Source organism: Falco peregrinus, chromosome 2 (genome assembly GCF_023634155.1).
Source record: "Falco peregrinus isolate bFalPer1 chromosome 2, bFalPer1.pri, whole genome shotgun sequence".
Taxonomy (NCBI): Eukaryota; Metazoa; Chordata; class Aves; order Falconiformes; family Falconidae; genus Falco; species Falco peregrinus.
The window spans coordinates 49,710,115-50,722,861 of NC_073722.1; the positions used below are offsets into that span (position 1 = coordinate 49,710,115).

The 1,012,747-nt window shown below is 39.3% G+C and overlaps 5 protein-coding genes and 1 long non-coding RNA gene across 28 annotated transcripts; 2 read left to right on the forward strand and 4 right to left on the reverse strand.

Annotated features, from left to right (window-relative positions):
- Positions 1 to 5,217: 5,217 nt before the first annotated feature.
- Positions 5,218 to 32,455, reverse strand: HTRA3 (HtrA serine peptidase 3). The gene is made up of 9 exons (XM_027794816.2): positions 31,554 to 32,455; positions 22,196 to 22,295; positions 20,233 to 20,455; positions 19,353 to 19,547; positions 16,710 to 16,742; positions 15,939 to 16,053; positions 9,306 to 9,354; positions 7,432 to 7,527; positions 5,218 to 6,164 (listed from the first exon to the last, which is right to left on the reverse strand). The coding sequence occupies exons 1-9, from the start codon at positions 31,975 to 31,977 to the stop codon at positions 5,999 to 6,001; spliced, it is 1,401 nt and encodes a 466-aa protein (XP_027650617.2). The 5' UTR covers positions 31,978 to 32,455; the 3' UTR covers positions 5,218 to 5,998.
- Positions 32,456 to 35,449: 2,994 nt separating this feature from the next.
- On the reverse strand, positions 35,450 to 95,446 carry SH3TC1 (SH3 domain and tetratricopeptide repeats 1). Of its 7 annotated transcripts, XR_008745769.1 has the most exons (20): positions 95,327 to 95,445; positions 89,253 to 89,503; positions 87,867 to 87,941; positions 85,584 to 85,711; positions 82,949 to 83,054; positions 80,975 to 81,118; positions 80,198 to 80,375; positions 79,344 to 79,417; positions 78,422 to 78,617; positions 77,452 to 77,579; positions 75,231 to 75,272; positions 71,940 to 73,625; positions 71,075 to 71,255; positions 68,531 to 68,681; positions 66,260 to 66,382; positions 65,826 to 65,976; positions 64,745 to 64,941; positions 61,322 to 61,557; positions 36,956 to 37,915; positions 35,450 to 35,595 (listed from the first exon to the last, which is right to left on the reverse strand). XR_008745769.1 is itself a non-coding variant. In XM_027794754.2 (18 exons), exons 2-18 carry the CDS (start codon positions 89,458 to 89,460, stop codon positions 37,832 to 37,834), a joined length of 3,852 nt encoding a protein of 1,283 aa, XP_027650555.2. In that variant the 5' UTR covers positions 89,461 to 89,503; positions 95,327 to 95,446; the 3' UTR covers positions 35,450 to 37,831. The 7 variants fall into 7 exon arrangements, 4 of the variants coding, with proteins under 4 accessions (XP_027650555.2, XP_027650556.2, XP_005243126.2 ...); XR_003556919.2 differs by lacking the exon at positions 61,322 to 61,557 and having other exon boundaries at positions 95,327 to 95,446; XR_003556920.2 differs by lacking the exons at positions 35,450 to 35,595; positions 36,956 to 37,915 and adding an exon at positions 53,898 to 57,506.
- Positions 95,447 to 108,535: 13,089 nt separating this feature from the next.
- On the forward strand, positions 108,536 to 253,372 carry ABLIM2 (actin binding LIM protein family member 2). 9 transcript variants are annotated; one of them, XM_055796832.1, is made up of 21 exons: positions 108,536 to 108,698; positions 148,555 to 148,698; positions 164,674 to 164,857; positions 173,008 to 173,123; positions 177,973 to 178,099; positions 180,166 to 180,259; positions 195,588 to 195,675; positions 201,852 to 201,910; positions 205,171 to 205,248; positions 209,823 to 209,969; positions 214,541 to 214,661; positions 216,394 to 216,492; positions 222,036 to 222,137; positions 223,420 to 223,473; positions 228,445 to 228,497; positions 229,109 to 229,256; positions 235,169 to 235,227; positions 237,274 to 237,328; positions 238,692 to 238,756; positions 238,927 to 239,007; positions 251,617 to 253,372. In XM_055796832.1, exons 1-21 carry the CDS (start codon positions 108,683 to 108,685, stop codon positions 251,728 to 251,730), a joined length of 2,004 nt encoding a protein of 667 aa, XP_055652807.1. In that variant the 5' UTR covers positions 108,536 to 108,682; the 3' UTR covers positions 251,731 to 253,372. The 9 variants fall into 9 exon arrangements, with proteins under 9 accessions (XP_055652807.1, XP_055652798.1, XP_055652800.1 ...); XM_055796823.1 differs by lacking the exon at positions 216,394 to 216,492 and having other exon boundaries at positions 108,537 to 108,698; XM_055796824.1 differs by lacking the exons at positions 108,536 to 108,698; positions 216,394 to 216,492 and adding an exon at positions 140,108 to 140,261.
- Positions 175,430 to 179,826, reverse strand: LOC114013753 (uncharacterized). Its single transcript, XR_008745936.1, has 2 exons — positions 178,517 to 179,826; positions 175,430 to 176,059 (listed from the first exon to the last, which is right to left on the reverse strand). It is a non-coding gene; the product is annotated as an uncharacterized LOC114013753 (long non-coding RNA).
- Positions 253,373 to 264,607: 11,235 nt separating the features above from the next.
- Positions 264,608 to 386,094, forward strand: AFAP1 (actin filament associated protein 1). 6 transcript variants are annotated; one of them, XM_055796488.1, is made up of 18 exons: positions 264,608 to 264,743; positions 317,666 to 317,806; positions 323,006 to 323,103; positions 337,034 to 337,142; positions 342,618 to 342,829; positions 345,849 to 346,028; positions 355,772 to 355,864; positions 357,400 to 357,484; positions 360,875 to 361,024; positions 364,312 to 364,523; positions 365,977 to 366,122; positions 369,663 to 369,780; positions 371,258 to 371,512; positions 373,407 to 373,521; positions 375,049 to 375,213; positions 375,819 to 376,009; positions 377,533 to 377,694; positions 382,458 to 386,094. In XM_055796488.1, exons 2-18 carry the CDS (start codon positions 317,668 to 317,670, stop codon positions 382,482 to 382,484), a joined length of 2,457 nt encoding a protein of 818 aa, XP_055652463.1. In that variant the 5' UTR covers positions 264,608 to 264,743; positions 317,666 to 317,667; the 3' UTR covers positions 382,485 to 386,094. The 6 variants fall into 6 exon arrangements, with proteins under 6 accessions (XP_055652463.1, XP_055652461.1, XP_005243127.2 ...); XM_055796486.1 differs by lacking the exon at positions 264,608 to 264,743 and adding an exon at positions 310,127 to 310,235; XM_005243070.3 differs by lacking the exon at positions 264,608 to 264,743 and adding an exon at positions 310,129 to 310,235 and having other exon boundaries at positions 317,666 to 317,794.
- A 5,442-nt stretch (positions 386,095 to 391,536) lies between these two features.
- On the reverse strand, positions 391,537 to 970,840 carry SORCS2 (sortilin related VPS10 domain containing receptor 2). 4 transcript variants are annotated; one of them, XM_055796801.1, is made up of 28 exons: positions 970,487 to 970,840; positions 786,346 to 786,413; positions 653,015 to 653,114; positions 514,824 to 514,988; positions 510,008 to 510,081; positions 498,657 to 498,721; positions 496,385 to 496,503; positions 492,179 to 492,268; positions 479,449 to 479,628; positions 473,974 to 474,120; positions 472,497 to 472,599; positions 461,173 to 461,249; positions 453,770 to 453,861; positions 452,110 to 452,217; positions 438,840 to 438,960; positions 437,366 to 437,499; positions 436,606 to 436,734; positions 435,025 to 435,196; positions 431,238 to 431,424; positions 427,190 to 427,323; positions 425,751 to 425,874; positions 423,858 to 423,970; positions 422,125 to 422,250; positions 415,489 to 415,588; positions 413,908 to 414,010; positions 404,771 to 404,916; positions 402,527 to 402,606; positions 391,537 to 402,187 (listed from the first exon to the last, which is right to left on the reverse strand). In XM_055796801.1, the coding sequence occupies exons 1-28, from the start codon at positions 970,829 to 970,831 to the stop codon at positions 402,164 to 402,166; spliced, it is 3,426 nt and encodes a 1,141-aa protein (XP_055652776.1). In that variant the 5' UTR covers positions 970,832 to 970,840; the 3' UTR covers positions 391,537 to 402,163. The 4 variants fall into 4 exon arrangements, with proteins under 4 accessions (XP_055652776.1, XP_055652775.1, XP_055652779.1 ...); XM_055796800.1 differs by having other exon boundaries at positions 404,759 to 404,916; XM_055796804.1 differs by lacking the exon at positions 402,527 to 402,606.
- Positions 970,841 to 1,012,747: the final 41,907 nt, after the last annotated feature.

Sequence of the window (1,012,747 nt, forward strand, 5' to 3'; positions counted from 1 at the left end):
TTTCAAGCAGCAAACCATCATGCCTGGCTATTTATAGTTACGGAGGTAGATCATTTCATAGTGGGACACAACTTCAGATGAAGGCAGTCAAGAAGTCATTGAACTTAGCAGCTGTGCAGCTGCGTCACCAAACCCCTCATGCTGCCCAATTATTTTCCTTGGCGACCGCTTCCTCTAAGAACTTGTTTTTTCCTGACTATGCCTCAGTTGGCTATTTGCAAAGGCCTGGCCAGTGTTTGTTGAAGAAAAAACAGAGCAAGCAGTTGCTTCTGTTATTCTCCAGAGATCTTTAGAGGAAAAATGCTGTTTAATATTGACATATTCTCACAATCTCCGGGGGAGACTTTTGACAAGAAAGGGAGGGGAAAAGGAAGAGGGGGCCGGGGAGGAGAGACCTGCTCTCTCTGACCTTTCTCCCCAGAAGACAAAAATCAAAAGAGAAAAAATAAATACATTTTTCCTCTTTTTTTGTTTGTGACTGTTGCAGCCTGAAGCTCCACTCCTGTATCCATGCTCCCCATTGCTACTGAATATACTGGTTGCGCATTTTTCAGTAGAAAACTGCAATATAACATTGCCTGTCATGTTTGCCAGAAGACTGAGAACTGGACCAGCCAGCAAGGTCTAGATAACTTTGCCTTATCTGTTTGTGATTCTTCTTTCTGCCTCGGTTTACAGGCATCACCTGGAAAGCTCTTCTAGAGTACAGCCCCACCAAGCTGTGTCTGCTGACACAGGCACTGGGAAGACCTGGATAAAAGACAAAATCTACTATCTGCAGAACACCAAAGCTGCAAAAAGAATCTGCTACTGTGGGAAGAGGGATCAGAATAAACACAGATCTGGATGCTTTCCCCAGGCACATCCAGTTAAATGAAGATGTCAGAAACCCAAGTAAATAAAGGGAATAAAACAAAATAAACACGCTACACCCCCTCCCCCTTCCCTTTTTAAGCCTTCCTCCTACTTCAAAGCAAACCTCAGACTTCAGTTCTGTATGCGGGTACAGAAAGCAAACCCATACACACCCCCGCTGGGGTAAGCTCTCAACCTTGCATGTCTTTGAACATCGATTTCTGGGGCTGGTGGTGCCTAAAAAGAAGCAGCATCACCTTCTATATCCTGCAGTGGTCATGGTTAAATAAATTTTTAATCAACCCACTGCCCTCAAATTATGCTATGGACTTGAAATACTCAGAACAGCACTCCAGACTTCAGAGCTTGGGAAGAAAAAAGAAAATATTTCCTCTTTCTTCAGAATTTCTGCTAAACCAACAAAGCCTCAAGCAAAAAACAAGCAATTGAAACGAAATTAAAGGAGTGTGAGACTGCTATCTGGGATATATGGTGGTACGGAATAGCTCATGCAAAACAAGTGGAGAAAAGCAAACAGAGCAGCTGTTGCGGAGGGCAAAATGCAGAACTGCGAAACAGTCCCCGTGGAAGAAGCTGTGCAGAAGAGCTTTGCACAGGACTGCTGGTGCAGAGGCAGCCACAAGAGACGCACAGAAAGGAGGGACTGCTGCTTGGTACGTGGTTGTACAGAGTAGCTTGTGCAGAACATACAGAACAGCAAGCAAAGAACGGAGCTGCTGTCCACTGACTTTCTGCATGGCCACTGAAGCTCCTCAATAACTCAGATTTCTGCTGCCTTTTCAGATCTCCACGGGCCAAAATTCTGGAGCTGCACCTCCAGTACACGGTCCAGGTACAACTGCTGGACCATGACAGTGATCTGTGCAGCGTAGCAGCCACAGCCCACAAATCACTGACTTGGTTTGACACACAGGCAAGCCCCAAGACTCATGCACTTCTTGTGTCACATCCAGTTCCATGACGGACCTACAGGATCCCCTGTAAGGGAAGGAATTATCTTCATTTTTCCTTGCTTGCAAATAGAAAGTGCCTCTCTTTCCAGTGACATCATATTTTTTAATTGGTATCATAGGTACAAGTGTGATAGAGCACTTGGGGGTGGTGCAGACAGCCACAAATAATCAGCCATAGGAGCTGCTATGTGATGCTCAGGGAAGATGACAGGTGTGTGCCACACTGACTACAGTTTAAATGCTCTCTCCTTCCATTACTGGTTCCTCTTGGGGAGAGTCACTGATGTATTGGGATGATGTTACCCACCTCAAACTGCTCTGAAGGTACCGAGATGATATAAGATGCCATCTGTAGAAAGGGGTCTTCAAGTACCTGGCAGCTGTACAGCAGCCTTGCCCAGTGTTGTGACCATCTACTTATATAAAAAAACAGATGTACCTTTTCTTTTTAAAGAATATTTCCTAAGAATATAATTATTTTCTTGTTATTCTGTGCTGTTTCTCTTTCTTGTTTTCTTCTTCGCCCATACCTTGTCTTCCTAACAGCAATCATCTATGTTTATGAATTGTATTTTATTGCGTATGGTGTTATCTCATTCCTGTTTTCTACTGAACATTGAGCCTGAAAAGTTGTCTTCAAGTTGCTCAGCCCCACAGCAGGCACAGGTGAGCAGGACAGGCAAGAGTGAGCTGCCTTGCAGGCGTTAGCTTGCTGGCAGAGCTGCACAGCTCCCACTGTGGACTTCAATGGGCTGCAGCATAGAAGCACCCTGAAATGCTCATCTTTTGGATTGTCATGTGATGCCTCTTTCCTTATTTTGCTGATTAGGCCTTACAGAAATAATGAGATGGCTTTAGAAACCTTCATGGTAATAAGAGTGGTCAGAATAATGAGTATCAAAACCTTTCATCTTGTTGACCCAGCCTTGACTTGGAAAAAGCTGAAGCTGCCAGTCCAGTTTCTTTGAGAGATCAAGATCACACTCTTGCTCCTTCCCCCTGCTGCCCTGAGAGACACAGCCAGTAACGGCTTACAACAGGCTGCCTGAACATTTTGTTTTAAAGAGACACTGACTGCCCTTTCCCTTAACAAAGAAACAGATTGCAAGGTTGTGTTATTGACAACATTAACTGCTGGCATCAGTAGACGCTGACTCTATCTTAAGAAAGAGCAATTAAGCTTTGCAGCTCTGGCCAATGTCAGAGAGACGATTGGCAATTAATAAAGTCTACTCATATCTCAGCAGCTAAGGGTCACACCACAGCTGAACTGACACAGACGCTCCTGCAGCCAAAGGAGATGACAATGCTTTCTTCCTAGAAGAACCTCATCTGACCTTTATTCCCTCAGTGAAATCTGCTACTTCCAACCTGTTAGAAGTGCAAGCTCTAAAAGCTTTCAGAGAAAGCTTAGCAAAAAGCAACTGTTGGTAGAATGCAAGTTTTTGATGAGCAAGGAAACAGCCTTTCTCCCCTCCAGCATCATGATCAAAAGGCCAAGGCACTTGGCCAGTGCCAAAAGCAATGTATTGTTTCAGTTTTAATACTACTATGTCACTTCCAGGTTCTACTCAGAATTGTTGTAAGGAGACTTGTTATACAATTTATTTCAAAATCAGTACTGTGTTATCTGGAAGCCAAAAAGCTTCTCTTACAGTAAGAGAAGCTAGTCACTCTGTGGGTCTTCTTCCCAAACGATTTATTGGTCAAAAATCTGATAAATTAGCAATAAACTAATGGAAATAGTTTATCAATATTAATCAGTGGATGCAAACAAACTGATACCAGAGGAATTTTACCAATGTGCTTAACTGTAAATGTTGCAACTATGTATCCATGACATGGCTGAGCTGTACAATGCTGCATTACATAGCGTAGCTACTAGTATAACGCTGTACTGTATAGTTTAGCTACTAGGTAGATAAGAACTAGTCTGAAACCAAGACATGAGTCAAAAGTGTTGAAACAGGGCCGAAGGAAGAAAAAGTCATGAAAAGGATGAGAAGAAGAGGAATATGATGAAGAAGAGGATGAAGATGTCCCAAATGACCATCAGAGGACCCTCAGCCCATTAAGCCACATGTGTGTAGTAAGAATGTAGGTATGATTAGTAGTTCATGGAACTGTAATGAATATGCTAATAGTTTCTCAGAAATGTCATTAATATATATACACACTCACCTATATAAATTTTTATATCAGCCATATAAAGATAAATAGCAAACTAGTATGTACGATGGGTGGAAATTATCCCGTGGGTATCTGGTGTCGAGACTAATGTCTGCTTTCTAAAACTCCAAACAGAGTATTAGAGAGTTTTGACTCCAATTTTTTGGTATCAAAACATCCCTCGCAAACTGTAAAATGTTAGTCTCAATATGGCAGACATGTATGGATAGGCTTGACTTTAGCCGTGACAGTATCCTCCTGCACGCCACAGCTATCCTAACACCGACACTTTTTGAAAGACAACGCTAAGGTTGTATCCTAGTGGAAAGGAGTTGGAATATTTAACAGGTACAACTATCTTTTGTTGGAGGGGCAAAACCATCTGGGTTTTTTTAGTGACAGCATGGGTGTCAAGCCATTATTACAGGCATGGGTAATAACGTGATGAAATGAAACAGTATTAGTTTTTAAGAGGAATATACCCCATCCACCTTCCAGCTCTAATAGCTGCAGTCACAGCCAGCCAGCAAGTAATGAACAGATTGCTTTCTTCCATGTGTCTGGCATCACAGAAACCGAAAGATGCAAGGCTGGTCACAAACAAGTCAGCTGGAATAGCCAGAAAGTCTAGATGTGACGGCAGCCTACAAGGAAGGTCCCAAAGATACACTCTGATGCAAAAAGGAGTTAAACAAAGACACAAATAGCAAGTCTAGAAAGCACAGCTTGCTTTAGAAAGCGCTTGATAGAGATACTCTTCTGCCACTTCGGGAGCAGTAGCAACATTTGCCAAGAAAGAAGACAGTTGTGTGGTTTAGGGTACCGAAGAAATCTGGATTTAGCTCTTAGCAACTTCTGTCCTGGGTTTATTACATAAGCCTCACACACTCTAGCTGTAAACCAGGGTTAATAGTATTTCCTTTCTGCTTTTGTCATGCGCAGGCAGAATTGAAGACAACAGGATCCCAGCTAGATACTCTCTAAATGAAATCAAAGCACTATTCATAAATAAGAAAAAAACCCAGTATAAACAAACTACTTGTAGGCAAAGCAAGTCTAAACATAATCTAAATAAGGGCAGAATAATTACACCATAGGGCTGCAAAGGGTTTTCATAACATCAGGGCCCAATTTTCTGTAAGAAAACTTTCTCTTGGGAGAGTCTATTCCAGTCTGACAGAAGAGGGAGAGAAGACATACTTCTTTAAAAAGAGGTTTACACCAATAAATTATTTGTGTAAACTTTAATCTCCTTACAGTAGAAACATACACAGTACAAGCCAAAAGTAGTATAACAATTTTACAGCAAAGCTTACCAGTAAAATGCAAACCTGATTTGTATCAAATTCTTAAAAAACTGTGCACTTTCTCAAACGTAACTTTGTTCAGCACATCGTTTTGACATATATAATAAGGCATTAATTCTATAAGAATCATTTACTATATTCCAAAATCGCATGACCTAGGTGTAACACTCTAGAGCCTGATACCATTTTTGTTCCTTTTGACAATTACAGATTTAATCTACCTGCACTGACACGTAGCATAGAAGCACTAAGAACAAATACAAGCTTTCCCAATACTAGGTTCACATTGAAAAAGTTATACAAAAAAATCACTCAATTGTGCATTGCAATAGCTTGGTTCTGCTGCAGCCCTGACTGTAGTTTTAAGAATAATTTCCCCTTTCAACATGCTTCCTCACTTCCAGTAGTATTTTAGTCTTTTAAAATGCAGAACTGAATCTGCAGGAATTGGACCCCATTTCTACCAGCTACCCAAACCAGAACACAGCTCTTAAATTTCTTTCAAAGTTAAATCTTCTATAAATGGCATAGTTGAATTCATTCTAGCTACTATGTACAGAAATGGCTCAGGCAATTAAGTTAGTCCACCTTGTCATTAGTCAACAGGAAGTATAATTACTGTAGCTGTAAAGGAGGTATCTAGTGTTCCAGAATAAGTGAGTTTAATTATGGTGAGAGCTTCCTCAACTCTATTTACATTACAACTTCAGGCTCAATGTTAAATAGCAAGTCATCATTTCCTCTTCGAACTTCAAGTAGTAGAGGTGATTCATTCATCACAGCCTCTTGCAGGTCACTGGAAGTCATCAAAGGACGCCCATTGACTTTAACAATAATATCTCCATCTTGGATCCCTCCTCTGCAAAGACAAGAAGAAAAAGGCAGTAAGTATGCATTCTACATGCAGCGAAAGTACAAAGACTATTCACCACCTCTTTGGCTGATGTGGTAAATTTTAACTTGTTTTAATTTCCACTGAAGTGAAATTCCACCCTTCCTACTGAAAGAGAATAACTGGTTTAACTCGCTAAATGCAAAATCAGGCTCGCATCAACTGAGGATTTTCTTCTAAAACAGAAAAAACAAGTAGCCCCGCTTTCGCTTTGTCTTCCACAAAACTACAGCAAGGGAGAAACAGAAAAGCCTGTTAGCCACAAGTGACTCACTCCACTCCATCCATTTGCAAGAACACGCTTTTCTCTCTCCAGTATGCATTTCAAGCACTGGAAATTAAACCACTCTCAAAATTTCAAGACAAGCAATGCGTACCAACTGAACTACAGGTAAATTATTTCTTTCTTGATGTTCAGATGTAATCCAGGATAGCTGCTTTTATTGCCTTTGTATCTTAGTAATTCCTAAAAAACATTTTTAGAAATATTTATTTTCCAACCGTTCTGTAGTCTCTTCCTCTAAGATAAAGCACTGTCTCAGATAATAGCTCTGACAATTTCTTCTGTAAATGCTATCCTGTTTCCTGTTCAAATTTAATCCAAGTTTCTATTTATTAATATTCAACATACCTTTCAAAACCAAAATTTAATTAATTGTACTTGGGGTGTTCTTTATATTTGCACATTGTTAATGTTTCATAACATCATGAAAGGAGGTTATAGCAAGGTGGGTGTCAGTCTCTTCTCCCAAGTAACAAGCGATTGGACAACAGGAAACAGCCTCAAGTTATGCCAGGGGACATTTAGATCAGATATTAGGAAAATTTTCTTCACCTTAAGGGTTGTCAAGCACTGGAACAGGCTGCCCAGGGAGGTGGTGGAGTCACCATTCCTGGAGGTATTTAAAAGATGTGTAGATTGTAGATGTGGCACTTAGGGACATAGTTTAGTGGTGGCCTTATAAGATTTTTTCCAACCTAAATGATTCTATGATTTAAAATAGTCTGCTATTGAAATATTTAACTTCTTTAGACATGAGTAGATTCTTAGCACAAATATCTTGACTATTCTTTTTTTTTTTTTTTTTTTTTTTTTACACGTAAAGGTACAATTTTTGTTTAAATACAAATCAAGGTTGGTATGAGGAAGTACTTGAATATAAACAGAAATATTACCTACTAGTATCTATCTGAAGATTTATTTATGGTGAAGAAGATTACGTGCTCTACATACCTATGAGAAGGTGAGTTTGGAACAACTTCATGTACATAAATTCCACTTCTGACATCAGGAAAATCAGCATTATTGTGTTTCAGTTCTTCCACCAAGCTAAAAGAACAAAGTTATACAGCATTTTATTCCACTACAAAAGCAGAAGCATTCAAAAATTCTTATTTATTCTCACATTTTTTTGTGACCAAAAATGAATGACTTAACTGTTTGCTTCTTGTTCTTGTGATGAGAACACAGGGGATTTGAAATTGGATTAAAAGCAGTAATACAGATTTTTAAGAGTTAGAACTACTTAACTGTGCAAAGCATACTGTATTTAATGGTCTTGTACATCTCCTGCAAGAACCTGACTTTTGCTATTTATGGCAGTAGCACAGATGGCACTGTAGAAGAGCACAGAGACAGTAGCACACTCTGTCCTAGGTGCTGTACAGGGATAAAAAACATTCCTGCTCCAAAAAAAATAATGCTGGTGGTGGGGCAGAAGTTTGCTAACTATTTTGATACTTTTATTTTGCAAGACATTCTTAGTTTGTCTTTATCTAGAACAGTAAAGCCTTTGATAACTTCAGTCATCAGATAGATGAGAACCGTGAGAGTTTTCCAAGGAAACCAGCTTCCTCAAATTTTCTTGAGGATTGTTTGTGCATCCCTTTCTAAAGAAAGACGACAGGAATCATCTGCAAAATAGACTCTAAAAATATACCCTCGTTTCTGAGGGGATGACATCATTTCAGGTCTGTGTACAGTGTGGTTTAAAACCCATTTCTGGAAAGAAATGGTTTTAAACTAATGATGGATTACTCTGCTGTCTGCCACAAAAACTTGGGGTCCCTCAGATGGAAAGCAAGCCAAAATGGCTGCACATAGCCTCACTTCATTGATTTTGTAATGAGGAAGCTAACAATTAAATGACTAAAGCAAACACACTAGGGGAAGTAGTCCTTTCCTGGAAACGGGCCTGGAGACATCTTACACTGCTCCATTAGATGCCACAAAAGCAGTTAAATCTTAGCACGTTTACTTCACAATTATGCAGAGAAACATTCTGAGTTTCTCTCCATCAGTGGTGGCCCAGTGATGTTAATGCCATTACACCGATTCATTCCAGCTGAGGATCTGACCCTCTGGGGAGGACTGCAAGAGTGTAACTCAATAAATAAAAGATAGCTTTACTACAACCCCAGCTGGAAATTGTCTTGTTTAATTCTGTAGCCTACTGCCATGCTGGAAGTGCGCTTACTGCTGCACAAGAACCATAAGACTCCTCATTTGTTATCCCAGAATATATCCTCATAATGGGGAGACACAAAGCAACATGAGACAGAAAAGACAGTAAAGAACTGGAAGAGAGTGCCCATATTCTGGCTTTGTTAACATGGAGGCATTAAGCTTTACTTCTGCACTTTAGCAACTACTTTCTTCCCAGTTAATGGTTAGGCACTAAATCTCACATCATATGGCCTCCACTGGCACTGACAAAACTACCACCAAACCCTCAGGCAGCTAATCGGCCATTGGCACTCAGTCACCTGAAAAGAGCAGCTTGTTTAGATGTCACCTAAAACCCAGGTTAACTCCAGACATCCTCGTGAAGAACCAAAATCTCTGTTCAGGCTCTTTCTAATTTCCCTCAGCTATCAACAGAGCATCCACCGTTACCAGTATTTAGACAGTGACTGACAGTGATCTTCCAGGCCTCAGAACATGTATTTCACTAGCATCATTAAAATGTTCACAGATTTCATAGAAGCAAATGCACACTTCTGGATTTTCTGGAAATTTGTAATGAAAGCTGAATGATGAAGTTCTGAACCACTATTGATCACATGGTGTATGCACGATCATACAGACTACTTTTCTAAGATACTTACGCAGGTGTTATTGTCAGCATTCTGATGCCAATGAAACGCTTCTTCCCATCTGAAAGTAATACAAAGTATATTTAAGAAATTTTGGCAAACATCGACGAAGTAACTACTTTGAAACATCCCATTTTAATTGACATGTATTTTAAGTCATCAGCTTTCGATAAAACGAAGCAGAAGTCATACACATCTACACTGAGGTCATTTTTTATTTTGGTTAGCATTGGTGTACACAATGACAATCCCTCTCCCTGCAAATGAGAGTAAGAGAGAAGCTCATTTATACTCCACTAGTTTTCCTTCAGGAAATTCAGGAAGAATTCTGTGATCTACTAATCACATGACTTCAGTAAATGGAAAATTTCTTAACCAACTACCATTTCATCTGAAACTGGTCAAGACAATTCAATCATATGGTGTTCTCACCAAAATGTAGAAATGGGATTTAAAGAAATTAAAATTTCCACCTTTCAGGGAAAGGACAACCAAAAGACACACTGATTCTAAAGCAAATGGCTTGTTATTTCTACCCCAAAGAATTAAAAGTAAAAAAACCCCATACACCTTAGCCAAAGTGATCACAAAAATGATCATAGGGATGGAACACTTTTCCTATGAAGAAACACTGAGAGAGTTGTGGTTGTTCAGCTTGGAGAAGATAAGGCTCCATGGAGACTTTATTACAGCCTTTCAATACTTCGAGGGGGCTTATAAGAAAGATGGGAACAAACTTTTTAGCAAGCTCTGCTGCAATAGGACAAGGGGTAACTGTTTTAAACTCAAAGAAGGTAGATTTAGATGAGATATAAGGAAGAAAATTTTTATTATGAGGGTGATGAAACACTGGAACAGGTTGCCCAGAGAGGTCGGTGGTAGATGCCCCATTCCTGGAAATATTCAAGGTCAGACTGGACAGGGCTCTGACCAACCTGATCTAGCTGAAGATGTGCCTGCTCACTGCAGAGGGAGTTGGCCTAGATGACCTTAAACAGTCCCTTCCAATCCAAACTATTCTATGATTAGCCAAGACTGTAGAATTTTAAATGGTGAAAATTTACTCCTTTAGAAACAGCACCACACTTCTGCGGTTGGCTTTTAGTAATCATGATATTGCACAGCTGTCTTATGAAAAAAAAATGCAGTTTGATGACTTCCTGAAGTGACTGCTTCAGTAGTTAGTTATATCCGGTATGAAACAGCTTTTCCCCTTACTTGTGCCAGCATAACTACTTCACAATTTCTTTGAGCTTCTCCATGTTCTCATGTGAGGAAACAGTTTGAAAAGGAGATGCACACAGTCTTCTCTAACTCTTATTCTTTCCAAGAAAAATAGTCCCAAGTAAAGGAATTGGTCCTGAATCTTATACATGTCCAATATTCTCATTAGTGTCAGTGAAAATGTTGGCTACTAAACTACTAAACATTGGATTTGCTACACACTGAATCTTACAACTGTAACTGTCACCCCTGTTATTCCCTGAACTGTTCTGGCTCTCTTCTGCTTTAAAGTGAAACTAATGCGATCAAAGTCAGCTACAGTAAAAGTGTCTTGAAGAAGTCTAACTACTCAAAACCGAAGTCTCAAAAGCTTTGGGCATGGCCATGACCTAGTGCAATTCATAGTGCTTCTCTAGTCTACCTGGCATAAACATAGTTTTTCACTTTTTAAAAATATCCAAACATGATAATTCTCCACCTGAAAATAATCTCTCCATCCCTGTAAAGTGGACAGTTAAATGACCTAAGTTGTCTTCATGAAACACAGATGACAGACTCTCTGGTGACAGTTTACTGTTTGCATTAAACGGTTTGCTACTGGTCATCACCTGTGTGATGCAAAATATGCAGAAGCACAAAGCATATTCTGGGGCATGAGTTAGGAATGTTTCCATGAAAGAAAAATGAAAGAAGGGACAAGAGAAACCTATCTGGAAGAAATAAAGCAGCAAGGATGAGATTGGGCAAGAACAGAAAACCAAAGCAGAAATGCTGCTGATCAAAAAGGGCACTAATTCCCCAGTGGCTAATGATAAAATGAGGTTTGGGGGTGGGGGGTACAAATAAATCCGGTAACTACAGACTTTTTTAAAACTAGAAGTCTTATTCTACCATCATCTTTGGGCAGGTTGGGGTATCATTTCATTCATGTTCATGCATTAAAATTCAAAATGGCCTTCAGCCCTCTCTCCAAAATAAGTTTGCCACCCTGCAAACAGTGGTTCATACTGTAACAGTAGCAGGCTACTGTATAAAATAAAACTAATAGCTATGATCTAATCATTATTTTAGCAGCAGAGACTAGATTACCCCCCTTCCCATCCTCCAGCCATTTCTGATGTCAGAATACAGGTTAAAAATATACATATATAAAAAATATTTGTCTTGTTTTGCAGAAGTCCATTCCATTCAGTTTAACTTAAGTCAAATATCTTGCACAAGAACCAAAGCTTTCATCAACAATGATTAAAGGGAATATAATTGTGCAGTTTATTGGAAGTATCAGCAGACACTGGACAGGCACAGACAAGCTATTACACTGTTTTACCATCCCCAAAGGATAGGCATTTTGATGTGAAGGTTAAGTCACATTAGCAGAACTGTGTGTGGCACCTTGAACTAACACTGTCATATTACATCTGTTCTGTGAATGAAAGTCTCAAAACCTGTCATTCAGGCAATTTGTGCAACCATGAGGCAGAAGAAAAAATAATTAGGAGAACTGGAATAAAGTGAGGCTGTAAATCTGAGAAGCACGTCACCAGGGTGAAGTCCCAGCAGCAGTCAAAAGAAGGCCAATACATAGGAACAATCAGCTTGAACAAATGGGAAACCACTTAAAGCTGGAGCATAGCACAGCAGAGAGATATTCAAATCTCATTTCATTTTTGTAAACAGCAGGCCAGACTGAATACCGATTCCAGTGGTACAAAGTAAAGCAAACCAGCTTCAACTACTAGTTTAAACTTAAATCTGTTTTGCATTAATACAAAGTCACAAGCAGCTGACCCCAAGTATCTAGAAGCAGCTCACTATGGAGATTTCTGTTCCACAGTAAGGAAAGCATTTGCTTTAGTGTGAAACCTTTCTGGTTTTACCGATGCTTATAACAGTAGAGATACTAGGTAACTAGAGAGATAATCACAGGCTGAAGGTAGAAGTGTTTATGACTTATAAACTGTGGCAAAAAAACCCCTGATAAATCCAAATGAAGGGGTCAGGTACTCAGACTCTTACGGACATGAGTTAACTCTGGCACATGAGTATCCCCATTACAGTTGGTTTCAGTAGGGCCAGGATATTGCCAAGATTTCTGAGTGAAGAAACGAATCCTGCACTTTTTATTCAAGTGGCAGGCTAAATTCCTACTTCTCTGCTTGCTCCTTTTGCACTTAAGATGGTCTTGCAGATTGCATGAGCAGTCCTGAAAGTATTTAAGAAAATATTCCATTGCCAAACAGAAACCATGAAAACAGCTCAAATCTATAATGCCAAATAATGTGCATCATCACATATAAACGCATAGCTGAATTTAATCAGTATTCTGAATCTATACTTAGCAAGCCTCCTAAGCAGCCCTAATGTTTATTGGTAATAATTATCATTAATAATCATAAAAATACACAGGTAAGCATATAGTTTCAACACAACCAATTAAGTGTTCTGGGAACGTAAGAAGATTCATATAAATGAACTGGTGTGGCCAATGCAGAACTCCCCTATTTCTCCTTGCCCATCTGAAACAAGGTTTATTCACTTCTCTGCTAAAATAATATGAGAGCCCAGGCTGACCTCTTAGGCTGGATTTTCTCTTTAATATTTTGTCAAATTGCTAACTTACTGTCTTCCATTCTAGAGGATCCATGTTTGAACACTTTCTACTTTTACCATCCTTCTCAAGTGTAAACTAGAAATAGATGGCAGAGCCAAGACTGAAACCGAGAAATTCCTACAGGATACTAATAAAAGACACTGAAGTAAAAAGAAAAAACCAAAACCAAAACACCAAACAACAACAACAAAAAACAACCCAGTCAAAACAGTCAATGCTTAAATATATCTATGACTTCTGGAGGTAAAGACAGAACACACAGATGGTTAAAAACTGAGATTAGATGGAGACACTTAACTTCATGCACCAGTTTAGTAATTCCTAACTATAAAAGGAGGTTAACACTATTACTGATAAATCTGAAATCAGTAAAGACTTTCAGATGATTCAAAAGATAAATATCTCTATGCAGAATGTGGTAAATCGTTGGTCAAGAATTATCTATTAGCTATTATCATGTATTACCCATGCATTAGGTAATATAGAATGCTTCGATAATCATAATCATTGCAGTCACTGCATTCAGATACCGTCCTCTCCTTTTTCCTCCCCTTCTCCACTCCTGTACATCAGTAGATTATATATTTGCAGTTATATGCAATGGATGTGACTTCAAAAATATATGCCTTCTATATAAAACTGGTAGTTATCTGATCAACTCAGATTTAAAGACTAAGTTCAAGCTTACTCAAAATATTGTTTAATGTCTCTTACACGCCAGAGTAAATCTGCGAAAATCAGTTTCCTAAGGGAGTTTTATCATCTTCAGGAAATATGTTAGTTAAAGCAAAATGTTAATACCCTTAAACTTATTTCTATGATTTAACTGTACCATAAGGGTGGATTCCACTGAAACTTCTGAAACTTAATTGGAGCAAAAGAAAACATGATAAAAACAGCCCAAAAATTCTGCTTACATAAATTCCCTATATCAAGAAATAACGCCTATACAACAAACATGAAAATTCTATGTCTCAAATATGGTGAAAATATCTCCTAGAAATTCTCCTTCTCTATGCATCAAGGGCTCTAAATGACTGTGCTTCTGCCTGCAGCAAAAGTACAAAAGGTACTTCAGACAAGCAAAGAAAAAAAAATTAAAAAAATAAAAACTGCCTGTACCCAGGGTTATACCAAGCACTAATGGTCACACTAATGCTATGAGCGAGTGTGAATCCTTCTCCTTTGATTAGGGGATAATGCAAATGATAAAAAAAAAAAATCAGTATGTTCCAATCTCAAGATTAAATTTCACCATGTTTTCTCTTAGGGTTCCACAGGCAAAGTTATCTCTAGGCCCTCTATCTGGGCTCAGTGGATTCATCATTCTCTGGAGGCAAAGGTGCCTGAAGGAGCAAGGTGGCTGATTTCAGTGGCAACATCTCTAGCCTTCACTGACTTTCCAGCCCTAGTTTCCAGGAACTCACTGGCAGATGGTGGGCTTTCTGCACAAGCCTTGCATTCCTGCCCCTAGAGCCATGCCAGCAGAGCAAGCCATCGCTCCTCCCTGTTTTGAGATGAGCAGTTTGGTTCTGAAGGGGAACATCACTAATGATACAGACCTGCGTCTCTCAGAAGCCAACAAACAGTTAGTAACCTGGGTGAATAAATAGTTCTTTTGACTTGTTGGCTGAAACAAAACTATTTCAGCTAGTTTGAAATGTACTTTTCAGCACATAATTAACAACTTCCTTCACCGACTCCCCTCCCCCAAATCAACAAGTGAAAACAATCTGATTTGGGGAAGTCGGCAAAACACACAGATGAGGGGACCCATCAGAATTGCGATGGTCTCAAATACACAAGCAGATGCATAACTTTAAGACCTCTGACTAAGGGAAGTTTCTGAAATAACAGTATCTGAGAGAACACTGAGCACAACAGTGTAGAGGAATAACCCTGGCATCAGCAATTAGGATGAACTCAGGAGAAGACAAGATTAATATCAAGAAGATTCAAGAGAAGCAGCAGCCAACAGTCATGATAAAAGATGAGTAGGGTGTAGACAGATAAATTGGCAAGCAAAAGAGAAAGGAAGGTTTGGCTTGGATGAAACATTACTAGATCAGCTTTGGCTGTGCAGCATGTAGAATGACACCTAATACAGTGTGACATATATGAGGCAGGCACATCAAAAAAAGTCCAGAGTACTGCAACTGTCAGTTGCTGGTATATTCAGATTTATATGCTCTTTGGTGCAGAGGCTCTTCTTTTTTTCAGCCTCTCCCCCTGCTTGCCTTTGTATTTTTTCAGGAATTAGAACACAGCTCTATCTCCACGGGGGTCTGAGAATCTAGCACAATATCCAATTGTATAGCACTGACATAGATGACCATAGCAAAATAAAGATCATCCATTGATAGTGCACACACTATACTCCATCTATGGACAAGTGTTTTAAAAAGTTTTGACCTTATTCTCCACAATACATTTCAATCTCCTTTTTGTTTGGACAATATGTGAGGATAAGACTCCTTGACCAAGTCACCATTTGTTCTTAAGATCATTTGAGGCTGTGTCCTCACTGTTCTCAGAGGCTGTTTTCCCCAGATTTATACAGATACTGTCTACTCTTTGGGTGTTTGAGTAACACAATGTCTCTCCTGCTTCACTGAAGCTGTTTTCTATTTCCAAGTCTATAGTGTTTTATACTGTAAAAAAATGCTGCTCCTTTCAGTAACAGGTAGTGGAGTCACTACTACCACTACAGCCACAATTCACTGACCTGCAAAGACAACCCATGTCTTTTGGCACTTCAATGACAGATCAGGATAGTAACTCAAAGATGTCACTGTTTCTTGCAATCTTACCTTTACTTTGTTTGTCATGTGACTCTGTGAGAAACTGAGTGATACGGTCTGAAGGAATAGCAAAAGAAATTCCAGCTGTGACCTTCAAGGTGTTAATCCCAATAACTTCACCATCCTGTTGAGAGACAGCACCCAATTAATTTGCTCTTAAGTGCCAGGGTTCAGCTCATTGCTTAGCATTTCATGTTAAAAGCTGTTGTTTAGAGTGTTGTAATCACTCAAGAAATAAACATTACTTGTAAGGGAGGATCTGGGCTCTGATTCACAATCCTTTTTGCATTTAACTGTGATGGCCAGAGAGATTACAGTACAGTTTGTTCATCCAAGGTCCATCCCACCACTCGGAAAGAGATTCACTCTGCTGAGTGGGCAGTGGAGTCACTACTACCACTACGGCCACAATTCACCAACCTCCAAAATCACTGCTGGCTTTAAGCAATCTATTTTAAAATCAGTTGTGCGGATTAATCAGGTCTCATCTTTGCCGTGCATCCCAGGTTTCATAGCGTGAATGAGCCTAACTGCTCCTTCCAGATCCCATTTTCCTCACTGCTGTGTAAAATTTCCTCTGCTTTATAATAAAATGTTTTTCCATGGTGTATGAACTGAGACCTAATTTGCAGAGTTTGTGTTAGCTTCAGGGTATCTGCCTATCATTAGCTTGAATGACTGTAAGCTGGTATGACCTATGAATCATTCCAAAAAAATATTCTTCCACTAATTTCAAAATAGCTCTTGAAACAAAACAAAAGCCAGGTCACATGGACTTACCAGATTAACTAGAGGTCCTCCAGAGTTGCCGTACTGTAAAAATGACATAAGGGAACAATAAATTGGTGCTTCACGGTAGGAAATGCAATTTTCGTTTCAAACAGTATTTTGTTTGTAAGTAAATGAAAGAGAGCAGGTCATTTCTTAGGCAGCATTGAAAGACGCAATATTGATCACTGATTACAGGTAGGTCCTACCCTACTCGTTCACAGTTCTTGTGGTAAAGGTATTTTTTTTCCAGAAACAGGCCTTAAGTTAGGAGTGGCAATTTACCACTCCAAATAGTTAGATCCTAAGTTTAAGAAGAATAATTAAATAGTTAAAATTAGTATTTTTATTCTTCTAAAGATTTTCAGAACTAAGTTTTGAAATAATTAACTGCTATTTAAAGCTATATTTCAGTGAGGTGCACATACCGTTCTTTAGTAGTTTTATTCATCACTTTGGTTTGTACCACTGTCAATCTCTCTTTACCAGAGAACACAGTGCTTTACATATTTAATCACAGCATATTGCTGTGAGGTAGGTACTACATAAGGATTGATTTAGTAACCACAGACTGTCTGTAGAGAGGGCGTATATAAGCAGCTCTGAGAAGCCTGAAATTGCCTAATACCTAATGACCGTCAAAGGAAACATCCAACAGTACTACAGGAAATGAGAGCTGGAGAAGTCTGGTCCATCTTCATGTTGGCCCAACATGTTTGTTTCCGAGTGAGGCCAGAGTTTTCAAGTAGGTCTACCGCACAGCCAAGAGCAGCAACTTACTACTCAAAAGAAACAAAAGCTAAGTGATGCATGATAGCAACACGAGCCATATGAACTGTTTATACTTAGATAGCACTGGGAAAACTTTATACAGTCTCAGAAGAATAAAAGAGACTTTAAAGTTTTTAAAACAGCTTTGAAGTTTGTGTTTAAACAGAGATCAGTTTCTTACATCGTATCAGCAATCACAGGCTACACACTTGATTTTTATGTCTGACACAAAGGAACCAAGGTAATGATTTTTCAGGCTTCCTCAGCATATCATCTTTCATTCGCTTGTCTTCTGCTTGAAGAACACGATAATGAAAGAACTACAGCACATGTAGCATAGCTCCATTAAGGAACGTACGGCCTTGTTTTCTCCTGCCCCATGTTCCTGCTCTCCCAGCATTTCTCAGAAGGCAGCTGCATGCACATTCCTGCAGGAAAGTCTTGGCTGAGCCACAGGAATGCTCTGAACAGAGCAGCTCTCAAACTCCTCCCATTCTCAGGAGAAAACTAGTATATCAGCTAAGCACAAGGCATCCCTATGCCAGGGACTATCTTCATATTCTGTGGTCTCAGATGGCAAAGCATATAAATATATTGTCATTTTCCTTACCTCCTCTGCTATCACTATTCCATTTGGTCTAGCATTATCTGATACACTCTGCTATCCTTGTCTAAACTTGATCATTAGCTTCTGAGGACACTGAATGTCTAGTGTATACACAAGGAAGCAGTGTGATCTTGAGGAATGTGTATAGGCGTGAAGTCAAGAATCCCATGTTCTAATTCTGTCTCTGCCACCAATTCAGTGTGCACTCCCAAGTAACACATTTTGCATAAGTTCTCCTATTCTCCTTACACGACTGAGTAATTCCAATTAAATGTCTTAAGAGGTCCAGCTCCTGATTCATATAGAAGCTTTTTGAAAAAGCTCACTTCCATGTAATACCTAGCATGAAAAGTAATTACCCTCTTTCTTCCCATACAGTTTCTCTCAACAAGTCTGTGACGATAAACATTTCTGAAGCGCTTTGCCTGTGTAAAAAGCTAAGACTTATGACTTGTTATGTCAAATTTGACTTTGAGGTTCAGCAAATAAATCCTGAAAATATATCCCTTTCAATGTATAACAGATTTATGCCATAAAATTTCAGGACATTTTCTACCTCAGATATGCAAGCAACACTTGTTTTAGAATCTGCACAAGTTATATACGCACACAAGGACTTTATTTAAGCTCTTTGGATCCCTCCAAGCTGCTCTAAAGGGACATTATTTTCGTGTATTTCTATAGAACATGCAGTGCTGGGACACTTAACTCCAAACTATCTCAAATTTTAGATATTTTACGTCTAGATTTTTACTTGGAGTATGTGATACGCAAAGGGAAAACAAGAACAACAAAAAAACCGGCCCCCTCAAGTTCTTAGCTGGGTGTCCTGTCGTTAAATTTAAGCAGACACTATCAACTTGACTACTCCATCTGGTTCTAATGCATGGAGATGAATGAAACTTTGGCCCTATTCTACAGCTTGCTTGGCCAGGTCAGCTGAAAAAGCAGAAAGAGAAATGTGCAGATTTACTGCTGGTCTGTACAATCACGTGTTACTGCACAAACTACTGAATGAGAGGGTCTGTCATATGTAACACCTCCACAGACAACCTCAAGGAGGGTAGTTTTATTTATTATACCTTTCACAACACTAAAGCCTGAATACAACTTACAGACACTGTATAGCTTTTATAAGAGCAGACTATTCCTGATATTAAACAAAGCTTTTATTTTAGTGGATTCATCTTTACAAGCACACACTTCCCTGCTGAATAGGTGGGGATTTCAAGGTCCCAGGACTGCAAAACTCAGCTCCTCGCATACCTAGTACTTACATTGATAATAGCATCTGTCTGAACATAATCCATATCAGAGTCCCGCAGGCCAAGTTCTTTGCCATCTCGCTGAGCAGTGCTAACAATACCTGTTGTCACGGTGTTCTGTAAGGCAAATGGACTTCCAATTGCCACCACAAATTCTCCTGGCCTCAGATCAGCAGAGTGTCCCAGTAACAATACTGGTAGTTTTTTCTTAAATAAACACAGAAAGAAAGAGGCAAACATTAGATTATACCTGAAAATAACCTGACTGGAAAGATCAAAAACTAGCAAAAAGTTAGGAACACACACTTTCCACTACATTAATGAAAGAGCCACTCACTATCGTTTACCCAAAACTTACATCAGGTAAAATTAGTATACTGCAGCACATTACTGCTTTAAACTGTCCCCAGAAACAAAGTGTTAGTTTTTGTACCTTGCAGTTTCATCCAGAAAAAAAAAAAAAAAGCCAGCAAGATTCTGACACAGACTTCCCTGTTTTTCAGCAGATTGTTCCCTCCTCCTACAAACAGCACACAAACTAACTGTTCACCAGACTGCCATTCTCCCTACACTATGTACCACCTTGCCGTCCATGTACTGGAACGAAGCTAGCAGGATTAGCCAAAATAGCCAGGGTCTTCAGGTAAAGATAGCAGAATCTGGCCATACATTAACTGAGCTGCATTTTTTTTTGTTGTTGTTTTTTAGCAGTTCCTAGCACAGAAGATAATTTAATTCTAAGAGGAAAAATTTCCAGGCCAAAATTTCAGTACATTGCTTTCCCCCAAATATACGCCCAAGGAATCCCTAAACACATATTTCATCCAGTCACTCTAAATGAAACTGAAATAGGGTTCCCAAAGTAATTCACTCACCTGTTTATGCCACTCACCTTAGGGTGAATCTTTATTGTTGCAATGTCAGATTTCTTGTCAATGTCTTTGATGGTTGCTTCATAGGTGTCTCCATTCTGTAGCTGCACTTTCAATTGTTGTCTGCCTGATACAGCATTGGTGCTTGACACCACGTGGGCATTGGTCACGATTAAACCAGAATCAGACATAATAAACCCAGATCCACTGGAAAGCGGGACATTTCGACCAAAGAGAGGGTGCCTGTACAAAATGTAAGTAATTATAACTCAAAAGGGAAGCATAACCTAAGAGACAATTACATTAGGAATCATTTACCACCTTTCACCTTGAGAAACAACAAAGCATTTGATGACCAAAGTTACAACCCTTACAAAAATTAAATTTAAAATAATTGACAAAGAAAGGATCCTTTGCTGAAAATTATGATCTCTTTTAGTCATTCAGGGAGACAGGAACTGAGGTTTTCAGACAACCCGCAGGGCCCTTTTCCTTTGATTTCCAGTTCTATCTTTATAGGCTTCCTTGCAGGAGAGGCTAGGTGACAAAAAGGGAAGGAGGAGGAGCCCATCTGATCCCACCAGTTGCTACTTCCATACGGGAATAAAACAACAACAGGAAATAGTAGGGCAGACAAATGGACTGGTCCTCTAAAGAGAAAAAGGGAAGAAGGAGGAACATTTGCAGCTGGACAGAGGAACAATGGAAGAGGTGACACCTCAGGGAATCATGAAACCCAAGTGTAGACTGGCAGGAAAAATCATGTCTGGAAACTGAAAGGACTGAGAAAACGTGAAAGAAAAGAAATGAAAAACACTAGCAATGGGTAAAACTTGGAGGGAAACAAGATTTGCTGCAATATAGACAGTTAAAAGACTTTATAAACTGTTTAAAGTATTATGACTTGTCTCCATCAACAACTGCTGTAACAACCTTAGATTTGTTAGGGGAACAGAAAGTGCCTGGGCAGAAGATGAGAAAAGGTCCACAAATTCTTCTTTCTTCCAAGATGTGGTCCTTATTAGGAAATTGTTTGAAAGTTCTGGGCTATTCAGCAATAAAGAATTGGAGCCAATCCCAGGCAGAAGGCAGTATCACAATTAGTGCCCAGCAGGCTGCTGGAAAAACATTTACTTGCAGGGAAAGAAAAATCTTAACTATATATACGCAGATCTTAAACATCTTCAGCTGTAACACTCTCGAAAGACCAATCACCGTGTGCATAAAGCTATGTCTCAAAAATACTGATTATCTCAATTTTGGATATTAAAAAACCCTATAAAAATTCTCAAGTATATGCAAAAATAGAGCACGCCGAGCAGCAAGGTATTCAGTTAATAGAGTACCTATAATATTTGCAGTAATTTGTTCTGACAGCAGGCTGGTTTGAACACTTGATGTTAAACCTGTCTCTCAGGTTCTTTTGAGCACTCAGTGTTAAACTTGCCACCTTAGCTCCAGCTTCAGTACACTGAATAATGGTATGTTTTGGTCAGCAAATTTAGTATATTTTTTTCCTATCAGAAATAGTTTTTGTGTTTAGATAGGTTACATCTGGTCAACATGCTACCTCTTAATGTTCTCCCTACCAAAATAAAAATCACCTCTCGTTGAAAGTAGAATAAGCAACAAGGAGCAATGTTTTTCCAGCTTACCTTCTGGACTAGTTTTTTTTAAACTCAGATAATAAACGTAATCCAACAAGCAACTCATTTTAGTGAAGGCTGAAGAGATGTCCAAAGATGAGACATTTTATGGCAGACAATATATATTGTAAAGTACTGTAGACTGTAGCCAAATAAAATAAATCTACTAAACAGGAACAAAACACACAAATGGGTGGTTCTCTGGAACGAGTCTGCTGTAATGTTTCAGAGTATTCTGTGAACTTCAAGAACTCAAAATGAAGGTTACTACACTGGAAAACCTTTGTAGGCAGTTGTTAAATAATGCAATTAAAATACAAAGAATTCAAAGCGTTACCTGAGAAAAAGTTCTATGTGCACAACTGCAGGTGCAATCTTTTCCACCACATCTGCTATGAAGTTGAATTTGTATCTTGGGCTGCTGGACTGTAGGTGACCTATACTAGCAGAAAGAATTGGATATGTTAATAAGACAATACCCTTTTTTGCCAAGTAAGTGAGATAAAAATGCTTTGAATTGGTCTGTTTCTCCTACTGGGATAGTTTCCAAACAGGTATTGGAAAAGGAATCAAAATCACTAAGATGGTTCGAAACTTATCCAGCATTTTGGCAGATTCTGAGAAAATTAAATATCAGCATTACTTGGCTATAATTGGCTTTCTTGGAAGTCTACGAGGCTTGTCTGGAGTATTTTTCTCAGGACAGCTACTATTACCCAAAACACATAGGGCAGTAGGATGTCAGGCCAGAAAGGACTCAGGAGATCTCTAGTTCAACCTCCTGCTCAAAGCTGGGTCGGCTACAAAGGCATACCAGGTTGCTCAAAGGTTCTGTCCAGCTGGAACTTGCAAAACTCCAACGATGGAGACTCCAGAAACTCTCTGGACAGCTTGTCCCACTGCTTCACTGTCCTCCATGAGGTAAAAGTTTTTTTGTGTATCTAGTCTGGACCTCTCTTGTTGACATCCATTTCAAGTCATACCCGTTGTCTCTCATCCTCCTACTAAGCACCACTGTGAAAAGCCTGGCTCCATCTTCCTGGGAATTTCCTCATGAGCACAAGGCGGCTGCTGTTATGTCCTCCTGAAGCTTTCTGTTCCCCAGGCTGAACAAGCCCAGTTCCCTCAGCTTCTTCTCGCAGGAGATATGTCCAGCCCACACCCCACCCCAAACCCCATGATCTCCTGAACTCGCTCCAGTTTGTCAACACCATTCTCGTACTGAGGGGTCTAAAACCGGATGCAGCACTCTAGACGTGGTCTAACAAGTGCTAAGTAATATAGCCACAGCATTTGGGAACGGCATTTAGAACCCAAGTTAGGATTTTTCTGAAGTAGACACATTAGAAACCTGCTGTAAATGATAACCTTAGCACCTAAGAAGTTTTGCAAATTCACATTTTAGCTGTCACAAGCAGCTGGGCATAGCAACAGTTTACTAAATACTAAGTGTTCTGATAGAAGCCAGCATAGTACTACATTACACAGCACTATACACAGCATTTATGAATACTGAATATAATTCTGTGGAATTAAGATCTTGGAGAGGGAAAAAACCACAGCATCAGCATCTTGGTTTCTACTGTCACAACATCCTGGATTCTAACATCAAAACATCACAAAGTTGTAATATTGCTTGTGCTAGCATGTCATACTTTCTGCTGTCCCTAATACATGGGGACATATCAACACATATGTTAAACATATGCTAGGGGACATATCACCACACTCAAACAGCAATCTCTCGTGTACAGCCTGATGCTTCAAAATTAACTAGGGGATCTAGGGAAGGGACTAAACAAGTTGTAATCAGATACAGCAATAACATTTTTGGCTTTTTTCAAATCTGGTGCAACAGCACACTGTTTATCCCCAGAGATATAATTCTTTTTCTGCCATTTAGTCAGGAGGGAGAAGCTCTAATTTCTAAACAATATCAGCTCTTCAGAAAGTGATGCTTTGCACAATCATGATTTGCTCTGAGTTCAGCTCATGCTGAAGGATGAACTTTCTCCACAGTAGTTCCTGCATACCAAGACAACACCTGGGCTTAAGGGTTCTAGGTTTGCCTATTTATAGATCACATAACATAGCAATGAATTCAAATACAGAGCATGTCTTTTGAAAGCATATACTTTTTTTCCATCAGCTTCCCTTTAACCAAATCTTTAAAAGGAAAGGAGGTAGGAAGCATCACACAAAAAAGGAAAGAAACAGAAAAGAAAGAAGAGAGAAGTCCAAGAGAGTTCTCATGCATTTTGGTATCCTATGTAGTTCCTAGTTCAAAGATCATTTTCACCAATCCTTATCTACAGATGTTTTACTGACCATTAAACCTTGTAACTTGTAAATTACTTTACAAAGATTACAGCACAAAGGAGTCTAACCTATTTACAGAAAAGATGTCTCACTGATCTGTCCTATTCTTTGAATGAATTCATAAGATAGTGAGTGGGTGACAGCGAACTAGTTGCTATAGTTCCTATAGTCTCTCAGAAAGCTTTCACAATAAAGTGTTAGAGGACCTAAAAAGTCAGAAAGTGAGAGGCTTTAAATTACCACAGAATCCAAAAGACCTGAAGCAAAGACAGGAACTTACAGAATGGATACTGGTACCAAGGAAGAAAATACTGAAGAAAACAGATAAAGACAATTTAGGCATTTCTCCATAGAAATCAGTGAGTTCTTTTTCCTGTTACTGGACATGGGATTTGCTTCTGAGGAGAAAGAAACCATGCTTACATTTAGCAAGCTAAATTTATACAATATGTTATAAACAGAAGGAACAAATTGGCAGGACTAGACTTGATCTATTATTTTTATGCACATTCTCACACACTGAAAAATCCCTCTAACCAATTGAATACGCTTGTTTTAGTACTTAGTTTAAAAGAGACACTGCAAACAGGAATCAGAGAGGACAGTCATATGTAAGCACAATATAATACTATTATTTTGTTTACTGGGTCACTGAAGATATATCTTACCTTCAGTTCACAACCAGCTTGCCTGATTATGCAGTGTATCTTTTGAAGTCTACTAACATGACTTTGAATGCTTGCATACACAGCATCGTTCACTGACAGGATGTAACATTATCATCACGTTTATTTTAATAGAAATTACTATGCATCTATGACAGTCAGTTGGCCAGACCCTCAGCTGACAAGCTATCATAGAATTAGGGGGAAAAAAGTATGGTGAATGCAGGCTTTCAGTTGGTGTAAATCAGCATAGCTCTATGTGACTCAGGGCAACTAAATGCCTTTGCATCTGCTGAGTGCTGAACTGTTGTGCCCATGCCAAATAGTCGCAGCACTGCACACGGCCAAAAGCAGAGGCGGACACCTGTCAAAGAACTCAGTTTTGCACCACTCCTGACTAGCCACCAGGGAAACATCATGGGTAGCAGTGGCTTTTCTGGTAAGATTTAGGGTAGGCAGAGAGAAAAAGTCTGAAAGAGGCAGCTGATGAATGTAAACATGGAAATAGCTGAAGAAAATAAAATGCAGCATTACAGAGAGGAGACTATAAAACAGAAGCAAAACTTGTCTTCTTCCCATATCATAGGGAAAGCATTTCTCAGTCTGAGCAGAAGTTCAGAAACTCTCTGCTGGGGTCAGAAGACAAGAATACTCATACCTGAAGATGAATCCAAATCTGCACTGTACATTAAAGGGAAATCTGAAACAAAGGAGGATCAAGAATAACAGATGTGCAAACGTTGTAAGAAAGGTATAGTTGAAGATCTACTGGCCTGATTAGAGATGAGCTCTTCTTACTATTGTCTCATGGGGACTAAATGCTGGTGAAAATCGACTTACAAAGTTGAAATGCCTTCATAGAAACTGATCTCTCTTGAATCATCTTCTGCAAGATGGGAGTGATGAGAACCTTTAAACACATTGTATGACATGCCAGGAACTCAAACTGCAGACTTGGAAGATGTAACTGCAAACTAGCATTTACTCTCACACATACAGCCCTATTTAAGGGAACTGAAGTGTTACTTATTATCAATTAAATTTTATTGCATAAATATTACACTGCTGGTTTTCATCAGAAGTTCTCAATATACTTTAAAAGGGAGGAATTGCAGCCTGAGGAAAGGAAGAAGGAAGCAACAAAATTGTCTAAGGTCACCCCAAAGAAAAGTGTTTTAACTGTACTAGTAGAACCAGGGCTTTCTGTCAGACCTTCAATTTGCATTAGTTACTAGACACTAGCTGCTGCTACTGTTCTTACCGAAACATAAAAATTAAATGTCTTTCTCACACACCCCCACACACACACCCTGCACCTTGCTGTCTTGCAGTTCCACACCACTCTCAGACCTCTGCTGGACTGAATGTAAAAGCTCGAGTTTCCAGCAGCTTTGTGTATTTTGACCAACAGACCTACTAAGATTTGTCACATATTTCTCCAAAGGTCTCTCAATAACATGCATTATTTTCCATGTTATTACTACAAGCTCAAAATCATCTCAAACTAACCAAAGCTAATTTATCTTGGCAAAAAGCCATCATTTAACCCAGTATCTGTTGTATAACCAAAATATCAAAGGTACTGCAACCAGGTTGTACTTGCAAGTAAAAACACATTTATACTGTGTGAGTCTTTAGCTGTCTACATATTTCATAATCAAAAGAGCTAGATATTCCCAATCTGTTCCATAGCCACAAATCCACCGTATTCTCAGCAGATCTGAACTCCCATCCTATCATTTCAATTAAATAATTAGATCTTCAGAAGCTCTCTAGCTTCTCTCACAAAACACTCAAAATCCAGATTTGGATGTAAGTGTTTAACTGGAGTTAAAGATGTTCAGCGTATTTCCTAAGAGGTGATCTTATGTTTCCAGTTCGATGGGCTCCAGCTACATTGGATTTACATGGCTAAAGCTAACGCCTGTCAGGTGGGAGTATCCTTATTACCAGTTTAAAGCTTTTCCTGGATAGTAGCATTTTCTACAGGCTATAGGCACTTTTAATGGTGTTTTATTTACTTTCTTGCAGAGACAATAGACCCACTCCAATCTCTTTAACACTGAGGTAAATCAGGAACAACTCCAACAAATTTGTAGAGTTAACATAGTAGGAAGAGAACTGGAAAAAAACTTCAGCAGAAATAAATGGTCATAATCCCACTGAAAACAATAAAGCTAGACCAATTTACATTTGCAAAAGACTGAAAGTTTCTAAGTATCTGCCAACTTACTCCCTGTAGAATTAAATCAAATCACATTCAATGCTTTCTTAAAGACAATACATTGTATTAAAATCCACGATTTTATATTCATTAAGAATTTGTGAGCCTGGGAAACTCATTCTTTTAAGGCTGTTCCCCCATCCCCCTTTTAAAAACCAGCTTCAGAAAATATCTCTGTGTTCAGCAAAATTATTATGTCTAAGGGAGGACTGCAACCTGGTAGATCTGATCACCAGGGATAAACACTGTCCCAACTGTGCTTTCATGGAAAGAAATGAAAGACAAATAAAAGATTATAATGTCTCTGCTTAAAAAACAGAAACATCTGCTGGAAACATAGGTTCATGGGCAGCTTTTCTGATGAATTCAGCATTAAGATCAAGTTGCATAGCTGTGCACTGACCATAAAGCCTTGGTGAGTTTAATGCCACATTATGGTTCAGACTTGTTTATCCAATGGATTGTCTACCGTGCACAGATTAAAACAATTTGGTGAACCAACACCAAAGTGGCTTTCTTGTGCAGTGCTGCAATCACAACAGCCAGACGGAGACAAACTGGCACAAGCCTTCCAGCACAGACACCTCACTGAGTTCAGATGCTTGTTATTTCTCCTTCCCAAGTGGCTCTTATAAGGAGACATGACGAGAACATCTTTCCCGTTAGCTATCCTATACAAAGCAGTGACGTGCCATACTCTTTATTTACTATATACCAAACATTGCACAATATTAATCCTCACCTACAGGAAATCAAAACAAACTCAGACATAAAGAAAACAATCAATAAAGGAACATGACTAGAATTTACATTTTCAGCCAATACCTTGTAGTAAATTTCCCTAAATACAGCTGGAGGCAGCTGTAAAGCTTTGATGACAATAATACCTGTAGGAGACTTCAGTATCTCTTACTGGGCCAATTTCTCATAAGTGCAAGTAAGGATATGCTCAATTGTTCCTCTGTATCTTCAAGGTTTTATTTACAGGTACTCTCCAAACACCCCACGTAGAACTGTGTGCAATGACTCTGCTCATGTATTAACCATATTTCAAACATTTCTTTCAGGGAACTGAACTTTTAGGCTCATACCTTGCAAAGATTTGACTGACATGGGTGAGGCTTAACATCATGACCACTTTCTGAGAGTGACTTCAGTTAAACAATGCAGCAGACAGACATTCTTAGGAAGAACCCTGCAAAGGATCAGTGTCAAAGCCAACATACTTGTTTTCTGGAACTTCTTTCCTCAAAGGTTTTCTAACCAATCTTTTAGTTTTCCTTGTTGCACTGACAAAATAGCACCTTTACTTAAAAAAAAAATAAGTAACATTTTGCTTCCACGTCCTAGGTGAGAAAATACAAACCTTTCAACATCTGAACTGTCTTCACAGAAGCTGTTAGCAACATAACATTACAGGGAATTATTAACAGTAGTAAGAAAGCTGTGCTTGAAGATTATAAACAGCCCTTTGTGCAAGAAAGAGTCTGACATAAATTGGCCATGGATTGCAAATGACTCTGAATCCTTTGAGTGAGCAGTCTGACATTTTAATAGATTGATATGTGACATTGTTAAAACTTAAATTTGCTACAGTGAGAAACAGGACTCTGTAAGAACTGGTCTTTGATTACAGAAGTTGTCTTCCATAAACATTTATGCCATTATTTACACAATAGCTTGCAATAGCTTGTCTTTCTCACAGTAACAGAAGGCAGGAAAAATCTAGCTGTATCAGAAAATTCCCATATATTAAGGTATCTAGTGTTGAAGAGGGAAAAAAAAAAAGTATTTGTAGCATACAGTTTAAATTTGCCTAGTTGTTCTGCAGAGAAGTCCATGGGTCTGCTCAGATGCATAATGCTAACTGTATGAGTAATAGTTTTCAAGGCACAGGCATATTGAAGAGCATCAATGATAGAGTTCCTGTATGGAACTATGCAATACACACACCCTTTAGTACACTGTATCTAGAACTTGCAATTTGACATGGTGTTCTTCAAGCTAATCCAGGCCTTCAACAAGAAAAAAGTATTTTAAATTATGTCAATTTTGGAATTACCACTCAGTCAACCAGGGCATCTATTTCCTCTCTTCCTTCCTGCATCCTTTATGATCCTTTACTACTCCTTTTTCATGCATCCTTGTTCACCAGACTTCTGTCACTAGGAAACCACACCTAAGTTTTCTCAGCCTGTCTTGGCTTATCACTGCCAGAATCTAACTTAGCATCAACACGAACAACTGGAAATGGACAGAAGTTGACATTTCAAAAGCTGTTCCTCAGGGTCATTGCATGTTCTGAAAATGACCTAAGCCACACTACATAAGGCTTTACCTGAGATTGTTTTAATATATGTATGGTTAAGTAAAACTGGATTTACTTCATAACTAGCTTAGCCCTTCAAATTGAGTCATCTGAGGCCAGATTTCTTTCAAGAACAGGGAAAAAGAGAGAAACTCAACAATAATTTTAAACTGTCGACTTTCTTCTAAACCTCTCATTACATCCATTGCATGTTACTGTTTTAAAAAAAATACCATAATTGAGTTCTATTCCTGGCTCAACCGCCAACTCAGTCTGACCTTGGGCAAGACACTTGGTTTCTTTGAGCTTCAGTTTGTGCAGCTGTAGAATTGAATAAAACAAAAATAAAACTTAACAGAGAACCAGATGCTTCATCTAAGCCGAGGTTTTCTGGGACAAAAAATAAAGCCAAAATAAAGCAAACCCTTAAATAGTTGCTTGAAAAAAAAAAAAAAAAGTTACTTCTACTTCACAGCTCCAAATTCCTAAGCCTATTAACAGTAGAGTCAGGAGGATTCCTTAAAGAAAATGTCATATATACCAAACCCCATGCACTCAGTAAGCCCTTAGACACAGGCTAGCTCACTCATTTTGGATAAACATTCTGATTATTTCACATGGATCAGTTCCAGCCTAGTATTAGCAGTACTAAAGCTAACGGATGCTGATGTGAAAAGGAACAGGCAAAGGGCAATTTACAACTACAAAATACTGGAGAGACTGATCAGTGCAGCCCCAGGCTGGCACCTGGAGCAATTCTTGACTCTGACAAGACACACCTAAAGGAACTCCAGGAATAGCATTTGACCTCCTCCCTCTCTGAACCAGAGTTTACCTTCTCTCAAGAGCGGGATATTTGAAAGGTCCACTATTCACAGAAAGGCTACAACAGTAGCCCTTTTCCCTCTGACCCCTCCCAATAATTTTGGCAAGTCTGCTATCTGTGAATAAACAGGACGGTTAGTGGTTCACCCGACATAATGGAAACACTAATGCATGACTTAAAACTCCACTGTGCATATGACTTTTCTTTCCAGGAACACTGCGAGAAAGGTACCAGAAGCAAACACTTAAAATAACATAGCAGTATGTGGTAAAATACTAGGCAGCACTAACACTTCCATAAAAGTAACCCATTTTAGCGCTTAAAAAAAAAATAAATTACTACTAACATAAGTGATTACTAAACTTTCTGAAGTTAAACCATTGAGCCTGAAGTTGCCATAGCACATCACAATATCCGAGGCAATGGCCTTAGTATGTTACTGCAAACAGAAGACTATTTGGTATCCTGAGTGTCAATATTTTAAACTGTAAAATTCTGCAGGCTTTTTTCCCCCACTTTAGACTCTAGAAGTAGGCTACAAAACCTCTTGTGAAAAGCAAAAAAAAACCCCACAAAACACCACCAAAAACCAGGAAAAAAGACCATGGTTTAGGGTGGTTTTATATAATACTTGGTGCTTCTTCTGCCCTGCTTGGCTTTAAGAGGCATTATTCTTTCTACAGATGCCTGTAGGTGATGCCTCCAGGTGATGCCTCCTATACGACACCAGGGAAGCCCCCAAGGCCAAGCATTCCCAGCTCCTCGCTCTGCCTGTGCAGGCCATGGTGCAATGGATCTGCAGCGCAACCTGCATGGGCCACACCACTGAAACGCCTCAGCAGCAAGTGCCGACGACAGTAACGTGGCGCTGGCAGGACAACAGCGAGCGCACACCGCTGCCCTGCCCTGAGCAGGGGCAAAGGCTGAGGACGCCACGGCGGCCCTGCCCCACCAGCCCAACGCCCTCCATCCACCAAGCTGGTGGCCATGCCGCCCATCCTGCCCACCGGGGCACCGCAGCAGCCACCTGCACAGCACCCAGGTGCCCACGGCCGTGCTGCCGAGGGGAGATCTTCCCAAACCTCTGCCCACGGCCCCCAGCCTGCACCAAAGACTGAGGAAGAGGATTTTTGCCATTCAGAAAGGACCTGGACGCCCCCTCCCCACACCGCAGTGACTGCTGGCAGCCAGGCGACGTGCCTTGACCTTGTAGCCTCCTACAGTCCCTGGAGCCACCCAGTCTCCCCAGGTGACTGGAAATCATGGTTTTTTTCTTAGCCTGGAAGCTGGCACGCCCCTGCAGCGCCCACCCGCCGCCCTCTGCCCCACGGGCAGGCCCCACCATGCTCCTACCCGATTCACAGGCTCCCTTCTGGACCTGGGCGACGGCGGGCAGGCCGTGCTGCAGCGCCTTGCGGCTCACCGCCTTCAGCTGGCAGATGTTGTCGTAGGTCCGGCCGTCGCTGCCGCACACCTGGGCGCTGAGCTTGCACTGGCAGACCCCCTTGGCGAAGCGCTTGCCCATGGGGTAGCGGCAGTCGAGGCTGTCCCCGCAGGGCGGGTCCTCTTTGCGGCCGCAGGAGTCCCCCTCGCCCGCGGCGCAGATGAGGCAGCAGTTGCAGCGGTCGGGGACGTAGCCGCTGGGGCAGCTGGGGCTGGGGCACTTGGAGACATCGCAGCGGCTCGGGCACTTGGCTCGGGCAGCCGAGAGCTCCGCAGCGCCTGGGCTGCAGCTGAGCGACAGCAGGAGCAACGGGCTCAGCAGCGACACCCGCATCCTCGGCGGGCTGCTGGCGGGGAGAGCGGCGGAGAAGGGGTGCGAGCCCGCCCGGCCCGAGGGGAGGAGGCGGGGAAGGTGCAATCGCGGTGCAGCGAGGGAAGGGAAGGGAAGTCGGGCTTTATGCACACACGGACGGGAAAGTGTCTTCTGCCCCGAGCAGAGCTTCTGCAGGCGGGGCGGGAAAGAGCAGCAGATGGAAGGAAGGAGGCTGGAGTATAAAGCCGCGGCGTCAAGGCCCGTTTAGTCCGTCCGAGGCGCGGCAGCTCAGGGGCTCCGCGGGACTAGCTCGCAGGGCTGAGGCGCCGAGCCATGGCCAAGGTGCCGCGCAAGGTGAGCGCCGTCCCCAGGCGGCCGCGGGAAGCAGTGAGGCCGGCACCGAGCGCAGCGGCACGGTTATATGCGGGACGCGCCCGGGGCCGCCGCCGCCGCCTCTGGCAGCAGCCGCGGGAGCTCCGCAGCGACGGCCAGGCCCCACCCCGACCGGGGAGGGCGGGCTCCCCGCGGGCGGGCCGCCGGGCCGGGGAGGGCCTGGCTCAGGGGACGGGCTGGGCGGGCTCCCCGCAGCCCGGGCGCTGCGCGGGGGATGCCGCCCGTCTGCCGGTGGCTCACCGCCCCCAAGGCGGCAGGGCCCGGGCTGAGCCCGGCTGTGGCGAGCCACCCGACGCCAGCAGCAGTGGGTGCGCGACGTGGGCTAAAAAAATGCCGATATATGCATGTAAGAGAACATAGGTGAAGGGGGAGGTTGCGACCTCTGCGAGTGCGGGGGGCAGAAAGCCAGCAGCCGTTTTATCGCTATCATGCTTCTCTTGAATGCTGTCAGCGTTAGTAAGAGCTTCCGTCACCACTGCTACCAAAGGGTAATGAGCTTGGGCCCCTGCGGTGGTATGAAACACCATGGTGCTTGGTCATGGATCCCTTTTTGCAGGTGACGAAGCAGGGACACATGGAGCTGAATGTACCCCTCGGACGTGGCATTACAGCAAGTTGCACGAGACACTTTCCAAACAGCCAAAGGGGATCTGCTGGGCTTCCCACCATCGTGTACCTCAACAAAATATTTGGTAGCTTCTCTAGGATAGTAAAAATGTGTTGGCAAAGCCTTAATTCTTGAGGGATTGGGCTTTTTTAAATCTGTCATTCATCACAAAGTATTCAGTAGCAAGCTTGGGTGGAACACAGCATCTGTGGAACTCTGCTAACTAGTCACCCACACGGTCTTCACAGCATGAAGACTAAACCTTGCCCACGCATGCTGTCTTTATCAAAAAAAACCACTCAATTCGCTCCAAGGGAGCGACTAGTCATAACTTTCAATTTAATTAATCTAGGTATGGGTTGAGCTGGCTTCCAGAAAAGTTAAGCTGACTTCAGGAGAAAGACCTCTGACATAGCTCACGCAGAAACTAAACCAAACTTGGTAAATCTTGCTGTGTATGACACTTCCAACCTTGACTTCTGCCTGCAGTTCCCCCTTCCCTGTTTTTTGTGCAAGGGATAAAACTCATGCAATCCTGGAAGGTACTCCCTCAAGCTTTCTCCTGATGAGAAAGTGAGCCAGGTTTAAGTAGGCACAATTTACTGATCAGCTGCATCTGGCTATAGGTCATAAGAACAGAAAATTGATGATGCTGTCTTCTAATTAAGAACCTCTTGAATGCAGTAGGCAGCACCCAGAATCTCCTGCTACAGTTAGTGTTTTGTTGTTTCCTCTGCTACAGGGGCAGAGTTGGTCCAAGACTGGATTGTTCAAACAGCTGCAGTCTCATGGCAAAGGTATATGTGATAGCTAAAGACACTGCATGTCTTGTGAGGAGAAAACTGTAAAATTTTGCTGTAGAACACATCTTGCCACTTTTTGAAAAGGTAAGATTTCCTAAATTTTTATAGAGCGAGATCTAAAATACAAAAAATGGTGTGGTTTTGATATAAACTTGCCCTTTAAGGAAACAGGAGACTAATAAAAAGATCTGAAACATGAATCAGAAAGAAACAAGAGCTCCGTGTGTAGGTAAAATAATGTCATTCATTATTTATGATGACAGTTACAAGGAAGAGGCTAGGGGAAATGTTTCAAATTACAAATAACAGTCTGAGATACTCTTGTTAGACTATAGCATCTTTAATAGTTGTATTCCTGTTCCTATTAGTTATCTCTTTCTGTAGTCACGCTTGGAGACTTGAAACAGGATATAGGAAAACAGGGTGAATATGGACAGATAAATACAGCAACTAGAGAGTCTGCAATCTAGGATGAGTGTGAGGATGCAGAGAGTAAGGCTAGAAAAAAATGGAAGTCACACCAAGTACTGGGTAAGGTTTCATGGCTCAGTGCTACTTGTTGAACACCTTTCACTAGAATTTGAATTTATTCAAATTCCCACGAAAAGTTTTTTAAATGATAACACATTCAGTAATAGTTCTCCAGAACATGGAAAAATGACCGTTTCATGGATTCTGAATCACCTCCGTCTGTTGGAAATGATGCTTACTGCATAGCTGGAAGGGAGGTGCCTCAAGACAAATCCAAAGCAATGTAGAAAATGTTACTGGTGACTCAGTGGGTATCTGTCTTCTCTCTCGAGGGCCAAACTGTGATTTTATGCAAGTCCCAAAGGACACTGAAGCATGTAGTCACCATGACCTTAAGAGAATATCAGGAGTTAGCTCTAAAACTCACCTACTGCATTCTAAACACTCTTCTTTCCTTTCTCACAATAGGAAAAAAAAGTCCTTGTTGGCTTTTAGTGTAGTTGTCCAGTTTGCCTGCTTGTTTGCATCTCCTGGTGTACGTGCAGGGCACTTTTATGGTCCCCTGCTCTTCCTACTTCTGCCTGACTGCATATGTGTCATTGGAGCCATGGATGCTAATCTCTTCTGTGCTGTGTAGTCCACGTAGCCATGACAGAGAAGTAGGGTGGCACATGACACTACACAGGATTAATAGTGAAATGATGTCTTAGTGCTGCACTGGAGATCTATATGATGCTGGTAAAGGAAGTGCTGTTTGAATGATACGTAAATCTAAATTTATGACCCCATAACCATTAAAATACATACTTATTTGCTTGAGTATAAGACTATTTTCCACTCTGTCTTGTTCTAGTCCAAACTTGGTAATTACATATCAGCTGATTTAATTCTCTCTGTCTCTCAATTTAAATCACAAAGTATTCTAATTCACACACTGTCCTAAATCCTATTATTCTAATTCATGTCTGTGTATTCATAGGTCTTGTAAGTTTATTTGGCGTGAATTTATATGTAATTCAAATTTCTTGTTGTTGTTTCTTTAATACGGTTAAAATTCAGAAACATTCACTTCTGTTATAACCTCACTGTACAAATTGTGTAAGTTAAAGACCACTCTGCCCTCGCCATTGAGGTCTCTAAATTAGGACCACATGTTTAATATTCATCCTCAGTTCCTTGTAGGAGTATTTTGAAAAGAAATAGAAAGCACACTTTAAACTGGAGTAATAAACACTGTTTATTTATCAGATTGTCTGCATCTCATTTCCTGAACTAAACAGCTAAAGTCTGTTTGCACTCCTGACATTGCAAGTCTCACAAGCTGATCCAAGAGAACATCTGTCAGTTTGTTTTCAAGACTGGAAACTGCAGAAGAAAAGAAGAGGTGGGGGGAGAAATAAGACTTTCACAGACACATCAGATCAAACAAAGTGAAAACTTTCTTGGCTGCCTTCATTAGCCAGGCAAGCTATGCCTTAGCAATACACTTTTAAGACAATTTCTTTCTCTTTCTCCCATCCTCTAACAGTAGTCTGTAAGCAGGGGTCATTTTTCTTCTCTGTGTTCTGCTCAAACTGATGCCAATAAATAACTTTTGGAAGCATTAATGAGTCCAAAAATGTGTTCAAGATAAAATTCCAAAGTATACTGAAAACAAATCTAAAAATCAAGAACTTGTTCTCCTCTAAGATGACATACAGCTACTCTGAACTCCTTGCATTTGATGCAAGAGAGAAAAGGTAGGCTTTTTGGCACAGAGACAGGATGATTTGAAGGAAATGCCACAGCCTGCTCTGTTCTTCTCTGTTTCTAGCCAAAAGAACAGTTTGTGTTGGTATGTTTTAGGGGAGGAAATTCAGACCGTTAATAACAGAACTGGCCTAGAAAGCATATGCTTTAAATTCTGTCACAGTCTTAACAGGCATTTTTCTAGCTGTAGAAGGCGGAATTGTACCTCAAACTTTTTTGTTAAATATAAGGCCTGCAGTGAAAAGGCAAGTGTATATTTGAGCAGGTGTTTGGGAACAAAAAAAGCCCAAAACACCACATTTTTTTTATTAGAAAATACTGGTCATAAAAATGAAGGGAATCCATTGGAACAAAGCAAGACAACTTGAGTTTGGAAGTGCTGTTTTACGTGTGAGGATGTGTATAAGGAGACAAGGGCAGATCGGGTCAAAATGTGTGTTTGAAGAGGGAAGAATAGAAAATGAAAGAGGGAAAGTATAGACCCTTTTGTCCATTTGTTTTTCCCCTCCGCAAGATCCAAGAACCAAAATTTCAAGGTTTTTTTTTCTGAGCTGTAGAAGACGCAGATTCAATCTTCTGCTCTTTATGGTCAAGAGCAGGGACTTGGCTTTGATGTTTTGGTGTTGTTGCAGGTAAATACCCTATCTACTCTGGAAGATTCAGTTTTCTTACATAGAATTTTAGAAGCCTTAGTTTTATGCAGAAGCAAAAAGACAAAAAATATGAAACCCACTGTCATATGCAGATTTCCTGCTTTGCAGCCCACCTGTAGGGGCTCCCAGGCCATGCCATTAACAGGACACAAACATTGTGTGAAGGGCCATTTGGCAAGAGCTACCAGGTCTGAGGCTGCAACGTGCAAGCTCAGCTAGCTGGTGAGCGGTTAGGTGGACTAGGCAGACCTAAGGCCAAGTCAGTGCCCAGCAGGATACCCGAGTCTGTAGTTCTATAAAAATACTGCTGTACTGTTCCTTACCTCCTGTTAGCTCTCCAAAGAGATACAGTGACACCAGCTGCTGTCAGTTCAGTATGTGTGGGGCTATCTGAAAGAAAAGAGAAATTGCCTTCAATTCAAACCATGCTTTTGTGGGTTCTTCAGGCAAGACATGTTGCCAGACCCACACTGCATCTGCTTTAGCTGATAGATTTGTGTGTGATCCGAATTTGTGGAACCAACAGTCGCATGGAAATGATCATGAGTCATAGAGACTCCTTATTCTTGTAATAAATGGCTACAGTGAATCGAAGGAAAACATATAAGCATAAATGGGTTTTTGCTTCTCTCTGCTCCATACTCTGCTTTCCTGTTGAAAAGCTGCCTAGAATCTCAAATAACTTCATCCTAGCTGATGTGTCCCTGTGAATATATGTATCCAAGATCCTGCCACATGCAAAAAGGATACAGTGCGCTCAAGAAAGAGGAATGAATTTTAAAGGAATTCGTTAAAAGGAAAGAGGCATTTTTAGATGTATTCCACATGGCTTGCCCCAGTGTGTTTCACCTTAGGGTGCTCTTAATGAATTGTCAGAAGCAACCTAGAAGTGCAGTTCACAGTAGACTGAAAATAAAGTCACCTTATAAGCCTCCAGAAGATCATAAAGTAATAATTAAAAGAATTTATGATTAAGAATGTACCACATCTCACAAACCTAATTTCATCTATAACAGAATAATAGGGATTGAGACTCAGTAAAAGCTGTGGCTGTCATATAAATACATACTGACATTACTAATATTTTTTATACTGTCTTTGATAATACTTTTGTGAGCAAACAGTGAAATTAAAGTCTGGGTGAAACTTCATAATGTATAACTTCTTGGAATTCTGTTGTCCAAAAAGTCATCAGTCCTTCAAAGTCTTCCTGAAATTATGTTAGGCATTTCCACAGGAGCATATCTTGAGTCCAAAACTGTTCTTATTATAACTGCAGCTGACTGCAAGACAAAAGAATAAAAGAATTTAAAATTTAAAATTAAAAAAAAAAATCCTGTAAATAAGATGCAATTCAGTAAGGACAAGTGCAAAGTTCTGCGCTTTGGGACAAGTAATGAGCAATCCAGTAAAGAGGCAGGGACTGACTGGTTCAATACAATTCCATATACAAGTTTTCAAGCTTATAAGACCATCAGCCTGTACTTTGAGGGGGAAAAAACACACCAAAACCACCAAAGCCTCCTCCCCTTGTTGAAACACATAGAACGTTTGTGTATCTTAGCAAAAAACCCAAACAAATAAACAAAAAAAACCAACCTAAAACCCAACCAACTCTTCATGTTCCTCTTTCCTGACTGCTGGTAAGGTCTCTGTTGGAATTCTATGCCTAGATTTTTATGTTCTGCTTCAGAAAATACATTAATCGATTGGAAAGAATCCACAAGACTACAAAATCATTAGAGATTTAGCAATATGCTGTAAAGCTAAACTTGAAAGGTCTGAAATTGTTTAGTCTAAAACAAAGGAAGACAGAAAAGGGACAAGATAAGAGTATTCAGACATGTAAAGGTTTGCAGAAAGAAGAGGGTAACTTCTCTGTGTTCACTGGGGTAGCTCAAGAAGGAAAAGTCTCAACATGCTGCTGGGGAACTTTAGGACTGTTGCTACGAAGATCTTTTTAAATATAAAGGGAGTGATATTTTAAAATGTAAATATAGCAAAGCACTGGAATTGAGTTTTGTGGAGAAAATGTGGAATTTCTGTTTTTTAAGGCCTTCTTTCCAAGAAAGCTTACATAGTTATTGTTCAGAAATTACACTAGAAAGAACTGATCTGCCTCGGGCAGGTAGAATCTTGAACTCCCTTCCTACTTTTTTTTTTTTTTTTTATTTTGTGACCATAATGCAGACAATCTGCCTGATTAAAGAGTATATAATAAGATAGAAGAAGTCCTAAAATGAATTGAGGAAGCTTACTCAGAATTTCAAGAGAAAAGAAAGGAAGGGATTAGAATTAGAGATAAAGAAGGATTCAGTTAAGGCTGTTGCAGACTAGTAGTTTCAGTAGTGTGATAAAATCACAAGGCAAAACCCAAATAGAAATGGCTGTACAAAGTGAAAATGGTTGTACAGCTAGAGTTTGAGGTCTAGGGATGATCAGAGGATAAAGTGGTGAGGGTGAGGAGATCAAAGAGAAATATATAACAGATGGGAGGGCGGGGGGAAGAGAAAAAGTCCCTCCAGATGGCATGTGTTATCTCCTGGAAAGATTGGCAAGATTAGAGAATCTTGCCAAGAGGAGGATGTACTGTGAATAGAGGTATACTAAGTGTATTAAATTCCATTCAACAAGTAAGAAAAGACTTCTTGTGGATTAGTTACTTTTTTAAACACGCAAATTCCATGTTTGAATCCAGCTTGCTCCCTTTGTACTGTCATTATTGGTATCACCAGGTGTTCAATATATAACCATGGATATCTCTAAAACGTCACAAAATCCATCTCCTTCTGTTTTCCATCTCTTCCCCAATTTTTCTTGTTGATACTATCTCATTTTCTGTGACTGTTTTTTTCCTTGCTGGCAGAGTAACAAGGTTCAGGGGCCTGCAGATTTTATGAATCTTTTTATGGTGGCTTGGCGTTGTAGAAGGGTGGTGTGGATGTCGCTGGATATTAGCCAGTCTTTCTGTGAGAGGGTCTGCACAGTGGGTGCCAAGAGGGATGAGGATTGGATGGCTGAAGCAGAATTGTAGAATTAATTACAGAAACAAATATAGAATTAATTCTAGAAATCAGAGTAAAAAGTTTAAATTCATAAAGAAGACTTTTTTCTGCTTAATCCATTAAAGGACAAATTATTCATTTTCAGTTGGAAAAGGTTAGGGGATTTACCGTAAAAAATGGTGCCTGCCTAGGGTACACGGTGCTTTTCTCATCAAATATTTAAGCAATTAATCGAAAGGAAGACTGCTGAAGAAAGGTGGGTTTAGGAGTCTTGTCAGCCGCAAGTTTTCAAACTCATGAGCCTTTTCTTAGTTATTAATTTTAAAAATAATAATCTATATTTTGTTTCTTTTTATTGTCTTCTTTTTATAAGCCTGGGGGTTGTGGGTTTGAGCTTCCCTCCATGAAATGAGAGCTAGAAAATTATTTTACTACGGAATGGAGACTCAAATTACTGCAGTAGTTAATGTTTTAAGAAGAACAGCAAATTTTTAAGATTTTTCCATAAAATTTTAAGAGTTGGAAGCTTTCGTTTAAGTTAGAGGCCTAGAATTTGAAGGTAAGTAGAAGTACTTCTGAGGAATTAAAGAAAAAGACAACATAAGCACAATGAGGACAATTGTAACTGCCTGAATTTTCCCTGTGAAGGCTGAAGGGTGGCAGAAAACAGAAGGAGCTAGCAGAACTCAAAAGCCAGGGTAGGGAAGTTGATAGGATGAGTGAAACCATAAAGTGGCGAACAATGATCAAGTGTAGAGTCAGTAAGAACCTAATTATGTTCTGTCAGGGTCAGTCTGAAGGGCCTGTATCCTCTCATTTATGGTGGCTTAAAACAGGTCCTTGGAGGAGAATAGAGCAGGTTTCAACTGACACTTCTCATGCTAGATGGTGCTGCTGAATTTGGAAGCAGTGGTTTTCTCTCATCCTGCCATAATATTACATTTTAAACTGGAACTCTCTGCCATCTCTGTGACTCAGACTAACTTTGAGTGAAAGGGCTAGACTGTGAAGATGGTGGTTAGATCTTATCGTACAAGCTATGGGCATTTTTATCAGTTTAGCCCTGTGAAATAATTGGCCAAAGCAAGTCAAGAAGACAGGTGTTACAGTTAGACCAAGCTGTTTGCCATAGGGTTTTATTTGCTTACCCTGGCACATTTTATATGATGTCAGCACACAAGGAATGTTTCTGTAGATAAAGCAAACAGCAAATGATTTCATGAGCCTGTTTGTGACAGATGTGTGCAGTGTGAAGAAACATTGTAGCACAAACTACAGCACTCGTCAAGATCATGTTATTCCAGCTCATTAATCACATTTCTCTGGTTTGTCTCCACGGATGACTATCTGTGAAAACTCACCAGCAGTCATGACAAGTCTTTCTGCTTGCCACCCCCTCTACATAGATGCCTGTTGAAATTCTGTGTGTCATTATCGAAGCCACACTGAAAGACAGATGGGCGTTATGCCTCTTTCACGTCTGCTTCACACTCCTTTCCCATTCAGGGTCAAGAGCTGCCTTGTATATGAAATCTCCCACAGTATTTCATGATGAAAAAAATTGTTTTAATCCATATTCTCACCAAATTCTTTTTATCAATGCACTTTAACTAAACAGGTTAAAACTGTCATGGTTTTTTTTGTTGATGACTGGATAAAAGAAGAGCAAATAATAGGCGCTCTTAAATTAGAGGAATTTGCATAATGAAGTTACAGAATCATATTACTGCAGTGAAATCAGAGCATAAAATGTATTTAGAAACATGCAGACCTTAAGGGTAATTTTTTATGTGAGAGAGGAAAAAGAGGAGATGTTTGCCTTCTCTCAACTCCCAAGTACCCAAGGGAATGTATATTTACTGCTATCCCCAGGACTTCTGTGTGCTTCTGGCCCAGTCTTTGGAAAATTTTACTAGTCAAGGAGTCATGCATGCCTGTTTTCTCATCCTTTACTTGTCATGGAGCAGCTGCATTTCAAAGTTTTTACGCAAGAGCAGTGGCTACATACGGAGGAGAACAAGATGAATATATCAGTATTTGCAGTTGTGATCAAATCTGAAAAGAAACTTAGCGTGATGTTCATTGTTACAAGAGAAAACAAAGATTAGAAAATTCCATCAGTAGCAGTGCACAAACTCATGAAGCTTGTTGACAGACAAACCTTTTAATTTTGGACATTTTTGCAGGATGAGTTGGAAAGACAGATTCTTTTATGGATCTGCCAGTTTCTTGGTATTCAGGAATAACAGCAGTGAACCAGTCAGGTCCCCAATGCCATTCAGTCAGCTCAGAGTCTCAAAGCTTTATGTTCCAGCCCCTCTCTCCCCAGCCCTTCTTACTCTTCTTATAGAAGGAAGAAAGCACTGCACTAACCCACAAATCCTCTGCTAGTAGGATTAGTACGAGTTGAAGTTTTCAAAGGCAGTAGAGGAGCTGCTTGGCATTACACAGTGTGACAAAAACATGAGCAACTGAAGAGGAGATGGAAGTCCTCACAACCAGTAAGCTGGAAATTTTAGAAACAGGACAAGTGTGACATAGCTGGTTGGCACTCACTGCAGTGAAAAAAATTCAGGACTATAATTGCTTCTGCACTTAGGCATCTGGATGGCATCTTTGATTGCACATTTGCCTAATTCTTCTCTTCAGAAGATCCACTGAAGGAGAAGGTGGTTTGGTCATGTTTTATATAGCAATATACTGACTGTAGAACTCATCCTGGAAGCAAGAAACAGAATTCTGGACCATTCTTACCTGGAGGGAATTTCAGCCTGCATCTCCCCGATTATTTTTTTTTTTTCCCAACAAGCTATTGGCAATTGTCTTTGAGAGCTCCTGACATTTTCTCTGACCATAAAAATGCAGGGGTCCATCTAGTGTTTAGAATATGCAGCTCAGTGGGATAGGTCTAGTAAAGTCCTGTACATACTTACGCTTTTGCTGCTACACAATATTTGTGCTCAGCAGTCTAACAGGGCCAAACAACTTCAGAGACAGGATTGTTTTGAAAATGGGTAACTACCTACCAGCCCTTTCTGTGACATCCTATCTAGCAGATAAGTTCTAAAATCAACCTATACTATAAAATTCCACTATATTGGTAAATTTTTTTGTAAGAGGTAACAAGACAATGTTTTGCATTATGTATTTTTTCTGGTTTGGTTTTGTTTTGGTTTGTTTGTTTGTTTTTAATTGAAGAATTAGAATGCCATGATGCAAAATCATAACAAAAGGTTGAGTCCTCAGCACGATCAATGCTTGGGATTGATCTGTAGACCATGTATCACAGTAACATATAGCAATAATGGCTTAATTTCACTTACATGGAAAGGAATTGTTAAGGAGGAGATGATAGCTGTCATTTAGACTGTCTTCACATGGGATTACAGAGGTATTTGCTGCTGCCATTTTTGCAGTGTGTCTCCCTCATCTCCTTCCTCTGAATATTCCCAGGTAGGGCCACTGTTTGACTTTTCTCTACCACTGGCCCCTTGTTATACACTCATTCTCCTCACTTGACATTCAAACTTATCTTTCCCATCCCAGTCTCTGGAAATAATTGTTATTTCTTTTTACCTCATCCACACCAGCTCCTCTTGGCTTCTCATCTAATCTGTCAGTAGTGGCTTCCACCATTTTTGAGAGGCTGTCTCATCAGAACTACTTTGTTTAACCTCACCTTTGTCTTATGTGGCTTCTTAAAGAATCTCTCTCCTCCTCTCTCTCCATTCCCCCCCTGCCAACTTCTCACCCCCCTCCCCTTCCCCCACCCCACCCCCACCCCATTTCAAGAGGTGGCTCTTATCCCAGACATTTGACTTGAATGTGATGAACTTCACTCAAGTAAATTGTATGAGTTGTTGAAGTTAAGTGAGTCCTTTTTCAATCTATAGCTAACTTTCCCAAGGATTCTGTTTAAGGATCTCATTTTATAGTCTTTCATGTCAGGCTGAAAAGTTTTTTGAATGGCAAAATATTCCATGGAATAATGAAAAAACTATTCCTAAAGGTGTTTATCAGATAGCTTAGGGACAAGTTGTGCCTTTCAGTGCAAATTCACGCTAGTATTTCAGACACTTTTTGCAGTTATCCCAAAATTCTCATTTGCCAAACTAATCAGTCAAGCCTGTCTGTTGTATTGAGTCCCCAGAGTACAACCAACCCCTTGAATTGTGACAGTATTTGTCCCTACATATCATACTCAAGATATTTTCAAAATTTTTGTTTGTTCATATATAAAGCAACTTGTCCTCCCTTTTTCTCCCTCCTCTTAAGTGTTCTACATTTATCATGTTTAAATGTTTTTATCAACAAATGGCAACTCATCTGGTACCAATATTTAGTAAGCAAATATGATTTAGCAACACTAAATTTTTTCCCCCATTTTCATAATGCTCTTTTCTCAAAATGTGCTAAGTGCCAACAATCTGTTTTTCAATTGTAATTGATGCTTTCATATACAGGCTGTTTAATTGCAGTGCTCTAAAAACATCTGCATGTGGACAGAATCTCCTGGGATTTAGGTTGCTTTTTGATTTCCACTTCTGTCTTTGGAGTTCAAATAACTCCCACTCACCTGACAGCATCAAAAGCAGACCAGAAGAAAAAGCCCATCTGCTTCTGGTGAATTTCCCAATGTACAGCTGACAGCACATTTAGAAAGGAACTGTTTCTAGGGTCAAATCTGGTGCAGCTTTTAGTTGGTAGTACTCATTTGAATTCAGAGGGCAGCAGGAGAGATCCTGGCACCCAACTCAGAGTGAGGAATGCAAAACTAGAGCCAAAATGTTCTAGACTTGTTTTTACCAATATTGTATAATCTTGCCAGGACACTGAGGTTAATGTCTTTCTGCTTGTGAAACGTTCCGTGAGATCTTTAATTGACCACAAGTCACCAAGTCAGGTTTATCTTCCTCAGCAGCGCAGTGCCTCTTCGAAGCACATCGGAAACTGCTTTGGTGCTGACTTGGAGGGAAGGCTGCCATCTTTGGAACTGCTGCCATCAAAGTTTCACTGCAGCACTTGGCAGTTCTTCAAGATCACAGCTTCCACTCAGATTGTAGCCACTCTCAGCCTCCATTGCTTTACAAGATCTGGAGAGATCATAATGTAAGTTTGTACAGTGGCGGACTTCAAGAAAGTGCCTTACAATTTGAGAAACCTTTAATCAATAGCTGATAACTGGGTTCTTTATTATGCAGGCAGGCTAAAATTTCCAGAGTGCGTACAAGTTTCACAATACAAATACAGCTTTTCAAGACACAACTAGAAAGATCAAACCGAGTTAGCTAGTGAAAAGGCAAGATGCATAGGGAACTTAGATGTCTTACTAAGAAGTCTGTCTCTTCAGTCTGATAGCTCCCTCTTAGATATCTAAGTCTAGGGTTAAACTGAAACAGCTTTATTCAATTTGGGGGAAATACAGAAAATTATATGAGCTGGAGAGCCATAACAGTTCTCTGAGGATAGAAAATCCTTATGTATCAATCTGGAGACACTGGCAGAGAAACAAAAACTTCAACGCAGTGTCAGCGGCCAACCACAAAACAAAGACTTTAGCTATTTTTATTGTTACGGACTCTTGAGTTATAGAACAGCAGCATGTTTAGTTAATTTGATTAGTATCGTCAATGGAGTTTAAGGTGCAATTCATTTGGTAAAATGTGGGCATTTACTTTCAGATTAGACAAATAATTCTCTGTGTTTTACTGGTATATTAAATCTATTGATATTAAGATTAACCTGCACACCTGAGCTACATGTACACATGTACATTGCAACTGCTTAGGACTCAATTCAGTTGCCCACATATGAATCTACTGCCATTTGAGCTGCTCCAGGGTATTCCATCTGGTCTGCAAAAGGGCACTGACAGTCCAGAAGGGCATAGCTATCTCATGTGCCCTGTTGTTCCTGGCAGCCCTGTGTAGATGTCTTGAATCCATTAAGGTGTTAAAAATCACAGTCTATACTGATACAATTCAACTGACAGTTGAATTCAGTCCTTGAAGTTAGGTGAGAGAAATCATATGCATTGTGTCTTGTTTCATTTGAGAGCTTGAAAAAAGGTTTAGTTCATCTTTCTCAGAACACACCAGCAGTCTTTCCATGGGTTTTGATGGGATGAATCCCATCAAATGGGATGAATGAGATGAATCTCAGCTATTTGTAATAAAGGTAACAGCTTGGGAGACTGAATAGCTCTCCAAACTGACACTCTCTGGACTGCCTTATTTCCTTTTAAATAAAAGTGAAGCTAGTCAGAATCTAACCTTACTCTCATCTAATAACTGTTTGGTACCTCAGTCCTGTCAGTAGATATCTACATCCCCAATCAAACCAATTAAATTGATAGTAGATATTTATCCAAGACTCAGATTTTATAATACAATAAATTAAGTTTGATTCAACTTACTAGCTCCAAAGTTCTGTAGTGGGACACTACTTGGTAGTCCCAGTAGACCAAGGAAAGGCCAGACAGGCATGGCAATTACCCTAACAGCTGAGGGTCAAGGCATGGCAGTTACCCTAACAGTTACAGTTGAGGCATATTGTAAGGTGGGAAGATGTTGGAGTAATGAGTCCTGATGAACCTTTTCAGTAATTTCTGTCAGGGAATGACCATCCACACTGCTTTTCAAACACAGAGGAATTTGAGAGGGGCTACAGCATTTTTAAAACATACTGAACAATCCAACAAATCCATTCTCTCATTGACAGCGGTGGAGGCCTTCCCACTGGCTCCAGTGTGAACAGGAGTGGGACTCAAAAGCATACTTCTTCTGCCAGAACTCTCAGAGCACTTTACAACCAAAAAATTGCATTTATGAGTTGAAATGCAATACATGTCATCTTCCTGTTAAAATTTCCTTACGCATATAAAGTTGTGCTTCTTGGCACGCAAACAATTGTACTGTCCTTACCAAGCTGGATATCTAGCTGCCTGTTTCCTGATAAAGCCCCTTACAATTCACACTGTTGGTATCTTTACGGCAAATAGCTTTGATGAGTGTGTTTCACTAGGTGTGTTCATGTAGAAACTAAGAACAATGAACAGCAGGCACCATCACATTAATTCGTTAGTCCTAAATTCATGCAAAGACTCAAAAAGAATATACTTTTAAAAGGAGACCAATGTATTTTTTTGCTGTTGTAACTGTATTTCAAATTTGCCTTCTTTTTGACAGAAGAGAGTGTAGCAGAACATGTAAGGTTTATGAATTGTCCCTAGCAAACTTGTGTTTCAAATTTTAGCTACATTTTTACATTTGAAACTAACATCTGCTCCTTCCCTCTTACTCAGGAAGACTTTTTAGAAGAGATTAGATTCAACAATTTTCTAAAAGCCTAGTATAATGAAACAGCTGAAAGAGAAGCTTTAAAGAAGGCAACTGAAAAAGAAATGTATTCCCCACCATGACCATAACTCATAGCTTTATTTTGTGAGAACTTTAACAAGTTAATCCATCTGGTTTTGGTTTTCAGTCACAGATGAACTAATAGCCTCTTACTTAAGTTACTGCATGGAACCACTATGAGCTTAAAGAAGCATTCGTCATTTTATTTGCATTCAAAGGGTTGTGTTTTTTTAAATGTAAGGAGTATCTCTTCCCTTAAGAAAGGAACATAGCCTGCATAGCAAGGATTACCAGAGAGGCAGGAAAATCTGTGTTAGCTAGAAGATTGATTACATAGACTCATTTGGGTTGGGCAAGGATCCTCCTGTGTCATCAATTCCATTCCACTGCACCAGTACCAAACTGATGATACCAATTGCATTATGGGAGGAAGAAAGTATAATTTCAGAAAGAAAGAACCTAAAATTATTTCATTGTATGTGTATGAAATTAAGGACCTCAGACTGTTCTGATCTCTCTCCTGTAGAAAACACTAGCAAGATTTGCATTATTTTCACCAACTTTCTCCTCAATATCCTATTTGATATTCAAATGATACATTTTAATTCTAAATATTTATTTTCTCTCTTCTGTTTATTTCAAGAATATTACTAAAAGCCCTTCAGCAAGTAGTTATGAGTAGATTAATTGAGATGTAGCAACCATGCTTTTGCCAGAGAACAAAGAAGGTAATGTAGGACCTTTAGTTTGTCAGCCTCATGAAGGTCTGCCGCAATTAATGTACCTCGCTTATGAGAACAGTTTTAATTGTGGAAGTATGCATCCATTCAATGAAACCCGTTCCATAAGGAAGCAACTTTATTCACAACAGGCTTCCTCCTTCAAGGACTGTTTCAACTTTTACTCAAGGGTAATTGTTCTGTCCTAGTTTTTCCATTGCTTCCATTTGGCATTGGATCATGCCTCTTCACTGATGAGTTTGAAACCCTGATGAATAGGAGAATATTTATTCTGCGCAATAATAATTCCAAAAAATTACCATGTTACGGGGGAGCATAATGAAGAATTTTGCTGTAGTAGGAGTTCTGGTCTTTCATTTTGGTTTTGACCTAGAAATTATCTGACATGCTATAGACAGATAAATTGGTACCATTTTTTGATTGTATACGTAGTTTTAAACAAGCTCAAGCAGCTGTTTTTCAGTATGCTCTCTATTTTTTTCATATTAGGCACATTATCCTTTAGTCCAGTGCTATCATTAAGATTTCATAAAGCAGGGAAAATGTTAAAAAAAAAATAATTACACTATCCTAAACTTACCAACTATGTGTTCTCTATTTTAAAAAATGTTTTTTCTCTGAGGCTGATAAAGCAGCACTCAGCTAGGCTTGTGAGTGCATTACATTTTATTCAACACATATCCAAGTCAAAATGTATCTTGTTTTCTTGTAGGTAGAAAACCAGTCATATACCTATACCTGGCAATACATCCTTTTGTGTAATACATCCGTATGTGTCCCAGACTCTTACACCGTAAGACATTTAATTTCCCAAGAAACCATTGGAGGTAGCAGCTTTGTTCACAGTAAGCATTTTTATGATATCATTGTGTCTCAGGGAGAGAGACTGCGTGTGTCTGCCTTCTCAAAGAGCTCATGAAAAAGCTGCCTTATGCATAACTTATGTCAAAGATGTCCATACTGTTGAATGGAAGGACAGAATGAATCTGATTTTCTGTAGCCATAAAATTCTGAGGAACAGTGATTTCTCCAGCCCATGCTGATACTTATCATGGTCATTTGGGTTTTTTAAGGGCTTTTGTGGTTTGGGATTTTTGGTTTGTTTGGTTTTTTAATGGTACATTCCTTACTCATTCTGCTTTCACTGGTGGCTGTGTGACTTTTCTTAGAAGCTTCAGTACGGTGTGTCTTTTTCTGTGGCCCACATCTATCATTAGAATTGTTTCATATCATTATAATGTTTCTAATTCTTACTAGTTGTGTCACCTTTGCTGTTAGACTAGAACTATTTAGGGAGGGGGGTTACAGTCTTCATTCTACAGAGGTAATTTTGTGGGCATACCTGGGAGTACATAGACATGTGTGTCAAGGAATTTCTTTTCAGAGCTCCTAGGGGCGATTTTTGGTTTTCTTTGTAGGCTTCAAGGATCTCTGCTCCATGTACTGTCTGCTCTGTAACAGCCTAGGTAATACTGGTAAAGATCTCAGAAACTGTTTATACGAGAGGTTGGAAACTCATTTACATAAGCTGTTCTTCTCACAACCAGCTTCATAGTTTTCTCCTACAGAAAATGGGTTTGTTTTGCTTTCCTTTAGGCCTCATTATGTAGGTCAAGATTTTCCATGGATAAATACAATCAGCACTGGTATCATTTTGTAACTCAAAATGGCTCATAAGTCCACATAAATTTTCCATTGGAGAGAGATCAAATTGTCCTCAGAAATCTGTTTTTATGAAACCCACAGATAAAATATTCTTGAAGCCGTCTCCTTTTATATGCATGGTAACAGCCATTTTGCCTGAGGGTGCAGTTGGAATTGTTGGATTTTCAGGTTACAACTTAATAAAAAAGAGTTAATTTTCAGTGAAAATAGAAGGGGAAAGAAAGGAATTTATCTATATTCCTTCCTCAGTCCTCACTAAGTGACCAGTTCTATAGAACAGCAAAAAATTTTAAATTATACTAAATACTTTATTTTACTAATATTTTATACACTTAACTTTTTCACCAAAAGGAAAGTAATTTTTAATAAAATAATATTTTCAATCTTCTCGGATCAAACATACTGCTTACAGTAATAGACTGGATTTTCTTAAGAGCAGCACCAGAACCACATTCTCCTTTAGGCCACATAACAGCAAACATGATGGTTGCAAACCATAGCCTCAGTGTCGTCTTTTCAGTCCACTAGTCTCAGGCATAAATACACATATCCATTAAAACTAAAGGAGCTCAGTAAGAGTAATTAAAAGATAGTAGTTAGGATCAAAGGCATATTCTATAAATAACAGCAAGAGAAATGAAAATTGAATGCAGTAGTTAAAAAAAATCTATTGCTAATTTATGTCTAGCACCTGTGGGAGATAGCAGTCAGCCACCCAGCCTATAAACTTAATATTTTTTTGTTCACATAAGGAAGTCTCAGTTCTTGCAGACTTGCTTCTGAGCTTTGCCATTACCTCACTGAGGATTTGTGCTCACGGGTGTGTTTGTGTTTGTGTAGCAGTGGAAATTTTTTTTCAACAAGTATGAAAATAAAGCCTGCGTGGTTTTCAATTTTGAAAATATTTCCCTTGGCAATGAAGGTGATAAACTCAGTGGCTAAAAATGGTGTACTTTCTAGGGTATATTTCTTGGTTTATATCTGAAACAGGACACCAAATTCAATGACAACAAATCTCTCAGCTGGCAAAATTAGTATGGTAGCAAGTACTCTACCAATTAAACATAACAAAGCTCTCATTAGTTTAGATTTTTAGAGTTATGCAGTGATACAGATAATTTGTTGCACATATTATTGATTTGATATATGGAATGCTTGATTATATTTTTGTAAACTTCACAGTAATACTGTAGCCACTGAAAAGCAGTTGTCTTTTAGTCTTGAGGGTGTTCGCCAGAGTTTTCATCAACTTCAAACCACAGTGCCCACAGCTGAAAGGCCAATGTAGGACAATCAACAAAGCCTACTGGATGTGTAATGGAAGTTCACAACACTGGGATCATTGTGCTTTTCATACAGCTGAGACCCAGCAAAGGTAGGCATGTGGTAATTGCCCTGCTGTTTTACTGTGTGACTTCTGCTTCTGAAAGAAAACTTTTTTTTTTCCCAATAAGAACCTAGTTTTGGAACTGCAAAGCCCTCATATGATTACTTGGGACCTTAGGATAAGTACGAAGATATTCAGTAGTAGTGCCCATCAGTTTATGGTAAACCACAAAGCCAGAGAGACTCTGTATGATTTCACAGTCTTATTTGTCTGTTAGGAACATACTGATAGAACTTCCTCTATTTTCTGTTACCTCTTCCCCAAAATTAACTGTCCCTGATGGTTAGGGAAAGCAGCCTCTTTCAGTTAATTCTTTTTAAAAAACTGATTTATTAAGCAAGTTCAAAACTACTTTCTGGATTAAGGCATCAACCAAAATAAGCAAAGGAATGTCTTGTTAGCAGATCCTGATGGGACTTAGATATGAGGTTTGAGCCACTCGTGATGTGGGAACTATGGTTATACCACAGGAAAAGAATACAGTGGCCAAAATTGCAAGTGTCTATGGACTTCAGACTGCTTTAAGCAGCTGATAAGCATGAGTTTAGAGGAGTGGAGCTTTGGTGTCAAGCACCTAATATCTGACCGATTCATCCATCTGCCTAGCCTACACAGTAATACTTTGAAGTATTTCCATTGAGGATGATGGATGGAAAGGAGATGTAAGCCAGTAGAAACACATAACAAGAAAAAATGCTGGAAAAGTTTCTGTCATCCTTGACCCACTATTGAAACTGATTCTTCCTGACAAATGTTGTAAAATTTTGAAAGTAGCTGCATTTTTCAGTTAAAATTAGGGAGTCTTACATGCAGGTGAAATAAAGTTATGCATATAAACCCATTCTGCTTATAAAAAATGTTTTAGTAGTGGAAATGGGTTGCTGAACAGATCAGTAACATGCAATGGATGTTACATTTCTGTTCTGAATTAGGAGTTTCAAGTCCAAGATGTCAGCGACAGCTGTTCTTTAGCCTACACTCTTCTCTCATTTCCTAGTGTGCAGGCACTTGTATCAGAACCATCAGTCTTGGTAAGTAATTGTTTCTGCATCAGCCTGAAGACTAAAGTATCCTTCCATAAACTGAGAAAGCATTTGAGCATCAGCATTGCCACTGTATTTCATGCTGTGTCTGTGTAGATAAAGAAATTGTGTCTGTCTCTTTTGCTGTCATATCTGCTTCCATTCACAAGCACTAAGCTTGTCTGAGCACAAGAATAATACAATGAAAAAGCTAAATCTTCCAAAAAGTTTTTTTTTTATTGTTTAGCTTGGGTATACCAAAGCCCATTCAGTCACTGTAGGATATGGGATTCCTTACTAAGCATCTATCCAGTGTTTTGGTATAACCACCATTCAAAATCTGTTCTGAACAGATTCAGCCTGATTAAACCTCGTGTACGCTTACAGTTTTGGCACTGGTCACATACACATCAGCACTGACAGTGCCAAAGAAACTGTTATAACCTTACAAAATTGAAAGAAAACAGGTTTCCCCTATCTCTCACTCCAGTGATGTAAGCATGGTTTGTCCCTACAGAATGCAACCAAGTGAAGTAATGCCCTTTTAGTTAGAGGTCGGACAGCTAGACATGAAAGAATCTGAATCACCATCTCCTTTGGCTTATATTCACTAGGCTCTGGGACGTTTACAGATGGAGGTCTTTTGATCCCTCCATAGCTTAAGCTGTTCTATTTTGTCAAATGAAATCCTGAAAGCAAGCAAATGCAAGGAATCAGAAGGATCTCTAGGGATCCAGTGCACCCTTGGTGCCCTGAGGGACAGCAAATACAACTTAAAAATTTTTCTAACTTGTTTTTAAAAAGGAGACTCTCTTTATGTTACAGATCCTGGTACTTCATTACTCTACTGTTATGAAAATACACAATATAAATCTTATTTTCCTTTTCCCTGCAGATGAGAAGAGCTATCTTCTTCATAAAAGGCTTTTACAATGTGAAGACTATTATATCTGCCCTCAGTCTGTTCTAGACTAAACAAACATTGTTCCTTCAACCCTTCCTCAAAGTTCATATTTTCTAAACTTATAAGTCTCATTGTTCCTCTTTGTGCTCTAATTTGTCAACAGCTTTCTTGCGTTGCGCCTATAACTGGATACAGTTCTTCATCCAAGATCTCACTGGACAGAGAATAAATTTCTCTGTTGTCCATGACACCTCTACTAATTCGAAGCTTGCTGTTCCTGCACTACAGCCAAAATGTTTATTCTTGTCTGACTTGTCACCCATTACAATCCTTCATCCTCTTCTGTCACCCTGTCAGCTATTTCCCGTTCCACATTTATTCTCCATAACACAGGTCTTTAACACAAGTTTCCTTTCTCAAAGCGATTTGAATTCTGATCCTACACTCAGAAATGCATTTAGCCCTTTTCTGTTTGCCATCATTGGCAAATTACAGATATCCAGACTTCTTCAAAATATGTAAGCAGGCTCAAAATTATCTATTTGAAGGTTGCTGTTTGAAATCCTTTCTATTTTGGTAGTATGAAGTCCCAGGAACTTATTTTCAAATTTTCAGTAAATCACGTTTACTACGTTATGTTCTTGTACAAGACGATGTATGATAGGACAGTGTTTTACATAGCCTGGCATTTATTACTTCATCTTCATCCACTGTCCCATGAAAGTACTTATCCTGGCAAACTCTGACCTGTGAGCATTAAGACAGTTTAACATCATCTTGGTATTTCCTACTGTGTCTCTCACTAGTGGTGTGTATTATGTCTTTTATTAAATAAATCCCACTTCTGAGGGCCTTGAGGCTCCAGAAGAAAGGTGGCTACCTAAATTACCGCTACAGATTTCACCAAGTGTAAGAACAATGGTAATCTAGGAGTTGCAACGTTGTCAAATCCAAACCACAGAGACTTTGTGCTTTTCTAGTAGACTCTTTATAATAATAATAAAAAGTTCAGCCAAGAGTAGGCTCTTGGGACTGAACCAAATTTGTATGTTCTTTGGAAAAGGGTGTGTGAAATAAATTTGTAACGAGATCTTTTATTTTAAGAAGTTCAATTACAAGTACATAAACTATTTCTAAGGGAAGATTTAAGCCTCTATAATAATGAAACAGATTTATTTGAATGGTGAGTTCTTTCAGAGACTTTTATTAGTTTGCTTTTATTCATGAAAGATGGCATTAAAGAATGAACATGATTTTAATGTACAGTAGAGTGTGGACCAAATGAAAAGTAATACTTGACTGCACCCAGCAAAGAAGAGCCACCTCCCCTTAGTGGACTGAGCATTTGAAAGGAAAAAAAATAGCATCAGGTTATTTTCAGATCCTTTCTGCTTCCCACCATTTATTCAGAGGTATTGCTTCAGGATATGGATGATTTTAAACATTGACATTCCACCACACCCCATAATATGGGTTACAGCAACTAAACATGATAGTAAAAATTCAGACGCTGGCCAAGATTTATACTCAGCTGACTGAACCTGTAGGCCTGGGGAACTCAAGGGTTGTAACTTTGGTGCTTTATTCCATGAGGTGTAACAATTATCTTTGTTTTCACATATCTTCTATAGTGTTCCAATCCTCCTTCTACTGCATGAAAATAAGTTTTGCAATCACATGAAGCAAAATAAAAATAGGGCTAAAATCTTAACATGAATTGTACGTTTGCAAAAACACAAAGACAAAGGACTTCTGAGCTGGAATAAAAGATCTTGAACATAGACATATTATACCAAATCTTGGTCAGCAATCTTCCATATTTTTGTAATTTTTTGTACCCTTTCTTGCACATTTTGTACTTTTTTTTAATCTGTGAAACTTTTTCCAAGATCTTCATATAGAAATATAGCTAATGAATGCTTGAATCTTATTGGCACGCACATTCTTCAGTTACCCATTTGAGCCTCTTCACTTAAACTGTTACTGGTAATACTGGAGTGGGTTTAACAGCTTTGTTCTTTAGTCTCTATGGCATAACTAATCAAGCCCATGAGAAAAAATTATACTACTTCTGAAAATGCAATGAAGATTGCTTTCCTGTGCTTGTTCAATGCACAGGTTTAATTTTTTCTGGAGTAGAAATGAAGTTATTAAAAGCAGTGTAGTAACACTGTATTAGATAGACATGGAAAAACAAACAAACAAAAAAAAAGAGGATCTCCAAGTGTCATGAGACTGTTTTTGTTATGTTTGAATTCTCCAAACTACTTTGACCACAATTGGGAAAACACCGCTGAATATCCCACACATATTATTACTTTAATAAAACACCAAATGCATATTCTGTTAGATGGTCACAAGGCCATTTTAAACAGATAGACATTGATAATATATGTGCTTGCTTAATCTGAACCCTTATATTAAGCTGTTTTTCAGCTTTAAATTAAAATTTCTGAAATTACAAAAGAATGTGTGAAAATATGCCTTGATACTGCTTTTAAGAAATAAAAACCATTTACAAATTTCTTTATATTTTCCCTTAATTCAGGGGAACTGAAGGCTCAATTTCAAAATTTCCTGTCTTCCTAATGTTCAATATTAAATGCAGGATAAAATTATCCTCTCATTGATAACCCTTCATATAGCCTGATAGACTAACTGTGCAAAGTTTCTGCATAAGATAACAAAAGAATTAAGGAAGAATCCAAGCAAAAATTGTCAAAATCACACTCCAATAAAATCAGCCAAGTGATAGCCTCATGAAAATGCAAACAAAGCAGACTGTATCTTGGCTTATGAATTATGGAATAGGAGAGGACTCTAATTACAGAAATATGAATCAGACAAGGATTATAGATTTTTTTTCAGAAGACAAAAAGTTCCATAAGATCTTGAACTATAAGGAAAGTGAGAGACTTGTTTCAGAGCACACACTTGTGACCTTCTTCCAGAATCAGACCTCTCTAATGGGTCTTATAAACCAAATCCTGTAAAATGTGTCCTACTCTGCAGCCCTCTTTCCAGTAGAACCTCTAATATTTTGTAGAACAGTAAAGGGGAGAGGAAGGTCACTGAGAGGACAACCAAGAAAAAGGATGTGTAAGGAATATGCCAAAAAACTTCTACATCCTGCTGAGAAGTGCTCCTCATGGTTTAGTGCAAACACAATACTAAGGAACTCTCATCAGTTTGTCCATGCCCACATAACCTGCTCCTCCAGACTCTCACACGGGAAAACAGAGCCACACACCAGAGCTGCTCAGGAGTTATCATATGGGAGGGAGATTCAGTCAACTTGGGCCTTTATGCAGGACCTCAGCACTTTAGCTTTAATCTCCTGTGGCAAGGGAGTGTCATGTTAGATATAGAACTTTAGCCAAATCTCAAATTCTTAATTTCACCCAAATCTGGGGCTTTATTTTAATGGAGCTTAGCTGATCTATATAAACTGAGAATGTGGCTTATTGTTTAAATCAGATTTTCATGTCCAGCAACTGAGTAAAATAAAACCTGAACTTGTGAACATAGAGGTCCAAAGGCAGCAATCTAAATTTCTAAGTGCTCAACCTAAGTTTATATTAGATTTAACTTGTTATAAACCATATCCAGCGTATTTAATACAGGATTAGTTTATCAAATTAATTTAAAAATATAAGAGGGTTCAGAAGAGATCAACAAATACATTTGGGTAATCCAAGTATAGATTTTAAAGTAAAGTTCAGAAGCACTAAACAAGCAGCTTGCAAAATTGTAGATATTTGCACATTACAAAGACCAAAATCATAGAGAAACCTGGTCAGTGCACTGCTTTAAGTTCTGCCGCTTGCCAATTAAAAAACATGGTTTGGGCTGTTTAACAAAAAGCAGCAGAAAATTCTGAATCTTCTAATATGATTACTGTGCGTATGGGAGACTGGATGTGATGCAGCAGTATATTCAAAAGCAGCTCCCCTCCCATTTTTCCTTATTTTCAGCAAAGGATAAGCTTTGTTCATACTTCTCAAAGCTATTCTCTTATTTTCTGCTGGAAGTCTCATAGGTTCATTTGCTTGACCCTTGTAACAGCATGAAGCATACGGATTGCAGAGCCTGCTTACCCCTACAAGCTGCAAGTAGCTCAAGCTTGCTCATAGGCATAGAATTTTGGTAGCATGTGTCAAAACATCTTTCCTACACAAGTTGCAATTTTTTAAAAGCTTATGACAGGAATACTTTTTAATAGGAGAAAGTCCACACTTCGCTGGTAAATCAGCGAACGGGCAACCAGACTTAATTTTGTTTAAAATAAACATTGACCAATTAGTTCACTTTTCTCTAGACTCATTCTTAGAAATAGGATTGATTTTTTCCCAACATTAACTGGTATGTGGCAGACACCCAGGATCCAGCAAGGGTGATGAAAAGCCTGGCAGACCTAAACCCAAGTAAAAATGGTATCTAAAAAAGGAAAGCAATAGAGTGAATGTAATTGGCAAAAGGTACAGTAAGGATGACTTTTCTCTGATTTAATAAGGAAACGTTATCATCTGTTCAATGGCCCAGAAAATCACAGACATGCACAAAAAAAAAAAAAAAAAAAGAAATACAAAATCTAACAAAGTCATTCCACCCAAAAATTCCACTTATCTCTGAAAGGAGAAAAAATATGTGAGAAACAAACACGTCCATTAAACATTAAAACCTGTTAGTAAAGGACAGATTATTAGGCTAAGATACTTGCTGACACACACCTTGATTTTCTTGAAACTTCTTGTAGTTACAGGTTTTCAAGATTTTAAGAAACCTATATTTATCTAGAAGTAAAATAAAATGGGAAACTTTCAGAATGACTGCTATCTCAGAAAATAAAGGAAGAGTAATATTATAGTCCTATAATTATCATTACTTCATGGTGAACAACATATTTACTCAGCTGTAAGTTTGCATGTAAGATTATTGTTATCTCTGGTATGCAGGAAGAACAGAAAAGAACTTTTATACAGTGTATAATTGACAGACCTACAGCAGAGCATAAAAGAAAAACTTTTCAGATTACTTTGTAAGCAATTTACAAGTGTTTTCTCTTGAGTTCAATTCATTGGTACAAGATTGAATGAATTTTCACTAAGTCTTCTGAGCAATAAGAGACAAAGCTTCAAGATTTAAAGAAAATTGCAGTGCGTATCACTTAAATTACCAAAGAAATAAGTACAGAATTATGCCAAAAATGAAAATTTTAGAAATAATAGTGCCTAGGGAATAGTTTCATAGATAGAGTGGATGTATTTATTTTACTGTCCTGTTTCTGTATAATTTGGATGCTTTTGCATAGTTAGTATTAATGTCAACTTTGAAAACATGAGAAAAAACATCCTGACTACATTTTACAATCATGTTTAGTAATTCAATTCTGAATTGAGAATAAAATTGCTTCAGTAAACCATAGGTTGTTCAAGGCTGAAAATAACTCCTTAAAAGGAAAATAGACTAAAAGTAATTAATTTACATTCAAATTTCAAGCAAATATGTATACTTTGCTGCATTGGCACTGAACAGCAACAACGTAACTGTATTTAGAATTTTTTTACATTATTAAATGGATATGAATTGCTAAAGAGAAATAATGGGAAAATGCAGAAATTAACTTGGGGGTTCACTACATCACTAGACGTAAGCCCCCAATTCTCCTAACATCCCCACCCACATACACACAATTATTCGTGACCAAAGGCCAAAACGTACAAGAACTCCAGAAGAGACAGCAATATTTTGGTTCAAGGTCACTTTCAGTCATTTCTTCGGTTCTTGCTTGTATGTCCTAATACTCATATGCTGTTGCTTTCTGATACTGCAAAAAGTGCCCAGCTACACTGGTACTGTGCTAAATCTCCTTCTGAAGGGAGAGAAAGAAACGGGTGTGTGGCATCTCAGACACATGACTATGGCATATGTTAGTTAGAAAAGGCAGGCATCTAGAAATGTATCTGCACTTCAAGCAAATTATGAGCTGGTGAATAATGGTCCATAATTCTTGATAAAGTCTTTCCCCAGTTTGGGAATGGATTGGCTCCTGAGAAGTTTCTCTCTCCCCTAGTTTATAACTTGACTGACAGAGCACAAGTATCTTAACACCAGCCAGTGGTGTTAGATATACTTCAGGAAACATTTGGAAAGAACCTGTGTTATTTTTAGAAAAGCAAAAATGCTCCATTTATCATACCCATTCTAACTTCCAAAAATTTAAATATTTTCCGTGCAATGGTGAAATTCCCTTCTGTTGACAGAATTTCCCTTTCTGTTGGCAAAGAAAGGGTACTTTGAGCAGATTTTGTACATCTGCTACATCAGGAAAAACACCTGCTGAAAATTTTCAAGTTTCCCAGCAAAATTACTCTCTAAAGTAATTCAGCATCTAAATGGCATATAAGTTTTATGATACTGTACGTCAGAATAATCTTGTTTCGTTTGCCTTTTCATGGAAAGATACAATCCGTTTAGTATGTCAGTGCACTGTTATGGCAACTTAGCCTGCCACTCAGTGATTGAAGTGCCAGATAGAGATAAACATTTTGGGAAATTAAACATCTTCCCTTCATTATCTGAAATGGCAAAATGAAGGCAGAAAAGCATTAGAAGCAAAATATTTAGAGGAACATCTCCTTAACACTTCAGCAGGCAATAAAACCAGGCAGGCAATTTATATTAAGTGAGAAAACAGCTAGTAACTCTGCTAATCTCATTGGTATATTTTCAGAAAAAGCACTTTGTTCCGTAGTTTATTTTTAACATCACTGCATAGAATACTATAGCAGCAGGCTCATACAAAGGAATTCATATGGAATTTCTCTTGACAAAACAAGTAGCTGTCAAGAGTTGACCATTTTAAACTAGCACCAATATTTTTCAGCACATGCCTGCCTCTAACCTCGTTTACTACGTTTCTTCTCTGCCACAGTGTTCTGTATTTACACTCCACTTTTCTTGTTACCAAATAAAGCTGTGTACTACATCAAAGCAGTGAACTTTCTCTAGGTTGTCTGTGAACAGAACTTCAAGCATTTAAAATTAGCTTAGAATTATTATTTCAACTCTTCCTCCTACTCCCTGCAAGTGCTCCATTGCTTTCTTGGAGCAGATTTCCTTTGCAACAGAGCACACAGATGCTTGTCTCGGGAAGATCTGTCTTTTCACTTGTCCTGGAAAAGGGACTTGAAGACCTAGCTAGGCTTTAGGTCATCATTTTTGAAGGCATCAGTTTTAAGGGGGTTTTATGGGTGGGGTTTCAGGGTTCTTTTTTTTGGTTGGTTTGTTGGTTTTTAAAGAGATATTAGATTTTAGTTGGAAAGGAAGGGTGATGGAGGAACAACGTGTTACTTTCTCAGTTTTCTGAATCCCTTTCCGAACCTTCTGGACTGGAGGCCACTGATGTAAAGCTAGAGAGTGCCACCACGTGGCTAAAGGCTTTCTCGACTGGCAAACTCTATAGCTTGGCGATCCTGCAAAAAAATGAAGTGTTAAAACCGAATGGATTACACCCTGAAAAAACCCTGCATGAAGCAGGCTTAACTTCTCTGAGGAGGCCAAAGCTTCAAAAATGGGGACATGAGAAAGCAGTGGAGCTCTTACTCTAGCAAAAACCAAGACTAATGGATACCCAACGACCAGGAATCTTGTGTGCCAGTTTCCACTCCAAAGACAATTTTATGAAGAGATGCTTAATGCATGTCTTTCAGAGCATAGGTGATGAAGCTCAGCCTCCCTTTACTCTAAATTGAATGCCTTAACCACAAGAGGAAAGGGGTACACTCTCTTTTACAGACACCCAGAGAGTATGCAGTGTTGGGCATGTCTTTTTATCTGACCAGGAGAGACAGACAGGCCCCTAGCCTACTGAGTAGGTTATTCTGTATTTTCCTCTTCAGAAATGTGAGCTTCTACGGTTGGAGAAGAGCATGAGGGTTGAAGTCACTCAAGAAATTAAGTATTCCACACCATGATAGCATCACTACCATTCCCTTCTCTGTAATCCCATTTTAAAAATAAAGGAGTGTCACTTGGCAACGTATATCATTCCTGCATAAGAATACACCACAAATGTCTGGCACTGTATCTGACAAGGTTCTAGATATGTAGCTGTTTACAGGCACCAGTTCATACCTTCCTGGAAGTAGAACCTTGTTATTTCAAATCAAACAGAAATACCTACAGTGTTCGTGCCTGCAGAACTCTTAACAGCTCAGCAGGGCTTTTTTTTCTGGCTCATTAAGAGTATCAAACTTTTGCTACTGACTAGCTACACAACTAGTTCTAGGTAGAAGCTCTCTGAATCTACATATGCTTCCTATGTCTTTTTTATTTATCATTCAAACATCCCACACTCTGTCTTTTCTAACAAACAGACCCTGCAGATTTATGCTTTTTATACCCTATCTACAAGGCATCTAGACTCCATGCTGTTCTACCTTTTTGCTTCATTGAACTAGAAGAATGTTCTGCCAGTTATCTAGCCAAAATTTATTATTTACATAACAGCTATGTGAAAACAAGACATTTATATCTCAAATAAACAAGCTTCCATTTATAAAGACTTCAATCAGGAAGCACACAAGGTAAGATTCATGTCACCCACCTATAAAATTCTACATTGTAGAGAGTTGACCATTCTCCGATGTTAAAGAGAGTAGAGCCATCTAACAGGTGCTTGCTGGAGGGAAGATGAATCCTACCACTCCTGATCGAAGGGAACAGATCTTGACAGTAAATTCCTTTAGCTCATATTTAGTTCCTCCCAGAATGTGTAAATTCCAACTTTGCTGTTCAATTACAATTCTGTGATAAATTCAATGTAAAATGATGTTGTGCTTCCTGGAGAAAAATATATGTTTAAAAGTCTAACGGATTTTTTTAAACATGTTTTAAAAACCTAAAATGCCATTTATATATCCAATAGGAATACAGTTCTTTGAAATCCTATGCCTATGACTTGCACTAAGTAGGGAAACAATTCCTGTGCCATCAGAGCAAGGAGGGAAGTCAGGTACTGCTTTTTCAAAAGCTGGATACATTTTTGTATGCTGTTCAACTGGCTTGAAGGGAATGGCCAAGAAATTTAGTGTGTTATATGTTGTCCAAGCACAATTTAACATTAATGGATGAATTAATCATAAGGAACTGGATTGCTATGAAAGCAAAAATTATGTGGAATCAAGGCAACAAGATGAAGTAGCAATACAAGAAAAAAAGATAGGTCTTATCAGCAGAATTGAATTCCAGATTAGGAACTGCAGCTTCCCTTACCAGAGTACAAAGAGGCTGCCTGTGATTACAGCAATCAGAACCAGAGAGAGGTTATAAATTTATCTAGTCTGAAAGCCAAATGAGATGGAAAAATAGACTGCCAAGCACTGAAAAGCAAGTTAATGAACAGAGAGCAACATCTACAAATTTCCCAGCTCTGCAGAGATCGTGCAGGACTTATGTTGAGTTTTTTGATCAAAATAAGGAAGAGGATACGGAATTATTGATTTCCCATACTAGGGGGGGCAATACGACACCAATCTGAATCTGAGTCTTCAAAGTAGATTCCTAAGACACCTGAACAGTGAAACTTTCAACTTTAATGCTTAGTTACAGTCTGATTGTGAGTGTCCAAAACCAAACAAACACAACCCAAAATTGTCTGCGGAATTGCTTTGAGCAGTACACACATTTCTACAATCAAGGCATTAGAAGTCTGATTCACTAACCAACATAAAACTTCATTTTTTAAAAGCAAAGTGCCAAGATATATTTAATAATGCTGCATATTTACAAGCAAGGCACTATCATGTTCATTATTTTTACCTATGTAATCCTCAGCATGAAATTGAACACGCATAAGTTCTCTTTACACCATTAAGAGAAAACAAAAAAGCAAAGCTTACTGTGTAAGGAGCCTTCTAGAAATATAAAATAAGACTTGTTTAAGCTCGAAGGTATAGGGCTGAAGCCTCACTTCACTTTCTGGACCTTTGAGCCAAGTACAGGACTGTGAAGTTACCTTGTCTACCTAAAGTCAAATCTCTTCACGGTAATTGAGAGGTCACGATTATCATGATAGTGGCAACTATCTGTTATATAGACCAGTGCTTACAACACACAGAGGAAGATTTACTTCCCACCTCCCTGGAGAGCATCCTAAGTGTCAGTCTATCTTGATGATAGATAACTATCCTCTCTTCCTGTAGGGAAGGTAAAAAGCTAATGAAGAATTCACAAGGTCAAAAAGATGACAGATGTCAGATACCCGAGTATAAATATGGAAAGTGTTCAAAATGTGCTGTGAATGACAGATTTTAGAGGGGGGGGAAAAAAAAAAAAAAAGATTCTTAGACAAAGAACCAAAGCAATGAGATTACATATATACACAGACCAGAAAAAAGTTTGGTTTTTGCACCTTTCCCCAGGTTTGGCAGTTTAAGCAAATAAAATTAATATGTAGCAAACAGCTTCTAGCTGATTTCTGACACTGTGTGCGCATCTTCCAAAGACTCTTCCCTGTTTCCATTCTTTGTAATGTCTCTTAAAAAAAATAAGCAGTTTCTGCATGAAGTTCTTACAGAAAATGAAAAGGCATAATTTCAAAATGTATCTGATTATTTAATCACAATATTATCAGACTTTTTTACAGACATTGGCATTTCTTCTCAAAATATACAGCATGATCTAATATGTCATTTCCACCATAGCTTTAGTATGAAAGTGTTTAGAGGCACAAAGATTTAGAACTACCAAAATTAACAATTTAGAATTTTCGCAACTAAAGTAGTACATTTTTCTGAACATAATGTAGTTACATGCAAGACAGTAGGAAATGCTGTAAAATTATTGCAGAGAACTGACAGTTCTGAAAAGAGTCAGTTAAAAACAGATAATTTGTCTTTGGAAAGAGGGACTTCACATGACCACTGAAATGCACAAAGTTACAGCTTACATGTTACTAGAGACTTCAGTTTTGGAAACCAGTTAGTTATTACAACATGTACAGAAGTATTTTCAGGGATTAGAAGATAAATCTTTACTACTGGCTGTAAGTGCTGCAGTAGATTAATCTGATAGGAAGCTAGGGGTGATGTCTGGGGAACTGGATCAAACCAGTTCTTGAATACCCCACCTAATGTGCTTGTGCAAATGTATTTACTTGATGTCATGAACGTAGTAGGGCTAGGTTATACAAGAGCTAGTTCATGCAAAGAAAGCCACAATTCATATGGAATGTTATTTCCCCTAAAACACTTCATTAAATGTTTTTCATTGCATCTATGCATTGATGATTTTCCAGTATCCAGCTAGGCAGAAACAGATAGCAAAGAAAAAAATAGTTTAAATAAAGACTGTTGGGATTTGGGTTTAGTTCATAGGCTGATCAAGACTGTATATATTGGAGAAAATAAAATGTTTTTCATGGTCATACAAACCGGTAATTTAGTCTGGGATGCTGAGCTCTGGCTTACAGCACATGCATAAGGAGACATGAATGCATTCTGCATCCTCCTACAAAGCCAGTGCAGTATTTTCCTAGATACTTATATAATTGTTAGACTGCATTTGCCAAATATACTTATGGACTCTTATAACACTGATCAGGAGCTAGATTTATCCTCCTAATCTTCAGCTCTGTTGCAAAGGCTCTTGCCTTTTGATAGAAAAAGAGAGACATTTCCCGATCCACAAGGAAGTTATGGTAGATTATTGCAAGTCTTGTGTAAATCTTCAGTTGAGCTTTTTTATTGCCCAGGTCCATGGCAGCAGCAAGTGCCAAATGGTAATAGCCTGCTGCATCAAAGGGATCCTGAAATAAGAGACACAAAGATAGTATCCTCTGTAGTATAACTGGTGGAAAAGAACATGCAAGCTCAGTTTATTACGTATCAAATGAGAATATTGTAGATTCTGAACTTCCTACTTTATTATTTACGTTCTAAATGCGTAAACCCAAGATGTGGTAAAACCTGATGTTATGAAACATTACTCTGTGTAATTATTTTCTGCAGTCATTTTTAGTATTTCTTACCTTAAGGTCATAGAATATAATGTCTCCTAAGATCAAGTACACCTTGACGTAATACAGTGTTTCCTCCTCAAACTCCAGAGGAGAGGAACAAAGGGACAAGGCCTTTAAATAAAAGTGTTCAGCTAGTTCACAGTGACCCAAATGATGATGGATGGCAGCCAGCCGATGATAAGCTATTCGTTCATTTAGCTGATTTCCTAATGAGATAATATATGTCAGGATAAAACCAAAGAGACAAAATAGGCAAATTGTCTCAAATCAGAATACATCTATACTATTTTTTTGATTTTATTTTTCTATATGGTATTTGCTGAACTTTTGTTGAATATAACTAATTTTGCTAAAGAGATACATGGCCAAAACCTGCCCTTAAAGAAAAATCCCACAGAATTCCTGGATTTCCTGCCATAGGTTTTCAGGGTGTCTGGGATTTTCTTAAGAAATAACTACATTTGTCTCTCATATATAGATATATACCCTTCACTAGTTACAAAGACCATAAATTATTATGAAAGTAATGAAAAAAAGAAAGCTAATGGGATTAAAGACTCCCTTGCCAGTACATACTTTACATCAAAAGTTATGGCAAAAGATGATTTTCAGACTGATCAGTGACCTGTCTGTGGTTGTATGGAGGGGTGAGATGGTTCCCAATCAGCTGAACAGCTCCCAAACTCAAAGAATAGTAATTTTTTAAACCATCTCTCTCATTTTTGATTACTTCATCCTAGGTCTATTCACTAGCAAGGCTATGAGCAAATCTGAAAGTATGACACTCAAAAGCCTCTTGGGACAATAGTACTCATCAGTATTACATCTGAGTTATTAGAAGCACACTCAGTTTGGACTTGGAATTCCAAGTTTAATTCTGTGCTCTACCAAACGTTTTTCCATATGAACTTGGAGTTAGAAGAGGCAGTAATAAACTTGTTCATTCTTGAACAGAGGCAAAAATAGCAATGACAGTATTGCTATGAAACCCTGACAAGAAATCTGACTGAACTCAAAGGAAGACAACCTTTTAGACTTCTGCTGTATTTAAAAATCAGTCATATTCTACTTTAATTCAGGTTGGTCTTACCTAATTTTACACTGAGCATGAGAGATGCTTTTGCATATTCCAGGCTTTCCTCATAAATTTTCAGATTCACGAGCAGTTCCACCAGTTTATTGCATAATCTGAGTTCAGTGGTTTTGTTCCCAGTCTGAACGGCAAGTGGAAGAGCCCTGTCCTGAAATGCAAAACACCATCTTAGGCTGAACCCCAACATGCACATTGACAGGTTTCCATTCATGTCATGTCAAGCAATTTCAGGTTTCTTTTTGCACCTTGCTTATAACATATCTTACACACAATAGATACCGCCTGTTTCAACTCCTAACACCATGATAAAGTACTCAGCTCCAATAGGTTATAAACTGCTGAGAGGTTCACCTTTTGGTTCAGCATTTGTAGAATACCTGCTACAGTAAGAAGGTACATAACTATCAATGAAGTAGAAAAACTGCACAAACCCTGTAGAAAGTCACTGCTTTCTCCTTTTCCCAAGTACCATTGAAAAATATGTCTCCAGCAGCTTCAAACAATTCCATTCCTAACTTTGGATCTCCTGTGTAAAGAGCAGCATCCTGAGCAACCTGAAAAGAACAGAAGGAACGGGGAAAGAAAGAATATAAATCTTGGTTACTTCTTGGTAAAAAAAAAAAAAAAATCATAAGCATTAGCAATTGAAAAAAAAAATCTTATTAAGGCCTCTCTTATCATTATAAGATGGGAAAGGCTGTAGTTGATGGGCCCATGCTCTGTTTTTTGGTACCCTCTTTTCGAGCAAGCCAGTGGCAGCTACCAAAGAAGTAACAACCTGGGCACACATAGTATTACAGTTCTCCCTTTTTCTAGCAGTAATATCCTGCTACCTTTGTCAGTACATGGCACCCTAAAAACACAGCGTATTTGATACCTGCTATGTTAAATTTGAATTAGAGCAAACATCATAGAAATAAATTCCAATTGCAAGTTAGATATTACTAACAGTGCAGACTTAAAGCCTGTGAATTCTGTAAATAAATACAGCTCCGCTATCCTGTTCTTCTGAAAAAAAAAAAATACAGCCCATGTTAGAAAAAAGGATTTCATGAGAGGCAGCATGCATCCTCCCCAAAGCAAGAATACAGGATACTCAGTTATTGATAGGATAAGTAGTAATGAGAAAGGGGACTTTTTACATGAAGCAAGATCGAGAATCTTGCGTTGGCTTTATGATATTTAGTTTTCAAATTGCATTCAATTAATACAAGTCCATCTCTCGACTTAAGCACAAAAGCAGTGAACCTTTTCCACCTATTTTGGCTTCAGGCACCTAAGGACTCCATTGCATCATATTGTAGCAATGTTGTTTTACATGCAAGTTAAGATATGATGACTTCCACAAATTACTGGCACAGTGGTCAACCTTTTAGTGGGCAGATTCCTGCTTTGAGACTTTCCTCATGGACAGGCACTGACTCCCTGCTCTAAATACTAAGTTCTATAGATGCACAGTATAGAATACATATGCGTGTCCCTGGCCTATTCTTTGTTTTGGTGGAAATAAAGCAGAGAAAATCATCCCACTTGCTAATTTGGCTTTTGTACCACCAGGTGACTGACTTGGGGGTATCAGCTAAAATGATTTAGTAAAAGAAATAGAAATAACAGGCATATAGCACAGTCCCTTCTTGTAAACACATTTATTCCATTTTGCTGGTAAGTATTCAAAAATGTAATATAACTGAGAGAAAAATCAATCAAAGCAGCCCCATATATTGTGTGTCAGTACATTCTAAATATGAACTTGTTTCCTATGTTTTCCTGCTTTGTAGATTTTTTTTAAAATGTCTTAAAAACAGGTGTCTGATTATTTTATTTAGATGTTACATGTTGGTACCAGTCATATACCAGCCAAGACTCAGATCTTACTATATTAGGTTCTGCATATATCCTGCCCTTCAAGGCAGCACTCTCCCTTATAATGGTAAAGAAGTATTTTTAACTCCTTTACAAAACCAAGAAACAAATTTCCCAAATACTTCAGTGAATGCCTAGGAACCATATAGATGACAGTTATCTGGGCTGCAGTGCAGCTCTGAAAACACTCCAGATCATCCAGTTGCAGCAGCAGCAAGAGCTAGATCCCCACCACAGGTCATCTTTCAATCTGTGTTAGCACAGCAGTAGAAGCTGCAGCAGGTCCTAGCTAGTTGCAGGGGGTCTGAGGTGTGCAAGCCACATGCCTCTGGTGTCAGTGTTGCAAAGCCAGCAGCAGCTTGACCTGGCTCTGTGCCATGCTATCACAGGCACAGAAGGAAAGCTTTAGGTGCTTTGGAAATGCTTCCTGAAGAAGCTACGTTGTTTTCCTGGGGATGTGGCCCACAAGCCAGCATGCTAAGATTGTTATGTGTTATCCACCAGCGTATAGCATGCATATGTGGTTTGATTGCTGTGGTGCTGTAGAATTGGTAGACGATGATGAAGAAATACACAGAATAAAACAGAGCAGGCACTAAAAAAAGGTTGCTGCCCAAAATCTTTCCAGAGTCAAGCAACAGATGAAAATGGAGCACCAACGGAAAATGCTGAGACTTTTGACTGTTAAGCATTACATTAAGTGGTGTTACTGTATGTTCAGAACATCAGTTAGCAAAATCTCTGGGATTGTTCTATTGAATTACTTCTACTTACTCTCTTACCAAGCCACCTGCACCATGTTGACAACATGTGCGTGCCTGTAAGTGTTGACGACATACCTGAATATAAAGATCCACAAGCTCATTCTGCCTCAGAAAATAATATATCTTTCCTGCCCGTAGCCAAGCATATGCCTCTTTCTCTTTTTTCTGGAGATCTATAAATATTCCAAGGCTTCTTTTGGTATATTCCAGAGCTGACCTGTAAGCCCTGAAACAAGGAAAACTGCTAATCACAGAGTTTCTTCAGAATTACAAATTTTCTTCATAGTCAGAAAAGCTTTAATGTTAACGTAAAAAGACAATCTATTTCTCCTATTCAAAGCACAATTATAATTTCCACAGCTGTATTACACTAGTAGCTAGCAAAGTCAGCTGCCTTCTTCCTTTTTTTGTTCAATCTGAGTTTCCTGTTAGATTGTTATCACATTATATTATTTCAGGATAGTTAAGTTTAATGTGTCCTTCCCCTGCCTCAGGGTAGCAACAGGTGTAAAAACTCTTTCCTCATCTTTAGCTCTTCTATCATTTATGGCTTTTCCCTAGAAATCTCAGAAAGGAATAGCATCTGTAGGTATTTTTTTTTTCTAGGATCACCTAGGAATCTGAGAAATTAGAGCAGACTAATCAGCAGTTGTAGAAAAACTTGGGGTGGGGCAAGGGGAGGGGGGAAGAGAACAGGACACGACATAACTAGTTCTAGAAGCACCTAAATTATCATTGGGCAATCCAATCTACTTTAAGTGTAAGGGTACTGTGCTTTCAGAAGTGCAGTCATACTCTTCATTGGAAAGACCTGTCAGATTGATTGAGTTTATGCTGCATTATACCAGACACAGAAGCCCCAGACTTGGTTTGTCTTTCTCTGTCTTGTGTTAGACTCCCATTACTTTGACCTGATGCATTTTCCTCCAAGCAGAAGACACAAACGTTGATATGTCATATGAACTGCAGTTACGGTGAATCCTTACACTGCATTTTTAGAACACCCTGCTTAGACCTCCAAAGAGATCCAAAGCAAATGTAAAAGTAATGTGCTCCCACATATTTCACTCTATCAAGATTTCAGTTCTGTCTCAATAAAGTATCTCATCTGAGAGAAAAAGAAGTTTTTACCACTTTCTGATTCTTACAGAAATTGAAGAGACCTGTCCCTCCTTTTGTACTCATGAAAGGAAGTAAAGATCCACGGAATAAGCCTGACATTTCAGTCCTCTCTCTGCTAACAAGATGTTAACATGAGGAAAGGCAAGGTAGGCGAAATAGTTCAGCTCAGCCCAATTACTGAATGCTACTTCCATCCCTCCTACAGATTTTTTGCTTTTGCAGCAGGCAGAAGCATATAACAATTCATAACCCAGCACAGCAGCTGGAACAGGTCAGGCTGCATCTGCTGGCCTGGCCACAGTAATTTACAATGGAAGTGGTGCCACCAAGGACATCGCTGTTTTCATTACTTCATCATAGACACATATCATTACTCAGGGCTATTAACTCAAAGAACACTGTGATACTATGGTCTAATACCATATTGAGTATGTGCTATTAGCCAGTAGTCTGCTAAGGTTACACAGCCAACATCTGGGAGCCAGGCTCCTGGGACATGTAAATTCTGTGTACTACGTGCACACAGAGCCACAGCTTCTCCAACTAGTGAAATCCTTCTGCAAAATCCAAAAAGTTAAAAATATTACCTAACTCCTTTGTCTTCAGCCTCTCCAAAGGATGTTCATCAACTATGTCATTAAACAGCAGTGAACAAAGCAAAATAAATTAGGTGACATACTAGGAAGCTAGATGCTGGGACTTCAGCTCCTTAAAAGTTAAAATAAGCATCTACTCTCTTTCCACAATTGAGGATATTGTTTCCATCCTTACTGAAGGATGCTTGAAAATACCTGAATCTAAAGTGACTCCCAGAAGTGACATGCAGTAAGAAAATATTCAAAGCTGCCTTAAAAAGAACTTTTTAAGTTGTCTAGCGAAACCTGTAAGTTTCCCCAGCACCTGTTAGTTACTATAAATTGACTTGTGCAGTCTGTTTTTTCAATAAAGCAAAACAAAAAATTGATAGTCTGAAAATAAGAAATTGCTGGAAACTAACACTATGCAGTTTTACATAAGCACAAAGCCTATATGCAAATGTTGAAAAATGACATTTCCTCAAGGAGGGAAATTTACATAGAGACAATTTGATGTCTGATCTGTCATTTGGTTTCCAATAGAAAATTTTGTTTAAAAAAATATAAAATAATTGCAAACAAGTCACCTGCCAGCAATAATCCTAGAGCTATAGCAGTTGTCAAGACTTGCGTAACATATAATACTTCTTAAGACATATTTACATATATTTTAAAAAAATAATTTGGCTCTTGAAGTGGTGCTAATCGCTCCTGAACATCTTGTCTCCCTTGAAAGATGATTGCTGCTTGAAGACAAAAGTAGTCTCCATTAGCACAGGACCCTTCAATTCTGATGAAGCATGTTGGCAAAGCAGAGAGAAAACAGAATCAGTCATATTCTGCTGTTGCACAAACTGAGATCCTTTAGCATGGCAGGACAGTTACAATCAGAATAAAAGTGGAGTCATTCAGCGTGTCTTACCTTTCTGTTCCTAAAGACAAATACAGCTGACTAATGGTTTCCAAAATTTGTCCCTCCAGAACTTTGTTGGACATCTTTCTAGCTAAAGATAGTTGATATTCATTGTAGATGACACACTGAGCCTCATCAGGAACAACTGTACTGTAGAACTGACACAGCAGTTTGATTGCTTGTAGCTGACCTAGGATTTGAAATACTAACATGAATCTCTATTTTGAAATGAAAGTTAAGTTAGTTTTAAAATAATTCATTCTTACTGTTTCACAAATCACAGTACAGTCTATGAATAACAATATAAGTCATAACAAGGAGACTCCACGGCCAGTTTCTTTACAAGCAAAGTTAAAAAAGGCTACAGGTTACTTCAAACTTATCTCCTAAGTAAAATAATAAAACAGACACCTTACCTGTATGTATAAGCTGCTTTAATCATGGCAGAAAGAATAAATAAATAAAGCATGGGTCTTCTAAATACAACTGTTTTATGCAAAAGTAATCCAGATTGCTGATCTTTTTCATACCTTTAAATCTGAGTCTGGTGCTGTCTGTACTACCGATAATATCGTAACTACTGTAAATATTATTGAACATAGAAATCTCTGAACTTTTTACTAATTAAGTTATTTAGGGTTTTTTTTAACATTTCATTTTCTTTATTGTTTCTGACAAACCTAAGTAGCACCAGAAGAGCAAGCCAACATTTATTTGTTTCTCCACCATTATGGGACAGAGGAAAGCTTTCAATCACTTCAATAGCTGTCACATAACTGGACATAGAATGTTGTTTAAGGAACAACAATAATATACCTATAAAACAAACATTCCTAAAGGGTACATTTCCTAACTTTAAGAAAAAAATACTTACTTTCCAAATGACTTGTTTCCATTGCAACTAAAAAAGCCCATTCATAATAAAGCCTTCCTTTTTCTCTTTGAGTTCCACCAACATAGTAACATCCCAGCTGAAGGAGGACTTGGATAAAGTCTTGGCCACAATCCGTACTTGGAAGTTTTGAGAATAGCTTCACTGCCCTGATATAATAATGTTCTGCCAGCTTGCTGGCTGCTGCATGCAAGCAGAGTGCCCCAAAATTAGCCAGGGCTATAGCTTGGTTATGAGCTTTATCAGTCTCTTCGGAGAGACGCAGTGCTTTGTAGTAGCTTTCAGCAGCTTCTTTTGTATTGTTTGTTCTTTTCAAAGCAATAGCAAGCATATTATAAGCAACCCCTAGCTGTTGAGAATTGCTCCATGAAGACTCTACAACAGCATTTAAAACATCTAAAGCCACATCATATTGCCTATAAAGAATGTATAGCCAAGCAAGTGAGACCAAATAGTTAATAATTTCCTCTGGCTTAGCAGAAACAGAGTCCAGTGCTTTCATCATGTAAACAATGGCTTTTCCATACCGTTTGTGATGACTGTATAGTTTTGCTAAGCTAAGATAGATAGTGCTGCATAGTTCTTGCTGCTCATTAGTAAACACAGAGGAAAGTGCTTGTATGAGGTAAGGTGCAATTTGGGATGGGAGTATTTGTCTGAGTTTTCTCAGGCCACAGAGCTTGGGAGCATTTTTGATGACTAAATCAATCCTTTTCAAGGAATCCATTAAAGTATTGGAGCTCTGAGAAGAGGCAACCTTTATGCAACTTAATACAATGTGTGGCAAACACTTTTCATTGTAGGACTCTGCTAGTTTGAAGTAACAGTTGTTTGATAAGTTGTTTTGTAAACCCAAGTCATTAAGCAACAGTTGAAACCTTTCCAAGAATGGTAGTGCCTCTTCATGCTGTTTGTGCACATTGTAATGTTTTGCCAGCAGAAAGCACGCCCTTGCCTCTGCATGTTTGTTCTGGCTCAGAATTGTCCTTTTCAGAGCATATTTTAGAATATCTGACTCCAGGTCAGCACTGCAAATGTAGTTGGGAATTCCCATGAGAAGAGATGTAGCCTTGTCAAAAACATGAGCACATTTTTCTTTGTTCTTTTGTGTCAAGTAGATGACTGTTAGATTTGTATAAAGAGCAATTATAAAGTACAAATCACTAAATCCTCCAGCTACTGCTCTCAATGCTTCCTCAAAATACACCCGAGCTTGGGAAAATTTCAGCTTTTTGACACTGAGCCTGCCTAAGAGAAAGCATATCCTTGCCAGTGCCCAGGACATACCTGCCTTTTTTGCTGCTTCTCTTGCTAACCTGAAAAAACTAACCAGTTCTTCTTCTTCTGAAAACCCATAAAACATGCTATTGATAAATGGATAAGAGAAATCATACAGGCTTTTGAAGTTTTTCTCATACTCTTTCCTATTTAAGAAGAGTAACAATGACTCCAAGATGTCAGATGCTTGGACATCATCTTGACATATTTGGAAGCAAGGTCCTTCAGGTGGAGGAAAGAGTTCCTTATTTGGAGAGCCAGCAGAATCCTCTCCTTCAGTAGTTGCCTCTTCTGCTTCAGTGGCCTCCAAATTCTTGAAGTTCTTCAGGAATTCTTCTATCTTGCCATTCTTGCTAGTGGATCCTGTGTTAGAATTTGAATGTGGAATTTCTGAAATTCAAAAATAAATTACAGATCACAACTTCACTTGTGCATACACACAAAGATCTTTAATAGACTAACAAAAACATTTATCAGTAGAAGATGCTGTTAAAAAAACATGATATACATATACTGCACTTTCTTAGTATGTCTAGGAGACAAGCCAAAGGTGGAGAAAGAGGAAGATCAAGAAGGATCAGAGAGGAACAAGTGTGGGAAACTGGAGGAGTGGGGATAAACGGACCTTGCCACATGTAAGCAGGCTGCCAATCAGTACACCTGCTTAGCCAGGCTGTATGCCTAATCCATCGCTAATCCAAATGAAGTCCAATGTCAATTCAAATTGCTTTGTGTCTGAGTGTATACTCAAGAAGTATATTCTGAGTGTATATTCTCTATTCTCTCTGTGTATATATGACCAAAAGAAAACTGTCAATGAATTACAATTCAGACTAGCTGGAAAGCAGAAGACCAGGATCTGGAAGGACCCAAGGTCTGAACTGCAAGCTGGATAAAGAGCCCAAGGATGGGACATGGATATTGGATGGATTTAAGGTCTAAGGGAACTGTGAATTTGAGTAAGGGTATACCTATATCCTGATAGACAGCTAAGGCAGGTTGCTGGGGGATGGGAGGTGAGTAACTGAGTTAGAGGTGTTGAAGTCTTACATGGGTGCTGGGAGAGTGCCTGCAAAGATCATGTTCTCCTGTTCACATTACGTCTGTATGGCCAGCCATGCCTGTGTAATATGTCACAAGATTTCTTCTTTCAAATACCAACCCTTATTCTCTGCTAGCACAGACTAACATTCTCAAAATTATCAAGTTTTTCATGAATGATGTAGTCATTGATTTAAATTATCCTAGTACTGACAACATTGAATATCTTACCAGTATAAAAAAAGACAGACATGCCGTCATTTCTATAGTCTTCCCACTGATGTCCAGCCAATAAAATAGGGCAGGGACTAGGCATATATTTTGCCATCACAGTCAGTGTAAAGCTTACAGCTGCATATCAACAGGAACTTATTGAAGTTGCAGATTTAGAGCTCAGTTTTCTTAGAATCTCATTTCTGAAACTGTTCAGCAGAATCATAAATATAAAATCTGGTATTTAGAAAAATATAGTACAAGTAATGATAGTGACAGTTTAGCAAATAGATGTCAAAGGAAAATAATTCTGCATCCTCATCAAAATATCTCCTTTGGGAAATATATTTATGGGGCGAAGTTTTCTAGCAGATGGAAAATCTGCTGGAATTCAAAGTCAGCACTTGCCAGATGCCCCATAAACAGTATTTTGCTCTGTTAAGCAAGTAGGAGTGTTGAAGGGTGGTGGTGGGTGTGGGTGTGTCAGCAGTAGAAATAAGGCATACATTTTGCAATTGAATAGCAAGGTCCAAGAAAGAAATGTGATATCAGTGAAAACCCATAATGTCTTACAGCAAAATCTGGTGAGTAGGGGTTACAGCAAAACCTAGGAAAGCAAACAGTGAGAGAAGAAAGTTAGAATATGAAGACACATTAGAAGAAGAAAAGCTGGCAAAGATACCAAAAATATCAGAAGTCACATTAATTTTACGCAAAAATTGTATGCATATGAGGCGTTACCATATTCATGAGCTTTCTGAAATTCTGGTTCTTCTAATTGGTCTGTAAGAAAGAAAAAAAGTCACATTAGTTATGGTATCTTAGTTCTTTCCCAGTTTTAAATTCCCTAAAACAAGGCTATTTTTTAGTTCAGAGTTCTGTATGTCAGAAGAATTGGGTGTGTCTAGAAATTCAGAAGAGAAGCAATTTCTAAGTATGACCCAAAGCTAACAGATCCTAAGGACATAACCGCCTGCTGATACAATTCACTGCTTTCCACATGGCTATCATAATGCACCTACCACTGCACAGTAAGGTGGGGAGACATGTGCATAATGCAATTAGAATTAACGCCAAGCTGTTCTGCATGAGGGATGCATCACCACTGCATTAAAATATGTGGACAGTGTAGGTACAATCATTCCCCACAACCCGCCCCCAAAATGAGGTAACAAAAAGCCCTTAATATTAGTTAAATAAGTTTTAGCATCACTCACAGGGGGTGGGGGGAGGAGAGAATAATTATTTGGGTAGTTTTTATAGCCAAGTGTCAGACTTTTGTGGCCATTCCGATAGGACACAGATGAAAAATCCCTGTATCCATCTTTCCTCCTAAAAAAGCTATCTTTAAGTTCTGTAGACATGACTACTATAGAAATAACGCATCCATAGAACATTTAAGAATTACTATTTTGTGTAGAAGATATTTCTCAAAGTATTGCAGTTGTTATGGTGCATTTCAGGATTATATTCACTGTTTTTCATACACTAGGTACAATGTAAGTGGTACTGAGTGTATGAAGAATGTGTCTAAAAGGAGAGGTTCACAGAACTAGGTCTGTTTAAGCTGATGGAAAGACGTTTCACTAGCCTTTAAGAATGACTTCTCACTGACTGTTTACTAGTTTCTGAATCTCTTGTCTTCAAATGTTTTCCTGACTATGGTGGACAAATGCCATAGATGTTTACAAATGCTTTAAATATCTAGCTGGGGAAGTACTCATAAGTAAATACTTCTCATTAGATGTGGATGGAAGGAATCAAAAACCCATTTACTCAGATCACACATCAAGTGAATATTGAAAACACGTGCTCTGGGTAAGTCATGTTATATTGATCAATTGTTCACTTTAAGAGAAAAAAGTGGCAAAGATAGTACCATTAGCTGGGGAAGATGTGAAAAGAAGTTGGCACTTATAAAGTTTAAAGAGGAGAGGAGATGTGGTGAAAAATGTGCAACAGGCAAAAACAGCAGTATGTCCATTACGCCCATGACATTGTTTTAGCACCTAACAGCTGTCTGAGCTTTTTTTCCCAGGCTTTTCATTCAAGCAAGGAAGGTGAGACATGGAGTTGTTTTGCCCATTGACATATGTTGCATTTTCCAACTCAGGTCTGACATGCTTTAGTTATTGTTCATAAGCACTCCGATTTGCAGAACTAAACTCAACCCCACACATCACCTTCTTTCAAACCACAGCCTACAGGTCTGTCTCTTAGGATGGCACTAATGGAGATAAAACTTTGTTAGATATTTGGCAAGCATACACATCACCTCAGGACAGCCTGTGATGGGATAAAAAATAGCTGATCCAGTTCAGCAAGATAATTCTATTACACTACCTTACACTAAGCCTGTAAAGGTGAAACCCCAATTATCCCTATTAGCTTATGTAAAGCATGAACACTTAGAAATAACAGCTCTTTCAGAGACTGTATAGCTAAAAGTATATGTTTTCTTTATATGAATAGATTTTGCTATTTTTCTATACCTTTAGAAAGTTAAATTAAGCATGAAAAGGTGTATGTTTGCATTAGCTGCCAATAATTATTATGCCACCTTTCTTAAGGCTAGTGAAAAGCCAGCAGTATTTGGGTTAGCATACCACCTTTTATAATGTGGTGCTGACATTGAAAAGCTTGAAGGTATGTTCAGCTCAATAACAGAGTTTTTAAAACCCTGCTATTTAATTCACTCAAAAAAAGGACAAAAGAGGATTTGTAAATGCTCTGCTGGGAAAAGTCTTGCATCAACAGGGAAGCAGCAAAGATGATAGCAAGATTTTTACAGCCATATCTATGATCAAACTGAAAACCAAGATATTACAAGCTAGATGTAAAGGCTAGAATCAAACTGAAACAAAAAAAAAATATTTTTTTTAAAAAAAGAGGCAGTTATAACAAGGATCTAGGAACCGCACCTGTATCTTGTGCACTAAAAAGGAGTAAAATTCATACGTACCTATTCTGTACACAGAGCAAACATCTGTGATGGAAGTTTGTTTTAACAGATGTATCACTTCTTCTAAATTTTTTTCTTTTGAAAAAAAAGATAGCTCTTCTGCTTCAAGAAAACCCAGGTCTTGTGTTCTAACAAAGAAAGGAACAACTCTGAAGGTGTCTGAAAGCAAATTTGGCTTGAGCTCACGGCATCAGTCAAATTGAAGCCCGCTAGAGAAACTAATACAATCTTTACATTATGCTGATGCTAATTTTGAAGACAACAATCATTTATAAACATACATACAAATGGACAGTAGCTATGCTTGCAGCTAACAGTTTCTGCCATATGCAAGTAATTTGTATGTCTATGTCATGGTATAGCATTTTATGAGAGAACATATTAAAAGCAAAAATCTAAGGACATTATGGCACCAATTTTCTAATATATGCTTCAAGTTACACATCAAATGGACCGGTGGAGAACATTCTAAGAAATCCTTGTTTCAGCATGTGAACGGTCCAGACATGCTAGTAAGAGCAGCCTATTTACATGGTGCCAAAGCATGCTGAAATGCACACTTTTTACAGGTTTCTGTCTGCATTATGAGCAATTATTTGTAAAAGGAGCCCCATTTGAAGCAAGTTAAGGCCTGTAACTGAGGGTACTAGCAAAAACAGAACTTGGATGCTTCAATGTAGGTCTTGCGACCAGCAAAAATAGTCTTCTGTGATCCAAAGAAGAGAGGCTGAACCAGATATAACAGTAAGAAACTTTTCCCAATAAAACTCTGGTACACGTGGACATTTTCCAACATTTAATCAGACTTCATATTTCAATTTCTTTGCATTTCTTTTGACTGATAGACACTATGACAATTCTCATTAAAAAAAACCTAAAACCCCTCAAATCTGAGTTTAATATTCAGTATATTTTAAAGCTCAAGAGACTGAGTCACTTTTTGTGTATGAGTGAAATATATGTCACTTACTTATTTCTAGATAAATCCAGTTTAACGTGACTTGTCTTTACAAAACCTATTTGGCCAGTAAACACATGTCTTCCAAGAAACCATGCCATGCATTCAATGAAGTAGCCAACGATCTCAATTTTGTCCCCTTCCTGGAAACTCATCTCTTCCAACACAATACTTTCATAATTCATCACAGCCAGACAGGATCCCGTTACTGTGTAATAAGGAGATAAATAATATTTGCAGATAAAGTAATTTAACAATACAAATACACTTAATAGAACAGCAACTCAGCAGAGCAACATATCTAGCAAGAGACATTCCTTGAACTTGTGAGTTGCACATCTGATCTGTCAAGATTTAAATCATCCAAACCCAATTTATTTGGTTTGAGCAATTAGAATTGTATATAACAGCATAAAAATCCTCATTTCCAGCCATGAGAAAGCAGAGTTTAAAATGTTTTCAAAGTTCTAGCAAATTCCTTCATGATGCAACAACAACAAAAAAGTTTTAAGTCCTTACTTTCCCTCTTATAAAGGGCTCCGAACTTGGGCCAGAGTGACCTCTGTATAAGTTTAATTTCTGAGGCAGTATTAGATAAAACAATACATGTATGAAAGATCCACAGTAATTACATTGGTGCACTTTCTTATTTTAAATTTTTTCATCAAATCTAGAGGCATTCTCAACTTAATTACTCTTTACTACTTTGTGCATCTACTTAATACAGTATTTAGACAAAAATAGAAGAGATAAGCCTTTAGAGTTTAACTCAACTTAGGCAGAGATTTATGCTTTCGCTAATTTTATTGTAATGAAATTTTGAAATCTGTCTTCCCATCCTAATATAATGGGGAAAATAGGCTTTAGAGTGTCTTAAAAGCATAGAATAAATTTGGGGTTCTTTTAATGCTGATGTTTGAATGGAATTTCTTACCAACTTTCTTGATGGATTTAGCTTCCGTTTTGTATGTAAAATCAATAGGATTAGAATACCTTTTAAGAAACCATCTGAAAGAGAGCTACAAGTTAGCGTATAAAACACTTCAAAGTGTTGTGAAAATAACAGTAATATTTTTAAATCCATTTGAAAACAGATGGACCCTTCCCACAGTTCTTTCTATTTCAGCACTCTCCATACACTTCAGACACAGCTATGTTTTAGTAGTAAGGGAAGCATTACTTGAGTCAGACAAACCTGAGGAGGTCATGTTATTTCTCCCTGCCCAAGGTCAATAGAAAAAAACACCAGCTTTTTAATTACTAAGAACACCAAGAATAAATTATTTTCTGGTGATTCCTGAAGTGAGTCCATTGATGTAATTTTGGCTTTATAGCAATTATGAGCTTGGATATGAATTTGGAACAAACTGCATTAAAGGAGGTGAATGGCTCCTGTCAATAGTTTTGAGTAAAAACACTGCTAGCCTGTGATCATCCTTGTTTCCAAGCATCCCACCTGTTACTATCCATATTCCCAAGCATCCTGAAAAAAAGAAAATTTTCACTTTATGTTATTTTAGAAGTGTTCATGGATTTTATTTCAGACTCAGGGAAAAAAAGCAGAAATATTTAACTCAAAAGATAGTAAACCGTCTTTAAATGCTGCTCTGTAAGTATCTGGATTAATTTCAGTTGTGTAGTATGGAAGGAAATAGAGCATGCATTCTCAGTGTTAATGGAAGATGGATGTTCCATAACAAGCTACCATTTAGAGACACCTATGTCTAAGCACATGTGTACATACGAAACAGATGCATATGAAAGAGGTAGCTAGGGTCAGGTACCTACTGATGAAAAGGGATCAATGGCTCCAGAGAAGCATTACACAGCACGGTCATATCACCATCCACAGATCCATCTGTTACTTCTTCAGTAAAAGCCCCAGACTCACAATGAGTGTTTATTTCATTGTCTGGAGCAATTGCCTTTCTTATTAGATTGTCAGGACATAAAACAAAAAATGCCCCTAAAAAGAAAGCAGTGGAGCAGATGTCATTTTATGTAATGTTTTAGTGTCATACAAGCTTTAAAACTGGCTTCAAGAGCATTAGTAACATTCAATTAGAAAACAAAAATCTGAGATTTCATAGGAAATTTCTTTCTGATTGTCAGATATTCATACTTTGCTGTCTAGTTTCAGTTAAAAAAAAAAAAAGCAGAGCTGAGCTGTTCAATGAAGTGTAGAGCCTGCTGCTGCTGCAACACTCTGCATGTTCCTGTTGCAGTAATCAACAATCCATCTAGCCCCACTCTGTCTCTGACAGTGGCAGCAGGTGATGCTATAGGGGAAGCACATGAGCCTGGCAGCTATCTGCAGTCCCTCTCTCCTGTATGTCTCCAGGCTCTGCAATAATATTAAGCAAGGTGGAATGTGCATCCCTCCCTAATTTTTTTCATATCCATTTATGGACCGGTTGCACATGAATTTTTCTAATTTCCCTGTGATCCTACTGAACCCAATCTGTGTTTGTTCTCTTCTCTTCCTGGTGCATTAGTATTTGATTTGGGGATTTTAAAGAAAGGCGCTTCTCTAAATTTAGCCTTAGCATGTATAGTCTTCCTTACCTTCCTGTACTAGCAAGCTTCTGTACATCAACTCTAATGATTTTTCATTTATACAGACTTCAATGCCTGTTTCTTCTTCCTCTTGAGAATACAGCCAGAAAGATTGATCTAAGAATAAATTCTCCATGCAATGATTTATAAAACCTAGAAAAAAAAAAGAAAAGAGACCCAACAATTTGTTTCCTTTACAGTTTTACAGTGTAGAAGAAAACACCCTTTCAGAAAGTCAGAGACTGGGGTGGGCATTCAGATGATTCCTTTATTGCTTAACCCACAGTGTATAACTAATTTTACTATATAGTATTAGCAAAGTTACATCAAGTCACATGCATTACATCTATTTTTAATGCTTAGCTCTCACAGACTACACCTAAAAGGCACACAACATTTCTGTGCCTAATCCTGCTGAGGAAGCAGACCATGTCCTCCCTTAACAAGGGATCCCCATAGCTTAGCTCTATTTGAAAGGTTTGGAGTCTGAAAGAGGCAACGACTAGGAAGCTTTGAGCAACGGGTGCTTAGCACCACTGAACAGAAGACTGGAAATAATCTGAAAAAATAATCTCTGTATAAATTTCTGTTGCCCGATTCAGCTGTACTGATTTATGCAGATACTGTGCCTGGGCATCAGACTCCTGGAACATTGGGACAGAGATGCTGCTGCATACCAGTCACGTAAATCAGGTGATAGTGCTTGATCTTGGAAGCTGGGGCTCCTTACATTAGGAGTTCCAGAGAGATCTGGATTGCTGTATCATAATCAGCATGGTAGAGAACTGGGTGGCTGTATCAATCAGTATGGGATAGATAGCAGGGTATTAATTAAAGGGCCAACATTAATACATCAGCAAAACCTTTGTGCAAAAAGTGGTGATGAAGAGGAAAGGTGGGCAGATCAGTGATTAGGGTGCTACTCTGCTATTCAGAAGATGCTGAATCAATTCCCTATTAGCCACAGCCTTGCCTAAAAAGAAGCTTCATCATATTGTCTTTCCTCTGCAAAATTGGGTGAAACAGTATTTTTTCTAGTTATCTAAGGAACATTTAAAAATACAAAACGGCAAGTAAATAGCAAATGTGGAATTCAAAATAAAATTCATTATTTTAAATTAGTCTGACAGAAACAGGCAAATTCAATAATAATGCACACAAGCTCTCCATACACAGAAGAAAAAAAATAAAAATCAGATAAAATGGAGACAAAGACCCAATTCACATTATATTCTTCAAGAAAGACCTGGGAAGTTATAGCATATTAAAAATGTAACTCAAATCAATGGCATCATATTGTACACAAAAGGCAAGCTCAGATTTAGAAATAAAACTGAAGCATGCACCATATGAAGCAATTTTTGTTTTACTTGATATTTCCTCTGAAGCCTTACCAGCTCTGTCCAGTTTGCTCACTGCTATTTAGGAAAGTTGTGGAACAACCAGAAGAGTCCAGTGGGAAGCATGATAAGAGGTCTAGAAAATACACTCTGAAGAAGGCTTATAGGAATTAGGGTTGATTTTCCTAGTGAAAACAACACTGAGTGGAAGCATGGGTTAGAAGTCTCCAAATAGGTATTAGCATGATACAAAGAAAGAGGAGTGACTTCCACATGTCTACAGTGAGCAGAAAAATCTGTAAATGTATTTAAGTTGCAACACAGGTTAGACTTTAGGACAAAACCACCTGGATTGGAATAGATTGCTTAAAAAGAAGATATGGTCTGACTCTGGAGTGTCTAACTTTGACAGGAACAATAGCTGTTACCTGCTTTGGGAAAAAGGCAGGTTTCTCCTGGAGGTCAGAGGGTCTCTCCAACCCTATCACAAGTACCCAGTTCAGGAACATTACTTACAGCTAGTAGGAGTTAATACAAAAAAAATCTCAAAATCCTGTTCAACAAGTTCCCAGTCAATCAGAAGTTGTGTGCAGAGGAATTTAAAAAAAGCATGTTGAACTGTTGTATGGTGAAACAGCTTTACCCAGTGAGTGGTAGGTTAGAAACTTCCATATTTCTTCAAAAGTTTTAAATGTCACCACTATTAGGTCTTGATCACTATGAATAGACAGCAGTCTAGCAGAGAGCTCCTAAAAAAAAAAAAATAAATAAACCCCAGTATTTTAATTACCATTATACTAGACCTGAGCACACTTTCACACTAGGTAATGCTTATGCTAAAATGCTCTGTATTAAGAAGGGTTTTACCCACGTGAGATATCTTATTTAACACATACCTACAACATATAGTCTGCCAAGTTTTAATCTGACTTTTTCTTACCAATTGTACCAACTGTTCCAGTAAGGTTAATTTACAGAGGAATTAAGACCTCAGGACTGATCACTGGGAAAGACCACAGGCTCTCTGATTCATACACATCTATGTATAGCAGCCAGCATTCTCTATTTAGTGTGAAAGCCAGGCAAGCCTCTCGTGGTACTTTCCAAGAATACCCTCCCATCAGAGCTTTTTTAAAGTTTGAGAACTGTCTTTGCCAGACATGTTGGTATTGATATTAAATTGTGGAAAGGGTTTCTTTGTTTGTTACTTTGGATTTTTTTTGTCTTAAAATTTCTCTAGGTCACTTGAACCACTGTAAAATTTTAGGATCCACAACACCCTGCTGTAGGTTAGCCTCAGAACTCTGTACACACATGAAAATGCGTGTCCTTTGATGCAACTTTGAACCTGCTACATGGCAACTTCAGTCTTGTTCCAGAGGAGGCATTGGATAGTCATTCCCTAGTTCACTCTTTCCATAGTTAAGACAATTAAATATACTGGAGGGTTTGTTTGGGGTGTTTTTTGTTTTTGTTTTTTTTAAGATGCAGTAAAAGCCTTTCCTTCTCATTTGTACTGGTTTGTGTTGCTAGAATAGCGTTAAATGGCACTTAAAGATGAGCAATGATAGTTGTAAATGATATTGATGGATTTTATATGGAATTTCAGAAATGCTAAAAAGGGAGAACTACATAAACCTTCAAATAAGTCAAAGAAATATACATTTTAACAGATTCTAGCCAAAAAGTGGTAATATACTGTCTGATTGCACTTCAGTTAGTAGCTTAAATACAGGGTTCACCAATGACACTGGCTACTCTCTTTCAGGGAAATACAAAGAACTGTGGCAATTTGTGAGACAAATATCTGAACCAGCATCTCAGAGGATAAATCAGATGCAAAGCTAACAGGTATAATGCTACTGTATCATTTCCCAGTACTGCACCTTCTACTCCCATCACATCTAAATTGAAATGCATCTTAAACCAATGCAAAGACTGAACAATAAACTGATTCTAACTCTGTGTGTGTGTAATAAAACTCCCTCACACATTTTCTGTAATTGAGCAAAATGAAGCTGATCTACTGTTTTTATTACTATTATGTCATGATTTAAAAAGATCTCTGAATTAATTCTGTTTAACTTCCATTTTTTCAATTCACACAACATGAACAAATTAAAACAGTAATTCCTTTTTGAAAAAGAGATATCCAACTTAAGCCTCATCACTGCTTTGATCTTCTACATGCCCCTTTCTACACTAGATTAAATATTAACAAGAGCCTGAAATCTATTAATAAATTGCCAACACATGCTAAAATATCTCAGCCCCAAGGGCTTTATGCACTGCTGAATATCAAAACAACATTCTAAGGAAACTTATCATTATAAATCTTGCTTCCTTCAAAGTCCTTTTCCCAGTCTGTTTCTAATAAGGCCACAAATCTAGTCTATTTGTATGCTGTTTTCCTTCTCCTACTGATCCTTTCTCCATCTCCCCCTAAACAAAAGCCAGAGCAGAGCAGCAGGAGTACAGACTGTTTTCACAGCCACAAAATCAGCAGGCTGGTGATGGAGAGTTCACAACACATGAAAGGGAAAATGTGTAGGAACACATGCATCCAAGATAGTCAAAGCCATAACTAATTAAGATCTCTGTGTTTGGCTTGCTAGCAACGGAGACTGGAACTCATGGCTTAGTCAAAAAAGGGACACCAAAAGTCAAATGGTATCATCCTGCTTTTCTATCAAGAGGGAAGAGGTGACTTGAAATCATACGTGTAGCAAACCTCATTGGTTGTAGAGGGAAACTTTCCTACATATGAACAAATGAAAGACAGCAATAAAAACTGGTCAACCCTCTTATGTGCTGTTTATAGCTATGGCCATCTAGCCCTAGGACATCAAATATTTATGCTGTTCTCCTTCAGACTTCCTCTTTGACTTAGAAGTGGGCTTCCTGGGTAACTTGCATGCCAAATGACTCAAAGTGACTGGAAACTTAAGTGAAAAGTCAATACGAGGGCAAATGAAAATAAAATATCAGAAAAGCATGATTTCCTTTGACATAAATCGAAGCAGAACATTTTTAAAACAAACCCCTTCAATGTGTTATTTAGCCAGGTTTATTTACTATATATCAATTTGGTGTTCCAGTCTTTTTCAATGGTTCAGTATTTCTAATGTCTATAGATGTTTTGTGCCATGGGAAGCTCTGATCACTCATTCAAGCATACAGCTTGTAAATGGAAATAGGACCCAAGTAACTCAGACTATTTCAGTAGCACAGGGTGGATTCTCTGAATCAATAAAACTATTCCCAAGCAATTGACTTACATTGAAAACTGCCATCACCTCCCTGCTGTCATTTTCCAGAAGACGGAGCTGCCCTCTGAGCTGTCTTTGGAGTCTGGGATCAGGACATTGACTCTTTCGTCTTACCATCATTAACTTCAAGGAGATATCTGTAGAAGGATATCCATTTAGAATGAGCTTTGGAGAGCCAGAAAATCCCTCAAATTCATAGAATCCACATTAAGAAATATTTTTTTCAGCTTCAGAGACAGACACAGAAAACTGATGTACTGCATGTTTCTTTTTCATTTTTATTACCCAGTAGAGATAGTAGCCTAGCATGAAACACAAGATTTGTTTCACTTGCATAATAAAGGCTTCGACTATACAAAGGAGTGTGATGTGAAAGTCTGTAGAAATTCTGGGAGCCAACTGACACACTTGGGGATGGAGAAGAGAGAAGAGGAAAAAAGCAAGCAGATTGGTAATTTGTCAAATTAGACAGCTCTACGGACATTGAGAACATGCCCAGATTTCCAAATATCCCATGCATATTTTAAAAATCTAGGCAAACAGATACTGGAATCACAAAAATAACTCTCACCCCAAAACCAAACAAAGCCAAAACCAACACGTAGATTGTTTGGCATGTTACCGCAACTCTTTATGCTAATCTTAAATTCACAGTTATCAGATATGTCACCCCCACTATTTCAGAAGGCTTCTATAAATTGCATATTGAAAAAGCTGTTTCTCCACTAAGCTGGTTGAGCAGTACCAGCCAAGATAAATGGTCCTACTAAAAGCTCACTTATGACTTCCTCAGTTTCAGCTAGCTGCTGTCAGATAAAGATCTTCGATAAACCTGCTTTCATTCTGCATATCTGTTAATTTAACTCAAGAACTCTAAATCAGACCCATAAATTTTCAGATACACAGATGGGTACATATAAGGCGATAATACCCATCCAGGAAGAATTCCAGTTGCAAGTGTGTAAACAGGTCATGCTTCCAGCAATAAATGGGATTATTGACCATCCCAAAATACTCCATCTCCTCTGAATTTCACCTTTGAATCAGGAAAAATAGATATTTCTCACATTCTGGTCTAACATGCTGCATCTTAATCTGTTTTCATAGGGCTTCCTATGTATGTCTTCAGGAGTTCTACGATGACTTGCACCTAAATTACTCATTACATTAAGGTCAAGAAGGGTGGGTCAGAAATACAAAGCAGTGTTACTGAATTACAAGCCCTCTCTGTTTAAGCTGTGGTCATGTAGTCAATTGTTAGTACAAAGAACACAAACTAGAATCTTTGAATCTTACTTAGATCACTGTTAAGTAACTGTATTGACATCTTCATTTTACCTGAAGCCATCAGAGATACTGACACAAGAGAAGACTATTACATAAAAAATTTAAATTTGTTTTACATAATCAAATTGATTCCAAATTAAATATTTAATGGTAGAAACACAATTTAAGTCTTATATAAAGTTAATATTACTGAAATAATAATTGCATTGAATTTAAACTGAAATAAGCTGCTTCTGCCAAAATAATTATTAATAAAGCCTTATGGAATTGAAACGTGGTCCAAAACCATTGCACCTATAATAGTCTTCCTGTCTGCTTCTGTGAGCTCTGCTCCATACTCCCAGTTAAGAACTACCCAAGCTCTATACAGAGTGAGACAAACAGGTGTGTATATAAGCACACATAGTTTAACTAGAAATAACTATATGCCTGGGGGAGACCTTCTACCACTGATGTGATATGTCAGGTCAAGCCAGAAAGCAGACCACATCGAACTGTTGTTCTTTGATGGTTATTTCTCTTCCTCCACAAGCAAGAGAAGGGAAATGTGACTAGAACCTCAATTCACAGAGCAGGCCACAAGGACTCCAGAAGGGAATCCTGCTGCACCTACTTTACTGGAGAACTGCACTCAATTGCAACTTCATTGAAAATACAGCATTAAAAAAAAATAAAGACTTGGAAAGGCCACAAACTTAAAAAACAGGACATTTCAAGAATTTTACATGTGGGTTTCAATAAGCAGTGAACTTTATTTACCTTTTTTCTTAGCCACTACAATATAGTCCATACATTGTTTCTGGCTTTTATAGCAGTTCTCTCTTTTTATGAGAAATTCTTGACAAATCTTATGTAGAAGTTTGACATTTCACAGCCTCCATGAAGTATGTTATAAAGTTTACAGGAATTGCAACTGCAAATGTTGACGTAGTTGTCTCAAAAAAAAAAAGTAAGCAATGAGAAAAGCATTATATTTACAAGGCATGATGGAAGCAAATACCTTACCAGTTGGAAAATTCTCTGCATGTCTGGGAATGGTCCTGGAACTGACACTCATGCATTTTTCACTTTGAGAACACTCTGTTATGATAAATGAAAGGAATGGTTAAGAGCATTTTCTAAGTCCATATAAATCACACCAGAAAAACAAACAAACAAACCATCCCAGACTTTCAAAGCATTCGATGCATTGGATAATTACTAAAAGAAAATAACTATATTTTTTCCCCTTCCCAGTATATAATTTCCAAAACCCACAAAAATTATCTGCAGATCATTTCTCTCCTACTGGAGAGGAAGTTAAATATTTCATTATTTTGGTCTGAAGTTTCAAAATGATGGAGAATGGGTGGACACATAGCCTCTCAGGAAACTGAAGTCACATTTGGGAGAGAGCAAGAGTCAGACTTCATTTTCTCTTCCCTTGCACCTATACCAAAAAGTGGCCTCCACTGAAGCTGCAGTGGTATCAATTGGCAATGACACGAGTGCCCTGTACCAATTCAGACATGGAGAGAAGTAAACCTTCTCTTTATTTGTTACAAGCTTAATACTTGGGAGGGTGTAATGTAAAACCAAGAGATCTGAAGTTTTAGAAATAGAACACAAAATTACTATATTTTACATTAATAGTAATCTGTTTTTTTCTTTTTCAGCCCATATTTCTTGGGGTCTTTTTGGAAATTATACACTCTCATGCTGAAGAAGCACCCACTCCAAGTAATTCCAAGGTTCCCTTAGCAAAAATCATTGAAGACAAGGCTTGATATTTCCAAGTATAAAAATGGGAGAGATAGATCTTTAATTTTTCAAAGAAAACTCAGGCAATTTTCATGCATCCTAAGACATTCTCCTCTGCAGCTCTGCTTTTAAGAAAAATCTTGTAATATCATAGGACACGGTAATTTCCAAGTCTTCCGCATCTTCCCTTGAGTGCGCCTATTGATGTTGCATGAACAAAGTCACAAATACATAAGGATACATATACACAGTTTTCCTACATCAGAAAAGAAGCAGTAAGCAATAAAAACATCTTTAAGGACAATTATTAATGTATACTAGAAATAGAAATTGCAGTTCCCAAGCACTTCAGTTTGGTTGGGGGTTTGACAGGGGTGTTGCGGGTTTTTTTTTAATCTGGACTCGATATTTATTTTTAAATAGAGAATTGATAGTAAGCTCACTGCAGCGTAGGCTGGCTGTGTTTAAGGAACTTCATGAATTTAAATTCTCGACAGCTTCTGGGACCATACTTAGAGTTCTGCTTTTTCTTGGTTTAGTCAGAAGTACTGTCACAAGTCTGCTTGCACACAGGAAGCAATGTTTAAAGAACACTGATTTCAATACAAAGTCAAGAGCAGAGTGATGAGGATATATTGATCGAAGTCTTACCTGTTTGTTCTTGCAACGTGTCCATTCTGACTCCACCCCTCACAGTGCTAATGGCAGCATTGGCCTCTGCATGTTTCCAGTGAGACCTGCACCTCCTCTGCTCCATTTCTTTCCTCCCCAGGTTCCTCTCTTGCTTTCCCTCCAGACCAGGGACGATGGCATTAGTACTAAGCATGGATGTGCTGCCTGCTGCTGCCAAGCTCTCCATATTTGTGATTGCTCACAGTGCTACAATTAACGTTATCAACAATCTGAGGGAGAAAAAAATTAATTAATAATATATTTTTTAAAAAACCATCAAAATACATGCACGTATTCAAGAGCTGTCCCTTGCCTGCAGGAATTATTTTTAATTCTAATATAAATTTAAGTATTTGCTTTAGGCTCCTTTCAGAAGAATTGTTGTGTAACACCCAGATTCACACCAGAAAAAGCTCCTGTAATCAGGTGGCATCACTGCTTTAGCAACATAACAACAGATTTGACTAATAGCAACAATCCAAGGCCTGAAGTGAAATGTACTTATGCCCATTGCTGATTATTCATTCTTGGCCAGCTTTAAAGCAGAGCCTGCAAGGGATAGCATCATTCACATTAAGAGAGGCAATGCAGAGGAGAAACATCATTTTCTAAAGGTGACAAGAATGGAACAGGTACTGTATGCTTAATTCAAACAAGCAGAAAGTTTTTTTTAAATTCAGCTAAAGAATAAATCCTCTGCAGGAACCCACAATACAGGAAGACTGGCATGCAAGGATCGCAAGGTTTCTTTGCAGTAAAGCAGAAGGGTGATTTACTGAAGCTATAGGCCAAGCCTGGCAGCAAGACGTACTGGGAAGAACATCAGCGGAAAGGAATAGAAATGAAAGTAGAGCTCAAGTAGTTGCAAGCTTCACTGCTCCCTCTACAGTCACCGATGTGAGACACCCTGCAGTCCCAGTTCTTTAGGCACAAGCTACTTCAGCTTCAGAAAAGCGCTGCCAGACCATCAGCCAATGCATGTAGCCAGCACACGCCCCACTGATATTTAGAACCTTTTCTCAGTGGGCTCTCAATGCCTCTGATTTCATAAAGCCACAGGATAGATTTCTCATTAGTCCTGCCACTTGTACTTAATCCAGATTCCTCTGTATTTACTCCAGCCATACTCATCAACGAGCCACATTCATTATGAGTATACACACTTGTATTCTTTGTGAAATTTCCTCTCATTTGTTTTCCAGCAGAAATCGATTAAAATGGAGCTGTTGATGGAAGATTACTTTCACTGCCAAACCCTCAGACTAGTGGTGCATGGTCAGCTAGTATGCCCTTACAACTGGCCTTCAGACTGGTCAGAAAATTTCTCCCTTCCCCATTCACTATGCAATGGTGTATCCCAAAGCATGTTATTCTGGTTTGCTTCTTCACATAAATGCTTTCCAACACTTCTCAACCTCCAAGCTTCACATCACAGATCCTTAAACCTGAGCAAACTGAGCACCAATGTGAATGGTGCAACAGCTCCTAGATGTCTGCCATGGTAGGCAAGTAGATGGGATGAGGCAGTGCTCTGTCTGCCCAACTTTAATGCTTTTTTTTGCAGTGATTGAAACCTTTAGCCCATAGAGCAACTTGAATAAGCAGTAAACTATATACAGATAGAAGCATGTTATGCAATTATAAAAAGATTAATGAGGCATACTTACAGGTGGCGTGACCAACTCAGAGAATTAAACCATAGCCATATCTACCACAAGCACATAAGGTAATGAAGTATTAAGACATCTAGGATGGATGTTGTTTTAATGTTTCCATTGTCCCATTTTGCTATTTATTTGGAAGTGCTTATCAGAGTGGTGAGGCCAATTTTCAAACGGTGCTTTGTGGTGTAGCTTTGCAATTCTCCATATAAAGTTATGAGCATAAATTCATAAATACCTATGAAACACAGATAGTAACTCAAACAAGCAATTTTGATGCCTTTTCTCAGAAAAGGGTATTTCCACTAACATATTAGTTTACTGACTTCAGATCTGTTTCTCTTGTCAATTTCTCTGAAAAACTGCCTATTAGACTTGACGACTGACTCATACAAGATTAAAAATACAGGTCTGCCAGAGACCAAACTCACTTTGCTAGGAATATGCTTTTCCATTTATACAGTTGATCTTTTCCTTAAGGTAATGACAGTAGCTAACACCATTCTTTTCAGTACTATACCAGGATTATATGTAATGGATTGTAACCTTCACACTTAAGAATTAAACATTCTTTTGCATAGATTTTGTGAATACCGGTATCTCCTGTTGATGAAGATGTAAATATCGTGATATTAAGGATAATTTAATTCAAAAGATGGTTGTTTAAATTACATTGCTATGTGAATCCAAATCCAGTTATTATTTTTAGTTCAGGATTATCCTTGATCCCAGAAAGAAAATTCAGTGTTCAGAATATTAATTTTTCCATCAGCTCCTATCTTCAAACAGAAATGTCATCCTCAACAAAATTCAGGAAAACAAATATACTGTGACTTGAATTCTTAGAATTCAGACAAGTTGAAGAAGAGATATTGATTAACTTTTCATGTCTTCTGCATCAGTGCATGTTATTAAGGGTGACATACATACAGGCTTGTGAATGAATCTGTAAAGCTTGGTGCTGCAAGAGCAAGTAGGACATCTGAACAAATCAAAATTGATATGAACTGTTTAAGATTCAGTCATAGTATCCCAGACCTTAAGTCAAGGAGAAAAAGAATCAGAATGAGAGAAAGGAAAGCAAAAATGGTATGTTCTTATCAATGTTTTCTCTTGGCTTTTCCAAGAATCACAGAATAAAAATTCAGTCTCAAAAACATTTTTAACACTCATGCTGTCCTCTACAGATTCCTTTCCAGTCTTTAACATTTGCCCTAACTATCAAACGTCAATCCATGTGACTCTGTATAAGAACTGTGAACAACATAGTAAATAACTTCCCTGTAGCTAGGCATCTAGTCTACTTAGGCCCTTTTGAATGTTTATTTAGCATCTAAATGCATCCCAAGCAACAAAGATTTCATACGATGTTGCACTACATCGCTGTCCTTTTACTATTCACCTTTGACTATAAGTACCCCAAGGAGCAAAACCGTAACACACAAGCAATGCTATGGTATAATCACCATATTTATTATGCTCATGATTTCTCATCAATTATTAACCATTCCAATCAAATTAAAACAGATTCAGAGGCACCAACCAGAGAAAAAAAAAGCATTAATCCACAATGAAATAGATTTAGAGAATGTTAAAGTTCAGTGCTTGAGTCGCACTCATTAGAGATTTTTCCTTAACCTGTAATGCTAACTTACCATTACACTTATTAGCAATTAGCCATTTGTTGATAGCAACGAATATGAGATGAAGAAATGGATTAAAGATCTAACACTCACCTTGTAAAGTCTGTCTTCTATAACTAGTTCTTACAATTTACATTTATGTGCACTGACAAAGCATTTTATTTGTAACTTAGACAAAATTATTTTACCTCATGCTCTTTGAGGCTTGACCAAAAAAAATTCATATTTGGTGCAAGACATTGGCCATAAAATTTAATGATCTTCCCATTTTTCCAAGCCAGAAGCCAACCTCTATCCAAAAGCCATGCAGGCAAGAGATGGCACTCCCTGCTGTTCTGGGGGAGTCTCACTTTCTAAAGCAGAAACTCATGGTGGGGATGAGCAGTGAGAGAGGCAGGTACTGGTACTGGACAGCTCAACAATTCCTATAGGAGTGCTACTGGGTTCACTGGTATCATCCTTTTGCCTGGCCTGAGCTCACTGGACATGCCGCCCCATACAGAGCCATTGGTAGCACCTGCCCAGGCTTGTGAGGCTCAGAAGGTCACTCCACCTTTTCCTTGCTTTCCACAGCACACAGCAGGCTGGAAAGTTCTGTATTCAACAGCTGTTGAACATGAGATGGAAATAAGACACTTCTTTCCTATTGAAAGTTAAATAGAACAATTCCATTATCACACTTTCCCCTCTGTGGCTGCTCCCATTTCATTGAGAGCTTGTAACTCTGTTTTTGAAAACAGAGCTAGCTAACCAGAAGAAAAAACGTATAGCTTGACATTTTCCATTTCCCTAACTATGCAGGTTGAGGGTTACACACACACACCCTCACACCCCCAAGTTTTGTTGTTTTTTTAAGAGGAGTTGTAGATGACAGGAACACTTTCTCTCCCACCAATTCCTTCCTATTTAAAAGAGGGTTGAAGAAGATGACTAATAACATCCACTGTATAGGTTCCCTCTCTCTCTTTAAAGGTGTATTGCTAAGTAAGAGAATACGATCCAGTACGTAAGAATGGGTTATATTTGAACTGGTTGCCTAAAACCTGCATGCAATACAATATTTCTCTTTCATTCATCATCTTCTCTCTAGGAGGCTCAGGACAACTTACTAATTACTAGCTTGAAGTTACTATAATTGTTCAAGTCTTACAGAGATGGAAATCAAGACAAAGATTATTTGTGGTCATACAGGAGTGCTATAGAAGTGCTGGTAAAGTAGCCAGAGTCCAGAAGCAAGTGTAAAGTTGAATTAATTTAGATCAAGAGGATTATTCATACATATTAGAATTGTCCTGGAGGTACAAAGTTACTGCCGTTGTTGCTCTGAGCATCAGTTCTTATCCAAAGAAAATGAGCACCAGCTATTGCTCATCTCACCTGAGCTGCCAGTGGATCAGGGGCAACTCTTCTAAATTTAAAGTCTCCAGGCTCTTCCAACCACTGCTGCTGTACCTTGAGACAACAGAACTCTGGTAGCCTCAAAATGTTTACTCATCTCATGGGGCATGTCTTGTTCCAAGGCTCCAAACCAGGCCAGACAGCTAGTGAAGCCTGCATTACCTTAATTTATGGGACTTTTGACTGTGTGCACACACTTGATCTGCTTTCCATCTCCTGTACATCCCACAAGTCATGAAATACCTCAGTCTTGCAACTATACTGCTGTAAATTAATCTAGGTAATTTTCCCAAACTGATGCCAGAGTAGTTATTTTATGATTCCTTCTCCCCAGTTTCAACTCACATTTGTTTCACATCACCTGTATTAGGCTACAAGCATCTTACAGTCAAGATCATTAAAATCTTTCTCCTCAGAGAGAGTAAATCACAGCTTTGATCTCTATGATAAATTCAGTTAAAGGCATGAATTAAAAAACATCCATAATATGTACTGTATAGGCAACACAACAGTTTTTCCTCCAGTGCTGCTATGTATTACACAGAAAGGTAAAGCAAATCTGTAATCAGGGTAAACAGACTTGGGAATCTGAGTACTCTACAAAAAAGGAAGATTGACTTCTTTATCACTGGAGTAACTTTAGGTTAGTCAGCCATTCTTAGCAAACAATGTTGCAAGCAGTATCATTGTTCACAGTTGGTCTATAAATAAAGCCCTAAGAAGCTTCAAAGATGCAGTAGATTCCTTTAAAAATTTTAACCCTCTTACAATTAAGTTTCACCATACCTCAATAGCACTGAAATATACTTTCCACCCACATCAAGCCCTGAAAGCACCCTAAGTCTAAAATTTCCAAGTTTAGATACTGAAAATTGTAGGCTACAATCCACATTTTCATAGCTGATTAAAAATAAGCATAAATCCTAGGGGTATTTAAAAAAGTTCAGGTCACTGTTAGAAAACCATAAAAGGCATCTGTGAATCTTGATACCTCATTTTGAGTGCTAGATTTGACAGAGTTCAGCCTGTGCCAGCTAACGCAGAGGAATAAGTAGGAGGAATGCTTTTGTTACTGAATAGCAGCTCAGCTCACACACCACCACCTAGAAGAGGGAAAACGGAGCAGCACAGGAACTCCCAGCAGGTTCTCATAGTCAGGACAGATCACATTTATGTGTATTTTTCAATCATTTCATTATGGACACACCAAAGTATGAACACCACTGAAATTATCCTGGTTTAACTGGCTGCAATTCTAACGTGTTGACAATACAGTCAAATACCAGACCACAGGTACCTAAATTAGAGTAAGAGACAGACATGCAGATACAGAGCACAGGACTTCTCCTACCTTTTCCAAGCCTGATCCGCTATAACATGCTGGTAAAGAGCAGGCAGATCTGCGCCTTCCTCAGCTCTGCTCAAAACTCACTCCAGCACAGCTCTTCCTGTTTGACCTTCTTATCTTTCCTGTTGATTGCACAGCCTGGCTTGCATGTGGCAAGTACAAAAAGTTGTCCATTAACTATTACTGTTAATTCAAAAACTGTGGGGTTTTTTAACTTTTATTTTTTTTTTAAAGAAACATTCATGAGCACGGACTTGAGCTACTAAAGTTCATTATGCAAAGCAGAAATGTATCAAATGTGCTGGGAGGTTCATTCACACCCCCCTGCTTTTCAAAGCAATAATTTATGTTGGCATTTTGCATTAGTGGCTAAAAGGCTCCATGGGATACATCCAGACCATTGTGCTAAGTGAGCACTGCTCAGACAAATTAACAAATAGCCCTTTAGATGGAGTACCAGGCTTTGTTGCCACTTTGCTTTTGATCACAGAATTAGATTTCTTTCTACCATTCCAACCACAAAGTTTGATGAAGACTTTGACAGTGAATTTGCTCTTATATGCTTGCGTTGAAATTGCAGAAGTATATAGTTTTGCAGATTTATCACGCACTATGCAGCTATGCAGCATTAAATACCAATTTTGGGAGTTAAGCAAGTCTGTTGTGGAGTACATGCAGAGTATATCCTCTGTGTCACAAGATTTCATCACTGATCCAGATGCCATACCCTAAACGGTCCACAAAGGCAAGGATGAGAGAAACTGAAAATAATCTATTCTATTTCAAATCTGCTAGCTTTTTGCCCTCCACACCTTGAGATGGTTTATATTCTTTTCCTCCCTAACATACTGTGGATTTCACACACAGTTAGTCAGAGTTACGCTACTGTTACAGGTAAGCACGGAGTACCCCACATGCCATGGGTCTGGGCTGCACTGCAGTGGGTGCTACCTGAGAACAGAACAATCGGACAGTGTCCACCACAAAGACCATACACCTGTTATCTCAGACATCTCTAGTCAGTAACATCCCAGCATTTAAGATATCAGGCCATTGATCAGTTGCGGGTACGTGTTGGCAGAGGGGGTGCTGCCCTGAGGCACACCAAACAGTCAGACAGAGCCTGTGGGGCTGGGCAGCTCCTGAAGAACGTGGTTTGAGGTGATGGGTTGTGCTGCACAGCACTGCTGCCCTCCTACAGCTCTTGCCAGGGATAATAGAAAAAAAAATAACGACCCTTCAGATGCCTTAAAGATCTTAGTTACAACTCCTGCTAATCTGTCTCAACATAGAAGTGTCTCAAGCACTTAAAACTTGCTTTTAGACTTTATAAACTAAATATTAATTACAAATCATACTCTCACCTTACTTCATCCCATCACACCATGTTAACATGAATTATAAATGCTACCTCACACTGATCAGCCAATCTGTTCCTGCAGTACGCTTGAGAACTCTCCATCTCTCCAGAAATTATGAAATTGGAAGGTATTCAAGTAATTGTATAAATCACAACTAACCAATCATCCCACAGGGCTCTCCTCCCACTGGAATTAATTTCATATTGCACTATAATGCAGTACACAAAGCATGCCACTTCAGGATTAATTAATTTATGTAGTAGCTATGCCAACAGCATGAAATGCCACATTTCTGTCACCATTTTACTGACTAATTTTCAATGAGTTTCTTAAACATCTAAATCTCTTAATCGCATTTTTTTATTTGTATATTTAAGGATAATTTTTTGTTACATTTTATAACCTCAGTTCTTCACTAGTATTCCTATCACCTCTTCTTTTTTGTGTACTCAAGGTAGTTTTGAAAAAAACAATAATCATCTAACCCTGTAATTTTTCCAATGAATACAGGTCTTCCAGCCTCTATTTCTATGACCCAGTCACTGTAGAATCCACTACTGATGAGTGTATCCCTAAAATCTCAAATCCAACCAATTTTTATTTCAGAGAAGTAAAGTTAGGAGAGATGCAACTCACTTAACAAATCAAGTAACAGAATAGCAAACAACTGAACTCCAGGCTTTTTAACTTCCTTGTTAATAACTGCTTAGAATCATAGAACAGTTGGGGTTGGAAGGGACCTTTAAAGGTCGTGTAGTCCAACCGCCCCTGCAATGAGCGGGGACATCTTCAGCTTCCTCCATGATTTCACTCCAAAGCATGTTTCATCATGCCACACGCAGTACTTCAATTCTTGGGGGTGTATATTGACATGTAGTTTAAGTGGAAACAAGGTGGGGGAAAAGTTTTTGGCTTCAGGGTAATGACACCAGAAGTTGGCCCTGGACTTCCTGTTGTCTTATTAGAACAGCGCTGATGGGTATTACAGAACCACAAGTGAATAGCCTTACTGAAGGTGGGAATAGCTGCTCTCGTGAAGTAACTCCAGAGACCAACATACTGTAGCAAACAGGAAAGACAAAGGTAGTACGGAGCAGTACTGTATTAGTCATCACATACCTTACACTAGGTTTTAGTCACAGAAATCATGCTACCTGTTCAGGTTTCCTTACGTTATAAAAGTTTGAGAACACTTCTTTAACTATTAAAATTACATGATGTCTTGATGGCCCTGTTTATGTGGGGCTGTCCCTGATCTTTTCAGGCTTATTAAAAAAAGTTGCCAGGAGGCCGAGGAGGACATCGTGTGTTGAAACAAGACACTTCCTCTGATTGTCTCTCTCTGGCATTGCTTTCCATCATCCTGTTTGTCTGCCCTTCTGCAGCTGCACGTTTGTCTGACCGCTTTTCACTACAACAGCTTGTTTTAGGAAAAATAACACATTTTAATATTTAGGCCAAGTTATACCTTCCAGTATAACTATTATTCCATCACAGCTGGGGCCATACCTATGAAAGACTAGTCCGCTGCCAAAGGGACTAACTTTAACGTTGAAATGTAACTTGTTTGACTATTCACTGATAACTGATAGCAAATACCAGATTTAGGCAAGAAGGGATCTTCCCACCCGCTTTACTAAATTCCTGTCTGATCTCTTTCATCTCAAGTCCACTAAATGTTACAAAGCTTATTTCCCTTTGCTGAACCCTATCATTAAAAGACCGTCTTTGTTTCATGTTTTGCTGAAATTAGCATTCTTCACTACTTACAGCTGGCACGACAAATCTGAAATCACACAAGATACTGCTTTCTTGGCTAAATTAATCTCTATTGGTTTCTAATTCATCCAGTGATTGAGGTATACTCACTTAAAAGTAATGTAATGCAATACAATCTGTACTGCAAAGATCACAAAGAAATATCACTTGAACGCCTAGATGTGAAGTCTATCCAGCTTGAAGTGTAAATTCACAGTGGCAACCTTCTACTTGGCAAACTTACCCAAATAATTATATTAATTTTAGCAGGATTAGCAGCATGCATGGATATTAGTTATGTTCACACTATGGTTACACAAAATTTCCACAGAAATAGGTTTAGCCATATGTTTCCTTTTGATTAGCACGTTACCTCTTCTCAGTAACTGCATATAGAGTTAGCTAAAGAGTTAAAGTGTTTTCTAATGGAGTCCTGTCATCTTTTTTTTCCTGCTTGTTTAGAACCCAGATAGCTTTACTTCCCCCAGGTCTTGAAAAAACCACCACCCCAGCTCCATAGTCTGGTTCAGAAAGGAAAAACAGAAAACATGAAAAGAAAAATATACTGCCATCCATCTGTACGGAAATGCTGTCGCCTTGTAGTCTGCAGGAAAATGCTGAGTCAAAACATCCAGCTGTTACTCCACTTAAACAGTTCCTAAGCTATTTACCCAGTTGGCTAAATAACAGCTAAGTTTGCTTACAATTACCAAATGTTAATAATAGACATTACTGAGCTTGTTATGCCTCAGCAGAAGCAATAATAATGGTACACACCTGATAGAGCTTCCTCCTAAGTTTAGCAGCTCCCCAGAGCCACTGTTACTTGCTTGAGGACATTTTTGGCCATGGACCAGAAGGCCAAAATGCTCCTACCAAGGGAACAATTTGGGCTCATATCCAAATCCCAGCAGGCAAGAAGGTCATGATTGGACTCCCTATTCTGTGTCAGCCATGACATGGACCATAAGCCTCCATATATTATAGAAAGAGAAGCCTTCTGAAACAGTTTCATCAGCTCAGAATAATAAAAAAAAAGATAATTAGCACTTACCACTTAGATGATTAATAATTTCCTTCCCTTACTCTCTGGGTCAGCAGGATTTATTTTCTGCCCCCTAGGAATAACAACCTCCCCAAATGAGGCACAAACTGTTGAGTTACACATGGCACAGAAAACTTTTCCTTCTCAATGACCCCAAACCAAAAAGATTTGGAAAGTTTGTACTCACAAGCTTCAGTGTAGGGAAGAAGCTTTCTCTATTTTTGCTCCATTTGAAACTGAAATTAAATTCCCTATATCGTCTGTTACCTAGTGAAAGTAGCAGAAGTTAACAAAATACTTGGCAAATAAGGCTTCTAAAACACCCAACCAAGCCTTAAAAATGTGTGTAACACATGTTGATAGGGAAGCAATAATTCTCTTCTTCTCCATATCTCCAGCTACTAAAAGGCAGAAAAAAAGTGTTGACATACAATACAATTTATACTTAAACTCCCATAAAACACCTGTGGTTTTTTAATTATTTTTCCCCTTGACAGGTCTAACCCCCACCTTTTACAGCACTGCAGGTGATTTAAGGAAAATGGGTACTTCCTTTTATAATCAGGTGAATTGATTTTCTATTACAGGTTAGCTTTTCCTAGCTGCTTGAAATTTTCAGGTAGAAATAAGAATTTATTTTTAAGGAAAGATATATAACCTTCTTATAAATAGCTAGGAAATACTTAGATGGTGATATATTGAGTAGTGATTATTTATTGTGTTGTTCAAATGAATTTGGTGTCTCTTTTCTGTCAAAGAAATTTGAAATGTTGTGTTAGGTATTCAGAAAAGGGCACTTAGCAAGTTTTTTCCTCAAATGAGGTTTCTCACTGAGATTGTCACAGTTTTTCTGCTAGCTTTTATAACAGAGAAAACTATGTCAGTATATATGAAATTGTTTGTCAGGAGTGGAGTAGAAAACCACGGCTCCTTGATTTTAAAAAAGAAGGGGGAGGAGTAGCAGCAGTAGCAATGAATATTTGGCTCTGCTTCAATTCCTTATCTTTTCTAAGGATTTGCATAAATGTATACTATTTGAAATATATTTTTATATTTCTATATGCATATTCATGTGGGTTTTGGGGTTTTTTTTGGTGGTTTCTTTTTTTTACTAGGGTGCTAAAGCACTTCTGAGATGGATAAAAAGACTTTCAGCAGAAAAGCACTTACAGTCCTTAGCTGTACACTGAAACACTTAATTTGCAGTACTGAAATTATACCCATCTGCTTGGTGATTCTGCTTAGTGCTAGAAAATGCAGGGTGAGGGAGCTTTATTTATGGAAGCTTGAATATACATGGAATACAGATATCTCCTGAGCTAGTTTTTGTATTGAGGAAGTAGATTTTGACTTAGGCATCCTAAGTGAAGGGAAATATTTCAATATGGATTCAGTAGAAACAAAGGCTCATTTTTGCCTCTGCTGATGCTCTGTGGAAGAACATGCCTGAAGGAGTACCTAGAGGATCGAAAATTATAGATAGCCACCAGGCTAGAAATGATCATAGAATTGTGATTTATGATCCTATAATCTCTGTACCACTCACGAGGTGCAACACAGTTTGGTGTCGGTAACTTCTGTTTAAAATGGAATGAATGCTGCTGGTAGGCATGCAATGTGAGGTTTTTCCTTTTGATCAAGGTAGCTGAAAATATTACCTCCTTACATATCCAGCCACCAAAATGTCTAGAGTATAGGAAATCATATATTGATAATTTTGACTTTGAGAAATAACTGTAAAAGTCTGCATCTGTGTAAAACTAGCAAAGTGATTGGGATGTTTTTGAAATTACTGCTGCCCACTGGTCGAGGCCTGAAGAAGGGCTGATGTGCAAAATGGAGTCCACATTTTGCAGCTTTATCTGTAGATCCAAGTTACAACTTCTAGTAACATCTTTCTTCTTACATGTATCTTTTTAGACCACTTGGCCACAGACAACACAACTAAGTATATAAAAACATGGTAATAAACATAACAAGCACCCAATTCCTATTTCTTAAGTATCCAGCCTTGGCATGCTTGAGGAAGCATTCTTAGAAGAAGAGTAAAATCTTTAAAAGGTACAGTGCAATCAATAGTCTTGAGAAATGTGAGGATTTTCTAATAAAGAAGATTTGAGGCATGGTGGAGCTTATGTCAATATAGATCTGAAGATCATCAAAACTCTAGATGCTTCCAGCCTGAATTTTGGCCTTGGAGCCATCCTTACAATTCTATTAATGGAAAACAGGCTTTCACTTGCTATCACAGACAATAACGAGGTTAAGGTGTGAATGTGTGGGGGCATGCTCTAAGGTTCTTAGTACATTTGAGGGTATGCAGCTAAACCCAGAAATTATAATAAACATTAACACATTCTGGGCCCACTCCATTAAATGCATGTCATGTCTCATGTCCATTCATTATATTCAGTAATATTTTTTCCACTTTTTCCTATGTTTGGGAAAAAAAAAAAGATTATGTTTCTATTCCTTCTTATTTTCTAGTTGACATCTGTGCATATGTTATTCACAAACCTCCCCTAAACCTTTAAGTTATCTTTTAGGCAGGCTTGGCTCAGGCCATTACATGAAGACTGGGACCTTCACCTTGTATCATTAAGCCTGGAAAGCCGTAATGATAGTACCGGGCAGCTTTGATGCAGCTGAGGACATAGAAGTACTCGGTCACAGCTGCATTTTCCTAGGGACTGATGTCTGTAAACCCCAGGTATGTTCCCTGGTAGTGTGTGCCAAAAAGCTTCTGTAAACTGTCATGCATCTTACCAGGCAGACTCACTTGCAGATGGTGCTATGTGAGAATTTTATCACCCAGGAAGTCTAAATTCTGCTAGCATGATATTGGGTTTTTGTTTGGTTGTTGTTTGGTTTTTGTTGTTTTGTTTGTTTTTTTTTTTTACATAAGAACAGCATTTGAGATGCAATGTAGGGTAAGCATACACCAGCCTGTACTGCAAAACAGAGTTAAATTGAGTCAGAGCCAATGGACTGTGATATCAGCTACTTCAGGTGAAAAGCTGTAGCTTCACATGAAGAGTAGTTTTGCAATGTCACAGTTGCAAGAGGTCACAATTTGCTTAATAAGTGTTAACCTCTCCGCAACAGGCACAAGAGGGACAGTATTATACTCCTCACTTGTTTACTACAGAAAGCACAATGTTATTTACATGTTTACAGCCAGGAGTACTGATATTACTCGTTACACAGACTGTGTAATGTTGCACTGAAATCCTCACAAGCTTCATCTGTTCTCAAATTAAAATTAATTTTTTGCCAATATTTTTGCAAGCGTAGTGACTTTTATATTATTCATGCTTTGTCTTGGCTCTTCCTCTAAAACATCCTTTGCATTTGTATTTCTGCAACTCTCATTGCTGTAACCTGGGCAGTTGTCATTCTTGTGTATAAATTATATATTGATGCTAATCATTACCTGCTAGACTTCCTGTCATATGCAGCAGTCTGCGATACTAAAATTTATTTGTTCTGACCAACTTCCCAAAAGCCGACTGCTGACATGAGAGAACAGTCCTTGATTGTCTCACTGTAACAAAGATTTCTTTCATCCTCAGCCATTGTTCCCTTTGATGTTATTTCATTCTTTCTGTTTTCAAAGTTTGCCTGGGAGTTTTATTTGACCTGCTGATCATAATACATTTAGGTTTGTAATGGGTAATTGATGTCTATGTTATAACTGCTGAGACAATATTTATATTCTGCCCATGATGTGAGAGGAGCTTCGTATAAAAGTTGTTACAGACATCCTGATAGCGTGATGCAGGCATCTCAATATAGTGTATGTTATTATTTCATTACAGATGCTTCATGCTAATTGATTATTTAGAAACACGTGTACTACTGGCTCAGTGAATACTTGGCAATTTATTTCCATACCCAGAATCTCATTTTAAGATCTCAGCCTGTTATTCTTCTGAAACTTCAGACTAGACTTATGTTTTATTTACTACCAATGTCGTATCAATACAACAAACACAGTAAGGTGGTAAAGAGGTAACTGCTGTCACAGGCACTAACAGGTTACAAACACAAGTGTAGCTTATTTTGGCAATTGTCCCAGAACCAGTAATTCCCTGATTAGTAGCTTTAATGTCAAAAAGTCATAACTTAAATTTGGGATTAGACATAAAAGTAGACTAGTTCAGGTCTAGTTACAGGCCTGTAACCTAGGCGAAGTAGTCCAGCCCTGAATTCCTGAAAGACACGAATCAAAAAAACCCAACATTAGAAACATTTTTAACACGTGTTTAGGGAGGCTTCTTCACACAAAAGAGAATCAGTAAAAAGCAAATGAGGGGTCATGACAGCAAGTCATGCCGGGTTCTTAGTCTTCTGTGATATGAAAGAATTGGGTTTTTTTAAGTAATAGGAAAATGGCACATTTCTGGAAATTTATAGAACACATCTGAGGGATAATTTGTCATTTAAAAATTAAGCACTTCAAAATAAATTACTATAAATTATAAAGGTTCTTTTTTGTCTTCCAGAAGATATAATAGTTGTCAAAAGACAGCAGCTTGGAGTGAATATGAGCCTAATAATTCAATTTCAGGATAAAAAATATAGAAAACCCAAGGTTTCTTAGGAGCTTAAGCTCAGTTTTCAGGACAACCTAACAGAATTTAAAGGTATGAAATACAGAGATGCACAGTAGAATTTAAAAAGGGATATCTAATTTATGTGGGTTTATCCTTTTTTTTTTTTTTTTTCCTCCATGAAATATCTATTCAGGAAATTTTTAGGAGGATTTGAACAATTAACAGTATTACTGGCACAAACTAATTATTCTTTTAAGTTCCACTCCAAGTTGCTATTTGACATGAATATCTTGTGATACTACGTCAGCTTTGAACATGAAGCCAAGGGCCAGCTTCAACAGGTTAAGCAGCTACTTGAATTTGTGGTCTTCTGTATTCTGGATTAGCATGTAAATAACTTCTGGCAACTGGCTGGATGATGGTTTTTTCACATGTGTCTTTTTTGCTGAAGAGACAAAAGTTTTGCTTCACTCCCCATGCAGAAGTTCTAGTTCCTCTCCCTTTTGCTGGACTCTCCATCACTGAGATACTTCTAAAATATAAGCTCTTTCATACTCAATTGGCAATGACCTAAAAAGCTTTGCAGACAAATGATTAAATAAAAGTAGTAATTTTATTTTGCTGGAAGCCCATCGTTCCCCATTGTTGGAAAGTTCAGAAATATTAGAAAAATCCTTTTAGCTTGCTTCAGCTGGACTTTTTCAAGAAAAGCACTAAATAAAAATATTGTATGACAACTTTGCTGTGAAACTGAATTTTAAAATACTGGTATTATTAATTGAATATTACCCCGACTGGATTCCTGAATTTTGAAGGTAACAAAAGGGGGAAAAACATGAAGAAAGGGAAGTACTTTTTCATGTGATTAACTTTACTTGAATACACAGGGGAAAAACTCAAACACCTTCCTGGCTGCTTGAGCTATATCAGCTTCTGCAAAAATGCGTATTTTGTCAGTCCATAAATCTGCAGTATACTTAAAATATATAAGCACAGAGTCAAGTGTAGTGCTAATACCTATTAATGAATATACATTATATAGATTGTTCTGTTTTGGTTTACATTTAAAGTACTCGATCTTTTTTTCCTTTACATGAAGCTGCAATCCCTTACTTGTCAAGGGAAGATATGTGAAGATATATTCCCTTACTTGATGAGGATGCATTTCTGATAACTGGGACAGTTAGGGATTCAATAGGTAATGATTTTTTTTTTTCCCCAGTACAGCTAATGTAATAGGGGAATATGTGTGAATGTACTTAAGAAACACATACAGTTTAAATACACGGGGTCAGTAAAATGCAATATAAGTTCTTCCATAACGCTGCCCAAATAACAGTAATGGAAAAATATCTGAAAACATTTGTATACTAAAACGTAAACTTTTTAACCTTGCATAGATTTTTCTAATCTATTCCAAAAAAATAATGGTGCTCTTAAAAATTCAGGATCACATTGAGGATCTGGAGGAAGGAAAAAGATCATCAGGATTGCCAAATGCCAATTCAATTTCCAGTAATGAAAGACGTGGTTCAAAGTGCTGACTGTTTAGAGGATGACCTTTCAGCCTCCTTTGCAGTGGCTGGACAGGCTGATGGCTTTTAAAAATGAAAATCAAGAGATGACTGCCTACTAGCCTGGGCTTTGGATTGGTAATAAGACTGAGTCTTGCAGTGCCTTGATGACTGTACCTGCCCATTCTCAGGATGGATCATTGTCCTGAAAGATCTCAGCTGTTTCTTCTGTGAGACTGGATGCTTGGTTTACATTGTTTAGTGTAAACCTTCTTGTAACTCTTTCTGAATGGTTTCATTTTAACTGTGAAGCCAACAATTGCACCACAATTTTGCTATCAACCCTTTCACAGCCAGCTTCCTCAGCAAAAGAGACAATGTCTTTCTGGAGAGCAAGGATAACCCAAATCCAACAGAATTCAGAATAAACGCTGGGAACTATTTTTGCCATAGATCACTCAAACATTGAACTTTGACCTCTTTCCAAGTAATGCTAGTGTCATCTATGCCATCCATGATATTAAACTATTGCAAAAAGCCATTTAGGCAGGGGTTTTCCTTACCCGTTGTCTCCTGGATGAGCTTGGAGATCTGTTTTAGACAGTAGGCCTTGAAAATGCTTCTTAACTCCCCAGTTCATTGGTTGGAGTAATGGGATCTTACCAGTGGCAGAACATGACTTTGCCATTGAGTCATGGGGTCTCCTAATTAAGCTTGTGGCAGGTGACATTGACCTAAACAAGGAGAATTTTGATGACCATGACCTGTTCCTCACAGTGCTCCCCAAAGTTTGGCACCATGTAGGCACTTCAGGCATTTGTATAGAAACCTGGACCTTTCTATGACTGGTAAAGAGAACTTCCAAAACCCTCTTGTGGGTTCTCACAGCAATGAATAAGCAAAGACTTAAGCATGCAGTCTCCTTCCGCACTGCTGCCCAGAGAAGGCTCAAACTATCTTTCAGCAGCCTTAAAGCCCAAGGCAGTTTCCTCTTCCTTACATCCATTATGGATTGCACGCCCACCACCTTCAATACAACAAGTTATGTCTAATTTAGCTTTTAAAGCAACACTTCTGCATAGCCACAGGCTTACTAGCATCACAGAAAAATTGCCTTGAACTCATGGTGTTTACTATCTGCAAAGATAGTTCATGATCAAAACCACAAATCACAGTGATGCTGGAAGCCAGATCTCATTGGCATAAATGCAGAACAGACAAGATGGATGATGCTGCATAGCCACAACTGAGGTGCTCTACACATTTCTACTACTGTGATACGTAACATACATACATACATGGATATTCATGCATCACCTGCGTCTTAATGAACTTCTTCAAGGCCAACTGCAACTCAGCTAGCATGCTTCAGTGCAGCTAGCCAGCTTTCAATGGAAAATGGTTGGTAGAAGACCACAGGGTTGAAAAAAGGTAACAAAAGCGCTTAGCAAAACATGATGTTAAACAATCAACGATGCAACTCCAAAACAAATGACAGAAAGTGACAGACAGCAGCGTGGTACTGAAGTTACAAGTTGCCAGTTTTAAAGAATGACTGAGTAAAGTAGGAGTGAAGGATAGAATCTGATAGAGCAATATAAATTCGTGAATGACACAGAGAATGTGAATAGGGAATGATATGTTTGCCAACTCTTCTACTACAAGAACGAGCAGATATCAAATAGCAAGCTCAAACCTAAAGCAGACAGTTCTTCACACCTCACATAGTTCAGCTGTGAAATCCCTTGCCCAGGATGCTGTAGCTGCGTGAAGTGTGCATAGGTTCAAACAACAACTGGACAAAACAATGGAGGAAAATCCACGGAAGGTTCTTTTAATACAAAGAATACACATCTGGCTCGGGAGGTCCCCTCAGCAGGGACATCGGATTGGATTGTCAGATCCTGTGCAGCTGCTCTGAGCACAGGTCCACATCCCTCCCGATGGCAGCAATATCTCTGGGAGTTCTCAGTGCACATCAGGGGAACAACACGAGAGCCACACTGTACTGCTATACTGACACAGAGGGTTGCAATGCCCTGTCAAACCCTGGCTCTTAAGCACTGCTACAGAGCTCACCTGGCTGCATCGCTGGTGCAGGGTGGGAAAGTTCTGTCGGTTTTTATGGTTACAACAATTGGTTAAGTTTTAACTTTTAGATAACTGTCGGTGGAAAAGAGCACAATAAGCACTGATACAAATGCAAAGTAAGTCTTCACACCCCTATTTCCTCATGCTGTTTCTGTAACCCCCAAGCTGCCCTGAACCCCGCCTGAAGTCAACACCAGCAGAGCTGTGCAATGCAACACCCTTATGTAACTACGCCCGGCTCCTGCTGGGTTTGTTAAAACATATTTTGGTGTTGTTTTTTTTTTTTTTTTTTTTAAAAAAAAAACATTATTTCTTCCAGAACTTTAGTAGATTTTTCAGAATGTTGAAATAATAAGCTGCCTTGAATAAACCATTGCCTTCTGCTTTCAAATACGAAGGATGGGTGACAGCTCCCCTGCTCCAGAGAGCAGCACCTGCCCCGCCCGAACAGCCGGACCCGCTGCCGAGCACCTGCGCGGCGCAGCCCGGGGACAGCGCGAACACCCTCAGCGACACTCCCGGGCGTTTTGGGGACACGCGAAAGCACCCGTGCACCAATGTGCTTTGCTCGGGCATCGCACAAACCGAGCGCAAGTCGGGCAGGAAAATGCGGAGGAAGAGCTCGCCCGCAGAGCATGGGGGGGGCTGGATGCACAGCCGGCGGGGCCGGTGAGCGCAGGCTGCGGCCCTCGCCGCGGCAGCGGGGAACTTTCTGCGGGCGGCGGGGGTGCTGCAGCAGCTCTGCCCGCAGCAGCGGCGGGGCCGGAGCCTCCCCCCGGCCGCAGCAAGGCACGGAGGGGGTTGTAGTCCGCGGGGCGCGGAGCCGCCTACACTTCCCAAGGTGCCCGCCGCGCCGCGCCGGGGCTGTGGGTGCGCGGCACCTGCCGGCGGGGGCGGAGCGCGGCGGCGGCTGCCCCGCTGCGGGCTGCGCGGCGGCGGCGGGCGGGGATGGTGCCGCCCGCGGGGGCGCGGTGACGGGCGGCGGCGGCGGGAGCGGCGGGGAGCGGCGGCGGGCGCGGCCCCTTCTGCGCGCCATGAGCACCGGCACAGGTACGCGGGCGCAGCCGAGCCCCCCGGTATTCCGTTCAGGGGACGTTGCTGCTTCCCTGCCGGGGTCCGTCACGTTGCCGTGATGCTGCTTACCGGGGTGCGGGCAGGCGGAGCCGGCTGGAAATTGCTAACCTGAAAAAAAAGACCCCAAGCCACCCTATACAATATGCATATGTGGATGTGCGCGTATGTCGAGGGCAGCTGCCGCAGGCGCGGTCGGTCGGAGCTGCGGCGGTCGGGGCGGCGGGACCCTGCGCGGGGGCTCCGGCGGTGCCGCCCCGGGCGTCGCCCGCAGCCCCGGCGGGGAGCCCCGCGGGCCGGGCTGGGCCGCCTGCAGCGGGAGGCGCCCCCCCGTGCTGCCCCCGCCGCCGCCGGTACCCGCCGCACGGCTCGGGGGGCGCCTGGCCCAGGCCCCGCGGCTGGCATGTGGGTGAGGGGGCTGGCGGGCTGTTGCACCCCTCCGCGCCCGGCCTGCCGGGGGGTGCTCGGGCCAAAGGCTCTGCCTCTCCCGAGGTACCGTGGTGATAGAGGGGGGTGGCAGTCGCAGAGGTTCCATGGAGCCCTGGCTGGCATTGCCACCTGGAGGGATCCAGTTGCCCACGCCAATACAGAAGCAGTGTATCCTGCCATATGTGCAGTTTTGGAGAACTGACTTGGAATTGTGTTTTCCAGCGATTCGGCGTTTATCTGCATTGTGTGGCAGTGGGGGGTGGTTACTTCAGGGTGCAGTCGATTGCAACATATTACAGTCTTTAAGGCAAATACAGGGTTGGGCATTTGTAAATTTGTAAATTTCTCCCAGGGGAAAGGAGGAGGCTTCGGGAGTTGATTGTATATTTCATTTCTGAGGGTAACTAGCTGCTAAATATACCCTCTGCCACAACAACAGGGAGACGTGGAATAGCTACAATTACGTGGTGGCTCTGTATGTCAACATGCTTAATCATATCCCATCCTTGCAGCGAGCCGAGTGAGGGCAAACAAAGAGGGAGACCAGCTCCCCGTTAGAACAGTGCGAGACCTTGGGTCAAGGCACCTGCCGGAGGCTTGAACTAAAATCCTCCTTTAGCATTTCCTCATGTCTGTTGAAGGTGTGGGTATTTCCCCGTGTGCTGGTCATCTCCTCCTGGCATGCTGGTGCTCGCAGGGGAAGCGCCCTGGCCCAGGCGGGTGGCTGTGGTGCAGGTGAGAGCAGCGAGCACATGTTGCAGGGCAATCTTGAGTCGTGTGCTAGAAATCCCGAGTCTGTTCCCTGTCTTTAAAGGGAATTGAGGTGCTTGACACAGGTAGTGACACCTGCACTGGAGATGATTAAACTCCACCACAGTATCCTGTCCTTGGTTACCTGTCTGTGATTTAAAACTGAAGAATATGAAATACTGTGAAACATTTAAATTCTGTAGGGGTAGAACTGAATCTGGTAGAGGGAATATTAGAGTCCAAAGTTGTGTATCTACAATATTTAAAACACCAATTAAAAAGATTGTAAAGTTATAAACCCGGTAGAAAAGTTAATAGATAACAGCCTAGCGCAGAGGAGACTTGACACAATTCTATCTCAGTAATTGCACCAAACATGGTATAAATGAAATGGCAAAAATGAACAGTGCCAAGATAAAAATAACATCCTGGGGAAAAAAAAAGAGTGGAAAAAACCCCCTGAGAGTTCTTAGCTCTCATTTGAACGAACAACTGGCACTTTTAACAGTATTGGTTTAGCTTTGATGTTTGATTTTGCATGTCTATGTGGACTATGTAAACAACTACAATCAACTTTTGTGGTAAATTAAATGTGAGGAGCCCACATCTCTGAAAAATCAATGACAATTTTCCATTAACATCAATGGGGCAAGTATTGTACAGCAAATTTAATGCCACAATTTGACTAAAATCACTGTTTCCAAAAGATTGCCACTAAAATTACTACGGAAAGGCTGTAATTCAGAGCTTGGTGCTTACTGTAACAGAAAGATGGTTTTGGTTCTGCAAAGGAAACAAGGGTGCAACGTGGTATTAAAATCAGCCCCACGTAAGGTTCAGGGAATTGCTGCTGCACGGTTTGGTAATCGAGGAGAAGTTCCCGCTCTTCCTGTTACTCTTGAGATGAAGTAAACTGTTGCAGATCTGTGCTTGTTAGTCCAGAAACCTTCACGCAGTCTGGGTCCCCTCTTGTGCCAGTGCAACACGTCATTAGCTGCCTGTATCAAGAGGGTTTCAGTGTGTGATGCTGCCTTGCCATTTTAATCATAAGATTTGGTGTTAGATACAGAAATGCTTATATTTGGTAAACGTGATTTAGTTTGTAGTATATAGATGCAGTTAATATAACTTAAAGTGGCTCGGTAGTCCGTACTTTGAACCGTCATTCTGCAGACTTGTGCTATAATTTTAAATCTAGAAAGCATATGATTGTGGGACACAGTAAAACACAGCTCAAATACATTATTGTGTATGTTGTCATTAAATTTTTCCACATGTGATTTTCCTCAGCCACCTTCTATATATTTACTATTGATCATGGCTGAAACTTAGTTACAAGAGCAAGCCCATTCACTGCTTTTTATACCTATGAGATTTATATGGCATGGCTGTGACGTTAGGATTCTAAATGTACTTTTAAGAGTTTATGGTATGGTTATCAGTCCAGTTCTTTTCCATCTTGAAATCATAGCAAGAAGGACAGAGTAGGTTAAAAATTTGAGATTGAGAAAATGAGTTTCCCGTCAGTTCCCAGAAATAGGGTAACATGGTGTTTATTGTTTAAGTACAAAAAAAAGAAGGAATTGCAGAGCTAATTACATACTAGGTGAATTAGATTAGATTAAATTAAATGTCATGACACAAATTCACACAGCTATTTAGTCTTTAAACTATTATATTAGAGGGAAAATGTGATTGCGTGGATCAGAGAACAGCTAATGGAGTGTCACAGCCCAAATGGAGCAGGAACACAGTGATTCTGGTTACAATAGAGGTTATGCAGGTTGGTCATGCAGGGTCCTGCTCTGCCTGGGAGATGCGTAATTCCTTTTCAAAGTTCACGTGTAAATATGCTGGTAAGAATTGTCTCTGGAGACAGTAGTACAACTGTTTCACACTGTAGTATATTTTTTAGTTAGATAGAGTGTTTTACTTTCAGCCCTTCATTTTGAGCACTAGTAGAAGAGCACATTGAATTACTAGCTAGGAGCAGCGAGAGGCTGATTTGCTTTGGAGTTCTCCAGCTAATGAATGTGTGCAGATCATAACATGCAGTCCTCCAAGTTTTGTAATTAAACAGAAGTAGAACTATTTAATTCCATTGCCATTTTAACCATGTTTCCCTGAAAAAATAAGCAATCACATGTATTTCCTGATGGTATTTTCTTCCTGTGAAGCTGAATTTCATAGACTGTATATAATTTCTTAGACTGTAAAAAGGAGAAGGCCGTATCTTTAAGATTTTTGGTTGAAGATTCTTGTTTACTCTTTAGAAAAGCATTTCTAGCTCAACGGATGACATCTGTTAAATGGCATAATGCTCTTGGATTATAAGGACATATAGCACAGATATGAGAAGATGAAATAGGTCAGAAGAGATTAGCAGGTGATGGCACATCAGCTGGTAACTCCGGGCTGCCATGGGCCTTCGTGTGCTGCCTCAGCACTGTTGCAGATCTCTAGAAAGCTAGCTAGTTCTGCTTTTTCTGAGCGAGGTCTGTTTCTTGCCAACTTGCCTGTTTGCAGTGCAGCATCTGTACAGTAATGAGCGTCCTTCGTGGCTAGTATCTATACACATCTGACTGCCATTTCAGTATGATGTTAAAGTCAGTATACTTTCAGTTTTCCTTCTCAAGATATTTAATGGCTTATGTACTTAATGCCCAATAGGGCTAATAAATGTAAAGAAAATTTAAAAATTAACCAAAGCAGGGCTACTCAGGACACCTTTTCCCTCTCTTACCTTCTTCTACTCAGTGGGCATGCCAGCTTCAAGAAGTGAGGAAACCCTGGTTTTAGATTTGCTTCATTTGACAAATCATTCCCCCTCTACACAAATTCAGCCTTTTAGCAATGGAAACGCATCTCTCTGGACTGTTGTTACTTCAAGCTCACTGCTGCATTTTCCCATCGTGCTAGGGGATTGCTGGTGCCATTAGCTCACCTTTGGACTGTGGGTTCTCAAACCAAGCATCCAGCACTCATAGTAATGAATTAAACATATTTGTGTGGAAATGGGCTGTGCTGCCTGGGGCTTTTGGAAGCAGAGCTCTGGAAGTGCCAGGATGAGAGGGGGCACAGCCAGCAGAGCTGTGCCTCTGCACAAGCCCAGCGTCAGATGCTGGGCAGCAGATCAGCCTTTGAGATTATTGGACGTTTTGCTGGCTCGCTGTTTGCATCCTTAAACATAACCTTAAGGCAAATATTTCTGAATTTAGATTATTCCCTGTGTCAGGATCCATTAGCAGTGTGTCAGGGTCCTTAGCTGCTATCATCTGAAATGTTGGAATGTTTTTTTCAACAGCTTATTAGTTGATGTTCGTGCTCTGAAATCTAGATGGAATATTGTTTTGCAATAAGCACATTTATCTATTTTTCCATTTCAGAAAAGGAATGTGAGAGGAATATAAACTCCATTCAGTGAGTATTTCTGTCTGCTTTAGGAGCTGCTTTGTAAAAGCAAATAATTCTTCCACTGCCATTAGTCAGATTGATCAATAACTCTATTTTGGAGATACTGCTGATCCTATTGGACAAGTTGCTTGATCTGTAGTCAAAGGAAAACAAAGTTTAAATGCAGTTGGCCATGAAAAATAAACATTCCTGAATTGTAGGAGATCACTAGTGATATTTTAAAAATGTTGCTGTTCTTGTATTACAGCTTTTTTAAAAAATAAAAACTTTTTTTTTTTTTTTGCTATTTAGAAACTGTTATTTTTAGATTTAAGTAGCATTGTTATTGTGAAACAGTAACAGACTGCAGTTGCTCCTTATGATGGATCTGTGGAACAAGTGTGGTATCTCTGTTGTTACTGTGTAGTAGTAGCTGCTCACAAATAAAGCATTCAGTTCTTGGGAAGCTTTCAAGTACCTTTTCTATCATTTTATTCCTAGCATGATGTACTCTGATACTTCAGAAGAGGATGAAGTGTGATTGTCCAACGTTCTTCCTCTTTCTTCTTGCCAAGTTCGTTTAAGCTTCAAGGAGAAAAAAAAAAAATTCCTTACATTTACTGGTTTATGGAGTGAAATAACTGGATATGGTATAAATGTGGAGCGTACAGTACAGTACAGTAGTTATGTTCCTTCAAGTCTGTTTCAGAGGATGACAAAGTAAAATTGAATCTCTGTGCTATCGTTCCGATGGTGAAATCCTTGGTGAAGTAGGAGTTAAAGTTTGATGCATATCATATGAAGAAGCAGCCACAGAACCTGTTTTGCTCAGTGTGTCATGCAAGAGCTTTTGTCGCTTTAGAAAATAGGTCATATACCTTCTTCCCCTCACATATACGGGACTGGAGGTTTCATGGATAGCAGGGAATTTCAGAAGTAATACGTAAGGCAGTTTACTAGTTGATGTCTAAATACATGCTGGGAACTTTCCTGCTGGGCAACGCGAAGTGGGACTAAATGAATAGGCAGCCTTACATGCAGTGATTAATTTGGAGAGTTCTTATCACAGACCACTTGAGGTTTTTTTCTTGACTTATTTTTACCTCTGTCAAGAGAGTTTATTGAGGTATAGATCTGTAAGTCCCAGATTGCTCCAAATACTGCAGTTTAAAATGATGTGAATGCTCTAGAAGTCATGAAAAGTAATTTTACAGTTTCCTCTCTATTTTCATCTCAGTTACTTTCATTTACTTTGGTCTGTTTTCACATTTGTTACCTCTCTTCTCCTGCTGATCTAAGTATTCCTTAGCTGGGACCTGCAAATCAAAGGGGTATTTACCTTGTAACAGACTGCTAAGGATTTTTGATAAGAGTTCAGCTGACCAGTTTGGCTTTATGGAGTCTTGTAGGGTTTGCCTTGCTCCGGTGTTTCTTTTGGCTTTGCAGTACCAGTGGCATTAAAGCAATCACTCGGTTACAATTTGAGATGCAGTACAGGTACAGAGGATCTAACCTTGAAGGTTGCATATAGAATTGTGTTGAGCACAGAGACCAAAGGAAATGGTAGAAACGGGCTGTGTTGCCACTCTTCCCTTTGATGACAGGAAGATGGGAATAGAAAAGGGTTTGCAGCCAAATCCCTTAACCAGGATACAAGGCAATTGGGAACAGCTGGGGCTGCGTATGTCTGTACTGTGAGTTGTAGCAAGTGTCTGGCAGCGACTCCAGCACCTCACCCCTGTGACTTGCACATATGCTCTCCGTTCTGCTGCCTGTTAACCTGGCTATAAGTCAGGCTCAAAGAGTGCCAGTTGTAGGGTTTCTGCTTGTGGTCGGGGCCTCAGCGTACTCAGCGGCTTCTGTCCTGCTCAGACTAAATAAAACCCCTCGCTCTGCCGTTAGCCTTGGCACAGCGACAGAAGCGTGCCTGAGCGCACACAGTAGGTAGATACTGGTGATGAGAAGCAGCGCTGCTTTGCATGCCATCTCAAACCTCTCTGTGACTACTAGTGTATACTCAGGTGCAGTGTTTCCCCCTGCTTGGTCAACAAGAGTCCATCCCCAAATCCTACCGGGGTTTGTGCAGCAAGTGTCACAAGAGGCGCTTCAGTGTGCATCACTTGAGTGTGTGGTGTGGAAGGAGAAGTGAAGAGGTCTGCTTTTGTTCCACCTGGAGAGGAGAAGGCCAAGGGAAATTAACTTGTGGTCTTCATCCCGCTAATGGGTGGGTGGAGGAAAGGTGGAGCCAAGCTCCTCTCACAGATGCGTGGAAAAATGGCAAGAGACCAGAGTCAGGAGGTGTAGCAAGGGAAATGCCCACTGGTTGTAAGGAGAAGAAAAATTAACAGTGACAGTGCCTGAACCCTGGAGGAGGGTGCCCAGGCAGGCTGTGAAATCTCCAGCGTCAGAGATTTTGAAAATATGATTGGCAAATGCCTGAGCAACCTGACCTAACTTTGAAGATTTGCCCTGCTGTGAACTGGACCTCAGGGCATGTGATCCAGAATTTTCTGTGGGTATCTGAAGCCATCCATAACCGTGACTGCAGAGCTCCCATTGAGGTGCTACAGAGATCTACAGGCTGATTAATCTTGAATGTTTTGTGTGGCCATTTACCAACCAGTCTTCCTGGCCGTGTTTGGATGGTTCATTCCTGTCTCGGAAAATTGGAGAACAACTAGCGTCAGCTTCGTGTAGGAACACTTGTATGTTCTCCTGCACCAGGCCCTAGAGAGAAACAGGGTTTGTGTACCACTGTTGAACTATCTGTTGCCTAAAGATGCAACAGTTGCCTAAAGATGCAAATCTCTCCGGTACGTTATGTATGTGCAGCTCCAGAGCCCCTCCTGAACTGGGACAGAGAGTTTGGTGTGAACATCTGGCTTCTCCATCACTGCTGGCACTTCAAGAAGTGCTAAGCATCTACCACCTATGGGTGAAACCACTGTGAGCTGCAGTGTTTTGTCGCTCTGAACCCGGGGCATTTATTTATGTGCCTTAGTACAGAATTAGATGTGAACTTTATAACAGCTTTATTCTGATAGCCATGGCATGAAAATGGTACAAAACTAAGATAGCAAGCATCTTGGAGATTGTCTTAGCATGCTGTTGGCTGTGAGAACAACCAATGTTCTTTAGCATCTTGAAGGCTTCTTTTCCTTACAAACCGGAAGACCTTTAGTAATAAGCATTTGTGTTTCAGTTTGCTGTATGCCACATTTATCTTCATTATTTAAGATCCTAACGCTGTCTGTACCAGCTCAGATTAAATGTTTGTGTAGCCCAGTAGACTGTGTCCAGCTGCGTCCACTGTCCTGACTGGGGGACTAATGATAACGGTGGCTAATTTTGTCTACCTTGATCATGAATGTTTTTCAAGATGGTACTAAAGCGATGCATCACTTAGCACTGGATTTTAGCTCATTTTTTTGGTAGCGTGGCCTAAATTTTGTCTGCAGAAAGCCAGCCTAACAATAAACTTCTATTTATATCTTAGTAGAGCTTAATATTTTAACAGAGCTACCCAGTTACACTGCTGAAGATTTGATTGTGTCTGTATCATTAATTGGATTTGACTTAAGGCTCAAACATAGGTTGTGCTGAGGACCCTTAGCTCCTGTTATTTCTAAACTTTGGGGTTAAATAGTCTTTCTGGACTGAATTGATATGCTACATTTTCAGGAAAACTGCTGAAGCGATAGGCATTTGTTTCACATGTCTTTCCATAGATCTGTAATTTTAACTTGTGATATGCCTGACCTTTTTTCCAAGGTCGAGGCTGATATTCCATGAGAACAACGTGGTCTGCGTCCTGTGAAGGGTATGAGTCTGATGCTGCCAGCTCTGAAGAAATGCTCGGCTGGGTGTTCTGTTTTGTCTCTGAAGCACATAAGGTCTATATAGATCTAGAAATGTGCCATAGTCATGCCTACTTTAGAGAGCAGCAAACAGCACGAGCTGCAAATTCAAGTCGGCAGAAGCAGCCTGGCTGTTAAGTTGAAGCTGTCAGAAGCTGCCATAATGTTGGTTGGGTAATTGCTTGATTTACCTGTCTTGTCGTGAATTAGAAAAAGGCAGCTTCTCGGAGCCTTTCTAAATATTTCTAAATAAATTTTGGAAATACATAGGAATGCTATATATTGGAGGCAGTCCTAGCTGCAGTCCTGGTAATTTTGATCACATACATGTTTCCTAAGGTTAGTAATTATGTATTTAATAGGGCGATTAATGCTTTCAGTATAGCTGTTTGCACTGTGGACATCAAAAGCTCACCGCTTTCAGTTCTGAAATTCATAATCAGTTCTAGTTGTTTAAATTATTTTTATGACATTGTCTGTGTTATAGGTCAAATTCCGTTGATAAACCATTTAATCTTCTACTACTCTGCATACCTGGTGGTTTTCACTCACATATCCCGATACTGAGTTGTTTGCAAAAGCAGAACTGTCTTCAGACAATAAAAGATTATGAACCTATTGCTTTTCCATTTTTGTACTAATCACTCTGCTTGCTTAGAAAATGCTGTACTGGTTTATACATATATATATATATATATATAATAAGAAAAATATTCTGTTTTCTGTAGTTGAACCTGTTTTTCATGAGTGAACCTGTGCATGTATTTTAAGGAGCTGCGATTCCGGTGTTGTTTACAGAGACCTCAGCAGTGGGTAAATAGCAAGCCCTGATGTCTTAAAGCAAGCTTCGTAGTCTTAGCCCACCCTGTGGCTCCGTGCTCTGGGTCTGGGAGGCAGGTCATGACTATTGTGCTGGAAGGCAAGGGACCAAAGTTTATCAGGTAGCCCCTATGAATTTTCTAGGGAAACTATGGTGATTATGCTGTTGCAGAATCTATGCTATGGGAAGTATTTCCGTTGCATTGATATTATGGTACTATGAAGAACTAAGAGTTACCAAAGAACCTATATTGGTCACAAGCTATTTGGCATTTCAACTTGACAGCTATGTATAGCACTTGAGCAGTAGGGAGGAGGGGACTCTGGATGGACACTAAGAGCTACACATCCAGGAGAGCTGTTGTACTGACCCCTAAACAAGTTGCCCTACGTGTTTCATTCCTTTTTGTCTCTAGGCTGCAATCTCTTCTGCTGCTTCTGAGATGACCATTGCATCTTGCTGTCAGTGTTAAAAGTCTCTTTATCAATGAATGTAGGCTTTTTGTGGCATACTTCTGTATAAGCATCCTAAAATGCTATGCCTTAAAGAAATTATTAATGCAATGAAAGATTTGAACTCATTTAAGTACAAATAATGTAATTAATGGGGTAATTGCTGTTATATTAATATATTTCCTGTATTTCATCTGACTGCAGTTTATGTTGTTTGGAAGCTTTTGGGAAGAGATGCTGTCTCTGGCTGTGTGTACTATATAAACAGCCATACTATTTTTAGTTCCAAGCTGAAAGATAACATCATCTCTTTAGGAAGATTCGCCATATATTGCAGGAACTCCTTCCTTTTTTTTGGTAGGATGTGTCACTCTTTACATATATGTTCTATGATGTCAGGGTTTCTTTTTGGTAGAATTTCATTATGGTATTGTTGATGCTGCGTATTTTTTCAAATACATTAACTTTTTAACAATATTTTTGGTCAATTGACTGCAAAATGCTCACAAGAGAGGGGAGTTTGCTTGTACACACAGGAGAGCTGAGAAGAGATTTGTGACTTTTCTTTGGTAGGATTAGTTAAGAGGAGAAGAATCTGAAATACCGAAGTCTGAATTAAATCTTGCATCCCTTAGGCCACTCTGACTTCGCATGTATAAGGCTTAATACATTTGGGGTTATTGTTGTGATTGGCATGAGTGGCTGACATTTGTTTCCAGAAGTAAGAAAGGAAGCCGAAAACTTAATTTGATTGCCATCTTCTGCTAAGTTTTGAAAAATAATGTCCGGTCCTTAGCTTGTTCAGCAGCTCAAGGAGGGAAGGAGGGAAGGAAGAGTTAGGCTTGTAAAAACCAATTGCAACAAAGCTAGTTTCTTGCAGTTAACTCCATGCCCCAGGCAGCCTACATATTCCCCCCTTTGTTTTTTGTTTTTCTCTGGATCATGTCCATGAAGAGATTTCATTCAAAAAAAAAATAAAAAATCAGGATTGCAACTGATGTCACCCATCAGATAAGACTGCACGTATAAAATGAAAGTAAAAATTCCCACAAGACCCTAACCATGGAAAATGCTTTCTTTTTTTTTTTATTATTTATTTTTACATGGTAGGAAAAGGCTGCATGTATTGGCACCCGAGCTACCAGCATGCAGCCCCACCAAGGAATCTGTGCAGCCCACAGTGACGCCTGTCCCAGCAGACCCCTGCCAGCAGCTGCCACTGTCACTTGCCAGTTGTTCAAAGCTCTTTAAAGGTGCTGTAACATGGCAAAGAGATAACATACAGCTCTTTCCTCTAGAGGCAGGCTTAAGTTAAGATTCCCCTGAAGGCCAGTGCTATAGATATGTGCAGAAAAGTGGAAAAGCCTCTGCTTTTCTCTCTGCTTGCCTGTCTCCCTTTCCCAGCTGGTTAGGGAAGCTGGGGATGGAGGCAACTTTCCAATTTTTCAATTTCTGCCGCTTTCATCAGTCATGGTCACATGAATACAATAGATAATTTGGAAAATATTTGTGATCCGTTCCAGATCAGACTGATAATGCATGTCAGCTTTTGTATCCCCTGGTGACTGAAAGCTTAGTTGTTTTGGTGAAGATTATTTCAGTCCTGGGGGCTTGTACTGAGTCAAGTGTGTTTACTGGGTATATTTGTCCGGATAAAGTGGACCTACTCCAAGCCACTCGGCACTTCTGTTCAAAATACATTGAAACAACCAAGTTCATCTTAAGAAAAATCTGGTTGAAGTGCACTACACTGATTGTTCCATAATGCTCTCTGTATGCCAGCATCAAGTTCCTATATTCTTGTGTTTGTCGTCAGTTTTTGATCATGTCATCATTCCAAAAGAGTGTAACCACTGGTATAATTTAATGCTGGGGGAAAGAGCATCTGCATAACAAGAGCCATTCAGGCGAGCCAAGGAGCAGACAGGTCACACGGGGGGGTGTCCATGCGGGGCCAAAGGCAGCACCGGCACAAGGTGGTTATGAAGAACTGCGTTTCTGAACAAAGTCATTTGAGCTTTTTGTGTTGTTTGAAGCCTTTTCCCAATGTTTGGCCTTGGCTCCAGAGGTGTCTCACAGTGGGTTGTGCCTGCGCCTGCCGTGCAGGTGGGTGGTTGCAGTCTTGCTGGTGAGGAGCGGTGGTTTGATCGTTGTCAAGCTGAATGGACCTGCTGTAAAGAAAAATGCAGCCCGGTGTTTCTTTGCAGGAAATCCTTAATATTGTACAATAGCGGGCTTTAACGTTCAAACCATAGGAGCCTGTTTCAGAAGCTATATTTTGAAAAGCACACTCCAAAATTTGTTAAAATTAATAGTTTATTTTGAGAAATTCATGAGGCTTATTTTCAGAGCTATTGACACAAAGCCTCCAATGAAACAGAAGCCAGGCCTGAAGCCTAAGCCCCTGTAGGGAATGCCTGTTAAAATACGCCATGGCAGAGCATCAGGGTAAGGCGCTGGCAAGTTAAATTTGTCTTATGTGTGCCCAGAGAGTCTCAAGAAACCAGGACTGCTAATGCTAGGGATGCTGACTTATCGAAGGAGTGCAGCTACATGCAAGAGGATTAATTTTACTAATACATGCTTATAGTTTGTCTAGCTAATAAGGCTCTGCAACATCTGATGCAAATCCACAGAAGAGTTAAATTTAGTAGGCATTATGTTGCACCTTTAGTTTGAAATGGACATTTGTGTTTACAGCTTGGAATTCCTCATTTGTAGTGCTCATAATAATGTTTTAATAGCTATTCTGAAATTGATTCCTTGCATGTTTTTGAGGTGAATCATTTTCAAGTTTGAGAGTAGATACACTCTTTGTCATGTATAATCCCTTTGAAGCGTAAGGAACTACACACTCATAAGAAAACTTCATGCTGCAGTTATTAAAAGCTACCCCACAGCTTGAGCTGAAAATTTGAAGAATCTTTTGTTTTTAAAAAAAGTTTGATTCAAATAAGAATATTTTAGATTTCAGATATTTTTTATTGATAATATTACTCAGAGACCAATTCCAAATCTAGCTTTGGTCAGCTTTCTTGTACAGACGTAGATACTAAAATGTTATTCTGTAAAGTTCAACCCCCAGAGCCCCCTCATCTGTGAACTATTGTGCTGCAAATTATTGTCAGAATATGTTATCTGAAAGTTTGCATCTGTTTTATGTCACTTAATGCAAATTAATTGTAGATAAAATATGCTAGGACATTAGCTGTTTATTTGAGGTAATAGTTCTGTTTATTCAGCTTGAGGAAACTGAAGCTGAAGTTAAGAGCACACTTTAAAAAAGTAAGTAGGAAGCAAGAAAACAGGTTTTAATTATGATTTAAAATAAAATCAATAAGCAAATAGGGCTAGAATAGAATTAAAAAAGATTTCTGTAGGATGCTGTGGTGGTACATTAACATACTAAACTATGTGAAGTGTGACACATTTTCCATATTAGAATTAAACAAATAGCAGCTTAATGCGTTAAGTCATTTCGGTGACATCTGCTCCGTCAGTTGACTACGAGCTGGAGAATTAAGTATTATGGCAAAAGATGTGGATGGATCCAGCTGCTCAGGATTCACTCCAAGTGGTGGAGGACTGGGGCCCAGTTTTGAGTCCCTTTATACCAGTCTCGTTGGTGAGGTGCTTTTGGCCCCTGCCTTGGTTAGGCAGGAGTTGTTCAGCTGTGGGCATTGTCACCACCGTCCTGTTTCCCCTACTGCAGCAGTAAAATCAGTGAGTGGAATGAAAGGGGGCATTTCTGGTGCATCCCAGAAGAATATCACTTGCTGTAGGAGTATTTTTTCTCTTTTTTCATGTAATATTTTTCCCTTTCATTGGGGCTACACCAGTCAGTGAGCTGCCCGTCTTACTGCATCTGCTCTTTCCAACACGCTGAGAACGCATCTTCCCAATAAAACTTGTATGATTGGTGTTCTTGCTCTAAAGCAAGGTATTGTAGTGTATCTCTAGGACTTTAAATGATCTTATATTAATGTTTTGTGGTTGTTTTTTTTTAATACTTGTAGTATCGTTAGTTTAGCAGATAATATACAAGCAGAAGCAAAAATCTTGTATCTATTAATTAGGCCATGTGCACACATTTGAATGGTTAAGGGAGAAATCACAAGCAATAGGGTCTGTAAACCAGAATGTAAGTTGGAGCCTCTTTTTTTACCATTTGGATTTCATGTTTTTCGTACAGGACACAGATGAGGGGACTTTATAAAATGTTAAAAACCTTTAATCTTTTTTCTGCAACAAAGACAGCTAGAACTGAATTAAAATAATATAAAAATAAAGAACAGATTGCTGCATAATCAGTTATCTCCCAGTGATGGTACTTAATTTAAAATGTCAAGTATTTCAAGGCTGTGATAAAATTGTGAGACTTAACAATACTACTTATATTGCAGTCAAAATTCCCAGAGCTCCCGTGTCGAAGAGTGAGTCAAATTTCAAAATGCAGCCAGATTAGCAGTGTTAATCTCATTGCCTGTTCTTTAAATTGCGAAGAACCTGTGCAGAGTGTAGAGGCTGGAAACTGGATACCTGTGCAGTAACGCCTGTGACACATAGGCATGTGGTTAGGTGGCATTGGTATTTACTGTCACAACAAAATGCCTCCTTATTTCTAAGGCAAATTGCAATGTCAAATGGGTAACTTTGTAAACCAGGTTGGTTTCTTTGTATGTTTGATTTAGGCATAGATTTAAAAAGCTTGGCTTCTCTGTTTCACTGTGACTTTTTGATGGTGGGATTGCCAAGGTCATTGTGTGTCTAATGTTTGGTTTGTAGGGTTGTAATTAAATTCCTACTGAGTTCTCAGGGTTGGTCTTTGGGCCAGCCTGCTGCAAATCTGCATGTTCATAGTGATTGATAGCACTTTAGGAAAATAAATTTATTTTGAATTTGTCTAAAAAAAAAAAAAAAAAAAGTCATTCATTTAGCCATTTATACAGGAGTGTGCCTAAAATTAGCTTCTATTCTGTTAGAGTCCAATGATCTAAAGCTGCATGTTCAGATCGGAAATGTTGACCCACCCAGGACACTTGAAGTTCCTTATGGCAGATCCAGAGAGAAGAGTGTTGCTTTATTACTTACGGCATGTAGTATGATATGATGTAAGGTGGCCTTGAAAAAAAACACCTGGATGAGCAAAGATGGTGCAAGTTAAAGGTGTTCAATAGCACTGAACTCCAGGTGGCTTTTTGATAGATGCTAAATATGAGTTTGGAAGGCTAATTTTAATCATTCTGCTTTAAAGTGTGTGTCCTCACTCACTTGTGATGATGTTCATGTTAGAGAGGGATTTTAGACAAATCTGTTTTGCTGTCATGCCAGGGTCCTGCCACTGGGATGAAGTGGCAAAGGTCCATGAATGGGTTGCCTGGACCACCAGAGGCTGGGTGTACAAGAAGGGGCTGCAGGAGCCAGGCTCCTTCAGGAGGCTGAGGGAGAAGATCACAGTCTTCATGCTCCTCCTCAAGGGCTGTAGAGAAGATGGACCCAGACTCTTCTCAGAGGTGCATGGCAAAAGGCAAAACTCAACACCATGACAGCTTGCGACAAGGGAAGTTCTGATTAAAGGGGGAAAAAATTCCCAAGGAGGTGGTAAAGCACTGGAGCAGGTTGTCCAGGGAAGTGGTGGCCTTCCATCCTTGGAGATTTTCAGATCTGGATGGGATAAGGCCCCGAGCAACGTGATCTAGTGGGATCTGTGCTGAGCGGGAGGCTGGACTAGATGACCTCCAGAGGTGCCTTCCAACCTAAATTATTCTGTGGTTCTAAATATAGTGTGTAGGAGTGCTAAACTTGACTTTGCCGTGATTAAAATTACATTTAAAGCTACAGCAGGACAGCAAGGCAATGCTTCTGGGACTCTCAAGTAGCACTTCCAAAAAATACAGACATGTATATTTTCAGTGGAAACTCAATTATTCTGTAGCATAATGGCATACCAGCTGAGAGTTACATGACTTTTAAAACCATAGTTATGTTTTGGGGTGTGCGTGATGCTTTAATGTATTTTGTAAGGGGTCAGATTTAATTCTCCAGGTCATAAACTGAACAGCTGAATGGATTCAAGGTTTCTATTTCCCATTCTGTGACATAATTAAAAGATCTAATCTCTTGTGCAGCTGACCTGAGAATAAAGGCAATGCATTTCTAATATTCTGTAGATTTTCTGCATTGTAGAGTGTCCAGCTTCCAATTTTTAATTTAGTATGTCGTTACTACAACTAGGCCAATTTTAAGATAGTGTCTTGATTTAAAGTTGAATCTTGAGACCATTATTTTCTTGTGGACTGAATGTAAAATATGTAGGAAATTATAGGAGAGGTAGAATCTCATTAGTATAAAATTGTCTGTAAAATGATCGTAAAAGCTATTGCAGAAAAGATTTTTTTTTTAAAAGATAGAGCAATTTCTAGTTTAAAAAAGCAAATTTTATTTTATTCCGTTTTCTAATTATGTCCATACCTCATCAGACAACTAATAAATGGATTGATACATAGCAGAGTTTAGGATTAGCATATAAGCATTAAAGCCTTTGAGGTCTGACTGTGTTTGAAAGGTTTTGGATCAGTGCTTTAAGTAAAATAATTAAATCTTACTGTGTGAGTAGAAGAATACACTTTAAAGTGATTGTTATAATTGTGCCTTTGTACAAGTGTAATCTTACTGGTTGAAAAGGGAACATACAGAATAAATGTCTCAGTAGCTTTCAGACTGATTATGATGTTTATTTTCTGTCTTTTCCTAGTTTCTGATAATTATTAACAGACCAAATACGGAAGGGGGAAATCTGTCAGTCAGCTGGAGGTTCCTCGGGGACTGCTGTTACAGTGCTGTAGTGTCGGACACATAGCCTGCCTATCTGGAGGAGAAAGAAATAGTTTACAGCAGTTTTCCTGCTGTAAAGTGGAATTCACAACCAGAATTGGCCTAATCAATTTGTAAATAAGTGTTGATTACATCTTTATAGGTATAACCGTGCTAGCAGACTGTCAGTTGTTGGTCTGATGGTGTGAATTCAGTGATGGATTTGACCTGCAATTGGAAAGAAAGTTAAATGGAGGGTTAAAAGTAACAAATTGTAATGCATAGCAGAAAATGCTCTTGAACTAGAGGTGCAGGGGTTCTGCCGCTTTCTCAGGTACCGTACTGAATGGCACTGCATTAGTGCTGTACTTATGAATAAGTAATATTATTACTATGCATATAGAAAACCTCCATGACACCCTCTTAAACAAAGAATACTTTATCAAAAAATCTTAGATTTTTAGATAATAGACAGTAATCATAGAATGATACAGTATTGCTCCTTTTTTCAGAAATGGTTAGCTACTGTTTGGGGTGGTACTTATTATTTTGGTTAAAAGGAAAAATTGACAACAAATGCAGGTATGCTTTGCAAAATTACATTTTCTTAAGTAAAGAACATGAAGAAAAGCCATTTCTGTTGCAAATTAACAGGGCCAAAGAACAGGAGGCAACCTCCTGATTGAGAAACACCCCTTTCAGCTGTTTCTCAACTCCAGAGAACCTGTTGCTCTTCTCTTCCTCTTGGGTTTAGTAATTGGTGAGTTTCTGGCCCTTCTTCTCTGTCCTCAGGGCAGTACCTGTGTTTGCCAGTGGTTCCCAGGTGTTTATATGCAGAGGTTTTCTATTGTTTTACAAACCTTCATCTAATAGAGGCATCTTTCATTTTCTTTCTTTTTCACTTAATCTGTAAAGTTGTGGTATGAGTTACCATTAAAGACAACAGTTTGTACATGCATTTAATGTTTGGTTATAACCTGGACTTATGTAATCAGAATTGGGAAATAAGAGTTTGTCACACTGTGGGAATACTGATTCAGAAAGAGACTTCTTCCCTTGCCTAATTTTAAAGCTTAGAAATTAAAAATGTTTCATTTTTATTACACGTTGCCACATATTGTTAATTCTTGCCCAAAAGCAATGCTTATACCTTTATATAAAATATCTTTGATTTGAATACAATATGTTTGCCCAGTTTCATACACAGTGTTCTCGCTGAGTGATTTTGTTTGTGAATTACTAACTTCCTTCTGCTTAAACTTGCATTGGTATGGGCAGCAGCATTTCAGGAAACAAAAGCTGGCGTTGTATAGACATACAAAGTAATTATGATCCTTCCTCCGAAGATTCTATGTTATTACCTGCCAAACCCATCACGATAAATATCTATGGAGGTCTTTGAGTCTCTACATAGTATTTCAGTTGACCTCAATACAGCTGAAATGCTGCGCTAATATCTTTCATATTTTTTTAATGTTCGTACTAGTATACACTCTACCAGTATGAGCATCCAAAATGTGAACAATTGATAATGGATTCATGTCTACAGAGGAAAATCAAAGAAAGAGGCTAGAAAAAGACTAAATAGCCAATAAAATTGGAATAATTCACAATTACAAGTTCATAATTATGCAGAGGTACTTGGAGAATAGCACAAAAAGGTAGAAAATGGTACAGTGCATTGCTGGAGTAATGGATTGATACTTGGTACTGAAGTGTTGTTACTAGCATCCCCAAATTGTTTGAAAATCTAACTTCCAAAAAACATTAATTTTTGAGAATTGTGTATAATCATTAAAAAAATAATTTGGCGGGCTTAGGTTTAGAAAGTTGTATTTTTGTTTTCCTGATGAAGAATAAGCTTTTCATATGCTTACAGGGCTCCCTGTAATCACAAGAAGCATTGATGAGGAGGATCAGGAGAGGTGCCAGCTGAGTGACAGTGAGATCTAGGAGATTCGGACATAGGTTGCATAGGAAATAAACTCACAATCCCCAAAAGAATTTTAGACAAGCATAGAAAACAGTGAGCACTTATGCAGTCAGTTTTGGATTTATCTCATCTGACTAGAGATATCAGCGTTGGTTGTCTAGCCTGAGCTAGCCCAACACTGAGCGGAAAGAGGCACTTCCAGAGGATGTTCTGTGCCAGCCTGTGGTGGCAGTGGGAAACTTCATAGTGGGAAGTTTCTGTCTCTTTCATGATAGTGGGAACCTACTTTACCTACTTTCTGAGTTTCTGGATGCCTGAAGTTAGCTGAGATGACTCCCCCTAGCAAACAAGGGAAGTCTGAAGTTTTACTCGATTTGTATTTGTATAAAGCTCGTGTTTTCATAGAGTGAAGAACTGAAAACTTGTTCCTTTGACAGTTAGAATTGCCATTGGAAAAGATGCCGTGTTAGTCTTCCTCATGGTGCTTTGGAAATATAAAGCTGTCTAAAAACATTGTCGTGAAATCAGTGATACAATGCATGGTGTTAAAACCCATCTGCCTTGGGTTGTCAGTGTGGTGTCAGGTGATGAAACTGTAACATGACGGGGCTCATCAAGCTGTATGGCTTGAGGCATTAAGCATGTATTGTTCCCATCTTCCAAACTGAAATTCAGACCAGACTTTTCAACTCCTGTTTCAGCTCAGTGTTAGAACAGGGACTAAAATTGAGATAGTGCTGGAATTTCTAATGCTTAGTGATACAGGAAAGTATTACTAGTAGAGTAGCTTAAAGAGGTGGGACTGGTTTGTGATTGATAATATGAAAAATATGTTGTTAGAATGACTGAGCTTGCAAGCTAGGTCAAATTAGGTTTCTGCAAGTCACAGCGGCTAATTTAAAGATTCTTTTGGCAACTAACGTCTCACTGGCTTGTGCAACTAAGTTGGTTAATCAGCAGAGAGAAGCACATCCAGAAGATATCTTATTTTGCACAGCCCCAATAGCAGTTGTAGCTAAAATGATTACCGATGTAAGGATTGGACTGCATTAAGGAATTGCTCCTAGTTCTCTGCTTATTTAACGTGTTAGCCCTTACTGTGTCCTTGTTCTAGCTGTTATGCAAGAAACTATTGCTGAGATAATTCAATTGCATCCTATCATTTTTCATACCCTGAGGACCTCATCGGTCTTTTCATGGAGTTCCATATCATGCTTTGAATGTGAAATTGATACTTACTTCTTCCAGCTTGATCAGATTAACTTCATTTGACTATGTTTTTCTTAGGTAGCTCACTTAGTGCTACGTTCTCATCTTTGTTTTAAGAAAGTACCCAGAAAAGCAAAATAACTTTTGGAAATTCAGGCCTGTTCCTACAGAAACACTATTAAAACCAAAAGGTTTTGAAGTACAGATACTGATAGTGCTTAGCAGTGCAGAAAAATGAGTCATACTAGAGCAAATGTTGATTTCATTCATTACAAAGCAGAATTGTCCTTTTTTAATTCAGTGAGAGCAGGGCTGTCACTCTAAATGACAGAGAGAAATGGGATGCCATAGAAAGGGTATTTACTGTCCTAGTCGTCATTTACTTTATGAGTATTTGGACTGGGAGGTGAATTATCTTTGCTTGTATTCTGTTTTAGAAATAAATACTGGTAATGTGCTGCAGTAGCATGGATCACTTGTTCTTTCTGTGTGTGACATTAAAGTTGGGCTTCTCTCTCATTAAACCCAGTACTTTTCTGTGATACTTTGGGAGTAGAGCAGAGGCAGATTGTGTCCTGATGCTCCTTTGGTCTGCAGTGGGAAAGAGTAAAAAGAGCTCCCATGTTTCACAGCCCCGCAAAAACCAATAAGGGAGACTCGCCACCTCCGACGCCGTGGGGAGCCCCGGGGCTGGTGGAAGGACACCATGAAAGAACATGTGCGCCCAGGGGAAGAAACATGTCCAGGCAAAGGATCGAAGGTGGGGAAAGGAGGCATCAAGATGGGTCAGGGAGGAACATTTGTGGGAAAGTGAAGAGAAGTTAGGGATAAATGGGGCTGGTTACAAGCGTGTTGGCTGCTGATCAGTGTCCTTCTCTGGCTGAGCCCAGCACCTGATGGCCACAGCCTGTCCTGTAGTTGTCTTAAACTGTGTGTGGGTTTGGTTGTGTGTGGGCTTATTGGACACTGGCACCCACTGTCCTTGCTGTCTGCATGTGGGATGTATCCCCACATCCCATGGTCTCCCAGATTTGGCTATGCATAGTTTATACTGCTACATCATGCCAACTGGCCAAACAGGAGTCATCAATGCATAGCTCGTATAAGCGGTCATCCCTTGTGGGGAAGCGGAAGGGAGCTTGAAGTGGTTAAGGAGGAATGACTGTGAATACAAACAGCCTCAGAGCCATGCATGCAGCAAGAAGGGGATGTGGTAAAACATGTAGTGTCACGAGCTGAGTCCATGAACCAGGACAGTTGTGTCAATGATGGCCCAACAGACTGAGTTTCGTTTCAGCGGCATGTAGGTCAAGCAACAGCATCCTGCGTAATTGTCATCTTAGTAGTTTGTTATTAAATACTTGAATTGATAGGATTATTGGCAATTGGAGCAGCTTGCAGCCAGATGAAAAGTCCCTGTTTCCTTCCCGTTGCATGGAGGAGGAGTGACCTACATCTGCCCAGCGGGGCGTGCAGTGGGGCTGCCAGCCCCCACGTCACAGCAGCTTGGTAGGCTTTTCTGTGTTAGGGACAGACATAAAGGCTTCTCTTGAGGCAGAGGAAGATAAAGGTTTTCCTAACGCTTTTGCAAAGGTAGGTGGTGTTCACCAGGCCTTGGCTACAATTATAGATTAATTGTATATTTTGCATAGAATGTAAGGACTTAGAAGGTTCGGTCCCAGTGAAAATAAGAGCAAATTTAGATTAAGAAAGTAACTCAAGATGATGTCTTTTGCTTTCTCTCATTTTGACTTGAAAAGTATTCTTTGGTGTTTTCCTCCAGCCATATTTTACAGTTTCCCCCCTTGGTGAACAGAAAGGAATTTATGAACCGCCCTTTTTGTCATGCAGGGCTACACCTATTCACAGAATCATAGAACAACTCAGGTTGGAAAAGACCTCGAAAGGTCACCTGGTTCAACCTGTCACGGGAAAGGGAGCCTAGGTGAGATTATCTAGCACCCTCTCCAATTGCATATGGCAAACCTCCAATATTGGGATGCCACCACGTCCCTGAGGAAGTTGTTCCAGGGCATGGTTGTTCTCACTGTGAGAAATTTCTTTCTTGTGTCAAGATAAAACCTCTCCCGGTGCAGCTTGTACCTCTTGTCCCTTGTCTTCTCGGTGTGGCTCCTTGTGAAGGGAGAACCTCCATGCTTTTTGTCGCTGCTCTTCAAATACTGCAATAGTGTGACGAGGTCCCCCCCGAGCCCGCTGCTCTTCCTTCTTTTCCAGTGGGTTGGACTAAGTAAATACAGGCAATGTGAAGACTGGCAGCTCTTGTTTGTGCTTGCCACAGCCTCACCTTGACATAGCACTGGGACCAGAACTTGGCCACCAGTTTCTCTCACCTCCTAAACTATGGTCTCCATGCAAAAGCAGCCCGGGTACAGAGGTTGGATGGGAACTAGCGGGCTCCAGCATCTTCTGCCCCTTGCCCACACATATCCCACTATTGTTCCCTCAGCACAATGAACGTACTTTGTTTGTGTTTCTACCCTGTTGAAATCAGGAGAGTGAGGCTAACGTGGTATTTGGCATTGCATTTTCATCTGTACTTCACCGAATTGCATTACCTAGAAAAAATGGTGTGCAATATCTTTATTTTTTAAAAAGACACAATTTTATCAGATGATGTTGCTTCTTTCCCTTCTGTCTGCAAAAGGTGAATCTAAAGCTTCAGACCAAAATACTCAATTTCACGTAAAACTCATTTGCTGTCTGAATAAGGTGGCAGGTTGCAAATTAGGCAATCCAAAACTCAGTCAAAAGCCATGTAGTTTACATAGCTCAAAAATGTATCCGTGATAGTAGAAGTGTTAGTTGCAGAACTGTGCATGTCACAGCATGTCACATGGTGACAACTTCACCAAAGTTAACAAATTTGCACCTGTGTAAGGTCATGTGACTTTAGTACCAGCACTTCAATAATGTTAATACCTGTATATATTTGCAGTAACAGTCTGATTGGAATAAAACAGTAGCTAATCCCTTCTTAATGCCAAATTAAGCAGAGCAAATAAAACCAGGAGTTTAGTTTTGTATTTCAGAGTAATTATTTAAGACCTTTTTATATGCTGTAGAATACAACATAAAAAAGAACCTTTGAAAAGGTCCTTAAATTATTGTTTGTAATCCTTTTAGAAACACCATTTCATACAGCATTAGTGGAAAGTTAGTAAATTATGATTTAATTAATGATTGGGGTGATTCATTGTGGCTTGGCTAGCAAAAGTAATTTTCTACATTATTTTATCTTGCTTTTGCTTTTTGATGTTGCTACAACAAGCAGGCATTGTTATTATTCTGTTTGTACCAGGGAATGGAAAGAGAAATGAGCCATGGAAATTCCTTCTAAACTGTTTTTCCCCAGTTCCAAACATTTGCTCATTTCCGAGCCAGGGAATGTGCTTGCTCGCCTCCCCCATTTGATGACACAGATTGAGTAGATACCAGTGTGAGGTGTGATGCTCAGCAGGGATGCAGCCTGGATGGTGCTACAGACCTGGGGGATGGAAACAGCACCAAAATGGCAGTTTCTGACCAACGGTCCATGGCTCTCTAGCTTTATAGCCCTAAAGATGAGGGGACGGGCAGGAATATGGCTTGAGTGGAGGTGCTAGAAGTGATTATCAGACAGCCAGGGAGCTGCAGAGCAATAATAGCCATAAAGTGCAATGACTTTTTTTTTTTTTTTAATTGATTCTTAAAGTTTCAGAGCTACTTATGCTGGAACTGAGCAATAAGGAATATAAATTAATTTAGACACACTCCAAGAAAAAAACCCACCACCTACCTTTCTGCTTTGTTTCACTGTATTAATGTGAGCTCAGACACATAATTTCACTTCAGGTGTTACTGATGAGAAATTGTAACCTTAGGCAAAAAGGAGAAAGGCTGAACTTTCTGGAAGTGATGAATAAATTGCTAAAATCAAAACTCAGCTGAATTCAGATCAGAAATTAATGCTATTGAAAGTCTTCCACTCAGATCAATAACAGTTTTATTGGTGGGCTTCACTGGGAACAGGGGGAAGTCTGACAGCATCGCATTTCCAATGATAACTTATTTTGTATCTTTTTACTTTCAAAACAGCACTCCACTTTGCTGACAAATTCCTCAGTGATCATCAACAAAATGAGTGTATTTAAGTAGGCTTTGGACTTGACTGCTGCTTTGCAGCTATATCCCTTTATAGAGAATGGGATTTGGAAAGCAGGCAGAAAAATGTGTTCTGTCATGGTCACTGTGGGCTAAATGCAAGGATTAAAGCACTGGGAATCGGGTGCATGCACACGAGATGCAGAGAGCTGAAGATGAGGATGTGTCTGAAACGCCCTCTGCTCTCTGGGGCAGGTTTCTTGTCCAGGGCTTTACAGTTGGGATTCACAGTCTGCATCCTGAACCTGATTTCAGTGGTTCTCTCCTCAGCTTTGTAAACCTGAACAAAGTGGTCTGTGCAAAGGCTGGAGCTACTCACAGCTGCTCGAGCCCCTGAGCAAGTAGAATTTGCAGCTGTGGTTCCCCGTTGGATCCATTGGGGTTAACCCCCCTTGCCACTTTTTCAGATGTCCCTAATCTGGAGACTACAGCCTATTTTTTGCAAAGAGTGGTTTCTGCACTCTTGTGTATTTGGCCATGTATGCCTGTCCTGGTACTGCCATGCATCAGAGGTGGGCTGAGCTGCACTGTCTTGCAGCAAGGCAGCCTAGGCTCGGGGGAGAAGTGTCTCTTTGGGTTTCCTCCAGCAAGAGCCCCCATCATAAAAAGGACATGGACCTGTTGGAGGGAGTCCAGAGGAGGGACACCAAGGTGATCAGAGGGCTGGAGCACCTCTCCTATGAAGACAGGCTGAGAGAGTTGGGGCTGTTCAGCCTGGAGAAGGGAAGGCTCCAGGGGGACCTTACAGCAGCCTGCCAGTGCCTAAAGGGGACTTGTAGGAAAGGTGGGGACAGACTTTTTAGTAGGACCTGTAGCAATAGGACAAGGGATAATAGCTTTAAACTAAGAGAGGCCAGGTTTAGATTAGATATTAGGGAGAAATTCTTTACTGTGAGGGTGGCGAGACACTGGCACAGGTTGCCCGGAGCAGCTGTGGATGCCCCATCCCCGGAAGTGTTCAAGGCCAGGCTGGATGGGGCTTGGAGCAACCTGGTCTAGTGGGAGGTGTCCCTGCCCATGGCAGGGGGGTTGGAACTGGGTGATCTTGAAGGTCCCTTCCAACCCAAACCATTCTGATTCCGTGAAATGTGCCAAGGATCTGGAAAGGTCTCTATAGTCATGTTTTCTTGGAAAACAAAAGAAGTAACTCTTCAAATGGAAGATTCTCCTGTTTTCTGGGTGACACTGAGGAATGCATTCAGTACCATACGCTCACACAAAGGGTATGTATAAGCTACAAACTAGGATATATAGCCACTTTACTATCCACTACGTGTAGAAAGGACGGGGGAAGCCAAAGAGCCAAAGGCACATTCTTGCAGTCCTCCATGGACAGTTGGGATAGTGGGAAGTGGCAAATCAGTGTACTCTGCCTTTGGACAAGCTGAGGAGCAGACATGAGAAGGGGGTTTTCAGCCTTCCAGCTTTGGACTTGCACGTGTGGCATTTCAAACACGAGTCTTTCCTTAGACCTAGTCCCGGGCCTCTTTTAAAATCTTCAGGTTTTTTCCGGGGTTTTATATGCATTCATTGCTTTTTCTTTTTCTTTGTAAGACACCTCCAAAGTTAAATTTCTGAATTCTAATTAAAACACATGAGAGCTTGAATCTTTTTTCTAAATAGCACCAACCCACATTATCATTTGATAATTTTCTACAATGGGTATCTGGTGATTGCAGAATTATGGCAATGTCCATGTAACTTTTCAGGAGAGAGCAAAGCCATGAAGATCCTTTAAGACAATCTAATTACTTAGTTAATACTTCAGTTTATTCTCTGTTTAAGCACTTGAAATTTCCATTGATTAAAAATCCAGACAATTTAAATGGTAATTTTGTATGTAAAACAATGCTAAATTAACGTTAGGTGATCTCTTTCTCTCTTTGTGTGTGTGTAGCATCAGCCCACACAGAAAAATCCTTCATTAAAAACCTGCTCCATGCATTAATTTACTCCCAGAAGAAATACCCAAAAATGATCTTGGCGTCTTTGCAATGCCTGTCATCTTTCTTGCACGATTCACAATCCCTTAAATGTCAAATTCATATTGTAATTTAATTCCTCCTGTATTAAAGGATGTAAATGAGCTTTTCTAACTTTCATGCCTATTATGTGCAATTTTTGGCCACACTAGTTGACATTTATTGCCTCGTTCTGCTGCTTTGATTTCTGTCCCATAAACGACCGGGCTCAGATTCTAGTTTTTATCTCAGCGGTTCTTGTTACAGTCCTGTTCCTATTGCGGCCAGGATGCCTTCCCTTAATACAACACATCCCATTATCCTGTTCACTTTCCCAGCTTACTGCTAGGTATTCAGCAGACAGTTTAAGTTTCCTTCTTGCACTCTCAAGTCCTTTCTCCAATTAGTGCCTTGTAGTGCCTGACCTTTCAGAAACCAATACCTTTTGTTCATTGCTTGCCATATCCTTATTACATAAAGTTTTTCCGCAGTGAATGGTAGCCTATGACCTCTAGTTAAGCAGATCTTTTCTTATCTAACATCTACCCCATTTGTTACTGGCCATCCCTATCAGTTTCATGAGGTCAGCAGATTCCCTGTGCGGCAGGTTCATTTCTGAAGGCGTGTGACCTGTGGTATCACCGCTGTGGCTCTCGTTCTCCCTTCACTGCTAACCAGACCGTACCCCTTTACCCTCTGGCCTGTGTCACTTTGCAAACCACTTGCTCAGTGTGCCAGTACTCTGTCACCTCGTTATGAGACAGGTGTGGGGTTTTTTTTCAGTCCTCCAAGTTTTTTCTTGCACCCTATTTATGGGTTTGATGTACCACTTTTTCCCATTATAAAATCTTTGCTAAAGGCTTTGCGAGGCTCTGTGTTTGATTTCTGCTCGCTATTACATGTGTACGGTTTTCTGAAGAATATTAGATGGTGCATTTATTGCTTTTATTGTAGTTGGAGGTAGGAGTAAAAGGGAATAATGCACCTTTAGGTCTGGACCTAGATCTGCTGCAGAGAGGTCCCCGCTGGGAAGAAGGAGCTGGGAGTGGGAGAAGTTCTGGTTTCATTCACCCGACTTGCTGGCCAGCAGACAAGGGCTGTCATCACAAATTTCAGGGCCGAAGGAAGCTCTTTATTCACAAGAGATAGCAGGGAGCGGAGAAGGACTCATGACCCAGTTACCTCTGGAGCAAGCACAGCTGCCTGCTCTCTGTTATGCAGAGCTTGGAGTGGATTCTCAGCCTGATTTCATATTTTAAGTTTTCCTGCTTCATAAATCTCTGCAGCGTTGTCAGTGTCTTAGACTTCAGTGCCGTGCACCAAGAGCCCCCAGATCGTTATTTTCAGCTGACTTGCTTGCGTGTGTGTTTCCGTTAAAGATGACCATGTATGCAGCTCATTGCTGTGCAGGGGGTGAGGGATGTTTTGTCATGCATGGACTTGAGGATGGAGGTGTTAGAGCGAGAAGTTTAAACTCGGGCTGCTTCTGAGCAGGAAAAGTTTTGTAGGATGCGACTGGTCACCGAGGTGAAGGCATGGTTGGGTGACTGCAAGTTCATTCCCAGCAGGAATGGGATTGACACAAGAGAGGCTGGGCATAAAGTTGGAAGACATGAGTTTAGTTGTAGAGACACCCTTTATGCAACCCTTATCTTGTTAAACCTTTACCTTTTTACTGTTTATTTTCGCTTCTGCCATGGCTTTGTCCTCTTTGTTTAAATCATAGGTGCTTGAGGGCAAGGACCGTTCAGCTACAGTGCTGACTTTTAACACAACCACTAAGGAATACATCAGTTCAGCTAAAAAATGAAGATAGTTCAAAGGAAACATCTGCTTTGTAATTTTGTTTTTGTCATAGTGATAAGGCATTGCCAAAATCTGTATCATTACAGAGAAATACTTAATTGTACTGCATTTTTGTTTGTTTGTTTGGTATCATAAATAGAAAATACAAATAAATGCTAATCACTGTAAGGCAAAAAGAATGTGAAGCAGTACTGCAGTCAGTTTTTGCAACTTAGAAGGAAAGATACCTTGAAGCATACTGAGAAGAATCTGTGAAATGTGATGATTTCTTGTATTTTCCCACATTGTCAAAGTAAAATTAATTAATTCTAGACTTCTTAATGAAAATTAAATTTCATACCCTGTATTGAGACTGGACTTTGTAGTCTCCATTTGCTATTGAACAGTCATATGTGCTCATTCTAACATAAGTTAGAAACTTAGTGAGCAACTTGAAGTACAGGGACATAGATTCATAAAATTATAGAAGATCCTGAGTTGGAACGACCCATGGGGATCATCAGGTCCAATTCCTGCCTCCATACAGGGCAACCTGAAATTGAAACCACTATGCAAATCCCAAGCAGCCTAAGAATTGGTGTATGCAGGCAGGTACATACATGTAGTATATTACGAAGTCCCTGAATTTCAGTTGGTTTAGCTCTGATTTTTATTTTAAAAATCTTGATTTGAACGTACTTCATATTTTACAGTAAAGAAAAACATCTACATTCTTCCATATTTTTAAAAAAATGAATACTTGTTTCTAAATATTTTCAAAGACAGGCAGTGAATAAAGCTCAAAATGGGTCTAGTGAGGTGCTGTGAGCGTGCAAGAACAGGAACAGGCTTAGGCTTTATACTGTTACCCTCAGTTACTATTGATATTCATGTTAACTTTTACTGGGAAGAGGGAAGCGATTACAGAAAAAAAAAACATGAGTTAATTACGAATGGATCTGAAATCTTTTAAAAATGCCATTTACAACCAATGGTGCCATAGGCTATAAAGAGTTTGCAGCCACCTAATCCATTTCAGAGTGGCCTAAATTCGTTGCTAAGCTGTCTGGCTGCTGTTTGCAAAGACATCAGTGAAGGCATCGACCTCAGTAAAGTAACCTTGGTGAAAGGAAACTTGAAACAGAGGATGGGAAAGGGCATTGCTGTGGCTTCCAGAACTTCACTTGAAGTCGCAAGAGGAGCCAAATGCCTCATCCTTTTCCTATAGCAAGGGTAGTGTACTGTTATTACCTTTGGAACAGGGGCGTTCCAGGTGCTTGGCTTGTGTTGACTTGAGAAATAAGGTTAAAGCTATACTGCTTTCTGGATCATTTGCAGCAGGAGTGTCAGCAGGCAGTTGGTGTCTGAGCTGTCTCGCCTGTGCTGCTGTCACTGCGGTCTCTTGTCACGCTCCCTCAAGTCAGCCCATCACACTAATGAAGTGCAATGGGCTTGTGCTTTGTGCTCGTGAAGCCCATGAGTGGTGCTGGAATTTCACAGAAACGCCATCAAAAACCCTCTGAGCTCTTCCGAGTGTGATTTCTGCTTGCTGTAGCCAAGCAGGGAGGCCACAGGGGAGGCTCGAGGATTACACCTAGAATTGTAAATACAAATTAGTACACTATGTGACTGCATTATGGTCATATAATGTCAAAATGCAAGTTATATAGCATTTAGCCTTGAAAAAGACAAAGTCTGGTGAGCAGAGGAAAGGCTGTGTTGGAGTGAAAGCACTTTTACTTTTCCTGCCTATTAATTTATGTTCCTTCAGAGCGCTGCTATTTAGCAAAGTGCCTTCTGTGTTTCTGCCAAGCTGAAGTAGCCGCTGGGAAAAAAATAAGTAGGCCAAATCCTGCAAATATCTGGAGAGCTCAGACAGGGTGGCTGATGGTGATCCAAAGAGTGCAGGGACAGATTTGGCCTCAAACAGACAGCATAACAGTACTGAACAAAATAAAATACTGCCGTGAGGTTTTAATGCCAGAAGTCAGTTGCTGCAAGATAGCACGTATATAAGAATTTTTAAAAATGGAATAATTCATAGTTTTAATTCAATGTGTAGAACCTGGATCTTCAGTTCTGCTTTTTGGGTCTCTGGTCTTGCCAGGTGGGGGCTGTTTGAAGTCATGGACTATGTCTGGCATGGCCCAGGACAGTTCTGTACTCACTATATAGATTTCTGAAGTCAGAGCTCCTCAACTGTCCTTATAGCAGTGCTCGTTCTGTTCCCAGGAGTCAATATTGGACAAAAATTGTTTTGTTTCATATCCATTACAAAACGTAAAGACATTTTCTGTAAGTAATAAACCAAAGGGAAGGATTCTGAAACTCAGGGGATTTCTTGATTTCTGCTTTAGGTGATGGGCATTTCTGCAGGATCTACAAACTATCAGCTGTTTCTGGGTTCTCATTATGAAATACTTTCAAACTTGATCGTGTTTGCATATAGATGCTTTTGTGGCATTGATGCCTTTTCAAAAAAAAACCAGCTTCCACCCCCTTTGTGTAGTGTTTATAACAATTAATCTACAGTGAGTTGGTAAGAGGTTAAAAAAGTTCCTATGAGCTTCACTAATGCATAAAAATTGAAATTCATTTTGCACAAATGACACCCCCCCCCTTTTTTTTTTTTTTTCAAATGGTGAAAAAAAAGCAATATTTCAGGTTTTAAACAGTAGTTTGTTCTTTGATGGAAATTGGAACGTATTGAACTTTCTGTGAAATGATTGGGCATCGACTGTTGAGGTTGATGGAGACTCACCCTGCAACATACATGTAGATTGGATCAGTTCAACACATTTTAATGATTCAGTGCAAACTATTCTTCAACCTGCATAGCAGAGTGAACTTTCTGTGCTTTTTGTGCTACACAGGCTGTGTTGCTTCACAGCCTTCCCGCAGCAGCATCAGACACTGTGAAGACCTGTTTTCACATTTACACGCCTGCCTAGTTTTTGTTTGCTGAAGGAGAGAAAAAGCTGTTTTGTAATCAAGTAGGCAATGAGTGGGGTGAAGGATGGTGAGTGATGGAGGGGCGAGAGTGTTTTGGATTTTGTGAAGCCTGCAGGAAACAAAAAAGATCATTGTGAAAAAGAGAGGTGCAATCCTATTCCTATCCCATCCCTTTACTCCAGGTTTAGCCAGATTGTTCTCCAAGCCATCAGTCCCCTTTGCAGTGCACAAGCCACGTTATTACCTTCATACAAATTTAGTCCAAAGCAAGTAAGAACTACAGATTTTAATCCTTGTGGACTATTCACGTGATAATTGGGCAAGCAAGTATTGCTTTAAATAGCTCAAATCATTGCTGTTATTCTAGTGATACATAGTCCAACTCCATATAGTCAATCAGGGGAGAGATTTTTGTCTGCCAGGTGTCTCACTGACCACCTTCAGGAGAGAGATGAGCTTATGGCATCTCCTTCCGACATTGGTGCTGTGCCCCCCTGCACCAGGGGGAAGGGACCGCCTGGACTAGGGGGGAGGCTAGAAGGATTCCCCAGCTACCTCAGACTATATTCTTGATTTGTGGTTGGGCAGTTTGCAGGTTTTACTTTCTTTAAGCCTTTCCCCCCAGGTGCCCAGCACCACCCTGCAGTGGCTATGGAAGGTGGCATCACCTGATGCAAAGACAACCATCGCTGGCACGTCCTGCGTCCGGTCCCTCTGGGACCCTGCCAGCGGTGGCCTGCCCCGTGGACATGACAATATTTAGGCTTCTGCAGGACGCTATTTTTACACGGCAGCAAAGTGTTGGCTCGCCTCCCACTTGTGCGTGGGTGCTGCAGGAGTCATCTGACCCCTGGGCGCGTTGGTGCCGGAGCAGCGGCTGCTGTGTCGGCACGCGGCTGCAGCTCCCGCTCCGCTCCCCGGCTGCTCTGGCCGAGCTCCTTGCTGCAGGCTGGCCACCCAGCAGCGGTGCTTCTCCTGGCCCTTCCCCACTCGCAGGGTGTTAATGCAGGAATGCCGGAAGATACAGGTACAGTGCAATGATTCCCAAGTTTTGGAGAGCCTCGACCTGAAATGACTTGTTTTTCATCTGGAGCTGTGGTAGCTGAATCACTGATACTGTTACGAGAGTAATTATTCTGTGTTTACGTGGAAGCGCAGCAGAGTGGAGAAAGATGGTTAAACATTTATTTTAAATTATGCTTCATATTCTTTTGATTATGTGAATGATGATTTGGAATTTATAATCATACTGGCACTTAACTGACAGCTCAATTTGAAAACTGTCCTTATTTATTTAATTTAAATTGACTTTAGGCTTTATATTAGATTGTAATGAAAAAACCCCCAGTGATTGCTTTATGCAGATATATTGGAGCGCTGCTCCTATATCCTTTCTCACTGCAGTCATGCTAAACCCATACAAAAATAGCCTTTATGTTGCTGCAGTAATGGTTCTTAAAATTCAGCAGAGATTTTTCTAACTGCCTTTGGATTTGGTAAATATTTCATTATGATAATGGGGGCAGGAGGTTAGCTCATGCTGGGCTTGTTTATGTGATGTGAATATTGCACTGAGTAAACGGTAGGTTTTGGAGCTCCTGTGGGCTGAGTACTTGTGCTGTGTTGCGTCTCTTCGGTATGGTTGTATCCATATCCTGCTGGATAACACCTCTCCTTTGCCTCTGGTCCCATAAACTTTGTAATCAGCAGTAAAAGCAGAGGTTCCTTCAGTTGTGCTGTCTGCCTGCTGTCCTGCATCAGCTATAGGTCTCTGTTCTGATTATGATCCATAGGAAGTGCTGGAAAAGGTATGCAATCCTTTCCTTCGCGCCGATGGAAAAGCACTGTAAAAGCTGTTGTTTCTAAGTAGTAGAAGCAGATGAACATTTCAAAAAGGACCGTGATTCTTGAATTCTTGAACCATGTTATTTTGTGGTTTTAGGCTGTACAAATTAATTCAATTAAAGAGATTTATTGATGTAAGATTTATTGAATGTGCTGGATTGCCTGTCTGATTGTATAGGAGCTAAGGGGAGAAGCAGCCACAGTGCTTTGCTGGAGGAGCCACAGCAGAGGTATTAGGAAAGAGCAGCAAGCATTGCTGGGGGAGCGGCTGGAGCTGCTTGGTGCAGTAAAGCCCGCTGGGGAAGCTAATGAGCTCGCGTGTGCTGGCGTGGGGACAGGTGAGCCCTCTGTACAGCCAGCGGGAGGGCTTGAGAGACTATGTGATATGGACATTCAAGGCAAAACTTCTCTAACTTTCCCTTTATCCTAGTGATCTGCTTTTTTTTTGTGAGATGTATGCAAGAAAAGGAATTGTGTTATAATGAAAAGACATCGTAAGCATGCAAATACATTTGAAACAGCCTTTAACATGAGCTGCTAGTTGAGAAATAAGGTAAACCAGGTTACCACTAGTTACTGTTGCAGGACATCTAACATGTCTGCTCCTTGGGCAGGTTTGGTGCCCGTCCATTTGGGTACACTGTGCTCCTTCTTGCCCCGGTGCCTGGACCACCGGAGTGCACGGCTGGGCACGGCTGGGGCTGGGGAATTGCTCTTCCCTGCTCCCGAGCACAGCTGGAAGGATGGATGGGGAAAGCTTGTAGAGCTCCTATTTCAAAACCACTCTTTTTCTCATCCTTTTCTGTGGAATGGACCGTTGAGGTCTCAGGCCCCCCACAAGGCTTTATAATGAATCATCATCGGTTCTTGGAGAAAAAAACCCCACCAAAACAACCCCCTTATCTAAAGTAAATTTATAGCTCACACCGTGTAGTTCTCTGAACACTGCATGTGTTACTGTATTACTTATTCCTGTGTTATGTTGTTGTTACCCCATCGCCAGCGCTGGAAGAACTCCTAGTCACCCCATTTTACGCACGGATACAAGACAGGGAAGGAGCAGGGGCCAGCTTTAGGCACTTAAACCCATGAATAATGCTTCATGGGATATTTAGAGGCACTTAAAAGCTTGTTTCGTTTACTTTCATCTGGGTGTTTTTAAATCCAACCTTGAGTGTTTTGACTAAGGCCACGCAAGTAGGGTTTGGCAAAAAAACAACTTGAACTTCAATCTTTAATTCCAGCCGGGTGCTGCTGCACTCATCTGCTTCTCCTTTAATCCTGCTCACAGAGGACTGCAAATTTAATTCCCCTCTGGGCTGCTGTGAACAACACCCACCCCAAATCACTTGGCACAGCATTTCGGCAATCAGTACTTATGCCCTGTTTCTCAAATACTTAGTGAGTAAATGGCATTTGAGTCGCATATTCATTTATTTTGATTTTCAGTAACCACCTCTAGCTATAGAGATGAAAGGTTTCAGTGTCAAAACAGAGAATTTTCTGCTAATTTATGCAGAATAATACCAGTTGTCAGAGCTGTGCATTTTTGGTTCAGAGTTGGAATGTGGCCTTTGCCTTTGTTGAAAAAGCTGAACATTTTTTATGAACTAAACAGCTGATATAGATAATTTTAAGTATTAATGTCTTTCTGATATTTGTATTTTTCTCAAACAAATGTTTTCATCTCATGAAGTGAATGTAATGGGTTGTGAAGAAGGGACATTCCTGGTGAATTTATAGAGGAGCCAGTAATACAGATAGTTGCTAAAGAAAATTGAAGTAGCTTTTCTGCTTCTGGAAGGGTGCTGTTGAAGGCAAATGAGACTATATTTGTATGAGCCTGAAATGAAACACTTACACTTTTTTAACCCAAACCCCCAGAACAGGATGAAAAAAACCAAAACACAACGCACAAAATGAACAGGGGAGGTCACACAGGCACAGAGCCCAATTCTTTTCCTTTTACTGTGTCCTTTAGGCTCTGGTTCTCCCCTATCCACCGGGGAACCTTGGTGAGGAATTAACACTTTCCTTGCATCGAGTGGTAATTGTTTGGATTACAAAACCTTGTTCTTCAGAAACAAAATGTTTATTCACATATATGTTGTCTCTCCATTCAAATTACACCTTAGTTTAGTTCACAGTCCTCTTTAAAACGTCCATACTAAATATCAAAGACAGCCAGGCTGGATGGGGCTTTGAGCAGCCTGGTCTAGTGGAAGGTGTCCCTGCCCATGGCAGGGGGGTTGGAACTGGGTGATCTTGAAGGTCCCCTCCAACCCAAACCGTTCTAGGATTCTGTGATTCTATTATTAAATTGTCATTTGGCCCTTTGTCATTTCAGGCTTCTGTAATCACCAAGAAAAGTAAATCTAATAAATGTTTTTTAGAGCATGGTTAAGTAATGTGGAGTAAATGGGGTATGTGGCCTTATTTGTATCCATCTATTGAACAAAGCAGGTGAAAGTCTTCATTATTAAACTTTGTATTTGAGGTTTGATCCAAGATTGAATGCATGTCCTTAAGCATGGCACTTCCTGACTTTTCAGTACGTGCTTTCTAAGCTCCGTGATGGCTTCTATGGATTCTTACACTATGTTAAAATTAAATACGCTGATTTGGAAAAAGCATTAGGACTGTGTCAAATTCTGCAGTTTCTGGCCATATCAGGCTTGTAATCTGCCATGAAGATTTCTCTCATTTGGCTGTCAGCCTGATAGCAAAGGGGTTTGTCATCTTCCACGTGGACTGGTCCTAGATGGGATCTTTTACCAAGGATTTGATCTCTCTCATCAGTTTGCTCACAGCAGAATGAAGGTGATATTTTCCATGCCGGTCTCTGGAGTGGAGCGTGACCAGGGACTTGCAAACATTCTCCCATCTACCACTGCCATCAGCTTGTCTTGTGCTGCTTGCAAAACACTCCTGTCTCAGCCAAATCTCATCCTCATCGCTGGCACCTCATCCTGGTCCCCGCTGCTGTTAAATCCTACTTAGTCTAGCAATTCTGAAGGAGCTGTGCTTATTCAAAGGGAGTGTTTTTTTGACCACATATTGTGGATTTTCATGGATCAAATGTATCTGTCACAGCGCCCATCTCTGTCAGGCTTCAGCCTTTACTCCAAATATTTCCAAAACCAAGATGTTAATGCTTTGCTTTTAACATTGAAAAAAAAATACATTGTACCCTGTCCTTTTTTCTTACCTTTAGAAAAAGCTAAAACAGTTTGTCTGAAATTTTCCCTGAATAAATGAGCTCAAGAACACCAAATGTGAATAATGTATGTGTAAAGGTTTAAGTTTGGTGAAGTTACAAGCACACTGAAAACATCTTTGCTGTGAGTCTGGTGAGGCACTGGCACAGGTTGCCCAGAGCAGCTTTGGATGCCCCATCCCCGGCAATGTTCAAGGCCAGGCTGGATGGGGCTTGGAGCAACCTGGTCTAGTGGGAGGTGTCCCTGCCCATGGCAGGGGGGTTGGAACTGGGTGATCTTTAAGGTCCCTGCCAACCCAGATCATTCTATGAGTCTATGATCACTTTATAGTTGCCATAAATTGTGTAGTGCAGCTTTGATAACAAGTGATACCACACTGTCCCCTCTTCCCTGTGATACTTAACACAAGTGCATGTGTCTCAAGCAAGCAGTATAGAAGTAAATCTGAGGAATGCTTCTTGACAACTTTTTTTAACAAACCATTGCTAATTCAAGAAACCCTACTTGATCCAGAACTGCAGAATTACATACTGTGTAACCTGTTGGAGAGAGTCTGAGTCTTGACATCAGGAATATGTGAGCACTGAACATTACATTCAACAAGATTATTGGAAGTGATGTCCCCAGCAGACAGGTCTTGCACACCAAAGATGTGCTGTGGAAAGTGTTTGCTAGTTCGTTTCTTGCCATTTTTTGCCCTTGTCAAAAAGTAAGTGCAGTCAGATCTTTTTAAGGTTTAAGAATTGTGGAGATATCTCTGCTAGAGCAGAATGCAGTCTGGGAGAGAGGGAAATTTGGAGAATCAGGCATTCATTTGTATTTCTTTTAGGAAGAAGTAATTTAGAGTTAAAAAGGAAATTTCTGTTTTCATTAAATTCTGCAAATCGGGGTATAATGTAAGCATGTAAGTTTTAATGAGCTCTTTAGTTATGAGCTGATGAGTAGACTCAGGTCTTTACACTCCATCAGTAATTCAATGTTTCACTCATTAAATATGCTGATTGTACCTTCTGCTGCTTCAAAGACTGGTTCTGATACATAAAGGTGTAAAAGTAGAATGCTGAAAACTATCATGTAAACATGTTTCCTTAATATGATTTGAAATGTGAGTTAAAATGTGAAGTTCGCTAATACAGTTGATTTCTCAAAATTGTCAGCAGTTGCAATTTCAACAAAAAGCAGAATATGTTTTAAAATGTTGGAACTTCAGATATCATTAATCACATCATTTTGTTGTGCTAGATGAAGGAATAAGTATTTAAAACTGTCTTCAGAAGCACAGTTCTATAATGAGCCCAAAGGCACTGTATTCCCACTGGGGTTTTCTGTGAAATACTGAGTAGCTTAGTTCTGAACTGAGAGAAGAGCAAAACTTTTCATCTGACAACCACGCATATTTTTAAATATGATTTGTGTTTCTTCAAGATTAATGGAAGAATTCCAACAGAAATACTACATCTTTTCATTTTAAATTATTTTTTAGCTGAGTTGTTGGGGTTTTTTTTGAATTATAAACCTTGATCCAGAGACCTGAAGAGAAGGAAACATGTGATGTCATCCTGCCCTGTAGCTGTGAATGCTGAGACTTCATCCATTGTGAAAAGCAGAACTTTCTGTTTTCTGCCACTTTGCAGCAATTTTCAGTTAGCAACAATTTTCTGCAGCTTTGCAGTAAGTGCAGCATGGAACTCCCAGGTGCAAGAAAGCAAACAGAAAAATGAAATATTCTCTAGAAATTTGACAATATTTTCACTTTAGGACAATGAGATATGTTTGGTGTGGAGGGCTGCCCTTGGGGCTCTGCAGCAGTGCCCCTGGGTCCGTCCAGCACATGCTCTGGGCTGCAACTGGGACTCCTGGGCCAGGTTACTGCCCTGCCCGTGCAACACACCATGGCACGAGATGGTGGCCACCTGCATGCCTCTGCACTGGCCAGGAGCTGATGCTTCTGTTCAGAAAGCCTTGGACATGGGAAGAGTTGAGCATGAAAGAGAGTAAAACATTTAATCACTCAAATCAGAATTTTGTATTTCAAATGTAACTTTTTTTCTGGGTGTGGTCAGCTCTTTTTAAGTCAAGTCTTCCATGAATTAAGTGCTACAGATGGTGATGCATGTTAATAATTCTGGAGGGGGCAAACCTTCTTTATCCAGAGTTAAAAACTTTTAGCAGCTGCTCTACTAATTAACTCAGGAAAACAATCTGTTTCAGATTCTTACAGCATTGATTCTTTTTCAGGGTGGGTAGTTTGTTTTGGGAGGGTTACAGTAAAGAGAAATTCTCATGTCAAAAGTTAAGTATTGCAAAGTTCAGAGTTTCATCTGTTTCCTTTTGAGGAATAAGTCAGACCCTCATATTGGCTTGAACCATGTGTGCAACTTGCTCTGTGTCAATTTGGGCATCTGCCTTTCTATAAACTTCTAATGGCCTGTCATGCTGTGATGTTTTTATTGGAGATGTACTTAATTATAACCAGAGCCTCAGTAATAGCTCCAAAGTTCGCATTGCCTTGAGCAGGACTTTTTTGACAATCCCAGAATGTGTAATTTCAGCAGACAAGGCAGAATGCCTGTGGGCAGCTTTATCCCATGTAACTACTTGGGGAAAACGCCCACTTTACTTACAGGAGTAGGAAGTGCTGGTTTGGGCAAAACTTGCAGAAGCTCCCCTGGAAGTCTGGGTGCGAGGCTCTGTATCTCACTGAAATACTGACCCCTTAAAGTCAGTGGATGTGGAAAGGCCTTTTAGGCTATCACCACAGGGTGCCTGCGGTGGGGATGAGGTGAGAATAGAGGAGGAAGAGCAGCAGGATCAGTTATTGGAGAACAAGAGCTGGATGATGCTCAATTGCTGATTTTGGTATCCTCTGTTATCACATGTGTTCATAGTGACAGTACCATCACTGCCTCTCTATATCATCCCTACCTATGGTAAAAGTAACATTACTGTTGTTTTGTTGTTTTAATTAAAATCAATTTTGCGGGGTACCCCCTCCCCCTTTTTTTCTTTCAGAACCTTTTTTTCTGAAATAACAGCTCTGATACTGCAATAGGAATAGTAATGAAAGATTTTGGCCAGTCTGAGTTTAACCCTGACTGGCCAAAGTTACTTCCCAATTATATTTTTTTTTTAATGTGAATGAAAGAAAATGGTTACACAGCAGTGGCATTATCCCTTGACTAAACCCTAAAGGGAAACAATTCTGGTTCCCATTCATACTTAAAGTATTGGCCTGTGAGAGGTTGCTTCATCTTGACTGGTTGATTAATAAGTTTATTTTGAAGCTTTTTTTTTTTTTTTAAATCCATCACTTTGAAATAAGCAATCCAACCTTAGAGTAAGCATGCCACATCACAGAAGAATGTCGTTAAATGCTTAAAATGCTTGATAATTTTCCTGTTATTAGTCCTTTTTCACATAGCAAAAAGCCAAGTCTATTGAGTTATGGTACAGCTCCTTTATAATTAACTGCCTTGATGTTTGCTGTCTAGACTCCTAAGTACACTGCAATAAAAAAATGATGCAAGTACTGCAGCAGAATTGCAAGAACATCATATCTCACCTGTTACACATAACACATTGGCATGCCAATTTATATTGCCCAATAAATGCAATTTCTAATTTACATCACAAGATGGCAGCAAATTTTTAAATCACTTAATATTTCACTAACCCGGATAAACCTAATCTCTTGAAATCATGGTTTTCTAACAAAATGACAGCAACCTTTGTTTAATGATCAGATGTATGTGGTATTTACAGAGAAGTCAATGTTTCAGAAGTATGAACTCAAAACATCTACAGAAGTGTATTTCTATCTTAAAATCAGTTAAAAAGGTAATTGCTTTGAACTTTAAAGATCAGTAGCTCACAGCGTACTGGTTACTAAATCCCATAAAAGGTATTTTGGATGAAAACAATAGCTTTTATCTATAGTCTTTGACTTACTGAAGAGAAAATGCAACAAATCATTATTTGAAATTCTTGACTTGATCATGTGGATTCTTTCCTTTATAAGCAATTCTGATTTATGTTTGAAATCTGCAGGCATGAGCTTTTCAAGTTCTGAAATGAGAAGCTTGGCTCAGATAGTCCTTTAGCAGATCTTTTCTCCTGTGCTGGCCGATACCAGAAGTTAAAACCGTTTTATCTGTTTGAATTGTTTTGCCCAAGGTGTTAATTGTCATTATTTGTAGGTCTCGCAGAATATGCACATGATGGCCTTTAAAAGGTTCTACCTTTTGTTTTCCCTTGCAGTTTCACAACCACAGGCTGTACATAGCCAACTGGAGAAGCCATCAAGTACTGCAATTCTCTGCAATAACTGTGGAAACCCATGCAAAGGAGAAGTTTTGAGAGTTCAGAACAAATATTTCCATATTAAGTGCTTTGTTTGCAAAGGTAAGTGTTTGTGACAGCTGTTCCTGTGAGTAGAGTGGTTTATTAATCCTTGTAGCACAGCCTAGAAGCACGAGCGTGGCTGTGGTCCCAGCTGTGTTAATGTGACTATTTCCTCCAGTTTGGAGGAAACTATCAGAAAGAAAACTGTCATTTTCTGTCAGCTACACTGATATTTTTATAAATCCCATGGGATTAAGTATATATTATTCAATACCTGAGTCAGTCTTTAATGAGTTAGATAGACAGGATTCAATGTTCAGCTCAATAATTGTGTTCTTTGCAAAATAACACAGCAAGAAAAACAAGCATAGTGCACTATCCTAAATAGCAAATATTTCAGTCATCTATTCAGAAGCAGAATGGTATTTAAAGCAGAACACAGCCTGTACGTACATTTTTCAAACTCTTTTAAAACCATTTGGTTTTATGTTTTTATGGCAAATTTTATTATCAAATTAGTTTTTCAGACCTAACTTGGGAAGAGAGCAGCTAATTTTTTACTCAGCAGTCTTGTCTCCTGCATGAAGTCTCAGCAACATACCAGTATGCACTCCATATAATTATATTGATGAAATCCAAGCCACCTTTTATACAGATCAGCTATGAGAAAACACTGGCGAGTCCTACGGAATGACAAGACACAATTATACATCCATGTTGTCACTTCATAGGGCATCTCCTTTTAGAGGTTTTAAGGCCACCTGCAAATGCAGCAAGCGGATTCTGAAACTATTCACTGATCCCAAATTTAGGCAGCGCAGAGGCTTTTTTTTTCCCATGCCCATGCAGAAGAAGGTGATGAATATACTGTAGAAGCTGCATTGCCTCTACCTGTCTGTAAGAGATAAGGAGGAGTTTGTTTGCTTCAAGCAGATCTTGGATAAAATGAGGAAAAAACCCCACTGTTAACAAGGAAGAGCAGGGTAGCATCTGTCAGCTATGCATCAGACTCTCAGCTGGCACGGGAGATAGTGTCAGAGATGGGTGGTTAAACTGCTTCTCAGTGTCAGGGCTCTTGGAGTACTTCTTTCTTAGTAACGATTTTGCTAAGTGCTAATTTTGCATGCATGGTTGGGTTGTTCCCCCCCCCCCCCCCCTTTATTTAAATGCCATCATTTTTTCTATCACTTTTCAAGGGTTTCCATCAATTTGCTGGCATCCTTCTGGGATCTGGTTTGGTTTGGTTTTGTTTATGGGGTTTACTTGTTACTTAAGAACCGTAAGTTGCTTTGTCGCGTGGTTTTACCGTGTTGTTACATGAGAAGGATTTAGGAACAGAACAGAGCACTGAACATACATTTCACTAACTAAAATTAAAGGGGGGAAAGAAATCAGGATCAGGTTAGGCAAATGTGATTTGCATTTTTAACCGTGTGCTCAAATCAGTGGATTAAAAATACAGTTATTGTGTTAGCATTTAGTAAAAAAATGATACTGAGTTCTCCTGGTCAGTCGACCACTTACCTCCTTTCAGCCCTGGAGGAGAGTTTTGTGCCATGACCCCTGTTCTGAACCCCTTTTCTTGTCGTGCTGCTGGACTGTTGCGCATGGCCAGGGTGATGATCCTGGGAATATATTTACCATACAGTTGACTCCTCCCTGTGGTGCATTGATTTTGATGGTACTCAGCGGTGCAATTTGCCCCCTCTCACCTCATCTGCCAAAGATAGTGCCTTGAAAGATGCCGTGTGTCCAGTGTCTAGTGCAGCAAGACAGTCCAAGGACAGATAATCCTGTGTGTGGGCTGGCTGCATTGCCCTGCAAGGCTGCCTGCCTGCTTAGGTTGAATGCCTCTGCATGAATTCATCTCAAAGCCTTCATCAGAAAACCTTAAATATTTGTAAAAGTGCAGAAAATTATGTTCCTTCTCACAGTATTTACAGATGTATGATGATGGAGACCACAAACTGATAATGAGCCCATAAAGAATGTATAGAGGGTCTAGAGAGGGAGTCTAGAGGTATTTGAAGTCTGTTTGAATGACTTGAACAGTGACAGATGATAGTACAGTGGAGGAATTCACATTTTTTGAATACGTGTGCGATATGAAACCATTTCCTTGGTAGTGTTGGATAAATTATGAAGTTTCAGGGGGCAGAGACATTTCATGTTTTCTTTTTTCTTTTTTTTTTTTTTTTTAGGGTAGAAAGGTAGTTTTATATATTACCATACTGCTTTCTGATTATTCCTATGGGGACTGTGAGTTTCATAGTGGTAACAGCATATATGTAGGTGCCTTTTATATTTATATTAAATTATATAACCAGGGAAAGTTAGTATAAATCACTTATTCCTATCCAGTTCTTACATTCTCCAGGTAATGATTCTAAACAATTCTAAGAAAAGTTTTAAAAATAGAATTTTATTCAATTATTCAGAATTGAGACACACATCTAGATTAAAATTTTTAATAGCAATGCTGTGAACTTCTGCTAGTTTTGCTCAGTATCAGAGTTTAATAGGACTTACAGAGGTGTGTGGGAGTTATAAATAAGGTTTATACTCATATCTGTTTGTTTATATTATTTCCTGTTAAGGTGCTCATCTAATCTGCTAGTAAAAGGCTGTAGGGAACGTACCATCTAGCCTCACTTCAAATTTTTACTCAATCTTTACTTCAAAATATCTCCCATTTTAATCGGATTTAATAAAAATGCAGTTATAATAGAAATAGATGCCTTTGAAATAATATGGTAAAGATTTTATTCGTTAAAATTCAAGGTCTTCAGTTCCCATGTTTGCAAATTCTCTTACTATCTTTTACCGCTGTAATGGAAGCACCAAGGGAAATAACAAAAGGTGATAAAATATTGATGACTCACATGATCAAATTAACACAAACTGTGTTGTCTAGTTCCTTCTGAGGCTGTCTGTCAGGTCAGGACTGCTGCTCATACAGGGTATGGTGTTAGGCGAACACTCACTTGGAGCTTAATTACAACAGCGTAATTTAGTGAGCCAGCAGACAGACAGACTAATGCAGAATTGTAGATAGGAGAGATGTAGATGCTGTGTTTATGTTATCCTGGGTAGCCTCTTTGATCTTTCGTAAAGAGAGAAATTACCTTGTTTTAGGAGCGTTGGGCAGTATTTCTTTTTCTGTGATGTGATAGCATCCTGGCGTTTCCAAAGTAGCAGTAACCTATGTCAAATGCAGCATTTAGGAAATACTGGAAGTGTGCTTCAAAGCCCAATGTTTCTAGGTGCTGATATAAAATCAGAAAGTACTTTGCAGTGTTTTATGTAGTCACTGTAGCAGATCAAATAAGGGACAATCTATAGTGCATTTGCAAATTTGCAAATAGTGCGTGCAAAAGTCCTTCAGCCTCCACCCTACTTAATGGGGAAATCCATGCAAGCCTGCAAAAAGCTGTTCTTTGTGCAAGATTACTTATATGCGAGAAGAACTGTAACTCATATCTATGGCGTTTACTGGTTTGGTATTGATGAAATAAAGTAAGCTTGCAGTCGGAGCCACAGATTTAAAAACGAGACCACTGTGCTATATCAGCTTTGCTATGTATGTGTCTGTCTTGTTTTACCCCTAATCAAAATTCCCTGAATTGCTGTCTTGCTACGGATGCAGCACATGCAGTCTTCCATGCCAGCACGGCTAGCAGTTTCAAGTATATTCTTTTCCCTGTGATTTTTCACCTATTTGTTTAATTAACCTGTGAGAACATATCACATCTCCAGCTTAGAGCTGGGTATGTGGTTCTGTGGGTCAATGTTTCTGATTCCTGTGGGCCTGCAGGTTCCTGGGAATTGTGAAAAAGCCCTGGGATGGATATATCACTTCTATACCTTCTGTTTTTTTTCAGTAGAACATACAACACAACCCAGAGGTATATAATTTATTGTGAAGCCATATTAATGGGATGGGCGAAAACACAGTATTTGGTGAAAAGGTTAAAAACATCAAGTAACTTGGTAATAGGAGTGATTTGTTTGTTAGATCAAATGCATCTGCTAGGATATAAATATGTTAAAAGCTTCACTGAGTAATCTGAGGGACTCGCGTTTGAACATAGTTAAGAGGTTTCACATTTCAGAATGGGAGTCATTTACGGGAAGCTCACTAGTAAGGTTTCTGAGTCCCAGCTTTTGGCCAAGTAGTAGCAGTTGATGGCATGTGTGGTATCTTAGCCACTGGGGATGAACACAGGGGCTCTGGTTCAGCAGACGCTCACTCTCAGCAGCATGCCCATCACTTCTCCAGTCCTTCAGGAGGCAACAATCCCAGATCATGTTAACTCAGTATAGTAGGGAAAACTATGCTTCTGACGCAATGCTCACAGAGTCTAGCTTGGACACTATGGTAGGTTTGGGGCTGACTAACCAAAGTCATGGTAGCTTAATCATTTATTTTGCTGAAATAATGAGTTTGATGATAATAATCATAGTAATCGCTTTTGTCTGTGCAAAAGTAATTTAACAGTGGCTAATGGCTCTGTGTTGCAGTTTTAGTATTTTTGAACTTAAATTTTTAAAATAATTAATCACTAACTTTCTAAAAACAACTCAATAGTTAAAGCATGAAAAAAATTCTGGTCAGTTAGTGAACTACCGTAATCACAAAGTAATTGCTGATTTTTCTTTTGTTTTAATCACGTTCTTGTTTCAACCTTTTTTTGTATTCATAAAGCACATTCTGCAGCCCCTCATTGTCTTGGTCATATACCAGCCACATCAGAAAGCTTTATTTCATGGCATATATTTCATTCGGAGTCCAATGAATTATTTTTTTTAAGAGTATCTTTCATTAATTTACATAATATTAGTAAAGTGTTGTGGAAAGGACAGGGGAGAAATCACAGTTACAAGTACTGGTAAAGGGATATCTTCCTAATAATTCCCTTCAATGAAGGTTCACTAACTGTCCACCACAGGAAGCCAAGATTCTGTTAATTTTGTTTTCCAACTTGATTTATTTCATTTAAAGCACAAAGATTCTGGGGTTTAGGTTTTTAGGGTATAGTAAAGCTATACATGCTTACTGCTGTGTTTATACCAAAGATATTACATAATACTCTTGCTTTATTTTCTTACTAATTATATTTTTCTTTAGTCTTTTCATTGCCTTGGTTGTCTCCATATTTGCATCCCTCTAGTCCCAAGACTGAGAGGTTATACTAGAAAATGAAGTGCTCATTAAAAACCTGGAGAGGGTTTTCGATGAAGTAATTGCTGAAATTTGTGAGGAATGATCCAAACAGCAGATACGGCCGCGTGCAGAAGATGTTTGCATTGCAGGAGGGTGGTTCCTAGCTGGGAAGAGAGAGGTGCCTGGGCAAGGTGCTTAACCATGCTGGGAATGCTGAGGTAGATTTAGACAAAGACACCAAACAGCTGGAGAGTACTAAAGATCACAGTGGTTGAAAGCAAACTAGAACTGAGATAAAACCGAATGCATTTAAAAATTATGCCTGATGTTCATTAAGTAAAGTTTTGGATGGTAACGTAATCTTTGTAGGCAGTAAAGATATTGTTCATGTAAAGGTTTGAGAGTACATAATTTCAGCCCGCAGTAGAGGAAGTCATGCCCATGAAGAGCCTGTAATTCTTTTAGGGTAAAGCTTTTCCCCGCATGAAAAATACCAGTGCAAGGATGCCTTTATGCAGGGGGGCTCTCTGTCCATATTGTGGTCTTTCACACAGGGGCACAGGAGGGATACAGCCAGCCTGCTGGAGTAGTTACTGGGTGTTTCCGTGCACTAAGGTGGTGTGAAGCCTGCATGGAGACCCAGAAGGAGTTGTTGAATAAAATTCATCATTGCCCCAGTGGTGTTATTCCACCTCCTGCTTTCTGAGACTCATTAACATGACACCATCTGCCATATCTATGTGTAGTCAGAGCAAGCACGCTTAATTTGCAAACCTGTAACTGACACTCAAAGCACCATTATGAAAAATCAGAAAATATTTAATGTTGTTGCTTTACATGTTTAAAAAAAAAGGCAAAAAAGCGCAAACTTTTAATTAGTCTGGCAAATAAAATCTGTATTCTGTGTTAAACACTGAAGATGCTATTAGGTTGAAAATGGATTAAAGCACATTGCTCTGTTTCTTAAATCTTTTTAGCATGCTTGTAAATTTTAAATAACCAGATCTATTCCTTGAAATAATAAATCAATATAAAAGAGATGACTTTTCCAGTTTTTCTGAGGGTTGTTTCGGTAGCATGGAATAGGCACGTACATAGTGTTGTGAGGAATCTCTCTTATCCTTAATACTATAGGAGAGCTTTTATAGGGCAGTAACACTGTCTTTAACCTACTGGGAATTGCAGTTTTCCAGAAGAGAAATGGAAAATGGAATTGCACTTTCTGATGCAGAAATTACTAGATGTGTAGCTCTCATTACTTAGAGGAATCAAGTTACATAGTGCACAGTAAACTCCCCAAACTCTCCTTTATTTTAATTAGTATACCTGAGTTGTTGATGTTTTGTGAGTCTCATAAGAGCATTCTGAATCTCTTAAGGGTTTTCCTGCACTGAAGTCTGTACTCCACAGATTAATTTATGGGTATCATGGCCAGTCTAGCCTGAGAGTTTATTAGATGTGCTGTACCCTGTGTCCTTTACAGATTTATCAATGCTACACATGCATGGTCAAGTGTTGTACAATGTATATGATATATTCCCACGGTTCTCTGTGTCTATTCCGCTCTGGAAAGTTGCTGGTTTTCCTTTGGTTGACTTGTCTGCCTTCCTGCAGTTCCTGGTTGGGAGCTGGGGAAGGGGCCAGCAGGTCTGGCCCACACTTCTCTGGTACTGCATACTGCTTTTGTTTGCCCTGGACTGTAACATAAACGAGGTGAGATTCCAGTCCTTGAGGTTATAGCTGGTATTTCAGATATTATAGATAAAACACTGCTGGTGACTGATAGGCTTGAGTATTCTTGATTTCTCAGACATCTGCTTGGAAAGACTTAGATATGGTTGCTTCTGCCTAGGAAGAGTGATTGGATTATATGGATCATATATCATTGCTGTCTTGCTGCTGACTTACCTATAGACAGAAGCTTCAGGTGTGAATTGACTAAGAGGGCGAGTGAGATGATATTCCCATACAGACTTTGCATGGCCAGCAAACTTCCAGCTGGGGAAGACTTCCCCAAAATCATCATGAAAAGCTTGTCTGGACTCATCTGCACCAGACCATGCAACAGAAGGAGTATCACAGTCACAGCTGTCTTCTGGACATGGGCTTAGACTGCTTCAAATCAGTAGCAGTGGAAGTTTGCCAGATGGTTGCTATTGCTTCTCACAGCATAGGCATAGTGGCGAGGAGAAATGCTCCAGATATAGTCATAGGCTTTCAGAGAATGGGGTCCCAGGCTGCAGCAATGGCATATGGAGACACGCAATTTAGTTGCCAAAAGAGAATTGTGTCAGCAGCAGGCTATGTGTCATTCTTGGGATTTTAGTGACCACCAGCATTCATCTCAGGGATGGAGGAAAATACTAGAAATGAACATTAAGTCGCAGTGCTGAGGATGTAGCTCTAAGCAAGCAGCAATCTTTTTCTTGATTTCTCTGTAACAACATTATGAATGGATCTTTGTTCCTTCTTTTATATTCAGGGTCTCTGCCTCTCTCCTGTGTTGGATTTATGCCTGGTTGCTTGCATCAGGCAACAAATGGGAGAAAAAAAATAGACTTCATACATGCAATCACATGTAAGCAAACCACCTGATTGTCTGGCAGGCTGAAAGCAAAACAGCAGTGTTTGGATAACAAGAAGACCAGTGCATTTTACTGTTACAGCTTGCTGTAGTGTACAGCAGCACAGCAAACATAGCATCTCCTGGGCCTCTCAGGACACAGCTGATTTTCAGGTCTAGTATGCAGCCAAAAAATTAGTCTACTTCAGCAGGCTCATTTGTCAGCAAGAAAACCTGAGATGCATTTTATATTCATACAGTGCAGATGGAATACTGATGACATACAGTAGTGGGATAGCAACATGCTTAAAGTGCCTTGATTAATTGCTGTTGCTGCTGTTTATTTTCGTAGAATCATAGAATAGTTGGGGTTGGAAGGGATCTTTAAAGGTTGTCCAGTCCAAGCCCCCTGCAGTGAGCAGGCACATTTTCAGCTAGATCAGGTTGGTCAGAGCCCTGTCCAGCCTGACCTTCAGTGTTCCCAGGAATGGGGCATCTACCACCCACCTCTCTGGGCAACCTGTTCCAGTGTTTCACCACCCTCATCATAAAAATTTCCTTATATCTCATCTAAATCTACCCTCTTGTAGTTTAAAACAATTACCCCTAGTCCTGTTGCTGCAGCCCCTACTAAAAAGTTTGTCCCTATCTTTCCTATAAGCCCCCTTGAAGTACTGAAAAGCTGCAATAAGGTCTCCCTGGAGCCTTCGCTTCTCCAGGCTGAACAATCCCAACTCTCTCAGCCTTTGTTCATTGGAGAGGTGTTCCAACCCTCTGATCATCTTGGTGGCCCTCCTCTGGACTTGCTCCAACAGGTCCATGTCTTTCCTGTGCTGTGGGTTCCAGAGCTGGACGCAGCACGCCAGATGGGGTCTCATGACTGTGGAGTAGAAAGGCAGATTCACCTCCCTTGACCTGCTGGCCATGTTTCTTTTGGTGCAGCCTAGGATATGGCTGTCCTTCTGGGCTGTGAGTGTACATTGCCAGCTCATGTCCCACTTTTCATCCACCAGTACCCCCAAGTCCTTCTCTGCAGGGCTGCTCACAATTTCTTCATCCCTCAGCCTGTATTGATACTGGGAATTGCCCCAGTGCAGGTGCAGGACCTTGCACTTGGCCTTGTTGAACCTCATGAGGTTCACATGGGCCTACTTCTGGAGCTTGTGCAGGTCCTTCTGGATGGCATCCCTTCCCCTCCGGTGTGTTGGTCACACTACACAGCTTAATGTCATTGACACACCTGCTGAGGGTGCACTCAGGCCCACTGTCTATGGTATTGATGAACTGCTAAGCAGTACTGGTCCCAGTATGGACCCCTGCGGGACAGCACTTGTCACTGATCTCTGGACATTGAGCCATTGAACACTACCATCTGGATGTGACCACCCAATCAATTCCTCATCCACCAAACAGTCCACCCATCAAATCCATAGCTCTCCAATTTAGAGAGAAGGATGTTGTGGGGGACCATGTCAGAGGCCTTACAGAAGTCCAGATGGATGACATCTGTAGCTCTGCCCTTGTCGACTGATGTAGTCATTCCATCATAGAAGGCCACAAGCTGGTCAGGCAGGACGTGCCCTTAGTGAAGCCGTGCTGGCTGACTCAAATCACCTCCCTGTCCTCCGTGTGCCTTAGCATAGCTTCTAGGAGGATCTGTTCCATGATTTTCCCAGACACAGAAGTGAGACTGGCAGGGTGGTAGTTCCCAGGTTCCTCCTTTTTACCCTTTTAAAAATGGGTGAAGTGTTTCCCTTTTTCCAGCCACCAGGAACTTTACCCAACTGCTGTGACTTTTCAAGTATCATGGAGAGTGGTTTGGCAACTACATCAACCAGTTCCTTCGGGGCTCTGGGAAGCATCTTGTCAGGTCCTATAGACTTTACTTATATTCACGTTCATCAGGTGGTCACATTTTTATAGGCTGTAGGCACCAAAGAATTATGAAGTTAGACTGACTGTGAAATCACACAGTGTTCCAGGTGCTGTTACAGGCACAGGGATGGGGGAAAAAAGTAGCCTGTTTCTGAGCAAGCAGAGGTACTCCTAAGATTTATATGAATTAGTTTGGTGTCAGGCAAACCAGCTTTGAGTGGAATTGGTGAATTGTCAGAGAAGCCAGCCTGAGGTACACTCTCCTCAGAAAAGGTGTGGATAATCTTCCATCTCATGTCCCATAGTAAGTCCAGGTACTGGCTTGCTGTGAAATGGCATAAGAGAAGAAGAACACTTATTTGTTCATGCCTTAAAAATTACCTTTACAGCCTGTAACAGTTCAGGGTAGGGCATTGCCTTGGTATTCAGGGTAATACCAAGACAAGCAGCTGAGTTAGTGTTAGTCCCTTCGTTACCATAAGTGCTATGTTTGCAATGATTTTCTTGCTTCACTAAGGTGAACGTCAGTAATGGTTGGAAACTGTTTCTAGCTTTTAATAACCCTACCTTCAGATACTTGTTTTGGATGACAGGTGTTGAGTAGGAGTGGGTCTGTGACACAATGCTGATTTCCTTCCTGTCCTGGGAGAGTAAGATCTGGTAGTTGCTTTCAAACATGCTGCCTAGACTTTCTCCAGCTTTCGTTTCGCTGGTCACTTGTTTCTGCAGGTGTGCAGGATCATCCCAGCTGGGCAGTGTCTCTGTCCACGTGAGCAGCAGGCAAGGGGCACAGCATCTCACCGAGGGATGGCTAATGGGTCTGTTTTCAGAGCTACTCTTCTCAGCTTTAAGTTGGGACTGTTTTAATATCCAAGGTGGTATTTAACTGGAATCCCTCTGTTCTCCTCTGGTGAGCTGGATGTTGAGTTAAATCATATCAGATGGTTCAAAGAGTGCGGGAGCATGCGGGGGTTCATGACTCAGGTTGTGGATGGTGGAGCATAGCTGGTGGTGAAATGATGTGTGAAGAACAGAGGAGGAATATTTGGCTTGTGGAAAAGCCCCATTCTGCAGCGTCAGTGGTTAGGAAGGAGAGTATAACCATGAAGACTTCCTCCTGTGCTCCAGATTCACTTATGAGCTAGATTTTTCTCCATTCATGAATAAATATAAAGACTTTGCAGAGGGTGGCACCTCTGTGAACTGTCACGTACGTGGTCTCTGTCATGAGCATGTGCCAAAACAAGATGCAAAGAAAGGGCACAAAGCCTACCCTGCTCATTTTTCTGTGCCAAAAAATGCATTAATGGACTCTTTTTCTTAGGAGTTTTTCTTATTGCTGATCAGTTTGGAGGGAACTCTAGAAGAATTTATGACCGTTGACGAGAATTGAGATTAGGGGGCCAGATGTGGCATCAAGGTTTGATACAAATGATTTTTGAAACCTCTTGGAATGCTAAAACACTGAAAACCTTTGTCAAAATAGATACCACTGATCCAGGTAACAACTCGTGATGGCTATGCCTGTCTGAAATCTTTTCATTTTTCTCTGAAGAAATATTTTACAATGTAGCTAATGTTTTTGCATGAAAAGCCCGTTTTCATTTAAAAACTGTAATGGAAAAAATATTTTTCTTTAATATGGCACATGTAAAATTGCTTCAGCTAAAACCTTCACAAGTTATGTTTTTAGCAACATAGAAGGGGCTGGCTTTGTAAAAGAAATATTCAAGAAAACTAAAATCCTGTGCCATAAAAATATTTTTGCGCTAAACTGAATCAGTAGTCATACTGATGTGCATCAGGAGATGTAATAGCCTTGCTGAGTGGAAGAGGTTTTCAGATCTCTGAAGAAGCAGCACCATGGCAGCCACTAGTCTCATTCAATTTATTACAAATCTAACTGGTTCCAAATAAATGTATACTATGATCTATCTATATGTCAGTTTATTTCTACTCCTGTGTTACACAGAAAGTAGCATTAGCAGTGAAAAATAAGGAGCTTCTTTCCTTGTTTCCCCTGCATTTTGTGCTGTAACCAGAGAATTCAAGGACTTGAAATTCCGTGTGGTATCAGGGAATCGCTGAATAAAACTATTCAGGTATTTGTTATATTGTAATGATTGCTAAGCACTGATCTTGTGGAGGATGACAGATGCATCTGCTTAATTAATCAGAAGCATTAATCAGAAAAACTGTTTTTTTGAATGTTGATATTTATATTTTATGGATGGTATTTGATTTAAGGTACCCAAACCCTAAGAAATTTAAAAATGAATATATTTTTTTCTGAATTTCATCCAAAGTGGTCTCACATTTGATGCTTTTTATGGTTCTATGTTCTCTCTCTCATTAGCCTTTAAAAGAGAGTCTCTTTAGGTTAATATTTTAACCTCATCTCAATCCAGTTTTAATATTGCTCTGACTTCATTCCAAAGCTATAGAGATCTGAGGCCTTTATTCCATCTTTTTTCATTCTTGCTGAGATGCTGTTCCACAGCCTTTTTCTGTGATGGTTAGAAACACTTCTGTTAATTTGCAGCCTCCATTTATTTGTGGCCAGTTTCCTCACTTGTTCTTGTGACAGCATTCTCATTGCATTTGACGAATTCGTCATCTTTTCTTTAACTCTCTGTTTAAACCTCAGATGTATGTTTCAATATCTGTTGTTTCCTAAGGCGGGGTGGTTTGTGGGTTTTGTTTGGAGGTTTTTTTGTTTGTTTGTTTATTGTTAGGCTAGACAAGCCAAGTTCTGCTTGTGTCTTAAAGCAGGCTTTCTTTCTGTAGGTCATCCTGATAGCCCTGCTCTGCCGTGAATCAGTTTCTTGTGGAAGTAACTGTCAGGTTATACCCTGTGCACTAGAAGGGTGCTCACAAGGTTTACTGTCTTTAGTACTAGCTAGCTCTGTGGGACCTGCTTGGCCCAGTGCATCCTTTCTTATTACTTAAAAAGCATTAATGACTTGCAGTTGTTCTGTGATTGCTAATATTTGCAGGCCTGACTTTCCTTCTGCCACTCAGAAGGGAGTTTTTTTTTTGTTGCTCTTGTTTGAATGGAAGGCATTTCACCTTGTGCATTTAAAGGAAATCCCTTCTCTATGTCTCAAGGTATCCAGATGCCCCTCTGCACAGATAGTGCCTATGGGCCTTGGGTCATTGGCACACTTCATTGCCATGGGTCTACTCTGTTGTAGCAAGAACGTTATTCCTGTTGCTGTTTCCCTTAGTCATTAACCAACTGTACTAATATAATAGTCTTCCTTGGTGCTGTGCTTCCCCCTTCTTCACCTCCTTCTTGGTCAGTTGCCTAATTACAATCTCATCCTGTTAAATTTTTCAATCTTATCTATTGCTCTAAAGCTACAGGTAGGTGAGATTTACAGCACTGTTTATCTAGAAAGTAATGTATCTTGAAATAGCTCTTTGCAGGAATGAAGTAATTGAGTCTGTATTGTGGAGCAGGTACGCTGGTAAGTTGTTTTTCCTTCTCACAGCCCATTTCATTTCTTGTATGAATGCCACCGTAGTGTGGTGTGCAGAAAAAGTCACTACAAGAACCCATGACTTTGGCATGGAGTTCACTTGTGCTGGGCCTGTTATGACTGTCAGGCTGTTAATATTAATTGAAAAGTATAGTAGCAGGTATTAGAACAACTTAGGTAGAAAACAATTCTCAATCTTCGTTCTGCTGTTCAAATGAATGTGGAGCAATCTGTGTTCCTCCTTACGGAGTTCAGCCACTCTTCACGTACAGGGAGGCTGAAGTGATGGCAGTGCAGAAAGGGGCCTGGTTAGAGGATGCCAAGCTTAGCATTCATTTTGCAGTCCAGATATCTTGTATTTCTGTCTCTCTCTGGGTGATCAGTTTGACTGCAGGTTTTCCTGAGAAGCCAGGATTAAGTGCATTAGTGCAAACTGCTGTGGAGTGATGCACAACAAGCCATAGCAATTGTAACCTGGGTGACAGCAGAGAGAAAGGCAGATGCCTTCAAGGTGAGAAGGAGTGTCACCAAATGCCGGTGGCAGGGCTGTTGCCAAACCTCACATTTGAGGTCCTGTTAGCAGCAGTGAGACTGGGCCTGCCTGGCCTCCCGTAAGGACCCATGCCAGCGGTAGAAACGTACAGGTTTGCTTGTGTTTACCACTCATTTTAGCAGGTGAGTAGTGGCATGAGTGCGTGACAGCAGTGGCAGGTAATTTATGGGTACATTCTAAACTCCTTGTCTCACTCTTGTTAGGGAAGCCCAGCTCTGAGTCCCTCTGGGATGGCAGAGACCAAAATGCATAGGTTGGTGCCTGCCTTGTAGCTCATAGTGGTTCTTGGTGGCTTTGTTCAGCTGCACTGCAGTAAGATGCGCCACTTACTGGTATAAAGAAATATCCCATAGGGACATAACCCCTCCCTGCTCAAAAACCTAATTATGTCCTTTAACTTTTTTCTCTTACGATTCACTCTGCAAGTTAAACCACTGTATGATACAATTAAGTGCTCTAGTGCATCATTAGTATCAGCTCAGTATGCTGGTCAGCATCATCTTAAATCCATAGCTACTTTGTCCTTCTGTCACACCAGTACATGCCTACATGAAATACATAGACTGAAAGAAACTCATTCAGCAAGTCATGCTGGATTTTTTAAAAGTCTGTTCAAAAAACATGTCCTTGGCAGTAATTAGAGCAAGGGTGAGGAAGAAAAATGTTAAAGTGAAAGTGTTAAGCCTGTGAGATAAAGCACATGAATAATGTATTGCAAGGTAAGTCAACTAATCCATAGTTGTTGTCCATGACAAATGCAATATGATTGGAATTATTTTGACTTACAAGAAAGGTTAATTATCCCATGGTTCTTCAGTTCTTGGTCATACACTAATACAGTTTCAGCATGATTGCTGCTGGTTTTTGTCACTTAGTGTTTGGGGCCACCTCCAGGGAGAAAGATCAGGATTTAAATGTCCACTCAGGGTTTAAAGAGGACTTTGAGGCCAGGCCTCCCTCCTGTGCTGTGGTCTCCAGCTGGTGAGAAAGGTGATAAAAAAAGGATGGGTGATTGGATGTGTGTTTGAATGAATGCTTAGGATCCTGTGCTTGCCTGGGGTTTCTGTGCTGCGAGTATGTATTATTTTGTGCCTTGAGGATGCCTCCTGGAATCATTTCTCATAGTTTATAAGCTAGCTGACTGATTCTGGCATTGCAGACAGGCTTTGGTGTGAGTTGCGAGGCTTTATGTTCAAAACCCAAAGTGCCTGTGGACTCTCAGGTTCCTAAGCAAAAATCTCAGTGTTGAACTTTAAACACTTAGGTACCTCTGCTATTTTTAGACCAAGGCACTGTGGAGCTCTGCAGTGTTTTGTAAATACAACCCAAATTTGATAGCAAAATTCCCGCTCTTCTGTGTGCTGCATGCGAGTAGTGACACTGCCGCAGTCATCTGTTCGGTGTTGTTTGACTGGAAGCACCATTTGCTACTGGAAGTGCTTCCCTAGCTGCACAACCCCAGGAGCAGAAGTACATAATAACAAGTGTGGTGCTATGACTTAAAGTAGTAGTCAGCACAGCAGCAGAATCACCGTTTTGAATTCCAGTTCTTACAAATCAATTCAAGTCTGTTTTCAAAGATCCTGGTCAACATGGGTGAGGATCATCTTGTACGTCTCTGTCTACTCCTGTATGACTTCAGCCATACGTAGTGTTGTATCTCTCCTTTCCCATCTTATGTGTTCTCAAAATGCCAGCCTAGCTTTATCCCTGCTTCAGTGGAGAAAGCCCCTGAAAAATCTCACAAGCCTGTGGTTGATCAACTTTAACCCTTTCCTACAGATTTCACTTAACATATACAAATGACAGATAAGATTAAAAACTCTACTTTTGATAGGAGCAAGTGGTTCTGGAGATCCCTCCAGTTCATGCTTGGTGAGTGATGTTAATCAGGTCAGTGTAAGATCAGATTTAAAAATAGGATCTTGTAAACTTGTGGAAGTTTACAGCAGTTGCCATGCGCATCGGACCACACGTTTAGAGGGAGCAGTATTTTAACCACTTTTGTGTCCAGGAGAAGTATCAGACAATTGTAATCTGTCAGAGATGTTTCTTAGTAATGTTGGTGCTTTAGATTTTGAAGGTTTATACCCTTTATGCATTTCATTTAACTTAGTAAATATGATGGATGTTGTGTGTGATAGCCCTGAACTCAAGTCCTAAAGATGTATCTGTGCTAGCAGCCTCTGCACTGAGGTTAATCTTTTTACATGGAATAAATCCAAACTATTAGTGTATAAAATACATCACTAATGTAATTTACTATAAAAGTGTTTTTCAGAAGTGCTTAAATACTCCACTAGGAGCCATACTGGTCATAGGTTGAAAAATCAGCATTGTCTTAGAGAGTGAGCCTTGCTTTTCCAGCCTTCTGAATCTGCCTTTTCTCTTCCTGCAGCTTGTGGATGTGACCTGGCTCAAGGAGGATTTTTCGTGAGACAGGGAGACTACATCTGTACTTTGGACTACCAGAGACTCTATGGCACACGGTGCTTCAGTTGTGATGAATTCATTGAGGGAGAAGTGGTCTCAGCACTGGGCAAAACCTATCACCCAGACTGTTTTGTGTGTGCTGTCTGCAGGTATGTTTTCTACATGAAGCTGTGTTTCAATTAGACTCATAGCCTATAGATGGAAAAAAAAAAAAAAAAAAAAAAAGTAGTTCTGTCCTCTACTATCCACTCCTTAAAAAGTAGCAGAATTAAAAAAATAGAAAAAAAGACAAGCAAATTCTGAGTGAACGACTAAACTATTTATTAAGTATCTAACAATTCAGGTAAGCTGAATTGCAATACAGTGAAAATACTCACTAGAATATGCTACAAATGTAATGTGTACTGAAGACAAGCTAAAGCTTTTCAAAATTAAGTTCCTGATACAATAGTATTTCATATTAAAAAAAAAAAAAAAAAGAGACGGTCCCTAACCTTCTGTATAGCTAAATAGTTGGATTAAAAGCTATTTCACTGTTTCTAATTGCCATTATCTAAAACTTCAGTAGAGAGACCCTCATTTGCTTCTGTTACTTTCCTTAGAAGGACACACACAAATTCATGTTGTCTTCATCAGAGCCAACTAATGGCCTGCTGACTAGCAGGATTCAATTAGTGTCTCCCAGGGGGGTTGTAACACTGACTTGTAGTGCAGAACAACAGAAGAATCCTGTCATCTGTTTGTAGTGAAAACACTGGGGCAGGTCCTCAATGGCTTTAAATCAGCACTGCTTCAACTACCCCAGTTTTTGCAAGCCAGATATAATTTATGTTTTTTATGGGAAATTGTGTCCTATCTAAACATCATCAGCATTTATTTCCTGGAGTGATATCTTTAGTAAAAATAAGGTGGATTGACTATAAATAGATGTGGTTTAAGAAGAAAAAGAACTTGTTTATTTGCTTAAAAAAATAATATTATTAAAAGGCAAAAAAATATAGCAGTTTGGTTTCAGGTACAGGATTGTAAAGCCCTCTACCTTGGCATTTTCTTTGGTGGGAAGAGTCAGGAGTACCATTTCTGTCCTTATTTCTTACAGACGGACAGAAACCTTAAATAATTGGCCAAAGCACACAGTCCAAGGCAGTCGGCTGGTCATGCAAACTGCATTTGATACTGCCTTTTATAGCCAGATTTTAATCTGACTTCTAGAGCAGTGTGAACTTGAGAGGTGGTGACTGCCTGACAGTGGGGCTGATCCTGCTCCCATGGAAATCCAGCAAGGCTCTTACCAGCTTCAGCAGGCAATCACTGGCAGGCTTTGCACCCATGACACGGGTCTCCAGGATGCTGCAGGATCATCAGGTGCTTTAAGTAAGCACTTCTATAACCAGTATTTCTATGGCTGCTGAAGTAAGATTTTTAAACTGTTTGTACATTGAATGGTAAACCATTGACAGTAGCAACTCGTTTTTGTTCTTTCTTTGAGAGAAGACAAGATTTGAATAGAAGCTGGTGGGAAGTGTACATTGCTTCATATGGTAAAATCAGTGGAAAATCTAATGTGCATACAGCTAGCTGGAGCAGTGGGAAAATGCCAGTACTGCAAGCCCAGTCATTTTCTGGAGCTCCTGATACTGCTACTTTTGAATGCCATGTGGCCCAGTGTCACAGAAAAGAGCTGTATTCCCTGGTGCCCTCTGCACTGCATTGATAAACTGCTGCCCTCCTCTCTGAAAAAGCTTGTGTGTCAGAAATCCAGCTCATCCTTGGGCATCCCTTGGGACTCAGATGCTATTGTCCAGGGCTGCCACAGGTCAAAGTGCAAAAAAAAATGAATTAGTATTCAGAGAAAAACTATTAAAAGTACAGTATACTATATTGTCCTATGTGATTGTTTTGCTCTGTCTTTCATTGACCAGGTGGTTCTTAAACAAAATCAAGTTTTAATTGCATGTTTGCTCAGCTGGCATAAGGATTGAGGGCTTAGTCCCATCTTCCAGTGCTGTTCATAGTCCAGTGAAACTTGTTTTCTGCTGTTGGGTTTTGGGATGATAATGCCTAGAACTAGGAATGAGTAGAAGAACAACAAAATAGATTGAAAAATGGTGCAGATTAACTGCTTAGTCTGAATTCCCAGGAAGTAAATGAGCAATCTTATTCTTGCAGCTTCATTAATTGGAAGGGGCTGTGTCCTCCGGGGCGCTGCCAAAGGCATTTCCTCCAAAAGGTTCATGTGTTTGTATAAGTCAAATAGGGAGAGGGAGAAAATTAAGGCTACCTGTAGCAATAGAAGCTGAGTTTTATTAAAATTGTGCACATAGTTCTTGTGTGGGTGTTGGGGACAAGACTGTGTGCCTTTATGCAGGGTGGGCAAGGGCAGGAAACTGAGTCTTTCAGAAAGACATGGGTAATCATCATACCTGTGATAGTGTTAATAAGTTATATAAATGTATTAAGCATATATCAGGTGTATGCTCCACGTAATGTTCAACTGTACATAGACTCTGGGATTTCAATGTTACTGATGGGCTGTGTGTGCATAGGGTATCAAAAATCTGGGGTTTGGTTTTATGGGTTAATATAAAAATTGCTTAAGTATGTGGGGTTGTTTATTCACCGGGTTGGAGGAATGCTTATAATCGTTATCCCTTTAATTTCATTATTCTTTTAATTAAAAGTTGAAAAAATACAGCTTCTTGTGACACATACGTGATGAAGAGAGAACGGCAGTTTGACTCTTACCTGGGGGATAGATTCGCACATATGTTCTGAGTTAATAACTAAACAGGTTCATCTATGCATTACAGAATTTGGATATCTAAGTTCTATGTTTTGTCTGAACTTAGGAAATTGAAACAGTGTATTGACAGAACTTGAGTATGTGCCACATAGAAGTGGATAATGTAACTGCCTCTTGCCCCTGCACACATGTTCTTCAAGTGGTTTTGTGCCAAACCCAGATCTAAAACTTCTCTCAATCCACTTGTATTTCTCTTACCCTCAAGAAGGTAATTAACTGTGTCCAGGCAGTTTAATATAAAAATGCAGAAAACGGATTTTTTTTGTTTGTTTCAGCAAAGGACTTTATAGTTGTATGTGTAACACTGCTATTTCTAGAAAGAACCTGAGAGCTTTTGTTTATGTATGCCATGAGAAATTAAGATAATACTGGAAATTAGATGTTGAAATTCAGTTAACTCTGAAATGTAGCAATTGTGTCAGACTTTTCAAATATCCTAAACCTTTTAAATTGCTTTTTTTAGTGCTGCTGAATTTTGAAAGAATTTGGTTCCCACTTAGGCAGCACTGAGTACTTCTTGAAGCATCTCACGAAGCAGCCTTCATCTGGATGTTAAGGCCAAAGTTTTGAAATCAGAATGAAATGAGGTTTTCTTGGCATTTTGATTCTAAACTAAATATATTTATCAATATATGGTGCTCCCTGAACAAAGGAGCCTTGCTGTGATGCTCTTCAGGTTTACATACGGAGTATACCTATACCCTAGAGTCATGTAAGATGGAAGGGATCTGTGGGGTTCCTGTGGTCCAGCTCCTGGCTCAAAGCAATTCCAGTTTGAGCAGGCTGCTGACAGCATTAATTTAAAATATTTCCAAGGATGGAGATCCCACAGATTCTCTGGACAGCCTGTTCCAGCATTTGAGCACGCTCATGGTAATGTTTTTTTTCCTTGTATTCAGTTGACATTTCCCATGTTCCAGTTTATGTCTGCTGCCTCTTGTCCTTTCACTCTGTACCTTTGAAAAGTCCATGGCTCCAATTTCATATACATGTCATCGAGTAGTTTTAGATGTCAGTAAGATCTCCCCTGAGCATTTTGAGACTGAACAAGTCCATCTCTTTTGTACCCTGACTGTGCGTCCTGTGGTCTGTCCAGTTCTGGACCTAACAACCACCACTGGTCTCCCTCCAGTAAACCTTGTCCAGAGGAACCCAAAATAGTACACACTGCTCCAGATGTGGTCTCTCAAACAATGAACAGAGGGGAAGATCACACCCCTGGACCTGCTGTCTACACTAATGCAGCCCAGGATGCAGTTGGCTGCCTCTGTCGCAGGGACGCCGCTGACTCATGTTCAACATGGTGTCCACCAGGACCGCTACATCTTTTTATGCTTTCCAGCTGATTGACCTCCAAGGTGCACTGGTGCACGGGGTTATTCCTCCCTGGGTGCAGGACTTGGCATTTGTCCTTACTGAAATTCATGTAATCATTAGATAGCAAGTAATGTCTACTTTGTATTATCAGGTTTAACACCCTGGGTCAAATTTGTTCCTATGGAGCAACCTTGAGGGATGTGATTGTACGAGGTACAAGTTAGAGCAGAATTTGATCCTGTAGGTCCTTAGGTTGCAGTCTGATATTACAACTGACCCAGTGTAACTGCATTCTGCTACTGAAATGAATAGCTTTGCGCTCCCCACAACCCTGACCATATGCTTCTGTTAATTTTCTTGTATGAAATTTAGTTGACTGTTCAGCCACAGTCAGGTCAGCAACAGAAGGTGATCCATCTGCTCTGAAAAAAATGGAATATTTTCTTTTGGCCCAGAAAGCTTGAATGTCTTGCCCACAGCTGCACAGGTTGAGGCATGGTGCAGAGAGGGACAAGAACAGGACCAGACCTTTTAGTGTCAACACACAGTTCCCCTGGTTTAGGCTGATAATGGCTTGATGTTTTACAATATAATTTTGTTGGTGAGCTCCAGTCATTTCTGGGTTTACAAATATTCTAGGCAGTTGGATAAAACAAAATTCATTGGGAAATGAATCACAGAAGTATTAAAATCCTACAAGTCATTTCAGAGAGTTGCTTTAAAGATGCTCTTAATTCTCATTTTAAAAATAGATTATCCAACTGTGAAAATCACGCTGAATATTTTTAAAAGGATTAGCAGTTAATTAAAACCCATACCTAGCAATGTTCAGTGGGTGACTGGTGGTGAGATGTCATTGTATTCAAAGGCAGATATGCTGCTTTTAGCCTACAATGCTATATATAGTCCTGCTCACAAGTTAAAGATCTCAGAAACTGAAACCTTGTTAGCTGACTGTTACCACCTTCTGTTGTGCCTTCACTTGTACTGGCAGCGTTGAAATCCTTCAGCACGGCTGCTTGTGAAAAGGAGAGGTCAGATGTTACAGAAATACTGGCAAATGTGCTGTGTACAAATTCTGGATTCCCAGTGAATAAGATAGTGAAGCAAACTCCGAGACCTGATTGTCTCCAGCGAGGGAAGGAAATGTCTGCCTATGCCTTTGGGTGAACCGCTTCCAAGGAGGATTTCCCTGTTTTTTTAGAGCAAGGTATCTTGCGGATGTGGAAAACTTAACAGAGAATTGAACTTGTTGCCCTCTCCCCTCCAAATGGAAGGGCCTGAAATTAATTACTAAGCTCTTAACAAATAAACCAAGTAAGATATGTTTATGGGCTCATGTGGCCCTTCCCTCTGAGGCTCAATGGCATGGTGTGGTGCCTATGAGCTTTGGTATGTTTTGTGGCTGTCATCTACCCAGCTCTGTCTTTGTGCCATAGGAGATCAATTATCCTATTCTTCTCTTCGAGTATCAACTTATTTTCTTTCATATTGGCTAATTGCCTAGTGTAGATGAGCAAATTCAAAGTGATCAGTCCCTCCTTCTACTTCACTTGATGCTCCGTGCATCTGTTTGAGATGGGCTTCTGTATTCGGCTGGAAGTTCAGCTGGATTTTTGTTATTTTGCTATCAAGTCAAAAAAATACATTAACCATCCCTCTGGCTATTCCTGCTTATATACTAGATACAAGAATGTTCTGTAGTTGAGGTCATTCTTCAGAGCAGTGTATCTGTCATTCATGGCTTCTAGTACATCATCATCTCCAGGATTATGAACAGCTCAAAGACTGCCGTTTTACCGAGACACCTCATGAGAGTGCAGCTGGGTCGTTAGTCAAGTCCCAGTCTTGGTCTCAAGAAAGACTATGGCAAAACATCTCTGATGGTAATATCCTGCCAGGGCATGCAACCATGCTTAACAGCGAACGATGTCAGGGTATTGTATGGCTGTGTAGTTGTGTGGTTGTATCTGTGGAGCAGGTTACCATTTTTTGGGGGGGTTTAATTTGGAGCAGATTACCGGTGGTCATAATAAGTCTATCAGTGTAAATAAAGATGAGATGTCTTCTTAAAAACACATAGGAGATCAACTACAAGTTCTTATCTCAGTTCTGGAACAGGTGAAATTCCTTGGCTTGTACTGTTCCAGGTCAATCAATAGTGCTAAGTTCTAGACTTGATTTTGTAAGATTTTGTTAAAATGAAAACAGGATTAAATGGTTTCTTTCACATTGGCACTAGAAAACTAGGACAGTGTTTAAAGTATGTCACCCCATTTTTGAGACAGTTTTTGGTAATTAGCCATACATATTAATTATCTATATAGATGTGTATCACATCACATTTACTAAGTTGTATTCAAATGTACATTTGAATAAACTTCTGGGCTGGACAAGATGACCTCCAGAGGTCCTTTCCAACCTCACCTGTTCTGTGATGTTCATGAAACTCTTTATTCCATACATTAAAAGGCTTCATGACTTCGAGCAGTGTAAAAATCTGTTGTAAATAACAGTTACAACCTAAAAAGAACATTTTTGGGGTTTTTGATATGTAACACAGGAGATTGCTGCAAGATGGGACAGACCTGCCGCTCACTGGAGCGTGGCTCCATCATGTCCTCTCTGTTATACCAGACAGTGTTGTCGTCTTCTGATCAGTTTATTGAGTAAAACTCATGGTAGAAAATCCTGTTTGAACAGATGGAAATTTAGGACTCCTGGATCTGTACTAACATGGTGTTGGGCCTGTTCGTACCAGAATCACACATGGAGCATTTACTTGTGTCAAAGAGCAAGACAATTTTAAAGGCTATTTGCCTAAAATATTTTTCCTTATCTTAACTTTAGGTAAGTAAGAGGGTAGCCGGCAAGTATTTGGAGTATAAAGTCATTAGTGAAGGGAAAAAAGGAAAGGTGAAAAGCAGAATTCATTATTGGATATTCAAAGATCCTAAAATATTTGAAGTCTCTGTTGTCCTCATGATTTTTAAAGTATTGCCTATGATCCAAAATGGATTGAACACTTATAGCTGGTTTAAAATAGATTTTAGTAGCATTATTTAGAAACAAGGGACAGCATTGCTTTTGTTCTCATTTTAAGTAATTAAAGTTTTCTTTTAAATGCAACACCTGTAGACTAAGCCACTCGGGTGGCTTAGGGAAGAAAATAACGTTTGTGCTTAGCCAGAGGTATCTGTGCAGCTTTTGTAGTGAAGACAACCTCTAAACCTGGTATGAATCTGATAGTGTTTGTGGGGGCATGTCATGCAGAGTTTTGATGAAATGTTAATGAGATTATTTAATCACATGGAAATCACCACGAGGCAGAAGGCCTGTGTTACGTTTCTGCCCCACTTAGCCATATTTTGATAGCTTACTTGGGATTTAGGTGGACATGAGCTTTAGGTGGAGTGAAATGTGTTTCTACATCCTCATCATCCTTTGCTGAATTATGAAGTGATTTGCCCTTCTGCTCAGCCTAGAGAAAAAAACCAACATCAGCAGTTTCTGTGCCCAGACAAGAAAGTTCACTGCACAAAGTTTGTTGTTTTAAGGACATTGATAAAAAGGAAGGATTTAATTAAGTGTAAGGAGAGCTGTTGAGTAGAACAAACAAGTAATGTAGACGCTTTGAGTTTTATAACTGGGATAGATTTTCTCATATGAGACTTCACCAGCTCTTCCTTTCTGAGCATGTAAATTAAGAGGAGAACTTTGATACGATCAAAGTTGGGAGGACAAGTGCTGTTTTTTTAATGTGTAAAAGTCATCATACATGCAGCATTTTCAGAACATAAAAGCAGCTGCATTTGCCTGTAACTTATCCCTCTAATGTGACTTTTATTTTCATTCTGTAACTGATCCTGTTCGTGATCAACCCTTGCTAATACTACATTTCTTAAATACACAAGGATCTGGACTTGAGTGCTCAGTGTGGTTTTGTATCTTGAGATTATTTTTTTTTTCCTAAGTAGCTGTAACATCTGCTTTTGCAATTGTCTGTTTGATATGTCCCTTTGATACTTTAGCCTCCAAGTAGCTGAAAAATCATGAATGAGAAGTGGGCAAGCAAAGAAAAAGAAACCAGAGTAATGATCAGTTCCTTTATGGAAAGATACTCCATTTTGATAAAGGTGTGAGACTGTAACCTGTTCACTTTTATTTCCTCTGTTGTAGGCTGCCTTTCCCTGCAGGCGACCGGGTGACTTTCAATGGGAAGGAGTGCATCTGCCAGAAATGTTCCCTGCCCCCTTCCAGCAGCACCAGCTCTTTCCCTGTACAGAACCTGCGAAGTAAGTAGGGGTTTCTGCCCTTTGCTGTGGTACTTCTTAGTCTGTGCGAGTTTAAAGAGCAAAATTTTACAGCAGTACTTGTAACTGGTACTTCTACCACTATGCTGCATAGAAGGTGTTGAGAAATACAATCTAGTCATGTGAAAAAGTATGTGGTAGTTCTCTGAGAAAGTCTGATACTAAGAAACACAAATGGTGCCATTATCGGGTTAACAATACGAAGAAACTCTCAAAACATTTGACTAATACTGGAGTAAATTGAAATATTTGGAGAAAGGTGTGTTATAGATGTTAATATTTTTGAGGACATAGTCCAATTCCAGCTAAAATAAAATCCAACGTGAAATTTAATATTTTGTGAGTGTTCCAGTATTGCTTCAGAAAATATCAGTAACATGACTGTGTGGCGAAATACTACACAGGAAGGGTTAATGCATGCAATGTGACCAGGGGGTTATTTGCCTTGACCTCAGTACCATAGTGTACAAACATAGATACAAACACTGCAGAGAAGAAATGTGGTCTTTTCATACCGCCTTTTTTGTAGCGGGTCATAGAGTGGCATTGCGGCTCTGAATTCTGTTCCTCGGCTGGTTTGTTCCCAAGGAGCTGCCATGCTTTGAGAGTCAACCACTATCTTTATGTAATTACACAGCCACAGCAATTCAGTTAAACAGCAAAGACGGAAATACTTGTAGTGACTACCACACTGTCGCATTGCATCGGGCTGGATTCAGCATGGCTGAGGAAGGGCCCCATAGACTGCTTGTCTTTGTATATAAGGAATCCAGCCCACTTCAGGGAGAAATCTCTCCTTTTTTTGGTGTTTTCTCCCCCCAGCCCTCCCTCTAGAGAAGTTTTCACCATCTGCTTTCTCCAGTTTGTCAGCAAAAGCTGCTGTGGGAATGTAGTGAGAGAAGCTATGCTGGTTCCTCTCTTCCCAAAAGAGAATGGCATTGGGAAGGGGACGGCCCTTTCTCTTAGGTGCATCTTCTCATCATGAAGATGATCCATCTCTCCATTTCAGAGATGGATCATCTTCAGCCATCTTGGCTGGCTGCATTTGCAGATCCATATTTTAATGGCCTATCATCCTATCATCTCTTTGTCCCCTGTCATATGGGAAAAGTGCCTTTGCTTTTAATGGACATTATTTGCCTCATAGAGTACGGACAGAACTTCATTTGATTACCTGTGATTACATAATCCTTGTATGTATTTACATCCCCTTTCTCTGTACACACCAACCCACCATGGAGAGTTTTTCTTGTATTGCATTTCCCCAGAACTTTCAGGTCACTGTGCCAAGTCTCCGCAGTGCACAGGTACCTGCAAACCTCAGCAAACCACTTGTCTCAAAGGGAAACAGTACTGGAAGCATATCTTTGTGGCAAAACCTGAGCTTGGAAAACAGAAGTTTAGCTTTTCTCCGAAAAAAAGTCTCAAACGTATTTAAACCTCAAACACAGGTCTGCTTTAAATTGATGAAGTCTGTAGGTTTCAGTGGAATTGGTCACGAGTCTGGGTTCAAACGTGGGTGATATCTGCCACACTGTAGACTTCTAAAGGAATTTGATCTCACCTTCACCTGAGACTATAGCCAGCTCTGCTTTTCAAACTATGTCGTGATGGGGTTGAGCTGATAGACAAAATGGCTTCTCAAAGGGCAAACTCAAGTCCATACCTGGCCTGCAAGTAAATTGTGCCATGATGTTGCAAGGATCCCAGACAAACATACCTGTGTAGACTATAGTCTCTTACCTCTTCCTTACTCCATTTCCCCATGGCTTGCAGTCCAGCTGCAGGCCAGCATCTTCTGATTTCATAGTGATGTGCAGCACCCAGCTGGCCCAGAGCTGTGGAGGTCATGGAACTCAGGAAATTGGATAGCAATGGTATAATCCCTCCTTGGTGTGGGAAATAGAGCTTTGATGGGTCAACGGCAAGCGCTGCAGCCACAAATACGTGGAAGTGCGTGCATGTATACATAGTGGGATATGTAAGAGCCTGACCAATGCCAATTCAGAGAAAATTAATGAAATATCTAAAAAGGTAATAAAGAATTTGGGAAACATTCAGATTAATACGTACTTTGTGAAAGAGCAATGTGTAATTGCAGCTGCTTTCTAAGCATCTCATCCTCAGGCTAGAACCAGTGTTTCAGGAATGAACAAGCAGAGACATCTTGGTTGAACTGGAAAATTGAAAATCCAGGCTGGCTGGCTGTAGCTATGCTACATATTACACAAAGCAATACATGGAGTGTCTCCTTGTTTTAGCAACAGTCTTCTTAGAAAAGACCTTAATGTTTTAAACGAACAATTCTTTTTATTAGAGAACAGTAGTGCACAAAAATATGTGACTCCAAGTAAGCTGAGTCAAGGACCAAGTAATACATAATAATAACCTGCTGTTATGCTGGTTATGCTCCTGGCTCAGAACTGCCTGATACGTACTATGTGTGTTGTTTGTTGGCCCATTTATCTCTGACTTGAGCTCAAGAATGCTTTCAAGAGATCTCATGGGACTCACTGAGCTCCCAACACCGCTGTCCCCTCTGAGCCAGTTCTATTTTCATACTCCAGCTTCAGTTCTGATCTCCTTTATGTATTACATTTGGAAGAAAGGAAGAATGTCAAATATTTGCTCTTTGCCTGAGTCCTTGATTTTTTTATTATTATATAAATACCTCTACCTACTCGTTTTATTTCATTTATAAAATACTAGCTTTGAAAACCTCTTGTGGCAGTGTTGATGTGGAAAGAGAGCACTCAGGGAAGAATTTCAACATGTAGCAGCAAATTGATGGGTTCTGCAGAGTTATTGGTTGAAATCAGGTGAGTCACCAAAGGATGCTGCATCCAAGACAGGAAGACAAGGACGTCACATCAGTAGGCACTGTTGGCGTAGCAACCACAATGTTTGTTTTTAATTATCTGGAATTTAGCAGCGAAAACAGCAGTTGGGAACAGAAAAGTAGCTCGCCAAATGCTGCATTTCTGCCCACCCAAGCTTAAACCAGATGAAAGGTGAATGACATCTGAGCAGAAAGTGTTGTATTGAGTTTGCAAAAGAAACCCTCAACCAGTGAGATTAAATTAGATTACCAGATGAACCCCTGGTGCAGAGGAGATCACAAATTTCTGATTGCAGTTGAAGAATAGATACTGCAGAATACTGCAACATTTCTTCTCTTGTGGGACTAAATCCAGGCACACACACAAATGTTCTTTTTTGTTAGCAAAACTCAAATGTTCTGATCTGTGGTGCACGTGCTTTTGTGCTGGGCTTGTTTCCACATATTGGTGCTTTACTGGCGACATTAGAGAGACATATTATTACTCCCTTAATCCATTCCAAATCCACTAAAGGAAAATAAGAACTGTTCTTTATTGTTGTGTGCTCAGAAATGAGGCATTTAAAATTGCACTAACAGAGTGTCTCATTAGGGTCATGTAACCAACTAAATAGTCTTAAATCAGAGTTTTTAAGAGAACTGTTTAACTGTTTTAATGAGATCCTGTGTTTGGAGTTCTTAATAACTAGATGTATCTTTTTTATGGTTTTGTGTATCTTTCTCTTCCATGCAAGACATCAGTTTTTTTTTTCTCTTCTGACATCTTTAAATGACTCTTCAAGTGCCTTTCAGAGTTTGTCTTTTCCTAGCAGATTGTTGGTATACATGAAGAATTCCTAAAAAAAAATATATATGATTTCACGTAAGATGGAAGATCTAATGATATTAGATTAGAAGGGTTACTGGGAGATTGATACTAGAATCAGTTTATTACTGATACTTATACCTATTTTTCCACATATTCTGACTATTTTAACTTTTTGTAAGAAAATTATACATAGGCATGGATCTACAGTGAAGAATGAAAGAGAGCCGGACCTTGTAGGGTATGAGAGGATTCATTTAGGACACAGAGAGCCACATTCAAATCCCTTGTCTATGTAGCATCTCTAAACAAGGTACTTGCTGGTGGACTGTTGGTGTGGAAATGAGACTAGATCTGGCTTTTACTAGCATAGTCAAAAGCATCCGTGATTAAAAAAAAACATATAATCAAAAAGCAACCAAATCCCCTCAAAAGTCTTGTCCTTAATTATTTTTTCTGGGGAGTGTAGCTAGTTCACGTATAGCCTATTTAACCAACATAGCCTAGCCTATGTTACCTAGTTATGACATGTTTTGCGTTTAATTTTTGTTACCACTTTTTGGATCTTCATATATGTGAATTTCTATAAATAATAAATATGTAGCCTGAATTTCTATAAATAATAAATATGTAGCCAGCCATCACTTTCACATACTGCAGTGTCACTACTACTCAGGAATTAGTAATGCCTCTTAAGTAGCGGTGTATTTTTCCTGTTACAGAATTTCATGTCAAAATTAGAGCTTAGTTTTTTTCATAGTTGCAAAAAGAATTTTGGAATAATAAGGAAAGCTTTCAGACCCAGAAACAACATCTAATATGAAGAATCAGTTACTTGCTTTCATCTCATGACTTTTAGGACTTTTTAATCAGTTTTATTGGCCCAATTTGCAATTCTTGAGAGCTTAATCAGCAAAACTTTGTATCTTCTAACCAAAGTGTAAATTAATAAAGATAAAACCTAGAGGCACTAGGAGACCTAAGTTACTAGTTTTTTTCTTTGAATGATTCTTATCTTCCAGCAATGTTAGGGCAATATTAGGGCAGCACCACCTGTCATCCTGCAGTGAGCAGCCAGCAGTGAGCTGTTAGTAGGACACAGGTGAATCCTTGTACTGCAGTAACCAGTATTGTTGTGTGACCATCTAAAGCGTGTGATTCACTCGTATTGGATTTTTCTCTTGCAGATTGTGGGGGCTGTGGTTCAGAAATAAAAAATGGGCAGTCATTGGTTGCCTTGGACAAACACTGGCACTTGGGCTGTTTTAAGTGCGATACATGCGGCAAGCTACTGAATGCAGAGTACATCAGCAAGTAAGTTGAGGAGCATTTTCACTTGTTTTCAGCATTCTTTTAATACAAAGTAATTACTTTAGCATTGCATATCCATTAGCTTTTGTTTATGTATAGTTGGGGGATACATAAAAGATTAGAGATTATTATCTAAATTATCGCCTAAATTGTATTAAAAGATTTAAAGCAGAAAAAAATCAAATTAACAAAATTAGAAGCTGAATTTTTCCGTTTAGCTGGAGTGGGACTTGACAAATCAGCTATGCTATAGAAACGCAATGGTGGAATATGCTTCAAAGCCCCGTAGACACGCCCTGAGTTGTCTGTGTTTGATTTTTCTGTATGTGATGCTGTAATGTGAACAAGCAGATGTTATCCTTTCCATGTGCTTCACATAAGCAAAAATGTTCTGAAGAAGTTCATTAAGGGGGTACATACCATGCTTTTGCACTGATCCAGACCCTCATGCTCTCAGATTTGGACTGAATGTGATGACAGCAATAAGAGACAGCACAAAGCACACACACAGACCAAGTCCCATGTCAACACTCATATCAGTTGGGTGAGATACAGGGCTTTCACCAGCCAAGGCACCTGGGAGTAATTTCTGCTTCAGAGAAGTGTGTTGATATGATGAAATTTTCCTAAACAGCTAAGTAACTCAATCATCAGTGCCCAGAGATGATGGAGTTTCAGAGCTGGTGTCCCACTGACTTTCAGCAATTCTCTGAATTTAGATTAACACAAGTATAACATTTAATTTCACAGCTTGCACTGCAGAAACAATATTTAATAAAAGGGTGTTCTTAAGTAAGGTTTTGCATTATCTCAGATGTTGTGCTACTCTGCTACATGTTTGGTACAGTGCATTTTTTCCTTGTTATTTAATAATGAAATACCCATAAATTGTAAAGATATAGCTGTTGTGAAATCCTCTCTTTAAAAAAGCTAAATGCCAAACAAAATAACTCAAGAGAAGAAACATCCTGGCTTCAATTAATTAAATTAATTGTTGTGATAACTTACAGGTTCGTTTCTGAGCAATCCAACTTGTATGCTATAAAATTAATTTTTGTGTTTCTGCAGGGAAATGTCCAATAAAATCATGCCCCTGCTAATAAATCTGTCTGTTCATAGGCTGTTTTAGCATAGCACATTAAACATTTAACTGTGTTTAACTTGCACTTTGAAACAGAAGTAGTCTCTCCAGCTTCTTCTAGAGCAATTTATTTTTGTTCATTGGTTTAATGGTCTAAGTGTAAAACTCCATAAAATTGTGATCTGCATGTAAAACAAATAGGTTCATTTCAGAGCAATGGCCCAAGTGTACTGGTTGTGACCAGTAAAGCCGAGACTCCTGGTTTTATCCTTCATATTTTTAAATTGTACCTTATCTTAAATCACTTGTGGTGGTGAAATAACTGTTCACGTCATGCAGGAACATACTGCGAGATCTCTTTTGCTGCTGGGGCTGAGGTCTCACAGTCATTACTGACTTCTGTGGAGCAGGTTCCCAAGACTGTCTGTAAGCAAGTCCAGTCCACAATGTCAGTAGATTTAAATGTTAATCAAAACTTGGTTTACAGTCAAGATACTCATTTGAGAAATTACTCTGTGCAGTTTAAGCTAAAAGATCAGATTATATATATATATATATATATATATATTTGATTATACATACATTAGATTAATTAGATTATAAGTAAAGAGGAGGGAAAGAATAATATGTAGGAATAACTGTTTTTTTTTAAAAAGAGGGAAATGTGGAAGAAGTTAATGAGTAACACTGTCAAAACAAATGGTGTGTGTGAGTGTCTCAGAAACCAGGTGTTGCAACAAGGGGAGAGGCGATGGCTGAATTCGGCGACAAAGCAGGAAAGTGGGATTGTGGTAGACTCGGAAGGGCCAGAATAGTTCATTAACTATTCAGTTCTTTACAAAATTAATAAATACAGGTATTTGGGAGGTGGGAAAGCCTGTAAATGCTTTATGAAGTGTTGAAGCATTAAGAAATTCTAGCTGTATAATCTCCCATTAAACCTGTAAGCCTATGTAAAGTATCTGTATGGCCTGTTGTTTTTCCCTAGGGATGGCATTCCATACTGTGAAACAGACTATCATGCAAAGTTTGGTATCAGATGTGACAATTGTGAAAAGTATATCACAGGAAGAGTGCTAGAGGTAAGGAGAACTTGTCATTCAAACATCTCAAGGTATACAAAGAGACTTGCTCTTTTGGGTACAGTTGTATGCTCACAAATGAGTGTTAATGCAACAGTTTGATGTTACTTTTATGAAATACTAGGAACTTTATAATTCTTTTTTTTTTTTTTCTTCTGTTAATGACTTGATAATACACACACTCCCTAAAAAATTGTATTAATACTTAGCAAAATGTCTTTGTGATTTCTGCTTTTTGATTCTGTGTTATGTTCCCCAGAGTTAGGATGAAGCTGTTGAAAAAGTAAAGTGAATCATTTGAAATGTATTTTTGCACCCAGAAATGGGCTATGTTGCAGGGATATTTTTTTTTTTTAGTTTGTTCTAAAAAGCAAGGGGGTTGTTTAGTGTAGGTGCATGTTTATGCTTTATGAAAAAGAGTTTTCCACATAACTGAGCCAGGGTTGGAAATTAATATATTTCCTTTGATCTGAATGGAATTTATCCTTGGATCTATGTGTATTGTTACCTTATCGATGACATCTATTAGTCACTTTTTTCTTTCTGCCTTTTCCCTGTATTTTGTGAAGCCTTAGCAGTACTGCAGTTAGGAAGAGGTTCCCCAGGTTGCTCAGTTCACTTCTTTCTCTTCATCAGTTAAAAAAGCCAGGAGAAGTCCCAAAGGACTTCCACCAGACAAAGATCTGCTAGGGGTTGTACAAAGACTTACCTGTCCAAATGGTGGACAATTATAGCTAGGTAAGAACTGAGAAGCAAGCGGAAAGAAACTTGGGTCCATACTAGATGACATGATATGGTGTTAAGGTTAGGCATGGGATGCTTTTCTGTTATCAGATGTTTTTACAGACATCTCAGAAAACAGACTTCTAATGAGGGATTTGAAAGAGCATAAAGACAGCTTTCTCACTTCTATAGGCGGCTCTCAAGTGGGAGAGGCAAAACAGAAGAAAACATTAAAAACTTTTCAGAAATGTAGGAGGGACAAGTGGAAGCTGTTACATGTTTTCAGAGATGTCAGCCTTTGAGACTGAATGAAAGGTAGTAAGAGCATGTGGGCTTTGAAGGTGAAACTAACTTAGGTTTGATGTGATTAAGAAAGAGGTGAATGCAGAGAGGAGTGCCATGGTCAAAAATATAGCAAATTTTGGGTGCACTTACTCATAGCAGGTTACAGGGATTGATTGATACATGGGGGAAGAACAGCCTCCAGTTTCTGTACTGGCTGTTGGCTTCACAATATTGTGGTTTTCTGTTCTGGTTCTTGCCTTGAAATATCTGTACAAAAATACTCTTTTTATTTGGTAGTATTTTACTCACGGTATGGTTAAATGATAGCATGTGGTGTGATGTGATTAAGAACTGGGTCCTTAATATCTCTATGGATGATGAAAAGGAAAAAAAAATAGCATAGTAACAGTACTGAGTTGGATTTGTGGGACCTGAGGGCACGAAAGGCTGTATCTGTTTCTTCTAACTGCTTTAGTGAAAGCGTACTGAACTAAAAAAGGAGGAGAGTTCCTTGTTTTTATTATAGGTGGACCAATAGCAAACTTGAGAAAAGTTAATTCTTTAAAGCTGTTGTAGGAATTTTACGTACGTCGTTGTAGTTCTAGATGACATTTTTGGTTAGTGTATGTGTGCTACCCTCCTCTCCCCCAGTGTTGCTCTGCTGACAGTGCTGTAGCACTCATTTGTCTCTTAATTTGGTACTTATGCAGGCTGGGAGTGACTTTGATGTCTGTGGCATTTAACTGTGGAAAAAATACTGATGCAAGATTCTGAATCCTTTTAAAAAAAAAATGAGGAGAAAGGATTTTTTGCAATCTGTAAAAGTCCAGCAATTTCAGATAGTGTAAAACAGAAAAGATAGGACTAAGTTTGAAGCAGGCAATGAATTTGAACAGGTGCAATGGTATTTCATGTCTGGAAGCTTGTTACAACAACCTGGAAACTTACGATCTATAACCTTCTTTCCATAAGATTGTATAAAACAATTCTTTGTTTTGTGTGCAACAAAACTGATGAAGCTTGAATATGTGTGCATGTCCAGTGTCCTAGCATCCTGCTGCCATGCTAAGTCTTGTTCCTCATGAAGTCTCCCCAAACACCGGCTCCCATCCCCTCTGTTTAACCATTGAGTGTCTCAAAAGCTTTCTTTACATTTCCACTGCCTGTTTGCATGGTCAAGAGGTGACGCACAGCATGAGGCTCCTTCCATGGTTATCAGCCTGTGGTTTCCGTGAGCCTTTGGACCTCTGGAAGGGATCAGTTTAAATAGCTGTTGAGTTCCAGTGCTGACTGTGGAGAGCAGTCAGATGAGGAGGCAGCAGGCACACCTCGTTCCATTAGGAAGCTAGACTCAAAGTCATGACCTAAGCAGACAGATCTGAAAGAACGCAGAGACTGTATCTGTAGCTAACGTAGCTAAGTAATTTGTTGTTTGTCTGCAGCAAAAGGACTCGTTTGAAAGACTTGGAATTGGGGCTGATCTTTTCCATCTGTCTGGTATAGGACTTGGTGTGTGTTTGTCATGGGCCAGCTTGTTGATATGTTTGTATATCTCCTGACAAGTGCAACAGGTAAAAAAAAAAAAAAAAAAAAAAAAAAAAAAAAGGTTGGGTTTTGTTTTAGGATGTATTTTTTTTGTGCAATTGTCTAGAATCCTGAAACATTTTTCAAAACTTCTGTATTTCTTTTTACCATCTTGGATATAATCTAGAGATACACAGAAATGATAGGAAAAATTGCTGTTACAGTGGGGAAAGTCTTGACAGCAATACTTACTAGGCAGAGGAATAATCTCCCAAGGGAGCTGCTGGAAGCTATCACTTAGATAGTATTAAAACAAGATTGGACAAGGCACTGGAAAATCTACGTTAGGGAACAGGCCTGCAATGACAAAGGGAGGGACTATATGACCTAATAGGATTTTTTCCATCTCTGATTTCTGTGATAATGTCAGGAGGACAGCTGCTTCTACAATTACTCCCTGCCCAGATTTTATAATATTGTCTCCCTTTCCAACACTTGTTTGTTTAAAGTGTTTATTCAGCAGAGGAGGAAGGGAGAGTCAACTGGTGTGACTTACTGATAACTTACAAAAATATGGCTGTTTTTGTAAGTTGCCAGCCAAATACAATGATGATTTAGTTACTTAAATTCTTCCTTCAGCCCATTTTCTGAGGGCCAAATTCATTCCATGTAGTAAATGGGCTTAAACATAGGACAGCTCTGTTTATAATTCTTTTCTTGTTTCTTTTTCTCCAGTCCACCTTGGCTTGCCCCCAGTCTCCCAGGGAACTTGTACTGGAAAAGCTACAAAAGGGGCTGAGCAGCTAATTGGAGACCATGAACTCTTCTATTGCTTTTAAAGGCAACAATTTTGCTGTTCTCTGCAAAAAGCCTGCCCACCAGTGCTTTTGTGGGCAAGGTTTGCTTTGCTCATGAAGCATACAGAGGACTGTTTGTTGCAGTATCAGTCCTCTCCTAGAAATTGCTATGTTTTATTCCTGGCCATATATATTGATAATCCTACCATCCTCAATGGGGAGCATAAGGTGGCTGGAGTTTACTTTATAGTTTAACTTATAACGCAGTGCTATTAAAATCTTCTAGGGAGAAAAAGGGTTTATTTTAGTGGTTATGCTGTAGCTCTGTGGCCAATCCATCAATAGCTAAAATCTTGCAATAACACAGAGAATAAACACATTTTAAAATAACAAGCTGTTGATTTTTATAACCAGCCATCTCCCTTTTGTCATGTTGCAATCTATTTCTCTGCATTTGGCACTAAAAATATTTTTTCTCTCTTTTTCTATCACAAGCAGTTATTTATTAATTAAAACCTCAATTTGTGCTAATAAGGGTGTCATAAAAATAGAAAAAATAAGTGTAATTGCTTTTTTTCTAAAATATACTATATTTCACATCATAATTCAGAGCCTAATACAGACCCTTTCTATCAAGAAAACACTTTGCATTTGTTTTGTGATTTTTTCATCAGTTTTCTAGCTGTGTTTTGCTTGGAGGAGGCAGAGATGTGTTGTCTGCCTTCTGGTCCTTCCCTCATGAAAGGCCACACAGAGGCTTGGAAGGCTGTTGAGGTGCATGGAGGAGCTATGAGACAGCCAGTGATGACTCCTTGTCCCCTCCTGGATTTCCTTAAGATCTGATATTTAGAAACTTCATGTCAATTTCAGCACCTCTCTATTTTAAAGTGGTCTGTTTATAGTGACTAATTCTTTGAATACACATTGATTTTTAGCTTTTTTTTTAATATTCTCCCCTTTAATTAATGAACTCTAAGGAAAAATTATAGAGAACAGTCAGTTCCTCTCAACTTCTGTTTTGCAAAACTAAACAAACCAAATTCTTCTCTGCTTATAAAGTCAGCTGCAGGCTCTTCTGGTGATGCAGGTGGACCTTCTCACTGTCTATTCCCAGCTGGAGCCACCTTCTCTCAGCGTGGATGAGCATTGTACTCCAGATGATGCCCTACCACTAGCTTGTGCAGTGGTAGTAACCCCTTCCACTGTTTCCAAAGAGAGTATTTTCCCTGGGGTGGGTTTCTTCTTGCCTGCTGTTCCAGCTGATGATTTCCTATGTTGTTAAAGGGTGTCTTCATATTCAGAGATAACGTCCTGGGGGTGTTCTGAAGGCAAATGCAGTATAGGCTGTGAGGGTGTCAAGTGTAGTTGCTTGGATAGGCAACTGCAGCCCAGTGATGGCCAGGCTGAGCTGCATCATAGCAGGCTTCCACGACCAACCATACTGGTAGCTGATGAACAAGCTGGATCTCTGCCACTGCTAGCTGGTGTTTTGAATTTCATGTGAATAAAAGTTGTCAGTGTAGCACATTGGAAGTTATGCTTTTGGAAGAGTCTCTTGGGGCTTATTTACATGTAACCCAACAGCTTCTGGAAGCGCTGAGGGGTATTTTCAGCACCTGACGAAACTTCTGTCTGCAACTGTCCCATGATTTACAGCTATGTGGCTGTGGTGTAAATGGGTCATTCAGGTGCTGCTGAAAGCAGCTGTATCACTTACTGAACATAATGATGGGTCTGACTCCTGGATCTGACATCCTAACATGACAGCATAGCACTCACTGTATGTGGTGGAAGAAAGAGTTAACATTTTTGTGGTTTACATGTATGTGTGAATGTCTAGAAAATCATAATCAATATATTTTAAAAAAAATCTATTAGTTGAAACCACATGTTACGTTAAAATGAGGGAACAAATGCAGTAGGCAGTAGACAGGAATTAGACAAAAAATATCAATAATTTATATGTCAATTAACTACCACTTATACCTCAGTGACTTATTAATTAAAACATGAATCTTATTTTTCTTTTTTAGTTTGTTTTTTGCTTTGCCCTCGGGTTGAGCTGCTTTTGTTTGCAGCCACATCTACTTTGCAAATCTTGCCTTTCCCTTTGCAAAAGTCTCGGTATAGCAGAGACGAGACTAATTCTTTACAGCAGGGTGGACAGATTTCTGCCTGCAGTGTGGAAGAATGGTTCATTCTGAAATGTCTGTTACCCTGCTGTTTCACTAACAACAAAACCTAGTGATGTGTGAAAGGTACTTGAGCAGCTTATAATATAGGTATTAATGCTGAAACATGCAATGAAAGCGGCTCCGTCTATACGAACGAAGGGTTTCCTGTAGCACGGGCAGCCTTGCAAAGTCTGTCAGAGCAGCAAAAGGATCCAAGTGTCAGTACTAATCTTTGGTTAGAAACTGCTCTCTACGCCAGTTTTCTCCCATCACCAGAGAAGAAGGAAAACTGTTGGAAAAGATACATGTAATAAACCAGCGTTAGCTCTTGCAAAAGGAAACCATCTAAGGTAGGAAACATTAACTAGCACTTTCAATGCATAGTGTTTGCTGAGATGCAAGGTATTTTGCTGCTTGAGAGCAGTCTCTTGTTTTGGTGCTACCTGCAATTTGTCTGTGGCTGCTGGTTTCAAAATCAGGGTAATCATCAGTGCACAGCGTCTGAACTTGGCTGGGTAAGTCTTAATTGGCAGTTGACTTAGACTTTCTGCTTTTAAACAGGCATCATTAAAAATACTATTGACAAGCATATAAATAGCAATGCAAGTGTTTTTGAACTTAGCTTTTAGCCTTTTCTATAGCCCAGTTATATTGTTTTAGATGCATTCACCTTATCTTTCTCTCATCTTCATCCTTTCCTTTTTTCAACCACCTCTTCTCTCCAGCAAGATACAGAGAGCTACACCTATCCATATTTATTCTCTGAACTGTTAAAAACTCACAGTTGTTAGCATGTCAGGAAAAAACAGTACATATTAAAAGAAACTGTTTGCGTAGGTTTTACTCTGTAAATCAGTTTTTAGGTTTATTGAAGAAGAGCACTGAGTAGCATTTGGTGATAGCTTAAGCCTGTTACATATTTACCAAAGTAAGGGGTTCTGCAAACTATTTCTGAATAACACAAAAGTTTAGAATTTGGGGAAAACTGGGTTGAAACTGAGGAGAAAGAATGACTGTTGCAGGTTTGGGTATTTTTTTTTTTTCAGTTTTCAGTTGCTTGCTTGCTTGCTTTTCTGTTGAGGATTTCTCTTGTATATATGGGAGAAGTCCCCGGTAGTGCTGCTGTGCATTTGTGCCTGCGTGGGTTTCTACGTGTTAGTTTTAGTGCGTAGTTTGACTCCTGAGCCTGGCAAACAGGTGAATGGTGCCCACTGCCTTTTGCCATTATGCAAAAACGTAGTAGCAGTTAACTGTCTTAAACTGTCTTAATTAATTAAAGCATCAAAGCAGTGATTCCTATAGTCACCTTGATACCTTCTGAGCCTCAGACACAAACAGCGTACTGTATGCCAGCTGTGATGCCTCTCCAAACGATGTGTTGCTGTGGTGATGCGTTACTATCTGGTACTATTTACCAGCATTTGAATATTTTGATAATGTGACAACATTGCACTTTTCGGATGTCTTCAGTTCCTCATCCTTTTACTTTGTGTAATGTCTTTCATTTCTGATGGTCTTCTGACTCACCTGGGGCACACTGGGGTCGGCCAGACCGCTGCTTCGCAGTGCCCTGTACCTGCCCATGATCCAGCCAGCAGCACAAGCGCCTCCCTCCAGCTCTCTCCCGTAACCATGACAGTGGTGCTGCATGCAGTAAGTGCACTTAGTGACAATTGGCTTTGTTGATAAAGTGTCTCCAGGATGCTCTGGCCCATGTGACAACAGTTCAGTGTGTCCTGCTAATAGCAGGAAAGCAGCCTGTGTGACTCATTTCTTGTATCTTTTAAGATTTTTCATCCTGCCAGTCTTCAGCATTTTTTGTGCTGCTTCAGATTTCTTTTTTTCCCCCCAAAGAAAGAACTTCTGAGTGGTACCTTGAACTGGCAATGTGTGGATGAGTCTGAAAGTAGCCACATCCTACTTCCAGGAAGGACTGTTAATGTCAGTTCTGCGTATGACAGCAGCATTTTCAGTCCCAGCTAAATTTAGGGGATCTAAAATATCAGTCCTTATTCAGGCACAGAATGAGAGACTGCTTCTGTCCTCAGATGTTTGCAGCCTGTATCATGTGAGCAACATGAAAAGAGCTGTGCTGGCTTCATCCAATAAACCATGCTGCCTCTCCAGGGCTGTTCAGTGTTGGTTGCAGCTTCGTTCTTCTCATCTGAAAGGGGTGGGCTAAATGCACAGCTGCCAGGTCGAAAATGAAGGGGAGTAGGTCTGCAAGTCATCTCTCTCCTTCTTTGTTTCCTCTCCCCGATCAAGAGATGGTAGAAGTGAGAGCCAGCTGCAGCTTGTACTGGCCTGTGAGTGGGTTTTAGGGAGTGGGAGAGGAAAGTGGAAAAGAAATTAAGGAGATGGTTAAGCAAACGGAAAACAGAAGCCTCTTCCAGTCTCAGTGGGTGGCAAGAAAAATTTGCAGAGCTGAGCAGAAAAAGACAAAAGGCGCAGATCACTCGTTGCATAACAAAAGCAACTGAGTGCAAAATCAGTGGTTTTAGGCATGACAGACTATTTTGGTTTACAAGATCATGTACCAAATTCTGTAGAAAAAAAATGCCCTATTGACCTTTCCCAGCTTTTGCCTGACTGCGGCAGGGCTGAATTTACTCCTGAGTCAGAACTTGTTTGCAGATGTCACAGAATGAGATTACAGTCATAATAGTGCTGATTTTTCTTTCTATTCTTTCATTTCCTGAATTATTCCCTTTAGGGGGGGTTAATTATTTTTTTTTTCTCTCCTGCAAGCATTAGAAACTTCTCCTTCAGAGAGTCCAGTATATAGTAAGTTACTATCATCCTAAGATAAATGTCCCTGTTGGTACATTCAATCTCCACTTTATACCTGGAAGAATAAAAAGTGTGTGGGAGGCAGTAAAAATGACTCAGATGTGGGTGGGAAGTCTCAAGGCTCTGCAGAGTACAGCAGGATGAGCCAGAACCAAGACAATACGAAATAACCGTATATGTGAGACAGCTAAAGCTGTAAGCAATGCTGCAGGTGCATGTATTGAACATTTCACATGACTGTTTCTTGGCATCTAGTGGGATGATAAATTAATCCAGTAAGGAGAAGATGAGGAAAAGGATTAATTCAAAACATTACGCTACATTTATGCTGGTGTAAAGGTTTTACATCTTTGGTTGGAAATGGCTCATTTGCCCTGGCACACTGCTGCAGTGACTCAGTGGTGAGTCAGGTCCACTGTGACTAATAAAATTAGTAAGAGTTTTCCTCCACATAATTCTGTCTTTGTCTCCTGGCTCTCACACTTTTCTCTCCTCAGCACTGCTGTATAACATAAGCAATAGATATTTTGCCAAATCCTTCTGCCTTGATAATGTTGCCTGACCCTGTTGCATACTGTACATACATGTAGATGATGTGATAGCAGTTTACTGACTTAACCATTATTGTATACAACTGTTACTGAGTAATCCTTAAAGTTCTTCTGTAGCACATGCAAAACTCTGGCTTTGCTAGAAGTGTGAATGGGGATTTTATGTGGTTACACTTAAAGCTGGTAACTGAGCACAGTATTCTGCTCCAAGCAGCAAAGTTCATCTGATTTTCTGAATAGCATCACTCTGATGTGAAAATACGCTGTAGAATCCAGTTTATGGAGCCAGTACAGTCCACGTAATATGCAACTGTGGGGGTGCAATGGCAGAGTTAGGAGCGTGTGGCCATTAGACAACACTTGATGGTGCAGTGCTGTGCACCTCCTCCAGCAGGAACTAGCTCAGCCAAAGTCAGGGAACCACATTTGCTTACAGAGATGCTGAATTTGCCTCCATAAATCAATGCAGTGATTGGCTGGGACATCTAATGTCAAAGTGGTATATCTCATTCAAAAACTTTATTAGATTTCATAAAGATAAAAACTTGGAGTTCCTTTTTATAACTATATTTTGTTATCAGTTTCCTGTACATTTCTGGCACCGAAGAAGAAGAACAGTTCATTCACATAATAGTTTAATATCCCAGTTTGGTGGATGACCACCATGATAGTTGAGGGGCTGGAGGACATAGTCTGTGAGGAGATGCTCAGGAAGCTGGACTTGTTTAGACTGGGGAAGGGATGGCTTTAGGGGGACCTAATAGCAGTGTTCCCCTACCTATGAGGAGGCCCTCAAGGATGTGGAAGCAAACTCCTTACTGAGGTGCGAGGTAGGAAAGCAGGAGGCCAGTGTCATAAATTGAAAGAGGGGAAGCTCTGACTGGGTAAAAAGAGAAAAAATGTGCAGTGTTAATGAAACGTTCACTTGGAGTCATCTCCTCAGAGGTTGTGCACTCTCCATCCTTGGAGGTTTTCAATATCTGACTGGACAAATTCCTGAGCAGGCTGATCTGAGTTGAGCATCAACCATGCTTTGAGCAGGAGGTTGGATTAGATGGCCTCCTGGGGTCCTTTCCAACCTGAATTAGTCTGTCATTCTATGGTGCAGTTTCACACTTCCTGACTTTAAATTGAATTATATTTCTAGTGTTAGCTGTATTACAAAGCGCACTTGAATATATCTCGGTGCCCTTTAATGAATGAATGTAAATGTCTGTGTGAATGAAAATTATTTAGGAAATGGAGTTAGAGTATAGAAAGAATAATTTATTGTCTAATTGAAGTTTTAAACTTCAGCCAATTACTACAGTACCTTAGTCTTTTTCCTGTTCCAATCCCAAATAAATAGTAACTCAATTCCACTTAAACAGATAGCAGCAGTTGATTCATGTATGTTTTTTATAAGAGCTTTAATCATTTCAGGTTGAGAAGCTGTCTTGATGGAAAGGCTGATTGATTGTCGGCAGTTTTGTGCTTTATCTTTTTCCTTTTGCTTGAGCAGGTGGTTGGTCTGGTGATGACCCAACTCTCCAACAAATTTGTTCCATGTGAAAAGCTTTTAACTAAGAATGCTTTATACCAGTCTTCTGTGGGCTTTGTTTCTGGGTCATGCAACTGCACCATGCCTTGGCATACCAGCAGGCTCAGTGTTTTGTAGCCTGACTTCCACTATCTTTGTTCAGGATAGGATACAGTTAGGACTTCGTTTGGAGATTTTAGAGTATGAGGATGGCGGGATGTGGACCTACCTCAATAGATAGCACTCAGTGGTAATACTGCACTATTACAGCAACCTATTATTGTATAATTGTATTATACACTTAAAATGGAAAATATGCTTTGATATGATTGAATCATTGCAGCAGTATAAACTTTTCTCACTTCTGCAAACTCTCTACTCCCAGCAGTAAAAGGTGTGAGTTACCACTGTGCATTTTGGTAAGACAGATTTTTTTATTATTATTATTTTTTATTCTTACAGGAAAAAGTTTACTAAAAACTTCTTATTTTCAGGGAAGGAAACAAATAGTTATGAGTTTAACACATTAAATGATTTTGCTTTCTTTCTTCCCTTTACTAGCTACTTTACTGAGTAATGCATTGAGATGGTATGTAATTAGACTTCACTGGTGAGAGTCATCAGAAATCTGGAGTCTGCTTTCCAGGACTCAGCTCGTGCTTTGAGCTTTGGGCTGCTCTGATTCAATCCCTCATGTGTCAATCCACAAGCAGTTGTTGCTCCAACTGCAGTAAAAAAATTGTATCAGTCACACTCCTAGCAATGGCCTGAGAGGCCACAGGAGCAATGTGTGATAGAGTTACGGTTATTATACATATCATCTTTTATATATTCTACCATTTCATCAGTTATTGCAGCCATAGGCAGAGAATGAGCAGTGATTTTCGCTGAGCTGTCTGTGGTAATGTACTATCTTTTTCCAGAGCGATGACAGCTAATTTAAACCCCAGCCTTAACTAGATAAGGTTATTCCTTCCAGTATGAATTACTCTGGTTTTGCTAGCATTGCATGCTTCCCAGACCTGGTGTTCATATTGCTCTGCGGACTTTAGGGTACCACCCCTTACCATCTTCAAGTTGTGCTTTAATTGTGGTTCACATTTGTCGCATCAGGTTCATGCTTTTATCTGGTTCAGGCCCTGAAGTTATGAGAAATGAGAAAAGACGTCAGCATGTACTTCACTGCAGAGCTTTCTGTTCCTGTTTTAGGTGAAGCATAGGTTTACTTGGCGATGTGCTGTGGTACAGGTAGCAATGCTGCAGGGCTGCCCATACTTAGGGGCAGAGAGTGCGGGGAGGTCCTCGGCTCCACTGGGAGGACGTCCCTCACATGGACCCAGCCCAGAGGGCTCTGTCTTCTGTGCAGAGGAGATTTACCATTCAAAATGCTCCCTTGTATCCAAAGGGAATGAAGTAATTCGTAATACTTTGTCTCAGAGTGTTAAGGACTGTTTTGACTCCACCTTGAAATTACACACCAAGACTTTGACTCAGGGGTTGTAGAAAGCTGGTGCAGTCACTTGAGAAATTAAACTGTTGGTAGTGTACTGTGTTGCTCAGGACATGGTTTGCTTTTCAGGTTTGAGGAAATCTCAGTCGAGAATCTTTAAATTTATCTTCATGCTACTATCTTCACATCTGGATGCCTGGGCACAAAGACCTGGTGCAGTCTTGAAGCAAATGTAGGGTATTGGAAAGGTTTCTTACAGTCTGCTACTTGAACCATAAGAGAACTCTCAGAGATCAAAGTTGCTTCTTCTTGTGCTATGTGTGTGTTGATATTTTATGAAACACTGAGACAACAATCTGTCAAACTAAGCTTTCAAACTGTGCAAAGAAGTAGTAACCATATGGTTAGGAATTTGTTTGCTGTATTAAACTCCCTCACATCAATACAACCAAGAAAAGAAAAAATAATGAGGCCATCATCACATCTAAACTGAAAACATAAAACAGTTGCTGCTCTAAGCTTGTAAAATTTCTGGGTGTTTGTGGAACTGATTGTTCATCTGAGGCATCTGAAATGGTCTGGAGAGAGAGGAGGAAGGGGCACTGATAGAAGCCTCCTTGGCATGTACCTAAGTGAGATTATGATTCATGTTCAGACCCAACACTCCCAGATCCTAGGTTTGAATAAAATTTATGGTATCTCATCAGGCTAACTGTAGAAGCATATCAGGGAATATCGTTAGTTAATTCCTGCATCAAGTCCCTAGCCTCAGATTCAGCTGTCTCTTCTCATTTAGAAACATGGTGTGATCTGTTTTAAATGTAATGATGATTTGCCATGTCTTGTCTTCTGTGCTTTGGTTAGAAGAGGGACAAAATAAAAAATTTGAAAGAAAGGGGAACAAAACCCACTTTCAGCACTGACAGTTATATGAAAAGTTTGTGTATGTCCCGTTTTAATTCAGAAGTAATTATAGAAAATCCATTGGAGTTACACTGGTGTTGAGCATCAGCAAAAGGATCACTACACCTTTATCCCCTGATTTTTCTGTTATAATTGTATCTGAGTTAAAAAGAGGTCTCTCTGTCCAATTCTACAGCTAGTTGATATTACTTACTATAGAGAGTGAATTAAAATGATGTATTTGGTTTTACTGTTAAATTTGGGAAAATAGATTTTATTCTGTGATGTATCCAGGTTAACTGAGAATGTGTTCAGACAGTTTATTTTAGCAAAGAAATAATAATTGAATTTCCCTAGAGTGTGTTAGCCTGGGAATTGTATCAGCTGTACTAAATCAGTTGAATTATTGAGGCTATGGATTGCATTAGCAATGCTTGTGCAGTACAAATCTTCCAAGGGAAATTATATTTCTTTTCAGCTTGATATTCCAAACCTAAGCTTATCTGGTGATAGTTAAATATCCTTCTGTGTTTAAACACCTGCACTCAGGCAAGCAATTTTAAACATGAGGTTTAAAGCCCGGTACTGTTACTTCATGGTCTAATACTTTAAGGTGTTGACACAGTTAGCAGTGACCATCTTCCATGTGTAAAGTTGCAAAAATCACTCAGCTGTCTGCACAAATAACACCATAAGAAGAAGGATGAACTGGAACAAAGCTCTTTTCAAAATGGCAATTCTGATGTGATGCATTGCTCTTCCTTACTGCTGATTTAAAATGCAGCAACATTAAAGTGCAGCAAGGTTTTCAGGGGTGAATCAAGTTAACATTGATGAAGTAAAACCAGAGAGTCTTCAACCTAAATTTACCACACTCCCATGTTTGATATTGTGAACAGCAAAATAGTCCCCAGACACAGATTATGTTCTTCAGTATAAGTACATCTGAAAGCTTTGACATTTGGTCAATGAAAAAGAGGAAGATAAGTCATCCTTGTAGTAGTAGTGTTACATTTCTAGATTAATAGAAGGAGGATTTACAGTACAGTGCTGTGAGAGCATATTTACATGCTGAAGACAGTGTAGCGGTACTTGATAGTAATTTCTTAAAGGCACATACAATCCTAGTAGCACTTTAAACCTTTTTCAGATAAACAGGTTATGAGACATTCTACATATATCAAGATTTGCTTATCTTCAACTCCAGCAGAATTTCTGCTGAAATCAGAAGTTAAACTTACTTTAATTTAGCTCAAAGCTTTAGAATTACTTGGTCTCCTGGGTTTTGTTCATAATGGAAGTGGCATTGACCTTAAGCCACTTAAACCATGGGCTGTTCTGCCTAGCACAGAAGAGTGTGGGCTCAAAGAGGAGGAAGGACATGCCAAGATTTGGCTTTCAGTTCTGTAGGGGTTTTGAAGAGTGAGGAGTGCTGGGAGCATGTGCAGGAGCTGGCTTTGGGCTGTTGGACTCTGTGAGTCTCATCTGAAAGACGGGGTAGGTGTGCAGTTTGGGGGGCCTGGCCCACATCATTCGCTCAGAAGAGCATAACTGTCTGAGTGCTATTTTTGTCACTGGATCAATCCAATGCTCCCTTGTAGTGCTGCTGTCCTTGCCTGTGAGAATCAGAGCCAACAAGTTTGCCCACAGTCAGCCACAGAATTGAATTTTGGCCAAGCTACCAAAATTGAGTCCTGCATAAATCCATTTGCCCAAGCGTCTTGGCTTTTTTTTCTTATAGTCATTTGAGGTTAATTTCGCCCTTATCTCTGTTACACATTGATGTTCTTACATAGGCAAGCCCTTGTTTCTGTATAGCAGATAGATGTCTCCTCTTGAAAAACACACTGAGGTCAATGGTGAAAGAGTTCAAATGAATGGGATTATAAGGTAATTGAAAATTTAAATTTATGAAAACTGATGAGTTACTAAGTTGTTCTGAGCAAATTTAGGGCTCAGTCCTATTCTTATTGCAGTCAATCAAAATGATGGTATTACATTATGTGGATTAGTCTCAGAGCAATTGGCAAAGTTCCTGGCTTATCTGCGTGAGGGAGTTAGTGCACAGTACCCAAGTGTCAGCTCTGAACTTACAGTCCTGGGAACCCTTTAGTACCCATTACCTGCAAGGCACTTTCAATGCGGATACAAACATTCCTTGCATAAGATAGTTCTTGCTGTGCATTAAGATTTTATATTCAGTGGGATCATGATGAATGTACAGTTGAGTTGCAAATCCATGCTAAAGGTTATGACCTCCCAACTTCCTTGTGCAGGTAAATCCTAAGATATCTTGCATTTGGTGCACAATAGGTTGTTTAGAGGAAAAATGTGTTCACTATATAGAAATGTTTCCAGTCTGTAAATTCAGAAACTTAACTATTGAACATTAACTTTTTGTGTGTAGGCAAGACCGTAATTACATGTTAGATCATGAATTGTTTATAATCAGAAATTGGCCTTGTGGTTGTAGGAGATTGTTGAACTAATTTGCATTAACTAATTTACTCTAATTAGTCATATTTTAGGAGATGAAAGAAAAACTCCTCATAGCAAAGCAGCTAAATTGATCAGTATATTTAATCATCTGTACTTTTTTTTTTCCCAAACAGGCAGGAGAAAAACATTATCACCCAACCTGCGCACGATGTGTCAGGTGCAGTCAGATGTTTGCAGAAGGAGAAGAAATGTATCTTCAAGGTAAAAACAAACGAACAAAAAAAAAAGACAAAACATTGCACTTGGCAGCACTTGGCCACCTTGCCAATACCTGCTAGCATGGCTGAGCTGTTTTGCATGTATTCTGTTTTCATAACTACCAAAGAAAGTGAAGAGTGCAATGCGTAAGCTGAGGAAAAGCAAAAACCAAACTCTTGTTGCTTCTTGCTCATCTGTTACTTCTCTCTCAGTTCAAATTCAATAGCAGGTGTGAATCACAGAAAGGATGAGTGGCAGCAGTTATTTCCTGCAGATGGAAGTACTCGACAGTGAAGATTGTAAAATTTTCCATTTACTAAAAAAAATGTGATTTTTCTGTGGTGATGAATGGTCCAGATGAAAACTAATGTGCATGGGAGACAGCAGCTTCCCTAAAGCTGCTGTTGCAGTCCTAAGACGAGTTGTGTACCCATTGCCCATTTGGGTGCGAGGAGAAGATTTGAAGGTCCTTACCTGAATTCCCCTCAGTCAGACTTAAGTGCTCCTGGGGGGTGGAGAAGAGGATGCCGTGGAGCTGAAGCTCTTACCACACAATATATATATATACCTTACACATCCATAGGCTTGCACAGGAGAAATTCAATGTTTCTAGTCAGGGGATTTCAGTGGTAATAGGCAAGGACTTGCACAATAATATTTTCAATAGAAAAAAAAAAGCCAGATATGAGCTAAAATCTGTATTTCATATGTAGTAACTTTCAGCTGTACTAATCTGATCAAAGAAAATAATGTTTACATAGTTAAATACAGGGTCAGGTGCCAGAGAAAATGAAGGGGTTTGCCTATGTCTTTGTCTGGCAATATCTTTTCAAAGGAAAATGGAAAAGAGGAACTCAGTAGGGTGTGGGAACTGCAAGGCTGGTGTGTTATCCTAAAATCACATGCTTGCCCAGATCTGTATTACAACTTTACAATTGTCCACAGTTTTCTAGAAGCATACTTTGAAGTCATTCATCAAGCTGGAAAAGCTAGACTTTATTTAAAACACAACAGTGGTCTCAGTAAGATCTAATTATAATTTAGTATGTTATTTAAAATGACAATTTTATTGTCACTTTGGTTTGCAACAAGAACTAGCTCATTAAAGGACATAATGATCCTTGTCTACGCTCATGTATTCTCCCTGAGGAGCCAGAAAACGCTGTGGTTCTTTCAATTGCAAAGTAGCTTAGCAGTACTAAAATCCCCATGGAAATCAATGCTTTAAAAAGAGATACCAAACTACAAATTTGTTTCTGTATTTCAAACTCTCTGAAACTGGGTTGCAAGTGAATCTTCTTTTTAAGTTCAGTTATAAGGGTGGATATTTGTGCTGAATGTTAGTTCAAGTAATTGCAAAGTATCATAGATTCATAGAATGATTTGAGTTGGAAGGGACCTTCAAGATCACCCAGTTCCAACCCCCCTGCCACGGGCAGGGACACCTTCCACTAGACCCGGTTGCACCAAGCCCCATCCAGCCTGGCCTTGAACATTGGCAGGGAGGGGGCATCCACAGCTGCTCTGGGCAACCTGTGCCAATGTCTCGCCACCCTCACAGTAAGGAATTTCTCCCTAATATCTAATCTAAACCTGGCCTCTCTTAGTTTAAAGCTATTATCCCTTGTCCTATTGCTACAGGTCCTACTAAAAAGTCTGTCCCCACCTTTCCTATAAGCCCCCTTTAGGCACTGGCAGGCTGCTGTAAGGTCCCCCTGGAGCCTTCCCTTCTCCAGGCTGAACAGCCCCAACTCTCTCAGCCTGTCTTCATAGGAGAGGTGCTCCAGCCCTCTGATCACCTTGGTGTCCCTCCTCTGGACTCCCTCCAACAGGTCGATGACCTTCTTTTGTTGAGGGCCTCAGAGCTGAGTGCAGTACTCCAGGTGGGGTCTCACCAGAGCAGAGTGAAGGGGGAGAATCACCTCCCTGGACCTGCTGCCCACACTTCTTTTGATGCAGCCCAGGATCCTGTTGACTTTCTGGGCTGCAGGTGCACACTGCTGGGCCATGTTGAGCTTCTCATCCACCAACACTCCCAAGTTTTTCTCCTCTGGGCTGCCCTCAATCCATTCTCTGCCCAGGCTGTATTTGTGCTTGGGATTGCCCTGACCCACATGCAGAACCTTGCACTTGGCCTTGCTGAACTTCATGAAGTTCACATAGGCCCACCTCTCAAGCTTGTCTTGGTCCCTCTGGATGGCAGCCCTTCCCTCAGGAAGGCAACCCTTCCCTCCAGCGGGTCGACCGCACCACTTTGTCATTGGAAAACTTGCTGAGGGTGCACTCAATCCCACTATCTATGTCACTGACAAAGATGTTGAACAGTTGTGGTCCCAGTACTTTCCTCAGAGGACATCCATGTGTCACTGGTCTCGACTTGGATATCAAGTTGTTGACCACAACTCTTTGGTTGCAACCATCCAGCCAATTCCTTATCTACCGACTGGTCCATCTGTCAAATCCATGTCTCTCCAATTTAGAAACAAGAATATCATGTGGGACAGTGTCAGATGCTTTGCCCAAGTCCAGGTAGGTGACATCAGCTGCTCTTTCCTTATCCACCAGTGCTGTAACCCCGTCGCAGAAGGCCATCGTGTTTGTCAGGCACAATTTGCCCTTAGTGAAGCCATGCTGGGTGTCACCAAGCACCTCCTTATTTTCCATGTGCCTTAGCATAGTTTCCAGGAGGAAGTACAGTCTTGCTCCATGATCTTGGCAGGCACAGAAGTGAGACTGACGGGTCTGTAGTTCCCTGGGTCTTCCTTTTTTCCCTTTTTTAAAAATGAGGGTTATGTTTCCCCTTTTTCAGTCAGTGGGAATTTCACCAGACTCCCACAACTTCTCAAATATGATGGATGGTGGCTTAGCAACTTCACCTGGCAGTTCCCTCAGGACACACATGTGTATCTGAACAGGTTCCATGGACTTGTGCACCTTCAGGTTCCTTAGACATTCTCAAACCTGATCTCCTACAGTGGGCAGTTCTTCATTCTCCTAGTCCCTGCCTTTGCCTTTTGTGACTTGGATGGTGTGGCTGGAGCACTTGCTGGTGAAGAGTGAGGCAAAGAAGTTGTGGAGTATCTTACACTTCTCCATGTCCTGGATAACCAGGTCTCTCACTTCTTTCTGGAGAGGGCCCATATTTTTCCTAGTCTTCCTTTATCACTGACAAATGTATAGAAGCTTTTCTTGTTTTCCTTGATGTCCCTGGCCAGATGTAATTCTGCTGGGGCTTTAGCTTTCCTAATGTGATCCCTGGCTGCTGGGACAATTTCTCAATATTCCTCCCAGGCTGCCTGTCGTTGCTTCCACCCTGTGTAGGCTTCCTTTTTGTGTATGAGTTTGTCCAGGATCTCCTTGTTCATCCGTTAAGGCCTCCTGGTGTTTTTGCCTGCTGCTGCCTTTGTTGGGATTCATCATTCTTGAGCTTGGAGGAGGTATCCTTGAATATTAACCAGCTTTCTTAGGCCCCTCTTCCCTCCATCCTTCTGTCCCATGGTACTCTAGTAGACAGATCCCTGAAGAGGCCAAGGTCTACTCTCCTGAAGTCCAGGGTAGCAAGCTTGCTGTACAACCTCCTTGATGCCTAAGGGTCTTGAACTCCACCGTTTCATGGCCACTGCAGCCAAGGCTGCCCTTGAGCTTCACATTCCCCAGCAGCCCCTGCTTGTTGGTGAGAACAAGGTGCAGCACTGCACCTCTCTTTGTTGGCTCCTCTAGCACTTGGAGAAGGAAATTATCATCAGTGCATTCCAGGAACCTCCTGGATTGCTTATGCCCTGCTGTGTTGTTTCTCCAACAGATATCAGGGTGGTTGAAGTCCCCCATGAGGACCAGGGCTTGTGAATGTGAGGATGCTCCTGTCTGTCTATAGAGGGCCTCATCTGCTTGCTCTTCTTGGTCAGGTGGCCTATGGCAGACCCCCACTATAATGTCACCTGTCCCTGTCCTCCCTTTGATCCTGACCTATAAGCTCTTGGTTAGCTCCTGATCCACCCCAGGTGGAGCTGCACGCACTCCAGCTGGTCATTGACATAGGGGGTGACACTGCCTCCTTGTCTCCCATGCCTGTCCTTCCTAAAGAGCCTGTATCCTTCCACCCCAACACTCTGGTTATAGGAACAATCCCACCATGTCTCTGTGATACCAGTAAGATCACAGCCCTGCAGGCATGTGCACATCTCTAACTCCTGTTTTTTCCCCATGCTACATGCATTCACATAGAGACACCCAAGTATGCTCTGGTCCAGTTAACTGTACCCATCTTACTCACTTTATTGTCTGATGCATGAAATACTCATACCAGCTTGCTATCTTAAAATTTTTGTCTTCACATGAAGAGCAATTTCCATTAGAAACTGGAGTTAAGTTTGTGAAATATCTGTGGTTAGGTATTTGGACTGCCTGACCTGATGCGTTAGATAATAAAAAATGTCAGAGCCCAGGGTTTTATAACTTGTTCTTCATCCTCTTAATAAACTCTGTGAAGCTCCTTTAGGTGTTGCCTGTTCCTTAGTAGAAATCGCATCATCAGTGGTCACCCAGCAGATGACTTTGGGGTGAAAGGACTCTTTTGGGGTGAAAGGATTTTTTTTTTTCTTCTGTGTGAAAAAGTTTCCCAGCCACTTGTGTTTGACCACAGAATGGGAGTAATTTAAACAAAAAAAAAATATCTAAATACTTCTTAAAACCATTGAGAAGATTTACATCAACTTATGCAGCAGTTGGGACAAACACTTTCAGTGGGAAACCTCAGATCCACTCATAATTAGAAGATAAATTAGCATTGAATGTAAAGGTGCTATAAAGATGTTTCTTAGTAGTTCAGTCCCAAAAAACTGCAGTAACTTTGTAATCATAATTTATCCAGTCTGTACTTACAGGTAGTCTTTTGCTGTTTGAGTCTGGGTTCAGCTGGGTTATTTTTGTGAAATAAATTCTAATGATCTCAGTCTGTCTTCTGAGAACTAGACTTTCTGTTTCTATCTTGTTTCCAAAATCCACTGGTTAGAAAACTATCAAACTGCTGTGAAAACAAAGCATTTCCAATAACTCTTCTTGGTGCTCTCCACCCAGTATAAACATTAAATATTTGTAACACAAAAGTTCTCAACTTCCCATTTAGTTAGGCAGAAGTTGCAGTGCACTGACGTTGTTTAAGTGGGGGGGCTTTAGTTTCTGACTTGTCCAAGCTCAGATCGACATAAAAATAAAAGTTCCTTTTTACTATTAAAATTTACAAATAATTACTTTCTTTTATATAGATACACACATTCCACTTCCATTGAACACTGAGTATTGAATATTGTGTTCAACTTGTTAAAAGATTTTTTTTTTATCTGTTGCAACTAATGCAAAACTAAGAAACTAAGTTTCTTTCTCACACTTAATGTTTACTGATATCTCTGAAGTTCATGATTCTTTCTTTGTTACTTACATGCAGTAGAGAATTGGTTCATTATGTATTTCCTGCTTCCTCCAGGATGGATATTCCCCCAAATTTATGCAGTTCCTTGGTATTTCACTTGTGAGAGTCAAACTTATACGAAGTGCAAGATCAGTACAGTGATTAATTCAGAAAGAAAGACTGGATTATCGGCTAGTGTTAAATGCCACAATGCTATTCCATCCCATCACAGTGTGCTACTTAGTGTGACCTGGGCCAGACTATTGCAACAACATGTAGGAGAGTATAGGAAATTCTAACTGCATAGAAGGAAAAAAAAAATACCATGATGGTGGAAGAGGTTGCCCAGAGATGCTGTGGGATCTCCATCCTTGGAGATATGCAGAACGCAACTGGGCACAACCCTGAGCTGCCTGCTGTAATGGGACCTGCTGCGAGCAGGAGGTTGGGCTGGAGGGGCTGGGGGAGCTGCAGAGATCCCTTAGCACACTCCTTAGGACTCAGGTTTTGATATTGATCCAGCATATTGAAGTATGTGTAGTTTTGTGAAGTTCACCTACTCTTTAAAATGCATGTGATCAGGCTTAATGATAGTGAGAAGTTGTCAGTTTTAGCTTTGTCAGTATCCATGAAATGGTGGCTGCAGCGGCATCCGTCGGTATGCTGTGTCTTGTAAAACCTTATAGGAAGGTTTAATAAAGTTCTTACTTTAAAACTTTTAAGGTTCTTATTGGGTAACTGAATTAAGCAGAACTTTAAATTTACTTTCTAGGTACATCCATTTGGCATCCAGTTTGTAGACAGGCTGCAAAGGCTGAAGAAAAAAACAAGGTAAAACCCCTGTATATTTACCCAGTGTTATTCCATTGTTACATTATTCTCTATCCCTTTTTTTTTGCAGTGGGCACGGAGGGAAGGAGGTGGAATTTTTGCACTACTGTAATTTTAAATGACAGAAATCTAGTAGGTTTATGGACTGTAATAATGTAATATAAATATTCTGGTTTTACTTCGTGATTAAAGCTACAACTTTGGGAGAATGCTGGCCTAAGAGTTATATGTATAAGCTGAATAAGGAAAAATGTGAAAATATCAATAAGAAAAAAACCAGTTATTTTTTTAACTTCTGTCTGCTTATGATGTAATCAGTGCACGACCTCTTCTCTTTTTATGTGGCTCTGCGCTTAAAGGATCAGAGGACTTTCACTTTATTTGTTTTTACAATAAAAATCTCTCCTTGGAATTTCTTTTTTATTATTTGTTTGTAAAATGTCGGCAAGCCAGCCCCAATTTAATTTAATCTCTGGCTTTAAGTACCTCCTTAAATGGATGATTTGTGCATCTGCCTGTATGCAAGGGAAAGAAGGGGGGAGTTCTGGCAACTTTAATAATTACAAGGATAGCAGACGAATAAGCTGCACCTAGAAAATGAAGAATTAATCTGTAGCTGAGGAAATGACCTCTCTGAAGTGGTGAGGCTGAGGTACAATTATCTCATCTATTGTAGAGGCCAAGTATGTTTTTTTCAGTTCCAGTGTTCTCTGATGCTCAAAGTGGTACCCTTGGTATCCTTGTTTAAAAAAACCTCTGCTTTGATTCATTGAGGCTTGGATGGAAGGCACATGGGACAAGTCAGAACAGCAGGGAGTAGCTATAAAAAGAGTGTTTACAAAACTGGTGTGTTAGCCAGTGCAACTTTGACTAAATTGCAGTAAAAAAAAAAAAAAAAAAATGGTTTGTGCTTTACCCTGAAGGATCTTGGCTGTAATTTTTGTACCCATGTGTTTGGGAAGCAATTTTTCTGGTATTCTTCTTGGTGAGCTCTGAATATCAAATAAGTAGTGTTTCAGCATAAAAGGCGTTGTTTAATACAGGTAGATTTATAATTGTCAAAATACTTTAATAAGCACTGCTGATTCAGCTTAATACTATTAAGCAGTATTTCAGGCTTCCTAAGGATTTTATTCTGGCTGAGTAACTGAAATTGCAAGGCTAAAAACCCATGCAATTTATTGAAAAAGAGTAGAGTTTGGGTTTTTTTCTCTTCCTTCAAAGAAATCAGCGGATAAGGATTTACTGGGTTCCTACTTGGCTGCCTTTTCCCCACAAAGGCAGGTGTACTTGTAAGATATTGTGTGAAGTCTGACTCATTCACCTACCCCCTGAGTGCTGGGAGTTTGCCCCTTCCTCTGCGGAGATGAAAACACCTGCGTCTGAAAGTCAGTGGGAGCTTTGCCTGAGTAGGACAAGAAACCAGATCAGTGCTCAAAGATCCTAAGTCTAGTCATTTTTCCTCTTGTGTTTTTCCTCTTTTTTTGGTCTTTACCTTCATTATTGAGAAAACAAAGAGGAAAGGATGCCATTTCAAAGAGGCTAGTAATGGACTTTTCAACATAACTTGTAAAGTGGGGAATGGGATATACTGGTTGACTTTTCTGGTCAACCATTGTGGCTTGTTGTTCTAATTCAAAGGTTATCGCTCTATGTATTTATAGAGATATATGCACAGCATGTAGTGAAAGTAGGTGACAAAGACAGAAGTAACAAGTGGCAGCACACTCCGAAACTTTGGAGATGGAGTGGAAGGGAGGAAGAAGCTGTGAAAGAGAGTGACAGGAAAAAGAAAAATGGTGGGAGTGTGATACTGTAAGCAGAAGGGGTGAAGCTGGAAAAGACTGAAGAAATGAAAGTAGCAGGAGAAAGGATAAGGCTTATGAAAAGGCATAAAGAAAAAAGAGGTAGGTGGAGGAGGTATAGAAGTGCATTGGGCCTCCTGTAGAGACATCATGAAAGAGAAGTATGGTTTGCATATGGCATCATGTCCCATGCTTGTCCCCTTGAATCTTCTGAGTGTCTACGGAGCCTCAGTGTAAGACAACTGAATATGAGGGAGAAAATTCTAAAATCCCAGTCAGACATGCCAAAACAGTTAAATGGAATCTATTTTATATGGGTAACTATCTCCACATATTGTCTTAGAGAAGCCACAGGACTGTTTGGGCTAAAGAAGGTCAGTGGAAGGGTAGCTGTGATCATTCAGTTTGTTTGCTCTGCTAACACAGTATGGTACAGATATATTCACATACTGCTTCTAAAAGCTAGTAAATACTTCAAGACTGGAGTAATAGGGAGGATGCTGCCTTGACCTAACAGATAAAATCCTTTCAAGGGTTTGAATAGTTATAACCTCGAGCTAAGAAGTGTCAGCCTTCATGAGACAGTAGATGATGGTCATTCTAAGCACATGGAAAAATACGTACTTTTTGCAATCAGGGACCGTTTTTTTCCATAGGTGGGAAAGAATATTTACCCAGAATGAACATATCTGGGTAAAATGGGGTATAAATCCATTGACTTCATACTAATATTTGTTTAAACTTCAATTATGGATGTCAGGTCTGTTTACTCATGGTTAATATAATTGTGTCTCACAACTCTTTGTTATTTAAAAATAATTATATTTTTCATTATAAAGGAATCTACCAAAAATAAAGCGGTAAAAAGTCTGTCACTCTGAATGCCAGAATGATTGCAAACACAGCAAAAGCAGTTGAGTATTAAAATTAACCTGGTAGTTTTATGATCAGAGAGGGGGGTGATAATAGGCTATTATTGGATGTCTGATTCGGGATGCTCTGCCGGATGTCATGCTGGTTGCTCTGAGTGCATGGCACGGTAGTGTGACACGTTCCAGAAGCAATGGTAGACGGGTTTGGTGGTGTCACCTTAGAGTAAAAATGCTGCCACTGTATCATCTTGTTAATTTGACCTGTCCCTAATAGTGCCCAAAGGCTGTCCTGCCAGCCCAGAAGTGCCCCAGGCCATTCTGTTCTGAAGGGAGGGGAAAAGAAAGTCATATGTAAAATGACTTTTGCATTTTGAAAAAGGTTAATTTCATTGACTAAAAGTGGTCTTATATTTTTAACTCCTTGGTATGCCGGTATGTTTTGAACTCACTGTAATATGCCATTTTTGAGTGCTAAAGGTTAAATTAAATTAAATTAAATGTCTTGCACATTCTTTTTGAAGTAACAGTTACATTTTCTCTCCCTCTCCTCTGATTCTTATCCATTTCACTTCTCCTGCGGTAGGAAACAAGGACTTCCTCTGAGAGTATTATTTCTGTACCTGCTTCAAGTACGTCAGGTTCCCCAAGCCGTGTGATCTATGTGAGTATTTCACGGTGAAACTCGTTCTGTGAGATGGGGAAAACCCTGTGCTTCCTCCTGCAGTTTAGTGCATTGGCTGAAAAGTTATTGTCTTCAAAACCACTGCAGCTGGTGATTCCCCTAAAATGGATTTTTTTTTTTCTCATGTTTAAAATGTTTGAATACTGCATTTGCCATAACAGAATTCTAACAGTTTCCTTTTATATTTTTTGATGTATTTATAACACTTACAACTACAGCTTATACTGAAGCCTGCAAAATACCACTATGCTTTCTAAAAAGAAAAGTTTAAGTAAACAGTACAGTGAGCAGGTAGATTACAAGTTTAGATTTGAAAGCAGCTTGTCTAAATTGAGCTCTTGAGCCTGCATCTGATTGTTATGAAAACACTTGTGTGTGATTGCAGGACTTGTTTTACCTTGACAAAAGCATATCAAAGGACCTTTGACAATGTTTGACAAAGGACCTTCAAAGTGTTTATGGTTTAAGAAGTACTAGCTTTGGAAGGCTTATAGAGAGGATTTGAAATAACAAATATGATAAAATCTTATGCTGAGTATTTTTTCAATATGAGGTGTGCCTTGCTTGTCATAATTGCTGTAGCTAATGTTCATGGCCAAATTCTCAAGACTATCACCAATAGGCAAAAAATATCCACAGTGTGGGATGATCCATACAGACATCTCTCAGAGTGTTTCAGTATTCCTGGGGCTATTCTTTGTCCTGTCCAGGTATCCCTCAGGTAGACAAGTCATTCTCATCGGATAGGACTGTATGCAGAGGAAATTGACTGCTGGCAAAGTTGTTACAGAAAGATTAAGGGCTTTTATCTACTACACTGTGAAAAGCAAAAAGAGAGCGCCTTGGAGCGAAAATTGTCTTTTTTCTTCAAGTAAAAATTATGTTGAACACAATATACTCTTTATCTGAGTAAGACTGAACTAGAAGTGGAGGAACTGCCCCTTATCTAAATGCTCATTGGTGTTTCTGAGTTCTCCTTCCAGGAGAGCTCCATGCTGGTGGATACCAGTGGTATATTCCAAGTAAAAAAAAACGTTGTTGCCTTAGCTCCTGCAAAGACAATTCATTGTACTAGGAGCCTATTATCATGTAAGCACTTTGTTTGGCCAGATGGTCTCTATCTCTGCAGCCATGCACTACTTCATTGGTTTTATAAGCATGAGTGTTCTTCGAAGATACATGTTTTTAGTGACATTTATCTAACTGTTGGACGATACTGTTTTCTTGATGTTTGTGAGTACAGCTTTAAATGTGCTTCACAGGCTGTTAAAGTCAAGGTCAAACCTCTGTTCTCTTCTTCTGTTTCTTTCAAAGGATATTATTAAATCAGTGCACAGCTCTAATATTTGTTTCTGTAATACACTTTAGAGGCAGCTGGGACTGTGAAGAATAAAGTTGTCTAGCAAATATGAGTCGATTAGGAAAAAAGATTCCCCAGAGGCATGCAAGTTGTTGCTTTATCTGTCTCATCTCTGACTGCTTAATTTTCAAAGCTGTGAGATTGATTAAATCCTATTTTGGCTTTCACAAACAGGAAAGTAGAAAATTTAAAACATGTTACTGGACTTCTACATTATCAAAATGATTCTTTGGCTATCTTTTCCATCTGTTTTCTATTATGGGAGTGTTATGACAAACAGGCAGGGTCAAGATGTGTCTTGGGTGCTTTCATTGTCAGTTTTACCAAACCTAAATTCATGCTGCCACTGAAAGGAAGGTCCCACCCACGTGTAGCCCTGTCCCTCTCTGGCCATGTCTTCTCATCTTCGCTTTGGTGCTAGTACTGGTGGTTACGCAGAGGATATGATCAGTCAGTTTTGAGACCAGATTCAGCTACAAAATAACCTACAGAAAACCTCCAGCCAACCAAAGAGGCAAAAAAAGACCCAGAAATCTGCATGTGTTCTAATGCTAACGTAGAAGGCAGAGTAGAGTGGGAAGGCACGCACAGGACAGCTGCTTTCGGCAGTAGCGTGGATTCAGATCATTAAAACCAATAGTAAAACTGTACCTTAACAGCTGGTGAGCTCTGTGAAGTATAATTCTAAAAGAATTTAGAGAAAATGGTTAAAGCATAGCAACCGTGTATTTGTGGCACCCATACTTTCAAAGGAATAAAGTCAGAGCAATGCAGTCCTTCTGGGCAACGTGCCATCTCATGAGAGGCATGTTTCTGCGTCTTGGTCGAGTGGTCAGCTAGGGAAAGATGAGGAAAGCATGTTTTGACTAAACCTGAATGTGGTTTGTACAGTTGGTTTACCGAAGCCATCTGTTGATAACGGACTTTGGTGTCTTCTTGCACTGGGAGAGGGCACAGGCCAACAGCCTTTGAAGTTAATGGGCATCTTTTCATGATCTTTAGTGATGGCTTCATTATATCCAGACTGAAGTTTACCCTGGTGCTAATATGCCTTCACAGTCCCTAAATACCACTTAAAAATTAAGTTTATTTCTAAATTAAGCCATTAAATAAGGCTTAAATAAAACTCATCCTTTATACTCAGCTAAATTTTATGAAGAGAGAATTAGGTGCTCCATTCTAATACATCCAGCTGGAAGGTTTAGGTTAGGTTACATAGCTGTGTTGTATGTTCTCATACTAGGAATAGAAATCACGTTATATTTTTATGCAGATTGTATTTGCAATTATACAATTGTAAAATTATATATTCCAAGTGAAATAGATACTCTAAATTTAGAGCATGGTTTTAACAGAATCCAAAATGCCACATTATTGAAGCCTCTTGGCTGTAATATGAGCCTTCCCTGAATATCTGAATTCCACTTACGTATTTGAAAGTAGATGAAACAAATAGAAAACAATGTAGGCTGAATGTTTGTAGAATTGAGTGTTTAGGAAGCAATTGTATCTCTAAGGTGTCTTTTCATCCAAATTTGCCTACATTTTGATATTTAAACTGAAGTTAACTAGGTACGTTTTACTCCTGACAGTTCTGAAGTCTAGTGGGACAATCTCAAGTTGCAAATCTGTGTGAAAAGACAGAGGCTAAAACTACCATAATTCACATTTAAATATACCCAATGATGAATTTCTTTGGGTTGACTAGAATAATCTCCACAACCATGGATACCTTAAAAAAGAAATTGTCACAGCCTCTTTGGCCCTCCTTGTGGGCACGTACAATTCCTCCTTACCTTTGCTTGACATTCTCTGCATCAGAGCTTGCCACTGGCTTCTCAGTAGGGAGGGATCTATTTTCATTAAGGGGCAATTTCATTGCTATTTAGCTTCTTAAAGTATCTGTAAAGAAGGTGAGATCTGTAGATCACTGAAGAATGACATGTTTGATTAAAACACATTTTTTAATTAGTTTTGAGGATGAGAATACAGGATGACTGTGGCAGCTTTGTTCCACTTTCTTAGGGAAGAGGAATCTCTTTCTGTGGTGCTTGCTTTTGCACAGATTGATACATTGTTTTAGAAAAAGGAATAACTGAAAGTTGTCACATGAAATTTTTCCTGTATGATTAACCAAATAGAAAACTTCCCTGGAAAATCTATTGAAATTTTCTTAGCTCATACTAAGAAAAAATACAATCACTGCACACATGAATCCTGGATGCTTTCATATTTTTGCATGTGGAAGACATTAGTACAGTTTTATAGATGATCATACTGAGATTTGCGGAGAATAGCAAGATTCATTCCTCATTTTGTTGCCGGCAAAAAGCTTATCATTCTGCAGAGCCTGAACTGGGAGTGAGACAATTATGCTGCCCATTTCTCCACTCTCAGTGTGGCCAACTTGTCATCGTATGTACAAGACAGTACGTGCTGGATACAGTTTTGCTGTAAGGTACCATTATCCTAAGGATAATTTGTGCAACTGTGCCATTTTGATAATGATACTTTTGGAATAAGTGTAGTAAGAGGAGAATGGGGAGCAACACATCCCTTGCCATCCGTTGGCTGTGTGAGTCTTGTGAAAGGATTTGAACTTCCTTAAGTGGCATCTGTGATCTTCCAACTAATCCACCATGGTGCAAATCCATCATCTGCTGGTTTGTCACCCGTAATTAAGGGCTACTTAGACATAGTCAAGAAAGGAGGTGAAGCTGTGGGACACCACTAAATGGGAAAAATTAAAGACCTGACTGATTTTTTTCACCATCTGGAGAGTATATGTTGCAATATGTATTTGGTTGTTCACTACTGTTTATGGTAGGGGAACCCTTCACACCGAAACCACTTTAAAATGGAAGGGTGTTTTGCCTGAAAGAGACTACAGCATCTGTCTCCCATGTCTTTTTGTGCAGCTAGTGGTAAGTGGGAGGTAACCAGGGGAGCTGGACTTGATGCCGTGCTACTCCTAGTAGCCAAATGGGAGCACCAAAGTAGAAAGCCCCAGTATATAAAAAGGAAACAGCACTAATATGTAGCATTGTGTAATAAATAGATTTCAATGTGCAAAAACAGAGGAAGTGGTTTATTATGATGATGACTTTTCTACCTACATTCATCTGTCCTTTTCTGATTGCATCCTGATCGTAGTCTTTCTTATTCTCACTGCTTTCTTTCCTCCTTTTCTTAGGCAAAGCTTGGAGATGAGATTCTTGACTACAGGGATTTGGCTGCTCTTCCTAAAAATAAAGCCATCTATAACATTGACCGCCCAGATATGATCTCCTATTCTCCATATATCAGTTACTCTTCAGATGACAGGCATAGTTACGGGGAGGTACTGAAACATGGGTATTTTTCATACTAAGAATTTGAGATTTTATGTGTATCATTAAACATGTTGATGAACACTCTTAAACATGCATAATTAAAAAAAACCCAAACAACTAATTTTTATCGGTTCAGCTAATCGAGTCATGTAATCCATTCATTCACAAGGCCTTACAAAAAACAAGCGAGATGTTCATTTCACTTTTTAGTTTGTGGAAATTAAAGAATTGTTTTCTGTGATCATTTTTTAAACAGATGACATGTAATTAAAGTATGTTTTCCTGAGAGGAGTTCTGCATGCATGTGGTAGGAAACAGGAGCCATTGCTAATTATAATGCAAAAATCAGAAGCGAAGCCAAATGTCTTTCATGATTTTTTTAATTTTTTTTTTTAAGTGTACCATGTTATTCTGGTAACACAAAAATGGTATCACTTTCCTATGCACAAATTTCTTTCAACTATCCCTTACTAAAGTTCATGCTCATGTCATGCATGCATTTCAACCTATTCATATGCAGAGCTAATATTACACAGTTTGTGCTAATGAAATCTAATTTAACGTAATCTTAATACTTATTCTTTTTTTTGTGAAACGTATTTGTATATAACTCCTGTCATGCAAGTTAGCTTTTCTTCCCTAACCATATTAACCTTTCGTTTGCATTTCTAATTTCTTTTATAATTTTAGATATGTTTTTACAAATCAATCCTCTCAGGTATACTAGGTGTATTAGCCAGAAATATACAGTCTAGAATGGAAGTCTCTTTGTTCTCTGTAGGTGTAAATGAATGGGTAGAAATAAATGCTATAAATAATAGCCATACTCTTTATAATGGCCTTACTCCTGCTATCACACCTTTTACACTTCATCAGTCCCACTAAAATCTCTGCACTCCTCTGAGGTGAAGCACAGCACATATCTTAGGTTTTGCAGACTCTTTTCCAGACTTCTTTCTGTACAATGCTGAACCACAGCAGCTCCATTATAATGCTTTCTAGAAGATTTTAAGATTGTATCTGGTAAAGGGTTCAAGTGGTATTTAGCTTTCTGATTTCACAAAAGTGAAAGCAGTTGCCTAGCCCTGAACCTATGGAGTATAAACACTTCCCTTCTATGTCAAAATCCCTGGGTGCTGATAACGTTTGTGGTCCTCTTCAACTGCCCACTCACATCTAGGCTTGGCAGAGGTGCATAGATTAAATAACCTTCTGCCCAGCTCGGCTCCTGTGAGGACACGTGCATTGCATCCCTTCCGAGGTGATTCTGAGCTGTGCTTGCAATCCAACATGTGCATTGTCATGGTGCTGCAAATATTTATACCCTTGCTACTGCCGGGGGGAAAAAACCCAAATGCTGTCTTCCACATTTCAGCACCCAGGCTGCTACCTCCAGCTGCAATCATTTCAGTAGATCTGCTCAACTGAGCAGACAGAGCATTTAATTTTGAAAGGAAAATGAGTGAACAGGAAATTATCAGATTTCATTGTTTAATTAAAAATTAAATGGTACAGATACTTTGCCAGCCCTGAACAACAAAGTTCTACTCCAAATTTTGGAGGTGCTTCGATGCAGATTTAGCTAGGGCTTGAGTGTAGTTTCAAGCAGTTGCTTTACATGGGAGCTTCCCTACTAGCAGCACTTTCTGTGGCACTGGATTTACTCCAGGATTTTGTAGCACAGAAATCAACAAAAGCTTCATATGAATCTATTTATATCTTATTCCTTATTTACTTATTTAAAAACAAATAAAAAGAAAGATTGCCCTAACTTAATTGACAGGTGTTTTTCCTAACTGTATCATGTATTATACATGGATATTGATATTTTTAGAGTAGTTCTCACAAGTAACATCATGCATGAATTTGTATCACTAATTTGTTGTGTGTTGCTGTTTGCAGTCACCTCAGTTGCTCTCTCCAACACCTACTGAGGTAATCCCCAGTGCCTTTGTTCTCCTGTTCTGACCCATTTTGTGATGGTAAACCTGGTCATATTGATAACCAGCAGTGTCTGAAATATGGGGTTTGCCTCCTGCCTCTACAGTGCATGGGGTTTTATAATTCATGTTTTTCACAGTGTTACTTGTGTTGAATACGTGCTCTGCTTCTGGATTGTCATCTGTATGCATCTAGCTCCACTGTCATCCATGTTTATGCTTTCCAAAATAAAGGTTATACGATGGTCACTTCTTCAAGCTCTACTAAATAAATTATATTGGGAAATACAATTTATGTTTATATGTGAAGCTGCCAGCGTGAGTTGACTTGCATTAATTCTCGGCATAGTTTTCTCTTCTTTTTTTTCTGTTTATTTTTTTATTCCACAAATAGTTTAAATTCCTTACATTATTTGCACACACATAACTGTTAAATCATTTGCACATATCTGAACTTCTGGGTCTGTACGTTGATGTGTATTAATGATCAAAGCCAGTCATTGTTTGAAGACACATCACCTTGGAAGCAATGATAGCATTTCACACGGTTTCCCATACAGTAACTCAATTACATATTGCAGGCCTGCCTAATTTGTCCACTATCCAAATTTTGTGTATTGCAAAATTTTGGTAATAGTGGAGGATTTCAAATTTCCGTTAAGGACTGTAAATGACAAACTGTCACTATAAGTGCTGGTTAAACAGAGAAGTTAACCAATAGAGATGTAATTTAATAGGTAGTTTAAAAATAAAAACATGCTTTATTTAATATTGGATTTCATGAACTTGATTGACTGTTCCTTACAGAGATGCAAAGGTAAACAAAAGGTAAGGTCTGAAACAGTCAATATGAAATCTTGGTGTTTTGGAAGATTATAAGAATTTCCTTTAAAGTAGCTACCAGTTATCAAACTGTCAATACTGTTAAATACCAAAAGTGACACTGGTGTGGAGGTTGGTGCTGCCATGATTTGTGTTATGTGACTGCTCCCATGTTACCCAGCTTTGCCATGCTTGCAGTCTTTCTCTAAAGAGTCTGTGATCAGGTGCTCAGGCATGATCGTCTGCAAACTTGTCACCAGTTTTGTTGCCGGGATTTTTATTAGAGGAGAATCCCACTGTATCGTGCAATTGGACGCATCATAGACCATTAGCTAACACTCATATGATATTTAAGTATCGTCACAAGACTTTCTAGAGACATTGCTATACTGCTTGTAACTGTCTTCACTAGGCTTAGAGTAGATATTAAATAACGTAGCTACTTTGGGAGGGAAACATCTCAAGCTGGGCACAGAGGAGTTGGTGGCAGGCAGGAGGCCTGTGGAATGCTGCATGCTTGGGAAGGCATCAATTGTTCTCTGTTTTTTTGTATAATTTCTTCTGAAACTGATACTAAAGCAATAATGCTACTTACCACTATACAAAACTGGGTGGGTTTTTTTTCATTTTTGAAGGTGCAGTCAGTGAGTCTGGGGTGGGGTGGAAGGGACAGAGCACCCCTGAACCAGAGGAGAAAACTGATGATGCGAGGACGTTGTACTTCTCTATAGAGTCAAAGATAATCCCAGGGAAACCAAATTCATCTAAAGATGAATGGATGGATATGATTAAGTTGTCCTGACAGGGACCATGGAGAGAGGGATGGGGCGAAGCAGGATCTCCAGAGTGTTTAAATGATGTGTGGGAGTCACACAGATGCCTAAAGATGTCCCAGTATTCATGAGAAGTGACTGACACCTGCTATGGTATAGTATATCCTCACTCACTCCTACTGGAATAGGAGAGGGGAAACATTTTTTTCGAGTGTGACTTTCCATAAGGGAGCATCTGCAGGTTACATTGTTTTGTTCTAATTTGAAGTTAACTCAAGCTAATTCTTGCTTGTCTTAAAAGAAACAAGAAACTTGATTTTGCTAGTTTACAAAAAGTCAATTCCACGTCTAATTCACTCAGTAATGGTTTTACTGTTAAGAAGGCACTATATGCAAATGGAAATTGTAATTTTACTAGCTATAGGGTGAGGGCTTTGAAATGGGTGTACATGGTTTTAAGTGGTTGAAGCCAAGGATTTAGTGGGAAATGGGTTTTGCTTTGCACGATGCTGCAGTATTAATGCTAATGCTATACATGACTGTATCAGTTACTTAGTAATCACCATGTTGTATTATGGTGTGCTGGGCAATTTATACAGCAGACACAGTCATTTCTGTAATGCAGTGAAGCCAACAAATGCTGATTTTTGTGTTGCCTGTAACCATTATGCATCCATTCATATGGGTACAAAGTGATTATAGTGCTATCACGCTAACCTGACCTTGTCTTCCACCCACCCACATATGCCCAGGGATATATACTGTCCTGAGACAACACTTCTACAGTGTTATGTTCTTTTCAAATTATATTGTCATTTTAAATTCATGTATGTGCTACCTTTCCTGGGAACACGGCCGTTCTCTGATTCTTGGCAGAGCCGTTTCAGTCACCTGCAGCGGAGGTACTTACGGCTGAAAGCCACCTCATTTCATTGGGATTGCATGGAGTGTTACAACAGCATTGACTTCCATCTACACAGCACGGACACGTGCAAAATGGCATGTTCTTTCCCTGATAACATACATTTCCTCGCTTCCTCTCAGGGTGACCAAGATGACAGATCTTTCAAGCAGTACAGGACATCAAGTCCTAGCTCTGCTGGCTCGCTGGGCTATGGTCGCTACACTCCAACGTCACATTCTCCTCAGCATTACAGCAGACCAGGTAATTGAAAAGCAGCCTTTTTCATTCTCCAGATTTTTCTTCTACTTTGTTTTATGTCATAAGTAGGGTAGACTCTGGTAGACAGGGTTTTAAGGAGGAGTAGCTGTTCATTGCAGTGGTTTATTTACAGTGAAACAGCAAGTCCCATGGGAAGGAAGGAAACAAGTGTTTCAGGAATGAGTATCTAAGAAAATGAAAACAGGCATCTAGAAAGATTGATTTTATGCATCTGTAAATGGAAGATAAAACAGTTTAAAGGACTTAATCCTAGTCCCATCCTGCCTGAAGCTATGCATTCAATCCACACCTCTTTTCAAGGAATGGCATGGTAGCAGTGAATGCACACAATGCCCAGAGTGTGATCCAGTGACTTCATATCCCTTCTTGTACCGCAGGGTTATTGCCCGTGTCTCCTCTCCACAGTGTAAGAGTTGGAGGAGTGACTAGGGGTTCTAATGGCTGGATTTTGAAGGCCAAGTTGCTATAGCTGAGAAGCTTACAGCAATGTTTATTGCCACTTTGGGCTGTAGTAGCAGCTGTGTTGGTGCTCTTGTTGCACAGAGAGGAGGGATCCTCCTTTTGATCTTTACATGGGAGTCCCTTACAAAAGCCCGTTCGTATTTAGGCAATGTGCAGAGTTTTATCCTTGGAAATAATCAACTAAATTGCTCAAAAATAATTCTGATTTTTCTCCACTCCATTATTTGGGTGGAGAACGCAGAGCATTATTTCCTTGGTGTCTTTTAATTTCGTTGGGAGATACATTATAATTATAAAGTGGTTTGGAAAATTGAGAGTTCTTAATCGTTCCAGTGGAAATGAAAATTTTATGGGTAACAGAAACAGATTTTACAGGAATTGAATATTTGTGTTACATAGAGTCTTTGACAAAGTGGAAATGAGATTGAGTATTAAAGATCTATTTGAGAGAGGAAAGATTAGTCTCTGCCGAAGGTCTGCCAGCTGTGTCATGCTTAAGCTTAGCTGCACACTGTTAAAGCAAGGAGGAAAGATGAAAGAAATTCCAAATTAATTCTAACGTTTTACAGCTTCATTGAAAATTTATAAGATAGTCATCCTAACTGCCGCATTTAATAATTGCCATTAGTCCTCCAAAATATGTTATCAGGACGTAATTACAACAAAGCAGAGATTACTTTGAGACTGTTTTTCAAGGTACTTAATCACATGTCTAACTTTCGTAGCTCAAATAACTTCAGGACGTTTCTTCAAATGCTTAAATTAGCCATGCATCTGAGTGCCCTGGTGTGTTGTGAACTAAATCCTACCAGAGTGCACCAACGGCAGTGAGAACTGGACCCACTCGTAGCGCAGTTCTCTGCAGAGACAAGGCTCTCCCCATTTCATTTCATTAGATCCATTATGAGCATATATCATTCCCTCTTTCAGCTTTTGAATATGCAGATTTTTCCCTGAGTGCAGCTATGCTTTTTGTGGTGCCTTTTCTGGAATATTTTCTGATGCGTTACATTATAAGCATTTTATACGATGCTCTTTCTGTTGCGGAAAGCGTGTGTCCCTTGGTCGAGCACGTAGTATGGCCACTGTGATGTTTTTAGCACTAACCAGAGAAGGATGAAATCTGAAATATAAACTATATGTTTTCTAAGCATCAGGAGGAAAACGTTCCTGAAAAAAACGGCATTGTAATTTGTGGCTTTCAGTAAGTGAACTAAATAGTTTATTTTCACTTACTCTCTGTTGCCCCCAGCTGGTACTCAGAGTCTTGGTACCAGTAGCTGCATCTCCCTGCCCCAACACCCAAGCCCTACATCTACATTCAGACATCATTACATCCCTTTCTTCAAAGGTAAGGTCCAGGAATGCAAAACCGTGCTGTGATACTGTAGACTTACTCAGATGTGTTTCACTTTTATGTCTGTGCAAGCATGGCTTCCACTTGGATAAGATTTGTCTTAATTTTGTGCAAGTGCTTTCTTGATGTAACGTGTAAGTTTTAAGAACTGAGGGGGTATGGGTTGTTTTATTTTTGCTTTTTTTCAGTGAGTGTTAAGTGTCTTTCAGAAGGGTAGAGGGAAGGAATTAGCTTTTGTAAGTAAAATGAGGGACAGAGTAATTTGAAAGTCTTTTTGTTCTAAAATCCAGGTTTACCTTTACCCTGTTTGGGTGATGTTAAATAGCGTAACAAGCTTATACGTTGGATCCAACATTGGATGATCTGTTATCTAATGTTCTAACCTACATTTAGGTATTCTTCATATTATTTGTAGCATTACCAAAAATTATGCCAGATAAGGTGGTTAAATCAATATAACTGCACTGATTAGCAATAGTCTGTGCTGTGTATTATAAAACAGAGTAACAGAATCGATTCTCCTTGCCCTTAATTCTTTTTGCAGTGGATATTAACATTTAATGACCTCCATGTTGCGGATGTGAGACAATGCCAAGGAATATGAAGAACCTTTGAGGCAAAAGCTTATTTTTTCTAGCTGGTTAGTTAAATGTCAGAAAGAGAAGACATTCAGCTACCACATGTGTCTTCCCCGGAGTCTGTCCTCTCTCGTAACAATGTAAATGGGGAGGAGATACGAATGGCAAACATTTTCAATGCCTGTTCCTTGACTCTCACGTACTGTTTGATTTAATAAAGCAAAACTGTTCTTCCTGCTGTCATAACCATTACAGAAAAGGAAGTGACCCTCTGCAGGAACCAGACTTGCAAACTCAAGTGAATAGCAGGCACTCATTGAGTTTGGAAGAATAATTAATGCATCTTCACTGGGCTCTAATGCATCCAGAAACAGTTCTGCCCAAAGTCAGCGGAATTTCACTGGTATAAACAGGAACAGAATCAGACTTGAGTCTTCTAAATAACAATTCCCAAGAGAAAAATTTGGAGGGAAAAGCTGATGAGATGAAATTTTGCTGCCATTTTAAAGTCTACCTGCAAAACTCCTTCCCACAAGTAGTCACACCCCCACACACATATTTTTTGAAAGGCTGGCACACACTGGTATTCTCTGCAGTGCTGCTTGAACAGTTTTTTGATCTGTCCCCTAAATTTGGATGATATTATCCAACCTGATGTACTAAGAAAAACCTCTTTCATGTGCTGCAGTGCATGTATTCACTGTATGGAAAGCTCTTATTTGAAAGCCCGCTTGCAATTGCTTAGCAGCGCTCCCGTTACATTGAGTTTCTGTTCAGCGCTACCTGCTGTTGCCCAGAGCAGCAGCAATTACTTACTGCTGCTGTTTAGAGGAAGAAATCAAGTGGCAGCTCCTTGTGCCCGAACACTTATTAGTAAAGTGATGAAAAAATATAATATTTTGCAATTCTGCAGCACTTTTATCAAGGAGCCAAAATATTTTGCAAGCAGTAGTTCACAGTGCCTCACAGTGCTCCTGTGAGGCAGAAAAGCTTGTTTATAATTTCCCTGTACAGGCAGTTGTGAGCCCTGCAGCAGTTGTATAGATTCTCTGCTGGTTTACACCGAGTTAACATCTCAGTCCAAAAGGAGTCAGAGTATTTGCCCCCATCCTCTTTAAGGTCTCTGAATTATTTTCTCTGAGTTGCAGACTGTACTTTCACCTTATCTGGAGAAACCTTTTGAGGATGTGAATATGCTGGGTTTTTCTCTTCAAAGTGGTTACTCAGGGAAGATTATGATTGTACCAATAATTGCTTTTTATCCAGACCAAGGTTAATGTTAATACTTTGGTTTTAGAAAAGTGAAATCACGCTAATTTAATTTTTTTTTTATAAAATTGAAATATAAGACACCAATTAATAATAATAAAAGACATACTCTTTGTAAAGCCAGCACTCCACAATCATCATAAAAAATACTTCTCTAAGATTCTAGGAGACAGAAACATTATTACTGGCAGAATCTTCCTTATGACCTCACAGAGTCTGCATCATTTTTCTCCTAAGAATGACATGATTCATCATTCTTCCAGCAAAAAATACGGTTACTGAGTTTCTGCTCTTTCTTCGGTATACTGTAGTCTTGCTCTCATGAAGTGTAATAGGATGAGCTTTAGCGTACAGATGAATTATTTGATTGTGCTCTTTTAAGGATTTTTGTCTTCAGAATGTCTTCGAAATAAATCCTGTGACAGCCTCACATCCTCACATCAAGAAAACTTCACAGGTCATGCACCTGTGAATGACGGGGTGTGATATTCCAAGTACCTACACTTGGTGTGACTCTTCTTCTCGGGGTGATGGAGTCAGTGAGCGCACTGGCCATGCTGAGCCCTGCTGAATAAGTGCTTTCTTAAAACGTGGTAGAAAGTATCTTTCCTTTCTAGTACAGGAGCACAGCTTCCAAAGTCCATTTTATTCGGCATTGAAAGCTTGAAAAGCATTAGTCATCAAACCTGAAAAACAAAAACCTTTTTCTAGCTTAATGCAACATGTGCAGAGATATTAAAGCATCCAGTTTCATGAGTATAAGCTCTGACATCTCCCTCTTTAGGCCAGTTGTTTGTTGCTCAATCCCAAACTTAGACAGCTCTCACTGTAACTCATTATCGAATTTCCCATACTCTCAGATAAGATAAAAGCTGACTAGGAAGGAGCTGTAAACAATATACTTTTCATGACAATCCCTTGAAAAGGGGGCATGGTCTGAGCTGTGGTCAGTTGGCTCCACGGACACGAGGTTAAAAGAGCAGCCTACTCTATCAGCAGCCAAAAGACACAGGGAAGTTTTTGTGGTTGACACTCAAGTTCAAAGTAAACCTTTCCAGATTCTTTCCAAGTTAAATAAAATGCAGGGAACAGTTCACGATTCTGGTTTTTTTTTTTGCTCTGTGCTGACCAGTAGAGCAGATCACAGCCTGCAGCTGCTTGTGGCAGAAGACAAAACCAAAAGATTGGAAAATTGCTCCTCTGGTACTTGTGTTTTCTGAGACCTTATTTGAAGTTCTTCAGTGTATACCAGGCAAACCTTAAAAGAGACGAATTCTTGGCAAAGTCTCATTTTAAAGATTTTAATTACAGGCCAGATTAAATGACTGTCTGTAGTTCCTACACATAAGTTTTTTCTACATGGGTCTTGAGTTTGCTTTATTAAATACTTATTTTTGTATGCAAAATGAGAAATACAGCTACTCTTGTGTATTTGTCCCAATCAGTGGCAGAATTTAAATTTAAATGTGCATCAGCTTGTACAAGTGGGCTGCAAGAAGAACCTTTTCCCTCATTTAATCCTTAATTCTCCCCTTTTGATCAAGATAGAGGTGATGGCCTTGCAAACTGCTCCACAGAGATGGTCCTTACATCGAGCAGTTTGCAGATCTGCTGTCCCCTGGTACTTGTGCTTGCATCCTGTTTCCTTACAAGTTTATTCCTCTTAATCAATGCTTCCTCCTGATTCCTTGATGACACTTTACCTTATCCCTGAAGAATGACTCTCTGTGTGTGTATGATACCACCTCCTTGGGGTCACTGCTCAATGAGGTGATTATTCATGCAGTGCAGGTCATATATGAATAATATGGGTTTAATAATATGCTATTTTTTAAGTAATTGAGGAATTAATACTCTGTTAAAATCACTTGAAAATGTTCCTGTTCTTTTTAAATTAAAAAATTTCAGTAGTAACACCACATGTAAATGAATGGCATTACAAGATTTTTAAGGTTTTTGGAGTTATAAGAACCTTACTTAAATGAGTATCTACCACAGCTCTTTGCATTCAAACTGGGAGTGACATTGAGTTTCTTCCATTTAGTAGAGATGGCCAAGCATCTGGGCAGCAAGCAGCAAAGAAAGAGGGAATTAATAAATGTATGGTGAAGACCTGTCACCACCTCTTTCTTTCCAAAAGCAAAGTGGGAATCAAAAAACTGAATAACTATCCGGTTCCCTGTCCAAGGACATCTTGACTGCAAGCTGGTGGTGATGCACCAGATTTTTAGTAATTCCATAATTCTTCTCTTACTTTTTGGAAGGACCGTAATCTATCAGCATGTGCAGTTGCGATTTCAGTTTCTCAAATGCTCAGGTTACATTTTTTCCACTAGAAATCACAGTGACTGACTACACAGTGGTAAGAGCTGAATTGGTTTTAAGTTTTAATTTTTCACCAACTGTGAAAATAAGACATAAAATTCGGAACAGGTTAGTTAGTGCATTGTCATGAGATGCACAGCATGCTTTTCTGACCTTGTCTGGCCTGGTTTTGCTCCTGTGGAACTCAGTAGTGCCACCCAGTTGGCCTCAGTGGTTTGTGTCAAGGCTGGCTTTGGTGACAGACCCATGACCACACATCCACTTCTTGTCAGCAGAGGCCGAGACCACCTCCATGGGCATGGCCTAGGCAGTTACGGTAGCCCTATAGTTTTATGGCTATAAAACATCTCTCCCTGAAGGCAGAAGTAACTCAGTTACAAGTCTAGTGTCCTGAGCTACTGCACTTACTTTACCCCCCAAAAAACTTGCTATAATTTCATTGTTACTAGCCATTAAATTTGTGCTCCATCCACACTAAAACAATAACAGCGAATTAACAACCATTTAATGTTAGAATAAATGTCATGTTTGGCTTCCAGTTGCTTAACAGTGCTGTAAGTTAATAGGATTTTACAAGTCCCAAAAAAGTAGAGCTTTACTTTTTTGTTTGCCAAGCAGCACTATAATGCCATAGAGTGTGCTTCGGGGAAATAAGCTGAGAGGAAATGAATGGCACCTAATAAGCATTTGACAAAACAAATGAAAACATGAATACGGATCAATCCACTGTATATCTTGAAATTTGGTGAAGTGACTATGGCATTATAGATCCATGACTTGATAATCCAACCTTGTTTTTGCGTAAATAAAAAATGCTGTGGCATGTTACATGTGGGAAAAGTTTGCAATTAAGAAACAAATTGCAACATCTGGTTTTGTCATGGATATACACAGGAATATTTGACTTAACTGAAACATCTGTTTTTTGGTTTAGTCCTGCTTTGAGATAATTTAAACACTACTGAATGATTTCATTACTGGTTTCAGGGGCAGGCCATCAGCCATAGCATTAAACTTTTAAAAAACTTGATTGATAGATTGTTCAGTTAAGGCTGTTCAAAACACATTACAGGATTGTGGATGTTCTTATCCTTTTATTTTCTTCATTAAAGTGTTGTTAAAAAAGAAGCTTTAGTTTCAAAGTGGGGCAGTTTAATCTGGTATTATCTATCAGATACTTGTTATTGATGAGATGTTTGGAGACTGAGCCAATATGCTGTACTGAAAAATAATGGGTTTTAAAAAAACATAGATTTAAAACTGTTGGATTAACAAGTCATTCTGATCAAGCTTTTATGCTTGAAATACTCTACTTTGCTTTCCATTTTTTTCTTTTATCTGCTTTCTTTGCTCTTCCCCTTGGAGGCAGTGAAAGTGGTCGGAGCACTCCAAGCTTATCCATGTACTCCGACAGCAAATCTTCACCTTCTGTCTATCAGCAGGCTCCTAGGCATTTCCATATTCCAGGTAGGCATTCACTGCTTAGCTTTTGATCTTCAATTGCTGGCACCTGTTTATTCTCTTCTGAATGTTTGGTTGGTTTTGTTGGGTTTTTTTGCATTGATTTGTGAATTCTGAACTACAAGAGAAGAACATGTCTGATAAGTGCAAAACTTTTACCTGTTAAACTTCATCTTAGAAATAAAGGAGTTAGAGAGCTGTGTGCTTATGTGTGTGTATATATATATGTAAACATGTTAGAGGAAGGAGGCACACAGTGACAAATGTTATTAAGCCTACAGAGATAAAAATCTTTATAGTGCCATGGCTGCATAGGTCTGTTGAATTTGTGTGCAGGAGGGAATGCTGAAGGGGGTTTTGATTTTGGTTTTCTCCATATCCATCTACTTTCTGAATTAGAAAGTCATCTTAACATAGACTTTAAAAACAGCTGGAAGACTTTAGAACTCTAGGAAGCTCCCTGTGGCTGTGCCTTTGCATATGTGGTATACTGTTTTCAAGTTCCCATTCAGTCAACAGGCACATTAAATTTATGTCCACACTTGTTTAGCTTTTTGACTGCTAAGCACATCTACCTGCTCAGTAGAAGTTCTTTTATTCTAGTGTTTAGCTTCTGGGGTTAATGTTTCTGTAAACACACTGTGATTAGGAGTTGTGTCTGCTCGGGCCTGTAGTACTAAGTAAATCTGATGTCTGTACAACATGATATGGGAACCCTGGACTGTGGTTCTGGGGCCTTTCAGAAATTTCCTGGAAGGCCAAGTTATCTGTGTAATTCAAAATGTAGACAAACTATTGAATTTTCTATAAGAATATTGGACATTTCCAGTATAAACATCTATATCTGAACATGTACACTTTGTTCATCATTAACGGAAGAAGTCCCTTTTCAAGCATAACTATTATAGTAGTCTATTGTACCTGTGTATGAATTTTATTTTGAATAGTGACAAGTGCTCCCAGTTTGTTGCCTAAGTATACATAGGTAGTGCAGATGTAACCACCTACGTTTCAGCAAATGGGTGCCATTCAAAGTGCCTTAAAGCATTTTGAGGGACTTGAAGAGGGATTGTGGTGCATAGGTAGGTATAGCCAATATTTTAAATATATAAAGGTGATGAATAAAGCTTCATCCTCCTGTAATAACCAGTGAACGACAAACCACTGAATGAATGTGTAGTCTTTGCTGAAGTGTGTGCATTTTTGGTGTTGCGAGGAGACAAAAGCAGCATGGTCTGAACTGCGTGCTTACTCTTTTATTCTTTCCTTTCTCTTTCCTCTTTCTCAGACACTGGCGTAAAAGATAACATCTATAGGAAACCTCCTATCTACAAACAGCATGGTACAGTCTGCTTTTGTCAGTTGCAGTTTTATCTACGTGTCTTTGTAAAGAAATGCATGTTGACTTCCAAATTAGTCTGCTGTAGTCTTTGCAGGAAAAAAGTAACATGAAAATTAAATAGCATTTTGTATAACATGTTGTCCAAGGATTCAGTAAGTTCTCTGAAACTGAGGTAACGATATTTTGATTTGTCTTGGTAATTCAAAGCTGGCACTAACTTCAAAGCAGTTTTCTTATTTATATAATGATAGAAAACAGGTAAATGTTGAAGGTTGCTTTTCTGTTTCCAGACCATGCCTTGGGTTATCTGGCTTTTGTAAATAATTCTGACTGCTATGTTGCTGGGGAAAAAAATACTCATTGATAATGCTGTATCTGAAATCTACTTTTCATTGGCAAGTTCTTCAAGCTGTAAAATATCAAGAACAAATGTAGTCACACCATGGTAGTTAGGAACAAATTCCGTAGCTGATAACCTTGGCAAGATGTGATAGGAAAAGCTTTGGTAGACCCAGCTACAAGATTACTGAGTTTCTGAACAACAGTAAGAAATGTGATGTTTTATACCACAGAGATTCTGACTTAAGACCCTCATAAATATGAAAAATAGAAATACAAAGTCTGCATTCTTCTGTTACTACTTTCGCTGTACGTTTCACCAATTAACATTAGTGCAGTTTCCATGTTGTTGTCAGTGCCTGCTGTGTTCTCAGTGGTGTTGACAATGATCTTGGTTCATGATACAGGTTTAGTAATAGGGAATTAATTTTTCTAAACTGAATTCCACTATCAGTCTTTGGCAAAAATACGTGGGGATTCTGCTGCCAATAAGTGTGCCTGAAAAGTGCAGAAGTACATTTCTGATTTTTTAAGAGAGTCATGACTGGGGTACTCCGGTAGTCAGAAGCAGAGGTCAAAAATAAAAATAAAATACCTGATATAAATCAGTCTCACAGCAATAACTTTATTTTAATCATGATTGTATCCCTGCTTGGGAACGAATGAGAGAATAAAATAAACATGAGAGATGTTCATCACAACGTGAGCTAAGGCACTTTGGAGATGAAGGCAAGTATTTTCAGACATACAGGTGGGAGAATGAAGCTGCGCCACTCTTCATGGCAGGGGAAGGTCCAAGCTGTGCCTGTGAGCAGTGTTTCTGTTGGAGCAGCTCCTCCCATCCTCTCGCCTTCTGCTGCACTGTCTGCACAGAGGTGACTTCCCACGTTGTACGTAAGAGTGAGAAAGCTCCGTGTGTTTGCTCTCCCATACTTTGGCTTTAGCTGATTGCTGACAACTTTCCCTGAGTGAAAGGTTAGGGACTGCAGATACATCACTGCCTTCATGGTTAGAACAAGGAAAACACATTTTACCTATTTTTCTTTTGTGGTAACAGAGTGCTTTAACTGATGTTAAAATACCCAGTTAACAGTTTTTAAAATGACGGGTTATGTAGTTATCAATTTTGTACTGCCTTTCATGGAAAACTGCAGTTATTTCTTTTTTGGATTAAACTCTAGTTTGGATCTGGTACAGTAATAGGAGAAAGAAAATAGTCAACTGATGTCTCCCGAGTGAGTCAGCCTTGCACGTTCACTGTAACTGGCACTTCATGCTAAAGTAACTGCACATTCAGATATTTAGATAACCTCTGTGGTTTTTCTGGGTATGGTTTTGAGCAAAGTCAGACTTGCTGACATTTCAGCATACTTTAGGTGTTGGTCTTTGATAGACGTTTTCTGCTCACAGTATCCTAATCTTGGACAAACTAATATTACCTCTCAGGCAAAAAGATAGTATCTGTTTGGTTTAGTGCTTGCTTTAATGTAATCTGCCAACTTTATAATCTGCCCAAGCTCTCTAATTCCTTCTTGTCTTTAGATATACAAACTTTGAAGCAACTACTCAGGCTGTGCAAAAAAAGCTACTGACGAAGGAAGAAGTTGATTAGTGCGGTGGTGTTTGGAAGGATCATGAGCAAATGCAAAGTTACAGTAATCTGGTGTAAATGAGCATAGCTTTGTGGATTTACACAAGCTGAGGATATGGCTCCAATGTCCTGTCTGTGTCATTTAATTTTATAGATACTTTTGGTTGCAAAGAGGATTCTAAGCAGCAGCTCTTTTTCTTCCAGGCCAGGCATTTTTATATCAATTTTCCATCCATCAGATATGCAGTCGAAGTCTGGATTATGTCAGTTTTGCACTGCTGTATGGAGTTTTTCCTCATAATCACTGGAGTGAGTGGAGAATTAAATTAGTGAGTCAGATGTCTCTATAGGTTAACAAGGATATATGTTTTGAACTTTCTTTTATAGATTATAGATGTTCTGAAAGGTTGTGTTGAAAATACATGCTTGTTGTTTTTCTAACGTATGAAGAGCAAAACATAATTTACTCTTAACTCAGAAAGCCAAAAAAAAAAAAAATCAATGCACTTCCCTTCCAATAATTGTTTTTAAATAAAAAAAATAAATGAAATTTACCTTTTGTTCTGGAAGAACTCCTGACTAAACGCATGAGGAGTTGATGATCCAGCTCCTCAAGCTAACGGACAGTGAGCTAATACATGCTGAAAAGGAGCCAGAGAACATTCCTTCACTGAAGAGACCAAGTTTGAACAAACAAGCACAAAAATGTTCTTTAAAACAAGAAGTGCAAAAGCTCTTCCAAAACATTTGGCTTTAAAAAGGTTTCAGTTGCAGCAGTGCCCAACAGATTTGCTGTAGCTACAGCTTCTGTGTTTCTATTACGAACACCCAACTTCAGAATGAGGAAAAGGTGGTGATAGAATGGGACATATGAGAGATCAGGCTGGGAGCTGGGGACAGAAAGTGAGGAGTGCAGGAGCCTGCGTGGTCATTCTTTTGTGTGTGTGCTCATGTTTAAGAAATATTTTAACATCATTTAGAGTTTAAAAAGAAATTTAAGAGGTTTGCTTTTTGGCAATATTAGCACTGATCCATGTGCAACATGCAGTTCACATTGGGTTCACAGCAGAACCAAGTATCCCTTGTAGTGGTGAAGCTGATGCTCAGTACTGATGAAATTCTGGTTACTTGGATTTATCTGCCAAGGATTTGTTGTATGAAGCCCCCTCAGGAACTTGGGAGGCGCAGGCCTTCATGGCCCCCCTTGATTTTGATTGTACTCCTCTGCATGTCTTTGAAGTCAGATGCTCTCAAGATCCCGTGGAAAATTTGAAATCTCTGAATAACGCTTTGGATTGGTTTTTTTGCTTTGCAAACATCAATGGCTTGAAACAAAAACAATTTCCAAAAATGCAGCTGATTCCCTATATGGATTTCTGATTTAGTGAGAGCAAGATCCGTACATATAACATGGAACAACTTGTTTAATTGTCCTTCTTGCAATGTAGGGATTTTATTCTTCATCTGTCATATGTGGATATTTCTTTCTATTTATTTCTCAGAGAAGCAGCTTGCCATCTTGAGGAAATACCCTCATCAGGGTGCTATTAGCTAACTATGAAAACCTTGAGATTTTTCATGATACTGTTTTTACTTTATGACCTGGCTTTGTTCCATAACATTAAATTGAAAAAACACCAAAACCTCTACAGTTAAGTTTTTCACCTCTAACCCATAGATTTTTTTTTCTTGCTGCAATTTGTCATTTTTTAACCATGTCCTCAATAAAAATAGTTAAGGTCTGCCTGTGAGCTGTGTGATGGCAAATGAAACAGAATAGCACTGAAGTGCTAGTGGTAGTGCCTGTGTTCACATGCGGGGCAGATCCTCTGCAAACATGCTGGCTGGGGAAATGGAGAGGGCAGCGTTGTTCCCAGCTTTCTAGGGAGTGTTGCAGCACTTCTAATGGTGCAACTTAATCTCCTCCCCACCTCTGTCTCTGATAATCTAATCCGTGCGTTAACTTTTCTATCGCATACTATTTTTATTATTAATATATTTTCTGGGTACATTGTGTTGCATGGAGCTCTTGTGTTGCCCTTTTACTCAGGCATTGCAGGCAGTCCCCTTATGATAACTTCTCATGGGCTTAAAATGATGCTAGGTGCATTACATAATGTGGTATTCCAGTTTTGTACTGTATAAACTTTCCCCAAAACAACACAGACTGATACTAAGGCAAGTAGGACTCAAATTTTGGAATTTTACCTGCAATTATGTGAAATTTGGTGCAAAATCTTTCTGTAAGAATCTGAGGTGTAACTCAATGTCTGCAACAATACTCTGGGACATAAAAGACAAGGTAAAGCACACTTGATGGTTTGGAACTATCTAATGAGTAGGTTTTATGGTTTTGGTTTTCCATTTCTGGTTTTCTTCTCAGCAATTTGAGAAGTTACAAGACAGTAAACCAACAGTAAAATATCAGCAATATTTTTTTGTTGTTGTTGTTATTAAATAATTCTGTAAGAGCGATATAGTCAGAAAAGTGGTTGGTCGAGGAATTGTGAATTTCAGTCTGACCCAGCCTCTCTTGCTGATTTCATGAAGAGGTGATACCGCATTTGTTCCTATCTACTTTACTGGCATTGCTGAACCTTTTTGGGAATGTAGGAGGCCCAGGTGCGCAGGCCACAGAATACCTGTGCAACCGAATGTGTCTTCATGGTCATGGTAACACAGAATGGGGAAATGACCACACTGTGCACAGTGACCGTATAAATCTGTTCCTAAATTATGATATAGGTTTTTTTCCCACCAATCATTCCTTAAATGTAGTTTCTTCCTAAAAAGATGGGGTCACAATCCAGCAGGAATAGATTATCTAAATACACTGTATACCTGAAGGGTTAGTATTACTGTAAGAATTTCAGAATGATTTTGAATCATAGCTCTACACGTTGAATTTCCTACCCAACTCTGAGGGGGTTTTATTGGGTCCCCCCCACACATCAGCACCACTTAAAACATAACCACAGCCAAAACAGAAAACAAAAAAAGATGTAATTGCTCTAATTTTTAAAATTAAATTAATCTTACAGCAGCAAGAAGATCAGAAGGGGAGGATGGAAGCTTGGATCAGGACAGTAAGAAGGTAATGATCACAAAGAACAAAAGGGAGTATATTGATCTTTCTTGAAGCAACTGTTTTTCAAAACATGTTCATATGTAAAGGTATTATTTCATATAGCTGAAATAATCATTGCTATGTTTAGGTCTTTCCAAGAAGATATAGCAAATCTCTCACTCAGGTGGTTTAGAATCTACATTCTACAGTAAAGAAAGAAGTAGGCATATTGAAATTAAGAGCAGTAAGCACATGAATTTTCACTCAGTCTCAATATATACAAAGGTGGTCCAGCTAGGCCTCTGGACTTTTACTTAGGCTGCATATTAACATAAAAAAAATGTTAACGGTAGATTAATTAACAGCAAGAAAATGACACAGTGCATCTTCTAAAGTGGGGCACAGTAGGCAGCTTAATCAACAGAGAAACTATCCTCAGCCCAGCTGAAAGTTAAAAGTTTTTGGTACCTGTGATGTCTAAGTCATGATGTAGTCGCTTTTATAATTTGATAAAGAATGGTGGAAGTTGCAATGAGCATAAACATACAATCAGTTCACAAGGCTTCCTAGACAGATGAAGCAGAACTGTATTCAGATATTAAATACTGAATCTTGTAACAGGCTTTTACTCTCTCCAGCTGAAGACCAGTTGGCTCATTCTGAAAGGGGATATGGACACCAGAACTAATTCCCCGGATTCGGACACACGATCCCTGTCTCTTACTGCCGGAACTGACAGAGAAAACTTCCCAAGGGCGCAAGAGGGCATGACTGCTGGCTACTCCCGTGAGTACTGCATCCGCGGGCCTGCCGGAGCTGTTGAGTAGGAGTGTGGCAAAGGAAGGTGGCCCTGCTTCAGGCTTGTCCACATAGCTCTCTAGTTGGCTTTATGCTTTGTTTCTCTGTTGTAATTACACCTATTTGTCTGTTTTCCTATGGCTTGTAAGCATTCAATGCCTTGAGATTTGTCTTGTGAAACTACTTACAGTTTCACATTAGTAAAAGAAGAAGCATTGCTTGTATAAAGAAACGGTGTTGTCTCTTTGGAGAGTAGAAGTTCCTTACCACAAAAACGTGCCCCTCATTCATACATAAAACTGGCTATTAATTATATGCGGTGTGTTTTCAACAGACAGGATAGTAGTATCAGGGAGATTTTTGACTTGTGCCGATTACTCCTTGATACAAACCATGAGAGCCATTTCTTCTGTATCACAGTAAGCATAAAGAACACTTTGCTCCAAAAATTAAAAGTAGGCATTTTTTGCTGTTGTTCACAGTTATACCTGTAAGTTCACAGAAATCTTCCAGATGGAATAATGGGGTAATTTTGTTACTAAATACTGGTCTGAAGAGCATATGCCCGTGCTACCTTTCAGTACCAAAAGCACATTCTGCACATTTCTTCCTCCGCAGTTCAGCAAGTCCAGAGAGGAAGGAGATGGTCATCAGAATCAGGTCTGAATTTTACTTTTAGATTACATAGATGACAAAAAACACTTTAAATGAATTTTAACAGATAACTGGGACATTCCTCTCCCTGCCTTCTTCCCTTCATACCATACAGCAGTACCAGGTCATCTGGGGTAAACAAGTTGGGGAAGCAGTTTTCCAAAAGAATGAATCCAATGCGAGGCATGTCTGGAAGCAGGGCTAGGATGTCAGTCTTGTGGGCATTTTGGTAATGTGATAGCTGGCTCCATCAACGTATATTAAGGAAATTATGGCTTAGCTCTGCAAGGAAGAGGAAAAACAGATGCTACAAAGTCTGTCACAAGGCTGTAACAAGATAAAGAAGAAAAGTTATTTTGGGTCATCAGTCTCATGGGTCTGACTTGGAGGGATTTGATTCCTTAGTCCTCACCAGACATGACATACATGCACAAGGTGTATTGTAGGATTCCCTGTGCAGGGGAAACTGAGCCCGACCACCTCACACATCTAACATCTGTAAGCCATTGCCCAAAAATGAACACCTAAACCTTTCCTTGTAATGTGTCATTGGTTATGGTTGGAAGCTTTCTGGAGTTGATCTGATACTTTCTACATATGTATTGAGAGAATAGTCCCTGTGTGCAAATTTTAAGTACAAGGATGTAGCACACCAAGAACTGTGTTACACAGGAACAACATACGGTGTCAAGTTTTTTCATGAGAATATTGCTGGACTTGTCACTCTTCTATACCAGCATTTCTTTTATGTTTTTTTTATTATCTTGGGAACATGGAGCTATTAAAACTAGAAATTCAGAAGATGGTTCACACCTCTGTCAGAGGCAGTGTCCCCTCCACACCAATGCACTGCAGGTTGTGTAAGCAATTTCCCATGGGGTTTTGTTAGCTTTTCGCTGTCCCTTGTGAAAGTTAGCCCTGCTACACAATTATCAGCTACACAGAACTGATGCTCGGGCAAGTTTTCTTTCCCTGACATTTCCATTCTTCCCCCCCCCCCCCCCCACCCCCCACCCCTTTCTTTATGATTTTATTCAGCCACTAGAATGTTTTAGTACCCATGGACATACTAAAGTAATTCCTTCTGTAATCAGCGTTTCCCTATTTAGTTCTGAATATTTGTGGTCTGTCACATGCCCCGCTGGCCATGGAAGAGTAGCTTCTCTGCCTCTTGCACTTATGATTAAGAACTCTGACATTCAGCCCCGTGTCTGTGGCATAGTCAGTGAGTATCAGAGAAAATAAACTTTTCAGGTATAGGTTTGGTGCCAAGTTGTTATATACAAAGTGGAGAGGATTAGTAGACGTAAGACTGTGAATCTCTGGGGATGTGTCCAAACATACTGTGTAAACAGCCCTGCGTTCATCTGTCCAGCCTCTAGGCAAACCAGAGAAGGATTATTCTGCTCTAGACGATATTTAGCCACGTTGTGTTAGGTATACACCCAGAAGAATACGTCTAACAACGAAGCGCATCAGCGTGAAGCTTGTGTAATTTGGCATCTAGAGTGGACCTTGCATCTGCTTACATCCTGTGTAAATGTCTTTTTTCTGTATATGTAGATGTTTAGTAGTTAATAATTTACCATAATTCATGATTTTAAGTGTCACATACTTAGGAAAGCAGTCGTCAAAGTATGTAACCCTGGCTCTACATGTATTCCTGATGTGCTGAGAGGCAGCCTCAGAATGTCCAGGTTAGAGTGAATGTCATAGTGCAAAAAACAGGAGCTGTAGCCAGGCAGAAAGTAGCTGATGCTCAGATAGTGCCTAATTAGAGAGAGAGACTGCTTTGTCTTGGCCAGTTACTTCAGAAATCTTACTGTAACAGTACAGCTGCAGCTGGATACGACAATGAGCAGTACGTGGCTGTTGGCTTTTAGTGCTATATTTTTCCTTTATATTTAAAAAAACAAAAAGAAGCAAAACAAAACGTGTTTAACTGTGTAACTGAGTTCATGGGAAACAGAAGCTAAGTGAGATACCGTTCCCACTGGGCCTTGCTAACTGCTTTCGGGCCGTTTCGGCGTCATTCGGCTCTTGGGTTTTCCCAGCTGGCCACAGGGTGGCGCTGGTGCCCGCGGCCGCGTCTCGGTCCCGGCGGTCCCGGTCCTGCCTCGGACCCGGCTTGGTCCCAGCGGCCCCGGCCGCGGCTCGGTCCCGGCTGTCCCAGTCCCAGCTCGGTCCTGGTGCCTGCTCAGTCCCGGCTCGGTCCCGGCTGTCCCGGTCCCGGGTCAGTCTCGCCTCAGTCCCTGTCCCGGCTCGGTCCCGGTCCCGGCTCGGTCCCGGCTCGGTCCCGGTCCCGGCTCCGTCCCGGTGCCCGGGCGGCAGCTCCTCCGCCACTGCCAGCTGCGCGAACTGTGTCTGGTTTCAAACTGGTCCTTACCTTATTGCTTTTTTCCTTGGCGACTGGTGACAGAACAGTTATCTCACCCATCCTCTATGTAGCCAAGAGGCCAGGAAACTGAACTCTGCACTGATGTGCAGCACCAGCATCTTTTTCCAGGCAGGAGCAGGGGTGACAGTTGTGTGGCAGATAGATTCATCCTGTCTCACTGGTATGACACTCTTTGCCCTCTGGCGTCACTGCCGGTCAGGTCACAGGCAATGGTAAGTTTCTGGTTTCTAAACAGGAATAGCTGTGATCTAATTCAGTATTCGTCACTACATCCCTGTATCAGGCCTGGAAACCCCATGGGGCTGAACACGTAAGTTCTGCTCGTAGTTTATACCACTTCTCAGATGGTAATTGATTACGTTTCTGAAACAACTCTTGCTTTGATAGATCATCTTCATTTTACTAGCTTAAATAAGCAAAGTTTATCAAGCCTTCTCTCCTGTTATGAGCTTTCATTGCCCCAGTTATCCTGTAGACCATGGGTCTTCTGGGGTTAATTTAACCCATGCGAACAGGGATGAACAAGAGCAGCACAAAGGAATCCTCCAAGATCTCCTGTCACTGCTATTGTTTCCACATTTTATATGTATCAGGACATGCATATCTAGTTTCTGCCTTTTTTTATGCTTGTCCTAGCAACTCAAGGTTATTTGTGATTGAGCTGTATATCTAAGCTTCTCTCCTTCCCTATTATTTCCAAGTTATGAGCTCTCAGCTTGAATTATAGAAGTTTGGTGTATTTATTAGTCCCTAAGTGCATGGTTTTCCCATGAATTATTAAATTTTATGCCATTTCTATTATTCTAATGTTCAAGGTTATCCCCATTCTTTATGATATCCCAGTGCTCCTCTGTATCGGCAGTACTTTATTACTTTGTGTAGACAGCAAAGTTTGTTAGTCCATTACTATTTTTGGTGTCCAGATTATTAGTGAAAACTTGAGGCAATTTCAGCTCAACACCAGTCCATGCTGACACTTTTCTTTAGCAGCCTTGCTCCGTTCTCACTACCCATTTCTTACATTTTGTTATTTCCTTACAGACTTTATAATTCCTCTGATAAACTCCCATCTTTTCCAGATTTGCATTTAATTTCAAGTGTGGCCAAATACCAGTCACTGTAATAATATCACATTAGATGAGATCCAATAAAATTTGTCTTGTGCAGAAGTAATTTCTCTTAACAAAGAAAGCAAGCCTGGCACTGTGTCCTTAACTTATGTCAAACCAATTAAAATCTATGTGAATGTAATTGATTTTCTGTTTACATTGATGGTTTTGTTCAGTCTTTCCTTAAGTTTTCTGTTGGAAGCAAGCTGGTAGCTCCTGATTAGCTTTCCCCCCTCTTAAATATAAGAACTATAGTTGCTCTTCTCCAGTGGTAAGAGGTATTGGACTTGCAATTTGATGTGAGCTTATCGCTCCCTATTTAAGTACATTAAGTGCTTTTTCATTATGGCTGTGATTCATCAATGTTCCCTTATCCCGCTAGCTTTCATTCCTTACTCAGTGCTCTATCTTTTGTTCCTAAAAACAGCGATGAAATGCTGCTGTTGGAGCCCTGTCTAGGTTACCTTTCACCTCTGCTGTATACTGTCAGCGTAGCTCCCAGTGATCCCATTTCTTCGTTCCTTGTTCTCTTTTTATTTGGATAGCTGGGGAACCTTTCTCTATTTGTTTTAGTATCGTTTTTCAGCGTTTAACTCAGCTTGACTTCTGGCAGTTCTCACTTTATCTCGGCACATCACGAGCTCTTTGCTGATCCATCTTTTGTTTTTTCTTTCTGTATGCTTATTCCTAATCATCTCCTCAGGGTATTTATTAATCCAGTGAGGTCTGGATTCCCCCCTCCTGCATTCCCCTTTGGACACAGATTGCTAAGATTTTTGACAGAAAGAAGCATTGTATGTCCAGTTCTTTGAGCTAACTGACTTCTCTAACTCTTTGCAGTTATCAAAGTTTCCTGTACTGGAATCAAGAATGTTTATTACACACTTGTTTGTTCATCTTTTGTTTCTTTTAAACTGATTCAACTTGTTGCTGCTTATAATACAGCATTATCTTAATTAACCAAAAAATAATCTGAAACACTTTTTGTCCTTTCACTGACAAAAGGAACTTCCAAACTTTCTTATTAGATTCTCAGTATTAAAAGTAAGAGTTCTCAGTTGTTTCATAGTGGCTGCACACAGTTTCATCACCATATTACATACAGTTTGTTCATGGTAACACTGCTTTGCTGATTTTGTCTATTTTTTTAACTTTCTCATGAGTGTTTATACTCTCACTGATTTACTTTATCTATTGCCATATCTTCTTTTATGCTTTTTTCCACTTGAAACAGTAGAAGTTTTAAAGAAAGCAAAAACATTTTTGTGGGGTTTTTTTAAGTGGTAGGCTACAAATCCTTCCTTTTGAAGAGACAAAACCAAAACCACATACATCCTGATCAGAAGTGATGTAACTCTAAAATGATGGTACCTTTAATCCCATTTTCAAGTCATGGTTTACACAAAGTTGGAGGGCAGAGATTTCACGAGCTCTCAAATCTGCTTTGCATCACGTAGCTGCATAAGGCTTCCGTAACATGAGTCCCACAGCTCTGTTCATGTCATGCCCGGTAAGGTGAGTGCCTACTGGCATGCTGTTATTTATAGACATTGTTACACATGTTCATGTACATTAAATATGGAGAAGAGGTGAGCATTGCTCAGTTATATGTCATCCCATTAATAGAATGTACATATTGATCTTGTAATTTCTGTTTCTGGATGTTTTCTTGAATTCTGTGTTTCAGTAGTCTGTAAAGGGTTTACAAAACATACAGTTGTATGTTGTGTCTTTTACAGGATTTCCATATTCTAAATCTGCTTCTCTGCCTGGCTATGGAAAGAATGGCTTACATCAGGTAGGTATACATTTAAATGCATTCTCCAAGCAATAGTGTATCATAAACAGGCAGCTTAGTAAGTAGTTGAAAATCTACACAGTAGACACTTCAAAGGTGTTTTGGCTGCCAGCCTTGTCTGACAGATTCATACCCTATGTGGGTTACAGTTTGTCTGTCTGCAAGAGTAAGACAGACTGAGGCTTCTCCTTTTAATTGTGTACATCATGAGCATTAGAAATCTTGATTCTCCTCCCAAAACAAACGAAGGTCGAAAATGCACAGGCTATTAATCTATATTAATAGATCACAGTATAGCTTGAATTAATGATAGAGTGAGTTAGGCCTATAATTACGCAAGTAATGATCTTAGAGCAAAGGTGGAGCAGCCCACATCCACTCCATTTCTTGAACCATCTGTCTGGTTTTTTTCTAGTATGCATGTGTGTATATGTGTATGTATATACACGCACAGTCATCGTACTTTTAAGGCAGGGAGGGAGCAATATAGAGAGAATGGCAGACAGCAATCTAGAAGGCAAAATACGTAACAATTATGATCAGATCAGACTAGTTGTTCTTTTTCTAATCTTTTTTTATTATTTTTGTAAGTCTAGGGAAAAGGCATCTTTGACCCTATGGTCTCTCTTACTCTCTGGCATCTAGCATTACGGGTTCTCAGTTCATGGCTTACCATTTTTAGGTACAAATCCATTATGCTTAATAGCAATAAGCTGGCCATACATACATGCACACGTGCACTTAAATTTATAAGACTGATTTGTGTCTAAACTACATGGACAGGACCTCATTCAGATTCCCTCCTTTCTCCAAAGGAAGATGTGAAAGCTACAAAAGCACGAGTGGGATTTTACTTTACAGTGATACATGTCAAACTGCAGGTCATTGGGAGGACAACAAGAAAGCAACTGTCAAAAGAGTAGCTAAATTATTTTTTCAGTAGCTACTGAAATGTCCATCCCTTTGAGTTAATCTTGCAGGGCTAATTGTGCCTGCATTGCTTCAATACCTGACTGCCTGAATTCCTCTGTGAAGGAACCAGTGGCACTGCAACTTGATCAAATGTGACTTCGGAAACTAAAAGGGTCTGGAGAAACCTGTCCCCACCTGTGAGTCAACGGGGTCTTTTTCTGACTTTTCACAATAACTGTTACCAGTAACTTTGAAGCGAGGGACTGACTGGCGCCCAGCCACTGTACTGGTGAGGTACCAAAGCCATCGGGAGGCTTGACAGAGGCAGGCGGACACCAGCCGCATCAGCCGTGCGCTGGCCGCGCGCGCCGGCTGGAGCCGTGCAGTGCAGCGTGGAAGCGGCGGGTGGCAGCAGCTGTCCCACCTAAAGGCTCCAACCTTAGCTGAAAACGGTAGGGAGGTTGGAAAGGTTGCTTGCACGTGGTCAGATCCTTGAGGCCAAAATTCCTCTCGCAGTGGATGTCCTCTGTTTGGACCGCTGGTTCATACCAGCTTCTGCGGTTTGTTATTTTTAATCAGCCATCCCAGTGCTGCATAACAAAATAAACTGAAACCAAACGACAAGGAACCTTGCAGGTTATTGTGAGCATAGCTGTGCACACCGTTCGTACCTTAACAGGCAAAAATGAGACTCAGGGGAAAAAAACCCCATATAATAGTGCTTTTCTGTTCTCCTGTAATGTTTTTTCATCATACCATTTGCCGGCAAAGGAAGAATAACAACGAGTCAGACAAAGCTATGGCACACATGCACAGTTCTTCCTGGTCTTAATGGCATCAGCAGTGTGAAGCAGAAAGCAGAGTGAGAGATGTTTTAGTGCCGCATAAGTGATTTGTGACAGTGGCAGTAAGATGTCTGCTTGGCATGGAAAGGCATGTGACAATTTCAGTCCTACCTTGCTTACTTGAGCAATTAGGTTGAGTTCAAATGAAACTCTGTATTCTCATTCTGTCTTGCCAGGATCTGTGTTTTGATTGTCTGGTACCAACTGGTTTTCTTTTTTCTCTTGTCAACATGCAGAGTGGTTTAGTAGTGTATTTTGCTGCTACATTGCTTCTGTCTTTCTCTTTCAGCCTGAAAATATGGGCCAATATGAAATGGACCAGGAGGCAAGCTGGGGGATGAAAGGTACGTTGCAATTTCATTTTCACTTCACTTCATGTTTTCTTCCTTTGAGGATGCTCATTAATACATTGACCAGAAAGGTTTCTATTCTGAGATCTCCCCATAGTTCATGTAGTAATGACTAGACAGAGATCCACCTCAGTATCATGTTCATCACAGAGAATCTTCTTTTCATCTAACTGAACATAAAGCCTGACTGAAGTCCTGTATCATAAAGTTGTACAACTAGGCTGAGTCAATCCCAGTATCCTCAATGTGTGGCAACAGTCTCTGGGATGGTGGTCTTATATCAAAGGCAGGAAGAAATTTAAGATAATCACTGCTTCAAGGCATATCTCATTTTTTAAAAGATGTCCATTGTGCTTCTTGTTTGTGCTACAGTGTGGTTAAAATATACAGAATTCAAAAAGCAGAATTCATTTGCATTATTTGTTTTTGTTACAGTTTAAATGGACTGTGAACTTAATATGGAACTTGTGTTGAAATTTTCAAAAGAGCAGAGCAATTTAGGAATATGCATCTACTCATGGGGAAGAGTAGGATTTTGTTTCCAAGACGCTTGAGCTCATTTTGAAAATCTTACTCTGATGCTTCACTTCATGCTTCTGTATTGATGCAAACATTTTTCTCTATGTTTGAACAAAGTACAGATTTTGAAAAGTAGGCTTATCTCTGATTTCATTTCAGACCATAAAAAGGTCTATGAAAATGTATTGGCTCTCCTGATTGCATTTAATCATGGTTGTGGACAGGTGACATTGTGGTAGTCATAGCATATATAGTCATGTAGTGACCTAACTAGAATACTCCTGTGCTAGTTTAGATCCAGGAGTCATTGTCCCCACACCCCTAAATCATCTTCTCTTCACTGTTGTTATTCCTTCTGCGGTCAGCCCAAGTGCAGGATGTTGGCATCTTGAAATATTGTATTAACATAATGGTTTTCATGTATGTTCCCAAGCTGACTTGCCTGTAATAATCCATATATTTTAACTGTTTCCAGTAAAGAACAATAAGGGCAGGACTTTTGGATGACAGACTGACTTAACTCTGCACAAAAGCATCCTGTAAAGAGAAATTCCCAATTTTGCCAGAATACTCACTGTGTAACCCAATAGCATCAAGAGATGGACTTTCTGTAATAAGCGTTTAATTTCAAGGACTACTGCTTCAGTGATAGACAGCGTTATAGGCATTCAGAGCATGGGGGTCAAATGCATACTATACGTGCAGTTATCCAACAGCTATTGAGAAGACAGAAATGTAGTAGCGCAACAAATCGCTGACGTACCTAAATGTTCGTTGCAGTGTCTCCAAAAGAAGCCTATAAATTCTAAACTGTGAACCTGTTCTTATTCTCTTGCAGAATACAAGGTAAGAAGGGCTTTTCCAACACTGGAAGAACAATCAGATTCAGCACTTCCTAGCAAGGTTACATATGTTCCTTTTTTTTTTATTTTGTTAATTTTTGTCCCAGTGAAATATTTGTCAAATCAAGATGCAAGTATGTACCGTTTAAATTAGTAAGTTCTCCATACTGTCACATCCGCACATAAGAATCAGATTTGGCTGGAGTTCATATGCTCTTGTCTTTTTAACAGATTTATCCTTATGAAACACTTATTGTAACAAACCGAGTTCGTGTGAAACTGCCTAAGGATGTGGACAGGACCAGGCTGGAGGTAGGAATGATGTTTGCTTGATGGCTTTGCAAGTCTTTGTTCTGTTTGTTTACCATGGTAGGTATTCCTGTGACCAAGTAATAGCAATGAAAGAAGAGAGGAGAGAGGAATAACATTATATATTATGTTTTATTGCAAAACACTAGTACGTGGGCAATTTAACTAAAAAAGAGTAGCCAAAAACCTGGTAAATATCTGAGCAAATGGTGTTTTACAAAGATACCGATGAAACATGTTAGTTTTGGATGATGATACAGGATATTGAAAGCTGGAATGGAACAGGTGGAAGCTTGTGTTTTTAACTCCTGTAAAAAACATCCTCCTAGAATAACCTGAGTATTATAAAATACCTCCTTTTATCTTGCAAATATGTAGACCTATGTCTGGTCCATTGTCTTATTCAGCCTTGCCTTTGGCTCTGTGATCCATGGTCACTGTGCCACAGATTTGCTGTAGCATCCATCTCTCTCAAAAAGTAGCAGTGTATGCTGGAGAAATGCAGATATAATTTCTTGTAAAGGAAACCTTAGTTTCCAAAGGCCAAAGATAGCTCAGTAAAAAATATGTGATAACAATATTGCACTTTCGGGAAGATTTATATTTAAATAAATATATTGGTTTTTTATCTTGATAATGTGACAAGAAAAGAAGAAAAAACTTAAATCTTAAAGCAAAAAAAGAAGAAAAACTGTGAAGAGGCAGAAAGGTCTTCATTAAAGATCAATTAAAAAAATGTCATTTACCAAGTTTTTATATACATAGTATATTTTGGAAATGGTATTACATTCTTAAATAGTTCAATGTGCTTGTTGCTTGATTACCCAGCAAATGGTATTGATTTGATTGTAAGGAAAAAGCCTCAAACGTGCTGTTTTAAGCCTGGGGTATAGCAAGGCATGATAGCAATAATAAAAAGCATAATGAGTCCAGAAAAAGGAGCAGGGAGTTGGAGGGATACTCATCTGGACACATCCTATAAAGGATTCTTTTATATATACACATATATGTGTGTGTGTATATTAAAGAACAGAGTCTTTATTTAAATACATCCGACTGGTCTGAATAGCAAATGCAGCTCCACGTTACTTTTTTTAAGACAACACGTAGTTTGCTTCGGGTGGATCGTGCCTGTCCTGGCTGCCATTATCCGTAACTCATATACTGTCCTCGGCTGGGTTTGCTGTTTGTATAATGTTGGAGTTGCTCCGTCTGCCTCGTGCCAGGTGCAGCCCAGTGCATCATAGCTCAAGGAGCCTGACGACTTCAAACATCTCGCAGAGGTTTGCAGAAAGAACAGTCAATAAGATCTGCTTCAGACCTGCACCAGAGAAGCAATAAGGGGACCGGGCTGGTCCTGCTGATTGCTGCACTATGTTAAACACGTGTGTTGGCAGGAAGGACTCCTTTGGAAACCATCTTACGTTTATTAGGGATTGGTAGTTTTTTAAACAGTTAAATTAGCAGCATTTTAATAGGATTTTGACTACTGGAAGAACAGAGGCAGCAGCTCATCTACACATTCAAACCATATGCAGAGAGCTGAGTGACAGGCACAAGCTGTTGCCTTCCCTGCCAGCTGCTTTCCTTCCTCCCTGTCCCTTCTTTCTGCATTACGGAATTGCTGGAAATAAGTTTCTCTAAGCTTTATATAGAGAAGAAGTTTATCATTATTTCCTCTTGTGGCAGAAGAAGAAGATTGCAACTTAGTTGCTGGCTTGTGTATTCAGCAGCTTTCAGTCTTGAGCCAGACACAGGGCGAGGTGGGTGTACGGGTTTGCACAGGAACGGATCAGGATTAGGCACATACCCCCGCTGTCTGTTAGTAGGGGACCCACTTAGAGTATCTTGGTATCTTCACGCTGGAAGCAGGTGCCAAGGTTGGATTTCACCTTCACCTGAGCTCCATTTCACAATTCTGGAAGGTAAGATTCGATGCTCACAGATCTCTAGGAGGCAGGTGCTCACTCCAAGCAGAACTGGTTGCCAGTTGATCTGTTTTCATCCTGCATAGCCAGTGTCACTTGTGGAAGGGCTGGCTTGTGCCTACAGAACTGCTAAAGGTGATAGCACTGCTAAGCCCATCCAAACTGTAGTGTGATTTACCTAGGAAAATACTTAAATAAAACAAAAATCTTATAATATTAGAGTTTTATTCTGATCAGTTTTGTGAGCTGAAGCCTTGCATTGCTCTCGCTGCTGCAAATCAGAACAAGCTCCTGGGTGTGATGGCTGTGGACAGGGTACAGGTGGTGTCCGTGAGAGGAGACCTAGAACTGTTGTGTTTTGTATCAGCTGTCAAACCTGAAAGCGGTCTTACTGTGTCCAGTATGACTAGAACATCTCGTACATGATGTTTGATTTCCTTCTCTACTTAGGAGCAATAAGGTGACTAAATCTGCGTAAGCTAGATTTATTTAGCAGCATTCTCGCAAGCTGACTTGAAGCGGGCTCCTGTTTGTGAACTCTGAATGATCTGGCACAGAAGTCATGGAACAGGCACTGTTGTTTGTCTCTGATTCCCTCTTCCAAGGGGTGTCTCTGATACTGAGTGTTCCTGTCATGAAAAGTGAACTCAAGTAAAACAGTATTAGCTCCTTGGGTCAGATTAAGGGAGGCTGCAGTGAAGACCTCAGCTGATGGTCAAGGACCGCAGGAGGGTGGGGTTTTAATGGGTGGTAGTGTTTTCCTAGCTTTGCTCCCATTGTGAGTATTTTTTAGATTACACTGTTCTGTAAGAAATTTATTTTAAGGGTTCTAAAAAATATTTTCCTGTAGGAATGCATATTTTTCTAAGCCCAAGAGGTATCTAGAGATTAGGAAGGCTCAACTGGTAATAAACGCATTCAAATAATAGGAATTCTTTCTTTCAAAAGCATAGAAACACTCAGCATGTTTTTGTTTGCTTGTTCTAACTCAGCAGTGAGGCAGAAGCGCCCAATTCCTGGTGCTCCTCCAGGAGATACTTATGCCAACAGTGAACTAATACATAGAGCATTGAGAATTCGTTATAATAAATGGTCTGCTGATGTTTAAATACATTACTGGCACACAGGCTTTTGAATGGATAGCCTGGATCTTCATTTAGTATAAGCTGATTAGAAATGCAAGGAATTTACACTGAATAAGGATTTAACCCAGGATGGTTTTTTAGAAGTTTCTCTCTACCACAGTGCTCTTATCTAACATTAGATGAATGGAGCAGCATTCCCGTGAGCTATTCTAACAGGGAATGGTGAAGAACAAGTTAATGCAGATAATGTTGCAGGACAACAGAGCAGTAGCACAGGGTTGGATTACATGGTCTGGGTGAAGAGGAACTGCACCCTGGCTGCATCTGCAGATACACAGACTTGGGGAACAGCAGCTGATGCTCAGGTGGGCAGAGCCTCCAGTCAGAGGGACTGGGCCAGGCTACAGGAATGTGTCAACAGGGACTTCATGAAGTTCAGTGAAGGTAAATCCAGTTTCCTGCACCTGTGACAGAGTAACACCAGTCATCAGTGCAAGGAGGGGGGAACAGCTCTGCGGAAAAGTATCTGATGGTCCTGATGGAAAACAAGCTGAATGTGAGGCAGCAACTCACCTTTGCAGTAGAGAGGTTATGGAAGAAAATATACCCTTCTCAGAAGCAAACACTGGAAGGCCAAGAGGCAACAGTCACAAGTTGCAGGAAGGGAAATACAATTAGATACAAGGGAAAAATTCCTCCCTGGGAGAACAGTGCACTGGAACAGGCTGCCCAGGAGGCGATGGAGACTCCATCTCTGGATGGATGCAAAAAGCAGCTGAACAAGGCCTTGAGGAACATGGTCTAATTTTAAAGTTGGCCCTGTTTTGAAGACCTCTGTGAATCCCTAATTTGCTTAGGTTGGTATATTCTGTGAAGACAAAGCCTTAACATAATTACAAAATAGGCTTATTTGGTGCTCTTGCTGCAGTAGCCTTTGAAAAAATATGTATTTTAGTCTACTTTGGAACGTTTTATGAAAAGGATCATTTTATTGTTATGCAGAGGCTTAAATATAAGTGTCCTGGAACAAATTTCCCAAATTTGGACAACTTAAGTCCTGAGTTTCCAGGCACAAAGACATCACCTTTGGGTGGTACACATTAGGACATTACTCACCTGCTGGTTTCCCAATGATGTTCCACATGGCCTGTTGTGGGTTTTTTTCCAGAGGAAGCTGGGCTTATGAACACTTTTGAAATTCTTGATACCCCTTTTAAGTACTTGAATACCTTTTATGGTTTAGGCTTTTGTCTCCTAAAAGCACGCACTTGGTACTTTTAGCTTACATTGGGTATTGTTTGCCTTTTGTACAGTCACAGCAGTGTGGTTCAGTGCTTGCTCATCCAGATTGATGGTTCATGTGCAGCTGCATAGATTTACTGGGGTTTTTTTTCCTCTTGAAGTTGCTTTTGTCACAGAGTATAAGATTTCTTTTGTGGTCACAGGCTGGTAGCTTTGAAAGCCAACATAGTCAGAGTCTTCCATTTGGAAACCATCTTCTAGTGTTTTCATTTGATTTTTTTTTTATCTTAATGTATCTTAGTTTCTTTAGCCTTTTCTTTTGGATGTCAGAGAGTTAAAAGCGTTATTCATTTATGCCTATCAAATGCAGTAGAAGGGAAATTATACCACTTTTGTTCAAACAAAAAAAAAAGCCTGTTCATTCTTTGTTTAACAAGTATACGCTGAAACAACTGCTAAGGAAAAAAGTGTTCTGGAATGTCAAGTAGCAAACCTTCATCTGCCACCTTGTTCTCTTGTAAACAGAAATAAGAGATTTAATCATGGGTGCGGTCTTGTTTGAACAGAGTACTCACTTAATTCAAACATGCTTTTCCTCCTGAAACTGCTTGTCTGGACTCATTTTAGGGATGACGTTTTTTCCACTAGTTTTTATTCAACAGCCACCCTGGGTTCTAACCATTTGGGCTGCAACCATTTTGGGACTGGTTTCCAGTAACTGAGGCTGAATTTGTAACAGCCCCAGCTCCTCAGTGTCATTCATACAAGCAATGTTGTGTGTCCCACCTCCTCTGGAGCTCAGATGGAGAAAATCAGAGCAAAACTGGAATGCTGTGTGTTTTAACAACAGAGAAGTGCATTTTGTAGTTTGGGGCTGGATTTGAGGTTACGGGGTCACTTCACGATGAAGCTCATAACCTGGAGTGACAAAGTGCAGGTCACTGACTTCAGTGGAGCTTTGCAGTGTTTATCTTGAAAAACGTTTGTATGGTGTTTCTTATTTTAGGCATATGCTTGTGTTTTGATCAGTGCTGGATGTCTATGTTAAGTTTTCAAATCCATTACGAAAGGAGCTGTTGTAAAATGAAATATGCATTACAAATTATGTGATATGTATGAAGGCTAAATCCTATCTGAGTGGAAACACTGTGGGAGTGAACAGAGATTCAATGTGGAGCATTCATATTACAGGTGCACTAAAGCCCAAACTAAGGGAAACTGGAAAATCTGCTCTAAGAATAGTTTGTACCTAAATCGAATGCAATTTGTGAAACTCAAAATCTTCTATATATTTTCATATTCATTATGGATTTGTAGTTTTAGTTTTATTTATTAATTATTTTCTTAATTACATAGTGGTTTTTATCATCAGTCTGCTGAAGGCAAATACTTATGTCAATGTCAGTATGAAAAAGCTGATTTGTTTGGATGAGAGAAAGATGGCCCAGGTTATCCTCAGAGATGTTCCATGTGTACCACTGTGTAGGTATTATATTGCTATCCCTAAAAGAAATACTTTTATCTGTTTGGCTTCTTGCATATTTATGGATGACTCAGCTGGTAGAAAATTCAGAACGTACAGTGCTACTGCAGAATATTTTGTGTGCGCCTTGTGGTGTTCCACAAGAAGTGGGATTGCAGGTACCCCACAGTAGTAGTGCTGACCAGAATGCAGCTTCTCTGTGAAGTTTCACGGTACCCTGAAATACTAAATGAGGTATATCCACAGATCCAGCAGCCTTGTATAGACACTTGGGGTGACGCCAGCATGGGGAAGGGTTTCAGACTCCTTTCGTTGCTGCTTCTATTACACTACTTTTCCTGGGAGCGTTTTTGGGTCCCACATGGCTATGTGGAAGCAGCACACCTCCTGCCAAGGCTCGGTTGCACAAGTGCTTCAGCGGTTCCCTCTTCTAAGTGTTTTCATCTAGTGTCACTGCAATTGTAGTGCCTGCTGCCTCATCCCCTAATCAACTGAGCTGCTCTAGCTATCTTTTGAAGTTCATTAGGTGGCAACTCATGCTATTTCTTAACTTTCCCTCCCCTATCACATAATTACTAAATAATTTGAAATATTTATTGAGCATGAAGCTTAATTATTCCGTAGATGAGCGTAACATTCAATACTCCCTTGGGAATGTGGCACATGGCTAATTACAGCTTGGTAATGAGCCATGCAGTAGGCTTAGAAGAAACCTCTGAAATGCCTGCTGAGCCCCAGCAGTGCACCAGAAAGAAGGGTGAAGAGTGCAAACCTTGTGAAAGCAAAATGAGGATTTGAATTTCAATAGATAAAAGAGAAAATTTTCCAGAAAATTATGATTGGGCATCCAGAAGTAATATTTGGGCTAACTTTGGGAGGCACAGGAAAAGGGAATGGAGGGGGAGTGGAAAGAAATAAAACTGGGGGGGGAGGACGCTGTTACTGTTCCAAATGTTGAGGTAGGTTTAATATCCTAAGTCTTAATACAGGAAGAGACTGTGTCCCACCAGTAAAGCCTCTGTGCTACCCTAAAGATCTGAGATTCCATTATTTATATCAATGCTTGCCTACCTGTGAATAAACGCTTCCCAGTAAATCCCAGTTTACTTTGAATATTTTGCATTTTGAAGATTCTGGAAAAGATCCTATAGCTTTTACTTCTGGATTTTGTGGGTCAGACGTTGTAAGTGTTACAAGGACTCCGAACAAAAATGAATTTGAGTGGATGACTATTTGAAATGCACTCTAAAACAGAGTGCACAGTAGTGCTTCAGAGAAAGACTAGCTGAAGGATTCACTATGGATTCAAGCAAAGGTGATGTAATGCTCAGCCATCATTTCATATGAACATAATGTAACAAAAAGCAAAAGAGAATTAAACCTGAAGTTTTAAATGACCTCTAGGCATTAGGACTTCGATTTTTCTAGTCTTCAACTCATCACCTCCTGCCATCTACTGTGTTGCTTCATGGGTTCAATATCGACTCATGAAAAAGTATGGTGTCCTCTGAATTTCCTGCATCAGTGGGTTTTTATGTGAGGACTCCCATCCAATTACTGACACAGGGTAACCGTGCTTGTGCAGCATGACCTGGGCACAGCTTACTGTAGTACGGCTGTCGGTTAATTGCAATTTTCCCTTCCTGCGACTTATTCACACTAATGCCATGTTCCTAGGTATTAGTTTTGAACGTCTGAATTTCAGTAAAAGCACTATTATTCTCCAGGAAAAGAAATCTCATTGAATTAAATAAACATTGTAACTCTATTTCAAATGATTAGTGACTTTTTAGCAGGCCACAAAAAAAAAAAGAGACGAGCCTCATTAATTTACAGCAAAAAACATCACTTCTTTCTGAGATAACACTGTGGACCAAGTATCTGAATGTGCGATTAATTACTTTTGTTCTCAGAGACTCAAAAATGAGCATGTATCTGTACCGTGCATTTTAATGACGGTGTTTTGCAGAGCATGAGAATTTTCCATTATAGCGGTTGCATTGCAGTAGAGGGGTTTAGCTCAGCCCTTGCTTAGTTCTGTGTATCTTCATAAGAAACATTTGTGGTTTAATCCTTCGGTTGTGCATTTGCATGTTTTAGGAGAGCTAGCTACATAATGGCAGCAAGGTGTGGTACCCTTCTCGCACAGTGCTGTGCCCTATAGGTAACATGCGGGTGAGGAATTAGAGCAGCAGCATTCAGCTTCCAAGCTGCAGGCCACCTTCAGGCTTCCCAGAGTGTGATCCCAAGGTTGTGATCCTGTATCTCTAATCCAAAATGCTGTTAGTGCAGGTGAGAGATTGTGGTTCTGCAGACATGACTCTCCTCTTCATACAAATCCACTGCTGTGACTCGTGGATGCATCTGGTGGATCCTCAGCACTTTACTAAACTTGAGCCTCGCTTTCTTTTTCTAATTTCCCATGCAAGCTGACACAAAACGCTATTCAGAACAAAAGATTGAGCACTATTGACTTTACAAGCCTCAGATTAATACAATTTTATCAAAATAATACAATGTCCTTCCTAGCGTGGCAATTGCATACTTGAATATATCCAAAATGCTGATGTTCTGATGCTGCAAGCTCCAGTATGGCAGACTTTTTAAGAAGATTAAGAACCATCTAAACTCTTTACCTTATTTTTAGCAAGGTTTTCAGGTAGCATGATGTTGACATCACTATGTAGCTTCTGAACTGAGCTCACTTAAATGCAGTCAGTTCAGAGCGTGGGCAGAAGGGGACCTTAAGCTGGTCCTCTGCACTCAGCATCAGCAATGTGCCCAGCTTTGCAGTTGATGCAGAGCAGAGAAGCAGGTTGAATTAAGCTGCCTGAATATGACCAAATTGTCACAAAGGGAATTAAGAATTGGTTACTAGCACACTGTAAAACACCCAGACTTCCTATGTAAACAAGGCCAACACTAGTAAAAAAAAAAAAGGAATGAATATTACTTTTACTAATAACTCTGGCCATTCATTTAATGGCCCAATGATGCACTGTTAACATAGCTGGATGTTTTAAGTTGATCCAATCCTAAAAAAAAAAAAAAAAAAAAAAAAGTAACCACGTTCATGGCCTTGTAAGGCATAGCTTTACACACACATCTTCTCTCACACCTCAAGATGAATATCCTCTCTATTCCCTATGCATCATTTTCAATTTCCCTTCTTTTGTTTGATTAATGAGACAAAATAACGCTTCAGTTAAAACAAATTAATATTCCAATAGCTGAGAAGAAAGATAAATCAATCTAAGATTCTTGTGTGTTTTCTCTGCCTTTATTTGGGAAGAGCTCTAGGTCTTAAAGCTATAAGGTTTAGTGAAGTCCCAGCAATAGTGCGGGCAAAATTTAACAACACACATACAAAGAAAAGTATGAACATAAACTTCTCACACTGGCCTATTCCCATGGTGTTTAGACCCTTCAAATACTTGTAGACATTTACCATATTTTCCCTTAGTCATCATCTGGCTACGCTTGTACATACTTAGGCCTTTTAGTCTTTCCTCATAAATCAAACTCTGCAACCCCTGATTACTTTTGTTACTTTCATCTGAAGCCCTGCCGGTTTGATGACATCTTCCTGGGATCAAGGCTTATTCCAAAATCTGCAGACAGAACTGTAATAATTGCTGCTTCTAGGGTCAGTCCCGAAGCTAGAGCCCATGATGCTTAAGAAGGGGATAGTGAAAGCTTCTGTGGTGCAGGGAGAATGGTGGGAGTGACGCTACACTGGGCACAGGCTGGTGTCCTCAGAGAGGGTTCAGACCAGAGGGGAGGTGTTTCCTTCTACTAGAATTAATTTTGCATGTGGGTAATTCATTGAGGGAGTAAGAAACTTTGCTAATATTGTGGTATGGTTGTTAGTCCTTGAGATGACGGACAGTATGCGGAGGAAAATTAAAAGCAAAGAAACTGTCTAGTGGAATGGGAGGTGGAAATAAGTGAGCTGGTGCTTTCCCCATCTCAGTCTCTGCTACTGCATCCCTAGGCTGGAAATTCTCAACTGCTTTTGGACCAGGTGGCACCAACCGAGAGCTTCTGTGAGGAAAAAAAATAATAATTGTGCTTATGTAAACCAGAACTTAAGTATAATTAGAAAACAAGTGCATGCAAGGAATGAAGGTGATATCTGGATACTAGCAGAGGAGCAGGCTGCACATCTGATTCATACTGGCTTGGATAGATGCATGCAGACTGAAAGCTCACTAAGCCTTGAGGGCAAAGCAAAATGATAAATGACAATGTACGGCCTTGGCAAGGAAAGGGGGAATTGCAGAGCTTGTTGTCACAACGGAGGTTGGTGACAAGCTTCACTGTGGGGCAAAGGTGCAGCAAGTGTTGGCACCCCGGAGAAGAGGCCCGATGGATGATGTGGGGCTTCCTGACTCCCCCCCTGTTGATCTTCAGTATTGAAACAGATCTGATGAGACCACAACAGTTTCTAGGAAGACATGGGGTAATTTACCTCAAGGAAAAAAATAATGTGAAAACATTCCTTTTAAAGTTTCACATTTCCTGTGGCTTTGGGTGATTGGCAAAGTGGATTTACTTGCGGGCTATAGGCTTTCTGATTTTCTCTTTGAGTATGAACTACAGTTTGTCACTGCCTTCTCCTGAGCAAGGTGACATCTGAAGTCTTACCCACAGTCTAGAAAGTAAGATAAACCAAAATATGATACGCTTTGCTCATCCAGACTTCTTTTTTAATCCCACAGTTTACAGACATGTTCCTTGCTGTGAGAAATGACTGAAGTTAAGCTTGCTCACATTTATCCACTAGATTACCAGGAAAATATTTTTCAAAATCAATACAGAGAGAAGTTACTTTTTCTTTCCAAACCCAGAAGAATTAAATTCTGTCGGTGAGAGGTTGTTTCTAAAATACGTGGTCAGATGTTGCTCGTTCCCATGCAAAACAAGATCTCCTTTGCCAAATATGCATGGCGTGTTTGTTCCGTGCTATGCATAGTGCTTATGGTGGGTTGCTATCAGTGGTCAAATGAAAAATGAAGGCTCAGTTCCAAGCTCTTAGTCACTGTTGTTCTCAATATGTGGAATCTCAAGGGAAAAAACCTAAAGCTGTCTTTTTTTAAGAAACCACAAGGGCCCATGATGACCATTCAAGGTATTTAAATGTAGTGATTTCTTACAAACACTTTCATCAGTTTTCCTTGAGTAATTTACATTACAAAGATCAACTGATTGTTAATAAAGGGAAAGTAAACTTTTGCTTTCAAATTTGTCAAAAAAATAGCTTTGTAAGGTAGGGCCAATGGGGCTGTGTCTGTCCTGGTTGGGTAAACCGCTGTGGGATTACCAGGGCTGCTTAGCATGCTCCTGCCACGATTTTGGCTCCTAGTGGCAAGCTGTCATCCAGACAGTGCTGGAACCTGATTCAAATGCAAGACAGCCTTGGCCTATTTTAAATACTGGTAAAAGCATAGTCTAAAGGAGCCAGTGGCTCCCCTTCCCCTGGGGAGCACTATGTTTCCCCCTACCTTCAGCATCTTGCACTTGACATTTTCTGGTAGCATAATTCACATTTGTGAGGACTGTATCTCTTTTAAAATTACCTTCCTGTCTGGTTGCCGATGTGCATCTTTAGAGTGGGTAATGTGGACTAGATGGTGGGTTTGAGCCTTTTCCAAGTGATGAGGATGTTGAACCCAGGTTTCTTACCTCCTGGGAAATTCTGGCACCAGGAGGCAGTGAGATGAAAAGGGACAATATCCTTCCTTTGAAATTATGCACTTGTTTAATGTGTGATGAGCCTGATTCTGCTGTGTGAGGCATGTCCAAGTGTTTCTTGCACTCAGCAGCTTTGAGGGACCTAATTTTTGGATATAAGTGGTACTTAAGTAGGTGCCAAGGTACTCAGGCTGGGGCTGCCCAGCTGTGCCCAGAAGGACAGATGCATCTGGGGAGCTTCCAATCAAAAGCTTGGTTGGGGAGGAGAGGGTTAGATCGCAGGGCTGGTCCCAGGTTTCAAGGAAATCTTTGTGGAAGAGGAGAGTCCATGTTTAAAAATTGTAATTTATAATTCTCATTGAATCTATCCCCTTCAGAGAGTGTGTGCTTAACACATCAGAAACAGAACCATAACTGATACTACTGAAATGGTTGAGCAAGAGTTAGTCCACAGTTACTAGAATAATTTTATATGATACTCATTTCTAATTCACACATTTCTCTTTCCTGCCTTTTCTGTGTGTATACCAATAATTGTTAGGCAATTGTTATCTTACCTCCTTCCAGTTCTTTATGTTTTTATTCTTCCCTTTCTCTCTCTCTCCTTTTAAAAAAATACTGAATCATGAAAACATCAAACAGAAGCATAGTTCTTGGCATTTAAAAAAAAAAACAAAAAACAAAAAAACACTTTATCCAACTTGGACTTCTGATATGAGTCCAACCCTGTGGATAAGCACATTTTGGATTTAAGAATTTAGGTGTGCTCTCTCCTTTGTTACAAGGCTGGTGTTAGTGGACCAATGTGGTGTCCACCGCTCTCATTAAAGATCAAGGCAAAACAAATCCAATCTGAAATTACACCATCTGTTTAAAGTCCTGGAATAGCTTACATTTGTCTCAGTGTGCTCTGTCATCAAGTACTGTGTGTAAACACTCTTTTTCCCAAAGTCCATAGCTTCTGTGCAGTTAGAGCTATATTGAAAAGATTTTTTTTTCATTTCCCAACTAGTCTGAACTTACTTGGATTTGATGCAGGTTTTTTTCCAGAACTAATTTGGGAATTTAAATGGAAATTCTAATGCATTATTTTTGCAATGTGTTTTAAAACTTAGGAAGGGCAGAAATATTCCTGTGCACAGACGAGCTTAATGATACCTTTTGTGTTTTCATTTTCAAGAGGCATTTGTCCCCTGAAGAGTTCCAGGAAGTCTTCAAAATGAGCATTGAGGAATTTGATCGTCTGGCACTTTGGAAGCGGAATGACTTGAAGAAAAAGGCCCTGCTTTTCTAGCCCCTCCCGGATAAAATATGTGCTTAATCAAAACAAAAATAGTCTTGCCAGAACTATCACATGCACTTGCTGTTGAACCATTGTCCAGCTTCATTGTGTTAGTATGTGTCAGGGGAAACAGGACAGATTAGATGGCAATGCGTTGGAATACAGAGAATTTGCTAATCTTGCATGACCAGCTGGTTTTGTCAGTAACTCCTGGTCCTACCCAGTTTACAACGTGCAAAAAACCTAGCTTGAAAATTATTGTTGCTTGCAGTTATTGCTTGATGCAAATGGAAATTCTGAAAGGAAGAGAAAAAAGTGTAGCTGTGACAAAGGAAAGACATCCAACATTTTGTTCCATTAAGTTTTACAACACAATTTTTACAAAATCAAGTAAGTAATATAAAATTCTCCAACAGGGGATCACATGCTATTAAAAACATGGTAAAAGCCAAAGAAAAGCATGTCTGCAAGCAATTATTGCAATTGTTTATGTGTGGTACTTTTTAAGAATGAAAGCAAAAATATGGAAGCACCTTAATTCTACTTCTTATATTTAGACACAGCCTACTCTCTAAAAGGTCATATTTGTCTAGAAGGTAACTAGCTATCTTTAATTACAACACAAGAGTTTTTATTTTATTAAGTATATATTGTGACATAAAACAGTTATAATGACTAAAATGTATACAGAACTACTTAAGAATTTAGTCCCATTCATCAGGAAAACTGAAGCCTTATACAAAACTGGTTTAAGAGTGTATTGTGCCAGTTGACTATGTTTTCCTACTGGTTTGGGGTGTTTGGAAAACTTTTTTTTTTACATTTCGTGCTGATAAAAATACCATGTAATCTTAATTATATGTAGATAGATATATCTATCTATAAAATAATTATTTTCATTAATACATGTCCTAAGTAAAGACATTCTTACTTTCTCCACTTTCTGGCTTTACACAGTAAGCCATGACAACTGTGATGGCAATTGGTAGGTGTGGAAATGGAACAGTTCAGCATAAAATGTAACAAAAAAAGCTTGGTGTGCTCTATCAATAATACATCCAATTATAATCAAATATATAAAACCCTCATGCATTACTATTTGCATGTTTTCTGTACAAGTCAATTTAAAAAAACCAAACCTATGTGATACTGGTGCAGTACCTTGAAACTATCTTAAATAACAAGCAAAGCTAACAAAATCTGAGCATTTGATATGAGCGTTAGACCTTGATCTCTCTTCCAGCTGAAAGACTGTATTAAATTTAATAATTTCATATGGTCGAAAGTATGGTTGCTGACAAAGAATGTTTTAAAGTGAGTTGCTAGTTTTGTGTGATACTAAAAGAGCATTACAAAAAGTACATTTTTCAGCCATGTGTCAGTATTCTGCATTTTTACTGCCTTGAATGTTTGTTACTCACTTCCTACTTCACTATGTCTCTTTGCATTTCCTTAAAGTAACTGGTTAATATACGCACTACAACACACTATTTCAGCTGACCCAGCATTGGAAAAATCAGAGCATTGAACATGCCTTCTTCCAACTAACTTTCAAAGTCCATGCTGTTGGAAACAAGTATTTTCTCATGACCTTAATGTTTTGTCTGATGATACAAATGTTTAAAAAATTCATTAAAACAAAGACATAACCGAATGAGTTTTCTAATGTGTGTATAATTTTTAGATTGTAGTGCTGCTCCGGATAGGGTCTTCCCATGATATTACTGTAAATAAGATGTAACTTGCACTGGATTTGCTCGCTGAGGAGAGCATTAAGTGTACCTCAGAATGTCAAGTTACTGTGAAGTTGGTCATGATTTAAACAATCCATCAAGCAACTGTCACATCCGACCAAGCACAAGCTGCTTCACTGGTGATGTCCAGTGTACAGAACCATTAGCCAGTCTTAATTGAGAGCTCCTGACCACCTGAGACCTCATCTGTAATGCTCTTCAACCTCAGGATAATGTGTTACATTTTGCCTACATGTCAAAGCTGGCAGGCACTGAGATGGGCCAGTGCAGAACGTGATCAGCAAGGTCTGTTGGTGCTACGAAAATCTAAATCCAGGAGAACAACTGGCTGGAGGGTGCTGATGAGTAAATTTGATGTTGGTGAAGACCACTTTTCTCATCTACACCTTCCTGGGACATCAGGTTGATTACAGGCATTTTATCAGTGAGTAAAAAAATTGCATGTTGATCAAAGAAATCCCTATACTGGTGCAGATCAGGTTCAATATCAGTCTTCATATATAATTTGAAAATTGCTTAACCACAGCAGCTATTGTACCAGTTTAGAAACCAACCTATGCTGTAAGGAAAATGTGCCAATAAGCCATGACAACTGTGATGGCAATTGGCAGGTGTGGAAATGGAACAGTTCAGCATAAAATGTAACTAACAAAGCTTGGTGTGCTCTATCCATAATAAGTCAAATTATAATTAGATATATAAACCCCTCATGCATTACTATTTGCATGTTTCTATACAAGTCAATTTAAAAACCCCAAACCTATGTGATACTGGTGCTGTACCTTGAAACTATTAAGTAACAAGCAAAGCTAACAAAATAACAAAAGCTAAGAAGCTGAGCAACACCTGTGAACAACAGCTCCATGCTGCTGTGCTGTATTATGCAGATGTATGGCTGATGGCAAGCAAGGACAGTGAGAGCATTTGAGCTCTGTTTGACTCATTTACGTTGTTTTGAGCCAGTTAGTCTTATAATGTCAAAAGCCTTAAAAGTGTCTCCTGAAGGACCTTGTCCTACCTGATCTAAATCAGATACAACTTTTTTTACATACCCCCATGTAGACATTTTAGCTCGTGAGCATCAGTTCTTACCACAACTCACAACTGTACCTAGGAGTGGTACCCTATCATCTACTTATGTTGGCTTACAAGTCAGTTTGTCATTCTGTGCTCCCTTTTATGGTCAGTGAAGAGAGAAAAATCACTTCAGTTACATCCTAATGTTCAAATCTAGTTATATGAATTGCACCCATCATGTCCGTGGACTATAAAGAAAGCCAGCCCAACTGCAGAAGTATGCATTGCAAGCTACCTAATCTTAGATAAAATTAATTCTGTGCCTACAGTCTAGAAGTGAAAATAATAAGCCAGATTTTACCCAGTTGGTGGAATATCAGTCTTGCAACCATTGGTCGTTCCTAAGCCATGTTATCAAATCACTTTCAAACTATCGGGACGGTACTTTGAATTGCACAGGTCTCACAAAACCCCTTAACACAGTAATTCTTTGTGTTCATTATGCTATTCACCAAACAGACACGTATTTGGTGCCAAACACGCAAAAATGTTTTAGAAGACAGTCAGTTTATCAACTTAGGTTCCTACTACCAGCCAAAACCCAAAAGGAATTTGGCTTCCGTACACAAAACCTTTGCTGATGTTAGATGAACAAGTACTCTTGTGTGTCCTTCTAACTTCGTTTTCCTGAAAGTTTGAAAAGGTCTGTGGATGTCAGTTCTGTGCAAAGGTGGCATAACTCAATAAGCTGTTCTGTTTTTCAGACCATACATGTCGGTGTATCACTCTATATTTAAAGTATGGTGTGCTGACCTATTTAGTTATGCTTTATAGCCTAACTAAATTCTCATTTACAGTATGATATTGTATGCTGGATTTGGCACCAGCCAAATATACCAGTGTAAAAGGGCCATAAAGCGAGTAGTGTTGTAGTTCACTTCACTGCTAAGTTTTCTGTACATCACCTAAACTCTGTAAAGCAGAACATGGCATACCAGAGAATACATTTCTTTTTCCAAAAATTTATCACAGTTTCCCCGTTTGGAAACTGCAAATTTAAATTTTAGTCACGTAGTCTTCTTTCGGGAACTTAAAGTGTGTCTTATTAAACGTGAACAGACTAACATGCATAATCAATATTCTGGTTTATTTCTGGAGTTCCATATGTTAATCTTAAATACCATTATGAAAAGGAAAACACATTTCAGAGTAATGAGATAAATCTTTGCCAGAATATTCCATCTAATACTGTGGTTCAGCATTGGCAGTAACATACTCGGAGTCTCAACAGATCGTCGGCTGTTTATTAGATAATGCTCTTTATGGTTATTCAGATAGCATTCCATAGTCCTGTTTTCAAGGAAATGCTGTCTGTCAGCATTTTGGTAAGTATGGATATAGCTGTGCAGCTCAAGATCAGTATACCTCTTGAAGGAAACTATCTTGACATGTATACAAGAAGCAAGGGAATTCTGTCAGAGATTTCACTTTTGTACTTGGATCTGAGTTGTGTGTCTCAGCTGTTCATGACAACCCTGATGTATGACCTAATTCTCACCTTATGTGTTTTAAACAAGGTATGTCTCAAGCATAGCAATGAAAGAGCCAACTTATTTTATCATTATAGTCTTTGAGACAAAGGAACACTTGGATTTTTGTGGTTGCTGAAGAATAGCTGACCAACAATTCCAGATAGGAAACCAGGCATGCCAGGTTATCGTTACAGCTGTCTGAGAGGGCTGGACATTTTCGTCTGACCTTTTGCTATTTCTTTTCCTTGTGGTTCAGGGGAGAACTCTGAAAACTGAAATTGCAGAAACAAGAAAATACATGGTTCTGAGAAGCTACCTGGAATCTAATAACCCTCTGAGACAAGGCTAGTTTTACATGAACAAAAAAGACGCAGTTCAGAACAAGAGAGATGCCTTGTCTTACATTTGTCATTTTGATGTGGAACCAGCTAACGTTTCCCAAGCAGGACCAAGCCAGATCGTTAATTATATCAGCTGTTTCACAGATCTGCAGGAAGGTGCCATCCTGCTGTTTGCGGATGAACTGGGTGAGGTCCCTGGGGCCACTGTGTGTATGGTGCATGGGTGTCACAGCGTCCTCGTCTTCTCCTGCCCCTTTGACTTGTGTGTGAGGACAAGGGTCATGTTTTAAGCAACGTAAGATCCAGACTGTACTTTGACCAATCTGATTACTTGATAGGGCACTGGAGTAGCTACCTTTTTTCAGATATCTTGAGTATCTATAAAAAAAAAATAAATTAATATCACAATGACAGACGACAATTCTCTTGTGCATATAGAATTAAACCAGAGGCTTGCATTTCTTCTTGATATCCAGGCCACCTCTGAGCTGTGGCGAAATCCTGAGGCTCACGGGAGGTGCCTGCTCAGGCTGTTGGAGTCTTTGTATCCCTTCTTACTTCTGTTCTGTGAAAAGCCATGTTAGCAAAGGTGATAAAAATGCGTGCCTTTGAGACACTAGATCTCAACTGTTTACTTCTCTGGTAATGAAGCACACACAGCAAGCTGAAGTTTGTTGGGTTATTGCAGCTGGTTACTATTCCCTCCTCACAACCCCCGGCTCAGTGAGTAACAGCTAAGGGAGGTAAGTAGGTTTGTGTTTTACCAAGTGCTTTTACTTTCATGATTTAGCAGGTTTTCTGCCTACCACTCTGTGTTTGACGTGTTGACTACTGTGCACACAGGTATTTGTAAGTAGGTAGGTTCTAGGTTTTTTTTAAATGGTTGAACAAATCTGCGCAGCACTGGAGCAGTCTGGAGCAGCCATAGTTCTTCTGTGCCCCGTGCAGCAGCACCAGAGTCAACAGCAGGAAACCGAAAACGGACAAAAGCAACATGTCCCATGTAAATACATGTATAATATTTCAAGGCTTTAAGGAAGAAGTTTACTGTCTCAGCTATGATATATTTACTATTTGTTAGAAGCAGCCTGGATATCCTTGATTTCTGTTTCCAAATCTTGTTACATTTGTGTTCTGGATGATTTGGTGTTGACCCATTTTCTCCACTTCCTATGATGCACTGCTTTATTACATTGTCTAACTCATCTCTCCCCTAAAAACTGGAAATTTTATGGAGACTTTTTTGAGAAGTTTTCAGTTTCTTTTGTGATTAAAACCTTTCTTTGCCCTTGATAATTCTTCTGCAAGCTCCCATCAGCATGCTGTAACTTGTGCTCAGGAGGTGATCTGACAGAAGAAAGGCATTACAGGATTTGCTTTATATTTACTATGGACATTATAACATTTTTTTTTTTTTTCATGGGAAGAAGAAAGGTAAGAATCACTTTAACTTTTTACTACAAATGGACATTATTCTGGAGCCGTGCTTGAGGTAGTCTCACTATTGCAAGTTGATTTTTTTTCCCCCTGAGCAAACACGTTTCTGAACTCTGACATGAGTAATTTTCATTTTTTACGCTACTATCTATATTTTTTTTTCTATTGACTGATAATTAAATAAGTACCATGACTGACAGCAAATTAATACAATTGCCATTGTTAATGGTCTGTCAGAATTTCCTTGCAGTTCTCTGGCCTGGGATAATTCAGCTGGGGAACCAGGTTAATACTCTTCATGTCACTTGACAATTATGCTAGTCAGACTTGAAAACAAAATTCTCCCAAGTTAAGGATGTGAAGTATAGACACTTCGGGCTCCCCAGGTTTTGCCAATTTTATACTAGATATTTTTTGTTTCCCAGCTAATTTCTCATAGATGGAAGTGCCTGCAGGACTTTATGAGTCACTGTATAAGCATCAAATTGTTAAAATTGCATTTTTTTCCTTAATCCTTTTTTCACTGTAATAACTGGATATTCTTATAGTGCAATAAAAATAACATACTAATCAAAGGATATGGAAATCCTGTATTACATTTTAAATGGGACAGAAGAGAATACAAATATAGAATAGAAGCTGAAATGTATCTTCTATCTTCTTTCCTTTTTTTTTTTTTTTTTTTAAGTAGGGTCTAAAGTTAAAGGGCTGTACGGAAGAATGTTCTCCTGTTGTCATCAGTGGGAGGACTGCACTGCTCTAGGCCATTACGAGGTGCTGCATTTCAAGCCAGACAACTTTCTCCAGGGCCTATAAATGTTTTTGAAAATATTCCATAAAAATATAAATACCCGATTATGTGTTTTCACGTCTCCTTTATCTTTGTACCTCTGAAATAGTCCCACATATAAATCAGCATACTTTGGGCCTTCTATGCTCATGAAAGGACTAAAATCAGTATTTCTATACTAATATCAGTTTGGCAACACTGCTGTTACTCTGAAACTAGAAGTATTTATGAAAATTTTCTTGAACCCTATCTTGCTTACTGAAAACTGGTGAAATGTCTGCTGTAAAAAGTTTAGTAAGTAGAGGCCTAATACTTGCAAAACAAACCTTACAAAGATATTTACATTATCAGACCTTGATTTCAATATACTGTGCAGAAGGTAAGCATTAAAGTAGCAGTGCCCAACCATAAATTAGGTCTTTCTCTTTCAAAATCCTTCTAATTCATTGGCTTAAATGGAAAATTTGGAAAGAGTTTTTGGAGCAGAAGTATGTATTTATTATTTTTAAAGGTCTCATTAGAGGCAAACCTGGCCAAGCTTTCTGGAAGGAACAAGAAAATTACTCATGTAAAAGAAGAGATGTTGTATACCAGTGAGTCAACTCAACAGTAAATAAGGTGTAAATAAAGGGTAACTTCAATTAGCTTTTCTAGTGCTTACAAAAAAGTGTTCTTCTGTAGGAAAAATGTGCAAAGTAATCATATCGTGAAACAACACAGTGGGTTTATCTGAATAGTTGAGATTTTCAACAGAATTACACAGGCATTCTTTTGACAGGTGGCAAGTTTAAGAGCTGGCTCTTCCCTGATCTTGATGGTGAAGAAGAAGGAAGGTAGTGGGTTTCGTACCTTGTTGAACATTGAGGGGGAAAAGAGGCAGGGAAGGGCAGAGATTCCATTTTTAGCCCAATCTTGCTTGCATTCAAAGAAAGCAGGGACAAGGAGACAAGATTTACATGAAATCTCCCAATGTGTTCAACCTTGATATGAAAATATAAAATAACAAGACTAAGATTTTTAATTTTTTAAAAAAGGTTTGTACTACCCAAAGGTAAAGCTCCTTTTCAGTGATGCTGGGGATTTAATATGCAATTAATCAAAGGATGTTAGCCTAGCATTTTGAAAATGTCAGGTGCTAAATGCTAAGCCCACTGAAATCACTGGCAGTCTTAGCTACACAAGGCTGCAAAGGTCAGGTTATATAGAATTTCTTTTTAAGCTGAAATCAGAAGGAGGAATTGTTTGCTTATGTTTAGCTCCAGCAGAAGAATATGAATGGGAAGTAACCATTTTTAGCTGCACATTAAGATTCTATAAAGTATATATTATACCTTTGTATGTATTCCTGTCTTCACCCTGATTCAAAAATCAATTAGCAGTGGAATAAAGAACCTAATTTAAGATATTTTATTTCCCATTGAAGAGAAGATAGTTGCAAATAGTTTTGTTATGCAGGAGAAGACCTGTCTGTGTAGGGTAAGAAGAGGCCTGTGCATTATATAAAAGCTGCATAATCCCTCTTCTTGATGTTTCTGTGATGTACACTTTTTCAGATTTGCTTTCTGCAGAAAGGTGAATGGGATTTCTGTAAAAGTAAGTTTTACCTGTATAAGGAGTCCTTTTGGGACACAGATGTACCCAGCACTGTGAGACTCCTGAACTAAATTTTAAAAGTATATATAAAATATGATAGGTGGGGTTTTTTTCCCTGAGTAAACCTGGAAAGTATGTGGGACCCACAAAAAAAACAAAAACCAAAACAACTCGTTGAAGGGATGCTTCAAAAAGACACTTTTTAAAAAAAAAGTCAGAATGATGCTGAGTATTAGAGTTTTAGTAAGTCAATTCTGCCGTAATAGGATCACAGTATATAAGAAAGGGAAAAAAAACACCTTTATTGAGAGCTTTCTGCTGTGCATAAAAGGCATTTATTTCTACTTTGTAAATGCCTCAAGCATCTGAGACAGCTGTAGAAACACTGATGTTTTCCTTACAGAAAAATCACAAGGTAACAGAAGAAGATTTTTGTTCTAAAAAGCCATAACTTGCCTTCTGTTTTTGAAATCGTGCCATCATTATGTTTTACTGTGGCAATTACTGTAATGTCACTCCATCTCTTGACAGCCCAGATTGCACAATATTTTTGCTTGCTTTTCACTGTTGGGGACCATCCGTTCCCCTGTGCCAGCACAGTGCGAGGGCAGGAGGCAGCGGCAGCAAGGCTGGCTCCAGGCAGCCCTCATCTCCCCTGCCCGACACCAGCATCTTCTGCACGGGCCAGTGTCTGAGCTCTACGTGAAGTCAGTGTTTTGCCAATTGTATTTATTTTATGTCTGCTCAAACAACAAAAATCCCTCAACCACCCCCCAAAAAACCCCAACCAAACAAAAAAACCCCACCAAATCCCAAACAACGCAAAGAGGCAGAGTTTTTTGACAGCCTTTCCAGTACCAAAGGACAAGAACATACAGGCTCTTTCTTACCGCTATGATTTCACTTGAAGATCCTGAAAAAAACCCCCATATTCTTGTAGAGGCACCTTGAAAGGTTTTACTGAAAAGTATTGAGCAGGCTTTCAGGGGATACCAATCATCACTTACATCATCCAATAGCTTTGCTTATACTTGTTTTCTCTCCATGATGTTGCTGAGGTTTTGGGGCCTCTAACACTATTGAGTTGTCTGCTTATGGACTCAGTCCAAGGCAGATTTGAAGTGTAATTGAGTGTATCTTTTTTAAAAAACTGACCCATGCTTTTAAATGCTCAAAGTACTGTTTTTCTGCCTTTTTACATTATTTGAGTGAGCCAAATCCAAATTGCTTGGAGTCCCTTACAAGGCATTAAATCACAACAAATGGTTGGAGATTTTTTTTCTCATGCCTGTGTTTCTCAGATTTCATCCAATGTTGATTTTCCAAGGGAAAAAAATATCTTAAAACATGCATAATAACTGTTCTAAGCACATCCTAAAGGTAATAAACATGGCCAGTCATTGTCATGGCTTTTCTCCTTCAGCACACTAGGGATTATCTGATGGTTAAAGTCCCAGTCTTGTAAACAACTATATCGGGATACCTTACTGCTGGGACTGTTGGATTATTTTTCTTTTTTTTTGTGATAACCAGTGCTGAGAAGATTACAGGAAGATATGGGCATCCCTATGACTAAGCTTCATCAAGTCATGCCTAAAGCTTGTGAAGACTTTCTACATTAATGAATTTACCCTTGATAGAGCAGAAATGTATTGTGAACTATTGAGAACAAAGACAGTATTTGGAACGTGCATGAGTGTTTGGTCTTAAAGCTAGAAGGCACTTTTTCAAGCACGGAGGATGTGTGTTTCAAATACAGTGTTTTATACAAATTTGCCTTCTACTACTTTGTGTTAGAAGATCATTAGTTTAAGAAGTTTATTGGGTGCAAAGTATGACGTACAGTCACTGTGAACCACAGATTTCCTATAAATGACGTGACTTCAGTTTCCATGCAAGAAACTCCATAGTAATCAGTTGATTTATTTTGATGATACTGTGTTTGAGGTGAGTTACATGCTGTTCCTTTTAATTCTATAAAATAGAATTTGTATTTAAATATTGTCATTAAAGACTCACGAGAAAGAAATTCACTGAATCATAAGGTCTATTTTGCAGCTGAAGTAGATTATGGAATGCACATGGCTGCACTCAGAAGTGGGGGGACACACACAATTTTAAAATGCATCATTGTGGGAACTAAGAATTCAAATAAGAAAAAAGTTCTTTTGAGCCCTTCAGCTTTAGAGAGAATTTTTCTTCAAGAGGAACTGTTTGTGCTGCCTGATGTTTGCCTCTGTGGCAGATGGTCTGTTCTTTAGCCCCTATGGAGTTACCACTAGAAGACAAGATGTTCTTACCAATCAGCCTAAAGACAAACCACTTGTTATCTCACTTTCTCATCTGGCATAGGCCATAAAGTGCTTATTTTCTTGCCAGTGTTGTGATGACTTTTTCTCCTCATTGTGCCTTTGCTGACCAACTTCCTAACATCTTCAGGACATTTCTGTGAAAGAAACACTGCAGTGTTGCTAGAACCAGGCAACCTTCTTACAGACTGCAGAGGTGCTACACGATGTCTTGGGGAAGGCAGAGGCTATTACTTAATGTAAGGTGTGCATTAAAATTTATCAAACCACAGGCAGTAAAGTCACTGAATCCTGAAAGCATTCACTGCAAGCATACAAACCAGTGGTACTATGCACAGATTACACTGCATGCACCACAGCAGCCAAGGGCTGTGCTTTTACAAGCAAAGTTGTGGATTGTTCTCACTAGCAATCACGTTTTACAGGTCACAATACAAATCAAGTAGCTATAAGACAGCAATAGGTGAAAGCAATTGAACTGTGGAGAAGAGGAGCTACAGTTTAATTTTTCAAGGCCGACTAAGCCCTTTAATATTGCCAGAAAAATGACTACTTATAACTACTCCAAATCCCACTCCTGCCAGCTCCCAACAAGCAGAATGAAAAAAGGGCAGGTAGGAGCAGGCTGCTGCTCTCAGAAGAGCTCATGCAGTAGGCGAGTCCTTTCCTGCCCATACCCAAAGGCGTACAAGAGAGAGAACAGCTGAAAGTGAGAATTTAGGCTAGGTAATTTGTCCTGACAAGGTTGGATTGTGAATTCAGCACTCCTGGTTTAGGCTACAGAGATTTCATGTGTTTCCTAGATGGCCATGCAGTGTAAATGCTGAATAAACAGAATTTTCCCTGGTTGAACCTGTTACTTTGGGTATCACCTTGCCGGGATGACTGAGTATGATGAAACAGGGCAGAAGACCACATTAAACTTGTCCAGATCAAAGAATATTTTATTCACCAAAATTTAAGATGCTTAATGAGTTGTGTACTCTTAAGATGTGTGACAGCATAAGCTACAACCTTGTACAGAATGATGAACTTGCATGCAGAATGTTACACAAATGCTTCTTACAAGAAACCATTTGTGCATCCAACTGTTGCACTTGAAGAAGAGATGCTCTAGCACACAGCTGGACTAAAAATGAAGAAATATGTTGCCTTAACTAATGTTCTTGCTTTTGTAACATTCCTCTGTGACCTGAATTTTCCATTCTTTATGGACAGAGAAGAAAACCAAATATGTGAACTTGTCAAAGTCGGAACATGTTTACCCACTTTGTCCATATGTAAGTTTGCACTGGTCCAACGTGGATTTTTGTTAAAAACCTGAAGCCTGCTTTTAAGCTCTTGAAGGACACTTTTAGTCAATATAAACTTTAATCAACATCTGGCTTGTATCAAGCTAAACTGAGATGACAGAACTCATTTCTATACCCATGTTGGGTCTATGTGTGGTTTTACACCATCTTAAACTGTGACTTCAGATAAATGGCAACATGCTCAGTGGGCTCCTGTTCCACATTTGGGTTCTTGCCCCGCAGCCGAATTGCAGTAACAGCATCTCCTGGGCACGAATGGGACAGGGACGGGCTGCACTGAAGCTCCAGTTACGATACCGCAATATTCCAGCATTTTCTTCTTGGGAAAGCCTCCATCCTCCAAGGATGCTTCATCGGGGGCAGGAAACCCGTGTCTGCACTGCCAGCGCCAGCCTCGCAGGGAGCACTGGGGCTCACCTGACTCTGCCCGGGGAAGCTGCGCCCACCGGGACCCCCTGCCCGGGGGCTGCCGCACCCCCGGCCGCTGCCGCACCCCCGGCCCCTCCCGCCCTGAGCCCGGGGGCTGCCGCGCATCCCTCCTGCCCTGTACCCCCGGCCCCGAGTCTGGGGGCTGCCGCACATCCCTCCTGCCCTGTGCCCCCGACCCCTCCGGCCCCGTACCCGGGGACTGCCGCACCCCGCTCCCCACCCCCCGCCTTTGTTCCGCTCGCCCCGCCTCGCCCTGCCCCCTCCCCGCGGGGCGGGGGAGCCGCGGACCGGGCTGTAGGAGAGGGCGGGCCGCCCCCCCCGCGGCCCCGCCCCCACCCCGCCCCCGCGGCCCCGCCCCCGCCCCGCCCCTCCGCCCCCGGCGCGGCGCGGTGCTGGCTGCGCGGCGCGGCGCTGGGCTGCGCGGCCGGAGCTGCGGCCGGAGCTGCGCCCGCCCCCGCTGCTGCGCGGAGCCCGCTTTGTGCCGGCAGCCGCGGCAGGACGGCCGGAAAGGTAGGAGGGCTCCCGCCCGCTGCTCCCGGCAGCATCTCTCCCCCGAGCTCCGCGGGCGGGAAGGGAAAAGAGGAGGAAAAAGGAGGGAGGGGAAGGGCTGGATTCAGAAAAGGGCTTTTTCTGCCGAGGCTCCGCGGCTGCTCCAGGCAGCCCCGTGCTAGGACAGCCGGAGGCTCACTGGGGAAAAGCCTGAAAAAAACTCCCAACAAAATCTCGCTCGTTTTCTTGTCCGGGAGAAGCACATGGAGAACGCGGCGAGGGAGCCCGAGCATCAGGCTGCGGCAGCCCCGGCAGCCGCCGTCCCCCTGGGCTCCCCGCCGGGCCCCGGCACCGCTGCACCGTGCGGGCCGTGCCCGGGCTGGCACCCAGCAGGAATCCGGCTGGGAGCCTCGGCAACGAACCCGCTGTCTGCCATCCCGAAACTCGCATCCTTTCCCGGGGAAAGGCACCAGCCTGGCAACCCCGTTGCTGCTTTGTACAGCTGGGAGTTGCATTATTTTCCGCCTTTTAGGGTGGGAGGAGGTGGTCTCTCTTCCAGCCTTTGCCATTTGAACCCGTTTCATCATCGCCGAGAGATTGCATCATGTTACAGTCCTGGATTCAGTCAGGGCAAAGGCGAAGCGAACCATCCTTCCAGATCTATCCCATTGGCTTCCCCACCCGACTCCCTCCTTTTTATTTCCTGTTTAACAGAGGTTAAAACTAAAAAGCAGCCGGCGATTGGCAGGCGGCGGTTTGGTTCACAGCGACGTATTTTGATTTCTTCCACTGAGGGTTTTTTTGGAAACTCACTTGTAACGTTGTTGGTTCTGTGTGAGTTTATGTGCCTTGTGTGTGTCGGGGGGGATGGAGGAAACTTGCCAAAGTTTTAGCTGGTAGGAAAATAATAAGGCGGCAAAAAAGTCGGATAAACAGCCAGGAGCAGCCGTTGCTGTATAAGCTGCAAGCTCTGGAGTCACAGAAGGTGAATGGATCCAGGCAGGCATCACTCGGAAACAGACGTTCACCTGCCCAGAAGGGCCATGTAACGAATGCACACACTTAGGAAAGGCAAGACAAGACAGAAGTCAGGAGCAGAGACGTCTTTAGCAGATCTCCCCTCTGGATCCCATATGACCAGTTTGATGCAAACGCCTGGTGCGTCTGTGCCTGTTTTATTTATCGTACCTTTGCAATGACTGATCTTTTCAGCTCAGATCTGACTGTAAAATAAAAGCCAAAAAGATCTAATTAAATATTGTACTGCAGTCCGGGGCTTCCTAAGCCGACAGATTCTGCTCTCGTGCAGTTCTTTGTTTTGCTCCATAGGGAAAAAAATGTCACAGCATGGCTTGGTGCAGCTCTTGGAGGTATTTTCCGTAACTAGTATCTCGCCCTTGCAGGTGCTCTGCCACTGCTTGCTCCGAGTGTTACGGGACTGCTCTTTTCTTTCATGAAAATAGCAGTATTATGAAGTTCTTTTTCTCTGCTTCTCTGGGAAGGGTCCGTGCAGGGGCGCAAGGAAACAGCTTGGCAGCCAGATGGATCCATCCATCAGTGCTCTCCTATATGGGCATTTGATGCCCTTCAGTCATCCCTTATGCCTCCTGGTGGTTTCCATAGGAAAAGCTGCACATTTGCTTTCTTCTTTTGAACATTCCATTTTTCCTTTTGGAACTGGGGTGGAAGAGGAGCGAATCCTGCATTAGAGCCAGGGGCACAGCCATTCTGTCTTTCTGGGGCTATAGGACACCAGGTGGATTTAAGAAGAATTTGAAATAGGTTCTGAAAAGAAGCATCTACAGATTTCTTTGTTTGTCTGGGTACCCAGCGATTGTGGTGACAAGCCTGCGCACAGAACAATGAGCAGATACTCACTGCGTTTGGTGATATGTGGTGCTGTTTGGCGTTTCCTAGGAAATATGTCAGCAAATTTCAAAGTCTTGTGAGGTGTTCCTAGGTCTTAGGTAGAATTTTAGATGAAGGGATTTGGAAGGTCTGAGTTGTTGAAATTATGGTGTTTCTTGAAGCAGTGGCAACAAGGAGGGGTAAAATGCAAAGACACTTCAATAGGTCAGCCACTCACGCTATTTTAAAATCGTATAATTGTAGTGGAGAGGTTTTACATTTTCAGCTCCTGAGGCTCTCAGAATGGAAGGGATGCTGTCAGAAACATAAAAGAAAATAATACTGAGATCTCAATGGGGGCAGGCTGCATTTGGTATGCATATGTCTAATTGTGCTGCTTCTTTCAGTAGTGCAAAGAGAACCTGCTGTAAGGTCAGATCAGGAATTGTCTTGCCCCGCTGCTTGCCTGCAGACTTCCTTGAGACATTGCCCTAGGACAAAGAGCCAGAGGTTTGGGGCTGGTTTATGCAGTCTGGAGCCCACCGATTTAATTTCTGTCCATTTTCAGAAGTTTCGTATCTGGTATGTCAGTCAATGGGAGCATGGTATCCAGAAGCCCGCCTGGTTAACTGCATTGTTCAAGGCTGCGCTCTTTGTTTTGCGAGGAGGGGGCCAGGAGGGGAATGGATGTGCTTTATATTCATTTGCAAGAGGTCTCCTGCTGAAGTGGGAGGGTGGGATGCAAGGACCTACACTTCCAAGCTCCCATACAGATCAGTTGATTGTGTGCTGTTAGGGTTTTAGTCACAATTCAGCTTGTTTTAGATGTGAATGACACTTGGCTGCTGGTATGACCCTGAATTTCCTCTGATTCATCAGTTCATTAACAAATACAGTGTTTCATCTGGCACAGGAACTGTTTGTCTGGGCTGGGCAGGTGAGTGTGTTGCACACTCAGTAGACATTATTCCATGTTAATATACTCTAATATAAAATGTTCTTAGGCTTCCAGATGAACTCTGATAGTCAAACCCAACAAAAATAATAGAAAAATGGGAATTCAACCAAAGGGCTACAGTTACTGTGAACTCTGAAGCAGGACTGAAAAAGCTAAGCCTCAAATGTACTCCTATGTCTATTAATATTAAGGTTATCTATTGAAATTCAGGAGGAGTGAGCTTTCATACTATAAGCATCCTAAGCTGACTTTAGACCAAATTCAAGTTTTTAATATTACATCAGATACCTTTTTGGGGAGTGTCTGCATAGAGTAGTACTGAGAATAGTCTGTCAAAGCTATGAGCAGGTAGGAAAACATGTAGCTGCAATGGCACAGGGGTGACCCTGAGTGCAGTGTGCAGGGGTTACACCAGAGCAAGCGTTGCACTGCACCTACTCATCTGTGTATATGTGAAGGCTGTGTATTTGTATTGCATCTGCAACAGCACTGTAAAATACTGTATATTTTTTATCTAGTGTGTGTATATATATCTATGTATATATATATATATATATATACATATATACACACTATATAAATTGTTCTTACTCTCTAGAAGCTGCCTCGTGACTCTCCAGGTCATGAAACACGTGTTGATGCTAGTGAATATTATTGCAGAAACATAATTGGGGTGTGTGGAAAGAGGGATATCTCATAGCAGATAATAAATGAACTTTTCCAGACATAAGCCCTATTTTCCAAGGTTACAGTAAGAAAAGAAACACTGAATGTCATAAATAGAGTTGTCTGTTGTCCATTACCCTTCTGTCACCTTAACAGAAATTTGGTCATGACATACAGTGACTAGTAAGGTCTGACTACTCAAGGTGCTGAGCACCCTTAGCACACAACAATGTCCAAATAAGCGGATGGTGATCACCTTTCTTAGAGTAGCCATGGGAGAATACACTAGGCTGTGAAAAGGATGATTCAATATCTGCTGAATATTTTACCAGTGTCCATCAAGGAATCTAGAAAAGAAACTCCTAAGGGGGCTTGTAATAGGTTTGATTTTGTATAGATACTGCCTTTTGAATGTAGCAGTATCTTAAAAGATGGTGTACGTTTAGCAGTAAAATAAGCAAAACTGCATAGGATTGTCATCTTTAAATCTCTTTCCTAAACTGAAGAAGAAAAAAAATATTAAAAAAAAATCAGTGCGTTATTCCTTTCATGATGACATAGTAGTGTGAGTTTTTGGACTGACTGGGGGATTTCTGTTGCCAACCTATCTCTGCTATCGTGTATTTTTGAGCTGGGTGATAAAGGCTTTCTCTAGGACAGATGTTGGTAACGGCCTTATTGTGCCAAAACCTTCATGAGTACAAAATGCTGAATAAAAATATTTCCATCCATTAATAGTAAGTGTCAGAACGGAGTACACCAGTGGTTTCAAATTTAATCTGTAATGTAGCTGATGTCTCAAAGATAACAACATTTTACCCCCAAGAAATATAGCACTTTGTGTGAGGTAATTGCTATGTGAGTTGCACTAAATATATATTATTCATTAGGGGACTGTCATTATATCATGTTTGTGAATTCCCAAAAGTCTCTTAACACTGTCCTGATCACATCTAAACATTTATGGTGTCTAAAGATTTTGGTGTCCTACTTGACTGACTGGTGTTCTGCCTTGCTGAATTTATTCTGATAGCCACTTTTAATGAGCATGCTGGCTTCCTTCATTTAAAAGGAGTGGATTTTGGGTTGGGAAAGGAGCTTAATTCATCTATTTACGTTATAAGAGGTAGCAGTCCTTCACAGAGAGTATGTAGTGGTATGTTATCTCAGTTTTGCAGAGAAGCGAATAGTAAAAGCTCTTGAATATTCCTATGCTAAACTACCATGCGCTGTCTTCAAATGTATAAAGGCTCAATATCTGGCCAGTTGCTGTGGGTGGATTTCCCCTTCCTTGCCCCCCCCCCTCCTTGAAGTATGTTTAAGTATCTCTTTGAAACTTATCTGGTCTCTCATCAGTTACACATGCCTATGGTATTCCTGTTCAAAACTGGAAGAGGCGAGGAGACAAGGTAAGGAGGGAATTTCCCTGTTATTAGCAATTAGCAGATCCAGTTTTTATTTTGCTATACCATTTCTTACCAGGAGCAGCTGCAAAGAGAGAATTACAGTGTGACCTTCGCAGCATTTCCTAGTGCCGTCATCAATCAGATCTGGCAGGAGCTTTATCGTATCTATCAGAGTGGCTCATAAGCCACATGCTGTCTAGTCTGGGGGGGGGAAAACAAACAATGGGAGCTGCTGTAGGTTTTGTTTAAAATAAAACAACCAGGAGTGAGCTTTTCCCATATGTGCCAGCTTTGTAGACAGATTCCAATATTTACCGTGTACTGTTGGACTGATTAATAAAATATGATGTTTATAAAGCAGTGGAAGAGAATTCCACTACGTCTCAATGGCATTGGCAAGCCATTCACAAGCTGTTACAACTTCAGGCTTTCGCAGTCAATGCTCTCCAGTGTCATTCTAATCTTCAGCATTATTTTTACTGAGTTGATGCAGTTATATTAATTTTGGTGTTTTTTGCAAACATAAAAGTTAGGGAGTAAAGATGTGTTTTCAGACTTCTCTGATTCTTACATGAAATAATGTAGCTTTCTCAGATTAAGCTGTTTGCTGTTTTTTGTGGGAACATGCATGCCTTTGCAGCTTGTTCTAGGGCTCTTTTGGAGCCAAGGTTATAATGTGGTAGCCAAGGTCAGCTGATCGGCTACAACAACCCGCTTCTAAGCATGCAAAAGCTTATTAACACTTCGTCAGCGTTTTGTTTGTTTGTTTTCTATTTGCTTGGTTGGTTTTCCATTTCGGGTTCTTCAATTTTTCTCATTGTAACACCAGGTTCACTGCCATTTTCAGATTCCTTTGCTCACCTTTTCTTGCCAGCTGCAGTAAGTGCAACTTTCTTGCCTTCCTTTCCAAGGCTCAGTACAGTGACAGGTAGTCACTTCATGCCTGGCTTCCTTCCAGGCAAGGTCATGGAATCACAGAATTGTTAAGGTTGGAACAGATCTTTAAGATCATTGAGTCCAACCATTAACCAGCACTGCTAAGGCCACCACTAAACCATGTCCCTAAGTGCCACATCTACATGTCTTTTAAATATCTCTGGGGATGGTGACACCACCACCTCCCTGGGCAGCCTGTTCCAGTGCTTGACGACCGTTCTGGTGAAGGAAGTTTTTTCTACTATTCAGTCTAAACCTTCCCTGGTGCAGCTGGAGGCTGTTTCCTCTTGCCCTGTTTCCTGTTACCTGGGAGAAGAGATACTTCATACCTATTAAAAAAAGTCCTGGCTAACAGGTAGATGGAGGGGCAAGAAGCAATGGGAACAGGCAGAATTGCTAGTGTATAATTCTGACTTCATGGGCACATGTTTGCTTCTATATATGATATATACAGATATATATTTAGATGTATATAGATAGATATATAGAAAGTGTGTGTATATATAGGTGATATATGTTAGAGCTGCCTTTGCCACACCTGTGGCATATCACATCTGAGAAAAATGGCTAATTGCTAATAAATATATATATTTACTGTTACAATGTCAATTAAAAGGTTAAGGCCCTGATCTTCAGATTGGTAAGGTTGATGGCCAACAGCAGAGTATGATCTATAATTCTTGTGTTTTTTTAACTAGCCAATTCTTGGTAGAAACTACCTCTGTAGCAGAATTGGGCAAGGAAGCTTGAAATGCTGTAAGAAACGTGCAATAGCAGGTGCAAGGAAAATGCTCATAAAATGTGAAATACATTTAGCAAGATAGTTATCTGCTCTGTCAGGGAAAAAATCATGTGAATTGGCTAGCTGGCTATAGAATGAATGACTTCTGTGGTTTTCCCCTGTGTGTGCCATGTTAGTGGGACAGGTTTTATGGCCCCAGCTGCTGAACTGGCACTAGGCAGGGCAGCAGCTGCAGCTGCGTCCCCTGCCCCAGGGACCTGCACACCCAAGTGAAAAGGGGTCTGCTCAAAACAGTGCTGCACATCGTCCTTCTTCAAGGGCTGGGGCTGTCCCTGAGCATTTGGGCAGCTGAGGGGAAGGGTCTGATGGACAGACACCCTTGGGTGGCTTCAGATGGTACTGTCAGCCACCGCGTGCCGGTGGTGCCCATCCTCACGGCTGAGCTGGCATCAGCCCCTGGGTCCCAGCATCTCTGCCCAAGCAGGGGATGGGGCCAGGAGAGGCTGACACTCCGAGCTATGACCTCCAGCAGCCAGGCACCATGGCTGCACAACCACTTCCTAGAGGACTTTTAAGAGTCCAAAGCCATAAGCAGTCCCGTTCCAGCAGGAAGATGAAGAGAGGGGAAGCTGCCAGCAGGAATCAGCCTCAGGAGCTGAGTCCCATGTCATCGTTTGGGGGCTGCTGCTGCTCCATAAGCATGCAGCAGAGCAGCCGGCTGCCCGCTGTGGTGCAGACTGAACGAACAGACATTGTTTCAGCCCTGCAAGCAGGGTAGGCTGCAGTGAGGAAATGCTAAAATGGTAGGAGCTGAAAATAAGATAGATAATGTAAAAGGCAGTCATTAGATAAGAAGCAGCGCTGCTGAGTGTCACCAAGGCAGCGGTGGCCAGGAGCTGAGCTGCAGAGGGGCCACTCTTTGATGCTGTTCTGCCGCTGGGACTTAGAATAGATCAAACCAAAAGAAATTGCCCTTGTGGAGAGTGGGATTGATTGTTGTAATCAAGTCCACGCTAGGGAATAGAGTGAAATACTTAATGGATTATGTTGCTGGCTGTAAGAGATAGAGACAGAAGAAAATAAATACCTGAAAATGTTGGAAGCTACCTGATTTTCAACTCTGCTAACGCACAACATTATCAAAGAATACCCTTTGGAAAATGAAAAGATTGGCTTCTCAGGGCGGGGTGTGTGGGTTATTCAGGCTGAGGAGCTTCTGTGAATACACCAAGCTGTTCTCCTTGCCTGATTCCTCTGTCTGCACCATGTGTTTGCCATTAGGACTACGAAAAGCTGCGAGTCTCCTTGGACAGGGCATGATGGGTGCTTGGTGGGTCTTTCAGGAAGAACCAGGAGAGCTGAAAGGAGACAGAGGCTAGGTCAGGCCACAGCATTTTGTTTTGAGCTTAACAGGAATGAAATCCACCCTGAAGAGTCTTGGGGAAAATTCTGGATGAGGGCCAGTATGAATAATGCTGAGTGCAGATGGGTGGGACCCCACCTGGTTACAAAAACAATCCTATTTCCAAGGTTAGTTAATTCTGCTGAAAAAAGGGATATTTAACAATTAAGGTCTCATTTAAAAGGGAAAAAAAACCCCAACAGCTGGAGACCTTAACAAAATAAATAAATAAACCTAAAAGTCTCTCACTTCAGAAATTAATGAAAACAAGCCCCCAAACATGCAGACAGCTGAAAGCACACACCAAAAACCTCAGATTAAAAAAAAAACAAGTGTCCTCTGGGGAAAGGAAGAGCTGTTCCCTCTCTGGGAAAGTTTGTCTGTTCCTGTAGCTGTGAACTTTTGATCTTCTCTGGGACTTTCTGCTGTCCTTGGTTCACTCTGCAGCTTCTTGGTCTCTTGCACTTCTTTCCCCGGAGCTCAGAGAAGTGTTTATGCAAGCACTCGGCTTTAAATAAATGAATCATCTTATTTGATGTTGGTGAGATTAGTGCTTGGGGTTGCGTGTATGTTTACGCTGGTCTGCTGAGCAGGAGGTGCCGCGGCCGGCAGTCAGCAGGGGAGGTGTGTGAGTGTGCCCCCCAAGAAGGAGCCCTCCCACCTGCCCCCACTGCTGCGCCTCGGGGCCACCAAGGCACCGTCTCCTTTGTGACCACCACATCCGTAGCCTGATCTGGATCAAACTCTATCCAGCAAGCCAAAAAGATGCAACAGTTAATTTTAACCTGACGCAAGTCCCAATTAGTCTCTTGGTGACTGCTCTTCCCGTCTGTCTGTCTGCAATGACTGAGCCTCACAAGCCTCTCAGCACTGCAATTTCCTTCACATCCCTTTGGATCTTCTCTTTTATTGTTGTTTACAAAACGCTGAGTCTAGATTTTGCATATGTGGAAACTCTTGCTGAGAGCTGTCACCCCTTTGACCTCGAGGACCTTCTCCAGATCTCTCATTTTTGTGTCCTCTTGCTTGTAGTCCAACTGTGTAACCTCTGAAACTAATTTAAGTGTAAAATACAGGCTGTACTGGAAACTTCCCTGTAAACAGTAGCTCTCTCTGCAACTTAAGGGCAATTACAGGTGCACATAGAAGGCCCACATGACTGTCTTCCCCAAAGAAACAACTGAAATATCAATTAAATTACAGGGAAAGCAAAAGCTGTCTTGAAGAGGTATGATGTTTGGGGATTTTTAAACTTCTTCAACCCTTTTCAACTCCTTCAGCTTCTTTTTCCTACCACAGTAATATCTTTTTAAGCGTTAGGGGACTAGCCCTGCTGTGCTTGCACTTCAGGATTCCTTTCTGGTTTTTGGTCAGCACATCTACAGGCTCCAAGATCTAAGTGCAAACTGAGATTGCCCTGAAGTTTATTGTGCTTTATGAGAGCAAAGGGTGAAATCTGTCTTTGAGACTTGGGGTCGTTTGGGCTAGGTTTCCTGACGTACCAGGCCTTACAAAAAACCAGCTGTTCTGGGGTTGTCATTCTGCCAGCTTTAAGGAAAAACAACCAAATAAAGTAAAAATACACTGCCAAAGAGGGATCAAACCTTAGCTTGGTTTGAGTGTTCTTTAAGTAGTCTCAGTCTTTGCATTTACACCAGTTAAGTTCTTCTTTCCATTCAGGGAGGTGACTTGGAGGCAGTATTTATGTGAGAGTCCAGCCCTTTCCCTGTACATCTCTGTAGGGAAGGGCCGCTTCCTACTGACGTCTAAGTGCTTTACTCCATCAGTTAGGATCTGGGCAACCCAGAGCAAGATTTAAATGTAAATGGGTGAAAGTAAAGACACATGAAATGAACTTACGCAGCTTTCCTAGGTGTGGTTGCAGAGCTGTTGTTGGCCAGGAGGCATCACCTGGATGTTCCCGTCACCTGGCTGAGCCAGGAGCAAGGTTGCCCAGAGACAGCAGAGCAGGAATGCGCCCTTGTTCAAGCTATAGCTTGGGCTCTATATATAGCCAAAGAAGTCTGTGCCCTTCTAGTAAGTGACTTGCAGAGCACTTGGTGCCCTAGAGCAGCTCTTTACATGTTAATAACTCATAAAAAACCCTAATGACTTCATGAGATGGGATGGGGAGTAGGAACTGGAAATGGCAGATGCTCAGTGTGCAGAGCGAAAGAGAGAACTGACTTAGTCTGCCCAAATGCTTGAAAGAAATGCATAATAATATTGAAAGGATTTTGGTATACTAGTTGTCTTTCTTATCAGCCTGCTAGTGCCTCAGCGCTCCTGAAATTTCCATACAAGCCCGTAAACTTCACTTTAATTGATGCATAGGAGGGAGAGAAGCATGTAAGAATCCGGTAATATCTTTTCCCTTTTTTGCTGTAGTCACCTCTGGTTTATAAGCTTTCATCTTAACTCCTGCAACTCAAGTGAGTTTAGGAACACTCCTGAACTCTGGGATAAACAAATTTTTATCTACTTTACCTGGGAAACTACATTTTTGGAGCAATGCTGGTTGCTATATCTATAAGACTGTGTGTCACGCCACTTTTGAACTACAGTTTACAGGCGTTAGCTGACCTGCCCCTTCTGTCAAGCAGTCGATGGAGCAAACATCTCACTTGCCCTGTACTCCTTACGTGAGCAGTGGCATGTAATGCTGTACTATTTGCTATTAAAATTACAGACTGAGCTTTCCTCCCAGTGAGCCACTGGAGAAGAGCCGTGCAAGTTATCTCACTGATGTGCAACGTGCCGGGACTCGCCACACAGACGTGCCCTTTTCTTTGATTGCATTCGCTAGGGTCAGCTATAGGGGGTCATGACTATTCCAGATCAGTTCACTCCATTACAGTACTCTGACAAAATAATCCTTCCCCTATCCAGTTCAGCTGCACTCAGTGCAGTGAAGCAACTAAAAGTATGTGTATGATTCTAGAAAGCTCTTAGCACTTCTGGAAGGGGCAGAACGAAGCGTGGCTCTGTGTGTACCATAGCACTTCAGAGGGTGGCTTTGCTACGGGCAATAATAAAGAGCATTTTTACATAGCTCAGAAAGGCACAAAATAATATTGAGCAACTGTGCCCTGTGATAACAGAGTATCAGGGGATAACTACATGAAAGCAGACAAAGGGCATGACAAGAAGATTTTTCCTTGGGTTGGAGAATTCATTATTAGCGGCATTATTCTCGAAAATGGTAGGCATTGGACATTTTCTGAGGCAGGCCTGCCTAGGAAAATCTTACATTCCTTTTGTCATTGTTTCTTTATTGAAGTGAGAATTTCTTCCCAAATCGGATTTTTGTAAGGAGGAAACAGATACTTCACATTCACCAGTGGAAGTTGTCCAAAGCAGAAGGGGAAAATGCCATTTGAAACTGTTAAGAACAGAATGATAAAAGCCACCTGGAAAAATAAATGTTCAGTGGTTGCTGATTTCACATGTAAAGTGTGTTTTCCTATGGAATTATTATTTATAGTGTAGTAAACAGAATACAGATTTTAATAATTCTATATTTTTTTTTAATTTGGCATTATAATCAGTGATGCCTCTTTCTTCCTGTGCTTAAGAAGTAGCATCCATGCCTATAATGACTCTTCCTTTGCCTGTAGGCAAGTGAATTTTTGTCATTGGCTAATAAGAGAAGGATCAGGGGCTTGGGACCCTAATAACAGACTGCTGGGAAATCACTGAATGCCAGCAGAGAGCCCTTTGAGTGAGAATTTTCATTGCCTGTGCCCTTATCATGTTATACATTCAGCTTGTCTGCCAGCTTGTGACTAGTAGTGAAGATTATTAGAATCTGGGCTTTTGAGGATACCATTATTTTCCTTTCTTTATCTGATCACACCATGGAATTATGTCAGTGAATTAAAATTCTGATAATGGTAGACTCTGTGTCCTGGATGATTAAAACCTTTGTCAGCATAAAGTTGCATGTTCTTTAATTTAAGGATTAGAGGACTACCTCCCATTTTTTCCAAGTGTAAGGGTTAAGAAATGGCATTATTAAGCTAGCTAAACAACTGTAAAATGTATATTAGGACTAGCAAAGGCATTGATTTGGGTAGTTTGTATTGCCCTAGCTGCTTCATCTTCCCAGAGTTTCTTTCCTACCTTCTTCATATGTGCATCCACTTTCAGAGTCTTTAAAGGCAAGAGCTGTGTATTCTTTAAGATAAATAATGTGCCACCACTCTTTTGCTCTATTGTTACTGTAGGATTTGTACTAAGATACTTGTTAGGTCAGATTGCTGTCAGTTTCCAGATTAAAACTATCAGCTTCTGAAGGGAAAGTCTGAAGTGGTGTATTGATTGTGACTGAAAGCCGCTTTTCCAAACCGTCATCTATCTATCAGCATCTGCTCCCACAGGGCACTTCACTATGTAGGATGAACTAACTGCATTTTCCAAGTCAGTAGTATGTCTGCTGGACTTGGAAAATAAACTGGTTTGTCTCCATAGTGAAATCACTTCACTTAGAAGTATCCTACCCCAAAATAATCATACTAATTATTTATCTTTGTCCTTTCTCTTAAGCAAAAGCCTGCCCCATACTGGAGATTTTTTTGGCATACGTTCATGACTGAATGGTACCCTATCCTCTGTGTAATTGTCTGCCATCCTTCTTTTTTTTTGCCTTGCCTTACTCTGTATTTGGTTAAATACCTGCATCTGTTGTAAATTTTCATGTGAGAGGTGATTATGATCAGATTAGTATCCTGACAAACTGCTTTACAAGGTAAATGGTGAGAAAGACGCCCTGTGTAAGAGATGAGACTGAGGTGCTCCAGCATGGTGATTTTCAGTCCCACAATACACAGTCTTGCCAATGGGAATTTATCTGGGTCTGCTTTCTTATCGAAAGATAATGGGTAGAAGTTATGTAGGGGATTTAATTTCAGATATTTTCAGTCACTGTCCTTCAAGTACAGAATGCAACTTGACATGTGCAACCAAAGGCAAAATGAAGCAGAGGACAACCAACTTGGACATTGACTGAATAGGAGAACAATTTCAAATAGTAACAATATTTGTAAAATAAATGCATCAATGCTTACCTACATCAGGTGTAGAAGAGTAGTAACGGGATATAGGAGAGTAGTGGCAGGATATGTAACTGCATTATTCAGGGTGCTATGGGGGCTGGAGCTAAAGCGTCGTGGCTGGGCTGGTGTTGATAGATCAGGAAGAGCGAGGGAACCGAGTGTGGTGCAATCCCTTACCCTGCTTGTCCATGGGACTTGAGGGGATAGGTGTGCTGTCTGTTAAAATGATTTTTGTCATATTTGTGGTGGCTTGTCACACTGGCTGTTTTTGGTACACGAGTGGCAGCTATGACACAGAAGTGCTTTCTTTCCCTCCTCCCTCCTCTTGGGGCAGTGCAATGAAATCTTTCATCTGTGCCTCAAATCGGTTACATTTTTCACGCCAGAGTTTTGAGGTTGGGAGAAAAAGAGTTGTGATGAGGCTGTGACAGGAGGAAGCCAAAGTTAGAGTGAAATGAGAATGCATTTTTATGAAATAATGTTACATTCACTAGTCTTGAAGATTAACATTTGGGAGTGTGCTAACTGAGAATAAACTTTTTTAATCTATGCACTTTTAAATTAGGATTCAGCTATTGGTACTTGCAAGGCACTAAGAAAAGCACTCGCTGGGACCATCTGTATTCAAAAAATGGGAATAGGAAGTGGAGTGTCATCATATGTTCACGAGTCTTGCCAGTCCCTGGTCTTTGTAACAGAAGCTTCATGTGCATGCTGAGTGAGTCAGAAACCAAGGAGACTCCATGTGAGCTCCTGTGTGGCTCCCAGTGGTGCCAGTTAACGTGTAATTCAGAAAATGTAAGTCTAGATATTTCCCTTACTTCTGTTCTCGGTAAAACTGGTTAAGCACAGTTAAAATGTTACAGAAAACTGTAAGTAGTAACAGCACTATTTAATATGTCTGTGCATATAACACATGACTAAACAACTTTCTAACTATATTTAAATAGCTTTACTATAATTAGAAAGCTCTTTTTTTTCACTTTCATTGTGGTAAACATGGGATCAGATTTTCGAATTAAAGGGATGTGAAAGCTGATAGGCACTTAGAGCGGGATACATCCTGCCAGGCTTGAGACACACACGGGAGAGCAGGTCTGCAGCTGAGCTCATTCCCCGTAGTCTTTCTTTACAATCAGGGGATAGAAATCCGCTTCTCAAGGATGTAATTAATCTCATCTGTTCTAGATGTCTATTTTAGGAAGCGTACATTTCTCCATTGACTGTGCGTTGAGCCTAGGGCAACTAGCCAAGATACAGATGACTATGTTGTAAGCGTTGGCATTTAGTCAGAGGAATGTCACCTCTAAAGCTCAAATGGTTTGCCTCCCTACTTTCAACCCTATAAAATGAGTAATTCTTCTGAACTAAAATAATTTATTCAGGAGGCTTGAAACAAGATGATCATTCTTTGTATTTACATGTATAGGTGGGTTATTTTTGCTCTTAATTTGGGTTTACTCTGTACTTACAAAAAAGTTTGTTACGGCATCTTGGTGTGGCTACTTCAGTGCTTTGAAGGCTCATGGCACTCTATGAAAAGATCCTTGAAAAGAGACTGGAAATGTCAAAGTGATGACCGAGACAGATTCTTGGAAAATGAGTTTTGTGATATAACATTCTTGGTAATATATTTCTGGGCATTGCTGCATAATTTTAGTTCTCTGCTTTAGTAGTTTGCCATATTGATCTCATATAAGATCATTTGTATAGCAAACATTCCGTTCATTCAGCTGTGAGATTTTTATTTAGATTGCTGTGCTCAGTGCCTTACTAATTAAGATGTTTTGCATTTGGGTGACTTGAGTTTCTTAATCTTAAATAAACAACAAAAAAAAATCAGCTTTATTACCCCTGTTTAAAATAAAAAAAGAAAAAAATGTGCTGATCACAGAAAAATCACAGAAAAACATGTTGTGAAGACAGGAAAAGTGAAAGAGAAACTGATTGTCTGGTGGCTTGGGAGTCACCACATGGAAAACTATAGCTAGACTGGGAAAATTTTGTTGCTTGTGCCCTTGGAAGAGGTACACATTAGATGCCATCATTTCTGGGAACTGGAAGCATCCAGTTTTAACCAATAATTTACTAATCCATTTAAGCATGAATCCTACATCTGAGTAATGTCAGGGATTTGGGATTTTGAAAAGAAGTCCAGGGAGAACCAGTGGCTTGAATTAATTACCAAAATCTGTTTTTTTTCTAAGTATATTTCAGATTTGGAAATGAAGTATGAATATACATGACTGAGAAATATGGCTTTCTTTAGCAGAAATCCATATATAAAGTATTGTATTACAAGCTTATCTACTTAAAGGCAGTTTTTAAACCAAACTTTTATATGTTTTGGTTTTCATTATGTACTATTTTATATTGCATATTAAATATATTATATATTATATACACTTACCATTCTCAGGTAGTTTACTTGAGTAATAATTTTCACAGAATTAAGCGAGGAGATTTACATAGAGCTGGCTGGAAACAGTAAACATGCAACAGAACTCAAGTGACTCCAGTAGGAAATGAACGCCTATAAAAATAGGGTTTTATTCACAGTACCAAATCAGGCAAAGCTCTTTACTACATGTGTGCGTGTTTGCACTGAAGCCAATGGGAAAACTCAGACTTAAATATGTCTACTAACACACCAGAAGGTCAAATAAAACTGCAGGCCTAGAAGATGCAGAGCACCTTGTGAAGCTCCTTCATCCTGGGGTTAACTTCACCCCTAGGGCAGACAGTGCATGTAAACCATGTTCTGTATTTCTTTTCCTGTTGACATTTGTTTACTGGTATCAGCCTTTGTCTGACTTTTTGTTGCCATTTAAGTCTTAAAAATAGTTCAAAGACTTAGAAGTTTAAGCTATTTTTATAAAGAATGTAGGTTTTCCATCACTGCTTCAGGCTGAATAATTGCTATCTGGCTACGTCATGCTTATATTACCTGTTGTGGGTGACCTCCCAGAAAGATTAATTATTGTTTGAAACGTGGTGATTATTGCTGTATTATTTTACCTAAATTATTTTTATTGAAAGGAGGCGGTAAGTTAAGTATTATTAAGAGCTGGATAGGTAGAGCATTTATTAGAAAGTGCCATGCATAAACACATCACGTTAACTCAAGTGCAGACCACCACATGGTTGCTGTTTAGTCAAGCATGCATTTACATGTTCTTTACAAGAGTTTATGATATGCTGAGTAGCTGGAGTTTACGTTAACATTCTGTATTAACCAGAGGGGTGAGACAGAGCTAAATGAGGGCATAGAGCCTTTGTAGGTATTTCTGTGCTTTCCCCAAAACTGTATCCAGATCCCTAGAAAAACACCACAAGTTGCTACAGGCATTGATAGGAAAAGATCTGTTGAGGATATTCATACAACCCTCCTTACCTCACTATCCAGAAAACTGCTGCTATCTCTTACACATAAAGACCTTAGATGCATCAAATTTTAAAGAACTGGGCAGGGATTAAGAATTTAAGTTCAAGGAACAACCTTCTGAAGATGCCTCCCTTTCACTATTGACCGTGATTTGGAAGAAACTGGTTTGTACCTGCAACCATATAGTGCATAGGTGCTCAGACCACTTCATAAGGATATTAATAAATACTACTTTGGATAGGATTTCTTGACTTAAATCCAATTTGCAACTAGTCTTCTCCCGTGGGAAGTAATGAGGTCTGACTTGGTAACCTAGTAGAGTGTATTGCAAGTGTAGTTTTGAATAAAACCATATTCTGTTCAAAAAGCCCACATCAAGAGAACACAGGCTCTCAGTTTTAAAAGGGTGGAAACATCCATTTTTTTTTTCTTCAAGAAGCCTCATTTGCTGACTATTAGTATTATGGGGGAGAATTAGCCCCAGCTTCTTAATAGATGACTAACTGGTACCCATCACTCCTCCCCTTTCTGTTGCCATTCCACTACTAATGTCCTACAGAAAAAAATATTATATATATATAGGAAATATACATATTATGTAATATTATATATGTGTATATATGTATAAATACATAGATATTTTATACTTGTATAAAAATATGTATATATACTCCAGGTGCTCTTGGGTCAATGGAGGATGGCTGAGAGCAGCTGCGCTGTGAAATGACACTTAGATCTAGGTCTGCCCTTGCGCTTTCACTGCACTAGCTCATCCCTGGCACTGAGATTTCTGAGTAGCGGATACGCCCTGGGTCTTTGCAGTGGACCTGATTCTTTTCCTCTTAATTTAGGCAAGCTTGCCCACTTTTTATGAGTCCATCATGGGCCTGTGGGATTTTGCTGCAGAAACAGGAGTACTGAGTAAAGCTGGATAGTGCTTCCAGTTGGCGAACTGGTTTAGCTGTGGGATAAGATAGATACTTAAACTGTTACGAGCTGCTGGTCTTACATATGGATGCATGTGTGTGTAGTCACTTGCATTAAAACTTCTGCATACGTTTATACTGTGTAACAGACATCCATACGTAAGTAACTAGAAATACAATATACGTAACCCATTGCAGGGGAATTCTGAAAGCCTTCAGGAGAGATTTCTTCCTGTCATGACAGATACATTTCCATTTTCTCGTATACTAGAAGCACCAAAGCTTTTCACCTTTCCATATGCCATGGGTTGGTTTTTTATTTTTTCTTTTTTATTTTTATTTATTGCATGTGTTTGCCAAGTTGCTTGTAGATTCCAAAATCTTGCCAGGAGGTATTTTAAAAATTGCTGAATTCTCATGGTTGTTACATATCAGCCCAAATCAAAATACTTTCAAAATCAACTATTTTTCCAATAAATAGTTTTATTAAATTCGTCTTACAATGTAGGAATATGTATGCATTTTCTATTATTATTACTGCTTCTGTAAGGGTTGAATGATATGGCTGAACCATACTTCTAGGGAAAAGAGTGTAGAGGAAACTGTATTGTACTCAATTTCACCTGGAGAACAGTGTCCTGAGAGTTAAAATACATCAAAAAATTAAGTAAGTCCCCTTGAAACGTAAGATGTGAGTAACTGTATGCATTCCTCCATTATAACATTTGCTTAACCCAGTTTCAGTCTCCTGTTTTATTACCAGCTAGAAGCACAAAGTAAAAAGGATAAAAAGTAAAGAGTAGGTGTGGTAGCTCACTGGTTTATTATTTTTTTTGGGAAAAAAATAAAATCTCTACTGATGTATTTATTGACCTAAAGCCAAATTTCAGAAGGGAAAATAAACAATGTTGCCAAATTTCAGAAGGGAAAATAAACAATGTCCCTAGTGTAAAACATGAAATACCACTGGACTGTTTTTTAATTCTCACAGAAATATTCAGAATGAACTTTACTACTCTTTGCAGGATTGCTTTGTTGTGTTTAAAAAGCACAGAGCTGCATTGTTATCAGAGCAGCTAATGCTTTCCACAGATCGGCAGGAGAACACCCCTGGTAGGAATGCACTGCCCCAGGGAGGGGAAAGCTCAATGTGAGTCTACTTGCAGCTATTGCTTGCCTTTGAAAATAATTATAACATTTGGGTTGTTGGTGACATTGCCTCTGGTAATTTCAGCAGTTTAGAGTGTCTGAGTGTATTTCACATATAATACAGAGATCTATTTTGCATATGTGTTTAATAAATACCATTTTTTACCTTCGGGTGCTTTGTTACAATCTGGTCTATGTAGCCCAAACTGTCTATGTCCAAGTCATGCATGCTCCAAGAAGCTGAGTATACTGCATAATGAAAACATCCTTATTTTTGCTTCCGCATGGCTACTGAGTCGTAGAGATAAACAAACGAAACCCCACAGGAACAGGGACTCTTCTCTGAGGAGCTCGGGGTGAGCTGCAGCCTTCCTACCATACCCCGAGTGCCTGACCCAGGGGACAGAGATGTTTTCTCCCACCACTTGCCTCCCAACAGCTGTCATCCTTCCACCCACAGCAGCACGAGGGAAGTCACGTACGTACGTGTATATTTGTGTGTGCATGTATATATATACACATAGATATCTAAGCACATATATAGGAGTAGACCATGTGTGGAGGTTCCTTCTGACATTAACCACTGTGTGACATCTACACCAGACTGTTGGTTCACAGTAGCTTTGAATCTAAATGTAGGCTGCTGCCAAGAGAGGATCCAGCGCATCCTCCCTTCCGTGCTCCTGGCCTGGGCAGCAGCAGGAGCTCCTGGAGGCTCGCGGTGGGCTGGCTCTGTGCCCTCCTCGGGCTCACCCCGTGGCCCAGAAGTGTTCTCGTTGGCCCAAAGGCAGGTATGGGAATGAGGGACTAGAGACCAGATCAGGTGCTCTCAGCAGCAGCCCAGACACAGGTTAATTTAAAGTTTTTGTAAAAACACAGCTTGCAGGAAAGGCATGGAGGAAAAAAAGCAGAAGTAACTATCTAATTTGAAATACAAACATTTGCACGCTTGTACATGTACTTCTCTTGTACAGACTGCACTGAAAGTCATCTCAGTATCTCAGAAAGTGACTCTCCACTGACTTTTCTGAGAGCATAGGTAATTAACTCATTTTAAGGGGAACATCCAGCCTGGCCTAAGGATCACAGGTTCTTTAATTAGGAAATAGTTAAACTGAAAGCACTCGGTGAGCATCTTGGAAGGGAGGGGGGGAAGTGGAGAGAGCATCAACAGGAGTTTTTTATTTATGCTCAGTTGCACGTATCATCCTCTCACAGAGCATATTGTTTATCTGATGCCACTCTAAAGAGGAGTAGATTATACCTTTTGAATTTAAATCCTTAGCAATGTCAAAATTACCTTTTCCTGCCTTTTCTGGGTATATTATTTGGATGATATGTTACAGCTAATGTCTAAACAACTGTTACTCCTTGCCAGGCATCAGACAGATTCCTTAAGACCTTGACTTCTTTCCTACTTAAACAGGAATCAGCATGATTCGTTCTAAATCATTAATGAGAAACACTGTTTTCCTCCAAAAATCATGTCATGTGATAAATCGACAAGAAAGAAGAGAAGGGTCTTACGAAAAAAATCAGTTACTTGTAGCTCTGTGTAGGTTTCTTGACTAGTGTCTGTAAAACACTACTGGGTTAAGAGCTCTGGCATGCCCTTCATGGCCAACTGAAGTTAATGCTGCCCGTGCATGGCTGAACTACTTGTGATGCAGCTGCTGAACTGCTGTGGCATTTAAATACTGACCATAAACAGGGATCTTTTGCATTAATGTGACTCTTCCAGCCACAGTGGCTCATCAGCTGGAATAAAACAGGTACAGCTTCCATGTGTGGGGAAGAGGGAGAGGGATATCCTTGGCAGCTCAGGTACATCCAAACCTTTAGAGATCCACGTCATTCTTTTGAGATGAGCTGAATTTGAAGGGCCCTTATAGTGTCTCATCCTGTAAATATTCTGCCTCTTCTTCCTCCTGTCCAAACTTTTGTAACAATTCAGGACAGACAGAAAGCAGCCTATGAACTATTATCTCCACTCCGTAATTAGGCTTTGTCGTGTGTCCACTTTACAACCAACTAATTTGTATTAGGAAAGCAATGTTTTCTTGTCATAACCTTTTATTATCATGAAAGGATAAGGTCAGCTGGGTTTTATATATATTGTCACTGTTAATACCTCAGGCAGACACGGGCTGTTTCTCTGATTAAAATGATGAGCGGTAGTTTCAGGAGGTGATAGATTATGTCATGTTCTGTCCCCCAGTGCTGACACTGTTACTCAAACATCGCTTAAGCAGAAAAGTAGCAAGTCCAGGCTGAAGGCTGTTCCTGGACTCCTGAGCACCTCATTTGCACCATCCATTTGCAATCCTTCCTCTTTCCATCATTTTGCTTCTCATAAAACTGACTTTTATAATACGGAGGAGGAATTAGCAGGTCTTTTCCAAAATCTTGGCATGGGGGAAGGGGTCTCTCAACCTGGAGCAAAGCGATTTCCACAGCCAGCTGCATTTGCAGCCAGCTGGGACATTTGCAGATCTTTTGTCATCTTGTCTCATGCCCAGATGACAAAAAGATTTATTATTCTCAGCAATTAGGGTGGGTTTTCCCCACTTGTTTTTCATCTTTGGTATGACAAATTTAGTGATGAAACCCTGAAGACATTTTTTTTGTGTTGCTTATGCAGAGGCTGAAGGCCAGTATTGTTATAAAATACCAACCCTGCCCTTCCCCTCCCTGTGTTTCAGTAGTAGAAGTAATTTAAGGTAAAAATAAGTGGTATCTTTCATTTTGTTGTATTATGTATAGCAAGAATAAAACAGCTGTATGCACTTCAGGATGTGTAGATGTGACAGCCATGGCTTGGCCAATTCTGAAGGACTGATACCATGCCTTTGCCAGAAAAACAGGCAAACGTTTTACTGGGAGTGTTGTCTGAAAGAAATGTGAAATAGTCCCACGAGCCCAAATAACCTTGGGAAGGCCTCAGATGGAACAGCGTGTCATGTGGGCTGCTGTACGTCAGGGGGGATAGGGACCATTGAAGGGATTTCGGAAGAAAGCCACAGGAATAATCAGAAGGCTGGAAGATGCAACCTGTGAGAGACTGGTGATGGGGTTTCACTTGCTTGGCAGAAAGAAAACTGAGGAGAGGCATGATAACAGTCTTCAGACATGTTAAGGCTGCTGCAAAGATAAAGGGAGTATGTTCCCCATGTCTTCTGTGGACAGAACCAGAAAAAATGGGCTTAAAACTCCTCAAAGGAGATGGGTCGTGCATGTTAGAAACACTTTCTTATGTTCACAATGGTTGAAGGTTGGACTTGATTGCCAGCAGAGGTCAAAGGTTGGACTGACTTCTATGAGGAATGAGATAGGTATAGCTGATCTCACCTTGATGAGAACAGCATCACTTCCTTAATGGTTCTTTGAGCCGTATTCTTTGAATGAACAAGAGCTATTTATGTTGTGTGCATTCTTGTATTTTTGTAACCCTCTCCCACCCAAAAGGTTGACTTTTCCTCTCTCTTTCAGGAATGGCTTTCCTCAGGCTAATGCTTAATGATGTATTACGAAGTAAACTTAAACACAGTAAAGAACATTTTTCATGAGAATAGCTTGGATTTCCTGGCTGCTTTCTTCAGACAATGACCTGATAGCTTCTGTTTCTCCATCTTAAATAGAGTGTGATGATCATACAGTAACCAATACGAGATGGTTTTGGCATCTTGGAGGAAACTAGCTGCTGAATACCACTGCTTCACTTTCATATCCATTGCTTCACTTTCATATCCTTAGTTCTGTCTTTTCTGATCACAGTTTAATATTCACCCAAAGCTTTTCCATATATAACTTTGTATTTGGATTCACGCTGCCTTTTTTTCCCTTCCATTGTTGTGTTGAAAATGAATTCTGCAATTCTTAGCAAAACTGACATGGACTCTTCACCTTTGATAGCAACTGCAGGATTAGTTGCTTTGTCACCTCTTTGCAACAGCAATACCTTTCCTTTCTCTCCCTCCCTTTTGCCTCTGAAATGGGTAGAAAATGAAGAAAACTATCGGATGAAGCTGCTGTCATGATGGGACGAGCTTACTGTCGCCTTCTTTCGGTTTTTAGTGGCTGGCATTTGTCATTCCCAGATGAGCACATCATTACACTGAGTCAGCCCACCACTCATCCCTGCGAGTTGCAGCCTCTGACGGATATGACTTGCAAAAGGCAATCTACTCAAAGTAACGTAGAAGCCTGTGATTATTAAAGCCTAACCTTTTAGGATGAAAATATCCGCCTGAGCATTTAAAGGAATGAATGCTGGAGAGGCTCTGATGGAGCAGACATCTCATTCTGGTGTTACAGTTTGTCCTTTCCTCCCCCTGCTTCTTTTCCTCTGATTGCTGCTGCTCTAGAAGTGGCTTTGGTACAGAAAAGGTTTTCTTTGAAGTATTGTGGAAATACTATTTCTAAGAAAACACGACCAGCAAATGTCCAGCTTTCTTTTTTGAGCTGTCTTGTTAGAATACAGCACCGGTATCTGTGTTTCTTCCCCTCTGGTGTACCATGAAAACTTTCAGTGACTTTATGGTTCAGTTACTTTTGGCAGACTTTGGTTCTCCAGGTTAGACCCATGCCCTTGTATAAACATAACTGGCTTCAAGCTGTGTTAAATACAATCTTTTGGCTACAAAAACAAAAACCCAGAGATAATGATTAAGATTCCACTTTTTATAAACATTTGTGGGCTGAAAATAGTGATTCTGAGGGGCAATCACATCCTGCTTGGTAGTATTTTTCCCTATTTGGTTCTTCAGCTCTTAAATCTTTCCCTATTGTCATCCTCTTTGTCTTTGCTACAAGTGCATTTTTCATACTCTGAACCTCACAGAAATAGATTCTGCCTAAATTGTGTCTTAAAAAACACATGGAGACACGTCAACGGGAAATATAAAGCAAAAGCTGAAATATGACACTGGCACTCCTTAGGGAGAGGAATACTGAATATTAATCGGAATCCTGAAGTTCCTTGTGCTGCTGCCTAAAAACAGCTTGGTAGGAGTGGTAAGCATTAAAAAACAAAATATGTTTTGGAAGGGTCAAATTCAAGAAAATTCAAACAATACATTGGCTTTATGGAGGTGTTTGAGAGTACACATTTGTGCTACAGTACAGTGAAGTAAGAAAAAAAGAAACTAGAAAATAATTAAAAAAAAAAATCAGTATGCAGGCAAAAAGCCCCATAAGCAATGGGAGAGAAGACATTGCAGGTCTTATTTTTAAAGAGGATCTTGGGATGTTTGTTAAAAAACACTTCCTTTCCATACAGTCCTCCAAAGCAATGGATCAGTTTAGTCCTTGTTTGGAAGTTAAAAAAATCACCCACCCAAAAAAAAGCAACCCCACACATCAGCTTTTTTTGAAAACTGTCACTGAAAGCATGGAAATGTGTTCCCTTACAAATGAGGTCAGAACAGCCCCATGATGTTCATGTAATGTGCAATTGGTTTTTCTGAATTTCAGGAAGCAAGTTTTAGAGAATTCAGGTCTGGGCAGTACCAGGGGAGTGACGGGGCTGTTCTGACATATGTATATGTCAGAGCTGTAATAAGAATTTAACTTGCTTTATATCTGTGTTTGTAATTCCAGCCTTTAGTTTAGACAAAAAAACCCCAAACAAACAGTTGTGCCAAACAGTAATATTAATGAGCCTCGTGTTACCTCCCATTAAGCTGCAGCTCTGGGACTGCTCGGACTCCAAGAGGGACTGATGGACATGAGTTAGCTGCTGCTGCTTCTGCAGTCTAGTTCACTTCCCAAACATACTTTAAAATCTCTGAACAGAGCTTGGTGCTGCTTTCAGTGTAGACAAGCGGGCTGACACTGGCAGGTAAAGTAATAGTTGAGTGGGATGTTGATGTGGGCTGCTATTCTTGCAGCTTCCCAGCGAGGATGGAGCCAAGCTATAGATGAGTTGTTACTCTTGCTGTGCATTCCCAGAATTTCCTATATGTGCCTGAAAGTATAGGCCTCCCACACCTGAACTGGGTTAGTCAGTTGAGCAGTAAAGCAGATGTGCTTGTAGCAAAAGACATGTTTTAGCAGATATTTAAGTATGACTTTCATGATAATTGGGTGGTTGATTGTATTGAAGGTATTAGCTGCTGAACAGCCTCTAAAGATTTGTTTAAACTGCCAAACTCAGAGAGCTTCACTGAAACAATCTGAATAAGACTAAAAAAAATACTATTTGAGGATCCTTTCTAGCTGTTCATAAACCTCAGTATAAATTCAGTTGTAAGTTACGTTATTGTCATCTTAAAGGATAAAAATACTCCAATTCATAGTGATATAGCTGAATTTTTGAGGAGTCCAAGAGGTCATTTTCTCTGACCTTTTTTTGATGTTATTACATTCCCACAGTTTCCAGGGAGCAATATATACCTCCCTGACCCTTATATTAAACATAAACTCTTATCCTACACTGTCTCTCAGTTACTTCCTGAAAAACTAAGTAAAACATCAGATTTTTTTTTTTTTTGGTTTTGCTCTGTTGATGAAGAAGAAAGGTTGTGGTTAATATTACTAGAGAAAGTACACGCTTCTATTGATGGCACTGCTTTAGTTTACTTGGTTTTGGGAGACATGGATTTACTTAGGGAAAATCCAGATGCAGATGATTAGATGAAAGGGAAAACTACCAAAAACAATAGGATGACACTAAATCTATGGAGCCACCATAATATATCTGCGTATCTGGATTGCTATTTTCTTATAATGAGTAACAGGACCCGGAAACCCTTTAACATATGTTACATTCACAGTGAATCAACTCATGGTTTTACTCATATCCTTTTTATACTTTCATAAAACAAAATTTGGATCTGGTTCCAGCAACTTAGAAGCATTTATGGCAACTGAGTCAAAGAATTTGGCAGGTTTTGCAGTTTGGAAGGCCACTGGAATGTTTTGCAAAAGTCATGCTAATGTCTTAGTAATTATGAGGTAAGAGTAATAAATTTTTCTGTGTTGCAAAAAGTAGTATTCTTTCTAATTTTATTTTAATATTTAGAGGCTATTCACTCTCTAGGAGATTCCTGTAGTTTTTCCCTTTCAAATGATAGTTGCTCTGAAAGGGTAATGGTGGAGAAGTCCATGGGGAGTCTTCTTACTTTTTCTTATATTTACATGGAGATGGATGGTTTGATTTGATTTGGCAGAGATTGATTGCACTGGTTTTATAATATTGGTGTTTAGAAAAGGCTGCAAAAATGTGTGGTCTCTTCACTTATAAAATTAGAAAAAAAATAATGATGAGTATGTAATGATTTTCTGATCCCAAACCTAGTTTTTCAGGAAGTAACTGAGAGACAGCGTAGGATAAGAGTTTGTGTGTTTAATATAAAGGTCAGGAAGATACATAGTGCTCCCTGGAAACTGTGAGAGTGTAGTAACATCAAAAAAATGTCAGCACTCTTCCTTAAATATTTAAAAGCAATGTGAGCTACCACATCCAAATGTTTAATGTGGCCTACATGACTCTGGCATAAATAACACGATGTTTATTCTATTAAATTTGCTCCCTAGCTTTTTTTGGTATGTGTGTTTTTTGGCAGCGGGTATTAACGGTTCCCGACAAGCGGAATCTGTCACTGATGCTGCACTTCTCCAGCAGCGTCGAGATGAGGAATGAAGGGACACACAAATGCAAAGAACAAGGAACTGGCTTCTTGCTGCCACTGTAATGTGCTAAGGCTTTTAGGAATATAGCTGGATTTTCTCATAGATGGGAGTAAAGCAAGGAGTATGTGCATCAATGTTAACAATATGTTAATATGTGTTTAAAGGCAGTGTGTTAGGAGCGCTGGTTTATTTACTCTGTGGTATCAGCTGCTGTGGCACGAGGGCCTATTTGTACATGAGCTGTTGGATAATGTTGTATCTGCAGAAGTTGTATTATTAGTTGGTCGGCTCTGGTGGTGTTTCTGAGAAGCAGACTGTGTTACACAGAATGTTCGTTGTGATGGTTCAGAGGGCATGTCAGCTGTCTGACCACTTCTGCTGCTTGAATCAGAGGACTTCAGTGCATTGCAGTGTTTGTGAAAAAGTGGCAATGCCCTAATCTTTTGAGAAACCTTAAATAATGTCAACATAGGCTGTACTGGAAGACAGTGAAGAACCTGAGACTAAAATGTTACAATCTAAATTTCCAGCCTCCCCTATTAGATCATTGAAACCACTGGTTCCTGATTTACAGAGGAAGGAATCTTGAAAACCACTAGGAACGCAGCAGTGTTATTCCATCTTTAGATCAGCTTAAGTGGAGCTGGGGTTCCACTGAATTCTTGCCTTGTGCCCACTCTGAGAGGCACTCCTTACCAACCAGTAGAGAAATGATCCTTTACTGCCTCTCTCAGACCTTGACACTCAACAAAACCGTGATTTCCTTGTGGTCTGGTATCTCTCTGGTATGTATGCCACTGGGACACGTACAAGATGTCTCTAGGGGTTTAATATACCTTCCCATATACTGCTGTGATTAAAATACACTTGTGGCATTCTGCTGTGCATAGCAGGTGTCCCATCTGCCAGGGACAGCGAAGGCAGGCAACAGGGGCTTTGCTTCATCACCGACTGTGCACAAACACAGCTATGCAATGAGGAGGAGGTGTTTCTCCTTTGTGTTAGAATTGACAGAACGTTAGGGAAACCCAATGTTTGTTCAGCCTATTCATACTTCGTCATAAGCTGTTAACTCCTTTAGTCTGGTTATGGTGATAAATGATTAATTTATCACTTTTTTTGCACTCTTCTGTATCTTTGCAGTGTGTGTTTATTTGCAGGATGGGAAGCACATTCGTACCGGAGCATTAAGAAAGGAATAGGTCTGGTAATAGCAACAGACTTCCATACGTTTGAAACAAAGAAGCTAGGGAAAAGAGAAGAGCAAGCAGTCTTAGACTAACCCTTAGTGTTTAAAGAAAGCTGTATTTACTTCAAAACCTATCATTTAAAATATATAATAATAGATCTTCATCTCTTTGTTTTTGTAATGTTCTTAGTTTTGATTACTCTGGTTTTGGTGCCGTATAATCTGCAGTTATTTTAACTAGCACTCACATCACAAACAATCTCTACAGTCTCTAATTGTTGCAATTCATATCTACCAAATGCTGTTTTTTCTATTAAAGCAGTTTACACCTAAATTATTTACTTGTATCAAAACAGAATGTGAACTTGTGTACTTTTTCAGTAGATACTAAAGAACAAGAAAGGAAAGCTGGACCACACAGTCATCACTGTTATGATTATTATCCTCTATTACAACTTGCTTTTACTGAATATCTTTTTGATCGGCCACCAAGACTTTCCTGGACTTTTAAGGTTTGAAAATTGAGTCAGGCATGTCATTTGAAAGATGATAGTAGAAATTTGGAATAAGATTGCAATTTTATTTGTGTTTGAGTTCATGGCAATTCTAATATTTAAACCAGTAAATCTACTATGTAGTTTGGACAATTGCCAAATAAATGGTTTCTGCCAGCCTGGCTGTGATTTTTTTCCTTTTTTTCTCTCTGAATACAAACATGAGTATCCAGTTAGCGTCCATTTGAAGGGACTCAGTAACTGGATATGTAGGATCATTCATCTTTAGGTTATTAGTTGAAATGCAGCCAACCTCAAAGTCATTAATATGGCTGAGGCTCTTTCTAGCTAGTGTGAAATGAGCTGAAAGTCTCATCCAGTTGTTGATAGGCATCTGTAGTAAAAGGCTTTTGCTGCAGCTGGTGCAGAAAATTTATTTCTAGTGGGTGTAATTAAGTACGTAAATAACAAAATAATGCATCTTCCTAGGATGTGAATAGTTTGCTACCTAGACTATTTCTTCTCTGTACCATGTTTGAGGTCTGTTAGAGGAGCATCCTCTGGACTTTTCCGTTACGTTGTCATTCTATATCTGCTGGGCTTTTAGAAAGAGGATTTCTTTTTTGACAACTGAGGTGTATTTCAGATACAGTAGAACACTCGTCACTATAATTACAGTGTCTAAATGAAACCTTGAGATGAATGTAACCTTGATCCAGAATGGAAAGGATGTAAGAACTGACTCTGTTGTAACACTAAAATAAATACTAGGGGCAGATAAGATTATACGTGGAAAAACCAACCTGAGCATCCAGTCCTGCAAGTGGTGGTGCTATTTTCTTAGCTATAATAAAACCTCAGCTAATGTAACCCCATTTGCATTTTTTTGGGGTATGGGTGTAATGAATGTAATAAAAGTTTTGTCAATATGCTATAGCTGTCAGCAAATGTTACTGAGGCTTGCGGCTCTTCATCAGAAGGCTTGTTCTGAGGACTTGAGCCTTCTGCAGAAAGATCTCTGGTGTAATTCACAGCCTATCACTGGCATTTGGTTGCAAAAATGTAGAATTAAATGTCTTCTGAAGTTTAGACCAACTGACAGGATGAGATCTTTTACGACCATAGATGGTAGAGGCAAAATTGATTTAGAAATTGGATGTGTCTTTCATTCAACTTATAGAGAATTAGACCATACAGATAAGGTATAATAGCAGTGATGTAGAGTGCATTAAGCGGAGGACAGGCAGTGGCATGGGATGGGAAGAGTGAACCAAGTGAAGGAGTCTTGCAGCAGTTTTCCACCACAAAGACCAGAGACAGGGAAAACCTGTGGCATCAGGCACTGCCTCCTACCTTGACTGCGCAGGAGCAGTGCTGGGGCAGCAGAGAAAAGTTCCAGGTCCCCAGCTTCACCCTTTTCCTGGACTTTGAGTGAGAGGGAGTCCATGTAGCCCAGGTCAGTTTAGTCCTGGGATGGGGAGGGGAGGATGGGGAGTTTTGCCTGGCTCCAACTCTAGGCAACATCTGATGGCCTTAGACTCTCTGGGCCAGCACTTCCTACTCCCGGGGAGGGGGAGAAGTATAGATGTGATGGATTTGCTTAAGATGTGAGTACTGTGCTGATGTATTTGGTGCATTAGTGTCCTGAGGGGGAGCAGGGTGATAACAGGAAAGAATAGGAAGGAAGCTCTGTCGGTATGTGTCCTGCTGCACTTGGATGGAAGGATGCCTTGGATGGAAGGCCAGAAGAAGCATGTGCTGAAGCAAGTGATTAATCCCGTGAATTCAGACAATTATGCATGTAACTGGAATATTTTCCTTAGTACCTTGTAAGAGCAAACAGAGTAGAAGGCTCCCCAGCTGCCATCCACCCTCCAGCAGTTCTCCCCCAAAACATGTCAGGTTTTTGCTGTGTCTAATTTGAAACTGTTTTCCACTTATAGAAACCTTTTTTTTTTTCTTCTTCTTTGTTTCCTTCTTCCTTAACTACTTCAGCACTATGAAAAAAGCAAGCCCTGGCCCTGTGGTGGGAAGGGTGTTTTCAAGGTATGGCTTTGACATAGGTTTATGGACACACATGCAGCAAGTGCTCAGGGTCTGTAGGAGAGGGGCTCAGACCCTGGCAGGGTTGTTTTGTGCCTCAGGAGATGCAGCCTGTACCAGGATCAGGCCTGCAGTTTCCAAGAGACGGTGGCATAATATAAAACTGCCAGCAGGAAATATTTAGTAAAAAATTAGAAATCAGTTCCGTGAAGACACCTCCTAATTTTCTCTATCTCCGTGTTAGCAAAACATTCTCTCAAAGTAAGCGTGACCTGCTGAACTGCTGCTGGCACAGAATTTAACTGCCCTCTTCATTATCTAATGAAATTCAGGGCAGTACAACTGAACAAATATTGGAGGAATGCACTTTTTAACTCTAAGTGGGTTTTGTGATTAAACCCGACTGCCGAAAGATTGCATTCTCAATGTCAGAGTAAGATGTTAGCAAGCGAACAAAAAGCAGTTGGGAAATTGAGTAGCTGCAGAGTCATTGTAAAATTAAAGTCAGCAGCCCTGAAGGTTACAGCACCTGACTGGATTACTTTACCAGTGACTTGGTAGGATTTGTGATGGATGCACCAGATCTAACAGTTCTGCAGCTGTAGGGGGAGATGGCTCTTACTCAAGGGAAAGGAATCCTTCATTTTGCACTGAATTGAGGCACTCTGCAACTGCTCAGTGTAGTCCTTGATGCAGGGAAAAGCCAGAAACCCACAGCAAAAAAGTGGGGGGCAGAGGAGCTCCATCCGTTCCCAGCAGCCCACGGTCACACTGGAGCAGGAACAACAAGGAGTTGCATTTCTAGCTAGATGTGCCGCAGGAGGATGATTCAAGGTAACTTCTAGGTTTGCTATAGGTTCTGCAAGTCTTTCAGACATTTCCTACATGCCTGAAAGAGAAGGCTCTTTAGGGCTGCATCTTTTATTATAATTGTCTCTTTGATGTAGTGGGGATTTTTATTTTCATATTAAACCATATAGAAGTAGTGTAGTATGGTATTGGCACTCATACTATGTCCAAATTAATGTTTTTATTTTATTTAGAAAATGTTCCAAGCCAAAAGCCAAATGCCACAAATTAGCTTAAAAAAAGATACAACCCAAAGAAAAAAATTGTCCCCTGGATAAAGTCCAGCTCTGGGAACGGAGAGAATTAGATGATCACTCTAACTGGCACCAGCTCCTGCACAGCATTTGACAGATTACTTAGGTCAGACTTTAGCTGTAACATTTATGATTGAGTGGAGAGGCTCTGGTTTCCAAACAGGTTAAAGTATAATGATATTTTAACTGATATTAGGGGCCAGTTCTTAGAAGTGCTGAAAACTTTAAACTTTTGGGGAATTTAAAAATTAATCAGTGAGATTAGTTTTTAAAAAGACATATAAAATAATGATGTAAAGACACAAGCTTCAGTATCGTTCTAGTTACAAAATTACCTAAAAGTATTGTAATGCCAAAAATTAATAGGCATTCAAAAAGAATGATATGCATTGCTGTTAAAAAGGCACAAAACAGCCAAAACCAATACTAGAATGTTCATTTTTTACCCTCCAAAAATAAATAATTCCTGTTCATTATAAACACTACAATTAGGGAGTAACAATCTTTTATTTATTTTGTTTTGAAGTACAATTGAAATAAATTTCTGCTTCAGAACAAAAGTTTAGAGGAGGAAAAAAAGAGTTTCTTATGACAGATGATTTTAATTTACTTCTAATGAATCTGACTCGTAGCATACTCATTCTTCTGGGCTTTTATTGGAAACTGCCTGAGCAGAAAGTTCATTTTTCCTGAAAAGTCACACTTCCTTCTGGATGTGAGTAATAATGTGTAGATGTTTATTTAGTAAAAAAATATTTTCTTTTTTTTAAAAAAAACTAAATAAAAGACCTCTCCAAAGACACAGGGCTTCCAAGAAGTGGATATTTGCTGGTAACCTACATGGTAAGTTTCCAGAGCATCTATTTCTAACATTTAATACTGTATGATTCTGAGGTGAAATAAAATGTTCTTGTGCCTTGAAGGCATGAAGAAACGGCTCTGGAGCACTGGCTATAAATGAGGAAGCCTTCTGACTTTCTCAGTACCTCAGCTTGGTGGGGCCTTATATTTTGTCCCGATAAAAGAATTCTGAACAGGTCTTTGTTTCTCGGAGGGGGCCTCTTACCACCTGGCATGATCCTGCCTTTTATGCTGGGCATGCTGCAGATTGTTCCTCTTGGAGTGGCTGCTTCTCATACTCTTGAGGAGCAAAGAGGATGGTTGAGGAAGTGCAGATTACCTGCTTCTCATCACAGCATGAATTCCCACAGAGAAAATAGTCATGTAACCCTTCGTAGTCTTGTCCTTCTAGTGCACCAAGATGTACTTCCATCAGAGTGCGATGTGAGGTTGAGCTAAAGTGATTCTGAAGCTGCTAAAGATGCATTGGCAGTGATCTCATATGGGTGTGCTTATATACAACTGTCTTTCACTGTAGAGTCTCACAGCTGCTCAGTTAACAGGAAACTGGGAAACTGTTTCTGGGATGGGGTTCCTTTTCTTCAATCCCTGTTGCTGCCCTGGTGAAGCTGGTGGCTATCACACATGGTTCTGCATCTCTTCTTTGTGAAGAGCATAGCTGAACAGCTGCACTCCAACCAGGCCACTATGTAAATGTTTGTCAAATTACACTTTACCTGCTTTCATGTACCTAAATCCCACTATAGAGGAGACTTCTGTTTTCAGGAACACAGCATATTCTTTTACAATGCCAAAATAAATAGTGGGTGAGAGACAGGGATGAAACGGAGCTAACAAGGATTTTCTGCTGAGTGAATGTTTGGATTGTAAACTCTGCGGGGGTTTGGACTGTGTCCACACTTGTGTTCTGAGGAGGCTGATCTCACTACCAGTGTCCAACAATAAATAAGATTTTGCAAAGAGAATAAATAAAGTTTCACAAAGAGAGATAAGGCTGCAGTCTATCCCAAGCCAGAAGGCAGTGAAGAGGCTTGTTAAGAGGTGCAGAATCTACAAGAAAACACAAAGAGGCAATGCCTTTGGAAAACATCTACAAATCAGAAAATAATTTCATAGAATTAAGTGAAACACAAAATAATAAATGAGCTATGACCCAGGCTGTTCTTTGCAGTGAGCTTCCTCCTTGTGTTCTTTGCTGATTCACTGGTGCCAGGGCGTGCTCCAAGTGTAGGGGCAGCAATAGGGACAATTAGTGATGATGGAATCAAATATTGCTACAATGCTCCCAATGCAAACGCAACACTTTCCTCCTATCTGCCCTATCTGTTGCCAGGGATCCCCCTCATCTATCAAAAGCACAAAAAGAGGATGCCTCACCCCATCTGTTTGGTGATCTTGGCATAACTGGTCCTTCTGGGGAGTTTCTTCTTAACCCCTGAGAAACTGATAACCCTTTTTGGTCTTTGGCCTACCCGGTGATCCAGAGTTAGTAGCAAAAAAAAATATTCTTTGCATCCTTGCTGATATTTTATATTCATACTTTTCACATGACAATTTTGTATAATTTCCTTTTATCTGTTTGTTGTCTTTCAGTTTTGCCACTTTTTTGCTGTTTAAATATTGAAAGGAGTAATAGAATCCCAGTGTCCTCTTTTATATCATTATCTTTACACTTTTTTCCTTTCCTAAGACATAGATTATGTTTTTTCGTTTTCTCTGAAGCCAGTCTGCCTGATGTTTTAAGCATTTTAACCATCTATACATGGGTTCTGTGAGCAGCATGTAGCATTATAAGAATCAACGTTGTTTCTGTCCCACTGTTTATACATTCCCTGTTCTGTTGCTGGTCATGGTGTATGGAGAAGGTGTGTTTACTCAGTCTTCCTTTTTGTCACACAGGAAGGAGTGTGGAATCAAGATGGGAGGGACAGAAGGAGACTGGGGAGGTGCTATAGGGCACCACGGGAGTTGCTGGGTTGTCACTAAGAAGTGATATGGTTCTCTTTCCTCCAAGTGGGCCATGCTGGGGAAGAGCAGGAGGGAACAGCGGGGGAGCATGCAGCCCAGCAGAGCTGGTGGGAGTGGGCATTTCTTGGTTTCTGCGTCAGCTTGTCAGTGAATGATGGCAGTGGCCTTTCCCAGCAGCATCAGGCAAGCCCACAGTTAAGGCACCCTGTATGAAAATGTGGTGTAGAGAGTAGCTTTTCAGAGCTCCTTCCTAAAATCTTCTTCCCAATTTTCCCCTCCTCCGACTTAACGTTTTTCAGGTTTCTACCATCTGTATTGCCTCAATCTTTTCTTCGCTTTGTTTTTACTCTCCTTAAAGTTCTTATGTTACTTAGCTTCGTATTATTTACTTTTAAGTGGGAAAGGCTTGAAGAGCTATGTTTATTTGTTCATTTGGGAAAACTTCACCATTACTTTAGACCACCTAGAAGATTAAACCCTGCCAAGGTACCAATGACCCTTCCTGTGTCCTTTACTCAAAGGAATATACTGTAAATTAGGATAAATTGCAACTTCTTTTCTTCTACTGCAGCGAAAGTTAGAAACAACTGAACAAATAAGACTTGTTAGGTTGCTTGCTGGCAGACCTTTGGGATCATACTCTGGTTAGCTACTCTTGCAGCACTTTTTTTTTCTTGTCATACTTTCAGATTTGTATGGTTGCAAAACCATTAAACTGTTAGATGGCATATGCAAGAATTCTTGTGCTGCTTTCATACGTGTGTTTTAAAAAACATGATGTAGTGTTCTCTAACTCTAACACAGTGTCATTAGTGGATATCAAGGCTCAAAACAAAAGGGATTAGAATTATTACCTTTATCTCCAATGATGGGGAACCCGGAGGACAGAGAGGAGATCTCAGTTGCTTCAGTGCGTCTCACTGTCTATGAAGACCTAGAAGTAGGTCTACTGAGTCCTCTAGTATCTTCCTTTTAGGCTGCTACTTTTTGGGGAGCAAAGGTGTTGGGGCACAGCATATCCTTTGACTACTTCATAGGCTTTCCACGCTGACTTTGCAGCCAGGGTTGTTTCTTCTCCAAGTAGGTTTTTGAGGTGTTATTGAAACTTCTTGAAGCAAAACTGTTTGCCCCAGTATTTGACTGAAGGATGCGGATTCTCTAATTTACACTTAAATAGGCACCCTGCTCTAACTTATATTTTGGGAGGAGTTTGCTGTGGTTCTTCTCAGCTGCACATCAGTATATATGGGGCTTGCAAGACACTCCCTGATGAACTGTTACTTTCCAAACAAAGTATTTTCTGAAAAATACCATCTGACTGTGCCAATTGCCAAAGAGCAGTGTTTTTGAGGCGCTGTTGCTGAACCTAAAATTTATGTCAAAAGCTCAATGAACCCATTCCTTTTAGCTTTTAAGTCAAAGCTCTGCTGACAGCACTGCTCCATTGATCAGCTGCATGGATCATTGAACTGTGGCCTCACAGAGCAGGCTTCGGGAAACTGCTACCAGAGCTGGAAAGAGTGATATTATTAGCTCATGATTTGCTACACTTAAGTAGTGTTCCCAAAGGACCAGGATACTGGACTGAGTTTTCAGAGCTCAGAATTCATCTCTGGCTTTGCCATTTATTTTTGTCGTGGTCTTAGGCAATGACTTTTCTCCAGAGCCACTTAGTTGCTGCTCTTTTTACCTTAAAGAAAGTTAATTGGGAAAGGACTTGGTGAGGCTGTGGAGAAACTACAGTCCTCAAGTTCCGCATAGCTGTCTGAAGCTAGGCTTCTATGCCTTGTTTTTTCTTCCATAAAGGGAAGATATCAACACTCCAACCTGAAACCTCCTAAGCTGGGAGGCTTAATGAATATTCATGCAGTGCACTGAAGAATAAGTGCGTAAGAATTTTCCAAATAATAATCATACCTGCTGACTTTTATTCCAAGCCCCCTTCCACCCTTGCTCTTTCATTGTTTAAAAATATAGTCTCACTGTGCCACAGAACTGAGACCATCGCTTGGAATTTTATAATGAACATTTCAGAGTTGTGCATGTGGTTTGCTTGAATACGATGACAGTTTTCACCTCTCGTTTTACTTCTCCATGTTCTTCTTGTTTCAGACTTGTAGGCTAAGCTGATACAGTGGGATGCAGTTTCTCTTTAGCCTGTGAAATAATTTTTGTCGGTGTGATGGTGCCAGAGAACTGTGCTAGTGGCATATGGCCAGGCTGCGCCCTGGCACGTGCAGCCATCACTCGGTGGCACTGGTGGGAGAGATGTATTGGCATGTCTGAGCATTTTTATTCTGAAGCGTTTATTCTTTTGCAGTATGGGAGGGTAAAAAGTGAAATCTGAGTAGTTTTGATTAATCTGTGCTACAAATAATCTCTGCCTTGGCTAGAAATCCAATCCTCTTCCTCGCTACTCTTGGATTTAGGTAAGCCGTTTGCCTGAGGGCTAGTGCAAGCCAGGAATGTAGATCTGGGGGCCCATCCTGACCCGTGAGTGTCCTCCCAGGCCAGATTACTTGGGCTCGGTGTGAAGCATCTTATGCTGGACTCTGGTGTCCCTCTGAGCCCGCACCTCCCAGTTTGGCAGCGGCACAGCATCCTTCTGCTCCGTGTCGGGCTAATTAGGTGAGGGGCCCAGGGGCTGAGAGCCCTGCCAGGATGGCTGTCAGCCTCTGACTTCTTGCCAGCCATCTGAGGCGGTTTGGCATTCTAGATTGAGGAGAGGCTGGAAGCTCAAAAATCATGAATGCTTACATGGTTCTCCCATCATCATCTTTGTCACTATTATTTATTAGCATCTGCACATCTAGACTAGCTATGCTGCAGCATGGGCAGGGGCAGCTCCTGCCGGCGGGGTCTGCCCCCAGTCACAGGGCTGTGGCCCTGGGACAGCCCAGCAACAGCAGGGAAACCTGCAAAATGGTGTTGAAATTTATTCATAAAATTAAATACTATTGAAGTTTTTAATAGCTTAATAGTAAATTCTGTGTTCTTTGAAATATTTTTTTTCTGATTCTGCACTGCAAATATCTGATCATTTACCGTACTGGCATTTGGGCTTTTTTAAGGTTTAAGAAAAACTTGGCTCTTCTTCAGAAAGTCCTTAAGGACTTTCCACTGCATCCAGGTCACATGATTTAGATCTACATTTTAATTGCAAAAGCCAAAGACAAAAATAGACAACACTGTCAAAAAAGGCTAAAATTAGTCACATTATCTGGAGAGGGCCACAGCTTGATTTGGATTTGCAGATGTGCTAAGGGTTAGATTATCTCAGCAGCTGTTGACATTGGGAGAACTTTGCCATTAATGGGAATTGTTAGACAAATGCTATTTGGATCTGAGATTTTGCCTCAGCATTCAGTGTTACACATTCAACTTGGATATATTTGGGCTGCTTGGAGTTAGAGCACAGAAATGATGTTGACACCAAATTTGTGGATTTAGAGAACTGCAGAACACGCAATTTTCCCCATCTTTTGCTGGCCTTCCCAGGAGGGAAATACCAGGTATTCCTGCTTTAGAATGTGCACAGAACTGCTGCAGCTTGCAGTGTGGATGGGACACCAATCCTCAATGGATCCTTTCTGTGATTTGTCAGGAAATGGGACACAGAGGACAACCAGATACTTTCATACTGATGTCCCCTACTGTTGCCTGATCCTAGTATAGAAGGGATTTCTAAACAGCCTGAATTTGGGACGATAGATCTACGGTGGTGTTCCACCATAACGTTACTCTAGCATAACTAGGTATTGCACCTAAAAGCTGTATCTGTGCCCTGCTCTGGTCCATGCTGTGGCTGCACGTGCACTTGTGCCAGCCCAGCGAAGAGACAGAAAGTACAGCCTGGGTTCGGGAAGGGTACGTATGGCTGCTCCTTTTGGTGCCAACACTGAGTTATGCTCTGTGAAGGTCTTTGTGGTTCTAAGCCTGCCCCAGTTTCCCATCTATAAACCAGAGAGAGTGCTACTCTGTAATCCAAAAGGGTGGTAGGAAAATGAATAGTTAATGGGTCTACAGTGCCTTGAGAATTTAAATTACTTTCTAAAAGTTGCATGATGATACTTGCTGTCCTTCTTTTCTCACTTCAAAAATTACAAAGTTTTTTTTTAGAACCCCTGCCTTCATCATAATTAAGATCTTGATTTGGCTATTAGTAAATTTTCATAAGTTTGCCATCTGGAATGAAAAGAAAGCATAAGCTGATTTGCCGTTCTTTTTATGTCTCTTAAGAAAAAATGGGGGCAAAAAAGTTTCATCATGGAAAAACAGTTTAAAGCAGCGTAGAAGAGAAGAAATCTCTTTACAAGTGCATGTTTGCATCTTTCCTGTAAAGAAACTATTTAACTGAGATAAACCTTTTTATTTTTCTTCAAGGAATACTGTTAAGGTTCATGGACTTTGAATGACCCATCTCTCATTTTTTTTTCTCATGCTCCTTCCTATTCAGAGGACAGCCTGCCCTTTTTGAAGCACCTTTTTGCCATTCTCAAATGCTCCAAAGCAAAGACTTATTTAAATAGTTTCCATTTTTACACTGGCCATTTCTGCCTTTGCTGATTGTTGTCTTGCTGCTAGGAGAGGCAAAGGAGGCCATCTTGCATTATTTTATTGCTAATGTGTATATATGTGGTGAGCCTCTGGAAAGGCTCACTGGAAAGGACGAGGACATGATAGAGCAATTTGTCCTTTTTTATTTTTTTTTTTTTTTTTTAGTTTTCACAGCTCATTCACTTTAAATACGGTGCTCAAACTATAGTTTATGAAAAAAATGGTTGAAAACTTTCTTGTTAGAAGTTTCTTCACTGCATTATCAAACTGCTTTGAATAGGAGGGAAGGGTGTTTTTGAATATATAGATTTCTCTAGAATTCCCCTAAAAACTATCAAAGTGGATTTGACTGCTTGCTTTCGTTTTATAAATAACTTCTGACTCTAATGATGAAAAGTACATGTAGGGTAAAATCTTTTTTACTGGGAGGCTTTTAAAAATATTCAGTTTGATAATGTTCCTAGTAAGCAGTTTCCAGCATGTTTTACATGGGAAAGAAGAGAACAGATTTCTGTCTCAGAGGTTTTCCCCCGAAGCCTGTGAAATTAGTCCTTCTCTAAAACCAGTATGTTGCAATTTATATATAAGGAATACCTCTTTGAGACTTTGTCTGGATTAAAGGCCACAAAATTAAGGTTTGTATAGAGTATGCCAACCTCAAGGACTTAATGGGACTATATACTTGATTCTTCTCACGTTTCTGCTTTTCTTCATGCAGTGCAAATCAGATGCAAGTAGGAAACTGTTAGGAGTAAACGATCGAGATGATAAAATGCAATTTGTTCCCTTAATGTCCATAATTGGGAAAGAGACCCTAGAAATTGAGCTAGGAGATGTAATTTATTCAAGCAAGACAGGCCCTGAGTTTTCTGTACATTTGCTTGTGAAAGACCTTTTTATGTTCTTTGAAAAGGATTCACACTTTACTAATTTACTTTTTAGCTTTGATGAAAGTGTATGGGGGAAGAAAGAGGAGGGAGAGTGAGGGAGCACAGACTAGGAGGTGGAAGATGCAGTCCAATTTGTTTCAGGGTCTGCAATTGCAAATGAAGCATTTTGTTTGGTCTCTCTTGATCGAGGACAGATCCCGTCAGATTAGAGACCACTGTCACCCCATTTGAGTTGCCAAAAGGGTTGCATGCATAGTCTAATAATTATATGTAACGCTAAGGAAGACAGATGTAGCATTAGCTTCTGATTCAAGCAACCACCGTATTAATTTTCAAGTGAGCAGCAGCAGAAGCAGATGGTGAGATGAGGCAAGGATGCAAATGTTTGCCATCGATAGCTTTTACCTTTGTGTAATTGCTGTGGCTGATGTGGGGCCAAGCCGACGGGTCCCAGTGGCTGCCTGGTGGCACCAGCTGGTCCTTCCCCAGCCTGGCTGCCGAGGGATGCTGCGCAGGGCTCGCCTGGGCACGGCTACAGGCATGACACACGTTGTTTGTGCTATGATGCAATGGGATAACTTTCATATAGAGTCAGCACATTTTGGATAATAACTGAGACCAACAGATGCAGCAGTCTGTGGTTTCCTAGTTAGGTTATGAGTCTGTGTAAAAACAAAGCATATAAGACAAGGAAAACATGCAACCTTGCTATAAACTGAAATCCTTGCTGGTTTTTTTTTTTTTTTTATTTCTTGGGGGAGGGTGCTGGGTTCGCCTTAGAGATCTCAGTGGGAGGACATTTGGCAGTGCATCTTCTTTGTTACTCAGGAATAGAGGAAGAACTGGGAAGCGCCTATTGGCAAGTACTGTTAAACAAGCCATCCAGGACCTTATCCAGCGATATAAGACATGAGATCGATGGCACACCCAAACCTTGATGAAGCTCATTTTGATCAGGATATTTCTCTCAGCTGTGACAAAATCTGGTGAGGACAAATGGAGTCACAGTGATTTTCCTAGTCATGAAATGTGGCTTCCTTGCTCAAGCAATATTGCTGAAGTATGCTCAGAGATAGCTGCGTAACTGGAATAGAGGGTTTTGTTCTGTATCCCATGGTCCATTTTTATCTGTATAGTATCCATCAGTGACACGTGTGGGCAGTCATGGAAAGAATATGCTGAGGATACGTGTAAAGTGCATTTTTTTTCTCTCCCATAGCCAGATAGGAAGTTTTTAGATGCTGTAACAGTGAGAAGCTGGTGTTCCTTGTGCTGTTCAGTTCTGTGACAGCACATTTTACAAGCAGTGAATTAGCTCATTGACCTCAAAAAATGCACTTGGACTCAGGGTGAGTGAGAGCCTCTGGTAATAACATTTTGGACATACGTCCTCAGAGATTTAAAATATTCTTGTATGGATTTTTCTTTTCTTTTTTTTTTTTTTTTTAATACAACCTCCCTGTTGGAAAAGACCAGCTGTGATGGAGGCGGATGGAGCAGGCGCAGCCGAACGGGCAGTGCCCGTGCCAGTACCAGGGTATGTCCCAGCAGCTGCCCTGTTCTCCCATCTTCAGTGCTGCATCCTCCCATCACTGCTGCCAGGAGGAGCAGACATCCGACCGTTCGCCTACTTTGCTCCTGTTGCACAGGAATGAAATTACTGCCTTTTAGATGTTAATAACTAAAACACAGATATTTTTTTCTCTCTGAACTCATCCTGTTGTTGTGGTTAGTGAAACCGATCAGAAGGACTGGGACATTTCTTTTTTTTACCATGGGAAAATGTTTGCAAGGTCTGGCCTAAAGGTAGATAAAAAAACCAGCTGCATGACGAGACACGGTGCAACTGTTAGGCAAGGGGGAATGTGAGGATTATTGTTGAAGGGACTGCTGAAAGAAAGAGGGATTTCATGGGAGGGAGGGAGGTTGCTTGGCAGGGAGGAGGGAGGCTGTTCCAAACATATGGGGCAGTGTAACCAGATGTAGAAAAACTGGATAATGTGCAGAAAACAGAAAGCAGCCAAGAGGAGTGAAAACCGGGGAGCAGCCTGAGAGAAAGGTGTTGGCAGCAGTTTATTACTGTTTATTAAACATATGTTTTCTGGTTTCATGATATATTCAAAGCACCTCTATAATTAAAATGAAATCTCTGTAACATACAAGTATTAGCTGCATATCCTGGGTTACAATGAATTAGTTGAGCATGACTGAAACCATGAGAACTACACCAGATAAGGACCCAAAGGTTTTAATGTTTCTTTTCCTATTTTGTTGTGGGAGGAATTAGCTTATTTATTTATTTTATTCTGTATCCTTGGAATATAAATAGAGATTAATGTTAATTTTGTTTGATGAGGGAAGTTCAATTTTAAGTCCAAGTTTTGTATTCAGGCGGATCATACATACAGCCCACCCCACTCCCAAACATTAGTTAAATAAATTTGTCAGAATCTGCATTTTTTCAGGCAAAGGTTCCTGCTAGAACTTTGTACTCTAAAGAAACATCCCATCAAACAGAACTGAGACTGCTGTAGTCCACTTCGGTGTCCAGCCTTCTGCAGATCTAGCTCATCATAAGTCGTCAGGATAACTGTTGGTAGTACAAGAAAGATGGAGTTCTCTTTGAAAGCTTGTGCAGTATCCAGTGTTTAATGTTTTAGTGATCAGACTGTGCGTTTTGAAAGCTGCCATGAAGAAGTAACTTCAGTGATTTCAGCGGTTCTGTCCCTCTTGTGACACACTATACAGTCAGTAATTAAAATGATGTATCACTGAGTTTTGAAGGAGTTCATGGTTGGCATTCATGTCATGAAACGCTCAAGTCTTTTGACAGGTAATGGTCTGATGCCTTGGTTCCTGCCTGATCAGGGCTCGAAACAAAAGCCACCGCCTGTCAGTGTTCTGGTTATTGGAAATATTTGGCTTTAGAATTAGTGTCTTTCGTATGGTTCATTCAGTGGCTGTTGGTGACAACTTCTTACGTAAGACTGTGGAGTCGAAATCCTTTCATGAAAATTGTTCTGGTTTGTTTGGGATCATTCCTCTACAGCATGCTCAGTTTCAGGACTCATCACAGTGATACCACCCGTGTCTTGCCAGGGCAGTGGACCTGACATTCGAATTCCAGTATAGTCCTTAGCTCAGCTGGCACAATTTCTGTTGACTTATTGACCTAGCTTATTATTAGCGTATTCTTTAGGGCCTCTTGTTTTCTAGCAAATACATAAAAATACACTTTTTTGATTTCTTATTTCCCTATCTTAAGGAAATATAGTGTAGTTTCTGGGACCTGAATTTTCATAGATTTCTAAAAGGTAACTTGCTGACTTTATCTGCTTCTAGAAAGAAAGTGTAACCTTCACTTGTAAACACATTTACAGACAAAAAAGGGGCCTTGAAGGTTGCTCTGTGGAGCTCCATTAGCAAGTGTGAATTCCACTCTTGGCTGATCCCTGAGCTCTAGTCAGTGTGCTTGCTGTGGCCCTCCTTTGGACCAGCCTGTCCAAGGCCAGAGGCACCTGGACCAAATCCAGTCGAGACAGTAAGGTTACACAGAGACCCTTTGGTCAGTCTTGTTTTGCAGGCTGTAGAGGTGTGCTGAGTGAAGGAACTGAAAGGGATAATTTAACTCTGGATTGCTGAGATCCACACACACACACGCCCACCCACCTCCCTTTTTTTTTTTTTTTTTTTGTCAGAAACTATAAAATTAAGTTTACTTCATTTTCCTGTCCACGTACTAATCATGAAGGAGAACCAGAAAGAGAAGAAATCACAGAAACATTGATGTATTTTCAGGGAATTTACTTGAGGGCTACAAGAGGCGAAGGGGATTGAAATTCCCCATTTCAGAATTACAGCTTTCCTGCTTTATCACAGCTAGCTGCATCCACTGTTGAAATGCATATATTGCTGTTTTCAATAGAGAATTATTTCATGGTTATATTTATGGATCACGTATGTCAGAGTATGTGTGAGTGGCACAGCAAAGAAGCTCAGCAAAGTGTTGTAAGTTGTGTGTACGGATGCTGGAGAAAAAGCTTTGAAGGCATAGCTTAGGACGAGAGCTGTTCCACCTGCTGATGGATTTGGTTAGCAGATACAGAGGCTCTGCCACCAGCCCTACCTGTGTGTCACCAGTCAGTGCTTTCATTACCTGCCTGGTGCCTCAAACCCTGCCTTCTGTTTTTCACTGCGGACTGGTGTCAGATCTGGTACTAAAAAAAATCACCATTGGTACCACTCAGTTCCAGTGGAAGGGGCTACCTAACACATACAAGATAATGATGATAATAATGATGATGATGATGATGACAACGACATTATATGTGCTTCTTTGTGCACACTTCATTTACTGTTATCATCTTGACTGTGTATTGGTTTATCAGCTGGTTTCAACGTGTCGATTTTTAGTTCTCCATAAACCCATGAATGTCCTTGGGACAACTTGTCTAAGACATCATTCTTTTTTTAGCGTCAGACTGTAAAAAGCTGTTTCAGGTGGGTGATTGTGAGGGAGGGTCGGTGTTACGAAAAAAGATGCTTATTGCAGGATGTATTCCCTTAAGGTCCCATATATTTCCAGCTGCTTCTCCCTTTGGTCTTTAAAAGTCTGTGCTGGAGATGTAGCAAAGCTCACTTTCTAGCCTGAAAGGTATGTCTAAGGATAAAGACTAATTCACTGGGAGGTTTTATAGTGATATTTATCACAAGGGTGGGATTTTAGGAAATTTTGGGTGCGTTTATGTCCTTATGTAGAGCAGAGGCCTAGGAATAAATCAACATGCATAGACATGAATATATCCATGATATTTTCAGGGTTCAAGCATTACTATGGAGGACTTGTTGAAACGTTGTGGAGCATTCTCTATTTTTCTCTATTCTCTGTTTTTTTTAAATACTAAGATTTCCATTTTTGTGTTAATGGTTCTTCACCTATGGGGCTTGAGTTTCAAAGCTACCTTAAGCTCTAATGCTTTTTTTCCTGTTGACTGTGATCTACCTCTCACATAATGAAATCCTCCAGAATAAGAATAAGGGGTGACACTAAAGGACACAAGTTTCTTAGGGCACATGTGTAAGGTGGGAAATTATGTATTTTCCACATGAGAGATTTGAGCTCTTACAATTATACTTTATATCAGTGCAAAGTATGCTTCTTTGATCTTATTTTCTTAACAGAAATCTGTGTTAATGTGTACATCTATTTAAAGTAATTTTCAAAAACCTGACAGAAAAAGCAGAACATGCTTCTCTCCTTGGGAAAAGTGTCAGAAATGCAGCCGTACATGGTAGAAGTTACTCATTGCGGAATGGACCCAGCAGCGAGGTCTGTGGTATAAAAAGGTGCTGTGGGATGGAAAAAAAAAATATTATTTTTTTCCATCCTCACATACAAATGTGAGGACTTCTGGATCTGTTCTTATAAAATGCAGTATTATTTCTGGCTTGGAATTACCTGCAAACTGGAAGCCTAGAGCACCAGGTTCACAGAATGCAAACTATTCTTGGATTGTACTGCATGTATGGCTGACATGGTCAGTCTCATGGCTTCTTGAACAATTTTTAAGTGTGGTATTTGACATGTATAATGAAAATTGCTGAATACAAAAATACCAAATTATGTGCAGTTCCTACCATTGCCATATTTGTGTTTCTTTGTCATTGTTTTGCTATTCTGTTTCTCCATTCCATTAACTTCACTAATTGTCTCACATTTCTTCTGGATATGTAATTGTTCGTAACTTTGAAAGAAATCCTAACATCAAAAGGGATCTGTGTGCAGCTGAGGACCCGAATGAAGAACTCAAAAAGATGTGCTGCAGCATTTTGCTTCCTTTTGTGCTACCACAGGGTATCTGCTTCTGTGTGTCTCAACCTTAACTGAGCCCCATCTCCTCCTGGGACTTTGAGGCTGGGGCAGACATTCACCTCCTACCACAGAGGTTTTGTCTCCTTTTTACATCATGAGGGAAGTGCTTTTCTTTTGTAGAATTGGAGCCCATTTCTTAATTCTGTAGTGGCTGCTTATCTTTTGTGGTTTGGAGTAATGGAGGAGTTGAGCTAATGCAGGAGCCAGAGGCAAGACCTGGAATGTCTTGTCCTGATTAGATGATGCCAGCTGATACATTTGGAAATGGTTAAATGCAAGAAATTTCCATTTTCTGCCCTAGTAGGGTAATGGGAGTCTGAGAAGAAAACTCAACCTGAATGCCCACAGTGAGCACAGAGGCGGGAGGTGGGACTCTTGCCCAGCCTGCTGGGCGTGCAGTTGGAGTGAAACCCCGTTCATTTGCTTTACAAGGTATGTTACATTTATTTGGGGAACAAAAGAAACCTCATGTAGAAAATGCAATTCTAGAGAAAGCCTTCAGCAACTTGATAAAGACCACTGTAAGCTTCTGTAGTTAGTTATCAGCATGTTGGGGCTTTTTTGTATTTTTTTTGGGGGGCTAGCATATTATGAATTCAAGGTAGATAATTAGTGCTTAAATAAAAATAAATGCCTGTAATGTGATTACTTTCTATTTTCTTCTTTCTTTGTCATTTCTTCTTTTGTTTTGTCTCTTGCTTTTTTGTTGTTGTTTTTTCTTCTTTTTTCTTTTCTCTTCTTTTTTACTTTTCCCTTTTGTATTTTCTTCTGTGAGTTTAGAAGGAGGCATTCCTCTCCAGAGTCTGTGGCAGTGCTTAAACACTGGTCTGGACTTCAAAAAATAAACTCTTTATCCATCTACCTTATGTTAATGGATTACACTCCTGCATTGCTGTCACTCATTGCATGGCTGTAGCTTCTTGCCCAGACATTCCTTAATGCTTTCCCACCTCTTGTTTTATCACCCAAGTATTGCAACAGCAGCATTTGGAGCACTCATAGCATTTTGGGAAAACTGGTTTTCTAAATGCCTATTCCTTGAAAACTGAAGCAGATGGAAGAAAGAAAAAGTGGAATACATGTGGGTTATGGCTGAAATGATCCCTTGACACTCGTTGAGGTTGATCATAAATATGCATGAGACAGGAGGAGTTTTAGTAGCTGTGTTTTGCCTCTCTTGCCCCAAGCTGTCTGGAAAGAGAGTTTGTGACAGTCTGGGGAGCTCCAAATTTTAAACAAAAGATGTTTGTTAGGAGTTTTTAGAGAGCTTTAAATATAATTATTTTTGTGTTAAAATACTCTGATGATAATCCCTGTGCCTGTTTTACTTGCTCCGTGCTAATTCTTCGTCTTTTAGGCTCTATCTACTATTAAGGGTTCACCTCTCTCTCATACACTTTTACCATTCTTCCCTGTAATGCCATGTACCCCCAAGATGATCATCTCTACTTTCTGAAGCAGGTTTTTAACATGCTTAACAGTTAGAGTTTCTCACAACTTGTACACTATTATTATTAGGACAGTAAAGAAGGGCCAGTGCAACCAAGAGAAAATTCTTGAAACATCTTTTCACCCTGTGTTCTTCAAACAGCATGCCCTTTCATTTTTTTGTGGATAGGATTCTGATATAGTTTCCAAATATGTCATCTAGTTTCTGGTAGCATATTGGAAAAAACAAAACTTTTTCCTAGTGCTAAATATGCTATCACTGCCTGCTTAGGAATTTTGTGTATTTCTGAGTGAAATTCTTTTCCTGGATAATGATAATGTAGCCATGAAAGGAACTTTTTCCTCAGTTACTGGATTTTTGTAACTGCATTATAGGGTTGAGTGGAAGCGACTCAAAGTGATTTGGGGTTTTTCTTCGTAAAGATTTTTGTATCCTGTGGCTCTGTATTCTTCACAGTGTCTCTGATATTTATATCTTTATAAAATACAGACATGATTTCCCCAGCGGTATTCTGTTACGAGCTTTTTAATAAAATATTCAAATGACGACACCCAAATTTAAGGATGATAACACTATTTCAGTGACACGTTTCAATAGAAATGGGCATAAACATGCAGCTCACACTCTGGTTTTGATTCAAAACTAGACCATATGTCTGCTTTCTCCTCTGCTTGCTTGTGTACCCAAGTGCCAGTGAGGCTTTTTTGGCAGGGTGGGAGAGTCTCTGTGTTTCAAGGTTTTAATCATTGGATCTTAGTAGGCTTTAATCACGTTTTGAAACAGAGTAATTTTTAATCGTTCAGCCAACCAGCCATTGCCAAATTTAACTTTTCTTCTGAAGAAAGTCCTGAAGTATCATGCTGCTAACAGAATATGGAGGCTTAGATTTTTAAGAGGTGAAAACACAGAAGCATTGAAATTGGCCCATGTGGTATATGAGTTAGAGAACTTCTTTATGTAGTACAAAACTGCAGCGTGAACATTTTTCAGAGTCTAAATACTATTATGGGATCAGATATGCATTTCATTTAATATAGCCTTGCAATAAGTGATCATAAAGGCAAGGTTGAGGCTGAGACATCCACTTTGAAAACCTCTTAGTGGTAACTAAATACATTGCATGTGTGTGTGTGCTTGTATGGAGTTGTAGTTGGACTGAAGTGCACCTATTCTTGATAACCTGATTTTCATATGTAGCTTGAAGATTGGCATCAATATTATCCATAAATCCAATCAAATTTGTTTCAGTTAAATGGGATCCCCTCCCCCAAAGCGTAGGGTTCAAAATGCTGACATAGACTTTTGGGTTTTTTGGAAGGTGTCCTAAATACAAGTCTCTTCTCTATCAGAGGAGTAGCTAGGTGAAAGTCTCTGGCCTGTATTGTACAGAAAGTCGGATTAGGTGATCTCTAGTGGATCTCATTGAAATTGTCTGTTCTGGCCATTAACACATGTAAATGTCAAACTAGGCAGAAAGCTGAAGATTTAAGCCCAGAGAAATTTGACTCAGTAATGTGCAAGGAACTGATCAAGAGTATCTTCTAAAAGTCTGAAGCTAAATTTTAATTCATATTTCTATGATAGATGTGTATACTGACATATTTGTATGCACGCATTTATAATAGACACATGGGCATGGAAGTCCATTTACTTTGTGTAGGGTTTGTATTGTATGGACAAGGCAATATTTAATAAAAATACATGTCATCCTTCCTGGATTTGTATTTATTTTTCTTAAAAGTTCTTCAGCATATAATAGTCAACTGGGAAACAGTTCTAATAGTCAACTGGGAAACAGTTCTGGGTCATTTGTGGTATGGCAAGGTTAAGAGATACTCTTAAAGGCTGTGAGTGACAAAAACCAATCTGACTGTTCTTTTAATGAGCTCATCCTTGTCTTCTAGTTTAAGCAACTGTGAAATCATGTGTGTGATACAACACTGCTCCTATGATCTCTTTTTAATCAATTGGAAGTGAAAACTTTATATTCTATAAAAATGGTTATAGGCTAGTACCCATAAACGTAGATTTGGAATAATTTCATCATCATGGTCTTTCAGTCCCAGTTGGTTTTAGTCCTGGTTTGGAACAAAAACTACAGTGTGATGTAATTGCCTTCCTCTGATTATTTTTACCTTGGTGTATTCCGTTGCTGGCTTGTGTGTATAGTTTTTATGTGCTGTCATTTGAAAAAACTTTAAAACTCTTGAGAGCCAGTCTTGGAAACTCTTCTGGATGTATCATTGTTTTTTTTATTTGTGCATGGCAATTGCAGCAGCCCATTAGGGACCTATAATTCCTATTGAGCATAGAACGGACTTCTCATCATTTAATATGGAATGTGATTTTGCTCCTCATTTGAACTAAAATCTGCTTACTGTTGTGATTACCATCCCTGGGCTCCACCCTGCCTTTCACCACCTGCCACTTACAAGTAATTCCTTTGGCAATGAGAATACAGCCAAAACTGTCAAATAAATTGGTCCCTTTTTGAGTGCCTTCTGATTATTATTCTTATTTTGTGGTGATGTCAGATTTCCAAGGGTAATCTCTCACTGGAGGAGTATGTTTTTCTTTGGGACTTGCATCACCCTCTCATTTTTAGTCTCCATTTCAGAAGTAATGATTGCTTACTGAAAATATGCATTATGTGGATTTTCTATTATTCAGTTCCATTACTTTTTTGTGAGCACATCATTACGTTTCTAGGAAGGAGAAAAGAAGGTGTTTGGGGTTTTTTTAATCCAGAAAATAAACCAAGGATTGACAACAGGCAAACTTGTTTTTTCCCCAAGTATATACAGGTATATTTGTTGCTGTCTTAGAAAACAGTTTTCAGTTCCTTATTACTTTAAATGCATTCCATGGCAGTATTTCTGTTCTCTGCTTTAAGCAGCAAAACTATTAGAAAAGTGCACTTTTAAGATGGGTGGAAAGAGTGCTTTTTACTAGCTGGGAACAGTGTTTCCTTTCTTTTGTTTTGGAGTTTTGACACTATTGCATATATATAAAGTGAAAATTCAGAACTCACTTGCTTAACACTTCGATGTTTGTGATGCTGTTTAGTCCCACCGAAGAAAATACAACCCCAATGTAATCCTGGTAGGAAAACACGAGAAGTGATGTCTTAAGTGTTCATGCCTAGCATTTTACAACAGCTGCTAACAATTTTATTCTGCTGTCATCCTAAAATTTTAAACCAGCATTTACGATTGCTTTTTTTAAGTCAGTGTCATATACCTGTAGGCTTGCAAAGCCAGGGGGGAGGGGGGGGGGCGGCGGGAGCCATTCTTCTCAGGTGCTGTCCTCCTTTACAATGCACTGTTAAGAGATTTGACCCACAGTGCTGGACACCATGCCAAATGTAAACGCAGTTATGGTGAATGTGTTACTAGGGCACTTTGGGATTTTTAAAGTAGTGTCTCACTGGTATCAGCTTCATCTTGTCATCCTCTATCAGTCCCAGCCAAGGCTTTTTTTTAAAGCCTCTGCTGGGGGTGGTGAAACTGCTTCCAGTAACTTAGGTGGCTTGCTCACTGTAGGTCAGTGGATGGTGGTCACCAGTGACTGCCATGCATATTTCCTCCAAGGACACATTGGAAGGCCACATGTGCATGGGCTGAGGCCTCAGGAGAGCTTTGGGCTGATGCCAGCTCCCCGCAGCCTCTCCAGCAGTGGTTTCCTATCACCTCTTCTCTTGTTTCCCTGTCTCGTAACTCGCTCGTGCTCTGTTTTAATTTCTGATTTTACAATCCGTCTGTTCATGGTAGATTGTAAGCTCCTCAGTACAAGGTTCTTACAATTTTTAATAAGTGAAAACAGTTATGCACACTGTGCACACCAATGGTGTCTGTTGCTTTCCTCCTTTTTGGTCTTCCTTCCTGGAAGCAAAGGTTCTCAGCAAAGAAACGGGGTTGCGGTGGCACAGGGTGTGCACTGGTGAAGAGGGGAAAGGAGAGCTCCCTTCCAGCCTGTTTACAGCCCCTTGCCTTAAAGACTCCAGGAAACATGCCATTGCAAAGAAATTTTACTGCAGTAATATATGCGATTCCTGACAGTAATTTGTATGTGTGGAGCTACTTAAAAAAATATATATTCCTTGTACTGTATTAGTGATTAATTTCACAATGACTGCCTAGATTCTGTGTTAATGATAGCCTTTGAAATGCCTGTATTTATAATATAAGTAAATATTGAAAGATTCATTTATTCCGTAATTAAAATAGGGCTTGTAACAACAGTAGCAATACATCTTACATTCAAAGCATACTTAAAAGCAAGAGACCACTAGACCCTTAATGGAATATACATGTTATTTCTAAAGTGTATCATTTGAGAAAAAAACAAAACAAAGAACTGATTTTTGGGGTATTATTATTTGGTTTAGGTCATATGTCCTCTTTATTCCTCCTTGAGTCTTGTGATCAATTACTGCTTTGCAGATCTGAACCTATAACTTTTTGCTTCAAAGCTGTATGCTGTAAGTATATATGTTGTTGTTCCATAATGTGAATGACACTGGAAGTAATAGGGTTGTTGTGAAATACTTTGGATTTCTGACGGATTTCAAGACAGCTTAGACAGCTACAAGTGTGATGGCAAAAAAATGACCTGTAGCCATGGAATGTTTTTTGTGAGCTGCGTTGTGATATAGACAGTTCTGCTGTCACTTTGGGTACTCTCTTTCTGCCTATATATTGTAACATATATTGAAACATATTTCCTGAAAATGTGGATGGTTGATATAATGGCAGTGCTACTGCTCAGTTGAATAGAAGAATGTATTCACCAAGAAAAAAATTGGGCAGGATGGATGTGTATGTGCAAATTAATGGTGTTTTCCAGAAAATATTTGCCCAAGTGTACTTCTTCAGGGATTTCTTTGTTAAGACTTTATCGTGCCTTGGTACTGCAAACTGGCATGTCTTCTGTGCCTCCTAGGAGTATGTCCGGTTTGCTAGAACATCCTGATTGTACTTGCAGGTGCAATCTTCAAATAACTGGGAAATTCTGCATCCACTGGAGACAAGAGGGGGCCAACAGTCCCTCCCTCGTAGGGGTGTAACTGACATCTGCAGGTTTCCCCGCACACTCCTGTTTTCAAGTGTAGGATAAAACAAATGCATCTTGACCAAGGGTTGTTTAAACATCCAGACACCTTCTGAGAAATGGAAGAAAGGATTCCAGGTTCATCTGGGTAGACAACTGCAGCAGAAAAGGTTTTAGGAGTAGGGAAGAGGTGGTAAGGGAGTAGGCAGCAAATAATGTACTTTTTAGAGGTCTGAAGAGGCTTAGCAGTGGTTGCCTTCTTAAGCCTTGAAGTCTATAAAACCAAATGTGATTAAGTAGGGATGGGGATAGGACTGAGATTAATTGTAGGTGCAGCCCTGAAATGAAATGGAGGTTTATCCTCACCTTTCAATAAGCATAGTGTCATCAGATACAGAAAGTATGGGAATATGAACTGTTCTATCAAAGATGAAACCGAAACTAAAAAGAGAGTCCACTTAAGTGAAGGGACCAGAGAATCTCAGAATTATGACAGAATTGAAACATGAAAAGCAGGTTTAATACTATGGGCTTCTCATAAACCTGCTTACTAGATATCATATGATCAGGCTGTAACAACTGTGTTTATAGGTATGGTCTGAGCTACTGCAGTAATTAAGACAATGCAAGGCTTTAGAGGTAATTTGCAAGGAGAAAAATAGAAATGTGCTTATAAAGTTTGTTGATAAAAAATTTGAGAAGCATTGGGAATACAGAGAAGAAATGTAATTTTTTTCTAGAATGAATTGGAAAGCCTTCAAATCTGGGATATTAGAAATAGGATGAAATATGAAGTGCATCATCAAGAATCTGAGGAGTAGTAAGAGATTACGCCACGGGTTGGGAGCTTGTCTTTGGAAATGATAAGAAAGACAAATCACTGGAAGAAAGGAAAATCTGCTTTTTTTACCACAGCAAACAGAAGAAATAATATGAGGGAAAGAAACTTTCCCTAGAAAGATCTACGAAAACATCAATGTGTTTAGAGCTTTACCAAACTTTAAATTTGTTCTGCAGTTAGAAATTGTTTGGTAACGGGAGAGGATCCAGAGTGGCACTGTCAGAAAGGCAAATGGTCACCACTTCTGCACTTACTTTTGTCTAGTGCTGGCTTGATGATGTGATATGTGAAAAGAACTGGGTTTTTCTGCATCTATTTTGTGATAAGCACTACAGATGCCAGTAGTGCTCACTGATGGGCTGCTCTGTTGGTTTCACTAATAAATAGTCTGTTTCCAGCCAGGAGGACCATACATTTTTAAGAAATGCTAGAAAATAACTATATGAATAAATGAGAATTAACTCTGTCTTTTTTTTTAATGGGATGTTTTTAGAAGAAGTAATTTTCTTTTTTGTCTTTCAGCCATGGAAGAGTTAATAGTTGAGCTGCGCCTGTTTCTTGAACTTCTGGACCATGAATATCTAACTTCAACCGTCAGGGAGAAGAAGGCAGTAATAACTAACATTCTCCTGAGGATACAGTCATCAAAAGGTCAGTGTCAGGGTGAGTTTTATTGCTTGCAGAATGTAGAGAATATGTCTGTGCTCAGTGAAATAGTTTTAAGAGGTAAAGACAAGCCTTAAATTGAAGCAAGACAGAAAGACAGGGTGAAGCCAAAGTGTAACTTTCCTGAATGCTTTCCTTCATGTTCAGCAGTAAAATACAGCAAAAGGCATACTGGAAGTATCTTGGGTTCACATCAGTGAAACCAGCCACAAAATTACGTGCTAGATAGAATGTTTTCACTTCTGCTGATAGAGAGGCTATTTCATTTTATTTGTGGTATCAGTGCTATTTATGAGTTTTGATGGAAAAGTAATACTGCATCAGGGAGTGCTGGCCACCACATCATTTTGTGAATGCATGGGTGCTGCATGCTGCCTCACTGTCAAATGATCCAAATCTATCAAAAGCTTTGACATTGAGGTGGTTTCTTATGCGTGGCTGATACAGGAGTGCCAAGCCAAAGATATGAAATGGCTGTCAGCATGTTTGGTTTGCATTTTGCAATTAGAGTTATAGTCACTTTCCCCTTTTCTACTTATCTAAAACCATTTTGATTGCACAGTCTCTTTTGTCTCCATCAAGATTATGGAACTGAATGCAATATAAATGATTCACTGTGTACAGCAATCTTTCCACAGAGCTTATATGAAGAATATTCCTCACTGTTTTTTCTAACAGTACTCGTATTTCCTTACAACTTTTTCTGTATGCAGTGTGCTTCTTTCCTTTTCTGTATGAAGTGGGCTATAAGACCTCTGCCTGTCCTACATTTGACAGAAATACTGTCAAGTGTAAACCCACAGTGTTTAGATTTTTGAAAAATACCAGAGCTTGTTGAAGAAAAATGCCACATTGTGAGCAGCTGCATTTCTCATAATCTTTTTCATCTCCAGTGCTAAAAAAATACAGGCTTATTTGATGCAGGGTTTCCCCCCATCAGTAAAGAAATCGTTTTTGTCACAGGATTCAAGTCCAAGGAGAGCAGCTTGAAAATAATGATTTCCATTTTGACATGCTTGAAGACACATTGCTATTTTTACTTTGCTTCTGAGAGAAGGAAGCAGGTACCAAGTTCACATATTCTGGAAGGAGGCTTCATGCCCCAAAAGCCAATCAAAAGACACCAAACTCCCCCAAAACCAAAATCTGTAGGTGAGAACCTGCAATTTGGTGTGCTTAGAAACAGTAGTGTTTTACAAGAGTTCGGAATAACCTCAGCAAGCTGGTCTGACTCTCCATGTTCTTCTCGTAATCTTTTCAACTAGATTTAGTAAGATAAATATTTGACTTCTTCAAGAAGTCAGATGAAACACAGGGAAGGGTTATCATATCTGTTCCTTCAAGACTGTGGATGGTGTTTCAGGACACAAAAGCTACAGCTCTTCTAGTAAATTAAACAGTGCTGGGTATGTTTCTGGACCCTAGAACTCAATTACCTATGCTCCTGAATTATGGAATGATCCTTGGCATGGGTTTGGTCTGAGCTGACTCATCTCCTCCGTCAGTTCTAGGCATGATTTGGGAGTCAGCCCTGGCAAAGATCAGTTCCCAACAGTTCAAAAACATCACCCTCCACCTTGATTTTAAGGGGTGAGAGATTTTAACTGTATGGATATCAATTTCTCTAGCACCTTCCTAGGCATGTTGAATTTATGACTCTAGATGTGGCCAAAGATAAAAAGACCCAAGGACCATAGCTTTCTACCTTTAAGCACCTACCATTTAGGTTTTAAAACCTATTATGGGATCTATAACAAGATCCATTACATCCTATTACAGGATCCATCCATTAGCAAGATCCATATGAGATCCATATATTAAGTGGTAGAGCTTAGCTCAGTCCAGTTGTTAATGACAGTGTCTACATTCAAGGAGATAAAATGTAGACATTTCAAAGAAAATTCATGGAAGTGATTAAAAGATCCAGAAATATGCCTTCAAATTGTCTGAAATGAGGTATCATCATCTCAATGTAGAAAAGGAATGACTGAGAATGAGTTCTTAGATGTACACAACAGTAAGTGCCATGGCTGAATGTTTGTTTCAAAGTGCTAAAACACATGTTTTGAGCGTTGAAGCTGTGAACTAATGGAAGGACTTTGTAAAGTCTGCATGCCATTGCTGGCATTTTATTAAGATGGAATATTTGGGGAAAAGATATGCTCTAGTACAAACAAGAATTAATTCAAGGAAATCCCATAGATCAGTTAAGCAAGAGGTCATAGAACCATGCATATATGTCTATAAACTCTAGTTTATGGAACTGCAGTTTAGAGTTTCAGCCAGCATGACCTCTAAAAAAAGCATCCTGTTTTTCTCCCCAAGCTACTCATTCTTGCTCATCATGTATTGCATCTTCCTTTCTGCTAGCACAAGCATTATTTGCTTTTTTTTTTTTTTTTTGCTGTTTTACCGTATCACTTCCCTGCTCTGGTTCAACCCGAGGCCGCACACGTGCTTATGCTGGCACAGAGAAGAGGTTGGTGCAGGGAGAGGAATGAGGCAGGGAAGGGAGAGGAGCTGCCTCTTTGGGAGCTCTGCCATCCCCTGCTGGCTTCCGGTGTGTGTGAAACTACCCGGGGAGTCGTATACTTTACTGGAGCTGACCCTGCTGCTTTTTTTATCAGTTAAAACATCCACTACACCCATCCTTTTGAAACTATTCATCTCTTTATTAAAATTAAAAGCAATAAAAGATGCATAAACCCACAGTACTCTGTAACTAAGCTGAACTGTCATTCGGAGTCTTGTTTTTCAAAATGTTGTTTTACTCCACCCACATAACTCCACAAGAACTCTTGTGTTGCTGGCACAGTTTGAGAGGCCTGAGGACTATGCTGAGTGCAGACTCTTTATATGCATTTGCAAAAAACTGTGGGAATCCAACAGGATATTTCGATTGCTGGCACAAACCATTTAAGATCAATGGGGAATGGTAAATGAAGGATCTGGGCAACTGGAAACTGGCTGGGTTCTTCAACATCTGGAAATGGACAATTATGTTTTTCTTTGTAAAGGTGTGGAAATTATTATAATGGACGGGTTGGCTTTTAGTAAAACAATTTTAAAGTCATTAAGTTCTTACTTGGGGAATTCTTCAGAAATCTTTTGCCTTGTTTTGTTCCATCTCCAAAATGCACGCTGTTTTCTTCGTTTCATATCTGTGAAGCAGAGAGAACGGGGCTCGGCGGATGCTCTTCAGGTCATAGCTGCCTGGCCTCAACCTGTCCCACGCCCAAACCAGTGGTTACCCTGAATAGCTGGCAGAAATAGAAACTTTATTTTCCTTCCTGAACCTTGGCATGCCCAATGGATTGTAGGTCTGAAGAAAACACTTGGCATTTCCTTCTGGAACTCAGACTTTCTTCTAAAAAACAAAGACACAAACAGTTTATTTTGGAGTAAGAACTGTTGCTGGATTTAGGCATTTAATATGACTGTCAACATTGCCTGTTTTCCTTAAAGGGACCTGATGCTGTAAACCTATAGTGCTCACTGCTTGGCTGTGTAATTTGGTAGAAGAAAATAAATGTTAGAGCAGGTTCTTGCTTAAACATATAGTTTAAAACTGGGGGAAAACTAGTTTTACAGTGTCAATAGAATTAACTTGAAACACTTCCCCCCCCCCCCCCCCCCCCCCCCGCTCCTTAAAATGACCTTCATACTTGACTTCTGGTTGTTATGGATAGCATGGGAGACTTGGACATATATAGCACTCACAATATGGATTCAGCCTACACAAAGAGGAAAAAGTGAAAGTCATACTGAAAAAAAAAAAGAAAAAAAAAAGGAGTGCTTCCCAAGACTAATCCCCTTCTTGATTTGTAGGAAGAAAGAAGAATCTGTGGCCCTTTGAGCCAGTTTATTTTATCAGTGTTGTTTTTTAATCCATGACTTCACAGCCAGTGGGACTGGGGTATTATGACAAGAAATATTTTATCCTTGATTACATTTTTGGGAATTACATGATCTTAACCAAACGACATCCATTTGACTTCGTAAATATGTATTTTAAAAACTAAACTAAACACTAGGAGCTAAATTCAGTCTAGGGCTAAGCAGAGTACAATCCATTGACTGAATTTTTGCCAGAACATTGAGGAGATGCACCCTAATCTCCCTTTTGATATTGAGAAAAATAAACAATATCATGTTCCTATGCAGTGAGTTCAACTGTGATTAAAATTATTGTGCCAAAACCTCAGAATGAGTGTGTCACGTCTTTTCCCCTGGGAGGGAGATGCAATAGTGATACAAAGGACCCTCAAAGCAGCTTTTACGTTTGGCTCCTCCTCCCTTTTCAAATTCACCTGGAAAACTATGGGATTAATTTAAAAAAAAATGAGAGGAAGAAGGAAATGTTAGAGGGAAATGGTAGGAAAACATGGTCAGTGTGCAGTTCTGTTCATGGTGGGTTGGTTGGGGCAATGTCCACCCAGCAGCAGCATGCTCCGGGCTGGGGTATTGCAGCATCTCCCAGGCCTTGTGCAGACGTGCACCACGGGTCTGTGATCGGAGTTGGTGCTGCCAGCAGGGAGCCCATGGAACATGGGCACTGTGAGCTTGGGCAAATAGCTGTCACCATCGCTGCCAGGAAGAGAGGCAGGCCAGGTCTCTCTTTCTGCCCTCACTTTTGGCTTGATAGGTGGCTTTGGTTTCTGCGTGATGCCTTGGCCTGTCCAAAATGTGCCATGGGAACAATTGTTGTTTGTCTCCACGGGTAAGGGCAGCCAGTCACATACTGCCCTCAGGCTGACCTTGTTTCATGCACTGTATGGTGCCATTGGGACATTCACAAGTGTTGGTATCTTCCCCCCCATATATACTTTTATCTGTATAGTAGGCACCTGGCAACGGTGTTTGAACTTTAGCTGTTCAAGTCTTCCAGTTCCAGATGGATAGGCAGTTCAGAATGATTTCCTGTAATTTTTTTCTATGTCTGGTATTTGTTGATCCAGATAGTGTATATGTCATTATCATATAGAGTAAGTATGTGTTTATTCTGCTTGATTAAATTCCTGAATTCCCAGCATTCTTCCAGTCCTGCCTCAGTAACTGTGCTTGGGAAGTAGGCTGTGAGCAGCACTGTGTGCCAGATTTTGGTGTGTGTCAGTCAAGATGTGGTGTCCACATGTGGAAAAACTGTCCTATTTGCACTCACCAAGGTGTTAAATGACGTCTGTTCCTCTTCCACAGGTTTTGAAATAAAAGAACATGTACAGAAGCAAGAAGTCGCCAACAGTTTGCCGGCGCCTCCTCAAATGCCTCTGCCAGAAATACCTCAGCAGTGGCTGGTAAGTGTTAATTTAAACATGTAAATATATAAAAGAGAAAATACTTGTGATAAGCACTGACAGAAATGGTTACAAGGGGACCAGAGCCTACAGGTCCAGGGAAATTATAATTCCTCTCATCTCCACTCTGGTTGAGGGAATCGGGTTCAACTTTCAGAAGAGAAGGCAAAAAATTTGTTCTGGTGAAATAAGCCTGGGAAAAGGCCACTTGCAGAGGCTGTGGAATCAGACTCTCTGGCAGTTTTCACAACTGAAGTGGCAAAAGCTGAGCAACTTAAAATTAACTTCAAGGGTTGACTTGCCTTGTGTTGGAGGTTGCCCTGGCCAAGCCCACAGGTCCCAGTTTCTTACAGTTTTAATGATCCGCTTTTCCTGGAGCAAGCCTTATGAGAAGATGCCCTCTTGATAGCTGAGAAATGGCGGTGCAGAGTTTTAAAATGAAGGAAGAATACCTCCTTTTTTTAAACAAAGTTTTTAGTGCCCTTCCGTGCTTGGTCTCTGGGTAGGAAATTCCCTGCAGAACAAGTAGAAGTGCATGGTCTTGGAGGTGTTAATAGCAAAGATACTGATTGAGATCTGTAATTCAATTCCTCCAGTTGGGAGCAGCTGTCTTGATGCAGAATAAACTGTAAACATGTTTTAATGTTCCTCTGTTACTGACTTTACAGTAGATTTTAAGAAAACATTTCAACATTTTTTTAGAAAAGCGTCAACAGACCATGATATAGTGTGTTGAAAGGTAAACATGGTCTTAACCCTAATACTGATAAATTAACCATCTTTTTATTCATTTGTGGAAAATTTTGTGCATGGTGATAAGGGCAATCCGTGGAGCATTCATTGGCTGAAGCAGGAGGTACAGATGCAGTACAGGGGCAAAACAGCTGCATGGCTGATGTTCTGCTTAATTTTTGTGTTACTCCATATCGCATTTGTGCCCAATTCTAAGAGATATATAAGCCAGTAGTATCTTATGAACGTAAGAACTAATTTATCAGATCAAACTCTTGGCCAGTCTTTTGTAATAACCCATTATTTGATGGTGAATAACGCTGTGTGCTGCAGAACAAACTAAAACCACTCATCAAACATGTATTATGTAGAATACCTTAATCACAGTTTCTCCCTAAGCACTACCAGCTTTTGGTTTATGACCTGAAAAAGGGTTTTGAATTATTTTTTTATTCAATTTTAATTCTACCTAATGTAATGAGATATGCCAAAGTCATTATAGGAGGAGAATGTTTGTGCTAGAAACATTCATATCCAGAGTTGATATATATACTGTAGCAAAAGTCAACTAAAAGGGATGCTGTAAATTAATTATACATAGGTTGGGATGGATGCAAAAGTGGTCTTACTAATATGCAGTGAAACCTGGAGAATATGTTTCAGGGTTAACAGTGCCTGAAAATTATTATTTTTCTTTAATTCAAGATGCATATAGCATAAATTACAAGGGAAGGGGTTGATGAGAGGCAGGAAAATTATGCAAAATGCACATGCCTTTGAAATGTAGACTTCAGTTGCTAGCTTCATAAACTGAAACCAATTGAGATCCTCATTCTTTCATATTTATGCAGGTTCAGTTTAATAAATTGGCTTTGAAGATTCAAGCTGTTTTTCTAAAGAAAACTGACCTACTTTTCCTGTCTCATACACTAATGTGTAAATTCCCTTAAAGTTGGTACAGCTGCAGCAAGTGAAATAGTGTGAAGTATGAATTGGGTCCAGGAGGTCAGCACTGTTTTTTGCAGTAGTTCAGTTTGGATTTTTGAGTAACAAAAATATTTCTCTGAGATACAGTGGGAATTACCGTGGAAGTTGAAACAGTTAGAGCTGGCTGGTGTGGAGCGCGGTCATCCCATGTTGAGCCTGGCAAAGCGGAGCCATGGTCCTCCCCTCTGACCTGCCCGTAACACTGCAGACACTTTCATCTGGGTGAAGTCACCATGCTGAGCTGGTTTTTCCATAGTGGCGGAAGCTGATTTTTGCCAGTTTTTCTGGGGTTCTGTTGCTGCTGTCAGGCAGTGGTGGTTTTCACCTCTCTTTCTGGTTTCACTGCCACTTTGAGATCAGCCAGGAAATGTCCCAGGCCTCTCGTTGTCTTACATTATCCAAACACAGGTTATGTGGTGCTTTTTTAAGATGGTAGCACATCGTAATTTGTGAAAAAGATGACAGACTGCCGCTGTCCTGCAAAAGACCAGGTGCAGTCAAAAGGGAGGGACAAAACAATCAGCTGTTTGACCTTTGAACACTGGGGCAAGCTCAGACCCCAGTCTGACTGTTTAAAAATTTCTCCTGTAGTTGGACTAACGGAATTAATCATTAGCTGCTTTTTGGAAACCTTTCTCTATTAGGCATCTCTTTGTTAGCCCCTCATTATTACTACACGTGATCGGAGACTGTCATATAATCTTTCTTCTTACCTCAGGCTGGACATCAGTGACAGTGGCCAAGATCTAATTTTCCCTTCCAGTAGTGCTCCTACTGGAAATCATGGTGATTTTCAACCTACTCTGAATCAATAGACTCTTAAAAATTTGCAGCTGATTATGCCAATCTATGGAAACTGTACATAATTCCATTGCTCTGTGACACAAATACCAAGCTGCCTTTCCAAGCCACTTTTCATAGACCATCCTCTCGCAGTCGAGTGGAAAAAATCCCCTGGGCCCACCAGAGGGTAGGAAATTCTGCCCCAGGTTGCCCTTCTTCACATGGCACGTTGGAAGTCATGTTGTATGGCACCTCTTTCGTTCAGCCATTTAGGACAGAAACCTTTTTTCCACTTGCTGGATAACATCTAGTGGTGGTCTCAGCCTCCAGTGGAAACACAGCATGCTGCTGGAACATAGGAATTTACTGGAAGTGGGAATCAATAACTTTAAATAGACTATGCACTGTTTTAAAAATCGATGTTTTTAGCACATCAGTTATTGCACATGATGGAAATTAAAGTTTCATCTACACCACTGTTTCTTGTTACAGCACTCAAGGGATCCTGCATTCAAAAATGTTTAGTCTGAATTGATGTTTAAGCTTTTACTTATGTAAAGATGTGTGGGTGGGAAGGAATTCAGTACTCCTTAAAGTAGTGCCAGGAGCCAGAATTATGTGTGGGCAGGTGGTGTGCAAGGTTTCCTTTGTAAATCTGTAAATAGACCTGCATATTTGCTCAGGCCAAATCTTGTATCAGTTTTGTTATTCATCAGCCCATGAACAAAGCACATAAAATGCATTTTATTTAGAGACATGCTGTTAATAGTTTAAATTAAGTCTCCTGTTACTAAAACATTTTAAAGCCCAGAGAGTCTTCCTGGACTCAGTGGGCTTTGGACAAGGTCTTAAAACTGAGGGACAAAGTTGAACCTTGCATATATTTGAACAAAGCAAATCACTAAGCATGAACTCTCTTAGTACTTCTTCTGCATACGTTCCCTTGCCTACATCTGGTCTAGCAGATTTTGTGTCAGGCTTAGAAAGCACAAATCATCACTTACCTCAGCCTGTGCCTACAGCTCCTTCAGATGGCCAGCAAAGTAAAAGCTGCAGATAGAGGATGTGACTTAAGGGCAACTTGGAGTCCTGCTGCAGAACTGAAACACCACTTGCCTGGGTGTGTTAATATGTTAATATGCCAGCATGAATACAGTGCCAGCAGCAAGGGAAGCTTTGCCTGGGTCAGCAGCAGAGGAGGAGATCACTGCATTTGAAACAGTTTTGGTTCTCCCCTCTTGAAGCTGCTGACTGTGAAGGCTTGTGGCTTTTAGCCTGCCTTCTCCATCTCTACATCAGCAGCTACCTTTATAGTATTTCCCTGCTCTTGACAGGCAAGAAGCAGTGCTAGATGATGGGTATGGAAGAATAACAGAGCCAATGCTCTGTGCGTACCTCAAAGTGCCGATGGTGGTTTAACACCTGGGATCCCATCATTGCACTGTCACCAAGCTGCCTAGAAGTACCTTTTCCACCGAGGCAGTAAGATAAAATCCAATGTGTCCTGCTGCTCAGATGCGCCTGAGGATTACTGGCATAAATCATCCACAGCATGACAGTGACAGAATACTTCTAGCCTCCAAGCATTTGGTTGTCATATTACATCTGACAGTTACTGATTTCAGTGCACTGTGCAGTCCAACAAAATCAAATACAAACAGCACATAGCTATTCTGCGTGATTTTCACAGTAAAATTGAGTATATGTGCTGCTTTTCTTGGAATATTGTCAATTTAATAATTATTTAACCGCAACAAGTGTCCAGCAAGATGCCAGAACCCCTGTAGATATAAATCAAAAGGATAGGTCATCTTCCTCCAACCCTTTCCTGCAACGTACACAGTCACTCTGTAGGAGTGTTTCATATAAATGGGTTTCCTATTGTGGAGAAGTGATTTGACAGCCTCCCTTTATCTGGCTGCCTGTCAGGTATACTCTTAGATATTTATTAGAAAATGCTGAAAGGAGACAGTGTCCTTGGAGAAGAAAAAAAAAAACATCCTGAAATCAAAAGGATTTTTGAGGTGATATATCAGCAGTTACATTAATCATTCTTTGAACAACAACCAAAAAAGTGCAAATCTTAAAGCTTCTTCTAAAGTGTGCAGTGAGACTAGTGCTGTAACAAAAGCAAGGGTTCTTTTTTTCATATGCCAGGTGGGTTCTTATGAATCTTTATTTCATCTTGCTTTTTCTTCTAAAGCTGAAAAGAATGTGCTACTCTCTGTTCTACGTAAAAGATAATCTTGAGATAGTACTAGCCTTGGAGTTTTTCCCTTGCAGAAAATTTGTAAAAGCCACAAAAATAAATTCAACAAAAATGCAGTTGTTTCACTTAGAGCTGGCTAATAGCTTCAGTTTGAACAGATCTCAACAAGTTCTTCCATGATGAAGGAACAAATAAAGGGGCCTTTTTGATTATTAAGTGCAGTCGCTTTTACTGCAGGCAATTATAAAATATTAACCATTTCAGAAACATACCAAAATCTATTTACTAGCATTCAGGTTTCTTTAACCCACTATTTCAATTTGAAGGCTGTCTCACCATCCCAGTGTTCACTGCCAGCCTTTGTCCTTGTGTTTAAGTAGCTTTTTTTCCATCACTTTCATGCCTGTGCCACAGATATCCTTTGAAATTGCAATCATACACCTCTTGGGTTTCATTTCCCTCCATTGTGTATGAGAAAGGCTCTAACAGTTTCATTTTGAGCTATGGTTTGATTCTAGTGAACTGTATCAGTATTTTTGTGATGCACCTGCAGTAAGGCTTGTGTTCTAGTTTGATCGCGAGTGACCAGAACAGCAGAGTGTCCTGGACACAGAATCATTTAGGTTGGAAAAAGACCCTTAAAATAATCGGGTCCAACTGTTAAGCAGCACTGCCAACTCCACCACTAAACCATGTCCATAAGCACCACATCTACACGTCTTTTTAAATACCTCCAGGGATGGTGACTCTACCACTTCCCTGGGCAGCCTGTTCCAGTGCTTGATAACTCTTTTGGTGCAGAAGTATTTCTGAACACCCAATCTAAACCTCCCCTGGTACAACCCGAGGCTGTTTCCTCTTGTCTTGTCACTTGTTACTTGGGAGAAGAGACCGACCCCCACCTTGCCACAACCTGCTGTCAAGCAGCTGTAGGGAACAGTAAGGTCCCCCCCTGAGCCTCCGTTTCTCCAGGCTAAACACCCCCAGTTCCCTCAGCCACTCCGTGTAAGACTTGTGCTCCAGACCCTTCACCAGCTTCATTGCCTGTCTCTGGACACGCTCCAGCACCTCAATGTCCGACCCAGGATTCCAAGTGCAGCCTCACCAGTGCCGAGTGCACCGGGAGTTCCTGTGCTCATCCCTAATCCTGCTGGCTGCATTATTTTTGATACAAACCAGGATGCTATTGGCCTTCTTGGCCCCCTGAGCACACTGTGGTTGTGGAACACTTTCAGTCATCACATGTAATTGCATAAGGAATAAGGTTAAAGGAAAGTTTGCAGCCTCCTTTTTTGTGTTGGTCATGTCCTGCAGGACACTGTAGTTGCCATTCCCGTTTGTCCTGGGTTGGGTTGGTGCGTTATTGTTGGTGATTTATTTCACATTTGGAAATGGTATCACAGAAAAGCTTTAAAGTAATTTCCTTCTCAGTTCTTTTATAGTATACCTTTATAATGATGCACATCACCGTATTTCAAAGCTTTCTTCATGTCCAAGCTTCCAGAATGAGCTGTTCCTGACTGCCTTTAACTGGAATTTGCATTTAAACTGGATGAGCTCAGGTCAGGTTTCAAGTAGAATTGAACTGCTTTACCAGATTCTTTCTATGATCATAGTGAAGCTATATGCCCTCTTTTCTGTCTTTGCTTACTGATTCTCTTTGACCTTCATATAAGAAAGCTATTAAATTACTAATGCCACAGATTTGGTAGGATATTGTCCCACCATTTTTCATAACATGCTCACACTTTTGGCCTCAGGTGTTTCATGTCTTGTTTCTATGCTGTACACGTCCATAAAACACCCTCCCTGTGCTCATAGTTAGGGACCTGCCTATTTTCTTTCCTAACCCTGCTCATTAAAGTTCTGTGTGCAAACACATGGGAAAGGAATTAGGGCAGTAAGTACCAAGGCTCCTCTTGTTTTTTTTGTGTGGTGCTCAGGCCCTTAGAGACTGTTGTTCCAGTGAAAATGGTGTTGCGCACACTTTGTTCACTGTACTGCCTGGTCTTGTCCTTACTGTCACGTTGTGTACCTGGATGAGCCTGGAAGAGGAAGGTGATTTTGTCTTTGCTGGGGAACATAGGCACAGATTGAGCCCAGTTACAATAACCACCACCGACTGAGGACCCCATACTGCTTAAAACTCAGGTTCATCTTTCTCTTGTAATATGCATGAAAGTGTTGCCTAGCCTTTTTTTTATTATTATTTCTTGGTACACCCAGACCCTTTTCTTGATATGAGTCAACTCTATTGTTTTTTTCCAAGTGATGCTTCCAACTGGCTGTGTAATAATCTTTTATTATAAAATCTGAATGATGCAGAAATACCATGGTTTTGTTTCTGCCTTATTCTTTTTCACTTTTGACTTTTTTTTTTTTTCTCTTTTGTTACTTCCATGGGGTCTGGAATTTATTTGCACCCCTGTCTTCCACAGAGTTTGGGTGTAACTTCCTCCAGCTATCTGTCTTTTCAGTGGTGCATTCTGTGCTCCAGTCTTTTCAGTTTTATTTAATATCTCAGACATTAATTAAATACAATGGCAAGAACAGAGATTTGAGCTTGTGCCTGGGTTCTGCTGCAGGCTGACATTGCTGTAAAGGACATGCAAGAACTGCTGGGTGCTATACTCAGTCAGTATTCTGTGTTGGTTTCTTACTGTTTCCATTTGGTCCTCATCACTGCCATCTTTACCTTCCTGTTGCTTAGCTAAAGGGGTTATTGGGTTATCTAAGTAGAAGTCAGATGTGTTGCATTTTCTGGGATGGTAACCCAGTTCCTGGTGAGGTTTCTGTGTCAGTGCTCTGCAATCTTCAGATCAAACTGTGGAGCCATAGTATGCCCTGATTCATTCTTTAAATGCAAGCAAGTCTGTTCATATCCCTTTCCCATCATCAGGCTGTGCTTTCTGAGGCTGTGATCTTTTTGTAGTCACTATACTCTACATACTAAGCACTTTTCCAGCGATACCTTTAATTAGATACTCAACCCTGAGTCAGCAGGCACACTTTTAGGCTGTGTCAGCTGTATCTCCACTCCCTGGAGGACAGCATGCGAAGCGTGTACCTTGTTTTGTTCTTAGTGTTAGACCCGCTGGAGTCACTGTTCAGGATCACCCTAAGGAAGCACTTTGCTTATGCTTATCCTCATCCTCCACCTGATAATCACTTCCACTAGCGCTTCATGCTGGCCCCCCATCTGTTCGGCACTGCCATGGGAGCTGGTGGGTTACCAGTTCAGCTCTTTGTAGGATTGCCAGGGGTTGCTGGGCCTCCAGTCATGTCTGACTGGCTGTTGATTTCTTGGGCAATTCCTTTTGGTTTTTTTCCTGCTAACAGTGGTGACCCAGAGGCGTGTGCTGGAATTGCATGGGTGCACTCAGAGATGGTTGGGTGGGACTGTACCAACAGCCTGTCATGCAGCCGTTACCCACCTTGAGGTGGGACTGACAGGGTTATTCTTGTCCAAAAAGCTGAGTTTGATGGCTGGCTGGCTGGTATGCTGTCTTTTGTCAGAGGTGCTCAGAAGCTGAAAAGAGAAGTTGTTAGAGTTCTTTCACATTATTTGGCTCCTGGTTTTATAGGGTCCAGCTGACAAGCTGAGAAGTTAATAACCTTAAAGTACAGAGCTGAGGTCAAATGAAGAATTCTCCGTTTCTGCTTGTCTACACTCAGGCTAATATATCCCTCCTGTACAGCCCAGTATAGTCTTAACATCCCATATGGTCAGTGCTTTTGTCCTGAATAAATCTAAGGTCCATCTAGGTCCTCAACTGCTGGCAATAAATGGTGATTTCTCTTTAGTGCCTTACCGATTTGGAGTTTATCTACAGAGCTTCCATACCAAGTGCATGGCAAGTACTTGTCATGGTTTAACCTTAGCCAGTAACTAAGTACCATGCAGCTGCCTGCTCACTGTGCTGCCCCCCGCCCCAGGTAGGATGGGAAGGAGAACTGGGAAACAGTAAAACCCATGGGTTGAGATAAGAACAGTTCAATAACTGAAATAAAGTAAAATGTAATAATAATTATTATTACTATTAATAATATTAATGAAAAGGAAAAAGAGAGAGAGAGGAATAAAACCCAAGAGAAACAAGCGGTGCACAATGCAGTTGCTCACCACCTGCTGACCGATGCCCAGCCGGTCCCCGAGCAGTGATCGGTGGCTCTTGGCCACCTCCCCCCAGTTTCTACACTGAGCGTGGCGCTCTATGGTATGGAATATCCCTTTGGCCAGTTTGGGTCACCTGTCCTGGCTCTGACCCCTCCCGGCTTCTTGTGCGCCTGCTCACTGGCAGAGCACGGGGAACTGAATTCAAAGTCCTTCATTTAGAGTAAGCACTACATGGCAACAACTAAAACATCAGTGTGTTATCAACATAATTCTTATACTAAATCTGAAACACAGCACTGTACAAGCTATTAGGAATAAAATTAACTCTGTCCCAGCCTAAACCAGGACAGTACTAATGCCCAATTTCCAGCCTTTACAGTGGTACAGCGAAGCTTGGATGAAATGTGTGGTCAGTAATTTTGCCAATTGTATTGATACTCAGTTTGTTGATTCATCGTGCTTTCTGGGCATCCGTTTTTTACGTGTGGGGAAAAGGATCATAAACATGTAAGCACCCTTCACCCTTCAGGCTGAGGATGCACTGGGGTTGTACAGAGGTCATGGCTGAGCTTGCTGCGAAGCAAATGGCACGTGCATGTGTCAAGGTTTCTTCTTGACAGCCCACATTTGCCTGCTGGCTTCTGAATAGCTTCATTATGCAGTGTGTGACCACTTTTCCAGTCTCATGTTGCTGCTTTCAGTGTTGAGGGGTTACGTAGCAGCTGGCTCCACAGTCCGGCTGGATCCGAACTGGTGGTTGATCTAGTAACACACACGCGAGCATGGCCCTGGAATTGCTGGCAGCCTCTGCCTGCCGCACAGCCGTACTGACAGCCTCTGCTACAGCCACTGCTTGGCGCTGGAAATCTCCACATCCTAAATCATTGCATAAAGGGAGTTGTTTCTTTCTATTTCCTACAGAATGTAAGTCTTCCTTGGGGTGTAAAGTGATTTTATATCCTCAGGCCCCTAAACGATGACATTTATTTTCCTCTGTCTTTCATACTGCTTTCCACGCTATATAATTCCGTATCATCAGCAGGTATCAGCTAGTCAGTGTTACTGTCTACCTGCTCGGTACCCTCGCACAGAAGGGGGAGAAAAATTACTTTATCTGCTAGAATAACGAAAGAAAGAGGTTATTTGTGCTGTCTGGAACACAGAGAGGCAGGTGGAAGGGAAGACCTTAATATGCCATAAAATCAGTATTTCCACTAAGTTTGTTTCATAGTGTCCAGTAGAATAGTGAGTTTTACGATGTAGGTAAATATTGCTTGTTATTTGGAGACACTTGTTTCTTTCTCTCAGCAATCCATCTTGTAAACTCTGTAAGCTGGAGTTGGGCATCCCTTGCACAATCCAGTCTTCACTGTCTTCAGAGATCTCAGCTCTGTAGTGTAATTATCACCTTGTCCGCCTCTTGGTTCCAAATAAAGCATCTCTCATTTGGTCTCAGACCCAGCACCTGCCAAAGCCCTTCATCAGTATTACTGGTATTATTCTGGGCAACAATATCTCACTCATCTTTGTCTCTTTTTTTTTTTTTTTTTTTTTTTTTTTTGCTCTCTCTGATGAGATAAAAATAACGGTTGTGGGGCTTTTTCTGACTCAGTTCTTATTCCTGTAATTGAGCAAGGCCATTTGTCTGGAAAGACAGCATTCTCTAGTTTTCTTCCCTCTTGCCTGAAAGCAGAAATTTGTGCTAATGCCTTCTTTGCAGGTTGCCAGGTCTTTCCTCCTGCTACCCCTCAAACTACACATGGTCTAAGGTTTTTTGAGATTTAATCCTTTTATAGAATATGTGAATAGTTTTGCGGGTCTTACAGCCTTTTTATCTTTCATGTAAACTAATTAAAAGTTATTGAATCAAGAGTTATTTCAGTTAGTAATTTTTAACTTCATCAAAATTATTCCACTAAAAATTGCTAAGTTGAAAGAATCAAACAATACAACTAGCAATCATTAAAAAAAGTCTTGTAAATATTAGTAAGTAATACCAGAATACTCAGATGTACTTCTTACATTTCTTGATGCTCAAACTCTTACATATTCCATAGCTCCCAAAAGATGTAGATGTTTGTGGTACAGATTTGACTGAGATATTTTTATTTGTATTTAATCAGTTGAATTTTCTTTCACTATTAAAACATCCTTGCTTTAATCAGAAAGTATTTAATGTTGGATGTTCCTGTTTCTCCTAATTATTTTTTTTAAAAAAATCTTTTTTATAATTCTTTTCAACTTTGTGATGGCAAGCACTGCAAAACGCATTTCAGAGAGGAGGGCTGGGTTAATTCAGCAATGGATTCCATCTGTGTTGACGTTGGCTGCACAGACCAGCCCGCCCCAGCTGTATGAAGTAACTGGTGCTCCAGCAGGGTCAAATTCAGACAAGCACCATTTGTGTTTCATTTCCTTTTTTCTTTCTTTCTGAATAACATTTTGTCTAAAAACAAGGATTCCCCCCCCACCCCACCCCCCACTTCCCGATCTGTATTGGAACCTCTTATTTGTTTCTGGATAAAAGATAGCTTTGAAACCTTGGTGCTGTGTCAAGGCAAAATTGGAATGCCTCTTGGGACGGGTATTTCCTGGGTGAATTAGGTTTAATAATGACAGGAATTTCATATATTGTATATACACCTGACGGGAAAAATAGTTTAAGGCTAGACCAAGATATTAATGTATCTGTCTAATGAAAGGCATGGTATGAATCTGCACTGCCCCAGGAACAAACCTTGACCCCAACTCACTTGAGCAAGGCTCTACCCAGCTGCATGAAGGGAGAAAATACTAACTCTTTGAAGGCAGTTTCCTCTGTTGTATCTAGCATTTCATGCCACACGGAGCTGGTGTGTGCAGGTTTGTAGGGCAAAATTAATAATTTCTGTAATTTTTCCAATATTAACAAACAGGTAATATTTTTTTAATGTCCCTTTATGCCTGTTGCACAGCAGCAAACCTTGAAAGACTCATTTGTTTTGCTGTGATGTGCAGATTTGTAATTTGGGGTTTTTTTCAGCAGAATGACAGGGACACTACACTTGAAGTTGTATTTTTCCATTATTTTGCTTCTCGGTCTGATAATTTCTCTAGCAAAACTGGTCTGTGAGGAAAACTCATTTGGTTCACATTGTAGATAACAGTAATTGCCATCTCTTATCTGTAATTGAGTGTGACACATGAAATTGGCTGTATCATTTCATGTAGAAGTAGTATTAGTGTAAATCTCAATCTGACCAAGAACCTCTGTTCAGTCATGAATTGGTTCATTGTTTGTGAAGAAGTTTCTGATTTTAACTGGGTGAACGAGGGGAAGTCAGCGTGGGATGAGCTGAATTGCAGGTTTAGTCACAAGCTTCTTGCCTTCCTGCACATTGGGAATACACAAGCACTTTCTGCAAGGTGGAATAACCTACTCAATATGAATTTAGCTGCAGAGCACACCGAGGGTGGGACTTTTCTTGCTGATGTTGTTAAGAACAAGATGTCTGGAGTAGGTGTGTAATCGGTAATGAGATTTGGAGATGTCTAGTTTTGAAATACGCAAAGATGAATCCAGAAATATTCTGTGTGCCCACAGAAATAATTTCATTACAGCTAATGTCATGTGTTATTAAAGCTCAGGTTTCTCCCAAGTAACTTTAGCTCTATAGCAAAAGAGGACTATAGTCACTGTGGCTTCATCTGTGTTATGTGGAAGAAGGCTCTGTGCCCCTGCTAGACTGTTCAGCCCACCTGAGCTGCAGTCCAGAAATGTCTGTGTGTGACCATGACCAAAGCCCACCCTGACTAGTTTCTTACTTCATTATCTCTGTTCCCTGAGTTTAGACTTGATCAGTCTAATGCAGACAAACACTGTTACATCTCTTTCATTACATGAAAAAAGAGAAAGTTGTATTGAAAAAAATGTTACTGCAGAAATGAGACTCTGCTTACAAGTTACATTTTTGTAATAGTACAATTAGCCGCTGGTGTTGGAAAAAGACTTCAGTATTTTTTCTAATGCGAAAATACAGAACTAAAAGCCTGTGGCAAATATGAATGAGTTCTATAAAATACCGTTGTTTTGGTACTTGTTAAAGAAATAGATCAGTATAGTCATATGGAAGAAGTCACAGAGTACTAAATTTACTTTGTTACTATATCAACATACCAGCAGTCAGTCAGTTTAAAATTTAAAGCAGGTTTATATTTAGAAAAGAAGCATTTTAGAATTTGACCTGGTATTTGAAATATTTATTTTGTCAGATAATAGTTTCTTGCTGTTCCAAATGTTTCATTGGATGTAGCTCAGTTTTCACTATGTAGAAATAGCATTTTAAAAATTAATGTCTATATTAAGAATTGTTTTGCCATTGAAAAACAAAACACATTTTGAAAATATGGGCTAAATTATCTGTCCTTATCTCTGCCAGCCCAGGCTATTTAACTTTTCTAAAATGTGCAACCAAACTGTTGTGTGCTGCTGTAATACAAGTTATTTTAGGTGTAAAATACTAATAAATCAGCCTTAACACTATTAAGTGGTATATGCAAAGAAATCTCTTTCCTACATAGACCCTTCGGATTTCTAGTTCTTAAAAAGAGAGCTATATCTTTTCAACATTTTTACCGCTTAATGCTTGTAGAAAGAGCTTAGCTGTTTTCTTGATTTTGCCATCCTTAGCAGTGGCAAGTAGGATCCTACTGTGTTTGTATCCCCAAAGGACTCGGAGGACATGCAGGAAGGTTCTGCTTCATCATGAGTGGAGGTAAAGGTCATGAAGCATGATTAAGTCACTTTATTGCTTCAAATCTCAACCTCTACTTATTATTGTTTAATGATAACGACCTAAGAGGAACTTGAGGTTTAGATTTAGACCTGTTTCACTTCTAAAAGATGTTACCCAGCAGAACACGCCTTATTCAAAGGACAACATCCAATTCACCCTTCCAGAGTCTTGCCTTTAGAGATAGTTAACATAAGAAACAGTCACAAGAGCAGACATCGGGTCTATAAGGCTGGTGACATTAGCACTGATTGCGAGCACGTTCTAACCATGTTTAATTTAACACCTTGTTGGTCTGTAATATTTTTTTCTTTTTTTTTCTTCATTTAGCCACCAGACAATGGGCCTCCACCACTACCAACATCTTCCCTTCCTGAAGGCTATTACGAAGAGGCGGTGCCACTTAGTCCTGGGAAGGCTCCTGAGTATATCACTTCCAGTGAGTAATATATTTCCAGATCATTTTCTGAGCAATTGGTAATTCCAGTGTCCTTCAGCTTTTTTAGTATTTGACAGCTACATCTTTATTACTGCAGTGGTGATGGGTCATAAGCGTGGCTTAGACCATTTGGCACCAGTTTTGGTTATCCTCATCGGCCGTGCATTGGTTTGGTTTGCAGAACTGTTCTGTTGTGCACAAACCAGGCTCCTTTTGGAGGAAGCTAAACCTGGAGCTCATAATTAGGTGCACATAAATATGTTCCAGCTGTTATTGGAGATACAGGGTCCAAATCAGCCACTGCTTTTTTGCACAGCTTTCAACCACAAAGATGGTGGGGGCATTGGACCAGGAGTCCTGAGTTAAATGTTGTCCAGGCTAAACCCCTCTAAGCTCACAATACTGTGATTGTAGAGGTCTCAGAAAGCGGTGCTGATCTGCAGATCTACTGGTATCCCTGTATTGCACTGAATTACTTGCTAAAGTAGACAAATAAAAAGAAGGGAATCATTGGAAAGATGGGATTTGCAGCATTTCTGATGACCCATTGTGGAAAGGGATAAAGCAACCATGCTGGCTCCCACAAGCCATATTTGATGCACATGACATTATTTTTGTGGCTACTCATTTAGAGCAAAAAGCAGAGGGCTACCTCCTAACTGACCACCAGAAGGAGCGTCCTTCTTCACACACAAATGCTCTTTCTCATGTCCAGATACTTACCCAAAGACATGTGCACTTAAGAGGAGCTGTGCTGAGAGCACACTGCCGAAACACTGAAATGACTGCTTTGAGCATTTACACGGAGGCAGTGAACAGGACATTATGTACCAAAAAATCGCGAAGTTTTTCTTTTTTTCTGCTTTTTTGTTGGCTGGAGTAATTTATTACTTGTGTATGGCTGATATGTCACTCGTCATTATTTCTGTGGCCCAAAGATTAAAGGCATGTCTTCCCCATTTTATACCCATTTTTATTATTTGAACCAGAACAAATTAATATCTCTGTTCTTAAAACATACATAGGGCTCACCTTAGAACATTATTTGTTTGTATGTTGCACAAACTGAGGTTATCTGGCAGCTCAGAATTTACCTAAGAAATGAAAAGTAAGAAAGAATTTAATATACTTTAGAGCAAGTGAAGGAAAATACAGTCTTAGCAGAGCAGCAACATCACTCCTCTGTTCATCTCCTCCCTTGAAATGCTGCAGGGTGGTCCTGCTACACCCTGTAATCCAGTGAACTGCTGATTTGTGTTTTGTCATTAAACAGCAGCCATGGTTAGGCAGAAAAATATTAATAGTACAAATATTAATAGCACTACTAAAGGATCATCTAGGGAAAAAACCAGACAAAATATGAAACTGGTTTCTTACTGTACTTAGCCGTCCAAATCCATAAAAATATTTAGGATGTCAGCCTTAAAAGTTGATTAAATTCCGTAATTTAAGTACCGATATCCAGGCATTTAAAGCTCCATTAGTGTAACTTACCATCTCACTTGCTGTGATTTTGCTATATTTCCTTAGGTCCTGAACTCCTTATCATCCCTTTTAATTTGTGTTAAAAGTATTCCACTCTTCATTGGTAATTAAATTACTTTTAAATTCGCTGTGCCATTAGTAATATATTTCCACTCAAGCAAAACTTCCACTAAATCCAGTTGTGTGATAATTAAAACAAGCCACCGAAGCAGTGTATTAACCAAAGATGTAGCGTTAGCTGTTTTGCCTGTTTGAGATAGAGAAGACCTTAAGAAGCACTAAAAGAAGCAAGAATAAACTGCTAAACAACTGTTGGGCTATATGCCTATGGATATTTTTGTAATGTCAGTAGCAAGGAGGCTTACATACCAGAGAATGAAATATCCGTCACTTCCCCAGATCCCTGTAATCTGCAAACAAACACTTGCAGGTAGATGAAAACAAGGCTGTATATGCCTTGTCTGATAACTCTCACTTTATTAAAAGCTCCTGGTCGGCACAATGTGCCTAAATTATTACAGACTAATCTTTGGAATATGCTGTTACAAGTAATGTGATTTTCACCCCTTAACAGTGGAAAATTTTGGTGAAGGGTGAAAAGGCAGTGTCAAAAGAAGGTAGAGCAATCAGAAAATGCAGAAGATTAAAAAAAAAAAAAAAAAAAAAAAAAAAAGGAGATTAACAGCATTGGAGTGTTGTATCAGTGCATCCAGAGTCTCAGGCTTTAATAGGCTGAATAAAGCCACTTGGTTTTGGAAAGGCATTTTTCACTTTTTCTAAGCGTCCTGGTTTGTGTCTCAGAGCCCAAAAGCCTTGTTTTGGGTATGGTGCAGCAGTCTGGAGAAACAAAGAGTAGAGGTGGGTTGTGGCAAAGAGCCACAGAGTCTCAGCCAGGATGATAGGAGTGCTCCAAGGTGGTCATCCTTCCTGGTGTGAGTCACACAGCAAACTCTTCTTCTGGCCAAGAGTCCCACAAACCAGAAAGAGAAGAAACATGAGGAACAGTTAATGGGCAGGATATGGCAGCAGGTCCCCAGAGATCCCGTTAGAGGGTGGGAACCTCAGCAGCTCCTGTTGGCTTTCATCCTCCTATAAACAGATATTTGGATGAACCTGCAACTGCTGTGCCAGCCGAGTCCCCCTGCTGATCATACAATTGATGGCTAACACGAAATCTGCACTTGGACTGCACGTGAGCCACATAGGAAGTACCTGTAGGATATTTAATATACAGAATTTCAATCTCTACTTTGAAGTCTGAATCAGGACATCCTACAATTAATCTTTTTGAAACTGGTAAAACATGCTGTAAGAAAAAAAATTATTGTTGTGAGGAAAAAAGCAATGATCTAACCCATTAATTTTGCTGAAAAGAAGCCGAGATTATTCCATGGGGTTCATGGTAAGTAGCAAAACAACTTTTTGATATATGGCAAATAGATGACTGGTAAATTTATCCAAGGTGAAACCTTCTTTTCTGCAATATGAAAAGGCTAAACCATGTCCTAAAGAAGAAGGAAAACCAGCATGTTAAAACAGATTCAGTTTTTGCATCCTTTTGATTGATGCACTTAAAAATGCAGATGGGGAAGGCATATTTGATAGACCAACCTCCGATAGAAAAGTCTTTGACTCTGTCATGCAAACATCCCTTCTCCAGCGTTTACTCAGGGTGTAGAAAAATGATCCAGTGCCACTCTCTTGGGAAGGCTATACTGGGGAGTGTCCCTCCTGTACAGTCACATTTCCAGCTGATCTGATGAAAATTAGCCCCCAGACACTCCTGCAGTTTTGGACCAAATATCTTATTAGTAATTAAACAGAAAACAAACAAAAAAAATCAAACAGAGTAGTATTTCCATATCTCAAGATATGAGTAGTGACTTCTGCTTCTTACCTTAAAAAAAAAAAAAAAAAGTTTCAGAATACTATTATTGCCAAGACTAGAAGAAAATCACAAATGAGGTAAAATAGTCTCATAGAAAAGGAGCAAACGTCAAGGTGAACATTGCGACAGTGTGGCACAGCTGCAACAAGGATCAGTACTAAATTCAGGAAAGGGCTGAGGAGGTTATGGGCATCTAAATATTTCTCTTTGGAAAAGGAAAAGGAGGAGTTAAAAGATGAAGTTCTCGGAGAGACAGCAACTTTAGGTTATGGCAGCTTGTCCCTTAGCCTGTGTCTTTGGGAGAAGGCCTTCTTGAAGACACTAATTTAATGACTAGACCTTACATCTTCATGACACCACATGAATCATTGGCTTTGAACAGATTGGCATGCTGCTGTGTGCTTGAGACTGGTCCATGAGCTCTCAAGCATTTCCTGGTGTTTCTGTGTGAAGTTTGTGGATAGCCACTCCAAAAGGAGGTTGGGGGAGCGGGGAGAAGGTTTTGGTTTGGTTCTGGTTTTGACAGGCTTTTCTTCAGGACGTTTTCCTGCTTCATGGGGAGGAAGAAAGAAGAGATGAAGTGGCAAGTTCTACTAAATCATTCACATTCTTTTAAACAAATACGCAAAAATAAATACTCTGAAATTAATGTTTCCCAGTCTGTCAGCTTAAACATCTAACAAAATTTTCCATCTTTCTCTTGATTTTTATAATGCAAGTGAAAAAGTGTAGTGTTTTCCCATTGACAATCATCTGAGGCTTTTACCAGTTGCTCACGTGGAGCTGCCCTAAACCAAATGCGCCATGGAATTGACAGAAGATGGCAATTCAATTTAATTAAAAAAAAAAAAAAAGTTTCCAGACCTTCAAATTTTGTTTTCATTTCACTTTGCGATGAAGATACACTGTTTTGTACGCTTTTGTGAAACCACAAATTGGATTGGAATATCTAGTCTTGTTCGGGAGATGTGAGGTCTGGCTATATCCCATTCTGGCCATGCACGTAGGGAGGAGCTGACGTAGAATGAGCTTTCCAGCAATCCACTCTCTTGTCCTCTTCCCATTTGTCCCAGGTCTCCTTCCTACCTCCCAACAGTGTCCTAAATACCCAGCTAAAGCAAATGAGAGATTTTCTTCCAACTTCTGGCCTAAAAATATATCAAAGTCTACTTGAAATGTTTAGATGAAATTTCAGCTGTTAAAAATATTCCAAGCAATTTTCCTCCACGGGTGCATGTGCCAGTGGATAGCCGTCATGCCTTCAGGTGTTATTATCTGAAGGGCTTTCTATCTACATACCCACACAAAGAAATAAATTAGTATGGATGGTGGAAGAGAGGGTTCTGTGACAATGGCAAATTGGGTTTGTAGTTGAGGGAACTGCTGGAGCTGACTGCATCACTGAAAATGGAAAGCCTGAGCAAACTGTTTAATTAAAAAGGAATCATGCCATTCCATCACCAAACTGGGAGCAGGATTAAGGATTTTAGGCAAAGCACATAACAAACCTTATTTTGGCAGAAAGCCTTCGACTCCAGCAGAATCTAGAGTTCAAGGAACAGCATTGTCTATTCAGCGTTAATTGTATCAGTGCAGGTGCTGTATTTGAGAATTATATGAAGTGTTATGATAGGTAGATAATGCCCTGTGATGTACTTTTGTGACCTTCATCATATTCAGTGTTTGTTTCTTAACATGCTGTACTAATACTGACATTTCTGAGCCTACATTTTGTGTTATGTGATAGGGCAAGATGAAGATGTTTCCGTGTAAAAGAATTACAAAAGATGAAGGTATCTACCAAATAGTATTTCGAAGTTAATAAAACACTACCTAAAATTCTAGCTATGTATTGCCAGCTTATTCTTTCAATTAAAATCCCCATGGTGTCAGTATGGGTCTTCTATAAAGTTTCATAATGGAGCAGCATCTTATTCAATTAACTTAATGTATTGATACTTCTAAGCACTGAGACAGTAATTTGTTCGTGGCTGACTTTCAAAAGCCTTAACTTAAAATGTACCCTGTTGATATTTTCCATTATTTCAGTATGCTTCACGGCTATAATGTTTTAATTTGACACTTTCATGCTTTTCTTAAAGATTATGACTCAGATGCTATGAGCAGCTCTTACGAATCCTACGATGAAGAGGAGGAGGATGGAAAGGGGAAGAAAATGAGACATCAGTGGCCTTCTGAGGAGGCCTCTATGGATCTGGTGAAGGATGCCAAAATCTGTGCCTTCCTCCTTAGAAAGAAACGATTTGGGCAATGGACCAAACTACTGTGTGTTATCAAAGAAAACAAACTACTGGTAATTTTTATTTTTATCTAGCTATATTTTCTTTGTACCTTTTAGATGATGTACTTATTTTTTACAAGAATCTGGGTTTTGGAATATGTTCTGCAAACAGTGGCCTTACCAAAGAGTTTGGTCATGATTTACCCAAGAAGCAGAGAAGCACTGAAATTATAAGTGTATCCTTTAGCCACTTGGAACTTTGATTTTTATTGCACTTAAACTTAAACCCAGGCAGTTCCCTGACACTAGAAAGAAAGCCTGGCCTGTTATCTTCTGACATATTTAATTTGGAAAAAAAATTGCTGAAACTGTAAATCCAATCTTTCATTCCCTGCGGACAAAAAAACTCATAGGGAGCTTTGTATATGAACTGTTGGATCAGACCGCTGGAGAGAAAAGTTCCTTGTTAGGCTGAGAATTCACTTGGCAGCATATGCCGTGGTAATGTATACACTTTAAACTAAACCTTTGCCATCTGTTCTGCGGTAATTACAGATGCAGTATTCACATGATGCACAGCTGCATTATAGAAAGGAAAGAAACAAGTGGATGTATTTGTTCCTTAAGCAAATCTGTTATGTTTCTTTCTGATTGGAGGCACCAGAAAAAGATTGCGTAAGTTAGTAAATTATAATTATCTGGCGATTGATATATTTTTATTTTCTCAAAAGAGAGCCTAATAGAGGGGAACACTTATTTCTGTGTCATTATAAGTGAACTAATACTTACAGTACTAAATATGTTGGGGTCTTAAGCACTCCCTACCTTCCTGTCTGGTGCTTCCAACAGTTGTTACTAATCATGTAACTAATAATTACTGCAGTATCACAAATGTTAAAAGCTGATTAACAAGTGATAGAACATTTTCTGTAGAACCTCAGCATTCTACACTGGCACAATGTAGCTTAGGTGTGTTCACTTCCCAAGTATATTTTTGCTTATGGCAGTATAGAGAATAGCAGGGTATGAAGTAGAGGTTTCTGAAAATACAGCTTGAATGAATTTGCCAGTTTTCAGTGGTTACTGAGGATTTAATTTTTGTATTGTCCTCTGTTTAAATGTTGACTAGAATGTTAATCCTGATTCAGTTTTTATTATATATTTTGATATAATGCCATTATCCTTAGCCCACATTTTTAGCATCATATATCAGGATCATACCAAATTTCAGGACTGTCTGATAATAGCTTGAAGAAAAAGACAGAAAGAGGGAGTCAGATTTTTCTCTGAAGTCACACAATATTTCTTCTACAATTATGTTTGTTGTTTTGTGTAGAAATATGTTATTTTTTCTATTTTCATTTCCTTTAGCCACATGTGTGGTCTGAAAAGGTTTTAATTTCCTTATAGGGACTGTTTTTCAGTAATTCTGTAATGGGGATTAAAAAAATAAAAATCACAATAGGAGTCTAATACCAAGTTACACAAGATTGGTTTATTGTTTGAAGGAGGACTTAGACATTTAACTTATGAGATATGCAAGTAAAACAAATATATGTTCTTAGGGATTAGTAATGGCTTGTGTTATAAATGCAACTGTCATCATAAAACCAAAATATTTTAACTAGAATTAGACATTAGAAATCAGTTTTTGTAGGGAATTGTTTTTACTTAGTCTTTAATATATAGATACTTCAGTTTTAGTGATGTATATTTGTAATTAAAATATTTAAATGAATATAAAGGGAATTCTATGCTGCTTATTGCTGCTTCAAGTGACTAGTCTTGTATGTTTTCAAGATTTCATAGCTTGAAAACAATATTTTTTTAATGTTACAAACTTAAAATCTGTGACCAAGCTAGGGAAACTTTGAGTTAATGGACTTTGGAGAGGGAATGAAGATTATGAGTGATCTGCAGAGGCTGGTTTAGAGTAGCTGTATTTACTCAGCATAAATTACAGTGTTTATAACATACTTTTAACAGCTACTGTCTTCCTGACAGTTGCATCATGACATGAACACTGCTACAGACATGCAAAAGTTTGTGCTTTTTACTGTTCTCATTTATACTCTATGTATGCATATAATAATTAGTCTTCTTTATTATCAGATACATTCTTTATTATCAGATACCTCTTTATAATCAGATACCTTCTTAGCCTTCGTGCTTATTTGTAAGAGTGAAAGCCCAATTTACATAAATATATAAAATAACTGGATGTTCATATACACAGTTAAACGTTCTGTAGTCTGGCACTATGACAGCTTTAGGAACCTCAGCTCTCCTGATGTGTTGGAAGGTGGGTATAGGGTTAGGGTCTTATAGGACAAGTGATGCAACGTGGAACCCTTCACCTTTAGATCACCAATGCAAACTTAGAGCAGGTCACCAGTGATCCAGCATGAAATGGCTGTTAATTGACAGCATTTACTAATGAGAGAAAAAAACATCGTCATATACATATATGTAAGTCATATAGTTTTAGTCAGGAGCTTACAAAGTAAACTAACATGGAGATTTATGCAGCTTCGTGCAATGACTATTAAACTGTATTAGCTGAAAAAGTGGGGCTTTGCCCCCTTTCCACACTGTGGCAATATTGAAGAAAAAGAACAGCTGAGCGAGGCATGTGCCACTGCCCCTGCAGCTGCAGTGTGTAGGCACTGATGTAGATTTGCCTTGGTGTGCTGGGCTGTTGATGGAGGGCAGGGTAAACATCTGGGCTTTAAAGTCATTAACTGTACAAGTTTATTCTGTGAACAGATACCCTATATCTCCCTCTTCCTACCTGATCAAGGTCAAGGTTGAGTCATAAGGATAACATAGAGAAGCTTAATGCTCTCTATATCTTCTACCTGTCCTGCAATAGAAGAAGTCTGTCAATGTCAGTCTGGAAGTAATTCTGCTTTTACAGAGGGGATGAGAAGGAGAAATGCAAAGTTGGCATTGGCTGAACTCTGTGGTATGAGGTAAAGGGATGTGTGAAAAGCATTAAAATTAAAAAACAGCGTTTCCATATAATAACAGCTTTCCCCCAAGGTTCAGAAAAGTTATATCTAACTTTTGAACTTTCTTTGCATTTATTTAGTGTTACAAAAGTTCCAAGGACCAGCAGCCCCAGATGGAACTGCTCCTGAATGACTGCAGTATCACATACATTCCCAAAGACAGCAAAAAGAAGAAGCATGAGCTGAAAATCTCACACCAAGGAGCAGATGCCCTGGTTCTGGCAGTGCAGAGCAAAGAGCAGGCGGAACAGTGGCTAAAGGTAAGGGGGCATTTCTGACCGGGAGCTTTTCCACTCACAAAGCGCTTCCACTGCCTTCTCAGTTGCTGTTAAAAACTGAGATACAGACAGCAGTTTTCAGGCAAATTGAGCCCACTTCAATCCTATGTAATTTATGACTGCAGAAATACAGACTTAATGTTTAGGTCCCGGAGCAGCTCCTCAGGCAGACTGGCAGCTCAGTGTTAACGCAGGTGTTGCTGCTGCGTGTGGTTTTTGCTGCTAATTGCACAGTAATCTGGAATCGACAGAAGTGGCAAATTCCCTTCCAGCTTCATCTCCAGCTCGTGTTCCAGAAAGCTTTGGTGATTAGGACACACTGATAATGAGCTGGAGGTTCAAATTCCCTAAGGTGGAGGGGGCTGGCACCCAGGTTGCTTTTTGGAAGTGGTATAGATGCCTAGCTGCTGTAAGCTACCCTGCAAAAACTGGGATACCAGTGTCATAGTTACTTTTTCAAAAAGAAGGGTATCTGGGAAGATACCTGTTTGAATTGCTCTGCGTGCAGAAATAGCCTTCAGCTTCCTGAAGTCAATTCAAGTTTGCTAATCCTGGTTTAGCAGCGTTATCATCTGTTATGGTTTTTTCTGGAAGTACAGACTTCTGAGAAATGAGGTTTTATCATCTTGCACTCCTTTCTGTTTAGTGTCTGCAAATGTGGAAAATCCCAGCGTGAGGGCTGCAGTTTTAGATCCTAACCAGATTACTAGTATTTATGTTGGACTCTGCCAGTCTCAAACGTGGAGGTCAGTGAAGCAGTGTGGGAAACTATCACTGCTGTTTCAGTAGCTTGTTTCAAGACCTTGAGATCCAGCGTTTTAAATGCATGTAGAAATCTGAAAGCATAAGACTCATGAGGCATTCTCCATGCTGTGCTCTGATCTGACCTTATATGGTGCTTATTTTTCTAAGAATAAATTGTATTTTTCCAAATACAATCAAATTAAACACACAGGAATTTCCTGATGGCAGATTGTTTTTCTGCATAAGAGAGAGACATAAAATGCAGCTTAAGAGGTATGAGTTCTGCTGTGGGGTAATTTACTAAATGGAAAATTAATCTGTAATTTCCTGGTTTTCATTATTAGAATATACCTTTTGGGGGTTTGCGGTTTGTGTCTCTGTGTGTGTTTGGTTTTGACTGTGAGTTTGTATCTTAGGTTCAAAAAGGCACCCTCTGTTGTTTTTTTAATAGAAGCTAATCACAGCCATGTATTTGTTAGGCTTCTTCTAACATCCATATTTTGTTTTAAATTTTAAAATTTAGAACCATCCAAGTACCCCACTAGCTCACCTAGAGTTTCAAAAACACCGATTGGAATGAAAGAAGTTCATAGGTCATATTCTTTTTCCAAGGGAATTCTGCTGTAATTAGATTATAGTAACTGCACCGTGATTTCCTGTGTTGTTCTAAACATGGGTTTAGTAATGCTGAATTGATTGGCATTTAGCAGACTTTCATTAAAATAATTTTCTTTTTCTTTATTAAATTGTGCATAAAGCAGACAGGCAGGCAGGCAGACAGAGCAGTGCTAGATTTTTCCATATCCCAGATGCATTCCTTTATTATTCCTTCCATTTATTTATTATTTTAAATAAATAAATAAATAAATACATTGTACAGTTGCATGTTAACGAAGTTGTGTGTGCCAAGGGTGAATGGCCAGGCAATACGGTATCTGCAAAGCATTTGGAGACAGTCTGACAGCACTTTATTCAGTTCCTTCATGCTGCAAAACTCCCTATTAATAAAAAACCTCTTTCAGGTACATGGCAGTGCTGCTGTATGCTCAACTTCCAAGTGCTCAGCGCTGCCGCAGCTCTCTGTTCTGTGCAGTACAAACTGCTGATCCAACAGCTAGCCAAAAGTGGTCTGTGCAGCTCTTGCTACAGCTGCAGTGTTTTCAAGAAGTATAGCTTTTTGTGGAAAAACACATTGCTTTTTATGTTTTTTAAAATGTAGCAAAAATTGAGGCTTGTTTTTATTATTACGAAAATAATTATTTTTTGCTCATTCAAGCCGTAAAATGAGCTTCTGATAATCATATGTGGCTTTGTGTAGGAAGTTCCTATATGGAGACGGAGATCAAACTGTCTTGGGAGAAGTGGTTCTGTCACTCAGAGGGCCGGGGTCCTCCCCACCACTCTCTCAGCTGTGTGTGACTTCTGTAGTTAATAAAATAGGCAGATTCAGAGATGGACAGTAAGAAGGGTCACCACAACCACATTTGTAAATCATAAGGTGCCTTCTCTGTCAAAGATGCTGTACCAATACATGCCAGTGGAGCTAGGTTATCACTCAGGAGCAACCAGTTCTCATGAATTCATATATAAGTGTCAAATTAAAGCTTTACTCTTGAGCCTCTAGTTGGAGGCTAGATTTTCCCATGAAAGCTAAACCAGATTATTGTTTTTTTAATGTAATGTTACCGGTATAAAATAGATTTACTTAAGTAAATAATTTTAAAATGCCTGTTGGAAAGCAAGTGCAAAATAAATGGAGAATATTTTAGCCCTGTTTCATAAAGATGACACCAAAAAAGCCCAGCTGATAAACCTAGTGCAGATTAAAGTCTAGACTGGAAACCACAAAGGGAGTTTCAGCTTTACCAGCTAACAAATGCTTGATGAAAAGAAGATAGCTGATGTCCCCAAACAGCCTGTCGATTTCAGAGCAAGGAGCATAACTAGTACAAATTCAGGCTAGAGCTGAGATCATAGCAGTAATACGGTGGGCAACAGAAAGTGGTCAAATTTTCCATCCTTGAGTTTTAAAACATTCCCACAAAAATGTACATGAAAAAAGTGTGTGCAGTTACACACCCTGACCCAAAGATGAGCTTTTTTCCATGTGTGCTTGAGTGTATGTGCATCTGTGTGCACTTTTGTGCATTTGTCATCATGTAAGGTCTTAAATCTACTTGTTTGTCTCGGCACGTCCAGCAGACTGGTGAAGCTGTGCTTACTTGTCAGCATCCCTGAGAAATGCTATGGGAAAAATAGGACTACTAAGAACATGACATTGCAAGATGGTTGTTTAGTGACTTCATTCATACAGATGAATGCGTTCTGTGTGCAGGACCTTCAGGCCAGGCCACAGAAAACTGCTCTCAATATTAAAAATACATGGATGCCAAAGAAATTAAGTTCTGAAGTAGCCTTTTGTAGAAGACCAGTAGAAGAAGAAAATGGTGGTAGTGGCTGGTCCCAAGGCCACCTCTTCGTCTTACCATTGCCTCCAGCAAAAATGTATTTCTGTCGTATCACGCATGAGAGGTGATCTATCGTTTTGGAGTACTGGCCTTGATTTTCATTTTCCCTGACGTTAGGCACCCTTTGTTAACTTTTCTTCGTTTTACAGCGTGCAGCCATTTTGCAGCAGTCCCTTCAGCTGAGGGTCTGTGATTGAGCAGTGAATCTCTCAGGCATAAGTAGACATTTCTTCATCTGTCATTGTGACAATGTTCAGTCAGTTCTGAACTTGTGATAAGAAAGTTTTTTTGCCTTGAAGAGAGAAGAAAGTCAAGGTTGTGACTATATCCAGTCATCCAGAGACCCTGCAACACTCCTCCTAGAATTCTTAATCCAGTTGTCCTACTCAATTTCCATCTCTGATAACTTCATGTTGTCTCTCATAAAAGTCCTTGAAAACATTTTTTTTTTTTTTCACTGCCCTGGGCTTAGTGAGGGGAGTCAAGTAACTTCTGGGCTCCAGTCTTAATGTGGACTGAGTTTTAAAGAAGAATAAACTACTGACAGAGCTGCTCTTCTACCAGTTTAAATCTGCAAAAACCTGACCTTGTAGCTGTAAACACTGTGTGGCTGGTCTTACTTTCTGTGGGAGTTTCCAGCCAGAGATCTCAAAACACTTCAAATGTTACTTTCTTGGCTTAAGTAATGCTCCCCAAAGAGGTTATTATCTCCATTTTGTAGCTGAGTAGAGTCAGCTGCTGAATGACCATACCTTAAAGCTGAGTGGGGAAAGTGTGTTTGGGGATGTGTGCTCAGTACAAGTGATTTCCGTATAGCATTTGTTAGTTGGTAAGTAATGTCAGGAACATACTGGGTCCCAAGACAGTCAGGCTGTTCTTTTTCCACCTCATGTCATCACCAGCGGTGAAGGCTTTGCAAACTAAATTAAACCTCCCAGGACTTACACCCCTGTTGTCTCAAAGAGGTGGTGTTAGATACCTTGATTCAAATCACAGCGAGGTCAGTGCGTGTGTGTAAGGGCTGTTGAGGACTTAACCTGGAGATGGGATGAACTGAGCTGACATATGGGAGCCGTGCAGCCTTTGACAGAGCCAGAGGACCCCAGCTTGGCTGGGAACCGGGGGGTGGTGGTGGGTGACCGGCACCACAGTAAACGATGCATTACTTAAAAAAACAGATGCATGTGTAAATGAAAAAAAAAAAAAAAAGCCAATCAAAACCACACCAATTAATCCAGAACACAAACATCCTATTTGCTTGTTTTCTCAGCTGTAAGTTTTCTTTAGGTTTCTGGCTAAAATAAGGAATAGAAGCTGTAGCAGAACCAAGGAGGGCTGAGACTTGGTCCCCTGCTTTCACGACTAGATACTATTCCTCCTCTCTCCTACTCACAGCTTTGGATGGAAAATTATTTAAATCATACCTAGCTCAGATTTACAGTCTAAAGTGTGGTCTGCATCCCTGCACCACCTGGGCTGGGGATGTGTGTCCCCTTGTGCAGGGTACCTCTGCCCTTGTGGCAGCAGTGCCTCCAGGCTCCCTCCCCAGCCACCCAGAACCTCTGTCCCGGGGCTCTGCCCCATCCAATGGCCATATATAGCAGCAGATTTCATGGTTGTAACACAGGAGAAATGGTATAGGGGTTTCCTTGGATAAATAAGTCTGAAAAGTATTTTTAAGGGGATATACATGCGCTAAAGATAGGCTTGCTGGCTGCTAGTCTGCTAGGATCTCATCCCCACTTTGCTCAGACAAACAGCAATAAGGAAAAAAGATGAATCTTTTCAGCCTGAGGGATGCATGACAGTTATGTTTTCCACTACAGAATGTAAAGGGGGTTTCTTGTTGAAACTTAAAGCATAGGCTACGATGTCAGTAATTTCTGCTTTTCCTCTAATTTATCTAGGTAAATTCCTTGCGGTGTTTCTTGTCTGCAAAATGCTAAGAGAATTGCAGTGCTCTCTTAAGGAGGAGGAGATTGACACTAACCTATGTAGTGTGCAGGGGTTCAAAAGAGAAAGAAAGTAAGAGTTCGGTCATGCCAAAACGTTGAAGAGTCACAGAAAGTCAGTACTTCTCTAGCCCTGAAAAATGAGTGTTTCAGGAGTGAGCAATACTGAGTTGCATCTGAAGAAAAGCTGTTTTCGCTCTGCTGTGTTGTGCATAAGCAGATTTCAGCTTTACCATATTTCTGTCTTCAAAATTGAGCAGCAGAGACAGCGGATATAGTCCATCCCATTTCTAGTAATTCTTGTATCTGCAAAATGTGGGTAGATGGGAGTGATGGGGTGGGTGGGCTGGATGGATTTCTAGCCTGGTTATACGTGGAAGTGAAGCAAATGGGCAGTCAGGCCATCAGCTTTCTCCCTAATCGCTTTTGAAGTCAATCATACTGAAAGCGTTCTCTGTAAATTTCATGAGAACACGAGACAAGATGAGATGCTGTAATCCTGTGGTAAGCACAACCTGCAGCCTGAGCTTATCACATGGTATCCACCAGGAGAGAGGTCTGCAAGCTCCTCAGACACAGGACAGCTTTCAGTCTTATCTCTTATCAGGTCCCAAGGAGATCAACAAAGAACCATCTACAATTTTAGTACTTTTACTTAGAATTTGTAGGGTTTCTGTGTGTCAGGGTCTGGCTGGCCAGCAGCTAGCTTTCTGATGTTACTGCATAGCCTGTGCTTTGTATCTGAAGCTTCGATCTTTGAAGGTAGCTGGAAAAATCTGATTTGATTCTTCTGGCTTTGCATGAAAGAATAAATATAGGGCAAGTATTTTGCTTCCAGCCCTGGTGTCATTTAAAATAAGATAAAAGAATCATAGCAATCTGTAGGTGAGTGCAGGTATGAAAGTTTTATAGTAAATGTTAGTAAGGTATTTTTGAAGAGAGAAGTATTCCAGACACACCACGTGGCAGAAATTCTACTGACTTCACCTGTCATTGTCAATCACTCAGGGCAGGGAATCTTTCCAGCTTTCTACTTGCAAATTATTTCCTCTGCTTCTCGTGTCACTGAGCTCAATGTGATACACTGGTGTATATCCTGATCCAGCTGGGGATTTAGGACCTTTCTATAAAGGTCTAGAGAAAAAGTCTTACAAGGAGTGGCTGAGGGAACTGGGGGTGGGGGTGGGGGGGTAGCCTGGAGAAAAGGAGGCTCAAGGCAGGAATCTTATCGCTCCCTACAACTACGTGAAAAGACGTTGTGGTGAGGTGGGGTTCGGTCTCTTCCCCCAAGTAGCGAGCGACAGGACAAGAGGCAACGGCATCAAGTTGTGCCAGGGAAGGTTTAGATTGGGTGTTAGGAAACATTTTCTCACCAAAAGTGCTTTCAAGCATTGGAACAGGCTGCCCAGGGAAGTGGTGGAGTCACCATCCCTGGAGGTATTTAAAAGATGGGTAGATGTGGAATTTAGGGACATGGTTTAGTGGCGGCCTTGACAGTGCTGGGTTAACAGTTGGACTTGATGATCTTAAGGGTCTTTTCCAACCTAAATGAGTCTATGACTCTATAAATAAGGAATAATAATATAGTTCAGGCTGCACAACCTTTTTCCAGGTCTGCATTTGGAAGAGGCAGTTCTGAAGTCTGCTAATTGTAACATTGTATGTAATGGTAATTGTGGTATTTTAAATTCTCGTGATGGAATGATGGAAGATTATTTTAAATTTATTTAGATTTGAGGCTATCCAAAGACATGAAAGGTCTTCATATATTTAAAATATTTGAATAGTCTGTTTATGATCTCAGTGTGATTTTCCTGGCAGATAACCCTCCGTGTGTGTATGTAATGTCCAAAGGCATTTGTGGTGAGAAAAAGAATGATTTCCCTTTTTTAATGTGTGAGAAAACTGAAACTATTAATGGAGTTCGCGCCATTACAAAGTGTTCTCAGTACATCCTTCCAGATTATGCCAATTTTTTTAAAAATAACACATTTGTGGATTCCTTTTATTTGCTTTCTAGTTTTGGAGCCATTAAGATGCATTTATTCATATTTTCACATGTTTTATTGCAATGGATATAAGTTTGGTGGCCTCCTTTCCTCACTCTTACTCACAACTGTTTTTTAATGAAAATAGTGATCTTTTATTTTCGTATGACTCCAGGAGATGGAACATAGAAAAAATTCACAAGAACTCTGAGTCTTGTGATTGAAATTATGCAAGTTGGCAACACCGGTGGAATGTTTTATCCTTAAAATTTTGAGTTAAAGCTATAAGCATGTGAAAACCACATTTATAATGGCAGCTGTCTGCAAACATAATTATAGAGAGTGCATCCAGGCAACCATTATATATTAAAGGCATTTCGTCCTGGTGAGCCGTAGAAGTATGACTTTTATGCTGTGCATCATACACAATTATATGGCACACAGAAGGTGATGCACGAGTCTTTGCCAGTGAACCCCTTGAACTCAGATGAAGTGCTGGATCCTGGAATATGCATTCACCTCAGATCTTGCCATGAACTTCCATTTGATAGCGTGTCTTTTTTTAAATCTAGAATTAATTACAACCCAATTAAACACTTCAACTTCTCCTTAAATATGTGAGGTATGATAAGAACCGGATTTACTTGAGTGCATGACTTTGCACATACTATTCAGTTAGTGCTGCCAAATCATTTCCCTCTGTTCTGTCTGTAACTCCCATTACTATCTGCCTTTGCCAAAATTAACTAACTGTGTGGTGTGAGCAGATGCTGAAAACATGAGCCATTGAATCAGGGTCATGCAGGAGACAGAAATGAATGTTCCCAGAAACTGTACGGTCACATTTCTCTAAGAAGGAAACCAGCAGTGTATTGACACTGTACTGAGGACCAGCAAGTGAAAATAAAACAACACACATTAAAAAAAAAAAAATCTTAGGATTTTTGGGGAATTTAGGACTACGTTTAATGCTGAGGTGGAAATGCTCTATAGCAGATGTATGTAAATATTCTGTTACAAAGGACACTAAGTTCCATGAAATACCGTGCTTATGTTTCTGGGACAAGATACTGGGAAGTGTAGACAGTCAAGAAAGGATGCTGAAGTGTTTTAAGATACTAGTTCAGAAATAAAAGCATAGGTTCATTTCCCTGTTCTGCTTAGATTTTGTTAAGTGACATTGAATGCATGATTTAATCTATCTTTTTCCATCTGTAAAATGGGGCTGATGCTCTTTTTTTTTTTTTTGGCATATAATGCCTGTAATTTATGATGTGCTCATGAGTTGTAGCAATAGAGTCTTTGTAAGCCATAAATGTTTGATTTGTTTAGCTTTACTGTTAAAGGGAACTTCAATGCTGTGAAAGGACTGTTTGATGCCATCTTTAGCTCTTTAATAGCTTCCACATCAAAATTGCTCAGTTTGAAACTAATAAGACGTTGTTTATTGTTTTGCTTTTCCTCTCCTTGAAAGAACTCTGGATTTTGACTGTTAGCTGATGGCTGTTTTCCCTGGAACTAGGAGTTCTCAGGCCGGATCCTCCTCTCTGCCAGTTGGGCTTGCTGTAAACAGTGTAAAGGGAGGAGCTGGATATGTAAACACATATATGTACATGTAAAGGGGAAAGTTTCCATGTCTAGGGGTAATGCTTCCAGCAGAGCTGGGTGCCTGCCTTAGCTCGCTTGGCCGTGCCACCCTCGCATGGCTGCATGGCTGTAATCAGCAGCGTAGAGCTCAGCACCCCCTCGGTGCAAGTCTGAATGGAGAGTGGGGACCTGTTCTCATCAGCACAAGCAATTACAGACTGATAATGGGCTGGTGGTAACATCACAAGAGATAAAAAACTTAATTATATTCATGGGGATTTATCAAATGTCTTTACTCATCATCGTTTTTTACATTTATATAGTTTCAGGTTTTTAAGTTCTTCAAGTTCTATCAAAATCTCAGTGAATTCTAGGTTCTGGATTCTTCTGTAACTTTTTAAAAGCAGACAGTGCCATTCCCATTTCTTCGAAACATTTACAATTACTTTGACCTATTCCTTTATGTCAGTGTGCAAGCATAGTACAAAAATGCCACGAAATACCACTGTGCAGTATTAACTGTAAGTCGATCAGCACTTCATTAGTTCTCCAACAGCAAAAAAAGAGCAGCTGGGTAGTGTATTATGCAAAACTCTTGTCCTTTGACTTGTAGGACCTTGGATGTAATCCCACTTTTTTGTCATCATAATGAAATTAATTTGGTGCTGTCAACCGAGTTCATATTGCAAAAGTAGCACATGGAAATCAGCAGCACTGTTGGTTTCTTTACTCAGGAGAGACATGGAGCTTAGCTTGTCTAGAAACTGAAACCTTCCACCTCTAGACATTATGCTCCTCCAGGTCATATGTGAAATGAATTGGGGAGACAGTGTGGAGAAGTTGATGCAGTGGCAGCCTGCCTGACACCTGCCAGCCTAGTAAACCACACCCATGTGTTTCTCCTTCCCATGTCCCTTCTCATTCGTTTATAATTTCTCTGATTTTTATTTTATGAATAATTAATAAGTTTTGCCTTGTCTCCTAAGGTTATAAAAGATGTGTGCAACAACTGTACAGGAGCTGTAGACTCTGATGGACCGTTGTCGAGTTCTCCAGTACACAAGGTGGAGCTAGAAAAGGTGAAGTGATCAAAATGATGAATGCAAAATCCCTTATGATTATTTATTAAAGAGGCACTGCTAGACACTGGATGTAAAATACTTGCTGACTTGTACTGCTGTTTTAGACTATTGATCCCTGTGTTGTTTTTGTTTGTTTGGATACCTGCACACATCCTACAGAGGTAAGACTTCTGCCACGTGTATTCATTTGGTCACAAACGGCAGGCAGACTGGCTCGTGTCCATTAGCAGCTTCTCTTCAGCCATTGAGAAGGGCACAGGCTAAGCAGGTGTGATATGTGTGCTGTGCTGCAGTGGTACTCTGTCAAGTGCAAAGCACAGGCAGGGATGCCACTCTCAGGGAAGAATGGCCGAAGATTATACAAGGGTTTTAAGGGAAAGTTTTTTCTTTTGGGGAATTTAGTTCTTGAAGAGCTCCTGGGGCACGCTGAGGTCACTGTTTTGGCAGACCCTTTGAAATGTTTGTGCCTCAATCCAGAAACTTGGCTATTCCAGTGGTGGTCTCTGCTGCCTTGACTCAGCAGGATATGAAAGCAAGAATTAGGAGAGGGAGCTGCTCTTCAGGGAATTCTCAGCATATCACCAGCACCAATGTAAGCCCCTGTTCTGTTAAGGAGCCATGTGAGCAGATGCCTCTGCGGGCCCTGCTTAAAAGTCCCAGTGACAAAGGTTTTGTCACCAGGTTCCTGATGGCAAGTTCAACCCCTGTGGTGGAAGGACGCTGCTGTCAGTAGTGTTGTTTTGCACCTGGGAAGATAAGAGCAAGGCATGTTCCACAGCAGCTCAGGCCTTGTGATTTCACAAGGCAAAACCTGTTGTGTTTGCGTGCTACGGTATTAACAAAGTAACTGAAACTGCCGTGAAATTGTTGTTTTCTAAAATGCGTGCTGTAAAGAAGTGTAGCAAAACTTGTCATTCATTTCTTTTTGTGATAATTTGTACATCTTCATGGCTTCACCACTCATGAGTAATGTGGTTACCAAAACTATGCTGGCACAAGCTCTGTACTTCTTCATCCCATATCTTATACACAACCATCACAGAATAATCATGGCAAAGAATCTATTTCAAAAGCTTAATTTTTTGCACATATTTCAAGCACTGAAGCACCTTGTAGGAATGCATTATTTTCTATAAGTTGTAATTGTAAATGCATATATGAAGTATTATTTAAAGAAATAATTTAAAAATTGTTCTTCTCTGATCCATGGAATTGTTCATTGCTTAGCAGATTAACAAACAGCAACATTTAAAGTCTAGAAATTCATTAAAATATATTGTGTAATAATAAGTCTTGAATCATGATTATTTCACTCTTTGACTACAGTTTCAAATCTAGACCTGTTTTGTTATTCTGTGCTTTTCTAAAGCCTCTAGAACTGAAATTTTTGCTATATTCTATTTGTCTTCAGAGTGGATGAGAGCTTGAAATGTGTTTTACTTCATAGTAAACATACTTTTAAATTGACTCATGACACTTCATTTGGCAAAGGTGCCAACATTGTATGTCAACTAATCTCTTTGCCCCTGCAGAAACTGTCATTTGAGAGGCCAAGCTCAGATGGGGAGGGTGCTGTGGAAAATGGCATCACTACCGTGTGCAATGGGAAAGAGCAAGGTATGTCTCATATCCAGAGATATGTGATGTAAATAGTATGTGCATCTAGGGAGTAATAGGCAGTGAAATACCTGGCTTTTGTCTTTTAAAAACAAGCAGTAAAGTTTTTGAAAATTTTTATTAGGATTCAATTCGACTTAGAAAGTTGAATTATGTCAAGTGTGAGTCCTTAAAATTTTGCAGTAACAGAAGGCATTTGATGTTATTGGGCAGGTAAAATCAATATAATTAGTATAAGGAAACAGAATATAGAAATTTTGACTTGGCCTTTTGTGTGTTCAAAAATAGTCTTTCAGAGCTTGGGTGAGTACTGTAGGTAACTAACCATTGCTTTTAGTAACTCTGACTCTGTAGTGGCAACATAAATAGTGGGTGTATAGCTTCTAAGCAAAAAAGCTATCATTGAATACTAGAAGGCAAGAATTATGCATATTATATATATATATGTATGCATACATGTGTATGTATACACATATACACAGTTTATTGTGTATACACAGATACATATATATATATAAAAACTTTTGTGGATGATTACTTATATTAACATACTAAAATGTATATAATCCTGTAGTAACAGTGAGTTTGTGAGTATATATGCATAAAATTTTACATGTCCTACTTTGGAGCTGTGCAAGTTTTGTAGTCCTTATAATCTGACAAAAGTAAATCCCAGACTCAGAGGGAATTTTGTCTGAGTTGTGCTCTCTTCCCCATTTCATTCCCTCCTCCCCAAATCAGAAGAAATTCTGTGACTTTAACTTGCCGTATAACAATGGTACGTTTAGATAAGACATTTTTCTGCAGCTGTCAAGATGTAATGTGAGCTGCAGTGAGCACAATGTCGATACTGGCCTTGGTGCCAGCGCTGTCTCGCCTTTTGACTCATTTCCTTTATCTCCTCCCTGGATTGTTTTCCAACATTTCCTGACTATACAGATCTCTGACATACCCAACACTATGGAACAATGTCAGATTTCGTGGTTTCTACAAGTTGTGGTACATGGTTGGATTTCACCCTATAAAACCTTCTATTAAGCTTTCAAAAAGTGTGGTACCATTTCATTCTGTGAAACCTGCTGAGAAACATCTGTGACCCAAAAGCTGTGTTGTTCACGATGGCCAAAAGTGCCTAGTGGCTCAGGTGCCCCACGGGAGGCTTGTTGATGAAGCACACACTACTGGAAAGCCAGCCCAGCTTAGATATGCCAAGGAGGGTAATTAAAAATGCTAGTTGCTTTTGAAAATTATGGCCTTCAATATGTAGTAAATAAAAATAATTAGCATTACTGACTGCAAGGAGATTAAAATATCCCTGGCATCATTTTATGGGGTTCTGGATGAAGTTACGCTGGTTTTTTAAACAACGGATAGGAAACACTTAATGGAGTATGTGGGAAGGGAGACCCTGGCAACTGGTCACCTCCAGCTGTCACCCACCAGCCAGCCTCGGCTCTGCTCTTCACCAGCTGCTCATTTTGCTCTGGGGAAGGAAATGAAAAGAAAAGGCTTTTGTGAAAAAAATCACTAGCAGTAAGGCAATCAGTATATTCTTTAGATTTGAAAAGATTAAGTCATAGGCCTTATTTCTGCTGCCTCTCAGTTCTGCAGTGTGAATAAAAAGGTGTGAAAGGAAAATAGGACAGAAAACCAGAAAAAACCACTGAAATGGGCTTGTTCCACTGTTTGTTCATGCTCATAAGAATGATTCCTTTGGGCTTGTGTCTCAGAGATTAGTTATTCTGGGTCTCTGGTTGTTTTCAGTGCTTTTCATTTCCTCCCCCCTCAACAGCCACAGTTGGTCACTAGCTGGTGCTGCGAGGGATGGAGGCCTGTCTGCGGGCAGGCTCTGCCTTCCAGTCATCCCCTGGGCAGGGGGTGACATTGACAGATGGGTTGGGTAGCCTTCCTCCCTCGAACACGGGAGCTTCTTGCATGTGTAGAGAGCAGGATATAAGTTGTGAACACCGCTCCCTTAGGAAGAGAGAATTAGACCTTTGCTTGCACGTGCGCATTGCTGTGCTGGAGTTTGCTGGTGAACAGCTCTCCTTGCCTGAAAAGCTGCCTTTCCCCTTCGGCACCACATGCAGCAGGTGACAGATTTGTACAGTCTTGGCACAGATACAATTTCTAAATAATGTTCCGTGATTGCTAACAATTAAGCTAAATATGATAAGATACCCTATTGTGAGCCCCAACCTGTGTGTATATTTTCTGTGCATTCTTCTTCCCAGTTCATCAATTCATACAGTCATTTCTTATATGAATATTTTGTCCTTTTTTTCCTCAGTTTACACAAGTCCATAATGACTAAATGTCGCCTGTTGCAAAGGGCAACGAAGCGATAAATTTATAGCAGCTCAGTAACTATCCTAAATGTATTTCTCATCAAAATCATGTATCAGGGCAAGCTAATGGGTATTTTTGCTGCCCTGTCAGTTAGGAGAGAGACAGTTATTCTATTGATGGAATCCAGATTAGGCCACTGAATGCAATTTCTGAAAGTTTATTTCATTTGTTTTTTGGTTGTTTTTTTTTTGTAAATGAAAGGTCTGTCTTTCTGATGCTGTTTAATCTTAGAAACTTTTTTGTAAAAAAAAATTTTAAGATTATAGTCATGTAGGCACTTTTAGAAATGGTATTCATAGTCCTTGCCATGTTAAGTTCAGCAGCTCAGGATGCCTCAGTGCACAAAGCTGTAATACTACTAGTATCATATGAAGTTAATGAAAGCATAGACTGGATGTTAGCAAAATACCACTTTTCAGTAGAGCTTTTTCTTTCCAAGTCCTCAGGGTCACAGAAGGTGCCAAATTCTAACCATTGAATGCCTATAGTGATCCCACTAATTTAATTGTTAGTAGTTAATTTATAAGTCTTTTTCTAAAAGGTCCATTGTGATAACATACCTTAACCTAATTGTACATGGCAGGGGTATTTTCGCTAGGCAAGCATATTCTGTCTCTGTTGCGTACTTAATTGTTAAAGTATTTTGAGGTAAGTGTTTAGGAGCAACGAAGGATCATCTGGCTGGATTTTTATTCTTGTGTATATGAGCTAAATTTGTACGCAGGTACCTCAGTCATGCTAATAAATTGGATGATGACTGCTGTGGAAAGAGACTTGCAGCTTGATTGGATTTAATTAAATTAGAAGCTTGATTTTTGTTTTTTCTAATCCTTCTGAATGTCATGACTTTTGTAGCACAGAGGTTATTTGTAGGCATCTGCATTAGGGAGTGCATTTAATGTTTACCTCATTGCAGCCTGCAACTTTTGTACAAATGTCCACCTTGCACTAGTTTGGTTGAACTACTGTTTTTATTCAGGTTTTCTCTATTCATTGGTTAATTTAAACACACTAAAATACACACTTTTGCTTTCTTAACAGTGAAGAGGAAAAAAAGTTCAAAGTCAGAAGCCAAGGGCACTGTGACTAAAGTAACAGGGAAAAAAATAACGAAGATCATTGGTTTAGGAAAGAAAAAGCCATCAACGGATGAGCAGACCTCATCAGCTGAAGAAGATGTTCCAACATGTGGTAAGTGATTTTTCTCCTTCAGTCTTAAATGCACATTGTGACTAAAAGAAAACAAAATTCTAGCCTAGAAATTCTTCTAAAATTACTTGTACTGCTATAATTCTTCTTCCAACGTCAGAAGGATGCACTCAGACTTAAAGAGGAGTAATCACAGTCTTGTCATTTGAAAAGAGACTAAAAGAACTTGACATTTTAAATAAAATTGTAGCCCAGGCTCAGAAGGAATGTCATTGTGCTTTGCAAAGAGGAGGGGGAAGAGAAGTGTGGACAAAAATCTGAAAGGAACAATATTTGTTCTCAAACAAATAGATATAAAATGAATGTCGGCTGGACTATGAAATTAAATTTAGGCTAGGAATTAGAAGGATCTTGTGAAGGGATCAAGTCTTTTAGGATGGATCACACTGAAGTTTTATGGGATAGCAATCAAGACAGCAGCTGACTAGCCTCATCTAAAGTAATTTGAGTTAAAATGTGGGTTCCTAAAGTAAGCAAAATATTGGGCAAATCCTGAATGAAGTAACAAATTTCTAATAAGCTATTTTACCTTCTAATGTTGATCATTCCATATGACAGCTATAGTGCTTGGCAGCACCAAGGAAATATATAAAAAGGCATGCAGAAAATGCTTATGTTTTGTATCTTAGTTGTTAGTTTGCTTACAATTTAGGACTTCGTGCAATGCACTTAGCTGATGTCCTCACAGCTCTGGTATTTTCAAACAATGCCATGTATTTACATTCTCCTGTTTGCCTTTTGGTGCTCCAGTATTAGGTAACACTTCCATATGTGAATAAGGCTGAACACACGCTTCTCCCAATCCCTTCCAAAAAAAAACTTCCATAGAAAGAAAGCTGTGAAGCAGTTGCACCAGATTCTGAATTTGGATTTGCCTTTTCCCCTTCAATTGACTAGGAAAACTTTGGGAAACCCCAAAATACGTGATTAGGCAGCAGCTGGCAGAACTGCATGAAGTGTGATAGATGTTTGCCCAATGTGAAAGAAGCAGATCCATGGACCACCAGTGAGAACTTCATAGATCACAGGTGGCTCTCAAGTCACACTTTGGGAGTCATTCACATAAGCAATTTTTGATTAAATAAGTGTGTGTATATATGTCTATACATCAGCTAAGTACAGATGTGATTTATCAACCAAAAGAACAGCTGGGAAAAGCTGTGTCCAGCCAGATGCATTGTCTGAAGCATCTGGCTTCCATAAAAACTCAAACTTCCGGGCTCTCATACTCGGTTGATTATTCTGTATTATGTGAGATGTTAACCACAGCTGTACAATCTAATTCCTACTATTTCTATCAGTTTTTGAGGTATAGACATAAATATAGCCATTACTATTGCCTTCATTTGGCTCTACTCAACACTGCTTGCAGATTTTGCAGGAAGATACCTAAGCCTGTCTAGGCTTTGGTCATCGCAGGAAGTCTTTGCAGAAGGAGTTTCTCACCACCAGAAATTTGACTCAGTTCAATGCCCTCAGGGAGGCTGTTCCATAGGTGAAGGCTTTAATGCTTTAGGAGGCTCTGCCTCCCAATAACAAAGGGAGAAGCCCAGCGGAGCTGCAGGGGACACCCAGCTAGGGTGGAAACTAAACCCACCTGCACTCAGGGTCATGGCAGAGCTCCTGCTAGCAACGTGGCCGGTCTTTGCCTGGGTTAAGCTGAATTGCCAATGCTTGAGCTGGGAACACACTGAAGGCGTTTTGGTCATGTCAGCTGTTGAAGGTTTAAGTGGGGATAGGTGGGAGGAAAGGTGTAAAGCATGGGATCTTGCTTAGCTTGAAGCAGGAGGGTTTGGAAGAGCTTTTCTGAGAGGTGCGCTGGGAGAAGAGGGGAAAAACAAGTACTGTGAAAATAAAGGATTTTCACTCTAAAACAAGCCAGCTGGCTTGCATGTGAAGAGTTTTCCATTTCTAGGGATTAGTATAATGCACAGCTATACAGGGTTTTGTTACAGGGGGAGGGAGAAGAGCTGAAGAGTGTGATCGTCACAAGGAGCCAAAATCAGAGGATTGTGCACATCCTCCTTTTTTCATGGCACCTTCCAAGATGCGCACAATTCTGATCTGCTGTATCCTGTTGGATCAAGCTTTGACATTGGAACCATAATGTTGGAAGGGAAACCCAGAAAAATTAATGATAAGTCATAGTTTTAATGAAAACCAAAGAGATAGCTATCCAACAGGATTAAATGAAAATCAGACCTGAGACAGAAGACAATTTTTATACATAAATTCTGGCCTTTGCAAGATACCATTTGTTTTCCTCCTCATAGCCTGTTTGGAAGTGGCAGCATGATGAATTCATGTACTGTTTGTAATGTGGAAGTAAAAGTAAAAGAGTATTTTTATTTTTTTTTTCCATTCCCAAACTAAATAAGGCAAGGAAACTGGATATTGTCTTGATTTAAGGTTTGAGTCTGGAATGGTTGTTGCTATGGGACAGAGAAGGAAAAACACAAACCACTGCCTATTTAATGATATTATATGCCTGAACACTGTATCTGATATAAAGCATGATAAGAAAAGTGGGATTTTTTTCATGGCAATTTGTTCATGAAATTTTGATTTGTTGAAGGGTACTATATCGTCCCTAGGAAAATATAAAAATCTTTGTTTAAACTTTTGTCTTGAAGTTTAGCTAAATTTCACATACATTTGCTTCTTGAATTTTAAACCAATATGAATTTTATTTTTATTGGCATCAGTGGCAGTCTTTTAAATTCTGCTTTAAATGTGTTGCAAACCAAATTAGATTACACCATATAACATCAGTGCTTAGTAGGTCTTTAGAACACTGACTTTGGATGCTACAGAAGGTAGCTCATCACCTAATTACATCATATGAGCTGTGATTTTCCTGAGAAAATTTTGGTCAGTCACAGTTATCAAAGCCATTACACATGGCAAAGGTGGGTCTTCGGTGTGATCACATGGGCTATGTACATACCTTTTTATCACTGTCCCTCTCCCGTTCTTACTAAAGTCTTGGGGATCGGTGTGCTCCTGCTCATGCAGCTACTGCAGTGACTAACACAGAGCAGCCATTTGCACATGAGCAGGATCACATAATTTTATGCTTTCTTCCAGGTTATTGACACAGAAAAAGTTTTCAGGAAAAGAAGTGAGGCAGGGTCATTTACTTGTCTCCCTAAAATCCATCTGTTATAAGAGCAACAAGTTGTTAATTGTTTAAGTTGTTGGGTGGTTGTTTTTTTTTTTTCTTAAAAAAAAATCAGGAGTAAAATATCTCATGTTTCATTTTATTGCAGGATATCTTAACGTGCTCTCAAATAACCGTTGGCGTGAGCGCTGGTGCAGAGTGAAAGATAATAAACTCATTTTCCACAAGGACAGGACAGATCTGAAGACACATATTGTTTCTATCCCTCTCCGTGGCTGTGAAGTCATCCTGGGACTGGATTCGAAGCATCCCCTAACCTTCCGCCTGCTCCGGAACGGGCAGGAGGTCGCTGTGCTTGAGGTGCGGTGTTTGCTAATGACTATGGTTTGCGGGAACACCCACAAGCTAAATTAGGGAAGCAGTTTCATACACCCTGGCCATTCAAAAAGGCTTTGGAATAATATTACTGCAGAACTGGATAGTAAATACTGCAAGGACAAAAGAAATACTAAGAGTTGTAGGCAAAGAGAAAAGTGAGATTTAATGCCGTTCAGAAATCTTCTCAGTAAGATGCTTTTCTCTATACTGACCTTCCCTTGACCTGCTACTAAAATATCCCTGCTCATTCTCTAGGCACACTTTTACATCAGGGATGTAATTACTTGGGGTAAATAACTTATCAATAATTAAATACTGGACCACTGTTGATGGGAACTCTAGACCTCTTAACTCATTTGTCTGCTACTTATGTCAACTCCTTTTGCTCGCTCTGTATCCATATTAAGGCAATTCTGCAGTTAGAAAACAGCGTGCCAGCAACCTGGTGTGGCTCTTGCCAGAGTGCACGTGTACGCACTGGCACACTCCTCACATTACGAAGGGCATACTTTCAGCTGTTAGGTAGGTCAGGATGTTTTTGAGGGGCTGTTTTAATCATATTTTGAAATTAGAAGATACTTAAAGCCAAATGTAATGAAGATGTGGGAGGAGGCAACCTTTTGCTTTCAGTGGTATCGCAGATACTTTGACCACTTTGGGTTTCCAGCTGCAGGTTGCACTAGTCTCCTGCCCTTGCAGCCAGGCCTGTTACATGTGAGCAGTTCAGAGCGGCTGAAAAAATAGATAGCAGCTCAAGGAATTGTGAAAGGAAAGGAAATATTTAAAAAGATCAAGAAATTTAGAAACAGCACGGTTTTCTCTTCCCACTATTTTTCCATTATTTATTTTGCTACTTTTTAACTTTGCAATTTGTGACTTAAAGCCAAATGTGAAAAATTTAAAACTATTTTAATAGTATTCATGTTTTTACTTGTGCCGTTATGAAAATGAATGCCATCATCTAGACAAATTTAGCGGGATTAAAAAAAATCACAACATTAAAATCTCTTCTGCTATTCCATTCTCTCTTTTATTTCATTCTCATTTCTACTTGTGACTGACGGTTTTCTTCTCAGGAGTCATGCTAACTAAAATCCCCCAGCCTAGCACAGGAAAATAATTCTATTACAGCTTAAAATTTTCTGAAGCCTAAAATAAGCATGACTTGAATCTAAATCCACTAGCTTTAAACAATTTTTTTTTCCTTTTTTGGAGATTGCCCACTTTGTATTACATCATAGCTGATGAACGCATAGCTTATTTAAAGTACACTCCTAGCAAAGCAGATTTAACAAGAATCGCTGAGGTTTTTAGGAGTTCAGCAGAGAGAAACCAGAGCCTCTTGTCAGCCAAGAGGAATGTGCTGTTTTGCAGTAATGCTCAGCTCACTGGCAGAGCAAAGAACTGACATAACGTTCTTGCCCTCTGCTCACAGGCATCCTCCTCCGAAGACATGGGCAGATGGATAGGAATTTTGCTGGCGGAAACGGGATCTTCAACAGACCCTGGGGCTCTGCATTATGACTACATTGACGTGGAAATGACGGCAAGCGTCATCCAGGCTGCAAAACAGACCTTCTGGTGAGAGGCATTCAGCTACCCGGGTGTTTCCAGTGCTCTGAGAATTTGTATCTGTATTTTAACTCTAGTGCCAAGACAGCTTATCAAAATCCACCTCCCTCTTTGCCAAGATATTGAACTTCTGAAGTGCTGCAGCATGTCAGATTGTGTTTATGATTATCATGTTGGCATCCTGCTGAGTTCTGTAAAAGATGCAGACACTATGCAACTTTACTCAAATCTTTACTCATTTTTTTCAGTAAATCTTGTATCAAATGCTATATTTTAATCTTTTATTTTACCTGGTGACTTAGAACAAATATGCTGGGCTATACAGCTATGTAGTTCACATTTATCTATTGGCTGTATTTGCTGTACATGTAGCCAATATATACAGTATATATTGGCCAATACGTGCCGTACACTAAAAATGTATAGTGGATTTATCTTGGATAGTCACATTCTCAGTGTTTCCTTCTCAAGTTCTTTATGATTAATTAAAAATTCATCAAGCTCACACCAGTCCAATTAATTTCTGGGTTTTAATTTAGGAGGTGGAAACTGGGAAGTTGTCTATGGCCCAGCACAGAAATCAGCACAGTGAATTCCCCATTACTGTTCCTGTGCTAAGAAAAGTAATGCATGCTTAGCATATATACTGTTTGACGTATTCAAATCAGTTTAGGCATTAAAGCAGTCTTTGGTGGGGTAAGACTGTCATTTTTCCTTGGCTAGACAGGATGGTTTAGACACGGGAGTGATGGAACAGCTGGGACAGGCGGGATGCCCTGCTGCAGATGTTCCCATGGTTTCCCGTGGTCAGAAAGCGGGTGGCCTGAGAAGACAGCTGGCAAAGGCGTCATCCCTCATCTCACTGCAAAATGAGACTCCCCACACAAATTTGGAATTTGTGTGACTTAATACATTAAAGAATTAGACCCCATCCGCCCATTATAACTTAAAATAAACTGAAAATGAAAAAAAGAAAAAAAAAAAGGCAAAACCTTCAGAGTTTTCCAAAAGAAGAATCTCCTGCCATTAGCAAAGTATTAAGAGAGCTTTAATGAGGGAAATGATGCAGCTTCATTCAGGATCTGGTTTGAATGACTTCTGGTAGAAATCAAAGTGATTCAGTGTTACCACAAACCCAGCTTTGTGAAGACCAGATAATTTTGATAGAATCAAAATGCCCTTAGTTTACAGACTAATGTTAATATTTGTTTTGAAGTTAATAGGGCTCAAAAGGTTTATCCTGTGTTGATGGGTATTTTTGCTTCAGTCAGCATCGAACATCAACCACATTTAAGAAAGAAATAGAATAGAAACCTTGTCCCCCTGAATACTGTGTGGCTTTCCTTTTCTGAACAAATGTGATATTAATTGGAGCCAAGTGAAAAAAACATATGCAACTAGACCACATGTAAGAAAGGAATGTCAAACAAATTGCAAAATAGCAGAATTCCCCTATTAAGAATTAGTTAACATTCATTGGGTATCTTTAAAAAACTGTAAGAGCTTGTTGATAAGCAACTAGAGTAGGTGTCTGCTGATTTTTCAGCTGCTTCTAGAAAATGAAGAGAAATTACAGTGATACTTAAGTGTTAATAAAATACTATTGTTGCCCCTTATGGAATGAGTATCAGTATTCCAAATTAACTGCAATTATCATTAAAGCTTTGATTATCATGCAGTTACTTTGGATTATTGGTTAATCGTTTCCTGAGACTGATGCTTTGCATAACGATAGGCTCTTCATGAAGAGTTCCATCAATTTTCTTCATCTAAACCATTAGGCATCTAGGAAAGGCTGAATTAAAAGTGCTTCTAAGTAGGTTTTCTCTTATTTCCTTTCCCATTTAGCATTTTCAGAATACAGTTAACTTACATGGATGCATCTGTAAACAGGATTAATGAGGCTTAGTGAAATAATGCTTATGAAGTGTTTGCAGATGAATCTTGGCTTCCTTTGGTTGTGGAAATAGTTACTACAGGTGCATCAGATGTCATTATTGAGTACCCCAGTTTTCAGACATGGTTATTATACATCCCTTTCATTGAAACTACTTAAATAGAAAGATATACAGTAATGACTCCAAATGCAGACCTTCAGGCTAACCAGAAACACTTGACGAATGCTTTCCATTAAGGGGAGCAGTGAAAAACAGCAGCCCTTTAATAATGTCTAGTGAAGTGTGAGATATGATAAAATTTAAAACATTTTTTGTCATGGAATTGATCTTGGGCTTTTGGTTGTTTGCTTGTTTGAAGTAAGAAAAGTTATTCCACCCCTGCACTGCCCTGAAAGGTTCACATTGAACTGGGCACACTCGTCCCTCCTGTGAGCCCAGGTCTCCTGCAGCTCAGGTGAGCCACAGTTGGATGAGGTCTGTCTCCCTCTGAATAAGAAATTGAAGGGACTCCATGTTGTTCCAAAGCCAAAAGAAAGCAACTGTTGAAACCACAGCATTCTTGAGCTCCGGCCAGCACTACAGAAGACCCTCTCTGGTTTAGTAGGGCTTTATCATATTTTGTGAGTGTCAGCACAGAGTCTGAATAGTTCCATTGTTTGGGATGGAAAGCTTTGTTTTCCCAGGCATGTACACCTGAAGCTATAGGAATTATTTGGGATCTCGCCCTATACCTCATTCAGTTTCAGTGGTTGATACAAAGAAAAACTCTCCTTGGGGTTGTTACAGTTATTGGGCATGATTCTGCCATTTTCTGCACTGTTACATCTTTGCAAGCCCATTGTAGTCCATGGTATCTTGCACATGTTCTGCAGAATTCCAGTAGAACAAGCTATGAGGGTGATGGTCATGGTGGTGGTGGTGTAGGGGAGGATTTAAATTGAAAGAAAAAATCTACCCCTTTTGAAGTTTCCAAAGAACTCAGATCCACTGTCTGCAATAGAGCAAGAATGAGCGTACAGATTATTTGCGTGCACAATTACCCAGACAGAGTTGGGAAGCATAGTGTCATTGTGCATGCTCTACCCAGCCAAAGTTCTGATGCGGAAAAGAAAAAATTCCAGGTTTTGAGAAAGTAATTACTCAGCCAATTTTGATAAATATGTTAACTTAGATTTCATCAAGGTTCCACTCTCATTTTCCCCAAATTTTTGCTGAATTTGATTCTTGTTTCTCCCGATTCCTAAGTTTGCCTCCCCCCTCCCCCCCTGGCACGCACGCACCCAGAAACACCTGCTTCTCCCTGATGCAGACAACAAGGGAACTTTTATGGGACATGGGCAAGCTGGTTTATAACACAGATCAGCAGGTTCCCATGTAAACATGCCACTGAGCAGTTACAGCTGTTGCCCTCCTGGCTTTCACACATCCCCACTGTATCCCCACTGTAAGAACTGAGTGCAGGAACATATGTTGTAATATTGGCTGCTAGCAGCAACATATGAATAGCAAAAGAAGGAAAACTGTCCCATAGAAAGCGAGAAGATATGTGCTTCCAGGCTACATAACCAGATGCAGGGAACATACCACTGAATCGTCATTGAGACTTAGGTTCAAGCACTGTTTTTTATTATTTTTATTTTGCTTTATTCAGTTTCATGAACAGGCGAGTTATATCTACAAATCCGTATCGGGGAAGCACTGCCAATGGCTACGCCTGTCCGAGTGGAATGGCACTTCATTATGATGATGTTCCCTGCATAAATGGATCGGTAAGAATTGAATTTGCACAGAGCAAATGGTTTGCATGTGTTAAATGTGTGGACATCTGAAAATTGTATTATCTAAAAAGCCCCACTGGGCAGTTTCCAAATGAACTCCTTTTTTTTTTTTTGACTGGGGGCTGCAAACTTCTCTCACACCTACAGAGTACTAGGGGTGTGGGACATACTGTTTACATTAACCTGCATGTGAGCCAACGTGCATTTAGAAAGCAGTTGCCTGTTGATGATTTGTTGCCAAGTCCTTGAATATAATACTCACTTGAGAGGGTATTTTTTAGATCACATTGGACCTGGCAAAATTAAAGACTTGGTTACACCAGCACTTTTTGGTGTCCGTTGGAAAGTAAACAACACCCAAACACTTCTCAGTCCCTGGCGCTGCATTCCCCATGACAGAGGGTACTGCTTATCCCAAAGGAGAACCACAGTGGTTGCTTCCATCTTCATAAATTGCAGAGCTGATTGTAGGCAGATGTGTAATAGGGTTTAACAATTAGTGGCTGTTAACCCATAGTAATACATGATCCTCGGGAAGATTTACAGGGGAGCTGCAGCCTGTGTCAGCTTTTAAAGTGGGCTGCTTCATAAAGGCCCCCACTAAAGCTGAGCTCAAGAGAAATTCAGAGTTTTGAAGTGTGAAGTAGACTGCAAGTTCAGTCTTCCATCATGTCTTAGTAATGTCAGAAAGATAGTAGAAAGCCCCTCTTGGGAACAACAGGCGACCACATGTGTGGTAAGTAGTCTGTGTGTATAGTTCTTGGATGCACTTATGCCTTTGTATAAGCAGTGTACTGCCACAACCAGGATGGATTAAGGAAGGATATTTGGCAACCAGGTTGGTTTCTTTTAAGATTAATTGAATGAATCACTGGAGTATTGTTGTTGAGCTTTCCATTTTTCTGAAAAGAAAGAAAAAAAAAAAGGAATGGCCTGTAGCTATTTTAGCTAGTTAGCTCAGAATAATTCTCCAGCAAATAAAATGTAATGCTAGCATACCAACAGCTGGTATTCACTGGAAAGATATATAGCCTGGAGAAAGAAAGAAAATAAAACCTCTTGGCTTCTGCTAATTGTTAGGCCATATTACTTTTAACAACTCATGAACCAGATGTAATCCCACAGATTCATCTGTGTAGCCTGTGAGTATCCCCCGTTAACACAGTCTGCTTGTGCCCCCTTGGTGCTCAAGCTAACAACTGAAGCTGCAGGCTGTGGAACAACAAGGGCGGTGGGGTAGTACTGGTTTGCTCATGCTGCGGAAGATGCCCGGGACTGAGGCTATGAGCCATGTAGCGCAATGCTTTTCCACGCTGTGTCCTCCCCCACTTTCTAAATAGTTTGACTCAAGTGTAAGCAGCAAGCATGTGCTCTTGCTACGGTCAAAAGAAATACTAGTGTTTTAATTTCAGTTGGGAGGTTCTGCATGGTGTATCGTTTACTAACTGCCAAAGTGTATGTGTTGCAGTGGGAACCAGAAGATGGCTTTCCTTCTCGTAGCAGGAACATTGGAGAAGAAATGCTTTATGATAATGCAGGCCTGTACGATAACTTGCCGTCTCCAAAAATCTTTGCGCGCTATCCGCCAGCTGACAGAAAACCCAATAGGTTATCTACTGACAAACTCTCCTCTAACCATTACAAATACCCTGTCTCATCCAGTCTGTCTTCTGCTCAGTCTGTCACTAATACCTCTACGGTGGGGAGGGGATCTGGCTCGCAGGTACTGTACTGTTTAATACTTTACAAAGCTTTTTATTTTGTGGCTGTTCTGTTTATCTGATTATTATCCTAAGGGCCATGGCCTGTTCAGTCTCTTAGAGTTAGTACTGAAGTGCTTGGAGTTTAGTCAGGAGCCCCTGCAAATGCAACAGGTTTGCTAAGTTGTAAATCCTGATGTGGAAGTATTGATACCTGGGAAGGGCTTTCCCCACAAGTTCTTGATGATTTACAGATTGTGGATAATAACAAAAAAAATAGACCTTCCAAACTTAACCTGAATGTGTATCTAGCTGCCTTCTGTCTCCTTAGGCAGTGAGTTGTTTTAAAAACTTTAAAAAACCCAACAAAATACAACAAAGTGAAATATGACCTGGCTGTGACAGCAAATTTGCCTCTCTAGAAATTTACGAATCTGTATGTTGTGTATACTATGGTTATATATACCTTGTGACTATACAAATATATCATTATATATATATATATATATGTACACTAAAGGATATTCTATATTGTAGATAGTGTGTATACACCATATTTAAATTACTGCCTGGTGTTTGCTTACACTGAAAACCACCTAAGCCTATGTCTGTGCTGCTTTCTGAGAACGGCCTCGGGCTTTTGGACCTCAACTGAAATGGGAAGCAGACAAAATCCTGTGTGCTCAGCCTCAGCAGCGGGGTCAGACCCCAGCAGGGGGGCAGAGCAAGGTGGCTCACAGCCACACCAGGAGCCTTCTCCGAAGCCTGGAGCCAGTCTCTGAAAGCTGGTTATTGGCATAAGCCTGTGAATGTATCACAAAGATGAGTGGTTTTCAATCTGATCTGGAATGGAACAGTTAGGTGTTTCCCTCGTATATAAGGTATTATTTGTATATATGTATATATGTATGTAAATTTGTACATATTGCGTGTTAGCTCACATAACGCTTACAGAAACTTCCTATTGGAATATTGGCATTCAGTGAAGCTGCAGAATAGGAGGTGGACCTGAGCAATAAACTGCCCTGATGACTGCAGAAGCAGGCTTCTCGGTGTACTCCCAGTTCAGCCCTCAGAAGCGTTCGGAAGCAGCTGAGCAGAGCGTGGCACGTGTACGCCCCGTGCTCAGCTCAGGCACCCGCCATGGGCGCGCTGCGGCTGGGCAGGGCAGCGTTGCTCTTCCCAGGGTTCGGCTCGTTGCAGGGAGCCCCCTAAATGGAAACCCCTTGGACATGAAATGTGCTGTTTCTGGTAATCGTGTGAGCCTGTCTGGCCATTATGAGAGGGGTTTTTAAGTAAGAAAAGCTTTTAATTATTAGCTTCTTTTAAATTAATTATTAGAGATTGTATTTAGAGGAAATAATACGTTGAGTCCTAACATTTAAAAATATGTGATAATTATATTGTAAAAAAAAAATAAATCTAGGCAACACAAGAATTGCAAGGTCTTACAGTAAATAAGAAAGTGTTGAATTTTTGTGTGGCAGACCCTGTTGGTTTTTTCTTATGAAATTAACTCTGACAAACATGTGTTTCACGAATATTTACTGTATAAAATTACTCATAGGTGCAACTTTTCTGCCTCAAAATGGCTTGCTTAATGCAGTAAATGCCAGAGTTTTAAATAACCTGGAGACGGTGATGCCACCAGAGATGGTCCATACTCTAGGTATAGCATACATAACAAGGTTCATCCCCTTGTTACCCTGTGATTGCCAGCATGGCTGCTGCTGAGTAGGCAGCTCTCGGAGATGACATCCTTGGAGGCAGCACTGTCTCCAGCTCGGATCGATGCGCTATATAAAGGCTCTCCGAGCAGATGGCTTTTTGTCAGGCTTTGCCCTTGATGAAAGGGTGACTATAGTGCCAGTGGTGCAGGAATAGCTGAAGCCCATTTGCACTTTTGTTTTCAAACAGTTCAAAGGCAAGAAGCCTCCTGCGACTGCTAATGGCATCAGTGGAAAAGGGAGAACTTTAAATAGCCAGCCGAAGAAATCGGAATCGGTGTCATGTGTGAAGCGCACCACGTCCAGTAAGTATCTCTCCTTACTGCTGCCTCACTGTGAGTGGAGTCATGAGGATACCCAAAATAGCTGCTGTCATAGCAGACAAGGTGAAGAACCACTGTGGTTCTTCTGTGGCTGAGAGGCTGAGCAGGAGAGGCCCACCAAGGCTTTAAATAGGAGATGTGGTGTGCGCTGGTGACTCGGTACTCCAGCTGTGCCACAAGGTAAAAGGCTATCATATGGCGAACAATAAATGTGAAATGTGGACCCATGCCTGCAAAGTCACGAGGGCAGCAGGAAAAGAAAAGGGTAACAATTCTTCATTTGGGGCAGAGAGTAATTCTGTAGTCCTGTTAGAAGAGGAAGATGAGGAGCTGGGAAAGACAGGAGAGCATTATGTTACTCAAAAGTGGACTTACTCTTGTCACTAATGAAAAAGGCATGATAAAATAATGAAGACAACCACACAGCTCAAAAGCTTCCTCAGAGAGAGGAGATTTCAGCTGGTGAGTGGCACATTCAGAAAGAAGATCTTCTGTGCCGGTGGATTGCCTCTAGGAAATCCGGAGCAGGGATTACTTTGTGTAAAGAAGAACAGGCAAAAAATAGCTATAATTGTGGTTTTTAAATATGGAGTCAAAAGCACAGCTTCTTCTAGAGAAGGGAAGGAGCTAATGTGGGGTTTTTAACACCATGGTGAATTTTTAAGAAGTCATGGATTTAATGGCAACAAGAGAAATTTGGGTTAGACTTAGGAAAAAAGTATGTGTCTTTCTAACCCAGGTCAGTTAGTACTGGAATAGATAGTTGTGGGAGTAAGGGCATCTTGGTTACTAAAGGCTGAGTAAAACTGGTTTGTCAACTGTTTGTCAGGAATGATTCAGTATCCTTGAGTTTGCCTTCAGATTTGCAGACAAGACAAAGTGATCTGTTGGCGGAACTATTTTCTTTGAGTCTGCAACTGGAGCACAGGTATAGAGCGGGCTGTGATATAAATTAGACCACAGGTACATGTGAACCATGAAATTGAAGCATTTATATGGGAAATTATAAAAAGAAAAAGAAAGCTCTTGAGTATCAAAAAAACGCCAATCAACAACTTTGTATTCTCTTATGTCAGGTGAGAAAAGACATGTGCTTTAAGCACTTGAAGTAGGAATGGAAACCAGGCCAAAAGGCAAACTGGTATTTTTTCCTCTGACCCTTTCCAATTAAAAATCAAAGGTTCAGAGCTAAAGAGGAGCCTCATTTCCTTCCTCTGAACTATACTGAAAGGCAAGGCCATTTTTCAAAACCAATGTACTATAAGGTAACTGGTATTTCTCATTTTCCCCGTATGAATGTAGAGAACAAACTGCCTACCCCGTATAATTTCTGCAGCTGTGCTGCAGAACTCAGCAGGAATCATGGAGCTTGAGAAAAAGCCAGTGTGAAAGGGATTGCAAACGGATTTCTCAAACTGCGACATGCTTCGTGTGATGTTCAGTCTCAGGGAATAGTTTAGAGTTTTACTATTAATTTTAACACAAATAACTACAACCCAATACATACAGATGCGGAACAGTACAAATATGGCAAGAATCGTGTAGAGGCAGATGCAAAGAGATTACAGAGCAAAGAGGAAGAGCTGCTGAAGAGGAAGGAAGCACTCCGGAATAGGCTGGCCCAGCTTCGAAAAGAAAGAAAAGATCTGCGTGCTGCCATTGAAGTCAATGCTGGTATGAGGTGCTTTTTTGTGCTGGATTCTGCCCTGGGTAGGCTTAGTTATCCTGATAGCTTTGTAATCTGTGCTGAAGACATGCCACTACATGGGTTTTGGTTTTGATGTTAAACAGTACTCTGTAATGCCTGTATTTTCTTTCTGTATAGATATAAAATACAAATATATATTTATTTATATTTATATATATATGTAATAGATTTTATATATATGTGCGTGTGTATGTATACACACACCTTTGAAATGACACTGATGGGGACTTCAGACAAGCAGAATACGGGAATAATTTTGTTGTGACTGGTTTTCATGACATGGAAAAATAACAAAACAAGTACTGATATGAAACTAGACTAGAAACGTTGGGGAGGCACCTGAAAGAAAATATTTTATTTCTGTTGCTAAACTTTTTACATGAAAAAAGCTTTTTCCAAAGTACTTTTTTGTGATGTCACTGATTTTTGGAGACTTTTGGAGACTTTGGATCCTTACATTTTTAAGAGAAAATATTTTCTGTGTCAATTTAAACTTCTTATTGAAAGTTTAATTTTATTTTACTAATCTTATTATATTGTTTTTATTAATCCACATTGCTGTGGATGACAGGCAGGAAAACCCAAGTGATTCTTGAAGACAAGTTAAAGAAGTTGGAAGAGGAGTGTAAGCAGAAGGAGGCTGAGCGTGTAAACCTGGAGCTAGAACTGACCGAGGTGAAGGAGAGCCTTAAGAAAGCCTTGGCTGGTGGCATCACACTGGGCTTGGCTATTGAGCCGAAGTCGGGAACATCAAGCCCACAGGTAGGCAAATCCCAGCACTGTTGGCTGGGAGTGCTCTGTGTTCTCAGGGCCAGTAAAATGAGTGGGAACTGGGAGTTTTCAAAAGGTTTATTAAGCCCAGAAAATTAGAGCAGAACTAAATGCCTTTCTGTGTTAATTTTATTCTTCACCTGCATCTGGTGTACTTTCTGCAGTCACAGGGAGCAAGTAGATGTGGGAGTAAGACCTGGGCAGGCTGGAGAGCTGGGCAGAGAGGAACCTCATGGAGTTCAGCAAAGGCCAGTGTGGGGTCCTGCACCTGGGGAGGGACAACCCCGTGCACCAGCACAGGCTGGGGCTGACCTGCTGGAAGGCAGCTGAGGAGAAGGACCTGGGAGACCTGGTGGGCAGTGAGTTGCCCATGAGCCAACAGTGTGTCCTGGTGGCCAGGAAGGCCAGTGGCATCCTGGGGTGCATTAAGAGAAGCGTGGCCAGCAGGTCAAGGGAGCTGATCCTCCCCCTCTGCTCTGCCCTGGTGAGGCCACATCTGAAATGTTGTCTCCAGTTCTGGGCTCCCCAGTTCAAAAGAGACAGGGAGCTAATGGAGGAGAGGGTCCAGCAGAGGGCTGCAAAGATGGTGAGGGGACTGGAGTATCTCCTTGATGAGGAGAGGCTGAGGAGCTGGGGCTGTTTAGCCTGGAGGAGAGAAGACTGAGAGGGGATCTTATCAATGTCTACAAATGTCTTAAGGGCAAGTGTCAGGATAATGGGGCCAGGCTCTTTTCAATGGTGCCCAGCGACTGGACAGGGGGCAACGGGCACAAACTGCAGTGCAAGAAGTTCCGTCTGAATATGAGGAAGAACTTCTTTACTTTGGGGGTGACAGAGCACTGGAACAGGCTACCCAGAGAGGCTGTGGAGTCTCCTTCTCTGGAGACATTCAAAACCTGCCTGGATGCCATCCTGTGCAAGCTGCTGTAGGACAACCTGCTTTAGCAGGGGGTTGGACTAGATGATCTCCAGAGGTCCCTTCCAACCCTGACCATTCTGTGATCACAGGCAGTATGTGTTAGAATAATGTGCAAAAGCTGACACCTCATTGTCCCCAGTGGTTTTAGAAGTACATGAACTGAGACATTGCTCCATCCCGGGGAGGTTTAAATGCACCAAGTCATCACGTAGTGGTGGAGACCTGCTTGTGCTGGTCCCCCATCAGTCACTGTCACCCTTTGCAAGGGCTGCGTCTCACATATTCACGATGGAGCATGACAGTCCTGGCTTATGCTATAGCTCTGTGTCAGAAGCAGCCCTCAGAAGGATCAGAGAGGGATGTGTCAGTTCCTCCGGGTGACCCAATATTGTTTAATCACATCAAGTGAAGTCTAATTTTCATCACAGATGCATGTTATTTTGCTAACTTTTGTTCTAACCTTGTTTTCATTTATCCATCGTTATGGGTGTGATTTCTTTAAACAAAAAATCCTGCAGTTCTAAATCTAGATAGAACATATTGCCTGTGGGACTATTTGGAGGAAACTCAGTGTAGGCTTTTCACTCTTCATTAGTCTCCGATTTTCAAGCACCGAACTTTGGAAAACTCTCCAATCTCCAGTTGTGATACCAGTGATACAGAATGCTCAATACCTGTGAACAGTGCAGCAGCTCTGAAGCGACCTCCCTCCTCAAATAATTCTCCGTGTCGAGGCCATGTCCTTCGAAAAGCAAAGGTGAGTCTTATGTCTAGATTTTTTTTTCTGTCCTTTTTCTTACTTTCTTAAAAAAAATCTTACTTGCTCGTGGAGAGACAGAGACAGAAAAAGAGATCGAGAAGGATTGGTTCCTGCTGCTTCTGTGGGTGAAATTTAGTCTTAAGAAGAATATATCTAAATTATTTGTATTACTACATAAATACTGCTGATTTGGGGGAAGCTTTGGCAGAAGACTTGGTAAATAGTTTGGGAGACAGATTGGACTCTACTCACTCATTCTATGTTCTTCTCTGTTCCTTTATAGATTTAATTTGCTAGATAAGTGGTCTGTGGTGTAGACAGTCCATCTAAAATTCATAAAGTTACACTAATCTGTGTAGCAGAGAAGTGGTTAAAGGATCACTAGACTAAGTGTTCTGAAGCAACTTTGGGTCTGATCTTTGTCAGCTGGTGCAAAAACAGAATAGTTGTGCATTATAATAACTGACAATGCGTTGGGCAAATACCTACTCTCAATGCACAACTTGCTTCAAAAAAACTGAATTAATTTAATTTAGTCTCACAAGTACCAGGCTGAAGTTTGAGTCCTCTTCTATTGTTACAAGTTTCTCATTTTTGTGCTTTAGTTTAAATGGGATTTGCATTAACATTCCTCTGGGCTACATCTGCTACCAACGTAAGCATGTGTGGGCAGCGTGTATCCAAGGGTGATAGTAATATCTTTGGCCCAAGCTTTTGTTGATTTAGTAGTTCACTGCTAATGGTAATTATAGACAATAATAATCATAGACATTTGTCTTTCATGCATTCCATTCCTTTTTTCAAAACAATGAATTATAGAGATTTTTTTAAGTAACTTTGATTACATGTCTTCGTTGATCATATACATTTACAGTGGCTGAGTATGAGCCTGGCACCTAAATGTAGCAGACACTGAAAAATCATAATCTCAACAAATTATTTGCTTTTCTGTCACATCCTAATCTCTGTGTTTCCCCCCCTTTAACCTCTGCACATTACCCAGGCCATGAATTTCTTCTTCTGCTATACCTTATATAAGAGCTTTCTCACCCTTCTTCTACAACCATTTCCTCCAGCCTTTCCAACTGCTTTTGCCGCTAGTTACCCCGATCCATTTAAATTAAACTCAGTGTAATAGGTTTTGGTTCTATTTAAGTTTGAAGTTTGCTGCTTGTGTTTCAAACCTGACAAAGGACTTGTGCTCTAAAGCTTATCTGTGTATTCCAATTATACCTTTATTTGTCTCATAAAGATGCCATCTCCAATGATACACTTTGGTTTAGATTCACACGTTAGCACAGTGTTACTCATGGATTGTGGCCTAGCAGAGCACAGTCCTTACAGAAGGGAGTGTGGTTTTGTGCTGCATGCTGGACAGGCACAGCAAAGCCAGCCATTTAATCTTTACAGCTGGAGAAACCAGGGGACTATAAAAACCTAGACATTTTTGGTGTGAAGAGTACCTTCCAGCTGTAGTACGTTTTGTATGCTCGGCATGTACCACGCAGGACAAACCCTGCTGTGCCACTTGGTATCACTGTGCTTTGGATGGCACAATAGGTTAGTTAAGCTCTTCTGAAGAGGAATCTGGGCTATAAGATTAGCCTAATCAAAAAGGTTACAGAGCTACTAAGTGTATGAATTCCCATCCTGGGAAAAACAACTCAAAGTATCCAATTCAGCTTTAACAGCTTTTTCCTAAAACCTCATGCACTAAATATTAAGAGTGAAATTTTGCTGAATTAGATAGTGCAACCCAGGCTGTACTCAGCCCATTTGCAAGGAGCTGCAGCCAAAGGCTGCCATCAGGTATGCATCTGCAGCACACACCGCTTTCAGGGGGAGTTAACTGTGCATGTGTGAGGGTGGAATTTGGCTCTCCGCTCTTTTGGCCTTTTGCAGTCATGAGTGAGCCCAGGCCTTATAGATGTGGCTAAGGAAAGGGCGTCACACGTGAGTATCCCACAGCAGAACTTACTTGGCTCTCCCTGTGTGGATGTCAGTGCAATGTGTGGGAGTGAAACAGATTGCACGTCTGTTCTTGCACTTGCTTCTTTGGCAGCTGGCCAATCTCCCAATGTCATGAGGGAGTTGTATAAACATTCACAACGTCAGATTTTTTTTATTCCCCCAGTATGTATCTGAATGCACTGAATGCCTCCCTTCTTGCTCTTTCCTTGCACAAAGGATGCCGAGTATGTCACCAGGCGGCCCTGTGTTTGCAGCCACCCTGATGGCACTGTCGTGCTAATGGTCCCGCAGCAGTGTGTCGCTCCCCGCCAGGGCAGCAGCTGCGGTGCGATGGGTGCCCTGTGCAGCCGCGATGCCAGCACCCTGGGGCACCGGCAGGGCAGGCAGGGCACCCCAGACAGCAGGTTTAGAAGCTGCTCCACCAAAATCTCTCTCCTCTCTGATGCACTGATGTAAGACGGAACTAGAGAGAGAAGCGAGAGGTTTAGTGTTAAATCTAAGAACTAGCAGCAGTTTGAGGATTGACTGTTCAGAACATACACTATACATATACAGATACATGCATACATATATTTGGATTTTTTAACTTGTTGGTTTTTAACATGTGCTTTTAATTTTTTTAGAAAGTAATAACGCATATATTTTAAGAAGTCTGAAGACATTTTAATTGCAGTTTTGTTAATGTCTACTTGGCTGGAAATGGAGACTGTTAAAACGTGGAAAACAATATTCTGCATTAACGTTCCTAGAGAAGTAAAATGGCCCAAATATCCTTGGTGTACAAAACCCCCGATTATTTAAACATTTCACATTTCAAATTAATTTCTAAAACTAAATTTTTATGTGTAGCAAGGAAACTTCAGTGATTATTTCTGATTTGTTTTCAAAACTGGTGGACTGGTGAACGTCAGTAGCTTACATTTTGCTTATGTTCAGGAACTGGAGAAGAAAAGGAGCTCTCCCAGTTTCTCAGCTCCCAGTCAGGCTGTTAACTTAAACATTCTTTTATTAGTGTGAACCTGCTGGAGAAATGGAAGCAAAGAAGTTCCTGCTGCACCTGCAAAAGAAGCTACTTCTTTCAAGGCTTATTTTAACAGTTTAAAAAAATCTCCTTCCAGCTGCTTAGCCAAGGACTTCCTTTAAGAGCTTCGGTAGCATATACATAGGGAATATATATTTAATAGCCTTTATTAAGTAATCTAGTTTTTACCAATACTGTGTTTAGTTTAGATTTACCATAATTTCAAGTATAAAACTGAATATTTTAAAGATACTGTATTTTGATAAAAGCACCATTTAAATGAGGACCTACCCAAGATTAAAAAAAAAAAGTCTACCTTTTTAAAATATAAGATTTTTTTTTCTTATATTGCTAAAGCAGCCACCAATCGTGACCTTTACTGTTGCTCTCCAGTGGTTGAAGAGGTGTCGTGCTCATGCTGCATTAGCCAAACTAATGCTGTTACTGCTTTCAGCAGCAGAAACAGATATTAACATGCATAAGTAATAGTTTTCAATCATAGCTCTTAAATGTTGTGGAATGAGTGTTAAATTCAGGAATTCAGGTTGGGAGCCAAGTCAGCAGGCTGCCGGCAGAGTATCTCTGCAGAGTAGCTAGGTGGGAGAGGAATCCATTAGGCCCCCGGTGCCTGGCTGGGAACAGCTGGGTGGTTGCTCCATGGGGATTACTCAGCGAGAGGCCACCTCCTTCCTATCTTCATTAGTTCCCGATATCTGTAAGGCTGCGGGGTGGGGAGCAGGTACAGTGTGGGCATCCTAAACTGAGCCCATCTCTCTTCAGCTCTGTGGCTCCTGTGTACTGTTAGGAAGCACTGTAGGTATCGCCCAGTAGCCACAAGTTTGATTTAACTGGGTGTTCAGCTGTAGCAATCTCACGATTTTCACTTATGTGGCAGAAGACATGGCAAAACTTTGCTCTGAGACATATGGATGAAAGCATTATAGATTACGTGCTTTGCTGTGGACGGTAAGTGTCATTGCCCTCAGCTAACAGGTGAGGAAACCGAGGCACAGAAAGGCAAAGTGATTTCTTTAACTCGCCAATAGCTCACCTTGGGTTATGTATCCTGGAAACAAACGCAATGTAAACTAACTTTTTTTTACGTTGCCTGTAAGTCTGCCTCAGTAAGCTGCCCTTTGTAGCCACAGGAACGTGTCTGCTGTAAGTTTTATAATAAAAATAAATAATAGTAATTAATATACATAATATATTAGCTATATATAAAAATTTTAATAAGAATTAATAGGTCATTACTTATAAATAATAAATTTATTGTTTAGAGATAATAACTGATGAGTATGAATGAGAGATAAAAAATTAATATTGTAAGAATAAATAATAGTTAAGCAATCACACGTCGTCAGCTATGAGAGGCAGCGAGTGCTTCCTGCTGTCTCACCTGTGTGCTACATCAGCCGCTCCATCCTCCAGCTCCAGCTGAGTGCTTTGCACCAACTGTGGTGTGCAAATTTGCTCCATTAGTCCCCTTTGCAGAAAACAAACATGGCGCATTTGCACTGCACCAGAAAAAAAGTTGCCGTGTGTAGTTGTGGAGGGGTGGGGGCTGTGCACAGATGCTATCAGGGCATACTTGTCAGCTTCCCCTAACCGATCTGTGGGCAGGAGGCTGGATCCAGGGAAGTTAATGGAAAAATGTTACTGACCTCAGCTGGCTTTGGCTTAGCACATCTGATGACATTAGTGAAATACCCTGATTTCTCTTAACATTTTTCCGTATTACTTTTTTTTTTTTCCCCCTCCTTTCCAGGAATGGGAAATGAAGAATGGAACATAAATACAGCAAAACCACTCACTTTCCATAAAGGCCTTACCTATTATGGACCAAGACGCAGGCTGCAAAAGACTCATCTGAAAGGTCGTATCAAGCGATACAACATAAGAGGTTTTATAATTCTGTTAAGTTAATGATAGCTTGGCACTAATTTGCCTGTATTCCCTCTACTGTATTGCTGTGTAGCTATGTGTGCCCCTTTTTAGTAGCTGTAACTCTTAATTTCCAACATCACTGGTAAAGAACATGAAAACCAAAACCCCAAAATGAACCATAGTAAACAAAAAGGAGCATAAAGTCGCAGTTGAAAGTTTACTTCGCTGGAATGGTACAGACCAGCAACGTTAATTACATCGCATCAGATGGCCTGAACGCCACCGAAGACTGGTGTGAAATCGTGAAAAAACATGAAATACGTGAAGACCAGTGTGAAATCGTAACTCCTTCAGGTCAAAACTGACTTCCAAGGTCTGCCACAGAGGTGGCTGAGCAAAGCCTTGCTTGCTAGCCCTCGCTTTGCCGTTAGCTGTTATGTGGCAAAAGACAACTGCAGAGCTGTATTCACAGCAGCGAGGCAGCTTGCTTGGCCGGGGCAGCGGGAGCTCTCAGTGCCACTGCCCTGCAGGTTGGTGCAAGGCCCTGGGATGTAGCGACTCAGCTGTGAAGCATTTTTTTGGATACTTTTTAGACAGATGCTTTTGTCATTGGGAGGTAAAAAGCTGCCGTACTTTGAAAAAAATGTGTTTTAGTACATTCTCTGTGTTACTGTCCTGAAGCACCAGTCATTTTCAGAGGCCATCTTGTCGGACTATGACTTGTTCCTCGTTTTTCTAAAAGGCAAACAGGTATTTTTAGATACTGCTTCTTTTCTATACTTTTTGAAAAAGAAAGCATAAGTGAAATTCAGCTGTAACAGATGATGGCAACTCAGAGCAGCATATGCAGTCAGTCTTGTTTTGTTTTTTATATCTTATTGTTAAACTTGAGTTATAGAACACTGCTGTACTTAGTTTCCTTTGTCTTTTCAGACCTCAGCTTTTATTTTTGAGGAAGATGGACTGAAAAGATGATAATTTCAAGATTCTTTTATAAACAATTGTACAAAAATTGGGGATTTTCTCAGACAGGAGTCCATTCTGTTTTACTAGGAAACAGCGTCTTGCATTTTAGTCTGTAAAATTATAGAAATCTGTTGGTTTTTGTCTCCATCCATGTCACTCCTGAGAACCTACATGCAGTAAATTGCCAACTGGAGTCCTTCAAAATCTTAAGATTGGCTTTTAAAAATCAGGAGGAGGTGTGTGTGTGTGGGGAAACATTTAATGAGTTGGGTTCTTTCAGGTTTTCTCTCTATGTTTTTTTAAGCCTTTGGAGAGTCTTCAATCACATTCTCCGTATTTTTTTTTCCTTCTCGACTGTGAGGACTAGAAAATTACTTTAATTAAAAACATTAAACTACTATTCATATTTTGAGATAATCACAGATGTTAGGGCTGGAGTCTTGATAATTACTTAAGACATGCAATTAAACCCACAGGAGCTGGCAAGACATTAGTTATCAAGGATCACATCCCTTTATGGCCCAGCCTAGAGTTTGTCTCTTACCTTTAGGAATAGGTGCGTGTCGCTCCTGAAGGGTACGCTGGGATCCCCAGCTGAGCTGGATGCCAGAGGACTTCCCGCAGGAGCATGTGGGATTTGAAGGCACAGAGCTATCGGTCAGAAAGACTTGACAGCTGCTAGGACACAGGGCTGTGTCCTGTTCCCAAGGCAGTTAGTGCCAGGGATCCCATCAACCTTAGCAGAGTAGGAATGGGGCCCAACATGAGAAAAGGCTCTTTTCTTCTTGGGACTGGGCTTTGTACAAAGTGTCGCAGGAATGCAGATACAGTAGGGAAGCAAGCGTCAGTGTGCTTTTCACTGAAAACAGGATCTTTCTATATTATTTTTAGGTCATCTGCTTACTTACTAACTCTATAAGTGGAGGGCACGTTCTATGCTGTATGACTATGGACTAAACAGTATCAAGTTCCCATAAATATTAGCAGAAACAAATTTGAAGCAAAAGTAAGTTCATTTAGGCTTTTTATTTCAAATTAAGTTATTTATTTGTATATTTCAATGAATATTTAATTTATATCTGTACATATTTATGATGCAAATTAGGTTTCTAGTCAACGTTTGCAATGAAGTAACAGTTGCCATTAAGAAGTGGTCCCGCATCAAGTAATGCAGAGTAGTCAAAAGCCAAATCACTTGTCTTGTTTACCCAATATTGGCATTGTATCTTCCACCCTCTATATCCCATGGGGGAAGAAAAAAAAAAAATCCTTGGCAAAGACAGGTTTTAATCCATGCCTGAGATGGAAGTGTGCAAATTTCTGTCCAAGCAAACAGAAACCGCATGGTACTGGGGCTGTGCACACAACCCAAGCCCTAGTGCCGCAGCCTTCTGCTTTGCCAAAGATGCTGGTTGCCCTCGGCACCTATAGCATCTACTGCAGCAGGGGCTGCTGGCAAAACTAAGCATCTTTTGCCCTTTCTCCAGCAAAGCCTCCATAAAGCCACCCCCCCCCCCAACCCAGCTCGTACTGTAATTTTATGTCTGTAATGTGTAAGTGCATCGGTAACATCACAATTTGCATCAGTGACATGTCTATTCTATATAATCACCAAGGTTTTGAAAAGAGAAAAACAAAAAAGCCTTGGTAAATAACCTCTCTATAGACCACATTTGGTGCTGTGAAATGAACTCTGTTTTCTTGAATAGTACTATTGCTGCACAATTTTTATAAAAAGCAACAGAGCTTGTATTTTCACCATTTTTTAGGTTTCAGGATCACCAACCAAAGTCAGCAATAGAGCAGCATGACTTTTGATTTAAAGGAAAACTCTTGTATTTTAAACTATTTCTATGTCTTTTACGAAAACGTTACACTTGTGCTTCCTGAACAAATTCCTGTTACTGTACCAGGTGCTTTTTTTTGTAAAATTGTTTTTGTATGGGTGATGCTTTAAAAAAAAAAACCACATAACTTTTGGGGATCAAAGGTGTTTTTGTTTGTTGTTTTTTTATGAGATAATTGTGGCAATTTGATTTTTCAAATGTTGAATACTTAAATTAGTATAAATTTTTTTTGTTAAAGACACTTTCAACTTAATTGGCCCAGGCTATGTGTTGTAAGATAATGTTCTCATATTAAGAATGTAATTATTTCCTTATTGTATTTTTTAAAAAACAAAATCATATTTAAAAAAATCTCTGTGAAAAAAAGCATGAAAGAAACATGAAAAAAGTTTTTGTTTTATTTTTGTTATTGGATATGTTGGCAGTGCCCATTATAATTGACTGTAAATATAGTCTTTCTACTGTATTTCTCAATGTATTTAAGTTTTTTGACACACATTCATGGGAACTTCTGTTATAAACGACAACAAAAAAAGTCCAAAATAGACCCACCTTCAAATGTGTGTCTTAGTAGCTTCAACTAACTTTATGCCTTTCTAGTTTATTCTTCAGAAAGTCTTGCAGAGTGTGAAAAAAGACTGGCACCTAGCAGGTGCGACAAATCCAAGACCATTATTAATAAAGTTACCTGTCAAAAAAAAAAAAGAAATATTTGAGTTGTTGTTTCTTGGTATTTGTCAGTATAATAAGTAGGTGACACCTTAGCAATAGTCACCCTCAACCAAGTACCATTTTCCTCTGCCAGTCAGTTGAAAAATGCTTGAACAAGTTATAATATGCATTGGTTTGGTATCATTTCTGCCCCTGTTTAACTGAGCGATGACCTTCTGCAACTTGAATGCAGTTCATCCAAGGGCTTGCCTAGCAACGGAAAATAGGAATTTGATGTATTTAGAGCTCATAGCAGAAGTTACTGCTTATCTAGTGTTACTGTAACAGTTTGCTTAGATGTTGAACCTATTCATAAATAATGTAAAATGTAAAACATTAAAAATTACCCCTAAGAAATTAATGTGGCTCAAAATCAAACAGATAATTAGCAGGTTGCTTTATGATGAATATAGCAATTCCTTATAGATGACAGATGGGACTGAAAAGTGATAAACCATAATTACTCCTTGTTGCTTTACTTAGATTTAGCTCTTGCTCCCATTACACTAAAAATATTACCAAATATACCATGCTTAAGCAGAAAATACATTCTATTTTACCAAACTCAAGGAAGCAGTATTATAAAGTAGTCTAATTGGTTTCCTTTCTGTATTCACAGCCTCCTTGACCTCAGGAGAAAAAGGTGGTCAGCATTTGTAAAGTATGTGGTGTTAACTAATAAAAATTGTCTCTCAAGTAGACGCAGCTTTTTCAAATCTGAATCAAAGCTTATTGCCTTTTGTCAATTAAAAAAACACCTCACTGCCTTTTGTCAATTAAAAAGCCTTCAAAAGCAAAGGAAATTATTAGCATTTCTCTAGAGAAAGAAAGAATGTCTGTAGAAAAGATACATACATAGGATAAGTTGTATAAAAATATATGTATGTTATATATAAATATATATTTTTAAATAGTTGTAGTATGTAATATGTACTATTATTACAGCATAATAGTATAGATGCAAAAAAGAGAAAATTAATACCTTCAGTTACTCAGGCTCATGGCCTAAAAAAAGCCTTAAAAAGGATCTTAGTGTTTCTCTGTAAGCTGTATTTAATATTTGGTCAACCCCTTGCATGCCAAAGGCATTCGATATGAAAGGCCCCACCAACACCTAACTTACTCCATTGTGGTTTATTCCTGCAGGTGGGCACCCACATTGTAAGCATTGCAGTGGTTTAATGTTAAGTTATGTTTTTAACTTCCTTTTAAATTGGTGCATAATTTGAGCACCATCAGACCCCCTCATTACAGCATTTAAGCACACAGCTTTATAAAGAAGGGCTCCTGGCCAGAGACTGAACGATGGCAAATGTGACACCATTTTTTCAAAGGAAGATGGAAAAAAAAAGTCTGAAAATACAGAGATCTACAGCTGTTCTGGGCAGACTGACAGGTGGTATAATGATGGGAAGAGTCAGTGAACAGCCTGAGGAATCACTGTACTGGGGCAGAGTCAGCGCAGGTTTATACTGGGGTGTCATCGCACATGAAGTGCTGAGGGGTCTGCAAAGCTGTTGGTGAGCATCCAGGAAAAGAACATACTCTGCTTGGATTTCTTCAACACACTTTTTGACAAGGTCCATCACTAAAGAGGTTTAAGTAGCTACTGGAGAAAAGGAAAATACCCAATAGGACAAAGGACTGGTTGATAAACAAACAGAAAAATAGGGCATGAATTCTCTATTTCCAGTTGCCTTGGCAGTCAGCCTTGGGATCCCACAGGGCTGGGATCTGAGCCTTGAGCAGGTCAAAATATTCAGAAAGACTTGGGGGGGGGAGAGAATGACAAATTTAATTTTATATATATAAATTTATATATATTCAGGGTAGTAACACTAAAAGCCAGCTACAAGGATTTGCAGAAATACTTTTCACAACTTCACCAGTGATTAAAATGTCAAAAAAAAATCAGTGTACAGAAAGAGCTGCCTGTGGTAAAGAAAAGAAAAAAAAACACAACCCTCCCCCCCAGACCCCCAATCTAGACACTTCTGAGTGCTGAAACAGCACTACACTCAAGATGATCATGGAATTTTAATAGTTAGATGCATGTACTGCATAGTAATTAAGAAAAAAACCAAATCAAAAAACCAAAAACACAACAAAAAAAAAAACCCTTGGCAAATATCCTGTAGTCTAAAATGCAGCAAATGGCTCTAGACCATCTGACTTGCACAACTTGCACAAACAAGTGGTTTAAAATAAAGAAGACCACCACCCACCTAGCATCTCTGATATCACCATCATCTGTTTTAGGACCCATAGAACATTATCCAAAGTCTGGGCTCTGACTCATAAATAGATAAACTCATATGGATGATGGTACAAGGGCAAGAAAGCAATGCAAAAGCACGACAGCCTCTCCATAGAAGGAAAAAATATTATTGATAATACAATGAACTTCAAGGGGAAAACAAAAATAAGGTCTTTTCAGTGTGAAATAAAAATCTTGAGCAGGGAAGGGAATATGTAAAAAAGTTACAAAAATCAGCAGCAGAATGGTGAATGAAGTAGTCCCGGTCACTAACAGTACAGACGCTGAGGGCAGCAAAATTAATGGGGTAGAATTAATGCTCAAACCTACAACACAGGTACTTTCACTTACTGCCCAATTCAGCTAGAAAAACCTGTTGCCACAGAATTCTACAGACACCTAAAAGCTTATACCAGTCCATAATCAATAAACAACATTCATGGCAAAAAATTACTACTCAAGGCTACCAAACACACAGCTGTCAGCTCCGAAGCAGATGGGTCCAGGTCCAGGGTGGATGGAGGCAGGAAGCAACACTGCCTAAGTGTCCTTGTGTGCTTCCTCCTCTTCCCCGGCCATATTGCTATTGATAAATGAAGCAGGGCTCTTTCATAGAAGACTATTTATCTTTTCCCACCAGCAGTTACAGAAGCATTCCCTCCTATAAAACAATGTATCATCTTCTTTTCCATTTGATTTTCAAAGCAAGCGTATGCTATAAGATCAAGACAACGCAATATCATTCCCTCACAATATATATTAGATGACAGCTGAAACAATTAAATGACATCAAGGATATTCCTCTTCAGTTATCTCTCCTGATGACAAGGAAATAGTTTTCCTATTAGATTTTGTAGAATCCTAGCTCAGTAGAATTACAGCTACATGGTCCTGAGTTGAACTCAAGTGAGAAGCTTCACTCCTTGTTTCATTATAAATTGTTAAATAGACTGACAATTCCTTTCACCGAATTGTTCCTTGGAATTACTACTTTTGTAAACTGCTTTCTTAGCATGTGCTGCTGCTTCTGACTTCTTTTTTTTAAGGTCAGCATTTGGTGTGATTGCTGTAATGGTGAGAACGGATCCTTTTATCATGTTAAAAATACACTGAACAGCATTTATAGCATTTTGCTTCAGCTTTTGAAAACCATGCGGGTCAGAGTACAGTAACATTTTCATCACAGCAGCTGGATTCATATAAAAGCAAAACATCTTTCAAGGCATAAATCACAAAAAGAAAAAATGGAAATCAGTCTCTTAATGGAAAACAGGAAAAACATTGGCTGGTGTTTATGACTCAGAAGTTTTATTATAGAGACATAATTTATGATGATGTTGAAACCAGTTAGGCTTCAAAATAGCATAGCAATTAATACGGCTTTGATGAGGACAGCAAAGGAAACAGAAGTGAAGCAATTATCTTATTCTTTTTTCCATGGACATTGGTTTCTGAAGTAAAGTAGCCCTTCAGGTTAAGTATTAGCAAGTTTCATTTGGTGTCTTATTTATGGGAACGGCATGTCCATGTCTGCACTTACTCCTGCCCTTCCATTTCAGGCCCTTTGCTTGGAGATAACTATTGGAATATCATTAAAAATTAGAGACTTTAGTGGTTCTCTTCATTTTGCTTTTATTTATGTCAGAGCACTAAATTTGGAAAATGAAATGCAGTCACTTGAGATTCAACAGGCTGCTTTTTTAGTGATAAATTGCGATTTAAAGATTCAGCTAGCCACAATATAGGATGAGAGAACCTAAAATGACAACCACCAGAATGTCTTCTAGCTGACTTACACAAGCAGGGAAAGTCTCAATTTCACTTCTGAACCCAGCCTCACATTTAGCATGATATGCCACAGGGTATGTTCATACAGCCCATACCACGGGCTTCCTCTGGCTGCTGTCTTTCAGCAGGGACTATGAGAAAGCGCAGAACTAAGGCAGACTGAGAAAATTAAATTAAAACTTCTATTTTTGAGAATTTTCCTTATGATTGCCCATCTTCTCATCCTCAAAGTATACCCACTCCATGAATAAACAATCCATTCATTAGTCCATTACAATTTCACTGTAGTCTATAAAATATCTATGGATAAATAAAAAAATGGCAGATAATAGTTTATGTTGCTGCTTTTTCCCAGTGTGAGGTTTAGTAAGACTTCACATTGCACATCCATAACCACAGTGCTTAGCAACAAACATCTCTGCTCTCTCTGCTCTTACCTGTTGTGGGGGATAGGCAGTGAAAAGAGCCGTCCCAGTGTTGTTTTTCCAGTGTCAGGCTTTCCCTGGGAAGACCAAGCTGCTGTACCAGGCTGCACAGCAGCAACCACTTGTCAGCAAACCGTAAACTGTTTTCCAGCCCACGACCTGAATTAAGCCAGTAGCAGCTCACCACTCAGAATTCTGAAGCAGGGAAGAATGTCCAAATTGCAGGGATGCATGGCATGTTCTGACTTTAGCAATTCACTCACCTTTGCGTTTGGAGAGCTGGGGCCTGATCCTTGCATACCGCTAGCTTGAGGACAAGTCTTAATTTGCAGACCCATCAATTTTGCAAGGAGGATGCAGCTTCTACACAGCACAGGCAATGCTTCAGGAAAAGAGTGGGATGAAGGAAAAACAATGCAGTAAAAAAAAAAGGAAAGAATAAAGAAAAAAAGAAAAGAGAGCAAGTAGTGTGTGAAGGCAATGAAATGGGAGATTGGAATAAAGACATGGGAGGCGCAGAAGAACACACCTAGCTTTGTTCTGTTTATAGCTCTCTGTTCCCGGGAGATCAAGGTTGAAACCTACTGAATTCTGTGATTCTTCGGCTAGACAGAAAGATTCAGCCTTTGGTTCAGTGAAGTTCTGGAAGCTGCAGTTGCACGGCTTCGGTCTCACCACAGAGTGTCACCCTCCGCCAGTTAAACCGTGGCAGCGCTGCATGGAGCGGAGTTGGGCTGCGGCGAGGAGGACGAGTGGGGTGAGTAGCTAAAGGGGAGGAGGATGAAGCTTTGCTGCAGCCACTGAGGTCTGTGCTGCTGAAGCCGAGTAGTTTGCTGCTAACTACAGACAAATCAAACCACACACACACACACACACACACACACACAACCTCTGGGGACCAGTTAAACCACTTTCCGTCCACAAATCCCATGAAACATGCCACAAGAAAGACCAAGCAACCGATAGTTTAGAACCAAATTTTATTAAAGAAAAACCTGTAGTGCAGGTTCTCAGGACAAATGCATACCTTTGGATGCAGTGGAGTACACAGGTACGTATACAGTAGTTTGCCTGCTACATGTTTGGAAGCTGAAAGAGATTGTGATAATCTGTACTGCACAGTTCATCACCATCATTAAAAGTTGCCAAAAACTTGGTTGTGGATCACTAACAGATACTTGGTTATGTGTGTGCACTACATATTGCACAAGACTTTTGATTAAGCTATTAATTGTGCAATTGAATCACAGTTAAGTGTTACATTAAGCATATTCAAACATATATTTGTTTGGGGTTTTTTTTCCTCAAAACCAGCACGTCACTACAAAACTGCCATTAAATGTTACATATTTACAAAAATATACAAATAACATTTCTCCCCATGTACGACAATGCACCAGTCACAGATTAATTTCATTCTTCCCTTGAGCCCTGATACTGTATACAAAGAAACCTGCTCAAAGCCAAGGTCTCCTGAAAGAAAATTAGGAAAAGGCATGTACTGTTTTCACAAATACTAGAGTGTGCAAAGGCAGAAGGAGAGGACTGCGTAGTCATGTATGTTAAAGGTATGGACTATAGCATACCGATGACCGCTGAGAGCCTTTACATTGATTGGAAGGGCCCCTTTGTCAGAAATCCAGTTAGAGTCTCAGTGTTAAGCATTTGCTCGTTCTGGAAAAGCAGTTGCAAGTAGCCTAAAAACTAAGTTCTGCCTTGGCTGTAATTAGCTTACATCTGTCCGAAGTACTCTCCTGCTAACCATGGGAATAAGAACTACAGGTGAAAATCAGCTGGTCACCTGTGTGAGTACAGATGCAGCGAGATGACAACTGATTTTAGCCTGCAGCTGCATTTCAAATGCACTGTGGATGAGCACCTTTCTTCCGTAACACAGAGCTGAACTGACAAACTCCCTGGAACTGCATGGTCATAAATTAGGCTAGAATTCGTCCCTGTGATGCCAAATAAATAATGCTCCACATGAACAACAGGCTACTGAGAAATTCTTTGTGAATCTTCACAAGAAGTATGTTAAGTCTAGTTTTTATTTTATTGGCTTTCCTATCTTTACCAAGAGCTGTAGATCTAATTAGCCAAAAAATATGATTAGGGCTTGGTTTAATTACCAACGTTTTCTCCTTTTGTTCACATGGGTAATGCCAGCTAAATCAATATGATTTATCTGAGTCTGAAACGAGAGATTTTGGACCCACTTGTGCTGAAACAGCCACAGATACACTGTAAACATGCCAGTAGTCATCCTTTACTCTTAAAATGGAAAATTCTCCCATTCCAACTCACATTTTCTCTCCAAATCTTCCTCCAACACTTAATCCAGGGTGAACTGATATTCCTAATGCAGCTTCATAAATACAGAGCAATGATACTATGATAATTTCATTTAGGTGAGGAAGGGTGATAGCTGATGTCTCTAAAACCACATTTGCAATGCACTAGGGTGATAGTCTTTAGAACCACCTCCCCTTTTCCAAAGAAACATATCAATGGTTAGTAGAAAGATAAATCACAGTAGCTGTACATATTTGTAAAAATAAGTGGTAAGTAAAGCACAAAAGTGGATGCTTCTCAAAGCGCCCTGCCAGCTGATCAAGTTCTCCACCTCTTCCAATCTGCTATTCCTCTGCTAATTTTTTCTTGTTTTTTTCTCAGCCACACAAAAGAGGATAGAAATGAGTTAATCCCCTTTTAACATCAACCCATCTTCCTGACAGAACCACAATCAGAGAAAAGCAACTCAGAAGAGACTGGGATCAAGAAGGGAGAATTCAGGTATACTTCTCCATCTGATTATGTTTTCCCTCCAGAGCCTTCTGCATTGCAGCAAGCACAGCCCATGTCTTACACCCATGAGGAAATAAATCATAGCTTGTCAGTGACAAATAAAAAAAGGAGCTGTACTGAAACGCCTAGTGTGTACATGAAATGGAGGAACTCTCCATTTGGAAATTAAAATGTCTAGTCACATGTCCAGCAAGCTCCTGTGGCTGGTGTTTACCTGCAGGAATACTATGCCAACTCCATTCATCCTCTCTAAACACTGTAAAATTACTGCTCATAAAGGGATTCTAGCAAATTACATTTAAGCAGTATAAATCCAAATCACAGACCCTGTAAGACAATTCTTCTCCCTTGCCTCCCAGCTCAGTGCTGTGCTAACAAGGAACACCATTAGCAAATGCCCTACAATCATCTCGGAAGTAAACCTACACTGCAGCTACCTCTAGAGTGCGCATACATGTATCCTGGCTCCTGGGAAGCAACCTCTTTTCCATGCACCTCAAGTGGGATGTTGCTGTGAGTCAAATCCCTCTGAAATGACAGGTAGAAATGCTGATAATTTTGCATGTTCCTGGTGCTGCATGAATTTAGACTCATGGTTTAAAGTCTCTATGCAGCCAACAAAACTGAAAATGGTTGCCATTACAAATTTAAGTTCTAATGCTCAAGCAAAACAAGAATCAACAACTTGTGGCAAAATAATACACACTGGCAACACTGACTATCTCCCTGCTTTTCCTTGTCCTGTTCAGTCTTCTGCTCCCATCCCTCCTGCATCTCTCTCTCACACACTCCCTCTCTAACAGTCTCTACCTTTTAAAGGTAACACTGAGCTTTTCAATTATCTTATTCTCATCAAATTCTCCAAGCTCTGCCAACAAGAAGATTCTGCCAAACCTATCTGCTGACTTTGCTTAAACTTGTATTTTATGGAACTTGAAAGCAAGCTATTTGCCTCAGCCTCTAGAAAATGTTGCATACAGAGCTGTCCCACAAACCTGACAAGTCAAGTTACTCCCAGGAGGAATGATCCCTGCTCCTGCTTCTCTCTTAGCAATGGACCCTTCTTTACCTCGCCTATTCTTCAGCTTCAGGTGAAGACAATTTACCTAAAAGGCTGTGTACTAGCTTGGCCTCACTGTTTCCCATCTTGAAATACAAATGCAGCCCAATGGTCTGGCAAGCTGTTTTTGCCCATCCCTGCTGCAATTCTGTACCTGCTAGACAGATGGGCTGGCAAAGCAAGTCAGTCCTTGCTGTGCTCCAGGTAACTCATGCAAACATCATGTCTTATCCCTGTAACCCAAAATGAGGGAGGAGGAGGCATTTGGGAGATAATGGGTATAGCTGTCTGTCAATTAAATATACGTTTTCCACTACAGACCTGCAGTAAGGTCAATATAATCACGGATGAGAGAGGAAAATGCTAGTTATCCTTCCAGAGAGTACAACACTCATCCACATCTCAGACTAGAAGTATGTGCCTTATGGGACAAACAGCTGAGAGGAGTCCTGGAAAGGCAAAAAGAGAGTCCCAGAAAGATTTACAGAAAATGAGAGCCAAAATTCAAAGCGAAAGGATTAAAAGAACCAAAAATTGGAAACAGGAAGGATGGATTGCAGTGAGACAAAGCATAGGGGAACTACATCAGCCCAGAGAGTACAGCACAGCTCAGAGGAAAGGCAAGGGTGGGGAAGAGATCCTGATTCTTCTTATCACTCAGGACACAGTAGGGTGCATATCTAAACAAAAACATAGACAGAAACAGAACATAAAGCAAAACAAAAGGCAATGGAAGAAAAAAGCAGACTGTAGAGAGCTGTCATCAGGAGGAGGAGGCAGGCAAGGCAGAGCAACAAACAGCAGCAATAATGAAAAAGAATGAAATGACAAAAATGGAGAGAGAAAGGAACTAGAAGAAACAGAAGATAATGGAAATTCAGACATTTTTTTCTGTAAAGTGTCACCAATTACTTAGCAAAAAGTTGGAAAACTTAAATAATGCAGGTCACTTCTCTGAAGAGTTTAGCATCTCAAAAGATTAACACCCTAAAGAGAGGAGTGTATTTACAAGCAAATGGAGCCAGTGAATTGGGCATCTTCTATGTTTGTTATGATGTTCTGTAATCTTAACCACCTAAATGCCCTTCTGTGAATCTGGGACATACAAGTGGTCTATTAAAATATTCTCCTTTAAACTAGTTTAATCGTTTCCAGTCTGCCTACATGCATGTTACTTATGTTTGGGGTGTACACTTCTTCTACATAGTCCTGCCTATTCATGATCCATAACATGTCTCAAAACCCATGTAGATACAAGTCTGCTGTTTTCCTATATGAGCTGTTCTCATTAACATGCATCTCTTTTACCATTTTGAAAGATTTCCTTTTTAAGATGTTTTAATTAATAAGCAAACGGCGTGAATTAATTCTTTTTTTAAAAAAAGAGAACATGCCAATTCTTGCCCTTTGATCTGCAAGAACAGACACTGTCAGTAAGAACTAAATATAAGCATCAACAGCTGGCTAAAATTAGCAACAAATAACATAGAAATACAAGACATGCTAAGAAAGTTATTTGGAATGCCTGGCTTTCCTGGTGATTAATACACTCGTTCTACCATTAAAAGTATGTGCAACAAAGACATATTATTTAAGTAGCGCCATGTACTGCTGCATGTCATTATTGCTGCCCAACACAACGTCATGTCCGCTGTACTGCAACAATTCAGTGTTGCAGTACACATTCTACAGAAACTCAGAAATCAAGTCAGATCAATAAACCTCAAGTTTCTGTAATGCTTTCAAGTGTTGCAAGGAAATAATTTTAAACAGAATTACTTGTGTAAGGAAAAGAATACACTTTTTTCAGGGCTAGTAAATGTCACCGCTAAAAGAAAATCAATCTGGAAGAAGAGCAAGACAAAGACTATGCAATTTAAGAACATGTATTTTTAGGGACACTATTAAAATAAAGTATTTTAATACAAACCATATCAGCTCTTTGATAAGGATTTTGTTCACATAGCTGCCTTGTTGTACTTCAGAGTACGTATTTCTAAGCCTTCCACTATTTCTTGTCTTAGATATTGTCTTCCAGGAGATCATCTCAGCTACCAGCACATAAACTAGCTGACAATAGTAATTCTGACAAGCTTCATGTAAGGAATAAAAGGAAGAGACAAAAAGAATGAAAATCCTTCATTCAGTCATACATGGCTCCACAATTCATATTTTTAGTAATTTGCTACTCCATTTAACAGGAGGAAAAAGACCAGGACTGAAGACTTAAAAAAATGAGATCTCACATATTATAAATCATGAAACTAACCGGTTGTATGCATCAATTTTAAGGGGAGAAAGCCCAAATAGCAAAACTTTAAAAGGAATGCATTCTTAAGTCTTCACACCAACCTGAAGTACCATTCAGGTCCTTATTTCCCTCGTGGTATGTATAATCCTCTCTGCTCTATGCAACATACCTGAAAACAAAGGAAAAATAAAAACTTTGTCCATACACATTCCCATTCAGATTTGGGAAATGAGCTGTTCTAGTCCTTGTCGACAGTGAGAAACTGTTCTGCAATCCCTCCAGCTTGAGGTTACAATAAGAATTGGAGGAAAATCTGCCAAGGTGATCAATCGGGTAGAAGGTTTGACTTAGGAAAGAAGATTAAAAAATTAGAGTGCACAGCTTGGCATTTCCCAAAGACTGCAGGGTTAGGCTTTTAATTGCAAAAGCTAACTGGGGGTCTGAGTTATTTCTGAGTTCATCACTTTGACAATTATAGTCTGAAAATAAGTGAAAAACATTACATATATATCCATGACAGGAATAAACACACATTTAAATGGCACCGAGAGGGCTAATTCTGAAATACTGAAAGAAAATAAAGAACATGAAAATATAGACTCAACATTATGAAAATGGTCTGAGCAGATCCTGTAACAACTTCTAGGCAATTAAATGCTATTCTAATGTAATTTTTAGAAAGATTTTCTCAGACTAGTAGGATTAGGCTATGTCACTCTCTTAAAGTAAGTTGTAGAAGCAATGTGCAGTTGAGACTAGAACAGAGAAAATGAGCCAGAAAGCAGCAGTTTGGATGGACTTAGAAGAGACAACAAACTTTTGCACCTCAAAAATCAGTATTTATAAAGGTAAATGCTTATACAATTCTTCCTGGTGGAAAGCCAATACTTTGAGAGAAATGTGCACTTTTCTGCACATCTGAAATAAAAATGAAGCTGAAAACAATACAGCGGTATCAATCAATACACCATAACAACTCCAACTGTCAGGGATTGTGCAATGAAATAAAAATTTTAGTGTCTCTTTTCCCCCAAGGTCTCATTAATGAAAAATTTTAAAACATTGTTTTATAGAAAACAGAGGAAAAATCTACAACTGAAATTGTCTTCGATTCTATCAACTTAGCAACATTGTATTCGACCTGAAATAACACTAGAAATTCAAAGCTTATCAGAACCACTGGTTCATCATCAAAAAGATACTGTAAACACACACATGTATTTCATTTCTTAAAAATATTGAAACCCCCTCACATTTCTTTGAGCATGTATTTGTGTGAGGAGGATGGATACCACTGCGGTTCCATTCTATTGACCTCTTTTAAAGAGACAGCATACAGCAGTCGAGTATTCCCACCACAGGAATGTCTCATTGGTCCTAAAACAGCTAACCATCATAATCATGTCAGATGAAGTCTGCTTTGCACTAGGAACTACTAATGGCAAAGTGCTGATTTGTCTCTGTCTGTCCAGAGGAAAATAGTGTAACAAATCATCTACTTTATAGGAACAAACACTTTACTCTTCTTTACACTGGTCCTTGAAAGCAGAAAACTCATCAAGAAGGATATAATTCAATGAGAATATTCTAAAAGAGTTCAAAGAAATTGCATGTGAATTTGAGATAATAATAATGTCTTGCCTTGGGCTGGTACCTTCTATTTCCTCACAGCCATTTCCACCACCCTCTTCTACAGGGTATAAAAACATACAATGATTTATATTGCTTTTATTTTTGAGAAATTAATTGACACTGTGTGTGGATTTTCCCTGAATATCTGAGCATTTCTGAGCACTTTTAACGGATGGACTAATCCAGAGCCATATAAAACATTCAATATCAAAAGGGAAAGCAAAGATAACAGCTGTAAGTCTTGATGGCTCTGTTAGAATGCTTCAAATCAGTACTGCTTGGAGCACTCTGAAAAGTACAGGGTGTTTTTGAAATCGCAAATGCATCAGAGTTTAAGAAGGCCAAAAGATGTAAATGAGGGTAATGCACCACCAGTTTTGTGGGTTACAGTATAACTCAATATCAGTGTTGGTAAGTATCACTGTACCCATTATTATAAGGCTGCAGAAAAATAAGTTTAAGATACTAGTGTGTAACAGCAAAATCACAGGTAATGTTGCAATGCTACCATACAACAGTATGTTCAAAGAACATTTTTTAAATAAAATTACCTTTTCTTTTTTTTTTTTTTTAAACAGTGATGTGCCTTATTTTTTGGATTACGCATTTTTTACATTTATACACAATTGCAGCTGGTTTCAGCAGACTACCTTTAATAACAGCCATAATTACAAGTAAAAGAAAGGAAAACTATTAATAATTTATGCTCAAAAAATTATTTCATGCTGCTAATCCTGAACAAACAGTAATTAATTTAGCCTCACAATACTCCTGTGAGGTAATTATGATCAGCCCCATTTTACAGGTGGGGAAACTGAGGCACATAAAGGTTAAGTAACATGCCCAGAGTCTGGGTACAAAATCCAGGTACCTGACAGCCATCTTCTGTTTCTTAGCTATCAAATCACCCTTTCTCACTAACAAATTTAACTGGAATACATACAAATATTGCATGCATTTGTGCATGCATCTGTGGCTAGCTTTTGTGCATAGAAACAACTCCATGTTCCTGTATACACTTGTATCAGGATTAGATGCATATAAAGGATAAAATGTTAAGACTTCATGGACATAGTTCAAGAGATTTGAAACTTAGCACTAGTAAGACTTTCCATTTAAAGATAAACCAAGACACCATGAATGGAAAAATGGTAATGGTATTTTCTGAGTTTTAAAATAATTCATTTTAAAGTTCTTACCAGGGAATCAAAGGCTTCCTTTATTATCTGCTGGGTATTATTAATACAGTTACTGACATCTCTTTAGAAAACAGTGTTTTTAAGACATGACAAACCAACCTCACAGGAGTGCTGCATGAATCAAATTAATAAGCATTGAAAAACATTATTACAGGCACTATATTGTGCTAAGTATTCATTAAATATGCTACAGTGTTCCAAAAGACTCCCGTTATCAGACACAAATCACCCTGTATTAAATGTACAAAAGTAGCTGTTAAAGCATAAATTAGATGTGTGACCTAGTTCCAACAGTGTCCTTTGCCAGTCAGACAAACCATGGGAGAACAACCCCAGGCTAGAACTTCCATCTCATCCCTTGTCTGTGAGGCCACTCACCTGCCCTATACAAATAACCCACTTCAGATTTATTTCAAAGGAACAAGCAGGCTGTTTGCAATACTATTTTATTCTCTGCTCCAGCTTATTTCCACTAGAAAAAGCATAACGAGCTGGTGAGGAGGGAAAGCCTCTGGTGCAACAATCCCAAGAGTTTCCAATGCACAGCACATTTTGAACCTGCCCTTCTCTTCAAGAAACTCAGACTCAGGTATGGGTAACACCTTGGATTTCTACACAGTCTGGCATAAAACGGTCAGCTAGAGCATTGCTTCTCCATAAATCAGTTTGCATGGCACTCTACAACTAAATAGGCAGAAGTTTTAGAACAATTTTTGAAATTATTTTCCTGAGCAGTTTGCAAGCACTTTTCAGAATCTTCACTTCAACTTTTCCATCTAGTTCCTTACAGTAAGATTATAATCTAGATTTTCTTGTGCTTTACGCATACATCCTGTGGGGTTTGTGAGAGCCTACAGTACTACACTGAATTGTTACATCCCGGTCCTTTGCACTTGATGACAATATGCTCTAGGATATTCACAGCTACACAAAAATATGACTCCAATGCATATGATAACTTTAAGACAGTTCTTTTCTGGTTTACCAGCATTCATTTTTTTTTGTTTGTTTGTTTATTCAGAAAGATGTAGTTAGCTATCCATATCCTTCGTAAACAAGCTGGTGTGTGAGCTTGCTGCTAGCATCAGTATGACATTCAGTGAGTAAAGAGCTATTTATTCTCTATTGAAGGCAAAAGGTGAAGAGATTATATAGGGTTCCAAGAGAAGCATCCTAATCCCAGGCAGCTGTGACACATAGGGTGCCAGATGTTCAATCTCATCACCCCACAGTCCATTTCCTGCACGGCTCCATAAACCACAGGAAAAAGACCAGCGGGGTGTGGATTCACTGCACTGCCATTCCCAAGGGATGCAGAGGTCGGGATTAGGAAACTCTGACCTGTCTCACAAGCCTGGCAGCTCCTTCAGAAGCCCCACCACCCTCCCTGCAGAAATAGGGGCCACAGTGCTAGGGACTGAATGACACTCTGTGGTGATGGAAAGGAAATATGAACCCCTACATCACAGCCCAGCCTCCCCATGGACCTCTGAATTGTCAAACCAACTGGAGTGGAAAAGGTCAGGTCAGAGTTTGCCCACACCTGTCTGCAAGGGCAAACAGTCAGGGAAAACACCAAAGAAGGATGTAGATGGGAAGGGGATGGCGGTGCACTACCCATTCCTGCCCAGAGGAGAGCTCTGACCTACCTGGCACCTCTGCCCTAATAGTAAAATTTAATTTTTTTAAAAAATAATCTTACAAAGAAAGCAAATTAAAAGAGGTATTTACACTCTCTGGATATTTAAAAAGAGACAGGCCACCAGCATGGGGTTGTATGGGATAACTCATCCGGCAGCTGCCATCGTCCTAGAGGTGCTTGCTCAGGAGACAAGAAGAGAGCAACTAAAAATGACTGTCCACAAGTGAAGGCACCTGGTCTGGAAATAGCATCAGGCTGGTGTTTTTCTTTCACGTGGGGTGGGACTGGGGGAGATACTGGTGCTGATGGTTTGTCAGAACTTGATATACTTACAAGAGCATTATCCTATATTATGAGATATCTTAATTAAACATTTTACTTCCTTTAATCCGCAGAAGGTCCTAAGCCTAAATTCATTAGATTGTCTCACACATGTTTAAGTTAACAGCTTGTACCAACTAGGAGTGCATTTGTCTCCTCACTCAGTCTTCTCCCAGTACAGAAACACTTAGCCTCCTAAAAAAATGTCATCGTGATCAACCAACTGTTCTGGTCTAGTCACTTGTGTAAAAATCACCTTTTCAAGCTGAAGAGTCCCAGCCTTCCGATGAATACCTCAATTAAAAATATAATTAAAAAGTTACAGTCAATCCTTCTAAAAATAAACATAAAGAACTAGAGCATATACAGAAAAGAAATAAGGTGGCATTGAAGGTGCCTAGGGCTACAGATTTGCTATAGTTTGAGTTTCAATAGTAACGAGTTCCCAGGCCATAGAGTGAACACAAGACGTATTATCCTTCTCCCTCGATAACTGATGATGGACGTTTTTTTCCACAGGACTGATAAGCAACCTCCTCTTCACCAGCATTTACAGCCATATTTTCATTTTTGTGACATCACCAGGGAAAAATAAAATGATACAGAGAAGAGTCTTTCGGATTTTGTGTTCAGCTGTAAATATCAGCTAACCAGGTAACTGTGCATCTCTCTGGAGTTGATGCTCAAAACCACGCCTGAGTGATTGCCTACAAAAAAATAGAAACAAAAGGCCAGCATTAGTGTATTTCAGGAACTTCATAATAAATCCCCCTTTTATTGCAGGGACAAGTCAATCGCATAAAGAGAGTGGCTTTAGCAAACAACAGGTCAGGTGAAGTTTGGTGCAACAGCTCCATGTACCTACAGCATACTTTCACACAAAGCTTTTGCTCATGGTGGTGGATTTGTGGTGAATTCCTAGGGTTTCTATCCCAGTGACAGCATAAGTTGGTTCTCTTTGCGGCTTAAAAAGGTGTAGTTGTCTCGAGGGGTGCAGGTGAGGGAGGAGAATGGAACCTGAGGCGTCCATTCGACATGCCACTGACCTGGGACTGGACACTGACCGGCATCAGCAATAGGGGAACTCTGTAGCTGTTCAAGTTGCCACTTCTCCCAGAAGGAGTCACTGCAAGGTAATGGTGTTGAGGAGTCCCAAGGTGGGGGTTGCGATAAAGTAGGCAACATAAAATATATAGAAAACAAAAAAAGTGGATGGGTGAGTCTGGAAATACTGTACTGTGGAAATTCAAAAGTTATGAGAAGAGAGAGAACAAACAGAAACCCTGGCCCGTAACTCCCTGCTGTGCACGGAGCGGAGGCTGCTACTGACATCTCCCAACAGGGAGGGAGAAAGCTCACCACTAGAAGGGATGTCCATAGCATAGGAACCTTCTGCAAATAATGTTGTAAAACAGAATTTAATATAAAGCAGGGATTATAACATGTTTCATACCCTAGTCAGATAAAAGGGAGGACTACCATTAGCAGGAATGTTTTCTTGGCAGTACTGAGCAATACCGGAGCTACTGGAAAGTATTGCAAGTAACAAAACAGTACAGCAAGCAGAAGTATAGTTTTGTGTCTTAAAGTCCTGTGTCTAAAAGCTGTACAGTAGCTGACAAACATGAATGATTATGATCCACAGAAATGAACTCTTTACGCTCTGCTGGAAATGCTGCTGGTTTTGACAACCTAGCAGAAGCACAAATCACCTCGAGATCTGCATTTGCTAACTGTCTTTTTTAAGTTTCAGATCAAAGCATCATGGTCTTGCCCTTTTTGACCCTAATGCTCTGCCCAGATAGAAGAATTTTTATATTATTTCCTCCCCTCCCCTCCCCCCCCCCCCCCTCCCCGAGTAAGGAGTGCAGGGCAAGTGAGCATTATTTCTAACCACATTACAAATCAGGGTAGCATTTCTTTATTCCAGCATCCCAAGCTGCCTTATATAAATAGGCGATAAGGGATTTTCAACCATTAAAAGAAGTTATGCTTTTGTATATTACTAGAGGTGTTTGAATGCTCCACTTTAATAGGCATGTCTGCAAGGACTTTGCTAGCATTCAGCCTTCTCTTCTAAAGACCCTGGAGATGAGTTGATCAAACAATTTTAACATAGACTTTGTTTTTCCAGGGTTGTTTTTGGAAATAACTCCGGTAAAGTCAGGAGTGCAATCAAGGTCGTCTTGCAAAACCTGAATGAAAACACTCATACACAAAGATTGTCAAACAAAGGATAGAAATGCACAAAGCAAAGCAGGAGTCTGGATTCTTCCCTTGTGCTCAAAGCTAACACCTCCAAGAACCTAGAAGCAGCACACAGTTCAGCAAATGAAAATAAAGACATCGATAACAAACGATAAAGGTGAAACCCAAGATAAAGAAATCTCTCCTGCCAAAGTTTGTCTTTCCCCGGGCTACCACTGCTGCAACTAAAACACGTCGTCTTCCGTGGGTTCATGAAGACATTACAGTTGCCTTTTACACCATGAATCTACTGCTACAAGTCCCAAAGGCTTGGGTTATCTGATTTATTTTCAGAAAATATGTAGAAGTGGAACCAAGGAGCTTTTTCCATTGCCCTACACTTTTCAGACTGTGACCTGAAAGCAGTCTGAACACAATGGTAAATTTTACAGGAAATGAACTTTATAGATCAGCACTCCATGTTACATTAAAAATAACTACAGGGTGCCAGGATATACATTTCCACCTGACACTGAAATTATTTGCACTGAGAGATATTCGCAGAAAGTTTCCCTCATGGGTTCCTTATGACCACCCATGAAAACTAGAAAGTTATCAGTTAAATTAGGGCAGACTTATTTTATACAGGAATAAATTTAAATTTAATGTTTCTGATTGTGAAAACTTTAAATGCTAACAGAATATGGTGGCTGAAATCATGGAAACATTGACTCTACAAATCCTTCTGGCCTAAACTCCATTTTCCACAAATTCAGGGGATTATGGAGTTACTTCAACTATTACCTATTATATCCTGTTCTACTAAATAGAATTTCTCTCTAAAATTGTCCAGGTAAGTCTCCTGGCATTAAACTGTGCTATCTCTGTATTCGTGCTCCTTATAGCATGTCATCCGTATATTAGCCTGTACACAAGCAAGCCAAAAGAAGATAACTGAGATAATCCTGTTAGTGGTGTACTGTTTGCTTCTTCCCGAAGCTGAGCAGAAAATGAAAAAAAGCTAAAATTAAAATAACCATCAATTAAAAATTAATTACTTATGAAAAATTATAAACTGAAAATGAAGTTACCTCTTGCGTTACCTAGTGTTTGAGAGTCCAGATCATCATCAATAAACTCCTCACCCTGGATGATGTTCTGGGTGTCCTCACTGTGATTAACAGGGCTTGTCATTTCCTGCTCTTTTTCGTTGTGCATCTGGGCATAGACATTTCTGCCTGGCAGTTTCCTAAATCAGACAAGGAGAAAAAGTCTTGTGATGAAGTTTGTGTCACGCACATGCTGGCATCAGAGCAGAGCTCCAGCAGGGCAAGTTGTTCCAGAATCATTAACCAGCACCAATCCCACCTTTCCTTAATTTTGTGTTCACAACCTAAACTTATCAACTCCTTATACTCAGTCACAGTTTTATGTAACTGCCTTATCACGATGTTCATGCCAATGTAGTAATTAAGCATTAATTTCTGACTAAGATTGAGAGACAATGAACAATACTGAAAAAAACCCCAAACCATTACTAAAACACCAGAAAAACTATTTAAAGATCTCAAGCAATAAAAAGACCCAGTAGGCATTCATTTCTGGTTCCAGATATCTTCACAAACATGTAGCTGGCTCACAACCGTCATCACATCTCCCTGGTGAGGTGGGCTGACACTCAAATCAAATCAAATCAAATCAAATCACACTCTCATATCCATCAGGGTTGAGGAGAAAGAAGCTGGAGAAATCCAGGAGACAGGGAATGGTTAGGTAGCAGAGAATGAAGAAACAAGAGACCAGGACCAAGGGGTAAGAAGTAAGGAGGTAAACAGACATTAATAAGGGCAAATAAGGAGACAGGGGAGGCTGATGAAGTTAAGCAGGCAGCAGCGAAGGAGGCAGTGTAAAGCCTGACCCAGGACTACTGGGAACTGCTGAATTAGACAAAACTCTCTATAGCAGATTGCATTTAATTCATTCATTATGATTTGAATCTAGAAGAACAGAAAGCATGTTATTAAATGGCTCTATCAGCTCTAATGAACAATTAGCACTATTGCTGAGACCAGGAGGCTTAAGACTTAGGATTGATAAGGAGTTCTTAACTAGATTAACTCAAATTAGACTTTGTAAAATCAAAGGGAATAATCAGGGACTTCTAACTTTGTAACAGAATTTTTGGTTTAAACATTTCTTGAGAGCCTTTGCTGTAGCTGCGTTCACCTGCAGTCTGCCTGGGCGCATAAGAACATCCTTTCCTAGGCACCAAGCAGACGCTTCTGATTAGGGAGTTGCAGGTTGTGAGCTCTATTTCCTACACTGCAAGAAACAGCTTGACAGCTTGATCAGCGTGACAGCAGACCATGGCTGTCAAAGTCTGTGCTTAAACACAGATTATTGCAATCGGTAGACAACAAGAAGAGAAGAGAAAACAGGGTTGAACTGCTGAGGTTAAGCTGTGGTTTCTGCTGAGCTGCTTTAGGCAGTGAGAAAACAGAAAAAGTGACACTGATTTTTAGGCATCTCTCCAAAAGTGACCATCTTCTGCTCCGTGTTCTGGCAGCAGTTTGAAAGCTGGATAAATACACAGGTTGCTCTGTTTTCTCTAGGCTTTTGAAGATGACCTGTTTTTAGTGTCATTTCAGAAGAAAGGTTCTTTACCAGGTGTCACCATCTCAGTTTGAGATAAAAGTGGCTGCAGCACACTATTTTGAACAGCATCTTCCATTGCATCAAAGTAATTAGAATAAACAGAGAATGCTAAACAATGAGAGATGACTGAAGAGGATCTCCTCCCTCTAATTTGAACTACTCAAGAGATGAAATGCATCCTATACGCCTATATGTGTACATACACACACATCTGTATAGGTATATATACACACACACACACAAAATTATATACATATACAAAGAAATCAGGTATTTTATCCCGCTATTTATAAGCAGCACAAAGAAAGAAGTCTGATTTGGCTTGCTCTTTTCTGTATCTCAGTGAGCATGGAGTAAATTAAGCACAGGGCTAAGCAAATGCAAAGGATGACACCGTACTATTATGACCACTTCAACAGGTCCGAGGGCTCCTCCAACACAAACATACATATAAAGCCAAGCTATGCATCACTTTCCTCCCATTAACTGGATGAAAAAACACATGTTGAAAGGGGGAAGGACATTTCTCATTACCAAAACTACATTAGGTAACTAATTTTGATTTTCCTTATTGTGGAAAACAATATCCCTCTCAATCAGACCTGCATCAAACCTGTCAAATTGCTTACTTTCAGTCCACCGTCAAATGCCTAAGGGAAATAAAACCCAGAAGAATGTCTTTGCAACACATCTGCAGGATAAGCACATATGTTTCTGTAATAATTAGGGGACCTTCTCAAAACTGTATTTCTGACAGACTGCAGAAGCATCAATGGCAATATCAAAATATTTCTGACATAATAAAAATGTTATCCATCTCAAACCCATATGATGCATCAAACCTTTGCAGTTAAATTAAGTAAGCAGAGCTGCTAATCTAACTGCTGTCTGCCCAGGCTGAAGGACCTGGCTGAAAACAGGTCAACAAGGTATGTCCTTTGGTGTGAATCCTGAGGCTTCAACTCAGGACTTACTAGTTAGAGATCACCAATATCACAACACATTCTATTGAACATATTAAGGGGTTACTGAATGAAGAAACCTCACAAGTTCACAAATAACCATTAAATGTGTTGCTGTTAAGAGCACTTCTTTATGGGTTACACATAAAAAGAAACAAGGCGTAAGCTGTATTTCTCACTCACTTAAACCTCATGAGCCCAATCCTGCTAAGTACAGATCCCTTTTGTAAAGTAAAAAGTTGAGGTACTCAGCGACTCTTTCATACTTTCCTTTGCTCCTCACACTCATAGAGGAAAGCATCTTAGATTGTAACATGGAGTATGGATGGGAGGAAGGAGAATATTACAGATCTGGTGAAGGCATTTGACCTTTTATAGATTATAGAGATCTCTGTGCTTCATATTGGATCAGTTTTACAAGAGACTCAACTAGACAGAAGAAAATGATAGTCCAAGTCTTTTCAAGAGGCATTTTTAACACATGTGCCAGATGTTCTGTTTATAAGGGACAACCACACTGTGGGATGAAACAGGATGTGGATACTGAATCCTTGCTAAAGATGGGCCTGATTCTGGCAACTTTCCAGTCTCTGCTCAACTGCTCTCACATGCAGGAAGGAATCCGCTACCCTTAATTATACAGAGAAAAACTTTTGTGTACTATAATGTGCTTTGCTCTTCTTAAGGAAGCAATTTATGTTGATCCAATGTAACTGTTTGAAGTTGGCAGAGCTGAAATGCTTGGTTTTACATAAAAGACTACTGTGAAAACATGACAAGACATGAAATTTGACCCAGGAGATTTATATCAGCAATAGGAAAATTGAAAGCAAGTCTAAGAACAGAGAAAAATGTTATACAATAGCTTCTTTTGGGGGTTTACTCTTCAGCTGCAAAATGCATGTGCTTCACATCCATCACTGGAGACAATTACCTCTGCTGAGCAGCACTCCATGGTTTACATTTTTATTTCCTTTTGTTTTCTCTGTAGCATTTTATTTCAATCATGAAGAAGAAGAAATAGTCATGCCTGCTTTAAGGACCATAAAAGTATGAACTGGAGACTTAAGTCTGTACAAAACTACTAACAAACAACACAGGACATGGCTTTCACCAAGCTCTCCAGGTCCCACATCTTTGAGAAGATATTCTAGAAAGCATTTTTTTTCCTCCCTGTATTCACAAATTCTAATCAGTTCATACCCAAAACTGTTTGCACTTTAAAATGTTCAGCAGTAAGGAACAGCGGGAGGGGGATGAGATATTGATTCCCACTCATTTAAGTTTATTTGGCTTTCAGTTCTTTCCTTGTGGAGACAATATTCATTGGCCTTTATGCAACTTCATTCGTTTTCCAGAGGCTTGATTAAGATTCTGTTTAGTATAAAAAATAGGAACATATTCACATGGAAAAGGACACGGAATAATGTAGCATTCTCTTGGAACTTAAATAAAACTAACAACAATAATAATCCATTAAATAAAATAACTTTATTGTGGTGTTGGCTTTATTACATTTGGATTAATGTTCACATGACTGACTTCTTTGTGCTTTAAGGCATTCCTGATTTACTTGCCTCTTTCATTTCAGAAATCTTTCCTACATACTATTACTTTGATTTCTGAGGAAGTTTTTATGAAATATTATGGATCATTAAATTAGTGCCTGTTTTTTTATAACTAAATGGCATGGATTGGGACTATACTTGCTCTCATGGAGCATAAAAGTAGTATAAGCAAGGTGGGGAAAAAAGATAGCTTTTCTTCAGAGACTGAAAATGAGATAGTAAGTCAATGAGGCAGAAAGAAAACACAGTTCTGCTCCAGACTGTGGCAATGACCCAGGAGGGGGTTCATTTCAAGTGGCACTTGATATTAGTGGGCAAAAAAGGAATACACAAAATGATATAAATTTGGCTGAAGTAGATTAATGGCAATTTGTGAAAACAATATACGCAGCTCTAAGTGCACTCATAGTAGTTTGCATCTAAATTAAAAGATTAAGATTTTCATACTTTTAGATAATTGAGTTTGGTACTATTAACCAGGTAAAATACCAAAGCAGAAAAGCCAACTACTTGCTCTGGTTTGGCAGCTGTAATATCCTGTTCTTGTACAGAAGTAAAAAATAAGAGGATGATGTCAGATCTACTAGTAACATGACGATTACATGGCAGCTTTGATGTAGCTAAAATACAATTTTCCTTTCCTCCACTTTGCTTAGTGCAGACAGTGCTGTTTGCCTTCTCTACACTGTTGCCCAGGACCCCATACAATAGAAAGGATGAAGAAATCTTTTCTGGATGGCAACTTGAAACCCACAAAACTTGAAACCCACAAAAAAGACAAACATCATTTCAAAGGAAATGGAAGAAGTCTGTTTTTACTGAACAAAATTTAGTAAAGATGATATGTTATAGAAAAAATATACGCAGGTCCCATATCTGCATTAAAAAATAGACCTGATTTCTCAAAAATATTTTCCCACTGCTTTATATTGTGCTGGTCAAAAGAAGCAGCTGTAGTCCATTTTACCTGGATGCTTAAACAACTGAAGCATGCTAGTGAGTATTGCAACATGCTGTTTGCTTGAGGCATCAGATTGGTGATTTCCTTACCCAGAAAGTAAGAGCAAAGAAAAGGCAAATTATTCTCGGCTTGCCCACCATCCATGTTCATTGTCTGCATTGCCTCTTGTGCCACAGCCACAGTCAGATTTAACAGCTGGGGTATCATCTCTCTCTCCTTGCTGCCATGCTGAAAATTTCCCCCTCAAATGATCTAAACCAATCTTTGTTCGTTTGTGGATTACGACTAGAATTATTTTTTAAAACCATCAGCATTTATAATTTTAAATTTACTATTTTCTTTACTGGGTAAAAATAGACCTAATCTGAACTGCTTACCTACTCTGATCACAAAGTATCAAAACCCTGCTAGTCTCAAGACTTTTTTTTTTTTTTTTCCTAAAGCCACTAACCACTCCCAGGATTGCCAAGAGTGCTCCATGAGCTCCAGGGATTCCAGCATCAGCTTTTTTCCGTATATGTTCCTGGTGAGAAGTGGCTGGATGCACAAACAGGCCATTAGATAAGGTGGGGAGGTGGGGCAGGGGAACACAAAGTGAAAAATACTTGCAATTTTACTGCATATAAGAACAGAGGGCAGCAGTTTTCCTAGCCAGCGTTTAAATATTTGGGATTAGGGCATATCATAACTGATGTAACCTATAGTCACCTAACCATTAGCTAGCAGCCATGACAGCTCTGATTATCTAGCAGACCCTACAATTCTAGTTTTGATTAGCATAATGGGAAATTAAACAATTTTAATCTTTTCTTTTTAATGGGCATTCCTTCAGGAGTGATGAGACAGCACTGGTTTTTACTATGTGTATAACTAATCAGCCAAAATCCCACTACCTCTATATGAATCTGCCTCTGTTTTCCCCCTACCCCCCTGCTTAATTAGATAAAATACACTCTTGCTTTATGCATGAGGCATCTGACACAGAATCTTAGGAAGGATTGTTATTTTTAGATTACTGCTCTTCCCCAAACTCATTTTGTGAGATTTACTTCTTGCAAGGGACACCAATTTTTAGTGCTGGGTATTGCAGTTTTCAAAAAAAGAGAAATTAAACAGGAGCAGCAAGTTTCATCATAGCTGTCCTGATTGCCCTGAAAGACTCATAAAAAAGAGGTATTAGATTAGTCCCTGGTGTCTGGTCAACACCATCTTTCATCTCGCAATTCTGCCTGACAAAAATTAGTGTAAATTAAGGCCCAAGCTCTTACAATATGAACTTCAGAAATAATTCAGGCAGGGAGGGCAGGGACCATGCTTGGGGACAAGAGGCCTTGGTGCTCAGAACTTGGGCAGTTTGAGCAGGTTTCTCCATTTTCTATCAAAGCTGTACTATGGTCTACAGGGAAATCCACTATTTTCTCTATACTCTTCATCCTGGGTCCTGAATAGTGCCTTGGCTTGTTGCAAGTGGATGAAATGCTCTCACATATGAATCCTCCCTGCCAATCCAGTCACTGTGTTATCTGCAAGCTAGTTTTTCCATCTTGCATCTTACGAGGTAACAAACTTACCCTTAAGTAAAGAACTTTGGGCCAGCAAAAAGAGAGAGAGAGAGAATAGTCCAAGGCACGTTCATGCAATCTTTTGCATGGCAACCGCAAGTCACATAGACCCAATTAGTGTAGTGATAAAACTAAGATTAATAAACATTTCTCTGCCCTGGGGGAAAAAAGGAGTTTTAACCCTTTTCCAAAGGGAGTATCTGACTGTCAATTTACATAAATGAAAGGAAAGCACCATCAAATGTCTTCCACCTCCTCCTTAATTTTGTGAATCATACATAAAAATCATGGACAGTATTGACATTTCAACTCTTTATACATGTCTCTAATTTGTATGTGGAAATAATTTATATTTCCATGTGTTGTGTGAGTTACCGTAGGGTCCAGTAAGTGTTATTCTGCTGAAATTATAGCCTAAAAATGAACAATTTTTGTTGCCTACAGCATTCTTCCAGCAAATTAATTTTTAATATACAGGTATATAATGTTGACAAGCTGCCTTTGTTCATTACAACTTGCAACCTTTATATCTATAAAGGACACTCAGTTTCATAGCCTCAGTCCCTGTGGACCAGTTTGTAAACTTACATGCTCACTGTACTGACATTAAAGGGACTATACTTGCAAGTAAATACTCCATGGGGATCCAGCAATTCACCAGCTGTCTTTGAAAGACTTTTTTTAAGGTATTAAAGATTTGGGTGCGAGAGGAGTTCACAGGGAGCACATAGGGAAAAAGTGATTTTTCAAATGTAGTACCAATGAGTTGCTCAATATTCTTTGAAGACCAAACTGCAAATGAAGGACACAATGAAAAAAAAAATCATCTTGGAAAAGCTTAGCAGGAATATTTAAAAATAATTCTGTCAAGTATCTCAGAAACAGATAAGAAAGGTAATAAAATTGAACACTACTGCATGGTCATTCATCAATGCCAACAGCAGTTTTCAGGCTACAGAGAAACATTTGAATATATCTCACAATTCTCCTCAATCTCACCTAAATTAAACCCCCACAATATTTAAATGCAAATGGTTTTCACAAATTATATATGGAAGTGTAAGAGACATTAAAACTCGCAATTTGCAAATTGTACTATAGTTTCCTCCTTAATAAAAGCCCTATTTATAAAGCAATGGTTCAATGGGCATTTTAGAAAGAACTCAAGGAAAATAATTTTTTTATTCCTTTCTTGAATATTTTATACTTCTTTTGCCATGCGGTAATTGTGTCTGTTATTTAATTGCTCTCATTTAAGAGCTAATAAAAGATATAAATCATACAGCTTTGGAAAGATACCACAAGCAAGTTTTATGATCCCACACTACAAACAGCAAATCCTCCATGTATTGCTACTGAAATAATATAATTACAACACATCAACCATTTTTATGCTTTTCCTTGCTGCAGGCATCTAAAATAGCAAAATGGATTTTTATTCAGTTGTAGACAGGCTGATACAGAATTCTGTGCTTTGTCCTTTAGAGAAATCAGCCACTATGAGCTCTAAGAAACATACGTGCTGCATTGAGAAAATAAAGAGATTCTTGGAAAACGGGGGTTCTTAATTGATGTAAAAACACTTTATCTAAAAAACCTCTTACTTAAATTCTACCTACCCTTATTGCAATCAGACTCAGTGCCACACCCATTTCTATAAACAAGTTAATTTCAAATAAAAATCAGTCTTTAAAAAATGCAACAAATCAATAGGAATCCTCACTGAGCAAATATATCAGGATTTGATGATGATGAAGGCTTGTTTCCAGTGTGCTCAAATCAAATAGCTTCTAAATGCCCCAGAGAAACAAAAAACCAAGAGTATAGCCAATATTAACACAGACCTGTGAACAAGAACAAAATTCTTTATATTGCACAGCACCCTAGTAGCTCTGATTATAATCAATTGCAGACTAAAGATATATTGGACTGTCAAAGGCTGGCATATCATCCCTTGTCAATTTTGAGAATATGTCTCACATAAAGGCCACTTCCAGAATTAGTTCTTCCCTCAACACACTCTACTGTCAAATTAATGCTAATCTATTTCCGTCAGTCATTCTACATGGCAATGCCCCAGCAATTAAAACCTAATGTGTGCAAAGAGAAACTCCAGAGCACTACATGTTTTGATAAAACTATTTTTTTAAGCAAATCAGCATTGCAGATGCACTCCTTATCCCAATAGCTTTAGTTTATTCATAACTGCTAGGAGTAATGAGGTAGGAATTAATCAGGAATAATATTTTCGCTCAGCTCTGTTTCTTGATGATATTATTTAGACAAGCTGAACAAACTCTTCATAGTTCCCATATTGCTGCTATTTACCTTGGAACACAACGAGTGAAAGCAAACATCAGTGTAGTACCTTGATGTCTGAAAAGTTCAGAAAAAACCCACGATTTTCAAATGGTGGACTTTTTGCAATTCTTCAAGAAATCTCCTTTTCAAATAACAAACTCTGGTTTGTTTTTCTGATCTGGATAAATCTAATTCTTAAAATGTGCATGTTGTTGATTAAGGTTTACTTGCCTTTTGAACTTGTAGAGGATGAAAGCCCCAACCGCGACTAGAGAGATAACAAAGAGAAACACTATAGCCCAGTAGCCACTGCCTCCTCCAATCCTCTGAGAGTCTGAAATATGAAATAAAAGTACATCTTAGCATGTTCTCTTTCAGATCAGTCTATTCTTTTCTGTTTCTCAGGACAAAAACTTTTGTTGTTATTTGTGTAATCTTTTCACTCCATCTGTAGCCTCTTCAAAAACGCAACAACACAAAATTAATTGGTGACTTGTGACTGAAGGACAGAGGACCAATTAAAAAAAACCCAAACCCAAACCCCAAACCCCTGAATATTTAATTATTTGCATACTCAGTGGGGTTTTTTTGTGGGAATCTAAATTTATCACAGGAAATTATCACATACCCTAAGTACATGCATTGAAAACCAGATCTGTATTAATTTAACAGATGGAGAAACTGAGGCTGTGAACAATAAATGAATTCATCAAGATCGTACATTGGTAAAGGCTGAAATGAACATGGGCTTCTTTCAATCCCAGCTTTTTGTGCTTGCTAACCAATGCTAGCCCTTTAAAGCAGATGGGGTACCACAGTGAGACTGTAGCACAATTCTCTATTAGCAACTAGATAAAAGACCTTTGTCTTCAACAGAAGGCTGAGAGATATATCACAGCAGTATTTGCATAAATTGATTGTGGTCAGCTAAGCTGTTCTCCCACAACAGACTGAAATAAGAAACAAGGCTATATTATGGGAGATGATACACAAACAAAAATTATGGTACATTCTAATACAAGGTTCAAGTCAAAGTTGAACTTTCTGGTTCAAACTTCATTTTAATGTATCTCTGTTCAAAATACACACATGTATGCACACATGCTCTCTTCAGCCAGGTTCCAGCTACAGTGCATGCAGGAAATGCATGCAAAAAAAAAAAAAAAGGCGTTTCCATTTGTTTTAAACAAAGAAAAAACATAATTTATCTCAGGACAGGATTAGCAATATGGAGACCCTACAACAAGCTTCCCGATAGTTGATTTGAAGATCAGAGATACAAGATTATCGCCTAGACCCATGGAGTTATATCAGCAGAGTTAATGGCCGATATGATGGTAAGAAGCTCTGCTTTCTCAGCAGCTAGTGCAACCAAAGTGCCTTTAGTTCACCAGACATGTTTTTTTTTTGAGGCTTGGTTGGTTCTTCCTGCAAGGCACTATTTTGTACAATAGAGGTGTTTACTTAATGTCATGGTTACACAGGAAAACAAAAGAAGCTTGTGTTACAGAATATAAGGTGTGACAAAATGGAAATGCATAAGAAATAGTTATTTGGTGGTGAGTCTTAACAAGTACCAAATGAAAATATATACATGTCTACATGTGTGCGTGTATGTATATAGATATTTACATACTTGCATGTACATACACAATATGTTTATGGGTGTATATATATGTAACAAGTACCAAGTAAGTATATATGTATGTGTGTATATGAACACATATATACTGATACAAAATTTTTCTCCTTATCAGAACTCAAACAGGCACCCAAGGGGTGGTCTTTTGGGACCTTTGTTTATATATTTACCTGAATCGGAGTCAGCTAAAGTCACTAAGACCCAGTATCCTCCTCTCAGAAAGAAACTGATGTTGTGTGCATTCAAGGCCTGCTTTATAGCTGCTATTCTCTGAAAATACAACAGAGAGAATGTCAGGCGTCTCGCACTCTGTTCCACTTTGACAGACTCAGTGCTCTAAAAAGGAAAACCTCTGGTTCAGTAAATGGTGAGAAACTCAGAAAGCATTTCTCAATGATGAGCTGAAATCTTAAAGAAATTCCTTATTTAAAAATCGTGCAAAACTCTACAAGCCATAAAAGCTAAAAATGTCAAAACTTTATAGCCAAATCTTTCTTTTTGCTTACCAGGGCCTTTATGTTTACCCAGTTTGTGACAGACAGCATGTCATTTACACACACTGCTGGGTTTACCTGGGTCATAACTCACACAACGCATAATCCATATTAAAAACTCTACATTCTTCTAACCTATCAGAAGAAAACCTGCAATGTCACTTTAGATTTCTTGCTATGAAAAGTAACCGCTATTTGATAATGAACTGCATGTCATAATTTACCTTACCTCCTTACCTATTATGGGATGGATTCCATTTATACCTACTTTTTAACAATACTCTGTAGAAACATATACATCCATCCATGTGGAAAAAATCAGGATTCTTCCTATTTTTCTTCAGTGGATAGAGCATAGTAAAATATGGCCTCACATTTTTATGGAGCAGAACCATTAAATATACCATCATATCCTAACCCCAGATAACAAATTGTCTGAATTTTTGCCCTTCTACTTGCTTGTGTCTTCAATGTGGGTAATTTTCTGAAAGATCAAAGCTAGTTTTATACTCTGTGCCTTATGATTTAGGATACAACTTCCCACAGGATGCCAAATTAGAAATATGCTTTATACCCATGAAAACTTCACAACTCCTTTTATGATATTATTAATTACAAAGCTCATCTTTGACAAGCCTTTGCAGATTAATAAATAGAAATCCTTGTAGTCTGTGTCATGTTACGGACAGAGACAAAACAAAAGTTCAAATTCAAATATCCTCACTCACGTTGAGGAATATCTAACTTCTGTAGCTATTCCACTGACTCTATTACATTTTTTTGTGGGGGAATGACTCAACATAAGGGTGGTGTGAGCACAGTCTCAGTTATTTTACAACACAATTACTCCAGATAACTCCTAAGTATATATCTTCTTGCCCAAAATCTGAAAAGAGATTGGATATGACAACTGTATTGATTAGCAGCCTCTGAAATGATGCTGGCACCACTAAATACTTGTGTCAGACCAGGTTCATTCACATACTCATGGTATACAATGCAAAAGGGATCACTAATTTAGGCTAATCTGACTTTCAGCCAGTAAATGCAATTACTGAGCCCCATAACTTTGGATAGGTCATATTTTCCTGGCAGGAGTTTGAAGAACCCAACATTTGCTCTAGTTTTTGCTTAAGTGACTAACACTTGTTAGTTATTTATTTCCCCACCCTGGGTTCCCACCACAGCCTATATGAACTACACTTCATTTTTTAATCTAATGTGAATACAGCCAAAGGTTCTGTCTTATTTATTTCACTGTTAGACTGATGGCTGGTTTAGTACTCATGGGGGTTATTTTCTGCCTCAAGGTATTTATTGATCATAGTGAAGCCACCTCTCCAACTGTTTTAAAAGAAACTAATCCAGTGTTTGGATGTCCTCTATAGACTCTGTAAGTTAAGGTTCTTATACCAGTATTTGAATTTTCTGTCTCCTTTCTCTACGTCCTTTCCAATGATAATATTTGAACATGTGAACACAATGGCTCCTGCACTGTGGTATAAGAATATAAAAATAATGACACTATTCAAACTCTTACACACTTATTTATACATCCGGAGATCTGACTTGCCTGTTTTGCCAAAGCAATTCACTAGGAGTATTCATGTAGTAGTTTGTCTAGATAGAGTCCAATCTTCCTCAGAGCCACTACTTTCTGGGCTGTAGTTCAAATGCACTTTAATTGACTCTTTCAACTGAACCCATCCCACCTGACATAAAACATGTAATAGATGTGCATAAATTAAGCGACTGAGCTTTCCTCTAGAGACAATGATTAGAATTAAATACTTTTGAAATTGCTGTGTTCTTAAAAACAGGTTAAATCACAGTCAGGTTTTATTTCTACATGTATAAATTTCATAGATTCATAGAACGGTTTGGGTTGGAAGGGACATTAAAGATCACCTAGTTGCAAGCCCCTTGCCATGGGCAGGGACACCTTCCACTAGACCAGGTTTCTCCCAAGCCACATCCAGCCTGGCCTGGAACAGTTCCAGGGATGGGGCATCCACAGCTGCTCTGGGCAACCTGTGCCAGCGCCTCACCACCCTCACACTAAAGAATTTCTTCCTAATATCTAATATAATTCTATGCTCTTTCAGCTTAAAGCCATTACCCCTTGTCCTATCACTACATGCCCTTGCAAAAAGTCCCTCTCCAGCTTTCTTGTAGTCCCCCTTTAGGCACTGGAAGGCAGCTACAAAGTCTCCCCAGAGTCTTCTCTTCTCCAGACTGAACAACTCCAACTCTTTCAGCCTGTCTTCATAGGAGAGGTACTCCAGCTTTCTGATCATCTTTGTGGCCCTCCTCTGGACTCATTTCAACAGGTCCATGTCCATTTTATCCTAGGGGTCACAGAGCTGAATGTAGTACTCCTGGTGTGGTGTCACAAGAGCCAAGTAAAGGGGAATAATCACTTCCTTTGACCTGCTGGCCACACTTCTTTTAATGCAGCCCAGGATTCGGTTGGGCTACAAATGCACACCGTCAGACCATGTTGTGCTTTTCACCCACCAGCACTCCCAAGTCCTTCTCCTCAGGACTGCTCTCAATTCGTTCTCTGCCCAGGCTGTATTGATACTGGGGGTTGCCCTGACCCACATGCAGAACCTTCTACTTGGCCTTGTTGGACTTCATGAGGTTCACATAGGCCTGCCTCTCAAGCCTGTCAAGGTCCCTCTGGATGACATTCTTTCCGTCCAGTGTGTTGACCGCGCCACTCAGCTTGGTGTTGTTGGAAAACCTGTTGAGGGGACTCAATCCCATTGTCCACATCACTGACAAAGATGTTGAACAGCACTGGTGTGAGTATGGACCCCAGAGGAATCCCACTCATCACCTATCTCCACTTGTACATCAACCCATTGACCACAACTTTTTGAGTGCCGCTATCCAGCCAATTCCTTATCCATCAAATGATCCACTTGTCAAATCCATGTCTGTCCAGTTTAAAGACAAAGATGCTGTGTGGAACAGTGTCAAAAGCTTTGCACACGTCCAGGTAGATGACTTCAGTTGCTCTTCCCTTATCCATCAAAGCTGTAACCCCACCATAGAAGGCCACCAGATTTGTCAGGCACAATTTTCCCTTAGTGAAGCCATGTTGGCTGTTACCAGCTGGAGGATCTGCTCCACGATCTTGCCAGCACAGAGGTAAGACTGACTGGCCTACAATTTCCGAGGTCTTCCTTATTTCCTTTCTTAAAAATAGGGGTTATGTTTCCCCTTTTTCAGTCAGTGAGAACTTCACCAGACTGCCACAACTTCTCAAGTATGATGAATAGTGGCTTGGCTACTTCATCTGTCAGTTCCCTCAGGGCCTGTGGCTGCATCCCATCAGGTCCCATGGACTTGTGCACCTTCAGGTTCTTAGATGGTCTTGAACCTGATTTTCTCCTATAGTGAGCAATTCTTCATTCTCCCAGTCCCTGCCTTTGCCTTCTGCGACTTGGGCATTATGGCTGGAACATTTGTTGTTGAAGACTAAGGCAAAAAAGTCATTGAGTATCTCAGCCTTCTCCATGTCCCAGGTAACGAGGTCTCCCATTTCCTTTGGGAGAGGGCCCACATTTTCCCTAGTCTTCCTTTTATCACTGACATACATATAGAAGCTTTTATTGTGTCCTTGATGCCCCTGGCCAGATCTAATTCTATCAGGGCTTTGAAAAGAAAGGGGCTTTTGTCAGAATGGAATCAAATTTCAGAATTATCCAAAGGGCTCCTACCACTATGCTGCCAACTTACTTGCGATCTTTCTTATTGCTGGCTACTTTTTTCAGTAAGACTCCTATTCTAGATGACTAACTTAATAAATAGCATCACATCATAACACTCCATGTAAAATACCAACACAAACTCCATCAAGTAGGTGTTCTCTACCTGATCAAGAAATTATTGCCTTTAACAATCCTTCTGAAATCACATAATATCCCCAATGTAAAAGGTTTTCAGCCAAGGACAAATAGGTTCTCTTTAAGGGAAGATGTTTCATAGCTATGTTTGAATTAAGATTTCAGGGATATCTCTTGCAAACATGCAGGAAACATTCTGTATTTCTGAGTCCTCACAGTGGTGTCACAACACTGACTTTAAGAACTGGCACTAGCAGCATGACAAAGCACATTCTTCCAGTGAAAAATGATGGAGACCTTCAGGATTCTCATTTGGTAAAAGAAGATAAAATAATGAACCTTTAAACAAGTGATACTATGACTATTTTCCTATTGACTTAACTAACTACTGCTTCTAAGTTTATTTACATAGGGTATATTTTCAGAATATTTCTTGAGTCACATTGGATTCTGATACAACACGTATTTTATCAAAATTTGTGCCATTAAATTCTAAACCAACAAATTTATATGCACATGTCAATAGCTAAAGTAGTGTCCCTTAGCAATAATATAAAAATAGAAATTTAGGCAGCTGGCACTAGAAGACTGGCTCTACAGCACTGTAGTCTCGAAAACCATCAGTGTTGAAATGTGATACTAAAGAACCTGATTTTTTATCATTGAAGAGCATAGGCTGCTGTAATTGCTGCTGTCTCCCTTGTTCCCGCTCCAACCAAATGTAGGTTGTACCTTATTTGGTATTTCCATACATATAATCCCCAACCACAACTGGTCTTACCTGGTCTACCCTAATAATGTCAGAAACGTACATCTATTATCCAGATTATACAATTACTTTCACCTTTCAGTGCTCCTCCAGTTTCCAAAAACATTTGCAAGGTCTTACAGGAGGACTACTTGGCACAGAAACTGTGACCTTCTAAACTACTGTAATTTCCCCATAGCCTCACTGAACACGAGGTTTTCCAAATAATTTGCAACATATGATTATTCTTCTTTATGCGTTGGAGTAACTCACAGGATAGTTGTGATATTTCATACACAAACATGAAAAAATCCTTGAGACAGCATTGATTGTAATTGATGATATTCTTTAAGCTTCCTTGAAGCACAGTGCTAATGTAAGAGTTGAGACTTAAAGGGAACTAATATGCATAACACTTTGTACTGAAATAAAATGTTTGCACAAACTAAGAATCTATCACCATCAGTTCCCTTAAATTATTAAAGACATCCATGCCATATAGGCTTAGAATGAAGAATTTCCTTTAGAAGCTGCACCTTACTTCAAGAAGTGGAAAGATGTAAATAATTTTGAAGTGGTAATACTCACCTGACTGAAAGTTTTAGTTAATGAATGGCACTCTACTAAAGAAACAACCTGCTAAAATTAACCAAATTAACCATTTCCTGCAACATTACCAGCATTTCCGACTCCCATGAATTCCCACTGTGATTACAGAGGAAGAACAGTAATGGTTTGGCTTTACCATAAAGCAGAAAATTTTTGGCATTTACACGGTACTCTGTGCATTTTAAAGACACCTGTTCAAGTACTTGGACAACTTCAACATACCCCTTTGGATCTTCCAAAGTGTACCCCATCAAGTCCAATACAATCTACTGCTTTTGTGTTACTATGAAGAGTATCTTATTACACAATTGTCCAGCCCTTTGTATACCGTGACCTTGTCTCAAAAAGTTGTAAAATGCCCTTCAAAATTAATGATACCTTACATTGTGTTTCTTTGTGACTGGCAGGGCTTGAACCACAAGATACAGTCCCAGAGTTGGGATCTGTTCCTTCCCTATCACAGCAAAAGGACAAATATCGTAAATTGTAAGTGCAAAACTGTCTTCTGATTTTCAGCTGGCATAAGATCTTTTATTATGGAAGAAATATGGTTTGGAAGTAAGCAGGGAGAAACTAATGTCTGGTTTCTGTTCCTGTATAACTATATTTGTTTCTTGCCAATTGAAAAGGACATTTGCTCATAAAGTTAGAAACTACCTGCTTGATGCTCTTTACATTATAGGTCAGCTATGAAGGTTCTGTTTCTGTTTGACCTGAAATCTAATTTGCTTCTGAAGACAGTGCAAAGACAGTTTGTCCCTCTTTAGAAGTATCAATGTTCTAAAAAGACTCTTTGCTCTACTGGATCTTCACAGACTGATATGCCATCACTATTGTTCCTGTTTTAAAAGCAGATTGATAATAATTATTCTTGAGAAATACACTAACACCAGTAAGCACTAGATTATGCTGGTCTATACACTGTCAAACACAGCAGACGTAGCTGTTGTTAGTTTTTATGTGTATTTTGTCAGGTGGGAATAAGATCTTTACATAGGTAGGGAACACCTTGTAATTTCACACAAAGACAATGAGACTACAGCCACTGATTGGAAAACAGAATGAAGACTGTCCTAACCAGACATACATTGCTCTGGTTACCTTATCACTAGTTACACTTCGCTTCCTTTTTGGTTGGTTTGCTGGTAGTAGCACATGTAAGTCAGCTGTTGTGGGTAGACCAGGTTTCACAACTGTCATGAGTGTTTCTTTGGGTATATTGGTTTCCTGTGAAGACAAAGGCATGTGGCAAATTACAGAACAGCGTTCTTTATATTTTGTAGAAAATACTTCAGTAGCTCCATGTGTGTATTTTGGTCTTTGGTGTTAAGATCCTTAATCTTTAGAGGGGATTTCACCAGAAGCTAAACCATGGACAAAGCCAAACATAAATCAACTGAAATGTGAACTGCTCTTTGAAGACTGGAACAGCTAAGCATTATTAGCATATTAGAGTGATTTAGGGGCATCATGGAAAGAAGCAAAATGATGTGGGCATATAGTTTTAGTAAAGTTCTGCAATGGTTGTACATTTTTAGCATAACATTAAACAAATTCCTAAGGGATTTAGGATCCTTTGCAGGCCATGCAGACACTTAGTAGACTTAGAAGGGCATATTAATTTCAGTTAACTCTAACTTAGGGAGGCTACACTTCCATTAGTGTTTAATGGGCAGAGAGAATTCTTCCAGGGTGATACTAAGAGCACCTAGGTTCAGTTCCTGAAATTGTAATGAATACCTGCATCCCCCACTGAAAGATAAGTGCATCCCTTTTAAAAATAGTTTGTGCAAATTTTGGGTTTAGTCCCAAATTCCTCCATGTCTATTTTATGCAGCCACACAATTCTAATGACAACACCCTGGGCACTTCCCATAGGCTTTCTCAAACCGATTCTGGCATTCCATTAAATTGCTCATATTCTTTTGCAAATGATTCAGTAATTATTAAAATGCAAGAGCTGTTTTATAATGGAGGAAAATATTTGTTTGACTGACAGGTTATGGAATGGGTTTAAGTTGAGAAAAGTGGGAAATTACTTTAATTTGACATTTGATGTGAACCTTAAAAAGAAGGCAGGAAATGGTATAAAGTCAAAATTCCAGAACCTGATTTGCACTACTACAAATCCAGGAAAAGTCAATATATTAAAAAAATTATCAACCTGCATGTAAGTGCTACTGTCCTCACAAATGCTGGTGCGTGCACACCCAGTTGCTGGCATTGTGTGTACCTGAAGAGCACAGCTCTAGAGCTCACAGTTTTCATGGGGTTCTTTTTACTTATTTCACAGTCTTGCTGCATGGCTTTGTACTTGATTTAACTTGCAGGATTCAGCTGCTCCGAATCCACATTTATTTTGTGAACATGATCTAAAAAGCCAGCTGTATTAATGGTACCCCTATATATTATAAATAATTTTCAAAGTTACGTAACTGGCATGAATTCTTTCTTTCTGCTTTGTTTTTACACTATGTCTTTTACTTTGCACAGCATCTTTGCTTAACTTCTAAATATATCACATTTAAGCTACTCTTCCTGCTTTGGAGTCAGCACTATTTGCCAATATGTCTATATCCCTAATCCTAGAGAACAATATTTAGCATTAATTGCCAATTAGGCTGTGTTGGACCTAAACTGTCTATTCAACAATATCATCATCTGGAGTCTGTACATCAAAGCTACACTAGGCTCAAACTTGTTTGAAATGTGGCTCATGAGGCTCACTGTATTATTTTGCTCTGCCTACTTTTTTCTAAATGAGAAGGCATTAACTTAACCTTCAAGCTTTATGACTGGCCAGGGAACATTTTACGAGCAATCTGAAAGAGCACCTTTGCAAGAAGTCGTGTTACTACCCGCCCTATGTCTTCCCTCCACTCTGGTATGTCAGGGTTGTACATGTCCAGGTGCTTAGTAAACTTCAGAGGAAGAACATGAAAATGATCTAGAAAAAAAAAAAAAAAAAGAAAGAGAAAAAGAAAAAGAAACATTTTTGAACAAGTAACAAACCAGGCTGCAAAAACAGTTTTGTAAAAATGAAAGCTGAAAATATATGTTTTGCATTATTTGCTGTGCAGCGCTGCGGTATCTAGGGGCCCCACTGCTCTGTGTTTACTCTTGCATGGAACAATAGTACACTCCTGTCAGTCATTCAATTTCTTTCTGTATTATTGTCACCATCAAATCTGTGCCTAAAGGTAAAAAAGCAGGAAGAAAAAAAAATAAACAAAGCAGATTTACATCCATGCTCTGGAGTCATAACCTTCCCAATAATTTTTCCTTAGGACAATACACTACACAGACATGGTTGATTTCTTTGATTTGTAATGGGAATGCACCAATGGATTTTATTCTTACAGAATCATAAGCATATGGGGTTTGCTCATTACGTGTTCCTGTTTTTCATGTAATATGAATACATACTCCATAAACTAGCTGTGAAAATAAGAACAGAAATTATATGAAAAATGCTAAGTACTGCCCTCTTTGAAAAAATAAAAACAAGACACACCCACAACATTTCTCTGGATAATGTTGAAAATATCTGAAATACTAGAAATGGGCTGTTCCTCAGCAAACAGTCTCTAAAATCTTCCCATTCTGCATATAGTCTTCTTGGACAAACACCCAGAGAACTTAATGCAAAGCAAAGAGACCCTCTGGAATGCATGAGTCAAACCTGGCCTCCCCAACACTTCCAAGAGAATTGTATCTTAATGCATTTCTTTTCCAAAGGTTTCTTTATTTCCCTCATGGCCAGTAGTCTCTTGCTCATTGTATCAGGAGTGGTCAACATTAAGAGCAGAAGGAATTTTTGAAAGTCAAAGTCATTGATCCAGTCACACTAAGAGGGTTATACTTTTTCGATTTCTAAAAAAGTGGATGCACTCCTAAGTGGTAGCATAAACATTAAATCCATTTATCTTACGAAAGGAGAAGGTTCATAAAAGCTCAATTTAGCCTGAGTGTGGTTTTCACCATTATTTTAAATTAATAAGTATACTAAAAGCAAAAATAACAGAATCTTCTTCAGACAATAGAGATGTATCATGTTGTTTATTTCCCAATATCTCAAGGCTTTTAGCTCTGCATTTAAAAGAAGCTTTTTCACTTATCACAATTCCCACATGTGACAGCATAAATACAAATGTAAATAATTTGTCTGCACTACATTTTTCACAGTTTATTATGCCGTGTCACCACATTATAAAACACAATAAAACACACCAGGGCACAATGTGAGACAAGAGCTGAAGGGTTATTCAATAATTACAGTAGAGCTATACTTGATCCAAACTCTCAGATAAACATCAAAGGAACAGTGATATATTGTGATAAAAGGCAAATATTTCACATTGTTTTTAATGCTGGAGGCATACACATTTTATTTTTTTTTCCAGAAGTATTTACACTACTTAGAAATTTTAAGAAACTTTCTAGCCATAGGCCAAAATACTACTGAATCACTATTGCTACATACAGCATTCGGGAACCACCATAACATTTAAAATAAAGAAACAAAATGTTTCAGATGAAATCTTCCACCCAGTCACACTGTTCAACTTTATGGAATTACACAGTGACAGTACATCCCTCTAATTTTAAGAATTAAATGTGGCATTAAATATAATTTTACGGCAGGTTCAGTTGTGTCAGGGCTGGTTTAAGAGGTATAAGAAACAAGTACACATGAAACAAAAAAATTAACAAGAGTAACCTCTCACCAAAAACGTGGACAACTTTTGAGTCCTGAAGCATGGAGCTCCCACAGGAAGCTTGCACTGTAACTCTGATGTCACCTGTCTCAGCAAACTTCATCACCAGAAAACTCTCCAGTGTAAGGAGTGGCTTTAAAAACCAATGAAAAGGTGAAAATAGAATTTCAGCAAGATCCATGAGAAAACTGTCTGAAGAAACTGTCATTAAAAATAGTAGCAAAAAAGGTTTCACACATATTACTAAATTAATCAACATATTATCAACTTGTTATATTGCAATTTTCAGTATAGGATATTTCTTTCCATACATAGATCCTTTGTAATCAGAATAACTGCCAGATGGGGCATATATTTCTTGTAGAATAATCGTTAATTAAATTGCAATCAGATCGCACTGAAATAAATGGATTTTGAGGCAGCCTAAACAATCTCTACAAGATAGTATCAAGCAAGTCATTTCCCTCAAAAAATGTAGGGTATGCCAGGGTCAAAAGGATTCATTCTGACAATTTAAGGCATGACCCATGAGGGTGCACCAGTCCACCATAACCTCCAAAGTGGAGCTGAGATATTCTGTTCCCTGGCCACATCCGTATGAATTACAGCCCCCTTCACAAGACTACATTGATCTGCACTGCCTGCTCTAGCAATGGCAAAGTCAACAATGATGAACAGATACAGACTGGGATTACGGTACACAGCACATTTACAAGAACAAAGTTCATTGCACTTATCTGAAGCATTCCTGTCATACTTAGTCTTCCTCATATAGAAAATATTTTACTTATCTGTTATTGAAAGAACTACCTTAAAAGAAATTAACCCAGCTAGACAAGAAATATTTTAATAGAAATATTTGGATATTTATTGCTCTAGGATACATTTATCTAGACTTGCTGTCTCCAAATGAATATCACTACACTGTCTGAGTGCTCTCACTGTTTTCATATCCCAGGTATTTTTGATATGCCAGTTTACTTTAGACTCCCAGTAAGTATTTATCTATACAACAAATATATACTTTTGTACAGCACTTAAATCTACAGTACTCAAATTATCAACATGGAAGTGCATAAATCCAAGTTTCATCATTCGATCCCGAATGTATCCCCCTCCACAAGTTTTTTTTTTCCACACGTAATGAAATAGAATACATTTTTGTCATCCCCCCCCAAGAAAATAGTTTAGAAAATCAAACCAATTCTAGAAGGCAAATTTCCATTTCCACATAAGTAGCAATAAAGGGAAATCAATACCTTAAATGTACGTGATAAAACAGAGGAATTTAGATACTGTTTGCCACCAGACACAACTGGCTATTTGGAATGAAAAATCGTCTAAAAGAAGACATGCAACACAGTAGTATTTCTGTGAAAGTAAAAGGTGTCACCCAATCTTTACTGGAAAGAGATTGAAAATAATCTCAGTCAAAACCATTCATGTACCTGAAGATTGTTTCCTATCCACCAGTAGAAGACTGTCAAATTAGGATTCTTAGGCAGTATGATGGCTGTCAGGTTCACCTCCTGGTTTCTCCCAACGACTGGAACCACTTCTAAATTTAAAGCTTGCAGTGGAGCTGAAAAAAGTTCCCAAAATATCATTCAACAAGTATCTATCAATTTATTAATACCTCTTTCCCCCAAAGCCTCTCATTTGCACACCGTAAGGTCCTGAATTTATTTTTCCCTACACCTCTTGCTTTTACATCTGCGTTTAAAGTTACGTGCATAATTGGTAGGACTTAATTTCAACCAACCCCCCCATAACCCCCCCACCCCACCTCCCCTCAAATCCTAGAACAATGATACGATCACCAAAATGCACATCTCTGATCACTATGGGGTTTTTCTGGTGCATGTCAAATTGTAGAAAACATAAGTAAATATCCCAGTTACAAAGTGGAAAAGGCAATCTCAGCTGGTTTTTTTGTGTTTTTTTTTTTTTTTTTAAGTAATAAAAGATCAAATGAATAGAAATCTAGCAAATCTCAAATTGCTAAGGGAAAAGCAGAAACTGAGAAAGAATGTTGCTGACTACTAATTTTCATTATAAAATATCAGCTGTTAGGCTCACACCACACATAAACCCTCATTAATGCATGCTTTAAAATAGATGCATACATCAGGGGAGCATTTATTTGCAAATCAAAATAGATAACCTCTGCACTCTAAAAATGTGCCTTAGAGTAAGTTTATTCCTTTCTGAACTTTTGCCTACGAAGGCTGTAAACTTTATTATTGTATAAAAGAAATGCATCATTACAAGGATTTTATCTGTTTCTTAATGTTGTATTTTGCCTCATAGTAGAGTAACTTTATTGAAAGAAAATCTTTCCCTCAGAGGTTTCCAAGTATATCTTTTTCAGAATGTCTGAAGGTAAAAGCTTTATAATAGTATACTGTGATAACAGAATTTCTCAACTTCAGATGCACCATCTACCCAGGATACCACCTTATGGTCCCACATGCATTCGTTACAGAGAATGAATACTAACCCATCCAGTTTTGTTCCATTCTACAATATCTTTTACCTCATTCAAAGTTTTTGCATCTCAGTGCAGACTTAAAGGTAATTAACACTGGTCCTAAGACTTCCCCTTACTCTCTTTCATGAACCCAGTCATTGCCTGTTCACTTCCAATTCACTTTGACTAAACTGATTGAACTTCTTTGAGAGCAAGTTGTTTGAGCCGTGCACACCCTCCTTTTCCACCTTACTTCAATCGGGCTGTGTGCTACTTCACCCGAGTGCAAGGCTCTACTTTCATTCTGCGTTTTCTCCAATGACTCTTTAACCACCTATGTGAATTCAAGACATGTTGGGTGCTTAAAAAAATGGTTTCTTCAATACCTTCTTTACTGAAAAAGAGTTAAACTGGACCTCCTGTTGATAGTGTCTTGAGGAAAATGCAGAAGTTGTAGAAATTCCGTTAAATTTGTTCATCCTAGAAACAAATTTTCCTTCTGATGAGGCAAATTAAAGAGGTCTAGTGGGATCCGCATCACTCTTTTGATTTTACCATAAATTTACATTTTCCCAAGGAAACTAATAATTTTGAGATATGGTTTTACTCCTGAAACAAGTTACTTTCTTTTCCAAAATTTTTAGGGGGGAAGTTGATCGATACTTGAATGACGAGTTATGTCATGTTTGCCATACCTCTATATAGTAAAGAGCTAAAAATAATTATTGCGAGTTTTAATGCTTTTCTCAGTCACACAATTCCACAATGCATTTGAACAAGCTTCATAGCACCCTTAAGTGTGTACAATTAGGAATGAAATTGATTTACACAATTTCCATTTAACAAAGCTACAATTTCAGTACAGGTTTCAAAGCTCCCTGAATAAACACACACTATAGAGATAATGTTTTCATGAAAAAGAAAATGTATGACTAATTCTTCTTTTCTTTTTATTCTGGTTTACCTACTCACATTTAACTATTAGACTTGCTCTAATTTCTCTTACAGTTCATTAACAATTTGTAGATTGGGTGATCTGGATTAGAAGGCATAATCTGGATGACAGACCAAAATCCATATAATTGTTCTGCATTACAGGGCATTTCACAGTAACAGAACTTGGCAGGACTAAGATGTATTCCCTTTACCATTTGTCCCTGAAAAAACTCTCTGGGAATACATCAGCTGGAGATGGAGTGAAAGCAGGGCTCTACGGACATATCTGCTTTCATGGTATTTCACAGTGAAAAATGTCTCTGAACAGCTATTAGTGTTTCTCTAGAACGTAGAAATTGCAGTTTAATTAGTGTCAGCTAATTTCTTCCAAATCTTGTGATTTACCTAAAAAATTAATCACAGCAAATCACATAGAAAACATTTATTCAAGTGAGCTGGGTAACATGCTTCCGTGAGTCTTCTCGACCGTGTGCAGCAACCATGAACAAGCTCAGGAATGGATCATGTCTGCTTCAGTGCTCTGCTGCCTCTGCACTTCATTACCAAAGTTGTCTTAATGCACCAGGCATTTTACTTGTGAAAAATACCTCTGGTTTCTGCAGTTTGCAAATCCACTGCATAAACCACAATCTACATCTATCATTTTTAACGTTTATTCTGATGTAGGCCACACCAGAAGCACGTTTGGAGAGAGCAGTAGTTCCGCTCTTGATCAGGGCTTACTAGTGGTAGTCACTCTCTGAATGAGTTCTCCTTGGAGGAAAAGATGTTACACAGTATTTTGCTGTTCATTGCTTGTAGAGATCTACTCTTCCTGTGCTTTATCTATTTCTCAGCACCTAGAAACTCCTAAAAAGTAACAGTGAAGCCCTAAGTAATTTGTCTGGGCTACCTGGTGTTGTTAAATGATTTAAAAAACAAACACAACAAAGAAACAGATAATGAAACTGGGGTGGATTTGATTCTAATCCATTCCATTTGATTTTAGTGGGAGATTCGCCATTAGCATTAATGGATTGGGCTCCATCTGCTAAACAAAGCAGAACTAGAAACTCAGGTCTCAAGGACTCTGAATAGCAAAATACATAAATATCAGCAGTCACTAGGCAGGCTGACACAAAGCACACAGATCTTTGCACAGCCTTGTGCGCAGCTCCAATGATTTCTGTTGCTTTGGGATTAGGCTGGAAGACACACCACTCACAACTGAGAGAAACAGACACCTGAGGAATGCAAGATGAGTTTCCTTTCTTTTGATGTTACTTGTTTCTGATTTCTTGACACATCTGAAAACAGGCTGAAAACAGGCAGAGCAATAGCTGTCTTGAATCTCAAAGGAAGAGGCAAATTCAGTTCCAGTTATGAGTTTCCTTCTTCATTTCAATTATGAGATGACTGAGGTACATTAAGCTTGCAATAGTGCATGATATTCCCTGTGCTGTGCTATTCTTTTAGATCTATTTGATAGGGGGTTTTAGGTCTTAATTAAGGAGAGGGAAGAGGCCCAAGTCAAGTAATAGCGCCTACCAACATGAAGTTCTACCCAAGTACTACTTTAAAACTTTGTGAGAACTACCTACCTAAAATCTAAATCCTAGTACTTTAGTAAGTACCCTGACTTCCAGAAACGCTGAGCTTTTAATTCTTTTCTAAAATCATACAAAAGCTCACATATTTCTCAACATATCTGTTCACTTGCTTCTCACAGAACCTAGAAGCTCCTAAAAAGACATAGCTTGAATTTCTCAATTTTAGCTGCTAAGACTGCCAATGGGGTCTTGAGTCAAGAAGGTGGATCAGACCTAAGATTTCAACTGAGACATGCTTGCAGTTTAAAAGATTAATACACCATCCTTCTCACAAATCCAAACAAAAGTAACTCTGACCTGCTAACACATTAGGTTTACAAGCCTCTGCGTTGACAACATACAGCACGGCAAGACTGCGTGAGGTTACTGATAAAATATGCATTTTTCCTAAATGTGGCTAGTAATTTTCTTTACTACTTCATAGTTGTCATGAGATTTTTACACAGCAGTAAAAGTAAGAAAACTAAAAAGCTGATTTACAGTTGACTTGGACGAATACCACAGCCTCATCATGGCCAGCCACATTCTCAGCCTTCACCGAGACACGGTAAATCCCAGGATTCTCATAGTGGTGACGGATGGGTTCTCCAGTCATTGTAAGGTTCACATATATCGCCTTAAAGCCATCTCCAAGATCTACCTGGTATTTGGTATTCAATATATCACCCTAAAAGGAAAATATATAAAAAATATTTTCAATGGCCAGAACCAAAATAGACAGGACACACGATTATAACCATTTTCTGAATAACAACAGCATTTCCAGCCCATCCAGATTTTTTGACTCAATTGCAATAGTTGCAGTAAAACCACTACACCCATGGCAAAGATCAGGGGTCCTCAAACTACGGCCCCCCAGGGTCCTCAATCTGGCCCCTGGTATTTACAGACCCTCCTGCCCCCACCCCTGCCAGGGTGGGGGACAAACCAAGCAGCGGCAGATGACTGCATGCCACTTCATCTGCGCGCCGGCCCCCTGTTTAAAAAGTTCGAGGACCCCTGGCAAAGTCTGTAGTGCAAGAGATGTCATGTGCATTAATAGAGATAACTTCAAATTTCCACAGTAAGGTGCTACCTTAAAATAAGATACCCGAGACCACTAAAGAAGCTGTATGACACAGAAACCACCACCCTTGTCTTAATGCAGGTGGATGTTAACTAACATAACAGTGCAGGGCAGCCCCAAGTTCTGGAGTGATGCTCATATGATTGCAAACAACTGAATATTGTTATTTAGCAAATTACCATTCATCCAGTGAGCTTCTAGCCTATGCAATTATAAAGTAAAATTAGTTGGCTTAGATATTTTTGACAGCACCTTCTAACCACACCCTCTGACTGTCAACCATATGGCCTTCAGGATCCAAGCTGGGATCTTTGTAGAGTTCTACTTTATTTTACAGAGTTACCAGCACGTCTAGAACTAGCATACTCTACTGCAAGAGTAGATGGATGCTTAATGAAGGAGATTATCAAGCTGAGTTTGGGAAAGGGTTTAAAAGTCAAGGCAAATAAATCTGTCATGGTAAACATCTCAAAGAATTTATAATTCATTGCACTTCTGTTAAGTGCTCCTTTAAATGACAACGTCGTCCTAAACTCAGGCCTAAAATAGTGCACGACTGATACTACCATCAGATGACAAACATATGTCCATCACTCATGCTGTCACAGTGTAGCTGCTCAGGAGAGAAGTCAGGCCTGTGCTACGTGGACTGGTGATGTGGATGTAGTCAAAGGAAAATTAATTTTAGCTGTGAGCAGCAACACTTGTTCAATACTAATGGCAGCACTGCCCTTAGCAAGACCTGCTTCCTTGGTCTTCAGCAGTATGTTTCTGCTTGTTTGCCACAGTACGCAGCCATCAGTCATGCAATTAAAACAGGTTGCAGGGCCAGACTTGGTAGAAAAATCTCCATATTGTGAAATCATAGTGTTGGTTTAAAAATCTTCATTGATTCTAGGAAAGGAACACATACATCCATATGCTAGTCAGGTGACCTGAATGGCCATCAGAGCAGAGAAAGACTGAAACCCATCGAAGTATTCAAAAATCACTTTAACTTCCCCATAAACCACTCTCTGAAATAGGTTTGTATCAAAATATCATCCCAAAAGGCAGCACTAACGTAAATTCAAAGGAAGAAACTTATCCTAGAACTTACATACCCTGGCATTACAAAGGAAAGGAAAACATAATATTATTTCCTCCTTTTATGATTTTGCAGTTTGGTTGATTTTCTTCCATGTTTTATCAGATGAAAGAGCATTGCTTATAATGTAAAAGAATACCCTTAATAAGGAACCTGTAGGGTTATCAAGTGCCTAAACACCATATTTCAAGACACTTAAAGGACCTTGAAAGCTTCTTCACTGTGAGTATTTTTTTTCCAAATAACATCTTTCTTTTGACAGCAGATGGGTAGAATTTAGTAGAGGAGGTAATATGTTATTAAAGTTTAAAGCAAAAAAGATGTCTTCTTGCCAGCAATGTGCCAGTAAGTGGAATCTCTAGATGACATTAGTTTGCAAACAGTTCTTGTTTGCTCTTTCTTACGCTAACAAGAATACATGCATATTTTTTCCAGGTGAGACAGAAACCAGTGTTGAAAGGCAGTAGATGCCGGCTTCTCTTAATTTTTATACTAATAGCTTCCCTACTATAAATATGAGAGTGCTGTCTTCAAAACACCAAGGCATTTCTGTTTCCATGACTAGGAAAGACAGAGAGCAGTGGAGAGATAACAAGAGTCACAGAGGGAAGAGGCAGTTAAATTTAAAAGGAATTGAGGCTTCCAATTCCATGCAAAATAGATGAGTGTCACCAAATTATTACATTCAACCAACATATTTTGCTAAAAAAAATATTATAAATTATTATTATTTCTAATGTCACTTGCAAACTGTCCGAACATACTGGAAGCCTGCTTTCTATACTCCGTGACATCTGGCATTCCTGCACCTAGTGACATGCATTCACATAACCCGGTAACTTAATTTTGTTTGGCCACATAAGTCATATGTTTTGGTTTATACTAGTAGAGCTGTTTCTTAACCTCAGTAATCATTGCGAATTCTCATTAGACTTTGTTGTATAGATGTAATCCTAAAAAACGCTCGGGACATTTGAGTATAAATATTATTCATAGCCATAGGGGGCAGCAGACTGCTACATTTCTTCTAAATCTGCCTTCCACTTCGAGGTACTGAGCAAAGACTTCATCAGAAAACACTGCATGGGATTCCCTTCAAGATTCCTCACTTCTAAAGGAAGGTTTTTGAATAGTTTTGTATGTTTTATGTATTGCCACAGAGATTCATGAAAGCTTCAGTAGGAAAAATAGTCAAACTGCCAATCAAAACCATTAGAGTCCAAATTGCAACCAAATGCTCTATTCTTACAATAAACATTTCCAAACAAATTATAAAAAGAGAAGGCAGTATAACTTGCCATGCAAACTGTTAGGGCACTGCAAGCATTGGGACACAGAGTCTGTGAAGCATTAAGCAGCCCAGTGTTCCGCACGTAACCTCCTTGATACCAGTACAGAAATAAATCCCAAGTATCCGATTTATATTGCACGGGTTTGCCAAAATGTGTGAACTTTCTTCAAGTTCTTGCAAATCAGTGGGGTTAGCCAGGAAGTACATTACTCTAGTAACCTGAGCACAGCAGTTATAGCCTAATGCTAAAAAACAAGAATTAGAAAACATAACCATGGCAAACAATTAATCCAAAAGTTACTCAGTGCTGTTGATCAGGGCCTTAGAGTATTGCCTGTCTCAATAAACAGAAAAAACCCATACCTTTGGCAACACAACTGATATATAATAAATGCTTTTATGCTGAGTTATTTGCTGATTTCTATAAAGCTTCTCCTCATTCCTTTCTGAAAGGCAGATTTTCAAAAACACTTAACCCAGAATATTAACTGTTCTCTGCATTTCTGTTCTTCTCTGTCACAGCAGTTGAAATGTTCAGTCCAAAGAAACTGGTGATTTAGTTCCTTTGATTTTCCAAGAAGCCATTGCCTTTAAGGAATAGTGACTGACTACGCTGCTGAGGAGACAAATCCTGTTCTGTGGACGGAACTTGGTGGTTCACTGAGCTGACTGGAATTTACTTGGACACAGAATTTCAATATTTAGAGTCATTCATCTTAGTCTCAAACACAAATTAATCTCCATTCAGCAGCAAAGCGGGCAGGAGTGAAATGAACCCTAAAAATAAGGAGGAAACTTTCATAAAGCTAATTTTCATTACTACCTGCTCTTGTCTGACGATGAAAGTGATGTCTTCCCCAGGTCTAACAGCCAGGCTTTCTTCCCTGATGTTGATGTGAAGTCCCTTGGGAGCAATCAGTGGACACATACGCTGTGCTAAGTTCTGCTGCAGGTCTACACCACCTTCACACACATTAGAAACAACTTTTCTATACCTGCAAAACCAGTAAGAAGCGAGCACACTGAATCAGAGGTGAGCAGGAGAATGCTATTAGAGGTAGTGAATGCAAGTGTGATCATAGCTAATGAATATTCCTTGGGTTTACAAACAGACAAGATCGTAAGTGATCAAAATCAACTCATGATACAAATATTTTGATGAGGGACATTGCCTTTACAGAGTAAAAACTATTGAAGAAAGAGAGTGTGGAGTATGATAAGGATTTCACTTTTATGCATTGGAAGAGTCTGCCTTTCCAAATTTAGAAACATGCCTGAACAGCCCTCCAGGAGCTAGACAGTCTGCTGTCCTCTCTGCCATACCCTTTCCTAGTATTCAATCGTCTTCAGTGCTCTAGAGGTCTTAATTCAAACCCCAAAGATCAGGAAGAAGTTAGACCAAGCAGCTTCTGCATTAACCCAGAACAAATTGCTTAGCTGATGATCTGAAATCTATGCATTTCTCAAAACACTTAAAATATTTATTTAACATAATCATATAAAAGAGTGAAAAGCCTTTTAAAGAGCTAGTAAACAAATACTTGGATGTATACAGCAATTATTTATGGATCAGTTTCACTCAGGTATGTTATTTTTAAACATCCTTTAAAATTGGAGTCAGATTTCAACTCTTTTGAATTCTTATTCTGTATATCACAGCTGTCAGCCACAACCCAAAAGGCATCATTTACCTCAGTAAAGCAAATATACACAGAGACTGTAATTCTATTGCTGGATTAGACATTTCATCATTTGGTTCTCATCTCCACAACTGACAGAGATGATGTTATGATAAGCCAGAATAGATGCCAGCTGCAAGTTATTCTCAGCACGGTCGTCAGAATACGTTTTAGTGTATTCTGTGTGGTATTGTTTATGGTTACTAAAGCTTTCCTTTGATTCTGAGTGTTCCATATGGTCAGGAAAAGAATCTGTTCTCCACAGAACTCCTTACCCCTATGGAAGTGAGAGACTGGGAAGTTCCGTGAGATGTTACTGGCTACTCAGAGTAATTCATTGGATGCAAACTGAAAATTGGTCTGAACACAAGCAATGGGCTAAAATGTATCAGAAGTGTAACTATGGCTAGCAAATGTTACAAAAAAATAATAATTAAAAAAAAAAAACAAACTGAGAACAAGATAGCTCTCCCTCTTCTCAAATAGATTGGTTTTGAACTGCTGTGAACATGTAAAATAACATTTCTCTTTCATTAGTCTGTAGGAAGCCTCTGTACATGCTTTAGAGACAGAACTTTTACATTTCCCAGTTTTTACATTTTTACATTTCCTTTTTACATTACATTATTTACATTTCCTCCAAACCATTTTTGTGGCCTTTGGTCAGAATATTCTCCTCCTCTCTGGATGCCTCTGCAAGCCAGTAGAATGTAAAATCAGCTTACCCAGTGCTGCTGGTGTATGCTTGCCCCAGCATGCAGTCTTCAGGAGGTGCTTCTGGGTTAAACCAAAAGTCAGCAAAGCATTTGCTAGACTCCGACATCAGAAGTGCAGAGCGCTCAAAACCATAATCACTGAAAAACATCAAAACCAAGCATGTCACTATCCACTATCCCCACTTCATTCAGAAGTCTAACTTAGGGCAGATGAGACTACTTTTTTAACATTAAAAATGTTTTTTTAGTATTATTCTACCAGCTGGACATAGGAGTTGATGAAGCCAAGTCTAATTTCAATCAATGGGAGTTGTGCACACTTGGGGGAAAAACTGGTTGTAATGACTTTGTCAGTTCTGCAAAGTTAACTTTCATGTGGTGTCCTTTGCCACTCAGACCAACACATTTCTTCTGGTTGGTGGTTTTTTTTGTTTTGTTTTGTTGATTTGTTTTGTTTTGTTTTGTTTTTTTTTATTTATTCATTTGCAAATAGAAAGGGGTTGCTTGCCTTATACATGAATCCAATGGTAATTTTTCAAGTCTTGATCAATAGAGGAAAACATCAGGATTTGTTCAGTTAGGTGAAACAAATACTTAAAGCATGGCAATGTTTTTAAGCAAAGGCAAATGCAAAGGCAACCTGTTATTTGAAGAAATTTGTTTATACACAGCTATGTGGGGAGAGGGCAAAAGGAGGAAAATACACCCATTCCAAACTCAAAGTAAGTATTTACTAGCAATAAACCAAAAGGTCCACAGACAGACTCACCATAAGAAATCAGAGTTCACACATTCACACACTTTGGATGTGAGAGCTGATGTGAAACTTCTCCCTTTAATGCACCACGATGAAATCTTCCTCTTTCGAAAGCTCCTCTGCTGGCCCATGATGCAACGATCACCCTGAACAGCAAAGCACTGGACTTATTGCACACTGTAACCTACACAACACAGATGTGACCTTATGTTGTCCTGAGAAACTCTGGTCTTGATGCCAAGACTATAAACTTGTAACAACTCTCTCATATTCAAATGTATATAGGTATAGAAAGCCCTTATATCCACCGCTGTTCACTAACTGGCCATTACAGATTTGTAACACACGCTGTGTTTTAGGGAACTAACCCAAAGATATACATGAAAATTCAAATGCCATTTGACCCATGTTCCATGTGTGCACAATCTAGGCACAGGCCTACAACTGGCCGTTTAAAAGTTCAGTATGCACGCAGATGGCTGAAATTCCATCTAAATCACTGTATCTCCTGTTGGCAGGCAACATCGCGCACCGATTGGACACAGGCAGAATGAAGACTCGTCGCCCCCTACTGGTAATTGGGCAGCTGTAAGTACTCTGTCAAAGTGTTCTAGTAGTTTCTAATTTCTGAAAGACATTTCAATGTCAATATCCCAAGATACTGTTACTCTTTACGCTCAGATTTGCAAACGTTATTTGTAAATACACACCATTCCCAAACAAGAAGTGCAAAATGAAGCATTTAGAGAACTATCAAATGACAGCTGGAAAGCTGGAGTAACACAGACTAGCTTGCAAAAAACCTCCGACCCTGCAGAAAGTGAAAGAACAAATGTACTGGAAGAAGCAGAACATAATAATCAGAACGATTATGAATAAATATGACATATTCTATTTAATGTAAAAAAACCCCCAACACCTCACATTGGTCTCTTTAATCAATACATTGTCTAGAAACACAGCTTTGCAAAACTGGATTTGGCCAGAGCACCAGGATTAGCACAGCCTTAATACATTACTGCAGAAATGGTATTGCCCAAAACAACTGGACTGCATTACATGATTGGTCCACTGAGATCCTAAATTACTTCTGGAATGGGCTTTACTTGTGGCAATTTATATACGAGTACAGTATGTGGTCAGGAAGTTGGCAGAACACATGACTGCATGTTGAATTTGCTTCAATCAATATTACACATTTCAGTTTCTGGTATATGCTTCACAATCCAACAGGACCACCTATTATTATGGCAGACCACCAGATATACTTCCACCTTTTCCCAAGGCACAGATCACACAACCTACGGGAACACAAAATCCTCTCCCATTTTAAACAGTTGCAAAATCAGCATAAACCAACATAAGGAGATCAAAGCTGGGGATGTAACATCCGGATTCTGTTTGAAAACATTTTCCTAGCACACAGCTCTACATTGAACTGAAAGCTACGGAGAAGTTGTGACAGTTAACATAAGACTGTGAATACCTGTTGATTTGTGAGCTCCCAAGACTCATAGTCATCATCAGTGCACTCCCTGGGGAAAGATGGTCTGAAGTCCACTTTCACCAGTTCCCAGTCTGAACGGTAGCTAATATGTCCAAAGACTCTGAACAAAAAGATCAAAAGTAAAATCTTACTGCAAAGAAATACCAGACATTGCAGATTCAAATTTGCAGTTCAGTCTTTTCCTTTCCATGGTCATGGTTCTCTACTAAAAGGTCCCTGGTTAATTTTTCTTCCACTTTTACTCCTCTTCATATACAAGTTAGAGAACATATACAAGTTAGAGAACATTTAACATTTTAGTTATATCTTAAGTTAGAGAACATTTGCCAATTCTCTATGAAACTTTACAGTGCAAAAATGTAGCTTATAGCTTATAGATTTTTTCCCCTCAACAAACTATCTAGAACATTAATTGGAAATATACTACCTTTTCTAATTTGGAACCCAACATTTTTGTCTATTATCTTGCTATATGAAACATGCAGAGCTCTCAGATTTTGATAGGGAATTAAGGGAGCTGAACCCAGGATCACCAGATTCAATTTCCAGCTCTGTCACTCATCCGTTACGATTACAGAGCAACTTCTTCAGTTTTTTCTGATGTGTATTTTTTTTAACTGTTACAGATTTCAGATGGTAATTTGCTATTGTTTAAACTCACAGCAGTATCATTAAATTATATTAATTTCTAAGCAATACAATGTATCTACACATTGTGCTGAAGAACTCTTGAGTGTCCTCTTCATTTCAGATAGTCCACCGTATAATAAAACCCAGCCACAAACTAATTTGTTTTTTTTTTAAAAAAAAGGAAATCTTATTACTTTAAAAAACAAGCTGCACTTTCAAAGCAGCCAACATTTTCAATGTCAGCGTATTTATTTCAAAAATAAAATGGGTAAGTATGACATCCAAAAAAAAAATAAATTAGAAAGGATAAAGACTCTATTTGGGAAAAAGTCAAATGTATTTGCGGTTTGTATCAGGCTTATGTGACTTACTTGCCAAAGAATTTAAGGTTGATTCTGAAGCCAAGAATTTCTGTGCAGTTCATACTGCATAGAGTTCATATTCCAAGCTTTAGTAGCATTCTCCAAACTAATTCATTCCTTTTGTTTTGCCTTCAGTTTTGTCCAAATCCAGACACAGCAGGAATGGTACAGTTTTGGTAAAATCATTCTGCTGCACATAGTCATTTCTCTTGTCCTGAATACCAGGTTCAAAGTGGAACTAGGGTAGACCAGAAGTGAGGAAAGGGTGGATTCTCTGTAGCACAGGGAAACATCATCACACTAAGCATCTTCCCTGGTAGACAGATGCAGAGCCTTGAAGTCTACCAAAGAGGCTGAAAAATAGTTGGAGAGACTAAAGTAATACAGTGATTTCCCCCTTTCCTTTCTGGTGTCTCTGCTTCTCAGTCATTGTGCAGATATGTAGGTATCTATAGATTATTGCCCATACTGCTCACATTATAATAACTGAACAATCCAGGCTCACAGGAAACTTCGCCATCAGAAGTGCACTTAATTAAACAGGAACATGTGCATTTAGTTTGTATGTCTTGCTCTTTTTTCGTAAGGCTCTGAGATTAAAGGACTTGGATCATATACTCTCTTTCCTTCTAAATGTACCCATGGCTCAGAAGTAGAAACAATACATGAAAACTAAAAAAATGTGGCTTGGTCCACTGGCTGTATGTGTACATAGGTGTGTGGTCCCACATCTCTCACTGACACCTACAGGTTTGGTTCCTTTTTCTGGTTCAGCTGGATCCTGAGAGCTGCAGTCATCATATAATCTTATTCACTTGTAGTTACATACTCACTGAAGTGACAACTTAGGTGGTCTCATGCTTCTTCCACAATGTCTGCTTCAATATGACCAGCTTTGCTGACAAGCACAAAGTGTCTTTTGCATGCTAAGACCTGTACTTTTTTCTTTTTAAAAAATTTTTTTCTCCATAAAGTACAAACATAAGGCAGACTTCACCATGTGCTTATGTAGCTACCTACCTCAGCGAATGCTTCCTCAGACACCACAAAAATTTACAAATTGTTTACATATCTTTTATTTACTCATTTATCAGCAAGTATGTCCATGTGCAAGAAGCCAAGTCCTGTCAAACCTTCACTCCTGCCTCAAGAGAAGTATTTTCTAATATAACAAGTGAAAAGTTCTTCATTCATGTAAGCTATCTTGGACAGATTAGTCAGGAAAGGAAAATAGATGGTAGTTTGAGTTCAATGCAGAACAGAATAATGAAATTCTCCTGAAAGTATAAAAAAACCCCTCCGAACTATTAATAATCATCTTTGAGACCTCACAGAGGATTAGGGTGATTCCCGATGACTATGGAAAGGGAAACATTTTGCCTATATATATACACACATATGTGTGTATATATAACCATATATATAAACCAGCAAACAAGAGCCCAAGGAGTTACAGAATTAGTTTTGATATCCACAAAGATACCAAACAAATTATTAAGCTCTCCACTTGCAAGCACCTTGGAGATAATTAAAATGATAACAAACAGCCACCACAGATTTGTCAAAATCAAATCATGTCAAACTAATGTAATTTCCTTCTTTTATAGGGTAAGTGGATAAAGGAAAGGAGAAAATGTAGCATATTTGGCCTTTGCTACACAGTTCTAGCTGACATTGTCTCAATGTAAAAAAGAAAACAGTGCAGATAAAATCATTGTAAATGAGAAATGGAAGTACATATCCTATTAGAAGAAACCATTTTTTAAAAGTAGTTATTAAACAGGGAAATATTTTGAGATATGTATCACAAAGATATGATGGGTCTGCCATCAATACTTTCATAAAACCCGTGTGATCAAATAACAAACACACAAAATTTTGTGGATAAGACAAAAGGAGGGGAGCGGACACTGACTGATGAAAGTAATACTCAGAAATCAACATGATGAAATACTCCAAAACAAACTGCAAAAAGTACTCCTAGGGAAAAAAAGAAAACAACCACAAACCCACAAAACAAACAAACACCCCACCCCACCCCACCCCACCCCCCCCCAACAAAGTACAAAACCAAAATAGAGAATAACTTTCAAATATTGAGGAAAAGGCTTGGACAATTCTGGGGAACTAAACCAAGAATGCAATGGTGCTGCAAAAGAAAAAAGACTAACTCTAGGTTATATTCAGAACTGGAAAACAGAATACACTGATGTAATTCTTTTGATAAACCTGGCACTGGTGGAGCCTCTGGAAGAATATGGTGTCTAATTTTGGATGTTATACATATATTTACACACTCACTAAAAATGAATTTGAAGAGGGGCAAGGATGACTCATAAACTGCTTAGAAATTGTAACCAGTGAAGATAGACTGAAAGAATTGGGTTTTCCTCTGGAAAAGATAAAGCCAAGAAGCGTAACAAAATGTGTTCAGAGTTTTGTTACAGATGGAGTACTTGTCTTCAAAGAGACCCAGAGGAAAGGCAAAAACAGAGGAAGGACAAGTATCAATAAACTTAAAACACACAGCTGCACAATTCTCAAATTCCTTCTCCTCAGCACTGGTGAGGCCACACCTAGAGTACTGTGTCCAGTTCTAGGCTCAGTATGAGAGACATGAACAGACTGGAGGAGTCCAACAAAGGCCATGAAGGTGATGAAGGGATGGGAGCAGACCTCTTAAGAAGAAAGGCTAAGAGAGCTGGGGCTGTTCAGCCTGGAGAACAGAAGATTCAGAGGGATCTTATAAATGTATATAAATACCTTGAGGGAGGGTGCAAAAAAGATGGAGCTAGGCTGTTTTCAGTGGTGCTCAGTGACAGGACCAGAGGAAATGGGCACAAACCGAAACACAGGAGGTGCCCTCTGAACATCTGGAATTATTTTTTTACTGTGAGGGTGACTGAGCATTGTCACAGGTTGCCCAGAGAGGCTGTGGAGTCTCCATCCTTGGAGATAAGCAAAAGTCATCTGAAAATGGTCCTGGGTGACTGGCTTTTGGTGGCCCTGCTTGAGCAGGGAGGGTCAGACAAGATGACCTCCAGAAGTCCCTTCCAACCTCAACTATTTTGTGACTATGTGATTCTGTAATGGTAATGGTACAAGATATTGAGGTGGCTTATTCTCTCTCACTAGAGTGAGAAATTAGCAAAACATCAGGATTAGAGCTAAAGATTAGATAAAATATTCAGATATTGCCCAGTCTCACATCCTATAATGTTATAAAAATTATAGAAATTGCTCTAGCAATTATGCAAATTCTCCTAGAGTAATATGGAAACTACATGCAAACGATGCATGTATACAGCAAAGATACTGCTTCAATGGTGAAATAGAAGCCTCTCCTCTGTGGATTTTTAGCAAAAGACATAAATAACTTTTCTGCCTGTCCAGACTTTTTTTTAAAAAAATAAAATACTAATTTCCATTATGGTTGTTCTGATTCTGCAGACTGAAAACCATGTTCTGACAGAGCAGAGTAACTGTACCACTGATTCCACAATTCTCTGGCTTAAGTAAAATTCCTGAGATTCAAGGAAGTGTCCCAGCACAGCCACAAACCCCATGAAAAATACAGCCATACAGCTTTGTAATTCCTGGGGCAAATTTCCCAAGAAATCCAGCACCTTATACCCACTCAGCTTAAACTGTTTGAAGAAAACAAAGGCTTAATGATTATTAATGCTGTTGCTGCAGTAACACTTGTTGCTCCATTGAGAAGACCCATCCAAATGTATTGCCGAATATCACCAGAATAAAAAAAGGAGTACTCTTCCAAAGTAAGAAAGAAAGATGTATTTAGTAGGATTCAATGGATTATGCAAAAATTTGAGCTACAATAAAACAATACATAACAGCAATCACAATCTAATTGCTCAGGTGCAAAATATATATGCCCAATAAAATATCAATGGAAAAGACTGCAACAGTGCAGCAAGTGTAACTTATGATTAGAAGATAAATTTCAAGATGATAGTAATTCATAAGCTACTAAAACCTTCCTCTTGATTAATTATATTTCATTAGAAAGCCATCAAATCAATTCTGCTGGAACTATGAAAGATGATGCTGTGATAAATAATTTTTGAAAGAAATTCCAATTACCTTGGAAATTAATTTACTTTTATTTGCAAGAATTTAGGATCCATAATTTTTACTTCAGTGTTTCAGTTGCCATAACAACTTTGTACATTTGTTCCTAGTTCATTTATGATCACATTTTTTAATTTGATTGCATCATTTGATAGATAAGACAGTTTAATGCAGGTTTTAAGCTAACTAGTTTAAACTATTTGCTGGAGGATTGCTGGTTATTTCTGTTCCTGATAAAGCTCATAATCAGGGAGAGATAATTTAACAGAAATTATATGCGATGATAGTACTTTCCAGTAAATTCACGTTTCTATTCAATAGAAAAGAGCATCTATTCCAGATGTTCCTAGTTCAGATGAGCAGTAATAACTGTATCACCTGCTGTGTTACCTGCAAACCACCTGACTACGGTGGTGATGATGCTGATGCTGGAGACTCCCAAAGACTTATTAAATAAAAATTAAGCTTCCATGGCTTCATTCCAGAAAAATGAGCCTGATTTTGACAACACACTGCTCATCTCAGATGTCACAGACACAGCTTTTTATAACCACTACACTTGCCTTCCTCTTTAGCTTTTCTACTGTGTTCTTCAAGATTTTCTTCATGGGCCTTCGCAGCATCAAAACACTCTTTGCTAGAGCAGATGGATTTTAGCTACAGTATCCCATATCATGGATCTCATCCCACATACATTAAGACACACATTCAGCGACTTTTTGTAGTGTTACGGTGGTTTACCTTTGATCTGTTAGCCATATTGTATCCAGACAAAGCATACTGCAGCACAGCTGAAACTGCAACAGTATTGTTTTACTGCTGAGTATCTGAGATCACTCAAATACCTCAGTGGCAGGAGTGATCCTGCTGTACTACTCCACCAAGGTCACAAAGACAGCACATGTGGAATTTATTCAGATGTTTAATGTAGCAACTTAAATTGTCTAAGTCTTGCAGTCGTACTGAAGACTAGTGATGACAACTGTGTGATGCACTGCTACTTTTGTTTGAAATCACATGCCTCTCTCGTTCTAGACACACTGCTTTAATCTCCCAAGTGCTGTTTTGGCTTTTGCTCTCCTCTATATGACTTTGTCGTCAACTGTGATGTTTGAAACAGCATGCTGCCAAGGTAGCAGAATTTGTCTGTATAGTCCTGTATTGCCCAGTTGACACACTGCTAACCAGACATGCCAGTCGGGGGCAAAACAGAACCTCTGTTGTTTTGGCAGAGCCTTCAAATGTATAAAACTACTGACAATAAAACCTAGGGTTTGAATCAGGGTCAACTGGGGACCCCACATACAGGTGATAAAGGCAATCCCAATGGCTCTGTCTTTGATAACATGTCTAAATTCCTCCAGGCAGCATCTAAACAAAGATGTCCAAGCATGTGTAATTAAGGCAAGTACCTAAATTTTTTTTGGATCTAAACTTCAATATACAACAGTGAGTATGTGATCAATATGGGAAAGGAAGCCAGACTCTCAGAGATGCTAGTTAATTATTTTAATAACTCTCAGTCTGTCTCTTGTAAAGTATTCATCTAAATGGAAGCAGTCACAGAGCTATGCTAAAATGTGGTATTTAGATCTTGTTCCCCATGTAAGACTCCCTTTCCTATAGTAGATCATACTAGTAGGAAATACAACTGTCAGTGAACTTATTGTATAATTAAAATATTTTTTAACTGTCATGACTCCTTGATAATTGTTCTAACAATATTGCAATTTCAGATTGAATAGTGAATTCACCTTACAGTTCACTAAATATCAGAGGCCATTTACATTAAAAAAGCAGCAACTTTCTCAGTTGCTTTTTATATAAAAGGAGTAGTGTGTAACAACTTTCTTGTCAGTTTATGGTGAACTAAAGACCCAAGTCCTTTGCTTCACTTAGACCTTTACTACAACTGATGACAATGTAACTAAAAAAGCAAATAAATGTGACAGTCTTTTTGTTTTGCCTGTTGTAATTAATATTATTACAGTGCCTTTGAACATATAGCAAGACATATGACCTCTCCATGCCAAAATCTGTAAAGAAATCACCAACTGAGGGAGGCATGGAAGGATGCACTTTATCTGTAGTGTAATCACTACCAACAGTGTCCTCCTTAACTCACAGAAGCAGTAATATTATTAATGAAAGGCTTTCCAAGGGGATATGGGTTGGAAGAGTAGGTTAGCCATGACTATGTCCTACAGTGCTATTTGAAGCCTACAATTTTCAAAAAGAAAATGTCAGATGAATCTTTATACACATGCTTTCCTTCTAAAACTTGTCTTTGCTTCCTTTTCAACATTATAAAATCAACAAAAACTGAGTAAGTCAAAGGGTTCATACTAGTAAAATGGATGAAAGTAATGTATGATTCAAGCTGCAGTCTGTTATACATCAAGATTATAATTCAGCATATTTTTCTAATTCCCCAAAAGAACGTAACAGAGGTCACATTTTCAGTGGCCTTGCTAAATTTTAACTACAGAAATGATGAATGCTTCCATGTGCAAAAGTAGACACCTGCCTACATACAGCAACTGCACATAAAAAGTGCTTGTGTACAAAACAGATCACGTAGAAATACACTGAGGCACTTACGATTTAAGTGCCTTAAACTACAAACATATGCATATACTTAATGGACTAAAGAGAAGAATAGGGGGTTTGGGGGTTTTTGGGTTTGGGGTTTTTTTTGTTGTTTTGGTTTTGGTTTTTTGGTTTGGTTTGGAGGTTTTTTTTTTGGCTGCCAGAATGAAAAATTAGAGGAGGAAAAAAATTCAGTTCAAATTGAATGAAAAAATGTTTTTTAATTGTTTCCTGCCCCCCAAAAATAATAATTTCCATTCATTGTTTTATGACAAAACATCTTGGTTTCAGCTCTTTAGGGAAAAAAAAAGGATGGAAAGGAATACTTTGGCTCCGTGATACTTGCAAATTACCTCCAACATTTTTTTCCATCTATTTGGTAAATTCCTGTCCAAGAACAACCTTTTTACATGTAAACTGTTTGGAAATAATTGAAGATTTAATGGCTAGCCTGATGCCTTATGCAGAAATAATACAAGGTGGACAGTGAATCAAATGGATTAACTTAAAGAGAAACATACGACATTGTAGAGGATAGTTTGTATCATTCAGCTTTCTGCTGTCATCTTACTTAAAGATTAATTTGGGATACTTTAAAAAATATGTAATTAATTCTTTAGCTAATACTTTTTTTCCCTAGTTATATTTAAAAAACAAGTGTCTCTTGTCACAGATAGGAAATTATTCATTCACACTTCACCTGGCAGAGCCAGAGTAAATAGCCTACAGTCACCTAAATTGTGGCTTCTTCATTTAGAGAGCAAAATATAACAAAATGGAGTTCAAGACCTCACCCAAAAATAAGTAAAATATTTGAAAAACTTTATTGTTGTCCTAAGCCTCTAATGTCTACCTCATCATCACATTTATTAGAACTAGAAGCTAAAACGTAACTGTCTCCCTGAAAGCAAAGACAGAGCACCAGAGCTGCAGGCACTCAGTGACAGGGCCTCAAAATGACATAAAGCGTCCATCTGAATGAAAAAGTCATGTGCCACCCTTTTTCTGTCCTTCGCTCCTCCTTTACACAGGGACAAGGTGATAAAAGATTCTTATAGGACATGGATTCCTAACCTTTCAGCTTCTTTTATTCAAATATATTTTGAGGTCTGCTCTCAAAAGGTACTAAATAAGGGCTTACAAAGACACTGAAAGCATCGTGTTTCCATGTTTCTGAATACGTTATCAAAACTTTACGGAAAGAGAAGAAAAAAATCGTTTTACCCACTGGACTTCATTTGAGCTGAGAAAGAGACAAGAGCAGTCCCATGGTCTTGGCTCCAAGGCCACAGGCTGGCAGCAATACTACAACTTGCTCTGTTAACATCTGTGTCCACAGAGATGTCAGCAAAAGCACTAAAATTGCCAGTAAATAGGAACCTGTACACCTGGATTAACTGATATCTAGATCAGATTGAAATAATCAGTTTGCTTTTTCAATGCTTTTATCACCATTGTCTTCCTGTGTTTCTGTATGTTTCCTCCATCTATTGACAGACAAAATTGTTCCTCATTATGCAGAAAGGAAAATTACCACTTCATAACTAAGCAATGCTTCTCAAATAAGAGATCAACTAGCTGCAGATAAAACCTAGACATTGCCTTGGGATATCTGCTATTCTCTTACATAATGAGGCTTTATCTATCTTTTTTAAGGGTTGCAGTACAAGAAAGTTAGTAGTGAAGAATTCCTAAGAGAGAGATGTACCTCCACCTAGTAGGGCACTTAAAGACAACAGGGAAGGTAGTTTGCTGCCACGTGTCACACAAGAATAAGCTGCACAAACTACACAATGTTGACTAACTGATGTTAAAGTTGAGGCTGACACTCCTAGCAGAATTGACAGTTACAAAAATCCAGATGTTCTCCCTAATACCTAACATCTGTTAATATCATATCCACTTCGTTTTGAGGAAGTTTAAATGAGACTGTTTTCTTGTTTCCATTATCACCTAGGAACCCAACAGGAATGCAACAACAGACTTTCAAGACAGCAAAATTTGCATGCTGGGGTTCTGCATTTCAGAGATGTCATGAAGTTCCCAGCGGCATCATAAATTGTTACTCTAGGAGACCTTAGAAAAAAAATCCCTCTGCAAAAAACTGCAATTACCCATAGGGAACATTTTGATTCTACCTGACACAAAGAAAAACAGTCCTTTCATGTAACCTCTTACTGGCTTTTAAAAGGGGCCATGGTCTGCAGTACCATGGTTATCATACCTACTGTATTTATACTGCAATCTAAATAACCCATTTGGGAAACACTCCCAGAAGCTGAAATGTGATTTAGAAGTCATTTTTACAGTTTTGAAACTTTCATTATATGAACTACTTCCTCTGAAGAGGAACATCAATATTTCAGACGTAGAAAAATTCTTCCTTTTTCCACTGAGTTAGGCCATTACTCAATCCAGCGTCATTAAGTAATTTTCCCCAAATATAGCATATTGCTAAGTTAAACACTGCTTTGCAGTAACCTTCATTCTTAGAATTCTAAAGAATTTAGAACAAAATAAAGTGTATTAGACCATGCGCTGTTTTGATGAATATACATCAATTAGTCTAGAAAATTTCTTAGCAAACCTTACTTATTAATTTAGCAATAAATGGTGGATTTGAGCTATTCATTTAGAAATTAATTATTACACAGACTGAGTTTCCTAAACTTTATGAATACTTCATTGCTTAGTTTTCCTAAAACTCTTAACTAGGTCTATTTAGAAATTGATTTTTACACAGAATGAGTTTCCTACCGTTTTTGAATATTTTACCACCTAAAACTCCTAAAAATCTTAACTAGGTCTATTGCAGAGTACAATGGAATAAAGTATTTTTTCCTTGGCATTTGAGTGTACATATTTTGAATACTGCAGGGAATTTGGATGAATGATTTAAATTAATGTTGACTGGCAGATGACAACTCAGTTTTAAGAAAACTTTTGATAAGTAAACTTCCCCCCCGCCCCGTTTTGGAGAAAAAACAAAACTTTCTGAAATGAAGGCTTGAGGCAAACAGGTTCACATTCCTCCATTCCTTTAGTAAAGCCTACCAGGCCATTTCATTTTGGTTAAGTCAGGACAGAACAGGAATTCAAATGGAAGTCCTTTACAAGTCAAGTCAATATCCCAGTCACCATGCTGAGGACTGAGAAGCCTCTTTTACACAGTGTTATCAGGTTCATTAACATTTTCCCCAGATAATATGTCTGTAGATATTATTTTTTCAACACAAATTAAAAACATTGAAGGAAGCCCCTAAGCCGACTTCAGTGGAACCAGGGTTTTACCCTACAGTAACAGCCACTTTCCATACAAGTAAAGTATTCTTTGACTCTTTCGTGAGTTTATTCTAGGTTTAAATGAAATAGTGTCTGTTCCACAGTTTTGCTATACACTTTTACAGTTATTAACTTCCTACCTCAGAATTATACTCTCTTTCCTAATTTATGCATATTTTGACATTGGACTATTTATTCAAAGTTTCTATTCAAACAGATTCCCTACCAAAGGGAGAAAATTATATTCCTGTACAAGTAAAAAATGTCAGACTAAGTCCTTCATAATGGACTTGGGTATTCCTCACGGTGGAAGACACTACTAAATTATTTCCATTACCATACACAAGTTCACCTTACCATGTTCTACCCAGAAGAAAACACACTTTTATCTAATAAAATGGAAAAGATGGCATGGGGGGGGGTTGGTGATTTTTTTTTTTTTTCTTCCAGGGAGTGTGTATCAGTGCAGCAAATCACTGTAGATTAAGTCATGTGCAGCAACTCAGTACAAGTGTGAAGTTCTGATAAAAAATTACCTAAGACAGACAGAATGACAAAAGGTCTGACAAAGTCAGACAGCACCACTGGGCTGATAGTCACCCTGAAGGTAAAGCCCAACAAAAAGCCATAGGGTAGACAAGGAAGTTGATGCAATGTCAGCAAGGAAACACGTACTGCAGTTTATTCTTCTCATTATCTTCTGAGTGTGGTAGGAAGGCTGTAAGTCTTTTCAGGGCCAGTCTGTAACAATAAGTGCTTGATGTCCTCCATGTTCAGTAGAACTAGCTACAAAGTAAGAACCTACAAGCCTGGCACTGAGGTGCTGGAGTCACACTCTTGTTCTGCCCTTAGAAATCTACAAGTCACACAACGCTTTTTTGTCAATCTGAGCTCATGTACCAAATCTAACTAGTTTTATGTATTTCAGATGGACGGTTTCAGAAAGGCATTGTGCTTTAAAAGAGCTCTTTAGCCCATTCAGCCAGATATTTAAATAAATCTTCACAAAATCACTGCTTTTAATGATACTTAGTAATAAAAAATAACCCAGAGCATATAGTTATCACACATCATTTTATCTGCCATAAGTACAGTTTAGGATAAGCTTTTGATCCCTCTGCTGACACTGAAATCAATAGAAATCCTTCATTCAGAGGCATAAGTATCACCTTGTGGCATATATTATACCATCAAATGGAAAGGGAAGATGGTGGGGTAATACTGTTCTTCTCAGGTCATATACGTATAATGGAGGATAAATGGGACAGGGGAGAAAGAAATAACATACCAAATTCAGCTCTGCGTAGTACAGCATTATGAACTTGGCACACTATTTTTAAGTACATTGGGTAGGATTTCTGTTTTGCTGAGGATCCTTTTCACAATTCCATGCTGGGCTAAATATTTTTTTTTTTCCCCTGAGGAAAATGCTACTAGTACATGTCAAATGCGGTTCTATTTGTAACTTCTAGGAGGAAAAGCCTGTCATGCACACACTGAAGTCCAATAGTCCAATATAAAAGATTGCACAAGCTGTTCTGATAGGAGCACACGTAGCAGCCTGGATATCTGTGAGCACATTCCCCTTTCCTGCTGCAGTCAGCATGTGCCTTTTTTCCTAATTGGACAGGTGTTTTTTACTCTCAGGCACTTCTAAAATATTATCATTTATCCTAGGGCACAGAGCAGAACTTGCAGCTCAGATCCAGATGTCCTTGGCCCTTTGGAAAAAGACAGAAAAACAGGGGCCCGAGTTGCAGAATTTGGTTATTTTTAACTCTATTCACAGCATCTGCTTCAGTCACTGTAAGAATAAAAGTGTGTATGTGTTATCACAGTGTTTGGTTACAGAAAATACTCCAATGTTAGTTACTATACATATAGTAACAATATAGACAATAATATAGTTGCTTACACCATGAAAACAACAGCTATTTAAATTTTTTGAAGTCTGCCTAAGAATGGGTAGGAAACAGAAAATATACAGGAATTAGTAAATTTTTTACCTGTGTTTCTCAGATTTGTATTTTCAGTCCTATTATTTCACTCTCCCTTGTGGTAAGTTTGCAAAATTTCATATGAACACAACACTTCATTTTTACAATCTGAAATACTGCATGCAGGTAATTTGAAAGACAGGTTGCGTGCTAGGGAATTTGAACATCAGTGTAAGAGTCTGTGTGACTGCAAGAAGCAAAAGCCACTGACTCAAGCACTATCTCAAACATCGTTACAACTACGCTCAAGTATATAAGCAGAGAAAGCCCTGAAGATAGATGAAGCCAGTAACTCACGTCATGACCAATGTCTCATCTCCAGGTTCACTAAGTAATCCATCCACAAAGACTGAAGTGCTAGTAAAATTATGTGTACTCCAAGTCTGGCCTTCATCTACGCTGAACCTGTAAAAAAGCAGAAATGGTTTTCATTTACAACTCTAAATATACAAAATAGAATTAATTCATTAAAAAATAAATCCCCTCATTACAAGTCCAGGATTTATGATCACCAACATACAATGTGTCTAGACATATATCATATTAATGTGATCTTTTTCTCAGCAATGTATACAGGGGCTCACATCTTTATTAGAAGGAGTATAATAAATTTACCACAACAATGGAAATTCACATGGAGATAAAAACAAAAGTCTGTCAACAAACGATCTTGCTGCCTCGTAAGGCTCAAGAGCAAGGTAATTATACTTCATTCTTTCCAGTAGCCTCTGAGCTAGAGACCTGTTAACCAGAGGTCAGTGAATCATGTGAGACAAACCAGCCCAACTGCTAAAACCTGTGGGAGGTGTGGTAACTGTAGGCACCAAGATGATAGCCCTTCACAGCTGCTACCATCCACTTAAAAATTTGCAAAAGATGCTGATGAATCACAAAACATATTTCAAAAACTCTGTGTATCCAAAATTTATGAATCAAAGTCTCTTTTCTTCTGTATATTTCCTCCAGGTCTTTTGGATAGTAGGTTCGTGATGGTTTTCATTCTAGATAACCAAGTAGCCTAGTTACTATCAGTGTATACAGGATTGTGCAAAAATGAACCGAGTCACAAGTGATAAAGATCTCTTATGTTTTTTATGCCAACTATGGTAGTTTTGTATGCCATTACGTAAGGTTACTATATTTTGCTTCACTATCATGCAGTTTAAAACTTGATGTTTTATAACAAAATACTTTGCAGCAAACTATGGTAGTTTTGTATGCCATTACGTAAGGTTACTATATTTTGCTTCACTATCATGCAGTTTAAAACTTGATGTTTTATAACAAAATACTTTGCAGCAAACCTTTCCTGCCAAGCAAGCTGAGAAGGCCATTTGCTGCATTATCACTATATGACAGAATCTATGCATACTAAAATTAATTGGTGCATGAAGATCACACATGAACTAGGCTTCTTCCATACTGTGTTACACAGCACATAAGTGCTTTCCCATTGGCTCCCGAGGTCTACACTATATTGGCCTTGCCAGAGCAACCCAGGGCTATTCTTCAGTGCCTTTCATTCACTGTGGCCCTCGCAAGGGACTGAGCTTTACTGCAGCATGAATGATCTATCCTGACTGGATACCTAAGCCACATATGCATCATAGGTTAAGCATCATTGCCATACACTGGTGGCGCAAACCAGTAGCAGAAAACAATCATGCAGAACGTGGTTTATACCGCAGTGTTCCAGGATAGTCTTTTGAGCAAAAATACCTATGCTGATGCAAGGAAGTTTTATTACTATTAATGTATTATGCATGGTACCTTCAGCACCATGAGGTAATCTTTAAGAAAATATCCAACTGTATTTTATTGACCTAATGAATGTTAAATTAAGCTGACTCCACCTGCATTTCATACATGATCACACTGAAGTGCTCATCCTAAACTTTGAACTTTGCCTGAGGTCTTGAATACACAATATCTCTACTCTAATTGACTGTAGGTTTACTTGAGTATTTTCAGAGGGATAGAGGTGTCTTTGATGGCCACAATAACTCCACCATGGTCCAGGTATAAGATGTGGTGCTCTTCTTCAAAGACCTACAAGTCAGACAAAAAAAGGCTAGCTAAGCAAATGTACAAAACAGCAGAAATAAAATGTACAAACAAATCAGGATAAAGAGACTTCTATGTTTTATAATGTCTGCACTTCAAATTGAAAAGGACATAAAAGTCAGTTTAACTTTTATATTTCTCCCAGCTGTAAAAAGAAAAGCAAGTTAAGTGGTGAATCAGAAAATGTTCAGGTTCAAATCACAATCAGATTAAACTGTCTAAAGTGATTTTAGCCCAAGCTTATATTTCTCTACAGTATGCATTTTGCATTCCTTATTATTGTATATCACCAAGTGACCTATCACCTTACTTTGGTACTTGCCATATTCTGTGTATGTTGTAGAATAAAATGCTTTGTAGCCTAATTCTATGAAAAATAGGAAAAGTACTGCAGTCTGTGACTTTCTCACCTGTTCTCCAGCCTCTACAGAGCTTGAAATAATTAGTGCAGGCATGGTTTTTGCATTTCCAGTGTCAATGATTTATTTAAATTCAAACTTCATGTGATCTCACAAAGAGGCCACTCTGAGTTCGGAACCAAAATATATATATAACACTGATTTAATGGTATAAAGGGTTCAAACTTTCCTAAATAATTTTCATTTCTTTTCTAGAGGTCAACAACAATACTGAAATGAATTAACAGATAGATATCTTCCCTTTTTTACTTCTGAAATCTGTTTTAAGATAAGGTTTACTCATGTAATTAACCTGTGAAAGCTCATTTAACATAAGAACAGGTGATAAAGTTAGTTACTATACACACTTAGCAGTTAATAGATGAACATGCAGCCTCCTACATGCTTTGACAAATCAAAAGTGAAAAACATAAAGGTTAGCTTTACTTTGCCTTGTGAATGCAAAAAATACTGACAATAATAAATGCTTCTTTTTTTGGCAATACTAAATGTTCCATTTAGAGGATTTATCAGCAAGACTGAGCTGGATGGGGGAAAAAGTGTCTTAGAGCACATTCAAAATTACTTCAAAAAAAGTAAGCATTTAATTTGGGTTGAGAATTCAGTCTTCCTCTCATCTAGTAAGAGCATATTTTATGGGAATCCTAGGGCTTCAAGTGTCTGATCAGTTTTTCAATGTTGCCAATTTACAGGCAAAAACCTGATATGAGGCATTTACAGGCCTATCTACTTGTTCCACACAGCTGCATATTTTAGAAGAGCATTCAGTAAAGGACAGGCATTAATTTTAGATGCACTTCAGAAGAATGAGATCAGCTAGAGTCAGATAAGCAAGCAGAATTTTGATCCTTCTCTAAACTTTGTTTGAACTTTTGCTCAAATCAAAATGAAACAGTATAGGCTGGGACACAAAGTCTCCAAAATCTTCACGGTCATACTGAAGATAAAGGAAGCTGGTATCTGCATCACTTTATCCAAATCTGGTTTTCCCAGAAAAGCATTGTGGCACTTCCTTGTGCATCTTTTTCACACACTAGCTTTAGCACACTATAAAGCACAGTGGACACATTACAGGCATATTAATGCCACCTTTATATCATGCACTTCTTGTGAACATTTCAAATGTTTTATAACCAAAATGTATGTAATTCCTTATGAAAGCAACTCTTCATCTTCAGTGCATTGAAAGGAATTAACAATTTCAGGCCTGTGTAGTTCAGCACAAAAAGTAAATATCTCTACTTTCTGGAAACAAAATCAAGACAGTCTGCAAAGGATTTAGACACAGGTGGTCTCAGTGTCAGAGCTGAAGTTCAAACCCAGGAACACGAGATACGTGTGTTCACTGTCAGCCATAAATTCTGATACATGTCTCTTCCACTAACTAAAGCCAGGGAATAAACATATTATGATCCTTTCTAGTAGCCAGCCACTACAGAACACAATTTTCATAACCTATTTCTATGTTTTTTCCTTCCATAATTTTTTGAGCATGCTAAGTGCTTTATAATCATAATGTCATTTATTTATTATTATTTTTTCTACCTCTCCTCCCTCTGCTCTTAGTGTTTTTCCTGTGTCTGTCCTAACAATTTCAGCAGCTGTTTCAGGCCAGAATATTTGCTGGCAACAATTAGGAGGCATTCATGAAATCAATGAAAACATGTTTAAATGATCCTACAGAAATATATGCCACACAGTTTTACTCTAAGATACAGAAGTTTCAAAAGTAACTCAGAATGCCCAGAGTCACTTGCTTCTCTCACCAAAGTGACATTCATTTCTAAATTCAAATCTAGAAACAGAAAGAGCCAGCTGGACCTCCCCAGGGGTGAGAGGCTGGGATTGCAGCCTTTCCTGTTGTGCTTAAAGGTGTTACAATCCATATCTCTTAAGACATCTGCAGAAAAACAAGTGTTCTGCTTAAACAAAGGTTTTCCAAATTGCATTGACAAAAAATGATTTGACACAGAGAAATAGTATTCCAACAAAGCACTAGACTAAAGCTCCAGAGATCTAGGTTCAGTTTATAGACATACAACAGACTTTATGTGTAACCTTATTAGCTTAATCATTTTGTTACTACACTAGCTGCTTTCGTAGCAGAACAAATATGAAAGGGTTTTTGAGGCTGATTTTTTCCCTTTATTTAAGCCATTTATTTTGAAAGTCAGACCTTTCTCTTACTCTGCCTTATTTCAAGCACAGAGTTGTAACAGATGCTGTTGAAATAGCAATGGCAACATGATTGTGAAGAGAAATTTATTTTTTTTAACATAAATAAAACACTTACATGCATATACAAGGTCATTCTTGAAAGAGTCACAAGGTCATCATTTGAAAGAGTATCCTAATATTTTAAAAATCATGAATGAAAAAACAGGCCCCATAGGGCAAAAAAGTGTTTAAACCTTCATGGTCTGAAATTGTGTTCAAAGGTAGCCCATTTCTCCCAGGATGCAAGACTTATTTATCTGCCTGACTCAGTATCATGTTCATTAACACATTTTATGATATCGTTTTCCTGGTATAATAGGAAAATTTTCCAAATAGACATATCCATCCCACAAGTTCACTTAGGCTACATCTTTGTGGTTTACTTGGCAGGGCTGTGGACTCATTTGGACTCGATGATCTTAAAGACCTTTTCCAATTTTAATGATTCTATGATTCTAAGCCCACTTAGTTCATGATAATGTCAAGGTGAGATTCCCTTCTCCTACAGGCCAGATCACTGCTGCTGCATGGATGTCTAAGCTACTTGTCAGCCTGCTCCTAAACTATTGCTATTTACAGTGCTTGTACAGTAAAGTCACAAATTTCAGTTTTCCTTAAAATGATACACAGTTGAATGACAGTTTCAAGAGAGAGCAACAAGCAGCTCAGGCGTCATGCAACAGAAAGGTAGAACAACTGCAGTCAGCCCAGGTGGTATTGTGGCTACTTATAATCACAATCTTTGTTTTTACTTTTTGCATGAGCCGGCACAGACAAGACGCAGGAACAAGCACAAAACCACGGATGAAATGCGAGTAAATTTATTTTTGTTCCCTCACCAACCAGGGGATCCCTGAAGCAGCACTTGGGCAGAGGCACACAAGTGCAGACACAGGCACTGCAGAACTTGGTCCATGCTAGCGCATTCACTAAACCTGACGGTTTTCCCTGTATTTCTGGGGATCGTGCAGGCATAATTTACCGCTGTGCTTTGATCTTTCCCACAGCAGGGCAGGAATCTCAAGCATGTTCAATAGGGTACCTCTAAGTCTGTCACAGGCCCATGTTACCTAAACAGATGTTCTACCTGACCGATACACAAGGCCAAAGAACAACTAGTATGACATAGCTGTTTTTCGACACCCCCAGCTGCAAGTCACTTGAGCATGTTTACAATCCTCCTCAACAATCTTCCATTATTTTCCCACTCTTTTCCATTTATCACCAGTATTTACTTCATTTCACAAAACACTCTTTTGGGCATTTTTATTTCTACTGATAAACACTGACCGCGTATCCTACCATAGCAGAGTCTTCCTGAACTCTCATACAACCTTACCACATGCAAGCTATGGAAATAGGGTTCAATTGAAATCATTTAAGTGTATACAGCTGGTTAAGAAATTATGGAAGGAAAATGATTGGTAAATCATTTTTAAATTGAGAATGTATTGCAAATTCAGGAACTCAAGGAATGGTCCCAGTTATGAATCACAAACTCAATCTGAGTCAACAATGTGATGCTAGTGCAAAGGAGAAATTTTCTGAAATGAGATGCCAGTAATGCCAACATATCAAGGGCAACAATTTCATTCTGCTTAGTACTGATAGAATTTGTGACTTTGCATTCAGTCTTACCATGCTTCAGGAGAGGGATGTCTTAGATAGTCCAACCAATAAGCAACAAAACTGAAAAGCACTTTAGACATTTGATCCATTAGGAAAAGCAGTGGATTTGAGTTTGCTGGTTTCCAAGGGGAAAAAAACTATACTCTGGGTAGACATGATAACCACCTTTCAACAAGTGAAAAGCTATTCAAAGATGACAGAAAACCACTCCTCTCCAAAGACAAGAAGAAATCAGCTTATCTTGCAGAATTTGTGAAACTGCAAGTACAACAGCAAAAAGCACATTCAGCTTATGTTAAATATTCAGAAAAATCTATGAAGAATGGTGAAACACCCCACTGTCAGACTGCAGAATCTTCTACAGTGAAGGATTAACAAACAGGTCTGGCAAACCTCTGATAGAGATGTTCCTAGTATGTTTGATGTTGCCTCAGAGCACACAGTTAAGTTACTTGATCTTTGACATTCCTTCCAGTCCTATATTCTTATGAACTAATGCTACTATTATTTCCAGAAAGCTTTTAATTAATTCCTTGAACTCCCTTTTCTCCTAAGTCTTTTATATTTACTTTTCTTCGTTGCTCTGTCACTCTATGCAAGAACAGACTGCTCCTCATCTGTAGACAGCTCTGAAAAGTTATGTGTTTTATGGAAGAAAGGTGACAGGCACTCACTAATGACAACCACAAAGTTTCCATGTCAGTGACTTAAACTCACCCAAAAAGTTGTGCCAAAATGTGAGCTTTGCTCTGCTTTTGCCAACTCATGAGACCTGTAATTTACTGTCTAAATAATACCCATGTCATCGGACTGAAGCCTTGTCTTTTGTTGCATGAACTCCAACAGAGAAAGGAAATGTAGCACTGCCCTCCGAAAGAACTGTTTCAACAATGAGGCCATAAAATACATACAATAACATACACTTTTGTTCTGATCACAAATACTAAGATGGAGTAAGCTCTTTCAAATGCTTCATAGCAGTTTTAATTAAAATAAAGCTAGCAATGGTGATTTTCATTTTGACTGTCATAATGAGGGATCAGTTTGTGGGTGGTTTTACAGCATGAATAGTCATCTCAAGTTCAGGTTTCACATAATGTTTGCCTGAGTGTCTCACAAATAAAAAAGCAGCAAAGATATGAACCTGAGGCCCTTCACACTTTTCTTCTTATTTTTCACCCCAGAAAAATGATAGAATCTTGGCAAATGGTGACAATTAATTATTAGCATGAACTCTGTGAAGTATCAGACAACATAGTACCCACTGTAAATCCTGGAAGGCTTTTGCATTTAAACACCTATTTATCATATGGTAGATTTCAAGAATGTATTTGGTATAAAATTTTATCTTTTAAACCTCAAAGGATATTATCATGACAAAAATAATGTATTTATTTGAAAAAGTCCTTCTGTGGAGTATTAATGGCACCCTACAATAGCAATATAGGAAACACTCTGTATTTTTCTTTTTTAACTTAAAACTCCCCAAGCTCAGTAACACAAGTGAGAACATTTTCACAATTATTTGTCCTCAGAAATTAACACAACTTAATTTTATTTCAGCTGGACAATAAAACACTATTTTAACTGAAATTTAATGACTTTTTGACACACTTTGAGAATGTTTTTGCTTCTCCTGGGCAAACATTATAAGTAGATTCCATATTGTGTGTTGTTGCCATATAGACACAGAAAGAAAATATTCCCATGATTAAGCACTACTGAGTGTATTGGGTTTGCATGGCAATGTTTTGGTAGCGGGGGGCTACAGGGGTGGCTGCTGTGAGGAGCTGCCAGAAGCTCCCCCCATGCCCAATGGAGCCAACGCCAGCCGGCTCCAGGATGGACCCGCCACTGGGCAAGGCCGAGCCCATCAGCGACGGTGGTAGCAGCAGGGGGACCAAGTATTTCAGAAGGGGAAAAAGTTGCTGTGCAACAGCAATGTCAGCCAGAGAGAGGAGTGAGCAGGTGTGCGAGCAGCAGCCCCGCAGACACCCGGTGGGTGCAGGCAGGGCCAGAGGGGCTCCAGGCGCCGGAGCAGAGGTTCCCCCCCAGCCCACGGTGAAGGCCGCGGCGAGGCCGGCTGTGCCCTCAGCTCATGGAGGTGGTTAAAGATTTGGTTTTTTATTTTCTCATTATCCTACTCTGATTTTGATAGGTAATGAATTAAACTAATTTCCCCAGGTCGGGTCAGTTTTGCCCCTGTCGGTACTGGCTGAGTGACCCCCCTGCCCTTATCTCGACCCACGGGCCTTTCGTTACATTTCCTCCCCCCTGCCCAGCTGAGGAGGGCACTGACACAGCCGCTCTGGTGGGCACCCTGCGCCCAGCCACAGTCAACTCACCACACTGAGACAGAGCAATTTAGGAAAAAATACATAGGAAAAGTGCAATGCTTGAATTGACACCAGCATTAGAAGCAAAAGACATCCAGAACTCAAATGCAATTACAGCCACTGCATGATTGTTCTTTCTTTTTAATACTCTTTTATTTTTAGTCCCATAATTGATTAAATCATACTGAAAGACATTCTAAGGTTTATGGGATTTTTAAAAATCTCTTTTTCCTTCTTAAGTTTCAACGAAGAACAAAATTTAAGCTTAACTGCCAGTTTTCAGACTATGAAGCAGAAGAATTGCTGCTGTTCTACATTAACCACATCTTTTAGCTTGGAATATTTGTACTGCAAGATCCAGCCCAAGTCCACTTCATCATTGGCATAGGAAGATTACTTAAATTATTAAATTATTAAAAACCTCAATAGACTCTATGTTTTTTTACACAAGATACTTACAAGATCTTTAGAGAGACCAAAATATTTGAGTTTCAGCAGAACCTGACAGCCTGACCAATTTGAGTCTTTGCAAATCACCTTCTTAATCTTTCACAGTTTCCAAGTGAAATGGGGATAATAATAGCCATCTTCCTCAAAGGAATGGGTATATAAAGATCAGTAAAGCATTATAAAATTCATGACTTTTGGTACATTAAAATTATTTCCAGGTGTCTTTGCTGTTTCCTGTTTCCTACCTGACGCCATGTGTTCCCACAATCAGACGTTATGTACATCTCTTCTTTGTACTCGACCAGCTGGGACCCCAGGTTACCTGTCACAAAACACGAGGAAACAAAGGTTGCATCCACATGAGCCAGAGAGATTGGATCTAGTTCTGATGCCAGTCAGAGTGAGAAGTTTCCAGGTCAGAGCAAGAACTAAACACAGATGATTAGCAGGCTTACTTCATTTCTGGTAGCACCAGATAAATCCTTTTCAAAACATGTAAGTGCACATTTAACTTCTTCCTTTACATTGCTAGCTATCCATAGGTGGGAGCAATAAAGGCTTAAATCTAATATTGAAATGCAGAGGCCAAACCAACATTTTAGTTTTGTTGCTGCATGCTGAAATATTATTATAAAAGCACATATATTTAAGATACAAGTCTGAAACACTCATAAACTCAGAAGCCATACCTCAACCTTAATCACATTCTGTAAAATTATTCACCTTGAATTTTTAAAATCAGGAATCTTTGATCTTTAAGACTTTATGTAGTGGTAGCAAAATCTAGCATCTGGATAAATACATAACACCTAAAAGAGGGCCCGGGGGTTTGAAAAAGTGTGTAAATACAAAAGAATCTAAAGCAGAATCACTTGATTTACCTAAATATTGACCAGGAAAATACTGAATATTTTGACAAAAAGCGCTGAGGAGTAGCAGCTAGCATTCAGATTGCTGCAAAGCAAACAGAAGTGTTAAAACAAACTTGTGGAAGATGACCTTAGCAGATGCAATCCCAAATACTGAGATCTCCATCATTTAACATGCAGTATTTAAAATAGCAAACTATTAAATTATCAGGCAGTTTACAGCATTCTAGGGGAGAAGCAATCATAGCACAATATTCCTTCTAAATTATATCCTCTAGGGGATTTTGGCATAAATCTATGATTTGCATGTTTTTACAGTAGAAATGAGAGAAAAGTTATCAGATCCTCTTAAGTAGAAGAGATGAGGAAAGAATACACTTGAGATTAGGATAGCAGTATGAAATTTAATTTGTGTGTTATATAAATAGTTGTTTTTAACCACCAAAACAGATCTGTTTATGCAGAGCGTGCTCACTAGTGCTGAAAGGTTCCTGAGAGGAATGATAGTGTTTGCTGCCCAAAATACACACTTTATTTGGACCATCAAGATTGCATGTGCTCCACTGTTTAATGGTATAACTCTACATTATTTAACTCTAAGTGCAGCATAGACAGTATTAGGATATTTATGTTGACTTTATATATTATATATTTATTTATATCATATCATATATATATCATATATATAATATATATGATGGCATATATTTATATGATATATATTTATATAATATATATGATGATATTTATGGTGAATTTATAGGAGTCAGTGCCTGTCTTTCAACCGCATGTAACATTTCAGAAGATGCCACTGCCCCTTCTTTTCATCTTTTCATCTTTCCGACCCACATCATGCTTTCTCATTTACCAAACAATTCAGCACAGATCTATTTGGCCATGTCATTTTGAAAACAAGACCTTATTTCTGTAGGTAATGAGAAGATTTGATAAGGTCAGTACAGTATGGATGAAGGTGGTGTGGACTGAACACCAACTTAGGAACCGGCTTGTGTGGATGAAGCAGATGTGAGACCTGTAAGATTAACAACGTGCCAAAACCAGCTTAGACTCAAAGTGTAGGGATGACCCTCATGACTACTATTGGATATGACAGCATTTGTGCCAAGAAAGAAGGAAAGAGAAACAGATAACTGTGAACAGCTCCTATTATTTCCCTGCAAAAACCTTAATCTTCAAAAAACATCCTACCCTTAAGTCAGCACTGAGGTTGCAGGGTGCTTGCCTGCCAGACATGTGGTCTCACCTTCCCACCACTCTGCCTGCTGCCTTGGTCCATGTAGCCAGCATAGCAAAAGGGCTATCGTGGGGCTTCAGGAAAGGTTTATCATTCTTACATAAGGCTCTCTAGCTTTAAGAAACAAAGGGTCTAGTGATACCAGCAACCAAAATGAAATCTCCATGACAGAAAGTTACAACCACACCATCAGCATTAAGAACAAAGGACCATAGGCCTGATAAAAGGTTCAATTTTTTTAGAACAGATTCAAGTTTTGGTTTTATTGTGTCCCATAGTCCTTGGAAAATTACATCTTTTGGTTACAACCATGTTGCATTCATTTAGGCAGGTCTTCCAGTATAAAAGACAAAACTCCAACAATTAAACATGATAAAGTAGTGAATATTATCTAATGAGACAGTTCCATAATGAAAGCTTTACACCTTAAGTTGTGTGTACACATTTTTTGTACAACATTCAGTTGTATTTTCTCCCCAAACACAGGTTTGTTTATATCTAATTTGGTTCATGGCCATTTTGAACTTAATAACACTTTGAATCCTAAAAACCTATGTGATCAAAGATCAGGAAAAATAATCTTATTTTCCCATTTCTCACAGATCTCATCAGGAAATAGGACCACATCCCATCAGCTTTGTGTAGCAAAGATTAATCTGGTTACTAGAAGGAGATATGAACAAGAAATGAAGGGAAGGGAGATTTGATTTACGTTTTATACAAAAGAAATTCCTTTTGCTATTCTTACCTTCCTCTGTTTAGTTTTCACTGGTGTATGTCTCTGTGAATGGGTATATTCTTGTGCTTCTGCAATTTACTTACAGAACCTTTTCTTTGGAATAGCTGAGGATAGAAATATTTATTTGCTTGCTAGAATCTAAAGTATTGCTGTCAGTCTACACCCTTCTTTGCACAGACACCCTTAATGAATGCATTGTTAGTTTTGCTCCTGGAAAAATCCTGTTTATTCCACCTCTCTTCACCATTTACTGAAATCTACTTGCATAAGTAGGTCTTTATTTTGAGAATTACTATGGATCTGCACTTGAAAAAGTGTAGTGGTAAATTGCCTTAGCTAATGGAGAAGTAGCCTTTAAACTAAACAGCAACAACTTGTGCTTCATTAGAAACCCTTTTATATCCAGCTGATACAGTAATGACCGAAAGATATTAGCAGCAGCTCTATAATTGCAGTTCTGTAACAAGGCAGACATGACTTCTCCTATTTTTGGTTTTACCTTTATTGCTTTTTCTTGGTAAGTGAGCAAAAGGAATTGGTGGACTCAGTTATAATTACAGAGAAATGCCATTCTGTCAAAACCCACAACTGATGACAAACTTGGCATAGAGGCTGGTGTACTGCTTTGGGAAAAAGGACTTCATTGCTCTTTGAAATTTGAAAGTAATACACCCCCAAGTCAAGGGTGAAACCCCAGAATTGGCACATGCAGGAACTTCTGATTGCTGACATAATGTTCCGCCCATTTATGGAGGTTGTAATTTCCACTACCTCCAGATTTTTTTAGGAGATTAAATGATATTACATAATTTTTCAAACTTTATAAAGTCAAGTCTTCAAGCACATAAGAGAACCCTTTCTGTAAGGAAAGATAAAACTTCTCAATTTAGTTGCAGTTTCCTATGTAGGTACCGCAGACAACGTCTTGCTATAAAACAGTATCAGTGCATTCAGAAAGAAAAAGCAGGTGAGGCAACAAGCAGGAAACCTGCATCACCAACGGAGACAGGGAGGATCTGGCAAAGCACAGTGGGTTATTTGCAGTGGGAAGCAGCCACACAGCCAAATCTTGGAGGTGACAGGCAGAAGGAAATTTCCACAGGAACACATAGGGGTATTTAAAGAATTTGTTAAACCAAGGATATCTTTGAAAGCTGTTAGCCTGGAAAAGTAGGACCAGAATAAGTCTGTCAAGAATTTAGCAGACTCACCACAAATTTATTTGTAAACCTATCTGAGATGTGTCACATAAGAGTTATGGGGTTTGTCTATTTAAAGAGTTACATTGTTTTAACCTTTTTTTTGTGTGTGTGTGTGTTCTATGTTCTAGTAAGTAATAAATTCAAAGATTTGGGACAATCTGTCCTTTCTAAGATTTAAAATACAGTGCCTAATTTTAGGCTCTAGCTACCTTGCAGTGTGTCATGTGACTGAATTAAGCCAACTAACTAAACAAAGCACATGTAATAGTAGCTTGTAAACCCCTTTACAACAGACCCAATTCACATCAAATGAAATGCTAAAAATCCCGACATTAATAACATTATAAACAAACAACTGCAAAGTCAGAGGAGCACTCAGAGTAGAGCTGAGGCACCCTGAAAGTTTCCGTGCCATATCTGAAGAGAGTTATGAACCATATTTGTGGTGAGCATGGCAGCCAATAACACATGTGCACAACTAACAACACGATCAAGTGATACAGAAGGTGAGAAATGGCCAAATTATGCTGGAAGCCAACACTTTCAGCATGTGAATACCATTCCCACCACATCCTGAAGTGTTTGGGCTGTACTGCACACCCACAAACATCAGTGTGCTGTTAGCCTGGTGAATCACACCAAAATCTGCGCTCCTTATTACACCTGTAAATATCTGCAGGAACTCCTAATGCATGCCACTACAACATGGAACTTTTCCCATCATTTTAGTGGGTCTGTGTTACGTCTCAAAATCCACTTGTGGTAACAAGTAAAGGTAATTAATACACTGAAGGCAATTCAGTTCATACTGAAAAAGTTACTGCACCTGGAATGGGTAATCAACTGCAGGCTTGTGTTGTTTTTTTCTAGGGTAGAGCTAATTTTCTAATAATAGCTGGTACGGGTCTATGTTTTGGATTTGCACTGTAAACAGTGTTGGTAACACAGGGATGTTTTAGTTAACGCTAAGCAGTGCTCACACAGAGTCAGGGCCTTTTCTGCCTCACCCCACCTCACCAGCAAGTGGGCTGGGGGGCACAGGGGGGTGGGGGGTGGACACAGCTAGGACAGCTGGCCCCATCTGACACAAAGGATATCCCGTACCATGGTACATCATGCTCTGTAATAAAATGGGGGGGGGAGGAAGTTGTCAGGGGGCCACTTTGGGGGGACTGGCTGAGCATCAATCAGTTATCAGTGAGCAATTATTTTCATTTGCACTACTTGTCTTTCTTGTGTTTTATTTCTCTGTTATTTTCCTTTTAATTTTTAAAAAAAATATTTTCCCCAAGTATTAAGCTGTTCTTATCTCAACCCACAAGTTTTCCCACTTTTACCCTTCCAATTCTCTTCCCCAAATTTCTGCTGGGGGATAGAGGCAGGGGGTGAGGTGTGGTGGTGAGTGGCTGTGTGGTGCTTAGTTGATGGCTAGGGTTAAACCACAACAAGGCTATATTAGCCAGAGCTAATACATAGTATTGAAATGGTAGAATGGTAACAAGACTTTTTGATTTAAATGGCCTGAAAACTCCTCTGACACATGACACAGAATGTTTTGCCATCTAGTTTCAAGAAGTTTTGTCTGTAATACAGAAGCTTCTCAAGTTTGTCTTACATTATTCTATGTTCTTTTTGTAGCTAAATGACAGTAACAGGAAAGAAGACCCTTCAGTTACTGCGAGTGTTTGCTTTAGCTTTGCTTTCTACATTTGTCATCCAATTTTAAATATATTGTTGTTAAAGGCATTGTTAAAGGTTCATACCTTTAAAGGTTTGATCCTAATAACGGGATGGCATTATTGCAAATATAAACGCATACATGAAATGAGGGAAGGCCAGACACTGTCCTGCAGCCAAGGCCAGTTGGCATGATGCAGCCATGTTCACACCACAGAGTGCTCAGCACCAGCTCTCCCCAGGTAGTGCTGCCTTGGCCAGAAGATGTATTTTTGTAAGGTTCCTCCCACTCCCCAAATTACCTGAAGTAACATGAGGGTTACAGGTAATGAAAATGGTGGGTTTACATGATGAAACTCAGGATGTGTGTGGCATGCCTCACATCACGATGGATGTATATGAGGGTAGAAGGCCAAGGTACGATAGTTTTGTTGAGCTATGTAGGTTAGGAGAGGTAAACCTGGCGCTATCTTGACCATAGCACTTAACAGAAACAGTCTCATGTGTGTACCTTCTCCCAAAACATGGCCTGGGGGACCATATACACCTGAATTGTTCTTAAACACTTCCCCAAATGCTTTTGTCACCAGCAGAACCAGGATACCGCTCTAGATGGATTCTTGGCCTGAATAAGTATGACTCCACAGTTGTTACATGCTGACATTTTGTTTCTTCAATTTATGAAACAAAAGGAAACATTTTGGCCTATGTTTTGGTTCTTTTCATTAAGAACAGTAATTTTTCATTTCTGTTGCTTGCATTCTAATAAAATTTTCAAACTGTGCTTTTGGATACAGGAAATCCTCTTGCTTTTTTACTTATCCTGAGTAAAAGCTAATTTTAAAATAAGTGGGTAAAATCACACATTCCATCCATGCAGGGTTGGCAGTCCTAAAATCTAGATTAGAGGGGTACTAACTACTGTTCAACATAGCTCCCCAAGCTATTTGTAAATTTTCAAATTCCAGTTTAACAGTTGGTAGCACAAGGATGTGAAAGCACACAATGTATTTTAGTGATGACTGGTGGTCAGCCAAACTCTCTGAAAAGGTTGTATAGCTGTGAAAAACACATACTGATCTCAAGAGTAATTAGAAGTTTGTCTTTGCTCAGGCATTTTGCAGGTTCCTACTGGGTCATTCAAATATGGAAGATTACTTTCCTTTAAAATTTACTATTAACGTACATGTTTTAAGTGCTACTTATCACTGCATTTACCCATATTTTTATACGTGATTTTAGACTGCTTACTGCAAGAAGACATAATCCCCATATGCAACACTTTGATAATTCTCCTAATATGGAAAATCTTTTCCAGACACTTAAATTTAGCATACAGGCAGACACCTACTCCAACGAGAGATGTGCCTTGCCTAGATTACAGGTAATACAGTTGTAACATCCCTTCAGTCAATGCACAATAAGCTAAAATCTCATGGCTAGTAAACCTGTAGCCACAAACATTCAGCCAATTTGAGTTTAAATGTTCCAGATAAGACCTTTTTTGCCTGGCAAGCTAATGATGTCTTCGGCTGAGGGAGTGATTCACACCATCAGAATGGGGGAACATGCTGACATGAGAAAAATCCAAGTGAACTGCCCGATCACTCCAAAACGTACTGAATCATCTTCCCGTTCCCTCATGCTTCTTATAGTGGCATCCTGGTATGCTACTTTGGTGAAAAATGACAGAAAGTTATCACAATGTATTTCAGCCTGATATGACAAAAAGTAAACTGAAGTTTTCTAGCACTTCCTCAATTCAAATGAATGCGCAGAATTTACTGCTTGCTTGATTTGCCATCTGGATTGGAAACTAAGCAGACAATTACTGTAAACTAGCACCTGGAAAATCTATACTTCCCTAAACATTTTTCATGGAAAAGTCCTTTGCAAGTTTATAGTAAAAATTTACACATCAATTGACACACATTTCATAGCCGATGCTGAGAAACAGAAGCTGTTGCCAAGATTAAAATGCACGAAAATCAAATGTAAATGCAAAATCCTATTACATTTTTTAAAGGGAGCAAAGCAGTTATTTAAAAGAACACTTTAATATGCAGCTATAAAATTCAGTATTTTGTCTGTAAAATTTATATATATACATAAGCTAAAATATGTATTCCTCTGAACTATTTATGCAACTTTAATAAAGCAGAATTTTTATTTGTAAATATGAGTTTAAAAAGATGCAATTTCAACATCGTACTGAATTTTCCCCAAGTGCCCTAGACATTAATGCTGTTCACCATTCAATTATTTTTTAGATTAAAACAATATGCAGTGGTCTCTGTGGTCTGATTTTCAAGGATAGTTTTGATACTCTGCTTAAGTCACAGGTCAGGTTTATTTGGTTTGCTGGCAAGGTTTTGGTAGTGGGGGGCTACAGGGGTGGCTGCTGTGAGGAGCTGCCAGAAGCTCCCCCCATGCCCGATGGAGCCAACGCCAGCCGGCTCCAGGATGGACCCGCCGCTGGGCAAGGCCGAGCCCATCAGCGACGGTGGTAGCAGCAGAGGGACAAAGTATTTCAGAAGTGGGGAAGAACTCTACACAACAGCAACTGCAGCCAGAGAGAGGAGTGAGCAGGTGTACGAGCAGCAGCCCCGCAGATAGCTGGGTCAAATCACGGCGTGGCCGGCTGTGCCCTCAGCCCATGGAGCCCGCGGGGAGCAGGGACCCACCGGCCTCCCGGGCAGGGCCCCAGGCCGGGGCAGGGGGTGCCCAAGGAGGCTGCGCCCCCGGGGGCGCCCGGGCTGGGGCATGGGCAGCGTGTGGGGACCCTCCCCCTGGGGGGAAGGGGCAGCAGGGGCAGCTGTGAGGGGCTGGGGTCAGTCCTGTGCCGCTCAGGGGGAGCAGGGAGAGACATCGGGAGTGAGGCTGAGCCCGGGAACACGAGAAGGGTGGGGGAAGGTGGTTAAAGATTTGGGTTTTATTTTCTCATTATCCTACTCTGATTTTGATAGGTAATGAATTAAACTAATTTCCCCAAGTCGGGTCGGTTTTGTCCCTGTCGGTACTGGCTGAGTGACCCTCCTGCCCTTATCTCGACCCACGGGCCTTTCGTTACATTTCCTCCCCCCTGCCCAGCTGAGGAGGGCCCTGACACAGCCGCTCTGGTGGGCACCCTGCGCCCAGCCACAGTCAACCCACCACATTAGTTTTTCCATAACCACAAGTTTCTGTACTGTATAAGCTTCCTATAAAGTAGCCAAATTCCATGTCAAAGGGAATTTTGTTCTTTTTTTAAACTTTTTGATTGACAGTCTTATTGAGAGGATGAACTTCATGGCTGTTTTCTAATTTCAAGTTCCTATCCACTTGTTAACATCATTTGTTTCTAACCCCATGGTTACGCATTCAGGAAAAAAAAATCATGTTATTTATTGTCTTTTACTTTTCTCAGCTAATGAGCTTCCTTTTGTAAATATTCTCTACTTTCATCAACTTCCAAGTAGTCCTTCTTAGCATCTGCTCACTAGTCCTGAAAACTGATGAGCAGAACTTTACACATTTTTATTAATAAGGTTACTGTACAGTATTTTGCCAGAGTATTAGTATTTTCCTCTATCTGTTGGCAATTATTTACCTACTTCACCTTCAGAATACATTTCCCTATTTCACAGCACAAGGCATTGATAGTTCCCAGACACAGTGTGATCAACTGACATTCACAGATCTGTATCATCTTCAGTCATTTCCAGAACATATGCTCTCCCTAAATCTAACAGTAAAATCCTAATAGTGTGTGATATGGCCCACATAATCTGATTTCTGTATGTGCTAAGAACCTAGTACTTCTGTTGATTTGCATAAGATTATCCGTTTCAAGGATCAGGCTAGATCAAATTCAAGTTCATTGTATGTAAAGTATTTCTGATAAGAAATGTAAGTTTACAAGACTATCAGGTTCACCAGATAAGTAAGACTGTAACATGTGCACTGAATCCAGATGACCTGAACATCAAATAATATTAATGCAAGTCAAAAATCAAGTTGTTTTTTGGCAAGGTGATGCAGTTGCTCTTTAGGATTTTTAAGACTCCAAAATTAGTCCCTTGGCTCTGTTTGCAACTACATGACCTTCTACCAGAGAAAGGACATACTGCACTTACTCTTGGGCAAATTTTTCCCACTTCCATACCATCCCTCCCAGCTTTTTAGCCAGCTGCTATGAGCAAGGGTGCATTCCAACCATTCCCACTACAATGTAGGTTGCTCCCAATCAATGCAGATTCATACTAGTTCAGTTCTTAATGATATCTGGATGTCACTAAAAACACTCCTTTTTCACGTTGAGGAAAGCCATTGACATGTTTACCTACCTGCCATGGTAAGACAAGGTCACAGTGATAAAATCCCCCTGCATTCCAGGAAGGTATTAAGGGCAAAATACTCTTCTCTAACATGCCATTCCTAATATTGTCTCAGAACATTGCACTTAAACAACCTCCACAAAACCTAACCAAAAGAAAAGAACCCAATATCTCAACGGATATCGATTTACCACATCAGATTATAATGCAAGGACTAAGAAAAATTAAATAAAACTAATGGACTAATTGACTAAACCTCGGTGCTTAATTTGCTACTACAAGGCATTCAGGTACAATAGATTGAGGCTAAAAATAAGAACCTACATTAGAATAGCGGTACCTTTATGCAAAAAGAAGGTCCATGAGACAGAAGTTATTTTTTGACATATTGGAATTACTAACATGTGAATTAAATACCTATAAAGATGTATCTACAAGGGCACTGTACAAATTTTTAGTTTCATTTGTGTCAATAAAAACATAGCAGCAATTCACCACATAGATCTGCCTCCAGTAAAATACTTTAAACTGTTTACACTAGGGGGAATCTGCGGTTATATTGAAGTAATGGCAGCTATTATTCTCTTTAAACACCAAACATGTTCACCATATTATTCTCAGGAAATTTTCAATTTAGTAAGCTGTTTTTAAGAGGTTAGTGTAAACTAAGGCAGAAACTATTATTGATCGAAACCAGTCACACTTTTACAAAAAGAGAAGCAGTACAGGTGTGTTTTTCACCTAAACATATCCATAATATAAGAATAAACTAATTCCATTTAAAAAAGGTTTTAGAACAGTTATTAGAACAGCAATTTTTACACAAACCCCCCAAAAATTAAATAAAATGAATAGATGAATCACAAGGACACAAAATAAAACAGCCATGTGAATATGTTTCTTGATGAGTAGTCAACACTGCAATGGAATTGGTTTCATTAAATGCCACTTCATAATACCATGGCTCCATTTGTATGTTATAATGGAGAAGTCACATCCAGCATTGTTCCCAACACAGAGACAGATTTGCCTCTTTCACTTTATCTCTCTTTAGGAAGGAAGGAATTAATAAAAATTACAAGACAAATTATCTGTATCTAAGCTTAAAGAACAAAGGCTTGGCCACTGTTTACATCAGTTTATTGGATTTGCTGGGCTATTCATGATGGTGGAAGCCCTACGTCCCACTTCAAGAGAAAAAGAATGCGGGACAAGTCCTTCAGACACCATCACTCCTCCACACCACACCAACGGGTAAGGAGGTACTACACAGCACAGATAAGCATAGTGAATCCAGGTGACTGTTACAAATCGGTCATAGAAGACAGCTCTGGGACTTCAATTATTTTTTATTAAATTGTTGGATCAAGAGATCACATAAAGGATTATTCTGCAGGGAAAGTCTTATTTTGCCGATGATTGTAGTATGGTATTGTTATAAACCAGAAGACTAGATATACAAAGAAATGCTGTCACATTTCAGGTCTTAAAACATAATGTCATGCACTCACCTGCCCCCATTATGAGCCCTGGTGCAGTGTCCTTCGTGTGGACTGTTCCTGACACATAGGGATTATCTGCCCAGCGGAGATGAAGGTGAAGGTAGCAATCAGGCTTGTGAGGGAAGAAGACGACAACAGCAGGTTTATAAAGTAACTGGTAACAGTTATGCTCCTACAATAATGAAATCCCAGCCAAAGCAGCTTCAGCAATGCATGTCCTCATAGAGAAAAAGAATGGCTGTTGCCCATGGAGCCAAATTCCTGTCAGAAATATCAACCTTAGCTTTCAAGAACAATCCCTGGTCATATCTGTGTAGTGTGTCACTGTCTCAACAAAAAGATTTCTAAACTCAAAGAAGTCAGGATAAAATTATTGTATAAAACACCTTTCTGACATAATAATTGCTTAAAAATGCCAACAGCAACAGCAACAAGTAAGGCGTGTTTGTTCGTCCCAGGTAATTGGTAAAATGATGATTAGAAAAAACCTGTTTGTATTGAAATTCCTTTTTTAGAAAAAAGTGTTATGAAAAATAGGATAATGACTTTTGGACATCTCTCCTTGCTAAGCAACTTACTGCTTCTTGCTCTTTGTGCAGTGGCACTCAAAGGTCACATTGCTCACAGCAACCTGGCCAGGAGCTTTACCAGGAGCAGGCTGCCAGCACCACCTGGTTGCTGCTGCCACTGCAGTCTTTCCACTCATCTCAGAGAGCTCTGGATCAGGCCCTGCAGGCTTGAAACACATAGCACAGTCTTGAATTCTTCAAAAGGGAGTGAGCAGCTTCAGCCCTCCGCTTCTGTTACGTAGAGAGGGATCAAGGCTCTGGCAGTGGCAGGACTAAAAGTATTTATTTCACCCAACAACGCAGAGCATGGAGTCCCCAGGAGCAGAGTCAGTGAGAAAAAGACAAGATTTTTGGTATAGCCTCAAAAATAACACAATATTATGCATAGCTGGCACATCTAAACAAACCAAAATAACATTATCTTACAAAAAGAAAGGACTATTTCATGCAGTGTGGTGTTTATTTTCAAGCAACTGTCAATAGTTCCCTTTAACAGGGAACCAAGGCTCATCTTGATTTAAGATGAAACACAAATATGAAAGACAGAAACAGAAAAGGTATTGGTAAGCTCTATTTGACTGATGATGTGTCCCTTATATCCAGATACAAATGACTGTTGACGTGATTATTCTGAACTGCATTGTGTGGTTGATACACAAGAAAAAATGTCCTCTTTGTGTCAAAGTGATCTAAAATACAAAAGCGGTGCAACAGAGAGTCCTGACTACTCACTCTGCAAGATGACTGGACTAACAGCTTGTGAAACCACAGCTCATGCAGTGCAAGTAGATTTGCCTACTAATCTGGCTGGAAAACTCAGCACAAAGCTCTTGGGCTCTTGGAACTACTGCACATCCAACCATACAAATAAATCTTGTGTACTTCAGAGAAAAGACAGGCTAAAAACAGCCACTTACAGGTTTGCAGTTTGTCGGTTTACCATTCATATCAATGTCTGGAGGGTTTAGAAAATCCCAGTCACGGCCTTTGTTGTAGGTTATCAGAGTTGTAACTTTCCCATCAATTTTCTGGTTGGCCAAAAAGACTCCTTTTACACCTCTGACCTGAAGCATGCAGGAAAGAGGGTTAATGAAAAGCACATACACATTTTTTTCAACAAGGATTATCCCTGATTAGCTGCTCTTTTTTGGCTCTGAACTGTGTATCTCGGGTAGTTCTTCCACTAGGAAAGTGAATAATACACCTTAAAAAAAAAAAAAAAAAGGCAGAAGGATAAGAGTAAAGTGAGAAAGGGGAAAGGGGAGGACAATTACTAACTGATTTGTAATTCTAAGTGTATTTTAAAAGGATATCCAGTTCTGTCAATGTCAGAAGGCTAATCAAATTACATGTAGTTTATACAGCAAAATAAAAAAAATTACAGTGGCATAGCCTTAGTGTACACTACTATTAAAATTACAGCTCTTCATTTTTTTAAAAATATGGATGTCTTTAAAGTGTTATTCTGCAAATGATGTAATCAATTTGTGACAGCAACCTGACTTTTATACTGGTCATGTGACCCACATCATACAAATAGTACACAAATAATAACAAAATACAATATAATATCCTTTAAAATAACACTGATTTAGGGAGAACAATTGCCTTTTGTAGAAAATAAATGCAGATAGATAATTGGGGGAAGAAACAGTGAAGGCTGAATCAACCTATCAAGCCTCTGAAATGCTTCCATACTCAGTCTACCTCCACACAATTAGCCTCCCTTCACCTGTTTAACCTCTGGGGAAAAAGGAAAAAAAATTAAATTAGAGACTCTCTCTCCTCTTGGGCAACTTTAGTAATTTTATTTCAAAATAACCTGTGTTAGAGAATTATTACAACTCAGAGTGTCAACATTAACAAGGAAAACTTTTAGAAGCAATATGATTGCCATTGCACCTTATTATGTTTAGTTCTAGTCCTAACTTTCATGTTAGGTGTTATTATTCCACCCAATGGCATGAGATAAATCTGAAGGTCTCTTTAAGAGTGCTCCTGTTTCCCTTGCGATTATTTATGAGGCTTCTTGAATTTTTGAAAAAGTCTTGACAATGTATATCAACTCATATACCATTTCCAGCATAGTACAGCTCTCTAATCTGCTAATGTGCTGACATTTAACAAAACTGAAGCATTCATTACAACTAAATGCACAAGATAGCCAGCTCTTTGCATAATCAGGAATATTTGCCTCTTGCTGATATGAATAATTCCTGGACTTACTATTTATTTTGTATTTGAATTACTTACTGTTTCCTTCCCACCCCCCCCACCCCCCGCCAACTACCAGTTATCAACTCCCATTGACATTCGTTTAACAAAAATCTGCATTTAAGGTGAAGAGAAGGCACCCCTTCCAGCAGACTACAGATTTGATACCTATTGTTTATAAATATACGCCTTTTTTCTAAGGAATTCACCCAAATCTACAGAATAGGAATGTTCTGCTGGTTATGGTAAGAGCCTAGAACTTGAAAATATATTTGTTTAGATAACTGCATTCTGTATAGACATTTTAACACTCCACTATCTCATGAGCTTCTTCTTAAACCCCATATGTGTGGTTACTTACTTATCCAGGACGCTGGATGCCCAGATTCACCTCCAAGTCAAACATAATATAAAAAGTCAACTATTTTGCAATGCAGGTGAGAAAACGAAGGGCAGGGAAGAGATGAGGAACCTGCTTTCTTTACTTTCAAAGCACTTTCATCTTGCTGGGGCTTTGTTACATATTCTACCTCCTAGAGATGGCACAGGCATGAATATGACTGAAAAGCCTGCACGTTCAAAATTTACATGGGAAGGCAGACTTGAGGTTCAATTTCTGTGCCTGTCTTTCTTCCAGTGAACATATTATTAAATATTTAAACAACTATCATATCAGGGACTACAACTGAGCTTTCCCTCTTAATTTGTGGATGGCAAACAGTGCTGCTTCATGAATATTTTTGTTTCCTCTCTCTTTTTTCTCTCATTCTTGTTTAATTAATATTTAATCATTCAGCAGGAGTCAGGCTACAATTTTTATCCATTCCCAGTCCGAACTCTAACCTGACAAAATGCTAGAGTAACTTCTCCTTTCTAGAATATGGGGCATACATGTTTGAATCTATCAGACACAAAAAGGTTGTGATAAAAATTATTCCAGTGTGTCAGTTAACTTCTCTTACTGCTGCTCTAACAGATACAAGATGACCAGCACTCCAGCAGCTGTGTTTTGAATGAAAGGCATAAACCCTGCTTGAAATAAGTTTCAGGCATCTGTCTTCTGAACAAGTTCAGAAGTATGATGTTAGGAGTGGTGCATTACCCTAAAAAATAATAAGTAATATAAAATTATGGTGTGTAAAAAAATGACACCTTTAAATCCCCCCACCCCTTCTGTATAATTTTCTATTTTTTTTTTGTCCTGTGACCTATGTAAATATGCATCTGACTCTTTCTTTCTGTAAATTCTGTTAATCCTGTACGTCAAATCTACCTTCTGGATTTCAACTGTGATGCTGAGGCACCCAATTTCTTCTGAACTTTCTACTCCTTGACTCAGTTCCCTAATCTAATATTGGCAGATTAGTATCTTTCTACCAAGAAGGGAAGACTCATTTTAATAATAAGGTGCTATGGAAAAGAAGACATTTCAACATTGTGGAGTGTTCAGTTACTCTGATGAACAGTCCCAAGATAGACAAACACATGGAAAATCAGAAGTATCTTTCCTTTGATTTTCTTTGGATTTCTGGATTAGTTCTTAGAGCACCTATTTTCCAAAACAGTTCAGGGGTTAGTTGTTCCCCAGGACTCTTAGAAAAGCACATTGTAACTTATAAATCCATGTTCTAAACAGGTTTTCTCCTATGACTATGTATTCTGTGACACATTAATTTGCTGCATTGTTACATTCCCAATTTTAAGGCCAAACAATATGCTAAACTTATTGGTGGCAAGAAGTGCTCTTCACATGGCACCACAGTGTTTATTAGCAGCAGTTACTGATATACAAAAAATATTGTTATAGAATACAAGTTTGTGATTAAAATTTAAATATATATGATTTGTTGTTTGGGAAAAAAAGCATGAAGAATGTATAGTGCAACTTGTGTAGCTCTTATTTATAAGAGCAGCCACAACAAGATCCAATCTAGAAGTAGTACGTTAACACATCCATTTTGCAAATATGCCTATCTCATATTTGTGACTGGTTCACACTGGCAGCACTTGATACAATTTCAAGGACATGCTCCTTTTGGACAGTCAGTTCATAATTCACCTTTCTTTTTCTTTCCTTCTTTGAGCAATAATTTGGGAATTGCTCCCCTTTCACACACACAGCATGAAAAAAAAAACCACAGTGCAAATAAAGATAAAACATATAAAAGATAATGAATGCAGAAAGGTAGAAACTCATAAAAGATTTTATAGCAGATGTACAAGCAAAAGATGAAGTGAGGTCAAGCAGAAGATAACAAAGATGAAAAGTGCAAATTTTAAGGAGAACTATGCACTGGTGGAAAAAGAAATTGTCAAGCATTGAGGCTGCCTCTGTTGCACTGAGGATTTCTCTTCTCAGCATGGGATATTTGCATTAAAATGCCCAGAGACAAAAGCCAGACAAGACAAAAAAAATGTCCATCCTCAAGGACATGTTATATTTAATAGTTATTTTGTACTGTGTAAATAACCCATACATCGTTTGTACATATGAGTACTTGATCACATTCTAGTTAAGATGATGAACACTAATTATTTATCATACAAAGTATCTGGAAGCTGTAGCGTTTCTTATTGTAAGCAAGCAAGAGTGTTCTCCTATAACGCAACTCTATTCCAAAAAACAGCTCTAAAAAATTAAACTGTATGGCTCCATGTGTATTGCCTTTCAATTACTCTATCATATGCACATTTTATTTAAAATGCAACCCTACAAATTAATCCAGCACACACAATAATCTAGGATCTCTCTCTCTCTCTCTCACGCACATTATCAAATATGCCCTCAGTAACCTTGTGAAATTCTGAAATCATTACTGAAACTGAATTAACTAAATAACTTTTGTAGAGAAAAGGACAGCCAGGGGTGGAATTTCTGTACAACATGTCTGAAATTATGCACTACAGGTGACACAGGGAGTAGAGATTACACCTGACTCTCTTTTAGCTTTGCATCCTGCACAAGTGACCAGGAGCAAAGAGCTGCAAATTAATGCTCCCAATACATCACCCTGTGGGAATGTGGCTACACACAATGTATAGCTTCACTCATTAGGAAGCCCCGTTTCTACAAACATAGAGACTATAAAATAATAATTGGTAATGATAGACATTTTTGTTTTACTACAGCCATTTGGAAAGAAAAAGCTAAACAAAGATGGAGGATATAAGGGGGGAAAAACTGCTATCGTTTTCCCCCATTGAGAGTCTATTTATAGCCATTATAACAGCTCTGTAAATGTACAACTTGTATCCAGAATTACTACAAACCTTTTCCAAAGAAGTCTGGTGCACTCGACGATATTTTTTTTTATTATTATTTTTAAAAAAAAACTAACACCAGGCAGATTAGAGTGCAACAGTGGCCAAACAGGGTCAGACCAGAGGTCCCTTAGTTTAATATTCTGGTAATAGCCAGTCCTACGTGCTACAAGAAAGAACAGAACCAGAGCAAACAGACACCTTATTACATTTAAATGTCTTCATCAATGGGAACAGAATTGATAACAGTTTGTGCTACTCTTCCAAAAGACCATATTCTTGTATTTTATTTTGCCAAGTGCACTGGTGTTAAAATCCAAGATAAGATTTGTTTACAGGACAGTTTGTCTCTTAGAAAATAGTGTTGGCACAAAATACCTCCTGAAAGCAAGTGGATTTGCTGTCCAATATCTAATTTTGTTGGTTCCTTACTTGTCAGAGCTAACACAACCCAGGGCAAGGCTTGCAGGATTACTGTTTAAGACCCTACTGTCTAAAAGATGTCCTGCTCTAAGTCAGGAGGTGTATCACTGAGTCACCTAGAAGAAAAAAGCTGTATGTAGGCGGCTGCATAACTTCTTACTTCAATAATAAATTGTGCTGCCAACTTTGTTTTTCAATATCTTAAAAAAAACCCTCAGCCAGATTTGGTTTGCAGTTCCATGGAACACCATAACAAGAATCCAGTTCTTAGAGTGCACAGTACATTAGCAGGGCAAGAAGAAAACATGTAAGTAGTAATGGTGAACTATCAATAAGAACAAAACCCTCGTCTTTTTATGTTAAAGATAAATGTGAAAATATATTAATGTAAAATTAATTATGTTCATAATAATAATTAAAAAACCACAAACAACCAACCAAACAAAGAAACAACTCCACACAGACTACACACACTGGAAGAGATAAAGACCTACCTCCAGAATATCTATCAGGACGTTCTCTTCTGGCTGCTTCGTGCTCCGGACATTCTCCAGCAGGATAGAGTAGTAAACACCTTGTGGGTCAGACTGGTACAGGTTGTACGTGTCTGTCTGGTACCACTCCTGGACAGCTACAAACACCTGGTTTTCATCTGTACTGATTATCTGTAAATCCTGTAGAAAAACAAAATACAAAATTTTCCAATAATTTCTGTTTTACATTCAGTAAGTTAGCTAGGACAGTTTAATAGCTGGGAGGGGGGAATGCATCTGAAAGTTCATTAACAGCAATCTCTCAAAATAATACTAATCAACATGCTGTATCCCACTGCTCTAAGGGGGTGTTAGTGCCTTTTGGCTACAGATTATCAGACTGCAAACCAGTTTAGTGAAGACCAAAATCATGACTGTGCAAAAGCTGTGATCTGCCTTGACTTCTATGGGAAATGACTTTTTGAAAAGAAGGGGAAAATAAGTAAAAGACAAAAATAGGAAATGGTTTTCCAAGATCTGGATAAGATCAACGAAACACTGACAAAACTTAAGTAATGAAAAAACAAAGGTAATCTGAAAAATAATCCCCAGGTACCTAGGGAATTAAGAAATACTTTGTTCAGGTAACACAGCACAAAGAGTATTAGATATCATTGACAGCAGTTACACAAAGGACATAGTACACATCATGCACACAGCTCATATAAATTTTAGTACATAACGCTAATTTATCTATCTATGTAGGCATATACGCTTAAATATTCAACAGTAATAACATGGAAGTCCACATTCTGCATTCATTTGTCAAGAATTTCAGGCATGGATATTGCAACAGCTTGCTGTCAGTTTTCTCCACTTCTTCACTCCAGACTTTTCAGACAAAAAATGCACAGCTAGGGAAAACAATGTAATTGTAATATTAAACAGAAGAAACAAATCAGGAAGAGAAACAAATCAGGAAGTAGCAACACTGAACTAAGCTTAGAAAACAGAAAGAAAAAAAAAAAAAAAGAAGGACATGAGTTTGCAATAGGGCATCATAAAGGCAGATGTTGGGACAAGTTATGAAATGACATCTAGTCACGGAAACTGAAGACTTGTAAACTCTTTATGACCTTGGTACTTAACTGGGATAATGTATCCAGTTCTGGTCACCTTATTACTGGAAAAAAATATGGCAATGGAGTGAATATTAAATAAAGATACCTAAATGTCAAGATAATATGAATTTGGGGAAAATTGGCTTTAAAAAAAAATAACAAAATATCAAGAAAACAACTTCATAGAGCTCTAATAAAAAAATAAAATTCTGTAAAAATCCAGTTGAGACTGAAGAAAATGTGAGTAACAGAGAAACACTGAATGCTTGACAAAGTATGGCAGTCACACTTTAGGCAACATGCATTATGTGATTAAGGTATTTAGATTAAAAGAGACATGAATATAAATAAAATAATACAATTGAAAGATTTTGTTATATGAACAAAAGATGCTTTTTAAATAACTATTCATTTCATTAAATTTAAAGTATTTTTACATATGTGACACACCTCAACACAAAAGAACTTGTTTCCTATCAGTGATTCCTCAATGATATTTTCAAAGATGTTCATGTTGAACTATTTACTGAAGTAGATTTTTGTTTAGAATCCCATGAATAGTTCTCTTTCTTATTGTACTCAAAAATTACTCAGAAGCAGATTGTCTGGCACAAATGCCAGAAAAACACAGCAACTGATCCCAACAGCTTCTTTAAAGAGACTTTTAAATGTACACCATGCTTCACTTCCTGCCTTACACCAGGGCAATGTGAGGCAGGGTAGCCCACATTACAATTCCAATACTAAATTCACCTCTTCTCTTCTTTTGAAGTGTAAGAAAAGCTCCCTTGATTATCCAATAAGTAAGGATGGAAGTGAAGCAGAGAGTCAAAAGAAGGAATAAATAAATTATTCTTTTTCTCATGTGAAAATCTCAAGAAAATCCTTCCTCTCCTGTGATGCCAGGAGCTTTCAGCAAAGTTATAATCTATATTATTATAATAAAACATTTAAACAATGCCGCAAACAACTGCAAAATTCCAGTGAATATAGGCAAGGCAGTTTCCTTGCCCCAGGTGCTGGTGGAGTGGTAAAGGTTGCACAGGTGGCCTGTGGTGGCAGAGGTGAGAACTGGGAAGATGGGTACAGTTGTGGTTCTTGTATTTCAGGGTCAGGTAGGAGCTGCTGAGCCAGCAGAAGCAACACATAAAGAACCAAAACGTGGTGCAGGACAGGAGGATACATTTCAGGCAGACTGGAGGAATGAGGTGGAAGAAAGAGGGGTTGGACTGCAGAATTTTACTGCAACAAAAGAGAGTTTACTTTTGTCTTGGCAGTGATTGTTACCAAGAAAGAGGTTTGTACACTCAGACTGCTGGATGCCAAGGGTTTGTTTTTGGTTTTTTGGTTTTTTGGGGTTTTTTTTGAGTCAAGAACCTAACAGATCCTGGTTTTAGCAAGTGAAACTGCCCTTCTGCTGCCCTGAACTTTGTTCCTTTCACTCAGAATTTACACCTTCAGATTTCCAGTTTGGCTTTACCACTATTTTCCTTTCACAGTGATTTCTTTTCCCTCAGGAAACAAACCAGTCCTTCAGTTATACTACCTTGCAATAATCCTGCACAAGACTTTCTGCCCAGACAGTCATGATCTAATGGTCTGGGAAAATTAATAGGCAAAGTAAGGAAAACTGCAATTTCATGCCCAATTTTTAAATTTTTCTTTCAAAATCCTGGATGACCACAGACTGCTGAAAACCTAGCTAATTCTGGATGACCAGACTAGCTGAAACAAAGCTAAACTGTCATGTCACTTTTGTACTATTCCTATCCTGGAAAGGTGAAACTTTAAAGAGGAAGAAGAAATTGACTGACAAATACAGAGGCTGGGTCTTTACTGTGTAAATCCAGACCTTCAGCCCAGCTACGCACTGCTCAACAGATGACAAGCACGTGAAGATGCGATGTCAGCAAATATTGCTAGGCAGAATTTACTGTCACTAAAGAGTTAACTAGTAGGGACATCTGAGAAAGAATACATATCTTGATGGAGGTAATGCAAGTTTTTATTGCTTTGTCTAATTCATGGCCACAGATACTACCTTAGGCTGTATTCTCAGCAGATCCTATAAGGAAAGCATTTATTCTTTGATGATTTCATGCTTGGATTACTGCAATTGCCTTCTTGCTGGATCTCCTGCTTTCTCTCTCCACATTCTGCAGGCAACTCAAAGTCCCACTGTTCATCTAATTTTTTCTGTAATTATGCCATTCACACATGATTTATTCAAAATCATTTACAAAGATCTCTTTGCTGATACAAGAGATCTTCAGGCTTTGGAATATTCCTTACTGTCACTACTCAGATTTTTGTTTGTCTCCATGCTTTTTAATATACATTCAGTATTTGAGCTGTTGTGCTTTACTTTCATTTCCATGCCCAAATGAGAAGGTCCATGCACTTTCAGGTGTCCCAAGGCAGAATCTTTTTCCAGATTTGCTGTAGCAACCTTGTTGCTTCCTCTGTGGCATGCCCATTCCTCCATGGACATTCTTTCCCTCATCTCCGATACTTCACTTTTGCTCTGTCCAGTCCGCCATGTCTGCTCTGTCCCATGTCTTGCTGATACAAGCATACATGCTTTCACCATTTTTCTTTTTCCTTTGTTTTTCTAAAGCTTACCAAGGCAAATTGTATCAGCAACAGACTGTGGTTCCCCATCACCAGTATTCTGCATTTACTTTATCTCATCTTCTTAGGTTGTAAGCTTTTGTACAGTTCTGAGATGCTACTAGCTGTATTGTTCAAAATTCCTTATGTAACCTCTAAACCCCCATGAGATGTTGCTGCTCTGTTTCCTAAGGTGCTCCTTGTGCACTATATTCTGTGAATTCCTTTGTCACAACTTTCCCTTCATCCTCCTTTTTACTGGGTACTGTTACACCACACTAGGTACAGATGTCTGTATGTTCATCACTAAAAAATCTGTGAAAGTGCTCATAGATCCAAGACAGTGGACCAACTCAGGGTCAGGGATAGATCTACCTTATCGATGCAACCAAAGAAGCCTGCAAAGTGCTCTAAAATCTACTATGCAATCAAGTCCACAAAGTCATTTCCCTATGGGTGGATGAGAGCAGACAGAAAACAGCCTTCAAATAATGTAAACAGCCACCCAAGGAAAACAGAATAAAATGTCTTCTAAGTCTACTTGGAATTAAATACTGCGTATAAAATGCAGCTATGGAGATTTAGGATAGACATCAGATATCTTTCTATAGTAGTGCCTGTTTATACACACTGAGGATAAAATGCTTAGGGAGGGAAAGTAATCTTCATCCTTGGGAGTTGATAAGAGCAGTTAGACAAATATCTGTCAGGACTGGTTTAGGCAGATGACCATGCTTTGGAAAAGGACCTCCCAAGATCTTTTCCATGTTTGTTGTGTAGAATCCTGTGAAAATAGGCGAAAATAAAAACACACCTTATTGAGATTATTTGAAATGTTACACATACAAATAGAAATACCATTAAAGAGACAGGATTTTTTTTCTTTGGGGGAGGGGGGGTGGTTTTGGGTTGGGGTTGTTTTTTGGTGTGGTTTTTTTCTGAGGGGGGCAGGATTTATTTTGTTTTGTTTTTGTGGTTTTTTTTTTTTTAATTCAAGAGCTATACATTCTTAACTATGCTAAAGAAACCAAAAAAAACCTAGACAAATAAGTATTTTAACTTGATCATGACATTAGAATTAAAGGCAGCTCGAAATCTGTTGAATTGGAGTTACTTTTCTACAAAAATGCTAAATGAATCCTGAACGTGATCAAAGCCTGTGTATTAAAACCTGGTATGATTAAACAAGGCATCCAGTGACAGGTCATACCACTCCTGCTCTCTCAGGGACTTGTAAGCTGCTGTTTGTACCTTAGATCAGCAGCAGAGACCATAATTGTTCAAATAAACACAAAGAGGGTTTCAAAGTGATACTAGAAATAATTAGACATGTATAAAAGGCCAAATTGTGCCAAAAGATGAGCACCACTTCAGAGAAACTTCCTATCGCATGGACAGACATGGTCTGTTAAACAAAATAAATGAGTCTGAGGGTGTGCACGTGACACTGAAAGAACTGTGCCTGTTCAGCCATGACATGGAGAACAAGCACCCACGAACTCTTCCAGCAAGTACAGAGTAATGATCAAATGTTACTTCTTAAAAACATCGACACCACTTGAGAATTATTTCTTTACTTTTAACTTAGTTCACTAACACGATCAGTCAGATTTTCCCCAACTGATCTGCTTTTAATGCAGTTGCGTCTGTTTTCACAGAAGGCTGAACTAACACCAAATCAAAAATAAATCAGTCAAGAAGTCCAAAAGCATTATATTAGAAGAGTTGGGGTTTTGGGGAGCAGAGGATAGGAGTGTGGAAAGAAAGATTTTTAGAGGAGGAAGGGAAGAAAAATGCTTTGTTTTCATTGTATACAGTCCCATAGCATCTACATTTAGCAGCTCATCAGCCTATAAATCTGCTAATACTTTATAGAAATTTATATTCAAGAAATGCTCAGTATGGCTTACTATACTAACTGTGATAAGAAACCCTATGACACAAATAAACACAATTGCACCCTGAAGACAGAAGGACATAAAAGATGACAAGAATTGTACTGCAAGCCAGTGCTCCTTTGTGTAGTAAAATGTGCTGATGACATAGGAAATATCATTAAGTGAAAACACTGTAGGCAAGGTTCAGCATAACCAGCATAATAGTACACGGGCAGGGCTGTTGTGCTTTAGTCAGTAAGGCAAACAAAGTATAATATCAAGATTCTGGGTTTTGAAATCTTACAATTTTCAGTCTAATGTCAGAATTTTTCCCCTTTGCAATCTTTTAATGTTGTGGTTGGGCAATACATTAGCCTGAAGCAAGTGAAAAATTAAACAGAGAACGAGGAGAAGTAAATTATTAGAAACGCAACAGATGTAAACACTCAAGACTGCATAGCCTCAGCCTTGACCTCCAGATGCACCACATTTATACCCCTGTAATCTCTTAAGAACAATGAAGGTGACTGGATGGAACATATCCCAAAGATAATCTTCCTAATCTTCCTTGCCTGGCCGAGTAAAACAGTGCAAAGAGGGAAATCAATAACAAGTTACACTGTGAAGAAAAGAACAATTCCTTGTATCCACCTATCTGTATGATCAGGGAGCCAGACTGCTGCTACAGCTCAGGTCCACTGGCTATTGCCATGATACTGCCCAGGAAAAGAATACTTCTGCATCAAATGCCACTGCTACCTGTATTTCTGTTTTGCCCCCCTTTATTCTCTGTTCAACAGCCATTCCAACGGACTTTCAGAAGAATGGATAAGTAGTCCTGCTGCAGCTGAAAACTGCTCTTCTGCCTGGCACAGAGGAGCAACCACAGCCAAAGCCTCCCAGGGCGGCAGATGGCAGAGGTGGTGAAAGGGACTAGCCCAGTGAAGAAACAGTTCTTGGGAGACTAAGAGTCTTGGTAAATGAGCTCTTAGAGCCTCAATACTTCATAATTCAACCGTCATGCAGCCACAGCCTCAAGAGAATATTGCTGACAAAGGAGCTGCAGGAACCTTTCCTGCCATTTCTGTTGTTAATGATGGACCCATTTAAGGAATCCTTGAAAAAGTTGTGGTAAGAGGGAGCTTGGTAGAGAAGGGAATATATGCTTCAAAAGATTGATGGCTATTTAGGGAGAAAGAGTAAAACTGCCCCAAGTATTTTACTCCTCACAGTGTTATATCTATTGTTGAATGATACAGGGCTGTTTGAAAGAAAACTTGTGGTTAAAACAGTGATGCATATCTCAGAATGAGGCAAGGAAGAGGTGGGCCTGTTTCGAGACCCTCAGAAGGGCACTAGGTGATAATCAAATAAAAAGAATATATAGAGTTGATAAAAGGCGTGTATAGGAGAGTCATATTACCATGAATACATTAAAGGCTTATTTTTAAGGTAATGTGATATTTTTCTTCTTTTGTTTATTTTTTTCCCTGTACCCTTTTGTATCTTGGTTACCTGAAAATTTTTATGTTATTGCCTATTTCAAAGATTGAAAAGACATACAGAGATCAAAATAGATGAAACAAGCTTTTTCCACACCAGATCTTTTCAGAAATAAACTTTCTGAATTGCAGTAGCATATAACAGATAATAAAGATCTCACATTATTAAGATTTTGTATCGTTCATGAACAAATGTAGAATCAATGAATGTCTTGTATCAGTTCATAAAAGGAGATCGTTATCAATGCAGTTTGTTTACCAGAGGTGGAAAGGGGACTCAGAATAAATGAATGATTCCAAATTGCAACAGTAAAACTACTGTGATTTGTAGCAGACTTTTTGGTTTGGTCAGCAATTTTGCTAATTTTTTGCTTAAACTCTCATAATGAACTAGTTCCTTTATTTTAGTCACATTAGAGCATGACTCCAAATGCTGAATAAGGACCAGACCTCAACGTACTCCTCCTTCTCCACACCACACTTCTCTAGAAAAGGGCAAACAGAACTGCAAGAACTTTTGTGTAATACAAGTGTGATGATCCTTTGGATGGGGCTGCAGCCTGTGCCCCTGGGCAGACCTGCTCTCCCAACCCTGGCAGCTAAAACCCTGCTTGAGGCTGAAAACAGCCCAAGGGAGATTGCTGGATCTCCCTGGGTCTCCCTGGAACACTCCTGCATGCCTAACCAGCCAAGTCAACACCAACGCTGCTTCTCTTGGCATGATTTTGATATTCCCTTCCTACACGTTATTAACTTCTGATCTAGTTTTAGCAGCGGAGAACCAGCAACCTTGGAAAAATGGAATACAGTAAAAACCCCAATTTGTCTTAAAAACAGAAGCTCCAGATTTCCTCTTCTAATTTGGGGAGCATACAGCAGCCTTTAATATGGTCTCACCTACCTTTGGTACCACCCTGCCTAGCAGCAGCTGGCACTTGACTTCTGTCAAATGAAGGAGACAGCTGTGCGATTCAATGTAGTCAACGTCAAACATGCTACTGAAAAAAATGTAAATCTCTCAACAGCATGGAGAAAAAGCTAAAAAAAAATAATCTGAATTCTGTTCATTAGGTGGCCCCCAGCGGCTCTGCTCTCTGTACATAAACAGAGCTATGATGTGTTACAAAAAGGTGATCTAAGTGGCACTGCGGAGCTGGAGCCTAGAAACTCAGTGCATGTAAAGTTGGGCTGGAAGCTGCTTTTAGCAGCCTTTGATTTAGAAGTAAGGAGGCCTTGAGATATGTCCAAGGACATTTATCCTTTTCTACGTTTCTCTTTGAGGGTACATTTGGACAAATACAAACAAAATACAAATACAGACAATATAAAGCAATTGCCTTTTTTTTTTTGTTTTTTTTCAGATTTTCAGCCACTTCATATTGCAAGGAAAATAAGATATCAATAACATTTTCTAATTACTCATCTGAAAATGTTAATTCTATCTCCATATGTAAAATCACTGTGAAATGCATCTGTGCAGCAAAAGAATAATATCTGAAGATCCCAGCACTGTTCCCTCAGGCTAGAGCCAGTGTTCCAGCACAGCTCTCCTGATGTTGTTAGATACATCCTTGACCAGCCTGTAGTATCTTCTGACAGTTTTCCTTCCCTGTACACAATCACTGTGTACAGTACACTGCTCAAAAACTCTAGCCAGTAACATGTAACATTTTACAGAGACCACTTGGAAAGAGAGTTTTTGGAGCCTCATTCAGTTCTTTTGAGAAAAAATAAATATAGTCTATTTCAGACCAGCTTCATCTCCTGGTTGGGCAGAATCTAATACTTCAAACCTCCTAAACCTCAGTTCTTTGAAAAGCTATTGTTTTTAATCAATCTTAAAAAAAAATAATAAGGATTGCAAATTCTTTTGTTCTATTTATCTCTTACTGCCATAAAAGTAGCAACTCCACAGTCACATGTTCTAGATGTACTCTGAATTTGCCAGTGCCTTTGCTGATACACTGCTGCTTGCAAAAATTTCATCAGTGCTCTGCTCATATGAATCTTTTCCCCTCATTTAAATGGGATTGGAAGATACATTTCTACTGCACTTGGATGATTCTCAGTGAAAGATGGTGTGATGAAAAGTTTTAGAGCTGTGTTATTTACTTGAGTATCTAAAATTTATGCTGTCATGTATAGGTATCAAATCACATTAAAAAAAAAAAAAAAAAAAAGAAAGAAAAATGGTATCTTTTACAGCAAAGGTTAAAATCTCTCACATGCACCACTGTTCTAATGGATGTCTGGCTTCCAGGCCCTCTTAGTGATATTTTCAGCTCTGTGGTGTGCAGATACCAATGAAACTTCTCTTGGAAGTATCATCAAAATGCTAGAGATAGTTTATTTCATCCCACTCATTTGGTACTGCCTGGACTATAAAGGACATAAAAATATCCCTTTCCAAATGACACAGTCACTGTTCATAGCTAGCTATTGACTTTATCCAAAATGAAACCATTAACTTCTAATTTATTTATTCAGTCAAGCCTCAAGTTAATCTGCTTAGCAAGGGGGGGAGGGGGGGGGGGGAGACAAATAAAAAACCCCCATATTTTCCAAGACAAAGAATTCAGCATGCAGCCCTATTTCAAACAATCCAGACTACATATAACAGAAATACTAGGCTATTATGACTGACACTTTTTGAATATGTCAGAAATGCACTCAGTAAGGGCATGGGCCCAGTAAACTAAGCACCCTTTGCAGAATAATGCATTTTAAGGCTAAAAGAGGTGATTAGATCCTTTAGTTTGCTCTCTGCTCTTTCCAGCCCGAGAATTTCCAACAATTACTTCTGCATATTTTATACACTGCAGGAGAAAATAACTTCTATATGGTTAAAGCAAATGTCCTAGAAAGGTGCTTATGATTTGAGAACTTCAGAACCCAGAATACCTGTCACTTTCCCTGGCACTTTTAAAAATACATAATCACCAACACTATGAAGTTGAGCTCAGCTTCTAATTTGGATTCAGCTCCCACCTGTAGTGGGTCCTTCCCTACTGAAGTGCTTTTAAGACTCAGTATTTTCTCCCCCTTGTGAGGAGGCTTCTTCAGTCTTCTTCTACAAACAAGTTGCCTCCTGATCTGCATTTTTAAAAAACAAATTACACTTTTTTTCAGGGTTATTTTTCACAGAGATTGCTACACTGGTCGTGTTTATAGTGTGGTCCCACAAAACAACAGAGGTCATAGTAGGCTGCAGAAGAGTAGGAAAAATAAATGACTGAGGAGGACTTCTTAAACTGATTTTTCTGCTAAGGAAAGCTCCACAGGACAGAGATCTAGGTCACACACTGTGTGCTTTTGTCTCCAGCCCTCCCATAACATTTGCTACTCTTCTTGCAAGCTCACCTTTTACAAATGGAGATGCCTACAAGACAATAGTCTCATATAGTTCTTGAGTTCTGACAGCCTCCCCCCATTTTTTCAGATCTGTCAGATAGCTAGCTACATCTGAACCCAAATAGCATGTCCTTTATTAGTATAGTGTACTGCAATATGGATATTTAAATCAGAGTCATGTATCATTAAGGAGATACAGTACACATTGAACTTGTTAAAAAATAATCCACTTTCCTGAATGCTTGAAGTAAGTAACTATACACACATGAACTACCATCTACAATTGAAACACTGTACAACTATTAAAAAAATTGACTTATTGTGTCCATCTTCTATGTGATGACAGTATCAGGAAGGACAAAGTGCTGCCATGGCCAAATGCACCAGAGCACTGGGCATGACAAGGAAACTGCAATGGAAAGGTACAGATTCCTCCTGCACAGGCCATCCAGAAGCAGAAGGAAGAAATGCTCTGGTCTCTCTCACAAGATTTCTGCCCTTCTGTTTCCCAACAGACAACCTTTCCCCACACAAGTTAGCATAGTCAACATTTGCCCTAATGCTCTGGCACTTCAGGAAATTTGCCACAGGCAAAACATTCCCAACTTGGAGAATGTTACCTGATTTAATCTATTGCCAGGTAACACACACTTCAAATTACTGATTCAGGTACTGAGGAGGAAAAAACCAAAACAAACCACATTAACAAACACTTGGGGAAACATCCTTCCTCCCCCTTCTTTAGGCTCAGCTTAATCAAACACCTCTTCTCCCTCCTTCCTGCTCTCAACTCCCTTTTCACTTTGCATTAACTCAGTTCCTCCGAACTCCTTCAGTGAGGCAAAGGGCTGTGCAGGAGGTTGGGGTCATCTGCAGAAGGGTTTCTTTCAGCCAGTCCTTGCTTACTCTTTGCTTTCCTCCCTTGTCTTCTTCTATCCTGGTGTGGGTCATCCAAGGGCTGCAGTCCCCTGGGGTGTCCATATTTGGCATGTTTTAACATTTAAAACTGGATATTCTCCTGCTGTTTTCCTAATTACAAATTCCCCCAAGGAAGCATAAAGGTTACTATGAAGGCCTTAAAAACACTGAAATAATTATGTGGAAGGGCTGATATATTTAACTGTTCTTAGCTATAAACTCCTTGTCGAAATAGATAGATAGATAAATAAATATATAGCTATTTCTATAGTGCTACTAGGAGTATATCCAATTTTCAGAGTCTTGTTCAACTAATATCTGAGGGTTTGATTTGAGGATTTTGTTCATAAGTTCTACATTTAATACCAGAAGACTTCAGACCACCACTTAGACTACAATAGAAAAATAAAAATCAATGATGAAAAAAATGATATTAAACACATTCTTTGCTTTATAACAGTAACAAGAGAAGGAAATGCCTTGTATTCCCTGTCCTTCATCAGATGAGTGATGAATTAAACCTGTGCAATTCAAGACATGCAAAGATAACATGCCTTAGTTTTCTCCTAAGTAGGTGGCAATCACATGAAAAGGCAGAAACCTCTGGGGGTCTTCAGACCGACCTCATGCTCGGAGCGGGGTGAGCTGTCAGGACAGACCAAGTTACTGAGGGTTTTATCCAGATGGGTCTTTAAAACTTCCACGCCATTTTTCTTCAGGATTGCAGAAACCTTCTAACTATAAATAAAGTGTTTCCTAACTTTCTGTGCAGGAAAAAAATTCAATTGCATCAGTTAGCCCATATGTAAATACGTGTCGGTGTTTTATTGCTAATTTACTATGCAAATATAGAAACCCCGTCACTATAAAAATATGCCAGACTGAAGGAACATCTCAACAAACCTTGCAATGTTGTTAAGCAATTAAAGTCCATATTGGCATTCTTTACTGAAATACAGCTCCATCAACCAGTAAAATACTCTCATATTACTATTCATGCTTATACTAGAAAGCACCATGTGGAATTAAACTGCAATTGATTCTTGAAAGAACACTTGCTTGATATCATTACATTGCCATTGGGTGTGTAGCACTGCTTCATGGAAGCAAAGCTCAAAAACTGTTGTGGTAACTGATGACAAATAAACTATCGTATGCTGTTGCTCTCTGTGGTTTATGAGCTACTACATTGCAAGAATAAAAATAAAAACAGTAGGGTAAGAATATACCACAAATGGGATTCAGAAATCCTTACAGGGAGAAATTGTGATGTCAGAATAATGAGGTTTAAAAAAAGAGAAGAACACAACTAGTTTAGGTAGAAAGAGAAGAAGACAAACTTCTAAATAGAATGAAAAATATGTATACTTACTTTTGGTAATGCATATTTTGGCAACTTCATCTGTACAAAGCCATTTCGACGGTAAGACACGTAATACTTGGTCCGATTTGCTGATGTTGTCTATACAAAGTGAAAAGAGAATGCTGTGATAATTTATGTCAAATCTAAAGAGTCTGAGATGGAAGAAATATTTTTTTTCTTTTTAACCTGCCATGGAAATACATAGCTATTACTGGTTTTGCATGTGAACAATTTGCACAGTGTGCTCCTAAATAGAGTAATTCAAAAGTTGTGAAAAAATAGACTCCAGAGAGACTCAAATTCTTTTGTTCTCCTCCTCTATGGAAGAAAAAAGTGACTTACTTCCCTCTTTTATCATTTCAGCTGTCTGGGGTAACACCTGAGAGTCAGCATCTCACTGTCCCCAATCTTTACTGATACCTGTGTACTCACTGGCCTCCCACATCTTTGCCCTTTTGTATAAGTCCAGGCAGCAGCACCCTCCAGGTGTGAGGCAGAGAGGAGGTACACTGGTTATGAACACGAGGCACCTCAAGGGCAAGTGCTACTTCAACAGCACAATTCAAAGCAGAGCAAAAAATGTTGAATAAGTTCACGTTAATGTTATGTAAAGCATTCACTATATTTGACTAATATTTTCTGTACAAGAGAAAACATTTCCCAGTGCAAGATGCTGACATGCCACATGGAAGATAATGATGCAACGCTGAATCCATTGGTCAGTCAGTTCGAAAGTCAGTGCTATGTCCTAAAGACACGATTATATGCTTAAATAGAGAGGTAAAACACGTAATACAACTTCTTGCATGTGTGGAACTGAAGGCAGATTAGGTTTTATGTAAAATACTTGGGGACTTACAAAGATTGTCACTAAAGAAAGCCCACAGAAGCATGCATTGAAAGGAAGACTGCTGTATGACTATTATCCATTAGCTCTTTCTCCTCTTTCTAATAGCAGATACACTGACCATTTTTAGACTTTTACCTTATTCACCAAAAAACCTCAATGCAAATTTTCCAAAGTAACAAAAAGAAGACTCTAAATAAATAAATTGATGAAAATACTCAACTAAGAGGTTTCTTAGGTTTTTCTAGTCAGCAATGTAACGTCAAAATCTGTGCTGTTATATAAATTGGGAAATTTCCAACTAAGCCTCTTGTGCACCATCAGATGAGATTAGCAAAGGTTTTAGCCTTTGGTAAATAGTATTTCACATTCCCCGTGCGCCTCCCCTCACTCCCACCCCACACACACCCCCCCCCGGAGATCAGCTAAGCAATGACTATTCAGTCATTTCAGTCATTTTCACCAAGGTTATACAGGGTGGCTGCTTTGCAGGAATGGACTGGTCAAAAAAGAATGGAAGAAGTGAAACGAAATATCCAAAATTTTTCTTTGGTTGTCCGTAACAAATCAGGCTGCAGAACTGAAGCACAAACAGACCCATCTTCTTTCTTTAACTTAGGAAATCCATTTAAAATCCTACCCCAACTTCACCGCTTTTCTCCTCAACCTCTGTGTTTAAAAAGGGAATCTGATTTGGAAGACAGCCTATCCTGAAGCATGCAGACTTGACTTGCCTAGCTAAAAATAGAGTTGATGCATGACAGCAGGTCCACCTGCCTGAATATTTCAAAGATATCAAAGTATTTCAATTTTCTTTTTTCTCTCTCTCTCTTTTTTTTTTTTTTTTTGGTGGTAGAAAGAATGTGATGCCTTTTAGGAACGTGATTTGTTAAATGATGGATTAAACCCAAAACCTCAGTGTTTGATTAATTAGTATCAAATAGCAGTCTTATCTATCTTTTTGTTCACTACACATTTTTTTATGTCACTCATTTTAAATGTCTGAAGATGATGTAAAGGCAGTAGAGAATCGGCGTTGAAGCAGCTACTTGTGCCAAGCCTCACTGACATTAAAGCCTGGTCTATGCTTAAAAACAGTTATGAAACTTTAATCCTCCTACTAACATCACCGCTGAAACTTTCTGACTGTAAGTGCAAGCTGGAAAAGAAGCGAGTATTAGAAATTTCCTGATCTTCATGGGTATAGACATAGTGAAAATGGGGTCGAGATCTTCTAACACGGTAAAGTCTGAGATCTGGGCCAGGATTAGCAGTGCAGACCTTCAATGCTCTGATTCACAGCTGTACAGCTCAGGAGATGTGAGCTATGCCAGGGGCAACAGTTTCAAACTCTATTTTTGCACAGATTATTTTGTCCTGTCTTCTTTCTAAACAGATATTGATGTGATAGTAAGAAGAGTCCCTGGTCTGGTTCTAACTTATATAGCAATATTTTAGTCTAGTGCTGAAAGAATTTCCACATGATTTCAAAAGTATGCTGTTTCTCAAACGTGCAGCTGCTGTGTGGTTTCACTGGCACAGGTAAGTAGTGTCCTGCAGGGGTGGCTGCGCTTCAGATGTGACTACAGGATCCCAGAGTTATCTTCTATCTTCCAGCCATATAGATATGGCTAACTGTAAACCAATTTAACAATAAGAGAGATTTATATTCCATACTGTGATTTACTGCAGGTAAGTCTGAAAGGAAAAGACAAGAAATATTTCCCCTTTATGTGGAATATGTGCACGTATCATCTACTGGCATTGGCAAATTTCAAATCTACAGAGACTATGTTACCAATGGCATCATTTTGCTAGCAGCAACATTATTACGTTATGTGTACAGTGCCAGGTTGCACTTCCATTTCATGTCTGCCTGTGCCTGGCACGAGATAGAATAACAACTGCTCGAGATGCAATTATACAAGATGTCCGGCAAAACAAAATGCTTGAAAAGGAAGCAGCCACTGCATTGCTGAGCACAGCAGTCTGGAAGTTCACATGATGAGAAGCACTTCTCACCGGCTACACACCGTGAAATAGATTTTAGAGTGTGCCTGGGGGGAGCCACAGATAATAATACCTTTGAGCAAAACGAGTGCCATGAGTGTTAGACCTGAGGTGAAAAATGCCCACTTTATTTCAAAAAATCTTTCCCAAACCCATTTTGCTGTTTCTTTGCGGTGCTAAATGTTGCAAGCCATGTGGGCCGTTGAAACCACTGTGCCAAAGAAGAGGAGGACAGACTTTCTGTGTTTCTATTAGTTTACAGATCCTTTTGGAGGAAACAGCTACAAGGGGGGAAAGATGCAAAGAAGTCAATCTGATGTACACCTAGCCAGTGTTGGGAAGACCTATCCCTTGCCACATTGTTGCTTTCCTGCAAAAATCAATAAACAGAGAAGGCTTGCCACAAGGAAATCATATCAAAGTAAGGGGAAAATGATAGCCAACCACTGAGGAAAGTACAAGGAAATTTGCTAGTAAATTCTTAAGAAACAGGGAGGACATAACTGTTCTTTGAGAAGCTTGTAGCTCCGACAGATTCAAACCACAACCTGTTACAAGCACATAAAAAAAAAATTCAAATGTGTTTGAGCCATACAGGTGCCATAAGGTTGACAGAGTTCCAGTCCAGGTTTCTGCACGCAGGTCGTGTAGTTTGGGAATGAAATAACCCCAATGTAATTTGGACCATCACAAGTTGCGGACATGGTGTTTAGGGACATCATTTAGTAGTGTACTTGGCAGTGTTACTCTTATGGTTGGACTTGATCTTAAGGGTCTTTTCCAACCTAAATGATTCTGTGATTCTATTCTAAGTTGCTCAAAGCTCCCCAGCTATGGCCATTTCATTCTTTTGCTTCCTAAGCACAGCCATGTAAGTTCTTTCCTAGTAAAACCTCTTCAGAGGAGAATACATATGAAGAAGCTGAGACACTATTCTGTCAGTGGCTTTCCTTAGGTGCTCTTCTCAGGGAAGCTTTTTGTGATATGGAGGTAATGGAAAGGACCCAGAAGAGGTTGTAAGCATTAGAACAAAAGGGCTGCATTTTGCCTAACACACAAGAGTATTTTTTAAAAGTAACTTTGAACCACACAATCCACTTGAAAATTTTCATATACTTAAAGCTAGGTCAGCGATAAATTAAAATTGACTGTATAAATAGGCAACTGGTTGCACAAATTAAAGATGCTTTTTTTTTTTTTAAAAAAAAAAACAGATAAAGGAATGCTTTGTTCCATATAAAATTTCATAAATCATCATTAATACTCTGGAACAGGTTTCTGCATGCTTTTAAATAACAGTGTTTAAAATTTTATTTTGTAATTTGAAAATGGGCTGTCTCTCCAGAGAGTGGCAGTACCTGAAGAAATATGTAGTCATCCTGCACAGTCAGGGAATCCCGATCAGTGCCACCAGCAAACTGGACTGTCATTGTCTTATCAGAGCAATTTTGAATCTGGCAAGTGATGTAGCGATAACCTGAGGGAAGAGAAACAGAAACATATGACAGGACTATCAAGGGAAAAAGAAGCAAGCAGTATAAAATGTTATTCATGCAGGAAAAGCGCTGCCTTTGCCAGGTGAGTTAGTTGTAAAATTATTATATTAAACCTTCATACAAGAGTTTTTCAATCTCCAGTGTACTGAGAATATATTAACTGCTTACAGTTCAGATCATTCCCGGGAGGCAGCCTGTTATTATCCAAATTTTGCTGGTCCAGAAAGATTAGGGGTTAGATGAATGAGGCATTCATGGGTGGGGATAATAGAAGGAGCGTCTTTTCTCACTTAACCTATGCACTGAGCCAAATTATTCATTTGGAGAAATGGCAGCCTGACACAACATAAGTGAAATCAATAGATCAACCCCCGTATAAAATTGTGATGAGTGAGAGGAGAATCAGACTCCATTCAATAGACAGTATGCAGAATTTTAAAGGCTCTGTAGGTTAGTTAAAACACACTATTAACACACTATTGGAACTGCTCTGTTGGGGGAGGACTTCTATATTCAGAGTTAATACCTTGCTGAAAGAGCCTGGACTGATTTATATCAGTGGAAGCTATGGCCTCTCTCTTCCTCTCCAGTTAGCAAGGGGCAAGGAACATCCTCTCTGCCTGCGCTGTTAGAACAGCATCATTGCATCTTTGATGATATCTGATCTTATCAGAGAGCAGAGCCAATAATTATATCATACATAAGCTGTGGCCCAAAGACCTTCTCCTAGATTCAAGCCCTTGTACAGTTCACCCTTCATCACAAGCTTCTGAACACAAAGTACTTGATTGACTTTCTCAGATGCAGTGAGAAAAAATGTCATGTATACAACCCTGTGTCCAGATTACTAATTTTCCCCATACTTCAGATATAGCATAAAAGAGAAAATAATGCACTCTTATGTCTTTCCTTGCTTTTGCAGTATGATAGGAAATGCATTCCACACTTTATGTCTTTTAATTAGAAAAGGCCAAACCAGTGTACTAGATACAAATATTTGTTTTAAAATCTGCACCCGTTTAATAGGCAGCTAGACTCAATCCAGGTTCTCCTGTTTATGTCCAAATCATCACCACAAGGATATTTGGGCAAGTGCAGCAATGGGCCATCAAAATCTTGCAGCTATTTGTAATTCACCTGACAAGCATTATAGTCCTTCATCAGATAAGTAGTACAAAGATGCTGTTTCCAATAAGATCAATAGTGATGCTTGTACTGAACATAAGTGTACAGAGTTGGTTTGTTGAAAACCCAGTCAGGAGATATGTCATCAGAGTTTTTCTGCTGTTTCTGTTAAATAAAATAAAAATAATCTTTCCATCCAGCTCCTGAAGAATCTTCTTACATTATCTCTAAACAATGCAGCTCATGGGGCTTTGTAGGGGTCACCATGTCTCAGAAATCTCACTGCTAAAAGATTTAGAAACTTTGGCATCCAGATTTTAACATAGTAACTTTGATTTTTTTAATAGGGCTGAAATGAAGAAAGGCAACTGGACCAGGGAAAATCAAACTGTGCATTCCTAGCAACTCATTTTTAAGACTGCACAGGAACTTAGATGATCCGATCCAAGGAATTAAAATATTTTTCAAGAGTACAATTGGTAAAAAGAAACTAATACAAGCTTTTGGAATCATGGTGACTCCTTAGAACAGCAAATCCTGACTACTAATCTGCTTTTTCATTTATTTTCCTTTTGAAGTCTCAAAGTACACTGGATACTGTAACATGAGGAAATTCTGGGAGACGGTGGTTTGTGCAGCAGAACTGAGACATGCAACGATTCCCTTTAACAGACACTTATCCTGCCCTAACTCTGGATTGCTGGTTTTATTTGCAGATCAGGAAAAATGTTCAATGTTTAACTGCCAGAATAAATTGCACTATTAATGGATATTTTCAACAGAGCATAGCATATTGACGTCAATTCGTCTTAGAGCGGAAAACAAGTAAATTTTAAATTATACTATATTTTAATATAACAGGACAGCTTTGCTGACTACAGATAACCAAAGAATCTGATTTGCAGTTTCTCTTCTGGCCACTTTTAAAAACAACACAAAAAGTACTCTCTAAACAAAGAGAAATTACTATACACTAGGGTATCAATTGATAACATTTCCATTTTCATACCTCCACTGGGGTCCTGGATTTCCATATGAACTAAATCAGGGTCTCCATCAACTCCAGCAACAGCCCTGAGAACATAATATAATCACGTTATGCAGAGCCAGCTACAGAATAGCAATTATGTAGATGGAAGAAAAGAGAGGATTTCATACTAACCAGCTTTAACATTCTTTGCTGGGAAGTTAAAATAAACTCCATTTATAATGTTCTATTAATGTTTAGATGGAAACTATTTTTTCTGTACTTGACATTATGTTTGTTCTTAAATTTCATTAGAATCTCTTTTACTAAAATATGCATACAAATAGGATCAATTGGAGAAAAAACCAGAAATAGGTATAAAACTGGAAACAAAATTTCATAATCTATAATTGATACATATTTATACATATATAAACACTAATATGCACACACTCATATGTCCTAGCAAGTGCTAGAGCATCTTTTTACAATTACATTTGACATTCAAGACTAAAAGGCAGATTTAGTGCTAAAAAAGACTTGCATTCCATTCTTATTAGAAATATCTTAAACTTGACACACAACTTCCAAAACAAATTCATATATGTTTGGTTAGCATATTCAAGAGAAGAGTAGATTCCACTTTGACAACAGAAGAAAGTGAAGAATACTTTTGAGAAGAATATTCTGAGCAGGAAATTCAGTCAGAATTGATCAAGGTGAGTTTTAACTTTGAAAAGGTGTAATGGGAATAGAGGCTGATTTTCTCTTAATATCTCTCAAGTCAAACATGCTCAGCCAAAAGGTGAGTTTTCTGCCCTCAGGGCTTCCACCCCAACCTGGGAACAGCAGCCCTAGCTGCACTTTTTTTCTGGCCCTTCCGTTGTCATTAGTAAGGCAGATTCTGCAGAGAAAGTTCTGAGCTGATGTGCTGTCACTAAGCGAAGCAGAATCCAGCCCCGCTCCCCTAGCTATATTGTTCTTCACAAGGCTCTTCACTGGCATGATAAGAGTCCATTGAGTCAGCAGATGGGAGTTGAAGACACACAAAGGAGATACGTTGAGTGATGAAGTGCAGCTGGATGCAGATATTAAAAAAGCCCATTAAAATACTTAAGAGAAAATGATCATTTTCATACAATTATTAATAATAAAATGCAATAAAGCTATACTTTGGATTGAAATTACATCATTGTGTAATGATTTTAATAGCATTGATTTATGAGGAGCGGTTAAAACTCAGACTCAGTAATTGGTTGCTCCTTGGGAATGCAAGCCAGGGGGAAGAGACTGGATGATTTCCACTGCTGCATAACAACCAGAAATAATCACATATGCTGTTTTTCCCTAACAAGATAAATGATCAGCCCGAAGAAGTAAGGAGAGGGGGAGGGATGAGCCCCCACCAAGTCATAAGATGCAAAGGAAACTTCTAGTGGGATTTTTTTAGTAAACGCATGGAATAATCTTGTGTTTACTAAGAAACTGGTCTCTGAAACACAGATGATTCTAGCATTTTGGAGGCAAAACAGTAAGTCAGAGAAGACGTTATATTCACTGAGACCTGATTAAGAGTGTATATGAGCAGAGGGAAGGATCTGCGATCTTTTTTGGTGTGTGCACTCTTTTCCTAGATATTCACAACACCAAATCAAACCTGTTATCAACTCTGCATTCAGTGTTTTGAGGGAAGAAAATGATGTTTACTGAATATTTTATGTTTTGTGCTGTACCTCATACAGCTGATCTACAGACTAACAAAAACTTTAGGGCTGAAATTTTCTGAGATTCAGCCTGATATGCTGATCAGTATCAATAATGGAGAGACAGTTTTGGGGTACTTTCCAAACAACTTCTTGTATCTATAATTTAGCACACATTATTTCATAAGCACCGTTTGAGATATTTGTCAATATTCTACCTTCTCATATTTTCTTTCAACAGGTCAGAAGTGAAAATGATCTCACCTCTACCATGTTCCTCCTAATGGTGGCAGCTGGCACAAGTAGCGTCTAATCTTGTTTCCAGTGTAATCTTTTAGTGCAAGAGGTTGTAACTGATCTGTTTTAATGAACACTGCATGGACACAGAAAATGAAAGTTTCCAACCAAGACTACTTTTCTTCTTTAGACTTTTGAGTAGATGTGAATAAATTACAAGGAAGGTTTGGTGGTTTTTTTGGTTGGTTTTGGGTTTTTGTTTGTTTGTTTTTGTTTTAACCTAGCCAGGAAACAGTAGTACCTCTTTTCCCCAGTTCAGACATTTACCCTACCTCTCCTTTTAAAACTACCCTTTATTAACCAGGAGAACAGTCACTTCCAAAAGGTAAGTCTTCTGTTCCTAAACCAGCTGCATCAATTTCCATGGTATCCATTGAATATAAAGAAGGTTTAGGAGGACAGCTCCACGCTGCAGTTTGACCAGCAATTTTTCCTATTGCTCTACCAGATTAAGGCACCCCATTCCGTGTCCCCAGTCTTGCCTCTCCTTCACAGCCTCAGCTGTCCCAATGAAGTTGCCAGATCCCAGTCTTGGGAACTGTAATTTTCAAGGTGACCCTGCAAAGATGTGAGCCTTACGCTTTGGCTTACTCAAGGCTGCCAAAAGAAATGATCATTAAGCTATAACTGTAGATCTTTAACTTCATACAAGTCAGGTATAACAGGTGAGATGCATCCTTTAAGTGCAGAGTTTATGCATTCTGAAAGGCACAAATTAAGTAAGCAGAGTATTTAAAGAATGTTTTGTGTTTTCCATTACTCTAATTGTACCAATAAGCTATAACAGCATTACTCACTGAAGATGTTACGCCCTCAAAGTCTACTTTTGAATGTCTGCTATAGAGCAGTTTCCAAACTCTGAAGTCCCTTGATTCAGCTTTACGAGCACTTAGGGATAGTCCTTCTTTTATTGAAAAAAAGACCCCATCTATTATGGCTGCTAAGAAAATCTTCAGAACAGACTATAACTAATGCAGAGAACCTGAAGGTATATCCCAGGAGAATAAACTATTTACTCATTTTAGTGGACTCCTCTGCCAACAGTACTTTAAAGCGCAATACTGTTATTCCACTTGTGCTTTAATCATGAACCAAAGGAAAAGTGGTATGACACTATGCAGGCTAAACACAGTCTAGGTCCCTCTGCCCATGTGATATAACTTTCTTAACATGCTGGGCAAATAATGTACTTACAGGAACACATACAGTAAATGATCCACTTACAAGGAAGGCTCAGTTATGTTTTTTCATATTGAGGGAGAAATGTAAGACTTTTTTTTTTTTGCAATTTCATTTACAAACTTACAACTACCACAACATAAATGCATTGTACCAATGTGAGAATTGTGTCCACACATCCATTCACAAGCACAGTTTACTGTTCCTCAGTCGGCTTTAGCAGAGGACCTCTTCTGTCTTAGAAAGCACGGATGCAATGGACCCTGAAAATCCAACACCTTCTTCCTTTCAGTTGACGCTTCAGCATCATTTTTTTTCCCCTCCCAAACAGAACAAGCAGTTTCTCAGGTACTCTATTTTTCTCAATTTCAGCAGGGATTTTTTTGGTCGTTTGATTAGAATTTCTCGAATTTTCTTCTCACAGTAGTTTGCAATGAAAATGTCCATATTTCAGGAATCTGGGACCATTTCTTTGTTTATTTGCTTTACTTGGGTGAAGGAGGTATCACCACTGAATTTAGGGTTTTCTGGTTTGGGTTGTTTTATAATTTTACATTCAACCATTAAAATTTCCAGTGAAATTCAGACTAATTTTAGATCAGACAAATCTTCTTCTAGGAAAAGAAATCTCTTTTGACCAAGTGTACCACACTGGATAAAAGCAAGTGCAACATGCCAGCACTTCAGATAATGTAACAGAGTGGTTACAACACTTCAGAATTTAAATAGCCCAACTTGATTGTAGGGTGGTGTAAATATAAGTAGCCTCAATATGCTTCTTCCCTCTCCCGTGAACACAAGCTCCCATCATCTCCCTTGTGCTTGTCTGACTCCATGTTGAGCCTCTTGGGAGAACTGGTCCTGCAAACCATAATTTTAGAACTTTTTGGAGGAATTAGTTTTCTGTTTCATCAGCTCAAGCCAGCAGTTGAGCACCAGTCCTGTGGAAGAAAAGTGGCAAGATAGGCCCTTTTGATGGTGTAGAGGTGAAATTGCCTCAGCCTCGGTGCAGCCTTTGTGTATGTCTAACCTCATTTATATAGTAAAGCTGCATTTAATAAACACAATGAGAATCAGAGGGAAATCAAGGTACCTTAGTTCCATTCAGGCCTGAATCTGGTCTCCTGAGGGACACTAGAGCCCTTTCTTAAGCATATATTTTTTTAGACTTTAGGAAAGTACTCCTGAAAGATTAGCTGTTGTATGAGCTAATTCTTCATGTCTCTGCTTTAGTGCTCCACCAGGTAATTCTACTGACCTTGACAGCATTACATCAGCATGAAAACGGTGCTATGTAGGGGACTAACAAGCCCTCTGCATGTGCCTTGGTCTGTGTATGAATGTGTCCTTCATGATACTGCCATTAGGTATTTTATACTTTTCAATAACCATGTTGAAATTCTAAAAATTTAGAATTCCAATTATGAGACCTTTGGCATTATTTTAATAATATGTTCCCTGTTATTCAGCTAGCTATCTTCATAAACTGCCCCAGTATTTTCCTACTCTAATTGCATGAAGCATTAGAAAAACACCATTACTCACCTGAAATTTGATATTTATGTAATACACAGGAACAAAAATTACCACTGACATACAACACAACACATCTCACAATGTGAATCATAAGCTTAAGTCGCTTATATGATAATTATGGTTCATATTTTACTTCAAGCATGAAACACTTTTTTGCTTCCAGTAGTCCAGGCTCATTTTGTAGGGGAGCAGTTGTTTGCAGATGCTACTCAAGTAGAGTCTGCTATAGATATAGATATTCTCTACCTCCAATGGATCCCTTCATTGTTAAATATTTGATGAAGGTCATTTGGGTGCATATTAATTAAGAGACATCTTCAAACAGAACATCAGAAAACAAAACCAAATCAAAACAAACCTGCTCACCGATGTGCAGGAGCCTCCAATCACAGGTCATCTGAAACTTTATGAGTCTCCTCAATCTTCTTATCTCATAATCTCTGAATATGAAGTTTATCCAAAAGGGAACAACTTCCCCGTTTATACTGACTGATTTGGCAACTGGCTTAAGGGTGCTTCCTACCTCAGAAAGCAAGTCGAGTAGCCTAAAATGGTATTAATTCTTAGCAGCCTTGTTACTCAGAGAGACAAAACTATTATTTGATTCATACAAGCTAAAAGCATTTGATTATGACTGATTTGTATTTTAGGCCATGACACCTTCATATCTGTTTTGAAAGAGGCACCTTCAATGATTCAGTCAATGCCCTACGCAGCCAGTGTGTGCTGCTACTTATTTACTCCCTGTGCTTAAATGCTTTTTAACAAAAACATTTTTCCTTCCACATTTACCCAAACAGCAGAGCTGGAGTGGTTTGTCATTGCTGTGGGTTGACCTTGGCTGGCTATCAGGTGCCCAGCAAGCTGCTTTATCACCCCTCCTTCTTAACAGGACATGAGGAGAAAATAGATGAAAAGCTCGTGGGTCAAGATAAGGACAGGGACATTGCTCACCAATTACTGTCACAGGTGAAACAGACTTGAATTTGGGATTAGTTTAATTTATTGCCAAATAATAACAGAGCAGGATAGTGAGAAACAAACAAAACCCACAAAACCCCCACCCTTTTTCCCAGGCTTAGCTTCACTCCCAAATTCTCAACCTCCTCCACCATCAGCAGAGCAGGGGGACGAGAAGTAGGGGTTGTGGTCATCACTTCATCACACACTGTCTCTGCCACTCCTTCCTCCTAATGTTCTTTCCCTGCTCCACCATGGGACTCGCCCATCGGATACAGTTCTTCATGAACTCATCCAACATGCGTGCCTGCCCCGGCCTGGGGCCCTCCCCGGGCGGCCGGTGGGTCCCTGCTCCCCGCGGGCTCCATGGGCTGAGGGCACAGCCGGCCGCGCCGCGGCCTTCACCGCAGGCTGGGGGGGAACCTCTGCTCCGGCGCCTGGAGCCCCTCCGGCCCTGCCTGCACCCACCGGGTGTCTGCGGGGCTGCTGCTCGCACACCTGCTCACTCCTCTCCCTGGCTGACATTGCTGCTGCACAGCTTTTTTTTACCCTTAAATATTTTATCACAGAGGAGCCACCACTGTCACTCACGGGCTCAGCTTTGGCCAGTGGTGGGTGTGTCTTGGAGCCGGCTGGACCTGGCTCTGTCTGACAAAGGTGGCAGCTCCTGGGTTCTTCTCACAGAAGCCCTGAACACTCCTGCTACCAAACCTTGCCACATAAACCCAATACAGCCATATACGTCTGCACACAGATAGAAATAGAAACAAATACCACCCCAAGTGATTAATTCAAACATTGGAATGACTGCCCACACTGACTCATGGCTTCCCACACAAAAGCCTTTCACACAAAATTCAATGTTAAAGGCTCAATGAAATCCTCTTTGCATGTCTCTCTCCTTCAGGGCGTAATATCATTGAAATCCCCTTTCACCTGACACTTGAATAGCCAGGAACCTGCTACACTTGACATTAATGGGCATGGATGTGATTAATTACTCATATGGGATTTCATGACGAGTACAGGGCTCTGGTCCCCTGAGAACAACTGCTCTACCCAAATAAACTAATCTTTTTTTTTTCTTTTTTTTTTCTTTTTTTTTTTTTTCATTTTAACGTTCTCACCACTTATGAAAATGGAAGCCTATAGCTAAAAATAAGAGTAACAGATTCCCATAGCATAGGATCCACATATCCCAGCTCTAGACAGAGTCATAAATGAAAAGTACTGGGCCTAATTTTCTGATATTTACCAATTCATGTCTTATTGTCCTGGGGTATATTTGTGCTGGTTGTAGACAGCTGATTCACAATCTATTCTTTGCTTATGTATTACTAAACTCTATTTTGAGAAATCAAAAGCAACTTAGCTGGTGCATAAGCCTTGGGGACTAAGAAGAATAGCAGCAGAGCTAGAGGAATCCTAAACTGCACTGCCCTTCACTCTTCTCAAGGATTACAACATAATACACCATTCTGTTAAAATGAGCTTGATGTATAAAACTAGTTATTTACCATGTGATGTGTAGGTGCTTAATGTTTGGCCAGGATAGGTCATATCTTTTTGCATTCCCTCCCACAAATACACCAAGAACTGCAAAAAGTACTTGTAAAGTATGGGTGCTATAACTAACATCCCTTAAACAGAAATCATCACATTGGAACAATACCGCATGGCCTGTTGCAGTTTATATGCAGCAGTAAAACCGGTCACAGTGAACAAAGATTCTTAATTTTAAAGCACAAGAATTAGCTCAAAATTAGAACTTTTCACATTAAAAAAAAAGGGGGAGGAGTGGGCTGGGGTGTGATTTGAATCTTCCTAGGTAGAATTTATACATAAAGAAATGATTTATATTTTTAAATGTTGATAGAAAATAATATTTTTAAAAATTACTGTGACTTAGTATTTCATTGTTTAATCTCAAATCCACATTTCAAGATTCTGCATTAAAAAAAATAAAAAAGCTTTTCAATTAACAATTTCCGAGCATTTATATTCAGTCTTTCCATATTTTCTGAAGTTTTTTTCTATGTTTTGATTTTTTCAATTCAACCTGAATGAGAAAACAATAATAAATACATTTCTAGAATGTATCTGTTTTGCAACTGTCTTCACATCTACCTGCAGCCTTACAGCTCTTTTGTTTTTAGAACAGAATAGAATATTTTCAGTTGGAAGGAACCTACAATGATCATGTAGTCCAACTGCCTGACCACTCCAGGGCTGACCAAAAGTTAAAGTTTGTTGTTAATGGCATTGTCCAAATGCCTCTAACACTGACAGGCTTGGGGCATCGACTACCTCTCTAGGAAGCCAGTTTTACCTCCTAAGATGCTAAGAGAAGAGAAACTGATATGAAGGATTAGTAAACTTTCCTTTCCAAAGAAATAACTGAAACAAATTGGGAAAACGTCTGGGAGCAGGTAAGAAAATGACACACTGTGTCACACATGAGTAGAAAATATTCTGTGTTACCAAAATAGGGATGGCAGTATACACTTTCTACTGATATCAATATTCTTTCCATTAGTTCCACTATAATGAAAAAACAAATTCCATACATTAAATCTGCAATGACACTTAAGGGATGGTCCAGAACACTTGAAAAGCAAATAAAGCCTAGAAGAGATTTTAATATATTGCTTATAAACCTACAGTATAAGATCTGAAAATGAACAGTTTAAAATATTCAGTCCTTACTGACCTTCCCTTAATATAAATACGTAAGACATTCCATTAAATTAATCGCATTTGGATTTTCATTGACGAGAAAAAAATGCTTCTTCAGGAAATGCATGAAGATCTGGCTGCTGCTGGAGGCACAGAAAATAATATTTTTGCAAAGCACAGGAAAATATTATGACTGATAATATTGGTAGTTAACAGACTTAAATAAAAATCTTAGGCTATATTATCAGCTTCAGTGGCAAAGCTTGACTGAAATCAAAGAAGAAACATTTGCTAAAGATCTGCCCTTTGAAATGTTCTTGGCACAATCGGCCAGTATCAGCAAGATACATGCCCTCATTTATAGTGAGGTGTACAATTGGTTTGAATTCATTTCACCCATCTTTAACACATCAGATGTTATATATTGCCAAGAAAACAATACTGGACTTAGCATCCTAGCAGTCAAGGTAACAAACGCCATGTTCTTACATCTGTTGAAAACTACACAAACATATTTTTCTATCTAGTACTGTAGATAACTGGGGTGATGAAGGTCCTAAATTAGTGAAAAGTTTCATATAATGACAAACTCCCACTGGAAAGCCACCACGTCCAACCCTCTCCTCACTGCACGTTCTTCACATATTGCAATGTCCATATGATATTAGAAATAAAATACATTTATATATCTTTATTCCTATGTAAGTTTAAGAGAAGGATCATTTGGTACTGATGAGGCACTAAATGCCTGCTTCCAAATCCTTGCTGTTGCTAGCTGATACAGTTCTTGAGAGAAATCAGAATGATCTATATACAGAAAAGGGGAAAATAAAAACCTAGAAAATATTTCTAATGGTTATAAATGTACAGACTTAGAATTTATTATTCTTATCTGAGAGGAATGTGACATTCATGAACAATCTTGACTTTGAAGTATACATGGGGGTTATTCCTATTGGAGCTCCAGGACACTTCCCTGATTGTGTCTGAATGATATAATGAAACATAAGGATTCCGAAACACAGCAAAATACAGACTTAATATTAAACGTGCACTTGCTGGCTTTAATTCTTACATACAAAAAAACATTGACAAATTGAGTCAGAGCAAAACTGACACATATCTCAGTGGTATGTTACATTTTTCATAATCCGTGTGCTAAATATACCTAGACTCAGATAAGAAAAACACCATTAAACAAGTCTTCAAGTGAGAGCTTCCACTGTTCTTTCTTGCCTGTTAGTGATGTTGATGGTTTTCAGACCTAACACGTGTTAAAAAAATTTTTGATTAAAGACAGAGCATCACACGCACTCCTGATTTATGCCCTATATAATCTCACTAAGGAAAAATTGCTCATAAGGCAAACATGACATTTCTGACCCACTGCGTTGCTTCTAAAAGATTATACCCTTTCACATGGTAGTTAAGAGACCTGTAAAGTGTATTGCCTATGAAACTCCAGCTGCTGCATAGAAATAATTTCTCGAATAAGGCTATATTTTGCAGGAGCAAGTAAGCAGAAAATGTCAGGCTGCCTCAAGTATTTCAGCAGAAAATCTTGAGACAAACTGGAGTAACTCAGATGGGTGTTACCACAAACTTAACTACAAGCTGTTCTTTTAAAACTATGGACAGTAAGTAGGTTGCAGATTAAAAGAGGCACTTGAAAGTGTGAAAAAGCTCCCTTGATATGACCAGGGATAATTACAGGGATAAAACCAACAGGGCAGCAGGGCAGGTTACATCTTGTGCACCTGGCTCTTGCAAACAGGATTGAACCTAAGCATGTGTCCCTGCCCTGGGTCACAATCTTCCCCCTGCCCAACTTCAGCAGCAGCAGCAGCACACATGCCAGCACACCTTTGGACCTGCCAAGTTACATTTTGGGCACCTGGCCAATGTATCTGTAGGTACTATAAGAGCTCTGCATGCTTGTAACCTCTACACTAGCAGTTTAAGTAGGTCAGGGTTTTGTTTGTTTTGTTTTTCTCCATGTATGGCCAGGATGAGTACCTATTTCAAGAGAAAAGCAACTACTTGAAGAACTAGGAGGAGCACAGCATGAATACCAAACACATTGCAAATCTTGCAACCAAGATGAGGTATACCCATTTCAATACTGGCAACACCACTAGCAAACCACAAAATACTGCTGAAAGTCAGATATGGCTCCACAGACATATGGACAATTAAACTTTATGCAACTGACATGGATCAGAGTCCTTCTAAAATTAAAATTAAAAGTCATTTAGGGAACAGAAGTGTCCAGTATATTATGACTAATCCTGTAATAAAACATACCAATTTTTAATAATGAAACAGTTATGGGCAGTTACACACTGAAGCAGAACACAAAAGGGGGAATTCTCTGGCTTTTTCAATAGAAATCAGATAAATATTGAGTGTGAAAACTGACCATTTTTAAATAAAGAATTATTTAAAACACTACCAAAAGATCTATTTTAGTGTAAAAGAAGTTACACACTTTTCAAATCAATTTAATTAGTATAAAAATCAGGCAATGACTTATTTTTCAAACATTTTGTCAACCTGCTTAAATCACTTAAACATTTAGAGACAGAGCAAAATATTTGAGCTGAAAATGAAATCATTTGATATATGTGCACTTGATAAAACCATATTTTTCACCAGTTTCCTTAATAATGTAAGTTTATATATGACTCCATTTAATAGGTTTGATTCAACCTCTCTTAAAAAAATGTTATTGATTTTTCTCAGCAAAAAAACCTGCTCTCCTTTCTAAAGATCAATTTCACTAGTAAAACGAAGAGCAATTTCATTGGACATTACGACTCTCTCTAAATCTTGGGCTCCACAGATCCAGACCTATAACCCTTATATGTGCTGACACTTGGAATGATCACTGGCTTGAGTATGAATTTGTGATAGTGGACACAGCAATGCTGACATAATCTGCAGAAGACAACAAGGCTCATACTGAAAGAAACATCTTTCTTGATTAGAATGAAATACTTTTGCTGTTCATTTGTTACTGGGAAAAAATAACAGACTGCTTACCAAAATATATGATCTTTTGAAACTCGTTCCTGCAGAAGGATCCATTTTTTCCCCAAGTCCATGGATACATAAACCTAAAAAAAAAAAAAAATAAAATAGATGATAGGAAACTGTTAATGTTGTACATCTTCGAAGACAGGTCCTATGTCACTATTAAAATGACAGGTTGCATACAATTTATTATTTTTTTTTAAATTATTAACAGGAACTCTCTACAATGTTTTTCAGAATAATAACCATACATAAAGAAAACCTTTTTAAAATATAATCTATAATGAACAAAACTCAGTAACGATTACTTCTAGTTTACCACAAAAACAAATCACAGTTCATTTTGGGTCAGATTCTTTTTTATCTCAGTATGGTTACACAAGATGGTAAAAGGACCCTTTTCTTCTTCTTCTCATTCATTGATTGAACAAGCACAAATGTTCCCTCTATGCTTCAAGCCTTAATTCCATCAAAAATACTTAAATCAGAAAGTCAGAGTATTTAAGACTCTACTAGAATAGGACCAAAAGATACTAGAGAAATGCTTGAGAGATTTGATGAGGAGAGATGCACTGAGGCTCTTGCTTCATGGGTACCAGTTTGTGACCCATGAGAAACGGTCACTCAGCAGAGAGGCAGAAGATGCCTGGAGCAGGAAGACTCGAGCTCCACCTTCCCTCTGAACAGTAGACTCCTGGTGAAAAACCAAATGCTAATGATATGGATGGATATCAAGAGTGCAGATGAAAGCTGTTTTCCTCCAAAATAAAGTAGGATATAAAACAGCTATTCAAAAATCTCCCTCCTTCAGCATTTGCCTTCATCATGTGTTTCCTCCCATTAAAATAGGAAATATCTGAGAGTTCTAAACAGACAGATTTAAATCCCCTGCTGTTTGCAGGCATTTATTATTTGATCCAATTTACATATGATGGGTTTTCTCTTAATATCTCTAAGATGGAAAAAAAAAAGACAAGTAAAACTGTTCTCTGATGTGGGAATAAGTCACCATTTCAGTCACTGATTGTTCTGGGGGTAAATGTCTTATGAGGACTAGTAAGGAATGTTTTTGTTTTAAAATGACAGATTCACTGACAAATGAAAAAAACAAAAAACAAAAAACAAAACCCACCACCAAACCAAACAGAACAACCCCCCATGATTATATATTATGTTTTACTACAGAAAACCAGCAACATTAAGATGGAAAGATAAAAGCTGAGGTAACTTAGCACAACTCTATGGGTAAATTTACTAAAGTCTGAATTAAAGATAAACCAGTATTTCCCAGTTACTCTGCACTTCACAATGACTGGGCTTTGTTCCACTGCACACTCAGTTAAAGCAGGTAGACCACAACTCGGGTAAGAAACTACAGTAAGGACTCAGATTACTTACTTTATTATTCACTCAGTCAGTGCACAGATAAATGAGCAGGGATCCAAAAGTCTTCACCCTTAGAGCTAAATGTGTTAATGACAGGGCTGCAGAGCCAGGCTCCTGATTTGTCTGCTAACTTTCTGATCTCAGTTTTATTATGTGGGTTAGGGTTTGCTGAAACCAGTGTATTTTATAGCATATAGCTTAGAGCAGCCTCGTGGAGAGAGGAATGTGGCTTTGAGTGGGCTAGACTGTGATGGATGAAGAACCTAAGCTTCTTACTTGTTCAAACATCTGTCACCAAAGGCATTACAGAAGAGATAACCATTGGTTTGACCATCTTTTAAAAGGGTGGACCTACTCAGCTAGTTACCTGCCTCAGCAGACTGCTATAAATCTGGAAGACATGATCATTTAATGCGCTGCCCTAACTCTGTTGTCCAAGTTGCAAAGACAGACAAGGAATCAGAGGTTCCTGGCAGGAGGGGAAAAGAGCTATTTAGGATAAGGGACAACACTGGCACATGAACAAAGGGATGTAATTTTGTCATGGATGAATTTCAGAAGAAAATGAGAGAAGATTCCTGCCATTAAAAGAGTGAGGCCTGTGCAGTAGGGGCCAAAAAAGACCAACCCAAACCCAACACACATGCACACACTCCCCCCAAACCCAAACTACCTCCCGTCACACACATTTAAGAGTGAAGTCTGGAAGTTTATGAATAAAGAGTTTGGGTTAGTGTTGGGGGAAGCCCTGGCAACCTTACTGTAAGGGAGAACGAAGCAGGGCTAAGAAGGCATATTTAGACTGAGAGGAACTTTGAAATGATGCAGTATTTGAAATAATTAAAAAAGAATGTGTAACTAAGTTAAACAGACATTCAACTTCCTTCAATTAAAAAAATTACCCATAAGTTTATTTTTTTAACAGGTACATATGACAACACTATTAAACAAGATTAGATATGAGGTGAAAACAATTATATCAGTGGACAGCTAAAATCTTTGGCTTCAGCAAACACATCTAATAGATCTTTTAACTCTGTTTATTACCACACATGTAATAAACATAGGGAATTACTTTTTTAAAAAAAAAAATAATGCTTTTCTCAGTTTTTCCATTTTTTCATCCTTTCAGCTTCCAAACGAACAATTAAAATCTACTGCATCTCTGCCGACTTTTTAAAAAATCTGGAAGTATTTATATAGACTCAGTGAATAGCTGATTGTTATTCATTATAACTGAGGTAGCCAGAAAAAGAGAGTATAGATTTGAGTCAGCAAATGGATTAATCCAACCACATTGACTGGATTTGCATTCGTTTATAGTGTCAGCTAGAGGCTAGAGCTTTATTTAAACAGAATCTAATATTCTGAATGAAAGAACAACTCATTTTTTGCAATATAAAATAAGCCCTAAATCAAATCAGAAGTTGTGAGTAAGGCGGTGATGTTCCAGTAGACAGAGAAGCCTTGCTGATTGCTATTTATGAAGGACATGATCCTGTACTCCCTGTATTCTCAAAAATGCCTTTGTAAGAAATAATTGGAGTAAGAGGAGGTAACAGCTTCTCCTGAGTTTTAGATTGGATTACACCTTGATACTACTTTGTTCCAGTGAAGGTAAAGTTACTTAACTCAAAAATCTAGACTATACTGTTTCCGTAGGCCAAATTCAGAGCAAGACTGTCTCTCAAGGGCATTGATTTTAGTACGGTGACCTTTTAAGTCAAGTTGCAATTTTGATTTTCAGCTCCTCCTTTGCCAACATATCTCACCCTCCTCTTTCTTCTAGGCCAAATTTGTCACATTGTATACGAAATCGAAGCAGGTTACTGACCCAAAGGCACCCTTCATTCCTACACATTTCAGGTAAAGATGTTGGACTTGTCCAGTATGTCTTTAAGGTTGCCTCCTTCTAGTGTAATATTGAAATCCTGAGCAAAGTCCATCAGATTACCTAACCCCTTCTGCTACTACTGCAGGGCTGTTCTTTACTGAATATTTTGTCCAGTCACATTTTAAATGTGGCATACAATGGCATCACTCCTTTTGGAAGATTATCTAAGTATAAAATGCCTGAAAATCTCTCTAACATGCATATTTAATCAAAACACAAAGGAAATGCTTTACTTTGTGCTTCTGCCTTCTCCTTTCTCCTGGCAAATATTTGTACCCACTTGTGCTGGTCAACTTCTTCAATACACTTCTCTGCACTCTTACTAACCTAAAGATTCTGCAATTCTGTAACCATACAGAATTCAGGAATTATATCTAGCATCAGAAACAAAAGTAAAACTCAAAAAAAGAGGTTTTCATATTATAGGATTTTCATAATTTCAGGCTTTCCTGAACTATTTTGTTTATATAATTACAAATATGTTGAACATACATTATGTTAGGATTTCAAATTGAAGCTGCTAAATAAAATAATGCAGTCTGTGACTGAGTTTGTTTTTTTATGGGTTTTTTTTAGTTTAGTTTAGTTTAGTTCTATCCTTATTTGCAAATGCCTGTAAACATGAATTCTTTTGGGATCAGCTATTAACTTATATATCCCAGAAAATATCCCAAAAGATGACTTCATATATCACTGAAATCAGTGTAGTAATTGGCTTCAACATGAGCAACTCTCTCTGATTGATCTCACCATGTAAATATATACCTTCTGTGAAGCCTGACAAGGATTAAAATGGACCAGAGTTTGCTAACTTCAGTTTAAAACTGCAGTAATGATCAAGATGGGTCAAAACCACTACCAGGACCAGAATCACAGTGACTTTACAGCTGTGGTTTTGGTGCTGTGAAAGAAAGATGAACTACACACTCACAGACTGTGTGCACGTTCATCAATGCTTCGCCTAACCCACGCAGAAAAAAATATTTTTATAATTTTACCAGAAAAAATCTGAAAGATGGTCAAAATTTACAAATCTAATACAACTCCTGAATCAGAAAGTGGTATAAATACATAAGGCAGAGAAGAATTTTACCTTTCTACAGATTCACTGATTCCCCAAATCTGCTGCACAACTATGCAGTTTATTTTATATTACTTTATTTTACATCCCATGAACGGCCTTTGGAGGCACTATTTCAGCTTCATTAACTTTCTACTACACTATAAATTACAGAGCAATTGCTTATGGTCACTTTCTAGGGAGGAACACTTTTAAGAGGTACTATTTAACAATATTATGCAGAGGGATAAATATTACGAATATCTATATCAACTGAAAATGCCAGGATTGAAACTACTGAAAAAACAAAGTTGGACATAAAGACAATAAATATTTAAATAAACCTCAAAACCAGAACATGATTCCCTTTTGGGTAACTGATATTTCATAAAACCCAGCACTAATCAGCATATCAGAACCGTTTTATACCTTCTTAACAAAGTAATTTTTAAATTTTAAGCAAATGCAGTATTTTCAAGCTTTACCTTGCCTTCCTTGGTGTAAGCAAGTACTTTATCTTCTTCTTTTGGATGAAAAAGGAGAGTTTCCACAAAGAAAGTGATGGGTTGTTTCTGGAATGTTGCTCCTTCATCCGTGCTTATGAAAAGGCTTTGGTCACGGTCATTATGGGATGAGCTTACAAGAATTATCTAAAAAACAAAAATGAAAACATATCTTCAGAGAACTGTTTTCTCTGTAATAGACAACATAGCTCTATTTTTCTTGTGTAAATGTCAGATTTTGTACATACCTTACCTATCGCAATTCTTGGGCACAAACCTCAAAAGCATCTAAGAGAAAAGGACTTCAAGACCCTATTAATATTCCCTGACCAAATATGCGAATGTTAAATTCTATAACTTCTCTTGCAAATCACACCAATTTGATCATTCTCCTCATTACTACTCAAAATGACTGCCTTAGATTTTGGTCCTTGTGCAAGGCTCAGGAGGCCACACAAGAAAATCTCCAAGGCAACCAAAAAAGAATTAATACTAGTAATGACTCATGTTAACATGCCCATTTAAGTACATCACTTTACTTAGTGATGCTGTCTTTATAAATACTAAACATAAAAATAATCACTGCTAAAGTTATATCAGAAGAATGACACACGACAAATAATTAGTTTATAGCATCTCTCCATTGCTTCACCATTCTTCTGTTGACTTATTTTTGATAAAAAGGCAGTTCACTCTGATGCAGAAAAATATGCCAAAAATTTATCTGCATTTCCCTCTCAGGTCCAAATAATACCTTGACTCAAACACAGTAATGGCTTGAGCTGTCTCCTCATGTGAACTTCATGTCAGACTTTCAACAGCAAAGAAATTTTTCCCACATAATTTAATCAGAAATTCACTCTTTTCAACTTCTTCACCTTTTGCACTACTGGGGCAGCATGTTATAGCGTGGTTACAAAAATGCCAATGTAAGGATCCATTTTTATTGTCTTTCCAGATCAAACAGGCTCAGTTTGCATTCAAAAAGGTGCCTTCATCAACTGATAGCCTGTAAACAAAACATGGATTTTCAAAGCCCAGATGGGCTCTATTTGGCTCACACTTCAAAAACAATTAAAAAAAAACCCAACAACAACCTGAAATCAGAATGCATTTAGAATATTCAGCAAATGATGCAGAAGACAACACAGAATACTGATACAGTGACTGTAAATTGCTTACAGAGATAAATGTCAACAAGTTATGCAAACAGAATTACAAGAACGTGAATACAGAGAAGGAAATATATTAGCCAACACTGTATAATTTTTATGTAGTCCCTTTTCTTTAGAGTACAGCTGAAGTTAAAAATTTGACATTTCTAATGAATTACACAGATATGACAGCTGGACTGAGCTTTTACTGCAGTTGGGCTTTAGGGTAGAAACTATAAATACAACATTTGTAGATGCTCTAATTTGACAGGTTACTTAAGCATGTGCACTTGTAATTGAAGCACATACACAGTTGCACTAATTTCTGCATAGCTTTCATATACCTAAAAGGGGGCACATATTAAAGAACATTATTGAACAAGAGCAGGAATTTCATATAGAGTCCATAGTCTACCACTGAAACTCCACACTAAAGCATATATTATACCAAATCTATTTGTATTAGCTGTGTGTCAAGGTCACTAAGAGCAAGATACTAGCCAATAACCTTGCTACGATCTTGTATTTTTTGTAATGATATACTTTATCCAATAGTAGGAAACTGGTATTTTTATTGGAAAGCTTCCATAAGTGATCTCTTCACAAATGCCATCTTTTATTCCTACAATACCCAATGGCTTCCTGTCTCTTAGTAAACTCTTCAGACAGCATCTGTTTAATTTATTACTATATACACTCTAAGTATGCTGCTGGTGGCCTAGATATAGTATTCAAAGATTCTTGTAACACACTTACTTGGCATGTTTTCTGCAGAAGGCACGACACCAACCCAAAATTGAATGTGACCATCATGTGCTGCCCTGTCCTTTTGCTGGCATTGCAAAGTGGAGTGAAGAAGCGCTTATGCCCAGCACAGAGATTTGCACTTTCCTTGCCACACTACCATCTGCAACTCAGGCTCAAAATATGCAGGTTTTTCTTGGAAATGAATGAATCCAAACTACATGCATGCTGAGGGAGCAATGGAGTGCTTATTCCTGTTGGTTCCTGACCAGATCACAGAAAGAAGGACCCAGTCCTGTGCTAAACTTCACAAGCAAGGCTGCAATATGAGCTCCACAGTCCCTGTGGAAGCTTGTGCCTAGGAACATCCTTGCATTTTAATGCATGCACGAGGCTGGTCCTGAGACCCATGCTTAGATTGCAGCGTGTACAATTCCTTCCACACTGTATCACTAGAAGCAGTATGGTTGTAATTCCATACAAAAAGCTTATTATGTTCGCATACAGTCTTCTAGTTCAAATAACACTTTCCGTAAATATAATTAGCTTCATTCTCTCCTATTAATATTTTTTAAAATGTATACAAATAAGACAACAAATCAGTATGGCATATACTCCTGAAAAGGCATGAACCGTACTTGTACAGAACAGTAATCTCTGGACTAGAGTGCTATTGTCTTGCTTTCTTTTTCTGGCCCAATAAATCTTACACTTCCAAAAATATTGGCTTCAAATTAATAAAGGAAAAAGGTTTATAAATTTGGTAGTGTTTTTTCTCTGTTAATGAGCCTTGAGCATAGGCATGGCTAAGTTTCATAATGAGGACCCAAGAGCAGCTTACAGAGAACATAATTCTAGAAACTAAAGTAATAAGAAAAATGTTAGCTATAATGAAATGCAAACACACTGTGATATTTTCTAGTGCTGTCCCTCAAAAATATCATGTACTTTTTGAAGTTAAATTTATCAGAAAAAATATAGCCTAAAGATTGTAGACATCTAAGTATATATGGCAGAGTCCCTAACTATACTTTTATTCGCATACACATCATAAATCATTTAATGAAATATTTTTGAATTTCACTCAGTGTTCTGATTTCTATTTCAATAGTTTAAACTGATCATTATGTGCCAGGCATTCAGATTTGCCTCCCACAGCTAACACACTGGGTGATCAGACTTGCCTGCTGGCTAACAGTACTTATTGAGGAAAATATTCCAAAGCAAATATAGTATCCACATTAAATGCTTTCCACAACAAGTTTTATTTACTTTGTAAGTGGAACAAATAGGAAAACCTTCCTCCTAGCAACTGATGAAGGGATGCAACAGGGACATACTATCTGGAGAGCTGACTAACAGTGATTGCTGAGGGTTTTATCTCAAAATAAACAACTACTTGCTTGAATAATTATGTATCCAAAAACCAGAACAGATTTTAATCACAGCTAAATTTCACTTAAGCCTCTTTCAAACAACATTTTACAGAGTATTTCTCCCTCCTATGAGACTCTTCTAATATTTTTTTAGTAAATGGTAACTTTATATTATGCTGTTTATCCCTGACATCACTTCTTAATTTCCCATCAGCTAAATAAACAACAATAATACACACATAAACATTCAGATCAGATGTAAATCTACAACTTCCAATAGTTAAGCAGAGGTAAAAGATTATTTCAAGGAGATAAACTATCCCATGGATTGTAAAGAAAATGAGTAAAAATAAAAATATGTTATAGATCAACAGAGAGGAAAACCAAAGATATTTCTGATAAAAAAGAAAAATACTACACTATGCCAACATATGAATTAAAACATTCCAAAAATAAAGAAAAGCTATGCTTTTCCTCATTTCAGGAAAAGTTAGTGAGGCAAGAGGTAATATAAAAGCCAAACAAATCTGAAAATAACTTCATTAAATCCATTTATTTAATCTCTCTTTCAGGACTGATTGGCCAATGTGCATGTCTAACCATTGCCTCTGCTGGGTGGAATCCTAGTCTGAACTGCAAAGGACAAAGAGACTCTGACAGCTTAGGCTACAGTAGCTTGTACATCATACTTTCCCTTCCACTATTACCATGAAGATTTGGAATAATCACAGTGATTACTAGGGAGTTTTAACTGTAGATTTGGCAGCAATTCAAAGCTATGCTGTAATTTCAAGTGGCAATAAACACAGGATATTAGCATGCATCATTTGCAGTGTGTCTGAAATATACCCCTCCTCCCCTCAGTTTAGGTCCAATCAAAATGTAAACGCAAGATAAATTTGATCTTAATCAGCACTTTCTCTAAAACAAGGCAATCTTCTAACACATTACAATTGTGCCATCTCTTTCAACTTCAGCAACTGATCTTAATTTTAATTCCAGATTTTATTTTCCTTTCCATTTCTCTAGTATTCATAAAGGAAAAAAAAAAAGTCAAAACATCCATCTCAGTGTCTGACTTGCTACAGGAGATTTCTGCAGTAAGTGATGAGAGAGATAAGACACAATTTTTTAATTCTGTAATCCTGCATATGGTCAGAAATCAAGCCATCTCATATTCCTAAGCATTCTAAACTGACCTTGAAGGAAGAAACCTCTGGCTACATAACAAAGCAAAATACAGAACTCTTTATTTAAGCTCACAGCAGCCATGCACTGAGAGGCCAAGCGTGCCCGGGAAGAACCTACGCCTCTTCGGTCACCTTCAGTAAACTGAGCTCCCACTGGACACAGATGATTTGGCTATGGGGACCCAATCCTAAAGAGTGCTGGACTCACTCCAGCAAAAATTTTAACGGTGCAAGCTTACGAGCCATCCTCACTAAGGTCACACAACTTCCATTAAGAGCTTGTAATGTTAATGCCTAGATGAAGGTTCTTAACTAAACTGGAGACAAGGCTGCTGGTGACAGCTCCTAGTGATACCATCGCATAAATCTGCATGCCTACATGTGTTTTGAAGAGAAATATTATTTGTGGCAGTACTGTCAGTCTCAGGGCAGTATTCATAGAGCTTCACAGCATGGCAGTAACACCCTCAATGTTTTTCAGGTTAACTAACTCACCTTTTTTCTTATTTTTACAATTTGTGTTATTTATGCATTATTAGATATGCCTGGCTGACACAGAAATTACTCTGGCTCCTGGTCCCAGTTGTAAATGAGATGTTGCTTCTCAGATGGCGTTCATAAAACACACAAAGTGAATTTGCAAGGGTTATGATTTTTATCTTGGATGGTATGAAAGACCCGATAACTCAAAGAGTGGCAAAGCTGCAGAGTGAAAAATAGTCCCTTTACCCTCATAGTGTAAAAACAGTATCTAAGAATCAACCCAGGGTAATCCCAAGCAGAGAGTAAAATAAAATGCCTTCCAGATAACAGTTTAATCTTGCAGATTTTCCCTGGCATTTGCATCCAAAGTCCCTCTTCACACATTAGTTATTCATGAATTTAACCACTAATGAATCACTAAAATCTCTGTGCAACTGAATTGCATAAATGCACATTGATGGAATACATATATGCATGAATGAACATACATGTTGGACCATTATATTACTTTTAATGGCAAACATTCACAGCTTCCTCTAGAATTTGTATTTACTTTCCCTTGAAGAGCCCCTTTCAAGGTGACAGAGAGTGCATTTCAAAACTAGTCTTTATGAGAACCACTGTTAAGGGAAGGGAAGGTGGGAATGTTAAGGATGGCGCTTGAGAAATACCCACTATGCTGACCACATAATCTCATGACACAATCAAAGGCCATCTGAAGCAATCCTGATGGGACTAATGAAAAGCACGTATTACAGTTTCATGTCCCCTGTATTGTGGTCAGCTCATTAATCATTTGGAATATCACAAATGAAACAGTAATATTATTTATCTAGTACCATCAACACATTTGGCACGTTAGGATGTGGAGTGAATATTAAGAGTTTAGGATCTTAAAATAAAGTGGTTACCAACTGGAGCAGTTGGTAACAAGAGAAATGCTGAAGAGGGAATGAACATCAGCATCTTAACAGAAAAATGTGTTCAGAGCAACTGTATGGAGAACTGGCTCACACTGCAACTAGGCAAGCCTGAAATGAAATAATCTGATCATAAATAGTTTTCAAATAGTTGGCTTTTCTCTAGGCATTCACTATAGTGGAAGCAAGTTTAAGGGTGGTAACATATGATAATAATGAGTGCACACATAGAAACAGCTGCAAAAGTTCTGACTGAAGTTGATGAGCAGCCTGAAAATCCTGCCCTGTTGCACTGTATATACCTTAATCTGCCAGATCTCTATAACTGAACTCCTCAAAGATGCTGACTATGCCAAGTCTCTATATCAGGGGTCCTCAAACTACAGCCCACGGGCAGGATACGGCCCCCCAGGGTCCTCAATCCGACCCCCTGTATTTACAGACACACACACACACACACACACGCTGGGGGTTGAGGGGGGAACCAAGCAGCTGCAGATGACTGCCTGCCACTTCATCTGCACGCCGGCCCCCTGTTTAAAAAGATTGAGGACCCCTGCTCTAGAGCATACCAATTGCAGCTCAACTCTTCAGTCTTCTTATTTAGGGAAGTGTTGGGTAGGGTAAGCAAGCTGATCATTATCTCTTCCTCCACAGGAACAAATCTCGTCCATCCATAACCTGCTAGAACCAAAAACTTTTTGTCACTTGATGGCAAGCCAAATTTTCACAAGGAATGCTCTGTTCAAAAACATTTCAGAGCAGTAATTCACACCACCAGCCCAAGAATTCCGAAAAGCTTGCACATATGCAGCAAATTTGGTATTTCTGCAATATACTGAAAGGTGTGAATATGCCAAAGGTCACGGCAGAGGGAGAGGAGAAAAAATACTCAACATCTTCATAGACAGTCCTTTCTTTAATAGCTGATTTTTCTAGTGTTTTGTGTACTTCTGTTGCAGAGCTAAGATTATTTATCTTCTGAAAAATACATTGATACAAGCAAGTAGTTAATTAACAAGGAATATCTTTCAAATATCCAGTGGATCTCTTGGCACAGGCTGAACTTACACTGAGTGGAACAGAAGCTTTATTAGGTACATAAGGGTGACAAAAAGGAACCTAATACTATTTTTTACAGATACTATTTTTTTGTCTCTGTTTAAAGTGAAATCAGAAGAATCCTTTGCTCTTCTTGCATGGTACAAGGTCCAATATTAGCTTGGCTATTGCTAATTATTCAGCAAAAGGAATCATTTAATGAAACCTTTGTACAGCTCCTACATCTGAGCAAAACTTACTGTTGATATTTTTTGTGGGATGATCATCATATTGATATTTGTACATATTCAAATGGTTTCTTTTAAAACTATGCACGCCAGTATACCAAGAAGTAAATCAGACGGTCTTTCCCAGTATGCTCTAGATCAGCATTTTGAGTGGGGAGCAGCATTGATGGAGGCATAGTGCCAATTCTTGTCACAGCAGGGGAATGTTACCTAACTAGGTTTTATATTACCCATAAAATAAGGACGTTTTGTGTGTCTTGGAGAAAAAAAAAAAGGAAGTTGGATTGCACAGCAGAAATGGGCAAGTTTCACTCTTTCTCACCAACATCTCCACAAACAGTATTATTTCCCAGACAGAACAGGCACACACTGATCTTTTCAGCTTGGGCATTCACAGACTAATTCAAGAAGTTATTTTGCAGACCTCCAATAAACCTGCAAATATTTTCTGTCTGAAGACATCACAAAGCAAAAATATAAAACAATGCCTCCCAAACAGGGTAACGGATGCACAACAACTGACTGCATACATGTGTTGATCTAAGTTAATGAAGAAACAAGCCAAATAGTTCCTAGTTGCCAGCCATTCATTTGTCAGCAGCAAAACCTGCACTAAGTTCAAAGAGAAATTACATGGACGGTAATTAGTGGATGAGGAGAAAATACGAAGGAAAGAAAGGCAGCTGCGGTAGTTAAAAGTATCAGTCATATGGGATTGATTAAGACTTCATCATCTTGTGCAATAGGTAAACATTCGTCTGCCTTAAAAATATTACAAATGTGTCTTTTGTTATGAAGCTCATTTCTATTATAAAATTATATATATATATATTAACATTATCCAGGGAATCTCGTTTTGTACAAATTGTCTCCTCCAATCCCAAATACTCAACAGGTTCCTGGTGTTCTCATAACCAAAGGCCTTCCCATAATGTTCCCAAGATATCCCTAACGCCAGCTGCGGCATCAACTTCAAGCACCTCTGTTCCTCTCCCAAATCTATAGATCACTTCTTTTGGTGATCAACGTACTTAACGACTCTGCTAAAGATCATAAAAAATAAGTAGCATCTTCCAAACATGGAGGGTGGGTGTGTATACATACATATGTATGCAAATACATACAGGTTCATGCAACCAGGTGGGCCACATCCAAAGTTTCTGAAGCCACTGTCTGAAATCACTGAGAGCTTTGAAAGGCTCCAGTGACTGGGAGAGGTTCCTGGGAAAACAATAAACATCATGCCCATCTTAGCATCATCTACAAAGTCTCTCAGAAGTGTCTCTATTTTGAATTTGTTTGTTCCCATATTTAAAGGCGTAGCTGGTACTACGAAGTGAGCTGTTGAAGTCCTTACCCTCCAGGAAGCACCTGCTTCCTTTTGAGAACTGTAGGCGCTCTCCTTAATGGAGGTCTGAGCACAGCTAAAGATTGAACAGCTCTTCTCTCCTAGACCACAAGGGAAAATACAAACCTGGGGATAAGAGCTGTGTTGAGCAAGTCTTCCATATGTAAGGCACAACCGATTATGTGATTTTGAAGGGGAAAATGGAAGGGGGAGAAGACAGGGAGGCACAGCAGCAGAAGCAAGCACTGGAAAAACAGTAATTATTTTTCACTTGAATTTGGCCATATCTCCATTATGTAGGCTACAAAGCTTAATTATAAAAGCTCTTGCTATTGAAATATTTCCCCTTATCTTAGATATCCAGTCCAAATGGACTGGAAAAAAGCCCTTGAAAAGCAGAAAGAAAATGTCTTTTAAAATAATTTTTGATCCCATTAGGGTGAATCTCATTAATAGAAAAAGGACTTCACTGAAGAATAGAGCTTTTACATTCAGAAGCATAGAGTACTGCTGTGCCTGATTCTAGCAGCACTGTACACAATAAACCTTTGTCTGTCAGGGCTTAGATTTTTGCAGTTGTAAAGTACCCATTTTATATTGAGGTAGAGTTTTAGTAAATGCACATACCTAGCTCTCATTGCACTAGTTTTCTCCAGGTGTACTTGGGGACAGGTGTTGATTGGAGCTTTCAAAAGCTGACATACAAAACATTTTTTCTATTGCAAAGCATTGTTTTGCCATAACTAAAATATATAGCTGAAAACTTCTATCAGAAGATTTACCAGCGTAATTCCTAAGGCCCATGAGGGAATAAGGGGAGTGGGGTTGGTCCACCTCATGCACGTAGATAGAAAATATTTGTTGGGATAGGGGACACTGACTTTGTGAATTATTAAAGCCCTTTCATATGTCATTGCAGGAACAAGTCGTGGTATCTTCCCAGTTGAATGCTGTGATTACTAAAACTTAGACAATTCTGTACATATTCTCATACATATATATATATATATATGAGAGAAAAAACATTGCATGTCATCAAAACCAAAAAAGAACTAGAAACAATGTTCTTTTGCTCATTTGCTAGACTGGTAAAATTTAGGGGCAAGGGTGATCATTTATGTTTGTTCCCAAGCATGTTATTTCAGCTTTTTTAATTATATTTTTATGAAAAGTTGAAAAGTGAATAGAAGAGTAAATTAAATGAATGCAAAAATGAATCCCCTTTCTCTCACTTTTACTAACACTTAATCCTCACGAAAAGTTTGTAGTTAATCCAGGGGATTTTTATTTTATTTAAACATAATACTTTACTGAAAATGAGAAGTTGGAGAGCTTGGATCCTGGCAGTATGTTTACAGACAGAGTAAACAGCTAGGAAGATTTCAGCATCTTTCTCACTTGGCAAGAATATTACTAGAGATTCAGCTATGAATTATGGCTGATACTGAAAAAGAAAATCCAGGTGATATCATTATTTTTCCTTATAAGATAGACAGCTACACAGAGCTCTAAAAACATCAGGTGGAGGTTAATCTTGGGGTGCTGTTTCTGTTCTCAGTCAGCAGGAACCTTGCAAACTGACTGTTTTGCAGACCCTGGGAGTGACCCCATCTAAAGCAGATTCCAAACAAAACTGTTCTTACCACTACATTGGCACTTTACAAGATTTTGCAGTAATTCTTGAGATTGTAACATGAATGTCTTATGATACTTTACATATATCACAGTTTCTCTACATGTAACATCAATACCAAATCTGTTTTTACAGAATAAAAACATATATATGCTTACAGGTGGTGGTTAAAAGTGAAATGGAGAAACTACAAACCCAACGAAATTAAGGAATGGGAACAAAACATTGAAGATTGGCAGGAACAATAGCTTTTCAACAAAAAAGGAGGAAAAAACCATTCTGCTAGTCTCTTAAAAACACCATATAATTCATATTTTGTTTTATTAGCAGAACATACCAGATACCATACAAACCACTGGTTTGTCTCAAACATATTGGAACTAAATTAGAGGCTATCAGAAGCAATCCCATATTAATAAAATTAATTTTAAGAGTAAAAAAATAAGTAACAACTTCTTACACTCCACCCCACCTATAACGTCAATGAAATAAGTATTAACATGAAAAAATGTTCATATTAAAACCAGGAGTTGTTCTTATGAACCCACCCACCCACAACAAAAAGCCAAAAAAACCAGCACAACACCCTGCAAACAAACCAAAACACTTATTGTAATATAAATTCAAACTTTCAGTTTAAATTACCATCCACTCCCAATGACTGAATAATAAATATCATCCCTTTACCATATGTTAAGGCTATGCTACACAGATGCTTCCAGTGGTCTCAGTATCTCAGAATTAACTTTCATGAGGGAAGAATGTCTTACTGCTGCAGAGCCAATTTCTAATCTCAGCTGTGCAGATGAGTATGGTTTTGATTAAATCTACTGGTCAACTGGCATGCACGTACACAGCAAACAGAACACAGACATGTATGTCTTCAGATTTGAACAGGCAGTCTTAAATAATCTGAGTTACACAGAAAAGATAAAAACAATTCATGTCAGTTGGTAATTAGGTATCATTCTAGGAGACAGTTCCAGCGTTTGGTAGACCCAGATGGATACTGCCCAAGCATTGCATTAGAATATAGCTCTTTGACTCGGGATTTGCATGTTTTTGCAGTCTTTTCCTTTCTTTCTTTAAAATGAGTATGTTCTTATTCCTAGGTAAGAACTTCATCTGTCCTTGCTGTTTTTCCCCTTTCCTTTGCCTGTGCTCCTCAGACTGTCTGTTGTGCTAAGGGACAGGCTATGTAGCTACTGGGAGTTATTTGTCCAGTGTAACTTCTAGAATACTGAAGAGAAGGGAATAATACAAACATCTAGGTGGGAAGGGAGTTCCAGAGGTCATCTAATCCAACCTCATCCTCCAAGCAAGGCTAAATAGAGTACATAGTTCAAGACCATGTCCCCTCCAGTTCTGAAGTAATAGCCCAACTGAAGTGCATCGACACCAATGCACAAAGCATGGGCAACAAACAGGAGGAGCTGGAAAACAGAGCAGCAGGAAAACTATGACATCCTTGCCATTACAGAAACATGGTGGAAGACTTGCACTGGAGTGCTGCAACGGATGTCTATAAACTCTTCAGAAAGGATAGGCGAGGAAGGAGAGGCGGTAGGGTAGCCATGTATGTTAGGCAGTGTTATAATTTCCTAGATCTTAATGATGGTTATGATAGGGTTAAGTGTTATGGTTAAGAATGGAGGGAACACCAAAAAGTCTGATATCATGGGGGAAGTCTGTTAAAGATCACCCAACCGGTATGAAGAGAATGACAAAATATTCTATGAGCAGCTGGGAGAAGTCTAACAATCCCTAGCTCTTGTTCTCATGGGGTATTTCAATTTACCAGATGTCTGCTGGAAATACAACACAGAGGAGAGGAAACAGTCTAGAAGGCTCCTGCAGTGTGTGGAAGACAACTCCCTGACACAGCTGGTCAGGGAGCCAGCCGGGGGAAGTGCCCTGATGGACCTGCTCTTTGTGAGCGGAGAAGGACTGGTGGGTGATGTGGTGGTCAGAGGCGGTCTTGGGCATAGCAATTGCAGGAGGTTTTGATACTCGGAGAAGTAAAGAGAAGGGTCAGCAGAACCACTGCCTTGGAATTCCAGAGAACAGACTTTGGCCTGTTTAGGAGTCTGGCTGACAGAGTCCTTTAGGAGGCAGTCCTGAAGGGTAAAGGGGTCCAGAAGGCTGGACGTTCTTCAAGAAGAAAATCTGAAATGTGCAGGAGCAGGCCAAAAGACAAGCTGGTGGGGAGGAAAGCTGGCATGGCTGAACAGAAAGCTTTGGCTGGAACTCAGGAAAACTTTGGAAGAAGGGGAAGGCAAGTCAGGAGGACTATAGGGATGTCCTTAGGTTACACAAGAAGAAAACTAAAAAGACCAAAGCCCTAATAGAACTTAATCTGGCTACTTCCATTGAAGACACTAAAAAGCATTTATATAAATCAATCAGCAACAAAAAGAGGGCTAATGGGAATCTTCATCCTTTTTGGATGCAGGAGGAAAACATAATGACAAAAGATGAGGAAAAGGCTGACGTGCTTAATGCACTCTTTACCTCATACTAGCTGTATAGCGGAACCCAAAGGATGGTGGTGCATGGAGTTAAATCCAGTTGGCATCCCGTCACAGGTGGTGTTCCCCAGGGCTCAGTGCTGGGGCCTGTCCTGTTTAATATCTTTATCAATGATCTGGATGAGGGAATCAAGTGCACCCTCAGTCAGTTTGCAGACAACACCAGTTTTTGTTGGGGGGAAGTGTTGATCTGCTGGAGGGCAGGCAGGCTCTGCTGGGGGGTCTGGACAGGCTGGATTGATGGGTCAAGGCCAATTGAATGAGGCTCAAGAAGGCTCAGTGCTGGGTCCTGCCCTTCGGTCACACCAGCCCCACTCAGTGCTACAGGCTGGGGACAGAGTGGCTGGAAGGCTGCCCAGCAGAAAAGGACCTGGGGGTGGTGGTCAACAGCCAGCTGAACATGAACCAGCAGTGTGCCCTGGTGGCCAAGAAGGCCAAAAGCATCCTGGATTGAATCCAAAATAGCATGGCCAGCAGGACTAGGGAAGTGATCATCTCCCTGTACTCAGCTCTAGTGAGGCCGCACTTCAAATACTGTGTTCAGTTTTTGGCCCCTCACTACAAGGGGGACATTGAGGTGCTGGAGCATGGCCAGAGATGGGCAACCAAGTGGTGAAGGGTCTGGAGCCCCAGTCTGATGAGGAGCAGCTGAGGGAATAGGGGTTGTTTAGCCTGGAAAAAAGGAGGCTCAGAGGAGACTTTATCACTCTCTACATCAGAGGAGACTTTATCACTCTCTACAGCTGCCTGACAGGAGGTTGTAGCAAGGTGAGTGTCAGTCTCTTCTCCCAAGTAACAAGCAATAAGACAGGAGGAAACAGCCTCAGGTTGCACCAGGGTGTGTGTATGCCTTATGTTAGACTGAATATTAGGAAACATTTATTCACCAAAAGGGTGATCAAATATTGGAACAGGCTGCGGGGGGAGGTGGTATAGTCACCATCCCTGGCAGTATTAAAAAGTCCTGTAGATGCGGCAATTAGGGACATGGTTTAGTGGTAGACTTAGCAGTGCTGGGTTAATGGTTGGACTTGATGATCTTGAAGATCTTTTCCAACCTAAATGATACTATGATTCTATGAATATCTCTACAGATGGAGATCTGACAGATTAGATGGCCTGTTTCAGTGTTCAGTCACATTCACCATAAGTTTGTTTCTTCCCTGTAAGCCACTGAAGTTTCCCATGTTCCAGCTGGTGTCACTGGCTCTACCTCTAGTCCATACTGCTCAGAAGAGCCTGACTCCAGCTTCATGTCCAGCTAGTTTTAGACAGCAATACGATCTCTCCTAAGCCCTGTTAAGGCTGATAAAGTCCAGCTCCCTCAGCCTCATGTGTCTTGTGCCGCAGCTCTGGATTTAGCTGCCCCTCCACTGGGCTCCCTATAGTATGTCAATTCCATTCTTGTCTAGAGGAGCCCAAAACTGGAGCTCCTATTCCACATGCAGCCTCAAAATTCCTAAACAGAAGGGAAGGATCAGTTCCCTGGACCTGCTGGCTAAACTCTTCCCAGAGTACGTGGTTGGGTTTCTTTGCTGCAAAGGCACACTGCTCCACCCTTGGTAGTCCAATAAGGAACACCAGATCTTTCCTGCAAAGCTGCTTTCTAGCTAGTAAGCCTCTTTTGTCCCATTGCTGGAGTTATTCCATCCCAGATGGATGAATTTTTTTTTGAACTTCACACGTTTCCGAACACCTCATTTCTCCTGCCTGCACAGTGAACGTGTCACTGAATGTACCATCATGAGAAAAAACTGCATGTAGATGGAGGCACCTGACAGTTCCTGTTGTCTCAATGATGACCACCCCACAAATGCTGCTCCCTGTACAACCCATAGCTGAAGACAAGCACTGAAGCTGGGAAGACTAGACTGCCCTCTGGATTTTTCAGAGGTTTCTATCTATCTTATTGGAGAAAGCCAGATGCCTAGGAAGAGTGGGGCTGATTGTCCCAAGTAATCCAAGCCCCTATCATTTTGATGAGCCAGGATATCCGATTCCTAAATTAGAAGGATGAGATTCCATCCTTGATTAGTTTCTAGTATCAATTATAATTAGAAATGTTTAATTCCTCATCTGTATTCTAGCAAATGACCTTTTCTGGTCCTCAAATTTATTTCAAGATTTGCTTTTTGTTCTTCACCCCAAACCCCTCCCACCTTCTGTTACTAGTCCGTTACTGCAAACAACATAGTGTACTTTCTTATATTTACAAAACCCTTTCCAGTATAACTTTCCATGGAACCTTGTCCTTCACCTCTTATGTTCTAATCCATTGCATCCCTGGACAATAGCTAGCCACTGATAAAAAGCATAAGATTATTTATGGCCTTTTATATCAATTTTACTAAAAACTTGTGAGCACCATAAAATTTACCGTAATACAAAACAACTAACTGGGTGAAGGCAAAGTGGTGTGAGTTAGCCATAAAGGACGACAAAAAATAAATACTAGGAGATATGAAGAGCCTCTTTCACATAATTAAAAGTTAATTGAAAACACTCAGTATAATCTATACCCAGAAAAAATGGCCTTTTGTCATTTCTACAAGTGAGTTTCCTGAAAGAAGCATTCATCTGAGACTGCAGCCCATTCCAGAGAAGTAAATAGAAATCACACAATAATCAACAGCCAGTCCCAGGTGGCATACTAATTTACTAACAGTTCTTTATAATTTATTGCAAGGTAAACAGTTCATTGACAGGCAGGGGAAAAAAAGGAAAAGGGGGGGGGGGGAAGGGGGGCAGAGGAGAAGACGGTTATTTACTCCTTTGCCTGACAGTGTGTCTCAGTCAAATCTACCTCGCTTCATCAGCTTCATCCTAGGCATTTCTTTGAGAGAATTAATAAGCAGGCAAAAAAAAGTTTTTAGAATAGGCTGTAACTCGTTTACTGCTACTGAAAACAAAAGGTCCCATGAGATTTAAAAGACATCAAAGATCTACATTTTTTACAAAATCTACAAAAAAAAAAACCAACCACACACCAAAACCCAACAAAACAAAAAAACCCCACTACCAAAAAACCCACCCCAAAATCAAATACCAACAGAAAAAATAAGCCTCATTCAAGAAGAAAGCTTGCCCAGGTGGATGGCTAGTCTTCCCACATTGCCTCCAAACAGACCTCTGTGGTCTGTGAAATAATTTGTTTTCGATAACTAAACAATATTGTATGTTTATACAGAACCAAAGGATCCTAAATGAAAATGTTTCAAAAAGTAATAAACAAAATTTCTGTGAGTTTTAGCTGTGTAAATCAAGGTGGTGGCTGGGGATGCAGAAATAATACTGAAGTTAGGATTCATAAACAAAGCAGCAAGAGGATCCCATTATCTAAAACGTGGTCAGCATGCCTATAGTCCTAGCTAAGTTTTCAAGCAGCTTCAGCACAGCCATTTCTTTGTCAGACTGATTACAGACTGCTCAGGGCAAGCCTGTCTGTTTGGTTCACATCTGGACAGTGCCAAGCTCAATCATACCTTTGCCTGTAGGTGCATGTATGATAAAAAGTAAATAAATACAGCTGCAGAAACCACACTGGTCACACTGAGTGCTGTTGAGTGTTTTTTTGAATGCTATTCTATTTTTTTAACCCCTGAATGAGAATTTGGTGATTTTTAAGGAAACATCATATATTTATGGCAAATTAATTTAAATGAGCTAGACAGAGTACCCTCAATATCCATCGTATATGGAAATATGGAAAGCAGCTCGATTAATTCATTATACCACTGATGATACACTAGTGGTGTGATTTGCAAACTGCTCAGCACCAGAAATTCCCATTGTATCATCTTCTTTCATGCTTTCCACAATTTTCAGAGACTTTAAATCTATGCCTACAGTGAAGCCTGAGTCTGCTTAGCCTCCTATTCTGAACATCTTTTCCAACATTTATCACTAAGAAGAGTTTTCAGTATCCTGGAGCTATGAATGTGACTTTGCAAACAATCATGGCAGTGGGTATTAATGATAGGTTAGATGTGATTCAGGCTGTTATAATCACTTCAGCCAAAAAGGAAGAGAGTAAAAGAGCAACACAGGTTCATGCCCAACCAACCTGTTGTGGCACTGTGCTAACTGACAATAACCACCTGCAAGGCACTGAGAAGCTAAACTGTTCACCTGGTAAACAAGCTCTGAGTAAGAAATGTCAGATTGCCAACAGCTAGTTGAAACAGGATGAAACAAGAGTTGAAGCTATGTTTCTGGAGTGGCTCACATCATTTCTGGGGCATGGTAAATCCCTGCAAACTCTCAACAAAAACATACCCTTCTCCCTCTCTCTCATCGGGGAACTCTCAGGTCCCTCTGCTGAACAGAGCACAGGTCATCAGTACAAGGTTTTACAGAAATACAACAGGTAGGGCAGCTGCAGCACGATGCCAATATTTTTCTATTACAAAACAATTGTTTACGTCTTACCCACATTCAAATTTGCAGTTAGTATGTTTAGTCTTTGTTTTTTGAGAGAATTTGTGAATTCAGATTTAGGCCACAGTTTCTTATGGAGTATGGAACCTACATCCACTATAGAGAACACTTTTCAGTGAACCAGGGCCATATAGCTCAATATAGTGTAGATTTGCTTTCAAAAAAAACCAAACAAACAACCCAGTTCTACGATAAAACAATCCCCCTGAAAAAAAAAAAAAAAGGCTGCCTCATATTGAGACATTTCTCAGAAAGACATGAAACAGCTAAATTTTGCAGCCTATCCACATGTTCATGTCATAACCTATTAACCAGATGTTATCTGTTTTTCACCAGTAAAATGTGTATGGACAAAGATTTTACATGTCCGCAAGGCTTTGGAAATGTGCATTCATGGAATACAGATCATGCTACTATATGCATTTCCAGTCTGTATAGTCATTAGTGTCCAAGATTTACCATGCTCAAGCTGGGAAACTATGTACTTTGTTCCTCCAACCCACAGATACCTCTTTTGACTTTTCTCTATTATTCATGTCTAAGTGAAACTGCAAGCTGACAAACTAGCACTGAAGGAGGAGAATGAGCATAAGCAGTGTAGATTATAGACAATTTAAACATTCATATAAGCATCTCCAACAAAAGTTGCAGCTAAAGTGATTTCTGTGCTGCCCTGTAACTTTATAAGATCTGGGCCCCCCAGAAAAATGTTTGGCGATCTGTAGTTCCCATTATGTAGCACAACAGCAATGACTGATCCTGTGATACTCTAAATTCTCATATAATGAAAAATGGTTTGGTTTTATATCAGTATTCTGTCTACACTTGCCTTCAAAACTTAGGAATGCATTGTATTTTTTGTACCTATTCCCAAATCCAGCTGTTGTATTTTTAGGCAAAATAATCAGTCGTGACCTTTATTAACCCATACTCACATTGTTCAATATAAGAGAAAAAAAAAAAAAAACCAAAACCTTCAAAAGTTTAATTCACTGAAGAGTACTTTTTTGCAGTATAGTGATGGTAACAAAATAATTTGCTGTGAATGCTGTAACATAATGCAAGTTGACATGGTACAGTAACTGTTTTCCAAAGCACGCTGCACTCTAGAAACACAGATTATAGCTGCAAAAAACACGCAGCCTTTTCTCAATAGATTTGTAATAAAATTACATGCTCACAAAGCCTTCCCGCTCAACGCAAGATCCTAAAGATGTGGCGATTCTGCTGTATTTTGAGATGGGTCTCTGCAACCTCTCTGCTGAAGGTTACACTCTATAAAAGGAATGGCAACATGCCTGCTCTGGTCAGAAACCCATATATTATGACAAACCACCACACTGGTAGTTTAAACAAGGTCCACCAGAAGGATTCCAAGAAGGATGTGATTGTGATGGGCAGGCAGCAAAACCAGGCATTAGAGAGCCAGGGTCCCAAACTGTATTTGACATTTTCTCAGCCATTCCCTATAAGACTTGGGAGACTATTTACGTCACCTCTCTGTGCTTTATAATACCCACCAACATAGCGGAGAAACTACTTATGTGCATTGTAGGACAAAGATGACAGGATTAAAATATGACTCAATATTAAACTGTCCTCTGCTGTAAGTACTTCAGTATATCCCTACTTACACTTCTCAAAAAAACCACACTGGTTTCATCCTGTGTGGGTTTCTTCTCATTTTTCTATGCTGGCATTTTGACCATTTCATGTAAAACTGTTGTAATGGGCATAATGTAGATCAAAACAGTAGCCACTGAACAAGAAAACAAACAGTACAGTGAAGAGAAATAAACATATCTGTGCTGTCAAAAGGTCTTGAAAGCAGATATTCTGTAAAGTAAGTGTAACCTCCACCCATTAAACTTCATATTTCCCTCTAGAAATGATAAAGCCAAATATGAAAGACCACTAAGTCTGCTGAAGCTCAGTCTAACACAAATCTTTACCCTGAGAAATAAAATCCCTTGCTATAAAATCTGGCTCAATCACATTTGCCAGTGTAAAAATTGTGGCTAAAGCTCTGAAGTCCATTTTGACCTTTTAGTGAGTTGGAGGTAGGGGTTATACAGTCCTTCATATGAGGTGTTTTAGTGAAATAAGCAATCCTTTCCTACATAACAGGAGGCTGCAGAATCAGGTTTGCTGTAACCATCTGTTGCAGTAAAACAATTTGGGATGAGTGTCTTGGTTTTCAGAGGTGTAAGAATTCAGGCTTGGGAGCTGGTTTACCCTCTATAACACACCAGTATTCTGTGACTTGCATATTACCAAGAGGTACTCAATCCAGTGTGAAAAGTTATCACTTGTATTAGCACTCAACTTTTCCCCATTTCCGATCTGAAAGTTAGCTACTATATCTATTTTTAGATCTAGTAATTACCAGTCTCACCACTCTGAAGAAAAAGCAGAATCACAGCATTCACCATTATATTATAAAATCTGGATGGATTGTAGTTGAATTACTCACTAAAAAGGAATAAAACGTCACATTATGTCAAATCATGCTGACTACAGGACAGTATAAACCATTCTTTTGCCTCAGGAAAAAATGGTTATTCCATCAGTGTTGAGAGTTACTGGTGTTTCTGGATGCTGAGTTCTGTATTGGTTTATTTGAATTAATGGAATGATACAGTCTGATCACAGAGAGATCCTTAAAAATATTTTTCAAGGAGGCACTTGTGCAGTCTCAGTCCGAAGTTTTATTAAAATATACACGCCTCTGTACTCTCGAGAATACAAGATCAAGAGTGCCCCTTGCAAATGGAAGAGCAGACACAGAGGTTGCTGGCAGTTTTTAGTGTTCCCTCAGACCAAATCCCAAGAGAGCTCTGTCTTCTGCAAAGATAATCTTCCCCATTGGGCTAGGGAGTAATATGATAAAGCAGGACTTCAATACCCATGGAGCCCCATTGCAAATAAATAAGTACACAATTTGCAAATACTGCTAAATTATCAGAATATGTCTCCCTCACTCCCCAATATCTATCCTGAATTCAATCCTTTCAAATCTGAACAGCAATTAGGAAAGCATTAAGTGTGTACCATAATCTTCCACCATGAAATGGTCATCTTGTAAAAAGGCAAGTGGCAAAAATGAACGAGATTCAAGTATGATTCTTACTTTAAAGCAGTACTATTGTGTTCCAATGCAAGTGGGAATATTTACCAAGGCAGCAAAACATGGCAGAGGAATATAGCACTGCTAATCATTCTAACATTTAAGTTAATTTGGTTTTAGCTACATAGAAAATGCATTTACTACAGTAATTTTAAGTACTTTTGAAGAACAGTACTTGGCTGCCTGAGAAATGCTATATTCCAGAGCGTCTTTTGTAGAATTCATGTAGACAAACATCGCAGGAAAATTTACAAGTCCTGCTGCCTTCTGAGTAATCATGGGGGATATCATAATTGCTCACACCACATAGCCAGCCTCTCCCAAGTCATAAACAACTGTAATTAAGGAATTATTAGAGAATTTCAAAATCTATTTTCAGACTGGACTACCAAAATTATTTTCTTAATCTCTTCAAGAGAAGTATAAAAAAGAAAACATTGCCTCTAATAGAAAAGATTTTTCTGCACAATGTCTACTATATACATAAATAATTCCATTTTAACCAAACTAGATCTCTATTTTCCTTGTTTTCTGTAACAAACAGAGATACCAACTGAATGTCAGTCTTACCTGAGAACAGTACAGGTGTTTTTTTCCTCCATCATCTTTTTACTATCTGTCAGTCTTGTTTATTTAATTACATCCAGAAAAGAACTTGCTACATTTTACAGGGACAAACCTTTTTTATGTTTCAATAGTGGCTCTTAGTAGTTCAACCCAGCTCCGTGCTATTCATACACATGTATTTCCCTACTTTCATTACAATGCTGAATTAACACATGTTCCAACATTCAACAAGGAGTGGCACTGTAGATGACTTGGTTCAACATGGCTGAATTATTGACATGACAGTTGCTCCCTGAATCACTTGTCAAAAGCAGTCTCTAGCTGCTACAACTTTCTGCTCCTGCTCTTCCTTCCTTTCCCCGCTCTTGCGCCTTTCCTGGTTGCCCTTGGAGGGAAAGTCTTCCTTTTCCAACCCACCCCGGCTTGGCCCTTCCCCTGTTAGAAGCAAATCTAACAATCACGCTCCTCCTGACTTTGACTGGCACACAGACTCGTCATCTTCTCAAAAATCCCCAACAATTACAAGCAGTGTCATCCTGCCTCAGAAGGCTAAAATACAAGAGATGGATCTGAATATTTCTTTGACTCTGTACCAACCAGAAATCAGTATTTCTGATCATTAGATCAGAAACGTGAGCACAGAGAAGGAGAACAGATCCTGACCATCATTTGTAATGTAAAAAAAGAAAACAGACTGAAGTACAAGGGGAAAGTATTACCATCGCTCTCCATGTTGTGAATTGATGGAAACAAAGACCAGGTTTCAAAATCCCTTACCTTCTACTGAAACATGTAAACAAAGACCTGGTTTTCAAAAATACTGAGCATACAGTAACTCTCCTGTTGTGACCCCATGAGTACATTTTCCAATTGTGTCAGAAGTCAGTACTCTAAGCTCTTGAAAATCTGATCTTAATCATAGGCACTATACAATTTTGATCCTTTCTCTCCTCTCCCACCATCCCCCAAATCTGCTCCCAAAAGGATTCTGTAAACATGAAGTCTGTGGCAGAGCTGTATATTAATGCAGTGCATTTTCTGTTTCACTTAATAACTTAATACCACACATTTCCTAGTTTCATATATGTATATATTTATGGCAGTTAAATACCAGTTCTCAACACATGCCGTTAATGCCAAGCACCTGCATTCTGAAGACATCACTTCAGAACACTACAGTATTCTTATGAGTAACAACTTATCCTTCCCATCAGATGAAAGAGAAATAATAGTTTCTGATCTCAGATTACAGCTGTGATACTGTTGATGGAAGAATATTCTGTTTAATAGAATGACCTGTGTTACCTTTTGTTAGGGAAGTGTCAATTGTGAAAGGCTTCATTATAAAGAGAGAACAAATGAGCAAGACAGAAAAGCCCTGTAAGAAAGTTGGGCTGTCAGGTTTTCTCTGAGGGAAGTAACAGTTCTTTTCACACTGCTGTGTGAACTGAATTGTATTTGACATTTATTCCAACTCAAACCTACCTAAAAGTTACACAGTCAATCAACATTCATTAGAGTCAAGAGTTACGATTTATTAAAGTGTTGTTCTCTTCTGAATTTCACCCCCCTTTACAAATCCTCCATCAGTCACTTTCCAACTCAGCATCATACAAGACAGTCAAATTTTTCTTGAGCTCTGTACATGGAATATCCTTGTTTAGTATCTTTTACGAAGGTGGTATGTACCCGTGAAACTTCAGAGACAAGTGTAATTGAGAGGCAGGTAACACTGCCGATACACCGCTGACACAGATGTGCACCACTGCCCTTTAGTGGACCTGTTCAATCCTTTGCCATAGCCACCAACTGCTAACATCTACCTGCTGCAGGGGTTTTCAAGTGGGATAGCATTTGAGATTCCTATCCTGCCTCCCCAGTGTCTACCTCTTCATCAAGTTTTGATAAGCTATTACTTGTACAGCAGGTTGTGAATTTTCAGATTAGACAACAGAATCAACACAGCTGTTCTCAAATCGTGACAGTGTTGGTTTCAGTGCAATGAACTTGGATTGCAATATGCTAGCATTACAGTGACTCTCTTCAAACACAGGGCATGCTTGAGAAAGTCATATAACTGAAAAACCTGAAGGATAGAACCCTTTATCTCTCCTCCTGTGATTTAGAAAAAGACAATGAAGCTCTGTAAGAAAAATCCTAAAATGCTTTGCTGTGTGCCTTAGTATTAACCCTGAGCATCAGATAGTGCTTAAATATATCTATAATGGGGCTTCCATTTGTTGAAGGAATTGATCTAATAGGCAGACTGCAACCCATAAGCAAACATCTGAATCAGTTATGCATGAAATTATTGACACCAAACAATTTTTAAAAGTACTTATTTACCAGAAAAATACAGAAAAATTACTGTATTTTCCCTAACTATAAAAACCCTCACAGATTCATACCTTTTAAGGCTAGAAGAGGCCACTACAACTATCTCTTCTGAGTGGAGCACTGCTGAAACTGCATGTGATAGTACCGTAGATTTCTAGCATCACTTTTACACAGGCATAATTCTGCTGGCTTGCTCAATTTTCCCTGGATCTCTACGAATTATCTCCTTAATACTATGCTGCCTATATGTGTTACATAAAAACACTGTGATGTAGAGTAAAATGTAAAAATGATGCTACTTAATTTCCTAGATCAGCATCCATTGCATGTTTTCTGCTTTTGGTGTAAAGCACAGTTCATCAGAGGAGAGGAAACTGTCTAGAAGGCTCCTGCAGTGTGTGGAAGACAACTCCCTGACACAGCTGGTCAGGGAGCCAGCCGGGGGAGGTGCCCTGATGGACCTGCTCTTTGTGAGCGGAGAAGGACTGGTGGGTGATGTGGTGGTCAGAGGCGGTCTTGGGCATAGCAATCACAAAATGATAGACTCTGATACTAGAGGAAGTAAGGAGGGAGGTCAGCAAACCCGCTACCTTGGACATCCAGAGAGCAGATTTTGGACTGTTTAGGGGCCTGGCTGACAAAGACCCCTCTAAGGCAGTCCTGAAGGGTCCAAGAGGTCTAGGAAGGCTGGACATTCTTCAAGAATTAAATCTGAAATGCGCAGGAGCAGGCCATCCCCACATGCCAAAAGAGGAGCTGGCAGAGACGAGGACTGGTCTGAACAGAGAGCTTTGGTTGGAACTTGGGAAAAAAACAAAGAGAATTTTCTACCTCTGGAATAAGGAGCAGGAAACTCAGGAGGACTACAAGGATGTTGTCAGGTTATGCAGGGAGAAAATTAGAAAAGCAAAAGTCCAGGTAGAACTCAAGCTGGTCACTACAATAAAAGATAACAAAAAATGTTTTTACAAATACATTACAAATAAAAGGAGGGCCAAGGAGAATCTCCATCCTTTACTGGATCCAGGGGGGGACATTGCCACAAAGGATGCTGAGGAGGCTGAGGTTAAGGCCTTCTTTGCGTCAGTCTTTACTAGCAAGACTAGTCATCCTCAGGGTACTCAGCCCCCTGAGCTGGAAGACAGGGATGTGGAGAAAACGAAGTCCACACAGTCCAGGAGGGAACATTCAGTGACCTGCTGCTCCACTCAGACATGCCCAAGTCTATGTGGCCGGGTGGGATCCACCTGTGGGCACTGAGGGAGCTGGCAGAAGAGTTTGCTAAGCCACTCTCCATCATTTATCAACAGTCTTGGATAACTGGGGAGTTTCCAGCAGACTGGAGTTCAGCCACTGTTATGCCCATGTACAAGAAGGGAAGGAAGGAGGATCCTGGGGAACTACAGGCCTGTCAGCCTGACCTTGGTGCCGGGAAAGGTTATGGAGCAGATTGTCCTGAGTGCCATCGCATGGCATGTCCAAGGACAAGCAAGGGATCAGGCCCAGGCAGCATGAGTTGAAGAAAGGCAGGTCCTGCTTGACAAACTTGAACTCGTTCTACGACAGGATGACCCATCTAGTGGGTGAGGCAAAAGCTGCGGATCTTGTCTACCGGAACCTTCATAAAGCCTTTGACACTGTATCCCACAGCATTTTCTTGGAGAAACAGGCTGCTCATGTCTTCAATGTCTGTACTCTGTGCTGGGTTAAAAGCTGGCTGGTTGGCCAAGTTCAACAAGGCTCAGTGCCAGGGCCTGCACTTGGGTCACACCAACTCCACACAGCGCTACAGGCTGGGGACAGAGTGGCTGGAAGACTGCTCAGCAGAAAAGGACCTGGGGGTGGTGGTCAACAGCCAGCTGAACATGAACCAGCAGTGTGCCCTGGTGGCCAAGAAGGCCAAAAGCATCCTGGATTGAATCCAAAATAGCATGGCCAGCAGGACCAGGGCAGTGATCATTCCCAGCAGTCAGCACTGGTGAGGCCACACCTTGAATTCTGGGTTCAGTTTTTGGCCCCTCACTACAAGGGGGACATTGAGGTGCTGGAGCATGGCCAGAGAAGGGCAACCAAGTGGTGAAGGGTCTGGAGCCCCAGTCTGATGAGGAGCGGCTGAGGGAATAGGGGTTGTTTAGCCTGGAGAAAAGGAGGCTCAGGGGGACCTTATTGCTCTCTACTACTACCTGACGGGATGCTGTAGGCAAGTGGGAGTCAGTCTCTTCTCCCAGATAAAAAGTGACAGGACAAGGGGGAATTGCCTCAAGTTGTGCCAGGGGAGGTTAAGATTGGGTATGAGGAAAAAAAGTTCACTGAAAGGGTGTTGAAGTTGGAACAGGCTGCCCAGGGAGGTGGTGGAATCACCATCCCTGGAAGTGTTACAGAAACAGTTAATGTGCTTCTTGGAGGCATGCTTTAGTGGTGTACTTGGCAGTTGGTTGTCCAAGTACGGTTGGACTTGACAATCCTAAAAATCTTTTCCAGCTGAAATGATTCTATGATCTCGTGAAGCAGAACAACATAAAGTTCAAGAGGGGCTGGTGAGAGTCACGCTAACACCATCTCACTCAACATCATAGCAAATTAATCCCCTGTAGGGGATGTAGGAATAATTCAGCTCTTATCAGGAGATATTGGGACACCACTACTATCTAAGTAACCTCAACAGTAACTCTCTACAGTAACCACATCTCAACTGAGGAAATGTCTGCAGCTGTCAAGGAAGAGCATTACCCACATTAGGAACTGCAGAGGCAGACATGGCAAATAAATGCTGCTCTTGAAGTACGCTGTATTTTTTTCCTGAGGCCTATTTCAAATCAATTTTTCAGTGCCATTAATGAAATCAGCAAATTGAAATACTTTGGTCATACCAGACCTGAAATGCCCTCTCTTTCAACACACAAATATTCCACTTTACATACCTAGTTTCTTTAATTTGTATCTCTAATAATGACCTCTGCATAATCACCCCAAGAGATCCTTTCTGATTTCAGGAGAACAGCTGGGAAAAAAAAAGGTTTTATAGTAAGATGCCAGATACCTACGGCTGTCAGTTTGCCATCTGAACTGTTCACTTAACATCTCATCCTGGTTGAATTCCAAAGACTTTCCATTAATTTTAATGGAGTGACTTTGGAATGCAGCTAGCATGAGAGCACAATTCATCCCTTAATGACAGTTATTTGCAAAAGGGAAGCTGTTTTATGTAATCAATCTGAACACTTGCTTCTGTAATCGGCCTATGTAATCAGACAGATTACATGATTACTACCAAATATTGCGGAGATACGTTCTGAGAGAATAATTTGTTGCTATTTCACATTTTCAATCAAGGTGGCAGGAAAAACACCACTGAAGAAATAAAAATAAGATTCCATCTCAGCAGGTATTCATAAATGGAGTGTGAAAGAGAAGTGTAAATTTTGCCTGAAGTGTGTTTTTGGAATGGATTTAAAACCTTTAAACCTAATTAAAAAAAAAAAAAAAAACAGAGAAAAATTTGTCATTTGATACAGGGCCTGAAACCAAGCAGTGATCCACTAAGTACATCTTTAACACCATATTAGAATACCAAGGGAAAAAAATTGTCAATGGACAGGATGTCCCCTCAGACTCATAGGATATGAAGGATGTGCATGAATGATGAAAATTAAGACACCAAGCTCTTCCCAGTGAGCTCTGCTTCGAGAATCCATCACTGAATAGAAACACTTGCCAGAAAGCCTCATGAAAAGTATAACTTTGGCACACCTTCTCCCAAGTTACTGGGCATTGGTATAATTGTTGATTTTTTAAATTTCTAATTCTGTTGTAAAAACAGTTTACTGCAAAGACCTCGGTCATTAATATCTAGGTAAAATATCTGACATCAAACAAGTTGAGAAACAGCACCAATTCAACAACCTTGCAGATAGTGAACTTCACGTCAGATTTGCATAATAATTAGTTCAGAAGTAAGGAATTAAGAGTCTGTAACATGTAAAATGGTTCAGCATATTTATAAACAGACTGGAAAATTAATGAAGGAAAAATAAACCTGTAATCTATTATCCCAATACACAGCAGCAATACAGAGAATCAGCTAAGACGTCTGATTGTATGCAACTCAATTGCAATAGTGCTGTGTTGAGGTTTTATCCCAGTCAGCAACTAAGCCCCACGCAGCCATATGCTCACTCCTCCCCAAAGTGCGATGGGGGAGAGAATCGAAAGGGTAAAAGTGAGAAAAGGCATGGGTTGAGATAAAGACACTTTAACAGGTAAAGCAAAAGCCACGCATGTTTCACCTGACAGAAAACCAGATGCACAAACATCAAGCAGAAATACAGCTACAGTATATTTTCCTTAGTGTTTACAACAGAACCACTTGATTTCCTGTACCAAAAGCATTTCTAGGTTGATTGCTGGCCCATGCACTGTGGCATGATGAAACCACATGTCATGTCCTGCTGGAAAGGAACATGTCACGTGTCACCATTGTGTTAGGTTGACCGAGCACAATTATATTTGTTTGGTCAACCATGCGCATAACTGCTCAAATGGCTTGTGTATTGCTATATTTGCAGAGTGCTGAGTTATTAGCAGCAGAATATCTCTTTTTTTACCTTACCAAGAAATGTTAAATCTTGGTATGGTACTTCGGTACTTATCCCCTCCACAGTCTTACAAATTCCTGCTAGCTTTAACAGAACTTGGTAGAAGTCAAAAATAGAAAGAAATAATGAAGACCTCATTTTTATTTCTCACCAGATCTTCTGTCTGGTCTAGTGCTAGAGAACCACTTCTCTACATTTACACTTGCTCTATGAGCAGAACCAATGAATCCAGTATGGCTGCTTCTGAAGCTAGATATTAATGTACATGGTGATAAAAGTCATTGAAATTGGGCTCCAACGTGTTATTTGTTGACAATAATACTACATTTGTTTTCACTTATGCTTCATGGGAAAGACTAAAGAGTTAACATATCCGGCCACATAGTTGTCCTGTGTCACAAGGATAAATGTTACAGCAAGGGACATATTCTTCAGAAAACAGATTAAAATAACATCAGGGTCAAGTGTCCAATTTTGGCAGTGGGAGGAAGGAAGGGGAAGGAAAAAGACAACCAAATAATACTTCTATTGCCACATATGCACAGGAGGTCAAAGCACACACAGTACATGTGGAGAGATCCACTGGATTCATCACTGCTCTCTTTGGAAGGAACAGGGAATGTCTTTTATTTATCTCAGGCACAGCATTACACTTGAGCTGATAGAGGCTTCCAGCCAGGATTCGCTTGTTTGGTGAACAAAGCACAGAAATAATTGATTCACAGCAGAATTCACATGGGCCTGCACAGACAAATTTACTCAGCTCTTAATATTCCATCACTCCTGTCCCAGAGATGCACACCAGAAATACTGGAGCTCTAATTGTAAAAACTTACACTGATATTGCTTGTACAACCTTGGATCAGCTTCTTAGGTATGTATTACAAATGAGTCTTTAAGCATATGTTCCTTTCTTTCTTGAATATACTTCCACATACCTCCTTCATTCACTAGCATAAGATGTATACCTTACCTTCAAAGGCTATTTTCTACCTAGTCATAGAATCATGGAATCATAAAATAATTTAGGTTGGAAAGGACCTTTAAGATCAAGTCCAACTATTAACTAGGACTGCCAAGTCCATCACTAAACCATGTTGCTAAGCACCACCTCTACACATCTTTTAAATACCTCCAGGGATGGTGATTCCACCACCTCCCTGGGCAGCCTGTTCCAACTTCAACACCCTTTCAGTGAACTTTTTTTCCTCATACCCAATCTTAACCTCCCCTGGCACAACTTGAGGCAATTCCCCCTTGTCCTGTCACTTTTTATCTGGGAGAAGAGACTGACCCCCACTTGCCTACAGCATCCCGTCAGGTAGTAGTAGAGAGCAATAAGGTCCCCCTGAGCCTCCTTTTCTCCAGGCTAAACAACCCCTATTCCCTCAGCCGCTCCTCATCAGACTGGGGCTGCAGACCCTTCACCACTTGGTTGCCCATCTCTGGACATGCTCCAGCACCTCAATGTCCCCCTTGTAGTGAGGGGCCAAAAACTGAACACAGTATTTGAAGTGCGGCCTCACTAGAGCTGAGTACAGGGAGATGATCACTTCCCTAGTCCTGCTGGCCATGCTATTTTGGATTCAATCCAGGATGCTTTTGGCCTTCTTGGCCACCAGGGCACACTGCTGGTTCATGTTCAGCTGGCTGTTGACCACCACCCCCCGGTCCTTTTCTGCTGGGCAGCCTTCCAGCCACTCTGTCCCCAGCCTGTAGCACTGAGTGGGGCTGGTGTGACCGAAGGGCAGGACCCAGCACTGAGCCTTCTTGAGCCTCATTCAATTGGCCTTGACCCATCAATCCAGCCTGTCCAGACCCCCCAGCAGAGCCTGCCTGCCCTCCAGCAGATCAACACTTCCCCCCAACAAAAACTGGTGTTGTCTGCAAACTGGCTGAGGGTGCACTTGATTCCCTCATCCAGATCATTGATAAAGATATTAAACAGGACAGGCCCCAGCACTGAGCCCTGGGGAACACCACCTGTGACGGGATGCCAACTGGATTTAACTCCATGCACCATCACCCTTTGGGCTTGGCCAGCTAGTCAGCTTTTAACCCAGCACAGAGTACAGACATTGAAGACATGAGCAGCCAGTTTTTCTAGGAAAATGCTTTACATATGTCCTAGTAGACAACATCCACAGCCTTTCCCTCACCCACTAGATGGGTCATCCTGTCTTTGAAGGAGATCAAGTTTGTCTAGCAGGACCTGCCTTGCATCCACCCATGCTGGCTGGGCCTGATCCCTTGCTTGTCCTTGGATGTGCCATGTGATGGCACTCAGGACAATCTGCTCCATAACCCTCCCCGGCACCGAGGTCAGGCTGACAGGCCTGTAGTTCCCCAGGATCCTCCTTCCTTCCCTTCTTGTACATGGCCATCACATTGGTTAACCTCATGGCTAAAATAAAATAAAATGCTAGAACTTTCATAGTTAATTGAAACAATGATGTAACAGATACATAAACATAAAAAATTAGTCTAAATATTATTTAAGTAAAGCCAGGCAGTTATAAAGTCATGTATTGGGAAATACTAGGCAACCTTAGTAACAACCACAAATACTTGGATCATCCCTTTGACAACACAGACAGCATGATCCCATGATTTTGTTATCTATGCATTTTATTTGCTAATGCCCTTGGTACATGCTGGCAATAATGCATTGCATTGATGAGTTATGAAACATGTTTGGTATGATTTGCTTCAAACCCTTGCTGTCTGGTCTGCACCTGATATGAGCAGGAGTTTTGTTTGGCATGCAGGTGCTCCTCGTTTTATACACGAGCCAACTCTCATCTCCATCAGCTTGCAGGGAACCCAGGGAAAGAACGCTACACCAGCAAAATCCCTTACAAACTTATTCACTTCCACTTAAGGTAAAAGTAGATTTTTAGCTGCTCTCCTCAACTTTACAGTCTGCAACATATTTCTCCTTTCAGATCAACTGGCTTTATTTCAGCCTTACTATATGTCTTCCTTACTGGTCCTTTCACAAACATCATGATAGGAATCACTTTTTAACTATCAAGAACTTGAGTTTAATTCATTTCTGTCATGCTGTGAAACCCCTTTATCTACCTTAGCTATCAATATGATGCCATCTCCGCTTTTTGTTTGATTGCTGAACACATGATCTGGTGCATACTTTGTACATTGCAAGCTACTTTTGGTGAAGCTCAAGTCTGAGAGTACTCATGTCTTCTTTTGTTCCTCTTTGAGTCTCCCTGTCCTAGGGTATGTCCATAATGAGGAGGACGTTTCTGCCCTTTGGTTGTATTTTTTTCTTTATCATGCTCGTCTTGTGGAGCTGGAGGCTTAGACAGGGAACACCATGGATTTTTTGTGGGCATTTTTTATTTTAATAGATTTCAGCACTTCTGTTTTAAGTCACCAGAAGCCTTTTTGTTACAAGCCTCCGGTAATCCAGTTAAACATTGGGAAAGTGCTACATAAGCATTAAATGCAATTGTTAATACCTCCTGGGGGCTGCAAGCAGCTCACATCACTCTTAACTGGCCCCTCTGGCTGCCACACAGGGCTGCATTATTCATCTCTGGAGGGAGATGTTTCCAGCTGACTTTATCCATAGCCAAATATGTTTATTTATTACAGCACGTCAGTATGTTCTCTAAGCTCTTCTGTTCAATTCTCAGGCATTTCTGGTGTAAGAGGCAGGAATAAAAGAACACTTCTCAACATCTTTGGTTATCTTTAAATTTTTCTGCTAAGACATGCATGGAGACAGAAGCTACCCTGTGGCTCTTAGTAGCACAGATCATAAGTGATTCTCTTTGGCTGTAAAACATATCTTGCAGCTGTCCCTGATTTTTACCTCAGAAGTTTACCATCCTGCTTGATCTCAATTGTACTTTACTGAAAAAGTGAGGCAAAGAAATGTCAGGTCACAAAAACAGGGAACATCCTTTTGGCAAAAATTTTCTGTTTAGAAAACACTACAACAAAAATGAAGGACTTCATGGCTTAGTGCAGAGTTTAACAGCATCTCTGCTTCCAAGCAAAAGCATATTAAAATGTTATTTAAACAATGATTTTTTGTGATGCTACAGGCTCTTAAGGTAATCTCTACATTGAAGGAGCAGAAGGAGTAGGAAGCCAAGCACCTTTTAAAGGAACCCACTAGTAAGTGAAAATTAATGTGTCATTTTTTCCCTCTCCTAACGTGCCCATAAAAACTGCCCTACAACCTCAGAATACTGCTGACTGGTTTCACTATTCCAAACATGACATCACCATGTGGAAAACACAGCTTTCCTCTGATTAGTTTCCAAGTCCAGGCCTCTTGCACCTTCGCCATCCTCCCTTTCTGGCTTCCTCCCCCAAAGGAAATCCTTCAGATTCAAAGGTGGCATATTATGACTGGGAACTCCAATGCAATAATGCTGTCCTTATTTGACTTAAGGAATAAACTCTTTTACACGAGCTAACCTGAAAGTATCTCACTCTGTGATGTCACATTACTCTTACAGCTGGTCCCTGAACATGCTTGCAAATAATCAAATCATCTGCCTGTCTAGATTAGCTTAGGTAAAACAAAACCCACATGGTAGCACCACTAGTTAGCGTAGGTACAGATCACTAGCTCCAAAATGGAAGCATTCACCTTGTATCCCTAATATTTAGCATAATCCAACAATATCTTATCTATAAATTTGCTCAAAGATAGTAATTTTTTTTTTCCACAGAAAGAGTTGATTCTTATTAAAGAACAGTAAAATTATACTCATGGGCTACAAGGAGCATGAAATGATTGCCTCCTTGGAGGCTGCTGCTCATTAAATTGTTTGAAAGGCTTATTTCAAATAGGATAGATTTATTGGATAAGGAGGATTAAAGAGGCTATAGCTCCTCAATTATCACAAGACACAGCGGTATGTATATTCCTGAATCACATGACATAGTCATGGTTGTGTAGAGACTTTCACCCTCCCTTCTCTACACCTGGGATACAGCTGCTTCTAAATTCAACGTATACACTGGTATGAATTACGTTACATTTTCTATGTGCTGCACAAACATTAACTTCTTAACCTTCATAATAACCATAGGAGATTCACATGAAACCTATTCAAAACCCAGTGGAGAATATGGGAAGATTCAACTTCAAATCAGACTCTCATATAACAGATAGGTAAAGCAAAACATGAGATTATGTTTAACTTGAGACCATATAGCAACCTAAACTTCAGTCAAGGTCAATTCCATTCTCTCGATTATTTATGGATGTTCCAGCTCCTCTGGCTGTTTAAAACATTCCTGTTACTTCTGGTTCTGCTTACAACCGACACAAAGTGTTACAGCAAACCTCTGAGAGAGCAAAACATTCAAGGCTCCTTGTGTTTTATCAACCCATTTTTAATATTTTTAAAGTAATGCTTATGCTCTGAAAATGAAGATGTTATCAAAATCATTACTGAATGTATCAGTGTGCTTGATTTGATTGCATGTTTTGCCCTATGCATTTGTAAAGTTAATCATTATAACAGATTACAGTAAACACAGGATACAAGATTTTCAAAGTTATCTGGGCACACCATTTTCACTGCTACATATTCTTGTAAATTATTTAGTCACTTTAAAAAATACTCCTTATTATGGTTAATTATGATGAGCAATAGAAAAACTAAACAGGGTGACTCAGTGCTATATCTACTGTGATTACTTATTGAAGTTTTAAAAACTCAACATGAACCCAACATTTAAAGTAATTTGGTCCTAATACAATGGCCTTCACTCATTTTTTTACTTTGTTTTGTGTTTTTCAGGGTTTTTTTTCAACTGATGGTAGGAATCCTTAAACTAAAAAGCATGTCACTAAATTACAAACCCAGTTAAACAACCACAACCTCATCTTAAAAGGCACAAAGAGACATGTTGATTTTCCTTGGTAAGGCCTATCACTTTGTGCCAAACATAGCTAAAATCTTCAGGTTTAATATGAAAATTCAGCATTTATTTCTGAAATGACCAAACAGCTGCCATGAACTACAAAACTCATGTAATATACTAAGGAAACAAGCCCATCATGGCATGGGCCACTTTTCTTAAATGTTCCTTTAAATGTTCGTACATGGAAAAAGGAAAACTTCATTGATTGTGTATCATCACATGAGTACAATGTTACTCAGTTTATTTCCCCAATGCTTTGTTCGGAATTCACGAACTGAAACAATTGGACTGAAATAACCCGAACTCAGGTTCAAAATGAAAAAGTTCTCTTGAAAACTCATAAAGCCATCTGCTAGTTGAAAGGCTTTAAAATGTTCTAGCAGGACTTGCTATCAAAGAACAGATGCCTGCAGTACACATTAGACATGTCACCTAGTGTTTCCCTGCCAAAAAAAATCAATTATGTAAACCAAACTTTCAACTAGAGGCTAGATTTGAAAAGAAAACAAACATTTGGAGGAAAACAAAACACCTTTGCAAAAGAAAAAAAAAAGCAAAAAAAAAAGCTCATCTGCTTCTGCATGCTTTTTCCACTACTCTATTACTGCAACAATTTTTCATTCCCTTCTCTTTCAGTGATGATTATTTCAGGAAATTTCAAAATTTCTTCAGTAGACAGTTGTACAATAGATAAATGACTTAGGCAGGAAAACACAGATGTAAAAATCCTTCTGTTGGAAGATCTGTACTTCTGATTCATTGGGAAAGAATGTGCTTATTAGAACAAGAACACAGGGCTGAATATAAAGTATAATAGAAGACATTGAAAACATTCTATATGTCATCTGTAAGTTAAACACTGCATCACAAACATAGATAAAGGCAACTCCCAGCACTGAGCAACAGATAAAACCAAGTATGATCAGTACTTGAATAAATATACTGGTGCCCCCCTGCAGAACCTGGTTTAAGATTTTATTCTCACAAGCAGTCACAAAACAAATTATACATTAGAGCAGCAGAAATTTTGCAGATTGGATGACCTTGACCCACAGAGTGAGACGCTATCCTGGCACAAACCCATGGTCACTATTTTAGATAACTCTGTTTTGACCTCAGACTACAGAACTATGGAACCTCCTAGGGTTGGAGGTTCTACTTCATCTACTTATTTCCTCACTTGACTTTTCACACACATCCAAGCTTGTCAAGGACTGAACCAGTTGGATGCTGTACTATCTAACAACTACAGCTACATGATATATGGGGATTTGGAAAGAATTTCAGCTGAATAATGTTTTTGATGATAACATTTCACTATAAAAGTCCTTAGGACTGTTCATCCACAGGAATGCAAAACCATGCACAACTTTAGATTCCCCTTCAGTTTTTGTCTTTCAATATGGTACACACTTGAGAGGCTTATCTATTACAGAAAGGTATATCATGCAGCTTCAAGAAACTTGTTAATACTTATATGTCACGTCGGTCAGCCTATGATGAGATATAAATTTATCAAACATTAATAATACAGGATCTAAAAGTAACAGGCTAAATGGGAAGCATTTATGCTAAGCTACCGTTATAGATAATCCAGGTTTTCTTTGTAAGTAGCATAGTTGATACAAAATAAGATACTATACTAATGGCAAAACCATGGGATTTCCTAAAGAAAAAAATTTGAAAGTTTGCTAGTTTCTGACACTCTTTTTTATGATGCTTTCATCATGATGATTGAAAATGTAAAAAGATCCTTTGGGGTTTTTCATCTTTTTCTTAGCCTGGGCTTGGATTGTGCTTAGCCTACAAATAGAACATCAGTTCACGATTCTATTTTTGCTTTCAAGTTCAACGATGTGGTTTTTTTCCCTCATCTGGTTTTAGATGGAAATACAGAAACACAAAGAAACACAAATTACACCAGATGAGCCCAAGGCATGCTACATATGCTTCAAATTTCAAATGTTAAAGAACTTAGATAATGAAACTATTGAGGAAAGCCTTTTGTAAACTGGATAGGTGGGCTTAAGTGGACTTCAGTCTGAAAACAGACAAGACAGTAAATGAACATGAGCTACTAAGGCTACAGTTCTCAGAAGAGTGAAGAAGAGGGAATATTGCTACTTTCAGAGAGAATTTATTGCTTTAAATTAGTGAGACAATAAAAATTACTCATTTCTATTGCTGGGATGAGGTAAAACAAATTCATCAGAACAAACTTAGCAAAGATCTAAATAGGAGATCTGCAGACAGCAAAGGGAAATGAGTCCACTTTGTGACCATATATTGAGTAAAGGAATTTCATACTTTTGTAGTCCAAACTCCACAACTGTACATTCCCTAGTCACACTTGTTTTCATCTATCCTTCCATTACATTAACAGAAAAAACCACCAAGATGTGCCATACCCAAAAAGCAGAAGACAGGAAGAAACAAAACAAACATACATTTACTTTTCAACCCAACTTCTAGTGCCTGATTTCCATTAGTCGTCAGTTCTTTATTTCTTCACATCTCAGTGACAAAAATATTCATTGTAACACAACAGACGGAAGGCTAGTGTGAATTGGAAGGAATCTCCTCAAGCAGGACTTCAATGGAGTCAAAAAATACATGTTTGACATGCAACCAGATTTCTTACTCAAAAAGTGGATCTCACTACAACTGAAACAAAATCACTTCTGAAAAATCTAACTGGAAACTGGTCACCTACTGGGTGGATTCAAAGCAGGAAAACAGGACTAGCACAGTAAGGAATTGCAGCAATCTGATGGCTAGGCTTGACGCATACCGTACATAAAACACCGGAATAGGAAAGGGAAGTTGTCTTGCCACTTAAAATGGATGTTCTATTCACAGAAATTTAGCTCCAAAGAGATTGCATAGTCCCCTTAACTGGATAAGAATAAATAGAAAACTGCCTGAATATTTGTGCTTTCACTTCCCAGGCAAGGAAATACAACAGCTATATGCATCTTGCAATAAATACTGCCTCATTTCCTAACATAGCTGCCTCTGGCCACCTAGCAGTTCACATTAAATATTTTTTTACTTCTCCTCCAAGCAAGGTAGCATGGTTCAATAGTGACCACCTGCTCTACTTGGGACATTGTCACTAGTTGAGGCTGACTCTTTACCAGTGAATCATGGTGAAGAAGCCTCTTCACTTTCCTATCTGTTAGACTTTTCTGCAAAGATTATGATGATGATAATACCTTTCTCATCAGAAAAATGAAAGAATGACAAGGACTATTAATGATTTGTACAACATGGATAATGTGGAGCACCATTTAAGCATAAAGCGTATTTGAGTTCTGTCAGCTATGAAAAAGAGATCACAAAAGCATATTGGAGCACGGAGTAACATTTTATGCTAATTATTGGTGGAGAGAGAATGAACAAACTGGTCTTCCTATATCCAGCACTAATGAGACTCAATTTATGCCTGCTTTTACATAATCTACTTATGAAAGCAATGAAAATCCCCACCCTAACTGCTAGATGTATATTGAAATAAATCTCCCACAGAGATTTGCCTCAGTCATGGAAGCAATCAGAATGTTTAGACTTTGATGTGAAGATGGAGGCCGAAGAGGAAAATCACTCTGTAAATTAAAAAATGAGCCTTCTAAATTAACAGTTAGAAAAAACTTCATAATCAACATGGTATGAATGATCAGTAATCATGTCCCAGACCACAAGGTAGCCAACACTACTCGTGGGCAAAACTGCTTTGCTTTTGAAAGTACTTATATGCTCAGAATAAACTTCATTTGAAGTTAACGCACTACTTTTTCCTTGCCCCAATAATTACACATATAAGGTTATATGTTGACAGCTTTGGTTAACTGAATCACCCCTTCCTGGCATGTATTGGAAGAAATTTAAGACTGCACTGTAAAACATTGTCTTGCAGCATCAATACCCTTCCTAGTCAGATTTACTCAACCATTTTTTACAGAACCAAATTCTCTAATTCCATCAAACTCATAATCAAGCTGCTGCTCTTACCTGGTTGTTTAAAAGCATAAATCGCTTTTTAGCCTCAAAGCCAAAATACCACAATACAAAAATTCACAAAGTAGCTGCAAGGTAATGCTAAAACCCACTGGAAAAGCAAGCAGAGACAATATCCTATACACTTGCAAGATGTGTATTCAAAGAAAGACCAATAAATACTGGACAAGAGCTAGTCATAGCTACCAAAATATATCCAGCAAAGACAGATGATCACACATTTAAGCCATACAAATGATCACACATTTGATTTAGCCAAAGACAGACTTGATATAGTCTATTACAGACTTTCTTCAACCAGCAATCAAAATAAGTATACATAATAATAATAGCTAATACAAAACCCTTGTTTTTCACTGGCAGCATGCCACACATTAATCTTGTTGCCAAGGTATATTCCCTTCAGGTGCGTACCTAATAGTGGTGTTCTTTGAAGCGGGACTCAGAGTTGTCAGGGACCAAAGCAGCAGGATTTCTTTACCAAACATCTGATATCTCTCAGACATTAACAAATTTCTTCTCTTATATGGACCCAATATAATTTTGAGATTAATATGTATGTAAGTATATGTGGGTACATACGTATGCATATACATACACACACATAATATAGCAATAGTATTTACTGACATTTATGCTACCAACATCAGTGCCAGCTAGGCAACTTAATGAAAACAGCAGCATTGTAAGTTCATATCTGGTGCATAGAATTTGACTCATTACAAACATCTAGATGATTTAAAGGCAATTACTTGCATCTACTAACACCTCTGGCTACTACTACTTGCATCTATATCTACATGCATATCCTACTGATTTTAAAACATGTAAATGATTGTGTTAGTGTCTAACATGGTGACCAAATTGGATATAACAGTTACTTTATTTGTAAATACAATTTTTCTGTATTATTTTCAGCAAATCAAACAAACCAGAAACACATTATTTAATTATGCAAACACATTCTAAATTTCATATAGAAGATAATGTGTTACAAACATGCTAAGATGTAGAAAATCTTTGTTCTGGTTTACTTGAAACATTTATTTGGGTGCAAACGCAGGCAAAATGAACACTTTTGAGTTTTACTAAAAGGATCTATGAGTTGGGTTTTTTTCTACTGGAACATTAAGTGAGACTTGTTTATTGTTACGCTCCAGATAGGAAAAAAATCAGGAGGAAGTCTTTAAACAGATGTAAAAGAAATAATATCGCTGAGCTTTGCTCAGCTATAGTTGCTAAGCAATTGATATGTCATCTTATCTGTAAAGTGTTATCTCTCTATATACATCTTTTTTGCATGTCATACCTGAATGCCCTTGATTATCGTCCTGTAATCTGCTTTCACCAGTTCTGCACTTAGAAATCAAGAGGGTGAAAACTTACTGGCCAACATTTCCATGGTAAAGCAAAAAGACCAAGGTAATTTCTAGTTATTTTCTATTAAAGTTTTAGCTGATTAAGGTAAGTGATGACATGAATTGACCTCCAATTAAGAAATGTGAGCCAATGTTTCTTTGCAGACAAATTATCAATAACTTTTTAATTAAGGTTTGATTGAGCCAAAGCAATTATCACACAGCAGCAGGTAGTGAGCAACAAAGTGCTCAGGGTATCATTCTTTCCATGCAAGGCCTGGAGGAAAAGGGAGTAATTACTATTGACGAGGCTAATCTTCCAGTCTTGTGATGTCAGGCATGCTCAGACGACTCAAATCCCACTCAGCATTCCCTGTCTACAAATTGGTCATTTACATAAACACGTTTTCTCACCAACATACGCTATTGTAGTAGATTACTCAAAGATGGCAGCAGGCCAGACACTTGTTTAGAAGCCAATGCTCATGTCTTTTGCATAAACATATGTGCTTTTCTAGCCTTTACATACAAGTTTGGAGACTAAACCTTACTAATGGCAAGTGGAGTTTTGGGTCAAAACCTGTTGATGATGGTCCCTGCCTTTGAAGTCATTTCCTATCATCATAACAGCATACAGCTATAGTGATTTATTTTTTTTCTGCTGGACATATCCTGTCCCCCCAAGGAAACTTAGAAAGTGTTTGGAAATAAAATCACTGTTAGACAGACCATACACAAATTTTTTACATACTGGTTTAGCTGTCCAAAAGCATTACTTCAAAACTGCATCTACATTATCCACACAAAGCAGTAACCCATGGCGTGCCTTCCCCACATTGTTTCAATGCAGCTTTTACATTAGTTTTCCAGATACTAAACTAAAACTGGGGAACGGCACTCTTTCATTCACATTTTTTCCATGTGAGGATGCTCTATTTATTGCTATTCACCTCTTTATCCCTACAAAAACCAGACTGACTCTTCCCAAGGGATGAGAACACCCTGCCAGGATGGTTATCTGCAATGTGACTATTATACAATATTTCATTAACAATAATGTTAATAGCAACTACCTACCCAGATCCTGCATATTACAGTCCTCTACTTGGCTTACTCTGTTCTGTGCGAAGGGACAGGGCATTGTGAAAAATAAAATGAAAAAAAGAAAATAATAATAAAAAAGCCTGCATCTACCTCTTACTAATTGTTTGCCTTTTTTTTCCTTTTTTTTTTTCATTGAGACAAAACAAACTTCAATGCTACAGTATAAGCTAAGTGGCTACACAAAAATGCTGACAGAATATAGACAGATTTTTTAAAAAGTGACCTCCATGTTGTCCTTCAAACATCTTGCTAGCTATCTCTGCTGATGAGCAGCTATCACATCTCACAAGGCTTCAATCACAGTAGACACAGGATATCTAACTATTCTGCATCCATCACTGTAATGATCTAAGCTTGGACTAAGAAATAGGCAATGAAGCCATCACATTTCATAGTAGACATATTTAAAAGTCTGACCTCTATAAAAAAAAGATTTCCTTCTACAAAAAACAAAACAAAACAACAACAACAAAAAACCAAACCCAAACAACCTCGCGCAAAATGAAAATCAAACATTTCTGTGCATCTCATTTAAAGATTCTGCATTTTCTTGATTATTTCCACAAGGAAATTTGCAAATGCATTTGCAAATTGTGATTACAGTCTTCCAAAGCCTGAAATTCCAATCATCTTCTATGAGGTTTTTTTCTACTTTGCTGAGTAGATTTCTCTGACCAATTGTCCCTGACTTCTCACTGCTGGTCAGGTGAAATTTTGTTAGTATTTGTCACTCGTGCAGTGTCAGAAAGAAACAGTAGTGTACTTCCTATAGACAGATGCTATTCTGAAGGGCATAAAATCAAACTAGGTAAAGAAAGAAAAATAGAATGGATAAAAGCATGGCTAAGCTCAGTACACATTTTGTTGGCTTAACTATATGTGCTTTTGCTTCCACATCTGCACACATTTCTTCATAAATAAAGTCACAGCCTGATAAAAGGTAGGCAGCAATGTGTATGAACCCTGCTAATACACACCCCTCTCTGGCGTCATCCATGTTGGGACTAAACGGTAGAGCAGTATCCCATTTCCTCACCCAAATACATTCCCAGGCTGCCTATTGCGCACGCACGCGCACACCCACACACACCCCCCCACACACACCCACACCCACCCACCCCCCTACCTTGTTTTGTTCAAGCTACATTACTAAGGATATTACCTATACTTACACTGTGAAAGAAAAAACAAACAAACAAACAAAAACCACAAAACCAAAACCCCAAAACCAAACTCCAAACACAGAGTCAGTCTTTGCTTTCAAATGGGATTTGTAGAAATTCAATATGGTGACCAAAGTAACAAAGATATTACATGTCTTTGGATACAGGTAGTCCTGTGAGGAGCAGGGCATTGGACTTGATGGTCCTTATGGGTCCCTTTCAACTTGAGATATTCTCTGATATTCAACAAGTGACATGAGAAAAAGTAACTATCTGAAATACAAGATGTATTTATTAAACTTCACCTAATGATTCAATCCCTTTTGTACTTGAAAAGTTTAGTTACAGGTTAAAAATGACAGTTATACATTTCCCTTCACGGTGTTTTAGATATTTCTCTCAATATAGTCATCATGCATTGATACCTTTGTAGGGGTAATACAGAGATTACACCTTCTCATGTCTATTGTCAGACACCAATAAAATGGATTTTAGTAAGTCTGTAAAAATTTGGTCTGAGACTTCTCAGTTTGCATACCAGTTCCTTATAGACTCTTGGTGATGGGGTCAAACAAGGAGGAAGGGATAATATACTGGCTGCTCATAAACCTCTAGCTGATACGTCCTTGTTCATCTGTTTTCAAGAATAGTTATGAATTTTGACATTACATTTCTGCACTAATGAAACCATAGAAAACCTTCACAAAATGTCCAGTTAGATGTGCAAAACTTTGGCTACCAGGTTCCCAAGCTGTCCAAGGGAAATACCCTGTATAGTGCTTCAGAGGCACTGGCTGTCCCCAGCTCTGTGAGACCAGACATCAGTGGGGCAGCCTTGCCAACTGTGTCCTTTCCCCAAATCTGACCGCAATAACACTGATAAAATTTGTTGTGCCCTGATTCTTGCAAAAAGTGTTGCCTCATAGGCTGCAAATTTAAAAAAACGTTGGGAGTGATACACTCTCCTAAACCAAGCATTTTCTCAGTGGCAAGCACAGGTAGATGGAATTAGTCACCATGCAGCTCCTGGAGCTCTTCATTTACCAACATGACTGTAATTAACCTTTCAGCAAACACGTTACCGTTGCCATGGGAATCTACCCTGGACATAAAGACAGTTTCATTATGTACTGCATATGCTGAGGAAAAGTTACGCTTCTGACAAACGCGTCTTCACGAAAGGGTGTCAAAGCAGTTGCGAGCATCATCATTTTGGAGAGAGATGGGATGACAGCTCAATAGGAAAGTCATGACCAATCTAGAGAAATTAAGGCCACAAGAGGTGCCAGGGAACCCAAAATGCCATGTCACATCAGTTCAAATCACCTTTCCTTCCACTTGTCCAGAGTAAATAATCAGTGCAGAAAATAAAAATTCCAGAGCAGTGGAGTGCTCTTCTATATCTCCACAAATAAATGGAATCATATTAAACAATGCCATAAATAAATTAAAAAAAAAAAAAAGTGCTTTAACCTAATGTACAATAGGCATGGAAACTCTATAACACTTTATTTTCAAAATGAATGCACTAGGTTTATCTATCTGAGAACAGAAGAATCATATAATCTAAACAGAATAGCACCTTAGCAGCTAATATTTAGTTTGCACTCCACAATTTGCATTATAATCACCATCTACTTTCTTCTCAGAAAAGATTTCTAAAGACCAACATAATGAGATTTGCAATTCATGTGCATTACTGTAAGAATCCCAAGCTTTACTGAAATTTAAAAAATAATATTTATTAGTATTCTAGGAAGCCTTTAAGTCAATATTAATCTACACTCGTCAATAAAAACTAAAATACATTTTGAGTTGCATTAACTTTTCTTTCTGGAAAAAATGTATATTCACTAATTTGTAAAATTCAGTGTCTATTACATCTTTAGATCCTTCACTCCTATTGGATCCTAATACACTTTTAATTAAAAGGAAGGTAAAAAATAACCTCACCATCTGTAGATTTTAAAACTAATTTCTAACATAAACATTCTATAGCAATGTAAATGTAGTATTTATGTGTGCCTCAATGTTCCCCAAGACATACTTTATCTGTCCATATTTGGGAGGGCGGGGGGGGGAAAGTACTCAGGCATCTGAAATGTGTATCAGGCAAAATTTAGGCAGTCCAAACATGAGAGCTACATAATATTTTTTATTGTAACACCTTCCATATCTAATGGTCCCTGAAAAATTCTGTTTTCCCCAGAAAAATTACTGGGGTGCTTTGAGTTTGCTGATGTGTATTTGCTGTCTTTCCTCAGCTATGTACATAAGCACATGCCAGCTACAGCTCATACTCATACAACTGAGGCACCCATGGCTCTAAAATTTGTGTCCACTAATCTGGGTGATGTACTTAGCACATGCCCATGAGCATGGACTCCACCAAGCCCAAAACAGAGGAAAACAAAGAGTAGAAGACAGTAGTGGTGCTTACATTTTCCTAATAGTGTGTGGTGGCTGGGCTCCTGCCGGGAAATACAAGACCTGGCTCCTAGACCTTCACCTGAAAACTACTTACTCATTTTTCATTGAAGAGTAAAAATATAACATGCAGAAACCACAGTCAGACCAAAGCCCAGCTCTCGCACGCAGGCAGGGCTGCGCTGCTGAGACAGGGGATGCCACTTAACCTGGCTGCCTGCCCACAGGGAGGGTGCATGGTCGTGAGGCCATTGCACAGATGGCAGAATCCCCTTTCCTTCCGTCCCAGCAAATGATTAAAACAGCCATAAACATAATTACATTTCTGGAATTTGGAAGGACATATGCCTCCCCCAAAAACAACTCTAGTCAGGACACAGATGCATTTTTACACCCTGTCTTTGTTCATCTTTTCCTGTCAAATGACTCACAGGTTTCCAGTCTTCAATATTGTTAACACAATTACATTTTGCAGTGCCAGTCTAGCGGGCTAAGAACCACAGAAAGAGCAGAAGCAGTCATCAGCATTTCAAGGGCTAGAGGGACTGGTGGCGCTTATGTGGGAAACATAACAGCAGGATGCAGGAAGAGCACTGGGATCTGCCCAGTTTGGTGGAACTGGGTTTGAGGGACCAGGGATGACAGTTATTCAAGCTGCAGATGGGCACAGATCTCTTTGTTTCTTTTCCCCCAAACCATGCCCCTTCTGGGATCTCACACTTTCCCTCACTTCATAACACAGCTGGCAACCTGCTGTTGCTGCTGAGACATTTGCATCACCTCCTGCAGCCCCCAGCAACTGGCTACAGCTATGAGCCGCCTCAGACAGTCCTGCATAGTTCACATGCTCGGACACCTGGCAGTCTTCATGCACTTTACAAAGATCAGGTGGCAGAAGGTAGGTTTGTGGGCTTCATTCCTGGAGCTGGATATTCAAAACACAGCTGTGATGGTGTTCAGCAACTTTACAATTCCTGTCTCAGGTCATCTGCAGACCTGCTGGATGAAATTATATGCTTTGAGGGAATGAAGATGAGGATGCCTCGCTGTCCCTTTAGTGGATTCAAGACTTCAAGGCCCTTAATTCCAAACCTGTTTATGGAGACAAAAATTACTTTTCTGCTCTTTTTTGCTTTTCTTCTGCTAGGAACCTGCTCCTGTTCTCATGGAGTTGGTCCAAAATTCACAGAGGTCAATAGGAAGATGGCAACCACGATTTCTTTAAGCACGCTATTTGCTATTAGCCACAGCAGTGGTGGGATAAGGCCTTTCCCCCCACCTCACCATCATTTCTGTCCCTCCCAGTACAGTGAAAAAGCAGCCACAAAGAGTTAAAGTTGCTCTCTATGCCAAAATGAAACTGAAAGGAAATATATGTCATTACTTTCATTACTTCTCAAATACATAAAACACCCAAAACTATGGGATTACTCTAACATGTCAAAAGAGGAAACATGGTTCATTTGCATATTTGAATAATTTGCTGTCTGATAATCTGGATTATTGACTCATGAAAAGCAAATCAGAAACAATCAACCCCTCTTCTAGGCTTTTCAAAGTCCATTCTGCTCAATGGCTGCCTGGTTCAGACCAAAAGCTTCACGGAGAGTTTTTTGCATTGTCCAGCAGATACACTAGTCATGCTTAAGAACAGTTACTAAGGAGGAGGTATCAAAGCAGTCCTACCTCAATTACAAAAAGGTACCTTTTTCATTTAATTATTTTCATGCTTGCTTGAAGGCTTGAGTACGAAAGCAACCTGGCTATAATATTTGAATTTTTCATAGTTGAAGGAATCATTTACATATATTCACTGTGTTTATGTATTAAGGATAGTTACTGTACTCTACCATTAAATAACTTCTTCAGTTTAGGATCAAAACATGATAATAAATTTTTACTTTCTTCAAGGCACTGTTGCAACAATAATCCAAGAGGGGAGGCAGCATAAACGTACTTCACCTACCCTCCACTATGCTTGAAAGGCACTTAGCTACATCATACAATAGCTTTTAAATGCTTTGAGTATTGAGCAATCATTTTTTTGATTACCAGCAACATCCTCCTGAAATGGGTGTCAGAAAGCCACTGCATCTCTATCTAATATTAAAGCTTACCATTTGGCTAGCATAACTTTCCAAATTGCAGCAGTTGTTTTTGATAGGCTTTCTATATGTTGCTTCTGGTCCATTTTTAATGAGCCCATGCAATCAGGTACTCAAATCAGAGCATAAAAAGCCTAGGGAAAAGTAGGCACTGAACCATGAACTTTACTGGGTGACCTTAGACAACTTCCTTGTGATTCATCCAATATATCAGGGGTAGGGGCAGAGGAAGACCTGTGTAAAAAGATCTCAGGTCTTGCAGAAAATTGGAAGTGACATGTCAGATGTGCTTACCTTCCAACACCATCCTATTGTGGGGCCAGGATTTCAATTTTATAAATTATGTGTGCTGTAAACTGCAAGAAGATGTAAGTGTGATCCTGAGAAGTCTGCAGTGCCAGCTTGCTAAATCACTGTATCTCTTTAAGCTTACATCCTGAACGTAGAAAGCACTGTGAGAATTTCAATTAGTGCGAACTATGTTGTACTAAAAAGCTGAGTACAAGTAAACATCCTTCTAGTCTGCTGTTTTGATTTAACAAATTCATGAGCTTTCCAATGAAACACAATTCATGTTGTAGCAATGGATGTAGATGCTTGTCAAAAAGAAATATATTAAAGAATTTACTCTGTTAACACTACAGTGCTTTTTTTTTTTTTTTTTAAGCCATGTGTGCAATGTCTCTTTGAAAGGTGCAGCAAGGGTGTAGGACATCATAACATGACCCATTGTTTCCCATGCATGATTTGAAAAGATGTCCTATTTCTGGAAATACTTTTGCTGCTATTTCTTTCCCTGTGTGTCCCCACTTCATCACTTGGGTTTTAAAAATGTATTGCTTATCCTCTATTCCTCCAAATGCCATTTTCTATCACTCCCTGCTGTCCTCCTCTGCACTTGTCTGGAGCTCTGAGTTGAAACGGATTATCTGAACTCAGCACTATCTCCAGAAAAGTCACCATGATGACAAAATTCAAGGAAATAATCTTAGTCACTCATTGGCAGGAGAAAGGGGTCAGACAGGACAGGTGGGGAGGAAAGGGAGATGATTCTATGATTATTATAAACCTCCCAAGTAAGTAATGATAAATAAAACCTTGCCCCCAGCTGAGTACTAGGAATTTAGGATGACATGCTTTAGCTAACTGATTTACAGCACTGCCCGTATAAGTATTTCCCCTTGAAGCACAACAGAGTTGCAAAGGCACTATTTTTGAATTGTAGTTTAGAACACCTCACTGACAAGCACACAGCAATACACCTTCACAAATCATCTGTTTGCTTTAATTTACGAAGAAAAATCCACAGCATGAAGAAATTTTGGGTTCTACTGCTGTGTAAAAACGATGGAGCTCATTTTCAAAAACAACTGCAATTAGGTATCTACAGACTCCTCAGCCTTGTTGAAGATAACAGCAGTTGGAAAGAAACCTACAGATAGAATCACAGATTGCATCCCTCTGCTCTAAATGGGAGTTAATGCTGTGCTCTGCAAAGGGGGGCGGAGGGGTGGGGAAGAAAAAGCAATAAGTTGTCAGGGACTGAGAGGGAGCAGCACTAATTCAGTATGAATTTAAAAAGCAAATAAACAAAACACAAATGAAAATATCTTTTTACAGATAGATAGCTCAGTGCTGAATTTTGTCCCAGAATAGGCAATTTCCAGACGTGACAGCCTAGCAGTACAAGGAAATCACTTTTATGATAACTTTTTTGTTTGTTTATTGCTGATTTTTTTATATTGAAATTATTGATTAGTTACAAAAACCTCTATAATAAAATTATATTTAAATGTAAAACTAAAATATTTTAAAAGCTAAATAAATGCCTACAATGAGCAGAAAATATGTCCTACTGAAGAATAGCTATTATCATTCTTATTGTCTCATGCTATAGCAGACATTTTATAATCCTTATGTGTATTATCTAAAGTATTTCTGCACTTTAGGTATTATATGCCTCATAAACCAAAATATTTTAGTAATACTTTTATGACTAAATAATCTAATATTTTCACAATACTGAAGGCATCTTGAAAACCAACTGCTTTGCCTACAGACTCCAGACAAGCTCTTCAGCTTATCACACTGGTGGCATTCTGTGATCTGTATTACCCAAAAAATGTTCAATGGATTTTCAGGCCTAAGATTTATCAGTTTATGCATTTCCCTTAAAAAGCAGTACACCAGCAGCAGCAGTTACAGCTTACTCACAAACTGTTTCAGGTGTCATATTCTTCACTAACCATAACTCCCTCTACCTAAAAAAGGTCTGAATTTGACCTGGTAATTGACATATTTTAGTGTCAAAAGCTATCTTCCTCCAAAAAAGAAGAGATAGGTCTGACACATGTGACTAGTTTGTTTGTTTTTTTTTTAAATACACAGCATGAGAGAATCCTCCTCTCCTTCCCTTGATCTCTTTATTGAATGACCATCACTTCATTTCATTTCTTGGATAGCTTTTTCTGTTAAGACACAAACATCTTCTTAAGAAGTTTCCTCTACGTCCCTTATCTCCTGGGATACTCTGCTCTTACCATTCATATATTACCACTTTCCCTAACCTTTACAAATCAAAATATACTCCCAATGGTGTTAAAAACAGTAGATCGGGATGACAGGAAAGATTGGTGTTCAGGTGTTCCAGTACCATTCACAAATTAGCAGACAACTAATAAATCACATTATTCTGTTTAGGGTGATCAATACAAAGATACACTAATGAATGGCAGAAAGTGACCAGAACTTATATGGATTGATGGGACTATTCTAGCAGCTGCTACTCAAGCAACATTACCCCAGTAAAGCTGGTAATGTCTGCATGAATAAGGGGCTGGAGGGAAGTTAAACCCTGAGGAAGAGATCAGGTCCAACATCTAGCGATGAGAGCGACAGCCATGCTGTTATAGGATCAAGTCTTAGTATCATCGTTAGCTCAGGAAAAAATCAGAAGGACATAATTTCTAAAAGAGACAATGTGGACAAATCTGCAGCCACCCATTTAAGTCAGAGTTGGTCAAGTCTGAGAGAAAAAAAAAAAACAAAAAAAAAACCCCAACCAAAAAAAAGAGTAAGAGAGAGCTCACCATCAACTTAAAAAAATTAAAACTGCAAATAAAACAGGCGGTTCTGGACACAAAGTTTGGGGTACAGTCCCCTAACTGTGACACAGCCGGCTTCACTTACTGTAACAAAGACAATGTGCCAAGGGCTTATTCTGTATAGGCTTAGGAGTGCAGAACAAGCCAGAGGTAACTTCCAAGATCTCACAAAAGGTTTATGATTTTCAAGTCCCTTCTTTTTCCAAATGTACTGATGAAAGGTTTTCATTATGCAAATGAAGCTTAGCTTCATTTTTTGGTTTATACTTTGCTAATTCACTTTTATTAAGAATTTGAGAGCTCAACGTTATCTTAGTTTTGCTGGAACTTTTTTGTTACTTGGAAATCATTGATCACAGGTTTCTAAGGGAAGGGAGCATCAGAACTCCTAGCCTGAAATCAGTGCAGTAAAGACCGTCTAAACCAACTTACTATTCTCAAGTTCAACTAGTATATGCCTACAGTATATTACAGAATAAGCCACTAGTTTCAAGCCAGGAATCTCAAGAGGTGAAAGTCCCAACCCATTAAAATTTGCGTGCGGTATGGAGTTTAAATTGCCTGGCTTAGTGTTTCTTTAAATCTGTCTCCTATTACCATACTCATAAATCATATCATATCTTGGGGTATTTCTTTTGATAAACTAATGATATTGCACTACTGGAAAATTATTTAAATATAAATACATATACAATTCCCCAAAACACACAGCTTTCTTGTGGCAAAACAGTCACCTAATTTGTGACAATCTGGACTTTTTTATTATGCTACAAAATATTCCAGCTCTGCATGAACTCATGAGCTGCAAGGTGAACCACAGGTAACTGAAAACTGTCATCTAACTCCCAATCCATTGATTAGTACTGGAGGTTACTAGTGATTGTTACTCATTTGGGAGGATTACCTCTACAGTTCAAAAACATTTGCAGATATTCAATATAGGTGCCCCCCTTGTCTTACTTTCTGAGCCAAGTAAAATAAAGGTATGCAAATTGTTCCCTGATGCCAAACAAAAGAAGGAACTGTTTAGCTTTAGAGCAGGAGTAAATATCGGGATACTGCCTTTTATTTAATTGCTGGCATTAAATGCTGATATGGGTTTAGTACACTGGTGTTACTTAAAAGCCTGAGAAGCCATCACCAGGATGGATAACTGCAGCTGAGTGACTGTGAATGAGGGTGAACACAGAGATCCTGATAACAGTAGAGAAAATCCACTTGAAAAATACACTGCAAAGATTTATAGGTAATCTGCCAGGACTGAAGAAGTGCTGCACCCTCAGTTAGTGTTGAGCATTTGAAGCATATATGCGGTACATCTCCAGCACCTTTCTTCCTCTCCACAGCTCCTACAGCCTCAGAGCAACAGCAGTTACCTACCTGCTGCCCAGTTGCTTAATCTGTTCTTATTTATCTGACAAATGATTTGGTTATGCTCAGGTTTTGAATCTTACTGCAATTCCCATCTGCCTTCTCCCTTACCCATCTGTGATTGCCCCTTATTAAACACCCAACAGAAAATCCATCAACCACCAAGTGCAAAACTATAGCTCAAGCATAGTGATAATTTTTTCCATTCCTCTAATCCAGCTGTAAAGATGGTCAGTAGGATGTGCCTTGAACCCAGCTGAAGATCTAAGGGTTGATATCCTGCCATCGTGCACCCACATCCCAAAAAAAAAGATTACATAGCATCCAAATTCCAACAATATTTTTCAGATGTGATGTCATAATGATACAAGTATTATTCACTTTTTAAAATAGGAGAGGGGAGGGAAGTAAATATTTATAGTGAAATATAATAATTTGAAAAAACAGAGGATGTTAGTTAAATCCTTACAAACAGTTAACAGAACATGGCCTTGGGAGAAGGAATAGACACCATAAATATGTCAAGGTGGGACACAACAAGATAAACTCAAGGAGAACTAAATGGTTAATGAGACTAAGCAGAAAATTACTGGAATTATGTGTGAACTATCCTGAGTAGGATACCAAAAGATCCACCCTGGAGCAAAGAGAGCCACCTACTAACAAAGCCCCTTCCCTGCAGAACTTGTGGGAAAAAAAAAAAAAAAAAAAAAAAATCACTGTACCTTTAAATGGAGATGAGGCTGGCAAGAACCAAGGAGAATTAAGTGTGACTAAATGCAGTTGTAAACAATCGTTCAAAGTGTATAAAAAGTTTTACTATGTGTTAAGAGATGTGCTGGCTGAGTGGATTTACCTTCTAGCACCCATCTCTGTCCAGACATGCAGGAAACAAAGATCACTGCCTGTGGATCAGCTCTTGCACACAGGTGAAGAACCCAGATGTAGGATAAGAATACAAGCCATGATACTCTCATGCTCATAGGGAGTTGTAGTTCCTTTGACTTCTCTCCAACACTTTTAACTGAAGCCATACTTTAGGCCAGTAGCAAAGAGTTGTTAAGAGAGTAGAAGAAATAAAATACCTGCCAAAATGTCTGACAGAAGAAAACATTAAGATAAGCCATAAGCACAAGACTGCACTCTGGCATTATCAATATTTGTTTAGTATGTGCCACAAAAGGATCGTTTAACATATGCTGGTCTCAGAACACTGCCTTTTTTTTAAATTTTCTTACTCATTTTTTTAAAATGAACGACACACAGAAATCTCAGTAAAAAATTCTTCCAATTGAAAAGATTGTGCCCTCCCACCAGTAACATTGCTTGTGTAAGGCAAAGTCATGATACAGCATTAATCCGTTTTTATCCATTCTGCAGGAAAATTTTCTTAATGTCTTTACGAAGAATCTGACCAAGCTACATTTAGTTAATTTTTATGTTTGACTACCACATATCAAGTACTCAAAACTTAATTCTGCATCTTTATCAAAAAAGTATTAAACAAGAGAGGAAACGCTACATTAAGGATAACTTTATAAAATTCTCAAAAGACTATGCATACTTATTTCTCAGTGGTACTGCCAATTAAAAAGAAATTTTATTTCTTCTGTAGTAATGAGCCACCAAGCTCCTCTTTATCTACAATTTAATTTATACAACAAAACTTTCAGAAGTTCTATTATTTACCCTGTTAACACTAACAGCGAGAATGGACAGAGATGTCATATATCCTCTAAAATAAACACACATAAACACACACAAAGCCAGATAAGAGCACAGCACATACTTTTAGCAGAAATCTATCATATGTGTACAGAATGTAATGGGGACTCAAGCGTCAAATCTCACAATGGTGGACTTCAAAGAAAGAATTACAGCTTTGTGTCATCTTTGACTAGTAGAGCTGGATTTTCTTCAAAGCTTTCCATGAAATCCACTTCTAACAACCCCATAAGTCACTTTTAATCTTCAAAGTCAAAACCAAAAAAGGTGTTACAGATACAAGAGTGAATTCTTTACCAATTGACCATTTTTACTAGTACAGTTGAATTACAACACAACTTCCCCTAAACCTAAGCAATAATGAGATATAAGAATTCAAGCTTTCTCATTAAGAGGCGGATATCTCAAGACTTCACCTTGAAAACAACACACTGAATGAGATCTGCTACTGCAAGTGCATTTATTCTCCAGAAGAAAACACAATCTGATGTCACTGTAATGTGATTGATAATACCTTGTTACCACAGAAGAAAACCTGTGATAAGATAAAGGGATTTCCCTGTAGTGTAGGATAAATCTGTCTACACAAGGAAAGAACATTCCTTCCTATCTTGAACTACACATACTTAGGGAAATTCGAGTTAAAATACGACTGCAAAATTTCTTAACAGAAGACATTCTCTTTTGGAGATGTTCACAACTATTTACTGGTCCTCCACTCCAAACTCAATCTGGGATTTCAAAGTCAAGCTGAATTGCTCAGAATTTCATCATCAACAGAAATACATCTTCATGAAATAAATTATGATTGTATTTATTCAAACAGATAGTACTCAACCCTGACTTTACTAATATGTCAAACCAACATTTTTCAATGGATTTTTATAGGTAGAACTGCTTTCAGGACAGTAAATAATGACTGACATATAAACAGAAACATTAATGAGTTTTCATGAAGACAGTAAAATTTAGTATGATCATAGTGCAAGAGACATGTTATAAATGGGACTGTTTAGCCTGGAGAAGAGAAGGCTTGGGGGGAATCTTGTCAATGTGTATATATACACCTGAAGGGAGAGTGCAAAGAAGATGGAGCCAGGCCCATTTCAGTGGTCACCAGTGACCAGACCAGAAGCAGTGGAGACAAACTCAAACAAAGAATGTTTATTCTGAACATCAGGAAATTCATACTCTGAGGGTGACCAAATTACTGGCACACCCTGCCCAGAGAAGTTGTGGACTCTTCCTAATTAGAGATACCCAACAACTGTCTGGACAGTCCTGAACAAGAGGATTGGACCAGATGAGCTCCAGACATCCTCTTCAACCTCAACCGTTCTGTGATCAATACCATGAGTAGCTATAACCCTGAACTAGTGCTGGGCATGAATTCTTTCATTACACATCTGACTACCCAAAATTTTCCCAAAGTTAAAGCCTCATCAAGGCAGACCGCCCAATACACAGAGGTTAGGGCACTCATTTGCTGTATGGGAAGTAAACGTTCCTATCTCAGTTCTATGTGCAGAAAAAATTAATTAAATAAATCAAATCTCAGTCTCTCGGATTACAAACATTCCAACTTTATTCTCTTATCTGTGCTTAATCATAAGGGAGTTCTTAAATATATTTCTGTTATAAGCTATTACCATAGCATGGCCTGAATAACATAACTCCAGATTTCCTTATGCAGTGAACAGGAGCTCTGAATTCTGAGATCAAACATAATTTTGAATGATTAAAAATCCTATCTTTAAAAGCAAAGTTTAATCTGTAATTTAGAAACAATAAATGAGAGCTGCAGATGGTCACAAACTCCCAAATGAACAGTGTCAGCAAAGAATGGAAGTTTGTCATATATTCTGAAAAAAAAAAAAAAAAACCCAGAAAAAGCAAACCAAAAACCCGCAGGCCAACATCAGTGAAAGATCCAATGCTAATTACACAAAAAAATATTTCTCACCACTGCTTTCACTTCCCCTGAGCAAACAAATTTTGTATATGCCAAAAGACTTAAAATATTTATTCCAGACTAATTCCAGTACCTTGAAATGTCACCACTGGAAGACACTGCAGTAGAGGCTAAGCTACATGCTACAGATCACCTAAAAATCAGAAACTCAGTGAAGCAGCACCCATCCACCTCCTTCTTGCCTTTGAGTCACTTCTGAAGAGCCCAGGTTGTACTAGCAATTCTGTCATAGCTTAGGAAGCATAGAGCACTAGCTAAGCTAGTGACAAATTGAATTTTGAGGTAAGTAAGTATTTAGAAGATAAGAAATGTGAGAAATTCATTCTGGGTTTTAAAATTAAGTCTGTTTTGGATTAGAAGGAAAAAAAACTTATTTTGGATCTATACTATTTAAGCAGGCTAATAGCGAATATTCTGGCTAATACAGAAATTAGTGAGGTTTTCCTTTTGCAATGCTTTGGGTTTTATTCACTGCATTAAGCTGTTTTACAAATATGCTGAAATTACCATTTTGAATGGATTTAACAAGATAGCAGCTATCGATTTTTGCATCCAATTCCATGAGCTGATTAATGTCCTTTTTCTACTTAACAAGAAGAGAGATGACAGCCTTTCCATCTGTTGGGATTGAGAACCTTTGTGACTGAAAACCTGCTAGGTCTTTTTTTGTCCTGAGGGAGGAAAACAAGAAAAAATGGGCCATGTAGATGTTCTTTAATAGGCAGTGCTTAAATTGAGAGTCTGTAGCAACATGAACTGCTTTCTATAGCTGGTTTGTTTGTCTCTCAGGCAGGAGCCAAGGGAGATGGCCGGATTATTTGCAGGATGTTGCTGTTACTGCAAGATAAATACAGCATTCTCTTTTTTTATCTCTGAAGTGCCTTTCAGATAAACAGTCTGACCTGAAGTGAAGCCTTTTGCTGTTCAAAAGCAAAACCGGGAGAGATCTCCTTTCCCAACAAAAGCAGGGCAACAAAGAGCAGAGAAGTGGCTTTGGACCTGATGTTCAAGAACACCATTCGATACGATCCCAGCCAGGGTTACACAAGCAGGGGATGAGGGGGTGGGGGCAGAAGCAGCTCATGGCCCACTAAAGAAGTTATGAGACACAGAAACAAGACTGTAACAAGGCTGGAAGTCACAGGACCTTTGCTGTCAGGTTCTGCTAAATCAAAGTCAATAATAAGCACTGGCCGAGAAGCATTGGGCCCAGCGGTGCCATTAGGATGGGGTTAGGACAGAACTACAGCTCTCCAGTGGAAACATCGTGCTCTGAGCTGCTGAGCGCTGAACCAGCATTTTGGGAGAAAAAAAATCTGTAAAAGTAGTTCAAATTTGTTCTCTATTTCACCTTTGAAAGACTAACAGGTAGAAATGACTCACAGAAGAATGAGAGAGCACGGGAGTAAGTTATGGTGCTTTTCTAGGGTGCAACACATTTAACTGCATTATTTCCTAGTATTTTCACATATCTATGTCATACAACAAACATTTAATTATAAGTACATTGTTTCCAAGAATCCAACATAAAGCTAATAGATTACATTCGGTACATCAGATGCATACGCATGTATTACTGTATTCCCCCAGTACCACGTAGAGATAGATACTTGTTCTTGACACCTCAAGTAATGGAAACCTCACATTCTCTCCAGGCTACCTGTTTCAAAGGTTTACCATCCTTATTGTTAGAATTATTTTTTTTTTTCTGAATATAAAGATCTTCCTTGTTGCAGTTCAAGTCTGTTTCTCACTGATCTCCCTGTGAAAGACTGCAAATGTATTCTCTGAATCTTTGCAACAGCCTTTTATATATTTGAAAGCTCTTGTCATGACACCTCAGTCTTACCTTCTCTGTATTCAAAAAAAATCCAGCTCCTCTAACATCTTCTCATTAGTTTGGTGTTGGGTTTTTTTATTAAGTAGACTTCTAAGGGGTCTCATTATTTTTATCTGAACTCTTCTAAATTATTCCGTATCCTTTTTGACCTTAGGACGGTCAAAGCAGGCTAAAGAATTTCTTCTGTTGTTTAACACAATGTTCCTGTCACACACTCCAGATGGTGTTTGACATCATTGACAAGATGTTGTTTACCTAAGTTCAAGTTAAAATTGACTATTAACCCACATTTTTTCTGTTATTGCTGATGTCTACAGAGTCATTACCCATCCTGTGTTTGTACAGTTAATTATTCATATCTAAATATAGAAGTTTAAATCTGTCCTTTCTACATAGCAACCCAGCTAGGCTTATTTTATTTTTCCCATAGTGTTTCAGTTACAGAATGACTAGAACAATTCTACAACGATAGAATTCAGACCTTGCCTCCAAAACATCCTTGTGTGTTTTCTAAAATTGTTGTCACCTGGTAAGCAGTCTCTATCCTTTGGTCAAAGTAATGAAAATACAGAATAATAATCGAGCTGAAGCCAGGTTCCTGAAAAGTCCCATTTGAGGTAACTGTTCATTCTGACAGATTTTCTAATATATACATATACAGATGTCTACAGCTTCTCTTCTATATACCAGAACTGTTAAGCTGTCAGAAAAGAACTAAATTCCTATTACACATTTTTTCTTGATTAAACTTGATTTCTTGATTACAGCTATTACACATCTTTGCAAATCTTCTAGTTGCTTACAAAGAATTTATTTATTAGTTCCAATGTTTTATGTTTGTGCTTTCTACTCAGTTTTTGCTGAAAAAGTATCATGGCACTGAAAACCAGCCAGTTTCAAAAAAACTAGGTTATTTCTTGTCTATATGCCTCTGGAGCCTCAGTCTGGTAGGTGTTCTCAAAATACGAGCAACATCTGCAACCAGCATAAAAACCTGCACAAAATGCAGTTGTGACAGAGTAGAAGATTGAAGTCCAATGTCTTCCTCTACCTGAAAGGATTCAAATTCATGTCTCCAATCAAAGTGGCTGTAACTATGAGATTACCTCTGGGAAGGATGGAGCAGGGAGGAACAGGGATTATGAAGCCCTGCATCCCTGCTTACAAGACCACCTGTGTATTTTATAGTAAACAGTCTTTGCTTAATACAGAAGCTGAGTCATAAGGATTCATACCACTCCTGTGTTTTCTTTCTTCCTCATTTGCTTCTTGTGCCCTACGCTCTGTGCAAAAGGACAGTTTCAGCAGGAGCGGAGAGTCCCAGTACTAGTCATGCTGATGACAGCGCTGAACCCACCTTTCATTTCCTAAGCAAGTATTCTGCTAACATAAGACATGAGTATCTTTAGAACTAGATTCCTCCAAACTACAGTTAGATGACCACTCTCTGATTTAAGAATTATTTCCCTCAGTTTTCTCCTATTAGACTGTGCAAAGGAACTGACAAGTGAACGTGTACTTCACCAGCTCCTCCTGCCCAACAGGCTCAATATTTTCTTTGGGACATTTAGGTCTTTCTATTTCCTTTATCTGCCTGTGGTGCAGACAGCAGTACAGCTTCTACGCAGGAGACAAGGAGACTGAATGCTAGATGCTAGAGCTGAGCTGTCATCCTCAGCATTTCTGCACCTGGCCTCATGTCCACTGGGCAGGCTGCTGCAGCAACTAATGCAGTGTTATTTCAGGCCAGGCAAAAAATACAGGCACGTGGTTATTGTACTGGCCAAATGCAATGAGTGCAAATACTGCAATGTATGGTAGCCGGCTTCAGTACTTTCTTAGCAATCCTTGTATTGGCTCTTCGATCATGAGATCAGAGAGTTGGAGCACCTCTCCTATAAAGAGAGAGTTGGGGCTGTTCAGCCTGGAGAAAAGGCTACAGGGAGACCTTACAGCAGCCTTTCAGTACCTAAAGGGGGTCTACGAGAAAGCTGGAGAGGGACTGTTTACAAGGGCATGTAGTGATAGGAGAAGGAGTAGTGGCTTAAACTAAAGAGGCCAGATTTAGATTACATATTAGGAATAAATTCTTCAGTTTGAGGCTGGCGAGACACTGAACTAGGTTGCTCACAGAAGCTGTGGATGCCCTGTCTCTGGCAGCATTCAAGGCCAGGCTGGATGGAGCTTGGAGCAACCTGGTCTAGCAGAAGGTGCCCCTGCCCGTGGCAGGGGGGTTGGAACTAGGTGATCTTGAAGGTCCCTGCCAAACCAAACCAATCTATGATTCTATGATTCTTTCCATGGTCCATGACAGTTCCTTACTTCACAGTTACGGAGACCAAATTGTTAAAGGTCCTGAAAGTTGAAGAGTTCTTCCTATACTGTGGGTATCTAATAAATTTTCACTTTATGTGGTCTTTCTCAACTGTTTTAATTGACAATATTTGAAAATATGAATTATAACACATATATGCTCTTAATGTTAATATTTAGCAAATCTCTATAGAACAGTGTTTTCTATTTCACCCCAGTGTATTAGATTCATTTATGTCAGCAAAATTGAAATTACCTTGCTAGCAAAAAAACCCCAAGTGAGGCTATACACTTAAAAGTACTGATTTACTCTGTGTGTCTAAAACCATCACTGCAAGAATGCTTACTCGCTTCTTAGATAAACTGCAAGAACAAAGACCATATTAATTTACTAATACATAAAAATACATAGCTCAATGCACCCATACACAGAAAACAGTGATCATATTCAAAAAGCATAACCTGAGTAGTAGTTAAATGGCTAAAACCCACACAATTCCTACCCCTGACAAAAATACTTTCTAATGCGATCTGTCAATGGTACTTCTAACTTGCTTCATAAAAGTGACAACCCCCCCAGCATTTAACATAACACAGTAATTTTCTGAGCACCATAGTCATCCTCTATGCTGGACTGTTTTAAATCATTTTTTTAAAAACAAACAAACAAAACCAAGCAAAACCAGAAAACTGCACTTTTTTAATAGTATGTGGAAACTATTCTTGATTACTTACTTCAGGATGGACAGAACTAGTACAGGCAGAGCAAGGAAAGCAGGCAACATAAACATTGAAATGTACTGATACTAAGTTAGAAGTATCATAAATGGCTAATTAGAAGAATAAAAATGGCTATATTATAAGGCACAAAGCATCAATAATTGCTTAGAAAAGATGCTTGCAAAAGGCATGATTGTTATGGTCACAGAACCATATTACCTGGGAATGCCTGTGGGTGTTTCCCTTATATCTCTGTGATATAACAGCAATGAAAATGAATGCAAATAAAGCAATAGGAATTCTCTCCAGACTTTGGTTTAGCTCTGTGTGACCTCCTCTGTCATTCAACCTGATCAATTGGCTTTTAGTATTAATAAGAGGTTGTGTTGAATTGCATTTGCGTTTTGCAGGCTTATTCAAACTGTATCACAGTAGAAACTGTCAGCACCTTTGAAGTGAGAAGCTGACAATCTTTTTAGAATTAACCACAACATATATATAAAGCTACATAGTTCATAAATCCAGACAAATTATAAATTCTTCAGGCTGTTTTATCTATTCCTCTTGGAAGCATGTTCTAAAATCTTTTAGCTCCAATTTAACAAAAATAAAGTTTCCTCTGAAATTAATGGTTTGAACTGAGAACGTCTTCAACACACAACCAAAGTGAGAAGCAGCACGGAACACACATCTTGTCTTTCAATTCTACACACACTTGTAAGCACAGACAGAGGCCCAAACCTAAGCAAAACATTGTCTTCATAATGCAGTGGAAGAGGAAAGGGCCACGTCTGTTTTGCAGAAACAGAAATGCCTATACTGCAATATAAACATATTATTTTTTGTGCTTTGCTGCAGTTCCTTTAAAATGCTGAAGTTATGCCAGGTTCACCACCATTTCATTAATACACAGTTACACGGGGGTTGGTGGGAGGAAGACCTTGGGAGCAAGTAAAGTCAGTAAATCCCAGCTTATGTACAGCCTGATCCCATGTAGCACACTCAGTGCTCCAACTGGAGGGTTGGCACTAGCCCCATTTAACTCAAGGGAACTAGTAGCACAGTAGGAGTTGAGCTGATGACCAAGTGTTACACTAGAATCAAAACTGTCATTAAAATCAATTAGGTATAAGTAGAACCAAGGGTAACTCTTCCCTCAGGATAGATTCCAACCAAGCTGTTTTGAACCCACTTGCCTCCTTTCAGTCTATAACACAACAGAGTCTAAAATTCAAAGCAAATCTAAGCAAACACCAACATGGCTTGCATCAACTTTATATTGAAACAGAACTCCAGCTGCACAAACTGATCCAAGAGAAACCTTCCACTCAGGGACTGTATGTTCTTTGCTCACAAAAATAATGTCCATGAAACAACCGGCTAAGTGCAAGAGGTTGCAGAGCTACTCCAACTTACACTGAATGGGAAAAGTCACTGATTTCAGTTAAGTGCAGTAACCCACTGGAGGCCCACAAAAAGTCTCTGGTATAACTGTTGACTACCTGTGAGCAGATAAAACCCACTGTAAGATTTCCTAAATGTACACAAAGCAATTAGCATAGAAGTCCCTATCTTTCACAAAGATTGTTTACAATTCTAAAGTCTTGATTTCTTTCACCTTAGAGAGAATAGCTCAGCATTTACCACTTCATCCCACAAGTACCTAACTACCTTCTCCTGAAAGGTATAACTGATATCAACGTTAAACCTTGACAAACCATTCTCTCTGAAATTTGCTACTTCTGTTTTGAAAGCCAAAAAGCTTGCCCAGCGTTTCCCCAGCCCATGGTCAGCGCAACAAAATGTAACCCAGATACGCTGTTTTCACTGAGCAGCCACCCCTGCATGAGAGCTGGAACATACAGCTTTTTCATGGAGTTTGCATATAAATTCAGGGCATGTTTAACTTACCATTTGAAGAGTGACTGCTGACAGTATTAAATCAATCACCATTATAGCCACACTATCTCCTTTGTAAGTTTTGGACAGAACAGACAGAAGGCAGTGCCTGTATTTTACCAAGGCAGGTTTCCAAGTTCTATATATAATACCTGTCTCCATACTTGGACTATGTCAGTTCTGCAACTCAGATCTTTGAAACATCCATGTAAAACTACCACCGTAGCTCATCAACAAATTAAAGTATCAATCCATGCTTGAGTACAACACAAACATCCTGACAGGTAGATATTCAGGTAAAATTTACAATTTTGCTACTTTCTACCAGCAAATGAGAACACATGGTATAATTCAAGCTTCACCAAAGCTTAAGAGAATCAGCTTCTCTAGCAATACAGTTTTTACACTGTCTCATAAATCTATCAAAAGGGGGGGAAAAATCATCTACAGTCTTATTAACCAGATTTTTTCCTTTCTTCTTATTATTCATAATGTTGAAAATGCTACAATAAATTCAAATGCCAGGATCTATCAAAAACTCCTTGCTGGAAGAGGCTTGACTTTAAAGGGAGTAAAACTCCATAGAGATCTGACTTATTAATGGTTTATTAAAAATTAATTCATGCCAAAAGCACATTAAATGTTCATCTTATTAAAGAAAATATAATTATTTCAGTGAAAATACAACAGTCTTGCCAAGAAAAAGATGGCAAAACATATTAATGGAATCAATATTAAAAATTTATTGTCTAGAAACACAACAAAAAATGCTAATATGATAGCTGAATAGTAGTTTTATATTAATATATATATATCTTCTCCACAGTTATTTCGAAGTTAAACAAATTTTGAAAGCATTTATTTTGTTGCAGCTTGATCACTTAAGCCATTATTAATGTTAATTTTGATACAATGAAAAGAAACTGTTCAGCAATCATTTACTTAACCCCACAATGCTCCCATACTTAATGCAATTTCTTTAATGAGGTTAGCACAATGCTATTAAGGAGATTGGGATTTGAATTCCAGGCCTTCCATATTTCTTTTGTGAACATAAGTTAATAATTTTCTTCAAATAATAGTAGCTTTCTAAGAAATGGTTGAAGGATAGTCATTTACAAAGTGTAAGAGGCTCAGGTGTAATTAACATGCATATAGAGATACAAGTATAGACAGTATATTAAGGTGTATATGCAGATGTTAACATATTTTTATCAGCAGCATTACGGGGTATAAAAAGAAATCAAAAAAGTGGATAACATCATTTTAACAACGATATTCAAACAAGATGCTAAACTACTTTTATCAAGAATACTTGTTTTCTTTTACACAGACATGAAAATTGCTTTGTTAAAGAACTTCTATTCTGATATTTTCAAATGATCAAATATGTGGTATTTTTCCCATCTAAATGATAAAACATCAGTTAATACAAGAAAAAGCTTATGGCCAGGTAGAGCAGCAGATTTGTGATATAAAATAGTTTTGAAGTTTCATAGAAAAAGATTTCTGCTTTTCTAAAACAGATATGCCCTTTTTCATTTGCATGGACTCTTTCACCCAAATCATTAGACAGAAATATCACAGCCTAAGTGCTAAAATGGACACTGAAGATCAAATCTTTTTCAACTCTAATTGTGAAGAAAAATAGCAAATGCAATGACCTGACATGCTTTTGTTCAGCCACAATTTATTTTAAAATTTAGCAAAACTGAGGCATTCCTTACTGCAACATCATTACATTTTCCAAGTATCTCTCCCTGTGTAAACACATTATAACTTTTTTTTCATGATCTCCTGCTTCACTATTTTCCAAGTACTTACAGTACTTCTCAGGTTGGTGTCATCTACAGATTTAATAAACACAATCTTGACACATGCTTCTTTATGACAGTGAAATATTAATAACACTCCACATTATAGCTTTTTCAACAGTTTTCTATCCACCTACCACAATATTCTTCTGCTGAAGTCAAAATATATGACATCTACTGCCTGTCCTTTAACCACAAGACCTGTTATTCTACGAGAGATGAAAATCAAATTGGTTTGACACATTTTGTTCTGGGGAAATGTATGTTTCCTATACCTCACCTCTTCTGTTTTTCTAGGTGCTTACAGACATTTTTAGTAACTTCTTCCAATGTTTTTACAGGAGTTAAAATCAAGTATATAATAAATCTCACTGAATTGCTGAAGACCTATGTAGAATGGATATATCAGCTATTAATTTAAAAATTAAGAACGTTTAAAAATGCTTGAGTCAATCTTCATGCAATCTGAAATACCTAGGCTTCTTAATTCCAGATTATTTTCGTATAAATACAGTTGTGACAACTGAAGAGTTGGAGAAAATGACCTTATTCAAATATTTCACTTATTTAATCAAAATAAAAGCAACAAAAATCAAAAACTTACCCAACTTTCAGTGACACAGATTTCAGCATGCTGCTGCCAATGATCTGTTGAACTTTTTAACAGACTGCTTTTATTAGTTCTAAATTATTATGATTTTTAATAAACCCAAGACAGTACTAAAGACATGTGAGACATTATGCATAATTTCTGCCTTACAGCAGACCAAACAGCTGTTATCACACCATGGCTTTGAACAGAGGAGTAATTTGCACAAAAACTAGTTCAGGTGGTATGTTTTGTATCAGTTGTAACCCCTTACCTTTCGTGAGAGAGAGAATGCTCACCTTGATTTATTTAAAAGTTGTCTAAAATTTAAAAGTTCTGTAAAAGAGTTGTACCATGAAGATGTCAGCAGAATTGTGTTACTACAAAATATGACAAGGCAAATGATTTCTTCCCCATTATTGAAAAATAAAACACTAAAAAACCCCAAATACCCATTTCCTTAGAGGTTTAAGACACTAAACCAGGGACACACAAGTTCACAAGTAACATTTTTTAATTTCCTACCTTAGGACCTCCCTTCTCAGCAAGCCGCCTAATTACATGCTTAACAGAGAATGTTTTATGCTCTCTACTTCAATTTACAACAGGGCACTGCTTACTACATTGGCCAAAATGGCACTGTAACTTTTTCTGATATTATTATATCATCACTTCTCCACTGAAGACAAAAGAGTAATTCTAGAGATCCTGTACTATTAGATTGTTCACAAAACCAGCAAGTTCTGTCAATATTAAATGGCATAAGTATATGGACAATTGGCATTTCACTCACTCTTCAATGCCTACAGTGAGAGGAACAGAAAGGAACTCTGTTCACTTGAGTATTGTTTTCACATATGCAAAGATCTGGCTTATTTTCAGTTGATCATGACTTCTATATTGCATTGATATGTAACATGCTTAAGTCACACAGTTTACTACAGACTTACAACTCCAAATAAAAGCAGCTATGTGATTGTCTTCAGTGTAAAACTGGCGAAAGGAGATGATATTTCTAGCAGACAGATGTCACAATTCTGCTGACATCTTCATGGTACAACTCTTTTACAGAACTTTTAAATTTTAGACAACTTTTAAATAAATCAAGGTGAGCATTCTCTCCCTATTCACAACTAAATTGTGTCTTCCTGGTTAAGAGCTTTAAGAAGATGCACTGCCTTTTCACTGCACCAGGATCTGATGCTGAGGTGGGTGTATTAACACCAAGCTGCCAGAAGTAATTAGTAATCTCCTGTGGGTGCAATCAGCCCTGCTCCCCTTCACTTCACCCAGAACAGGAAGGAGTGAAAAGGAGGATTACCCCTTATACTGCGGAGCAGGAGAGAGAACAGTTTCAGCAGAGGAGCTGAAGACCTGAAGGGGTCTGGGATGTGTCAAAAACCTGCCTAGTCTAACTATGTCTGTAAATGTTGCTGTTCTGTGAATAAGCCAGTTCACAGCAAGAGACAGTAACATACACATGTTCTTGTTTTACTTTTAGCCAAGGACTCTGTATCCCTGTAAAAAAAAAAAAAAAAAAAAAAAAAAAAAAAAAAAGAAAGAAAATCACCAGCAGCAAAAGCTTCCAAAGAATGGCCTAGAAAGCACCAAAGTTAGCAAGGAGAAAGCTACAGCTAGAAAACAGTTGTCTCCAAATTCCTACCATGCTCTGAAGCAAAGGCACATGAGTAAGGGATTAGTGGCTCCCTCCACTTGAGATCCAGGTGCTGTACCTGCAGGTAGGACTTGTATCTATAAGCCATGTCCAACGGTGGGTGACAATCACTTACACAGTGCCCTGTCAGTTAGCATATATAACCAGGAATGGAAGAGGTGGGATCAGGATCTTCCCTTGGGTAGAAGAAACTCAAACCCACCTGTAATGCAACTCAGAGAGGCAAGTCTTCCTCCATTCTAGGTGCTTTCCTAAACTTGGAGAGAATTTTTGTGGACCTCTCCGGGTTGAGAGGGCATATATTGATAAGTGTGTACATCCCGTGCGCAATTTACCCGTAAATATGTTTGATGGAGAACTGCTGCTCTCTTTTCATTCATTATTGAGGTAAGATCTTGAACTCCTTTTAATATTTCAAGTAAGTGTCTAGAATTTGGTGGGAGGAATACAAGTCACAGTGCCTGTCTACCAGGCTACAGGATGGTCTGGTGAAGACGCGTTTCATGGCTGCACATCAGAGGGATGACGGTATTTGCAGGCAGAACGAGCTGTTTCTATGGCCTGGTACTCAAGGCACTCAGTGGGAAGCTGGAGAAACTAGGTTATACACCCTGCTTAGTTTATGTGTTGTACATTACACAGCTACCATATCAAACCCAGAAATGATCCCAGGAGCAGGGCTCAGAAGTCAGGTCTGAGTCCCCTGACATTTGACTATGGAGCAGCTTGCGAATGTGACATGAGTTGCACCACATTTCCATTATATATTTGTGACCGAGGTGCATGAAGCAGAACTGAGTGAAAGAATTACATTGCATCCCTCACCTTTTGTTAAAGGGAGGGGAAAAAATTATAAAATATCTGTTTCACACTTTTGTATTGCAGTTTGCAGTACATTTCATTTTTGGAATACCGTTTGTGCAAAGGAAAAACAGGAATCCATTAAATAAATGTACTCATTTCATGGCTGCAAATGCTAAATGCATACTTTTTCTGGGAATTGTCACACTAAGCACCACAGATCATCCTCATCTGTTTCCAGCTGTGGTCTAATGCTTTTAGAGGAATGCATAAAACCTCATGCACCTGGAGATTAGGAGATTTTTCTTACTCTAGTTGATCAGCTTGCAAACCCAAAGCTTGACAGTTTACATCATTTGTACTTCATATTAAGAGTACATGATGATTTCACATTCAGTAAACTTCACTGTACTAATTTTCACATTAAAAACAATTCTTCATGTTATTTTCAGATTACTAGTTAGAAATTATACCTTTCTATGGGGAGGAGAAGGTTAGAAAAATCTTGCAAAACAAGCCTGGTGTTGTTGCTGTCATGGGAGGGTTTCCCCCCCCTCCTTCTTGAGTCTATTTAATACGTTAAGTCTCCCTGCTGAGACTAGAGAGTATCGTAACATCATAATGATTTTTAAGAGAGTTCTGAAAGATTCAAATAGCTTGCAAATTAAAATAATTTAAAAAAAAAGTGGGAGAAGGAAATAAGAAAAAAGAGCTATTTTTATTGATGCACTCATACTTTATCCTCATTTTTAATGCACACCTGGTGAAATATTGCCTTACGGAAGTTGATGACAGAACTCCTTTGATGAGAAATAAAATAGTAAATGTATTTCGCTAAGCCTGGTGCCTGCTACTGGAATGTTCTGGTGGAATGAGGTTATGCAGAAATAAACTGGGATGTGTTAGAGTTAAACACAGTGCTCAGGAAACACAAAAGAAACTGGAATGTTAACGAACCAGAGAGCACACTTAGAATGCAGAATTAATTTGTAGTCAAGCGAAGCCTGAAATTTGCTATTGGATTCTCCTACTTCTTGACTGTGGTTTGTGTTAGGTTCAGAGGCTTGCTTGCTTGATTTTTTTTCATTACTATACCCAGATTTAGTGTTAAGGAATAAAGAAAACTTAAGTACATCAGTCACAGAAATGACCAAGCAGCAGGAGGCTATAAAATTGCTGTTTCTTAGCCAACTGACTTTGATTACACTCTCAATCCTTTGTTAATAAATAAACAGAAAGAGAAGACAGAAAGTTCTTTAAATTGAAAAATCACAGGGTAGACATGATCAACAACAAGAAGTTCCACGTAGTTCCCGGCACATCAAACACACTTCTATTTGTCTGCATTTCCTCACAAAACACTAATTCTTTTGTCACAGTTTTCAAGTTTAGCATAGGTAGCAATACCAGACATACCAGTGCATGTTATGCTTCTGCATATGACTTTACCTCCCCAACCAAGCAAGTTCAAAAGTAACAGATTTATTTCTCCAGTGGCACTATGGGACTACTTGCTTATGCTAATTTATTCACCCTGTCTTAGCCTTACCAGCATCTTATCTATTATCAGCACCAGTTCCCCATTTCACCACCCTGGGCTCCCTCATAGATGCTCATTCCACAAACAAAAGGTATTAGAGATTCAGAACTAAAAAATATACACCGGCTGCTGCAGAGCCTTGTGGCTTTTGGGAGCATCAACAAGTATTCTACACCCCTGCCTCTCTGTTCTGCAACTGTTGCAGCACAAACAAACTAGTAGGCTGCAACAAGGCTTTTACCCTGGTCAGATTCTACAATTCATGCTGTTCCTCCTTCCTCCAGAGGTCAGACCACACTACACCTCCTCACTCTGACCCCCTCTCCCACAATCCACAGGGCTATTTAACCACTTAGTGAGAAGGAGCTACAGCTGCACATCATCCATGTCAACCAACCCACTGTCTCTGATAACATGCAGCTGTGGCCTTGCCTCAATGCTAATTAACCCACTGCCTTCATTCCTCTACATGCAACTAGGTAGGTGTAGCACCCACCCTGCTCCAGCACCCTGAATGCACAGGGGTAGGTCCTCTCTTCACGGAATGAATTTCTAGTTCCTGAACATGACGATGTTTTGCCCTCAAGCCTTGTTATTGCACACATCCTGAAGGTTATTGTCTGCTCTCCATGGTGAGCTGCATGGCACATCTCTGCAGCTCCTTTACAGGACTGGCAGTTGATATCCATGCCTGAAAAGTCATTTCCAACCTCAACAATTCCATGATTCTATGACTTTATAAAATAAACACTGCTTTCTGCCTGGTGTTTAGCTGCTCCATGCTTTTGCTGCAGCCCTACACCCACTGCCAGGTTCTTCTAGGTATGCAGTTCTGTTTCTTTTATTTTGTGACTATGTCTCCAAGAAAAGAATCTTCATCTTGCCTTACCCATTGCTGGGCATGTTGTGATGTTCTTGCTGAACTAGCACAGTCAGACTGTCTGAAGTTTCATAATCTGTTAACCTTAGCTTTTCATCTGTTATCAATTAGTTCACAGTGTAAACGTTTGCTGTTAAATATGGTTCACATTTAAATTAATGGAATCCCCAAAAGAAAATATAGGTCTTAATTTTTATGGGTTGTTCACACTGAATGGTACTTGACAATATAACTCATTCCCACCACTTAGTCATAATGATTGGCAATGACAGGAAGCCAAATCAACTAAAAAATCTGGGAACTGACCTCAGTGTGGAGATCTGAGATGGAATTCTGAAGATGATCTGGCAATGAAAGAAACCCCTTCACAGATTGCTCAGGGCTACAGGTACTCTTGATTTCACTAATAGTTCCTGGTTTATTTTCTTAGCAGAGAACCAGATAACAATTACTAGGTGAAGAAGAGAAGCTAAGAATGGGAGCAGGATAATTTCAGATAAGTTTTCATAATGAGTTGTTCCATATTTCAATATATTTTCCCAAGAACAAATATATAAAAAATGTTGGCAACAACTTCTTTCAGCTAAATATTTTAAGTGATGCATATTGCTTTTGGAACAGGAAAGAAATAATGGGAAACTTAAGTTCTGTGCTGGGCCTCCTTTATCTTTAAACTTTTATTGAATTCCCATGTTTGCAAACAATAAATAATAATAATAAACCTGAGCATTTTTATAGCTGTTTTCATCCATAAACTCTGAGGTACTTTTTAGTACGCTTGTCTAACTATAGGCAATACTTTCCCCCTGTTGACTGGAGTGGAATGCTAAATGCAAGTGTAGTCCATTAAGAGGGAAATGGAGAGAAAGATTGTCTTGTGGTTAGTGCCTGTGACTGGGAGTAATAATTCTTCAGTTTTATTTCCAGCTCTGCTGTTGACTCACAGAGTGACCCTGGGCTAGTCACTAAGGCCAAGAGATGAAAACAGAACAGTTAAGTCTCTTCTCTCTTCAATTATCCATCAATAAAAAGTTTGATTTTCATAACTGCCATCTGGAAATTCTCTTTGTGGAAAAAATTGCCCTAATCTCTTGTTCCAGTAGCTGAGCCATCTGAAATTCAATCTTCATGAGAAATTGAACTGGTTTAACTTGAATCAATTTTAAATTGATCTTATTATTTTGTTATAAATCTCAACTGTATACATGCTAAAACCAACTAAACTCTTTCTAAAGTAACAGGCTTATTTGGTAAAATACATGTTTTATTAAACAAAACTCAACAAAGTTCAGCTATTTGAGAGCTTCTGGATTAGAAGATGGCCCTGTTTTATCCTGGTTCAGACCCAGCTTTCCACTAAGGCACCTTTTTATCATACATCTACATTTTGCAGGCACTATGTCAAATCTAAGATATTATTTTCCTTTCATATTTTTCAGTCTTGTTCAATATATTACATTGTTAGCCTATCACTGCAGATTCCTTTTTCCTGGCCTTTGCAAATGCAGTCATCTCCACTGATAACCATCTAAACAATTTTCTTATCCTTCTCCCCGCCCTGGCTCCTTTTTTCTTGTCCCTGTGAACTACAGCATGCCTGGCTTCACTTTCAAGACTTTGAACCACCTTTAGCTCAACTTTGATCATTCAACGGCTGCTCCCAGTTCCAACTAGCTGATCTTCCTTTGCAAATGTCTTTGGGGGGAAAAATAAAATAAAATAAAAAACTGTCACACCTAGAAAAGATTCTACCTGTGTAACACCTGTACGACAAGACTTTTGCTTAATTTATTGTCATTCAGAAGAACGGTGAGGATCTGTCAATAATTTATGGGTTTTCAATCAAAACATGAACTATTTATTTTCTCAACGAATGGAAAAACAAAGCAAAACCATGTACGAACATAAGCAACGTTGCTGCTTTTCTATTGATTACTAGTAAAAGCTGACAGAATATCAATGGTACCTTATTGAAATTATCTCTACCTGCTCTGAGATATAGTGCCTCATAAGTGTTTAACACATTTTAAAGGAAATTATCTTTAGTGAGTGCATACATTTTAGAATAAAATTATCTACAAATAGAACCGTCCTGGTTTTCATAGTTTAATCAAAATTAAGTCACATTTATTAACATTTCAAGACAGTGAAATATTGTCTGCAGATGAATGACTTCCTCTTTTCTTTCAATATACTGCAGCTGGAAGAAAAAATTCGTGCACTGAATACAGTGGGTATCACTACAGATCCTGATTTGAGAAAAAAAATACCAACCTGAATTTTTTTAGATGCCTTTCAGATCTCCTCACTGCCCTTAAATCATACTTATAACAAAGTAATTTGTTTGTTAATTGACATGGCGTTATCCCCAGTAAAATCGATAGTCTTTACTTCATTAATTCTGAGGTCAGCAGAGCCTTCCAAGACATTTAATTCCTTCATTGTGATTTTTTTAAAAGTCAATTTATCAAATTGCAGAACAGAAAATAAATATAGAAATGTATGAATCATTTACATTTTTGACTCTGATGGCAGTATTTCATGCTGAACATTTGTGCAAACAGGGTGAAGAAATATTGCTTAAAGCTACAGGTAGTAAATAAACACCAGTTCTAAAGACAGAATACAGGGCTAAGCGTCCAGCTACTCAGCAGACGGGTCAAGAGGGAATATCTGCCGATATGTTAAATGGAGAACAGGAATTTTGATTCTACCACCCTCCATTGTAGTGGGTGAAAATTTGCCATTTTTCTGTAAATTCACAGCTCCAAACAGAACATGAAAACTATGGATAGGCTGTGGAAGGTTAGGAGGTTTTTACAGGAATGGAAATTGTGTAGACAGGAAAGAGGATGAATAGCTGATGGTCAGAAAGGTATGGGTACCACACAAGAGAAGCAGCAATGGTAAGGACAGATGGGAGGAGAGGGGCTTGAGATAAAAGAAATGAAATACTGAACAGAATTCTGTTCCACACATGCAATAGCCTTCTTAAGCTTTAATCTGCTCATTGAGCAGTTTTACAATGGGATGCAAAGTAGCATATAAATTATTGAACACTTTTGTGAATACAAAGTTTGAAAATATACCCATCTGCTAGGCTTTTGACAGTATAAACATGCTTATAACAGTGCAGAAACATGTTGACATTAGAACTTCACCAGGAAGAAAAGCAATTTTTTATAATATTTAGCATTCATAAGATCATGTAGTAGTTCAGACTTTCCGATATACACACAGCAGTCCCAAAAATCATAACTACCAATATATTTTATATCAGTATCAAAAATGAGTAAACTTTTCACCAAATTTGAACCATCCCCATCATGATGGTTTAATCTTGAACATCACAGCACTTACTTGCTCTGTAAGAGAATGGAGGAAAGATGAAAGGAAATATCTCAAACACTAGGAAATAATAGAACAAAATTAAGTTCCTTGCTACTCTTCTAGCTAAGTTTAATAGCAAGACAAGAACAGAAGCTACAGGTGGTTGTTAAGGGTAAATAGATGAGAAGAGGGTATCTCGGGTTTGTATTACTATTACTAATATCACCACACTAAACCTCTGTTAAATATTTTTAATTTGCATTTTTTCAATATGTTACAGGTTCCTCAGGTAAGGACTGTGTCTTTTCCTGTGAATTATGTAGCATAAAGTTTAAAGACTATAAACGGTACCATAAGAATTTAAAACTAATACAAGTGAGCACGTGAAGAGAACTGAGTCTTGGCTCCTCCCTGGTTGCTCATTCTTTTCTGAGTATTTCCAGTGATCTACATGCAGCTATGGACTGTAAATGAGACTAATTAAAGAAAAAATATCCCCAAAAGTATAAATTTATTAGAGGTTTTAACTCCTGTAGTTAAATTTACGAAGATATTGAAAGCACTCAAGTACATCTATGTGCTTAAGAATGAGCTACAGCAGTGCCCACAGTAGTTTAGCTAAACTTAGGTTCTAATCACCAAACTGTTTAAGCATTTATGCAAATTCTGCAAGAAGACTGTCTGCTTCCTTTGGTCCTTTCATATCTTTGTAAGCCTTAACCAGATTCTATTAACCACTTAATTCTCTTAACCACTTCTATTCACATGGCCTTAAAGCTTTGTGAAATCCTAAGCAGACCAACATATCTCTGCAGAAGGGAGCCAGATCTAATTCCAGATTCTCTGTATACATTTGGTTCTCTACGTATGACATGATATAAAAAGAAAAGGAAAGAAAGGAAATGGCCAGTGGTTTGTCCTTACAACATTATCCCAAGTTTGTCCAAGACTGACAGGACGTCTTGTTATACAAAAGAGTGTGTGTACAAACTACATACAGACACAGAGATGACATTTATAAGCTTTGCATGAATTTTTCAGTAGAAAGCCCAAGGGACAAGCCCATGTTATTTGCTATGGTTTGGAACAAATTTAGTTCATTTTGAAGTACTGGGTCATGTTGCATGGTAGACTACCTTTTCCCTTCTAATCTAGGCATCATCTGGTTAATAAACAATTCAAATACACTGGGGATACGCTAAATCACTGAGAAAGAAGCATGGAGATAGGAATGCTCTAATTTCTTTAGAAGAAGTTCTATTAAGGTGAGAAACTTGTAATTACCCTTACAGCACAGAATCATCAGCATGTACGCTTGAGCAGCTGTAAAAACATCAGTCTGAAAAGTGGTTGGATTCAAACAGCCAAGACAGTACTTACTGCATGGTTCTTTGGGGTTCAGACCTAAGCGGGACAAGTGAAAGCAAACAAACATAAGAGTATAGTATTCCACTTATGACAGTATGCCTTATTAATTACTTCCAAACAGACTTTCCCCCTGTCCTTTCCCTACATAGCACTAATTCCAAAGCCAGGTTGATTTAGGAGATTCCCAGTATGCCACTAGACTTATACCTGCTATGAGATATACACTACCACTTCACACTACTTTTTTTTCCTTTCTTTTTTTTTATTTTTTTTAAAATAAGCTGCAATTTGATACTTAGATTGGAATTAATCTGATTTCACTTTAGCTACCTAAAAAGACAAACACCTAGCTTCTCCCTAACATCATGGCAAGAGAGGTAGGTACCTTGAAAGGGTGACTTCTGCTAGTCATCTTAGACATCTCTTATAGGACAAAACAAATCATCCTCCATAGATGACTGTCCATTAACTAAACAGAAGCACTAGAAAAATCAGTTCTAGCTAGATGCATAGCATTTATACTGCTAACACTATGTCAGATACATTCTAACCTTTAGCATTTGATGCTGAGATTTCTGATGTTTATGGACTATTAGTTCTAGGAACAGATGTTAAAGCCCTAATTGATATTAAACTCAAGCTTGCCCCCACTGCCGCCTTGTTGGGTTTTTTTGTTGTTTTTTGTTGTTGTTGTTGTTGTTTTAAAAAAAAAAACAACCTGAAGAGATAAAGCTCTTCCACCATTTTTGTAGATATCCAGATGGCTGGAAATATTCTCAAAGGCCACCCAATTAATTGTAGTATATGGTTCATAATGGACAGCAGATAGTCATTTTAAGTATATACGGCTAATTTTGAATGCCTTAAAACACCATCATATTTTCATTTATTGAACCTCTCCTAATGTTGCTAGTTTGTGGTGTCTCCCTTCGGGAAGCGATGAAAAAAGTTTCATCTCCCTTGCAGGCAAAGACAAAAGTGATAAAGGAAAGCTTTGGTCACCATTTCAAACACAATAGACAATAATTTTGAAGTTTTCATTAGTGCCACCATGAACATATCTATGAATCTATGACTATTTCTGTTGATTCTTAAGACTTAGCCATTAAAGAAAACAAATTTTTAATGACATTTCCATTACCAAGCCCAATCTTTTTTATTATTATTTTTAAAGGAAATTAATACAACTCTAGGGCTATAGTCAGTGGTATTCCATTGCTGATAGCAATGAAAGAAGAATAGATTTAATTTTATTTTAAACTCTAAACTAGACTTCCATTCAGTTTACATCATTGGAATGTACCAGGCACTAAGAAGACATAGTGACATTCTGCTTTCTCGTGAGATTTACATCAATATCATTTGCATTTTAAAATAGTATAAAAAAAAGAAAATTAAATCCAGCTATTTGGAAATCAACCTTAATTCTGTACCAGTCATCTGTTTTTATTGCTCCCACTTTCAGTCCTGAAGTCACACTGACATTTTTTCCTGTTTTTCTCCACATTGGCTGTGACCATTTTGTGTGCTCTGTAAACCAAACTAGAGTTGAACTGGCACCAAAAGAATACTTAAACACAATCATGAAGTAGGCATGTAGAAAGGATCAAAAAGCTCCAATATTAAGTGGTCCGAAAAACATCCTGAACAGCTCTATGCCAGAGTTCAATTCAACAGCAATTAGCAACAAGCATCATTTGAAAACGACAGATGCTTTGCTGGCTCAAGCTGCCAAGTAGACATGCTCTGTGGCCTGCAAGTCACTACGATACACAGAGGAGCACTAACAATTTAAGATAACCATGCTACTCATCATCTCCTAACACTTAACACTTGCCACAACACGCCTCTCTCACAGCCTCCCAGCGGCAAAGCACAGGTTATTACACAGGGTCGTTCTTTTATTTTGCTCTAGCCCTCTTTCTTGAAATGCAGGTGTCTTAAATCTTCATTCTGAAACATTTCTGCTACAGATGTACAGCTTTTATTTATGTATATATACACACACACTGCCCCCCAGTAATAGACAATCTCTGGTTGCCTGTTAGGCAGAATAGATTTACTGTGATTAAAACATGCCTATACTAAAGCATAAGCATGGAAAAGCGCAGCCCAGTATCCTCATCAGCTTCAATCTGGGTTTTGTGCAGTTATAAACCTGCAAACTCGCTGTTCCCCTGCTTCACCTAAACACACTTTCTTCTCAAAAATGGTAATACAAAGAGCTGCAATGAATCTCGCTATGTTCAGTGCTTGCAGAATTCAACCCAAGTTCAGTTTAAATATGCATCTGCTCTTCTTTCATTTGGCAGCTACCAAGTAAATACAATGTCTTAAATAGTGATTATATTTAAATGTCCATCACTTAGGACCTAAATGCAGAAATATTGACAATGTTTGCATTTTGTTTACTTACATTATTATCACTCTTCACTTAATAGTAACATAGATACAGTACTCAATAATGGAGCATAACAGAGAAAAGTAAATTAAATATATTTTGCTGTAAGAATGGAAGAGTTCAGAGGAATTTATTATTATTATTACTTCAGAAATTATGCATCTGGCAGCAAGAAGATTAAGAAACTTCAAGCAGAAGCTCCCACTAAGCCTAACACATTTGCATTAAGGCCTCGAAACAGAAGGACTAATTTTCATTGGAAATAACCAGCCTTACATCCCCTGAAACTCCTAAGAAACATAGTCTCTTCAGCACCCTTTGAAATCTGGGCCTTATTTTCCGTGCTCCGACCCCCCAAAAGGATTTAAGAGACTTTATGGAAGACCCCAAAACAGGTTTGTGATGCACAAAGATAAAGAGCTCTTCTGCTGGATCATTTTTCTCTGGCCAGTGTCATTATACCTGTATCAACAGTATGAAAACATAAAAGAAAGTAAAACAGCCAGAATGGCTGGAAAGACCCGATAAAGGCAGCTGGGAGGGGCTGTGAACAAGGAGGAAATGAGAATTGCTCAGCCAAAAAATTCTGTAATACTACAACTTTTGTTGTTCTTCTGTTTTAAATTTGAGATTAAGAGAGAATGCCAAGAAATACGTATGGGTTGTGGCCCACAGTGCTATGGGGAAAGGCACTAACTCTTGCCCAGCCACACAGAAATGTTGTTTGGGTTGGTTTAAGACAGCATAATTATATTACTTATGCCATTGCTACAATAAAAGAGAAATGCTAAAAAAAAAGTAACACACTTCATCAGTGAATATATGAGAGTTTGCAAGTTCCTTGTTTTAAATCTGTTTTATTATTAAAAAAAAAGTGATAGAAAGATCATCACTGAAACTGAGGGAAAAAAGAAAGAAAAAAATATTTCAGAAAAAGGTTCCTAAGAAATGTGGGGCACAGCGACTGATGTTATGTACATACAAAATCCAGCATAATCTTTACAGATGCTCTCCACTTTTTACTGCAAGACAGTGGGAAAAAAAAATAAACAAACCACCAAAACATCCTCTCAATGATATCCGTTTCCCCAGAGTTTAAACAAAATAGATCTAAAAGATGAATACTGCCTTCCTTTTTCAAACCAGTCTCAAAATTACAGGGATTCACCAGTACAGTACAGCAGTCTCTTTGGAAGCAACAGAAAGCAGCCATAAACCTAGTTTAATATCCTGACTGGATGATATTTTCATACCCTTCACATCTAAACCGAGCAGCTGGTATGCACTAATGAATACAGCCCATTGCTCCCAGTTTTCAACTCCTTCTCGCTCATTCCAAGTTACATTCTAACCCAATTTGACACAGCAGCAGCAGTTTCATAGAAATTTTCGGTTAGTAACAACATTAAGGGATGGACCACAGCAAACTACAGTGAGAAAGGGAAGAGAAGTGCACACAGCCAGAATATCATTCCAGGTTAGGAGGCAAAAAAACCCATGGTTTAGTTCCAAGCAGCTCCTTTTTGGTTGCTTCCCACCAGCTCCAATCAGTGTGCTCCTCAGATACTTGTCATATCCTTATGGAAATGGTATCCCCATACTTTTTGCACATGGACTGCAAAATGACTGCAGGAAGCTACTGTGTTGCCTTCTCATACCAATCTTGTACAGTCCAAATCCCATCCCAGCTTGAGGTGAGAATCAGGGAATTGCACAGCACGACACAATGCCACCAAGAGAAGGGGGCAATGAAACTAGAACAGAAAATCCTGATCTCCTTGGTCAAGAAAGGCATGGAAACACTTAAAAGAGGGTGAAGGGGCATCTTGATAGCAGGTCCTGGTTAAAACAATCTCTAGCCTTTCAGAAAACTTAGTTCTTAACTCAGAGAAACAGAACTTCATATAATCTTTGTGGAATAGACCAAAGCAGACATAGAAATGGACTGAATTACTACATTTGATCCCACAACCCGAGCAGTAAATGAGAGATCACGTTTTTGCTAGCTGCTTAAGTAAAAAAATAAAATAAAATTGATATTTCCAACAGATATTTAAAGACCTTCCAACAGAAGAAAATCTAAAACATTACATTGACCACTAAACACAAGATTGAAATGAATGAAATCAGTTTGATAAATCTAGACTTTAGGAAGAAAAAGTACATCTCCCTTTAATTTACTTCCTCTTCCTTCGGTTATTCACATAAAGAATAATGAATTCTCATTCTCTTCCTTAGAGGCTCTATCAATAACATTGCAGACAAACCCAATTAGCATTTAAAGGCTGCAACCTGCTTGAATTGCTTTGAGATTCCTTTGAGCTCATCTCCCAGCCAGACAATATACTGAAACTGATTTAGCCCACTCTTTTTGAAATATTGCTGCTATTTTGCCCTTAATATATCACAAGCAAAAATATGCCTTCATTCTGATAGAGGGCCAGAACAGATTTTGCATACAGTTGAATAAATGAGAGCAGATGATAACCAAGCAATATCCAATCTGATTGTTTCAAACAGTACATTTATTTTGCATAAACAAATTAACGATTGGGGAAAATTCTTCAAACCAATTTACTTTCTACTTGTGTCAGAAGTATTGAAATCTTAAATCATCCCAAAGACATGCTGTTCTAGGAGCATGGGAATTGCTTTGAAAACACTCAAAACTCCTTTTCTTGGTTTTGAGGGGGGATGTTGCATATTATCATTGCTGTAGATGTTTCACTTTTTCCCAGATACATTTTTTTTTTTCCCAGCCCCTTTTTCCAAGGCTGGTAAAACACCAGCTTCAATGCCATCTTAGGGAAATGACTGCCATCGGTTAATTACAGAATGTGTGAATAAAGTCTTCTCTTCCATCAGATTTACATTTCCCCCTTCCACTTTCAATTAGTGTTTCCTTGTTCTTCTACTCAAGCTTGAAAAATAAAATACTAATTCCCACCCTGCTTTTCTTTACTATAACTTTGGCTAGTTTTACTGTTTCCCTCTTATTCATCTCTCCTTAAATAGTCCAAGTCTTTTCAATCTCTTTTCATATGAGTGCATTTCCTCCACACAACTATCATTCTCATCTTCCCCCTCAACCACTCGATTTCTTCAGTGTGTCTTTCTGATGCTGCAATAGGAACTAAACACAATATCCCAGGTGAGGGCACAGGACTGACTTTTCTTCATTTTTAATGAAATCATAGCCATGCTTTTCTCTCTTCTATTATTTTAAATTTTGACTATTCACTTATTCTTTGGCAGCTGTTCCACTATACATACAAGACTGAACTCAGGTCTCTACACTGACACCAATGTCTATTTTTGACTGGGTACTGTCACACTAGAGCATAAAATTAATTTCTAAATTTAGACATTGACATAAATACCTAGACCTGAGTTAGTTACCCAAACTTCTCTAGGCAAAAAAAAAAAAAAAGAAAAAAGAAAAAGACACTTTTAAAGTACAAATTCAAACATCCATTATATGAATTGAACTGCATCCTAAAGTTACAGTTCCTTCCACCAATTATAATTAACTGAGATGTTGACATTTACACCTTAGGCCTGAGAAATCCTACCCAAGAAGTTAACCATCTTTAGTAAGACCTCCAAAACCTGAAATAACAAAAGAGCATGTGAAAGACACAAATCATAATAATAATTTTAGGAGACTTTTACTCTAGGCTTGAAGCCAGAGTTTTGTGAAGATGTCTTTACCAAACCAAAGAGAAAGAGGATTAACAGAATGAGTAAACAATGTTTATTTTGATGACAACATTTCAAAATCAATGTTGTTCCATTCACAAATTATCACAGCTTTGTTCCATTTTTCTGATGAATTCCTCAGGTTTTTTTCTTTCCTTACAAAAAAGCTTCCATTTTAGTATGATAATTTCCAGCTTGAATTACAGAGTTGAATTCTCTGCTACTTTGTTGAGCAGGTAACACTTTCTGAGCACAGGAAGGCACAGAGATGAGACACTGAAAGTGCAAACCAAACAGATGAAGAGTTTTTCTGAGATGATGTAATTTAAGAATATTTCTCCACTTCTTTGCTATTTGGTTGTCATTTATGCCATTGTTAAGAAATGGAGTAAGAAAAGAGGAAAGGGAGCAAGAGCATAAAGCTGAATAATAATTAAAAAAGGGGAGGGGGGGGGGGGCAGAGGGGAGGGAAGTAAAACCTTTCCAAGCTGAAGATACAGTTCTGATACAGTATATATAAGATTAAGTGATTTATATTGCACAGAAATAGTAGGCTATGCTTTCTGTAAAAAAAAACCAACACCAAAACCACCCAACCCCCCTCCCTCCAAACATTTAAAAAGGTCCTGAAAAAAATTCAAATCTAATGTAAAACTCCAACAGCATTGCTGCCCTTTTGTGCAAGTGCTGAAAGTTGAAGGAAGACTTCATTTCCCAACAGCAATGCAGGCAGCTGTGCTCAGGAGCTTTCATGGGTTTTCATTTTGCTTGTTTTTTTTCCGATAAAGTACTATTGATTCCCAGTCAGGTGGTACAAAAGGGCTGTATAAAATAGCCTCTGCAAAAATAACCACAATGTCTTTACTCACCTCCCACCCTCTCCTTGCACTTGACTTAAAGCAAACTTAATGATTCCTCTGCTTGATGCTTTGGAGAATTGGAAACTGCACTTCAAACAGCAGCTGCTGTTTGCTTAACAAAGTCTTTTATCCTAAATGCAGGCCCTTTAATAACATGTTGAGCTGATTTTAAAAACTACAGAAAAGTTTCAGAAGGTCTTTCTGTATAGTCAGACATCAAAGTTTGATATGGAATATGGTTTTGCAATAAAAATTTTGTCCTTTCTCATTTGTATTTCAAATAAACCATTAATATCTCACAAAAGCACTGAGAACCAAGATAAAACGTACTTTTCACTTTGATATGTCAGCTGTTGTTCACCCCTGTGGTTTCAATTTTTTTCTGCTACTAGAGTTACTACAAGTTCATGCTGCCTTTTTTTTTTTTTTTCCCCAAATTTAACCTTATGGCATCACCAATATCTGAAGCTGGAAAAGCTGCCCTGACATAGGTTTTTAAACACCACAAAAATCTATGACAGAGACAGATTATGGTTTCAAAAGCTTTCAAAATGGACATGCAGCTTATTTTTCTGTTTGTCCTCAAACTCCCTTCTAGCCCCCTTTTATGCAGGCAGGATCTGTTGCTCGATTCTGCACCCACATCCTGCTACAGCCTACTGTAATATGAAAACAAATTTAACAGAAAGATTAAAAAAATATGATCTCATAAATTACCTAAATTATTAGCCTGAGTTGTTTCAACCAATGTTACCAAGTCTGCTGCTTTATGTAACTTAGAAATGCCACTAGGAAGGAAGGGAAAGGTTGGGTCGTGCTGGTGGTGCTTGTTCCCACTGTCACCACATGGTGTATGAAAGCAAGCAAGTTTGTGTCAGCAAGGTCCCAAAGCAGCAACTGTAAGTTCACATCATTAACTTACACCTGATTATGCATACTGCATCAAGGAGGGGAGAGCAGGAAAGACAACACATAATGATCCAGAGAAGATAAGTTTCTTGCCTACTTGACTTGGTTTAAAAAAAGCAATTTTAGAGTATAAAGATTGTGATTATTCTGGAGATACTTTGCCTTTCATTCAGTGAAAGGTCATCTCTGTTTTGTGTGCAGCACAGATATAGTCTTGTGGGAGAGGTGCGCATCTTAGAAACACTAATAGAAAGATGCTTGCAATGCATTAGGAAAACAAACAAACAAATAAACAAAAAAGGACAAATACACTCACACTTCATCCATTTTTCCCAGGTGAATGACCTCTGCTCCGCCACTAAAAAAACACAACTTGACTCTCACCACTGCAAATACAGATCGTTACCATCACCAACACAACTTCTGCCAGCACATTTCTATCCAAAGCCTGTATTATCAGAAATGCATCAGCCATCACGAGGATGCGGACTGCGGAGAGCCTTGGCATGCCAAGCATTAGGTTAAAACAAGAAAAGCGAAAACCACCAGAGCTATTCACAGAGCATCATCTGGGGATGGATGTTAAAGGTCAAATTGAAATAGGGTTTTTCACTTTTAACTATATTTCTAATCATGTATACCTTCTGAAAAAGCATATGTCTGTGCCGATTGTACGCTCTACACTCTCATGGATGAGAAGTAATCCCTGCTCCAGAGAATAAGGGTGACGTGGAGTCTTAAACCCACAGGCAGTCCCCACTGAATTAAAAAAAAAGATTACTCGTGAAAAGCTACCATTTATATTAAAGGGAACATATTCAGACCTTAAAGGCTGACAAATAACCCAAACCACCCCCAAAAAAAGCCACTGGAGGAGCAGAGAATGGAGTAGGAAGGGGAAAATCAGAAAGAACTTCCTGTCCCTAAAGAAACCCCTAAGAACATGAGCCTGCACACTGTTCAGTTATTCTGTAGCATAATTAGCCACAAACCTTGATGTTAATAGACTGTTCACATGGATACAGTTTCCCAGCTGAGCTCAGGTATTCTCAGAAGAAAAAAAAAAAACAAACCAAAAAACACATGGCTGGGAAGTATGTTTTATTTAATATGAGTAAAAATGTTAATTGTAATTGAGCATTTTCATATCATTGGCATTGAACATCATCTAACTCCTGATGCTTGTATCTGTGGGAAAAGTGAATTGGAAATTATCCTTACATATACAAATAGTCTCACTTGAGACACACCTCATGAGTCATGTACAGGATTTGACCTTAGCATGTTGTGTTTGGAAACCACCTGTTTCTCTGCACTAGGAAGGTGTTATATCACTTTCTCACATGAAACTCCAGCAGGACAAAGATGCATTAAACTTCATCCCTCAGGATAAGGTTTTGGATTTCTGCACATCAAAAAAAAAATTAAAATATCACACCTTGTGCATAAATATTAAGCAAATTACTTTGAGATCACAAAGACCATCTTTGGATAAACATTACTCTTATATCAGTTATGCATGTTGGCTGAAAGGTTTGCATTTGCTTTTGAGAATAGCCTCTTTACCAACTCAAATACATACTATGTCTACGGAAAAACTCAGAGGGCCTCTCTGTCATCATATTTCCAGATGAAATATGATAATGTACCTGCTGTCCAGTTCCGATGTTTTGTATCTATGTGATGCTATTAAATCTCAATTCCTGATCATGAATTTCTAAATCAGAAAGAATTAGAAATTGCTATGAAAAAAAATGCTTCTAAGACACCCCATCTTTAATCCTAAATATTTAAAGTATAAAAGGGATTAATAACTGTGCATAATATAATCACCTACCTTAATGCATTTTTTCCCATTTTACATTAAAAATGAAATAAAATAAAATAACTGTGCCTCACAATATCATAACCATTTTTTAAACCACTTATACTATAATGATATTAATTCAACACAAATTTAAAAGTAGTTCTAATTAAGCAAAGTTCTGCATTTTTCACTGAATACAACTATTACAGGCAACACAATGCCTCCCAACTCTACTAAACAGTCACAAAAGACTGCAGAGGGGCTGACGTGATTTAAGCATTGTACAGGGAGACTGTTCGAACTATAGTTTCATCTGAACCTGAACAGAGGGTTTTAATAGCCAGTGCTGTCAACCTGAAGAGATGTTGCTAAATTCAAGTAAGGGAAAAACTGAAAATCAATATTTTTATAAATTATATGTTTTCTTGGAATTTGCAGTCATTGAAACACATTTATAGGGAGGCAGATATCCATTTGTTTATAGCGCAGGCCCTAGTGCAACAAGGGTGATACTAATAAAACACATACATGCGTCAATACTTGAATGAGTAGTTACTAAAAATGTTACAAGTGCAACAATTCTGATCCAATTATAAAAGAAAAAAAAATGTCCATAAGATCTATATCAAAAGCTGAGGTATTAGTCTAAAACTTCTTTTCATTCCACAGTGAGAGATTAATGTGAAGTCACCCTTAGCAGTATCTACTGAGTGATGCATTTTTTGCTATCATTTAATAGTCTAGTTATATAAAATCAATACTCCCACACATGCTGTCATTCTTCTCCTTCTGTCCCACTGAGGACTGGGGAAGCAAAGAATCCCCATATGTAATTATAAATCCATTTAAACAAAATATTGAACCGTATCTTCAAATCTTCTTCACACTGTATGGCATTTTCAACATAATAACTTCTAAAACTTCTACAGCTTAAGTTACTTTCTTTATGGAAAAGGCTTAGGAATACTTTAGAAATGCAGAAGAGGATGAAAACATGTTGAATTCCAGCATAGGTCCTTTGGTCATGACTCCAAGGGGAGTCAAGACACCTACTTGCCAAAGCAGAATTAATAACCCTGCTTTTTTAGAAGCATAAAAGCCTGTCTAATCAGGTGTTCTGACAGGTCTTCCTGAGCCAGCCCCGCAAGCAATAGCATGACGCAAAAACATTTAAGTTGATACTCTCACCTATCATGCAAACACAGACTTATTGATGGTAGGGGTAAAAAAGATAAATGTGTGTGTATTGTGTCTTGACATTTGGGTTTTCCTTGGTTCTGTGTTAATTTTTGATTTTTTAAATTAATTTTATTTCAAAAAAAAAACCCAAACCAAACAAAAACCCCACTGTTTATTCTGAATGTAGAGACCGAGGCATCCAGTGTGTAATTCAACTTCTGTTGGTACACTGAAAAGTGCAGAGGATCAAAAGTTCACCTAAAGTAAGTGAGATGAAATGATGAAAAATACCACCTGTTTGTACCGATTGTATGCCGAGCAAAAGCCTCCAGCTTGATACTGACAGAAGACTGGGATTATCAGCTTTCCCCTACATTAAATATTTCACTTTGTAGAGATGGAAGTGGCATATGCTTTTGTTTTTAAGTTGAAGGAAGGGCCATAAGAATTTATACTTACTATACTATATGGTAAGGTAGTCACAAGATTAAAAAGCATGCCACCGATCAGCTTTCAGCTAAAGTGGACAAGGACACATCTTAATGCTTGGCCACTGGATCAGCAAGAAGAAGAGATTTAGGGAGCCAAGAAGCAGGGAGCAGCAGGATCCTGTTTAGGTGCCCGTTTTGGGGAATCCCCTGGGAAGGCAAAATCCTGGATTTGCCCCTGGCTTTCAGAAGTACATTTTATAATCACTGATCACAGTATAAAATAGAAACTCTCCTAGCAAAACCGAAATTTAGGGAACACCTCTGAAAACTGCCAGCTCTGGCTTGGATTCCCTCTAGCTAAAGCGGTCCTAAGATCCTAGTTTTCCATTCCCTGGACAGGTGCTCTTATGACTAACCTGCAGGTATGACAGTATAACCACCGCTCATAGCAATTACGGTAGCCATAGCTTTGCAACAATTTCACTATAGGTTAGAGATGTGCTGAATATACCTCCTAGATTATTTGCTTGGGGGATTCAACAGCTATGGGTGCTGGCTGTACGAACCGTGCACTGCCTCAGACACCAGGCAAGCTCCAAGACATTCAGCTCAGCTGAAGCTGAAGCACCTCTGGGCTTGCACAGCAGTAAAAGCCTAGGCACTTTAATAACCCCAGCAGTGAGTAAAGCTGGACTTCCAGGGATTGTAACTCTCCCGGTGACATTCTTAGCATTATTCTCCTGCACTTTGATTCTATCCAAAATTGTATTTAGGTGCTAAATTTTGAGCTAGGCTTAAGAGAAAGATGATGAGCGCGCTATAAGAAGCAACAAAGAAATGAATAACCGTGGAGAGGTGCGTGTCATAGTCACATAGAAGACTGCATCCATATCTGTCTGCTGAAAGAAATGAGAAGACTGAGAAAGCAACGAGAAAGTTTATCACCCAAGATCACGTTCATCCATTGAATCCATCACTTAACAAAGACAACATATAGAAAATTTCACATGATAAAGCTATAAAGGAAATCCATACAGAATGTTGAGAAAGAGTATGTTGAATCATTTCTGGATTATTTAGGTGTATTCTGGTACGACTCCTGAACAGAACCATATACTGTGTGATCCATCTCTCATACAACTGGAACAGTTTTAAATTAAGTATTTTCAGTTATAGGAGAGTAAACACGCAGTAATAATTTATTCAGAAAACAACTATAATATTTAACTTAAAAAATATTGGGTGCATTTATTATATCAAAAGAAGAAAAAAAAAAAAAAAAAAGAAAAAATAGCCACAGGGAGCACTGGCCAGTGGAAGATGCAGATGTTACACAGGTGGTTTTGCAGCTTTATACTCTTCTAATATTCATAAAATTAGCCACAATGGTGCTGATAGAAGGTTCACATCAATATCTTTTCTCTAGAACTGGAGAGGAATAGATTTCTGAAAAAAAAACTACTATAGGAAAGTAAATCATTGCCCAACACTTTTTGCCATACAGTTTTACTACACTGCCGTCTTCCACCAACTCTTACTTCAGTAATTTCCAAGACAAGAGTGGCAGCTTTGTGTTTAACAGTCTAGATGTGCTTTTCTCCCATGAATTTCCTAACACCTTTTTAAACCACTGCAAATGTTTAGCGTACACATACTCCTGTGCCAATACTGAAAGACACAAAGCAGCTGTAGAAGGAGGAAAGCTGGACCATTAGAAAATCCAATTAGATTATCAAACCAAACTTTCGTGTTCAAATATTAGCTAATTCTGAAAAAAAACCCCACCAACCTTCTCACATTTTTGAGACACTCAGATTCATATAGAATCCCTTTGATATTGATTGTATTTATTATTTTTATTTTTTAGAAGTATTTCTAATGCATACTTATGGGTATTGGACTTACTGGGTAGTTCCACAGATCATACATTCTTCCTTCTCTTCCCTTTCCAATTCTGAGGTATATTTGACACCTTCTAGTCATCTGGTGGCACATCAGATTTCAACAACAGGTACAAGGCAGAGCTATTTCATCCCAAAGTTCCTTTCCTCTTCTCGGTGATTATCATCAACTCCTGCCAATTTATTTTAATATCTCCTCTACTGACACTTCAGTTTCATCCTCTCAGATGTCCCCCGTGAAAAAGGGTGATGGTGGGGAGGACCTTCTGACTGATTTCAGTCATTACAAGTGTTTTCCTTTGTCCTGATTATTTCAAAGTTGACATCTGACACAATAGACACAATCAAAGCAATTTATTATCTATGTCCATCTATGAAGTGGAGAACAACACAATGCTTACCTTCCCTTTGATGTTGTGACTTAAAATGAGAGTAATTGTTATTGTGTTCTCACTCTAAGATGCTATTTTACTGCTAAAAGAACAGTACATTGCAGCCAAAACCAAGTAATTATCCTGAACAGGAATTAAGTTCCTTCACAGGCTCAAGTTAACAAAAAAAACCAAACAAACAAAAAAACCCCCCAACGAAACCCACAAAAACAAAACAAAAAAATATCTATTTTGTCCACACTGCATTAAAAGTATTAAGGAAATCAATCCAAACTGAACAGTAAGGAAGAGATCAGTTTTCTTACTCTTTGTTAACAAGGAGTATGGGGGACATTACAATGTCCACAGAGGCATTGTAGCAGCTTTCTCTCTGGAACTACTACTTGCTCCATATGTTTCGATAAAGCACTTAAAACTAACTGTGCTCTCACTTTGGTTCCACATATTCAAAATGACCAAGGAAAGACATTAAACTCAGATGTGAAACTGCAGAGAGCACTGAACTGAGTAGCTTGGACACATCAGTAGTTTTGAGGGCTTAAATGCAGAGTTTTACATCAATGAAGGATATTATCAAAATAAAAAAAAAACTGGATTTGAACTTTGTAAAGGTATTTCTATAAAGAATCATATTTAGGCCAATATTTCATGTTTAATTTAGGGGAAGCATTTTGAAAAACCAGAAGGTGCTTTGGTTTTTTAACCACACAATTTAACCCTTCTTCTAGTGGAATATTTCTGGACTTCCAAGATTCTGAAACAGAAATCCAACAGCCTACAGAATCCTTTCATTTCTTCAGCAGATTTAGCTATATAAATTACTCTAACAATATTACTGCAAAGCCATGTTATTTTATGGAGGGGAGTTTGTTTGCTTTATGTTTTTGGAAAGCCAAACACTTTCCCTGACAAGACTGCAGCACCCCATATAAAATGTTTATTCCCTTTAAAAAACACTTTATCACATTAGTAAACTTAAATTGGAGCTGTCAGATTTCTTCAAAGCATCCTGAGGAATCTGTCAGCAGTGTGGCCAAGTGCATAAATTCTGACATTTCTTTTCACAGTAGATCAAAAACTAGATCGATGAATTATCTGAAACTGTTATATGTGTGCTGCTGTCTGAGAGAGTTGAGCTGTTTGGTTTAATGCCAGAGAAATGTTCCTCCCACTGCACTTATACGACATAATTGTAATGTACAGTAAATGGTCAGATTTATGGTCTGGTGATATAACACCTTTAGATAGGTGAAAGCACCAGGCAGCATGTTGCCCATTCAAGTTTCTAGTTCTAAAAGGCAGCTTTCCATCAAATACTTCTCACAACAGACACGTTCTTTTCGAACTCAAATGTCTGCATCAGCCAGCAGCAAAAAGATGGTTAGAAGACTTGGTTTGGACATTGAAAGGTTGATCCTGCCACTAGCTCTTGCTGATAAATGATGATTTCAGAGAACCATCCCTGCATTTGCTTCTAGAGTAGAACAAATCGCAAAACATGCTCAGAAAAATGCATTCAAATGCAACAGATAGCTACTGCACTCGTGAATACCTTGTTGACCAAGTTCAGCAGCAAGAGTGCCTTCAAGTGCATCAACTTGACCATCAGAACTGTATGGCAATACAATCAAAAATGGATTGCAAAAAGAATAGAAAGGGAAAAGGCAAGTTGCTAAATGTTATTAATAAGATTTAAGTAATTTGCTCTTCTTACAGACACTTTTGACAAAGAAATCATATAAACAGGAGATACAGGAGTAGAGTAACAAACAACAGCAACCTGTTGTGGGGTTAGCAAGCATTGCCCACTTCAAACCCTGGGTTTAGGCATTAGCTACTCAAATTGTACTAACTGTGATCTGGTCTCTCTTCATTTTGCTTCTGCTAAAAGAAACTTAGCGCGTTAAAATTGTCCAGCCATGGAGAAAAGTGCTTCAGGCTGAACTAATTGCTGTTGCCTTTCCTCTTTTGCTTTTTTAAAAAGTTCTCTATTTTCTCCCTGTATGAGAATTCAAAAAATTATTTCCAAAGTTTCAATTCTTATAGCTGCTGGATAACAGTGGAAAGTCTTAGAAAATAAGAAGCTGGTGTGTCTGTGGTGTGTGTGTGTGCATATAAAAAGAGAGAACAAATATAACTGATAATTACATTCTTAGATATCTTAACTATCATACTGAAGTCTATTAAATACGTTATATTTTGTTATGGAACAAAAACTATTCTAAAGTCTCCCACTACAAGGGTCACTTAATTTCTTGAGCATTTCCATACAACTTCAGTATCTTTTAAATCATTAACTGAGTAATTGGTAGAAGAACTGTTCAAAATCTCAGACCTATCATAGGAAACATTTGAAGCTGCAATGACTTCTCCAACACTGAAAGGGGATACTACCCATGAGAAGCTCTATTGTAATACTTGGAATCTTTATAGAAATCATTGCTCATATCTTTAGATATCAGAAATGGAAGAGTGATCCTTCAATTTAAATGGTAGCCAGATATTAGCTACTACATCATCGTAAATCCTGGGCTCAAAGACATGAACCAGAATTGGAAATAGACTGCCATGTTTTTTTCCTGAAATAAAGGACAGCTACATGATAACTACAGATTAATTTAACTGTACAATTGTGTATACTGAATAAAATAGGTGTTTCACCTACTATAATATCAATGAGCAGGGAAGTGCAAGATTTAGTAAAGAAACCTTTCTAAATTTAATGAGAGAATATACAAAACTGGCATTTATTCAGGCTTTACAAATAAAACGCAGGAAACCTGTTTTCCATTTTCCAATCTAAATTTGTGGTTTTATTTTCACTGACAGAAAGTTGTCTAGTTATGCTTCAAGATTATTTTCTTGCAGCAAGATAACAGTAACAAATATAAGCATGAAGAAAAATCTAGAAAAATGTATATTAAAAGTTGGATTATATTTATAGAACACAAGCTTGAACATGGTCTAATTTGCACCCATTTTCCCGATTATCCCTGACCTAATACAAAAATCAAGCAACTTCTACTGTTATTCTACAGTAGCAACAGCAATCCATTGTAGATTGTGATGGGAATTTAAAGACGCAGTAAAGATTAAGTCCTTCTTTGCTCTCTTTAATACTGTGCTGGGCTGACCGTGGCTGGGCGCCAGGTGCCCACCAGAGCGGCTGTGTCAGTGCCCTCCTCAGCTGGGCAGGGGGGAGGAAATGTAACGAAAGGCCCGTGGGTCGAGATAAGGGCAGGGGGGTCACTCAGCCAGTACCGACAGGGGCAAAACCGACCCGACCTGGGGAAATTAGTTTAATTCATTACCTATCAAAATCAGAGTAGGATAATGAGAAAATAAAAAAACAAATCTTAAACCACCTCCATGAGCTGAGGGCACAGCCGGCCTCGCCGCGGCCTTCACCGCGGGCTGGGGGGGAACCTCTGCTCCGGCGCCTGGAGCCCCTCCGGCCCTGCCTGCACCCACCGGGTGTCTGCGGGGCTGCTGCTCGCACACCTGCTCACTCCTCTCTCTGGCTGAAATTTATTGTGCAGGGGTTTACCCCCCCTGAAATATGCTGTTCCTAAGGTGCTACCACCATCGCTGATGGGCTCGGCCTTGCCCAGCGGCGGGTCCATCCTGGAGCCGGCTGGCGTTGGCTCCATCGGGCATGGGGGGAGCTTCTGGCAGCTCCTCACAGCAGCCACCCCTGTAGCCCCCCGCTACCAAAACATTGCCAGGCAAACTGAATACAACTATGTAAGGATTCCTCAAACCAAGTACGTGCAGTCCCTGCTGCACACAGCCATAGCCCGGCAGCACAGACACTAGGTACAAAAGATATTCCCCTTGTAGCATCTTCCAACTCCTTGACAAACAATAAAAAGCAGTATACAGGCAGATGGACCAACAGCTTTTGAGTTGCCCCTAGGCGGGTCATGATTTGCCTTTTTATGTCCTATTTTTTAATAACAGTTATCAGGTTTTGACTAAGACTTCATTACACAGAATTTGACAATCAGAAGCAATGTTTTAAATGAATGCTGATACATGGAAACAACTGCTTTATCAAACTTGCTTTTTCAATTGTTATATAAAATATGTTTCATCAAGCAGTCAGACAGCTCAGATCTATCTTCCAAATTGAAAGCCAAGAGATACACTGAGATGTATTTAAATCCAGTAATTCTCCAGGACGTAATAATTGTTCAGAATTCTGCAAAGACTCAGCAAGTTTATGTTTAATTTTATGCCCCATAATTAATTCCAATGACTTTATTTGTATTGTAAAACAAGTCATCTATCACTATGTAAGAAATATATTAAGCTGTAAAACCTAATTTAAATTGACTGTAATGCCTTGGTCCTTTCAGCATATCATTGTGACTGTGCAACAGCAAACTAAACAAATCTTGTCATTTGATGAACATCCTGACATGCATTCTAATGGTCTTGAATTCTCTTTCTCATTTGCAACAATAAATTGAGTGCCAGTGCTCAAGTAAAAAGAAACTTATCTAGAAGACCACCATTGGCATAAGACATTTCTAATGGTAATATTAAAGTTTTGAGATGTAAAAGAAGTTTGAGGTTTTTACAGAAGACCCACTTTTCTGTTCAAATTTCTGAGATGTATAACCTCATCCACCCTCAAGGTCACATAGCTCTCACTGCTCATTACATAGAACACTTGGGTTTAACTCCAGTGCTCCAATTCATACCTTACAGGTCCTCAATATACCAAAACAGTAGCCTAAGGCAAACATCACTAGGGGTGTTCATACCATCTCAGAGTATGTTGCAATCATTAGGCACCCTCAGTTTTAAAAAAAATTAAAGGTTTAGGTACAAAAAAAAAAGATGCCTAGACAACATGGATGAGGCTGACTTCACCAGTATTAAGAAAAAGATGAAGGCTGATCAAAAGGGATGTTATAATTGGAAGAAGCAACTGAGACAGCAAAAAGGAGTCCAAATGTTGTCCTTACTTACTTTCATAAATATGTAGGTTATCTTTGTTCCTGCAGTGACTGAGCTGCCTGGTTTATGCTTCCCTTCGTTATCATTTTCTAACCCACTGCTGAAGAACTGGGCAGTCCAGCATCCCCATTCAAAACCCCAAATACACAAACTGCATATTGTATAGGAAATATGTTGTTATTTCCCTATCCTCAAAAACATAACAAGACAGCTAGGGTTAGTATAAGAAAAATCTATCTTCAGTCTAAAGGTAACAGCATCAGGTCAATGAACCCATAGGGCATTACCTTCTGACTCCATCCTTTTGCACAATATTTTGCTATAATCTTAATATTTCATTTATCAAAGACTTTGTGTCTGGAACATACTTTCAAGATTACCCATATTTTAAGGAATTCTTTGTAAACAAAGCTTCTTCCTTTGAAGTAGGATTTTAAAACATTGATAGTGTTTATCCCAGAAGGGAAATAAACAAGAAGATGCATAATTAATATATCAAAAATAATGAGTTATATTGAGAGGGAGAATTAGTTCTCTGTCTCATGACAGAAGAGTAAGGGTCATTCAACAAAACTGACTTGTGGTATATTTAACAGAAAAAAGGAGGAAAAAAAATGAAAGGAAATATTAACTCTTTCCCCTTCACTCCTTGTTGTGAGATGCTGATATTTTCCCCAAACAAATTACTCTCAGAGACAGGATATTAAACCAGGCAGATCACATCTACCTACCTTAGACAACATTGTTAATATAATTCTTGGTTTCTTAGCACACAGATGCTCTAATAAATAAGTTCAATAACAATACTCTTCCTACATACCTTCAGACTGGGATTAGATTCCAAATCTAGTTATTATACTTGATTCAGCTAACAAATATCACCTGACCTATGGCAACCATCAGTGTGTGTAGTCTTAGACCATAAGAAATGGAAATTAATACACTACAACTTCATATGCAATGAGAGATTGTTAAAGATAACTTGCATGACTTTGTCAGAGGGAATTTGTTAGCACAGTAACTTTGATGGTGTGTTTGAGCTGTTAACATCAAATTCATCCCACCAAATTGTAGACAACCAAGGGGTTGTATATCTACATGTATGAAATAGCATGTGGTCTTTCTACAGTGAGCGAAAAGACCAAGCACAGGGCTATTCACATCCTAGATGGAAGGAAATGCACCCTCAAAATGCCAATCCTCTACAGCAGAAGACTAAGAAGGCAGGTTAGGAAGGTAAATCAAAGATAGGTACGCTGGTTTTTGAATGAATCTGGACCCCAATGTACAAATCTTACCCTCCCCAACATTTTTCTCAAAGATAAACCAAGAAAAACTGAAGGCTGGCATTTCCAGTGGCTACAAGTTTCTACAGGTTGAAAACTTTCCCCTGTGTAAGTTCTTTGGTAACTCTGGCTGATGACTGCCCCTTGTACTGGTGACTGAGGAGTTGATTGTATAAACATCCTTCTTCTTCAGCTCAGACTCAGATGGCTTGACTTGGATAACTAGTGAGACCTGATTAAACAAAGATAGTTGATTTTGCAAGAAAGCTGCTGAATGGTGCTTGAACGATTTGTTCTGCTACCTCAACTGTATTCCAGCCCAACCTCCGATGCAAAGATGAATAATTCAGGGATGATACCATCTCAGCCCTGAAACGGCTGTTTCTTGAAGGTCATCTGGCCCCAGCTGAAATCCCAATGATTTCACAGAACGAAATGATATTTCTTCAAGGAGGACAGGAACTGACTGGATTACAGGCACACTGAACTGGCAGCATCTCTGTTAAGAACTGTTAATAATTAATTATCACCATTTTATACCAGTTAGCCCCTGGAGAAAAACAAATTAAAAATGCTGCTTGAAATATCATCCTTATCAGCAATATTTGAAAAAAAAAAAAAAAAAATGCAACTCCTCTTTCTTACTCACTGCATGCAAACACACAAACAAAATGGCCTTCTTTAAAAGAAAACAGTTGCTGACATTTTACATTTCTGTTTTTACTTTATTTACAGAGGACTCTGTCTATTGGGAAATGACATTTTCCTTCAGCTAAGAAAATGAGAATATATAGAAATATGGCAGAGCTGGCATTCACAGGAAATACAGATAGAAAATTACAGGGGACAAATAACCCCCTTTTTTTTGTATAATTACACAGAAATATGAATTAGAATTCATATTATAGTGGTATATATATGACTCTATTTATGACCTCCAGAAATCAAGAATGGAATCCTTTTTGTAATCTACCTTTTCAGCATCAGTTAACACTGACCACACAAAGAACATTTCTTGAAATTACAGTCTTTGAGTGCAAGTATAAGTTTTTGCAATATGTTGACAAAAATATTATATTGCATAATGATGAATGCACATAAGTATAGATTTAATACTTGATCAAAATTACAAGTTGATTCTTGTCTCTCATCCAGGAATTACAACAGACTTTTATTGTAAGATAATGTCCTAAATGACCACATGAATTTATTTATAGCATTGAAAATCCAGAAAGAAAGATGAAATATTAAACTCAAAACAGAATTACTGAATCAAATCTATTAAATTCCACCCAGAAATAGGATATCATGCTACTAGCATACTGGGGTTAGACAGCACAATTTGACTAAAAATGCATATTTTTATTCATGACTTCTACAAACTGTCAGCAGCTGTAGGAACACAGACTTTATGTTGCCAATGATAGCTGACAGCAGAAGTGCAGCAACCAGCTTTCCCTTCTCTACGTGCTTGAAGAATTGTAGTATCATTTATCCACTGCAAAGGTTTACAAAGGCCTAGCAGAGTGAGATTAATATGCTTCTTTATGAAGCAAGCAGCAATGTTTACATCTTTCCTTCTCCCTGGGTAGTGTCTGACTGCAAACCCTTTGTATAAGCAGGCTTGATGGGTATTACTGGAAGCTCAAAGTAAAATAAATGAAAAAAAATCACACTTTAAAACAGGAGGGAGAATACTAATTCTTTCTGGAAGAACTACAGAATTAAAATAGGATCAGTTATGTTTCTGGCTTTCGATTTCCCTTACATTATTTGGCCAGCTTCTCTAGCAGAACAGCAGCAGAGCACTGCAGACATCCCCACGCATTTGCACTGCAAGACCAATGACACTCACCCTGAAAAGCTGAAAGACTGTGTTCTCAAGTCCCTCAACTCAAATACACGAGAAAAGCATTTCTGCATACTTGCCAGATAGACTCTGGAAATGTAAAGCAACTAACAGGTGACACACTCTGTCTCCTAGGAGGAAAAAGATTAGATGCCTTTTACCCACAGGAACTTGGTGACCCTATTGTCAAGTGACATTTTCATCAGTCTCCTACAGTGCTGCAGCCAGGGATGTGGCAAGGGGAGGATACACTACCGTAGGTTATATTCTACTCTCACATAAATAGACCATGAAGTCAGCACAGATCTGGTACATTTGGTGGAGCTGGTTGGGATAGAGTTTGGTCTAAGAGCTGAGCACAACATGGTCCCATGTTTATTGCTCTCCTTACAAAGCAGCACCTCAGATTCCTTCTGAAAATCCAGTTTTTTCTGCAGCTCTGCTGACAACTATTCACTTGCTTGTATCAAATTCTCACTACTTTATAAACTGTAACTGAAAGACTTTCAGTAACTTAGCTAACAATAGTCTTAAAGAAATGCAATACTTTGGGTATTACCTAACTTAAAAAAAAAAATGTAATAAGGATGCTGAAGAAGAGAGAAATCCAGATTCTTGAAAAAATGTTTTTCATGCATCCCAAGGAGGGCAAAAGTTGACAGTTTCTGTGTATACATCCAGATCACACAGACACATGCTTACATGCACATATCCTCTTTCCAAAGCAACCAACACTTATTTCTCAGGCCTGGAGGTCCAGAAATGACACTACAACTGTGTCATTGTTGAGGAACAAAAGAGCTCCTCCAACTTATTTTTAGGTTGAATAGGTTGAATTCCACACCCCACCCACCCCCAGTCATCTTCAGAGTCCTACAGAATCAAACTCCCAGTGGGTGGCTTAGCTTTAAAAAAGGAAACCAGAGAAAACCATTTGCTAGAGAATTATTTTTGGTTGTAATCGTAGGGTGAGATTTTCTAAAGCTCTCATTGGCTGCCTAACTTTGCTCTCTCTGGCTAGGAAGAGAAGCTTACTATGCTCTCTAGCAGGAGCAGAACTAGGCCAACAAGAAAGTCTTTGAAAAGCCAGCCTCACAGTAACAATTACATATTTTGTAAGGAACTCAAGACATAGTCAGCTGCCCAACTTGTAGCATATATATATATAGTAACGCAGCATTCAGGGTTCTTTATCTCCCAGTAACTAGACACCGTGACTGATCATATAGATGCTTTGATAGTACTGTTTGTAAGTGACAAAAAAACATTATAGAAAGTAGTGGGTAGGTGGGGCAGAGTATAGTTAGCTAATAAATTTGCTCAAATGTAATGTGTGATAATGCCACAGAACGGGGAGGCTGGGGGGAAGGAGTGCCACAGAAATGCTGAGGGCTGAAAAGTTGGCTTAACCATGTCAGCACTTACCATGAAAAGTCAGCATTTACCATATAGACAGGGAAGAGATGTGGTGAAAGATAAATGATCAGTTTCAGTGATGTATATATGTATGTATGTATGTTAGGAAATGATAGCTGAAAGCAGAAAGAAGAAATGATGTGACACTGAAAACAAAAATTGGTTTTTAAGTTCATGGTTTCGTCTCCTCCACGTTCACCTAAGATTTAGGACTGGGAAGAAAACTGACCCCAGCCCATGCTGACCAAGAACTATTCACCTCGGGTGTACAGTGCACATCTCAAGCAAGTAGCATCTTCTGCCACTTTTGAGGCTTCAGGCCCCAGCCACACCTAGGATTCCCCTGTTTGCTTGTAGCCTACAGTACTTCGGGGCAGAACTGGCTTGAGTAGATCCCTTGGGCTCAGTACAACACTACTCAACACAGTTTAATAGCTAGTCTGAACTTTGCATGATTTCATTCTCCCCTTTCTGGTCTCAGATGCTCTGAAAAAAGGGTGAGTCTATGGTCAATCCCCATGCAATATGCAGTCCTGTGCTTCCTGTGCCAATAGCATCAATGCTATGGTTCTTCTCCTTATGCAACTACCCTTGCTTTTTTCTACCTCCTTTCAATTGCAATTTTACTTATTTCTAAAATACAGAGATGAAAATTTGCCTAAGGCTTTCTGCCAAGGACTCTTTCATGTTCTTGAGGTCTGGCTTTATTAGCTTCATCTATCACTATGTCCAGAAGATGCTCTCACCAATGCACCTCTGACAGGCTGTTCCTAACATTTCCTAAAGTACCACCAGCAGTGAATTGCCATCCTTCTTACTTGGAGAGAATTTAAAGTTTCTCCTCTCTCCTTTAGCCTGTCAGCATGAAGTACTCCCTTCCTAGCATTACACATTCTGCTGATTGATCCAGTGCAATAAGAATTACAAATGTTCAGAAACTGAGTTAAAGTTCAGTAATTTTAGACTAGGAGAATTCACCTACAGTAATTCTTTAAAAATTTTTCTAAAGATGTTAATGTCATCTGCAGCCACTGCTTTTATGAAGATTTAATTAAAACATTTGTATTTTGACGTAGATTTGTAGAGAAGTGCAGATGCAATCAGGGTTCCCCTCTGCCAGGCATTCAGTCAAAATTTGACATTGGGGACACCCGAATCTAACAGTCATGCATTAAAGTGCAAAATCACTGCTTTCCAAGAGATTTGCCTTCCCAACTTGGGCTTATGAGGCTCTAAGAAGTATTTTCTGGAGGGTGATGCTGAGTTACTTATTTAAGAAGTGAGAGGTTCTGGCTACTTATGAGTGATCTAGGAAAGGGATTTAGTGGGTTACCTACTGCAGACCATGGATAGCAAGAGTGGTACACTGCCTGCTTTGCTGTGCCCCCATTTGCTCATTGTCTCAGTAGAAGAAAATTCTTTTAAACTTCTTTTTCATGTGAAAACTTCAGTAGGTTGGCTTGTAGTCTGCCTACAATTTTTAATCCAAGAAGAAATGCCCCCCCCCAATACCCTGCCATGTAAACTTCTCCATGCCTCCTGAAGTGACACAAGTCTTTTACTGAAATCTCCGACACCAATAAATCCTAGTGCTCTTATTTACAATAGGCTTTTTCCTTGCTTTCTAATTCTTCATTTCTGCACAATGGCTTTTATCTAACGTGACAAGAATTTCTATCTATTCAGATAAGACCTCACAATTCTCTTTAAGAGGTACTCTCCCCTCTACATTGGATATGACATTGTATAGCAGATGTGAGGTCGGTTCAATCCAGTGTTTTTATTTCCTTTATCAGATACCTGAATACATATGGAAAACCAATCTTGAGGTAAAGACATTAAAATAGTGGTATACACCTGTCTTCTCTTCCTATAAGATGACCTGGTATGCATCCATGCATACAGCAAAGATCCTGCCCTGGTGCCTCACTCTAGTTTTGTTCATCTTTAGATTTATAACCCTTGCAATTTCATTCATAACTACTCTACCAATTTTCGGTACCTGTCTTCTCCTGAAAGCCTTTACTCCTTCTCCGCTATAGGAGCTCAGGTGGCTCAGCACATACATCACAGGACAGACACATGGCAGATCCATGGGTGGCTGCTCCCACAGATCCAAGGAGGGCACTGGCAATGGGCTCGGCCACCTCATGGAAAACAGCACCAAAGGGATTAGCCTTTCAGGAAGAGTAACAGATCTGTGTTTTTGTTGTCAGCACTACCAGTAGTCAGGCTTTACCATGGAAACGGCTGATCCAATTACCAAAATGAATTAACTGAATCTCAGTCATATGCACATTTGTTGAAGAGAGAAGAATTAATGTCCTTCAAGCTACAAAGTTCATTCTTTCATACCACTGCTATGGTAGAAATTCATATCTTTGCCTGATTTATTACTGAGTAACCTCTTGAATGCCCAAGGATATCACTCATTCACCTTCCAGTCTAAGCTTTGAAGCCTTCTGAAATCCCTATTGATCCAGCGCTAACTCCCTTGAATTTGTAAGTCAACAGCAGCAGTGGAAACTACAGCTTTCAGGCCTTACTGCAGAAACCCATCTGTCAGAAGCCTGGTAGCACACACAACTATTTTCTCAAAGAATTGGTAATTTACCTCCCTGCCATCTGTAGCACTTCGAAGAGTCAGAAGCCAACACTGCTCATCTTAATACACAAATCTCTATGGCTGCTGCTCCTTACAAAGTTTCACTATGTAGATCTGCATACCCTATAGATCCAAATTTCCCTGGATAACATGTCTTTTGGTGTCACATTTTTATTAGCAATAATTTAACAGAGCAGTTCTGCCCAGCCCATAAGGTTTCAAAGTCATGTATAGTACCAATGAAAAGCTCCAGCTTCTGCAACAGAGTGACAGCTGACAGCTAAAGAACGTGCCCAACAATTACAGACTTCAGCAGATTACGTTAGTGACAAAAAAAAACCAACAAAAAAAACAAAAAAAAAAAAACCAACAAAAAAACCCCCTACACCTTTATCAAAAGAGCCATGGAATCTAAATATCCTTATCAAGAAGGTACCACTTTGATACTTCACCTTCAGTGGAAAATACCTATGTGTTAAATTGAATGACTGACAATTAACTTGCTTCAGAAAGGAGATGATAATCGCACCTGCTGCCAGATCTGACATGTACCACACTGAAGTAGTCTGCTGATTATCTATTTCAGAAAGCATGTATTGGTATGCAACTGAGGAAGATACTCAAGTTCTACAAATATATCACAGTAATTTTCAGTACATCTTCATTGTTTGTACTATTAACATATAACCTTTACAAAGCATCTCCTTTCTTCATTAATCACAATGAGACATTCATTAAAGGTTAATTCTAAAGGAATTTAATTACTTCAATCATACCTTACTGACCATAGTCTTTTGTCAGACCTACCACCTTTTTCAGGCAACGTACCGTTACACTTTATTAAAACAATGCCCACTGAAAATTCTTACCTAGCTCAAGATGCCTGGATCTACAAATAGAGTTACCTTTATCAGGAGACCACCTGCCTATTCATTTTTAACATCTCTATTTGATTAACATTAGACACAAAACTGTTTTGTCCCCTATTTGCCATGTCTGCAGGAAAACCTGCTTAATATTGGTTCCACCTTCCTCTTGAAAAAGAGACAGATTGTACTTCAATAGAGCCCCTCTAAAGGGAACATGCTACAAACACTTTTTTACCCTTGTAATCAATAGGAAATGGTCATGGACAACGAAGACTATTTAAAATGGTGTCACATCATCTAGCTGCATATTTTCTATTAAATTAAAAAAAAAAAAAAACCAAAACCAAACATCAAACAATCCAATTACTGTTAGGAGTGAAAAGTAACTTCAGTAGAGACAGAAGAAATCAAGTCTAATCTGCCGTATGTACACATAATTCTGATTTTTTTCAGGTAATTTCTTCCTGAAGGTTAACAGTGCACACACTATTGAGAAATAACACAGCTTTTCCAAAAGACTTGGATTGTAGGCAGATCAACTATTAACAAACTAAAAGTTAGAACAGATATTCCCACTTCACTTTGTTCATCTCCAGGCACGCTATGATCTTGCCAAATAAAGGGACCCTTCTACTTTTACTATTATTTTTTTTTACTGCCACACCCTGATTACACCAATTTGCAATCTGTTTCACAGTTCCCCAGGTTCTGAACTGATATTTTAGTGCTTTGGGAGGTGCTTAACATGCCTCTTAGTGCAAAGAGAAGTACCAACAGCAACAGACACCCAAACACCCACCTAACATATTCTTAAGACTAATGAAACAGCAATTTATACCAGAAGGCATGAATGACTGCACAAGCAATAGCATTGGTCTATTAGATCAAGCCAGTTTATGATGCACAGTAGAAATGCAGATGGAAATTAGGAATTGCTCATTAATAGTTTTAATTTGTCAGATATAGAATAAACTCTGCAAGCAAAATTCTCCTTTGGTAGTATTGATTTAGAAATGCAAACTTAACACAGGATTAGATGCTTAAGGTTTTAACAGCAAACACATACAAAGAAGTCAATAATGGCAATGAATCGCATTTTCTAAATCTTCTTCACTGGTTATTTCTAAAAACCTGCCTCAGTGAAAATCCCAGTCTCTAGACAAAGCTGGTCAGCTCTGTGCTTTCATAATCCATTGTATATTTCAACTATCTCTCACTCCAATTTATGACGTGTTATGTAGACATGCCACTGGTATTTCATTAATTTTGACAAGTAGAAATGTACTAACTCCAAACTCTTTGGATTGCTAAAGCTGAAGGAAGCAAGACCCTCCTCTCTCCTAGATTACTAGTAAATAATTAATATCACCATTCATTATTTCTGGAGCTGGCCTACTGTGTATAAGACTAAAAAACTACAGTGGCAATAATGTTATTTTTTTCCTTTTTACAAGTCATTGAATCAAAGAATTACAGGCAGGAAAATGCCTTTCTTTACAAAAAAATAAATTAAGAACTCATATACAGTTGAAGAATTTCTCCTTTTCCTTAGTGATCAGGAACTAGAGGCAGAGTTTAACAAGCAAATTTTCCTTTTTCTCCATTCATCTTTTCTTTGACATTTTTCAAGCTAATTCTCTGTCCAATACACTTGATCAGTCAGGACCACCAAGTCCTTGCAGTGATTACAAATAAAGGACAGAGAAGTATCAATAACTACGTTTAAAACCTGCAAAGTTAAATGAGCCATAAACACTGGACTGTTTTATACCAACCCTTGAGTTTAAGTTGAGGATAACACAGCATGCAGATTTTAATACAATAAATGGTCTAGCAGAAAACAAGATAAGCAACTATAAAACTAGAAAACAAGATGAGTGACTATAAAACCAGCCACAGTAGCAAGCTGGAAACACTGGAGACACACTGCTGGTGCAGACAGCACATCCTGATGGACAAGAAATGAAACCAGCACCAGGAGACCGAAGTTATAATTTCTTACTCCACAACCCAGCTCCCGTCTGACTTCAGGGAGATCACTTCAGTCTCAGCTTCAAAAATTAACACCATAACATTTAAAGAGGGGGGCAAAAAACATCTCTGAAATGGTTTGATTGCTGTTCAATAGAAAGGCTTGGGGTTTTGTCTTAAATGCAAAGATGGTTGAACTTGTGAGTCAATGTCTGAAGTCGGTGAGTGCGTGGGAGGGTGACAAATATGAACCAGTTTGAGTCGTGCTTGCCTTGCACTTAATGCAGTCAAGGTAAGAGCCACCAAGGTCAGCCGTGCTTCCCCTGATTGCCATGAAGGTGAAAGCTGTCAGATTTTCACTGGTTGTACATATGTATTTAAGTGACTTTACAGTGATAACAGCTGAAACATCAGTTCCTGTTCCTGCCCATTTAAGTAGCTGTTTGCTAACTGAAATCTTAGAAATCCAATGACCTTTTATAGTTGCAGCAACGGTTGTGTTATCCTGCCAATATCTACTCTCTTGTGAGCACCACGCTCATTAGTTGACATTAAGCATGATTGCCATAAAGGTGATGTAGCTGAGCTTTAAGTGGTACCTGCACTGTCCTATGGATACTTATTCCACAGCTACTCTAATTAAAGGCTTTATCAAGCCCTCTGAGAAAATCACTTGCAAACAGTTAAAGAAATGTGAGTTGTTCTAAATTACTGTATTTTTACCCAGCAATTCTGCAGACTGCCAGAAAACGCAGCCAAAAGTCTCTAACACTTTTTAGATCAGGAAATGAGATTAGTAACAATCACATCACACAACTACTATGTTATTTTCAGAGACCATTCAAGGCACTGACCTAAACATCAATTACCCTTCTGCCTCACATGCATACAAGGGTCTTGAATCCCACAATTTGGAAAACACAGCTTCAGATTCTGATGTTTGAACAATACATTATGTTCAAGAAAAATCCCCAGAATGTACTTCCTTGCAGCAAAAATGAATGAAAACTAGTCTCCACTCAACCAAAATGTTGCCATTCCAAAAGCTAAGAGACAGAACTAAGCTCAGTCAATAACTCTTTTTGATATGTTATCTGTGTCACAGTTAAGCCCGCTTCCTACCCTTTCATAGCTAAGTCTTGCTATTTTAAGTGTGGCTAAAATAATTCCACAGCAAATCAACCCAATATAAACATGACATCTCACATAGGGACAGATCACCTGAAGTCTAAAAAGCTCTTCTCTACAAATCAACTCATTCTCCCAGCCTGTGATTTTAAAAGTAGTGACAGACTGGTTAAATGTGAGTGCTGAAGGAGGCAGACACACAGCACATTGTGTCTCCTTTTAACCTTTCTTAAAGGTAGTCTTAGGAAGGGCACTAAAGTCAGTTATTTCAGTGAAGTATGCTGTACAGATTTAAAAGATTTATTTCTTTCTACATCTATAGACATTCATTTTTAGTGTAATTAAACTGCTCTCATGGATCAATGAGCACAGATAACAACTGAAAGTACAGCAAGATCATCCACGAGCGATCTTTTTCATTAAGTACATAACCAAATATTATTTTGTTAGGATGAAACACAAAATGCATCTAAAGGATCTCATTTTGTTTGAAACCTGAGGGACAGCAAGAACCATATGACCTTCAGAGAGATGAGGACACACAACTGAAGCATTCAGGAGCTAACAAGTAATTCGTTATTACTACTATGAGGTTTAAATCTAATTTATACTAGTGAGGATCCAATGGAAATACAAACCCAATAAAAATGGTAGCCATTTAGAATTAGGCCCTTAGCAATAATATAATCACAAAATAAAAGAAATCCAAAAATTTTTAAAAAATCTAAATATTCTGGATGTGTATAAGTAAATCCAATTTTCAAATTCTGTCAAGTGGATCATCATAAAATCAGGAAATTCAGTAGAAATTATCATTTAGGAAGCAGACAAGACAGATTACAGAGCAAGTAATGTTTGTTTTTTTTAATCCATCCCCTTGATATGCTATTTTTTTCTGTTGCTTAAAACATTATCACCACTTCTATACTAACAACAACAACAAAAAGCACCCAAACAACAACAAAAATATTACTCCCAAATGCCTAGGAAACATTTTTTTCTCAGGCAAACAAGGACGTCTCTAAGTTAGTTCACCTAGCAAATTTTTCAGTCTTTAGGGAATGTGATTTTGGACTTTGGCATTTTCTTCTGACTCTGCCCCAATTTTAAACCAATTATTGCACAGAACTATATTATAAAAGGTCTTATGTATTATTGTACTACACAGTACAGTGAGGCTCCTGCTTGAACAGCCTTTATACCTGGGATAGTGGCAGTGGAATTGGCAGAGAAAGCACAAAGCATCATAGCTACACAGTACATACACCAGTGAGTGATGATGTCCATTTAGTAAAGCTTGTGATTCCTCCATTTCTTCATAAAAACAAAAGCCATTTCAGTAAATTCTAGAACAGAAATATTTTAGTTTTCAGAGTATCCTGACCAAAAATAAACGTATTTTAAATCAACTTGCACATTTTTTACATTTGAGTACTAAGAGAACTTAAAAGCATTAACACTATCCGCATTAATAGACATGGCATGCTTAAATCCCACGAAGCGGGACTGTTTCCCTTCGCTTCCATTATTCAGCACTTTAACTGTTAAAAATGTCCCTGTTCCATTACTCCTACAAGAATAACTGTACTAGGCAAGAGACTATCTGAGTTTTAGAAATCTCAAAAAGAGGCATCCTATTTAGTTACATCATCTGAAGGCATTCACACTTTACCTATGAACGACACGGAGGCCAAGACAAGGTTAGGACAATGATCTACCATCGACTCATTAATAGCCTTGCGTCACATCTGCAAGCCTGCTCTCAACACACAGTGGCAGAAACAGTTATTCAATTTTTCAGGATGATCGAAAGCTTCATATTCCAGGTGTAAGAAGAGAGTCTCAGTCCCCAGTAAATCTTGCATTTCTAATTATCATAAAAATATTCTTCTGCTTTTCTGAAAAGGAAAACTATAGCTGACAGTGTAATCCCAATGAGCAATATAATTACTTGTGTTGGTCCTCTCTTCCTTAACGGTTGCTCATTAAGAGCCTTGATGCTAGTGAAAATTGTGTCAACATTTTCTATTAATACAAAGCAGTAGCTTCCCAGTTGCTGACTCTTTTGACATTTCTAGCTGAAAGAAAAAAACATTTCAAAGTCTGTATTGTCTGTAAAGGATACAGAGAGTGGACAATCTGTTTATTCTTGCGCATTTGCTTTCAAGGTTTAGCACTTGGTCCATGTACAAAGAGAGGAAATAAAGCAAAACATGCAAAGAAATCACAAACTGAATACAAGAGAGGTTTACATACACTGTGAGCAAACTGTGCAATTGGATCAAAGGGGGATACAGAGAATACGGGGCATTGACCCCCACCTTTCTCACATCCAAAGCAGGAGCCAGTCTGGACAGAATATTGCCACTCACTAGGTGGGCTGAAGATCTGGCTCTGCTCCCTTTGTATATCACAAATAGATTACAGACAGTATCTTCCCCAGCGTAACATGCATCTGCGGTCTCCACAACACCCCTGTGAAGGTAAATGGCAAAACACATTTTGTGACTCTACACTGATCAATCTTCTGCAATCAAAAGAATACACGCAGCCCAAAGGCAAAGCTGCTGTGGCTCCCACCGCAAGGCTGTCACACTGAGCTGCACAGGGGAAGACAGAAGAAAGCCTCCCACAGCCTGGGTTCTGCTTCTGCCTTGCATTCCTGGGCAGACTTAACATGAGTCTTTTAACCTGTCTGAGTGACAATTTCTCTATGTAATGCTTGAAAATTGTACTAAAATGCTAGGATGGGAAGTGCCACAGACAAGCTGATTGTGGCAGTCGGCAACAAGTACACCTGCATCAGGTTTCCTGCCACAGGACTTCACATGCCAGCTTACCTCTTAAATGTGGGGATTTTTGGAGAAGACAACAAAAGGCTATCCCAAGTTTGATTTCTTTGTACTATTATATTTTCATTTTTTACTATCCTTTTCAGCTTTTCTGTCTCCTACTCTTACCCTGACCTGTTCCTTTGTGCTGCCCTTGATGCTTTCACAGGCTTAGCCAAGGAAATATTGCTCAATATATAAAGCTCTTTTCTGCCACTATTACTAATACCAAACAATACCATATAACACATAATTCTTCCTCTATAGCTTTATTCAGTATGAACAAAGGAAATCAAATCCAATCCACAGAATTTATTAGAGTATTTTATTTCAAAATAGTTTTCGAGCTTATCTACACAATTTTATATAAGAAATAGAATTTATCTAATACAGTACAAGTACTCCGTAGAGAGACACCAAAGGGTAAGGAAAAGCAAGAAAGTAAACAAAATAACCCTGGTAGGGTATGCTTAGCTCTTACCTTGCAGTTCCTCCCACACATAAAAAACCCACATAGTCATATAATTTAATACATATTATACCGTATTTATTATCAGCTTATTGATACAAATATAAAAGAACTAATTTTATGAAAGCATATATCTGCAAATTTTGTTATATGACCAATTAACATCTAACTGAACTTAATTTTAATAGAAAAATCAATGATTTCTAGAGGGCTACAGTCTTGCAGTGACTGCTTTGTTTATTATTAAATATCCTATTCTTACTTTCCAAACCATGATGTCTTTCTCAGATTAGTCAGCGGTGGTAGTCAGCCACTCAACACCTCGTAGCCCACAGAAGTCTCAATAGGGCAGCTGACCACTTCAGAGAAAAAAATAGTCACCACAGCTCCACTGATTCCATCAACAGCCACCAAAAAGGAGTCTGGCTCCCCAGACACAGATCTATTTGACAGATAAACCTGCTACAACAATGGCCTTACTAAACTCTCCAGCATGCTTCCCCATCCTCACCAGCACCGCCTGCTCTTCTCAGATGCAGCTCTCATTGCCACCACTCTTCTTTTACCAAATTAGTCACCAAATTAGCTTCGAGACAGCCCTACTTTATTTTGCTGCACAGTAGCACAGACATAGGTGCTTTTTGTACATCATCTGCTAACAGCTCAATGGAGATGTACCACTCTCTTTCTAATTAACCTGGGCTAAACCACAGGCTACTTCTGGGAAAAAAAAAATCATTGTGAGACTGACTACCAATGTGTAACAAAGAACTGAATATCTGCACCCATATTCTTAAAATCAGTTTCTACTTGAAACACTAAGCATTCATTTTTAAAAAAGAAAAGAAGCAGCTCCAACTATGACAATGCAGCTATTGAATCTATTCACCAGTTAATGTGCTACAAAGACCTATACACAGATATTTTATCTACTTTAGCAAAACAGCTAGCTGCTCCACCTATTCATTCAATCTCCAGTTTAGCATCGTTGCCTAACATTTCTAGCCTCTAACCAGCCTCTTTAGTCCTCATAAATGCGTTAACAAAGCTTCCTATCAAAGCATCACCCCAAGTACTATTATTAGCTTAGCTTTAATATAACACAGAAATTAAGAATGGCTGCAGCTAGAAAAAGCCTATGTAGATGTTACTCATCTGACAGCTTCAGGCTTATTCTCAACATGTTAAATAACTCCAAAATGACTCAGCCAGCTATTCAATGACATCAACCCCTGCACAGCTGAGTAAGTAATGTCAAGGCCCTGTAAATGGAAGGAAATCCTATTATGAATGCCAGGCGGGGCATCAGTCTTTTCTTCCAAGCCACTGCTCCCTATGAATGACGGGAGCAGCACTAAGAACCAAACACAAAGCCTGATTTCCAGGACCCACAGTAGAGCCACACATTCTTCCAAGGTGGGGACACCCAGGGAAAACTCCAAAATACTCCGGAGCTGCTGACATACTAATGGTTTCAAAGGCCAATCTTAAACAACAAAATTTCTACAATAATAGAAACAGTACAGAGGCTATAGTAGATAAACAACACCAGGCAGTTCAAGCTTCTTGCAGTTTTTGGCTTTTTTAATTTGCATTTGCCATTTTGTTCCTTCAGGTCCTAAGAACCCTGAAGCCATCAGGCAGCCCACAGCCAGGCAGGCAGGGAGAAGCTGTGCTCTGCAGCCCTTGGTCTGCAGCTGAACCACCTGCACTGCAAGTTCTTTTTTATAATGAAAAGTAAATTTCATTTCTGGGATTTTTCCATCTACAACACCTTCTGCTCCTGGATAGAACACATCCAGAAACTCAGGAGATGTCTTGCATGTCTACAAAGAGACACAACAACAACCCCCCCCAAAAAAAAAAAAAAAAAAAAAAGGGGGAGGGGGGAGGTGGGGAAAGGGGGGGGGGGGGGGAAAGGGCTAAATGGATACACAAAGAGAAACTTTTAGTCACCACAAAATGTCCTGCCAGGGAATGCTTGGCAAATCAAGTTATTGAGGTGCACATAAGCGTAAGCAGATCCTTTCTGTCACTTCTCTCCCTCTGCTCAGTCACTGAAAAGGGCATGAAGGAGGTCTTACAGAAGGGAATATCCTTGCAGAAATGGCAGCTAGTCTGGGCTAACCAGAAAATGCTAGCTCAACCTCAAAACCAAAGTCTAACTCACCATTCAGAGCAAGGGAATCAAATTTCATTCTGTTTTTACTTTGGCACAGATGCCTTGGTTCAGCCTCTAAATTACACCAGTTTTTGTGATTAGGAGTCAGGGCCATTCTGTCCTTTAAAAAAAGAAGTACTGAGCTATGTCTAATGCATTAATACAAGTTGGGCAATGGGTAAGTTTTAACTCAGATATATTTATTGAAGAAAATTAAAGGAATGTAAAAAAAATCTGACAATACACAAATTAGTAAAACTAAATGTCTCACTTCTCACACTAATTGCTTTTAGGGTTAATGAAAGAGCTTTTTCTCCTCTCAACTGTCCCGAAAGGTTTGAATTTTCCTCCATTCTTTGAATCCCCCTAAGGTATTGCTATAATTAACATTTGTCCTGGAGAATGATGGGCAGATTCAGCATGTTTTTGCTACCATTTCCATGTGACAGCTACTAAATTTCATCAGGGGAGCTCACACGAGCACCACTGCAACACTTGCTAGACTGGACCACAGTTCAGCGATATATTACAAATGGGAACATTGCAGCTTACCCCCTCTGCAGCTTCTGCCATCTCAGGAGGGCAGCGATCACCCCTGTAACATAGCACCTACCTGTAGGCCACCAAACTGGCCTTCATATTATTTTCCTCATTAAGTGTAGAAAGAGAGTGCTGCCCGTATAGCCCAAGGAGAGCCAGATCTCTTTACAGAGATAAATAAGTATCTTCAGAGGACTGCATGTTTTATAATGACATCTATTTCTCTGTCACAAGCAGTCTGCCAGAGGCTTTTCCACTTTACAGAAGTTATAAAATTGACTGCATATTCCCTTAAAATAACTCTATGCTTGGCTCTCACTACAAGAATTTCATTCTTCCAGTGCTCACACACAGCTTGAGCTTTATTTGCACCAGTAAAAAAAAGAAGAGTATTTCATTTCAAGATCATCCGAATCATACTGAAAACAATTAATGTAACAAACTAAGTCACAGCCATGGTCTCAGTCATACTTCAAATGTTGGTATAACTTACATGAAGTAACATCAGAAGACATCTCCAACCAAGATACTCACTCAGATTACTCTCCATTTACCACTAGAGGCCAGCAGTTCACCTGCTGCTGCTACACTGAGGAGTACCTGGACACCTGAAAGTAATTCTGCTCCCTCTTCCACCTGCAAAACCATACCAAAATATGGTAGAAATACATATACTCCTATCTCACACATAAGGAATTGCTCTTCTTGTTCATAAGGATGCTATATATCGGGAGAGAGAAGTAACTTTGGAAAGCATAGATTTAAAGGAGGTACACACATGCACACAAAAAAAATCTTTAAAGGAAAATACAGAAGTATTGCAATGGGGGGAAAAGAAAATTCTTGGTGGTTCCTGCCCCCCCACTGAAAGCTGTCAGTCCAAGGAAGTGTACTAATTATTTTTTTATTTGTAATGCTGTCTCTGAAACCAGTATCTATGGCCTGAGATATGTCATTTAACATTTGCCTGCCCTTCCCTCCAGTTGTAACAGGCTGCCCGAGAAGCAAAGACAAAAATAGTTTTGATACCAAATTCCAGCATATCCCCTTGGAGACAATGCCTACTTTAGAAAACAGCAAGCAGTAATCATCTGAAAATACTTCTCTGTTTAGGCATCCAAAAAAGTAAAGATATTTGACATGCCTCTAGCATATGTTTATTTACCTTTATTTCCTTTGAAGACTTATTTCTACGTATAGGAGAAAGCAAGGACTACTAAAGAGCCCATACATCATAAAGCTATTACTCCATGGTGCCAAAATAACAAGGGAGAAACCTCAACTTATCACAGACGATGCACTATTGTAGACAGATACAGGAAAATGCAGCTTTGGACAAAAGCAGCTTAGCATTTTTGGGGTTTTTAGGTCCCTCTGGACTTAGGTATTGGCCATCTCCTAGGAATTTTATAATTTAAGAGCACTACAAGAGCACTACAAGAAAACTACTTAAAGAGATTAAGCTTTTCACTAAGAACTTTATCTGGCATTTAAAAACAGCCAACCAATCAATTTCTAAAGGAGATGACTCTGTCTAAAGAAGAAAGCTTTAGTTACAGTTTTCCCAAGAAGCAGGCAACCTGGAAAAGATGAGCCCACCAATTTCTTCCCTTATTTCCACCTACCTGCAAACCAGTGGCTAAGACCTCAATGCAGATACTGCTCACACATAAATATCTTCAACACATTACAATCCAGTTTCTCCTTAAAAATGGGACCTCCTTTTAAGCACTTTTACACTATGAAATGAAATACTGTATTATGTGTATTTATGCCTGCTTCAGGTTCCATATCTGTGACTGGCTGGTGCACTTCCAGCAGGCAAAGAGTTGACACACTGAGCTCTTCAAGAGATGGGAACTATTAGAGGCAGCATAAGGTCAAATTCATGAGACTCTTCAAAATCCAAGAGAGGAACCTCTAAGACCAGACCTCACTATTTAGCACCATCTCACAGCAAGCAAAACAGCACAGCACATGGGAACAGTATCAGTCACATGCTGCACATCAGCCTCAGAAAAACCCCAACCACCAGACCCTCAAGTTCATTTAATGAGCAGCACTCCCCTGAACACAATGTAATTTCAGCAATTTATACCAGCTGTGAATCCATAGTGCATGTTTTTTTCTAACTCTCTATTAACAGCTGGTATAATTCTGTTAGAACTGTATCTTAGCACAGTTCAGCTGCAGGTCAGTCTGTTTCAAAGAAAGCAGAGATGATAATTTTGGTGAAACGGTTGCCTGAAATGCAATGAAATACTCATTAGGAAACTCAGGCTGCTTCTACCCTTGAGAACATTTATTAACCTTGGATTAGGATCCTCAAAGCCTTTCTGTTTGCAGTGCAGAGCCAGCCCTGTTTCTTTGCTGCCTCCATTTTATATGGTCACAGGGCTTACAGATTACTTGTGTGCCTGAAGGTTCTCTTCACAGTTTTAGAAGTCACTAAGCAGGTTTCAGGACAGTGGAGAATCAAGCCCCAAGAGTATTAAAATTATTTCAAAAAAAAAAGACATAACCCCTAAGAGAAGGTAATTTCAGCCATTTAGCATCATTGAATCCTTCCCTTCTTTTTCCATGGACTTTCCAGGGTTATCAGGTTTGCACACCCAGCAAGAGGGATGGTCAAGCTATTACATTTATCAAAAAAAAATATGCAAGCTGACAGGAGTTTCTTGCAGCAGTAACAACCAAAGTGCAGAAGTGGGCATGACAAAGAGCTCAAAATAGAGTGTTGTTGTCAATGAAGCTTTGTCTGTTGATGTCGACTGAGAACCTGTGCTCCAGAAGAAAGGAAACAGAGAGGGAAAGGCTGGAATTCCCTAGCAGGCAGCTAAAGTAAAGTAAGACATACCTCTAACAGAGCTACTTAGGAAGTACTTCAGTAAGTACGCCTTAGTCCAGTAATTGCAGCAAGCATTCTGATAGCAGTAAATAGATTACTCAAAAGCAACAGCAATTCTTGGGGAAATGTGATTGCGAGAATGAAAGTTATCATCTAACTCTTTTGTGTTATTTAGCATGTATCTTCCAAGTTGTACATGACCTGCATTTTCAAAGAGGAGAATAACTACTTCACCAAACCCAGGGAGAAAAAAGCAGTTGGAGAGACTTGCCCATTAACATGTAGCATAGTGGTTTGCAGATATCCAGATAGGCTTGATTAAATGAATTAATTACCCTCAGCTCCAAGACTTTAACTATCAGGTTTTTTTGACTGGCATTTAGTTTGCACAGGAGGCCCAACACTTCCACTAAGCCTAGAGTTTTTATGTGTACTGGAGACTTAAGACTCCCAAAACTTAAGACTGATGTGTCTGCAAATATACAGAAAAAAACACAGGTATACAGTTGTAGAGGTAACAACACATAGTGCATCTCACAGTTCCTTGCATGTCTTGGAAACAGCAAAAATTATATTTGTTTTAGAAATAAAATTATAATCAGTGACAGTAGGTCAGTTGGACATAATTTAATAGCTTCATCTGATATTCTTCATTTCCAGGATTAGCATACTATATTGAGAAAGTCAATCTTTTTTTTAAAGTAGCACACTTGGCTGTCACAATCTACCCTTTTAAAACCTCAGAACATTTGTTCCACGTTAGCTACCACCCTAAAGACTGCAGTGACAGGCTCAGATCATAAAAACCATGTTTCTTCTTTTCTGCTGCAGAAAGTCCACCAGCTCACAACAGTGTGGGAGAAGAAAGAGATCTGAAGTTATCTGAATCCTGTCTTGTGACACATGCAAACTGACAGGTGTGGTTGGATATAGCTGCTAGAAAATATAGTACGTTGAGCAATTACAAACTCACTGTTTGTCTCAGGAAAAGAGAATTGTGTAATTAGTAAATCTAACTGAGTTTTACTGATTGAGCAACAATGTTGCCTCTTCAGAAAACTGATGAAAATGCCAACACAAAGTCCATAAATAGGTGCGCTACAGTTTACAGGCGTAGTTGAAAGGAGTCACCAAATGTGCTTACAGAACGTACTTTGTGTATAGGTACACTGCAGACTCTCACAGCTTGCCTATTTTAAAAAGATGTCAGAAAAAAAAGAGAAAAAAAAGTCTTATGCAAGTCTACCTTCAATACCCTGTGTGAACAGCCAAAGACCCAGTAGTTCATGCACTAACAGTGAGGATATATGCTTAAGAAAATAAAGGTTGAGAACATGGTCTATTGGCATGCAATCAGCGCTGTGCAAGCAATCCTTGATGCTGTCACACATGGGGTGTGACCCACCTTGATGGTCTATACTTTTCCCTGTCTCTTTTTCCATGAAAAAATGCATTCCAGCACCTCACACTCACATTTTGCCATGGGTTAGACAAATTTGTAGCATGCTTTGATGTCTTTGAAAGAACAACCTGAAGTGAAATGTATAAACCAGTTTATGCAGATAGACACATTTCCAACAAAATTAGATGGAAGAGGTGAAAAAATCCCTCAACAAACAGCAAAGAATGTAATGTATAGAAAAAGAAAAAAAACTATGTCGAAGAGGGGACTGCTCTGGAATGGGGTGAATACGCCATGTGCACACTATATCTTTCTCTTTTACCAATGAACTTTGTACAAAGGCGCTTGAAAACCTTTTGCTTAAAGGGAAACCGTAACTAATGGCATCTGCCACAGGAACTGATCAGCATTCACTGAATTGCACACCACAGCTTCAGACACCCTCAACTCCCACACAATAGATCACCAGTGCCTCTCGGGTTCAACTGGTCTCTAGTGTGCCACTAGACTTCAAAACAGGAAGGTTGTTAAGTGACAAGTAAGTCAATTGACAAAAGAACCAATCTCAATATACATAAAGCAACTAAACGAAGTGAACTTGGGTCATCTTGCTTACCACCACATGGCCTTCCATCCCTGGAGAATTTTTGATGCTCTCAGCTTAACAAGGCACTGATTCTTGTCTCACTCAGGCTCCAGGGGGCAGGACAGGAGCAATCTTTTGTGCCAACAGGGTAAGGGGAGGAAGGAAACACCACAATCTTGAAAAGTCTCATTCAGATACTTACAAAAGGGAAAAGACATAAAGGAAATGAGAAATAAATGTTTAAAACACGGTCTGTAGCCGACTGGAGGATTGAACCAACACAATTTTGTACAGTAAGCAGTGAGAAATTGGTGACTTCAAGACTCAGAGAATCTATTTCAAAGATTTATACAGCATGCTTCATAGCATTTTCCTTTCTCATGGTGTCTTTAACTCTACAAAATATAACCAGATAAATGGCCCAACTCGTACTGCTTGTCTTACCCAATACAGAGTCTTAAGCAGTTTTGAATTTAAGCTGAACAACTGGAGGTGTAAAATAAAAACACATTAGGTAAATCATAACCTCTGACTGGAAGAACCAAGAAATTGAATTCTGAATGTGTGTGTCACTCAGTAACCCCAGAAGCCCACCACACCTCGGGAGGTCTCCACTCCAGCCTTCTGCTCAAGCAGACCAGCCTGGGGGCTGACTGATGAGATTGACAGAACAGCTAACTTTTGTTGAAAGTATTTCTGAAAATTTTGGGGTAGAAGGGAGAAATAGGTTCCCAGATGCCCTGACACCCTGTGGGGAGGCCACAACTGGGGCTGACCCCCTTGACTGTGGCCACATCACCATGGATGTGCCTGGAAATCTCTGTCCCTGCCCCACCAGCTGCAGGATCCCCCTTGGCTCCCAGCTGCCCATCCCATGGGGTGCAGCCACCCCATGCAGTGCCCTGATATTGAGCACTGAAGCTAGGAAAATTTGCATAGACTTAGGCCAAGGCTTTCACTCTGTTATGCTGGAAATAAAAACTAAGTAGCACTCTGCAGAATTTAAGTATTAATAGAAGGGTTAAAAAGATGACAGTATAACTACAATAAGTAATCAAGTAGCTTCCCCAAAACTGGGTGCAAAGATTATAGCAAGGTCTATAGTTCAAGTTCTAAGAAAAGTTTCAAAGAGAAAGAATTGCTTTTAAAAATTAATTTTTAAAATACATTGTAAAATAAGTTTCTAGATCATAGAAGGTATTTTAAATAATGAAAAGAACTTAAAGCAACTTGAGTCTGGTTCATCAACGATTGACAATGCATGTTGTAGTGCAGAACAACATCTCTACTTACTGATTCACATTAGTAATTTACCCAAAGGTAATAAAACAAACCTTTATTTTGTAGGTTGGTTACATTATGAGACCAGTAAAAAGCAGGTAGATGTGTTCCAGGTTTTCTGGGGCAAGGTATCTAGTCTACTTATAAATGGCATTTATGAATTACATAAGCAAAAAAAGAAAATTGCCAGTATGTTTCTTTTTAAGAAATATTTCAATTATTGAACAAATATCACGTTCATAGAAAAACAGTTGCACTTCTATAACAGGCAACTTTAATGAGTCTATTTACATAAAAATGCTTGATTCTCAGCTTCAAACCACACCAGTGCCTTCTTTCAAGTCCCCTGTTGGGCATCCAATTAAAAGTAAGTATTATGAAAAATCCTCACTGTTTTATTCATTTGAGTCTTATTCTAGGACTATTCCCTGATAGTAGTCTTACCTGTTTCCCACTAAATACTCTAGGGCATCCATTGCTGATAAACAGATACATGCATCCCACCTCTGACCCTATTTCAAAGAGCGTAGATTGATTTATGGATTGCAAAATGGTCTAATATTGCTTACAAAATCTCCTACCTGCTATTGCAATGAAGATAAACCAAGAGTCTCCTCCACACAACAGAGGTTGTTTTTTGCCACTTACAAAAGAGATGAAGGTTTAATTTCTTTACTCTCTGACTTTAAATTTAGCCATTCACAGCTATGCAAAGCTAAATACATACCACCCTACCATCTCACCAAAAACTGCTGGGTCCCTATAGAGCCCCTACAGCATGAGCAGAGCAACCAGCGACATCCACACCATCCCAGGTGACAAGAACCACCACCTCTCTTGCAGGAAGGCTGCTGCATCAGGCTTTATTTCAAAGCCAAACAGAACAAATACCAGGACTCACCCCATTTAACATCCCTTGGGTCTGCAGCTTTGTCCTGTGGTCATTTAGGGGATATATCCTTCTCTTTGTAAGAAAAGTTCCTGCAATCCCAGCCTGCTGCTCTCTCTTTGTAGGGGCAAGACAGAGAGGAAAAATCCTTCTCTGAAGCTCTGTGCTAGCCTAAAACCATATTTAAACCATGGGAAACAAGGTCCTGGGACAGATCCCCAGCATATACGAGTCCCTTCCTGTGCAGCCATGGCACCCCTGCATGGTCCAAATGCAATCATCCTCCCTGTTTTGGTGGTGCTTCTCGTAAGAGCAGCTTGAAGCCAGCCCTTACTATTGGCAGCAGCGCAAACCCCTTCACATTAGATTTGCCTGAGTTTAAACAGCACTGAGCCATGCAGTGAAGACACAGCCCAAAATTCAAGTTCTTCCAGAAGAGCCAACCAGGAATGTAACATTATGATATTCCTTAAATTCCTCAAGAAAAACTAAGACAACACTTTTTTTCAATCATTACTATGGTTATTACCTATACTACTATATTTTAAGATTTAATATTGCCCCAATTCACAAGTAATGGAGGAGGGCCAGAAAAGCAAGAGCTCTGCCAGGTCTGCTCTGGTCTGGTTTGGGTTCTTTCCTGGAGTGTGCAATTGCTTTCAGAGAGATGAACTGCCCATCACTGCTGAAGACGTTGCTTCAGGAAAATCCACAGTGCTTTTAGTCCGTTTATCTCACAGAGGTCACCCTGAAAGCTGCACTCAAGAATCACAACAAAAGCACATCTGATGTAATAAGCTTGGCTACTGAGAAGGAAAACCCCACAAGCTTGAAACAAAACCTCCAGCAAAAGATTTTTGTGTGCCTTGTGGCACACGCAGCCATCAGCAATTTATGACTTCAAAAAAGAGCTAAGGGAAGGCTTCAGGTAACCTGCATTTTGCTATTAAACACTGACTTGATTTGCTTGGCAAAAAGCTACTCTTCTTATTTATAAATTAAGATATGGAAAGTTTACTGTCCTGCTCCTCTGGTAAAGCCTAATTTTTGTACATTCCATTTTATTCCCCAGTTCCCAAATGCAACTGTGCAAATGCTTAACCTGATGCACTGAGCTAAAGTCAATAGCATCATCCAAGCGCTTAATACCAAACATGATGGTTTAAATTTCTGCCAAAGCAGAACATAGAAACCAACCTGAAATTCAGGTCTCCATTCTTAAGTTTGGATGAAACTTCAACAGATCCTGGACACTGCAGGATGGAGGGACTATTAAGGAGACTGTCCTTAATACCCATCTTGGAGACACAAAACGACAAAGCAGTAGAACAGAGAAAGGAGCCCAGGATTTGTACTCCTCTCCATTTCAGACTGAGTCTTTAATTTCACAGACCTATATGTTAATGGAGTAGTTTGTTAATCTGTTTCAGTCCTGATCCAAATGTAAATGCATACCTTATTCCAGACCTTTGCTGAAGATGCTTGAATTAAGCTGGTGTAAAGCATCATGAGAAGCAGAGAGTAACAAAAATGTATCATGGGTTCCTTAAGCCAAACTCTTACTGATTGTACAAGACACTTGGAAAGCTGAAAACCTGATTAAAAAAAGATGCACAATGATGTCATATAAGCAGTATATCTGTATTAGCCCAATTTTACAATTTCAGTGTATGAAAATAGATACTGCAGTCTCTGTGTACATGCTGTGTAAAGCTATCTGACACATAAATACGACTTTCTGAGGTAATAAAAAGCAATCATTTCCAGAGGAGCTGATGTTGCCCAGCACCTGTGGGAGATGAGTTACATGATCCACAGGATCACCTCCCTGGAGCTCCAAGAGCCTCTCACCCCTTTTCCATGGCTTTCTAACTAAAGCCTAGAGTAAGATGTCTTTTCTAAATACCAAAGCCTGGTCTGAGAAGGAGATGGGTAAGGGGTGCTAAGCAGGACCTTTTTATTAGCAGTGGTTCTAAGACGGAACACTGTTACACACTGCAATGATGTACCACAGCAACAGTGTATGAGCAGGCTTGAAATATCCAAATGTAAAGCAAGTTTATGATCTTAATATTCCTAAGCAAGCAAAAATCTTGAAAAAGAAATTTATAGACATTTCAAAATATTGTTTTCCAATATGCAGGCCAAAACTTTCAACCTTACCACAAGCAAAAAATTACTGCATTTAGTAAAAATATTTGTTCATAACTTGCTGGTAACAAATACCAGCAGCTCTTCTCCTTTTCTTCTACCAAAATATCAATTGTTTACTAAGGGAAAACATGTGCAAGGAAAACATCTGAATCCCTATTAAGAAAAGTGCAGAGTATTTCACTTTCATAGAAAAATGTTGACAAATGAGCTGTTCCTTGAAAAGATTTATAAATCAGCTAGAGATTTTTGTCACACCAGGCCTAAAACAATGTTACCACGCTTTGAGCAGCTCAGGAATGCTTTTGTTTGAGCATAGAACTTTTCTAAACATACCGAAGCTCTGCTAACAGCCACCAGTCTTCAAGTAGAAGCCCTTGGAGAGGTATTACCCTGAAAGCCATTTATCTTTTACTTCAATTTGCAAGCAAACACCAACACAGAGAGCCATTAGAGAACAAGTGCTCTCTGGATGCTGAAAATCAATGGAGGAAAATTAAAAATCAACAAAGCTCTCACATATAGCCTTCTAAATGAAATGGCTTGTGATCCAGTCAATCCTTGTTAAGAGGAGAGTAAAATAAATTCTTAATCAAGGATGAGCTCTAGTGACGCTTCTTACCATATTTATATTGCATATCATACATCTCTAGCTGCATTCTGTGTCACAAGGATATAATCTGATAATAAAGACACTCATAGTGCATAGAACAATTGAAGTATTTTCAACACTCTCTTTCTAGTGGCAAACAAAAGGTTTAGCCTCCGAGAAAGGTAACAACGTGTGAATGAAGTGATACAAGTAAACATAGCAGAAGTTTAGTACAACATTTTGATAGGTACCCTTTGACTTACATCCCGAAGAGTAAAACCACCTAATTTACATTTATTTTATTTTATATTTTTTTTTATTTTTTTAAAGTATTCAGCTAGTTACCAGTTGCTTCAGGTCAGCTTTTAAAGCAGCACTGGGAGCAGCGCTTTGCCTGTGATGTCTTCCATGTTACTCACAGCCACGGAAAAGTAAAAAAAGTAAAAAATATTTTAAAGATTTGTCTATGCTGCCTTACCTACTAATCACTGTCACCCTCGACCAAGACAAACCACTGCTCCTGAGAATGTGACATTTCCAGGAGAGAAGCCCGCCTCAGGTGTGTGCAGGCTGATGGTCTGTTACCTCAGGTGGCCGCGTTGCAGGGAACAGCTAAAAGGCTGTGCAGTATTAGAGGGGTCAAGATGGAGATAGAGAGGTGGTTACAGACCCATGATCCTGTAGTGGGCACCACAGAGAATGAGGCACCTTGGACTCTAGTGACCCACAAAAAAGGACTCTGCTTCAGTCTCCATCCTCCAGCATCACAAACAGGAACAGATACGAAGCTTTAATGGCAATAGATTCCCACGAGCAAGGTCTGCATGGAGAAACAACACCAGCAGCATGCCATGGTCACCACAAAAAGCAATGCTGAGTGCTTCTGGTGGGTGACTCCCTGTTGAGGGGCCCTGAGGCACCACCTGCCTGCCGGCCTGGCAGGGAGTCACGAGAGGGACGCTGCCTGCCGGGAGCTACGGGCCCAGCTGCTGCTGAGATGGTGCCACAGCTTGCAAAGAGCACAGGCAGCAAGTAGCCCATGGGCCAGCAGTGTGCCCTGGTGGCCAGGAAGGCCAATGGCATTCTGGGGTGCATTAGGAGAAGCGTGGCCAGCCCATGGAGAGATGTGATCCTCCCCCTCTACTCTGCCCTGGTGAGGCAGCATCTGGAGTGCTGTGTCAAGTTCTGGGCTCCCCAGTTCAAGAGGGACAGGGAACTACTGGAGAGGGTCTAGCAGAGGTTACAAAGGTGATTAGGAGACTGAAGCATCTCCCTGATGAGGAAAGGCTGAGGGAGCTGGGGCTGTTTAGCCTGGAGAAGTCTGAGAAGACCAAGAGGGGATCTTATCAATGTCTACAAATACCTTAAGGGCGAGTGTCAGGAGGCTGGGGCCAGGCTCTTCTCAGTGGTGCCCAGGGACAGGACAAGGGGCAACAGGACAAACTGCAGCACAGGAAGTACCATCCAAGTATAAGGAAGAACTTCTTTACTTTGGGGGTGACAGAGCACTGGGACAGGCTGCCCAGAGAGGCTGTGGAGTCTCTTTCTCTAGAAACATTCAAAATCCATGCGGACACAATTCTTGCACAACCTGCTGTAGGAGAACCTGCTTTAGCAGGGCACTGGATTAGACGATCTCCAGAGGTGCCTTCCAACCCTGACCAATCTGTGATTCTGTGACCAAGTATTGATATAAATAAATCAACAGAACGCAATGTCACATGTATAAACCACTCCATTACATCAATAATTACAATAAACATGCTACAGTGTGAGATATGCTAGCAAAATAGGAGATCAGTCATCAAGACAATTATTAGCCATCCTAATGTAACAGTTTCTCCATGATGTAATAGGTGTGGCACAATTAAGTAGTGCTGTCCAACATGTATGGAAATAATCTGTACCGATTGAATTAATTTCCCATATTATTTCCGAATGAGGAAAAGGTCAGTGTTTCCACTTTTGGAGATAATTCTTCAGCATGGCAAGAAGACGTAAATTAAAGTTTTTCCCTAAATCTTTCTTATTTTCCATTATAAATATGACTTCTGAGGTGAAAAATCATCAGACATGAGGGGCCTCTTACCTAAGGCATCTCCTCCCATTTGCCTACACCCTGTTCAGCAACTAACACTGGTAACACTACATTAATGCAAAGGATAGGGTAGGAAACCAAGTGCAACAATTTCAACTGAGAGCAAGTAAAATGCTAACAGGACCAGCTCTCTAAGCTGTCTACCTTTTTACCTGTTGCTGCAATTGCTTCTAAGTGTCTGTGCAAGATTACTGCATGGCACAATGGCAAGAATTGATTGGTTCACAGTAGTACTAGGTGGACATGTTTAAGCAATGAAGCTGTTAATTACTTCAGAAGACCAGAACAGTCTGAACCTTTGATATCAACATGGTCATGGATTTCTCCATTAATTAATGCATCATAGTCCCAGCTGAGGCTCTTCCAGTGAATCATCCATAGTTACATGTTGTAAAACAAACCTCTCCTTCCAACCTCAGCCAGCCAAATCTGGGCAGAATATGTTTTCTCTTTCCCTGTGTTTCCAGAGAATAATCAGTACTTCAGGCTGTGTTCTTAAAATCCTTTTCCACACGTTTTACTCAGTATAATGGAATTACAGATCCAAACAAAGCACAGCACATAACCCACCCACAAACTTGACTGTTACCTTTTTTGATTGGGCTGTTTTCAGCAGCAGCAAATGAAGTCCCTCATCCTTGCCTACCACTGGTGAAGAAATTGCTTGACCTTCTAGAAACATACAGACTTTGAACACCATTTCACATACCTTTCGTCTTTATCTTTTGCAAGGATGGACTATATTCCACTATATGCAAGCTCCTGGGCATAAAAAGTCTCTAAGATTTACCATCTTTTCTTCTTTACTAGTGTGCATGTGCTAAGAATATGGGCATTACAGATATCTTCTGCCACAAAATACAAACTCTAAACTACACAAAGAGTTACATGTAATAGGTTTCTTATAACCATGAAGACAGATGGCATGGCATATCTGAACACAAACATGACAGATTTAGGACTATGTACATCTGTAGAATTGACTCTTCAGGATATTTTTTTGGCAGTCAAAGTGTTCTCCGAAATGCTAAAAGTAAAAACTGACAACTTATTTTTTCCAGAATAAAGACACGTTCCACAGGTCTCCCCTCTGGTGACTAACTCAATAAACCTTAGCTAACAAACTCAGTAATTTTTATTAGGTAAAAGTATAGAAGCTAAAATACAAACTGTATTGAAAGTTTTTGTTTTATTTTTATTTCTAAAGTTAAAAATTTCAACATGGTTGGTTGGGTGAAAAAGAGAGAATAGCTCAGGGCATTTTCTTTGTTGTAAAGCTCAAGAAAACTTATGAGAAATCACAGTAGATTTTCTCTTATAAAAACAGGCAAAGGTAAAATGGCAGTTGCCAAAATCTTGAATATGTTGCTCTCTCTTCCCTAGCAAGGCCCATTTGATTGCAACTTGACTCTTCAGATGTTGTTTTAACACCTCTTGAGATACACGAAGTTGATGTCTATGCTCCCCTGAAGACAGGAACATATTTTTCAAGACTCTAGGCTGGCAGCCACACTGCAGTGAAACATATGCTGTACTGTTACTTCAGATAACAAACGGCTTCTCTTTTGTTCAGCAATTCAGCCACACAAATAACTTATTTTGTCTCCTGAGACTTTTGAAATGAGTGAGTTCTCTTCAAATAGGCATCAATGGCGTTGTGTTTACTGGGTAATATACTTCTAATGCTGGGTTAGATTATTCCAACCAAGGTATGGTAACTGAGCTGACTTTTGTAAGTAGCAGCTGAGGCAAATCAGTTGTGACTTTGCTATTCCCAACAGTAATCCTTATGGAAAGACTATAAATATTGCATACCCACCATTACATGTGATGAACAAATATTGACAATATACTGTATTCTGAAATAGTCAGTAAGTAACCTCATTCACGTGAAAGAATCCCATTTACAGAGAGTTTTTTTAGATTGAGTAAACATACACAAGATTACAAAGACATCTGATGACACAGCTTTAAAAACCTGAACTACTGACACTGGTCACCAGCTCGAGCCCCTGAGACATCACTGATCCCCATAGTGCCATTCCTTTGGCATGGAGAGCATTTAGCCTGGATCATAGATTCTTCACATAGAACTAGACTCATATAAAGAGGATCATGAGAGGATTAGGAACACCACAGGAACCATCATCACAATTTTTGTCTGCGGTATTTGGAAGCCACCATCACCATGGTGCACTCAATTCCCTTATCCAGAATATTGAAATCTTTATCAATGATCTGGATGAGGGGATAGAGTGCACCCTCAGTAAATTGGTAAATGACACCAAGATGGGCAGAAGCATAGAACTGCTCAAGGGCAGGAGGCTCTGCAGAGGGATCTGGACAGGCTGGACCGATGGACTGAGGACAATTTTATGAGGTGCACAGAGGAGAGGTGATGGGTCACAAAAACCACACACAATGCTACGGGCTGGGGGCAGAGTGGCTGGAAAGCTGCCTGGGGGAAAAGGGCCCATGGGTGCTGGCTGACAGCTGGCTGAACATGAACCAGCAGTGTGCCCAGGTGGCCAAGAAGGCCAACAGCATCCTGGCTTGGATCAGAAACAGTGTAGCCAGCAGGACCAGGGCAGTGACCAACCCCCTGCACTCGGCACTGGTGAGGCCATCTCTCAAATCCTGGGTTCAGGTTTGGGCCGCTCACTGCCCCAGGGACATTGAGGGGCTGGAGCACGTCCAGAGATGGGCAACGGGGCTGTGAAGGGTCTGGAGCACAAGTCTGATGGGGAGACACTGAGGGAATGGACACTGTTTAGTCCAGAGAAGAGGAGGCTCAGGGGAGACCTTACGGCTCTCTACAGCACCCTGACAGGAGGCTGTAGCCAGGTTGGGGTCACTTTGTTCTCCCAAGTAACAAGTGATAGGACAAGATGAAATGGCCTCAGGTTGTACCAGGAGGGGTTTAGGTTGGATACTAGGAAAATTCCTTCACCAAAAGCACTGTCAAGCATTGCAACAGGCTGCCCAGGGAACTGGTTGAGTCACCATCCCTGGACGTATTTAAAAGCTGTGTAGATGTGGAGCTTAGGGCCATGGTTTAGTGGTGGAGTTCGCCATGCCTGGGTTAATGGTTGGACTTGATGATTTTAAACATCTTTTCCTACCTAAATGATTCTACAGTTCTATGGTACTACAATGTAAATAGAATTCACACCCTAGAGCTTTAGAAAGAGAATGTAAGTTTACATAGAGATTTGAGCAAGATAATGCCAACAAAGAACAATTTCTTTGTCCGAAGGAAAGGAACAATACATTATGAAAGCAGAGCACTATTTTGAAGTGATTCTTGACCAAAATTGCCTCTGATATGCAATTTTGCATCCACTGTGCAATTCCCTTAGCTTCCAATGCTACAGCCCCTAGTGGTGCCAGTGCAAGGCTGCCCAGCAATGCAGGCTGAGCTGAATGCTGCTGTTCCAGGCCTGAGGGTGCTGGGAAAAGCCCCCTCCAGGCTGATCTGCAACTGGAAGGGTAGGAGGAGAATAAGACAAGTGGAATGGAAATAAACTGGAAAGGAAAGCTGAAGGAAGAAGCAGTTAGATCAGGGAAACACTCTTTCAAGGCTTTCACAGAAGCAAAGTGGGGAGAGATATGCCATTTCCAGCAGCTCACTGCTCCCAGGAACTGTTTGGCCCTAAGTCATAATGAATAAAAGCAAAACAGGTCACGGTAATGCCAGACCTCTCCAGGTTATTATTGCAATTCTACCTATCTGGAAAATCTATACTCAAAACACATGAAAGGCCAGATTGCAGCCCTGTACACTGTTAAACAACAGCCCTAGATGAAAGAGCAAGCTGGAGTACTCATGATTACCATATAATATACTACAACAGAGCTGGGCAAGCCTAAATTGGATGTTTCCTCCTCATTTTCTGTTTCCTTAAGAAATCAAAATAAGCTGGAAACCCAAACACTTCAGGGAAAAAGCACAACATCTTACTGTGCAGCCATCAACATATATTTACTGGATTTAAAAGTGGAGCAAAAATTCATTGTACATTCTTATGTTATTTTTCACCTTTGATAGATCTACTAAAAATGGCTTAGACCTTTTTTTGAGATTTCTGGTAAAAGTCTGTAGCCCCTACCACAGAATATGTCGTTGCCAGTTTACAACTGCAGTGTTCTCTGGGGATAATTTTGTTAGCTGAAGCTTATAAACTGACCTGCAGAGAAGGCAGAAAGGGGATCTCTTGGGTTCTGCCACTGCATCACTTGGTGATTTTTAAATAGATTTATTTGCCAGCATGAACATTTAGAGATTTAGCCTTTTTTCTAGTTTTTGCCTGCTTGATATTTATCTTACATTTGTGAACATGGTTTAAATGCAGTGGCAGGTGACGCAGTAGTATTAAGGAACAGTGAAGTGTCCAACCTCAGCCACTGACAAGATGCAGTAGTTTTCCAGTTAAAGAGAGCAGCCAAGGGGGTAAAAAAAAAAAAAAAAAACCAACAAACAAACTCCAGTGTCCTATCAAAATGTCCAAAAAAGATAAATGACTGGCAATTAACTAAATCATGGACCACCGAATACAGGAAAAAGGAAAAACATAACACTGTCACCTGCAGACTATGAGCATCAGCCTAGTGAATTTGACTCTTAACATCTTAGATTAAAAAAAAAAAAAAAGCCGGGGAAGAGGATAATCCCCTTATTAACGAATCAAAGAATGTCATGATGAGAAAAATCTGTAAGCAAAGCAGAATACATTATAGCTTTGAGATAAACTCCAAATTATAAGTAAAAAATTTACTAGCTACCAGAGAAAAAAATTATAAGATTCTGGCACTTTACTAGCTATTAAAATGCCAGCATACTTTCAGAAAAAATAAATTTTGGTCAGAAAATGCTGAAGTGGCAAAAGCAATGTTTTCCAATACACATTTTAATTTTGACAAGTTTCCCAATTCAAATATTAATTTTACTTAGAAGTATTTATTATTTTTATAAGTAAACCCTGACATATTTTTAAAACACTACATTTAAGAGAGTTGGTCACATTTTAAACAACGTATTTCACTTAATCTCATCTGCTTTTCCTCATCTTGGTGCTATCAGCTCTTTTCCCTGTTTTTTATTTTCATCTGTAAGTCACGACATAAATATTTCAGTAATTTTCAGAGTAATGATAAACATTTCTGACCTTATCCTAACCCAACCATGATTAAATCTACTTAATTTTCCAAAATGATAACACAAAAATGTGTAAAAATCTACTTGGCTCTTGCTCAAAGCTAATTATGATCTTACCATTGAACATACTTCCCAAATTTCAGTCCGTCATTCCGGAAATACTAACTATTCTGATTTTTTTTCCCAAAATTAAGCTTTCATATATTTTCATACTTATAATATTTATGTCATTGCTAGACTTTCCACAAGCCCACACCCTCTCTTGAACTGGTAAAAATGTGTTTGATTTAATTAATCTATTATTTTTATGGAGAGGCAAAATGTTGGTTTTGTGCTTCAAGCTGAGAGGCTGGTTTAGATGTGTGGAATACTATTAAATTTATGTCATTCCTTTCCCAGACAAGTAATTTACATCTTTGTGTTTCCACATCTGTAAAAGGGAAACCTTATAACCTCTTCAGAATTCTCAATGTTATTAACAGGAGACACCAAATCATCTACGCACATATAAAATTTTGAGATCTTATGGCCGAGTACAACTCACAAGTGGTTTTAATATGGGCTTACAATATACCATGCAATATTAGAATGGAACGTTACTACCTGCTGAACAGCATTTTATTCCGGAAAGAACAGTTTTATAGACTTTGCTTAAGTCAAGTGAAAAGTTATGGCTGGACCTTGCAATAAGCATGGGAGGGTTCCAGAGGAGCCTTTGGGCTTTGCAATCCCAAAGCCCAGCAGAAAACCTGTATCCCTGAGCTCTACATAGCAAAGATGTAAAAAACGGAGGCCCAGATCTTCTGCTCCTCTGTGTTACGGCACCTTGCAGAAAAGCATTTCTCAAACCTTCAGCTGCAGCAAGTAAGAGAACTGTTGCCCTTGCTGGAGCCCACAGAACGAACAAAGTGTGAGACACTGTTATTCTCATGGACAGACTGGAACTTTTAGCCAAACCACCACTAATTTATGCCTGCCTGCATTGCATCACAAACTGTGAAAGCACTTAAACACAGAAAATCCTATAAAGTGATGCAATGTGTGAAAAAATTAGTTCACCGGTATGGCTGAATGAAATAAACGGGATACATATTAGCACTAAAAAAAGAATGAGTCCAGTGCATTCAATATCTTAAATTGACATGCAATGTTTGCTTATTCCCAGGGATCCCAGTCCGATTTCTGTAGTCATAGTTACCGTGAAAGCACAGCTCTTTATGCAACTAGCAGTCATCATTTCTGGCACCAAGCTTTCCAAGATAAACGCTCCACAGTCCCTCAGTGCTACCTGAGGTACCTCCCTCGCCAGCCCTTTCCACCGGATCTCCCTGCGTAAGACTTAGTGTCTTCTAGAAAACAACAAGAGCATTTTAAAGTCTAACCTGAAAGGCAATTCAATGTCCAGACTGATAATATTGTTTAGAGGATTGAGAACAAGTTTGTAAACATGTGAACTGTAGATGCAGCAATTGCAGCAGAAATTAATCCTGTTCCATTTGGGGCAAGTAGATAATTTCCTCATTTATGTGAGAATAGGAGTACTACCATCATATTAAAATTATTACCTGTCCTGAACCAGCCATGTCTGATAAATGCTAAACAATCTTAAAAAACATAGGAACAGGTTTATAAAAATTATTTTCAGCATGCTGCAAATCTTAAAATGCTGTGATGTGACACAAAAAGTACATTATAAATATGCATTCCTCTTGAAATGGGATGATAAAGATACATAGTGCTTATTTAGGGACCATAGGTGCTCTGCAGACTTCAGTATTATTGTCTTAAGTTTATAAATAAGAAAACTAAACCAGACTAATTCTGTACTTTTTGCAAAACCTTGTAATCTGTCCTCAGGGTAGATTGTCAAATCATGTAATGTCACAGTGTTTTTGCACAAGGCAAATTATATTACAAGGTGCAAGTCAATGGGAAGTCAGGCTTCAGGAAGGCTCAGAACTTGCTCAAGGTCATAGAAACTGAAGTCAGGTCTCCTGGCTAACAGCTCCCTGATTGAAGCATCCTAGTGCTGTGGTTGAAGAGATTCATTCTATGAATTATAGTTAGGGATGTGTCAGCAGATTTATTATTATCCCAAGAAAATTGTGATTTTTTAATAGAAACATAGACCATTGGTTACATTCTTCTAAATATTATTTTTGTTTAGTAATTGTAACTAAGAAAGAAAAATTCAGTCCAGAATGTCCTTGGCGAGATGTAGAAAGGAGTAATGCTCAGAAGTGGAAGAAAGAAAAGCAGGAAAACAAGAAAGCGTTGGAAAGAGCTTAAGAGACAGAACAGAAAGATATGATGAAAGGCTGCAAAAAATCATTGTGAATACAAGGGGGAGAGAGAAATACCAGTTAGACATAAAACAAAATAAGCTTGCAGAAGATGTCTCCTCAAGACTAAATCAGGAATTATGAAGAATCCACTATTCATTTGATAGCAATCTTCTGCTGTGAAGGGACAACAGCAACCTAGTGTGTTACTCTGACAGATGGAAAAAAAATCTATCTCTAGCACACCTGGAAGAGGTCACTGTCAAGAAGCCTTCAGAGGTGGCAGTTAAACATAAAAGATTTGGGTTTCAAGGAGTAAGAATCTTTCTCTACCTGAAAGAAACACATTGTGTGAAAATAAATATTAAAAAAAAAAAAAATTCTTGGTTTACATTGACATTAATTATTGATTACTATATTCAAATAAATGGGTACAGGCTGCATGAGTCAGATATGATCAAAACATATTTGTCACAGGAGTCCTGCCTTTTCAGAAGTTTGCTGCTTCAGGGTGCTGGGGCTACTGGGAGTCAGAGCTCATTTCAGAGTTAGAAATACCTAAACAAACAGTTACATTCATCCCTTGTAGTAAATGCCACAAAGACAGTGGAATAAACAAAATCACTGGATTGCTTAACTTTCACAGCATTTCAGGAGTCCTATACGAATTATGCCATGACAGCAGGATTGCAGCAGCAGTTTTACTCCTGGCAGTGTCAGGGGGCAGCAGCCACAGGGATTCTCAGTGGGGCAAACACACTGTCAGACCTGCAAAACGGACACAGAAGCAATTTAAACCCTGCTCATTTCCACTGTGCTTCCATGCCAGCCCTGGGGAGAAACTCCTGCTGCATCTCTACTCCTGAGAAAGCCAGAGGAGTTTCTCTGGTCAGCACAAGTAGAGGGAAGTTGAACAGCTGCAGTAAGGAGAAGCAGAATTTGACACATCAGTAGATTGGAAAATGCTAGCAGAGCATGAAGCGTGGAAGCTGGGACTTGTGCTCCATTCCATCATTGGGGAAATGAGGAGGAAAAGCACAGGTCTCCAGAAGATGCAGAAGATCCATCAGTAAACATGATGAATATGTTTCAAACACACTACACCATTATTTTCAGGCTATCTGGGAGAATATGCCTACTGGACATTGTTCTTGCAAACCTCTTGAACCATATTATTCGTCTTTCTTCAAAAACTCTTTATAAGTTTTCATATAACCACCACAACATTGTCCTATCATCTAGTTGTTGCTGTGGTTAGACTTAGTTAAGATGAAAGATTTCCCAATTTCCTCCCTTTTGTAACACAGGAACCTTGATACGTGCCTCTAGGCGGAATAATTAGATGGAAGTAATCTCAACACGCGGGATAACAGCAACAGATATAAATAATCTAAATTAATCACAGAAAAATCTCACCTGGTGTATTCCAGTTTAGCAGAAACCTGACTACAGACCTACCTGTACCCATTTCATCATAGCATACCAGGCAATCAAATAAATACTTACTAAGTACCATAAGGAGCTTGTTACTAATCCTTTACCATTTCCTCTTTACAATTAGCTTCTCTTTCTTTTCTCCTTTTTCCTTTTGCAAAGATTCAGGACTGCTAATATAAACACCTCTTCCTTTCTGGTTTTATCTGTCACAGATTCCATGCAAACCTGAATCATCTCTATTCACTCTTCACATGGACACCTTCTCCTTTGACATAGTGCCAGATATTATAAATTGCCTCCTTGTTATATTTATTTCTTCAAGCTCCATATTGCATCAGAAAGTCTTCTAGGATGATATTCTTGTGGAAATGTATAGTCTTAAAAAAAGTTGAGCATGATCCTCTTAGCTATTGATTAGAAGACAGTTGTAGCTCTAGCTGGGACACAAGAAAGTCTCTGCCATGCTGGAGAAAAGCCTGGGTTTCATTCAGGTCTAGAGACCTACCGCAGACAATTTGGGTTGATTAGTTGATTTTGTTTGTCCCACTAGTGGTTATCTCAAGCACAGGAGGAATTAAGAAGTACTTTCAGGTTAATGAGCCCATGGGCAAGCTGGACAATGGACATATATGATCTGCCTCGTGTCCTGCACAGTAAATCTACCATCACCACCCTAGATTCTTCTTTGGCATATGGCTCAGATTTACATTTTGGCCTAAGTATGAGAATCTACATTTTAAAATAAAGAGCTTTGAATTGACAGGCTGGTCTAAATTTTGCTAAATTGCCCTTATTTTCAGACATACCAAATCAAAATCCTAGATCTTAAAAACCCCTCTGGTGTGGAACATTTTGCTTTCCCGTTTATGGCTGCTCTCTGACTAGCCACCCACGCAGCGGCACACACCGCTGCAGGTGATGAGGGTAGCTTCAGACTGGCTTTCTACTATATGATCTTGATTGACTATTCCTATTTCTCCAAGCAATGACCCCTGCTCATCATAATAGGAAATAAAACTTTGCTGAAAATATGATGCTTGGATTCCTTCTCTTCCCAGAATTACCAGGAGGGAAATGGATGTCTCTCAAGTGCAGAATCATATGCACAATGGGCTCTTAACACTTGCTCACAGGTCTTTTCCATTTTCACATAAATCTTTTTTATGTCGTACTCCCACCAACTAGTCTTTTTATTTTTGGCTTCACTACAGTAAACTTAATTTAACATTACAGCTTTTTGGTAGTTGTTGGTCTGCTTTTATGATTAATGAGTTTTAGACAGGAAATTCATAAAAACAGAACAAAAGAATCTATAATAAGCATGCAGTAAAGACAGGACTATTTTTCCTTAGAATAATTGTATGCCTGAGCACAAAAGAATGTGGAAGTTGCACATTAGGCTACAAAATCACAGTGGAAGGTCAATCTCAACAACTTCAATTGAGATCTCTACATTAAGCATCAAATAAATTATAGGATAGAATAATAACACAGAATGTCTGTTCAAGTATGCACCCATTTAGCCCGCACACCTCTGCCCTGATGAGTAATTATTCTACCATGGCAAACCTGCACACTAGTCATGGCACTCTACTGTTCACTTGTATTATTAGCCAGGTTTGTTGGTTTGAGGGTTTTTGTGGGTTGGGGGTTCCTTCTTTTTTTTTAAATGAGATGAAGTCTTTGGCCACACTCTACTCCAGGTGCTGGACTATAAATCAGTTATAGGTTAAAAGGAGCAGAACTATAACAAAAAGGTTTAGAGGCAGCTTCAGACTGCATGGTTCAATGTTTTGGTAGACATGTATGCAAAATGTATTCAAAGGCAATAATGCATCTAATCAACCAGAGCTGGGGATTCCTTTGTGGCTCCGTAAGTAGAAGACCAGGATGGAAAAGTGCACAGAAAGTGTCTGCAAAAATTTTATGGAAAACAAAGAAAACTTTTCTCCATCACACTATATAGAAAAATCCATTTATAATTTACTGTTTAAGAGAGGTTATACTTAAATAAAACAGTAACGCTTCTAATGCTTTGAATTACGGGAGGTGGTACAAGGAGTTAGAATATGAAAGCCCCCTAAGAGTTACACATTTTTGATGAAGCTCTGTTTACATACAAAGTATGAAAACGCACTGATTTCTCAGTCATAGCAGGAATCAGTTAGACAGGGAAAACTGTAGCTTCTAACCTCCTTTTAGCCAGTAAATAGCGCAAATACTTTTCTAATAGCCAGATTCCTAGTGTTTCTTCCAAGTTTTTAATTTTTAACTGTTCCACTCTCTGTTTCTCAAAGGTTTATCATACTTTTTCCACATGTACATACCCACACCCCATCAAATAGCAACCATCACATCTTCCCTCTGTATGGCTTGGCTTCAGTGGTACTACATGAACCTCTGCCGTGGATGGTGACTTCTAGCTCATAGCTCAGTGAAATTTCTGACTGTTTCCACCTATTGAGTTCCACTTGCATTTAATAACTTCCTGGCTGTCAACAAGGCAACTGCTCATCAGCTGTGTGTGAATAAAATTTGGGATTTCTGCACAGGGCTGCCTCTCACAATAATCCACTGACAAGAAAACTATGGCTGGAAAAAAATACTAGATTACAGGGCATACTTTTGGAAGCATTCTGAAAATCCGAAGATTAATTAAACAGTCCTGGACACAATTCTTAAGCAAAATGATGCAGTCAGATTACATCAGTGCTTTGGTGGTGCATCACTAGAATAAAACTGAATGGTGACACCGCTTATAAGGAAAGAACGCATCACGGTTGAGAGATGACGAATCACAACATACAGATTCATATTCTGCAATTTCAGTGAAACCTTCCTGAAATAACTACTCAGGTTATTGAAAGGAATATTCCATAGTTGACAACTTCTACTAATATAAGTGTAAGATAATTCTGCTCTCTCTGTTTGCAGACATTCTGGTATGGTCTCTAAGGAAATTGATACTTGAGCAGATTTATTCCTTATAAGTAAATGCAGTCATACTGCATTTTGACAACTTCCACTACCAACTGTTTTGCTCTGAAAGACAAATGTCAAAATGCTGTAAGACTGCATTTAGCTGTAAGGGCTTACAAACATTGCTCAAGCCAGTTGCATCTCGGGAAATGTTTTTATAGCTCTGGCAAATACCCTTTTGCCATCATGTGTAATTTATACTATTTTAAAGTATCAGGAGTTGTACAGGATAACCTATATCCTTACTTGTTCTTAAGTGTTCTGCATGGTTTGTCAAGCAAGAATACAAGTTTTTCATCTTGCCTTTTAATTTTGAAAAATGTGCAGCCATTGGTTCTTGCAACAGCTGGGAAATGTAAGTGTTCAACCCACTTAACTAACAAGTCAGCGTATGCACAATCAACATTTTTTTTTTTTTTAATATGTAAAGCCTGAATATACACTGCTTAGCTGTCTCTTTTCCAGAAGCATATGAACAGAAGGATGGATGCCTCAGTTGCATTAGCATCAACAAAAATTAAAATATGTGCTGAATGTGGGAAAAAATCAGTGTCTACATTCAAGTCCTCCCCAGAAACATTATACAAACAGATTTACAGCAAATATGTAATTTCTATATCCAACAGCATATATGTGCTATAAGAATGTTAAATATTTTGTTGATAATTTAGCTTAGTGAATATGAAATCTACTAACTTTTGTCTTCTGTAGAAAGAGCTTATTTTGTTCATCTGACTCCAGGCTGACACTATGGAAAGCATAATCCCATACTCCATAAATCGTGTGCATCACTTCCAAATTACAATTATAATGCTGGTTTGGAAAACAGAGGATACAAATCAAATTAATTCCCCAACATGTTACATTAAGGGGATGCCTGCACTACTTGACGCTATCAGCAGAGAGTAATTACTGGAAAGAAGATAATTACATAAATTGTGTTGTTTAAATTGCAGGAACATCCCTTATCGATGCACAGCACTTCAAGGCCTGAATAAAGTAAGGCTATTTTACGTCATAGATCAGTGAAAAAGTGCTTTAAATGGAGAAGTTGGCATCACAGAGATTCATTACTCCACAACTTCCCAAAACTACATCAGAATAACAGTTTCACTGTCTTTGGTTGCAAGTTTATACTACACTAAAACCAGCCAGAATGCAAAGCAAATATTAATGCATCCTTAGGAAGCGTGAACTTTTAATTACAGTGTTACCTCGCTATTGCTCTACTGTTTCATAGCATTTAGGAAAAGCCTACATGGTTTTTTTCAGGTATTGTAAATGTCTTCTACTTGTGCTGCTGGCTGACTGCCATTCAGCTCTGAATCACAAAAAATACAGCCATGGTTTATGCCTCCATCCCATGATTTCATCAGAAAGGTGCATTCAGAGCGATACATAAAGCCCTCTAAAGCTCTACCCTCAGAGGTCTGTCATCATTTCTTGTCAAAACTGTTACATAGCTTGAGTCCTGTGGTAACTGCAGCAACACAATTTCTGCATCAGAGTTCTGCTGCATTCAGCCAGGAAAAGGCTCGACCGACTGAATCCACATCAATCATCAAAAAGTTGTGTACACACGACCTTGATAAAACTATTTCCTGATTATTTTCTTAGACCTATGAACAGTACTCATCACAAGTTCGTCATAGAAGGGTAAAAGACAAAAGGAATGTGTTACTTCTTTGCATAGATTTAGCGGGTTTTATAAATGATCTCCACCCTTCCACCAGCTAGTTCAAAGTCGCCAGAATTCCTATATTTTACCTTTAATTTTGTTCTTTTTTTATACAAACCCTTTTCCATGTAGCACTATGTGCAAAGGATGCTGTTGTACCTTCTGCATCTGCTAATGCACTTCATGAATGGCATCATAAATCTGTTGAATTTAGACTTCTTAAACAATGAAGTACAGAAGATAAGAAGTATCAACATTTTTTCTTTTCAATGCATCTTAAGAAAATACAAACTAAAGTCATCCACAGGGTCTTAAAATTTCCAGTACAATTTCACATACACTACATAAAGCTCAGATATAAGCCTGTTGGTCTGTATCATATAATAGCAGCTCAGAGCAAAGGCATGTTGAATGAAGCTCTAAGTCGCTTCAGGAGCTGGTATGCGGGCAAAGAGAAACTGAAAAAATAATTCAGTCCAGGAACCAGACTGGAACCTTCTAGCAAGTATTTAATCTAATTCCATTCCAAAACAAACAAACAAAAAAATCTCCCACCTTGTGCTGGTTTTGGGTAGGACAGAGTTAATTCTCTTCACAGTAGCTAGTATGGGGCTGGTTTGGATTTCTACTGGAAACAGGGTTGATAACACAGGGATGTTTCAGCTACTGCTGAGCAGTGCTGACACAGAGCCAGGGACATTTCTGCTCCTCACCCCACCCCACCAGTGAGTGGGCAGGGGGGCACAGAGAGTTGGGGGGGACACAGCCAGTACAGCTGGCCCCACCTGACCAGAGGGGTATTCCATACCATATGACATCATGCTCACCAATAAAACCAGGGGGGAGGTTGGCGGAGCGGGGAGGGCTGCGGCTGGGGGACTGGCTGGGCCTCGGTCAGTTAGCAGTGAGCAGTTGTTCATTTGCATAACCTGTCCTTCTTGGGTTCTATTTTTCTCTGTTATTTTCCTTTTAATTACTATTATTATAATAATTATAGTTTGTCAACATTATCAGCATTATTATTATTTTATTTCAATTATTAAACTATTCTTATCTCAACCCACAAGTTTTCTCACTTTTACCCTTCCAATCCTCTTCCCCAAATCCTGCTGGGGATGGGGGGCAGCAGTGAGTGAGTGGCTGTGTGGTGCTTAGTTGAGGGCTGGGGTTAAACCATGACACATCTCTTTGTATGTCTTCATGCAGGAAGCCGAAATGAGACTATGTTCAGACCCACAACAGTCACAGAGTCATTTATAGGAACCTCCACAATATCATGCAATCTTTATTCTCATAAGTACAAAGAACTATGATTTTAACAGGATAAAATGCTTGGAGGTACCCACATTTCTTGTTTGACTGTAGAGGTAGAGGGCTTGACTAGACACCTGAATTTTACACAGCTAAAATCAGGTGAGCTTAATGCTCTGATGTCATTGAGGTAGAAAATATGAGCATTACATTTGCAGCATCAGTTCTTCACCAGATGAGGTCTACAATGGATAAATGGAATGAAAGCACAGAACAATGCTTAATATGCAAAGTATTCAAAAAATCCCCATCAATGTCTTTTATCTTTGCTTTCATGCATAATCCCAGTCCCTAAATGCTAAATGGTAGCATGGGACTACATATGCTTTAAATTTACAGTGCATGCTGAGTTCCAGTATGCACAGTCAGCACTCCAGTTTCCATTTTCAGCACATTTCAAAATATGTGAACTGATTGAAGAAAACTTGCCATAGTGATCTGAAGTCTCGTACCATCAGAAACAGGTGAAATCCCAAGACTTCTGCTCAACTTGGAAAAGGGAGGCAGAGCTCTATATGTTCCATTCCACGCCAGTGTAGCTGTACTCAAATGGATGGATAGGGAGACATGCTGGTCAACAGTTGGCCAGCTGAGTATGAGCCAGTAGTGCACCCAGGTGGCCAAGAAGGCCAACAGCATCCTGGCTTGGATCAGAAACAGTGTAGCCAGCAGGACCAGGGCAGTGACCAACCCCCTGCACTCGGCACTGGTGAGGCCATCTCTCAAATCCTGGGTTCAGGTTTGGGCCGCTCACTGCCCCAGGGACATTGAGGGGCTGGAGCACGTCCAGAGATGGGCAACGGGGCTGTGAAGGGTCTGGAGCACAAGTCTGATGGGGAGACACTGAGGGAATGGACACTGTTTAGTCCAGAGAAGAGGAGGCTCAGGGGAGACCTTACGGCTCTCTACAGCACCCTGACAGGAGGCTGTAGCCAGGTTGGGGTCACTTTGTTCTCCCAAGTAACAAGTGATAGGACAAGATGAAATGGCCTCAGGTTGTACCAGGAGGGGTTTAGGTTGGATACTAGGAAAATTCCTTCACCAAAAGCACTGTCAAGCATTGCAACAGGCTGCCCAGGGAACTGGTTGAGTCACCATCCCTGGACATATTTAAAAGCTGTGTAGATGTGGTGCTTAGGGCCATGGTTTAGTGGTGGAGTTCGCCATGCTTGGGTTAATGGTTGGACTCGATAATCCTAAATGTCCTTTCCAACATAAGCGATTCTATGATTCTATGTTCTTCCATCTTTCTAAATAACTTTTGTGAAATCAAATGGTAGTCTTAGTGTCCTAATCAAATGTCCAGCACCAGAAAAGTTCCCATTACAACAGACAAAGTTCTTATTACATGGAGACTTCCTTCTTACCTGCCACACGTGACTGCAACAGCTCCAAGACCAATCTGAAGCTGTCAGCTAAAGCATTTAACCCCAACACTTTCACCATTTTTCTACCATGTATACAGGTATGTATGTACATTTGCATGTATAACTATATCTCCTTCTAGCATCATTTATGGGCCCTAGAAATCCTTTCTGCTCTCATGTTTTTGTCATTTGTATACTACTGAACACCTCCGTAGAAGCAAATCTCTGCATAAAAATAGCATATTTAATGACTCAAAGGGACTTTCTGTAACAGATGGGTTCCAATATGAGTTTACTAAGCAGGGTTTGCATCTCTAAGAACTTAAACTTCTTGAACTGAATATAGATTTTTCTAAGACAGGGTTAACATGAGATTTGAGGTGAACACTGGTGTGCCCTTCAGGCTTGAAATTCAGTAGTGATCTTACCAGTGTTTGTTTTGCCAGACAACTGGCACAAGGACATTGTCACTGACCCCACTGTGCTTGCACAGGCTTCTACATTGTAGCTGGGTGAGCTGGGAGAAATCCTCCCCAGGGCTGTCATTCACCTCATACTTTTAACCTTTATCCCAGAAACTGAGATGGGTAAAGATTTTTAGTTTTATTCTTTTGGACTTGAAGTCACCAGTAGATCTTATGCCTGAGACACAAATCTGCAGCAACTCTGCGCTTGGTGGTAGTTCCACTTCAAGAAACAAAAAAAAATAATTACTGACTTTGCAGCAGATTAATAATATATTACCAAGCTCAGGCATAGCATAGCTTGTGCACAAAAACTCCAGTGACAATGGCAAGAGAAATAAAATATGTACTTAATCATTCAGGCAGATTCCACTGATTTTTGAATAAGCAGAACAGACAGATAAACACAACTAACATTGTCCTTCCAATCAGTGGCCTCTGCATGAAATCAATGCTTCTGTATTACACCGGAGTTAAAAGGCCCTTATCAAGAGAAAATTCTTATTTCATGAAAGACCTACTGTGCTTGTGTTATTCACAATGTATTTCACAAATCACAGGCATTTTGCAGACATAGAAGGTTTGTTATTGTTTCTTTTTTTTTCCTCATAATTGCTCTTCCTGTTGCTTCTAATATAACATCCATTGTAAATACACTCAATGGGTCGATTTCGCCCTCACTTATGAAGTCCATTTAATCTTCCTAGGCTCCATGAAAAGCTTTTTGGTTTGGTAATGATGCAGGAACATTTTTTAAGCAAGAGTTTAAGGAGAGGGTTTTCTTATTTTTAATTAAGGTTTTACACAGGATAAACATAATTCTGAATGACAGCCAGCCCAATCCCTATGCTTTATATTAAGGAATGGGCATTTAAGGACTTTGAAATTGTGCATAAAGATGAAGAGGTTGAATGTTAGTCCCAGAATTTATGTGGATGACTGAAAACCAACAAAAGTTCCTTTTTCATCGCCATGGAAAACTTCAAGGAAACTCAATTGCCAGGAGCAAATGTCCTCAAAAGTTTTCAGAGTCCATGTAGGCATTTTTTTCCTTTCTATGTTATTCAAGGAAGTATAAATACCCTGCTTCCATACCTTACAAATGCACCTAAGGTGACCCGAAACTTTGTGAAAACCACTTTCCCATATTTTGAAAGCTTCTGAAATACACTTCATATAGTTGCAGAATCTCAGCTGCACTATAAAAACTCATTTCTTTTTTACGTACCTTTTTTTTGTTGGTGGGACAAATGTAGAAGTTGTCAATAACAGTGGCAATCCCAGGCTGTAGATTCAACTTCGTGTATAACGTCCCAAAATCTGAGGATCTGAAAGAAATCAAACATCTCTAAGTGCTCTCTTCTAAAGGCTTCAGCATTGAAACTGCAAAAAAACCCACTTTGTAGCACTAACTATTTTCAGTGCTTCTCCGCCATCCTTTTGCTCTTTTCAGAGATCATTAGCTACTAAAAGAAACCTGCCACTATTAAGAATATTTTTCTAGGTTTGAAAAAACATGGCTGGTTCTGTTTGCATGTTGCAGTACCGTGCAGTGCTAGTTCCATCCTGGCACTGCACCATGCAGTGACAGTAGCCCAACACATATACCTTTCCATCACCACCCACAAGGTGGGAGAAAAAGAGCTAAGCAGAGCAAAGACTCACCAGCAAGTACTAACAGCACCTCCTCAGCTATGCAGAAAAAAAGACCCAACTTCAGAGCCTGGTGTTGCATAAAAGAACAATTTGACCTGAGGTCTGGAAGACTCGCAATGGACCTCAATCAGAATTCATACTCGATAAAGTTATCCACCTACTCCTCCAGCTCCTTTTCAGAGAATCACTATATTTTGAATTAATAAAAACAAAGTCAGTACCCGGCCATCAATGTGTCATACACACAAATCTATGAATATTTCAAATGTGGGTACTCAGCAGAAATTGTTTCACATGCCTGAAAAACCTACAGTGAAAAATGTTATGTGTGATACGTGCCTGTATGGGCAATGTCTAGTATAAAAAGAACGCACAAGTAAAATGTCAGTATAGGAAAACATCAGTTAGTGAAACTCACAGCAAGTCACATCCCAAATTAAATCACTTTGGACAAAGCCTTGTTTGTTCTACATAGGATCAAATTGCAACATATGGTCTCTCCATATTTACAGTTTTTCCTTTTACATTTGGAAGGGGATTCAGACACTTCTAAGGCACCTGTCCCTTCTTCACCAAGAATGCCTCCCTAGGACAGATAACTTGTGGGAGGACTTCCACTCTATACACCCTTTTTTCACTGGAATAACAATCTCCTTTAACAAACCAGGCTGAATGTGCCCTGCAGAATACCTCTGCATTATTCAAACAATTGTGAACATACAACAACTTTCATGTCCAAGAGAACCAGGATGAGACCTGTGTCCCTCCCAGTGTTACACAGGACTGCCTAGGCAGTGATTCCTGCCCCATAGCCCCGTTGTCTCCCATGTTCATTACCCACTGGTAGGCTCTGTTGTCCCATATTCCTCGACCAGGGGAGTGACTGCTGAAGTTCATAGGAGCATGACTGAGTACAGTGAGAGAAAAGTGAGAAAGCAAATCTCTGGCTGAGTGTGTACACCTTGACAGGTGGCACACAGCCTGAGGTCTCCTTCAAGCCACATGAGGCAGAACAGTCCTACAGGGGTTGGTGCCTGCAGGAAGCTTCCATGAGCACTGTGTGCCCATCCTCTACCCACCCATGTCCCATCCCACCCGCACCAAGGATGTTGTTTAAAGTCAGAAGGCAAGCAGTACAAAGGCAGAGGTGGCTACTTTACTTTCACACATCCAGCTTTCCATGTGATACAAGAAGTCTCACCTGTGGCCATGGGGCAGCTTTCTATGCCTTTGGCATCACCAAGCATATTGGGCAAAGAATGATATGCCTGGATCAGGTCTTAAGGCACACCAAGACACCTTGCTTTTCTTCCAGTCAAAAAAAATGACTGAGCATAAGCCTAAGACACACAGACCACACTCACAGCCTGAAGTTGAGAATTTACCTATTTTGTAATGACATCTGAATGGATTTGATCTATTTTTTTCCCCATAACATTGCTTCAACTGCAACTTTGGCAATTTAGTTTTGTAAAAGTTAATGCAATTCAGTTTGGACAAATATTTCTGTAGAAATCAAATGCATATAATTGCACTATACTGGGTATTCAGCACCAAGCTAATTAAAATTCTAAGGGGAATAGGATGGACAATGATAACGCTAATTTGCCAGAGGTGTTTGACAGAAAAGAAATTAAACCAAAGACTAAAATCCTGAGTTTAGGCCGATGTACTGAAATCATGCAGAACAAGTATGTATGATGGAAACAGAACCTACTCTATTCTCTCTGAGGAAAGAATATCAGGTTAGTGGCTTTCCCAGCAATAACTCGCTGAAATAATTCTCTGAACCTTAAAGATGATCCAATTTACTTTGAAGAGGCAGTTCCAGGATTAATACAATGGGACCACTGGAGAGTAACACTGCAGGGGGGACAGTGGCAGCAACTGTATCAAGGTATGAAAACAGTACAGGCAAGAAGCCCAAAGAAGATAAAGCATTTCAAAGATATAAAGTCCAAGTCTAAAACTTCCTCTTTTAATTCTCATGACTTCTAAAAAGTACTACAAGAAAAGAATAAGGTTATAACAAAAAGAGTAAACTAAGGTAACTATGTTATTTTCAGGCAAAAGTAGAAAAACTGTATAGTCAAACATTTTTTATGTTCTGGTATAAATTGGCTATCTCAAGGAGAGGGGGAAAATTCCAATTTCAGCCTGAGGCAACAGACTAATGCATATCCATAAACGTACACCATGCCTAAGTAGGAAGACCCAGACTGGCAGAAAATCTGTGGGTCTATGGAGAAATTTATTCAGAGTCCCAAACCTTTTTTACTATAACTCAGTCTTGAGGGAGCTAAGGAATGTCAGCTATTCTTTAAGATATTTACATATAAAAGAACGTAGTTCAAGGACATCATTCAAGGGAAGCACTGACCAAATTAATTGGTTTTCCAAATCTGCTATAATCCAGAGTAAACAGGTCATCACATTTTTTTTTCACTTGAGACAAATTCCAAGTTCCTGATTCTGCATATATAAAGAATTACATTTTGTGGCACAGAGCTAGGACGGAATTCCCTGTAGTTGCACTACTGGGCTACAGACAGGGTTGGGGAGGATGAATTCTGGGATCTCAGTGCATGCCTGTTTCAAGAACATATTAAGAAGCTGCCAAATTCAGGAGAGCAGGAGCCCTTTATGCTCTTCCAGTCATAAGGATACTTTTTTTGTGTGTTAAAAACCAGACTTGTGTGTCAAAAGTGTTAAGGAGAGCAAAATCAAAATCCACAAATGAACCATCTGTGTTATTCAGGATAAATACATTCTTTTTCCTCCCTAAAAATTCGTTAAAATATATTTCAAGGTATAATGAAAAGAGGATACACATGTACCTGATAAGAACAGTAAAACATCCTTTGCAGTGGTAGCACAACAGCAGAACTCCACAACAAGACCTGTAAAGTCTGATTTCTTAAAGATAGGTCTAACTTGCATTCTGAGTGATTTGGAGGCCGTTAGTGAGTGTTTTGGCTTTCTGTGAAACATTCCAGTGGATACAGCAAGATGGGCCATCCAAGAGCAATGGGACCATCGGATGCTGGAATGACGTGATTAACTCATGTGCTGATGCAGACGTCACACAACCTGTGCCTGACACGGCTTGAGGCTGGGTAATAGCTTCTTTGAAATCATGTACATCTGCTGAAACTGCCATTTTTTAATTTTTTTCTGTAAGGAAAAATCACTCGTCACTGTAACAGCAGCATGCTCAATTAACAAACATCAATATCATAAAATGCTATTACAGCTGACAGAACTATGTCTTCGTAGCTTGTTTTAATACTGTGACCTCAAACAACAGTTGAGAAAACTTTCAAGTGGTACAAAATGTACCCCAATTAAACAAAACTTCCAAAGCCCCTAAACACTTCGGAAATTTGGGTCTCAGCCATAAAAATGTAACTTTCCTATATTTGAGCTAAAATAAATCTATGCCTAACATAATTTGGAACTGTACCTAAATCCTGAGTCTAAGCATCTTCCAACAGAAATATTAAGAAAGAAGAAATTAAACCAAAAGAGCAACCAAAACCGAACCAAATGTTTGCATGTCTAAACTTCGCTACCATTATACCGCTCTCCACTGACGACTTGACTCACACCTATGATACAGTATTGCTCATTGTTAATTGTTTTTCCAGATTATATTTACAAGTATAAATTGATATATATATAAGAAACATTAAAATCTATATAGTGAGAATTTAATGAAAATCTTTAGAGAGATGAAAATTGCATTCCCAAGTAAAATTCAATACCCAAAGAATTTGTTTTTAATTAATAGAAGAGATGCATTGGAAAGAGAAAGGTTGGAACACTTAACACATACGTTTATTGGATTTCCTCTGCCTTTTCTTCTTGAAGATTAACTCATGTTCCATTCTAGCTATACGAGCTATACTGTACAAGCCCTATTAACTGAAAATCTTAGAAGGCAACAACAAAGAGATTTCAAATGACTCATGGATTACTTAGCAAAATGAAAAGAAAGCCTTTGGAAAAAAAAAAAAACAAAACAAAACAAAACACAAAAACAGGAAAGATCTGCTTGAAGTTGTTGGGGAAAAAAAGAAAAAAAAAAGATTCAATTGAGATGTGTGCTACAGAATCAAGGAAGACTGGATCTATGCATAATGCCCACTGGACTTCTCACTTCCTTTTCTCCAGAATGTATTTCAACATCATCTTCTCACCTTCCTCTCCTTTTGGTCAGAAGAACAATCCAGTATTTATACCATGAACTTTAAAGTGCAAGAGAAATTAATTCAGGTTCTTACTTTATCACAGACTTATGTCTAACACCAGGATTTCCTTTGTGTTCTGGTCCTCTACCTGAAAAACAGAGACAACACTATCTCCTATACCTCAAATATCTGTAAGGAAAATAGATATCTATTGAACAGTAGTGTAATGAAGAACTGGCTGATGGAATATCTAAAACAGATACATCCGAAGTTCCCACTTCAAATGCCAGGACAAACCTACTGAAAGTAACCAAAGGAATATCTTTAAAGAAGTGGTACACTAATGTATCTTCATTACTTAAACAGCACAGACGATTTCAAGGGCTCTTACATGTACAGTGTGGAAATTGCAGAGACTTTGGTTAGCCTCATAAAATCTTTTTAAACAGCAATAAAAAACCTGCAAAACCCCAAAGCCTTTATTCAGAGTAGAAACACATTATAACATTGCATTCCAGTACCTGACTCATGTATTGAGGAATTCGTGCAGATGAAAATTTCTTCAAAGGCTGTAGAACAGTATGATCCCTAGCAATCCAATTAACAGATTACTCATCAGGTATCAGCTCTGCTGGAGTACTTTCTGAAAATACTTCTCTCTCTGCTTTCCAGAAAAGTTGAGTCTTTTTGAAGTTACATATTTTTCTTCTCAAAACCAGAAATATAGAAATGTTTTCTTCCTTAATCCAATTTTACACTAAAGAATCAATGGCGTAGGCAAGAGCTAACAGATAAACAGTTTAGCAACTTCATATTTAGGCAATAGAGAGTTTACCTTTTTTTCCCCAAAGCACTACAAAGATGAATGAATCCTGTTTTTACTTATCAAACCATTACCGATAACTTATATTGATCACATATGCTAATAACAGATATTTTCAAGAACTGTGGATTATCACAACAGCCTTCTTAGCTGAAGTGACCTGCTCTGTAATGCTGTGATGAGTACAGAATATGGTACAACTCTGCATTTATACAGTTACGGAAATTCCTTCCCATTTTTACAGCTATTATGTGCACATGAAGAGCCCTACAGTCTTGATCACTCCATGGGAGCACAATAAAGGGCAGGTGACCATTTTTAGTGGCTTTTTAGTAACATGTAAGTATATATTTGATTGTAAAATATTGACCTAAAAAAATCCACAGAAAAAAGAAAGAAAAAACCCAAATTAAACCAAAACACTGAACAGCTGCATTCATACAGAGTGAAAACACAAGGAGGATCATAATGTCACAAATTTTAGAACCGGAGTTTTATTCAATGCATTAAATATACCCAATTCACCTTGCTAGGTGACTTTAGGGAGTCAGATCCTTCCTCAGAAACTATGGTTACTAACTTCACAGTGAGGAATGGAGCACAGCTTTATTTTGCAAGGTGCTTACAAATCACAGAAGACAAATACTAAATGATGCTACACATTGGCTTCTCCCCTGAGGGTCTAACAGTGGGCTCCCCTAACGTTACAAGGTACCTGGGCTGACTGTGCCCCATACTGGCATGCCATGCTACAACTTTCTATGCTGAGGTTGCAATTACCTTTGCAGAAAGTGTTTCAAAGCCCATGTTTTCCAGGAATTACCCTGTCTCAGAGCTGTCCGGACAGAAAGCTTTGCACAGAACAGGAACCACTCAGGTTTTCTTATGAGGGAACATGGAAGGTTATAAACGGAGCTCTGTGTATGGATGGAGATGTTACTTGGCACAGAAATTCAGGCTATGTAATACATACTTATGTACTGTATCATGTTTTTCCTTACTGGTATCTTCTGTCATGCATTTATCATGTACTGGTTTTGGCTAATTTCTTAACCTGTACAATATACACACACACTTAAACTCCAATAGCTAGCAGAACTATGTTTTTAGTATATACTACATATCTTTCAGTGCTGTATTTAAACATTCCTACTTTGCAGAGTTTCACTGTATACCACCACAGTTATCTTTTGCAGCCCTTCATTAGTCCTTCAATATACCATAAACATCCTGCTCATTAGCCTATAATTGCTCTGCTTATCAGTTACATTTTCAAGCTCCTTATTACTTTGCTGCACATCTCCAATAATTAGCCTTTATATTTTACAGGTCCGCAAAACATCACATTAGCTTCTATTACCTGCAGCCATCGCCTTTTCTCCCAGAAACTGTTAGTTTAGGTAAGACACCTATTGTGAAACTACTGCCTTGATACATTAATTCCATCACCAACACACAGCACTCGCTGACGGCATGTCTTGGAAGGTACAGCCTGTAGCTATGCTTGCAGTACACAGATATTTGTGATGAATCCACTCAACCATGAGACAAGCTGTGTCACAGTGACAAAGCAGACAAGACACTGCCAGGAACACAGGGTTATGTCTTACTTTTGTAAAAAAGTAAAAGCTCTGTGTTATTTCTTCCTTGGTAGCTTTGCAACCCAGGCAGGGCTTGAGCAGGCAGTGGAGCAGGCAGTGGAGCAGGCAGCCCTCAGGGTGCAGTAGCTGGACATAGCCAGGTTTGGGGGCACCTTAACAATTCCACACCATCATTCTAAACAAGCCATTTGCTCCTGCTAAAAACAAAACTGACACGATCCACCTTCAAATTAATGGCTTTGAAGACTTCTTTTTAACCTGGATCGGTTCAGCAATTCTGTTTACAACTCATTCCCACAAAGGATTGGAGTGACCTAAATAAGGGAGTAGAAAATGAGAATGAAATTGTGTTAAATAGGGAAAGATCAGTTTGTTACCATATTTTCTTCACTGAATTCAACATATCATGTAACTGTTAGTGTGCAAGAAAACTTCTTATCCTAAGAAACGGTCCTGTGTAGATTTAGTTTCAGCAGGTGCAAATCCAGTATTGCATCAGTAGGTCTCAGCAAGGAATGGAGTATAACATGGAGAATTTGAGGGGTTTGCTACTGAGGGACAGCTCTGGCATATTAGAAACATAAAGAAAATACCAAAACTGAAAATTCACACAGTGCTACAAAAATTATTACTATTAATCTGGGAATTTTTGTACCATAAAAATGCTAGCTGGATTAGAGTACAGAAACACTTTTACTATTAGGTGTTTATTTTTTAATAAAAAGGCTTTCCTTCAAAAGCTCAATTTATTATTTCTAAAACTACTGTGTTGGAAAAAAAACAGTGGTTTCACTGAACTATGTAATTGCTACCTACAAAAGAAATTAATACTTCACTTCCTATATAGTGTTAACTTCCTTCCAACAGTCTGAACAACCACTCACCCTTGAAAAAAAGGCTATGACTGCTGAAAATTTAGGGAAAAAAGAAAGAAAAGCCTTTGGTGCTAAAATGCAATTTTCCAAAATTGTATGTACTAACTATACTGCTAGAAGTGGTCACATCCTTACATCACTGTTAGTACAATTCCTCTTTTACAAGTACTGTGAGTGGAAATGAGTAATTGCAAAGGAAAATTTCTCTTCTCACATACATGTGTTCTTTGGGGAAAGGGGATGGTTTAAGAACATTTTCTTTAGGTTTGCAAGAAACAGTAAAATTCTCCACCATGGAAAAATGCTAGGTATTTACCACAGCACAAGGTTTTTATTTAAACCACTACACACATCTGAAATATTTCTGAAACAACTTTATTCTCAGTCAGGCAGCTCCTGGGAAGGCAAGGAGGATGCTGGGATGTATGAGAGGAGAGAACTTGGCCTTGTGCTTTCTGACCAGAACAGCAAGTTTTCTTGTAACCACTGGATAGATCTGGCTGCAACAAGAACATTTACAAAATTTTAGAAACTGATCATAATTTATTAAACTGTATATGCACATTCACATCCGACTAATTATTCCTCTAGTAATGGGCTCTGCCAACTATAACAGCTACATACTCTTCAGTAAGTGGAAATCTTCTTTAACTCTATTTGTAGATTTTTTGGTTTTGCTGCTGAAGTGCTGACCTCAATTTTATGATTGCTCTGGGGAAGGTGGGAGGGGGAGTGAATTATATAGCTAGGTAGTAGCACTTTATAAAAAGGTAAATTAAGTCAATGTTTTCTCAGTAATTTGACTGTGGTGCTCTGCATCTGAAGCCAAATGCTTGGCAGAACTAAGGGAGTAACTGGACATTTTTATAAAGAATGAAAATATCCTAAACAGGAAGTAAATGTAGATAAATAGACTCTGGAAGGTATCAAGCCTTATGGTGAGAGTATTAGAGATCCATCAACTGCCCCACGGTTTTCTGCTGTGGGGTTTCTGGCATGCTTCTCTGAAACTGTTATACAACACATCATGGATGGAGTCTGGGCAATGCTCAGATGCAGCACAAGTTCATCCAGGATATCAGTTTCCATGTCTACAGTGTCAAAGAAGTGATTATTCTAAGTTATTACAACTACAACAGGAACAGAGCTTTTACAAAGGATTTTAAGGCATCATTTTGAATTGCTGCAACAGAAGTTTGTCCATGTCAAAAACACCGCCTGCCTCACCCATGTCTGCCCATGAGCAAGGTTGCATGAAATAATGAAAACATTCAGACAGTTAAACAAGATGAGGATTTCCTAACAGCCTTTAAAATCGCCATGTGTCTGTGCCACCTGAGCGGGCAGTGTGCAGAAGGCAGTGGGGAAAGCCTGCAGTTAAGGATGGGAGCAGGCACCCCTGAGGGTGCTGCACTACCAGGAGGACCAGGGGAACTCAGGTGCTCACAGCCACTTCAGCAGGATATGTTTCTCTTACCTGCTAATGACCCCAGTCATAATCTCCTAATAGCCTTCTACAATTCCTGACACTCTTTTTTTAAAAAAAAATTATTTTGTTTAGAGTTTTCAGCAGCCAAATTTCCCTTGCAGTCATTCTCCTGTAACTGCAGTGACACCTGGGGAGGGCTGAGCCCATCAGCTGTAGTTTGGCCTGCTGTTGAACTTGGCAAGCCAGCAGCACATAAAGCCCCAGCAGATGTTTCTGCTTTTATAGCAGCTCTTCCAAAGCCTTGGCCAGACATAAATCCAAAATAGATCCAGAAAAGACAAACAGTGCCACCAGCATGGCTCTTAAAATTAGGAGGCAGAACCAGCCTTTTCTGCAGGACTCTGAGAGACTGTTAGCAGCAGAAGGTGCCATGAAGTGTTCCTATAAATTATGCTGACAGATTACGAGGGCCAGCCACAGCAAATGCAGCACATTTTGCTAGGAAACAGAATCCTAAGAAAAATACATGCATTTATACAGGAGTTTCCAAACTCAGAAGATCACATGTCATAGCAACAAGTGCAGGAAGCAGGGGGTTTGATGGCCATTAACACTACCACATGGATTGATGGTGCTTCCATGCCATGGTAATGAAAGTTCTAAAAATAAAACAGTAAGGAGAGGATCCTTGGTAGAAGACTTCTGAATATATGCCATGCTTGGATCTGTTTTGTAAAACGAAAATGGCACTAAGAACGTGTTCACAGCTGACCCTGTGCTTCACAGGAGGGAGGGTTGATATATACCAGGGTGACATGCTAATAGAGGGGTCCTCAAACTTTTTAACCAGGGGGCCGGCGCACGGATGCAGTGGCAGGCAGTCATCTGTGGCTGCTTGGTTTCCCCCCCCCAACCCCCGGTGGGGGGGGGCAGGGGGGTGTCTGTAAATACCGGGGGGCAGATTGAGGACCCTGGGGGGCTGTATCCAGCCCACGGGCTGTAGTTTGAAGACCCCTGTGCTAATACATTCGTTCACTTTATGATGACTGTTCTCAACAGAAGCCAGGTCCACTATAAATTGTTGCCATGTAATTTCAAGTGCAATTGAAAGCAACCCCCACAGAACAAGAACAGTTATCTACAATCAAAATAACACAAAGCACTCAAGGAGCTGAAAACTTCAATGACGTTTTTGTCTGGCATTAAGGGGGACTAAGAAGAGAAAAAAGTGATTCAGCATCTAAAAATGAGTCCTTTTTGTAGAAGTGAAGGTTATTACACGTACTCCTGCTTCCCCAAGAATCTACCATTAAAACCCAGATGGATCTGGCAGCAGAATATGCAGTTCTGCAGGTCTGGGGCTGCTGGGGTGTCTGAGGTCTCTCACTGAAGCTGGGACAGCAGGAGATGGGCCCCTTTCTTGGAGGACTCTTGTGGTGGTGGTAGAAGATCTAGGTCTAGCAGTAAAGAGCTGCAGATGGATGTCAGCAGACTTCACAGCTTCTGAAGTGATGAGAAAGAGATTCCTGGGATGATGAAAGCAAGTCTGTAGATGATACAAAACTGTGAGGAGCAGCTGATGTATCAGTGACATATCTTGTGGAGATATGGACAAACAGGAATTTCATGAAGCTCAAAAAAGGGAAGTGAAAAATCCTGCACCTGGAGAGGAACAACACCATGCACCAGTACATCCTGGAGGCCAAGAGGCTGGAAAGTAGCTTTGCAGAAAAGGCCCTGAGGGTCCTGGTGGACATCAAGTTGAACGTAAGCCAGCAATGTGCCCTTGCAGCAAAAAAGGCCAGCAGTCTTTCAGGCTGCATCAGGAAGAGCAGTGCCAGCAGGCCAAGGGAGGTGATCCTTCCCACTCAGCACTGGTGAGACACATCTGCAGTACTGTGGCTCCTCAGTACAAGAGAGGCATGGACATACTGGAGTAAGCCCAGCAAACATCCACAAAGATGGTTGGAGAATGGAGTATCCTCCACCCAGGGCAAGACTGAATGCTGGGACTGTTCAGCCCGGAGAAAAGAAGACTCAAGAGAAACCTTATCAATGTGCATATATACCTGATTGGAGGGAGAAAAGATGGAGATTGACTCTTCTTGGCAGTGCCCAGTGACATGACAAGACACAGTGGGCACAAACCAGAGCACATTAAACTCCATTTAAATGTAAGAAAAAAATCTTCTTTACCATGAGGGTGGTTGAACACTGGAACAGGTTGCCCAGCAAGGTTGTGGAATCTCCATCCTTGGAGATAGTCAAAAGTCGACTGGACAAGGTCTAGAGCACCATGCTTTGAACAAGGGGGCTGGATTCAATGATGTCAAGCTTTCCCTTTCAACCTCAACCAATTTGTGATTCTGCAGTTAATGAAAATTATTTAACATGATTTGTCTTTGTTGAAGATACTGTGCAACAAAAATCACTTTCTGTAGACAATCAACACAATTAGAGCACCAAGTCAAAGAAGGAACTTATCTGAATATTTTCTAGGAAATGCACAATTTCACATAAAGACTTGACCATACTAAAAACAAAAGCTTTGTCATTTTGTTTTGTCTTTAAGTTCACTGGAATCAGAACTCTGCTTGGAGTCTGCCTGTGTCAAAGAAGTGCCCAACTGTGCAGCAGTGTTGGTTAATCCAACAAAAGATACCCTCACATTTACTGATAAGCAAAGAACCTGCAATGCAGGGCCTACACAATCTTTGGATATGAAATTTGAAATTTGCAGTCATATCCCAGACTATACATTTGCAGCTTGAAAGGGGGGCACAGAAGCATTTTAGCTGCGTTACTTTTCGCAGTCATATAACCAAGTATTTTCCAATGTCCAGAGCAGTCAAGCTTATATGAAAAAAGTACATGGCTTGCCCAATGAAAGCTTTTTCTTTTTTTTTTTTCCTTGCTGTTGTTGATTCCACTCAAAACCACTGCTTTGGGGAATTTAACCTATAAAACTCTGGCAAACCTCTTGGTATATGCAGTCAAGCCTCAGGTTCATAGTGAAAGTTCAGCACAACACCACTATTCTACAAATAAATGTACAGATCCCAGATGCTAGCCACTAGTCCCACTAGGCATATTTTATTAAGTAACTTTTAAACATGACTCAGAAACCAGCTCAATCTTACACAAGCAAAATGAAAACCAACATTCCAGTGTTTGGGGAGAGGCTAAGACACGCGTGCTGCTCTTACTTCCAAACCACATCCACTGCAAGGCAGTCTTTTTCAAAGAAATCAAGACTTTGGCTATCACTGGAGACAATAAAAGGAGAGTGGCCATGAGTAGTCGCTCAGTGCAATGCCTATTGCCCCACACTTGTGGGTAATCCCACGGAACACAGCAGAATGCAATCTGCCCTCCTTCTCTCAGCTTCGTATAGTAAAGTACATTTACACATAAATGTATCTTGTGTTCAGCCTGGATCTCCACGTATGGACTGACTTCTGTTTTCTTTTTACTGACACAAACTCTCATTATCATCTTGAGATAATGACCAAGTGAAAAAGCCTCACAACATAGCTCAAAGACACATATAATATCTGAAATGTTGAATGCATCTGATGTCCTTTCACAGGTAGGCATTTTATATTTTCTCTTATTTTTTATATCCTGTGCTAATAAAAATGAGAGATCTGAGTCATAATTTTGTTGTTCCTATACATTTAATTAGTAGATAAAATGAATTCCTTCTTCCAGGGCCATCTGTCTAACTTTAGACCTTGTCCTACTATTAAACTGGTAGACTGGCTGCATTTAACTTTACCAGTGACTACCCTCTCTGTAACATCTAACCTTGTAGAATAAATGCCACAGAAGATTTAAGGAAATGAAAGACAATGGCAGGCTGAAATGTTCCAAAAATTTTCAGCAGAAAGCTAGAGGAAAATGACCTAGCTTCTGAGCTGTGTATTTGCCGAATGCATTAACAGTGAAGCTTGCACACTCATGCAAAAGAGTATTCAGTAACTGAAATAAAATTGGTTTTAATGGCTGTAAATGACCATCCTTGAGTTATCAATACTAAAACGTGGCAGTTCTTAAATTAAATTTAACCATCTTCCTTATTTTAGTTACTTTAATATGTTGTTCGGAAAGCTTTGGCATAATACAATTTTTTTCAATTTCTGAGTTTCAGAAGTTTTAAACTGCAGAAGAGGTTCTCCTACAGGAGACTACCATATTTCCAGACCATATATAATAGTTGTTCATCATTAACTACTACTCCAAGGATACCAAAATGGATGTCATGCACATATATTTTCAAAGGCACTATTTTGTCATGTTCTGATCTCTTTTCTTTATTAAGAAGTTGCTAGTAAAACTGATTGATGGGTAGTCTTATTGTATCAGGAGGACTTGTCATTCAACTCTTTGACCTTGTCTTCACACTAACAGTCAAGTGTCTCTGAAATCTGTTTACTTCAGAATTTGCAAGAGTATTAATAACAGGATGCCAGCACTTAACAGGTTTGAAAAGATCTAATGAATTTGGATAGTAGGGGCATCTGCAATGTACTTCAAGAAAGAGAGACAAATTTCACGTCAAATGATTAAAGACAAGTAAAAAAATCTTAACCCATATTTTTTAGTGTTTGGTTTTTTTTATCAAAGAACATTCATAATATTTTATAAGGCCAACATAGATGATATTACATAAGAACAAGAAAAAAGCTATTCTGTCAAATGAAGGACTTAACAGATGCAACGACCTTTCCAGAAACAGCTACAGAACCTAAAAAGCTTAGTCACCTCTTCCTGAGAAAGCTTTGGGCAAGTTTAAGAAGTAGCCTACATGACTCAAATCTGGTTTGCTCTTTCATCATTATGTACAATGCATAAAAATGGGCTATTCGTCCCTCTGTCACTAACACAGGCCCTGAATTCCTGCACTTCAAATTCATGAAAATGAGACACGTAGATTTAAGGAGGGGGTTGGACAAAGGAAATCTTTTCCAGTGGTAATACTTTCTTTCATTAGCAATATTACATAAAAGATTACATATGGCAATAATTTTCTCTTGTGTTTGCAAAAGACCCTCTGCTTTGCTGCATAAATGTCTCAGGAGGAAAAGTGATCTTTTGTTCCAACTCCTTTCAATATAGTTGCACTCTCCTTATTTACCTGCTCACAAATTCATCTATTCTACAGCGTGAGATTAGCAAGAATAATACAAAATATGATAATCAGATGACCCATCAAATCCCAGAGAAATTGTCCTCCAACATTAATGCTGTGTCTTCAGGAACTGACTAATCTAGCATAACAACGAACAGTCACGTCACACCTGTATTTGCATTGGCCACATATGGCCTATTTGGCAGCTATGTGTGGACAGCATTTTGATTAGCACGTAAAGGTTTTAATTTTATTTTTTTTGTTATAGCTTTTGGATCTGTCGCAGATTCTCCTAGCATTTCGCATATTTTACATAGATAAATGTGCATTCAACACAACTGAGCTTCAGATTCCTCAAATTTCCTTAAATGTTACAAGAGGTCAGAGAAACTTCTGGTTTTGCCTCCATAAAGGATAAAAATAGAACCAAGTTGATAGCTGTTGCCTCTAAGACGCTGAAGGATGTGAAAGTGAAGGATATTACCATATGATCAAAGGAAGCTGTAAATGACTATAAAAAAAATAAAATAAGAAGTAGCTTTGAGTCACTTACTCTGTTAAGAATGCAAATTATAAGTAAGGGATATTAGCTGATGGATTGATAAGAAATTTCAAGTGATTCCAAACCATCAATTTATTCACACTGATATACAAAATGTAATTACTTTCAAACCAAACCATAGAGTTGGATTAATGGAACAAATACTTTATGAGCAACTCATGAGTCATGCCTACTTATTATTATGAGGTTTTGGTTACTTATCATTTCAGCTCTGTGGCTTTACTAAATAACAACAACAATAATAATAAATAACACCACATTCAGACTCTCACATCTTTATGCACATAGTGTCAAGTGCAAGAGGAAAAAAAAGAACATTTATGCCATTTTTTTTCAATGGACTACCTTAATGAAAATACAACTTGTGTTATGCATACTGTAGGTAGATTTTCAGGCTTCTATTTTATGATTTGCAGTTGTCTCTTCAAATCTTTGGGTATAATTTTTTTTTGGGGGGGAAATGTTGTCTTTGTTAGTAAATTATCAAATGGCATAGAAGCACGTGGGAGGGAATTAGTTCTGCTGTTCCCTCGAGCAGCAGATGTGTAAAAGCAGAGGTATAATGAAACAGGAATGGAGCAAGGTCATCCATGACTTGTAACACTGTCAAGTATATGATAACTAGAGATGTATGTGATTTCATCATTAGAAGATCTAAGGTCCTGAGGAAGAAAAGACAATCTGCTGTCCTCTGCTGCCCACCTCATCCCTAGCTGTTACTTCCTGTAAGCCTCCTGCTTCCTACAAGCCTCTCCCCCCCAGATTACTCCACAAGCAACAGAGCAAGTTTTGCCTTTGGAGATGGCTGACCTTTAGTAATTGCATTTCAAATTATTATCACAGCACCAATTGCACATACAACCTTTCTTTTATATCTGTCTTTGCCTCCCCCATCAGAACAGCATTTTTTTTTTTTGCTATTTTTTCTTCGCATTTAATTCTTATCTTTTGGTAGTGGTTACAGAAGACTGTGTATAGCATCAGCAAGGAGACAGAAATGCATTATTCCGTTTTTTGAAATCTGGACAAGCTAGGCACAGATTTCATCTAAATTGCAGGTAGAGCATCAGTAACAGTATGGATAGCAATGTCAGGCATCCTTGGCACACAGACAAGAAGGCTTATTTGTACTTGCCTTGGAATTTTCTATTATTTTCTCTTTTAGCATATCAGTGCTTGGTGTCAATTTACTGTCCCCTCTCAGAGAAGAGAAATCATATGCCTTAAATATCAGGTATACTGTCTGCAGGCAACAGGTTTAAAAAATTTTAGGTAAGCGGACCTCTGCCAGAATATTTCAAATATCATTATACGTTACGCTTCCAGTTGAAAACAACATTCCTGCAATGTAGTTCCACAGCTCAGCTGTGAAGCATTGGCCCATGAACTTGTAGACCACCAGTGGTCCACACCCACTGTTTGTAAGGAGCTTACAGATACCTCTAACAGCTATCGCTAAGTACTCAATAGTTTTGATACTCTGCCATCAATTTGGAACAGATGGCTGGAAAATTGTTCATCTAAACCTACAGTTGTCTGCTTATTTAACAGCATCATCTCCATGTACATACCCTGGATTTTGCCTATCCTGTGCAAATTCACTTGCCACCCTCACTAGCCTGGTTTCTATTATAACTGAGAAAAGTTGAAGCTCTGAGAATGGTGAGACAAGTTGTATTTCCTGAAAATGGTAAATATTCTGCAAAGATATATATACAGGAAAGGAAGAGGTAGATGCTGAGACGCAGAGAACAGTTCATACTCTAAGTGCCCCAATAAAAAGGCACCTAAGTAAATCACTTGGAATGAAGCCCTGTGCTTTCTATGTATATGAGCACTAAATTAATCTCAATACACAGGAATATCACAGAACTTTGCTTTACATTATTTGTTCAGACAAATTACTCTTCTATTTGTAAATTACCTGGAAAATCAACAATAGTTGTCTCGGATTATTTGTAAAATAATTCTTGACCTGTAACTTGTTAGCTATAAAATACCTGACAGGGGATAAGGTGACATTTTGAGTTCCTTTTTGCATGATCACCTTGCAACTTGTAGAATCACACTTCTGTCCTAAGCATTTGTGATTATAAATTCCAATTGCCATCCTTGAGTATTCTGTAATGTATAGTGAAAATGTATTGATATGGTAAATTCTTCCATTTGCTGAAGTCTGTTTGTAGAAAATGAACACAGGACAGGTCTAGACAGGATTGATAAAAATTAATTCTCAAAAATGAGACCGTATTCAGAGAAAACTTGCAGCATTCTGTGGCTTGACTCAAGCAGAACAAGAGATTCAATTACTTGTGCAGCTTCTTTGGATGTTCCCTGTCCCAGCAAAGTCTCAGCTCCCCAGTCCACTGCCATATGCTTCTTGTCTGAAACCAAACTCAATCACAACCTCAAAAACACTCCAATATATAGGGAAGACTTCCAAGGGAAAGTTAATAGCCATAGTCACTCCTCTGGGTTTCACCCTCACCTGTTCCACAACAGTATCACTTGGTTTGTCAATTAATCCTCACTGTGACAGGAAGGCTACCATTCTTGCTTTTGGTTGTGCTAACAGGCTCTGTGTTGGGGGAAACGTTGTCCATAAAGTCACACCATCCACAGAACAAAATTATGGCAGCTCCTGACTTTACAGACAGAAGCAAGGTACCAACGCTTAGTCCAGTCTGCTCCTAGAAAACACGTATAAGAAATGGAATTGGCTCTACATGTTACAAAGTATGTGGTAACAACTACTAGCAGGGCTGATTCTGTTTGAATGCCACACTGTGAATCCTAAATACACGTAGGAGCTTGGCAGAGCTTGCAGGAGAATAGAGCTACTGACATCAGCCCTTCTCAGTCACAGAGGTTTACCACAGGAACCAGAGCTCCTGCTACCTCTGTGCTCCAGAGAAAAGCCACTTGTTCATCCAGAGCTAAATATATATTCCAGCATTATCCTTCCATTTCTCTATCAGCTACCACTAACCCTGCTGATACAGAACAACAGTACTTTTTAACTTACAATTCATTCCCTAAAGAGTGCTTCAAAATGTAAATGTCATTTCCCTATTGTCATTCAATACATAGAGACATTTATAAATCTATGATTTCATCCTGAAATCTGCTTATTCAAGTGGTTAAGAATCATTTCAGTTGAGGACATATCCCCATTCAAAGCAAAAGCTCTTTCCATAATGAAAAATCATTGTTTCTTCTCCCCAACAACTTGAGTCCAATTCAACAGCAGTGTGCAGAGGGAGCAGTTCAAAAGGTTTTGTAGTTCACCTGATGAGCCACTTGCAACAGATCTTTCTACCCTTTAACGAGCCTCTCAATTAATCCTCAAACACTGCATGCGCACTGAATAATGCATGCCCCCTTGCCTAAGTACTCCCCAAACACTGCTCCTCTCTATGAAACCCAGAGTGACTGAACAGAACTATAAGTGATAATATGACTGAACAGAACTGTAAGACTCGAGTGATGTGTGCTTCTTTTATCAGAGATGCAAAACTGTCACCATACCTGTCCCAAAAAATCTAACCATGGACTGTGTTCTTATTCATCTGGTCTACACTTGAGCCTTTTTGGCAATGTTTTGCCACTTGGAAACATCTTAAATTCAAACTTGAACTTAGACTTACTTGTTTTAATGTATTTTGGAATGCTCCAGCTTTCATAAAAAAATTATTTCACTGCAGAAATTACAAATGTCATCAGTCGATATCACAAACGCTTCTTGGCTCCTCTTCTTTACATACATTTGGAGAAATAGTTTGTCTAGACATTTGTCTGAAAATGTACAACATTACAGTCACATAAACCAAGTTCCAACTCTGATCCTGCAAGTATCACCATGCATGGTGCCCACAGCCCCCAGTAACTGCAGTGAACTACTATTAATACTAAAGCAATTGATAGCTTTTCTTTTTTTCTAAATTACAGTGAATGTTAAGCTCAGCTGTCACAGAATGAGAATTCAGTGTTCTAACTTTACAATGGAGCTGACATCTGTGCACAATATCAAATTCATTTACAACTTTGCACAGGGATCCAAAAGTAAGAGAGCTAGAGCATTTACTATGTTTGATGGGATCAAACCATGAGGTAATGCTGAAACTCAGAACAAATGAGCCTGGTGGAAATTGTCCATTCTTCCAAATGTTAAAGACGTAGGACATTTAAGGCAACAAAAGGAATTGAAAATGCTTAGGGTAGAAATGTGAAAATATGCAAAGCATGAAAAATCTAAAATAAGCTTCTCGATTTGAGCATAAATGACAATTAGCAGTCAGGATTCCAATTTCCTGTCACAGTGTCTAAAAATGTTTATCTGTTATATACAACTACTGTAAGAATAACTTTCTTCTCAGTAAAAGTGTTTCAGTCCTCAATCCTTCTGTCACTGAACTGTGGATCTAAATACACGTTCCCAGTGTACCTGTAATCCACAGTGGATCAAATCACAGGATCAAAAAATTACTTTCTTTATGAAAAACGAAAGGTCCTGGAGGTCGGCAGAACAGCTGTTGACCGCTGGATTACTGGTGACCTGCTCACCTCTACAGAGGACTGTTGCAAGTGTCCCACACACCTCAAACGGCACAGGGCACCCTGCCTGCTCTGCCGTGCCCATCTCCACGTGGGTAAGGCAGTTACAGGGACTAAAGAAACCCAGTCCTTTGCCTCTCCCAATTTCCCATCAGATCCTGCTGTAGGTTTTTCCTCTCTGCGATGTCATGTTAGTTTCCGATCTGAGTTTATACTACTTTACACAGAAGTATCGTGTCACATAGAAGGGCACATCAGTATGAATAAGACCAAAGGCACAGAGGCCAATTCTGCTTTATTGCACAAACTTCTACTGAAGTTAGAAATAAACTCTAATGCCACGTAGACTAATGAGCCTGTGAGACCTATTAATATTCTTACTGTGTTTTACAAATTACCACTTTCAGGAGGTCACAATAGGAATCAGAATAAATCTGACACTTTAAAACCAACCATAATACTAACAATATATTTTATATACCATCAAAATGTCAGAGCAGATAAAAGTGTTTATTTTAGGCATGGTCATAAAAGGACGTTCTCCAGAAGGAAGATACACATACTGAAAGGACAATAATGTCTGATTTTAATCTATCACAGATATATTAAATAATTAATGATCAGCATATCAGTATTGATCTGCCTAATTTAAGAAATCCTCTTATCACTGAAGTATAAACAATATCACCTGCAGGTGTGATTTTTTTCAGGTTTTAACTATATAAAGCAGTAGAGTAATCCTAAACCCTGAAATACATTTTCTGGTAATATCAATTTACCATTAGAATCACAATTTTAAAAAAAACAAACAAAACCACACAGAAATCCAGAAAACAGGGCTGTAAGTTTCTTCAAGAGAAGCCTACTTCATTTCCACCACTGCCAAGGCAGGTGATTTATACCTCTGTCATCCCTAACAGATGCTTGTTTATATATTTATTAACCTCCAGTAATGAAGATTTCATAAGCCTCTCAAGCAAATAATCCAAATGGCATATCATTTTAGAAAGTTTTCCCCGATTTCTAACTTGTGTTTTCTTCACTAACAAGTAAGCCTATTATTTATCATCTAGCACTATGCATTTGGAGGCTGCATCCTCTTTGCTGACATTTTAAAATATATTTGAAGACTGTTAACACATCACCCACTGACTGTTTTTCTCTAAAATAAATAACCTGCATTCTTCTGGTCTTTGCCATAAGTCACCTGCTAGACTCTCCTTCATTCCTGTGATGCTCCTCTCTAGGCTCACTTCCATCTTATGCCCAACAAACCTGAACTGACCAGGACTAATTTTTATCTTTTGCATGTAAACTCAGATATAGATATATTCCAGTTTGAGCTTTGGCTTTCCTCCATCACAAAGCCAGGACTGAGGAATAGTTAGTGGTCCATTTTAATACTCAAATTTTATTTCTGTAAAATTTCGACTTAATCAGTAGCGGTGAAGCTGTCAATCCTGTTGAAGCACAATAGTTTGCACTTAAGTCTACAAATTAATCTCATTTCTTCTGATAATTTCCTCAGTTTTCCAAGATCATTTTGAATCCAATTTTGTCTTCCAAAATGCTTACAACCCCATCAGACTCCATGACATCTACAAATTTAATATATACACTGCCTACACCATCAGCCAGCTCACTAATAAAAATTGATTGACTCTGAACCAACTGATCTCTAAAGAAGTTCATTCATTAGACTTTTATGTTTACCCAGTGAAGAAGTAATGACACTTTCTGAGAAAGTCTTCAGATCAGCTCTCCACCTCCTCTATAGTAGCTTCATTTGATTATCAACCCCTAGATGTTGGGTTTTTTTCTGAGGCAGTCAAAATCTTTGAACAAAAAAAACCCAAAAACTGGATGATCCAAAAGTACCTCATGGAAAATGACTGTGTAAAACAATAAAATGTACTTGCCTTTTACTGAACTTGTATGATAATCCCATCATCCTACATGTCAAGTTTCCACTGACTTCAGTATTCAGTCTTGGAATATTAACAATTCACATTGTAATACTGGCATTGTATTTACCCGAGAGTTGTGGTGCACAACAGCAAAAGAGATGATTTACTGTAGTCCTTCGCATTCTAACCACAGAAAGAGAAATTTAAAACTGCAGCAACTGCAGAGAAAATAAGTTTTCTAGATACTAACTCAAGTAGTCTTTGTGATTAGAACTATTTTTGGTGGAGAAATCTGATAACAGATTATAGAGTTGTCACTTGTAACAGGTATAATCCCTTGTAGTGTGAGCTCAGGAGATTTCAGATTTGGGACTGCAGAGCAACCCAGCTCCATATGCATGAAAGCCTTGTGCCCCTAGCCAAAAGAGCTGTTGCCTTGGACATTCAGAAGCAAATTTTGAATACAATCAGGCTGCACTGGAGTATGTATATGATTTAAATCTCCACAGTTCACATTTCAAATCACTTTTCTTGCATTGGATTTATTAAAAATAATTATTCACCTGAATTTGTCTATATCAATGCTTGTAGGACGCATAAAAGAAGAAATAGCAAGACATCTGATAAAAACACTAGGGAGCAGATATAGTTCATCTTAAAACTAAACAGAACAACCTAATATGAAGGCAGACCTGACGAGCTGCATCCATATAGCCTGGGAAACAGTGAACTGCAGCAGATCTTGACAAAGCAAATACAACAATGCCAGCCAGTACAGCATGCCAACTATGTAACAAAAGCAAACAGCCTCCAATGTTGACATATTTAGGCCTCATTAAATCCAAAATACCAAAGCTTCTCCATATATAAAGCAGAGGTGGTTTATTTAGCACTGAAAAGGCATTTTCTCTCATTTTATCTTTACTAGGAGAGAGTTTCCCAGGTTTCCACAGTGCCACCAGCATATGCTCAAACTAGAAACCTTAAACTTTCAGTTTACATCTCTACCTCTGTGCGGGGGGTGGGGTGTTTGTCTCACAGCTAAAGGGAATGGAAGGGCTTTTTCATATGGCATGACAGAAATTTAAAAGTGAAAGTGATTTCTAAGAAGGTGCTTCATAATGCTAATTCAGGAAAAGGCAACATTCTTCTCTTTCCTTCCTGTCTAATTCTTTACGGGGGTGTCTGTGGCAATGGAAACTTAAAACTTGTCTGAACAACACAACTGCATTATACTTGATAACGTTACACCAGTTCCAGAAATCCAAACTAACAGAAAGCACTAGTAGAAACCCAATTTTATAAGTGAGAGAACACTGCAAGGAAATATTTCTGTACTGCATCTTGCGCTTACTTTCTCATATGACAGAACACTGCACGGTGCAACACTTCTTGGGAAATAAAATGTCATACACACACATGATATATAAATGCATGTAACTATGTCACCTATGGATATGATCTGAGAGGAAACAGTTGGAAACAGATAACAACTACGTAGAACATATGAAGAAATAAGTGAATAAATGACAGCTGCATTTCTGAAATAATACACAGGGCTATCACATGGCAATAGAGATACAGTTTTAAATTCTTGATCACCCCTGTAGTTAAGCTTCCCCACTACACCAGAGGATGCATTCTGCTTGATCTGTGGTGTGGGAAACAGGTCTCAGATACACATCTTTAATCCTGCTCCCTTTAGAAAACAAGACTTACATGATCATTTGTTTTCTCTTCCAGTTCCTTTCCCCATCCAAATGGCTTTTGGACCCAGATTTCAGAGAAAGACAGACCTCCAAAATCCAGAACTCCTACAAGTTTTATGAACAGCAGTATCTGGATAATGGATATAGACCCAATTAGCACCTCCGCTGAGGGAAAGGCAAATTTCAGGGGTCTGGCAGGCAGCAGCTGACTGGTTCACTAGCAGTCAGCTCATCATCGGCCACAGCAAGTACTGTCTCTTGCCCTTCCAAGAAGCATGTAGAGATGACATAAGACATAGCAAGGAAACTTGTTATTACAGTGGATAGAAGAAAAAGCCCAAAGCAAAGTGTTCTGTGATTTCACTACCAGAGCTACTTTCCATGTGAATATGGTGTAAATGACTATACAGTGCAGAGGTTTACAAGAATAAAAAGTAGAACGCCTTACAATATGGGGAGAAACTTCCATGGCCTTTCTGTGCAGTGAGTGGGGTTATCTGACGTCTCACTTGTACAAACAGTAGCAGCTGAGTATTGTTTGTTTATGATCTCCCCCCTCATAAGTAGTGACAAAACCAGCCACAGCAAAATCCAGAAACAAGCAGTTCACCTGTATTTAGTCACGTCTTTCAAAAAGTAGTTACTTCAGCTAATATCCAAAATACCCTCTTAAAACAAAACATTCATAGACTATTTTGCTGATTAAGTATCAGTTGCAATCCCACAAGAAAAAAAAAAAAAACCAAACAAAACAAAACTTACTTATGAACAATTTCTAAAAGATTCATTTTCTTTTTCTTTTTGTTGTTGGTTTTTGGTTTTTTTTTTAAATCCAGCCCAGAGTACCACAGTATGATGGGTCTTCAGTACACGTTACTTTAGTCTTGTGCATTGAATACACTAAGCTCCTTTAGATTAATTCAAATGTTATATTACGTATCCAAGTGGTTCTTCTTGATCAGATCTCACAGCAAGGTGGTCTACATTTTTATTATTAATTTGGAAATTGGGTCAGCCTACCCATACATGCTTAAATTACTGAGATTGTATCATTTCCTTTACTAACATTTCATAATCTTTCTTACCTTACAAAGATACCTTTCACAGCTAGGCAGGAAAGCATTTTGTTTTCATATGAAAGTTTTGAGACTCCATAAAATGCCACGGTTTGACTTAGGATCAAAAGAAAGATGAAATATGTCTTGCCAAGGTTTTTCTCAGAAAACCCCCAAACAACAAAAAAAAGAGAAGCAGCAACATCCCAGAGAAAAAAAACTTAATGGTGAATATACCCACTAGTCCTGTGAGACCCTCTGGTTCAACTTCTTGATCCTACACTGCCTACATAAGCTCCTTGCTTTTTCTGAGATAGGTGTTTGCCTGTCTATACATGGCTCCCTCTCCTTTCAGGGTGGAATTTCCAGTAATAACCAAGAAACGCTTGTAAAAACATTCTCGGTGAAACCAGTACATTCCCGTGTCATTTCAGTAAATGTACATGTACGTTCTAAAAACAAAGACCATCAGCCACTTACAGACTGACCCTCATTTTAGGCTGTCACTGAAAGCTGCTGAAAGCACAGAACCAAGAAAAGAGTACAGACACATTTTCCCAGAGTAACTGTTGGCATAGTACTAGGAAATTCAAATGGGAAACACGTCTCTGTTTAAGTCTGTAATTCATTATTTTGTTTCAAACCTATTCACAGCAAGTGACAGATAATAAGGAAACAAATACAGTTTTAGTTCAATTACTAAAATATTTGTGTTCTAATATAGTGCTTTTTAACCCATTTATTTATTGTTAGCTTTCAAACCTGTAAAATCTTTACTTGTGAGCTTTTTTATTTTAATCACCCTAGCCATCTGCAGCACATCTGTTACTTGCTAGTATACAGTAATTAACTTAAATGTGGACTGGGTACTATTCTGCATCAACAGATATCAAAGCACCTGCTTTCATAAGAGACCAACACCTCTTTATCAGCTATAACAGTTGGTCAGATTAGAGTTAGATTTACTATCCATCCCATAAGCTTACGTGACATATCTCTATGTAGTAATTGAAAGCAAAGTCTGGGGTTTTTAATGTTCTCCATTCCAGTGGCAAAATCTTGTTTCTTGAGAAAGAGATCTCACATTAAAAGACAGATACTCTGATACTAGTATTTATTTGGTTTTAAACACAAAAAGTGAATGTATCACATTCACTCAGCTAGAAATCTTGTGTCACTGCAGTTTTTCTGCTGAGTGTGGAGAAAGGGATATATGTCTCTTTGTGATCTCTGCTGGAAAGGGAACATTTAATGAATCCATTATGAAAGTTCTCAGAATCATAACCAATTCATGGGGTTTTGAAAAACTCTTCAGGAGCATGCTGAATCCACATAACTACCACCACTGGGGAACTTTGTAGGTAGCCTTCAACTGGCCACACGAATGCAGCCATTAGACTTCCAGGCCAATGGGATCTGTCTTTAATTGCATACTTAGTAGAAGTCAGTTTTGACAATCCTGTTACATTTTAAACAAGACATAACTGAATCCATCATGAATCCCTGGATAATTGCATTTTGTTACCTTAGAGGTCTGCAGCTCCTATAATTAATTGCATTCTTTTTAAAGTCAGCCCAGAAAAGAATGGCTTTCTGCCAAGAAAGTTTTTATAATGTTTAAAGACTCATTCTGAGGAACAGCAGGTGCTCTTTGTTTTTATTTCTTAGTGTGCTAATGCCAGAGAAGCAGGGCATTCAATTGCCATGTGTCCACAACCTAATGCTCTCTCCATCTCCATAAAAGAGAGAGATTATTGTACCATTCAGAGCAATACCCCAATAAACACAGTAAGGATAAGACTATTAGGTAGGCTGTTTTGGGAAGTTGTTCTCTTGGGAAGACATGGTTCATAGGTGCATGTGAAGAAAGTCTGTTACAGTATTTGTGCATGAAACCTTTCATCGCCTCTGTTACATCCTTAGTGAGGGTGCTCAGCCTGTTAGTTCTCAGAACACAAAGCATTTCAGTCTGCCTTCCCTGGGCAGCAGGGAGCTCATTAGTATCACCAGCTCACCATCTGTCTCTGAAGAAGGAAGAGACAGAATTAATATATGATGGAGGGTGGAGAAAAAAAAGAAACAAAACAAAACCAAAAAAAATGGTTGGGAAACAGCAGGATGTCATCCAGAAAGGCACAGAATGTTTCCTTTTAAATCATCTCTCCTTCTCTGCACAAAACATGGAGAATGGCTTGGGCATGGCTACGCAATGTTCAAAAAAGTGTTTGTAAAGATTGAATTATGATAATTTTAACTACAGGATCTTTCAAAATCCACAGAAGAGCATCATTAAATACAGCTGTCCACAGACGACTCCTGTGAAACCTTCCTTGTTCTGTACTGCCTGAACCATAGGAGCAGACTGGCTGAAATAACGCCTTTCTGGCTTTGTGGCGTAACAAGAGAAAAGGTAATGAAAGAGAGCAGCTCCTGGTATAAACCAAGCAAACATCCTGCAGCATAGACCATACGTAGGGTGGGTGACAGAGGGGAAAAATGACCTATAACCGGGAAGCGCCGTGTCTGGTCTGCACACCCAAAATGAAAGCTGTAATCACTCAAATGCAAAAGTCCCCTTCCCAACTCAAGCCTTTACAAGTGATTAGGAGAGCAAGAAGAGGCCACAGGAGAAAGCCTGGATGGGCGGTCACTGAGGACAATGACAGGCAGGAAAGGGCTGCAGAGGAAGAGGGCTCCACGAGACAGCCACGAGGCAGAGAACAAAGTTGTGAGATAAAGAACCAACTTTCTGAATACAGAATTAATCTCAAAATTCCTAAAACATGTCTTTCATTAGACATTAGCCATTTTAATAATACAATTATCTTTATAAGAATATTTTATATATACACATAACACAATATAAAACAATGCAGCCTCTAGAATATCCAGCAAATAGGATAACATCTCCCTAAGTGCCTGAGAATTAAAAACTTGTATTTATAAAAACCTCAATTTATTTGGATAAGTTTTTCAAGTACTAGCAATTATGTTTGTAACTATGCTCACTACATATCTCTTTGTGTCTTAAAACTCTAAAGAACAATGTAGACTTCAATCCTGAAACAAACCAACCTACTTTGTTAATATGGTCATAAATGGTCACCGCTAAAACAGAAATGACATCACAAATTACAAAGTCCAAGACACTCTGAAAGTCAGTCACTGATTGAGTCCTCTACCATCTGGTCCTTAAGGAATCTCAATATAAATATTCAGAAAGAGAATACATCTTACTGAAAATCAGGAGTGTTTGCAAACAGCATTTAGGACTTTTTTAAAACTGAGACATAAATATCAGCCTTCCAACTGATCCCACACTTTGGGTCAATGCTGCAAATTCACAGACAGACAAAGATGAACAGCTCAGATATTAATTCCTGAGGGTCCTTCACTTTTTTGGTGGTTTATACTAAGACACTCAGATCTGAGTTTGTTTTCTTTGGTTGTTAATTTCTGCAACAGGGAAAAGACCCTCCATAAAGAAACTATGATGGGAAAAAAACCCAAACAAATAAAATAGAATCCTTAAGTCAGCATTTGCACTCATGCACCTAAGCAGATGCCTTGATTTTCAGAATGATTGAGCAGTTGCTGATAGGTATTGACAGTAACCGCCATTTTTTGGAAAACCAAGTCATTGACCTACAAGGTACTACAATTTGCTTTAGGGTTTTTTAATTTATTTCAAAGCAGTGTTCTGTTAAAAGGGGGAAAATGTGTCTAGCTATGAATGCCAAAGAATGCTAACAGTATGACCTCAGTTCTCTGCTGATCATGAACTATGTGGAACTTGTCCAATAAACATAATTGAGTGGGGAAATGAGTAACAGAGTTCTTGAAAAAACAGAGTATGTCATCAGCACACAGAGTAAATACACTTCTGTGCTACTTTGCGGGTCACAGTCACTCTCACAGCCCACAATTTCCTCCTCCTGATTATCTCATACAGCCCTGTGGGTCTGACTTACCTTGACAGTACCTCATTGTCATATATGCAACTTTAAAGAAACAAATGCAGTCACAAAAGCAGCACAGTACAGTAGCACATCAATGAAATCAAAACTTACATCTGAATAAAATCATGTTGTTGAGTCAAATTCAGCTGTTTTACAAAGCTGTATAGCTGGAATAGCTCCCTGAATTTCATTAGAGTTGCCCCAGAACCCTTTTTAACATCAGCATAACAAATAGATGAGTCCAGTTCACATCACAGGTGTTCTTACATTTCTTTGACAAAAGGGTATTCAGGTTAGTTATGAAAAAAAAATCATCATTTCTGAAGTTGTACTACCAGTGATGAGGAGATTTGGTTGCATTACATTATTTTCTGCTTCTCACGGCAGAATGTACAGCAATGGAATAGAGGTATGGCAACCACTGGATACAAAACCCCTGCTGTAGAAGAAAACGCAGGTATACTAATCCCTAGACAGTAAGACAAGACACAGATGTTCATACTGGTTTTGTATCAAAAAATGTAGTGTCTATAGCACTGGAAGGCATAGATTCACAGGGTGAGGTGTATGACATGGAATTCACAGAAATCATAAATATTTGTAAATAGGGAGACACAGGACAGGACAGGAAACATGACTGTGTGTGTTACAAGCAGGTATTTGCTGCTTCTGAAGATTTTAACATGAGGTTTATTCATATCACTGCTGTACACCCCACTTTCATAGTTTCAGTGTTGATGTCTGTTCATACAAAAATAAATGAATGAATACTGGCCTTCATGATATATTTAACAAATCTCTCAAGGTCTGAAATCAATAATCTTAGTGCTGTCCAACAAAATAGCCACACTGCCTGCCTTTAAGATAGAACAGTTAATATTTTTTAAATGCAGTAGTTGACCACAACAGCTGATAAGCACCTAAATCTGTTGTTACCTGTTGGCTCACAAAAAGCGGCTCTGTAGTAATTTATGACAGCTGATGTTGCCAGCATTAGTATTTTGGTTCTGCTCAATAAGTAATCTGTTAGGTAGCAAATTCAACATGGAAAATCATGTCTAAAAATGAACTTTCTCTTTTTGCCATTTTGAAGGGGCTTACATTTTTTGAGAAGCAAGTTTGACTAGATAGATGACTCCAGAGATCCCTGTAAGGGCCTGGAAAGCATCCACTCTCCTGAAAAAGAAGAGGAGCATGTGCCAGCCCAGAACCAGCTTCCCAGAATAATCACTGCTGTTGCAGAATTTTATCTGCTGAGTAGCACAGACAGGTGCCCCAAAGCTGGAAATACATTCAGACACAAGAAAGAGGACAGAACTACTGCCAGTCCTGAAGGCAGGAGGTGCTCACAAAGAGATTCATATACAAGTTCATAACAGTTTTGGTAAAACTCTAGCAAAGAAAACCTATGTATACACTTAAATATGTACATACATATACATGACATTAACGTATTACTAACGTAGCTGGCATAATTTTTCAAAAGGGGAAAGTACTCTCCACTTTACTGACCTAGTCTCAAAGTACAGTCCCGTCTTTTTGTTTGCTGAGCTTTTGCCTTGAAGCATTTTTCAAGGTTTTTTATTTATTTATAATCATGCTAGGGCTCCTAAAGGTTTGGAATCTTGTTTGTTCTAACAAATTGCACTCATAATTAATAAATGTGCTAAACCTGCTCTCAACCTAACTGATGAGGAAGATTTGGCTGGCTCCTAGCAGGGAAGGATTTTTCCCTGTTGTGCCTTTTTTAAAAGAAAAAAAATCTACTTCTAGTTGAGGACAGAAGTACTGAAATGAGAGAAATTATGCAGAAACATTTTAAAATGCCAAAGAAGTTGAAGAAGGATAGGATTTTAATTTTAAAGTCAAACTTAAGGCAAAATTCAAGTCATGATTGGAACTGAATTATGCCCTTGGAAAGCATTAAAATGGCAAGTTGAAAACAGGAGATGATTGTCCTATTTTATGTACTGCCTGTCCGAGAAACAAACTTCTGCTTGATCTGGTCTGCTGATAGCCCAACATATTCTTGCTAGTGCTTCTTTCACATGGATATCTATAACTGCTTTTCCCAGAACTCTACCTAATACCCACCTATGAGTTTCATGGAGAAGGGAGAGTATTATCACCGTTTGGTTACCCAGTACCCAGAAATTTGTTCATGGGGTAAATGAAAAGGTGACAGACCCAACTGATATTGCAAAGGCACTAACTAACATAACAGAATAAAAAAGCAATGGTATGTTTTGTATCCTTGTGCTTGACTTGCCTTAAGCCTATCTGTAGTATGGCTCCCTGTATATAATCTTGTTTTATATACTGCACCAATTGGGGCATAAGTGAAGCTGATTTGAAGGCTCTCAGCCTTCATCAAAAGGAACAAGACCTATACCTGGCAATATATTTGGGCTCTGTAAAACCAACGGTAAATTAGGAACATGCATAGGTGCTAGCAGGCTAACACACAGTTGTTCAAAATGCCTTGCAAAGCAAAACTTCCTAGTGGTAAACAGATTTAAATCAGTTTTCAGTGTTAAGGGTGTGAACTGCGAAGTCCTCAATAACAGGTTAATAGGAGTGGTTTCACCATTGATAATTTTAGTAGAACTGTGCCAGACCAAAGATCTATCCGTTCAAAATGTAATGCAAAGCTTGAGAGGGAAGTCACACCAAGAACTTTGGGGGTAAGGAGTCATATAAAAATTTTCTACCCTCATAAAAACAATTATCCTCATTTCCAAGGTGAAGAATAAGGAAAAAAAATGGAAAAAGGAAATAAAACATGAAGACCCAACACTCCTTATCAGGTGTCAAAAAGCCCCTGAACTAAAAGCCCAACACCACCATTCTTGGCTGTTAAACTTGTTAGGATTTTCACCAAACAGTGCAATAAAAAGTCATCAATAAGTGATCACGCTGAACTCTTAGGATTCTAAAACACAAGGACAGCATACATGTGTTAAATATTTAATTGGTAAATAACTTATTACATTAATTAGGTGGACTTTAGACTGGGGTTACAGTGGTAATTGTGTTTGGCAGGACAAAGAGCACCACAATCCACAATTTCAGTATAATATTCTTCAGAAGAATGGGTATTGATTCAATCTAACTGTGGTTATCTAATTGAGGCTATAGGAATTATGGTGCCATTTTCTTCATAGACTCCAAGTAAAAGAGGAATATGCCTGTGATAAAAAAAAATAAAAACAATAATGGTATTGGGTTACATGCGATGCTTTAGAGCTTGCCTGGAGAATTCCCTCAAGTTGGGGATAATATTAAAACCAGTGAATCATAACAGCTGCCACAGGGGAATTATCTGGTACACTATTCTCTTCTGGTAACCTTGCACCCCATGGACAACTAGGTACACGAAAACACCCTCTAGGGAAAAATACTTTTTATTTCTCTTCTTGCTATTTTGTAAAAGCCTGAGGTGACAATTTACTATTTGCGTTCTGCCTTTCTACACCCTTCTTAACCACTAAGCCTCTCTGAGTTCACTTGCCATTGATGATGCTTAGCTCAGAGCCACAGCAATGAAATTCTTGAAGGACTCCCTTCACCTGGGAATTTCTGTAATTAAAATATGCCTTTGCTGGGAAAGTCAGTGTGAATTTCTGACTTCCTAGCTACTCTAATACACACATACTATTTGCGACTCCTCAAGCTCCATAGCAATACCTTGAGTCAAAAAAACCTATTGGGTCTCACAGCAGTGTTTAGGTATCAGTATAAGTATTGCCTGACCCCACGTGAAACGTATAGGGTCCCCAGCTCCAAAGTATCTGAGCTTCTAAATGGAAAGGTGGCTGAGTAATGCGGTATCTTCATACACCCCAGAGCATGTGTATGAAAACAGCATTAAGCAGGAAGGTTAAGTTGTATTTCTACTGGTGTTATTCAGTACAGTCTATCCCTGTTCAGAATAACTCTCTGCTCCAGTAACCCAGAAAGTGGAGCAACATATTCTGCTCTAGCCCTACAGCTAGTTATCCCATACGGCATTTACACAGGCTTGTGTTTAATCTCTTTGTTCATATACTATATTCACAAATGAAACAGGGTAGTGAAAACATGACAGATGTGACAGGAGATAACAAAAAAACCCACAAAAAAATCCCCAAACAAAACCAGAAAAAAATTAGTACTTCCCCATAAAAGCAAGAAGCATGTATAGTAACTATGTGTAAGAAAGGAACAGATTTTTTTTTTTTTTTTAAATACTTTGTAATTTACAATTACAGTTGTAAAGGTTACTGCAAGCTGGTGAGAATCCACTTTGAAATTCCTTCTTTTATTAACTTTCTCAGCAGCTTTAAACATTTTTCCAGTATAATTTTATGGCTAATAAATTATCATTATTTTGAATTGCCTGAAAATCATGAATCAATTTAGTCACAAAGCAGATCAGTTCGATTTAATGTTCTTGTTACTTACTGCCTCAGTGTTGCAATTTTCCCCCTTTGCTTCCTTTATTTCTCTGCCTTTCCTCATATCACCCCGTTGTAATGCCTTTAATATAAAAGATGGCCTTCATTCTCATGTACTATTTAAATTCATAATGTCTGACCTCTTCAAATGCAATGAATGCATAATTAATTTTCATTATAAATTTAGAATACTTCCTCTCTTCTTGCCACTTCAAGCTTCCTTTACCTTTCAACAGCTATCATGTTTTATTTTATATTCCTTTAAAAATTCCATCGTGCTGTCATCTTTTCAGATTTCACTTCACATATAATTTGACTCTTTGGTACACACACACAGAGCAGGAACCTGTCCAGAACCCAATGCAAGAATCACTGGTTAAAAAAATGGGTGTTTAGTCCATCACTAAAAACACAGGCTGTACTCATACATGGCTGGGAAAACAGCTTGCATAGCTACCCCTGTGTGCATCATTTTCCCAGTAAAGAGAGGTTTTAGGTTAATATGCAGAGTTCTTACTGTTAATACCAAGTATTTAAGAAACAAATACAGCACAGAGCTAGAAGTATACATTTACTTCTCTCTAAATTATGTCATCTCTTCAGCATTTTTTCTTTTTCACAGTCATTAAGGAATGCTCTTTCTTCATACACACAGTTCCAAAATCCTGGTACACAGGCTTTATTTGGATATTGTTTGTCTTGTTAAAATAAGTTAACCATTCCATTCTCTGAAATGCTTCAAATTGCACCTTCAGCATGACAATGGGTAAGTAACATGAATTCATGGAGACAGGGTTGTCAGCCAGAGGCTAGGAAAGGAAAGCAGCTTGTTCAGTTTCGATTTCAGCACCTTCCCTGTCATGGGGGCTACTGCTTGCAGGAACTTCCTTGCAACTTTACGGCACTAAAAATTAAGAATTTTGCTGAGCAACATCAGGCTTATCTAATTGACCAGAACAGTTTTGAAATGCACTTCAAGCTGAACAAATAGACTTGTGGAACTGCAGCACTCAAAATGTTTTCCCATGAAGGACACAGATGTGGAAGACGTGGTCAGTACACATTTATTTCTGCTTAGTATTCCCAGTTTGTAGCATAAGCATAACAGTATACTCCAAGAAGTTTTATGATTTGACTAAACCAACATATTTCTTTTATGACAACTACATGAACTTTGGTTACTGGATTTTTTTTTTCCTGCAAAGTAGTCTTCAAAAAAGTCTCTAACAAAATCTAAAACTATTTCCAAAGGACAAAATAAAAAAAACTTAAAAACTGGTAAGTAGTCATTACTAAAAGATCAGGAGGCCTCCAGAAATACTAGTCAATTTAGCTGCCTTCAACTCTGTAAAACACACAGTTTTAAGACTGATGCTTTAGTTGATGCCTCACATTTACTGTAACTTCACAGGAAAGCTTTCTATATGCAAATTAAACTACAGTTTAATTACTTTGCAGTTCAGTTGTACTGCTTTTTAAGGACACCCCTCCACCACACACCTTCATCTCCACTAGCTCACTGACATGAGGAGAGCCCTGTTTCAGACCAGTAAAGTGTGAATTGTCCTTGAAGTCTTTACAGGCTTGTTTTGTTAAACCACTTTTTTTGTGGAAAATATGTAATTTTGCTGGCATTTCCATCCGACTGTGCAAACATCTCAAATTTTAACCTATAGGCAAATTTTTGTCAAACAAGGTCTCAACGACATGACATCAAAGCAGGAAGGTCACACACTAGAATGTGATAGCAGCTGGATTGTAATTGTTTTGATGGATTGTCTTAGGAGGGGTTTTGTTGGGGCATGAAGTGTTGAATTTTCCTGTTTATTTTAAAAAAAAAAAAAGCAAAGAGACTGCACAAATACTTCGAACTTTACCTTCCGAGTATAATTCAGACAAACTGATCATTTCTTAGATGGAAAGCCATCTGCTATGTGTGCTGTGCACTACATTGCTGTTCTTATCTACTCTGCTTGGATTTTAAAAAGCTGTCATATGGAACTGAACAATGTTAAAAGGAAGCAAACGATACAAAGTCCAGAAATTTCACTTATGCAATGGAGTTAACTGGAAAAATGGAAAGACAGTTATTCCATAGATAGTATCTGATATAAAGAACAGATACACTCTCCCTGAATAAACACCCTAAACAAAAGAGGTCTTAAAAAAGTCATCCATCTCTTAAACACAGTCTTGACAAAGCCCTAACACACTACGTAGACTACAAGCCTGAAGGCTACAACTAGGTACCAGGAGTACACTTGTACCATTTTCCTGGTCCTATGGAGAGATAGTGAAGTGCTTCATGTGAAAAATGGCATTCCTGTTTGGTTAGATATGGACACAACTACCCCAGAAAATATCCTGGGGAGAAGGAGAAGAAAGAAGGGAAACCCTTGAATGGGAAGATTTATTGGATAATTTAATAGGATTTTCTCATCACTAAATTCTATTTTTCTTCTGTTCCTAATCACCTTTCTTCTACCTCATTAAATCCAATTTCACTTCATCATATCTTTCTTTCCTCTCTAATTTCATAGATCATCACGTAATTTCTCTCTCACCAAACAGCATACCTTCTTTTTGCATCATCCTTTCCACATCTACTCTTTCCCACCTTATCATTTTGCTGCCTCATTTCCTGCTCATTACTTCTCTTGCCATAAACTGGTCACTCCTATAATGCTATCCACCCCATCTTTCTGCAGCACTGTGAAAACACTGTGCATCTCTACTTCGCTCAATTTGGTCCCTTCTTTTAGCTAATTTCTTGACTAAGCCATTTTGAATTTCTTCTTTTTTTTTTTATTTCTAGAAACACATACATACAGAAATGATAAACCCAATCTATATAATCATTAAATCATATTATAGGGAGTTGCATTCACGCTCCTGAATATATTGTTAACTATATTGTGGGTTCACTGCATGAGTAAAAATAAGATTAGTACTTCTATGCAGTTTGGATCTGCATTTTATTCATGCCCCTGAATTACACTTTATGTTTCAGCAATGAACTTTTCAGTAATTCTGCACATTTTTTGATTTCACATGAAGAATGAGACTAGCTGAACATTATGTCATCTTGGGAAGATTCAATAACATACTTGAAGCATCATTCAATCTTATCTGCATTGGAAAGACTGAATCATGTCAAATAATTTCTCAATACCATGTGTTGTCATATGCCCCCCATATATTCCTAATGAAAGTGAATATGTACATACACACAAAGAAATTCTTCTTAGGCCCTGTTCAATATCTCTCAGGGTTGTAAAGGAAAATATGACAAAAGAGAATATTGTTTTTATTGCCTTTGAAAGAATCCCTAGTCTATTATTTTAGTAGATCCTTTAAATGAGCCAATTACCATCTAAGGCAAGGAAGGCGACTGGCACACTCCCAAGAAGGGCAAAGCCCCTAATAATCAAACACTGTAGGAGGTTTGACTTGTTCCTGTAATAATCTCTATGTTCTACCTGTATGTGGAAAGCCAGCTTGGCTTTGGTGTTTGTGTTATATTGCCGTAGGCACAGTATCAATGAAAGTGAGCAAATGAAAATCCTCCTAGAAATGGGAGCATGGGAATGTATGCAGAGGCATCCCAGCAGGGCCTGGGTAAGCTTTGTGACATTTGGGTCACGCATTGAAAAGAGAGGACTTACAAACTGCAAGATGAAGCCCTACCAAAGGCCCCCAGATCAGGGGTGTGGGGCAGAGAAGGGCTTCATCTGGTCAGCATGGTCAGGATTGAGGTGGAGTTTGCAACCTCTCTTTGACCCAAGTTGGTGGTAGACTACACAGTGTCAGTCTACAGCCAGGTGTCTCCCCCCCCCCCAAAAAAAAAAAAAAAAAAAGTACAGAGGCATTTGTGCAACGTGTAAGTCCTAAACGTTGATAGCTCTGAGCTGTCCCTGTACAAAGCCAGTTCCCAGGAGCTAACATCAATAGCCAACCAGTCTGCCAGCTCTCCAGGAAACTGTATATTCAATCAATCGTCCCCAATAGTATGGGCAACCTGGGAAAGAGAGTGTGTACTGATCTCTTCCCCAACTATATTCAATGAAAGAGGGAAAAGATGTTCAGGGTACATCGCTGGCAATTATTAATTAGGGATGACAAATGAATAAAAAGATAGTGGGTCTCTTCTGATCTAAAACCAAAAAGGACGTAGGGATGTCTAATCATCAGATGATCAACAGAGTATTTTCAGTAGGACAAGCAATGTTGTCTGGAACACAGCCTATTCTCAGTTTGTCTTTGGCAAAAGGCTGAAGTTTAAAATATTAATAGCCACATATTGTCAGTGTGTTCAGATGTTCATATAGGACAGTAAATCATAGCTCTCTGTATTTACTAACAAAAAATGGCATGAAATGTTTAAATGTACCAGTTTCAAAATAAACACTGCACACCTTTTGCAAGAAGTCCCCAAGGAACCCTAATGCCTTTCAGATCCTTCTGACGAACCTGCTTTGTATACAGAAGGCTGGACACGGTTACAGAAGGATGCAAGTCCAAAGCATCTGCAGAGATGTAAAAGGGTTTCAAGAACATAATAACAGCTGAAAGTAAAATTAATTTTAGGCAAATTCATAGCTTCCAAAATGCAGTTTGTGAATAAATGGGGTTCTAGGGAGGCATGTCATTCCCAGTATTCTTTCTTCCTGCTGAAAGCGCTTCATCTGCTTACATTACAATTTCTTTACTTTCAGACAAAATTTTACTATTATCACCATCCTTGTTAACATACCATCTCTTTAAAATCAATGCTCAAATTCCCTGGTTCTCAGTAATAGTGTTACAGCCTTCATGAAGACACAGCTAATGACCATTTAGAAGGGCTTGCTCCACTGTATATACAATTAATTCACTTTACCATTATTTTTCCCATGAGTTTCCTGCAAGGACAATTTAAAGAATTACACACCAGTATCACTTGTGACTTTATGTTCCCAGTTGTTTCTGAATAGGGTATATTCAACCACTAAAAAATCCGATAAAATGACACTGCAGAAATGCAAGCTAGCCAGCTGTCTGGCGAAGGCTGGACCTGTATGAAGCTGTACCAGAGGTAAACATTAATTTAAGTGAGAAATAACAACATCAATGTTAAATATACTGTTGATACTGAATAAAATCAATTAAATGTAACAAAAAAGTTACACTGTGACACTGCACTGGAAATCCCAAATACATGAAATTACAAAGTCAGGTTTCTCAAAACTAGGATTTTATACAACTGGTTTTAACAATGAATTTGGGGCTTAGTTTGTTGCATTTAAAGTGTTTCATATTTTAATCTGCCACTGCCACAATCACAATGCTTATCAATTCATCAGGACTATGATAATAGTACACCATAAAAGCAGAGAGCATTGGCATATGTTTGACAGAAAACAAACTCCAAAACCAGTATCACAAAGTAAGGAGCACTAATAAACCAAAATCAGTCAGTATCATGGAACTAGGACAAGGTGCCAGATATCAAAATAGTAAAAAAAAAAATTTTATAAAAATTTTAATTGCTAGTGTGCACGTGGTGTCTGACTGCTGGCTAGGCAATGTGGTTGTAGCAGGCTTAGTATGACTACTGGCTAATGAGAGTGGTTTATCTCATAGTTGCATTTACACTTAAAAGAAAAACTGGGTCAAAATCTGTATTTTTGTAATATCTCTGTAAGATCTTAAGTTAACTCACATAAAATTCTGCTGATCATATGTATAATGTGGGTGCAGAAAAAAACACAAAAGAAATTCATTCCAGTTTGTTCTGCACTGTGTTTTCAGTCAAGGGTCTAGTGCTATGTTTTATCATATTTTAAAACATACAACTCTATTGGAATCAACGTAACTAATGAGATGTCAAAAATATACTTTCTTACATTTATCTAAGTTAGTATGAAATTCAAAATTCCTTTAATGACAAACTAATATATTTTCATTTTGCTGTCAAAGAGTCTTTGAGGTTCTACTATAATGAATGCATCTGTTGCATTAAAATTCTTGTGTAAAGCTACATTCATGATTTGCTTTACAAAAAAACCTCTCAACCATGAAACTACTTTGTCTGGACATAAAAATGTAGAACACCAAGGACAGAAATAGGAAGAAGAAATCATCTAGATATAAAGATACAATAGTAAAACTTGATGCACTGCTACATTAAAGCATATTGGTGCTCAACTTCTCAACTTTTTTTTTTTTTTTTTTTTAATTCACTATACCGGTAGCTAGTGATTAAAAAGTTGGGGGGGGGGGGGGGGGGGGGGGGGAGGTGGTTGGGGGAAAGGGAAGAAAAAAAGATTCATTACACTTGAATACTATACACCTAGAAAACCAATATAATTCCACATATCTCTGTTCCTGATTTTATCTATATAAAAAAGAAAAGTTTCATATTTCAGGGCATAAGCACGCAGACCATGTGAAAATCACCATACAGATGGCATCAGGCAATTCAGAGCCAGTACATCAACAGCTTCTCTGAAGAATGGATTTTGTCTGGAGACAGATACTAGATTCAACAGTCTCAGAGAGATTTTTATACAGAACCAAGAAGATGGAAACTTACCCCACAGGACTTTAAATTGCATTTGTACAGAGGAAACAAAAATTCAGTGAAACAAATGCAACATCTGTGTTTCAATCTTGGAAATTATTTTTAATTTTTATTAATAAATTTATTTTATTAATAAAATTTATTGTATTAATAATTTAAACATTAATTTTAAATTAATGATTTAAAATTAAAAACTTATTAATAGTATCAGTCCATATTCAAACATCACACAAAAGCCCTCTAGCCTACTGTGCATGGGGACTGACAGTCAATATTGAGGCAACCATTGAATGCAATGAGTGAGAATACATGAGCAAATGGGTTTTCAATTTTGACAACCATAAGAATATGAAATAATTTAAACAACACCATATTAATATTTTACCATGCAATTTAGATTTTCTCAAGAATGCAGAAACTTTGAAGTCTACCACAGAGACAATGTTAATTGGTGTAAAGCATTAACTTGTCACTGCTGTTTTCTAAAACATGTGAGCAAAATATCAGCGGGGAGAAGGGGAGGGATGCAATTGTCATTTTGCAAGACGTATGTTAAATCTACTCTCAGGTCATCATCTTTGTACTTTTAATGCTTTGTTCATAGTTTTCTATATTGTGCTTTCCTTTCAAAGCCTTTTTTTCAGCCACAACTTTATGTGCCTCTGGTGCACCAACATTTTAGTAACAGCATAGGGCTGGCATTTGCTATTTTCATTCATTCTGTGCAGTATCTTATTTTTCAAACATGGTCATGAATACCTTTGGGCCTGCTCATGGTCCTAACTGAGAGTAGGACTAGAAGTACTTAAATCTCTGAAACTATCAATTGATTTGGAGAAAACTGATGATAAAACATATGACTTAGGCTATTTGAGGCTCCTTATTTTCTATCAAGAATTTACATGAACACTGAAACAACAAGCCAATCTTCCCTAATCCAAGGGCAAATAAAATTACAAACTCTGTAAGGAGATCAAGCTTATACTAAATACAAGTTTAGATTAATCAAGTCATTGAAGAGATGGGAGGCAACATGACAACACTGTGGTCAATGTTGTTTCCTAAAAGATAAAGTATTTTGTGATGTGAATCTTAATAGTACTGCAGTATGCCTCATGGACAACATTAGTCTTCTACAAGTGAAGAGCTGGAGGAGTGGCAGCAATAACACTCCTACTGTGGAGGTAAGTTCTGGGCTCAGAAGGTTCTAGTTCTGTCAGCAGAGATTAGTTCTGTGGCCTCATGTTGCTTAATTTGTCTGTTCTTCAGCTTTGCAGCAGTAAATGGGGGTAAAATCTTGCTTTTCCACTATCACAGCTCCTCCTGCCTGATGAGAATACAGTCAGAGTCGCAGACCAACTCATGCATAATACTTGCACGCAGCTACACACTGGCATAGAGGACTCCCTGTCCCATGGAGAAGCACTTTATGTCAACATATATACTAAGAAATATTAACTAGTGGGTGTTGACTTGGAAGTAGAGCACATGGGAATCAACATTGTTTGCACAGTTAACAAAACTATTTTTCTCACACCCTAGTTCTACTCTCCTACGAAAACAAAAGAATATTAAATTAATTCATTTCATATGGCCATATTTCTTCCTCTTGAGATGAGTGTCTACTACTGTGATCTCTGCCTTCCCACCAATACTGCTTTTCTCCATCTGTGTAAATATGCTGGTTTGGATGACTACAGTGTAATGACGGCCAGACTGATCTGCCTTGGAAAAAAGAGGCTATATTTTGAAAGAACACTGCTAGAATACTTAAGAGGCTATTACAGAAAAGATGGACCATGCAGACACTGAAGAGGTCTATCCTTTGGCACTGTTATTGCTCTCTCTAGAAAGAGGGATTTATAAACCTGACAGATATTGAAGACTTCAGTTATACCATTCCTCCTGTTACATACCCTACTTTCCTCTACCCTTACACACTAATCTCCTTCTAAATCTTCTTTCTTTCTCCCTGTTTCAGCTCTACAGTTGAAAGAACACCACTTCTTCAAACAGAGTGTGGGTTGAACCACACTTGGTACGGAGTACTGCTGTCTCCCTCTGTAACTGCATTCTTTGACTCTACCTGTACAGAAAATGGTGTGTTTGCTCATAAACAGACATTTTTTGTTCTACTGCAATAGTCAACTGTAATAGAAATATTACATATTGTACGCTTGGATATTCATATTGCAGATGTAATTTTTTAGAAACTATTCTAATCAGTGCATTTCAAAAAGAGTGGCATTTCTGCTTATTCCTGTGTCAATTTTATGCCTTTTTCCTTTCTTCACAACCAATTAGTTTATGTAACAAAGTTCTTTGTCCCTGCAGAGATTAAGATTTCAGCACAAAGTCTTATGGAACAAAGAACTGCACAAATATTAAGGTGAAAAGTGTTATTCAATGTTGTAACATTAAGAATCATGCCAACGTTTTCAAGAGACCAGACTCCATAACTCTTCAGCAATAACTGGAATATATTTTCAGCTTCCTAGGAAAATACTATTTTTATCAACACTTAACTTTTTTTAATGTCAGAAGTTGTATTACCCCATTAATCAAATTGATAGCAGTGGCTTGAATTTCACATTAAAATCAAAAGTAATAACTATACAACTGTGAAGAAATTCTAGACTGCAAGTCAGTTGCTCTCTGAAGCAAACACAGCATATCATACCCTGCATTTCATTTAGAAATCATTCAAAATGTCTGTTCCAAAATCTTCTAAATCAAGATTCAGGAGTCATGCCAACAGTATGTTTTATCTAAAATGCTTCTGCTGACAAAATATCTTGTTTGTTTCCATTGGGCTGAAAGTAAAAGTAGCCTTAAGGTAATTTTTAAATAGCTAAAAAAGGAAATAATCTTTCACACAGGTTCAAATTAAGAAAACAGAGACATGAAACACACCATCTATTAGTCAATGATAACATGACCCATTTAGTGCTGGTAACATGCTCAGAGCTGCATGCAAAGGAAACAAGGACAGGAACCCTGCCCCAAGGCAGCTATAATCACATACAAGACAGACACATAAGACGTTACAGAGCTGAATGCGACTTTATCTTAAACTGTAAGTCATTTTAAGAATACCTAAAGTCATATGCATGGCTTATCAATATCAATCATCCACAGGAGATGAGTTCTTAGAAAGGGTGTGAATGAAGACAGCTTATTTCCCCACTGAATGGGGAAAACCTTCCAGGTGTAAATAAGAGATCAAAGTTCAGACTGGAAAAACAAAACAAAGGGAAATGATTTAATATGAAGAGCATGCTGTGGGAATAGAAAGTGAGAAAATCAGAAATGTAAACAGTAGCAGAGAGCAGAATATAAATGGATTACATTAGTTTTGCTAGCAAAGAGATCCAGGAAAAAAAGTGAGCAGCGGTGAGGGCAGGAGGAGGGATGAAGAAAGAAAGGAGAGAAGCCAAGGGCACATCAACAGAAATGAAGATAAGGAAAAGAAGTTCCAGCTCTGAGAACAGAAACACAATTCCACGTAAGAAATTACAGTAAAAAAAAAAATGCACAAAAAATCCCAAAGGCTGAAGGAAGAGAAATTAAGAAACTCCTCTTATATATAGGACCTTCCCCTTAATATTTATTGCCACAACAGGAGACCCCATCTGTAGATATCGATCCACAGGTATGTTGGGTAATCAAAACTTTAATTTACAATTATTGTTCCTTTTATTAGAAAGGTCATTTAATCTATGTCAGCTTCTGCTTTGTCAACATTTACACTTGTTTTCAATAGCTGGCAAATATTATCTGTATGTAGCAAACAGATTTATTGTGCAAGGGCCTAGTAAGTTAAAAACTTTCTACTATGAACATAGGAGTGTGTAGGTGCTATATTTGCATTTTATTTCATACAGCAATTTATATGAGTCTAGAGAGAAAATTAGTAAGTAGCTATTACACTTTAGCATAAAAAAATAGCAAATGACTGCAAGGCTGCTAAAACCATGAAAAAGACTACTTCATATATGAATGCTATTTACTAAGGGAAAATCATATTGTTTGGATCAATGGCTAGAACAAATTCAACAAATTAACATATTTTAAAGCATCTTTTCAGTGCCTCATTTTTTTCTATTCCTCGATAAGGTACTGATCTTTCCTGGAGAAAGGAAACTGGGCTGGCAGGACCCCTGGCCTGATCAGAGTAGCAGTTCTTGTGTTCTTTCCTGAGCAAAATTAGGACATCCTAAACAACAAAAGATGACACATGCTGGAGAGAAAGGCTGCTTAGAAGCTGTTAAACTTCAGATTTGCTAGAAGGGGAAGGAAGAACTGGCCAATGCCCTTGTTAGAGATCTTGCAGTTTTACTGAACTGGGTCAGGATATTTATAATCTTTAAAACGTAGAGGTATTACAAAGAAAAGTAAAACTGAGGCCAAAAGATACAGACACCCAGACACCAAGTCCTATCCCAGTTTATTGCTAATGAGTACACACAAATTCTCCAGCTATAAAAGGGAGCTCAGGAAAACAAACAGTGTATGCCACAGTCTGAGCTAGAAGTTGAAAAAAACCAACAAATTAAGAAGTCATTAATATTTCTAATACAGTTTTCTAAAACATGTTTTCTGAATATTTCAGAGCTATATCAAGTTCAGACTATTAACATGCCCTATCAAAGTCTATCCCTTCCCTTTTGGGATCACTGGCAAGTGTTAAGCCTAGAGAAACTATTTAAGTGACTAACAGAAAAGTTGAGCAGGGGTGGCTTAAACATTTTTCCCCTTCCCAAAGGAAAGGGATTACAAAAGCTATGGATTGGTTTTGACAGTCACCTGGGGGTTGTATGTAAATGCCAGCACAAAGCCCCGTTTTCCTAATTACAGCAAATTCCTATGTCTTTCAAAATGAATGGTATCCTAAATCCTAAAATGAAAATACAGCCTTTTGATTAAAAACCTAAGGGTAGAAAAAGATATTAAACAGCCAACTTAGATTAGAAAAAGTCAGCATTCCCAAAACAAAAAACTGGTCGAAGTTCATTAATAAAGGTGGAAAGAACTTCATATATCTGACAGGACAATAGTTTCAGCTGAATTTTAAAAGAGGGGATGAAAATTTGCTGTTGGCTGATTTCAGATGCCTCAGGTTAGGACTTTCATCGGTTTAAGAAAAACATGGAGTCTGGGTATAGAATGTAGCAACTGATATTACATGACTAACTGGTGGTAGTAAAGCAAGGAAAATCTATCAGTAATTTAATAAAGGTCAGCCAGAACCTCCTCTGTACCTGAGTTTTACCCACAACATCATTCTTCACTTTAGAAATACCAGCTGCAGTTTAATTTCATGCAGTCGAATCCTATTTCTATTATGAATGGATACGACCGACATTTCCGAAAGGAGACTCTAACTGTTCAGGTCTTTCTGTTATTTAGAGTTTTAACAACTTTCCTTGATTTGCTGCAGGTAATGCTCCTTGTGGATATGCACCTAAGCAGCCCTGGCTTGCTTGGCACTGTGGTCAGTGGCTCTCACATCGTATCTGCTTTGATGACTTCTTGCACAGTTGTGATTCCCTCGCTGGTTTAGAGCATTAATAACTGAACTAAAGTTACTCTCCTGTAAAACATGTTATGAGATGAAGCCCATTTCAATAGAAGCACAATGCATTGCTGCAATAAATTACTTTGCAATTTATTTTCTACGTGACCCTTTATATAGCTTCCTCAGCTGAGGAGTGAGCTTGCATATTAAAATAAGCAATCAAGAAAGGTTTGGGGGTTTCTGATTGTGCCATGCCAATGGCGGCACTTATCTTGCCAAACGTTATACCTCTACAATGGAAATGCCAATTTCTGAGACAGTCACTTGACTCATTTTATCACCAAGGAGGAAAAACAGGCGTACAAGGGCTCTAGTTTGGAAAGCTGCTTTAGGATTATGCTAATAGTACACAGGCAATCTTTATACAAACACATATAAAATAGAAATCGAGACAACGAACATGGACATCTACATAATCAACAGTTAGATTAGCTCACAAAGTATCTGATAGCAATCTCCTTAGACCAAAAAGCTGGTTTTGGCCTATATTGCCAACTTATTCCTACTTATTTAAATTACATAATTGAAGTAAAACTACCAAAACATGTTCCTGAATAACTCTGACCATTTCATGTTTAGAAACGTCCTGGGTCTGCAGTGCTTTCCTGAACCACTACAACCATCAGATATTTTCCCTTTCTGAAAACTGGGTAAGAGCTATTGCCTGGGTGTTGACAGTAAGCCCTAGAGACATGGTACACATTCGCAAGCTCTCCAGAATCAATCCACAGGCGCTTTTTTCTCAGAAGTACTTGCAAAGATGATCCACTCTGAAGGACTGGATAATTTTACAATTACAATTCTCAGCCATTTGTGAGCTGCCTGCTGCAGTTACACTGGAGCATTTTGCTTATTAAAGCAACTGTATGAAGCGCAGTGTAAGCAGCTTAACTCTCATTTCATTTCTATCACACTGTATTGCACAAATCCTACAGACCTTGCAGTGAATCATGTCCAGAACCCCAAAGGGACATGCTTTAAAAATCCAGACCTTAGATGTTTTAGTAAAAGGCAGATTATTTAAAATGCTGTTAATGAGCCCAGAATATGGAATAAACTTAATTAATATGCTTCACAACTAAAATTATGTTACCAAAAGATAGAAGAAATATTCCAATATTTGTAAGGACATTTCAGTAAGTGAAAATACTAAGAGAAGGCTGCCAAATAACCAAGGTACTGAGTATTTGATCTCAAAAACAGGTAAAAAAGTAAATCTATGCCTTAAAAGGCTCTACAAGGAGGGCATTGAAAATGAAATAAAGGTAGTTTTGAAAATGCTGTGACTATGCTGAGATGTGTAATTATAATTTTTAACACTAGGAAGACTTACATTACCAGATGGCTTAAAACCTTAATCCTTTTATCATTTCATGACATCTATTAGAGACATTTGCAAGAAGCAATGGAGGTGAGAAAAGAGAGACAGATTGTTCACTGAAGAATTAAAGCCTTTCTCCACCACAGTAAGACACAACAGAAGGAATATGTTAAATTATTTCCAGTGTACATACACATATTTAACTGATTTATACTGAAGGTACATCCAGAAAAAGGTAATTCTTCTCCAAGAGGCAATCCCATGACCATAAAATTGTTTTCTAAAACCTTCTGCCATCTGGGATTATAAACATTTATCCCCAAAAATCATGAGCCCTGTATACATTAGAGCTCTTGTCTGTTGCACAGACTTTTGACCACCCACATTTCATGGACTTTTCCCTTCTTTCCAAAACAGAAAGAAAGTAATTTATAATTTCATTGTTAAAAAGTTAGATATGATTTTAGTCCAATTTATGGATTCATTTGGAAGTTCAGTGTTGTGACTCTAAGCCCATGATTAGGAAAAGCAGACTCATGTAGACCACAATTATTTCTCCATTCATAAACTATAAAGGCAGAAGTCAGTAATCTGTTTATAGACTTTTAAAAGGACCCAACATTCTAAACGTCCACCCCACCCCTCCCCTACTCTCTACTGGTATTCTCAGTTCTTTACTTTCTATCTTGTAATTTTAGGAGTCCCATGGTTATCTTTCTTTTCTTGAAAAGAAATAAAAATTAAATAGAATGAAAAATATTAACTGCAACTGTTGATTGTGACAAAGTTGAAATGTCTTGATAGGTGACAAATGAGTTTCCTCAAACAGAAAACAATTCTTCTTGCTATGAGCTGAAAAGCAGAATTCCTGTCTCCTAACCATACAACGCCTAGAGCTTCTCTAAATAATGGGGGTTGGGGGGGGGGGGGGGGGGTGTGTGTGTTAATAAGAAAGAAGTATGGAAAAAAATGCACAACCCACAATATGTGTTGGTAAAAAGAAAGTATAAATAAGTCTTAAAGCCAAAAAATTTTTGCATCAACCCAGTTCCTATTGAAGTTAATGAGGAACCTCTCCACCAGCTTCTAAAAAGTATAGACGTGTTATAGACTTCAAGGCATTTTAGGAACAAATTGCATCTCACCACAGTTTGGCAGTCATACAAATGGAAACATCCAAAAATGAGAACAAGTCTAACTGGAAATAAATTAATCAATCATCAGTGTCTTAGGAACACACCAACTGATGGAACTTACTCTTTTGAAATTACAGCCAAATGAATGGGAAATATTAATGATTCTTACTAAATTATAATAGCCACATCCTTACAAGTTTCACTCATAATGGACTATTTGGGGGATTATGAATGAGGACCATGCACCTCTATTGATGCTCATGGACTACAGATACTAAAACTAGTTTGCAGGGAAGAAAGCCGCCACAGTTTTATTTTCTTCTCAAATTTCCACTTCTCCCATCTTTTCTTAATGTTGACACTAGAAAATTATGTTTAACAGTCTTTTAAATCAGAAGAAAAGAAAGCAAAATATTTTATGATAACTGTCTCTGTTGGTTTCAGTAAGCTTCCATAAACATGTTAAATTTTGGCCTCCCTGGAAGCAGTGGGGCTTTAGTAATTGCCGTTGTCTTCTACTCAAAGTAGAAGAGGAAAGGAGATATATACTTTCATTACATTGTTTTAGATATATATCAGACTAAAAACACCAAGTAAAATTAAAACTGGTTGAAGGATGTATTTTATAACACATGACATAAAAGTTAGTGAAGTTATCCTTGAAGTGAAGTATATCCTACAAATGAAAGAAAGTGGTCTTTTCCCATAACCACCACATCTGGAATGCACAGTGCATAGCTGTCAGGGTTGGCCATTGTAATTTCTTCTTTATTTTGATGCCTAATTCATGCACATTATTAAGTACTGACATAATTATAATGTGACTTCTTAACAGTAGAGAGGTAGAGATGAAAATACTCTACATAGATTACACTGTTGAGATATACCTTACCAGTATCAACGTTACTGAATACAGCTGCATTTTTAACAGACAATAAACTACACTTTAGTAGAAACGCAAAGCATAAACAATTCAGTGTGAAGAGAAAATCAGAAAAAATTCTGTCTGTCCAAATTAATAGGACTGGAAAGTTTCTGCATATCAGTACAATGAAGACATGACTTCACGTTTAAACCCTCTGTAACTTCCATTTCAAGACCCTTTTTCAAGAAATCCTCTTATAAACACCTCACATTTTTGAAGCTTGTTAGGATACCTATGGGTTCGAACACAAGTTTCTAGTGCATGTTTCAGATCCCTTCACAGTGTATATTATAATAGCCTAACACAATGGCACTTCCTTTGAGCATTTCTCTCATATTCTTCAAGTAAAGTTATTCCTAATAGCACATTTCCAATGTCTGCATGGGAATTTCACTGTCATAATGAGGGATCTGAGAATTCAGAACTACGATTTATGCCTGCAAATTTATATTAATCTTAACTTCTTTTTTACATCTGATTCAAGTTGAATATCTTATTAATCATAGGACTATACTGGGGAAAAAAACAGCTAAAGGACAGGAATGGTTCTTAGGACTTTTACATACGACAGAGTGAGGAAAAAGTGGTGCAATTACCTGACTTGAGACAGGTGCCTTTCTAATAATAGGCCATGAGATGCTTCATAGGGAGCCTCTGTTGAAAAGCTTCATTCAGAATGCTGTACACGAGCTTCTACAAAGGGCATCTCTTGTTATTGTTCTAAATACTTCTAATAAAATTCCTAAAACTGCTCAATGATAATGAGACATGAGATCTTATTGTACGCTTGCCAATATTAAATAGGGAACCTCCTGGAGCTGCGAAAAAAGTATTATGCTTCACTTTATCCCACAAGACTAGGGTCTGAAATTAAAGGTCAGACCCATTATTTCACATCAGTGCTAAAGGCAGGAGAATTTATTCACTACAGAATTAAAGATTAACCAGATGCTTCACCAGGCATATGACTGTTCATAACTTAGCAGAGAGTAAGAGAAAGTAGAAATCTGAGAGCACCCTGTAAAAGCTGATGTTGTCTTCAATCTTTTGCTGGACTACAGAAAGAGACCAGGGGAGCTAAAAGAGCAAAGAAGTTATTTATATTTTCAAAGCCAATCTTTTTACCATCGCCCAAGTCTGGCTGCAGTTTGTGCAGTACATCAACCATCAGGACAAAGACGCTTCATCTGCATATTTCAACAAGAGGCGAAATGGCACAAAAATCAAAATTACTGAAGTTACCTTTATCTGTAGTATGGTTAAACAAAATGAACTTCCCATGTTTTTCCTCCTTCTCTCACTTGGAAGATGAGTAAATAGAGCCATAAAATACTCTATGCTGTCTAAAACCTCTATAATTCAGGTCTTGCTTGCCCCTCTTTCATTTTTTTTTTTCTTTGCCTATTAGATCCATGTGGTCTAAACAGTTCGAGTCTCAACTAGTCTGCAGCCTAGCTTTTGCCCAAATTTCCCATAGTATTTCCACCTGTAGCCCCCTGTAGCCTATATACTGAACCACTGAGATCAATGTGATCAGATTTAGGCCAAAACCCAGAAATATGATCCTCTACACAGTCGCCTCAGCCTGTTTTCAGCTGGGTTGCTTTCTTCATCTTCCCATTTATCCAGCCTACAAAATTCAGTCCCATGCTAGCCTTCGCTTGGGTTAAAGGCCAGAATTTCAGAAAACTTGATCTAATGCAATTTTACAAATCTAGAAGGATGACCTCATTCCTGTTAACATTCTTGTTCTCATGCTCTGACAAGAGCATCATTTCACACAACTGCCCTCTTCTGCATTCAAATGTGTAACATCCACAGAGGCCAGGCACTGCTTCAGTTACTTTACTAGAAATGGCAAGTAACTCTAGTGAACTAAACAGATTAACGCTAAATTTGCATCATGTTATAACTGAAAGCATAATTGAGGCATATAAGATTTTACAAAAACCAAACCGTTACAACTTACATTTTGGGAAATGCATACAAAAGAACTCAACACGAAAACCTTGGCACAGGAGAGCTTTACACAGTATTTAACTCTTAATTCCCTTCAGTTCTTGTTGCACCTGTCTTCTGCTCTTGAAAAGTGATGCATTTGCTTTCTGCTCCAATGGATGAGCAGAGATGCTCCATCCATAACCATGTCATTACATTTCCAGCTCTTAAGACGCTCCTTGGATACTCCCTCAGGCATTACATATTGTTGCAGAGCATGACCCATTTCCATAATCTGCTTTTTCCACTGTTGTCTCTCCAAATGGGACATGCTCTCCTTTTGTCTGAGAATCCACAATAGAACTCCCATGCATATAAAAAATGTTCTTGCTTACAAGTTTCATCCCTGGCTCACTCATAATGATGTACCAGCACCATTACTCTGACAAATAAAAGGACTTTTGTAACAGTCAAAGGTTTCCCTAGTAATACAAAGCTAACTTAGCCTTAGACTCAAATGTATAGATTGTAAAATGATGGCAAATTAATTCTGTACAATGCATGTACATCATGCATACCATCTTAATAAAGTTTTCAAAAGCAATTACTTAGGTATTCTGCTCATTTTTACAGAAAAACTGTGAAATCAATTAAGAAAGCATTTTCCCCCTTAAAAACATGTCAAAAAACATTATGGTTTCCCATCTGCTCAAGAGAAGTAAGGTACATGCATTCAAACGTTCCACAGAGCACACTGTTCCTGATAATTCTTCTCATTTTAGGGCCCAGTTCTGCCTTTCACACACGTACTTCTATCAGAGTGTCATTACCCACGCACTATGGCAGGCCTTGAAACCACGGTGAGCAGGCAGGCGTACACACAAGCAGAACAACACACCCCAACCTGCCTCGTCACCACATGTGATTACAGACCATGTTTTGGTCTGGAAACCAGGAGCATGAGGATTTTAGAGGGCAGTTTTACTCACAGCTGCTTCACTTACAGGGAACTGGACATCACTCTCTGTGACACTAAAGGCAGGGTCTATCTGTTGTTTAATTTTTCCTCTCAATTTATCTTCCAGCTCATTAATCCGTTTCCCAGCAACCTGTCCCCACTTTCTATTCTTACATGCAATTCTTCTCCGAGCTCCTACTGGGAGGCATCCATCTTTCAAAGCAGCCAAGCTTTAATTTCTTCTCTTCTAGCTTGAGCTATATCAATCCTCCTTTTTTTTCTGTCCTGGAGATTCAAGACTTGTTCTCGGATTAAGAAAATGGTGCTGGAATCGGGACAATTAGCCTGAGTAATGGACACTCTTCCTTAGAGAATAAGCTTCCAAGAAGCTAGAAAAGGAACGCCCCATTTTCTACTGGAAAAATGGTAACACCTCAATAAATGGAGCCTCATTTGACATGGCAATTCTTCAGAGAACAGAGCAAGTGTCAAAGCACCTTCTAGAACACAATATATTACAACATTTTTAAAAGATCCCATCTAAAAGAATAACATTTATGCTATCAGGTTTGATGCTTTTCATTTATCCAGAAAACTAAACAATTCAGACATTATTAGTTTCAATTCCCACCACACTGATAGCAGTGTATATAAATAAATGAAAACTTTTTAGAGCGTTTGCATACTGCCAATGCCCATTAGCATCTTGATTGCTGTGCATTGTGGTTTGCTATGCTTATGCTAACAGTGGAAAGTATTTCTAACACAAAGTGCTCTAGGTCACTTCTTGTACCTGATTCAGAGAGAGATAATAAAGGGAGTTTTCATAAAGACTCCTTCACTTTCAAGTCCCAGCTCAATTAAGAGACACGTTTTCTTCACACACACTTTTCCCCTCTGTCCCCATATCTCATTTCACACACTTAGGGACAGCTGCCAGACTAACCAAGCCGGTCCTTAATGAATGTAGGGAAGGTAATGGGACTCCTGGTTGCTTCAGTGAAAGATACTGCTGATGCAATGTTTTGCTGTCTCGTTCTTGTGCTGCTATCTATATTGTACTGTTTAGGCCGACATATGCCATATATTTGGAGGTAATTTTATTCAGCCAAAAAAGGGGGTGGGGTATTTTATTATTATTATTATTATTATTATTATAGAGGTTCTTTTTTTTTTTTTTTTTTACTGGCAGTAACTCCAATGTAGGGCTATGCCTACAAACAAAAGATGGTTTCGAGAAGAGTTAACAGATAGGATTAAGGGAAAAGATTGTTTTCCCTCTCCAGTATTCCATTTTTATTGCTACTTTAGGGTTTGAGGCATGAAGTAATTCCTTTATCTGGACTGACATATTTGACCAGAAGTAGCTCAAATAATAGAAGCAGCAAGGAAAACTACACAAAAGAATACAGAGCAATACTAGTGGAGACAATACACCTGGGGAAGCTCTACAAAGGCAGAGAGATGGTGGATGTGGAAATCCACAAGAGACATCATACTGAAAATGAAAAAAATGAGAGAAGAGATATAAGAAGCAATAGCCTAGCTTGAACTTTCTTTGTATTTCCTCTATACTCCAAGGCCTGGATGGCACATAGCCTCTCACCACCAATTCTTTCTTTATTATTGCTGTTTCTATTTCATCAAAGATTCTGGTCCCACTAGAGGTGCTCTGGTCATGCCTATACTTTGACTTGCGTCATCCTTCCACATTTTCTTTGTGGAGAGCCTGATCTCCTGCTATTGCAGAAACCCATCTATATTTTTGGCACATAAACTTGGTGGCCATTTAATAAGTACTGTGTGAATGTCTGTTACATGTGTGCACGAGCCATCGGAGACTGCCAGGCTGCATACAAATAAATATATGCTTGAGTCTGTGCTGAAACAGGTGTTCCCAGAAACACCACTGGGTTACCTCAGAGGTAACCCTGAAAGCACTGGAGAAAATTAAGTACATAGGTGATGAATTTGTCCTCAAATCTGGCCTTGAGGCTGCTCCTGCACAGCAAGAAGGGTGCAACCTGTGTGTACAAATGCTGCCTGCTGTAAAAGTGGTATCACATTCTTCTAAAGAAAACTTATTTACAACCCCAGGCACTATAAAGGGATGCAGTGTCTTTCAGTATTGCACAGGTTAACCTCCAATATTTGGTGACAGTGTTAAACATGACTAATACAAAGGCAGGAATATGATTTAGACGGGAATCTTTTTCCATATATCTAAGCTAAATGATAATTCTCAGAGGATATGCTGGGTATTCAATGCCCTGTTTACTGATATAAACTATTAAGATGCTAACAGCATCCACACTAGAGAGTACTGTTTTCCACAGCTAACTAGCATTACATGATGCACTGACCGTGTGCAATGAACAGTTCACTGCCAGTTTTATTTGGAAAGTTGTTACTATGAACAAGCAGTTTCTTGGGAATTTTTGAGCAAGAAATTCCTCCAATATTCCTTAAAAAGTTGCAAGGTCATAATTATAACTAAGATGGATGTCCTGGTTTCTATTCATTTATCTCGACAGTCCTCTGCAGAAGATGACTTTGCTGTGAACAGCAACAAAAAAAAATGAACAGGTGAGGCAAAGACGTGGGAAGTGTGACAGAGTACAGGATTCAGCAGCCTGAAACAGTATAGACTAAGCAGACACACTGAAGAACAGGTCTATTTCAGTGCTTGATGAAGTGACTCTAACAAGCTCTGTATCTTAATTTTTCCTTTTTCCTGCTTGTCTTCCTTTTACTTTTTGTTATAAACCTCTTTGTGCTCAATATTCAATTGAGATCAATATCCAATTTATTTTTTTTCATAGGTATTTTTTTGTACAATGTGGAATCAGCTTAAATTCATATAACCTGTATAGGAAACCAACAAAACCCCATGATTCAAGCTGTGAGTCTTTGAAAAAACAGAGAATCAAATATTTATAACACAACTGTGTGCCCACATCTATATATTTCATCCTATGACAGCATCATAAGTATATTATAGAGCAACTATCACTACACAGTAGCAGCTGAGACTGGCTTTCAGCTATAAGCCAAACGAAATATTTCATATAGAAATAGAAGTTAAAGAACTCATCTACCTCTCTACTACAATGTAACAAGTTGTTTGCTTTGCACACACATTATGTCCCCTCAAAATAGCAAAATGTATGTGCCAACTTCAGCAGAACTAATTACTAGATCACAAATAAATACACTTCCTAGTGAAGGGTATAATATACTGGAGGCATGAAATATTTTTGTCAATAACTTATGTAAGCCTGGAAGGACACTATGTGTCCACTAAACAACACATTAATCAAATCTCTATTTGTTTACATGCAATCAATTGATTTCTTAGCACCACCAGCTGAACTACTGCCATTTCATTAATCAAGACCTATTTCTGGCCCATGTGAAAACCTGTGGCTTATAAATTTAAAGTACATCTTGGGACTGTGTCCCTTTCAAATTTTGCAATGTTTTTTTAGGATCAAGTCCAGACCTTATTGAAGTCTTGGAAAGATTCTCATCATGTTTTACAGTGCTTGTTTAATCCATTGGGCAGTACATGCTGGCCCAGTCCTCAGCTGCTATGATGAAGACCCCAGCTCAAGCTCAAGACAAAAGTGTGAAAGTTTCCAGTCCATCCTCTGCATGAGCCAACAGGAAGCCATCAGACTTCGATCAGACACATAAGAAACTCTCCATGCTGTGTTCCAAAGTGTAATTGTATACTTAAAGAAAGGAGGATCACAGGTGAGCCTTGACAGATGATGTATTTCATTGGCATGAAGTGTAATATAAGAGCACGTACTAATGAAAAACTGGGCAGATCTCTCAAAGCTCCGACATCTCTAAAATGAGTTTATTCCATCTGACTTTTACAATTGGAAAAATAAATTGAGGAGAGAAGAACCAAAGCATTATGCACCTCAAAATACAAATAAACTGAACTAGCAGAAGCTGTGAGCTAATTGTTAGGGGTTGATAATGAGCTAACCATCATGCTGGGCAGAGAGGAAGTGAAGGAGAAACTTCTTATGTATTAACAGACATAAAACCTGAACTAATTTAAAGACTAAAAATGCATTTTGTCTTTAGGTCAGAGAACTGAGATATTGCTCCTTAACCTTCTCAAATCATAAAGCAAACCAAAGAACAAGAATACTATTACCTTTACTATAATCAATCCCACCTTGAGTTTCAGAATAAACCATGGGAAATTATTCTCGGTCTCATGGGCTTTTAGATTGTGATCTCAAGCCTGCTTACGGGTTGGTCACAGAAATATGGCAGGCTTCCATACCTGATTCAGAGAACCATGTTAAATGGTAATTTCTATTTTTTTAAAAAAGCCATGCTTATAAGGCAACCCAAGTCAGATGAAAAAGAAAACACCTTAAAAATATAATTTCAAGCATTACAAACAGCAAGATTTGAACAACGTTATACTGATTCGTGTCTTTCTTAAATAGCCCCAGTGAAAGCAACAGCATGACTTAATATAAGGTACAAGCAATATGTTCTCAGGTTAATAAAAGACACATATTCTTCTAGGTATTCTTTTATAATGAAGAAGCTCAAAAAGAGATTACGCGATTTGGAAAGGCTTTTTTTCCCTCTTCCAAAATTCATATTCCTCTTTTCAATTTCACTTCAAGTTACACACTTCATACATTCAATTTATGAATACAAATATGGTCTTAAACTCTTACACTATGGATCACGGCCCCTCTGGAGTGGGGCCAAAGGAGCTGAAAGAAGATTGAGAATTGTTAAGCAGCAGCAATCTGCAAAAACTAGTTACTCCTAGGTGGAGAAACTAGAGCAGGCTGTGATAAGTGACTGCATGTGATTTCGCTAGCAGGGGAAATGCTCACCTAATGCAATTGTTCACAACAGCTTGGAGTATCCAAAATGTTTGAGCAAACCAGTAATTACTGCTGCATCTCAGTCTTCACATTGTAGGGGAAATAAGTCACTGTTGACTCAGGGGGTCACATAAAGACAGATAAGCCAGGAAGAGGTCAGGTATTTCTGTCTGAAAACACCAAGTAGTCAGATCAAATATGCTGGAAGCCTACAACAGGAATTATTGCTCAGCCATACACAATGATTCAGATTTCCATAAGCACAAGTGACAGGGGCTGAGAGTTAATGGGTGCTAGGCTGCAATTACACATTCACCAGCAGTACTGCCTATAGCAGCTTAAGTAATCGCCTCCTCAGTCCCAGCCATTTATTCCTGCCCTTGCACAGCACACAGCATTGTGCTCAAGGAGGTCTTTGCGTGTCCATCTCATGACTAGAATGGGGAAACTGGTCAAGCCATAAAACAATTCCATTAGAAAAGTAACAGTGATTGCTATTACTAGGTCAGTTGCAGCACACAGAGGGAGCAAAGGAGACATCCCAGAGAAGGAATTAAGTTACGTTATTACCACAACCATTGCTCAGCAGCTACATCCAGCAAAGAAGAGTTGCCACGTCTCCCTGAAAAGCTCTGCCACATTTTATGACAGTGTCCTGAACGCTGAATGTCCCATTCTTGTTTTAACAGGAACACAAGAATGAAGAGCAGAAAGAGGTAGCACACTGAAGATGCCTGCAGCTCAATATATTGGTCTTTACATATTCACCTATGAAAATCTTCGTGGATTAGGCTAAGAATTTACCAGTATTTACCTGAATTAGAAAGCATGCTGTATTTTCTAATATAAATCAGCCTAAATTGGCATGATAAGCGTACAGTCTCTCTTTGCAAAACTGCTTAATGATTTGCTTTTCTTTCATAACAAACATCTCTGAGTGAGTTTGGGGTTTTTCTGTCTGGTTGTTTGGTTGCAGGTGTTTGGGTTTTTTTTTTCAGAAACAAAATCAAAGCCAATATCTCAATGAGTTTACAGAAACACACAACAAAATAGCAGAAAAATGACAGAGGCAAAATACCCTGTAAAGAAAAAAGCTCAAACATTCCTGGCACTATATTTATGTAACAGATACAATTTTGTATTTATTGCAGTTTCAAGATTGGAAAATACATCTTTGACTATGATCTGAAACTCTTCAGCCCAGCGTATTCTCTCTCCCAGGATGGGTTGATCTCTTTTCATTCTCAGATGTGTGTTCCAGAAACCAACAGGACACACTACACTTTTCCCAGCAGGAAGTTACCAGTGTAAGGAAAAGTAGGCTTTCAGACTTCCATTTTCAGATAGGACATTCCCTTTAAATTGTTTTGCAGAAGCAGGCAACAGAGTGTGAAGTTTGAGCATTTTGTCTCCTTTCCTCCCCCACCAGGACTTATAATAGAATAAACCTAAAGCAACTATTGAAACACTGGATTGCAGTGTTTGAACTCATGCAGAGGTAATCCTTACGGCTGTAGAATACATGGAATTATCCTTAATTTGTCAAGAAGCTGCAAGGGGTGACTGCTTTCTGAAGGACAAGGTTAGAAGGGTAAGAACCTCACTGACCAGGGGCCTCATCCTACCCTGTCAAGTGAAGTGAGCTGGACAGACTGCAGATGGTGGCCAGGTCCAACCATGAGTCCAGATTATAAGGCAATGTCATGGTGATGAGACAGGTCTGAAGCCCAAGCAACAAGTCAGCCTGCGTGTCGAGGTCCATGATCATCAAAGGCCACGGCCAGGCAGGAGCACGCAGCACCAGAGCTGGAGACAGGCACACCCATAGTGTGGCTCAAGCAGCGGCTGATGATCCCAGGCTGAGTAGAAATTGGCCTCCTGGGCCCATGGGCAGGGGATCCTGGTCAGGGCCACCAACACTTGTTGGTTCCTTCAGGGCACACAATCCCAGGAGGATTAAATGGGTTTTGTGATTGTTTTGATTTTGGTTTTGAAAACACTGAAAGCTAAGATCATGCTTAAGCTCTTCTGAGTGCTTTCCTGAACTGAGTTAACATAATCTCATCTGGAGTGCTCAATTTGCCTTGCTTTTAGAATACATGATATTTTAGAAATATAAAAGGATGAACTACAGAAGATGCTACTATTTGTTATTCTCAATTCGTGATTACATAACATAATCAGAACAAAATTTCAAATACCTTGTGAAAATAATTCACATACCATTGGGTCTTTAAAAGATAACCACGGGTTAGTAACTAAATATTATTAAAAACTAGGGAAAAGGTCTTGCATTATTGTCAAGCCACATTTGAAAGCCTGTGTTTAACTGCTATTTAAAAGATTCTCCAAATGACACTGAATCAGTAATGCTTTACAGCAACTACAGAATTGGGCCCAACGGGCAAAAGGTAGAAAATAACTTTGCCACAAGTACATAAACCAGTTTTCCATCACCTACTTATACCAGTTTGCCAAGCAATGTTTCTCACAAAACTATGCATTAACAGTAAGTACTTTTATCATCATCAAACACAAAGAATTCCAAAAAAGCAGAGTTCTAGTGTGCTGGGAGCTGCATGCCACCACAGATATGCTAAAGGAAATCTTTGAAGCGTTTTTATTTTTAAATCTCAAATAACTATAAAAGGATTCAAATGTTGCTCTCTGTTTTATTTCTGCCATTTCTGAATACTTTAAAGTTTCACCTTTTTTCTCCTGCAATTTTCTTTGCCTTTCTCTATTTGTCAAACCATAATAACGCCAAGTTACACATTTGTACCAAAATTCAGTGTGATATGCTTGGGTTTTATTACACCAACCTGAAGTTTCTCAGGAACACCCCTCAGTTATTTAATTCCTCTTGGTCCAAATGTGAATACCTCTTTATACTCCATCCCACATCTTCCTTTTGATATGGTCTCTCATCTTTATACCTTACAGCAGACTACTGTGTACTTTCCAACATTTTTTCAAGCTTTAAGCTACCCACACCTATTTCAGGCACAATGATTGAGACACAAGGTACTTCTTGGGACTTTAGCCTTTGTTCACAATCACTACCACAGAAATTTCTTGTACTCTTTGTGGCTGTCATAAAAAAAAATAAAATTAAATGTGATAGACATATGACTATTTTGAAGCAGTGTGTTTTAAATGAACTCTAAAGAAGAAGTAATAAGCTGTACACCAGCCAATCAAATACCTTGATATAATTCCAGATATTCTATTATTTCTGAATTATTATCCTCCTTACTAAATCTTCTTTCAGATCTCATGTCCTCGATATACAAAAGAACAGCACTTATGGGAACTGGAAATAGAGAGTTCATAGTCATAGCTGCAATTCGTTTTGTTACTAGAAGTCAAAATCAGCCCATCAGTCAAAGAAATACTATTTCCTATAACTGTTTGAGAGGGACAGGATAGAATTGTTCTACTGCTTTTGAAATGCCTCCTTAATTGAGAAAATCCTAAAATCAGAGGTAGTAATAAAGACCAGAATGATCTTTTAATTTGCAGACAGAGGAATTGCAAATTATTTGCCTAGTTGAAATCTAACATTCAGGACCAAAGCCTGTTGAATTTTCCCTTCAGAATATACTTCATCTCTAAATTCACATATATTACATGGTTCAAGACTCTTTTAAATCTATAGTTTGATATTTTGATTTTTTTATTTAAAGCAGATGAATTAAAAACTATGCATTATCTATAGAGCTAAACTAATACAGAATTTCAATACTACTAGGTATCTGTATCACTACATTATCTGTATCACCCAACCTGAGGCAGATAGCAAAGCACAGAAGAGGAAGATGGTCTTGACACAACATCTTACAGTCTAGGCAATTAAGCCATTGAATATGAAGTCAAAATAACAAATTGCTTGTTAAATAATTTTAAGTGATACTTTCCTTACAATATCGTTTTAACAGCTTGTTACAAGATTCAATGTCCTTGTAAAAATTCAATGTCTCCAGTCCCAAAGACTGCGGCAAGCAGATTAATAACAGAAAATGTAATGCACTGTGTTATCCTTCATTGCCTCACTGACAAATGATGAGGTCCCAGCTACATCTTTTTTTAAAATCTTTTATTTTAAAAACGATATAATCATGAAAGAAACCATTCCAAATTTTATCCTTGATACCAAATCTGTGAAAGATTGTGCTTACTTTGTTAGATGCTGCTTCTGTTTTAATTCTTGGAACAGGATTCAGATTATGGTTATTGGAACTGATAAAGGAGTCTGGTGATAACTCCCATATTTGCCTGTTTTAGTATGCCTGCCTTGGTTTCTTTTCACTGAATGGCACTCTATAATTCGATTTTCTTGCGCTGTCAAATTTCACTCTTGCAATCCTGGCACACAGACAGGACGGGATTGAAGAACTGCATTGCACTTTTGCAAGGTGTTTGTATCTGCTCTCATTTAAGCTTAAGGCATGTATTTATTTCAATTTAGCTGAAGTTGCTTAGGAACGCATTTTAGGTAAATTAGGTTTAGACTGCAACCAAGAATACAGATGGATGTGCTAAAACTGGTGAGTAGTAACAGCTGTACTCAGGATCTTAGATTAAACATGTTTATCTGAAGAGGAGACAAAAATCTCATCTCACATTTGCGATGGACTAAGACTAAAGATTCTACTGATGGAAAGGAGCTGATGAGCTGAACTTGTAACACCACCAATAATCAAGAGCTCACTAAAGTCCTCTTAAGACTAAGCCCCTTGCACCAATTTAAGTAAGGAAGACTGTGGTAAGACAAGACCTTACGTGAATGGTCATATACCACAGAAACCAGAAACCAAACATGAACTATTCAAGATCACACCACCTGAAATCTGTTTGCACAAACAATTTGGTGCACAATGGGTGCCAACGAAGAATTGTGAACAATGGATGCTTCTGTAGAGGCAGGATCAGTTCATTAACAGAGGACGAACTGAATTATTCATAGAAAATAAATTATTTAGCACCTGTGCTTTAAAGCACTGCATGCCATTTTGGGCACTTATTACAAAAAGGACATTAATAAATTAGAGAGTATCTAAAGTAGGCAAGCAAAACAATGAAAAGATTGTAAAGATAAAGCCCAAAGGAGAGGGAATGAGAATGCTTCGTTTATACCTGGCAGGGAAGGTGAGAGTACACATTTTAAGAGTAATCCTTTCTGATAAGGGATTATTTACAATTGTAGAAGAGAGAACTAAAAGGAGTAATAGCTTGAATCTAAAAGTGGTCAATATTAAAGCTGATCAAAGACTCAGAAGGAGGCTAAAGGTTAAAATTTACTGATAATATAAACCTACAGTTATTAGAAACAGTAATAAAATTGTTAATTACTTATGAATACAAAGACCTGGTGAGATAGGTATTTCAGATATTCTAATATAATCTACAGAGAAATGCAAGCTACAAAGCCTAGGTTACAATTAAAAAAAAAAAAAAAACAAACATAGAACTTTAGCAATCATCTGCCATAAGACACTGGAGAGAAGAACTGAAGTGACAGAAGTGTAAAAGGAACAAATCAGACAGTATGAATCAGTGTCGTACTGCATGAAAGGGGGAATGTTGTGAAAGGAGGGGGAAAGATGGCCACAAAAGGTATTAGAGGGATTCATTCTGCACAAAGGCTTGTCTGTACAGCATATAGAACAGGATCTCCTATAAGGGGTTTAAAACAGTATCAGGAAATATACTGGGACATAAAACTAATAATACAGCTTAATCAGGGATGGGCAGGAACGGGAGCAAACCAACAGGCTACAGATTCACTTCTTTCATAAGAAATCTTTTGTTCTGCACACTTTCCCAGTGGGTTTGGGACCTATCGAGAGGTGAAAAAACCCTCCTTTCTCTTAAAGACTGTACCCCCCTTTACTACAATAATTCTTTTCATCAAAAAAGTTGGGATGCAAGTAAAATTGTATTTGCAAAACAGATTTTAGTTTTTCAGATGGCTTTTTATTGCAAGTTCAATACCTCTATTAATTCTCTATCATTAACAGTAAAATACCACTTTCAACAGTGTCACCTTACCCCATTCCTACCATCTGAATATAAATTTTTGTTTGGGTTGGCTGGAGTGCTTTCCTTTTCCTCTTGCAGATAGAAATTGAGCTACTCTGAGTTTGTATCACTCAACTAGTAACACAGTCCAATTACAAAGCAACAACATTCTGTTGTCTCTTCAAAGAACAGGAGTTGAATCTTGTTCTTTCCACTGAACTATATTTACATCAGGAGAAACTCTGCCCCACCCCCACAGAGCAGTTTGCATTCTGAGTAGTATAAAGAATGAGTCATTTAATCATTTAATGCACCCAAAATTTGATAGAGCAGATCAAGCAACGCAATACTGTGCAGTAAGTCTGTTCAGTTGGGTTTTTGTTACAAAGTAGGTAGGGCTGAAAAATCATTAGAAACACGTAGCTAATTCTCAGTCTGGCTCAAATTTTCCTGTTGGGGAAAGGTCTTGCTCTATTAAAAAGGCCCTGGCTATGCATTAGAGCACCAGAGTTGTGAAATGAAATTCCCTGCTGCTCCCAAAGCTTCACAGCATCAACGTGCACTGGTACTTAAGAATGGTCCTGATATATCAGCTTGGTGAAAACTGTCTGAGCCCTTTCCCTGGTTGGATGAATTGTTATTGCCAGAGAGAATTTCCAAAGAAAATTCCAAAATATTCCAAACCATTCCATATCAGCTGATTAAGCAACAGGGAAACTTTCTAAAGAAGACATAAAGAAAGGCTGGGAGTGAGCTTGAAACCATTCTTTTCCTAGAGGAAGCTAAAAATGTAAACACTGAAATTTGTATTGTGCTCTACACTTCTAACACCTGAGCCTGCATTCAGTGAAATCAATAGCAATTATTTCACTAACACTGAAAATTTTACAATTATGTTGTTTTATTCTGTGGTTGGAGCGTTTAACACCCTCAAGTCTTTGGGCCAAATGGTTGCTGGGGTATATATCAACAGCAAGTCAACTTGTTCTCGGGAAACATGAGATTACAGCCACAGCTTGCAGAGTAAGCACTCTGACATGGGCAGGGGAAGAAAACCACTTTCTACATGTTTCAGGTCTGTACAAATCCTCCCAGAGGCTGCATCCAAGCCATGGACTGTAGTTTAGACATTTTGCAAGGGCCTAAACACAATTTGGTCAGCTCACAAAGCCACAGACATGCCGATTCTAAATTAGTTCCAAGTTACTTCAATACAAGAGCTACAGAAAGATTTTCTTCGGTGCAAGGTGGGAAGCTCATTAACCATTAAATCTGCAGACTGTACTTTTGTCCTAGTATGTACAGCCATATCAAAGAGAAGTGCAAAGTGACACCAGCTGTGAGAAGCCCTGCACCAACATTTTTATACCCTATCCTCTAGCAGTAAGAGTGCATTTCCACTCTCTCATGCTTTGCCATCCAAAGGTGAAAAGTACTTAACGGGCTAAGGCCATGGTGGATATACAGAGGCATTGCCACAATGACCTGAAGTTTTAGCTATCGTGACCCATTTATTATTTTTAAATGGTTTTCTGTTGTAAAAACACTTCAGAAAATTTACTCTCCCCATCATCAGAATGATTAATTCAGCTTCCTGCTGTCCAGAAATTGCACATACGTTTCTGCTTTTCAGTGCATTTGAAAAAAATTAAATGCAAAGAAGTGCACTGACAGCTGTAGCCTTTAACTACCTCTTAAGGTTTTTTAAAGGCCCATTATCCTTAATACTGCAGCCTGATAAAAGAAAAAAAGTATTCTTTGTTCATTAAGAGGAAGAAAGGAACTCAACAGATCTTGAAACAGAATTCTACAAAACTACAAAGTTTTATTATTATTAAAAATGTCACATTAAACCAGCTCTACTGACAATTATCATTTGACAAGCAACAAGTTCAGCTCATTTGGAGACTATCATTGCCTAGAGCTTGCCAGCAACCCTGACTCAAGCACCACAATAATCCTTCCATTTGTTACAGACATTGTAGACTGATTTACCTAAAGTAAAAAATCCTAAAATTACATTTCATTTTCATACATTTTTCAAAGTAAGTAACAGGTAAAACCAGAATGATACATTTTTTTATTCTTAATACTTTCAGTCAATGAGAGTGCAGATCCAAGAAGTGCAGATTGCATAACACCTTTCTACACAGTGTAATTCCCTGCAGCAATGCCTCTTGCTCTCAGTGTAGCAATAGTGTTACCAATTTCATGCCCGTGTTGGAAGAATCAGTATGCATGAAGTACTGGTTTTCTACTGAAAAATTAATTAGTGCTATTTGTATGCATCACTCAACTTTTTGTAACAGTGAGCAAGAACTGCACAGTGATTTCCTAAATTCTGCTCTAACTTTTGTGCTGTTTTAAAATTCAATAAGCACAAATCACTACTGTTTTATACAGCTAAACAACAAATTGCTTTGCTATGACTCCTACATCTATTTACTTAATGGAGACACTTATAATGGAAAGTCCTTTGAATACCAATGCTTGTTTCCATAGATGCTCCATCCTAATTATAAAGGTTGTGAAAGAAGTATTACAAAAGAAAAATATACATTACACTTCACCCTAAATTCCCCTACGCTTTCCATATAACATGTCTGTAATTTCAGAAATCACGCTCCTAGCATGGGTATGGGTGAATGCCTCACACAAAACACCAGACACCATGTTGAGATGTTAAAGCAATCAATGTCCATGTCTCTAAGTGGGATTTGGATCTGGGATCACCTGGCAAAAAGAGAAGAATGCTACTGACACTGACTGATGAAACTCTGCACAAAGCAGCAGTATTTTTAATTTACAGGTATTAAAAAAATAATTCCTGCCTTACTTAGCATTATTAACATTCACAGCACTAGAAGTAGCGCAATAAAATACTGGACAGCCAAAATAGGCAGCCTTCCCAAGTCTGTCAGCAAACAGACAAAAATCCCAGCAGCAAAAGGCATTTTGATAACAAAATTTAAATATAGTACCTAGAAGTCCCATGTATGACTGATTGTTATGTTAACACAACTATAAGACATGAGTTATTTAAGTCTTTAGTAATCCTATATTATATCACTGATGGTATTATACCATTCAAGATCAATCTGAAATGCTTAAACCTTTCAGATGGGCTAATGTTGCCTCTCAGTCTTCATTACAGTGGGAATGAGGGGCAAACGAAATGATTAATGGAGCATTTCATTAGTTTTTCCATCTCAAACTGTGAATAGGAGTTTCCATTTGACTGCCCAATTTCAGCCCATTTGGAAAAAGGAGACGATATTGGCTAGATCAGTTGGGACACATGGTGAGTAGTGATTCACATGCAATGTGTTTGTGCAGAGAGAAACTCAGTGAACCAAGACAAAGCCATCGACCAGAAGAGTAACAACCATCATTCGTCTACCACCCATTACCTGAAGGCCAAAGTGGCAGAATTTCTGCGACGAATATTAATGTATGGCTAGGCAAGAATTTCTGGTATTCAGTTTTTCCAAATACAACATTATAAGGAAATGCTGCTAATATATTCACACACAAAGCAGGTATAAATCTGTAGACACAGGCAACTGCAGATTTCTAAAGCAATCTCTAGTCTGAAATACACCCACGCAAGCAACACAAAAATTAAAACGCCTGCCATCAGTAAGTCCTAAAATTAAAATTCTGAATATACCAGCTGAAAACTTTGTCCATTAAGGCAATTAGCAAAGCAATTATGGTTGAAGTGAAATATTTACTTAACTCTATATTGGTAATATGTAATGGCTGAGATAATAACAATACTTTGTAACAAAACAATTAATTCCCTGATAATATCATGTCTTTTTTTTTTTACTATAAATTTCAGCAAAGCTTCTGAAAGCTAAAAAATTAAGAGTTAAGGCAAACTTCTGAGAAGTTAAATTCTACTCCCATTAGTGCAGAATGCTAGGAATAATCTGCCGGTGCGTTCCAGGTGCAGTCAGCATTTAAGCAATCACCAGGTACTGTATCTTATCAAATCGAAGTCCACAACTAAGAAAGATGTTAGCATTAATCTGTGGTCCCATATGATTGTGGTGGTACCTGTAATTCCCAAGAAATTACTGTTGAGATAGATACAGAGCTAATTCAAGACAGCTTAAAGTTTGGGTTTCCCCCCACCCTTCAGTTCTACAAACTTTAGTATTAACATCAGGAAGAAGAGGAAAGTATGTTCTACATACTACATGTAAAGCTCCAAGTGCAAAAATTAATGAACAGCTCTTCTGGGAAGAGGTCTGAAATCTCCGATCAGGTTTAAATGGTACTTATCCCTGACAGACAAAAGAGCATTTCAAATTCTTATTAGGTAGTGTTTATATCTCATGAGAGGAGACTCTATAGGATCATCAAAGCCTCAGATGACATAGATAAACACGTGACCACCGGCAAACATCCACTTCCTTTTTTGTATGCATTTTAATTCATGCTGTCTCTCCATAAAACACATTGGTATGTGCTGCTTGCTTTCAGTACAGCCATTTGGTACTGGCTGGCATCTGTCTACTGGATAGTAAATGCTTCTCTCCAGGATCCCTTAAGTTTTAGCAAAGGAAGGCTACTGGCATGAATTCATCTCAGGCTTGGCCACTTGGTCTCCATAAATCACTTTTAAAATTCCCAGGACAGAGGAACAAGCACCTGACTTCCCAGCACAGCACTGTCTTGTGTCTTGAGAGTAAACCTCTCATACTGCCCATGTTGCCTTGTGATTCCTCACTTGTTCCCCCATCCAGATCCAGCCAACCACTGGAAGCTCGTACAATTCCAGCTTCTTCCTTTCATCTGCAAAAAATCCCCTTACTTCCATGGGACATTTAATTAACCCAGAGTGGTGAAGCTTTCACCAGTGCTTTCAGATTTTAGGACCTGAGACCCAAAGCCAGCCTTTATGCAATTCTGAAACACTGAACTAAGATGTGTAACGGGTTAAAGCAGGGTGCTCTGCAGTGAGGTTCATTTTCACAGGACCCTGAAAGCACTACATTTTCCTTTCTTCCTTCACACCACTTCACACTTCAAAACAGTAAAGTTTTGAAACACAAGAAGAAAGCAAACGATTAAGTTGGCTGCAGAATGCCTAAACAGCACGACCACCAGTGTGCCATATCTCTCCTCATGCTAGTTACACACTCTGTTATCCCTTGCTTCTGCTCCATAGTGGTCAACTGCAAAATTGCAAATCTGCTGTTTTGAGGACTTATGCCCCAAATCCTCCCCATCTGATGTCAATCATTCCATGTATCGGCACTAAAACCTCGGGGAACATCTGGAACAGTCTTATGGACAGTAGCACCTAATGAGTATCTCTAGCACTATAGCAACCTCGGTTGGATTCATTTTCAAAGTGACTTTTATCAGCAAAGACTATGGACAGCTAATTAAGAAATATAAATTCAGGCTTATTATTTTGTTCACAAAAAAGAGTTAAGCAAATTCAACTATATTCAGCTGAGACATAAAGCATGTCTAAAATCTATACAGGGGACAAAGGCAAAGTAATAATTTTATAGCAACTAAAACAAGGTGATACCTACTCCTCCTGGAATGTGAACTAGCAGAGCATCATTATAATTTTGAAAAAGGCTCAGATGAAACACTGTACCTGATCAAGAATGTATCTGCTGAGGGGTACAGAAATGCTTCTAAAGAGATCAAAAGAAGGCACATGAAACCCAAGCAAATAGCTATAAAGCAGAGTCCCAAATCAGAGGGGATCCTATGCCACTTCCTGGTCAAATACACCACAGGAGATGTAAGAATGAGAATATCAAGATTGCCAAAGCAGTGTTTCACTTTTTCTGTCAACCAACATATTAAAATACCACTATAACAAACCATGCATCAGTCTTGATTAGCACTTAAATTGATTGCCCTAATATCCCAAACATCCTATGTAACTGCAATGCTATTCTGCTTCTCTAAACAAAATAGTCCTCACAGATGCCTTCAGAAGTAGATGCACAGGCTGTCTGTAGCCCTCCTTCCCTGCCACAGGCCATTGCTCCCAACTTTGTACCAAAACCCCCAGTGACAGAAGCAAGCTAGAGCAAGGAAGTGCTGTGAAAAGCTTGGCTGCAAACTGCTCCCCTTCCCAAAGCCATCGGCCAGCCCCACGCTCTGCTCTGCTCACCCCACAGCCGAACAAACATGAGTGCCCACATAGGGGACGATGTGGGTACAAGTGGCCCATAGCTGGAAAAGGAGAGGGAAATGAGCTGCCCCTTTCCATGCCAGAGGAACTTCTGATCACTAAAATGCCTGTGCAACCCCAGCCCTAAATAATTAGCCTCTGCAACCCCTAAAAAAAGTGACCCCAGCTTACTTATCCCAGTAAGCACATGGGATATAGTAAGGACTAAGAAAGCAAACATAGCGCCCAAAGCATACCCCAGCTTTGCACCTGCAGTTCACTTACAAATAGTTTTAAGCCGTTCATAGTAGTGCTTTCTTATCTTTTTCAAAAATTGTACAGCAAGGTGAAGGCAGTGCTGCTGTGTGGAACATGTCTATGCAGACGCTCCACTGCCTTCTAGAAGGGAAGCTGTGTAGCATATTACACTCAGAGACAACCGATTGCTCATTCATCTAATCCACATGACTACCCTTTCATATGCGGCTCCCCCGAATTTGCATGTAACGAAGCAAAATGCCCACATTCATCTCACAAGCAAGATTATAAGCAAAGTCAGACTTCTTTTTCAGAAAGATTAATTTTAATGAACTTACAAATAAAACCAACGAAGGCCAGACAAATTGAAGAGATTAAAGTGTAAAACCAAGATGGGTTAGAGAAATTGTGCTGTGAATAATTAATCACAAATCAAAAGTCTTCTGAAGCCAATTATTTTCCTAAGATACTTTCAATCGTGAATACCCACTACTGAATGACCTATGCCTTTCCCATTTAGGCTTCTCTGAAGCACATTACAGGTATCGCTAGCTATATCAAAGGTCACATAATTCAGCAAAAAAATCCTTGTGGTAGCAGGGGTGGGGGCATGGGGGGATTGTTGTTGATTGATAAATCTCACAATTAACTCCTTTGGAGAGATTTTCAGCCATGAAAAATCTGTGAGCTTTCAAAAACCTACAGAGCATGATAAATCTTGAGATATCCCATCAGTTCTCAATGATAGGATGGGCAGAGACTGAATGAAATAATTTTATCCAAGTAGAATGATGCTGGAAGGCCCCTAATTTCAGCAGTACAGAGAGGTGTTACACATGCCATTCAAGTGCACAGATTTCTAATGCAAACATGCACAGCTGTACTTAGGTTCTCAAGAGCAAATTGGGAACACTGACCTTTTTTACATTGCTCACTTTTTTAACAACACACATTGGCTTAAGCAATTACTATCCACTGTGTACTAAGCATTTGGACTAGCCTGCTTTTTTACCTCTTCTGTACATCTTCAAAAACAAAGTCTCAGCAGAATCTTCTCTCTTTTAATTGCCTAGTTCGATGCTTTAGTCTTTTCAAAGTGCTCCCCGTGTTCTTTAAATATTTAAGCAATATAGAAACCCCTTCATCCTTTGAAAAGGCCAGACTGTCATCTGAAATTCTTCTTTCCAATTTGAAGCTCCATTGAACTTGGAGCACAAAGTCCAGGAAACCATCCTGATCTCTCATGAAATTGCTCCCCTGCCTCCCACCTTCACCAACAACATGACTTCCCTCCCCTCCTTCCCGTGCCCCTTACACAGGAGAAGCTCTGTTAAGCAAATGATTCTTCTACAGATTTCACATTGCTAACATCCTTCCTGAAGACCCACTACTGCCATTTAGACTACAAAAAAAAAAAAAAAATTTCTACTAGGGGCTTTTTTTTATCCAACATACCATGCTTTTATGTGATAACCTCTAACTGATTGCCTTCTCCAATGGTGCTTTTCAGCCTGTAAGCTCTCCAAGGAAGTGTCTCTACCCTTTGAACAAAGCACACAGCCCGAACAAAACAACACAGACTAAATACTTAAACTCAGAAAGATGCATTTATCATTACGGTGGGCTCACTCTTCTGTTGTTATGTTTCATTTATGACATTAGGGGATCTTGAAGGAGCACTCATTGGTCCTGAAAAGCTTTACAGAGTCAGGGTAAGGATGCAGGTGAGGCTATTTGGTGCTGAAAGAGAACAAAAGAATTCAAATTAGAAAGGACAGGGGAAAAAGACATAGAAAAAGCCACAAGGACATACAGAAAAGATATATTTGTGAAGAGAATGTGAAGGCTGAGCAGGCAGGGAGGTGAGAATAGGAAATGCAAATAGCAACGTTAGCAAACCACTGAACATTAGAAGAAAATGTTCATAATGTAAGAGCCTGTCCAAACACTTTGAAAGGTCATTACAAATTGGCTCATCATGTTTTAGCTATAGGACAAAGCTCACATCCTATCTGTACAGGTTATTGGATCACTTTTTCCTGAGCTAGAAGCAAGTAGGTGAAATCAAATGTTATTGCACAACATGTGAAAAACCCCTACTCACTGCATCACTGGACCTACACAGAAAAAATCTGCTGCTAAATGCACGATTAGGAAAGGCTCTATATGAAATATGCTTGCTTCATGTTCAAAATATTGATATAGGATCTACTGTTGGTTTATTTTTCTGTTATGAAAGTACCTCACTTTTGAGCGATCAGTAACTCAGATCCACTCTCAGCTTGTGAAGAAGCTTAGAGCAACATTACCTGATAAGTTTTCCACACTGTGGAAAATTTTCTCTTTTACTTCTAGTACCACTTCTGAAGATTTATTTCATTGTCAAAGCTGGTTTTTTCCTCAAGTGTTTACTTGTCGCAGCACTCTCAAAACTAGCTGGCTGCAACAAGGTCTTTTACTGTCACATATCAACATACTTTCCATGCCAGTCCCTCTGTAGCCTTCTAGTCCCTCCTCATCCAGGGTGCTCACTCTCTCTCCTCTCTGCTTCTTCCTTCTCTCTCTTCCTTGGCTGCCCAACCACTTAACAGAACCAGCCACACCTCCACTTTATCTGCATTGGCCAACCCACCGCCCCTGAAGCCAGCCCACAGCTGTGTATTATTAATGATAATTAACCCAGCTTCATTCCTCTATATTTACTGAGGAAAAAGAAAACAATTCTCACCTTTCAGCCTCCGACAAGGTTCCTCTGTGAAAACCTTTCATAGCTGGCAAGCCCAGCTTGCACCATGCTCCCTGTAATGGCAGCTCTTGGGAGGCAGCTTGGGAGGGAAGGTAGAGGGCACATGAGGGGGAACAAGGTAGAAAGAAAAAGGAAAACTGGAAGCAAAAGAACAGGTTCAGAAAACTGAAGATCGGGCTCTGTGCACAACCAGTTGAGACCATGAGCCCAATGGGAAGCAGGGCAGGGCACTGCACCACATCTAGGAGCACTCCTGGGGACTGGCTGAGGGAAGGCTAGAAGCAAAAGGTGTTGCCACAGTTCCCCCAGCACATCAGCTACCCAGCATCCCTACTGATGGCAGTGTCAACAAGCAGCTCTTAGGTAAGCATAAATAGAATGAAGTACGAGGGCAAAACGAAGGCTAAAGGAGGACAAAAGAATAAAGGGGAACATGCTGAGTTTACTAAATTGTATTTTGAAAAGAATATATTATGTGAACAATCTGTCAGTCCTTGGCCAAAGGAATTACACACACACAAAAAAAATGCTAGAGAGACAGAAAATTCATCGTGACCTGTACAAGCCTTCACAGGTGCTGGAAAGTTGGGGGGTTTTGCAATGACTGGGCCCAGGCTTACTCTCGCCCACCCCTTTTTCACCCCTTTCCCTTAGCATTTCTTATGAAACTCTTAAGCCTCATTAATATTTCTCATCCCTATGCACTGAGTGACATGAACTGTCCAGGAACTGAGGCTCCCTGTCTATCTGGTAGTTCATTGATGACTATGAAGAGGAGAACAGATTGCTAAGAGTCTCTCCCACAATTATATCATTTAGCATTGACAGTGGCTGAGAAGGTTTTTAGGTTTCAGACACTATTCCCAAGCATCATGGTGACGGGTCTGGGGAACAGGGTCTGTCCTCTAAGGACTGGCTGCTACACAGTGGTTTTCAGCAACCATCTCCTCTGGAGATGTTGTTCAAGACAAAACCAATGAGAATTAATTATAGAGACAGGAAAATCCTCAGGGAGAAATCTCTTAGAGTGAAGGTTTTGCTTGAGCTAAACCCAGATGAAACAAAACAGTGAGGGATATGCTTGTAGTTAGTTATCATTATGATAAATATTGAAGTAAAGTATGATATCATATTGTCTTTTGTATCCTTAGTGTGCTCAGAAACCATAAACTAGAGTAGAAGCAAATACAATGTACTGTCTATCCCACATACACAGAATCTTAAAATACATGACAATGCTATGTGGTATTTATATGGCAGTATTGGCAAAAAGAATGAGCTCTTTACCAAAAAATTCCCTTTAATGAGATGTTTTAATTAAAAAAGACCTCCTGTCATGGGGAAAAAGCTACCGAGACATGAGGCCATTTTTAAAAAATGGATTAAAATAAGAAATATGAAAACTTATCAGACATAATAAGGGAATCCATTAAACTTATCAGAGATTCTGTCCTTCAGAGGAATTGCCAAAACAGGAGTACCCCACCTGAGGATGCACAAGAAGCTAGAAGCACAGAGTAGTGACTCAGAAGGATGACCAAGCCTTACAAGGGGTCTTGGCAACAACATCTTGAAGATCTCCAAATACATTTGTCGGCATTACTCTTTTCATCACTCATTAATGGGTGACTCAACTGGAGAAAAAATAAAAAAGGGTGCAGATGGGCAATGCTCAGTATTTGAATAATGGATCATTTCCATTAAGTTGTAAAAAGAATGTAAAATTGTATAGTGATCTATTAATCCTATTTAGTGATGGATAACTAAAATGATGAATATGGATTATATATTTTTAATGAGTGTTACATTTAACAAGCATGAACATTGGTGCGTGTGAATATTAGTGAATGAACAGCAAGGCTGATAAAGTTTTGGATCTGACAATCTAACTAGAGCTCTTTCTAGCATACGTATCATTAGCGACTTGAGATTAAACAGTACCTGTTGGAGCACATAATTTTTGACAGATTAAGAGATCTTAAATCATTTAAGCAGTATGTTTCCTCTTGTTTGGTGAATATACTTTAGTGCCCGTGTACGGATGCTGCATGAAGTATTTTTTCCCTTGGCTAAACCATACTGATCTCTTCCCTGTCATTTACCAGGCTGCTAATGAAAAGAAGAATGAAAAATATGGGGGTTGCTCAAATGCTATTAATAAACCAATTAACAGGTATGAAAGGAAAGCTCAGGAGAGGTAATGAAGCTGAGATTCTGAGTTTTGTTAGAGGGCAACCAGATTATCAGGTTGTCCATGCTCCAAGCAAACAAGTCCTGGAACAGACATACACCCCTGCACCAATCCAGCCACCTTTCCAGCTGCTGAGCTCACCTACAGCTGTTGATTACCACACCTCCTCCACAATCTCCCAAACTGCTCATATCCAAATTCAAGCATGTTATTTTCTTCTATCCATGCACAATGCAATAAAGATCCTTCCTAGTAGAGCTCCACTAGTTCTCTACCCACTTTTGTAGTAGCCACAAAATTAACTTTTTTATTACCTATTAACTGCTTCACTTCGTGGAATCAGTCTTTCTAGAAAAGCCTAGACTTGAGCCTGTTCAACACTATGCTCTTTCCTTTTTTCTCCTTTTTGAAGTCTTATTGCAGTAGTGTCAGCAGGTGAAACATGACGTCGTCCTCCTCAAAGCATCAATGATCCCTTATGAAGTTGTATCAAATCAATAACATGTTTTCTAGACAGCTTGATGGCAATAAATTGCAAAGAACTTCCTACACTTACTATTTCACTTCAGATATTTCCATTTCACCAGTCCCTTACTCTTCATTATTCTCACTACGCTACTAGATGGAGACATGAAAGCAATGACATGAAGTTATACAATGGAAAATACTTCTTTAAAAGCGAGAGAGGAAGAGATTTTTAGGCAAATGGTGGAAAATATTCCCTCTTTGCTAACAGAACACACTAGAAACAAGGCGTGACAGGTCCTGCTGTGGACCCAGAAATCAAAATCCAGATTTCTTGGCTTTCAATACGAGGATCTCACCACTCAGCCTCCTTGCACAGTACCTTTACATCGCAGCTGATGTCTTTGGGGCTACTTCTCTGGTTTGCTACTACAGACCTTTTTAGCCCATCTTTCCTCTCAGCCTTTTGTCTGTATTTTGATCTTGTCCCTTTTCTTCCCATCAACTACCTCAGTCTCCCTACAAGAAGTTAGTTGCAAAAAGCCACAAGTCTTGGCTAAATACCATGACAGCTCCAACTTTGCTTAGTTCCCCATTATTTTTTTTAATTCAGCCATAGAGCCCACTATGCAATAATAACAACTATGATACAATTCTTTGTTTCACATATGAGTGAATACTCTTTTCAAGAAGGTGATTTTCATTTTCTTTAGTACAACTGAGGTTTGGGTTTTTTTTTCGTTTTCCCACCCTAGGAAGAACAGTCGGCCCTGAACCTCACTGGTAAGCAATTAAAATCTGGAAGATTGCCAGCCTCTGTGGTACTGTTGAATTCATTTCCCAAGTAGACATGTAATTCTTGGAGCTGAAGTCAAGACAATAAAATGTGTAAAACTTGACTATAATATGACTCCTCACTAAACGACAAAGCCCCTTTCATATAAAGAAATTGGAGCAAACTAGTCGATAATGAGAAAGTGCAGGCACTAATTATTTTATTACAAATCTGGAAATGATGCATAATTTAATTTTGGAAATTAAACGTTCTACTCATAGAATAATCATTTTTTCAGGCCTGATGTCATTAGGACTCCAGTTGTCTTTACTGTCTCTCAATAACATACTTATTCTGACCATTAAAGCCCAGCAATATTGCAAATGTCTGGACTTCAAAAGCTCATATGCAGTTTGCAACTATCAGTTTGATACTCTCCAGATACTGCAGAGAAAGGAGGGGAAAGAACATTGTAAAAGCAATGCTTTAAAGGCAGCATAGCCCAGCAAATGCAATTAGTGAATCTTTGCCACGTGTATTGCATGAAATGTAGAAAAAACGGTAATAGTCTTGTTAGAGGGTTCACAGGAAGGTCATGGCCACAGATGTCAGCACCTCTGATCAGCCACATTTCACTGGAAAGCTAACTGACGCCCAGCAACTTATCCCTGTGGATTGGACATGGATTTAGGAAGCTTCAGGTTTCAGGCTGGGAACTGAAGGAAAAAGGGGAGGGAGTGGGGGAGAGAACAAGACCCAACCATATTACATTTCCCGCTGCACTCCCACTGCACAGGCAGCTCAGGCCTTGAAAGAAGGTAATCCTAACAAATCCACATTATAGAACTTTTTGCACCTAATTCATACAATCATTTTATTGTTTGTGTATGTGTACCTATCCCTCGCAAAGATTTAAACTGCGGTGTGCCTTACATATATGGGAAGACTAACAAAGCTGCTACAGCATACAGCTTGTTGGAAACAAAGGGAACAGATTTGTTCCAATGTCCTAAACTGTTTTAACATGAATTATTTCACCTGAAATCCTATATGGTGTACTATGCTATATAGTCATGATCATGACATTATAGTTAAAGGTCAGTCAATGTTTCTTTGATAGCCTTTGATAAGCAGAGGATTTATTTTCTCAAACTCTTTATATGCCAAAATTTAGCACTGTAAGATTTGGGTCCTACACTAAATGCAAGATCGTTTCTGAGATGTGGTGTTGATCCACTAAAGAGCAAAAGAAAACTTAGAACCTGAAAAAAAAATCACATAATTAGATGGCAGCACACAACAGTAAAAATATTTTTAAAAGTCCTTTATGAAATGCTCAGTAATTTTATTAAACTAATCCAAAAATAGCTAGTAAGAAATTAATATTCATTCACCAGTGTCTGCATACCAATTAAGACACACTTGTGATTTAACAAATGTATTCATTTAGGCCAAGGTTCAGCAAAATATTAAAGTACAAGTTTAAATCCACTCCTAGCTGCAGTTAGTCTGCTTTATGCTTAATCCAAATGGCTAAATCCATTTATTAAAGAGCTGAAGGGGGTTCAGAGAGGTGGAGTATAAGATTAATTATAGAGTGATAGCAGTACTCCCTCAAAAAGAATGACTTAGAAGGCCGAAAGATTATTTTACAAAGATGAAATCAGAGGAAGCATGATAAGCGTGCTGTATAACAAAACCACAGTCTTTGGAGGGCTGATTTGACCCTTATTTTAATGCAGCACCATGACAAAGGTACACCGAATGAAACAAAGAACCTATCAAATCAAACCTGATCAAGCAAAACAATCTTTCTCAGGCAACCAATCCATAGATTTCCCTGTCACATAGTAAAGAAATGAAGCAGAGAAAGACTAAAAATGATATTTAGGTCATGGCATGATATTTAGAGAAATAACGATTTCTAGAGTTGCTGGCAAGTTTTCCAGCACATACTGGAAACCTTACTGAACCCAATTCTTCAGGGTCTCAAACAGTTTAGGTACCAAAGAAACCTCTTAACACATTCTGCACTTTTTCTTAAGCATTTGGTACTCAGATGTTATACACTGGACTAGCTGGATCATTGGTCACCGGGTAAACATGAGCTGCTTGAAGAGCAATGTACTGATTTTCTTATACCAGCAAGAAAAATAATTAGGGTTACTTGAAAGTGTAACTGCACTGTTGTAAAATTCTCCCTTTTCTTATGCTTATCCCCAAATCTTGATTCTGTTGCTCTTAAATACCTGACTTTTCTTCAAAGATATATCTCTCTCTAAAAGGGAAAACTTTGCTGCTGTTGCTGTTTTGTTCTTTTGACTATGGAAGAACAGCTGCTATTCAGACATGGGCCACCAACATACAACAGTCTCCAAATGAGATGCTTACAAAGATCAGTGGTCACTAGATCAGGTATATTCAACTTAACATTTGGATTTTGTCATGACTACAGCATACCTTGCAACTTGCATTAATTATTTATCCTGAAGTAGATCTGACAGCTTTACTTGTAATATATTAAATCTATAGTGTTTCATGCAGCCCTGCATACTGAATACTTATATTTTAAATCTGAATACCAACAACTCATTTCTCATAAGCTAAAGCCATCATAGAACCAGTTATAGTGCATTTCACAGTTTCTTTTTTTGTAAAGAAAAAGACCAAAGACATCACTAAGTATATTGTTATTTTTGTATTTATTTGAAATATTCACTATTTTCCTTTTACAAAGCATGACAGCAGTGCAAAGTAATAGCATTTTTCCAAAATCACTAACAGCAGAAAAAAGATTAGTGTTAGCACAGGTCTGAGGACTTAGAAGCAGAGCACCCTCCTAGGCTATTTTCTCCACAGGGTTTATAAAATAGTCTTCGTTTCCTGCTGTGTCACTACAGCAATGTAATGCAATAAACTTGTGCAAGATTTACATTACAAACCAATACAGCATCAGACACATTTCCTTCAGCAGCAAAGGCAGAAGATCATGAGTGCCGTTGGGTTGTACCTTTCTTATCTTCCAAAATGCAAACGCCATCAATATTATTTCAGTATAGTACAGACCATGGAAAGGATTGGAACCATCTCTCTTTGCTGAGTAGAAATAGAGAATAAAATGCCCCATGATAGACGAAGAACAGAAACTTCAAACCCTTAATCTCTTCATGTCAGTTTTTTTCCTTTTTAGTATAGAATTGCTTTTTTGTGACATGAAACTTAATTCTTGAGAAACTGATATAAAACCATCAAACTAAGCTATACACTTGATTTACAGCAGCATGTTAATTATTAAAACTATAACACTAAATTGAACTTTCACATTTTTATAGCTCTAAATACAGAAAACTTCTCACATACAGAAAAAATTAATGCTACGGTAGCACAATTTTGGTTATATAAGTAAAGCATTTTCATATTCAAGGACTAAGCTTGACTCAATTAAAAGTGTCTACTCTCATATGGCTGATACTTGTTCAAATATACTTTATTCTACACAGGCTAATGATTTGAATCTCCTCAGAGATGCAAAAAATTGCATTGTTCTATATTTCCATATCACTTGTGTCAGCCCTGGGTGGTAGTGTTTGATATCTATGCAGCTGAACAGTTAAATACTAATCTAAAATTCAAATGCACAAAAAAGCACTGCACGTACTTTTATATTTTAATACCATAGTGAAAAAACAATACAGATTATAACCATTCTTAAATAGACCTATTAGCAAATTTTATGTCTACTCTTTCAGAAAGAACTAAAATAAAAGTTACGAGAAAGGGTTTAAGAAAACTAGTAAATAATTCCACAAGTTCTCACTCATAAAACCTACCCATCTATCCTATTCCCCCTGTTCATATAAAGAAAATCCCATGCAGTGAAAAACATATGCCTGTGTTAGAAGATTTTTTTCACTTCTCAGAGATCAGGACTCAGATTATATTTTCACTCAGGCTACTGGCTTGTTCTGTAACATAGGGCAAATGACTCAATGTCTCTGTCTTCTTTTGTATGGAAACTGGAGCTATGAATAGTCCCTTTAAGAGGACAATTGCAGGGATTATTAATGCTTTGTGAAATGCTTCAAGCTCTTCCAATTAAAAACACAAAATAAATACTATCCAGAGCGTAATATTATAATGTAACAATTTCACACTAGTATTATAAGTGGAAATTATTATTTTGAGAACTAGCAAGCATAATATCAGTAAGATTTAAATTACATCTTAAAGAGCTTTTTTAACAACTTTAGTTAAGAAACTAGGCAACTATCATTTATGATCACTTGGCTTCCTAGGCAGCTTTAAGTCTAAATTGTCTCAAACAATGAATCAATAATTGATTGTTCTCAAACCAAGCTCAATTCACAGAATCAAAACAAACAACATCCCAGACCCCTGCCAATGCCAACCAAAATCAAAGGTCTATATTAGGAAAACATATGCTTGGGCAATGCAAAGCATGATTTTGTTTTGATCTTTTGGGCATTTTTTGGTATCAGTTTTGTCCATTAGGCAAAGTACTAAGGAGATCAGAAGGGAATTGTCCTTAGTGAACTGTAAAAATGCACCACATTTTGGAAAGTTCGTAAAGCTCAAGAAAAAATTCTAGGAAACCTGTCATCCTAGAGTCACAGCCTTCAGACCTAATCTGTTCCTGTCCTACAGAGGTTATTTGAACCTCCCTGGCCAGTCCCTTCTTTACGGTCCACAGAAATAGAGATGTTTCAGAGCCCACCTTCTCCCCTGTTCCTCAAGGACCACCCTGGCACTGATGGAGCTCTAATGACACAGAACTACTCAGAAGAACATTTCTTAAAAGAAATGCATCTAGGTCCTGAGCAGTGTGTGTGTTTTCAAGGTTTTACTTCTTAGCAGACATGAGCATTCATATGTCCTACTGGTGGGAGTTCAGGCCACTCACACTTAAATGAATTAGGCATTCTCCTCTTAAAAAATTATATCTACAAAATAAAACCTGCCAGATCCATTTAATACCATGTATATAAGTGGCAATGATTAAAAGCATCAAAGTAAGTATTAATGGATCAATAGCTTTTTTTTTCCCCCCTCAATTTTCTTCAGCACTTTCCTGGCCAAGTTTGAGCTATCTACATCCCATAAACTGCACATTGGACAATGGCTCATACATCTACAGAGATCACAGTATCCGGCATAAAAACCACCACCTAATTCAACAATCACCATTAAATTCTGCAGCAATCTAAGCTTTTTCTAGATAATGAGATCAAATGTTACTTTGATGTAACTTAGAGCCTAATTTACTAAAGATCTGTAAAGCATTTATGAAGTTTTCCCTGTAGAGCTCTCAACCTGCCAAGACCAAAATCAGGAGCAAAGATGCAAAAACAAATATGTGGTTTAGCATATATACAAGCCAACCTACATCAGGTCTTCATTTCTTAGCAAAACACTACTTGCTCTACTTGGAAGATACAAAACAACTTTTTAAATGAGGTATCCAGTAAATATTTTCTTTTCCTATTGAACTTGACCTAGAGAAGAACTGAAAATATGTTTTCACAGTTTCAGACTATGTTTTGTCCTGGTGCATACAAAATTCTTTGATGATCTGAGGAGGGAGTAAAAAATTCATGCAGCTGGCAATAAACAGATACTAATAAGGAGGTCAGATGAACCAATGGACTTAGGGAGATGCAGCAAAAATACAGATGAGATAGTATTGCAGAAGGGAAGGAAAAGGAGAAGAGGTGCCATCAAACAATCATGACTAGTTATTATAATAAATTGCTGTTAAAGCACATCAGTTCATTATTATCTACACTTCTGGCCTCATGAATCAATAAGCACAGAGACATTATAAGTTAATACACCAGCTTCTTCATTCTGAGGGTCAACAATTAAAATATTTCTCAGTTTTGTTTATGAAGAACTTGAAAATAGATGCTGTTCAGTTCAGTGCAAATCAGTCCTGAGCTGGCACAGAGAAACTGGCACAGCTGCAGCTTTGCACTATTCCTGACTACACTGTTTGCTGCATTTGAATTCAGTGTTATCATTTAAGGAATGCAGTATCATTTAAAAAACCAGGATAGAATAGGACAGGATAGGATTGGATAGAATGCATCATTTAGATCAATGCAGGGGAAAACAATACATTTTTTTTCATCTTTTACCACAACAGTGCATTTATTTTTAGTATAGCTGTTGTTCAGCTAATTTACACCACAACAGAGGATAAATAACTATTCAAAAATAGACAGACAAGCACATGATCTTTCTTTCTGATGTAGTATTCTATCTTCTCCCAATCTTCTAAACAAATGTTGCATCATAATAAAGAATCACCCTATGAAGCACAAGGTGGAAGCAGCAGCAGCTCTAAGGTGATCATATCTTTTCCACATTTCAGATCAGGGAGACTAGATTCCTGCAGGAACCTTACAGTGTGATAGAGGTTTTTCTTCTTATTACATTTCAGTAGTTAAATTTAGAAGCATTTGCTCAGCATCGCCCACATGGAAGTAGCTACTTATGCCAGTTAATGCGGATAATTTTCTCTGTGCGTTGCAAGCACACACCCATTCTAGTGCATGCTTTAGACCAGAAGAAAATATGATGAGAACCAGGCTCTGGCACTGTACTTCAACTTGGAAATAAATGCAATAAATCACTAGTTCTCTAACATGTTACAAGGCAAAAATATAGCTTGGTTCTTTGAACAGTTTCTGTAAGAGCTGGAATCAGCAAAAATACTTTGGCATGCCAGGTTGGGTAAGCAGGCAAATACGGACAGTGCAAGCTGGTGGAACCAAACGGCTTTTTATATTTTAAGAATGTGAGCAAAGCCTGAAAGAAAAGGGGTTTAACACCTCATTTGAAAATTTTGACCATACTTAACCATCATTCCATAGGAGTCAAGTTCTTTGCAAGTACAGGTATGATGTAAAATACTTCTACTGAGAAAAAAAGCCACAATGAAGTGTTGCTTAAGGAAAAAGCCCAATGTATTTCAGATGTATATTTCCGAAATGCCAGACAGAGCTATTTAGCTGTGTACTGACTTTTCACCGCTAGGTAAATTTAAGCTGGTTCCCAAGCAGTATCTCATGATCTCATTGTACTATAAGCTTTATTCACTGACCTAATCAATAATTAAATATTATGATATAGTGTGGACCTAGTAGTGCAGTATCTTTAAACATTAAAAATCTTTAAACTCATCTTTCTAGAAAAATAATATTACCTCTGCTTCCACAAAGTGGATAAACAGTCTTATCCATAAGTAAAGCAAATCATTTGCAGAGTTGAGAATTCAGTACTTGGGACACACACTGCACAAGCCAAACCTTTGTCTTTAAAGAAAAGGTAAATCCTCTTGAAATATGTGATTTGGAAGATAAGGTTTCACAGTAGCATAGCAAAATTTGTATGCATAAAAGAGGGATGATAAAGTAGGTTACATAAAAAGGTGGACAGATTTCCAAAAAATGTGCTCATAGCAGAGGCAGCAGATTCCTATGCTTGTGAGTAACCCTGGAAGTGCACAGGACAGACTTCAATCTTACTGGTTCTTTTGTAGCTCTTCTTCCTCTGTGTTGCATCAGCAAAGGAGGATTCATGAAAGGCTGCAGGATCTGCATAATCCTGATGCAACCTCTGGTTCAGCAAGTCTAAAACATTGATTGTTGGCAGAGGCAGGAGTTGTCTCTGAAGGTATAACTACTGTTTTTCATACTTTCCTAAGCATCTGCTGTTGGTCCTTGTTAGTGAGAGGATACTGGGCTTCAAAAACCCTATGGCTGAACGTTTTTCAGTTTTTACAAGGATTTAAGATTCTTAAGTCACTTAAACTTGTGTTGCCTTAATTTTGCAAAAATGAACTTCCTATGAAATGGGGCACGATGCAAATATTGTAATTCTCTTGCACACTGTTGGCACAAAAATGCACCCATCTCAATTGCTGTTATATAATGCCATTTAGGTATCAAGACCATTTAAGGACAGTATCATGAGGATAACAATTTGGTTATAAGGAACATGAGCATGATCCAGAAAAACTGCTGAGAAGAACTTAATGTGCCTTTTCATATCAAAATGGACAGGCCTGTAATAATATCTGCAGTTATTCAATATTGCCTCCTGCAAGAGTAGCACTAGATATATTGCTAACCAACTCTGAGAAAGACACATCTGATTATGAAATTTATTTTTCCTGGGAAAAGGTTATCTTGGAATATAACAGCAATTGCTGGAGCATGGGAAGTATCTGCTCCACACACATCACTATCTGCACAAAGACTGCAGCATATAGAAAGCCTTAACTGTTGAGAGGTGCAAGTGTTATGATGCAAAGTGCTATGTGTTTGTATGAGGACACTAAATAACAGACCAAAACCTACATCTAAAAACAACTGTTCAAGCTAGTGATCTGACTCCTGTTCAGCTTCACACCTGGCTGAACTTTCTAACTGATGGTATTAACACACTGCCTTCCTACAGAACAGGCAGCACACAGCGGAGCCGACAGCCGTACGTGGGCACCACTGAAACAAAACAATTTGTGCATCTCTATGAGACATAACAGCATCTGTTCACAACCTAGACGATCCAGTGCTTTAACTCATAGGCAATATCACCCTGGAATTCGGTGCCACCACACTCCCATCTTCCTCATGCTCTGCTTGATTCAACAGCTGCTACCAAAGGCTGCTGCTACTCCTGAGCTATGAAAAACACACAGATTTTGGGGGTTTGGTTTGTTTTGTGTTTTGTTGGTTGGTTGGCTTTGTTTGGCTTTGGATTTTGGTGGGGGTTTTTTGGTGGGTTTGGTTTTTTTTTTGTGGAAGGCTACACTGAGTGGCAGCCTACCTACACACATACTGCACCACAGCATTTCATCCTCTACTCCTAGGGATGCATTTAAGCCACCAACACTTAACTACTTCAACATTTGTACTCTGGCTATGTAGAAAGTGATTTATTAGACCGTAAGTTATCACACCATTGTCTCCTCGACCAATCTGTTAAGGATGTGCACAGTCTGTCTGCTTTGTTCGAGTAGCTGCTGTATTCATAACTGTAAGTGATGGAAAGGAAAGCAACTCTGCAAGCTTCAGTGTGGGCCACCATGTTCCCACTGTGCATGGGCTTCCTCCAGTTCTCCCTGCTCTAACAGAAACAGGCACGACATACTAAGAGTTAAATGGACAATGGGTGATATTAATCCTGTGAAATACAAAACTTCATTTGTGTCTTGACTGTACATTAAACCCCAAAGTTTTCCATTAAATACTTGGCTGACTTCAATAGAAGTTTGGTTAGACTTAATCAGGTGAAAAGGAATTCTTCACCAGCACTCACATGCAGGTTGTGGAATACACTGGAGGGTATTTTTAGTCCTTCTATAGTGCATTCACCTTAAGTAGAACACTTACTGCAAGAATAATGCTGATCCCTTCATCAACTGAATTAAACAACAAATAATTTTGTCACCTAAAGTATTTCAAAACCATATATTTAGACCTCAAAGAAATCAAAATAAACAGGAACTACCATTTAGGGCCCACGTTTGCATGCAAGTGTGTGCACTTCAGAATTATGCCCAGAACTCGGACACACAAATTTCTGCTTAATCTGTGTCCAATTCACATTTTGTTACAGAGAACATGTGCATACACTAGATCTTTCATATCTTTCCAACCCACAAACCTCAGATCAAAACAATTAGTGGATGACCCTTAGCTAGATCAGGGTCTTACTTACAGGCAAGTTGTTGGCATGGCATTCATAGAAAAATAGAGGAACCAGGTAAATTTTCCCAAAGTGAACTCATTTTTACATAGTATGTGTTTTCAAAACTAACTGTGTATAGCACATTGACCATTTTTTTCATTACAAGCAGGTTGTATATGAAGGGGAGGAGGCAGAGAAAAGAGCAGAGAAAACCTGAAGCAGATCACAGGTCATCATTAGAACAGGTTATATTCCCAGATTTGAGCAAAAGTGATTATCGGCACCAATTTTAAAAGATTAGTTGAATCAGAGGGAGGCCTCAGAAGGCAGTCATTTTCCAGATACATACCTCCTATATCTAAGACATCAAAGGACAAAGCCCAACTTTTGTCTTTCTATTTTCACCTTTACTTTTATTTCCTTTTTAACCAAAAGCTCTCAGTGACAATTCTGGAACATCAGAAAGATTTACACATAATAAAAATCTATATCTATATCCATATTTGGATATAGTTTATGATAATGAACAAGGGTATAACACTATCTTCATCCCTTACGTTCTGAATTCCAAGAATATGAATTCCTTTTTATTATTGGAATAAGGAGGAAGACGGGAAGGCAGTAGCAGAAAACTAACCAGAAAAAAATGTGTCAGCTATAATCACTGAACTTATTTACATAAGCAAATGTAAATTATGCTATACAATAATGCCCAAATAGGGCAAAAAAATGCCGAGCTATGGAAGACATACTTTTAGCAAGGATTTGCTTAGCACCAAAGTATACATGTAGAAGACCATTTCCCTTTTTCACCATTACTACTAACTTACACAGGGCTCCCAATAAAGGAACCTTTCTGACTTCCTAACATTCCCACTTTTTCTTGTCTCATTAGTACAAGGCCAAGTAAAGTTCCCACAGAGATGACGTATTTTGGATGCTGTATTTGGACACTGGTTTCTACATCAGGAGTTAAAGGTGGAGCAGCTCACTCTCAGCTGCAAATGCTCTGAACTTGGGTCAGGGGCTCATGCCTGCACCATCTGTAAAGCAAGAATCTCAGAAAAATGAACCCCAGTAAGAAACTCCAACAAGAGTGTATTTCTAATCAAAAAAGGCAGATTTTTGCAGGTAATCACAGATAGGTGGGAGTCTGACCTACACACTAAGAAACTACCAGGTTTTAGGATAAGGCTTCCCACCAAGTCTGTGTGCTGAGCATCCCTTGCATTAGCACCCCCTGCAACCCTGCTCCCTCCCCTCCTACAGCTATTTTCCCAGGGGGACGTGCAAAAGGTGTTTTCTTCTGCTTGCTCAGTTTCCACACATAGCTGAAGTGAGTCTAAACAGATTTTATTGGCTTCTGGCATAAAAGCAGATTTATAGAAGTGGTAAGGGTAACTGGCAGCTTGCCCAAAATTAGTTTGGGATTATGACTGCCCTCCATTGGTGTGGGGAACCTGTGGTCTTGGTGCAGGGTTTTGTTATGCCCTGGCACCACGCACCAGCTGCGGGTACCACAGAGGACCTGTGGTGCCCACAGAGCCCACCTGCAGCCTCGTGCTGCTATACAGCCTTCCCAGAGACTCACATCCCCTGGCTTTCACCTGACTCCCCCACATCACACCAATTCTCCAAGGTTAACCTGAATATCGCTTCAAATTTTCATGCTAAAATAATCAGTAATTACTAATGCATTCCAAACATTAAATATAATTCCCTATATTAAATATTCATATCAGCTAGGTTTTTAGTTTTAAGAAATGAATGCTATTTTAAAAGCCCCAATTCTTCAGAATGTAACTTTAAAGAATGTAAAATTATCACAGGCTGACTAGTTTTCTCCTGCCAATGAATTAAACTTCATAATGCCCTCAAAGCCTGCAATAAAGGTATGACGTATCTGACAACCTTAACTTTTTACAGCACAATGTTTTATGAAATTATAAGAAGTCAATGCTACAAAGTGACACATTATCTTACTGCAGATACAACTTGGGTCAAATTAGAGTTGGATATTCAAGATGTAGTTTCAGATTCTTGATGTTTGTGTACTTTTTTTCACCCCTACTGAACAGAAATCATGAGTGTGCAACTTCCTTATTTAACAGTATTGTGAGTGTGCAGAAGTGAAAGACACCTAGAGAAAAGAAAAAACAAAACACTACAAGCAAACACCTTATGAAATAAGTACAAAAGGATAAGAGACGTCTCAAGCTCTTCTTGCAGAACAAACTACCCTGGCCTTCACAGGCAGGAGATATAAATATCTTGAGCTAGAACATTCTGGCTTGAGGAGCTTATAAGAGCCTTGAACCAGGACTATTCTGTTTGCAGCAATTTGAGCTAAGTCATCCTGAACTGAACTTGTAACTTCCATGACACAATACACTCACTGGACAATATATTGCTCACGGTACACAGAAGCATGAGACAAACTCTTTGAAGAGATCACAGTCTCTCAGTATTAAATCTAATCCTATTTCATACTTGTAATATAGCTATAAAATATAGTAATGCTTCTTTTAGAAAAACCAAGTCAGCTTGGTAGAAATAAATTCTTTCTTTAATTTCAAGAAGATTTCCCTCTTTTTTAAATTAAGGTTAGTCAACACAACACAATATCACTCCTAGTTTTCCAATAGCCAGGCATGTCCAAAGCAGCCAGGAGGCCATGAAGGCATTTTTGGATGGAAAGCAGCTGTACTGAATGCACTTCTTTGCCGCTCAATGCAGCACTTGCAGTAACAGCAGTAGCCCTGTGCTATTCAGAAAGGAGAGGAGGAATCAAAAATTTTTGGGAGAAAATGTCCCATACCCCCATCAAAGATGTATCTTTTATATCTGACCTATAAAGTACATCTGCTAAAGATTCTGAAGTGAGATGATAGTAATAACCCTGTTCAGGGCTAGAAGTGAAGGGCAGCTCATGTTAACAAGTGTCCATTACTGCCCACCCCAGCGCTGCACATGGGGAATAACCTTGCTGCATGCAAGCACCACGTACTGTGGGGAAAATGCCTCAATTCAAGGATAGGAGTCTGGCGATTACTGGAATGTAGGGGGAAATCTTGTAGCACACTGAAAAATAAATTTTAAAATGAACTAACTATTAAATTATTAGGTCTGCATTTGCTCCCACATTTAATTTTATACTGCATTTTATAAACTTGGGTGTCTTTGAAGATTTAAACAGCAACACAAAGAAAGTTTTCCACTGAAAATGCACAAGGACATTATAAATCCTGTCAGGAGAGGCTATAGGAAAAGCAGAAAATCTGACAGATGGAAAGGAAGTACTGGAAGGTTTAGATACCTGAGGAAGCCGTCTGAGTTTGGAAATCAAGTATATTATTTTGTTAATTATTCCACTGCCTAACCTAAGCAATGAAATAATTAACTAGACTTGAAAGAGCTGCTAGTCAAACAATGTGAAAGTTTGATTTTTTTCAAAGTTTGGCATCTCAGTGAAATAAATGTTTACACCCCTTAAAGTCTATTCATACAGTCAGGCTTTAAAATCAGACAAGCAAAGAGTTGTTGGTTATACTTCTAACAACTGAAATAAATTACTGAAGAAAGAGGAGCTTGATTGGTTTTGGGGTTTGGTGGGGGTTTTTTTGCTGTTTTCATTTGGGGTTTTTTTATTCAATATTGTTGGTGGTATTTTGTTTGGTTTTTTTTAAAAATAAAAGTTTAGCTACAAGACCAGGTTTAATGCAAGGAATCAACTGCAGCATATTATGTGTTGCACAAAGAGGTGTAGAAAGTGACTGAATTGTCTATACATGCACGTACACCCTGACTCTGAAGTATTCACAGGTCAAAACAACCTTTTTGTCATTCCTGGGGAGGAAGTGGGAGGAAAGGGCAAAAGTTTCTCCTGAACTCCAACATTCATTCAAAGGAGGAGATCAAATCAATGAGATTTAGAATCATGTAGCTGGTGTATTGCAGCTCCTTTCCATTTCACTCCCATGTCTCAAGCACTGAATTTTACCATGGACTTTGACTCTCATCCTGACTTGAAATATAGGTACTGAGGCAAGAAATGAAACAGCATGGGAAACTTCTGTGCTTGAGGCTGCAAAACAGAAAAGACCACTGCTAAATACACTTTACATTCAAGTTGCCAGGACTCTAGTTTAAATTTTCTTCTTCTACCTCTCTTGTATAGCAAAAACACTGAAAACTGAGCCCCTCTGGCAAATCCAAAACTCCATCTTGATAAAATAAGAAAAATTGTATAAAGGTATGTTGCCTATATCTGTAGGTTTCCACATGACAAAGGCAAGCCTTGTTTTCTAAAATTGTTCTTTACTGAATTAATTAAAATAAATAGTTTTTCCATTTTTTCCTCTTTTTCCATTTTTTTCTCTTTGGTGCCCACAAGCACTTTAAAGAATTCCTAGCCAGATTTTATCAATTAGTTGATCAACCAATTTTCTATTAGATACAAAAGCGTTGAAGGTACAATTGGAGGACAAGGTTATGTAGTCTCCACACATTCAGTGGGAGCTAGAAAACAAAGTCTGTCTGTCAGCAGCCAGCAACTTAGGGAAGAGGAGTGATTAAAGTGATTAAAAAGGGTCAAATAAATCATAAAGAACATTTGTAATTGTATTCATAAAGTCATCTTTACCACAGCAGTCAGACCATTCGAGGATGCACTGATACCTGCAGGAGTACTAATGAGCAACGGAAGAAAACACAGGACTCTGAGCCAATATCTGAAGAGGTGGATGAGATGTACAGAAAATATTGTCTTAAACATGTCAGATTTTGAAGGCGGCAATTATGCTTAGGACACCAAGTCTGCACTGTCTTAAGTCTCTACTTTTCAAACCCTAGTTTTTATCCACAACTGTTCTCTTGGGTCTAAGAGCAACGTACAGCTATGTGAGCCTCTTCTACGTGAAATAGGCATTAAAGATATGCACCCCCAACTCAGATATTGGAAGCGATCCAGCCGGAGTTAGAGGAAGATTTGTGGGACCGAGATGCTGTGTGCACATGAGCTTCCCCAGAGATGTGCCCTCTATAGGCAACTATCAGCACCTGTTCTTCTGCTCCTCTCTGCTTCTTAAAAAAATCTCAACAAGTGCCACAAAACCACTCTGCACACAGCACTTTCTCACCATGGCAGTATCTTGAGCCTACCGGGGCTCACGGAACAACGGATGAGATGGAAAGAAGAGTTATTGGAGCCCCAGCATGAACAGACTCTGCCTCAGGGTGGCCGTGCCATCTGTCTTGGGTTCACACTGGGCATCAACCACTTCAGGGTATATGCTTTCACTCTATAGCATTTCCTAAATGTAAATCTAAACCCGTGGAGCTACAGAGCTCTTTGCTGCCAAATAGACTAAACACTGTGGGGGGCAGGAACGGGCACCAAAGTGGTGCATAGAAGATACTATAGGGAGACAATACAGCTTCATAAGACCCAAAATCACATCTCAGACACTGGGAGGGTAGGAATTAATCATAATACCACTGCAGTTGTAATACAGACAGGAGAACAAGCAGGAAATCCAGCATGCTGCATTAACAGCTCACACATCAGAGGGCCTGAATGAACAGTTTTCACTGTAATATTGTGTAAATACCACTGTGTATCATTAAAAGGATGTCGTATTTGGAGATACCAGCTGCTATAATTCGCTGACAAGCCTTAACAGTGGCACAGCTCTCCACAGGCTTTCTGCACCAAATGATTTCCTCAGTTCCACAGAGAAACGTAAAGAAATTCTAGCAAAGATATGTATTTGCCTTCATCTGCTGACAAAATCAACATGTCAGAGCCCCAAAACCTCCGGGTTCATCACCCATGATCAGTTTAAGGTATCTGAATGTGAAACACTGTTTTAAAAAAAATGCTCCTTAGACTGTGATACTCACGTTTATGACTTCACTGCACTCACCTTGTGCAAAACACCTCTACCCAGAAAAACAAATTCTCTCTAAAAGCACAACCACACATTTTACAGGAAATCTGAAAACTCTGGAGGATCACTTTTTCCAAAATTTAAAGTTGTAGTTGACATAAAAACTGAAAACCAACAAAACACATTTAAGGTGTAAAGTTTAACAAAAAATGAGAGTGTCTTTAGAAGTAAAAAATTATAAATTCCCAAGAATTCATCATTACACAGATGCACACAAAAAAAAAAAAAAAAAAAAAAAGCCAAGAAATTATCTTGCTTTAAATGAGGCATGGAATTAGCAATGAGAACAGAAAAGAAACTAGAACATATAAAACACACCTAGGAAAAAAAAAAGCATGTGATTGTATAAGGCAGAAGAAAGGTAAGTGAATGACGATGCATAATAGACAATAGTGGGAAACAGGAGATCTGCAGGAGGTGAGTGGTGAAACTGTAAAGGATGATGTAAAGTATGCAGAACTGCTCAGATTTATTTTCTTCTGTTCTCTGTTCAGAATGAAGCAGGAGGATGCATTCACCTCATGTAAAGTTGTGGATGGAATAGAAAGTTTGCCATATGTGATAAAGAAGGATGTTAGGCAACATCTGCTAAAATTAAACAATATTCAAATCAACAGCCTGGATAACACATACCCCTGAGTGTTAAAAGGACATGCTGAGGAGCTTCCCGGAATTGCTAATACTAATTTTTAAACAAACCTTTGAAAACTGGGGAAATTCCAAAGAAATAAAGGACTGCCAAATGAGATCCAATATTTAAACAAGGATAAAAGCAATGGGCCACAGACCTCTAGAATAGTTATTTAGCATTCAGTAAAAGAAGTGATTAATTTGGAATTTCATCAACAAAGAATTACAGGCTAAAAATCTAATTAATGTCAATCAGTTAGTTTAATGGAAGGTTGGTCTTGTAAAACAAACCTATTGTCTTTTTGTGAAGAGATAACAGGTCTGGATGACAAAGGCAATTGTATGCTATAGTGCACTTGATTTCTCCATGGCATTTGACTTAGTAGAACATGACATCTCAATTAAAAAATGATGATATGGAATTAACAGAGTGTACTTCAGTTGGATTCAATTGTAGTATACTCACAGGTCTCAAAATGTTCTTGATACCAATAACTCCTCATTTAGTGAAGTCATAAGGGATTCATCCTTCATCTGAAGTTATATTTATCAAAAATATAACATCTCCTCTGGTAGCAGTGGTAGGTGAGACAGATTCTCAAAGGTTAGGGAAGAAAATGTGGTATCTGAGAAGAGATCTGAGTTGCTGCCCACAAGGAGAATCTAACAAAATTCATTTTAGTAGAACTAAATGCAAGGCAACACAAGGGGAATTAAGAATGGAGTTTTTATGTGCCTAATGGGAACCACAGGATTGTGCTTGACTTGCCTGCTTAAATAATTTAGTTTAGATGCTTGACAAAGTTTTTAAAATAAAAGCCTGTGTTTCTTACAGAATTATGAAAATAGAAATAGATACCTCCAGAGCTGGATGCCTGAAGGTTATCAGTTTGTCACTGCCATGGCAGCCACCCACTTTGGGGACTTGAAGAGCTTCGTTGGAAGTGAGATAAAGAAAGAGAAGCTGGAGAAAAGAGAAGGATGAGAACTTCAGGGTAAACTCTTGACAGACTTTCTTAGTGAAAAGCATCTATGACGTTCTTGGGATAAAAAAAAAAATCAAATAAAGATTAGGCAAACAGAAGTCATGTCATTTTTTTTATATCATTTGAAAGACTTCTGACAGAATAACAGCATAGTGTCCACAATTTAAGAAACATGTGGAAATACTGGAAAACATTCAAATAAGGTCCACAAAAATGACTCAAGCCTAGAAAACATGATTTATAATGTGAGACTTCAGAAGTGTAACATATTCAGATCATCAAAGAGAATGTTATAGGATGACTTCATCACCATGCACAGGTATTTTCACACATAAAAGCTCTCTAATAACAGTATGGAAATAGTTAATCATGCAGACAATGGCATAACTAACTTCCAGTCACTGGATCTCATTAGCAAGTTAAACCTTGAAAGAAGCTTTTGATTACTTTCGCAGCTGGGAAAATTAAATTGAAATATTTTACCAGGGGACTCTGCCTTGCTTGAAGTCTTTAAAAGAAAATTATGCTATCCTTCTAGAATATATTTCTCCTCTTCTTTTTCATTTTTTCCTGAAGATTCTTGAAGAAGTTCTTTGCAGTTAACACGCTTTGTTGGACTGGACAGGAAAGATCATGATTTGACTTTAAAGAGCAGAAAGACTATGAAGGTAAACAGACTCCAAAACCTCTGCCTTCTCATCTCTCTTCCTTCACAGGTCACAGGAAAACAGATTCTTGCCTTTCTACCCAAAGAGACAGAATGACTTCTGTTCTCCATTAAGAAAATCATTTTATTGAAATCTTGTTTTTTAAAGTCAAAGTCACCCACTGAGGTCAGAAACAACATCATCTCCCTCCCATGCAGCTATCTAAACTTACTCCAAATGCAGAAGAGGAAAGAACTCTATTTAGCTTATTCCACAACACAGAGATTGAGCATAAGCAAAAGATAAAACTAGAAAAATGGTGCTATAAGCTCTTTCTTTTCTGGTGGACTCATGTAATCATACCTAATAAATTCCCTGTCATGCCAAGGGTATCAAGTATTGGAGGGTTTGTGATCTCTCCTGCTTTCTAGCACAAAGAATTTAGTCTCCAGAAGACAAAAATGTTTTATTCTGAACAAAGAAGTATTTAAGTAAAACAAAAATGTGGGTTTTTTAACCATTTTTCCTAAAGAAAAATTAGAACTACATCCTGTAGTGGTTTCTTTAGGCCTGAAACTCTGTGAAGTACAGCTTATATCTTCACAGCAAATCTGGTTCTTCGATGGTTTTGTATCAATTTTCAGCATGTCAAAATATAACATGAAAGATAGGTAAGATTTTCCAAATGGCCCTGGTGGAGATTATAATTGTAGTGAGACTATCACAATTATAAACAGAGAAAAAAATGACGGGATTGTACAGAAGTGATCACTTTGCATGGGATTTGAGAAATGCAGTATCTGTGTACCACTTAAGCTGTCACTGATGTGAGCTGTGTACCGAGCCGAGGGAATCACTTTCCCAGAGCCACAACTGACCTTGAAGCCTCATGTTTCCTAAATGCACAAAATCAGTCACTGAGATCTTTCATAGATACCTACAGAAAGTTCCTTGAGTAGCCTCTGAGGACACCATGTATGAACTTTATAGCAGACCCAAACCCAGGATTTACGCCTGAACTAAAAGATTATCCACCTATTCTATCTCCCAGAATACAAGGCAAAAAATAGACTGCATTTTCTCATCTGATTAGTCTTCATTATCCAGGGCTATGCACAACCTTGTGATACATCTCTTCACCTAGCAGACTGTTTCTACAGGCTATTTAGCAACTTCTAGTGTCTCTCAAATAGAAAGAAAAAATCAATTAAAAAAAAAAAAAAGAAAAAAACCACAAATCCCTCAGTGAAACCTCCAAGCAAAAAAACATTTAGTGACCACATATAAAGAATTCTTTCAAAAGAAACAACAAAGAAAATATGTGCCTTGTTTCTAAGACTAATAAACCATCATTACTAGCAAAGACTAACTTATACAACAGGTAGTTAATGCCTTCACATAGTGTCTTCCAGAACCATCTGCCTACTCAACAGGATGCTAATGCTCTGAATTACAGGGAGATACTCTTCACTGCATTTGCACTAGAAAATTATACAGCATCTGTTATTGAAGGTCTCCAATATGACTAGATCTCCACAAGTCTTAGTCATAGTCCCCGTCATCTGCCCACAATATCATATCACCCATCTGGCATCTTCTAATATTTACCCCATGCCACCAAGATGTGCATAACACACTCCAAACTGTGAAGTTATCTCAGTGTTTCAACACTGACAAAGTTTCAAAGAAAGGAGCTAGCCTATTGTTAAGTACTCGCTCCTGAAAACTGTATCATCTAATCTTGAATTCCCTTTAAAAAAGAGACATCACAGGGCATAAGGATCTGATCCTCAAGAACATGCCTCATCACACCTGCACGGCGAAGCCCTGTTTTGTGTGTCCCCAGGGAACACATCATGAGGAAAACACTCCCAGCCCTTAAACTCACCAACACCATTGCACTAGAATTTAAGTGTAGCATGCATGTGGGTTTCTTCATATACACTGGAAAATCTCTTTTTTTTCCCCCCTAAACTAAATCATTTCCTTAGGTTCAAAAAAGCACCAGAATGATATTATCTTTATCACGGTTATAAAATATAGTGCAGCTGCCATGGCCATTCTTCTCTCTGTAAATGTTTGGATACTCCCCACACACTGTTTCTTCTAGTCTCTAAACGTCTGTATGCCAGGAAAAGACACTTGACTTCCTTATCTGTTTTGTCACTGAGACACCAAAAAGCATAAGGTTTCTTGCAAAACTCACTGTGCCTTGATCTAGTCCTATTTTAGAAAAATAGGCAGGGAAGGAGCATGAACTCAGGCAGCAAAACCTTCCAAAAGCAAATAAAGCCGTCTGTGTTGTTCCTGGGAAGTGTCTATATAGCTGCCAGCCAAACAGTGGTGCAAGAAAAGATTATTTTTAATATCAGAACTGTTTCTAAGAGAATATATATTCCCATGATCAAATCTAATGCAACACCATCAGGATTTGGCTCTAGACAACATCCATGACATTTTATAGTACTTATCAGCATCACAGTTAAAGTGTTGCTGATGGGGTCTGTGGAAAGCGAGCTGGGCAGCCAAGTTATGCTAGAAGCTTTTAGGCTCCCAGGGTGTTTCTACCAGGATCTGTGTCCATCTCCAGATCACCATGACATCGTCTGCAATGGCTCTAATGCTCTCTGCCACAAGCTGACAGCCTTCACTCGCTGGGGTAGAGGGAAAAGCAAAGCAAGCAGCTAAATCACATGGACACTTTAAAAACAATAAAAGTTGCTGTAGGAACCATACATCCTTACACTTAACAGCAACACCTGGTGGGAATTTGCAGCTCCCATATGCTATGGATTTTTAAAGCCCTATTTAACTTAAAAAAATAACAACAACAAACAGCCCAGAACATCCAGATGTCTTTGAAAAGTCCAAGAATGTTTCTCATTTCAATGCATGTATTATTTCATCATCCAGAAGTTTTACAACACATTTCATATTACCTTTTCAGATCAGCAGGTTTTTTCTAGCTTAGATCAGTGAGCCACAGGCTTGTGGGTTCAGAGTCTTTAACACCTTGGCAATTTTTCCAGTTTGGCTTTCTCCCATGATTGGCTGTGACCCAAACCCCCAATTTCTAGCTCAGGGCTGCCCTCCCACCCCTGGTTTCCATTTCTCATTTCTCTGTTCTGATTCTGTCCCATGTCAGGCCAAATGGCAGGGGGAGGGGGGGGGGGGGAGGCGGGGAAATCAAGGTTTAACTTAAATATTCAAAAGGGATTCTGTGGTTTCTTTAAAGTTTCATTTAATTTTGCAGTTTTCCTGAAGGAAGTATATTCATTTCAGACTGTTCTGGCAGGACAGATAATTCACTCCAACACCTATGAGAGAACAAAAGGACTGAGTCTCCGGAACTCTTTCAAAGAGCACAAATCACCAGATTAAAGGTGAACCCTTATTTTCACAGGACAAATGTGCCACCAGTTTCAACACAATGCTTTTGATTATTAATGCATGGCACATGACTGAAAGCATCCCGCTTCCTCCACTGCTGTTAGGACCAGCTGTGTCACACGTACAGAGCAGCTCACAGGAGGAGAAATTCCCAATAAAAATATCCTGCTATTCTAAACAGCACTGACTCTCCCATCTTAATCTCCTAGAAGGGAGATGTGAAAGATGGCCAGTCTTCTCCTTAACCAACTATGTATTTTTTGCCAGTAACATTACATAAGTAAGATAACATAACCCTTCCATTTTTGCCATGTGCCCGACTCCAACCCATACACTAGACAGTCAGTCTGTCAGAATAGAGAGAAACAAATGTATTAGCAATCATTAATGATTAGTGCGATCTACTTGTCTGTTTCCTACTATTATGAGATCAAACAGAAACCTCAGCCTGGATACATTACAGTCTCATTAAGCCATAAAGCCAGAATGGAACAAACCATTGCTCACAAATTAATTTACTTCTGAAATTCAAGCCAGTCAGTCAGCACAGGATGGCAAGGACAAGCAAATAACAGGCTTTCTTAGTGAGTAAATTATGAACAAATGAGTGTACGGGGCTGAAGATGTCAGTTTTTAAAACCTAGGCTCAACTAAAGCAACTCATGTTAAATACTAGAAAAAGAAGTTTAGTTTTTTCCCTTTTACAGCATGGATCATGAATTTGCTGATGTACATCAGTAAATTAAACTGTGTTACTATAACATTAGAATAAGTAAGGCCACCATCTCCCCAAGTCCTCTTCTGCATACAAACCAAGCAAACAACAAGGAATTTAGGAAAGAATGCAACTAATTGCAGATATACATTTACTATAAATTACGTAGATCAGTATGAAACTGCATAAGAGAAAAGGACTTAGAAGGATATCTTCAATAGTCGACTCCCATCTGGGTTTTGTTAAGCAGACTGTATAAAATCTAATGTTAAGTTCTTTAGTATAAGAATGCATAAATAGCTTTGCAAGCTCAGACCAGTCTTGGAAGGAGAGCTGCTTAGCACCCATGACAAACATAAAAACATAGCCAATATTTCTGTAACAAACATTACTTCTTTAAATCAAGAGCCAAAAGATGTTCTAAACAATTAGAAAGTGCTGGTGGTGAATTAATGCTACTCCATTCCACCACTTCCCATTCAGTGTTTGGAAGCAAAAATATTCAAGTATCGCTGCATAAGATCAGTGACAATGAGAAGTAAAATTAACATCTTCAGAGGTTCCATTTTTAATAAATAACATACAATGCATTAATTATGTTCTAATACACAATTGAGTATAAACATGGTAATTTGTCTGTAAAAACTAATTAATTTTAAATTTCATTTTTGCAGAAAGGAACGTACATACATATATATATATATAAAATAAATAAATAATATATACATGTAAAGTAATTTTAAAAATAACATTAGCCAGTAAAGAACATGTATTAAAAATTACATATTCTACTGTGATGTGCAATTTTTAAACATTTGGAATAATCTATGCTTATAAACATAGACTTAAACATATAACATGTATATGGGAATGCATCTAAAAATACTGTTCTTTACATCCTTGCTGAGTTCTTGATTTGGGATTACAGGCCTTATATACAAGCAACTCATCAGCCTTTGTAGTGAACTGGAGTGTCCTCAATGAAGAACATCACATCTGCCAGGTGAATGAAGGAGAATTATTTTTTTTTTGCCTCATATCCACATGAGCAAAACCCTACCCATGTGATACTTAAGAAAGTTTACAGTGAATCAAACAGCATGAATCCAATTGCTTGCTCCTAATCTAGGGGGCTTTTGCATGTTTAAAAATATATGTGTTTGTGAATTCCTACTTGTATTCTAAAAACACCGTTTTACTTTTTGGCATTCAGTAATTTCAGATGTCCCACAGGTTTAGTTGCATTCTTATAGGTTAGCACAGATACTGCTTTTCCAACTTAAAAGTGGTTTCAGAAGAGACAATTTAAACTCACTGTGGTATTTGCTTGGCTCCTAAGTGACCTATATTGATTACCCAAAACCCCTCAGTTTTGGGTTTGTGGGTTGTTTTTTTCCTTCTGATGCAACTCAGGGAAATGGAATCATTTTTCAATCAGTTATTTTCTTCCTATAGTACAAAGCAAACACTAAGTCAGGGGTAACTCCATGTGCCCACACAGAATATAAAAAGCAAGCCTTTGCATGGTGGAAAAGCTATCACACCAATACTGTATTTCTGCAGAAACGCTTAATGACATAGTTCATATGTAGCCCTTGCTGCTTAAAACTTGCAAGTCCTTACTGTCTCCAGGCATGTGACAGCTCCATATGAGGACACATTACAAGCCAAGAGCTATTTGGAATCAGGAGGGAAGAAGGCAGCAGGTGAAGCAACCTGAAGCATGACTTGCAGCAGGATTCCTAATGTCTTCGTACAGCCCAGCTGCGTACGAACCCATCAGAATAGGAAATACCTATGCCATAACTCAACCTACCATTGCTGCATCACATGTGGGGCATTAAGGAAAGAGAAGAGAACCCTGTTCTGGGAACAGGCAAGACACAGGCCTTGATATAGGAATTATCTTCTGCTTCAAACTGTGAAATCATATAACAAATCTGAGTGTCATCCTGAGACTTAAAAGAATTGTGGATTTTTTTTCTTCAAATGACCTCCTTCCTTTCAGGGAGGTACATCTTTGTCAAAAAATCCCAGCTCTTTTTATTATTATTTATTTATTTATTTGATTTTATTTTTAAAGCATTGCCAAAGCAAATTTCTGTTCTTTGTGGAAGCTGAAAAAATCTTCAAAATACATGTCCTAAAGGCAAAAATGTGACAAAACAAGCAAAAAGAATTCACAATTGATTAACTCAAGCTTGTTTCTGACTTCTGAATGCTTTGGATTGACAACACTGCTGAGAGTCCTTTATGACTCCAAAGATTTAGGTTATGTTGCATCCCTGTATACAAATATAATTAATTAAAGAAGATATACTTCACTACTCAGCCAGGAAAGATTTCACTAGTCACTTATTTCTAATACCACTTTAATTATCATTCTTCACACTCAAAATCTGTTTCTCAATCTAATTCACATATCAACTCAAACAATTGGTCCCTCTAAATAGTCCAGACTCTCACTATCAAAAGTGATGAGAATCCCGTATGGCATATAATAAAGCAGTTTTGCATATTTATGATGTTAAACTTAAAAGTAAGAGTGGAATCTGAGGTTTCATTGAAAACTAATGCAATATGCACTGCTCTACCTGAAAGATAATTTGCATTATGACCTGATGTTGCTTGGTGTCTACCTGCTGTTCTGGTATCTCATAAGGGAATGGGAAGTACTCACCAAAATTTGCTGTTTAATGAGCACAGAACACAGGTTCCCAGTGATGATTAATACCCAAATTTTCATTACATTGAAGTGCATCATTAAATTCAGGGATTTGTTCTGATCCTCTGGAGAAAGAAGATCCAAAAGCAAAGTCTGAATCTAGATTTGCTCCATTTTCTTCCTTAAATCCCACCTCTGGGAAATATTACCAAGGAAAGGTACCAGAAAAGTCATTGTGAAAGAAGAGTTGCCTATATTAAGACACATGCTCCAACTGTAAATTGATCAGATCAACACACATATATTTAGCCAACCAAGGTGCCCATGCAATATTGTAATAAAACATACTAATCAAATGAAAAATAAAGAAACTCAGTAGTGAAATTCTGGATTCCCTATGTCTAAACGGGCACTAGAATTTCTTTAAAGGAATAAGAGGAAGGAAATGGAGAAAATTGGAAATGTAGCCTTGAAATGAAGAATCTGCAGAGAATTAGTCATGGACACACACACAAAAATCATGTAGGCCTTGCGCATGCCTTCTTTAGTTTTAAAAGCAGTTTAGTTAATAGAAGAGATCTTATATTTTCCAGAGAGGCTTTAAAAGTAATTATTGTCCGTATGCTTTTTGTCCATAAGTCTTAAGCGGCAGCCAGCCCAATTTCATTTTCTTCCCTTATTTCAGCAATAAATTTCCTTAAAGAAACTCTCTTATTCCCTGACAGCAAAAGCAGTATTCATAAATAAAAAAGAAGGAAAAAAAAAAAAAAAAGGGGGGGGGGGGGGGGCGGGGGGAGGTGGGAAGGAGAAAAAGAAAGAACCAAAGAAAAAGAAAGGAACCGTTTCCCCAGTTGACTCATTTCTACAAAATAAGCTTAAGGATTAGAACTGCTGAGACCAGGGCAAAACCCCAGAATTTTTAAAGGTCTCAAAACTGACAATGGAGAAGGCAGATCTCTGGGGTTCAAGCCCACATTCTGAAGGCGCCCTCAGTCATTACATACTACTTCTTTAAGGACACAGTGTCAGGTCCATAGCTTTTAGCACTAAGAAAGGATGCTCACAAACTGCATTTGGACCCACTGTTAAATTTTTCATCTTGGGTACGTCACTACTTAGAAAGAAAAGTGTAACAAGAACTTCTAGTTCATCTAAAAAACATGTTTGAACAAGAAACTTTATATGCTTTCTAGTTCCTTCTACATAAGTAAAATGCCAATGAATAGTTATATTTCTGTATTTCCTCAAAGATCAAATAAACAGGCTTTTTGCCTCTTACTGTAACAATTTCTATGGAACAAGAATTTTACACTTCATTCTATAAAGGACATAAAGCCAGAATATATCAAGTTCTGAATACACAAGTCAATCTATGGAGCATAAAGGTTCACCACTTCCTAAAGCAAAATATTTTTTCTTTCCATCTAGCACTGTATAGCCAAATAAAGGGTTGGAAATATTTCATTCTGCTTATGACTTGTAATGCTGAGGTCCTGGGTTAATTGTGACTGGCACCGCTGTGTACCTCAGTTACTGCATGGCTTGGGACAATAGGTACTGTTGGAAAAAACAGTATGGAAAGAAAGGTAGAAATAATCTCCCCTGCTGTAGCAGGAATGAGGAAATGGATGATCTCCTGGGGTTTCTTTCAGTGTGGGAACATCCTGCAGCTTTAAAACATTTATTTGAAAAATTAGTATTACTTTGCAAATTAGACTCAAATGAAAGTAAATGGCACCATGCCAGAGCACTCAGCTGAGCACTCCTGTCATTGTAGGGATCTCTCCCACGACGAAAAAAAATCTTGAACTATATTAAGAAGCAGAAGACTAACAGCTTGTACCCTCCTCCCTGCTCTGAGATCTCACTTTTATAACCTGGAAATTCTCAGACCTAGTCCCCACTTCAGCACATACAGAAACACAGAAAGCCCCCTGCATGACTTCCAGACAAATCCTTAGATAACAAAAACAAAAGTAAAACTCATCAGAACTGATGGACGCAAACTCATATCCTCAAAGACATAGCCCATCATCTATCTCTAGTTGCTTATAATATTGGTTTGTCCTGGTTTCAGCTGGGATGGACTTAATTGTCTTCTTAGGAACCAGTGCGGTGCTGTGTTTTGGCTTTGATGTGAGACTTTTCAGTTCCTCAGGCCTTGCTAGCAAAAAGGCTGGAGGGGCACAAGGAATTGGGAGGGGGATGAATCCAGGTCAGCTGGCCTGAACTAGGATAATCTCCTCTGGATTTTATTCTTCGCTTTCCCCTTTTCATTATACCTGTTATTGTCATCATTGTTATTGTTCTTTCATTTTTATTCTATTCCAATTAATAAATTGTTCTTATCTCAACCCTCGAGTCTTACATTCCTTTCCAACTCCCCTCCCTGTCCCTCTGGGTGAGGGGGGAGTGAGTGAGCAGCTCTGTGATACTTAATTACCAGCTGGGGTTAAACCACAACAGGCTTAGTTGAGTTGGTGGGCAAATGCTGCAATAGCTGAATCGCTTATTAATGCTTGCAAGTGTCATCTGTGTGCAAAAGACCACAACTAAAAATGAGAAAACCAAATTATTATTCCTAGAGGCCGTCAGTGCTTGTTTCCAGCCAGGTACTCTTAAGCCACAAGCATCAGTTTTCAACAACATATAGCCATTAAACCATCTCATTTGGCAACAGTGCAACCTAAGCATAAATGTCTTCTCACAGACTGTGGGTAACATTAAATAATCCAGCAAGACCAAGGAAAGCAATATTAATGGCCTGAAAAAGTTAATTAGGCTCACAAAAACTACCAATGCAATTAGCACTAATTGACAGCGTTGATGGCAATCACACACTAGATGTTAGTGGTTCAATGGACAACAGCAACAGAGGCTGCACCCTCCCTCTGCTAGAGGTGGTCCTTCCAAACAGTGCTGAGCTGAGGAACAGTTCCTACCATGACCTTCACTGAACCAGTTCTGCAGATAAGAAGTGGCCTTTACTTGCCAGCACTATGATTTTCTCATATTTCAAAACTGCTAGGTGTTTCTTAAATAATTACCCTTCAGATATGGTAAGATTTTTCCACAACAGGCTAAAAAGGAGTTGTCGGCTATTACCTATCTTCAAAATAACATTAAGGGATAAATGTAAATTATACATAATAAATACCGGATTGCCTTGTGAGTATGGAGCCTGATTTCCACTTCCATTTTTCCCTTATCATTTCATACGTGCACTTCTACTGCTTATATGGACAGACTAAAACCAGTCTGTCTTCACCCAACATGTGTTGATGAAATATTGCCATTGTCTTTCCCGAAAAAACCCTCCCAAAATCCAGTTTCATTCAAAATCAAGTATCTGTAGCCAAGTCCTGAAATTCTTGTTTAAAGCAGTGTTGTAAGCAACAAAGGTCAATGGATGCAAACATCCAGGGGTTCTTATTTATACGAGTATGACTCAGTGGCTTGACACCTCTCATAAGCCCTTTATAAGGTACTTTTATTACAAGGAAAGGAAACTACTAAAATAAGAAAATGCTAAAACATATGCATATGTATAAGCTAAATACCCAGCCCCACAGAGACATCAGCAATAATCCCTCACTTCAGTTTGCACAGCTGCTGATGGTGAAATTTCCCAATGCAAAGATCTCAGGAGGCAGCACTACATAATCTCCAAAAGTAACTTCCAGCCAAAATGCCTGTGATTCTATGATGTTGCTTCTACAGCTCACTTACCCCTTCCCATGAGCTTTAAACTATGGTTAACAAAGTCTCAGAGACTACACCACACACAAACAAATCCGTTTCCACTCGCTGCAATGAGAATTCATGTTCCTCTGATGTCAAGAGACTTCTTGCACTACCTCCGTACCATGCCATCTGTCCTCAAACCACCATCACTGGGCCAGGGGCAGTTCAGAGATGACCTTGGAGATGCCTTTAGCTCAGCCTCACCCTGACACCTCTTGCCTCCATTGCACTCTGTAGCATACAGACACAGAAGTCTTTCTCACTGGTAGGAGGTCCAGGTCCCCAAGACCCCCAGGTGAAAGATACAACAACAGTAGTTTCAAACATACTTCTTTAAAGGAAACATAGCAATAAGAAGAGAAACTCGAGCACTGTACACTCGGTCCTGGTACCTGGTACCTGGTATGAGGAAGAAATTTAGCAGCATAAAGAACTCTATGGAAAGTTCCTTTCCTTCCCTATCACCTTTCTATTTACATTGACTCCTTAGCCAAGTAACACAGTTATCCTCTGGTGAGTCTCCATTCTCAGAGGTGAGGCTTCATTCTAGTCACCAATTTCAAAAGGTGGGAATCCTGCCTCTGGCCTGTTCGGTCAAGACACCACCAGATATGATGCAAGGGGGCAACTCAGCTGCAATCCTGATTTGGGGTAGATCTTCCCCTTCAGAGGAGTTTACAAAAATCACCTGGTATATGGTATATGAAATGTGGTTAGCCTTTTTTAGACATCACCAGGACTCTATATCCTCACTTGAAATAACCCAAGACAATTGAAAAAGCCTTTCAGTGCTACCACCCCTGTAGGAAGGACCTCCTAGAGAGATATTGGTCATTTCTTCAAATAATCTATGGCTTGAAGAATGGCTTAAGAGTTCAAAAACCTGAGGGGTATCGCAAGAATAAATCTTACTTTCCAGGAAAGACATCAAAACCAGGTATTTCTGTGGCAGACATATCAGCATATACTTTAAGAACCCTTTAAATATATTTTCTGCTCTTTGGATTTGAAATCTTGGAGCAATAAAACAAGCTCTCATTTTTAATTAAGTTTTCGATAGGCAAGGAAGACAGAATATCAGTGAGTGCCTCTGGAGTGGGAGCTAGCACAAAGCCCCACTAACAGGCCCACTGACCCAACATTCACAGGCTTTATCATTGCTAAAATATTTTTCACCAATCCAAACAGCAACAAATAACAGGTTTTGAAGTTCTTAGTAGTGCTTTGTTATCAAAGAATGTACAATCAACTGCTATAGGATGACTTATTACTCTTCTAATTGCATTTATGTGTTCTACTCTTGCTTGCAGTACCAGGTATGTACTGCATATTCTAAGAGGACAAAATGATATCTTGTGCAGCTGCTGGTGGTTTATTCAAACTCTTTTTGAATATTTTAAAGATAGAATGTTCTCTTAATCAAAGGTGGACTCACTGAGAGAAAATATTTGTCATGAAGGCAAAATATCTCCTTCTCTCACAAGAGAGAAACTCAAATTGGGTAAAAGGATGTATATCCAACAACCACCTGTAGGACACTTCATGAAAAGTGCAATTCCTTTTGATACTGGATATATATTCTTGCCAGTCACAGCTTACAAAATGGCAAAGACTGATAAAGGAACTTACCTAAGGATAACCAACTTAAGGAATGAACACCAGTTCCTTCCCGTATCTTGCTGCTTTGGAAGAACTACTTGTAGTGTACACTGAAAACTAAGCATTAGTGAATTCAAGTCCAAACATTTAACATTTCCTTATTGCATGATGGTTTTGTATTCTAGTTATACCAAACCATTAATGTTGCATGTTGCAATTACATAAACTAACTACATTGTCTGCCACTCGGGAAGAGAAGGAACATAAAGCAAAGCACAAGGTTTATTTTCAATTTATATCTACCACAATAACTTTTTAATTTGCTCCTTACTGGCAGTTAGCAACAGTTTAGCCTATACCTCAAACATTTTACAAAATATTAAAACATATCATACTGTTTTGGTTTGGTTTGATTTTTTTAATTTAGCCCTCTATTTAAAAAAAAGAAAACACATTAATTCTGTCCTCAATTGTGTGGTTAATCTCTGTTGCCTGTGCTTGAACCTGCTGGAGTCTCACTGTTTTCAAACCAATGGATTCAGTAAAGATGAAACCACACTGTTTTTCCATCAAAAAGTCACTATGATATCCAGATGCAAAACCATAACCCTAAACAGAGACGCCAGAAGATGATGACAGTAATTGCTTTTGTATCACTATGGTTTTCTTTTCATTGAAATGTGCAGCTGAGAAATTCATGCCCCTCATTACCACTCTGTGTAGTTACGTATAAACACACATTCAAAAAACTCGTGTTTGATAAAAGGGATAGACTGATAAAGGTGATCTTATTCCCTGGAAATAAGGAAATGATAGTGCTTATAGAAGCTTTACCTTTTTTTTTTTATTATTTGAATATAGAATGAAACAACAGCAGGAAAACTACATTGATATAATGTTATGCTGAAGATCCAAATGTTAATCTTCAGGAATGTACTTGCAATATACACACACAAATATAAATTGTAATATATGTAAATACGCACCTTTTAATGATTGAACTCCAAAGTTACCGATCATGACTTCATTAATACGCTATTTTAGTGAAGTCAACCTGCCAAGAAAACCTGCCGGCTCGTAGAGCTCACCTCCCTACCTTTCTTAAGGTTTCCAGTTTGCTCCAGGAAAGCCTTGAATGTGCACCTCTGTTATTCGGACACAGAAGAAATCCCTTTGCCCTAAAGGTTATCAGCATGCCAGTCAGATTATTTTATGTACTAAAGTCTGAAAAGGAAAACACATTCCCTAAGTTCCTCCTCTAAGCACATTTCAAATGATGAAGTGTAGCAACAGTAAGTGAATACTTCAATGACAACCAGTTTAAAAATGAGAACTTCCTCTGCTCTGTACAGAACAGAAAATATTTAATAGAAGCACTTAGGTAATACATTTTTTCAGGTGGGCTGAATATTTTCGTTAGCAATTAAGTAATTTTACACCCTAAGGATAACAATGAAATTATCAAACGTTGTCAGAAACTAAACACACAGAGTCTGTGAAATATACAATTTATATAATTGCTTTACACATGGTTGAATTTTAAAATAAACCACGATACCGTCTCCAAGATGCCTATTTTACTATATTTTCAGTAGCACAGATATACTTATATGCCTGTATCAGTCAAGGTATAGTCCACTGTAATATCTTATGCAATTAATCAAACAATATGTAATTATATCCCTGCCATGAAAATATAAAAATTATATAAGTCATCCAAGGGAAGGCTGTAATTTTTAATATCTTGTTGATTAAATTCCATTTTTCAGTAAGAGTTAAAGTGTATATTATGTTTTCTACTTTTCTACTCATATTTTCCAATGTGTTAATTCTCTTTCTTCTGAAATCGGTTCAGATACTCCTGCTGCCAATCTGCTCAACCAGCAGATGGAGATGGCACGCTAAGCTGTTTCTCTCCATAAGAAAAGGAAGTCTCCCTACCAAGACAGCAGAAATTTCTTGGGGAGGACTGCAGTGTCCATTTCTTCTAGACACTTCTCGGAAGGAAAAATCTAGCAACTCACTAAAGGCAGGAAACGATGGCAGCAACAGCACTGTTGCATCAAAAAGACTACAGTCATCTACAGTCATCACCTATCTAGGAAGACCTCTGAATATACAATATACAATCAGCAAATCTTTCCCTATTCCAGGAATGTCCCACGTGGACTAAGTGACAGGAGTGAATCAGACATGAGCATCATTTGAAAGGTATTCTGAACAGATTAATTCAATCTGCTACCATTTTTCTCACTCCATGACCAAGTCATTCTCCTATTGCATCCCTCCCACCTTTGCAGTTTCTTGCTCAACAAGGCACCAAGCTGAACTTCACCAATCCCACTTCCCCAGATTTGTTCATGTTGTATTTTTGTTTCTTCCTTTCCCCTAAATGTATCTTAGATCTTCCTCCCTGATTCCAAAACAAGTCTTCCTTTCCCCTAAATGTATCTTAGATCTTCCTCCCTGATTCCAAAACAAGAGAACTGAGACCTGTTACCTACTGACTCATTTCCCAGTGGGACTCGTGATCCATATCCATCCCACTCAACATTCACCTTGCAGAAATCAGTTGACAGAGAAAGGCAACTGCCATGGTCAGGTCATCACTCCTGTCTTCCCAGCCATCCTCTGGAGGCCTCTACTCATCTCCATTAGCTATACATATGGCCTCAGGCAACTACCTACCTAATTTAGGCATTTAAGTTAACAGGAATGTCTGCGACTCACAGTCACTTGATGAATTTAGAGGAGAGCCCTTTCTTTAAAAAATGAAATCCACATGGACAGGAGAAAAGGGAAATGGAATTAGTTACAACTCTGCTCATTAAAGCTTAAGTATTTGTATTTTCCTGGCTTTCCTCTTCATTTCTAGTAGCACTGCTAAATATTTTAGATAGTTTCTGCTGAGCAGAACAAATGGATTCAAGCCCCTACTAATAAGTTCCCCAACTCCAAATTACTCTTTGACTGTAAGAAAAGTACCAAAAAGGGCAATTTAAAATTTATAACTTCCTTAATATTGTGTACAATCTCTACAAAAACACACAGACAAAACTAAAAAGCAGTTAAGTAACTGTGGTCCATTTGCCATACACAGTAAAAGTAGTTCCAGAGAATTATTATTTCTGCTTAGTTCCAGCTGTCTGTAGTTTGTGGGGCTTTTCTGACACAGGCAAAGAGGAAATCAGCCAGAAATCTGAAACCTGTTATATTTAGGAACACATTTTCTGTGTAGTAACTAGGTGACTGATGACTTCATAGGAAGCTTCAAAAACTATTTAAAATTTGGGAAAACAACTGGAAGGGTATTTTTAATTCCTGCGTAATCTGTATATCACAGAAAAAAAAGAAAAGGGAAAAAAAAGACAAAACAGACACACACACACCCCAAGAGGTCTTATACATGTTGTAGTTTCCCAGAGTACCATGTATGTAAAATTTTGCAAACTATTGTACAAAAAGCTATATGATGTCTTCCTGTAGCTTTAAGGAAATCTATTCAAAAGCACATTTTTGAAACTAAGAAGATGGATGGCAACAGCAGCTTTGGGTGGCTGAGATTCTACAACTGCTGAAAGTTGATCAAGCCCATGTAATCTCAAGGCAGGATTCCTCTTCCCCCTGCAAGGGATGCCAGCAGTCCCTGGCTGCCAATACACTGTCAGGCAGAACAGTGAGTGTTACAAGGAGGAACAGAAAAACAGTTAAAAATGCCTGTTCAAACCTTATTTCCCTTCGTTCCCCCAAGACATACAGAGTCAGAGTTTGCTAGAATACAAGGACAATCATTACAATTTCCTCAGAGGCTGGTGCAGTTCAGTTCTTCCAGCATTCCCCCTCCCCACTTTGCTGACACATTGCTTCTTACTTCTGACATTAAGGCTGATGGAGCAGCCAGTGTAGGAAAAGGATAGGCTGCTTCCTCATGTGTAAGATCACTGGAAACTTCTCATACACATTGTCCAACTTTCTACTCCAATGTTCTGGATGATATAGATACCAAAAATTAAATGACAAATAGAAAAATACAGCCCCCACAACACAATAGAAAAAAATCACTGAGAAAAAAATTTCTATGTTTTCATGTGAAAAGGGTCAAATGTGCCAAAACCAGGAAGGAAATGAAATTCTGTTTTAAATTGCCACTCCTTCCTCTTCCTTGGAAAATGAAAGCATCTTAGTATTCCCCAATCCAACTAATGACAAAAGTTCATTAAGAAATGCAGTTAGATCCCAACTTGTAAAACTGTTCTATATTCAAACCCTTTGCCAACACAGGTAAAGAACATGCCCATGAAAAGGAAAAAAACCCCACCAATCAATCATACTACAGAGCTAGAAATTAACATTTTAAACTAGAAATTAACATAAGCATTTCATCAACACTTGCCCTTCTATTTTTTAACAAGGTTGCTGTTTCCCAGTTTTAGATACATCTGTCTTACAGCAATACTGTTAGCATTTAGATTTACTTAGCTTTAATCTGGAAAAAATCATGGAAGCCTCTAGCTTGACCTGCTGCATAAAGCTGACTAGAGCATTTCACTGAAATACAGCTAGCTACACAAAAGGATGGTAACTCATGTCTGACCAGCACATGTCTTTCTAAAAGCCACTCAGTATTGACTAGAAGAATCTATCACTTACTCTGGTTTGTTTGTTTCAGCATATAATTAGACTTCCAATTAAAAATGTCTGCCTGGTTTCTAATTTGAATTTGTCTAGCTTCAATTCCCAGTCAGTGCTTCTATTCATACCTTTTTTTGTTGGAGTGTAGAGTTCCCCAGTAAATGGTATTTCTTCTGTTTGACAGTACCGTGAATTTCTTCTAAATGGTATATATGTCTGAATACAGGAATGCACACATATAAAGACACAGAGTATCACATCACCATTACATGTGATCAACATCTCTACAAAGTCTGAAAAATGTGCATGTAGTAGTTGAAGTGTGTCCAGGGTTAAGTGCTCTCCTTTTATAGACTGGCTTGCTAATAACAAAAGATAATGATTTTATTTAGCCTCTTATCAGAAAAGTCATTTGTCATTTAGAGGGGCAGCATCAGTTACTCGGCGGCCACCTTTTCTCCCTACTACACTTAGCACGTAGCTCCAGGTTTGATGCAGCAGTAGGGAAGCCTAGCCTAGCCCTGCTCACTTGGTGATGCGGTCCAACAAGATCATAGCTTGACATAATTATGGCTCCACTGTTGAACGACAAAACAGATTTCCACCTCATGGCAGACATGTTCATTTTCCCTATATACATGGCACATCCTGAATTTCCATCCTAAACCACTGACACTGTAAGTAAAAGCCAATTAAAAAGCACTCTTTGGTGTTTAGACCTTGTTTGGGTCCTGATGATGAGGAACAGTGCAAAATCTCAAAGGAAGGACTTACAAAGCACTTCACATTCCCAAGTAGCCTCTTTGTGCAACCGTATACCCCTAAATCTACCCCATTAAGTTGACATACACAAGCTGACAAACTAATGATGATATAAGCCTTAATACATGGATTAGCTGGCATGCAGTAATTCGTTTGTATTTTTAAGATTAGTGTTTTCTGCAGAGAAAGAAAGTATGAAATAGTCTCCTAGGAATTCCTCCTACCTCTAATTTTTTTTTCAAGCTTTCACCTCCTGCTATCCTCTTCTTTTCCTCAGACATAGAATACAGCTGATAAAAAATATGCAGAGATGAGGGGACAAGGCCTCCTCCTTTTCTCCTGACAGGTCTGATACAAAGACTTGTTCTTGTAAAAGTCTCCTTAGCAAAAAAAGGACTTTCCACTGTACAGGAAGGTCATGGACAGAGTTTTACTACTGCAAAACCAAACAAAAGACCTTTTCTTAAAAATATATGAAATCTGTTTGGCAATGCATGGAAACCTTAAGAAATTTCTAGGAAATTTGATCCATGATTACCCTTTTAGAAATGATCAAGAATTGTATTTATTCTCTAGAAATGCTGATCTCATGTTATTAGCATTTTTAAAACATCCTGAGATAATGGGTGGGGGAAGATAGGGAGAGATCTCTCTCAGGTGGAAGAACATCAGAGATGTCTCCCTGCCAAGGGGAAGGCAGAAGCAAGAGGCACAGGTGTCGAGGAAAGGAATACCAAACATCACTGCCCAAATCACAGGCAGGCAGGTTCTGTTACAACCACAAGTGGTAGTCAGAAAAACTACAGTTCAAATGACTAAGCTGTTTCTAGTCATAAAAATTAATGAATAATAATGTTCTTGAGTTAATGTCTATGAGGCATTAAACAGCAGTTTTATTTTAAATGATGCAAATCCGTCCCTATGCATAGAGCTTTAATTGAAAAGCCAGCGGAAAGTGTTGGCTGCTAGATAGGAGTGTGGGAAGCTGCTGCAGACACGCAAGGTCTGTTTTATTCATGTGCGCTATCTTTATTCACCAGAAAAGTCAAAGCTTCTGAATTCTGGTTAGTTTCAACTTGGTTTTATACCAAATATGTATAACTAATGGGGAGGTGGGAAGGAAAAAAAAAAAAAAGAAAAAGAAAAAAAAGTAAAATAAGAAAAAAAAAAAAAGAAAAAAGGACAAGCCCAGATGACAAATGTACACAAAACACATGGCCAAGGATTTTACAAAGGCTTCCTCGCTCTTAGTGAGAATTTTCCCAGGGAAGCCACTGGAGTGAGGGAGAAAGGCAGGAATGCTTTTGAGTTAAGGACTCTCTTCCCTAAAAAGAAATGTAGTGCTGCCTCATTTTTGACATCTCCAATGTGTAAACTCACAGTCATAGGAAAAAGGAGAAAATAATTAAAAATATATATATATATTAATATATTTAAAAATTTATTGTATGTGATATTCAGCATCACTTGCACTTTTTTTTTAACTGAAAAAATAATGCAGATTTCTTCTTCTCATCTTTCTTCTTACTAGTAGATTTGAAGTCAATAATATTGATAGTTGCACAATGAGAAAAGCAAATTAAGAAAGACATATAGAAAAAGAAAGCTGAATAGCGCAAAAGGACATGCAGTTTTGGACAATGGATATTTTTGAGAAGGGTATCAAACACTGTATTCTCAAGCAAAGAATAGGAGAGATGTTGGCAAATCTGAAATAGCAGATGATTAAAAGCAGTCAGATAATGCTTCCTTAAATGGGACTTTCTTTTAACAAAAACCAGAAAAAGATAAAGTAAATAAATGTCCATCTATATAAATGTAAGATATCTAATAAACTAGTAAATTGCTTAAATATGGAAGAGGGGGGATTCAAAAAAAATCAGAATAGCTAGCAAGGGTACTATCCATCAGGAAAAGCTTAAAGCTAAAACCAATACATAAGTTAACTGTCTGACGTTACACACAATCCCTGCAAAACGGCAGCTCCATCCCGCATGAGGCGGGGAGCGCAATATGCATTATTTAGCATACCCCCACCAGGCTGGCCTGGATCGGAGCAGCAACTCCCATTTGTTTCGTGAACTCAAGAGTTGCAAGACCAGGAAACACAGCAGTAATGGGAGATTTCAACAACCCCACGTAGATTGCTTAAACGTTATATCAGGGCACAAGGCCAAGAGCAAATTTTCAGACTCTGCTTCGTGAGCAGCAAGCCAGGAAACTCTGAGGGGAAGCAACTCTTCAGCAGGTCGCAGCAGGGCTGTCAGTGAGTGACTCTGCGACTGTGATCAGCACAGATGTAGCTTCAACATCTGTGCATAAGCAAGGCAGCCAAAATACCCACAATGGGAGTGGATTCAACAGGATTCTTGCACAAAAAGGAGGAACCTTGGTCAGAAAAAGAAAGCTAAAAGAAGCAATGACATAGGTAAAACACTGGAAGGGTCTTTTTAAAGGCATGAGATTGAATTTCACTGCAAGTGCATACTACCTGAAGTAGACCAAAAGCGAGGGGGTGGAAGGCATGATTAAAAAGAAACGTTACTTGAAGAAAAAGAGACAACTGTAACAAGCTGAATTTCCAGCTGAAGATAACAGGGGAAAAAAATCCTCAGAAGGGTAACACTAAAATGCACCAGGCCAAAACAAAAACCTTTGAAACACAACTTGAAAAATTTGACACTTTAATAATACATCTTCTATCAAGCTACCAAAAGATGTGAAGCCTGCCACAACAATCTGTAGAGTTAACACATGAGAAAAGTGAGAAAAGAGCATCCAGAGACAAGGCCACAGCAGAGAAAGCAAACTAGTTTTGCATCTTTGTTCACCCTGGAGCTGCTTTGAAAAGTTCCCATGTCGGAACTCTTCTTTGCTGTCGCTGTATTAAGATATATCTCAAAGTGTCAGTGAAAGACATTTTACACAAATCAGCAGCACTCATCTGCCCAGACCAGATGGTATTCATCCAAATGTTCTAAAGGAACTCAAGGATGAAATCACTAAGCCATTAATTGCAGAGAGTGTCTTCTCATTTAAAATAATGTTTGTATTAGAGAAATGGACACTGAAAATATGGATTCCAGTTTTTTAAAGGTCTCCAAGAACAATTTAGAGAGGTACTTCAGGGCATTAAAGTTTGATGTCAGCACTAGGCAAATTAGTAAAAGCTACTCCAATTCTGTAATTTGACACAAGGAGAAATAAGAGGTACCGAGTGAGAATCCACACAACTTTGGAGAGGGAATGAATGACTCATTAAAGTCCTTGGGTTTTGACCGAAGCAATGAAAATACAAAAAAGAAAATTCAAGCAAATAGCCTAATCTAAAAACCTTTCACAGAGATTTCCACCCCACCCCACCCACCCCCCCGCCAAAAATGTAATCAAGAAATTATATTGCTAGAGGATAAGTCTTTATTTGGAGGAATAACTATTATTAAAGTGGGAAACAGAAGGTCTGATTAATTTTTGCTATTGAGAAGAGTCATCAAAGGAGTCCCACAAGATAATTCAGTCAGTCCTATGTAACATATTCATAATTATAGAAACAAGGCAGACAGTGCCAAAAGTCTGCCCATAACATTACATCATTCAAAGGAGTAAAACAAAGACAAATTACTATCAAGTAAGATAGTAAATATGAGAAGTCATAGATGAACCTCATGATACTGAGCGACTGGGCAAAAGAAATTCATAGTAGATAAATTTAAAGGGGTGTTCTAACATTGCATACAAAACGAAGGCTTTTGCACAAACTATTTCCATTCCATAAAGTGGCGTTATACAGAGTATGAGTACCATGAAAATATCAATCTGCCATTCAACAGCAATTAAAAAAATAAATAAATACAGACATTTTTAGGAAACTAACAGACAATAAAACAAAAAATGCCTGCATAGCACTGTCTCAGCCCCTTCATTGTGACCTTACCTCGGACACTGTGTTCAGTACTGCTGTACACCTCCAACAGGACACAAGGGAAGTACAGGAAATATACATAAGGCAAACAAGGGCAAACAAAGGAATGAAATGACTTCAAGGACCAAAAACTGCAGTGTCCATAAAATCAAAAGCTTACAGGGTAAAGTGGAGGAGCTGTTCCATCATAACCCAGAGTTGTAGTAAAAAAAAGTGCCCAAACTAAAAAAGTAACCCCGGGGTGGGGGGGAGAGGGGGGAGATCTATGAAGGGAAATTAAATAAAGGGACTGCACCTCAGGCTCAGGAGCTGCCTGAGAAAAAAATGTTAGAGAGTGGGAGAGTGTTCATGGAACAATGAATGTCCCTCCTATCTTCAAGAACAGCAAGAAGGGGAACTACAAGCATGTCCACCTCACCTTTACCCCTAAGAAGGATGGAGCAAATTATTCCTGAAACCCATTTCTCGGTATAGAAAAAAAGAAGATTTGGGAATCGTCAGCATGGATTTATGAATGGGAAAATCATGCTTAGCTAAACTGATAAACTACTAGGTAGCTCACAGCATGAAGAGAGAGAGCAGTAGACAGTAGATACTGTTTATTGTGACTTTAGCAAGGCTTTTGACACCATGTCCCATGGCATCCTAGTTGACAAACTGATTAAGTATGGGCTAAGTAAGTGGATATTGAGGTAGGCTGAAATCCTAGGTTCAGCAAGTTGTTATCAGCCACATGAAGTCCAGTTGGAGGTGAGGCACTAGCAATGTACCCCATGGGTTGACACTGGGGCCGATACTGCTTAACATATTCATTAATGACCTGGACAACAGCACAGACTGTAACCTCAGCAAGCTTGCAGATGGTACAAAACTGAGAGGAGTGACTGATACATCTGCTCAGAAGGACCTCCACAGGCTGCGGAAATGGGCTGACAGGAGTCTCATGAAATCTAACAAGAGTGAGCAACATGTTGAACATGAACTAGCAATGTGTTTTGCAGCAAAGAAGGGCAACAGCCTCCTGGGCTGCATTAGAAGCATGGCCAGCAGGTCAAGGGAGGTGGTCCTTTCCACTCAGCACTGGGGAGTCAGCCTGGAGTGCTGGGTTCATGTCTGGTCTCCCCAGTACACAAGAGACATAGACATACTGAACCAAACCAGCTAAGGGCCTTGAGGATGGTTAAGGGACTGCAGCTTTGACATGTAAGGAGAGACTGTGAGAGCTGAGAGTGTTTATCCTGGTGAAGAAAAGACTTGGGAGTAACCTTATTAATGTGTATAAATACTGGGGAGCTTGTAAAGAAAATCGAACCAGACTCTTCCCTGTGATGCCCAGTGACAGGACAAGAGGCAGTGGGTATGCATTGAAACACAGGAAATTCCATTTAAACATCAGAAACAGACTTTTTAATGTGAAGAGGGTGAAATACTGGCATAGGTTGCCCAGAGAGGTTTTGGAGTCTCCAACCTTGGAGATACTCAAAGCCCAGCTGGGCATGATCCTGGGCAACCTGCTATAGTTGATAGTGCTTTGAGCAGGTGGCTTGGACAATCTCGAGAGTTTCCTTCCACCCCCCAATCATCATGTGAGTCTGTGAAGATCCACTTCAGACTTGTGTTCTTTTGTTACAGTTCGTAAGTATTTGGTATGAGCTGCTGGCAGAGACGAAGGACTGTCCAGGTCAGTAATCTGTTGTGACCTACTACGGTCATTCTCATTTTCTAGATTATAATTTTAACTATTTTAAGTGTTGTAAAAATGTATCATTTTAAGCTGGAATCAGTTTAAGTTGATAAAGAGCACTCAATTTGATTAATATTTTCCAAAGCTTTCTAGGTTAAAAAAAAAAGAAAAAAAAAACAGAACACCACACATAACATACCTTTCTTCTTGCACAGAAGAATCAACAGTAGAGCAAATCACAATTTAAAGCATAAACCTAATGTTTACTTTCTTTCACCTCATCTGATTAGAGCCATTAAATTTGCATCATCCTTAGCTGTGCAATTATTATCACAGAAAGCTTAGCCTGTTAAATTCAATTCTCACTTTGCAAAAGCTTTCCAGGGAGTGATTCTTCTTTTAATATAACTTCCACAGAATTTAAATGGAGGTTATGTTTTTTCCTCCTTATCTTTCTAAAGGAGAAGGTGCCCAGACCTGACTCATAAGGACCCAGAGGCTCCTTAGCCCAATTCAAATAATACAGGGCTGAAAATTATGAATGTGTAGCTGAGAAGGACTCTAATATTACTTTGCACTACATTACTCTGACTCTCACCATACTCAATGAGTTTATTCTCACCTTCCCTCACTCCTCATCTGATAGAAAAAAGGGGGGAAAAAACCCAAACAAACAAAAAAATAACTGCAAGAAAGAGAAAAACTGTAAAAGCTTTTCCTAAAACAATAATCTCTTAAAAACCTTTCTCTGCAGGTACAAGATGTTTTGGAGGGTATTTATAGTAGGGGTTTTCAAAACCATATCCTTCTATAGAGAATTAATTTTGATTTATTTTTCACCTTCCTGCCCATTTATTTTAAATTACAATAATCTTCAATACGTTTAAATGTAACAGTGCAATTCAGAACAAAACTTGAATATTTTTTCAAATTAAAGAAGACTGCTTACCCAGCGTGGATGCTACTCAAACTGACCATTAAAATCTACCAAAAAATACACGATCTCCACTCAGAGAAATACCACACATCCAAGCTGTCTAATATAATTTCATAACATCTCTATTTAACCTAAACAAGATGTGCATTTACTAATGTATACTGTTTCTGAATCATGTAAGTCATCTGTTCTCCCTTCAAGAGTCAACCCCTCCTCCTTCTCTTACCAAGTATGCAGGTATTTAGAGTATTTCAAATTGTTATATGTTACCAATCTAAGGCACTGGGCATTTCATCTCATTCTTGGGATTGTTTTTATAAGCAGCAGTGACACAGAAGACTTGCAGGAGATTCACTCATTTAACATTTTCATTTATGCAGCATTTGCTGATAACCTTTCAATCTGAAATATCTTGTTTCCTTTTAATTACTGCTCTCTTGGGAAAACTTTCCCATTCGAAGTGACAGAATATGTGGATGAGAAGCAAACAAAACAGGAATGATATCCTTGCCTCTGTTCTCAGAAGGAAATCCTGAAGCCTGAGAGTGCACAGGCACCTGAAGGCTCACAGACATGGTCTGTAGATGCTGCACTTTGCTAAGATACCTTAGTTAGGCAGGCTTTCTGAACATCACCAGTGCTTCAGTATGGATTCCCTCCTGTCTCTCTGTTGCACAGAGGTGATGGTACCTTCTTACTTCACACAGTCTTTAAAAAGATTGACTAACAAGGTTTCAGAGTTTCAAAACCTAATATTGATGAAACTAAACAGACAAGAAAATTAAACTGATCATTGTGCTAATGGCTGAAGCTGTGACCCGAATCGTCCACATCAAAGGAGAAGCACGTATTTCACAGCTACATTTGTATTGGTTCTCTGGTCCTTCTGCTGCAGCTGCCTGTGGGAACATAAATCAGCATCAGCTCTAGCAGGGCTTCTGATCATTTTAACAACTTTGCTGTGAGCAATCAGACCAAGATTACCAACTCTTCTGATGCACTATTGGCGCTTTGTACTGTTTATTTTTAATTGGGATTAAATGTATCAACAAAGTTAATGTTTAAAAGGCATTTGGGGCATGTCAAAATGTTCAAAAGCTTTTGTAAAGGATAGTGATGACTTCTTCCACTAGTTGTTTTCTCACTTGCCTCTTACTACTCTTTGGCCTTCCTTCCCTCTATTCCACCCCTGCAGAAACCATCGGAGAAATGAACATGCCCAGAAATGAACTGCCTCCCTGTCTTTTTTAAGGAAAACTACTAGAAAGTGGTCTACAGCTAAATCTGTTTGGCTAAAGAGCAAGCAGCAAAGGTATTTTTGGTCAAAACAGATAAGATGGGGGATATCAGAAAGAGAAAACAAATGAATAGACAATGTCTGTCACTTCCCTGCAGCCTACTGGCTACAGCCACGGTCACCAGGGTTTGAGCAGAGCAAACATCAAGCCCTATTGTAAACTTACCTGCTAAATTAAAGAGCCTTTTACTTCCCTTTGATAAGCTGAAAAACTGAACTCTGCACCTGTCACAGCAGGCCATTTTCTCCGGCTTTCAAATGCTCCCTTGACTCTTTTCCGCTTTTCTACATGCATCTGAATGTATGGACAAAAGACCTTGATGTATTTCAGCATCACCCTCACAGCAGCATGCACAGAAAGCAAGATACTGCTCTTCCCTCTATTCATGAGTGCTGTTTACATGAAGTTCATAAGTACCCAAGGCACAATCATGAAGGTCACACCCCTGATCCCCTCTCAGCCTTTTTACCATCACTATCTTCCACCGTATGCCAACATACTTTGTACATCATACCCCACATTTCTTCTTCCCAGATAAATAGTGTTCCACTAAGCTGAACTTGGATTTAATGGGCCAACTTAAAGCTCTTCTTTCAGTCCAGTCCTCATAACTGTCAATTCTTTTTTGTTACCCATAACTATAACCAGCAATAATTTGTATTTACTGCCAAATAAGTGGTTAAAATGTTGATTAGAAGCAAGGCTGATACTGATCACTGCTAAATTCCAGGCAGTTACAATTACTCAATGTTAATTACATTTTAAGAATCTGTGAATAGTCAGGTTTTAATATATTTAATCTGTGTCTTAACAATACCACATAGTGCTTTCCCCCCACTTCCTCAAATAGAGATTGAGTATCAGGAAATTTCAATTTTAAAAGATAAAAAACTCTCATGATATGATACAGAAAAGAATCACCTAAGCCACGTGTTGTAAGCAAACTGTGACAGACAGAAACTATTGCCTTTCTGCAACCGGCTGTCTTGCTGTCATCCAGCTGCTTAGGCAGGATTGAGTTAAGCCTGGTTAGGGAAGAAGGACTCGGTTCAACACTGGGATTCTTGCCATTTGCTATCAAACACAGAAGGTAACCAGGAGCCAAGAATCTACTCCAGAGCTACTTTGCCTCCAGTGTGCCTCCTCAAAATCTTCTGCTCATTACACTAAGTGACAAAATGAGTGACAAGGGAGAAGGCTCAACAAAGATCTTTGCTTGTGACACCGCAAAAAAGAGGTCAGGAAGCTGAGAACAAATTGATGAGGAGACTCCATTCGGACACACCAGTTCTTTCCACTTTAATATCCAAACCAACATAATCATCATCAGATACATGAAGGAAGCCCAAGGCCTTTCAAGCCTACAGTTTTTACTCAGAATAATCTAACCTATACACAATGGACATTGCCTTCTTCCCACCCCACCACCCCAAGTAAGATAACTCAGCTTCTTCCTACATGAAAATGCTTTGTGATGCAAAATCAATTGCTGTGCAAACTGTCAAGATGAGAAAAATTCTGCTGCTGAGCTCGAGTTTAACCCCTTCTCTGCTGCAGGGCTTCATCTGTGGAAAAGATACTCCAGTGATCAAAGGAATGCCTCCTCAGAGGCTACCAAGCAGAGGGAAAATAGAATGGGAACAGATGATTACTACTTGCATAGTAACACTGCACTTCACAAATGTTTGCTTTAAAATCTCCATAATTGGTACAAACTGCAGTTGATGTCTATTGCTAGTTTTAGGAGCTGATTTATAACCTGTGCAAATCATTACAGTCCCACTGCTTCCAAAAGCACTAGCACTCTTAACACCAGGTAAGCCAATTTATTGCCCTGTTTCCCAGTAGGGCACATGCATGTGTGCCCTAAAATACAGTTTGTTTTCAAGGAGAGAAGTGGAGGGCCATGCAGGTTAGCTTGTTGCCAAGAGTGACACCACACAGTTCACTTCTTCTGGAATGACTGTTTTCTGGTAGAGAAATCACTCTGCTGGCAGGGAAATCCATCCCACTGTGAGCATGGCAGCAACAGTCACTACTTCTCATCAAAATTTTACAGAGAGTGTGCAAAGGAAAATTAAATACTGAATATGCAGCACTCTATGGAGCGAAATAAAAATTGGAATAATCCCTGTCTGGTCTAGGCTCTGCCTCAGTGTCATCCCAACACTTGCTTTCTAATAGTGTAACAGTAATTCACTTTGCTTCACCACCTGCAAGAGAGCAGACAAGAACCTCTTCACAAATATCATTCCCACAGCAAGTCAAACTGAACATAGAGGGTCAAAACAGGGAAGAATCATAAAATAGAAAAGCTTTGACTCTTCAGCCTTTAACTTCTCTCCTAACAAAACACTATGGCAAAATAATATGTTCAAGTTAACAACCTTCGATGGAACAAATGCAATTTGATTCCCTTTCGTTTCCCATCCCAAGTCCTGACTGTTCTTGTGGCAAAGACCGTTTCACAAGCTTGCTGTGTGAATTGAGGCAAATCCATTAGCTTCTCACAGGTTTTGAGGTAGCTACTGTATATTCTGATTTTCAGAGCTAATGCTGAATTTCATCCCGTTTCCTTTGCATTGTTTCCAGTTAACTGGTATCCATTACATATTACACAAAAGATCCAGCTTTGATGGGAGGATTTCAAGAGACAAGAAATCCACCAAACGGTGCGCCTCTTACAATTTCTTCAGTTCATAATCACTTTTTAAAGCAATCAGAAGGTTTTACTCCAGTGATTCCAGGTGTCTCTATGACCCTTGAAACCCTGTGAGTCAAGAGTATGCAGGTACGGAAGCACAGGTCAAGCTAAAGATGACTCAAAATTTCATGAAACCAATAGTAGTAAAAACTGCTGTATGAAGTCCATTCTTTGAATAAGACTTTTTCCCCACATGCCAGGATTGGTACATGAATTCTTGCCCTCAAAAACTTTGCTTTGCACACCCCTCACTTAAAAGAACTCACTTCTAAGTGAAATACCTTTTTCTTTTTTCTTTTTTTCTTTTTCTTTTTTTTTTTTTTTTAAGAAAAAAGCACATAATTTGCTGGTAAAATTAATCCTCCTAACATTTGTGGCCACAATAATGTTTACCTGTGGTAGAAAAATCTTCCAAAGACAAATACTTTACTATGTCTTTCAGTCTGATTAATGCTTTATTTAGAAGACCCCATGTTAGAACCAATTACAACACACCCTGCCTAATTACCTGGGAGTTACTCTACAACAAACTACAATTCTATGACTAGAAACAATAGGCTTGGCTTTGATTTGTGAATTACAGCAGCTGCAGCCAAGAGATGTCCTAAATAACGTACCAGCAACTAAATCAAAACCTACCAAGAATTCATATGGCATAACAAAAGTGAGGACAAAAAGTTAATGCTGGCATCCCCACTGTTCTTATGCTGAGAGGTCAGTGCAAACAAGACCAATGTTATCTTTTTCAAGAGGTAATGAAGTGACTTCGGTGTCTAAGTAATTAGACACTTAATTTCTCCAGCTAATGATTCTGTCATTTAGGGATTTTCACACTTATTTTTATATTCAGGTAAAAAAGGTAACTACTCTAAAGCATTCACCCAAGCACAGTCTGTTTTATGTGGGGAGAGCTGCAGAGAGAGACCCCCAGAGCACACACCATCCCACTTCTACAAACGGGATAAAATAATTTGGTGTCACTTCATAGAAGAGAGAGATCAGCAGTCTGGAGCAAGTCCGGTGAAGGGTCACTTAGATGGTGAGGGAACTGGAGAACACTGTGTACAAGGAATGGCTGAGGGAGCTGGATTAAGTTTGGAAAGTGAGGCTAATGGTGAATCTCATTTCAGTTTTCCAGTATCTAAAAGGGAGGTTATAAATATGAAAATAAATATATAAATATATATTAAAAATATATAAATATGAGTATACGAGACCAGGATATACAGGGAATACGCGATAGATGTCAAGGACAATCTGCAAGATGGGAAATTTCAGCTGACATAACCCCTCACAACAAGAGCAGCAAAGCATGAGCAGAGGTTGCCCAGTGAAGCTGTGGAATCTCTACCCTGGAAGATTTTCAGAACTGGGTAGGACAAGGCCATAAGCGACCTGATCAACTTCGGCAATGAGCCCTGCTTTCAGCAGGGGTTGTACTTGTGACCACCAAAGCTCCCGTGAAACCAAAATAATTCTCTGAATGTATGCAACATGGAAGAAACTTCCCAGCAAAACAGTTATGTAAGTGATCAACTGGGAATGAGAAAACTTATGTCCTATTCCCAGCCCTATCAAACATGCTAAAGAAAAAAGAAATAATAATGTTTATTATAATAATAATGATTATTATATCAACATGTATCAATTCCCAAGATGAAATCTCAAGCAACTATATAAAAACTCAAGCATTTGGAAGTATCAAGACTTCTAGTTAACATGTAAATCAAATATAATTTGATACTTAAATATATACTCATATTTACTTATTGAAGTACTTCACAAATGTTAACGACTTTTTAAAAAGCTAAGTGCTATTATCACTGTGAAGTTCTTGGAAATCCAACACTGCATCTCACCTACCAGTACATCTCAAGAGAGGTACCTGAAGTGTATTTAAGCAAGGAGTCAAGGTGTCCTCTAACTGCGACCTATTAAGGTAATGCCGTGATAGGTCATGGAGCTTTATACAGCATAATTGTAACATAATTTTCTGATCTTTAAATAATTAACTTTCTTTTCTTCTTTATTTAAATGTGCTTCTTGGACGCTTTCCACTCTGGAACTCCAGCTGATTCTTATAGTTACCCGAGGCCATATGGAAAGCCAAGGCATGAGAGTTTTCACTCTGGGCTTCTGCACTTTGTCAGAAAGTGCTGGCCTCTCACAGTGCAAAGGAATAATATTTTACTGGTGCATCCTTCCCATTAGCATAGAGCAGTGTGATCGAAGCTGAAAATTGCACCGAAATAGCACTGAGTTTTAAGTATTACACACCTGAAATCATCACACATACAAAACACCATCACATGTATATTTTGCTTCCAATTATTTTTAAATGAGGCAAAAAAGTAAAATATTATGATTTTTCTAATTTTACATGTCAGGCTGAAGAAAATGCAAATTAAATACCTACTGAAACCTAAGACACCCATATCTAACACAGGCGCTGCCCTGGGGTAGGGTTAAGGGAGAGAAATCTCAAACTCTAGCCAGTGTACTTCAGAACAGTACAACATTACTTTTAAATTCTATCCCAAAGAGACATTACAAAAGTCAGGAGTGGACAGCATATGGTAAGAATTAAGATAACACAGTGATAAATCTCCAGATCCTTGGAAGAGAGTAAAATTTAAAATAATTTTTTCTCCCATGTGTTAACATTTTATGTTGAAGTCTTCAGAACAGCCAGCAATCCTAAGGACAGATCAGTGTTACAAAAATCTATCCGAATCATACAAAAAGCATGACCACGCATCCTCCTCCTGCCAGAAAGGAAAGTTTGAAACACTGGATATTAAAAGGTTGAACAATGTAGGTGCTTTTGAACTGAACTGTTGGTCTGTTTGACAATATAAGAGCACACTTTACTGTATGTCTGCTTTACTTATTTGCCTGGCTTTTTCCCAGAAGTGTCTGTATTTCACCAATACTGCAATGTTTTTTTGTCAAGGGGCATAATTCCAATTGCATGCACCCTCTTCAAGAAAAATCATATCCATATGGCAAAGAAAGGATATATCAGATTTGAAAAAAACAAACACAGACAAGTGGTTTTCAACCAACAGTCAAAAACACGTATCATCCTGCCTGCCCATCTCCCCCCAGAAAATTACAATGTAAGATCCTATGATAGAAAACTGGCATAAAATGTGCTCACAGGTCATGGAAATATCTACAGTCTGTCAAAGCAGCAATGGGGGGAAAGCCCTGCCATAAGAAGGACTTCAGTTCTGGAACAGCTTCAAAAGCCAGCCTTGGAGCTGACATGTCAGGCAAAAATGCAAAAACTTTTGGAGGCACTTAACACCTCATCCAAAAAGCATCTTCTCTGCTACGGACTAGACAAGTCAGGCCTTAAAGAGACAGAAAACCAGTCCTATGAAAGGGCCAGTGTAATAGCCAGCAAGAAAAGGCCACTAGGAGAGAAAATTGGTGAGAAAGTGAAATGTCTTCTGAAAGTTAGCACAAGAATAGCTATTTGTTGAAGCAAAGTAAGTTGCTGTCCCTGCTTTATATGCATGTAGTGGTTTAACCCCAGCCAGCAGCTCAGCCCCACACAGCCAGTCACTCACTTCCCACTACCAGTGCGATGGGGGAAAGAATCAGAAGGGTAAAAGTGAGAAAACTCATGGGTTGAGATAAACAGTTTAATAGGTAAAGCAAAAGCTGCACACGCAAGCAAAGCAAAACAAGGAATTGATTCACCACTTCCCATTGGCAGGCAGATTCAGCCATCCCCAGGAAGGCAGGGCTCCATCACACATAAACGGTTACTAGGGAAGACAACCACCATCACTCGAAATGTCTCTCCCTTCCTTCTTCCCCCAGCTTTATCTACTGAGCATGGCACCATATGGTCAGTTGGGGCCAGCTGTCCCAGCTGTGTGCCACACAACTCCTTGTGCCCCCCAACCCACTTGCTTATGGGGTGGGGTGAGAGGTAGAAAAAAGCCTCAACTCAGTGTAAGCATTGCTCAGCATAATGAAAACATCTCTGTAATATCAACCCTGTTCTCAGCACAAATCCAAAACATTGCCCCATTCCAGCTACTATGAAGAAAATTAACTCTATCCCAGCCAAAACCAGCACAATGCAATAGGAGGAAACGATACCAAAGGGGGAAGAGAGGGAGCAGACGTAGGAAGGAACAAAACCAAATACCATGAATACAAAACAAAACAAACAAAAAAATAACCTTAAAAGTAGCTGGAACAAAGATTCAATTGACTAATTGATTAAATGTCAGTCATCTGTTCAATGAGAGGCTGTAGGCAGAAGGAAAAACTCTCAACTAACCTTCCATTTTTAAGAACACCAAATAGAATCAAGATATTTAAATCTGAATGTAAAATGGGTTTAATTTTTGTAAACTACCCACACTCCCAAATTCTTCAGCACATAAGATTATATTTATATTTTAAAAACTGGCCTGTATTGAGGTTTTGATTGTCCTAATCCGTACCAAATCAAAGAGGAGAAAGCTGCCTAACAATACAAAGTTCCTAATAAATAAGTTACTTGGGAAATATTGCCTTTGTTATTTTCACACTGAAAAATGTATTCCATACTGCAGGGATAATGAGAGTATAAAACATTAATGCTACATTTTTCTATACCATTCTGCATAATTAACTATGCAGCTGTTCATTCATTCAGCCCCAACAACCAAATTAATTTGCAATCAGTTCGCAGGGGATGCACTAGAGCAGAGCATACATTCTACAGAAGCAAGTGAAGCTGCTCGCATGCCACATACCACATCAGTGACACAAGGTGCCCCACACAGAGAGAAGCAACAGGGGGTTGCAAAACAGCATTTTCAAAACAGCAGCTGAGAAAAGGCACTTCATCAGTAGCTGTCTTGTAGTGAAACTACGGGCGGTTTTGGATGAGTCTTATGGTATGTCAGTGCTCTCTGATGGTCTCCTGTCCTCAGGCTCAAGCCAACAACTTTGTGGAGACAAACATTAAACACTCCTAAACATTACACCTCCTTCGTATTATTTGTATTAATGCAGCATTCAGCCCTCGCACTAACAAGGGTCCTGCTGTGGTTGTACAATCAGTTCTCCAAATTACTTATATTCCAAAGAAACAAAGCGAAGACCATGTGGAGGAAAGCACAGGAATGGTAGGTTCTTCACACAAGGTCACAGACTAGGCTAAAGGTGGAACCAGCAGCATCACTAGTATTTGAGTGCAGTGTCATACCTACTTCACCATACGTTCCCCTAAGCCATGACTTCACCCTTCTCAGGTTTTAAAAATATATCCTATTCAGGTTTTTGTACTTTGTTCATCACCATGAACATGTGATGAGCAATGAAACTGGCTGCTTTGATTGTGGTTTCTTATTTATTCCATTTTTCAGAGTGGCAAAGGAAACATTGCTTAATATATAATATATACAGTGTCATTCCATCTGCCCCTAGGTTATGGGCTCCAGACCTCCCTGCCGTACTGGCCTGCTGACGGTGGGATTTAATGGATGACAATCCAGCAAAGTGCTTATGATTAACTAAAACTGATGGCTCAACTGTTTTTATATTAATTTAGTACAGAGGAATCATGCCACAATAAAAGCTCTGAGATTGCAATTTTTGGTTTGGTCATATAGAAGTGGATCATGGGCAGTCCCAATGCAGGTTTCCCTCTTTTATTCTGGGAGGGAGAGCAAAAGCAACACACACACAAAATTACAACCCCAGAGATGAGTAATGAATAGAAGGACATTGTTTCTCCACTCCTCACCTTAAACTGGTCTGCTGAGGCTAGCGAGAAAGATGATCATTTGTTGTATGATGCTTATGCAGTAAGATACCATGACAGATCTGAGGGAATGACAGTGAAATGGCTTTCCTGAACTTCCTACTGCTACTGACCCAGATGGGTTTTGCGTAGGAAAGATTGCTTATTCTATTACCACCAGTCCCAGCCAAAAGGAATCTACTTAAAACAAGAACCTATGGTACAATTCCCACACAGTCTGTGCCTATAACAAAATGTTTATGATAGCAGTTCCAGTTAAAGACATCAGAAATTCTATGACTTAGGTTCAAGTTACTCAAACAATAGGACAGGATTCTTCAACCATTTAAAATAAATCATTATTCTTTCTTAATAAATTGACTCACTTATAATGAGTTATATCTCATGATTATTTAATTCCTTTTCCAGAAGGAGGATTAAAGAAAAGAAAGAAAAAAAATCAACCTGTAAAGTAGCAAAATTTCTATGCTCCAACATATACTTAACATGCTCAGCAGCCACGCAGCAACCAGCTCCAACAAACACAAGTGTACTGCAAGCAAGAGCCTTTTCCTGACCACACAAATCACAGCCTTCCAACTGGATCTTAGTCTCTATGTCATATTTGTGTATTTACAAACTAGTGTAGAAACATGAAAATATTATAAATCATCATCACTACTCTGAGTTGCTGAGGACTTGGAAGAGTAGCTATGACACAGCTCTCAGCTGGGAGCAACAGATATTCAGTTAGGAACTTTGGATAGACTTCTTCAGTAGCTTTTACTTGCTTGTGGGTGTGTGGCTGGTTGTTTTTTTCTCAGTTCAGACTTTCACACATACTAGACATAAAAATATTTTTTAAATGCTCTTATGGCAACACAGATATAAAAGGACCTCCTTAAGCTATGTCCCATGCCCTGGAGAGCCATTTAAAAGACATCTCTCCTTCAGAGGGGACTACATGTCATGATTCAGAGAACAGTTCCCAGTACCCATGACCAAAGTTCGTTCCATTATTGAACGGCCAAAAGCTACAGCCAAGACATGTGACAGGATGAGTGCAGCACCAAGGTAACAACAAAGTTATTACCAATGTGATGGGTCTTGGTCTTGGGAAAGATTATGGCGGGTCATGTGTCCATTAGAGCACCAACTACAGAAGCACACTGCAGCATCAGCACCCTTTAGATCCCTAAATCAATACCACTGCCCATCAAAAGCATCAGTATCTTGCATGTTCTCTCCAGTATCTCTCAAGTATCTTGCATGTTCCAAGGTTTGTCCAAGACATGCTTCTTTCACTTCCTTTGCCTTTTACATATTTTTACCTGTCACCCATAATAAAACATTGCTGATAGAAAGTGAATGTAGTGGATTTCAGCCTAACTATGGTTTTACAGCTCATTTTAAATGTCTAAAATAAATTTTAAATAGATACTTTCCTGCACAATTCAACTCATAACGATGCACTGTAGAGTATTAGCCAGACAGAAATTGCAGCAAAGATAATGAGAGTCTTCGTAATGCTATTAGGTGAATATGGAAATATGATCAAAGAAAGCATAAAAATCTGTTGTTCAATAAAAGAAATAGCATTCTAATTATAGGACTTGCTTTTCAATGGCACTGCCCAAAACCTTTTCACAGGGGAACAGGTGTAAATAAGGATATAATAGGAGGACAAAAGAGCTGCACAGGTATAATTGAGGACAGCTTATTCTGATTGCAGAGCCTGCATCACTCAGGATGACGCGTTAGCCAGAGAAGGCACAGCCAGGCACTAGATCCCAAGCTGAGTTTGCTGGGCTAATAATTAGAAAGCCATTTCTCTTTTTGTTTTTACTTGAAAAGAGAGCAAATTTGATATGGAAATCACAGACTCAATAACTCCATCCCTTGGGGCCATTTCTACAAAGTCAAAGCAGAACCACAATATAAGACCATCTGGAAGTGCAAGTTGCTGCAGAATACAGTTGCTCACTTATTAAGCAGCACTTCACACGAAGAAAGAATTTCACTAGGGCACCGGACTGCATATTGTGGTTTTGTGCTTTGCTTTTTAAATTAACTTCAGGAAACAGAACAAATGAGTTTCACCTACAAGTCCAAAGAGTTTGGAAACAAATGCCCATACTTTGTGAGCCACAAAAGGTCTGGAAATTTTACTTTCCTGAGTGGTATGTTGTTCTCTGTATCTACCTTAAAAGAATCTCCTGCTCCTTACAGTCTGGATTTTAACTTTAGTGTAGGCATGCACCTTTGTGTAAATGTCCAAAGTACCACGTGGTCACTGTGCACTGGCCACTACTGACTGCCACTGGGCTTGTACAAACGGGTCTTGCCCTGAATATGTGGCTTTTTATGGGTGCTGGTTAGAAACAGCTGTGCCACCAAAGATAATGTTTTCCTGACTCAAGGTTTACCAAGTCTCATGCTGTCCATGAGACTCACCAAACTGGTCTCACCTCCAGCTGCCCAGACACTGACCTGGACTCACAACCTCCTCGCACAGTGCTGCAACTTCACTCCTTCCTCAGGCTGCATTGGAGTTAGGAGTCCCAGAAAGCTCATGTAGTATATCTGACCAGATTTAAGCAGGTTGGGAAGACTGTTTCTTTGTTTAGCAGTTCATTATTGACAATGTGGGGCAAAATATCCTAATATCTCTAAAAACAGGCCTACCTGGGGTTCCGCGTGCAATGATAAGAGGAGTTAACGGTGAAGTTAACATCAAATAATGCCATTTGTTTTGCTATAGTGAAGCAATAACATGGTGATGCCATTGGGAACAATGACAATTACGCAGCAAGTCATTTTAGCACTACCGTATCATTACAGCTTGATAATATGCAATCAAAACTTTATTAGCAATCAGCAGCAGCATCTATTATTCATTCCTTAGATCAAGCCAAGAAGGGGAAGGCTGTATGCATACCAGAAACAGGACTTTGAGTCACTCTAAGGGCAGTGTTGGAAGCCAATTCCATGGCCATACAGTGCTGAGTCACTGCATAACTTTCAGCAGTTACCATCTCAGTTGTCCTTTGTGTAAAATTATTATAGTTGTTGTTGTTGTTATTATTATTATTATCAAGAGACATTATTAGAATTCATTAAGTCAGGTGACAGGTAAGTATTAGCATTAATTTTGTAGTAGCTACCAATTCAGAGTTAAAATATTTGATTGGAAGATTCAACTACATACATCCAAAGCTGCAGGCACACAACATAAGCAAACACGCAGCTGAGGTTTTAAAATATGTACAACTATAGATTTATGCACAAACTAGTTCATAAAGCATATGAAAACACAGGCTCAGGTATCTATTATCCTAAATGGTCTGTTTGACTCAGGTTCTTGATACCACAAACATGCTGGATAAAGATGCTGAATAAAGATGTGCGTGGACTCTAACAGGAACAGTGGTAGTATCACAATTTGAGAAGATAATTTTAGTATGTGAATTTTCGGGTTTAGTCACAGTATCAGTTTTTTCACTATGCTAATGAGGACTAACACAACAACCAACCTGTACTCCCAATACGTATTGCAGTTAAAAAAATCTAAAAGTAAACCTGAAAACACTCCTCTGTTCCTTCTTAATAAGTTATTTTAATTTCTATTCAAGAGGCAACCAATATCATCTCTGTTTATTTCCCTACCTTATTTTGAGTTAAATAACTGTACAATTTACCCCAACCTTAATAATTATTTAATAAACAATGTAGCACAGTCTCAGAAATAGCTGACTAGAGAAGCACACCCTGGTGTTTTCTAACTACATACTTTCACCGAGATTTATGCCTCCAGCTCTTCAGTATAACCAGACCTGGCTGCTACTAGTAAAAAGTTAAGATTTTCAATATCCAGCACCATCTTCACTGTTTATTCAACAATGAAAAAATTCCAAGGTAATTAAAATTTAGGCTTCCCAATCCTGTAGCCTGACTTGTGTGGGCAGGCATAAATTACCTACACAAATTAGCAATGGTCTGCAGAGGCACAGAAATTTGCCACCTAGGTCCATTTCCAAAAAATCTATCTTCTTTGCATAAAGCCCCACTGGGCATGTACCCCCAACTGGTGTTTTTTGCCCACCATTTGCATTACTCTTAAAAGTCTGGCAGCAGTTCCAAGGTCACTAAGAACAAATAAGCATCATTATACCACTTGGTCACCCTTACCTTCTCATTCCCTGTTCCATTAAGCAAGGGGAAAAATAAAAATTATTTTCATTGGTGGGATAAAAAGAGAGAAAGATGAAGAAGAAACATGTTTTAAAGGAAGAAAAGAAAGATACAGTTTCAAGAAACAAAAGAACTGATAAATGTCAAGCTAGGATAATATTTACTAATCAGCAAGATTAAAGTGGAAGATTAACAACATTAAAAAAAAATAACCTGGTGGGAATTGGTCAGGTTATAAAACAAGTTTATTTTTACTTAGAGATTTATTGAATATCAAGTGTCTGGTATGATCTATCCAGGCAAGACAGGAAGAAGAAAAACATTGGGCTGATTCAGGAAACAACCGCACAGATCCTTTCCCACTAGGGCACACAGAAACCTCACAAAGATTAATGGCGCTTTTTCTGCTGACAAAAAACACTATACTAATTTTCACACCTGCTTTACTGTCTATTTGTTCTGAAGCAAATGAGAGGAATGCAAAAGAGAATCAAACAAAAAAGTTTAAAAATATGTATACACTGTGCATTCTGGGCAGGCTGCCAATGCAAGTACAACACCCAGCTCCATCAGCAAACATGGAGCTTCACCAATTTATAGCCAACCATTTTACACAAAGAATAACAAAAAAGTTACCTGACTTCACAGACAGCTTTGTTCAGTATTTATTTTTATTTTATTTAGTACAAATAATGAGCCACATCTCAACAGAGAGAGGCACTATTTGATATATTTTGCACCAGGTGGTCTCATTTGTGCTTTTCTAGATCCAGGCACCTTGTAACCCCTCCAGTCTGACAACCACATGTGCTGTTTTTATGCCACAATGGGCAGAGGCAGAGGAAGGAGGTGAGCCCAGAGGAGAAAATCTAGGGATGGATTAGCTACCACCTCTGGCCCAAGTGCTAATCTTAAACACTTCCTTCCTTTCAGTTTTTCCATCCTAGTTTCATAAACAAACAAAGCATCTGGCACATCTATTACTTGCAAGTAAAAGGACCCGATTTCCCTATGATGCACGCTAGTATCAATTTTATTTGAATGCAGTTCACACCAATTCTTCTTTATACCAGCTGTCAGCAAGGTCTGAATGACCTTGTTTAAAGTGTTTATGTTCTCAAAAGAGAGCAACATTATCTGAAGCCTGGTTTATGTTTATTTTAAAAGAACAGAGAGTTTATTTGGAAGAGTCTGACTGAATGAGTTTAAAACACTGCTATGATAGATTATACTGATGCATGGATAGCAAAGCTTGAAACATATTGCACATGTTGTATAGGCTAGGGGCATACAACAGAAAAGCAACATGTGCTTAAGCATATTATGTGAGTATCCAAATTGCCATTTAGTTGTCTTCTTTGCACAAGATGTTGGACAAAAATTAAAACAGAAACAAATGTGCAATTAATTGCACATCTTTTAAGTTTAAACGATAATTACAAATGAACCATCACAGCCCTAAAAAGACCAATCCTGAGCCTACACTAAGCAGTCTCCATTTGATCTTACTCTTTTTTCCTGAACACCTTCTTTTTATGACTAGAAGTTTCTATTTTATTTGAAAATATCCTTGTACTGCATGGACCACTGCCCCTGGCCAGACTGTACTACTCCGCCACTAGTATGACAACAAGATACTACAAAGACACACCACGCTGTCACTAAGAGAAATCCCACAAGGTTAAAACACTGCAGCCTCCTTCAAAACAAGTAACAAGGCTGGTGTGCAGCATGTCCTCGTCATAGACTTTTCCCACTCCCTATTCCCCTATCCACTCCTTTTTTTGGACTGTCTCTGCAAAGTTCCTTAAATAAACAGATGAAGATTGAGTCCCCAGCCAAGCTCTTGGGACAGCATGACGTTTACAAGTACCTAAGCCACAAAGTATTAGATAACCCATTTGTTTCTAGACCTGAAGCTTATGGGCTACATAAGAATTTCACATAAGACTCCTCAAATAAGTCTCCTGTCTTTTATAATGATTTAGATATCTCGGCAGAATATTTCAGTATTTCTCCTGCTGCAGATAGCCCAGCAAAACTAGCATAGCAAACATTGGAGCAATGTTGCATTCATTAATAACAGTGAAATACTTTCACTTTTGAAGTGTACATAATGGGTCTAGCAAAAAATTGTGTTGAAAGATTGATACAGATACACAGAAAATTAGAGCACAAAAAGCCCACTTGGCAAAACACAATTAACACATGAGAAGATAACCAGTATAACTTGCATAACATAGGCTTATCTTAGCCCTGGTTTTGTGCTGATATACACCTGAGCGTGCAGTTTCTGCACACACGGGCAACAAGGATATTGATATCTAATTTCACTAACGTTAAGGAAATGAGAATCAATTTAGACATTTATTTGAATTGCTACATATTCCTAGTTGTCAGACGACACAACATAACCTGCACTGGTACTATGTTTCATCTAGACAATTGTTACTGCTTCCGAGTCAGCATATTTACTAACCTGAATACAGTACTCAAAAGCAACAAGAACTCCCAATAGACACATCTCAACACAATAAATATTTTAAATTTTTTAAGTAACTTTGATGCAAAATTTCAAAGAAAAGTCAAAGAACAGTATCTTGCAAAGTGGCGTCAGGAAGGTGCCTTATACTCTCTATCATTGTCTCCACTGTTAAAACTCATTTCAAACTCTTCTTGAACTGCAGGAACTGCATTTAAGGAAGAGAAGGAGTAAAAGATGATGACAAACTGGATAATCCTGCTATATTAGCATCAACTAGCTACCAACTCAACTCAGCAGCAGTTGGAAAGGGAAAAGAGACTGATCTATTCTGAGTGAGGCAGGGCAGGTTACAGGAAAAACAGAGAACTTACCTCCACAAACTGCTCTCCAGCACTTTCCCCATGTCAGTATGATAGTACTTGGTAAGGATCAGGATCACCTAAAAGAAAATTAGAATAAATATATTCATATATGTAAACTGATATAAGAACCAGAAGTAGATCATGGGCAGCATTACTGTGTTGAATGCAAAACTGAGGCTCCTGGAAAATCCGAACTGTATTTCACTTTACTTTTACCTTATACCAGTTTTGCTTTAAGACTGGTTTGGGGGTTTTTTTCTTTCTTTTTCTAAGAAGAGTAATTTCAGCACTCAAAGGTTTCTGCAAGCTTGGTGGCTTTATGAAAGATTTCCTATTTCACATGAGCGGTGGAGTTGGAATAGTCACATAAATCCCCCTACCACATGACAGCCCCCAAACAATTTGTATGACTTTCTCAGCAGGAAGAACCAATCTGGTAGCTAGTTTAAATTTAGGAGGCAATTCTCTTGGACATCTACAGACACAATTTTATTTTTTTTTAATACAAAGTTTTAAAAAATGGTAATTAATTTTGATTATCAAGCTAACAAATTCCTGGTCTTCCCTGTAAGATCAGAAATGCAATGCAACTTTCATGTCTGTCATTTTTTTTTCCTAGAAGTATCAGTTTTCTTTTTTGCCTTCAAGAACCAGCTCTGCTCTGTAAATTACTCATCTAAATCACCAATAGCCAACAAAATATACAAACAAACTTCAGCCACAAAACATCTTCAGCCTATGAGAAGTCTCATCAAGAAACACTTTCCATTCACTCAACATCTGCCAAACTCACTGATCAAAAAACATAAAGCCCTAGTCCATGACTGGTGTATCAAGCTGAATGTTATAGTTTATAATTAGATCATTTAAAACAGATTTCCACCACTTGCTGCCAGTCCATACTAGTCATTCTTACACCCATAGTAACCTCATAGAGGTAGAACAGGAAGAACATCTGGTTCCTTGCACAGCTGTTGGCTTTCTTTAATGCAGGGTCAACATCAGTCTCCAACAGTTTGGAGCAAGCTGTTATTTAGCTGGCACTTCCTCTGCTCCTGACCACCAAATGAAATGTCCAGCCAACACAAACTGTAGGCGTTCACCTTGATTATTCAGATAATTAATATGCCAATGATATATTTATGCTGCAGTCTCTTTATGCTGGAGCTTATGAGAGAACAAAATTGCAGACCATGGCTGTTACATACACGGCATTGGGAAATAACACAATGTTTTACAGAACTGAGCTATAACACCAGTCTCACTCAGGGTTGTCTAAACCTAACAAATTCACAACATGTAATCCTGGCTGTATATTGATATAAATAAAAACAGAACCAACCATAATTCATAAATAGTATTATGCTCTCCTATTCTCAAGAGAGTCACAATCTACCAGACCACTTTGTTGGAATGTGGTGATTTATACAACCAAAGGCTTGGTTTAAAATAAAGCAAGAAAGAAAAAATAAAAATATTTTACTTTTAAATAGGTAACTACAATACTTACAAAGCCAACAGAAAGAACCATTTCTGAAAGGAGAAAGCATCTATTGATGAGATTCCTGGCTACAGCCCAGGCACACTCCATCAGGTCAACTATTTATTCTATTGTCAGCGTCTTAACTACAGCTTTCTGCTAGTGCTTGCAATTAAGGAGAGAAAGAAAGAAACTTTACTACTAGGAGCATCTATTGGCTCCAATTATTAAGGAAAACGTTTCAGACTATGCTTTTCAGAAAAATTGAAATTCCTTTTAGGTCACAAGAATTGGCCTGGGATTTTTTTATTTTTAAAAGATACAAGAATAAATATTTGGTACATGACAATAAAAGAGAAAATATTGAAAGATATATGAGATAATAATTTGTTTCTTTACATTCATGCAGAACCTGATTCATGCAGAGACATTCCTGAACTTAGTGTGCCAACTTTTTTCATCCTTGTACATTCTACAACCATAACTTTAATAATTCAGATGTTTTTCAGCAATATATGTTGGAGCCACTCTGCCACAGGATAAGCCCAATGTTTTGTTCATTCCTGAATTAAACTGGTTACTATCACACACAGAAGATCCTATTGGGTTACCCACAATCCACCTGCTTTGAACTTAAAATTCTATGGAAGCATCAGCAATGCACCTTCCAGATAAGCCGTTCCTGTAACTCGGCACCCAGCCTAAGTGTTAAAGACTTTCAGGAACAAGGGGTGGGCTTACTGTACTGTTTGCTAACTGTAGTTCACCTAAGAGATGCAAACACCAAATGAGAAAACTACCACTGTTCCACACACCTCAAATGAACGGTTTTCAGGTAATTGCAAACTGCAACAGGGAGCAGCCATAAACAGTAAAATGTCTTATTTACATTGCAGGATCAGTGCCTTAATCTGAGTCACAGCTCTGAATAATAGATGTCAGTATTTTTCAATCTGATTGATAAATTCATTTCAAAATTAAAATAGCTTATTTTGCATTTCAGAAGTAGGAAGAATGACTTAGTAGGGAAAAAAAAAAAGCCATACTGAACCATCTTTGAATTCTTAAACAGTTAGCAGATTCCTGGTGCAGCTTAACTGTGAGGCTGCCAGGAGGCTGACCACTATTTCAACTATGCCAGTGGGTATCATCCCAATATCCAAAAAATGTAGGTCAGCTATTTAACAGATTTTACAGCATTGTGCTCTGGATTGTGGGCATCTTTTCAGATGATCCTGTTAGCCATAACGGTGATTTTTTTCTCAATTTATAAACAGATCCAAAGAACAGGAGGAATAATTTCAAAATTAAAATGTAAAGTTCTTCAGGAACTCTGGATTTTGTGTGTCATTGCTAAAAGCACTGCCCTGTTTCACTGATTTCATTTCAATGGGACTCCATAATTATAAGCATTTTACAAACTGGATTGAGGCCAATGGTTCATACACACCACTGTCCTCGTGAAAGCACTTGGGTGGCCTTCAAGGGGGAGGCTTCAAGCACCACAGAATGAAGCAATAATCAAGAGTATAATTCTTAACCAGTTCATACTACCATCAGTCATGGACAGCTAAAATAAATTTAGCTTTTTTGCATTATTATTTTGTAGCTAAAATAAATGCAGGCAATGGAGAATTAGCTTTACCAGATTCTCTATTTAAAGATGGATTTATAGGGTTACCTAGAGATCTCCTAGGCCATCCAGTCTCCTGTTCTATGAGTAGACTTGTGAAACCATTTTAAACCATTTCACCTTAAATTCACCCACAGCTCTGAGTTAGTCCTCAGAGTTTGTCAATGGAGGTGGCAACAGGAATTTACTGTTTTGTGCTACAGAACTATGAACACTCACTGGAGTTTCTAGATACATATACCTAAGATATTTATCCCTTCTGCTTTCATTATCCTGAGGCAAAAGTCCCTAGGCATTTCTTCTTCACAGAATTTTGGTTGTTTAATTTTGGTTGTTTGGGGGATTTAAGTAAATACAAGTAAAGGTACATACACATTTTGGTCCAAAAGACAGACATGGATGTCTGGTACAGATCCCTTGCTCAGTATTTGAACTAAGACTTCTCTTAGTCGCAAGCCTTAGTGCACCTTACAGCTTTCTGATTGTCTTTCTGATGCTTGCTCTGATGCCAGCACCTTCTGCCCCTTTGCAACAAGAACCTGCAGTTTCACCTCCCTCCAGCAACGTTAGAATAAACAGAGCATTGTATCTCCTTTTCCCTGCCAGGTTCCATGCATAGAGTTCAGGACACAGTATTTTCACCCTTTTTTTTTTTTACAATAAATTGTTTTATTTTGTGACTACATGACATGCATATGCCAACTATATCATAAAGTACAGACTTAGAATAAAATAGGGAAACAGGCAAATGAAAACCGTCAGCTTTTGTCACAAAGTTAGTGTTCTATTATCTGCTGCTTTACTGAAGCCCTTGACCTCTCCATAAAGCCCGAGTTGGCCAGTATTTCTCCATATGGGCCAAGGTATGGAAGATAAATTCCTTAGGATTCCAAAAGTTATATGCAATGTGCACTGGAAGTAAGTTTTCAGTGGAGGTAATAACCATAGTTCTGCTCAATTTGTCTGGGATGGGAGACCTTGAAGTTCAGAAATTTCTCTGCCTCTACTTTCTCATCCTTGCCCCACCTTTTCTTTGGGGGGAGATGGGGGGTGGCGGTGCACAGAGAGAATTTGATTCTCCTGTGCCATTCCTCTGCTTCCATAACTTAGTTCCTGCCTGGGTGGATTCTCACCGTTATGGTAGTTACAGCTCAAAACTGTTCTCCAAACAAAAGAGTTGTAGCTGTTTCTGAGTTTCTAACCCAAAAGTCCTTTCTGGATGTAGACCTGCCTTCAGGAGAGCACTAGGTTTTCAGTGAATGATGGACAGGGAAAAAAATGGAAAATTCCGCAGATATTATTATCCATGAATAAACTTAGAATGAGCTACATTTTCCCCCTCTCCTTTTCTTTTGCTCTTCTCTGAAAATGCTTTGCAGCAAGGCTGGACCAAAAAGAGCAAGGCTTCACTTTAAGAAATACAATAAGTTTTTAATCATTTCCTAATAAATTTTTGGCTTTAAAGAAGCCCATTTTAATCCTCTCTTTTCATCACCATGTCAGCTAACAGAGGCAAGAAAAGAAAAGGAATGAACTCTTGATCAATCACTTGCCCTAGTATTTGCATTTTATCTTTGGGTTTGGGTTTTTTTTCCTTTTCTGTGAAGGATTTCCTAAGATCCTTCTCTTCTTGATAAATATTGACTTATGGAAAATATTCTTTTCTTTTTTCCCCCATGCTCGCTCCATGATATTTTGTTTCATGCACCATTCTTAACAGAGATCTCTCTTTTTCTATCTACATGGAGATTCTTACAGATTAAGCTTTATTTGACCCCTGCCATTTGTGATTTGAAGTATTTTTTTTTGCATCTATTCAGAAGTTTAATAGCAAAAGACTCATACTTTCATATGTGTAATTACAAGGGTTTTTTTGTTTTCCCAAGTTTATCAGAAGGTGAGAACATGCTATAAATACTTCCAGACAGCCAGAGCTACCAGGAAAGTATACTGCTCAGACAGACTCAAGTTGCTGCAAACTTTTTTGCATCTGCTTAATCTAGATTAATGTAAATTATCACACTGAAATCAAAAGAAGTGTTTATGAAAGTCACCTGAACAGGCACTTAATACTTTGTAGGACTGGAACATAAGCTGCTGTTTTGTTCAAGAACACAGCCTAACTCACCTTTTCAGCATTTAAACTATAACTACTTCACTGTAAACTGTAACTGTTTCAGTGAGATCAACAAATTCTGTGCACGTGTTCGTCACTACCACCCCCTGTACTTCCAAAACTTTCTTGACAACTAATAATTAGAAAACTCCCAACAAATTATCAACCACTACCTACTTCTCCAATCCCTTGAGACATTTCCACTTTCGTAGCAGCAGGCTCTTCAATTGTAATACTAGGGTCGACATTATTTTTTACATTCATTATTTAAAACAAAGACTCTTACGAGAAAAGTAAAACCCAAGAGATTATTAATATGAAGGTATATTACCACAAGTTTATTATATGGAACAACTGCCATAATACTATTAAAATCTTCATAATAATTTGATTACACCAAGAAAATGATAAGCAGAAAAAAAGCGTCTAGGTTTACATTGTTGCAGCACTATGATGAAAACTGAAAAAAGAGACATTTAGACCGTTACTAAAGCTATTAAGAATTCACTGTATAAGCTTCTACTCATCTTTGGTAATAAAGTTCATAAAAGCAACCCATGACTTAACATGAAAGACTTAAAGAATTAGATTTATAGTTCTTCCAACTGAATTGTATTGGGAGAAGACAGAACTTACTGTGCGTGAAGTCACTGACCAGACCAGTGCACTTGTCTTAAGCATTAGTAATAATTCTGTCCAGTGAATTTATTCATAATTCAAGGCAAGACGCAATAACGGCTCAACTCCTATTTTTTTAGAAGTATTATTTCTATCCACAAGAGCTGAATAAGTGCATAGTCTTGAAAGTGGTGGCTGTGATTGCTTCCAGATTCAAAGCCATTTTGAATATAGTACTTTATACATTGACCCTGCAAACATTTATACAGAAGAGTAACTTTAAGATATCAAATATATTTAATTCACTATCTAGCACAGAACATTATATTCTGTTAGCACTGTACAAACACAGAAGGAAAAGACAATTTACTGCCTTTAGGTGCCTACAGTCCAAGTTCAGAATAAGGGAAGTCTTCACATCAACAACTGATCAGATTTTCAGTGCAAGCTCCTAAGAAAATTACGTTCACATGACGGCACTGCATGCACACTGCACATACATGGTTTTGGCTGCTCATCCCTACCTTATCATTCTAAATCCACTGATGCATTTCAATCATATTTAACAAAGGTAGACAGCTGCACAGCTGAAGAAGCCATACCAGTTCATACCACAGGTCCGTCTAGAACAGTGGCAAACAAAAAATGCAAAAAGGTAAGAAAGGGGGAAGCAAATAAATAAAGATACTTCTCAAATATATTTTCCAGCCTTCAGTAATTTCTAGCTCAGGCAGTTGGACTGTTATTTCAGGTTTTAGCAGTCGGCTGCTTGGATAAGCACAGGCTCCTAGGTGGTGCTGCCTGACCCATCAGCACAACAACAGAGACTATTGTGTTCGTAACTTTTAATGGTCAGTCCTCAAAAATCAAAGCATATGTAAAATTGGTAAACCAATCTGGACTGCTGCTACTCGAACATATTTGTGTTGCTGCTCATTTCTATAATCATTAGATGTAGCTCCAAGATTTCTGGGCACGCTGCAGATGCAGAGCTTGCTTAAGCAAACAAGAACTTCATTTGAAGGCCACAGAATTACAGGACCCAAAAATCGAGATTAAATCTGCAGCTTGGGAAACAGTGTATAACATTTTAACTACTTGTTCAATTAAACTTACTGTTCTTTTTCAAAGTGCCCAAAACAATGTCACCTCTGACACAAAAACCTCATTTTCTGCCATTGCCTTTTTCTACACAACCACAGTATTTTTTCGGTTTAAATATTTAACATAGCATTTGATAAGCTCTTAAAACCACATCTGCTAACATGCCAAGAGAATAAATTTCTAGAGCATGAAGCAAGAATATTTTTTTCCTAGTTTGGCTTGACTCCTAATTGTAAATTTTTTTGAAATATAGACTAGCTTTACTTATCTGCTCTAATAATGTATATCCTAAATTGAATTAGCAATCCTTCCTGCAGAAACAAACCTACTGTCTGAATATTCTTTCCCATCTCCATGAAAATTCAAGAAGAAGCAGAGCTAACATCCGTAGAAGACATATGTAAAACATCTTTACTTTCTTCCCGATATTTCAGGAATCCAATATTACGGATATACAGTTCACCTTCGTCGTCTATGTTATATAGCTATTCACTACCAGAAAAGAAAGATCAAATTTTAAGTGCTGTTTGTAAGATATTCCCAGTCTGTCATACCGTCCAACAGTAAAATATAAAAACAGAAAACTGAGCTTCCAATCTGCATCACTAAACCCTTCTAACCTTTTTTTCAAAGCCAGAGCTTTTTTTTTATTATTTTTTAAACATTACCATATAAAAATAATTACGCTCTTTATTTCAAAACAGAAATTGTTATGCAAGACATATGGAAACATCTGTAGAGGATACCACAAGCTGGGAAGACTGTTCGTTTGACGCAGGGCTGTTGGCAGATACGTTCACACTGGTTACTCTCCCTCACAGCTGCTCTGTCTTCACCAGAGCCACAGGATTAAATATCATTGTACCGAATAACATCATATTTATCAGAGGTTGCATCAGCCTAAACTGACCTCAAAATTACATTTAATTATCTCTGAAAATGGCTTACAGTGTTCAAATAAGACCTAATTGCCTATCATAAAGGAGCTTTATAAAACTGTATATGGGCACAAGGACTTTGATGCTGCATCAACAATCAGCCAGAATCACAGTGTTTAACACCCTTCTTATCACAAAATAGGACTGGACTTTATATTTCCTGACGATTGTAGGTACCTGAATTTGTTCTTCATAAATTAGAAAGCTAAACATGGCCACAAGATCTACAGAAGGGGACAACAGTACACTCACACCTGAGAGGTGTACTGACAGGACAAACATGCTAAAGATCAAGGTAGTTGTATTAAAGTAACAGAGTGATATCAATTAATATTTTAGTCAGAAAATCAGAGAAGTAGCAGAGGCAGATGCAAAGCTTATTTTGTACCTTTTCTGATATGGAGTGTGCATGTTGCATTGAATGGCATCCACATGCTCGGGGGTACTTTAACACCCCTTATTCCAAAGATGAAATCAGGCTTGGACAATGACATATAAACAGAGGCAGCAGGGCAGGGGGCAGGAAGCAGGGGAGTGCCTAGTAAAACAGGAGTAACACAAAACAGATCTGGGCCTGTTACTTCAAGTGCTGTCTAAAAAAAGTCCTCTAGTCCCACCAGCACCATCACCCTCCCCATGGGGTGGGCCCAGGTGCCTCTCCAAACAAGGACCATTTGCTCTGCAGCTTCACACATGGACAGAGCAGGCCTAATGCTGCACCCCCCACCCCCCACCCCCCCCCGCATCCTTTTACTTCATGGAAGTCAGCACCTCTATGTCTGCCTTTCATTTTAAACATTACATGTCTACTTATCTTGCTAAAATAATTAATTTCAGCAGAAGTACCAACACACTGCCCCTAGTATGGTATGAAAGGGGACCATTCCCACTCAAATGCCAAACCCATCTGCTCCCTGTGGCCACATTCGGAATAAATCTAGAACACCTCAAGTGATATTAACAGAATTCAGCTACTGTAAAATACTGGGAATGCCCCCCTTCAAGAGGAAAGGATGAAAGCACATTTATCTTCAGCATTATCCCTCAAGCAGCAGAACTTCATATCCGTGCCAACGGAAAGGGCGTAAAGGAGCTGAGGGAACATCCAACTGGGTTAGAAGACTATTAGAAAGGGCTTGGGAGCAGTTGGGAAAATTGGTCAGGGGCCAAATATGTCAAAGAAAATATTGGAAGGGGCCGGGGGAGTGCTGGAGAGTTCTCCACATTCAGTCCAAAGCCAGACCAGAAAATTTCCAATCTGTGAGCACAAAGGATCTGCCAGCTTTTTGTATTTCCTCACCCAGCCTCTGCCCTAGGTGTTCATTACTTTAAGAGCCATTGGGCCATTAAAGCTAAGTGGAATTATACAGCATTATCTGTGAAAAGAAACAGCTATTTCACCAGGCAATGCCACATCATTTTGGATCTCTAGCTAATGCCGCTCTGTCACGCAGAAACTATGCTTTAGTTTAACCAGTATGAAGAATATTAACACAATCGGTCATCTTGGAGCCAGGTTTCAAATTAGGCTCGCATTCCAAACTTAAACCTTTAATACATTTTAAATGACCTTCAGATCAAGTAGACAGAAGTAGGAAGAGATTGTAGACCCTGATAAATGAGGGCTATATTTCTTTATTTTACGCCAGCGAAGACTTCGGCATTCAACAGATTCTTTGGAGACAGTTTTTGTATGTCAGCATTTAGTAGGCTGTAGCTAGGGCTGCTAAGCAGTTTCAGTAACAAACTCTTAATGTGAAATCCTCCCCCTTAGAGACTGATATTTTTCATGCTTGGTTTGTCCCCTGTGATCCCAAGATTGTTTTAGAAATGCATTAAAAACTTTCTTCACGTTATGAGAACTACTCTTTTCTGTCTTCATAGACACAAAGACAGGTAGAACAGTTAAGCAGCACAAAACATTAAGGAAAATATTAATTCATGCCTAGAACACTTCTGAACCATTATCTCTAACACTTACATCTTCTCATGGCTTTTTTCTGTAGAAATGTAGTAGTTTCAGGCTTCTCAAATCCCCTTAACAGAAGGTAATAGTACTGTCTATTTTACAGTTGGGAAATGGAGGCAAAGATGTATCACTGATTTTTCCCACCTAACTTGAGGATGTACCAGTGACTAAGTACAGAGTCAGATACCTCTGGAGATCAGTTTTGTCTGTCTAGATCTGAATAGTCCTTTGGAAGTACTTTTTTTCCTATTGATTTATCATGCTGAGGACCTACACTTCCAGCTTGACCCTCTCAGAAAGACTGGTTAAAGCCGTGCTTAAGTGAGTTACTGATGATGTCCAGGCTGAGCAGAAAACAACATATAAAAAGAGGACAAACTAAGAAGCAGGATCAACAGATGTGACATAAATTCTGTGTGCTGCTATCCTTGTGGACCTTCTTTTCCAGTACATGATGCTCCCAGACACAAGTCTTGCATCTGTTAAAGACCACCTACCCTAACGACAGCACCCGTGACTTACAGGTACGCACCAGCAGTTTGCAGAGCTAGGAGATTTGGAGTACAGTTACAGTTACCTCTATACCACAGATGTCCTACCTGACACATAACATAAACTGTACCATAAAGTCAACATGTTCAGTACGGGAAAAATTCATTTTTCCCCTTACCTGGTTTTCCACCAAGGAATAAATGGAAATCTGAGGGAAGAGTTCAAAGAAACTTATGCAACTATATATCATCTCAGAAGGTGCAGCAGACTACCTTTTGTAACTACTAAAACAGCAAATCTCATTTGTTCAAAATGGCATGTGTGACTATGATATGTTTTATACGAAGGTACTTTATTACACAACTTAATACTATTTAACGGTTAAAACTTCTGCACAGTATACATAACTGTATAACAAATGTACATAACATTTACTGTTGTCCATCATATTTAGCATTTCTCTGGAACTGCTATTTATTTTACAATCATTTTTTCTAATGAGTTTGTTCTATATTTGTATTGTAAATGACTTTATTTATATTCTATTTCTGAAACTTACAGCATAGACTTCTCTGTTTACAAGTCAACAGTCTTTTTTCTTATGGAAATTACCTTATCCCAAAACAAAGAAAAAAAATATGAACCTTTTAATTCTTGCAAATTATTTTCCTTGAGTTTGGGTTGTAACTGATGCCAATACAGAAAGGCACTAATAACCAGAATGCAGAGGCTACTGCCCAAACCCAATGGCAATTTTTCAGCTTGATGTTGTTAGAAAATGGATATTTTTCTTGCTCCCTCCTCATCCTTCCATACACATGCATTTATTTTGAGTCTGATCCAAAGTCTTTTTAAACCAATGAGAATCTGGATTAAGCCCATTCTAAACATATTAAAAGTAAATCAGATCTTGAAATTTCCTTCATGAAGGGAAGCATCCAATTTTGATAAAAGCAGTATTTGTAAAAGTCTCATACATCCTGTGAACAGAAGAAACAACCACAGTATTTTCCACAAAAGGCACATAGTTTTACAAATTTATGACTTTATCAAGTTATAAGGGACATGAGACTATTCAAAGAGAACAGCTAGCGTTATACTTAAAGATGAAAGGGTTTTTTTATCCTATAGTGAGAACTTACACTTCTGAAGATCTCTCTAAACAGATATTTCTTAAAGTAAAAGTTCACTCACGATGTAGAAGAGAAAGTAAGCAGAAGTAGACTACTGAAAATTACCTCAGCCTGTTAATTAATACAGCATTATTAAAGCTATATGAAGAAAGAAATTATAAACGTTAGAGTTCAGTGCTGGGAGACATGAACTCAGTCCAGAGGTTTCCTATCTATATTCGCAAACCACACAGTTCAGAGCGCTACCCACAGAAACCTGTGCAATTCCCAAGAGCATTGATTCCCTGTCAGCAGGGAACGAAATCACATCCCTTCCATATTCCCTGGCCCATAGAAGGTGAAAGCACCCTTCAATCTCTGTGAGGACAGATAGCCAGCAACTTCCCTAAAGTGGTACTTTTTTGTAGCTTCCCTCTCCCTTCCCCAAGTCACGACACAAAGCAGCCTGAAGTGTATTTCTTAGGGAAGAGACATAACACATACTGTTCTTAATCAGTTGCACTAAATAACTGAAGCACAAAAGGATTATGATCAACAATTTTTGAACAAAAGAAAGAGGTCCAGAGTACAGATGTAAAGGACTACAGTGAAAAAATAGGAATCATCAGATACCTGGAAATAATGTGAATTCCCCATGAATAAATTAAAAAGTCAGTAAATGTGTCACCAGAGAAATGCATCAACCAGGAAGGGGAAAAACAGATGTTCAAACATGTCAGTTCAGTTCTTTGGTTCCTATCCAACTCAAGCAGTGTCCATTTTCTCAGTGGGTTAAGCTATCTGGAGAACTGTCAGTCCCTAAGAAATATTTACTCTTCAGTGCCTTAAGAGAAATAGCTTAGGGAAATGTGCAGGATCTCTGATCACAGCTCAGGCAAGTCTTTGCTTTGGTTTTAGTATCCAGGTACCTAGGGTTGTCCTTCCATTTTTTTTTTTCTTTTCTCAGTGCAAAGAATACTAACAGTCTGTGGCTGCGCATGACTAGCTAATATTAAAAAGGACTGAGATTTCTGCAAAGTGAATACCTAGCTCATTGTACCAAGGAGCGGTGTTATGACTAATAAGAAGCTTAGACTGAAGTTTCTAAAACTTAGATTTGTGTCTAAAAATAAGACTAGCTGCTAAGTCTTTCTTTAAAAAAAAAAAAGCAACTTACTCCTCCCCCCACCAATGAATGCATTATAGATATACTCCTCTGGATCTGTCTTTAATTATTAATTACCATTCAGCTTTGCAGTGACTCTCATGGTTATTTCACACTGACAGACTAGAGAAAAGGGTCCATCCCACTTCAGCAAGGAGAGGGGTAGTGGATGGGCAAAAGTAAATGGGGGGTGGGGGTGGGGGTGGGGAATAATTAAGCCTCCAAGACAATCTGTTTGTTTTATAGCTTCAGAAGATTATGCTGTTTAAATTTTTATTTTTGACACCAAAGGAAAAGGACAGAAATAAAAAATTAAATAACTGCTTGTAGCTAAATTTTTCCTATCCAGGATGCTTAGCATTGAACAGCAAATCCATGGAAATAGGTATTTCTTAAAGGAATTGCAACTACAACCTTAATTCCAGTAATGTTCAATACAATAAAGTATAATGGTCCTTCTATCAGGCAATGGCAGATAATGATCACAAAAGCTAAATGTTTTTGGCCTAAGTTCATAATGAATCCAAGTGAATAAAGGCTACAAGGTAAATGTTTACTAGGATGGCAGACAAAGTAATTATCTCCTGTACTAAAAAAGAAGAAAAATGAAATAAAATAAACCCAAACAAATTAAAAAAAACACCCAAAACCCTCACCCATTTTATTTACAAAAATAAAACTTGATTCCCAGTGGTGGTTCCTTCTTACTGTAAAGTGAATGTACTTAGGCATCTCAGCTTGTAAGGTGTTTTATAGTCTATCTTTTAGATTCACTAAAATGTTGTTTCTAGCTGCTAAGATGTAACAGTAGTCTAACTTACCCTAACATTGTTTGCCTTTTGTTGAAGATCCTATGACTGCTCCTGAAGGATTACGCATAAGAAATAGCTATTGTATTCTGATTTATTCTAAATGATTAATTTGTTATTTTGCTCTTGTATTGGGAAGGGGGGACAAAGACATAATTCTCACAGTCAAGATTGTTTGCCTATGACACAGGGGTAAGGACAAGATGGTCCCTCAATGAAGCAATAAGGCAGCAACAATCTGGGCAGTGGGAATGGCCCAAAACACAATCTTATTTCCTAAAAAGACTCTCTTTTTATAAAGAGGTGGTAAGCCAAAGATCTAGGTTCTCTGCATCCATTGTCTCAGGCACTGTCTCATCCCAGGCTGTGGCTCTCATGAACTCCCTGAAAGAACATATGCTTGTTACAGGGTGCATTCAGGCAGGTGGAACTCCAGCTAGAGCCAAGCACATGTCCAGGAGGAAAAGGGATCTCTCCTGAGCCCCTGCAGATTGATGCTGTGAGGCATCAGCTAATTATCATCTTGCTTGAGACTTGCAGCCATTATGAACACTCAAATGGCCCTCAAATTAAAGGAATAAACTGAAGGCATCTCAGATGTAGAGTCCAAAGCTAGAAAGGATCACCTGGTCCTTTCTGTCCAGCTTCCTCTCCTTCCCTTCCAAATCCAAATACAGATAACTCAGAAACGTGCTTAAAGCATATTGCTCAAAGTAGAGCTACATACATTTCAAAAAACATAACAACTCCTACATCTTCCCGTGGCAAAGAATCCCAGTATTTATTTATACAGACAGCCAGGTAATGGTAACCTCCTTCTAGACTATATTTGCCTGCCTTCAGTCTTTACCTATGGGATCTTGTCATGTCCTTGTATAGGAGATCAAAGGGCCTGACAAATATATTCTCCGTATATAAGTACTTAAACACAGCAATCACGTTACCTCTTGACCTTTTCTCTTTGATAAGATTAATGACTGGCTTCCCTACAATTCACCTCATAAAGCTTATTTTCCAGCATCCAGACCATTTTTTGTGGGTCCTCTCCCAACCCCTCACCCCTTATCCCCAAAGTATGTCCTTTAGAACTGAGGACACTTCTGAGGTGAGGGTACCAGGTCTGAACAGCAGTCACAACCAGAGGCAAAGCAAAGTTATTTTCCAATTTCTCCTGGATATATCCTTTATAAATAGCCCACAAACAGCCTACAGGAGCCTCATCACAGCTTTCCATGAATAGTGATTCTGGGATAAACCAGCATAGTGCTGCTGTTGGAGAGCTATGTTAAACATTTTGTTCTTCTTTCCCTAAAAGGGAAAGATCACTTGGCAAACACACCTCATAAAAATAGGGCATGCCTGGAGGGATTAAATGAATGCAGATACATACAAAAATAATCAGCATTTTTTCATCCACATCACCAGGTTCTCCCCAAGAATCCAAGAACTTTCCAAGGTCAGATATTATTCATCTCTCAGACTCCAAAGAGCTGTTTCTAATCTGTCTCCTCTTGTTTAGCCTCAGGCTTTGTAGACCTCCACCTACACCTCCAGCAATAATTATTCTAACTAGTCTCTGCTTCTCTGGGCTAATTTCCAGTAGAATACAACTGACTTTCTGTAGAAGAAAGAACAAGTTTGTCAAGAAAAAGTCTGCAATTGGAGACAATTAAAAAAATATTAAAGAGAGAACAATCTTCCAAGTTCAGTTCACAAATACAGATAGGAATTTCAGCATCAAGAACAAACCTCATGAGCCCTCTTTACCATACCAATTCAGTTTAAGTACAGTTTGAGCAAGCTGCCCCCTCCCAACAACCTTACATTGACTTCTGGGTTGCTGCTTCCCAAAGCAGCCTTCCACCCTGACAGTCTTACTTTTTTTTTTTTTTTTTTTTTTTTTTTTTTAAAAATCCTGATGCACGGCTCTTCATCTGGCTGTATTAATTTGGAACATTGTCATCTAATCAGTCATTTCAGATTATCCTTGCAACACCCTTCATTATTTTAGCAATTGTGGTGCCCTCTACAAACTTAAAAGCAAAATTTACATCAGTGTCCATATTAGTGATTGAAAATACAGAAATACTGACTATCACTGAGGTCAGAACTAAAGCCTGAAAACTAAGGTAATGAGTTTTCACATCGTGAATTAAGTCCCCACTGCTTCCCCGAGGGAGATTTCTTTTTTTTCCTGGCACTTGCCCGAAACGGACTGTTCTAGCTTGTGGAAAACCTGCTCTGACTTCTGTAGCTGACAAACCCTGCCTCGGATTGTAAACGCCCAAGATCCTTTTTTCAACACTAAGCTATCATTTGAATTCACAGCTTTTAAGGAAACACCATACATGCTAACTGTCATAATTACCCAACAGTGAAATGCCTACCAGGAAAAATAAATTTTATTCTCATAACACAATGGGTTACCTTCCTAACTGCAGAGCTGGAAAGAGTTAAAAAGGGAAACTTCACTGCATTACATCATGTTTAACATAAAGTGGCTCCAGGGATTCAGTTAGCTGGAAGGCTTGCAACTTGCTTGCTCCAATCAAAAGATACGCTCACTCATCTCTCCGTAACTGGCTTCTTCATCACCTCTTCAGGAAAATGAAGCTTTAGAATTTGCACTTAGTATCACCATTATAACCCAGCACTCTCTACCCTCCTCTCTTATCTCAAACTGGGTTTCTCTCCTATTGCTTTTTTCTCAGAACTGGAGTACAAAGTGCAAATGCAAGGATTTATGTAACTCATCCTTCCAGGTTGCATTCAGCTTCTTACAGCAACTTTGGCATACAAACTAAGAAGTCCCTTTACATCCAGGTAGTTGTGGGGATCCTACCATTGATATTTATCATTCAGCAGCTCCCTATCAACAGCTACATACAAAATCGAGAATGCTGTGTCTATTTTGGGGATCCTGCTGCAACAAAGACTGACAGACTGGAGTAAGTCCAGCAGAGGATCACAGTTAGAGAGCTGAAGCACATGACAGATAAGGAAAAGACCTCCATTTGTCTTAGGCATTGTCCATTAGGCAGCTTTCACTACCTAAAGAGAAGAAAGAGACAGGCTGTTCCCAGAGTCTGACAACAAGAGAAGAAAAACCACAAGCTGGAGGGTAAATTCCAGTGGGAGATAATATTTTCACTCTGAAAGTAGTTAAGTAGTAGGACAGGTAGCTCAGCGAGGCTGAGGAATCTCTATCCTTGGAGATCTCAAAATGTGCCTGGACCAGGCCCTTGACAACTTCATCTCACTTTCATTATAAGCCCTATTTTGAGCAGGAGGGTGGGCAAGGTGACTTCTAGATGTCCCTTCCAACCTCAATTTTTCTGCAATTCTATGTCATGTTAACTGCTTTTAGAATGAATCTTATGTGCCTCAATATCTCATGTGAATATCGTATTTTAAGACAAAAGATTTATTGATTGATTTTCTAAGTCCAAAACATTTGAGGAAACCAAGTATATGTTAATAACATAACCTTTGTATGTGAAGTACACAAACTTCACATTTGTAACGAAAACAAAGTTTGTATTCTCCTTTTAATAATGGCTTCATAAAAAGAGTTGATACATTATAAATTAGTCAAATATATTACTGTTATTACAGTTAGCTCTTCTCATTATGATAAGCAGACAGTAAAATTCTTTTTTCTCCAGAGATAAAGCAAGTTCAGAGATAGCATTTTTACTCAGACTTTACAATCTCTAACTTAGTTTCATGGCATAATCTGTGGGCAAAGTACTGAGTACGTTGCCAGGTTTCAGCTCTTTTGTACCTTTGTGGTTCATATCCTTTCTCTTTATCACAGTATGGCAGCAGAAACCCTATAGCTCCAATAATTATAGCTTAACCTAAACCCATGAAAAACATTTAGTATTAATATACTCACTTACTAATGAATATGACTAAGACGAGCCTCTTCTTCCCCCAAAATTACTTTCTTTAGTACACTAATAGTGGTACCCAGTGATTTGGTCCTATTCTTTAAATAGGTTAGTGGCAGAGCTGGGATCAGAGATGAAACCTTGTAAGTTATGCTGCCTTTACCACTAGGACATCCTTCCTTCACACATCTCAACCACTTTTTCCAGTGAGATACTGTAATTCATTTGTATATATGGCTAAATAAATCAATAAATATCAGCAATAGGCTTTAATAATTTGTGATATTAAACGTAATTAATCTAGGGGTATTTGTTACAGACTAGCAAGTATACTTTTAATTGTCATGCTCAGAATTGAGCGAATAATCTTCTTCAGAGAAGAAGCAAGACATTTTCACTTTTTTTCCCTAAGCACTGTTATATATGCTCTTTGCAAAGGAGGGGCACTATATACCAGTGGTAAACAAATGATCTTCCAATACAGAGTCTATAAAATGTTCTGAAATACTCTAGATGAAACGTTGCATTGAAATACAATGACACGTCATAAGCTGTCAGTTTGGAGGTAAAACTATATGTTGCTGCAGTATGCCTTTCACTCAAATTTGTATAACGAAAAAGCAAGTGGAGAAAGGTAGTGGCAGAACAGCTCATTTTGACAAAGTACCCTGTAGCAACCATATCAATTAGGTTTGCATAGATCTCCAAGTGTGAGGCAGTTAATGAAACACTGATCATTTTCCCCAACTCTAACTTAGACATGTTAATTAAAAATTAGAGGAAATCATCATCATATAAAATGAGTTCACTGAGAGAGAGTATAAAAATACCTACCAGGCAGTGCTCTGTACATGAGACTTCTTTTCAACACTAATTAAAATGGATATTTCTGCACATGCAAGTCTACCCAATGAAACACAAATAGTGTGAGTTTAACATTTAATGATTTCTCCGTTAAAAAGACTTTCATTCAGGAATGCTATAATTTACTCTGATTAAGATCCACTTAATCATCATGTTTACTGCCTTTTTCTTCCTACATTTCCTTTTTCTAGCCAGCCAAACAAGTGGCAGTTTAAGATTTAAATTCTGACCTCTTAAGTCTTTATCTATTGCATTTCCCAACTCCTGTCTTTATTTTCCTCCTTGTACCACAGATGATCTAGCTGAGAATCTTATACAGATGACAAAATGAGCTGCTTCCACTGGCGAATAAAACACAGAGGAGTACAGCTTCACCCCACAGCAGAGGAATTCCACCCAGCAGCAGGATGAGTTCAGTTCAGCTGCACAAGTGCAAAGAAGTGGGGTTACAGAAAGCTTTGCAGAGGGAGGGGTGAAAAGACGGGTGAAAGGGAATAAGGATAAGAGGGAAACTGCTCTGGAAGCTCACATCCTGAACACGGAAAAAACAGATTGAGTTTTTCTGATGGTAATTTTTCAGCCTCTTAAGGAAGTCTCCTTCACCTTAACTCCCCATGTGCACAGTAAAGAGACAATAATTCTTTGTTTTCCTCACATTGTTCTTGGTTTGATAAAAATGTATAGTCTTAGAGACAAATGCTTTCTCTCACAGTGGGATGAAATTCTGACCTTGACTAAGATCTTAAGGAAATATATAATGGTTAGTCAAATTAAAGGATGCAACATCAAGCACTCCATAGACTGGAAATGCTAGGTTTAAAACCACTATGTCTTTGTCATCTCCTGTCTTTCTCCTGTCAGTCTCTTCCCAGATAGCCCTGGTTCCCAGTCTACCATGGGAATCTCTTATTACCCAAATCAGCTTCTCATGCCTGTGTATTCACAAGCAATGCTGCTAACTTAGAGGGGACTATTTTTAGCTAGGGTGCCTGGTTTCCCAGAGCGACCAGGGCTATAGCTGCAAAGCATGTCTTTCACATCTCCTACCACAATGAGGTGGAGCAGCCAGAATGGACAGCTATAGCAGGATGAGTGAGAGGGATCTGCCCTGAGCACTTGCTTGGCTCTAAGATAACATTAACTCTTTTGAACACATTCACTTAAATGAAAAATTTAACAGACTGCAAAGACAAGACTGAATCTATACCCTACACTCATAATAAAATGGTTAAACCTCTTTTATTAAGATGTACATGAGTGGATGAACAAGGGGAAATGAGTCACTTTTCTTTTTGAGCTCAGAGAGATTTCTGTTAAATCCATCCTGCTACTGCAGCAGAAGTGGAAGGAGTCTGGGCTAGTAGCCCACTATGAAGAAGAAAGAAGATAATGGTGTATTGTGAAAACCACAATGAAGGCTAATGGCCAAAACTGTCATGAATTGCTGTCTTAATCAATGCTGCTGATAAAAAAAAAAAAAAAAGCCACTGACAAAGTATTTTTATTGTTAAAGTGCACACAAACACACAGAGAAGACCTAAGAACCTTTCAGAGCAAAAGGACCAATAGCTTAAGAGAGAAGAAGAAAAAAAAAAAAAAAAAAAAAGAAAAGCAACACAGCTGCAGCAAGTGGCCACAACTCACTGCAACAAGCGTGGACTTGTTCAGCTGTGTGAGCAATACTTTCCGAGCCTGAATGGTGACTTTCTCAATACTCATCATAAACTTAAAATGACCCTTTCCTACCACCCTGTGCAGGGTGCTCAAAGGGGGCAGGAATCATGACCTTTAGGAAGCACAGAAACACAGGCTTCTATTTAACAAAGGGAGTTTAATATATCAGTTGTGCCACAGCAGGGACAGGCAAGTTCACGTAGTTCACTACTGCACAAGACTTTCCCTCAACACAAAAAACTCACTCTAAGTGTGCAGGATTCCCAGAAGCTGAATCCCACCCAGCCAACACTCTGCAACAGCCCAAAGAGGAGTCAATTAGGAAGAACCAAGCCTGTAGTTCCAGCACAGAAACCATGATTCAGCAAATCACCCAGGCACATACCAAGTATTCACTGAATTAGGGCTCTACTTCTAAAGCTCATTTTCTAAAGGACAATTGTGTTGCTGACCTAGACAGCAACTATTCGTTCCAAACCAGCTTTGATTCCATTTACACCATGGGCTAGTGAACATCATTGATCAGCTGCAATTTAGAATTAAAGGCATAATGCATTGCAACAAGGGTGGGTTTTTTATTAGTCTGTTTTTTTAATTCTGATACTCCTATTGCAGGAGTCAATTCTTCAAATGTGACTGAATATTAATGTAATAAAGAAGAGTGCCATTTAACTGATGCTCAACTTAGATTCCTTTCACAACACACAAGAATTTTTTATGTGATCTCCTACATGCCTGTAACACTTTGGAAGCTACCAATATTTCAAATCTATTTATAGTGTTAAAGTGTAATTGGATAAGCTGTGAGGTTGTTTCTGTCATGCTTCTGTAAATATCAGAGGTATCATGGACTTTTTAATAAAAATAATAAAATAAAAAACCCAAGACACTTCATTTCAGCATCTAATTCTCGCCCCCACAAGGATGACTGTATGTTCATTACACCAATGAATTTCTGCTTTCGAGAATGTCTCAGTGCGAAAGAAAAGACTGGCAGTTGCAGTTAGGATAAAATACTTCCCACAAAACCAAAATTGGCTGGTCTGATTCTTTCTTCTTTCCTTCTCTACAGACTCAGTCGCGTTATATGAATATCTCCTGTTACATGAATGTGATCATTTAAACAGTCCATTACGATGCATCAGAATAAGTCCCATTAGATTCTACATGAATATATCAAAAACCCTATACCTTGTTAAAGCTGCATCTCCTTTTCTGAACCAGATCATTTCATTTTAAGAAAGCACCGAAAGTTTGAAAAAAAAACTTTAAAAAGTCATTTGTCCACAAGCCATTCAGCATAACTATAGATTATATTTTAAAAGAATCTCAAATAATATGGTACATTCTACTGCTGCAACATCTGGTAACTACATAGTGCTGTAAGTCACACTAGAAAAAAACTAACAATAGCCTGTCTCCAAAAGGATAATGCCAGATACGTTAAAGCAAGAAGTCTCCCCTTAATAGTCATAACTTTGCAATAGTACACCGCACCATGAAAAGGAGTCCTTCCTCTACTCATCCTTCAAGACCAATTTACATCCCTAAGACAATGCTCTGGTAGTTGATATAGTTTCAGCCTAGAAAGTGAACTTATTTTGTAAAGAATAAGCCTTAAAATGTAAACAAATTATCTGCACCAGTGAGATCCTGCTGTGGACATCTATCTCACAGAGATGACTTTCTAGCAATTTCTTCCACAGACTGTAAAATTATCACCTGTTGAAATTATGCTTCATTGCAACAGATAAGGATTTGGAATTGAGAGTATTCACTAGTTTAAACAGCTCTTAAAACTGCTCAAATAATGTGCACCAATTAATAACCAGATTTTACTCACAAAAGTCAGTATAACATGCACTTCTGTTATTTTTTCCTTTTGGTGGAAAACTGTATTTCCAAGCATTCCTTTCTTTTATGGACATACCTATCACAGTGCTAGACTACAAGCATTGTCCTTAAAACAGCAAATTATACTGCTGATAATGTGAAGGAAAAACTCATTTTATTATAATCCCCTTCTCTCACTTCTGAAAAGAAGAAAAAAAACAGGAACAAGCTCAAGATAAGAGTAAAATTTAGTGAAAAAAATTTTAAACCTAAGAAAAAAAATATTCAGCTATATGCCTAGTTGTGCTTCATTTGCAGTTGATTTAATTTAATGGCATTGCATGCAGGTGACACATTGTTAGCCAAGATCAGACTCCTTATTTTAAATCTAAAATTAAGATGATCTAAGTCCGATTCCTGGTTAAGAAAAACTACAGTACTACTGTGTGCAAAGCCTTCTTGTGGTAAGGTTTCAAAAGCAGTCAAGGACATTTAACCACTCATTTTCTTTCAAAGTTTCACCACTGGCTTTACATAAATAGCTGTAGAATTGAAGTTAGGCTGTAGTTTGACACTACAGCAGAGCTACCCCTCAAGCTCCCAAAAACCACCAAAGCACTGTTTCAGTATTTACCCACCCTGAAAGTTCAAAACTGATGAGCAAGCTCTGAAAAGTTGATTTTCTATTGTCAAGCTTTATGTTGGCTCAGTTATTATCCACCTGCACTGTTCCAATCACCCTATAGATCAGGTAACACCTGTCTTTCATGGATTTCACGCTGTGCTGCCTGGCTAACTCAACAGCACTATTCCAGATCACATTTGGCCTGCTGGATGGTGAAAGAGCGCCTGGCTTAGAATTAAAGATCATGGAGTTGGACTCTTATTTCTGATTCACACCAACCTTGGAGAAGCAACAGGCTTCAGGAGAGGACAGAGCAACAGCGTGCTGGCCAGCACGCTTCTGTCCGGTGGGACTGCACAGCCTAGGGATTAAGGGAAAAAGAGGGTGTGGGGCCATACCCAGAGCCCACGGGAAAACTTTCCCCCAGGACTGTGCACTGAGGCCACCCAAGTCACAGGCATCCAAAGGCAGTCAGAGGTCAGAGCCCACTCACTACTATGCAGCTCCAGCAATGAAAATTTTCTTACCTAAAGCAGGCACAGGGACAGAGTAACAGCCTCACAGCAATCTGCTCATACTGCAGAGCAACAAACATGGTGAATTCACGCCCCAGCCGTCCTCGACTGAGCACAGTTGTACAGGTGTAATTCTGACCAGACCAGTCATTACCAAATTGCAGCATTACCAAATCCAGCCATGTATTTCAGATGACATCCAAGTTATTTGCCATTCAGTGGAAAAGATCGAGACACAATGCCAGACCCCATTTCTGGATCCAATGTAGCGGTGTTATAAGCTCATAACAAATATCCCTGGCATTTAAATTTCTTTTTTTCTTAAGACCTCGACAGCAGTAATGGCAGCTTTCTGAGTCAATAACAAACTTATGTGAACTGTTAATGCATGTAAGGGGAGAGAGCATAATCTCCATAGGAGATAAAGGAAGTAAGTTTAGTGTAACAACGTTTGTTGTCACTTTTGTTTCCCTGGAGGACCACTTCCATTGCAAAACATATTTTAGTTTACCAATTAGCAGAACGCTTAAAACAACTGAGATATAAATGATTCCTTTTTACAGAATATTTTGAGTAAAATCAATTCCACAACCATTCCCCTATGCCTTACCACTGAGGTGACTGACCATGACTTGTCCTCCCCTCAGTTGGCAAGACGCGCAGCAGCGACAACAGCAAACTCTGTGCCTGAGTGCTAGATTGAGGTGGACAGGGCCTTCCTGGAGTCAGGGAAACCTGACCAACAGCCAAGTAACCCCCCAGGAGCCAGCAGCTCTTGCAAAAAAGGCTGACACAGCTCAGACCTGGCCAGGAGCAGCCACGGCAGATTTACACAGCCCTGGGGAGGGCTGGAAGCCATGGCGTGGTGCAGCAGGGCATGCAGGGAGGGCCTGGCACCCCATCTGCAGGCCCACAGCCCAGGGAAGTGCTCTAGGCCTCTGCCAGGGTGGTGGGCACTCGTCTCAGAGTTAAAACCAGTGTTTCTACAGAGAAAGCCCATGACATGTTTGATGCACCCACCCACTTGGAACTGGTAAGAAAGGAAACTTCAGTCCAGGCAGCAGGTTGCAACGAGTGCCCAGAGCCTTCTCCTGGAGAGAAGGTAAGTGCCCGCCTCAGGTGTGCGCAGGCTGATGGTCTGTTACCTCAGGTGGCCGCGTTGCAGGGAACAGCTAAAAGGCTGTGCAGTATTAGAGGGGTCAAGATGGAGATAGAGAGGTGGTTACAGACCCGTGATCCTGTAGTGGGCACCACAGAGAATGAGGCAGCTTAGACCCTAGTGACCCACAAAAAAGGACTCTGCTTCAGTCTCCATCCTCCAGCATCACAAACAGGAACAGATACGAAGCTTTAACAGCCATAGACTCCCACGAGCAAGGTCTGCATGGAGAAACAACACCAGCAGCACGGCATAGTCACTGCAGAAAGAAACGTTGAGTGCTTGTAGTGGGTGACTCTCCGTTGAGGGGCCCTGAGGCACCACTTGCCTGCCGGCCTGGCAGAGAGTCACGAGAGGGACGCTGCCTGCCGGGAGCTACGGGCCCAGCTGCTGCCGAGATGGCGCCACAGCTTGCAAAGAGCACAGGCTGCTCTCCACTGCTACACCTTCACATGGGCATTAATGACACCGCAAGCCAGAACCTGGGCAGAAGCAAGGCAAACTATAAAGCCCTGCGGGTGCAAGTGCAAAACTTTGGTACCCAAGTTATTTTTTCTTCTATTCTACCAGGAAGAGGAAAGGGTGCCGCCAGAAATAAAGGTATAATGCCAGTCAACTTCTGGTTTCCTGGCTGGTTCCATTGTGAAAGTTTTAGCTTCTGTGACAAGACGACATTCTTTGACTATAGCCTGTTAGGGAGGGATGGGGTCCACCTCCCTAGAAGAGGCAAGAGAACCTTTGGCAGCAAGCTGGCCAGCTTGGTGAGGCAGGATTTAAAGTGAAGGACTTGGGGAGCAGGGTCCAAAATGGCAATGCTCGTGCCACTGCATCCAGCTGGGGAATATGCCAGGCCAAGCAGAGCAGTGACAGATGTTCATTAGCTGCCTCCCAAAATGAGTACCAGAAGGCCAACCACCTCAAGGGGATGTGTGGCTGTGGTTGATCCTCTTGCACCCCTCTGCAGAAGCCTGCATGCTCAATTACCTCTCTGAAATCCCTGTACACCAACACACAGCATGGGGAACTACAGCAACCCGCTGTAGGAGAACCTGCTTTAGCAGGGTGTTGGACTAGATGGATCTCCAGAGGCCCCTTCCAACCCTAATCATTCTGTAATTCTGTGATTCCAAAACCAAAAGTTTCTGTATCCAGCTGATTTCCATGGTCCTGCAAAAAATGATAGTGACTGAGTCACATCGCTTATTCCAGTGATGAGCTAAGTGGCTTGCTAATATAAAGATTGCCTTACTCCTACTACGGAGTTTTTCATGTTAGGATCACATAGTTTTTTGCTAATAAGTAAATAAGCTTCACCAAAACCTTCCCTAGTTACTTTAGATGAAATATATGATTCATCATTAGAAAAAAATTTCCTAAAGATCTTCCTTCAACAGCCACTACCAGACTCAAATACTCTCTGTTTCAGAGACATACGTGAACTAAAGCAGCATCTCCATTCTTGATAGATACCAAAATAGTGCCTCAGGCTATACACTATTACACAGCCCTGCAATACGCACACCTGTCTGATGGTTTGTGGGTTTTTTTAATTGCTGCAAAGAACAGGGAGAATTGTTTTTACTAGGATTGGTTAGTTGATTTTTTTGATGATCCACACATTTGTTTTTCCCACAAACCCAAACATGAATCACAACTCTAAATGCTATTAAGTAGATAAGATACTAACACTAAGAAGCAATAAACTGGAAACATCAAGAGAATCAAAAATACTTGCAAAATACATATAAAATACAAACAAACACTGTAAGTTAGGTTCTAGAATCATTTACACATGACCAGAAAACAAAAAAACTACTCAGAAAATTTGAAAGGTTTTCTTACTATTTACTAAGAAAGATATATCTATCAAAAATCTTTATACTACTGTTCGATAAAAAGAGATGTTCATATGTCCATTGTCAGAGCTTTATCAGCTTGGTGCAAAACAAACTGAGATATTACTTGGGGTGGTTTTCTTCATATATCACTAATGAATCGTGGTGGTTTAAAAGCAACATAAAATTAGGAACAGATGTATTAAGCATCCAGGGATGTTAACACCAGGTAATGTAGTGGACATTTGTGACAGCACTACAACTGAGCCTATATCTCAGCAGCCCTCTCACTAAACCCAGCCTGCCATAATATCACTGCTCCACTGCTTTAAAATTTAAGGGAACCAGAAAAGAACTCCTCCACAAATTACCATGGTTCCCTAAAGAGATACCACCATAAAACCACACAAACAGTCAGGTTTTCATTTAGCATGGTGCTTGAGAAATGCGTCTCCACTCTGTACTCAGCACAATGGCCTTTGACAGACTTTACACGGTGAGGCAAAAAATAACCCTACACACAAGAGCTGCTTGCAGTGGGGTCAGAACAATTCATCGAGACAGTGACAAGCACCTGCTGGTCACTGTAAGGCTGGGACAACGTGACGAAGGTGCAAAGTGCTGGCAACTCTGTCAATTATGCCCAGACGTGGTCAAATTATTCAAGCTGCCAATTAACCGTAGAGGGTTATGGATGTAGCTCTCCGCAGAGCACGCTAAGGTTTATTAGCTCAGGTGCAGCAACAACTCATTTTGCTGCTTCTTGCCCAAGTTTTGTCTTGAAGCAGAACAGAGGTATTTTATGTTCACAGCCTGAGCTAATTGGCCTTTTCAGAAACCCAGGGAGCTCAGTACAGTGATTCAAGGGTCTTTAAATTGTACTCCAAGCATATCCTGGATGAGGTACATTATCCAAAGCCTACGTCAACCTCCCAGTACCCTCGATAATGGAAAAATGACTACAACCATGATCTTTTGACTTATAATTCAAGGATCTAACCACTATACCAAGTGATGAGAAAGGCTGCCTAGGGCCTTTATACTGCTACAGATTCTCAGAAAAGTAAATTAAATAAAACACAGGCACAAACACAACATGCACAGGAATCCTGACCTTTGCATGAAGGATACATTTGCACTGTCCATTTAAACATAGGTAGGAATACTGATCGGACATAGCTTTTCCAAAAAGAAAACAAATTTATATCTTCCCATTTCCAAAGCTTCACTTCCATTTCCAAAGCACTTCAAACAGCTACAATTAGTGTTTAACCCTCTTGTCTCTTTTGTTCTGGTTTTAATTCATATCATCTGAAGGTGTCACCAGAGCTTGTTATTTACTGGCTACTTAGGTACATTTTACTTGATTCCCATTCTATTTATGCAACACAGACCTCTCATACCACACTCCTGAAAACAGTATCTGAGCACATTACAGAATATTAAACTGTGATTAAAACCTGCTATGTATGAGGCCTTGTTCAAGCTTCCTTCAGCCAGAATTCTGCATGGCACCAAGAATTTTATTTGAGAGCTTAAAAAAACAACACATTTAAGCTGCTGTGTGTTTGCTTTTAAAAAGGGAAGCAGGAAAAGTATGCCTTGTACAGGGAAAAGAAGTTGATGAGCTTTGCAATGATTCAATATTATTCAGAAAGATATTTCCACAGCCTGCCACATTACCCCATGCTGCTAGATAGGAGTAGCCGTGCCCTAGTGCACAAATCAACAAACATCTTTAGCCAAAGGATTTCCCCCACTATTATGACAGGGGATGCTTCTGTCCACCCTCCTTGGTCAAATCCCTCCAGGGCACTGCCTTTATCTAAAGTCTGAGGCAACTGATGTTAATGTTCATTAGTGTTGAGACTTGTGACTGCATCAAATCCTCTACAATGGATTCATTTGCCTTCCTGCGCCTGAGTTATGTCATCCAATCCACTGAAACTCATCTATCAGATAAGTAAAATTTACTCTGGTGTTACCTTTCCACTTTATAACTATTATAACCTGTAAGCCTGGTAACCCTAGCAATGAAAGCCATCATACCAATGAGGTTAAAGTTAAAAAAAAAAAACACAAACAACTCAAAAAAACCAACTAAGTGTCCATGCATGATTCAGCAATTGAGAATCCAATCTAAGCCATAAATTTTTTTTTTTCCTTTTTTTTTTTTTTTTTTTCCATCTCCCCTCCCTCAAGTGCAACAAATTAAGTCCCTGGCCTCAGGATTTTTTCCTGGGGGACATATCCTTGAAGTTGAGTCTCAACTGAGAAACAGCATCACTCATCTATGATAACACAACAAATGAGGACATTTCCATCAAGTTGACAAAGATGCATAACTTAAATAAAAATTCATGTTCAAATTATCAACAAATGAAAGTTAATGATGGATCAAATTTGGCAGAACTACTCTAACATGTAACACAATTTGGTCCTCAGCTATAAGATGTGAAATTTAAGTGATAAATGTTTGCTGGAGACCTTTTCAAGATAATTGACATGCTATGGTGCATTAATATTTCTTTCATTAGTATCAATCTGGAGTGCTCATCTGTTGGCAGAAGGCCAAGTGCATTGTGTAAAAAATACCCCTACCACAAGAGTCTTCTACTTGAAAAACAAATGACTTGGGAAAGAAATTGTTTTTACTATTAGTCAGATAGTATTAAGAATTTGTTTCTCAACTTTGGTTCTTCACTGTCAATCCTTTTGTATCCTTATCTTTTACAGAAATTATAACACCAGGAATTAAATTATTTATTATTTTAAGTACTTAATTTCTGTCTGAGGTCAGTTTTTTTGATATGAATATGACCCGAGTATCACCTGCAGTTCCTTTCACAGATCACAAAAAGATTTTGGGAAGTCAGGTTTTTGTAGCAATTGTGATATAAGTCTATTGATTATTTTCAGAGTAATTCAGTTAGCTTTATCATTTTTTTTAGCTGTTCTAAGAAATATACTTGTAGTCTTCCCTTACCAGGCTCCTCTACTGTACAGGAAGTCTTGGTAAGAGAGAGCATGAAATAGAATCATAGGTCTCTGTGGGCTTCATCCAGACTGCTGCTGCAACGATATCATCTCCTCTCCATTTTTCCTCATAATTGCTCCATCTGAAAGCCAGCATTCACTCATCGTGAACTCCTCATGCTCATTCTCAACATAATCAGCATCATCTACCTTTCAGCTCTACCGAGCACTTCTAACTTGTCACAGACAATTTGGCCATAAGATTCTCCTAGTAAACGCTTTAAGAAAGTTAGATTTGTCAGGGTCCTGAGAGCACCAATATGTCTTACTTGCCCAGAGCAGCCTTACCTTGTATCCCAAGCCATGAACCCTGCACCCTCTTGTCCACAGACTGGGATCTTCTTTTCAGCTCTGGCACAGGGTCCTGGCCTGAGCTATGCCGGCCGTAGGTGTGTCTGTTCTCACTCCCATTCCCTGATGTTACTGAGTTGTTGCTTGGATCTCCTGGCTTGAACTTGGACCTTACTTGTTATCTTGCTTGAAATTAGGGAAATACTCAATTTAAATCATATTTAATCTGTTTGCTATTCCCACATCAAATTTAAAAATCAAGAAAAAAATCAAAAGTTTTAAAATTTTCAGTCACTGGTTGACCTGCTCTGCCTAGCTTGTTCTACAATATTCTTCCAGGTTCTGAGAGGTGGTTACAGCATATGCTAGCAGCTGACGTGTAGAGACAGCACCACAGTTCAATTAATGCTAAAAAGCTAACTTTTATACCGATCACTGGCATGAAGTCAAATATGTACAAAAGAGAAAAGTGGATTCCCCTGAGCCAGACAAGTCTTGAATTCACGGCGTCAATAAAAAGAACAGAAAAAGAAGAAAGAAATGCAGTTGTCCCTTGTGTCATCAGATAGGAGTTAAAAAGCACAAGACCCTTTTCACCCTGCACAATCACAGTTCACTTCTCTTTGAAAAGATCTAAAGATCTTTCGCGAGAGAAAATACATCTATTTTCTGCTATTACAACCACAGTAGAGCGATCCTCGCATGGGTTTTATGCCCACACACAGGCAGCTATAAGCTGATAGTAAAGCAAGCAGCTGCTACCCAGGAACAGCAGTACAAATAAAAAAAGACAACACCATTGGGTAAGTTTCTGGCTGCCAAAACAAATAGCTGCTAATGGTGTGGTGCAGGTACTGCTTTGGGACCCAACTGATGCCAACTATTTCAGCCACAGAAACTTCCACTGTCTGGAATAGGTGCATGAGAAGCCAAGATTTTTCTATCACCAATCCATAGCATCACATATGGATTTCAAGGGAATGATAGTAGAGTAAACCTGGAGGAGACTTAATTACTTCTACCACAGAAAGATGGGGTTTTTTTCCCCATGAGAATACAGAACTGAACTAATGGCCTGGCAGAACAAGCTAAACAAGCAGGCAGCAAGTGGAAGTGCAAACAAAGATTACGCTAAACGCACGTGGGACAGAATTCATACAAGTAGGAACGTTGTTGATCAGCAGAAATCCACCATGCTAGACAGCCACTCAGGGGACAGAAACCCGAAGAGAGCCTAAATTAGAAAGAAAATGGGGTAGAATAGTGTATATATAGAGATGAAAAAGACATTAATGAATAAGAGTATATTATGCATTCCTTCCTGGTTATACAAATATTATTGCCACCCTGCTTAATTCGTGTATAATTCCATGAAGTACAAATTCATCCCAGGATTCACACACATCCATCTTCTTCATTTCCCATTTCTCCTTCAGTTATTATCCACTAAAATACAAACAGATCACTTGCTTGCAGCCACACAGATCCCTTCCTTTTCCTGACTTTCCTGAATGTTTTCTATATGCATCCTCCCCTCCTCAGTTTTTACCTGTTTGGAAATCCAGTAATCCCACCTGGAAGCTTTTCCTTTTTACCTTATTCTGTAATTATTTTTTTCCTGCTGCTTAGAAACTCCAGCAGTCTGTCTCATTCTACAGAGTGCTTGGGATATGATCTGCATCAGAAAAGGCATCATTCATCTGTACGAGTGATTCCTGAGCAGAAAGACATTTGATAATACTGACCTTTGAACTGAGGCTGCTTAGGACTACACATCTCACAAAACATACCAAATTCCACATATGCTGATGATTGAGGTTATGGTGGCAGTGCCATAGCACAGGAGGGAGAACAAAATGCAGAGGGAGTTAGACCACATAATCAATGGGAATATTGCATCAAAAGACTAACAAGCCAAACGCACACCCGTCTCTGATCACAGCAGCCCTCAAAGGGATGTAAAGGGAGGTACAGAGAGAGGAGGAAGCAATATAGAAATGCCCAGCACAATTTGCAACCCCACAGAAACAACTTGATCCTTACAGAAAATTCAGCCACCACATGAACTTTGTCATAGGTAGAGAAACAAAGGGAACATTGATCAGCTAATACTGCTTTATGGTTTCTTTCTGTTACATATATCACAGAAACAGCAAACTGTCTCAGCTAGGGTACAGTCGCCATTAAGTCACATTACAGAGACTTGGCTCAGCTGGATTTCTCATATTGGATTTCAGTAGCATCTTGCTCAACATAAACACCTACCATGGCTGACAGGCTGCTTTTCATAAGTGTGTAAATTCCACTTGGTTGAGTGCAGCTGCTCTTGATTTGGTCAAGGTGAACAGCCTGTGCTTCTCTGGCTTAGTGACCCATAACAAAACTAAATAAAAGTTTTGTAAGGCTTTGATATAGAGCAATGTTCAGTGGGGGGTACCAATAAAGCAGAAGGAACCTTCATTAGTCCTATGGGGGAAAAGGTTATATTTATTCTGTTTTCCATCAGATAGTGGAAAAAATAGACCAAAAATATAGGAATTCCAATCCTTGAGTAAGAGCATCTGTGGAAACAAAGACTGAAGCAGGGGCGGGGCAGGGTGTGTGGAATTAAATGGCCTCATGTTCATGTACCTCTGAAGTACAATAATTTGAGACAGGAAACTGGTATCACTATAGCAACCAACATAGTGTCATGAGTGACTGGAAGAAATTTTTAAACCTACAGGGGTAGGAAACTACGGATGCCCAGCACTCAACAGGAACATTTTCTTTATAGTTAAGCAACAAAATCAAATCAACCATATATTACATTGAATTTCTAATATATTTTTCCTCAAATTTGGCATTATGCAGCTTTGTCATGTATAATTAGTAAGGAGTCTAATTATAGATCACAGATGGTGAATTCTTCAACTGGAATACAAAAAGACTACTTTTATTCAGCCAGCATCTTACTTCAGTAAGTCTGTAGGCATGATATCCAGATGTAAATAAAGTTTAAGGTGCCAAAACATATCCCCTGAAGGAATGATTTGCAGGAGCCATCAGGAAAAAAAAGCTTGCAGTAATAAGACCAAATTTATATGCAATCCCAGTATGAGGTACATACAGGTATTAGCCTTGTGCAATAGGTTGGAAATTTCTCTTCCAAACCACTGGCAAGAAAGGCAAGAAAACAGTTACAGTTCCTCCGGTCAGTCAAATTCCCAGTTAGTGTTGAAAGTCCAATCAAGGGTAAGGAAAATTGTCCTAAATGCAAGAAAACAATGATGGGCCTCTAACAACAGGTTGGGAGTTCAGAAGTGTTGTGATGAAAAAAAGGAAATAACTGATCTTCAAATTGATGGGGAAGGATGAAAGCAATCTGAAAGCATGCGAAAATAAATAGGAATGACAGGGAAAATGGTCAGGATGTCAGATGGCAAGTACTATGGAGCCCTGTGTCTCCTCTATAATTGTTATGTATATTCTGCATTTGATTTACCTGGAGCCATTTAAATGCAAAGATTTTCTGAGAACACAGTGAACCTAAAGTTTGGTACAAGATAGGTAAAGAGAAAGATCTATGTTGCTGTTGTTGTTTAAGCCGTCCCCTAACTTTAACAGGCCATTAGTTTTCATGATGATAATGCACATAAGGTCTCTAATTAAACCCACTATGCTAGATGCTGCACAAACACCAAGCCCAAAAGATCCCTGCTCCAAAGAACTTACAGGTCTAGATAATCCCATATAAAGTGTATATACAGCACATATAACAGTATTGCAGGACCCTAAAGCCAGTGTGCCTAACCTATGAAATGAGGTGGCATGAAGAGGAAGGAAGAGGAAATTCATTTTACATATATATTTTACAAGGAAATTTACATTTTACATGTAAATAACTTCGGATTGCTCAGTCTTGTCTTAGTCAAAAAATGTGCGTTTTCAGACAGAGTAACATCTCCAGCTGAAAAGCCAAGCCAGCCTTTCCCATACTGGCCATGAAATAGGCAGCCAAGGGACAGCAGCTCTTGTCAACTGTCTTCAGGGGCCCAGGAAAGCCACCAAACTTGTACATCCACATGGAGGATAAGGCACATCGTTCATCTTCTAAGATATGGATACAACTGGAAAAATGAGTCAGAAACTCTGGAAGACTAAGTACACGTTTCTTTCTTGCATCATAAGCAATTACTCCAGCATACTAATAGCCTGAACAAAACAACACCCCTTTAAAAGGGTAACCTCAAGATCAAATACTGTGCCCAGTGGCGAGATGGCATAGCAGTGTTTGCCAGGCCTTCTCAGAAGTCTGACCAGCCAAAGAGAGTGTGTAATTACAGAAAGAAAGAAGAAAAAAGAAAAAGAAAACTCTCTAAGATCATAAACTGCAAACACTGTAAACACCAGAATGGGGAACTGGAGGGGAAAACTGTCCAAAAACAAGGAGTAATGGAGATTCTTGATAGCAAAAAAACAGAAGTAGTGGCTCAAAAATCCCAGTTTACACAGAATTTTGAAAACTGTACTTCTCCACACTTACCAAATGTAGACAGCCGACAGGATCAGGCAACTGTAGCATTCACTGGCACAGAAAGTGTTATTTTAGTAACAGAAAAGACAGGTTTACAACTGACAGGCAGAGCTGATTAATTTCTTTGTACACAACCCCTACAATATAAACAGAAGGGAGGCTTCGACAACTACAGTAGGAGTTTAAAATTAAAACAAAACCAAAAAATTAGGACAGACATTTCTGCTACAGGCAGGAAGATTCTGCATGCTGTATTCAGATGAGACTGTTGCACACTAAGTCTTGTAGCAGTTAAGAAAGTGAAATGGAGAAAATAAAGATGATGAAGAGAGACTGTCTGAAATGAAAAGCTGGAAAGAATCTGTGAGACAGAGTGTTTTTTGCAAATACTGCAGTCATGAGACAGGTCACATTGTTAAGCCTGCAAAGCCCAAGACAGCACTGAAATAGTTTTCTACTCTCCTGATTATGATATTTTCTTAGAGCACCAAATATCTTTCATTATCATTATGGTTTACATGATTTCAGCTTGAAAATAATCAGAATCAGAACAGAGGATTCCTAGCAGGAGAATACAGAATGCTGTAGAAACTACTAAGAATCCTTCTTAAAATGTGCGTGTCTTGGCCAAGATGTGGTGAGAAGTATTTGTGCTCCTTTTACTGTCCGAGTTAGGAGAAAGATTCTAAAAGCGATATGAAATTAAGTGCTTATGTTTTACAGTGCTGTTCTGATTAGAAAAGTAGGGGGAGTATCTGAAAACTCAGTATTTTTATCACCACATATTTACCACACCTGATGTTATGAATACTACATCTGATAGTATCATCACGAGTTTTATGGTTACTGCAAATATTCCTAATCCTTAATGACTTTAGGTTATGCAAAATGATATTTAAATTGCAAGACAGATAACCCCAGAGATAAAGGGTAACCAAACCTGCTCCAGCAGGAGTGTGCTACAGGACTAGATCTTCCAGCTATTCTTTCTCCTGATGATAGAACAGTTTGGGTTGGAAGGGACCTTCAGGATCATCTACTTCCAAACCCTCTGCCACGGGCCAGGACACCTTCTACTAGATGAGGTTGCCCAAACACCCACGCAACCTGGCCTTGAACACTTCCAGGGGTGATCTAAATTTGTTTTAATGGAGCTTTGCATTTCCACTACAGGTAACTGCAAACCTTAGTGACAAATGAAACTACAAGGAGTTTAAGAGACTCAAAAAAAAATTTTTTTTCAAATTTAATCAGTGTGGATCCATTTCCACTTCAAATGTCTGAGCCACATTACATTATTGAAATGAGAATTTTAATAAGGTTACAGTTTTGCTTCTGTCTCATTAGTGTTATGACTAATTGCAATGACTGATATGTATTGTAAATATTAATATAAGACACTTACTTCAGGGTTACGTTCAGGCCAAACCGTGATTCAAATCTACTCTTTACTACATTTAATTGTGTTTCTCTGATACATCATTCAGCTATCAGATGTACATAGGATGTGCTATGTCTTGAATTACTTAGAGCTGCTAAGGAATTCCAGTAAATTTGAGGTTCTCCTTTCCCCTGGAAAAGCAGGTATTTCCTACCAAGGTAAAATCAGTCCCAACTGCCTACTTTGTAAAGTGAGGTGCAGAGAAAGATGTAGAAACTGAACAATTCATTAGACATGCTGTAAGAAAAGCCTTTCAGCCTTTATCAGGGAGAGGAGAGAAATCAGGGGAAATGAGCTCAGGCCTTTGTGTCCCTGCAACACTCTTCATTCAGAATTTCACAGCTGAAAGTTCACAACCCATGCAACAAGCTGGCAGGAAGACTGCAAGCTTCGAAGTTAAGAATTCTTACTATAGCTGCATTGAAAAGGGGAATCGGGGAAAAAAAAGCCAGCCTTTGCAGGATACTTATCAACAGCACGGACTCTGAGAAGGTCATGTCAACCCTTCCAAGACAGATCCACACTGACCCAAAACACAATACTGTGTTTTCCTCTGCAAATAAAATGCTCCATGCTGTTTAGATGACAAAGCTACTTTGGTTTGTCCTTGGCATGACTATCCTTTGTTTTCCAGCAACTGAACTTCTTTGCCCACAAAAATCCTCAAGAGGCGTGTATCTTCAATAGAAAAAAATATCACAGCATGCCTGCGGTCACAGTACAGCCTGCCTGCATCCAGCTCACAGTAGCCACACACATCTACAGGGGCTATTAAGCATGGGATGCTGGAGCTGGATTGAGGGCAAAGGCAAGAACATTACCCAATTTAGCACTGCAAGAGAACTGAGGGTACGGGTTGTTTATAGCATCATGCAGGGATGTTAGTGTCAATAGAAACGGTGATGTTTCTGACTTTTCTCTCCCAATGAAACACATTAACATTGTTTCTCAAACAAAGTAACAAACAAAAAAACCAAACGAACAAACAAACCAGAAAAAAAACCACAACTGAAGGATACAGCACATTCAAACTCCAAACATTCTGAAATGACTCTGAACTGCATGGCAATTTCCCTAGATAGCTCAGAGTATGAAAGTTCTACAGCTTTAAATAAAAATGTGAAGCAAGCAAGCAGCAGGTAATAGCCTTCATAGTGATGCATCTAGTAGATTTCTATTTTTAAATACAGCCTATTCTTTCTTTAGAGGGCTATGTAAATTTATAAAACCCAAACAAACAACAAAAAAAAAAAACTCACAAAACCAACAGCACAGCACGTCAGTAGCATTTTCCTAAAAGAAGTTTAACGCACGTGAAAAGCATCTCTGTTCAACCTTTCTGCCCATTTCAAGCATTTCTTTCACTACCACTGGAATACAAAGCTGCTACTGTGCAAATTGTTCTTTTACTTCATGGAACATGAGGCCTAATAAATCCTCTTTGAAAGTTTTGCCTCACAATTAAAAACAGGGATTAGTGCTCTCAAAGGAAATCCAAGGAACATTTTCTTGGAGTTCTAGATCGTGGTATTTATTTTCCATCTCAAAGAAAGTGGATGCCAATAACCTTGACTCCAGTCAATGAGGACTTCAGAGGAACTTGCATTAAAGATATTCCCATCAGAGCATCTTAACTCACAGCTGAAATGGGAAGTACTGCAGCCCGGCAGGAAAAGCTGTCTCTCCTGAGAAAAAGGGTTTGATCGTGGGCATTTGGGATGAGATCAGTGATCAATGTGCACTAGCTGTTTTGTATGATTTCAAGTACTTCTCATTCAAAGGAGTTGAGATTTTCATCCCCTGTGTAGACACCGAGTGCATCTAAAATAAAATGGAACAGTAGGAGGAGGTCTCATCTCATCTGCAGGAAACACTGTTCAGCCAAGCAGTGAGACAGAATAGCGAATTCTCTTTAGACTTCCAAAAAGAGAAAAAAAAAAAACCTTGGGGTGGGGGGGGTGGCGTGTGTGTAGTTTTCATCTCTGCCTCCTATTTTACCTAATTTCTTCAAAAAATTACAGTTCCACATTGATAAAATGCAAATCAGAGAAAAGCTTAAAGTGACCTTTACAAATGGAAAGGAATTCAGCATCGACTTTTAGGATTTTGTTACAAATAAACACTTATTACAGAAAATGGGTTTGGTTTTTTTTTACATCTAACTAGTTGTGTCATAATATTTAAGCTCAAAGTTCAAAAGACTTCAGCAAGTAAACTCTAGCTGTTCAGAGGTCAGAAAGAAAATACTGATAGAAATATACATACTTGATTATGTTTATATTTACAGTGATTGTATGTAATACACTGATCATATAGAGAGAATATATACACATATTTATCACTCACTAAGATGCTTACTGATTTCTGAATAAGTTTAATCTCCTGATTTTTGATCGCCTGCAGTTTAGAGAATACTACAACCTCTCTGCTTTCACATCGCTCCTCTACCTACATGGTAGAAAAAAGAGCTCCCAAGAAGTAAAACAAAACTTAAAACCAGAATCAGCTACTAAACCAGGGAGTCCAGATCCTGTTGTGCTCCTTATGAATGTTTGCTGCTCTTGAGACTTCATTCATGCTTGCTTCTTCACATGCCAGGCTGGAGACATTATTACCCAGAAGAATAGCTTTCTTTAAGACCTTCGCCTCTCTATAGAAATAGTATACTGTTATTAAAAGAAAAACTGATTTACAACTGATTAACAAGAACCTGATTTTTTTTCTTCTTCAATTTTAAGTGTCTGACTTAGAATTGGATTCTTAGCTAAAGCGAAAGGGCTGACAACTCTAGCCTCCATTCTCATTACTGTAAAAATAAAGAAATAAATTTTGAAGTCAGGGGTGATCGTCAACAAGGGTTTTCAATCTTAAAACTGAATTCCATTGAATTTTTGAGCTCAAGCCAGACTCTTCACTGTTACCTACATGTTGGTTTGTAATCCTTAGTGGAATTTCCTTTTTTTTTTTTTTTTTTTTTTTCAGTTTTGAGTCATTTTTTCTCCTTCAGCACTGTGTGTGTATATACATATATATGTATATATAAAGCATTACAAGTAAAACACACCTTTCAAATTCTACACATGCTTTAACAGTGTCTTAAGTACCTAATTACTCTGTAAGAGTATCTAACAGCTCCAGGCAATGCAATACTAAGAAATGTGTTTAAGTGTGGGTTTTTAACAAATAAAAATATGATTATGTCTTAAAGCATGTGGTAAGGGGGGGAGGGGGGTAATCACCAAAAACATCCCCCTGAACCTTCATATCTGTACACAGGCAGACTCTTCAGACCAACATCCCATGCTCCTGTACCTTATGCCAGATTCAAGTTGGCACCAGCCTGTGCATGCACTAAAAATCTAGTGGTTTACAGAGAACATTTCAAATAAATTATGAACCAGTGGGTATGGACAATGGTGGGTTTTTCTCAATATGTGAGCCAAGTCCCCTTGTGAACATGTTGGCAAACCATACCAAGAGAGAGCTTCCAAGTCACAGGAGTTTGGTTTCTGCCTCTGCTAATTCCTGCTGCCCATTAACCCCCCTAAGCAGAGCTAGCTTCTGAGCTTAGGAGAAGAGGAATTTCACCATGATCCACAGTGTTGAAACCATGCTTGCATTTGGGTTGGTTTTTTTCTTTGTATATTATTGACTATGCACAGCATCTCTCTCACAAACAGGAAAACTAAGCTAAGTCCAAGGCCACATGCACTAATAATACATCCTGAACCAGTGAGACCTTCCACTCTCTAAAGCTGAACAACTGCAGGCAGACTGCACAGCTTTTCAACGCTAAATTGTTTCAGAATAGCTGGGTCATATTTTAGCTTCTGGGAAGCATAGACTAAATTGCATTTGGCCATGCCAGCAGAGGAACCTCCAGCCTCTCTCAGTCTGTGCCTGCCTTCACCCCCAGCTGAACCAGTGCTACAAGCACATGCCCATCCTCCCTTCCCAGCCCAGGGTACACCACACACCAAGGCAATGGCAGACAGCACTGGCACCAGCCCCGTGCTCCTCTTCAGCATGGTGGGAAGCCTCCATCCATCACCCTCTGCCTGCTGCGGCAGTGAGGGGATGCTGGCAGGCTGTGCAGACAACTGGGTCCTTAGACAGCAGGAGCTGCCATTATGTGTGGGGATATAGGGTTGGGAAGCTCAGTTAGGCTTGGCCCTGAGCAGCATTAGGATGGCACCTGGCAGAACATTGCAGTGATTTTGTTACCTTCATCAGCCTGCTCTCCAAACACATACTCTGTCTTTGCTGAGGAACAGAAACCCACCCGGCTTTTAGGTTTTCTGCAGTGGAGTTCAGTACAACCCACAAGCATATGGTGCAATTTTCCCTGACTACACTCCATCCTTGGCTAGTTTGTTTTTAGGAGCACAAAAGGTGCTGTCTCTCTTGTTATAGAACTGCTTTATGCATCACATCTGCCTGACATGATTGCTCAGCCCTAATGGCTGGACAACTGGGATAACTGCTAATGATGCAATTACCACCAACACCCAGATTTCTGTCCTCTCTTTTTTGGCTTATTTATTTCACTATTACTAAATCTAAAGTACAGGGTTTCCAATGCTATATGGTTATACATGTCTAGTATAATAAGGATGCAACTTGGTTGGAACCTCTTCATACAACATGTTTCTCTGCCATGGAATTATACTAACATGAGCTCCTAGCTGACTTGGCCCTTTGTCTTCTTACCTTTGCAGTACAAAGCACAGACAGATCACATTTTTGAGTAAACAGTAACCTTTTATGAAAATTACTGTTCCCTCTTCCTTCTTTTATATTCTGAAATTCTTCACTTCTTTAGTTCTGGGTGAACTAAAACAGCAAGCTAGCTGCATTTGCCAAGTAAGACCATATCTACCCAGCCAAAAAAAACAGTGGACCTGTATCTTAGTGTAAAAGCTGGGTAACGAGACAGTGATTATCTACTACAGTAGATAAAAAAATAGTTGTATCCTACATACATCTGCTAAAATTGTAAATTTTTGTGTTCTAAAATTCTGATCTTTCAGAATATTGTGCTGCCAGAAGACTCAGATGACAAAAACATTTCCACATGAGATTAAATTTACTGATCACTTTGATCAAACCAAGGATCTCTGTACTTGAATTTTGGAGTTACCGCTTTCCATATATGAAAATGCTAAAGAAAAAGCTGCATTGTATCTATCAGAATTTTCAACAGTGATACCAAAACCTCTTGCTTGCAGTTTCTGTGGGTCTTAGAAATAGCTGTGCTAGCTTACAGTGCTTCCAAGCAGGGGAGGAGGCAGGAAAGACCAGCTTTCTGAAATGTCAAAAGGGATGGCAAGCAGAAGGCAGGACAGGAGGAGCAATTCTGTATGCCTATTTGTATGCACTGCAAATACTTTCATGCAGTTTTCCTTGTGCCAGTTGTCTTAGGAGACAGCTCAAGTGAAGCTAAACCAGCTGTGCCAGACCTGGCAAGGGCATCCCAGCCAGAGTTCTGCGCCCAGATGTAAAACATAAGAGATCGTCTGTGGAAAGTCAGTTTGCAAACAATTAGCAAGGGAGCTTCCTAATGCACTGTTGAGCAATGCAAACACACTGCACAAACCTACAGACCAAGCTGTATGCAGACTTTTAAGGCAGACACTGAAGCCAGTTTTCTTAAAGGCATCAGCTCTAATTCTTAGCCTCAGGGCAACTACTTCACACCAGATGTAACAATTCAAGAAAGGACTGCTATGGAAGTGGATAAAAAAACTGGAAAAGGTCCATGTGCATGCTGGTCGCTGGTGTCCCAAGGATCAGATGAAAAAGTTCATTTACAAGGCAAGTCCCCAACCAGCTGATATTTAGACATAATGTAAAGTCGAAGAACACCAGAGTTTGAACTGCAGAGTCAAGTTATGCCAGGGAACTGAGAAGTAGCTGACACAGAAGGGTAACCAGTGACAATTAATAGAGCCGTTCACATGAGGAGTTGCCCAGATACCTGTTACTAGACATAGGGAGATGCTGAGGGCTGCAAAACCACAGCACGATCTGATACAAGGTGCTGAAGCAAGTCTATACATGGGGTAAAACTCCAGAACTGGGAATGAAATGAGGTCTTTTCTTTACTTTTCCAGTAGTTAAAAATAGGTCATAACTCATCACCAGCCTCTGCAATAAAGAAGACAAATTTACTTGCAGTGGAATGAGAAGTCTTTGTTCACTGTATATATACACATACAGATTTAAAAAACAGTATTTCTAATACTGCTGTACTGAAAAAAGTTCACCCCTTGATGACAGCATCATGAGAATTCCTAGCATATTAACAGAACAAACTTGCTTTTGGGTGATGTTTAAGGTGGTCCCACCAGACCGCTCCAAAGCGGTTCTGTTTCATTCTCAGACTTATTAGTAAGCATGCTAAGTGATCAATTGCTCTTTTTGGTGGTTCAGACAAGCTCTATGTAGCGTAATCAAGTCATATCCCTAAGGATATTTTTGTAATGATCCTAGAAGAGTGTTTTTAAGCTAAAACACTCAAGCTGAGACTGCTGTTTCTACCACTTTTTGATGCCAGGTGGACAAAGATAAAGGCTGGGTAAGGGAAACTAGCGCAAGTGATCAGCAGGTACGGCTGTGGGGAACTGAAACACCAGGATAGCAGGTGAAACTAGCTGAATACATGTTTTTTCAGTGTAATACTAATTTGGAAGTAAAAATGCAGTTTAGCACTCTCTCAGCCATCTGAAGGGAAAAAAAGCATTAAATTTGTCTTCTGACAACATAAAACATAGACAGCTTGAGGAACTAGTATTGGTTCCTCAATATATCTACCAAAGGAAACTATGGCTGCCGAGCCTGGAATACTACAATAGCAGTTCAGTCCACTGATCTAGTTCACAATTTGCTTCTGTTTGCAGGTTTTACAGGACTGTGTTCTCAGTAAGGTTACCCAAAACAGTAGGAGGATGTTTCCATAATACAGCAGAGATTTTTTTGTTGGGGAGAGTACCATAGAGATATTCAGTGCAGATCTCAGTATCTGCAGCTCTTCAGATATGGCTACCAAGTGGGGTTTTGTTGTTGTTGCTTTGGGCTTTTGGGTGTCTGTGTGTGTGTTTGGGTTTTTTAAGAAAAATACCTTTTCCTGAGGCATTATCAGTTCATATAAGCTGGTTTGAAGGGCCTGCTATCTTCTCCAAGTATGCCGTGGAACAACTGCAGAAGAATAAATGGGCTAAAACAATTAAGAATACAGCAGTGAAATGTGTAAAACTGGTCCATGTACATGTAATGTACATGCAATAAGACTGCTCCACTAACCTTCATGCAATAAACAAAGAGGAATCTGAAATACCATATGAAGTGTGCCTGTCCAATAACTGGAGTCAGGACTAGAACTGCCCTCACTGTAGCTTGGGATGTGAGATTATAGGAGATAGATATTCCAGGCTTTGAGTCTGAATGACACCAACAAGACATTAACAGAGAGACTTTTGCCATCTCTTCCAGACACCAACCAGTACAGCACAGGCTTCCCCACTACCTCATACATTATTTTTGGCCCTATAAATATATGTTCCACAGTCATTTAACTATTCAGGAAACAAGGGTGGGAAAGTTCCTTTCTGCTCACAGGCAAATAACATTACAGTGCCTTGTGGCTTAAGGACAGCACTCCTGAATATGAAAAAAACCACAGTGTTATAGAAAAGAAAGAAACACGTGCCTTACCAGGAAGAAGAGGTAGCCCTAAAACTGGAAAAGTAAGTAACCAGGGGAGGAAAAAAAAAATAGAATATACTTTTTTTTTAATGGCAGAAAGCTTTCACATAGTCATTAAGAAGCTAGTTAGATTATTCTTGGTGATTAAAAACATGGAGGAGTTCATACATCAAAAACCATCTCTGGATTCTCTGAAAGGAAGGGGAAGATGAATGATCCTATAGGGACACAGGAAGGGAAATATGGTAACACCCCGACATGCTTCACTACACGTCAGTGCGGTATCAGTTCTGAAGAACTGGCAGGATAAACCCTGAGCCTCAATGCACAGAAATCTTCAAGAAGCTTTTTGCTGCCTAGCAGTGGTCTCTCTTCTCTTCCTGACACTAGTGGGCAGGTACACGCAACTTCTGCATACATCACAGGCTAAAGTAGTTTGATTCCTCTAAGTAATAAAAATAATGGAACTTCCAGTTTTGCTTCCAAACCCTTACTAAACAAATGTAGATATATGACCTAGTGAAAACAGTCTCTGCACTAGTAGATGCTGCTGCTCCTTTATCTTCAGAGACTTTGACATTAAATCCTTGATTCTCATCCATAACAATATAAAGAATGTTAATTACTGCTGATACATAGAGCAGTTGCTTCTTCTTGCATTCCAATAAACTCTTCGATATCAATGTGTGAGTATTATAGGAAACGTTGTCCCATTGAAATGACTAAAAAGACTGGCAAAAGAGGAAAGCATGTGGAGATCAGCAGTCAATAGGATGAATAGGCTTAAGGGGAAGCTACCATAATTCTTGTCAACTCTGTCCCTTTTAATCTAGGTCACTTAAGAAATGTGAATGTACATCCTCACATCCGCAGTAAGTGGGGGGAAAGGCTGGCAATTCTTTGTGGCAAAAACAACTGAGGAAGTCATCTGGCACACAGGGAGACAGCTACATCATGGCTGGTCATTCAGAAGCAAATGGAACTTCAGACGCAGGGGAAAAAATTGGGAACAATTTATAAAACAGGTATCAGTAGTGGCTGGGAAAGCAGAAAGAATTCCATATGTATATTGACCTGGGAGGATAATGAACCAGAAGAATCTGACTGAGGCACATCATCCCTTTCTTCTCAGTAGAAAGGGAACTAAAGAGAGCCCAGATGTTAAAAGATTAAGAGGCTGAAGCCTCTATTGCAAAGATAGAGCAGTCAGTTTCCACTTTGAAAACTGTTTCTTTAACTACATACAATATGTCTGCAGCTTTTGTCTTTCTTACCAGTTCTATTTTTTCCTTTTAACCATGTATACAAGTGCTTACTGGTGCTTAAACAGGACCCCTATCTTTGTGGCCCACTTACTTGGAAAAAACCCAGTGGGCTACTCACTTGTTAAAAGAAATGTCCTCCATCACTCCTCACCCCAGACCAGTTCTGACCCACAGTTCAAGCCTTGCTCAGCATGGCAAGTGCATGGAAAGAACTCCAAGCCACAGTCACCACTGCAGAAAGTGCAGCTGGGGACCTCCACTCCAGCTGCCTAATGCTTCCTAGCAAAGGCCACAGGGATGTGGAAGCACCACCATCAAGTTGAGGGTCTACGGTGCTGACTCAGCAGTCTCATGTTCTTCCAAATCCAGCTATACCTCACACCCCTCAAGCACCCAGTACCCTTTTTACTAAGCACTCACTTGCTTTTCTATCCAAAGTAGCCCAAATCTCCATTATTTATGTCTTCTTCCAACAGAAGCCCCTCAGCTTCCGTGAACACCCAGCTGTCAAAAACCCACGCAACCTGTATATGATCTCAATACACACTCCAGTCTCACAAACCCATTTTCAGTGCCACCCACCTCCTGGTGACTAAGTCTTCCATCCACTTACAGCTTTCCTGTCAGATGCCTCAGGCATCCCCCTTTCTTGCAGGAGCTGCCAGTCAGGAGTCTTATGTCTTGTACACTTCCATGGCATGTGATGTCTCCAGTCCCTCCCCTATATGTACAATGTTGTAAGCAAGACTCAGTGATGAAAATCTGGATTCCTGTTATAAATTCACTTACAAATAGACAGATTTTACTTCATAAACCCTGACAGAACAATCTGCATGACATTTGACAGTAATTTTTTGGCTTCACCTAGCTGAAAAGTCATCTTTTTTTACTGTGGGTAGATGCAGATTCGTGTTGAAGTGATATTTTCCCAAATAAATCCTAACTATAGCATTACAGCTATTTATAAAATAAAATTCTGTTGTTGACAGTTTTTCTGCAAGTTCAATGTTTTCTATGATTAAGATCCCTATGCTGAAGTCGGAAGTTCTGTACTAACAAAGTCACACATGGAAATCAAAGTATAGCACTAAAAAGTATTGAATTTCACCACTATTAGCTCAGCTAACATGTTTTCCCAAAGGTGGACAGGTTATCAACAGTGGGAGTGAGCAAAATAAAAACCTGCTGGTACTTCAAGATACAATAACAGCAGTCCCCAGTTCCATCCACAAAAAACAAACAAACAAACAAACAAACAAACAAACAAAAACCAAACAAACATTCCCAGGTTGAAGTTTGCTACATAAACCACCATGACTACTTTTAATGCAACCTATGCTTCCGCCAACAGACCGTTGAAATTAAGATTCTGGAAATTCAGGTAAAAAACTTGCCTGTTTGCATCAGAAACTGAGGACACGCTCATGTCAAAATCCCAGGCTCCCACTTATTGGTTAGCAGGACATGGGCATGCTCTTTTCACTAAAAATTCATGGAATTATTTAAGCTAGGCTTCTAGGCTAAAGGAGATTTATATCTGTTCAAAGCTTTTTTAGTTTGCTTGCTTGCTAGCTTTATTTATTGATTGATTTATAGCTGGACATGGGGGGCAGGGGCACACTTTCCCCTATTATTTGTCAGCATCTAGTTTTGGTCAAGATATAAGTCTGCTGTTGTAAAGCTCCCGGCCCATCAGCAGTGCAGCCCTGGGAGCCTTGCCCTTTCTGCCGCATATAGCCCTATATAAATTTTGCTGACTGGGTTTCTAATGGCTGTCATTCATTAGTAAGCACACAAGGACAAAGCTGATGATAATGACAGCAAAGAAATTAGAAAGATTCTATGGCTTTCAATTAAAGTAAAAAAAATTATATTAAGTGAAGGTCCATAAAAACAAAGTTATGTCCTTATATAAAAGGATAAAAGAAAAATCATTCATCTATAAATACCTCCAGTATCTACAGTATTTAGAGCATTTGCTATAGTACGTATCTGCATGCACAAAGGAACAATAGAGATTCTGAAGACAGCTTTATTGTTTTACTTTATGTAAAACTAGTATGATAGAGAACAACAAATCTTCATATTTAATCATTTATGATCGGTTGTTGCTCTAGTAATTTAAAGGTGGCTGTTTTCATTAGCACGTGCATATTTAGAAGGGACATCGGCCAAGTCAGACACCTTATAGACATCTTTCTCTAGCTGAATCATATTCAACATATTCCAAACTAGAAGACTAGTAAAAGCCTATCCTGTCAGTTAACCAGCAATCATCCTGATTTCAACACGTGGTAAATAATCTCTTCTCCCATTGAGTTCAGTAGGTAATGCGAGTTATCAGCATTCAAAAGATCTAAGTGGTTTCTGTTTAGCAACCTAAATTAATTTGAAAATGTTTACCTGCTGGGCCCAAACCTTGAGTAAATGACTTGTGACTTGAACAACAACTTCCAGAACATAATTAAGAACAGTCACTGGTAACAGAGCACTTAACAAGGCGCCAGGGGGCCTATCTGTAGCCAACAAATGGGGGAATTTCAATTATTAAGTTGTAACTTCACACAACCTGCAAGCAAATACCTGCTGGACAGGAAGATTAGCCAAGAACAAAGGAAGAGGGCAGGGAGAAGAGCTGCTGCAAAGGAAGGCATTTTGATAGATCCTGTTATTTATAAACGGAACATTATTTTAAGCTCAGGACATCTTTACTCCACCCTCTGAGCTCATCTCTGATAGGCTTCACTATAACCAAGCCTTTGTACGATGTTCTTTTCTATACAAAGAAGCAGCACCAACAAAGCACACTTACAAAAGAACATGAACTGCTGGACTTTGTGGTTTGCAGAGGAAAAGTGTGAAAGAAAGCAATGTACCTGGCAATGAAAACTTCTTCTACTGATTAACAGATAGGCCAGTATGGCCTCCCCTCCAGAGATCACTGGAGACTCTCAAAAAGGCTTTCAGAAAGTTGAAAAACTCACCTCAAGGCATACAGCAAAAACCAGGATTGTGTCTGGCTCCTCTAACGCTTCAGTCTCTGCTGGAATCCTCTCCACTCCCACCGATACAATGCATCAGTGATTCTGAATACTGTCATAAATAGCCTATGTCGAAATTCTGCTAGAACTGGAGGAGGGAATGAAACTGTTGTTTTAGATTTCCAACAGAAAGTACAAAAATCTTAGAACAAAAAAGTCTGAAGTAGCAGGAAAAACAAGGCACTTCTAAGGATATACAGTCATATCTGTAATATTATGAAACATGCCTGCTTTACAGAGATTGTTATCATTTATTCTCACGCATAATGTGAAAAGAAATCAATAATTATTCTACATCATACACTACAAATTAAGTAACCAGAAAAGACAACTGTACATCCAGGACAAATCCTCTCTCAGGACCCAGCATCTAGCAGAGACATGCTGAATGCCCTTGGTTCTCACTGACACAATTGCTCAGGGGTCCTTTGCAAAGCAGAGAAGCAAGTCTTCCAGCTTCATTATTTCTTCTAACATGAAGAAGTGTTTCTTACACAGAAATACAATACAGGAAAAGTATGTGCTACCTAACATCTTTACTTCAGTTTTCCGTCATGCACCTCTTCTTAATGGTTAAATAATGTTCCAAGAGTTCATAAACTAACACTTGTAAAAGGTTTTGAAGATGAACGTTAGTAGATAAGGATGACTGTTATTATCCAAGGACAGAGCAGGGGTGATCAAGTGTCTAGCAGATTAATGCTGCATGATAAAAGCTTTACTAATTCTTTTCCCTCTCTTTACAAATTCTCTCATTTCATGAAATATGTTGCAGCAAGGACATATTAATTGTCAAGCTCTTCTGACACCACTTACTGACACCAAAACAAAACACCAAAAGTGGCTGTGGGTGAAAAGATGTTTTAAAAAATAGTTATTCTTCCATTTAAATCTACCACCAAACTTCTACTGAAAACATACATTTTGAAAATGTTGGTGGATAGAAACACATCAATCTTATTTGTCTGTGACTGAGATTGTATCTGTCTGATAATTCTGTTCACTGGTGACATGCATACATCTCTCTCTACCTGTATAACAAAACTGAATTGAAACAGATCTGCAGTTGTTGTCACTTTATTACAACACAAAACTCAACAATACAGCAATATATTTGTTGAGAAAACAGATAGGAAAGTGTTAATGTTGCCACAAAGACACAAAACATCCAAGTGCGGGATGATTTCTCTCTGCAGCAGGACATGCAAAGAACATCCTAACATGAGCTGATCAGCTGGCAGCTAGCTCCTCTCCCACAGCAAGGACTCAGGATTTATCACAATTCCCTCAGTCTGTTCTTTAAACAGAGAGAAAAATGGTACAGGAACCTGAAAAAGCATCTCCTAACCATTGCAGCTAATTACCATTCAGGATCCTGCTCCTGTCCCAGCTGCTCAAGGATAATTACCCTTAATGAAAGTGGTGGTTGCAGGCTTCTTGGCTCTGCTAAGTTGCCTTATAATAATAACAGACTGCTGAACACATTTGGCATTCTGTACACCTTGCCACAGAGGAACAGTATTGATCCACGCACCATGGCATCACATTCAGACTAAGAAATTCATTTGTGAAAAACATATGATACACTCAAAAGCAGAGGAAAACATCACTCCCTGAGACCAGACAGCTCCTCTGTGCCAAAACACTGTCTGAAATGCAGCTCGCCCACAGGACAGCACAATTCCTTAACATGAAGCCATTTCATGTGACAGAAAAGTAATGCTCTTGTTTACAGAGCAGCTAGGACAGATGAGGTGCTAACAGATCCAGCACACTCAGGTCGGCTTGGGGCAGACCCTGGCCTCTGTGACCACATCTGTATAGGGAAGAGTTTTGCCACCACAGCTACACTGCTGTATTACAGCAAAAAATCACTCATGGCTGAAAATGTGGTTCGAAGGGACCTGAGTTTTTTGTCAACAGGGGTTATTCCAGCTCAATTTCCCTTCAGCTCTATATTGGCTTTTTCCGCAAAAACACTTTCTGCTCTTTACCCAGGTTGTTACTGCTCATCTACCTTAGCTGCCAACCTTACCTCTGGCCAGTAGTACCTTGTCACAGGGACCTTGCCTGAGGACATGCTGTCGATGGCCACAGACAGCTGTCCAAAGGGGATGTAAACGTACCACTCACCTGATGATACTCACAGCCTACACACCATTACTGTGTACTGGAGACAGGGCATAATCACAGGAAACACTTAAATTCATCCTGCTCACATGCAATTCTGAAAGTATTTCCAAAGTCCTCAATAAGCTAAAGTAAAAAAGGATTCATCAGCAAGAGGTATCAGTAACATGCTGTATTGAAGTTTCAGCTCCAGAAAAATGCCATCAGTATCTCCTGATCAAGATCTTTTCCTGTGATGGCTTTTCCTTACTTGTACTACACCACAAATGTCTGCGTAATACTTGTTTATATTTTGAGAAGGAATGATTCTCATTTGGTCTAACAGAAATAGTAGAAAAATAAGGCTGCTTGCCCTCCCTTCCTACATAACCATATTCAACACTGATAAGCCAACCTCCAAATGTCGTTTTGCACAACAGAGCTGGGAGCTGATAGGGAACATCTCCAGAAACTGAGCCTCATTTTTGCAGGGAGAGAAGCAATCTGGGGAATTAACAGCATATAGCAAATATTATACAGCTTCATCTTACATAGAGTTTTTCAAACAAACTGTGCTCTTATTGTTTTTTACCTTGAAATTATATAATTAATGGCTGTAACACCAAGGCAGAGAAAAATGACAAAGAAATGAAGTTACAGGCAGGGACAAGGGAGAAAGATACATTCTTAGGTGAAATGTGAAGCACAAGGGACAGTCAAGAAGGTGAGCTGATGGGGTGGAGAGATGTGAAGAAATTGTTCCAAATAACAGAAGCCAGAAATAAGGAGTTTCTCTGACAGCAGGAAGACTTCTTGATTTGCCAAGGAAGCGGTCCTTAAGATGCAGGCACAGGAGGCTAGGGAAAGTGATACATAAAAATATGAATATGTGGAGGATTTGGGAACCTCTCAGGGTTTTTTTTATTTTTCACAAATGCAAAAATCATCACATCCTATTGTTATTGAGATGAAATGACATTTTTGCCTCAAAGAATGAAAAAGAAAAGGAATGAGGAAGGGAGTAAGTACTATGATGAACAGCTAAGAACATAAAGTCAATAAAAACACTGGTTGAGAGGATACCCAATCAATACACCAGCTAATGTTATAAATAACGTTTTGGAAGAATACTGTTCTATTTTTTTCAGTTTGCATACGATAAGCCTCAGTAATGTTGAAATTTATGTTTATTTGGCAGTTACCTATTACTGGCCATTTTCTATCCCTGCCTTTGGAAAAATCAAGCACTACCTGGCAATAGAGGCTACAGGAATCACAAGAGTGATGCATTATTGCAAGTTTTGCATTCTCCCTGTTGGCGTTTGGTTTAGTCATGTTCAGAGTTCTGCCTAGAGAGGTGCCTAGCTGGGTGATCCCTAATTCCAAAGAATTTAGATACCACATTTGCTGACTTTTGATTACACTCCCCAAACACTGAGAATTGTAGTCTGAGGCCCCAGAGGCTGTAGGTTCCTACCACAGCTGATTTGTAGCATCCTAAGTTATGACTACATATTGTCATCTATAGGATTAAAGAACACATAAGAGATTTGTAATTAAAGTTAAATACAAGCCTTTTGAGATAAGGCCATACCTGTAAGGCCCGTGACAAAAGTGGAAAGAAATTCAAAATTAGTGCTGGAAATCCATTCTCGATGGTCCTTCCAGTAGTTTTGGGTAATAAGTGGGCTCAAAGCTCTTGATGACCTCAGTAAGAAGTGGCATAGTTGAACTGCAGAGCATTTCCATTTTTACAACACTATACACAGAGCATCTGCAGACAATGTAGTACAACAGAAACTAATGTAAGTCTTAATTCTGTAGTTCCCTGATATGGTAGATTTATATTTGTCTTTGCTGGAATTCAGGAAATTATTTGGATGCTATTCCAAATCAGTTCTGTGCTTCCAACAAACACCTTGTGCTTAGCGATTTTGAGGACGAACACACCCACCGATCTCTATTTAGAAACAACTTACTCTACCCTGATAGTACTCACAGTTCAGTCTTTTTCTTTCTCTGAACAAAGCTATCAACTGAGTGACTGATAAAACTTTCTTTGCTGTCCCTTGAAGATTTACAGCTTATCTCAGATTCTTCTGAATTACAGGCATAAAAGAACTCGCTGCATCCTCTCACATTCACTCCATCCATCTAGTGTGACAACCATCCCCTGCTCCGGTTAGGAAGGGAAAGAGGATCTTTACACTTGCCAGGTTCTGCACAGAGGGTGATATGTGACATTGCCACCCAGTCCTCAATAAAGATCACCCACTCACTGCACTCAATTTGCTTCCTATCAGCTGTAACAAACGTCACTTTACTTTTCTTGTGATTTCTCTTCTCTAGGGGAGAAAGTAACAACCTTAACTAAATTGGGGCTGCTGGTAGGAAGCCATGAAGTCCAAACAGCAATGACCCAATGATCTTTCTTTTAACCGTATTGCATCCTACAGCCCTGCCACAAAGGCCAGTGATCTGAAAAGCGAGACGTAACCTGCAGATCTCCGCTCTATTCAGTGGGCAGTGAATTCTCCCTTGAAACCCTTTCTGTAGGTACTTACTGCTTCAGTCACAACCTTGTCTAATCTGCATGGCAAGGGATGAAAACTAAAGGATCAACAGCATTCAGAATTATAGTCTTCTGTGTCAGCTAAGTGTAAGCCAAGGAAATAGTTCCGGTCCACTTATCTGTTCATTAGTTTAATACTCATTTGGAGAGCATCCACCTTCAATCTCAGTGAACGGCTCTGCTGACTTGTCTCTGCCAGCCTACTTGGCCTTATTCTGGGATGATACAGGTGGAGAGTGTGATTTCTAGGATATGAACGACAAGGTGCCCAGGTTATTTTACTATAAAAAATTGTGGGTTTGTCAGGGACTCCAAACTCCCACACACAAGCAGTTTGTCCTGTTTCATGATGCTACCTGAGCCTAATTTAACACATCATTTTAATTATTGCTAAAAATCAAACAAGCAGCACACTATTTCTGTCTCCTGGGAGAGATGGCAATTTACATCTCCAAAAATAATATAATTCACAGCAAAATTAAAGTCCCAATGCGTATAATAATTTTCTAAAATATACCCACCACTGTCAATCAACCAAAGCCTATCTAAACCATTCTCTAATGTACCAGATAATTTAAACACTAAAATATCCGTTAAAATACCATAGAATAAATACAATACCTCATCCAAGACAAAGTGATTATCATTTTCATTTCGCTTCTTAGACAGTTCCTAATAGAGTCTATTCCCCTAATATATGTGTGCAACATCCATTAAGGATAATGAGAACAATGAACAATGCGCATGAATCAAACAGGAGACTACAATTCACGTTTACTGGTAGGGACCAGACCGTCATCTCCTTTACCACACAAGGCTAGAATAGTTCAGCTGAGCACAGGTTCTCCAGACCTTAGCAAATGAAAATAGACCAGCATCTTGCCCTAGATTGCTAGTATTTACATGAGACTAACCAGATCAAATATTTAAGGAAATATCTTTAAAGGAACCTCAGAAATCTGTGTGCAATACAGAGAAGGAGAGTATTGTGACCAGCTGAAGACAAGAGACTACAAATCTACTGCAAGTTACATCCTAATAGACAGGTATATTTCCAGATAACCTATGGAGCAGGTATGAGTTATTCCAGTTATTTTTATATGAATAGATACTACTATTTACATATAAATAGTTTTAATATTTTTTCATACGGTTTTCACTGGACAGCAAAGGGCCAACAATGGCCTTGATCAAAGAACTGAACAGTTGTTAGGCACTCAGAAAAGGAGCATTACACCAGTAATTGGACTTGTCCTTTCACAGCTGCAGCGGAGGTCACTCTAGGCACCTGAAAAGGTCTACAAAATCATATTACATTCTCTGAATTAGCGCAAATATCTCATTCATTAGGATTCAGTGCTGCACTTTTGTTTTTTATAACAACAGCATGAAAGTCAGTTTTTATAAAGCTCCACATCCGCTCGTGCTGTCATGCTCCTTAGTGTTCCGAGTTGCAATATCAGTTTAAGCCAGCCTAGTCTTTAGTAATAGATGCTGGTGCCCAAGTTAAATCATACAGCACCCTGCAACACACACACTATTAAAAAGCCACCCTTAAGCTGCAGACTCTCCAATACAGTAACAACAACAGTGCTGTGTCATTTTTATAGTCCATCCACAGTCCACAGATACCAAGCAGGAACACACCAGCCTATTTGACAAGCTACTCTTTCTACTGTGGAGTTGACTTATACAGAGTCCCATTAGACTTGGTGCAGGGAAACAATATAAGGAGCAAGAAATCTGGATGTGGTATGAGGGGAATCATTCTTTTTTGCAGGCTGAGCTCAGCATCAAACATGCTCAAATCACCTTTTATTTACTTAACAAAGAAACTGATGACAGAACTAGCAGACTTTGATGCAGTGTTTCTCTTGGGGAGCTACGGTGTTAGTAACAGTTCATTGAGACTATTTCTTATAAACTATCATTAAAGTACTCTTTGTAATTATATTAAACAACTAAGCATAAATTAAGTTACCAGAAATTACATTGGGCAAAAATGTTTGCATGGTTTAACTCTGCTGACCCCCACGACATTACATAGGGAAGAATCTTGAGCTAACAAAAAATGACTTCATAGGCAACTTTGAGCTCTGCAGAAAAAATACATGAATGTTTCAATCCTATTTAATTTAAAATACATTTATTAAAGGGATTCATCTTAATCTAGGCTCATTTAAATTATTTATTGAATACCAAAATATGCTGAATTAGAAAAGCCATTTTAAAACAGCCACCTTTCTGAAGTGAAACAAAGGTGTTACTACACATCTGGCAAAATTTTGCTAGAATTGCTGTTGTGCTGCTGCAAACATAGACCCTTCTGCTGATCAACAAGTAAGAAAATTTAGTCTTTTTCTAAAAACTCTGTACAGATCATAAGAAGGTTGATTTGGTTTCCAAATGTTGAGAGTTTACATACACATGCCCATGCTCTAAATCATCCATAGAAAACTGACCAAAATAATCTTTCAAGTCTTTCAGTGTAAAAACTAAATGAATACTTGGAATTATTTCCCTGTCCTCCTTGTCTATTTTTCCCATTTTCAAAAAGAATGGGTACCATAAATCTGAAATGCAAACATAGCATTTAAGAAATAAAGGACAAATGTTTTCTAAAAATTCATGTAAATTAAGTATTTCTAATACTTTAAGATTTCATGAAAAATACCATATTTAAAATTAGCTTCCTCTTTCTCCTCAAGAGAAGAGCAGATAAAACTAATACTCCATTTAGTTTTAAAAGAAAACAGCACAAGATATACAATGGATGTTTAAAAAGTGGAAAAACATCATAAGCACTAGAGAAAGACCCCAAGTATTTTCTCCCTAAAACACGGAAATATTTTCTGGGCCTATTCCACCAAAGTCAAGGGAAGTCACAGTCAGATTATAATAAACCTACAGTTTTTAAAGTCTCCAAAACAGTAAAAATACTTAACAGTCATCAGCATGTTGTTTGAATCCACAAGTGAATTGTTACTTTGGTACAGTGGAAAGAGCTTGTCAATAAATTAATATAATCACCAATTATCCTTTTAATGAATTGGACTGTATCACCTAGGAAGCCTTTTCCCTTTTCCCCTAAGAGTAGCTCCTCGTGCCATGACCAAGTTATAGGAATCACATGTACGTGCTCAACAGATCTTACTGTTCCAGAGAACAATCTACAAAATCCTAACTTTCATTAGTAGGTTTCATACAATATTTTCTTGTCTTTAGACTCTCTATTACTCCTATTTTCATTACAGTTGCTGATACATTAGTGTATGAAATGTACGTGTCCCTGAACATCACCAGAAGAAAATAGTATGAACTTTTCTTTTTTCAACAAGTGTTTGTTGTGAGCCACTGAGATTTTCTCTTAGGGCTTTATCTTGTTGCAAAGATTCTGTGCATTTCACAAAAACTGTGTAATAGCTTAATAACAGTGTGCAATGCCAATTTGATGACTGACAAGAAAAAATGGTGTGTTCAGAATCAAATAGCATCCCTGGAGACTTCCCAGATTGCACGTAGAGTCATTTGGGACACTCATCATAATTTCTTCAGCTATTTTCCATCCACTCCAAAAAGAGCAGGAGGATTGACAGATGTGAACATTTAACACACTTCAGTTTTTTCTTATGACCTCTGATACGGCCACCCCCGTTCTTTATTATTCTAGTGTGTGCAGAAACTGTGCATTGACTGAAAACCATTTGTGGTGACTTAATTCATGGATGGATTCTATTCCATCCTGCTCCAATCTGTTCTACATCCACAAATAGCTGAAGACATTCAACACCTTCTACTTCTCACTGATTTACCTCCAAAGGAGAAGCTACTCAGCGAGGTATTCGGGAACCGCCGATATAAGGCTTTAGCTTTTCTCTGATTTATTCACTCGCTATAAAGCCATATCAAGTTTCTAAACACTCAAACACAGGAGTTCCAACAACACAGAGAAAATAAATTCCATCTTTGACCTTTTTAAACTGCTCTTATAGCATCATTCTGTAAGACTGAATTTATTTTTCTACTCAATATATTCCATTCAATGACTGAAAGACATTAGCTAGGATTAAAATCAGGTCAACAGTACTAAGAATAAATAGCACTTTAACCTGAAGAATACGAAGGCATCAAAACACGCAAAATAGCCATGACTGATCTGTTTGTTCTAAGATTCAATATTCTCAGTGGCAAGTCAATGTTCCTCCTGCAGTCTTTATGAGGAGTAACAATGAACAACATTTAAAAAATAGATATTTCATAGAAGAACATGATGAGGTCATCACAGGCTTTAAAGGTGGAAATGACATTACTGTTATTTATGACATGATAATGCCCAGGGGCCCTGATCACAACCTGGGCACTACTGTACCAGTTATTTTACAAAGAATGGTACATTAACGGAGCCATCACATAAAGAATATAATAAATATATAGATAGCAGAGAATGAGCCAGGGCCTCAGGGCCACAGTGTCTCATATGAGAAGCTGGGTCCATACAATGGACCAAATCATTTACTGACCTGCTCACAACACCAAACATCCCTTTTAAATTAGTTCCTCCCTTGCAGGTAGTATGTCTGTATGTTACATGTACATCACACTAGGCAAGCAGAGCTATTAGAGAACAGCTGCATCCAAAACCTTAATCAATGAGGACAGAAATACACTATCTCCAGTTAGGTCCACCTCCATCAAGGTGGCTAAACCATACAAGATACGTGGCCTTTCCCCCTTCCCCTACATACGGATATTACATATGGATATCCCAAATCATTACCTTCAAATATGATTTGCTACTTCAGCAGAAAATCCTCTATCACAAGAGCTATCATTCTGGCTGTCCATGGAGTTAGATGAAGACCTCCTGACCCAAAGCGTGAGGCCTACAATATGTGCTGAAGAACTAAATCCACTTGCTGGTAGTTCAAGCAGACCTAAACTATTAGTGGATAAAGGACTGTCCTAAGAAATACAACATATTCTTGGCAGCAAGTCACAGCAAGCTCTGTGGGTTTGTTTGGGCTCTTATGGAAAGTGAATGTATAGCTCTGTACTATATAGACATCTACCAGTGCCCTCTACCGGCTGTCAGCACAAAAAAAATAACCAGCAATTAATAAAAGTTTGAATCAGACCACATGTATATTAGTTTATGCCATCTCATCTGGTAAAGGTCTGTCATTTTACTATTGAAGAACTTAGATAATCTTCTTCCTGGTGCATTTCTATCATTATCCAGTGAGAGACATATTATCTTGTGATTGACTGTAAATAATCATGTGCTTTTAGGGGTGAGCTATGCATGCACTCTGCTTCTAAATCTAATAACTATTATGCTAGCCCTATTTTCAGCAAATGCATGGCTGCTTCTCTGTGGCATTTATATTGATGTCCAAAGAAATGTCAATGATGGAAAAACAACACTAGGGAGGCAGTCCAGTCTAGTGGCCAGGAAAACATGCCCTGGAGCCTGGGTTCTGTTCCCTCTGCCCCCACCTCACCTGGTGACCTGCTGATATGCATTATTTACATTACAGTAGCATCTGGAGACCTCAGAACTGGGGCAGGGTGGGAGAACTACTATGGTATGAACCATTAACAAAAAACAGGCTTGGCCTCCCTAGGTAACAAGATACAAAAGAAAGACAAAATAAGTATCTTTTAATAGGGAGCCAGAAATACTACGTCATTAATCTGTGCTCCAGTTTCCCCCATCTGAAAAGCACTTTGAGCTGTTCGCATGAAAGGCAAACCTGGATTTTCAGACACTGGTATTACATCATGGGGGGGAATTTTGACACATTTTCCCACATTAGGTATTTCCACTGGAACAAGTAAGATGAAAACTTTCTGTAGGCTGTGTTTCCCTGATGACAATATACAGGACTGTGCAATACATTAATTGTTTGCTTTACAACTAGTAGTAAAAAACACATCTGATGCCCTCATCCTTGGTACTTTGCTCATCCATAGTTGCAAACGATTGCTTATAAAGGAGATTCAGGGACAGGACAGCCACACAAGTGTTTCACTACTTAAAGAGATGCCCATTGAGCTTACAGGACAGTGAAAATCTCAGAAGTTTAAAAAATAAAAATAAAATCACAGCAGGATTTGTTTCTTTTGATTTCACCTCCTGCAGCGGCTGCTTTCTAGACACATGTCCACAGTTCCTTTTCACTTGCCTGCACACACACAAAACTAGCTTTAACTCAAAAACTCAATCCTCAGTATCAGGCTGTCATCACACTAAAATGAAACTGCTCATTTTTAACCAAAGGAAGCTTTTTTATGACTCGTTCCCCCAGTAAAGCCATCATCCCGTGCTAACGAGGTGCCGTGAAATAGCTCACATGGTCAAGCCAAAGTGCTGCTCCTCAGGCTGAGCTAGAGGAGCACAAGCTGGCTCAGCCCAGCTCGACCTGCCTGCTCCCTCCTGTGAGGGGAGAAGTCACCGCCTCCTGACCCTGTTCTTTGAGCAAAATTAACAGCCTTTCCCCTGGAACGCAGTGCTACAGGCAAACATGCCCTAAGGATGTATAGAGAGCTATTCAAATGAGTAAAGCCTTGCAGGATGAGGCCCCCCTCTATCTTTCCCTGCTATTCTCATTTCCAGTTCTCAGAAGCTGTGTCACTGTCAAACCGCAAAACTGCGGCTTCCACATCACTGATGTTCAAATGAAGGGGCTTGTGGCTTTTGTTAAGTTAATTAAAATAAATACACGTTAAATTTTAATTTGCCATGTATTTGCAGTTTGTTAACATGTTCTTAAACAGATTGAAAAAAACCCTCTGCTGCAGTTTAATTTTACTTATTTTTAAAAAAAATTCTCTCAATGAGATTTCTAAAAGGTAGCTAGACCTGAAAAGGATAAAATCTTTATCAAAGCCACAAAGAATGGAATTAAGGGGAGTTACTCAGGTAGGCAGAGTGGCAGCTGTGATGATTATTTTATCTGGTGGAGCTCTCTGCTGAAGACTGCATCTTCTGCAAATTGTGTGCCTGCACGCACATGTAACACAATGGAATTTTAAGAGAATAGTATCACATCAAGGAAGGTCAATTTTCATTACTGTTATGAAGATGACATGATTAAAAAAATAGAATATTTGAGTGTAATATGGTGAAAAACAAAATATGGCAATGATCTTTAGTAGACCTTGTAACAGTTTCCCATGTGCTACTTTGGCACAGCCTGCATCTTGTCTGTCTCTGCAAGCTTCGCCAGAATCTCGGCCAAGGGCTAGCATCATGGCAGTGTATGTGCTCTCCATGCTTACCGTAGCTGGGAAATAAGACTCAAAATATTTTACCAAGACTTATAAAGGTCTGACAGGGACAGATCCCACTTTTTCCAAGTTAAGAGCCACACCAGTAAGGAAGTTAATCCATCTAGCTTGATGGCCCATGTCTTGTAATCATCCACAAGAAATGCTGTTGCCCTATCTACCATTCAGCTGTGGAACTACTACCACTGCTGAGCTTGAATTTTGTCATTCCAGCAATCACATCGGAGACAGGACAGGTATGAAATGTCTTAAATCTGGCACTGAAGGGTTGCTGCTGTAAATCCAAGGCTCCATAAAACGCCCCTACCCATCCTCTGAAGGACTGAGTCCATAATTTAGTACAGATCTAAAATATTGCTTTGATGAGCCAACATGCCCTGGAGATGTCTTCTCTCAAATAGGCGTGTTGAACTGCTTAAACCTGACCTGCATGTGGCTACAAAAATGCACCTGAGAACTCCCGATTTTCAAAGCTAACCGAAGAACTACCCGACTTCTAATGTAACAGGCAACCACCACTCTAGATATATGCACTCTGAGGAAACCATTCTCAAATAAGTATCTCACATACACCTCCTCCAGTCCAACAGTTTGTGATCCCCTGTCCCTTGTTCTATCTGAGACCTAAGACTGCAACATGTAAACACACTTCTACATAATCTGGGATGTCCCAATCTATTTAATGGGAAACACTGAATTCAGCCAGACAACTTGCAAGTATCATGTTATGCGTCTGTTGAAAAATGGCAAGATTAGGAGCTGGCAATACATAATACAGCCTAGGACAACAAATCACCTTCTATCACATAATGAAGGTCAACCAACTTGGACTCTGTGGGACTGAGGGTTGCAGCAAGTTTTTAGACATAGATATTTGTGGGATGTCTAATACAGAGCCTATGCTTTATGCCTGTTAATAAATGTGTCCTTGTAAAATCCCTGTGAAGTAGAAAAGTAGTGTTATCCTGATTTTTCACAGATGGAAAATGGAGACACGGAGAAATTAAAGGGGAGAGGCTGTCTCTAGGGTAAGCATGACGCAAACCAGCCAAACCTTTATAGGTCAAAACTGCCACTTTGAATTGCACCTAGCAACAGATGGGAAGCCAGATTCATTCCATTATGTGTCTTTTTCAGTAAGGAGACAGAAAATAACCAGTGTAAAAACACGCCTTATTTTTGCTATTATTATTTGTTAGGCACTGCTAGAACAGAATGTGCTGTGGAAGAGATGGAGGGGAAATGGCGATTATTGCAAGGGTAACATTTACCTACAGATCTTGTAATCAAGGAGCTGCTTTTAGCACGAGTTTATTCTCAGCAGCTCTGAAATCTCCCAGATGAGTGAAGACATTTGGTCCCTAGCCCAGTGTTCACTCAAAGGCAGTATACAGAGAAAGCTGGCAGAAAGGGAAAAGCCATGCTTATCAGACTGTTGCTGCTTTACCTATCTCTTGCTGCCTTCCACAGTTTGCAGGACACATGAAAAGTAAAATAAATACCCAGTTACGTTTTGCTTATCATCTGACATGTTTCACAAAAAAATAAAGGCATCCACTGAGGGTTTTCTCTTTTTAATTCTGCCTGCTGCTGACAGAAGGGGTGCTTAGAATTAGAGAGAGAAGATAAAATGGTTTAAAATATGTATATATTTAAGAGGTTATCTCAAAGGAAAAAATGTTTTTCTGCTGTGGTTGCCTGCTATCTTAGCCCCGCTTTAAACATTTATCTGATGAAATCACTGCATTCCTCAAAAGAGACGGTTCATGAATCCTCAGATTCTTAGGGCTAACAAATAATTAATCAGCCCAAACTCTGCACTTTTAACAGTAAAGTGTCTGATTCATGATGCCTAGTTAAAAACCCAGTAGGTTCAGCATGCCACCCCAGCCTGGCTGGGACAATGCACTCTCACACAGCAGACAGCAGGATGGGATTTTGGCCAGCCACCTCGGATCAGGAATCCCGCACTATTTCAACCAGCCCCTGCAAACAGCATCCAGGCGGATTCATCGTGGAGCCATGCTGACAGCCAGGGCAAGAGGCATTAACACTGCAAAAGTTACAGTGAGATGAATTAAGGACATCAGCTTTTGTTTGGGATTAGCTGGTTTTATAGACCTTGGGAAAAGTGTTGGCTTTTTAAAACTACTTCTCAGTTGAGATTGCATGGTTTGAGAGCTGTTTTTTAAAGCTACGGTGGTGACACCAGTTCAGTGGTAGAAATGCTTTAAGAATTAGAAGAGTATGTGTTAATATTTATAGTTCTTTGGCATCCAGGTGTCTCACAGCATTTTAGAGACATTCATGAGAGGAATTTCTAAAGAATGTAAATCACACAGGTGATGGCAAACAAGAGACAAACAGGTACAGAGAAGTTAAATGACTTCCATGAGGTTGGCTGAACATCTGAGAGTCTGCCTCAAGTCCTTTACACTCCACTTCCATGTGTTTTTATTTCACAGTAGTTTAAAAGTCCTGTCCGTTCACTTGGTGGTACAGCACTGTCAAAAACAATGTGCTGGCAACTGCTGCAACTGTTTCGCTGGCATTTTTATTTTAGCATTTTGTACAGCATAACCTGTCAAATCTCAGGGGAGGCCGGAACGCACCCAGTACTTTTAAGAGTAATAGCAAGTAATTAGATCATTTCTACATGTACCCAAAAGTAGGAGGGAAAATTACTTTTAAAATCATTACATTGGATTAATTCAATCTGGAACAAGCCATGTAAGGGAAGAATAATATGTCTTGTCATCACTTCACAAACATTCTCAACAAACCAAGGCCAGCTGTCACACTAATGGAAAACCAGGAGTAACAGGAGATGACTGCAGTGACATTTTCTATCAAAAGAAACCTCTGATGTCAACCAATTTACAGTCATTCTAACAATTTAAAATCTTCACATTTATACACATAATGGTCTGCATGTTTTAGAAACGCCAACTGTTGATATGAGATGCTAGTAGTCTTCAACAGTGCCTCATCTCCCTGACAGTGTGAAAAAGGTGACTGGTAAAACAGCTGCAACTTCAATTACCTGTGAGGACATAATTCTAGATGCATGCTGTCTTCCTTCAGAGTGAAAAATCTATGCCATTTCTTAGGCTCCAACCAATTCGGGATTTAACATGACAAGAGAAGGCAAAAAAATCTGCTGAGTGAGATACAAACTCAGGTATCCTTCAGAAATTGGTGGGAGGAAGGTAAGATCTGAAACTAGATTAATTAAAAATAACCCTCTAGTATGCAGTTGGTGGAGGTGAGCACTAATAAGTCTCACAGGAATTAAAAAGGCTTGAAGTCAAGGATCATAGTTCATCTGACATGGCAAAACACCTGCCTGCCTGCTCCAGAAGGAGCTTGGCCAAATCCGTACATCCAATTTGATTTCGTAACAGGTACTACAGAGAACCTTATAAATTAATTACAAGGTAATAAAAATTTTAGCTCCATGAAGGAGATGATGCCTTAGATAGTATCAAGATCTCTTACATTCAACATCACTTCAGTGTAACAGCCAGGAAGGGATCTGCAGGAAAACACAGAAAAGAAATTGGGGAAAACAAGCATCTGGACTTTTCAAGTGACAAGCCCAACTCTGATACATCCCACCACATGGAAACAACCTGGCACCTTTCCACGTGCCTTTGTCTTGCTTCCCCTAAGCGTGGCAGCAGCAGCAGCCCAAGGCATGGGGGTGGGGGACAAAGCGAAGTTGACAGAAAGTCCATAAAAGGCAACTCAAGCCTTGAACACTATAAGTAGAAATTCAGTGGTTTCCATGGGGTAACTGGTATAACCCAGGATGAAAAGGACAGATGCTTTGTTTTGCACTTCAGACATGCCAACAGCTCACTGCCAACCTGAAGACTGATGATTATTAAGAAGAAAACCTACAATTGTTGACATGATTCGTATCCAACCTGCGCTTCTTCCAAGATCATAAAAAACTCTCACTTTCTGCAAAGTGTTCATTAATCGGAGATATATGATATGGCAAAGGCATAGGAGTGGAGTTTGGATTCTTGTAGCTCAGCTCAGGCAGGGCCAGCTCTGCAAAGCTCCATTCCTCTTGGGAGAAGCCAAAGATGAATTGTGGCATGTGAGGAATGCACAAAGCAGGTCTCTATCAGCCTTTCTTTCCCAACAAGCATCCTCACTAGAAGAAAGCATTAAAAAGCAACTGCACAACATGGAGCCGGAGCCAGGTAGTTCTGGATGTTCACAAGTCTGAAAATCACTCTTATTTTGAGCATATCTCCGTAACAGTAATTCTCAATACACCAAGGCTGTCACAGTGTACATCTTCCGTCCAAATGTAGTTTTGAATACAGCTCACTTACCAAGAATTAACTTGAAAATTGTGCCTTTAGTTAATTTGGCCATTTCTGATCCATCTGCAATGTCTCAACGTTGTTCAAAATTAGACACTATATATCTTGAAGCTCTTAAGTTGCTCAATGTAATGGAAAAAATTTATAGTCCTGTATACATCCCAAACTGAAACATCGCAAACAAATTTTAAACATTTGTCCCTTGGATGAGCTCTCCTTACTTGTAGCTAATTAAAAAATAGGGTTCCAGATTGCCTGCCCTTGTAATACCATTCGGGGAGGGGGGGGGGGGGGGGGGGGTGTGGTAAGAGATAAAAATGCTCAAACAGTTCTGGAAATTACCTCTTACCTCTCCAAATGTTGCCCCTGAGTGCAAATATGGACAGAACAGAAATAAAGTCAAGTCAAAACAGACAAGCCAGGTCACTGGGAAATAACTTTTCTCCTTACATTACTATATAAACATATAACAAAGAGAATCTAACACCTGGAGATCACAGTGAAAAGCTAACAGAGGTATAGTCAATGATTCCCAGAATCTGTATCAAAGAAAGAATGCAACATTTGTTTCCAGCCCAAGTGACAGATTCTGGAGTTGTCCCTACTTCAGTCCCTTAAAAAAACTTGTAATAAAAATCCATTTTAGACTACTAAAGCGCGTTAATGAATCTATGCAAGAGTGGAATTTTTCCATGTTTGCTCTTATTTAATCAAGTGAAAAATTTCATTTCACTGAAGTTTACTCTGTTCGATTCCATCAAAGCAGTAGCAAGTACCTTAGGCATATGTGTTTCACAGATCTTAATCTTTACAATGTAGTTTTTAAATCTGCCACTTGCCTGTTTTGAGGGTCCTAACAACAGGGCACATTCATTCGGTCCTTTCCCAACCAAGCAAAACACTCACTGGGATTTCCTTTTCAAGCCTGCTAATTGAGAACATTCTGCAGCTTATTAGTCACTATACAGATTATCTGCTGACATGCAAACTCTCACTCATTCCAGACTTGTTAATTAACACGTAATTACTGATCCCACAGAGACTGGACTGCAGGTGTGAAGCTCTGGGTCCTGCTCTAATAACCATTCCTCTCAGATGCCGGCACAGATGGAGTACACGGCAACTTCATTTTCCCAGAACATCCCATCCTCCTCAAAAGTGCTTAGGCTCTGTTTTGGTTTTAGTTTGTTGAGGGTTTGTTGGTTTTGTTTTCTTATTTTGTTTGGTTTGGATTTGGGGGGAGGGGGGGGTGTTGTTTGTTTTGGTTGTTGGTTTTGGGGTGGTTTTTTTTGGGGGGGGGGAGTTATTGTTGGGGTTTTTTTGTCTGTGTTCATTATGTCCAACATCCACCAACAATGTATCACAGAAAAGCAACAAAAATCTGTGTTCTCCCATCAGCCTGGCTCAGCAGGAGCTGGCCCAGGGCAGCTGTTCTGTGTGGTGAATTTGAATAGGAGGACCTCAAGGAAAAGAATGGCAGAGAATGAAGGAGAGAATAACAAGGAGAGAGACAGATAAGTCCAGTCATTTCTGTGACTACCTAAACGATGATCTCATCTACTAGTTTATTTAATGCAAGGCGATACTCAGTCAAGTCCTCTATATAGCATAAATCTTACCATTAAAATACTATCTTCCATTCAATTACTCTTAAACGAAGCCTCACAGTATCATAACTGCTCCCTCTATGTATTCTTTGGATAATGGGATGTTCAAAAAGAGACCTGTTTCAAATCTCTTTACTCTGAATTTCCTTTAAGACTTGAAATGTTTTACAAGTTTTTGCTAAAGTAAGGCAAAAATGCTACCAAAAAGTAAAAGTGAGAGTATGAAGACACTGCCATGAAAAGTTAGGTCAAATGAAATCACAAGTTTATAATTCCTTATTAGCAAGGGTATACTGATCATTGAATATGGTCAAGAACCAAGTCCAGAAGGGATTTTATTAAGCAAAGTACATTTGCCAGGGATAAGTGTATCCAAACGTAAAACAGCTAGGGAACTGGATTGTTAAAAGCATGTAGAATAGGCATGTAATTCTATTTTCACTGAAGTCAGAGGTAACACTACCTTTGATGCCCCAATGAGAGCAGACTGTACTAGACAGCTTTGAAAACTCCATCCTACTCCAATCCTAATAGGTATTAACAACAATTTCCATATCATTTCCATATCATCGAGACAGAATCTCTGACCAGAAGTCATTAAAATTGTCACTTCAGATGGAATCTCAAAGTTTATTGCACTATAGCTCATGATGAACCATTGCATATGAACATGACAAATGAGCTTTCCATACTCTTTCACTACCATATTAGAGGAAGCAAAGGGTTAAACTGTTCTAGGTAGCAGCCACATTCAGTTTGAAAGCTCCAGTTTCATTTACTGGATTTCAGCAACTAAACCGTTGTAACGGGAACACTCTGCCACTATCAGAACCTTCCGCACCTCCATCAACTCATCTTTCCATGCATTCAGTCAACTTACTGTCAACTACACTGTTAGTTTATAAACCTTTTAAAAGGAAATGGATAAGAAAGAAAGTGCCAGTACAAATTGGTCAAGAGAGTAACTAATTAAATCTGGAAAGGGCCTTCTGGAATTAATAAATCTTCTTTATGGAATAGACATACTATCTGGGAAGTGGCTGCACTTCCCAGAGTGTACAGAGAAGAGAGCAATTCTTTCTGGTACAAAGGTGCAGAACCTGCCAACAGGAGTAGGTGGGAAACTCCTGTGTGATAGATGAATCTCAGATTGTCAGATCTGCATCAATGTATTAAACTGCAACAGAAGTAGTTAAATTTATTAAATATGGTACGTTAATGACATTAAAAACCAACATTGCCTCAACAGTCATGGAATTGGAAAAGTTGTATCAAAATCAGCCTTTCTGTATCAGAGCAGCAATATATTTCAACCTAGTCTTTCATATGGGCACATAGGACATACCTTTTCAAGTCACTGGCTTCAAAACACTTGGCATGCAGACTAAGCAATAATATAGGTCACTGCTCAGTGGTGATATGGCAGCAACCTTCTGAAACTTTGACAATTCCTGGCAAAAGCCACGTTCAGCCAAGCGTTGGGTCCACGGTCACTACCTGACTCTAACCTTGCCAACTGATCTCTACCAGGGATTTGAAAAGGGCCCGTTGACAAACTGCCCATCCATCAGTAAAGGTTTTAGAACAGACTCCATGCCATGTGCTTCACACAACTGAATTTGCTGATATCAATGGACACATGATGCCCTGCAGGAAAGTTTATGCACTGGAATTTTATGATAATTCCTATTTTGGCTACAGAAAGACATTTATGCAACTCAGTAACTATTAAGTGAACCGACAAGAAAACTAAAACTCTGAAGACAACAAATGTAAGATAGCTGTTTACAAAGTGATGATAGGTAGAAAAAAAAGATTTATATAATCTGTGATTAAGGTGATGTATTCAGCTTGACAGTAGACACTTCGTGTGAACTGCTCCACAAAAGTCAGCTGAAAATACTGCCTACAGAGCAGAAGTTGGAGTGAAATCCAGCTCTTCAGGAGTTAATTCAATTTTATGAGGATGAAGCAAATTCTGCTTCTGACCCTGTGATACATTCTGTCTGTGATACATCAGTCTTCATCATCTTTAAGTGGTCTGACCTCTTCCTCCTAGCAGAATGATGAAAGACAGCTACTAAAGCTACTCAATTTCAGATCTCAGCTTCTAGGAAAGAGGAAGTTGTCACCCTTTCTGAATAAGAAAACATGGAAAAGAATTACCAGAAAAAGTCACACTCAATCACATCTATAAAAGGGTTCAAAGGCTTTTTCATACCTGGATAACAGTGGAACAGGCTTGTTACGAGAGCAACAGCACCATACAGTGCCACTGAGCAGCTTCCAGCCTCTTTGCTGCTAAAAAACTAGGACAAGAAATGGCGAAAGGAAAGCAGTCAGATGCAGCCCTGTTTCTCTTGGCTGACACTGTTATTCACAGGCACTGGCCTGAAAGGGCTCCTCTGCACTTCCAACTCCAACTCACATGGGTTTTTATAAGCATTCTCCTACCTTAATTTAGTTTTAAATAATATCAAAATAAGCTCATCAGCCTTTTGGAAAGATAACAAAGAAACTATCTACCAACAAACAAAATCACATAACATTTGCAGTACATGTTCTTAAACCTGTGCTTTCAGGTAATGTCTTGGACCCTTTCTCCTGTAGATTGTAATGCTAATATTAAAAGTATCCTATGGAAGAGGAATAAAACAGATGAGACCAAAAAGAAAATGCAAGCATATTTCTGTCTTCTAAAATAAGGCCAGCGAATACCTAAGCTGGAAGTGAAATACATATGGTGACTCCTCAAGTCAAAATTACTTCTTTAAGTGAAAAGGAAAAACCTGAATAAAGGATTGATCAGAAACTATTCGTTCTTTAAGATTCTATCATCTCTTCCTTACTGGCTACCCTCAGAAAAAGGAATGTGTTATATTGTTTATGTACTGATATTCACTTCTGGAAAAGTTACAATGAAGCTACATCATTCTGGTATTTCTGCTCAATAATTAATGGAACTAAGTGAAATCTTGAAAGAAAAAAAAAAACCAACCAAACAAAAAATCAAACCCAAAACCTCTTCTTTACCCAGGCTGGGGTTATTACCTAAAGCGTTCTTCGTAGAGGCTCACAAAAAATAGCTACTGTTTCAGTCTTAATATTTACAGATCCCTGCAGTATCACAGAAACCTTTCAATATTAAATACACAATTCTGACTCATTCCAAGACATTTTCTGACTGTGTGTGCTCGCTCAATGTGTTCTACGGCAGAGCTATACTTTTGAACTAGTGTGGTGCACAGGCGTCATTACTGAATCTATGAACACAGCAACAGTAATAAGGAATTGAAATTTACATCGAATGTAATCTTATTAATTATCTGATCATATCTGACTTAGACTATTTAAATGCATTAATAACACATATTCTATTACATTAAGGAAACTTGCCAAAAGATGATCTTTAAAAAAATATCAGTTCAGCTTAGTACTTCATCTTGATTTTATGTATCTTGGTTATAAATACATAATACTTAGATTTAGAAAGAAGTTTAATCAAAGAAACACAAAACCTGAGCATTGCCCTAAATTGTTTTAGTCTTGTAAGGGTGCACTAGATTTCTACTTCCTTGCTTCCCCATACACTCAGACAGACAGAACCCCAGAGACCCAGACGGACAGAGATGACAGAGTGACAGCATGAAGGCTACCGTTCTCAGACTGTGAGCAGAGCAGGTCCAGCACACCCAGCTGTGAACCTCCGAGCTCCCCTGAAGGGTCTTCAACACGCAAGAGCTCAGTTTGGCTCCTACAGCTGGTGTGGCACCATCAGATAGCCACGGCTTTGTGAGGCAAGATAAATGCACATGCAGGAAGAATTATACTAATGTCTTAATGCCTACCTCATACCACCCAGCCAACTGGGAAAATAATAATAGACCAGCTTGGGCTGTATTAAATAAAACAACTGGAGTCGAGTCAATGGGAGGATGCCTGCAGTCCTGACATCCTGTTTTCTTTCCCTCTTTCAAATTAATGAAATAATGTGAATGAGCCTCCTTTAGACTACTTTTTGACACTGCTGAGAAAGAGAAGGTGAGTTAGGAACACTGCTGCACCACACAGAGAGCGGCTCAAGTCAAAATATTGGTTTTTAACATCTTTTGTCTTTTAGCAGAATTCAGAGGAGACATTACATCTGTAAATAACAGAAACGCTACCAATTACAGAGTCTGCATTCTCACCTGCTGACCTGCATTGTACAGACTTCAGTCCCTGAACAATTCTTTCTAACCTGAGTCACTGCTTTGTTTTGTACAGCTACACAGAGATGATTGCGGTGTGTGAATACCTCTCCAGAAGCCCTTCCATTGCAGTATGAGGTATTATTAAAAGAGGTATTTTAAAATATGCCATTAATAGCTCAGAATCAATTACAGATTGATTTAAATCTTAAAGAAAAAAAGAAGGTATCTTAATAATGGTAATAGACTTTGGACCATATCCTGAAGGTGTTAAAATTAGGCTCACACATTTTATTAAGAGCCTAAACATATTGCTTGCTTTTAAGAAGTGTAGCAATTTCCAATGATTTGAAATTTCAACATTTTTGAAAAGCGTTGAGGTATATAATTTCAACTTCTAGCAACAAGCTTAATGGAATTTTCAAAGAAAATTCAAATAAATACTTATGTCATTAATTTATGGACTTTGGAGAGTATCACAGGAAGAATTCTACAACAGGTTCTTCATTTACAATCTAGTGGCTGTAATCCACTGAGGTTTTCTAATGCACTAGGAAAAACACAGAAACACTTATCCCTACACCCTATTCATTATCATCTCAAATTCACATTACCACAACTCTGTTATCCTTACGCACACTCAGCCCACAGCCAGGTAATCCCATGTAGCTCAAACTTATTACACCAAGATTTAAGGTAGATTACATTGCTGGGCTTTCACTGCTGTGCCTCAGATGATGCATGGTAATTTATTAAGCTGTAATAAACTGATTACAAGTCTGAGCCCTAAGTTTCTGCAGAAGATATGGGCATTTCATGGAGAGTCATGGAGTTACAATCACTTAAGAAGTTATCACTTACCAGCCGTATTGTGTGGGCACTTATACTAAGCATCACTACAGGCGCTTTAAATCAATCTGCTTTACCTTTCAAGTAGAGTCATTCCACATGTGTCCATACCATAAACAATGTAATTTCAAACTGCATTATTGAACCTCATGTGGTTGCCCTTAACAAATAAACCTTACTCAGGTAGATTTAATTTCCATAAGTAAACATTCAAATGCAAATTAAATAGATGTAATTGGTTTTAAAACAATATACAGTTGTGCATGGAAGAATATGCATCCATTTAAATGCATACATTTAATTAAGAATGGGTAAAAAGAAAAGTAAATTTCAAACTATATTTAGAAGTACTTAAACTGTTAGATAAACAGAGCAGAGCTCTAAAATACCCAATTAGTTTCACATAGCTTCTCAGATCTTTAAGGATTAACAACCACAATAATTATCAGAGTGTCAAACAGCAACTATCCACATTATTCTTTAAATCATGTTATTCTATATAAAATTTATAAGGGAACCTTCATTATACTAACATAGGAGAGAAAAGCTAATCCAGCCAGGAAATACTGAATTAAATTTAAAATCCTTCAGGAACTGCCTGTTAGTGATTTGCTGTAAGGTTTGTATATAGCACACGGTTCCACAATTTCATAGAATCATTTAGGTTTGAAAAGACCTTTAAGATCATTGAGTCCCACTGTAAACCTGACACAACCAAGTCCACCACTAAACCATGTCCTTAAGCACCACAACTACACGTCTTTAAATACCTCCAGGGATCGTGACTCCATCACTTCCCTGAGAAGCCTGTTCCAATGCTTGATAACCCTTTTGGTGAAGAAATGTTTCCTAATATTCAATCTAAACCTCCACTGGTGCAACTTGAGGCTGTTTCCTCTTGTCCTATTGCTTGTTACTTGGGAGAACAGAGCAACCCCACCTTGCTACAGCCTCCTGTCAGGCAGCTGTAGGGAGCAGCAAGATCCCCTCTGATCCTCCTTTTCTCTAGACTAAACACCCCCAGTTCCCTCAGCTGCTCCACATAAGACTTGTGCTCCAGACCCTTCACCAGCTTTGTTGCCCATCTCTGGACATGTTCCAGCACCTCAATGTCCCTGTTGAAGTGAGGGGCCCAAAACTGAACACAGGGTTTGAGATACAGCCTCGTCAATGCCGAGTACAGAGGGATGATCACTGCCCTGGTCCTGCTGGCCACACGAGTTCTGATACAAGCCAGGCCACTGCTGGCTGCCTTGGCCACCTGGGCACACTGCTGACTCATGTTCAGCCAGCCGTCAGCCAGCACCCCCAGGGCCTTTCCCTCCAGGCAGCTTTCCAGTGTCCCAAGCCCATAGCACTGTGACCCAAATGCAGGACCCAGCACTGAGCCTTGTTGAACCTCATAACTGGCCTCAGCCCATCAATCCAGCCTGTCCAGATCCCTCTGCAGAGCCTCCAGCAGAGTAACACTCCCCCCCAACTTGGTGTTGTCTGCAAACCGACTGAGCGTGCGCTTTATTCCCTCACTCCGATCATTGATAAAGACATCAATTTCAAAAGTACAAGCAGGAAATCTATAATTTTAAATTGGTACACCTGCAAATAAACCAAGAAAACTACATAGTTTTATGATACTCTGGATTTCTGCTCCATAAGTACTGACTGTACAGTAAAAAGTAACTGGTGCCAGAGCTACTTCTCCATAAATTTACATTAACAATCATTTAGAAGGAAAAGACTAAACCTAGAGAAAGTAGGCAAATCCATGATTTTCACAAGAAACATAAACATCTGCTCTTTTCTAGAACAGATTTTATCAGCTGCAGAACAGGAAACATGAAGAGAACTCGGAACCAAGAGCTCTCTAACATTCCTATGTAAACTATTAAAATACTGTGCCAGTGGTACCTAGCAGCACTTCTCAGGTGGATGCTGCAGTCAACACTGGTAAGAAAAGGTCCTTAAGAGAGAAGTTGAAATGAAACATCTGTTATTTATTCAGCATCTGTGTAAACAGCAATTGATACTTTATCAATACCAATGTCCAGAGTCAAAGATGAATTTATCTAGTAGCATCAAAATGCTGCAAAAGTGTATAAATCAGATTGTCTTAGGTGTATTACAAATGATTACAAAACAAAAAATCATCGTTATTTAAAAACCTTCCTTGGGTAGAAAGGAAGAATGACAGAAGTCTGTATATAATATAACTAATATATACCTAATTATTTTCAGAATCAAGGCATAAAGTTACATGTTTAGAAAGTATTCGTATTTTATAAAATTTAAACAAGGTTTTGAGCTGTTAATCTATTGTACCCTGTCTTGTCTTTCATAAGAAAAGGTCCATAATGATGAACTGCAACTGAGTTTACCATTTGGAAATTACTTTATGTGTTATCCAATCACTAAAGATTATAATAGAGCAGCACATATTTCATTATATAGCCTAGATCCCAGCTGATAGGATAGCAAGCAAAGACTGCCTGCTTTATCAGAAAAAGCAGAAGAATACGTCCTGGATTTTGGCAGAAGATCAGCCCAGAGGTCTTGGAGTAGAACAATTTGCAAAGCATCTCAAGAATCCTAGACTTAAAATTAAAAAGCCTGGCTTTCTCAGCTCTCCAGAATCCAATAAAGAATTGCATGCTAGTAAAAGAGGAACCAAAACATGTATATTGCCTAACTAATTTCTATCTCTCCTCAAGCTGTGTGGACATTTAAGCCCACAGTTTGGGTCAATACTTCATTATTCTATGAAATTAGAACCCAAAAGGTTAACTCAAAATTAGAAGAATTCTAGAATCCTGATGGAATCATGCCTGAATCCAGAAGATATAATAATGGCAAGGATACGACACAGAGCACATATAAAATAAATAGTTTTCTTTGTACCTGCAGAGTCTGTACCTGTCACTCCAGTGTAGGGACACCTATCAAAAATGTTATTTTTAAGAATTATTCAGGAGCCTTGTTTCAGCACTGTCAGAGTTTGAAAAGTAGATGCCCCAAATTACTGAACTCCTAAATGCAGTTATATGGCATTAAAAAGCAGAATCTGTGTGTGAGAGGAGTATAGAGACTGCAGTGGCATCAGCAGCAGGAAGCTGTTATAGCCCCCATCTGCTGCGGAACACGTCAGGTTAGTCAAGGCACAGGAAAATGAGTATTGATGAATCTGTGTAACACTTCTTTGAAGTGATGGCAAGTTAACACACAGGTCCAATCAAAGCTTTCAGCATGCAAAAACAAAATCAAAGCAGGGCCCTTGAGCTACTAAATATAGCTCCAACTCTACATTTTCTGAGAAATCGTACTGTATAAGAAAACTGATTTATCCTAATACAGTCTGGAGCCACTTTTGATCTTTGGACACCTGCCTATCAAGCCACATTTTAACCAATTGCCTCCAGTGTTTATTTCATGTCTTTCATTTCTCCTTAAAATGGCTATTACAACAAATTCTATCAATTTGATTCTGGCAGTACAACCCACAGCCTGGTGCTATGAAAAACATACATTAAAGAGGATTATGTACTAGATCACGCTATACACCCTGAAACCATTTGCTTGAGAAGCTACGGCGTTATAGCTTTGAAAACACTGTAGCACGTGCATTCTCACAGATGTACACATTCATGAGCTCATATGCAAGCACACACTTTGCAATGGCTCATGTACATAAAAACGTATGAGTAAGACATTGTAAGACAAAAGCATGAAACAGTGATCTGTGAGTAAAATAGCTTGGCTATGATTTTTTTTTCACAACAGATCATGTCAAGGAAAAGTGAATGAAAAACAACTACACCAAATCTGCAGTGCAGGCACAGCAATGGACATTTGGAAAGCACTACATTAGGCTGCAGCTTAATTTCTAAAGAAGGCAGCCTTGTGGCAGAACACCCCTGTTGTCCCAGCTCTCACTGCAACACAGTGTGGTTAGCTGTCACTCCCAGCTGAGTGCCTTCTCTCGCTTTATTTCACAACCCACACCTCCTGGACCACACGCCTGCTGGCTTGGTGATGGATTTGGTTTGGCATTTCTTCTGCAAGGCTTGCTCTATTCCAATAGGCACTGAATTTTTACTACAGCTGTAGCTGAAGTCTCAGGGCACTATGCACATATATGATCAGATTGATGATTACAACTGTAAGAGGAAGGAGAAGGAAGGGAATAGAAATCAATGACTTACTGTACCAAGAAAGAACCAATTATTCAGCAAATCTGCTTTTGCTAATTCTGTAACACAATCTCATCTATTAAGGTTCCATCATTATTTGAATTAACTGTTGCTGTCACAGCAATAATATTCACAATCAGCCATTCACATTCTGCAACTACCTAGCTTGTATTAGAACCAATAAACTGATACTGCCTGCATCTAATGAACTGGTTTGTAGTTTAATTATGGTCCTTACCAGATAATTTATTAGACAGCAGTAAAGCTCAGATTTATTTCTCACGCAATACTGCTGCATTATTAGAAGATGTATACATGAAGCTGCATTTTGTTCTCAATTACACAAGTATAAATCTTGAGCATCTCTACTGAGGCCAGTAGTTATATTAAATTGACATGCAGCTTCTTTGCATTCAAAAATCTGTAATAAAGAGCAGAGTTTTGTTCCATGTATGTGCATTACTTATAGCACTCCAGGTGGTTATTTTGATAAAGATACAGAACATTTTTGTACTGTTGAAATAAATGCCAATCCTGTTACAGAAGTAGGTTTATAATAACGAAGGAAATGAACTAAACATTTAGTGCATGAAGCAGCATTCAGACAAATCCTCGTGTACAGACAGAGATGATTAACTAAAAAGGAAAACTGCTCTCAAAAAGGTAGACTTCATTTGCCTTAAAATCAACTCAGTGCAATATTACCAAGCAGAAGCTGTTGTATAAAAATCTGACTTTGAGATCAATTGAAGTATTAACAAAGCTAACAATAAAAAAGATTTTTGCATACAGGTAAGAATAAATATAAACAATTCAATAGATAAATAAAAAATATAATATTATCACATTACAATACTATGGGGATTAGTTCTAAGGCTATGCAGGACCCACACTCCAATGTTTTCACAGTCTGAACAAACTGGACAAACTACACTAACAGATACAACTTCATTTTTTTGTTTAGACTCATGGCGGAATTTTATAGCTGCTTTGATCACGTATAAGCATATAGCAGCTTGCAGTCTTTCACATACCTGCCTTCTAACTAAGCAGTGGCATTTAATACTGGACTGTGATTCTGATTGTATCTCAGTGGTGAAAGCTGAGCAGGAAACTACTCTGAAAGCAAGAGAATTCTACATTAGCCTTATAATCCCTCTTTGGGATGTCTGGCTTGGGAATGCCGCAGAAAGCCCAATTCACTTCTCTTAGCAGTTCTCCTTTCAGTAAAACAGTGGTTAGAATATCAGCAGTTAGCTTGCATTGCAGGTAGTTGGGGAGACTACCTTCTGCACGATTTTTAAATAATTCTGGCCTGTGCAATGGCAGACAGTCATACAAAACAGATTCATATTTTCAGAGATTTTGCAAAATGTGGCCTCTGTTCCCAAGGATCCAGGCCTTGAGCACATGCAGAATACGTAAGTCCAAATAATTTAATTTCTCCGTGCCTATACCCCCCTATTTGCAAAAGGGAGATACCAGTATTTCCTTCACCTACTGCTAATACTTGTATATTTAGGCTGCAAACCTATTCAATCACAATGGTTTCTTCATTCATTTCTGTAACAGAGAAGGTACTAATTTACAGTGGAACAGGCAGGTGCCACCAGCATAAAAAGAGCTAATTACAAAACCAGTAAAATGGGTTCTTCTGAATGCTGCGTGGCATTTTTTAACATTGGGAAAACACAATAAAATGTACTAATTTTAAAAATTTAGGAAGCACGAAATGCCTAGACTTTAAAAAAATGTTACACATTCTTTCCATGGCTTGCTTTTAACTCTCCACTTCAATTTTTAATGAAAAGAGCATTTTGGCTACAACACCCCACGAGATCTCAAAGCCCACAGCAGCTTCCATCATATCAGTAACTTCAGCCCAAGCTGTGAAACTTTTCAAGGCAGAACGACTTTGAAGTAGCTGGAGTTCTGCAAGAAAAGTGGTTTTGACCTAAAATTTGAAATTTTAGAAAGGATAAGCTGAAGAAAAATTCAAATGGCATTCAACCTCTGCTCTAGTCCTTGAAAGCATGAGTTTTATTTCTCAAACACTGTCTTTCCTCTGAAGCTGGCTATCTCCCCAGACTACAGTGCCTACAAATGGTCTATGCACCTGCTCACATTGCAGGTAAAGAGCACACTGCTCGTTTAAGGTGCTTACCTCTATGTGGATTTTTACACCATAACATCCTATATGTGTTGGAAATGGCAGAAAGGCCTTGAACAAAACAGGAGGAAAGGGAAAATACAGACAAGAGAATTCTAAAATACTTGGTTGGTGGGGAAGGAAGTATGTAGGTATGCACACATTCACACACATACAAAATCAATACTAACTTGCTTACATTTCTAAGCTGTAGCTGATAGGAAACCAGGAAGATTTCTGCCCTGAGGTTTTAAATCAGCCTACTCCAGTTAGTGGCTCTTTGCCAAGTGAGATCTGAGTTTGGGTTTTTAATATATACAAAAGCTCAGGAGCTGGGCTCACCAGAAGAAGAAGAAACTGTCTGCCAAATGCACATCTTCTGTCCGCATAGTCACCATATCAGACTCCCTACCTCTTTAACCAAATTTTCAAAAGTCTCCAATGTAAATGCCATTCCTTGGTGTCATATAGCAATGAAATGAGAATTAATAAAAGTAAAATAGATTGATTAAAGGAAAATAGATTAGAAAGAAAAGAGAGATAGAAGAAAGTATGAAGGGGAGGGATGGAACAGTTCATTTTCACCTCTCAGCGTCACTCTCACTGAAAAAGTGGCAAGGGTGGCATTCACAGACCACTAAGCACAAAGGAAATCTAATGGAAAGGGTCAAAAAAAACTGAAAAGGGTAAATTCAGTCTATCCTCCTTACTCCCACCACTGATGAGCTAGATGTATGCCAACCCTGGCGAAACTGTAGTTAGTACTTGCTAGTACAGCTAACCTTGCTGGACCTTCACTAAAGACAAATTATTAAAGTGGATTTTATCGTTGTAGCTTAAGCTCCCACACATGAGACCACAAAAGTTATGTTCATCCATCAATCCCTAAAAGCCACCTACATACTGCACTTAGCAAGAAGCAACCAAGTATTCAAGAAAACCAGTCACTCATGCCATTCTTTTCTGCCTTGCATTTATATATTGATTGTCCATGTGAAGTGACCACATGGCTTTAGCATGCTCCAGTCACCAGTGATGTGTGTCAAATCATTTACAAAAATGCAATGATCAAAGGTATTATTGATCTTTCTCTCCACAGTGAAGGCAAATTCTTGTCTTTTCTTTACTGAACTCCCTCCACCTCCTGCTACCTCTCCCTTTAGGCTGCTAACTCCTAGCATTTGTCACAGACGGAAAGGGTACGTTTAGAAATAAGATGCCTAGAATAAAGAAGCTGAATAAAATCTTAGAAAGCTGAGAAGAGTTCTTCTATCAAATGAAAAATAAATGTAACCTCATACTGATACCAACATATTAAGTAGGACAAATCAGAAGTGCATACAAAGAAAGCAAAAGCTTACCACCACTGCCCCACTGGCAAGTAATTTGCCCTTTCAAACCTCTTCCAAGCGTGCAAGAAAGATTTTGACAATGATGTCCGTCACCCCCAATACTGCACTCAGTCCAGTTCTACTTTTCTGCAGCAATCCAGCAGACCTCAGAAATGCTACTTCCTTCTGCCTTAAGCTAAACCAAACTAGAGAATCTCTTAGTTTGAGTTTCCTGCTCTACCACAAGCCCCAGGAGCCACAGCTGTCAGTGGATTCCCCAGTAATATCCATATGCAAAGTTAATAGACAGTTAGTAACTCATTTTTGACCTATCTGCAATTTAGGTTTCATCCAAAGTGGTAAAGCCAAGGACTACAGACAGCCAAGTTCCACAAATAGAGTTAGAACTTGTTATCTGAAATATTTTGGTACTACAGAGATATTAATGACAAAACCATGTCAGCCTTCAAGATAAAAAAGGGAAACAATTCAAGTAAGAAACTAAGATAAGACTTGTGCAGCTTTGGGGTTTTGGCACCAGACTAATACACATACAAGCTGTATCTGAGTTACTAAAATACCAAATGTGGGTCACTTTCAACATGTGTCATATCCATAGCTTTTGTATTTCTAGAAGCTTTTTTGGCCACAGTAGTTGGATTTTTTGTCATCTAAAGTTATTTAGTCATAAATACTTAGAGTAGCAGCAGAGACCCTCTGTGTGACTTGCACAAAATCTCTATCTTGATTTGAGCCATACAGGATTTAACTACTTTAACGATAACCACTCTCACCAGGAGGTCATGCAGTAACATTTCTCAGTCTGTAGGGAGAGACTGCAGCTGAACTGCGACAACAGCACCAGTACAGTTTTCTGTTTCTCTGCTTCATACGTTAAGGAGGCATCTTCTTTCACACAGCTCACCCATTAAATATCATGCAAAGATGCCATTCATTTGACTGAATGAATATACAGCATAGGGCAGGCCTACACTACAAATTTACTATTTTTAATTTAAGTTACTGAAGACCTCTTCAGAGGTTCGGTTGTTTTAATTCAACCACTGGGCTTTATTCCCTCATAAAACAGAGCAAGTCAAGCACAAAACTCCTACATAGCATTCTGTATTCTGCATGTATAACTATCTGTAAATCCAGTACGTTCGATACAAGGACTGTGGCAATCAAACCTACCCATACCTCAACAAACCTGGAAGACCACCACTGAAGCCAGCGCTCTTTTTGCTTCACCAGTTTTCTACAGGAGTGCAATGGCATCGATCTAGGAGATGTGCGTGAGCTTAAGAAACCCAAGGCAATGGCCGGACCACTGTAAGCAAGATGAGGATTGGGTTCCTGGTCCCAGCCTATATTCATTTTTAGCTTACTATTTTGACAACTATTCCATCTTACTAATAAAGCAAGAACCTCTCCTCTGAAATTTAAAACAAACAATTTTATTTTTACAACTATCCTGAGTATCACAGTGTAATTAAATAAACATTTTTTTAAAACCCAGCTCATTATTACTGCCAATCTAACACCAAACACTGAAACAATGACAGTAGATATGCAATAATTGTTATTTTCTACTCAAACCCTTCATATTCCACTTTTGCCAAAAGTTAATTTTCAAAGCTTAAAATTCTTGAGAAGCCAGAAGCACTTTGTAGAGATTTCCTACTCCTCCAAGTACTGGATTATACTATGTGCGTGCAACTGACCCTGATGACTGGAAAAAAAAAAAAAAAAAAAAGAAAAAAAAGTATTATTTGTGATTGAGTAAGACCAAAAGTGTATACAGTAAAGATTTCTGACAAGATCAGGACTATTCCTGAATAAGCATCCCATGGAATTGGAGTGGAAGGGAGAGCTCATCTTCACCTCTTGTACAGAGGCTAGTAACTATCCCTAATCCTTCCCAGAGCAGAGGAAAGCATGAGGACTAGAAAGATCTGGAGTCAAATGCTGACCTTGATGATTCCAGATGAGTCAACATTTCTTCCAACACTGAATATAGGAGATTTACTTTGTAAGCAAACATAAGGAAGCACAAAGCAAGTAAAGAAATGCAGCTTCAGAATATGATTGCTGACAACCAGCCTCTTGAGTGTGCAGGACTGTCCAGAGAAGGTGTTCTGTCAGCCTTGATCACCCAGCACCTAATACCTAGAGGGGCCCCAGACTGTCCTGCATACAGAGGTGGTGTAACACAGGTCACTTCTCAGTGATGAACAGCCCAGAAAATTGATAGAAACACTAATGAGAGTACACATTGCTACAAAATCAACACTTAGAGCCACCAAAACGGGATTCTAAGATGGGAATCATCAGCCAGCAGAGTTAAGACTTACCAGGTTAAGAAGATTTTGTAACTCTTTCCTTTCTGCAGCTACACTGCTGTAACCTGCTGCACAATGCACAGGCAGTGGTGAAACAGAGACACTGGCTGCAGCAGAATGGCATTGGTTACAGGCTAGCTCCTGCTCCCTGTACAGACACTGTCTGGGAATTTAATCCTCATTTTAAATCCCTTTGGGAAAAAGAAGTAGACTTCCCTTTAGGTCTCTACTTTCTCCATTGTGAACGGCAGCATATTAAAAGTTTTACTTATGCTTTTAGTTTCTAGTGGTCCTGCATTGCCACTTCCACGTAAGTCCTAGAAAAAGAGATTGTGCGATCTGCATCAATGTGCCAAGGCTCTGCCCACCTCAGCACACCACAGATCTCTTCCGGATGTACTTAGTACAAGCAGCAATTTCTTCAAAACATGCTCAGTAACCACAGTTGCTTGTTTGTCTTCATAACATTCACTTCTGTCCTACTCATTCCTGGCAAATCAATCTCACACTGAATAGCCACATACCTGGTTCTTTGGGCATGCATGGAACTACATACATAAGACAGGGTTGCTAAGGTGTGACTTCAACAGCCGACTTAATGTCCTTAATGCACTCGCTGTGCATACCTAGATTTGACAAGAGGAATGAGATGGCACAAATAAGGCAAATCATATCAAATGTTGGAATTCATTCCAAGTCGTGTTAGGTGCCAGCACGAAGCTCAGACTCCACACTGCCACAAGCCCTGGGTCAACACTTTGCCTCATGACGTGTTGACGCAGCAAATAGCTTAAATGAATTGCATATAAGAGGACAGACAGCTGTGTAGATCTGCATCCTCCGGGCATACACTGCTTACAGCAGTAAATACCTGGAATAAAATATAGGTGCCCAACGTACACATGGGGAATGAGCTATACTCTTGACCTGAGACACTACTCAGTGCAACTGAAGATCGCAGAGTTCAAGTTTTAGCAAGCAAGGAACACATTTGACTTGGAGAGTATTATTCAGCGTGTCACAGTAGTCATTAAGCGTAAATCTACAGTAATTCTATTAGAGATGCTGGAATAACACCAGTTTAAAAAAGGTGAGGTTAGAAGAGAATTAGGCAATCTTCCTGCTTTGTTTTGCATGGACTAATTAACAATAACTGCAAACTGCACTAATGAGGCAGGCTTTATCTAAGTGTAAGCAGCAAAAAACAACCTCCTAAGCAATTCCCTGTCTATACATTAGGTCTTCCTCAAACTTAAAGATGCATTCCATACCAATTTATTTTAATTACCCATAAGCAACAGGGGGGGAAAACCACTCACATCTTAGTCATTTAAGCCCAAATTTCACTAGTACACAGATGAGTTCCAAAGACCTACATAAAACAGCTCAGGATGGAAATGCTGACAAGCTGTTGAATCTAATGATGCAATAGAGAGATTAAATTTACCTCACAAACCATTCAAATCCAGACAGAGACAGATGGAGAAAGTATATCAAATGTGGGTATTTCAGGGGGAAAATGTGAAACAGTGAAAACATAATTACAAAATCAATTACAAAAACATAAAAACTACTAAGGTCTGAATCCTCTAGTCCACAGAGGTCTCGAATGCAACTGCTTAAGGATCAACACTACAATTTAATTGTGCAGATACTCTGAATATGTATATTATAAATAATAGATGTTTCTACCCAGCTGCTCCGTACCCCATGAAAAGAGAGCCGAGCCTCATTGTCCAACCACAGGACCTGGCTTCAGATGCTGGCTTCAAATCCTGGCTCTGATTCCACTCCTTTCTGAGAATCTAGGAAAATATTTAACTCCTAATGGCCCAGTATTACTGCTGACTTATTGCACACAAACCTGCTGACATGTCAAGGTTTGACTTATGAATTCTTTTGGAGCATGCAATGTTACCTGATGCTATTTTCCTCTTGTCCACTGGGATAGCAAAAATCTACTAAATGGTCTCCTGTATCTTCCCAGGAGCGAGGCTTGAGCGGGCACAAAGTCACCATCTCTGCTCTACCCAACTCCCCTTCCCCTGTCGATAGGAAGACTTGGACCCTGGCAGACAGCACTTTACCCTGGCTGCTCCACCACACAGGCACAAGTTCGGGCAAACCAGGAGTGGCAGCCACCTGCAGCTGATGCTAGCATAAGACAGGCTCCTCTCTTGGTCAGATATTGGACTGACAAAACCTCAGATAAATTTCAGTTGTCTCAATCTCACCCCTTTACAATGTGAACCTAAAATTACTTTTCTTTATCCACTGGACAGCTATGAAGCCATGTTACTTAATGAAGGGAAACTGCATATCACAGTTCACAAATCTGTAATACCTGGTTCTCGTCACTGCATTTGAAGTGAATCAAGAAAAAGCGAGCAAAATTCTTCCATTTGCACTCCTTCAGCTACTACAAATATCCTCCATATCGTGAAATATTTTTTTTCAACTCTTCAGTAGTCTTCATATGATTAAAACAAAACCTTCCTGTTCACATGCAACAGCCTCTTTTACTCAGGGGATGTTCACACTCTGTTCAACAATATTTTCCTGCTGCTAACAGGTCAGTAGCTAATGATGGCTGCTAAGTCTGACTCTTCCACCTATTCTTTGGCTGAAATTACTGGATGTGACCCACATGGTACATCTCTGTAGGGACAGAAGTGCTAGTGACACCACATCTAACTCCACACAACATGAAAACCAGATGAAAAATGTACCTTCTCCAGCACTGACCTCAGCTCTCAGCAAGACACCTTTTACTCATCAGTAAAGAGCTGCCCACCTCACAGAAATGACCCTCCTCTTCCTCTCTCTGACTTTGCAGTTAGCATCCTTGGTAAAAGCTACAGAAGAGAGCAGAGACTGTTGGGCTTAAAAATTCCTTTTTCCAAATGAAGGTTTCTTCAAGAAGTGGGTTGCAGCAGCATGAGCAATAAGTCAGTCATGTGACAGAGGGGACATCAAGACATCGCTGCGTGTTTATCAGCTGGTTGAGAATAAGGTGGTAATTAGAATAAAGAGGAGAGAAGCAAGTGCAGAGGAGCAAGGAGGGTGTCTCAGCTGTATGCATTTACAAGCCAACACACACAGCTGTCAACCGGTTCACAGATGACATGGCAGCCCTGACTGTATCACATGCTGTAATGGAATATGTGGCTCTTCTGAACCATCCCCTTGAAACAGGCAGATAAGCAACACTGCTGTTTCCTCCAGTTAAGCACGTAGGATGAATATCACAGCCACAGAGGACAGACTCACAAAGCTGCCCAAAAACATATTTCATAGATTCCAATATTAAGACCAGAAGGAGTGCTGTGATATCTCATATTGCCTCCCAGAAATCTCTCGATTCCTTCCAGTACATCTTTTACAAAGCCTTCCTACCAAGGTGAGGCATCAAGTGATGGAGATAGAGCAGCATTTCCTGATGAGACGTTCCTGTGGATAACACGCCCACAGACACGCCTGTTAAAAACCTGTGCCTGTACCTTCTTTTAGAATTTGTCTGGCTTTGGTTTCCAGCCACTTGATCTTGCCATGTCTTTCACACTTGGATTGAAGATCCCTCTACTTTCAAAAATTGTTCCCTGGGTGGGTAATTATAGTTGTCACACCATTCAGAAACATACTAGATGTTCTCACTTTTACCATAATAACTGAACAAATAGAAGTAGTCAATTTTTTTTCAAAGTAGGTGTTTGTAGACAAAAATGGACTTCACTTCTCCATAACTAAAAACAGGGGCGGGGGGGATAAGGGTGCATAGAAGTTTAGAGATCTTGTTTAATTACTTTGACAAAACTTATAGGTCTCTGGGGGTTTTTCCCCTTCACAGATGGGGTTTTTTTTCTACTTTTCCCAAATCCTTCCACATCCTCTCATTTCCCAGTAGTGAAATCAGAAAGAGGGAGGCAGCTAGATGGAAATGGCATTTAAAATTCAAACACTTATTTATAAACCCACAAAATTTAAAATATCTTGAAATTTTCAAACTTAAAATAGCGTAAAAACTGAAAGCACAAAAGGTTTCCTTTTCTCTTTGTTTAGGCAACTCTATCTTGTCAGGTTACAGTCTCCCATTAAAATTATATTCTTGAAATTAAAATACGTAAAAATGTATTTTTCTCCTCTGCTACCCATCCTCTGTAATGCTCTTTGCCTTCTCTCTTTTCTTAGATTTTCCTAATATTTCCATTGTATCTGAGATTTTAGAGCAAGTTCTTTTGTTGTTTTAAGACACAAAGCAAAAAAATCAAATGCCACTGAAAAATAAACGTATCGGAAAACCAATCATGAGTAGTATAAATTTATTACTTCTAGCTGTATAACAATATGACCTTATTTGCAATATATCATATTCATTGGCTGTTATACAGTGTCTTTTTTGAAATCTGTTAATTCTGCAATAATGCCTTAATAAGATAAACTGTGTGTATTATATTATATTATATATATAATATATATATATTATCTCATGTATTGAAATCACTTCTCATTACAGCATTTCCTAACTCCTACATCCCCATTTGACAAACATTTAAACAAATTTTACCTCATATTTTAAAATATGGCTGACAAATGCAGAAGAAGAACACTTGCAGGAAAACAGGGGAACACTAATGAGTATACCTTTTATCTAAGACACTGCATTTTTCTGTTTTCATTGTTCACAGTGCTAATACTGCCTGGGGAAGACAGAGCTGCTTCCAAATGCAGGTGCTGATAGAAGTAAATTGTTAATAATGTCACATTCTTTTTTCTAAATATCTGCTCCCTTAAATCTGAGCATTTTTAAAACTTATATTTTAAATATGAGTAGTAATAGAAAGCCTATCAAGAGAAGACAGCTAGGCTTTATTTTCCCCATTTCCTCACCCAGCAAAATTGCCATTTGGTTTCTCTCAAAAAAAAAATCACCTTCCTGCTAACAGCAACAGGAAGGAGACAGCTTGGTTTTCCAATCCAAAATCAAATTTTAAGACTAGGAAGTAGAGGGACGGAATAAATATGAAGCCCAATTGACATTTTTGCATTCACCTTCTGAACCATGCACCCATTTTTCTGAAAACAAACCTACTCTAATCTAGAATAGAGATTGACAATGATGTTCCTGTGGTTAGAACATTCCATTACATCAGGCAAATAAGTGTTTCTTTTTATTCATAATGTCCTTGTGGTTTGCTGTCCAAAGTCACTCAGGTGAATTTACTTAATATGTTTTCACAACAGTATATCAATTGGAAAAGCTTAGGAATACATAATTATTCTATATCCTTGCATATTAGTTTTTACGGCTGCGATGGGATAAAGTTATACAATGGGGGGGGGGGGGGGGGGGGGAGGAATACAAATTATCCATTCCAGAGCACAGAGGGTTTCTTTCTTTCTTTCTATATTTTTTTTCCCTAAATGTCCCCAGCTTCTATACATTCATAAGCAAAATGATTCACTGCAGGAAATGAAGCGTTAATGCAGCTTCACGACATTTTGAAGCTATAGCTGTTACAATAGACAAGATTTTTAGCCCCAAATGTACTAGTAGCACTTGGAGCTGAAAGCATCTATTGAGTGAGGAAGGGCTTGACCCTTTGCTCAGTGACTTCAAAGCTGTGAGTCATATGGCCCAGAAAGAACCCCTGAAGTCTTCAGAAATACAAGTGTAACATAACCATGGTGCTACAAACAGCTTCTGTAAAAAAGCATATTTATCACTATGCGTGCAGCTACATAAATGAGTGTGAAAATTTCAACTGCACTTTTCAAAGGATAAATGCAAATAAATAGGAAGTTGCAGGCCTGGACAGCTAGGTTTTACTGATGCAAGAGGAGCTGGTTTAGCTCCCACTGCTGTCTGCAGCACAAGTTGGCTCTGGGCTGCACTCTCCTCACCTCCTACAAGCAAATCCAGGCCAGAAGCAGACAGCACAGGCATGGGAGTTCTCCCTGACTCCAAGAAGACCAGTGTACCTAGAACACCATTTGATAACATCTACATAAATTGCTTTGTCAAAGAAGAATGGGTAGGAATCACAACTACCAACAATGGTAGTGTCTTCAATCTTCTTCAGCAGATCACTTAATTTACCAATTGCAGAATATTCTTTTCTTCACCTCTTAATAAATCTTTTTTAACAGCTTCAGTGAAAGCTCCCATCTCCCAGAGCCTCAGCCAGGACCAACAGGCAATGAATGAGTCTCTAAAGGAAGGAAATACCTGCAGCTATTGCTGAACAACTGTAAGAAAGTTGTAAAACAGCTACTACGAGCTCCATCTCCTATCCAATATCAAGGTAGAACTGGGAAATACATTTGAAATACCTGCATAAAATATAACCAAGATGGAGGAAAGAATGTCTCAATAATCAAAAAGAGAGAAAGCATTAAAAAAAAAAAAAACCAAAAAAACCAAAACAAACAAACAAACAAAAAAACCCAACAACCCGAGGGCCCTAGGAAAAATGCTGAGGAAATTACCTGTCTAGGAAAAACTGAGTAATTATTGGTTCCAATGAAGGAACGGGGAAATAACTGAAAAGAAGACAAGGCAAAGAAAACTGCAACAGCAACATCAAAAACAGATAGATTGGTAGGAAACAAAATAAAGGAGAACCTGGGGAAAAAAGCATGGGAATGAATGCTTATTCACCTAAGAGCTGTGAACACTAGGCATAGGTCTAAACAGGACAGATGTTTAGAAAAGCATTTCTATAAGAAATGTGTAAAGAATTTATACAAGAAATTAATCAACAGACATGCTTCCATGCTTTCAGTAACTTTGGGGTTAAATAACATCATCATTGGAGAGCTGAACAGTTAAAAGAGATGCCTTTGTGTAACACAGTATCATTAGGTTGGACCTGGGGAAAGCTACTAAAACCAAGCAAAGCGAAGTGTTAAAGCCACATAACAAAGGAAAGCCACTGTAATGAAATGCACTTTAGAAAGATTCAATGAATTCAAAATCTCAGCCTTGACTCCAGCAAAAGCGATCATCTCTTTACAGTTCAGCAAGTACTTACTTCAACATACTAAGAAGTTCATCAAGGCCAAGTGCAAGGTCCTGTGCGTGGGTCAGGGCAATCCCAAGCACAGATACAGCCTGGGCAGAGAATGGATTGAGGGCAGCCCTGAGGAGAAACACTGGGGAGTGTTGGTGGATGAGAAGCTCAACATGGCCCAGCAGTGTGCACCTGCAGCCCAGAAAGTCAACAGGGTCCTGGGCTGCATCAAAAGAAGCGTGGCCAGCAGGTCCAGGGAGGTGATTCTCCCCCTTCACTCTGCTCTGGTGAGACCCCACCTGGAGTACTGTGTTCAGCCCTGGGGCCCCCAACATAAGGAGGACGTGGACCTGTTGGAGTGAGTCCAGGCAGGCCACGAAGACGATCAGAGGGCTGGAGCACCTCTCCTATAAAGGCAGCCTGAAAGAGTCGGGGTTGTTCAGCCCAGAGATGAGAAGGCTCCAGGAAGACCTTACAGCAGCCTGCCAGTGCCTAAAGAGGGCTTATAAGATAGGTGGAGAGGGACTTTCACAAGGGCCTGTAGTGATAGGACAAGCGGTAATGGCTTTAAACTGAAAGAGGATAAATTTACATTAGGAAAAAAATTCTTTAGTGTGAGGGTGGTGAGACACTGGAACAGGTTGCCAAGAGAAATTGTGGACGTCCCATCCCTGGAAGCGTTCAAGGCCAGGCTGGATGGAGTTTTGAGCAGCCACATTTAGTAGAAGGTGTCCCTGCCTGCGGCACGGAGGTTGCAACTAGGTGATCTTCAGGGTCCCTTTCAACACAAACTATTTTACAATTCTATGATATGGACAGCTCAATTAAAATATTTCGCTCACTATTATGGGAAAGTGCACCTTGATCTGTCAACCAATCTCTTTTCCAGTAAAGGGGCATTGGTTAACTCTCTCCCAAAGTACTTTAGTTCCAACAGACCCCAAGTAACTCATGATTCTTCTAAGAAAGACAAGAAGAATTAACACTAAAGGATAAAATAAAAACTTTGCCTTCCTTTAGATGGGTCTTTTCATTCAACAAATCTGCAGAGTTGAATCTGACTTGAAAAGAACTATCTTGCAGATAGACCATGAATAACAAAACATTCCCCAAAAGCACTGGCTTGCCAGACATGCAAGAGCCGGATGAACCTGTCTGGTTACAGTCCATCCTTAACTTTCCTGCCTACAGTTGGTATGACACTTCCCCCTGTCTGCAGACCCTAAAGAGTTAACTACATGAGGATTTTTTCCTATTCAAAACTCCATGCAACCTATTTCCTTACCCAGAACATCCCGTGCATTGTGCTAGTACACAATGAAACTATTCAGAAATTTTTATGATTCAGTCTTTTTCTGTCATTGGTTTTAAGCATCTGGCTCAGAAAGTGTTACTGTGGAATAACACAAGTGCTCTGCTTAAAATTACTTGGGGTTTTTAATTCATTTCTTCTGGACTTAGAATGGCACAAGCTGAAGCAGAATCTAGCCCCTTCTATTTCTCACATCCTTAAAATAAATCCATGAAACATGACTTCATTACTCTCTTACTCAGATACAGTAACAATACTGGGTTAGATCATTAATGTCAGAGGGTCGCCAAAGCCCAAAGCAATACAATGATTTTGGCCAGCTGAGGGAGCAAGTCTATTGTTCCTTAACAATCCAATAGGTGATAAACCCTTTCATTCTGGAAGGATGCCACTATCAAATGTGCATCAGCTTCTTGCAATTTAAATGTCTATTTTCATCTGAAAAGATACTCTTCCTAAATTATATATGTGCTCCACGTGTAATGCTTCACAGTAATCAAATAACAGGACTAAGAATGACATGGACATTTGAATGCTACACATCAGTGCTTATGGCTACTGATACTGCAAAGTTAACCCACCTCTAATTAAAGATGATAAAGAAAACCACTGCAAGATCCCACACCCCCAGAAAAATTTAGAGAATTAGCTAATACAGTAGCACGGGCAGGGAAGCTTCTCACAGAAAGGCAGTTTGTGGCTCCATCTCAGCTTGCCAGGCCTCTAATTATGACCTACATGATCTTGCTCGTAGGTCAGGTATCCACTCTAAAGAATAAACTCAGCAGTAAGGGTCTGGTTTGTTTTATTTAGAATATGCCAAGGAAAAAAAGAAACTCTCTACGAAAACAAAACTACAGAGGGTGGAGTTAATTCTTTCCAGGTTTGGATCCAGGCTGATCCAACAAGCCTAGCTTTGTCCCACATTTGTTCAAAAGACGGAAAATTTGCTTACACTTGCCCTCAGGAGGGGTGAATTAGGTAGCAAAATGTTGGTGGCTGAGCAAAATAAGGGGCTTGTGTCTGACTTGTTTCTCAGACTGCAGAAGCCAAAGCTCTAAAAGATTATGTGATCTTGCTGGAAGACAAAAACAATGTTATTTAATAAAAGATGCTGTATCATGGAGGATTTGCCACTACATACACACATCCTTCCAATTCTGATGAAAGTCTCATAAATAAAATTAACAGAACTGTCTCTCTCCCTTGGCAGGTCATTTTTTATTGTAGCCAAATTTCTTAACAAGTAGCAATTACCAAGCCACGTTGCCTGTAAGTGCACCCAACAGTCACAGACTACAGGATGACATATTATATCCATGAATACCTCACAATTGAAATACATTTTCCCTATGGGACTACATCACTGCTTGATTTAATTTTTCCTGACATTTGGCCTGGAGCTTCTTTAAAGAAATGAACTTAAGATGGCTTTGCTGACGGCAAAGGACAAACCATGGCTATATACTCAAATCCTACTTAAATCATGCACACTACCCTTTTAAAATACTAATCCTGCATAAATTGCAGAACAGTCACTGAGATCGATTAGTCAGAGTTCATCTTCTACTGTTTGAGGATGAGCTATAGGTCCACATATGCAGTACAAAAGGTCCAGCATAAATCATAAAAATGCAAAGGAATAAACACTTTCACCAGTGACAAATTTATTGATGTGGAAGGAGATATGCCAACTTGTCAGAATCCCTACCAGACTTTTTTACAGCCTCAGTAGTTCTTACTATGAATCATCCATATTCTGGTCTGGATTGGTTTCTTTCTCCTTTTTTCTCCACAACGTTCTCTAAAAACCAGGTGTGTAAAAGATGCCATTTCAAGAGTACTCCTAAAACAGAGAGGCAAATGGAGTAGCTAACTGGGGGAGAGGAGATGGATTAGGAATTAAGAGTACTACAGTGCTTTGAATAAATCTCCTGCCTGAAAAGCAGCCAAAAAAAGTCTATATTCATTCTCCAATTAGGTTATATCTTTCTCTTTAACATTATGGAGCTGTTATTAATATTATGAAGTTGTGTGTCAGCTCCAAATATTAAATTTAATGTCTATTATAAGTGACACCTTGACAAGTTCAGAGAGGGAAGTTCTCTGGCTGCGACACGGGCATAGTAACACCACCTGGGCAGTATTTCCAACAGTTTCTTGAGCGTGTACCCCAGTCCTGTGCCTGAGGACCACCCTACAGCTGTAATGATCTCCAGTTCTGTTTGAATCCTTGGTTTCAGTATTGAGGGGAGCTGGATACATCACAAGTAGGAGAACTACATAATTTTAACTGTGTAAAGCTCTATGAAATTACTTGTAATTTCATTAACTTATTTTCTCAAAAAGAACAGAAATGGTTCCCAAAGGCTTTAGAAAAGAAAAATCATGGAAAAATTAAAATTAGGACCAAATTCGGCTTGGCCACAGGCTCATTCCTCTGAGGACAGCTCTCTCTGAGCTCTGCATCTTCACTTCCCAGGGGTCTGACAGTAAATGTTCCTCAACACAACTGATCAGAGGTTAGCATTCAGTCAAGACAGCAAGTAAATGCCTACATACCAACAGCAGTGGAAAGTACTTCAGCCACAAGAAAACCAGTCACCCAGGAACCAGTGAAACACTGGAACAAACCAAAGCAACTGTTTGTGGTTAACGTTACTCTAGATGCACTCTAGATTTTGTGACCCCCTCTTTACACTTTAGCACCTCATCCAAATACAAGTTTTTCAGACATTGTATAATCTGTTCCATACAAGTTCCACCACCAAACCCAACTATTTCTCATGCTCTTTTCTTGTCCTCCCAATCCTCTTTTCTTCCTGCCTTCTAGAGTAACTTGACCACCCACGGTAGGTATGAACACATGCATGGGATAAACCATTTCTGGGTTAAAATCCATCAGGATTAAAATTGGCCATGTTGACCAGTCTTTGGATACTTGGATCTTTGAATAAATGGCAGAATGCTTAAAGGAAGCTTCAGTCTACCCCATGAATAGCAAACCAGAGAAATCAGGCCTAAATTTATCACACTTTCCAAATGCCCACTATTCCCATCTCTCATTTCTTCAAAAACACAGCCTGCTTGTTTGTGGAAACCATGGGACAATATCCTCCAGGCTTATGTCTTAAGAATCTTCTCTTTTGTTTTTCATGCATCTCCAAGGTTACTTAGTACCTGTTATCAGGTATCTTTTGTGCCCTGAGCAATCTTTAAGAATGTGGAGAAACAATCAAAAGCAATTGGTTGCTAACAGATCAAATGCTCTCACTGAAAACATGAAGTGAAATGCACTTAAATGACCAGAAAGAAATAGAAATGTTTCCTAGATAGAAAGATTGCCTACAGGAGCCATGTTTCATACAGTGTTGGTGAAATTTGTATGTTTTGGAAAACAAGATTTCACCCCACCTTCAAAACTAAGTGAAAAAGTTTTATTTCAGTCTTTGAAAATACTTCTTGAAAAGGCCAAAAATGCCTTTTAAGCCTTTAGGTTTGCACAAAGAGACTAGTCTGAGTCATACCTCTCAAGAACAAACAACAGCTCCTTCCAGTTCAAATGAACTGAATCCCTTTTCCAAAAATCAATTCTTTTTGCTGAGCTCTTACTGTTCTGTCCCTCTTAACACACCTCATCCACGTCGCCCTTTGCCCATGTTACTCTCAACAATAATGATTTTCACTCTTCAACACTGTAACTCAGGCTCCTAGTCTTGTCCTAGGTTTCTTTTGCTTGAGGCAGTCAGAACTAAAAGACAGATAATCTGTCTGAAGACCTGCATTTTTTCCTAGGTATGTAGCAGATCCTCAGTGTGACGAAAGCAAGCCATTTAGTTCTCTGCTTCCATTTCATATATTTAAGGGAGAACATCATCAGGCAGGGAAAGTCCCTCCATCACAGCTCTTCATGCTCGGTAGAACTATGCCTTCACTGAAAGACCCAAACTCTAATATTTCTGTGCCACATTTTAAATTCAATCACTTCTTGGGTTGCAAAATTGTAAGTAAATTTGTTTCTTAACAACACTGTAAACCTTTTAAATCATATATAACCAACAGAACAAACTCTTTACATTGCTAGGACAGAATAAGGTATTTTAGTGCCAACTCTGGTCCATTAGATTTTAATTGGCTCCAGCTGGCAGTCCCATAAACTATAACATTTTTTACCTGCAGCTGAGCAGCTGTCCACACAAAGAGAAGAAAAAAATTTCCTACCCAGGAAAAAGAAAAAAAATATCTTGCCTGTACTTCTTCCTTACAGTCCAATACAGAACTAAGTACAGTCAGTGTACCAGAATAAACAGCTCTTTCAAAGTTCCTTGTTATCCAAAATCCAAACAACCTCAGCATCTCAAATTCTGCAATATATTTACACAAGGAGACTCAGTCGTTCAAACACACTTCTTCAAGGAATCTGTATAGTGCCGTACTAGTGACAGCGTTCAGTTTAACTCAGAAACTTAATATAAACTCTGAAATGTCAATGATCAGGATTTTTCTAAATCTCTGTCTGCTTTACCTGCCTGGCTAAATGCACTACAGGACAGAGCACCTCCTTGCTTCTTGCTGACAAACTCAACAGGCACTGCAGCTCAGACTGGACAATTCCTTAAAGTTTTCCCACTCAGGTAAAAAGGATTTAGTCACAGAAACTGCAGAACTGAATTAGTTCTGACACAACAATGATGAAAACACAATTTTAGTCAAGTACAGGCAAACGTCCACATATCGCCTACGTATGTGCAATCAGGTAGAGAGGTAGATAGATATCAATTAAAAACTGTTCCCAAAAATTATAGCAGCTTGATCAAATTCAAATCTCATTGTAGCAAATCCTGAGAAACTAGCAAACCAAAGAGAGATTACAGATTGTCACTGGAAGAAAAAGATCACAACTTGGTCTGTTAGATTTCAATTTAGTATTACCTTTTCCTTTCATTTATTCCCCTTTGAGAACAAACAAGGAGAAAAAAACAGAATTTCAGTCCAACCTGCAGATTGGTCTTTTCAACTAAATAGTCTCACCTGTATTACTGCTAGCAGTAGTAGCAACAGATATGACTGTCTCCTGCAATGACATTGCAGAACGTCTTCCATCCCTCAGAGGAGAGGGGTGCTTCAGGGGAGCTGGACAAGCCTTTTTCTGAAAGCACCACTGCTGAACTTCCTCTCCACCACAAGCAGCACAAGGACAACCCCATCGAATTCTGCAGGCACTGCATCAGCCCACAAACAGCTGCAAAAATCCCCCTTTGTTAATTGGTACGTGCAACACCTGTAAACAGAGAGGTGGCACAGACTCCCTTCTAAAATCTTGGAACAGATGTTGTGCTGTCTCCCGGTTAAGCGCACAAGCCCCATCCTCCTGCCGCCCTTGCCCTGGTCATCTCCTGCTGTAACAAAGGTCTTTTGAGGAACCAGAAAAAACACAGCAAAACACGTACACCTGTGGTGGTGTGCAGGCCTTCAGAACTCAAAGCCTCGGAAGATTTTCTTTGCTCAGAGAGTACCTGGGAGGACACAAGGCTCAGCTTTCTGCTCTGCTCAGAAATGAGCGGCACTCACACTCTGGCATCCATCCTCCCAATACGCATGCCGGCAATAAAGCAAACAGACAGGGCTATTTAAAAAATGACCCTAATGATGTAAATTAGACAAACATTAATAAACTCAGCAGGTTATTTCCCTACTGGAAAAACCACCACAGATCAGAACAGCTCTCATGTCGGTGATTCATATTGTTATACAAGGTCTGTGTCTGAAAATAAAGGTCCCACATGAGACTCGCATTGAAAACACCTTATCTGCCAGGATCGCCTTTATTATTTCTGAACTACAAAGAGGCCAATAAAAATGCTGTATTAAAACAGGCCCCCTGTTACCAGAATGCTGTGATTAAATGTTTGACTTACAGTTCGCTTTATTAGGCAAAGCAAACAACGGCAGCTTTCCAGATTTCTGAACTTTGAGTCATTTTTTAGCATTAGGGCTGACCCAAACCTGCTCACATCCTACAAGCCTGGAAACTGTAAATAATACAAACCTGCAGGTTATATTTTATCCTACTGTAAAGTATTAGATGCCTGATTATAAAAGGGTAAATTTCCTGTTACGGGGATTGCTTAAAGCTATACAACAGAGAGACTGAAGAACCACAGGTTTTGCTCTTGCTGGCAGAAGGCTCATGCCAGAAAGCTACAACTTCTCATTTTAAAAGAAACATATAATCTTACATCAAAATCTACTCTAAGAATTCACATGTTACTAATAATTTTGGTTAATGATGTCATTTCTATATGTGAAATAATATATGATACTCAAAAGAAAAACACTAAGGGTCTACAGATTACCAGCCAAAAGACTAGAAACACCAAAGTTAGAGTAAGCCCTCTTCCTACCTCCATACTCGAGAAAAACTTTAAGCATGAAGAGAAGCTCTTTAAATACATTCAAAAACCAAATCAATGGGACTATCAGCATGACAGTGGTGGGCCCCAAGCACCTCCAGCCAAGCGCCACCCTTCCAAGGCCACCTCCAAATATACTGGTACAGCTGATCCTGGCTTTGGAGACACTATGGCCGTGTTAGCACTTGAGATCTCTCTCAGCACTGTCTTCTGCAGTGTCCTACTCCTAATGATTGATGTTATACAACACAATTATTTAATTCTATGCTAGCAATAGAAAATGTGGAAACACACCAAACTGCCACTGTTTTTAAATATGATATCAACAACCACTGCACAATGCCAAGGCCCAGATCCTCAAAGATGTTTAGCCATCGACCTCTGTTTCAGTACCTGCATATATTGTTGAGCTCCTACAACAGCCTCAAAATCCTACAGCTCAGCTGTTCCTTCAGTGCCTCAGGTGTACAGATACTAAATATGCAGAGAACAACCCACCTTTGACCCTCAGTTCACCCATCCTTGACAGCTCTATCTCAAGAAGCCAAACCTTCCTCATGTGTTGTGCAACAATGGTCCAGTTTGCTCAATGGATTACGAGAAGGCACACTCATCTTGCTGTAAACTGCACAAAAATGAGGCTTGGATTCAGCTCACAGATGGACGCCTACATGTAGGAGCCACACTCAGACATTCACATGTGAAGAAGTCATCTGAGCACTTATTACACTCAACAGAGTCCATGTCAGCTGCTCAGCTCATCCTAAAATAGGCACTAAAATTTGGTCAGCTGAACATCCCTAGGCTGCATTGCTTTAGAAGCTAAATAGCTTTAGACCCTTATAATGAGATCTTTACTGACTTCATAATCAAAGCTTAGACTCCTGCTTCGCATGTAGACAACTCTAATTAGATATTTAAATTCACAAACAGAATCTTATCCCGTAGTTTAAAGAGACAATACAGGTTCAGGTTTTACTGAATGTGTTTTTATCCAGCCTTTTCCACCCCAAATGGGTGAGTGCCTTCATGAGGAGTGGGGGAAAGCTTACACCAGAGACTGATTTTACCATATATCGGTTTGTTAGTTACAAATGAAATTAGTACATGCTGTTCCTTCTGCCTGCAACTTGTAAGTATAAACTAAATTTTAGATACGTAACTTAGCCATTGTTCCTCACTTAAGTCTTAGCTGTTTTGTCCCACTGTGTCACTCAGTACCATCAAACTTGTGAAGCCACAAAGGATTTAAGCATGTCATTTAATCATTCTCCAAAAGGCAAGCTGAACAATGTCACATCTTTATCATTGCATATGGCATCACTTACCCTGATAGCTGTAAAAGCAAGAATCACTGTTAAGCATTTAATCCTGTCAGACAGGGATATTAACCTGCTATTTTAGAAGCCATTGCCATCTGATCTGTGCCGTACTGACAATGATGGCTTCCCAAGGAACAATTCTATCTGCCAAAAGAAATAACGGTACAAATAGCTTTGATGGAGATGGAACTCTAGACCTGGTGGAGAAAACTTTTGATGGAAGTTATTTCAGTAAAGTCAGTGTGGGGAAAAAAATGAGTTCTTTAAAACATTCATTAACTTCCTGTAATACATAACAAATCTATCTCTTTGCCTCATTTGTAGGTATACACACATATATTATTCACTTATCTGTGTCTACAAGGATAAAACAAAGAATGATCTCATTCCACAGCCAATGTCCTAGCAAGTATCTCAACCCTAAAGTATGCTTCAAAGGGGAGAAAGTGAATAAATAGAAGATTTCAAATCATGGATTAGACATTTGCTTGAACAAGTACTGAGCTGAGACTAAGCACAACTGAAGGAAGCAACTGGACTCTGGATTCTGGGCAGAATACAACCATACCAGCTGAACTCAGTTGACAATGACTCTTTCAGACATGAGATGTTTCATTCACATTTCACACAATGGCTACATGAGTAATGAACAGATGGTTTTGCTATTCGCACCACTTAGTGGAGCATGAAATGATGCACTGACAGGTAGGAGACAGAAGAATTTGAAGCAGGTGTTGTAGTAATATTATGGCAGCGTACAGTATGTCAAAATCCAGGGTGCAAAATGTATTCAGAGGAAAAATGCATTCAGAGGCTCCAAAATTAGATGTATTAATAGCTAATTTTTTTAAATTTTATTTTATTTTTTTTTAAGCTCAGAGGGCAAAAACTATTATAAGCAAGGACATTTTAGAGTCAACTCTGTAACTAATCCATTCAGGCCTGTATGTTCTTCTGTACTGACAGAAGAGACAAGGATCATCTGTATATCTATATATGACCTGCAAGCCCGACTACTACAGCATGGGACTGAAAGCTAGAGGTCTAAATAAACTCTCACTGGTGTAACAGGCAGCTGCCCAGTTAGTAATGGATTCACTGTCTCAGTCACATTGATGCTCTGGTCACTGTACTCACTGATGAGAACAAAGTAAAAAAGGACAAACAAAACAAAACAAAACAAAATTTGAAGTTTTAATCTTCACACCTAGGCTACTATTTGACCCTCAACTGAAAAACCCATCATTGAGTTTCTGTCACTGTATGATGGTGTCTGGGGCTGGAAGTTGACTTGCCTCCTCAAGCTAACACACAGACAACCCAAAGCAGTGTTTAAAGCACCCCTGGTTTCTTGGAGTAAGTCAAACCATGTGGAACCTCACTCAGAAGCAAAAAAAAACCCCAACTTCAAAATCCATCTTAGATTCTTCTTAAATCTCCTGAATGACTTTTTAAATAGAATTCATTAAGTTGAGACTGAAAGTTTTCAATATTTTAACAAGAAACCTGGCAATGCATACCAAATTTCATTTCTTCCTAAAATATTTTAATAAAATATCAACGATTAAATTAAATATTAGTTATCAAATATAAAGTAAATTATTTTTTGGTTTAAACACAGTGCAGGTTTTTGCTGCAACTATGGCAATGTGAATGAAATAAAGAAAGAGCTTCTATTCCATGAAGACATCTGTGTCCGTGTGAGAAGCTGCACTCAGAAGCAGCACACCTCCTAAGTCATTTGGCATTAGGGTTTACCCATATTGCTTACCTTCATGGTAAATATTTTTGGACACATGTTGCTAAAGACAACATGGTGGGATTGACTCCCACTTCCACTTCCATATGTGAATGAAGAGCAGCTCCACTGCTCAACAGTCATGTAAAGCTACCTTTAGTGAGACTAAGGCTTGGATGTCATGTCTGTATTGTTTCCAAACTTTATGGTATAATAAAAATAGCAACTGTTAACTTGGAAAGATGAGATGTAATTCTGAGAGCTATAACCTACTGGGATGGAATACACCTACTTTTTTGAAATCTGCGCAGCAATCTCAGCTGACCCCAGTTCACCAGCGTGTGGGCTTTGCATCTTCTGCAAAAGAGGGCATCTGCAGAACCACCTTGCAGCTCCAGCTCGCTGCCTCTCTGTGCTTACTCGGAGGAAAGAGACTGCCATCTACTGAGTTAACCCTTCTATTAGCAAAAAGGGAGCTACAGCACTGAAGAGGAGGGTCATGGTTAAAGCAAGGAGGTCAGAGTTTCCACAGACATCAGCTGTTTGCACTAACAAGGATTCAACAGGGAACAACAGCTTTAAGTTATCCTTTTTCTTCTCTTCCCTTCCCCCCCAGCTACTTTCCCTTAGTCAACAAACTGATTTTCTAATGGGAATTATTCATTCGATGTGTATACTTTTACAACTTCTAACCCCTGTAATCCTTTTGCTCCAAAGGACAGAGATTGCTGTGCCTGCTGTTTTGCCACACTGAAGAAGCAAAGCAAAAAGTACCAGAGAAAGAAAACAGAGAAAAGGACAGTGGAGAATTACAAGGAAGGGGGCTTTTGAACATTTGCAGAGTTCATCAAAACATTTATATGAAGCAATCAGTGGAAAAGATCAGAGAAAAAGTAGTAAAACATATCATGAATAAAAGAACACCGTCACAAACAGGTAGCCCCCACTGGCAGTGTAGTGGGTTGCTAGCATTAAGATACAGCTTAATAAGCCGTAGCACTTTAATAGCATCTCAAAGCAAAGATCTCAAAGCAATTGGAAATATTAAGATCCCTTCTTGCAGCAGGTGCGCTGCATGCTCATCTATTCATATCCATCAGAGCCTATGATGTTCAATATTTCACAGTACCCAAGTCTAATTGATAAAAAGCCTCAAAACAACGCGATGAAATAGGAATTATTGCCTCCAATTTAACCCAGAAGAAAGATGCTGCATATCTCTAGGTTTCACTGATTTTCCTTGCAACACAGAGAGTTCCTATGGCAAAAATAAAGCTGAAAGATTCACTTCCAAATGCCTGTATTAATATACTGTTAATTACACAGAAAGCAAGTACTGGGAATGTTGGGTGTCCAGAATGAAAAACAGAGTTGTGCATTTACCTTAAGAAAGTAGGTGGCTTATATAAGCACCTGGTTGTAGAACAAGTAGACTCAAAATTTTGTCCACATGACTTTTCAAATGTCATGCAGCAAGCTGATATCAAGGCTGGGATGAAAATATATGACTTTTTATTCCTCAGTGAAAATGCCATCTTGTTTCTCTCATGACAAAAAGGAAGCAAAAACCAAGGCGGCAATTATTTTATCCCAGGATATCTCAATTCCATTTAGTCAACTCTGCCCTGAAGCAAACAAAACTTTTCCACTTTACTTCATCCCAGTGCTGTTACACTGAGCATTACTACATAATTTCAGCTGGCTGCACCTGTTCTTGACAATGTCACTTTCCAACTGTGCAGAGATTTGGAAATGGTTATTAAACACTCATCAAAGAATAAAACCAAAAGTGAATCTAAATGGACTGTGCTACACTCCATAGAAGAGAGACAGGTGGCAGAGCTACATTGCACCGAGGCATCCTGTCAGGCTCCACAAGGAATGCCATCCGGCTCCACTGGTGGCATCACGGCTGTGGTGGCAGACTCCCACATTCCAGACTATTGGCTCAAATTGATTCTCCATACATAGTAAGAGATGTCTTGCTTGGTTTCCTTCTAACAAGCTGCTGAATATGGCCATACCCAGGAGCACCTGAACAGAATTAATTCAGCTGGGTTGGTTGTTTTTTTATATATATGTATATATCAATGCTCATTCTTTATCTGATGCTCCTTCAGGTACAATCACCCATCCTTACTCATCATTCAAGGCAAAAATGCCTGGAATAAATGTAGTTTTCAATACTATATACCCTTTAGGGAAAAAGAATTAGGCTCATGGGAAAGTCCACTATTTGCTTATTACAGCCAATATTACTTTTATTGAAACAAATTGGGTTTTGCACTGATTCGGAAATGCCAAACTCTCCCATCTCCCAGGGAGGTCATGTCATTGGCTCTGAAGAGCAGCCTGTGAAGTGGCTACAAACACAATGCATCCTGTTCCCACCTGCAAGCCGCAAGTTACAGGAGGCTCCAGCACCCAGCAGGGTCAGGAAGATGCACTCCAATGAGACCTGTGCTTCCACGTGCCAGCTTGCTGTTGGTACTGCCTACAAGTCTGGTTTGAAAGTCAGCTTCTGGGTTGCCTTTAGCAATGCACTGGAACCATAACCACCATCTCAGAGCAGAAAATACTAAGGTAAAGGGAATTACTCCCCTTTTTTTAATTTATCAGGTTTTTAGTTGTTACAGCCAGTTCAGTAGTCCCACTCAACTCTGCATTAACAAACCTTGGCAGCACCTGCCAGTAATAAAAAGGGTTACAAAACTAGTGACTGTAAAACTGTGAGAACTGCAAATGATAGACTCAAGCAGCCACATTTCTTCCTCACACTAATAAAACCTACAAGAAGAATCCAGCCTACAAGTAGCAAAAATATTGCTCTCAAAACAGAAGTGGTTTAAATATTACAAAATATTCATATATGGTCATCTTGACTTGATTGAAAATGCGTTAGTTACAATTTTTCTGCTTGCTGCAGTCATGCATATTTCCAGCCATTTCAAAGTAGTGTCTTGCACAATTTAGAGCTAAAGTTTGTATTAGAGAGATGTGATATTTTTCTCCTCAACTATTGTAAAATGTTAGTAAGTAACTGATTTCTTCACTATCCAATCTGTTGAGCTACAAGTGGAGATCGTGAGGGAGGAAACCTCAGGGGAATGGGTCCAACCTCATTTCTTATCAATGATTCACTTCTGCCAAATGCAGCCATCAAAGTCAGCAATTCTTAAACAGTTAAAACTGAAAAGACTAAACATCCCCCAGAGAATAGCTAATGGGGTGCAGAGCTTTTCACCTCCAGGTCACTGGCTCAAATCTGTCTCTCCTCGGACGCAATGAGACTGCCAGGCAAGCTCCTCAGCTGGGGAGATTAAACCAGCCAAGGGCTTGCTGCTAGTCAGCAACTTTTGAGAAATAATCCACTGCACACCAGTCCTACAAAAGGCTGTAACTTCTGCATGCAGAATGTCTTACTATCACAGACAAGGCATATTAGCATTGAGGATGAGGTAGAAATATACTGCCCACGATGCTTATTTAAATTTCAACACTTCCATCTTCTGTCATGGTTGACAGTTTCCCAACCCAATGTTATGTACTGAGCTCTTTTCTTCAAGATGTTTTTTTTACTGTTTCTGCTTCATATAAATGGTCTAACAAAGTCATATCAAACCACAGAGGAAAGGCAATGAGAAGGAATGCAAATAAAAAAGCAGATAAACTTTTAGGTTACAGAATAGTCTTTTTTTCAAATCCTGATACTGTGTAACTGCCTCCCACACACTGTTATAGATGTCACATGTATAAATGGATTACAGAAATTAGAGAAATGAATTAGAGCCATAAAAGGTCTGATTTAATGGGCACTGGAACAGGACTACAGAGACTCAGAACATGTACTAACTCCAGCTGAAGTCCAAATTAACATCTCCACCTGCTGTAATGGCATGCGGACAGATCTTTTAGATAGAATTTAGTGAATTTAGTGGAGAATTTAGTGGAATAACAAGTGATAAATTCATCTCCAAATAGCCAGATGTGCATTTAGAATCACAGAATATAAGGGAAAGGATCTCTGGAGGTCATCAGGTCCAATACCCTGCTGAAAGCAAGGTCAGCTTCCAAGTTAGAGCAGGCTGCTGAGGATTGTACCTAGCCAAACTGTGGGAACCCAACAACTTTTCTGGGCACTCGTTCTGATGCTTAACCACCTATGGTTTTCATGGTGAAAAAGTTTTTACTAATATCTCACAATTTTTATGTGCCTTTTAGTAACAAAGGATCAGGAATGTCCCTGCACTCTTGCTAGTCCCACCTCAATAGCCCAGAGGTTTCCTGACCAGATCTGATGACATACTGTATCCTCTCCTCTTCTTTTCCCCTTTTTAACAGGAAAAAATGCAGCTGAAAAAGGGAAAAAAATTGCTTATTTGGTATCTCAGAATCCATGACATTAACTGGTGTGATCCTTTCCAACACCAGAAAGCAAAGTCTGTGTAAGCAGCCATAATACCAGCATCAGATTTACAGATGGTGAAGCTGTCTCTAGGTATCCTCTTCTCAGAGGCACTAGAAAGAGAGAGAGGGAGATATCTAATCCCATTAACATCTATCCTATGATTTTGGAAATTTTCATTCTGAAGTTCCACTCTGTTATTCAAGAAACCATAGAAATTATGCCTGAGGAGGATATTTCCACGAGGGCAGCATGTTTTTGTTAACAACACAGTTTGCCAAAGGTGATGTTATAAAATCTCTGCTATATTGACTTCATCACGGTAGTCATTTGGGATACATTACTGGAGTGTCTTCTTACAATAAAACTCAATTTTTAAAATAAAAATGACCAGAGCTATTTTTAGTCCTCTTTTCTAACTGAGCAGCTTAAGATGCTGTTAGAACTACGCCTCCAATGTCTTCAGGAATTTGGTACTTAGCAGTAATACACAGCAGAGCACGCACGTGACAAAATACAATTCTCACAAAGCATTTGATGGAATTAAAAGTAGCATCATTTTCCTCAAACTAGAATCTGTTACAGTATTAATGATTTAGATATTCAAAAGCTTTCAAATAACACTCAGGCAACACAGTGGAACATAATGTCAATATTTGTAAATACACGAATACATTAAGATAATAGCAACAAGAATTCTCTCCTACTAATTGACTCCTTTCCAATAAAGACTTAGCATGAACTGCGGTTCTCCCTGTTTCTACTCTGACAGAAAGATACATGTATTCTCAGGCAAATTTAGCATTACTGAGAGGGAAGAGAGGGTATTTTGACAAAACAGGAGTCTTTTCTTTTTGGTAAATGCATAGAAATTTGCCAGTGAACAAAACCTACCCAGAAATTGTTGGATTTCTGCTGAAAGCTTAATTTTTCCAAAATAACTGATGATTTCACCTGCTTAATTTAACAAGAAATACTGAAAGGACTTAATTTTCACTAAGTGTTGAGGGTATGATCTCTCAGAACTGGACATTTTTATGGGGAACAAGACAGACATATCAAATCATTAGTGATTTTTCAAAGGGTAAATCAACAATCAGCTCCTAGAGCCATAGGCCCAGGAGACTGAGCGACTAATATTACACACTGACGTAGGAGAAAACTTGAATACAATACCTTACCCAGCGGAAGCCGCTGACAGAAGTCAGCGAGACAGCACATAATTATCCAGGCTGGAAATTTGCCCAGATACCCAAGTTAACAACCTAGAACATACATACCACGGATCTTTAATTACAACCAGTGTTCATGATCTAAGTTTTATGCATCATCTGAAGTCCGCCCTGGGAAATAAGTAAAGCCTCCAGTATATACAACTAAGGGAAAAACAGTAAAGAAGTTGGTGACTCCTAGGGAAAAAGGGAAAGTGCTGGTCAGATCTGCAGTTTTCTCTAGAAAGGCAATATGGATGCAAGATGATTTCTTTCTCAAATGACCTGCAGCTAGCAAGATCACTTGGAGAAAAAAAGGATTGGGCTCAGACAACCATTTCTTTTCTTTCATCAGTCAAAGCAAGTTTGATGATGCTGTCTCTTGATTTAATGTTGCTCTACCCAGGTATGAAAGGGAATTTCAAAGCAGCTCCACTATTTAAAGAAACTCTTACTGCCTTAAAGCTCTTGGAGAATATATTGATTGCATTACCAAGAGACAATAAACATCAGCTTTTAATGAATTTCTGTTGTTTACCATCTTCATCTCACTCTGATTTTCTTCTATTTTTCATTTTCTTCTGTGATACTTAAGTAAGTGAAGTGCTAGACGTACTTCCCATTGTTGAAAAAGGATTCATTTGTTCATCTGTCTTAAGAAACGTGTTGAGGCAATCTTCTTAATAGGAGTTAAATTGTTTATGTAAAACTGTTTAGAAAAGAGCACTACCAGAGATTCTGAAAGGCAGAACAAAAACGGGTTTTGCTTTAACATCTACGGTAATCCTTCAGTGAGCTGGCTACTTTTTAATCAGATAGGACTCTTGTCTCTGCCTGTCTGTTCGTACCACCCCACTGCAACAGTTCCCACACATCACTGAATTTATTCTCACATGGAAGCAGGAACCAATGGGCAGGAAAAAATAATCAATGGCTTTAACCTGGTTTAAAACATTCTATTTGGTCTCCAATTTTTAAAATTCATTTTAGCCAGTAAAATGGAAAAATCATTATTATTCAATCAGATTTACTCATAAGACCTAGACAAGGTCTTTTGCCACAAGACCATCCATCTTATTTATGCTGGTGTTAAGGAGGTAGCAAACCAGGCACCGGTACAACCACACACGCCTGTGTCAGTGTGACCCCCTTCTATGACACTGTGTGGAATTACACAGGCTACAAGGTAAAATGATGTGTTCATTTCCTTACCTTTTCCTCATTAATGTGTCGTTCTTGAGTTATTTTTCTCAGTGTATTTTGGCTACAGCACAGATGACCCATTGTAATTTGCCTGCAAAGTCTCACTTTGAAGGTCTCAGACGTTTGGTTTTACTCAGAAATGCGACAACATAAAGATTTCACACTTTTATTGCTATTTTTCTTTTACTCTACTGCCCATGTAGAGTCTCAGTGAAATCTGTTCAGTGAAATAACAGGAGCAGGGCACGTTGCTTTCTGCTGTTTGTCCTGCAAATCTAACTTGGCGAACAGCGGAGGAACTGGATTTAATTCTGGCTCACACTTCATCAGCAGGACTGTTAATGAAGTCCCAGCATTTTCACCTGCACCACCACATTAACAGAAACTTGTTTGGCACTGTAGCAACAAAGAGCAAAAGTACAGTAGAAACCCACAGTGCTGCTCTCACATTCACTTTATCCTCCAGTTCTCTTTGAAGGAAGGATTAAATCCACAACTGAAATAAACATCTCTCTTGGGGGAAAAAAAAAAAAAAAAAAAGGCAAGCCAAAAAAACCCAACACACAGAATCCCTCTTAACTGTCTGTGTTAAATCCGGCTTTTCAATAGCATGTAAAATCAAATAGGATCTGTAAATCGCAGTAATTCCTCAAAAAAGGAGATTTGTAAGTTGTTTATAATTTGTGTTACTATTCAGAAATACACCCTGTTAAAATAAAAAGTTGGCAGTTTTGACACTGCAAAGGTTTTTTCAGTTTCTGGTTTTGCAAACCAGTGATTAATCATACATTGGCAAATACTCTGACGATCTTCAGGCAACAGAAATTTTTGTAGGATCTTAGGGGTTTTTTCAGGTTTTTGGTTTGGGTTGTTTCTTGTGGGGTTTTTTAGGATTTCCTATAGTACACCACAGTATCAGTAAGAAAGCTATTTCGTTACTTCAGGGGACAAAAAACAGGTCAAACTTCTATCTTAATTAAGATGTAAGAACAGCACTAACGTTCAAGAGGATATTCAGGATTTAAAAGACAAATGCAGGTCTAAAAGCAAGCAGATTGATGAAGTTCTCTTATGTATGGACAAAAGGACAGGGAAACAAATCTAGGAACTATAAAGTTAAGTCACCTATCATCAAAAACATTTCAGTGCTTGTACAGGCAATTAAAGATCTAGCAAGCAACCAATAGCAACTGAATTAGTACCATAATTCTGATGCCCTCCTTTGGCTTTTAGGCACATATTAGAAGCTTAAAGTTTTTGTGAGAGTTTTTCCTACAATAAGCCTTAACATCTGCAAGCTGTGTTCAAAATCCTATTCATTACCAATGCCAAGAATATGAAAGGGCATTACCCAGCGCACACAGGCAGGAGCCAATTCATCTAAACTCAGCATGAAAATGTGCTGTTACTCTTCAAACCAGAGGGCACAACAGGCAACGAGGCACTTGCTGGCCTTTGTTGCTGCAGCATTGATCAAATTATCAAGTAATATACATTCTGATTTTAAAAAAAACAGAAAAACCAAAACAAAACAAAAAGACATTCAGTAAACTGAATCTTAAGATGGACAAAACCCAGCCTTTCTCCATGACTAGCAACTGATTTAAAAACTCAAGCAGATACCTAACTTTGGAATACTAATACACCACTGAAAAACAAAGAGAGCAGATAGTGAGCTAGTGCAGTCAGTTAAATCATTGAGATCTGACTGGAGATCTCTGTGAAGCAGTTAGGACATACTTAAGGGCTGAGAGTCATGAACAAGCACTCACAGAAAGTCACTGTGGCTCAGCTGACTTGCAGTAATGATTAAGCAGCAATACCTATCCATGGTGAGTTGCTTAACCTATGGTGCACCTCTGAAGAACTATGGTGTAAAGAAAAATGAGACTCAATTCCCAGAAAGCCCAGATCTGGAAAGTCATCCGTTAAATATCAGCAAAAAGCCCTGGAATAGCTAGGGCAGATACCTATCTTTCCCTCACCTTGAAGCAAGACTCCTGGGGAGACATTCACAAAGCAAATTATCGCCTGGAGAGACAAGTCAACTTTGAACACATCCACGGATGGTAAGGCCTCCAGAAGAGAAAAGAAGCTTCCACAAGGTAATTCAGAATCATAACCTGTTTCTGAAAGAGGTAGACAAGTATTAAATCTGGCTTCTCAGGATCAAGTTAGCTCATGATTACATCTTTAATACCGTTTGCTGACTGCTATCTAACCACAGGGTCATAGATGTGCAGAGGAATGTCACAGCAAGGAGGTCAGACAAAGTCCCCCCTTCAGTCAACCCATAGTCCAGATACATGCCAGAGCAACTGAAACAGAATAGAGTGAAAAAAATCTTCCGCAATCTGAAGGATAATTTCAACCTTAACTGACCAGAACATTGTATGTGATCTGTAATTTTATCCTGATGAACATTGCATGTAGGGACTGTCCGTTCCCAGCTCTGCCGTCAGCACAGCCGGACACCACAGTCCCTTGCTCTGAGGCTACTGAAAGTTAATACCAGTCCCACAACTGGACCAGTAGCCATGGCACGCCATTTAACCTTCCTATGATTCAGATAATTCACCTATGTGTTACTTAAAATATCAAAATATATCTTGTATATAATCTTTAACTAAAGTATCTAAAGCACTGTTACCTCCTTAGCTGCAGGATGATAATCATATAATTTACATTTACATCACACTTACGTACGTCATATATATTCCCCTCATTGCGCTTTCATTAGATAATCCAAGTATAAACATACAGTGTAGCTGGGCAGTGATTTTAACCTCTCCTTTTAACATTTCATTCCCTCCTGTAATAATCTTTTACCCTGCAGTTTGCTGGGGATTTTTTCTTTTTTTTTTTTCCTTTTTTTTCTGCTCCTCATTACCTTGACAGCCCAAGGGAAGCAGAGTTTGGATTAACTTTCAGAGACTCCATGGAGGAAGTACAAAATATTAGAACTCATCCAGCCCAATACCTATTTCATTTAATGTTCACTGGAATGTTTATAGGTCATGACACTTTGTTAAATGTGAGACTGTACACAAGTGCACTTTATCTTAAAAATAAATCTGCTCAGGATAAGGACATGAGTTTGGATACACTATACTTATAGGGTGGGGTTTTTTCATAACATTAACATATTTGTCTCCTAGAAGCAATTACTTCAATGGCCAAAGAATACAGGAAAGTAGAGAAAGCACTTACAAAAGTGAATCTCATTTTGTTTTGCAAATCATTATTAAAAAGTCACTTGAAAAAGAAAAGAATGAGCAGGAAAGAGGTCAGATGTAATGTAACCTAGCTGCTCAGGAGGAAAATTCCCATGTTGAGTGCAATGTTAAATCAATGAAGCTTAGCAAATTTTAAAGAGGAACATTTACAGTTACTTCTTCATAAAGTAATTGAAACATGTTTTTGCAGCACCCTCTTCCCTCGCCTTCACTTTCTCTTTGTTCCTCTCAGAGAGGGCTGTGGAAGATGATTCGGAATAAACAGGGGATTACTTTCTCATTGCTCACTCCCCATTTGTTCTGTTTTGACAGCGCAGCCCATTACCAAAGCAGTAACACAAATACAATTCTGCTTGCTTCACAGTACACACGGGCCACAGGTACTTGTATTTACAGAAATTGAAGCAGAAAGGGATGATCAGCAAGCCAGGTCATTCCTAGGTTCTATGTGGATTCTCAAAAGCCAGAAGAGGGTATGAAGATAAATATGGTTATGTACTGGTGTCCTCCTCTCCACAGAGGGGCTGGGCTAGCTCAGCATCACCCACTGCGCCAAAGCCCGGCGGTAGGAAGGAAAGGGTTGTGGCACTGCTCTCCTTTCTGTGGACCCCCACACAGGGAATGCAACAACCACATGCCCGTTCTTGGAAGCAGTCTGCCTGCTAATGCTGCCTTTGAAATGTTCTAAGTTCATGTTACAGCTCCAGCTGAGCTGTAATGCTACTGCTAAGTCCTAGGAATTCATAAAATTAATACATTTTCATAAATCATGTCAAGTTTTCAAATTCTCCCTCCTGCACTCAGCCTGGTCTTGAAAACAATGATCAGTTCCATTTCCTAGGTTGGGTACTGTTGTTTGTGACAGCTACATAAATCTGGAAGATGTTCACATCACTCTAGATTTACAACACTAGAAACGAGAGCAGAATCTAGCCCTATGGTTTCACCCTTTTAAGTGGTTTCTGGCATTTCATTCTGCTGACCTGCTTTTCATTTCGAATTTCCAGTGCCACAAAGACTCAAACAACAACAACAACAAAAAAAAAGCAATTGGGCAAAAATTAAATCATAGCAAAATTTCTAATTATGTTGGGTGTCATATCACCTTCTTTTCCTTTCACCCCTACTTGCTGAACACCACCTATGTTTAGGACACAGACTGCATGGTCTAAAGATGCAAGCAAATAATCCCACTGATATCAAAAACTATTTTCACATGAGCAAGGTGAACAGGCTTTGGCCCAGGAGCCCTAATGGGGGGAGAGGCTGAAGGCTAGGAAACCAAAAATGAGAAATTTAATTCCCCAAGGCTCAGTGTCACCATGTCAACATCAATGCGGGCACTGCTCCATTTTATTTTACACAGAGATGTGAACTTTAGCTACATTAAAAGCCAGCTCTATCTACAGCTGTTCTTTGATGTCTAAGGCCAGATGGTTTCCAAAAAAGGCTTATTCAAGCCATTGTAATCCACACCAAAATGGAAGACAGTAATGCTAATAGTAGGATAATGTGAGAGAATGTACAGTGAGAAATGGGAAAGGAAAAGCAAAGCTGACCAGAATCAGTTGCTCCACTCCATCTATTTCATATATGGCTGCTGCTTAGGCATCACAAGATGTTCCCTTACTGTAAATCCTATTTTTTTTCCTTTCTTTGTTTTTTTAATCATTTAGGCTGTGAAGGCCCAACTTAATTGTTTCTCTGCAGTAAGTACCATTTTGTCTGATTATCATGGATGTTCTGACAACAAAAAAGAAAAAACATTAACTCCTGGCAGCATCGCACTTACAGAGTTATCCTCAGTGTTTGTTTTCTGCTTTCATCTTGTCCTTCCCACCTAAATCTTTATTCTCGTGCATATTCAGCAACATGCTTTACAGTATGTTGTGTCCCCCCACTGCTTTCTAACCAAGCTTTGACAGTGTTCATTGCTAATCCAACAGTTTGCACAAGTCCATAGCACAAGGTCAAGTCTAATTATCTTCCCCACTTTTCCCCCACTCCCTCAAGACAATAATAGCTTCAGGGAATTAAATACAGGACCAAAACTGAGAACTCTGCTCCTATTAATTGACCTGCATTTTCAGCAGCACTAGAAGGGGAATTTCAGGGTCTCAGGTGCAGCAGAATAAAGATATTAGCACCCGCTGTCACACGGGCTTCCTTACTCCGTTTGTAATGTCTGGAGCTCAAATAAATTGCCCAGACAGTATTTTTCTAGTTTTGTAGCAGAGTCTGCAAGAAGTTTAAGCTACATACCACATTCAGAGTTATGCCTAAGTGAGCTTTCACTTGATAAGGATTTTTCAATCTAACTTTGTTCCAGATACTGTGTTCCATCTTCCCCCACATATGTGCAATTCCTCACCTTCCTTGCCCATACCCTTCTCCTTACACCAAAAATTACAAGGCATCAGCAGTTCACTGCATACCTTAAAGAAGGCAGAAAGACAAAGCTAACATTCTTAGCCTGTCATGGTTTAAATAAAGAGAAGACTACAGGAGAAACACATACTGCATACAGGTAAGAAGAACTTAAGCAAAGGTCGGATTTTCAAGATTATGAGTTTCCTTGTTTGCTCTGGAGGCAAGTCATGTTCTGCTAGAAGCATGCTATAATCTATTTCACAGTGTTAGGATTAGAATTCATGTTTAGAGAGTAGTAGTATGTATTAAAGACAGCCAGTAGTTCTTTTTATTAAAAATTAAGAGACATAAAATACAAAAAAAAAAAAAAAAAAAAAAAAAAGCAGCAAGCTAAAATGTAGCAGAGTATCTCCTATTTTATCCACAACCATGGAATGAGGTCTTTAGGATATCTCCTCATAGATATATTTGGTAAGTTTATACCAAATTTTCTCCACATCTGCTGCTGCCATATTCTGCCACAGATTGCACCCTCCTCAGAGGAGGAGGAATCTGCACTCAGCATGTGTCCATGTGTCCTTGCCATTTTCGTAACACCTAACTTATCTCCACAAGGACCATCATAAAGCCCTGACATGTCATTCCTGTCACCAAGTCTCTCCACTGGCTCTCATTGAAAGACACCTTCCCTGTCCCCTGCAGTAAGCATTTGCACAGCTGATGTTTCCACTACTTGCCTCATTCCAATATGCTCCAACATACCAACCACGGCAGCCTCAGATAGCCATTTGTCCTCTGTTGCCTCAAACTCCCTCTCTCTCTGACACATCTTGCCCTAGGAACGCTGTCTCAGGACCAGCTGAAAAGGTTCCTCTCTAAAATCTATTTCTCTTAGAGGTTAACAGTTACCTGTGGCCAGATACCATCTCCTTTTGCTTACCCTTGTAGGGACTGATTTTTACCAAGCCAGCCATGGGCCATATCAGTTGCTCTCACCGCTTTCCACCCCTTCATACATTTTGACACATCTCATTTTGATGGAGATCACAAACTCCCTGGAACAAAATTTACTACATGTTAGCTCAGTTCTCAGAACACCACGGACCAGATCTGACTAAGAGTGCCCAGTGCAACTAGAATATAAATACAACAGGAACAACAGTTTTCAGTTCCTGTTTATATTGAGTACCAGAAAACACAAATGCCACACACAGTCTTCTTTTTAACCAGCAATTTAACATGTTTTTTCTATTATCCTCAGTTCTCATGTAACCACTCTGAATGATTCTGTCCATGCTGAAGACAGAATTCCTGCTGTCTTATTCTTTTCTGCTTTGGGAGGTTTGTCTCATGTTGGTTTAGGATGAGCACCGCTTGTCTCTCTGTTCCCTAAGTAAAAAGAGACACGCCACTGCCCTCTCTGATCTCCTGGTAGAGCCTCCACCCAGGTCTCAGGGAGGAAAGTGACAATACTAAAATCTCCGTTGACAAGAGCAGAAACAAAGAGCTGCTGCAGAGGGAATGGCACCACAGAGGGCTGGGATATAGGAGGGGGAGGGAGGTTAGTGCTCTTCTCCCATCAACACTAACAAAACCATAGCAGAACAGAAGAGACTTTTGTTCTGTGGACACAGAGTCAGCTGATGCCTCTATCACCAAACTATTCATCTGCAAGACAGAGAAATTACTGGACCAAGCCTGCCACAACCTGCACAGCCGGCAGCCCAGAGAAGCGGCTGCAGAGGGAAGCCTGGACATCAGTGCTGTCACCAGCATCTGTTTTGCACAGCTTTTACTCACAACATGCTTTGCCTGGGATGGGTTAGCCCCTTCGTTCTGCAGTCCCCAGAGGACACCCAGGGCACTGGTGTGGAAGGAGTTAAGATAAGGAAAGCCATCAAAGCTACAGGGGACTCTTTCAAATTGCTTCTTGTGGGGCAAAACACAAATGTTAAAATACACATTAATTTTCTTCCCATAGCAGGAGCTTTGCAGATATTGACAACTCTCTCAGGATGAAGCTTACGGCAGCTGCATTAATTTATACTATTGAGCTATAATGCTTTTAATTTATTTTCTAATTTGCTTCACACCCCCAAATTCCCTAAACTGCTTCTGTCTGTTTAATATGAAGGTTAGCCAAGGCTCCACCAGATAAATCCACCTTAAGGCTATCAGAAACCTTTTGTGAAGCGAGAGCATTCTCCTTCCAAAGAGGCCTTTCTTCTGTTCATGAAAAGACTATTAATAACACAATTATTCCCGTTGAAAGAAAAGGCCATAATTAATAGACTCAAGAGCAAAACATCCATCCTACAGGAAAATAGACTTTCTGCTCCTGGAAGCAATATTTTAAATCCAGAGTATTCCTTTGGATTTAGAAGCAGTTAAATCTAGAGAATAATGGAAAATAATAGAGACCAAGAAGAAAACAAACAAAAAAAAAGTTGCAAATTCCATGAATAGCTCAGTACCGAAAGCAGAAAATGAGAGGCTACACTTCCTATTTCCCAGCAGTCAACTAGAATTACCTTTCACACCACGGCTTGAGCTAAATGATCTGCAAATATATTTTACATGTTATACCAAGGCTCAGCATTTTAAGTATATAGGTATATATTTTTAAGGATACGGCTACCTTCCCTTATTTGTAACCCCATTCTGTTAGCTGGTAGCTGCACAAAATATTAACAAGTTTCTATACAGGGCTAGAGGAAAAAGAGCATGGAAAAGAAGGGCAAGACAAATGAAGAGCAGAAAGATGTCAGAATTTTTTGAAATCTAGTGGTCTCCAAACTTTTGTTGCTATTAGCTGATCAGCAGCACACTTGTACCAGTGATAACCTGCCTAACGTCAGCTGTGCTTGAGGAGAACCGTTCCAGTCTGCTCCATATCTCACCGCCTTATAAAACACAGGCTTGGGCTTGCAGAAACCAAGTCCCATTTTGATTTAAAGTGAACCTCATTAAACGGGATGCAGGCACAGAGACAGTGAGACTCATTGACTAGGTAAAGAGTAGGAGCCTGGAGCAGCAGTGATAAAAGTGGAGTACAAGGGGTGGTACCCACACCAGCTGTAAGTTCATTTCAATTCCATAATATTTCATTGGCATGACAGCTGCTCATCTGTGGTGCTTCTAATCAGCTGCAAAAGTCTGGGGGGCTGTCGCATGTCCATTTGTCACCACTGTCTTCTGATTCACATACAGGAATGCCAGTGATCCAAATCACTGTGTGGATTTTTGTTGGGGGGGTGTGGGGGTGTGTGGGGGTGTGTGTGTGTGTGTTTCATTTTTTCCCCACATGTTCCCTTATAGATTTGGCACTGGAGAAAAGATGTGTGTCATTTTCTCTCCTATCATGATTGACCATTATTATCTTATCCTCTACAGTGCTTTGGCTATCTCACTTTCCACCATTATTATATGTTTATGCTAAGAGACACAAAACTATCAAACAAAAAAAGTTAACAGTTGAGAAGTTACTGTCATTTAATCTTAACTGTGTTGCTGGAGGAGATTTCTTCAGAACAGACAGTGATTCAGCACCTTTCTTCATCAAAATCATACCAAGGTGTTTTGCACCTCGCTGCCTGAGTCCCCGTTGGCTGTAGTGTATGTCACCCAACACTTATCAGATTGAAGCGGTGCAAAGTTGCATCACAAGCGCTACAACTCACTCCTCAGAGTAAAATGCATAAACCAGGACAAAACACTTCACTTGTGTTGCAAAATAAAGCTGCTGTTCTTGACAAGTGTGACCTTTCAGTGTTTAGCATACAGAGCAGAAAAAGGGTATTTTGCCACCACCTTTACAATAAAAGATTCCTATTACATTCTACAGTGTCCAAAACCAGAGCTTTCTGTGGTGAAACTGTTGTGTCAGTATTGTTAATTGTACAGACACATGCCCACATACAGACTTATACTAAAAGATGCTATAGCGTATAATCCTTTAAAATAAATTAGGTAGTTACCCATTTCATTCCTGTACTACAATTTTATCGGGTACTGTATCTTCAAAAACAAATCAACACAGAGCACTGCATTAATTACTTTGGGATGATAAAACTAAGAAACAATCTGAGAAGTGAGCAGAGGCCTGGGGATAAGTTTGCCTTTGAGTATGTATTTTGTGAAAACTAATTATTTAATATTTATAAAGTGTTTTGCATATAAAAACCTGTAACTGTAGATATTCTTGTATTTTTCTACAGCAAAAAATCAAAAAGCAGTGATGGTACTGCTAGGTCTGCTCTTGGTTTGGTTGCACCACAAATGCATGCTTCACTTGCAAAATCTCATACGACAACAGCTATCATTAAAATCTGCTTATTCTTTGTGTTGTTTCAGGCTTAGTGCATATCCTCCAAAGTGACAGGCTACACAGGCACCCTTCAGGGAAAAATCTGCAGAGTATTATTATGTTTGGATAGCCAGGCTTAAGGAGAAAACACTCATCAGTATAAGCTTGTTAGCTTATAAATCTGCTACCATTTTGCAACGAGGCTAAAACAACTCCTTAGAGGAGTTCAAAAGATGCACACTGAACTCAAAGGACAGCATCTATCATAGGAAAACGTAGGTGAAACACATTTTGCATCAATTCCGTACACAGTCCCCACAGACTTCCCTGGCAGGAGCTAATCTGCCATCACCCCAGAGGGCAAAACAGCAAAACAAGCCTTGCAGGCTTGCCCTGTGCCCTCCATCTCTCAGGCACAGACACACATCTGCCATTAACCTCAACATGCAACTCAACACCCAGTTGCTGCAACACAAATCTGTGGGACAAAGCAGCAAAGTGGAGTTAAGAAGACACATAGAGGTTGTCCATGCCTTACCTCTGGCAATTCCATCCTTCGCATTTCCAAAGGCAAACCTTTTAGCCCTCTCCCTACAGCTCCTGGCTATCCCTGTTCCGAGAGATATGACATACACATTTTCCACATGCAAGTACATGCAAGCCAAACTTTTATAACTCCTGAGCTTTCTTTAACAGTTCAGAATCTGGCTATCCTTTATTAGAAATACTTTATTTGCCACCAGGAGGAAAAGGAGGCAAAAAAACCCCTATCTGTCCCTGCTAGATTAACTCCTGTTGATTTCTCCTTTCATGGACCTTTAGTTAATTTATATACATACAAATCAAGAGAACACTGTTGTTGACCCTCTATAAAAGAATGAGCCTTTATATCTTTCACCCGTGGATTGCCAAGACATTATGATGTCGCTATTTTTCCCACTTCCAATGTGAGTGCAACCGACTGCATTGAGGTCACAGCTTAGCTCACCTCAGCTACATTTAAGACAAGAGCTCTCCTTCAGCTGGTAAAAAAATGGAAAGCAGTACCCAGGAGAACGAAAAAATCTTTCATTTTGTATTCTAATTTTTGGTCACTGGAACTTGCTTCTCTATGGTGATGCTAATTTGTTTTTTAAAAATGAGACTCCCCCCTGGGATGAAAATCTCCTCAGAGGGCTCTGGCCTTTTGTTTCAAATTCCTTGTGAAGTCCTTAGGGTTGAAAATGCGGCTGTCGCTTAATACATTCAATTTTCCATGCATTAGGGTCAGTAATCCAGTCCCGTGCAGAGCAGGATCTCCCAGTTGGCTCTGAGCTTCCATGACGACAATGAGCAGGGAGATAAACATGATGGAGACACACAGAGCCCCCATCAGCAGTACCTCACAAAAACACTACCCAGCCTGCCTTTTCTTCTTTTCTTTTTTCTTTAAATAAACCATCAGTGATTATCTGGTTTGTGATTATGCTCCTATGAGAAGCCACCTGACAAACCACAATTTAAAACCATACAAAAATTCATTCACTGCATTTTTTAACATCTGCTTATTATAAATCCCCTTTTAGACTTCCCTACCTATTTTGGGTGCACAGCGTATGTAAAACTCAGCGCGCTAAGGGAGAAGCGTTCATCTCACACCACTTTATCTTTGAAGTGCTGATAAGAGGACCTAAAAATGCTAATACATTTGGAAATTCCCCACAGAGCCATAATGAACAGATTTATATAAACCTCAGTATTCTGCCAGTGTCTTGGGTGTGAATATTCTTCGCAGTTTTCTTCCTCATCCGTGCTGCAAGCCTCAAACAACAAGCAAGTAGAAAAGCAATGCTTTACAGAATCTACATTTACTCTCCTTGTCTGCATGTATGTATTGAGAGGTTACACATTTAAATTCATGCAGTCCACATCAAATTGTCCGGTTGCCATACTACTGGGAGGGGGAGGAAAAAAGCAAGAGCTAAATCAACTTAAGCTCCGTGGTCCAAACAAGGACAAATGTGAGAGGAAGTGGATCAGCCTAACCTGAGGGCAGCTTGCAACTCCCTAGCAACCACAAGCAGCAGATGGCTTTTTCATCCCTCTCTCTCTCCTACCAAGGGTAGCAAAGTTGTCTAGTGATTAAAGCTGCTGGGAGACAGGAACCTGGACCACTGAGGAAGATGTATAACCTCCAAGAAGGATCTTACTCTTTACAGACTCTCCGTTGCCACATCTGTAAAACAGAGATAACGTTATCCTCTGATCTTTCTAAAGTACTAGAAGGTTCCTGGACATATGGTGTATATATACATAAATTTTTTTTGAAGGAAAAAAAGAACAGGTTGGAGAAGGGCTCGGCATTCTCAAGGAAACAGTATACTAATGACCACACTTGGATAATAACAAAAACTTGGAAATGGCACAGCATTTTTCATTGAGAGATGTCCAAGCATTGTGCAATGGATATCTGCCTGCTTATCTTTATCTCACAAATGAGGACACAGGAAAGATATGGCAAGGTCATCCAGTAAGTCAAAACTAAGACTAGAGAACCAGACAACTGTTATTAGCTACCAACCATCCTAGGAGAAACAACTTTGTCCAAGAGAACAAATCTGACCTGGACTTCAGTATATTTAATTGCCTTCCTAAAATTCTGGCATGCATAAGACACTATTTCACAGTGGAGTGGAAGCTGAATTTAATAAAGTAAAACAATTTTAAATGCACATGCCTTTTTGTCCCAAAGCATTTCCTAGTTTTTAATATCTTACCTGCAACATCAAGAAAATGAGGTGGCAGAAGGATATAGCACCAATGTAACTCCTGTGAAAATGTTTGGAAGTGATGGAAAAAATGTGGCCAAGAAGCCTAAGACAAACTTACATTATTACAGGATTGTGTGATTTTAGTAATGGTACAGCAAACACAGGAACTGTGTTATATAAATCAGTTCATGTGCTCCACTCCTTTCCTCCCAGCACTACATATATAGGCACAGTGCATATGCTGTCAGATATAGTACTTGTGTTGATTCTATGTGGAGTCTTTGAACCACAAGGCCTTTAACACCAACAGACGCTAATCCATGAGATGAGGTTTATTTGTTGTATTTAATGGCATGTTTCTGTGCTTATCTTGTAGTAGGTTTCTTTTATTGTGTGGTGTGTTGTGCCTAAATATTTCTGCCCAACAAAATTTTGTTTATATTTATGGGTTTATTTAATTATTTTTCCAAGTAAAGGAACTGGAGAAATCAGTATTAAACATAAAATCCAATGCATTTATGAGAGACTATTTTCCACAAACACTGAAGCACTGAGAGACTGAAAAAAGGATTCTCAGTTCCAGCCTCTGAACCAGACCACCTCTGTAGTGAGCATGGAGTTCAAGAGCCTTTCCTACAGGATTGCTTGAATCAGTCTTGTCTAAGCTCTTCTTTATTTGGGGAAGCAGAACAGACTGTAAGGAGAAGTAAATAACATAAACACTAAAAAACCACTATGACAACATTGCCTGCCTCCTACATGGATGTTCCAAAGCACAATGCACTGACCGTTTTTACTACAAACAGATACAGCATTTCAGTAGCAACAAGATCATCGTGTGCTTGGCACTTGAAAACCTCTAGCCCTAAACTGCTTCCCCTCTGGTGCTGGTCACTGACAGGGATAGATACAGCAAAGGTCTATCTAGAAGTCATTCAGCTGCATAAAAGAATAGTTCCTAAAAAGGCAGAATAAACAAATCCATTTGTTTCCACTTCTCTTAATTCATTTGAGGTTTATTCTCAGATGATATAGTTACAAATGCCTGAGCAAGGAGATAGACGCATGGGCTGTCTGCTGATTCAGGCTTCTGCAGAGCTAAACTGCATTATCTCTACTGCATTAAGGCCTTACACAACTGCCTAAATGGCCTTGGGATTAGGTCCTATGGGAAGTGAAAACAAAAGTAAAATACTTGAGTGCAAAACTAAATCAATAATCCTGAAGCTTTTTATTCCTCTCAGTCAAGAGTCAAATGAAAGACAATCAATACAATTATTGTAACTTCTTACTGAAAAAGCAACAGATAATCTATTCTGCGGAGACAGAGGAACCCAAAGCGCAGTGCAAAAGATCAGGCCTCTACATCGTGAGACTAGCAAAGGATGCTCAGTACTTTTCTAGCCTGTTCTGCCAAACTCACAGCAAACAGAAACAAATTCTAGGTTAGTGCCATTATTGTCAACGGCTGTTTTCTAAAGGAGACTGCATTTCTCCACATCATTTACATCTGCATGCCAAATTGAAAAGCTCATGTGCACAAAGCTCAAACAGATTTCCTGCAGAGTAGAACTTTCATCAATAATTATTGTATGCTGCAGGGCAAGAAATGTTCAACAATCCAATTTCTCCATTCACGCTCACAACATCTTCGATTTCTTCACCACCTCCCCATTTTTTTCAATTCACACCTACAGCCACCCATGCAGAATTTCCTTCACACAGGTGGCAGCTGCACTAACAAGAACTGAGCATCTCACATTATTAGACCTTTTTCTGCTACAGGTCCTATACAGAGGCTAAATAGCCTACAAGCAATACACAGCAATGAAACGTAAACAACCTTGGCAGAGAAGGGGAAAGAACAAAGTACTGAAAAAGGAACTGAAGAGGAAATCTGGGAGTTTTGAGCAGTAAACTGTTGACAAGCATAGCAGCTCTGTAGTAGGGACACTGCTGTTTCGAAGACAGTTTTTCTAGTAGTAGTTTCCCAGGTAAGAACCAACGTGTTTCCCCTACAAACATAAAAAGCTCAGGTACATGCACACACCTGCTAACTTTTGGGAAAGCTGCTCCAAGCTGCACCTCCACTGCAGATGGGAAATAGCCTAAAACCTTGATGGCTGGCTCTAGCAGCAACCTGGGTGGCCAGTATAACAGGAGTGTTTCCCAACCACCCAGCCACGTCTCTACTCTGCCACCACAAAGCAATCGAACCCCACTGCCATATATATTAAGCCTCCTCCCACCTCATATAGCTACAATATTGCCTTAGCATCTAAATTTAGAAATATCAGCTACAATGTATCAGCCAGATTTGCCCCTTTTTGTCTTCCTCACAGGTGACTCAATTTCAGTCTTTCATCTCTGTCTAGGACATACGATCATCACGGCAGCAAGGGAACAATTCTTCTGACAGGTTGCCCCAGCACCTTGCACTTCAGTCCTCCTGCCTTACCTTCCAAAAATGTCTTTCTGTTCGCCTCCAACATTACTGCTGTTGTTATGGCCCCTCTATGGTTTCTTTTTGGCTCTATCAATAGGCAGATTTCCCAAAAGTATTTTCTCAAGGACTCTGAGCACTCCATCCCAATGAGAAAGGCTCCCACTTAAGCCACTTTCTCTTCCTCTTTTCACTAAACGTTGTACATAACAAGTTTTATCTGGTAAATTTAAATCACTGAAAGCAACAAGGAAAATGCAAAGCTTCCTCGCAAAGGAGTTAATTCTGCCTTCAGTTATGCACTTACATTCATTATTCTTAGCTTTTCTACTGTCATTCATTACTCTCAGTTATTCACAATTGTGTGCATTAATATAAAGGAGAAATATATCCAGTAGATATTAATTCTACAGTGAAACCTGCATCTCTTGCTTTGGTAGAAAGTCCTCTAACTACCAGGTCATTAAAAAAGACTGGAACAGATATTTTCCAACACTTACTGCCTGTGTAAGGGACTACTTAGGTATTTTACAATTAAAAGAGAAAAAAAAATAGAGGGGAGAGGGGAAATAAACAGCCCAAGAAGCAAGGACTAGGACCCAAGTCCTTTTGTGAGACTAAAAGGCTTGCCCACAGTTGCACAGAAAATCTGTGGAAGAGAAAGAAATTGACTTTCAGTCTCTCAAGTTTCACAGGCACAAGATAGCCTTCCCTTTCTACGAACAGTGCAGTTCTGTGTTTTCAGCAACAAACAACTATTGTGATTGATATTCTGTGTTAATGTATTAAGCCATCACCTCTAAAAACAACCTGGAGATCTACATTGGTTTGAAGGGCAGTGTAATTAGAAACTAATGTACTGTGTTGGACTGGAGTTAAATCACAGTGGTATAGACCCAAATCTGCCAAAACAAGGAGAAAGTGTGCACAAGACTGTTCAGAAAGACCTCACTGACTTCTTCATACACAGACATTTTCCATTTGCTCACTATTTTCACAGCAAGACCAGAAGTTTTTAGTATCTCTCATGCTCCAGGGTAGCATAAGAGACAGTCCAGGTTTGGTCTTCATCCTTGTACTATTTCTAAAAGAATATTATTAATGACGAACAACATGTAATTTTGTGCTTGGAAGCAGATGAAATCAGAAGTGTGTGTCCATGTACTTTTATGTGCAATTGGAACAGACCTGTGAGTTAGTCACATACAATACAGCATCAGCTGTTACATTTATTGTAACAGTCATTCTGTCAGGAATTGAAGTGGCTATTTGCTTATGGATATGCAACTAAAAGGGGTTTATCATGGCCCAGAATCTTGACTTTGAGAACCACACTTCAAAGTCTCTTCTTCTCCAATGCCAGCAGGCCTATTTCTGACATACTGACAGCTTCTTAACAAAAAAAAAAAATATTCCCAGGAGACTTTCTTGTAGAAACATTTTAGTAATAATGAATAAAATATAAGAAAAAATAGGCTGCAGGCTCACTAAATATAGGGATAATATTCTGTGTGGAATTTTATCTTGGATTCAGAGCTAAGTGCTTTTTTTCCTTGCTGTACAGTTTCACAGACCGTACCAATACATCTGAACTTCCCTGAAATACGAGAAGGAATACAAGGAGAATGTAGATATCACTCTCAGGTTCACACATCAGACACAAATGTTACTCCTTTATTTTAAACCAGAGATTAGTTATGCCTTATGCTAACTTGCTTAATTAATGAAAACACATTTTGAGACAATGAAAAGATGCGCAACATCAGCCTGTACTCAAAAATTAATACAATTAAGTAATTAATTAATGCAATTAGAATTCTCATCATAAACCAATTCATTGTTGCTTCCCATAAAACTTCAGTATCTGTGAGGGTCTCAGAGCGTATAGAGCCTTCTCTACCATAAAGTCCTCCTACGCTTTTTTGAAATGGATGCAAGAATTCATCCAGAATGGCAGAAGTAAATAGCACTCCCTTAAAGCTGAAATAGGAAGAGAATATACAAAAGTTTGTGTAAGATAAAAATGTCTTTGCCAATATAATACTGATTAAATTTACCTGTATTAACATATCAACACAACTGAAAACATTTAAATCACTTCTTAACATGCTGTATTAACACAGATCTAGTTGGCTAACTGGCACTTCTATGCATAGTAGATAAACTGGAGAGCTCTCAGAGGGTGACAACACATGATCGGAACTGGAGGGAGTTGCCTACAATGAAGTAGCAAAGCAAGCAAAACCTATGAGGGCTGAGCTGAAGGGAAGAGAAGGAAATACGAATGTAGTTGATGATTAACAATGTGAAAATTAAAAAGGAAATAAGGGAAGGCTTTAGTACACCTAAAATTGAGTGCAAAAAGAGAAACTGAATAGCTAGAAAGTGTAGAATGATCTTCCTATAAAAATGACAGCAGATGTGACTTTCTGGATACTTAAAAGTATTGTGCTGTTCTGAAGAGCTTCAAAATAAAATGACACTTGCTTTTCCATGGCGACTGCTCCTTGCAGAGACATACCTGAACAAACTGAAATATTACTTCTTTCATTCCTCAGAAACCTTGTTTTCACTGCACAGTCCCAGCACCTTCAGTGGGTGAGGTCACTGAAGGCATAATCTGGAAAAAGTGGATATTTTTTTTCTGATGACCGTCAATGAACCTTCTGTGTAGAGAAGCTTATCTCTTACTGGAGATAAATTTAAGCACACATACATGCACACAGAAAACGGAGGAACAAAACTTAATTTTCACATTTCAAATTGAGTTTATGGATCTGGCAGAAAAATATATGAGTTTTTCACTCATAAATTTGATAGTTAAAACATTGAGAAATTGCAAGTATAGAACTCCAGGACATATTGACAAAGGTGTTACTTGAGAGAGGAATTTAGGAGTAAACAAAACTCAAAAGTAACATGCAACATTAGAGCAAACATTCACAAGAAATCACAGTGCTCAGATTATATCCTCAATGGTATGAAAGCAGTTACATCAAGGAGCACACCATAAACCAGAAAAGGTCTGCATTCATCACCACAGTTCCTTTCAGCACAGTAACAGCAATTCACAGGCATGCTATACATATACATAGGTAAGAGGACCATATTATTACATAAATTTAACAAAAAACATGCCAAAACCATTTGCTTAGGCAGCCTTAAGGTATTTGTTTGTGCTTGAAACTAAAAATACCAACCTATTAAAGGATTTTTAGATGAATATTTGAAGCAGAGTATGACTTTATAAAACAGATTTATGGCCCATAGCAGATAATCACAGAATAATTTTTTCTCATGTTAAGAGTCTACAGCAGAGTTTGTAGTGATGTAATTTTACAAGGTTAAAGGTATGAGTAAAATCTAAATTTCTTTTAATTGGGACTCCAATTGAAGGAAGTTTATATCAATTATATCAAAATTCATATCAATTTAATAGTCTGGATTTATATCAAGTAGGTATCAGACCACATTCTGCAATTAATGCTGTGTTCAAAAGGGACAGTTTGTGTCATATTTTCAGAATTAGAAAGTCTCCATTTTGAGTGCCATAAACATCAATTTAAAAAGTAAGAAAAACAAAACCAACCAACCACACAGGAATGCTGGGATCCTAACCCCCCACAGTATTGATTCTCTTGCCACATTTTAAAAGAAATTAAGGAGAAGGTATTAGTGATGATGTTGACACACTTGCAAATTTAGTCTTGATGCCACTAACAGCAAAACCATCAATATAAATCAAAGTGTGCATTTTTACTAAGTTAATACAAAGTGGAGCCACAGCTTTCCCAAAGATTCTGCTGATATTATAGTGGAATGTGGGAATCTGTAAATGAAATATAAAGTTACTGCTATTTGGGTTTGCAACCAAAACTGACAGGGGATCATTTCTATGTATTTTCTTTTTTTATTCTGTCTGCTTGTGATTATTGCTACTGATTATTTGATCCCAAAAGAGGAAGCATGTAGAGAGGAGAATGAAAAGAAATGAATGGGTAGACAATTATACTCCGTCAGATGTACTTGAAATCAATCATGATGCAGTTTACTTAGGCTGTTTTCCTGAGCTTGCTGTCTCTATGAACTGTTCAAGAGAAAACCTCAGTAATGATCCAGCTTTCTGCACATTGATTTTTAACGGCATTGTCATTTCAGCCAATAGAACTCAGGTAGACTAAGTGAAAACATTTTCTTTTATTGGGGAACTAACAAGTGCATGTAGGAATTTCCCCAGAAAATACAAAAAAGAAAGAAAACAAAATGGGTGTCTAGTCACAAAATTACTGGGCAGCACTGCAACGTGAAAATAAGTGAAGGGAGAAGACTATTGGTGAAAAGGAAAAAAGAGTATTTCTGGTTTTATTAACAAGGTTTTCTAATGTTGCAATTTTTGCTTGTATTTTTTTGCATATATAAAGCATTCCCCAGATAAACACAATTAGAAATGTCATCAGTTAGAATATTTTCATGTCTGTTCACCTAGTTGCATAAAGTTCATCCACTGGGTTCCAACAGGGGACTGTAGTATGGTTCAGTTTATAGTTTGCCTGTACATTAAAGTTTGGTGACATTGGGGAATCTTTACTAAACCAAAAATGAGGATAAAATAATTGAGTATTTTTTCATTAAATAAAGACTTTTTGTGAAAATCTCTAATGTATATTTGATACTCACTAGCCATTGGGACAACAGAATCACACAGGTGAGAATAATATGTGCAATGACTGACCCACTTTTTGCTGTTTGTATAGAAGAAATTCTAGCTAAAGTATAAACAGTAATAGGCAAACTTGATGTTTTAAAACTAGGTTAACAACTTAAGTTACAGACTTAAAACCAAAAGAAAATATTTTTTAACCACCCATCTGTTTAACACCAAAAGCAATCACTTTGGGAGAGGAAGATGTCCACTCCAGCAACTGATTTCGTTTTACCATTGTAATAGCCAATGAACTCAAACTGCCTTAACATCACAATCCAGCAAGTAACACTGTTCAGGAGGCTGCACACGCCAGGGAGAGTTTTGCCAGTGCAATGGGTGATACTCTCCCAGTTTTCTGATTCTGAAGTTCCACAAATTGCAAAACAATTCTATACCCAGAAGGTTTTCAGGATCAGGTTTTCACTTTTAAATGTGAACATTCAGAACCTCTGCACATTTTACTCGTAAAGATTATTGAACTCAACAGTAATATGAACTGGAGAACACTTGTTATATTGTTAGTGCGTGAGACTGACTTAATATTTGAAGGGTCCAATATCAGGACATTGATGTAATGCATGCAATCTAAACCTAAACAATACATTTACCTCATTTTGAGTGTGCAAATTAAAAATTAAGTTAATTTTGTTTTATACAGCACTACTAGCATCTAGGCACTTCAAGTTCTAATCCACTGCTTCTTCGTCCATCTCGGTTTCCCCATATGTAAAACAGGGATAAAACTTACCTTCCCCACTCAGGGGATGTGTGGATTAGCTAGAGAGGCTGAAAACCCTTTGAAGATGAGAAGTGCTCATCATTATTACCCAACGACAGCATTCCAATTACAGGCCCTCGTCCTTCTTCCTTTAGAAGCTGTCAAATATAATATACCACTCCATGCGTCACAAAGATTAAATATGTCTAATACAACAGGTTTAAGATGGACAGGATATTATCTTAACAAGGTTACATGCAAATATAATTACTTGTTTGCTAATTCATTTCATTTAACCTACAAATGCTGTCAGTCTGCTTTCTGCAAAGGACCCCAGAGTTCTGCCATTGAGGGGACACTGTTTTTTTAGAGGGAGTATGAAACAATCTCTTCTTTCTTACTACTTCCACCACATCAGATCTATGTATTTCATACTGGTCTTATAAAAGCATGATGAGAATTTCAGATTTCTTGGATTTCTTGGGTTCTTGGAAGTTAGTTGTTGTCCTCAGCACACTGTCCAACTGCCACCATTTTCCATTAGTGAATTAATCCTGATTATTTTACTGAAGGAATATCTAGACTAGTGAAGCCACAGGGCAGATTTTAAAGGCATTTAGACACCTGTAGTAACTGCAGGCTAAGAACAGGTTGTCAAAATTTCACAAGGTCTCTACCCAAATATTTAAGTACCTACACATTCTTTACAAACCTCCTTTTCTTGAAGTCAGAGAAAAAAGAACTGGAATTCATGTGTTTTGGTATCAGCGGGATGCATCCTCTGAAAAGTCCTACAGACAGCTGATTCATTAAACTAACATTCATTAAACTGACAGATGGAGCAACAAGTATCACTTCATGACAGCAAAAAAAAAGGTACTGTCACCAGCAAAGTCCATATAGTCCCAGAAAGCCCTTCAGTGCAAAGGTGCTCCTTTCAGAGGGACAGGTTTTCTGACCTAACAAGATGCATTTGCTCTCTTGTTTCTGCATAACCCAGGCACAGCCACTGTACCCAGGGCTCAGCTCCTTGGACTTAACATCCCTTCTGGCCTTGCCACTTTGCTCCCTTCCTTGCTATGGCAGTTCCTGCTCTGCTGGACACCCCCAGCGTGTGTGGCACACCAGCGGCCACAGCCTCCTCAGCACAGTACCCAATACCCTCCTTACCAGCAGAATGAGGCCACACAGCCAGGTGCCCTGCACTGCTAAATGACAGACAGTTAAGCTTGATTTTACAATGTAAAGAAGGAAGTTAAGTAAATCAGAAGAGCTCAAAAGGCATGTGAATAGGATAAAGAGAACACAGAATTTTTTCTTTGCTTTTTTTCCAGAATTTTCATGTCAGCCTAAGTCGAGGCACCAGCTGAAAATCCTCAGTTAGCCTGCTGGAATTCGAGACTTACAGGTTAAATTCAATGAGTATTTTAGAAACTCACTGAATTCCTTATAGCAATACAACTTTATTAAAGAGTTTCCAAACATATTATAGCTTTGAAAATAATGGTGACAGCACCTCTAGCTTCTGACCTAGATACTTATCTTTACAGAACTGGATATACAAAAAAGCCCTCCAAAAGCTGCTGGTCTTTTAATCAGTTTAAGCACTAAAGAATGGGATTTTTAAGGCACACTTTGCCTTGAAACTACAGCCATGCCCTTTTATGTGGCTCTGTAGGTCAATCCTACAGCAAGTGCACAGGCAGTCAAAGATCCCTGTTTGCTGCAGTAAGACACACAAACTCACAGGAGGAGCCTGTTGCCCTTTCAAAACCAGCAAGCAATACTGCATTTTGACCTCTTTTGGACACCCCTGCTGCACTGTCAAGCAAATCAATTCCGTAGAAACTTTCTTCCTATTGATAAGGACAGCTTGCTAGAAAAACCTGGGCAACAAAGAGCTTTGGGGTCTCAGGGGGGTGGCTGCATTTTTGTAGAGAAACCCACTTAAAAGCCATCCTTTTCTGTTAACAGTTGAGAATTTTTAAAAACACAATTTTTAAAACCCAAGTTTCATTCTTGTTCATGACTATAAAGGCACCAAAGTGTTACAGATGAAGGAGAGTGCTCACTAGAATTACAATTTCCAAGCCATTTGAAACCTATTTTTGCAGAGAAGCACCCAGACACACTTACAAGTTTGATGTACAGACCCATATTAATTTGCTATCATTTCATAACGGCAAAGAAAGAAGCTGAGAATTGATTGATAGATTATGCTTCAGAGAAACAGAGGGATATCTGTTTGAGCAACTTGTCATCATCTTGTCGGTTACTTTGCAAGAGACTGACCTTTTTAATTCCCATATTAACCTGAAGCTAATTTAGAGCAGAAAAGGCCTGCTACACACACTGCACTGACAGCTATAAACTTTTTTTTTTTTCTTCAGACTCATGTTCCTTTATCTTAAATTCTTCAAGGGCAAGGCAGAGGCTTCAGCCAAAAGACAGACCACTGGGATGGCAGCAGCAGTCCTGGGACTACAGCTGGAGCAGTATGGGCAAACCAGAGTGTAATTTCTCTGCCTGAATCCTTCACACTGCAGTGTGGCTCAGTGAGGCTGGAGATCCAATTTTGTAGCCATCCATCTTGATCTGATCAATGAAGGTAGAGTCTCCTACAACTGCAAGCCTCACCAGGCAATACTGCATTCTAATTTAAGTAACTTCCAACTCTGACCAACAGTCTCAGTGGCCACATCTCTATACTGAAGACAGCAAAACACTACAACTCCAAGGGCTGTATCTGGCAGAAAACCAAATACAATAATGCCATATCTGTATGGGCTTATTTCTATCACACTGTTTTCATTTCCTTAATGGCTTAAATATCTTCTTTATCTCAGATAAACGTGCAAGTGAGACACCTAGTTTGCATAAACTACAAGTTTCTTTATTGGTATGCACACATACAAAGTAATCTTGGCAAATGTCTACAATAAAAAAAGCAACAAAGGCAGCACAAAGTAATCTGAAATCTTTGCTGTTTCCCTGAAATACAGAGTGGCTAATTTTCTTTAACCATCTGCTCTGTCCATCTTAAACTAATCCTAATCCCCTGTCTCATCTGAATACAAACTTTCGTGGTATCCAAAGCTCTGCTACACCAAGCAATAGGTGTAACAGATTTTCATTACCACGCTAGCTGCCACCATTAAGACCCATTTGCTTGGACTGCTCAGATAGAGCAGCTGTCTTGATTTAAGGTCTGTGCCTCAGCTCAGCCCTGATCAGAGAAGCCTCAGAAAACTGGCAGTATATTTGAAGTTATTCATTGTAATGAAGCCATACCACACACTTTAGAAGTCTGTTGTCAAAGCATAATTGCCACTGCTGCTACACCTTAGGACCTCCAGACTGGATTACTGTATTGATTTTTACATGGAGCAGCTGTGGATCACTTAAGACTTGCAAGGAGAAAGCAGCTATCCACAAGGAACACAACATCACAATACTTTAGACCATATAACTGCCCTGTTAACCCTAATATAGTTCCAGATGTTGATGCTGAGCTATGAAAGTCTTTATATGGATTAGGTCCGAGATAGTTTTAAGATCACCTTTCTTCCTCTCAGTGCCATAACTGTCAAGAGAAGCCTCCTAGTTTTAATTAATAATGCCAACATCAGAACATTTTTATCTGATCTGATACAGTCCTATCTGTCTACATTTCGCACAAGGTATAAGATTACAAAGACACACATAGGAAACATGAGTCTACACAAACACATCTCACCAGTACATGAGCTTCTTTTTAATTTCAGAAATATTTTTAAGCCTTACCTTAAATTTTCAAAGCCTTTAACCAAGCTGTCTCCACAATCCCTTCATTCTCCATGATCTTGCATGATACCTCTGCTCTCAAGGAACAATGCAGCTTTGAGCAAAGCAGCAAGGATCATATATTTTCAATGGCTGGATGCCAAATATTAAAGTCCTTGTCAAAAGAAATTTGCCGAAGCCTGCTGTTTTACTCCAAACACAAACTACATTTTAGGGAAAACTTTTTGTAGGTGAATAATCAATAAAAGTCATTGCCAATAGCAGAAAAAGGAGTTGCATTCATATGCTTGTGAATGTAAAGAAATAATGATCTTGATGGGAATACATACAGATATTCTTACTATTTTTAAAATAAAGCTTAATAAACATTTTGAGCTTCATATTTCATTGGAAACTAAATTGGATTTCTAAATCTCTACCTATAAATTTTTGAAAGTACTCAATGTCTGACGTAATGAAACAGTGTATTTCAAAGCCAGAGAGGATTTAAGAAGGTAAGTTAAAAAACCAAAAAACACTCACCCCCAAAACCAAACAGTCTTGAAAATCTACCTTTCAAATCATATATATCCAAAGAAAGGAAAAGTTGCATGGTGTTGCTATGTCTTAATCCTGGCATACATATATTTATTTCTACTGCCTTTGATCAGTAAGCAGTAGAAATCCATGCATCAGTGAAGTTAAAACAGAAATCACAACCTGACTCTGCAGGTTCTCCCACACACAAAGTTGTACTTCCAGAGAGGGTCCTGCTGAGCTAGGATTACATGCAAGGAAGGTACTTTCAACATGGGAAAAGGCTATAGGATCAGGACCAATATACCACTTGGGAAAGATTAAGGCAAACAGTAGCATCCACTATAGCATGGGAAGCACGTGGTTTATGTGTGTTTCTGTGGGTGGCTCAGATTAACTGCTTAGAACACATTAAAAAAATACGAACCATGAAAACTGTAATGTACTGGTATCATTTCTGGCCACTTAGTGGCTTTACGCTCTCAGCTTTTTCCCCACACACTGGAAAATAAACAAGTACAGGTGCAAGCTCCTTGTAAATGGGAACAAGCAAAGCTTCCCTAACAGCTGCTTTATCTGCTGCCTCTGAGATAATATTGCAAGCCAAAGTCCTAACTAATCCAACTGCTGTAATAAAAAGGCTGGTGTCATCATTCTTCTAATCACTTCAACAAGCTACATATACACAAAGTGATCATTACATACACTATGCTCCCTTTGCTTGCAGAAAACTGATCATCCTATTGATTGCAGCTTTATATTTCGATTTGAGCAATGCAAGTATCTTAAGCTTAAAAAGCAACAGCCTGGCCTCCTGGTTGGGTAGTTCCCTATCAGATAATTAGTAGAGACAGCCAGAAAAAAATCAGTATCTACGTTAATATCTATGGCTCACTAGAAAATTCTCTGCTTTAAAGATTTCCATTCTGGACATCTATGCAGTATCTCCAATAAGAAGTACAATTTCTTTCTTCTCTGCCCAACAGGAGAAGCTACATTTCCAACCATAACCTTTACAGATACATCAGCCCTGTCAGCAAACCCAGCAGGTGCATTATGGCAATTGCATATTCTGTCCCTTGAAAAACAAGAGGGTTATTCTCAATAATCAGGCACCACTGAAAGACCTCAACGTTACTGAAGAAAAAGAAAAGAAAGAACTCGTGCTCATGCTCTGAAACTGGTATTTTAAGTATTGCCTTATCTTTAGCCATAAGCCTTTGCATTTGGATGGTACCAGATCCCAAATGGCACAAACCACAGACCTGAAATGGTATGGAGAACAGCTGCAGGCTTGTCTCAAGTGCAGCCAGCACTCCAACATGAGACCAAAAAAAAATGAGATGTCCCAAAAATTTATTTTAGTAGAAATTACTTGTTCTTCAAAAAGTGTTATTATATTTATCTAAGGGTGTTGGCAAAATGTGTTTGATAGGGAAGTACTAGACAACAAGCACACTGTAAAACTCTGGGTGTTACCACCAGGTAAAACCAGCAAGTTTACATTCTACTCTTTTTTTATTCTACCCTTGTCTATTTTGTTACTCCCAAATAGTAGCTGTTACGTGAGGTTGACATTGCACGAGTGCAGCACAGGTCTCTACATTATCAAGGCATTATGGAATTACATAAACCAAATAATTTAATTGAAATAATCAAAAATTACTCACTAGAATTTAAGCCCAATACGAGCAGAGTTTGGCTTTCCTCCAACATGTGCTAGCAACAATATCCCAACCTTGTTAACATATTGCAAGCTTTTGTATAGGCAAGAGAACATAAGATAAATCAGTTCCTCTCTTCCTGCAGTACACAAATCATGTACTCATTCAATACATACCAAATCCTTCACAGACATCTTGAAGTTTTCTTTCTAAGAATACGCCAGGCTGCCTAATAAATTGTCTTCCATGAATGGACCAGATTCCCAGTGAGGCTTATACAGTTCAGGTACATCACAAAGCAGATCCTTTCAATAACTCACTCGAAGCTAGAGAAAACCATCAACACTCTGTAAAAGAAATTCTACTGTTTGTTTTGCAAAGTGCACACAGAATTCAATTAATATATTTGAATGAATTTTTTTTGCAATAAGCATGAACAAGTTAGTCCTCTAAATTATTTGTTCAAACAATTAACATTTTATATTGATTCAATTTCTTCAACTTACCTTGTCACCTTGCATATCAATGTATAAAAAGATAAGGAAGTAGATAATACTTAACATTAGCATATACAAAAAACACATGGAATCTGTTACTTCAATGTGTCAGGCCGGGCCTGCACTATTACTTGTACAACACAAACGCTGCATTAGCAAATTTACATAGAAAGAACCTGTGATCTCCACCTTAAAAGACTGAACCAGCTAGATGGAAAGCTGTTCTTGCAAACAGAAATCCTCATAGTATCAAAAGTACTGTTAGTCATGCAAGCCATCTACGTGGCAAGGAGCAAAAAGCATACAACAAAGACATCACTGTATTCTGAAGCTTAAAAACGAACATTACTTCAACGTAATGGCCTCAGCCTCTAAACACAGGCAGAGGCGCAATAGCATGGAGCTACTGGAATTCTGGGAGACAGTGAGACACACTCCTAACTGCACCTAGCCACGGATTTTCAGATCATCCCTGCTCTTCGAGGCAGCTCTGGATAACAGGAAATTATCAGGGTGGAGAGGAATCATCCTTATGTGTTCATTCAGCGGTATTCACTGTGGCTGACTCAGATGAGTGCACGAACAGCTGCTGTAACTGCTCAGGGGACTGTAGGTGAGAGGGGTGGGAGAAGGAGGGAGGGGAGGGAAGGTAAGAGCAGCTGAAGAGATGATGCATCTAAAAGACTATTGCAGGCAACTGCACTGAAGCCTATGATCAAGTCATTGAAATAAAGGCTAAAATAGTGAAAGCTTCATCCTAAAGCTGGAAAACAGTATTTTCTAAGTAACTTGTTTCCAAATGATGAACGCCATGAAACTAACATAACCTAGCAGAGGCTGGAGGTGTTTAGCACTGATATAGAATGGGTCACTAGGTTAAGAGAGTGATAGAACCTCATATATAGGAGGAGTTACACATCTCAGATTTGGGGGGTCTTTTCATAGGCCAGGCTGATTTAGGGATGTACGTTTAGATGTGCCTGGGATTTGAAAATTTCGCTTGCTGTTACTTCATGCATGAACAACAGCACTCCTTTTTCCAAGCCCTCAGGACAGAATAAAAAAACCTAGTAAATCAATACCTGCCATTAAATATGAAAGTATTTCTGAATCCTCACGGCAAATAAAGAACCTGTGTCTTATCTAGACCTCAATATAAAAGGATATCAAATTCTTGAGGTCATATTTTTCACTCCTCTGGTAGCACACAGTACAATTTATTAGCTTGTGGACAGTAAAGAATATCTTATGATATATTAGCGTAGGCAGAGAATAACCCATCTCTGCTGCTTAGACCCAGAAGGCACTCAGTTTATTTTCCTCTAGTGTCTTTCATTCTGAAGGCCTGGAAAAATGTGAATCCAGCTGATTCCACTGACTTGTCTTCTCCATGTAAATAGCAATTTAGAAGATAGAAATGTTAAAAGGCTGCTGTCTGTTGAGCTGAATATATTACATCTGGAGAGAAGGCCATTATTGACCTGATAAATTGAAACTGATAAATCTTAGGTTGTACCCACATCATGAGAAGAAATTAATCATGTGGACAGAAAAGAAAACCATAATGTTATATTATGTTTGACTCATCTCCAGGAATATACCTAGGAATGTAAATTTCAGGAATTAAATGTGAACTATTCAGCAACCCTTTTATTGTGACTAGAAAGTACTACTCTGCTTCAAAAAAATTACTATAATGTGTACATCAAAAGAGGAATGAAAGCTCTGAGAGTTTATGCAGTATTTAAATATTGCTGAACTACAAATGTAACGACTAATTCAAGGGAAAAAAGTCATCTATTTCTTCATGACCAAGCAGTCATAAGGTTCTTGACTCGTTCAAATGATCAAAAAGTACAATGGAAGTGTGTCTCAAGCTGTACAGTTAACACATCTTTTGCTTTGCAGAGTAACAAACTACATGCTATATTACCTGGGGAAAACATCCTCTTATATGTTCTCTGATTCTCCTGTGCATTTTTGTATTAACAGATTTGTACCATACAGCTTTTTTCACCCTTTATTTCACATCCATTTACACAGAAGAGAGTCTTCTCAGGGATTAAAGTGTTCTCTTTTTTTTTAACTAATTAAAAAAATAGGTATGATAGACAGCAACTTTTACAAATTTTTAGTCATGGAGCACATCCACATTGTGTAACACATCCAGCACTTAAAAAAATCAAAATGTCAACTATAAATATAGTCACTAAGCTAAAAATTTGCAAGTTGGATAAAATCTCATCCCCAGAACTAAAATGCAGAGCTGACATGTGCTTAACACTTACATTGTAGAAGTACTGCTAGGCCAAAGTCAGCTGTAGCATGTTAAGCCAGTAAACCCAGAAGACTGTAACATATTAAAAACAGGGTATGTTTGGAAGAACTGGGCAGAGCATTTGGAAAGTCTTCTCAGCACTAGTTGGCACTCTTCTGGCACAAAATCTTAAAGTTTAGCAGAGACTGATGTAAACATAAACCATTAAACTAAGCTATATTCATGCAGGAAGTCAGCTTCTTATTCTTGATGGGGACACCCACAAAATAGCACTTATTTCCTGCAATATGGACAGAAGGTTACAACTTCTGGACGGCACTGCCCCTGTTCACCTCAAACTGTCTCAAGTAATTTAATTAAGGAAGAGAGCACAGAAACAGGACTGGAATTACTTTACCATATTAACTTCTGATTATAGATGGATATAAATTTTGGGAAGTGAGCCTAGTCAGATCCATAAGATAACTGCCAGGACAAAGGCTGTCATTAAGCAAAGACAGAGATGAGCTGGCCAAACATTTGTCTTCTCTCTCCCCCCTTCAACAACAAATTCTTTCAGGGGTTCTTTTGCTTTGTTGTTTCAGGGTTTTATAATTTAAAGTGTCTACTACCTCCAAATAAACCTACTGATGTAGAAAACAACATAAAGCATACAGTTGCAAGAGCCAGCAATGGAGAAATAGTCACTGCAGTATCTTCTCAGTGTAGTTTTTAATATTTTTTTTCCTCCTGTTGTTTTTCAGGAATAGAAAAAACCTCAAACTACAATTACCACAACAAATGAAAGAATATTGGCCAGCTCTTCATATGGGTGCCCAACCTTGCTATGCCTGCAATGCCTTCCTGCTCACAAGCAGCCATGAATCTCTTCTCTGCCGCCATCAAAGAGCTCTATTATCAAAATAAATACTGTGAAGGGGAAAAAAGGACTCCCATGATGGTCATCGCATTGTAACCCCTCTTCTGATCCTTGCTCTGAGCCCAGCTTAAAGTGCCTTCATCTGTATCATGAAAAGCATACAGAAGCCAAAAAGCCTCATAAAACATTTGAGTCATCATGGTTATTTAATCATTTTAAAGCACCACATTGAAAACAGAATCCTATGTCTTTTTTTGAGAATTCAACAAAGCAGAAAGTATTAAATGACTGACAGGTGTTTGACAAACTATATCCCATAAGGAATCTCAAACTGACTACAGATCACTACGCAAAGAATCAAAAAGTATCTTTTTATTGTCCTTACAGAAACATTCTTACCCATGCTAGCGAGGAGAATCAATAAACACCAAATTCATTCTAGAAAGTTCCTCACTCTGCTGAAGACTGGAAGGGATACCAGCCTCAACTTCTGGTACAGTCATTCAAATCCCAAGACAGGTAAAAACCGGCTCATTCTGAACATTTGCATTCTCTCAAAATAATTGATTTATGTTCCTATTAAAAAAAAAAAAAAAAAAAAAGCAAGCAGTTTAGATATCTGCTTCAGTGATCAAACTCTCTGAATGGAAAGCACGCACAGGAAGACAGGTCCTCCTCTTGACTGCTTTACATCATTGAAATTAATTCAGGTACTGAATCTCACCAGTTGAGAGTCTGAATATCAAATAATTTAATTTCATGGGTGGCCCTACATGGCACAGTTAGATGTAGCTGACACTGATACACAAATGCTTATGGGTTTAACAAAGTCTGATCCTTTCTGGATTGCAGGTGGGTGCCAGGGAGCAGCAGGGTACTCAGTGTCCCTCTCCTCGCATGTCCATCAGTGTGGGGACAGCTGCAACTTTCTGCAAGTGCATAAGAACACCAGGTGAGCATTTGGGAGGCAACTACAGGACTTGAAGTCCAAACCAAGATCTGCTCTGCAAAGCAAAGCAGGGTTGCTGGTTGAAGTTCAATACGTGCAAGCTTCCCTGCTTGGTTCATTCCAATAAAGACCTCCTTACTGCTCTACCAAGGCTGTGTAACGAGAGACTCCGTCTCACAAGAAACAAAGGTTTTGAGTATTAAGAAATTTGTTGCTGTGGTGATGTTGATGATTCACCCTCAGTCTATGGCTTTATACCTAACTACCATGGCATGAACGTCACACACAACGCTATCAGACTCTCGCACTTGCGTGTGCAATAGACTCCAAGGTGGCAAAGCACATACCCCCATGCCCACCCCTCATGGTAATGCAATGGGGTTCAGTCATGCGCTTAAATCCCTTGCTGACTAAAAATGGATTAAACCCATGTCAGTAGTCAAATGCATGCTGAAGTGTTTGGCTGAAGAAGGACATAAATCTGCCTTGAGTTTAACTTGCTTTGCTTCCTTCATCTGTGTAGATTTGTGGTGGTAGTAGCTTTTGCAGGTTTATAGACAGTAGGATAAAGATTATTCTAGTGTTATAACATCTCCCAGGACTAGCTGGGAGATCTCAGGCTGGAAGAGAGTGTACCAGTAACATAACCATAGAACATAAGCAGAGCTTTGCAAAATGCATTAAAACTAGCTTGCACAATTTTAGTTTCAAAATAAAACTGTTCAAAGATAGGAAAGATTCCCAAACCACCAAGCATTACTTACTTTGGCTCCCTTGAATTTTTTCAAGCAGTTGAATATCATTAGAGGGATTCTAGTAAAGAAAAAAAAGAAAAAATAGGGCTCCAAACATCAATGACCTGACTCTGATCTTGGTTATTCAGGTGTAAATGGAAAGGAACTCCACTAAAGCCACTAGAATAAGAGCACTGTCATCTCCTTAGTCTCAGCATACTAATCAAACCACATTCAATATCTGTCAAAGACCAAATGTCTGAGACTTAACTAGAAAAATGCAGAACTTGGCCTGGAGAATCCGAATTGAAAATTATTAAACAAATACACAAACAAAAATGCAATAATTACACAACTGTCCAGCACAGTCATTATCTATTAGACAGTTACAATGGCAAGCAATGTCCTGATGCTTGCATATATTTAATTCAACTGGAGTAATATTAAGAAAGTTGATGTTAAGGTGACAGGATCATTTTATTCTATTGCCCATGTCCCAAAATAGATACATGTTGTCATTCTTACACAGTACATAGTAAGACATGATTCATTCCATCAGCTGCAACAAGAACATTCCTGACACCCCCCAAAAAAAAGTAGTCAAAGTGTTCAGCAATCACTCTGCATATAAATTCCCAGTTAAAAGACTTGTTTTGTTTTGTGTGGCCTCTAATATGTCCACTATGAGAAGAGTCTGGCAGCAGCCTCCATAAACTATCTGGAAGAGGCTGCTCTGCAGCAAAGATTTAAAGGATCTTCAAGAAGAAGGAAACAGGCAGACACAAACAAACCACAAAGTTTTGATTTTTCACTGTTGCCAGTGTTCAGCACAGCTTTAATGTGAAGATACAGAAAATTGTTCTGATGTAGATTTTATAATGTGTTTCTTACTCATGGTGTCCATATATCTCACTCAGACATATATCATACAATCAAACATGTATGTAACTTTTTTCCAGGAATGAAATGCAAATTGCATTTCATACATAACAAATTTCCTGATTATACACAGATCTATTGCACAGGACATTTGTGTTTCAGTCACATAATCCGAAATCATTTAAAGGAGAGAGGGGTTTGCATGTGTGTGCTTTCGTTTGTTCCCAAGCAGCTAGTTCACTTCTAAGAAATGCTGATGAATAGATTTTTATTGATCAGCTTCATGCTTCATCTAACATACTAGGATGTTTGGTGCCTGACCCACAGTAATTGAATAATCAATTTCTTGCTTCCTTAATAAATTAATTTATTAAATGCAAAATATGTACAGCTGATATTTCAAGGAGCTAATTTGCAAACTAAGGCAATGGTGGGATTTTTTAAGAAATTACCTCTGTGTTTCAAAAGTCTGGGGATATACAGTACAAATAGGAGCCAAAAAGGTACTAATTGATTTTAAATATAGCTGTTTGAATTTATATAACACAATTTTATTATCTGTTTTAGAAATAATAGCCTGAAAGCAACATACTCACTTATAACGTAATTTTTTTCATCTATTCATTCTTTTATTTCAATATGTATGTTAGCCAAGCCTCCCTTGCATTCTCCAAACTGTCAGCAGTTTTATTTTTAACCATAAATCACAGAACAAAAGGATAATACAACACTGACTACATAACAAAAGTAAACCCATCAACCATTGTCACCATCACCTCTGGATTAGTGTTCATCCTTCTGAAAATGGAAGAGAAAATGCCAACATCCAAGTTGTTTTAAATTGGGGAGGAGAAGCGAGATTAGTGCAATTGTCTTTTTCTCTTTTTTAAGTTCTTGCCAAGAGATTCCACCTACAGCTCTCCACAAGGCATCTCAAAAGCACTGTCACGTCTAACACTTCCTGGAATGATGCCAGCAGGTATATGTCCTCCAAAAAAAATCCCAGCTTCTCATGGGTGGAGAACCCTGCACAGAAATGGGCTGACTGGAGGGTAGGAGAGAGGGAAGAGTTTTAAAGCCCTCGCTTCCCTTACTCTCCTCTCTGAAATTGCCTCCCCAGCTGCAGGGCAGGTAGCCTCAAGTCAGACAACGCAGTGAGGGGCCACTGGCCATGCAGGCACTGACCAGCCTTGCTGCAGCTGCGGCGGGGTCTGCTGAAGTTAGCACAGCCTCACTGCTTCCAGCTTATGCATACGCTAGCTTCTGCGGGTACCACAGCCTTGTAAAGGTTTAGATACAAAGCCTCTATCTGAAACAAAAGGTTTTTATGGCGCTAGTTGCCACAGGCACCAAACTGTCATTGCAAATTCAGCTATTAGAGAACAGATAAATATCTTCAGGGCAAGCAGTGGTTATATTCTCTGCAATAACCTGCTGGTAATCTTTCTATTTAAATGGTCTCTGCTTCTTCTCATCTATCTTAGGCTGTAACCACCTAGCCCCTATCTGAACTCCACTATCTGCCCATTTTAAGGAAGAAACTTCGTCACGTCAGCTATGCCATAAGAGAGTCACACGTTTTGATGCCAGTGATGTTTACATTGGACCAAAACATGAGGGAGAGCCTTCACATCAGCAGAAAGCATACCAGCCCCACCAGAGTGACACTGAGAAGATGCTGCCCTGCTTTCAGCAGGGCAACTAGCCAGTAGCTTCCCCTGTCTTCTGAGTTAGCCTTGAGCCTCAACATAATGACGATAAATGCAGTCTATGATTTTTCCCAACAACCATGCAGTTATCATCAGGAGGGATGAGATTAAAACTTGAGGAATGCCATGTGCAAAAAAATACCTTTGCTGTTTGCAAAGTCTCATAAAAGAAGTTATAGTTATGAAAAACGGTTCCTGCTGCCTGCTCTTGTCCTCATGGAGACTCTGAGACAGATTTTTACCACAGCATGAGTAGGTCACAGTGACGAAGACAAACAGGAGATGTACAACTGGTGTTTAATCTACAATCTGTACCTGCCAACAGAAACACTGTCTTCACACTGTATCAGACTTAACAAGCATGACAGGAAACATAAAGCACCTAGATACTGTACGCTGCTGCAAGCATCCAAACAATCTTAGCCCAAGATAGAGTATTAGCAATTTAATGGACAGCGGACACTTTTAATGATCACATGTGATTGACTTAGCACTCTCAGTAGTGCATGGTAGCTGACAATGTACACTCCTAGTCCTTTGCAATGCAAAATAGAACAAGGACATTTAAAGCACCTTCACAGCAAGTTTTTATAATATGGCCACTTGATTGCTTGCAAATAGCTCTTTATGTGGGGATGCTTACTCTGGAATCAGAGGAGAATATTTCAATTTAGTCACAAATTTGATTTGTCAGTCCAGGAAAAAAGGAAAGAGAAAAAGATCACTGTAGAATAAGGATATCCCCACAGGAACGTATACCAGCAAAACTGCAATTGTTTAAAATTACACTTCAATTTTTGCAGCAAAGTTTTTTACAACCTATATTATTAGCTAGCCATGTACTGACTGGCCAGAATATGAGAAACTAATTATAAGACCTTGAAATACAGTCATAATAAATTAAATCAGCCACTGCTCAATTAACCACGATTCACATTTTAATATAGAATGAGAGTAATTTAAAAAAACATGTGTAAACACTGACAATCAGAAGAGCTGTGAGCTCTCCCAAGGCATTAACCAGCCAGAAAAAACAAAACTTTGGAAGAAAAATCTTCCAGTTTTCCCTGCCTGTATTTGTGCAACAAAACTGGAGTTCATGGAGATACTCCTTATTTACATGTCCCATTAAAATGTCATCCTAATATTATGGAACCAGAGTAATTTTGATCAATCTCAAAGGAAAACAAAGTCAAGTTTTCTTAGGATGGGGAAAAACATGAATTATCTGTGCAAGGCAAACAAATTAGATCAATCAGTATGTATGGCACCCAAATATATCTGCTGAGTGAAAGTTTGTAGGAGGTTTTCTACAGGAAAACAAATAGTTCAAATCACACCCTTTCTCCTTCTTGTCCATTTATATTGAGAGCTCTCCTATTACACCCTATTTTCTAGAAAACAAAAATGTCAAATTATTTTTAAAAATGCTGAAACAGGACTTTGCAAGTATATTTAGGAATAAATCTCAGAAGATTCACACTGTCTCAGCATTTTTATGTCAATTTTATTGTATTTGTACCAATATCATTAAGCATTCTATCTGGCAGAATTTAAATGTACGCAATTCATAACAGAATATTTTGAAATAAAATAATGTAACACATTAACTAGAACTTGCAGTTACACCGTACAATTTGTCAAATTGCCAACCAAACAACTCATTTGAAAAGACAGATTGTGCTTATTCTTTAGCTGTCACTTGTGTTACTTCACTGCAGCTACTTTTGCCTGACACTTGGTATGGAGTTAGTCAATCATACTGACGGCTGCCTGATGATCTCTGATAAAACGCACAAACAAAACAGAGATTCTAGTGACTCATCCGTCAGTCCAGAGAGTAACTTGATACCCTAGGTAGTGGCTACAGGGAAGAAACCCCTGCCAGCCACACATGCCAGTAGATATTACTGACACAATCTACTCATGGCATCCTTCCCAAGACTGGGAAATGCTAGGATAAATTAGCTGGATTTGCTGGATTAAAAATATTGTGAGATTCTGAATCTGTAGATCTTTTAAGTATTTTTGCAAACCGCCTGCTAAGGGCTTTTTTTGAAATTAAGGCATTTAAAACAACTATCCAATATGAAAAAAAAAAAAAAACAAACGAACAAACCAAACCAAAAAACACTCTGAAAAAAGAGTGTGTAGAGATTCTCTGGGCTTGGTCCAAACACCTCTGGAGATCTGATCAGACATCTTCAATCAGGGACCCCACTGAGATCACCACCAGCTTTTCTATTAGCCACTCAACAGTTACAACACAACATGAGCATCCTCACACTCTCTCTTCTGAGGCTCAATTATCCTTTCATGTGTTTAACTCACCCATGTATTTTTACATCCTTCCTAGCATTCCACAGGTGAAGCACAAATAAGACCTTATAAAAAATGCCATAACAGAAATAATAGGAGTATGTCCACTGTCTGCCACTTTTCCTCTCCCTTTCACATGCACATACTCAGCAATAACCTTCATGCATCTTATAGCTGCAACTGCTCACTCGTGTGTGAAAATGAACCTCAGATTTCTACCAGTGATGAGGACAGAAGCCTAATGGTTTCGTCCAAATTAGTTCTTGAATTGGGTCATATATATTTTAATGAAGTAGAGGCTAATGTGGGGGCTGGAGTCAGGAAGCTGGATGCTAGATGAGCGCCTGTGATTGCTTTTGTCCTTGGTTTGATTAGTTTGGCAATCACAATCATTTACATAAATTGTGAATATCTTACAAAGGGGGAAGCACATCCCAAGGGGGCAGGAGAAAGAAATGTATAGCCTATTCCTAAAGAGATTTTAATGTGCAAATAAATACCAGGTAATTTTATTCTCTGCCCATGTGTTCCTCATTGACAAAGCAACTCAGGTGGCTCAGGAGTGCTGCACTGACCAGGACTGCCCTTGCACAGATCACCAAGAGAAACACAACAACCATCAGGTGAAAAGAGACAGAGTTTTCCCTCTCATCCCAGTAAATGGGTATCTATATTCTAGGAACAATTATAATCTCCATCAAACACACCACTAAACAAGCATTTAGAATTTGCCCTAGTTTGTCAACACGGCCTTGTCTCAGCGGATTCACCCTTCTCAAGCAGCACTGCAATTCACTGACTCGGTCACAAAACACAGAAGCACACAGAAAATGAAAATATCCAGAGTTACCCAGTTTATAATCTGGCATGAATCCTAATGGAATTAGACAAGCATTAGGTTGTAAAAAATAATTCATTTGCCCAGAAACTGAAGCACCATGGCTGCACTTCTTTCTGTAAATTAAAGAGCGCCAGGAACATGCCAGAGCACTGGAATTCACCTGCCCATGCTGGGAGCCACTGAGGGGCACCACACTTACGCCCACTCGTGCCAACACAGCCAAGAATCCCTAAACATGGCCTGAGAGCCATGGTGAGCCATGGAGTCCCAACAGGAGGAGCAGTTGGAGCTACCCTTGTTTGGAGGGCACACTCATTGAGGAGAGGTGTGACAAGTCCTGGGCTGCTCCCGCAGCTGGGACCCTCCAGGCCAGTGTGGTCCCAGGCCCATTCATGTCGGGTATAGGACTAGGCCACTATAGGTCTGTCCTGCCTGTGGACTTCATGATTATCCCAAGTAGGAAAACTGTGGGACTCCTTGCCAAACGATGTCATGACCTCCACAATTTTACGCAGCCTTCAGGGGAGTACTTGGGTTGGACAAGTACTGAAGAGATCCGTTGAGAGTTACTGTGTAAATGAACCATATCAGGTTCAAGAAATCCCCTGAGAGAAACACTGAGGCTGAGAGAACATTCATGGAAATATCAGGCATACTTGTCTCCTCCTTACCCTCTAGGTCTGCTTATTACGGCCACTGCTGGAGACAGAATATTGGGCTAGAGGAACCCTTTGCCTGAACCAGTACAGATGTTATGTTATTATGCAGAAGTGGTAACATCCGTAAGAATTTACTGTGACAGAGCAGATGTAAGGAAATGTTCAAGAAAACAGAGGAGCTGAGAAGTAATTTGGCAAGTAACATTTTGGCAGCAGTGCTGGCTTAAATAGCCTCCCTTCTCCCTGACCTCACCCACTTCATTCCCACCACTCCCTTCTTTGTGCTTTTACAGCTGTTTGTGTAGCCACACCATGAACCAGACTAGAAAAACTATTTGGATGAGACACCTTTCTTTTCTCTCTTTGCTCCCTTTCTCTGTGTTATTTCTCAGCCAGGTCAGTATCCAGATTTAGCTGCTGCACAGCTAATGGTTTGCCAGGACAACATGAGGAGCAGCACCGATTAGGAGCATGTGTCCAGGGCCAGGAGATGTTTATGCTCAGCATAAGCAAAGCTTAAACAGGACCATCACCGTTACTACCACCAGCCCACAGCCTGAGACTCCTCAGGGTAAGGGGAGAAGTGGCTCTGCCTGGAGCAGGAACAGGGCTTGCTATCCAGCCACAGCAACGAATGGGAGGACGTTCTGCATACCCTGTCTAGAAAAGACAGCTTCAATATGGATCAGACAGTGAGAGAAGTTGGTTGTACAAACATTCCCTGCATCATAACTCAAACAAAAGTAAGAGCTCTCCTACAAGAAACCAGGTCACAATCAGTTTAAAAATGGGATGTGGCGCAGGTACCTGTAAATCACCTGCGGATGTTTCTGCTAAGCAGAGTTACTGTCTCTTAAACAGTAGTTATTGAGTACATTTGGCTTTATTAGTTCTCTGGGCAATTTCCCGATTAGGAACATCCTGATTAAGTGGAAAATGATACACTGCCTTTGCATTCTCTATAAACAACATATGGTAGTTTACTACCTATGCACACACAGAAGCTGAGCAGAACACAAAGCAGAGGGACTTGGGTACTACTAATGGCTGCTTTCTGAACATAGGCAATAATGATAACTTGGCCTCCATCTCCTTGCATAATCCAGTCTGACACCTCTGCCTTACAGGAAACGGGAATAATGCATTAGGGAACAGCAAGATGCCATAAAAAGCACACACTACTTTCTCACGTACCCAGCATTTAAAGGCAGGCACCACTGTTCACATCACTTTCCTAATGGGCTACCAGAAGCAGGAACCAGCTCCTGCCAGAGGTCGCGTTACGTCGATACAGGTGGACCAACACAGCAAAATGCAGTATTCAACAGGACACCTTTTTACTGCCTTAAAAATAACAGTAGCAGCCACTAAACAGTGGCAGGAGGGCTGGCAGCAAGATTACGCAGCCTGAGTGACTGGAGGGCTCTGACTGCATATACTGAACTCCTCTCAGACTACGTATTACCACACCTTCCTGGATACTATTTCCCAGGTCAGCTAGAGGAAACAAGCAGAGGCTGCACATGGATAAATTAACAAATTAACTGGGGCACTACAGACAGCTTAAACTCTGGACTTCATTATGTTCAAAACACAAACACAAGTTAATACATGCCAAACAAGCATCCATCAAAGTATTGATGTTGTCACTCCAGATTGTCTCCTTCTGATAAACCCTTTGAAGGTGAAAGAATTAGGTGAATGCCAACACAAAGGTCATATAATACAACTATACAAAACCACAAGAGAAGAAACAGAATTCAGACACAAAAGCTGATTTCTAAGAAGACTCAAAACTAAATTCACCTCTCTCAACCCTTGAGATGCAACTGTCTCTGGTAGATACTCCCAATACATACATACCAGCTAAAATTAGGCTCATGATTGTGACTCATCCAAGTGGCTGCCAATCTCTTAGCTAAAAAAAGAAACAATTCCAGCAGTTGTGTACCGCACACAGCCCGGCGTTGCACAAGATGCTTGAATCCAAATTGGAACAAACCAGTTCATGGCTTCGGAGTGAAAAAACAACACAGGCAGTGCATTTCTTAAAAGCCAAGATCCTTTCTGATACATCATATAAAACCACAAAAAACACAATGGCCTGTGATGATTCTGCTCAACAGCTGGATTTTGAAAGATCGATCAAGTATCTGACAAACCCATTTGCTTGAAGAACCTTTTTCTGGCTGTCAAAATGATTCTGTGTTCATATTGGTTCTCCACCTGTTAAAGAAAAACTGCACCATGTTAATGAAAACAGACAACGCTTTCAGTGTTAACCCAATTGTGTGAAAAGCACTGTCACACCTCTGTATCAAAGCACACCAAACCAAACGAAGCCTGACTTAAGACAGTCTCATCAGGAGCCAAGGGAAAAATTGTTTCTGAGCAATTACGTCTCTCTGTTGAAACTGGAATATTCTGCAGCAAAGAACCCCACCTTCCAAGGGTGATAAGCAGTCAGCTCATGTTTAAATCACTGGAAGCAAGAGGCAGTCAGTACTTCTGGACATAAACTCCCTAAAGAATAAATTGTAACAGAAGGAATCCAGCAGGGCTGCCACTACATTTAAAGACAAAATTCCCATTGAATTCAGGAAGACAAAAGTAGGCTTTGATACACGTTCCACACAAAGTTGCAGCAGACTTTGGTCTGTCCCCAAAAGGGGCAGAGTTGTCACAGTACTCACGAAACGGAAGGGAGAGGGATGCTAGAAATGAAGACGCTTCTGCCTGCAAACAATATTATATTCACTGGGAACTCTTTTTATAACATAACACGGTCTGGAGCTTAACTCTGTAACAAGCTGAAAGCTGCAATTGTACTTACTACCATCGAATCTAGTCCTTTAAAGCATTCCATGGAACTCACTCCCTTTATATTATGAAGCAATATTAACATGTCCTTGCCACTGTAAACCTGGACCAGAGGAATTTAAAAGAAAAGCTCTATGCTTTGGTCCCCATGTGATGAAAAGGAGGTTAGCCTCCAGTCTAGCTGTAAGCTCCTCTGTTCTCTATGCCAGAGATATGTGATGAAAACGAGATTGGAATGTGGCCCCGAAACTACCAAAACAGTGGCTTTTTTTTTTTTAATAAAATGCTCAAACATTCTGCCCCAGCACATGGAGCCAGCAGGCTTATAAATCCAGAGTACCACAAAGGAGCCCTTATCTCATCAGTATGATATTGCACATGTCTCTAAGAAGCTATCTAACTGCACATTAAGAAACTGCAATTCATCTGTTTTGATGGAGGGTGGATCAAATCAGGCTGTGTTTAACAGCACAGTCTTGATATTCAGAAATGTATTAGATTGCTACATGACAACTGCACTACATTTGGGCAATGGGTCTGAAGAAATCTCCCTCACGTTTGGGCAATGGGTCTGAAGAAATCTCCCTCCTGATATTGTAACAATAATTGTGCTTACTCATAAACCAGAAAACATCACCTACTGGTTGATCAAAACACTTTCATCATCAGAAAACTCACTGTCCCTCAGTCCTCCTGGCATCTTCAGCCAGGTAAGCCTCATTAGGTTAGCTTAACAGAGGGGCAAAAAAATTAAGCTTGTGTAGGTCAAGGCTGACATTCTTAAACTTGGCTGTCTTACATTATGCTCCTAAATCCACATTTAGTTTTCAGTAATGCTGCAAACCCCCACACAATATAACACATAGAGATACTGTGGGAGTCACTGTCTATAAAAATCAGAGCAGTCCTACTTACATGCTTAACTAAAAATTTGGATGTCTAACTTCAGTCATTGGCATTCAAAATATGTTGGCCTAAGTGATTTATTTATGGCTGCAAAGGCAGTCAGGGTTGAGGGCTGGACATGAAACCAGACGACCTTACTTATGGTGCCTCTGCCTAACCAAAGTCTTCTCAACGTGCAAGTGCACTGTTATCTGTGATCTTCTAGCACAGAACTAAGAGTTAGAAAAGACAGCAGTGCAGACAGGTTTTCTGTCTTCATGAAAAGGATCATGCACGGAAAGCCCTCTTCCATTCCATATGGAAGCTTAATTCGGAGGATTCTGAAGTGTAAGTATATCCACTTCTAAAAGACAATTACACTCAGTTTCTCCAGCAATGAACTTCAAGAGGACAGGACACTTTACTCACTCTATGCTCCTACAGTGTGCAACTTAAATTAGGAGATGCACCCAAAAGAAAGGAAACCACAGTTGCTATTCAGCATATTTTTCACTCTGTATTTGATCAACATCCAGGACAATTAATAAAAATGAATAGATCTGTGATCTGGGTGCTCTGCAGAAGAGGTGGTTGTGAATAGCTGCTGGAACATAAGCTTGGGAAGCGCCACTAACTGCCAGCCATGCTCCGCTCTCCAGGAGGCCAGAGCCATGTGGGGCACTGGGAAAGCCCTGGTGACTTCCCTCTCAGCACACATAATATGCATGTGTGAATCAGCACCAAGACAAAGTTACGCTCCATCTATCGCAAAGCCATGGAAAATTCAAATTTAAGGCCATAACTCTGGCCACCCTGCACCACCATGCTTAGCTGAGGTAGCGTGTGTTCTGTATCATGTTTGATCACTGTGCTTTCAAGGACATCAGCAAAAGCCAGGCATGAGAAAGTGGGTTAAAAGCCGTGCATTTCTGATATGCCACAGAACGGCCTCACTTCTCAGACTTCAAATTGGATCCACATTGTTTCCCTTGCAGAGTCTCTTATTTCCCAGGGTCCAGAAGGTAGGGTGGGGCCAGCCCCCTGGCAGGCTACCCGAATCCCCCACCCTCTGAAGGACTCACAGCTTAACATTATGATTCAACAGTGATTCAGGCAAAGGAAGGAGGGGAGATCTGTGGATGAAAACAACAGCACAGCACTTAGTTTGGCTGAAGAGTCTTTAACAGCGCCTATTTCTCCTAAGTGTCTACAAATTGATTAAAGATATTTCTTAAACTGGTAATGTTTTGCTTGAACAAGCACTGTGATATGTTTGAGTTTTTAGGAGACAAGGCAATGCAAAAAATTGCAGGTATTGGGTTCAGTACCTAAAGGGGCCAACATAAAAAATGGCCAAACAACATAGAGGAGAAGATGGGAGGAATGTAGTAAGAAGAATCAAGTACTTTTCATATTATTTTAAGGTGGTAACATGAGGTTTATTTCTTCAAGAGATGGGATTGTTTCTCAAGGAACTGAGCCAAATCTAACAGAAAGCTAACAAGACACAGACAATAAAGTACTGCCAGTGAGTGTAACAGCTGTTTTTCAGCTTAGTTTACCCTGTCCTTGCCTTTGGCAGAAGACTTTTGATTTTAGCAAGACCACTAGGATTTCTTAGCAATGCTGAACAAACATTTTGTAAAGAACAGAGAAAAAAGTTTCTGCATTCCCTGTCCACTGTTTATCCAAGATGGACACTGGGTGTTTCCCTCACCTTCCTGCATTTGAAATGAAGGGTAAAATTAACACAGCAGAGTTAAGCCACTGCAAAGTGCTTCTGAAAATCTCACCCTTAGCAGATTCCAGTGTTTCTCTTCATGCTCTCCTGAGATGGTAATTTATTTTATTAAGCAAATAGCCTACACTGGAACTAAACCAACTTATTGCAGGTATTTCTTAATCAGCTTCATCAAGCTCAAGTGAAAAAATACTTAGCTTGTTTTAAAGAGTTCCAATATTTGCATTTAGAGGATTATTATGTAGGAATTAAATCATGCTCCTGATATATTTTGGATTTCATTAATAAGTAATAAAAATGTCTACATTACATCTTAACAAAATCCAGAGTTGCTGCCTTAATAAATACTATAATGCAATTTCAGCTTGCAGAATATTTTGCTGATTTTAAAACACCATATCCAATCCTTGTGCTAGGTATGCATTAAATCACAAGATACATATTGCTTCTCTCCTGAAAGAAAGATGAAAGGGCAGCTGGGCTAACATAAGAGTCACCTGGTCGGAACAGCACAAAAAGCAGAATATTCTCCTGGAAGTTAGGAGTTCTTCCAATGCTAAATGTTTCTTCTGGTGCCAATAAAGGGAGGATGTGTCACAAGGGGAATATCTGCCACTTCAGCTGTAATTAAACTTGTTGCTGAGTATGATCCATGTAAAAGTAATTCTTGATCCACTTCAGCTGGTGATTATTTCCCCACGGAAAAATGAAGGACTTTTAGCAGCAGTGATGAAGGCATGGGGTTGAATACAAGCACAAAAGAGCCTCTTGGATGGGAAAAGGCATGCTGGAAGTTTTAATCTTTGCAAGTGTTTTAAGCAGGGTACAAGAACCTGCCTCCTTGTAAGACTACTTTGAAAGCAAGTCAATTGCACCTCCTCACCAGGGGTTGAAATTGCATCTTTTCCCTGATAACTGGCATTTACCACATTACTTCTTACAGCAAAACCATTCCTTCACATACAGCTTTCTGCATGTAATCTCTAAATGTGCTTAATAAAAGGCTAACGAGCTTGGTATCCTTCCCAAGCACAGGTGTGCAGCCAGGTGTGAGCTAACTGTCCATAGATGGACCCAGTGGAGTTCCAGGCATTACAACTGGAATTAAAATAACTATTTGGTCAATTTCAGATGCCTTAGTGTACCCCACCTGGCTGATCTAAAAGGGCATATATTTTTCCCAGGTCCAGTGTTCCACCAATTTCAGGTATATTCATAGGATATTGGGCTTTCAGACAGCCAAAGTGGCACTAGGTCAGTATGTTGAACACCTGAACGGCTCCCCAGTGTTTTGACACCACATTTATTATTCTGCAGCCTCACACTGGGCTCTACTTCCCACTGCCCCAGCCCCAACAGTAAGGAGGCAGCCAAGGGGTGGTGGGATAGGACAGGATGGGACGGGATGGAGGTGATAGGGGCTGTGATGTGACTGCAGCCTCAGGTAAGAGACTGTCCCCACACAGACAGGAGGAACAGTAGGCTGTCCATGTTGGCAATTTTCCTCACAGGCCTGAGTTATCATCTGTCCCACTGCATTTGAGTAAATCTGAAGGGTGACAGTCCTTTCTCCTTGGGCAGAAGAGGAGCACCTGGCACCTCCTTCCCACCGGTTCTACACCGGCTCTGCCACAGCAGGCAGAACATGGGCAGGGGCCGTGCCAGGGCGGGGGCGCGGACATGGCCAGCTCAGGGAGGCTGCGCAGTGAGCCCACCTGGGCTGCAGGAGAGCCAGTGGGCGAGCAAAGTCTGAGGTCAGAAGACATGGAAGAAGGCAGGGGAGGGGGCAGCTGGGCCACAGGCAGGGGTTGCCCGAAGAGGACACGACCGGACCATGGCACACTTCTCAGCTGCTCAGCCGGAGATACTTGTGACTTTCTACAAGGACACTGAAGTAAAGATAAGGAATCAAAGTTAATGCCTGACCGGTGCTATTTTTGAGCAATCTGCTCTTGACACCAGCCCCAGCAATGTAGTGGCCATGTCACAGTGGGCAGCAGGCTGGTGGTGGAGTCAGTGACATGGCCATTCCAGGACAGGTGTCTCCGGGATGCAGGGGAGATGTGGGCCTTGGCCTGAGGCAGGGACAGCCCTGGGCCACCATGACCGGGGTGGCTGCTCCCGTTGTTTCTATGTATTGTCCTCTTTTTCACAGCCTCAGCCCCAGACAGGGACACAACTAGACCCTGGCACAGTCCTGTCCTCTCCCTCCTCAGCCACTCAGCTGGGGATTTCTGCAGCTTTCTGCAAAGCTCCTGACCTGAGGACAAGGAAGCACACACAGCCCAGCCTGCACCACACCACCTTCTCAGAGGCAGCTGAAAGCTCCTCACAACAATGGACAAGGGGAGCTCTGAGGCACCCATCTTCTCTGTCTGAAACTTACCTCAAAAGAAAATTTCTGATTTATGGAAAAACAAAACACAAACAGAAAAACAAGCAAACAAAAAACAAAAAAAAAAACCAACCACCAAAACATTTGTAGTGAACGGGGCTACATCTGGCTGGCAATGGTCACCAGTGGTGTTCCTCAGGGTTCAGTTCTAGGGCCAATTCTCCTCAATACATTTATCAACGGTCTGGATGCAGGAGTTGAATGCAGCACTAGCAAGTTTGCTGATGATACCAAACTGAGATATGTTGTTGACTCTCTTGAGGGACAGAAGGCCTTGCAGAGCGATTTAGATGGATTGGAGCATTGGGCTAGGATTAATGGGATGAAATTTAAAAAGTTGAAATGCTGGATCCTGCACCTAGGATGAAGCAATGTCGGGCACCAGTAGGAACAGGGAGAGGAGTGGCTGGGGAGCAGCCCCACAGAAAGGGGGCTGGGGGGCCAGTGGGCAGCAGGCTCGGTACGTGCCAGCAGTGTGCCCGGGCAGCCAAGGGGGCAACCCGTGTCCTGGGGTGCAGCAAACACGGTGTAACCAGCCAGTCACAGACGTGACGTCCCGCTGTATTCAGCGCTGGGGCGGCCTCCCCTCCAGTTCTGCGTGCAGTGCTGGGCCCCCCAGCTTAAGAAGGATGTTCAGGTGCTCGAGTGTGTCCAGAGGAGGGCAACAAAGCTGGTGACAGGGCTGGAAGGAATGTCCCGTGAGGAGCAACTGAAGACTTTCGGCTTGCCTAGTTTGGAGAAAAGGAGGGTGAGAGATGGCCTCACTAGAGCGATGCTCTCTGCAGCTTCCTGAGGAGGGGCGGCAGAGAGGGAGGTGCTGAGCTCTTCTCCCTGGGATCAGTGACAGGACGCGTGGGAATGGCTCAGAGCTGGGCCAGAGGTGGTTCAGACTGGGCATTAGGAAGCATTTCCTTACCGAGAGGGTGGTCAAACACTGGAACACGGTTCCTAGAGAGGTGGTTGATGCCCAAAAAGCCTGTCAGTGTTTCAGAGGCATTTGGACAATGCCCTTAACAACTTGCTTTAGCTTTTCCTCAACCCTGAATTGGCCAGCTGGTTGGACTAGGTGGTCATTGTACGTCCCTTCCAACTGAAATACCCTAGTCTAATCTAGCCTAGCCTATTTTAGGTGGTCTCTTTTGCACTTTTTTCTGTTTGTTTTGAATAATCAATATGTTTTGCTTAATCAACTAATAAAATGCAGTTCAAAAGCAGTCAGTTCATATTCATATTTCAACTAAAATGAAACCATTGTCTTGGAATAATGTTGTGGCAGATACATTAACCACAGCCAGACATGAAAGAGGAAAGAGGCCCACTGGTAGCTAAACTCCTCTCAGCTAGCAGGAGTAAACCAGAAGTAATTCCACCAAAGCCAATACAGACTCACTGGTATAAAAAAGTACTTGCAAATCCTTAAACTAATTCTTTCTTTAGAGAAGCAACAGTTAATGCAGGCTGTGGAGATCAACTCTGGTTCAAAATATACCATTGCTGACAAGCTACCCTCAACATCACCTGAGGGGCAGGTGTCATCAACCTACACTTTAAAAGCTGATTTCTTCTTACAGATATTTTCTTAGAGACCATGAGTTCACTAGGGCTCATGAAAGACACATTAGCCAAGGGTGAGAAGCACATCACTAGAAGACATCAACATACCTTTGTGGTCCCACATTCCCACTGCCCAGTGGGCATCTTTCCCCCTCTGACCCTTTGTCCAGAAACTACTGAAGATATTTCATCTCTCACTGTGCTGTTCAAGCACGTGGTATAACTTCTAGCCCAGCTTAAACATTCTCTTAACTAGTGCATCATTATTATACTTTTTTCATTTTCTCCTAGTTTAAACATAGAAGACTATATACTTATGGGAGAAGTCACTGTTTGGTAATGGCATTAGCATAGGATTTCAGATCAAGCCCTTGCCTCTGTAGACTTCTTGTGGAAATCCCTACATCTTCCTCTTTGAGACTTGGGTCTATTGGTACTTCTGTAAGGGCACAGTGAAAAATAACATATGCTACAAAGCAGAGATTATGGTAATTAGCACCAGGTAAGTATCCACAATACACAAATACGAGATGTTAGAGATGATGCAAAAAGCATATGAGAAATAGCTGACTTCTAATCATACACTGCTTTTTCTGGCAAAATAGCTCAAATGGACATTTTGGAAATGAAAAGGAGAAGGTGAATAAAACATATTTTGAATTGTTTTGACTGCTATCACTTGTGCTGATTGCTTTAAAAAGGATTTTGTTTGATTGTTTAGATAGCATTTTAGGGAAGTAAAATCCAGCACTGAGACAGGTCTTTGAGCACTTAGAACATTTCCAGAGGGATTTTTGGACAAAACCTTTGGTGATCAAGAACAATCAAATACAATCCAAGTCCTGAATCAAAATGCTAGCCTACTTAGGGCTTTTCATCTCCCTTGAGAAACCATGGTCCCTTGAAAGACTTTGGCAGACCTGGCTGGATACTTCGGTACTTAATATGCAACAGCAAGAGCGAACAAGCTTGTGAACAGCTATTAAATCACAATCAAGGATAGAGTCTAATCAAGTCTAAAAAGAGCAACATTACGTTTGAGCATGCAGTTTGTTATCAGCTGAACACATTAAACCATTAAAAGCATTCACACAGCAATCTGATGAATAATTTCATAGATAGATGATACCAAAATTTGAATATGAATGCAAGCCACAAACTCACTCTGGATTGGAATGCCTGCACCTCTCAGCTACACAGCAGCACCAGATATAATGCAGGACACAAATGTGATGCTAATATGAATATTTTACAGAGTAGGCATCAAAATGAGCAAGCGAAACAGCTGAAAATTTCAGCTTAAGGGGACAACAACGCGACAGAGGGAACTCTTAAGCTACACAACCTGCAAAGGGGGCACACACCAGAATTTCCTACTTCCATCGACTGGTTTCCATTCCCCACAGAAAAAATATAAATACCAAACAATACCACTGTGCTCATTTTAGAGAGCTATAGATACAGAAAGGCAAAGTATCTCCACCAGGGGCCACAATAATACATAAGTTAAGACAGAAACATGATGAGAGGATTCAAAGAAGCTAAGGGGAAAAAAAAGCCATCAGTGTTTCCAAACGGGGACCTCAAATTAGGCTCCTCAACGTCAGATAGATGTAGATTTTCAGAAGTGACTGGTGAGCTGACTTGCACTCATCTCCATTTCAGGCAGCCTTAACTAGACCTGATTTTCAGGAAGTAGTGTGTTCTCAGTCCTTTCAAATGATCCTTTTTTAAAAAATCCCAAAATGGGTATCCAAAAAACTTAAATATTTGGAATAATTAAACAGAGGTAAATATATTATTAATCACTTTTAAAACTCTTTGTTTTGCTATCTAAATTTATTTCTGTAAGAGCTAGGGCCTTGGTCTTTGTAAGGGTGAAAAAGCAGCATATCACTTCTGAGAAAAAAAAAAAAAAAACAACAGCCAAGTTCATCTAAATATTTAAGCATAACTTTTAGAAAATTAATTTTATTCATACAAGTTTGTAAAGTGTTCCCCAAACCACATTTTGTGTGGTGTGTACAGTGCACATAGAACAAAGATGTTCAGCTCCCTGCCTCAGATGCTTAGACACTGTGGTAACACAATAAAAACAGCAACAACACATCAGCAGGACAGCCAGCACTAGCATCCCAAAGTCTGCACTCCCAGCTTCTTACAAATCTGCTAAACCCAGAAGTGGCCGCTCCTGCTCCATTATAGAGCCCTTTACATTATTCCACACTAAATGTGAAAGTTAAGTTAGGTATGGCACTTTCTTAATACTGCCTCTGCTTTGGAGTATGTCAGCAGACAGAACAGCAGCAGCATGCACGGGATGGCACAGCGGGATGTATGTAGTTTCACAGAATTGTCAGCCTTCACCAGCTTAACTGATCCTCAACACAATCCACTTACTAAATAAAACTTAATGAAGCAGCACCAGTGCATTTCAAAGTCCTAAATCAAATAATAATAATAAAAAAAGCACAAACAGTGACTGTTAAAGGGAAATGCATTAGGGATGGGACAAAGGGCGAGTCTTATACACTCTGACATGTGAGCTGCTAGATACTGAATCAATGTGCCATTAAAAATTAATTTGGCTGCAAAAAGTCTTCTTGGTTCACCAGATCTTCACAGACTGAAAGTTTTTACTCCTACATAGAAGGCTTCCCATTAGGGAATACAAAGTAGATGGGTAGTGGAAACTTTGTAAATAACCTAGAATCAGTTATGGACCTGAGAATATTCAGAACCCAAAGACAGGTGAAAAGAATCCTTACAATGAAGAGAGAGGGAAAGAAAAAAAATTATAATGAAAATATAAATATTGAGCACTATAACATTATTTTGGCTGGGTCACATAGTCCTAAGGGGCACATTGAACGTTCTGAGCCATGACAAGGGCACTGAGAACTGGCAGGAGTGTCCAGCACGCTGCATGACTGAGATCCCCAAAATAAACTAGAGCTATTGCCATTACATGCATTTTATAACATGATCAAGGCACAGACACATATCCAATGCATGTCCGATGCCTAGTGGGAGACAATGGAAAATGTATTCCACTTTGGTTTAACTTGGACTATGGCTGGAAAGAATAAAGTCTCAGGTTCCAAAGGAAGAGTCACATGAACTGATAGTCTTGAAGAAAAGCAAGAACTTCAGATTCCACTTGTGCCCTCATCTCAGTGTAAGCCATAGTACCAAACTTCAGAAAACCTCAAAAATACCGCCATTTATTCCATGGAATCCAATTGGATATAGTACGTATGTAACTATATGCGATACCAATACTCCCACCACATACTCACAGACCTCCTATTACCACTAGCTGGTGGCTAATGAATTCTCAGCACAACTATATATATGCATATAAGGAACCATTGTTATTCCCATTTTACAGACTCAAAGCAGAAGATCAAGATCGCAGAGACTGACCACTTCGATCTGGCTTCTGTTGATCCAAAAGTACAACATCCATCATCAAACATAAAAGGATCACTATAACTATGACTTAAAGGAATCTACTTAGAGTCAAGCTTCTGACCAAAATTCTCATGAAATTCCATATAATTACTTCAGGAAAAAATGGATACACTTTATAGCACAGACTAGGCTTAAGACTATTATGCGGTTCCTCTACAGGATAGGTAAACTCATCCCTAATATCTGGTTTAATTCTACTTGTAGAAGATGCAGTCCTAATACAGCCACACTGTGGATCAATGAATGTAGTCATTCTATGTGATCCCAGGACTAAAGAAGCTTCAGCTTAAATTCATACTTACCCATTAATTTGTTGGGGTTTTTTTTCTGACAGCAGGTGTTTATAAGTCTCACAAGACCAGAGGCCACTGCAATAACAACTAAATGACAAAAAAGGTAACTAATATTCAGGCTAGCAACAAAAACAACATCCATGCATCCAAAACTACCACTTCTAAAGATTCTGTCTTACAATCCTTAGCCAGGGAGATAGTGGATCACTTTGAGACAAGCATCAACACAACTGTAGACACTAAATCCACTGCTTTAATCACCATTCATGCACTTTAACCAATGATCCTTTAAGGAAAACAGTGTAAATAATGCCTATAACAAGCAGCTCCTCCACCCTCCCAGCATCTATGCTGCTGTAGCATCCTGCCTCCTCCTGCTTATTCTGCGTTTGGACCCCTTAAACCTCTTTACCCAACAGCAAAAGCTCCAGAGGATGCTGAGCAGCCTCCTTCCACCCTCACCTATTACTTGATTAGGAAGTAGCTGGCGCTGAATGGAGCTGGATACTTGTCAAAGAGCAAGTATGCTGAGTACATGCAATACAGTAAATTACAGGCATATTTACTTCAATTTAATCCTTATGCATCTCCTTAAGTCAGGAGGTGGGAAACATAATTTTTTCTGTATTCAAAGTATTCATACTGGTTCCTAATCATCATTCTAATAAAATATTAACAGTGAGCTTGTGGAAGGTATTTCTGGCCATTTTTATGTGCTCAGCCACTCTTCTGGTCACCAGTCCCCCTTTTCTTATTTAAGCTCAGGCCACAAAAAAATCTAAAAAGTTTATTGTATTTTCACAGGTAGCACAGACAAACATTTCATGATACTTCCACAAATAAGCTCTTTTTTTATTCGTGCTATGCAATATAAAAGACAAGACAATCAGCTGGCTACTGAACCTAAAATAGTCATTGGGCTTTCTCTGTGAAATGATGCAAGGACAGAAAAATGGAGTTAGATGGCAAAAGCAAGAACCAGACCATCTCCTCTAATTAACGGCACACTAGCTTTCTGGTTTCCTGGCAACTTTGGAGTTTCAGCCTTGTCAGATGGAAAGTATTTGCTTGATAAAATTTTCAGAAATTCTCATCACTCTAATTTGCCAGTAAAACAGATTTTTACAGGGAGGAGGAAGGGAAATTAAATTAGATCCTGTTTTCTTCTTTAATCAAACTGATGAAAAAAAAAAAAAAGAAGGAAAGAAAGGGCTGATAAAATATTATGCCACTTCTATTATTTATCTAAAACCTACTCTTCGTTTCACATGAAAGACTCAGTGGTTCAACCTAGGTGTATACAAACCCCTTGGACATACTGTAATAAAACCTTTATCTGCATGAGTGAATCTGACTCCTTGGTTTTGCCAAAAATCTGTACACTCATTTGTGAACATAACAACAAGCATTAAATGTTTCAGCCATCGGTACAATAATGAGAAATGCCCTTTCCACTTGGCTGTTAGAAAGCTTGTAAACTCCTGAGCAACACCACTAATATAACCCCACACAGATGGTCCAAATTTAGAGAACTGCAATCAAAAAAGATGACAAGAGGCCAACCTCATAACATGGCCCAAGACTTTGTTGTCATATAGAAGCAATTAATTCAGTCCAGTTCAGATTACTATACTGCACTTCCCAGTATAGCATCAGAGCATGTCTGCACCATAAAATGTTAATAAATCCACTGTAGTCACAGAAAGAGAGTTGGATCCCAGGAGAAAACCCTTCACAATCCCCCTGTTCTGCTTCTGTGCCATATGGCCCAACTCACATTGCAATTTAATAAATGCAAGACTATGCGATCCCTTCAGCCTCCGAACCAGGCTCTGCATCCAAAGGTTTCCATTTTGCAATGGAGAAAAACAAACCTGTATGAAAAACCTTTTGGAAAGAGCATGACAATTCCCAATTTCTATTTCTCCACCTTAGCTTTTCCAGGCTCACTCCAGCGAAAGCACGGCATGCCTGGGCCAAATTCCATGAAAAGGTGCTACTGGAATCATGTCAAAACTCACTTTGTGGTAATCCAAGCACAAATCATGCCATTAAAAATATGATGCTCCTAAGATGACTTTGCTAAATAAAATACCTTTTCTACCAGTATCCAAGTACTGCTAAGAGACCTTGAATGTTAGCTTGATACCATTTGATTACAGTCAAGGCTCCATATAAGTCCTTTATTTTTCAGAACTCTATGATTAAATGGTCAGAATATCCTACAGGTGCTTTTGAAGCTTTACATCCATTAGGCCAGCATATGCTATCAATGGTAAAAATATTAACTATCCTTCCATCAGCCACAGAATGATGGGTTATTCTCATTTCAGTTATCCCAAGGGCCAAATCTTTACTTTGTTTTGTTCTGTTTCCCAGCTACAAAGAGCAAAACATGTCCTTTCAGCCTGGCTGACTTTCATCAGTGATTAAGGGGAGAAAGCAGAAAACCTATCAAATCTAAGGGACATGCAGCAAGTGCCAAAACGTTCGTTCCTTAGTGCCATGCTCGGACTAGATGAGCACTCAGTGCCATGGCAAACCACCAGCTTTCATACCACACTGTCCAGGGGAACTGCCGCAAGCTGAACGACGCCAGGTATTCAGGGAGGGCAGACTGAGACAGAGGATCAGTTGCTCCTGGCAAGGCAGCAGCTCCTGCTTTACAAGCACTTTTTGATGCAGAAAGCCACTATCTTCCCAAAGGTGAGATAAGACCGAGTGAGACTGCAGAAGGCAGCTTTTGCTCTAAAGAGGCCAGAGGAGGAGGGAGCTGCTGCCCCAGCAGAACACAAGCAAGGCGAGATTTCTGTCTTTCAGCTCCCATTGAGTTCACATGCCAACGCTCCACATTTTTATTTTGCAGCTTTGAGCATCACCCAACTATGAGCAATCTTCCAGGGGGAAAATAAAAGTGTAGAAACTGTTATTTAACATGTAGAATATACAAAGTGGAATCATATAGGAATCACTTTCCAGCTGGCCTTGTTCTCTCATTCATATGATAATTTTCATATTCTTCTGGATTTCAGTTTATACAAACTGTTGGAATAAGTATGATGGCCGCTTTAACAGAGCAAGCAAACTCAGCATTCATCACTGACCTGCAGAAAAGGCAACCTCTAATAAACACAAAGTTACTGTAAAAAATCCATCAAACGTAAAGAGATTCAAAGCATCACTTCACCTGTGATTTTTCATTTTCTACTAGTTTGTTTGCTTTCATTTATTTATTGCAGAAAACCTGGCCCTGCATAGTTAGGAAAATAGCATTTTTTTTCCTTTTGATTTATCCCACACAGCACAGACATTCAAACTGGTGGTTCAGCAGAAAGGAGGTCAATGTATTAATGGAATCAATAAACTTAAGTGTGATGAAGTAACTGCCACTTCAATTACTGTACAAATCATAAATCATTTTCAAACTCAAGAAATGTTCTTCTATCAATAAACTATCTGTTTAAGCAATTGTTTAAAAATCAAAGTGTGATCTTGTAAACATTTTGGGGCTCAGTTACTCTGTATGTCTTACTCATAACTTCTGCTTATTCCTTGTTGCTTATTACTTATTGATTCGGATTCAAAACAGAGTAAAAACAAACTGAAGCAGTATTTACAATCAGAAATTATGATAACAGCCTCCTGCTCCCCACTTGTTCCCTCTACTCATTAGTTAGTCACAATTAAATGCTGTGACAGTAAACATTTCTCCCAAGAAAACTGGGAGCATGGAGACATACCGGTGCCCCCTCCAAGCCACTGGTGCCGGGAGAGCACCATCTTTAAACAAGCTCTCTGCAAGCCACCATCAGTGTACCAGGAACTCTACAGACTGATCTCCTGTGTGATATGGACCAGTGGTTAAACACTCCTGCTAAGCTCTGTATGCTGCATTGCCCTGTATGACATTCCTCAGGAAGCAAAGGCACAGGCATTTTTTTCCCACCCTGGAAGTCTAAAATATGCTCCCTAGGTGACAGGAAGTCTTGTCTGTCCAAGTTAAAGAAACACTGTGGCATGATATAGCCCGACCTCCTCTTAACAGTCCTCATTCCCTAGCGAAGTGTATCACCCACTCTCTCAAACCCTGAAAGATGCTCACTGGCACGGAAAAGCAAGAGCAAGAAAGTCCAGAGAGAGATTATTACTGTTTAAGTAGTATATATACAGTGGCATGAGGATGCACAGCAACCTTTAGATGGAACAAAAGCTTATCATCCTCTAGTCCAGGACAGATATGAGTTGCTACACAGAAAGTGATAACCACTGGCAACACTAATTATCTAGCCTGAAGCAGAACATATGTAGGATCACAAACTACTGAAGCACAGATTATTAGACAAGTGGAGTCAGTGCTCTCTCTGTAAACCTTTTCCTAAAGATCTTCTAGACACGCTTTGCTTACTGGTGTCCCCTCTACTACTGGTTACTCTTCAAAAGACTTTCCTCAACACACTCTCTGTAGTGATGGATTGGTAGGACCATTGGCAATGTTTCTTCTTTGTTCTGTTCAGCAAGCTATGCACTTCTGTTTACCTGAAAAATCAGTTTAATTCTTGTAGACATAAAGCTCATTAACATTCTGCTATTTTTCTTCTGTTGTCTGAATGTCTCTGTAAGAAATTCTGCAGCTCTGAGTTTGGTATTTACTGTTACTCACAGTGGCTGGTCTTGGTCATAACTTAATTTCATATTGCTCTCAAAAGTTGTTTTGGATTCACCAGCAAGAAGGGAATTGTGCAATTGTCAATGTTATCAAATCACATTTGTCACTTTTTCTTGTAAACACTCAGAAGGAATTTAAGCCACTCAATAAATTCCAGGTATCTGGTGAGGAAGACACAGGGACACTTAAAAACTGTGCTGTAACAATAATAAAAATGAGATGCCTGCCTCTGAACTCATACATTTAATGCATTAACATCTGCTAGATATTATTACCTGCTTTACTGTAGCACCTATATGCCTATGGCAAGATCAAAATCAAAATTATACTAAGGAACATACAAGGTAGTGTTCAAGAAGCATGGATTTCACATTGGCCACATGGCAAAACAACAGAGAAAAGTAAACATACAGCTAAGGCAACAGAGGTCATTATTTGTAAACTTTTCAATGATTTTCTGAGGACAAACTAAATATGAGTTTAATCAACAAAGTATTTCAAGTGAGACATAAGTATATATACATGTGCACAGAGCTGTTGATCCTTCCCTGGTTTTAACAGAACTTGTTTTTACCAGCTGTGTATTTTGCTCATACAAAATTTACCTATAAATGTCTGTAATCCAGAAATGTATTCTGAAGCTCATGCAGGTTGAAGAATTAAGGATGCAGAGGGAGAGAGAAAGAAAATGCCAGTAGTGTCAGGAGAGCAAAAAGAAGAAATCAAGAAAAAAAAAAAAAACAAATTACAGAAGACCAGGAGACTGCCCAGCAGTAAAAGTGCGGTGAAGTAGAGGTGGGAGGAGGCACAGGGGGACATATGCTGTGTGCCCATATGCCAGTGTGGAAGAACATCCAGGCAATGGCAAGCAAAACTGAACGACTCTGTGCAGGCCTTGAAACAGATGCACTAATTCAAAGCAGAGTTTGCCATGTGAAGTAAAAGCCACAGAAATATAGAAATTCTTATTTTTCTAAAAGATTACTGTCTTTCTACATAATTTTAATCAGCAAGAAAAATAATTCAACTCATGGAGTTTACCAATACAGTAAACTAAGCTACTCAGAAGACATATTTTCAAAAAGGAACACAGCAGGACACACCCTTTCCCAAAATTTCCTGTTAGTCACTTCAGGATACAGACTTCTCCACATTGATTCCCCCAACACAGGGGTGAGGGTTAAGACAGGGGTAGGAGGTGTCATGCAAAGCATGACAAGGAAAGATGTTGTGGAGAATGACTACTCTTACACAAATCAGTTCACTCATCTACTTTACCACAAGGTCACACAAAGCTGGTGGCAAAGGTGAGTGAAATGCATTGATAAATAACAGGTGCCTGGAGACAGGGAAAGGTGAAAGAAGAATTTAGGTGATTTTAGCAAAGAACAAAGCAACAGAAACATACTAGTAGATAAGGTACAGATAAACATCATCCTCAGATTCTCAAACACTGCCATAAATTTGAGATTTTTTCACTCACTTCTTAAAGAACCAATGGAAATCAGGGTGCATACCAGACAGGCAGAAAAGGACAGGCATTGAACTTATTTTTATAAAAAGAGAAGGGGTAGGAGGAGTCTTGAAAGCACCAACTAGTCAGTTTATCTTCAACTCCAAGACAAATTCCAGAAGCTATCACTAAACAAACTGTGTGCAAGCAATGAGTGAGGTCCAGTTTGCAATTCTGAAAAGCAAATACAATCAAAATTATCTAATTCTTCCCTATAGCAGAGTGATAGGCCTTAGGGATAACAGAGAGGCAACAGACACCCTCTCTATCCAGTGGGTCTGCAAGGGAACACATCCTTATTCTGGTATTATTTAACATCTGCACAAAGTGGCTATGCTTATTAAATCCAAGGATGACACCAAGCTGAAACATACAGACTGAGGTACAGGGTGAGAACTCAAAGTGATCTTCACAAATTAGAAAAATGATCAAAAATGGCCATGTGCCATTCAGCAAGAACGATTGCAGTCAATGAGCATAAATACTAAAGTGCGCATAATCAGAATAGGCAAGAGCAAAGTGCACTCAGCGAAAGAGCTGGGAGTGTTAATGAATCATGAGACAGTAACATCTGCCTTTTTCATAGCAGCATAGCACCATAAGGTAATGGATAAAGAGGCTGCAAGACACATGCAGACTGTGAGTCTCCAAGAGGAAACTTCTACTGCAGTCTGAAGACCTCAGTTGGAAGAGTGTGTTCATGCCAGAGCATCACAGAACTGTTGTGGATTAATTGGATAGACCCTGGAAGAATGCAATAAAAATGATGAGAGGTCTAGAAAAGCAGCACCAAGTAAGCAGCAAGGAAATGATGAAGAAGCTGAGGTTATTAAATCTAAAGAACACAAGACATAGGAGAAGCATAATAAAGGCTTTCAGATATATTAAAGCTTGATGAAAAGAGACAGGAAATAAACTTTTCTCCATATCCCTGGTAGACAGGGGAAGAAGTAAACTGAAGCAAGACAGATTTAAATCAGACATTAAAGAAAACAGGCTAATCCAGCTGTCCAGGTTCTTCTTATCGCGATCAATTCTCCAGTTCAGTTCTCCACAAGGAACTACACCGACACTAGCTGAGAGGGTTTGTATGGGCCTGGAAATACTCTGTGGCTGCTTAAGACAGCACTGCTACCCAGAGAAACAGGTAGCAAGCTACATATTAAGGAATCTGTTTCACAATACACTGATTCAGCAGTGAAGCTCCTTCCCAAAGCTCCCGTTTCCCTCCTGCTCTGGCCACTTGTTCTCAGCCCCTTGCCTGTGCCACTGCCCTTTCAACTGTGTCAGTGCAATAGCTACAGAGCTACACCATGCACCAGTACAGTGAAATAAGCCAACTTAAAAACCCTAGTTTTGGAGGGTTTGTTTTAAGAGGCCTATAACCTGGGAGAACGCAAAATCAGCATATACCACATCTAAAGCCATACAATAGACAGGCGAACCTGGGTGGCTCACATAAATGGGGCACACACACCACTTTTTACGCTCAGAAGTTGCTTACATCCAAACCTAGACAACAAGCTCTCATCATGCAAGACTGAGCTGGGAATTACACACCCGCTACAAACTTTCACATGTGCTTATGGCTTTGTACCATGTTACTTACAGAAATGTTTCATGTCCTGTATAGCTCCACTGAGACCAAACGACTGGCACTTCAGTAACAGAAGTAGAATGCTACAATGACATATTCTAAAATTAAAACATTAACATGACTTTCTTCTAGACACTCCCAAGTGAATGGTGGCACTTCCGCTATTCTGCAGTAAATTTCAAAGCAGGTATCCTTTGAAACTAAACACGTCAGGACCATTACCAATGCTAATGCAATGATCATTAAATAAATGCATTTTCTACAGATCATAAATAAAACTCCCTTTTAAAAACAGAAAGATATCAAGACAAATATTAAGGTTTATTAGGGCCATAATTGTAAGCTGAAGGTTAGGTAACACTATCTAAATATTTAACCTTTTGAAGCTCATGGCTGGAGTACAATGGTCAATGTTGTACAACATGCATGTAGATCCCAGGCCTTCCAGAGTACCGATTACAGTGATTACAAAGCAGGCAGGTTAAATTTGTTTTCTAAGCAGCTTAGCAATTGGCCCCGAAAGTAACTAAATATGAAGACACAGTTAATTTTAAAGACACATAAATTACATTGCTAATGTAGCTCTAACAACTGGAACAGGAACAAAGAGCATTGCCCCAGATTACAATGACAGTCATGTGAAAGATTCAGGAATTAAAACAGGGTCCTACTATATCAAGTTTTAAGCTCACTTTGCTAGACCACAGATAGCCCTCGTTATATCCTGAAGACCTCATATGGCAATTATTTTAGCCCAAAGAAAAATTCTGCAGCGCTCCACTGATTTGTAATTCTTCTGCTCTGGAGGAATAGTCATATTCCTTCACAAACAGTTTAAATACTAATTATTTCTTTGCTGAACCCTGCAGTGAAACTCATATCTAGAAGGGGCCATGTAAAAGCACTTCTAATATTTCTGCTGCTCAAAGAGCAATACTTTTCATCCGCTTCAGTGATTCTCTACCCAACAGGTACAACATTGAAGTAATGAGCATTATAAAACTTAATACAGTGCCATATATATTTTATGGCTCTGTAGATCCAGATCAGAGAACATCCAGATTGTTTTCACAGAACTAATGCCAGACACATTTCAAATTATTATGTAGGCAATCATTCTAAGAAATTTACAACTCTTACCAACTTAAAATTAAAAAAATATAGCTGAGAAAAAGAATTTTTAAAATCCCAAACATTATTTAAAGAAGGAAAAATTTCACAATTATTTTTAAAGTAGTTGTTATTATGAAAGAAAAAAATATATATCAAAATAAAAAGTGGTTTGGTAAGAAGCATATTTCACTAATGCAAGTATCAGGCATTAAAAATATATGTAAATGAAAAATCATTCATAACGCTCTACTGTTTTTACAGGACAGCATTTAAAAAGCAATATCATGTAGGATGTAAAGCCACATGAAAGCGCTGAATAAGGGACTGTAAAATGAGATTCCCTTATATCAGACTAACATCAGAAAAAAAACTTTCTTGTGAAGCTTGCCTCTCTTTTCCCTTCTGCTTACCTGTGGTAAAACGATCACACACATTTCCAAAGTATCCAAACACTTTATGATCTTTGATGTTGCCTTATAACCGAAGAGGCAGAACAAGATTTCCGTATGTTACATTTAGATATAGAAAGATTCAAGTTACTGCTCAAGGTTGAACAGAAAGCCTCTGGCAGCCCCATAGACCGGAAGTGGTCCTCCTGAAGCCCAAGAGATGCAAAAACAACCTGACCCACCTTGCCATTTCTGCAGGAACCACATCATGTTGCAACCACTAACAGTTCTCTGCAGAGAAATCACAACTCACCTGGAGTCTGTCTTTGAACTGACACAGAAATTACTGGAGGCTTATGCTGTTGGTAATCTGAGCAAAAATGTCCTACTTGAGGAATTTGCTCAGGAGAAAGACTGGCTTTGGATCAGCTCCAGACGAAATGGTTTGAAAAAGGTACCCGATGTCCAATATCTTGATTGGAAAGCTGTTCAAAATTTTTTCAACGCTGTTCACATCCACCAAACACTATGCTTTTTCTTTATTCAATTTCTCTTCCTTAGCAGCAAGTTACGGCTTGGTGTAATCACAGAGCATTAGCTCAATTATTGGCCAAGTATAGCAAGAAGAGTCTGCATGAGCACAGTTCTCTGACAGTAGTGCCATAGTTAAAGCTGATAGAAGTGGACAGGCTTCCCCCAGCTCCTGGGAAGGAGCCATCCAGGGACTGCCCATCCGACCTTGCTTAGAAAATTTTACAAAAGAACAAACTATTTTACTTATATTTATCTGTGTTTTCAAACAGCAGCAGCTCAAACTTCTCCATTAAATCTACAAACTATATAAGCAGAGTAAGTGCCTAAAACCGCATGTGCTGTTTCACATAAAACACATACACAAAACCAAATTTCTGTGCAAACACAAAGTTGAGAACATACAGACTTGGAAAGCACAAATTTCATCAGAACTTTTTCCAAACCTAGTGGAAAGTAGTTTCATACAAAATCACTCATCTGAAGTCCAGCTGAGGAGGAGCACACAGCTATTCAGGAAGAGAGAGCAGGATACTGTCCACTAGTGCTATTACATGTTGCTTTTCGGACCCATGTTTGACCAAATAAGTCTGAATGCCATCGGTGCCCTGAAGCATGAGTAGGTCTGTCTAAGACCAAATTTCATCATTAAATCCAGAAACACCTCATCTGTACAGCAAATCTATGATTTACTTGTTCTGTTCCTGGACAAACAGATTTTCCATTGAGTCTACTACTACAAAAGCAGAAATCTACTATTTCCACAGAAAAACGGGCAGCCTTCAGTTCTCACCAGAATACTCCCCTCATATTTAAGAAACCAAATCAACATTCTCAAAGGCTCTGATATTAGTGCAAGTTACATGTCTGAATTTTATTTAAAATGTCTTCTGGAAACTACTGAACATGCTCTCCTTCGATTCCTTACAGTGTGTCTCAGGCATGCCAGGGGAACTGCCCAGGAATACACTGCAATACCAAATATGCTTCTGGTTCAGTTTAGTTTTGTTAACAAAGCACAGCCTTCCCAGCTGAATTTGCCTTGTAGATAAGGTACAGGCAACACTGCTTGGTATGCTTCACAATTGCCTCTAACAAGGTTTGAATGAAGGACAGAACAAATACAAACAAAATTATCTTACTTCCTATCGCACCTAAGTTTTGACAGACTGAAACTTTTAAAATTGTCCTACTATTTTGTGGTTAAAATAGGAAAATCCAGTCTGCTACAAATAGAGAACGGTCCAATTAAACATGTTAGCTACTGAAGAATTGTCATCTCTGGAGCTGCCTTGAAGCATGATGAGTCAACAAATTTTCCTGCTAAGGAAGCATCAAGTATATAATGACTGAAGTCTCTGACATTAGCAAAGAGCCTTCAAGAATGAAAAGTGATGCAAATTGCTGCAAGCTTTGCTTTCTAAACTTCTGATTGTTCCTAAATAGGGCACAAATAAAATATTCATTTTTCCAACATCCGTTAAGGTCTCTTAAAAATTCTATCCTTAGGGACAATTTGTCACATCACAAAATGATGACATTTGCACCACGACATGCTGACATTGTACCCCATCAACATTGTATCCCATCAACAAGTAAATGTCACATTTTGTGACATAAACACTGCCCCATGACAACCTTTTGTTAGCCTCAATGATATCATATACAAATATTTGACCCTGTAGTGCAAATAGAATCAATGACACCTTTGGGACCAAAGCAGAGCAAGTCTGTTCCCTTGTGCAAGCCAACGTCAGCTTATTTCCTCTTAATTCTATGGTACCAGAATACATGCTCTGATCCAGCAACACAAAAACCGTACTTCATATCCAAACAAGAACAGTCTGATGCACAAGGAGTTAGGTCATTGCAATCACCAAGCTAAATGAAGCAGTAACAGAACTCCACAGTCAACATCTTTAAGTGGTAATAGGGAAGGGTGAATCCAAATTAGGCTTCTAATTATTTTCTCTTTAACTTGGCTTTTTAAGCCATTACCTAAGTTATACATTATAGTGCCCTGAAGAATTTTATTATAAAACAGACCTGCTTTGCTGCACTACTGCTCCTTCACCAAAAAAGTGAGGGAGGAGAAGAAAAGCACCATGTTTTCCTCATGTAGATATAATAATGGTGCCTACTAAAACTGTGTGTCATTCCTCTTGAATTATTAGCATGCATGTGATTCAGAAACTACAAAAAGCAGTTGGGTATACTAAAAAATTACAAATAAAATCATTCCTGCTTTGTTATCAGGATGAGCCTCATGCTGTTAGCAATGAGAGATCCCTCCTAATGCTTTAAGGGTTTAAATACCTCTTAACTAATACAGTCACTAGTACAGTTGCAGCATTAGCCCAAGGATCTGATCCAAAGCACACTGCAGCCTGCTGTTGCCTCTTACAGGCTTTGAATTCAGTGATACTGTACGGAGTACCACTGCTGTCATAGCTAAGTGATAGCAGAGTGCATCAGTGAATTCAGAAGAATAAGACTCTGATATAGGGAGCCTTCTACAACAGGAAAGTGATGAGGACTCAGGTCTCGTTTCTCTCTGTTGAATTGATTGCCTGTGCAAGGAGATTGATGCAGAAATCAATTCACTCATGCCAGATGGTTTCCCTCTATCTGCAGTGATGGTAAGTTGATCGGGATATTAGTTTCCTTCCGCTGATGTGCCTTCCATATGTAACATGCCAACCCTAGTGATGCTGAACAAACCAATACAGTAGCTAGAAAGATTAAATTAACCAGTTCACAGAAAGGCAGGTAGAGAGTAAGACGACTAAGGCAAAAAACAACAAACCTCTGCTCTAGCTAACAAGCGTGGGTTTTCTAGATAAACTCAGTAATATAGAAATGTTTAGGACAGAAACTGAAGAGGAAAAACAGTAGGAAAGAACAGTGTGGAATTCAATACTTAAAATATAATACCTGTTTCTGTTTACTTTTCCCAGTTTTGTAGGCTCCTGCACCTCTTCTCGTCCTTTACTCTGAACATTCCACTAACTTTGAGACAAATCAAAGCTAAGAATCCTTCTATAATGGGTGAAATTTAAGTCAATGAAATGGTGCTGCTTTACTCCAGATGAGAAATCTAATCACAGCATGGGTTCCCATGGACCCTATAGATAGTCCATTATAATTGAATGCTTTCATTTGTACCCTTCAATCCAATATTAAAAATTAAAAGAAAGCACTAGAAATCTTTATTTAAAAATCATGAACTATTTAAAAACAAGAATGAGAAACATTTTCAAAACTTACCTTCAGCACTTCTTAAAATCTAAGAAATTTGCTCATGCCTGTTTAATAATTGGCCTTAAAGTAACTTAAGAGAAAAGGATTGATTTTCACTTTAACAGAATCACCAATTTTTACCGAACAAAAACCTAGTTATTAGGTTAAAACCTAATTATGCCAAGCAAACTTGGAATGAATAAGCAGAATTTCTTGTATGTATCAAAACAACTTTATTATACAGCACACCAGAAGATCAGCTGTTTTAAAGTCAAATGCTGAGACATCAAAGGCTTTTTTAATACTTGGAAAGGGTGAGACATTTGAATACTCTCAGGTAAACTTTCATAAATTAAAAATGAGACTCACTTGTTGATAAGAAAATATACTGTATTGGTTATGTACCAAGAGAATAATGGCTTGAATTTAAAATTAATCCTGGCTCAGATGAGGTTGTCCATTTAACGAACATTTAATCAACTTTAAATAACCAAGGAAAACATTCAGGATATTTAGTACTTTTTCCATATGATATTACCATCACCTAACACTTCAAAAAAGATGCTTTTATAAATTCCATATAAACAAAAAGACATCTAAACGCTACTTTTGCCATGCATTTCTTTCTAGAAACAACATTCACTCAAGAGAAATAGTATCCCTTATAATTCCCAGATTGGTGAGAAACTCACAGTAGAAAAGAAGTACTTTGTAAATTACGTGTTGATTGGTCTACTTGTTATTTTATACAATTTGTTGGAATTTAAATAGTATTTAAATCAATTTACTAAGAAACAGTTCTGAAATTCTAAAATGTAGCTACAGATCTACATAATTTAAGTCACTCAGAGAACATACCCCAGAATTTGAACTTATTTAGGCATGAGGAAAGGGTGATGTAATCAAGAGAAATTCAGTAATAGCAATTTTGGCTAGCTGCTGCATTTAAGTATATAAGCTCATCTTCCCTCTAGTTTTCATGTTTATAAACAAGGTATGTTTCTTGCACCTGAAAAGCTTTTACAGTTACCCCTGAGCCACAAATTGCTGTTGGCCAGAAAAGCTGTCTGATGAAGGATCACAAAATATTCATCTGAGTCTGATGCTCTTCCCTAGATATCCACAGGTCTAGCCTAGTACAGACATTCTTATGTTCTTCTTAGAAGTCATTCCCATAAGACAGTATCAATTTCACGTTAGATAAAAGCACTCTAAAGCTGTTCATCTTCCTTCAGTCCATGAACTGTAGTGACTGCACAGCGAGTGCACTTGCATCAGAGAAACAAGCTATGCCAGAAACCAAGACCTTAGCACTTTCCTGCTTTCGACTCCCATGTTTTCAAGGCTCAGCTAAAGCCACAGAGCTTGCATATATGAGCTGCAGTTTCCCTCCTACGACAGCTTCACAGTCATTGGCTGTCTTTGCTCTCCTCAGCTTACATTTATTTTCAAAAGAAACTTATTTAAATTCCTGCAGTAAGTAACTGCTTGCAAATATTTCATTTATTTAAAGGAAAAAGAATCCATTGCCTATAGGTTGCAAAAAGTAATAACGAAGCATACTTGGCAAAGTCACATATCAGAATGACATCACCCAAATATCAGAATTACATGCACTAATATCTGAACTTAATCCAGATAATAAAATCCATACTGTAATAGACATTTCAGAAGTTGTGTTTTGCTCACAAAGCCTCATTTATGCATTAAATCTAGCACTGAAATAGCTTATTACTATTTTTCAATTTAAGCTGGGTAAGAAACAGAGTCATTCCAGTGACAGGTGGTATACAAATTCTTACTAGATGGCATGTCCAGATTACAGAATTGGATGACTGGAAATGGGATTTTGAGTCTTTCATTTCTAATTATGATCATTTAAACTCACCCAGAAGCTTGACACAGAAGCAGCGTGTTTTACTTCATTTCCCCAATCCAAAACTAACCCTAGGTGAGTTTAAGAGATCGCTTCACAGCTTTAGGCTGGGGGCACGAGGTGAAATACACTGCTTCTGGGCCAGTTTCAATTAAGATGATGTATTTTGGGGACAATGTTTTTTATAAACATCTGCTACTGCTACCCTCTAGAGCTACAGATACCGCCATGAATGCAAGATTTCCTTAAGCAATGCTGCACTGTCTGTCCAAGCCTGCAGACAACATGTGACCAAGTGTGAACATCTATATTCACCGGAATGGCAACTCCCAGACTGATGACATGTCTGTGTCATTACTAACAACGTCTTTGAAGATCTTTTTTTCCAGATGGAACTGGGAAGATGATGCTATTTAAGCCCTCAGGGGTGAGAAAGGTGATTTAATACAGAGAAGGAAATGAAGGGAGAATAACAAAGGAGACACACAGAGACAGAGAAAAGAAAGGGGGGAGAAGGAATGAGACATACTAAAAAGCAGACAGAAAAGTAACAGAAACAAAGAACAGATGCAGAAGTTGCCTAAAGGGGAGCAGAGTTTCTTGCTGACAGTGACTGTGATCAGGTTCAGTTAATAAATACAAGTCTATTTAGTTCCTACAAAAAAACCCAAAAAGCTTGCATATTTTGTGCAAACCATCCACATACAACAGACCGTGGATCAAAGACTATGAACTCTTTATATTATTCCCTGGCACACAGTCTATGCCTAAATGTGAATTTCAGTGCTCTCATCAAAATGGGCTTGACTTCTGAGCTACCGACCCCTGTGAAACATCACGCTGGACTGAGTCCTGCTCCCTTAGGGAGCCTCAATATACCTCACAAAATGCAGCAATGCAATAACCAGACTTGCTGGCAGTTTCTGCAAGATAAAGATTATATCCTTCTATAGCCTTACATTCCCATCTTCAGGAGCAGTCTCCTTGCAGTCACGAACATTAGAGCCAAGATGTAATCCCTCACAATAATATGGACATTGATTCAAACAGGAAGTGGAGAGTCTTCTTTTCATGCGGTTCCAGTGTTCGTAAAACATCTCTTGCCTCAGTAGCAGACACAAAAGCAGCTCAAACATGCCTGCATGCTTGCAAACTGATGAACCAAACTAAGTCCACCCACTGACAAAGAAGATTGCCTTTCATTCAATTCTTAAGTTGTGCCACTGTCAGTTTAAGAAGTGGCTTTTCTGCAGTTAGCTAAACTAAAAGAAATATTTTATGTTGATAATTCACCAACTAACAACCTAGTTCTCACACAAATTATATATGGTAGCCTGATATCAATCATCTCCCTCCTCTCCCCCAAGGGTGTTTTAAATAAAGAAATGGAACACAGGACAGAAGGTGCTTATACAATGAATTTTAAAAAAGAGCTCTCCGGGAGCAATGAGATCGTTAGAAGAAATACCAGGGTTCAAAGCCTTCTAAATGTAGCCCACTTTATAAAAACCCATCTGTTTTAAAGCAGTTGGAAGAGGAGGAAGGAAGGAAAAGGAGACCTTGTTAGTGGCCCTCAGTGCTCTCTGCGCAGTAGCCCTTGAGAGATGCTGTATGGAAATGAACATGTTTTTCATTATGAACAGAAAGCGTGTTTGCTGAGCTACATCTTACAGTTTTTAAGCAGAGGTGCCAGCTCAGCCTATTATGCAGGGGGATGCATTCTTTCTGCGTCTTCCTTCACGGAAGCTGGTGGGAGCCAAGAACTTAATCAGAGAATCACAAAGTGGGTTTCATGGAGCTACAAAAATGCTGTTCAGCTGATGCGCAACATACTTTCTGGCTTCTATTCTTTACAGTGGTTTTAGACAGAATTTAACAATAATATCCATGACCCAAGAGAAATTTCAAACATTGATAGTGGGTGTTTGCTCCAAAAATAAGGGCACTTTTGCTCCATCCATACATCCTCCTCCCTCCTGCATGTGCTCAGCATCACCTCGGTGGATGTCACATACAAGAGAGGAAAAAAATAACTGGATTCTTTCATATTTGTTTTTCCTATCAGGCCGGGAAACCTCAAAAAGAACAGGAACAAGTTGCAGCTGACTCTGCCAGTATCAGCCTCCCTCATCCAGGGAAAGAGACAAGCTCAGGACCACCAATAGTAACAGCTTCTCAGTCCTCTGCCCCCAGCACCAGCACAGCCAAGGGCAACCAGAGAGTTCACTGTTAGTCTTCTACAGTCTGTCACTGGTGCTCAGGACACAGCTCCCACTGAAGCCACCATACTCCCAACATAGATGTTTTGCATAGTTTCTGTTCAGTTTGTACTTCTCACTCTGAGCAAAGAACATGTTTCAAGACTGCTCTCAAGGCAGCTGAGACCTTTTGATATGCCTGCCATTACGTGGTTGGGTAACAGGCAAGGAAATATAGGAAGTGACTGATTAAAAGCCAAACAAATTAGCAAAGTAAGAAATGGCCCTCTACATCAAAAGCTGCAATTATGATAAAGTCCTAATGCCTGTGCGGGGGCATCTCAGTCTGGGAGAGGAAAACTTTTTTCATTCATATGCTTGCTTGCTTCTATGCTCTAACTAGATGAACTGCAATACCTAAGACTTCAAAGTCCTGTACATATCACTTAAACCTGTGCAGTTTACAAGGCTAAAATGAGAGAGGCCAGAAGGAATGATGTTCATACAGCATCTCCACAAACTAATATGTAGCAGCCAAATCTAATTTGAGCCCTTACTTATTTCAACAGGGCCCCAAAAAGTGCTGAGAAAGTGCACAGTGGTTAATGCCAACCTGTTGTGGAATAGAATACTGGGGTTTATTTAGTTAAGAATCATCGAGATTAGAGCCCATAAGTACAAACACATAGCAGATCCCAGCCTTCGATTTTGACTTACTTTCCCACTGGGGTGATCACTGCAGGTTGAGGTGAGTTGGGCAAAAGAGCATCAGTGTTTCTGCCATCCAGCTGCATGTGGTTACAGGTCTCCAGCATCACCAGCCAGGTCCCTGGGCATCTTCAGGCATTTGCTGCTACAAATCTCCGTGGAGTTCACCTCATGATCTCTGTAACAGGCTGAACGTCGGAGCACTGTGTATGTGTGCTACATCCTGATGGGTCCCTGTTGCCTTGTGGCAGTAATTGATTGGCAAAGATCTCTATACATTCAGAAAGTAATCCACCTGTAGCTAGCACATGTTGATTTTGTTTGTTTTATTCCTATTTTTATGCCTCATCCATGGATCCGTTCAAAAACCATGCATAAAAATGAGCTACCCATACAAAAGGGGTTCACAAGTTCTCTCAGGGTTATACTCTTATCTCTACCTGTGTTGACACTATGCCTACTTATGCTGAACACCCAACACTATACCTAGGAGCATAAAAGAACAGAGAAAATAATATTCTGCTTTCCATAAATGGCAAAATTTAACAAGTCCTGCTGCAGATTTAGATGCCTTAGACTCACAGGTGGTTCCAATCCTCTGAAAAGAGCAAGTTACACGGTATCTTTCTGCTAGCAAACACAGTAAAAATACCTTACTGAGAACCCAGGAGGATTTTATGGCAACCTACTATGCCGTGATACAATTGTGTTCTCTATGAATAAACAACTATTTCTTCAGAATCAGTCACATTTAACACTGTGAAGCACTGCCCAAAGCTCAAAGAGTGATTCCAACATATTCCTCACCCTCCCGCTCCCCTCGGGCATCCGTCTTGCAGTGACAATTGCTGGTGGAAGCAAGCATGGGAATGCATTAACCACAAACAGGCTGTTCTGCAATACCTGAGAAAAGCAACCTTCCTCTTCTGTAGCTCAGTTAAGGAGGCCAGGCTACACACTGCTAGAATTTACAGGTGGAACAGCTCAATCTTCAGTCATCATCATTATTATTTATTGGTATTACAGAAGCACTCAAATGCCACCAACTCAGCCCCAGTACACATCTTGCTCATACATGGGGTGTGGGGGTGGGTGTGTGTGTGTGCGTGTGCACGTGTGCATGCACGCGCGTGTGTGTGTGTGTGTGTGTGTTAAGACTGCTCTTTCCCTGTGGTATTGCCAGTCTGGGGAGCAGAGAATAGATAGTAACAGTGACCAAAAAATGTGTTTTCACAGAGCGTAGCTTGCTATGTTCTAAAACTGAACATGCTGGCCAGTAAACATGAACCTACCACTCAGTAGGAATAAGGACACACCACAGTAGCTGGTGCTTGCAAATATGCTTCTACGATACTTCACGCAGTTTTACCATGGCTCCAGTGAGCTTCCAAAGACCATGAAAAAAACAAAGTTCATAAAGTGTACCGGGAGGGGAGGGAAACATTAAATACATAAATCTACTTCATTTACTAGAACAAACTTTTAACAATGTTACTGCACAGAAACCATTAAATTAGCTTTTTTGGTAATGACCAACTTATTTAAGTGCTTTTATGACTTATCTTTTTTAAAATAAAGAAAAACAAAACAAAACCTCCAAAACTATTTACTGTTCTGTGGTTTTCTTTTTAGAAAATACAGATAACCACAAGGACATTACAGAGATTAAAGGGAAGCCAGAAATTAACAATAATCTCTGTGCATATGTACATCTCTAAAAATGTGCCAGTCAAATACAAATAGTAGGTACTATTATATGTAGGTACTGCCCTATCCAGACAGTGCAATTAAAGACTTAGCAAAAGTGAGTTATAAAAAAAAAAAATAAAGAACAAAATAAATGTTATTCAGAGAAATAATTATTAGTCTACACGAGTATGAAAGGTACAAACACTGAGAAAGAAGCACAGTTATTTCATTATACTGGTAAATGAGAGCAGAATAAAAGCCACATTAAATACAGGTTAAGTTTCACTGGAAATGGGTTTAATCACATAACCTTAAGTCTGTTCAATGATCTTGAAGTGCTAGAGCCTAGGCATTCAAATTAAACTGGACTACACATTAAAAGGAGCCCTGATCAAAACAAACATCAGAACAAGCAGAGAAGTTTGCATGACCTGTGAGAGCCTTTTCTTCTCTAATTCCTAGACTGTACTGTGAGACAGTCAAAGGAACAAAGAAACCATAGATGTGGTTTTCTATGGTCCTGTCTCTTTTAGATGTTATGGTGATAACCATTACTTTAAATTCGAAGTGCACAGCTTTTTTAGAGCAACGGCAATCCCAAGACACAGGGAATCACCGTTATACTCACATTGCAGGTAGGAAACTGAGGCACAAAATCACCTACATAATGCCAATGCTATCCCAGAGTCTACTGGTGAGGTAACGGGCAAAGTCCCTTGGTACTCCTATTCAGCTCCAATTTAACCCAACAGCCATTCATTTGGAACCTCACACTGTACATCTGGCCAAGCCTCAAATGCCCCTGAGGTATCAATCATTGTGAATATCGCAACACCGCTTCAGAGCTTGCAGACATGGTGATGAGGCTGCGCCAAGCATCACCAGTTCTGCCAAGGGTGCACACTCACTCTCAGTCCTGCGAGTAACCGGTGCCTCAGCATCTCTCCTCTTTCCACAACAGCCTCACCCAGGGCTGATGAAATCCAATAGGATCCATAAGCAGGGCACTTCTCCACTTATTATACTAAAGCCAGCAAGTCCAGCAGATGTGTCAGCACACACCTACAACACTGAGCATTTCACAGTGCACAGTGGAAACTCCCTTTGAAACAGCTTCTTGCGGGAGGTGACACTGTCCTCACCCTTACACAACAGCACTGGGGTTACTCAACCAGCAGAAGGGTGTAACTCCCCCTTTTACACAAAGAGTTGAAATATGCATCCTCTGCTAGAACAGAGACTCACAGCTCTTACTGCTAAAACTGTTGCACTTTTTCTTGGCACAATGCAGATCTATTCATTTGGACAAAAAAAAAAAAAAAAAGAGACAGAAAAGCATACCTACATACATACAAAGTGGACATGTTTCTAAACTCCTGATTGACTTTTGCCTTGGAAGGAAAATTTCAGGCCCTTCCCCCCAGGACTGCTTATATATGAATATTCCATTAGAATAGAAAAATAAAAATTAGTCATTAGGGAAAAAAAAATAATATTTGAACAGCTGTTAGAGCAGCCCTTGGACTGAAACTTGGACCTTTGTGTAATCTCTGTCAATGTACATCCTTTAAGCGTACAGTTCTGTTTCTCAGGGATGTATGTAGGTAAAACTGTAATTATAAAATCTTTAGAGCTGCACCTGCATTTTTTGCATTGGGGTTGTGCAATACCCACCGCAACAGAGTCTTAATCCATAACTGAAACTCCAACAGCCAAGTTACAGGAAGAAAGGAAGGAAATAACTGCAGCAGCAATGAACTCCAGATATTTGGATTAGGAATAACTTTAAATAAATTCTGTCTCTCATCAAAGTTAGTAATCTAGGCCCCTCTCCAATAAGTGGAGAGAGATACATGCTTTCAGAAGTCAAATCATCCAGGCTTTCTCAAGCATAGCTGTTAAGATTGTCAGGGGAAAGATCAACCCAGGGACCACCTCCACCTCCTTCCTACTGCAGAAGTCCAAGCCTAGACTTGATGGCTGAAGTAAGGCGTAACAAAGGATCCCATCCATTATTTCTTTCCAAAGGGGTTTTGTCATTGGTGACCTGTTAAGAGTTTAAAATTCTTAATACTGGGGCAGGGTGTTGGAGATGGGAATGTTTGGTAAAGAATGTGAGACTATGAGAATAAAAATGCTGAAGGAATGTTGCAGGTCATCAAGTTTCATCCTGAGCTATAGCAAGCAGTCATATATAGCAGACTACTTTCAACCTATACTTTAAGCTTTTGCTTAAATGAAGTTGTGCTTTCAGGAACGCAAAGGACTCCACTTGCACTGTACTGCAGATTATCTCTCCTCATGCTAACATCCTTTGGTCTTAATTGACAGGACCATAAAATATTTCATTTGGACGCGCAAAGGGCTTGCCATAAAGGCTTCTGTAATCTGGGCCGTTTCATGTTTTAAATTCATAAAATGGCACATACTTTACAGAACAGAATTTTAGCAGAACAATTACTGTTTTTCTGAAAAGTTCACCATTCTCCCTTTCTGTTTTTTCAAAAAGACTCTACTAGTCTATTGAATTTTAATAAAATCAAAAGGGATGTCCTCATTTCTTTCTCCAAAGATCTGTATCAGTAAATTCCTAACACTGTCGAGCTTGGGAAGAATGCATTATGTTCCCACTGTGATATGTGAACCTGCTATCAACAGCCTGAATGAATATCTAATGATTGTTATTAAGCTAGATTTGGTTTATCGTGCACACATAACATCAGCAGTATCAGAGACAGGATTTCAATCCGTTGTCTGTGTTTACTGTTCATTGCCAGATTTCCCTCCCAGATTCAAACTCTCTGAGCTCGTCCCACTGTCAGCACAGTAGTACCTACTCTAAGCTAAAGCGGCTAGTAGCTTGCTCCTAAGCAAACCAGGTAATGCCAGTCAAACCAGCAAACCAGGTAAGACCAGGTATGGCTGCAGGTGTGGAGGGCTGCGTGTGGAGGAGGACTTTCAAGCATGTTTGAGACACACACTTACTAATTAAAGTATGTATCAGTTTTAAGTGTCTACTTAGGGGATGAGAAGAGGTGCTCTCTCTTTCTTTCAGCAGCTGGAATTTGCTGAAATGTGGAGAGAGCTCAGCAGGCAGCGACAAGACTAGCAAGCTCTAGGGCTGGAAGAGAGGGAGAACAGAGGCTGATAGAAGCAAATAAATGAAGTAAGCCATGAACTTTATATTGGGGGGTGGGGGAAGAAAAAAGATGTTAAACTCCTGAGTTACTTCAGTCAAATTAAAATCATTCTCTTTTCCATGTGGGATTCTTCTGTTCCATTCAAATATAATTATTGGGTTTGGTTTCTGTTTGTTTTTTATCACACTATCATCTCAAGGAATTTTAAAAAAACAAAAATCCCTATGGGAAATCTGCCTTTCACTTTGCAATATATCTGCCATTTATCAAAGGTCTGAGCTGTCAAGATTTTTGACCTTACGCTCCCTTTAGTTTCGTAAAAAGTAGTCCGGCTGCTCTGGAGAAACAGCACCAAAACCTTACCACAAATGGACTTTTGCCCAGTTTGGATAGATAATTACATTTACCATTACAGATACTGCTACAGTAATATTGAAGTGAATGCTCTGTATAGATACCCTCAGCACAATTTATTGCAAACTGAACAAAACAGAAAACCAATTATATAAAATATCTGTCAGAATAATACATTTAGGGATCACTGGGCTCTACAAATCATATATGGTGAAACTGTCTCACAAAGAGTAATATTTTTTAAATTAAACAAATTACCTGTATATCAAATACAAAAAAGTCTGAATCAGCTAAAATTTTTGTACGTAGCAAATTCCGTAGATGTGTGATAAACATTCCTTTCCCATAAGATGCCGCTAAATATTAAGTCTTGAAAAAAATGTGTATATATTTATATTTGTTTTTCCATAACAAAGAGCTACATGTTTATGAGGGATCATGACATCAACTAACCGGACAAATAAGTACCTGCATGGACTTAATACTTTGACAACAAACAAAAGAAAGGAAATACTGGCACCATGAAACTTCAGACTTAGAACTAGTTGGCTGAAGTCCTGTTCACAACACTTTAACAATCTGCACACAGCATGAAGAGCAGCCCATGAATCAAAATCAATTGTGAATACAAGTCTCATTCTCCCTGTATTTCTGGTTTGCCTTTGATATTTTTTTTTTAAATCAGCTAGTATTAATGCACAATGGGAATTCTCCAGTAGGGTCAAAAAGAATATAGTTTTGCAAAGAAAGTTGTTTACCTGCACACACACACACACAAAAAAAAAAAAAAAAAAAAAAAAAAAAAAAAAAAAAAAAAAGCTCCTGGGATGACTATACGGTCCCTTCTAAGAAGAAGCAGGGGTTTTTAAAGCTGTCATCAATTGACTGTTTTCCCCAAATCTGAAAGGGTAGTAGTTTGTTAGTAAATCTGGGAGCATACATATGCAGCTTAACACAGTAAGAGGCTATTCTTTAAGCACACTACCTGTATATATTCCAATGCACAGCTCCATGTTATTTATCAGTTACACAAATGTCAGTCTTTAGCCCTTACGAGAGTAAATAGTGTGCTGCGCCACCCACCTGTCATGTCTTCAGTTTATGATATTTTAAGACTGGAAAGGAAATTAGTTCCACTCGCATGAGCTCTTGTTTGAAAGTAATAGTACACAACAGATCTCTGTGGGCATTGGGAACTGAGAGCAGAAATACTAATTGAAGGAACTCACTAACGAGATAAACTAGCTTTGCAAGACTTACACCACTAGTGATGGTTTTAACTATTCATTCCACTGTCAAGAAAGGTCAGTGACAGGCTTATCATTTATGGAATTTATAAATAACTATTAGAGTAAAAAATAAAGGTAATGAGAAGACAATAGGAAGCAATTAGCATACCTCCCTGTACAGCTCTCTCTTGACACAGCAAGGAAGTGTACAGTTATCTTCCCAGTTATTCAAGCTTACTTTACAGTCAGTGCAACCATATACTCTGCTGTGCTATCAAATCCACCATTTCTGTGATTCACAAAATTAATGGCATTATGAGAGGATAATAAAGTACACGTCAGACTTCTACAGTAAAGAAGGGGGACGAGACAGGACCAATTTAATTCATAGCCTCCTTAGCTGCTTTCAGGCCATCTCACACAACCGAAAATCACATGGTCCTATTATTGTGGCACAGGAGGATTTACAAGATGTAAATAATTATTTTTAAAGCTCCATGTGCACATCAACCTAACCTCTGCCTCTTTCAGATTTATTTACTTGCCCTTGATCCACACACATGAGTACTCCATGGTAGCACTTTCAATGAACTATTCATGCAGGTGAACATCCCTCAGTGAGGCAGCTGCCCCCTCTGCTTTTATGGTTATTTGTCTCTCCACCGTGGAGCTCAAAGGAATAATCCTACTGCATATTTCTTCTTCATTTATTTTACTAGGTGAGGTGTTTAAGAGGATATATGGTCATCTGGAGCTCATCACTGTCAAATTTTCAGCCACGCAGCTGTAAAGGATAAAGGAACTAGTTTATGTCCTTGGTTTACAAAGTGCTGAGTACCTCCAATGAGGTGCCAAATGTGCGTGGTGACACTTTAAGATTGCTTAGTGCCTCCTGAGGTTCACAGGGCCTGATCCAAAACCCCACTGTTATGAAGGCCAGTCCTCCCCTTGTCTGCAATGCACTTGGGACAGAACAGTGCTTCGCAGCTCAAACCTGTGCTTCTGGGGCAAGACAGGATTTGCCATAGACTTAGGAACCCAGGGTAAAGTGCCAGGTTTGAGAAGCACTGGATCTTAGTGTTCCTACCTCCAAACATTTAAGCCAGAGTAAAATAAATAAATACATACATACATATGTATCTATATAAACAAAAAACCATTCCAGACTACCTTAAATATGTTTTGGATCAGGTACTTATTTTCAGTTATTTTAATCTCATATACATACGGAAGCAAATTTCTCTCCAAATGCTTTAAGTCCATCCTGCTTCCATTGGGCTTAATGTATGTCTTCCACTTCTTTAAAATAAAATAAAATAAAAAATTCTGCAGACTGTCTTTACAAATCATTTTTTCTGGAAGCCTTTGTTAAAATCAGCTCTTCTCCTGGAAGCATGCAATAAAACAACGCTAACAAAAAAGAAAAAAAAAAAAGAAGGTGCAAAAAACTGCTGACAGTCATACTGTAAAACATCGAGTGCAAAAAGACTGGCTGCTCTCATTTGGGTTAAGGCAGCAAAGAACCTTTCATTACCGGGTCACTATTCAAATCTAGTCTTGCTTGATGGTAATCACCTGATGGCAGGCAGAATAAGCAACATTACTTTTTAAGTGACTCTGCAAAAGTATTTTTTATTGAATGTGTAAACACTGTAGAGAACGTCTGCAGGCATTCATAATGAGTATCCTGTAATACTGAATTAGTAGACAGTAACTAAGCAAACATAAAAGAACTAAGTTGTAGCAAAGACTACTTTCATTTATTCTGACAGTTGCCATTTATCTTTGCTTTTGAAGAGACTACTTGGTAGCATTCTAGCAAGTGAACTGTAGCATTCTGTGAAGAAATAATAACATTTTAGCAATACAAGCCCTCACTGCAGCATCTGTTATTAAATCTTTGCAGAGAGGCGAGGAGAGACCACTAGTCATAAAAGTGGATTAGCAAGGTTCTACTATATTCGTTTTAGAGTGCAGAGTGCTTTGCATAAAAGCTGTTACTTGCCTTTTATGTCAAAAAATGAACATATGCCAACTTTTTAATACTGAATTCTTCAAGGAAGTAGTCCTAACAGCCTGCAAACACTGTCCACAAAAAATGCCAGCATTCTAACAGCAGAGAATCGGAGGAAGGACAGAATCAGAACAGCTGATGCTGCTGATTTGCAACATTTTCTTTTCACAGAAAATGGCCATCATCTTATGCTTCCCTTCCTGAGCAAATCAAAAATCGCCTGTGAAAGTGTCAAGCTTTCTCGTGCTGACTCCAGCTCTGACAACTGATTATACAAGAGCATTAACACAAGAGCTCAGCGTGCTCAAGGGAATCACTGCATCCTCGCCAGGCGAACCTTAGCAGCTCCGCATCCTGGGTGACCCCCTATCAAAACAGGCAAAGCCCAGGACTTGCGATCCTACAGAAAGGATGATTCACATACTTACGAGAAGTACAACACCAGCTCTCTGAACTGAGCCAAGTTTAAGTAAACCTTATGCTAAATTCACAAAGTTCAAGCAGAGTCGGAGCTTAGCTGAACTGTAGTAAAAACACTCAAGAGTTTTCCAGAAACACTAAAATCCTCCAAGAGAAAGTTGATCTTGAGCCTTCATATACGATATTTTCCTGTCTGTGAAGTTTCACAGACAGTGCAAGGTGCTATGTAATATTTACCTATGACGCCCACTGTTATGATATAATGTTTCAGTGAAGAATAAATTAGAAGCAGCAAATCCCTGAAAACACACTGTGCAAATACCCAACCATTAATGGGTCAATACATAAAGAAATGAAGCCTAGCTGAAACTGAAAATGAGTTAAAAATAGATTGTGAGTGCTCACCGTGAGAGCTGCTGTCTAAACCAGGCAATTCAGTAATAAAGGCAAGGCACATCGCTTTAACTGCAAAAAGTTGCGAGCACCGATTGCTCTCACGCAGTAACAGCGGCCCCAGCGCAGGATTTTTACCCATCGATCAGGCTGTAAAACTCCTCGGAGAGCTGCCGCGGTTCCCCGACCTTTGGGGGAATCCCCCCCGCCCCCGCAGCCGGCCCGGCGGGGGAAGCCCTGCGCCCTGCCCGCGCACCGCCCGCGCCCTGGAGGAGGCTCCGCGCCCACCGGGCGGACGCCCCGCGGGGCCGCCCCTGCCGCTGACATCCCCCTCCAGCCCGGGGCCGCGCTTGATGAGATTTTGGTTTCGCGTTTTTCTTTCCCCGGCGCTTGCGGAGGCAAAGCGCGGCGCGGGGAAGATTACACGGGGATGACTGAATCGAGGTGAATCGATAAACCTCGACAATTTAATCGGGGACTTTCTGAGGAGCTGGAGGAGATAATCCCAGCGCCGCAGCTCGGCCCCTGCCTCTCCTTTCCCGGAGACCTTCGCCCAGCCCCGGGGCACGCCGACCGACCGCGGACACGACCTGGCCGCTCCGGGGCCAAGCCCTCCTCCTCCTCCTCCTCCTCCTCCTCCTCGCAGCGCGACGCACACTGCGCACCCGGCCCCTCCGCAAGATGCGCGCTCGCAAACTTTCCAAACTTCTGGGGAAGTGGCGAAGGGTGCGCGGGGCCGGCCCGACCCCGGCGGCGCTTGGCCTCCCGGCGGCACCTGACCGGCTGTCGGGGCGCCCCTCGCCCCGGGTGCTGCCCGCGGGGACCCCCGCGCCCCGGGCCGGCCGGCGGGAGCAGCGCGCTCCGGCCGCTGCCAGCCCGGCGGAGCGCAGGCTGCGCCCCGCAAGCTGGGGAAGCAAAGCAACGGTAAGGGCAGGGGTAAGGGCAGGGATAAGGGCAGGGACCCCCCCAACCCCGCCCGCACTGCCCCTCGTACTCACGCTGCTGTTCTCGCCCGTCCAGTGCACCATCGCCTGGTTGTGAGACGCGTCCCCTTTCAGAACGAAGGAGGTGCTGATGAGGGAGACCTGCTCCCGGCCCGCCGCTGAGGATGCTCTCCTGGCGCGGCTGCCCCCCGCAGCCGCCCCGCCGCCGCGTCGCGGCTCCGGCGGGCTGCGCGCCCCGCGGGTCAGGGCTCCGGGGCGCGGGCGGCCGCAGGGCTCCGCGCAGCGCAGAGCGGCGGCGGCGCCCAGCAGCGGCGGCAGCAGCAGCAGCAGGAACAGCGGCCAGCGGGTAGCCCCGCGCGGAGCGGCGGCGGCGGACACGCGTGGCCCGCCGTGCGCCATGGTGGCTCTCCGGCGTGGTAGTGACAGGCGGGGAGGTGGCGAGGAGGGAGACACCGCCGCGGAGGGCGGGGGCGGGGGAGGGCTGTAACCGGAGCGGGGCTCGCTCGGCAGCGGCGTGCGCGGGGCTGCGCGCCCAGCCGGGGCGGCGCCGCCATCTGCTGGCCCGCGCCGAAACGCCGGCCGGCGGGGGGGGCTCCCGCACACGGGCACACGCGGGGTCACGAGCACGCCCGCCCCGGCCCCGGGCGAGCGGCGGCGGCGGCGGCAGGGCAGGACCCGGCAGCGGCTGAGCCCGCGGCGTGTGAAGTTTCACGGCGAGCTCCCGGCAGGCGTTCCCGAGCGCTCTCGGCAGCACTCACGCTGCCCCTCGGGGCGGGCGCGCTGCCGGCTGGGGGTCGCCGCGGGCGGGCGCGCGCCCCCTGCCACTGTCGGCACCGGGGGTGGCCCGGGTTTGGCCGCGGGTCCCGGGAGGCTGCGGTGACAAGGTGAGAAGCGGTCTGTTTGTCAGCAGCTGGAAGCCGAGGAACAAATGGAGCGGGTGCAAAAATACGGTTCTGGTTATTACGACGAGAGGCGCTTCCGCGGCGAAGGAGCGCCTGCCCGGCCTGCCCCTGCGCCCGGGAGGCACCGGCCCCCTCACCTGCGCTGTCCAGAGCGCGCTGCTGGTCCAGGGTTGCCCCCTGTGGGGACATGTGACTCGTAACTTGTGACTGATGCATGGAAGCAGCAGGAAATGCACAGGGCAGGGTGGTCAGGGCCAGGAGGGGCAATGGCTGGCTCTGTGCCGCGTGGCGTAACTCGGACAGACAGGTGAAGCGGTGGAAGGAGATTTAGGCATCACACCGCAGGTTGGATTCTCTTCCTGCTCCACTGCAGCATGCTGTGCAACTGTGAATAAACCGGGGGTCGTGAAGCCATTTGATGCTGTGAGAGGGAACAGATTAGAACCACAGGGCAATTGGGACCTCCGGAGGATTCCTGGTCTGACCCGCTGCACAGCCCAGGGCCAGCTCTGAAGCTGAACCTAACTTCATGGTAAGATAAGGTTGCTGAGGCCTAGATGTCAGAAAACACATTTGAAAGGCTGCCGAGAGAAGTAATGACTCCAGCTACAGGCAGACACGTCAGATGACACCTAGGAGAAGAGATCGGGGCTGGGTAAAACCGAGGTAAATTAGTAAACCAGCTTTAGTTGTAATCTGCCTTTACCCTAATGGCCTAGAAAATTAGGATTACAAAGGCTTTTCTAGGAAGATTAATAGAAAAAATAGTATCCACTGATTTAACGATACCATTTACAGGCCTGGGATTATTCTCATAATGACCTAAGTAACCTGGTCATCCCAAATTCATGTAAAAATGACTTTCAGCAAGCTACATGATTACGTATTAGCTGTACACTTTCAGTGCCATGAGGCCTATGGTAACCTGCCCTGTTATTACTGCAGTGGCTCAAACTATAGAGCAGTTTCAAATTCAGGGTAACTCTTACATTTCAAAAGAAATCAAGATTAAAAATAAAAATAATTTTGATGATACTCCCATGTGCTTTTTCCACAGCTCCCAATGTAAAGTCTCTTTCAGAGTTTCAAGTGGAACCCCACAGACTCAAAACAGCCTTTGCACAGCTTTCCCCCTTGTTCCTCCAGCACGGTGTCTGAATTAACAGAAGAAATTGTCCCTCCTCTGAGAATCTCCAGCTGCCAGTTTTGGAGATTCTGCCCCAAACAGCCTGCCAGCAGGAGCCCGGGGAGCTGGCAGGAACTCAGGCAGGCAGCACCACCTGGCCCAGGTCACCAGAAGCTGCCCCTCGGACCCTTGAAGGAGCTGTATATTAAATTCATTCCCGAAGGACTTTACATCCTGTGTAAAAAGCAAGTCAATTCCCACCCCCCCCACCCCCAAATCTTGATTTCTGGAGACAATACTGAAAGCTCAGAAGGCCTAGGAGAAGCTATAGGGAGCTGTCTAAAGGAAGTGAAACATGAGCATGAAAGAAGAACAATCTTTGCATACAGTTAGTTTCTTCACAGTGTCTTATCCCTCCACTACGCTTGTAAGGAGAAAAACAGCTGGTTTTAAGGGGGTAGAAACTTAGTTTTCCAGACAAAATCCCCTTGACTCTTGCAAACTGGTCTCAGTGACAGCTGGTGGTCAACGCTTGTTTGAATTGTTGCTGTTTGGATATGTTCTTTAGGGGCACAGAAATTAGGCAGTGATACAACCATTCACAGAAGACACATGAGTGGGAAGCCATTCCTGGTGGGGTAACACCTGATGCTGAGTGTGTCACCTTCCATCTTCTGCACCTCCACACAGAAAGGAACAAGGGAAAAAACAATGCTGAATTGTTAAGAAAACACTGACTGATCACAGTTGTATCAACCAATATTAAGGGGTGATTGGTCCATTATTAGGAATTAAATAATTTTGATTCTGATGTCATGGTCTATCTCCTGTGAAACTGTGAAGATTACTCAACATTTGTAGAATAACCTAAAAATACTCAGAACAGATGGAAGGGCCGGAGTCCCCTACATGCTAAAACTGGCATACAAAATGTAATACTTCATCTGAATCAATACACTTGGACTTTGTTATGCTTATCCATTTTGCATTCACCGCCGTTGTGGTAGTTTGATCTTGGCTGAATGCCAGGTGCCCACCAAAACCACTGTCACTCCCCTCCTCAACCGTACAGGGGAAAGAAAAATATAATGAAAGGCTTGTGGGTCGAGATAAAGACAAGGAGATCACTCAGCAGTTACTGTCACAGGCAAAACAGACTCAACTTGAGGAAAATTAATTTATTTTATTACCATTCAAGTCAGAAAAACACCTTCCCCTACCCCTCCCTTCTTCCCGGGCTTAATTTAATTCCCAATTTCTCTATGTCCTCCCTGCAAGCAGCACAGGGGAACAGGGAATGGGAATTACAGTCAGTTCATCACACATTGTTTCTGCTGCTCCTTCCTCCTCAGACACTTCCCTGTTCCAGCATGGGGTCCCTCTCACAGGAGACAGTTCTCCATGAACTTCTCCAACATGACTCCTTCCCACAGGCTGCTGTTCTTCATGAACTGCTCCGGCATGAGTCCTTCCCATGAGGTGCAGTCCTTCAGGAACAGACGGCTCCAGCATGGGTTCCCCACAGGGTCACAAGTCCTGGCAGCAAACCTGTTTCAGCACAGGCTTCCCACAGGTCACAGCCTCCTTTGGGCATCCACCTGATCTGGCGCGGGGTCCTCCATGGGCTGCAGGTGGGTATCTGCTCCACTGTTAACCTCCATGGGCTGCAGGGGGACAGCCTTCCTCACCATGGTCTTCTCCACGGACTGCAGGGCCATCTATGCTCTGGTGCCTGAAGCACCTCCTCCCGCTCCTTCTTCAATGACTTTTGTGTCTGCAGAGTTGTTATTCTCATGTAGCCTCATTCCTCTCTTTCACTGGCGCACTTGTTTTTCTTCTTCCTTCTTATGCTATCACAGAGGCACTACCACTGTTGCTGATTAACTTGGCCTTGGCCAACAGCGGGTCTATCTCGGAGCCAGCTGGCACTGGCACCATTGGACATGGGGGAAGCTTCTGGCACCTTCACACCTCTGTAGCCCCACCACCACCAAAACCTTGCCATGCAAACTCACTACAACTATGTTCAACAGCTAGGGCTCCCAAGTGAGCAGCAGCTAAGAAAAGAGATGGTAACACCCACGCTCCTACAAGTCAAGCTCTTTATATCTGTCAGTAACTGACATTTCCCACAATGAGACCTAAAAAGAAAAAGAAAACCAAGCCGTAGTTCTAGAACTAAGAAAGTCTGGTTTCCTTCAGACTTGCATCTTATGGTCACCTGCAAGGTCTGCTTGAATGTTTTCCTACTGTCAGAATATCCTTCCCATGTATGTTCACACGATCCTAACAAATCCACTAATAAAGTCCTCCTTGTTTGCCCCATCACAAAACTTGTCATTTATTTTTGTGACCTCCCCCTGTTTGCCAGTTTAGTTGGAATTGTCTTACTGGTTCAGGAGATGTCGACCAAGGTGGATGGACAGACATACAACACAACTGATTCCTCACTGATAAAGAATAATCACATAAGCCTTTTATTCTTAGGCAAGACAATTAAAAATCTTACCTGAACACTAATGCTAAAGTAGAGAGAAATTGATGTAATTCTTATTTCTCTGTATGAATTGCGAGATTTGAGTACATGGGGATGAATCAGCCTACCACTATGCTTGTCACTAATTGAATCCCTTAGTAGCAGGCTCATAAGAAGTCAAAGATTAAATGGAACCAAAAGTAACTTAGCTATTTTCCCTCCTTTAGATATTATCATAACCAAAGCAGATGTGTGGGCAATGCTATGAAAATATTTACACCGTCTCTTATCTCTGCCACTAAGTGAAAGGCTTTTACCTGGCCACTTCTTCAATGGCTGTTGAAGCTGGTTTTACATCAGCCAGATTAATACACACTTACTGAATCTTGCAATCTAATAAGTAATGCATATTTAATATATCAGTAATTCACAATAATAAAATGTTGTAAGTCTAGACTAGGGATATGGTAATAACAATACCTGTATTGCATTATATAACTACTGTGTATGCTTAATGACAGTATAGTTTCAAAATGAGTACCAAGCACATCAGATGAGAAGGCTGAGGTTTGCAAAACTTGAAAAAAACTTTCATTGTGTAACTCCCATTAATATAATTAGCTACTCCTGTAGCTAAATCACCTAAGAGGTAAACCATGTATTTGTTTTGCCCAAAGTCAGGGGACCACATCACAGATCAGGGTCCAATTGTGTTAGGCAGGTACTGTACGAAAGCAAAAAAAAAAGGTTGATCCAGCTTCATAGAAATGTTTGGTTATGCAAAGGACAATCAAAGTAACATACTTCTAGTCCAAAGCATGTCCAGAATCTTTAATTACTTTTTCTTTTGTGACTACTCCAGCTGAAATGCAAACAGAAGAGAACAGAATTGCCACTGATTTTTCTAGGTTTGTTAACATCAGGTGTGTTAATAAAGGAAGGAAGCTAATTTACAGACTAGTAAGCATAATTTTATCTAGAAAGCCCAAGCAAGCTAAGCAGTGTTAGAGACCAACTCTGAGCAGTAAAGGGCTTTCCCAGTTTCAAAACCTGCTTAACTGAAACTTCTTAAGCGTTGCCAAAAAGCTAGTTTAGACTGAGTTTAAGGATTCCTAAAATAAAGAGGCTTCCCTAAATTTGTGATCTTTTATGTCTCCTATAAACTCTGGCTCAGCAAATACACACACACAGACAAAAAGACAATCTAGTATCAGACACCTCCGAGCTCCTCTAGTCCAAGAACAGAAACAGAAAAAGCTTGAAAAATAATTAGTGTGTTCTAAATCCAAGGCAAGTTGGCAGAATTATCAGTGCTATACTAATGTCTACTCACATTTTTACTGACTGTCAGATTAAATTAAGATCTAAAAGGCTTCAATTAACCCACTTTATTTTTACCAGGTTCATTTCTGATCAAACACTGAAACTATTGCAGAAAGCAGCAAGTTCTGGTTGAGCAGAAACCAAAATGCAATGCTAAATATTCCTTTTGCTACTGGACATAAGAGGTACGCTTGCAAATAAAAATATTGATAACAATTTGTTATATGTTTCATACTCATGGCCTTCTTAGGTTGATAATGCAAGATGACCGCAAATACACAATACGGTAGAAAATCACAGAAAAATTACCCATTTAAGCATAATCCTCATAGATTGTTTCCCTCTTTTAGAAGTCAATTTAAACTAATGTATCAAGATGCATTAGGATACCTTATTCCATTCATTAGATACAAAACATTTTCCATTTACGTTATGTTTATGTTAACATCATTAAGAGCACATTGACCTGCAGGGTTTTTGACAAAATGCTCATGCATAAGAACTACTTAATCTCACATGCGTTTTATCAAAATGCCTGACTTCAAAACAGCCTTATTACTCACTCTGACCACATTTAACAAATTAATAAATGACAATTCTTTATTCTTATTGTTATCCAATTAACAAAAAACTAATTATTTCTTCTGTTTAAAATGAAAATTATTATATTATTATATATTAATTATTTTAATGCCACACCCTGTTTCCCTTATGCCAAACAACAGTTTTTATTTAGCTAATCCTCTCAGGGTCCAAAATATTACTACAGTTACAAAAAAAAAAAATCTTTCTATTGTCAACAAATCGAGGTGTCTTAACACTTTTCTCAGTTGTTCCATCTGAGAGAATAAAAAATTAAGCAGATGTCAGATTGTTTTGTTCGCATTAATTCACTGATACATTGCTGTCAGCAGCTAGCCCAGATGCCCGCAGAAGAAAGCCTAATTAACAGGAAGCAATACTTGACACTAGAAAAACAAAACTCTACTTCTGTGGGCAGTTCTGAAGCCAAAAAAGTGAGTAGCTGCCTTTGTTCTATGAAGGACTGACTAAGCTACAAAGTACACGTTCAATTATCCTGTTCAAATTTGAACAATATAAAAGAGTGGGTTTCAGTATAGTGTATTATATCTGATCATTACAGAGAGCTGTGTTCAGGTATAAGTATACTAACCGACATAAACCTATGAGAAAAAAATTGGAAGAGCTGTAAATGATTTGATGGAAAGCTAAATGGCTTCTAATTTTGTCAGTATCACGTTAGCAAACAGCATGTATGCAGAAAAAAACCTGACACAAACACCCATCTTTACACAGGCCAGTAGCCCATAAAGAAGGCAGCATTGAAGTGGTCTTGAAATCACCCTTTGCGCATCATCAGCTCTCATCTAATTCAATCAAAGTAACTGAACAGCTCAGCACCTTGCAGGATTTTTACTAGTAAGTAGGTAAATATACACTTTAATTTTCTCTAGTTCCATCTCATAAAAAGTAAGAGAAAAAAGTTGTAAAACTGTCATTTACAAAACAGGCTGACAATGAATACTAGCTGACTTGAGCCACCGAAGTTTTATCTTCTGTCAATCAGAAAAAAAAAATACATCTAACCTGTATAAATTTGTTATGCCACAGAGCCTGAAACAGTGACTTAGTCTGAAATAGAAAACATGTGGTGAAGCATAACATTGTAGTGGTTATTGTAAGATTATCTGTCTTCAACCTTCATAATTTCTCACCAACAATTAATGAGGAGAGTTCTGAAAACACGAGACTGTTGGATTAATTGTCTACATTTTAAGAGCTCACAAGAAAACAAGACCTTTTTTTTTATGTGGCTAGCTAGACTGTGGGAATTTGTTTTTCACAGAAGAGCTTTGCACTCATGCTGTCCTAAAATTTCATGAATGTTATTTGAGAAAATACAGAAAGCTGGGAAAGAGTTGGGGTTTTAGGTAAGTAAAATACGGTGTGAAGGATGTAATTCTCAGGTTTGCATTCAACTTCATACAGGTATGCAGTTCCTTTTATTTCAAAAAACTGTTAATGTCTTACCAACCGCTTACATTCTGATCTAATCTTACCCGTATTTTCACCAGTGTCATTTTATTAATCAGTTTGCTAATACAGTTGCATTTCTGAGAAAATTGTATCAGAAAAATCAATAAATATTAAGCTCAACTAAACCCAAACGATTCTAAATCAGTCTTTTTGTCTCTTGCAAAGGATGCCTTAAGGCACCATTTTTCTAATAGGAGATGTTCCCATCTGGTAAACGTTTAGTGGGAAGTCAGTATGACATGTTTACAGCTACCTTGATCCTCTTGAACTCTTCATGGAAAGAGCTTAGCAAGGAATGCAGATGTCAGTAGGCTCCAATTTATGGTTAATAGATTCTGACCCACAGAGCAAATCCTATCTATTGCAAGCATACAAGCTTAAGTTGGTGTGGGACTGGGTACTAATTGTGTGGTCTTCCATTCCTGTTTCAAGGGGTGGGAAAGGGTTTTACTGTAAGTTTTCCAAGGAGTGTGCTAAATTTTGTCTCATGGCTGAGGTCTGCAGATATAGCAATAGCTGGTTCAAAGCCAAACCAACAAAAATGAGAGGGGTTTGTGCAGGAGACAATTTCAATTAAAACGTCATCGAAGACCACAGTATCTTCAATCTGTGAAATAGATTTACTTAAAGTAACAACCTTCAGGAGAAACTACTTTAAATAATTAACAGAATAGTACATTAATTTTGTGTAGGTAGTACTTTTTCTCAGCTGGCTTATTCTTTTTCATGTAACTTTTTTCCTTGTTTTTTCTGTAATACAGATTTGTGTGGTCTAGATGAACAGATAAAGGTAAGTCTTCCCCCTTTTTCCCCAAAAAAGCAAGTTACTGAAAGTAACGTAGCACTGTGAAAAATATGTACTATCAGATGCCAGGGAACCTGACTATCACACATTTTGGAGAAGACCATTTTCAAAAAGAGCTGTATGGGTAGTAGTGAAAATTAAAGTAATAGAAACATAAAAGACAACTGACACCAATTCCTTTCCTACAAGCTATTGTTCCTGAAAAATGGAACAGCTGAAGGCAGATGTTTTGTGTAAGTAAAAGGCTGAAAGGCTTTGGAATCACAAACTGGAGAAATACAAAGGACTTCACGCTTTCCAAGGCTCCCCTTATCAACTCTATTTCTACACTTAAACATTAATTTCCTTTAAATCATTCTTGCTCTGCATTTGAGCTAGTAAAACAAACACACATTTCGTAACAGCTTAAAATCTTGTTTTATGCACCAAGACAGGCTACTTATATCAAGAAAATATACTACTTTTCACCAAGCAAAGGCACCTTTTACTATTGTCCTATGAATATAGGATGACCTAACTTGAAAAAAATATACTGCTGCATAAATATCAATGTTTTGAACAGCCCTATATAAATTATATTATCAGTACCTCTCATAAATACACAGGATGAAAAAATAGCCAAAATAAAAGCATTTTTCTATCTTTTTTTTCTTTCCTTTCCTATGCTGTATTTTCTCACCAATCTCAAACAATTGCAGTCTAGCCTGAAGTTCCTTTTGATCCAGAGTCTTGAAAGAGCCTAAATCTGTAAAGATGCAGGTAGGTACTTTCAATGCTCTTGGCTTCCTAACTTCTACAAAGATCAATGGAAGCTAAGAGCCCAAATGCTTTAGAAAATGAATATGCCTTTAGAAATCTGGCATGAGTGGCTGTCTCAGTTTTCTTCAAGATTATCAAAAAGCACAGAAGTCTGGGGAAATTCTATGTTTTTCCATATGCCTGCTGTATCATTCACTTGCAAACTGGGAATGAGTACTGTGCAAGAGGTAAATAAGTGTAAACATGTATCCACAGGAAACAATATATAAAGATTATGCAGCTTATAGATTCACAGTATTTTTCTTAGACCTCCAGCTGTAAGAATCGGGAGACTGCATAAAAATCTGTGTTGGCATTTTGGAAAGTGTGATAATCCTCATGTTTTCAAAGAAAGACCGAAAACACAGAATAAATTAATCCTCTAGACTCGGGATATTGGAAGACAAAGAAAGCGTAGTCAAAAACTTCATTTTAACATCACATTCTTTAAGATATTCTCATGATTTTTTAACATTTCCATATTTATTTTGCAGCATTGTGGAAGAGAAGTCTAGCATAATTTTCTCACCATCTTCTTCTACCTGACTAAACTTTAAAAAGCTTTTGGTGGTTATTACGTTACAGGACCTGAGCTTATTTCTCCTGGTTTTGAAACTATACTTGGAAAAAAAAAAATTAAGAAAAAGGGACCTTAACTAGATATTTTTTTTTTCCATCTTTGGTTGGTAATTCTGTATGCCTGACCTACAGGAGATGGAACCAGAAATTTAGGAAAGATGGATGTTAGAAACATCTAACAAAACAAATCTTAGGGCTCATGAAAGAGCATAAGAAATCTGAATTTGCATCACCTAAAGTGTCAAAATTGACAAAGAAACAGAGAATGACTTGTATTTTAGTGACATACTGCTAAATTCCCTTACTTCATTCTAGTTTCCCATATGATTCAGAGTGCAGCACCCAGAAAAGTAGTACATTTATCCATCAAAATGCTTAAAATAAATACAACTGGGGGAAAAAAAATAGTCAATCAAATAGAACGATTTCTCCCAGGACAACTGACTCAAGAAAAATACAGTAAGTCTACAGATTTGTTTCTGCTATTGTAAAGATTCTGCAATTTTATTCTGCTATAATCATATAAATTCATACATCAATAAACATAACTACTCTAAGTCTTACTCAAGAAAAGCCATTAAAAATACCTGAATGGTAGAGCAAAGATAGCAGTCTGAAAAGCAAACATACCATCCATAGCTATTTTTATAAGACCCAACACCGCTTATACCATACTGTCAAAGATTACTTTTTCCCATGAATTTTAAAACTGTTTCATGTGGCAAAAATAATCACCCTTTGTGCCTATAGTGCAGAGTTTATGTGTTTTCCCTTGTTCAGCTTTCAACCCAGGAATAAATCATTGTTCCTGCAATTTTCCAGCAGTGTTCTTGCAGTTTTAGCCTGCATGGAACTGCATCACAGGACACAAATCTTCCATTTGGGGGAAGAAAAAAAACCCATAAACTTCTCATGGGGTCTCTGTTGCCAGCAGAAAAAAAATATTAGTAAAGATACTCGGTTGTAGCTGGCTTGATGCAGAATTTTTCTCATCCTCAGCTCCTTTCTACCACGCTGTTTTCAAAGCACCTTCATTTTCTAGGTTTTCCACCTTAGTTGTATTAGTAGTTATTTCTAGGGATATGAGTATTACTGTGAATGGGGTAGATACCTGATCTTTTTTTATATTGGCTGAGTCTTCTCCCATCTCCAGAACAAGTCTAATTCTTTGTCAAGCTGTGGAATATTGCATATGTCCCCTGGACTTCATTAGTTCAATCAGTCACTACAGCAGCATTTGATACAGTGCTTGTCACTGTTGGCTTGCAAATCATGGAAAATATGTTGAATACATTACCAACTTTGCAATGACAAAAATGAGCAAAGGAAGGTCCTATGCCAAGGCTAACAAATCAACAGAGACCCTGAGCACACATTTAAGTCATGCACTGATTTCACTAGGAATCTTCCTTTGTGTCACTTAAAACATTTTTGTGCATTTTTAAAAAGGGTTAAATATGGAAAAAATACTGACTTCATGTCCATTGCATTCACTAAGCATTAGCATTTCAAAGGAGAATGATTGACTTCATAGTAGTGTTTCCCATACTAATGATGCCCCAATGTAAGCTTTAATATTTGTCACCTCAACTTTCTACTTCCAGCTTACCCTGAAGTCTTGCTCATGCTGCAACCCCTAACCTAAGTTGGAAACCTATTTGCAGCACAAACTAGTAGGCTGCAACAAGGCTTTTACCATCAGTCAGATTCTACAGTTCATGCTGTTCCTCCTTCCTCCAGAGATCAGACCACACTACTACTCCTCCTCCTCCACCCAACCCCTCTCCTCCCACAATCCTCGAGGCTATTTAACCACTTAGTGGGAAGGAGCTACAGCTGCACATCATCCATGTCAACCAACCCACTGCCTCTGAGGCAAGGCCACAGCTGCATGTTATCAATGCTAATCAACCCACTGCCTTCATTCCTCTACAAGTGGCCACTTAGCAATCTGAGGTTTGTAATTCTTGCAGGGCTGAAACCTTAGAGACACCTGAATTCCAGGAATGCTATCAGGTCAATAGACCAGACAAATTAAAGAGCGTTTCTGCATGTGGGTTATAGGGAAGATGCTGATCTAGGACAGGTCATGCAATGCCACAGAAACACAGCTGCTAGTTCTGGTCACCAAACACCTATCATAAAAATAAAAATTGATTCTAGTCATTCAGAAAGGAACCACCTCTGACATATTCATCAAATTTAATCACATCTTAACAGCTACTGCCATTCACCTATTTGTTCTCCTACAACAAGTATTGTTTCTGAACCTTTGATTGACTTAATACTATGCAAACTAAGCCTACAGTGATCTTTTTAGGTGGATGTATGCCTTAAATGAGCTCAAGCATAGGAAAATGTGACTCCATTATAGAGCCAAAATGAAAATGAGATACATTTCCAAACAGTTTTGCTTTGACTCAGTTCCATTATTTCCAGTTAGTCAGATATCCTTTCAATCTCTCCAAAAGTTTGTTTCCCTTCATGATATTTATTCATCTTAAATAGTTCTGCCAATACTCCCCATCGTCATCTCTTAATTGTGGTTTCCCCAAGTTTTACACAGTAAGCCAGATTCACATCTAATGTGTTGAAAGAGATAACCAAACTAGCTCTAAACAAGTTCAGTCGTGCCTTCCCCAGCTGTTACCAAGGTTGCTGTGCACTTATGCTAACTTACACAGCTGCAACTCTAACCGTAACTGCACTAACTCCTTCCTGAATCACTTGTCTCACTGGACACCAGGAAGAGATTCACACCCACACCTATTTTTTCCTTAGGGAGCTCCTTGAAGAGGCAAGTCAGGATCTGACTTCATAAATTTTATTAATTACAAATGTTCTGTACCACTTTTGATCTTCCTATCTCCTCCTTGACCTCTGGAAGATACACATTAGGCATCTGTGTATCCTATACTATAACAGGATCTTGCTTTTCAGCAGCAGAGCTTTCATGAGAGTCTATGCAACTTTCAGGGATATTATCCTGTGTATGACTGATTCTTTTCATAAATACACTTTACTAAATTCCCATTTCATTCTGAACATCTTCAAAAACTTAGTGCAAAGAGCAGCATTCAAAGTAGGTTTTCTTACAAATTATTAATACCAGTTTTTGCATTTTGCCAGTTTTTGCCATGCAGATTGTAAACTATGCATATATAACTTCACTGAAATCAGTAAAGTAACATACCACTAACTCCTGTAATTATTTTGACACTGTAATTTTGAGTGTTAAAAAAAGAACCTACAATAAGATAACCAAAAAAATGCAGAAGGCAAGTGTAAATGTTTAAGTGTCTCCCTTTAATTAAAAAACAAAAAAACCAAAAAACCCAAAGGAGATAATTTTAAGTATTTTAATTGGAAGATCATGTATGTGAACTACAATCTAATGAAATATTGCCAAGAGATGAGCCACTAAGGCCAACAAGATGAGAACACTGTCATTTACTTCAGAGGGAGCAAGATGAGAGTTTTTAGATAATCATATACCAGCCTACTGAGCCAGGGCCAGACTCTGCAGGCAATCAAGCACCTCCTGCAAGCTGCTGTTCTGATGAGCCTGAGTAGATCACATCAGCTTCTGTGCAATGCGCATGCTTTACCCTTCTCAGAGTAATGTCTGCTTCCTTTATATGTGTGCATCTTGCAAGTGTTCGGGAAGGGAATCCTTGGATAATAATATTTCAGTAGAGCTTTTGTTGGCTATACTTATTTTCCAAACATGCGCAGGTGTAAGAGGCAGAAAGCATGCCACAACATTTCTCATTTGCACCTGCACTTCTGGCTAAAGATCAGAATACTGAGAACCTGTTAAGTGGCACTGCTGTATGATTAATATTAATGTTTAACATTTACTAGCCCTGTGCATTGACTAAGCTAATGAAAACTAAATAATGTGTTGCACTATTCAACTGGCTAAAAATTGAGCAAATTACATCAAATTCTTGTCTCTTTTGAAGTCAAGCTTTGAGAAGCTTAGGCTTGGTTATAGACCAAGTACAGCTGTAGCACTGACCAGAAGAGAAAAGGCATTCATCTGCCATGTTATCTGAATGTCCTTCCTTCCAAATCCTCAAGGAACCATGTTGGATGAGATACTTTAAAACAGTCTTTTCCTAAAGCAAAATTTCAACATAGCATCTGCTGGTTTAGTAGCCAGATCATCAATACGCACCAAATCTACCCCCACAGGATTCCCCTGTGATACAAATGTTAAATACTGATTCATTCAGCAGACTTCATCACTTGGCTGGACTGTGGTGCTAAGCTTTCTTTTTAGAGCACTTTTATGGCTAAAGAAACCCGTGAACACTTGCCTAGGTCTAGAAAAGCACTGGGAACAATTTCTCAGTGATTGTTCCATATGAGAACTGAATTTGCCTCTCTGCTATTTTTATTATGTATTTCTCAAATAACTATCAGTAAGCACTCCATTGCCAGAACACTTTAGACTAAACACATTCAAACTAGAATTCACCAGCTATGAACACTTCCCCTCCAAGTTGTATTCCCATGGATTTCTACATATGTAATTGGTCACTACATATCCAGGGTATTGGCCAAAAGAGTAGCTACCAGTAGTTGTCAAGCCAATGTGCAAATATTACGGTGTAAAATACCTTAGACAGAAATACAGCACCTGTACCATTTCATCAGTGACCCGAAGTCCCTGTCTACAGAGGAGAGCAGGTCACTCCAGACTAGAGCCCAAGGGTATCATACAGGCATTAGGGATGATTCTGGAAGCAGAGAAGTGAAGCCTGAGATTCAAGCTAATAGGGCAGCGAGATCTCATTTTTGTCAGCTGAGGATGTGGTTAGAGGCAAAGGGTCCAAAGTGCAGAAGGAAATATTAAGGTGAAGTATCAGGAAAAGTTCCCTAAGGTGAACTGCCAACACTTGGAAGAGAATGCCCCTGGTGACTGCAGATCTCCATGCAGGTTTTTAAAGACCAGTAGAACAAGGGTTTGTCAAGAATGGCTGAGGTACAGCTGATCCTGGTTTGGAGCCAAGAGGTTCACCAAGTGACCATTAACAGCCATGTTTTGTATGTATATACATATGTATAAGCAAGCTTTATTTTAAATCAAAATACCACAAATGGGAATTTAGCCTGCAGCTGCATAGATGCCATGCACTCAGAGCGAAAGCACTCTGTAACACCTTTGGCTCTGTCTCTTCATGTATAAATTAGTTTCCTGGCCCATTTGCATAGTTTTTCAAAGCTCTTCTATGCTTTAGGCTTATATTATCATTTAGTTTTCCAGTCACTCTGCACGCCAGCTTCTTTACCCTCCATTACCTTGTCTGATAGAATTTAGATTGCTGTTCCAGTATCTACTTCACTAAACCATTTAAAAGTCATTCTTAAGCACTCTTGTATTATTTCTATAACAACTTTCATTTATTATTCTGAAAAACCTTTACATGTTGTACGTACAGGTCTGAGCTTACAAGGAGAAAAGTATATCTTAGGTAGAAGTTCGTTAGTAGTGGAATATTTTGTAGCTTTTTTTAAGCAGATGATTCTGCTATCAATAATAACTTTTCCTCATGTCATGGGTACAAAAGACTTCTTGTGCATAAAACCATGAATAAAACACTATGGTAGGGAGTGCTTATTATTAACCTTACAGTGTATTTAGTGTTTTTATTTAGTACTTTTATTGCTGTAGCTGCAGAGATTTATTTTTTTTTTTCCCAAGTCTTCACTGGAACATGGGTCTGAGGCACAAGAAAATATTGTCTCAATTTTAACACCCTTTTATCTTGGTGCTTAGTAGTATCCCACTCAAAGTTTTGATTATGCCTATTATAAACACAAGGACTATTCCTGCCACAGCACATTTCAGTACTATAGGTGTCCATGTTAGATTCAGACCTTTGTCTAGTGGTAGTGCCATTGTGATTGCCTTTAGTTTTTACAGTTCACTGCTCTGCTCCATTTCCCTTGGATAGCCCCCCACTAGCTTTAACTTATATAGTAAGCTCTTATGAATTGAGATTACCCTTTCTGTCAAGCTTGTATGCTGTTTGACAAAATGGGCCACAAACCTCCAATCTCCGATCACATTAAATACTTCACCATTGATTATGAAAAAAGATGAGAAGGGGAAAACTAACACAAGCAAAGTAATGTAGAAGTGGAAGACCCTGAAAGGGGAGCAGGTAGTGAAGGAAGAACATGACACTTCATGCATGTGAAAGCAATAGGAGCAGCCAGATAAAGCAACAGAGAAGCAGAGACTACTGGCACATACAAACCAGGAAGTACCTTTGCATACTTAACATGGGGAGCAGCTAGCAGTAGCTGTTTGCAAGGCTCAGAAGCAAAAGAGCTAAAGGAAGAACAGGTCAAAGAAGTATCTGCTCTAGAGCCAGTGATACCCATTGAAGTGAATTTGGCCATTTGGGAGCTCTGAATTTAAGACCAGAAAAGGGTGCATTAGAAGAGATGGAAGGGGTAAGGTCTCACCTTCTTGAAGGAAGGGCACAGCTGCTTGTAATGGAAATGACATGTAAAGACCTTGTAAATGGCATGACAAGGTATTCAATCATTCTTTTTCCCTGGGATGGTCACATTTTTAGAAAAGAAATTGAGAACAGATGCAAAGACAGTTTTTGCTACTGTACATATCTAAGGTGTGCCTACACTTTAAATACTGTGTGGAGTGCTGATCTTCCCAGCTCAGAAAGGATGTAACAGAACCAGAAGGAAGTGTGCAACAATGATGATTGGAAGCAATGATGAGCACCATCTGTATGAGAAGAGGCTAGTCAGACTCTTGCACTTGGATGAAGGATGACTGAAAAGGAGTACAGTACAGTTCTATGAAATAATCGGTAGGGAGAAAGTAGCTCATAAATTCAGCATGCAGCGGGTCTAAAACACACAAAATGAAACACTTTGCAACATAATTAAACTCCACATGAGTTGCTGTGGAAGCCAGAAGTATAAAGAGACATTAGAGAGAGGTAATGGCGCATCAAACCTTTTGAGCATCATGGTACAGATGAAACATCCAGGTCCGAAAATCCCTAAGTTGCCATTTACAGAAAGGTTGGATGGCGCCAGGGAAAGATTACTCAGTATTTGCCCAGTTTCTTTTATTTTTCCCCAAACATCTGTTACTGGATACTGAGAGAGAGTGCTCTATTTATATCTCTCTGCTCTGTTGGTATCACCGTTTTAACTTTTAAAATGCAAAATAGCTTAACTGTAAAAGGAGAGAGCAGCAGCAAGCACACCTCTCTCTCTCTATGAAGCTACACAGATATGGAGCAACAATAACCGAATCACAACGCAGGCATATGAAATTCAATTATTTACATATCATTTTTCACTACTTCCATGGCATTATCAAATAGCTAGACAACTACCAGAATTATGTCTTATTCCCACTAATTTCAGGAAACTTAATTAATTTCTGCAAGACATTAAGCAAGTCAGCCATGTGAACATCTAGGTCCCAAGAAACTTGGCGCAAAAGCACCAAGCTTAAAGTCTCCCTCTTATTGAATATTTTATTTCAGTGACAGGAATGGTGCAAGATTACTGAGCTGCAAGAATTCATCATCTAGTCACAGAGGGATTTAGGGAAATTAAATGATTCTGCCTCAGAAATTGTGAGGGTGGACTGGAGTGTGTGTCCGGGACAAACAGGGTTAAAGACATAATGACAAAAACAGAACTGCAGAAAGAAAGTCTGTATATGTTGTATAGATTACAATTAGTTGCTGGATATTTTCAGCAACAAATTTGGTTAAAATGTATTGAACTCTTCCTATTGCATAGTGATGGTGTTCCAAATTTCTAGTAATGCTCACCAAGGTAAAGGACCTGCAAACTATTAACTTTCTGAACATTCAGTTCTAGCCACATGACAACTTCAGCTTTAGAGTTTTTGCTGTGCACCAGTCTTCTCTATATTGCCTACTGTTTTAGAACATCACGCGGCCCCCACCTGCTCCTTTGCTTTCTAATAAGCTGCAAAGTCTGTTCCAGACTGATGTAGGCAAAGTCTTGTCACTAACTGATAATAGCAGAAATCACAATCTCTACTGTATAATTAATACCTGCCTGAATATAAATAAGATGTAGATGCTAGTTGTTAAAAAAAAATAGATCTAAAACATGAAAAACATGTATATTTGATTTCATGGAAAGAAAGCACATCCTACTACAATCAAGTGCCCCCTCATTAGAGTGGTGGTGAATGTGCTGTTACTTACGGTCTGCATATGTCTTCATTCAATTGATACTCATTACTGAAGCTCATATTATCCTAACTTACAATCTCAACACAGAAAAAGTGTTGCAAGCTTTGATTTTAATCTATGTAATGACTACTCCTTCTGAAAAATATTTGCTCTGTTGTTTGAATTACAGCTTCTGTGTATGAAGTTCAGAGTTTTTCCCTCCATTCACACTTAGACCCTTTGCTTACCTGTTGAAAGACTGAACGGTAAGTTATCGAGTGCAGTCTATTTCAATAATGAAACAAACCATGCTGTTTCAATGAGGACATAGAAAGAGTCTGAGAAACAGTTACATAAATTACAGTCCTACTTATCTGGAGTTTAGTCAGGTTGTTCATATAAATGGAAAGAGAACTCTAAAACCCACAAAGGATAGTTTTCAAATTTCAATCAGAAAAATTATAAAGTTGTAAAGATTAAAAACACAGGTTCAATACGCTTCCATCTTCTGGAAGAAGTCTGTATTAAATATTTACATTCTGAAAGCATCATGATGTACCTGATTCATATGAGTTTGAAAAATGGATCAAACATAAAGATCAAGCACTATATCTGCTCTTAAAGTACATGAGAGGTAATAAGCACAGGATTCTTAGGGGGTCTGAGATACCTGCCTTGAGCACCTGCAATAGAAACTCTTCTTTATAAATAAATTAGAATTATAATTTTCCATAGTTTTAAAGAACATTAAGATGCTTTACAATTTCCCCAATTATTTCTTGTGCCATATTTAGAAGCTGTGTTCAAAAGGCTATCCAAGTTAGAAAGAATTAAGGAAAAAGTGACAAAGAATCCAGTTATTCCCAGACACAGCCTTCCAGTGATAAACTACAATCAAAATAAACTATCATTTACAAAGTCCTCCTGTTTTAAAATATGCACTTTTACAATTACTAGCATTAAGAAAACCAAATACTCAAGACGGATTGACACCAATGCCTGAACAGGTTTGAATCAAAGGTATTCCAACACTAACAGGTTGCACCTTCACCAGCCAACCTGTTCTCACAAAATGTGCAGGAATATAATACTTGTGACTGATAGCTCTTCTCCCTTTCGAATTCAGGTGATTTAAACATTACTATTGGTGAAAACAGACATGGCTGTGTCATTTCCCTAGGAAAGCAGGCTGCTATTATGTATTGTCCCTATATGACTCCAACAAATTTCTTGATGCTGCTCTGAGGACAAAGGAAGCTTAAACCACAAGTGGTACATCCATCTGCAAAAACACATAATTACCTAGATAAATAGAATAGATGTGGTTGCAGGAAAAAAAAAGGGGGGGGGGGGGGGGGGGCAACGACACAGGATGAGGAATATTCCCAATAGCTCAGCATCTCACCATAAAGGAAGGAGCTTCTTGTCATTGTGAGACTGGTTGTGGAGGAAAGTCAGGGCATAGTACTTCACTCCCTTCTCTCTGCCTAAACTTCACAAAGGTAGATCCACTACTGTGGGTATGAGTAAAGCACTGGACCAGGAGGAGCACATGATATTAGTCAGATGACCTAGAAGCAGTCATCCAGCAACATCTCATCTTTCACATTATGGCTGCATCTGGTACTACCTTTCTTCATAGGTCTACTTATAGCATTCTCTTGTCCTTTCAATTCTTTGAATAAAAGCAAATTATTTTCAGCAGTTTTAAAACCAGAGAGACAATTCTCATCACAATGGCAGCTAGTGAAATCACTAGCAACTTTCTTGGAGGTACACTAGGTCCATGTAGGAAAAAAAGTAGAAATACAGCTCCATAACACTTTGAGAACCTCACACTCTGTGAAAAGGATAAGAGGAAAATAATAAATAACTCATATCCCATAGAAAAGCTGAAAATGCATTTAAGATGAAAAATCATTAAAAACATTTCCTATAAACTTCAGATTAATATTAATTTTAAATCCCTGATCCTCTATATAAGGAATAGTAGATTCTGTATTTTATAATTATAACAGAAAACATAATAGACAAAAAGAAATAAATTTATCCTGAAATTTTATTTCCTTCTTATAAAAAGTGATAAATTTTGAGTTCCATGCAGAATGTATATAAGCAGAAACAAGTAGTTTGAAAAGATGAAAGCTGTTCAAGTTCTGCAACATGTTGGACTTAATGTAGACCACTGAGTGATGAGAATGCTATGATTGATTTGACAATTTGAAGACATACTGAGCAACAGCAAGACTGAATTAGAATTTTTAAGTATAACACTGGAAACTGTGGCTACGACATTTTATGTGCAGTGGGTCAACGCACCCAAGATGAACTTTTACCAAGATGGTAAAAATCAAGAAAAACAAAACCATAATAGCTGGCTAATGCTACACAAGCTACAGAAACAATGCAAGGAGCAGGAGAAAAGGAGAAAGAGCTGCATTTTGCTTATCCAGTATGCTAAATCAATCTTTCAGCATCATGAAAAATTACCACTTCAGGCACCTATGCTTCACATAATTAAGATGAACAGCGTACATGAAGTTAAAAGTAATGAAAGAACAAATCTCAGTTTGAGTACTGTCAATACAGCCACGTCCCTCTGTAGATTCAACACCAGAGAAGACTGGGACAAGGGAATGACTCTGATAACTTCTGGAGGTCTCTTTCAATATGAGCATTTTATAACTCTAGAATTTGTCTATCTGACACAGAGATTTTAATTCCCACCAGGTTAGAGCAGCACCATGTGGATCATCCCTTTTTTATCATTACCCACCTCTGTCATGATGCCTAGTTGCAACTAAACTAAATTGTTGGTTTCTTAAACTAGCAAAAATGTGTGCCCTAAATACACACATGTGTGTACTCTACACATCTAATGGTCATTTGTTTTGGATATTTGTATGCTTCTCCACTTCTCCCTTGGCAACTTTAACCTCAGGCTGTAGAAGCCAGACACTTTCCTACCAGTCTTATGCAGCATTAAACACAGAAAAGCCCTGATCCTCTTCAGGTCCTCCAAATGAGATGGACACTATTAATAATGGGGATCAGTGGCAGAGTTCTGAACAACTCCAGTACCAAGACAGAGTAACAACTTTCTAACGCCATATGTCTCGGATGAGTCTTGCATGGACTGATTACAGAGGGAACATCAGGGATCAATGCTGAACTTCAAGTAATAGTTGATGATCTCTGCTAAGACTTATCAGGACAGGTTGACTCACACAACAGGTGAAGATTCTTTTATAATCACAGAAAGTATGTAATAAACCCCGAGACTTTTTATTGCTTTGCACTTCAAACTTCCGAGAGGAATAAATTTTTTCCATCACACATAGTGCTGTCTAGATAAAATTTGTGCAATTAGTAAGATGTCAGACATATACTAGGCAAAGATATGTTTTATTTTATTCCTGCATCTAATATCTATGTACAGGTACTAAATATCAATCTACTGCACATCTACTATCTATATCAATCTAAAATGATAGATAAATAGTCATATGTTGATAATTCATGTACCCAGTGTGCTGCGTCTGTTTCACAGCCTGAATACACTGTGGACATTCTTGCCAGGAAATGAGATTTCCATATCTATAATGCACATCAAGACTCAACTAGGCGATAGGCTGTACACTGTATTGCTCCCGTACAGACGTATTTATTGTCCATGGGATGTAAATGGTCATTTTCTTCATATTGTTCTCAATCTGCGCTCTTGGGCATATTTCAGCTTGTTGTACATTCATGCTAATTGCAGCTAAGGAAGCTTTAATCCTCAGACATAGAGTGCCTCCTAATAAAAATGTATTATTACTGCTGGAACCTTTGGCCATGGCCTCATTCACCAGCACATCTTTAGACTGACTTTGGTGAGGTTGTTAAAAGAATGATACAACACAGTTGTCTGACTCATCGACCCAAGGAGCAAAAGACACTCAGGACATCACTTCGGGGAGAGCAGAAACATAATTTCAGTCCCTGACTGACAAAACAAAAAAAATACCTCCCTGTTCCTCCCCAGAGCCCTTTTAGAAGTAATAACACAGAACAAGAAGCAGTGTCAGCTTTTTCACTCCTGTCCACCCCTCAGAGACACCTGCACAGGCTCTTTACTTCATGCCAGCCTAGGCCTCTTGGTGAAGATTTCCTAAAAAAATGCCAATTATGAAAAAAGTGCCAAGATGATACTACCACAAACTCCGTTCACATTGGTGAAAATTTTTGGTCATTACTATATATCAAACTGCCTTAGAACTGAAAGGCACTGCATGCTTTCACCAGTCTGCTCAGCCACCCAACGCATCAGGATTTTAATCCAGACACAGTTCACTATACATTAATCCTGTCTGAATTACTTAGACATTGATAAATTCTAAATTAATTAGAACCTTTCAAGACAGACACAGGAGCACTATTGTAAACAGACTGAATACAAAACCTTCCGATCAACACACAACTGCAAATAAAGAGGCAAACAATGTGTTAGGATTATGGGAGAAGGAGGGGAAAAGATGATTTCTTGAGATTCTCAGCCTTATTTTCTGTAATGGAATGATACATAAAAGAATAAAAATAATTCTAGCAAGCTGTTTTATCATTTTATACTAGTCATTAGTATGCCTTCAGCTGAAATACTGCATTTAGTTCTGGGCATCTTATTTTCAAAGATAATGGAGGAAACTAAGTGCTTCAGCAAAATGCCAACAAGAAGACGTGATGGTGATATATAAAATAATCAGTGGTATATCCACAGTCAGTCAGGGTTTGATATACCTTCACTCAGTGAAGTAGTAAAGGTAAAAGGCAGAAATATTTAAATATAAACCATATTTTAATTATTTATTTAAAAACAAAATATAAAAATTTTCAGGTTAACATCTGAAACTCGTAACTATAAGACATTAAAAGAAAAACTTAAATGTTTATAGAAACAGAATGAACACATAAGTCATATAGCAGGAGTAATGTAGTGAGTTGACCATGGCTGGATGCCCATCATGCCACTCTGTCACTCCCCTCCTCAGCAGAACAGGGCAGGGAGAAAATGAGATGAAAAAACCCTTGTGGTTCAAGATAAAGGCAGTTTAATGAATCAACAGCAAAGGTTGTGTGCATGGAGCAAAGGAGAACAGAAGTTGTTATTGCCTACTTCCCATCAGCAGGCGATGTTCAGCCACTTTGGGGGAAGCAGGGCTTCAGTAGGCATAGTGGTTGCTCCGGAAGACAAACATAAATAATGAATGCCTCCTCTTCCTCCTCCTTTCTCTTAGCTTTTATATCTGAGCAGACATCATATGGTATGGAATATACCTTTGCTCAGTTTGGGTCAGCCGTCCTGGCTGTGTCCCCTCCCAAGACCTTGCCCACTGCCAGCCTACTGGTGATGGGGGGGAATGCTGAAGAGAAAACCTTGACTCTGTGTGAGCCCTGCTCAGCAGTAACCAAAACACTGGCTGGTTGCGTTATCACCACCTTTCTAGCTACCAATACAAAGCACAGCACTATGAGGGCTGCTATGGGGCTCAGCCAGACCCAGTGCAAGTAACAAAAAATTAAACCTCATGTTTGGGTGGATTTCTCACTAACAGTTGTTACAAAAATGCCTCCCCGAGAGGAAGGTTACTCTGAAAGAGTTTCTTAAACCTCACCCTGGAACAGGACAATGTCAAATGTAAGGATACCGAATTAGACACAGAATATTTTGACCTACATGGCGATTCTTGTGTTCATATACTTCATTGTTCACTAAACTGATACTTTATTTAGGCTGGGGCATTATTTATCTTCAGTAACCTGGCAGAAGATAAAAGAAGTATCAGCAATTTTATCTTTTTTTACCCATTGTCAAGCAGTAAGAGGCGCAGAACTGCATCAGTCTGTTAAAGAGATTACCTGATCAAATTACCTGCGAGACCAGGGGACATGATTCACTGATGAGCTAGGACTCTTCTGGTCCTAAATTACTAAATTACTAAATACTTTACTGGAAAAGCAGAGTTTCAGGATTTTTACAGTAGGACCACCATTGCCATTCAAGAAAATAAACATCAGTTATGCCTGAATATCAACCAGTTTGATTGTGCATGCAAGGCACATACATAGAAAGAACTCTTTACCTTTATGTCTGAGCCCACAAAAAGTGACGCAGTGATGCTTGACAGAGCCTGAGCCACTGGCAAGGCATCTGTGCTTATTAAAAGCAAGAAAATATGAAATTCATATTAATTTTTTGTTTGATCAGAATTTGAATTTCATATTAGTTATTTTTGTTCAGACTTAGAAGCATCTGTCATCCAAAACCACCAATCAATATTTTATTCATCACATACCATTTAAATCCATTGAGAAACAACTTGAAGTAACAGCATGGAATTTAAGTGTAATAATTAAAAATATAGCTCAGCCTTTTCAGTCCAAATTAATGGTCTTCTGAAGGCTTTTGTTGTTGTTTCTCCATTAAGTTCATATCTAAAGGTAAACTGCTTTTGTTGGCTCGTTTTCCTTATGGTGGTCAGTTTATTTTTATCTACTTATGGTTAAAAATACAAAGAAAGTGTTACCAGGAGTAAGAAAGAAGAAACTAAAAAAGCAAAAGACCATGCGCAGTCTTAGACTGACTAAACACCACATTACTGAACAAGACCTTACAATGAATGTGATTTCCTATAGAGTAAGTTAGCATTTCAATATAGTTAAGAACGTTTCAATTCAGCTTTAACTGCTGAGTAAGCATTTTACCACTGAGAAATTACTGGAAACATAACTGTCAGTCTCCTTCCACAGAATCTTTCTTTTATTTCCCATCTTGCCACAGAAATTCCTATCTTTGAATACTGAGACTGAAGACTAAAGAACGCTATGCTGCTACCTTGGAATTACTGATAATTTGTAGCTATGCTGGTAGTCACAGATTTTAATCATGTGAATTACCAAGTAGAAAACCTTAAATAATCATTACTTTTGTTTTGCAGTTGTGTTCTTTACTTAGTTAATTTTCATTGGCATGCATTGTTATTTTCTCTTTGATGACAAAAATAAATGAATTTAAAACCTTATTTGAGTAATACACAATTATTTTCACTCTTCGGGGTCTTAGACTCTTGTGAATAGCATCTGTCTTGTTTATTAAATGTCTGCTTCTGTTAACTTCTGTCAAACTGAATTAAGGTTAAAAAATCTAATTCACCCCAAATGCATAACACAGCATTTGAAGGTATTTTAGAAGCGAAAATCTTCAGTCTGATGTATACCTGGAGAAAAAGCTTTGTCAGCTCACATTTTCTTTTCAAAATTTTCTAATTGATAAAGAAGGCTTTACTAATCTAAAATTAGCAAACTAATCTGATTGCCTCTCATAGATGTTGTCTCCAAGCATTTAATTAGTAGATCTGACCCTCCTATCCTATCAACAGTTTGGGAGAGAATACCAAGTTTTTCTGTTTTTGCAGCACAAGTCAGTTTCTCAGCTTGGAGTTAAATAATTATTTATTTGAAATATATATATTTCAATTTTCTGTTTGAAAAGGACAAAATAAGGGAGCATTTTTTTGTGTCTGCAGAAAAAACCTAATGCTGTATTATAGCCTCAGAAACCTATGGTTTCAAACACCTACCCAGTGACTGCAGTGGTCTGACTACTGAAAATATTGACAACAATATAATAAACTTATGATGCATAAAAATATTTATATTTTTTTACTGAAGTCAGGGTTTAGTATATACTCACATTTTAAAGGGTGTTTATGTGTATTTTCAAAATAAAATATGTTTCATTTCAATTTTTAAAATAATTTTTAATTACATGGGGTTTATTCTTCTTTATCATTACAAGCAAGTTTGATAACTCATGAGAATTGTTTGTTCATTATCACAAAGGCCAAGAAAGAGGAAGAAAACAAGGCAAGTCTTAATTATGGCTAGTCACCTAAAATACACATAGTTTATGTACTAACATTAAGGTTGGTATTGTTCTCATGGTTTGCCTTCATTAGAATGAAGTTGAAATTAAGGGTAAAGTATTAACAGAGACAGAAAACTTTGTAGTCTTCTAATGTAACAGCAGATGAAGATAAACCCTTGGCTTAATTTCTGAAACAAATCCAGCCTGCATTTGTCCTTGTTTTTGTGGGAAGGAGGTGCAATGCTTACTGTTGCTGTGGAGACCTACGCTTACCTAAAATGAAAACACTAAATCTGACACAGGGGACTGTTGATACTGGCTGCAGCAGAGAGTGAGTAAAAGAAATATCCCTTGATGCTGACAGTTTTTTGCAGGAGTCATTTGTGCAATTCAGCTTTCCCTGGAATGGCATTAGAGGCTGAGTTCTCCTCCAGGACCCCTGCGTGATGATCCCAAGACTCAGGCCACAAGCGTCCAAGTGGATGGCAGCCTTAGAGGTATGGTCCCACCTGAAAAGCTGTTCAGATCTCCTTAGCAGGGGTACATCCACTGTGTCTCTCTGAAAGTGTAGTTACTGTTATCATGAGAACCTTCCTCTTCCAGTGCTTTGTATACCTCTAACTGACAGTCTCCTTGCACATAGAAGCTATCCTGAGGTTAGGAAGATCTTTGTTCTGCCACTGGGTTATTCTGCCACTGGAGACGTTTTCAGCTTTCTCACAGTACAAGATAATAAACATGATTATATTTGTAAGGCTGCAGCATGTACTTCGTTGGATATTCTGGGAGGCTGAAGCAGCAGACGTTTCCACCTGGAACAACAGCAGGGAGTGGGCCAAAATAATAAGATGGGGGGGAAAAGAGATACTGTAAAGGACACCAAGGTTCTGTTCAGAAGTAGGTTCAGCAAAGACAGACTGCAACAAAAGGCAGTGCTTATAAAGAAAGAAAAGAATATTGCAGTAGGAGTTGTCCCCGAAAAGAAAAAAAACAGCAAATGTCAAGGTCATCAATAGCAGCAAACATCAAGGCATATTTGCCACATGAGCCTTTATATAGCACTAGAAGTACTTTCTGGGTGCTGCACAAACTCTCAAGTGTCCAAGAACCTTTTCTTGGTGTGCATTCAATTCATGCTGGAGAACTTCACGGTACTGAGGGCAATTCATGGTTTCAGTTCTCATTACTAGGGATTGGGGCATATTTGGAACATACCTACAGTGGGTCTTCTGGTTTAGTTTCCTCTGAAAGTAATCTAGCTCATCCAAACTGCAACTGTTCTACGATGCAAAGAAATGCGCAGTAAGTGTTGACAACAGGGAGATCTGCTTCAAAAGTACTCTCCTGCTTCTAAGTGAGCTATCAGTGAATCCAAATGACATGTCACTGAGCCCGGATCTTCCTTGAACCCACTGCCATGCTGGTCCTGCCATATGGTAGGATGTCATGGCACAGGAGGAGAAGGAGAAACACTGCTTCACATACAACATCACACAAAGGTTTAACTCCCAATTTCATGTGCTGTGAGATTGGAGCCATGCACATCAGGGTTGCGTGTGCCTCTTTTGGGACAGGTAACATTCATTCTGGCATTTCCTGAACTCATCTTTCAGAAGAAATTCCTAATATTTGTGTGTGTAATTAAACACATTTGAACAAATCCATAGTAGCATGGGGATACTAATATAGAGAAAATCTTTTCTTACATACAGGTAGACAGGGGAATACAAGAAAGCAGTAAGACAATATTGATCTGCACAATAAGCAGCATGCTGCAGAGTGGAAACCAAAGCCACAATATATGGGCTAGACTTATAATCAGGTTCCATTTATACATATTTTATAAATTTGAAATGACTGTAACATGTTATAAAGATTTATAGTTATAAGATTTACATATTACAGCTGATAGAAGGTTTAATGTACAATTAAAGGCAATGATCATAAGCAAACTATTGGACTGTAATTGCTGATTTGCCTTTTATTCAAATAATCTATTATGTCTTTTATTAACCCTCTGTATGACCTTCACTATAAATAATGATCATAATAAGGATTTCTGAGTATTTAGGTCCTATCCACTTGACAATTTTCCTAGGTTAGAAAACCCATTTTAGACAGTGCTTGTAAGGAGGTGTCATCAATACACTATGTTATGCCATTGAAGAAAACCTGAGTTTATTGCAGTTCTTCTCAATAGTTAAGCTCTTTTCCACTTGGGAGGACAAGATTGCTTACAGAAAGCAAGTTTCAAAGCAGTTTAAAATTAGTTCCTTCTTTCCGCTATTATAGTTTACTGGCACTCTCTCCTTTCTCTTTTCCTTTCTCTATGTTCCCCTTGGGACAGATGGAGTGAGTAACAGTGAATAAAATGATACAATTAAATTAAATGCAGCAAGCTTCGGCAGGCACGGTTCCTGATCCTGCAAGATGCCAAGTACTCTCAAGTCAAGATCAGGTACTTAGAGCACTACTATAAACGAAACAAGCATAAAAGACTAAGTAAGAAACTCATTAATATGGAACAGGCACCAAAGGGCACTTCTTGCCTTATCTACAGGACCACTACCAAATCATTTAAATGGCCAATTACCCAGGACATCACTGCAATATCAATTTCCATTTTTGACTCCCATAATCCTACAAAAATCAATGACTATACCATTGGTGCATATTGGCTTTCATGTACTTTGATGCTCCCATTTCCCAAACCTGCTGAAGCTAGTAATTGATATTATAGTATGTTCTTTATAGGATGCTTAATAACAAAATATGTTTTTAATGAGCCCAGTCATACCCCATTGTTTTATTTACTTTCTCATAAAGCCATGTAATGATAAGGGGGTGACTGAGGATAAATTCATAGGCCACATTCAAAGCAATGCCTGTTTTTCCCGGCATTGCCAAAGAACAGGTTTTCACTTTTATACCACCATTCATATGTGGATTTCAAAGCACTTGACAAACACCAATAAAACCTCCCATTAGTTAATCAAACAATTAAAGGGAAACACAGGAATCGCATGCAAACACATGGAATGGGACACAGCAGCTGACTAACAGCACACAGCTATGCTATTCTATGTGAAAGCTTAGGACAGTATTCATGTCAAACTGCATAGGGAAGTTAAGTGGGTTGCACTACTTGAGAATCAATCTAAAAGCCCCTAAACCCATCAAAAATCTTCAGTCTTGTGACAAGTTCCACTGAAATTTAGACCACTTTTAGAAAACAGGAGTAAGGAGTTATCCTTGTAATGTGAATATGTCAAGTATTCTGTATCTGTTCTCAAATCCAACTTTCATCAACACACATTTCAATCAACTAGGATGGGCATGTGAAGGTATTAGAATCATAAGCTTAAGGAAAAAAAATTCCTCAGACTTTTCTATGTTACAAATCAATGATTATCCCTATATACTTTTAAGAAAACTATAAAATCTTTACAAATACAGAAACTTTAAAGGCTTATTTAAAAATCATTTTACCAAAGAAAATTTATTCAGGAATCAGAATTCTCTGTACTGCAGTTAAATGGACCTGTGACTCCAGCATACAGTTTGAGACCAGTACAGTTCAACTGATCTTTCTGGTTCTCTTTATCACTTTATCTCCCTCTCTTTATCACATAGAAATACACTACTCATAAAAGTCCGACTAAATTTTACAGAAGTATGTGCACAGATATTTCTTTTTCAGCCAATGTAACAATAAGCCATGTTATCACAAATGTGTTTCAACAAAAAAAGGAAAAATGATAGATTATGCTCTATAACAGCCTCTTTTTACTTAGCAATTTCCCAGGTGTCACCACGCAGAGCAGTTATCATAGTCTACAACAGAACGAACCAACAAAAAAATCCTCAATCAATAGGAATGTTGTCTTTGATAGAGACATCAGGGTACTTCTGGACATCTATTAACCTATTTTGTATGCAGGATTAAGCTGTAGATCATTTTCCAGGATTATCACAGGTCGAGAATTTTCTGCCAGAAAATTTGCTATTGGGAGAGATGTCTTCGCAAATATGCATTTAGTCAAGGTACTTGAATTACACCCTATTAATTTCAGAAGGATATAAGTTCCTTTTCTGAAGCTACACTATAATACTGACCAGCATAAAAACAGTTACTGTTACTAGAGATGGCAATGCTATAACATAGAAGCAGAAGTTGCATTATGTCGTATTTCTTCACAGACTTCAGGAATTTTTGCTATTTTTCCTCCCTTGCACATGTTTTAACCAATTTCCAAACAACAGAACTAAGAGCAGCAATGTTTTCACCAAAAACATGCTGCCTGGGTGAGCTCTAAATTTTGGGTTGAGACTTACAAAATTGTTTCATTAACATTCACACAACAGTCTATTAAAAGTTCACCAAATCTGTATAAATATTGAGTCTCTGTTGTACTTGACAGGGCTTCTGAGCCCACTTAAGCAGGTAGGTACTGTGAGACACCAAAATCCAGTAACTTGCTGGAGGCCTCAAAGGTAAACGAAGCTGAAAGAACCTACATCTGCCACCAAGCCCTGTGATTTATCCACAAGATGAGGATTACCTTTCTAGTTGCATATAATTAAAAATTACTTATAGATCACATCTCAGAATTTCATGAGAAATGATGAAACTAGCAGGGGAAGTAACAAAAATACAAATCAAAGCTTTCTGAGTCATCTGCATATGTTCATAATAGCTCTATCAGAGCAAAACTGTGCAAAGGGCCAGTTAGCATAAACTTAAGCCTAGTATTTATTTTAGAAATACCATCTCCAGAGTAATTTAAATCACAGCTTTATATTCTCAGCAGATAAGAACCCTTTGTTCTTTTTTCCTTTTTTTTAAAATCTTAAAGAAAAGGGTGCATTCTGACAAATAATTGCTAGGAACAGGTATTTTTAAAAGCTTCAGCTCCATCCTGAGCTGTCTTAGATGCAGGCTTTCAGTTTGGGAAAGGTAAGGAGATCAGCAAATACCATTCACAGTTCCCTTACTCAGTGGTCAGAAATTAGCTTGGCAGATGTGTGTTGAGCTATTCAGGCATGTAACACTGCTGAAGCACCATATCGTGTCCCAGTCATACCCAGTTGCATGGCCCAGGAGAAAGTATTAACAACACTCTTCCGCAAGTAAATTAATCTGCTCCTGGCCATGGAGTGGGTTTTATGGTTGCTCTTCTATTGCCTTATGGGTGGCAATACAACTAGAACTACTCAATAGGTTTCTGAACTCTTCATTTCAACAGTTGTTCCAGCTGCCTTTATAAGAAGTTGCAGGGAACACGTGCATACAGTATGATCAGACATTTCCTTCCATTTTGGAAAAGAAAAGAAAGGAAGCTGCCAGAAACAATCCTAGTGGCAGCAAAGCTGACTACAAGAGAATCTCAGGAGCCTGTGGCAGCAGTCCATATCAGTTATTTTTCTTAATTCTGATTCATAAATCCTATGAGCACTTTACATCAGCATTAATTGGAAGTCAAGGGTTCACAGTACCCTCCAGGAATTAACACTACAGAATCAACAGAAAGTCTTCCACCAAGTCACATAAAGATTTCAGCCCCAAATAAAGCCCTGTGGTTTTATTTTCATTTTGGAAGGAGGGAAAAGAAGGGAGCCAAGGGACAAGCAGAGTCTTATGATCAAGTACAGATTCTTCTCCCCTGTCTTGCCCCATTAACTGTAACAAAATTCTTCAGCCTCTCTCCAGGTCACTCTAATTCAATCCCAGCCTCCAGTCACCATTGTTAACGTTTCCATTTATAATAAGAGTTTATTAAGTCTCTCACTGAGAGCAGTACAGCACTGAGGACTTTCATTTTCTCTTAGCGTTACATGACAAATGTAGTCTAAGAGAAATTCCAGCTATAACACTGCATTTTTACAGCATTGTTCACCTCAGATGGTGTTTTACAAAAAATACCACTTACAGGCCCACCCAATATGAGATCCTGGCATGCTGTATGCTAAAAACAATACTAAAATCCACTTTATGATCCAAAAAGCTTGTGGTCTAAATAGGGAACGAATGAGAGGGGGAAACAAACTAGTGACTCGTACATTATCAAGACAGCAGTATGGTCAAGTCCAGAAGCCAGCTCAGCCTTGTGCCCCACATGCCGGACCATGCTGCTATTCAGGCATTACCCGAGCTCTGTGATACTTCCAAGGACTGATATGCTCATGGAAATTGGGAATGCTGACTCAAGGACTAACCTAAGATCTAAAAAATCTTCCAAGAAAGCGGACAAAATAACTTGCAAACCTCACACTTCTTTCCCATCTCCTGGCTATATCTCTCCTAAATTTCAGAAGGATGTCATGTCCAGAAGTGAAAACTTATTATAGAATGGGGTAATTATAGAACAGTTAAGTTGGAAAAGATCTCTGAATATCAACAAGCCCGACCTCCTCCTCAAAACATGGTGAGTTCTGAAGTGAAATTGGGTTGCTCTGGGACTTAGCAACTTACAATATCTGCAAGGATACAAAGTCCGCAGCCTCTCTGGGCAAACTGTTCCAGTACTTAAGCAGCCACCCTGTGAAATAAAACTACCTTATACCTAGGAAATTTTCCTAATGCCTTTGAATTTTCTATGTAGGAACTTGCACTCATTGCATCTTGTCGTTTTGCTGAGCAGTTTTGGTTCCATCCTCTCTATATCCCTCCCCCAGGCAGTGGAAGACTGCAGTTAGATCCTCCCTTAGCCTTAACTTGTCCAGGATAAACAAGCACAGCACCTGCAACTTTTCCTTGTACTGCCTTAACTTTCCTTAATTTCTCTATGCTGCAGCTCCCTAACCATCTTAGTCACTCCCTGCTGGACTTGCTCCAGTTTATTCATTTCTCTCTTGCACAGGAGGTCAAAACAGAACACACTTCTCCACATGGGGTCTTGTAAGTAATGAAAGGGGGGAATAACCACTTGACCTGCTGGCTACAGGCAGCCCAGTATGCAATTGGCTTTCATTGTTCTGAGCATGTTCCTGCTGACTCAGGATCACCTTGTTGCCCACCTTGTTGCCCACCAGGACCCTTCAGGTCTTTCTGCAGAGCTGCTTTCTAGCCAGTTGGACCCTAGCCTGTACTAATCTGTCTTGGCAGAACAGTGCATTTGCATTGTGAACATTATGAGGCTTCCACCAGCCTATTTCTCCCCCTTGTTGAGGTCCCTCTGTACGGAAGTTTTGCTCCAACCTAGCATATCAGCTGCTCCCCTCACACACACACAATCTGGCATCATTCATGCAATTGCTAAGAGTGCATGTTGCCCCTTCATTCTGATGCATTGGAACAGGCTGCACAGTGGAAGTAGTTCAGTCACCATCCCCAGAGGCATTTAAAAGACCTGTAGATGTCATGCTTGGGAACACAATTTAGTGGTGGACATGACAGTGCTAGATTACTGGTGGACTTGACAATCTTAAAAGTTTTTTTTAACCTAAATAATTCTATGATTCTATGAAGATGTTCAACAGTATCAGCCCCAGTACTGACTGCTGAGGAAGGTCACTTGTAAGTTGCCTGCCAGTTTTATTCCATTGATCACTCCTCTTTGAGCCAACAGACCAATTTTTCATCCATTACCCAATCTGTGTGTCACCAGTTTAGCTACAAAGATGGTATAGGAGACCATGTCAGAAGCCTTGTCAAGGAAAACAAATGGCTATTTCTTCAATCACAGAGCACTCATTTCATTCTAGAAGGCAATGAATTGGTCAGGCATAATTTTTCCCAGTGAATCTATGCTGTTCTCAATTATCTTCTCACTCTTTAAATGTCTGAGATGTAGCTTCCAACATGACCTGCTCCATAATCTCTTCAGGGACTGAGGTGATGCTACCAAGCCTGCAGTTCACATAGTCCTCCCTCTTGCATTTTTGTAGAACCTCATTCATTTAAGAAAATTGTGGAAGGCTGGATGGGAAGTAAAATAGAAGTAATGAGAATGAAAAACAGCACAGTGGAACATGAAACCACAAAATCCTTACATTTCCTGTGCCTGATTTGGTAGCAGAGGGAGGAAGAATTCTGAGTATCCTGATCTGACACCTGCTGTGCCAATTTTCCACATGGAATGCTATTTTCAGCCAAAGTACACAGCTTTTGCAACAGAGTTATTAACTGCCAGATCTTTTCTGTGGTGTCATAAAGGAGAACACTATAATCAAGCATGTATCTGGTTAGAACAGAAACAAGACAAAATACTTCTGTTTCTTCAACTCCCGTTGTAGACTTAAAGATGGTTCTCTAAAATCTGTTTCTTGTTCACAATAAAGTCAGGAAAAACTTAAAATTGTAGAAAGGAAACTGTCAAATTCTGATGTCAGAGGATGATTTTTTTTTTTCTTAGAGAAGTCCAACTCCTGTTAATCAATAGAATACCTCCTACTGCTTTCAGTATGTGTCAGACTGAGCCATTAATTGGGCTGAGTACAAGACTAACATGAAGGAATAGTAGAGACCAGCACATATACAATCTCATGTTAGTTCTTCTGACAGAACCAGAAAAAAAAATTTCCTCTAGAAAACAACCTGGAATTCAAAGTTAACAACCATTCGGCAATCAAATCTATATGTGTAACTTTTAGTACACTTAGGCAGCGTTTAGAGAGAGGAAAAACTAGAAAACACTACAGTATTCAGCTCAATAAATTAAGATGTTTGTTTTAGCATAACTACAACTTCAGTGAAATATTTCCTGGAAAATTGTAAGCACATATGAAACCCTCCTTCAGACCTGAATTACACTTAAAAGCTGCAAGTGTGTTTGGCTCTGTACATAATATACCTGTCTCAGAATTCATACAGCATTTGACACCTTTGGTTTCTTTGCCATAGATCTTTGCTAGGCATTTGGGTCACCTTTAGTTTATGAGCCATTTTTTCTCTTAGACCCCTTGCACAGGTATCGATATTTAAAGAAACAAAAAATCAGAAATGGATGACCAGGAAGCGACTTCTCCTTTCACAGGCGTTAGTTTTAATCTAGATCATTTCCCAAGAATATTCAGTAACATGTACAAAATGAGTCACTATTTAGCACAGAGCATGACATTTAAAATAACATGGGTTACCCAGGAGCCAAGTCTTATTGACTTTCCATGACATTTATTCTTCCCAATGCCTGAGTTGACTTAGGCAGTGGGGTTTAGTAGTTTTTGGAATACAGTACCCTTTCTTCCCCCCAAATCTCTCTGTGACTTGCATGGGCTTAATGAATGATATTTTGAAGTATTATGCATGAATACTATGACATTCTTGCCTTACATCTAATCTGGCTTACACCTGTGCAGTCTGCATCTGCTTCTTTCAGTTTATGAGAGTTTATATCTGTATTTTATGGTACAAAACTAGCAAATATAAACTAGATTTTTAACTGTTGTCTGCAGCAGTTACTGCCCTAACACTGCCTTAGGCAATGTCACTGCCCTGAAGATGCATGTTGCATGTTGCCATCTCTCAGCTGGCCCGTGAGTCAGAGCCAAGAAGCCCAAATATGTGTCCCTGCCTCATTTCTTCAGGGCAAGGCCAAAGCTTACCTTAAACCATGCCAGTTGTGGCTGGAGCTACACTGGCTGATTTTGCACCACATTGCACATTTACCAATCTCATGCTCTGCATCAAGTGTGCTAACCTCTAGCTGAAGAGTGTATCTGTCCCTTTACCCATCTTCTGGATAGTAGTTCTACTCACATTTCATAAACATCTATACAGATGCATTGATTCAAATACTGGTTCAATAGTGCCCTTTTAAGTCAAAACAAAATAGACAATGCAGGTAGACTAGCACATGCACAAGCTAACATTTCAAAAAGTACAATGATTACTTGTAAAAGTTGCCTTAAAAACAAACAGAATTGTCTGCTATAGAAAAACAGGCTGTGTACATACCATGTCACCACTAAGTTTTTTACATTTTGGCTATCACATACTTAACAGAAGTACTTTTACCTACCATGGAAAGACCCCAAAACCCCATAGTCCATACCTCTGCATAATTTCAGCAATTTATAACAAGGCAGAAGTGTTCAGTGTTATTAACTCATAATAGAATCATATAGAATGGTTTGGGGTGGAAGGGACCTTAAGGATCTGGTTCCAACCCCCCTGCCATGGGCAGGGACACCTTCCACTAGACCAGGTTGCTCCAAGCCCCATCCAGCCTGGCCTTGAACACTTCCGGGGATGGGGCATCCACAGCTGCTCCAGGCAACCTGTGCCAGTGTCTCACCAGCCCCACAGGAAAGAATTTCTTCCTATTATCTAATCTAAATCTACCCTCTTTCAGCTTAAAGCCATTACCCCTTTACATGCCCTTGTAAACAGTCCCTCTCCAGCTTTCTGGTAGGCCACCTTTAGGCACTGGCAGGCTGCTGTAAGGGCTCCCCAGAGGCTTTTCTTCTCCAGGCTGAACAGCCCCAACTCTCTCAGCCTGTCTTCAGAGGAGAGGTGCTCCAGCCCTCTGACCATCTTTGTGGCCCTCCTCTGGACTCACTCCAACAGGTCCATGTCCTTCTTATGTTGAGGGCCTCAGAGCTGAACACAGTACTCCAGGTGGGGTCTCACCAGAGCAGAGTGAAGGGGGAGAATCACCTCCCTGGACCTGCTGGCCACGCTTCTTTTGATGTAGCCCAGGATCCTGTTGACTTTCTGGGCTGCAGGTGCACACTGCTGGGCCATGTTGAGCTTCTCATCAACCAACACTCTCCAGTGTTTCTCCTCAGGGCTGCCCTCAATCCATTCTCTGCCCAGGCTGTATTAGCGCTTGGGATTGCCCTGACCCACACGCAGAACCTTGCACTTGGCCTTGCTGAACTTCATGAGGTTTGCATGGGCCCATCTCTCAAGCCTGTCAAGGTCCCTCTGGATGGCCGTCCCTCTGGATGGCATCCCATCCCTCTGGATGGTAACCCTTCCCTCCAGTAGGTCAACCACACCACTCAACTTGGTGTCATTGCCAAACTTGCTGAGGGTGTACTCCGTCCCACTATTCATGTTGCTGACATAGATGTTGAACAGCACTTATCCCAGTGCTGACCCCTGAGGCACACCACTTGTTACCAGTCTCCACTTGGACATCGACCCATTGACTGCAAATCTTCAAGTGAGACCATCCAATCAATTTCTTATCCATCAGTGGCCCCCCCATCAAATCCATGTCTCTCCAGCTTAGAGACAAGGATATTGTGCAGTACAATGTCAAATGCTTTGCACAAGTCCAGGCAGATGACATCAGCTTCTCTTCCCCCATCTGTCAGCACTGTAACCCCATCACAGAAGGCCACCAAATTTGTCAGGCATGATTTGCCCTTAGTGAAGCCATGTCGACTGTCACCAATCACCTGCTTATAAAAGTGTTTTGTATTCACATTACACTGGTATAGACAACCTGTATCACATCCCATACAGCAAAGTTACAGAAAAAAGGAGCACATTCATAATGCCAGAAGCTGTTCTATTCCAAAATAAGACTGCAGTATCACTGAGCAAGAGAAATGGAAGTTCAGGTCATGATTCACATTCATGTTGCAAGGAAGCATGTATCAGGTATCAATAATTTACAGTGGCTTGTAACTATCCTTTGCCATAGGCTACTGCTCCCAAACTTTTGCTAGTAGAAGAAACAATTAAATACTTCTCCTTTCCTTCAATGTAAAGCTGGCTGTCCCAATTGACTTTGCCAGGACACGGCTTGAGAGCACCTGCACAATGCATAGCATAGGACAAAGTGCTGCCATTTCCAGGGGCTGTGGTGATGACTTTAATTGATGAAGATTGATTCAGACGACCATACCTATCTAGTAATAGCACTACATTCTTCTTGTCTATGCTATATCTGTCCTAAGAATAAACACAGAATTTTGCCTATAAGGTTGCCAACTTTTATAAATACTAATTTCATTACGGAAAGTTTCCTAACTTAAATATGGTGACTAAAATTTCTGTTGAGAAGGAAAGCCTGTAAAAAAATTAAAACAGCAAGAAAGCTATTAAAGCAACTTCACATTAGAACTCAAGTGAAAGAATTAATAAGCTGATGAAGCCATACCCTTCTCTGTAATGTCTGAATTGCTTTAAAGTGAACTCTTCATGACAGCATTTAACGTAATTAGGAAGCTCCACATTTTAATTCAACATTCAGGGCTTGAAAAAATATCATAAGGTGTCTATCTCTTTATTTTATATAATTGCTAGAATTTAAATGAAAGTGGTAGAATACCAATTTAGGTCCCAGCTTGGTTACTGTAAAAGTGCTGAGAGTCTGCTGCAATTTTACAATCAAGTCATTCCACAAGGAGATACTGACAGTGAGCACAATAGTGTTTCCTGGATTTGTTGTTGTTACGTAATATGCTAGGAGAGACCTCTATTTTTATTAAGCAGGTAGGAAATTCTACTCACTGAAACTTTTCCATTCAATTTCCAAAATGGAACCCTTAAATCTAATTTATATATAATATAAAAGTTGTCACTAGACTTCACAAATTGCATCTTCTTTATAATGTCTTATTTTAGAAATAGGATAGGGAGAGGAATTTGGCAGAGAGAGTGACCTTTCCCTATATCTATAATTAATGTTTTTAGGGGTTTTAAGTGTATTTATTGATTTTTGGACCACAAAGAGCACAACACTACTGGGTCACATACAACATTCTTCTGTTGTAAGATATCACTGGAATCATTAACAAAATCAATGAACCCAAAGCCTGATCGGAACCTTGTGAAAAAATGAGTGTGGGTCTGTTACAAGTGAAGTCACTTAGGACATAATTTTTGTGTACCGACAAAGAAAAAGAACGTGAAATGTTGTCATTTCTTATGAAATACATTCCACAGATATAAAAGAAACTTACTGGTTTTGTGAAATTCTTTAAGACAAGAAATCAACCAGTGTTACATAGCCAAAATGAACTTTAGTTCTAGATACACAGTAACTCAGAACACATAAAAGGTGAGTCTGCAAAACTAATCATCTCAGTTGGGAATGGACAGAATCAACAGGAAGACCTGGGCTTTTGGGAGCCACCCCAAAGGCACAGGACACTAGTAGTAAAGGTTATATTTCAAAACATTTCAAATCAGCAAAATGTAATTGACTTTTCATGAGAGTTACAGAAAGGAAACCTTCTTACCTTTGAAATCACTACCGAAATGCATCAAGAAGAAAAGCATACAGTATGCACCCAAAACCAGCTTTCCCAAGTCCTGTTCTTGTGAATGGATTCTAAGATTTCAGTCTACAAAGAATCTGAGAGGACTATGCTTTTTAACACCTCAGCTGAAAGAATCAGAGACACTGAACTACTTGAACTGTTCATCTGTATTTAAAAAAATCCCCCAACATGATTCAAACCAAAGAGTTAACAATCTGAAAGTGTCAAATCTAATGCTGCAATCACTAAGGTGTGCCGTATGGCATCATTTGTGACACATCTGGAATCTTAATAGTGTCCAAGGTGACACCGAGTTGAGAGTGCTTCTATTTTCACAGAATAACGTAGTTGCTAAAGTTATGTTTCGTTTTAATATAAGGAACTTCGGTCCTATAAACAGAAAGGATCAGAAAATTTTCCTTGCAAGTATGAAGCTTTACTAGTCTGTCATTCTGCTGGCAGCACTGTTCTAGCAAAGGGTGAATAGAGCTGTTAAATCAGTGTATATATACGTGAGCTTCAGTATGGAGTGTTTTTTCCAGCACCCATGAAGTGTCTACAGTGATGACAAGTTATTTTCTCAGTAATCTTGTGTGTATATATATCACAAGATGATATAAGATTTCATGTAGTAATCTTACTCTGCTCAGTGGAGTTGCCGTGACATATGCTGCTTTGTGATATAGAATGGAGTAAAATTGAGCTTTATAATGTAAGTCCTGACAAAAATAGTAAGTGAAATACCAGTAGTGCCAATGAAGACAAGGCAAACAGAGCCCCCATTATGGGCTTTGTAATATCTCAGACACAGTCCTTGATTTTTAGAATTAATATCACTGGGAAATGGAATGTCTGACAAGACACAGAGGTGATTTTTAAGAGGGCCATTGACAGAAGCGACCTCAATTTAACATAACAGCTGAAAGATAGTACCTCTCATCATGTAGCTGCTTCTAAACTCAGTCTTCAATGACAGCATCAAATATGAATCAAAGTTCCAGGGCAAGACAGCAAACAACCTCATAACTTTCTGTTCCAAAAATGAATACACAGTGAAAAATTAACACTTCCTGGCAGGTAACTCCCATTGAGCTCAATGAAATTTGGGTAACTGGGAGTTTTCAAAGATCTGCCTAAAATCACTTGTTTAGCACAGCAAGTTAGATGTAAAGTCATAAATGAAACTTCTGGAGGCCAGCCCTGTGCTCCTCCCCACCTTGAAGCTGACCATGTCTCTTCACACTCCCTTTTTTATATTGGATTCAGGTGAGCCAACGGGTCACACTGATGCAAGGAACTGGCTGCAAATGGAGCAGAAATGTAAGGGAAGAGTTTAATCTTCAAAAATTTAAAACATAGAACCAAAGTTCTATGTCACCTCTACTATTAACTTTGAGCAGCTTATGTCTGATCTCCTATTGTCTTTGCTTCACAGCCCAACTATCCTACATTTCTGTGCCCTTAGGCTGCTGTAACAGGACCTTCTTCCCTAGACATGTTGCTTTTTACATTTTTAGCCCCACATGTAATTTCTATCACCTCAGGAACAGGAAAATCTCCAAAGGAAGTTAACATCTCATTTACTAGCTTCCCAAGTTTAAAATTAATATTTACAATGTTAATAAAAAATTCATATTTACCATGGCAACCTGTATCATACATATGCTACTGATGAGAGTGAGAGAATCCATTAAAAATAAAAATAAGTAGGCACAGAAATGAACCATACACATTTCTGGACATATGACACTTCCAAGGGAGGAGAAAAAAAAAAAAAAAAAAGAATCAGCTCTATTAAAAATCCAGATTTTCACATCAATACAAAGGAGACTGGAACATGAAATGTTGGGAGTGAATTATGAACCTTCAGTTTACAGGGACCTTGCTCAGCTTGGGTCTGTACAGCCTAATATGGAGAAAATGAATCATCTCAAAACAGAAACTGGATGTCAAATCTCAGTTTGGTCCTACTACAGTGTAAACCATATATTCTTCTATTCCCTTCTGACACTTTTACTTCATTAAAGCAGAAGCTTTGGAAAAATCCCCATCAGCCTAAATTCTTTTGTACCACCTGTTTTGCTTTTTTTTATAACCACAAAATATTCTGATACAACACTAGAAGCTTATTTATTAATGAAATCAAAGCTCCTCTCCCCACCTCTCCCTTGATTTCTGGATCATCTGTAGAAAATACCAAGCATGAGCATCTCATGAGTACTAACCCCAATTTGTTTCTACAGAAGTGTCATGGTTTAAGCCCAGCTGGCAACTATACAATTGCTCACCTCCTGCTGACCAATGCCCAGCCAGTCCCTAAGCAGCAACCAGCAGGCTCCAGCCAACTCTTCCCTAGTTTATATACTGAGCATGACGTTCTGTGGTATGGAATATGCCTTTGGCTAGTTCAGCTCCCTCACGACTTCTTGTGCCCCTGCTTACTGGCAGAGCATGGGAAGCTGAAAAGTCCTTGACTTAGGGTAAGCATCACTTAGCGACAACTAAAACATCAGTGTGTTATCAACGTTATTCTCATACTAAATCCAAAACACATCATTGTACCAGCTACTAAGAAGAAAATTAACTTTATCCCAGGTGAAACCAGGACAAGAAGGTTTTTGCCTAATGAGGTATCCAGTGAAACATTTCAGATGAAGCACATGATATGGAACAGCATCCTTCCTCTCAAATGGCAAAAGCTTATCTCACCCACCTGAAAGCCACAGATTCAAGTTACTGTGCTCTTCTATCTGTGCTGTTTATAATCATACAAGCAGTTGCAGAGGTAAGCACAATTTATGTGTATGTGTGTATTCAACTGAAGGGAAGAAACTCTGAGTGTAGTCTCTCCCAGACCAACAATACATTCAGAACAGGCCACTCTCATGCCTAGCAGAAGTAACTCTGCTGATTTCAGAAAAAGTACAGCAAGGATAAATTTAGCTCTGCACAAAATAAAAAAAAAATTTTAAAAAAAGAG

What these genes read in the sequence shown, in the direction of transcription:
- HTRA3 (XM_027794816.2), bottom strand. Translation starts at nt 31,977, where the DNA reads ATGCGGGTGTCGCTGCTGAGCCCGTTGCTCCTGCTGTCGCTCAGCTGC. An exon ending in AGACAGATGCTATTATCAAT is followed by an intron (nt 16,743 to 19,352) that starts GTAAGTACTAGG and finishes TCATTTTTACAG; the next exon opens with TACGGCAACTCTGGAGGACC. An exon ending in ACATGACAAACAAAGTAAAG is followed by an intron (nt 9,355 to 15,938) that starts GTAAGATTGCAA and finishes TATTACTTTCAG; the next exon opens with ATGGGAAGAAGCGTTTCATT.
- SH3TC1 (XM_005243069.3), bottom strand. Translation starts at nt 89,460, where the DNA reads ATGGAGAGCTTGGCAGCAGCAGGCAGCACATCCATGCTTAGTACTAAT. An exon ending in TAAATCCATCAAGAAAGTTG is followed by an intron (nt 78,618 to 79,343) that starts GTAAGAAATTCC and finishes CTTATTACACAG; the next exon opens with TAACGGGATCCTGTCTGGCT. An exon ending in TTATATTCTATGACCTTAAG is followed by an intron (nt 64,523 to 64,744) that starts GTAAGAAATACT and finishes CTCTTATTTCAG; the next exon opens with GATCCCTTTGATGCAGCAGG.
- ABLIM2 (XM_055796832.1), top strand. An exon ending in GAAAGAATGGCTTACATCAG is followed by an intron (nt 235,228 to 237,273) that starts GTAGGTATACAT and finishes TTTCTCTTTCAG; the next exon opens with CCTGAAAATATGGGCCAATA. An exon ending in ATTCAGCACTTCCTAGCAAG is followed by an intron (nt 238,757 to 238,926) that starts GTTACATATGTT and finishes TCTTTTTAACAG; the next exon opens with ATTTATCCTTATGAAACACT.
- AFAP1 (XM_055796486.1), top strand. Translation starts at nt 310,142, where the DNA reads ATGCCCACAGTGAGCACAGAGGCGGGAGGTGGGACTCTTGCCCAGCCT. An exon ending in TCAAAGAAAACAAACTACTG is followed by an intron (nt 342,830 to 345,848) that starts GTAATTTTTATT and finishes GCATTTATTTAG; the next exon opens with TGTTACAAAAGTTCCAAGGA. An exon ending in AGGCGGAACAGTGGCTAAAG is followed by an intron (nt 346,029 to 355,771) that starts GTAAGGGGGCAT and finishes TTGTCTCCTAAG; the next exon opens with GTTATAAAAGATGTGTGCAA.
- SORCS2 (XM_055796800.1), bottom strand. Translation starts at nt 970,831, where the DNA reads ATGGCGCACGGCGGGCCACGCGTGTCCGCCGCCGCCGCTCCGCGCGGG. An exon ending in ATGACTACATATTTCTTCAG is followed by an intron (nt 492,269 to 496,384) that starts GTACTGCCACTC and finishes CACTTTGTATAG; the next exon opens with ACAACATCAGCAAATCGGAC. An exon ending in TAACACGACTTCTTGCAAAG is followed by an intron (nt 422,251 to 423,857) that starts GTGCTCTTTCAG and finishes TTGTCTTCACAG; the next exon opens with GAAACCAATATACCCAAAGA.